The sequence below is a fragment of the Leucoraja erinacea genome, chromosome 1 (assembly GCF_028641065.1).
Source record: "Leucoraja erinacea ecotype New England chromosome 1, Leri_hhj_1, whole genome shotgun sequence".
NCBI lineage: Eukaryota > Metazoa > Chordata > Chondrichthyes > Rajiformes > Rajidae > Leucoraja > Leucoraja erinaceus.
The window spans coordinates 111,993,130-113,119,188 of NC_073377.1; the positions used below are offsets into that span (position 1 = coordinate 111,993,130).

Consider the following 1,126,059-nt stretch of genomic DNA (forward strand, 5'->3'; position numbering starts at 1 on the left):
TATAAGAGTCCCAGGGCCAGATTTACGTAAAAGCTTCACAAGCTTCTGCTTAGAGCCTCGAGATCTAAGGAGGCCTCGGCAGGGCCAGATTTACCTATAGGCTTCATAGGCTGAAGTCTAGGGCCTCAAAGTCTAGGGGACCTGCGTCCAAGATGTTTTTTTCCCAGTTGTCTGCGTCGCAGAGTTGGAGCCTCGCTGCATGGGAGGGAGGGTGAGAGGGGGAGGGAGGGTGAGAGAGGGAGGGAGGGTGAGAGGGGGATGTGAAAGGGGGAAAGGGGGATTGAGAAAGAGGGGGGAGAGAGAGAGGGAGGGGAGGGGGATAGAGAGAGCGGGGGAAGGGGAGAGAGAGAGGGGGCGGGAGGGAGGAGAGAGAGAGATGGGGAGGGAGAGAGAGGTGGAGGGAGAGGGAAAAAGGGATTTCACTTCGGAGTCACGTGAGTGATTCCGTGAAGACCCCAGCGCAGTGCGCATGTGCGGCATAATCGCACAGCTGTGCAGAACGCGGCCAGCGGGAGTCGGCAGCTCCCGCATCCAAGGAACGTGAGGTAAGTACTTACCTTAATCGGGCCCTTGTGGTTTTTGCTCCAGGGGGAGCAAAGTAGAGAGGCAGCGGCCCCCGTTTCGACTCCAGCGAAGGAGCCGACAGTGGAGGGGGAAAAGCGCTAACGGGACCGCACAGACTGCGGACCGCTGCAAGGAGCTGCGCTGATGCCGGTCCGCTGAACAGCTGTTTGGTGAACAGCAGCGGACCGGCGGGAAGTTTAAAAACCCGACCGGCAGCCCTGCAGACTCCTGACAAGGAGAATCGCCGCCCGGGAACCGCTACAATGCCGCCTGAAAAACGGCAGGCAGCCTCTACATACAGGTAAGATAAAAATCTTCCCAATGTAACAGCTTCTACAGGAGCCAACTTCCTCCAAAACTGGAACAGGTTGGAGACAGCAAAAATAAGTATGTCTGTCTCCCCAAGCCAGAGGAGGTCATGGAGTTCACCTCCAGGGAAAAAAGGGGCACTGGCTGAATGCCAAGGGAGCTGACACTCCTACCCCAGTGCTATTGCACTAGCCATCTCCCTGGACGAGGGATTGATGCAACAGCGGAGTTTGAGCTATGCCTCCTCCAATTTATAGCACACCCTTTTGCTCCCTCTTTTGAGGCTAGCTAAGGAGGCCAGGGCAGGGCTGGCTTAAACGCTGGGCAGGCGGACGAGAACAGCAGTATGCCAGGGGAGCAGGATCAGGAAGAGCTACTGGGTGTCGGGGGCCACTACATGGCTCCTCCACGCGACCATCTTCCCAACAAAGCCCTGCAGGAGCAGGCCTTTCTAGAGGCAAATCCGCAGGCAGCTGGGTCAGCAGACTCGCAGACAAGCAGCGAATTCTGAAGCTCCTAACAGAAGGGTCAAGATGTTACCGCCTTTGCTCGTTTTTTCCACGGATCATACTCACCTGGCAGGCGAGACGCCATGATCACCAAGGTGGTTCTCCCAGGATGAGACTATCCCGTTGCACTACCAGGGTGCTGACGCCTAAGATGTTCCCAAATTTGGGATACTCGACTGAACAATGGTGCATATAGACCTGCCCACAACCCCAAATATACGGGGCTATGCAAACCGCTGCTGCGGGAAGAGAGGCAGCTAAACCTGTGCGCCTCATGAGGGCAGGCCATGGAACGAGCAGGACATCGCATCCAACACCCAGCTGGCAGCACCCCTCGGCATCCACCAGCAATATCAAACAAGGACTGGTGAAAGCCTGGCGACCGCTTCACATTACCCCCAAAGTTCTTTTAGACAGGGGCCCAGAGCGGAGCCGTGGGAAAATGCGCCGCCCCACCGACAGCACCAGCATACCAGCAAACTAGGCCTTCATGAAAAAACAATAAACATGGAGGTAGGTGGTCTGGTTCCTCCCAGTCTACACTAAATAAGGGTGTTCTACTAACTGCGGGCGGGGGCATTTACACTTGTTGATAAAGCATGGGATGCTGTCACAAATAACTAAAAATATACTCAACAGTATTAGAGGATAAAAACGAATTCAAATTGGGCATATTACCGCCAGTTCAGCAATGCGCCCAAAGGGCATTTTCTCCCTCTAAGAAAAGAGAAGTGAGAAGGTCAAGCTGAACTAGAAAGGCTCATTACTAAACGGATCATGGGAGTAAACATGAACCATTGGAATTTGTATCAAATATATTCACCAAAACTACAAAAGATGGTGAATGTAGCATCATCATTGATCTAATATCACTAAATAAATCTGTTGAGTATATACACTTTAAGATGGAGACGGGTTTTTGTCACTGCCAGACATCTGATCTCCCAAGGATACCTATGGGCAGCATTGATATGGAAGATGCTAACTATCTGATACCCATACACTAGGATCATTATAGATACCTAAAAAATTTACCTGGATAATGGATATCCCGGTTAGGGCAACCATGGGAGCATAGAGCATTCCCTATGGTCTAACCTCAGCCCTAAACTATTATAAATATTAAAAAATGGCCATGAAAATATTAAGAAAACAAGCATAATCATGGCATATATTGGATGATATCCTCATATTAGGGGAAACAAAGGAATTAGCTGTGGCAGCAGTTCTAGCTACGAAACAGCTCTCTAAAGCTCTGAGGTTTATCCCACGCCCAGATATACCAGAATTGAAGCGTTAACTACCAAGGATTATCTGGGCTTCAATAATAATTCCGTCCATATGACTGTTACTTTGCCAAGGTACTTGGGTCACTATAATCAAATCATGAATGTACCCACTGAAGCTATATCACAATTAAGGTGGTGGGCAGACATATATTTGGCATAGTTCTCAGCCCTATTATCATCACCAATCCCAACTTGGTTATTAAAAACCGATGCCCGTACTTTAGGCTGGGGAGCAACTAAACTCCATATCCAGCACAGGTAACAGATGGACCAATTCACAAACATCGTTACTACACATACCGGGCATCAACTACTTGGGATTGGTGATCGCCTATTGGGCTAAAAAACTTATGCATTTCAAATGCAGCACGTACATATGTGGTTACGGATTGATAATACTATGGTGGTGGCTTATATCAACCATATGGGTAGCATAATAATCATTATTGTGCAACAAATTGGTCAAACAAATCTGGCAATGGTGTGTCAAAAGACATTTTAACTATGAGCTGCCTATGTCCTAGGAAGCTAGAACACAGTGGGAGACACCATGTCACGGGGTAAAATTTATGATTACATTGAATAGATGTCAAACCCAAAATATCTGCTAAAGGTATTAAGCAGTTTGAAAGCCAGATATCAATTTGGTTGCACAAGAAGGAATCACCAGTAACCTATGTATGTGACTTAGGAACCAGATTAGAGGCAGCAGCGATAGATGCCTACACGCTGGAAGGGGGAATTTCTGCTTTGCCTTCCTCCCTTCTGCCTCATCAGATGGGCACTTCGCAATACAGATGGGATCTGTCTCCGAGGTATTGAACGTGCCCGACCGGCCTACACAGCCATGGTTCCCAGTTCATCACGACACGGTGGGCGAGTCACCTATGGATTTCCCTAGTGGACCATGGTTGCTGACTCAACCCAGTATCAGGCACAAGCCACCCATGCCAGGGAAACATCAAACTCCTGGGTGCAGGTTTTGAATAGACCTTACCAGGGACTGGGACTATCCAAAGGAATCATTACCACCATGTCGGCATCCCTGCGAACAGTCACCAAAAGCTAACATGGGTAAAATACTGCCACGACGCAGGGACAACGAACTATTCAACCACTGACGTATTGGAGTTCCTGGAACATCTACACCATGACTATAAGGTGAGTTACAGTGCCGTAAATACAGCATGGAGCGCCTTATCTGCTTATCTAAAACAGCATGTCAGCAGAGCATGGGATCCCATATCTCAGAGAATGGCACCAGCCAGATCCCTCAGCTTGCTCAATCTATGTTAAAAACGCTCATGCTTATGGCTCTCGTACACGCTCACAGAGTCCAGTCACTCCATAAGACTAGACTGGATAACATGGTGATTACCCCAGACGCATCACGTTCATATTCTAGGTCTGGTAAATCTAACTCGCAGGTATATGGGACTAGGCGAGATTATGAGTTTGGCACGGACTAGTAGGGTCGAGATCGCCTGTGTTTTCCGTGCTGTAGTCGTTATATGGCTATATGGACCAGGAACGCCCAATTAACTGGTGGGATTCCGGGCCTACCCACCAGAGTCCAGGTTGAGTGTGGTGACCCATCTACTACTATATATAGACACAACCCACAATCTTAGAGGGAGAGGAAAGCCTATGGGTCAACCACAGAAACCCCAAGACGGGGTACGAGCCAAACCACTCCAAGGTGGCTCAAACAGGTACTGAAAGCTGCCGGAATAGATAATAATACATTTTAATCCCATTCCACTAGGGCAGCATTGGTATCAGCGGCTGAACGAATGGACATCCCGGTTGACCACATTCTCAATACGGCAGAATGGTCAAGGGAACGACGTTCAGAACAATTTTTATTATAAACCGTTGATAAACCTGATTTAATTGCAGGAAGAATATTACAAACTGCAATATTAATTTAAGCTCAGGAGAGCTCTTTATGTTGTTATTGTTAACAAATACCTTTCTGTTTCTTGTGAAAGCAGATCCACTGGTTGATTACGATAACACTTCCTCCCTCAAAAACTTCGGCAGTGAGTGAAATAAAAACTGTTACACGGTTTGAAATCACAGACTTTGAAGTCTTCACGGAATCACTCACGTGACTCCGAAGTAAAATAGTAAGATTAAACGAGTACTTACCAGTATGAAGTTTGATCTGTATTTTATGAGGAGTTACGGTGAGGTATTACGTGCCCGCCGCTCCCACCCTCAATATATAGATCAAACTAATAAACTGATGTCTCATGATCTTTACTATCTTACTTCAAATATTGTGTCTATCCTGTGACTTCACACCGCTGCTTCGAAGTATGCCGCACATGCGCACTGCGCTGGGGTCTTCACGTAATACCTCACCGTAACTCCTCATAAAATACAGATCAAACTTCATACTGGTAAGTACTCGTTTAATCTTACTATTATCTTTAGTGAGATTGTAAAATTAAGGTAGGCTTTAGAGCAATTATATTTTCTCCTCCATATGAATAATATGAAACATTTGGTACTGCTTTCTTTTCCTTGATAACAATACCGAAAAATATGAATTCCATAGTTTGCGACTTTCATTTTGCATCATATTTTTAATGTGCACACACTAACACAGTCAAACAGTAACAGTTAATCAAATCAACACACAAAACATTTTCTAAAAAAAGGTTTTATTTACTGCAAAAACTTACAGTAATTTATTTGCAGTGTTTGCATGCTCCTTTATAACATTTTACATAACATTTTACAGTACAACTTGATTACTAAAACAAGGACAGCTTCAATTCTTGAATTAAAAAAAATGTATACAACAATGACCCCAATCATCCCATTCCAACCATTCATTACTCTTGACTCAACCAAAATTATTTCTGAAATATTGGTCATAAATTTGGTGCAAAAATGCTCCAAAATAAGGTTCAGAATGCACCAGAGAGCATTTAAAACCCTAGTCACAAGGGTCTTTGAGCTTCGCGCTTGTGATATGCGCTGCATGCACTTATTTCACATAACATTTTTGTAATCCTGCCATGCCACTCCACTTTTTGTAAAGCTTCATATAGGCCTGGTGTATAATATTTCTGACACTGTCATAGACCTTTCTTACATATGTGGTCACAATGCACTGTCAACTCTAAACAACCTTTCAGTAATTTTCATTTCAGAATAATAGTGTTTTAAGCTGATAACTCGACACTAGCATGGCAATAGATAAAAAGCGCAGCTTTCCAGCCCTTATCTCATTGGCCATGCTTGGCTGCACATCAATGTCAGCCTGATGGACTCTTCTATCTTCCTCTCATCGTGTGGGTGCTGAATTAAGAGGGGCTTCACAAGTGGAATAGCCTAGGGCCTCTCTTCATCTAAATCCAGCCCTGATGAGTCCACATCTTGAACAACGGATACAGTAGATGAGGTTGTAGGAGGTGCTAGTGAACCTCTGCCTAACCTGAAAGGACTGTCGGGGTCCCAATAGACAATAGATGCAGGAGTAGGCCTTCGGTCCTTCGAGCCAGCACCGCCATTCAATGTGATCATGGCTGATCATCCCCAATCAGTACCCCGCTCCTGCCTTCTCCACATATCCCCTGACTTCGTTATTTTTAACAGCCCTATCTCGCTCTTTCTTGAAAGCATCCAGAGAACCTGCCACCACCGCCCCCTGAGGCAGAGAATTCCACAGACTCACCACTCTCGGTGAGAAAAAGTGTTTCCTCATCTCCGTTCTAAATGGCTTACTCCTTATTCTTAAACTGTAGCCCCTGGTTCTGGACTCCCCCAACATCGGGAACATGTTTCCTGCCTCTAGCGTGTCCAAGCCCTTAACAATCTTATATGTTTCAATGAGATGCCCTCTCATCCTTCTAAACTCCAGAGTGTACAAGCCCAGCTGCTCCATTCTTTCAGCATATGACAATCCCGCCATCCCGGGAATTAACCTTGTAAACCTATGCTGCACTCCCTCAATAGCAAGAATGTCCTTCCTCAAATTAGGACAGAGTCCCTGGTCAGAGTCGTGGGAGGAGGTATGGGAACAGGTGTTGCATCTTCTGCAATTGCAGGGGATGGTACCTGGGGAGGGCGTGGTTTGGGTGGGAAGGGATGAGTTAACCAGGGAGTTGTGGAGGAAACGGTCTCTACAGAAGGTGTAAAGGGGTGGAGATGGGAAAATGTGACTCGTGGTGGGATCCCATTGGAGGCGGAACAAATTTCCAAGGATTATCTGTTGTGTGCGATGGCTGATGGGGTGGAAGGTAAGGTCTATGGGGACTCTGTCCCTTTTGTGACAAGGGGAGGGGGAGTTGCGGGGTACCGAGGAGACACAAGTGTGGGCCTCATCTACAATGGGAGAGAGGAACCCCTGTTCCCTAAAGAAAGAGGGCATTTTGAATGTATGGAACACCTCATTCTGTGCACAGATGTGGCATAGATGGATGAATTAGGAGTAGGGGGATATAGTCTTTGCAGGAAGCAGGGTGGGAAGAAGTGTCGTCGAGATAGTTGTGGAAGTCAGTGGGTTTCTAATAGACGTCAGTCAATAGTCTATTTCTTGTGATGGAGACTGTGAGATCAAGAAAGGGGAGGTGTCGAGGATGGTCCAAGTAAATTTGAGTACAGGATGAAAATTGGTGGTGAAGTTGATGAAGTCCATGAGTTCTGCATGAGTGCAGGAGGTAGCACCGATGCAGTCATTAATGTTACAAAGACAGAGTTTGGGGATAGGGCCAGTGTACGTCTGGAGCAGGGATTATTCAACGTACCCTACAAAGAGGCAGGCATAGCTGGGGCCCATGCGGGTGCCCATAGCTACACCTTGGACTTGGAGGAAGTGGGAGGAGTCAATGGAGAAGTTGCTGAGTGTGAGGACCAGCCCCGCTAGGCAGAATAGAATGTTAGTAGAGGGAATTTGGATGGTTCTGATGTTATCCTATAGGCTGCTTAAGCTGTTTAAGGGCCTGACTGACTAATACATTTTATTTTTCAAACTTTAGTAATCTTGTTATAATTTTTTTAATTCGAACAATTTGAAAATCTAGTTTTCAAACTTTTAGTGGTGCCAGCACTCTGTACCATTAAATTGCTATCCATACCCCAGCATCTATCGGGATGCATCACGGCATGGTTTGTAACTGTAGTGAAGATGGTTGTGTCAGATTGTAGCAGGATCTTGATCGCTTGGCCAGGTGGGCTGAGGAATGGTTGATGGAATTTAAGTTGCAGTATAATGTGGATAAATGTGAGGTTATCCATTTTGGTGGCAAAAACAGGAAAGCAGACTATTATCTAAATGGTGTCCGACTAGGAAAAGGGGAGATGCAGCGAGACCTGGGTGTCATGAAAGTAGGCATGCAGATGCAGCAGGCAGTGAAGAAAGCGAATGGTATGGAACAAAAGAACAGGAGCAGGGAGGTTCTACTGCAGTTGTACAGGGTCTTGGTGAGACCACACCTGGAGTATTGCGTACAGTTTTGGTCTCCAAATCTGAGGAAGGACATTATTGCCATAGAGGGAGTGCAGAGAAGGTTCACCAGACTGATTCCTGGGATGTCAGGACTGTCTTATGAAGAAAGACTGGATAGACTTGGTTTATACTCTCTAGAATTTAGGAGATTGAGGGGGATCTTATAGAAACTTACAAAATTCTTAAGGGGTTGGACAGGCTAGATGCAGGAAGATTGTTCCCGATGTTGGGGAAGTCCAGGACAAGGGGTCACAGCTTAAGGATAAGGGGGAAATCCTTTAAAACCGAGATGAGAAGAACTTTTTTCACACAGAGAGTGGTGAATCTCTGGAACTCTCTGCCACAGAGGGTAGACGAGGCCAGTTCATTGGCTATATTTAAGAGGGAGTTAGATGTGGCCCTTGTGGCTAAGGGGATCAGAGGGTATGGAGAGAAGGCAGGTACGGGATACTGAGTTGGATGATCAGCCATGATCATATTGAATGGCGGTGCAGGCTCGAAGGGCCGAATGGCCTACTCCTGCACCTAATTTCTATGTTTCTATTTTTCTATCTTAATACAGAGAATTGTGAGGTGTTGCATTTTGGGACGTCTAACTCGGGCAGAACCTACACAATGAATGGTAGGCCTCTGGGTAGTGTTGCTGAGCAGAGGGATCTAGGAATGCAGGTGCATGGTTCCTTGAAGATCAAGTCGCAGTTAGATAAGATTGTCAAAAAACCTTTTGGCACATTGTCCTTCATCAGTCAGAGTATTAGATATAGAAGTTGGGAGGTTAAGTTGCAGTTGTATAAGATGTTGGTGAGACCGCATTTGGAGTATTGTATTCAGCTTTGGGGCACCACATTACAGGAAATATATTGCCAAGCTTGAAAGGGTTCAGAGAAGATTTACAAGGATTTTACCAGGACTAGAGGGTGTGAGCTATAGGGAGTGGTTGAGTAGGCTGGGTGTCTATTCATTGGAGTACAGGAGGACGAGGGGTAATCTTATAGAGGTGTATAAGTTCATGAGAGGAATAGATCAGGTAGATGCACGGTATCTCTTGTCCAGAGTAGGGGAATCGAGGACCAGAGGACGTAGGTTCAAGGTGAAGGGGAAAATATTTAATAGGAATCTGAATGATAACTTTTTTTGCACAAAGGGTGGTGGATGTAAGGAACAAGCTGCCAGAGGAGGTATAACCATATAACTGAGGCCGAGATAGTTGAGGTTGGGACTATCGCATCGTTTAAGAAACAATTAGACAGGCACATGTATAGGACAGGTTTGGAGGGATATGGATCAAGCGCAGGCAAGTGGGACTAGAGTAGCTGGAACATTGTTGGCCGGTGTGGGCGAGTTGGGCCAAAGGGCCTGCTTCCACACTGTATCACTCTATGACTGAAAGACCAGGCAGTATTCACCAATTAAAAAACAATCTCCAGGCCATCACACAAACTACCCTCTCTTCCATTGACTCCTTGCTGCCTTGGCAAGGCCACCAGAATAATCAAGGACAAATCTCACCCCGGTCACTCCCTCCTTTCCCCTCTCCCATCAGGTGAGAGATGCAAAAGTGTGAAAACACACACCAGATTCAGGGAGAGCTTCTTCCCAGCTGTTATCATGCAACAGAACCATCCTATCACCAACTAGAGAGTTGGCTTGAGCTACTATTTACCTCACTGGAGACCCTCAGACTACCTTTAATTGGACTTTACTGGACTTTATCTTGCACTAATCATTATTCCCCTGAACATGTATCTGTACACTGTGGATAGTTCAATTGTCAACATGTATCATCTTTCCACTGACTGGTTAGCACACAACAAAAGCTTTTCACTGTACCTCGGTACATGTGACAATACTAAACTAAACTAAACAATTCCTTCCTTATTCATGTGCCTATCTAAACAATGTCCTGCAATATTTGATATTTCCAGAGCTCATGTCCCTTGCTTTATATAGTATATGTAAATTTGCACTTAAATGAAACCAAAATAATTAGAAAATGTGCTAATGTTAAAAAAATTGACAGAGTGGTTGGTAACGAGGAAGTAAGTTCTAATCTGCAAGTAAAATATCAGTGTGTGATTAGGTTAGCACAAAAATAGCAAATGTATTTGAATCTGGAGACTGTGACGTGATGCATATTCAGAAGTGGTGAGTAAAGCAAGGCAATAACAATTAGTTAGATATTCGTTGACCGATAACACAACATTGCAGTAAATCCTTGCTTTTATGGACCTCTTTATAATGGATTTTGGTTATAACGTACTAACCTACTGACCTTCACCGCCAGGCCGTGCTGTTGATGCCACCGCCGGCCCGCACAGCTTCCGCGGCCGCTGCCAGGCTGGACCTAGCATCGCCACCGCCACCACTGTCAACGCCAACCCTCAACGGCACTCTGGTGCCTCCAGGCTGCAACCATCGACTCCGCCAATCCTCGCCTCTCCCCCCGGCCACCAACAGGCCTGGGCCGTCAACTCACCTGGATTCCTGACCCAGTTTCAGAACGAGAGTCTGAAGAAGGGTCTCGAACTGAAATGTCACCTATCCATGTTCTCCAGAGATGTTGTCTGACTTGTTGTGTTACTCTAGCACTTTGTGTCCTTTGGTGCATTGCCCAGTATCTGCAGCTGTTTGTTTCTACTGCATACTAGTTTGTTTCTACTATGTGATAATCCCTTACTTGGTTATAGTGGACACTCGGCAATAATGGACACCATTCCCACCCCCACAATAGTCTGTTATAATGAGGGTTAACTGTAACTATAGAGTATGCTGTAGTCGGTATACACTGTGCAACAGTAGAAGATGAATGGAAATTTAGAATGCTTGATGGCTTGCCATTGATGGGGCTGTATTGTCCTTGACCATGCTAATCCCCTTGAGAGTTGTAGGGGCTACACTCAACTAGCCAAGTGGAGTGTGTTCCATCAGACTTCAGACTTGTGCCTTGTAAATGGTGGAAAGACTATGCAGTGTCAGGAGGTGAGTTACATTTTTGGAGTCAATATATTTAATTGGCTTCTGCATTGCCCAAATAAAAGTGCACCAACATCTCTGCTACCTTCGAAGCCATCAGAAGTTCAGCATGTCCCCAGCCCTCACCAACGTCTTTCACCAGCATTTTATCGGGACACATCACACCATGGTTTGGGAACAGCCTCAACCAAGACTGCAAGAAATTGCAGAGAATTGTATTCACAGCCCAGACCTTCACACAAACCAACCTTCCTTGTATTGACTCCATCTACACTTCACGCTGCCTCGGCAAGGCCACCAGCACACCTTCAGATTCAGAGACAGTTTCTTCCCAGCTGTTATCAGGCAACTGAACCATCCTATCACCAACTAGAGCTGTCCTGGCCAACCATCGTCCTCATTGGAGACCCTCAGAATATCTTTAATCTGACTTTACTGTACTTTCTCTTGCACAAAACATTATTCCCTTTATCCTGTATCTTAATGAACGTTTGATTGTAATCTTGTATAGACTTTTCGCTTACTGGATAGCACATAAGAAACAAGCTTTTCATTGTACCTCGGTACACGTGACAATAAAGGTATAGAAGTGTAAAAACGCACACCTCCAGATTCAGGGACAAATCAGGGTCAGGCAGCACCTCTTGAGAACATGGATGTCGAAACAAAGAACTGCAGATGCTGGATTACACAAAGGGACACAAAGTGCTGGAGTAACTCAGCGGGAGGTGAAAAGCTTTTCACTGTACCTTGGTAGTTGTGACAAAAATAGACCTTAATGTGAAGGACAGTGGTGCAGAAGTAGAGTTGCTGCCTTACGATGCCAGAGACCTGGGTTCGATGCTGACCATGGGAGCTGTCTGTATGGAATTTGCCCATTTTCCCTGTGACCATGTGTTTTTTTCTCCGGGTGCTACAGCTTCCTCCAACAAGCCAAAGATGTACATGTTTGTAGGTTTATTGACTTCTGTAAAATTGTAAATCATCCTTAATGTGTAGGATGGTGCTAGTGTACAGTGTATAATGGCCGGCGTGGACTCGGTGGGTCGAAGGGCCTGTTTCCCTGCTGTATCTCTATAGTAAATTCTAAAGTTAAAAATTTTGAGTCATCCCAGACAATTGCTCAAGTTTACATTTGCTCCCTCCTCTCTTTTTCTTGCTGGCATAGACACAAAGTGCTGGAGTAACTCAGCATCTCAGGCAGCATCTCTGGAGGAAAAGGATATGTGACGTTTTGGTTTGGGACCCTTCTTCACACTTAGACTGAAGAAGGGTCCCGACTCGAAACATCACCCATCCTTGTTCTCAGAGATGCTGCCTGAGCCGCTGAGTTACTCCTGCACTTTATGTCTATCTTCAGTTTAAACCAGCATCTGCAGTTCCTTTCTACATATTTTCCTTGCAGATATGATTTTTTTCTGCAGTGTCCACAACTGGAAAAAGAGCACAATCAGTTGTGAAATTCTTTGGGACGGGCGGGCTGAGAGAGGAACTCTAGAGATGCAAATCCCCATCTTTACTTCACTTGGCTCACCAGCGTGCTGTCTCACTCATGGTGCAGGAGCGCCATCACAGGTAACGGAGGAGAACTGCAGGTATGTCCAAAAGGACACAGAGTGCTAGAATAACTCAGCACGTCTGAAGAATATGGGCAGGTGACACCCGAAGAAAGACACAAAACGCAGGTGTAACTCAGCGGAACAGGCAGCATCTCTCGAAAGAAGGAACGGGTGACGCTTCGGGTCGAGATCCTTCAGTTTTAAACCAGCATCTGCAATTCCTTCCGACACATGGATAGTTGACTTTGTGGTTTGTGAAAGTAGGCTCTCAACCCAAAATATCACCAATCCATGTTCTCCAGAGATGCTGCCTGACCTCTGTTATTCATCTGTGTATAAACCAGCATCTGCAGTTTAGTTTAGTTAAGTTAGAGACGCAGAATGGAAACAGGCCTTTCGGCCCACCGAGTCCGTGCCGACCAACAATCACCCATACACTAGTTCTATCCTACACACTATGAGTGAATGTGAGTAATGGGGAGAGGCTGAGCAGGCTTGGACTCTATACCTTGGAGCGCAGGAGGATGAGTGGAGATCTTAGAGGGGTGTACAAAATCATGAGAGGAATAGATTAGGTAAACGCAAAGAGTCTCTTGGGGGAATCGAGAAGTAGAGGACATAGGATTAAGGTGAGGAGGGAAAGATTTAATAGGAACATTTAGGCAAGTACATGGATAGGACAGGTTTAGTGGGATGTGGGCCAAATGCAGGCAGATGGGACTAGTGTAGATGGGACATGCGGTCAGTATTGGCAAGTTGGGCAGAAGGGCCTGTTTACATGCTGTAAGACTCTACAACTTTATGACTGTATGACACTAGGGACAATTTACAGGAGTCAATTAACCTACAAACCATGTCTTTGGAATGTAGAAAGAATCCGGAGCACCCGGAGAAAACCCACGCAGTCACAGGGAGAATGTAAAAACTCCATACAGACAGCAACTGTGGTCAGGAATGAACGTGGATCTTGGGCATTGTAAGGCAACAACTCTACCGCTGCACCACTGTGCTGCCCCGCAGTTCATTGTTTCTGCAGTTAAGTATAAAAAACTCCAGTTGTTCCAAGCAATCACCCTCTGACTGATCAGTCAAAAGCATGAAATTTTTTGACCGAAACCCCTCCCCCCACCCCCCAAAATACCTGCAATGCAATAAGTTTCATAGAAATCCACGAATGGAGCAGTCGAATGTTGAATCAAATTTAGTATTAATCATTGCACAATCTAACGACATACAGGTTTGTAGGTTAATTGGCTTCGGGAAAATTATAAATTGTCCTAGTGCAGCGTGACTTTAGAGAACTCGGAAAAATGTTGAAAAGCAGGACCTCCAGGGTTGTTATCTCCGGTTTGCTTCCAGTTCCCCGTGCTGGCGAGAGCAGGAACAGGGAGATACGGGACCTGAACGTGTGGCTGAGGAACTGGTGCACGGGGCAGGGATTTAGATTCTTAGATCACTGGGATCTGTTTTGGGGTAAGGGGGAACTGTACAAAAGGGACGGATTGCATCTTAACAGGTGTGGGACCAGCATTCTGGCAGGCAGGTTTGCCGCAGCTACACGGGTGGTTTTAAACTGAATAAGGGGGGTGGGGCGTCGAATGGGATAGTGGAGGATGGAGTTAAAGGGAAAGGGTTTCTTAAATGTGTGAGCGTAGAGACCGAGGGGTGTAAAATGAGGGTAGAAGCAATAGGTAGCAAGGTGAAAAGTAAAAGTGGCAGGCAGACAAAACCAGGGCAAAAATCAAAAAGGGCCACTTTTCAACATAATTGTATAAGGGGTAAGAGTGTTGTAAAAACAAGCCTAATTTCTGTGTTTCTATGTTTCTAGTGTGTAGGATAATGTTAGTGTATGGGAATTGCTGGTCGGCATGGATTCAATGGGCTGAACGGCCTTTTTTCTGCGCGGTATCTCTAAAATAATGTTTAGATTCTTAGGACTGAGATGAGGAAAAACCTTTACACCCAGAGAGTTGTGAATCTGGGGAATTCTCTGCAGCAGAAGGCAGTGGAGGCCAATTTACTGGATGTTTTCAAGAGAGAGTTAGATTTAGCTCTTTGGGCTTACGGAATCAAGGGATATGGGGAAAAAGCAGGAACGGGGTACTGATTTTGGATGATCAGCCATGATGATATTGAATGGCGGTGTTGGCTTGAAGGGCCGAAAGGCCTACTCCTGCACCTATTGTCTATGTTTCTATGTTTAAACTAAAATAGAATGTAGTTCATAATATAGGGTGCACTTTAAAAAAAAATCTGTTTTTTAATTGTTCATTCACTCATTTTTTTAATAAGGGATCTATCTGTATGGGGTTTGTACGTTCTCCCTGTGACTGCATGGGTTTTCTCCGGCTGCTCCGGTTTCCTCCCACACTCCAAAGATGTACAGGTTTGTAGATTAAGTGGCTTCAATACAATTGTATATTAGAAACATAGAAACATAGAAATTAGGTGCAGGAGTAGGCCATTCGGCCCTTCGAGCCTGCACCGCCATTCAATATGATCATGGCTGATCATCCAACTCAGTATCCTGTACCTGCCTTCTCTCCATACCCTCTGATCCCCTTAGCCACAAGGGCCACATCTAACTCCCTCTTAAATATAGCCAATCAACTGGCCTCAACTATCCTCTGTGGCAGAGAGTTCCAGAGATTCACCACTCTCTGTGTGAAAAAAGTTCTTCTCATCTCGGTTTTAAAGGATTTCCCCCTTATCCTTAAGCTGTGACCCCTTGTCCTGGACTTCCCTAACATCGGGAACAATCTTCCTGTATCTAGCCTGTCCAACCCCTTAAGAATTTTGTAAGTTTCTATAAGATCCCCTCTCAATCTTCTAAATTCTAGAGAGTATAAACGAAGTCTATCCAGTCTTTCTTCATAAGACAGTCCTGACATCCCAGGAATCAGTCTGGTGAACCGTCTCTGCACTCCCTCTATGGCAATAATGTCCTTCCTCAGATTTGGAGACCAAAACTGTATGAAATACTCCAGGTGTGGTCTCACCAAGACCCTGTACAACTGCAGTAGAACCTCTGCTCCTATACTCAAATCCTTTTGCAATAAAAGCTAACATACCATTCGCTTTCTTAACTGCCTGCTGCACCTGCATGCCTACCTTCAATGACTGGTGTACCATGCCACCCAGGTCTCGCTGCATCTCCCCCTTTCCCAATCGGCCACCATTTAGATAATAGTCTGCTTTCCTGTTTTTGCCACCAAAATGGATAACCTCACATTTATCCACATTATACTGCATGGCCAAACATTTGCCCACTCACCCAGCCTATCCAAGTCACCCTGCAGTCACCTAGCATCCTCCTCACAGCTAACACTGCGCCCCCAGCTTAGTGTCATCCGCAAACTTGGAGATATTGCCTTCAATTCCCTCATCCAGATCATCAAATATTGTCCTTAGCGTGCAAGATATTGCTAGTGTACGGGGTGATCGCTAGTCGGCGCGGACTCGCTGGACTTGCTGGACCGAAAGGCCTGTTTCCGCGCTGTATCTCTAAAGTGTAAAGTCTAAAGCCTGGGAGAAGAATGAAGGCACAAGTGAGAGAGAGAGCGGGAGAGAGAAAGAGAGAGAAAGAGATTTTATTGTCATATGTCCCGAAACAGATTAGGTACCTACGTGCCACAGCACAATAGAAAGAGTCATAGAAAGTCATAGCGTCATACAGAGTGGAAAAATGCCATTTGGCCCAACTCGCCCATGCCATACAACATGCCCCTCCTACACTAGTCCCATCTACCTATGTTTGGCGTATAGTCTATAGTCGAAACTATCAAGTTTTTATTCAACAAAAGTTTGTGCTAATCCAAAAAGGTTAACAATTCTATGAGTTGATTGACAAGCAAAAGACTGCAGATGCTGGAAATCCAAAATAAAAGCAATAATGGAAACTGTTACCAGGTCGGACAGCATCTGTGGAGAGAGAAACATTGGTTCATGTTTCTGGTCAATGACGTTCCATCAGAATAGTTCTGATAAATAATTCTCAACCGGAAACGTTAACTATGTTTCTCTGTCCGCAAACACTGCCTGATCTGGTAAATCTGTTCATAAGTCTCAGTTTTAGTTTACCTTATTATTCGCCTTTTTGTTGTGTTCTATCCAGTCAGTGAAAAGATTACACATGATTGCAATCGAACTGGCCCCCGTGTACAGATACAGGATAGAGGGAATAACTTTTATCGCAAGTTAAAGTCCAGTAAAGTCCGATAAAAGATAGTCTGAGGGTTTCCAATGAGGCAGTTGGGAAGTCAGAATCACTTCTAGTTGGTGATAAGAGTGAGTTTGAGTTTAGTTTATTGTCACGTGTACCGAGGTACAGTGAAAAGTTTTTGCTGCGAGCTAACCAGTCAGCAGAAAGACAATACATGATTATAATCGAGCCATACACAGTGTACAGATACATGATAATTGGAATAGCGTGAATAATACTGTTTCAGTTGCCTGATAACAGCTGGGAAGAAACTGTCCCTGAATCTGGAGGTGTACGTTTTCACACTTCTGTACCACTTGCAGCGTGAAGTGTAGGTGGAGTTAACAAAGGGTCTCGACTCGAAATGTCACCTATTCCTTTTCTCCACCGTTGCTGCCCGACCTGCTGAGTTACTCCAGCTTTCTGTGTCCATCTTCAATGGAAGGATCTCGACTCTAAACATCACCCATTCCTTCTCTCCAGAGATGCTGCCTGTCCCGCTGAGTTACTCCAGCTTTTTGTGTCTATCTTCAACGGGAGGGAGGTTGATTCGCGCGATAGTCTGGGCTACGTACACAATTCACTGCAAGTTACGCTTTGTGAGAATGGTTACCGTTAAATAATGAATAAAAGACCAGGTAAGAAAAAGAAACAATTTTATTAGCCAAATAATACACAGAAAGCTTTGCCACTTGCATCCCCCTACTTCCCCACCACCCCAACCAAAAGAAGTGTTCTTTATATGCAACACTTACATCAAAATAGGCTTATAAATATTGTTCATGGTTAACAATGGTTCCTTTACTAACCCGGTAAATTATTATAATCTGGCGTCCCTGTATACTGCGTCCAAATGAAAATCCATAGCTACACGCTGAAATTAAACAGAGTCACAGGTTTTAGGAGAGTAGACATGCTTCCAGCAACTAGCTTTTTTTTTCTATACACTGTCTCTCCATGGTAAATATGAGTGCTGTCTGACACTGTAGACATCGTATTATACAAATCAGCAAGATAACTATGTCAGACACTATTTCGGAACAGATAAAAGAGAAGAATTAGCATCAAAATATATTTTTTTATGTTTCGTTCAGTGGCGCTGAACAAGATAATTCAGAGGAAACAGCCATGAGCCATTTTTTTAAAATCAGTTTGTCCTAGAATTCGAGTTAATGAACACCTAAACTTGTTATCAAACACAGAAAAAAATTGCTGCTGCTCTCTACCTACTAGTTTTTTGATTTTGATTTTTTATAAAAGTTATTCTTTTAATAAAGGTAAGGAAACTCGCCATGACTCTCATTTTTTGTTTCTGACAAGAGTTATTGAGGCGATCAGTTGAATTGGGAATTAGATGTGATTCATCTGGGCCTGTTGATTACATTCTAGCTTTGTGGTCAACTGATTCACTATTGTGCCCTAGCAGTTTCATCTGCATTGTTCATTGGCTAGAAACATCAGTCAGAGCCCAGTGTTAGTGAGTGACAAGCAGTCTTGTTAAAGGTAGATTGTACCTTGTAGATGGGAGAGATTTTAGTTTACTTTACAGATACAACATGGAAACAGGCTTTTCGGCCCATCGAGTCCACACTGACCAGTGATCACCTAGTTCTATGTTATCCCACATTCTCATCTACTCCCCACACACGTAGGACAATTCACAGAGGCCACATAACGTACAAACCCTGGGACGTTAGGATGTCGGAGGTTACCAGAGCACCTGGAGGAAACCCATGCAGTCACAGGGAAGCTCTGTATAGAGATAGCACCTGAGGTGAGGATGGAACCTGGGTCTGTGGCACTGTGAGGCAGCAACTCTACCAACTGTGTTGGCCCACTGTGTAACGGTGTGCTGTGTGGTCATTTGATTAACTATAGTGCCCAGTCAATATCAACTGCATTGTTCCTTGGCCGGAAACATCAGTCAGGGGGCAATATCAGTGAGCGGCAAGCAGTCTGGTTATACAGTAGCTGGAAAATTGCCGGATATAGCAGTTTCAGGGCTTTCTGACTAACAAAGAGGATGAATAATAGCGTCATAGCGTCTTATAGAGATATAGTCATGGCCATAGGGTCATAGTCATAGAGTCATATTGTCATGGTCTTAGAATCATGGCGTCATAGGGTCAGTGTTATAGGATCATAGTGTCATAGGGTCATCATAGTCATAGGGTCATAGTCAGAGTCAAAGGGTCAGAGGGTCAGCTGGTCATAGAGTCATAGGTCATTCAATGTGGAAACAGGCTCTTCAGCCCAACTTGCCCACACCGACAAACATGCCCTAATTACACTTGTCCCACCAGCCTGCTTTTGGCCTATATCCCCCTAAACCTATCCTATCCATGTACCTGTCTAAATGCTTCTTAAACAATGCAATAGTACCTGCCTTCAACTACCTCCTTTGGCAGCTCGTTCCACATATCCACCACCCTCAGTGTAAATAAAGTTACCCCTCAGGTTCCCATAAAATCTTCCTCCCTCTCACCTTATACGTATGTCCTCCGGTTCTTGATTCCTATACTAGAACAAAAGACCACCTCTTCATCTCATGGTTTTGTACACCTCTACAAGATCACCCCTCATCTGCTGTATGTAAAAGAGATTTCCTGGGTCAGTAACAAAACTCAAAGTACTGGAGGAAGTCAGTGGGTCAGGAAGGAATAAGACAACGCTTCGGGTCAGGATCCTTCTTCAGACTGATTGTAGTAGGAGGAGAGAAAAGAGAGTTGGGGGACAGAACTAACTTGACAGGTGGTAAGCACTCCAGTACTTTGTGTCTTGTTTTGTAAACCAGCATCTGCCATTCCTTGTTTCTGCAAGTGATAGGTGGATACAAGTGAGGGGAGGACGATTGGCAGATGGGTGGAGTTCTCCCCACCACCGCTCTTTACCACCGACCCTCTACTACAATCAGTCTGAGGAAGGCTCACAAACCGAAATGCCTTAATTCCCTCCGCAGATGCTGCCTGACCCGCTGAGTTCCTCCAGCACTTTGTGTTTTGCTCAGGATGCCAACATCTGCATTTGCTTGTGACTCCATTGTCCTGTATCGGTAGGTGATGGTGGTGGTGGGGTGCGGAGGGGGTTGGTTGTCCACAAACCTCCACTCTGGTGGGCAATGGGAACTGAACTCACCACCAGTGCTGCACAGACATAAAAAAGCTTAACAATCTCACACGAGCAATTAAGGTCATGGAATGCTTCTTGAGCTGACATACCCCAGCGACCCCTCCACTCTTTGGACTTTAGAAATACAGCACAGAAACAGGCCCCTTGGATTCCTATTAAATCTCTCCCTCCTTCACCTTAAACCTATGTACTCAGGTTCTTGATTTTAGCTTACGGACGGTTATAATTCCAGCTTGCATCATATGCTAGCACAGAGCAAAGTGTGCGCAAGGATACCAGGTATAGACCAGCATGGTTCACTCATTAAGGTCACACACTGGGGTGGGCCACTGAAGGAGCAGAATTCCTTCCTGCTCCGACTGAAGTGCGAGTGGAGTTGCAGCAGATGCAAGCATTGTGCATGCGGTCAACGTTGCTTGGAGGAGCCTGCACAGCCGTTGCATGTTCCTCCCACTTGTTTGCTCCTGGCAGGGGCAGAATGAAATGCACTCATTTCAACAGGGATTCTCAGCAGTCCCTCTGCTACGACTGTGACTGGTAAACGAAGACCTTGTAAATACCTGCGGTACCAACCTGCAAGCAGTGAAATGCATTAAAGGGTTCATGGTTCCACCAGCAATGTGGTCCTTGCCCTGCCTTTTGACTGCGGTGACATCTTAATGAAGAATTAACTGTCGTGTAGAGATACAGATAGGAGAGGGGGAGGGTTGTTCTTTGCACATTTTCATTCCTCTCGTTTCCCTTTCCCCTGATTCTCAGTCTGAAAAAGGGTATCAACCCGAGATGTCACCTACTCCTTTTCTCCAGAGATGCTGACTGACCCGTCGAATTACTCCAGCATTTTGCGTCTATTTCCAGATAGAATTGTTCTCTGAACCCCTTTGACAGGAGCAGCCACTTCTTGCATTTCCTTCTTTCAACTTATCTCTTCCTTCCTGTACCTCCAAGCTGTGTTTTTTGTCTTCCCACCAATCTTCTTTTCCTTCATGCTAACTCTCCGGAGGAGTTTTGACAGCACGTTGGTCCGGCAGCCACTTGTTTGTGCAGAGCCCTTGAAGTCAAGGCAACGTGTTTCAAGGATCCGCTCGTCATGAGGCGAGGGCAGAAGCTCGTAACTTTATTGTGGAATTGTGGAAATGGAACTCAGCAAGAACCCAGTGAGAGATGAACCTTACCAACAATACCCAGCCATGCACTGCTAACAGACACCATTGGCAGAGACACTGAACTCCAAAAATAGCATGGCTGGCATCAAATCAAAGCTGCACTGACTAACAACATGATTGGTCTAGTCTGACTATCTCTGATGAAGATGATAGTTGAAGAAGGGTCCCAAAGTCGAAACGTCACCCATCCTTTTTCTCCAGAGATGCTGCCTGACCCACTGAGTTACTCCAGCACTTTGTATTACCAGTCTCTGCAGATCCTTTCTACACATTAGGTCAAGGCTGCACATTGACTAACAACATGAATTATCTGATCGGACTATCTCAGATGAACCTTCTTTCTCTCAGGATAAACATCTTCACCATATTGAAATCCAGCTTAATTCAATCCACCAGCTGTTCTGATGCTGCCTTTTCCATCCCTAGAAGCAATCATAATCCCAAAGCTCCAACACTGATGACCCTTAGTTCTTACAGGACTGGTTTCCCAAAGACAGCCAGCTGTGGAAAGTGTAGTCGGCTGGCTTCTGTAAGCATCTACTGCCTTGTTCATTATCTCTCGATTGCAACATATTAATGACATGTGTTGACTCCTGCTTAATGAGCTTCCCAACTTCTTAAAGCCACGTCAATACAATAATAAAGTTCCCATATGTATGATACTAACAGACCGGCTAGCCTCCATGTAGAGATGCAATGTTATTTTAACCAACACTTTATCTCATACGTTTTAGGAGCTGAATTATGCCATTTGGCCCATCAAGTCTACTCCACAATTCAATCATGGCTGATCTATCTTTACCTCTCAACCACATTCTCCTGCCTTCTCCCCATAATCCCTGGCACCCTTACTAATCACAAATCTGTCAATCTCGGCCTTAAAAATAACCATTGACTTGGCCTCCATAGCCGTCTGCGGCAATGAATTCCACAGATTCACCACCCTCTGATTGAAGAAATTCTTCCTCATCTCCTTTCTAAAGCTACGTACTTTTATTCTGAGGCTATGACCTCTGGTCCTAGACTCTCCCACTAGTGGAAACATCCTCTCCACATTCATCCATTCAGTGTCTCTTCAATTTACAGAATGCAAAAAGATCCATGCATGCTCCCATGTGTAACAACTTAAATTTCAAACCAAGTTGATGAAATAAATTGTTTGTCGAAGTTTAGCCTTTAATAAAACTGACTGTTTAAAGGTTTGAATCACTAGCCCACTTCATGTGTTGCAATCATTCCTACTTTTTCTTTTGGGACGATATTGTCTGGCCAATCAGCTGGAAATGTTGCTGTATACAATTTCTCTACTTCTGTTTGCACCACATTAACATAATTAAGGCCACATTCAAGGGTAAATTTAAGATGGATTTTAGAGAATATTTCTAAGACTATGAGGAAACTGTGAAGCCATGTGAAGTCATAGAATCATACAGCAGGGAAACAGGCCCTTCGGCCCAACTTGCCCATGCTAACCAAGAAGCTACACTAGTCCCATCTGCTTGCGTTTGGCCCATATCCCTCTCAGGTTATTAGAACTACTTGGATCACTAGCAAAGAGCTAGCATTGACCTGATAGGATGAATTGCCTCCTTCCATGCTGTAAGATAACATGAAAGCTACCATTTTAACTTAGGTAATTGTACAGCTTTGGTTAGTTAATGTTTCAGCTCAATTTGTTTTAAATTTTTTGAGTGATCTTACATTTTGTTGTTGATAAAGTTAAATGTAACTGGTGAAAAGCTTATGCGATGGTGTAATCTGGTCTCTAAAGTATGTCCATACTCCGGTGAGTTAGTTAAAACAAAATGGTGCGCTACTGATCTAAAGAGTTAATATTTGCTATTTACTGCCCATTAAACAGCTGTGATGAATCGAGATATTTAGCATTTTGCTTCCTTCATCACTGGGAACAAGGGCTATGCCCAATAAGGATGTTTTGACATATACATCAGGCAATAGTGAAGTTACTAATACCCTGGAAAAAAAGGAACAAGTGACCTTTGGCAGGCCAGGACTTATGGAAACACTGGATTTAATCTAAACTGTACAATAAAAAACACCTGCCTATAATACAACCTCTAGATGTTTTTGCCCTTCCTAAAAAAATTATGCAAGGATCACACACGCACGCACACACACACTCACACACGCACGTTAAGTTTATTTCCTTCTTTTAAACGTTATGCCAGAAATATCTCTACAAGCACATGACGGCTTCATATATAAGCAACCGTTTAAGATGTAGCATTCTGGTGTTTGTGGCCTGAATGTTTGTTACTTTTAATAGCAAGTCGTGCTATTGGGTCCTTTAATGGGTTACCACATGGAAACTGTCACCAGCTAAAGCGTTGAATCCAGATGCAGCAGAAATAAAACATACTTGCTTCAAACAGGCTGGAGTTATTGCGATTATATCTGAGTAAGCTGTAACTAAGATCCTGGCCGTCGTTTTGTTTTTGTTTCTTACAAAGAGAAAGTATGTTCAGGTTAGTCCTACCACGGATTTATGGTCTCACAAACCAAGTCCCTGGTTGGAAGGAGAAAGGGCTTGAACTGCGGTGCTCAAATAGAGGTGCCTCTGTCGGGGTCATTGTTGAGGTTGTACACAGATGATGGAGTTGGCTGGTAGGGGATTGAGGACATGGTCTTAATGGGACTTCTGAAGAAGCCACCGTTGGGTGCCCTGCTTCGGAAGGGGCCAGTTCGGTGGTCGGGCATTGGGCCGAACGAGAAGCCGGAGGCGGCTTTTGCTGAGAGGCTGCGGCTTATAGTCTGAATCTGCTCCGGTATGAAGGTGGTGGTGGTGATGTGCGTGTTCCTGAAGTCGCTGATCTGTTCGAGGGCCTGCCGCGTAGGGATGGTGTCGACCTCCAGAGGGGTCAGGTCGATGGACGAGGCAGAGTACTGCTTGTGGGGGCTGTCGTCGTCAGTGCAGAGGCTGTTCACTCTCCTATGCAGGTGCTCCAGGTCGATCTCCTTATCGTCCTGTCAATGGGAGAGAAACAGAGAGAAGGGGGTTAGAACCAAGCTATCTGTCAACAGCGGAGATGGAGCCAGTCAAAACTATTCATCCCTGTTCAGGAGTTTCTAATCTGAGCCAATTTCAGTGGCAGTGATGGCCAGACCCTGCAGGAGAAAAAGTGATGTGATACCTTCATTGGTGGACTTTAGAAATATAGCGTGGAAACAGGCCCTTCGGCCCACTGAGTCCATGATGACCAGCGATCACCCCGTACACTAGCACTGTCCTACACACTAGGGACAATTTACAATTTTACCAAAACAAATGTATCTACAAACCTGCAAGTCTTTGGAGTGTGGGAGGAAACCGGAGCACCTGGAAAAAACCCACATGAGCAAACCCTCATGGGTCACTGGGAGGATGGAGTAACTCCATACGGACAGCACCGGTAGTCAGGATTGAACCCTGGTCTCTGGAGCTCTAAGGCAGCAAATCTACCGCTGCACCACTGTGCCACCCCCAATGGTATTGATATTGGCTCATTATTATCGCGTACTGTTATAGAGCGTTAAGCTTTTATTTGCTTACTACCCCATCAAATCAAGGAAAAGTCACAAAGCGCTGGAGTTAGGGCGGCGCAGTGAAGCAGCGGTATAGCTGTTGCCTAACATTTACCATGGGTGTCTGTCTGTAGGAGTTTGTACTTTCCCCTTGTGACTGTGTGGGTTTTCTCTGGATGCTCTGGTTTCCTCCCACATTCCAAAGACATGCAGGTTTGTAGGTTGCTTGGCTTAGATAAATTGTCCCTCGTGTGTAGGTTAGACCTAGTGTACGGGGGTTGCTGGTCGGCGTGAACTTGGTGGGCCGAAGGGCCTCTTTCTACGCTGTATCTCTAAACATTCAACTTTCTGACTCAAAGGAAGAGGGCCCCACTGAGTTTACCATGACATCACGCTTCTAATCAATGGTGATAGTATTCAGTCCTGGGTTCTGCCCTGATGTCAGTGTCCACATTATCTTGTATTGCACATTTCCTAAATATACATACTAAAATGGGAATTCAGCTTGGTGTTGAGAAGTACCATTGTGATATGTAGGACATAGAACGTAGAACAGTATGGCACCAGAACAGGTCCTTTGGCCTACAATGTCTGTGCTAAACACAATGCCATGTTAAACCAATGCACATGATCCATATCCTTCATTCTCTGCATTTCCATGTGCCTATCTAAACGACTCTTAAATGCCTCTTAAACGCCAGCATCATGTCTGCCTCGACTACCACCCCTGGCAGCACGTTCCAGGCACCCACCACCATCTGTTTAAAAAAAATATTCCCCAACATCTCCTTTAAATGTTGCCCCTCTCCCCTTAAAGCTATGCCCTCTAGCCTTTGACATTTCCTCTCATGAATGGTATGATTTGACAGGGTACCATGTACATTGCATGTGAAATGCAGTGCACCCAGTAAATGGTATCGGTGGCACAGAACTAATTCAAAACATAAGCTGCAAGGAGAGGTTGGACAAACGTGGATTGTTTTCACTTGAACGGCGGACGTTCGGGGAGATCTGTTAGAAGTGTATAAAATTCCAAGAGGCAAAGATCGGGTAGATAGTCATAACCTCGGTAGTTAGTCTTTTATTATGTCTGCTGGAAAGAGATAGAGGGTTAGACTGAGATTAGTGTAATTGAAACATGACTTTCAAAGATTATACATCTAGTTATTTTTCTCATGCCATTTGAAATTGATCCATTAGAACCTTCACAAAGAATATCACATAAAAGCAACCTCAAGCAGTCATGGGGAAATTACAATGATTTTACGATTTTGTGACCTTGTGGTGTGTCAAATCCATGGAAATACTGTGCAGCTAGAGTGTCAAGAGTCACAAACTTAAAACAATCGGTCTGCTGCTGAGATTCTGTTGTTTTTGCACAACACTCATTCCTTGATAAAGTGAACCAATGTTTTAAGGACTCCTAAACTATTCTCTATCAGTGGCCAGAGAGTTGCACTGCGTAACAATATGTGGTCAAGCAGCCATAGTCTAGTAGCTAAACACCGCAGTCAACAAACAACTTAATATGAGGTTTTGATGTAGAGTAGTTAAAAATAAGAAGGTCATGGTCCAAGGATAAGTAGGAGGAGAAGGTTCTCACCCTGAAATGTCACCCATTCCATCTGTCCAGAGATGCTGTCTCGCCAAGTTACTCCAGCATTTTGTGTCTCGATATATTATTTTAAGTGTTAGGGGCCTGTCCCACTTAGGTGATTGTTCAGGCGACTGCCAGCGACTGACACACACACATCGCTTCCTTCACCAGCCAGTTATGCAGGCGGGGGACAGGGCAAGCGGGGGGGGCGCTGTCTGAGCGAAATTCACACGGTGCAAAGCCGATGTGATACAGACACACACCGTGATGAACAGGAAGGTTGGCGTTGTAATTAAGACGGTGAAAGCACAGTGTATGGGAAGGGTCAGTTAAGTCCTTTAAAAGGGGGGGGGGGGGGGAGGGGGGGAGGGGGGGAGGGGAGGGGGGGGAGAAGAAGGGGAGAGAAGGGATTAGGAGAAGGTGTGGGGAATAGGAGTGGAGACAACCTTTAAGCCAGAGATACACTGCTGTGAAGCCAGAGATACACGGCTGCATAGTCTCCTGCAGTCACCTAAAAAGTCATCCAAGTGGAACAGGCCCATTACTAACCTGTCCCACTTACGCGACTTTTTTGGCGACTGCAGGAGACTCTGAAGTTGCCACATGGTGGCCACATGTTCGCGGGTGGTTGCCGGGGACTCGCCTTCATGGTCGTGAGGAATTCCTGCATTCTGGGAACTAGTCGCGACCTCATTATGGTCACTGCAAATTTTTCAACATGTTGAAAAATTTGCGGTGACCGAATGAAGCTATCATGGAGAGTAGCGAGAATTCCTGTGCCGTCGGTGGGTCGCCAGGAGGTCCTAGTGGGTTGCCAAGAGGTTGAAGGTTCTTGTAGGTTCTCGTAGGTTGTAGCCGGTGCTGACCGGTGAATTTCATTGGCTCATTGGGGGAAAAAAACGTAAGCAGTAGTTTTCAGAACCAAGGATAATCGACCGGTAATGTTAAATGTCCACCGAGCTTCACAGCCGTGTATCTCTGGCTTCTTAAATGTTGTCTCTACTCCTTCAAGCTTCAAGATTCAAGATTCAATTTAATTGTCATTTGGACCCCTTGAGGTCCAAACGAAATGCCGTTTCTGCAGCCATACATTACAAACAAATAGACTCAAGACACAACATAATTTACATAAACATCCATCACATCGCTGTGATGGAAGGCCAAAAAAACTTATCTCTCCACTGCACTCTCCCCCCCCCCCCCCCCCCCCCCCCCCCGATGTCAGAGTCAAAGTCAAAGCCCCCGGCTGGCGATGGCAATTGTCCCGCGGCCTTCTCCCTTCTTCTCCCCCTCTCCCCCTTCTCCCCCTTCTCTCCCCCCCGCTCTTTTTAAAGAACTTACCGTACACTGTGCTTTAAACGTCTTAATTCCAGCACCAACCTTCCTGTTCATCATAGTATGTGTCTGTATCACCTTGGATTTGCACCGTGTGAATTTCACTCAGACAGCGCTCCCCGCGCTTGCCCTGTCCCCCGCCTGCATAACGGGCTGGTGAAAGAAGCGATGTGTGTGTGTGAGTGTTTCACAAAGAGTGTTCTTTCAGTTGCCGTTCCAATTGCTGGTTTTTCAGGCGACTGCCGGCAACTTGACAGTTGCTGGCAGTCACCTGAAAAATCACCTAAGTGGGACTGGCCCACAACTCTCTGGCCACTGATAGAGAATAGTTTAGGAGTCCTTAAAACATTGGTTAACTTTATCAAGGAATGAGTGTTATGCGAAAACAACAGAATCTCAGCAGCCCGATTGTTTTAAGTTTGTGACTCTTGACACTCTTTAGCTGCAAAGTATTTCCTTGGGTTTGACACACCACAAGGTCACAAAATCGTAAATTCATTGTAATTTCCCCGTGACTGTTGAGGTTGCTTTTATGTGATATTCTTTGTGAAGGTTCTAATGGATCAATTTCAAATGGCATGAGAAAAATAACTAGATGTACATATCTTTGAAAGTCATGTTTCAATTACACTAATCTCAGTCTAACCCTCTATCTCTTTCCAGCAGACATTTCTTCCTTGAATGCTGATAGAACTGGTGGCTTAACTGGTAAGTTCTGATGGAGCCACTATATTTGTCTGGTTAATGGAGAGGGGAAGAGGATGAAGGAATTTTTTTCTTCAACTTTTTCTTTGAAGGAGCAGCTTTTGAGATCAATTACAGAAGTGGTGAAACAAGTTTATCAGTAATAGAACTGGTGATATAAGTCGATAGGTATTCTAAGAGGTAATATGTGCATGATGGATTCATTGTGCTCACCTTATATGTTGTACTGAGCCAATCAAGTGTAATAGAAGGCGATTTAAATATATTCATGTCACAGGCAAATTGTCTTATGTTAGCCTACAGGGCAACACAGTGGTGCAGTGGTAGAGTTGCAACACCAGTGACCTGGGTTCGATCCTAACTATGGGTGCTGTCAGTATGAAATTTGTAGCTTCTCCCTGTGAATGCGTGTGTTTTCTCAGGGTGCTCAGGTTTCCTCCCACATTTATAACCGCGTGGGTTTGTAGGATAATTGGCCTCTGTATATTGTCCCTGGTGTGAACGATAGAACTGGTGCACGGGGTGAATGCTCGTTAGTGAGGACTTGGTGGGTCAAAGGGTCTGTTTCCACCTTGTGTCTCTAAACTAAAAATCAAACATTCTGTGGTTAGCAATGATTTGAAAATGTAACAGTACATTACAACTATCAAAAAATATATGTGGATTATCTTTGTTTTGCATGCTATTCAAACAAATCAGATAATACTATACAGAAATACAATCACACCAAACTCAAGTACAATAGATAGAGCCAAGGGGAAGATACAGAGTGCAGAATATAGTTCTCAGCATTGTAGAGCATCAGTTCCATAGGCAGTCAAATGTCCACAATGGCGTAAAGGTGAATCGGACCGTACCCGAGCTTATGGAAGAATCATTCAGAAGCCAGATAACCAAGAGGAAGAAGCTGTTCCGGAGCTGTTCTTTAAACTTTAGACTTTAGAGATATAGCGTAGAAACAGGCTGTTCGACCCCACGAGTCCATGCCGACCAGTGATCACCCTGTACGCTTACCTACATACACGAGGAACAATTTTACAATTTTTACACCTTAACAAAGCTACTCTCTATAAACCTGTAAACCTGTACATCTTCGGAATGTGAGGGAAGACCGGAGCACCCGGAGAAAACCCTTTCGGTCACAGGGAACACGCACAAACTCCGTACAGACAGCACCCGTAGTCAGGATCAAACCCGGGTCTCTGATGCTGTGAGACAGCAACTCTACTGCCACACCACTGTGCTGCCTTCTCACACACAATTATGGACGAGCAATAAACGTTGGGCTTGTCACCAATGTTTACATCCCAAATTGAAAAATTGTGAATTCATCATCCTCGGGCGAACCCTCATAACCAATGTTGGCAGATGTGGACACCTGTCTCCCTTCTCCCCTCTTCCAAGTTTTAAAGAACTTGTGCATCTCAATTCTTAATTTAGTTTAGTTTTAAGATAGACCACGGAAATAGGCTCTTCGGCCCTTCGAGTCCACATTGCCCATTGATGACTCGTTCACACTAGTTCTATGTTATCCCACTTTCTCATCCACTCCCCACACACTAGGGACAATTTACAGAGGCCAATTAACCTACAAACCCGCACGTCTTTAGGATGTGGGTGGAAACCAGAGCACCAGGAGAAAAACCCATGTGATCACAGGTAGAATGTTCAATCTCTAAACTCCACGCACACACGCACAGCACCAGTGGTCAGGATTGAACCCGGGTCTCTGGCACTGTGAGGCTGTGGCTCTAGCAGCTGTCCCTTTCTGTGTTCTATCAGACCTTCTCCAGAGTTCTATCCCTTTTCCCAGTGCATCATGGCTTACGTCCCTGCACCTTCTAGGACCTACAGTGACCTCCATAATGTTTGGGACAAAGGCCCATTAATTATTTATTTGCCACAATTTGAGATTGGTAATAGAAAAAAATCACATGTGGTTAAAGTGCACATTGTCAGATTTTAATAAAGGCCATTATTATGTATTTTCGTTTCATCATGTAGAAATTACAGCGGTGTTCACACATAGTCTCCCCCTTTAAGGGCACCACAATGTTTGGGATACATGGCTTCACGGGTGTTTGTAATTGCTCAGGTGTGTTTAATTGCCTCTTTAATGCAGGTATAAGAGAGCTCTCAGCATCTAGTCTTTCCTCCAGTCTTTCCATCACCTTTGGAAACTTTTATTGTTGTTTATCAACATGAGGACCGAAGTTGTGCCAATGAAAGTCAAAGAAGCCATTATGAGACTGAGAAACAAGAATAAAACTGTTAGATTCAGATTCAGATTCAGATTCAGATTCAATTTTAATTGTCATTGTCAGTGTACAGTACAGACACAACGAAATGCATTTAGCATCTCCCTGGAAGAGCGACATAGCAAACGATTTGAATAAATAATAATAAGTGTCCGGGGGGGGTGGTGATTGGCAGTCACCGAGGTACGTTGTTGAGTAGAGTGACAGCCGCCGGGAAGAAGCTGTTCCTCGACCTGCTGGTTCGGCAATGGAGAGACCTGTAGCGCCTCCCGGATGGTAGGAGGGTAAACAGTCCATGGTTGGGGTGAGAGCAGTCCTTGGCGATGCTGAGCGCCCTCCGCAGACAACGCTTGCTTTGGACAGACTCAATGGAGGGGAGCGAGGAACCGGTGATGCGTTGGGCAATTTTCACCACCCTCTGCAATGCCTTCCGGTCGGAGACAGAGCAGTTGCCATACCATACTGTGATGCAGTTGGTAAGGATGCTCTCGATGGTGCAGCGGTAGAAGTTCACCCGGATCTGAGGAGACAGATGGACCTTCTTCAGTCTCCTCAGGAAGAAGAGACGCTGGTGAGCCTTCTTGATCAGAGTTGAGGTATTGTGGGTCCAAGAGAGGTCATCGGAGATGTTGACTCCCAGGAACCTGAAGCTAGAAACACGTTCCACCTCCGTCCCGTTAATGTGGATGGGGGTGTGCGTGCCGCCTCTGGACTTCCTGAAGTCTACAATGAGCTCCTTGGTCTTCTTGGAGTTAAGGGCCAGGTTGTTGTCAGCGCACCATGCTGCTAAGTGCTGGATCTCCTCCCTGTAGGCCAACTCATCATTGTTGCTGATGAGTCCAATCACCGTTGTATCATCTGCATACTTGATGATGGTGTTAGTACCATGTACAGGTGTGCAGTCATAGGTGAAGAGGGAGTAGAGGAGGGGGCTCAGCACACAGCCCTGTGGAACGCCGGTGTTTAGGGTGAGGGTTGAAGAGGTGTGCTTGTCTAACCTAACAGACTGGGGTCTGTTGGTTAGAAAGTCCAGTATCCAGTTGCAGAGGGAGGGGTCGATGCCCAGGTTACCGAGTTTGGTGATCAGTTTTGATGGTATAATGGTGTTGAATGCTGAGCTGTAATCGAGACATCATTGGGATTAGAGACATCAGCCAAACCTTAGGCTTACCAAAATCAACTGTTTGGAACATCATTAAGAAAAAAGAGAGCACTGGTGAGCTTACTAATCATCCACAGCCGATGACAGAGTAATTCTCTCTATTATAAAGAAAAATCCCCAAACATCTGTCCGACATATCAGAAATAATCTTCAGGAGTCAGATGTGGATTTGTCAATGACCACTGTCCGCAGAAGACTTCATGAACAGAAAACAGAGGCTACACTGCAAGATGCAAACCACTGGTTAGTCGCAAAAATAGGATTGCCAGGTTTCAGTTTGCCAAGAAGTACTTAAAAGAGCAACCATAGTTCTGGGAAAAGGTCTTGCGGACAGATGAGACGAAGATTAACATATCAGAGTGATGGCATAGACACATGTATAGACACATCCTATCTGCTCAAGTTCAAACAAATGCTTCAAAGCTCATTGGCCGGCAGTTCATTCTACAAGACAATGATCCCAAACATACTGCTAAAGTAACAGAGGAATTTTTCAAAGCTAAAAAATGTTCAATTCTTGAGTGGCCAAGTCAACCACACGATCTGAACCCAATTGAGCATGCCTTTTATATGCTGAAGAGAAAACTGAATGGGATTAGCCCCCAAAACAAGCATAAGCTAAAGATGGCAATTATTTGGGAATTGAAATTACTAGAAATTACCAGGATATGTTTAAAGCCAATTATAATCCCTTACTCAAGAAATTGAATAATCTGATTAAATTCTGGAAAACACTTCCGATGTCCTTAATAGGCAGAATAAATGCTATTAAAATGATTTTCTTACCACAAATTCTATACCTATTTCAATCAATACCTATATATCTCCCAAAAAAGTTTTTCAAAAAATTGGATTCAGACATTACAAATTTTATATGGGATTATAAATCCCATAGAATACAAATAGCACACCTTAATAAACGAAAAGAGCTGGGGGGTCTAGCGCTCCCTAATTTTATGTATTATAATTGGGCAGTAAATATTAAAAATATGATTCACCTGCTGGACAATTCTGCACAGCAGGTGGACTGGATGGTAATGGAAAAAGGGGACTGCTCCCCGAGTAATATAGGAGCGACCATCCTCTCACCAATAAATTTGAATAATAAAAATTATAATAAAAATCCAATTATACATAACACAATAAGAACATGGAAACAAATAAAACAGAATTTAAAATTAAGAAACCTATCTCTTTTAATACCAATAGTCAATAATCCATCGTTTAAACCATCAATCATAGACAAATCATTTATACAATGGGAAAGAATGGGAATTAAAACGCTCGAAGATCTGTATGAATTGGGGAATTTACTATCATTTCAACAACTACAACTGAAATATAATTTGAAAAATAACCAATATTTTAAATATCTTCAAATTTGTGATTATCTGAAAAAACACACAAAAGACTATCATAATATGCCTTCCGACTTATTGGATGAAGCAATGAAGACCAAGGCGGAATCAGCTAATTTAATATCGTACCTATATAATATCATTTTAAACATAGAAATACCCACAACAGATGGAATTAGAAAAGATTGGGAACAAGAATTTACTACAGGTGCATAAATGTTCGATCAATGTACGACATACGCTCATCCAATTTAAAACATTACATAGATTATATTATTCAAAAACTAAATTAAATAAAATCTTCCCTAATGTTTCACCAATCTGTGATAAATGCCTGTGTCAAGAAGCTACCATAGCGCACTCTTTTGTTTTTTGTACAAAAATCCAAAAATTCTGGTATGAAATATTTGATATTTTTTCAAAATTGATCAAAATAAAACTGGTACCAAAACCAGAATGGATTATCTTCGGAATATCGGAAGGTAACCCTGAATTAAACGTGTTTCAGAAGAATTTATTTAATTACGGGCTAATAATGGGAAAAAAGCTTATACTTAAATTCTGGAAAAATGCGCCAACACCAACAATAAAAATGTGGATATCAAATATGTTTGAAACATTACATCTGGAAGAGATGAGATTCCTCCTAGCAGGTAAAGCAGACCAATTCCAAAAGACGTGGTCTATGTTTCTGGACCTATTACAAGTATGAGGTGCAATAGTAATTAAAAAAAAAACAAATATATAAATAAGTGGTATCAGGACCTGGTAACGGGAGGTAAAACAACAAAAACAGACTTGGTTGGTAGTCCCCTTTCTGCGGAGTTTAATGTTATAATAGAGCGATTGTTTCTATTTTCTCTTTCTTTCTTTTCTAGGGTCTATTTTCTCACTTTACTTCCTTCTCTAACTTCTTTCCTAAGGGGCTTTCTTTTCCCAACACTCTTGCACTTCACGACTCTCTTGCACTTTCTTTACTTTCCTTACTTCTACCTTTTTCTTAAAGCTCAAAAAAAATGAAGCGGTACAAAAAATGTATTAAGATATATGTGTTGTGTAGGATTGTAATTTACCGTACTTCTAATAAAAATAAAATTAAAAAAAAAAAAAAAAGCTAAAGATGGCTGCAACACAGGCAGAGCATTATCAGAGAAGACACCCAGCAACTGGCAATGTCCATGAATCGCAGACTTCAAGCAGTCAATGCAGGCAATGGATATGCAACAAAATACTGAACATGACTACTTTCATTTACATGACATTGCTGGATCCCAAACATTATGGTGCCCTGAAATGGGGGATATATATGTATAAACACAGCTGTAATTACTACATGGTGAACCCAAGATGTATAAAAATGGCCTTAATTAAAATCTGACAGTGTGCACTTAAACCACATGTGATTTTTTCTATTACAAATCTCAAATTGTGGAGTACAGAGGCTAATAAATAAATGATGGGTCTTTGTCCCAAACATTATGGAGGGCACTGTAGACCCTTCACTTTGTACTCCCAGAGTATAGTAATGCCACATTACCCCATCCCATCTATTGATTCTGATTCCAGATACCTACCAAATTGTACACCTTGTTCTCCATCCCACTGTGTAGAAACGGCTTTAAAATGGTAAAGGATAACAATTAAACGCAGAAAGAAAAAGTTATAAAATAAAGACCGTTAATTCAACATTTGTATAGAAAACGAGACCAAAGGGGGACCCCTTGGGTCCCGTCCCCTCAAAGCATAGTTGATGGGCGGGGGGGGGGGGGGGGGGGCCCTGCGGCGTCACACACACACTAACCGCCCCTCACACACACGGGGGGGGAGGAGGGGTGAGAGGGGGGTGAGAGGCGGAGGGAGGGGGGGGGGGGGGGGATGGGAGGGGGCGGGGGGGGGGGGGGGGGGGGGGGGGGGGAGGGGGGAGGGGGGGGGAGGGGGGGAGAAATTATAGACCAGTCTTCAAATAGTAACACAAATCCAAAAATGTAAAATAAGTATTTACTATAAATCTCTATGCTACATTGGTATAAAACAGCGCAGAACCCTGATTCATAGAGTTGTACAGTGTGGAAACAGGCCCTTTGGCCCACACTAGTCCCACCTGCCTGTGTTTTGGACAATGTCCTTCTAAACCTGTACAATCAATGACACATGGCAGAACAACCAAAAAGGCTAATATCATGCTTGCTTTTATTGGTCGTGGCATTGAGTATAAGAGTCAAGAAATTATGATGCAGTTTTATCGGACATTGGTCAGGCAGCATTCGGAGCATTGAGTGAAGTTCTGGTCGCTCCATTACAGGAAGGATGCAGTGGCTTTAGAGGGGGTGCAGAAGAGGACTACTAGAATGCTGCCTGGATTGGAGGGTTTCAGCTACAATGGGAGATTATGGATTATTTGGATTGTTTTCTTTGGAGCTTTGGATGTTGTGAGGAAATCTGATGGAAGTATGTAAAATTATGCGATGCAGAGATAGGGTAGATCAGTGATTCCCAAACTGGGGCCATGGCAAATCTCAGGGGGGGCCACGGAAAAATTTGGGGATTTAGGGAGCCACAGGTTCAATGAAGGGGGCCACCTTTTTTCCGCTAATAATGTCAGGGGGGGGCTACAGAAAAATTAAAGAGCCCAAGAGGGCCATGAGCTAAAAAAGGTTGGGAACCACTGGGGTAGACGATCAGAATGTTCTTCCCATGATTGATAAATAAAATACTAGGGGCACTGCTTTAAGGAGTGAGGGGCACATTTCTTACCCAGAGGATGCTGAGTGCCTGGGATGCATTACCAGGGGTGGGTGGTGGAGGCTGTTACATCAGTGGCTTTTAAGAACCTTTTGGATTGGCACATGGATATGTAGTGAATGGAGGTAAACTCTAGTTTTAGTTTATTATCAGGTGTACCGAGGTGCAGTGAAAATCACACACTCGGTGGACCAAAGGGCTTTTTTTCCACACTGTATCTAAAGTCTAAAGACTAAAGAGCCTTTGGACCACATAATATCTCTATTTTCCCCATTTGCTGCATTTGGCCTACATCTCATTAAATTCTTCCTGTCCATATATCTGTCCAAATGTCTTTTTTAATGCTGTAATTGTATTTGTTTCTATAGCTGTCTCTGGCAGTTCATTCCAAATATGGACTATTGTCTGCGAAAAAAGTTTAGTTTAGTTTAAAGTAGACAAAAGTGCTGGAGAAACTCAGCGGGTGCAGCAGCATCTATGGAGCGAAGGAAATAGGCAACATTTTGTGCCGAAACCCTTCTTCAGATTGAGGTTCAGTCTGTTTAGTTTAGTTTAGTTTAGAGATACAGTTGGCTCAGAGGTCCCTGTTAAATGACTCCTTTCTCACCTTGCCTATACCCTGTTATGTTTCCATAACGTTCTTCTAAACTCCAGAGAATGGAGTCACATTCGACTTGGTCCTGCCCATCTGACAATCTGCCTGTCCCACAAGTGTGCAGTTTTGTCCCTCTAGACCTACGTTCTCATTCAAGGTCTTTTTACCACCACACACTGCGTGAAGCTGCACATAGAACCACTCTCTTCAGATGCACAGGCCCTGCGCAGAGGTGGAGACTTTGCATGGGAGGGGGCTAACGTGGTGACAGCAGCAGGGATTTACCTCCTTGGATGGGGCCCGCGATCCCTTACGCCTGTTCCACCAGTTTTCCACAATGGCGATGAGACAGGCCAGGATGATCCCGGCGGCCAGCACGCAGAAGACCCCAGCAAAGCTGGCCAGATCGAGCGCACTGCCCTTCTGCTGAGCCCTGGATGGGGTGGAGATGTCACACTGCGCCGTCTTTGGCCACCACTTGTGCTTCAGGATGTCAAGGTCTCCGTGTTGTAGAAGCTCTAGGATCCTAGAGTGAAAGAAGAGAAGAAAACACTGTGGATGGATGATTCCAGTGATTTTTTAATGTATGTACTGTATGTATGTATGTATGTATGTATGTATGTATGTATGTATGTATGTATGTATGTATGTATGTATGTATCTATGCATGTACGTATGTATGTATGTATGTATGTATGTATGTATGTATGTATGTATGTATGTATGTATCTATGCATGTACATATGTATCCCTATCTCACTATATGTATCACACATATGTGTGTGTATATATATATATATATATATATATATATATATATATATATATATATATATATTATATACAAATCATACATTATACAGTGTACATATGTATATATATATATATGTGTGTGTATACATACATTCATATATCTACATTCATATCCAAGTCACACACACAATTTGTATATAAACATTCATATCCGTACATTATGCAACACCTCACAGTTTGCTCGGATTAAACATGTGCCATTTCTTCCAGTTATTCTCTATCCCGCTGTATACTATGACAGCCTTCTTACTGTCCACGGCTCTAGCAATCTTGGTGTTGTCTGCAAATTTACCAACCAGCTCGTCTACATTCATGCCCAAGTGATATGTTCACGTCCAGATCATACATGTAGATGCCATTCTGCTGGTCCCATTACAGGAAGGATGTGGAAGATTAAGAGAGAGTCTACAAGATTAGAGGGTAGTAGCTACACAGAGAGGTTGGACAAATTTGGATTGTTTTCTCTGGAATGCCAGAGGTTAAGGATCATGTGCAGGCAGATAAGATTTGTTTATATTGGCATCATGTTCGGCATGGACTTTGTGTGGCAAAGGGTATGTTTTTGTTCAATGTTCTATTTCCATGTCACCATACTTGAAGCAGTTTGTTACCACAGCAATGTCATGTGCATAGATTTCGATATGTGTGTATATTGTATGTCGCAAAAAACATGTCCATTTGAGTTTTGATTGTGAAGTGGACCTGGTTGGAGCCTTCTCAATTTGGAGAGATGAAGCAGGTGGCGAAAGAGAAAATAAATTCATGGTGAATTTCAGTGAGATTAATCAAGTAGGAAGAGACACAAGGGACTTCAGATGCTGGAACCTTGAGAAAAGCGCAATGTGTTGGAGGAACTCAATGGGTCAGGCAGCACCTGAAGAGGGAAATGAACAGTTGATGTTTTGAGGCAAGACCCTTCCTCTGGACTGATAGATGCTGCCTGCCCCACTGAGTTCCTCCAGCAGTTTGATTTTTGGCCCAGATTCCAGCATTTATGGTCTTTTGTGGCTGTATTGTATTTATGTAAATATACAAGTGGATACATATTTTATAAATATGCATTTGTATGCATTCATTTTTGTATACAAGTATAGACATGAGCATATGTTTTACAAATATGTATGGACAAATGTGTGTTTGGTTGCAAATGTGCATATTATATTATGAATACAAAACATACACATGTAGTTGAACATTAAAACAAATATTTATTTTTATAACACCTTTTGCATCCCATTTACAAAGGTCCTAAGTGTATTTCAGCTATTAAATTTTGTTCATCTGTGTCTCTGTAATGTGGTAAATGCGGCAGGCAAAGTTTTCACACATCAACCGCCCACTCTCAGCGATGCATTAATGCCCGAATATTGAGTTTTTCTTCTGTCGACTGATCAACAAACTGAGATCAGGAAGACTTGCTGGCTCTTCTTCTAAATGGTGCTTCAATGTTAGCCAGAGGGAGTAGTGTTCACATCTCTTCTGACATACTCGAGGGCCTGAACTATAGGGACAGCTTAAGCAGGTAACTCTATTCCTTGGATCGCAGGAGGATGTGGGGTGATATTATAGAGGTGTACAAGGAAGAGATCAGGTAAAGAGGAGAGGAATAGGTCAGGTAAATGCACAGAGTCTTCTGCCCAGAGTAGGGGAATCAAGAACTGGAGGACATAGGTTTAAGGTGAGGGGGCGAAAAGATTTAATAGGAACCTGAGGGGTAACTTTTTATACAAAGGGTGGTGTGTGTATGGAACAAGCTGCTGGAGGAGGTAGTTGAGGCAGGTACTATCGCAACATTTAAGGAACATTTAGACAGGTACATGGATAGGAAAGGTTTAGAGTGACATGGGCCAAAGGTAAACAGGTCGGACTAGTTTAGATGGGGCATGTTGGTCGTCATGGGCAGGTTGGGTCGAGGGGCCTGTTTCCACAATGGTGACTCTACACCTCTATGACTCTATAGGGCCTGTCCTAATATCAGGTATACTAAAAACGTATCAGGTCACTGAAAAAGTCGTGGCGTGATGCGGCGGTGACGCGCCGTGATGACGTATTGACCCTCTGTGTTTCCGCAAGTGTCACAACATTTGTTTTGTCGCCGCTGGATTTTGAAATGTTCAAAATCTTTCGGCGACCCTGATACGCCAGTCACACAGGACAGGCCCTTTAGACTCCGTGACTCTATGAGTCCATGACAAGATCTCCTACAAAGCTGAGATTGTGTGTCTAACTTAAACCAAGTCTAGTCAAGAGAGTTTATTGTCATGTGTCCCAGATTGGACAATGAAATACTTGCTTGCTGCAGCACAACAGAATATTGTAGGCATAAATACAGAACAGTTCACCATGGACCATATATATACACATAAATAAACAGATAAAGTGCAATAGGCTGTTATAGTTCAGAACTTGTTTGAAGTTGTGTTTAATAGTCTGATGGCTGTGGGGAAGTAGCTGTTCCTAAACCTGGATGTTGCAGATTTCAGGCTCCTGTACCTTCTTCCTGATGGCAGTGGAGAGATGAGTGTGTGGCCAGGATGGTGTGGGTCCTTGATGATGTTGGCAGCCTTTTTGAGGCAGCGACTGCGATAGATCCCCTCGATGGTAATGAGGTCAGAGCCGATGAAGGACTGGGCAGTGTTTACAACTTTTTTGCAGCCTTTTCCGCTCCTGGACGCTCAAGTTGCCGAACCAAGCCACGATGCAACCGGTCAGCATGCTCTATACTGTGCACCTGTAGAAGTTCGAGAGAGTCCGCCTTGACATACCGACTCGCCGTAATCTTCTCAGGCAGTAAAGGCGCTGATGTGCTTTCTTTATAATTGCATCAGTGTGCTGGCACCAGGAGAGATCTTCGGAAATATGCACGCCCAGGAATTTGAAGTTCTTGACTCTTTCCACCATCATCCCGTTGATATAAACGGGATTGTGGGTCCCTATCGTAACCCTTCCAAAGTCTACAATCAGTTCCTTGATTTTGCTGGTGTTGAGAGCCAGGTTATTGCGCTGGCACCATTTGGTCAATCGGTCAATCTCACTTCTATACTTTGACTCGTCGACCAGAGACTTCCGATTCAGAAATGAAACAAGTTACAGCTGACACAATATATGTGATATAGACACAAAATGCTGGAGTAACCCAGCGGGACAGGCAACATCTCTGGGTAGAGATGCTGCCTGTCCCGTTGAGTTACTCCAACATTTTGTGTCTATCTTTGGTTTAAACCAGCATCTACAGTTCCTTCCTACACAACCTATATGTGTATGCACATACATATATACATGTGTGTGTGTGGGCGTGTACAACTATGAGTGTCTACATGTGTGTGGATGCATGTATATTTAATGCAGGGGTCTATATGTAAAATATATGTGTGTGTATGTAGGGGTGCAGTCTGTGTTTGCATGGGCATATGTAAATTTGTATGTTTGTAGATCTGTGTATGAAAGCATGGGTTTATATGCGTACTGGGGTAGTTTGTTTGTGTGGTGTGCATATGCGTTTATGTGTGAGTGGTATGTGTGTGCATGCATATGTGTCATTATGTATAGCTGTGTATTTGTGTAAGTGCAAATCTATGTGCGAGTGTCTGTGTTTGTATGTGTGTGCGCATGCATGTGTTATTTTGTGTGTGTGTATATAGCTGTGTATATTTGTGTCAGTGCAAATGTGTGTGTATCTGTGTGTGTGTCCATGTACGTATGCATGTATGTGCGCTTGTGTGTGTATCTTTGTATTTGTGGGGATGTGTATGTGTGCAAGTTTGTGTCCGTGTATGTGTACATGCACATGTGTGTATCTGTGTATATGTGCATCTGTGTGTGTCCAAGTGAAAAAGTCTAACCTATGAGAATTAAACATTTTGCAGAATTGGCTCCGAGACGTAATAATTTCAAGGCTGGTTCACTTGGTCTTGCTTTGAGCTGAGTCACTGGGAGCTGCAATCCTGCTGATCCCCACATGGGGGCAGGCTGCACACAGGAAGCTGAAGCTGAATGGGAAACTGGTTCCTGCTCCATCAACCTAGATTCTTGCCTTTTCACCAAGAATGACCCAAATGCACACTCCTGCAAAGGCCATGTGTACTTGGACTTTCAGAGAAAGATAAATACAATGCTAATTTGTGTAAGAATGGATGGAAGGTCCGGTCATGATCTTCACTGTGATTTGCAAATGATATAACTTTATCCCAATTGGCATAAAACCATGAGTCTGCAGCTCAGCTTGTAGCTGGCAGCCAAATGGTGCTTGGAACTGTGTGGTTCCTATTAGTTTAGTCTATGAATATCCCCCAGAAACAGAATCTCCAGCTCATGTTACACCATTGGTGCTGGCTGTACAATCTCAGAATTAACCAGAAAGGCAGAAAATAAAAAGTAATCAACGTTTGGTTTATCAGACGTCAGAACTTTAAAAAAGATAGCACAGGCTGCATAATTGTCTTGGCCACCTGCCAGCCAGCTGACTAATTTCTCCAGAAAACAAGAGTACAGCCAGATAGAAATGCACAGAGGCCACAGTCTCTTGCAATAGCCATGAGATTGTGCCTGTTGAACAAGTAGAATTACTTTTCAATCTATTGACTTGCTTTAAATGGCCCTTTATTATATAAAGAACATTTATTTTCAGGTGTGTATTATTGGTGATTAATGGTTTAATTCTATGTTGCATTTCTGTGAGGCGCTATTATGAAGATGCCTTTTTTGATGCCTCGTATTATTAAAATGTTTCTCACCGTCTGACACTGGTGTCATGGAATTATTATTATTATTATTATTATTATGATTATTATTAGTCATTATAGCTCACTAAGTCCTTGCCGACACTCTGTGAAAAAACACTCTATCCCCAAGGCCTTGCTCATTTACTTCTCTCTTACAAACCAAAATCAATGATTGTTCTTGAATCTTTCGACTTGCAGACCTTAGAGATGCAGCGCAGAAACAGGCCATTTGGCCCACTCAGTCCATGTTGACCAGCGATCACCTCGTACACTACACACTGGGAACAATTAAATGTTTTACCGATGCTAATTAACCTACAAACCTGTTTTGGAGTGTGGGAGGAAACCGGAGCACTTGGAGGAAACCCACATGGTCACAGAGAGAACGTACAAACTCCGTACAGACAGTAGTCTGGATCCTTAGTCAGGATCAAACCTGGTTCTCTGGCGCTGCAAGGCAGCGACTCTACCTCTGCGCCACCGTATCACCCTAAACACCAGGACATATACGTAAACACCATGGTACACAAAAAAGCTGGAGAAACTCAGTGGGTGCAGCAGCATCTATGGAGCGAAGGAAATAGGCAACGTTTCGGGCCGAAACGCTTCTTCAGACTGATAGGGGGTGGCGGGGAGAAGGAAGGAAAAAGGAGGAGGAGAAGCCTGAGGGCTGGGGGATGGGAGGAGACAGCCCGAGGGCTAAGGAAGGGGAGGAGAAAGCAAGGGCTAACAAAATTGGGAGAATTCAATGTTCATGCCCCCAGGATGCAGACTCCCCAAGCGGAATATGAGGTGCTGTTCCTCCAATTTCCGGTGTTGCTCGCTCTGGCAATGGAGGAGACCCAGGACAGAGAGGACGGATTCGGAGTGGGACTGGAATTGAAGTGCTGAGCCACCGGGAGGTCAGGTAGGTTCTTGCAGACCGTGCGGAGCTGTTCGGCGAAACGATCGTCCAACCTCCGCTTGGTCTCACCGATGTAGATCAGCTGACATCTAGAGCAGCGGATGCAGTAGACGAGGTTGGAGGAGATACAGGTGAACCTCTGTTGCACCTGGAACGACTGCTTGGGTCCTTGAATGGAGTCGAGGGGGGAGGTAAAGGGACAGGTGTTGCATTTCTTGCAGTTGCAACGGAAAGTGCCCGGGGAGGGGGTGGTACGGGAGGGAAGGGAAGAATTGACAAGGGAGTTGCGGAGGGAGCGGTCTTTGCGGAAGGCAGACATGGGGGGAGATGGGAAGATGTGGCGAGTGGTGGGGTCACGTTGGAGGTGGCGAAACTGACGGAGGATTATTTGTTGTACGTAAACACCATGGTTGAAAGGCCTATTTCAGACTTGCAGCTTCCGACTGGGTCTGTGATTGCGCAATATAAGAACAGGTTACGCTGCAAATTCTCCCTGATTAAGTCTGACAGGAACTTTTGATTGTCACAGCGATGATGCTGCATATATACAATGCACTTTGTCAAACAGATCAAAGACTAGAAATAAATGCACTGGTGAAAACTGTTTTCAAGTGCCAGGATTATTACATTCTAAGCAGTATTTGTATCTGAATGTTAAAAGCATCAATTCAGAATCCAACCAGAACCGAGATACTAGCAGTATTGTTCACTAAGATCGTATTTTTATTCTTGATATATTAAACCTACTTTTTCTTTCATTTTAAACTCAGTTCTTTCCCAGTCAGAGATCTACCTTAGTAAGCACTTTGACAAGACAGATGATAAAACTTGCTGCCAAGTTGAGTACGTAGTAGATAAGAGGCACTATAATGTACGGCACTGTCTGCTAAAGAGCAAGAAAGGTAAAAAAAATATATTGAATATTGGTCTCTGCAGACAGATTCTGAATAGCAAGTATTTTGCACAGTGTGCCAAAATAAATTGTAGTTCAGACAAACCTGTGACTGAGCGCGAACTGAATAGCCCACTAAATCATTCTCAAACATCTCGGGAACTGACCTCCCCGCCATCAAAGGGATCTACTGGAGGCGCTGCCTCAAAAAGGGAGCCAGCATCATCAGAGATGAAGATTTCACTAATTTCACTCCTTTAGGAGTCTAAAAACAGTGACTACCAGGCTCAAGAATAGATTCATCCTAACAACCATCAACTAGTGTTCATCGACTTGAACACTGCACAACAAAACTAAATTATGAACAATGTAGTCTCTTTGGTTGCACTAAGGCTTTGGCTTTTATTAGGGTTATTAGTTTATTGATTTTGTTTGTTTGGTTATTATGTGTTATCTATGACTGCTGTGTTTATAGACCTGTCATGCTGCTGCAAGTAAAAATGTAATTATTCCATTATCAGAACATATGACAATTGAACATATATTCTCTGTTTAGTTTTACTTTAGTTCACTTTACCTTAGAGATACAGTGTGGAAACAGGCCCTTTGGCACACCGAGTCCGCGTACCGATCACCCCGTACACAAGCGCTATCCTACACACTAGGGACGATTTACAATCTTCACCAAAGGCAATTAAGCTGCAAACCTGCAATGTTGGAGGAAACTGGAGCACCCGGATTCACGGGGAGAACGTACAAACTCTGTGCAGACAACGCCCATAGTCAGGATTGAACCCGGGCCTCTGCCGCTGTCAGGCAGCAACTCTACTGCTGTGCCACCATGCTGACCCTGATGAGGGAATCCAAATGCTAAAAGCCAGGTATTTCAGAATAAGAGGAGGTCCATTGAAGACGAAGACGAGGATGAATTTCTTTCCTGTGTATGATGAATCTTTGGAATTCTCTGCCCCAGATAGTTTTTCTCAAAAGATACAGAATTGAAATAGGCCCTTCGGCCCATCAAGTCGTTGCTGACCATCAATCACACGTTCATACTAGTTCTATATCATCCCACTTTCTTTCTACACATTCGGGGCAACTTACAGAGGCCAATGAACTTGCAAATCGGCACAACTTGAAACAGGAAATATTGGGAAGAAACTCAATGGAAACTCACATCGTCAACAGGGGAACGTGCAAAGTCCACACAGGTCAGGATCAAAGCCAGGTCTCTGGCGCAGTGAGGAACAGCTCTACCAGCTGTGCCACTGTACCGCCCTAAAGGTAACCGGTCCCGGAGTCTCAAGGTCATAATACATCAGAAATAAACATAAGGAACAGAAAACAGGATAGTAGAAGCGACACTATTCGACTAACCTATCATGCAGAACCCAGCACCTGGCATTGCAATGGTTGGTAAATATCGCTTGGATGTCTCTATAGCTTTCTCACTGCAGATGTAGAAGCTTCCTCTGAACCTAGGAGAATACCACTGTTTATAAGCGCAAAATGGGGGCGCCGTCCTGTATGGGTATGGCTGCCCAGCCTGCAGCTGTGGTAAATATCGCTTGGATGTCTCTATAGCTTTCTCACTGCAGATGTAGAAGCTTCCTCTGAACCTAGGAGAATACCACTGTTTATAAGTGTCTGTGAATCTGTGTTGCTCATGGCTCCAATAGGAAGGTACTCTGTGATAGGCAACTTGCAATAGTGTAAAATAAACAGTAACATACGACTGACGCAAAATGGGGGCGCCGTCTGTATGGGTATGGCTGCCCAGCCTGCAGCTGTCCGTTTTGTCACCTCTTTTTTTAATTTTTAGTGAGTTAAAGTGTTTTGTGTTGGAGGTTTTAGTCTCTTTTATATGGGGGGTGGGGTGGGGAAGGGGGAAACTGCATTTCTCAGTCCCTACCTGGATGGGGGGGCTGCTTTCCTCCGAGCAGCAACTTCGACCCGTACTTGCGGCCTGCTATCGGGTTCTGGAGCGGCATTTCCTGACAGGACCGGCCAGAACCACGGCTTCGGCGGCGGCACAGCGCTGGAGCGCTATTGCGGAGCGGGCGATGCCTTACCCGGGTCGTCGCGCTGGAGCTCTGGTGAGCTGAGACTGCCGATGAAAACATCGCGGAGCTGCAGGACTGTGGAGCGGCCAGCCACGGGCGGCGGCGCTGACCTTAAACATCGTGGAGCCTGGGATCTCTTGCCGAGATCGCCAGTGGTGGAGCTCCGTCCAGCGCGGCCTGTTGGCTTCGGAAGCCGCGGTCTCCGGTAGGGAAGCGGCCGTTCCAGGTGTCCCAAGCCGCTGAGAGGGTTCTCCCGACGCCGGAGCACCATCATCCGGCGAGAAGGGCCTGTAACATCGGCCCCCGTAGCGGCGACTGCGGAGGCCTCAAATAGGCCCGACTATGGGTGGACATGGGGATGGGGACTGGACTTTGTGCCTTCCCTCACAGTGGGAACCATTGTGGGGGGACGTTTTTATGTTTAAATTTCTTTACTATTGTTATGTTTGTATTCTTTTTAATGTGCTGCAATGGCAACTTGAATTTCACGACACCAATTGGTGTATGTGACAATAAATGAACCTTTAAACCTTTGAAATGCTGGAGTAACTCAGCAGGTCAGGCAGCATCTCTGGAGAAAAGGAATAGGTGACGTTTAGGGTCGAGACCCTTCTTCAGACTGAGAGTCAGGGGAAAGGGAAGCAAGAGATATAGACGGTGATATAGAGAGATATAGAATGAATGAATGAATGAAAAATATGCAAAAAAGTTGCAGAGTTGGAGAGTAGGAGGAATCGATGAGAGGGAGCAGTGATGTTGCAGAACTCTCGTCGGAGACAGGAGGAGAACTTCAATGTAGACATACCTTGAGGAGACTTTGCAGTGGAGCTGATGTAATGTGTAGGAAGGAACTGCAGATGCTCGATTCAACCAAAGATAGACACAAAAAGCTGGAGTAACTCAACGGGTCAGACTGTATCACTGGAGAAAAGGAATAGGTGACTTTTCAGGTTGAGATCTTTCTTGGAAATAGGTTTAAGCTGCGAGGGGAAGATTAACAGGGAACGTAAGGAGGCAACGTTGAACACAAAGGATGGTGGGTGTATGGAATGAGCTGCCAGAGGTGGTAGTTGAGGCAGATAATATAACAGCATGTAAAAGACTCTTGAATAGGCACATGGTTTGGAAAGATTTATTGGGATATGGGACCAAACGTGGCCGGGGAGGACCAACAGCAGACCGTGCAAACGCCACGGACGTCAGGATCGAAACCAGGTCTCCGGCACTGAGAGGCAGTAGCTCTACCAACTACGCCACTGTGGTAGAGGCTGTGATGGAAAATAGCCAAGACTAGGGGACTTTGGGGATGGGGGGGGGGGGGGGGGGGGGGGGGGGGGGGGGGGGGGAGGGGGGTCACATTATGGGAAAAAGCCCATTAAATGGAGTTTGAAACATGGATATGTCCAGCTATAATCTATTTAAATTGTATGGCAGACAGAAACTGGCCCTTCGGCCTAACTTTTTCATGCTGACTGAGATGCACATTTCAGTCTGAAGAAGTGTCTCGACCCGAAACGTTGCCTATTTCCTTCGCTCCATAGATGCTGCTGCACCCGCTGAGTTTCTCCAGCATTTTTGTCTACCTTCGATTTTCCAGCATCTGCAGTTCCTTCTGATGCACATTTAAGATAGTCTCATTTGCTTGTGTTTGGACCATATCCATATACTCCTGCTCCTATTTGTCTTAAGGGCCTGTCCCACTTGGGCGTCATTTGCGCATCATTTACGCGACATCATTTACGCGTCATGACGCACTTGATCGTGATGGTGCGCAAGCCTGATGTGTGCAATGAGGAAGCGACATTATTGCATAGAGGTGCGTGAGAAGGTTCACCAGTAATTCCTGGGCCTGTCCCAGGACTGTTGGGCAAGACGTTTAGCGCGTTTTACTCTCTAGATGGAGCGTGAAGGGGGGATTTTAGTACATCCCAAAATCTTAAGGGGCGGACCGCTAGTGCGGAAGATTGTTCCCGCGTGTTAGGGCCTACGTCACAAGGGGTCACACCTTATAAGGGGAAATCCTTTAAAACCGACTGAGAAGAACTTTTTTTCGCGAGTCGTAATCTCTGTCGTGACGAGGGTAAATGATGTCAGTTCGTAAATGACACACGCAAATGACGCCCAAGTGGGGGTACAGGCCCAGGTGTAGAGTTGGATGATCAGTGATCATATTGAATGGCGGTGCGGCTGTACGGCGCCCTAGAACCTTTTTCTATGTATAAAAGGGCTTTCCCACCTGCGCCATCTGCCTGACGCGCAAATTTGTACACACAAGTGGGACAGGCCCGCGCGTAATAATACGTGACCACCTGCCTTTCAGTGCGTAGTTAAATGATCAAAATAACCAGCTCTGTGCAAACAGTCCCTTAGGCAGTCCACACTGTGTTTTTGGGAAAAAATTTGTGCCATTTGATGTAAATTGGTGGCACCTCTGGTTACCATTGATTTCCACCAATGAAAGTAATTCTTGTCCCAGTCCTCCCACTCATTTTAAAACCTTTGTCCCCCTCCCACTCCCTTACTGATTTCCCCCATGAAATCTCCCCCCTCCCCTCCCTCCCCCCTTCTCCCCCCCTCCCCTCCCTCCCCCCTTCTCCCCCCCTCCCCCATCTCCTATCCCCTCCCTTTCCACTTCCCTTAATTACCCCAGAATGGTGTATTCAATTAACTCATGATTTGAATTGCATTAAAACATTTAAATAAGATTTATATGTTAAATGTCCTGTCAATATAATAAATGGCCAGACATTTAAATGAATAAACTATATATGGTGTGTTTCAAAATTTTTATAGCAGTCCTGATAAATAGCCAGTTAGATCATGTTATGTTTTATGGCATAAAATATTACAACATTACTTCCACTTTTATAGCAGTGATTACACTTTAAAAGTGCTTCATTGACTGTAAAATGCTTTGGGATGTCCCAAGGTTGTGGAGCGTGCCAACAGCAATGAACTTCTTATTACTGAGTGTTATCTGTAAAGTTATGTACTCAGACTCTCCAAATCACCCGGGATTCTTTCTCCCTTTTCATCTTCAGAAACTAGCCCTAATGATCAGACTTTGTATTCCCGCCTCAACTCCGCAGCGGACCAAATGGGCTCTTCCAGCCTTGAGGTGAGCAGAAACCCATTTTTCAAGTGGTCCATCAGGGAGGATTTGTGAGAACCAGACTGAGGCACTGAAAGTGTTTCCACTCCATCATCAAAGAAAGTAGGATATTGATAGAGATTTCAACTTCCCTAATAGTGGAGTTTTCAACTCTCCCCAATAGTAGGGGTTTCAACCCCCAATATGTGGGGTTTCAACTTGATTATTTGTTGCGGTTTCAACCCCAATATTCATGGTTTCAACTTTCATAAGTTCACAAGCTCACAATTTATAGGAATAGAATTAGGCCATTCGGCCCATCGAGTCTACTCCGCCATTCAATCATGACTAATGTCTGCCTCCTCCCATTTTCCTGCCTTCTCCCCATAACCCATGACACCTGTTCTAATCAAGCATTTGTCTATCTCTGCCTGAAAAATATCAACTGACTTGGCCTCCACAGCCCTCTGACTAAAGAAGTTCCTCCTCGACCTAAAATGTCACTTATTCCTTTTCTCCAGAAATGCTGCACTAGTCCCACTTGCCTGTGCTTTGGTCCATATCCCTCCAAAACTGTCCGATCCATGTACCTGTCTAACTATGTTTTAAATAATGGGATAGTCCAAGCCTCAACTACCTCCTCTGACAGCTTGTTTCTTACACCCACCACCCTTTGCGTGAAAAAGTTTCCCCTCGGATTCCTATTAAATCTTTTCCCCTTCACCTTGAACTTATGTCCTCTGGTCCTCGATTCCCCTACTGTGGGCAAAAGACTACATGATACATTCCTCTCATGATTTTGTACACCTCTATAAGATCCCCCCTCACCCTCATGCACTCCATGGAATAGAGGCCCAGCCTACTCAACCTCTCCCTATAGCTCACAAACTCTAGTCCTGGCAACATCCTCGTAAATCTTTTCTGAACCCTTTGAAGCTTGACAATATTTTTCCTATAACATGGTGCCCAGAACTGAACACAATATTCTAAATGTGGTCTCACCAACGTCTTATATAACTGCAACATGACCTCCCAACTTCTATACTCAATATTCTGACTGATGAAGGCCAAATTATCAAAACCCTTTTTGATCACCTTATCTACCAGCGACTCGACCTTCAAGGAACCATGCACCTGTACTCCTAGATCCCTCTGCTCTACAACACTACCCAGAGGCCTACCATTTACTGTGTAGGTCCTGCCCTTGTTCGACGTCCCAAAATGAACACCTCACACTTTTCTGTATTATATTCCATCAACCATACCTCCGCCCACCTGGCCAATCGATCCAGATCCTGCTGCAATCGTTCAAAACCATCTTCACTATCGACAAAACCACTCACTTTTGCATCATCAGCAAACTTGCTAATCTTGCCCTGTATGTTCTCATCTAAATCATTTAAATCCCAGCACTGAACCCTGAGGCACACCACTAGTCACAGGCCTCCAGTCGGACAAGCAGCCTTTCGCCATCACCGTCACCCTCTACTTCCTTCCATGGAGTCAATTTGCTATCCATTCAGCTCTCTCCTTGGATACCATGTGACCTAACCTTCCAGAGCAGCCTACCATGCGGAACCTTGCCGAACGCCTTACTGAAGTCCATGTACACAACATCTACAGCTCTGCCCTCATCGATCGTTTTGGTCACGTCTTCAAAAAAATCAATCAGATTTGTGGGACACGTCCTCCCACGCACAAAACCATGCTGACTATCCCTAATCAGCCCTTGCCCATCCAAATGCCTGTATAACTTATCCCTCAGAATACTCTCGAGTAACTTTCCAACTACAGATGTTAAGCTCACCGGCCTATAGTTTCCAGCATTTTCCCTGCAGCCCTTCCGGAAAAGAGGTACAACATTTGCCACCCTCCAGTCTCCAGCACCTCTCCTGTATTTAAGAATGACTCGTAAATTTCAACCAGGGCTCGCGCAATTTCCTCTCTAGTTTCCCACAATGTCCTCCGATATATGTGATCAGGCCCTGGAGATTTGTCTACCTTCAAACATGACAGTACCTTCAGTACTTCTTCGAAGTATGATCAGCCATGATCATATTGAATGGCAGTGCAGACTCGAAGGGCCGAATGGCCTACTCCTGCACCTATTTTCTATGTTTCTATGATGGTAACACTGACTGCTCTCAAGGCACTTCCATTGACTGCCCCAATTTCCTCCGCCTTGCTGTCTTTCTCCTCGATAAATACAGAGGAGAAATACACATTGAGGATCTTTCCCATCTCCTGTGGCTCCACACAGAGGCGACCGCTTTGATTCCTGAGAGGCCCCACTCTCTCTAGTTACCCTTTTCCCCCTTATGTATTAATAAAACCTTTTGGATTGTTCTTAATGCTACCTGCTAGAGCTATCTCCGGGCCCATTTTTCCAGCAGCCTATACCTGTGCCATGCATCCTTCTTGTTTTTGACCAATGCCTCAATTTTCCTCGTCAGCGAAGCTTCCTTATGTTTGCCTGCTTTGCCCTTCACTGTAACGGGGATGTACAGTACATATCCTGAGCTTTCGTCAGCACACTTTTAAAAACATCCCGCTTAGCTGATGTTCCTTTCCCCTCAAATAACCTGCTCCAGTCAACTTGAGCAAGACCTTCTCTCATACGCTCAAAGTTGGCCTTAACCCATTTGAGCACCTTTGTCCCTATCCATAATCGATAATCCATAATCCCTACCATCAAATCACTCCCCATAACCTAATCGAACTGTGGTCACTGGTCCCAAAAGGCTCCTCCACACACACTTCATTAACTTGCCCTTCCCTATTTCCCAATACTGGATCCAGCGTTGCACTCTCATGTGTGGGGGGCTCTACATACTGCTTAAGAAAACTCTCCTGAACTCTTTTGAGGAACTGCACCCTGTTTAAACCTTTTATGCTATGATTTTCCCAGTCTATATTGGGACGGTTAAAATCCCCTTCTACAATAACCTTTTTTGAGCTGCAGCTGTTTGCAATCTCCTGACAAATTTGCTCTTCTAATTTCCATTGACTATTCGGGGGTCTGTAGTACACCCCCAACAAGGTGACCATACCTTTCTTGGTTCTCAGCTCCACCCATATAGCCTCACTAGATGAACCGTCTATAATGTCGCCTCTGATCACTGCCGTGACATCCTCCTTAACCCACAATGCACCCCCACCCCCCCCTCTTTTTCCCTCACCCGTCTCTCCTGAAGCTCCTGTACCCTGGAACATTAAGCTGTCAGTCCTGCCCCTCCCTTAACCAGGTTTCAGTCATGGCTACAACGTCCCAGTCACTCGTACCTATCCATGCCCTAGGCCCATCTGCCTTACCCGTCAGGCCCCTTGCATTAAAATACGTGCAGTTGAAACCAACCCCCCTTCCTCGCTCTCTGCCTTTTACCTGCTTATTCTGTCCACTAATTTTTCCCACACCACCCTCCATACCAACGTCTATCCTCTCATGTGCTTCTGTATTGCACGAGATCCCACCCCCCTGCCAATCCAGTTTAAAGGCTCCCGTGTAACATTAGCAAACCTTCCCGCTAGGATGTTGGTCCCCCTCCGGTTTAGGGGCAACCCGTCCCTTTTATACAGGTCACCCTTGCCCCAGAAGAGATCCCAATGATTCAGAAATCTAAATCCCTGCCCCCTGCACTAACTCCTCAGCCACACATTAATTTCCCCTATCTTCCCATTCTTATCTTCACTAGCACGAGATACTGGAAGCAATCCCTGCGATCATTACCCTGGAGGTCTTGCTTTTCAGTCTTTTACCCAATTCCGTAAACTCGTGTTGCAGAACCTCCTTCCTCTTCCTACCTCTATCGTTTATGCCAACATACACTCCAACCTCTGGCTGCTACCCCTCACTCTTGAGGATGCCATAAAATCACTCCTCAACCTCCTGCACTTCCACGAATAAATCCCTAAGGCTTGATCAGATGCCTCCAGCCACCAGAGAGACAAGGGAGAAGATTTCTCGGGCTCTGATAGATGTCTTCTCTGGCCATAGAAGAGATGCCAGACTGGAGGACAGCCAATGGGGCCATTCATTCAAGAAAGGCAGCCGAATAGAGCCTGAGAATTTACGGCCTATGAGTCTAACAAAAGTGGTAGGATGATTATTGGAGAAATTCTGAAGGACAGGAGCAATTTTCATTTGGAGAGTCGAGGATTGATCAAGGATAGTCGGCATAGATTTAAGGGCAATCCTGTCTGACAAACCAGATTGAATTTTTTCAAGGAGGTCACTGTACCATAGAGCAAGCAGTACAGTGCAGCACAGTACAGGATTCAATGATACTTCATCATCACTTGTACCTAGGTACAGTTCTTTGTTTCTTCAAATTCTTTGTTTTTGCATACACTCCGGTAAAATCAAACCGCAGACTTCACCGAGGCAGTACTCAAAGAGTCGTCACATTTCTGACGCAGACAAAGTTTCATGAGATCCTAGTACCTTCTTGTATTCAGACCTGCCGCCACACGTGGTTCCCCTTTGTTCTCGGTGCCCCCCAACCCACCCCCCCCCCTCCCTCTTTGGCAGGTTGCTCTTCATTCTTTGCAGCTCCCCCGCTGGGTCCCCTTTTGTTCTCGATGGCGTAGCCTGCCAGGAACTGGGTGGGCCCTTTGGCCCACAATCTCTGTGCAGAACATGATGCTAAGTTCATTAGCATCACAATGCATTACTGTACACTGACAATGACAATTAAATTGAATCTGAATCTGAATCTGAATCTGAATTAGCCGTTCGGGCCCATCGGATCTACTGGCTTCATGGCTGATCTATCTTTCCCTCTCAACACTATTCTCCTGCCTTTTCCCCGTAACCTTTGACACCCTTACTAATCAGGAATCAAGACTTAAGGTTAAACTAATCTTATCTACCTGCACATGATCCATATCCCTCCATTCCCAGCGTATCTATGTGCCTATGTTGTATAATTTACCTACAGGTTACAGGGCTCTGGGGAGAGTTATGGAACAGAGGGATCTAGGAGTGCAGGTACATTGGTCCTTGAAGGTGGCATTACAGATAGATAGGGTGGTCAAAAAGGCTTTTGACACATTGGCCAACATCAGTCAGGGCACTGAGTATAGAAGTTGGGTGGGGGGGTCATGTTGCAGATATACAAGATGTTGGTGAGGCCACATTTAGAGTATTGTGTTCAGTTGTGGGCACCATGTTATAGGAAATATGTTGTCAAGTTGGAAAGGGTGCAGAGAAGATTTATGAGAATGTTGCCTGGGCTCGAGGGTCTGAGCTATAGGGAGTAGGCTGGAGTGCAGGAGGATGAAGGGAGATTTTATAAAGGTGTGTAGCATCATGAGAGGAATAGATCGAGTAGACGCACAGAGTCCGTAACGTAGAGTAGGGGAATCGAGAACCAGAGGGCATATGTTTGTGAAGGAAAATAGATTTCGTAGGAATCTGAGGGGTAACCTTTCCACACAGATGGTGGTGGGTGTATGGATCAAGCTTCCGGAGGAGGTGGTTGAGGCACGGACTATCACATCATTTAGGAAACAATTAAACAGGTACATGCATTGGACAGATTTAGAGGGACGGGCCAAACACAGGCAGGCGGGACTAGAGTCGCTGGGATATGTTGGCCGGTGTGGGCAAGTTGGGCCGAAGGCTCTGTTTCCACACTGTATGACTTTATGACTCTAATTCCAAACACACCAGTCTATGTGCCCCCTCCTGCCCAGAAATGGAAGCTGCATCTTCCTCAGAGATTGTTAGAGGTAATGGAAGGTTAAACCGAACACAGGAGAAAGCAACGCACCAACCCTGCACTTTCCACAAATTAGCAGTGACTCCATTTCAAAACTAATTAATTGCCTGTGAAACCAACGGGACTTCCTGAGGTTGTGGAGGGCAGCAACTAAACGGAAACTCAATCTTCTCTTCTCACTTGATGTGCGATCTTTGCTGACCTCTTTGCTTCTGCCAATATCACTCATCTGGCAGCAAACTAATTACCTGACACCATCGACGAAGAGATGACAACCCAAAGAGCTGCCAACAGGTTAATTGGCGAGTTACCTCTGGTGCAGGTAAGTGGCTGATAGGTTTGTCAGAGGGAGTGAGGTGGCAGGGCATGGGGAAACTAGGAAGGGTGGGGGTGATGGGACCAATGGAATTACTCAGTTGGCAGTGCCTTGGATCGGACATAGTTACAGTTGGCTAAAATATCAATTGTTTCAAAGACTGCACACAGAGAACGAGGGGGAAAAGAGAGAGCGGGGAAAGTGCAAGGGGGGGAGAGAGAGGGGGGGGAGAGAGAGAGAGGGGAGAAAGAGAGGGGGGGGGGAGAGAGAGAGAGAGGGGGGGGGGAGGGGAAGAGGGGGAAGGAAAGACTAGAGAGAGAGGGGGTGGGATGGAGGGGAAGGTGGGAGAAAAATAGGGTGAGGGAAGATGGGGGGTGGGAGGGAGAGAGATAATAGATAGAGAGAGTGAGAACATCTAGTAACATTACTCTTAATTTTCAGGATCTGGAAAAAAATCTGTAGGTTGCCATCCCGGCCCTTCTGTTCGCCTTATGAACCATTTAAGATGCCAATGTTCTAGCAAGTGTAACGACAATCTTTGCTGGTGATCTCCAAAACACTCTCTGTGCAACAACAATACTTGACACTATCATCATGTTGAAGTGAGACAACATGAGGGAAGAAGATTGAACTGTACAGCACAGGAACAGGTCCTTTGGCCAACCATGTCTACGTATTCCCTACGTATAGTCATAGCCGGAGAGTCATACAGTATGGAAACAGGCCCTTTGGCCCAATCTGCCATGTATCAATGTGACAATCCAATAGACTCTTAAACGCTACTATTGTACCTGCTTCCATCACCGCCCCTGAGAGAACATTTCGGGCACCCACAACTCTCTGTGTAAAATCTTGCTCCACACATTTCTTTAAATTTTGCCCTCTGACCTTGAATCTGTTGTTTCTCGTCTTTGATATTGCAACCCCGAAAATGGTTCTGACTCTATCCTACTTTCTATATATGCTTTTCGTAATTTTATAAACTTCTCTTAGGTCTCCTCTCAGCCCCTGAAGCTCCAGAGAAAACAAAATCCAAATCCGTCCAACTCTCCCTGGAGCTATTATTCTCTAATCCGGGCAGCATTCTGATAAACCTCTTCTGAACCCTCTCCAAAACCTTCATATCCTTCGTGTAATGACCAGAACTGTACAAAATAGATGTGTGAGGCAAGTGTTTTACACAGAGAGTAGTGGGTGCCTAGAACACAATGCCAGTGGTGATGGTAGCAGTAGATGCAATAGTGGTATAAAATGGTACTGAGCTCGACACAAGGATAGGCAGGGAATGAGGGATATGGATTCATAAGAAGCAGGCAGAGGCGATCAGTTTAACATGATATTATGTTTAAGAAAGAATTGCAGATGCTGGAAAAATCGTAGGTAGACAAAAATGGTGGAGAAACTCAGCGAGTGAGGCAGCATCTATGGAGCGAAGGAATAGGTGATGTTTTGGGACGAGACCCGACGACATTATGTTCAGCACGTACGTTGTGGGCCGAAGGATCTGTACTAATCCATGTTCCACGTGCTATAATATCTCACACTAATAAATCATCCCAATCACTTTCACGAGCTCAATATCTAGACAGAATTACCTGATTATCTCCATTCTGTTCTGCATTATCTCCATGTGTGGCAATGTTACACATGTGCCTGTGAAGGTGTCCTAATTGAATTCATACTAGTTCAAGGTCTTCTGACACATCAAACATTAATTGATAAAATTGCATCTCCTTCACCAATCTATCTCAAGTCTGAAGAAAGGTCCCTCCCTGAAATGTTGTCTATATATACCCTCTACAGATGGTGCATGACTCACTGCAACACTTTGCCACCCAGTGACAACCCCTTCTTCTGTCTCCAGCAATCCTCCTCCTCTTGGACTCCCCCTGCTGGCTTTGTACAGCCTGAAGAACAGTCCTGACCCGAAAGGTCACTTATCCATGTTCTCCAGAGATGCTGCCATGACCTACTGAGTTACTCCAGCACTTTGTGTATTTTTTTGTTCATTGTTTCTTTGTGTTTTACTTAAGATTCCAGTGTCTTCAGTTCCTGTCATCGAATAGTTATCTCATATTTGTTTTCATTCTAAACTACCTGCTTGCCAACTTGTTGCCTCCTACCAAAGCATTTTAATACATTCAGCTTGAGCTAATGTATTTCAGCACACCTCAGATGCTTGGGGTTGAGATACCCCCAGTGTGCAAACAGACCCTGTGGCCCGCCTGTCATAATGATGAGTCATGATGATGATATGCAAATATCATGACCTTTATATCAGCTGACCTGGAGGTCAGATCGCATGTGTAAGCCAAGGCAGGAGGCCATGGCTGAGTGAGATAATAAACACGGAGACCAAGTAATGTAACCTCTAAATATTGTGTCAGTTTCATTATTATTCCACATCTGAGGCCAAGAGGTGACATTTGCGACGAGGATATCTCGGATATTCTGGATATTTTGGATTCTGAATCCGTGGCTACGAGTGGGAAAAATATATATATTTTAAATGGTGGTCGCTGGAGCCGACTTCTTAGCACTTCGTGGAGTTCCACAGTTCGATCCGACGGGTGATGCGAGTACCGACAGCATGATGTGGAACGCTTGGCTGGTGGAATTTGAAGCTTACGCCGACAGTCGAGGACTCTTTCTTGATGAGAGTACGCTGGGGCAGAAGGCGCAGCGGAGAGCCTTGCTTCTTCTCACCATGGGGCCAGCAGTTCGAGAAATTTTTAAAACACTCCCGGACACTGGAATGAAGGAAGACTATAAGAAAGCTGTTCATGCTTTGAACAGTGATTATGTGGTGGTGCCGAATGCTACATTTCAACACCATTTATTCCGTAAAACAATGCAGGAAGAGGGTGAGAATGTTGCTCAATTTGTGATGAGACTCAGACAGGTGTCTGTAGGATGCAAATATGTATCTGCTGATGTGGAAAACCAGATATTGGATACGGCTGTCCAGCATTGCAGGTCAAACAAGCTCAGGAGACTGCTGCTAGAAAAAAGGGGTGAGTTAAACCTTAATGATGCTTTGTCAATTGCAGCAGCACTGGAAGCTGTTGAGGGACAATTTCACAGCATGAAATTGAAAGATTCCAAGACTGGGCAAATTAACTGGCTGTCCTACGGAAGACCAAGCAGTAAGCCTGAACGTGAGATCGAGTGTTACAGTTGTGGCAACAAGGGTCACACAGGGGAAGATGCATGTAAAAGGTAGAAAAGATGCAAAAGGTAGAACATGTGGGAAATGTGGAGATAAAGATCATTTTGCAAAGAAATGTAAACGTAAGGCCAGGGACAAGACAAGTGATTACAACAAGAAAGTGAAGTCCAGTGAAAAGAAAGACAGACCTTGGCAGAAAAAGAAGAGTCACATCCGTCACGTAGAAGGTGATTTCGGAAGTGATGAAGATAGTGATGAAGCTGGTGAGCATGCTGTTAAAAGGAATTATCAGTTTGCATTGACTGAGAGCCACCACGAGAAAGTTGCAGTGACCATCGGAGGTGTTACAGTGCCAGTGATTGTAGATTCTGGTTGTGACAGCAACATAATTGACAGTTCACTTTGGTAATGCTTGAAACAGCAGAAAATTAAGTGCACGTCAAGGAGATGTAGTAGGAAATTATATCCATACACCGCAACTAAACCATTGCAGACCATTGGATGTTTCACGGCTAAAGTAGAAATCGGAGATAGAAAAACTGAAGCAGAATTCATAGTGATAGAGGAGAAGGGAGAACATCTGCTGAGTAGAAATACAGCTCGAGAGCTGGGAGTGCTTCACATTGGAGTGCATGTCAATTCAGTGCAGTCATATGATGACATGAGGCAGGAATTTCATTCAGTATTCCAAGGGGTTGGAAAATTGAAAGGCCAGCAAGTGAAGTTAGCCATTGATGAAAATGTCAAGCCGATAGCTCAACTGGTGCGGAGAACGTTATTTGGACTTCGTGGAAAAATAAAAGCTAAGATCAAGGAGTTGATTGATCAGGACATTATTGAACCAGTTGAACGTTCGACACCATGGGTGAGTCCAGTTGTGGTTGGGCTAAAACCCAATGATGACATTAGACTATGCGTTGACATGAGGAGAGCGAATGAGGCAATAATCAGAGAAACACACCCAATTCCTACAGTTGATGAGGTGCTGCAAGAGTTATCAACCAGTAAAGTGTTTTCCAAAATTGATCTCAAGTGGGGATATCATCAGTTGGAATTATATCCTGAGTCAGAGAGGTGACAACATTCGTTACTTACTGTGGATTTGTGCCGGTACAAAAGACTGATGTTTGGAATCAATGCTGCTCCCGAGATCTATCCGTACGAAATCCACAGAGTGATTTAAGGTGTACCAGGAATAGCAAACATATCAGATGACATCATCGTCCATGCATCAATTCGTGAAGAGCATGACAGGAGGTTGAAGCTAGTGTTGACTAAACTTCAAGAAGCAGGTCTCAATGTGAATGAAGACGTGCAAGTTTGGCGTCTCTGAGATGGATTTCATGGGACACAGACGCACAAGTGACGGACTGAACACAGCCAAAGCTAAAGTGAAAGCTGTTGCAGATGCACGTGAACCTCAGAATGCAACCGAGATGAGGAGTTTTCTAGGAATGGTCAATTATTGTGCAAAATGTATTCCAAATTTTGCTACACTGGCAGATCCGCTGAGAAAGTTGTCCAGGAAAGACGTAACGTTTTAGTTTGGTAGTGAACAGAGACAGGCATTCAAATCACTGAAACAGAGTCTAATGAGTGCAGAAACCCTTGGATATTATGATCCAGTTGCACCAACAAAAGTCATAGCAGATGCTAGTCCGGTCGGCTTAGGAGCAGTGTTGGTACAGACACATGCAGATGGACCCAGAATCATAGCATATCACAGTTGACCGTTAACCAGCATGGAGAGAAGTTATTCTCAAACCGATGAAGAAGCACTGGGACTAGTGTGGGCCTGTGAAAGGTTCCATCCATACTTGTACGGCATTGAATTTGAACTTGTTACAGATCACAAGCCGCTGGAAGTGATCTATTCAACAAGGTCTAAGCCATGTGCCAGAATAGAACGTTGGGTGCTGAGACTCCAACATTACAAGTACAAAGTAATCCACATTGCTGGGAAAGCAAACATCGCGGACCCGCTGTCAAGACCGTTGAAGGGTGAACAGCTGGAAGCAACATCCACTCTAGAAATGGAAGCAGAGAACTTTGTGCGATTCATCGCAATTCAGTCAACGCCGGGAGCCGTGACAACGAAGGAAGTTGAAAGGGAATCAGAACATGATCCTGAACTCAAAGATATCAGAGAGCGTATACACAGTGGGAAATGGGATCAATGCCCTTACAAAGCATATGTTCCCATAAAAGATGCATTTTGTGTAATTGGTCAGTGTGTGCTGAGAGGCAGCAGATTGGTGATCCCACAGACACTACGACTAAGGATCGTGTCATTAGCTCATGAAGGACATTTGGGCATCGTCGGTACTAAACAGAATGCGCGGAGCAAAGTGTGGAGGCCAGGTTGTGAGAAAGATACCGAATAATTTGTCAAGACATGTCACGGATGCCAAATCACAAGCAGGAGCAATCCACCAGAACCAATTAGAAGTACAAAGTTGCTAACAGGACCATGGATTGACATAGTTGTTGACATAGTTGTTGACTTTCTTGGACCACTTCCAACAGGTGAATGAATTATGGTAGTGGTAGACTACTATAGTAGGTACTATGGGTATGCAGTGATGAAGTCAACTACAGCAGAAAAGACTGTACAGGCATTAGTACAGGCATGTGCACCCTGATGGGATTTTCATCATGGCTGGAGATTTCAACCAGGCTAATCTAAAAACTGTCCTCCCTAAATTCCACCAGCATGTCACGTGTCCGACGAGAGGTCAAAATACACTGGATCACGTGTACAGCAACATTAGGGATGGATACAAAGCCTCCTCTCCCCCTCACCTCGGCCAGTCTGACCATCTATCACTCTTTCTCACCCCGGCATACAGACCTCTCATTATGAGAACCAAGCCCAGGGTGAGAAACATAAAGACTTGGCCCGAGGGCGCTGCCGCCCAACTTCAGGACTGTTTTGAGCGCACCGAGTGGGACTTGTTTGCAAACCAGGACATACAAGAATACACATCCACAGTCATGTTCTATATACATAACTGTATCAACAACGTCACTGTCGACAGGGAGGTCAGGTGCTACCCAAACAACAAACCATGGATGACCAGGGATGTCAGGAAGGTGCTGAGGGAACGCAACTCAGCCTTTAGATCTGGCAATGATGAATTGTACAGCACTGCCAGATCTAAACTAAAGAGAGCCATTAAAGAGACAAAGACAGCCTATGGAATAAGGTTAGAGGGGTATTTTAACGAGAGGGACCCTCGGCGTGTCTGGCAGGGCATTCAGCAACTTACAAACTACAAGGGCAGGGGGGGGGGGGCGACCATCAGCAGCAGTAACAACTCGCTAATTGAGGAGCTCAACAACTTTTTCGCCCGTTTTGAGCTGAATGAGGCGGAGCCTGCACCTGCAGCCGCACCCAGCCCAGTGCCACTCATTGTGAGTACGGAGGACGTCAGAAGAGCGACCTGGCACTCACTGTGCCACTCATTGTGAGTACGGAGGACGTCAGAAGAGCACTCCGCAGGGTCAACCCCGGGAAGGCTGCTGGCCCAGATGGCATCCCAGGGAGAGTATTGCGGGACTGTGCAGACCAGTTAGCGGAGGTTTTCAGCGACATCTTTAACCTCTCTCTGTCAACGTTCTGCACTGTCCCTAAATGCTTTTGTAGATTTAGTTCTGCATTTACCATCGTGCCTGTACCCAAAAAAAAACAGCCATTACCAGCTTCCTAATGACTATAGACTGTGTGCTGCTCTCACTTCAAACGGTGATGAAGTGTTTTTTGAACGGCTGGTCCTGGCCCAAACACATTACAGTTTCATCACTTTGCGGACATCCACCCTGGATCAGCATCAGTTTGCATATAGAGCTAATAGGTCAATGGCGGATGCCCATCAACATAACTCTACATTCTGTACAAAAGAACTGGACACCTGCTCCTTATATCTGGAGCGTCAACGACTTTAAGTTCATGTGAGGATGTTATTTGTAGATTTTAGTTCTGCATTTAATACAATCATCTACCCCGTGGAAAGCCTCTCGAATCCTGGTGGGGACTGCAAACTGTGGCTGATCTGGGGTGTTAAAAAACTGCAAGCATTACAAACAACTGCGGATGGATGATTAAGGATGCTTTTTAATAGATCGCCCACCTGCCAACTGTCAGGATGGGGTTCAATTACTCCCCAGTCCTGACGCTCAGCACAGGGGAGCGCCACACGGTTGTGTGCTGAGTCCCATTTATTGTATACAATATACACTTATGAATGGTTGTCGTGTGTATACCAACACACAGTACAAACAGGATCATCAAGTATTCATTCATTCAGTTGACACGGGTTGGACGACACGACTGTGGTGGGACGTTTGATATAAATGAGAACAACAGACGAGTCTGCCTACAGAGATGAACCAAAAAAATGACTGTCTGGTGTACCAAAAAAGAGACTCAAACCCATCAAAGGTAAAAAAGAACTGGACGTTGAATCTTCAGGAAGGAAGAGGAGAGGTTTGCTAGCTGTACTGTGGCTGAGAGGAGGGCGATCACACTCAACCACAGCGAAAAGTCCAGCAGAAGCTTTGTTTGGAAGGGAAAATTCGCACTAAAATATCAGAAGTGCGAGTGATCATGGAAGACCAGGAGCTGATCTGAAAAGAAAGGTGCAGCAAAATGGTATGCCGACTTAAAACGAGAAGCCAGACACTCTGAAATAATTCCTGGGGATGATGTGCTTGTGAGGCGAGATGATGGCGGTAAGATGATATATACGAGGGCCCGATGCTGACAGTCAAGTCTCGCACAAGAGAAGTGCCGTCAAAAAGTATCAAGCAGGACACACAGAACAAGGTCCCCAAAATCCACCAAGAGCTGATTCAGAGGGGCCAACCACCTTTTCACTCTGCTACCCTCTGGGAGGCGATTCAGTACTCTGAAAGCTAAAAATATTATGATACTGTTTATTATGAGCAAGGAGTTTATTAAGGTTACAAGAGTGTAAAAAGTGTAAAAAGTCGCATTTGTTACGTAATTGTAATGCATCTGTTTTGTGAGTTATTGGAACACAAATGAATATACAAATAAGTTTTGTAAGAATTTAATTGGAAAGTATATTAGGAAGAACACATATTAATTTAAAGTTTAATTCCGATAGAGGAGGGATGCCATGACGATGAGTCATGATGATGATATGCAAATATCATGACCTTTGTATCAGCCGACCTGGAGGTCAGATCGCATGTGTACTGTGTAAGCCAAGGCAGGAGGCTATGGCTGAGTGAGATAGTAAACACGCAGACCAAGGAACCTCTAAATATTGTGTCAGTATCATTATTATTCCACATCTGAGGCCAAGATGTGAGTGACACCGTTGAAACCCTGCCAACCAGTGATCACCCCGTACACTAGCACTATCTTATACACTAGTGACAATTTACAATTTTGCAGAAGCCAATTAACTTACAAACCTGCAAGTCTTTGTAGTGTGGGAGGAAACCGGAGCACCCGGAGAAAACCCACATGGGCACAGGGAAAATGTCCAAACTCCATGCAGATAGCACCCGTGGTCAGGATAGAACCCCCGGTCTCTGGCGCTGGAAGGCAGCAACTGTACCTCTGGTGCTGTAAGGCAGCAACTCTACCGCTGTGCCACTGTGCTGCCCATGTTTGCTAAACTTTTGCAGTGGAGGGTAATTAAGCATTTGTAGTCCTTAGTCGTCGAAATGAACAGAGTGGATCATATCAATGATGCTTGATGTATCAGAGGGCCTGGTTACAAATAGCTTCCATTCAAACTGATTGCCATGGTAACCTTCTCGTCCTAAATCCTTGATGGACTAGGCAACATTACCATTTGCAGAAATACTAGCCACTCCATCACAGCAGCCTAAGATGGATGGACTAATTTGTCCACCATAAATGATAGGGAAGCGGAGAAACAGGGTGGAAAGTGGAACAGATGCTGCTGAGTGTTTTGTAGTGGTGATGCTGAACATTACTTTGATGTGTAGCGTATATCTCTGCCAAATGTGAATGAGGCAGAATGGCCAAATGTGAATGAGGCAGAATGGCCAAAAGGTCAAAGTATCAGCGATTTCATACAAATATGTAGCAGTTTAGAAGGGTCATTAAGGACATAAGGAATGGGAGTAGAATTAGGCCATTCAGCCCATCAAGTCTACACCATTCAATCATGGCTGATCTATCTCTCCTTCTTAATCCCATTCTCCTGCCTTCTCCCCATAACCGCTGACACCTGTACCAATCTATCTATCTCTACCTTAAAAATTAGGATGAGGGGACCTCTCATTGAAAATTACCGAATAGTGAAAAGCTTGGACAGAGTGGATGTTGACAGAATGTTTCCACCAGTGGGAGAGTCTGGGGCCAGAAGCCATAGCCTCAGAATGAAAGGATGTACATTTAGAGAGGATATGAGGAGGAATTTCTTTAGTTCGAGGGTGGAGAATCTGTGGAATTAATTGCCACAGAAGGCTTTGGAGGCCAAGTAAATGGATATTTTTTAAGGTGGAGATTGATAGACTCTCCATTAACATGGGTGTTAAGGATGATGGTGAAAAGGGGTTGCAAGGGGAAGATAAATTAGCCATGATCGAATGACGGAGTAGATTTGATGGGCCGAATGGCCTACTTCTGTGCCTGTAACTTATGAATATTAACAGTCTCCATCATGGACTAGTCATATAGAGTCATAGAGCGTGGAAATAGGCCCTTCGGCCCAACTTGCCCACACTGACCAACATGTCCCATCCACGCTAGTCCCAACTATCTGTTTTTGACCCATATCTCTCTAAACCTATTCTATCCATGTACCTGTCTAAATATTTCTTAAATGTTGTGATAATACCTGCCTCAACTATCTCCTCCAGCTGCTGGTTCCATACTACCTCTGTGTGCAAAAGGTTATCTCTCGGGTTTCTATTACATTTTTTCCCTCTCACCTTAAACCTATGATGTCTGGTTCTCGATTCCTCAGCTCTTGGTTACTTGATGTATTTTCCAGGAGAAGGTATGATAACATATCGAAGTAGGAAATGGCCATTCATCCACTTGTGCCTACCCCACCATTCTAGAAGATCATGGGTGACCTTGTGTCAATGTTACCTTACTGAATGAACCCCGTATCCCCTTCATGCCAATAATATTCATCAATCTCTGACTGTGAAATAAAAACAAGGAACTGCAGATGTTAGTTTACAATGAAAAGACAAAAAGTGCTAGAGTAACTCAAGTGGTGGACTGCATGGTGGCACGGTGGCCCAGTGGTAGAGTTGCTGCCTTACAGCGCCAGAGACCCAGGTTCGATCCTGACTGCGGGTGCTGTCTGTACGGAGTTTGCATGTTCCCTTCGTGACCTGCATGGGTATTCTCCGGGTGCTCATGTTTCCTCCTACACTCCAAAGAAATACAGGTTTGTATGTTAATTGTCTTCGGTAAAGTTGTAAATTATCCCTAGTGTGTTTAGGATAGTATTATTGTATGGGGATTGCTGGTTGGCGCGACTGGGTGGGCCGAAGGGCCTGTTTCCGCACTGAATCTCTAAACTAAACTAAACTAAACTCAATGGGTCAGGTAGCATCTCTAGTGAATATGGATGAGTGACGTTTCATGTCGAGACAGCCAAGTTATAAACATATAACCATATAACGATTACAGCACGGAAACAGGCCATCTCGGCCCTACAACTCCATGCCGAACACTGAGTTAATCCATCACTTTGTGTGAAATAGTTTCCTGCTTGAGAGAGTGACCATGCAATGTTCCAAATTAATACCTGAACTAACACAATTTATCATCTCTTCCTCTGGTGGTTAGGTGGCAATCCAACAATATTAAAATGGCTTTAGACTTTTAGGCTTTTGAAATATAGCATGGTACCAGGCCCATGCACAAGGACTATCCTACACACGAGGAACAATTTACAGTTTTACTGAAACCAATTAACCTACAAACATGTACTTCTTTGGAGTATGGGAGGAACCAAGAGCACCTGGAGAAAAACCCACAAGGTTTTGGAAGTTTCAGTTTACAGATAGGTACAACACTATTGAATGTTTCAATTTTGAGAATGAATGATGTGTTTTCACAAAGTTTTTGTGGTGCATGCATTTTTTCTTCTCAATAAAGTTAATTTGTTTTAAAGAAACATACTTTTTAATTCTCACTACAATTCAACATATGAAGTGTGAAGTCAAAATCCCATCTAATTGGCTGAGATTAACTTAAGCAGGTCATAAGAACACAAGCAAAAGAAAGCAGGGCAAACCAACCAGCCACTTTAGATTTTACACTTTAGAGACGCAGCATGGAAAATTGCCCTTCAGTCCACTGAGTCCGCGCCGACCAGTGATCCCCGTAGCACTATTTGACACACTAGGGACAATTTAAACGTTTTACCAAAGCTAATTAACCTACAAACCTGCACGTCTTTGGAGTGTTGGAGGAAACCGAAGCATCCGGAGAAAACCCACATGGTCACGAGGTGACAGACAGCACCCATTGTCAGGATTGAACCTGGGTCCGTGGCGCTGTGAGGCAGCAACTCTACCGCTGTGCCAGTGTGCCGCACCCTGGCATGATGAATATACTGAGCAACTTGTGCTATCAGGCTGCTGGTCATCGATGTGTTCACAGACTTCACTGCACCATTTATCTACAGTTTTGCATGAATCACCTGTACAGCAGAGTTCAAAACAGCTGCTACATCGGGCAAGATGCATTGAGGAATCAGCCAAGGAGAAGGTATATGAATAGTAAGATTTAACGAGAACTTACCAGTTTGAAGTTTGATCTTTATTTTATGAGGAGTAACGTTGAGGGATTACGTGAAGACCCCGCCAGGACGCATGCGTGTCAATCTTCAAAGCAGCGGTGTGAAATCACAGATAACAGTAAATGAACTGAACATAGTAAGATTAGAGAAATAGGATACCAGTTGAACTTTATGATCAAGGGTGGGCATGGAGGGCACGTAATCCCTCAACGTTACTCCTCATAAAATAAAGATCAAACTTCAAACTGGTAAGTTCTCGTTTAATCTTACTATTTTACTTCGGAGTCACGTGAGTGACTACGTGAAGATTTTAAAGCTCTGTGATTTCATGCCGTGAAAACGAGTCCAGGCGTCATACACAGCATCAGTGGGCCAATGATGAGTGAACATTAATATTGCATTCAGACATGACATAGATATAGACATGTTGATGCTATTAATGAACAATAGTGGGAATCGTAATCTCCCTCAACCTGGAGGAAGTATGAACCATACCTAAAATAGAGATGGCTGAATACCCCCGATCTGGCAATGGGTTTATTCTGAATATTTGTACAGATTAATAGTTTCACCATCCTGCAGCCGCTAGGATGTGGTCCATAACCCTGCTGCTGAGGTATAGCGGTCCTGGTAGAGTGAGACTCAATTTCAATGTACACTCCTGTATATGCCAGACCCATTTAACCCTCTGGAGAAGGTTTGTAGTGATTCCTTCTAACGAGGTTTTATGTAACTAACAATATTGCTAGTCAGAGTCTATGAGGCTCTTAGGGACCTTGACATACTGGTGTAGATGCGTGATCACACGCAACCCAAGGTCCATGGGATATGCAACATCTAGTTTGGTCTGTGTCCCTGTCTACTCTGCTTGACTAATCATAAACAAAACATGTTATTATATCATGTTATGATTATCCTATCCAGTGTAGCAATGACTGGACCCGTAGCGTTGTACTCAGCGCCATGGCATAACCACTAGTACGTGAGTTTGACCAAGGACAGGGATGTTGCTGGTGCCCATCGGCGAAGTGATGTAGCACAATGTTAACAACGCATATCTCTGCGTCCTAGGCCTAGGAGGTTTTTATTTGACTATACCATCTAGACGTCAGCGGGTGAGACCGGACAGAGTGGTTTATATTCTCCGCAGCCAAATGATGAGGAGGTACTTCAGGCACAGTAAATGGACAATACTTCCCATCTCCTATGCGGTTTGCTGCTATTTGATGCTATCTCTGCAATCTGCAGTGGGCACTCCTAATGCTTATGGCTTGACAACCCGAGCCGCAGGAAACGGTTTCTCAGAGTCTGTAAGTCTATGAATTGATTATATCATGCAGAGGATGGTTTCAACATCATAACTGAACCAGCATCGTTTTTGTCCGGAAATAACCATGGAAAGTTTTATGTTCATTCCCCACATCAGCGGGAACCATGGGTATATAACCCAGGCAGGCACTATGAAAACCCGGAAGCGGGAATCTTGCTGAATATTGCAAGACCTGTCTATTGAGGCCAAATAGAGGAAGACATAAAAGAACATTCCTCCCTAGTGTAGCGAGAATGCACCCTTCACCACTAATATGCCTCGTATTTTTTGCAACTGTTGATTGAGCCTGGATGCTAGCATTTCAATCGTTAGTGTTCCATCGATCCACAATGTCATTACTTTGTGATCACACATTAATTCTGTGTTGTCGTTGATTTTGCATGATAATACACCAGTGCTAAATGCGGTTAGGTAAAACTATCACCGGATACTTTGATTTGATTGTACCTTTGTGATTAACATATACCACCACCAAAGTGTATCACCTTGGACTTGTGCATGCAGGTTATGCATATCCACACCCTTTTTAATGCACAGAATGCACGTGGTGTCCATTGGCAGTTGATACCATGACTGAACACTTGATAACTCATGCTAATCCCATCTGCCTCCGTAACTAGAGATGGTATTAGTAGATTTCCCATCTTTGGGCAATAGCATCAGTTTGGAAATGACTGAAGATTTACAGATGAGAGGTTTTTAGTGGAGCAACACTGAATACTGTTCGCCCACCATTGTGACTTTGTTAGTTTCAGCTGAGAATAGCAGAGGTCTAATCTTTTGTCTCAGATCTGATCCCAGACAAATAAATGGTTTGATTCCATCCCAATAATCAATAGCTTCAGTTGGTATCAACTTAATTTGAATTTAACTGTACGGGTGAGAACCTCAATTTCTCAAATATAGCTATGTGGCTGATAAGGCTAATTTAGTAAAATACAGTATGTTCAATATCATCCAGATTGGCCATGCCACTTATTTGTTAGCTTTGTGCAGTCGAAGCACTGATTGTAAATAATCTGGAAACTGAAGTTAGCCCATTTTGCAATGCCTCTGAGTGTATCATTGCCTCATCCAGTTAAATTTCAAATATCTTCAACCCTGTGAGAGGAAATTATCACGTGGAAGTTATTCAGAAATGTCTATACTGCACATGCGGGTTGAGGCTGTTGAAAATGATCAGTCCACATCCCATATTGTGAGCCTGCCTTGAAAGGCAACTCCAACCATACCTGTTGTGCAGTATAAACTAATCTTATGTTAACCCAAACCAGGGTAAATATTCAAACCAGTTTAAGTATTACCAACTTGTATCTGTGACAGGAGACATCATCGATGTGGCTCCATACCTTTATCCGAATGGGAGGACGTATACAACCCAACCCAGGAGCTGCCTCAACCATGTGTGCATGATTTTGCACTTCTGCTCCTGGGAGGTAGAGGAGCTCGAGTACGGGGTTGGTGCATCTTCCAGGATGGACCGTTCTGGGCTGTGGCCTAAAAAAAGACCTTTATTCTGGTTGTACGGCCTTCAAGCTTTCACCAGCTTCAGTGCATCGTGGTTTGCTGGTGGGTGCGTAGGGGTGCTGCCGCCGGAGATGTGAGGTCTTGTGTGATGATGTGGCCTTCTTGAGCCCGATGGCCCTCGTCGAGCTCCTGCTGCTGGTTGTGTTGTTCCTGCACCCCCAGCACACTTGTGGTATCTTCAGCCAAACCCCTGTCTTCAGAGTCAGCCCAGAAGTGACTCCTAATGCTCCCCTCTGTCGAGGGAGATGCATTATGCAGCCCTCAATAAGGTGCTGCCTTGGGCGTCCTAGTACCCCATGGTAACTAGACTCCATATACCGGAGCATGTCACATTGGAGCATCTGCTCCATCAACCGCTTCATGCGGGATATGCGATCACAGTGCTCCCGCTGGCAGTGAGTCTTCACAGCCCGACTTGTCCGAGTCTTCGGGCCTGTCCGACTTTTTGCTTGGCCTTCCCGCCAGTCTGTGGTGTGTATTCCGACTGTGCAGGTGCCAGGTCGGAGACTGATGATCGATTAGCGGTCCAGGCGTAGCCAACCGCTGCTGACTGCCCATACTCCCGCGGCCCTCCGTAGTCAGTCTCCATTTGGACTTAGTCCATGGTTTCTTTCCTGTAACACATCCTCACGGAAATAGAACTTAAACAACCTGAGAGTAAAGAATTTCCCTGCAGGTCCTGTTTTAAACCTTCTGCTGCGGGGTCTTGAGGTCCTTGTATGCAGCCGGGGTTGCCTTGTAGTCGGGCCTTCCCCCCCCCCCCCCCCCCCCCCCCCCCCCCCCCCCCCCCCCCCCCCCCCCTGCTGGGTATCCTCGTGGTTCCTGCAGCAGGGATATCCCCGCGGTCCCTGTGAAAGGGATAGCCACGATATACATTGTCGGGGGTATCCCCGCTGTGAAGGTACCACTGGCACCAGTATGAAGCCGCTGGTTCCAACGCCAACGGCCCGAGAAACTACTTCTCCGCCGCCCGCTGCCCATATTTCGTGGTCTTTCAAGCGGCTGTGCGTCGGGGTATCCCCGCTGTGTTTTCCCAGATGCCACCGGCACCAGTGTGAAGCTGCTGGTTCCAACACCAGCGGCCCGAGAGGCAAATTCACCGCCAACCGCTCCCGCATTCCGCGGTCTTAAAAGCGGCTTGTGTCACGGGGTATCCCCGATGTCCCCCCCCCCCCCCCCCTCAGATGCCACCGGCACCAGTGTGAAACTGCTGGTTCCAACACCAGCGGCCCGAGAGGCGAATTCACCTCCGCCCGCTCCCGCATTCCGTGGTCTTTAAAGCGGCTATATGTCGGGGGGGGATGGGGAGGGGTATCCCCGATGTTTTCCGGTATGCCCGAGGTCGTGACCGGTATTCCCTTGACTGGGTCCTCCGGACTTCGCCCCGGGCTTTACAAGACCTCTAAGTAGAGGTTCCTGCAGGAAGATAAAACCTGGAAAAAGTTTAAAAAATTTACCTTCAGGTCTGACTGCTGGCAGGAGAATCACGTTCAGCCTGCCAGTCGTACGCAATGCGTTAGACGATATGACATGCATGTGTCCTGGCGGGTTCTTCACGTACTCACTCACGTGACTCCGAAGTAAAATATACTATGGAACTGCTTTGCTCAAGAGAGGTTGATGCTGTTAGTCTCATCCTGCATTGGCTCAATCTCCAACCTCTAGAATAACAAGGAAGGAATTGCAGATGCTTCTTTACACTGAAGATTGACTGAAAATGTTGGCGTAACGGGTCAGGCAGCATCTCTGGAGAAAAAGAATAGATGATGTTTCGGGTCGAGACCCTTTTTCAGACTGTGAGTCAGGAGAGAGGGAAACTAGAGGTATGAAAAGGTTCAGAACAAATTAGAGCCGGCACAAATGGCCAAGTGGAGCCCACAATGGTCCATTGTTAGCTGTGGAAGAAGTGATAGCGAAGGGATTATATGGATGCAAACAGTGGAACTAGCAGGATGTCTATTCCTTTTCTCCAGAGATGCTGCCTGACTCGCTGAGTTACTCTGGCATTTATTGTGTGCATCTACCAACCTCCATAAATCAGGCTCAGGTCTAACACTGCAACTTAAACCTGTAGCTCTCTACTCCATTAAGTTGATTATAAGATGTATTTGCTCCATGGGTTGGGTTACCTCCCCGGATAGTCTTTGGATAACCATAAATTAGAGTGGAAACCTTTAGTACCAGCAGACAGCAAACTCATCACCATGGGTGGCCCAGTGGTGCAGTTGCTGCCTTACAACACCAGAAACCCTGGTTCGAACCTGACTATGGCTGCTGTCTGTACGGAATTAATATGTGGGTATTCTCGGGGGTGCTCTGGTTTCCTAATACATTCTAAATAAGTTTGTTCCTTAATTGGCTTCTATAAAAAAATGTCCCTCGTGTGTAGGATAGAACTAGTGTGCAACACAGTGTGAGATGCGGTGCAGAAATAGGCCCTTCAGCTTAAAGTGTCCATGCTGACCGATAATCGGTTGGGTGATAACCGAATATTGGCCAGCATGGATTCAGTAAGATGAAGAGACAATTTTTGTACTCTACTGTATCTCTAAACCTAACCTAACCAACCCAAACCAGGGTGATCATAAAACATAATGAATATCCATTGGCAAGCTGTCCATGGTTCTGAATCCTCCTGGTAAATGCCTAGTTTGTTTGGATAACCCAAACAAACATTACGAGTTTACCAGGAAGATTCAAAACATGTGTATTGAGGTACAGAGAAAAGATTTGATCTGCATGCTATCCAATCAGATCAGATAATTCTGTACATAAATACAATGAAGTCAAATCCAAGTACAATAGGGAGAGCAAAGGGGAAGATACAGAGTGCAGAATATAGTTCTCAGCGTTGTAGCGCACCAGTTCTGTCGACAAAGTCTAATGTTTGCAATGAGGTGGAGGTTAATCGGACAGTACACAAACTTTAGAAGGACCGTTCAGAAGTTTGATAACAGAGGGGAAGAAGCTGTTCCTGAGTCTGGTGGTGCGTGCTTTCAAGCTTCTGTATCGTCTTTCTGTTAGGATCAGAAGGTATGACGTATTTGATTTTATTGCCTGCTTTTATAGCCAATATAATCAGATGGAGCCAGTATAGGTCTAGATGGTGGGGTAGTCTTGTCTGTGTAATGGACTGGGCTACATCTACAACTCTCCACAATTTCTATGGCTCTGAGCAGAGCTGTTCGCAAACAAAGCTATGATGCAACCTGTCACTGTGCTTTCTACAGTGCAGCTGTAAATCTTGTAAGAGCAAAACATTATACCGCCAAATATCAATGTAAGCAACACTTAGGTAAAACACCTAAAGAGCAGTTCTGAGCTGCTATCTACCTTATTGGAGACCCTAGGACTATCTTTAATCAGTATTTAGTGGATTTTATCTTGCACAAAACATTCTTCCCTTTATCATGTATCTGTGCAGTGTGGACGGCTCGATTGTAATCATGTCTAGTCTTTCTGCTGACTGGGTAGCACACAACAAAAGCTTTTCACTGTATCTCTGTACACGCGACAATAAACTAAACTAAACTAAACTGGATAACTCAGTAAAAAGGCATGCATTCATCTCTCCTTTCAGACACAAACCTGGGAATAAATCTAGATAATTTTAGCCAAAGAGCTCAACACAGGAAAGGAACCAACTGCATCCTATATCTTAATAAAACCCTGTCAGTGTAATGTTTTGTTTTTAATTTAAACAAATGGCAAGCACCACTTAATAATTTAGAAACTCTGTGCACATTAATTTTGATGAAGGCTTGTGATAAACACTGTTCAATTGATAAAATAGTTACATTTTGTCAAAACGGTCCATGTATAGTTTAATTAGCTTAACAGTCAGAATTAATTTGCAGTGATGTTAGTTTTTAAAATGTCTGTTCTCCTATGACAATATATCAAATAATTGAATCCTATTTAGTTTAGTCCTATATAGTTTAGTTTATTGTCACTTGTACCGAGGTACAGTGAAAAGCATTTTGTTGCATGTTATCCAGTCAGCGGAAAGACTACACATGAAGCCATCCAGAGTGTACAGATAGGTGATAAAAGAAACAACGTTAAGCACAAGATAAAGTCCAGTAAAGTCCAATTAAACATAGTCCGAGGGTCGTCAAGGGGAGCAGTTTTAACCATATCTCTGTGACAGGAAACCGGGGGGGGGCAATGAAAGGTAAATTATTTATTTATCCTGCTTTGGTCTCATCTATTAGCGTAGGGGAATCAAGAACCTGAGTAGAACCCTACTCATCCCAGAGTAGGGGAATCAAGAACCAGAGGACATAGCGATGAGGGGAGAAAGATTTAATAGGAACCTAATGGGTAACCTTTTCACACAGTGGTAGAACAAGCTGCCAGAGGAGGTTGTTGACAATAAGAAAAATTTACACAGGTACATTAATAGGACAGGTTTAGAAGGATGTGGGCCAAATGCAGGCAGGTGGGACTAGTGTAGATGGGATATGTTGGCCGGTGTGGGCAAGTTGGGCCTGTCACCACTCTGTATGATTCCCCTACTCTGGGCAAGAGACTCTGAGCATCTACCCAATCTATGCCTCTCATGATTTTGTACTCCTCTATAAGATCACCCCTTCTGCGTTCCAAGGAATAGAGTCCTAGCCTGCTCAATCTTTCCCTATAGCTCAGGCCCTCGAATCCTGGCAACATCCTCGTAAATCTTCTCTACACCCTTTTCAACAAGACAACATCTCCCCTATAACATGGTGCCCAAAACTGAAGACTCTAAATGCAGCCTCAACAACATCTTATGGAACTGCAACATGACTTCCCAACTTCTATACTCAATGCTTTGACTGATGAAATTCAATGTGCCAAAAGCATTTTTGACCATCCTATCTACCTGTGATGCCACTTTCAATTAACTATGTTGCCGTCCTCCTAAATCCCTCTACTCTACTACATTACCCAGAGCTCTGCCCATGTTAGTGCTCCCAAAATGCAACACCTCACATTTCTCTGTAATAAATTGCATCCATTTGTCAACCCACTTGCCAAACTGATCAAGAACCTGCTGCAATTTTTGACAACTATCTTCACTATCTACAAACTTGCAAACCATAGTTGTCAATAATTGCAGCAGGTTCTTGATCAGTTTGGCAAGTGGGTTGATGAATGGATCCCATGTATGTTCTCGTCCAAATCATTTATATTTCAATTCCAAATCATTGACCATTATGTAACTCAGGGACCTATGATGTTTTCAGATACTGATTTACACAAAAGGACACAAAGTGCTGGAGTAACTTAGTGGGTCACACAAAGAGACGCTGCCTGATCCATTGAGTTACTCCAGTACTTTGTGTCCTTTTGTGTAACCCGACATCTGCTGTTCCTTGTTTCTGCATATTGACTGCTCGACTGCAAAATCTCCTACTTTGTCCTTCTCCCTCCAACAGGAGTTCTGCGAGACGCTCAGGGCGACACCGTGGTGCAGTTGCTGCCTTAAGGGCCTGTTCCACTTTCACAACCTAATTCACAACCTCTGCCGCGTTTGCCCTTGACTCATACTCCAGCATGGTCATCACAAGGTCGTAGGAGGTCGTAGGTAGGTCGTAGCAGGTTGTGATGCTAGTTAAACATAGACATAGAAATATAGAAAATAGGTGCAGGAGTAGGCCATTCGGCCCTTCGAGCCTGCACCGCCATTCTATATGATCATGGCTGATCTTCCAAATCAATATCCCATACCTGCCTTCTCTCCATACCCCCTGATCCCTTTAGCCACAAGGGCCACATCTAACTCCCTGTTAAATCCAGCCAATGAACTGGCCTCAAATACATTCAATGGCAGATAATTCCACAGATTCACCACTCTCTGTGTAAAAAAATGATTTTCTCATCTCGGTCCTAAAAGACTTCCCCCTTATCCTTAAACTGTGATCCATTGTTCTGGACTTCCCCAACATCGGGAATAACCTTCCTGCATCTAGCCTGTCCAACCCCTTAAGAATTTTGTAAGTTTCTGTAAGATCCCCCCTCAATCTTCTAAATTCTAGCGAGTACAAGCCGAGTCTATCCAGTCTTTCTTCATATGAAAGTCATGCCATCCCAGGAATCAGTCTGGTGAACCTTCTCTGTACTCCCTCTATGGCAAGAATGTCTTTCCTCAGATTAGGAGACCAAAACTGGTTGTGGGTACTCGTGGCATCAAGTAGGTGCGGCGTATTTCTAGCCCGATGAAAAATGTCCACGAGGTAAAAAGGTCATGAATTAGGTTGTGAAAGTGGGACAGGCCCTTTACAGTGCCAGAAAGCCGGGTTAGATTCAGTGTCGGCATATCAAGGCTGGCAGGTCATCCTGACGTCATCTGTTGCTGGCCCTGTTTTGTTCTGGCCTTTTGTCACCAGGTTTTTCAACTCCCTCCACCTCAATCTTTCAGTCTGAAGATAGGTGACATTTCGGGTCAGAACCTATTCCTTTTTTCCAAAGATGCTGCCTGACCTTCTGAGTTACTCCAGCATTTTGTGTCTTTTTAAAGCTGATAAAGTTCCCTTCTTCCCATATCTCACTTTCCTGCTTCAAATTTCCACCTCCGCTTCTCTCCTTATCTGACATTCATTTTTTCCCCTTTTCACCTCTGGTCTTTGCCACTTACTCCACCCACCAGTATCCACCTATCACCAAGGACTAATTTTGTTAGTCCTTGCTGTCTCCTCCCCTTCCTCAGTCCCCCTGCTGTCTCCTCCCATCCCCCAGCCTTCGGGCTCCCCCTCCTTTTTCCTTTCTTGTCCCCGCCCCCGATCAGTCGGAAGAAGGGTTTCGGCCCGAAACGTTGCCAATTTCCTTCGCTCCATAGATGCTGCTGCACCCGCTGAGTTTCTCCAGCTTTTTTGTGTACCTTTCACCTATCACTTGCCAGGCTTATTCCTCCTCCCACCGCTCTTTTCCAGCTTTCTCCCCCCCACTACTTCAATCAGTCTGAAGAAGTATCCAGACCCAAAATATCATCTGTCCATTCCCTCCACATATGCTGCCTGTCCTGGTGAGTTTTTCCAGCACTTTGTGTTTTCTTATGAGATTCCAGCACCTGCATCACCTTGTTTCTCCAGGGTTGGAGAAACAATGTTTGCTTGATGCTTCTCTCTGGAGTCAGAAGAATGGGAAGTGATGTGGAATGGCCTTGGGGAAACACATGCAGTCATGGACATGGTATGAAAAAACCCCTCACATCCTTCTCCATGAAACTTAAAATTCCTTGTGGGCGCAGAATTGGAAATTTTGCCATGGAGGTACATGGGCTTGAGATGATGGCTCTCAATCCAAGCCAATGGATTGGGTTGAATCAAAGTTTCAAATTTCAGAAACAAGAACAGAGTTGGTTAATAATCTATCAATAAAATGTTGCGTGCTTGCTTTGGAGTGTGTACGTGACCCGGGATATGTTTATCAATCAATTCAAGGATCAGTCAGGGATCGATACACAGCAACAGATAATTTCCTGTGTTAGAACTGTGAATATAGAAAATGTGTCAGCTGAAATATTGGCAACTATTGAGTGATGCGTTCAATCAACCTTTCCCTTGAGAACTGTTAGACAATTATAAACGGTGCTTGAATTTTATCATAACTTGCACATAGTTCTCCTTTAGTTGGTGTTTTTGTTGTTGATCTAACCAGTGAGGCTTGATGGCGTAATTGTTCTCAGTTGAATTCAACGACAAGGGTCTTAAGTAAGAGGAAAAATGGAAAAATTTAAATTTGATTATTTTTTAGTTGTAATTTCCCGAGTTCTAGTTTTGGTTTCAAGGTTTCAGCAACATCTCTGACCTCCATTTCACAGATTAGTCATGTCTGTTATTTGCTTTCTCTCACTCTTTCTCTCCCTCTCCTCTCCCCTCCCTCTCCCCCTCTCCTCTCCCACACCCATCCTCTTTCTCTTTCCGTCTCTCTCTCTCTCTCTCTCTTTCTCTCTCTGTCTGTCTCTCTTACTCTCACAGACACACACACTCTCTCAAACACACACTCATTCTCTCACACATTCTCTCTCTCTCTTACACACACACACACACTCTCTCTCTCAAACGGACACTCTTTTCTCTCTCACTTCTCTTTCTTTTCTTCCCTACTTTTCTCTCCCCCTCCTTCTATCCCTCTCTTTCCTTCTCCTTCCCTCTCTCCTCACTCTCTTTCTCCCTCACTCCTCTCTCTCTTCTCTCTCTCTCCCTCTGTCTCTCTCTCTCTCACACATACACATATATTCCCTCTCTTTCTTTCTCTGCTCTCACTCCCCAACCATCCCCATTGATCTGGCCATGACCCTATTCTCTGTGTCCTTATGTCCCCCGTCCATCCCTGCAATGTTAAACAAGCACCCTGGGAAAAAGGTTCTGAATATCTACCCTATCTATGCCTCTCATGATTTTATATAATTCTATCAGGCCTCCCCTCAACCCCCGACGTTTCAGAGAAAACAACCCAAGTGCATCCAACCACTCGCTATAGCTGAAGACCTCGAATCTAGGCAGCATTCTGGAAAATGTAGTTTAATTTTTAATTGATATGCATACTGGGACTTTTATCCTCTGCCAACTGGACATGATGTTAAACTTCAGAGAACCAGACTTTCCAGTCTGCATAGGAGCCGGCATATTCTGCATCAGGAGCACTCAGAATGACGACTCACTCATAAAGATTTAGCCTCCATGCGGTGACGTGGCCAGTTTGATTCGTCTTCAGTTTGCATGCAAAATAGATTGCAGGAGAAAAACACCAAGCCAAGAAAGAAAGACAGATTGCTTCTTTTGAACTGTGGCAGTCGGCAAGAGCCAACTGCAACGGCACAGAGATACATCCTTTCCTGCAGCAGGTACTTGCTGATTAATCTTGGCTGTCCGTGCAGAACTATTACTGAGCCTCAAGCTGGGAGATGGTGAAGACTGACTGAATATAGATATTATGGCCCTTCTAAATATCCTGTGGCCATATTTCAGGAGCTAGTTAGTTGCAGCAGAGGACATTAAATGCGGTATCTGGGCACAGCGGTAGTTTCTACCTTACAGCGCCAGAGACCTGGGTTCAATCCTGACTCCAGATGCTGTCTGTACGGAGTTTGTACTTTCTACCCATGACCTGCGTGGGTTTTCTTCAGATGCTCCGGTTTCCTCCCACACTCCAAAGATGTGCAGGTTTGTAGGCTTAGTAAAATTGTAAATTGTTCCTGGTGTATGTAGGATAGCATCGGTGTGCGGGGATCACTGGTCGGCGCAGACTCGTTGCGCCCTAAGGGCCTGTTTCCACATTGTGTTTCTAAACCAAACTGAACTAAACTAAACTAAAAGTAAAGTAAACTAAAAGCTAGGAAGGCAGAGGGCCAGGACTCGTCCCGACAGGTCCCAACCCATCCTTTTTCTCCAGAGATGCTGCCTGACCCGCTGAGTCACTCCAGCACTTTGTATCTCTCTTTGGTATAAACCCGCATCTGCAGTTCTTTGTTTCTACAGTGGATAAAGGTTCGACTGTAGTTTTTTTTTTTTAATCAGGATTGAGACTGTTGATCTTTGCTTGGCTGTTTATAGCTGCTTACCCTGGCTTTCTGCTGCTGCTCTCCAAATGCACCACAAATGTCACTTTACAATTTAAACTCCCGAGAAAGCCTCCAAGGCACGATTACAAGAGGCGGAAGAATTTGTGCAATTTTGCAGCAATTTGTCTTGCATCCAGCATTGATAGTAAGAAACGGGAAGAGAAGACAAACAATTTCCATGAGTGCAGAGTGTCTTGATGCCTTTGGAGGTTGTGCAGCCAAGTACCAGTTTTCAAAGGATTGTTGTAAATTCGGAAATGAGGCAAATAATTTGTTAGACTATTTTAGTGCTTTGTTTACAATTTAGTTTAGCTTAGAGATATAGTGTAGAACCAGGCTTTTCAGCCCAATAAGTCCACGCCCAATGATCACCCATACCCTAGTTCTATCCTACACACTAGTGCCAGTTACAGAAGCCAACTAACCTACACACTAGACAGACACAGAATGCTGGAGTACCTCAACGGATCAGGCCGCATCCCCGGAGAAAAAGGCTGGCTGGTGTTTCGGGTCTGGACCCTTCTTCAGACTGATTGTAGCTGAGGGTGGGTGGAGAAACCTGCAAACCTGCACACCTTTGGGATGTGGGAGAAATTCGGGGCAGGAAAACCCACTCTACCGTTGCACGGTAGACAGTCAGAACCTTTATCCCAGGGTGGAAATCTCAAAGATTAGAGGACAAGGCTTTTAGGTCAGAGGAGAAAAGTTTAAAGGAGATGTGCAGGGCAAGTGATGGGCATCGGGAACGTGCTGCCAAGGGTGGTGGTGGTGGAGGCAGACATGATAGTGGTGTTTGAGGTTTTAGGATAGACACAGGGATATGCAGGGAATGGAGGGATATAGATAATGTGCAGGAAGAAAAGATTTGTTGAACTTTGCATCATGTTCAGCACAGACATTGTGGACTGTAAGGCTTGTTCCTGTATTGTACTGTTCCATGTTCCATGTATCTACAGTATGTTGCAGCAGAGGACATTAAATGCGGCAGAGTCGATGCCTTACAGCCCCAGAGACCCCGCCCCGATTCGATCCTGACTACGGATGCTGTCTATACTGAGTTTGTACGTTCTCTCTGTGACCGCCTGGGACTGCTCCGGGAGATCCGTTTTTTTTCCCCACACTCCAAAAATGTACAGGTTTGTAGGTTAATTGGCTTTCGAAAAATTGTAAATTGTCCCTAGTGTGTAAGATAGTGCTAGTGTAGAGTGATCGCAGGTTGGCATGGACTTAGTGGACCGAAAGGCTTGTTTTCATGCTGCAACTCAAAATGTAAAAAAACGTATAATTGGCTTAGGAGGCAGTGGGAGTATCCGTGGGTGGATATTGGTTGCTTCGAGCTAATGGGAAAAGGATTTTCACATGCATCGGATTAAAACCCATCCCTTGGCTTGTGTGCACCTTGATTTTGATTCCAGAGTATGTGCTTGTGTGTGTGTGCATGCAGGCACGGAACTCGCTATCAAAACATGGAGGGGACCGGGGGACAGGGGTGCACAATATTTTGGCGGCTGCGCGCGCATGCGCACACACACACATGCGCGAGGCTTCGAAGGCTCAATCCAGCGCTAAATGCAGCTCAACTCTGCCTGTCCAGCCTGGACTGATGGGACACCAGAGCTGCTTCTCCGCGCTGGCCATATTTCCCGCAAGCCCCCAGGCAGATTAACCTGGCGGGACAGGCAGAGATGAGCTGGGTATAGCGCTGCTTTTCTGCGCTGGCTGTGGGCCTGTGGTACAGCTCCCGTCTGGCTCCCGACGTCTCTGGCCACCCCCGGGCATGGGAGGGCACTCGGGTGGGGACGGGACAGCGCCGGAGACCCGGCCGGGATCGATCCTGGCTGCGGATGAGGCGCAGGTCTGTGCCATGTCTCCCTCCACCAATCACCGCACTCAAACCTCAGTCCCACCCCCCCACACTCCTCCCTCCTCCAATCATCGCGCTGAAGCATTATGTCCCGCCCCCATTGCCTGCTGACCAGCGTCTCTCTCATCCAATCGGCGCCCTCGATCAGCAGTCCCACCTCCACTGTCTCGCGGAAAGCGGAGATTTTAAAATCCGGATTATAAAAACTTGGGGGGGATGTCCCCCACCTCTCAAAACATGGGGGGGACGTGTGTCCCCTGGCGTCCCCGGGTTTTCCGCCCCTGCGTGCATGTGTTTACGAGTGTGCGTGTGCTACTGTGCGTGTATGTGATATGTGACTGTGTATGCAGCAGAACATCACCTAGCTCTCCCTGCAGAGGGCAGCACCACAGCACCAACAGTCTTGGTGTTCAGCAAGTGGGCCTGCCCTGACCACCTGTTGCTATGGAACGAGCTCCTGATGATGTCTGAGTCAGATTGTGCAGCTTCTATCACTGACCTGCTATTTCACGGGGTTGCCTTAAATCAATTCTAAGTGATAAACCATGACATGAAAAAAAAACATGTTTCGTATAATTATCTTTTCTGAGGTTTGTCTATTTATGTGTCTGTTTTTAAAAATATATATATATATACTGAATTTTTGTTGTTTTTTTATGGGTTTTACAGAGCACTATGTTTACATATCTGATGTGCTACTTCAAGTAAGGATTTCACTGTTCTGTTTCGGGACATATGACAATAAAACACTCTTGACCCTTGGAGATGTTAGACTGAGGCTCAGTGTGCTCCCTTACATGGATGTGACATTGTTTTGAAGATGTGGAGATGTGGAAAGGGGGGGGGGGGGGTGGTGCTATAGGGAGAGGTTGAACAGGCTTGGTTTCTATTCTTTGACGAGCAGGAAGATGAAGGGGGAGGGGGGGGTGTCAGGACACACACACACACACACACACACACACACACACACACACACACACACACACACACACACACACACACACACACACACACACACACACACACACACACACACACACACACACACACACACACACACACACACACACACACACACCCACCCACACACACACACACACACACTCACACACACACCCGAGTAGGGCAATCAAGAAGCAGAGAACATAGGTTTAAGGTGAGGGGGAAAGCTTTGATAGAAACTTGAGGAGTACCTTTATCGCACATAGGGTGGTAGGTGTATTGAATGAGCAGCTGGTGGAGGTAGTTGAGGCAGGTGGTTACACAACATTTAAGAAATATTTGGACAGGAACATGGATAGGACAGGTTTAGAGGGATACTAGACTAAGTGGGACCCATTGGTTTCCCAACGCAACCCATTCCCCAATGCAATATTCCATCACTCACTCGTTCCCCCAATGCAACCCGTCCCCTAGCGCAATATTGCACCACTCACGCATAGCCCCCAACTGCGCAGGCACGGCTCATTTCCACTCATCCTCCAGCACTTCCTCCCCCTCCCTCTTCTTTCCCCTCTCCTCCTCCCCTCCCCCAATCCCTCCCTTACCTCTCTCTCCCTCTCCTTTCCCCTACCCTCAGTCACTCCCTCCCTCCCAGTAATCGTCGGTTACTCGTCGGTACTCGGGGATCTCGTGGAAAAATCTTCACGAGTCTTTCCGTGCTTACCTGCCGCTAGCGAGTCATCCCGAGTACCTGCCATTAGCGTTACGAGCCGCTAAGAGATGTCCCCGAGCTCCGACGTACCCGCTACGTTCATTCTCTGTGCTTACCACGAGTTTGATTTTTTTTAAACTCAGGAGAGCTCTTGGAATGAACTCGTACCGTGGGGCTGGGCCATCAAACTCAATATTATTTGCTTGAACATAATTCATATCCTTCTATTCCCAACATATCCTATATCGTTTCATTCCACACATATGATGTCCGCAGCAGCTGGGGCTCACCTAGAACAGGCACTGCTCAGAATACCTAGAGCCCGAACTGGACTTTGAAAATGGGCCAAAACATGGCGCCTCTTGTATGGCGGGATCAGTGGACTATTTCTATACACTTGCTAATCGGGGATGTGCCTGGGTATGGCATTACTGGACTGGACTGTTTGTAGGAAAATAATTTCACTGTGCGTTTGTAATTCGCACACGTGACAATAAATGCACAATTTAACCATTGAAATTCTATATCCATCTATTCCCTGCATATCCAATAGCTTTCAATTCCATGAATGTGCAATATCCCTCTATTCCCTGCATATCCAATATCTTTCCATTCCCTGAATATGCAATATCCCTCCCCTTCCTGCTTATCCAATATCCCTCCATTCCATCCAATATCCCCGCATTCCCTGCATACTCAACAATCCTCCATTCCTTGCCTATCCAAGCTCTAATGTTTCTGAGGTCAAGGTTAAAAACACAGTCTGGGTTTCGCACAAGGCATGAGTCCTACCTTTGGGAAAAGATATCTCTGTAGGGGCTGCCATGTTGGAGGGCGATACCATATCCTCGGTCTGCCAGTGTGTTGCCAACGGTGAATAAAGAGCAGTCCGGACTGTTCAAGGCAATGTATTCCAACACCGCCACATCCCACACAAAGGCATAATTTCCAGCTTTCACCTGCAAATGAGAAATTAGATGTTATCAAACAATACCCAGATTGATTAGGTATTTGTACGATGAAAAATATAGGCCAACAGTCAGGTGCAGTTTGGGGAAGTTGCTGAATGTTGGAGGTAACTTCTTTAAAAGAAGGTCCAATTTAGTTTAGATCCAGCATGGGAACAGGCCCTATGGCCCACTAAGTCCACATTGTTCACGCTAGTACTATGTTATTAGACTTTCAAGTCCACTCCCTGCACACTTGGCAGCATTTTACAGAGGCCAATAAACCTCCTAACTGCAGTATCCCTCTGGGGGGGACTGGAATGAGAAATAAAACAGGTCAAATTGGGGCCGGCGACAGATGACCTCAGGCAAGGAGGTTCCCTGAGAGGCTGCTTGTTGGCCGATTGATAAGCCGATTGGTGTGAGCCTAAGAGGGATACATCATTGCGAACCGTGGAACTGGTTTAAGGACCTTTTATGGAGGAAAGGGTGGGGTGTGAAGGAGGGGAGGGGGTAGAGGAGAAATATCATCTATTCCTTTAGCCCGGCCTGCGATGTTACTCCAACATTTGGTGTCTACCCTTCATGAAGGTTTTCTCATTTGAAAAGTAAATTCAGGTCAATATAATGAACCATGTTCTCCCACATTCCAAGCTGGGGTTCTGTGATGCCATCCAGAAACTTGAGCCATTAGAAATGTACAAAAGCTCCTGGGTCCCATGAGCACAGCACGACCCAAGATAAATTAAGATTTTTATATATCAATGCATCCCTATTCCCAGCGTGGAGCTAACTGTAAGAAAAATAGTTCAGGAATCAGTTCAGCTGTCCTGATCATACATTTCCACCATTATCTCCTTAGAAACATAGAAACATAGAAAAATAGGTGCCGGATTAGGTCATTTGGCCCTTCGAGCCAGCACCGTCATTGAGCTGTACTCCTCTTTGTTTGACTCAGAGACATGGACTATGTTAATTGAAACCAACATTTCTTCTTCCATACTAAATTTATGAAAATAAAATGAAACTGTGAAAGCCAGGGTATTATTTCGATGGAAAAAATGCAGGCAGGTGGGACTAGTGTAGATGGGGCATGTTGGTTGGCGTGGGCAAGTTGTGCCATAGGGCCTGTTTCCATGCTGTATCACTCTATGACTCTATCTGCCTTTAAGGGGAAAACATAAAATACAGAATACAGAAGGCGGAAATCTAGTTTTTATATATATATATAATATATATATATATATTATATATAATATAGTTCTCAGCATTGTAGTGCATCAATTCCATTGACAGAGTCCATTATACGCGATGAGGTAGAGGTGAGTACCCTAGCTTATGGGTGGACCATTCAGCAGCCTGATAATAGAGGGGTATCTAAGCTGTTCCTGAGTCTGGTGGTGCCAGGCAGGAGCAGGGAGAGGTAAGAATGGCTGTGTGAATATATTGGCTGCTTTTCTGAGGCAGTATGAAATGTAGATGCCTCCAGCGGCAGAGACAGCACTGCGGTGATGGACATCGATACATCATCTGGCCAGGCTGACTCCAGCAACTCCGGCCTCATGCCACTGCCAGGTCAATGGGTTTTTATGTTCGACAGTAAGATTAAAAAAAAAAAATCAGGCTTAAAGAGTACAGGAATGGCGCCTAAAACGTGGCGACTCTTGTGCACTGACTCAAGTGTGGTCTCCGACCTTACATTCTTATACTTGGTATGATTCAGCCTCTAATTGTATAGTAGGCTTGTCACTGCACCAGAGTCAAGGAAAGAGTGTTCACGTTGCCGCCCTGTTTCCACCACCATGCCCAAGAAGCACAAAATGCGGCAAGACAGATGCTGACAAGTGTGTTCAGCTCTGGCTGAACAACTTCTAATCTTGTGTGTGGACTCGATAAGAAGAAGTCACTGAACTGTTATGCAAAAAAAAAACAATTTCACTGTACTTAGGTACACTTGACAATGAAGTACCATTGAACCTAGACTTTAGAGATATGATGCCGGTCCAGCGATTGCCCCATGCACGAGCATTATCCTACATAATAGAGACGATTTTTAAACGTACCAAAGCCAATTGAACTACAAACCTGTATGCCCTTGGAGTGTGGGAGACTTTGTCTCTGGAACTGATACACTACAATAGGGATGATCACAGGAAGAACATCCAAACTGCATAGCCAAGATTTAACCCAGGTCCCTGGAGTTGTAAGGCAGCAACTCTACTGTTATGCCACTGTGCTGCCCCAACCATTGAGTCAATGCTGGGAATTCAGGCTACATCTATAACTGCAATTTCTTCTGGTTTTGGGGAGAGCTGTTCCCAAACTAAGCTGTGGTGCCACCCAAATGTACTTTTTTAGCTTTAGTTTAGTTTAGAGATACAGCGTGGAAACAAGCCCTTCGGTCCACCAAGTCCGTGCCAACCAGCAATCTCTTTGTACACTAGTTCTCCCCTGCACACCGGGGACAATTTACAGAAGCCAATTAATCTACAAACCTCCATGTCATTGGAATTTGCTGAGCATCGTAACAGCTTCATTGCTCATCAGATTCCCAACTCACTTAATTGTCTGGCATTTAGCGGAATGGTCAGATGCAAAGGAAAAACCCAGAGATTGGAACTCCCTGACGACGCACATTCCAGCAGCAGGTAAGTTCATTGCAGAGTTATAGATGGAGCCAGAATTCCCAGCATTGACTCAATGGTTCAATGATACTTTATGCTCCACATTACCCATTGTCAGGCCTGCACGCTTCACTGCACCCGTAGACAACACATTTAGAATTAGGATATTAACAGCTCACAAGATGTTCTTTTCGCAGCAGTTTGACTGAAATTAATATGGCTAGGCTGCCAAAAGTCAAAGATGGATTTCTGTCTCGGTACTGGAGTGAATTATTTCTGCTGCCAAATAATTTTACCCAAAGTCAAAAGTTGAAAGAATGGTGCTTGAGAAAGAAACACCAAAAGATTCTTGACTGGGACACACCATCTTGGAGGAAATGTAGAAAAAAGGAACTCCAGCTCTTCATCTTCATCTCCCCCCCCCCAACCTCTACTTTCAGTCTCAAGAAGGATCCTGACTGAGAATGTTATACATCCTTTATCTTCAGAGATGATGCCTCACCCGCTGATTTACTGCAGCACTTTTATCTATCTTTAACGATCTTTAAAAGGTTTTCCCACCCTGGTCATTCCTTCTTTCGCTGCTCCCATCCAGCAGAAGGTACAGAAGCTTGAAAGCGCGCATCACCAGACTCAGGAACAGCTTCTCCCCTCAGATTCGGAATGGTCCTTCCATAAGCCTGGTACTGTCCGATTCATCTCTACCCCATTCAGGACATTGGACTTTTATCTCTGGAACAGAGGTGCTACAATGTTGAGAACTATATTTTGCCACCTCCAGGCAAGAGGTGTAGCAGTGTGAAAATGCACACCTCCAGATACAGGGACAGTTTCTTCCCAACTGTTATCAAGCAACTGAACCATTCTATCAAGCACTTAAGAGCAGTTCTGAGCTACTATCTACCTCAGTGCAGACTGTTGGATTATCTTTAATTGGACTATACTGGTCTTTATCTTGTACTTGACGTTATTCCCTTTATCCTGTATCTGTACAATGTGGATGGCTCAATTGTGATCATATATTGTCTTTCCGCTGACTGGTTATCACAGAACAAAAGCTTTTCATTGTACCACGGAACAAGTGATAATAAACTAAACTAGACTAATTGGAGGGAGACGTCTCTGTTTTTATATTCCACACGATGCATCATAACGTTCAAGTAAATGGGGGCAATCAGACCAGGACTCTAATGTGCAATCAGCTTGTATTGTCCTTGCAAGCTCAGTATTGCATTGGGAAATGATAATGAACAGAGACATGTTCAGTATTGATGCTGATCTGTAGGGTTAAGTTAGAACTTGCTTGGGGCTTTGATGTGTAACTTGCTAACAATCACCCCCAGTATCAGAAGGTCATGAATCCAAAGCCTAATTCAGACTGCTAAGCTTATAATCATGGCTGAGTGGAGCTGAGGGGTAAATGTGCTGTCAAAGGTGCTGACATCAGATGTTAAAGTGAGAATTGTGTCTCACTCTCAACTGAATGCAGCAAGGTGGTGCAGCAGGTAGAGCTGCTGCTTCACAGCACCCGAGACCCAGGTTTGATCCTGACCTAATCTGCTGTCTGTGTGGAGTTTGCACGTTCTCCCTGTGGCCGTGTGGGTTTCCTCCTGGTGTTCTAGTTTCCTCCCCCATTCCAAAGACGTACAGGTTTGTAGGTTAATTGGCTTTGGCAAAATGATGAATTGACCCTAGTGTGTAGGATAGTGTAAGTGTACGGGGTGATCACTGGTTGACGCAGACTCGGTGGGCTGAAGGACCTGTTTCTGTGCTGTATCTCTAAAGTCTAAATTAAACACAGTAAAAAGAAAGAAAACTCTCAAAAGAACACAATTAGTGGAAAACACAATGAGAGTGTTCAGCAGTGCAAGAGGATGTTCGGCTGTGGAAAAGATGCAACATAAATGGAAATTGTTGTTGAAATATGTGAGGGATTGGGAGTATTTTCAAGCATCCATGAGTGAAAAGATTTTCATTCCAATCGTTGCATGTTTATTAGCAGGAAATTGGAAATTCTTGGCTCCAGCTCCCTGCATTGAAGTGATAAGATGCTGTAGAATTGTAAGTATAATTATTTGTTATATCAGCTTATTGCAGGTGAACTCGCAAGGAATATTTAGGCAACCGCATTTAAAACCAAGGAATCTCACAGCTTAAGTCAAACTGGAAACTCCTGCTGAGTGCCGCGGTGGGTGCCGGAGGTCGGTCGAGGATGTACCGCTTGTTGGGGAGGGGAGTTCTGCTGAGAACAAAGCAGCAGCTGGCATGGGGTGGGGAGGGAGGGAGGGAGGGGGGGTGCAGACAACTTTGAGGGACCATTGGGACTGCATTTAACACTTTGCAACATTGCCGGCACCCTATACACGATGACTCTTTGTATACCTTGTATACGGCATGCAAAAAAAAAAAGAATTTCACTGTGGGATGTCACATATGGTAATAAAGTATCAATCGTTCATTCATTTGGCCCATCGTATCGAATGCCCAATGAGCAAATAAGTCCAGGTTCTTTTGCCCATCTCTTTACTTAGCACAATTATCATGTAACGCCTCTTTTGCCAGCTCTTTACACCCTACCCACAACTTTCCGTCTGAAGAAGGGTCTCGACCAGAAATGTCACCCATCTTTTTTCTCCAGAGATGCTGCCTAACCCGCTCAGTTGCTCCAGTACTTTGTGTTTATCTTTGGTTTAAGGTGCGATGGGAAAGATTTTATAGGAACCTAAGAGGCAACATTTTCACACAGAGGGTAGGGGGTATATGGAATGAGTTGCCCAAAGAGGTAGTTGAGGCAGGTACTATAGCAACACTTAAAAGTCATTTGGACAGATTCATAGATAGGAAAGATTTAGAAGGATACTAGACTAAGTGGGACCCTTTGGGTCCCATGTTCACACGGGAGGGCTGATCCCCCGACACAATATTCCACCTCTCCACCAATTCCAATATTGGTGGCCTGTGGGGGGGCTTTCTGGAGCGCTGGTATGGGTTCTTGGGGTGGCAGCTCAGTCCCTCAAGCTTGATCTGCTGGCAGCTCACTCACGGCTGGTGGGCTGGCAGTTGACTCATGGCTATTCCTTGAAATTCCATTTCAAGCAGGGTGCAAGGCCACCAAATTCAAATCCATTTTCCTACCATTTCAAGCAGGGTACAAGGCCACCAAATTCAAGTGCAGTTTCCAACCACTTCAAGCAGGGTGCAAGGCCACCAAATTCAAGTACAGTTTCCAACCACTTCAAGCAGATTGCAAGGCCACCAAATTCAAGTGCAGTTTCATTCCACTTCAAGCAGGGTGCAAGGCCACCAAATTCAAGTGCAGTTTCATTCCATTTCAAGCAGGGCGAAACCACCATAAAACCACACTAAACTCCAAACTCACAGTTCAGTAGACATTCAGTGTGTTCAGTTGATTCACAGCTCAGACAGAGTCGTGACCTCTCCCTCCCCATCATGCAGAGACTGAGCCACACCCACACTTCCGGGTTTTACAACCCCTCCCCCTCCCACTGGAAAGGGTGTGGCCTTCATGGTGTGATTGACAGGAGAGAGATTCTCAACATTTTTTAAACACTAATAACACTTTTATTTTTCATTGATGGGAAGAATTCTCTGCACCTGCTGAGCAGAGGGGGACTGAGTAAGATGGCCAAAAATCACAGCCGTAAGTGGTAGCGTTTTATCTAAAATCAATATACAGTGCAAACAGGAAGTAAGTGCATTTGCAGTAGTGACTTTTAACTTCAAGCCAAAGCACCCAAGCCACCATTTGCAGTAAGTAGTGCCTTTTAACTTCAAGCCAAAGCACCCAAGCCACCATTTGCAGTAAGTAGTGCCTTTCAACTTCAAGCTAAAGCACCCAAACTGCCATTTGCAGTAAGTAGTGCCTTTCAACTTCATGCCAAAGCACCCAAGCCACCATTTACAGTAAGTAGTGCCTTTCAACTTCAAGCCAAAGCAACCAAGCCACCATTTGCAGTAAGTAGTGCCTTTGAACTTCAACCCAAACCACCCAAACCACCATTTGCAGTAAGTAGTGCCTTTTAACTTTGCCAAAGCACACAAACAACCATTTGCAGGTAGTGCCTTTTTACTTCAAACAAATCATATTTTCATTTTCAAATCATATTAAGGGGACTCACAGTTGAGTAGACATGTGCTCAGTTTTATTCAGAGCTCAGAGAGGTGTGACCCTTTGGCTTCATCCATCTTGTAGAGACTGAGTGAGGCACACCACTTCCTGGTTTTATAGTCCCTCCCCCTCCCTCCAGCAGGGGCAGCAGAGAGAATGGCGAATTTTTAAAACACATTAATATGTCTCTGATTTGTCATCGATGGGAAAAATCCTCCTGGTCCAGGAAGGCAGAGGGGGGCTCTGAGCAAGGTGGCCAAAAATGACGGCCTTGGGTGGTGCCGTTCTCTCTGAAATTGCAGCACAGTGGGCCAAAGGCAGTCAAGATCAGACTTTTAGTAATATAGATGGACCAAACATGGACAGGTGGGACTAGCTTACATGGGGTATCTTGGACGGCATGGGCAAGTATCGCTGAAGAGCCTGTTTCCATGCTGTATGACTATGGCTCAACCTATAAGCATACAGGCCCTTTAGCCCACCGTCTCCATGCCAACCAACAATCTCCTGTACAGTAACACTATTTAACAATTTTACTGAAGCTAACTAACCTACAAAATCTGCATGTCTTTGGAATATGGGAGAAAACTGTAAAACTGGCCAAATTAAATACACCATAAAATGGAGGATCCCTGCACTTGCCGGAATTGCTTAACCCTTGTCAGCTGAAATTTGCAGGCTTTGGACGGCGCCAACCTGTCTAGGCTTAGACTGGTATGCAGGATGGTGATGGGTCCAGGTGTTCTCCTTGTTTCTCCTAAATTGATAAAATGTATAGCAGTTTTGCAAACAAACCCTAAATGCATCATTTTGATTGGATCGCTGCAAGGGCATTGTAAATAGTATAAATAATGTTCCAAGATGGTCATCCTGTTGGTTGATGATTGGTCGAACTGTTGAGCCTTGGAGAAACAGTTTGAATCTCAGGGAACATGTTTCAATGTTCATTCTTGTTTGATTCCTTCCAGAAGCTCCGTTTGAATACAATGTAATAGTTACTGTATGATTGGGTTAGGGAAATGTCTATCATGTACTGTGTTAATCAATATCTGTTATTGGACTGTAAAAAGACCACCCCCATGTGGTTCAGCCCCTCAAAGTTCGGGGACCTATAAAAGGCAGCTCCCACGAGGTCCTGTGTCGATCTTCTGGGAGAACACATGATCTTTTGGAGTGTCCCTGCTTACATGAGGCTAGGAGGGCTTGGCCAGGCAGATACAAGGATCGAACTCGCGGTGGTTAGGTATAGTATTGGGGAACTGTTATTGTGTTTTTCCAAAATAAAGTTTAGATGCACAAGTGCTTGACTCAGTATCTTATTGACTGAAACAAGACTAGGGGGAAGCTTAGAACGAGCTATTTACAGAAACGGAGCACCCGGAGAAAACCCATGTAGTCACAGGGAGAACGTACAAATTTCACCCAGAAATCACCCTTAGTCAGGATTGAACTCGGGTCTCTGGTGCTGTAGTGCAGCTGCTCTTCCACTGCACCAATGAGCCGCTCTATAATTCTGCTGAAATTCTAGTGTTTCATTGCCAAACACACCATATTATAAACTCTTGTAGCAGCCATGAAACCCACACAGTTACAGTGACCACAATTTGAAACTACAATGTAGTAAGCACTTTGGGATTGTTAAATGTGCTCTCTGGATATGATTCTTCCTTACATTATTCATGCCGCTCTATTACCAGGCTGTGTGAATGGCAAATGTCGAGTTATATTGCTCAGTTGTACCTCTGGCAAGATTCAAACATACCCATACAACACATAGGGAGGCACAGTGGTGCAGTGGTAGAGTTACTGCCTTACAGTGCCAGAGACCTGGGTTCCATCTTGACTACAGATGCGGTCAGTGTGAGGAGTTTGTGCATTGTCCCTGTGATCGTGTAGGTTTTAGACTTCAGAGATCCAGCGCAGAAACAGGCACTGGCCTGCTGTGTCCGCACCGCCCACCCCATACACTGGCACTATCCTACACACTAGGGACAATTTTACCTAAGCAACGTGGGAGGAACCCGGAGCACTCGGGGAAAACCCACGCCGTCACTGGGAGAATGTTTTCTCTTTGTGCTCCAGTTTCCTCCCACATTCAAAAAATGTGCAGGTTTGTCATAGAGCGGCATGAATAATGTAAGGAAGAATCATATCCAGGTTTGTCAGTTAATTGGCTTCTGTAAGTTGTCCCTAGTGTGTTGGTTAGAATTAGTGTATGGGTGACCGCGTGGACTTGGTGGGCGGAATGGCTTGTTTCCACGCTATGTCTCTAAAATTGTAGCTAAAACTAAAAACAAACAATATGGTCTTACCGTTTAGAGATACAGCGCGGAAACAGGCCCTTTGGCATATTGATTCCACACCGACCAGGGATCTATTTTATTGGTAGGGAGGGACAATTTGCATTTTTTTTAATACCAAGCCAATTAACCTACAAATCTGAATGTCTTTGGAGTGTAGGAGGGAACTTGGAGAATACCCACATGGTCACGGTGAGAACATACATAGATACATAGAAAATAGGTGCAGGAGTAGGCCATTCGGCCCTTCGAGCCTGCACCGCCATTCAATATGATCATGGCTGATCATCCAAATCAGTATCCCGTACCTGTCTTCTCTCCATACCCCCTGATCCCTTTAGCCACAAGGGCTACATCTAACTCCCTCTTAAATATAGCCAATGAACTGGCCTCAACTACCCTCTGTGGCAGAGAGTTCCAGAGATTCACCACTCTCTGTGTGAAAAATGTTATTCTCATCTCGGTCTTAAAGGATTTCCCCCTTATCCTTAAACTGTGACCCCTTGTCCTGGACTTCCCCAACATCGGGAACAATCTTCCTGCATCTAGCCTGTCCAACCCCTTAAGAATTTTGTAAGTTTCTATAGGATTCCCCCTCAATCTCCTAAATTCTAGCGAGTATAAGCCAAGTCTATCCAGTCTTTCTTCATATGAAAGTCCTGACATCCCAGGAATCAGTCTGGTGAACCTTCTCTGTATGGCAATAATGTCCTTCCTCAGATTTGGAGACCAAAACTGTACGCAATACTCCAGGTGTGGTCTCACCAAGACCCTGTACAACTGCAGTAGAACCTCCCTGCTCCTATACTCAAATCCTTTTGCTATGACAGCTAACACACCATTCGCTTTCTTACAAACTGTACAGTCAGCACCTGTAGTCAGGATCGAACCCACATCTCTGGCGCTGTAAGTAATGGGTGGCATGGTTCTTCCAAGTAATGATGCTTAGACTCGCCACTCCCTGCATTGAAACACTTTTCTACATCACCATTTTAATCTTTCTACTTTAAAACCATATCCCCTGATTTTTAACCCCTCTACCAAGGGTATTAGACCCTTCTTATTTACTGTCACTGACTACCTCATATACATCAACTTCAGCAATCCTAAAAAAGACTGAAGAATGAATGAAACTGGGGCAAATTACACTTCTATTTGTAGGTCACTTTATACCAATCAGTTAATTTAACCATGTGTTTACTGTCATGAGCTACACTTATGAGACCAAGTGCAATTTCTACATTCGAGATGTGCTTGACGATATCATTCTCCATGGAAATATCCTTTAACTTTGGAGATATAGCAGAGAAACAGGTCCTTTTAACCCACCGAGTCCAGGCTGACAATTGATCACCCATTCACACTTGTTCTTTGATATCCCACTTTCTCATCCATTCCCGACAGGCAATTTAAAGTGGTCATCTAACCTACAAACCTGCACCTCTTTGGGAGGTGGGAGGAAAAACGGAGCACCCGGAGGAAATCCAAGCAGACACAGGGAGAACGTGCAAATAAACCCTCCAGGTGAATTGGAAGAGATTGATCAAAAGCATTTGACGACACTGGGCCTGCACTCGCTGGAGTTTAGAAGGATGAGGAGGGACCTCATTGAAACTTACCGAATAATGAAAGGCCTGGATAGAGTGGATGTGGGTGGAGAGGGTGTTTCCACTAGTGGGAGAGTCTAGGGCCAGAGAGCACAGCCTCAGAATAAAATGGACATACCTTTAGGAAGGAGATGAGGAGGAATTTCTTTAGTCAGAGAGTGGCGAATCTGTGGAATTCATTGACACAGACGGCTGTGGCCAAGTCAACGGATATTTTTAAAGCAGAGGTTGTTGTTTAGTAAGGGTGTCAGGGATTATGTGGAGGAGAATGGAGTTGAGAGAGAAAGATACATCGACCATGATTGGATGCCAGAATAGACTTGATGGGCTGAATTGTCCAATAACTTATGAACTTATGCACTCCAGTTCTCATATATAGCTCAATTAGCCTACCCACCCTTACATTTTTGGATGTCGGAAGAAATCAAACTACCCAGGTGAAACCCACACAGTCACACAGAGAGCGTGCAATCTCCACACAGAGAGGGCCAGAGATCAGGATCGAACCCGAGTCTCTGGCACTGCGAGGCAGTAGCTCAAACAGCTGTGTCACCTAATATGTCTGAAATTGGTTGACAATGCATGCTGGAAAAATACAACCTAAAACATGGCTTCCAGTGCACACCAGTTAAGAGAAAAAGCTTCAGGGGAGTAATTCCAACATTGCCGATAGCTTTATTGTGAGAGAGACATTGGTAATGGCTCACATTATTTCCCACAGTGTCAAATATTACTGAATACATTTGACAGGATTATACTAGCATGGAAATGCATTACTGTGAATTATTTTAGTAAAGTCAATATTTATTTCTGTTGATCCGACAAAGAAGGGAGGTTATTGTATGAAATTTTCAGACACTTTATTGAATTTTATCCTGGGGAATAGAAACTCTTCAGGCAATCAACATCACTTGTACATTCCTTGCATTTCACAAATAATTTAAAGTTATCAAGCTGTGGGGCATTTTAACACTGCCATTATTTATGGAATCAGTGGGATTATTATTGCAGCAAGTGCCAGTGAATTAGACAAACTGATCTGATTATCAGTGCGGTCATTATCCCTTTCCTGAAAGCCTTTCTGGTTTCTTAATCTCTCCTGCCCTCATCCCCTCGGGGTTCGTTCTGCCCCTCCCCCCACTTTTTGGCATCTTGGAACAGAGTTCCAAACAGAGTTTTGTTTTTAACTCTCCACACTTTAGATTTAAAGTCAATGACCTGAAACCATAACTCTGTTTCTCTCTCACCAGACGCCTGACCTGCTGAGTGCTTCAAGCATTATCTGTTCCATTTCTGTTTCACATCGTGAGAGGAATAGATCGGATGGACACACAAAAGTCTCTGGCCCAGAGTGGGGGAATTCGAGGAGCAAAGGGAGAGGTTTAAAGTGAAGGGAGTAAGATTTTATAGGATTCTGAGGGGTGACCTTTTCATGTAAAGAGAAAAACAAGGTTCATAATAGGTTTTATGGAATGAGCTGCCAGAGGAGGTAGTTGAGGCAGGGCCTATCACAATTTTTAAGAAGCAATTAGACAGGTACATGGATAGGACAGGTTCAAAGGAATATGGGCCAAACTCAGGTAGGTGGGACTAGTGTAGATGGGACATGTTGGACAGTGTGGGCAAGGTGGGCCGAAGGGCCTGTTTCCATACTGTATGACTATTAATGTAATTAATATAATGGTCATACAGTTATTAATATCATGTTGGATCACAAACAGTTCCCTCCAAGGGTTTTGAAGCCAACTCTGCTCTGAAAGACTTCGCATGTTTGTTCCTCAGGTGTGTGAGAATCTCTATTGACAGGCTACTAACAGATCATGTAGCCACTCAGAGACCCACGACAGCTCATCTTCCTGTCCTCATTTGAAAATGTATTAGCAAAAAGATCTTAGTTTAGAGACACAGCATGGAAACAGTCCCTTCAGCCCACTAGAGTCCACACCGTTATGTTATCCCACTTTCTTATCCAATTCCTACACGTTAGGAGCAATTTTACTGAGGCCAATTAACTTTAGACTTTAGAGACAAAACACAGAAACAGGCCCCGTGGCCCACCTAGTCTGTGCTGATCAGCGTTCACCCCATAGACAACTTTTACCGAAGCCAATTAACCTACAAACCTGTACTTCTTTTGAACGTGGGGAAGAAACCGGAGCATCCGGAGAAATTCCACGTGGTCGCTGAGAGACAGTACAAACTCCGTACAGACAGCACTCATAGTCGGGGTTGAACCTGGGTCTCTGGCGCGGTAAGGCAGCAAATCTACCGCGGCACCACTGTGCCACCCTAAAAAACTATCAAACCGCATGACTTTGGGATGTGGAAGGAAACCGGAGCACTCGGAGGAAACACACGCGGTCACGGGAGAATGTACAATCTCTGTACAGACAGCACTCAGAGTCAGGATCGAACCTGGTCTCTGGTGCTGTGAGGCATCTCTCCAGAAAAGGTGAAAATCAAAGTCGGATTTGACTTTTCCATGACTTGCTTTCTTTGGAATATCTATAGCAAAGTTCCAAAATCTGAGGGCGGAAGGAAGTCCCAAGAATCTAGAAATGAAGGAGATTAAAGTGAGTGGTAGACACTGCCCCCATTCGCTGTGATGGCATTTCAGTCTCAGTCACAGAGGCCGAAGTCAGGAAATCCTTCAGAGGGGTGAACCCCCGGAAAGCACCTGGACCTGATGGTATACCCGGTCGTGTTCTAAAAACCTGTGCGGACCAACTGGCTGGAGTTTTTACGGACATTTTCAACCTGTCACTATTGAGGTCTGAGGTCCCCACCTGCTTCAAAAGGGCATCAATTATGCCCAAGAAGAGTAAGGTGACGTGCCTCAATGAATACCGACCTGTGGCACGAACGCCTGTGGTGATGAAGTGCTTCGAGAGGTTGATCATGGCGAAAATCCACTCCTACCTCGACAAAAACGTGGACCCACTGCAATTCGCTTACCGCCACAACAGATCAACGGTGGATGTGATCTCGCTGGCCTCCACTCCACTCTGGACCACTTGGACAACAAAAACTCATATGTCAGGCTATTATAATAATATAATAACCTTTAATAATCCTTTACAGGAAATTATTCATTGATTACGGCTCGGCATTTAATACAATCATCCCCTCCAAGCTGGTTACCAAACTCGCAGAACTGGGTCTCTGCGCATCCCTCTGCATCCACAGACCACAGTCTGTTCGTATTGGTGGAAATGTGTCAGACTCGATAACAATCAGCACGGGAGCACCTCAAGGCTGCGTGCTCAGCCCCCTGCTGTACTCACTCTATACTCATGGCTGCGTAGCCGGTCATAGTGCGAACTCCATCATCAAGTTTGCTGACGACACCACTGTTGTGGGACGTATCACTGATGGGGATGAGTCGGAGTATAGAAGCGAGATTGAGCAACTGTCCATATGGTACCAGCACAATAACCTAGCCCTCAACACCAGCAAAACCAAGGAACTGATTGTGGACTTTGGAAGGAGTAGGATGGGGACCCACAGTCCCGTTTACATCAATGAGTCAATGGTTGAAAGGGTCAAGAGCTTCAAATTCCTGGGCGTGCACATCTCTGAAGATCTTTCCTGGTCCGAGAACACTGGTGCAATTATCAAGAAAGCACATTAGTGCCTCTACTTCCTGAGAAGATTATGGAGAGTCGGTTTGTCAAGGAGGACTCTCTCTAACTTCTACAGGTGTACAGTCGAGAGCATGCTGACCGGTTGCATCGTGGCTTGGTTCGGCAATTTGAGCGCCCTGGAGAGGAAGAGACTACAAAAAGTAGTAAACACTGCCCAGTCCATCATCGACTTTGACCTTCCTTCCATCGAGGGGATTTATTGAAGTCGCTGCCTCAAAAAGGCTGGCAGTATCATCAAAGACCCACACCATCCTGGCCACACACTCATCTCCCTGCTACCTTCAGGTAGAAGGTACAGGAGCCTGAAGACTGCAACAACCAGGCTCAGGAACAGCTACTTCCCCACAGCCATCAGACTATTAAACCTGGCTTGGCCAAACTCTGAACATTAATAACCCATTATTTGTTATTTGCACTTTATCAGTTTTTTTATTCATGTGTTTTGTAGTAAATGCCTATTATGTTCTGTGTGCTGAAGCAAAGCAAGAATTTAATTGTCCTATCAGGGACACATGACAATAAACTTGAACTTGAACTTGCCCAGTCCATCGCAGGTACTGACCTCCCCAACATCAAAGGGATCTATGCGAGGTGTTTCCTCAAAAAGACGGCCAATAACATCGAAGACCCACACTACCCTGGCCACACTATCATTTTGTTCCTACCATCAGAAGTAGGTACAGAAACCAGAAAACCATTTCCACCCAGGTTGAAGAATAGTTCTTCTCAGCACCTATCAGGCTCTTTGGTTGCACTACAGATTTTGTTTTTTGTTTACATTAGTATGAAGCTTGTTAACTTTCTGAATTCGTTGATTATTATATTTCTATGTATATGTTGCATTTCCCGGCCTGTTAAGACGCTACAAGTAAGAACTCTTGATACCGGGTATATGTCGGAAAACTGTAACGTCCAGGTTCAGGAGCAGCTTCTTCCCAACAACCATCAGGCTATTGAACACTACAACCTCCAGATAAGCTCAAAACTTCTTGACTTGAGTGCATTGATTTTGTCTTTGCACTACAGGTGCACAACCTTTTATCCGAAGATCCAAATAACGAAAACCTCCGAATAGCGACATTTTTTCGGTCCTTGAAGAAAGGTCCTTGAAAACGTTCACCGAGGGCGGCCCGCAGAGGTGACAGCGGAACCTCTGGTCGGTCCTCGAAGAAAGGGGAACTAAATCCCCATTCATAAAAGAGAAGGTGAGGGTATATTGCGCGGGAGGGTTAATAATTGACAATATGCTGCTACCTGCCAGCTGAGTTAAAAAGTTCCCACGGTAGACTCACGATACACAGTGTATCGTGAGTCTTGCGTGGGAACTTTTTAACTCAGCGTGCAGGCAGCAGTAGATTGTCGCTCCCTTCAGTTTCACCCCACCTACACCCCTCTGCTTCCCGGCCATGTGTGTGACCCCTTCCCTCCCCTCTCCAGCTCCCCACTCATTGCACCGGCGCGGGGGCTTTGTACTGTCTTCACGTCGCGATGCTAGCAGCACAGTGCCAGTCACCGGAGACGTCAGGACCAACGGAACACCGACACCCAGGCCCACTGCAAGCACGGAGATCCCAGTTCAGCAACTCCAGCCCAGCCCCGTTCCAACTCCAGAGGAACACGCTCCCCGTATGGGCAGAAGCGGATGGTGTGCAAGGGGTACGTCTTGTTCTTGGGGTCGCGCAGCTCGGGCTATGGGCGAACTGCCACTTGTCGCCATAGCGGCCCATCGGGGAGCGGATTCCTCTGGGGTTGGAGGGGGAGGGGGGTATTGTGCTGTTTGATCGCCCCCTACTATTCCAGGGACAGGGAAACAGGACGTTCACCGAGGGCGGCCCACAGAGGTGACAGCGGAACCTCCGGTCGGTCCTCGAAGAAAGGGGAACTAAATCCCCATCCATAAAAGAGAAGGTGAGGGTATATTGCGCGGGAGGGTTAATAATTGACAATATGCTGCTACCTGCCCGCTGAGTTAAAAAAGTTCCCACGGTAGACACGATACACAGTGTATCGTGAGTCTTGCGTGGGAACTTTTTAACTCAGCGGGCAGGCAGCAGCAGATTGTCGCTCCCTTCAGTTTCACCGCACCTACACCCCTCTGCTCCCCGGCCACCTCCCCTCTCCAGCTCCCCGCTCATTGCACCGGCGCGGGGGCTTTGTACTGTTTTCACGTCGCGATGACAGCAGGCCAGTGCAGTCACCGGAGACGTCAGGATCAATTGGACGTCGACCACCAGGCCCACCGCAAGCACGGAGAACCCAGAGACCCACAGCCAACAGCAGCCCAGCCCCGCTCCAACTACAGAGGAACCTGGATTGCGGATGACGGGGCGCAGCTCGGGGCGTCGTAGGGGCCCATCGGGGAGCAGGTTCCTGTTGGTCCTGACGTCTCCGGCCACCTGCTATCCTCCGGGAACTGTACCGCCCTTGCAGGAGAGTGGGGTTGTTTGCAGTTGCAGAGGGAGGGGGCAAGGGCGGTACAGTTCCCAGTCTCAGCTCCAGTCCAGGGGGGTGGCCGGAGACGTCAGGCCCAATGGGACAGCAACCCCCAGGCCCACTGAAAGCACGGAGATCCCAGAGACCCACAGCCAGCAGCAACTCCAGCCCAGCCCCGCTCCAACTCCAGAGGAACACGTAGGGGCAGAAGCTGATGGTGTGCAAGGTGTTCTTGGGGTGGCGCAGCGACCCCCAGGCCCACTGCAAGCACGGAGATCCCAGATCAGCAACTCCAGCCCAGCCCCGTTTCAACTCCAGAAGAACACGCTCCCCGTAGGGGCAGAAGCTGATGGTGTGCAAGGGGTACGTCTTGTTCTTGGGGTCGCGCAGCTCGGGCTGTGGGCAAACTGCCACTTGTCGCCATAGCGGCCCATCGGGGAGCGGATTCCTCTGGAGTTGGAGGGGGAGGGGGGTATTGTGCTGTTTGATCGCCCCCTGCTATCCCAGGGACAGGGAGACACAGCGGCTTTTTAGACTGGTGGGCAATCACTTCCAAAGTTCTGCCCACACAGTCAGTACACCTCTCCTACATTGCATTTCATACAAACATTTATTCTGCAAGAAAAAAACGACATTGAAGACTCAAACTTGCGACCGAGTAACTGCCGGGATCAAGGCGCAAACTCGCGACCTTGCGGATATGAGCTGAATACTCTACCACTGAGCCAGCCATTAAAATCTACGCTAAAAAATTTCCATTCCGACAAATTCTGAATTACGAAAAGTGTCTGGTCCCAAGGCTTTCGGATAAAAGGTTGTGCACCTGTATTATTATTGTTTGTTTCATGTTTTATATACTGAATTTCTTTTTTATCTGTTTATTATGGTGTTTGCAGGGTAATTTGGTTACATATCTGTCGTGCTGCTGCAAGTAAGAATGTTGTTGTTCTGTTTTGGGATATTTGTCAATAAAACTCTCTTGACTCTTGATGCTTGTGACATTCTTGAATCAAGACAAGAGAATCAACTTCTGTTTGCCCCATAGTACTAACTTGTGGCAGTTCCACTGATGGAGTCACAGAAATAGATCTTTCTGCCCACCATGCCGACCTTTGTAACTGCAATGCTAATTACAGGTCCGAAAGGTGTGAATGACAATAAAGGATCTATCTATAATAAAGGATCGATCTATAAAGCTGTAACACTATGTTCCACACTCTGGTCTTTTTTCTCTTTGCACCACCTGTTGTATTTGGCTTGCTTGTACTCATGTCGAGTATGATTTGGCCTGACCTGATAGCACACAACGTTCAGCAATGTATCTCGGTATACTGATAATTATAAACCAATAATAATGATAAAACTAACAATGGAAGTCACCTAAGAACTTCTTGAAGTCCCATTTTAAAGCCCGACTGCTCCCCAATACATAAATTTCGTTCAGACCGTAAGGTCTGAATGACAATAAAGGAAATTCTAATTCCAATTCTAATTCTATTCTGCTCTCTAAGTAGTCATAGAACAAACTATTTCTTCCTCCTCTGATATCTGTCTGCTTGGACACCTTGCTTAATGAAGAACTAAAGGTGATGTTTGCAAAAACCAATCCTTTCCAAGGCAATTGACTGGAAGTTGATCTGTTCAACAGTGGAGATAAAGAGAACAACGTAACAGGTGGCACAGCGGTAGAGTTGCTTCCTTACAGGCCAGAGACCAGAGTTCGATCCGGACTATGGGTGCTGTCTGTACAGATTTTGTACGTTCTACCTATGACACTGTGGATTTTCTCTGGGTGCTCCAGTTTCTTTCCACACTCCAAAGACGTGCAGGTTTGTAGGTTAATTGCCTTCTGTAAATTGTCTTTAGTGTGTAAGATATAACTAGTGTACAGGTGAACAGAATCGGTGGGACGAAAGGCCTGTTACCACGCTGTATCTCCAAAGCTAAACTAAAACTAAATAGCATGTGACATGACATGACATCGCCTAGACAAAAAGCATGTTTGACTGCAAACATGGCTTTTCCCTTTTGCTACTCAACAGTTTTCTCAATTGAATATACAAATTCATTTTATTTACTTGAATGTTAGCTTTTAATTTTACTTCGGAGTCACGTGAGTGACTACGTGAAGAGCCCGCTCAGCACGCATGCGCGGCATTGCGTTTAGCAGTGCAACAGCGGCTGCAGTGGGAGTCAGGCGCTCCCGCTGCAGTTTAAAAGACGGACCGTCAGGTAAGTTAAACTGAGGTCGGCTTTACTTGTGAAAGGAGAGCCGTCTGATTTCTGTTTTCAGAATGAGTGCGACGAAGAAGAGGCTCTCAAAGAGATCTGTCCCCCGCTCGACTCCAACGGAGGAGCGTTCCATCTGTGGGGGGCAGCAACAGGCGGTAGGACCGCTTACCGGGCGCTCCGCCATCCCCGACACCGGGCCGAGCCCAGTCCCGCTAGCGCCTGAGCAGCGGGCTGGATGTAAAACTACCCGAAAAAGCGTCCGGCCGGTGGTTTCCGACTCGTCGGACAGGGACGTCTCTCCACCTGCACGGGGGAGAGACAGCCGCCTGAGCCGCATGGAGCGGCTCCTGGAGCAGGTGCTCCAGCGAGACGTGCTGCGTGAGGGGCGCTCTCGCAGGGGGAGTTCAGGCACTCCCTCCACAGTGCCTTGTGCACTGCCCATCGCTTCCTCCTCACCCAAGGGTAGCTTTGGTGACCAGGACTGGGCTGGTCAGGAAGAGGGGACGCTGGCTGAAGAAGTCGGGAGTATGCCAGGGGTGCAGGACCAGGAAGAGCTGCTGGGTGTGGTGGACCGCTATGTGGCAGCCCCACATGCAGGAAGGCCATTAGAGCCTAAACTAGCGGCCAGCATCAACCACCTCTCCAACAGGCCCCTACAGGAGCAAGTGGTTAATGAGGCCTTAGAATTGTACACAGCTCCAGAAAATTGTGAGTCTCTCATAGTGCCGGCTGTCAACAGCCAAATCTGGGGGCACGTCGGGACAAATATTCGGAACCAGGAGCTGAAACTGCAGCGGATCCTCAGGCTCCTGACGTCAGCCATCACATCATTTGCTCGTTCTGTGGACAATACGGAGATGACCACTAACCAACTCTCGCGCTGTTGTGCAACACGTAGTTCGAGATAAATTAACCTCCATAAAGAAATTATAAGACCTGCCCTAAAATCCAAAATTTGCGGGGTTGTGCAAAACCCCAGCCACTGAGCCAGACACACTGCTCTTTGGCAACGACCTCACGGAAAAAGTAAAGGATATGGAAGAGGCCTCTAAAAAACTTTCGGTCTCATGAGGGCAGGCCCCGGGACGAGCAAACCCAAAACAACAATACCCAAGCGGCAGCACCCCATCGCGTCCACCAGTCGACGTTTACCCTATGGGACTGGTGAAAGCTCGGGGTCCGCATATCACCACCTGAAGTCTTTTTTAGACCAAGGCCCAGAGCAGACCCCATGGAAAATGCGCCACCCCCAAACATCACCGCCACGTCAGACAACGCGCAAGACTCGCTTGTCTGGGAAGAGACAGAAGAAACACCCATAACCATGGAGGTAGGTGGGTCTAGTTCCTACCAGCATATAGAAAGTAGGGGCGCAATACTATCAGGGGGTAGATTACACTACGTGGGAGTCTATCACGAGTGACAAGTATATACTCAATAGCATTAGTGGATACAAAATACAATTTATAGTTGAAAAATTGTCACCAGTTTAACATTCACCCCAGAGGGTCTTTTCCCTCTCAGTTAAAGAGAAACGAGAGGGACAAGCTGAACTGGTGAGAATAATCACTAAGGGTATCATGGGAAAAAACAAAACATGAACCCTTGGAATTTGTGTCAAATATATTCACTAAAACTAAAAAAGATGTTGCATCATCATTGACTTAACTTCACTAAATATGTTTGTTAAGTATGTACATTTCAAAATGGAAACGTTTGTTACTGCCAAACAACTGATTTCGAAAGGATACTTCATGGCAAGCATTGACCTCAAAGATGCTTACTATTTAGTACCCATTCACAAGGATCATCGCAGATACCGGAAATTTACCTGGATGGGGCAGCTATGGCAGTTTAAAGCATTACCCAATGGATTAATATCAGCCCCAAGATTATTTACCAAGACACTAAAACCAGCCCTGGCAATATTAAGACAAAAACATATGGTCATGGCATATCTTGATGATATCTTAATAGTAGGCAAGACCATGGAATTGGCATATCAGCTGTGTCAGCTACCAAACAGTTGTTCGAAACCTTGGGATTTGTCTTACATCCAGATAAATCTAAGTTGAAGCCATCCACAACCATAACTTTGCCAAAAGACAAAACAACTGAATTGGCACAATCATGCAACAATTTAATGGTCAACGAGTGACCAACTATTCGACAAGTAGCAAGAGTATTTGGGGAAATGGTAGCAGCATTTCCGGCTACACAATCGGACCTTTGCACTATCAAAACTTACAAAGAGCAAAGGTACAGGCACTAAAACGACATGCAGGTCATTATGATCGTGTCATGAAATTACCCACTGAAGCAATATCAGAACTACAGTGGTGGGCAGAAAACGTTTGGCATAGTTTCAGCCCTATCATCATCATTAACCCTACTTTAGTTATCCAAACAGATGCCAGTACTCAAGGCTGGGGAGCGACTAACTCCATATCCAGCATAGGTGGTAGATGGACTAATCCAGAGTCATCATTACTACTTACACTGGGCATTAACTATCTAGAGATGTTGGGTGCCTTTTATGGTTTAAAAGCATATGCATCCAATATGCATCACTTGCATGTATGGTTACAAATAGACAATACTACGGTGGTGGCCTACATTAACCATATGGGCGGCATAAAATCGATATCATGCAACAAATTGGTCAACACAATTTGGCAATGGTGTGTCGAAAGACATATTTGGCTATCAGCAACTTACCTGCCAGGTAAGCTAAATACAGTGGCAGACACCAGGTCACGCAAATTTAATGACAACATAGATGTTAAACCCCAAAGTGTTTGCAAAGATTATTAGGCAATATGGCACGCCAGATATCGACTTATTTGCATCACGGCTAAATCACCAGGTACCTATGTATGTCGCTTGGGAACCAGACCCTGAGGCAGCAGCGGTAGATGCGTTTGCGCTGGATTGGGGAAATTTCTTCTTCTATGCATTTCCTCCCTTCTGCCTCATCAGCTGTGTACTACACAAAATACAAATGGACTCTGCTTCAGGTATTTTGATAGTACCCGACTGGCCTGCACAGCCATGGTTCCCATTACTCCACAACATCCCTCCGAACATCCACAAGAAAGCAGTACTTGTCCAGCATCAAAAAGTGGGAGAAGTACTGCTTGGATACAGGGACCACCTACTCAACCACTACAGTTACCAACGTACTGGAATTCCTGGCGAACCTTCACCACGATGAAGGACTCAGCTACAGTGCCATCAACACAGCTAGAAGTGCCCTGCCTGTCTATTTAAAACAAGCTACAGGGCAACAGGCCATGGGGGGCCCACCCGCTGGTGGTCAAACTAATGAAGGGTATTTACAACTCTAATCCCCCTAGACCAAGGTACACCCATATATGGGATGACAGTGTGGCCCTGACATACCTCAGGAGATGGCCACCAGCCAGATCCCTCAACCTGGAACAATCTACGCTCAAAACTATCATGTTGATGGCACTTGTATCCGCACAGAGGGTCCAGTCACTACAACTATTGCGACTGGACAACATGATCAGAGCTCCAGACCAGATCTTTCATTATCCAGGGACTGATCAAACAGAGCAGACCAGGAACACCTAATCCAGTCGTGGAATTCCGGGCTTACCTGCCAGAACCACGGTTATGTGCCATGACCCACCTACTGTCCTGCATAGACACAACCAAAAATATTCAAGGGAGTGAAAAAGCCTTATGGGTCAGTCATAAAAAACCTTATGGTCGGGTGACGAGCCAAACCATTTCGAGATGGCTCAAGCAGGTGCTAAAAGCTGCTGGAATAAACACTAACATGTACAAATCTCACTCCACTAGGGCAGCATCCACGTCGACAGCCAAAAGAATGGACGTGCCTATAGACCACATCTTGGCTACAGCAGGATGGTCAGGGGAAAGAATGTACAGAACTTTTTATAATAAACCATTGGCAAAACCTGCTTTATTTGCAGAAAATTTTTTAGAGACTGCAAATATTTAATTTAAGCCCAGGGGAGCAATTTAATTTCTTTGTTGTTATTGTTAAAAAATACCGTTGTGTTTTTCTACAAACAGATTCATTGGTTGGTTACGATAACACACTTCCTCCCTCAAGGACTTCGGCAGTGAGTGAAGTAATAACTGTTACACGGTTTGAAATCACAGAGCTTTAAAATCTTCATGTAGTCACTCACATGACTCCGAAGTAAGATAGTAAGATTTTACACAGGTCAGGAATACAACCAGTGTCAGAGACCTGGTTGTATTCCTGACCTGTGTGGAATTTGCATGCTCTCCCTGCGACGGTCTGAGTTTCCACTGGGTATCCTCCCAATATCCCAAAGACGTGTGGGTTTGTAGATTAATTGGCCTCTGTAAATTGCCCTTAGTGGGTAGGAAGTGAGTGCGAAAGTGGGACAACAGAAGTAGAGTGAATGGATGACCGGTGGTCAGCAACGACTCGGTGAGCCGAAGGGCCTGTTTCCATGCAGTATCTTTCAAAACAAAACGATCTGGGGTAGTTCTCCCAGTGACCATGTGGGCTTTCTCCAGAACGCTCCAGTTTCCTTTCACATTCAAACATGTGTACATGCATGGGGAAGACTTAGCTAAGGAAGCAGCACGACATGTCTTTCCTCAGTTCACTCTCATTAATTTCATTGATAATTTCAATTATAGAACATAGAGTAGTTACAGCACAGGAACAGTTCATAAAATCACAAGTTTATGTTATAGGAGCAGAATTAGACCATTCGGCCCATCAAGTTTACTCCACCATTCAATCATATCTTTCCCTCTCAACTCTGTTCTCCTGCCTTCTCCCCATAACCCCTGACACATGTATTAATCAAGAATCTGTCAATCTCCACTTAAAAATACCCATTGACTTGGCCTCCACAGCCGCCTGTGACAATTAATTCCACAGATTCAACCCCCTCTGAAATAAAGACATTCTTCCTCATCTCCTTTAAGGTACGTCCTTTTATTCTAAGGCTAAGGCCTCTGGTCCTAGACTCTCACACAAATGGAAACATCCTCCCCACATTCATTCTATCCAGGCCTTTCACTATTCGGTAAGATTCAATGAGGTCCACCCTTATCCCTTCCAAACTCCAGTGATTAAAGGCTCAGTGCCGTCAAACACTCATCAGATGTTAACCCAGTCTTCCCTGGGATCATTCTCGTAATACTCCTTTGAACTCTCCCCAGTGCATGCACCTCCTCCCTCAGGCATGGGGCCCAGAAATGCTCCAAATGCAGTCTGACCAGTGCTTGATAACGCCTCAGTGTTACATCCCTGGCCCACAATATCCATGCCAAGCATGATGCCAAGTTAAACTAATCTCATCTGCCTGCATGTGATGCATATCCCGCAATTCCCTGCATAGAGTAGTTTTTAACAATTTATTTTAAAGCACTTTTTGATTAATGACAGATGAATGAAACATATCTACTCTGCATGAAACAACAAATTAGACTGTTTGCAGCAAGTAAAATATTTTTTTTTGATATATCTTGCACATACTTTCCATGGCAAGGATTTACAGCAAAATGAAAACATCTAATTGAGTCAAGATCATGAATTATATAGAAAAATGTGGTTTACAAGTTATTTCAAAGTACTTTTTTAGTTAATGGGAGATGAATAAAACATATCTACTCTGCATTGGAAACAGTGAAATAGTCAGTTTGCAGGAAATAGAATACATAGAACATGTGATACAGTTATATAAGATATTGGTGAGATTGCATTAAGAGTATTGTGTTCAGTTCTGGGCACCATGTTATAAGAAAGATGTCGTCAAGTTGAAAAGGGTGCAGAGAAGATTTATGAGGATGTTGCCAGAACTCGAGGGTCTGAGCTATAGGGAGAGGTTGAGCAACCTGGGACTCTATTCCCTGGAGCGCAGGACGATGAGGGGTGATCTAATAGAGGTCCATAAAATCATGAGAGAAATAGATTGGGTAGATGCATAGAGGCTCTTGCCTCGAGTAAGTGAATCAAGGACCAGAGGGCATAGGTTTAAGGTTAAAGGAGAAAGATTTTATAGGAATCCGAGGGGTAACTTTTACACACAAAAACGGTGTGTGTGTGTATGGATGCAGTTGTTGGAGGAGGTAATTGAGGCAGGGACGATTGAAAAGTGTAAGAAGCAATTAAACAAGTATATGGACAGTTTTAGGGGGATATGGGCCAATTGCAGGCATGGGACTAGTGTGGTCGGAAAATGTTGGTTGCGGTGGGCAAGTTGGGCCAAAGATTCCCATTAAATATTTCGCCCTTAACCTTAAACCTATGTCGTCTGGTTCTCACTGAAAATAGATACAAAATACCGGAGTACCTCAGCGGGATGGGCAGCATCTCTGGAGAGAAGGAATGGGTGATGTTTTGGGTCAAGACCCCTCTTCAGACTCAAGTCTGACTTCAGTCGGAAGAAGGGTCTCGTCCCGAAACAACACCCTTTCCTTCTCTCCAGAGATGTTACCTGTTCAGCTGAGTTACTCCAACATTTTGTGCCTATCTTCGGTGTAAACCAGCATCTGAGGTTCTTTCTTACACTGCCCTCTGGTTCTCTCTTACTCTGCACAAAAGACTCTGTGCGTCTAACCGATCTATTCTTCTCATGATTTTATACACCTCTATAAGATCACCCCTCATCCTCCTGCATTCTAAGGAATAGAATCCCAGCCTGCTTAATCTCTCCCTAAAGCTCAGACTCTTGAATCCTGGCAACACCTTTATACATCTTCTCTGTATCTTCTCCTTACCTATTGCACTTGAGTAGGACGATAGTATTTATTATGTATTGTGTTTCCTGGTCTGTTTGGACAGTATGCAAAACAAAGCTTTGCATGGTGCCTCAGTACAGATGACAATAATAAATCTCAAATATCACGCGGGATATACACGTCAACAAAGATGGCACCAAGCCGGGCAACTCAATTTTGAACCTCTACTCCAACAGCAGCATTTATCTTGCACTTATCGTTATTCCCTTTATCCTGTATCTGCATACTGTGAACAGCTTGATTGTAATAATGTATTGTCTTTCCACTGACTGGTTAGCATGCAACAAAAAAACTTTTCACTGTACATCGGTACGCGTGACAGTGAACTGAACTAAATTAAACCAAACATTGTAATGGGAAAATAAAATAAGTTGGCCCCAGTGGAAGGTAAGGGGGGCATTAGGTGGCCTTGAACGGTCTGCGAACTCACCTCCCAGGGCCTCGGGTCTGTGATGGGCTCGGCAAGGGGGACACGGTGACCTTGGTGTACGGGAGAAGAGGGAAGGCTCCTGGAAGTGACTGATGATGTGTTGCTGTGTTCATGACACTAGGACCCTAATGTCAGACTGCCTGTGGGTGCAGGAGCTTTGGCTTTGAGCACAAAGTCAGAATTGGACTCATCAGTTCTTAAGTCATAGCAGTAGAAGTAGGCCATTCGGCCCATCGAGACTACTCTGCCATTCAATCGTAGCTGTTCTATCTTTCCCTCTCAACCCCATTATCCTGCCATCTCCCCATACTAATAAAATATCTGTCAATTTCTTTAAAAATACCTATTGACTAGACATCCTCAGCCATCTGTGGCAATGAATTCCCATCCTCTGACTAAAGTAATTAGTCTCCTCCTCATCTCCTTTCTGAAGGTGCATGCTTTTATTGTGAGGCTGTGCTAGTGAGAATATGTTTTGGCAAGGATGCTGCAAAATGGACCAGGAAACACGAGGTAAAAATGTTTTCTACAATGGGGAATGTGACATATCATTTGTGTTACATGTAACCTTTCTTTCTCAACATTGCACACACAGCTCTTAACATATTCCGACCGCCTCCACAGTTTATTAAAATGTTCAGTGCCATATTTCAGAGAAAGCAGCCCTGTGATACAACATAAGTCAAGAACAAATACATAAAATATGCTTACAACTAATACAGCTCTAGGCCTTGCTCAACACGCTGCATCATACATAATATATCATCAGTCATGGCTGTCAAATAATGATTTGTTGAACATCATTCACTTTTAATAGTACAATGTACTTAGTAACAGTACTTAGTAACCTTACATAGTCAGTCATTCCGCAAATGTGTTAAGTTGAGAGCCCGAGGAGTTGAGTAACTGGGAGCAAATAATGGGCGTAGCCACAAGTGAAACGACTAAATTATCGGTGCGGCACTGAGTTTCTGATTTTCCTTTTCCAAAAAGGTTCAGTGAAATCTGCTGTTTAAATTCAACCCTTTTGCAATTTCTGTCGAGGGGTATCAAAAATGTAAGAATTTATAATGTGTTTGATTTAAGCATAGAGTCATACAACATGGAAAACGGATCACAAAAATGCTGGAGAAACTCAGCAGGTGCAGCAGCATCTATGGAGCGAAGGAAATAGGTAACGTTTTGGGCCAAAACCCTTCTTCAGACTGATAGGGGGTGGGTGGGGAGAAGGAAGGAAAAAGGAGGAGGAAGAGCCCGAGGGCTGGGGGATGGGAGGAGACAGCCCGAGTGCTGAGGAAGGGGAGGAGACAGAAAGGGCTAACAAAATTGGGAGAATTCGATGTTCATGCCCGCAGGATGCAGACTCCCCAAGCGAAATATGAGGTGCTGTTCCTCCAATTTCCGGTGTTGCTCACTCTGGCAATGGAGGAGACCCAGGACAGAGAGGTCGGATTGGGAATGGGAGGGGGAGTTGAAGTGCTGAGCCACCGGGAGGTCAGGTAGGTTCTTGCGTAATGGGAGGGTGCCCATGGCGACCAAGATGCCCCGTCTAAGCTAGTCCCGTCTAGACTCCGCTGCCTTGGGAAAAAGAACCGATGCACACAATTCTAATAATTTCTCGACAACCTTGGACCACCTCTTGCACTACCAGAGAGTCAAAGGTGGCTTCTCTATTGTCATGTGTACTGGGTACAGTAAAATATATATTTTGCAGACAGCTCAACAAGACTATCCCCGTACATAAGAACAATCCCCGGTTAGTACAGAATGTACAGGACAGCCCACTTGGTCCATATGCAAGAGGCACCATTTTGCTGCCATTTTACAGTCCCAGCTGCAGCTGGCCGCAGAGGCCCGTTGCAGGGCCAAGAGTCTCGGATAGAACTAGTATACAGGTGATAGACACAAAAAGCTGGAGTAACTCAGCGGGTTAGGCTGCATCTCTGGAGGTGATCATGGTCGACGAGGACTCCGTAGGCCCACACTGTATTTCTAAACTAAACTAATTCTAATTCCAATTTGCCAGAAGTTAGTCATAGCTAGTCGAAGCTGGTCGTCAACATAGCCGAAGGAGGTCAAAGGAGGTCTTCTACATAGTCGAAGGAGGCCTTCAACATAATTTTTTCAAACTCTTCTAACTCGCCAATTATGTCGCCCAACAGCCCCTTTATTCTAAAATTGATTAAATTCTTTTTTTAACCATCAATCTACACACAATACCCCATAATAAAAAGTGAAAACAGGTGTTTCAAAATTTTTGCAAAGTAATTTGTTGAGGCATCTTTGGCAGCGATTACAGCCTCAAGTCTTCTTGGGTATGACGCTACAAGCTTGGCACACCTGTATTTGGGTAATTTCTCCCATTCTTCTCTGCAGATCCTCTCAAACTCTGTCAGGTTTGATGGGGTGCGTTGATGCACAGCTATTTTCAAGTCCCTCCAGGGATACTCGATTGTGTTCCAGTCCGGGCTCTGGCGGGGCCACTCAAGGACATTCACAGACTTGTCATGAAGCCACTCCTGCGTTGTCTTGGCTGTGTGCTTAGGGTCATTGTCCTGTTGGAAGGTGAACCTCCGCCCCAGAGGTCCTGAACGCTGTGGAGCAGGTTTTCATCAAGGATCTCTCTGTATTTTGCTCCGTTCATCTTTCCCTCGATCTTGACTAGTCTCCCAGTTACTATCGCTGAAAAATCCCCACAGCACGATGCTGCCACCACCATGCTTCACCGTAGGTATGGTAATGGCCAAGTGATGAGCGGTGCCTGGTTTCCTCCAGATGTGACGCTTGGCATTTAGGCCAAAGAGTTTCATCAGACCAGAGAATCTTGTTTAGGTGCCTTTTGGCAAACTCCAAGCGGGCTGTTGTGTGCCTTTTACTGAGGAGTGGCTTTACCATAATGGCCTGATTGGGGGAGTGCTGCAGATATAATTGTCCTTCTGGAAGTTTCTCCCATCTTCACAGAGGAACTCTGGATCACTGTCAGAGTGACCATCGGATTCTTGGTTACCTCCCTGACCAAGGAACCTTTCCCCCGATTGCTCAGTTTGGCCGTATATATATATATATATATATATATATATATATACTGAACTCTGTTTTTGTTTATTAAATTGTTTACAGAGTACAGTGTTTACATATTCTGTTTTGATGCTACGTAGGAATTTCATTGTTTTGTTTGGGACATATGGCAATAAAACACTTTTGATTCTTGACTCTTCAACGAAACTAAACTTATCCCCAATGACTCTTACCAACTTTGACAGGTGCATGGTAGAAAGCATCCTGTCAGGATGCCTCACAGCCTGGTTTGGCAACAGTTTGCTCAAGACCTCAAGAAATTGCAGAGAGTTGCTGACAAGCCTCCCCCTCGCCCTCCCCCTCCCGCTCCCCCCCCCCCCCTCCCCCTTCGATTCCATCCACACTCTTTGCTGCTTCGGGAAAACAGCCATTACAGTCCAGGTACCTTTCTCACCATGGCCAATCCCTCTTCTCTACTCTCCCATCAGGCCAGAGGTACAGAGGTGTGAAAACGCACACCGCCAGTTTCAGCGACAGTTTCCTCCCAGCTGTTATCAGGCAACTGAACCATCCTATTGTAAATTGCTCATTGTAAGCTTCCCCCCGCAGTCTAGTTTCAGTCAAAAAACACAGAATCAAGGGAACAACTAATTTTTATTTTAACAAAGCGCAATTACAGTTCAACTACTGTACCTATCCCACCGCGGGTCCGATCTGCCCGATCAAGCACTCTAGGCCTCGCTCAACCAGAGACACTGCAGAAGGTCACGCAGTCCCAAGCGCTCCCCAGAAGATTGACGCGGGACCTCATGGTAGCGGACTTTTATAGGTCCCGGAACCTTGAGGGGCCGAACCACATGGGGGTGGTCTCTCAACAATCCAATTATAGATATCAATCAACCCCATACATAACAGACACTTCCCTAACCCAGTAATACAGCAGCTCAATGCATTGTATTCAAACAGGACTTCTCAAGGAAGCCAACTTCGAAACATTTACCCTGATCTGCAAGAAACCCAGACAAGGCTCAATACCTCATCCAATCAACACTCTGTAGAACTCTGCAACATTATTTACAATTATTAGCTACGATGTTCTTTTTCTTACTTTTTTTTATCGCCCCTTGGTTTTTCTTCAACCCTGCCACGTTCTGCCTTCTCGCTGGGCACTCCTTGCTCCAATTACCTAATTGAGTACAGTTGTAACAAGCTCCTTGATTTACCATCTTCTTTGTTCTAAGGGGTTTTCTAGGTAATCATAAGATGGTTTATAATTTTGTTCCACGTGATTGTCAGTTTTTACTACAATAGTACATCCAATTTGTTCATTCTGGTAAATTACTTGAGGGGTTTCTAGAGTAGGGGGTCATGTCTCCACGCTCACAATTCCAGGGCGGGTTGGTGAGTCAGGACTGAGAAAATGGCTTCGCTTGAGTGAACGGTGTGTGGCTTTCTTAGTTCCTGACATTCGGGCCATCTCTCTCTCTAGTTTCTTGGGTCCCAGTAGTCTCTTGAATTAAAGGATCTCCCATAATTCCTTGGATTTTGGATGTGTCTATATTCTCTAGGATGTCTAAATTCTTCGTAATCCTGGAAATCCCTTCTTTGACCCCTCTCTCTCACTCGCTCCATTGCTGGACAGGCCCGACTCCAATGCCCCATTCCCCCACAAGTATAGTATTGATTAGGCAACATGCTTGGTCTTATTCTACCCCTGGGTTACATTGGAATGTGTTCTAAATTGGAAGTGCAGTGGTGATAATAATCTGAGTTATCTGTCCCCCTAATTACCCCCAATCCGTAATTTGCTGGTACTCTGGGAATCCATGGTTAAGTTAGATTTTGGTAATTCTTCCTTGGCTGTGAGTTCACTTTCTCTCCTAGTTACAGGATAATTTTCCTGGTTGCTACCTTCCTTCCAATAATATCTCACAGCTCTTGCTATTTGACTGGCTCGGTTCTCAGAACAGTTCGTTATCAGTTTTAATTAAATCCGCTAATTTAGTGGGGAGACAATTCAACAAGATAGCACAATATTTTGAGGGGAACTTGTTCCATTCTAAATCACCTGATTGGTCCATATATAATTTTGAAAAACCGTCTAGAAATTTGTCTGCTTCTTCACCCTTCTCTGGTTTTATTTCCAGAACTCGACTTAAATCGCCTGGTTTTGGAAATGTTTTTGCAAGGGCTGTTAAAACAGCTTCTTCTCTTGCACTGTCATCAATTATTGTGTTTGCCAATGTTTCATAAGTCGGGTGTCCTAGGGCTACTAGAAATTTGGTATTCTCAGCCGGAGTAATTATCTGTTGTATGGTCTCCCACAAATCCCGGGAATCTGCATGATATACATGCATTGTGGTTCGTAAATAATCTATAAAGGCAGCAGGTGACTTCTTCCTATCGGGGATTCTGTTTAGTACGGCCATTATTTCCTGGGGCTTCTGCGGCATATGGGCGTCTGTGGCATGGGGATTATTCATATTCACTGCGCTGGCCGAATCCGCTGTACCTATTCCTTCCCTTACTGGTAACTGCCTATGGGATACCTGCTCAATGTGTAAGCTTTCGGTTACGTCAAAATCTATCTCGTTATCTAAAATCACTGTCTCGCCCTCAGATAAATCTTCGTGTTCGCTAGGGGTTTCCCGATACTGCCCAAATAAATCATTCCTTTCTACTCCAGTAATCTGACTAGGTTGTGGCTCACAGAAATACTCTGGCAGTTGCACTATAGCTAACATACCATTCTTTTCTGTAAACACCGGAGTTAACCTTTCCTTTCTACTCCGGGTAGATCTGGACGATCTATCAATGATGGCGTGGATAGGATCAAAGGATCTTGTACCTCAGTATCTGCTGTTGGTAGAATCTGTTCAGATGTAGAATCTGCAGGAGTTGGTATAGATTCTGCAGACCTAAAATAGTTATTACAGACACAAGTCATACACGGTGCTAGTGAAGCCTGGGAAATGCAAGAGGAACATGGTGGAAGCTGCGAACTTCCACTGGCGTTAACATTTGTCCGCTCTTCTAAATACTCATCTCCTTCCCCCTCGAAGTCAGAACTAACCATCGGATTCCTAATATTTAATTTTACAGGGACTCATTTTCTTCCAGGATATCCTCCTTTCTCTTGTTCTGAGTGTTTCCCTTCACCTTCACTCCTGTCCTTCCTACTGCCTGGAGGTCGATCTACTTTACTTTCTTTCAGTTCTAATCCAAGTTTAGCCATCGCTTTTCCCCAACTAGCCATTCTCTTAACCTCCTTATTCGCCTTTCGTTCCTCGAAATATTTTCTCCATAACCCTATTAATTATTGTGCACCTTCGTTATTACTATGCTGCCAAATGATCCGTTCTATGTATTTTATCCCTCTTACTGTTCTAATTCCCCCGGTGACCATAGCTTATTTCCTAATTTCTTATTTAACGATCCTGATAAATTTCTTAATTTCTCTGCCTTGTGAGGAAACTCATTACATAGAAACATAGAAAATAGGTGCAGGAGTAGGCCATTCGGCCCTTCGAGCCTGCACCGCCATTCAATATGATCATGGCTGATCATCCAAATCAGTATCCTGTTCCTGCCTTCTCTCCATACCCCCTGATCCCTTTAGCCACAAGGGCCACATCTAACTCCCTCTTAAATATAGCCAATGAACAAGCCTCAACTACCTTCTGCGGCAGAGAATTCCAGTGATTCACCACTCTCTGTGTGAAAAAAGTTTTCCTCATCTCGGTCCTAAAAGATTTCCCCCTTATCCTTAAACTGTAACTAGTTACACACTAGTTGCAATGGGCTCTTTTCCTCTTCTGTTACATCTCGATCTACATTATTCCCCATGCTTCCGAACACCTGAAACAGAATCCTTAAATCCTTCCTTTTGATCCCTAAATTTGCCAAGACTGCTCCTAGACAATGTCTAATGGTTCAAAGCGATCGCAGCCTTGCAACTCGTTACTCCTTTGCTCCACCAATTCTACTCTCTGTTTCAAATTTTTCTCCTATTTCCCAACACACCCTTTCAACCTTGGAACTTTCTCAATCCCCAGTCACTCAAGGATCAGAGTATTCCAGGGAACAATCCAACACACCCAAGCACAATCAAACACATTCTCGCGCTCATTTAATCCTCACTCAAAACATCCAAAAATGATATTCAGACACGCAAGTAACACAGTCCACAAGCAGGATAACACGCTACCTATCACTATCAGGCACAACCACACTCCTAAATAAACCACAAACATTTGTTTAGTATAAATCACGCGCTCTAAGAAATCCTCCTTGTGGAGCAATCGGTCAGCAGGATGACTCCTCCCCCAACGCAGCGATCGAAAGAGTCCAACCTCTAATCGAACCACCCCGATTCAGATTTTCAAAATACGATCATAAATAAATACAAATATTTAACTCAAACACACTCTTACTTCAAGTATCTAAATCCATAAGCAATCACACACGCAGCAACACAAATGACGGTCCGTGGACTTAACACAATCTAAATCTTAACTTTCTAAATCTTAACATACTCTAAGTTTATTTACATACACAGAATATTTACAAAATCTGGATCCTATGACAATATGAAAAGCTAGATTTTTACAATTTACAAAATGATTTAAGGCACTAGCGCACAGTTCACGAACACTCGATCTCGATACTGCATCACGTTGTTATCACGCAGTGAACCTCTCCCTCTGATACCGAAGATTTTCCCCTTCCTAGTTTACTCTTTGCTGAGGGGTACTACTCCGTAAATGACTACTTTTCCTCCTGAATGTTACTATCTCTCTGCTAAGACTGGACATCTGTAGGGGGACCTCTATCCATCCTCTCTAAGTTCGACAGAATTAAGGGTACCCTTTGCTATTCGGATCACTTTTCATCAAGTAAACAGGTTCCCGGCTCTCAGGTACTCTTCCCTATCAGGTACTAGTTAATAATTGATCAGAGGGTTATTATTCACTGTTGATCAGCTGCTATTCAGAATCGATCAGGGACATGCACCTACTACGAAGATCTATATACAGGAATTTGAATTCCAAACTTACTGGCAGAACTTCAATATGAAATTCAATATTTGGAAATTTGGCTTTGCAAATATAGACTTGAACTCGGACTCCTAATTTTAGTGCGTATCTCTTGTACTACGCAGGCACTCAAATCAAACAAAAATTGGTCAGTTGAATTCTTGAATGGACTGGAGTATTCCGGCCAATCTATACTCTGTCCACCCAAGCCCAGTACCTTTACCAGGTTCCTCGTCTGTCACACCAGGGAGAGACTCAGATACCTTCACGCAGACACTTCTCTCTGCTAGGCACCGAGGATTCAGTGCTAAGCTGCTTCGCGCTGTGAGTTATCGATGCTGAATTTCAGAGCGCACCTTTTCAATTTGTGCACCCGGCAAAGATCCGATCGATACATAGGTCAGACCTGTATTTCAATACCCCACCAATTGGATATCAAATCTAACCCTGGGCCCCTCCTTGCCCGATGAAGCGTGTTTGGCTCTCGTTAAAGCAGCTGCAGTCTGCCAACTACGACCAAAGTTTTGGGCCTCTAACCCAGGAAAGGGCCTGTAACTCACCCTTGTTTTATGGGCCCAAAGGAGCGCTAGACTCTGTTCTAAAGATCTCGATTAAACCCTTTCTCAATGATCGATCTGCTCTGTCTAACGAAGTGCCGAAAATCAATGCGAAAACTGCACCGTGGGCCTGATTTCTGCACTCGCGATCGAAACTGATCAACACCCTAGATCGCAAACTTGTATTTGGAGGTCTTTTGAGATCCTGGACGAGCCCCCTATGTAAATTGCTCATTTCTAAGCTTCCCCCCAGTCTAGTTTCAGTCAAAAAAACACTGAATCAAGCACTTGATCAACTAATCTTTATTTTAACAAAGCACAATTACAGTTCAACTACTGTACCTATCCCACCGCGGGTCCGATCCTCGTATCTGCCTGATCAAGCGCTCTAGGCCTCGCTCAAACAGAGACACTTCAGAAGGTCACGCAGTCCCAAGCGCTCTACCAGAAGATCGACGCGGGACCTCATGGTAGCGGACTTTTATAGGTTCTTGGATCTCGAGGAGCCGAACAACAACAATCCAATTACAGATATCGATTAACCCCACACATAACAGACATTTCCCTAACCCAATAATACAGCAGCTCAATACATTGTATTCAAACAGGACTTCTCAAGGAAGCCAACTTAGAAACATTTATTCTGGTCTTCAAGAAACCCAGACAAGGCTCAATACCTCATCCAATCAACACTTGGCAAAGTAGAACTCTGCAACATTATTTACAATTATTTACAAGATGTATGTCTGGTTTGCAGCCATCCAATCCATTCTATGCATGTCACACCTAATTGACAGGATCTGCAGATGTTCTTATTCTTTTCTTACAACTTGTATCTGTGCTCTAGACACACTGGCACTACTCCTCAGCTTGTCCCAACTCTGCAGAGAGCAATTTCAAATTGATCAAATCTCCCAGCAGCCCTGAAGCTTTTATCCCATTTTAAAGTCTTAGCCTCTCCAATTTTGCCAGGATTAATGCTATCACCAACTAGAGAGTACCTGATCTCCGATCTACCTCATTGGAGACCCTTGGACTATTTTTAATTGTACTTTACTGGAATTTATCTTGCACTAAACGCTATTCCGTTTATCATGTATGTACACTGAGGATGTCTCGATTGTAATCATGTATAGTCTTTCCACAGACTGGATAGCATGCAACAAGAAAAGGTTTTCACTGTACCTTTGTACACCTGACCATAAACTCAACTAAACGATACCAACCTCAATTATCAGCCTATCAAATTGTCCTTCTGCAAGGTAGGGTATAGTCCTGATCTTCCAAACTACCTTTTCTTTTGGACTTGAAGAAATACAGCGCAGAAACAGGCCCTTCAGCCCACCAAGTCCCTGGATTCAGCCCACCAAGTCCCTGGATGACCCTGTACACTAACCTGCATACATGAGGGACAATTTTTACAACTTACCGAAGTCAATTAACTGACAAAACTATGTCTTTGGAGGGAAACCAGATCACCTGGAGAAAACCCATGCAGTCACGGGGAGAATGTATAATCTCCACGTAGACAGCACCCGCAGTCAAGGTTGAACCTTAATCTCTAGCGTTGGAAGGCAGCAACTCTTCGCTCCGCTGTGCCACCGTGCCGCCGCAAATCACGGTCTTTGGACTTCTTCTATGTAACTAAAATAGCACATTCTTGCAGCACTACCTGCTTGTTTATCTTGTTGTACTACCTGCTCTTATGTATGGCTTAACTGTACTCATGCATATGATTGTGCATGATTTGACTGGATAGCTCGCAAACTAAGCTTTTCACTGTATCTCGGTAGGCGTGACAATAATAAACCAATACCAATGCTATTACATGATGGTCAACATGAAATAGTGGGACAATGGGCCTGCTCTCACGCTATTTGACATTTTCATGAAGGACTAAATGAATTGAAATAAGATGCAGCAGAGGGAAACTAGCAAACATTTAAAATAATGTAACTGCGGCTCAAAGTAGGAACATTTGTTTTCAGTCCCTCAATTTTCAGTCTCTCACTCATGCTCATTCACTAGCACATGCCAATCCAATCCACTCCTGAACATAGAAACTCTATAGAACAAGTCAGCACAGGAACAGGCCCTTCAGCCCACAATGTCCATGCCAAACCTGAAGCTGTAAAACTGATATCATTTGCCTGTAGACAAAAATGCTGGAGAAACTCAGCGGGTGAGGCAGCATCTATGGAGAGAAGGAATAGGCGACATTTCGGGTCGAGACCCTTCTTCAGACTGATGTCGGGGGGGGGGGGGGGGGGGGGGGACGGCGGGAAAAAGAAAGGAAGAGGCGGAGACAGTAGGCCCGTGGGAGAGCTGGGAAGGGGAGGGGAAGGAGGGAGAAAGCAAGGACTACCTGAAATTCATAATAGGAGGGGGAGATGAAGCACTGAGCCATCGGGAGATCTGGTTGGTTATTGCGAACTGAATGGAGATGTTGGGTGAAGCGATCGCCAAGCCTGCGCTTGGTCTCACCGATGTAGAGAAGTTGACAGCTAGAACAGCGGATGCAGTTGGTGGTTGGAGGTTGTGCAGGTGAACCTCTGCCTCACCTATAAAGATTGCTTGGGTCCTTGGATGGAGTCGAGGGGGGAGGTAAAGTGACAAGTGTAGCATTTCATGTGGTTGCAAGGGAAATTACCGGGGAGGGGTGGAGGAAACCTTTTTTCAATCTCTTACCTCAACAGAGATGCCATTTTTTTCCCGTATCGTATCTCCGTCCCCACTGCGGCTAACATTGTGGGGTTGGCGGCCTTTCCTGGAGACCGACCCGGCACTCCAAGCCGCCCGCGGGAGTCTGCGCGACTTTAACATTGTGGAGCTTGCGATCCCTTTGCCGGGGATGGAAGCTCCAACCGCGGGACCTGTGGACTTCACCATCATGAAGCCCGCAGTCTCTGGTAAGAAGAGGCCGACTCGGGAGCTCCATGCCGCAGAGATAGTTTCAACCGCCCCGATGCGGGAGCTTCGATCGTCAGCTGCGGGAGCTTTGATTGCTCTGACTGCGGATGGTTTGACTGCTCCGACCGCGGGAGAACAAAGAGGAAGAAGATTGAAGTTTATTGCCTTCCATCACAGTGAGGAACGTGGAATCCACTGTTAACTTTTATGTTAACTTTTATTTTATGTGGTTGTGTGTCTTGTTGCTTTTCACTTAGGACGGCTGTATGGCAACTCAAATTTCACTGTACCTTAACTGGTACACGTGACAATGAACTGACGTTGAAACCTTGAAACCTTGAAAGGTCTGCCCTCAACCTCCAAACCTGCAGAGAAAACAATCCAGTCTGTCTAACCTGATAGCAAATTCCCTCTAATCCAGGCATAATTCTGGTAAACCTCTTCTGCACTCTCTACAAAACCTCCACATCTTCCTGGAATGTAGTGACCAGATCTGCATGCAATACTTAAAATGCAGCCTAACCAAATCCTATAAACCATTCCATCATCAACACAGACAGTGGTCCTGACCTCCCATCTATCCCATTGGAGACCTTTGAACTATCTTTAATCGGACTTTATTGGACTTCATTGGACGTTAACCCATGCGGGGAGAATGTTCAAACTCTGTACAGAGAGCACCCATAGTCAGGATCAAACCCGGGTCTCGGGTGCTATAAGACAGCAACTCTACTGCTGCACCATCGTGCCGTGTTGCGTAATGTTTAGGAGAGAGACAGACAGCTGGTATAAAGACAAGAGTGAAATGCTCCATACCCTCTCAATGCCTTCCTGAGAATCCTTCACCGAGGTTTCGGTCCCGTTGCTTCTGTTGATCATCCTCCACATTTGGGCGTACATGTTATCTCTCTCAAAGGGGTTCATTCCTTTCACTCGGACATGCTCATACACAGCCGACTCCATCACTGTGCCGTAAGGGATGTCTGTTTGCTTTGAGAGATCCTGCAGGGACCTGTAGGATGCAAGAGAAGGCAGGATGAATAAATAATGGCAAACTGAAAAAAGAAGAGCCCAAAAGGCTCAACATAGGGTCAAGTGCAGATTAGCCGTGTCGGAAAGCTCTTACGGTTAATTTGAATGGAAGGTGCAGATAGTAATGAACATAGCTTTAATGTACAGTAATGGTCTCTGTAGCACACATTATGAAACATTAGCTGAACTTCCCTTAATCAACATGGTGCAGTGCAGTGAGAGCCCACAGGGCATGATAATGGAATTGTAGAAAGGAAGAGATTGGACTAATTAGGAACAGCCAGCATGGCTTTGCCCGGGCATGTCATGTCTTACAAATTTGATTTAAGTTCGCTGAGGAGGTGACGAAGGAAATCGATAAACGAGTACAGTGAATTTTGTCTACATGGATTTTAGGAAAGGCAAAGTACCAAGTACTGGAGGAACTCATCGGGCCAGGCAACATCTGCAGAGCGAATGGACAAGTGGCATTTCGGGTGGCGAATCTTCTTCATTCCCTTCACTAATGTTGCCTGACATGCTGAGTGCCTCCAGCACTTTGTATTTTGCACAAGACTCCAGATAATATGCTTGCCTTCATCAGGAGGGGCATTGCGCACAGCAGTCAAGAAGTCATGTTGCGACTTTATAAAAGTTTGGTTAGGCCACATTTGGAGTATTGTGTGCATTGTCAATCACCCCATTACAGAAAGGGTGTGGAGGCTATGGAGAAAGTGAAGTCAAGTTTTACCAGAAGGATCCCTGGATTAGAGGGTATGAGCTATAACGAGAGGTGTGACAAAATTGGATCATTTTCTCTTGCGTGTTGGTGGCTGTGGGGAAACCTCAGTGTGGACTGGGTGGGCCAAAGGGGCCTGTTTCCACACTGTATTTCTAAAGTCTAAAGGTCAGGATCAAACCCAGGCCTCTGAGCTACGAGGCAGCAGTTCCACCAGCTGTGCCACTATGCTCTCTTTTTCATTTCTCTTGTCATAATAAAGGCCAATCTTCCATTTGGCTTCCTAATTACATGCTGTATTTGCATGCCGCGTAGAAACCTAATGGAGAAAATAATTCAATTGCGTTCATTTGATTTATTTACCAGTACTTTAACATTACTTGTGCAGTGGGATTATGGATTTCTTTCTAAAAATATCAACATACAAGATACAAGATACAAGATACATTTAATTGTCATTTGGACCCCTTGAGGTCCAAACGAAATGCCGTTTCTGCAGCCATACATTACAAACAAATAGACCCAAGACACAACAACACAACATAATTTACATAAACATCCATCACATCATTGTGATGGAAGGCCAAAAACATTTATCTCTCCACTGCACTCTCCCCCCCCCCCACGATGTCAGAGTCAAAGTCAAAGCCCCCGGCTGGCGATGGCAATTGTCCCGCGGCCATTAAAGCCACGCCGGGTGGTGCAAGGTCGCACACCGGGTCTTGCTGTTAGAGCCCCCGGCGTGCGCTCGCATAGTCCCGAGGCCATTCCAAGCCGCGCGGGGCAGTGATGTAGGCCCCGCTCCAGGAGCTCTTCAACCCCGCAACTCGGGCGGGGGAAGTCGCCGTTGCGAGAGCCCTGAAAAGCGGTCTCCCTCCAGGGACCCGCGGGCTCCCGGTGCCACCGTCCACAGACCTGCCGTTGGAGCCTCCGACTCTCCGGTAGCAGCAGCAGCAGCAGCAGCAGCAGCAGCAGCAGCAGCGCTCCTCCACCGCTCCACCCGCTCCGGACTCGGCCAGCCCCGCGACGGCGACGGTGAGTCGTAGCACCAGAGTCCCCGGCTTCTTCCTGTTGGAGGCCGCTCCTCGTTGCGGCCCCAACGACAACGGAAACCCGACGAAAAAGGTCGGGTCTCCAGTGCAGAGAGAGATTTAAAAAGTTTCCCCCCCCCCCCCCCCCCCCCCACACACACACACCCCAACAAAAAATAACAAAAACTACATTAAAACACAGACAAAGAATAATAAACCGCGGACAGACTGCAGAGGCCGCTGCTGACGAGAGTCGCGCCGCCCACCGGCGGTGGTAAAATTGACCTCACCTGTTCGTAGATTTCTGTGCAACTTTTGTGCATAAAACCTGTCATTCAACTTTGTCATCAATAAATTGGGGTTCACAATCGACCAGAATGCAACCAGTCAAACAAGATTGGGTGTATGAAGGAACTGCAGATGCTGGTTTCAACCAAATATAGACACAAAATACTGGAGTAACTCAGCGGGACAGGCAGAATCTCTGTCGAGAAGGAATGGGTGACGTTTTGGGTCGAGACCCTTCTTCAAACAACAATAGGTCTGTGGCTACAAGAAAAAATTAGACTGTGAATATTCAGCATTGAGTAGTTCACCTATCTATAACCTATTGGGGCGGCATGGAGACAAAGCTATAGAGTTGTTGTCTCACTGCGCCAGAGACCTGGATTCGATCCCGACTGCAGTTGCTGTCTGCATGGGGTTTGTACATTCTCCCTGTACATTTCCTGTACATTCTCCCTGTACATTTCCTCTGGGTGCTCCCACATCCCAAAGACGTGCAGATTTGTAGGTTGATTGACCTCTGTAAATTGATCCTGGTGTGCAGGGTAGAACTAGTATATGGGTGATCGTGCGTGACTAGTTCATGGGTAATATGGGTGACTAGTATATGGGGTCTGAAAAAAGGTTCCAACCCGAAATGTTACCCATCCTTTTTCTCCAGATATGCTGCCTGACCCGCTGAGTTACTCCAGCGTTTTGTGTCTATCTATGGGTGATCATTCTCTGGCATGGACTCGGTGGACCGAAGAGCCTATTTCCATGCTGATTCACTAAACTATACCATGCTGATTTACTAAACTAAACTAAACTAAACTAAACTAAACTAAACTAAACAAACTAAACTAAACACAACTAAACTAAACTTCCTTTCTGTAACTTCAAGGCGGCACGATGGCGTAGCGGTAGAGTTGTTGGTTTACAGCGCCAGTGACACGGGTTCGACCCTGACAATGGGTACTGTCTGCACAGAGTTTGTACATTCTCTCTGTGAACTGGGTGGGATTTCTCTGGGTGCACCGGTTTCCTCCCACACTCCAAAGATAGAAACATAAAAACATGGACAATAGGTGCAGTAGGCCAGCACCGCCATTCAATATGATCATGGCTGATCATCCAAAATCAGTACCCCGTTCCTGCTTTCTCCCCATATCCCTTGATTCAGTTGTATGGGCTTATAGGTTATTCGGCTCCTGTAAAAATTGTAAATTGTCCCTAATGTGCGTAGGATGGGGTTAGTGAGCAGGGATCACTAGTTGGCGAGCTGAAGGGCTTGATTCTGGGCCATATCTCTACACTAAACCTAACTAAACTAAAAGGCACGAGGAAGGAAAGCAATGTAATATTGTCCACTCACGTGGATGGATGTAGCTACAGCAGTACTCAGTAACTTGACACCATCCAGAACAAAGTACCACCCACAATGGTATTCCATCAACTAACCTGAACAGCACCAACATAGTGGTTGCATTAAACACGTCACCTATCCATGCTCTCTAGAGAGGCTGCCTGACCTGTTGAGTTACTCCACCACTCTGTCTTGTATGTTTCCATACAACTTGAACACCAACCAGATTTGTAAATACATCTCGGTTCCGTTATCATTCTGATGGATGTATAGAAAATTTCAAGAGGCACAGACAGATAAGATCGACAGTCAGAGCACTTTTCTCAGAATAGTAATGTCAAGGACTAGTGGGCATAGCTTACTGTGACGGGGGCAGGTTCTAAAGGAGATGTGCGGGGCAAGTTATTTTCCACAGAGTGTTGGGTGCATGGAACCATGGTGGAAGCAGATACAATCATGGCATTTAAGAGTCTTTAGATAGGCACATGGATATCTAGAAAATGGAGTGATATGGATCTCATTCAGGCAGGGTTGATTATTTTAACATCATATGGTATCATATATGGCTTCTGTAAATTGTCCCTAGTTTGTAGGGTGAAACTAGCATATGGGGGACCATTGTCTGGCGTGGACTTGATGGGCTCAAGCGCCTGTTTCCACACTATATTTAGTTTAGTTCCGAACCGCATCTTCGTCCTCTCTGTGCGGCCTACCATCGAGCTGGAGCAGCGCTGGAGCGGCGTTTCCTGCCGGGACTGCAGCTTCGCCGGTGGTGCAGATGCTGGGACACCAACATGGAGCGGGCGATGCCTTACCGGGTCGTCTTGCGGTAAGCTCCGGGGCACTGTGACCGCCGACTGCGACATCGTTGAGCTGCGGCTACAGAGCGTCCAGCCGCGAGGCGGGCGGCACTGGATTTACAACACCGCGGAGCCTGGGATCCGAGATCGCCAGTGTCAGAGGTCCGGCCAGCGTGGCCTGAGAACTTTGGACATTGCAGTCTTCAGGGAGGAAGCGGCCGCTTCAGTCCAGGCCGCTGAAGGATGTTCACCCGACGCCGATGATCCAGCTTCACGGCAGAGGGCCTGAGAACATCGAGTTGGCTGAGGAGGCCACATATAGACCCCGACCTCGGGTGGACTATGAGGAGGAGAACTGGATATTTTCAGTGCCTTCCCTCACAGTGAATTCTGCTGTGGGGGGACGTTTCTTGTTGATTTCTATAGTGTACAGTTCTGTGTCTTTTTCCTTTTTTTCTTTTTCTTTTTTTTTAATTTTGTATGAATTTATTGACATTTAATCTATTCAATTAATTTGATCAATCTCTGTAAAGCACTTTGGTTCAAAGTGATTTTGTTTAAAAGTGCTATATAAATAAAAATTATTATTATTATTATTATTATTATTAGTTTAGACATACAGTGATGAAACAGGCACTTCAGCCAACCGTGTCCGTATCGACCAGCTATACACTAACACTAACCCACACACACTAGGGACAATTTTACATTTTATACCAAGCCAATTAACCTACGTATGTCTTTGGAGTTTGGGAGGAAACCGAAGATCTCGACGGTACTGAAGTGTTTGTCGACACTGGGCCTGTACTCGCTGGGGTTTAGAAGGATGAGGGGGATCTCATTGAAACTTACTGAATAGTGAAAGGCTTGGATAGAGTCTTTCTAAGGCAAATGATTGCACCAAGGCAAATTCCTTGTATGTGAATACTTGGCCAATAAACTTACTTACTTACTTAGAGTGGATGTGGAGAGGATGTTTCCACTAGTGGGGGAGTCAAGGACTAGAGGTCATAGCCTCAGAATTAAAGGATGTTCCTTTAGGAAGGAGATGAAGAGGAATTTATTTAGAAGGTGGTGAATATGTGGAATTCTTTGCCACAGAAGGCTGTGGACGCTACGTCAATGGATATATTTAAGGCAGAGATAGATAGATTCTTGATTAGTAAGTGTGTCAGGGGCTTTGGGGAGAAGCCAGGAGAATGGATTAGGAGGGAAATTATATCTTGGATTAGGAGGCTGATCTATGCCATGATTGAATGGCAGACGATGGGCTGAATGGCCTATTTCTGCTCCTATTATTAATGACCTTATGATCTCGGGGAAAACCCACATGGTCACAGGGAAAACTTACAAACTCCGTACAGACTGTACCCATAGTCGGGATCGAACTGGCATCTCTGCCGTTGGAAGGCAGCAACTCTACTGCTGTGCCACCATGCTGCCTGTATCTCTGAACTAAACTAAACAATGTTTGGCTTTGCATGTGCTCTGGGAACATTACAGTTGCCTCCAATGCAAAGATTGGATTAAATAGGAGATCTTAAACTGGATGCAGCTCTCTAGGTGTACCAAGACCCTGTATGGTTGGGCTAGGTCTTCCTTACTGTTTACATGCCAACCCCTCGGCAATAAAATAAAACATAAAGTACTGGAGTAACTCGGACTCTGAAGAAGGTTCGCAACTTGGAACGTTGCCTATCCATGTATCCCAGAGATGCTGCCTGATCCGTTTGGTAGCTCAAGCATTTTGTTATTTTGTTTTGTAAATCAACAGAGATAGGTTGAATAAGTTCGGTCTTTATTCTCTGGAGCGCAGAAGGTTAAGGGGGGACTTGATAGAGGTCTTTAAAATGATGAGAGGGATAGACAGAGTTGATGTGGACAAGCTTTTCCCTTTGAGAATAGGGAAGATTCAAACAAGAGGACATGACTTCAGAATGAAGGGACAGAAGTTTAGGGGTAACATGAGGGGGAACTTCTTTACTCAGAGAGTGGTAGCGGTGTGGAATGAGCTTCCAGTGGAAGTGGTGGCGGCAGGTTCGTTGGTATCATTTAAAAATAAATTGGATAGGCATATGGGTGAGAAGGGAATGGAGGGTTATGGTATGAGTGCAGGCAGGTGGGACTAAGGGAAAAAGGTTGTTCGGCACGGACTTGTAGGGCCGAGATGGCCTGTTTCCGTGCTGTAATTGTTATATGGTTAACATCTGCAGTTCCTTGTGTCTCCCTTTGCAATAAAGATTGTTATTCTATTGACTTTCCTAATTAATTTCTGTAACTTTGCCAACTTTACGTGTTACAACAACTCGCAATTTCTGGTGCGCACAGTATTCTATACTCTCCAACTTTTTTCAGAGGATTCGGTTTTTTGACTTATGTGGGATGTATCCAAGGAAACATCAAAGTCACAAATGTACCTCAACACACAAGCCCGTGCACTGACTCCAAACAAGTGCTTACATTGGAGACACAAAATGCTGGAGTGTCCCAGCGGGTCAGGCAGCATTTCTGGACAACATGGAGAACTGACCTTTTGGGTCAGGGCTCTTCTTCAGGCTGATTGTGGTGGGTTTTAGTTTAGTTCCATTTACTGACACGTGTACTGAGGTACAGTGAAAAGCTAACCAGTCAGTGGAAAGACAATACATGATTACAAATGAGCCATCTGCAGTGTACAGATACAGGATAAAGGGGATAACGTTTAGTGCAAGATAAAGTCCAGTAAAGTCCAATTAAAGATAGTCTGAGGGTCTCCACTGAGGTAGATAGTAGCTCAGGACTGCTCTCTCATTGTTGATAGGATGGTTCAGTTGCCTGATGACAGCTGAGAAGAAACTATCCCCATACCTGGAGATGTGCGTTTTCACATTTCTGTACCTCTTGCCTGATGGGAGAGGGGAGAAGAGGATGTGACTGGGCGTGATTCATCCCTGATCATGTTGGTAGCATTGCCGATGCACCGTGAGGTGTGGATGGAGTCAATGGAGGAAAGGTTGGTTTGTGTGATGGTCTGGGCTGCGTCCACAATTCTCTGCAATTTCTTGCGGTCTTGGATGGAGCTGTTCCCAAACCATCCTGTAAAATGCATTCTACAGTGCATCTGTAGAAGTTGGTCAGAGTTGTTGGGGGAGGAGAGGAGAACGCTGGGAGGGGCAGGACAAAGCTTGGTGAGTGATAGGTTGATACAGGTGAAGGAGGGTGAGTGGTTTTTGATTGGCAGATAGATGGACAAAGGTCAGAGATGAAAAGCCAAAAGGTGTGAGATAAGTATAGGGAAGGTGCAAATGCTGAAGCCATAAGGAAAGGTGGTAGATGGGGAAGGGGAGAAATGGATGTGGGGCACAGGAAAGGGTGGGGGGTGGGGGAGGAACAGGGAAATTTAAAAATGGGGTTGATTGTTTGTTTGATCCATAAAATTGAAGAATTCAATGTTCATACCGTTAGGTTGTAAGCTACCCAAATGGAATAGGATCTTAAATTGAAGGTGGCTTAAGTAAACACCAGGATAATAACATTGTTAAAGTAAATGGACGGGTTTAATAGCAACACATTGCAAGAGAATTTGAATGAGTGGAATTGCAGGGTTGAATCTTACACGCATTTCTGTCCTCTTATCGAATTGCAGTGTAATATTTTGTCACACCTCGCACAGTTTACAACATTCGGGGATCACAAATGCTCCAATTAACAAAATGTAATAGTCTTGATGCTCAGCAGTTCCTCTAAGGCCACGTCTGGCATGAATGCTTCCTTTTCAAGAGGCACTATTGAAAACTATGTTTATCTTGGGGCAATTCGTTGTCGGTTAAATGCACAATTTCCTGTCCGGGTAAAATATTTAAGTCAAGCATTTCCCGAAGGTTGGTTGGAAAAGAGATTTGTTGGTTTGCAGAGGGGATCTTGTTCAGGAACAGAGTGGGAATGGACCACTGGAGGGCAATGGTGTCACAGTGCTGGGAAGAGGAGATAGCGTCTGATGCTGCATTTGTATTGTAGTGGAGACCAGACTACTGATTCTGCATTCAATCTCTCTAATTTCATTCTGACTCACTAGACCATAAAACATGGGGGCAGAATTAGGCCATTTGGCCCATCGTGTCCATTCTCCCATTTGATCACGTCTTATCTATTTTTCCCTCTCATCTCCCCTTCCTATTCTCTTGCTTTCTCCCCGTAATCTTTGACACCTATACTAATCTAGAATTTATCAATCTATGCTTTAAAAATACCTATGACTTGGCCTCCACAGCTGTCTGTAGCAATGAATTCCATAGATTTACCACCCTCTAGCGAAATAAATTACTCCCCATCTCTATTCATAGAGCCACACAGCTTGCTCCATATAACCACTAACTTCGGTGTGAAAAAAAATAGCCAAGGGTTTTTCATCAGTTTTGTAGGATTTATAGCCCAAAATCCAAAACAAAAAAATATGCAAAAGATCAGTCTCGAGTGTTAATTTGATTCTGATTAATTACATGCAGTGCATGCTGAGTTTTCACAATCTTTTGAGCTAATTTTATAAAGATTGCCAGAAATTGGGCCTGTTTATGCAACTGGTCACACCTCACCATTGACTGAATTAATTGCCATGGTGAGTTATACTAATTCCACCCGAACTCTGAGGACGTTCTGAACCAAGCTGGTTTGCTTTGCAGCATTTCAACGAAACATTATTGGATTTTTTGCAACCGCTGATATATAGTAATTTCATTAGCAGATGATTTTGCACTGTTTTGGAAAGTTACAAAATCAGTTGGACTTTGCAGCCTGATGATGTTGTTTACTTGCTTGCAATAAATCCATTTTAAATTGAATTGCTCAAACGTCTGCAAATGCATCCATTTCTAAGTTCCTAAGGCTATTAGAGAAATTTTAACTATCAGAAATGTGTGCTGTGTGTGAGAAAACAAAATAATGAGGGTCTTAAGCAAGTATTAGGCAGTTTTCCAATGGTGTCTTGACAATTGAGAATTGAGAATTGCCAATTGGTTCTTGATTCCCCTACTCTGGGTAAAAGTGTACATTTCCCCAATCTATTCCCCTCATTATCTTATACACCTCTATAAGATCACGCTCAATCCCCCTGTGCTCTAAGAAATAAAGTACTAGCCTGACCAACCTCTCCCAATAGCACATTTGGCAGCATTTGGGGTATTGGGTTTAGATCTGGTCACTCCATTACAGGATGGAGGGGAAGGAGAAGAGGTTTACTAGAATACTGCCTGGATTTGAGGGTATTGGTTATAAAGAGAGTTTGCAGAGCTTTGGATTGTTTTCCATGGAGCATTGTGGGGGAGTCCTTGTAGAAAAAAAAGGTAAATTACAAGAGGCATAGATAGGATAGACAACGAGAGAAACGTTATCCCAGCTTACAGTGAGAGCAATGTTTGAAGGAGATGTTTTACTGAAATGCGTTGCCAGAGGTAGTGGTGGAGGCAAATACGATAGTGACATTTAAGAAGCTTTCAGAAAGGCACACGGATATGCAGAGAATGGTGGGGTATGGATCACATGCAGTTAGAGTAAATTAGTTTATCTCGTCATCGTGTCCAATACAGACATTGTGGGCTGAAGACAAGCGTAAAGTAGGTCAGACTGCATCTCTGGAGAAAAGGAGTAGGTGATGTTTCGTGTCGGAACTCTTCTTCAGACTGAAGACAGGTTCCAACCCTACTCCTTTTCTAAGAGATGTTGCCTAACCCACTAATTTACTCCAGTATTTTGTGTTCATCTTTGGTGTAAACTAGCACTCGGCACATTGTGGGCCGAAGGGCCTTGTTCTATGTTGTACTGTGTTGTGCTGGTCAATGTTCTATATTTTGTTCCAAAGAGTTGTCCCATCATACTGATTCATGGCAGATGCTGATTCACAAATGCTAAACGCATGGAGAAACTGGGAGTTATATTTGGTTGGATTGTTGGCTGTGTTTAAGGCAGAAACTCCACTGCACCTTTCTCATCAATTACAGTTTGTAAAGTGGCAGATGGTTGTGGGCAGAATGCAAAGGTGTGAATGGTCCCTCAACGCTTAAGTCTCCCCTTTGGAGAGGATGCTATTTGTTGCAACACCTCCATGCTGACCAGTCTGAAAGCACTGGAGGAACCCTTACACCATGGGTCCACACCATCTGCTATTCGTTAATCACAGAGAAAGAAACAAGGTCAACAGATTTTATCACATGAATCTTTCATACAAAACATTCTCCCAAATTTGGACCTATCAACATAACTATGCTGTAAGTAAACACGGAATATCCCAGTGATACTCCACAGGTCAGGCAGCCATCAGAAGAGAGAGAAAACAAACCTAATGTGTCTGGTTAATGATCTTTCATCAGGACAAGGGGAAAAGCACAGTCTGACCTCAGTAATGCTACCAGCATAATCAAGGATGAGTCTCACCACAGTCATTCCATCAGGCAAGAGGTACAGGAGTGTGAAAACGCACACCTCTAGATTCAGGGACAGTTTCTTCCCAAAAACAGAACCATCTGATCAACAAGAACGGTCCTGAGCTACTATCTACCTCATTGGAGACCCTTGGTCTATCTTTACTGGACTTTGTCTTGCCCTAAATGTTATTCCCTTTATCATGTATCTGTACACAGTGGACGGCTCGATTGTAATCATGTATTATCTTTCCGCTGACTGGATAGAAAGCAATACAAGTTTTTCACTTTTATCCCTATACACGTGACAAGAAACTAAACTAAACTAATCTAAACATTAATTTCCAGCTTTTTCTGGTTTAGTTTAGAGAAACAGTATTGAAACAGCCCTTCAGCCCATCAAGTCAATGCTAACAATCAGTCACCTGTTCACATGAGTTGTATGTTATCACAATTTGCATCCATTCTAAACATTGGGGTGTGAGAACAGCTACAACCAAGATTGTAAGAAATTGTAGTGAATTGTGGATGCACCCCATCACGCAAACCAACCTCCCTTCCATTGAGTTACAGAAGTGTGAAAACTCACACCTCCAGATTTGGGGACAGTTTCTTCCCAGCTGTCACCAGGCAACTAGAGAGCTCCCATTTACCTCATTGGAGATTCTCGGATGATCTTTAATTGTACTTTACTGGACTTTATCTTGCACTAAACATTATTCCCATTGTTCCCTTTATCCTGTATATGTACACTGGGGATGGCTCGATTGTAATGATGGACAGTCTTTCTGCTGACTGGATAGCACGCAACAAAAACGTTTTTCACTGTCCCTCAGTACATGTGACAATAAACCAAACTAAACCCTACAAACTAGGGCCACTTTGAGAGGCCAATTTACCGACAAACCCGCACATCTTTGTGGAGTGTGCACACGTGGCCACAGGGAGAACGTGCAAGCTCCAGGCAGGCAGTGCCTGAGATCAGGATCGAACTGTGGTCTCTGGCACCCTATAATTCTGTTGGGAGAAATTCAAAGTATCCCAAGAAACATTGGCTGTGTAGGTTTATCCAAGAGAAATATTGGAAGAAGAGTATGAAAGTGTAGAATGTTATTAGAAAAGATTACTTGGCCATGATCACATTGTAAGTGAATGAGGTAGATTTAAAATTAAAAGTATATGGCAGCACCTCCAGGAAAAGGGTGTGAAAGAGATGACTGCTTCTGGAGTCTGATATCAATATCTAAAATTTCACTGCTCTCTGGCACCACTTAATTTATTGATTAGTAAACCAGATGTTTTTTATCACATTCATGAAAGTTTTGTAATTATCTTTACTCATGATGCACATTTCTTAAAAGGGACAGGCAAAACAATAAGGGCAGCACTTATTAGATAGATAGACTTGCTGCCTTACAGCGCCAGAGACCCGATTTTGATCCTGACTACGGACGCTGTCTGTACGGAGTTTGTACGTTCTCCCTGTGACTGTGTGGGTTTTCTCTGGCTGCTCCGGTTTCCTTTCCCATTCCAAAGACGTGCAGGTTTGTAGGTTAATTGGCTTCTGTAAAATTGTAAAAATGTATAGAATGCGTGGTATGGAAGCGTGAAAACGCACGCCTCCAGATTCAGAGACAGTTTCTTCCCAGCTAATATCAGGCAACTGAACCATCCTACCAACAACTAGAGAGAAGTACTGAACTACTATCTACCACGTTGGAGACCTTTGGACTATCTGTGATTGGACTTTACTGGACTTTATCTTGCACTATATGTTATTCCCTTTATCATATATCTGCACACTGTGAATGGATCGATTGTAATCATGTATTGTCTTTCTGCTGACTGGTTAACACGCAACAAAAGCTTTGCACTGCACTCGGTACACTTGACACTAAACTAAACTAAACTAAACTAAACTAAACTAATGTGTAGAATCATGCTAGTCTACAGAGTGATCACACTTCTTTGCTTATTGTTCCCGATAACATGTTACAATTATATTTCAAAACTAAAATAAAATTCATTTTTTTAAATGAGAGGGGAAAAGCTTAATAGGAAACTGAGTGGGAATGTTTTCACAGAGAGTAGTGGGTATATGGATGGAGCTGCCAGAAGAGGTAAAAGGGCACAAAATGCTGGAGTCTCAACAAATCAGACAACATCACTGGAGAACATGATCAGCAATGTTTTGGGTAGGTTCCTTCTTCAGGCTGCCAGAGGAGGTAGTTGAGGCAGTTGCAATAACAAAATGTTAAAGACTTGGACTGGTACATAGATTGGAAACGTTTAGAGGGGTATGGGCCAAACGCAGGCAGGTCGGGCGATCTTAAATGGGGCATCTTGGTCAGCATGGACAAGATGCGCCGAAGGGCCTGTTTCCGTGCTGTCTGACTATGACTCAAAATATATCTCGGTGGAGTTCACCATACTAAGGAAATTGTTCAGATGTCAAAGCAATCTCACTCGTTGAAAGATTAGTAAGTAATCCTCATGAAAAAGAAAAAAAAACGCATGGAGAACTTGGCCAATTAATCTCAGCAGGAATGCCGGGCCGACTGAATTGAAAACACATTGGAAGTGTATGTGAATTGAGATGATGTACAAATCTCATTAGACGAATAAAGACAAATGGTCTCCATGGAAGAGCCTTCCGTTGTAATTCTGACTGAGAGAGGGTATTGATTAGATTAGCATTGATTGATTTTAGACAACTGGATGGTAATCCAATTGCAGCATTAAATGCGTGGGAGGATAGGTTCGGAAACAAATTGCTTGTTTCATAGAACATAAAACATGGAACAGCACTACACAGGAGCAGGCCCTATGGCCCACAATGTTGGTACTGAACATGATGCCAAATTAAACTAATCTCCTCGGTATAATTTAGCTTAAACATACAGTGTGGAAATAGGTCCTTCGGCCAATGAGTCCATGCTATCCAGCGATCCCGGTACACCATCCTACACACTGGGGCCAATTCACAATCTTTACTGAGGCCAATTAACCGACACACCTGTACGTCTATGGAATGTGGGGGGAAACTGGAGCAGCCGGAGGAAACCCACACGATCGGGGGAGAACGTACAAACTCCGTAAAGACAGCCACTTTATTCAGGATGGAACCTGTGACTCTGCAGCTGTAAGGCAGCAACTCTACTGGAAGAAGAGTGGAACTGTCACCCGGAAGAAGGTATAGGAGTCTATCTGCACATGATCCATTCCCTTCATTCCCTGCATATCCATGTGCCTCTCCAAAAGCCTCTGAAATACCACCACAATACGTGCTTCACCACCACCAGTGGCAGCGCATTCCAGGCACCCACTGTGTAAAAAACCTGCCCCGCACATCTCCTTTAAACTTTGCCCTTCTCAACTTAATCCACACCCCCCCATCAAAGGGATCTATAGGAGTTGCTGCCTCAAAAAAGTACCCAGCATCATCAAGGACCCACAGCACCCTGGCCAAGCTCTCAATTCACTCCTGCCTTCTGGAAGAAGTTATAAGAGTCTGAAAACTGTGACCTTCAGGCTCAGGAACAGCTTCTTCCCAACAATCATCAGGCTACTGAATATATAAACTAACTAAACTTCAAACAACAAACTGTCTTGTTTCCACTAAGGACTTTGGAGTTTTATTTTGTTTTGCTCTATATTGGGGTTTTTATATATTGAACTTTTTGATCGTTTGTTTATGTGTTATCTATTGAGCACTGTGTTTACAGACTTGGTGTGCTGCTGCAAGTAAGAATTTCATTGTTCCATTTCAATGCACATGTCAATTAAACATTCTTGACTCTTGACTCTCGAAGCCTGACACAGGGTTTAAAAGAGTGAAATCGGAAGTGATTTTTCGAGCAAAGAAAGACAAAAAAAATCTGTAATTCTTTCCACAGAAAGCAGTTGAACTGAGGGTCACATGAAATTTTCAAAACTGAGATTGATGGATGTATTCTTGAGAGAGAGGGACATATCACAAGAGTAATTCATGAAGCTCCTGGGAATCTGGGAGTCAAATCCGGAATACTAAAGCAGGGGAGTTAAGCTGAACTTGTTGAAAGCCAAAATTGTAGTATTGTGTCCAATTCTGCTTTGAGGTGATGGTCCCAGATACATTGTGCACATTTAGTTTATTTTACTTTAGTGTCATGGTCACCAAGCTATAGTGAAAAGCTTTTACCTCAATGGAATGAGGGAATTGAAGGCTTTGTGGCAAAGTTTGCAGATGATACGAAGATACGTGGAGAGGCAGGTAGTGTAGAGATATCAGGGCCTCTGCAGAAGGACTTGGACAGTTGGAAGAGTGGACAGAGATGTGGCAGATAGAATGCGGCGTAGAAAGGGCGGAGTCATGCATTTTGTTAGTAGTAATTAAGATGCAGACAATTTTCCAAATGGGGAGAGAATTCAGAAATTGGAGCTGCAAAATGATTTGGAAGTGCTGATGCAGGATTCACAAAATGTTGATTTGCAAGTCGAATTGGTAGTAAGGAAGGCCAATGCAATGCTAGCATTTATTTCAAGAAGACTAGAATATAAAAAAACAAGGATATAATACTCAGGCTTTATAAGACACGTGTCAGACCTCATTTGGAGTATTGTGAGCAATTTTGGGCCCCATTTCTGAGGAAGGATGTGCTGGCATTGGAGAGGAGGTTTACGAGAATTAACCCATGAATGAATGGGTTAACATATGATGATCATTTGACAGCACTGGGCATGTACTCATTGGAGTTTAGAATGATGAGGGGGGAACTCTTTCAATGAGTTATCGAACAACTTATCGAATAGTGAAAGGCCTGGATAGAGTAGATGTGGAGAGGATGTTTTCACCAGTGGGAGAGTCTAGGACCAGCGGCCATAGCCTCAGATTTAAAAATGTGCCTTTAGAAAGGGAATGAGGAGGAATTCATTGGCACAGAAGACTGCGGAGTCTGGGTCAATAGATATTTTTAAGGCTGAGTTGATAGATTCTTGATTAGTAAGGATGTCATGGGTTATTGGGAGAAGGCAGGAGAATGGGGTTGAGGGGGAAATATAGATTAGCCATGATTGAATGATAGGTTGAATGGCCTAATTCTGCTCCTATAAATTATGAATGTAAGAACTTATGAATGAAGGATTTCAGCCATAAGATTAGACTGGAGAAATTGGGATTGTTCTACTTGCAGCAATGAAGGTTGAGAAGAAATATAAGGGATCAACAGTCGTCATACAGTACGGAAATAGGCCCTTCAGCCCAACTCGTCCAAGATGCCCTTTTTATTCTTGTCCCATGAGCCTGCCTTTGGTCTATAAGCTTAAAACCTTTCCTATCCATATACCTGCCTTTAAACATCCTTCCTGTAATGGAGTGATCAGAACTATGGACAACACTACAAATGCAGCCTAACCAAACTCCTATGCAGCTGCATCATGAATTGAATTGAAATTCCCCAGATAGTGTGATGAGATTTGAATTTTGAATCCTTAACAGGTTTTTGGATTGCTAGTCTAGTATCTAATCATTATGCCGTTTATCAATCCTCAATTATACAATGCAGGCAGCAAGGGAAACTAAGAAACAGCTGGGAGGTTTGCAGTGCCTCCTCCATATAATATTTTATAAATGGTGGTGACTCGATTAAATAGAGTTCTCCTCGAATGATATATTCCCATTCCCCCGGCACAAAGTCTGTGACACATTAAATATTTCAGGTACTGCTGGCATCACTTAATCTTTCCAATCGATATTGAACAATGCCTCCAGGAACATTTATACACATTGAAATGTATCAGGGAAACCAGGGTGAGACTAAGATTAATATTTCAGGAAAATCGACTGGCAAAATTTATTTTGCGTTGATGTCAGTATTACCTTTTCAATAATTAACCATCTGAACTGATATTTCTTGGGTTTTCTCTCTTTCATTTTCTGGGTTTTCTTTTCCCATTTTAAGAGGGAACTGCAGATGCTGGGAAGGTTACACAGAAAAGCTTCAAGCGGGTTCCATCTATGGAGAAGGAAATAGGCAACGTTTTGGGCCGAAACCCTTCTTCTGCTGTGGGAGAGCTTTTCTGTGTAAACCTCCCAGAAGTTCAGGCTGCTTGTCTGCTGAGGACAAACTCAGGCTCTTGGCCCAAACTTGCACTGGCTTCATACGGTCAGCTGCTTCTCATCGGCAGCTTTCTTTTGAACTCTGTTCTAATGTACGTTTTTACATTTATTTATGGGGGCACAGCAGTAGAGTTGCTGCCTTACAGCGACAGAGACCCGGGTACGGGTGCTGTCTGTACGGAGTTTGTACGTTCTCCCCGTGACCCGTGCGGGTTTTCACCGGGTGCTTCGGTTTCCTCCCGCACTCCAAAGACGTACTGACTTTAATCAGCTTCAGTAAAAATTGTAAATTGTCCCCAGCTTGTAGGATAGCATTAGCGTACTCAGTGAGTCGTAGGGTCTGTTTCCGTGCTGTATCTCGATAGTCTATGTAGATGGGTTGGTGAGTAAGTTTGCAACAAGTTTGCAAAACTGGAAGAGTTGCAGACAGCGAGGAATGCTCTCAGATACAGCGGAATATAGATCAGCTGCAGAAATGGGTGGATAAATGTCAGATGGAATTTAATCCGAGTTGGTGTGAGATGTTACACTTTTGGAGATGGGTACACTTTTGGATACAGTTAATGGCAGCACATGTATAGGGAGGGTGATAAAGAAGCTGTATGGCATGCTTCATATGGGCATGGAGTATATAAGTCAGGAAGTCATGATGCCGCTCTGTAAGACATTGATTAGACCACATTTGGAGTATTACTTGCAGTTCTGGTCACCCCATTACAGGAAGGATGTGGAGGCTGGAGAGGCTGTGGAGGCTCTGGAGAGGGTGCAGAGGAGATTTACCAGGATGCTGCCTGGACTTGAGGGTTTCAGCTCCAAGGAGAGGTTTGTTTTCTCTAGAACGTTAGAGGTGAAGGGAAAACTTGATAGAAGTATATCAAATGCTCAGAGGTACAGATCGGGTAGACCGTCTGAACCTTTTTCTCAGGGTGGAAATGTTCAAAACTAGAGGGCATAGCTATAAGGTGAGCTGGGGAAAGTTTAATGGAGATGGGCGGGACAAGTCTTTTATACAGAGAGTGGTGGGGGCCTGGAAAGCACTGCCAGGTGTAGTGGTGGAGGATGATACGGCAGTGGCGTTAAAGAGACTTTCGGATAGGCACGTGTAAGTGTGGGGATATGGATCATGTGCAGCCAGATGAGTTCAGTTTAACTTGGCATCGTGTTCAGCATAAATGCTCAGCTCACTGGCAGACCGAATTAGGTGACGGCTGCAATGGGCCTTTATCAACAGCTGCAGCTGGCACTGTGTAAAACAGCACCAAAATCTGGTGACTATTGCAAATGGACTCAGTGGGCTGTTTCTATGCATGGGGTACTTAATGAGGTTGTCTTTATGTATGGCAAGAGTCTCACTGATCTTTATGCAAAACAATGTATTTCATTGTACTTTTGATGCACGTGGCAATAAAAGAACCACTGATCCTATTTGCCTGTAGTTGGTCCATAGCCTTCTAAGCCTTAAGGATATTAGCATCAATCCAGATGTTTCTTAGAGTCGTCATGAGAATCATGAAAGAGGGAAGTGGAAAAAGGGAGGGGGGGGGGGGGGGGGAGGGGAGGGGGGGGAGGGGGGGGAGGGGGGGGAGGGGGAGAAAAGGGAGCACATCCAAACGGGGCACAGGGAAGAGAGGAGGGAACGGAGGTACGGGGATTGTTTTTTTTCCTAAATTTAGAGAATTCAATGTTCATAAAATTCGGTTGAAAGCTACCAAAGCGGAATATGAAGTGCTGTTCCCCATTTTGTGTCTGCTGTCATTCTAGCAATGGAGGAGCCCAGGACATAAATGTCAGTGTGAAAATGGGAAGGGAAGATAAAATGGTTAGTAACCGGGAGATCCAGCAGGGCCATGGCAGACCGAGCGCGAGTGTTCGCCAAAATGGTTGCTTAGTCTACCCTTGGTCTCACCAATATAAAAGAGGCCACACTGGGAACACTGAATGCAGTAGATAAGATGAGAGGAGGTGCATGTGAGCCCCTGTCTCACCTGGAAGGAAAACATCTGCAGTTCCTTGTGTCTACATTAGAAAGATCATTAATGTCACCAAAGGTGATGACACCGAGGACTTTCCGGAGATAAGGAAATTTTAGCGATGGATTTTGACTGGAGTGTAACATTTTTCAAATCAGAATATTGTTGAACCAAAGGTTGATTGAAATTGGTGAGCACTGGAGTATTGGAATCTCTTGCGAGTTATCAATTCTCAGCTTGTAGTGAGATAGGCCATTGAGGGAGAGTTAACTTGAGATTAGCAAATAGATCAGTGAATGTTTCAGTTGTGGCATTTGTGGAGTCTGATGACATTGCGGAGGTTGGCATAAGACGTGATGGTACATAGATTATTCCACATCAGGGAAGGTTTTCCTGCATTTGCACTGGATCTAAGTGGGATGAGGGAATTAATTGAAACTTATCCAATAGTGAAAGACCTGGATAGAGTAGATGTGGAGAGGATGTTTCCACTAGTGCGACAGTCTAGGACCAGCCATGGCCTCAGAATAAGGAGATGAGGAGGAATTTCTTTAGTCAGAGGGTGGCGAATCTGTGGAATTCATTGCCACAGAAGGTTGTGGAGGCCAAGTTAATGGATATTTTTAAGGCAGAGATTTCATAAATTCTTGATTAGTACAAGTCAGGGGTTATGGGGAGAAACCTGGAGAATGGGGTTGTGAGGGAAAGATAGATCAGCCATGACTGAATGGCGGGGTAGACTCGGTGGGTCGAATGGCCTAATTCTGCTCCAATAACTTACGAATTTATGACAATTGCAGCGAGCAGGGACACAGATCTGTTGAAGAACAAAGCAACTTTTCTTCTCAAACTTCAAATTGAATAATAGTAGTGCAGGCTCCTTTAGTTTAGTTTAGTTTAAAGATAGAGCGTGGACACAGGCCCTTGTGTCCACAGTGTCTGCGCCGACCAGCGATCACCCCGTACTCTAGTTCTGTTCTACACACTAGGGACAATTTACAGAATCTAATTAGCTTACAAATCTGTACGTCTTTGGAGTGTGGGAGGAACCCGAAGCACCCAGAGAAAACCCACACAGGTCACGGGGAGAACGTACACACTGCGTACAGACAGCATCCGTAATCAAGATTGAACCCAGGTCTCTGTTGCTATGAGCAACCTTACCACTGCGCCATTGTGTCGCTCTAGGCTCCTATGCACGCCTCTGCTCTAACCTGCCTAAAGTTTATCAACATACACTTCAATGCATGTAAGGAGAATACATAAGAACAAAATAGGGGATGGAATCAGTCTTTCAGATTCTTGACACTGGTCTGTCAAACTATTTCTCACCTATTACCTATACTTTTGGATTTACTGAAAGTCTAAAAAATATCTCTGCCTTGAATATGATTCAAAATAACCGAGGAAAACGAGCTTGATTGAAACTGCTATTTCCTTGTTATTTTCTGTGGAATAATTCCCATTATTAGTACTGACCTACTTGCTTGGTCATTTTGGATGTGGACTCTTCTTCAGACTGAAAGTAGGGGATGGTGTGGGGGGAGGTGAAGAGCACGGAAGCACAAAATGACCAGGACTAATCAGGTCCAGCCCCTAATGACCTCAGGCAAAGCAGTGCCTGATAGGTCCATTGTTGGTTAGGGAAGGTATGATCTCAAGAGAAACAATGTGGAGAGCTGTGGAACTGGTAAAATGATTCGGGAGGAGGAAGGGGTCAAGGAGGGAGGAGGGGGAGGGTAGGGGAGTATGAGATGAATTACTTAAAATTAGAGAATTCAATGTTTATCGTGGTGGGTTGCAAGCTACACAAGCGAACTATGAGGTGCTGTTCCTCCAATTTGCACATGGCCACCACACTGGCAGTGGAGGAGGACACCATGTCACTAAGTTCTCTATATCCTTCCTGTAACATGTTCCTTTACTCCCCTATAAGATCATCCGCCTGTGCTCTATGGAATAAAGTCCTAGACTGCTCAACCTCTCCCTACAGCTCAGGCCCTCGAGTCTTGGTGACAGCCTTGTAAATCTTCTCTGCCCATAGTGAGGAAGATTGAATGATACTCATCAATTGGCCAGAGGTGCCCTAATTCCAACTTCTGGCTTCTGTATATTAGAGACTTAGAGTCATATTGCATGAAAACAGGCCCATCGGCCCAACATGCCCACACCAACCAACATGTCACATCTACACTAACCCCACCAGCCTGCATTTGGCCCAATCCTTCCGAACCCATCCTATCCATGTACCCGCCTAAATGTTTTAAAATCTTTTAGGACTGAGATGAGAAAAACATTTTTTCACACAGAGAGTGGTGAATCTCTGGAATTCTCTGCCACAGAAGGTAGTTGAGGCCAGTTCATTGGCTATATTTAAGAGGCAGTTGGGTGTGGCCCTTGTGGCTAAAGGGATCAGGGGGTATGGAGAGAAGGCAGGTACAGGATACTGAGTTGGATGATCAGCCATGATCATATTGAATGGCGGTGCAGGTTCGAAGGGCCGAATGGCCTACTCCTGCACCTATTTTCCATGTTCCTATGTTTCTAAACAATGCGATAATGCTAGCCTCAACTACCTCCTCGCACAGATCTATCCAAACACCCACCACCCTTTACAGTATGTAAAAAAGTTGTCCCTCAGGCTCCTATTCAATATTTCCATCCATCACCTTAAACTCTGGGTAAAAGACTGTACATTTACCCTATCTATTCCTCTCATGATCTTATGCACCTCTATAAGATTAATCCTTATCTCCTGCACTCCACAAAATAAGGCCCTGGCCTGCCCAACCTTTCCCTATAGCTCAGGCTCTCGAGTATTGGCAACATCATTGTAACTCTTCTCTACACTCTTTCCAACTTAACAACATCAGAACCTGAGGGGCAACTTTTTCACTTGGAGGATGGTGACTATATGGAATGAGTTATCAGAGAAAACAGTTGAGGCACATACCACTACAATATATTTAAAACATGGATAGGTAGCTGGATAGGAAAATTAGATGGATATGAGCCAAACTGGGGCAAATAGGTCTTGTGTAAGTGGGACATCTTGATCAACATGGCCACATGTGGTTGAAGAGTCTGTTTCCATGTTTATGACCCTAAGACTATGACAAGTTTCAACTGTGTCAGTGAAGAAACATACTCTATAGAATGCAATATGTTTGAGAGCCTAAAGGGCCTGTCCCACCAGCATGCGATTGCATGCATCTAGCGCGACCAAACATGATGGCTTGAGGCGTACGGCCTCGCGGGGCCGGTCCCACTTCCAACCGCAGAGCCATCTGTGGTTGTGCGGGGCTGGTCCCGACATCATACTCACCAATCTGCTGGGCAGGAAGCGGGCCGACTCAATTTGGACGTCGCACGGCAACAGACGGTTATGTCATCACGCAACGGCATGCTGGGCCGTGACGTCATCGTGCAACACCACGCGCTAGGCGTATGCCGTCAAGACGCTGCGTACGGCGTCGAGACGCTGCGTACACCCGTCGTGGAGCTGCGTATGGCCTCAATGCGCCTGCGGGCCGACAGTCCGTTGTCGCGCGGAATTTTTGGACTGTGCCAGTTTTTCGGAGCCCCGCGCGATGACGGGACCAGCTCCGCACAACTCTATACACCTCCGGCGATCGAAGTGGGACCGGCCCCGCGAGGCCATACGGCTCAACGACCACGTTTGCTCGCGCTAGACGCATGCTATCGCATGTTGGTGGGACAGGCCCTTTAGATTCTCAACCTATGTTGGTATAATTACATAGACTAACAGACCATGACGCATGAAAATGAAGTTAATAACATCCAGGTCCTCACTCAATTCCCCGCTTCTCACAACAGTTCCCGTTCCATACCTGGCATTCTACACTGATCACCATGTGCCAGCATTAACAGGCCCTCGCTCTGCAAAGGGTCCCGAGTAGAATTGTTCCGCTGAGTTACTCTGAGTTACTCCAGCATTTTGTGTCCATCTTCGGTGGAACAGCATCTGCAGTTCCTTCCAACACATTACTCCAGCACTTGGTGCCTTCCCTTGGTAAAGCAGCATCTAAAGTTCCTTGTTTCCGCCTAATAATGCAGAGTTTGGTTTTGGTACATAATTGTTTCATTCGTTCATTTCTTTTGATTCAAGAAAGGTTAAATTATGGAGGTCTTTTGTTTTGCCTCACTTCTAATGACAGAAATGTTTGCATTCTTGGAGAAGTATGTCTTTGTCGTCTGTAGTCTGCTGCGGCCATTACCAAGTTAATGTTCTGCGTTATATGGGTTTTGTCATTTTACAATGAGGTTGCAAAGCAATTTATTCCAAGCCATTGGTTCCGAGATCAATTAGTTACCGCCAAAATGTGCAATCCGAAATGAGAGCAATGCTGAGTGTAAGCATGTGCTTTCAGAATACTGAATTGAGTTCTCTGCAAAACTCTCCATCTAGGAGCATATATCGACGGCACATTAAAAACCTTGTGCAGGCCATTTAAAGTGATACAACATGAAAACAGGCTCTTCAGCCATGCCAACCAAGATGCCCCTTCCAAAGTAGTCACATTTGGCCCAGTGTGGCCCATATCTCTCTAACATTCCTGTCCATGAACCTGTCCAAAAATCTTTTAATTGTTAACATGGAACATAGAACATGATGTGTTGTCTTTCCACTGACTGGTTGGCACACAACAAAAGCTTTTCACTGTACCTCGGTACACGTGACAATAAACTAAACTAAACTAAACTGAAATAGAAAAGTACAGCACCGGAATAGACCCTTCAGTCCACATTGTTTGCGCCAAACATGATGCCTAGTTGAACTGATCTCATTTGCCTGCACATGATCCATTCCCTCTATTCCCTGCACTTTCATGTGTCTATCTAAAAACCTCTTAAAAATCACAATCGTATCTGTCTCCACAACCACCCCTGGCAATGCGTTCCAGACTCCCACCACGTTTTGGTGCAAGAAAACGTGCCCTGCATAACTCCATAAAGATTTCCCCCTTTCACCTGAGAGCCATGCCCTCTAGTATTGGACATTTCCGCTCTGGGGAAAAGGTTATATACTTCTATCAAGTCTCTCTTGAACCTTCAACGTTCCAGAGAAAACAATCCAAATGCTGGTCTGCACTGTTGCCCTCTCACCCAGGTCTCCAAAGGACTGATAGAGAGCATCCTCACCACAGGCATCACGGTGTGGTATGGAAACACCACACAGACAGAGAGGAAGGCTCTGCAAAGAGTCATAAAGACTGCAGAGAGGATTATCAGAACGGAACTCCCCTCCATGGACACAATCTATACACAGCGCTGTCAAAAAAGAGCAGAGGGAATCATCAGAGACACACCACATCCAGCTCACTCCCTGCTCAAACACAAAAACTGCACATACAACCTCAGGCACAGACGAGCGGACAGCATCGTCACAAACAGAACACGCTTTTTTAAGAGCTTCTTCCCTGCCACAGTGAGACTCTTGGCGAAAACAAAATGAACTGATGTCCTGACCTACCTCATAGCATATCATATTATATTGTCTCCTGGGCCTGTGCAATTTACAATGCAATCGACACTTTTTATATAGGGTTTGTGTAATTTACAATGCTCTCACTTTCCCCTTTATATAGGGTTTTAGGCATTTTCTTTCTTTTTTAGTTCTAGAGAAGTATATGTTTTTATAGATTACGTGTCTTCTGTGTGTCTTTTTAACTTAACTTGACGACTTGACTCTCTGAACAACCGCACAAGAGTTCCTATGTGTGCAAGCACAAATGGCAAATAAAGTTTTTGACCTTTGACCAAATGTATCCAACCTGTCCCTGTGGCTGAAACCCTCAATTCCAGGCAGCATTCTGGTAAACCTCCTCTGCACCCTCTAAAAGCTTCCACATCTTTCCTGCAATAGGGCGACCAGAACTATATGCAATACTCCACATGCAGCCCAAGCAAGTACTGTAGTATTCCACCGGGTGGTGCTTTGATGGCAGCCTCGCCTACAGTCTTTTTTGTCTTTCTGACCTTTTCGTCTTTTTTTTAATTTTTAGTGTGTTTAAAAAGTTTGTGTTAATGTTCTCTGGTTTATGTTATGTGGGGGGTGGGGGGAGGGGGGGGGGGTGCGGGCATCGGGGGAAACTTTTTTTTCAAATCTCTTACCTTGCCGGAATTGCGATTGATTTCCAGATCGTATCTCCGGTCACTCTGCGGTCTAACATTGTGGAGCTGGAGCCTTGCTTGGGACTGACTTTGAGCCCCACTGCGGGGCCGTGGTCTTACCATCGGAGCCGAATCCTTGCCTGGGATCGACGCTCCAACCGCGGCCTGCGGACATTAACATCAAGGAGCTCGCAGTCTCGGGTTGAGACCAGTGTCGGGAAGCTACAAAACCACATGTCGTTCGACTAGCCCAGAACTGGGTTAGATCGCCCGGCGTGGAGGAGCTGAGGTTTCCCCCCGATGCAGAAGTTTGATTGTCGACGAGGTGGCCCGCCGCCGGTTACAGGAGTAAGATTGTCCTGTCGACGGAAGGTTGGAGGCCCCCCTCCACTGGAGATCAAAGAAGGGAGAGATTGAACTTTTTTTGCCTTCCATCACAGTGAGGAATGTGGGGGAGTCACTGTGGTGGATGTTTATGTTAAAATGTATTTTAAATTTGTGTGTTCTGTTGATTTTTTTATTGGTATGTCTGTATGGCAAATCAAATTCCTCGTATATTGCAAACCATACTTGGCTAATAAAGTATGATTATGATTGTGATGATTATGATTGGCGCTGCATTAAAGTACTGGAGATGTTGCCTCAACTACTTCCTCGTAGCTTGTCCATACATCCACTGCACTCCATGTGAAAACGTTGCCCCACATGTTCTATTAAATCACTCTCCCCTGCATGTACTGTGAAATCCTCACACTTCTTCCTGTTTCAGATTTCAGAATGCCTCTTATCTTCTTAAGACACCACAGAGATGGAATGAAAGAGAGCATATTAGATTATGAGATAGACAGACAGATAGGGAGGTTGCTTATTCTCTGTAGGCAGAACACACTGGGAACACCAGCTCTCTTACAGTGAAAGAACAGAGTGTTGAATTGATTTCCACGTTATCTCAGCTGACTGGAAAAAATTCCTTTTGAAATACAGGGCATCATTTCCACTTCAATCAGAGGATGGAGGTCAGGTGAAATTAAATTTCCACCGCATCAATTTCCCCCCAAGAGGCGGAAAAACATCCTTTTCAGACTTTACCAATAATTTTCCTTAGGTCAAAGTTCAAAGTAAATGGAGGCGCTGGAGTTTCACCCTGTGTTAGGTCCAAGGAGTAAGATTCACTTTCAAGAGCACTACATGCCTATTGTCCAAAGTCTTCTCTAGCTGTGGTGAAGTGGAAATAGAGAGCAGGCTCTTCTAATCCATCGCCTTTCCAACTGTCTCAGCTTCAGTTAGTTAATTGTCACGTGTACCGAGGTACAGTGAAAAACTTTTGTTGCATGTTTTGTTGCGTGCTAACCACTCTGTGGTTAACGTGTACAACCCCAGAGTCAATCAGACTATATTTTGTTAAGTACTTTGAAAACTGAAGGACCTAAGATGGAGCTGGAAAGCAACAACTTTCTTTACTGCCTGTGTGATCCACAATTCTTACATTACTCTTGTACTATTTACATGATTGTGCATTAACAGTGAACTGCAGATGCTAGTTTACACAAAAGGACACAAAGTGCTGGAGTAATCTGCGGCATCTCTGGAGTACATGGATAGATGACATTTCAGGTCTTAGTTTTAGTTTTAGTTGTAGAGGGTACAGCGTGGAAACGTGGATCACTAAGTCCACACGTTTAGCAATTACCTGCACGCTAGTTTTATCTTACACACCAGGGACAATTTGCTGAGGCCATTTAACCTACAAATCTACACGTCTTTGGAATGTGGGGAGAAATTGGAGCCCCCGGAGAAAACTCACGCAGTCACCGGGAGAATATACAAGGTCTATACAGACAGCACCTGTCGTCAGGATATGTCAGGGTGACTAAAACTGAACACAAAACTCTAAATGAGGCCTCACAAACACATCGTACATCAGAAACATAACGTCCCAACTTTTACACTCAAACCTTGGCTGGCAAAAGCCAATGTACCTAAATCCTATCCAGCTACAATGTCACTTTCTGGGAACTATGTACCTGCACCCCTAGATCCCTCTGCTCTACAACAGTCCCAGGGCCCCGTCTTTCACTGGGAAGATCCTGCCCTGGCTTGACTTTCCAAAATGCAACATCACACACCTATCTGCATTAAACCCCATTAAACATTTCTCAGCACATTTAGACTTTACTTTAGAGATGCAGCATGGAAACCACCGAGTCCTTGCTGACCAGCAACCACCCTGAAAACTAGGACTATCCGACACACAAGGCACAATTTACAATTTTCAGAAGGCAATCAGTAGTGTCCAGTACTGTTCAGTAGTGGCAATGCTGAACTACTATGTACCTCTTTGATGACCCTCGAGCTTTGCTGGCTTTACCTTGCACACTAAATGTTATTCCCTTATTATGTATCTATACACTATAAATAGATCGATTGTAATCATGTATAGTCTTTCTACTGACAGGTTTGCATGCAACAAAAGATTTTCACTGGACCTCGGTACATGTGACAATAAACTAAACTAAAAAAAATTAACCTGCAAACCTGTACGTCTTTGGAGTGTGGGTGACAAGAAAACCCACACGGTCACGGGAGAACTCTTTTCAGACAGCACCCGTAAACAGGGTAGAACCTGGGTCTCTGGCAGTAAAAGGCAGCAACTCTATCGCTGCGCTACTGCCCTTATGTTCTGCCCTTATTTGACTGGGCAGATGCATGGCAGATGCATGGCAGATGCAGTATAACGTGGATAAATGTGAGATTATCCATTTTGGTGGCTAGAACAGGAAGGTAGATTATTGTCAAGTTAGGAAAAGGAGAAGTACAACGGGATCTGGGGGTCCTTGTTCATCAATTACTGAAAGTAAGCATGCAGGTACAGCAGGCAGTGAAGAAAGCGAATGGCATGTTGCCCTTTATAACAAGAGGAATAGAATATAGGAGCAAAGAGGTCCTTCTGCAGTTGTACAGAGCCCTAGTGAGACCACACCTGGAGTATTGTGTGCAGTTTTGGTCCCCTAATTTGAGGAAGGACATTCTTGCTCTTGAAGGAGTGCAGCGTAGGTTTACAGGTTAATTCCCGGGATGGCGGGACTGTCATATGCTGAGAGAATGGAGCAGCTGGGCTTGTACGCTCTCGAATTTACAAGGATGAGAGGGTATCTCATTGAAACATATAAGATTGTTAAGGGTTTAGACACGCTGGAGGCAGGAGACATGTTCCCGATGTTGGGGGAGTCCAGAACCAGAGGCCACAGTTTAAGAACAGTGAGTAAGCAATTTAGAACGGAGACGAGGAAACACTTTTTCTCACAGAGAGTGGTGAGTGTGGAATTCTCTGCCTCAGAGGGCGGTGGAGGCAGGTTCTCTGGATGCTTTCAAGAAAGAGCTAGATAGGGCTCTTAAAAATAGCGGTCAGGGGATATGGGGAGAAGGCAGGAACGGGGCATTGACTGGGGATGATCAGCCATGATCACATTGAATGGCGGTGCTGGTTCGAAGGGCCGAATGGCCTGCTCATGCACCTATTGTCTATTGTCTATTGTCTAAGCATGCAGGTACAGCAGGCAGTGAAGAAAGCTAATGGCATGTTGGCCTTCATAACAAGAGGAGTTGAGTATAGGAGCAAAGAGGTCATTCTGCAGTTGTACAGGGCCCTATTGAGACCACACCTGAAGTATTGTGTGCAGTTTTGGTCACCAAATTTGAGGAAGGACATTCTTGCTATTGACGGAATGCAGCATAGGATAATGAGGTTAATTCCCGGGGTGGCGGGATTGTCTTATATTGAAACAATGAAGTGACTAGGCTTGTTTACACTGCAATTTAGAAGGATAAGAAGGGATCTTCTTGAAACATATAAGATTATTAAGGGATTGGACACGCCAGAGGCAGGAAACATGTTCCCGATGTTGGGGGAGTCCAGAACCAGGGGCCACAGTTTAAGAATAAGATGTAGGCCATTTAGAACGGAGATGAGGAAGCACTTTTTCACCCGGAGAGTTGTGAATTTGTGGAATTCTCTGCCTCAGAAGGCAGTGGAGGCCAATTCTCTGGATGCTTTCAAGAGAAAATTAGATAGAGCTCTTAAAGATAGCGGAGTCAAGGGATATGGGGAGAAGGCAGCAACGGAGTACTGATCGTGGATGATCAGACATGATCACATTGAATGGCGGTGCTGGCTCGAAGGGCCAAATGGTTTACTCCTGCACCCATTGTCTATTGTCTATTTTTTTTTAAATCTTATTTATATAGTACATTTTTAGTCAACTTGCATTGATCCCAAAGTGCTTCACATAATTACATTACATTTACACACAGGCAAAGGTGGGTGAAGTGTCTTGCCCCAAGGACAAAACGACAGTATGCACTCCAAGCGGGATTCGAACCGGCTACCTTCCGGTCGCCAGCCAAACACTTAGCCCATTGCGCCATCTGTCGTATTGATCAAAATCCTGCTGTAATTTTTAATAACCATCTTCACTGTCTGTCAGGAATGGTGTAAAGGCAAAGGGCAAGGAGATGTGTGGGGCAGGTTTTTTACTGGTGTTCCTGGAACTCATTGCAAGAGGTGTTGGTTGATGCAGATGTGATGGTGGCAGTTTGGAGGCTTTAAATAGGTGCATGGATGTGCTTGAAATGGGGCACGTGCAAGCAAGAAGGGATTAGTTGAAGTCAACATCATATTCGGCACTGACATTGTGGGCCAAAGGGCCTGTTCCTGTGCTGTACTTTTAGTTGTGTTTCTATGCTTTATGGAAACAAAATATAAAGAATTGACTTTGACTCGAACATTCATGATTAGAATCAGTAGGAGTCAAGCTTATTCCTGGAAACCAGTTCTTCATGATATCAATTTCCAAGTGCGAAAGAAGGTCTTTTCAAGACCTTCTGAGTTCAAGGGTGTTGATTTGTCATCATCCCTGGATATGAATCAGAAGTGTGAAGTTGATACTGTAAAGCTGTAGCTTTACAGACACATTAGACATCTGATCCGACTGTTTCAACTGTTCTGGTTCTTGATTCCCCCACCCTGTGTAAGAAAACTCATTCACCCAATCTATTCACCTTTAGATTTTATACACCTTTGTAATATCACTCCTCAGCCCGTGCTCCAAGGAATAATGGCCTAGGTTGATGTGAAAGGCACAGTGGCTAGGGGAGCATTCTGGTGAATCTGACCTGCTTGTATTGGATATCAAGGGTTTACTGGGCTAAATGCAGGTGAATGGGACTAGCACAGGATGCCAATTTGATCGCATGGACAAGGTGGGTCAAAGGCCTGTTTCCATGCCTTGGAGCTAATGCCTATCATGTTATGACACATTACAAAATTAATATAGCCTTTGAAATATAGGGATGGCACAGTGGCGCAGTGGTAATGTTGCTGCCTTACAGCGCCAGAGACTCGGGTTCAATCCTGACTTCGGGTGCTGTCTGTGTGGAATGTGCATATTCTCCCTGTGACCGCGTGGGTTTCCTACAGATGCTCCGATTTCAATAGACAATAGGCAATAGACAATAGACAATAGACAATAGGTGCAGGAGTAGGCCATTCGGCCCTTCGAGCCAGCACCACCATTCAATGTGATCATGGCTGATCATCCCCAATCAATATCCCCGTTCCTGCCTTCTCCCCATATCCCCTGACTCCACTAGTTTTAAGAGCCCTACCTAGCTCTCTCTTGAAAACTGTTCCCCTTTTCTCCCACATCCCAAAGACTTGTGGGTGTGTAGGTTAATTGGTCTCTGTAAATTGCCCCTAGTGTGTAGAATGGATGGGAAAGTGGGATAACATAGAACTAGTGTGCAGATCGTTGGTCAGCATGGACTCAGTGGGCCGAAGGGCCTGCTTCCACGCTGTATCTTTCAATCAGCTATCAGTCTAACTTTCATTGAAATGCATCACTAGCCTTTGCCTCAATCTTTTTACCTGGTATTTCACATTCATACCACTCTCTGGGTAAAGAAGCTTGGATCATATGTTCTCAGTTTTTATTTTATTGCATTCTGCTGTTTTTCACAACTGCAATCGAGGATTAATTGAGTGAAAGGTTATTTACAGAATCCCTTGGGTCTGTGGTCATCATTGACAATAGCTATCCCAGTACTGCTTTCTCTTTTCACGAGTCTGGAATCGAAAATATTAAATTTTCATTTTACACTGAACATATCATATTACACATTGTAAGAGAAATCAATCCTGAAGAAATCTTTGCTAGTTTCGTTTCATTTGCCTGCAATCCTGTTGGACATCGATTGCAATATGAATCCCGTCAATTAGTAATAACTGGCCTCCAAAATGCTTGCAGAAAAGAGAGAAAGATCTTGACCTCACAATTGTGAAGCACCAGAGACACTCTCATAAAGGGAGTTGAGAGGCAAGATATCTCACAGGCTTGGACAGGCCTTGCACACTGAATCTTCCACATGGGTTGTCCATCCCTGCTCTCCCGTTGTTGCGGAAAGGGCGGGGGACACTTGGGAAATTGGTGGGAAATAGATTGGGCTGTGGGTGTTGGGAATTCGGGGCTGCATGGAAATCAAATCATCAGAGAGTGAGAGAGAGTGTGAGATACTGTGAGTGAGATAGTGAGAGTGTGTGAGTGAGTGTGTGAGTGAGTGAGTGAGTGAGTGTGTGAGTGAGTGAGTGAGTGAGTGAGTGAGTGAGTGAGTGAGTGAGTAAGTGAGTGAGTGAGAGCGAGAATGAGAAAGTGAGAGAAAGAGAAAGAGTCAGGGAGAGAGATAGATAGATAGATAGATAGATAGATAGATAGATAGATAGATAGATAGATAGATAGATAGATAGATAGATAGATAGATAGATGGATAGATAGATAGATAGATAGATAGATGAGAACCTTCTTCAGACTGAATCCTTCTCTCCAGAGATGCTGCCTGTCCCGCTGTTACTCCAGCATTTTGTCTCAACATTTGATTTCAACCGGCATCTGCTGTTTTTTCCTACAGACAGACAGACAGACAGACAGACAGACAGACAGACAGACAGACAGACAGACAGACAGACGGACAGACAGACAGACAGACAGAGAAGGGCAAAGCCCAGGGTAAGTTGGTCTCCACGGCCACAGTGATACATCAGTAGTTTCAGGATCGGCTGGAGGTTATGGTTGGTTGAGGAGGTCGCCTGTGAATCGCGAGGACGCTGGCAGCAAAGGAGAGGAGCAGTGTGATCAACCACTGAGAAAGGAGCAACTACCCGGAGGAAGATAGTCTCTGACAGTGACCCGACTATGACAGTGAATGAAGCTTGTAGCTTGTGTGGACATCATCTGTACACAGTTATGTCAAAACAACCACATTTCCATGCCCCTAGGCCTTTATGTTCATCAATGATGTACTCAAACAAAGCACTCCATTAGAGTGGAGTACATCTGAAGGAGAGCTGTGTGCAGTTAAGTACGAAAGCTAATTATCTCCAGTGCTGTTTGAAAGGTCTCATAAATGCTTTCTGAGGTCAGGGTGAATTGTTCTTGCTTTTGGTGTTGTTCCCCACGTGAAGACAAAGCAACAATCTGATTGCAAAGAAGTCGTCCGCTGAATCATGTGCAGAGTTACCTCCCAGCTGCGCAGTGCCTTTGCCAATCACCTCGGGGATCCTGAAGACATTGCACCAAGCTTGGAGGCAGCACATGGCTGAAGCTCCCCAAACTCAAGACCCGGTGGGTCATGGCTTCAAGGGGATCCCGACGAGCCGGTCCTGGCTTGTTGGACCCAGTCTACCACCAGCCTGGAGGGCGAGGCCACTGTGCCGGTCCCTGCTCGTCTCCCGAAGACCAGAGACCCGGAGGATGGAGCCAAGCGACAAGGATAGAGTCAGCGACGACGGACGCGACGGGTGAGATGCAAAACCGGTAGGGGAGGAGTAAAAGACTGAACATTCATCCAATTTATTCCCTTCGTGATTTTATACATCTCCATAAGATCATCCCTCAGCCCCCTGCGTAAGAATAAAGTCTTAGCTGACGCAACCTCTCCTTGTCACTCACATCCTCAGATCCTGGCAACTCCACACAGTGGCGCAGCGGCTGCTGTCAGTTTCCTCCCTCATTCCACATGTATAGTGCTGGTGTTCAGCAAAGATCCTATAGCGGAGCAAGATAGACCACTCCTGCTAAATGCAATGGGCTGACGTGTAGTACGGACCCGACCCGGCTCGCAGTGTAATCAACGTTGTGGGGGAACTTTTTTTCATCCATTTCAGTAACCCGACCCGACCCGACCCGACTCGCAGTGTAATCAACGTTGTAACCGGGGTCTCCGCACTAGTATGCTGCTTAATAATGGGATAATTCTGAAAATGACGAGAAGCTGGTTACCAAATAATTTTATTATGAGGATCTTTCCGTAACCGTACTACTTCTTTTTCCGCGAGTGATCTATGCTTGCTCCACTATTGGATCTTTGGTGTTCAGACTGGTCGTTGGTTGGCATGGACGGTGAAAAATAGCTGTTTCCCGAAATTTAAAGTTTAATCTGCAACGTCACAGGCGTGCAGGTTCGTAGGTTAATTGGTGTCGAGAAAAATTGTCCATAGTGCTTTGGATATAGAAAGAGTGTATGGAAGATCATTGGTCGGCATGGGCTCAGTTGGCCGAAAGGTCTATTTTCTCACTGTATCTCTAAACTAAACTAAATCGTCTCTGCAAATCGTCTCTTTCCAGCTTGATTCACAGTCCTGACCAGTGGCACAGCTCTTCATGATACTAGCCCACTAACATATCCGCTGTTTACCGCCAAGGAATAAATTACCCCCAGGGGGTAAATTTCACCTACCCAGGGGGTAAATTAGTTGATTCTGGATTTGTTGAAAACAGTATTTTAAAATTGCCCCTTTGTCTGTTGCTTTATTATGGTAGAGGTGTAAACTCAAATTACTGAACAAAACAGAGTAGGGGTAAATTTCCTTTCGAAAAGTTGTCAAGGGGTAAACGGGACAAATAAGGTTGGGAACTCCTGCTCCACGCCAACACAATCTCCGAGAACCGCCATCATTTTTTGCTTAAAGTTCAAATTAAAGTTTTACCAAGATGGCAGTGCTTTGTACGCACTGCGTTTCTCATTTTTATCACTTCTATTAGAATCGAAAACATGCAAAATAACAGGGTAATTTGAGTAAAAGCACTTATGGAGAATAAATTCAGATTCAGGTATCTGTGTGGGCAGATCACAATCAACTCACTGAAATTATTTTTAATTATTCATCCATGAGATGTAGGAAATGCTGCAGAGGTCAGTATGCATTGTCCATCCACAACAATCCTTGAATTAGTGGCTTGCTGGGACATTCAGCATTGCACAGGTCTGCCGCTGATTTTCCAGCATCCTCGGTTCCAGAGCCTTGGCATATTATCCGGACCAACAGAGATCACCGCCTCGGGATGGGTCGAGATACGTTCCCAGGCCTTAGAAGTCGGCAATGGAAACGTCTCTGACTGCTCCAGCCAGGCTGGAGTTCCAGAACCTGGGCCGCAGTGGGATAATTCGACCCGTCGATTGGCTGTGGAAGTCCCGATGAGGTCAAGATTGGTTGCCTCATCCGGATTAGGTGTCAAACCTTCTGAGGAACAACTCCGGGGGAAGGGGGAAGGGGAGTGGGGGGGGGATTTGAAGTGAGCTCTTGTAATCTGAGCTCTTGTAATTTTATCTGGGTTAAAGGTGTCGGACCACCAGTTGCCTGAAAATTGGTGGTGGACCTGTATAGTCACAGATTCACACAGCATAGAAACGGGCCACTGGGCCCACCCCATTGATACCACCCTCTTTGGCATCTATACGAATCACATATTACCCACTTTAAGACTGTGGCCTTCTCAGACTTGCTTATTCAAGTGCCTGCATGAATGCCTCTTAAATGTAGCGATTGCATCTGACTCTGCCAACACAGTGGCACAGCGGTAGAGTTGCTGCCCTACAGTGTCAGAGACCCAGGTTTGATCCTGACTAAGGGTGCTGGCTGTATGGCGGTTGTACTGTGACCTGCGTGGTTTTCTCCGGGAGCTCCAATTTCCCCCTTCACTCCAAACACGCACAAGTTTGTGGGTTAATTGGCTTGGTAAAATTGCAAATTTTCCCTTGTGTTTGTAGGATAGTGTTAATGTTTGGTGATCCCTGGTGGCATGGACTCAGTGGGCCAAAGGGCCTGTTTCCATGCTGTATCTCTACACTAAACCTATCTCCGGTCTTGCATTCCAGCCATCAACCACTTTCTAAGAAACATCACCCTCAGATACCCTTTTAAACTCCTTCCTCCCACTTTCATTATATGGCCACTTCTTGATAAGTGGTTTTCGGTAGCCAAGCCTCAGATAAATGATTATCAATTAGTGTACAAATTCATGAAAGGAATAGATTGGGTAGATGTACAGAGTGTCTTGCCCTGAGTAGGGGAATCAAGAGGGCATAGGTTTAAGGTGAGGGGGGAAAGATTTAATAGGAACCTGAGGGGTAATTTTTTGTACACTGATGGTGGAGGGTGTATGGATGGAGCCAGAGGAGGTAGTTGATGCAGGGGCTATTGCAATGTTTAAAAAACATTTAGACGGGTACATGGGTAGGATAGGTTTAGAGGGATATGGGCCAAATGCAAGCAGGTGGGACTATTGTAGATGGGACATGTTGGGCAGTATGGGCAGGTTGGGCCAAAGGGCCTATTTCAACACTGGATGACTCTATGACTCTCATGTCTATGCTATCTATGCCTCTTATAATTCATATAATCTCTAAGAGTCAAGAGTGTTTTATTGTCATAAATTTCGCAATGGAACAATGTGATGCTTACGTACAGCAGCACAACAAATATGTAAACACAGTACTCAATGGATAGCATAATAAACAATCATTAATTAAAAAATCAATGAATAAAAACACATGCAACAGTGCAAAACAACAAATCAAAGCCTAAAGTCCGCTAATGCAACAATGCAACAATAAGAGTTTAGTTGGAGTTTGTAGTGTTCAATAGCCTGATAGTTATTGGGAAGAAGCTGTTCCAGACCGTCAGCACTACAGTTATCTACACAGTATTCTACTAGTCACTCCTAAATGTTCCTTTATTTAGGTAATCTAATCTCGGTCAATAGCTGAACCTCTCCAACCCAGGCAACATACAGCTGGATCTGCTCTCCACACTCTTCAGCACAATCAAACCCTTTCAAATTTGTGATAAATTTTAAAGAGGATGTTGCGCATTGCTGATGGTTTGCATATTTTAGTTTAGTTTGGTTCTTTGTCACGTGTACCGAGGTACAGTGAAAAGCTTTTGTTGCATGCTAACCAGTCAGCGCAAGGACTATACATGATTACAATTGAGCCTTTCACAGTGTACGGATACATGATAAAGGGAACAGTGTTTAGTGCAAGGTAAAGTACAGTAACGTCTGATTAAAGATAGTCCGGAGGTCTCCAATGAGGTAGATAGTAGCTCAGGACTGCTCTCTAGTTGTTGGTGGGATGGTTCAGTTGTCTGATAACAGCTGGGAAGAAACTGTCCCAGAATCTGGAGGAGTGCGTTTTCACACTTCTCTACCTCTCACCTGATGGGAAGATGAGAGGGGTGTTTGGGGTGAGACTTGGGCAGGCCTTTAAAAACATTAATGAACACAAAGTGCTAGCCAGTTTCCTTTACTGTTACTAGGTGTTTAGGATTCCTTCTTTGTGCAATTCAAAAATGAAATTGCCCAGATTTTGCCTTCACATCCCTAGCTCATTACTACCAGCCTCGGGATTAATAGGCCTGATAACAAAAAAACACTTGTTAGTGGAGAGTGGAAATACAAAGCAGCTTCAAATTCCTGGCCATTACTCTCCTCCCTTCCACTACCCCTACTCCCTCACTTTCTCCCCCACCCCCTTCCTTCACTAAAAGTCATTTAACCAGTTCCACAGGTTACAAACAATGTATTATCCCTGGTACACAAAAATGCAGCAGCATCTATCGGGCCCTTGGTTTCGGCCCGAAACGTTGCCTATCTCCTTCGATCCATAGATGCTGCTGCACCCGCTGAGTTTCTCCAGCATTTTTGTGTACCTTCGATTTTCCAGCATCTGCAGTTCCTTCTTAAACAATGTATTATCCCTCTTGGGATCACGGTGCCCCTCACTAATAATTGGCCTAATCAGGGCAGCACCCTGCCTGAGGTAATTCTACTGCCGTTCATCTATCGTTTGTCCTGGTCTTTTCTTGCTTCCAGATCCCCCTCCCCCCCACCCCCCACCATCAGTCTGAAGAAGGATCCCGACCTGAAATGTCTCCTATCCATTTTCTCCAGAGATGCTGCCTGACCCGCTGTGTTACTCCAGCATTCAGTGTCTATCTTTGGTATAAACGAGCATCTGCAGTTCCTTTTTATAACATCATGCATGGCCCGTCTTGGGCCCAGCGCGGAGATGCAATCGTAAAGAAGGTGAACCAGCGCCTCTACAGTCTCAGTCATTTAGAGAGATTAGGTATGTATCTGAACACTCTTACAAACTTTGACAGGTGTCCTGTAGGAAATATCCTAACTGGTTGCATCACGGCCTGGTAAGGGAATTCCAATGCACAGTGCTGCAAGAGACTTCAGAGAGTGGAGGACTCAATCCAGCCAATCATAGTCACAGAAGATAGACACAAATTGCTGGAGTGACTCAGCAGGACAGGCAGCATCTCTGGAGAGAAGGAATGGCTGACGTTTCGGGTCGAAATCCTTCTCAGCCTTCCCCATTATCAAAAGCATCTTACATGAGAGGCACTCTCGAGAAAGCAACCTCTATTATCAAGGATCACCACCATGACCTCTTCTCACTTACCATCGGGCAGGAGGGATGCACCACGGCGGTGCGGCAGGCTCCTGGGGTGTATCACGGAGTCGAACCAAAATGGACCTGGCAGGCCGCTGCGAATGAATACACAATCGGCGGGACGCTGCCAACAAGCTGGCTCATTCGGCCCACTGAGTCTACTCCACCATTCTCCTGCCTTCACCCTGTAACCTTTGCACCCTTACCAGTCAAGAACCCGTCGATCCCCATTTTAAAAATACCACATTTTATCATGTTTATCTGAGTCCGGGTGTCTGCAATGTTGCTACAAGCGAAATTTTTCAATGTGCATGTACCTCACAGAACTCGTGCATATGACATTAAACTTGAAGTTGCACTTGAACTGCCACACCAAGGTACAATGCTGGCTGTGTCCCAAACTCATAAGGGGTACACTGCATTAACTTGTTGCAGGAGGCACCTTATTCCTCCAAGGCATCTCAGATGCCATGGAGTGGGTCAACAAACGGAACATTCAGGTGATTTTTTTCCAATGACGTGCAAAAGTGACATTTCATCACTTTTATTTAATGTTTCATGTATTTTGAGTTTTATGACTGTTGGCAGATCAATTTCCCTGCTGGGATAAAAAAAAGTTATTTCATATCGTATCATAAGAAAGAGATCCTATTTCTATAATTGCCACATTTGGATGGTGATTCTGTGGAATTCATTGCCGCAGGTGGCTGTGGAGGCCAAGACAATGGATATTGTTAAGGCAGAGATAGATTGATTCGTGATTAGTATAGGTGTCAGGGTTTATGGGGAGAAGCCATGAGAATGGGGTTGAGCCAGGATTGAATGGTGGAGTAGACTTGATGGGCCGAATGGCCTAATCCTGCTCCTATCACATATGAACATATAATTACAACATCTCACAGAAAAAGACCATTTGGTTTCCTGCACTAAATTAATGATTATGCCTCAATTCCTGTTTTGGTGCATTCTGTGTCCAACAGCCACGTTTCAATGGTAAGCACTTACTGGATGGAGTTCTCAATGCGGTTGATGGTGAGGAATGCCGCCAGGTTTGCTGTGTACGAGGATATGACGATCAGTGCAAAGAGCCACCAAACTCCCATCATCATCCGAGTGGCTAAGGTGGTGTAAGGAACTTCGCCACCTGTAACAAGGAGAGAAATGAACAGCAAATAAGCACTTCTTTCCGTTTGATTGAAAGATACAGCATGGGAAACAGGCCCTTCAGCTCACCGAGCCCACGTTGACCATCAATCAGACACAAAATGCTGCAGCAACACAGCAGGTCAGGCACAACTGACCATTGATCACCCTTTCATGCCTGTTTAGTTTAGTCTAGTTCACACTAGTTTAATTTAAAGATACAGTTGGGAACAGGCCCTCCAGCGGTCTTACTTTCCACACCTTCAAAGTTGGCTGCGAGATATGTCCTCGGGGCACTAAGGCTAAAGGTGACCGGGCGGGAGAGGACGACGGTTCGCAGGACGATCTCGATGAAGGTGACGGCTGCAATGGGCCTTTATGGCCAGCTGCAGCCAGAACTTTGAAAATTACGCCAAAACCTGGTGACTCTTGCATATGGTCTCAGTGGGCTGTTTATGTGCATTCTGTACTTAGAAAGGGATTGTACTTATGTTTGGCAATAACATAACTGATCTGTAGGCAAAAAAATAATTTCACTGTACTTTGGTACACTTGATATTATAGAACCATTGGGCCATTGATATTTGTACATCTGCTTGATATTTGGAGTGGTCAGGTTTTGCTTTCCTTTGTCATCATTAGTAATTGAGCAGAATTAGAGCAGAGCATTTTTGCAGCGGTAGAGTTGCTGCCTTACAGCACTGGAGACCTGGGTTCGATCCTGACTATGGGTGCTATCTGTACAGAGTTTATATATTCTCCCTGTGACAGCGTGGATTTTCTTTGGGTGCTCCGCTTTCCTCCCACACTCTAAAGACGTGCAGGTTTGTAGGTTAATAGGCTTTGGTAAAATTACAAGTTATCCCTGGTGTGTAGGATAGTGCTAGTGTATATGATGATCGCTGGTTGGTGTGGGCTCGGAGGGCCAAAGGGCCTGTATCCGCTCTGTATCTCTAAAGTCAAAAGAAATAAAAACAAATCACACATAGAGGGAGTACAGAGAAGGTTCACCAGATTGATTCCTGGGATGTCAAGACTTTCATATGAAGAAAGACTGGATAGACTCGGCTTGTACACGCTAGAATTTAGAAGATTGAGGGGGGATCTTAGAGAAACTTACAAAATTCTTAAGGGGTTGGACAGGCTAGATGCAGGAAGATTGTTCCCGATGTTGGGGAAGTCCAGAACAAGGAGTCACAGTTTAAGGATAAGGGGGAAATCTTTTAGGACCGAGATGAGAAAAATCTTTTTCACACAGTGAGTGGTGAATCTCTGGAATTCTCTGCCACAGAAGGTAGTTGAGGCCAGTTCATTGGCTCTATTTAAGAGGCAGTTAGATGTGGCCCTTGTGGGCCTCTGCCTCTCCTCCTCAACCTTGCCTTTCCTCCTGTCCAAGTATTTGCATTCCTTTGCTTTGAAAATTTACAATATTTCTTGGTTCTGCAACCAATCACAATAGAATATTCTAGGTTCCCCCATGAAGAGAAACAGTCTCTCAGTAGAGTTTGGACTATAGAGATACAGCGTGGAAACAGGGTCTTCGGCCCACCCAGTCCGCACCGACCAACAATCACCCCATACATGAGCTCTATCCCACACTCTAGGGACAATTTACAGAAGCCAATTAACCTACAGACCCGTATAAGCTTTGGAATGTGGGAGGAAACCGGAGCACCCGGAGAAATACCACATGGTCACAGGAACAACATGCAACCTACAGACAGCACCCATAGTCAGGATCAAACCCGGGTCTCTTGCACCGTAAGGCACCAGCTCTACTGTTGCGACTCTGTGCCACAATAAGTACCTGTACGTAAGTATCTGTATCTGTATTATGAAACTCTATGGAGTATTTTATGCTTCAATAAGATGAACTTGGGAATCCCAGCGAAGGGATCACAGTTGCTAACTAATTCAATGGAGCCAATGCCAATGCTTTATGTTCAATTTCCTAATTCAGTGCCATCAATAGGGGGGAAGTATCCTTTCTCCATAAGACCATAGTCATAGGAGCAGAATTAGGCCATTCGGCTCATTGAGTCTGCTCCACCATTTTATCACAGCTGATCTATTTTTCCCTCTAAATATTCTTCTGCCTTTTCCTCATAACCTTTGATGTCCTTACTCATCAAGAACCTATCTTGAATACCCAATGATGTGACCTCCACAGCCGTCTGTGACAATGAATTCCATAGATTTTGGCTAAATAAATTCCACCTCATCTCTATTCTAAAGGTATATCCTTTTATTCTGCAGCTGTGGCCTCTGGTCCTCGACTCTCCCACTACTGGAAATATCCTCTTCACATCCACTCTATCTAGGCCTTCCATTATTTGGTAAGTTTCAATGAGTTCCCCCTCCCTCATCCTTCTCATCTCCAATGAGTACAGGCCATGGGCCATCAAACACTCATCATACGTTAATCCAATCATTCACGGGATCATTCTTGTAAACATCCTCTGGACCCTCTCCTATGTCAGCACACCCTTCCTCAGATATGGGGCACAAAACTGCTCACAATATTCCAAGTGAAGCCTCACCAGTGCCTAATAAAGCATCAGCATCCCATAAAATTCTGCGATCTTAAAGTGTGTGCTGCAGGGAATCTAAGCCCTAGTGGAAATAATCCTTTGAAACTTTGCGGAGGCAATGGAAGCAAAACATTTTTGAACTAAACTAACTTGTCAATTTTCTGCCATGGTTTGGTTTGTGGCAGCATTTCCTCCCCATTGAGTGTGTGTCAATCATTCAGTTTACCAAGTGCATTTACTCATGGATACATTTAAAGAAGCTTATTTATAGCTACAAAATACTACTTGCTGAGAAAATAAAAGCCTGTGCACCTCATTAGAACTGAGGTGCATAAAGATTTTTTTCTCAGAGTAAAATAAATCTCTGGAATACTCTTTCCCTGAGGCTGGATCATTGGATGTATTCAAAGTGGAGAGAGGTAAATATTTGAACGGTGGAACAATTGTGGGTTATGGGGAGCTGGCACAGAGAAGGAATTGAGGCCAGTACAGATCAGTAACGTTCATACAGAATGGCGGAGCTAATTGTCAGTAGCATCTGTGGTGCAGGTGACCTATTCCTGCAATAATAATCTTGCTACAGTGGCGCAGCAGTGGCGCAGCAGTAGAGTTGCTGCCTTAAAGGGCTTTCTCACGGTGCGACCTGACGCAAGACTTTACAAGAGTTTAACATCGTGGGAACCTCCTGCGATAACAGTACGGCATTCGTGGACCACCGAGGACCTCCGTGGCGCTAATGGCAGGTAGTCGTGTAACTTTGTAAGGTCGGGAGAAAATTCAAACATTTTTGAATTTCTCCAAGAGTGACTTGAGTACTTTTTGGGGAGCGTTGCAACATTGTAATATAATAATAATCTTATTTATATAGCACATTTTTAGTCAACTTGCATTGACCCCAAAGTGCTTCACATAATTACATTACATTCACACACAGGCAAAGGTGGGTGAAGTGTCTTGCCCCAAGGACACAACGACAGTATGCACTCCAAGCGGGATTCGAACCGGCTACCTTCCGGTCGCCAGCCGAACACTTAGCCCATTGCGCCATCTGTCGTCCCATTGTATGAACGCAGATGCCAGTGCGATATCCGTGCGATATCCGTAATGACTCTTGCGGGTACCGTGGGAACTCCTGCGAACGGTAAACCCGGAAGCTTGACAGAGGGGACATAAGGTGAGTAAAAAAGGTGGTCTCAATATCGCCAATGGACCATGTGTCCATCGAGGACGTCCCACCTAATTGTCATTGTTTGAGAATCTTTTTCACAGTAAGACTTGCACATTAAGCAGTTGCTCATATTGTCCAAATTGAGGTCTCCGTTGAAACATGGGCTTAACCCAGTGAGACTTCCTCTTAATTCTCTTTTTAATTAATCTCACCCTTCTGCCTTCACGCAAGCGTTTTCGATGCACATGTTGCGCTAATGCATACAGCGCGTCAATGAAAATAACAACCAGCCTGTACTCGAACCAACTTTGTATAGGCATGTCTGCAAATGAGCCAATTCTACGAACGGAGGATATTTATATAGTGTGTGAAAAAAAGTGACATCATTTGTGCCACGTGATTAACTACACTACAGTCCATGATGTTCATTCACGATTAACGGGAAAGATCGGGAGACGGACAAGTGACAGAATTGCCGAGTACCGTGGGAACTCTTTATCTACCCCCCGTTATATCGTGCGGAACTCGTGCTGGACCACGACCACTTCACTCTGGTGACATCTTGCGTCAGGTCGCACTGTGAGAACCGGCCATTACAACGCCAGAGACCTGAGTTCGATCCTGATTACAAATGCTGTCTGTACGGAGTTTGTACATCTTCTCATTTAGTTTAGTTTAGTTTAGAGATGCAGTGTGGAAACAGGCCCTTCGGTCCACCGGGACCGCACCGACCAGCGATGCCTGCATATTAACACTATCCTACACCCAACTAGGGACAATTTTTACATTTATCAAGCCAATTAACCTACAAACCAGTACGTCTTTGGAGTGTGGGAGGAAAGCAAAGGTCTTGGAGGTCACAGGAAGAACGTACAAACTCCTTACAGACAGCACCCATAGTTGGGATCGAACCCGGGTCTCGGGACTGCATTTGCTGTAAGGCAGCAACTTTACCGCTGCGCCACCATGCTGCCCTTACTCGTGACCACGTTGATTTTCTCTAGGTGCTCCGGTTTCCTCCCATACTCCAAAGGCATGCGCGTTTTGTAGGTTAATTGCCTTCGGTGAAGATTGTATATTGTCCCCAGTTTGTAGGATAGTGCTGATGTCGGGTGATTGCTGGTCGACATGGACTCGGTGAGCCAATGCGCCTGTTTCCATGCTACATCTCAAAACTAAACTAAACTAAAAATCTAAACTAAAGTACTCCATTATGTGTGTTCCCGTTATAGGCTCCTATACATTGTTGAGACAAACCGTAGACTCGGCAACCATTTCGCTGAACACTTACACTTGGTCTGTCAGCGCCGACTGGATCGCCCGGTTGCTCACGATTTTAATCCCCTTCCCATTCCCACTCTGACCTGCCTGACCTGAGCCTCCTCCATTGCCAGAGTGATGCCACCTGCAATTTTGAGGAACAGCACCTCATATTTCGCTTGGGGAGCTTACAACCCAGCAGTGTGAACGTCAAATTCACTCATTTTAGGTAATATCAACAAAAACCTCCCTGTCCCCCCCTCCCCTCCCTCCTCCTTCTGCCCCATTCCCCTCCTTCCTCCACTAAAAGTCAGTTAACCAGTTCCACAATTCACAACGATTCATCCCACTTGGGACCACACTGATCCTAGCCAACAAACGGCCTATCAGGGAAACTCCCTACTTTTGGCCATATGTTACCTGTCCTGATTTGTCCTGATCAGTCTGAAGAAAGGTCCAGCCACATCCATTTTCTCCAGAGATGCTGCCTGACTAGGGTTGCCAGCTGTCCCGTGTTAGCCAGGACATCCCGTATATTGGGCTAAATTGGTTTGTCCCATACGGGACCGTCCTTGTCCCGTATTTGACTGCTACTTCTTGGGTCGAGGGGAGTGTGTGGGTGGAGTGCCGCATCTGGTCCCGCCTCACCCGTCCTGACTTAGTGAAGCCCGTGGCGTGCAGCAGCAGCCCGGCCAGCTATTCAGACCTTCACTTACCGCCAACACCAGCAACTCTCCTTCTCATGGCCTATCATTGGTTCATCAGTTGGATGGGGTGCTGGACTTTGTGCGCGACGTCACTCGCAAAGTCCGGCGCCCGGGCCAAAACTCCTCAGCTGGCCCGCTGGCTGGGCTGTGTGTGCTGTCCAGCACCCGGGCCAACTCATCATTCACCCAGCCACGGCCGAGTCTGTCAACAAATTGCCATCGGGAATCTGTCCCTTATTTTGACCGTTTGTCCCTTATTTGGGAGTGAAAAAGTTGGCAACCCTAATCCTGACCTGCTGAGTTACTCCAGTATTTTGTGTCTATTTTTGGTATATTCCTGCAGGTACTTTCTTGTTTCCCTGCATATTTGAAACTACCAGAGTTTTACGCCTTTGAGGTCTGACAAGAGACAATAGACAATAGGTGCAGGAGTAGACCATTCGACGCTTCGAGCCAGCACCACCATTCAATGTGATCATGGCTGATCATCCCCAGTCAGTACCCCATTCCTGCCTTCTCCCCATATCCCCTGACTTTGCTACCTTTTAGAGCCCTATCTAGTTCTCTCTTGAAAGTATCCAGAGAACCAGCCTCCACCGCCCTCTGAGGCAGAGAATTCCACAACTCTTTGTGTGAAAAAGTGCTTCCTCGTCTACGTTGTAAATGGCTTACCCCTTATTCTTAAACTGTGGCCCCTGGTTCTGGACTTCCCCAACATCGTGAACATGTTTCCTGCCTCTAGCGTGTCCAAACCCTTAATAATCTTATATGTTTCAATAAGATTCCCTCTCATCCTTCTAAACTCCAGAGTATAAAAGCAAAGCCGCTCCATTCTCTCAGCATATGACAGTCCCGCCATCCCTGGAATTAACCTTGTAAACCTACGCTGCACTCCCTCAATAGCAAGAATGTCCTTCCTCAAATTAAGGGATCAAAACTGCACAAAATACTCCAGGTGTGGTTTCACTAGGGCCCTGAAGTACAAATGCAGAAGGACCTCTTTGCTCCTCTACTCAACGCTTCTTGTTATGAAGGCCAACATGCCATTCGCATTCTTCACTGCCTGCTGTGCCTGCATGCTTACTTTCATTGATGAACAAGGACCCCTGGATCCCGTTGTACTTCCGCTTTCCCCATCTAGACACCATTTACACTGAAGAAGGGTTTCGGCCCGAAACGTTGCCTATTTCCTTCGCTCCATAGATGCTGCTGCACCCGCTGAGTTCCTCCAGCTTTTTTGTGTACCTTCGATTTTCCATCATCTGCAGTTCCTTCTTGAACACCATTTACACATTCCTGTTTTTGACTTTGACACCTTCCTGTTTTTGCTACCAAAGCAGATGCCCTCACATTTATCCACATTAAATGCATCTGCCATACATCTGCCCACTCACCAAACCTGTCCAAATCACCCTGCATTCTCATAGCATCCTCCTCACAGTTCACACTGCCACCCAGCTTTGTGTCATCTGCAAATTTACTAATGTTACTTTGAATCACTTCATCTAAATCATTGATGTATATCAGATAATTAATTATCCTTCTTGGAGCCCTTGGGGTCTGTTGTGGAGTTTTAATTCTGTACAGCCTTTGTTGAAGCTTAGTTAAATCTCTCTTGGAATACAATGCACGTTCCCACTCTGTGTACTAAGAAGATGAGTTTGAAATGCTTGAGGAATGGATTTACAACGATGATGCTGGAACTGACGGGACATAATTATCTGAAGAGATGGAACAAGCTTGGATCTTTTCTCCTGAAAAGTATCTTAATGCCCTCACCACACTCCTTTATTTTTGGAAGGGTTTTAATCAGAGTAATTGTAAGAAGTATGTTAGGAAAGACAACTTTGGAAAGGCAAGCATAATAATAAAGTAGTTATGGGCATGTCCCACTTACGTGACTGCCGGCACCCGTCAAAGATATTTGCAAGTCGCTGAAAATTGCAGGCGTCACACACACTGATCATATTGAAGGGACATCTGAAGAAGGGTTTCGGCCCGAAACATTGCCTATTTCCTTCGCTCCATAGATGCTGCTGCACCTGCTGAGTTTCCCCAGCTTCTTTGTGTACCTTCATTTTCCAGCATTTGCAGTTCCTTCTTAAAAACAGCATATTGAAGGGCCTGGCTTGAAGGGTCGAATGGCCTACTCCTGCACCTACTGTATTGTTTATGTTTCTATGTTTAAAAATTAAAATTAGACAATTTCTTCTGTTAAATATTTATTTTCCTTTCTTTTGTCAAATAATTATTAACATTATCAAAAGGATAATCAAAAGATCCGCCTTGTCCAAGTAAACAAGCTCAATAAGAGTCAACGGAGCAGCACAGACCTCCGCAAGGAAACATGGGCACTGGGTGGAAGTGCTAATTCCATGCTGACAGCACCCAAAGTCAGGTTCAAACCCAGGTCCTGGGCACTGTGAAGCAGCAGCACTACCTGCTGTACCACTGGGTGCATTGCATCAAAACTCACTATTGGCTGGAGTGGCTGAGGCAAAGAACACTGATTTTTTTGACTTCTAAGGACCTTTAGTTTAGGTTAATTTTTTGTTTAGAGATTCAGCAGAAACAGCCCCTTTGGCCCATCGAGTCTTCCCCAACCAGCAATCCTGGTACACTAGCGCTATGCTACACATTAGGGACAAATTTTACTGAAGCCAATTAAACTATTAACCTGTACATCTTAAGAGTGTGGGATGAAACTGGTACAAACTCCACACAGACAGCACCCAAAGTCAGGAAAAAACTCAGGTCTCTGGTGCTATGAGGCAGCAACTCTACCCGCTGCGCCACTGTGCTCCCTTTAAACTCACTATTGGATGGAGTGACTGAGGCAAAGAACACTGATTCCGTTGACTTCTAAGGACCTGAATAAACTATTTTTCTCTTTCCAAAGACGACTGTCGTCTTTCCATTATTCTCTGTCCTTTATTTCATCTTGATTAAGTACGAGGGAAATAGAGGGGAAAACCAATGTGCAACGGAAACAGCTGTAAAGACAGGTAAGGTTGAATGGCCACTTTCCATTCAGTAATTTCAATGCCATTCCACCCGATATAATTGCAAACATCAGCCCTTTTTATCTCAAGGGTAATTTGAAATGTCTTGCGATAGGAATGCAAAAACGGCTAACTAAGAGGTGAAGCAATTAAATGCTAATGAACCACTTTTGACAATTACACAAATTTTGCAATTTAGTTGGTTTTAATGTAACATTCTCAGGTACTCTGCCAAATATAATGCTTATATTTTTACATGCCTTGTCTAATGCTTATCTGAAAAAATAGAAGTAATTTTATATTTACTGGTACAAGAAGCAGCCACAAATGTCCCTAATAACTCAGTGGTAGTTAATCTCCTTGACTACTTCTGTAGCTCCTCCTAAACTTGTGATCTCTACCGCTGAGAAGGACAAAGACAGCAAGGACAAGGGAACATGACTACCATTTGCAGATCACCATGCAAGACACACACCAGCATTACTTGGAAATAAATTATAGTTTTGTTTAGTTTAGTTTAGTTTTGTTTGGTATCGTTCAGGATGGAAATAGGCCCTTTGGCCCACTGAGTCCGTCCCGACCAGTGGTCACCTGTACATTAGCCCTATCCTACACACCAGGGACAATTGTTTCTTGTTTGACAAAGGTTGTCGATGAACAAGAGACAACAAGGCTAACAAAAAGGCACCAAAGGAGACAAAAGCGTATTGATAACGCAAGAAGAGTGAGAGAGGAGTGCAATGTGAAGCCAGAGGAAGGAGTATAGGTGGAAGGGGAGTGGGCAGGGGTGAGTAGTGGGGGTGTGATGGTGGGGAAATGGGCTTGCTCTCGTGCCAAGAAAGAGATTTGGGTGGGGGAGGGGAGGGGAGGGAAGGGGAGGGGAGGGAGGGAGAGAGAAGGGAGTAAACAAGAGGTGGGTGTTACTTAAAATTGGAGAATTCCAATATTTGTACCCCTAGGTTGTAAGCTACCCAAGCGGAATATGAGGTGCTGTTCCTCCAATGTGTGCACCAGCTCACTCTGGCAATGAAGGCCCAGGACAGAAATGTCAGTTTGGGAATGTGAGGGGGAGTTAAAATAATTAGTAACCGGGAGGGAGATCCAGCAGGTGTTTACGGACTGAACGCAAGTACTATATTGGACAAAATGATCGCCATGTCTACGCTCCTTGTTCTTTGCGTCTACATTGTGCAAATCTACACTTTACGTTCTAATGCTTCTATGTTTTTTTGCATAATAAATCATTGCAGTCTTTTTTTTTAATCAATAGTGGACTCTCTTAATTTCAATGTTGTGTTACCCCAGTTGCTTTCCTTCCCATTGTCACCACTGCCGAACAGTTTGATGCTCCTTTTTTTCAAAAGGAGCATCTCATTCCTCAGTGCAATCTTGTTTGAGATCGTCGGAACTCTTTACTTGTCATTCATCAGCATTGCAGGTAATTTGCCAATAACCAAGCTAAACCTCAAGTGTCAAGTGTCTCTCAATACTTCCGGATAATTAGCTCTTCAAGACAACTTGCCTTGCAGCATTACCCAGTTTACACCTGCGAATATCCACATTTAGCGTTATGTAATAATTTGTAATTCTAAATCGCATGGTGGAAATTGTGCAGAAGCTGTCTCAATATTCATCAGATGTTGGCCAAGTATTCATTCTGACTCATTAAGTACTTGCAGCTTATTATCCTCTGCCATTTATTATAACGACCAGTTGTCCCATATTTATACCCATCTGTGATAAATTGCAGTAATGCACCCTGCCTCTGTGACCTCCAATAGCCTTTCATGATCTGTGGAACGGTCATAATCATCGACCTATACAGTACGAAACAGGCCCTTCAACCCATCTAGTCCATGCCAACTAAGTTTGTCATTCTGGGCATTTCCCATTTGCCTGCATTTGGCCCATATAACATCGTCATCCCTGGAGTGCCTTCTGATCACCCATCAGAGAGGGTGAAGAGAGTTACAGATCAAGTGCAGGCAGCGCAGATTCGTTTAACATGGCATTAGTTTAACTGTTCTATGTTCTATCTACTTGAGAAGATAAAATGTCCAGGACTACAAGGAGCGCACCATGAAGTGGAAAGATAGACACAACATGCTGGAGGAACTAAGCGATATAGGCAGTATCTCTGGATAGAAGGAGTGGGTAACATTTTGGGTCATGACCCTTCTTCAGACTGAGAGTCAGAGGAGAGGGAGACACAGGGATATGGAAGGGTAAGGTGTGAAAACAAGACATCAAAGGGGATGCAGTTCAAGGAAAATGTGGAATAGATCATTGTTGGCTAGAAGGTGACTATTCTATTCCGATCTATTCTCATGATTTTGTACACATCTATATGATAATTCCTCATCCTCCTGCGATCCAAGGAATAAACTCCTAGCCTGCTCAATCTCTCCCTAAAGCTCAACTGCTCGAGTCCTGGAAACATCCTCATAAATCTTCTCTGCACCATTTCCAGCTTAACATAGACATCTTTCCTATAACATGATGCCCAAAACTGAACACCACACTGTAAATGTGGCCTCATCAACGTCTGATATAACTGCAGCATGACTTCCCAACTTCTAAACTCAATACTCTAAACGATGGAGGCCAACGTGCCAAAAGCCTTTTTGACCTGTGATGCCACTTTCAAGGAGCTATGTACCTGCACTCCTAAATCCTTCTGCTCTACAACACTCCCCAGAGCCATACCATATATTGTTTGCATCCATCGCATGTTAGACTTGTGCTCCAAGGTACAAAGTCCCCGCCTACCCAGACTCTCAATATATCTCAGGCCCTCAAGTCCCAGAAACATTCTTGCAGATCTTCTCTGCACTCTTTCCAGCTTAATGGCATACTTCTTATAGCAGGGTGACCAAAAACTAACACAGTACTCCAAGTACAGCCTCACCAATTTGAATCCTTCAACTTCAGATAACTCGGCCTTTCTTTCCGTTACTATCAGAACTGGCCATTTTACTTCGGAGTCACGTGAGTGACTACGCGAAGAACCCGTCCAGCACGCATGCGCGACATGAGCGTTCACACAGTGCAACAGCGACGAACAGGAATACAGGAGCTCCCGCTACAAGCTTTAAAAAGACGGACCGTCAGGTAAGTATTACTCTGAGGTCGTTATTAGAAAACTTTGTTTTGCTTTGTGTTCTCCAGACTGAGGAAAAACTGGAGAAAATGAGCAATTTCTCATTGGCCATTCTGGCCCTTATTGCTTGCCATTCCACTCTTCCTATTATTTTTTCATTTAGTTTTTAGTTTACAAGAGATACAAAGCCTTTCCCAGGTTCATAGGTCATAGGAGCAGAATTAGGCTATTCGGTCCATCAAGTCTACTCCGCCATTCAATCATGGCTGACCTATCTTCCCCTCTCTAACCCCATTCTCCTGCCTTTTCCACATAACCCCTCATACCCTTACTAATGAAGAATTTGTCAACCTCCGCCTTAAAATTATACATTGACTTGGCCTGTACAGCCATCACTGGACAGTGGATCAACCAGGCTGACCTATCTGTGTCTCACACGAGATTTCACATTAGCACCGTGACATCAGCTAATCAGAACCACTAACCTCTTTCCCCTTGTGCTGCCGCTATTGAAATATCAATTTAATTTCCATTGATATCTTAATGCAGTGAAGGACAATCATAGTGTGAAGCTTACAAAAGGAAATTGCAGGATGAATAATTCCACCCAATGCAGGTTGGCTGGTCAGGCTATCATTCGTGAGGTACTGTACCCTTGGCAGTAGTTTGAATATTACTTTACCTCCATTCATCCAATGTTCGGAAGGCACACAATGAAAGACTTATTTTGCATTGGCGTGTTTAATGACAACAGTGGCACAAAGAATGAAAACCACAGGGCTATTCCACCCAAAATTGAATACAAGACAGTTATAGTGTTTGACAAAGGATGTGATAGACCTATTTCTAATGATTATGATGTGGTAATTCCATCAGATGAACATTGTAATATCATTATTCTACCTGACTTGAATACTATGGTATAATCATGGCGAGTGACATAAGGGGAATGTAATTATACAAGCTAGCATTGAACTCAATAGTTTGACATTGGTGATAAAATATGCTGCTCCATCTATGACAAAGGCTGCAAAGAATAGTAAGATTAAAGGAAAACTTACCAGTTTGAAGTTTGATCGTTATTTTATGAGGAGTAACGTTGAGGGATTACGTGAAGAACCCCGCCAGGACGCATGCGTGTCATTCTTCAAAGCAGTGAAATCACAGATAACTGTAATGACTAAACATAGCAAGATTAGAGAAGAGATACCAGTTGAGTATATGATCAAGGGTGGAAGCGGAGGGCACATAATCCCTCAACGTTACTCCTCATAAAATAACGATCAAACTTCAAACTGGTAAGTTCTCGTTTAATTTTACTATTTTACTTTGGAGTCACGTGAGTGACTACGTGAAGATTTTAAAGCTCTGTGATTTCATGCCGTGTAAACGAGTCCATGCAACACATCTGCCTTGATTATGGGGAGAATAGTGTTAACATCATTAGACATCAATACGATATTGAAAACCCAACGATAAATATATTAACACCAAATTATAGCCCCTATTTATGGGGTAAATTATATTACAGAACTTAAAATTGTTTCTGCAAATGTTCCAGGTTCAATGACTGGTTTGTTATAAAATTGTTGGAAAGTTTTCTCCGTTGACCATCCTGCTGTCTTGAGGATTTGGTCCATAGGAACATCCAACTTCATAGCTGCCGATGTAGCTGCAGCCCTGGTGGAGTGAGATTTTAAAATGCTAGTGTCTACTCCAGCCTTTATTAGGACCTGTTTTAGCCATCTAGAGATGGTCTGGACTGTCACTGTTTTGAGTGGCTGTTTGTAGCTGATTAAAAGTGACAATTCTTTCCCTCTGATGATCTTAGTATACTCCATATATAATAGTAAGTGTGTTACAATAAAGAGACGGTCATCTGTCGGGTAGGCCCAGAATTCTGTTTTTAGGCCTGCTGACCCCTGTCTGTTTTGTTTGACTAACTCATTGATGTGAAAAGTTACATTTCCAGATGAAATAGTCATGTTGTCCAGCCTTAGTTCTGTAGCGACTGGACCCTTTGTGCTGTGACCAAGGCCATCAGCATGACTGTTTTCATAGTCAGTTTCTGTAGGGATAGAGCTGTAGCTGGAGACCAGTTTCTTAACATGGTCAGTACAATGCTCATATCTCATATTTGGGAATACCTGGTTCTTGGGGGATTAACATTAAAAATGCCCCTCATGGGTTTGGTTACCAGGGTGTGTCCCAACAGAATGCCGCTCTGTTCCTTGCCACAGGTATGTTGACAGAGCACTTCTGGCACAGTTGATGGCACTATGACTGAGCCTCTCATCGTAATGGAGGCTTGCCAGGAATTCCAGAACAGACGGGATGTTCATAGATCTGTGGGTGATGTTTATTGTTGTGACAGTACTTCCCATTTCATGATGACACCAAGTACTGTTTTTTGGTGGACTGTCTGTGGGCTGCTGAAATAATATCCACTGTTCGGTCCGTCAGTCCCAGGTGTAGTAGAGGTGCTTTCAAACTCTACAAATTAATAGGTTTATATAATTATGACATGGGTAACTTCCCCTTGTTGCGGGATGAACCAGTAAATTAGGTCTATGATGGATGGTGATGCATGGTTCTAATACCATGTCGAGTATCACCGGGACCCATGGTTGAGTAGGCCAATCGGGTACTATCAAAATACCAGACGCAGAGTCTTGCTGTATATTCCTAAATACCCAACTGATGAGGCAGAAAGGAGAGAATGCATAAATAAACAATCCCCCAATGCAGCGAAAATGCATCTGTTGCAACTGCCCCAGGATCTGGTTCCCATGAACATAATTCGATAGCTGGTGTGAGCCTGGATGCGAATAGGTCGATATCTGGTGTTCCATACCGTGCTGTAATTTCAGCAAATACATTTTTATCCAACATCCATTCAGTGTTTTCATTGAATTTGCGTGACCTATTGTCTGCCACTAAATTTAGTTTACCTGGTAAGTAGGTAGCTGATATCCAAATATCTCTCTGGATACACTATTGCCAAATTGTGTTGGCCAGATTGTCACATAATGTCGATTTGTTTCCACCCATATGGGTAATATATGCTACCACGGTGGTGTTGTCAATTTGTAGTCTAACATGCTGGTGATATAACCCAGAACATTATGACTTAAGGCCATGGAATGCACTTAACATTCCCAGGTAGTTTATGCACAGTGATTGTAATAATGATGCCTCCTGTGCATTCCATCTCCCCCACAGCTGGAGATGGAATTGGTAGCACCCCATCCAAGTGCACTGGCATCAGTTTGTAGTTCCATAGACGGGTAGCTGATAATGTTTGGATTGGAACAATGCCTAATGTTATCTTTCCACCATTTTAGTTCCATTATGCCCTCTGTTGGTAGCTTCATTGGTCTGTCAAAATGACCACCATAATTTTTGAGTGCTCGTATTTTAGCCCTCTGTAATTTTTGATAATGTAAAGGTCCGATTTGTGTGCCTGGAAACGCAGCCACTATAATGCCAATTATTCTTGCTACCAGTCTGATGGATGGTTTTGTGATGTCAATGATTTTGCTGCAAGCCTCCATGAAGGCTGTAACCTTTTCTTTTGGCAAAGTCACTGACATGTGAACTGAGTTAAGGGTGAACCCCAGATGATCCATTGTATTAAATAACATCTGTGGTCACCTCTAATGGGTACTGTATAGTAAGCATCTTTTAAAATGATGCTTGCCATGTAGTAACCTAGGAAATCAATTGCTTAGCAGTAACAAAGGTTTCCATCTAGTAATGAATATATAGTACGAAAGTATTCAAATTAGTCAAATCTATGATGTTGCGGCAACCACCATCTTGTTTATGATAAAGATTTTGGATTCGAATTCCTGTGATTTGTGTTGGGTTTTCTCCATTACTCCTTTTTTATATGGCCACTGTAGTTCAGCATGCGCTTTTGATTTTTCTTTGCCTGTAAGCACGAACATTCGGTTCGGTACATGCTGATCTGGAGGATTATATTTTTGTATAAATTCTATGGTATAACCCTATACTTCTGAAAATATAAGTGTCGGTAGTTAATTTATTCCATGCATCCAGATAGAATTATAATCTCCCACCAACCTCGTAAGGAACCAGACCCACCTACCTCCATAGTTACTATTGGTAGGTTTGTTACTTTTTCGGCATCCTCTGTGGACGTTGAGGCGCCGGTGTCTGGATCTGTAGTTGGATCGGTGTTGAGGATTAGCGCATTCCCCAGGAAGGCCGGTCTGGGCCATGGCCTAAAAAGACCGATGTTGAGTGTTCCTGGCCTTTGAGCTTTCACCAGTTTGTCTTGGCCGACTGGGGTGCTTTTTCCTGGCCGAAGTAGTTTTTAGACGTTGCTTTAATGAGCCCCAGGGTTTTACCCTCTTCGTCAAGTTCTTTTACCTGTTTTGATAAGTTGCCTCCAAATAGTAATATTGGTGGTTTGGAGGTTCCAGGTTTGCATAGGCCTGCAAATTAGGGTCTAAAGCCGGTTGGATGGCACTTCTTCCTAATGCTGTTTACTCGTATTGGTAGTTGCAAAATAAAGCCAGTGCATCCTGGTGATCTTGTGTCATGTCTTTTTTGTTTATTGTGGCTCCGACATGTTTTCAAATACACTGGTTGACAACTAGGAACATTCAGTGTTTTGCAGTTCCCTGGTGGTAAGTGTCTTGCTGTGGTGTCCAATAATGCCTGTCCTTATAGCTGGTTGAATGACAAGTAGTCGATACTTGCAGCTATTTTAGGTTCCAGGTTTTGGCCAGTTTGGTTGGGTTGAATAAACTGGGACACCATATCCAATAGGTTTTCTTGCACCCCATGCACACTAGGGATATGTTCTGCACCCCTCTTCAGGGTCAGCCCAGAATTGACCCCCTGTACTCCCCTCTGATGAGGGAGAAACACTGTGCAGCCCTACAAGAGGTACTGCTATAGGACTTACTAGCTGCCCACTGTGACTAGTCTCCATCTCCCGGAGCCTGTCACTTTGGAGTATTTGCTCCAACAGCCGCTCCAACCGGCCACAATGCTCACGGGCACTGGCTGCTCGCGACTATTTAGAGTCGGACTCATCGGAGTCAACGACTCTGTTCGTTTTTTGCTTCGCTCTACCGCCCGGCCGTGTTTCCATTTCGGGAGATTGGCGTGCCGTTGGCTGCTGCTGCTGGCTGCCCGCAACTCCGCGGTTCTCCCCCGCCAGCTTTTTCGCAGCCTACGTGGATCTGGTCCATGTCTCCACCTGTAAGGTAAGTGGAAGGATCGCAGAGTCTCCTTACCTGCTGTTCCCGGCTTTCAAATTCTGCCGCTAAGGGGAACGACGTTCCCCCTGCTGTGACTCGTTGCAATGCATGTAGCGATATGTCACACATGCGTCTCATGCACTTCCTGAACATTCCACCGGTAGGTTTGACAATCTCCTTTAGTTCAGTTTAGAGTTAGAGTGTGGAAACAGGCCCTTTGGCCCACTGACCACACCGACCAGCGATCACCTCGTGGAATTAGGCCACCATTCAACCATGTCTGAAAATGATACACATGTTTAAGTTGCTGCTCAGTTAGTGGAGTTGCCTGTTTGTTGGAAACATCATTGCCATCCTCTCTGGGACACAGGTAGCTACCAGCAGGAAGTCGGTCTGGCATATCGTATTTTTATCTGACCTGCAGGTTCATGTTGTGAATCAAAAATGTATTTATATTAATCTGTAGGCTCTCAATACCAGTATTTCTGATTGAGTGGCTGGTTGAAGAGAATGTGTTGTGCACACTGGCGACTCAGACAGGTGGTTTCAGTCAAATAACTTAGAAGCAATTCCTGGTTCAGGCTTGCATTAGGTTAAATTCCACTGAGGAAGAATGCTGAGGGTTCGTGGTGACTTTAATAGTTAAGAGTTGACAGGGAACCCGTATTCCCACATCAAGTGGATACTGCGTTTTCGGCTCTAGTCATAAGGTTCTGATTGTATGTTATCAACGAAATGTATGAATAACTAGATAAATGCATCTTCCGTGGCTAGCGAAGCCAAACATTTTCCATCCGTATGGTCAATAGAGGAACGGTGGTTCCAAGTGGAATCAATGACATCTCACAGAGGATGAGTAGACTGGCCAAGAACACGAGGGGTATATTGCTGATATTTCTCAAGATTACAGAAATGTGGAACATGCCAAATCAGGTTACGTTTGGCTAATCTGATCATGTGTTTAGTTACCCAGTTTAAGATGGATAATTGGCTTTCAGCAATTTAGCTGATTCAGAGAATCTATCTTGAAGATGCATACTTTGCCATATCTACACACAGGAGGCACAGATTATATGATGTTTTGATAACAAAGCCAGTGGTGGAAGCTAATGCTGCCCTACTCAGATCAAAGGGCATTGTGTCATTGAGGTTTAGGTAACATGCAAAATTTGCAGCTGATAAATGTTAGGGGTTTAACAGTAGGTACTTCTTACGATATTAAGGATGAGGCAACATGAAATTTAATAATGCCAACTTTACCTATTCATTCAGGCCATGGTAAAGCGGCTGAAGCAGCTCCTATTTACTCAGTCACGAGTGATGGCTGGGTTAGCCTATTTCTCGGGCAGCTAGCTCTGCATGATTGCATGGGAAGTTTGTGAACAAAATATGTGAGTTACTTTTAAAAGGAAGTAACAGAGGTTTGTGTGACTTTCAGTTTGGGCTTAGAGAAGCGTTTATGTGATAGCACAATTGACGCTGCTTGTGCTGCTTTGTCATTCTCTATAGTCCCATAATTGAGACAATAAATGATTGGTTATTCACCCGCTGTTTAATAATGTTATGCAGGGTGTCTTTTACATGACTGCTCTTAAAGCCTACACTCACTGTAGTGTGCAATGTATATCAGTAAATTATTATGCAAATATTCTTCTACTATATTCCTAATGGAACAGTATTTTTTTAAGTTGATTATGCTTCTAGCAACTGATTTCAGCACAAAGAACACAGTCTTTACTCAATCTCTGGCTCGGTCTCTGGGTCATAACTGACATTCGGGTAGCTTGTTATGGGAATGATCTCATAAGCAAGATGGGCATGATTGCATGATGAAGTTGACACCATACCCACCAGAGCGGAGATTGAGGGTGTTATTAGGTATACAAGTACATTGAGCTTGCTAGTACCCATGAGTTGAAAGATATTTGCAGATAGAATTCTGAACAAATTCTGTTGCATGAGTTATTGTCTAACTCAAAGTCAATTGGGACTATGTATGCAAGTTAGCATCATGGTATTAATAACCCATATTTTCTACCATTAATGGTTTATCTGTTTAAGTGTTTCATACACAGATTGGGTTGCTGCATGAAACCACAGAGGTTTGAAGGCTTCACGTGACTTCGATATAAAATAGAAAGATTAAACGAGAACTTACTGTTTGAAGTTTGATCTTTATTTTATGAGAATTTGAAGTGAGGGAATACGTGCCCTCCAATCCCAACCCTACTTCTCATAAAGATCATTTGATAGTTCTAAAGTCGTTAATCTTTCTATGGCTTAAGTTCAGCAACTAGTCTGTGGTTTCATACAGCTGCTCTGAAGATTGACACGCATGCGTGCTGGCGGGCTCTTCACATATTCCCTCACTTCAACTTCTCATAAAATAAAGATCAAACTTCAAACGGTAAGTTCTCGTTTAATCTTTCTATTTTAGTTTTATTTGCCAATGGTATGTGTGAAGACAGTAACTGTTGTGATGTATAAATGCCAGTGCAGGTCCAGGTAATAGGAAAGCTCAAGATCCCAATTTCTTCCAGAAACAAAGAGTGTAATAGAGTAACAACAAATATATTGAAAGCAATTCCAAAACGAGAATGGTTTATTTTGTTGAGTCCCATGCTGTAGCCTCTTTAGTGTTACTTTCACATTAGCACTCAATAGTTTCCAACAAGCATAACATTGCACAGGAGCTCAGAACTGAAAACTGCAGAGCTATATTTGAACAGTTCAATGCGATTATAATTGTGTTTTAAATTGCTTCCTTCCAAGGCTCATAGAGTTGGGAAGGTTAAGCGACACTTTGGAAAAAACAATGATTTGCTAATGTTCATTTTAGAAGAAATTTATTTCTTGCAGAATGAGATTGTACTGTGACAGAACAGGGCCATCGGCCCACATTGTTTGTGCTGAACATGATGCCTGCATATGATTAATATTCCAGCATTCATTACATATCCAATGCAGAAAGTAAAAACTGCAGATGTTGGTTTATTCCAAAGATAGACGGAAATTGCTGGAGTAACTCAGTGGGTCAGACAGCATCTCTGGAGAGAAGGGATGGGTGGCGTTTTGGATTATGAGATGAAGTTGAGGCCTACAGAATCTCCCATTGCTAACCATTTCAACTCCACTTCCCATTCCCACACTGATATTTCTGTCCTGGGCCTTCTCCGTTGCCAGAGTGAGGCCACATGCAAATTGGAGGAACAGAAAGTTATATTATGATTGGGTAGCTTACATCCCAATGGTACGAATGCTAAATTATCTCATACTCCCCTCCCTTCCCTCCTCCCTCCATGTTCCCTTCCTCCACTTGAATTGTTTTACTAGATCCATAGCTCTTCACATTGTTTCTCCAGAGATCACACCTTCCCAGTCAACAATGGACCTACCAGACACCGCCCTGCCTGAGGTCATTTGTGGCTGGCCCAGTTTGGGCCTGGTCTTTTCTTGCCATCAGCTCATCTCCTTCTCAATCAAATTTGTCCAACCACTGCTCATAGCTAATACCTACTTAATCCCAGCATCAAAGGTAGACACAAAATGCCGGAGTAACTCAATGGGTCAGGCAGCATCTCTGGAAAGAAGGATTGGGTGACGTTTCGGTTCGAGACCCTTCTTCAGATGCTGCCTCAACCGCAGAGTTACTCCAGCATTTTAGGTCTACCTTCGATTTAAACCAGCATCTGCAGTTGTTTCCTACACACAATCCAAGCATCATTCTGGTAAACCTCCTCTGCACCTTTTCCAATGCTTCCATAGCCTATCAGTAATGGGGCAACCAGAACTGAACCTAATACTCAATGGCCCGACCTATCAAAGCAAGTGTACCATATGCCTTCTTTCCCACTCTATCTACTTGTGTTGCCGCTTTCAGTGTTATGGATTTGGTCACCAGATCCTTCTGTATATCAATGCTGCATTAGTTTTTAGTTTAGTTTAGAGATACAGCATGGTAACAGGACCTTTGGCCCCCAGAGTCCGCAATGATCAGCGATCCCCACACATTAACACTATCCTACACACGCTAGCAACAACCTACAAATCTCCATGTATTTGTAGTGTGGGAGGAAACAGAAGATCTCGGAGAAACCCACGCAGTCACAGTGAGAATGTACATACTCCGTACAGACAACACCCTTAGTCAGGATTGAACCCGGGTCTCCAGCGCTGTAAATGCTGTAAGGTAGCAACTCTACCGCTGCGCCACCGTGTCATTAATTGTATATTTTCCCCTTAGATTTGACTTCTCAAAGCACAGCATCTCATATTCCCTTGAATTAAACGCCATCTGCCAATTCTTTGCCCATTTCCGTAGCTGATCTAAATCCTGTTTGATAGCCTTCCTCACAGACTGCAAACCCAGCAATCTTGGTGTCATCTGAAAAATGACTAACCAACCCCTCTATGTGTATGTTAAGGCCAATGTTTAATGCTAGCCCTTGATTGCTTAGGCAAATTACAACAATCCTTCTGCTGCCTCACAGTGTCAAAGACCTGGGTTCGATCCTGACCTCGGGTGCTGTCTGTGTGGAGTTTGCACGTTCAACCTGTGACCTCATAGATCTTCTGTGGGTGCTCCGGTTTCCTCCCATATTGTATGGGTTTGTAAGTTGATTAACCGCTGTAAATTGTCCCTAGTGGACGTGAAAGTGGGATAACATTGAACTCGTGTGAACAGGTGATTGATGGTCGGCGTGGACTCGGTGGCCCGAAGGACTTGTATCTTTCTATGTCTCAACATTTCAATCCAAATTTAACAGTTACTACCAACAAAGAAGATGCTCTGTACTCCAATTTGAGGAGTTTCAATGGAAAATATTGTATTTCAAAATAAAATTCAGTCAATGAGAACATAATTAGTGTCGACACATGCTATCCCCCTTCACATTAAGTATTTCTGACAATGTTTAAACTGCTCCTTGCCACTGCAGAGACATTTGTCAGAGGCAATTAATAGACAGAGATAATGTCAGGTCATAGCACAGCGAACATTGGGGATTTATGATTCATAAGGCACCATCATAATGAAAACTGTGTGCCCGCAAGAAGGAACAAAGTCGGGTTAATCTGCCATAGAGATTAATTTTTCAATCTGTGATTCAGTAGTTCAAACGTTGGTATTTAAAGATAGTGGAAACAAGATTCCATAGCAATTAATAACAGGTGTGGGGTGAGATTGACCTACACGAGGAATATAATCAAGCAACATTGAAGCATAGGGTCATACATCTGCACCACGCTGCCTCGGCAAGGCCACCAGCATAATCATGGACCAGCCACTCCCTCTTCTCCCCTCTTCCATCAGACACGAGGTACAGAAGTGTGAAAACGCACACCTCCAGATTCAGGGAAAGTGTCTTCCAAGTTATCTCCAAACTTTACTTGAGCACGTAAGGTTGTGTATATTTGTGCGAATCATTTGTTCTACCGAGCTCCTTTTCAACCAGTTTAGCTGCTTTTGATCCAAATTCCTGCACAGATGCTGCCTGACCTGCTGAGTTCCCCCTTTAGACTTTAGATTTTAGAGATACAGCGTGGGAACAGGCCCTACAGTCCGCCAAGTCCATATCGGCCAATGATCATCCCGTACACTAGCACTATCCTACACGCTAGCGACAATTTACAGAAGCCAATTAACTTGCAAACTGGCACATCTTTGGACTGTGGGAGGAAACCGGAGCACCTGGAGGAAACCCACGCTGTCACAGGGACAACATACAAACTTCGTACAGACAGCACCCGTAGTCAAGAATGAACCTGTGTCTCTGGAACTGCTGCGCCTCTGTGCCCCCCTGTAGGTTGAGTTTGCAGTTCCTCGTCTCTCCATTTTCATGGGAGAAGGGAGAAGAGGGAGTGACTGGGGAATCTTGGTACAGATGTTTCCCTGGTGCCGTTGGAATGCAATTGGGAAGGAGTTCCAGGATTTAGACCTGGTGACAATGAAGGTAGGGCATCTGTTTCCAAGTCTTGCTGTGCAACTTGAAAGGGATCGTGCAGGCAGTGATTTAGTTTTGGAGATACAGCATGGAAACAGGCTGTATCCATGCACGGTGAAAGCAAATTACTATTCTCCCCCAAACACTTCAAGTTTATGCCTTTGGTTTTGGAACTCTGAGAGGAAGCAGGTCCTACTTCCAGTTTCCTCCTCGTTTAATGCCCAACATTTAAATTTCCCCAACAAATAAGTTGCTCCAGAGAAAACAACATCAGCCTTTCCAATCTTCATTCAAAGCTACATTTATAATTTGAAACATTCAATTACAAAATTTGTAATCTGTAATTGCTGCATGTATGCAAAGCAAATGTATTCACTATACAGTATGTAAATGTATCACTATATGTAAATGTATGCAATGTAAGATTAAACATTTCTTATATGGGTCCACTATCAATTTTCCGGCACCCTTGGTTCCAGAGCCTAGTCACATTATCCGTTTTGCTGGACTAACAGAGGTCATGGCCTTGGGGGGTCAAGATACCAGCCTGCAAAGGTGGCCGTTGAAGTCAGCTATGAGAACGGATCTACCGGCTCCAGCTGGCCCAGAGTCCTGGAATCTCGGCTACAGGGAGAAAATTCGACCGGGGGGGAAGCCACCAGTTGGCAGAAAATCAGTAGTGGGTCTGCATTTGCAATGTGACACAGTACATAAAAAAACTACGCACCAACTTTGGAGGAACGGCGCAGTGGCACAGCTGGTACAGCTGTTGCCTCACAGCACCAGAGATCCAGGTTTGATCCCGATCTCGGGTAAAGTGGGTGTGGAGTTTGCATGTTCTCCCTGTGACCGCGTGGCTTTCCACCGGGTGCTCTGGCTTCCTCTCACATCCCAAGACGTGCGGGTTTATAGGTCAATTGACCTTTGTAAAACAGTCCCCGTTAAGTGGATGAGAAAGTGGGACAACAGAACCAGTGTGAACGGGTGATCGATGGTCCGTGTGGACTCGGTGGGCCGAAGGCTATGTCTCCATGCTCTATCGTTCAATCCCTCAGCAGGAATTGTGCACACACAAGCATCTAATCTTCCAGACAATGAATACCTGGACTGGAGACCCCCATTTTAAACAATGACTCAATGGAACAGAAGTAATGAAATGGACACGTCACAGGTGAAGTTCTGCTGCAGCAGTGTCACATGCCACAGTTTATGCTGCAGCAGTGTTTTACAAATAGCCTCAACCGAAAAAGTCGCCTATCTATTTTCTCCAGCGATGTGCAGATTTGTAGATTAATTATCTTCTGTAAATGGTACCAAGTCTGCAGGATAGAACTAGTGTGAACGGGTGATCATTGGTCAGCATGGACCCAGTGGGCTGAAGGGGCTGTTTCCACACTGTACCTCAAAACATTAAAACTAAAACAGATGCTGCCTGACTTGCTCCAGCGTTTTGTGCCTATCTTTGGTATAAACCAGCAATTGTAGTTCCAGGACGCTGCCCAGACCATCACACAAACCAACCTCCCTTCCATTGAGTACATTTACACCGTGCTGTCTTGACAAACAAGGACGAGTCACACCCTAGTCACTCCCTCTTCTCAACTTTCCCATCAGGAAAAAGATATGGAAATGTGAAATGCATACCTGCAGATTCAGGGACAGTTTCATCTGAATACGGCAACTGAGCCATCCTTCCAACAACTAGAAAGCAGTCCTGCGTTACTATCTACCCCATTGGAGACCCTCGGACTATCTTTGATAGAGCTTTGCTGGACTTTATCTTGCGCTAAACGTTATTCATGGTATTCCCTTTATCATGTATCTGTACACTGTGGATTGTTCGGTTGTAATCACGTATTCTCGTTCCGCTGACTGGTTAGCACGCAACAAAAGCTTTTCACTGTACCTTGGTGCACGTGACAATAAACTAAACTCAAACTGAAACTTTTTATTATGCAGTGCCTTACCTTGTTGGACAAAGGAGCCGTAGACAAACCACATTGAGTTGTACAGGGTGGTGGATGTGACGGAGCCCATCTGCAGCCTGGGTGGGTTGAGCCAGTTGAGCAGGTACACCAGTAATCCCACCAGTATCACCGTGCCAGCAATGCATGCCCAGAGAGAGATGTCAAAGGGTGCCAGGCAGGCAAACATGTCGACGGACTTTTCCACCTTCTTCAGCAGGAAACCAACTGAGTAATCCATGTATCGGGTGGTGAAGTCCACCACGCTCTCCCGCTCTGGAGTTATGGTCAAGGCTGAGATTCCCACGTCTGCTCGCTGTAAATTAATGAAACGTCGTCAATGATAAGTTATGGAACGCAAGTTATCAAGTCATAGAGTTATGCAACACGGAAACAGGCCCTTCAGCCCAACTTTGTATCATTGATTCATATAGCACGGGAACTGGCCCTTTCTCCTAACTTGTCCACATTGACCAACATGCCCCATCTCCACTAGTCCCACCTGCCTACATTTGGCCCATATCCTTCTAAACCCGTCCTATCCAGGTAGCTGTCCAAATGTTTTTTTTTAAATTGTGATAGCACCTGCTTGCCCATGTAGCCCAAGATGCCCTATCTATATCAGACAACCTCTCCCTATACCTCAGGCCCCCAAGACTCAGCAACATCCTTGTAAATCTTCTCTGCACCATTTTCAGCTTGACAACATCTTTCCTATAACATGGTGTCCAAAGCTGACCACAATACACTAAATGTGGCCGCACCAATGTCTCATATAACTGTTACATGACCTCCCAACTTCTGTACTCAATACTCTGACTGATAAAGGCTAATGTACCAACAGACTTTTTGACCATCCTATCTACCTGTGATGCCACTTTCAAGGTCCTTTGGTTCTCGAATCACGGACCAAGTGACACTGTTTCGATCCTGACCTCTGCTGCTGTGTGTGTGTAATTTGTAATACTCCCCCTGTGGCCACTTGGGTTTACCTCAGGTCCTACTACTTCCCAAAGTCGAGCGGGTTTGGAGATTATTTGGCCTCTGTAAACTGCCCCTTATATAAAATCTGGGGGAAATTGGTCAGTATGGAGAAAATAAATTTGGATTAGATTAATGTTGGATTAGTATAAATAGGTGCTTGATGCTCAGCGTGAACTTCATGGGCCAAAGGTTTTGTTTCCATGCTGTATCTCTCTATCTCTACCCAAGTGTATGCTCAACTGATGATCTTTTATAAGCTCATAAGGTCAAGTCATAGGAATAGAATTAGGCCATTCGGCCCATTGAGTCCACTCAGCCATTCAATAATGGATGGTCACTCTTTACCTCTCAACCCCATTATCCTGCCATCTACCCATTGACATGGCCTCCACAGCCATCTCTGGCAATGAATTCCATAGATTTACCACCCACTGACTATAGAAATTCCTCCTCATCTCCTTTAATTCTGAGGCTGTGCCCTCGAGTCCTAGACATTCTTGTAGGCAAAGTTGCTAGGTAAAATTGTAAATTGTCCCTTGTGTGTGTAGGATACTGTTAATGTAGGGAATCACTGGGCGGCGGGCCGAAGGGCCTATTTCCACGATGTATTTCTAAACTAAAAATTAAACTAAACTAAAGAAGCTAAGAGTCGGAATGCTGTATCATTTAAAGGAGTTGGAGAAAGGGAGAATTGGGGATTTGGAAGGATTGGAGAGAAGGGTGAGAATTGGAAATTGAAGCATTGATAGACCTAAGGGCCTATCCCACGAGCATGTGACTGCATGCGGCATGCGCGACCTAACGTGGTCGCTTGAGCCGTACGGCCTCGCGGGGCCGGTCCCACTTCGATCGCTGGAGCCGTATGGAGTTGTGCGAAGCTGGTCCCGACATCGCGCGGGGCTCCGAAAAACTGACTGTTCAAAAATTCCGCACGGCAACGGCCTGCCGGCCCACAGCCGCATTGAGGCTGTACGCACCACCTCGACAGGTGTACGCACCGTCTCGACGCCGTACCCACCATCGATGCTGTACGCAGCGTCTTGACGGCGTACGCCTAGCGCAAACTTCCCGCGGACTTCGCTCGAACTTCACGATAACTCGTACGGGATCAGTCGACCTCCGCCCGGCTCCCACTTCCGGTTTAAATTTGGAATAAATCTATATGTCTACTTCTAACAACATGCTCATTAAATGTATTATTTATTTGTTCCAGCTGTTAGAATGCTGAAAGTACTCTGGCATAGAGTAATAAAGTGATTGATAAAACAGCACAAATTATCTTGCCAATGCTCAAATATAACTATGTGAAGAAAATATATAATAAATATGAATATTTACACAATTCATTTGCATGCAATATCTGCTTGATTAAAAATGGGAATTTTCTTCAATGGAGATAGTTGTTGAAACTATGTTTAGATGGGTGAACTGGGGGTGGTTGGTAACTCCTTTGACATGAAAAATGAGCCTAAGATGTAACTAGTTTTTGTGAAATACATTACAAAATAAAATTAAAAAATGGTCTTACATTAGTGTATAAGATCATGAAAGGAATAGATTAGATAAATGCACCTTCTTTTACCAGACTGATGGATTCGAGAATCAGAGAACCTTGGAAGTGGCATCACAGGTAGATAGGGTGGTCAAAAATACTTTTGGTACATTGGCCTACATCAGTCAGAATACTGAGTATAGAAGTTGGGATGCCATGTTACAGTTACAGTATATAAGACATTGGTGAGGCCACATTTAGGCTATTGTGTTTAGCTTTGGTCACCATGTTATAGGAAAGATGTTGTCAAGCAGAAAACAGAGCAGAGAAAATTTACAAGGATGTTGCCAGGATTTGAGGGACTGAGGTATAGGGAGAGGTTGGGCAGGCTAGGACTTGATTCATTGAAGCACAGGAGGATGAGGGGTGATCTTATAGAGATGCACAAAATCATGTAAGGAATAGATGTGGTAAATACACAGAATCTTTTACCAGAGTAGGGGAATCAAGAACCAGAGGACATAGGTCAAAGGTGATGGGGGAAAGATTTAATAGTAATCTGAGCAGTAGCGGATCGACATTTTGGGGGCCCTGAAGTTTGAACTGTTACGAGGGCCCCCTTCGCAACCAGCAACGAGGTCTGGGTAACCACTATTATCTTCTTCAATGGGATTGTTCCATGACAGGCTAGCTAGGCCCCTGCATTTTCAATACATTGAAAGCAATTCTCAAGCTTTCTGCTGGTAGTTTAAATAACAGAAGCTTAGAATTTTTCTAACACATAAGCAGTAAAATAACCCCCTAAAGATATATATTTCATGAAATAGACAATAGACATTTCTATGATTTCCACAATCAGAACCGCATTCATGCCTTCTCCCCATATCCCTTGACTCTGCTATCTTTAAGAGCTCTATCTATCTCTCTCTTGACAGCCTCCAGAGAATTCGCCTCCACTGGCAATCCACTCTTGAAAATAGCGGCGTCAGGGGATATGGTGAGAAGGCAGGAACAGGGTATTGATTGTTGATGATCAGCCATGATCACATTGAATGGTGGTGCTGGTTTGAAAGGCCGAATGGCCTCCTCATGAACCTATTGTCTATTGTCTATTGACAACTCTCTGTGTGAAAAAGTATTTTCTCATTTCTGTTCTAAATGGCTTACCCCTTATTCTTAAACTGTGGCCCCTGGTTCTGGACTCTCCCAACATTGGAAACATGCTTCGTGCCTGTAGCGTGGCCAAACCCTTAATAAACTTACATTTTTCAATAAATAGCCTCATGCAGCTAAACAAATCTGTCACCTGAAATGTCTATTTGCCTAGCACTTAGATGAGAAAAAACGTTTTCACCCAGTTGTGAATTTGTGGAATTCTCTGCCACAGTAGGCAGTGGTCTCATCACCTTCAGCAGCATCTCAGTCTCCCTTCCTGAGCTGACACCCACTTCTCCTCACCTCACCTACACTCACTTCCCCTCACCTACACACCTGCACCTCGACTAATCCCCTCTCCCCACTAAACCCCTCGCCTCGACGATACTTCACTACCAAACTTCTCCTCACACCTAAACCTCGCCTCGACTAACCATACCTCACTAAACCTCACCCCCACAAATAAACCTCACACCTTAACCCCACCTCAACATAACTAAACCTCCCACCTCACACCTAATCCGCGCCTCGACTAATCGCTACCTCTCTCCCGCTCCCGCTATTTATAGACGCCCCCCCATCCCCCTCCTCCCCCCCCCCATGGCCGTTGGCGGCGCCTCACGTGAGCGGAATGGCTCCAACCAGGAGGGCGGGGTTGAGCGCGGAGAGCGGCGCAGGCGCATTGCCCGACAGAGCCGGTGGGAGGGGAGGGAGAGGAGGGGCTGAGGGATTTAAATCGGAAGAATATGCTTCTGGGGCCCCTCTGGGATTAGGGGCCCTGAAGCGTAAGCTTCATTAGTTTCATAGTAGATCCACCCCTGAATCTGTGGGGCAACTTTGTTATACAGACGGTCATGGGCATATGGAAGGAGCTGCCATAGGAGGTAGTTGAGGCAAGTACCATCAGAACTTTTAAGAAACATTTAGACAGGTGCATGGTTAGGATAGTGTAGATTAACCACATTAATCCATGTCTATATAATCTTCACTACGCATATTAAGCATGTCACACATTCCACCTTCTAATCCAGTCCGGGTTTTGGGCATCATGAGTACTGTACACGAGGGACAATTTGCACATAGACCCCATTCTGCCTTCAATGCTCATGCGTTCTATGGGTCTCTGCGCCAGTCACCGGCTGCACCAGAGAGGGTTGCTGACAACATGATTCATAACTGCATTAATTGTGGCATCTCACACGCGAGAATTCGTGACAAATGCCCCGCTTTCGGGAAAACCTGCCATTATTGCAAGAAAAAGATCAACTTCATTCGGTGCTGCCATGCTCGTGGGAACAGAGTTCAGCCACAAGAATCTCTCCATACTCTTGAGCCCAGTGGTGCTGCTGAAGGAGCCCATTTTGGCACCTGCTGCACCAGCATTGCAGGAGCTGCAGGAAGGCAGCCATAACATAATTCTCTAACGGATCTGTTGTGCAAACCCTTAATAATCTTATATGTTACAAAAAGATCACCTCTCATCCTTCTAAACTCCAGAATATACGAGCCCAGACGCTCAGCTGTAATGACTGTTAGTCATTAAAATGTCCATGTATTTGACCGATGCAGCAAAAGGTCACAGTTTGTACTGGTGTTCTTTGTGTCAAGGTGACCCACCAATGCTGTAGATAGAATATAACTAGCATCAATGTATGTGTGAGTTGAAGTTTCAGATAATCCAAGTAACATTGTTTGTGGGTGAGATGTCAATAAGGTGACCCGATCAGTGAAAATGCTTTCACTTGTGGCCATGATGGCAATTAGTAGGTATGTTGCAAAGCCTACCTGAAGCGTCGCTGAAAATCTGTCCCAGCCCGTGTGCGTGATTTTGGCGCCGTTTAGAGGGGGCGGGTTTAAAACGCGATTTCCCCTAGGCTGTTCAAATCGAGGATGCTCAGCCTAGTTAATTATTAACGAAATTAAGCGCAACGTGAACGTTCTAAACAGGGGACCAGAAGCGCGTTCTTCTTAAGATCCCTTTACAAGTTTAAAGTTGCGAGGGGCCCATTATATCCCGCCAAATCTAGCGCAATGTGAACGTTCTAAACCAGCGTTCACAGGATCCCAGTATTTGCTGATTTAAATTGACTTTAATTTACAGCAATTGAACACTAAATTCCTTCCATTTGGCCTATAAATTAATGTAAATGAGATTTAAAGATCATGTTTTATTGTGAATTGTTTGTGAATATTATTTGGACACTTAGGCTATTTAAAAATGTTAATCATTTATTAAGAAATAGATAGATGTTTAGATCTAGTAATTGAAGTTTGAAATTAGCTACAATTGGGTAACTAACTAATTATATGCTTTAATTTCAGGTAATCCAAGTAAGATTGTTTTATATTTGTTTCAGAATGCTTCAATCTATGATAACTGAAAATTTCATTCAGTTCTCTTAATTTTTAAGAAAGTTATGGGCTTTTGACTGTCCACGATCACAGCTTTTTTGTTATGTCCATAGAAAATCAATAGGGAACAAGATGCTAATTTCCGAGTATGAAAATGGCCATAACATTTTAAATACTTGAGATATGAAAGTGAATTAGGTGTCAAATTAAACTTCTTTTTATGCTTTATCTGATGGGATAAATTGCAGACTTGATTTTTAAAATCTCAAAATGTTGTAACATTGCTGTTGTCTATAGCTGAATGTACCTAGGTTCAAACCTAACTTCCAGTGTTGCCTGTGTGGAGTTTGCATGTTCTCTCTGCCACTGCATAAGTATCCCTGGATGTTACATCCAGTACAAAGGTGTTGCTGGATCTGGAATGGCTTGAGTTAAGAGAAAATACTTCATTTTAGAATTACGAGTTTACAGATACAGCATGGAAACAGGCCTTGTGGCCGACCGAGTCCGTGCCAACCATCGATCACTCCGTACACTTATACTATCCTACACAGTAAGGATAAATTACTATTTTACCGAATCTAATTAACTTACAAACCAGCATGTCTTTTGAATGTGGGAGGAAACCAGAGCACCCAGAGAAAACCTATGTGGTCACAGGGAGAACGTACAAACTCCATACAGACAAGCACCCCTAGTCAGGATGGAACCCGGGTCCCTGGTGCTGTTCGGCATCAACTCTACCGCTGCACCACAATGCCGCCCTCTATCCCTTCTCTATCCCTACTGCTGCCAGTCATTCCGTTAGATTCCTGACCTCTAGAATTCAATTATGAAATCTTTTTTCCTTTCTCTCAATGATTTATAAGGATGTTGCCAGGATTGAAGGTTACAGATAGCACCTTCAGTCAGGATCAAACCCGGTTCCTTGGCGCTATAAAGCAGCAACTCTATCGCTGCGCCTCTGTGCAGAAAGGCTGGACCATTTATTCCCTGGAGCACAGTAGGCTGAGAGGTGACCTTATGGGGTACATATAATCAAGAAAGACATAGGCACAATCTTTTCCCCAGGGTAAGATTATCTACGTTTAGAGGGCATAGGTTTAAGTTGTGGGGGGGGGGGGAGATTTAGATGGGATCTGAGGCCAACTTTCTCACTCAGAGGGTGGTGCATACATGAAATGAGCTGTCAGAGGGTTTAGAAGTGTTGGGTACAATGACAACATTTAAAAGATACTTGGACAATTACATGGATTGGAAAAGTGCAGAGAAAAATCTACAGGCAAGTAGATTTTAGACTTTAAACTTTGGAGATATAATGCAGAAACAGGCCCTTTGCCTTGCCAACCAACGATGACTTCATTCACTGGCACTATTCTACATACTAGGGGCAATTTACAATTACAAAATGAGACACACAGGCAAGTCGGGTTAGCTGCGTTAAGTAACTTGGTCAGCATGGACACATTAATCCAAGGGGCCCTGTTTGCACGCTGTATAGTTCCATGACATTCTTTATTAACAAATATACCTGGACTTTTCAAGAACCTTATGCCTCATATACGCTTTATAGTTCTGCCAACCTCACAAATCTATAAAATGAACATCGTGGAGAGAGCACAACATTTCAGCTAGCTTATTAGAACACAGCAATAGATTTATTGCTAAATCTGCACTGTGGTGGAAGGTTATGATGAAATTGGCACAATTCCATCATTTCAGCATCATGTGTATTCAAGTCACATTATTAACAATTCCACTTTCTGTATCCGTGGAAGTTAAATTGGATTCATTGGACAATATGGAATTAAGAAAAAAAGCTAAGATCAATAATGATGACCTAAAACTACAACGTTAATAAAAAAAACACACATAATAGAAAAAGTAGCTTTTTATCAGGATGCATAACAGCATGGTTTAGGAACAGCTCCACCAAAGACTGCAAGAAATTGCTGAGAGTTGTGGATGCAGCTCAGACCATCACACAAACCGACCTCTCTTCCATTGACCCCTTACGCTGCCTCGACAAGGCCCCAATGAGTATTAAGTTAATTGATTTATTGAATTCTTTTCATTAATATATTTATATTTGTGTGTAAGGCCTGTTAAGCTGCTGCAAGTAAGAACTGCATTGTTCTGCTGTTGGTACATATAAGAGTCAGGGGAGAGGGAAATTGGAGGTATGAAAAGGTTCAAAGGTTCGTGTGGGCAGCATGGTGGCACAACAGTAGAGTTGCTGCCTTACAGCCCTTGCAGGGCCAGAGACCCGAGTTTGATTCCGACTATGGCCGTTGTCTGTACAGAGCTTGTACGTTCTTCCCATGAATGCGTGGATTTTCTCAGAGATCTTCGGTTTCCTCCCACACTCCAAAGACATACAGGCATGTAGATTAATAGGCTTGGTATATGTGTAAATTGTCCCTCGTGTGTGTAGGATAGTTTTAGTATGCAGGGATCGCTGGTCAATGCAGACTGAGTGGGCGGTAGGGCCTTTTTCCGCGCTGTATCTCTAAACTAAACAAAATAAATTAGAGCCGACACCAATGACCAAGGAACGGTGGGACCCACAACAGTTCATTGTTGGCTTTGAACGAGGTGATAATAAAGGTATAAATGAATATAAACAGTGTAATTAGCAGGGTGACTAGGGAAAGGGCGGGGCAGAGAGAGAGAGAATGGAAGGTTACTTGAAATTAGAGAAATCGATATTCATACCACTGTGTTGTACGCTTCCCCAGAGAAATATGCAGTGCTGTAATTGCTTATCTGCTCATGCTTCACCGGATATGCTTATATCAGGACTTACAGCAAGATGTATATCTGACGATGTTGTGCTGGAATCTTTGACAGTTTTTCTTCAAGGCAAAATCAATATCTATACATAACTAAAATGCTGATCATGTTATCTTCCGCTTTTGCAGTCATTCTATTTACACAAAAACGGTTTGCGATAGTGCTATGATTTTTCGCCAGTTCACTCACCGTTCTCCCATGCTGCGATTGCACAAAGTTTCATTCTGATCAGCTCAATGTCGTAAAAGTTAGCGAGGTATAAAAATCTTACGCTCGTGCTCAGATTAATCTTTTCTCCTGCCAGTTAGTGCCGCGCGGATTAGTCTCTTCCCCTGTCACTCCCCAGGACGGTCATCCCCTTCCTGTGCCATCGTGTCTTTACTGGAGCTGAGGATGGCTGGCGGGGGTTTCCAATCGGACTTTTGGAGGGACCCGATGCAGCCCCGTCCCGCCCCAAGCAGCAGCCCAGCCCCAAGCAGCAGCCCAGCCTCAAGCAGCAGCCCAGCCCCAAGCAGCAGCCCAGCCCCAAGCAGCAGCCCAGCCCCAAGCAGCAGCCCAGCCCCAAGCAGCAGCCCAGCCCCAAGCAGCAGCCCAGGGTTGCAAGACTGGCCCCAAGCACAGCCCAGCCCCAGCAGCAGGATACAAAGCAGCAGCCCAGCCCAGACCAGCCCCAAGGAGCAGTGGAGGCTCCAAGATCCCGCCCCAAGCAGCCCAGGGTCGAAGACTGGACACAGCCCAGACCAGCATGGGCTACCCAGCCCAGCCCAGACCAAAAGGAAAGTGGAGGCTCTGATCCCGGCGGAGGAGAATGACCAGCGACCAGCATCCGCTGCGAGTCCTCACCACACCGCCAATTCCAGCCATTACCCATCTGGTCCTCCTCGCTGGCTCCTCCCCTTCCTCCATGATGCCACCCATGGGTCTTCCCTGTCTTTTCTCCGAGCTCACTTCCTCCCCGCCCACACACACCCTCTCCCCCCACAACTCCCCCCCCCCTCACACTCCCCCCCCCCCCACCACAAGCCTCCCCTGCCCACACCCACTCGCCAACACACCCCCACACACACACACACACACCCACCCCCCACACTCACACTCACCCACACACACTCACCCACTCACACTCTCCCCCTCGCCCCCTCTCCCACTCACCCACCCACACCCCCCCACTCACCCCCCCACCCGCCCCCACACACCAACTCACCCACCCATCCCACCCCCCACCCACACCCCCCCCCCCCCACACAACCCTCTCCCCCCCCTCCTACACCTCCCCGTCCACACACACCCCTCCTCCCACCCCTCACCCCTGGCCACCCACCCCACTTCCCTACCTCCCTCCCCTCCTCTCCTCCCTTACATGAAGAGGAGGGGGAGTGCTTGGGGATGAGGGGAAATGCGCAGCGCCTGCAGAGTTAGGGGCTATGGGTGAGTGGTGGAATATTGCGTTGGGGAATGGGTTGCATTGGGGGAATGGGTGAGTGGTGGAATATTGTGTTGGGGAATGGGCTGCTTTGGGGGACCAGGCTTCCCGTGTGTCTGGGACCCTATGGGTCCCACTTAGTCTAGTAAATTAATAAAAATAAGACTGACAATGGCACTGGATTCAATCCTTCCTAAACTTACAAGATCCCCTGAAGAAGGTTCCCAACCCGAAAGATCTCCTGACCCATTCTCTCCACAGATGCTGCCTAACCAGCTGAGTACCTCCAAAATGCCAGTGTTTTCCTCAACACCCTGGTTTGGATACAAGTTGTTGCTTTTTCTTTGTTGCCGAACCTAACTGCACCATGGAAAATCTGCAAAGGACATACTGTAGGTGACACTCTTTCTCAGAGATACTATGTAATGAGAAATAAATGGTTGCCATGTCTTACGAATGAATAAAAAATATGTTCAGGCAGTCTTTTTTATTAATAAGAAGTCCCAAGGTGGGATTCAAACTCATAAACTGCTGGGATTACTTGTCCAAGATTCTGCATTACTTGCTCTGTAATACAATCATTATACATAATTGGCCCCAATCTAATAAAGCTGCTGCATCTCTATAGTTTTTCACCTTATAGTTTCCTTGGTAATCCTGTTAAATGTATTATCTAGAAAGGAGTTTATGTGGTTTTGAAATAATTTTGTTAACATTTATAAGTGCATGTTCGTAGGTTCTTAGAGCAGAATTAGGCCATTCAGCCCATTCAGCCCATCAGCCCCCGTCATTCAATCATGATCTATCTTTCCCTCTCAATCCCATTTTCCTGCCTTCTCACCATAACCCCTGACACCCGTACTAATGAAGAATCTATCAAACTCCTCAATAAGAATCTCTTATTTTTTGAGCCTGGAGTTAGAATCACGGGCTATAGTGCCCAAATGATCCAAGTGCCTTTTGTGGCCTTTTGCTGCACTGTTCAAATACATGAACATTTCAATGACTAGTAGTTGACGCCTGATGCCCTGAGAGAGGGCGGCCCCGTGTTGCAATGGTAGAGCTGCAACCTTACAGTGCCAGAGACCGGGTTTGATCCTGACTACGGGTGCTGTCTGTATGGAGTTAGTACATTCTCCCTGTGGCTGCGTGGGTTTTCTTCGGGTGCTCCGGTTTCCTCCCACGTCCCAAAGGCGTGCAGGTTTGTAGATTATGATGGAAGGAACTGCAGGTGTTGGTTTAAACCGAAGATGGATACAGATAGCTGGAGTAACTCAGTGGGTCAGGCAGCATCTCTGGAAAAAAGGAATAGATTACATTTTGCGTCAAGGTGAAGGAGGTCAGAGCAAAGGTCTTGACCCGAAATGTCACCTATTCCTTTTTCCAGAGATGCTGTCTGACCCGTTGAGTTACTCCAGCCGAGTGTGTCTATCTTAGGTTTGTAGATTAATTGGCTTTGATAAAATTGTAAATTGACCATAGTGTGGCGTTTTGGTGTCAGGACCCTTCTTCAGACTGAACACATTGCAGAAGGTGTCCAGAACAACAGAAGAACCACCCAGGAGAGTCACCGCCCATCATATCCTGCTGACAAGCTTATAATGCAGTGAAAGCGTAATTCCATGCTCAGCTTCTTTCAGCTGGAATAATGTTTAGGTTTAGGTTTAGGTTTAATATTGTCATGTGTACCGAGGAACAGTGAAAAGTTTTATTTTGCATGCTATTTTTGTTGTCTCTGTACTGTACACTGACAATGACAATTAAAATTGAATCTGAATCTGAATCTGAATCTATCCTAACAACTCAGATCTACCACACATAGATACAATCAGTTTACACTCAAGTTCAATAGATAGAGCAAAGGAGAAGATACAGAGTGAAGAATATAGTTCACAGCATTGTAGCACATCAGTTCCATAGACAAAATCCAATGGTGATAGGGGTGAATCGGACAGTACCCCAGCTTATGGAAGGACCATTCAGAAGGACACAAAGTGCTGTAGTAACATAACAGGTCAGGCAGCATCTCTGGAGAACATGGATAGATGACGGTTCAGGTCGGAAACCCTCCATCAGACTTATTGTGGAGGGGGGAAAGAAAGCTCGGAGGGGGAAGAGACAGGACAAAGTGTGGCAGGTAATAGGCGGGGGGGGGGGGGGGGGGGGGAAGGGGGAGGGGGTTCATAGGAGGATGGTTGGAACAAAGACCAGAGATAACGATGGACAAAATCTGACCGTCAGAAGCCTGATAATGGAGGGAAAGAAGTTGGTAATGAATCTGGTGGTGCATGCTTTCAAGTTCTAGTTCCTGTCTTGAATGTTCTTGTCTGGAATGATTCCCTTCACCCAGCGATACTCGGGCTATTGTTATTTGATCTCTGGGATTGCTGGCTCATAGACAGCGCTTCAGTGCATCGCAGGCAGTGACGCTGGATGTCCGATTGATTAATGAGGGTGTCAATGGGTCTGTAGACATAGATGTATAGCCTCATCTGAAATATTCAGATGAAGTTGTGCCTTTTTCCAAATTCATATTTCATGACTGTCTTAAGGAGTCCAAATGAATATAAAAAGTGTTTTTTAGCCAAAATAAACGGTGAATAATTAAAATATTTAAGTTGCCCCAGTGCAACTCTGAGTGACAACATAAAAAGTTTCTTCAAACCCGCTTTTACAGCAAAGCAGAACAATACTGCAAAAGGCATTGATAGCACCAAACGTGTTGAGTTCAGAGCTGGCAGGAGGGACTGGTAAATCAAGGGACATCTCATGAGATAATGGGCACAGGAGTAGAACCGAATAACCAGGCATAGATGTCCCCACCATCAAAAGGATTTATCGCAGGCGCTGCCTTCAATAGGAAGCTGATAGCAAAGACACACACTATGCAGACCATGCTCTCATTTCATTCCTATCATTGGGAAGAAGGCATAGAAGTCTGAAAACCCTGAACACCTGGTTCAAAAATAGTTTGCTCACTACAACCATCAACATCTTGAACATCATCTCAACCATGAACATTTAGGGTTTAAGAAGGAACTGCAGATGCTGGAAAATCGAAGGTAGACAAAAATGCTGGAGAAACTCAGCGGGTGAATCAGTATCTGTGGAGCGAAGGAAATAGGCAACGTTTTTGGTTGAAACCCTTCTTCAGACTGATGTGGGGGGGGGGGGGGGGGGGGGGGTGGGGACGGGAGGATGAAAGGAAGAGGTGGAGACAGTGAGCTGAGGGAGTGCTGAGAAGGGGATGATAAAGTAAGGACTACCTGAAATTAGAGAAGTCAATGTTCATACCGCAATGTTCATGTACAGCAGCTCTACGTCAGTGAGACCAAGCGTAGGCTTGGCGATCACTTCGTCAAACACCTCCACTCAGTTCGCAATGACCAACCTGATCTCCCGGTAGCTCAGCACTTCAACTCCCCCTCCCATTCCGAATCCCACCTTTCTGTCCTCGACCTCCTCCATGGCCAGGGTGAGGACCACCGTAAATTGGAGGAGCAGCACCTCATATTTCGCTTGGGCAGTTTGCATCGCAGCGGTATTAAAATTGACTTCTCTAATTTCAGGTAGTCCTTACTTTCTCTTGCTCTTCTCAGCTCTCCTTTAGCCATCTGGCTCCACCTCTTCCTTTCTTCCTCCCGCCACCCCCCCCTCACTTCAGTCTGAAGAAGATTTTCGACCCAAAATGTTGCCTATTTCCTTCGCTCCATAGATGCTGCCTCACCCGCTGAGTTTCCCCAGCATTTTTGTCTACCATGACTTTGGTTGCATAAGGACTATGGAGTTTGTGTACTCATATCAGTGTCAGTGAGTTATGTAGCACAGAAACAGGCCCTATGACCCAACCTGCCCATGCTGACCAAAATACCCCATCTGCGATAGTCCCACCTGCCTGAGTATGGCCAATATCCCTCTAAACCTTTCTGTTCATATTCCTGTCCAAATGTACTTTAGATGTTGTTATATTACTTGTCTTAACTACCTCCTCTGCTAAACTGTTCCATATACCCATGACCCCCTGTGTGAAAAAAGGCAGAGACCAGGCCTTTTAGCCACAATGTCTACTAAACTAATCCCATCTGACTACACATAGTCTATATTCCTTCATCCCCTTACTATTCATGTCTGACTAAATGCCTCTTTAACGTTGTTACTGTATCTGCTTTTTTCACCCACCCTGGCTGTGCATACCAGGCACTTGTTGCCTCTCCGTATAATACTTGCTTTGAAATTCTTCTTTTAACTTTACTTAAACTTTAACTTTTGACTTTTAACCTTAACTTCAACTTTGGGCCGGCACGTTGGTGCAGCGGTAGAGTTGCTGCCTTACAGCGGCAGAGATCCAGGTTCGATCCTGACTCCGGGTGCTGTCCGTACGGAGTTTGTATCTCTAAACAAAACTTTACTCTCTGACAAAGCAATGCCCTCTAGTATTTAACATTTTACCCACATAGAACTGTTAGAGTTCCTGCCATAACTGGATAAATGTCTATCATATCTCCCCTCATAGAAACATAGAAACATAGAAAATAGGTGCAGGAGTAGGCCATTCGGCACTTCGAGCCTGCACCGCTATTCAATATGATCATGGCTGATCATCCAATTCAGTATCCTGTACCTGCCTTCTCTCCATACCCCCTGATCCCTTTAGCCACAAGGGCCACTTCTAACTCCCTCTTAAATATAGCCAATAAACTGGCTTCAACTACCTTCTGTGGCAGAGAATTCCAGAGATTCACCACTCTCTGTGTGAAAAATGTATTTCTCATCTCGGCCCTAAAAGATTTCCCCTCTATCCTTAAACTGTGACCCCTTGTTCTGGACTTCCCCAACATCGGGAACAATCTTCCTGCATCTAGCCTGTCCAACCCCTTAAGAATTTCAAAGCTATATCCTCCAAAGCTACAGAGAAAACAATCCAAGTGTGTCCAATCTCTCTTTATAGTCAATATTCTATTATCCCGGCAACCTCCTGGTGATCTCTTCTGCACCTTCTCAAAAGTCTCCACATCCTTCCTGAAATGCTATGACCAGAACTGCATTTATACTGCAAATAATGCCTTATACAAATGTTATACATCTGCAACATGACTTGGGTGGGACTAGTGTAGCTAGAACATGTTGGCCAGTGTGGGCAAGTTAGGCTGAAGGGTCTGTTTCCACTCTGTATCATTCTATGACAATGACTCTTATCTCACTGGTTGGCATAGTGTTGTCAATTCATACTCAATTTCAAAAAATATTATTAATGTTTATAAAATATAGTCCCTAAATAATGCCTTTCATAGCTGCAGCAGAAAATTTAATACATAGATTCAAAAAAGTATTATAATATTGTGTTATATTGAAGCTAATTATTGTATCACTCTTCGCCACTCTAATAAAGGATCTCAACCAGAAACATTGCCCATCTCCCATTATCCATTGTCAGATTCTGCCTGATTCCTTGAGTTCCTCCAGTACTTTGTGTTTTTACACAATCTCCATCTCCATCTACGGGGACAGTGTGGAGAGAGTGTCCAGCTTTACGTTTCTGGGCACTCACATCTCAGAGGACCTCACATGGTCCACCAACTGTGCTGGTCAAGAAGGCACAGCAATGACTGCTCTTCCTGAGAACATTAAAAAAGACTGATCTGCCCCAACAGCTGCTGACAACCTTCTACCGCTGCACCACAGAGAGCATATTAACGTATGGCATCTCTGTGTGGTATCTCAGCTGCACGGAGGCGGAGAGGAGAGCTCTTCAGCGCGTCATCCACAGAGCGCAGAAGATTATTGGGACACAGCTACCAGCCTTGGAGGGCATCTACCACACACGGTGCCTCAGGAAGGCCGTCAGCATCCATAAAGACTCCTCACACCCTTGTAATGAACTGTTCGAACTACTTCCCTCCGGCAGACGTTACAATGCCTTCTGCGCCCGAACCTCCAGACTCAGGAACAGCTTCATTCCCAGAGCTATAGCGGCTCTGAACCGATCCTGCTGAGTGCCCCCCACCCCCCCTGGACTGTCTCTCTCGGATGGTCACGTCGCACAGACACATCTGCACTTTAGTCTGTTTGAACTGTTTTGACTATTTTACTGTTGTAATGTTCTTTTTACAAACCATGTTCTCGGGGTATCTAAATCTAAATTTTATTAGTTATTTAAGTTATGACATCGGATGGAAGCTGCATACCAAATCTCGTTGCGCTTATGTGCAATGACAATAAAAGATATTACAGGTGCACAACCTTTTATCCGACAGCCTTGGGACCAGACACTTTTCGTAATTTGGAATTTGTCGGTCTTCGGAATGGAAATTTTTAGCGTAGATTTTAATGGCTGGCTCGGTGGTAGAGTGCTCGGCTCATATCCGCAAGGTCGCTAGTTTGCGCCTTGATCCCGGCAGTTCCTCGGTCACGAGTTTGAGTCTTCAATGTAGTTTTTTCTTGCAGAATAAATGTTTGTATGAAATGCAGTGTGTTGAATGAATTCCTGAATTTGTAAATGTGACCGCAGTATTGAATCACCTCTCGTACTCATGTCACCCTAACGGGGCTACATGCCCTAAGGCGGCCTAAGGCGACATTTTCACACTCTTATATCCGTGTGCAGCAGAGGCGCCAAACGTGAGCTTTGGTGTGCAGACGACATCCTGGAAAAAATGTCTGGTTTCTTCCAGGTAGGCGATATACCCTCCACTTCTCTTTTATGAAGGTGATTTAGTTCCCCTTTCTTCCAGGACCGACCCGAGGTTCCGCTGTCAACTCTGCGGGCCGCCCTTGGTGAACGCTCACTCAACTTTGTCTTGGGATTCCTACTCTCCCATGCAATGTACCCTCACCTTCTCTTTTATGAATGGGGATTTAGTTCCCCTTTCGTCGAGGACCGACCGGAGGTTCCGCTGTCACCTCTGCGGGCCGCCCTTGGTGAATGTCCTGTCTCCCTGTCCCTGGGATAGCAGGGGGCGATCAAACAGCACAATACCCCTCTCCCCCTCCAACTCCAGAGGAATCCACTCCCCGATCGGCCGCTACGGCGACGTGGCAGTTCGCCCACAGCCCGAGCTGCGCGACCCCAAGAACAAGACGCACCTTACGCACCATCAGCAGCTGCCCCTCTGGAGTTGGAGCAGGGCTGGACTGGAGTTGCTGATCTGGGATCTCCGTGCTTGCAGTGGGCCTGGGGGTCGGTGTTCCGATGAGGGGGCACAGCTCGGGCTGTGGGCGAACTGCCACTTGTCGCCGTAGCGGCCCATCGGGGAGCGACTTCTGGTGGACCCGATGTCTCCCGCTAGTTTGCAGTTTTCCTCTGGAGTTGGAACGGGGCTGGGCTGCTGCTGGCTGTGGGTCTCTGGGATCTCCGTGCTTGCAGTGGGCCTGGGGGTCGGTGTCCCGTTGGTCCTGACGTCTCCGGTGACTGGCATTGCCGACGTGAAGACAGTGCAAAGCCCCCACGCCGGTGCAATGGGTGGGGAGCTGGAGAGGGGAGGGAAGGGGGTCACACACATGGCCGGGAAGCAGAGGGGTGTAGGTGGGGTGAAACTGAAGGGAGCGACAATCTGCTGCTCCCTGCCCGCTGAGTTAAAAAGTTCCCACGCAAGACTCACGATACACTGTAGGGAGGAGGGATTAATGATTTCTTATATATTCAATACTCTGTGAAGGCCAATGTGCTGAAAAGCTTCTTGATCACCCTGTCTACCTGTGACGCCACTTCAAGAAACTATGTACTTGTACTTCTTGAACCCTCTGCTCTACAACACTTACCAGAGGTCTACCATTCACTGTGATGTTCCTGCCTGGTTTGACTTCGGAAAATGCTACACCTCCACAAACATTGTGCATTAAACTCTAGCGTGATACCAAACTAACCTTGAAGGCGAGTTCACCGATCAGCCCATTCCAGTTTCCGTCAGGCTGCTGACTGCCGAACTTTTGATCAGGGGCCACGTAGATTTCATATTTGAAACCAAGGTAACTTGACAAGGCATCCAGGACATCGATTGAAAAACCATAATATTTCTTTGTTCTTCCAAGAATGTTTTCGGATACCATAACAAAAGGTTCCTCCTGCAAAATGAGAGGGAATTCAGGGTCAAGTTGAGCATAACATTCATAGGAACTTATAGAGTTTTATAAAATCATCAACTTATGGAGGTTTATAAGACGTATAGGGAAGTTGGATGAACACAGTCTTTTTCCTTGGGTGGGAGAGTTTAAAAGTGAAGGTCTGGAATAGGTATAAAGTGAAGGGGGAAAAATGTATAAGGGGTCCTGAGAGGCAGGATTTTCACACGGAAGCTGATGGTGGGTATATGGAACAATATGCCAGTGGAAGTGGTAGAGATGAGTCCAGCTGTAACATTTGGACAGGCTCATTATAAGAAAGGTTGAGAGGGATATGAGCCAAATGCAAAACAATGGGACTAGTTGAGGAGTACACCTTTGTTAGGGTAGATGGAAAAGACACAAAGTGCTGGAATAACTCACTGGGTCAGGAAGCCACTCTGGAGAACATGAGAATCAGTGTGAAGAAGGGTCCCGACCCGCAATGTCACCTATCCATGTTCTCCACAGATGCCGCCTGACCTGCTGAGTTACCCCAGCACTTTGTGTCTTTATTTGTAAACCAGCATCTGCAGTTCCTTGTTCATTTGTAAACCAGCATCTGCAGTTCCTTGTTCATTAGATACGTTGGGCCATAATTGGGGCGGCGCAGTGGTGCAGCAGTAGAGTTGCTGCTTCACAATGCCAGAGATCCAGGTTCGATCCTAACTATGGATGCTGACTGTACGGAGTTTGTACATTTCCCTGTGACTGTGACATACCAAAGAGATACAGTTTTGTAAGTTAATTGGCTTCTGTAAATTGTAAATTGTCCCTAGTGTGTAGAATAGTGCTAATGCATGGGAGTTTGCATGTTGGCGTGGACTCAGTGGACCGAAGGGTCTGTTTCCACACTGTACTTCTAAAGTCTAAAGTAAAGTAAAGTCATAAGGACTGTTTCTGTTCTACATTATTCTGTGATTTTATGACTGTAACTCTTACCCATGATTGTCACGAATACTTCTGCAGTGTTCAGACATTCCAGTGGAATATTCCCCATCAATTTGAAGGACTGAATCAATGTTCCACAGTGCATCTCACCAATGCATTATAGCGATACCAATGCATTATAGTGCATCTCACGAATGCATTATAGTGATATCAATGCATTATAGTGAATCTCACCAATGCATTATAGTGATATCAATGCATTATAATGATACTGCCACACGAGTCAGAGAAATAAGTAGCATTCAAAATGTAGGGCCAGGGTCTGATGATGTACTTGATGATTCTAAAAGTAGAGACAAAGGCTTAAAGTGAGTGGGAAGAGATTTTAAAGGGTCTTCAGGTGCAACTTTTTTATTCAGATGGCAGTCCACATCTGGAATGAGTTGTCAGAGGAAGCTATGGAAGTGGGTGCAATTACAACTTTTGAAAGACATTTGGACAAATCAAATGTGTGGGATGGAACTGCAGATGCTGGTTTACACCGAGGATAGAGACCAAATGCTGGAATATCTTTTTCCAGAGATGCTGCCTGACCCGCTGAGTGAAAGGCCTGTCCCACTTGGGTGTAATTTGCGTGTAATTTACGTGATATAATAAAAATTGGTTGGCATGTCGTGACGCGCGCATGGCATGCATGACGCTCGCATGGCGCGTGGTGAGGCTTGATGGCATATGCAGTGGCGCGCGGTAGCGCGCGGTGCCCCAGGATTTTGGGATGCTCAAAATCCTTGCGCGCCACTTGCGTGACGTGCAAATGACGCCCAAGTGGGACAGGCCCTTTACTTCAGCATAGTGTGTCTATCTGTGGCCAAATATATGCAGAGATAAAAAAGACAAAGGGCTGGAGAAACTCAATGGGTTAGGCAGCAACCTCTGGAGAACATGAATACGTGACATTTCAGGTCTAGACCCTTCTTCAGACTGATTGTAGGGGGAAGGTGAGAAAGTTGGAAAAAAAGGTGTGGGCGGGACAATGTCCTGCAAGTGGTAGGTGGATACAGTGAAGGGGGTGGAGGGGGTTGATAGGTGGATGGTTGGATAAAGGATAGAGATGAAAGGATAACAGGCTGTGAGATGAGGAGATCAGAAGGGAAATGTAAGGATAAGAGGTGAAACAGATAAAAGGGCTTAGAGAGATATGGACCAAGTACAGGAAAATGGAACTAGCCCAGAATGCTAACTTTACTGGCATGGGCTACTTGGGCCAAAGAGCTTGTGGCCGTGCTGTATAGCTCTAGGATTTTATTACTCAAACATAAAAAGGCTTTTGTTTTAGTGACTCAATTCACAACTTCAGAACATTGCAAAGTGCTTTACAGCTTTACAGAGGTACCTCTTAAGTGCTGATTAATTCAGTATTAATAGAACAATAATCCACACAAAAAACATATTATTCCAGTCACGACAAATGGAAGGCATAATGTACCAACACTTTTGATGATGGACTGCGAGTTATAATGCACTAGCAATGTCTATAATAGAAAGTTTTTAATGAACTAGTTTTTCTTTTTTTGGATAAAGTATGCCTTTACACCTGCTTGTTCTACGATAATAGTCTGAATGCATTGACATTTCCAATATATGGAGAATGTTTGAATGCATAAAAAGTCTTAATCCCGCTTAATTTTAATGATGGATAGGGAAGATATATTGAAATAACAGGGAAGATATATTGAAATAACGTGCCCTGGTATAAACTGCAAGCTAGTATTATGTTGCATGCAAAAATTAAATACAAAATACTTCTCACAATATAAACATAGGCACAAGGAACTACAGCTGCAGGTTTACAAAAAGTGAAACGTGTTGGAATCACCTGGCATGCAGGCTACATTTCTGGAGAACATGGATAGGTGACGTTTCAGGTCAGACTGAAGAAGAGGCCCGATTCAAAACTTCACCTATCCAAGTTCTCAGAGATGCTGCCTGACCCGCTGAGCTACTCCAGCTCTTTCTATATCACTATAAAATGAACTAGTTTACTAATTTTGTACATAGTTTCCTAAGTTACAGTGGTAACTACCTAGTAAGGTATTTAATAGCCACTAAAACACTTCAGGGCAGCCTGACATTGTGAAAAGTGCAATAGAAATGCATTGCTTTCTTCATTTGCAAACCATTCAATGCAACATGAAAGCACCAACCTGACAGAAAGCACTTCCTAACAAAGTTTGTCTTGGTTCTTGGTTTCTTGGTCCTCCAAAATATCCCAAATGGAATTTAAACTGGAGGTGGTGAAGGGAGGGCTTAAGCCAGAAAGTGTTATTGGGAAGAAAGGGCTACTTTAAATTTAGTTGCATCTGGTTGGGTAACTATAGTTGGGTGGAGATTATTCCATGCTTTAATTGTGCGCAGGAAGAACAAATTGCTGTACACATCTGTCTTTGTAACTGGGATCACAAACTGGATCGAATGCCCTCGTCTGCTCCTGATTGGTTTGGGTTTGGTGTAGGTCTTGTAGTCTATGTCGAGCTGACCATTTAACATTTTGTCCATCCTGAAAGACCATGTTCATCAATACCAAACGTTGTAAGGATACAATGAAACCACCAACATTCAGCTGCTGGCTCATAGTGCCAGTATGCCAGGATTGTTTCTGACCTCGGGTGCTACCTGTGTGGAGTTTGCATGTTCCCCTGTGACTACATGGGATTCCTCTCACAACCCAAAGACATGCGTGTTTGTTGGTTAATTGTCCTACATACATTTCACCTAATGTGCAGGGAGTGGATAAGAAATTGTGAATGGGTGATCGATAGTCAGTGTGGACTCGATGGGCCAAAGGATCTGTCTCAACGCTCTGAAGATAGTTTCCTGTCTGCATAAAGATCTCGACTCGAATCGTCAGCTATTCCTTTTCTCTAGAAATGCTGCCCATCCCACTGAGCTACTCCAGCTATTTGTGTCTATTAAAGGTGGTGTGGCTGCTTCGTCAATATACGATACAATAGAAGTTTATCTTGGGAGGGAAATTGATTTGCCAGCAGTCATAAAACACAGAATACATGAAACATTAAATTAAAGTGACGAGTGGAAAGGATTGGGGATTGGGGATGTGCAAAGGGGGGGGGGGGGGGGGGGGGGGGGGGGGGGGGGGGGGGGGGGGGAAGGGGAGTCAGTCTACCCTACGACAGAAGGGATGAGTTGTACAGTTTGATAGCCACTGGGAAGAAAGATATCCTGTAGTATTCTGTACAACATCTTGGTGGAACCAGTCTGCAATATCTGTAATTTTCAGACTCCACTAACAGCTAAAAGACTCAACATATAAATAGTTCAAGTGTGCAACTTGCAAAATATGCCATTACCTCTTTGCATACCCATTAAATGCACTTGTGAAGACATTACAATGACAAATCAAACCTCATTTGCAAATGTTTACTTCTGCTGACAACCTGGGTTGATTAATTTCCTTAACTTCCCTAATAGCTCTTGAATTGATTAAACATTAGTTGTGGGAGCATACCACACATGATCTCACCAACAAGGTCAAATGCAAATCCAGCTAAATCCACAGCCAGTAAACCGTTAGCACTTCCTGAAGCAAGTTTGATGGAGAGAAGGAGTAAGATGTTCTTACCGGTAGCGTTACAACACGGAGCATCACACCCCGCATATTGTTTTCCAGCTTTTTATCCATCAGTGATCCATTCAACCCGGAGTCCGGGCTCCAAGTGCCAAGCTATGAAAAGGAAACGTAAGAGAGTGTGAGCTTATTCAGTTTTAGTTTAGTTCTGTTCAGTGATACAGTGTGTCAGCAGGCAGCCCACCAAGTCCATGCCGACCAGTCATCCCCGTACATTAGCACTACCTTACAAACTAGGGGCAATTTACAATTTTTGCCGAAGCCAATTAACCTACAAACTTTACGTCTTTGGAGTGTGGGGGAAAAGCGGAACATCCGGAGAAAACCCACGTGTATGTGAGGAAAACGTACAAACTCCATACAGACAGCACCCGCAGTCAGGGTCAAACCCAGGTCTCTGGCGCTGTAAAGCAGCAACTCTACCGCTGCGCCACTGCGCTGCCCTTTATTATTGCCACATACACCAGGAACCAGGATCCAGCTAAAAACTTTGCATGTGTGCCATCAAATCAGATGACACCATGACAGATCAGATGACAAGTCAAATGCTTCCAATAAACCATACACAAGTACAATAGGAATAGCAAAGAGAAGAGTGAATTGTCAAGGTTGTGTTATTGTCATATGTACTGTAATGGGACAATTAAATTCATAACGAAAGGTTGGGCATACATGAATCTGGTGCTTCTCCCCATCACGCTATACATACGCTGTATTCCATGTCACTTCTTATATGTGCTGACCTTGGATGCTATCCGTGTGGAGTTTCCACCTTCTCCCTGAGATCACATAGGTTTCCTTTGGTTTCCCCTCACATCCCAAAGACATGCAGTGATGCTAAACTGCTGGAATAACTCAGTGGGTCCGGCAGCAGCATCTCTGGAGAACATGGAAATCAATACAAACCTCCAGCGCCTTGTGTCACCTTTTTCTAAACCAGCATCTGTAATTCCCACGTGGGAACAAACTGGAGATGCTGGTTTACACCGTATTTCCTATGCTGACTTCGCCTTGGCTTACACGATCTCCCGGTTGCCAAACATTTTAACTCCCCTTCCCATTCCGATACTGACGTTGTAGGAAGGAACTGCAGATGCTGGTTTAAACCGAAGATAGACACAAAATGCTGGGGTAACTCAGTGGGAAAGGCAGCATCTTTGGAGAGAAGAAATAGGTGACATTTCGTATCTGAAGAAAGGTCTCGACCCGAAGCGTCACCCATTCCTTCTATGCAGCGACGCTGCCCGAGTTACCCTAGCATTTTGAGTCTATCTTCCCATACTGACAATTGTGTCCTGGGCCTCCTCCACTGTCAGAGTAAGGCCACATACAAATTGGAGGAACAGCTCATCATATTTTACTTGGGCAGCTTACAACCCAGGGGTATGAATATTGATTTCAAGTAACCATTGCATTCCCTCTCTCTCAACCCCTCCCTCACCTTAGTCATCCTGCTAGTTCCACTGTTTGCATCAACTTATCTGTTCGTTATCACCTCTTCCACAGCCAACAATGAACCATTGTGGGCTCCACCTTGGTCATCGGTGGCGGCTCTGATTTGTTTGTACCTTTACATACCTCTAGTTTCCCTCTCCCGTGACCCTCAGTCTGAGGAAGGTTCTCGACCCAAAACGTCACCCATTCCTTTTCTCCAAAGATGCTGCCTGACCTGCTGAGTTACTCTAATATTTTGTGTCTATCAGCAATTCCTTGCTTTTAGCAAGGTTGGAAGGGTAATTGGGTCACTGTAAATTACCTCCATTGTATAGATGAATGGGGGAAATTGATGACACCATAGAAAGAGTAAAATTTGATGATAGAAACATAAACAATAGGTACAGGAGTAGGCAGGCCATTAGGCCCTCTGAGCCAGCACTGGCATTCACTGTAATCATGGCTGATCACCCACAATCAGTACCTCGTTCCTGCTTTCTCCCCATATCCCTTGATTCCATTAGCCCTAAGAGCTAGTGTTAGCCCTAAGATTAGTGTAGGATTAGTGTAAATGGGTTATTGATGGTTAGCATGGCCTCTGTGGGCCAAAGGGCCTGTTTCTATGCTGTATCATATATTAATACTTGCACATTTAGCATGTACACCAGAGGATGAAAGTCAGGATTTAATTGTCCTATGAAGTGTGGCTTTCTTTGATCAAGGATTGAGGGCTGATTATCCTGTGAGAAGATCTACTGAATATTCTATGAGTGTTAACTATCAAGCTGCACAACTCTTTCAGCCATGCTTCTTTCCTGGAATAAAGATTGTTAATTGTGAACAGTGTTTCTGAATATTACATTTCTGTCACAACCACAGGGGAACCTTTAAGCACTTTGTAATGTTTAAATTGTTATTAAATTTGAAATTGAACACATATTCATTTTAAAACAGTGCCTTTGTCTAAAGTGCTTTAGGTTTAACATACATTTGTAATTAAATAACTTCAGCTCAGGTTTTTTCTTGTCACATAAGTTGTATGTGCGAACAATTTTGCAATAATGGACATTTTAATTTCATTTCCAAAACTATCCATAATTACACATCTGGGAAAAGCAAGGACTACTTTCAAAGCAACGTTAATGAGGCCAGCAGTGCTTCTGTGAATGCACTTGCACTTCTACATCCAAAAGCTGTGGGTACAAGACCTGCTCAAGGAGCTAGTCAAGGGCGTTTTATTGTCATATGTCCCAAACAGAACATTGAAATTCTTACTTGCAGCAACTCTACCACTGCGTCACTCAGCCGCCCAATCCCTAGAGTTCGTCACTGTAGTTCATTACCTTCAGTAAAGGTTCAACAGGTGGTTCTTTTATCAACTAGGTCAGCAGGTAATCTAATTAGGAGATGCCTCAGTAGTTGGTAAGACACATATCACAACCTAAATATGAACTTCCGTAAGGTTAATAATATGGGGAGAGCTTCGAAAAAATACAAAACAGTCCATTATTATCTATCTACCGTATTTCTATTACATACTATCTATTTTCTAATAAACAGAAATTATCTTTGTTCACAACCACAAAAAAACTAGTAAAGATGAGTTATAAGCAGGCAAAAGTTTAAGGTGAGAGGAAGTAGTTTTAAAGTAGACCTAAAGGGTAAGTTCATTTTACACTTGGGGTGGCGCAGTGGCGCAGCAGTAGAGTTTCTGCCTTACAACACCAGAGACATGGGTTCGATTCTGACTGCAGGTGCTGTCTTTATGGCGTTTGTACATTCTCCCTGTGACCATGTGGGTTTTCACCGGGTGCTCGGGTTTCCTCCCAACCACACTGCAAAGATGTACAGGGTTGTAGGTTAATTGGCTTCTGTAAATTGTCAATTGTCCCCTAGTGTGTAGGATAGTGTTGGTGCGTAGGGTGATCGCTGGTCGGCTCAGACTCGGCCAGCAAAAGGGCCTATTTCCACACAGTGTCTCTAAAGTCTGAAGTAAAGTCTGAAGTCTACACAGAGAATGTTGATATCTGGAATGTGCATTCAAGACGAGGTGGTAGAATCACATACAAGCTCTGTACTTAAGATGCATTGAGGGAGACAGAGAAATAGAAGGTCGCATTTGTCCTGCAGACTAATGGAATTATGCAGACAGGCATAAAAGGCCAACATGGACGTGATGGACTGAAGGGCTTGTTGCTGTGCTGTACAGCTCCATGACTCTCACTGAAAAAGCCTACATGTCTTCAGCTATCAATTTATTACAGTTCGGACCATGGTTCCAATTGGCCTGCAAACAATCCTCCACAACCCCCTCACCTCAGTGCACACTCATTTCTTCCACCATTCTGCCTATTTCACACATCCCCTCCCCTCCAACCAGCCCCATCTTTATCATCTATTTTAGGAGATGAGGAACCACTTTTTCACACAGAGAGTTGTGAGTGTGGAATTCTCTGCCTCAGAGGGCGGTGGAGGCCAGTTCTCTCGATACGTTCAAGAGAGAGTTAGATAGGGCTCTTAAAGATAGCGGAGTCAGGCGATAGGGGGAGAAGGCAGGAACAGGGTACTGATTGTGGATGGTCAGCCATGATCACATTGAATGGCAGTGCTGGCTCGAAGGGAAGAATGGCCTACTCCTGCACCTATTGTCTATTTTGTGTCCTTTCCATCACTAGCCTCTGTCCACCTACCTATCTGATAGTCAACGTCCCACCCCAGCTGCATCCTCCTGTCTTTTGCCAGAATTTATCCTGCCCCCACCGCACTTCCAGCTTTCTCTCCCCTACTGCAATCAGTCTGATGAACGGTCCAGACCTGAAACGTAATTTTTCCATGGCCTCCGGAGATACTGCCTGACCAGCTGAGTGACTCCAACATTTTGTGTTCTCTGCCATAGTTTTATATGTGTACATAAAATACGAAGTAAGTAAATAAAATCCTGTGTCATATAGAGTGATAGAGTCACAGTCATACAGCGAGGAAACAGGCCCTTCATTACAAGCAGCCCACACCGACCAATATCTACACTAGTTCCACCTGTCTGCGTTTGGCCCATGTCCCTCTAAACCTATCGTATCCATGTACCTGTCTAAATGTTTATTAAATGTTATGATATTACCTCTCAGGGTTCCTATTAAACGTTACCCCTTAGGTTCCTATTAAATTTCCCTCCCCCCCCCCACACCTTAAACCTATGTCCTCTGGTTCTCGATTCCCCTACTCTGGCCATGAGACTCTGTGCGTCAACCTGATTTATTCCTCTCATGATTTTGTACACTATAAGATCACCCCTCATCCTCCTGCGCTCTAAGGAATAAAGTCCTAGCATGCTAAGCTACTCCCTAGAGCTCAAGTCCTCGATTCCTGGCAACGTCCTTGTAAATCTTCTCTGCACTCTTTGCAACTTGACAACATCATTCCTATAACAAAGTGCCCAGAACTGAACACAATACTCTAAATGTGGCCTCACCAATGTCTTATATAACTGGGATACTCCTTGCGGGCGGTGGACCGGGACACTCCCGGCGAGCAGGGCTGAGACACACCAGGACAATGGAGGAGGACTTGCGTCACAGTAAGGAGTGGGTCGTTGAAGCGATGAGGTTGGGTCGGATCGGACACCCCGAGGTCGAGTTGGAGCCCTCACGGATGTGGGTTGGGTCGTGTCGGAACCTCGAGGTGGTGCCGAGGACGGGGTTGGAGTCTCGAGGTCCGGCTGAGGTGGACAGGCTGCGTCGCGAAGAACAAAGGGGGACCCGGCGTGGGGGACGAAGAAGGGACGAGTACCTTTTGGAACTTTGCCGGTGCCTTTGTGGCGACTCTCTTGTATAATTTGTGCAAAATCAAAGAATTTCACTGCACCAGTTAGGTACATGACAATAAACTGCACCAGTTAGGTACGTGACAATAAACTGCACCAGTTAGGTACGTGACAATAAACTGCACCAGTTAGGTACGTGACAATAAACTGCACCAGCTAGAGACAAGTGACAATAAACTGCACCAGCTAGAGACAAGTGACAATAACCTTCGACATAAAATTTGAAATAGAATCATTATTTTAACAACAAAAAAAACCCAATGTCAGCACCGGCGACAACCTACGTCATCCTGGCGACAACCAACATTAACCTGGTTACAATCTACGTTAACCTAGCAACAACCACAACAGCACCTACGTCAGGAGAAGTCTGCCACCAGGGGCGCCGCATTGATGGCTGCCTCTGCCTACAGCCTCTGTCTGTTTTTCTATCTTTCTTTATTTTTAGTTTGTTTTAAAGTATGTTTTGGAGGTTTCTTTAGTTTTTCTATGTGGGGGATGGGGGTAGGATAAGGGGGAAACCGTTTCCCAGTCACGTCCTGGCGACGATGCGACTAGTCTCCGAGTCACGTCCTGGCCCCACTCCTCGCGGCCTACCAACTGGATTGGGCGCGGCCTTTCCTGCTGGGGACCGGACCAAAGCTTCAGCAATGGCGCAGCGCTGGATTCACGTCGGAGTGGGCGATGCCTTACCGGGGATCGCCGTTTGAAGTGTTGGGCCTGCGACTTCAACATCGTGGAGTCTTGGGACCTTTTGCCGAGGGCCGCCAGTGTGAAATCTCTGCCAAGCGCACCCTGTGGACTTCGGGAGCCGCGGTCTCCAGTAGGAAGTGGCCGTTTCGGATGTCCAAGCCGCTGAGAATGTTCCCCTGTTCCGACGTCGGAGTTCCATCATCCCGGCGAGCGGGCCTGAACATCGGGCCTCCTGTAGCAGCGACAGCGAGGGGTTCGGGAGCCCCCCGACCATGGGTGAACAACAGAGGACAATAGAGGAGGATGTGGGAAAATCTGATCCCGCTGTGTGGGGATGTCTGTGTTAAAGACTATCGTATTCTGTGCTCATTTTTATTCGTATGTCTGTATGGTGACCACACACTTCACTGTACCAATTGGTACATGTGACAAATAAATGTATCTTGTCTTGTCTTGCCTTGCTACGCTCATTGGCGTCAAACCCATTGTCGCCGACTGTCTCCGAAAATTTTTCAACATGTTGAAAATCCAGCCGCGACCAGAAAGACGCTACGACTCTTTGGGCGACTGAGGAGACTACTCACAACCATACAGGCGACACACCAGCATCTGTGTTGCAACAGTCTAGTCGTCTGTAGTCACCTAGAAAATAGCCTAAGTGAGAGAGACCCTTTAGGCATTCCAAGAAGTCCTGTACAAGACAGAAACGTAATATCGAACCAGGAAAGGAGATGGTAAGAGCAATGACAAATAGCTTGGTGAAATAGCTTTTAAAATGGGTCTTATGGGAGAAAAGAGAGATCGAGAGGGTGAGGAATCTGGGGTCTAGGGAACTAAATGCATGATTGCTAATTGTGTGAGATTACAGGGCTGTCAGGGATTTGCATGATTTCAACAGGGAAGAAGAAAATAGAATAGAATAGAATAGAATAGAATGCCTTTTATTGCAATTCATACCAAAGATCCTATAGCGGAGCAAGATGGCCTACTCCTACGCAAAACACGTAGTACGGTCATGGGCAGATTCATGGGTGATTATAGGACTCATGTTAGCAACCAGCCTCTGCCATCTTGTTCCGCCATCTTGCTTCCGGCCAAAAATCGGATCTTTGCTTCCGCCTCCGCTCCCGTATCTTCGCTTTGGTCTTTGACTTGGTCGGGGAGATGGGGGTACGCAGCCCGGGGAGGCCTGGGGCCTAGGTGGGTAGAGGGGGTGCGCGGCCCAGGGCAGCGGGGAGGCCTGGGGCCTAGGCGGGGAGCGGGGGTGCGCGGCCCGGGGCAGCGGGGGGAGAGGAGGGGAGTAGTGCAAGTGGAGTAGTGGTGGCGCAGGAGGGTTGGGTAGGGCCGGGGGAGGGAGAGAGAGACAAAGATCTTATAGCGGAGCTCCACTATAAGATCTTTGGGAGAGAGAGGTGGGGTAGGGGCCGGGGTGCAGAGAGCATGGGGAGAGATGGGGGGTTGGGGGCTGGTGGGTTAAGGAACTACAGCATAGGAGGGGGGGAGACATTGTAGTGTGGGGGGGGAGGCGAGGGAGTGCCTGGGGGGGGGGGGGGGGGGGGGGGGGGGGGGGGGGGGGGGGGGTGGGGGGGGGGGGGGGGGGGGGGGGGGTTGAGGAGTGGGATAGGGCCTGGTGTGTGTGTGAAGTTGCGGGGAGGTTTACAATGTCTATTATTTAATGTCCCTTGTCTAGTCTGAAATAAAGTTCATCATTGGATATAAAAATCAGAAGAAATATAATTGTGTGTGTTATATGATTATATACCTCTATATCACATTCATGTATGTGTGTTTATAAACATTTTATTCTTTAACAAGAATTAACAGAATTATGAACTAACAGAATTATGAATCTAACCCTATATCACGCACAAAAACTGTTCCCCCACAACGTTGATTACCCTGCGAGTCGGGTCGGGTCGGGTAGGTTCCGGTTACTAAAATGGGTGGGGAAAAATGCCCAGGATCCCCTCCGTAGCGTACTACACATCAGCCCATTGCATTTCGCAGGAGTGGCCTATCTTGCTCCGCTATAGGATCTTTGATTCATACAGCTTGGTTTGAACAAAATTACATTTTTACAGTCTTAACATTACAACAAAACCCAAGACACACACTTAACACAATTTACACAAACATCCATCACAGTGAATCTCCAACACCTCCTCACTGTGATGGAAGGCAAAAGTCTTATCTCTTCCCTTTGTTCTTCTCCCGCGATCCAGCAGTACAATTGGGTATCCCGATGTTAAAGCCCCCGGCGGGCGATGGTAAGTCCTGCGGTTGTTTAAGCCGCACCGGGCGATGTTAGGCCCTGCTCCGAATCATTTAAACCCTGTGATTCCAGCGGGGGAAGTTGCCATTGCAGGAGCTCTGAAAAGCGGTCGCCCACCAGGGACCTGCGAGCTCCCAATGTTCCTGTTCACCGGGCCTGCGGCCAGAGCCTCCAAAGCTCCGAAGTCGCGTCGCAGCCGCGCGCCACCACAGCTCATCCCGTTCCCAAGTCAGCCAGCTCCGCGATGGCAAGTCCGCAGACTCCGCGACTGGAGCCCTCAGGTTGGTTCTGGCCGGAGGCCACCACCGGCTTCAGGATGATAGGCCCAATGACACCGGAGACCCGACAGTGATAAGGCAATGGAAGAATTTAGGAATTTTAGATGCTAGGCAGAGTGTACAGGATGCCGATGGAATTCATTGAGTAGAGAATGAAAGAGAGAGTGTGATTTAGGATACAGAGAGTAGAGTCTAGTACAAGCTTGTTTATAGATGGTGGGAGGTTGGCCAAGAAAACATTATAAACAACGATATGCAACATATTCATCTTAACGACATCTCCCAGAAGATGTACAGTAGATCAGAGCTGAGTTTATAATGCGGGGCTTTTTAATTTCAAAAACATAGTTTGTAAATGGTTGGGAGTAATGCTATGATTTGTCATCATGATCTAAAGCCAGTCCCAATGGTAAATCAAAGGAATTACTTTAGCGTATGGACAGCATAAGAACTTCTGCTGACTGCAACATCAGCACAGGCTAAATATTGACCACATTGTGGCAATGCACAGCTGAGAGAGGAATAACAATATCGTTGATGATTGAGAGGAAGAAAGAAAATTGCAACTTCAGCAGATTTCCAAGTTGCACATGGCCATGGTAGTCAGTTTAGTTTACTTTAATTTAACTTAGTTTAGTTTCTTGTCATGTGTACCGAGGTACAGTGAAAATCTTATTTGTTGCGTGCTGTCCAGTCAGTGGAAAGACTACATGATTACAATCAATCTGTCCAAGACAGATACAGGATAAAGGGAATAATATTTAGTGCAAGGTCAAGTCCAGTAATGATTGTCGAAGAAAGCAAGGACTACCTGAAATTGGAGGTCAATGTTCATACCGCTGGGGTATAAACTACCCAAGCGAAATCAGGTAGTCCTTGCTTTTTCCCTCCTTCCCCTCCCCTTCCCAGTTCTCAGTCCATAGCCTGCTGTCTCTGCCCCTTCCTTTCTCATTTCCCCTTCGCCCCACCCCTCCCCCCCCCACCCCCACAGTCAGTCTGAAGAAGGGTCTCGACCCGAAACTCACATATTCCTTCGCCTATAGTACCTGCTGAGTTTCTCCCAGGTCAGTCACCTCCCCCCCCCCCCCCCCCCCCCCCCATGCAGAAGAAATGCAATGAGTGAGCTGAGTCTTGACTGCTTGTGCAATGGGCTCAGTTGGATTCAGTGCCTTGGCTGCATTTCATATTCCCTTCCATCCTTTCCTCCAGCAGAGTGTTCTCTCTTTCTCCTTCTCCTTTATCTCTTTCGTTCTTTGTTTCATAGAGTCACAGTGTCATACAATGATACTGTGTGGAAACAGGCCCTTCAGGCCAACTTGCCCACATCGGCCAACATGTCCCAGCTACACTAGTCCCACCTGCCAGCATTTGGTCCATATCCCTCCAAACCTGTCCGATCCATGTACCTGTCTAACTGTTTCTTAAATGTTGGGATAGTCCCTGCTTCAATTACCTCCTCTGGCAGCTTACCATACATCCACCACACCTTTGTGTGAACATTTCTTGGGTTCCTATTAAATCTCTACCCCTTTACCTTGATCCTATGTCCTCTGATCCTCGATTCAGCTACTCTGTGCAAGAAACTCTGTGCAATTAACCAATCTATTCCTCTCATGATCTTATACACCACTGCGCTCCAAGGAATAGAGTCCCAGATTACTCAACTTCTGCCCGTAGCTCAGACCCTCTTATCCGGGCAACATCCTCGTAAATATTCTCTGTACCCTTTCCAGCTGGACAACATATTTCCTAAAACACGGTGGGTGCCCAGAACTGAACACAATGCTCTGAATGTGGCCTCACCAATATCTTATACAACTGCAACATGACCTACCAACTCTATACAATACTCTGACTGATGAAGGCCAATGTGCGAAAAGCCTTTTTGACCACCTGATCTACCTGTGGCTACTCCTTCAGGGAACTATGTATCTACACTCCTAGATCTCTCTGTTCTATGACACTAACTGAAGCCCGACCATTCACTGTGTAGGTCCTGCCCATGATAAACTCCCTTTGCATTCACTCTCTCATTGTCCCCCGCTCCCACCCACACACACACACAATAGACGTCCTGCTAGTATCACTGTTCTTATCCCTTCGTCATCACCTCTTCCACAGACAACAATGGACCATTGTGGGCTCCACCTATCCTTGCTTATCTGTGATATACCTCTAGTTTCCCTCTGCCATGACTCTCAGTCTGAAGAAGGCTCTCAACCCGAAACGTCACCTATTCATTTTGTCCAGAGATGCTGCCTGACCCGCAGAGTTACTCCAGCAGTATGTGTCTATCCTATCTATGGACTAGTTTGAGTTTAAATGTGCTTACAAAGACATGAGCAGTGTGAGTCAGTGGGGTGACGGAGGGGAACTGCATGAGTCAGCAACCTGTCTGAAATGATCCATGTTCCATTTCCAAGCAGATAAAACTTGCCTTGTCTGCTTTCTGCACTGTAGCATGCTTCCTTGTGCAAATGCATTTTCCTATTGTTGATGAACACATGAAGCTTTTAACTGGGGTGGCACAGTGATGCAGCAGTAGAGTTGCTGCCTTACAGCGCCAGAGACCCGGGTTCGATCCTGACTGTACGGTGTTGTCTGTATGGAGTCTGTACATTCTCCCCATGTCCGTGAGGGCTTTCTCCAGGTTCTCCTGTTTCCTTCCACATTTTAAAGATATGCAGGTTTGTAGGTTAATTGGCTTTGGTAAGTTGTAAAATGGGCCCTAGTTTGTAGCATAGCGCTAGTGTACTGGGTGATTGCTAGTTTGCGCAGACTCGATGGGCTGAAGGGCCTATTTCCGTGCTGCCTATATCCGTGCTGTATCTCTAAAGTCTAAACTGAGCGAATATGCACATTGCAGAGAAAGGTACATAAACAAATTACAAATGGGTAGGAAATTATCATAGTAGAAACCAGGAACTGCAGATCCTTATTTACAAAACAAATAACAGAACACAAATGCAGGAGGATGAGAGATAATCTTATAGAGGAGTACAAAATCATGAGAGGAATAGATTGGGTAAACACACAGTGTGGGAATCCAGAACCAGAAAACAGAACGCGAGGGGGGAAAGATACAAACCTGAAGGGTAACATTTTTACACAAAGGGTGGTGGGTGTATGGAACGAGCTGCCGGTGGGGGTAGTTGAGGCAGCTATCACACAGTTTAAGAAACATTTAGACAGGTACCTGTACATGAATAGGATAGGTTTAGAGGGATATGTGCCAAACACAGGCAGGTGGGACTAGTGTAGATGAGACATGTTGGTGGGTATTGGCAAGTTGGGTCAAAGGGCCTGTTTCCACGCAAAATGACTCTTGGAATCTAATAATCCCAATACCAGTACAATAAAAAATCAATAAATCAATAACCCCAAAATTTTAAAAGGCTTGACGTCCTCAGTGCAATCCAAGACAGTCAGTTCGTGCAGTGTTCAGGAGCCTGAAGTTTGTCCTCCAGATGTGCTGCCTGACTCACTGAGTTACTCCAGAACTTTTACTCAGAATTCCAGCATCTGCAGTTACCTGTTCATTCACTAAGTGCTCCTCATTGCCATTGAATATCTGTATCAATGGAAGTTCAAAACACCTGCACCAAATCAACCTCTTCAACATCTGTAGATAGACACAAAGTTCTGGTGTAATTCAGCGGGTCAGGCAACATCTCTGGAGAAAAAGGATGGGTGACCTTATGGGATGGGACCCTGCTTCTGAATGATGTTGACACAGGCCACTTATTGCCAGTAGACTGGCTCAGTGGAACAATGGGAAGGGAAATCAACCTACCTGATTGGTTCCCATGTTGCAGAGAGGGGATGCTTCTTGAAATGGAAATTAATATTGGGTTGTGAGTCCCATTGTTTGCAACTCGTTTTTCACCTGACAAAGGACACAGGTAACAATTGACTGTTTTGACCCATGTTGCAGTAGCTTCAAAATGGTCTTGTTGAGTCTCATTGTTTGCAACTCGTTTTCATATTTTTCATTCATTTGTTCTATATCTCTCCACATCACTGTCAATATCTCTTGTTTCCCTTTCCCCGAAATCTCAGTCTGAAGAAGGATCTCGACCCGAAATGTCACCTATTTCTTTTCTCCAGAGATGATGCCTGACCCGCTGAGTTACTCCAGCTTTTTGTGTCTATCTTCGGTTTAAATCAGCATCTGCAGTTCCTTCCTGCACTGTTGCCAATTTGTGTCGCTATGCTTCTCACGAGAAACCAAAGAAAAAGAAGATTCTAATTTTAAAAACAGGGTTTTCTGAAGATTCATAGTATATTTCAGTTTCCCTTTGTCAGCGAATGTTGACATAGGAACAGTGAATTTCAATTCCCCTTACCCACTCTAACCTCAACCCCTCCGAAAGTACAGCCCTCCACTACCCGAAATGTCACCTATTCCTTTTCTCCAGAGATGCTGCCTAACCCGCTGGGTTACTCCAGCACTTTGTGTCTATCTTCGCTATATACCAGCATCTGCAGTTCCTTCCTACACACTCCAATCAACGGTTCTGTGCAATAAGGGCGAGTACTGTGTGTCAGAACCTGTTTGCCCTTGGTCTTGTGCTTTCAGCCTGTGATGCATTAGTGACTGTTAGCTATGATTCTTTCCGAAATTCAATTGCATTGATTTCAATACAACAGAATTTCAGAGTACATTGGCCAGCTGCTGTTATACCGCAGATATTTGCTAAAATAGACGCAAAATGCTGGAGTAACTCAACAGGTCAGGCAGCGTCTCTAGAAAAAATGAATAGGTAAGCTTCTGTGTTGAAGCCCTTCTTCAGACTATAGAGTCTGTTTTAATTTTGAAACATTCACAGACACAGGAACACTGAAATTGACTATGAATCATAGGAACACTTTGTTTTTAAAATTAGAATATTCCTTCCTTTTCATAGGTTTCTTGTGAGAGGCATGATCATAGAAATTGGCAACGAGTGGCCTGTGCCAATATTCGTCTGAACAAGGATTCCGACCTGAACATTATCTGTCTGTTCCATACCGAGGACTTTAGATTTTAGAAATACAGAGTGGAAACAGGTATTTCGGCCCGCCTAGTCCACGCTGATCAGCAATCACCCCGTACACTATCTTACACACTAGGGTCAATTTACAATCTATCAAAAGCCAGTTAACCATCAAACCTGTATGTCCTTGGAGTGAGGGAGGAAACAGGAATGCCCGGAGAAAATACACGCGGTCAGTGGAAGAACGTACAAACTCCATACAGACAGCACTTGTAGTCAGGATCGAACCCGGATCTCAGGTGTTGTAATGTAGCAACTCTACCGCTGCACCACTGTGCTGCTCTGTCAGGCATGGTAGCACAAATTGGCAATGTGGCCTGTGTCACTATCAGACTGAAGAAGTGTCCCGACCTGAAATGTCGCCAGTCCATTCCCTCACCAGAAGCTGCCTAATCCACTGTTCCTCCGACATTCTGTGCTTTGCTCAAGATTCCAGCATTTACAGTTCCTTGTATCTCCATGAGCCACCTGTCACCTTTGGCGGGTAAACTGCCCAGGTATGCTCACAACTTTCTGCCCTTCAACCTGTGAGAGGCACACATTGTGTAGCTGGTATTTTGCCAAGACAACATGGGCAAATGATCACCTGAGCACTCGGATACCAGTTGCCACCCACAATGGGCTTTGTTTTCCACATTGATGGTGGCACAGTGACACTGCAGTAGAGTTGTTTGTTTACAGTGCCAGAGACGCGGGTTTGATCCTGACTATGGATGCTGGCTGCATGGAGTTTGTACATTTTTCCTGTGACTGCGTGGGTTTCCTATGGTTTACTTCCACACTCCAAAGACGAACAGGTTTGTAGATTAATTGGCCTCTGTAAATTGTATATTAACAATTTAGACGAGGGAATTAAATGTGACATCTCCAAGTTTGCGAATGACACAAAGCTGGGTGGCAGTGTGAGATGCGATGAGAATGCTATGAGGCTGCAGGGTGACTTGGATAGGTTGGGTGAGTGGGCAGATGCATGGCAGATGCAGTATAATGTGGATAAGTGTGAGGTTATCCACTTTGCTGGCAAGAACAAGAAGGCATATTATTATCTGAATGGTAGACACAAAATGCTGGAGTAAGTCAGCAGGTGAGGCAGCATCTCTGGAGAGAAGGAATGGGTGACGTTGCGGGTCGAGACCCTGCTTCAGACTATCTGAATTATCTGAATGATGTCAGATTAGGAAAAGGGGAGGTGCAATGAGACCTGGGCATGCTTGTACATCAGTCACTGAAAGTAAGCATTCAGGTACAGCAGGCATGGTAGAAAGCTAATGGCATGTTGGCCTTCATTGCGAGAGGATTTGAGTTTAGGTGCAAGGAGGTCCTACTGCAGTCGTATTGGGCCCTGGTGAGATTGCACCTGGAGTATTGTGTGCAATTTTGGTCTCCTAATTTGAGGAAGGACATTATTGCTATTGTGGGAGTGCATCGGTCGGGATGGCGGGATTGACATGTGATGAAAGAATGGGTTGACTGGGCTTGTATTCACTGGAATTTGGAAGGATGAAAGAGGATCATATAGAAACATATAACATTCTTAAAGGATTGGACAGGCTGGATGTAGGATTTTTTTCCCGATGTTGGGGGAGTCTAGATCCAGGGGTTTAAGATTAAGGTAGACAAAAGTGCTGGAGGAAATAGGCAACGTTTCGGGTCGAAACCCTTCTTCAGACATTCTTAAGAATAGGGGGTAGGCCATTTAGGATTTAGTTGAGGAAAAACTTCTTCACCCAGAGAGTTGTGAATCTGTGGAATTTTCTGTCACAGAAGGTAGTGGAGGCCAATTCACTGGGTGTTTTCAAGAGAGAGTTAGTTAGATTTAGGGCTCTTATGGGGAAAAAAGCAGGGTGCGTGGTACTGATATGAGATGATCAGCCATGATCATATTGAATGGCGGTGCAGGCTCGAAGGGACGAATGGCCTAATCCTGCACCTATTTCCCTATGTTCCTATGTTTCTATTGCTGCTAGTGTGTAGGATAGTGCTAGTGTACAGAGTGATTGGTGGTCAGCTCGGACTCGTTGAGCCGAAGTGCCTGTTTCCTGTTTCTACACTATATCTCCAAAGTCAATATCTAAAGCATGTAACAGTTTAGTGCTTTTGATACAAAGTATCATAGTTTTTTTTATACAGATTGTGTTCCAGTGTTAAGGCCTCATTGATTACTCATCTCTAATAGCATGTATGCTGGATGCCTAATGAGGTTAATTGTAGGGGCAAAACAAAGGAAACACCTTGCTGTAGCTATGTAATCCCAGTCAGAGCAAGGAAACAAGCCCTTTGGCTCTCAATGTCCATGCTGACCAAGTTGGCATACTTGGCTAATTGCTTTTGCTTGCATTTGGCTCGCAGTCTTCTCAACCCTTCTATCCACACAGTATATCTGTCCAAATGTCTCTTAAAAGGATATATGATTATGTCATAAGGAATAGTAGTAGAATTGGACCGTTCGGCCCATCAAGTCTACTCTGCCATTCAATCGTGGCTGATCTTTCTCTCCCTCCTAACCCCATTCTCCTGCCTTCTCCCCATAACCTCTGACACCTGTACTAATCAAGAATCTATCTTTAATAACTTTCTGTGAAAGCTCTTTCCAGATACAGACTGCCCTCTGAATGACAAAGCAGACCCTCTTATATTTCTCTCCTCTCATCTGAAGCCTATACCCTCTAGTTTTAGAATCCTCTATCCTGGGAAAAAGACTCTGAGTGTTGACTTTATCCACGAGCCCTCATGATCTTTACAATCTCAATAAGGTGTCAAAGGTTACAGGGAGAAGACAGGAGAGGGAAAAATAGATCAGCCATGATCGAATGGCGGAGCAGATTCAATGGGCAACATGGCCGAATTCTGCTCCTATGTCTTATGATCTTATAGTTAGTTTAGTTAGTTTAGTTTATTGTCACGTGTTCCGAGGTACAGTGACGAGCTTTAGTTGCATGCTAACCAGTCAACTGAAAGACAATATACAATTACAATTGAGCCGTCCACTGCGTCCAGTTAAATAATGAAGGGCATAATGTTTAGTGCAAGATAAAGTCCAGTAACGTAATGCCCCTGTCCCACTTAGAACGTAAACCTCTGGAGACCTTGCACCCCACCCAAGGTTTCCGTGCGGTTCCCGGAGGTTTTTGTCACTCTCCCTAATGGTTGAAAGTGGTTTCTGCGTAGTCAAGCGTCTTCTATGCTCCGCCGATTATTTGAAAAAATTCGAAACCAGCCTTGACTAAAAATAGGTTGCCGTTGGAAAATAGGTAATTTTTTAGTTGAAGCCGGTTGCGATTAGTTGCTTAGGTTGCAGGTAGTGGAAGCCGAAACATAGAAATTAGGATGGCTAGTTGCCCTTCGGTGGTTAATATGATCTGGAAGTATCCCGTACCTGCCTTCTCTCCATACCCCCTGATGGTTGCCGGAGGTCAACTACCCTCTGCAGGAGTTGAATTCACCACTCTCTGGTGAAAAAAGTTTTTCTCATAAGACTTCCCTGGTGGAATAAAACTGGGTGAAAAACAGTTCTTCCCTTCCAAATCTTCACAGGTTTCCGTTCAGGTTTGCTAAGTGGGACAAGGGCATTTGATTAAAGATTAAGGGTCTGAGGGTCTCCGATGAGATCGATGGTAGCTCAACGCTGAGGCTGCATTGATTATCCATCTCTAATAGCACGTACACTGAATGGCTAACAATGTCAATGTCAATTGTAAGGTTAATATGAGGAAACACCATGCTGTGGCAATGGAGGACAAGCGTTAGAGTATGGAAACAGGCCCTTTGGCCCATCTTGTCCATGGTCACCCCTCAATCTCCTATGCTGCAGAGAAAATTCCCAGCCTATCCAACCTCTGCCTATAACTCAAACCTGCAAGCCCAGGTAACAACCCGGTAAATCTCTACTGCACCCTTTTCAACTGAATAACCTGTAGCTAGAACTGCCAAATCTGCACACAGTGCTTGCTCCAAGTGGAGTTTAAGCAATGATTTGTGCAGCTGCATAATGATGTCCTAACGTTTGTACTCAGCACTTTACCCACTAAAGCCCAGCATGCCAAATGCTTTCTTGACCACTTTATCCATCTCACACAAAGCTAAGAAATTGGCCAGAATGGTAAGGAGGACAAATTTACAGCCTTAGAGAATCAATAGATAGTTTAGTTTAGAGATAGAGCATGATAACAGGTCCTTCAGTCCATCGAGTCCATGACAATCATTAATCACTATTCACGCTAGTTCTATGTTACCCCACTTAAGCATCCGCACACTGGGGGTGATTTACAGAGGGCCAATTAACCTACAAATGTGCACGTCTTTGTGACGTGGGAGGAAACCAGAGCACCTGGACGAAACCCACGTGATCACAGGGAGAACGTGCAAACTCCACACAGTAAGCACACGAGGTCAGGATCGAACCAATGTCAAGTGTGTTTTATTGTCATATGTTCCAAAATGGAATAATGAAATTCTTTCTTGCTGCAGCATTAAGGATACGTAAACATAGTGCTCTGTTAAACCCATAATTAACAGCAATAAACATTTTCAGAATACATAAAAAAAGAAACAAACAAATAAATAGATATTAATTTGCTGCCCTGTGAGGCAGCAACTCTACCGCTGTGCCAATGTGCCACCCCTAATGACAATTTAATATCTTATTGGTTACTAATACTAATGTTTGTTAGTTAACTCCAGATTTATATAATTCACTGCATTAAAATTCATTTAATGCACTGAATTAAAATTTCCCAGTTCCTATAGTGGGATTTGAATTCACGTTAGTGAATTAGTCCAGAAACTCCAGATATCTATTCTGACAGGATAGCCATCGGGTTACATTTTGCACTCCAGTCTTGGTTTCAAAACACCTCTGGGCCACAGTTGATACACTGGTGATTTATGATATTCATATTGATCTTTCTGTGAATCACCTTGCATGTGTATCCTGGAGGACAAAAGAGGCTTGTGAATTACTTACCTCCAGAAACAGCTAAGGTGTTCTGTATATTTGTAATGTTGGCACAATCAGGGAACTGGCAGGGAACATAAAAAAAAGAATGGCAAAAGTTTTTATAAATATGTGAAAAGAAAACTAGATTAGTTAAACAATGTAGGCCCTTGCAGTCAGAAAACAGGTGAGTTGATCATGGGGAACAAGGATATGGCGGACCAATTGAATAACTACTTTGGTTCCGTCTTCACTAAGGGCACATAAATAATTTGCCGGAAGTATAGCAGGGGACTGGGGTCAAAGGAGTCTGGGCAGAGAGTTCCAGAGATTCGAAATCCAGGTGTAGATGGGAAGTGGTGTTTATTAAATTGAATGGATTAAAGGCAGATCAATCCCCAGGTCCAGATAGGCTGCATCCCAGAGTACTTAAGGAAGTAGCTCCAGAAATAGTGGATGAATTAGTAATAATCTTTCAAAACTCTGTAGATTCTGGAGTAGTTCCTCAAGATTGGCGGGTAGCAAACGTAACCCCACTTTTTAAGAAGGGAGGGAGAGAGAAAATGGGGAATTACAGACCAGTTAGTCTAACATCGGTAGTGGGGGACCTGCTAGAGTCAGTTATTAAAGATGGGATAGCAGCACATTTGGAAAGTGGTGAAATCGTTGGACAAAGTCAGCATGGATTTACGAAAGGTAAATCATGTCTGACGAATCTTATAGAATTTTTCAAGGATGTAACTAGTAGCGTGGATAGGGGAGAACCAGTGGATGTGGTGTATCTGGACTTCCAGAAGGCTTTCGACAAGGTCCCCCATAAGAGATTAGTATACAAACTTAAAGCACAAGGCATTGGGGGTTCAGTATTGATGTAGATAGAGAACTGGCTGGCAAACAGGAAGCAAAGAGTAGGAGTAAACGGGTCCTTTTCACAATGGCAGGCAGTGACTAGTGGGGTACCCCAAGGCTCAGTACTGGGACCCCAGCTATTTACAAGATATATTAATGATCTGGATGAGGGAATTGAAGGCAATATCTCCAAGTTTGCGGATGACACTAAGCTGGGGGGCAGTGTTAGCTGTGAGGAGGATGCTAGGAGACTGCATGGTGACTTGGATACGGCCTGGCCCAATGGGTGAGTGTGCAGTGGGCAACATCAAACTTGGCAGATGCAGTATAATGTGGATAAATGTTGAGGTTATCCATTTTGGTGGCAAAAACAACGGAAAGCAGACTATTATCTAAATGGTGGCCGATTGGGAACGGGGGAGATGCAGCGAGACCTGGGTGTCATGGTACACCAGCCAGTCATTGAAGGTAGGTCATGCAGGTGCAGCAGGCAGTAAAGAAAGCGCGCGGGTTTGTTAGCTCCTTCATTGCAAAACCGATTTGAGTATAGGAACAGAGAGGTTCTACTGCCTCAAGTGTACAGGGTCTTGGCTGAGACCACACCTGGCATATTGCGTACAGTTTTGGTCCCAAACTTCTGAGAAGGACATTATTGACATAGAGGGCAGTGCAGAGACGGTTCACCAGACTGATTCCTGGGATGTCAGGACTGTCTTATGAAGAAATGTCTGGATAGACTTGGTTTATACTCTCTAGAATTTAGAAGATTGAGAGGGGATCTTATAGAAACTTACAAAATTCCTTAAGGGGTTGGACAGGCTAGATGCAGGAAGATTGTTCCCGATGTTGGGGAAGTCCAGGACAAGGGGTCACAGCTTAAGGATAAGGGGGAAATCCTTTAAAACCGAGATGAGAAGAACTTTTTTTCACACAGAGAGTGGTGAATCTCTGGAACTCTCTGCCACAGAGGGCAGTTGAGGCCAGTTCATTGGCTATATTTAAGAGGGAGTTAGATGTGGACCTTGTGGCTAAGGGGATCAGGGGGTATGGGGAGAAGGCAGGTACGGGATACTGAGTTGGATGATCAGCCATGATCATATTGAATGGCTGTGCAGACTCGAAGGGCCGAATGGCCTACTCCTGCACCTAATTTCTATGTTTCTATGTTTCTATGTTTGCACAATCCTGCAACATGGCCAATCCCTCTCCTTAAAAAGAGGGGACACAAGAAAAGCTGTAGAAAAATAGAAACAGCAGAAAACTAGGTGCGAGGAGTAGGCCATTTCGGCCCTTCGAGTCTGGCTGCACTGCCATTCGATATGATCGATGGCATGGCTGATCATCCAACTCAGTATCCCATTTTCTGTGCCTTCTCTCCATACCCCCTGATCCCTTTAGCCACAAGGGCCACAAGCTCTAACTCCCTCTTAAATATAGCCAATGAACTGGTTTACGTCAACTACCCTCTGTGGCACAGAGAGCAGTCCAGAGATTCACCACTCTCTGTGTAGATGCTGGAACCTGAACGTTATTCCCTTTATTCGGTTTCTGCACACTGTGGATGACAATTGCAATCACGTGTAGTCTTTTCACTGTTTAAGAAGGAACTGCAGATGCTGGCAAATCGAAGGTAGACAAAAATGCTGGAGAAACTCAGCAGGTGAGGCAGCATCTATGGAGCAAAGGAAATCCTTCGTTCCATAGATGCTGCCTCACCCGCTGAGTTTCTCCAGCGCTTTTGTCTACCTTCATAGTCTTTTCACTGACTGGATAGCACGCAACATAAAACAGCTTTTCACTGCACCTTGGTGCACGTGGCATCACTGAACTAAACTAGTCTAGTGCAGGTTAATAAACTAAACTAGACTAAATTTAACCTCCTACTCTCCCTTTCTTTCCTTTGCCTTCACCACCCAGATGTGAAAGCAGTTCGCTCCTCACCTCCCACCATCCCAGTCATACTGCTGATTTCTCCTGCTTCGTACACTATCATTCATTCCCAAACCCTCCATCATTCCCTTTTATCCCTACTCTTCCACCCCCCCTCCTCCTCCACCCTCCCCCCCACCTGTTCCCTTCCAACCATGTTTCCACTCTGGATGTACATTTCACTTCTCTTCTTTTCTTATCAGACACCATTTTGTCACCTCTGGCCTTTGTCACTTTCTCCAGCCATCTGCTAATTAACCCCCTTCACATCAACCTATCACTTGCCAGGGTCTGTCCTGCTCCCAATTCTATTTCCCTGTTCTTATTGTAATTAATCCGAAGAAGGGACCTGATCTGAAACATCGCCAGTCTATTCCTTCCACCGATGCTGCCTAAAGGGCCTGTCCCACCAGCATGCGATTGCAAACGTGGTCGCTTGAGGCGTACGGCCTCGCGGGGCCGGTCCCAATTCGAACTGCAGAGGCATGTGGAGTTGTGCAGGGCTGGTCCCGACATCAAACTCACCAATCAGCTATGCAGGAGGCGGGCCGACTGAATTTGGACGTCGCACGGCGCCGGGCGGTGACGTCATCACGCAACGGCATGCTGGGCGGTGACGTCACTGGGCGGCGAGCTAGACGTACGCCGTCAAGATGGTGCGTACGACCGTCGAGATGCTGCGTACGTCCTCAATGCGCCTGCAGACCAAAAGGACGTTGGCGTGCGGGATTTTCGCACAACTCCTTACGCCACCGCCGATCGAAGTGGGACCGGCCCCACGAGGCCGTATGCCTCAAGTGGCCACGTTTGGTCGCGCTAGACGCATGCAATCGCAGGCTGGTGGGACAGGCCCTTGACCCACTGACTTCCTCCAGTACTTTGTTTTTGCTCCATAAAAGAGCAGGCCTGGTCGAATCCAGTCATAGAATCATAAAGTCGTACAGCACATAAACAGGCCCTTTGGCCCATCATGTCATGCCTATCAATACTTGTCCTACTTGGCCCATAGCCTTCTCTCCCTCAGATAGATACTGTGCTGGGATGGGTGACGTTTCAGGTCAGAATCCTTCAGAACTTGAAGAAGGGTTCAGTTCTGAAATATCATTCATCCTTTTTCCTCATAGATACTGCCTGACCCACTGAGTTACTCCAGGCACTTTGTGTCTATCTTTGGTATAAATCAGCATCTGCAGTTCTTTTCCACACACCTTCTCTCCCTCAGCCATTCAATTAATTCTCTATCTGATATCCACTTCACAAGCTTACGTTTAGTTTAGTTTGGTTAATTTATTGTCACTTGTACCAAGGTACTGTGAAAAGCTTTTTTTTTGTTAAGGCTAAAGCAAAACCGAATGCTCAGGCAATCGGCTCTAAAGAAAGCTAATAACTTCATTGTGTATTTTTCTCCAAGAAGAAGACAAGTTGCTCACTGAATAAAGCTGTCACAACTATTCCAAAAGGAGGAACTATTTGATGAAAGACTCACCCATGGTTATCTTGCCATGTTGGCTGGGCTAAATGATCTTTCAAGTCTGCTGCAAAGATAACATGGATAGCCAAAGTGTCATACTTCAAAGGAAGTTGCGTAAGTACATATCTGAAGCTTTGACAACTAATGTGTCGTTTGGTAACCCCCTTGTCTTTGAAGTGAGAGACCATGGAGTTTACGTCCCACCCCAGAGAATTCAAATCACACTTCAATGCAGTGCTGAAGAATACTGCCTTTCATGTCACACATGAACCTGTTTCTACCCTCAGTTCCCATTTTGATGGTTTCAAAGATGATAATAGGCATTCGACAAGGTTCTGCATGGTAGGATGCTCTGGAAGGTTAGAGCGCATGAGATCCCAGGAGAGATAGCAGAATGGATAGAAAGAGGGTGGCAGCAGAGGGTGATGGTGGAAGGTTGCTTTTTGAACTGGAGGCCTGTGACTAGTGGTGTACCTCAGGGTTCGGTGCTGAGCCCATTGCTGTTTGTCATCTACATCAATGATTTGGATGAGAGTGTACATGGCATGATTAGCAAGTTTGAAAAGACACAAAACCTCTACACAGGTAATGTAGAAAGTGAGATGATTGTCAAAAATTGCAGCAGGATCCTGATCAGTTGGCCAGGTGGGCTAAGGAATGGTTGCTGGAATTTAATACAGATAAATGTGAAACGATGCATTTTGGAAAGTTCAACATGGGCAGGACCTACACAGTGAATGGCAGGGCTCTGGGGCGTGTTATAGAGCAGAGGTGCAGGTACATAGGAGTGCAGGTACATAGTTTCTTGAAAGTGGTATCGCAGGTACATATGCGCAGGTAAAAGGCTTTTGGCACATTGGGCTTCATCAGACAGAGTATTGAATATAGGTTAGCGGGTCATGACGCAGTTATATAAGATGTTGGTTGAGGCCACATTTAGGTATTGTGTTTAATTTTGGGTACCATGTGATAGGAAAGATATTGTCAAGCTGGAAAGGGTGCAAAGAAGCTTAATGAAGATGGTGCCAGGACTCAAGGGTGTGAGCGATAGGGAGAGTTTGAGTATGCTGGGACTCTATTCCTTGGAGCACAGGAGGATGGGGTGTGATCTTATAGAGGTGTAGAAAATCATGAGGGGAATAGTGTTTAAGAAGGAACTGCAGATGCTGGAAAATCGAACGTAGACAAAAGTGCTGGAGAAACTCAGCGGGTGCAGCGGCATCTATGGAGCGAAGGAAATAGGCAACGTTTCGGGCCTATTTCTGAAGAAGGGTTTTGGCCCGAAACGTTGCCTATTTCCTTCGCTCCATAGATGCTGCTGCCCCCGCTGAGTTTCTCCAGCACTTTTGTCTACCATGAAGGGAATAGATCGGGTAAACACACAGAGTCTCTTGCCCAGAGTAGGGGAATTCATAACCAGTGGACATAGGTTTAAGGTGAGGGGGAAAGATTTAAAACAAACCTGAGGGGTAACTTGTTTACATAAAGGGTGGAGGGGGTATGGTGTCAGATGCTTGAATAGATAGTTGAGAGGTACTATTGCCATGTTTAAGAAATGTTTAGACAGGTACATGGACAGAGGTTTAGAGGGATATGCGCAAAACCGCAGGCAGGTAGGACTAGTATAGATGGGACAGGTTGGCCGGTGTGGGCAAGTTGGACCGATGGGCCTGTTTCCCTGTGACTCTATCACCATTAGGGAAGTTTTCCTTAATGACCAATATTTGGAATTGCTATTGGTTTATTATCATCATGTATACAGATACAGTGAGAAGCAAAAAACACAAAGTACTGGAGTTACTCAGCGGGTCAGGCAGTATTCCTGCAGAACATGAATATGGGGTGTTTCAGGTTGAGACCTTTCTTTATTGTATTGTATTGTATTGTATTCAAATTTATTGTCATTGTCTCAATTTGAGACAACAAAATGAATTTCCCTTACAGTCAGTATCATAAAAAAAATCATTAAAAAATCATAAAAAAATAAATAAATAATAAATAAATAATAAAACATGTTAAAAATAAAATTGAAATTAAATTTAAGAAAAAGCACAAACACAGAAAGCCCACGACACAACATAACATAAATGGCACCAAGGTGAGGATGGCACCATAGTCCAGCCAGCCTCCCCTCCGTGTTCATCCGTGGTCGGGTGCCTTCCGAGCACCCTTTAGTCCGGTTTCCTCCCTACTCCAGTTTCGTCCCACATCCCAAGACATGCGGGTTTGTTGGATAATTGCCTCTGTAAATTGCCTCTAATATGTAGTGAGTGGATGCGAATGTGGGATAACCAAACTCGCATGAACGGGTAATTGACGATCAGCATGGACTGGGTGGGCTGAAGGGCCTGTTTTCATGCTGAATCTTTCAATATTTATTTGTAGGGGATATGATGAAGATGATGCAGAAAGTAGCCCAGATAGATCAAATAGAAACAAGATAGTCAGATGGATACCATGTGAAGGTGATTGATGAATCTAAGCTTTTCTAATTGAGGTTCCTTAAAACAGATTCCAGAAATGTGCCCACAATGGAAGTTAATTGAACAGGTCTGTTATTGGTCTCTGCCCACCCATCACTCCCTTTTGCTCCCTTTATAAATACGGATGCACTGCTAGTTGACTTCCCATCCTCTAGCATCATTCCCTGTGGACTGAGAGGAATCATTGGGATCTCCCCTAATGCCTTCACTTCCTGCCTGTAGCTTGGGAGATATTCCTTCTGGACCAGGTACATTACCCATTTTCAAAGATGCTAAAGCCCTTGTTACTTCCTCTTACAATGTTTGACATGCAATATTTTCCCCTATTCATCTCATTTCAACATCCACCTTTTATGAAGACGGTTACAATCAATCCATTAATAACCGTATTTACATCATTTGTCTCCATGCATAAGCTATATATTAGGTCCCCAGTAGCCTCTGCTCTTTCCTTGTTATTCTTCGTCCGTGTATTAATCAGTGACACCTCGGGTGGAGACCTGTCTGAAGAAGGGTCTCGACCCGAGACGTGCCCTACCCATGTTCTCCAGCAATGCAGCCTGACCTGCTGAGCTACTTCAGCACATTGTGTCCTTTTGTGTATTACCCAACATCTGCAGTTCCTTGTTTCTACATTTTGACAGCTCCATTACAGTCTGAAGAAGGGTCTTTACCTGAAACGTCCCCTATCCATCTTCTCCAGGGATGCTGCCTGACCCGCTGAGTTACTCCAGCACTTTGTGTCTCTTTGTGTGTATTCCTGTTTTAATTTTGTCCTTTTGCACAACTGAACTAAATCTAATTGAATGATGATCAACAATCCGCTTCCATAGATGACCAGTTCCATTCCCTAAAGTAGGACACAAAATCCTGGAGTAACCGAGCAGATCATGCATTATCTCTGGAGAAAGGGATAGATGACATTTTGGGTGAATCTTCTTCAGACGATTGGGTCCCGATCCTAAATGTCACCTATCCATGCCCTCCAGAGATGCTGTTTGACCTGTTGAGTTACTCCGCCACTTTGTGTCCTTTTTTTTGATTAACGTGTGTAGCTATTATTCAGCAATTTAATGCTTTAAATTTCTGATTTTGTATTTACCTGTTTGAAATGAATTGAGCAGGTTTCTACTAAAAGGTCAGCAGAACTTAGGCTTTAGACTTTAGAAATACAGCGCGGAAACAGACCTTACAGCCCATTGAGACGGCGCATATCAGCGATCACCGCCATACACTAACACTATCCTGCACACTAGGGTCAATATACCAGTTTTACCGAAGCCAATTAACTGACACACCAGTATGTCTTTGGAATATTGGGTAGAAACCAGTGCATCCGGATAAAACCCACACGGTCACAAGGAGAACGTACAAACTCTGTACAGATTCTCTCCTGCCGGGTATGTATGAGATGGTAACAACTCTCACATCAGTCTGAAGAAGGGTTCCAACCCAAAACGTCACCTACTCCTTTGCTCCAGAGATGCTGCCTGACCCGCTGAGTTAAACTCCAACTTTTTGTATCTATGGTCTGGTTTAGAGGGTGTGAGCTACAAGGGGAGGTTGGATGTTTTCTCCAGAACTTTGTGTATTTTGTGTCCAACATGGAAAATATGGGCCAATGGTCATTTTACAGACAGCGTCTCATAAGGAATCCACATAATATGTCACAACAAACTGGTTAGCAAGGACTTGACATATATTTTGTTACAAAAGGAGAGAGATAAAAAAGAATCTGGAAAGAACAAAATAAATTCTGTAAATGACTGGCGTATTGTAATTCACTCTGATTTCCTAAGATGCCCAGGGGTCATACAGAGTAGTGTAATGATATGCTGCAGTGTGTATTAGATCACTGAAGCATAGGCAAAGCATTTGTGAGAAGATTAGACCATCAGAACTCATTTTGATTTATATTCTCTACTTCTGACAATTTCATTAGTAAGTGCGGTCGAAACAATATATAATTTATCTTCCCGCTGTTAAAGAGATGGCTTTCCATTCTTGTAGATGTGGCCTTACCACAAGAAAGCATCTCTTTGTTGGCTGGTTAGTTGTTGATAAATTACTAAATTGGTCCATAACCAGACGGTTTGAACTCATGGCCAGGTAGTAAAACTTATCTCTCTTAAATGATTTATTTAAGTCAAGAAATGAACAATGCAGCTGGGAATTTTCTAGGAGCAGATTCCGACCCATATCCTAAATATGGGGAGAATGCAGGAACGGGGTACTGATTGGGGATGATCAGCCATGATCACATTGAATGGCGGTGCTGGCTCGAAGGGCCAAATGGCCTACTCCTGCACCTATTGTCTATTATCTATTGTCTAATTCAAAACAAGCACTATTTCCTTTTGACTGCTGTGTTTGTTGACCTTTGTAGAAACCTGGTCTTAATTTTAAAACCTTCAAACATGTTTTCATCTGAGAGTGGTGGGTGTCTGGAATGCACTGTCAGGGAAGATGGTGGAAGCAGATACAAAAGTGGTGTTTATGAGGTTTTTAGAAAGGCACATGGGTCTGCAGGGAAATCTTTCACACAGAGGAGATTAGTTTAACCTGGCATCATGTTCAACATGAACATTATGGGCTGAAGGGCCTGTTCCTGTGCTGTATTGATCTATGTTCTGGATAAGAAAATGCAGATGCTGGCTTCTAACAAAAACCCACAAAGTGCTGGAGTAACTCAACAGGTCAGGCAGCATCTCTGGAGGACATGGAGATGAGTTTGGTGGGGGCAGAAACAGGCATAAACAATGGGTATGCCAGGGAAATCATTCTTGTGGTCTTTGCAAAGGCTTCTATGTTCTACCTCTCTGCTTTTCTCTTTAAATTCTGCAGGTACTACAGATTTTTATGAACCCTGTGCTCCTCCGAATCTGATACATCCCGAATTGTATTGATTCCACCATAGATAGGCACATTTCACATTGTAAGTCAGAACTTGCTTGCTGTGCTCTGTATCCTTTTCTCCTCCTTAAAAGCTATCTCTGTCTTTCTGTAGCATGTTGTCAACATTTTATTGATAATATAACTGAGTTGTGCATGGCAATGTACACAGAGGGTGTTGAGTACGTGGAATGTGCATCCAGGGGTGGAAGGCTAGAAGGGGTGGATGTCCACAGAACAAAAGGTCCCTTCCTGTGCTGTAATGTTCTATATTCTGTGTTCATTTGCAGGTGGCACAATGGCACAGCGGCAGAGTTGCTGCTTTACAGCACCAGAGACCACGGTTCGATACTGGCTATGGGTGCTGTCTGTATGGACTTGGTACGTTCTCCCCATGACACACGTGGGTTTTCTCCAGGTGCTCTGGTCTCCTCCCACACTCCAAAGATATCCAGGCTTGTTGGCTATTAGGCTTTTATATTTTAAAAAAAGGTAAATTAGTGCGTAGGATAGTGTTGAGTGTGTGCTGGGATTGCTGGTCAGCACGAACGCGGTGGGCCAAAGGGCTTGTTTCCACATTGTTTCTCTGAACTAGACTAAACTAGGTGAAGAGTAATTTCTTGTATCTAAGGGTCAGGGATCTTTCAAAGTCTCACCCCCAGAGAGTTGTGAATGCTGAGTCATTGTATTTATTCAAGACTGGGTTATGCGTTTGGAATGGAGAGAATCAGAACAGATAAAGAGATGGAGAAGCAGGAGGAGGCATAAACTGACTTGCAGAATTAATTATACTCTTATGAAACTTAACAAGAGGTAAATAGTTGAGTATAATCGAAAACGACCCACAACTGAAAGTAGTTGAGCAGAAATAATTTTACCCACCTATGCAATAAAAAGTTGGAGCATAGACTAAATTGGATAGCACTGGAATTATGGGCTGATTGGTCCCTGTTGTTGCTTTCTGACCAAATACATGAGAAAGTATGAAGTCAGCAGGTATTTGAAACTCTGCTTTCTGCAGATGAAGAGCTTTGTACTCGACAGGCCAGATGTATTATTTATGTTTGTGCCTTTGAAATAAGTTCCAACTTCTTTCTTCCTAGCCCCGAGTTTAACATTGGGTTGGCTTTTTAATAGATAGATCTTTTAAAGTTAATTCAAAGTATATCCCTGACCGAGTCTTTCAACTGAGTGTGCCAGTGCATTTTATGTGAAGCTTGTTTCACTGGATATTTCTCCTCTGGCACAGAATAATAGAAAAACAGCACAGTCCACTGCATCCATTTGGTTCCCTCACACTAATGCCACGTGAAATCCTGCAGAGGTCAGGTATCAGCCATAAATCAGTGGGTGACTCTCTCGTGTTGGAGCCAGGATGTTCTGGGTTAAAGTCCAGATGATACTGCAGTGCAGAGCAGTACTGAGGGAGTGTTGGAGACAGCTGGATAGAACTTTGTTCTTGGTTGTATACAGTAAATATGTGGTGTTAATAATAATATGAGTGTGATGAATAGTGAAGTTAAATTCGCTCAACCAACACTCTCTTCCATCAAGCAGAACTGGTCCTAATTCTTAACAACTTCTCCTTCGACTCCTCCCACTTCCTCCAAATACAAGTTGTAGCCATGGGCTCTCGTATGGGTCCCAGCTATGCCTGCCTCTTTGTAGGGTACATTGAGCAATCACTGTTCCAGGTGTACACTGGCCATATCCCTGAACTCTATCTCCGCTACATTGATGGCTGCATTGGTGCAGAACACACAGACTTCATTAACTTCACAACTAATTTGCATCCAGCACTCAAATTCACTTGGACCATCTCCGACATCTCCCTAAGGTTTCTTGATCTCACCATCTCCATGACAGGAGATAGACTATCGACTGACATCTATTATAAACCTGCTGACTCCCACCGCTATCTAGACTACACTTTTTCCCATCCTGGCTCCTGCAAAGACTCTATACCCTACTCCCAATTCCTCCGTCTACGCCGCATCTGTGCCCAAGATGAGGTGTTCCATATGAGGTCATCTGAGATGGCCTCATTTTTTAGGGAACGGGCGGTTTCCCTCTTCCATCATAGATGAGTCCCTTGATAATGTATCCTTGATATCCTGCAACTCCGCACTTGCTCCCCCTCCACCCTTTTGCCACAGAGTCCACCTAGTCCTCGCCTTTCATCCCATCACCTGTCGTAAACAGCAAATAATCCTCCGACATTTTCGCCACCTCCATCGGGACCCCCCATTAGCTACATCTTCCCTTCTCCACTGCTTTCCACTTTCCACAGAGACTGTTCCCTCAGCAAATCCCTGGTTAACTCATCCCTTCCCACCCAAACCACCCCCTCCCCAGATACCTTCCCCTGCAACCGTAGGAGATGCAACACCTGTCCCTATACCTACTCCCTCGACTCTGTCCAAGTATCCTGACAGTCTGTTCAGGTAAAGCAGAGGTTCACTTGCACCTTCTCCAACCTTATCTACTGTATCTGCTGTTCCAGGTGTGGACTCCTGTATATCGGCGAGTCTACGAGCAGGCTCGCCGATCGTTTGGCCGCAAACCTCCGCTCAATGCACCTAAACCTACCTGATCTCCCGGTTGCTAAACACTTTAACTCCCCCTCCCATTCCCACACTGACCTTTCTGTCCTAGGTCTCCTCCATTGTCAGAGTGACACCCTGTATTGATCTTTGGCTATTGGTCCAGATGGCTTTGGGTTGTAGTCTTTCACCCAAGGTAGGGAAATCAAGAACCAGATGACCAGAGGTTTAAGATGGGAGTGAAAAGATTTGAGAGGAACCTGAGATGCATCATTTACGCTCAAGAGGGTGGTGGGTGTATGGAACGAGTTGCCAGTGGAGGGAGTTGAGGCAGGTACTATAACAACATTTAAAAGACACTGGAAAAGATACCTTGATAGGAAAGATTTAGGGGGATATGGGCCAAACGTGAGCAGATCAGTCTAGCTTAGATGGGCCATCTTGATTGGCTTCAGATTTTTGACTTTGAGATACAGTGTTGAAACAGGCACTTTGGCCCACTGAATCCGCTCCGACCAGCGATCACCCTGCAGGTCAGCACTATTCTACATACTAGAGACAATTAAACATTTTCTTTGGCTAAAGCCAAATAACCTACAAACTCGTACATCTTTGGACTGTGGGAGGAAACCGGAGCAACTGTGGTCACAGGGAAAATGTACAAACTCTGTACAGACAGCACCCGTAGTCAGGATCAAACCCCGACCTCTGGTGCTGTAAGGCAGCAACGCTGTTGCTACTCCACTGTGCCGTCCTTTGGCAATGATGAGTTGGGCCAAAGTGCCCGTTTCCATGCCAATTCCAACACTGGAATCTGATGAGTGCCGAAGGTGATTCTGCTCAACCTGCTGAGTTCCTCCAGCAGTTTGTTTGTTGCAACAGACTCCAGCATCTGCAGTCTTTTATTTCTCCATGACCTTGATGAATTGGCTAGGGGAGTGCAGAAGGAGTTAATCCCATTCCTTCTTCTTATCTCCAAGCCCGTTGTAGTTTGTTCTTACCTTTTTTCGTCTGAAAATAGGGATGTAATGTGAAAGAAAAGTTTAAAAAAAACAAGTCCTGATTCCCATGTTGATTGGCCTCTCACCTCAGACGATTATGATACCCTGATTATCTCAGTAATTTACGTACCAGATTCAAGGTGAATACAGGTATCAGGAGCCATGCAATGACTTATTAAATCAATTAGCCTGATAAATGAGAGGAAAGCAGCAGCCCCAACAGGGTACCAATCAACCTCACAGTTAGTTTAAAAATGTAAATTTATATTGATTTCACTTAGGGCTATCTATTCTAGACTGAAGTTAAAAGAGGCCTATTAAAGCATTTCCTGCAACCGCTGTCCAATCTATACCCCGGCCCTCATGCATTGTGAGTTAATTTATTAGGCCAAGCACTGCGGACCTAGGAGAGATAAGGGTGCTTGGATCTTGTCTGGGTCCACCATAAGGGTGTCATGGCAACCAGTACTGCCTCTTGGCTCCGAGCAGGTTGATGAAAAAAAAACTTTCCTTCAGTGAATAAAAATATAGTTCAGAAGGTGCTCCCACCTCAACAATATTGGCGTTTAAATGCTGCATAAAAACATTGCCAAGCAACCCCGGACTGATTGAACATATTCCTTACAGGGCACCTTTCGGCTGCTGATCAAATTAATTCAGTATCCCGCTCCCGCACTGTTCCTTCCATCTAAGGCCTCCTGCACTGTTACGACGAGGTCTAACGCAAGCAAAATGAACAACACCTCAACTTCCATGTGGGCACATTATAGCCTGCAGGTCTCAATATCGAATTAGAAACATAGAAACATTGAAAAATAGGTGCAGGCGTAGGCCATTCGGCCCTTTGGACCAGCACCGCCATTCAATATGATCATGGCTGATCATCTAAAATCAGTACCCCATTCTTGATTTTCCCCATATCCCTTGATTCCTTTAGCCCCAAGAGCTAAATCTTAGGAATTCCCCGACTTTCATAAGTTCATGAGTTATGTGAGCAGAATTAGGCTATTTGGCCCATCAAGTCTACTCCGCCATTCAATCATGACTGATCTATCTCTCCCGCTCAAGCTCATTCTCCTCATCAAAGGTTGATGAGGGCAGAGATGTAGATAATATATACATGGATTTCAGCAAGGCATTCGACAAAGTTCCACATGGTAGACTGCGCTGGAAGATTAGATCTCCTGGGATCCAATGAAGGATAGCTGAATGGATAGAAATCTGGCTTCATGGAAAGAAGCAAAGGGTGATAATGGAAGGTTATTTTGCGGACTGGAGGCCCGATACGGTTTGTCATCCATAAGAATGATTTGGATGAGAACGTACATGGCATGATAAGCAAATTTGCAGATACAAAAGTGGGCATTTTTTCAGTTAGTGAAGATGGACGTCAGAAATTGCTGCTGGATCTTGTTCAGTTTGGCAGATGGGCTGTGGAATGAATGATGGAATTTAATACAGAGGAATGTGAGGGATTACATTTTCGGATGTCAAATATGGGCAGGACCTACACAGTGAATGGTAGGGGTTTGGGAAGTGTTGTAGAGCAGAGAGATCTAGGAGCATAAGTACTTAGTTCCTTGAATGTGGAGTCACAGGTAGATAGGGTGGTCAAAAAGGCTTTCGGCACTTTGGCCATCAGTCGGAGTATTGAGCATAGAAGTTGGGAGGTCTGTAGCGTTTGGAGGGTCTAAGCTATGGGGAGAGGTTGAGCAGGCTAGGAATTAATTCCTTGGACTGCAGGAGGATGAAGGCTGATCTTATAGAGGTGTACAAAACCATGAGAGGAATATATCGGATAAAAGCACAGTCTCTAGCTCTGAGTTGGGGCATTGAGAACCCGAGGTGAGGGTGAAAGATTTAATAATAACCTGAGGGGTAACTTTTTTACACAAAGGATTGTAGATGCATGGAATGAGCTGGTGGAGGAGTTGAGGCAGGTACTATTGCAACGTTTAAGAAATATTAAGACAAGTACATGGATAGACAAGTTTAGTGAGACAATGGGCCAAACACAGTCAGGTGGGACTAGTGTTGATGGGGTATGTTGGTCCCCATTGTCAAGTTGGGCTGAAGGGCCTGCATCCAATCTGTATGATTCTGATTCTATGGCTGGGAATCTCCCACAGTCTTACTATGAGCAACAAGTTACACAGACCAAGCTTAATCGGATTTTACCAGGGCAATAATTTTTGTGTTCTTTTTCTAGGTCTGCACAAAACTTGAGAGTCTTCAATTTACAACAGAAGTCTTTAATGCTTTACCCAATGCAGGCAGCAAGAGAACTCTAAATAGCTGCACACTCACCACACACTACAGACAGGAGAAAACTATATACAAAACATCTCCCTTTGTCCTGTGCAGCGCCACCTGCTGCACGGGAAGAGCAGCCGGTCCTCCCACCCCACACAGTCCACCAAACATCACACACCACTTTTCCAATTTGAACGTCTCTATTCCTGAATCAGTCACATTGGGGGAATACCACCATTGCAACGTCTCGATCGACGAAGGACCACAGGCAGATTGGCGGGGAGTTCGTCTGGTGGAACTTCGTCAAAGTCAGGCACTACAATATCCACATGATTTGCACCGGGTTGTCCGACTGCTTGGTTCTGATCAGGTTCTCTGCAGTCTTCACTGGAGGAATGCGGCTTCTTAATTGGTCATCATGCCATTGGCATTGTCCTTCTTGTCCTTGGACGGTGTACATTTTGGTTCCGATGTGAGCCATGATCTTGCCCGCGCACCATCTGGTTTGCTTGGCCGTATAATTGTGGTAATATACGTAGTCGCCAATGTCGAATTGGGACTTGTTCGATTTTGTTGGCTGAGTGCACGCCGTAGAAGAGTTACGGGTCAGGTTCAAAACTGATAGGGGAAAGCACACTTGACGTCTGTTGGAGTTCGACCGGTAGTGCAGTTTGGAACAGTTCGATATTGCTGTAAGAAATCGTGCAATGCCGATTGCTTCCATTTCTTTTCGATTCCTACAGCACATTTCATGGCCTGCTTGAAAACACCGACGAGACGCTTTGCCTCACCATTTGAGGGTGGATGAAAAGGTGCTGATGTCAGATGCACGATTGAGTGTTGTTTGCACCAGTCACCGAACATTTGCGAGACAAATTGGGGTCCATTGTCGCTTACGATTGATAAGGGCAATCCCCAAATGGCGAACAAATCGTCGAGAAGTGGTTGTTTTGGTGGTTGGATACTTATTCATTTGGATAACATGTGGCTATTTCGATGCGCGTCCATGACGACCAACCACATGTCCTCCAGGAACGGTCCGGCAAAATCTATGTGGATTCGCTGCCATGGTTGGTCGGGGACGGGCCATGCGGAGATCTTTTCCAGCGGATTCGGCGCTGTTTCGGCAAATGATGTGCAGTCCTTGCAGTGGTTGGCGATATCGGTCTCGATATATGGCCATCAAACATGCATGCGGGCGAGCACCTTCATTCGCACTATTCCAATGTGTGTCTTGGAAACTTTATTGTCATTCAGACCTTTCAGTCTGAACGGAATTTTGTTGCCTTGCAGTCATACATATAATAAAATAACAAAACACACAATAAGCACAAATTTAACATCCACCACTAAGTTCACCAGACACCTCCTCACTGTGATGGAAGTCAAAAATCTTAAAGGGCCTGTCCCACGTGCATGCAACTGCATGTGGCAAGCGCGACCAAACCGGAAGCGGGGGCCGCGCGGGGGTCGAGTGTTGCAGGCTTGTGCAACATTTTCAGAATTTCCAATCGCAGTTCCATCAGAATGATAACACGACCATCGCAGAGCAGAATGCCATTCTTTGAGGAGATTTTCGTTTGCGCATTCTGGAATGGGCTGAATTCCTTGTCCAGCTTAGGACTGTTCGGCCACCTCTGAGTGTCAAAATGTCAAAATGGGGTGCTCGGCAGACTGTCGGTAAATGATGTGGTAATCATATCCCATCATGATCAGGGCCAACGTTGTAGACGTTGCAACGTCATGACAGGCAAACATTTTTCCAGACTGAAAATAGTCAGCAGCGGCTTGTGGTCGGTGATGAGAAGGAAATGTCGCCCCTCAAATATTGGTGGAACTTCCGGTCACCAAACACGATCCCAGTGCTTCTTTCTCCACTTGGCTGTAGTTTTTCTCGGCGGTCATCAGCGTTTTGGATGCGAACGCGTTTGGTTCTTCCTTGCCGTTTGGCGCCATTTGTGAGATTACAGCTCCAAGACCAAATGGCAATGCAGTGGCGGCCTGCTAGATCGGCTTCGATGGGTCATAGTGGACCAAACGCGTCTTCTGGTTGAGCATCTCCTTCAACCTGCTGAATGCATGGTCACACACTGGACCAGTGTCATTTGATGTCCTGTTTTCGCAGGTTGTTCAATGATGCGCACAAAGTCGAAAGTGCCGGTATGAACTTGCCACAGTAGTTCACCTTGCCAATGAAGCTTTCAAGCTGCTTCACATTTTCGGGTGCTGGCAATTTCACAATTGTGCCACTCTTTCTTCCGATGGCTTCAGACCACTTGCTGAGATCACATGTCCGAGATATGTGACCTGTTGTCGAAAGAATGTGAACTTGTCCATGAGCAACTTCATGCCGTAATTGTTCAGTGCCGTGAGGACCTGTTTTAGGTTCTGCAGATGTTCTTCCTCTGTCCAGCCGGTGACAATTATGTCATCCAGGTAGGCGGCTACGTACGGAATCCCGGCAACCAGATTGTCGACCAGTTTCTGGAAGATGGCCAGCGCCGGTGCCGGTCCAAATGACAATCGGTTGTATCTGAAAAGTCCCTTGTGCGTGTTGATCATAAGCAGGTTTTTTGTCTCCTTGTCCAGTTCCACATGGAGATACATGTCGGACATGTCCAATTTCGAGAAGTACTGTCCTCCTTGCAGCTTGACGAACAGCTCGTCCACTCTTGGTATGAGGTGTTGGTCAATGTGCAATTGAGGGTTTACAGTCACTTTGTAGTTGCCACAGATGAGCACCTGAACTTCAACTATGGGTGTGGCCCAGTCTGAATGGTCCACAGGGGTGATAATTCCCATTTTGTCAAGACGGCAGAGTTCCTTGTCGACGGCATTCATCTGAACAAAACTGGTCTTGGTTTGAAGAACATAGGGACGAAATTTGAATATGAGCCGTGCCTTCATCTTTGTGCAACGTCCGAGTCCAGGTGCGAAAACGGCCGGAAACTGGTCAAGAACCTTCTGCAGGTTGTTCTTGCACTTGCTGCCCATGTTGCAATCCGTGGTAGATGACAATGCCATAGTTGATTTGATTCAATTTATTGTCATTGTCTTCAATGAAGAGACAACAAAATTATTTTTCCCTGACAGTCATACAAAAAAACCCCCACAAAACACAGTAGTCCACAACACAAACATCCCTACAACAGCACCAAAGTTCCCCACTGTGGGGGAAGGAACCAAAGTCCAGTCAACCTCCTCGCAAATGTTCCTCAATGTTCACCTGTGGTCGGGGCCTCCCGAGCACCCCGTACTCACCGCTACAGGTGGCCCGGTGTTCAGGCCCTCTTGCTGGGAACCTCTCTTCGGCCACCTTCCACCGAAATTAGCGGCTCCCGATGTCCACAGGCCGCGCTGGGTGGAGATTCGCGCTGGCGACCCCCGGCAAAAGGTCCCAGCACTCTGTGATGTTAAAGTCAGCACCACCCACATTGGGAGCTCTGCACCCACAGCTCCGCGATGTTGGAGCAGCGGCCCAGCACTCCGGAGTTCTAAGCAGCATTCCCAGGAAGGCATCGCCCGCTCCGCGGTGTTTCCAGCGCCTCGCCGCCGCTGCTGAAGCTCTGATCTGTTCTCGGCAGGAAAGGCCGAGCCAATCCAGCTGGTTGGCTGCAGGGTGGGGGGGCGAGCACGCGACTCGGATAATAGTCGCATCCTCGCCAGAAAACAACTGAAGGATGGCTTCCCCCTTACGCTACCCGCTTCCCCCCACATAAAATACCGAAAAAAAACCCCAAAATATTTAAAAAACACACTCTAAACATAACAAAATTAAAAAAAGACAGCCAGCCCGTGGGCAGAGGCAGCTAGCAACAGTGCCACCGGATGTCCAATCCATCGTAGTTCAAGGCGTTCATGTCAATCTTGAAAGCATGGATCCAGTCGATGGTGCACAGGGATGTACCTTCTTAACCAACAACGATCAGCGGCAACATCTGTGTCATACCATTACAGGAAAGGGCGACAGTGCATTTGTCTTTCATGGGAATGGGCTATCGTCCGTATCCGAAAAGGCGGATGTTGGCCGATTTCAGTTTCGGCGATCCGATCCTCTCCCAGATGTCCTGCCCCACTAGCGACACAGTCACATGAGTGTCCACCTGGAACTGTAGATCGACGTTCGAGACCCGCAGCAAAATCCTCGGCTTGTCGGTGATCATAGACACATCAAACACTTCAATAGAAATGGTCTCTGTGATTACGTCAACTGTGTTTTGCGCTTTCTTGCCCTTTCTCAGCTTTCCTATGGATTGACACACTGCCTGGCGATGACCTTTTCGGTAACAGGCATAACAAATAGACTCGATATACGGGCACTCACGGTGATGATGAGCAGTTGAGCCGCACCAGTAGCAGGGTTTCAATCCTTCCCCCACAGGGGGACAGCTCTTCTGAAACTGTCCCACCTTCTCAGGATTTGCTCTGGGTCGATCTAGTGGTTTCTGGCGTTGTGGACGAGTCTGACGAACTCGCACATGCTGAAGGAGCTTCGACGCTGTTTCGCCGGCCATTTTGTGCAGTTCTTTACTTAGCAGCTCAGCCATCTTGGCACATTGCAGCACATTCTTCAATGAGGCGCCTGATTACTTGAGAATCGCCTGCTGGATGAATGCGTGTCTGCAGCCCATGACCAGTCTATCCCGCAACGCATTGTCTTGACACTTTTCACGGCATTGAGGTTTAAAATCACATGCCTCGGTGTGAAGTTCAGCAAAACAATTCGGTGATCGATTGCCCTTCCTGTTGTACCGTCCGGTAGAAATCGAGGCGAGCTGCGAGGAAATATGCGATGTCAGCATATAAAACTTCAGTTACTTCTTCTGTAAGTAAATTTTGAAGCAGTGCAAAAGTTTCTGGAGACATTGATGAACACAAGAGAGCCTTCTTCCTCAGGTCTTTCGTAATTGCCATACTTTCAAAATAATACTCAGCGCGCATTAAATACGACGACCACCTTTCTCGCTCGGGATTGAAACGATCGAATTGCAGAGACATGTTAGTTTAAGTACTACAGGACGGAAAAATATATTTTTTCTTTTGTTGAAATGCAAAATAGGCTCTTATCTGGGTCTTTGGACTCAATCCGAAGTATCCCATCCTGACGCCACTTTCGTGTTTGTTTTCTAGGTCTACACAAAACTTGAGAGTCTTCAATTTACAACAGAAGTCTTTAATGCTTTACCCAATGCTGGCAGCAAGACAACTCAAAATAGCTGCAAACTCACACACTACACACACTACAGACAGGAGAAAACTATATACAAAACATCTCCCTTTGTCCTGTGCAGCGCCACCTGCTGCACGGGAGGAGCAACGGGTCCTCCCACCCCACACAATCCACCAAACATCACAATAACCCTGGGTACATAAAAAATTGCTGGAGAAACTCAGCGGGTGCAGCAGCATCTATGGAGTGAAGGAAATAGGTGATGTTTCGGGCCAAAACGAAACGTCGCTTATTTCCTTCGCTCCATAGATGCTGCTGCACCCGCTGAGTTTCTCCAGCAATTTTGTGTACCTTCGATCTTCCAGCATCTGCAGTTCCTTCTTGAACATCACAATAACCCTGTGCAGGCAGATATGCATTATGGTCCAAACGTTTGTGGACCAAACGGCCAGTTTCTGCGTTCTGGAGTCATAGAGCAAGGAAAGCAGCCAAACACAAAATGCTGGAGTAATTCAGCTGATCGGGTAGATTCTTGATTAGTAAGTGTGTCAAAGGTGAGGGGGAGAAGGCTGGACAGTGTAGTTGAAAGGGAAAAATAAGTCATCCATGATTGAATGGTGGATTAGACTCGATAGAACAAATGGTCTAATGCTGCTCCTATTATTAATGATCTGCTCCACCACCTCCAGTACCATCCTGTACTGCTCTATATTGTATCAGCAGCTCACTTGATACTACCTTTGCCTTCTTTGCATTAAATCCACTGGCAAGCCTCTTCAAGGAGAGCATTCAAGGTTCTTTGTAAAGTATGTAATGTCTGTTGTTGTGTGTTGTATTTATTGTTGTATCTATCATTATCATGTACACAGTGTACTCTCTGATCTTCACTTGGACAAGGAATTTCATTGTACCCTGTTGTATATGACAAGAAACTAATCAGAAACTGAATTTGAAACATACAATTGGAACAAGATTGAAAAATACAAAGTACAGCGTCTGTTTATTTATGCATACTTTACTGGGTGAGATTCTGATCATTTAAGATTGTTATGGGAGCCACACTCCAATGGATAAGTACACATGGATTAGCTTCAGCCCAATATTTTTATCCATGTGAAATATTGAATGAACACCAGCTGAACCATCCTATCAACAACTAGAGAGCAGCCCTGAGCTACTATCTACTTCATTGGAGACTCCCGGATTAACTTTGATTGGACTTTACTGGACATTAAAGTCCAGTAATGTCTTTACTTGGCATGTAATGACTTCTGAAAATGCAACACCTCACATTTTTCTGTATTAACATTATTTATTATTCACATTATACATGGTAGGCGGCTCGATTTTAATCATGTTTTGTCTTTCCGCTGACTGGTTAACACGTATATCAAAAGATTTTTACGGTACCTCGGTACATGTGACAATAAACTAAACTCAAGTAAACTCATCTCAACTGATTATCATCAGAAGTGTTACAAAAACGCAGGATGGTGCAATATGTAAGGGCCAAGGCTTGCTTCTGATGTTTGATTTCTGTTTGCGGTTTAATTAATCCCATTTTCTGCCTTGATCTTTCAGCTACTGCTGCATTGAGACTCCCCACTGAGGTGCATTACTGTGGCTTCTATCAACCTCCTAGGCTCGGCTAACGTAATAACAGGAACATCAGTGTGTTTATCCATTATGGCCTCAATGGCTTTGGGGCAGCAATAAGCATCACTGCTCTCCAAAAATGACTACATTCATCTCTGTCTGAAGTTGACAGGACACAGTGCTCAATACACATTTGGGATCTAAAATTGACACAAATAATTTCAGAACCATAGTCTTACATACAATGTGCCATCAGGCCCTTTGGCCAAACTTACCGACACCAACCAAAATGCCCTATCTAGTCCCACCTCTCTGTGTTTGACCCATCCCTCTAAACCTGCTCGATCCATGTACCTCCCTAACTGTTTCTGAAAAGTCGCAATAGTACCTGCCTCAGCTACCTCCTCTGTCAGCTCGTTGCATACACCCAGCGCCCTTTGTGTGTAAAAATTACCCCTCAGATTCCTATTAAATTAGTTTCCCCTTCACCTTAAACCTATGTCCTCTGGTTCTCAATTCCCCTGCTCTGGGCAAGAGACTCTGTGCGTCTACACAATCTGCTCCTCTCATAATGTTATACACCTCTGTAAGATCACCCCTCACCCTCCTGCGCTCAAAGGGATAGAGTCCCACCCTGCTCAACCTCTCCCTATAGCTCAGACTTTCATCCAGGCAACATCCTCATGAATCCTCTCTGTGCCCTTTCCATATGACACCATATTTCCTAAAACATGGTACCCAGAACTGAACACAATACTTTGAATGTGGCCTCACCAGTGTCTTCTATAATTGCAACATGACCTCCCAACTTTTGTGTGTGCTTTTATTGCAAACCTAGTGATCAGGAACCTTAATAATCTGGGAAACAAATATTTTGAACCAAATGAGACACAAAGTGCTGGAGTAACTCAGCGTGTCAGGCAGCATCTGTGGAGAACACAAAAAGGCAACTTTTCAGGTTGCGACCCTACTTCAGATAGGCCGATATTTTGGGTTGGGATTCTTCTTCAGACATGGCCTACGTTTCGGGGGCCAGGACTCTACATCAGGCTGGGTTACTCCAGCACTTTGTGATTTTTTTTTTGGTAAACCAGCATCTGCAGTTCCTTGCGTCTATGATGAACCATAATTTGCTGGGAAACAACTGCACACAATGGTTTAAATTCATGGAGATTAAGGCCTGAGTTACAAATTGCCAGAAATTTCTCATAGATTTATTCTGGCAACAAGTTTGAAAGAATGGTATAGCAGGCATATGGTTTGTTCGCCTTCATAGGTTGAGGCATTGAGTATAAGAGTCAGGAAGACATGATGCAACTATATACAACTTTGGTTAGGCTGCCCTTGGAGTCACCCAATACAGGAAGGATGTGGTGCCTTTGGAGAGGGTGAAGAAGAGGGTTACCAGAATGCTGCCTGCATTAGAGGGTATTATTTACAAGGAGAGGTTGGATAAAGTCAGATTGTTTACTCTGGAGGCTGAGGGGAGGCCTGGTAGAAGTTTAAAATAATCATAAGAGGCTTAGATACTAGAGGGCATAGGTTTAAGGTGAGAGGTCAAGTTGTTCACACAGGGTGGTGGGTACCTGGAACATGCTGCCAGGGGTGGCGGTGAAGGAAGATACAACATTAGTGTTTAAGAGCTTTTAGGTAGGCACACGGATATGCAGGGAATGGATCACATGCACGCAGAGAGGTTTAATTTGGCATCATGTTCAGCATGGATATAATGGGCTGAAGGGCCTGTTCCTTTGCTGTACTATGTTCTAACTGAACATGAACCTTTGCAGCAGGTGAGTGAAGCACTGGGCTGTGCTTAACTTGCAGGGCTAGCAATCCCGGGACCTTGACTAACCATGCATGGACAGGAGATCAAATCTCACCATGGAATTTAAATAAAACAATCTGGTTATTAATAACAAAACAGAGGAAGTGATAGAGGAGATTACAGTTACAATATTTAAAAGATGATGTTCATCATTGGCCTTCAGGGGATGGAAACTGAATTATTTATTCCATGGCTATAAAACAGGCTGTCAGGCCATTCTATTATACGCAAACTGCTGCAGGGAAACAGGGAGAATAAAAATGAACACACTACCTTCCACTGAATTCGGATCATCATTTTCAGAGAAATATTTGACAGCTCTGGGCCTGTACTGACTGGAGTTTAGAAGGATCAGAGGGATCTCAGTGAAACTTACCGAATAATGAAAGGCCTGGATAGAGTGGATGTGGAGAGGATTTTTCCATTTGTGGGAGTGTCTAGAACCAGAGGCCACAGCCTCAGACTAAAAGGACGTGCCTTTAGAATGGAGATGAGGAACATTTTCTTTAGCTTGCGGGTAATAAATCCAGTGTGAACTAAGGCCAGCATGGGCACGGTGGGCCGAAAGGCCTGTTTCCATGCTGTTTCTCTGAACTAAATTCCTGTCAGTACTGAAGGATGTGCCAAGGTGCTTTACCTTCAGTTAATTAAGTATTTGGATTTATAATTGCTCTGGCAATATTGAAAACCAGGCAGCCTATTTTTGCCCAGCAAGCTATCACAATGACCAGATGGTCTACTTTAACAACATTTGTCTCAATTCTGACAATGGGTTAAGCTGATGCGGTCAGATGTCTACATATAAATTATCACAGGCTCTCAGAAAATTCTGGGTAAGTCTCAAAAGTCACTAATAAGAATTCCCCAATCTCCATTCGAAAGGTCCGTTGTAAAGGGCTTGATGGAAACATTAATTCTGCTATTGCAATTGAAGGGTTTGAATCAGAGTATATTCTAACTTAGCCATATCAAAGCTGGGATCATTTGTTACAAAAACGGTTGCCTTAACATGGGAACTCAATGTACTGCCTCTGCCCTTAGTGGCCTATTCTTGCTCCTACCCCTGCAATTCCTTGAAAAAAATGTTTTCAAATCTCTCCCTTATTTTCAAGTATATAGAGTCATGCAGCATGGAAACTTGGCCCTTCGGCCCAACTTGCTCACGCTTGTCCCATCTGCTTGCATTCAGGCTGTATCCTTCTAAACCCATCCTATCCATGTATCTTTTAAATTGTGTGATAGTACCTGCCTCAACTACCTCTTTCCATTTACCCACCATCTCTTATATAAAAAAGTTGCCCATCAGGTTTCTAGTAAATCCTCCCATTCTCTTCCTAAACATATTCTCTTCCTAAACATATGTCCTCTGCTTCTTGATTCCCTACTTTGAGTAAAAGACTAAAAAATATGCATAAAACTCATCAAAATAACCATTCAACTTTTCCCATTTTACCTACAAGACCTGCTATGAATTAAATCCTTAAAACTCACTATTTCCCTGCCTATTTTCATGTGACCACTATGTATAGGAATTCCTGTCCAAATATATATTTAAATTACTTAGTGTCACACTTCGTAGATGATTGGCTACATGACAATGTTACATAAAAATAGATTTTAGTTTTCTTTGCACACAGATAACCTATGAAATGGAAAGGCAGAAAAAACAGGAGCAAGGAAATATATTCAGGTGATAAACTAGAATTCCTTTCATGTTGAAGTCAAATAGTAACATTATTCAGGTAAACCAGGGCAGACCTTGGAATAACATATGTACTATCATCATAGCAGAACTCTGCATTTAAAATTATTTTTCTTTTTTAATAAATATATTTGTTCACAAGATGTGGCTTGTATTGTTCATAAATTCATAAGTTATAGGAACAGAATTTGGACATTTGGCCCATCGAGTCTATGCTGCCATTCAATCATGGCTGATCTATCTTTCCCTCTCAATCCCATTCTCCTGCCTTCTCCCCACATCCCCCTGACACCCTTACTGATCAAGAATCTATCAATCTTCGCCTTCAAAATACCCAATGAGTTGGGCTCCACAGCCGTCTGTGGCAATGAATTCCATAGATTCACCGCCCTCTAACTAAAGAAATTCCTCCTCATCTTTATAAAGGTACGCCCTTTTATTCTGAGGCACAGGTCCTAGACTCTCCCACTGGTGGAGACATCCTCTCCACATCGACTCTATCCTGATCTTTCACTATTCGGTAAGTTTCAATGAGGCCGCCCCTCATCCTTCTAAACTCTAGCGGGTTCAGTAGGTATGTTGCAAAGCCTACTTGAAGCGTCGTTGAAAATCTGTCACTGCGAATGTGCGCGATTTTGGCGCTGTTTAGAGGGGGGCGGGTTTAAAACGCAATTTTCTCTAGGCTGTTCCAATCGAAGATGTTCAGCCTAGTTAATTATTAACGAAAAATCGCTGGAAGATCCCGTCGTAAAAGCTATTATTAGTTTTAAAGGCCTTGTATAATAGTTCTGGTAGTTTAAAAATCTATCTCTAAACCCGCGACCACCGGCAACCAGCAGGGTCTCATACAGGGGACAACAGAAGGTAAACTATTTATTTTTACATTAAAAAGGGCTTCTTAAGATCCCTTTATACAAAGTTTAATGTTGCGAGTAGCTCACTTTGGGCCCATTATATCCCGCAGTATTTTTCTGGGCATTTGAGGCACAAATCCACCGCAATGTGAACGTTCTAAACCAGCGCGTTCACAGGATCCCACTAGAAAGCTGATTTAAATTGATTTTAAGTTACAGCAATTGAACACTAAATTCCTTCTATTTGGCCTATAAATTAATGTAAATGAGATTTAAAAATCATGTTTTATTGTGAATTATTTATGAATATTATTTGGACACTTAGGCTAGTTAAAAATGTTAATCATTTATTAAGAAATGGATAGATGTTTAGATCTAGTAATTGAAGTTTGAAATTAGCTACACTTGGGTAACTAACTAATTATATGCTTTAATTTCAGGTCATCCAAGTAAGATTATTTTATATTTGTTTCAGAATGGTTTAATCTAGGATAACTGAAAATTTCATTCTGTTCTCTTATTTTTTAAGAAGGTTATGGGCTTTTGACTGCACATGATCACAGCGTTTTTGTTATGTCCATAGAAAATCAATAGGGAACAAGATGCTAATTTCCGAGTATGAAAATGGCCATAACTTTTTTAATACTTGAGATATGAAAGTGAATTAGGTGTCAAATTAAACTTCTTTTTATGCTTTGTTTGATGGGATAAATTACAGACTTGATTTTTTAAATCTCAAAATTTTGTAACGTTGCTAGGTTCAGGCATAGTGTCGTCAAACACTTATCATATGTTAACCCAATCATTCCTGGGTTATTGGGTGCTATCCATCCCTAATGTTTGCTCAGGAGGCAGTAGAAGGCCAATAAAATTGATGAGACTGAAGCAATTTATCATGCCGGTAGGGAAAATGTAGTTAATTTATTTCCCTGAAGAACATTAGCAAATATAATTAATTTGTACAGAAAATTGCCAATTTCAATGTCGTTGGTGTCAATGGTGGATTTTGGACAGAACAGGACTTTTTGGACAGGACCTCTTGCATGCTGTCCCAGCGGACTATTTCTGTATACTTTGCTAATAGTGGATTGCGCTTAGGTATGGCAAAACAATTCTGAACTACCTGCAAAAAAAAATGTCACTGTGCATTTGAACATGAGACAATAAAGTACCATTGACCATTGTAACTTTTCCACTTCTTTGGTGAAATTTGAACAGATATCTCTAGTATTGGTTTTGGGATACTAATGCCGAAACCTCGAGATGAAGTTTATCGTTATACGCACAGGTACGATGAGGTACAAGTACAATATAAATCTTGCTTGCAGCAGTATCACAGGCACATAGACTCAGATAAATACACAAACACAATTTGTACATAAATTACACTCAACATTCGAAAAAGAAAGCAGAGTCGAAAAAACAAGATATGAGTGCAAACATGCAATTAGAAAAAAACACAAAGTACAGGCACCTCGCATTTTACACAAGTGTTACGTTCCTAAAAAGCAGCGTGTATTTAAAAAAACCGTAAATTAAATTAATCAGACGCAAATTTGAATGCGTTATTTCAAACATACATTAAATTAGGTTTAAGGGGCTGTCCCACTTGGGCGACCTAATTGGCGAGTTTAGAAGAGTTTGAAAAAATGACATATTGAAGGCCTCCTTTGACTATGTTGAAGACCAGCTTCGACCTCCTTCGACGATGTTGAAGACTAGCTACGACTAGCTACGACTAATTTTGGGAAAATTCGACACCGAATCGTGGAGAGTGAAGACAACTTCCTTCAATCTCCTTTGACCTCCCTTCGACCTCCCTTCAACTATGATGAAGACTATCTACAACTACCTTCGACTACCTTCGACTACCCTCGATTACCTACGACTAAAATGCCGATCTACTACGACTAAACCAACGAGTAAAAAAAGTATCGATTTTTCCCATGGCGGCCTTTTTTTACTTGCGGGCATTTTTTAACATATTGAAAAAAATGCGCGACCTGCCTGAGGCCTTGAGTACGCGGAGACTGCTCTCGAGCATGAAGGAGAGTTACGAAGACCTCCTACGACCTCATGTCGACCATGCTGTGAGTATGAGTCGAGGGCAAACTCGCCAGAACTTGCGGATTAGGTCGCCCAAGTGGGACAGGCCCTTTAAGTATTAATAATACGTGCGTTATTTAAAAAATGCACAACTCTACACACGTAAAATGTGAGGTGCCTTTAGTTATCTACAGGTTTGCTGTATCCATTCAAGTTGGACTTAAAGTCTGGAGTAACTCAGTGGGTCAGGCAACATCTCTGGAGGAAAAAGGATGGGTGATGTTTTTGGCCAGGGCCCTTCTTCATACTGACAATAGAGGGGGAAGGAAATGAAGGTAAGATAAGGCAGAACAAAACAGGACTGCCAAGAGATGATCAAGGAAGGATGGAGCCCATAAAGGTCCATTCATGGCTGGGAAGAGGTGATAACAAAGAGATACAAGGATGCAAACAATGGAACTAGTGGGATGACTAGGGTGGGAAAGAGGGGAAGGGAGGGAATGCAAGGGTCACAAAGTTAGACAAATCAGTATTCATACCGAAGATAGACACAAAAAGCTGGAGTAACTCAGCAGGTCAGGCAGTATCTCTGGAGAGAAGGATTGGGTAACGTTTCGGGTCGAGACCCTTCTTCATACCGTTCGGTTTTAAACTGCCCAAGTGAAATATGAGATGCTTTTCCTCCAATTGGCATGTGGCCAATTGTACTCATTAATGGAGACAAATTTCAAAAGTAGAATTTCATAAGCATTACTGTACCTGGTTTTGGTGTACACAAGGGCAGCACGGTGGCACAGCAGTAGAGTTACTGCCTTACAGCACCAGAGACCCGGTTTTGATCCTGACTACGGGGGCTGTCTATGCGGAGTTTGTACGTTCTCCCCATGACCTGTGGAGACCGGTTGCTACGATTTCCTCCCACACTCCAAAGACACACAGGTTTGTAGAATTGGCTTGGTAAAATTGTAAATTGTCTCTAGAGTGGGTAGGGTAGAGTTAGTGTGCGGGGTTGCCGGTCGGCACCGACACGGTGGGCCGAAGGGCCTGTTTCTGTGCCGTATTTCTAAACTAAAATAAACAACTGTAGTGGAATTTCTGCCTGACACGTTGGAAAACAATAACTTGCTTACCTTGCGGATTCCTCTTCCCAAGTCCTCTCCATAACTCGTTCCCAGAATTTCAAATTCCACGTTTGGATTTCCACCGTCATCTTTAAATTGCAGAAAGCCTGTCATTCCATTGACTCCACCCTGGGGGAAAGCCACAATTTTTAGACGTGTATCTCCATAACTTCCAAACAACAATGACCTAAATCAATGCATTGCTGAGCCCAATATGAATTCCAAAGCTGGGAGTTTCCCAATTGCTTTTCATCACAAGTTACATTCAATTTCCCAAACTGGGAGATGGTTCACGATTTTCAACTTTCATCACACTATTAGCATTTGAGACCCACCGACTGACCTTTTGTGCACTTAAGATAGACACAAAAAGATGGAGTAACTCAGCTGGTCAGGCAGCAGCTCTAGAGAAAAGGAATAGGTGATGTTTCGTATCGAGATCTGTTTCAGACTGAGAGTCAGGGGAGAGGAAAAGGAGAGACATGAATCTTCCAGCATTCTCCCCATCGTCCCGACCACAATCAATCTTACAGACGTGAGATTGCGGCAATTTACAGACTCCAATTAACCTACACACCTGCATGTCTGTGGGATGTGGAAGGAAACCGGAGCACTCAGCGAAAACCCATAGAGTCACAGGGAGAACATACAGTACAAATTCTACACAGACATCACCCTTGGTCAGGATCGAACCCGGGTCTCTGGCACTGTGAAGCAGCAGCTCTACCACTGCGCCACCCAACATCTTTTGTTTACTAACCCTTCTACAGATGAAAATGTTTACTGATAATTTAGTCGACTGATGCCCCTGTCCCACTTAGGAAACCTGAACGGAAACCTCTGGAGACTTTGCGCCCCACCCAAGGTTTCCGTGTGGTTCCCGGAGGTTGCAGGTGGTTGCCGGAGGTTGCAAGTAGTGAAAGCAGGTAGAGAGACTGTCATAAATCTCCAGGAACCGCATGGAAACCTTGGGTGGGGCGCAAAGTCTCCAGAAGCTTCCGTTCAGGTTTCCTAAGTGGGACAGGGGCATAAGTCTTTTCCTTGATTATAAGTATGGATATTGTACAGAGCAAAACCTAATTAGAGTCCTAGAGTCACACAGCACAGAACCAGGTCCTTTGGCCAAACTTGCCCATGTAGGCCAAGATGTCTCATCTGCGTTAGTCCCATTTGCCTGCATATGGCCCATATCCCAAACCTTAGACTTGCATTACTACATATTCTTAACCGACATTTCATTACGATCTATCGTCAAGTGTTGAGGCCACAATGCTGTACCTTCTTGATGGTCTCTAACATGGAGCGTCCACCTTGCCAAGGCTTTGAGTTCTTCCTGATGCACGTCAAACTGGCCATACTGTGCCACTTCCGGTCCTCCAGCTTCTTGTGAAAGGCATGAGCCAGTAGAATAATGGTGTCATAGATGTAGAGGTTGGTAATCTGTGTGGGAACAAGACTCAGGGTTAATGGTTTTGTGATTGATACCCATCCCTTATCACAGAATAATAGTTATATAATGTAGAAACAGGCCCTTTTGCCCTACTTGCCCTTGCTGACTATCATTTACACTGGTCCCATCTCCTTATGTTTGGTCTATACCCCCATAAACCTATCCTATCCATGTACCTCTCCAAATGTTTCCTAAATGTAATGATAGTGCCTGCCTCAACTTCCCGCTCCGGCAGCTCGTCCCATACACTACCACCCTTAGTGTGAAAAAAGTGCCCCTCAGGTTCCTATTAAATCGTTCCCCCTTCACCTTACACCTACATCCTCTGGTTCTCCATTCCCCACTCTGTGCAAAAGACTGTGCCTTTTCCCTATCTATTCCATCCTAGCCACTTAAAATGACAATAACAGCTCCAGCAATTGCACCACTCTGCTGCCCCACATAGATATAATATGTTGAATGTAATTTAGGGGCATTCTGCATTTTGAATGCAATCATGGAAGGTGAATAGCCATAGTCATTTCCCCAAGGCATTGGAGTCTATACTAGAGGACATAGTTGTAAGGTGAGGAGTAGAAAGATTTAAAAGGTCCCCGAGAAACTACTTATTCTTACAGAGGGTGGTAGGTACATGGAACGAGCTACCAGACAATGATCGGCATGAACATCTCTACATTTGAATTCTGAGAAATCTCATTCCCTTTTGTCTCTGAATGCTGGAGCAACAAGGAAATGCAAACAATCTACAGGAGGAACTCAGCGTTTCGAGCAGCATCTGTGGAGGGAAGAGAACGAAGGGATGTCCTGCATTGAGCCTCAGAGGAAATGGACGCACTTGTAAATGGTAATTGGACGTAATTAATATCAGATCCTCTTGAATCACACCGATCAATACAACATTTTCTTTATTACTGATGACAGAAGCGAGTCAGTTAATCATTTCTTTCCATATATTTAAAACTTTATTGCCCAAAAGATTGTATCTTGAGTCCAGAACTAGTAGGTTTGCATCGATTTTATAATGGAAGCATTGGTATTAAATTAGATCGAAACTGTGATACTTTGGCATGCAGTACGCGCTGCACTGCTGTAGATAACTGGGCAAAGTGCATGTTGATGGGATTTATATAGATGGATTCTACAGGGAAATAGAGGATGGAGGGACCTGTTTCTGTGCTCTATGACTCTACACCTACAAGAAGGACGGGCAGTGAATAGTCAACAGTATTATTATCATTGTATCAAATGGGAGGATGGAAACAAAGGGTATAGATGCGGCTTGTCAGAATGCTTCCTGGAGTAGCTAAAAGAAGAGGTGGGGAAAACCAGGATCGGTTTCTCTGGAATATCAGAGGTTGAGGGGCGACCTGATGTATATTTATAATATTATGAGAGGCATGGATAGGGTACACCTTTTTTCCTGGGTGCAAATGTTAAAGACTTGAGGGCTTAGCTTTAAGGCAAGAAGGGAAAAGTTGAAAGGAGATGCGCGGGGCAGGTTTTTCATACAGAAGGTGATGGGTGCCTGGAATGCACTGCCACGAGTGGGGGAGTAGGCACATGTGATGGCAGCATTGGATAGATGTTTAGATAGGCACATGTATATGCAGGGAATGGTGATATATGGATCATGTACAAGCAGAGGAGGTTAGTATAACTTGGCATCAGGTCCGGCTCAGACATTGTGGATCAAAGGTGGAGGAAATGTTCCTGTGCTGTATTGTTCTATGTTCTATGTTATAGACAATAATAGAACAATAGGTGCAAGAGTAGGCCATTTGGCCCTACCGCCATTCACTGTGATCATGGCTGATCATCCACACTCAGTACCCCCAATCCTGCCTTCTCCCCATATCCCCTAATTCCGCTATCTTTAAGAGCTCTGTCCAACACTCTCTTGAAAGCATACAGAGAATTTGCCTACACTGAGGCAGAGAATTCCACAGATTCACAACCCTACGTGTGAAAAGGTTTTTCTTCATCTCCATTCTAAATGGCTTATCCCTTATTCTTAAACTGTGGCCCTTGGTTCTGGACTCTCCCAATATTGGAAAAATGTTTCCTGCGTCTAGCATCTGAAAACATTATATGGTGGCTGTCACATGCTTAGAGGAAAGAGGTGATGTTGAAACTGTGGTTCCATTGAGTTTTCACTAATTTATGTCTGACATTCACGATCTTATGGCAGTGGCGATCCAGGATCGATCCTGACTACATGCGTTAGAAACATAGAAACATAGAAAATAGGTGCAGGAGGAGGTCATTCGACCCTTCACGCCAGCACCGCCATTCATTGTGATCATGGCCAATCATCCCCACTCAATAACCCGTGCCTGCCTTCTCCCCATATCCCTTGATTCCACTAGCCCCTAGAGCTCTATCGAACTCCGTTGTCTGTATGGAGTTTGTACGTTCTCCCTGGGACCACATGGATTGTCTCTGGGACCACATGAATAAATGACTCTGTTAAGTGGTAAAAAAAATGTCCATTGTGTTGGATAGTGTTAGTGTACAGGGTGATCGCTGGTCAGTGTGGACTCAGTGGGCCGAGGGGGCTTGTTTCCTCGCAGTGTCTCTAAAGTCTAAAATAAAGTCTATTGTAACAGTGCAGAAGGCCATAGATGAAAGGATCGGTGTTTGTTGTAGTCATTGTTGCAGATAACGGGACAAAGTGCATGTTGATGGGATTCATAAAGATGGATTCTACAGGGAAACTGTGGATGGAAGGGCCTGGTTCTGTGCTGTGTTTGACAGGCAGTGATTAGTCAACAATACTATTATCATTGATTCAAATGATAGAATGAAAACAAAATGGACCATAGAATGAGCCGTTCTAATCTTTCTTTGAGGCATTATTATCTGAGATTCACAGTGGTAAAGGAATAAAGGTGAGTTTCAATAAGTTTATGATGCATGAAATTTACAACAGGAAAATGTTTAAAGTAATAAAATAGGCTCTTTTGAACAAATATAATTCAACATAATTATCTTGCAATCTCATTATAGCGGAACATGAGTACCGGAATATTATTTTTGGAATGAATGACACATTTAAGTTTATGGCTGTGCTGTAATGGCTTAGGTAACAACGAACAATTATATAAAGACATTAATGGTGTACACAGGGCACTTCACAAGGATATTGAATAACGTGGAATCAAACAAGAGATGATCAAATTCTAGATTCTAGTATCATGTGATAACCTAGAGGTCATAGAGTCAATGAGTCAGCATGGAAACAGGCCCTTCGGCCTAACTTGCCCATACTGACCAACATGTCTCATCTACACTAGTCCCACCTGCCTGCCTTTGGCCCATATCCCTTGAAACCTAAGATAGACACAAAGTGCTGCAGTGCCTCAACCGGTCAGGCAGCATCTCTGGAGAAAATGAGGAGGTGATGTTTCAGGTCGAGACCCTTCTTCAGGCCCTCTAAACCAATCCTATCCATGTACATGACTAAATGTTTTTTAAAAAGTTGCGATAGTCTCTGCCTCTACTACCTCCTCCGGCAGCTCGTTGCTTCCACCCACCACCCATTTGTGTAAAAAGCTTACCCCTCATATTCTTGTTAAATCTTTCCTACCTCAACTTAAACATGCCCTCTGGCTCTCGATTCCCCTACTCAGGGCAAGAGACTCTGTGCGTTTACCCGATCTAGTTTGCTCATGACTTTGTATACCTCTATCCTTAATCCTCCTGCACTCCAAAGAATAAAACCCTAGCCTGCTCAACCTCTCCATACAGCTCAGTGCCCTCAAGTCCTGGCAACATCCTCGTAAATCTTCTCTAATACCCTTTCCAGCACGACATCTTTCCTATAACCTGGTGCCTAATACTGAACACAATACTCTAAATGTGGCCTCACCAATGTCTTTTATAACTGCAACATGATCACCCAACTTCTTTACTCCATTTGAACTGAAGAAGGCTAAAAGTCAAAGGCATTTGCAAAGATAAGGTGAAGCTTGGACGTCTGGGCCGCATGATGAAAGGCTGGACTTGGAAAGGATATTTCCAGTAATAAGAGAGTCTAGGACCAGAGGCCACAGCCTCAGAATAAAAGAACGTACTTTCGGAATAAATAATTTCTTTAGCCAGAGGGTGGTGAATCTGTGGAATTCATTGCCACATATGGTTGTGGAGGCCATGTTATTGGGTATTTTTAAAACACAGAGTGATAGATTCTTGATTAGTAAGGGTATCAAAGGTAACGGGGAGAAGGCAGGAGGATGGGGTTGAGAGGGAAAAATAGATTGGTCATGATTGAATGGCAGAGTCGACGTCAAGGGTTGATTGGCCTAATTCTGTGGTCTGGTGGCCTTTATGAGTCTATGCTCGCTCTAAAGGCAGTCCCATTCCCCCACAATGTCTATGAGGAACATGATGCCAAGATCCGCTCTTAGCCTGCACATCACTCCTTTCCCTGCATATTCCATGTGTTTATCTCCTAAATGCCTGTATCTTATCTATCTCAACCACCACCCCTGGCAGTGCATTCCAGGCTCTCGAGACTCTGTGTAAAATCTGCACATCTCCTTTAAACTCCTCTTAAAGTTATGCCCTCTAGTATTTGATTTTTCAATCCTGGGAAAAAAGTTCTGACTGCCTACCCTATTTATGCCTCATAATTTTATATACTTCCAACAGCATTTCCTACAACTTCCGACATTCCAGGGAAAACAATCCAAGTTTGTCATACCTCTCCCTGTAGCTAATAATGCCTAATTCAGGAATTATTCTAGTAAACCTCTATTATGCCATTTCCAAAGCTTGTAATGGAGTGAACAGAACTGCACTCAATACGCTAAATGACTTTCTATACTGAGGCTCATGCAATGTTTTTAGTTTAGAGATACTGCATGGAAACAGGCTCCTTGGCCCACCGAGTCCGAGTCGACCAGCAACCCCCACACACTAACACTATCCTACACACACTAGGGACAATTTACAATTATACCAAGCCAATTTGCCTACAAACGTCTTTCGATTGTGGGAGGAAACCGGAGATCCCGGAGAAAACCCACGGAAGTCCTGGGGAAAACCATCAAACTCTGTGCAGACAGCACCCATAGTCAGGATCGAATCCGGGACTCCGGCGTTGTTAGGTAGCAACTCTACGCTGCACCAGCATGCCGCATATCAGCGCTTTGTCAGTAATAAACAACCATATCTCTCAGAGGTCACGCAATGTTGATGAAATTTGAGGCTCCGTTGATACAAACTCTTAATTAATTGACTACTCCATATACACCCTGCAGAATTACCAGTACACCCTGATGAGAAGCACAGGAGGGATTGTTCACTCAGGTATAGTGGTCTAACCTTTCCCCATGTAACATTAGCAGGTGGCTGCCTTATCAAATAAATGCTGTCAGATTGAATTTCACAGGAGAGTCAATAACTACATCCATCCACCTGGCTAAGATTAATTGGAAGTGCCGCAACTGACAAAGCATCGAGGTGTCATGAATCTAATTAACTACCCTGCTGTTTAATACTCCCTCTTTTTAAAACATGGATTTGCATGCTTCATCTGTTCATAATGGAAATAACCAACATCATATTAATGTCATTTGGTGCAGTGTTTAAAGGTTCTGCTTAATCTAGATTAGCTTTAGTTTAGAGATACAGCATGGAAACATGCCCTTCGGCCCCGAGTCCACGCCAACCAATCATCACCCGTTCACTAGTTCTATCCTACACACCAGGGACAATTTACTGAGGAAAATTAAGCTGCAAACCTGCACTTGTTTGGAATGTGGGGGGGGGGGGTAACTGGAGAAAACTCGCGTGGTCCCAGGGAGAATGTATAAATTCCATCCGCAGTTAGAATCAAATCTGGCGCTGTAAGGCAGAAAATCCACTGCTGTGCTACTGTGAGTCTCGGTTTGATAAACATCTCTGTAATGTTTGATCTTTTTACGGCATACATTGTTAACATTTCCGGCAATCTGTGATGATGCTGTGCCTTTCAACTCCTGACTTATTTCTTAATCAAGGTTCCAGACCAAAATCCAGAAGCAATTTATGGGTTAATCACCCATTAATAAAGAGCACAATACTTTGTGTCATTAGTCCATGCTTGTAAAATAAGATATCTGAGGGTGGCCCAGTGCGCAGCTGCTAGAAGTGCTGCCTCACAGCACCAGACTCGGGTTCGATCCTGACCTCAGGTGCTGTCCTTGTGTGGGGTTGTACGTTCTCCATGTGACCACGTGGGCTTTCTCCAGGTACAGAAGTATAGAAGTTGGGATGTAATGTTAAAATTGTACAAGGCATTGGTGAGGCCAATTTTGGAGTATGGTGTACAATTTTGGTCGCTTAATTATAGGAAGGATGTCAACAAAATAGAGAGAGTACAGAGGAGATTTACTAGAATGTTGCCTGGGTTTCAGCAACTAAGTTACAGAGAAAGGTTGAACAAGTTAGGGCTTTATTCTTTGGAGAGCAGAAGGTTAAGGGGGACTTGATAGAGGTCTTTAAAATGATGAGAGGGATAGACAGAGTTGACGTTGGTAAGCTTTTCCCACTGAGAGTAGGGAAGATTCAAACAAGGGGACATGATTTGAGAATTAAGGGACAGAAGTTTAGGGGTAACATGAGGGGGAACTTTTCTTTACTCAGAGAGTGGTGGCTGTGTGGAATGAGCTTCCAGTGAAGGTGGTGGAGGCAGGTTCGATTTTATCATTTAAAAATAAATTGGATAGTTATATGGACGGGAAAGGAATGAAGGGTTATGGTCTGAGCGCAGGTAGATGGGACTAGGGGAGAATACGTGTTCGGCACGGACTAGAAGGGTCGAGATGGCCTGTTTCCGTGCTGTAATTGTTATATGGTTATATGGTTATATGGTACACTGGTTTCCTCCCACATCCCAAAGGCATGCAGGTTTATAGGTTAACTGGCCTGTGTTAAATTATCCCTAGAGTGCAAGGAGTGGGTGAGAAAGTGGAATAACATAGAACCAGTGTGAACGATGTAATCAATGATCGGTGGTCGATGTAGACGCAGTGGGCCGAAGGGCCTGTTTTCATGCTGGATCACTAACTAGACTTCAGAGATACAGAGCCGAAACAGGTTCTTTATACATGAGTTTGCACAGATCTACAATCACCCTGTAAACTTGCACTATCTTACACACTAGGGACAATTTACAATTTAACCAAAGCCAAATATCCAACAAACCTATACGTCTCTGGAGTGTGGGAGGAAACCTGGACCTGAAAAAAACAACGTTCTCAGGGAGAACATACAAACTCTGTACAGAGAGCACCCTTGGTCAGGATCGAACCTGGGTCCCTGGCGCTGTAAGGCAGTAACTCCTGCATGGTTTGTACATTCTCCCTTTGACCGCATGGGTTTTCTCTGTGTCTCGGGTTTACTCCCACACTCCAAAGACAGGTTTGTAGGTTAATTGGCATCAGTAAATTGTAACTTGTAACTTGTCCCTCATGTGCAGGATAGTGCTCGTGTATGGGGTTATAGCTGGTCAGCGTGGACTCGGTTGGCAAAAAGGCCTGTTTCCACGTTGTGTCTGTAAAGTAATGTCTAAAGTAATGTGGGATTATTGACATCCACAATAAAGCAACAGACATCTTCACATCAACACGTCAAACATTATAAGGCACTCTGAATAATGAGCTGAAATAATCCTACCTCCATTTTCTGCTTGTAAGGATCTTTGGGGTCGCACAGTAATGGAGAGATTCTGTGCTTACCACGGAAACAAGTTTGAGTGCCATTTAAAACATAGGGAAAGGTCTGTCGAATGATCGTCAACCTGCCAATCGACCGTCTCACCAGTTCCTCAACATCAGCATCACTCATTTCCTGCGAAAGATGAAAAACAAAAGCCCTTTTGTAAGCCCAGATGGCAATGGAGCACAAAACTCTTCAGGTGGAACAAACTGTTGAACAAATATCTTCTTAAAGGAAGGTCCTAGTTGACCCAAGTTGATCATCATGGCCATGCAACCTATCATATCCCAATAAAATAATAAAATGATAAAATAAAAAATACTTTATTGATCCCCTCAGGGAAATTCAGATGTCCAGAAGCTCCCAACCAACAAACCCACAGATTCAAAACGAACGCAGATGGAAAATACATAGAATACACTGTGGACACTACCTGAGAGCAATAAATACTTAAAAAGACCAATAATTAACAATTAAAAATTAAAAATTGCAAGAATGCATCCCCCAACAGCCTAGCGGTCCGTTATGGTCTTTTATGGAAGCCCCCAATCTTTCCGTTCATCAGCCCAGAAGACTACTGATGGAAATGATGGACTGGACATCAGAGGACAAAGGTTTCATGCAGAGAAGATTTACGAGGATGTTACCATGTGGGACTTAGCTATACGGAGAAGTTGAGCAGCCTAGGACTCTATTCCTTGGAGCGCAGGAGGATGAGGCGTGATCTTTTATAGGTGTACAGAATCATGAGAACAATAGGTGGGTTAAATGCACAAGAGTCTTTTGCCCAGAGTAGGGGAAGCGAGAACCAGAGGACATAGGTTTAAAGTGAGGAGGGAAAGATTTATTTCTGTTTTCTTTCAGATGAACCAGAGAACTGACATCTTCTCATCCAGCAATGATGGCTGTGTCGGTGCTGAATTAATCCAAGCCGTAAAATGATGTGCAGACACCGGCTGCAGCTAACGTGGGCGGCAAGGTGGTGCAGCGGCAGAGATGCTGCCTTACAGCGCCAGAGACCCTCATTTGATCCCGACTGAGGCTGCTCTCTGTACGGAGTTTGTACGTTCTTTCTGTGATCGTGTTGGTTTTCTCCGGTGCTCCGGTTTCCTCCCACACTCCAGAGCCATACAGGTTGGTAGTTTAATTGGCTTCAGTAAAAATTGTAAATTGTCCATTGTGTGTAGGATAGTGTTAGTGTATGGGGTGATCGCTGGTCAGCATGGGCTCAGCAAATAGCTTGTTTCCATGCAGTATTTCTACACTAAACTAAACCAAACTAAACGTCAGATCAGAATTTGAGTTGGTACTACACCAGCAATTACTTGCTCATCCTTTACCCCGCAGTGTTACCTTAGAGCTCGATTAATGGGTGATGGCCGCCTCCCTAGTTTAACCTAGAATTGAAAGGGCCTTATAATGGCTTTCATCTTCCCCGTGAGTGGTAAATAATAACATGATTGCCAAGGAGTAGACGTGGACTGAGTGAACCAGGGAAAGTGGTGCACTTTAGAAAAATTGATTCCGTTTAGGACAAAATAGACCGGTGTAATGGGCTAAAGGGTCACTTTATCAGCTCTGGGAGATTGGGTTTCAGTCCAGTCTGAACTGATGGGAATAAGACGAGGAGCAATCGCTGGTGCATGGGATTGAGTACCGTACGAATTGGAAAACCTCGAATGTAATCATGTATTGTCTATCCACTGGTAGACAAAAATGCTAGAGAAACTCAGTGGGTGAGGCTGCATCCATGGAGTGAAGGAAATAGGCAACGTTTCGGGTCAAAACCCTTCTTCAGACTGACTATCCACCGACTGGTTAGCATGTAACTAAAGATTTTCGATGTCCCTCGGTACATGTGACAATAAACTAAACTCAAAATGTCTCAAGCTCCAAACATTAAGTGTAAGAAGGAACTGCAGATGCTGGTTTAAACTGAAAATAGACACAAAAAGCTGGGAACTCAGCGGGACAGGCAGCATCTCTGGAGAGAAGGAATGGGTTCTCTCCAGAGATGCTTCCTGTCCCGCTGAGTTACTACTGCTTTTTGTGTCTATCTGCAGATGCTGGAAGATAGACACAAAATGTTGATAACTCACACAGGTCAGGCAACATCTGTCAAGAAAATGTTTCAAGTTAAGTCATAAGAAGGGTCCCATCCCAAAAGATCACCCATTTCTTCCCTCCACAGATGCTACCTGTCTGTTGAGTTACTCCAGCATTTTGTGGTTGTATTCGGTGCAAACCAGCATCTGCAGTTCATTCCTATACATGATTACAATTAAGCCGTCCACAGTGTACAGATACAGGATAAAGGGAATAACGTTTAGTGCAAGAAAATAAAGTCCAATTAAAGATAGTCCTAGGGTCTTCAATGAGGTGGATGGTAGATCAGGGCTGCTCTCTAGTTGGTGATAGGACGGTTCAGTTTATGATAGTAACTGGGAAGAAACTATCCCTGAATCTGGAGGTATGCATTTTCACACCTCTGCAATTCGTGGCTGATAGGAGAGGAGAGAAGAGGGAGTGGCTGGAGTGAGATTGGTCCTTGATTATGCTGGTGGCCTTGCTGATGCAGCCTGAAGTGTGGATGGAAGGGAGGTTGCTTTGAATGATTTAATGTTGCCGTTTAATGGAAGGGTGGCCGAGGACCATTCTCGGCATTGACATTCTGCCGGTGGATTAATCTTTACTCAGAATGAAAATGCTGTCGTTAATGGCATATTGTGAGGTGGATACATTTACTGAAATGAACATGATCTAAAGTCAGTGTGAGACCATTGCGTATGTGCCATTAGGTTCCGTGGACAAAGCACTTAAAAAATCCCGCACAGAATATTTTGGCTTGAAATCATGCTGTGTGATTTTAAGAAATGTTCCATTTGAATGAAATACTTCCTTGCAATTTGAAATAAGGTATTCACATTTAAACAAGCCTTTCATTAATAACGTCCGCTCACACAGCTTGAGTTCAGCTCAGTTTTATTGTGTGTCGAGTGAACCAGTACCTTATAAAGTGCAGTTCTTACATTAAGGATTGACAGTGTTCGTGGTGTTCGTGGGAACAATGTCACAGTCATTAATTTCCCCTTTTCATAAAGCCATATTTCCTATCTGATACCATGGGAAAAACTAAACCAGTCTTGCATTTATTTGGGTCTTTTTTAGGTGCAGATTGACAAATTCTTGATTAGTAAGGGTGCCAGGGGTTATGGGGGTAAGACAGGAGAATAGGGATGAGAGGGGTAGATGGATCCACCATGATTGAATGGCGGAGTAGACGCGATGGGCCAAATGGCCTAACTGCTCCTATAACTTATGAACTTATGAGCTTGTCTCCCACCAATGCAAGAGGAAACCATGATCTTATTAGAATGACTAATCAAGATGACAGACCTTCCCACCCAATCGTTAATTAATATTATCAGTTTCTATTTGTTTATTCTATGCTCTTCTTCCGCATTCAGTTAAAGCAGGGAATTCACACAAAGGGTGGTGGGTGTATGGAACGAGCTGCCAAGGAGGCAATTGAGGCAGGTACTATCACAACACTTATTCATAGAGTCATACAGCATGGAAACAGACCCTTCGGCCCAACTTGCCCACACCTACCAACATGTCCCATCTACACTAGTCCCACCTGCCTGCATTTGGCCATTAAAAGACATTTGGACAGGTAGATGGATTAGAAATGTTTCGAAGGATGTGGGCAGGTAGGTGGGACTAGTGGAGACGGGGCATCTTGGTTGTCGTAGGCAAGTTGGGCCGAAGGGCCTGTTTCCGTGCGTTATGACCCTATGACTATTAAACGGTGCCATTGTGACCTTCTACTGAAGAACTGAACAGTTGTTGAGATTCGGGCCATCCCTCATCTGGTATACAATGCAATGAGAATGATCTCGGGAAGGATATATTGGTTGTAGGGACTGGCCACATCAGAATGTTAACCAGGCTTTTACCATGGATTAGAGAGATTACTTAAACATAGAACATAGAACAGTGGTGCATAAGAACAGCCGTTTTTCCCCCACCATGTCTGTGGCGAACATGATGACAAGACCAACTATTATCTAGCTGTGCATGACCCATATCCTTCCATTCCCTGCATATCCACGCCTATGCAAAAGTCTTTTAACTGCCTCTAATTTATCTGCTTCCACCATCACTCCCAGAAAAAAAACCTGGCTTGAATTTCCTGTGATATGAAATATTGAGTGATAACTTAACTAAGGTCATAACTCGTTCAAAGGGAATTGATGTGGTGGTGACGAGTATGAAGGGAGGTGGAGTTACTAAAGAGCTTGTCCACAATCTCATGAGAAAGACAGGCAAAGAGGCTGAATAGCTGACTCCTGCAGCATAAAGTAGCTGACCTGGATTTCATAGTCATCTAAAGTTTAGAGATTAGAGATACAACATGGAAACAGGCCCTTCAGCCCACTAAGTCCACGCCAGCCAGCGATTACCAGTACACTTGTTTTACTCTACACATTGGGGGCAATTTACAGAAGCCAATTAACTTGCAAACCTGCACTTCTTTGGAATGTGGGAGGTAGCAGGAGCACCTGGAGAAAACCTATGCAGTCACAGGGAGAAGCTACAAACTCCGTACATACAGCACCCGTAGTCAGGATCAAACCCAGGTCTTTGGTGCTGTAAGGCAGCAACTTTACCGCTGCACCACTGTGCTGCCCAGTGTTGCACTTTCCTTCGGTGGAAGAAATCATTGTGCATAGTCTTGACAGACGTCTTATACAGATAGATAGCACAGCAGTACGGCAGGTAGTGAGCTGCTAAACAGCTCCAGCAATGCGCGTTCATTCTGACCTCAGGTGCTGGGATCACATATTATCTACATGTCCATGGGGATTTCTGGCAGTGCTGTTGTTTCCTCCCACACACCAAAGTCATGTTGGTAGGTAAGTCGGGCCTTGCATAGCTGAGTGGCAGGAGAATCAGCAGAGTGATGCAAGAGAGAATACATAGCAACATGTACGTGTGCTCAAAGAGTTCGAATAGATTTGACTGGCTGTATGGGTCCTTCTCTGTTGTAAGGAAATACAGGTAGAGTGGAAAGAAAATGGCGAAAGGGGGCAAAGTTTAACGGAGATGAGCGGGCAAGTTTTTCACACAGAGAATGGCGAGTGCTTGGAGCGCGCTGCCGGATATGGCAGTTGAGACAGATACGATAGTGGCATTTTGGATAGTCATATGGATGTGCAGGAAATGGAGGGATATGGACTATCTGCAGGCAGATAATTGTTGGTCTCAGCATCATTTTCAGCAAAGGCATTGTGGGCTGAAGGGTCCGTGCTGTGGTGTTCTATGTTCCAATAATAGAAATAGTGCAATGGAAGGCCTTGATAGATTGGATGTGGCGAAGAGGTTTCCACTAGTGGGAGAGTCTTAGTCTAAATCTAAGCCATAGCCTCAGAACAAAAGGATGTACCTTTAGAAAGGAAATGGCTCATTCTTAGTCACGTGTGTGACCAAAAAGATGAAAAATTGTGGAATACATTTCTTCTGAAAGCATTACAAGTATGTTGTTTTGTACTGTATATATGGCCCATACTTTTTTTGATTTATCTAGTGAAATTTTTATATGTTACTAGACCAAGTGGGACCCGTTGGGCCCCGTTTCCCCAACGTAATAATCCACCACTCACCCGCTCCCCCCAACGCAACCCGTTTCCACCACTCACCCGTTCTCCCAACGTAACCTGTTCTCCCAATGCAATATTCCACCACTCACCCATAACCCCGATGGGAGGCCTGGTCCCCCAATGTAACCCATTCCCCAATGTAAGACTCCACCACTCCCCTGCTTCCCCCAGCACTGGAATTCCAATTGCACTTCCCCTGTCTCCCCCAGCACTTTCAATTCCAATTCCATTTTCCCTGGCCCCTCCCCCTCCTGTTCAATCACTTGCTGCCAGGACCATGACTAAGTGTTCTATGATGGCAACATTGTTGCAAATGTCGGGTGGAGGACTGTGAGATCCCATTGTGACATCATATCTGCAACTGCCAGCACTGAAGTGTTGAAGTGATTATCAAAGTGGATTTAGTAAACTTAAAAATATGATAACATGTGAAATATAACATCAATCTGAATGAAACTTGACACAAACAACTACAGGTCAATGTTGAGTAAGGTGATGCAAACATTTCTGCGCTATTGTGTACCATTTTGGCGTAGTTCCTTGAGATCGCACGCATGCAGACAGAGACGTCCAAACAAGACGAGATTTTCTGTAATATATAGATGCTGACAATATTTGTTTAGGGTCAGTTCTAAAATATGACTGGTCACGTGTGGGATGTCACACAGAAGCATTATACAAACTCTGTGAATTTAAAAAAAACTAGAATGTTCATCTCTTTAGTAGACACACATCATAGAACTGTAGGTAGGAAATAGCAATGAATAAGATTAATCTCTTACAATAATTTTTTAATGTATTACTTTGTGATGGCATCTGGTCACTTGTGTGACATTTATTTCACTTTCCAAAGAATGGGCCAGATAAGGATTGAATTCTTTTAGTCAAAGGGTGATGAATCTGTGCTGACAATATTTGAATTCATTTATATATGTGCTGACAATATTTGTTTAGGGGGTCAGTTCTAAAATATAACTGGTCATGTGTGGGATGTCACACAGAAGCATTATACAAACTCTGTGAATTAAAAAAAAACTAGAATGTTTCACAAAAGGCTGTGGAAGCCAAGATAATTGGGTATTTTTTAAGGTGGAGATTGTTAGATTCTTGATTAGTGCGGGTGTCAGGGGTTATGGGGAGAAGTCGGGAGAATGGGGCTGAGAGGGAAAGATAGATCAGCCATGATTGAATGGCGGAGTAGACCTGATGGGCCGAATGGCCTAATTTTGTTCCAAGAACCTCTGAACTTGAGAATAAATAATGTTCTCTCTTTCACCTCTGCGCTTCACCACAAGATGTTTTCTGTCCGTCAGAGTTACTGGGGACAGAAACAACATCTGGAGGAATAATCAGACAGCTCCCTGTGGAAGCTTATAGTCTGATACAAGTACATTTACACCATGATTCACTTTATGTTTCTGTCAGTGCATATTAATGAACATCTCAAATCTATTGGCCTGGCGGGAGTTCTTTGTTTCTTTTTGGGATGTTTACATTTATTTTTAAATTTGCTCAGTTTTAGCCAGATGGCTGGAAAAGGTGGATGCAGAGTGGATTTACGAGGACGTTGCCAAGAATCAAGGGTCTGAGCTACGGGAAGAGGTTGAGCAGGCGAGGACTTTATTCCTTCGACGCAGGAGGATGAGTATTAACATCAGATAGGTGTATAAAATCATGAGAGCAATAGATTGTATAAATGCAGAGTCTTTAACCCCGAGTAGAGGAATCAAGAACCAGAGGACATAAGTTTAAGGAGGGGGGGATAGATTTAATAGGAAGCTGAGGGGCAACATTTTTGCTCAGAGGGTGGTGGGTATATGGAACGAGATGCCGGAAGAGGTAGGTGGAGCAGGTACTATCACATCTTTATTCGTACAATTCAACAGGTTCAGGGATAGGATAGGTTGAGTGGGATATGGGCCAAACTCACACTGGTGGGACTAGTGCATGTATATTGGCGTTGGCACGTTCTGCTGGCTGACCTGTCTCCACACTGTATGTCTATGACTCTATCCCTATATGGAAGGAGTGCTCCTGAACAGATCCCGGTGGCTTTTGGCAAACGCACACAATTGCCCATGGTGAATCAACTCAGTCAGCTGTGGAAACACACACTCGCCCACTTTGCTCAGTAAATGGTGGGAGTAGAAAAAAGTGGGATGTATCAACTCTTAAATATCAGTGCAGTCGAAATTTAATCTTTTAGACTTTAGAGATACAACATGGAAACAGGCCCTTCGGCCCACCGATCTGCACCAACCAGCAATCACCACAACAATAGCACTGTCCTACACACTGGGGACAATGTATCAGACCCAATTGACCAACAAACTTGTACGTCTTTGGAGGATGGGAGGAAACCAGAGCGCCCATGCAGTCACTGGGAGAATGTACAAACTCTGTATAGACCCCACCTATAGTTAGGATCGAACCCGGGCCTCTGGCGCTGTAAGGGATCAACTCTACCGCTGCGCCATGGTGCCATCTTGGACTCTTAGATTCATACAACATGGAAACAGGCCCTTCATACCAACTCGTCTAGACCAATGAAGATGCACGATCTACAGCCTGTCTACGTTTGGCCCATTTCCCACTAAATCTTTCTTATAATAATAATAATAATAATAATAATAATAATAATAAGTTTATTTATATAGCACATTTATAGTCAATTTTCATTGACCCCAAAGTGCTTTACATAATTTAAAAATCAGTTCCATACAAAGCATAAAGTTGGGTTAACAAAATAATAAAATGCATAAACAGGACACAACATGTAACATAAACATCCACCACAGTATTCATCACTGTGGTGGAAGTCACAAAAAATTTTGGCCGTCCTCCTCCATTTCCCCCACCCCGTGGACAAGACCAGAGTCCCGAGTCCAGTCCATGATGCTGTCCAAATGTTTCTTAAATGTTGTGACAATATCTGCCTCAACTACCTCCTCTCGCAGCTCGTTCCATACACTCACTACCCTTCATGTGAAAATGTTGCCCCTTGGGTTCCCCTCTCAACATAAGGCGCCTCTGCCTACAGCCTGTCCGTTTTTTCGATCTTTTTAAAATTTAAGTTTGTCTAAATAGTTTTGTTTGGGGATTCTTTAGTTTTTCTATGTGGGGGAGGGGCAAGGAGGAAACCACTTCCCAGTCACATCCTGGCGAGGATGCGACTATTTTTCCGAGTCGCGTCCTTGCCCCCCCCCTCGCGGCCTACCACTGGATCGGAGTGGCCTTTCCTACTGGAGACTAGGAACCGGCCCAGAGCTTCGGCAGCGGCAGCGTGGCGCTGGATTCACCGCAGAGTGGGCGATGCCTTCCTGGATCGCCGTTTGAAGCTCCAGAGCATTGGGCCCGCTGCTCCAACAGGGTTATGTTCACGGAGCTCCCAGAGCGGGCGACGCTGACCAGGGGACGTCGGGTGTTACGGATTCCGGTGGGAAGTGGCCGTTTCGGAGGTCCAAGCCGCTGAGGTTGACATTGGAGTGCCAACATGTTCTGACATTGGAGTGCCAACAATCCGGCGAGCGGGCCTGAGTTGCGGGCTGCCCGTAGCGGTGACTACGGAGGGCTCCGGAGGCCACGACCATGGGCGAACATCAGAGGAAGATGACTGACTTTGGTGCCTTCCCTCACAGTGGGAAACGTTTGATTCTGCTGTGTGGGGATGTTTTATGTTGGACTCTATCGTGTGTTGTGTTCTTTATTTTATTGTATGGCTGTATGGTGAACACATTTCACTGTGCCAACTGGTACATGCGACAAATAAATGTATATTGTAACTTGTATCTTGCATCAACCTCTACCTATAGCTCATGTTCTCCTCCTGGCAACACCCATGTAAATCTTCTCTGCACTCTTTCCAGCTTAACCAAATCTTTCCTACTGCAGAGTGACCAAAACTGAACACAATAATCAACCCGAAACGTCACCTATTCCTTCTCTCCAGAGATGCTGCCTGGCCCACTTTTTGTGTCTATCTTCGGTTTAAACCAGCATCTGCAGTTCCTTCTTACACAATGCTTCAAATTTGTATGAAGGTACTGCAGATGCTGGTTTAAACCGAAGATAGACACAAAAAACTGGAGTAACTCAACGAGTCAGGTAGTATCTCTAGAGAAAAGGAATAGGTGTCGTTTCGGATTGAGAACCTTCTTCAGACTGAGAGTCAGGGGAAAGGGAAATGAGAGATATAGACGATGAAATAGAGGTGTATAGAACAATTGAATGAAAGATATGTGACAATGAAAAAAGTAGCAATGAGTAAAAAGTAACAAAAGTAACAAAAGTAACAAGTAAAACTATCAAGTAACAATGTATCAAAAGTAACAATGTAGAGCCCAGAATGGTTCCTTGTTGGCTGTGGGCGAGGTGATAATGAGTTATGCAGACAATTATGATGACTAGGGTGGGAGAGGGACGAAGGGAGAGGGGATGCAAGGCTTATTTGAAGTTAGAGAAATCAATAAATTATACTGTTGGATTGTAAGCTGCCCAAGTGAAATATGAGCAGCTGTTCCTCCAATTTGTGTTTGGCGCCACTCTGACAATGAAGGAGGCCCAGGACAGAAAGGTCAGAATGGGAATGGGAATGGGAGTTGAAATGTTTGGCAACTGGGATATCACGTAGGGCAAGGTGGACTGATCAAAGCTTTTCAGCAAAAAGATCACCCAGTCTACGCTTGGTCTCGCTGACATACGTGGAATAATGGATACAGTAGATGAGGTTGGAGGAGGCGCAAGTGAACATCTGCCTACCCGGATTGTCAGGGTCCTTGCACAGAGTCGAGAGAAGAGGTATAAGGGCAGGTGTTGCATCTCTTGCGGTTGCAGAGGAAGGTTAGAGTGGTTTGGGTGGGAAAGGACGAGTTAACCAGGGAGTTGCGAAGGGAACGGTCTTCGCGGAAAGCAGAAAGGGATGGAGATGGGAAGATGTGACTAGTGATGGGATCATGTTGGAGGTGGCAAAAATGTTGTATGCGATGTTGATGGGGCGAAAGTTGAGGACTAGAGGGACTCTGTCCCTGTTGCAACTGGGGGGAAGGGGCAGCATGAGCGGAGCTGTGGGGTCCCAAGGAGACACGTGTGAGGGCAAATATTGAATTGTGCTTAAAAAAAAAGACTGGCTACACTAAATTGTGGATGCAGGCATTGTTTAGACTGTTGTTTGTAGTTTTCACAGAAATACCTCAACAACTCTGTGGAAATATGTAAGTGAATTCAGGCTCACTGACTTCTGGAGCAGCAGTGACAGTAAGGTCACAGGTTTCTTCCCTCCTGTGAGTGGCTGCCACTCAAACAGCAGTGAACTGAATCACTGTGCAGTGCAACCATTTTATCTTTAATGAAACCAGTCAGAAAGGTCAGGCAAAGTACTTAACCAGCAAAAGCCTGCCTCCTAAATTTAGGGCAGCCATTCTAATAAGGAGAGGCACAGCGGCACAAGGGTAGAGTTGCTGCCTCACAGTGTCAGGGACCCAGGATTGAGCCTGATTGCAGATGCTGTCTGCACATAGTCACAGGGAGAACGTACAAACTATGTTGGGTTTTCGCCGGTTGCTCCGGTTTCCTCCCACTTTCCATTGATGTGCAGCTTTGTCGGTTAACTGGCTTTTGTAAATTGTCCCTAATCATAGAGTCATAGAGTGATACAGTGAGGACAAAGGCCTCGGCCCTTCGGCCCAACTTGTGCACACCAGCCAACATGTCCCATCTGCCTGCGATTAGTCCATATTTCTCCAAACTTGCCCTAATGTGTAGGATAGGACTGGTGTACGGCGACCAGTGGCCTGTTTCCATGCTCTATCTCTAAACTAAACTAAAGTAATCATTAAATGAGAGTTGACGAACCTTGAACTCTGCGCTTGTATTTAAAAAGGCGATGATATACCCACCTTTCTCCCACCCCTTCCGATTAATAAACTAGATGGTGCCGGACACAGAGGAATGAGATGAATCAAAGACAACATGTGTATTAACATAGAACATTGAATAGTACAACACATGAACAGGCCATTTGGCTCACAAGGTCTGTGCCGAACATGAATGAATGAGTGAGTGAATGAATGAATGAATGCGAAGACTATCTTTTATCTACCTGCATATAACCCAGATCCATTCATTCCCTGCATGTCCATATGCTATTCCAAACGTTTCTAACATCTATCTAAAAAAATACCATGGATGAACCTGTAGATCGTTTGACATGTAAAATCTACAGGCCACAATTAGCAATCGCTAACCTTAGCTTTTAGCTTAGGTTATTTTTGTCAAGTGTGCCGAGGTACAGTGAAAAGCTTTTGCGTTGTGTGCAATCCTGTCAGCAAAAACATGATTACAATCAAGCTATCAACAGTGCAGAGATACAGGTTAATAAAGGGAATAACATTCAGCTTATTACAGCCAAAGCCAGGTTATATTCTATAACAGCAGGCTGAAATGATCCCATGGAAACTTTCTTGCAAGTTCATAACAAATTTGTTTTTTTATTTCCACAGCCGACCATAAAAAAAATGACAGTTTCTCTTTAAAACGAACGGCAACTAACAAAAGCTTTACAACAGCAGAAGCCAGGCGACAAAAAGTTTTGCCAAGGAACCTAGGTATGAATGGGATGGAGGTACACTGCTGCGACACATTCAGTAGACTCACAAAAGGGGAGCTGTATCTCAAACTAGAAATCCTCCAGCTAGTTCTCGCAGGCTTGGGGGCAGACTAGGCGATTGCAGCAGGGTAGCTCTGTCAGTCATCTTGCGCCAGGATTGTACGAAATAACCCTCTTTCTATTTATATTCGTGAGATTCGATGGTGGAGCTCTTTGACTGCACGAGTTAACAGGAATTTTAAAGCAAAGCAACGAGGGATCGTGGAGACTCTTTACATATTCATGGTTTCCCGGACGGAAAACTAATTATAATATCTCTCGCTACTTGGCAAAAACTTTGGTGGAATCTGGCTTCGCTTCTGCCCGCATTTGAACAATTACCTCATTTATGAAGATCCAGTGACAGTCAAAAGCGACGAGATTGGAGTCGACGACCTGTGAAGTGGAACAACAAAAAAAGATCATGCCGTCACTCGGAGAATCAATCCATACAAATGGCATTTAATGCACTCAGTCAGGGGTACGAGGGTAGCAGGGATGTCTCAGTATTTTGCAGCTCCTACAAATCTTTAACCTTCTTTGTTTCCCTTCCACCCTCTCCTCCAAAAAGCTATCACAAGGAAAAGGAGTTACTTTACTCATTGACACTGTTAAAAGACAAACAACCCTTCAGTGCCTCGGCAATTTTTTTTGTAAGTCTCGGAGGCTGCTAATGGGATTCTATTCTCCAAACACAACTGAAGGCACTCTTAGGCCATCCACATGCAGCGAGGACTCAATGGAGAGCGTTTTGTTGCCTTATTTTAGGATACTATTGAAATTGGCTTTAAAAAAAGGGGGCAAAAATCCAAATGGCATCAATTCTGACACTAACTCGGACAACCCTTAGTTTGACACCTTTGTTCCCTGCTGAAAAGGCGAATCGTGAGAAGTGGGTGCTGGTGGGGGGTCATTTTATCTTTCTTCCACATTTAACTCTTTATCACCCTTTAATCAGCATTGTATAAATGGTTGGAGGTTTAGTTTAGTTTGGAGATACAGTGTAGAAACAGGCCCTTCGGCCCATCGAGTCTGCGCCGACCAGCATTCACCACATGATACACCATACACCAGTTCTATCTTATCTCAGTTTTGCTTCCCAATTTAGTTTAGAGGTACAGCGTGGAAACAAGACCCTGGGCCAAACAAGTCCCCGCCAACCAAAGATCACCCATACACCAAGTGTTTTAGAAGGAACTGCAGATGGTGGAAATTCAAAGGTACACAAAAATGCTGGAGAAACTCAGCGGGATTGTTTCGCCAAACACATTCGCTCGGTCCGCAATAACCAACCTGACCTCCCGGTGGCTCAGCACTTCAACTCCCCCTCCCATTCCGTATCCAACCTCTCTGTCCTGGATCTCTTCCATTGCCAGAGCGAGCAACACCGGAAATTGGAGGAACAGCACCTCATATTCCGCTTGGGGAGTCTGCATCCTGGGGGCATGAACATTGAATTCTCCTAAATTTGTTAGCCCTTGCTGTCTCCTCCTCTTCCTCAGCCCTCGGGCTGTCTCCTCCTCCTTTTTCCTTCGGGCTCCTCCTCCTTTTCCCTTTCTTGTCCCCCCCCCCCCACCCCCCATCAGTCTGAAGAAGGGTTTCCGCCCGAAACGTTCCCTATTTCCTTCGCTCCATAGCTGCTACTGCACCCGCTGAGTTTCTCCAGCATTTTTGTGTACCTTCACCCGTACACAAGTTCTATGTTATCCCGGTTTCGCTTCTTAATTTAGTGTAGTATAGTTTATTGTTGTCAAGTGTATTGAGGTACAGTAAAAAGCTTTTTGTTGAGTTCAATCCAGTCAGAGAAAATACTATAAATGATTACAATCAAGTCGTCCACAGTATACAGATACAAGATAAAAAGAATAATGTTTAGTGCCAGATATGGTCTAGTAAAGTCCACAAGATAAGGTCAAGATAAGATCCATTAAAGATAGTTCAAAGGTCTCCAGTGAGGTAGATGGATCAGTCGATGGGAGGTCATCGTCGACCAGCGATTCCCATATTTTAACCCACCAGGGACAATTTTTGCATTTACCAAGCCAATTAACCTACAAACCTGTACGTCTTTGGAGTATGGGACGAAACCGAAGAACTCGGAGAAAACCCACGCAGATCACGGGGAGAACGTACAAACTCCGTACAGACAGCACATGTAGTTAGGATCGAACCTGGGTCTCTGGTGCTGCATTCGCTGTAAGGCAGCAACTCTACCACTGTGGGAGTAAACCACAGCACCCAGAGAAAACCCATGTGGTCTCAGGGAGAACATACAAACTCTGTACAGACAGCACCCACAGTCAGGATGGAACCCAGGTCTCTGCCGTTGTAAGGCAGCAACTCTACCACTGTGCTACTGTGCCACTGTGCCACCCTTAAGCTTTGGCACAATCAATGGTGGGAAATAAATTCTGGCCTGGCCATCAATAGCTTTATACCATGAAGGGATAAATAACAGATTATCTGAGCATCAACAAAGGTTTTTTTTTGTTGGACCTTCTTGTGGGCACAGGCTGCTGAGCTTCCAGTGTGGCAGATGTGACTATGTTTCAAAATGAGGTAGTTTGCAGCATTCTGAAAGTGTCAGGCATAACGTCAGCCATAAACAGTTTATAATATCTTAAACTCAGCGCCTGCAAACTGCTCGCATTACGTGGCATTTCAATAACTTGCACAAACAGCTTTTAATGCCAAGAATTGAAGCAAGAATTAAAATAGGCTATTCGGCCCGTCAGATAATACGTGACGGCTTTGATCCTCCACCCATTTACAAGATCTACAAGAGTCGCTGCCTCAAGAAGGCAGCCAGCATCATCAGAGACCCACACCACCCTGGCCATGCTTTCATTTCCATCCTGCCATCTGTAAGAAGGCACAGTAGCCTGAAAACTGTAACGTCCAGGTTCAGGAGCAGCTTCCTCCCGACAACCATTCATCATCATCGGCGGCCACTCGAAATGAGTATGACTGTCCTCTCTTCTCCACGGGGTCGTCTACTTGTGGGTCTGCAGATGTCTGTAGGGGCCGATCCATTTCGTGACGTGCAGCTCCTTCCTGCACGGATTTCCTCCAGGAGCACCTGTCCAGAGCAATGTGCTCCCAGTTGCTTGATGTGATGTGGAATTTCTTCAGACTGTTCTTGATGTTGGCCTTGAAGCATTTATTTGGCCCGCTGGGAGCTCGCCGACCTTCCTTCAGTTGAGAGTACAGGATTTGTTTAGGAACACATGTGTTGGACATGCGGATGACATGGCCATTCCATCGAAGTTGATGCTGCATTATTGTGGTGGTGACGATGCTGGTCATGTTGGCTTCCTCCAAAACGCTGATGTTGGTGCGTTTGTCCTCCCAGCTGATCCTCAGAATCTTTCGTAAAGATCTTTGATGGCATTGTTCCAGGGCTCTCAGGTGCCTGCTGTAGGTGGTCCATGTCTCGGCTCCATACAACAGGGTGGAGAGGACAATGGCTCTGTAGACCAGCAGTTTTGTTTGAGCCTTTAGGTCTCAGTCTTCAAAGACTCTTTTCCTTAGTCTGGCGTAGGCTCCGCTGGCACAACTCAGGCGATGGTTGACCTCAGAGTCGATGTCAGCTTTTGAAGAAAGAATGCTGCCAAGGTAGGGGAAGTGGTCAACGTTTTCAAGAGTGGTGTCGTCCACTTTTATAGTGGGCTGGGTAGATGGCTGGTTGGGTGGAGGTTGATGTAGGACCTGGGTTTTCTTGATATTTAAGGCTAGGCCCATGGCTCTGTATGCCTTGGCAAAGGCATTCAGGATGCCCTGGAGGTCTTCTGCAGAGTGTGCAGCAATGGCGCAGTTGTCCGCGTACTGAAGCTCCATGATGGCGGTGTTATTGACTTTGCTCTTGGCCTTCAACTTATTAAGGTTGAAGAGCCCACCGTCAGTTCTGTAGAGGATTGGGATCCCCTGTGGCAGCTCTTCACCTATGAGGTGAAGTATGGCAGCAATGAAGACGACAAACAGGGTGGGTGTGATGATGCATCCCTGTTTGACTCCCGTTTCCACAATGAAGGTATCGGACTCAGAGCCGCAGTTGCTGAGCACTGTGACCGACGTGCCATCATGTAGAAGCCTCAATATTCTGATGTATCTGTCGTGACAATTTTCCCATGATAGTATGCTCCAAAGGCCGCCCTTGTTCATGGCATTTTTCCTGGAGTTGGCGTTCTGTGAATATCATGTCTGCTGTACGTCTGGATGGGCGGAAGCCACACTGTGATTCTGGGAGTACCTCCGCAGACAGTGGTAGAAGTCGGTTTGCGAGGACACGAGAAAGGACTTTGCCTGTTGTTGACAGGAGCGAGATGCCCCTGTAGTTTCCACATTCAGCCTTGTCCCCCTTCTTAAAAATGGCCACTATTAGAGCATCCCTGAGTTCTAAGGGAAGTTCTTCTTTTTCCCAGACCATACGCTATTAAACACTATAACCTCCAAATAGGTTCCCAACTATATAGACTAGGGGACATTCTTTTTTACTTTGCACTCTTATTATCTGTTTATTTGTCTGTTTGTTTTTTAAATATATACATTGAATTTTATTTTGTTAAGACAAATTTTACAGAGTACCATGTAGACATATTTATTGTGTTGTTTAATTCTAGTTATCTAGTTCTGTTATCTAGACGTGATGATAAACCACTCTCTTCTTCTCTCTCTTCTCACAACCAGCATTTTCCCCCACATCATTGCCCTCTTCCTTTACTGGTACAGGGTTGGGGTCATAGAAACATAGAAAACAGGTGCAGGATGGGGCCATTCGGCCCTTCGAGCCAGCACCGGCAATAGCATAATCGGAGATCTCCCAAAGTTCTGTTTACGAACATAACAACCTGAAGAAACGGAAGTTCTCAGTCTGAAGAAGGGTCCCGGCTTGAAATGTCGTAGTCCATTTCCCTCCACAAATGCTGCCTGTGTTCTTCCAGCACTTTGTGTTTTGCTCAAGTTTACAGCATCTATAGTTCCTATTGTTCCTAGTGTCTCCAGAACAAAGTGACACTTGGATTATCTTTGGTCGGACTTTACTGGACTTTATCTTGCACTAAACATTATTCATGTATCTGTACACTGTGAATGGCTCTATTATAATCATGTATTGTTTTTCCACTGACTGGTTAGCACACAACAAAAGCTTTTCACTGTACCTTGGTTCAGGTGCCAATAAACTAAACTCAAACTCAACTACAAAGACATGCAAGTTTGTAGGTTATTTGTCTTCGGTAAGTTGTAAAATTGTCCTGAGTGTGTGTAGGCTAATGTATGGTGTGATTGCTGGTCTGCGTGGACTTGAAGAGCCAAATAACCTGTTTCCGCGCTGTATGTCCAATGTCTAATGTCTACAGCAAGAGCTGGAATGGGCAAAATGACTTATACCTCCAGTCAATATCACCCTTGTCAATGCAGTGTTCCACCTGACCCCCATGTCTCTCAACATCCCACAATGTGCTTCAGTTACATTTTGGTGTGGCAACAGTTCTGCCCAAGACCCAAGGAAATTGCTGGGTTTACTTTAGACTTTTAGGCTTTGGAGATACAATGTGGAAACAGGCCCTTCGGCCCACCGAGTCCTCGCCAACCAGCAACAAGCCCGTACACTAGCACCATGCTACACACCAAGTACAATTTACAATTTACTGAAGCCTATTAACCTACAAACCTGTGTCTCTTTGGAGTGTGGGAGAAAACCAGAGCTTCCGGAGGAAACCCATGCAGTTACAGGAAGAACATACAAACTCCGTGTAGGTAGCACCCATAGTCAGGATTGTATCCAGGTCTCTGGTGCTGTAAGGCTGCAACTCTACCATTGCACCACTGTGCCACTTGTGGAGGTAGCACAGTGCATCACAACACCAATCTCCCCCTCCCCCCCCCCCCCCCCCCCATTACATAACCAAGGACCACTCACACCCAAGTCATTCTCTCTTCTCTCCGCTCTAATTGGGCAGAAAGTGCAAAAGCTTGAAATATATCACCAGATTCCTCCTTTTAGATCCGCCTTTTTGCTCCAGAGATCTTGCCTGACCCGCTGAGTTACTCCAGCACTCTGTGCCTATCACCAGATTCAAGAACAGCTTCTTCCTTGCTATTATTAGACTCTTAAATTGGCCTCTCATTTGAACATAGAACAGTATAGCACAGGACCAGGCTTTTTGGCCCACACTTTTTGTGCCAAACATGATGCCAGGTTAAACTGATCTCACTTGCCTGTACATGATCCATATCCCTCTATTCCCTGCACCCCCATGAGCCTATACAAAAGCCCCTTGTATAGTATCTGCCTCCACCATCACCCCTGGCAATGTGTTCCAGACCCCCACTGCCCTCTGTATAAAAGACATGACCCGCTCATCCCCCTCTCAACTTATGGCTATTCTCCTTTTAGTGTTGGACATTGCCATCCTGGGAAAAAAACAAAACTTACTGCGGGATGCTTTTTACACAGAGGGCGGTGGACGCCTAGAATATGTTGTCAGGCGTGTTGATGGTGGATGTATAAGGATGTATCAAAATCCCCAAATCCCAATCTATCTCATCGTAGTACCGCAATTATGGTGAGATATTTACGTTCAACACATACTAAGGCAGTTGGGAAATGTAAATTCAAATGGTTAAATAAATCTATAATCCAAAAGGCAGTGTTAATAATGGTAACCATAAAGCTATCAGATTGATGTAAAAACCCTCCAGGTTCACTAATTGGGGAATTCTGATGTACTTATCCATTCTGACATAAATGTGACTCTTAATGGTTTCCTGAGTTCAGGGATAATCAAGGATGGACAATAAATGTTGGCATTGACAGCGATGACAATAAGAGTCAAGAGTGTTTAATTGTCATATATCCCAGACAGATCAATGAAATTCTTACTTGCAGCAGCACAACAGAATACACAAAATGTTTATTTATATATATGTGTGTATGTGTGTGTGCGCATGTGTATATATATATATGCGTATATATATATATATATATAGGAACTTGTATATATATATATACACACACACACACACATACATACACATAAAAGCAAACAAACGATAATAGTGCAAAAAGACAAAACAATACCCCCCAAGTCTATTTACCTCCAACTGCAGGAAATGCTACATTTGTCGCTTTACCTCCCCCCTTGACTCCATCCAAGGACCCAAGCAGTCTTTCCAGGTGAGGCAGAGGTTTACCTGCACCTCCTCCAACCTCATCTATTGCATCCGCTGCTCTAGATGCAACTGCTCTACATTGGTGAAACCAAGCGCAGGCTTGCCGATCGCTTCGCCCAACACCTCCGCAAAGTTTGCATTAACCAACCTGATCTCCCGGTGGCCCAGCACTTCAACTCCCCCTCCCATTCCGATCCGTCCTTTCTGTCCTGGGTCTCCTCCATGGTTAGAGTGAGTCCCACTACAAATTGGAGGAGGAGCACCTCATATTTCGCTTGGGTAGTTTATACCCCAGTGGTATGAACATTGAATTCTCCAATTTCAGGTAGTCCTTGCTTTCTCCCTCCTTCCCCTCCCCTTCAAAGCTCTCCCACAGCCTACTGTCTCCGCCTCTTCGTTTCTTCCTCCCCCCCCCATCTCACCCACACATCAGTCTGAAGAAGGGTCTTGACCCGAAACGTCACCTATTCCTTTGCTCCATAGATGCTGCCTCACCCACTGAGTTTCTCCAGCATTTTTGTCCACCCCCAAGTCGATGTAGTTCAGAGTTTATTTGGAGGTTGTAGTGCTTAATACTACAGGGAAGAAGGTTGTAGGGAAGAAGCTGCTCCTTAACCCAGATGTTACCATTATCAGGGTCCTTCTTCCTGGTGACAGGGGTGAAATGAGTGTGGTCAGGGTGGTTTAGGTCTCTGATGATGTTGGCTTCCTTTTTGAATTTTTTCTTATGATTATAAAAAAAAACTTGATGTCTCAAGAAATTTATTGCTGTCAGCCTTTGGGGAGACATTTCCAAAGATTCATAATCCTATGAAAATAGTACAGTCCACCAGCAATTTTCTGGCACCTTTGGTTCCAGAGCCTTGCCTGATTATCCGTTTTGCCGGACCAACAGAGGTCACATAATAATGATTCAACAATGCACCTCTGACCCACTAATTATACCCCTCCCAAATCTCTAATGCCCCTGTCCCACTTAAGAAACCTGAACGGAAACCTTTGGAGACTTTGCGCCCCACCCAAAGTTTCTGTGCAGTTCCCGGAGGTTGCAGGTGGTTGCCGGAGGTTGCAGGTAGTGGAAGCAGATAGGGAGACTGACAAAAACCTTCGGGAACCGCACGGAAACCTTGGGTGGGGCGCAAATCTCCAGAGGTTTCCGTTCAGGTTTCCTAATGCCCCTGTCCCACTTAGGAAACCTGAACGGAATCCTCTGGAGACTTTGCGTCCCACCCAAGGTTTCCGTGAGGTTCCCGGAGGTTTTTGTCAGTCTCCCTAATGGTCGAAAGTGGTTTTCGCTTCTTCTATGTTCCGCCGATTATTTCAAAAAATTCAAAACCGGCGGCGACTAAAAATAGGTTGCCGTTTTATAAATCTGGAATTTTTTAGTCGAAGCCAGTTGCGATGCTAGTTGCAGGTGGTTGCCGGATGTTGCAGGTGGTTGCCAGAGGTTGCAGGTTGCAGGTGGTGGAAGGTAAGATCTTCCACTACCTGCAACCTCTGGCAACCACCTTCAACTAGCATTAATGGAAGATATTTAGGGGTGGCGCAGTGGCATAGCGGCAGAGCTGCTGCCTTACAGAGCCAGAGTCCTAGAGTTTGTACGTTCTCCCTGTGACCATGTGGGTTTTGTCCGTGTACTCCGGTTTCCTCTCACACTCCAAAGACGTGCCGGTTTGTAGGTTAATTGGCTGCGGTAAAAATTGTCAATTGTTCCGACTGTGTAGGGTAGAACTAGTGTACAGGGTGATTGTTGGTTGGTGTGGACTCGGTGAACAGGGCCTGTTTCCACTGTATTTCTAGTCTAAATAGCATGCTGTATTTGAAGCCTGCAACGCTGTGCAGTTCAGTAGCTTTTTCTTCCTCAAAGGTCAATTAGGTTTCAACTGCATTGGCAGCAGGTTATAGAGCGGACAGTCAGAACCTTTTTCCCAGTGTGTATATATCAAAGAATAGATGATGTAGCTTTGAAAACAAGGGGGAATGTTTAAGGGAGATGTGTGGTCCATTGTTTTACACAAAGGGAGGTGGGTTATGCTCTTTATGACATAATTTCTGACATTATGCTCTTATCTGATCTATTTGGCTTTATGCGATGGTGACAATTTATGTTACTTTTAGAAAGGTGCGTTTCTAGCTGGGCAGTGAATCTTTCCACTTTTTTAAAGCTAAGTGAAATTGTATCCATATTATACAACTATAAACTATTTAAATGAAGATTTGCTTTCCTTGTTTGCCCTATTATTAAGTTGGATGCAGGCTGGCTGTTTAATGTGAAAAAATAGGATGAAGGGGAATTGAGCATATCTTTAACCTCAGCACTGCTTTCATGAACCAGCTCCTTAGTCGCTTTATATTCAAAGACCTATCCACTAGTGTCCTGATCCTACCTAGTGATTGAGCCTCAACGGGGCCCTTGGGTAGAAGATTCAAAAGCTTCACATCTTCATGAAAAGATTTCTTCACGTTTGTTATTTTGGGACTGTTGGCCTGGATTCTAGATACTCCCAGTCAGGGGAAGCAGCTTCCTTGCATCTTACCCTGCCAAGCTCTGCCAATGGAGCAGCTGATAGAGCCACGTCCTCACAGCACCAGAGACCAGGTTCGATCCTGACCTAGGGTGCTGTCTGTATGGAGTTTCACTCCGTGACCATGTGGGTTTCCTCTGGCATACCAAAGAGGTGCGTGTTTGTAGGTTAATTGTCCCTGGTGTGTAGGGAATGGAGGCAAAAGGGGGATAACATAGAACAAGTGTGAACGGGTGATTGACGGTCAGTGTGGGCTCAACGGGTCGAAGATTAATTAGCCTCCACAAATTACCCCGTTTGTAGGGAGAAGATGAGAAAGTGGGATAGCATAGACCACATGGAAATGGGTGTAGACCTGGTGGGCCAAAGCTCCTCTTTCCATGCTGTATCTTTCATTCAATCAATCATTCAAATTTGGAACGTTCAGTCAGATGACTTTTCATTTCTGTAAATTTATGTATAGGCCCATTTCATGTCATCTCCCATCTGCTAATACTCTATATTAGTCTCCTTTCCTCTGGCAATATCCATCTTTAGACTTTAGACTTCATTGTAGAATTGGCTAATAATGCCATAATTAAATTTTAATTTGATCCCTGTTAAGTAAGTGGCTGTGTTCCAACCAATGGATAAAGAACCAGTCTGATGTAGGGTCCCGTCCCAAAACGTCACCTATGAATGAATTATACTTTATTGCCTCATGTACCTAGGTACAGTGAAATGCTTTGTTTTGCACACAACCCAGTAAAATCGTACAGCAGACCTCATCTAGGCGATAAGACAGAATTCTTCCTCATAGGCTCCAAAGCCACACTCAGCAAAATCAATAACCCCACTCTCACCATCGACGGCACCACTGTCTCCCCATCTCCCCAGGCCCGCAACCTTGGCGTGATCTTTGATTCCACCCTCTCCCTTGAGCCTCACATCCGCCATGTCATTAAAACCTCCTTCTTTCATCTCCGCAACATCGCCAAACTCAGACTCTCTCTCACACCTCCCGCTGCTGAAAGACTCATCCATGCCTTCATCTCCTCCCGACTGGACTACTGCAACTCACTTCTCCTTGGCATCAGCTCCACCTACATCAATCGACTCCAACTGGTCCAGAACGCAGCCGCCCGACTCATCACCCACACCAAATCCTGGCATCACATCACTCCAGTCCTCAAACAACTTCACTGGCTTCCCATCTCCCACCGGATCACCTGCAAAATCCTTATCCTCACCTACAAAGCCCTCCACCATCTGCCCCCCCCCCATATCTCACTGACCTCCTCTCCCCCTCCAACCCTCACGGTCCCTCAGATCCACATCAGCCGGTCTCCTCTCCATCCACAAGTCCAACCTCCGCAGTTTTGGGGACAGAGCCTTTTCCAGGGCAGCTCCCAGGCTCTGGAACTCCTTCCCCCAACTGATCCGCAATTCTGTGTCCCTCACCATCTTCCAGTCCCGCCTCAAGACCCATCTCTTCACCTCTGCCTATCCTTAGCCCCACGTCCCCCTCCCTTTTCATCTGTGCATTAATTGCCTCATACTGTGTTTTGAATTGAATTCTGTCATTACTTTGTGTACTAGTCATGTCTCTACTATTTATTTCATTCCCCTTACATGTTTTTCCTCTACCTGCTAAATTTTTGTAATGTGTCCTTGAGACTCTTGAAAGATTCAGATTCAATTTTAATTGTCATTGTCAGTGTACAGTACAGAGACAACAAAATGCATTTAGACAATGAAATGCATTTAGACAACAAAGACGCCCATAAATAAAATGTATTATTATTATTATTATTATTATTATTATTATTATTATTATCTAGGCAGTACGCAAGAATCGCCATCCTTCTGGAGCCAACAAAGTTATGAAAAGTTAATCGAACAGCCCTATCTTCTGGTCAGGATCCTATCACTTAACCATATTCTCCAGAGATGCTGCCAGACCCGTTGAATTACTCCAGCGCTTTGTGTCTTCTCATCGAAACCCTGGACCCTGCTGTTGAATTGGCAGTGTTTACACACTGGGGCCGCGATGTTAATTATAATGGCTGAGAAGTTGTCTTCCTGAAGCTATTTCTCAATTACAACATTTGGTGTCTTTGAGAAAAGATAATTATTGTTTCTGTTTTACTCCACAGATGAATGTTTTATTCAATGAAGAATGGCGACAGTGCGCAATTAGAGGTAAATGATCCTTCAGTTTTGACAAAGACACAAGACTTTGTCCCAGGGTGATAACATCTCAACTGAGGAGCTGCACTTAGCAATGTATATTCTGCAATAATGTCATGTATAATGTGAGCCGTTTTCTATTTTAAACAGGCTCCGATGGTTTAATGTTACTTTGGGCTGATTTTAATGTCTTTTATCCTTTGAGATCTTCAGCAGGCTCAGCCCTAGAAGAATGTCCCATGGTGTCCACTATTCATTAGACAATTTCCTGTGACCTTTAGTTTAATAATTATACTTTCCTTTTCTGGATTGGCATTACATTATCGCATCATTAATAGGGTACTTACACGATCTTTTACATTTGGTGGCGGGTGTAATGAGCTATTCATGTGCAAATCTAAAGTCCTTAACAATAACTGGAAGACTGTGTGAAAAGTTAACAGAGGACCACCTAAATCACAGCGACTACAGAGGCTGCACAGTGGCTCAGCGGTAGAGTTGCTGCCTTACCAAGAGACCTGGATTTGTTCCTGACTACGGGTGCTGTCTGTACGGAGTTTGTACGTTCTCCCTGCAACTGCCTGGGTTTTCCTCGGGTGCTCCGGTTTCCTCCCACAGTCCAAAGACGTACAGGTTTGTAGCAGGGCTGCCAACTCTCACGCTTTGAGCGCGAGACTCACGCCCTCGAGCAAACTCTCACGCCCTCACGCTGATCAGAAATTTCTCACGCTCTGTGGTGAGAAATACTGTGATCAACAAAAATGTCAAAACTCGGATAAACTGCATGGTCCGCGGGTGTTGGAGAGCCGGGGCTGAGGGAGGGATGGAAGCAGCGGGCGGATACAGATGCGGGGAGTCGGGGCTGGTGAGTTTGCGGGGCTGACGAGTATTTGCACGGCTAGCGAGTCGCTCGCTGCAGCTTCGGCCATGGAGCACTACGGACAGTGCGAGTGTCCCGGGCCGTCGGAAGCGCCGGAAACGCCGCTGCCGCGAGAGTCTCTGTGCCGAAGGGACAGACTCTCAAAGGGAGGTGGAGAGAGAGAGAGAGGGGAAGGAGACAGGGAGACAGTGAGAAGAGAGAGGGGGGGGGGGGGGAGAGAGCGAGAGGGCAGAGACAGGGGGAGTGAATGGGGAGAGAGAAGAGGGAGAGGGGAAAAGAGGTAGAGGAGAGAGGGGGAGGGGGAGGGTGGGAGAGGGGGGGGGGGGGAGAGAGAGGGGGTGAGAGGGAAGAAAGAGGGATTGAGAGAGAGAGGGGGTGGAGAGGGAGGAGAGGGTTGGAGAGAATGGGAGAGAGAGAGGGGGAAGAGGGAGGGGTGGTAGAGAGAGGGGGAAGAGGGAGAGAGAGGAAGAGGGAGAGAGGGGGAAAGAGAGAGAAACGGGGAAAGAGAGAGAGATGGGGGGAAAGGGGAAAAGAAAAAAAAAGAGGAGAGGAGAGAGGAGAAAAGAGGAGAGGAGAGAGAGAGCAAGGGGGGGGAGTGTGGTGGGAGGGAGATATGGGGGGAGAGAGAGAGAGGAGGAGAGAGAGAGGATGAAGAGAGAGAGAGAGAGAGAGGGGGATGAGAGAGAGGTGAGAGGAGAGACAGAGGGAGAGAGGGAGAATGTGTGGAGAAGGAGAGGGAGGGAGAGAAGAGGGGAGAGAGAGAGAGAAGAAAGAGGGGGGGAGGGGGGAGAGAGTTAGGGGAAAAGAGAGGGGAGAGAGAGTTTAAGGGAAAGAGGGGAGAGAGAGGAGAGAGAGGAGGGGGGGGGGGGGAGGGGGGGGAGGGGAGGGGGGGGGGAGGAAGAGGGAGGGGGAAGAGAGGGAGAGAAGGGAGAGAGAGAGGAGCGAGACAGAGGGAGGGAGGGTAGAGGAGAGAGCAAGAGAGAGAAGAGGGGGAGAGAGAGAAGAGAGAGGGGAAGGGGGGAGAGTGAGAGGGGGAGACGGGGAGAGAGAGGGGGTTAGAGGAGAGGGAGAGGGGCAAGAGAGGGGGAGGGAGGGGAGAGATAGAGGGGGAGAGAGAGAGGGGGAGGGGGGCTGAGAGGAGAGAGAGCGCATCCTGGAGGACAACCAGTGGCTGCTGGAAGTAAGTACCAAGCACTGGGTAGAAACGGTGGAAGGTAGTGGACTTCAAATGGGGGTGGTTGGAGAAAGCATCCTGCTTGCCTGCTAGATTTTCACTTACTGTAACTGCAGGAAAAATGTTCCCAATGTTGGGGGCGCTCAGAACCATGGGTCCCAGTTTAAAAATATAGGGGGGGGGGGCCCCAGTTATGACTGAGATGGAGGACAAACTTTCTTCACGCAGAGAGTTGTGAATCTGTGGAATTTTCTGCCACAGAAGGCAGTACAGGCCAATTCACTGGATGTTTTCAAGAGAGAGTTAGATTTAGTTCTTGGGGCTAGCAACATCAAGGGATATGAGCACATATCGCACATTTTAGCCTCACTCCACTGGTTACCTATTCAGTTTAGGATCCATTTTAAAATTCTTTTATTTGCTTTTAAATCCCTGAATGGTCTTGCCCCGCCCTACCTATCTGAGCTTCTACACCCTTATACACCCGTCCGCTCTCTCAGGTCAGATAATCAGCTGCTCCCGAGTGGGCCTAAAACTAAGCTGAAGCTCAGAGGGGACCGTGCCTTTGCTGTGTCGGCACCCAAATTATGGAACGATCTGCCTCTCCACATTAAACAGGCCTCTTCTCTGTCTGTTTTTAAATCACTTCTTAAAACCCATCTCTTCCCTGTGGCCTTTGATACCCAGTAAGATGTTGACTTTATTTATTTACTTGATTTAATTTCTTATTTTTTGATTGCTTTTATTCCGTGGCTATTATTTTTACGCATGTTTTATGTCTTTTAATTTATTGTTGTATTTCATATGTAATTTTTGCGCCTCATGTGAGCTGTTATGGTGTCTGTTTATGATGTCTTGTTTATTCTTCTGTACAGCACTTTGGTCAATATTGGTTGTTTTAAAGTGCTTAACAAATAAAGTTGGATTGGATTGGATTGGATATGGGGAAAAAGAGGAAAGAGGTACTGATTTTAGCTAAATAGCCATGATCATATTGAATGGCAATGCTGGCTCAAAGGGCCAATGGCCTATTCCTGCACATATTTTCTATGTTTCTCTGCTTGAGTATATGGCAATAAAACTCGATCACTTGATTTTGAAGCATTCATGCATGGTGGAGGTATAATGTAGTCATAGAGTGATACAGTGTGAAAACAGGCCCTTCGGCGCAACTTGCCCACACTCGCCAACATGTCCCAGCTACGCCACCTGCTTTTGGTCCATACCTCCAAACCTGTCCTATCCATGTATCAGTCTAACTTTTTCTTAAATGTTGGGATGGTCCCTGCCTCAACTACCTCCTCTGGCAGCTTGTTCCATACACCCATCACCCTTTGTGTGGATAAAGTTACCCCTAAAAAAGTTCCCTCTTAAAAATACTTCATACAAAAAACATTGAAATCATACTTTTACAGTGCACTAAAACATGATTTTAATTCATCAAATTTCAAAACGTTCCTACCCTGGGAGGGGGGACCCCCTTCTTCCACATCCTCTCCCCACTCGGTTGCTCCACTGCCTCACCGGGAACCCACAACGCCAGTGATCAGTGATCGCACAACCTCCCCCCTTTCAAAAACAATCCAATCCAATTTAAAGCATATATATTGTATTCAAGTGTAAGTTAAAAGACTTGCTGCAGTATGCACCATATTGCACAATTCCATTGGGAGGGAGACACCCTCCCCCCCCCCCGCCCCCCCCCCCCCCACCCCCCCCACCCCCCCCCCCCCCCCCCCCCCCCCCCCCCCCCCCCCCCCCCCCCCGGTCGCTGTGCTCCCTCGGGCTTGCTGTGCTCCTCGTCTCTCTCAATTTCTCACTCCCAACTATCACCCAATGTTGGCAGCCCTGTTTGTAGGTTGATTGGCTTTGGTAAAAATTGTAAATTGTCACTGGTATGTAGTGCGTGCTAGTGTAATGGGGATTGCTGGATGGCATGGAAATGGTGGGACGAAGGGCCCGTTTCCACCCTGTATCTCTAAACTAAACTAAATTAAACTAAATCATATTCTATAGATCCACACCATAGGAGCCAGACATAGGAGCAGGATTATGCCATTCAGCCCATCAAACCTACTCCTACATTCAATCATGGCTGATCTATATTTCCCTCTCAATCCCATTCTCCTGCTTTCTCCCCATAACCTTTGACACCGTTACTACTTAAGAACCTCTGCTCTGCATATGGCTGAAATGCAATCAAATAAGACTAGCTGAGATGGATCAAGTTGGGCCAAAGGGTCTGTTTCTGTGGTGTATGACTATGACTCAAAGTAAAGCCGAACATCGTTGCTTTAAAAATACCCAGTCACTTGGCCTCCACAGCCACATGTGAAACAGTGAATTCCACAGTTTCACCACCCTCTGACTGTAGAAATCCCACCTCATCTCACAGTGGGTGGCACGGCACGGTGGTGCAGCAGTCGAGTTGCTGCCTTGCAGCACTTGCAGCTTCGGAGACCCGGGATCGATCTTGACTGCGGGTGCGGGCTGCACGGAGTTTGTACGTTCTCCCCATGACCAGCCTGAGATCTTTGGTTTCCTCCCACACTCCAAAGACGTACAGGTTTGTAGGTTAATTGGTATAGTAAATGTAAAAATTGCCCCTAATGTGTGTAGGATAGTGATAATATGCGGGGATCGCTGGCTGATGTGGACCTGGTGGGCCAAAGGGCCGCAGATCCTCAGCATAGGAGCACCGCAAGGCTGTGTACTCTCTCCTCTCCTCTACTCTCTCTAAACCAACGACTGCACCTCCACAGACATCTCTGTCAAGCTTCTCAAATTTGCCGACAACACGACCATGATTGGACTGATCGAGGATGGGGAGGAATCTGCCGACTGACAGGAAGTGTCACAGCTGGCGATCTGGTGCCATCGCAACAACCTGGAGCTCAATGCTCTTAAGACAGTGGAATTGATTGTAGACTTTAGGAGAGCTCCCCTTCCACTCACCCCACTCACCATCAACAACACCACAGTCACATCTGTGGAGTCTTTTAAGTTCCTGGGAACCATTATCTCCAAGGACCTTAAATGGGGGGCTACCATCGTCTCCACAGTCAAAAAGGCATGACAGGCACAAAAGGCACAGCACTTCCTATGGCAGCTGAGGAGGCACAATCTGCCACAATTCTACAAGGCCATCATAGAGACTGTTCTCACCTTCTCCATCATGGTCTGGTTTGGCTCAGCCACCAAGCTCGACACCTGGAGGCTGCAGCGAATCGTCCGATCAGCAGAGAAGGTTATTGACTGCAACCTTCCCTTCCATTGATGAACTGTACACTGCAAGGGCCAGGAAGCGAGCGGGCAAGATCATCTCTGACCCCTCTCAGCCTGGCCACAAACTCTTTGAATCACTTCCCTCTGGAAGACGACTCCGGATTGTCAAAGTTGCCACAGCCAGACATAAAAACAGTTTTTATCCACGAGTAGTTGCTCTACTCAACAGCCAAAAATCTGTAGCCTCCCTTTGATCTGGTATTTTGTTGGTTCACATGCTTGATCAATGGTGTTTTATCAATAATGTTTTATTATTCTTAATGTTTAGTGTTTACCGAGTCATTTGTAACTGTCACTGTATGTCATGTTGTTACTTGTGGGCGGAGCACCAAGGCAAATTCCTTGTATGTGAATACTTGGCCAATAAACTTATTTATTTACTTACCTTTTCCGTGCTGTATCCTAAACTGAACTAAACTTGAGTTTCGGCCCGAAACGTTGCCTATTTCCTTCGCTCCATAGATGCTGCCGCGCCACTGAGTTTCTCCAGCATTTTTGTTTACCTTCGATTTTCCAGCATCTGCAGTTCCTTCTTGAACAAACTAAACTAAACTAAACTAAATCCCCTTTTTAAAGGTAGGTCCTTTTATTCTGAGGCTGTGCCCTCTGGTCCTAGATTCTCCCACGAGTGGAAACATCCTCTCCACATCCACTATCCCAGCCTATTTACTTCTCCTACTATGGACAAATTGATAATGAATTGTCTTGTAAACTAGCTAAAATCTTCGTAACTAGCTAAAACTTTTGCTCCCACTTTTGAAAGGCCTGAAATTTCTCTTTGCAAAGTTTGAAACTCGTGTGAGTGTGAGTGTGAGTGTGTGTGTGTGTGTGTGTGTGTGTGTGTGTGTGTGTGTGTGTGTGTGTGTGTGTGTGTGAGTGTGTGTGTGTGTGTGTGTGTGTGTGTGTGTGTGTGTGTGTGTGTGTGTGTGTGTGTGTGTGTGTGCGTGCGTGCGTGAATGAATGAATATGGAGACACAAGAAGTTGAAGTTTGGAGCAAGAAACAATCTCCTGGAGGAAGTCAGTACCAACACTTCAGACACATTTGGACAGGTTCAGGGATAAGAAAGAGTTAGAGGGATACGGGTGAAACATTAACAAATAAGACAAGCTTACATTGGACATCTGTTGGTATGGACGAGTTGGCCAAAGGACTTGTTTCTGTGCTTTATGACTATGACTTAAAGTACAGCCAAACTCGTGTATGTGTGGATCCAAGGATAATAGGTTAAGCAGTATCTGAGGAAGCAAAGGAATGGTCGATATTTCAAGTCAAGACACAATATCAGGACTGGTACCTGAACATCTCATGGTCATAGAGCCATGAAACATGGAAACAGGCTCTTCAGCCCAACTTGCCCATGCCAACCAAGATGTCCCACTTACACTATTACCACCTGCCTGCATTTGACCCCTATTCCTCTAAACCTTTCCTATCCGTGTACTCGTCCAAGTGTGTATTAAATGTTGTTATTGTCAACTTCCTCCTTGACTTCCTCCACTGGCAGCTCGTTTCATATACCACCATCCTCTGTGTGAAAAAGTTCCTCCTCAGGTTCCTATTAATTTTTTCCCTTCTCACCTTAAACCTATTCCATCTATCCCCCTACGCTGGGTAAAAGACTCTGTGCCTCTATCCTGGCTATACTCCTCATGAGCTTCTACACCTCTATATGATTGCCCCTCATCTTCTTGTGCTCCAAGGAATAAAGTCCTAGCCTGCCCAGCCTATCCCTATAACTCAGGCCCTCAAGTCCTGGCAACATCCTCGTAAATCTTCCCTTCACTCTTTTCAGCTTAACATCTTTCCTCGAGCAGGGTCACAAAAACTGACCACACTGCTCCAAATATGGCTCCACCATCATGTACAACAGAAATATAACAACCCAACTTGATTGATGAAAGTCAACGTGAGAAAGCCTTCCTGACCATCCTATCTATCTTTGATGACGCTTTCAAGGAACTGTGTACCTGGACTCTGTGATCCCTCTGCTCTACAACACTTCCCAGAGTCTTGCCATTCACTGTGAGGTTCCTGCCCTGGTTTAACTTTCCAAAATATAGCACCTCGCACTGATCTACATTAAACTGAATGGTGGCCAAATAGGAAAAGGGGAGATGCAACGAGACCTGGGTGTCATGGTACACCAGTCATTGAAAGTAGGCATGCAGGTGCAGCAGGCAGTGAAGAAAGCGAATGGTATGTTAGCATTCATAGCAAAAGGATTTGAGTACAGGAGCAGGGAGATTCTACTGCAGTTGTACAGGGTCTTGGTGAGACCACACCTGGAGTATTGCGTACAGTTTTGGTCTCCTAATCTGAGGAAAGACATTATTGCCATAGAGGGAGTACAGAGAAGGTTCACCAGATTGATTCCTGGGATGTCAGGACTTTCATATGAGGAAAGACTGGATAGACTCGGCTTGTACTCGCTAGAATTTAGAAGATTGAGGGGGGGATCTTAAAGAAACTTACAAAATTCTTAAGCGGTTGGACAGGCCAGATGCAGGAAGATTGTTCCCGATGTTGGGGTAGTCCAGAACAAGGGGTCCCAGTTTAAGGATAAGGGGGAAGTCTTTTAGGGCCGAGATGAGAAAAAATATTTTTCACACAGAGAGTGTTGAATCTGTGGAATTCTCTGCCACAGAAGGTAGTTGAGGCCAGTTCATTGGCTATATTTAAGAGGGAGTTAGATGTGGCCCTTGTGGCTAAAGGTATCAGGGGGTATGGAGAGAAGGCAGGTACAGGATACTGAGTTGGATGATCAGCCATGATCATATTGAGAGGCAATGCAGGCTCAAAGGGCCGAATGGCCTACTTCAGCATCTATTTTCTATGTTTCTATGTTTTTATGTTTCTAAAGCCCATTAACCATTTCTCAGCCCATTTGCCCAACTGATTGAGATTTTGTAGTTTATCTCAACCACTAAGGCCTCTACTGACGCTTCCCACCTCATGGTCAAAATCTACCCACTGAACCGATTGCAGATTCTTCAATTCCAGTCTTTCTATGGAGAGGAATGTCTGTAATAAAAATGAACAACATATGCTGGTTTATGTACCTGCCTCACTGGACTCTCATCAATTTGCATACATTGCAAATAGATCCACAGAGGATGCCATCTCTCTGGCTCTTCACACTGTCCTGTATCACCTGGAAAGACAGGGTACGTACGTGAGGATGCTCTACATAGACTGTAGCTCTGCCTTCAACATCAAAGATCTTAGAGCAGAGCAAGATGGGCTACTCCTGCGAAATACAATGGGCTGACGTGAAGTACGCTATGGAGGGGATCCTGGGCATTTTCCCCCACCCATTTTAGTAACCGGAGCCTACCTGACCCGACCCGACTCGCAGTGTAATCAATGTTGCGGGGCAACAGTTTGTGTGTGTGATTATAGGGTTAGATTCATAATTCTGTCAGTTCATACTTCTTGTCAAGAATAAAATTTGACTCTGGTAATTGTCTTTTTTAATGTTTTTTTAAATCATTTCTTTTTAAATGTCTCACAAGCAGTGTTTGAGTTGATTTTGTAGTAACCGGAACCGACCCGACTCGCAGGGTAATTGACATTGCGGGGGAGGTTTTTGTGCGTGATATAGAGTTAGATTCATAATTCTGTTAGTTCATAATTCTGTTAATTCTTGTTAAAGAATAAAATGTTTATAAACACACATACATGAATGTGATATAAATGTATATAATCATATAACACACACAATTATATTTCTTCTGATCCAATGATGAACTTTATTTCAGACTAGACAAGGGACATTAAATAATAAACATTGTAAACCTCCCCGCAACTTCACACACATTAGGCCTTATCCCCCCTTCAGCACTCCCTTGCCTGCCCCCACACTACAATGTCTCCCCCCCTCCTATGCCCCTCTCCCGCTGCCCCGGGCTGCTCACTCCCTCTCCCCGCTGCCCCGGGCCACTCACTCCCTCTCCCCGGGGCCGCACACTCCCTCTCCCTCTCCCCGGGAAGCAAACTCCCTCTCCCCGGGCCGCTCACTCCCTCTCCCTGGACCGCTCACTCCCTCTCCCTCTCCCCGGGCCGCTCACTCCCTCTCCCCGCTGCGGAAACAAAGATCCAATCTTTGGCCGGAAGCAAGATGGCGGAGCAAGATAACGGAGCAAGATGGCGGAGCAAGATGGTGGGGACTGGTTGCTAAAATGAGTCCTATAATCACCCATGAATCCGCCCATGAGCGTACTACACGTTTGCGTGACAGTAACCCATCTTGCTCTGCTATAAGATCTTTGTTCAACATGGTCATCCCCACCAAGGTCACAACGAAACTCCACAGGCTAGGCCTCAGCTCGCCGATATGCAACTGGATCCTGAATTTTCTGACAGAGCGACCGCAGGCAGTGAGACTGGGCCCGCACCTGTCCTCCACTACCTGAGCACTGGCACACCACACGGCTGTGTACTGAGCCCATGCTCTACTCCCTCTTCATTCACGACTGTGTTCATGCATTCAACACCAACACCATCATCAAGTTTGCAGACGACACAACAGTGATTGGGCTGATCACCAACGGTGGTGAAAGAAACTAAAGAGCGGAGGTGCAGAACCTGGCGGACTGTTGCACACGTAACAACTTGTCACTAAACATCTCCAAGACCAAGGAGCTGATTATTGACTTCAGGAGGTCCCATAATGGAGAATACGCCCCAATCTCCATCTACGGGGACAGTGTGGAGTGTCCAGCTTTAAGTTTCTGGGCACTCACATCTCAGAGGACCTCACATGGTCCACCAACACCGCTGCGCTGGTCAAGAAGGCACAGCAACGACTGTTCTTCCTGAGAACATTAAAAAAGACTGGTCTGCCCAACAGCTGCTGAAAACCTTCTACTGCTGCACCACAGAGAGCATATTAACGTATGGCATCTCTGTGTGATATCTCAGCTGCACGGAGGCGGAGAGGAGAGCTCTTCAGTGCATCGTCCACAGAGCGCAGAAGATTATTGAGACACAGCTACCAGCGTTGGATGGCATCTACCACATACGGTGCCTCAGGAAGGCCGTCAGAATCCATAAAGACTCCTCACACCCTTGTAATGGACTGTTCGAACTCCTACCTTCCAGCAGACGTTACAAGGCCTTCTACGCCCGCACCTCCAGATTCAGAAACAGCTTCATCCCCAGAGCTACAGCTGCTCTGAACCGGCCCTGCTGAATGCCCCCCATCCCCCCTGGACTGTCTCCCTCACATGGTCACGTCGTACAGACACATTTGCACTTTAGACTGTTTTGACTGTTTTACTGTTTTACTGTTTTACTATTTTTATAAACCATGTTCTCGGGGTATCAAATCTAAATGTTATTAGTTGTTTGTTATGACATCAGATGGAAGCTGCATACCAAATCTCACTGCTTCTTCTTCTTATTATTATTATATTATTATATTATTATATTATTATTATTATTATTATTATTATTATTACAAAGTAAGACACAACATTCTGGAGTAAATCAGTGGGTAATGTTGCCAGGACTCAAGGGCTTGAGCTATAGGGAGAGGTTGAACAGGCTAGGAGAGGATCGTTGAGGGGGGATAGATTTAATAGGAACCCGAGGATAACTTTTTTTTCCCCAAAGGGTAGTGGGTGTATGGAACGAGCTGCTGGAGGAGGTAGTTGAGGCACGTACCATCGCAATGTTTAAGAAACATTTAAAGATATGCATGGATAGGATAGGTTTAGAGGGATATGGGCCAAAAGCAGGCAGAGAGAACTATATAGGTGGAAAGTTGATCGGCATGGGTAAGTTGTGCTGAAGGGCCTGTTTCCACGATGTGACTCTGTGACACTCTATGACTTCTTGCAGCACCTCTGGAGAAAATGGATGTGACATTTCGGGTTGGGACCCTTCTTCAGACTGAAAAAGGGTCCCGACCTGAAACCTCATCTATCCATGTTCTTCAGAGATGCTGCCTGACCCTTTCTTCTTTTGTTGTTTTAAGTCTGTTTTTATTTGTATGTTTTAGTATTTTTAGTTTTGTATTATGTGGGGTGTTGGTGGAAACTTAAAAAAATCTCTTCCCTCGATGGAGATGCGCCTTTTGCCGTGTCGTATCTCCGTCCGCACTGCGGCCTAACATCGTGGAGCTGGCGGTCCTTTTGTAAGGGATTGACTTCGGGAGCTCTAACCGCAGGAGCTTCGACTACCCCGATCGTGCGAGCCTCGATCGCCCCGATGTGGGGGCTTCGGTCACCAATTGCGGGAGCTACGATCGCCCCGGCTGCGGATGGTTCGATTGCCCCAACCGCGTGAGAAAAGGAGGAAGAAGTTAAAAGAGCTATTTGCCTTCCATCACAGTGGGGAATGTGAGGTCGCCGAAAAACAAGATGGACGTGCTGCCAGCGCTGGTGGGGACTCGGAGGGATTGCCGTGAGGGCAGTGATCTCAGTGTTTGCGGAGACATTGCGCCATGTCAACATCCTGGAGTCTGGTGCGAGTGTGGACAGGGACTGCAGAGAGAGTGAAAGCAGTCAGTACAACTCTGGTCACATCATGGTGAAGGAGTGTGTGTGTGGCACAGGCATTGAACTATTGGTTGTGGGTCTCCGTTTATGCTGTGTGCCCTCAGGATTCACACGCGCCGCTGTGGTGGCTGTTTATGTTAATTTTTATGTAGTTTTGTATCTTGTTGCTTTTTGCTATGACTGTATGGTAAATCAGATTTCACTGTACCTCGGTTCATGTGACAATAAATGACCATTGAACCATTTAGTTACTTCAGCACTTTGTGTCTATCCTTGAGAGAAATGACTAAGAGAAAGGTAAGTTTTAGTGGATTTACATTTTTTTGGTTCAATTGAGAATTTAAATGTGCTGATTGACTATGCATCCAGCATGTGCTTTATTTTTTGGATTAGGCTGTTAGTAATCTCACTGTGAACTCTCTTGGACTTTAGCTCTGAAACACTGTTCACAAACAATCTCTCTCTCCCTTTTAAGACATTTCATAAAACTTTGGACAAATATTACTTTGTTTGGTTTGCTGTCAAACCTTGTCTGACGACATTCCTTTGTAGTATTTTGTGAACCCTCTGCTTGGGTAAAAGTGTGATCTCAATGTGTTTTTGTTTGTTCATAAGTCATTGGAGCAGAACAAGGCCATTCGGCCTATCGAGTCTATTCTGTCTCCAATCCTGGCTGATCTATCTTTCCCTCTCAACCCCATTCTCCTGCCTTCTCGCCATAATCATTGACACCCTTACTTATCAAGAATCTGTCAATCTCCGCTTTAAAAAATACCAATGACGGTCTTTGTATTTTCTGATATACCAAAGAAGGGTTCCACTTTGACAGTCGCCATTCCAGTTGCCGGTTTTACAGGCGACTGCCGGCAACTTGACAGTCGCCTGAAAAATTGCCTAAAGGGCCTGTCCCACTTTCACGACCTAATTCACGACCTCTGCCGAGTTTGCCCTTGACTCATACTCACAGTATGGTCGTCACGAGGTCGTAGGAGGTCGTAGGTGGTCGTAGCAGGACGTGATGCTAGTCGTGGGTACTCATGTCATCAAGTAGGTCGGGCGTTTCTCTTGCATGATGAAAAATGTCCACGAGTAAAAAAGGTTGTGAATTATGTCGTGAAAGTGGGACAGGCCCTTAAGTGGGACACGCCATTAGAAAGAAGGGAACATTACTGCAGTGAAGTCAACTGGAAAAGGTTGCAATGTACCAGGCAGTGATTCCAACCTGATCCTAATCTAGAGTGAAAGAGTTACAAGTAGAACAGCCATGAAGCCAGCAATCAGGAAATGCATTAAAGCAATTCACCTCACAGAAGCAACAAGAACATGAAGTGCTATTTTAAAAATTGAAGTGTTTTGTTTTTCCTGACGTATGGAGAAGGTTCACAGAATACTGTAGATACTGAAATCTTGAGCAAAACACACAGTTCTGGAGGAACCCAACCGGTCAGGCAGCATCTGCGGACATAATGGACAGACGATGTTTCAGGTCGGGATCTTTCCTCATGCTGAACGAGCCTGATACGCTGAGTTCCTCCAGAACTTTGTGTTTGGTAGATAGGAGGTTGGTAGATCTGTCTCCTTTTGTCTCAAAGACTATTCTCCAATTGCATCCACGCCCAAACTGGCAAATTTGATTGGCAAAAGAACCAAAGGTAACATGAGAGAAAATAATGATTTTTTTTTTCCACAATAAAGATTGGGGGAGTTAGTAGTGAGGTTGAATCAATTAGTTTTGTTTAGAGATACAGCGTGTACAAAGGCCCTTCGGCCCACTGAGCCCATGCTGACCAGCAATCACCTGTACACCAGTTCTATCCTACGCACTGGGACAATTTTCAGAAGGCAATCATCCTAAAAACCTACTCATCTTTGGGATGTGTGAGGAAACCGGAGAACCCATAGAAAACCCATGCAGTCACACAGAGAAAATCCAAACACCGCACAGACTGCACCCATAGTCAGGATCGAAACCTGGCCTCTGGCAGCATCTCTATCACTATGCCACCTAAATGCAAGAAGCCGGAAGTGAAGAATTTCCTGGGCTTTGGGGACAGAGACTAGCTGGCGGGGGCTTGCGTAAAGTCAGCACTTCCCTTAAGGGCCAAATGGCCTCCTTCTGAATTCTTGTATGAGCCTAAATATCATGTGGTCATCTTGGGAGAACTTCTCTGAGTTATTATTCCAAGTGTAGACTCGATGTGCTACATCAGATTATCATTCATTTCAAACGAGCATTTACTTCAAAGAGATTAAACTGAAGACGGTTTTGACTGGAGACTCTTATCAGGTAAATTGAATTGTTTCCAGCAAAGCTACAGTGGCTTGCAAAAGTATTCATACCCCTTGAACTTTTCCACATTTTGTCACGTTACAACCACAAACGTAAATGTATTTTATGTGATAGACAGAGTGGTGCATAATTGTGAAGTGGAAGGAAAATGATACATGGATTTCAAATTTTTTTACAAATAAAAAACTGAAAAGTGTGGCGTGCAAAAGTATTCAGCCCCCCTGAGTCAATACTTTGTAGAACCACCTTTCGCTGCAATTCCAGCTGCAAGTCTTCTGGGGTATATCTCTACCAGCTTTGCACATCTAGAGACTGAAAATTTTGCCCATTCTTCTTTGTAAAATAGCTCAAGCTCAGTCAGATTGGATGGAGAGCGTCTGTGAACAGCAATTTTCAAGTCTTGCCAGAGATTCTCAATTGGATTTAGGTCTGGACTTTGACTGGGCCATTCTAACACATGAATATGCTTTGATCTAAACCATTCCATTGTAGCTCTGGCTGTATGTTTAGGGTCGTTGTCCTGCTGGAAGGTGAACCTCCGCCCCAGTCTCAAGTCTTTTGCAGACTCTAACAGGTTTCCTTCCAAGATTGCCCTGTATTTGGCTCCATCCATCTTCCCATCAACTCTGACCAGTTTCCCTGTCCCTGCTGAAGAAAAGCATAATCCGTAGCCAGGATCGATCCCGGCCGACTCTCCGGCGCTGCAATCGCTGCCGAACCTCCACTGGGCATCCCTGTCCCAACCCGACACCACCCCCCCCCACCACGCCCGGGGGTGTCCAGATACGTCGGGAATCAGACGGGAGCACAACTCTGCCTGTCCCTCCCTGCCTGAACCTAAGGGATTTTGGCCCAGGCTTACAGCCAGTGCGGAGAGGCAACGCTAGCTCCACGGCTCCGGACTCATGTCCCGTCAGTCCAGGCAAGGCTGTAGGTTAACCCGGCGAGACAGGCATAGTTGAACTGGATTTAGTGCTGGGTTGAGCCCCTGAAGCCTTGTGTGTGTGTGAGTGTGCGCATACGCGCGCGGCCACCAGGAAATTCTGTCCCCCCCTGTCCCCTCCATATTTTGATAGCGAGTTCCGTCACTGGTCGAAGTTGTAGATGCCTAGACCCTGATAAGGTTTCAAAGTTCAAACAACTGCCTCTTTCAAGGGGAACTAGAACTGATCAGCAGCATGAATTAGCCGTCAATGTAACAGAGCAACTTCATGCAATACTCCAAAAGGAAAATATATATTATTCAATCGCTTTGGATGAATCAACTGATACTACTGACTCGGTGCAAGTTTTATACTTCATTCGGGCCATAACAATATTTTATTTGCTATGAAGAGTTGATCGCTTTGGGCACTCTTACGGGTAGAACACGAGGAATAGATTTCTTCAACAACTTTCAAGATAAATGTGAAGTTGGACTGGATTTAGTTAATTTAGTGAGTGTATGTACAGACGAGGCACCTTCCATGACAGGAAAACGTGAAGGATTTATTGCACAGATAAAAAAGGTATCAGATCCAGATGCGCTCATTTCTTTTCATTGTATCTTACATCAGTAAAATCTCTGTGCTAAATCTATTATTTTCAGTGACACTTTGCAACAAGTTATAAGTATTGTTAACTATATTCGTGCAAATGCAACACAACAACGTCAGTTTCATAATATGCTAGATTTGGACGATGAGGCATTCAGTGTGGATTTGACGTATCATTGTAAAGTGCGTTGGCTATCGCAAGAACAGGTGTTAGCAACATTTTTACCATTTCGAGAACAGATAGTTAAATTTCATGAAGAACAGAATCAGCAATGTGAATTATTGAAAGAAGATTTCTATAGAAATATTGCATTTCAGCGTGATTTCATGTCAAAGCAAAATGACGAATGTTTCGTTGCAAGGTAAAACTAAGTTTATATAATACCAGACCAAGTGTAGACCCGTTGGGTCTGTTCCCCCAATGTGTGGTTGTGGAGGGGGAGGCGGTACACACTAACTATGCCCCCCCCCCCCCCCCGCACACATGCTAATTACCCCCGTGATATTATATTAATATTATTAATTTGCTCCTTTTACCCCATAACCTCCCTATCTACTGACGCATAGCCCCAACTTGCAGTCACATCTAGAGAGGGGGGGGGGTACAGAGTGAGGGCAGAGAGAGAAGGGGCAGAGACAGAGAGAGAGGCAGAGACACAGAGAGAGGGGCAAGAGGGATAGGGGGTTGAGAGGAGGATAAGAGGGAGGGTGGGTGAGGGGGCAAAGGTGGGGGAGGAGGGGAGGAGAGAGAGAAGGGTGAGAGTGAGGGGGTGAGAGAGAGGGGGTGCTGAGAGGGAGGAGAGGTGGGGAACAGGGAGGGGGAGGGAGGAGGGAGGGTGGGGGGGAAGAGGGTAGGGGGGTGTGGAGGGGAGGGGGTTTAGGGGAGGGAGGGTGGGGAGGGGAGGGGGGGGAGAGAGAGGGAGGGGGAGGGGGAGGAGAGGGGGAGGGAAGGAGAGGGGGGAGGAAAGGAGAGAGGGGGAGGGGGGAGGAGAGAGGGGGAGGGGGGAGGAGAGAGGGGGAGGGGGGAGGAGAGAGGGGGAGGGGGGAGGGGAGAGGGGGGGGAGAGAGGGAGGAGGAGAGAGGGGGGGAGGGGGGGGAGGAGGTGGGAGGAGAGGGGGGAGGAGAGAGGGGGGGAGGAGAGAGGGGGGGAGGAGGAGAGGGGGGAGGAGGGAGGGGGGAGGAGGAGAGAGGGGGGAGGAGGAGAGGGGGGGGGAGAGAGGGGGGGGGGGGGGAGAGGGGGGGAAGAGAGGGAGGGGGAAAGAGGGGGGGATAGGGAGTGGAGAGAGAGAGAGAGAGGAGAGAGTGGGGAGAGGAGGGGGGAGAGAGAGAGAGAAAGAGAGAGCGAGAGGTGGGGAAAGAGAGGGGGGGGGAGGGGGGAGAGAGAGAGAGGGAGAGAGAGGGGGAGAGAGGGAGAGGGGGAGAGGGGAGAGAGGGGGAGGGGAGAGAGGGGGAGGGGGGGGGAGAGGGGAGAGGGAGAGGGAGAGGGAGAGAGAGAGAGAGAGAGAGAGCCTTTTTTTAATTCAACCCAAACAACCATTTGCAGGCAGAGCTTTTTTACTTCAAACTAACTATATTTTTCATTTTCAAACCAAATTAAGGTTACTCACAGTGCTGTAGACATTTGTTCAGTGTCATTCAGAGCTCAGAGTGACAGAGACTAATTGACAGAGCTCCAGCTTGCAGAGACTAATTGATGCACACCACTTCCTGGTTTTATAGTCCCTTCCCCTGCCTCCAGCAGGGGCAGCAGAGAGAATGGGGAATTTTGGAAAAACATTAATATCTCTGTCATTTTTCATCGACAGGAAAAATCCTCTGCACACATACGGCGGAGGGGGGCTCTGAGCAAGGTGGCCAAAAATGACGGCCGTAGGTGGCAGCGTTCTCTCGGAAATCGCAGCACAGTTGGCCAAAACCGGTCAAGAACAGACTTTTAGTAATGTAGATGTGGCAAAAAGTCCAAGCATTTCGAAAAAAAGCTATCTTTTTCAAAACTCTTCTTCTTCAAAATTAAATTTCGGATTAACATTTTCCCTAGTTAGCGAAGGTCATTGATGAGCAGGAGGATTCATGTGAGTCATTTGAAGAATGCTCAGCTGTTATAGACTTATTAATTAAAGAATACAATGAAAGGTTCACAGGCTTTGAGAATCATGACATCACACTCAAATTAACATTTCAACCTCACCTAGTTGATGTCTCCAAGGCTCTTAAAGAACTACAGATGGAATTGATTGAGCTCTCCGAAGATTGAAATATGGAAAAATGCATTAGAATACCCACGCCTTTGGCAACATGCACGAACAATGCTTTCTTGCTTTTCAACCACTTATTGCTGCAAATCTCCATTCTCCTACCTAACCCAAATCAAGGCGCCCTTAAGGTCACAAATGACGAATACCCATCTAGAAGATCAGCTGAAACTGCGTACCTCCATGTTGCAACCAAATATTTAAATGCTTTCCCACAACACGTCATTAAAAGCTTAGTTAACTTTAGAATTAACATTTTTTTTCATTTTATTGAAGTTAGTACATAGTAGTTAGATTTTTACAAAATAATGTACATTTTGAAGTATATCTATGAAGTTTCTTGGATGCGGCTTGATTAGATTACAGCTAACTTAACGCAGCATTCCAACATGAAAAGGTTCCCCACCCCTGGGCTAGGACTTTATTCCTTAGGGTATAAAATTATGAGGGCCGTAAGATGAATGCACAAAGTATTTTTCCCAGGATAGGGGATTCAAGAACTAGGGGCATTGGTTGAAGGCGAGAGAGGAAACATTAAATAGCCACTTGAGGGGTAATTTTTTTACATAGAGGGTGGTACAGTTATGGAATAAAAGGAACAGCAAATAGACCACAATTCCAGTGGTTTCAATTATTACAGAGGAATGTTTGTAATAAAAAGGAACTGCAGATGCTGGTTTATACCAAAGATAGTCACAAAATGCTGGAGTATGTCAATGGGTCAGGTAGCATCTCTGAAGAAAATAGATAGCTGATGTTTGGGCTTGGGACACTTCTTCAGACTGGATATGGGTATGAAATATGGATATATCATTCCACATTTGCTGGCAACTGCTGGCAAATGAGACTAGCTTCGAAGGACACTTGGTGGGCATGGATGAGATGGGCCAAAGGGCCTGTTTCTCTGCTGCATGATAATTGTGACCTTGAAAGGAGACGTGGTTTGTCACCAGGAGTCAGAATAGAAATAATGGGAAAGTACTCAGTCCAGTAGTGCTTGATAATGATCAGTACTTAACTATTTGTCATTTATTAATAATTTATGTAATGCAGCAAAAAGCCATGTTCCGTAAAAACTAGTTTTAGAAAGTCTATTACCTTGGAACTTTTTGGAAGGAGCAGAACAATTTGTGCATGGCAACATGTACACAATTACAATTTACACGCCAATGCACTAATCTAATAAAATTTGGCTTGGTAAAAATTGACATTTACTTTTGAAAACGCAGTTTGATAATGAAACTGCAGCAGCTTTCAACTTGCTCGTATTGAAGCAAATGAAATGGCAAGATGTAACACAATGCAATATAGACTGGGTAAATGTGGTTTCAAAATGTATATAGATTTATAGAGTTATAGTCATGCAGCGTAAAAACAGGCCCTTCAGCCCAACCTGCCCATGCCAACCAACATGCCCCATTTATACCAATCCTACCTGCTTGCCTTTGGCCCTTATCCCTCTAAATCTATCTTATCCATGTACCTGTCTAAATGTTTTTTAAACATGATAGTACCTGCCTCAACTACATCCTCCAGCAGCTCATTCAATATACCTTTGTGTAATATAGTTGCTCCTCAGGTTCCTATTAAAATCTTTCCATCTTCACCTAAACCTATGTCGGATGGCTCGGTTCCCCTACTCTGGGTAAAGACTGTGCATTTACCCTATTTATTCCTCTCATGATCTTATACATCTATGTACGATCACTCCTCATTCAACTGTGCTTTTCTTGTTAATATTGACCTGAAGTAAACACAAAGCGCTGGTGTAACTCAGCGGGTCCGGCAGCATTTCTGGAGAACATAGATAGTGGACATTTCAGGTTGAGGTCCTTCTTCTCGGGGGTCACGATCAATCTATTTAGTGGACTCTAAATGAAGAAATTATCAATCTCCGCTTTAAACGTACCCAATGACTTGGCCCCCGCAGCCGTCTGTGGCGATGAATTCCGCAGATTCACCACACTCTGGGTAAAGAAATTCCTCGTCTCCATTCTAAAGGTTCGTCCTTTTATTCTGAGGGTGTGTCTTCTGGTCCTAGGTTCTCCCACAGCTGGAAACCGTCTCCCCATCCACTCTATCTATGCCTTTCATTGTTTGGTAGGTTTCGGTAGAAATCTCCCATTCTAAACTCCATTGAGTGCTGGCCCAGAGTTGTCAAACGCTCCTTAACCCAATCATCACTGGGATTATTTTCATAAAGCTTCTCTGGATCCAATGTCAGCATTTTGAGGTTAAGCAACAACTTATAACTACAGAATCTGACAGCTCAAAAAGCCCGTCGTGCCCCAGCCGGTCAGCATTGTACCCTTCATCAATCCCAGGCTCCATCTTTTGGTCCACAGCTCTGCTGCTTATCGGTGTTTAAGTGTTCATCATGATACTCTTTTTATATATATGCTGAGGGTTTCTGCCTCTACAATCCTCTTAGATAGTTCCAGATCCCTCGACACTCTTAGAACAAAGTACAGCACAGAAACTGGCCCTTCAGACCACAATGTACTTTTGAAAACACAGTTTGATAATGAAATCGGTCAGTGAGGGCGCTGCAATGGTGGCAGCCCTGTCAGCAGCGCGTTAGTTTTTTCAACTTTTTTAATTTTTTTAGTGTTTTAAAGTATGTTTTTAATGTTTCTTTGTGTTTTGTGTGGTGGTGGTGTGGGGGGGGGGGTGGGGGGGGGGGGGGGGGTGAGGGGGAAACCGTTTTGGCCGCCTCCTCCATGGAGAGGCGACTTTTTCCAGGTCGTCTCCCTGTGGCCTAACAGCAAGGATCGGCGCGGCCTTTCCCGGAGACGCGCCCGGGGCTCAGCGGCGGGCGCAGCGTGGACTCTCGGCGTAGAGCAGGCGAGCCCTCACTGGGTCTCGCTGGAGGGGAGCGCTCCGTTTCGCTGGCCCGCGGCAGCCGGCAGCCTGAAGCCGCGCGGAGTCTGCACAGCACCAGCTGGCGCGGCATCCGCAGCCTGGGATCCCTCGTGGGGGACCCGGGGGAAGAAGAAGCCATCACTGCCAGCTCACGTCCAACTTCTACCGCGGGCCCGGCGTGAACTTACCATCACCCTTGGAGGGGAGCTTCGACCGCCGGCCCTGCAGCCTGCGGTGCTTCTGTCTGCGGCGCGGCGGGGACTTTAAATCTTTGACCGCCGGCCTGCGGCCTACACCAACTTAAAGCCGCGGTCTCCAGTGGGGAAGAGCCGACTCTGGACTTACCTGGACTTGTACCTTGTCCTTTTACCATCTGGACGCCTGCAGCAACGGCTGCGGAGGGTTGAGGTCCCGACCACGAGGGAAAATGGAGGAGGACTGGCCAAATTGTGTGCCTTCCACCACAGTGATGAATGCTGTGGTGGATGTTTATGTTAAATTTTTATTGTGTTTTTGTGTGTGTTCTTTATAATTGTACCGCTGCTGGCAAATTCATTTCGCTTGCACTTATGTGCAATGTGACAAATAAACTGTATTGTATTGTATTGTATTGTATTGTATTGTATTGTATTGTATTGTATTGTAAACTGCAGCAGCTTTCAACTTGCTCTTATTGAAGCAAATGAAATGGCAAGATGGAACGCAATGCAATATAGACTGGATAAATGTGGTTTCAAAATGTATATAGATTTATGGAGTTCTAGTCATGTAGCGTAAAAACATGCCCTTCAGCCCAACTTGCCCATGCCAACCAACATGTGTTGTACTTAATGCCAAGGATTACATTTAGTTCATGTAATCCAATACATGGATCGGACAGGTTTGGAGGAATATGGACCAAACTCGGGCAGGTGAGACTAGTGTAACTGGGACTTGTTGGCCAGTGTGGGCAAGTTGGACCGAAGGGACTGTTTCCACGCTGTATCACTCTAAGTTAAACTAATCTCCTCTGCCTGTACATGCTCCATATCCTTCCATTCACTGCATGTCAATGTCCCCATCTAAAAGCCTGTTAAACGCCACTATTGTATCTGCCTCCATCATCACCCCTGGCAGCACATTCCAGACATCTACGACCATTCTATGTAAAAAAACATGCCAGTGCATCACCTTTAAACATTCCCCCACTCACATTACCTCTGTCTACCTCATTGCAGACCCTCGGACTATCTTTAATCGGACTTTACTGGTCTTGTATTAAACATTATTCCCTTTATCATGTATCTGTATACTGTGGATGGCTCTACAGTAATCATGTATTGTCTTTCTGCAGAATGGTTAGCACACAAAAAGTCTTTTCATCTTTTCATTGTACTTCGGTACACGTGACAATAAACTAAACTAAACTTAAAGTTCTGCCCTCTATTCTTTGACATTTCCACCCTCGGGAAAAGGTTCTGACCATCTACCTTGGCTATAGACAATAAACAATAGGTAATAGGTGCAGGAGTAGGCCATTCGGCCCTTCGAACCAGCACCGCTCATGGCTGATCATCCACCATCAGTACCCCGTTCCTACCTTCTCTCCAGGTCCCTTAACTCCGCTATCCCTAAGATCCCTATCTAACTATGTTCTCATCATTTTATAAACTTTCATCAGGTCTCATCTCAGCCTCCAATGCTCCAGAGAAATACAATTCAAGTTTTCCTACCTCTTCTTATAGCTAATATCTTTAATCTAGCGATATTTTGGAGTGGCATTATTTTTCTCTGTGAGACTTTCTCCATTTAGCTTCAATCAATGCCTCCTGCTTTGCGAGATAAGTCCTGCACATATCAATTAATCTTCCCTCAGGCTTCTTTGGAACAAAGGACTGTAAGAAAGACAGTCTAGAGTGGAGAGTATAGGATGGAACTGCAAATGCTGGTTTATACTGAAGATGGACACAAAACGCTGCAGTAACACGATGGATCTGGCAGCATCTCTGGAGAAAAGGAATAGGCGGCATTACGGGCCAGAACGCTTCTTCCTTCTTTCCAAGAGTTGAAACAGTGCCAGCCTAGATGCAGAAATAAGGAACTGCAGATGTTGCTTTAAGGACGGAACAATGGCGCAGTGGTGGGGTTGCTGCCTCACCGCGCCAGAGACCCAGGTTCAATCCTGACTACGGGTGCTGTCTGTAAGGAGATTGTATGTTCTCCTTATGACTGCATGGATTTTCCCTGGGTGCTTTGGTTTCCTCCCATATTCTGAAGACGTGCAGGTTTATAGGTTAATTGGCTTTTTGCAAATTGTCTCTAGTGTGTAGGATCGAACATAATGTACAGGTCATCACCGGTCGGTGTGGACTCGGTGGGGCCGAAGAGCCTGTTTCCACACTGTATCTCTAAACTAAACTAAACTAAACCAAAAAATAATGGATAAGGCAGCATTTCTGGAGAACATGACGTTTTGGATCAGGATCCTTCTTCAGGGTCCCTTCGGACTTCCTATTAAATCTTTCTCCTCTCAACTTAAACCTATGTCTTCTTAATTCTCCTACCTTGCATAAAAACCTCTGTTCACTCACCCTATAATATATGCCCCTCTATAAGATCATTCATCAGCCTCCTGCGTTCCACGGAATAAAGTCTTAGCCTGCCCAACTACGTCTAATAGCGAAGGCCCTCGATCCTTGGCAACATTGTCGTAAATCTTCTCTTCTCCGGGAGCAGTATCCAGCAAATGTCTGTGTAGAGCTATAATGGCCAGCTTTCCAGTAGAGGGAGAATTTTCAGGGATTTTGGGTTTTGTTTGTTTGGAGACAGAAAATGAGGAGGGAATATTTTATGAATTACTATTGAAGTACCAGGCCATGAAGCACGAAGCTACAATTTCCTGGTGACTTACAGTTTAGTTTAAAGATACCGTGTGGAATCAGGCCCTATGGGCCACCAAGTCCAGCAATCACCCATTAACTAGTTTTATCTGACACACTAGGGACACTTTCCAGAAGCCAATTTACTTACAAACCTGCACATCATTGGAACATGGAAGGATACCGGAGTCCTCAGAAAAAAAACCCAAGCAGTCACAGGGAGAATGTACAAACTCTGTACAGACAACACCAGTAGCCAGGATCGAACCCGGGTCTCTGGCGGTGTAATGCAGCAGCTCTAGTACTGCGCCACTGTGCCGCCCATGTTCACTGTGCTCATGTTCATGAGGTCTGTCCGCATGGATCAGACACCACCAAAGGTCACAATGCACCTTGGTCTGACCTTGTTCTTCTGGTATTCCATTACATCATTGTGGTGCAGCAGTTAGTGCCGCTGCCTCTCACTCCATGGATCTGGGTTTGATTCTGACCTCAGGTGGCAACTGTATGACACTGGCACATTCTCCCTGTGACTACATGGGCTTCCATCAAGTGGTCTGGTTTCATCCCACATGTCAAGGGCATAATTGTAGGTCAAAATTGCTCCTTTGTGAGGGTGTGACAGATACAACAAAAGGGAGTGGATGGGCATGAGATCGAGAATAGGTTCCAGGGAGAAATAGGATTAATGATACAATTTGTGGGGAGCAGGCATGAACCGGCTGAACCAAATGCCCTTCACAATGCAGCACCATAGGACTTTGGTTAGGCAGCATTTTGGAGTATGACATGCAGTTCTGGTCGCCTTGGTACAGGAAAGATGTGAAGGCTTTGGAGAAGGTGCAGAGGAGGTTTACCAGAATGCTGCCTGGATTAGAGGGTTTCAGCTACATCGAGAGGTGAGGAAGACTTCAACTGTTTGCTCAGGAACGTTGGAGGTTGAGGAAGGATTTGATAGAAGTATATAAAATTACAAGAAGCATAGATAGGGTAGACAGTCAAAACCTTCCCCAGGGTGGAAATGCCCAACACTAGAGGGCAATGCTGTGTGATGTTTATGATGGGGGAGATTTGCGGGGCAGGTTTTGCACACAGAGGGTGTTACCAGAACACATTGCCAGAGTAGTGGGGGAGGTAGATATGATAGTAGCCTTTAAGAGGCTTTTAGAGAGGCACGTGGAAGTGCAGGGAATAGAGGACCATGTACAGGAAAGTGAGATTGGCCCAGCTAGGCATCGTTCCACTCAGACATTGTGGGCCGAAGGGCCTGTTACTGTGCTGTACTGTTCTATGTTCTATCACAATAAATAAGAAAAATGCTCTGATGACTGATGAACTCGAATAATTTAATTGCTGATTGGTGATAGTCAAGAGCGTTTTATTGTCATATGTTCCAAAACATAACAATGAAATTCTTATTGTGTAGGAAGGAAATGCAGATGCTGGTTTACACCAAATATAGACACAAAAGCTGAAGTAATTCAGCGGGTCAGGCAGCATCTCTCTGGAGAAAAGGAACAGGTGACGTTTCGGGTCGACACCCTTCTTCAGATTGAGACTCAGGGGAGAGGGAATCTAGAGTTATGAAAAGGCACTAAGAACAAATGAATGAAAGGTATACAAAAGGACAAACCAAAGCCAGCAACAATGATCAAGGAAAGGTGGAGCCCACGATGATCCATTTGTTGGTTGTGGAGAAGGTGATAACGAGGGATCCAAACAGTGAAACTCAGCAGGATAACGGTGAAACTAGTAGGATGACTAGAAAGACTAGGGGGGGGGGGAAGTTAGAGAAAAAACCCTAATCATACCGCTGGGTTGTAAGATGCCCAGGTAAAATGTGAGGTGCTGTTCCTCCAACTTGCCTTTGGCCTCACCCTGGCAGTGGAGGAGGCCCAGGACAGAAAGATCAGTATGGGTAAGGGGAGGGGAATAAGGGGAGGATTTGGCAACCGGGAGATCGTAATGGTTAAGGCGGACTGAGCAAAGATGTTCAACAAAACAATTCTTATTTGCAGCAGCACAACAGATAAATATATTTGCATCTGTGTGCTATACGTTAGACCCAAAATGCATTCCATTGCCTTGAGTAGATTGAAGTTAAAAGACAGATACACCTTGTGGCCATTAATACATCCAATGTTCACACTAGTGCCTTGAGCTGAGATGTATGTTGGTTCTCCCTCCTCCAGTTTTTAGTCAGCATTCAATTTAAGTTTCGGCCAAACAAAATTTCATAAAATTACTAAATTGTCATTTATGATCCTATTGTCAAGGCAGAAGCTCAAAGCTGAATCCACTGTTCCTCTTGTTGGATTGTGAATAAATACATCTCCACATGCTGGATCCTGCCATCAACAATATCCATTGGCAAAAGGGAAAATGTATTTGTTCAAGAAGTCTTCTTTATTACAAAAAATAAAGACAGAAAGTGTTGGAGTAACTCAGTGAGTCAGACAGCAACTCTGGAGAACATGGGTAGTTGACGTTTTGGGTCGAGACCTTTCTTCAGACTGAAGAAGGTTCCTGACCCGAAATGTCACCTATCCAGGTTCTCCCAAGATGCTGCCTGACTCGCTAAGTTACTCCAACACTTTTTGTCTTTTTTTTTTGTAATAAAGAAGACTTCTTGAACAAATAAATGTTGTGTCTTTTATGGTACACCAGCATCTACAGTTCCTTGCAACTCTCTTTTTATTAGGATCTGGGTGTCTCTTGAAAGTCAACATTAATTGCCCAAGGAGTGGGCAGTTAATTCCCTTCCTCTGCTACAGTCTATGTCTTGTTACAGAGTCTTGGAGTATAGAGTCATACAGCAAGGTAAAAAAGCCCATCAGCCCAACTTACCCACACTGACCAACATGTCCCATCCACACTAGTCCCGCCTGCCTGCGTTTGGGACAATGATCAAGGAAAGGTGGAGCCCACGATGATCCATTTGTTGGTTGTGGAGAAGGATCCAAACAGTGAAACTCAGCAGAATAACAGTGAAACTAGTAGGATGACTAGGGGGACGGGGGGGGGGGGGGGGGGGGGGGGGGGGTGTCCCTTTAAACATGTCCCTCTAAACATGTCTATCCATGTACCTGTCTAAATGTTTCTAAAACATTACAATAGTACCTGCCTCAACTACCTCTGGTAGCTCGTTCGATACACCCACCACCCTTTGTGTAAAAAAGTTAGCCCTCAGTTTCCTAATAAATCTTTTCACCTCTCACCTGCATCCTGGTCTAGATTCCGCTACTCTGGGCAAGATACTCTGAGCACCTACATGATCTATTCATTGTTGAATTAGTGATAGGCACAGAGAGATGAAGGAACTAATGTTAAATATAAATCTAAATCCAAATAAACGGCGTCATTGGGGAGCATTGTTCTGACCTTCGGGTAGAAAATGTCTCTCGTTTCGTGAGACTAAATGCATACGTGTTAGTAAGTTGTTATTTCTTCAACTCATAAGCACAGTGAACCTGTCTGCATCAGGGTTGCCATCGGAGCAATGTCGTGACGAAAGAACAAACAACTCAAAGGATAGGAAGCCAGACTTGCTGTCTGTCTCTGTGTACAGCCTTGAAGAAGCTGTCGTACGTCATTTCTACTCAAAGCGCACTGGAACCTTTCCAGTTAAAAGGTTATCTGCATGCAAAATGAAGGTCAAAACCTGGCATTTTGTTGAAAGGGCCAGAATTGGAAGATATTTTCTCATCCCTGGTGACTGCTCAGAGGATGTTTGAGAATCCGTAAATATATCTGCCCCACAATGTACTCCTCATAACAAAGTTGGGAGACGATCAAATATTTATCTTAGAAGACGCAGAGTTCTGGAGTAACGCAACGGGTCAGGCAGCATCTCAGGAGAACATGGATAGGTGACATTTCGGGTCAGGACCTTTCTTCGTCTCAGGAAGGGTCTCGTCTTTCTTTGTCTCAGTCTGATGAAGGGTCCCGACCCAAAACGTCCCACTCTGAAGGAGGGTCCCATCCAAAAACATCACCTAACCATGTTCATCTGAGATGCTGCTTTACTCCAGCACTTTGTGCCTTGTTTTGTAAATCTGTGAATCCTTGTTTCTAAAGCTTTGTCTTTATCTGCTTAATGCCCCTGTCCCACTTAGGAAACCTGAATGGAAACCTCTGGAGACTTTGCGCCCCACCCCAGATTTCCGTGTGGTTCCCGGAGGTTGCAGATGGTTGCCGGAGGTTGCAGGTAGTGGAAGCAGGTAGGGAGACTGACAAAAACCTCCGGGAACCTCCGGGAACCGCACGGAAACCTTGGGTGGGGCACAAAGTCTCCAGAGGTTTCCGTTTAGGTTTCCTAAGTGGGACAGGGGCATTACTCTTTCACAACTGGTATTGGTATTGGATTATTATTGACATGTGCACTGTGATACAGTGAAAAGCTTTTGCTTGCATGCGATCGAATCAAATCAGATAACACAATGCATTAATATAATCAGGTCATACTCGAGTACAATGGTAGTGTGAAGAGAAAAGTATCAGAGTTCAGAATATAGTTTTTCAGCATTATAGCATAACAGTTCTAGAGGAAAAAGTCCAACATCCACAATGAGGCATGGTGATGAATCCAGATAGTACCCTAGTTTATGGAAGGACCATTCAGAAGTCTAATAACAGTGCGGTGAAGGAGTTCCAGTGGTACATGCTTTCAAGCTTTTGTATCTTCTGCTCCATGGGAGTGGGGAAAAGAGGGAATGAACAGGGTGGAAACGGCCCTTGATTATGTTGGCTGCTTTCCTAAGGCAGCATGAAGTGTGGATGGAGTCAGCAGTAGGAAGTTTGATCTGTGCGATGGTCTGGGCTACATCTACAACTCTCTGCAATTTCTCACTGTCTTGAGCAGAGCTGGTCCGAAACCAAGCTGTGATGCAACCCAATAGTATGTTTCCATATAACTGCAAATGCATTACCGTTTCCTAATTGGGAAAAAAACTTTCCTTTTTCTACCATTTGATTAATTACCAGGCAGCTCCCGTGATTATCTGGCATATTACCTTAAGCGCTGAACTACTTTGAAGGTTTCATTGCCTGGGTTCTTATGTAAACTCCTTGGATCTTTGCCAGTCCAAAATGATGCCCCTGGTTTTTATTGGCCACAGTTAATCTGAATAAAGCTGTTTCACAGATAATTATCTACGGGCAAAAGTGAAAGCTTGAGGACTGGAATACTGATACATTTAATATGCTTTAATGCACAGTATACATCTTAACAAATCCTTGGAATTTTAAATAAATGTGAGAAATCTTTCCTGAGTTGTTTGTGCACTATGAAATAAAATCAGGATCAGCATGGTGGCGCAGTAGTAGAGTTGCTGCCTCACAGCACTAGAGACCCGGGTTCGATCCTGACTAGGGGAGCTATCTGTACAGAGTTTACATGTTCACCCTGTGACCACGTGGATTTTTTCCGGTTTCCTCACAGATTCCAGTCATGCAGGTTTGCAGGTTAATTGGCTTCTTTAATTGGCCCTAATGTGTAGAATAGAACTAGATTATGACTGGTCGGAGTGGATTCGGTGGACCGAAGGGCTTGTTTCCACATTTTATATCTAAAATACACTATAAACAAAACTCTAAACTGAACTAACTGCACTGCCACTATTATTATTTAACATGACCAATGGAATCCATATTTCTATGTTTATAACAAACCAACACATTACCGTTCAGAGTCCACACCAAATGATCCTTCAAGATACGCAGGTGAAATTATATAACAGTAGGTTTGTAGTGTGTACTTTGCGAAAGTTAACAACATAATCCAGGTCTGGCCAGTTGGGGTGCAAGCAGGTGATGAGAGGGAGGGAAGGGGCATTTGGGCAGGTGGTAAGGATGGTGGCTGAAAAGTGTAAGGGTTAGGTTGGACAGACCATGGGGGAAATCAGGCAATTAGCAGATGGTAGGAAAGAGAAGGGAAGAAAAGTGCGGCACAGTGGCGCAGTGGTAGAGCTGCTGCTTTACAGTGCCAGATACCTGGGTTAGATCCTGAATATTGGTGCTGTCTGTACGGAGTTTGTGCATTCTCCCGGAGACCATGTGGGTTTTCTCCAGCTGCTCTGGTTTCCTTCCACACTCCAAAGACAATCAGAGAGCAGCGCTGAACTACTGTCTACCTCCTAGGAGTCCCTTGGACTATCCTTGATCGGACTTTGCTCTTTACCTTGCACTAAACGTTATTCCCTCATCATGTATCTATGGCTCGATTTTAATCATGTAATGACTTTCTGCATATTGGATAGCACGCGACAAAAGCTTTTCACTCTATCTTGGTACACGTGACAATAAAGTAAACTGTAGAACTGCAGAGGTTAATTGCCTTCGGTAAAATTATTAAATTGTCCAAACTGTGTAGTGTAGTGCTCGTGTACGGGGTGATCGTTGGTCGGCATGGACTTGGTGGGCCGAAGGGCCTCTTTCCGTGCTGTATCTCTGCACTCTAAAGTCCAAAGTCTAAATGATCAGGCAAAAGACCATTGTTGAGTGTAGGCACATAGCAGGTTAGGAAGATGGTGATATAGGGCTATGGTCATTCGAAATCTTCAAAAAAAGATTTCTAAAGGGATAAAATGTAAATCACCTGATCGGCCGGTGCAAATGGGCAGTTAATACATCCGCAAAAAGTGGATGATAAAGAAAGGTTTGGGAATGTTTGATAGGACTGAAAAGTTTGATATGACTCAAGCGTGTATAAAATCATGAGAGGAATAGATCAGGTAAATGCACAGAGTCTCTTGCCCAGAGAAGGGGAATCAAGGACCAGAGGACATAGGTTCAAGGTGAAGGGGATAATATTTAATAGGAATCTGAGGGGTAACTTTTTCACACAAAGGATGGTGGGTGTATGGAACTAGCTTCCAGATAAGGTAGTTGAGGCTGGAGCTATCCCAACGTTTAAGAAACAGTTAGACAGGTACATGGATAGGACAGGTTTGGAGGAATATGGACCAAGCGCAGGCAGGTGGGACTAGTATAGCTGGGACATGTTGGCCTATGTGGGCAAGTTGGGCACTGTATCACTCTAAGACTCTAAGCTGGAGGAAGAAGGTAAATTTTCAATTTCTCTATTTATATTTGCATTTGCAAAAAATATAGCACAAAACCAGCATTGGACAAACCATTTATTGGAAACCAGGGCAATGCATGAAATGTTTAGGAAACAAACATTGTATAATGTGTGGGAAGGAGCTGTAGACACTGGTTTAAATCGAAGATAGATACAAAATGCTGGAATAACTCAGTGGGTCAGGCATTATCTCTAGTGAAAAGCAATAGAAGATGTTTTGGGTCAAAAGTTCAAAAGTAGATACAAGGAACTGCAGATGCTTGTTTACAAAAAAGACACAAAGTGCTGGAGTAACTCAGCTGGTCCGGCAGTATCTCTGGAGGACATGGGTAGGTAACATTTTGGGTTGGGACCCATCTATGTCTCTTTTACTGTTGTAGTTCTGTGGCTGACCAGATGTGACAGTATTGGACAATATGATCAACCATTTACACAGCATTATAGAATCATCGTATTATGGTCACTACCTCCTAATGGTTCTTTAACCTCGTTCCCTTATCAAATCCAGTTCATTACGCAACACTAAATCCAGAATTGCCTTCTCCCTGGTAGGCTGTTCATAGAATCCAGCACGGAGGCACTCTTGGGGTCAAGTACGAACCTGATTTGCCCAGTCTACCTGTAGGTATGTTGCAAAGCCTACCTGAAGCGTCGCTGAAAATCTGTCCCAGCCCGTGTGCGCGAGTTTGGCGCCGTTTAGAGGGGGGCGGGTTTAAAACGCGATTTCCCCTAGGCTGTTCAAATCGAGTTCAGCCTAGTTAATTATTAATGAAAAATCGCTGGAAGATTCCGTCGCTTTAGCTATTATTACTTTTAAGGGCGTTATATAATTGTTGTAGTAGTTTAGAAATTAACCTCTAAAACCCCGACCGCCGGCAACGGGTCGGATCTCATACAGGGGACAACGGAAGGTAGGCTGTTTATTTTTACATTAAAAAGGGCTTCTTAAGATTCCCTTTATACAAAGTTTAAAGTTGCGAGTAGCTAATTTTGGGCCCATTATATCCCGCAGTATTTTTCTGGGCATTTGAGGCACAAATCTAGCGCAATGTGAACGCTTTAAACCAGAGCGTTCACAGGAACCCAGTAGAAAGCTGATTTAAATTGACTTTAATTTACAGCAATTGAACACTAAATTCCTTCCATTTGGCCTATAAATTAATGTAAATGAGATTTAAAAATCATGTTTTATTGTGAATTATTTGTGAATATTATTTGGACACTTAGGCTATTTAAAAATGTTAATCATTTATTAAGAAATAGATAGGTGTTTAGATCTAGTAATTGAAGTCTGAAATTAGCTCCAATTGGGTAACTAACTAATTATATGCTTTAATTTCAGGTCATCCAAGTAAGATTGTTTTATATTTGTTTCAGAATGCTTCAATCTATGATAACTGAAAATTTCATTCAGTTCTCTTAATTTATAAGAAGGTTATGTGCTTTTGACTGTCCACGATCACAGCTTTTTTGTTATGTCCATAGAAAATCAATAGGGAACAAGATGCTAATTTCCGAGTATGAAAATGGCCATAACCTTTTTATTACTTGAGATATGAAAGTGAATTAGGTGTCAAATTAAACTTATTGTTATGCTTTATCTGATGGGATAAATTGCAGACTTGATTTTTAAAATCTCAAAAGTTTGTAACATTGCTACTACCTGCATGTTCAAATCTCCCATAACAACCATAGCATTACTTTTACGACATGCCAATTTTAACTCTTGATTCAACTTGCACCCTACATCCAGGCTACTGTTTGGGGGCCTGTAGATACATCGCATTATGGTATTTTTACCCTTACAATTCCTTTGTTCTATCCATACTGTCTCCACATCTCCTGTTTCAATGTTACCCCCTGCAAGGGACTGAAATTCATTCCTCACCAACAGAGCTACCCCACCCCCTCTGCCCACCTGTCTGTCTTTTCGTTAGGAGGTATACCTTTGAATATTAAGTTCCCAGCCCTGGCCTTCTTGCATCCATGTCTCTGTAATTCCCACAACATCATACTTGCCAATTTCTAACTGAGCCTCAAGCTCGTCCACTTTATTTCTTATACTTTGCGCATTCGCAAGTCAAACTAGGGCAGGATCTGCGCACTAAATAGCAGGGCCCTGCTGACTTGTCGGGCTGAATGGCCTTTTTCTACTCCTATTCCTTATGACCTTATGACTAGCCCAACCTCTCCCGATATCTCAGGAACTCAAGGACGGGCAACATCTTCGTAAATCTTCTCTGCACTTGTTCCAGCTTAACAACACATGTTCTGCATCAGGGGAGCCAAAAACTGAACGCAATAATCCAAATGGAGCCTCACCAATGTCTTGTACAATTGGAACCTCTATACTCAATACTCTGAATGATGAAGGCCAATGTACCGAGAGCCTTCTTGACCACCCTACCTACCTGTGACACCATTTTCAAGGAACTATGTAGCTGCACTCTCTGATCCCTCTGCTCTACAACATTTTCCAGGGCCCTGCTATTTAGTGTGAAGATCCTGCCCTGGTTTGATTTCCCAAAATGTAAAACTTTGCACTGATCTGCATTAAACTTCATTAACCATTCCTGAGCCAACTTGCCCAACTGATCAAGATCTTGCTGTAATTTTTGATAACCATCTTTACTCTCTATGATACCACCTCCTTTGGTGTCATCTACAAACTTACTAATCATACCTTCTACATCCTCATCAAAATCATTGATACAAATTCCAAGCAGCAATGGGCCTAACACTGATCCCGGAGGCACACCATTAGTCAAAAAACCTCCAGTCTGAAAAATAACCTTCCACCATCACTCTCTGCTTTCTTCCATGAAGCCAATTCTCTAACTAGTCAGCTAGCTTTCTCAGTCTCCAATACTCGGGAGAAACCAATGCAAGTTTGTCCAACGTCTCTTTATAGCTAATACCATGGAGAGGTTGAGGTTACTGGCATAAACAAAATGGGAAGAGCATTAATTGTAACAGTAGGATAAACGTTTGTTTAATGAAGCACGTAGTTGGAGTCTGGACTGTACTACCTGTAGACGCCATGGAGAAATACTGCAGGAAAATATGCCCTTTAAGGCCACTGGGTCTGTACTATCAACCATCCATTTCCCCAAATCCGACATTAATCTTGTTTTTTATTCTTCCACATTGTCAATCCCCCCTAGATCCTACCACTCACCTACACCATAGGTTGCAATTAACAGCAGCTATTTAGCCGACCAACCTTTGGTATGTGGGGCAAACCAGCGCACTTTAGATTTTAGAGATACCGTGTGGAGACAGGCCCTTCGACCCACCCAGTCTGCACCGACCAGTGATCACCCTGTACATCAGCATTATCCTATCCACTAGAGATAACTTACAACTTACAGAACCTACCTACAAACCTGTACGTCTGTGGAGTGTGGGAGGAAACCGGAGCATCCGGAAGAAACCCACGCTGTCACAGGAAGAACGTACAAACACCATACATTCAGCACCCATAGTCAGGATCGAACTAGGGTTGCTGACACTGTGAGGCAGCGTCTCTATTAATTGCTCCTCTGTGCCGCCCTTAATGTGAGTTTAAACACGGGTGTGGATCTGTACTATTCCATGGTCTATTTCTGCCGAAGTCCTATATAAAATTTGTTGTGCCTCCACGATCCACATGGATTTCTTCATTCTGTCACTGTGTGGCTTTGCAGAGTAAAGCATGGTCTCTGGTGCCTCTCTGTGCAAATGAACAAGAACAAGGCGTTCTCACACAGGTGCCTATCACAAAGATCCGTTAACTCCAATTAATCTCATGAAAGTCATCTGTTTGACAAATATTGTATAACAGGATAATGTAAAATTATTGGAACAATTATTCGAAATTAGTAAATTAATTCATTGATTGATTCCATTCATCCATCCGTGACTGCAAGTAATTGCAGAGAATTGTGGACGCAGCCCAGATCAAACCAACCTCCCTTCCATTGCCTCCATCTACACTTCACGTTACCTTGGCAAGGCCACCAGCATAGTCAAGGACCAGTTTCACCCCAGTCACTCCCTCTTCTCCCCTCTCCCATCAGACAAGAAGTGTGAAAACGCACACAGATTTAGGGACAGTTTCTTCCTAGCTGTCATAATGTGACTGAACCATCTAATCACCAAGTAGAAAGTGATCCTGAACTACCATCTACCCCATTGGAGACCCTCGGACTATCTTTATTTCAAGGTTACTGGATTTTATCTTGCCCTAGATGTTATTCCCTTAATCATGTATCTGTACACTGTGGACGGCTAGATTGTAATCATGTATAGTATTTCCGCTGACTTGATAGAATGCAACAAAAAGCTTTCATTATACCTCGGTACACTTGACAATGAACTAAACTGAACTTTACACCATTGTGGACATTGAACTTTATCTATGAAACTGATTCACTACAATGCTGAAAAATAATGTTCTGCACTCTGTTTCTTCCCCTTTGCCCTATCTATTGTACATGAGTATTTCATGATTGTACTTATGTATATTATTAGCTGATCTGATTGGAAAGCATGCAAAACTGTACTTCGCTAAAGGTGGCAATAATAAACTGAAACCACAAGTTCAGATTGTTTGTTGTACTTCCCTGACTGGCCAGAAGTGTCAGTGTTGAGCAACCATAGAGCCTACAGAAGGTTGTGACCAATCATTTAAGCCGTGAAATTAAAATGGGCTATTTCTTTTCACAGGATTCAAAGATTTAGTTTGAAACTTAATTTGCTTCAGTTGAGTTAAAGGTCAAACCATTTCCACAATCAGAATTGCTGTCCGGAAGGTAGAAAATTGAAACCTAATTATCATGTTAGCTTGCATGGTCCATTGTAAAACACTCACCCTAACAGAGTCAGTCGGATCAACAAAGAGGGGTGAGGCTAGGTTTCAAAGTTTGCAGGTATAGATTCCTGAACTTCATAAAACTCATGAAATGTGGGCCAAAATTGGTTCAGGGGTCCATCATGCATTGACTACATCCACACTTCACGCTGCCTCGGCAAGGACCTCAGCATAACCATTGCCATGCCTCACCCCGGTCACTCCCTCTTTTCCCCTCAACCATCGGGCAAAAGGTACAGAAGTGTAAAAACCCACACCTCCAGATTCAGGGACCATTTCTTCCCAGCTGTTATCGGGCAACTGAACCGTCCCACCAACAACTGGTTGGGCCGAATGGCCTAATTCTACTCCTATACCTTGTGAAGTTGTGAACTAGAGAGCAGTCCTGAGCTCCTATCTACCTCATTCGAGGCCCATGGGCTATCTTTAATCTGACTTTATCTTGTACTCACCATTATTCAAATTATTCCCTGTATTCTGTATCTGTACACTGTGGATGGCTCGATTGTAATCATATATAGTCTTTGCACTGACTGGTTAACAAGCAACAAATGCTTTTCACTGTACCTCGGTACATGTGACAAAAAACCAAACTCAATAAACTACTCATTTTACCAAATTAGAAGGTTTACATGTAGAAACAAAGAACTGCAGATGCTGGTTTCTACCAAAGATGGACATAAAATGCTAGAGTAACTCAACGGGTCAGGTTGCATTTCCGGGGGAAAAAGATGGGTGACATTGCGGGTCGGGAAGCTTTTTCTCCAGAGATGTTGCCTGACCAGCTGAGTTACTCCAGCACTCTGTGTCTATCTTAGGATATTTACAAGCGTATTTCGTCCCAAATGAGAGCTGATGGTGCAGTCTGGTTGCAGTTGCTTCTTGCTGCTCTCGTGGGCGTTACATCTGCCTCGTGGTGATTAGTAAGAGAGTGATTTATCACCTTACTGATCAAGCCATTATTCTAAGCTATCTAAATTGAAGGCATGTTGCCACGGCAATGCTGCCTCATTGAACGAACAGTGCAGGATAGGTTGAGCATAAGTAGGCTCCCGCGAGTATTTTCTGCAGCTCCTGCTGATGAAGGTTCAGAATATGTTTCAATTCCGTGATAAGTGTAGGCTGCATCTTGCACCTTCTGGCCCTACTGACACCCGTTGCTGTGGAGCCTGGTGTGACATAGGTGTCACATGCACCAGAATGTGACCTGGGCTTGTGGGCTTGAGTAATAGGGAGATGTTGGATCAGCTTAGACTTTTTATAAGACTTTAGACTTTAGAGATACAGCGTAGAAACAGGCCTTTCGGCTCATCATAAAATTTACAATTTTACCAAAGCCAATTAACCTACAAACACACACGTCTTTTGAGTGTGGCAGGAAACATGGGCACCCGGTGAAAACCCATGCGGTCACATGGAGAACGGATAGCACCTTTAGTCAGGATTGAACCTGGGTCTCTGGTGCTGTAAGGCAGCAACTCTACCACTGCACCACCGTTACGCCCTCTTTAGAGTTTAGGAGGCTGGGGAATATCTATACTGATGTGTACAACATCATGAGGGGCATTGATAAAGTGAACGCAAACCGCCTATTCCCCAGAGTGGTAGATTCAAAAACAGGAAGGAATAGGTTTAAGTGCAAGTGGCGAGATTTAAGAGGGATGTCAGGGACAATGTTTCCACTCAGAGGTGAGTCCATAAATCGAATGAGCTACCAGAGGAAACTATAGAAGCAGATTAAATTATGACTTTTAAAGCAGATGTATTGGACAGATATGTGGATAGGAAAGGGTTAGAGGGATAGGAAGGGTTCAGAGGGCTATGGTCGAAATGCAGGCATGTGGCACTAGTCTGGCATGCCAACTTTGTCAGCATGGACAAGGCGGGCCGAAGGGCCTGTTTCTGTTCTGTCCTATGACTCTGGAATCAACTCTACCATTGCGCAGTCCTTCTTACACTCATCTCCCACTCATCCCAATCTCAGTCCCTCCTAGTGCCTTTTATCCACCCCCAACCCCTCTCCCTATTTGATATCACCCACGATTTATCCCTCAGGTTTCAAATTTCACTCATCTTCCAACCTTGTAAGATTGCACATCAGCACCATTTTGTCTCCATTTCACCTCTAGACTTTGTGATTATCTCAATGTTTCAATGGTTCTTTATTGTCAGGTGTGCACAGCATAGTAAAATTATCTTGCACAACCCATAAATGTAGTCACTGTCTCCATCCACATGCCAAACTTTCACATTCATAAGATACAGGAGCAGAATTAGGCCATCAAGGCTACTGCTCCATTCAATCATGGCTGATCTATCTTTGCCTCTCAACCCCATTCCCCTGCATTTTCCACATATCCCCTGACATCCGTACCAATCAGGAATCTATCAATCTCCTCCTTAAGGATATACATTGACTTGGCCTCTATAGCCTTCTTGGCAATGAATTTCACAGATTCACCACACTCTGACAAAATAAATTCCTCCTCATCTCCTTTTATTCTGAGGCTATGGTGTCTGGTCGTGGACTTGTCCTCTAGTGGAAACATCCGCTCCACATCCATTCTATGCAGGTCTTTTGGGATGTGGAAGTAAACTGAAGCACCCAAAGGAAATCCTCGCATCCGCAGGGAGAATGTGCAAACTCCACACATACAGCACCTGAGGTCGAGATCAAATCCAGGTCTCTGCCACCAGCTGCACCACTGTGCAGTTCAAATTTCTCCCAAGTTTCTCCCAACTTTCTCCCATGTGAAAGGATTTCAATGTCTAGAGTCATATAGCACGGAATCTGGCCATTCAGCCCAAAGTACTTGCCCATGTTGATCAAGAAGGCCCCACTAGTCTACACTACAGTAGTCCCACACTGCCCACGTTTGGTCCAAATACTGTCTGGAACAAACTGTACAACTCCTCCCACTTCTGTCGTGAGGTAACCTGACTCCCCTTCCCCCTCCCCAATCTTTGCACATCCTAAATACTGGTCTTTCCACTTGTCACTTTAATTTCATGTTCCATGTATCTTGTTGTGTTATATAGAAGGGCTGGAGTAATTCAGCAGGACAGGCAGCATCTCTGGAGAGAAGGAATGGGTGACGTTTCGTGTCGAGACCCTTCTTCAGCTAATGGGTGAAGTTTTGGGTCGAGACCCCTCTTTCACTGTGGGCTGAATATGACTGTTAGCAGACCAATTTGCATTCCTAGATCCATCCCTCTGCTCTATAGCACTCCCCAGAGCCCAGCCATTCACTGTGAAGGTCCAGCCCTGGGTTGACATTCCAAAATGCACCACCTTGCACTTGTATCTGCATTAAACTCCATTTGCCATTCCTCAGCCCACTTGCCCAACTGATGAAGATTCCGCATTAATTTTTGATAACCATTTTAGCTATCTACGATACCACCCACTTTCATGTCATCTACACTTTTACTAATCAAGCCTTCTATATTCATATCCAAATTGTTGATATAAACCACAAACAGCGATGGGTTCTAGACCGATCCTTGATGCCACCAGGCCTCCAGCCCAAAAAACAACCTTTCACCATCACCTGAAGAAGGGTTCGGTCCCAAAACGTCACCTGTGCATGTTCTCCTGAGATGCTGCCTGACCTCGCTGAGTTACTCCAGCATTTTGTGTCCTTTTGTGTAAACCATCTGCAGTTCCTTGATTCTACACTTCTACCATCATCCTCTGCATTCTTCCATCTACCCTTGGATATTATATCTCACCTCTCATTCTTCAAATCTCCAAGGAGTCCAAACTGTTTAAAGGCACAAGATTCTGGAGAAACTCGGCGGGTCAGGCAGCATCTCTAGAGAAAAGGAATAGGTGATGTTTTGGGTGGAGACCCTTGTATGGACCGGTTAATCGGTCTGACGAAAGGTGTCGACCTGAAACATCGCCGATTCCTTTTATTCAGAGATGCTGCCTAACCTGCCGAGTTACACCAGCATTTTGCATCCAACTTTGGTGTACACCAGCATCTGCAGTTCCTAGGTTACAGGTGTTGAACAGGAAAGTGGAGCTGAGCCCAATTACAAGATCAGTGACAGAAGGGTGGACCAGGTTCGAGGGGCGAAATGGCCTATTCGTGGATCTATTTTTTATGTTGATCCTCGTGATCTTTGTCATTTATTCCTCCTTGCCCTCCTCTGTCTCCCCATAACATCGTTCATCACAACATCCTTCCAGAGGGCCCATCCATTAGTTCGGGAAGCTAATCTGCAGTTCTTCCGTTTAGTTTTGCTTGATAGGACAACCAAAACTCAAGCTGGTGATGAAACACTAGCACAGTAACATTCTCACACAGGGTAGACGTAGGCTGCTGGATTCCTACCTGAGAGACGAAGGCCTTTGCAGTCTGTGGGCTCAGGAAGAGTATAGCGCGTCGTAGGGTGTCGCGATACCTATTCATCTCTTCCAAACGCATGGTGGCAAACATGGTGCTGATCATCCTGTTGATGTTGCTCTCCACCTTCTGCAGGGCAACGTCCATTCCCTGCTGGGAGGCTTTGTCCAGAAAATCCTGAATCCCACGGATATCTGGCAGGATCAGAAGAATAATATTCCGTTAAACACCGCGTTAAACCTTGAAATCTAACCATATAACCATATAACATATAACAGCACGGAAACAGGCCATCTCGGCCCTACAAGTCCATGCCGACCAAATTTTTTTTCCCCTTAGTCCCACCTGCCTGCACTCATACCATAACCCTCCATTCCCTTATCATCCATATGCCTATCCAATTTATTTTTAAATGATACCAATGAACCTGCCTCCACCACTTCCACTGGAAGCTCATTCCACACCGCTACCACTCTCTGCGTAAAGAAGTTCCCCCTCATATTACCCCTAAACTTCTGTCCCTTAATTCTGAAGTCATGTCCTCTTGTTTGAATCTTCCCTATTCTCAAAGGGAAAAGCTTGTCCACATCAACTCTGTCTATCCCTCTCATCATTTTAAAGACCTCTATCAGGTCCCCCCTTAACCTTCTGCGCTCCAGAGTATAAAGACCTAACTTATTCAACCTATCTCTGTAACTTAGTTGTTGAAACCCAGGCAACATTCTAGTAAATCTCTAGTAAGTGTTGTAAGCTGATGTACTTTCCCTTTTCAAAATGTGACCCCACATTATATTTAGAACTGAGAAAAATGCAAAAATTATAGAAAAGTCTGAAGAGGGTCGGCACAGTGTGGTAGCAGTACAGTTGCTGCCTTACAGTACCAGAGACCTGGGTTCGATCCTGACCACAGGTCCTGTCTACAGAGCTTGTACATTCTCCCTGTGAGCACTGAGGTTTTCTACAGGTGCTCTGGTTTCTTCCCACATTTTAAAAAAGTTCCTTGTTTTTATTTTTCTATAGAAAAGTACAGTACAGGAACAGGCCCTTCGATCCCCAATGCCTGTACCGAACATGATGTTAAGACCAACCCTCGAAATCTGTACCTTGGTACCATCGGAGCTGCTCACAGGTTGGTGCAAATCCCACAACCTCATTCTTAACGTGGGAAAAACTAAGGAGATGGTGGTTGACTTCAGGAGGGCGGGGAAACAACACCATACACCTCTGCACATCGACGGAGCTGATGTGGAAAGGGTCAGCAGCGTAAAGTTCTTAGGACTACATCTGTCTGATGACCTGACGTCCACGGCCAACACCACAGCTCTGGTCAAGAGAGCCCAGCAGCGACTTCACCCTCTCCGAAGACTATGTAAAGCAGGCCTCCCCACCACACACCTACGGACTTTTTATAGGGGGACTGTCGAGAGCACACTGACATACGGCATCACTTCCTGGTTCGGGAGCTGCAAGGCGTACGAACGGCACCAACTGGACAGGATAGTGAAGACCGCAAGCAGGATTATTGGTGCTCCACTCCCCTTCCTGCTGGACATATACAAGAAGAGATGTATCAACAGAGCCATCTCCATCATCAAAGACCCTTACCACCCATCGCATGACATTTTCTCCATCCTCCCATCTGGGAAGAGGTACAGGAGCATTAGCTGCAAAACCAGCAGGATGCTCCTCAGCTTCTTCCCACAGGCTATAAGACTGTTAAATGGACTTTGCCCCCTGCCAAGTATCGCGCACAAACCCCCACACTGCAGCAGAGCCACTGTTGTGCCGCTGCCGGTCGGAACGGCTGTTGAATGTTTAGTAGAGTGTTAAATTTGTTCATGACATGTATTTTTTAATTTTAATTCCTATTTATTTTTTAATGCAAACTGAATGGACACTGGTTGAGCAACGTTTTTTTGTTTCCTCTGGGTATGCCAATACTCAGGAAATGACAATAAAGATTTACAATTTACAATTACAATTACAATTACATATTTCGGCAAGGGATTTACTGAGCGCAACAGAGTTGAACTGAATCATAGAACATAAAACATTGAACATAGAACAGTACAGCAGAGGAACAGCCCATTCGGCCCTCAATGTCTTTGCTGAACACGATGCCAAGATCTGCTAATCTCCTCTGCCTGCAAGATATCCATATCCCTCCATTCCTTGCAAACCCATGTGTCTATCTAATAGCCTATTAGACCCCCTTACTACAATCAGCCTGAAGAAGGGACCCAACAGGAAATATTGCCCAAGTTCCATCAGCTTCTGGACACAAAGTGCTGGAGTAACTCAACAGATCAGGCAGCATCTGAATGTCATATGTACCGACAACTGAACAATTAAATTATTGCTTGCAGCAGCTTCACAGACCTATAGAGTCAAATAGAGAGGTTGAGAGGGAACTAGAGATCAGCCATGGTTGAAAGGCGGATTAGATTCGATGGGCCAAATGGCCTGATTCTACAGAGAGTGGTAAATATATAGAGTTGCCAGAAGTGGTAGATTAAGCTACAATTACTGTATTTAACGGTAATTTAGGCAGGTACATGAATAGGAAAGGTTTAGAGGTGTACGGGCCAAATGCAGGCAAATGTTTAGGTTTATTATTGTCATGTGTACAGTGAAAAGCTTTGCTTTACATGCTATCTAAACAGATCAGATATACTGTACATAAATACAATTAAGTACAATAGATAGAATTGATAGGGGAAGATACAAATGACAGAATTTAGTTCTCAGCATTGCAGCACATCCATTACAGAGACAAAGTCCAAATGGTTTGGTTCAGTTTAGTTTAGTTTAAGTTTAGTTTATATATGTCATATGTTCTGAGGTACAATGCAAAGCATTTTTTGTAGCGTTCTATCCAGTCAGCAAAAATACTACACATGATTACAATCAAGCTGTCCACAGTGTACAGATACATGATACGAATTTAGTGCAAGATAGATAGATAGATGGATAGATAAATAATTTATTAATCCCCTCAGGGAAATTCAGAATTTTTTCCTTTGCAGCACACCAATAAAAGTAAGAGACCACATCAAAAAAGAGAATTGAGCATAAAACATAAATGGTTCCCACTGTGAGGGAAGGCACAAAGTCCAGTCCTCTTCCCCTTGTTCACCCATGGTCGGGCCTATTGAGGTGGACATGGTTGGGCATATTGATAAAGTTCAGAAAAGACCAATTAAAGATAGTTCAATGGTCAATGAGGTAGATGGGAAGTCAGGACCACTCTCCAGATGTTGAGAGTTCATGTTCATAAGTTATTGGAGCAGAATTAGGCCCATCAAGTCTACTCCACCATTCAATCATGGCTGATCTATCTTTCCCTCTCAACCCCATTCTCCTGCCTTCTCCCTATAACCCCTGACACCCTTACTAATCAAGAATATGTCAATCTCCACCTTAAAAATACCCAATGATTTGGTCTCCGCAGCCATCTGTGCCAACAAATTCCACAGGTTCACCACCCTCTGACTAAAGAAATCCCACCTCATCTTCTTTCTAAAAGTACGTCCTTTTATTCTAATGGTCCTGACCCACTCAGGAGATTTTTCAGGCGACTGCCAGCGACTGTCAAGTCGTAGCTTATCGTTGAAAACCGGCGACTGGAACGGCGGCTGTCAGACTGGAACACACACAGACATACACACATAGCTTCCTTCACCAGCCAGTTATGTAGGCGGGGGACAGGGCAAGCGGGGGAGCGTTGTCTGAGTGAAATTCACACAGTTTCAAGCCAATGTGATACAGACGCACACCACGATGAACACGATGGTTGGCGCTGTAATTAAGATGGTGAAAGCACAGTATACGGGAAGGGTCAGTTAAGCCCTTTAAAAGGGGGGGGAGAGGGGAGGAGAGAAGAGGGAGACGGGGGGAGAAGGAGTGGAGACAACTTTTAAGAAGCCAGAGATACACGGCTGTGAAGCTCGGCGGACATTAACATAACCAGTCGGTTTTCCTGCTTACGTTTTTTTCCCCAATGCGCCAATGAAATTCACCGCTCACCAACGGCAACAACCTATGACCTCCTGGCGACCCACTACCACTGCACCTATGTCATGAGCATTCTCGCTTTCAGCACGTTGAAAAATTAGCGGCGACCAGAATGTCGTTACGACTTGTTGTGAGTCTGAGGGCACTACTCATGACCATAAAGGTGACTCCCCGGCAACCACCCGCGAACATGTGGCGACGGCATAGTCTCCTGTAGTCGCCTAAAATGTCGCCTAAGTGGGACAGGCCCATAACAATATGGAGTCTGGTCCTAGACTCTCCCAATGGTGGAAACATTCTATCCACAACCACTCTACCTAGAACTCAAAGATTGGTCAGTTGTCTGATAACAGCTGGGAAGAAACCGTCCATGAATCTGGAGGTGTGTGTTTTCACACTTCTATACCTCTTGCCTGATGGGAGAGCGGAGAAGAGGGATTGAGACTGGTTCTTGGAAGGAATTGGAAGAACCCAGGTAGGCACTTTGGTTCGCAAGGATGAGTTGGGCCAAAGGGTCTGTTTCCATGCTGTACGACCCTGACCCTTTGTCTAATTCCCAACCAGACATCAGTCAATCCTCTAACTGAACCCTCTGAAGAAAGGTTTTGACCCGAAATGTCAACTATTCCTTTTCTCCAGAGATGCTGTCGGATCCGTTGAGTTACTCCAGCATTCTGTGTCTATCCTCTAATTAATCTCCCCCTGCCTTGGGAATTCCATTCCCTTAAGCCTTGCTCCACTCTTTCATCTACCACCAACCTTCCCCTCCTTTATCTCGAGAGCTCCTCGGGACATGATTCAATATTAAGTGCAACAAGCTATCACAATAATGGAAAATATGACATGAAAGAGAGAAACGAACATTAAAATTCTTGAACAAGCCGCTCGACACTTCTAGTTGAATTAAATTTACTATCACGATGGTCTGAGCTTCATTTGAAGAGTTATCTACAGCCACAGATGTCAGTGTGTTGTGTTTTTTTTCCCTTGCCTGTCAACCTGCTGTGTGCTACTGTGTAAACAGGATGACTTAAAGTTAATCTGCCAACTGCCTGAAGCAACTTGACGTGTAGCAGTCGGATGCAAATAGCAATATCAGCAGAGCTGTAGTAATTACTATTGACGTGACTACAGTCCGCAGTAGCATGGAGACATGAATTATGCTGGCGAATACGTTGCAACATCAAAACCTGTTCCTTACGCAAATCTCTTACAATGTCAAAATCAAGAAAATTAAATTTAACATTCTGAAGTAAATAATGCCAGTGAAAATTAAGCTCCAGCATAACACGTGGGTGGAATTCTCAAAACAGCCATGTGGGTGAAAGAAATCCTGTATCTGTACACCGTGAATGGCTTGATTGTAATCATTAGAGCCAGGATTTTGCCACAAATGCCATGTGCCTTTTCATGCCTTTTTTGATGATTTCACCAAGATAATGCCTTTTTCACGATCGGACGCCTAAATCAGGCATTTTTTGCCATCTTGCTAAAAGGTTGTGCTATTTTCTCTATTTGTACCATGATTACAATGATGTTTTCTATGTTAACACGTTAATATTAATGTTATTGTTAACATGTTAACATAGTATAAATTACAAGAAAATTTCCACCACCGGGGCGAAACCGGTGGCGCCACCGTTGGTCGTTCATTCATTCGTGCCGCTGCCCACTGGTTCAGTCTTCTCCAAAACCTATTTATTGCTTCCAATTTTGCAAACTTCCCACAAGCTACCACTTCCCTTGAGAAACATGGCGACACATTAATGAATAACTTGCAGGTTTTCAACAAAGTATCTGACGATATTCGTAAAGTTCCTGGCGATGTAGGTAAAGACATGCAAGGAAAATGTGAGAGTGATTTTAGCTAAAAGATATTGCAGAAATACAAAACACAGCTAAAGTTCTCAAAGGTAGTTGTAATGCACAAGATATCGACATGAATATAGAGTCTGTAGCTTGCTTTGGGTATGCACCAGTGACCTCAGCTTAGGTAGAAATACGTTTTTCACAACTGAACCATATTCGGTCTGGCAGATGGCATGGTGTAATATCAGATAATTTGAAAAAAAATGCGAGTAATTATGTGCAACAAGGCATCTTTGGTCATTTAATGTAGTATACCTTTAATTTATTATTTTTAACCATATTAACCAATAACCGAATGGAATCGAAGCCGAAATGCCAACTAACCAAAAGGGTGGGATGCCTAAATGCAAACTAACTGAAAGGGCGGGACGCCTAAAAGCAAACTCACCGAATGGCTGCTCTGCTAAAATGCCACCTACCCGAAAGGCGGCGTCGACTACAAGCCAACGGATCTAATGCCGCTCAACAGAAAAGTCAAATAACGGACATGACGTTACCGGGTGGCAGGACATATCAGCGATAGGTCCAGACCCTCGCTGTTGAGCGGCAGTCGGTCCGTTCGCCTGTAGGCGATGGCGCCTTTCGGGTAGGTGGTGTTTCGGCTCAGCGGCCATTCGGTGAGTTTGCTTTTAGGTGACGTAGCCTTTTGGTTAGTTGGCTCTTAGGCATCCCGCCCTTTCAGTTAGTTTGCACTTAGGCATCCCACCCTTCCGGTTAGTTGGTGTTTCGGCTTTGTTTCTATTTGGTTATTTGGCATTTCAGTTTAGTTTCCATTCGGTTATTTGGCTTCCACTTCTTTGCTTCGGCTTCTCATCTGTCGGCGCCACATCTGCACATGGGTCCAAACTGGTGTAGATGGGACATGTTGGTCATTGTGGGCAAGTTGGGCTGAAGGGCCTGCTTCCATGCTGTATGACACTATGATTATGGCTCCATGATTATTCAGTTCCTGGCAATGTAAGACCAGCGGGTTGTCGGCAGGTCCAAAGTACATCTTTGACCAAATTAATAATCTTGCCATCGATGATCATCTGAGAGCCCCTGAAAGTGACATCACAGAAAGACAGCCAGGCTAAGGTGACTTTCGGCACATTGGCCTTCGTCAGAGTTCTGAGTTTAGGAGGTCATATTACAGTTATTTAAGACATTGGTGAGGTCATATTTAGAGTATTGTGTTCAGTTTGGTCACCATGTTATAGGAACAACGTTGTCAAGCTGGAAAGGGTGAAGAGAAAATGTACATGATGTTGCCAGGATATCGGGGCCTGAGTTATAGGGGGAAGTTGAGCAGGCTAGGACTTTATTCCTTGGAGCACATGAGGATTTGGGGTGATGTGTGCAAAATCATGAATGGAATAGGTCGGGTAAATGCACAGAGTCTCTTGTCCAGGTTAAGGGTATCGAGTTTTCTCAACACAAAGAGTGGATTACGTTATCAGGCAGGGTAGTGGAGGCAATTATGATACTGCCACTTAAGAGACTTTAAGATAGACACATGGACATGCAGGGAATGGAGTGATATGGATCATGTGCAGACATAGATTAGTTTAACTTGGCATCATGTTCGGCATGAATGTTGTGGGCCTAACGGCCTGTTCCTCTGAAGTTCTGTTCCATATTCTACGTATAAACGCTACTCCCATGTCCTTTCTTTGACACATAACCCTCTCAACATTCCCCATTCATGTTAGGAAATGGAAGGCATCTATTTAAACGACAAGTTTGTGGAAGTTAGGAGCCCAAACATTGGAATGAGCAGTTCACTTGAATATAAAAGTACTAATGAGGGTTTGGACAAGAGCAGAGATGTCAATTTCAACTTTAAGATTACAGGGAGGATGTGAAGACTTTGGAAAGGGTGCAGAGGGGGTTTACCAGAATGCTGCTTCAATTAGGGGGTATTAACTAAAAGGTGAGATTGGACAAGTTTGGATTGTTTTCATTGGAATGTTAGAGGTTGAGGGGAGTCCTAATAGAATTATATAAAACGATGAGAGGCATAGATAGGGTAGATAGTCAGATCCTTTTTCCCTGGATGAAAATGTCAAAGACTAGAGGGCAAAGCTTTAACGTGAGAGAGACAAAGTTTAAAGGAGATGTGTGGGGAAAGTTATTTTACACAGAGGATGGTGGGTGCCTGGAACGCACAGCCAAGGTTGTGGTGGAGGCAGATACGATAGTGGCTTTTAGGTTGGCACATGGATATGCAGGGAATGGAGGGACGCAACATTTTGGGGTAACTCAGCGGGTCAGGCAGCATCTCTGGATCTGAAGAAGGGTCTTGACCCAAAACTTTGTCTATTCCTTTTTTTCAGAGATGCTGCCTGTCCTGCTGAGTTACTCCAGCATTTTGTGTCTATTTTTGGTGTAAACCAGCATCTGCAATTCCTACCTACACAGGGAACGGAGGGATATGGATCACATGCAGGCAGATGTGATTATGTAACTTGGCATAATTTTCAGCATGGACATTGTGTTCTGAAGGGCCTGTTGCTGTGTTGCACTTTTCTATTTTCCAAATCTAGAGCTGTCTTTCAGATTTATGGAATTCCCTAAATTTCAAATCCACAGCTCTCAGAACGGGATTTGAACTCTAGTCTCTGGATCATTACTCTGAGTCTCTTGATTACTGGCCAAAATCACTACCACATAAATACTAGCACTGGTCTAATGAGAATTTGGTTTTATTGTTTCCTGCAGGCTCCTTATTTGAAGTACGATTAGTTTCTGTGCCCTGTGAAACATTGTGCTGAGCTACACAATTCCTTATGACTTTCCACAGTGCATTGAAAAGGAAAAAAAATAACCTGAGCTAAATTGTGTTGTTGGGAATCTTGCACTTTGTTCTCCTTGTGCAGGTCCGACCACTTATTGTGAAGCATAAAACTACAATTATATGACATTTAAGTAACTGAGAAAATGTGGACAAGGCAAAATTATTGTCATCCAAGCACAGTCCCCAATTACGGTGGAGCAGCGGTAGAGTTGCTGCCTTATAACGCCAGAGACCCGGATTCGATCCTGACTACGTGTGCTGTCTGTACGGAGTTTATACGTTCCCCCCGTGATCCGCGTGGGTTTTCTCCAGGTGCCCCAGCTTCCTCCCACACTCCAAAGACGTATAGATTTGTAGGCTAATTGGCATGGTAACATTGTTTAATTGTCCCTAGTGTGTAGGTTAATGTTAGTGTACGGGGACCGTTGATCGGCGCAGAACTGATGAGCCGAAGGGTCTGTTTTGGCGCTGTACCTGTAAACTAAACTAAACTAAACTAAACTAAATATTTAAGAAGGAACTGCAGATGCTGGAAAATCGAAGGTACACAAAAAAGCTGGAGAAACTCAGCGGGTGCAGCAGCATCTATGGAGCGAAGGAAATAGGCAACATTTCGGGCCGAAAACCCTTCTTCAGACTGATCGGGGGTGGGGGGGCGGGGAGAAGAAAGGAAAAAGGAGGAGGAACCCGAAGGCTGGGGGATGGGAGGAGACAGCAGGAGGGCTGAGGAAGGGGCGGAGACAGCAAGGACTAACAAAATTGGGAGAATTCAATGTTCATGCCCCCAGGATGCAGACTCCACAAGCGGAATATGAAGTGCTGTTCCTCCAATTTCCGGTGTTACTCGCTCTGGCCATGGAGGAGACCCAGGACAGAGTGGTTGGATACGGAGTGGGAGGGGTAGTTGAAGTGCCGAGCCACAGGAAGGTCTGGACCTCCCGGTGGCTCAGCACTTCAACCCCCACTCCATATCCAACGTCTCTGCCTGACCTCCCGGTGGCTCAGCACTTCAACTCTTCCTCCCACTCTGTATTTCATTGACCTATTGGAAACTTTGCTTCTGGAAGCCAGGGGAGCAGCTACGTTTAGTAAGTATCACACATATTGAATCAAAGGGAGAATGGAAACATGATCCTCTGCCCACAAAGTGTGTACTGACCATCAGCCATCCATTTGTTCTCATCCAACATTAATCCGGTTTAATTTTAGTGACACCTACAGAGGTATAAACAAAGTGTGGAGAAAAGGGAGAGGCTACATATTTGGCTACACACTTTTACAAGTGATCTGCAGCTTTACTCTAAAAATATAAAGTGCTGGAACTCACCAGGCCAGGCAGCATCTGTGGAGGGAATGGACAGTCGACATTGTGGGACTTACGCTTGAAGAAGGGTCCCGACCAAAAAATGTTGGCTGTGTATTCCCTCAACTTATGCTGCATGATCCACTGAGTTACATATGGTGGGCAGCACAAGGTGGATATTCGAGTCATAGAGTCATGGAGTCATACAGTATTGAAACAGGCACTTTGGCCCAACTTGCCCATGCCGGTCAACATGTCCCAGATGCACTAGTCCAAACATCCCGCGTTTGGCACATATCCCTCTAAATCTGTCCTATCCACGTACTTGTCCAAATGTTTCTTAATGATTAATGTTAGGTTAAATGAAGGATTTAATAGGAATCTGAGGGGTAACTTTTTCACACAAAGGGTGGGTGGTGGGTGTATGGAACGAGCTGTCGTAGGAGATAGGTACACAAAAATGCTGGAGAAACTCAGCGGGTGCAGCAGCATCTATGTAGCAAAGGAAATAGGCAACGTTTCGGGCCGAAACCCTTCTTCAGACTGTGTAGGAGGTAGTTGAGGCAGGTACTATCACAATGTTTAGACAGGTCCATGGATAGGACAAAGTTTAATGGGATATGGGCCATACGCAGGCAGGTGGGAGAAGTGTAGATGGGACACGCTGGTCGGTGTGGGCAAGTTGGGCCAAAGGGCCTATTTTCACGCTGTATGAATCTATGAATTAACGTTGCTGCAGGTCTAGAATTACATGCAAGTCAGATTGTGTAAGGATAGCGGATTGAAGCTGGTGATCTGTTTTAACAACAAATTAGTCGTTGTTATATTGACATTCCAGATTTTAGAAACTGAATTTAAAATCTGCTAATGTTCAGCCAGTGCTATAAAGGCAAGGATTGATTAATTGATGTTAGAAATAAGGAACAGCAGATGCTGGTTCACTCCAAAGATAGACACAAAACACTGGAGTTACTCAGCAGGCCAGGCAGCTCTGGAGGAAAAGGATTGGTGACAATTCGGGTTGTGCCCCTTCTTTAGATTGATTGATTGAAAGAGATAGCATAGAAACAGGCCCTTCAGCCCACCGAATCCACACCAACCATCGATCACCTGTTCACACTAGTTCTGTTATCCCACTTTCACATCCACTACCTACACACTGAGACCTGAAGAGGCAAATACCAGAATGGGCAATTTCATGAAGATTCTGGTCTATCAAAATATTTATAATGTTACTTCAATGTGGCAGAGGCAATTTTTAAGGGAAGGCCAAGTAGACCCCAATGACGGAAATAAGAAATTGAATGTCATTGATGAGGAAAAAGATAAAGATAAATAAAATTCTTCACTCCTTGAAAGCTTTTCACTGCATTCCCGGTACACATGACAATAAATAAAAGTAGCGAACCAGGTTACTGTGACTACTTTTAAAAAGCAAGCACACCAAAGGTTCAAACATTGGAGGGACTGAAGTGATAACTGTGAAAATTATACTAACATTACTGATATCACTTACACTGTCTGAGGAATATTAAATGCAAACGTTTAAGAAACATTTATACAGGTACATGGATAGGACAGGTTTAAGAGGAATATGGGCCAAATACAGGCAAGTGGGACTGGTGTAGATGGAGAACGTTGGTTGGTTGGGAGAGTTGACTTGTTTCCATGCTGTTTGACTCTATTAGACCAAACATTTAGGTTTCCCTCATGTCACTGATACCAACCTGCAGGCTTGTACGTTACAACACTGCTAAGTGGTTAAACTGGCTGAGAGGAACAATCCTCAACTCTCTTCTTATACCATGCACAGTGGCGCAGCTGGTGGAGCTGCTGCCTCGCAGCGTCAGAGATCTGATCCAGGTTCGATCCTGACCTCGGTTGCTGTCTGTGTGGTGCTTGCACTTTTCTTCCTGTCACCGTGTGGGTTTCCACAGGGTGCTCCTGTTTCTTTGCACATCCCTCAAAGAAGTGCAGGTTTGCAGTTTAATTGGCCTCTGTAAATTGCCCCCCCCCCGTGTGCAGGTTCTTGGTTCTTGGTTACTTGGTCCTCCAAAATATTCCAACTGGAATTTAAACTGGAGGTGGTGAAGGGAGGGATTCAGCCAGAAAGGGTTGTGGATGAAAAAGTGGGTCAACATAAAACTAGTGTGAAGATACACACAAAAAGCTGGAGTAACTCAGCAGGACAGGCAGCATATCTGGAGAGAAGGAATGGGTGCGTTTCGGGTCGAGACCCTTCTTCAGACTGGTTAGGGATAAGGGAAATGACAGATATAGGTGGTGATGTGGAGAGATAAAGAACAATGAATGAAAGATATGCAAAAAAGTAATGAAGATAAAGGAAACAGGCTTTACCCTTGTAGGGTGAAAATGAGAAGCTAGTGCGACTTGGGTAGAGAGAGATAGAGAGAGAAATCAATATTCATACCACTGGGCTGTAAGCTGCCCATGTGAAATATGAAATGCCGTTCCTCCAATTTGCATTTAGCCTCACTCTGACAATGGAGGAGACCGAGGGTAGAAAGGTCTATGTCAGAATGGGAAGGAGAATTAAAATGTCCAGCTACCGGGAGATCAGGTTGATTCAGGCGGGCTGAGTGAAGGTGTTCCACGAAATGAACACCCAGTCTGCGTTTGGTCTCGCCGATGTATAAGAGTCCACATCTTGAACAACGGATACAGTAGATGAGGTTGGAGGTGCAAGTGAACCACTGCCTCACCTGAAAGGACTGTCGGGGTCCCTGGGCATAGTAGAGGGAAGAGGTATAGCGGCAGGTGTTGCATCTTCTGCGCTTGCAGGGGAAGGTACCTGGGAGCGGGTGGTTTGGGTGGGAAAGGATGAGTTAACCAGGGAGTTGCAGAGGCAACGGCATCTGCAGAAGGCGGAAAGGGGTGGAGATGGGAAATTGTGGCTAGTGGCGGGATCACGTTGGAGGTGGCGGAAATTGGCTTCTGTAAATTGACCCTAGTGTGTAGGATAGAAATAATGTATTGGTGATCACAGGTTGGTGTGGACTTGGTGGGCTGAAGGGTCTGTTCTATGCTGTGTCGCTAAACTAAGACAGGTCTTTCGCAAGAAAACGCACTGCTGGAGGAACACAACAGGTCAGGCAGTATTTGTGAAGGGAAACAAACAAGTGACGCTTTGGGACGACACAGTTGTTTATTGGGAAAGAATGGAGAATCCTTATCCTACCACCTACCCAAGCATAAAGTAGTTTAGGTGTAGATATATCGGAAAGCAAGATTTTCACAAGAGGTGAGGCAAAGTTTAGTTTAATTTAGCTTATTGTCACGTGTCCCAAGGTACAGTGATAAGCTTCTATGTTGCGTGCTACCCAGTCAGCGAAAAGACTTTGGGGGATCACCGGTTGACACGGACCCATTGGGCTTAAGGGCCTGTTTTCTGCGATGCATTGCTAAACGAAGCAAAATTAAACATGATTACAATCTACCTGTCCACGTTGTACAGATCCAGTTTAAAGAGTATTACATTTAGTCCAAGGTAAAGTCTGGTAAAGTCCGATTATATATAGTTTGAAAGACTCCAATAAGGTGGATTGGAGGTCAGGACCGTTCTCTAGTTGGCGAGAGGATGGCTCAGTTGACTGATAACTGCTGGGAGGAAACCGTCCCTGAATCAGCAGGTATGCGTTGATATAACGCATCTGTTTATATAAACAGAAGAGTGGGAGGCAACGTGTGTGGAGCATTAACACTGCATGGACTGGTTGAGTCAAAAGGCTTGTTCCTGTGGTTTAGGTTTCTACACAATTCTATCCAGTAATGATTTTGGTGGTTGCTTTTCTGGTCGTGTTATTATGATGTATTATTGCCTGCTGAGTGACCACAGTACCTCGGTGAGAGTGAATCAATGCCAGTGGAGCTCGAGAGTGTGTTTGACATTTTGTTCTTTTCTGCCTTCTCTGGAACGGATGAACACAGAATGAAAAGTCACAGCTAGGTGCTTCCTGTAACAAGACAACCTGCCAAGCACCAGCACAAAACACCAGTGCATCCAGGAGGATGTGTGTATATATTCCACTGGGGGGACTTTGGGTCTGCTTATTTTATAACAACTCAGCAATGTTACAACATAGGTACTGTTTGGAACTCTTCATTTATCAACATCTTAGGGTGGCACAGTGGTGCAGCGGTAGAGTTGCTTCCTTTACAGTGCCAGTGACCCGGGTTCAATCCTGACTACGGGTGCTGTCTGTACGGAGTTTGCACGTTCTCCCCGTGACCCCAGCTCGACCAGTGGTGCCAATGTACATTCCATCTGAGAATGGGTTGTCTGCCCAGCACAATGGTGAGGAGGAATTTCTTCTTTCATCTGGTTGTGAATCTTCAGAATTCTCTCTTCCAGAGAGATGGACAGGCTCTCAGTATTAAGCTGAGCATGACATAATTATGTATTTTCGGGTATCATATTTTGGGTTCAGGCAAGAAATTGCTGAAGTCAGCAATCTGATCCATCATTTGAGTTACTACAACACTTTGGTTCTTATTTTGTAACCCACCAAATGCAGTTCCATATTTCGACACAATGTTTCAACAACTTTTTCCCCTCTGTTATCAGGCTTGTGAATTGTCCTTCCAGAATCTAGGGTACTGTCCTCTATCCCATCACAGACATTGGACTTTGTCTATGAATCTTTGTGCTACAATGCTGAGAACTATATTCTGCACTGTATTTTTCCCTTGGCTCTACCTATTGTACGAGCATAAATTTACGAAGGGGAAATCTGGAACTTCTGGAATTTTTTGAGGATGTAACGAGGAAAATGGACAAGGGAGAGCCAGTGGATGTTGTGTACCTGGACTTTCGGAAAGCCTTGGAGGCAGAAGGCAGTGGAGGCCAATTCTTTGGATGCTTTCAAGAGAGAGTTACATAGAGCTCTTAAAGATAGCAGAGTCAAGGGGGGGAGAAGGCAGGAATGGGATACTGATTGTGGATGATCAGCCATGATCATAGTGAATGGCGGTGCTGGCTTGAAAGGCCTAATGGCCCACTACTGCACCTATACTCTATTGTCTATTGTCTATTGAGTTTGACTTTATTGCATTTATGTATGGCATATCTGATTTGATAGGATAGCATGCAAAACAATGCTTATTACTGTACCTCGGCACATGTAGATGGGGTATTTTGCTTGGGATATCCTCCACACTACCTGCTCCTCCACCTATCTTGGTATCATCCGCAATCTTGGCCAAAAAGCCTTCAATCCCCTCATCCAAATCATTGATATACAATGTAAAGAGTAGCGGCCTCAGCACCGACCACTGCAGAACACCACTAGTCAGCATTAGCCACCGGCAGCCAACCAGAAAAAGCCCCTTTTTTACAGTACCTCGGTACATGCGACAAAAATAATAATGAACCTAAATCTAAACCCAACAGCACCCGAGGTCTGGATTGAACCTGAATCTCTGGTGCTTTTGAGGCAGCAGCTCCAACAGTTGCATGACCATGAAACCCACTGTTTTCTTATCACCTTAATATCTCTCTTGTAGAGATGTAACCTGGTGCTTCACTCCAGTCTGGGTCCCCTACATATATATCTATTTCCAGGATGACTGCATCTATTATGAAGCCAGAATTGATTATCTCTGTATAATCTCTTTATATATAGCAAAAGCTTTGTTTCATATAACACAACATTACCACCAGGAGCTTTAAAGGTTTCCACATTGAATATTACTTCATTTTTCATCAGTCATTCTTTTTATTTTTCTGCCTTCATATTACCAGTGTGAGCATCGAGAGATACATTGAGCAAAGCACAGTTTTATTACTTTTGCCTTACTATTGCCTCGTTTCACTTTAGATTTAATGGATTCACTTAATGAAATTAAAATCCCATGAAGCATCAAATCTCTTCTTCTTTCCTTGTGGATTTACATTGCACCAAAGGAAGGTATCCTCCTGAAGACACATAAACAAGTTCAACACAACTGCTTTGGATGCTCAGTAATTAAATTGATGAAAGCAATTTGCACTGAGGATTCAATAGTCCTAGGTGTCTATACCTGGCTCATACAAATCAATTCATTCGACAGCGAGAGTTGGCACAGTGGCACAGATGGTAAAGCTGTTACCTCACAGTGCCAGAGACAAGTCTGTGTGGAGTTTTCAGGTTCCCCCTGTGAGCGCATGGCTTTCCTCCGGTTGCTCCGGTTTCCTCCCACATCCCAAAGATGTGCAGGTTTGCAGGTCAATTAGACTCTGTAAAATTGCCCCTAATTCGTAGGGAGCGGATGAGAAAGTGGGATAAGTAGAGTTACTGCATAACAGCGGGTTCAATCCTGACTACGGGTGCTGTCTGTGTGGAGTGTATATGTTCTCCCTGTGACCGCGTGGGTTTTTCTCCTGGTGCTCTGGTTTCCAACCACACACCAAAGATGTACAGGTTTGTAGGTTAATTTGCTTTGATAAAAAAAATTGTAAATGGTACTTTGTATGTAGAATAGTGTTAGTGTACAGGGATCTCTGGTCCTGGGCCGAAGGGCCTGTTTCCGCGCTGTATCTCTAAAGTCTAAAGTCACATAACATAGCAGGCTGGCCATGAAACTGCCTGACGTTGCTATGACAACTTATACCTTTCACAATTATTAGAGCACTTAGTAGCAGCTTAAAACCATGAAAGATTTCTAAAAGAGATGAACCACTACATTTAAAAAAAGAATGCTCTCACTTAAAATCCCATTAAACAAATATATGAACTAAAACATTAAGTGGAAACAAAGTACTGTAGATGCTGGTTTACATCACAGATAGACACAAAGTGCTGGAGTTACTCAGCGGGTCAGGAAGCATGTCTGGAGATAAAAGATGGGTGATGATTTGAGTCGGGATCCTACCTCAGACCTTCTGAAGAACAAACCAAGATGTCAACCTCAGCTTATCTACTTTGCATGCATTCCCCCCCCCCCCCCCCCCCCCCCCCCCCCCAATTTGTTGTTTGTTTGTTTTTATGTATGTAGGTGTATTTATATTATAACCTGCTGAGTTACCCCAGCATTTTGTTTCTATCTCTGGTGTAAATCAACATCTGCAGAGGAAGGGTCTCCACCCAAAAAGTCACCTATTCCTTTTCTCCAGAGATACTACCTGACCTGCTGAGTTACTCCAGCCATTTGTATATAATAAACTTTTTCTTGTTATTATATTGTTTATAGAGTACTATCTTTACATCTTCTGTTGTGCTGCTGCAAGTAAGAATTTCATTCAGTCTGAAGAAGGGTCTCGACCCGAAATGTCACCCATTCCTTCTCTCCAAAGATGCTGCCTGACCCGCTGAGTTACTCCAGCATTTTGTGTCTACCGTAAGAATTTTGTTGTTGTGTCTGGGACATATGACAACAAAACACTCTTGGCTCTCGACTTCCTCCACCACTTCGTCTGGCAGCTCATTCCATGTGTCCACCACCATCTGTGTGAAGTACTTGCCCATACAAACTGCTGGTTGTCAAATGGAGACTGGTTAATTGACAGCACTTTCCGATGCATTGACTTTTGACCGCAGAATGGAATGGGTGAGATTAGTCTGAACACCCATCAATATTTGCCACTATTTTAATATCCAATGAAATTTGCTTTGTGTGCTCAGCCAAAGTCCAAACTAATTTGCTTGAGAAACGCACTGTGCACTGAGACATGGCAGTGTGGAGCCTCATTCTGCAGAAAGTAAGATTCTAAATGTCAATGGATTTACTGATGGCTGGATGAAATTGGACTATTGCCATTTGAAAAGCCGACAGCTGAGAGGTGTGTTTATAGAGATTTCCTGAACTGTGCCAGTTAGACATTGAACATGCTTAACTCTCAGTAAGGTGATGGTGGAGCTAACATCAAGAACGAGTGCAACCAAGTGAACTTTAGTAAGGTGAAACCATGCGATCACTTAAAGAGGAAGGATTGATGGCAAATAGATTTCTTTCTTGTAGGGCTCAGGTCGATATGCATTGTTAAATTCTGAAAGAATAAGTAAAGAAATACATTCTTATATAGGTGTCCCACATTGCTATGTTGCATTGCAAGAATCACAGGTGCACTATACTCTTTAGATAGGCACAAAAAGCTGGAGTAACTCAGCGGGACAGGCAGCATCTCTGGAAAGAAGGAATGGGTGATGCTTCGGGTCAAGACCTTTCTTTAGATAGCGAGTTCTCTCGACCCGAAACGTCACCCATTTCTTCTCTCCAGAGATGCCACCTGTCCCGCTGAGTTACTCCAGCTTTTTGTGTCTATCTTCGTTTTAAACCAGCATCTGCAATTCCTTCATACGCTATATTCTTTGACTGATTGATTGAAAGATGGAAACAGGCATGGAAACACTGAGTTTACGCTGACCATGGATCACCTGTTCACAAAGTTCTAAGTTATCCCGCCGACCTCCAACACACTGGGGAAAATTTACATGATGATGCTTTATTTTTCCCCATGTTTTCATGGGGAAGCATCAACATTCTGAAGGGTTTAGAAACATAGAAACATAGAAAAATAGGTGCAGAAGTAACCCATTCGGCCCTTTGAGCCAGCACCGCCATTGAATATGATCATGGCTGATTATCTAAAATCAGTACCTCATTCCTGTTTTTTCCCCATATCCCTTGATTCCTTAAGCCCTAAGCGCAAAAAATACCTCTCTCTTGAAAACATCCAGTGAATTAGTCTCCACTGCCTTCTGTGGAAAATAATTCCACAGATTCCACAAAACTTCCACAGGGAAGTTTTTTCTCATCTCTTGAGTTGCTAACTTTCTCACTCCCAAATAAGGGACAAAAGGTGGCGTGCCCGGCTAATACAGGACAGTTGGCAACCCTACATACAACTGATGCGCATAAGGGGGCTTGTGATTGGATGACAGGTGAATCACTCGTGCGTGACATCAGTAGCACATGCAACACGCACGCACGCACGCTGTTGTATCAGATCTAGGTTCTGTCTGTAAGCATGCCCTCTGGTGATGACAGAGTACAGATGCTCCTCGACTTACGATGCTTCGACTTACGATATTTCGACTTTACGATGGAGCAAAAGCGATACACATTCTGTAGAACCGATACAGTAGGAACCGATACACATTCATTAGACTGGCCTCATGGCAGCGTTGGGTTGCGTTGATAATTTAAGCGGTAATGCTTTGCTGTTTAATTAAAATTGCTTTCCTGTGGTATATTGAGATTTATGTTGAGCAGACGAATTTGCTCGCCTGAGCTGGCTTGTTGGTATCTAATGCTAGCCTGTGCACTTTCTCTCCTATTTATCTTGATGTAAGGTCAGCAGTTTTATATGCGAGGCAGGGAGATAAAGAAAACAACTTAGTTTTTCTGTGGGAGGAAGCGAAGAGGGAAGGACTTGTGAGGAATCTTGCAGGAGGCGAGATGGACATCGAACGGCAACAGATCTGATGAACTGATTGGTAAAATCTCAGAGCTGCTATCTGCTTTGACAATTCTGCTGGGGCTGGCCTTCAGGAGTTTTAAGGGGCGTCGGTGCTTAGGGAATTGGTGAGCGCTCTGACCGAACAGGGGCGGGGCTGTGGGAGTGGGTGTGGGGTGGGTGGTTGAGAGATGCAAAAGAGATTTCATAATTAAAACGTGGAAATTAAAAACACTCCCAGAGTGAGAGAGGGGGGGGGGGTGGCAGGAGGGAGAAACTAACCCGGAGAATGAAAACCCACAAGCGCCTGCTGGTCCAACCCTGAACACACTCTAGTGATGGTAGGTTTCGTGTATTAAATGCATTTTCAACTTACGATATTTTCATTTTACGATGGGTTTATTGGAACGTAACCCCATCATAAATCGAGGAGTACCTGTAGTAGCAGTCAAATAGTCCCGTATGGGACAAATCAATATGCGAGATATTTATTCACGGGACAGTTGGCAACCCTGCTCATCTCAGTCCTAAATGGCCTCCCCCTTATTCTTAAACTGTGAACCCTGGTTCTGGACTCTCCCAACATCGGGAACATTTTTCTTGCATCTAGCCTGTCCAATCGTTTAAGAATTTAATATGTTTCTATAAGATCCCTCTAATCCTTCTAAATTCCAGTGAATACAAGCTCAGTCGACCCATTCTTTTATCACATGTCAGTCCAGCCATCCCGGGAATTAATCTGGTGAACCTTTGCTGCACACCCTCAATAGCAATAATATCCTTCCTCAAATTAGGAGACCAGAATTTCACACAATAGTTCAGGTGCGGTCGGTCTCACCAGGACCCTGTACAACTACAGTAGGACCTCCATGCTCCTAAACTCAAATCCTCTTGCATTGAAGGCCAGCATGCCATTAGCTTTCTTCACTGCCTGTTGTACCTGCATGCTTACTTTCAGTGACTGATGTACAAGCACACCCAGGTCTCATTGCACTTCCCCTTTTCCTAATTTGACACCATTCAGATAATGTCGTATTAAACATATTAAATGTTGCCTATTCCTTCTCTCCATAGATACTGCCTCACCCGTTGAGTTTCTCCAGTATTTTTTGTCTACCTTCGATTGTTCCAGCATCTGCAGTTCTTTCTTGAATCATTCAGATAATAATCTGCCTCACATTTATCCACATTACACTGCGTCTATCATGCATCTGCCCACTCACCCAATCTATCCAATTCACCATGCATCCTCATAGCATCCTCATCCCAGTTCACACTGCCACGTGTGATATCTACTTGGATATCTCCAAGTTTGTCAACCACAAACTTGGAGATATCACATTTAATTCCTTCGTCTAAATCGCTAATATATATTGTTAATAAATGGGGTTCAGCGCCCAGCCTTGTGGCACTCCATTAGTCACTGCCTACCATTCTGAAAATGAACTGTTAATTCCTACTCTTTACTTCCTGTCTGCCAACCAGTTCTCTATTCATATCAATACTTACCCCCAATATCATGTGCTCTAATTTTGTACACTAATCTCTTGTGTGGGACCTTGTCAAAGGCTTTTTGAAAGTCCAGATACACCATATCCACTGGTTCTCTCTATATCTATTTGTTACATCCTCAAAAATTCCAGAAGATTAGTCAAGCATGATTTCCCCTTCATAACTCCATGCTGACTTTAACCGATCCTGTCACTGTTTTCCAAATGCGCTGCTATAATATCTTTAACAATCGACTCAAGCATCTTTCCCACTACTGATGTAAGGCTAACTGGTCTATAATTCCCCGCTTTCTTTCTCCCTCCTTTCTTAAAGTTACATTAGTTCCCCTCCAGTCCACAGGAACTGATCCAGTCGAGAGAACACTGGAAAATGATTACCATTAGTTTAGACATAGCATGGAAATATGCCCTTCAGCCCATCAAGTCCATGCCAACTATCGATCACCCGTTCACACTAGTTCAAAGTTATCCCACTTTTTCGTCCACTCCCTACACACTGGGAACAATTTAGTCAAGTCAAGTCAAGTCAAGTTTATTCGTCACATACACATACGAGATGTGCAGTGAAATGAAAAGTGGCAATGCTCGCGGACTTTGTGCAAAAAAACAAACAACCAAACAAACTAAAAACAGAATGGAACAGAATCACATATTCTTTTACATATTACATATTGAGGACGGAAGGAAAAAGGGGAAAAAAAACCAACAAAAAACAGCAATTAAAAAAAACCCAGTAGAGTGCTAGAGTAGAGTTAGTCCCTGGTGAGATAGGAGTTTACAGTCCTAATGGCATCTGGGAAGAAACTCCTTCTCAACTTCTCCGTTCTCACAGCATGGCAACGGAGGCGTTTGCCTGAACGTAGCAGCTGGAATAATCCATTGCAGGGGTGGAAGGGGTCTCCCATGATCTTATTGGCTCTGGAGTTGCACCTCCTAATGTATAGTTCCTGCAGAGGGGCGAGTGAAGTTCCCATAGTGCGTTCGGCCGAACGCACTACACTCTGCAGAGCCTTCTTGTCCTGCAGAGTAATTCCCAAACCAGATTGTAATTTTTCCGGACAAGATGCTTTCCACAGCCGCTGAGTAGAAGCACTAGAGGATCCTCGGAGACACTCTGAATTTCCTCAATTGCCTGGGGTGGTAAAGGCACTGCGATCTGTTAACGGTCACTGGTTACACAAAAAAGCTGGAGAAACTCAGCGGGTGCAGCAGCATCTATGGAGCGAAGGAAATAGGCAACGTTTCGGGCCGAAACCCTTCTTCAGACTGATCGGGGGCGGGGGTGGGTGGGGACAAGAAAGGGAAAAGGAGGAGTAGCCAGAAGGCTGGGGGATGGGAGGAGACAGCAGGGAGGCTGAGGAAGGGGAGGAGACAGCAAGGACTAACAAAATTGGGAGAATTCGATGTTCATGCCCCCGGGGTGCAGACTCCCCAAACGGAATATGAGGTGCTGTTCCTCCAATTTCCGGTGCTGCTCGCTGTGGCCATGGAGGAGACCCAGGACAGAGAGGTCGGAGGCGGAGTGGGAGGGGGAGTTGAAGTGCTGAGCCACCGGGAGGTCAGCTTGGTTATTGCGGACCGAGCGGAGGTGTTCGGCGAAACGATCGCCCAACCTCCGCTTGGTCTCACCGATATAGATCTGCTGACATCTAGAGCAGCGGACGCAATAGATGAGGTTGGAAGAGATGCAGGTAAACCTCTGTCGCACCTGGAACGATTGCTTGGGTCCTTGAACGGAGTCGAGGGGGGAGGTAAAGGGACAAGTGTTGCATCTCTTGCGGTTGCAAGGGAAAGTGCCCGGGGAGGGGGTGGACCGAGAGGGAAGGGAAGAATTGACAAGGGAGGTATGGAGGGAGCGGTCTTTGCGGAAGGCAGATATGGGGGGAGATGGGAAGATGTGGCGAGTAGTGGGGTCACGTTGGAGGTGGCGAAACTGACGGAGGATTACTTTTTGTATGTGACGGCTGGTGGGGTGAAAGGTGAGGACTAGGGGGACTCGGCCCTTGTTGCGAGTGCGGGGATGGGGAGAGAGAGCAGTGTTGCGGGGTATGGAAGAGACCCTGGTGCGAGCCTCATTTATGGTGGAGGAGGGGAACCCCCGTTCCCTGAATAGTGAGGACATTTCAGATGTCCTGGTGTGGAACGCCTCATCCGTGGAGCAGATGCGGCGTAGACGGAGGAATTGGGAGTAGGGGATGGAGTCCTTACAGGAAGCAGGGTGGGAAGAAGTGTAGTCCAGATAGCCATGGCACTGCCTTGCCTTACTCACGAGTACAGAGGCCAATTAACTTGCAAACCCACACGCCTTTGGGATGTGGGAGGAAACTGGATCACATGGCGGAAACCAACGTGGTCCCGGGGATAACGTGCATCTTCCACACAGACAGCAACCGAAAGCTGGGTCCCTGGTGCTGTAAGGCAGTAGCTCTACCAGCTGTGCATCTGTGCTACCATAGAGTAAACAATTAGCGGGGTCTTGGTGTTGAAGTGTAATAGACAGCTTTGACAAGTAAACCAGATGTTACATGGTGAGATAAGTAAGCAAAAACAAAATCTATATTGTACAAATAGGACCTTTTAGAACCAAACTATAGCTGAGGTGGTTATTTGTACCTGTACATGGAGAGTTTCTATGACCTCCGCTGTATTGTAGTTCATAACGGACTGAAAAGTCAATGACATTCTTGAAACAGTTAGAAAGTTTAGTTTAGTTTATTATTGTCACGTGTACCATGCATTCTATCCAGTCAGCGCAAAGGCTATACATGATTACAATCAAGCCGTCCACAGTGTAGAGAAACCGGATAAAAGGAATAACGTTTAGTGCAAGATAAAGTCCAGTAAAGTATGATAAAAGATAGTCCCAGGGTCTCTAATGAGGTAGATGGGAGGTCAGGACGGCTCTCTAGTTGACAATAGGATGGTTCAGTTGCTGATGGCCTTGCCAAGGCAGCGTGAAGTGTAGATGGATCTAATGGAAGGGGGGTTGGTTTGTGTGATGGTCTGGGTAACGTTTACAACGCTCAGCTATTTCTTGAGGTCTTTGATGGATCTTTTCCCAAACCATGCAGTGATGCATCCTGATAAAATGCTTTGTATCGTTCATCTATAGATATTAGTAAGAGTCAGTATTATTCTGAAAGCCATGAATGTTGAATGTCACTAATATACTTTTGTAGACAAGAGAGAAACAAATGGATCTATTCAGCAATTGAAAAATGTGAGAAAAATAGTAAGAATCCTGATATGACCTTTGAAGTATTTAACACAAGCTTCAATCTGAAATTGCCATTAGTTCAGAATTTTCCATAGTCCCGGACTACACATGATGAGACTCTTAGTGGAGATAGACACAAATTGCTGGAGTAACTCAGCGGGTCAGGCAGCACGCCTGGAGAAAAGGAGTATGTCGGGGAAAAAAATGGCGGCGGCGGGAGATTCAAATTAACTACGGTCCCTTACCGCGAATCGGCTTCAACTGCTTCAATTGCCGACTGCGGTTTATTTCCATCCCGGACGAGGTCTTGACCTACCACCTGACGTGGGACCACTGGAGGGCCGCTCCGGTTTGCGGTGGTCTGTGGTGTTTTTTGGCCGTTTTCGGCCGTTGAACGATCATTCACCTGTGGCCTATATTGCTAGCTACTAGCTGCTAGCCGCCAGAACCGCTAGAATCCCTGCACGCTGCCCGGAGAGGACGCTGGCGTTGACTGTTCACCGCTTCTCCACCCGCTGTTCCAGCCCCCCTCCCCCCTGTCTGTTACCTACCTGCCTGTCTGTATCCTGCCTGTACCTGTGCCTGTGCACCATTGACACTGGACACCTCCCTGCACCAGTGAGGGAGCTGGATCCTCTCTACACCCGCACCGCTGGACAACCTCTCTACACCCGCACCGCTGGACAACCTCTCTGCACCCGCACTGCTGGATACTCTCTGCACCCTCATCGCTGGACTACCTCTACACCTGCTCTGCTGGACAACCTATCTGCTCCCTCAATGCTGGACACCTCGCTGCATCTGCACTACTGGTCAACCTCTTTGCTCCCTCACTGCTCGACACCTCGCTGTACCCGCTCTGCTGGACAACCTCTCTGCTCCCTCACCACTAGATACTCTCTCCACCTGCACCTGCACCGCTGGACACCTCTCTGCACCCTCACCATCATGCTCAAATATTCAACTCTACAAAGGACTGGTTTCTTCAACAACCACATCCCATCCTGCATCCAAGTCATTAAACAGCTTAGACTTCTACATCGACCCCGTTTCATCCACAGAGGCTCTCGGCGCAAGCTTGTTTACTTCAACCACGGACATTCCATTCCATCCATCTGCTCACTACCACGCTCTACCCCCCCTCAACTGCGTCACCCCCCATCCCAGCTGACCACACTCACTGTCAACCAGGACAACCTCAGATCTCTCAAGCCTGCCCCCATCCCTCCACCCTCTCATAATGCCAACTTTGCCCTCCTCAACACCAGGTCGCTCAACAACAAAGCCCTTGCCCTCCATGAACTAATCCTTGACAACACTCTGGACTTCCTTCTGCTCACTGAAACCTGGCAACAACCCAATGTCTTCTTCTCCCTCAATCAAGCATCCCCACCTGGATTTAATTACATTTCCAAACCCCGCCCCTCCCGCAATGGAGGTGGCCTCGCTGTTATTTTCAACCAGGATTTTCGGATCACTGAACTCACCCTCCCCCCAGTAGCATCATTTGAATTCCTCGCCTTCAAAACCCTTTCCTCCATGACAGTCATCCTCATTTACAGGCCACCTAAACCAAACCCCTCCTTCCTATCTGACTTCACTGAACTCCTCACACTTGCCTCATCCCTCTCCCCACGTCTGCTGCTACTTGGTGACTTAAATATTCACATGGACTCCCCCACCTGCAAGCTCGCATCTGAATTCGCATTTTTTCTTGACAACTTCTCTCTCACTCAGCATGTCACCTTTCCCACCCATGGCAAAGGTCACATCCTTGACCTGGTCTGCTCCACAAATCAACCGGTACTCGACCTCCATCCTTGCCTCTTCCCCCTCTCTGATCATAAGCTTATACGGTTCACCATCCCTTCTCCGACACCTCGCCCCCACTTCCTCTGAGAAACCACCTTCCGTAATCTAAAATCCATTGATCCCCACCATCTCTCTGACCTGCTCTCCACCAATCTCCCCCTGGACTCAGCCCCCATCTCACCTGATGATCTCACAAACCATCTCAACTCCACCTTGTCTACCTCCCTTAACACTATGGACCCCCTCAAAACAAGAACCGTAACTTTCAACACATCTTCACCCTGGTACACACCTGCACTTCGTAAACTGAAACAGACTGGTCGCCGACTTGAACGACTCACAAATAAATCATCTCTCACAGTCCACCTTGAAGCTTACAAACTCCACCTCACTGCCTACAAAGATGCCCTCATTGCTGCAAAATCTGCCTACCTCTCCTCCATATTCACTGATCCTTGCCTAAACCACAGAACCCTCTTCTCCACAGTGAGCAACCTCCTCAAGCCTCGAGCCAACACTCTCCCTACCTCTACTCCAGATCTCTGCAACTCATTCCTCCACTTTTTCGCTGATAAAATCAGCACCATCTATCAATCTTTATCCTCTGTACCCGACTCCCCAGCATATACTCCACCACCTACCAAGGCCCCTCCTTTCAACATCTCCACTGACCTCCTTACCCCTCCTCCACACTGCTTCCTCTCCCAGTTTGACCTGGTCATCCCCTATTGAAATCTCCAAACTCATCAGCTCTTCCAAACCCACTACCTGCTCCCTCGACCCTCTCCCCACTCCCCTGCTGAAGTCCTGCCTCCCCGTTCTCTGCCCCTACCTCACTAATCTCTTCAACTCCTCATTGTCCCAAGGAATTGTCCCCTCCGCTTTCAAAGCTGCTGCTCTCACACCAATCTTAAAGAAACCTGGTCTTGATCCCTCCTCTCTCATTAACTATCGCCCAATCTCAAACCTCCCCTTTCTTTCCAAAACCCTGGAGCGTATCGTTGCGTTGCAACTTCATTCCCACCTCCTTGCGTATAACCTACTTGAACCCCTCCAATCTGGCTTTTTCCCCCTCCATAGCACAGAAACTGCTCTCCTCAAAGTCCCCAATGACCTCCTCACCTCTGCTGACACTGGTTCCGTCAACATCCTCATCCTCCTCGACCTGAGCGCAGCCTTCGATACAGTGAACCTTAACATCCTGCTCACCAGACTCAAAGACCTCGGCATTGAAGGCTCTGCACTCAGCTGGCTCCATTCCTACCTTTCCAACAGATCCCACTTCATCTCTCCCCACAACCACACCTCTGCTACAGCCACAGTCACTCAAGGTGTTCCCCAAGGCTCCGTACTCGGCCCCCTCCTCTTCATCATCTACATCCTCCCTCTTGGTCAAATACTCCGCCCCTTCAACACTCTCACCATCGACGGCACCACTGTCTCCCCATCTCCCCAGGCCCGCAACCTTGGCGTGATCTTTGATTCCACCCTCTCCCTTGAGCCTCACATCCACCATGTCATTAAAACCTCCTTCTTTCATCTCCGCAACATCGCCAAACTCAGACCCTCTCTCACACCTCCCGCTGCTGAAAGACTCATCCTTGCCTTCATCTCCTCCCGACTGGACTATTGCAACTCACTTCTCCTTAGCATCAGCTCCACCTACATCAACCGACTCCAACTGGTCCAGAACGCAGCCACCCGACTCTTCACCCACACCAAATCCTGGCATCACATCACTTCAGTCCTCAAACAACTTCACTGGCTTCCTATCTCCCATCTCCCATCTCCCACCGGATCACCTGCAGAATCCTTATCCTCACCTACAAAGCCCCTCCACCATCCCCCCCCCCCTCCCCCCATCTCACTGACCTCCTCTCCCCCTACCAACCCTCACGGTCCCTCAGATCCACATCGGCCGGTCTCCTCTCCATCCACAAGTCCAACCTCAGCAGTTTTGGGGACAGAGCCTTTCCCAGGGCAGCTCCCAGGCTCTGGAACTCCCTTCCCCAACTGATCCGCAATTCCGTGTCCCTCACCATCTTCCAGTCCCGCCTCAAGACCCATCTCTTCACCTCTGCCTATCCTTAGCCCCACGTCCCCCTCCCTTTTCATCTGTGCATTAATTGCCTCATATTGTGTTTTGAATTGTATTCTGTTTTTACTTTGTGTACTAGTCATGTCTCTACTATTTATTGAATTCCCCTTACATGTTTTTCCTCTACCTGCGAGGTGTCGAGCAGTGAGGGAGCAAAGAGGTTGACCAGCAGTGCAGATGCAGCGAAGTGTCCAGCATTGACATGTCTAGTCTGAACCCTTCTTCACACTCTCAGTATTCCTTTAATTAGAAATACTGACAGTAAAAACAAGTTTAAGAAAATGGCGGAAAAGTAAATGGACAAACTCACTTGGGGTTCAACATTGATCTTGTTTTTGAATGAACTCAGCTTCCATAGCTACCAGGGGTAACAAAATCCCAAACTGCCCATCCTCATTGGACCAAAGGGCCTGTTTCCATGCTGTAGAACTGCATGAGTCTGAATGAAGAAAATACTGCTCATCTCCATCTTGAATGGCAAATGCCTTGATCTTGAACTATGATCCAATGTGGGGGAGGTGAGGAGGGAGAGTGTGGGAGGTTTGGGATGGAGGGATAGAAGGGAGGTAGGGAGGGGAGAAGAGTTATGGAGAGTGAGAGGGAGTGAGTGAGGGTAGGGGAAAGGAGAGGGAGGGAGAGGTGAGTGAGGGATTGGGGGAAGGGAGGAGGAGAGGGGAAAGAAGAGGGAGGGTGAAGTGGAGGGGGAGAGAGCGCTGGGGATGAAGAAAAATGAGCCGCACCTCCATAGTTGGGGGCTTTGGTTGAGTGATGGAATATTGCGTAGGGGGAAGGTGTTGCTTTGGGGGACAATGCCTCCTGTGTGACAAGTGTGGGTCCCACTTAGTCTTGCACCTCTATAAAATCATCCCTTGGCCTCCTGCGCTCCAACGAATCAATTAATAACTTCCTAGCTTGACAATCTCTCCCTAAACCTCAAGCCTTTGCAAATCTTCTCTGAAGGAGAAGAGAAAGTGAAATGTTCAGACCACATTGTGTGCCGTAACCTTTTCTCTGACCCTTTTCTGGAACCAGATTAATGAGCATTCCCTCTATTGTATGTGCATCCTTTCTTAGGTAAAGCAAATGGAACAATACACAATGGTCCAGTCACAGTCTCATCAAGACCCTACACAATTGCAACAATACATCCTTAATCCAGGAATCAAAGACTCTTGCAATAAAGGCTACCAAATAAATGGGCCTCTAAATCACTAGCCACAATGGCATTTTCGTGCCAAAAATAATAGAACTGAAATAAATCATCCACCTTGAAGACATAAAGTGCTGGAGTAATTCATCAAGTCAGGCAGCATCTCTGGAGAAAATGGATAGTTGACTTGGGTCCCTTCTTCAATCTGAAAATGGGTCTTGACCCGAAATGTCACCTATCCATTTCTTCAGAGATGCTGCTTGCTCAGGCGTTTTTTGTCTTCTTTTGTGTAAAGTTTTGTGTGAACAACTTCTTTATGTCTGTTATCAGGCTTCTGAATTGTTCTTTCAAACGCTAGGGTGCTGCCCAATTGTCCTCAACCTGTTTGCAGACATTGGGTTTTGTCTTTGGAAATGCTATGCTACAATACTGAGAAAAATATTCTGCACTCTGTACCTTTCCCTGCACGCTACATGTTGTACTTGAGTTTGGCCCGATTCTAGTTATGTACAGCTTGATCTGATTCTGTTTGGACAGCATGTAATATAAAGCTTTTCACATGTACCTTGGTACATGTGACAATCATACATTTAAATCTAAATCTACAGGATTTCCACACCCAGGAAAGGTCACAGTGATGGTTGAAATGGAGGGAGCCAGAGGACAAGCAGCTTTCTGGAGCTGTTCAATACATTACTCTTCGAAAGTGTTTCCTTGCAAGTGGGAAGATTGCATGGTCAAAAGGCTTTTGGCACATTGGTCAGAGTACTGAGTATAGAGGTTAGGAGGTCATGTTGTTGCTTTATAATACATTGATGAGGTCACATTTAGAGTATGGTGCTCAGTTTGGGCCACCATGTTATAGGAAAGATGTTGTCAAGCTGGAAAGGGTGCAGAAAAGATTTATGAGGATGTTGCTAGGACTCGAGTCCATGAGCTATAAGGAAAGATTGAGCAGGCTAGGATTTTATTCCTTGGATTGCAGAGGATGAGGGGTTACAATTTAATTTATAATGATGATCTTGTAGAGGTATACAAGGTCATAAGGGGAATAATTTTGGTAAATGCATGGGGTTTTTTACCCAAATTAGGATAATTGAGAACCAGAAGACATAGGTTTAAGGTGAGGGGGGAAAGATTTAAAAGGAGCCTGAGGGGTAACCTTTTTACACAAAGGGCTGTTGGCACCTGGAACTAGCTGCAGGAGAAGATAGTTGAGGTAGGTACTATCACAACGTTTAAGAGACATTTAAATTGGTACGTGGATGGTTAGGTTCAGAGATTATATCTACCAAATGCAGTCTAGGGCCTTGACCCGAAACATCACCCATTCCTTCTCTCCAGAGATGCTGCCTGTCCTGCTGAGTTGCTCCAGCTTTTTGTGTCTATCTTTGTTTTAAAACAGCATCTGCAATTCCTTCTTACGCAGACAGGTGGAACTTGTGAAGGCGGGGCATGATAGTCGGCGTTGGCAAGTTGAGCCGAAGGGCCTGTTTCCATGCTGTATGACTCTATGTCTCCATGAATTATAGTCAATGGGCTCAGCACCAAATCCTGAAGCACATTATTAGTCACAGGCTTCCAGTCCGAGAAGCAACCTTCCACCATTACCCTCAGCTTCCTTCCATTCAGCTATCTCTCCTTGGACCCAGGGCAGCCTGCCATGTTGAACTGTCGAATGCTTTACTGAAGTCCATATATACAACATCTACAGCTCTGCCCTCATCAACCGTTTTGCTCACATCTTGAAATATATATATATATTTAGAACGTAGGGCAAAGCTGCGAGAATATCTAGGGGAATATGTCGAATACTGTCTCCCACCCCCACCTGACCGAAGCAAATTCCAACTCAAGGGAGATGTGTTCAGGGACAAACCCATCATACCGCAGGAGGGGAAAGCCTTTCACTTGAAAAGTAAACTCTTCGATCAAAGGCCCAGAAGCAGTTCTTATTCAGGATGAGAAGCTGGTAACATTTGCGTATTGAAACACTTAAGGGACTGTCCCACGAGCATGCGACTCCATGCGGCAAGCGCGGCCTAAAGGGCCGGTCCCACCAGCATGTGCCTGCATATGGCAAGAGCGACCTAATGCGGTTCTGCGCGGCAACATCCTGCCGGCCCGCAGCCGTCTCGACGCCGTATGTCACGCGTGAACTTCCCACGGACTTCGCTCGAACTTCATGTCACTCACTCGACCTCCGCGCGGCCCCCGCTTCTGGTTTGGTCGTGATTGCCGCATGCAGGCGCATGCTCGTTGGACAGGCCCTTTACCTCAGGTGGTCGATCCAGCTCGCAGTTTCATTGCTGACGGTCGATCCAGCTCGAGGTTTTCCAGGCGAGTGCCCTCGAGCTTGAAGGTCAAAGACAGTCTCTGAAAGGTCGCGTGTGGGAATAGCAGAGTAGACGATGGGTCAAATGGCCTAATTCTGCTCATTCAATTTATGAACATGAACTGGAGGGCATAGCTTTAAGTTGAGACGGAAAAAGTTTTAAGGGGATGCTCAGGGCAAGTGTCTTTCACACAGAGGGTGGTGGGTGCCTACAATGTGCTATCGGGGTACTGGTGGAGGCAAATACAATCAGGGTGTTTGAGGTTTTTAGATGGACATATGATGCAAGGAATTGCTGACTTGGATCACATGCAGACAGAGGAGTTTAGTTTATCTCAGCATCAATGTCAGCGCAGACAGTGTAGGGCCGAAGGACCTGGCCCTGTGCTCCTATGATCTATGTTCTAGGTACAAACCAGGGCATGAAATGGTACTGGCAGGAATCTGGAATATTCTCAGAAGCGGATTTTAAGATGAGCTATGCAGGTGTGAAGAAACCCTGGCAAATGTTACACCTGAAACATCAGCATAGATTCCTGGGATGTCCTGGGATGTCAGGACTTTCATATGAAGAAAGACTGGATCAACACGGCTTGTACTCGCTAGAATTTAGAAGATTTAGGGGGGATCTTATAGAAACGTACAAAATTCTTAAGGGGTTGGACAGGCTAGATGCAGGAAGATTGTTCCCGATGTTGGGGGAAGTCCAGAACAAGGGGTCACAGTTTAAGGATAAAGGGGAAATCTTTTAGAACCGAGATGAGGAAATCTTTTTTCACACAGAGAGTGGTGAATCTCTGGAATTCCGCAGAAGGTAGTTGAGGCCAGTTCATTGGCTATATTGAAGAGGGAGTTAGATGTGGCCCTTGGGGCTAAAGGGATCAGGGGGTATGGAGAGAAGGCAGGTACAGGATACTGTTGGATGATCAGCCATGATCATATTGAATGGCGGTGCAGGCTCGAAGGGCCGAATGGCCTACTCCTGCACCTATTTTCTATGTTTCTATGTTTCTACGGGTGAGCAGTGGATGGGCATGGCCTGTAGAGGGAGCCGCTGAGCCCGGCCTCTGCTCGTCCCCCAAGGACCGGAGAACCAGAGAAGAGGATGGAGGGAGAGCCGGCGACAGTGGACACGAGGATCAAGGGCCAGTGGGAGAGTGAACCGGGGTCGTACCTTCCGCGCCCTCAAGGTTGGCTGTGGGAGACACCCCCGGGGCACAAAGGCTGAAGATGGCCGGGCGAGGAGAGGGACAACGGTTCAGATCCTGATGGAGGTAACGGCTGGCAACCCTGCAGCAGCCTGAGGCTCACCTGGATCGGGCAACGCTCCAGGAGAGAGAGAGAGCGTGTGGACCGGTCTAGAGTTTGAAAATGCAGCAAAACTTGGCGACTCTTGCGTGCGGTCTCAGTGGGCTATTTCTATACACTTGGTACTAATCAGGGATTGTGCTTAGGTATGGAGAGTCTTTACTGAATGGTATGCAAAAAAATGAATTTAATTGTACCTATGTACCTGTGACAATAAAAGAACCATTTTACCATTGACTGACCATTGAATGTAACTGACAGGAACAGGAATAACTAATACCCCACATCACCAAAGTATTGTACCCTCACAAACAATTACCAAGAGAAACAGTCACCATAGACAACAAAATGGGAACAAAATATTCTCTTACTCAAACAATGGAAACTTGCACACCAAAAATAATAAACTGAAATAGATCATCTGAGTTATGGTTGGTTAATTAAAAAAATATAGAAAGAAGTAATGTGTAAAAATATGTGAAGGAACATGTCAGACAAGGAACTTCAGATTCTGGAGTCTTGAGCAGAAAATACACAGTGCTGGAGCAACTCAGTGGGTCAGGTAGCATCTGTGGAGGACGGATAGGCAACGTTTCAGGTCAGGAGCCTTCTTGAGACTAGAACGATCCTGACCCGAAACACCGCCTGTCCGTGTCCTCTACAGATGCTGCCTGATCTGCTGAGTTATTCCAGCATTGTTTATAGAGAACTATGTTGTTACATGTGAGTGAACTACTTTGTGTTTGTGATAGTGAGAAACTCATTGGAGCACTTTATTCTGTATAAAGAGAGCACATCGACTGAACACATGGCCTGAGATGGAAAAATGAGCCTGTTACTGAGCCACCGATTTCAGATTGGAAGTCCAATTAACAAACTTAATACTGCTCTGGGAAACAAATGGGATGCAATATGCATGCAGACCATTCTATACAAAGACTTGATTTAAATTGCAACCATGTAACACAAACTAATCCTTTCATTAAACAAAACACAAGGCACAGATGCATGAAGGACTAACTGCAGTGATTCTGAGCATGATGCATATTATACACCATAGAATTAAGAACAAACTGAAAGATGCATAGAACAATTTGAAACATCAAGCAGTTGAAACCAGGGACCAAAGCATTAAGCACGACACTGCACAGACCTTGGACGTGACGGGCGAGGAACGAAGTCGGTGCGAGAGGGGAGGGAACTGGGGTCTGGCCGAATGTGCCCTTGAGATCGGCTGCAGTAGGCGCCCTTGAGGAACAACTGTGGATGGGCGAGGAATGGGACGTCGGTTCACAGGTCGATCCACACCCCCTGCAACTGCATGCGGCTTGTCTGGAATGGTCACTGCTCATAACAACTTTAGAGGGAATGGACTTTAAAAATGCACCAAAATATGGCACCTCTTGCATGCAGGAGCAGTGGACTATTTCTGTACACCTGCTAATTGGGGAGATGCTTGGGTATGGCAATACTTTCTGCTCTGGGTCTCCTCCCCTGTCAGAGTGAGGTCAGACGCAAATTGGAGGAACAGCAACTCATATTTTGCTTGGGCAGCTTACAACCCAATGGTATTAATATTGATTTCTCTAACTTCAAGTAACCCTTGCTTTCACTCTCTCTCCGTCCCTCCATCACCTTAGTTCTCTGACTAGTTTCACAGTTCTCCTGGTTAACATTAGTGTCTCAATGCCTCATGATCATCTTCCTCTTAGCCAACAATCAACCATTCTACTTTTTTCTTGGCCATTGTCTGCTTTGATCTATCTTTTTCTCACCTTAACCTTCCATAGCTCTAGTTTTCCTCTCCCCTGACTCTCAGTTTGAAGAAGGGTCGACACCCGAAATGTCACCCATTCTATCTCTCCAGGGATGCTGCCTGACCTGCTGAGTTACTCTAACATTTTGTTTTTATGAATGGCAATACTCTACTGGGCTGTTTGTAAGAAGAATTTCACCGTATATTTGCACTTCAAACATAGAAACATAGAAAAATAGGTGCAGGAGTAGGTCATTCGGCCCTTCGAACCAGTACTGCCATTCAATATGATTATGGCTGATCATCTAAAATCAGTAACCCATTCCCGGTTTTTCCCCATAATCCCTTGATTCCTTTAGCCCTAAGAGCTAAATCTAACTCTCTTGAAAACATCCAGTGAATTGGCCACCACTGCCTTCTGTTCCACAGATTCACAACTCTCTAGGTGAAAAAGCTGTTTTCCTCATCTCAGTTCTAAATGGCCTACCCCTTATTCTTAAACTGTGACTCCTGGTTCAGGACTCCACCAACATCGGGAACCTTTTTCTTGCATCTAGCCTGTCCAATCCATTAAGAATTTTGTATGTGTCTATAAGATCCCGACTCGTCCTTCTAAATTCCAGTGAATACAAGCCCAGTCGACCCATTCTTTCATTATATGTCAGTCCCCACCATCCCGGGAATTAACCTGGTGAACCTACGTTGCACACTCTCAATAGCAATAATGTCCTTCCTCAAACTAGGAGATCAAAATTGCACACAATACTCCAGGTGTGGTCTCACCAGGGTCCTGTACAACTGCAGTAGGACCTCCTTGCTCCTAAACTCAAATCCTTTTGCAATGAAGGCCAACATACCATTAGCTGCCTGCTGTACCTGAATGCTTACTTTAAGTGACTGATGTACAAGCACACCCAGGTCTCGTTGCACCTCTGCTTTTCCTAATTTGACACCATTCAGATAATAAATGTACCATTGAGCCATTGAAGTATTGAGATTTTACATAGTGCAGTAAGTCATCTCTTGTTCCAAGTTGGCGTTTAGGTTCCTATTTCATCAAACCCATCAATACTCCTTGCCCCCCTGTGTATTATCCTGACTTCCCTTTCTTTGCAATCTGCTTCAAACAGTCCCTATGGTAGCACATATCTCATCCACATTCATTTAGTAAAGAGGTCTCTCCTGAATATATGCTTGATTTATTACTGACAAACTCGTAATGGCCCTTAATGTTGGATTCCTTCATGAGTGGGAAAATCCTTCTCTCTACCCCACAAATTGGCCAGCCTCCAGTTTTCTTTGCTCGGAGGATGAATCCAGCCTGTTGTGCGATCCAATGTTAGAAACAGAAGTCTTTCAAAATGGATTCACATGTTTAGTTTAGTTTAGGGTTACACAGAAAAGCTGGAGAAACTCAGCGGGTGCAGCAGCATCTATGGAGCGAAGGAAATAGGCAACGTTTCGGGCCGAAACCCTTCAGTTTAGTTTGGTTTAGTTTGGAGATACAGTGCGGAAACAGGCGCTTCAGCCCACCGAGTCCGCGCCGACCAGCGATCCCCGTGCACTAGCGCTATCCTACACTCTAGGGACAATTACAATTTTCACCAAAGCCAATTAACCTACAAACTTGTATGTCTTTGGAGTGTGGGGTGAACCGATGTCAACCGGGGAAAACCCACCTGTTCATGGGGAGAACGTACAAACTCCATACAGACAGCACCTGTATTCAGGATCGAGCCCTGGTCTCTGGCGCTGAATCTACTGACGCGCCACTGTGCTGCCCCATTGTAAAGCAAAAAAATGTGGTAACCAATTTTCGCAGAGAAAATTCCCATGTAGTTGTTCCATTAGTGGGTTGGTTTAAAGGAAGGTTTACCTGCAAGATGCCTAGCAGGGAGAGGTTACACAGAGTTTGATTGTTTTCTCTGAAATGCCACAGGTGAACGGGAGACCCGATAGAAGTATATAAATCTATGAAAAGCACAGATAGGGTGGTCAGTCCGAATGTAATAGACTGGAGGATATAACTTTAAGGTGAGTGGAGCAAAGTTTAAAGGAGAAATGCGGGGAAAGTCTTTTACACAGAGGGCGGTGAGTGCCTGGAATGCCCTTCTGGAGGTGGTGGAGGAGGCAGATATGATCATGGCATGAGGCTTTTAGATGGGAGCATGGATGGAATGGAGGGATTTGGATCATGTGCAGGCAGAGGAGATTTGTTTAAATTGGCATTCTGTCCAACATAGACTTAGACATAGATGGACGCAAAGTGCTGAAGTAAACCAGTGGGTCAGGCAACATTTCGGGAGAATGAGGTTGAATGAATTTTCTGGTCAGGACCCTTCTTCAGCCATAAACATTGTGGGCCAAGGTGGTCACCAGGCTTCACATTACTTAAAAAATAAAATGCATTAATCAAATTAGGTGGTCAGGTGCTTAAACGGCTTAACCAGTTCAACAACACACCTTGGTATTGACCCCACCACTTGCCACATCTTCCCATCTCCCCCCATGTCGGCCTTCCGCAAAGACCGCTCCCTCCGTAACTCTCTTGTCAATTCTTCCCTTCCCTCCCGTACCACCGGACAGCGTACAGTTTTGGTCTCCAAATCTGAGGAAGGACATTATTGCCATAGAGGGAGTGCAGAGATGGTTCACCAGACTGATTCCTGGGATGTCAGGACTGTCTTATGAAGAAAGACTGGATAGACTTGTTTTATACTCTCTAGAATTTAGGAGATTGAGAGGGGATCTTATAGAAACTTACAAAATTCTTAAGGGGTTGGACAGGCTAGATGCAGGAAGATTGTTCCCGATGTTAGGGAAGTCCAGGACAAGGGGTCACAGCTTAAGGATAAGGGGGAAATCCTTTAAAACCGAGATGAGAAGAACTTTTTTCACACAGAGAGTGGTGAATTTCTGGAACTCTCTGCCACAGAGGGTAGTTGAGGCCAGTTCATTGGCTATATTTAAGAGGGAGTTAGATGTGGCCCTTGTGGCTAAGGGGATCAGGGGGTATGGAGAGAAGGCAGGTACGGGATACTGAGTTGGATGATCAGCCATGATCATATTGAATGGCGGTGCAGGCTCGAAGGGCCGAATGGCCTACTCCTGCACCTAATTTCTATGTTTCTATGTTTCTACCCCCTCCCTGGGCACTTTCCTTTGCAACTGCAAGAGATGCAACACTTGTCCCTTTACCTCCCCCCTCTACTCCATTCAAGGACCCAAGCAGTCATTCCAGGTGCGACAGAGGTTCACCTGCATCTCCTCCAACCTCATCTATTGCATCCACTGCTCTAGATGTCAGCTGATCTACATCGGTGAGACCAAGCCGAGGCTTGACGATCGTTTCGCCGAATACCTCCGCTCAGTCTGCAATAACCAACCTGACCTCCCGGTAGCTCAGCACTTCAACTCCCCCTCCCATTCCCCATCCGACCTCTCTGTGCTGGGTCTCCTCCTCCTTTTTTTCTTTCTTCTTCCCCCCCCATCAGTCTGAAGAAGGGTTTTGGCCCGAAACGTTGCCTACTTCCTTCGCTCCATAGATGCTGCTGCACCCGCTGAGTTTCTCCAGCATTTTTGTGTACCTTCGATTTTCCAGCAACTGCAGTTCCTTCTTAAACACTTGGTATTGGCATTATGTTGGCACAGACATTATGTGCTATTTCGTTCTCTCAGTTTAGTTTTTGAGACACAGCGTGGAAACAGACCCCTCGACCCACCGAGTCCACGCCGACGCGTGATCACCCCCTACACTAACACTACCCTACTTTGAGCATACATGGATTGTTTTCTCTGGAATATTCGGAAACAATCACCATTCTTTGTGTAAAAAAAGTTGCCCTTCAATTTCTTATTAAATCTTTCCCTCCTCACCCTAAACCAATGTCCATGGTTTTTGATTCCCGTACTCTGGGCAAAAATCCCTGTGCATTTACAGGATCTATTCCTCTCATGATTGTTTACACCTCTATAAGACCAAGCAAGCAATTCCTGCCTCTTTCTACATCATTTTTTGGTGCATTGAGCTCTTGATTTAAATTTTGTTGGAGTTTTGAGATGGTTGTAATAAGTGTTCTGATGAAATATCGACAGAAACATTATATCTGATGACAATACGATGTATGTGGAGGGGAATAGCCTGCTGTGTGCAAGGCTTAATCTCTTTTATAGATTTTATAATTGGGAAAGAATATCATAACTTGATGTACTCACTGGGGCTGCCTCCATCTCCAAAGAAAGAGCATTCATTTTGCACTGGATCAAAGCAACCCAAAATACTTCACGATCGACAAATTACTTTGGGGCCACTGTTTCCTTTGTTTATATTAACAGCACAGCATTCAATTTTGTGCACAGCAATTGAGATGGAAAACTAATTTATCTCTTTTTGGTTATGTTGAACGACAGATGAATATTGGCCGGGGTGACTACAGAACTCTTTGCCCTTCACTGAAATCATCGTCTGTTTACCATCAGAGCTGGGAAAATAGAGGATAGACATTGATCTTCAGAGTTGTCCTGGAATCGAGAGACCGAGGGGGTACAAGTGCATAGTTCACTGAAAGTGCGGCACAGGTTGAAGAGGGTGACAAAGAAAGAGTTTGTCATGCTCGCCTTCATCGATCAGGGAACTGAGTACAATAGATGGGACCGACACAAAATACTGGAGTAACTCAGTGAATCAGGCAGCATCTCTGAAGAAAAAGGATGGGTGACCCTGAAGTCTGAAGAAGGGTCCCGACCCGAAACATCACCCATCCTTTTTCTCCAGAGAAGCTGCCTGACCTGATGAGTTACTCCAGCACTTTCGAAAGTAGGTGCAGGAGTAGGCCATTCGGCCATTCGAGCCAGCACTGCCATTCAAAAATGATCATGGCTGATCATCCAGAATCAGTACCCCGTCCCTCCTTTTTCCCCATATCCCTTGATTCCGTTAGTCCAAAGAGCTAAATTAACTCTCTCTTGAACACATCCAGTGAACTGGCCTCCACTGCCTTCTGTGGTGGAGAATTCCACAAATTCACAACTCTCTGGGAGAAAATGTTTTTCCTCATCTCAGTCCTAAATGGCCTACCCCTTATTCTTAAACTGTGACCCCCTGGACATGGGGACTCCCCTAACATGGGGAACATTTTCCCTGCATCTAGTTTGTCCAATCCCTTAAGAATTTTATATGTTTCTATAAGATCCTTTCTATAAGATCCTTCAGTATAAACTAACATCTGCAATTCCTTTCTAGGAATTGGTGAGACTGCACTTGAGTTTTGTATGCAGTTTCAGTCACCTAGCTATAGGAAGGATGTCATTAAGCTGTAAAGGGTGCAGGCAAAATTCATAAGGATGCTACCAGTTCTGGAGGGCTTGGATTATAAAGAGAGACTCGATAGACTGGGACAATTTATCCTTGGAGCATAAGAATCTGAGTGGTGACCTTACAGAGCCATATAAAGTCATGAGGGGCATAGATAAGGTGAATTGTCATGGTTGCTTCTCCTAAAACTAGAGGGCTAGAGGGTCCACACCGACCCATTGTCCCATTCACACTAGTCCCACCTGCCTGCATTTGATCCATATCTCTCTAAACCTGTTCTATCCTTGTCACCTGTCTAAATGTTTCTTAAATGTTGTGATAGTACCTGCCTCAACTACCGCCTCCGGGGGAGTAACGGGGAGTGAGAGGGGAAAGATTTAAAAGGGAACTGAGTAGCAACTTTTTCACACAGAGGGTGGTGCATACATGCAATGATCTGCCAGAGAAAGCTGTAGAAGTGTTCAATTATACCATTGAAGCACCATTTAGACAGGTAAATGGATAGGAAAGGTTCAGAAGGAAGATGGGATTAGATCAGATAGGCAACATTGTCAGCATGGATGAGTGGGGCCAGAGGGCCTGTTTTCGCGTTGCATAAGTTTAGTTTAGTTTAGTGTTTCAGCGCGGAAACAGACCCTTCAGCTCGCTGAGTCCTCGCCGACCAGCAATCGCCCATACACTAGTTCTATCTACACTCTACACTGCGCACCTGTGGTTGAACTATGGAAAGACAGGTTTGCAGAGACTAAAGGTTGCATATAACGATGCCATGAGAACACTGCTAAGGAAACCTAGATGGTGTAGTGCCATTAATATGCTTGTGGCTGCAGGAGTCAGTACTTTAGAAGCTATCCTAAGAAATCACATGTATAAATTCATTTGCTGGATAAATGACTCTAAAAATGTAATTATTGTGGCTTTATCAAACATAAGGGTTAGCAGTACACGCTACGAATCCCTTCTGTGGAGACACTGGTATCGTTGTCTCGTTGATCATTCTTTTAATCTGGATTTTTAACTTATGTATTATGTTTTTTTTTAATATATAATTTATGATTCTTTTATAAGTGATATACTAAGATTTTATATGTACTTTATGATATTCTTTACTATGCAATGCATTTTTTAATGTAATGTTGCCCCATGTCTGGACCTCGAGTCCGTAATAAAGTTTTTTATTATTATTATTATTATTATTATTATTATTATTATTATTATTATTATTATTATCCTACACTGTGCAGATCCAGAGGGTCAATTTACAGATGCCAATTAACCTACAAACCCGCATGTCCTTGGGATGTGGGCAGAAACCAGGGCACCAGGAGAAAACCCACAGGGAGAACGTACAAACTCCATACAGACAGCATCTGTTGTCAGGATTGAACCCGGGTCTTTGGCTCTGTAAAGGGCCTGTCCCACTTACGCGACCTTGGCTCGCAAATTACGCGACCTTGTGGTCACTGGAGGCGTACGGGCACCGTAAGGCCGTGCGGGGACGGTCCCACTTAGAGAGTTGTGCGTGGCTGGTCCCAAGATTGCACGGGGCTCCGAAATTCTGTTAGTGGCCAAAATCTTTGCACACAAACGGCCTGTCGGCACGCAGGCGCATTACGGTCATACGCAGCGATGACGTCACCGCCCGACACCCAAATTCAGTCAGCCCGCCTCCTGCACAACTGATTGGTAAGTATGACGTAAATGACATCACGCGCGAACTTCGCGTGAACTCCGCTTCCGTTTTGTTGCGCCAAACGCATGCAATCGCATGCAAGTGGGACAGGCCCTTTCGTCAGCAACTCTACTGCTGCGCCTCTGTGCCACCCAAAACTCTATGTCACTGTGACTTTCACCCAGAACATTACAATTCAGAAACAAACGTTCTTTGAAAGTGAGCCATAAATGACAAAGCTGATGAAAAACAGAAGTTTAAGATTAAAGGACATGGCAGTAACGTTTGTCAATATTCCAGTGTCATCGTATCTGACATACTAACAAAAAGTAATGTAGTGTGAATGCTCTGTAGAAATAGCTACTTCCATCTTGTTGTTCAGTATTGAATTATTGACTGCTTGTGACTGAACGCCTGGATATAAATTACTCTTTGGCACATGTTGCATTTACATCAAGAATAGACCTGCGATACTTATTCCAAGTGTAGCTCACTCAGCTTGAAACAGTGCTTGCTGATTGACAAAATTATTGGTGCACAATCTGTCAACTGGGCAATTTACAGCATTGCCTCTCTGGTATTGAAATTGGGATAGGCACAAAATGCTGGAGTAAAGGGCCTGTCCCACTTACGTATCCTTGGCACGCAAATTACGCGACCTCGTGGTCGCGATGAGCCATACGGGCATCGTATGGCCGCGCGAGGCCAGTCCCACTTAGAAGAGCGGAGGGGTATGTAGTTGTGCGCGACATCGCGCGGGGCTCCGAAATTTTTGGAGTGAGCGAAATCTTCGAGTGCCAACAGCCTGTCGCGGAATTGACAGCCAAAGTGGGACAGGCCCAAGACCCTGGTACGACGCAATGCTCACCTTCAACAGCAGCAGAAGCAGGCAAATGATCGCCAGTGTGTTCCGGATCCGCCCCCACTTCTACTCCCAGAGCGGGGCCAAGAAAATTGAAAATAGACACAAAATGCAGGAGTAACTCAGTGGGACCGGCAGCATCTCTGGAGAGAAGCAATAGGTGACGTTTTGGGTCAAGACCCTTCTTTTCAGACTGAAGAAGAGTCTCGACACGAAACGTCACCCATTCCTTCTCTCCAGAGATGCTGCCGGTCCCGCTGAGTTACTCCAGCTTTGTGTCCATCTTCAAATGACGTTAAGCGCTCCAGACGGCTGTGCTTACGCATGGAATCGCGCCCGAACTTCGCCGGACCATCGCGGCTCAACGCGACCACAAGGTCGCGTACTTTGCGTGCCAAGGACACGCAAGTGGGTCAGGCCCTTAACTCAGCGGGTCAGGCAGCATCTGTGGAGAAAAGGAATAGGTGACGTTTCAGGTCAAGATTCTTCTTCAGACTGAGAGTCGGGATCAGGATCCAAAATGTCACCTTTTCCTTCTCTCCAGAAATGCTGCCTGACCCGCTGAGTTACTCTAGCATTTTGGGTCTATCTTTGGTGCAAGCCAGCATCTGCAGTTCCTTCCTACACATTGTAATTTGTATATTGGTGTCATATTAGTTTAGAAGTACCGCGCGGAAACAGCCCACAGCGAAATCCGAGCTGACCAGTGATTACCTGTTTACTGGTTTGATCCTACACAATAGGGACAATTTTACAGAGGCCAAGTTATCTACGAACCTGCATGTCTGGAATGTGGAAGGAAACCAGACCACCTGGAGAAAACCCATGTGGTCACAAGGGGAATATACAAAATCCATACAGAGCAGCCAAGGTCAGAATTTAACTTGGGTGTCTGGCGTTGTAAGGCAGCAACTCTCCCACTATGCCACTGTGAAATCAGACTATACAGGAGTACATCAGGTAGTGTAAAAGCAAAAATGGACAATGTACATTCAAGGGAAATGGGGAAGAAGCCGGAACGAGGTACTGATTTTGGATGATCAGCCATGATTATGTTGAATGGCGGTGCTGGCTCAAAGGGCCAAATGGCCTACTCCTGCACCTATTTTCCATGTTTCTATGTTTTCTATGTTTCTATGTTTCGATATGCAGAATATAGTAGACACAGGGAACTGCAGATGCTGATTTATCAATAAAGACACAAAATGCTAAAGTAACTCTGTTTGTGAGGAAGCATCTCTGGAATAACATGGATAGGTGATGTTTCAAGTTGGGACCCTCTGCAGATTTAGTCTATCCATATTCTCCAGAGATGCGGCTGACCTGCTGTATTATTCCAGCTTTATTGCCAAATATAGTGAGACAGCTACAGAGAAAGTGCAGAGAAAATTAAGTGCATGGTTGTAACGATGTAGATTACAGATTCAGTGTGGTTCCTGATGGAAGAAATCATCCAACCCATTGGAAAGCTTATGTGAGATCCTTCAAAATCACAATGGTAGCCTTGACAATGAGGAGTGAGTTACAGTATCTGCTCTTAAGAAATCCATCATTAAATATGGATATTGCGTTCCTACAAGAGACACATTTGAAACAACAAACTCAGATCAGATTAAGGGCAAATTGGATAGGTCAAACCTATTACTCCTCATTCACCTCTAAAGCAAGAGGCACGGCCATTATAATTCGGAAGGGCATACCTTTTAAATTAAAGAATTCCATATCTGATAAAGAGGGAAGATATGTTATAGTCACAGGAGAAATTTACAATACACCATTAACTATGATAAATATTTACGCGCCTAATTTTGATAACCCACAATTTTTTAGGAAAATAATAGATTTAATCGCAGAGCATAATTTTCAAAATATAATAATGGGGGGGGGATTTCAATTGTGTTATAGATCCATACTTAGATAAATCAATAAAGCTAGGGAAGCGTCTTGTTAAAACCAAGACCTGTGAATTTTTAAAAACTTATATAAAAAATAATAACATAGCTGATGTTTGGAGAATAGCAAATCCAAGTGGTAGGGAATACTCATTTTATTCATCAGTTCACAAAACTTATTCGCGAATTGACTATTTCTTACTGGACACAAAATTGATCCCGTATACGAATAAACCATCATATCATAATAGTATTATTTCTGATCACTCACCATTGACTTTTATACTTAAAATTGAGGGAATGCCGAGTATAAAGCCTTTTTGGAGGTTCAATGCACACATATTAAATAACCCGCAGGGTTATGAGTATATAAAAGAACAAACAAAACTTTTTTTCGAAATAAATGACACACCGGGTATTTCTGCACCACTATTATGGGAAACCTTCAAGGCATATATTCGCGGTGTCATAATCTCTTACCAAAGTTTTCAAAATAAGGAAAATAAAAGAGAACTTCAGCGGATAGAACAGAAAATAAAATTACTAGAACTGGACAATGCAACTGACCCAACCATAAATAAACATAATAAGATAACTTTATTGAAATATAAAGTCAATAGAATACTATCGGCTAGAGTAATAAGATTATTCCAAATTACAAAACAAGCACACTTCGAATTTGGGGATAAGCCACATAAACTGCTTGCGAGGCAACTGAAGCAACGAGAAAAGGAAAAAACTATTACAAAAATTAAATCGGACAATGGTGAGTTTCTAACATTGCCTAAGGATATTAATAAGAGGTTTGCCCAATTTTATCATAATTTATACACATCCAAAATAAAGACAGATGTAAGTAAAATTACAAATTTTTTAGATAATTGCAAGCTCCCAAAATTGGATAGTTTAGAACAAGAGCAATTAGGAGCACGGATTACTAGTGAAGAAATAAAACAAATAATAAACTCATTGAAAAATGGGAAGACCCCAGGACCAGATGGCTTTAGTAATTAATTTTATAAAAGATTTCAGGAGTCTATTGTACCAAGATTATTTAATTTATACACGCAGGCTTATACTGAAAATAAACTACCAGAAACCCTAGCAGAAGCAACAATAACGCTTATACCAAAAAAAGATAAAGATTTAGATGAACCTGGTTCTTATAGAGCTATATCACTTCTAAATACGGATCAGAAAATTTTAGCAAAGATTCTAGCTAGAAGGCTAAATAATTATATTAACAATTTAATAAATACGGATCAAACGGGATTTATACTCAAAAGACAATCATTTAATAATTTGAGAAGGCTTTTTAATATAATGTACTCTCATAATGAGGACAATGAAGATATCTCAGTGGTCACGTTGGATGCAGAGAAGGCATTTGATCAAGTAGAATGGCAGTATTTATACAAGGTACTCCAAAAATTTAATATGGGAGAGAATTTTATTAGATGGATTAAACTACTTTATGATAGACCTAAGGCAAGAATATTAACTAACAATACGCTATCTCCAAAAATGTACTTATCAAGGGGTAATAGGCAAGGGTGTGCCTTATCACCATTGCTATTTGCCCTTATGATAGAACCGCTGGCCGAAATGATTAGAAATCACCCGAATATTCACGGATATAACACCAAGGACTCAAAGAATAAAATTTCATTATACGCTGATGATATCCTTTTATATATTACTAATACACAAACGAGTATACCGACCTTATTAACACTAATTGAGGAATTCGGCTCTTTTTCAGGATATAGAATAAATTGGAATAAAAGCGAAATTATGTCTTTAAAACCACAGGATTCGAGACACTTACTAAAATTCCCCTTCAAAATTGCAACAGAAAAATTCAAGTACCTGGGTATTCAAATTACGAAAAGACACAAATCATTATTTAGTGCCAATTTTATACCACTATTAAATAAACTGAATGATACGATTAAATTTTGGAAAACGCTTCCGCTCTCATTGATAGGTAGAATTAACGCTATAAAAATGACTTTCTTACCACAATTAATATATTTGTTTCAAGCGATCCCAATATATATTCCAAAATATTTTTTCAAAAAATTAGATTCCACTATCACTAATTTTATATGGGACTACAGAACACATAGAATTCAACGAAAGCATTTGTGCAAATCTAAAGAAGTTGGGGGTTTATCATTACCTAACTTTATATATTACTACTGGGCAGTGCATATTAAGAACATAATATACTGGCTGGATAGTTCCACTCAGCAGTTGGAGTGGATAAGAATGGAGAAAGAGGAGTGCTATCCGCACGATATAGGAACGATCCTGCTCTCACCGATAAAATTGAATAGTATAATATATAAGAAGAACCCAATTATTCACAATATAATAAGAATTTGGAAACAAATAAAAGTATCCTTGAAATTAAATAATTTATCAGTACTAACCCCACTATTGAACAACCCCGCATTCAAACCTTCTCTCATCGACAACACATATCAACAATGGGATAGACTGGGGATTAGGAAAGTAGGGGATATGTATGAAGTGGGCAAACTGTTATCATTTCAACAATTAAAATTACAATTTAAATTGAAGGATAATCAATATTTTAAATATATACAGGTATGTGACTTTATGAAGAAATATACACATAGATTTCAAACTATATTTTTAGATCCTTTAGAAGAAGCAATGAATATTAAGGCTGATTCACAAAAATTAATATCATACTTTTATAATAATATATTAAATAGAGAATCACCCTCAACAGAAGCATTAAGGGAAGATTGGGAACAAGAGCTAATGATAAAGATCTCGAAGGATAGATGGGAAAAGTATTTGATGAATACACATAACTGTTCTATTAATGCAAGACATAATTTAATTCAATTCAAATTATTACATAGACTATATTATTCAAAAACGAGGTTGAATAAATTTTATCCAAACGTCTCTCCCAGATGCGATAAATGTTTGTTTCAAAACGCTAATATAACACACTCATTTGTAGGATGTACAAAGTTGAATAAATTTTGGAGTGATATATTTGATATATTTACAAAGATTTTCAAGTCAAGAATAGAACCCAAAACGGAATGGATTATATTTGGAATAATAGGAGAAGATACCAATTTAAATAAAGATCAAAATGTTTTTTTTAAATTATGGGTTAATAATTGGAAAGAAATTGATACTTAAATTTTGGAAAAATACAACCACACCAACTGTTAAAATGTGGATTAGGAATATGATGGACATAGCACGCCTTGAAGAAATGAGACTCCGACTAATAGATAAATATGACCAATTCTTAAGGAGTTGGTCTCCTTTCATCGACTTTTTGGAATCATGTGATGCAGCGGTACCGTAAGGATTGCTGATTTCAGTTCATGACGCGGATAGATCTACATCTCCGAATACAGATTTGAAAAATTCTCTTTTAAGGGGCCTTCTCTTCTATTTCTACTTTCCACTTTCTCTCTTCCTTTTTTTATTTTTTATATACACACTTCACGTTTTTCTACTCTCTACCATCTATTTTTCCACTTTTTCCCCTTTCTATTGTTTTCTTTTTCTTGTCCTGCTTACTTCCTTCTTATAACATAAAACTAGAGGTTGTACATAGAATGGATTACGGTATTACATAGTTGGCACCTAAAATTAGGTTCCACTGTACTGTTTTGTGCTGTATTAACTTCTAATAAAATAAACAAAAAAAAAAACAAAAAAAAAAAGAAAAGAAATCCATTCCTCATGGTCAACCATGACACCACATTATCATCAGCAGATCCGTTAGTCATAAAGTCATACAGCGTGGAATCAGTCCCTTCGGCCAACTTGCCCATGCCAACCAACATATCCCATCTACACGAGTCCTACCTGCCTGCATTTGACCAAAAGTCCCTACCACAACTACCTCCTCTGCCAGATAATTCCATACACCCACCACCCTACGAGGGAGTTAATACTGATGTAGTTACTAGTTGTGATAATTCAAAAACAAAATGCAGATACTCAAATTCTGTAATTTCACCGGAGTCACATGAGTGACTACGTGAAGACCCCGCCAGTACGCATGCGTGTCATATCGTCTATCGCATTGCGTTACGACTGGCAGGGTGGACGTGATTCTCCTGCCAGCAGCAGATCTGAGGTAAGTTTAAAAAAAAAAAAACTTTTTCAGGATTTCATCTTCTTGCAAGAACCTCCACTTAGAGGTCCTGCTAAAGGTCCGGGGCAAAGTCAGGACGAAGGGGGAACCCCAATCATGAACTTCCAGGGAACCCCGGTCACGGGGATGCCTGCCCACGGTCCAAGTCGCTCGGGAGGCCGCAGAATGCGAGTAGCGGGCGGAGGTGGATCCGCCTTTCGAGCCGCTTGTGGTGGAACCAGCGGCTTCATGTACAGTGGCTTGCAAAAGTATTCATACCCCTTGAATTTTTACACATTTTGTCACGTTACAACCACAAACGTAAATGTATTTTATTGGGATTTTATGTGATAGACCAACACAAAGTGGCGCATAACTGTGAAGTGGAAGGAAAATGATACATGGTTTTCAAATTTTTTTACAAATAAAAAACTGAAAAGTGTGGCGTGCAAAAGTATTCAGCCCCCTTTACTCTGATACCCCTAAATAAAATCCAGTGCAACCAATTGCCGTCAAAAGTCACCTAATTAGTAAATAGAGTCCACTTGTGTGTAATCTAATCTCAGTATAAATACAGCTGTTCCGTGAAGGCCTCAGAGGTTTGTTACAGAACATTAGTGAACAAACAGCATCATGAAGCCCAAGGAACACACCAGACAGGTCAGGGATAAAGTTGTGGAGAAGTTTAAAGCAGGGTTAGGTTATAAAAAAATATCCTAAGCTTTGAACATCTCACGGAGCGCTGTTCAATCCATCATCCGAAAATGGAAAGAGTATGGCACAACTGCAAACCTGCCAAGACATGGCCGTCCACCTAAACTGACAGGCCGGGCAAGGAGAGTATTGATCAGAGAAGCAGCCAAGAGGCCCATGGTAACTCTGGAGGAGCTGCAGAGATCCACAGCTCAGGTGGGAGAATCTGCCCACAGGACAACTATTAGTCGTGCACTCCACAAATTGGGCCTTTATGGAAGAGTGGCAAGAAGAAAGCCATTGTTGAAAAAAAGCCATAAGAAGTCCCATTTGCAGTTTGCCACAAGCCATGTTGGGGACACAGCAAACATGTAGAAGAGAAATGGAGGACATTTAAAGGGGAAATTTTAAGAGTACAGAATCTTTATGTTCCTGTTCGGTTGAAAGGAAACAGTAAAAATTGGAAAGAGCCCTGGTTTTCAAGGGAAATTGGACATCTTGTTCGGAAAAAGAGGGAGATCTACAATAAATATAGGCAGCATGAAGTAAATGAGGTACTTGAGGAGTATAAGGAATGTAAAAAGAATCTTAAGAAAGAAATTAGAAAAGCTAAAAGAAGATGTGAGGTTGCTTTGGCAAGTAAGGTGAAAGTAAATCCAAAGGGTTTCTACAGCTATATTAATAGCAAAAGGATAACGAGGGATAAAATTGGTCCATTAGAGAGACAGAGTGGACAGCTATCTGCAGAGCCAAAAGAGATGGGGGAGATATTGAACAATTTCTTTTCTTCGGTATTCACCAAGGAGAAGGATATTGAATTATGTGAGATAAGGGAAACAAGTAGAGTAGCTATGGATACTAAGAGATTTGAAGAAAAAGAAGTACTGACACTTTTGAAAAATATAAAAGTGGATAAGTCTCCAGGTCCTGACAGGATATTCCCTAGGACATTGAGGGAAGTTAGTGTAGAAATAGCCGGGGCTATGACAGAAATATTTCAAGTGTCATTAGAAACGGGAATAGTCCCCGAGGATTGGCGTACTGTGCATGTTGTTCCATCGTTTAAAAAGGGTTCTAAGAGTAAACCTAGCAATTATAGACCTGTTAGTTTGACTTCAGTGGTGGGCAAATTAATGGAAAAGATACTTAGAGATAATATATATAAGCATCTGGATAAACAGGGTCTGATTAGGAACAGTCAACATGGATTTGTGCCTGGAAGGTCATGTTTGACTAATCTTCTTGAATTTTTTGAAGAGGTTACTATGGAAATTGACGAGTGTAAAGCAGTGGATGTTGTCTATATGGACTTTAGTAAGGCCTTTGACAAGGTTCCTCATGGACGGTTGGTTAAGAAGGTTCAACTGTTGGGTATAAATGCAGGAATAGCAAGATGGACTCAACAGTGGCTGAATGGGAAAGCAAGAGGGTAATAGTGGATGGCTGTTTATCGGGTTGGTGGCAGGTGACTAGTGGGGTGCCTCAGGGATCTGTGTTGGGTCCTGTGTTGTTTGTCATGTACATCAATGATCTGGATGAAGGTGTGGTAAATTGGATTAGTAAGTATGCAGATGATACCAAGATAGGGGGTGTTGTGGATAATGAAGAGGATTTCCAAAGTCTACAGAGTGATTTAGGCCATTTGGAAAAATGGGTTGAAAGATGGCAGATGGAGTTTAATGCTGATAAATGTGAGGTGCTACACCTTGGCAGGACAAATCAAAATAGGACATACATGGTAAATGGTAGGGAATTGAAGAATACAGTTGAACAGAGGAATCTGGGAATAACCGTGCATAGTTCCTTGAAGGTGGAATCTCATATAGATAGGGTGGTAAAGAAAGCTTTTGGTATGCTAGCCTTTATAAATCAGAGCATTGAGTATAGAAGCTGGGATGTAATGTTAAAATTGTACAAGGCATTGGTGAGACCAAATCTGGAGTATGGTATACAATTTTGGTCGCCCAATTATAGGAAGGATGTCAACAAAATAGAGAGAGTACAGGGGAGATTTACTAGAATGTTGCCTGGGTTTCAGCAACTAAGTTACAGAGAAAGGTTGAATGTTAGGTCTTTATTCTTTGGTGCGCAGAAGGTTAAGGGGGACTTGATAGAGGTCTTTAAAATGATGAGAGGGATAGACAGAGTTGACGTGGATAAGCTTTTCCCTTTGAGAATATGTAAAAAAAATTGAAAACCATGTATCATTTTCCATCCACTTCACAATTATGCACCACTTTGTCTATCACATAAAATCCCAATAAAATACATTTACGTTTGTGGTTGTAACGTGCAAAATGTGGAAAAGTTCAAGGGGTATGAAAACTTTTGCAAGCCACTGTAGGTGTAGAACCCACTCGGGAGACCGCGGAATGCAGGGAGCGGGCGACGATGGATTCGCCTTCGTAGCTGCTGGCAGTAAAACCAGCGGCTTCACATTGGTACCGGTGACACCTGGAGAATCCGCTCGGACGACGGAGAGCGGGCGGCGGTAAGTCGCCTTCCGAGCAGCTGGCAGTAAAACCAGCGGCTTCATATTGGTGCTGGTGGCACCCAGAGCAGGATAACCCCCCCCGACTTTTCAAATCGCGGCTATTCCTTTAATAGGGACCGCGGGGATATCCCGGCTGCAGTTACTGCAGGGATACCCAGCTCGGGGGGGGGGGGGGGAGAAGTCTAGTAACCATGGGATCCTAGGACGCCTATGGCAGCACCTTATCGAGGGCTGCATAATGCATCTCCCTCGACAGAGGGGAGCATTAGGAGTTACTTCTGAGCTGACTCTGAACACAGGGGTTTGGCTGAAGATACCACAAGTGTGCAGGGGGTGCAGGAACATCACAACCAGCAGCAGGTGCAGGCCCAGCACCAGGGAACTGTGTTTCTCTCAGTGTCCCTGCAGTGAACAGCTATCTGGGGGATACTGCCATTTGGGCAACCTGATGAAACAAGGAAAGAAGCTCGACAAGGGCCGTTGGGCTCATGAAGGCCACATCATCACGCAAGACCTCACATCTCCAGCGGCAGCACCCCTACGCACCCACCAGCAAACCACGATACACTGAAGCTGGTGAAAGCTTGAAGGCCGTACAACCAGGACAAAGGTCTTTCTAGGCCACAGCCCAGAACGGCCATCCTGGAAGATGCGCCAACCCCGTACTTGAGCTCCTCTACCTCCCAGGAGCAGAAGTGCAAAATCATGCACACATGGTTGAGGCAGCTCCTGGGTCGGGTTGCATAAGTCCTCCCATTCGGATGAAGGATGAAGCTGATTGAGGCAACTCCTGAGGAAGTTCCCCATCCGGCGGTGTGAAGGTAGGGAGCCACATCATGATGTCTCCTGACACGGATACAAGTTTGTAATATTTACACTGGTTTGAATATTTACCCTGGTTTGGGTTAACATAAGATTAGTTTCTACTGCACAACAGGTATGGTTGGAGTTGCCTTTCAAGGCAGGCTCACAATTATGGGAGATGTGGACTGATCATTTTCAACAGCCTCAACCCGCATGTGCAGTATAGACATTTCTGAATAACTTCCATGTGATCATTTCCGCTCGCAGCGTTCGGAGATAATTGAAATTTAACTGGATGAGGCAATGATACACTCAGTAGCGTTGCAAAATGGGCTAACTTCAGTTTCCAGATTACTTACCAAATCACTACAATCAGTGCTTCGACTGCACAGAGCTAACAAATAAGTGGCATGGCCAATCTGGATGATATTCAACATACTGAATTTTACTAAATTAGCCTATCAGCCACATAGCTATATTTGAGAAATTGGGGTTCTAACCCCGTCCAGTTAAATTTAAATTAAGCTGATACGAACTTAAACTGTTGATTATTGGAATACAATCAATCCATTTATTTGTCTGGGATTCGGCTCTGAGACAAAAGATTAGACATCTGCTATTCCCAGCTGAAACTATCAAAGTCACAATGGTGGATGAACAGTATTCAGCGTTGCTCCACTAAACCTCTCATTCGTAAATCTTCAGTCATTCCCAAACTGATGCTATTGCTCAAAGATGGAAAATCTACTAATACCATCTCTAGTTACGGAGACATTTGGAATTAGCACGAGTTATCAATAGTTCAGTCATGGTATCAACTGCCAATGGACACCAGGTGCATTCTGTGCATTAAAGGGTGTGTGAATATGCATAATCTGCATGCACAAGTCCAAGGTGATACACTTTGGTGGTGGTATATGTTAATCACTAAGGTACAATCAAATCAAAGTATCCGGTGATAGTTTTACCTAACCGCATTTAGCACTGGTGTATTATTCTCCAGCATGCAAATCAATGACAACACAGAATGAATGTGTAATCACAAGGTATTTAATGACATTGTGGATCGATGGAGCACTAACGATCGAGATGCTTGCATCCAGGCTCAATCACCAGTTGCAAAAATACGAGGCATATCAGTGGCGAAGGGTGCATTCTCACTAGGGAGGAATGTTCTTTTATGTTATCCTCCATTTGGCCTCATAGGACGGGTCTTGCAAAATTCAGCAAGATTCCCACTTCCGGCTTTTTCATAGTGCCTGCCTGGGTTATATACCTATGGTTCCTGCTGATGTGGGGAATAAGCATAAAACCTTACATGGTTATTTCTGGACACAAAGATGCTGGGCCAGTTGTGATGTTGAAACCATCCTCTGCTTATATATTATCAATTCATTGACTTACAGACTTTGAGAGACCATTCCTGCGGCTCGGGTTGTCAAACCTAAAGCATTGGAAGTGCTCACTGCAGATTGCAGGAATAGCATCAAATAGCAGCATTCCTCATAGGAGATGGGAAGCATTGTTTATGCTTCTTTACGTTTAACTCGGCACGGATGACTGACATCTTGAAATTCAGTTTTATGGGATTATACATTAAGTTAATATTCCATTTACTGCGTCTGAAGTACCTCCTCATTATTTGGCTGCGGTGAACATAAACCACTCTGTCCGGTCTCACCCTCTGACATCTAGATTATGAATGGTATCGTCAACTTAAAACCTCCCAAGTCTAGGGACGCAGAGATATGGGTTGTTAACATTGTGCTACGTCACTTCGCCGATGGGCACCAGCAACATCCCTGTCCTTGGTCAAACTCACTTACTAGTGGTTATGCCATGGCACTGAGTACAGCGCTACGGGTCCAGTCATTGCTACACTGGATAGGATGATCATATCTGCAGGTTATAATAACATGGTTTGTTTATGATTAGTCAAGCAGAGTAGACAGGGACATTAGACCAACTAGATGTTGCATATCCCATGGACTTTGGGTTGCATATGATCACGCATCTACACCAGTATGTCAAGGTCCCTAAGAGCCTCTGACTAGCTATATTGTTAGTTACATAAACCTCATTAGAAGGAATCACTACAAACCTTCTCCAGAGGGTTAAATGGGTATACAGGAGTGAACATTGACATTTTGAGTCTCACTCCACCAGGACCGCTATACCTCAGCAGCAGGGTTATGGACCACATCCCAGTGGCTGCAGGATGGTCAAACTATTGATCTGTCCAAATATTCAGATCAAACCCATTGCCAGGTCGGGGGTATTTGCCAACTCTATGTTAGGTATGTTTCCTCCTGGTTGAGGGAGGTTACTATTGGACTATTGTTCATTAATAGCATCAACATGTCTATATCAATGCCATGTCTGAATGCAATATTAATGTTCACTCATCATTGGCCTACTGATGCAGTGTATGACGCCTGGACACGGCATTAAATCACAGAGCTTTGAAATCTTCAGGTAGTCACTCACGTGACTCCGAAGTAAAATAGTAAGATTAAACGAGAACTTACCAGTTTGAAGTTTGATCTTTATTTTATGAGGAGTAACGTTGAGGGATTACGTGCCCTCCACTCCCAGCCCTCTATCATAAAGGTCAACTGGTATTATGGTTCTCTTATCTTACTATGTTCAGCTCAATAACTGTTGTCTGTGATTTCACACCGCTGCTTTGAAGATTGACATGCATCAGTACTGGCGGGGTCTTCACGTAATCCCTCAACGTTACTCCTCATAAAATCAAGATCAAACTTCAAACTGGTAAGTACTCATTTAATCTTACTATTAAAGAAAACATTTCAAGCTGAAACATTGGCTTAGGTATGTTGCAAAACTTACCTTCAGCGGCGCTGCAGTTCTGCCGCTGCCCGTGTGAGTGCGACTTTGGCGCCTTTGAGAGGGGGGGCGGGTTAAAAACACGATTTTCTCTAGGCTATTGAAATCGATGTTGTTCAGCCTACTTAGTTGCTGACGAAAAATCGCTGCGACATTCGTTCGCTGCAGCTATTTTTAAACTAAATTGGGTTATTTAATTGTTATAGCAGATTAAAAATCATCCTCTAAAGCCGCGAACGCCGACAACGGGACGGATCTTATGTAGGGGACAAGGCAAGGTAGGTTGTTTATTTTCACTTTAAAAAGTGCTTCTTAAGATCCCTTTATTCAAAATTTTAAGTTGCGAGTACGTGACTTGGGGGCCCATTCAAACCCGCAGTATCTTTCATGCTGCATATGGATTTCAAATCTACCGCAATGGCAACGTTCCAAACCATCGCGTTCCAGAAAAACCCACTCGCAAGCTGATTTAAATGGCCATTAATTTACAGCAATTGAACACTAAATCCCTTCCATTTGGCCCATAAATTAATGTCAATGAGATTTAAAAATCATGTTTTATTGTGAATTCTTGTGTGAATTTTCTTTGGACACTTAGGCTATTTAAAAATGTTAATCTTTTCTTAAGAAATGGATAGATGTTTAGATCTAATAATTGAATTTTGGAATTAGCTACAATTGGGTAACTAACTAATTATATGCTTTAATTTCAGGTCATCCAAGTAAGATTGTTTAATATTTGTTTCAGAATGCTTCAATCTATAATAACTGAAAATGTCTTTCTGTTCTCTTAATTTTTAATAAAGTTATGGCCATTTCACTGTCCTTGATCTCAACTTTTGTGTTAAGTCAATGGAAAAGCAATAGGGAACAAATGCTAATTTCCGAGTATGAAAATGGCCATTACTTTTTTAATACTGAAGATATGAAAGTGAATTAGGTTTCAAAATATACTTCTTTTGCTTTTTATGGTTTATCTGATGGGATAAATTGCAGACTTGATTTGTTAAATCTCAAAATTTTGTAACATTGCTAATTGACTTTGTTTTTCTTCCCACTTACGCAGCCTGACCTGCTGAGTATTTCCAGTATATTCTATTTTATTATTGGGGCCAAGACACGTTGAATGAGGAGTCCATTTCCAATGCTTGATCAATAATTTGTTGATAGATTAATTGATTGAAAGATACACCATGGAAACAGGTCCTTCGGTCCACCGACTCCACGCCAACCATTGATCACATGATCATGCTAGCTCTAGTCCCACTTTCTCATCCACTCCTGATCCATGTACCTGTTCAAACTGTTGCATGGTGACTTACCACCTAGAGGCACAGAATCCATTTTGCCTAGACACTAATATCCAGGCAGTTGGATTTCACTTTTGTTTTGGAGTTCTGTACTACACCATGGCTGTGTTCACCACTCACCTCCATATAAATTCCCAGTGAAAATAATCATGACAATCGCCACAAAAGATGTTTGAAACAGCATAGGGGCAGAATATTTCAGGCCATGTAACCTTCATCAGATGATTGAAACAAGGGACTGCAGATGTTGGTTTGCAAAAAAAGACACAACATGTTGGAGTAACTTCCTCAGTCTGAAGAAGGTTCCCGACCTGAAATGTCACCTATCCATATTCTCCAGAGACACATCAAGTCCACCTGACCATTGATCAACTGTTTACACCAGTTCTATGTTTCCACTTTCCTTTCCTTGCACACTAGGGGTAATTTTTCAGTGGCCAATTAACTTACAAACCAACACATTTGGCTGATAAATCCACAGGGCCTGATGGTCTGCATCCTAGGGTACTTAAGGAAGTGGCTCTAGAAATCGTGGATGCATTGGTGATAATTTTCCAACGTTCTATTGACTCAGGATCGGTTCCTGAGGATTGGAGGGTAGCTAATGTAATCCCACTTTTTAACAACCAGGCTGGGAATAACTGGTAGCGTGGCCTGCACAGTAAAGCTCCAGCAAGGCTCTAAGAGGCTGTAGGCTGTCCCATCTGGCTCAGAAATACTGGGGACTTCCGGTGGAGCCGTGGAGCAGTAAGAGACGCTCCTTTTAGCTCCACTCTGAAAAACGTGTTAAAACGTGTTAAAATACCTGAAAAAGAAAATGGGACCGAATGAAAAACACTTACCAGCAGATGCCCGACAACGCGTCAGAAATCGACGCAATACCGACTGGATTTTAAATGAAAAAAGGCTCACAGAAGGAATCTGCCTACCCCACCTCAGAGCAGACCCAGAACCCGATTGCAGGTTCTGCAAGAGAAAGAAACCTCTGAAGATTCTGAGGAAGAAGGAGTAATTTTTACCATGGAAGAGCAGACACAAGAACAAGCTTCAAGACTGGCTATGGTAAAAGACTTTGGAGAAATTCTGACTGGAAATTTAGAAACAAAACTGGATGTTAAACTCAATGCTGGGAACACAGAAATCTGCGGAAAAATTGACACTCTACAAGTTCGAATCGAAGAGGTAAATTCCGCTTTGAAAAGAGAAATTAAAAGATGCGAATAAGATATTAGCAAAAAGTTGGAACCCATTCTCCTCACCTCAAAAAAACAAAACAACGCTATCAGAGAACTCAAGGCTATTACTACCGACATCTCTGAGACAACACAAAGACTGAAGAAAGATCAAGACCGTGTTTCTGGGCAACTGGCCAGAATGACTGACAAATGCTTAGATTTTGAAACTTGGTCTAGACGCCAAAACTTAAGAATTGTTGGAGTGAAGGAAAGGAAGGAAAGTGGAAAAGATTCCCGGGTCTTCACTGCCAACTTACTTCAACAGGTATTTAATCTGCCTGAGAGACCTAAAATTGATCAGGCACATCGAGTTCGGAGAGCCCGACCAGCTGCTGGAGCCCTACCAAGGCAAATTATTCTTAAACTACACGACGTATCAGTTCTGGAAGATATCATGAGGAAAGTTGCAAGCGCAAGAAACCTGATGTTTGAAGAAGAAAATATAAGAATCTTTAGAGACTATCCAGCAGAGGTTGTCAAGAAGCGATCACCTTTCACCAAGATGTGTGTTATCCTCAGAGACATTCCAGACTTAAGATATAGAATAATGTATCCTGCCAAATTATGGGTCGCATACAGAGAATTGGAGCATTTCTTCATCGACCCAGAAGATGCATTTAAATACGCGCAAGATTTTAAAAAGGACTTAACAATGGATAAGTAGATAAGTAATATTTGGCATAGCTCTGTACGATAATGAATTGATTCGGAATGAGTACTAACAGGTCTATCGCCTACTGAACTTTCACTGAACCTGTTTGTTAAATCGTGTGTTTAATTTACACCTTTTATATGTATTTATAAGGGTTAGACTGATATAATGTGTTTTTAAAAAAAAATATATAAACTTGCATGTAAGATGGCCGACAGGTTCACAGGTGGTTAAGTCTAGACACACTTGTCAGAGATAGATTGGAATACATGCGGGGAGACTGTTCAGGGTCCCCGTGTTTACGAAGAGTTTGTTCAAGATCTTTGGACAACTCAGCTTTGAAATCAACTTAAACCTATGGTAATGAAATAATGCACTAACAAATTATATAATAAAATCTATGATGATCGCCCGGGGAGCCCGGGGAGCTGTTGGAACGAGAGGAGGAGTTACCCAGGCGGTGATTTATAAATCGAGCGTGGGGATTGCCTTCACAGAGGCCCGGGGAGCCGTTGGAACGAGAGGAGGAGTTACCTGGGCAGTGAGTTATAAATCGAATGCGGGGCTTGCCTTCACAGAGGCCCGGGGAGCCGTTGGAACGAGAGGAGGAGTTACCCAAATCTGCAGCATTCCATCACACTTCCAGAGAAGGGGTCTGGTGGATGAGGACCAGAGGAAGCAGCTGATTGGGTGCAACTCCAGGTTTGCATTTCTGCTTTCAGGTTAAGGGTACAGTATTTATTAGTAAAAGGTACAGTTTAAAGGATAAAGATTTTTATAGTGTGAGGGAGTTGATTTAATTTGGGAGTAAGCTATGTCAGTGGAGATCACCCCGTGGTTTGCTCAGCCTGCAACATGTGGGAGATCAGGGATATGGTCGGTGTCCCTGGTGACTACATTTGCAGGAAGTGTGTCCAGCTGCAGCTCCTGGCAGACCGCATTGAACGATTGGAGCTGCGGTTGGATTCATACTGGAGCATCCATGATGCTGAGGAAGTTGTGAATAGCACGTTCAGTGAGTTGGTCACACCGCAGGTGAATGGTAAGAGGACAGAAAGGAAATGGGTGGCCACTAGCCAGCATAGCAGTAGGCAGGTAGTGCAGGAGTCCCCTGTGGTCATCACCCTCCTAAACAGGTATACCATTTTGGATACTGTTGGGGGAGATGGCTCATCAGGGGAAGGCAGCAGCAGCCAAGTTCATGGCACCATGGGTGGCTCAGCGGCACATGAGGGGAGAAAAAAGAGTGGAAGGGGATTCAATTGTAAGGGGAATAGATAGGCGTTTCTGCGGCCGCAAACGAGACTCCAGGATGGTATGTTGCCTCCCTGGTGCAAGGGTCAGGGATGTCACTGAACGGCTGCAGAACATTCTGGAGGGGGAGGGTGAACAGCCAGTTGTCGTGGTGCACATTGGCACCAACGATATAGGTAAGAAAAGGGATGAGGTCCTACAAGGTGAAGTCAGGGAGCTAGGAGATAAACTTAAAAGTAGGACCTCAAAGGTAATAATCTCTGGATTACTACCAGTGCCACGGGCTAGTCAGAGTAGAAATAGGAGGGCCACTTTTCAACATAATTATATAAGGGGTAAGAGTGTTGTAAAAACAAGCCTGAAGGCTTTGTATTTTAATGCAAGGAGCATTCGTAATAAGGTGGATGAGTTGAATGTGCAGATAGTTATTAATGAATATGATATAGTTGGTATCATGGAGACATGGATCCAGGGTGACCAAGACTAGGAGCTGAACATCCAGGGATACTCAATATTCAGGAGGGATAACAGAAAGGAAAAGGAGGCAGGGGTAGCATTGCTGGTTTGAGAGGAGATAGAAAGGAAGGACATTAGCTTGGAGGATGTGAAATCGATATGGGTAGAGCTGCGAAACACTAAGGGGCAGAAAACGCTAGTGGGAGTTGTGTACAGGCCACCTAACAGTAGTAGTGGAGTTGGGGATGGCATCAAACAGGAAATTAGAAATGCGTGCAACAAAGGTAAAACAATTATAATGGGTGACTTCAATCTACATATAGATTAGATGAATCAAATTGGCAGGGGTGCTGAGGAAGAGGATTTCTTGGAATGTATGCGGGATAGTTTTCTAAACCAACATGTAGAGGAACCAACGAGAGAGCAGGCTATTCTAGACTGGGTATTGAGTAATGAGGAAGGGTTAGTTAGCAATCTTGTTGTGCGTGGCCCCTTGGGAAAGAGTGACCATAACATGGTTGAGTTCTTCATTAGGATGGAGAGTGACATTGTTAATTCAGAAACCAGGATCCTGAACTTAAAGAAAGCAGACTTTGAGGGCATGAGATGTGAATTGGCCAAGATAGACTGGCAAATGGTTCTTAAAGGGTTGACGGTGGATATGCAATGGAAGACATTTAAAGACTGCATGGATGAACTACAAAAATTGTTCATCCCAGTTTGGCAAAATAATAAATCAGGGAAGGTAGTGCATCCGTGGATAGCAAGGGAAACCAGGGATAGTATTAAAACAAAAGATGAAGTGTACAAATTAGCCAAAAAAAAAGCAGCCTGCCAGAGGACTGGGAGGAATTCAGAGTCCAGCAGTGGAGGACAAAAGGCTTAATTAGGAAAGGGAAAATAGATTATGAAAGAAAACTGGCAGGGAACATAAAAACTGACTGCAAAAGTTTTTATAGATATGTGAAGAGGAAAAGATTAGTTAAAACAAATGTAGGTCCCTTGCAGTCAGAAACAGGCAAATTGATCATGGGGAACAAGGACATGGCAGACCAATTGAATAACTACTTTGGTTCTGTTTTCACTAAGGAAGACATAAATAATCTGCCGGAAATAGCAAGGGACCGGGGGTTAAATGAGATGGAGGAACTGAGTGAAATCCAGGTTTTCCGGGAAGTGGTGTCAGGTAAATTGAATGGATTAAAGGCCGATAAATCCCCAGGGCCAGATAAGTTGCATCCCAGAGTACTTAAGGAAGTAGCCGCAGAAATAGTGGATGCATTAGTGATAATTTTTCAAAACTCTTTAGATTCTGGAGTAGTTCCTGAGGACTGGAGGGTAGCTAATGTAACCCCACTTTTAAAAAAGGGAGGGAGAGAGGAAACGGGGAATTACAGACCAGTTAGTCTAACATCAGTGGTCGGGAAAATTCTGGAGTCAGTTACTACAGATGGGATAGCAGCACATTGGAAAGTGTAGGTGTAGCAGGCAGTGAAGAAAGCAAATGGTATGTTCGCATTCATAGCAAAAGGATTTGAGTATAATAGCAGGGAGGTTCTACTGCAGTTGTACAGGGTCTTGGTGAGACCACAACTGGAGTATTGCATACAGTTTTGGTCTCCTAATCTGAGGAAAGACATTCTTGCCATAGAGGGAGCACAGAGAAGGTTCACCAGGCTGATTCCTGGGATGGCAGGAGTTTCATATGAAGAAAGACTGGATAGACTTGACTTGTACATGCTAGAATTTAGAAGATTGAGGGGGGATCTTATAGAAACGTACAAAATTCTTAAGGGGTTGGACAGGCTAGATGCAGGAAGATTGTTCCCGATGTTGGGGAAGTCCAGAACTAGGGGTCACAGTTTAAGGATAAGAGGGAGGTCTTTTAGGACCGAGATGAGAAAATCATTTTTTACACAGAGAGTGGTGAATCTGTGGAATTCTCTGCCACAGAAGGTAGTAGAGGCCAATTCATTGGCTATATTTAAGAGGGAGTTAGATGTGGCCCTTGTGGCTAAAGGGATCAGGGGGTATGGAGAGAAGGGAGGGATGGGATCTGAGTTGGATGATCAGCCATGATCATATCGAATGGCGGTGCAGGCTCGAAGGGCCGAATGGCCTACTCCTGCACCTATTTTCTATGTTTCTATGTTTCTATGATCACATAAAATACTAACAAACGTACTAAACCGTTTATTTTAACCGAATACCTAATATTATCTATCCGATTGGGGAGGTTGGAATTTCCAACAGTTTCCAGGTCAGAGCGAGAGGGAATATGTTAGAAAGTTGGTTGAGGTGGGGTAAGGGGATCAGATTTAGGGGGCAGGTGGTAGAGGAAGGAGATGTGAGATGGGGACATGGTAGGTTATTGTAAGCTGGATTCAGTGTGTACTATTAAGGGAAAGATAGTTGGAGAAGAGAGTGGGTTAGAAGGTGGTTCAAGCAGAGGAAGAGGGGTCAAGCAAGTGAAGATGGGTACTGGGCAAGTGGTTGCATGTAGTGAGGCGGTTTAGAGCAGTATTAGACTGATAGGGAAGCGGTGGGGCTGTTGGTGGCACCTTGAGAGGGGAGTAGAGAGAGAGAGTTCTTGTTCTGCCTGTGAGACTGCTGAGGTTCTAATTAACCCCTTCAAGCCTGACGGCTATGTATTTAACATACTAATATCAATAAGCTAGATAAGAATTTTTATATCTTTACTTTTCAAATTACATAGTAATTACCAACTTAGATGCAAGATATAAGAAGAAATTTAAACTCTTAGATAAAATTATTTACGGTCTGCTTTCAGTTTTTTCCTTTTACATATCTTGATCGGTCCTTTTCTTTTGTAATATTACTTTGTAAGGGGCGGAGCTAAATGTAACCAACATCCACGGAAGCTCACACGAAATATCCCACCATGGGGTGGGCTTCACGCACAGTGTCTTCAAACGCTATTTTTTAAATTATTTACTTTATTTAACACTTTTTTCGCTTACTCTTCTCAGGGCACTTTTTCTTGTGATATACCTGCAGGGTTTTGAAATTGGGATCACCCACCCACTAACCAGAAGCTTAATTTTATACATTGTGTTGTCCCATCTGAAACAAGGGAAACCATGTAAGTTCTAATGCAAGCCGACCCTCTGAATAAAACTGGAGGAATCACATTTTGTAGTTGGAATATTAGGGGCGTTAATAAGCCAATTAAACGGGGTAAGGTTCTTGCACAATTAAAATCGATTAACACTGACATAATACTTTTACAGGAGACGCACCTCAAAGATCGAGCTCATAACAGGCTGAAGGCTAACTGGATTGGTCAAATATATAAATCCTCCTTTCTCTCCAAAACCAGAGGTACTGCAATTATAATTCGTAAGGATATACCATTTAAACATAAAACCACCATAGCAGATAAAGAGGGTAGGTACGTCATAATATTGGGGGAAATATATTCTATCCCACTTACTATGGTGAATATCTACGCAACCAACTTTGATAATCCACAATTTTTTAATAAAATATTTAATATAATCTCAGAATCCACCCAGCAAAACCTGATAATAGGGGGAGATTTCTATTGTGTTTTGGATCAATATTTGGATAAATCCTCACTGCAAAAGAGATATAACACAAAAACAAAATCCAGCAAACTCCTAAATACATGTATAAAAAAAACAAATATAAGAGACATATGGAGGATTGCAAATCCATCCGGAAGAAAATACTCATTTTATTCATCCATACATAAAAATTATACACGTATTGACTGTTTTCTGGTGGACACAAAATTAATACCTTTTACAACTAATCCCAAATATCATAATAATATTATTTCCGATCATTCCCCTCTAACCTTCTCCCTAAAACTAGAAGAATGTACAATTAAAAAGTGTTCTGGAGGTTTAATCCCCAATTACTAACTAACCCAGTTTGCTGTGAATATTTAAAACAACAGATGGAATTCTTTTTGGAGACAAATGATACTCCAGGCATTTCGGCTTTGTTATTATGGGAATCTTATAAGGCCTTTATCAGAGGCTCTATAATTTCATATCAAGCATATCAAAAAAAAAGAACAGGATGGAACAACTGCAATTAGAAGAACAGATCACAGCTGGATTCAGAAAATGCTATAGGTCCTTCTATGGATAAACACAATAAGATAGCAGTATTAAAATTCAAGCTAAATCGAATTCTCTCTGCAAGAGTTATCAGGCTATTTCAAATTACTAACAGGAAAACTTTGAATTCGGCGACAAATTGCATAAACTTCTAGCATGTCAGTTGAGAAAAGTGGAAAAGGATCATACTATTCAAAAAATCAAATCAGAAAAAGGTGAACAGTTCACACTTCCAAAAGATATTAACAAAAGATTTGTCCAATTCTATCAAAATTTATATACATCCAAAACATCAACAGAAATGATAAAAATTACAAACTTCCTTGATAACTGTAATCTTCCGTCACTTAATGTGGCGGAACGTGATGACTTAGGAGCACAGATTACAATTAAAGAAATCGAAGCGACTACTAATTCCCAAGTAAAGAACAGATGCTGCCACAAACCTTAGCCGAATCAACTATTACACTGATATCCAAAAAAGATAAAGATCTGGAAGAGCTGTGATCATACAGAGCAATTGCCCTCTTAAATACAGATCAGAAAATATTAGCTAAAACCCTGGCAAGAAGACTAAGTAAATACGTTAATAAATTAATACATTCTGATGAAACTGGGTTTATACCCAAGAGACACTCATTTAACAATTTGAAAAGCCTGTTTAATATAATGTACTCATACAGAACGATAAAGGAAGACTTATCAATTATTTCATTAGACGCAGAAAAAGCATTTGACCAAGTAGAATGGAAATATCTTTTTATAGTATTGCAAAAATTCCAGTTGGGAGAACATTTTATTTCATGGATAAAGTTGCTATATGACAAGCTGACTGCCAGAATATTGACTAATCATATACTCTCACCTAAATTTCAGCTATCCAGGGGCAATAGACAAAGGTGTGCATTATCACCGCTGTTATTTGCCCTTACGATTGAACCTTTAGCAGAAAGTATAAGAGTACATCCGAATATTCATGGCTATAATACTAAATGTTCTAAAAAAAAAATATCATTACATGCAGATGATGTATTAGAAACATAGAAATAGAAACATAGAAATTAGGTGCAGGAGTAGGCCATTCGGCCCTTCGAGCCTGCACCGCCATTCAATATGATCATGGCTGATCATCCAACTCAGTATCCCGTACCTGCCTTCTCTCTATACCCCCTGATCCCCTTAGCCACAAGGGCCACATCTAACTCCCTCTTAAATATAGCAATATTATTTTATATTACCAATTCCCAAGTTAGCATTCCAAGTATATTAAATCTTATGGAGGAATTTGGTTCCTTTTCAGGGTATAGAATAAACTGGAACAATAGTGAAATTATGTCAATAAAACTTCAAGCTCCAACACACCTTCTAAAATTCCCTTTTAGAATTGCTACGGAAAAAAATAATTATCTTGGAGTTCACATAACTAGAAAATACACTTCTCTATTTCAAGCAAATTAAATGCCCGTACTCAATTTTGGAAAATGCTTCCTATGTCTCTCATAGGCAGAATACATGCCATAAAGATGATCTTCCTTCCACAGATCCTGTACTTATTTCAATCAATACCAATCTATCGTCCTAAAATTTTTTTTTTTAAACTCGATCACAAATTTTATTTGGGATTATAAAACACACAGAATCCAAAAACGACATCTATGTAAACCCAAACAAATTGGCGGATTGGCTCGCCTCAACTTTTTGTACTATTACTGGGCAACGAATATTAAAAACGTAATCTATTGGATGGACAACACATGCTAACAGGTAAAATGGTTAATAATGGAGAGAGAAGATTATTTGCCTTTTTATATAGGCGCGATTCTTCTCTCTCCAATAAATCTTGAAGTGAGGGATTACGTGCCCTCCACTCCCAACCATGAATCTCATAAAGACCATTTGGTAACACAACGGTTATTAATCTTTCTATAGTTTAAGTTTGTGCAAGTGATCTGTGGTTCATACAGTTGCTCTGAAGATTGATGCGCATGCGGGCTGGCGGGCTCTTCATGTAATCCCTCACTTCAACTTCTCATAAAATAAAGATCAAACTTCAAACAGTAAGTTCTCGTTTAATCTTTCTATTATAGACCAGTTAGCCTGACATCGGTGGTGGGGAAGATGCTGGAGTCAATTATAAAAGTTGAGATAGCCGAACGTTTGGATAGCAGTAACAGGATCGGTCCGAGTCAACATGGATTTACGAAGGGGAAATCATGCTTGACTAATCTTCTGGAATTTTTTGAAGATGTAACTAGGAAAATGGACAAGGGAGAGCCAGTGGATGTAGTGTACCTGGACTTTCAGAAAGCATTTGATAAGATCCCACATAGGAGATTAGTGGGCAAAATTAGGGCACATGATATTGGGGGTAGAGTGCTAACATGGATAGAGAAGTGGTTGGAAGACAGGAAAACAAAGAATAGGGATTAACAGGTCTATGCTGCACTCCCTCAATAGCAAGAATGTACTTCCTCAAATTAAGGGACCAAAACTGTACACAATACTCCAGGTGTTGGCTCACTAGGGCTCTGTACAACTGCAGAAGGACCTCTTTACTCCTATATTCGATTCCTCTTGTTATAAGGGCCAACATGCCATTCGCTTTCATCACTACCTGCTGTACCTGCATGCTTACATTCATAGAGTGATGTACAACGACCCCCAGATCCCGTTGCACTTCCCATTTTCCCAACATGACGCCATTTAGATAGTAATCTAAACGGATAACCTCACATTTATCCACATTAAACTTCATCTGCCATGCATCTGCCCACTCCCCCAACCTGTCCAAGTCACCCTGCACTCTCATATCATCCTCCTCACAGTTCACACTGCCACCCAGCTTTGTGTCATCTGCAAATTTGCTATTTTTTCCTTGAATCCCTTCATCCAAATCATTGATGTGTATTGTAAATAGCTGCGGTCCCAGCACTGAGCCTTGCGGTACCCCACTAGTCACTGCCTGCCATTCTGAAAGGGACCCGTTAAACCCTACTCTTTGTCCTAGCCTGCTGAACCTCTCCCTACAGCTCAGCACATGGCAACATCCTAGTAAATCTTCTTTGCACCCTTTCTTGGTTGACAATTAAAAAATATATATAACGGTCGCCAAAATGGAACACTATACTCCAAATGTCACCTCACCAATGACTTAGATAAGTGCAACATGACCTCCCCAACCTCTATACTCAATAGCAGTAGTCTTTGTCCTCCATGTTCCATGCCTTCAAGTAGCACTAGATGCCGTAATTGTCCAGCACAGCAGTCCTCTTGGAAGATGAATGAGTAGAGCATGATTCTCTAAAGCACAGCCTTCACCTTGAGGAAATTCTTCTGCTGATGCACAAAGACTTACACATTGAGGGAGTGAAGACCTTTCCTGTTGATGGATCGAGTGCAAGTAATCAATGGGAGCATAAGTGCAGTCTGTGGCTTCCTCCCTTCAAGGCAAGTCATCAATGCAGCCAAATCCCAGTGGATAAAATGCCTCTTGCTTCTCACGTAGCCAGAATATATGAAATAATTTATCTGTGAGCAGAGTGAAGTGACCTCTTTCATGCAGCAATGATCAGCAGGATGGGAGACGAGCCATAGATCACTGCAGCATCTTGGAATAATCCTACATTAGGAAGCTCTGAGCCAAGGTGATTGTTACTTCTGCACAAGGGCAGTACGGTGGTGCAATAGTAGAGTTGCTGCCTCACAGCATCAGCGACAAGGGTTTGATCCTGACTATGGGTGCTGTCTGTAAGGAGTTTGTACATTCTCCCTGTAATAGGGGGTATGGAGAGAAGGCAGGTACAGGATACTAAGTTGGATGATCAGCCATGATCATATTGAATGGCGGTGCAGGCTCGAAGGGCCGAATGGCACTATCCTGCACCTATTTTCTATGTTTCTATGTTTCTATGTAACCCCATGGGTTTTCTGCAGGTGCTCTGGTTTCCTCCCATATTCCATAAATGTACAGGTTTGTAAGTCAATAGGATTTGGTAAAACTGTACATTGTCCCTGGTGTGCAGGATAGTGCTAGTGTATGGGGTGATCGCTGGCTGACGCAGACTCAGAGCAAACCTACAATCTCTGTACGGACAGCATCCACAGCTCGGATCAAACCTGGATCTCTGGACATTAAGGCAGCAACTCTACAGCTGTTCCACTGTGCTGTCCTGAGGTCAGCCAGCATCCCTCAATGACATGAACAAACAAAGTTTTGGTTGGGACCCATCCCACTTCTTTTACCACTGAGTTACAAATCTTCTTTCCTCTTCGAATTGTCCACATTCAGTCAGTGTCTTCGACTGTCAACTCACTGTATGCACACTTCATGCCTGCTTTCATCTTCAAAGGAAATCAGGACGTTTTTAATGTTGGTAAACAAAACACCATGTAGAGGATAGACACAACATGCTGGAGCAGCTCACCGGGTCAGGCAGCATCTCTGGAGAAATTAATAGGTGACATTTTTGGTCAGAACCTTTCTTCAGACTAACCCGAAACATCACTTTTTTTTTCTCTTTGCAGCTGCTGATTGACCCACTGAGTTAATCCAGCATTTTGTGTCTATCTTCAGTATAAACCAGCATCTGCAGTTCCTTCCTACACAACACTTGGAGGCCTGGGCATCGACAGAGAGGTATAGACGAAGGTTGTACCATAGTACAATGGCGAATATATGTACCACCCTCTGTGCAAAGAAGTCGCTCCCCTGATTCCTATTAAATCTTTCCCCTCTCACCTTAAACCTAAGCCCTCTTGTTCTTGATTACCCAACCTGAGGAAAAGAACTGTATGCATTTATCCTATCTTATATGATGTTATACTCCTATGTAAGATCGCCTTAATCTTATCGCCTTATCCTTCTGATATCCTTCCTAAGTATACCAGTGCTATACTCACCAAGGAATTTACTTGATCTCACCTGCTTGGACCTGACCCATGCTTCCTTCTGCCCTGGTTTACTAGAACATAGAACAGTACCACACAAGAACAGGCCCTTCAGCCCACAATATCTGTGCTGAAGATGATGCCAAGACAATCACGTATCTACTTGTACATAACATAGGTATGTTACAAAACTTACCTACAGCGGCGCTGCAGTTCTGCCACTGGCCGTGTGCGCGACTTTGGCGCCTTTGAGAGGGGGGTGGATTAAAATGCTGTTTTTCCTGCCTGTTGGAGTCGAACTTCCTCAGGCTGTTAAGCTGCTGAAGAATAATCGATCCGACATCCGTTCTCTGAAGTTTTTTATAAACATCACTGGATAATTTAATAGCAGGAGTAAAATAAAAATCGACTTCTAATGCCGTCAACGTCGACAACGGGATGGATCTCACGTACGGGACAAATAAAGGTAAGCCGCTTATTTTACATATAAACTTGCTTCTTAGGATTATTTTAATCCAAATTATACATTGCAAAAAGGTGATTTAGGCCCCATACGAACCGGCAGTGTTTTTCCTGCCAATATGGGGTGTAAATTCACCACAAACCGCAACGTTCCAAACGATCGCGTTCCACAAAATCCCACTCGCAAGATGATTTAAAAGGCCATTAATTTACACTTTGGGAATTAAACACTAAATTCCTTCCATTTGGCCTATAAATTCATGACAATTGGATTTAAAAATCATGTTATATTGTGAATTCTTGTGTGAATGTTATTTGGACTCTTTGGCTATTTAAAAATGTTAACCTTTTCTTAAGAAATGGATAGATGTTTAGATCTAGTAATTGCATTCTGTAATTAGCTACAATTTGGTAACTAACTAATTATATGCTTTAATTTCAGGTAATCCAATAAAATAGTTTGATATTTATTTCAGAATGCTCCAATCTATAATAACTGAAAATTTCATTCAGTTCCCTTAATTTTTAAGAAAGTTATGGGCTTTTGACTGTCCTCGATCACAGCAATAGGGTACAAGATGCTAATTTCAGAGTATGAAAATGGGCATAACATTTTTAACTGAACTTTAACTGAAGATATGAAAGTGAATTAGGTGTCAAATTAAACTTCTTTTTATGCTTTATCCGATGGGATAAATTGCAGACTTGATTTTTAAAATCTCAAAATATTGTAACATTGCAACATAACACATATCCCTCCTTTGCCTGTATATTCATATGCCTTTCCAAAAATCTGTTAAATGCCACTAACACATCTGCTTCAACCACCACCGCCGGCAGTGCGTTCCGTATACTACTTGCTCCATACATCTCATTTAAACTTTGCCCCTCTCACCTTAAAGCTATGCCTTCTAGTCTTTGATGTTTCTATTAGGTCTCCCCACAACTAACCCCACTAACGCAAAAAACAGTCCAATCTGGTTAACCTCTCCCAGTACGCAATACCCCCTCATCCTGGCATCAGGTGAGTGCCTCTGGCTACACCGTTAACTTGGAAAAAGTGAGAGGATGGCACTGACCTGTACTCGTTGGATATTGAAGGATGAGGGGGATATCATTAAAACTTACCGAATAGTGAAAGGCCTGGATGGAGTGGATGTGGAAAGGAAGTTTTAAAAGGTTTCAAAGGTCTGTTTCTTGCTACTTGCTACAATTAAGGTACAGTGTGTAAGAAAGAACTGCAGATGCCGGATTCAGGTAGAAGCTACAGGAGCCTGAAGACTGCAACAACCAGGTTCAGGAATAGCTACTTCCCCACAGCCATCAGGCTATTAAACCTGGCTCGGACAAAACTCTGATTATTAATAACAACTTTCTATTATTTGCACTTTACCAGTTTATTTATTCACGTGTGTATATATTTATATCATGGTATACGGACACACTTATCTGTTTTGTAGTAAATGCCCACTATTTGCTGTGTGCTTAAGCAAAGCAAGAATTTCATTGTCCTATGCAGGGACACATGACAATAAACTTACTTGAACTTGAACTTGAAATCGACGGTAGACACAAATGCTGGAATAACTCAGCGGGTGAGGCAGCATCTCTGGAGAGAAGGAATGGGTGACGTTTCGGGTTGAGACCCTTCTTCCGACTAATGTCGGGGGGGGGGGGGGGGGGGGGGAAAGAGACAAAGATAGAAAGTAGACAGAGACAATGGGACTAGTAGGGAAACTGGGAAGGGAGGGGGAGAGAAAACAAGAATTATCTGAAATTATAGGTCAGCGTTCATACCGCTGGGGTTTAAATTACCCAAGTGAAATATGAGGTGCGGCTCCTCCAATTTGCGCTGGGCCTCACTCTGACAATGGAGGAGGCCAGAGGAGGACAGAAAGGTCAGATTGGGAATGGGAGGGGGAGTTAAAGTGCTGAGCAACCGGGAGATCAGGTAGGTTACAACGGACTGAGCGCAGCTGTTCAGGGAAACGATCGCCGAACCTGCGCTTGGTCTCGCCAATGGAACAGCGGATACAGTAAATGAGGTTGGAGGAGGTACAATTGAACCTCTACCTCGCTTGGAAAGACTGATTAGGTCCTTGGATGGATTCGAGGGGGGAGGTAGAGGGACAGGTGTTGCATCTCCTGCGGTTGCAGGGGAAAGGCTGGTTACGGTGAAACTCGATTACCACACAGCCATACTAATAATAACAAGACACACAACTACACAGAATAAAAGAATGTGTGGAAAATCTGTGGAAGTCATTGCCACAGATGACTGTGGATGCCAAGTCAATGGATATATTTAAGGCAGAGACTGATAGATTCTTGATTAGTCTGACATTCGTTGCTTCTTCCTAACTGCATGAGCAATATCAATGAACTGATGTAATGCGGTGTTTTTAGGGAAAGAGTTCCAGAATTGGGTGGCACAGTGGCGCAGCTGATAGAGCTGCAATCTCACAGAGTGGGAGTCCCGAGTTCGATCCTGCTCTCCAGTGCTGTGACCATGTGGGTTTCCCTCGGGTGCTCCGGTTTTCTCTCACCTCCCAGAGCCATGCTGGTTTGTAGGTTGGACAGCAGAATTAAACAAAGGCAGTAGTGTAATCTGAAGTAGTGCAAAAAAAAATCTAAAGTGCAGAAAATCTAAAGTACAATAACAGAATGACCAATTGAAGTAGAGTTAGAGTAAGAGTACATGGTAGCACTTTCATGGAGATGGTGTTAAATAGGTGATTTTCAGGATTGTGGGAAGAAGCTGTTCTTTATATTGTTGTGTATGGCTGCTCCTCCTGCAGTCCGTCCTTTCTCCCTTTTTTATTTTTATTTTTAGTCCTGTCCGTGGGAAATTTTGATTGGAAGTCTTCTTTTATGTGGTGGGGGAAGGGGGAAACTGTTTAAATCCCAGTCCTACCTGGTCGGAGATGCGGTTTTCTTCCGAACCGCTTCTTCGTCCTCTCTGTGCGGCCTACCATCGAGCTGGAGCAGCGCTGGAGCGGCGTTTCCTGCCGGGACTGCAGCTTCGCCGGCGGTGCAGATGCTGGGACACCGACACCAACACGGAGCGGGCGATGCCTTACCGGGTCGCCTTCGGGTAAGCTCCGGGGCACTGGGAACGCCGACTGCAACATCGCTGAGCTGCGGCTGCAGAGCGTCCCGCAGGGGAGAACTGGATATTTTTAGTGCCTTCCCTCACAGTGAATGCTGCTGTGGGGGGACGTTTCATGTTGATTTCTATAGTGTACTTTTCTGTGTCTTTTTTTCTTTTTTTCTCTTTTTTGTTTTGTATGGATATATTGACATTTGATCTGTTCAATTAATTTAATCAATCTCTGTAAAGCACTTTGGTTCAAATACTGGTTTTGTTGAAAAGTGCTATATAAATAAAGATTATTATTATTATTGTTATTCTTGGTATCCTTGTTTTAACTCCTTTAACTTCTCCCAGAAGATCGGACAGAGAAAGGGGAATCACCAGGGTGGCAGGCATCCTTGATGATACTTGGTTATTATTGGTGTTTCTTTCTCTTTAAAGAGAGAGAGAGATGCCACGGTGTAACAGGCTCCTTGGCCTACTGCATTCGTGCCGACCAGCCTTCACCCCGTACACTAGCACTATCTTACACACGAGGAACAATTTTTGTTTTACAATTTGCTAAAGCCAATTAACCTACAAACCTGCATGCCTTTTGAGTATGGGAGGAAACCGGAGCTCCCAGAGAAAACCCTTGCGGTCACAGGGGAGGAAGTACAAACTCTGTTAAAACAGCACCCGAAGTCAGGATCGAACCCAGGCCTCTGGTGCTGTAAGACAGCAACTCTACCGCTGCGCCACTGTGCTGCCCAAATGCAACGCACCATGTAGTTGGACTGGATGAAAATTAGTGACAAGCCTGTGATGGACTGGGCTGTGCCCCCTGCAAGTTCAGACAGTCTAGAGCAGAACGGTGTCCATCCCAGATTGAGATTTGTTCTGTCAAAACACTTCTTACGTGCATCTGTGGAAGTTGGAGAGAATCCTTGTGGATACGCCAAATCTTCTCAGATACCTGAGAAAGTAAGTGCATTGATGTGCCTTCATGAACAGTTCATGGGTGTGAAGGGACCAGGTTAGGTTTCAGGTGACATGGGTGCCCAGGAGCTTGAAGCTGTTGACCATCACTGCAGCACAGTGGCGCAATGGTAGAGTTGCTCCCTCACAGCGCCAGAGAACCAGGTTCAATCCTGACTACAGATGCTGCTGTATGGAGTTTGTCCATTCTCCCTGTATGGGTTTTCTCCGGGTGCTCTGGTTTCCTCCTACATTCCAAAGAGGTGCAGTAAATTCTGTAAATTGTCACTAATATGTAGGATGGAACTAATGTACGCGTGATTGGTGGTCAACATAGGCTCAATGGGCCGAAGGACCCGTTTCCACTATACCTCTAAACTAAACTGAACTAAGCAGTTCCATTGATGAGGACACTGTTGTCTTCATCTCACCACTTCCTTAGGTCAAGAACCAATTCATTTGTCTTGCTGGTGTTAAGGACAAGATTCCTAATCTCTTTCCTGTACTTCGTCTCATCGTTATTGTTGATCCGGCCAACAACAATGGTATCAATGGCCAACTTAAAGATCAAGATGGCATTCAACTTTGCAACGCATTCATGGGTGTGCAAGGAGTACAGCAGGGGACTGAGCACACAACACTGATGGAGCACCAATGTTGGGGGTCAGGGTGGGGGATATATTATGACCAATTCTATCTGACTGAGATCTGCTGGTCAGGAAGTCTAGAAGCCTGTTACACGTAGAGGCCCGAACAACAAGGTCCATAAAGGGCCTGTCCCACTTGGCGATTTTGCTGGTGTCGTGTCAGTGTTGCCAAAAGATTTTGAACATTTCAAAATCCAGTGGGGACAAAAAAAATGTTGCGACAATTGAAAAAACACCACACGTCATACGTCATCACGCCATGTCACCGCCGCATCACGCTGAGTATCACACCATGTCACCGCCGCATCACGTTATTACGCTGTGTTATGCCACATCACGCCACGTATTTTCCGGTGACCCGGTACGTCAGTCTATGATGCCGGCAGTCACCGAAAAAATTGCCAAGTGGGACACGCCCTTTAGTTCCTTGGGTTAGTCTTGGTATTTTTATTTTGTTTTATCTTAGCAATTTTCTACAACTGAATGCCTTGCGAGGACAGTTTAGAAGGCATTTACTCATGAGAGCTCTGGAGTCACATGTAGTCCAAACACAGTAATACATCAGATTCCCTTTCCTGAGAAGTATTAGCAAACCTAATGGATTTCCATGACAGCCCTGTAAGCTTCTTGATCGCCTATCATGGAGAGCACTCTACAGAAAAGATTTCAGTCCTTTATTCAACTTACAATCCATAGCAGGATATGAACTCATGCCTGTGGATTGTGAGACAAGGTATGTGGCTAAATAGTCAAAGAGTCACACAGCACAGAAACAGGCCCTTCGGCTCAAAACGTCCATGCTGACTAAGCTAGTCCCATTTGCCCACATTTGGCCCATAGCCCTCTAAACATTTCTAATCCAATTACCTGTCCTATTGTCTTAGTTTGGTTTAGTTTAATTTAGTTTATTGTCACATGTACCGAGGTACAGTGAAAAACATTTTGTTGCGTGCTATCCAGTCAGAGAAAAGACTATGTACAATCAAGCCATCCAGAGTGTACAGATACATAATAATGTTAGTGCAAGATAAAGTCCAGTAAAGTCAAATTCAAGATAGCCCAGGGTCTTCTGTGAAGTAGTAGCTCAAGACCACTCTCTAGTTGTTGGTAGGATGGTTCAGTTGCCTGATAACAGCTGGGAAGAAACTGTCTCTGAATCTGGAGGTGCCTTTTAAATGTTGTTATTGAATTGCCTCAACTACCTCCTCTGGCAGCTTGTATCAACCACCCTTCGAATGAAAATGTTGCCCATGTCCTCTGGTTCTTGATTCCCCAACCCTGGATAAAAGTATGCGTTCACCTTAACAATTTCCCTCATGATTTTATTCACAAAAAATCACCCCACATCCTCCTTCGCTCCAGGGAATAGGCCAATAAATAATCCAGCTGCGCTAATGCTTCTTGAAAGTATAGGCTGTGCAGTTATCAGCATACAACCTCCCGCGATAATAATTCCAGCTAAGTAACCCATGTCACTTTTACTCGCGGAAAGATAACAGTCTCTCATTTGCAGGTACTGGGCCTAGGCAACAACACTATCTCCCAAGGGACTGCGATTTGACTTTGCAAAATGGTTGAGATCACAGAGTCATAAATATAAGATGACCACTTGCAGATAAAAGAATAATAAGGCAACATTTTTTTAATACAAAATATACTGTGGATAGGGAAAACTCTGTAGCCTGGTATAAACAGATATAGTTGAAGGCTTAAAGGGGAAGTGTGACATATACTTCAGAAAGAAGTCAATGAAGAAATGTAGGGTCAGGAGAGGAAGAATTAGAGCATATGGCACAAATGGGTTTGCAAGAGACCAATTAGACCATGATCTTCTGTGGACTCATTGTAATATCACTGTCCACTCAAAGGTCCACAGAAGTCATTTGAACTGCTCAAGAGTCTGTAGAATTTCAAGAGAGCATTCGTCGACTTAGCGAATCTCCTCAATCTTCAAAGAAAGTGGAGATGTTGATGAGGTTTCTTTATGATTGCATGAATGTGCTGGGCCCTGGAGCCATGCATGCCCAGGAACCTGAAGTTGGTCACTCCACCACATCAATGAAGACAGGTTTGAGGATCCTCTGCCTCCCTCTTCCAAAGCCAACAACATTGGTCTTGCCAATGTTGAGAGAGCGATACTTGTCTGGCATCATTTAATCTGATTTTTAATCTCCCTCCTACACTCCAACTCACCATATTTCATCCAACAATGGTGGTAACTACTCTAGGTAAAAGACTCTGTGCATTTACCCTATCTATTCGCCTCATGGTCTTATACACCTCTATAAGATCCTCCTGCAATCCAAAGAATAAAGCAATTGGCTGCTCAACCTCTCCCTTTAGCTCAGGCCCTCGGGTCCGGCAACATCATCGTAAATGTTCTAACAACATCTTTCCTATAACATGGTGAACAAAACTGAACACAACCCTCTAAATGTGGCCTCACATGTGGTCTTGTGCAACATGACCTCCCAACCTCTATGCTCAATAAGTTGGCCGATGAAGGCCAACATGCCGAAAATCTACTTGGCCATCCTATCTATCTGTGATGCCACTTTCAAGGATAAGAATCTTCAAGTAGTTTTCTAATGTCAAACCAGGTACAATGAGTACTGTTACTCTCTCACTGGATCCTCAATTCACCCTTTAGAATTACCGATAGTTCATGTTGACTATTTATTAACAACATTTGTTACGAAACAAAGAGTGATATGTTTTGCAGATTTGTTTTGCATTTAATTGCGAGCGTTTTCATGCTGCTTAAATTTTTCACGATGTCAGTAACATTACAAAGTGGAAGAATTATTCTCCTCAAACCAAACATAACATAGATTAAAATGGCAAACTGCAACAGAATTGAAATCAGCCACTTCAGACCCGTAATGTGTAAAAATAGTGGAAATTAATTTGCCAGGTTTATCACCCAATCACTTAATCTATCTACATGCTGTGCAGAATCACAATGTACCCGTACACCTATTTTTATATCATTTTTAAACTTGGAAACATTATACTTTGTTCTGTTCTCCAGTTTATTCATGTAAATAGTAAACAGCAGAAGCCTTTAGACTTTACTTTAAAGATACAGTGTGGAAACAGCCCTTTTGAGCCACCGTGTCTACGTAACCAGTGCCCACTCGACATCAGCACTACCCTATACACATCATGGACAGTTACCCTTACATATAGCATACAGCATATAATCCTCCAACACGTTCGCCACCTCCAACGGGTTCCCACTACTGGCCACATCTTTCCATCTCCACCCCTTTCTGCTTTCCGCAGAGACTGCTCCCTCCCCAACTCCCTGGTCAACTCGTCCCTTCCCACCCAAACCACCCCCTCCCGGGTACTTTGCCCTACAACCGCAGGAGATGCAACACCTGTCCCTTTACCTCCTCCCTCAACTCCATCCAAGGACCCCGACAGTCTTTTCAGGTGAGGCAGAGGTTCACTTGCACCTGCTCCAACCTCATCTACTGTATCCGCTGTTCCAGGTGTCAACTTCTGTACATCAGTGAGACCAAGAGCAGGCTCAGCGATCGTTTCGCTGAACACCTCCGCTCAGTCCGCATATCCTGACCTACCTGATCTCCTGGTCGCTCAGCACTTTAACTCCTCCTCCCATTCTCAATCCGACCTTTATGTCCTGGGCCTCCTCCATTGTCAGAGTGAGGCTCAACGCAAATTGGAGGAACAGCACCCCATATTTCGCTGGGATAGCTTACACCCCAGCGGTATGAACATTGAGTTTTCTGGCTTAAAATAGCCCTTGCTTTCCCTCTCTCGCCATCCCCTCCCCCTTCCCAGTTCTCCCTTACTGTCTCCAACTACATTCTATCTCTATCCCTCACACTCCTCTGACATCAGTCTGAAGAAGGGTCTCGACCCGAAATGTCACCCTTTTCTGCTCTGCTCAGATGCTGTCTGTCCCGCTGAGTTACTCCAGCATTTTGTGTCTACCTTCGATTTAAGCCAGCATCTGCAGTTCTTTCCTACACATAAATTAAATAGGACACCTGAATATACAGGGCAAACGTGTTTTGTGGACCCATGAGTATTTTATAGCTTGAAATTGTAATTTTATTATTTTGCTTTGCAACAGCAGTCAGGCTGGAATCTGACTTCCTTAATAATACTGGGCAGTTCATTTACACCCATTATCAATTTAGATCAATTATTTAGGGCAGAATTGAAGCGTGGGCAGGCGTGATGTATTTGGCAATTATCTAGCACTGTTCAATTAGGAAAATAAAAAAAACTCTCCCATTAAGCATTTTCATAACTCTCTGTCACTGGATTGAATGTCCTGCAGTGGGAACAGTTAAAAGTCAAACTTGTATTAATTATACGTCTGTTGAGCCACATCAAAGCCAATATGTGCACTGCAACCTGGCAGAAAATCAAATGGGCGGAAATATATCGTGAGAATATATGATGAACCAGTCTGTTGTAATTTTTAAACCAAGAGTGAGGCCTCAGGTCTTGTTCAAACCCTTGCTGGTACTTTTATATTCCAGTTTGCTTATTATTATTGTTTGATTTATGTATCAAGGTCTCAAGGTCAGTTTATTGTCTCTTGTACCAATTAAGATACAGTGAAATTTGAATTACAAATATATAGGTATGTATGTAGGTATGTATGTATGTATGTATGTATGTAGCTAATTATGTGGGTAGGAATAGAACTATCCAGGGATGTATAAACGTTTGCATGTACGTATGTACTTAGGTATGCAGGTATGTATTATGTAACTATGAATGTCGATATGTATGTATGTAGGTACATATGTAGGTATATGTGTATGTATGTACACACACACATATACATATATATATATATATACATAAACATACTTACATGTATATATGTATATATACATGCTCATATAAACACACACATATATAATGTGTGTTATTGTGTGTAAAAGTTCTGTGACCCGCAAAAGTTCACACACGCTGAGCTTTTTTCGGTTTATTATATTGTTACAGAGTACTATGTTTATATATTTGGTTATGCTGCTGCAAGTAAGTACTTTATGGTTCTGGTTGGGACATGTGACAATAAAACATTCTTGACTCTCTCTTGATTATTCCAATACTTATTCTCCTATGTTCCATAAACTTGGTCAATTAAAAAAATTGCTTTCCATGGCCTTTACCAGTTAGGTAAAGCTTAGAAGGGATATGGGTCAAACGCAGGCAAATGGGACACGTGAACAGAGATGGAACGTAGAACCAAACAGCACAGAAACTGGAACTTCAGCTCACAATGTCTGTGCCGAACAATTTATCTTCTCTGTCTGCAAATGGTCCATATCCTTCCATTCCCCACATATCCATGTGCCAATCCAAAGGTCACTATCATATCTGTCCACCACTACCCCCGGCAATGTATTCACTACTATCTGTGCCCTGGACATCTCCTTTAATCTTTGCCCCTCATCTTAAAGCTATCCCTTCTAGTTCTTGGCATTTCCTCCTTGGTAAAAAGGTTTTGACTGTCACCCAATCTCTTCTTATGCCCCCTTCGGTTATGGCTGACCATGGGTGTCTCCAGGGTTGGAGGATGCCAGTGTGTAACTTTGTTTAATGTGGGGAGACTGGTGCAGATCTTGGTCAGGGTCCTTGACAGATCTGGCTCAGAATCCAGTGACATGGAGTCCAAGAAGACCGTAGACCCTTTTCCTGCTGCAGACTTCATCCGCCTTCCCAGCCATTGTGACGCTCCACTTAGGTCCGCCATCATCCTCCGCCTGTTCCACCGTTGAGGTCTTGGTTAGATTGCTCTTTGTCAGAGTCCTCCGCCTTGACCTTACCGCCATGGGTGGCCCTACCAGGAACATAGCTCCAGATGGCATCGCTCTCAGGATCTCTGGACCACACAAGCTTTTCCACCATGACAAGGTGACAATGCAAGGAGAATCACCCAATCTATGTCATGGAGTTACACAGCATGGAAACTGTTCCTTTGGCCTAATTTTGTGCATGCCGACCAACAAGCCCCATCTACACTAGGTCCACCTGCCCGGACTTGGCCCATAACCCTCCAAACCTATCCTACCCTTGTAAGGGAGTCAGGGGTTATGGGGAGAAGGCAGGAGAATGGGTATGAGAAGGAAAGATAGATCAAGCATGATTGAATGGCAGGATAGACTTGATGGGCTGAATGGCCTAATTCTGCTCCTACAGTTCTGAACCTGTCCAATCGGCTCTTAAATGTTATGATGTTTTCCTCAATTACCTCCTCCAGCATTCCGTTCCATATCTCCACCACCTTTTGTGTAAAAATGTATCCCTCAAGTTCCTATTAAATCCTCCCCCCCCTCGCCCCCTCCCCCCCCTTTAAACCTGTGTCCTCTGGTTCTCGATCGCCGTACTGTGGGCAAAAAATGGTGCATCTACCCAATCTATTCCTCTCATAATCTTGTATACCTCTACAAGATCATTCCTCATCCTCCTGCACTCCAAGCAATAAAATCACAGCCTGCTCAACCTCTCTCTATCGCTCAGATCCTCGACTCCTGGTAACATCTTTATAAATCTTCCCTGCACACTTTCCAGCTTGACAACATCTTTCCTATAACATGTTGACCACAATACTCTAAAAATGGCCTCCCTAGTGTCTCATGCAGCAGTAACATGATCTTCCCAACTTCTACACTCAATACTCTGACTGATGAAGGCCAATGTGTTGAAAGCTGGGGACCTGGGGTGGAGGGTATTGCACCGAGGAGTTCCCTGCAACCTGTTTCTCTCGCGGTTCACAGACTCGCCAGCCGCCTGCCACTTTTGCGGGCTGGAAGAGTCTGTGTACCACGTGTACATGGAGTGCGTGAGGCTGCAGCCACTGTTTGAATATCTAAAGGGGCTGCTCCTTGCCTTCTGGCTGCATTTTTCACCCACCATCCTCATCTTTGGACACCCTGTGCGTAGGGGAGAGGGTAGGGCTGAAGATGTCCTGGTTGGGTTGCTCCTGGGCCTGGCCAAGCTGGCCATCCGCGAGTCACGGCGCCAGGCGGTGGAGGGCTCTACCCGGGCCAGCTGCCTGCCCCTTTTCCGGGGTTACGTTCGTGCCCGGGTGGGATTAGAAAGGGTGTCTCCAGGCCCCCTGTCTGTGGGCACCCTGAGGGAGTTTCGGGACCGCTGGGCTCCGCAGGGTGTTGAATGTATCCTCAATAAGGATTGTATCATAATTGTATAATAGTTTATTATGGATATATGTTTGTATTGTATATATGGTGGTGGGTTCTGGCTTGTTTTATTGTAGTGTAAATATTATTTTTTAATAATTGAATAAATTTTTTGATTTAAAAAAAAAAAAAAAAATGTGTTGAAAGCTTTTTTGACCACCCATCCACCTGTGATGCCACTTTCAAGGAACTATGTGCCTGCACACCTAGATCTCTCTGCTCTACAGCACTCCCCAAAGTCCTACCATTCACTGACAGGTCCTGACCATGTTAGTCCTGCCAAAATGGAATACCTCACATTTCTCTGTATTAAATGCCTCTCATTATTTGATATATGGTTAGCAGAACTCCCCTTAGCCTCTGACTTTACAGAGATGGGCATCTTCAGTGTAGATGAGTTGGGTCGAAGAGCATGTTTCCATGTTGTCTGGGTCCATGACTTTATAACACAGTGTAGAGTTCTAGTCATCACAGCATAGGGAACACATGAGGGCACAAGAGAAAACATTTACCAGAACTTTGCCAGGTTTAGTATATTGTCACATGTACCGAGATACACTGAAAATATTTTGTTGCGTGCTAACCAGTCAGCAGAAAGACTATACATGATTACCACTGAGCCATCCACAGTGTACAGATACATGATAAAGGGAATAATGTTCATTGCGACCAGTAAAATCCGATTAAAGGTAGTCCGAAGGCCTCCAATTAGGTAATTAGCAGCTGGAGGCCGCTCTCTAGTTGTTAGTTTGATGGTTCAGTTGCCAGATAATAAGTGGGAAGAAACTGTCCCTGAATTTGGACGTATGCATTTTCACACTTCTGTACCTCTGGGAGGGGGGAGAAGAGGGATTGACCATGGTGATAAAGGCACCTTGACTATGTTGGCTAAGACTATGTTTGAGGTGAGACTTGTCACTGATTATGCTGGTGGTCTTGCCGAGGCAGCGTGGTGTAGATGGAGTTATTAAAAGAGAAATTGGTTTGTGTGGTGGTCTCAGCTCCAACAGCTAAGGAGGTAATTCACCTTTAAACTGCTCGGATGATTGAAACCAGTGCAAGAGACTACAAGGACCAAGGGTAACCTGAAATAAATCTGAATCCTCCACTGAAGGAGATGCCTTTCCCATTTATGAAGAACTTCAACTTGGAGACAATGAGATTTAACTGCTGAGGAGATAATTCCTCTCTAACCACTGCGGGTGATTGGAACCAGCGCAGGAGATTACATGAAACAAATGTTACTTGAAATAAACAATAGACAATAGACAATAGGTGCAGCAGGCCATTTGGCCCTTCGATCCAGCACCGCCATTCAATGTGATCATGGCTGATCATCCCCAATCAGTACCCCGTTCCTGCCTTCTCCCCATATCCCCTGACTCTGCTATTTTCAAGAGCCCTATCTAGCTCTCTCTTGAAAGCATCCAGAGAACCTGCCTCCACTGCCCTCTGAGGCAGAGAATTCCACAGACTCACCACTCTCTGTGAGATAAAGTGTTTCCTTGTTTCCGTCCTAAATGGCTTACTCCTTATTCTTAAACTGTGGCCCCTGGTTCTGGACTCCCCCAACATCGAGAACACGTTTCCTGCCTCTAGCGTGTCCAAGCCCTTAACAATCTTATATGTTTCAATGAGATACCCTCTCATCCTTCTAAACTCCAGAGTGTACAAGCCCAGCTGCTCCATTCTCTCAGCATATGACAGTCCCGCCATCCCGGGAATTAACCTTGTAAACCTACGTTGCACTCCCACAATAGCAAGAATGTCCTTCCTCAAATTAGGCGACCAAAACTGCACACAATACTCCAGGTGTGGTCTCACTAGGGCTCTGTACAACTGCAGAAGGACCTCTTTGCTCCTATATTCGATTCCTCTTGTTATAAAGGCCAACGTGCCATTCGCTTTCTTCACTGCCTGCTGTACCTGCATGCTTACTTTCATAGACTGATGTACAAGGACATGTAAATGAAAGCTAAATCCCCACTCACCTCCCCCCTCACGCACCCAACCCCCGATTAAAGAGATTACTGGCTCGTTTACAAACAACTCCAACTTGGAGGCAAGAGGAAAACTGGAAAACAACAAGGAAAATCCAACAAGGAAAAGAGCAGGTGGAACTGTATTCTGGAGGAGTACGCACCACTCTCCAGGAAACAAGAACACTCAATATATTCCAACGCTTACACACTTTGTTAAAGTGGAATAGACACCCTGAGAATTTACTGCTTGTTATTCCAATGATTTAAATCCACACTGTCGCAGTGTTGTTGAGGAGATAATTACTTACCATAATCGCTATCATAGAAAATAATGAACTTCTGCCAGGCGAACTCAGAGATGACCTTGAGGATGACTTCGTTCAGGTAGACGGGCGGACGGATATACAGGGTGTAGTTCTCATTCCTGTTGGTCCTGGTGGGGCCACAGCCACTCCTCGGTGATCCAGAAGTCGTCCTTTGTATGTAGAGGTGTGGGATGTGCATGGCGTCTGCCAGGGACTGCAGAGACCCAGCCGACATGCACCCGACTGAGCTGACGAGGGCTAGTATGCCCTGATTCATCAAGTCGCATGCTGAAAGGAAAGGAAAGAATTTGTCAACGTGACGCTTTGCTTTGTAAATAATCTGGGACAAAGTGAACAGACCAACCGGTTACGTTACTGACCAACCTCTCAATGGTAAAATTTTGCTTCAGATTTCTAATAAATCTTTCTCCTCACACCTTAAAGCTATGTCCTTTGGTTCTTGATTCCCCTCCTCTGGATAAAAGACTGTGCAATGACCCTATCAATTCCCCTCATGATCTTATATCTCTCTATAAGATCACCCCTCATCCTCCTGCACTCCAAGGAATTGTCCTAGCCTGCCCAACCTCTTCCTATCGCCCAGTCCCTCCAGTCCTGGCAACATCCTTGTAAATCTTCTTTGCACCCTTTCCAGCTTAACAATATATTTCCTATAGTTGGGTGACCAAAAGAAGTTCGCACTTCCACCCATCTTTGTATCTTTGAATCGTATTGCAGAGAAACAGGTCCTTTCCTATCACTTTGTCCAGAGAATCTTTGAAATTCACTGCACAAGAAGTCCCTGGATACTCAGACTGAGCATATTCAAATGATATTTATGGACCTTTGGATTTTAAAAGGAATCAATATATATACATACATAAGACTATTACACAAAATGGCACTGAAAGATCAGCCAACATCATATTGAATGTCAGAGTAAATTCCCCTGCATGCCGAGATATAGCTTTTCTTTACCTCTTCCAACTACACACTAAAAGGTGCCTCGGAGCCACTTACTGCAACTTTGAATAAAAATCCCTGCACACCTCCAACAAATCCCTGTCAACATTCCTAAAAAAAATCAATTATCCCACGGTGTCAAGTTATTCAAATATTGTACCGTCAACATTGTTAATTAAAAATGTCATAACAGAGATTTACTTGAAAATCCCACTTAAATGATTCATTTGATGGCTTTTGCATTCCACAATTTTTAGCCACTGCGTTAGGATGTTATGAAACAGTTTACAAGACCTTGGTGAGTCGGCATTTGAGTACTGGGGTCAGTTTTAGTCACCCTGCTATATAGGAAGGATGTCATTAAGCTGGAAAGAGTACAGAGATGATTTACAAGGATACTGCCAGGACTCAAGGATCTGCGGTATAGGGAGAGGTTGGGCAGTCTAAGAATTTATTCCTTGGAGTGCAGGAGGCCAAGGGGTGATTTTTATAAGATATATAAATTGATGACCAAAATAGCAAGGGTGAATGCAAAGAATCTGTTACCCAAGGTGAGGGAATCAAGAACCAGAGCACTTGTCTAAGGTGACAGGGGAGAGTTTTAATAGGAATCTGAGAGGGTGGAGTGTATATGGAACAAGCTGATAGTAGAGGAAATTGAGGCAGGTACAATAATCGCATTTAAAAGACACCTAGACATGGATAGGAATAGTTTAGAGTGGTGTGGGTCAAACGTGGACAAATGGGACTAGCTTAGATGGGATATCTTGGTCGACATGGATGTTAGACAAAGACAATAGACAATAGGTGCAGTAGTAGGCCATTCTGCCCTTCGAGCCAGCACAGCCATTCACTGTGATCATGGCTGATCACCTACAATCAGTACCCCGTTCATGCCTTCTTCCCATATCCCTTGACTCCGCTATCTTTAAGAGCTCTGATGTCCCTGTCCCACTTAGGAAACCTGAACGGAAACCTCTGGAGACTTTGCGCCCCACCCAAGGTTTCCGTGCGGTTCCCGGAGGTTTTTGTCAGTCTCCCTACCTGCTTCCACTACCTGCAACCTCCGGCAACCACCTGCATCCTCCGGGAACCGCAGGGAAACCTTGGGTGGGGAGCAAAGTCTCCAGAGGTTTCCGTCCAGTTTTCCTAAGTGGGACAGGGGCATAACTCTCTCTTGAAAGCATCCAGAGAATTGGGTTCCACTGCCTTCTGAGGCAGAGAATTCCACAGATTCACAACTCCCTGGGAGAAAATGTGTTTCCTCATCTCCGTTCTAAATGGCTTACCCCTTATTCTTGAGCCAAAAGCTTAGATGGGAAACGTCTGTTTTTGTGCTGTATGACACTGACTATCTAAGACATACAAGCTGTCCCTGTGCATTGGAAATAATGTTGTTTTTTGAATGTGGTACAAAGTCTTCTTGGTTTGGGATTTAGGAAAAACAATACTTTTTTGACCTTTGAGGATTAATGTTGCATTATAACTCTAGTGTTGGGGGTTTGAGAGCCAATGTCAGTAAAATCTATTGAAATCATCAGGAACCTGGCATGCAGTAACAGTTTCATCAATTCATATTGTCACCCAAAGTAAATAACTCCAAAGAAACAATCACTTTTCAACCCTCCTCTCTCAAGAAGCTAAACGTAACAATAATGTGATGGAAATGTCAAGGACCTCAAATGCTAAGAGGTGTTTTCCATATATATTTTGTGGCTGCTTCTCTGAGCCTGTCAAGAATATTGATAATGGTTTGGTTTATAAAAAAAAGCCTGAAATTTATCTCAAGTGTTATACTGTATCTTGCTGAAGGCACAATGAATAATCTGCTTCGAAGACCTCAGATGGTGACAAGGTCAGAGTTTATCAGCCTTAATTTTTCCGGCAATCATGTTCCTTCAGGTTGCTTTGAGCTGAAGACCTGGGTTAAACTGGAGACAGCATTAGCCAGTGGGGCCAAATTTGCAAGGTAGCTTCTTGATTCAGGAATGCTACATTTGATGGAAGGGGTTATTTCTGTGCTGTATGAGTCTGATACTCTATGAATTCAAAATGCACACTTTTAGCAAGCCTGAGACTGTCAGAGTGAGGCCACACACAAATTGGAGGAACAGCACCTCATATTTAGCTTGGGCAACATACAATGCTCCCCCTTCTGTCGTGGGGTAGACTGAAACGGACTCCCCCACCAGCAGATGGCCATTAGATATTAACACCAATGTTAAACATTTTTAATTCCTTTTATGTGCCAATGATAAACAAACTTACAGGAAAACAGCACACGTATAATTGCTGCAGTACTTTGTGTTTTGCTCCTGAAACATCACCTCACAGATGCTACATGATTTGCTAAGTTCCTCCAGTACTTTGTGTTTTGCTCAAGTTTCCAGTATCTGCAGTTCCTGCGTCTATACGTAGTGGAAAACAAGGAATTGCAGATGCTGGTTAATAAACAAAAGTGCTGGAGTAACTCAACGGGTTAGGCAGCATCTCTGGACAACATGGATAGGTAATGTATCGGGTCAAAAAATGTTCTCAACCCAAAACGTCACCTGTCCATGTTCTCCAGAGATGCTGCCTGACCCATTGAGTTACTCCAGCACTTTGCGTTATTTCATATGCCCACAAGTTTACTATAGATAGGTCAAGTGATACTCAATTTCCAAAGCCTAAAATTAACTTGTAATTGTAGAATTGGTAACTTTAAATAACAGCTCTTTATGTTTGTAGAATTCAATTTGCATTAATGTCATTAATTTATTTTCACCTCAATGTCACCCTTCTTTGGTACCTCACTGTGACTTATTATTAACCACAAAGGATGGATTGTGAAGCGGAAACATTAGTGGCAATCTTGTGTTTTAATTAGGTTCAAGGTGCCCATTCTTGAATCGAAGTGCCTTTGTGCATTAAACTGTTGCAATCAGTTAAATCGTTTAGTGCAATGCGAGAGGAAGTATGGTAGTAACACTTAAAATCAAATCAATTTTCAATCTGCAGTTCCTCTTGAGATTAGTATAATCCCAATGGAATCCACAATTACAATCTTTGCCTACTTTTGAGCAATTCTACGATCTGCCCAAAACAGTGATCAAAGATTGATTCTCACTTCTCCCATTATGCTCAAATCATGTTTCACGCAAATGAGAATCAAGTCAGAATCACGTTTGTTTCATACTTAACCAAATCATACAGCGTGGAAACAGGCCTTTCGCACCAACTAGCCCACGCTAGTCAATGTGTCCCATCTACACTTGGCCCAACTGCTTGACCCACAACCCTCTAAATCTATCCTAACCACACACCTGTCCAAATGTCTCAAATGTTACAATTTCCCTCAATTACCTTCTCCGGCAGCACGTTCCATATGCAGTACCTACCACCTTTAGTTTAAAAATGCTATTCCTCAGGTTCCAGATAAATCTTTCCCCTCTCACCTTAAACCTATGTCCTCTTGTTCTCAATTCCCCAACTCAGGGCAAAAGACTCTGTGCATGTGCCTGCTTTATACCTATCATGATCTTGTGCATGATCTTGTGAATCAGCAGAGAGACAAAAAAACCCAACTGGTTTTCATAACAGAGAATACTGGAAAGTCATTTCAACAACATCTGTGGAGAGAGAAGAGATAATGTTTCAGGGAGGTACTCCAGTCAAGAGTGTTTTGTTGTCATATGTTCCAAAACAGAACTATGAAATTCTTACTTGCAGCAGCACAACAGATATGTAAAAATATTACCCTGTAAACAATATAATAAACAACTAAAAAGTTCAGTGTATAAAACACAGACAAACACTAATAGTGCAAAGCCAAAATCAATGCCCCCAAGTCTATGTAGTTTGGTTGTAGTGTTTAATAGCCTGATGGATATTGATTGCTGCTCCTGAACCTGGACATTACAGTTTTCAGGCTCCAACACCTTTTTCCCAATGGCAGAAGTGAAATGAGAGCGTGGCCTGGGTGGTGTGGGTTGCTAATGATTCTGGCAGCCTTTTTGAAGCAGTGACTCCTGTAGATCCCTTCGATAATGGGGAAGTCAGTACCCGTGATGGACTTGATGGGGTTCACCACGTTTTACCTCTTTCAGGGACATACTGTTATGATGAAATGTCTTTGACTTCAAATATTAAATATTTTTCTCTCCACAGATGCTGCCTGTCCTGCTGAGAGTTGTTTCTATATTCATTTTAGATTGTAGTCCAGATTCAGAGATAGTTCAGATTCCTTACTGTTATCAGGCAATTGAACCATCCTATCACTAGAGAGTGGTCCTGAGCTCCCATCTACCTAAGTGACTAGTGAAGTTCCACAGGGCCCGGTGCTGGGGCAGCTGCTCTTCACATTGTATATTAATGATTTGGATGAGGGGATTGAAGGCTTTGTGGCCAAGTTTACGGATGATACGGAAATAGGTGATGGGGCAGGTAGTGTAGAGAAAGCATAGACTCTGCAGAAGGACTTTGACAGATTGGGAGTGTAATGCCCCTGTCCCACTTAGTAAACCTGAACGGAAACCTCTGGAGACTTTCCGCCCCACCCAAGGTTTCCGTGCGGTTCCTGGAGGTTGCAGGTAGTGGTAGCAGGTAGGTAGACTGACAAAAACCTCCGGGAACCTCCGGGAACCGGAAACCTTGGGTGGGTCACAACGTCTCCAGAGGTCTCCGTTCAGGTTTCCTAAGTGGAACAGGGGCATTAGCAGAGAAATGGCAGGTGGAATATAATGTAACAAAGTGTGGAGTCACGCATTTGGGTAGTAGGAATAAAGACGTCGATTATTTTCTAAATAGGGAGAAAATCCAGAAATTGGAGGTGCAAAAGGATTTGGGAGTGCTGGTGCAGGTTTCCCAAAAAGTTAATCTGCAAGTCGAATCAGAAAGCAAACTCAATGCTACCATTTACTTCGAGAGGTCTTATATACAAACACAAGGATGTAATGCTATCTATAATGGGCTGGTCAAGCCGCATTTGGAATATTGTCTGCAATTTTGGGCACCATATCTGAGGAAGGATGTGCTGGCTCTGGAGAGTGTGCAGAGGAGTTTTACAAGAATGATCTCAGGAATGATGAGGTTAACATTTGATGAGCGTTAGATGGCACATGGCCTATATTTGCTGGAGTATAGAAGAATGAGGAGGGATCTAATTGAAATGTACAAAATAGTGAAAGGCTTGAAGAGAGTGGATGCGGAGAGGATGTGTCCACTTGTGGGAGAGTCTAGGACTAGAGGTCATAGCCTCAGAATTAAAGGACGTTCTTTTAGGAAGGAGATGCTGAGGAATTTCTTTAGTCGATGGTGAATCTGTGGAATTCTTTGCCATAGAGGGCTGTGGAGGCAAAGTTAGTGGGTATATTTAAAGCAGAGATAGATAAATTCCTGATGAGCATGGATGTCAGAGTTTATGGGGAGAAGGCAGGAGAATTGGGTTAGGAGGGAGAGATAGATCAGCCATGATTGAATGGCAGAGTAGACTTGATGGGCCGAATGACCTAATTCTACTCCTATCACATGATCTTATGATGTTATTAATCTTGTAATCATTGGGGTACCTCAAACTATCCTTATTCGAACTTTACTTGACTTTATCTTGCACTAAATTTTATTCCCTTTATCCTGTATCTGTACACTGTGGACGACTTGATTGTCATCATGTCTTTCTCTTGACTGGATAGCACACAACAACAATGCTTTTCACTGTACAGCACATGTGACAATAAACTAATCTAAATCACTACATTTAGTTTCACTGTTTGGAAAGAGCAAGCCTTGGTTGGTAGCTGCTACATTTTTCTGTGCAGCAACCACTCAGGTCAACTTTTGCTCACTACATATGTGCTCTATCAAGTCATTGAGTCATAGTCATACACACCCCGTCTACACAAGTCCCACTTGGTTGTGTTTGACCCATATCCCTCTAAACCTGTCCTGTCCATGTACCTGTATAATTGATTCATAATCATTGTGATAGTGCCTGCCTCAACTACCATTGCCAGCAGCTCATTCCACACACCCACCACCCATTGTGTGAAAAAGTTTCCGCTCAGATGTGTTAAAATCTTTCCCCTTTCACCATAAACCTATGTCCTCTGGTTCGCGATTCCCCTGCTCTGGGTAAGAGACCGGTTCTAATCCTCCCATGATTTTGTGCACCTCGATAAGATCACCCCTCTTACCCCTGAGCTCCAAGAATAGAGCCCTAGCCTGCTCATCCTCTCCCCATAGCTCAGGCCCTCGAGTCCTGGCAACATTCTCATAAATCTTCTCTGCCCCCTTTTTCAACTTGACAACATCTTTCCTACAACATGGTAGGTGTGCCACAAGTGTGCCACTATACTTTCTACATTTATTCTCCTCCCCAGGACCACAATGAGTGCTCCAACCTCCCTTGGCTCCCCTTCCAACAGCAGTACAGCACTGCATTATTCCCATAGCCACAGTGCTCTTCAGCCTACTGTCATATACAGACAATCAGTATTGAAGATCTAGACAGATGGAAATACATTGGGGAAGGCAGGACAATAAGGCTGAAATGTTGATCAAACTTTGTAATTTAAAAATAAATAGAATAATTCAATTTGATGGACTTTCTAGCTGGATCCCAACTGGCTATATTTCCAACATGTCAGGAGCTGTGACAAAGAGCGGCACAGTGGAACAGTGGTAGAGTTGCTGCCATACAGCATCAGAGACCAAGGTTCAAGACCTGGCTATGGGTGCTGTCTGTATGGAGCTTCTCCTTTCTCCCTGTGACCACATGGGTTTTCACCGGGTGCTCCAGTTTCCTCCAAAGACGAACAGGTTGTAGGTTACTTAGATTCAGTGAAAATTGGAAATTGTCCCTAGTGTGTAGGATAGTGCTAGTGTATGGGGTGATTGCTGGTTGGTGCTGACTCGGTGGGGCAAAGGGCCTTTTTCTGCAATGTATCTCTAGATTAAAAAACAAACCAAGTTGCAACATAGGTAAACAAGTTGGTTTCCTCTGTCTGCATGCAAACCTTATCCCTCCATTCCCCCCATATCAATGTGCCGGTCTAAAAGCTTCATATACAGTATGCTTCTATCATAGTGAATTGAAAGGTTCAGCATGGAACTTGGCCCTTCAGCCTACCGGGTCCACACCAACCATGGATGACCCATTCACACTCGTTCAATGTTATCCCACTTCCTCATCCACTCCCTGCACAATAGCGGCAAATTACAGAGGGACAAACCCGCACGTATTTGGGATGTGGGAAGCACTCAGAGGAAACCCACGCAGTCACAGGAAGAACGTGCAAACTCCACGCAGATAGCACCCAAGATCAGGATTTAACCCAGGTCTCTAGCGCTGTGAGACAGCAGCTCCACCAGCTGTGTCTCTGTGCCACTGTATCTGTCTCCGTCATCGTCCTTGGCAGCTGTTTCCAGGCACTTACCACTCTCCATGTAAAAAAAACTTACCCCACACCCCATCTCCATTAAACATTTCCCCTCTCATTGTAAAGGTATGTCATAGAGGCATACAGCATGGAAAGGTGCCCTTCGGTCCAATTTCCCCACACCGACCAACATGTCCCATCTTCACAAGTCTCACCTACCTGCGTTGGGCCAGAATCCCTCTGAACCTATCCTACTCATGTACACGTCTAAATATTTCTTCAATGTGTGATAGTTCCTGCCTCAACTACCTCACGCCGCAGCTCGTTCCATACACCCATCACCCTTTGTGTGAACAAATTACTCCTCTGCTTCTTATTAAATCTTTCTCCCCTTACTTTAACCTATGTACTCTGGTTCTCGATTCCCTCACTCTGGACAAGAGACTGTGTGTTTACCCAAACTATCCCTCTCAATTTTTGACATTTCCATCTTGGGATGAAAGTTCTGACTGTCTACCTTATCTACGCCTCTGATAATTTGTATCTACTTCTATAAGGTCTCCCCTCAGCATCAGGCTGCCCCTCAGCATAAGACGCTCTGGAGAAAACAATCCAAGTTTGTCCAACCTCTCCTTATAGTTTTCCTTTCCCTCCGTAAAATTGCCTTTCCTTGTCACGAATGACTGATCTACCACATAAAAAAATGTAACTCTAAGCTAACTATCCTGTTGTAAATGACAGAGGAATGAAAAATAAGTAAAGTTCTAGGTAATTATATCAAAGGGAGTGTTTCATCGCCAAATGTAACTAGCAAGCACCCAGATGATTTAGACTGTTAATTAAACTTAGGCTTAGAATTAGTTAATTACTCTTAGGCTTAGTTAATTAAACTTAGTTAAATTGTAGCTGGTCTCAATGAACAGGTCTTGTTCAAGCCAATTCAGTAAGAAAGCCGTGGTTCCCTAAAACACAGAGATCCCAGAGTGCTGTTGGTTGTTCATCTCTACATCATTCAGATGCCTATGGGGGCGGACACGTCAAGAATTAGTCTGCCATCTGCATCCCATTACAGATCTCAGCTAGCTTTTACTCCTTGCTGGTTTAAAAATAAAGTTGATTTAATTTACTTTTCCGCAAAAAGGAATGCACGAGCAGAGTCAGAGAGAGCGTAATAGAGTCATACAGCATGGAAACTGGCCCTTCAGCCCAACTCGTCCATGCTGACCACAATGCTCATCTAAGCTAGTCCCATATAGAACATAGAACAAGTAAAGAACAAGAACAGGTCCTTTGGCCCACAATGCCAGTTCTGAACATGATGCCAAGACCTGTCTACCTGCACATAACCCATAACCCTCCATTTCCTGCATATCCATATGTCTATCCAAAAGTCTTTCAAATGACACTAATGTATTTGCCTGTGTTATGCCCATATCCCTATAAACACTTCCTATCCACATGCCTGTTCAAGTGTCTTTTCAAGGCTTTATATAATACCTGCCTCAACTACCTCCTCTGGCAGCTCATTCTATGCACCCACCTCCATTTGTGTGAAAAAGATGCCCCTCAGGTTCCAATTACATCTTTCTCCTCTCTCCTTAAACATTTGTCCTTTGGTACTTGATTCTCCAATTTTAGGTCATTTCAAACTAACTGTGCCCCCTTTCTCCACCCCCCTCCATACGTTCCCTCCCCTGTGCCCCACATGGACCCACCTATTTCTCACCCCTCCCATCCTGCTACTTTCCTTCCTCTGGCTTCACAGTTGACAAATCTTCAATACTGTCTCACACCTTCTGCTTTTATATCTGGCCTTTGTTCCAATCATCTGCCTAGCAAAGAAAAACCACTCACCTGTATCCACCTATTAGCTGCCACGCATTGTCCTGTCTCTCTACACCTCCAGCTTTCTTCTCCCCCTGGCTAAAATCAGTCCGAAGAAAGTCCTCGACCAGAAACGTCACCTCTCTATGTCCTCCAGAGATGCCGCCTGACCCGCTGGGTTTAGTTTAGTTTAGAGATACAGCGTGGAAGCAGGCCCTTCAGCCCACCAAGTCGGCGATGACCAGCGATTCCCATACATTAGCACCACCCTACAGACTGGGGACAATTTACAATTTTTACCGAAGCCAAATTAATCTACAAACCTGCACGTTTTTGGAGTGTGGGAGGAAACTGGAGCACCCGGGAAAACCACATGCGGTCACAGGGAGAAAGTTCAAACTCAGGCGCTGTGAGGCAGCAACTCTACCGTCGTGCCACCGTGCCGCCCCAAGTTACTCCAGCACTTTATATACCGTCGATTCCTCTACTCTGGGTAAAAGCCTCTATGCATTCTATTCCCCGCATGATTTTAGAGAGTGGAAAAGAGGCACTTGTTCTAAGGATTTGCAGCCTTTCTTGGAGGACAAGTAAGGCTGCAAGGTGACTATGCAGTCGCCACATGTTCGCGGGTGGTTGCCTGGGAGTCGCCTTCATGGTCGTGAGGAATTCCCGCATTCTGGGAACTAGTCTCATTATGGTCGCCGCCCAATTTTTCGACATAGAATAAAGCCACCATGGGGAGTAGCGAGGTGGATCGCCAGGAGGTCCTAGTGTGTTGCCTGGAGGTGAAAGGTTCTTGTTGGTTCTTGTAGGTTGTAGCTGGTGCTAACCGATGAAGTTCATTGGCTCATTGGGGAAAAAAAATGTAAGCAGTAGTTTTCAGAACCAAGGATAACCGACCGTTAATGTTAATGTCCGCCGAGCTTCAAAGTCGTGTATATCTGGCTTCTTAAATGTTGTCTCCACTCTGTCTCCCCTGCTTTTAAAGGGCTTACCATACACTGTGCTTTGTGGTATTATGCAATAATAGAGTAAGGCTGAGCAGAGGGGCACTAGGACCCTGCCAGAAGCCAGGCTCCAGTAACCGGTTGTGTCTGGAAAACCCAGGGTGTCGGCAGTTGGAGAGAGAGGCCTGGGCTTACACGAGGCTGTGGCAGTGGCTGCTGTTATTGTACAGATTAAAGGTATACTCTGTTTACGTCGTGGTACGAGCCTTATTACAAGCAAAACACGACATGGTGCCAGAACTGGGAGACTTGTAAGCAAGAAAATAATTAAAGACGAAGAGGACGGTGTATCGTTTTGGCGGGAAATAGGAGACGAGCTGGCAGATATGGCGCAACCTACACCAACTGCTACGTTCACAATACAACCTCCAGAGCCATTCGATTTTACCAAGCCTCAAGAATGGGAGCGTTGGATCAGGAGATTCGACCGCTTCAGGCTTGCAAGCAATTTAAACGCGACGTCGGCAGAAAACCAGGTGAACACGCTAGTGTATTGCATGGGCGATGAAGCAGAAGATGTGCTAAAGGGGCTAACGCTAACTGCAGATGAGAGGAGGATGTACACGGATGTCAAGGCAGGCTTTGATGCATTTTTTGTGCCTAAAAAGAATGTTATCTATGAAAGAGCCAAGTTCAATCAGCGTGTGCAACTGCCAGGAGAAATGGTGGATTCCTTCATCACTGCTCTATACGGATTAGCCGAACACTGCAACTATGGACAGTTACAGAACGAGCTGATCCGCGACAGGTTAGTGGTTGGGCTGAGAAACGTCTCATTGTCCGAAAAGCTACAGCTAGACAGAGACCTAACCCTTGAAACTGCTATAACAAAGACAAGGCAGTCTGAAGAAGTTAGACGACAGCGGTTTGACTTAAGAGGAGAGAATAGCGGTGCTAGCAAGTGCTCAAATGTTGATGCTGTGCATGCTAAAAGCTACAAAAAACCCAAATTTCCCTCAAAGCCTCAGCCACAAGCACAAACACCAGGCAAAAATAAATTTAATACACAGCCACAGCCAGGTTCAAAGGCCTGCTATAGATGTGGAAAAATGCCCTCGCATGGAAAATTGGAATGCCCTGCTAAAGATGCTGCGTGTCACAACTGTGGCAAAAAGGGACATTATGGCAAAGTGTGCAGAAACGGTGCTAAATCCCTCAATGCTGTCACTACAGAGGAAGAAGAGAGCTTTTTCCTGGGATCCGTGGATGCTGGAAAAGACCCGTGGACGGTGCAGCTACAAGTGAGACAAAAAACGGTGTGCTTTAAAATAGACACTTGTGCTGATGTCACCGCCATGCCAGCGGAGGTGTACCATGACATTACAGGGGGGCATGATGTGAAGTGCCTGGCAGTGTCGACACGACCATTGTTTGGGCCAGGGGGCAATGCACTCTCTGTCCTGGGCGTAGCCAGAGAAACACTGCGCAGAGGCAACAAGACAGCCATAGAGGACATTTATGTAGTAAAAGACCTCCACACTGCACTGTTGGGAAGACCTGCCATAGAAAGGCTTCAGCTTGTGTGCAGGGTTGACGGCATCACCTTGGGATCAGAGGACACCAACATCTATGTAGACTCTGTCATCAGCAACATTCCTGTCAGTGGAGATTATCTGAGCAGCCTACGGGAGCACCTACAGGCAGACAGCACATGCTCTGCACTGATGGAGTACTGCACAGACGGCTGGCCCGACAAAAGCCAACTGCAGGGAGTGCTGAGACATTACTGGGCTGATAGAGCAGTGCTGACTGTGCACGATGGGCTGCGGCTGCGGGGCACGAGGCTCGTCATCCCATCAGCCTTACAAGGTGATGTGCTGCAGAGACTACATGAAGGACACCTGGGGGTGACAAAGTGCAGGGGCCGGGCCAAACAGACGGTATGGTGGCCAGGACTCAGCAGCCAGCTGAATGACATGGTGCTGAAATGTAGAACCTGCATCCAAGAGCGAAGGAACGTCAAAGAGCCGCTGATGCCAACGGAGATGCCAGACAGGCCTTGGCAAACCTTGGGAGCTGACCTATTCACGCTGAAAAACAAGACTTATCTGCTAGTCGTAGATTATTTCTCAAGATATGTGGAAGTTGCGCTGCTGTCACCCACAAGGTCCACAGATGTAGTGGTGCACCTGAAATCCATATTTGCTCGTCATGGAATTTGTGAATTTCTTAAAAGTGACAATGGGCCCCAGTTCTCAGGTAGCCACTTTAAATCCTTTGCAGCAGAGTATGGCTTTATGCACATCACGAGCAGCCCCAGGTTTCCTCAGAGCAATGGGGAGGCGGAACGCGCTGTACAAACCGTGAAGAACTTGCTAACAAAGGCGTCAGACCCATATCTTGCATTGCTGGCCTACAGAGCAACCCCTCTACAGAACGGCTATAGCCCAGCCGAGCTGTTGATGGGGCGCCGCCTACGCACTACAGTTCCTGCCCTTCCAACCCTGCTGAATCCAGTTTTGCCTGACTACAACGCGCTGGGGGCCAAAGAAAGGGAGAAGAGGTGGAACGACGCAAGATCCTTCGACAAGAGGCACAGAGCGAGAAATCTGGAGCCACTAATACCTGGGGAGGATGTGTGGATCACCGATGCACGAGTCCAGGGCAAAGTGCTATCTACACACAATGCACCTCGCTCTTATATCGTCCAGGTGCCTCAGGGCACACTGAGGAGGAACCGGCAGCACTTGGTGCCGCTGCAGACCAACAGTGAGGTAGTCGACGCGGATGAGCCACCGGTGGGAGAAGAGCCAGCTCCACCAGAGCCAGCTCCACCAGACCCAGCTCCACCAGTGACAGCATCACCCAGCGGAGAGGGCCCCACCACAGAGACTGTGCGGACAAGGTGTGGGAGAGAGGTTAGAAAGCCGAAGAGACTTGATTTGTGATTTATTGATCTGTTTTCTACAATAAAGAAAAAGAGAGAGTGAAATGTGATGTAAATACAAAAAAAAAAAAAAAATTTTTATCCTAACCAAAAAAAAAAATTTAAAAAAAAAAACTAAAAAACACACTTATAACTTTTTTTTTTTTTACTTCAAACTTTTTTTTTAAAAAAACAAAAATTAAAAACAACAAAAAAAAACCCAATAAACTCCACCAACCAACAATGAAAATGTTCTGTAAACCTGTTACATTTACCTGAAACCTGAAAGAATAGTTCACAGTATGGTAACGTGTAAGTTATTTTATTTCTATTTTGCATGCTTAGATCAGGGACAGGTCTTCCAGCAAAAGGGCAGAATAAACCCCTTAAGACCTGCAGAGACAAAGGTAGTCCACCCTTTGTTCTCAAAGAAAGGGAGATGTGGTATTATGCAATAATAGAGTAAGGCTGAGCAGAGGGGCACTAGGACCCTGCCAGAAGCCAGGCTCCAGTAACCGGTTGTGTCTGGAAAACCCAGGGTGTCGGCAGTTGGAGAGAGAGGCCTGGGCTTACACGAGGCTGTGGCAGTGGCTGCTGTTATTGTACAGATTAAAGGTATACTCTGTTTACGTCGTGGTACGAGCCTTATTACAAGCATAACTCGACATGCTTTAGCCATCTTAATTACAGCGCTAACCTTCCTGTTCATCGTGGTGTGTGTCTGTAACACCTTGGCTTTGCACCATGTGAATTTCACTCAGACAGCGCTCAACCCGCTTGTCCTGTTCACGCCTGCATAATGGGCTAGTGAAGGAAGTGATGTGTGTGTGTTCCACTCTGACAGTCGCCATTCTAGTTGCTGGTTTTCAGGCCACTGACGGCAACTTGACAGTCGCCGGCAGTCGCCTGAAAGATCGCCTAAGTGGGACACGTTCAGTAGGCAGACAGTTCGATGAAGATGTAGGTTGAATATATGTACTTAAATTAATTTGACCATGAAGACTCTCACAACAACAGACAATTAAAACCAGGCCATATTTTGGGTTAAAATTGAATCTAGTTCCTGCAGGCAAAAGGTCCATCAAGTGTCAAGTCAAGGGTCATCAAAAGAGTCAAGAGTGTTTTATTGTCATACTAGCCTAAGTGGGACCAGTTGGGTCCCAGCTTCACACAGGAGGGCTGGTCCCCCAACGCAATATTCCACCTCTCCACCAATTCCAATATTGCTGGCCAGTGGGGAGGGGGGGGCTTTCTGGAGTGCTAGCATGGTATTGTGGACCAAACGCACTGGTTTCCAGAGGGCTAGCATGGACATTGTGGGCCGAATGTATTCTTGGGCTGGTAGCCCAGTCATTGAGACCACTCACACACACTCACTCACTCACACACACACACACACACACTCACACACACACACACTCACACTCACAAACACACACTCACACACACTCACACAATCTCACACTCACAAACAAACACACTCACACACATACACTCACACACACTCACACACACTCACACACACACTCACATACACTCACACACACTCACATACACTCACAAACACATACACATGCACTCACAAACACATACACACACACACACACATACACTCACAAACACATACATACACCTTGCCGAGGCACCGTGAAGTGTAAATGGAGTCAATGAAAACTGGCCTTTCAGTCTACCAAGTCCACACTGACCATTGACCACCCTGTTCGCACTTGTTCTGTTATACCATGTTCGCATCCACACCATAGGCAATCCCTGGAGAAAAGGAGCATCCCTGGAGAAAAGGAATAGGTGACATTTCGAGTCGACACCCTTCTGAAGAAGGGACTTGACCCAAAGTGTCACCTATTCCTTTTCTCCAGAGATGCTGCCTGACCTGCTGTGTTAGTATTATTATGCCTTCTAACAATCCAAAACTTTCTTTAAAAATCAGCATGCTCTCAATGTAGATACAGGTGCCATGAAATGTTCCTGCTTTTTATTTATATTCAGGATTTCTCTCATAAAATTATCATTATTCATGTGTAATCAGAATAAAGATAAGTCTTTTAAGACAGTCAGTTTTGCAGATGCTATGTTTTATTCCTGGATGTTATTAGTCAAGTGTATGGCTGCTACAAGATTTTATGCATATTTAGCTCCCAATTTATCCATACTTCAATTTTTAGTGCTGAAGATGTACTTTGACTGTTTAGGCAATAAATAAATGAGGGTTTTATATGAGCAAAAATATCAACTAGTTCAAAACTGATTCCAAAACCAATTTTAACAATGATGCTCCTTTGAGGGTTTGAAAGCTTCAATTTTGCTTTCAGTTCTATTTCCCTGTTGGATTTTTATCACATTTATATTTGGCAAGACCATTCAGTCAAAGTAAATCCAGTTAAGATTCCAGTTGAGCACAACAACTTGTATTGTATAAAAGACTTGTCATGAAGCATTTGCCAACCTCAATGTGGTAGGGGAAATCTGGATTCGGCCATGAACAGATTTGATCGCAAGTAGATTGTAACTTTCAGAACTCAATTGGATGACATGCCAAAAGACACTAGATTTAGACTTCAATCATTCTATTTCAATGGTTCAATGCTGCTTTATTATCAAATGTTCCTAGGTACATTGAAATGCAGTGTTTTGCACACAGCCTTATAATATCTTACAGCAAACCTCACCTAGGCAGTACACAAAGTCACAAGGACAGCACGATCTGGCACCACCAAATTTATAAAAGTTCACTGAACAGTCCTATCTATTGCCTGCCACTGCATGAGGCAGCAGCCCCCCCCCCCCCACCCTCACCCTCACCACCCATTGGGTTTCATTCCCCTTCATTCTTGGCACGGGCCCCCGCAGGGTCTCCTCCTCGCTGTCCGAGGTATTTGCATCTGAACATGAAGGTCATTTAGTCGAAAGATCAGATGGTGCGGCTGGTTCTCCGATCTGTAGAACTTGCAAAGGGAGCAAAGTATTAACACAATCCTGAGGCTATTTAGGTGCTTGTAAGCAGTTTCTTCACAAAGTCAGCGGGGGTTGAAGTCTGACTAATCAGTAGGTAACACACCCTCCTCTGAGTCAGAGGTTTATGGGTTCAAGTCCAATTCGAGAGAGTTAAGATCTAAATGTAATCTGAGAATTCAGTGCAGTGAATGAACATAAAATATTACTGCACTGGAACAGGCCCTTCTGCCCACAATGCAGATGCTGAACCTAATGCCAAGATGAACTAATCTCATCCATCTGCGCATGATCCATACTCCTCCATTTCCTGCATATCCACATGCCTATGTAAAATGCTACTGTCATATCAGCCTCCACCACGACTCCTGGCAGTGCCTTCCAGGCAAACACTTGCCCCACACATCTCCTTTAAACTTTGCCCCTCTCTCCTTAAAGCTATGCTGTCTCGTTATTGACATTTCCACAGTGGAGAAAAAGGTTCTGACTGTCCTTCCTATCTATACCATTCATGATTTTACATACTTCTGTCAGGTCTCTCTTCAACCTCCAGTGTTCCAGATAAAGCAGTCCAGGTTAGTCCCACTTTTTCTTGCAGCTAATAGCACCTAATTCAGGCAGCATTCAGAGAAAATGAATGCTACACTGTTTTGGGTACTGGTTTTCAGATGAGATATTACCTCATGATCCACCAGAACACTTGGGACGGTAGAGCTGCTGCATTACGCGGGTGATCCAGTTTCTCCGGGTGATCCAGTTTCCTGCCGCATCTCAAAGATGTACAGGTTTGCAGGTTAATTGGCCTCTGTAAAATGCCCCTAATATGTAGGATGTGATACTGGGATAACACTGAACTCGAGCACAGGTGATCATTGTCCAGTGTGGACTCGGTGGGCCAAAGAGCCTGTTTCCACACTGTATCTTCGAAACAGGGCGGCATGGAGGCACAGAGGTAGATGTTGCTGCTTTACAGCGCCAGAGACTGGGGTTTAATCCTGACTGTGGGTGCTGTCTGCACGGAGATTGTACGTACACCCCGTGATTGCGTGGGCTTTCCCTGGGTGCTCTGTTTTTTTTCCCCACACTCCAAAGACATACAGGTTTGTAAATTAATTTGGCTTCGGTGAAATTTGCAAAATGTCCTAGTGTGTAGGATAGTGCTGGTGTACGGGGTGATTGCTGGTTGGCGCGGACGTGGTGAGGCGACTGGCCAGTTTCCGTGCAGCATCTCTAAATGAAAAATACAGTCGATGATCTGAAGAATGTGAAGGCATTATCCTTCCTTTTGTGGCAGTATTTGATGGACAATTAACTTTATTAAAGATAGATTAACTGGATAATATCTCAGCTGTTTAGCAAAACAGAGCTGTAGACACAAACTGACTGATGCATTTCCCACAATAGTGCCCACATATAAAATCTACTTCAATGGCAGCAAAATGCTTTGGCATTCCTGTGGCCTTGAAATGCATTGGATAAATAGAACCTTTTTATAGCTTTCTAAAGCAAGGCGCAGTAAGTTTTTGATTGGCACACGAAAACATCAGTGTGGAATAAGCAATCTATTCGAGTTGGACCTTTAGTACAGGACAAGAGAACGTGGGCCTGAGGTAATCAAGCTCTAACCATAGACAAGTCTGAAACAGATTCAGACACCAATGAATGATAACAGGAGCCAAACTCATAGGTGATTTTCCCAGCTCCAGGAAGTCAAACCTTTCCTCTTTTACTTTCAATGTTAGGGTCAGACTCAAAATCAGCATCAAGGCTGCATTTACACCAGAAATGCAGCAAATTGCTTCTCAGTGCACGTGCTCCATTAATGTGAAAAGCATCCTGATCGATCAATGTTGAAATAAGGCATTGTAGGAACTGGTAGAGTCACGCGGATCCAAATAAAACCTGGAAAGTAACCTACCGTAGATGCATTATTCACAAGGATGATTCCAGGACAGGTGGGCTTGAGTTAAAGGAGAGACTAAATAGGATTGGACTTTGTACTCCAGGATCATAGACAACAGACACTAGACAATAAGTGCAGGAGTAGCCATTCGGCCCTTCGAGCCAGCACCGCCATTCACTGTTATCATGGCTGATCATCCACAATCAGTACCCCATTCTTGCCTTCTCCCCATATCCCTTGACTCCGCTTTCTTTTAGAACTCTATCTAACTCTCTCTTGAAAACTTCCAGAGAATTGGCCTCCTCTGCCTTCCGAGGCAGATAATTCCACATATTCACAACTCTCTGGGTGAAAAAGTTTTTCCTCATCTCCGTTCAAAATGACCTACCCCTTATTCTTAAACTGTGGCCCCCAGTTCTGCACTCCCCTGACATTGGGAACATGTTTCCTGCCTCTAGCGTGTCCATTCCCTTAATAATCTTTTATGTTTCAATGAGATCCCCTCTCATTCTTCTAAATTCCAGTGTATACAAGTCCAGTCGCTCCATTCTATCAACATATGACAGTCCCACCGTCCCAGGAATTAACCTTGTGAACCTATTCTACACTCCCTCAATAGCAAGAAGTTTTTAAGAAGGAACTGCAGATGCTGGACAATCGAAGGTAGACAAAGATGCTGGAGAAACTCAGCAGTTGCAGCAGCATCTATGAAGCGAAGGAAATAGGCAACGTTTTGGGCCGAAACCCTTCTAATGTCCTTCCACAAATTTGGAGACCAAAACTGCACACAATACTCTAAGTGTGGTCTAACCAGGGCCCTGTATAACTGCAGAAGGACCTCTTTGCTCAGGGGGGCTGAATAATGCCTGTAGGTATATAAAATAATTAGGGATATAGATAATGTGAATGGTCTCCATCTTTTTCTCATAGTGCTGAGTATAAAAGTAAATGGCGTAGATTTGTGGTGAGAAGAGAAATATTTAAAGGGCATCTGGAGTAGAACATGTTGATGGACAGGATTTGTTTAGAAGGATATAGGCCAAACGCAGGCAAGTGGGACAAGTTTAGATGGGGCACATTGGTCGGCGTGGGCTAGTTGAGCCGAAGGGCCTGTTTCCACGCTGTAAGACTCTACGGCTCCACGGCAATGAACAGACCTATATTTTGAGGAAGGGCCTGTTTCCATGCACTACCTCTAAAGTTTAAAGTCTAAAAAGCGAAATACAAAGAGAAATTAAACAATGCAGAACGTGTGAGACAAGCCAAGCCACAAATTCTAGAAAATCAAAATGCTGGAAATACCCAGGAGGTTAGGAAGTTCAAGTGTCAAGAGTGTTCAATTATCATAAGCACCAGGACCAGAACAGTAGTCATAGAGTCATGCAATGTGGAAACAGCTCAGTGGCCCAACTTGCCCACAACCAACCCATCTACACTAGTCCCACCAGCCTGCGTTTGGCCCGAATCCCTCTAACCCTATCCTGTCCATGTACATGTCTACATATTTCTTAAACGTTGTGATAGTACCTGCCAAACGTTGCAATAGTATTTGCACAGTAACATTCATATTTAGTCAGTCATGGTAACAGGCCTTTGGCCCCACTCATCCATGCTGACCAAGAGTCGCATTTACCTGCATTTCACCCATACACATCTGAACCAGTCCAAAAATCTGTTAAAACTTGCTTCAAGTAATTCTGGCAGCTCATCACCTATAACCATCACCCGTTGTGTGAGATAAGTTGCCCCTCGGTTTCCGATTACATTTTTCTTCTCTCGTCATAAACCTGTGCCCTCTAATTCTTGATACTGCTACCTTGGGAACAGGACTTTGTGCATCCACTCTATTTGCTGTAACTTTCAAGGTACATTAAATGCAACAACACAACAAATGAGTGTACAGTAAATTATCAGTTATTCTAGGGAAACCAGACCATGCTCTGATCCAAACTGGGATGTCTATTTGTCTGACATTGTAGAGTTCTACATTTAGTCCTGGGACTACAACATGCCAAGGCAGGTGATGAAGTATTGTTCCTCAAGCTTACTTTGGCTTCATTGATACAACTAAACAGTCCAAAGAGAGAAGTCAGACTGGGAGTGGAACTGACAGATAACTGAGAGCTCAGAGTCACAAACTGCAAGTGAATTATCTAAGTCTATTTTTTTGGTGAAATTTGACAGGTCTCCTTTTATTTGGTAAATTCTGACTATTAATAACTAGTGATATGTTTTTTTAAATTCTTTCTTCGGAGGTGGATGATTAGTTTATAGTTACAGCTTTGAAACAGGTAAGTGAGTCCGCGATGGCCTGTGATCACCTGTACATTTAGCTCTGTCCTGTACACAAGGAACAATTTACTAAATCCAATTAGCCAACCAATCTGCACCTTGCAGCGCCAGAGACCCTGGTTCAATCTTGACTATGGGTGCTGTCTGTTCAGGGTTTGAACGTTTTCCATGTGACCACGTGGGTTTTCTCCGGGTGGTCCAGTTTCCTCCCACATTCCAAAGACATGCAGGTTTATAGGTTAATTGGCTTCTGTAAATTGTCCCCTAGTGTGTAGGATAGAACTAATGTGTGGGTGACCATAGATCGGCATGGACCTAGTGGGCTGAAGGGCTTGTTTCCGGGCTGTATCTCTAAACTAAACTAAACATCATCTTTAAACTCTGCACATCTTACCTTAAAACTATGCCCTCCAGTCTTCAATATTTCCACCCTGGTTGAAAAGGTCCTTATATATACCTCTCATACTTGTGTATACTTTTAGTTTCTCATGTTGCAGAGAAATAAAAAACAAATTTGTTGATCACCTTATAGTTAATACCCCTAACTCCAGGCAGTATTCTGGTAAATATCTTCTGCATCCTCTCCAAAGCCTTCACATCCTTCCTGTAAAGGGGTAATCAGAACTGCACATAACACTCCAAAAGCCTTATGGCCCTGTCTCATGGTGCGAGTCCACCCACGAGTGATCCCGAGTGAAAGAAAAAAAATCACACTCATGGTTGTCTACGAGATGACTTAGTACGGGAGCTAAGTGTAGGAGAGGTGTACTGACTGTGTGGGCAGACACTTTGGTAGGGCAGATGCTGGTTGACAAAAAGTGAACATACAGTGCTGGAGTAACACAAAGGCGCAGCAGAATTTTGGAAACGCAATCCCGTCACCCATTCCTTCTCTCCAGAGATGCTGCCTGGCCCGCTGAGTTAAAGAGTGCCCACGGTAGACTCACGAGTCACTACGGTAAACTCACGGGCTACTACGTTCTTACAACGAGTTTAAAAGCTTTAAATTTTTACTTCAAGAGTAAATTTGACTCGTGGAAATCTTTCATCATGTTGAAAGATTTTCACGAGTTAACAAGTTTCCCGAGTACCTGCCGTTAGCGTTATGAGTCGCTAGTTTACGTCCACGAGTTCCGACGTTCCCGCTACGTTAATTCTACGTGATTACCACGAGTTTGATTTGTTTTAAACTCGGGATCACTCGTGGGTGGATTCGCACTGTGAGACAGGGGTTTTAGTAATGTCTTATAGAGATGCATCATGATTCCCTGACTCTTGTAATCAATGCCAAAATACTCAGTACTACAACCCAACCACACTTGCATGGAATATTGTGTTTGTATAAGTTCAAATTAAGTTATTGTACAAGTACAAGTTAAATGCAAGAAGCATGTAAATTACCTGGCTTTAGACTTAGACTTATATATTTTAGACTTTAGAGATACAGTGTGGAAATAAGCTATTTGGCTCACCAACTAACGATCAACATGTACAATAGCACTATCCAACATATAAGGGTCAATTTATAATTTACAGAATTAACCTACAGAATTAAGCCAATTCATCTACAAACATGCACGTCTTTGGAGTGTTTGAAGAAAACAAGAGTAAAACTGGAGAAAACCCACGTGGTCACAGGGAGAAAGTACAAACTCCGTACAGACAGCACCTTTAGACAGAATCAAACCAGGGTCTGTGATGCTGTAAGAACGCATCTCTACTGCTGTACCATTGTACCACCTTGACAATACACATGACATTGCTATTCTTCTCAGGGGCAATATAATGGCCAATTTTAGCATGGTTCATGGTAACCAGATTCAAATTACTGAACTAACAGGCAAAGTTCTGGACCTTTGATTAGGAGTAGAATTTTGTCAGGGTAGATTGGGAATTTTCAATCAGTTAATTAAATTGGTGTGCAACGTTAGAATTACTGCCGTACAACACCAGTGACCCGGATGACCCTGCCCATGGGTGCTGTTTATACAGAGTTTGTACCTTCTCCCGTGACCTGCATGGGTTTTCATCGGGTGCTCCACTTTCCTCCCACACTTCAACAACATACGGGGTTGTAGGTTAATTGGCTTCAGTAAAATGGTAAATTGTCCCTAGTGTGTGTAGGATATTGGTAGGGTGCGGGAATTGTTGGTCAGTGGGCCAAAGGGCTTGTTTCCGCACTGTATCTCTAAACTAAGCTAAATAAATAAATAAATCTGGAATTTTAAAATGTAAGGTAGCCTCAGTAACAGTGAGTATGAATCTGCTGCACTTACAAAACTGCACCAGGTTTCCTTATGAGCGTATGGGCAGGGAACATGTTGCCCTACCTGACTTTTGGTTTAGTTTTAGAGATACAGCATGGAAACAGGCAGTTCGACCCACTGAGTGCATGTAGACCAGCGATCGCCCCATACACTAGTTCGATCCTACACACTAGGGATAATTTACAAAAGCTAATCAACCTACAAACCTGCATGTCTTTAGGAGAGGAACATCAGTTCATGGGCTGATCTGGCTGAAGGTGACAAAGGAAGGCCCTGCTGGAGCCTGGGGCTTTCCTGGATCGGGAACTGCTCCAGTAGTCTAAGCGTGCGGGGGGGACTGGGCTTTGGACTGTGAAAATGGTGCCAAAACATGCCCGGATGTGTAAATGAGCAAAAACCTAATACTAAGCCCAAAATTGAGCTACACTACATGAAATTAATAAACATCTGAAAAAGAGACAGGTTGACGAATCTCCAACACATGAGCTGAACACTGCACAGTTTGAATGTCACGTCCAGCATTGAATATTGGAACGGTGAAATGTACCATACCCTGCCAAGTGGCTACTACCCAAACATACTCTCACACTGGAGAGAGTATCGTACAATCACATTACTGCTTCCACATGTCATGTTGGTAGTTGCCACAGACGAGCAAGCCAGCTGTCAAGCCAATCACACATCTGGGCCATCAAGCTGTCTTGTACCAGAGATAACAGGGGACAAGTAAGCAGGCAGGAACTAGAGGCCCCTTAAGAACGTCAGTAAACAGAGAATATCACAGTCTGGCAGCTGATGTAACAGGGGAAGATCACTTGCTGTCACTTCCATCAGGTGAAGATTTTCGGTTTATTCTTAACCTATTCTTTCCCGTACCCACAGTCATTTCTACCATTTTAATTTTAGTTTAGCTTAGAGATACAGCGTGGAAATAGGCCATTCGGCCCACTGAGTCTGCACCAACTAGCAATCCTTGCGCATTAACGCTATCTATGCACAGTTTACAATTCTACCAAGCCAATTAACCTACAACCCTGTACGTCTTTATAGTGTGGGAGGAAACTGGAGATCCCAGAGAAAACCCACGCTGTCACGGGGAGAACGTACATACTCCGTACAGACAGCACCCGCAGTCAGGATCGAACCCAAGTCTCTGGTGCTGTAAAAGCCCTGTCCTACTGTACGAGTTCATTCCAAGAGCTCTCCCGAGTTTGCCCTGATGCGAACTCAGATATTTACAGTAATGGCCACTCGTCAGTACTCGGGGCTCTCGTGGACATTTTTCAACATGTTGAAAAATTTTCACGCGTCTTCCCGTGCTTACCTGCCGTTAGCGAGTCTTCCCGAGTACCTGCCGTTAGCGTAACGAGCCGCTAAGAGACGTCCCCGAGCTCCGACATACCCGCTACGTTCATTCTCCGTGCTTACCACGAGTTTGATTTTTTTTTAACTCGGGAGAGCTCTTGGAATGAACTTGTTCCGTGGGACAGGGCTATATGGCTGCAACTCTACCACTGCGATACTGTGCTGCTCATTTGTTTTCTTTATGTTACTGAAGCAGTCTCGCCAAGATGCAAGCACAACCTTATACATAGAGGCTTCGGTATAGCAAAAAGGATTATATACAACGTTGGAACTGGCCCTTCAACCCACAACGTCTGTGCCGAACATTACGCCATGCTTTATTCCAGCGCTTTGGGTTTTACTTGCTGTCTGGCGTGCTGAGTCGCACCACCACTTTGTGTTTTACTCAAGATCCCAACATTGGCATTTCCTTCTGTTGCTAAGACAAAGTAATTACATCTGCTTGCGTATGATCCACATCCATCCATCTTCTGCTTATCCATCAGCCTATCTAATAACCTCTTAAATGCCACTATTGTATCTGCCTCCACCACCACTCCCCGTAGCACATGGCAGGCACCCGCAACTCTCTGTGTAATAAAACTTGCCTCACATCACCTTTAAACATACGTAGATACATAGAAAATTGGTGGAGTATGCCATTCGGCCCTTTGATACTGCACCGCCATTCAATATGATCATGGCTGATCATCCAACTCAGTATCCCGTACCTGCCTTCTCTCCATACCCCCCCTGATCCATTTAACCACAAGGGCCACATCTAACTCCCTCTTAAATAGAGCCAATGAACTGGCCTCAACTACCCTCTGTGGCAGAGAGTTCCACAGATTCACCACTCTCTGTGTAAAATGTTTTTCTCATCTCGGTCTTAAAGGATTTACCCTCTATCCTTAAGCTGTGACCCCTTGTCCTGGACTTCCCCAACATCGGGAACAATCTTCCTGCATCTAGCCTGTCCAACCCCTTAAGAATTTTGTAAGTTTCTATAAGATCCCCCCTCAATCTCCTAAATTCTAGCGAGTACAAGCCGAGTCTATCCAGTCTTTCTTCATATGAAAGTCCTGACATCCCAGGAATCAGTCTGGTGAACCTTCTCTGTACTCCCTCTATGGCAATAATGTCCTTCCTCAGATTTGGAGACCAAAACTGTACGCAATACTCCAGGTGTGGTCTCACCAAGACCCTGTACAACTGCAGTAGAACCTCCCTGCTCCTATACTCAAATCCTTTTGTTATGAATGCTAACATACCATTCGCTTTCTTCACTGCCTGCTGCACCTGCATGCCTACTTTCAATGACTGGTGTACCATGACACCCAGGTCTTGTTGCATCTCCCCTTTTCCTAATCGGCCACCATTTAGATAATAATCTGCTTTCCTGTTTTTGCCACCAAAGTGGATAATCTCACATTTATCCACATTATACTGCATCTGCCATACATTTGCCCACTCACCCAGCCTATCCAAGTCACCTTGCAGCCTCCTAGCATCCTCCTCACAGCTAACACTGCCCCCCAGCTTAGTGTCATCCGCAAACTTGGAGATGTTGCATTCAATTCCCTCATCCAAATCATTAATATATATTGTAAATAGCTGGGGTCCCTTGCGGTACCCCACTAGTCACTGCCTGCCATTGTGAAAAGGACCCGTTTACTCCTACTCTTTGCTTCCTGTTTGCCAGCCAGTTCTCTATCCACATCAATACTGAACCCCCAATACCGTGTGCTTTAAGTTTGTATACTAATCTCTTATGTGGGACCTTGTCAAAGGCCTTCTGGAAGTCCAGATACACCACATCCACTGGTTCTCCCTTATCCACTCTATTAGTTACTTCCTCGAAAAATGTTGAAGTTTGATCGTTATTTTATGTGGAGTAACGTTGAGGGATTATGGGAAGAACCCCGCCAGGACGCATGCGTGTCACTCTTCAAAGCAGCGGTGTGAAATCACAGATAACTGTAATGATTAAACATAGTAAGATTAGAGAAGAGATACCAGTTAAGTATATGATCAAGGGTGGGAGCGGAGGGCACGTAATCCCTCAACGATACTCCTCATAAAATAACGATCAAACTTCAAACTGGTAAGTTCTCGTTTAATCTTACTATTTTACTTCGGAGTCACGTGAGTGACTACGTGAAGATTTTAAAGCTCTGTGATTTCATGCCGTGGAAACGAGTCCATGCATCACATCTGCCTTGATAACTGTGTGAGGAATTGTGTCAACATAATTTGGACATGAATTCGACATTGAAATTCATAAAATTTATTAACACGAAATTATAACCCCTATTTATGGGGTAAATTAAATTACAGAACTTAAAATTGTTTCTGCAAACATTCCAGTTTTCATGACTGGTTTATTGTACAACAGTTGGAATGTTTTTTCCTCTGACCATCCTGCTACCTTGAGGATTGGTCCATTGGTACATCCAACTGTATTGCTGCCAATGTAGCTGCAGCCCTGGTGGAATGAGATTTAAAAATATTAGTATCCACCCCAGCCTGAGTTAGCACCTGTTTTAGCCATCTTGAGATGGTCTGGACCATCACTCTTTTGTGTGGTTGCTTATGGCTGACTAAGAGTGCCTTCTCATTGCCTCTGATGATTTTTGTTTTCTCCATGTATAACGACAGGTGTCTTACTATACAGAGACGGTCATCTGTTGGGTATGACCTAAATTTTATGTTGAGGCCTGCTGATCCCTGTCTGTTCTGCTTTACTAATTCATAAATATGAAAAGTGATATTTTCAGATGTAGCAGTCATGTTGTCCAGTCATAATTTATGTAATGACTGTACCCTTTGTGCTGTGACTAATGCCATTAGCATGACTGTTTTTAATGCCAGTCTGTGTAGGGACAGAGCTGTTTCTGGAGACCAATTCCTGAGCATCTTCAGGACAATACTTACATCCCATATTTGGGATTACCTGCTCTTGGGGGATTGGTATAAAAAAATTCCCCTCATAAGTTTTGTTACCAGTGGGTGAGTCCCAACAGAGTAACGCTCTGTCCCCTGCCATAGGTAAGTTGATAAAGCACTTCTGGCGCAGTTGATGGCACTGTAACTGAGCCCCTCATCATAGTGGAGGCCTGCTAGATATTCCAGAACAGACAGGATGTTCATATCTCTGTAAGTGATGTTGTTTTTGTGGCAGTACATCTCCCACTTCCTGATGTAGACCAGATACTGTTTTTTGGTGGACTGTCTTTGGGCCAACCGAGATCATGTTCACGGTTCGGTCCGTCAGTCCCAGTTGTAGTAGTGGTGTTTTTAAACTCTACAAATTAGTAAATTCAAATGTTTATGGCATGGGTGGCTATCCCTTGTTACAGGATGAGGCAATAAATCTGGTCTATGTGGGATGATGATACATGGTTCTAATACCATGTTTAGTACCACTGGGAACCATGGTTGAGTAGGCCAATCGGGTACTACCAAAATACCAGACGCAGGGTCTTGCTGTATTTTCCTTAATACCCGACTGATCAGGCAGAAAGGAGGGAATGCGTAAATAAACAATTTCCCCCAATGCAGCGAAAATGCAACAGTCGCTGCTGCCCCAGGGTCTGGTTCCCATGAAACATAATTTGATAACTGGTGATTAAGTCTGGATGTGAATAGATCGATATCTGGTGTTCCATATCGTGCTGTAATATCAGCAAATACTTTTTCATTCAATGTCCATTCGATGTTTTCATTAAATTTGCGTGACCTGGTGTCAGCCACTAAATTTAGTCTTCCTGGTAGGTAAGTAGCTGATATCCAAATATCTCTCTGGATACACCATTGCCAAATTGTATTAGCCAGATTGTCACATGATGTCGATTTGTTTCCACCCATGTGGTTGATGTATGCTACCACGGTGGTATTGTCTATCTGTAGACTAACATACTGGTGATATGACCCAGTACAATATGACTTTAGGCCATGGAATGCACCCAACATTTCTAGGTAGTTTATGCCCAGTGTGAGTAATAATGATGCCTCCTGAGCAGTCCATCTACCTCCACAGCTGGTGATGGAATTGGTGGCACCCCACCCAAGTGCATTGGCATCAGTTTGTAGTACCATAGAAGGGTTACTGACAATGATTGGATTGGAACAAAGCCAGATGTTATCTATCCACCATTTTAGTTCCATTTTAGCTTTGATTGGTAGCTTCATAGGTCTGTCAAAGTAACTTGCATTGATTTTGAGTGCTTGTATTTTTGCTCTCTGTAAGGTTTGGCAATGTAAAGGTCCAAATTGTGTGGCTGGAAAAGCAGCCACCATTTTGCCAATTACTTTTGCTACCAATCTGATGGATGGTTTGCTAATGTCAATGAGGTTATTGCAAGCCTCTATTAATTCTGTTGCCTTTCCCTTAGACAAAGTCACTGACATGTGAACAGAGTCAATGGTGAACCCCAAATAGTCCATAGTAGTAGAAGGCATTAATTTAGATTTAACTGGATGGATAATAAACCCCAGTTTTTCAAATAACTGTTTTGTGGCTGTTACAGTTTGTTTGGCCAATTCCAAAGTTTTGCCCACAATAAGTATGTCATCTAGATATGCCATGACCATGTGTTTCGTTTCCATAGAAACGCTAGGTGCTGGTTTCAAAATTTTTGTGAACAGCCTGGGGGCTGATGATACCCCATTTGGTAGTGCTTTATACTGCCAGCGCTGTCCCATCCAGTTGAATTTTAAGTAACATCTGTGGTCACCTCGTATAGGCACTGAATAGTAAGCATCTTTTAAATCAATGCTGGCCATGAAGTAACCTTTGGAAATTAATTCTTTAGCAGTAACAAAGGTTTCCATTTTGAAATGAATATATTGTACAAATGTATTCAATTTGGTCAGATCTATGATGATGCGACAACCACCATCTTTTTTGTTTTTGGTAAATATATTGGACACGAATTCTAGTGGTTCGTGTTGGGTTTTCTCAATTACACCTTTTCCATAAAGCCGCTCCAGTTCAGCTTGTGCCTCTGATTTTTCTTTACCAGAAAGTACAAACATTCGGTTCGGTATATGTTGAACTGGAGGGCTGTACTTGTGTATAAATTCTATCGTATATCCCTAGATACTGCTTAAAATGTAAATATCGGTTATTAACATGCTCCATGCATTCAAAAAGGAGTGTAATCTCCCCCCAAACTCCATGCTCCCTGTATTTTGTAGGGAACCAGACCCACCTACCTCCATACTTACCAATGGCAGGTTTACTTCTTCCTGTAAGTTCTTCGCTGATGTTGATGCGCTGATGTCTGGATTTGTGGTTTGGTTTGCGTTGGAGGTCCGCGTATCTTCCAAGATGGCCGGCCTGGGCCATGGCCTAAAAAAGACTCATGTTTAGTGTGTCGGGCCTTCGAGCTTTCACCAGTCAGTCTTGCTCTACTGGTGGGTGCGTAGGGGTGCTGTCTATGGCTGTAGTGGGTTTTTGAAGGAGTCCCTTTTATTAGTCCCAGGGTTTTTGCTTCCTCATCGAGCTCCTTGACTTGCTTCGATAGGTTGCCTCCAAATAGCAGTATCGGTGGTTTTATGTTCCCAGGTTTGCACAGACCCGCGAATTTTGGATTCAATGTGGGTTGGATGGCACTCTTCCTGATGTTATTTATCTCATATTGAGTATTACAAAGTAGTGCCGGTGCATCTTGTTGGTCCTGGGACATGTCCTTGTCATCCACTGTGTGGGCAAATGCAGTTATCCCTGCTGTTAGGAGTTTCAATACTTTTTGTAATTTGACGTCCATACTTCTGACTCCTGTTCCAATGTGTTTCCATATACAGGTGTTTACTACTGGAACATTCAGGGATATGCAGTTGCCCGGTGCCAGGTGTCTTGATGTGGTGTCCAGTACAGCCTGTTCTTGTAACTGGTTGAGCGACATGTAGTCTATATTTGCAGCTAGCTTTTGCTCCAGGTTTTGGCCAGTCTGGTCTGGCTGTATAAAGTTGGACAACATGTCCAGTAGGTTTTCTCGTTCCTGCACCCCCTGCACACTTGAATTTTCTTCTGCGGACCCCTCTTCCTGGTCAGCCCAGAACTGACCCGCAGTGCTCCCCTCTGATGAGGTAGAAGCACTGTGCAGCCCTTCAAGAGGTACTGCTGTGGGTTTGCCATAGAGCCCACTGTGACCCGACTCCATCTCCCGGAGCCTGTCACGTTGGAGCAAATGCTCCACACACCGCTCCATCCGGCTCCAGCGCTCACGGTCGCTGGCCGCCCGCGGTTGTTCAAAGTCGGACTCCTCTGAGTCCACGACCTTGTTTGTTTTTTGTCTAGCCTTACCGCCCGGCCGCGTGGATCTGGCCTGTGCGGAGGCGACATCGGGCACAGCTGATCCCACTATCGGTGATCTAGGTGCCGCTGGCTGCTGCTGGTTGTCCGCTACTCCGCGGTCCTCCCTCCCCAGCTTTGTCGCAGCCCTCGTCTTCTTCGATTTGTCCATGTTCCCCACCTGTAAGTTGGTATAGGAAACAGAAAAAAGACCGCAGAGTAACTCTTACCTGCAGGTTCCGGCTTTTAAACTGCCGCTGCGGGGGAACGTCGTTCCACCGCGCCTGACGTTTTGCAATGCGTGTAGCGATATGGCACGCATGCGTCCTGGCGGGGTTCTTCACGTAGTCACTCACGTGACTCCGAAGTAAAATATTAAGATTGCATGTGCTAAACCATGGTCACATGAGTTTATTCTGGGGGATCTTAACAGGTGTACGTTGTAACATTAGAAGGTATTAAACTTTGAAGTTGGAAAGTATATCTATTCCGTGAATATGAATGGTATTGATTAGACGGGCTGTCATCACATTTTGATTTGCTTGTGTGGCTGGGTCTAAACTAACACTGGTGGTTTTAGCCAGAGTGCGCTGCAGCATAGGCCAACGTGATGTGATTTATCTGCTCAGCTCTGACATGGCTTGCTGCATTAAAGATGGACAATATTAAATTGTTATCCAGTGTGTTTCTATTCTCAGTATTACTCGATGTCGTCAGTGATGTGAGGTTTCATCTTGGGGGGAAAAAATGTACAATTTGTGACCATCAATCCATTTGTCTCTTTGCTTACGTTTAATTTACAAAATTTCGTAGCCTGTGTTCACAGTAATGTTTAATCAACTCTGTCACTCTGTGGCTCCTACAATCGCATCCCAACGGATTTATTTATCTGTCTTACTGTCAGCTTTACTTTCCCTCTTCCACTTTCTCCCCATATTGCTTGTCTTTCCTCAATTCTGTTTCAAAATCTCTGATTAGCAGTTTGCGAAACTCACCGACCGTCAAAAGCAAAATGTTTTTGCCAGTGACGTATAATTCCGTTAGTAAGTGATTGCCAAAAAAAGAAATACTCTGTTGGAACTCATTTCTACTCATTGGGCAATTAGTTAGGAGCTGTGGCTTTACACCAGGTTAATATCCCTTACCTTCTCTCCTCTCCTCTCCACTCACTACCCCCACCGCATTCACAATCTGCCCTTTTCCTTCTGAACCACTTCAAAGCCAAGTCTGCACAGTGTTCTGTGGGAAAAACCACAAAAAGCACAACACCATCCTAAAAGGAGTGGAGAAAAACAGGGCAGCTGAACAGTTGATAATGAGTTATCACTGAAATTAACTTAAACCAGTGAATAGAAGAAAGACTTGCAATTATATTATTGGTTGAATGGACTGAAAGATACAGCATGGAAATAGGTTCATAAGTTCATATGTCACAGGAGCTTACTTAGGCCATTCAGCCCATCGAAGGAGCTACTCGCGGTAACTTTTGCATGTAAGAAATTCAAGGAATTCATCTTTGGCAACCCGATCATGATTGAAACTGACCACCAGCCCCTGGTCAGTATCCTCAACAAACCAATCCACATGGCACCAGCGCGTTTACAATGCATGATGATGGAACTACAGAAGTATGACTTCCAATTAACCTACAACCGCGGTAAGGACATGTACTTAGCTGACACCCTCTCCCGGGCACCTTGCCCAACTTGCGAAAAACACCTGTCTGATGACAAGCATGAGGGGCATACAGGTATACAGTTATGATAGTCTCCTGCCTTCCATCCGCAGGCTTAGACATCCCAATGGCACAAAAAGCTGCATACGAAATGCTACAATCGTTTCACCGAATCACCCATTACATGGTATTACAGTATTACACTAACAAGGACACCCAACTCACAGAAGCCACGCTGATCTGGGAGTGCACAACTGGCAGTTTGAAATCTCTGTATTACTGAATGGAATAAAGACTAATGTTTCACCATGTATGTTGTAGTGGATCATTTACAATCACCCATTCGCACTCGTTCTATGTTATCCCATTTTCTCATCCAATTACTAAATACTAGGGGAAATGCGCAGAAACGAATTAACCTGCAAACCCACAAGTCTTTGGGATGCAGGAGGAAACCGGAGCACCCAGAGGAAACCCACGTGGTCACGGGGAGAATGTACAAACTCCACACACAGACAACACCTGACGTTAGGATCGAACCTGGGTCTCTGGCACTGAGAGGCAGCAGCTTTATCTGCTGCGCCAATGCGTTGCCCATTCACAGGTATCAACATCATAATATCTTCCACAATATCTCCGTGTACTTCATGATCTGTGGGGTGGCTTGCAGGCGAACCACTGTTGCAATGAAACATGGCCCCTATTTCTAAACTAAACAAAACTGTTCTGCGCTAAACAGCTACAGTGTATGTTTATGTTCTATTTTACACTAATAATCCTACACCTCCTCGAAAGATAAGTCTGTTATTGTGTATTTCATTCTTGGATGAGGACATTAAAAAAAAAGCTATTTTGTTCTAAATTGTGCAGCAGTGTGATTGTCCAATTAATTCGGTGTTTAAGATGCTTTTAAATTGGCACATTGAAATGCAGGGAATGGAGGGATATGGATCATGGGTAGAAAAATAAAATGTAATTATCTTACAGATATGTACATGTATTTATATTACAAATATAAATATATATTTAAAATATAAATGTACATATTATATTGCTATTTTTATATGAGTAAATATAAATGTATTATGATTCATATAATATAAACCATTGTATAACTGTAAATATTAATGCATTATGGTAACACATATGATATATAAAAATAATATTAATAAAAATAAATATTAATACAATTATATACCCACATTACAAACTCATTATGAATTGTCATGACATTCACCATTGCAGACACAAACCTGCTTAGTAGACTAGTGCAGTATGTGCAGGCATAAGAGATTAGTTTAACTTTGCATCCATCTGAATTTTGTAGTCGGTGGGGCAGTACTCTGCATATCGTCAACTTGGACAATTTAACATTTTTATCAAGCCAATTAACCTACAAACCTGTAGTCTTTGGAGTGTGGGAGGAAACCGAAGATCTCGGAGAAAACCCACGCAGATCACGGGGAGAACGTACAAACTCCACACAGACAGCACCCGTAGTCGAGATCGAACCCGGATCTCTGGCGCTGAATTTTGCTGTAAGGCAGCAACTCTACCGCTGTGCCACCGTGACTGCCCACATCATATTGTGGTGACACAGTAGTGCCACTGGTAGAGCCTCTGCCTCAATGCCAGAGACCTCCAGGTTCGATCCTGACCTTGGGTGCTGTTGGTGTGGAGTTTATTTGGTTTCCCTGTGTCCCCGTGGATTTCCTACGGGTACTCCGGTTTACTCCCAATATCCCAAGGATGTGTGGGTTTTGAGATGAATTGGCCTCTGTAAATTGTCCCAAGTGTATAGGAAGTGGATGCGAAAGTAGGCTAACGTAGAACTAGTGTGAATGGGTGATCAATGGTCGGTATGGATTTGTGGGCCAAAGGGCCTATTTCCATGCTGTACCCCCAAACTAAACTAAACTATGATATCCAGCACTGATATTATAGGCCAAGGTGTCTGTTTCCGTGTGGTTCTGGTCTATGTTCTGTTTAATATTAAAAAACATGATAATTGTATCAATTTCTACTACTTCCTCCATCAGATGTAAAAACTTACCTCTCAAGATCCATGACCACATTGAATGGCGGTGCTGGATCGGAGGGTCGAATGGCCTACTCCTGCAACTATTGTCTATGTGTCTATGTATCTATATTTAGTCGAGTTGTTGCCTTACAGCACTTGTGTGGCTAGGTTCAGCTCCAATTCAATAATTAAGTTTGCTGATGACACTGTGGTGGTGGGCCTGATCTCAGACAATGATGAGAGGGCCTACCGGGAGGAGGTGGCTGATCTAGCACTCTGGTGCCAGGAGAACAGCCTCCTCTTGAACATCAAAAAAACAAAGGAGCTGATCATGGACTTTAGGAGGGCACATCATCCGAGGACGTACACTCCATTGAGTATAAATGGGGATCCTGTGGATAGGGTGAACTGTTTTAAATATCTGGGAGTCCACATCTCTGAGGATATGACATGGTCATCACACGCCTCAGCACTGGTGAGTAAGGCAAGGCAGCGCCTTTACCACCTCAGGCAATTGAGGAAATTCAGAGTGTCTCCGAGGATCCTCCAGTGCTTCTACGCAGCGGCGGTGGAAAGCATCTTGTCCGGGAACATTACCATCTGGTTCGGGAATTGCTCTGCCAAGGACAAGAAGGCTCTGCAGAGAGTAGTGCGTTCGGCCGAACGCACTATGGGAACTTCACTCACCCCCCTGCAGGAACTATACAACAGGAGGTGCAACTCCAGAGCAAACAAAATCATGAGAGACCTCTTCCACCCCTGCAACGGACTGTTCCAGCCGCTACGGTCAGGCAAACGCCTCCGTTGCCATGCGGTGAGAACGGAGAGGTTGAGAAGGAGTTTCTTCCCAGAGGCAATTCGGACTGTAAACGCCTTTCTCACCAGGGACTAACTGTACAGAACGTTTTTCCTTCTATTATTTATTATGTAAAATAATATGTGTGTTATGATTGTGTTTATAATTTGTTTGGATGTTTTGTTGTTCCGCGAGCATTGCCACTTTCATTTCACTGCACATCTCGTATGTGTATGTGACAAATAAACTTGACTTGACTTGACTTGACTTGACTTGCAGCACTGCAGACCCGGGTTCGCTCTCGACTACGGGTGCTGTCTGTGTGGAGTTTGTACGTTCTCCCCGTGACCGTGTGGGTTTTCTCCAAGATGTTCGGTTTCCTCTCACACTCCAAAGACGTACAGGTATGTAGGCAAATTGGCTTGGTGTGTGTAGGATATTGTTAATATGTGGGTATCGCTGGACGGCACGGACTTGGTGGACCGAATGGCCTGTTTCCATGCTGTATCTCTAAACTAAACCAAACAAAAGCAATTCCTGCTGCAATATATTTATCAATATTAGAGGGTTTTCCACTTGATCTACCAACAGTAAAGTAAGCAATCGAGTGCCATATGCAGGAAATCTCACCTTTTGAGTGCCTGAGGCAGGCTTGGGGGGAGAGGTGTGACTGCTCCTTTGACTTTGAGAGCAATACATATGCTTGTGTTTGAAAGGCAAATCTCAAGCAGTGCTGAGGTTTAAAGACTGATGATGCCATGAATGGACAGCACACAGATCTTGAGTCAGAGCAATGTGGCTGAAAATCTCACCAGAAAGAAATGTTAGGTCTTGCATTTCTGCTGGCATCATTTAGGCATTCAGGGTGTCAGGAAACAGCACAAAATCTTCACACCACTTTATTCATACCTTATTTCTTAATGACCATTAATTTAGAAGCATGTACAAAATTAGTTAATGGCTCATTAATGTATTTTTATCCCATGGAAGATCATTTTATTTGGGCTTCGTTCAAGAGCGTTTCTCATGTGGTTCCTTCAGAGAATATTGTGAGTTGCATAATACAATACATACACATTCCTAGCTCCCTACAATACACCCTGTGCACTCACAACTGTGTGGCCAAATTCTGCTTTAACTCCTGTGACTAGTGGTGTGTCTCCGGGTTCAGTGCTAGGCCCATTGCTGTTTGTCATCTGTATAAATGATTTGGATGACAACGTACATGGCATGATTGGAAAGTTTTCAGATGACACTAAACTGGGTGGTATTGTAGATAGTGAAGATTGTTGTAAAAAAATTGCAGCAGGATCTTGACTAGTTAGGCAGGTGGGCTGAATGAAATTTAATAACGTGAGGTGCTGAATTTTGGGAAGTCTAACATGGCAGGATCTACTCAGTGAATGGCAGGGCTCTGGGTATAGCTCTGGAACAGATGCACCTTGGAGTGAAAGTGTCATCACATGTGGATGGGGCTGTCAGATGGCTTCCAGCACATTGGCCTTCATCAGTCAGAGTATTGAGTATAGAAAGTAAACACAAAATGCTGGAGTTACTCAGCGGTCAGGCAGCATCTCTAGAAAAACAGAATCGGTGACGTTTCGAGACAAAACCCACCTTCAGGCAGGGTCCCAACCTGAAACATCACCGATTTCCTTTCTCCAGAAAGCCCGGACTACCAGACTGCTAAACAGCTTCCTGCCACAGGCTGTGAGGCTGCTAAACAGTCACTACACCTGATTCTGCTGCTTTGCACTGACAATTTAATAACTCTGGCACTGGCCACTCAAATCAGCTGCCCTGGACATTTTAAGGACTGTTTTTAATGTATTTTAATGTTGCTGTTTTACCTGCTTTTAATTATTTATACTGTTTCATCAGGGACAGGATTGTTTTTACTGTTATTATGTGTGAAATGTTTTAAGTTTTATGTGCGATGCTCCGGTATTCCCTGGAAAACGTCTTCTCATTTTGCACTGTACAACTGTTGCTTTGCAAGATGCCAATAAAGGTTAATTGATTTGTTGATTGATTGATGCTGTCTGATCCGCTAAGTATTTCAGCATTTTGTGTCCATCTTCCGTGTAAACCAGCATCTCCAGTTCTTTCCTGCACATTTTGAGTATAACCATTCGGAGGTCATGTTACAATTACAAAGGACATTCATGAGGCCATTTAGAGCATTGTGTTTAGTTTTGGTCACCATATTAGAGGAAAGATGTGGTCAAACTTGAAAGGGTTCAGAAAAGATTTATCAGGATGTTGCCAGGACTCGAGGGACTGAGCTATAGGGAGAGGTTGAGTAGGCTGGGACTCTATTCCTTGGAGTACACAAGGATGAGGGGTGATCTTAGAGAAGTGTACTAAATCATGACAGAAATAGATTGGTAAACACACAGAGTCTCTTGCCCAGAGTTGGGGAAATCGAGAATCAGAGGACATAGGTTTAAGGTGATGGAGGGAAAGATTTAATGGGAACCCGAGGGGCAACTTTTTTTACAGAAAGGGTGGTGGATGTATGGAATGAGCTGCCAGAGGAGGTAGTTGAAGCACATACTATTGGAATGTTTAAGAAACATTTAGACAGGTACATGGATAGGATAGGTTTAGAGAAATATTGGCCAAATGCAGGCAGATGGAACTAGTGTGGATGGGACATGTTGATTGGCGTGGCCGACTTGAGCTAAAGGGCCTGTTTCCACACTGAATTACTCTACAACTCACACCAGTTCTATCATACCCCACCTTCTCAACAACATCCTTCACACTGAAAATGATTTTAGAGAGGTTTATTAACCTACAAACCCATATGTCTTCGGACTGCAGGAGGAAACTGGAGCACCAGGACAAAATCCACACCGTCACAGAGAGAACGCAGAAATTCCACACAGACAGCACCCAAGGATAGGATCAAACCCGGGTCTCTGACGCTGTGAGGCACCTGCTCCACCAGTTGAGCCACTGTGCTGCCTGTTGTTGAAATCAGGAGATGTGTTGGAAAACTACAGAGAGAGATCATCCTTTAGCCTGGATTCCTTGGTTAAGATGCAGGCGAGAAGTGGCAAGTCTGCTCCCTAGGGGAGTACAAATGTCAGATGCAACTGAGGCTTAGATTGAAGCCGTACACAACAAGATGCCTTAAGCTTCATCCTTCAACACAACAAGTTTGTTTTGGCAAGCAAGACACGCCTCCAGGCATGCAGCCGGAATAATTACACTTCTCCAACTCAGTTTGGATCTTTTTGTTTTGGCCTCTGAATATCAGGTGAGAGCTCTATCAAGATGGCCTGACCACTAAAACCATTATGAGTTGCACATAGACTAAAGGGCCTGTCCCACGAGCATGCTACTGCATGCGACAAGCGCGACCAAACCGAAAGCGGAGGCGCGCGGAGGTCCAGTGATCCCCGTACAGGGCCTGTCCCACTAGCATGCAACTGCATGCGGCGAGCGTGACCAAACCGGAAGCGGGGGCCATGCGGAGGTCGAGTGATCCCGTACGAGTTAACGTGCAGTTCGAGCGAAGTCCGGGGGACGTTCGCGCGTGACATACGGCGTCGAGACGCTGTGCATGCCCGTCGACGCGGTGCATACGGCCTTAATGTGGCTGCGGGCCGGCAGGCCGTTGCCGCATGGAATTTTTGGACAATGTCAGTTTTTCGGAGCCCCGCGCGACGTCGGGACCAGCTCCACACAACTCCATACGGCTCTGGCGATCAAAGTGGGACCGGCCCTGCGAGGCCGTATGGCTCAAGCGACCACGTTAGGTCGCGCTTGCCGCATGCAGTCGCATGCTCGTGGGACAGGCCCTTAACAGACAGCAGGTTCCTGCTTGTGATCTTTGTTACCCAACCAACAGTTGCTACAGCAATGCACATGGAGGACTTCTCTGAGTTTCTTCTCGGGCAGCAGGGGTATGCATCATTATGTGTGTATAAGTCACTTAGTAATGGTCCATTGTTGCGGTAATAACATCAAATGTGCTGCGCAAAAAAAAAAAAAAATTCTCAGTGTCCTTTATGCTTAGTTGTAGAGTGAAACAGTGTGGAAACAGGCCCTTCAGCCCAAGACCAACATGTCCCATCTATCTACACTAGTCCTACTTGCCTGCATTTGGCCAAATATCCCTCAAAACCTATCCCATTTATGCACCTGTATAAAATGTTTTTTAAACGTTGCGATAATACTTGCCTCAACTACCTCCTCTGGCAGTTTGTTCCATACACCCACCACCTTTTGTGTAAAAATAGTTACTGCTCAGGTTCCTATTAAATCTTTCCCCCTCACCTTAAACCTTTTTTCTCTGGTTCTTGATTTTTCTACTCTGTGAAAAGATTGTGCATTCACCGTATCTATTCCACTCTAGATTTTATACCGCTCCATAAACTCACCCCTCGTCCTCCTGTGCTCTAATGAAGAAAGTCATAGCCTGCCCGGGCATTTGAGACCAGGCAACATCCTCTTTCAGATAATATTGTGAGTGATATCATATACCAAATACATAATCACAGCTCCCTACAATGTTTATATGACAATACATTAATCTAAGATTAAAAGATTATTGGGGCAGATCTTCAGCTGTTGCTGTTTCATCCTGTTGTGAGGCTGGCTATTTGCTTTTCATTGTGATCCTGGCAGAAAGGGGCTCCTTGCAGAGCAGACTGCACTGATATAATGGAATTGACAGCTGGTGAAACACTGGCCACAGGCTCAATACTGTCAAACCTGCCATCTTCATTGAATCACTTTGACATTTGTAAGCATGCAAAATAACCCTGGATCAAAGTAACAAGTGTGAAAGCATAAGAGTGAGAGTGGGAGTGGGAGTGGGAATGGCAGTGGGAGTGGGAGTGTGAGTAAGAGTGGCAGTGGGAGTGGTAGTGGGAGTAAGAATGGTAGTGCGAGTGGGAGTGGGAGTGTGAGTAAGAGTGGGAGTGTGAGTAAGAGTGGCAGTGGGAGTGGGAGTGGGAGTAAGAATGGTAGTGCGAGTGGGAGTGGGAGTGTGAGTAAGAATGGCAGTCGGAGTGGGAGTGGGAGTAAGAATGGCAGTGGGATTGGGAGTGGGAGTGGGAGTAAGAATGGCAGTGGGAGTGGGAGTGCGAGTGCGAGTGGGAGTGAATGGCAGTGGGAGTGCGAGTGGGAGTGGGAGTGGGAGTGGGAGTGGGAGTGGGAGTGGGTGGGAGTGGGAGTGGGAGTGGGAGTGGGAGTGGGAGTGGGAGTGGGAGTGGGAGTGGGAGTGGGAGTGCGAGTGGGAGTGCGAGTAGGAGTGTGTGTGAGCGTGAGCATGTGTAAGTGAGAGGGCAAGCATGAAAGTAAGCATGAGTGTGAGAGTGAGTGTGATTAACAGTGTGATTGTGAGTGTGAGCGCTCAATACTCATCCCAAAACTGATTTACACTTGTAAATCACAGACAAAAGACTGAAGACCCATTGCTTACAAATCTATCAGGAGTCAAATTTCCCTCCTGATGCCCTTTAAATGCTCACTGACCCACAAGACTACGCTGAATAAATCTCCAAAACCACCAGGGATCAATGCGATATTCTACATGGTTATAAAGATAAAATAAATTACTGAAATCGATTGTTACCAAGTAATGGGCCATGGAGAAAAAAAGTCTGCTAATAAGTGCATGTGCCCGTCACATAATGATTATTTTTAATTTGGGCATTAACCTCTTTATTTTTGTAGGTCATAGCAGATTCAATCTATCAGTAACTGCAGCCAAGTCACCAGATTGAAAGGATTTCTCCATTACCAAGGGCGCCATTAATTTTGGTTCTGTATTTCAAAATGTTACTGTTAAATAAATCACACCAATCAATTTAAAAGCCGAACTGGCCATCGCGGAGTCTGAATGATTAACATACATATATTGCAGTCATGGGCAGATAGCAGATATTTAATCAAGACTGTGGACTTACTTGTCATTGTAAGTGACAGTTAGGTTAAAGATCTGTTTAGGAATAAAAGTTATGAGTCACACCCACACCCAATCCAATCCAGAACATGGAACGAGCAGCACAGTGGTGCAGCGGTAGAGTTGCTGCCTTACAGCGCCAGAGAGGGTCTCCAATGAGGAGATGGTGGGTCAGGACCACTCTCTGATAGGTTGCACGGTGGCGCAGCACATAAGTCGCTGCCTTCAGGTTCCAGAGACCCAGGTTAAATCCTGGCCACGGATGCTATCTGTACAACATTTGTACCTTCTCCCCATGACCTGTATGGGCTTTCTCTATGTGCTCCGGTTTCCTCCCACAATCTAAAGACGTACAGGTTTGCAGGTTAATTGGCTTTGGTAAAATTGTATATTGTCACCGGTGAAGAATAGTGTTAGTGTGCAGGGATCGCTGGTCAGCTGGGCACGATGGTCCTGTTTCCGTGCTGTATCTCTAAACTAGGATGGTTCAGGTATCTTTTAACAGCTGGGAAGAAACTGTCCCTAAATCCTCAACTCCCTGCATACCCGTGTGCCTACCCAAAGGCCTCTTAAATGCCACTGTCGTACCTGCCTCCCCCACCACTTCTGGCAGCGCGTTCTAACTGTGCAGCAGCTAATAAAAAATGAATTATATTGGGGCATTAATTAGGATACCATTCAATGGTCCAGAAAATCTGTCAGTCACAAAGAAATGTGCAGAAGTACTGAGTGCTCCAGATTAACAGGGTTTTACTGTGGTTTTATTCCTCAGCGCTGCTATCATCCATGTGAATCTTTTTGCCTTGTCTCAAAAGCCTCAAAATCCTTTCTGTGATGAGTAAACCACAAGAGTGCACAGTACTTCAAGTGTAACCTGACCAACTTTAGATGCTGCTGCACCCGCTGAGTTTCTCCAGCTTTTCTGTGTAACCAACTTTATTTAATATCGCTTTCCTGGGTTTCATGCCTGTCCCCAGGGAAATAATTCATTGGCGTGTTTTGTAACCCAATTATCCCAGTCAGGGGAAAACTTAACACACTCAAATTACAACAAAGTAATTCTCAGTAGAACAAATTATCAAAAAAAACAAGCAAGCATAGCCTGAGCTATAGGGAGTGCTTGAGCAGGCTAGGACTTAATTCCTTGGAACACAGGAGAATGAGGGGTTATCTTATAAAGGTGTATTAGATCATGGGGGGAATAGATTGGGTAACTGCACAGTCTTTTTCCAAGTGTAGGGGAATCAAGAACCAGAGAACATAGGTTTAAGGTGGTGGTGGGGGTGGGGAAAGATATAAAAGAAACCTGGCTAACTTTTTGTTTATACATAGGTTATTATCTATGTTTACACATAGGTAAATGGAACTACCCAGAGGAGGTAGTTGAGGCAGGTACTATCACAAAGGTTAAAAATACATTCTATACAGGTACATGAATGGTAAAGGTTTAGCGGGATATGGGTGTTTCTGTAAATACAGCACTCAGTAGTGAAACTACGGGATACTGAGTTGGATGATCAGCCATGATCATATTAAATGGCGGTGCAGGCTCGAAGGGCCGAATGGCCTACTCCTGCACCTAATTTCTATGTTTCTATGTTTCTATGAAACTGAAACTCCAAACATCCAAGTTATTTTCCTGTTCTTTATGTCATATTCCCATTGTTTCATATCCTGTATTTTAAGTAGTGTTGTTCATGGTGTATAGCCAAATTAATGAGATGAGGCCCAAATAAATAAATAAAATATATCAGTTATGTCTCTGTGCCTTTTTTTGTGCCTTTTTCAAGCAGGATTTCATCAAATCCTTAGGCTAATTTATACCAGAAAGATGACTTTAATTTTGCAATTAAATAACTACATAAGCCAAATTCTGATTATGCTCATGATTTTATTTTAATCATTTATCACCCGATTAGATGGTTTTCTGATGCCCCAAGTTTTTGCAGCAGAACATTCCTGTTTCCGTGCTGTAATGGCCTGTTTCCGTGCTGTAATTGTTATATGGTTATATTGCAGGCAGGTGGGACTAAGGGAAAAAAGTTGTTCGGCACGGACTTGTAGGGCCGAGATGACCTGTTTCCGTGCTGTAATTGTTATATGGTTATATGGTTATATGGTTATATGGTTAGAACATGAGTAGCAGTGTCCATTTAGTCACGTGTGAAATGTGTAAATTAAAAGCAGAGTAACTGTTTTTATATTGATTGTTGTTTTTTTAATTGTTTATATTTTGTGTTTAGGCTTTCCGTCGAAATACTTAAAAATGAATAGAACTTAAAACAATGAAATAAAAATTTAGTTTGCTCACCTATTTTAGTGATGTCTGATTCTGTAGTCCCTCCTTTTTTTTGATGTTATCAATGCTATAACGTTATTTTTGCACTCGTTGTGATTAAAAAAAAATTCAAACAACGCAATTGTAATGACCCTGACCTGAACTACGGGCCTCGTGGTGGGTTACATGCCGACATTTTGTAATGGATCTTGGAAATCAGTAAAAGAGACAGTGTCCCAGTGGTCACGTTGTGGGCATGTTGTGCTCTGAATAACACTGTGTTCACATGTTATTTTGCTCGGAATCATTGGTTAGTAAAAATCTTTTTTGCACTTTTTCATTCATTTAAAAAAAAAATATTGCTTCTTGTCTACTATAGAAATGCTTAAATTCCGTTAAACTTTCATTGCTTGTTGGTATGTTGTTGTAAAGTGTGTCGCAAAGGGAATCGAAAGTGACCTGGTCCCAGATAACGCCATATCCCGTTGAAAGTATGCTCCTACCTACACAGATGCTTCTGGTTCCAGGCAAATTTTGGGTAAATTAACATTTCAATGAAAGGTTATTATATTCTTTCTCATTTATGTATATATACATTTTTTTTTAAAGTTTCGCCTTTTTTTTCAAATTTTGAAAGTATTACATTTTGGTCAAATTTTGGCCGATTTTGATCACAAACTAGCTCAAAAGGATCACAGGTAGGCCCATTTTTAATGCTGTGGTATTTTGTTATACTTTACCAACTTTTAAATTTGGCCACCCATGTCACATACGGAAACACCCAAATGGGCCAAATGTAGGGCTAGTGCAGATGGGACATGGTGGTTGGCATGAGCAAGTTGGGCCGAGGGGCCTGTTTTCGTGATGTATGTCTGTATGTCTCTAAGCACATTCGAGCTAGAAATGGAAAAAAAGCTCAGCATTTTTTACGTTTCAGAACACAAAATAATAATTAGTACATTCACATGGTTTCAATATCAAGGATGGGCCATGAAATAAGAGTGCTATGAATATTTTTTATACTATTAGTAAAATAATAGAAATTCAACTTTCATTTTGGGAGAATGGTTATCATTTAAAGGCCACACAGCTGGTAGAGCTGCTGCCGCACAGCCCCAGCAACCCAGATTCAATCCTGACCTCTGGTGTGTCTGTGTGGAGTTTGCACGTTCTCTCTGTGACCACATCTGTTTCCTTTAGGTGATTCAATTTCTTCCCACATCGCGAAGACCCAGGGGCAGTACAGTGGCGCAGCAGTAGAGCTGCTGCCTTATAGTCCCAGGGACCGGGGTTGCGATCCTGAGTATGAGTACTGTCTGCGTGGAGTTTGCACATTCTCCCTGTGACCGCGTGGGTTTCCTCTGGGTGCTTCACTTTCCTCCCATATCTCAAAGGTGTGTGGATTTGTAGCTGAATTGGGGAACGTGATTTGCCCCTAGAGTGTAGGGTGCAAAAGTACGATAACATAGAAGTAGCGGCCATGTGTGATCTATAGTCGACATGGACTCACTGGGTTGAAGGGCCTGTTTCCATCACTAGAATCTCTGAAACAAGCAGGTTGGTAGATAAACTGGCTGTGGTAAAATCCCCCTAGTGTATACGTAAGTGGTGGAATGAGATTGCATTTTCAGCAGGCATCCACACAATGGGTCGAAGGGCTTCCTTCGATGCAATTATTAAATCTGGCAACATATGTATATTGTTGAATATGTTGAAAAAATAATTTTGTGTATATATATATATATTAATATTATTTTTTTCAACGCTCCTGAAAATAATATTTTATATACATTATATATATATATATATATATATACTGCCAGAATCTGCCATTGTTGCCATGGAAAGCAGAGATGTTCACTGTCTCAGTATGTGTGACAATAAACTTAAACCTAATTCTGTAAAGCTCCACTACATTTATTCAGCAAGGCATAATGCAGGCCACTGCTTTTGATTTAACTGCAGAAAAATGTCTGGTGTTTGAGTAAACTGGCAAGATGCTGTTTCTGTGAATTGCTATAGTTTTTGTCGACACCTCATATGAAAGGTGTGATTTCGCTGGAGAGGGTGCAAGGGAGTATCACCAGGATGTTGCTTGGATTAGAGGACTTCAGTTGCAGGGAGAGATCGGATCAGCTGGCCTTGTTATTCCAGGAACGAAGGAGGCTGAGGGGTAACCTGATAATAAAGGTATATAAAATTACAGAAGGCACAGATCGGATGGATAGAATCTTTTTCCCATGGTAGGAATATCAAAAACAAGAGAGCATAGATTTAAGGTGTGAGAGAGGAGTTTTAAATGGAATTTGAGGGGGATTTTTTTTTTAAAAACACAGACAATGGGCAGAGGAAGTTGTGAAGTCAGATACAATCAGTACATTTAAAAGACATTTAGACTGGCACATGGATCTGCCAGGCATAGAGGGATACAGACCTAATGCGGGCAAATAGTATTGGTATAGACGGGATCAAAAAAGATTGGCATGGATATGATGAGCCGAAGTTCGTGTTTTCCAACGCAATGATTCTATGACTTGTTGACCAATCCATCCCTCACTCATGTGGAATGTGTTTTTGAAATAGAGAAATTGTCTGAACAATTGTTTAGCTTTGTAAAAGAACATCCAGCATCCAAATAAACAATGTTATATCAAATGTAAACAGAATTTTAACAACATAATCAAATTCACTCATTCACATGCTGCAAATTAAATTATTCCTGATGCTTGTTTCTTAATAGATGTATTGAAGTGGCACCTTCAGTGAACGGAATGGACAACCTTGACATTATTTCTTACAATGCGTTGCTAAGCAACTTGCTGCTGCCTTTTTTAAAGGCAATATATGTTCAAAACATAGAATTTGTATTTTGCCTCCCAATATGGCTCATTGCTGTTGAGGAGAAACTCGTCTATGCTAAATTACACACTGGAACATTGGAAACATGCTGCCTTGAGATTTATGTCCATCAGTGCATTGGTGTCGGGCAGGATCAATGTGTCGGGGATAAGGGATGTTGGGTGGAACAGTGTTGTTTAAAGCTGCTGAAGTATATTTAATGGACATTATAAGAATGAAAAAATCTAATCCTAAAGGGCAGAGATTTTTTTAACATGTGTGGAGCAAAGTTATATGGAGATGTGCAGGGCAGGTTTTTTATAAACACAGAGGAGGGTGGTGAGTGCCTGGAACATGCTGCCGGGGGTGGTTGGTGCTGGTAGAGCTGTTGCCTCATACCAACCTGTTTGAGGCCAGGTTTGATCCAGTCCGTGTGCACATTGCACAAACTCCCTGTAAATTCAAGGGTTTTATCTGAATGCTCTGGTTTCCTTCCACATTCCAAAGAGACATGGGTTATTTGGCTACGGTAAATTGTCCTAGTGTGTAGGGAGTGAATGAGAAAGTGGAAACTAGTACAAATGATCAATGGTCAGTGTGGACTTGGCGGGCCGAAGGGCCTGTTTCCATGCTGTACCTCTAATCTAATCTAATTATCACATTTAAGATAGACACAAAGTGCTGGAATAACTCAATGGGGTCAGGCAACATTTCTGGAGAAAATGGATAGTTGACGTTTCGGGTTGGGACCCTTCTTTAGACCTGACCAGAAACGTCACCTTTCCATTTTCTCCAGAGATACTGTCTTGTCCCACTGTGTTACTCCGACATTTTGTGGCCATCTTTGGTATAGCATCTGGAGTTCTTTGTTTTTATTACTAATCTTCATATGTGTGGGTTCCTGATGCAGGTGCATAGTATTAAATAATTAAGGTTACACAAGGAATAATTTAGCTTAGTTTATGGTCATGTATCGAGGTACAGTGAAATGGTTTTGTTGTGTGCTCACCAGGATAACGTTTAGTGCAAGATAAAGTCCAGTAAAGTCCAATTATAGATCGGCCGAGGATCTCCAGTGAGGTAGATAGTAGCTCAGGACTGCTCTCCTCAGCATCATTGGTGTTGCTGTACAGTTTACCAGGGAGTGCAAATCCTTGGAGTGTACCTGGAGAATAATCTGGACTGGTCCAGGAATGCTGAGGCCTGTACAAGAAGGGACAGAGCTGGCTGTACTTTTTGAGACGGCTCCACTCCTTCATCATCTGCAGTAAGATGCTGCAGACATTCTACCAATTGGTGGTAGCCAGGACGACGGCTGCAATCACCAATAGGACCAACAAACTCATCAGGAAGGCTAACATCAGGAAGGAATAACTTGTGGAGTCCCACAGGGGTCGGTTTTGGGCCCCAAATTATTTATTTTGTATATTAATGATATATGTAGCGTGTCAAACCTCTTGAAATTTGTGTTATTTGCAGATGACACTAATATTTTCTGTAATGGGGACAATTTGCAGCAGCTTTTGGAGGTGGTCACAGCAGAAATAAACTAAAAACATGGTTTGATTTGAATAAATTATCATTAAATTTAAACAAAACAAAACTTATGATGTTTGGAAAACGCAAAATAAATACACAAATACAAATAAGTAAAAGTAATGATAAATAATGTTGAAATAGAAAGAGTGTATGAAAATAAATTTCTGGGTGTGATTTTTGATCACCAAATCTGCTGGAAACCCCATATAAAACATGTGAGAGCAAAAGTAGCACGGAGTATTGGAGCTATGGGGAAAGCAAGGCATGTTTTGAATGAGAGAGCACTGTATATTCTGTACAGTTCACTTGTGTTACCGTATTTAAATTACTGTGCGGAAGTATGGGGCAACACCTACAAAACCACCTTACAATCACTAAGCACGCTGTAAAAAAGAGCTATTCGTATAGTAAACAATGTAGGATATCATGAACACACCAATATACTGTATTTAAAATTACACACCTTAAAGATTAAGGATCTGGTAGAATTTAAGACTGCACAAATAATTTATAAAGCAAAAAATAAACTGCTACCTTTAAACATACAAAAACTGTTCAAAGACAGAGAGGGGGGGTTATAACTTTAGAGGGAAACTAAACTTGAAACAGCATTATGCTCGGACCAATTTAAAAAGTATGTGTATTTCCATTTGTGGGGGGGTTTTGTGGAATGGTCTTGACGAAACGATTAAACAAAGTATGAATATAATGCAATTTAAAAAAAATGTACAAAAGATATATCTTTGAAAAGTACAGTAATGAGGAAGGAGAATATAAATCTCACAGATGTTAATGGTGCTTGTTCTTTTTGTTCTTTTCTTTTTTTGTTCTATTTTCTTAATAGCTTGATTGGAGCAGTTTTATTTGAATTGTCTGTTTAGTTTATTTATTGAATTTTGCATTTGTTAATGTTGAAGAATGGGGGTAGGACTTGACAAACATAGGCTTCTTCCTATCCCTTTTCGAACAAGTCTAATATGTATTATGTTGAAATTGGCTTTTGATTTTTTAATTTATGTGTGTACATATATGTTATGTGTATGTGTGTATATATGTGTATGTGTGTGTATGTATATATGTACATGTATATGTATGTATGTGTGTATGTATTTATGTATATATGTACATATAATTTTCCTTTTATTTATTCATTTTCATCTTTTTTTTTCTTCTTTTTTTTTAATCGTTCGATATAAAGATATCATTCATTCATTCATTCATTCATTCAAACTCCATCCTGGGGGCAGAGTTGGATTCATGGGAGGTGGTCTTGGAGGGGAGGATGCTCCTCAAACTGCGGAGCATCCTGGACAATACAGCTCACCCCCTCCATGACACACTGGTCAACCTGAGGAGAACCTTCTGCAGCAGACTGGTTCCACCAAGATGCAGGACAGAACACCACAGGAGATCCTTCTTACCTGTGGCTATCAAACTTTACAACTCTTGCCCCTTCTTTCATGGGGTAGACTGAGACTGAATTCCCTACCCCCCCCCCCCACTCCCCAATCTTTGCACACCCCCCAAGCATTTCCACTCGTCACTTTAAGTTAATGTTTCAAGCATTTTGTGTTTTTATGACTGTTGGCAAATCAATTTCCTTCCTGGGATGAATGAAGTTCTATCATATAACATCGTATCGTATTTGGTGAGACGACAGTTCAGTTGCTGATAACAGTTGGGAAGAAACTGTCCGTGAATCTGGAGGCGTGCATTTTCACGCTTCTATACTCTATCATGCCTGATGGAAGAGGGAGTGACCAGGCTGAGACTGGTCTGTGATTATACTGGTGGTCTTACCAAGGCAGCGTGAGGTGCAGAGGGAGTCAATGGTGTTAATTCCACGATACTAAGTGTTCTACAATTTATAACTACAAATTACTTCAGGATTGGCTCAGGCAAGTGAAGGTGCTAAACATTATAACTGATACACTGCAGACCGAATAGTTTAATTGTCAAGTGAACCATTTCCTATCAAGTGTGACAAGCACCTTTTACTCCTGAGACTCTGTTCAATCAACACATTTAGAAAAATAATTACATTTGCCGATTCTCATAAAACACCATTGCAATGTATTTCACATATTGTTTCAGGTTTACATTTTGTTCTATCATGTCATTTTTCTAAGGCTCTCACATTCAACAAGTGGCACGGTGGCGCAGTGGCAGAGATGCTGCTTTACAGCGCCAGAGACCCGTGTTCGATCCTGACTACGGGTGCTGTCTGGATGGAGTTTGTACATTCTCCCTGTGATTACGGGGGCCCTTCTTTCCTCCCACTCTCCAAAGACGTGCAGGTTGTAGATTTATTGGATCGGTAAAAAATGTAAATGGTCCCTCGTGCTTAGGATAGTGCTAGTGTACGGGGATCGCTAGTTGGCCCAGACACGGTGGGCCAAAGGGCCTGTTTCCGTGCTGTATCTCTAAACTAAACGCTAATAGGACATGCACACAAGGCATTGCAGTCACTGCTTGGGTGTATACAGGATGAAATGATCTACTACAGTTGGAACATTAGCATTGCTGCAATAAAACATCACAACCTTGAGGAACAAGCCCTTGTCTACTGTCTGGTCATGACAGAGTCTTCTGAAATCACCTTTTGCTAACTCACTCTTTCTTTGGTGGAGCACCCAAGATGGCGCCTAAACCAGGCGACTCTCTGAATGCTGGTCCCATAACTGGATCTGCAATCATTCATTACAACCACTCCACTCTTTTAAAGCACAAAACATTTTTCCCTTTATCCTGTAACTGTACACTATGGGCAGCTTGATTGTAATCATGCATAGTCTTTCCACTGATTGACAGCATGCAACAAAAAAGCTTTTCACTGTACCTCGCTACACGTACCAAACTAAACTATCAACTGCTTTCTCTGTGTTGACATTGGCCATATGGTTTGGTTTAAAGATACACCATGGAAACAGACGTCTCAGTGCCACAGTTGGTAGAGCTGCTGCCTCACAACGCCAGACACCCGGGTTTGATCCTGTCTCTACGGAGTTTGCATGTTTTCCCTGTGAATGCATTGGTTTTCTCCAGGTGCTCTGCTTTTTTCCCACATCTCAGAGACATGTAGCTCTTTAGGTTAATTGGTTGCTGCAAAATTGCCCCTGGTGTGGGCGGATTGGGTAAGAGGGATGACCTAGGACTAGCGTGAACGGGTGATTGATGGTTAGCATGCACTCTGTGAGTCAAAGGGCCTGTCTCCATAAAGGCCCATCAGTATACAAAGTCAATGCTGACTAGTTCATATTAGGTTGATGTTATCCCACTTTCGCATCCATTCCCTACACACTAGGAACAATTTACAGAGGCCAATTAAATTACAAACCCGCATGTCTTTTGGAGAAAACCGGAGCACCCAGAGAAAACCCATGCAGTCACAGGGAGAACGTACAAACTCCGCACAGATAGTACCCGAAGGTCTGGATGAAACATGGTCTCTGGTGTTGTGGGGCAACAGCTCTACCAACTGTGCCACTGTGCCATCTATTTCCATGTTGTACTGTATATTTAAAACTAACTACATTGCTAATGTCAATGTCCCCGGTGCTGTGAGGCAGCAGCTCTACCTGCTGCACCTCTGTGCCACCCTGTGCGGATTGATAGCATCAGTGCCCTGCATCCTTGGCTGTGTTAATCGAGGCAGAATCTCTTACACAGTACATTTATAAGGCACTTTTCAGAAGAGATGGCAATAAGCTTCAGGCTCAAGGAGTTATTGAGGAACACCAGCTTCTATATCGAGGGCACAATGTGGCCTGTGTCACACAAAACAGTTTATCTGCTTCCATCATAAATTATTGGAGCCTGGAGATTTAGTTACGCAGTCGATTTTTTTTTATGGACCAAGCTAGTAAACTGTAGAACAAAATTGTTCATACAAGCATAGAGACGTCTCTTGCCCAGAGTAGGTGAATTGAGAAGCAGAGGACATAGGCTAAAGGGCCTGTCCCACTTAGGAGAATTTTTTGGGGGACTACAAGCAACTAGGCTGTTGCCATATGGTCACGGGTTGACGGCTGTATGGTCCTGAGTATTCTCCTCACGTCGTCTAAAGAGCCGTAACTTCTTCTCCTGTCATAGGTGCTGTCGTAGGTTGTCGCCAGGTGATGTTACTTGCCACCGGGTTGCTGACTTCAGTGAATTCTATACGTCAACCTACGTCAACCGGCGACATTGTCGTAGAGGAGGGGTCCAGTCGCCAGTTTTTCGGCAACCTGCTACGACCGTGACTGTCGCTGGAAGTCGCCGAGAAAGTCGCCTAAGTGGGACAGGCAAGCTGAAGGGGAAAGATTTAATGGGAACCTGAGGGGTAACTTTTTCACACATATGGCGGTGGGAGAATGGAATGAGCTGCCAGAGGAGACTGTTGAGGCAGGGACTATCACAATGTTTAAGAATCATTTGGACAGGTACATGGAAAGGATAGGTTTAAAGGGATATGGGCCAAATGCAGGCAGGTAGTATAGTGTAGATGGGACATGATGGTCAGTGCAGGCAAGTTGTGTTGAAGGGTCTGTTTCCATACTTTTGTGCAGCACCTTTGATGCTGATATTGTAACAATGGACCATTAATAAATGACATACACATAATGACTTGCATATCATGCACATACCCCTGCTGCCCTAGAAGAAACTCATAGAGGTCCTCCTTGTGCATTGCTGTAGCACTTGTTGGTTGGGTAATAAAGATCCTTGACAAAGATACCTCAGATATCTGTCCACCACCAGCTCAGTGAGACAGAAGATAGACACAAAATGCTGGACTAATGGGCCTATTTCACATGCAATTTTTTTGGCGACTGTCATAGTCACAGCAGATCGCCAAAAAAATGGCGACTGGACCCCACTACGACAATGTGGATGACAATGTCTATTACAACCTACCACCTCATCGACGGCAAGCTACCGGCAACCGGCGACCCATTAGGACATCCACCTACGACCACAATCTTCGTCCATTGCGACATGCTACGATAAGGTACGACCCTGTCGGCGACAACTGAAGACAACTGAAGCCAATTCAGTCGCCGGTACCTGTCACCATTTGACATAGGTTGACGTAGCTAATCATAATGGAATTCACCGGTCAGCATTGGAGACAACCTACGTCATCCTGGCGCCAACCTACGTCATCCTGGCGACAACTTACGACAAGCCGACTGTTGGCGAAACATTTTGAACATTTCAAAATCCTGCAGCGACCAGAAAAACGCTGCGATTCTTTGGGCCACTGAGGAGACTACTCACGACCATACAGGCGACACCCCGGCGACCATGTGGTGACAGCCTGGTTGCCTGTAGCTGGTAGCTGCCTAAGAAATCGCCTAAGTGGGACAGGGGCATTACTCAGCAGGTTAGACAACATCTCTGGAGAAAAAGGGTGGGTGACATTTTGGGTCGGAACCCTTCTTCAGACTGAAAGTAGAGGGGAGAAGGGGAGATAGGAAAAGGCCAGAACAAATTAGGGCCATCAAGAGATGACCAATGGACCAAGTCATCTATTGCCTGCCCTGATTTCTTCTGACCTTTTACTACCTTCAGTACTACCTTTTACTACACCCCTCACCCCCCCCCCCCCCCCCCGTACTTTCAGCCTGAAGACGGATTTCGACCTGAAACATCACCCATCCTTTTTCTCCAGAGATGCTGCCTGACCCGCTGTTACTCCAGCACTTTGTGTCTATCTTTAGTATAAAGCAGCACCTGCAGATCCATCTTGCACGTATGCTGCGAGACAGGCTTGTTTAAATTTAGAGTTGAAAAAAGATAATCCAACCTTTTTATTTCCCCATTTTCTATCAACTCACTTCCACATTGTACCACTCACCTACACACTTGGTCGGAATACACAATTGCCAACTAATCTACAAATCCACACATTTTTGACACATGGGAGGAAATCCAGTATCATGAGGCAAACGTGCCAAATTCACAAAGACTGAAAATAAAACAAAATATTGGAGGTCCTCAACAGGTCAGGCCGCATCTGTGGAGAGAATGGATGGGTGATGTCTGTAGACGGGTCCTGACCCAAAACTTTGCCTATCGATTCAGGCAGCGTCTCTGGAGGACACGAATGGGCGACGCTTTGAGTCGGGACCATTCTTCAGACCCAGCTCTTTAAGCTCCATGTATGATTATGATACCCTGAACTAATTCCAGAGACTTGTAAACTCTGCTTTTGAACCCTGGGAGATGTAAAGTCAAAAGAGAAATACAACATGTTATAATTTAACATCAAACCCCAAGGCTGTACAAATCCAATATCTACTAACTTCTGTTTAACAGCAAATTATATGTCTATCTGTTCACACATTTAATCGACAATGGCCTTTTTGAGTCATCACCCACAGATGGCTTTGAAAACCTGATTCGAAAGATTTAATAGGAATCTGAGGGGTAACTTTTTCCACACAAAGGGTGGTGGGTGTATGGAAAAAGCTGCCAGAGGAGGTAGTTGAGGCTGGGATTATCCCAATGTTTAAGAAACAGTTAGAAAGGTACATGGATAGGACCAGTTTGGAGGGATATGGGTCAAACGCAGGGAAGTGGGACTAGGGTAGCTGGGACATTGTTGGCCGGTGTGGGCGAGTTGGGCTGAAGTGCCTGTTTCCACGCTGTATCACTCTATGATTCCATGAATCAGTTGCAATAACAAGCAGCTCCATAGACATTCACCTAAGCCAATTCTGACTATGGGCGCTGTCTCTACAGAGTTTGTACGTTCTCTCTGTGACTGCGTGGGTCATCCTTGGGCAATCCTTTAGTATAGAGATACAGTGCGAAAACAGGCCCTTCCACCCACCATGTCCACGCCGACCATTGATCACCAGCACACTAGTTCTATCCTATACATTAGGGGCAATTTTTTTTACAGAAACCAATTGAATTCCAAACCTGCTCGAATTTGGAATGTGGGAGGAAACCGGCGCACCCGGAGAAAACCCACGTGGTCACAGGAAGAATGTACACACTCCGTACACACAGCAACCGCAGCCAGGATCGAACCTGTCCCAAATGCGGTCTGACCAGTGCCTTATAAAGCCTCAACAGTCCATCCCTGTTTTTATATTCTAGTCCTCTCAAAATAAATGTTAGCATTGCGTTTGCCTTCCTTACTACTTGCAAATTCGACTTGCAAATTAGCTTATTGAGAATCCTGCACCAGCACTCCCAAGTCCATTTGCACCTCTGATTTCTGAATTCTCTCTCCATTTAGAAAATAGTCAACGCCTTTATTCGTACTACCTAAATGCATGACTCCATACTTTGCCACGCTGTATTCCTTGTGCCACTTCTTCGTTCACTCTCCCAAGCTGTCTAAGTTATTCTGCTGAGTCCCTGCTTCCTCTACATTACCTGCCCCTTTCTCTACACTGCCTGGCTCACTACCAACCAATGGTAGGCAGTTGCAGTGAACAAAGGCAACTTTTCATCTAAATTGGCTTGTTGGTAAAAGCTTCACATCATGGTCTGGTTTCATAAATTACAAAAACTCTGCTCTTGTAATATATATGTGAAATGCCTCAAGATGTCATCAATTTCAAATGCACTACATGAATTTCAGCATTTTTTTTTTTCTCATTTTGATAACATATTGCAGCTCCGAGGACCCAATGCAATCACTCTTATTCAATTAATGGCACTGGTCTGCCTGAAATATTAGCGCTTTGTGTTTTTTTTCCCAAGTAGAAATTTTATCCCACAAGCCATTTTTTTAAGGCGGCACAGTGTACAAGATCATGAGAGGAATAGATAATGTGAATGCACAGTCTTTTGCCCAGTGCAGGGAAATCAAGAACCAAAGGGCATGCGTTAAAGTTGAGGGAGCGAAAATTTAATACGAACCCGAGGGGTAACTCTTTTTACACACAGGGTGGTGGGTGTGTGGAATGAGCTGCCGGAGGAGACAGTTGATGCAGGTACTTTCATAATGTTTAAGAGACATTTAGACAGGTACATGGTAGGTTTAGAGGGATATAAGCCACGCACACACAGGTGGGACTAGTGTAGATGGAGCATGTTGGTCGGCATGGCTAAGTTGTGCTGAAGGACATGTTTGCATGCTGTATGATTCTATGAATGGCGTATCGGGCAGCACAGTGGCACAGCTGGTAGAGCTGCTGCCTTACAGCACCAGAGATTCGCGTACGATCCTGACATTGGGAGCTGCCTTTGTGGAGTTTGCACGTGTTCTCAGTGATCATGTGTTTCCTCTGAGTGCTCTGTTTTCCTCTGTGACAAGCCAAAGATGTGCTGGTCTGTAGGTTAATTGGCCTCTATAAATTGCCCCGAGTGTGTAAGGAATGGAAGCAAAAGTGGAATAGCACAGAACTAGTGTGAACAGGTGATAATGGCCATGGGCTGAAGCACCTGTTTCCATGGTGTATCTCTAAACTCCAAATATGTTGAACCTAACCATGATGGATGCTTGGCATGTACTTGGTGGGCCGAAGGGGCTGCTTTCATACTGCATCTTTCAATCATTCAATCCATCACTTGATGCCTTCAAAAGGGAGACAGTGAACATGTGAAAATAACATTACTGAGATGCTATTATAATTAATAATGTTGCTTATCAGTAGTGTAATGAAGTAAGGGAGGGAGAGTGAGGAGAGAGAAAGGGTGGAAAAGGGTTAATGAGTGAATTATCTATTTGTTCTAAATGTAACCTGAAAAACAGGTACAAACCTCAGGGAATTTGTACATTTAATTCTCTTCTTGCGTGTTTTCGATTTTTACTCCCGGTTTCATTTCGAGGTTCCGTATTGGTAGATCCTTGCAGAAATTGTGTTTAGTTTAGAGATACAGCATGGAAACAGGCTCTTCAGCCCACCGTGTCTATGCCAGCCACCGATCACCCATTTATACTAGTTCTACATTATCCCACCTTCTCATGCACCACTTACACACTAGGGACACCTTACAGAGGGCGATTAACCTACAAACCCGCATCCCTTTGGGATGTGGGATGAAACCCACGCAGTCACGGAGAGAACGCAGAAACACCACATAGACAGCAACTGAGGTAAGGATCGAACCTGGGTCTCTGGCACTGTGAGGCAGCAGCTCTCCCTTCTGCACCACTCTGTCACCCCCTTTTGTTGGCAAATAAATTACTTAGGGATTGAACTGATGCCTGTTTACCCTGGATCATGAAGACAGTGGCCTTTCAGGTAAGTACATTAAGGTTTGTATCTGGTTCTTTAGGAAGGTCGTGTGTTGGAGCAAACTAAAACTGTGGAGCTGGTGAGGAGATTCTCTCTGGAAAACAGTATGGAACTAGATCGTTATCTGTGGAGGCCATTTGATCACAGAAAGGCCAATGGAAAATAACATGCTCTATTGATTGACGCTTTGTAGCAGAGTCCTTAAACCGATAGAGAGTGGTGCCATGCACACCTGTACATGGTACTAACACCATCATCAAGTATGCAGATGATACAACGGTGATTGGCCTCATCAGCAACAACGATGAGCTGGCCTACAGGGAGGAGGTCCAGCACTTAGCAGCATGGTGCGCTGACAACAACCTGGCCCTTAACTCCAAGAAGACCAAGGAGCTCATTGTAGACTTCAGGAAGTCCAGAGGCGGCACACACACCCCCATCCACATTAACGGGACGGAGGTGGAACGTGTTTCTAGCTTCAGGTTCCTGGGAGTCAACATCTCCGATGACCTCTCTTGGACCCACAATACCTCTACTCTGATCAAGAAGGCTCATCAGCGTCTCTTCTTCCTGAGAAGACTGAAGAAGGTCCATCTGTCTCCTCAGATCCTGGTGAACTTCTACCGCTGCACCATCGAGAGCATCCTTACCAACTGCATCACAGTATGGTATGGCAACTGCTCTGTCTCTGACCGGAAGGCATTGCAGAGGGTGGTGAAAATTGCCCAACGCATCACCGGTTCCACGCTCCCCTCCATTGAGTCTGTCCAAAGCAAGCGCTGTCTGCGGAGGGCGCTCAGCATCGCCAAGGACTGCTCTCACCCCAACCATGGACCCCTCCTACCATCCGGGAGGCGCTACAGGTCTCTCCGTTGCCGAACCAGCAGGTCGAGGAACAGCTTCTTTCCGGCCGCTGTCACTCTACTAAACAACGTACCTCGGTGACTGCCAATCACCCCCCCCCCCCGGACACTTATTATTTATTTTTTTTATTCAAAATCGTTTGCTATGTCGCTCTTCAAAGGAGATGCTAAATGCATTTCGTTGTCTCTGTACTGTACACTGACAATGACAATTAAAATTGAATCTGAATCTGAATCTGAGTCATAGTCATACAATGTGGAAACAGGCCCTTTGGCTCACCAGATCTGTGCCAATCAGCAATCACTTTTAGTTTGGTTTAGTTTAGTGATACAGCGTGGAAGCAGGCCCTTCAGCCCAACTGGCTCATGCCGACCAACATGCCCCATCTACACTAGTCCCGCCTGCCTACATCTGGCCCATATCTCTCTAAGCCTCTAAAGATGTTACACCTCATTGGCAATATTGATGGCCTTAGTACTCTGTGACCTGCTAGAAACCATAAACCTTTCTGACGTATTTATTTTTCGGTATCAATGTTTATTAGCCATCCCAAATTACCCTTGAGATGACAACATCGAATCACTGCAGTTGTTCTGGTGCAGTTGCTGATACTGAAGTTACTGGTGAAGATCATCCAGGATTTAGAATCAGCGACAATGAAGGAACTAGGATTGTTTTCTCTGGAGCGTTGGAGCCCGAAAGGACATTTATTAAACTATGGACATGTAGATGTTTAGTTTGGAGATACAGCGTTGAAATAGTTCCTTTAGCCCACACCAACCATACACTAGAGGGAGACACAAAATGCTGGAGTAACTCAGCAGGTCAGGCAGCATCTCTGGAGAAAATGGATAGGTGATGTTTTGACCCTTCTTCAGACTGATTGGAAGGGGGCTATCCATTTTCTCCAGAGATGCTGCCTGACCTACTGAGTTACTCTAGCATTTTTAGTCTATTTTTGGTATAACCCAGCATCTGCAGTTCCTTTTTATTACATATCGCCCATACACTAGTTCTAGTTAACCTACAAAACCTGCACATCGTTTGAATATTGAGGAAAACGTGAGCACCCGGAGAAAACCCACATGGTCACAGGGAGAACATACAAACTCCGTACAGACAGTTCCCATAGTCAGGGTCAGACCCGGGTCTCTGGTGCTGTAAGGCAGAGACTCTACCACTGTGCCGCTGTGCCACCATAGGGTAGACAGTTGGCATCTTTTTCTCCCAGAATGGAATTGTCAAATAATGGAAGACATAGATTGAAGGTGAATGAGAAAATGTTTAAAGGCGATTTGCTAGGCATCATTATGTTTTAAACACAGAATAGTGGACACCTGCAATACACTGCCAGGGGTATTGGTGGAAGCAGATATATGACTGGCATTTAAGAAGCTTTCAGATGGGCACATGGCAGAATTGTTTCAACAGTTGCTGCTTGACTTGCTGAGTGCACCCAGCATTTTCTGGCTTTATTTCATGATTTTAAATTTCTGGACACAATAGAGGCATTTAAGAGGTTTTTGGATCTGCACAAGGATATGGAGGGAATGAAGGGATATGGATTACTCACAGGTAGATCAGAGTTTAGTTTAGTTTAGAGATACAGCGCGGAAACAGGCCGTTCGGCCCACCGAGTCCGCACCGACCAGCAATTCCCGCACATTAACACTATCAAACACTATGGACAATTTCACATATTTTTTATACCAAGAAAATTAACCTACAAACCTGTACGTCTTTGGAGTGTTGGAGGAAAATGAAGATCTCAGAGAAAACACACACATTTACAGGGAGAATGTAGAGACTCCATACAGACAGCACCTGTAGTCAGGATCGAACCCAAATCTCTGGCGCTGTAAGGCAGCAGCTCTACCGCTGCGCCACTGTGCCACCCCTATTGTCTTAGTATTGTGTTGCTGTGAGTATTATGTTCGGCATGGACATTGTGGGCCAAAGGACCAGTTCCTGCGTTGTACTGTTCTATGTTGTAATGCAAGATACGTATGTATTCAAATAAACAATTTCATGGGACATTATGTAGTTAATCTGATTAATTCCAACAAATTGGCATGTAAGTGTATGAAAGAGGTTTGTCCCATCACAAAGGCCCTTAAATATAATTGTTATCTTCTGTAGAAAATGACCACACTTCAGTTAATAGACCAGAATAATAATTCCTAACATGAGCATTTTGCCAACAACCAGCACTTATATTATTATCAGATTATAAATTAATTTCCTGTCAGGCCAATAATGTCACTGAGAAAAGAAAGTAAGGAGGGAGAAATCCAGCCAATATGTTTCACCTGTAGTGCCTATTAATCAAAAGGCAGATAAGTGAATATGTTCGAGTGGTCTGAGTGTAGGTGCATATATCAAGATGCTTAAAAATTACACCATTAGGAAGCTCTACCTAAACACCAAAGAAGATAAAACTGCGCAGCACAAGAACAGGCCCTTCGGCCCACAATGTCTGTGCTGAACATGATGCCAAGTTAAACTGATGCCAAAGCTGTCTATCCATAGCTTTGATACTATCCGTTTCACATCTCTCCCCCCCCCCCATCGCTGACTGGATAGCACACAACAAAAGCTGATCACTGTACCTCGGTACACGTGACAATAAGCTAAACTCAAGGCCGATGGAACTGATATGCTACAATGCTGAGAATTATTTTTTGCTCTCTGTATCTTCCCCTTTGCTCTATCTATTCTGCTTGAGTCTGACGTGATTGCATCTATGTATCGTATTATCTGATCTGTGTAAGAAGGAACTGCAGATGCTGGTTTAAACCGAAGATAGACACAAAAAGCTGGAGTAACTCAGCGGGACAGGCAGCATCTCTGTAGAGCAGGAATGGCCGACGTTTCGGGTCGGGACCCATCTTCAGACTAGTTAGGGAAAAGGGAAACAAGAGATATAGACAATGATGTAGAGAGATAAAGAACAATGAATGAAAGCTATGCAAAAAAGTAACGATGATAAAAGGAATTATCTGATCTGATTGGATAGCATTCAATTCTCACTGTACTTTTCACACGTGACAAAAGTAAACCTAAACCCTTCTGTCTGTATGTGAGCCACATTCCCCCATTCCCTGCAATTCCATGTGTCGATCCAAAAGTCTCCTACATGCCACTATTTTATCTGCTTTCACCACCACCTCTGGAAGTGCATTTCAAGCACCCATTACACTCAGTCTAAAAAACTTGGCTTGCACATTTCTTTTCACATTTCCACACTGAGAGAAAGGTTCTGACTGTTTACTCTATGATAGTGCTGAACCAGAGAAGGGAAACAGTGACCCATCACTATAATGTTACAAGCCAAGGACTGCTGGATCTCCCGGTAGCACCCGCTCCCATTCCCATACTGAACCATGACTAGCTTCAAATCAAACAGATCTCCACTACTTCCTCTATGAAGATCCCACATTCTAACTACAGTTTAATTTAAAGGAATTAAAAGTGCTGGAGTAACTCAGTGGTCAGGCAGCATCTCTGTCAGACGTGGGTGGGTGACGTTTTGTGTCAGGACCCTTCTTCATGCAGGTGGGTGCCTGGAATGCGCTGGTAGGGGTGGTGGTGGAAGCAAATACGATAGTGGCATTCAAGAGGCTTTCAGGTAGGCACATGGATATGGATCAAGTGCAGGCAAAAAAGATTGGTTTACCTTGGCATCATGTTCGGCACGGAAAATGTGGGTCAAAGAGTTGTTCCTGTGCTGTGCTGTTGTATGTCCTGTTGCACCCTGTGAAAACCACTGTGGTTGCAGGAAGAGCATGCAAACTCCACACAGTGCTGGAGGCTAGGATTGTGTCTTCATTCCTCATGTCTCCATTTACGAAGTATTTATTGCTTCACGTTGCGAATCAATGAATAATTGCAGAATGAGTGAATAGGTGAATTTCCAGACAGAGAGTGGCACAGCAGTAGAGTTGCTGCCTTACAGCGCCAGAGACACGGGTTCTATCCTGACTATGGTGGTGTCTATACAGAGTTTGCATATTCTCCCCGTGAGCTTCCCTGTGGGTTTTCTCCGGGAGCTGCAGTTTCCACCCACTGTGGGATTGTAGGTTAATTAGCTTCTGTAAATTGTCCCTAGTGTGTAGGATAGAGCTAGTGTTGACACACGGGTTGGTAGGTTAATTGGCTTCTCTAAAATTTATTAATTGTCCTTAATGTGTAGGATAGTGCAGATGTATGATGTGATTGCTGGTCGGCATGGACTCGGTGGGCCAAAGGACACTGTATCTCTAAAGTCTAAAGTAAATGAAGGGATGGCCGCTTTTACATTGGTTTCTTGTTTATTTCTATTATTCCAATGCTCTCCTCTAGCTCCCCATTTCAAAATTGTCGTAAATCCATCACCTTCCTGACTTTGTTTCAGAAGGAACTGCAGATGCTGGACAATCAAAGGTAGCCAAAAATGCTGGAGAAACTCAGCGGGCGAGGCAGCATCTAAGGAATAGGCTGTACGAATAGGCTAAGCGAAGGAAATAGGCCTATTTCCTTTGCTCCATAGATGCTGCCTCGCCCGCTGGGTATCTCCAGCATTTTTGTCTACCTTCCTGACTTTTGTCTTTCACACTGCAGCCTTATAAAAGTCCAGTTTATAGCAGTGGCATTCAGCTGTTTGTTGAACATAAACCTCTGTATGTGGAAAACCGTTTAGCAATTCTTTTACAAGTACATCAAACGTTCTTTTATTTCCATTTTCTTTTCTTTCCACCCAACTGAGTAATTCTTCCACGCACCGGGAACACTTTCTCAATACGAGATTCTTGGTTATTTCAAAACTGCTTCCAAAAGGCATGAGTCTTGCAACATTTATTCTGCTACATAAAACATTGGGGAGGTCACAGCTGGAACAGTGCGTATAGTTCTGGTCGGCACATTATCAAACTAATACGCTCGCCTTCTAAAGTATGCAGTGGAGATTCACCAAGATGTGAGCAGCACAGTGGCACAGCGGTAGAGTTACTGCTTTACAGCACCAGAGACCCGGGTTCGATCCTGACTATGGGTGCTCTCTGCACAGAGTTTGTATGTTATCCCTGTGAATGCTTGGGTGTACTCCAGGTGCTCTGGTTTCCTCCCAGGTACTAAGGATGTGCAGGTTTGTAGGTGAAGATAGACACAAAATGCTGGAGTAATTCAGTGCATCAGGCAGCATCTCTGGAGAAAAAGAACAGGTGACATTATGGGTTGGGACCCTCTTCAAACTCTGAAGAAGGTCTGAAGAAGGGTTCCGACCCATAACGTCACATATTCCTTTTCTCCAGAGATGCTGCCTGAGCTAGACTGGGTAGGCTCGGTTTGTACTCGCTAGAATTTAGAAGATCGAGGGGGGATCTTATAGAAACTTACAAAATTCTGAAGGGGTTGGACAGGCTAGATGCAGGAAGATTGTTCCCGTTGTTGGGGAAGTCCAGAACAAGGGGTCACAGTTTAAGGATAAGGGGGAAATCTTTTAGGACCGAGATGAGGAAAACATTTTTCACACAGAGAGTGGTGAATCTCTGGAACTCTCTGCCACAGAAGGTAGTTGAGGCCAGTTCATTGGCTATATTTAAGAGGGAGTTAGATGTAGCCCTTGTGGCTAAAGGGATCAGGGGGTATGGAGAGAAGGCAGGTACAGGACACAGAGTTGGATGATCAGCCATGATCATATTGAATGGCAGTGCAGGCTCGAAGGGCCGAATGGCCTACTCCTGCACCTATTTTCTATGTTTCTATGTTTCTATGAACTGCTGCGTTACTCCAGCACTTTGTGTCTTCACTTGGCAGCAATGCTGATGACATTTACAATCACCTGATCACCAACGATTATCCTGTACACTAACCTACACACACTGAAGTCAATCAATCAACAAACCTGCACGCCATTGGAGTGTGGGAGGAAACTGGAGCACCCGGGGAAAACCCACGCAATTACTGGGAGAACGTACAAACTCCACACATGTTAATTCTGGCCAAATTGGAGAGGCGCTAAGTTCGGGCGTGACGTAATTTATGTCATACTCACCAATCAGCTGGGCAGGAGGCGGGCCGACTGTATTTGGACGTTGCACTGCGTCGGGTGGTGACGTCATCACGCTACGGCATGCCGGGTGGTGACGTCATCGCGCAACGCCACGCGCTAGGCGTACGCCATCATGACACTGCGTACAACATCAAGACGCTGCATATGCCGTCAAGACGCTGCGTACGCCCTCAATGCGCCTGTGGTTGCCGACAGGCGGTTGGCGCGTGGAATTTCGGACAGTGCCGGATTTTCGGAGCCCCGCGCGATGTCAGGACCAGCCCCGACAATTCCATATGCCTTCGTGCTTCGAAGTGGGACGGCCCCGCGCGGCCCGTACACCTCAAGCGACCACGTTTGGTCGTGTCGGATGCATGCAATCGCATGCAAGTGGGACAGGCCCTTAAGGCTATCGGATGCACTTTTAAGAACTTTGAAACTCGAAGGGCGCAAGTTGGCATCAGAAATATGAAAATCTTCTATGTACTGTCTCAGAATTTACTATTCTTACAATACAATTGTCAAAAAGATGCCATGTTAAACTAATCTCCTCTGCCTGTTCATGATCCATATCGCTCCATTTCCTGCCTATCCACGTGTCGATCTTAAAGCCGCTTAAATACTACAATCATATCTGCCTCCAACACCACACCGGACAGCATGCTTCAGGCACCCATCAACCTATCAACCTCTGTGTAAAAAAACCTTGCCCTTATCTCTTTTAAACTCTGTCCCTCTCTGGTTAAAGCTATGCCCTCTAGTTTTTGACATTTCCTCCTTGAGATAAAAGGTCTACCCTATCTATGCATCTCAATTTTATACCTTTCCATCAGGTCTCCCCTCATCCTCCGACGTTCCAGAGAAAACAATCCAAGTTTGTCCAATCTCTCCTTTTAACGAATATCCTCTAATCCAGGTAGAATTAACTTGTATTTATATATAGTATTGTCTGATCTGTTTGGATGGCATGTAAAACAAAGCTTTTCACTGCCTCTCCCTCTGGTTTACTGGAGAACATATCAACTATGACCAGAATGTACTTAAAACCCTTTGCTGTGGGCACATGTACAAAATCAGTTGGCAAATTCTCCTTTTGAAACCCATCTGTACTTCAAGCACCTCTACATCTGTGGGTTCCTAGTTAGGAGACTTTATATCAGGAGATTGGAAGATTACATTTTCAGAGATTCAAAGCACTCAGCTGTCTGCAAAAGACACTAATCATCAGTTGCTATTGGGAGTTTAATGCTCCTTCAGTCACAGTGCTATTAATTAAACATTTTTAACACTGTCGACATTGTATGACAATATACTGTAAGTGCATTAATCTTGATTACACAGATAATTCCAATAATAAAAATACTCTTTCCCATCCTCTGTATGCATTTTGCATTCTTTTGCTTTTATATTAATGCTCACCACCCCCCCCCCCCCCCCCCCCCCCCCCCAAACATTCCTTTAATTTAAACCCTGAGGCTGTTTGCATAAATCAGATGAATCAACTGAACCTTTGAGGAAATTAATCATGCTGAAAATAAAATAGTATCCTTGTCGGGCACATCTTCTTATAATTTGGCTGCCCCAGGGCTGACTCAGAGACAGTACGGAACACAAAGTGGCACTTGATTGCTTCATTTCTGCAACTGCTGTTGATTGTAAAAATTACACTTGAGAAGGTTACCAAGGAGATAATAAGTCATCGCGCTTGATAGTCTCACGCTCACACTTCGAAACGCAAAGCATGTCATCAAAACAGATGGAGGTACATTATTGTGAAAGATTAGTTATTAACTGATCACAATCTCAAAACGAGGGGTGGGCCATACAGAGCTGGGAATGAGGAAATTTCTTCACCAGAGGGTAGGGAATATTTGGAATTCATAAGTTCAGAAGTTATATTCTCCTGCCTTCTCCCCATAACTCCCACCACCCATACTCATCAAGAATCTATTAACCTCCACCTTGAAAAATCCAACCTCCACAGCCTTCTGTTGCAATGAATTCCACAGATTCAACACCCATTGACTAAATAAATTCCTCCTCATCTCTTTTTCTAAAGATACGTCCTTTTATTTTGAGGCTGTCCTTTGGTCCTAGACTCTCCCACTGGTGAAAATGTCCTCTTCATATCCACTCTATATAGGCCTTTCACTAAGTCTGCACCCAAGACATTGTGTTTTTATTTGTAAACCAGCATCTGCAGACGTTAATTTCAAATCTGTTTTTACATTTCATGGAACCACTTAGTTATAATGATCTCATTGTATTTAGGACAAAACAGTTTTTGGAGTTCCCATGCACTTGCTATTTATACTAATGCGGCACTGTCTTTTGACGCAATGGCATATTTCAAATGGGTTACCAAACTTCCTCATGAAATCTAATTCTGTCATCTCATCACCTCTGTTCTTTAGAAGCTGTCATGCATTCATCACCTCACTGGAGCTTTTGTCATTTGTCTCTGCAAGTTATTTTTGGTCCAAACAATCTCCATAGTTGGCAATATGTCTATTTCAAATAAAAATCACTCCATGATAAATGACATAGTAAAAACTCACATACAAAAAGTTGAGATGTTAGATACCCAATTTTTGTAAAGTTCCCAATCTTATCTATAGAGGCTTTTGGGATTATTTAGAAACAAGAAACTGCAGATGCTGGTTTACAAAAAAGATGCAAGCTGTTGGGGTAACTCAGCGGGTCAGACAGCATCCCAGGAGAACATGGATAGGCGACATTTTTGGTTGGGACCAATGATAGACACAAAGTGCTGGAGTAACTCAGCGGGTCAGGTAGCATCCCTGGAGAACATGGACAGATGACATTTTGGATTGGGACTGAAAGGCCACCTATCCACGTTCTCCAGAGATGATGCCTGATCTGCTGAGTTACTCCAGTACTTTGTATCTTTATGGGGGACTTTGCGTTGGTTTAGATGGTTGTTCTCTCACCCTTGACACAGCCCCATAGTTTAAGAACACAAGAACACAAGAACATAAGATCCTCTTGCCCAGAGTAGGGAAAATCGAAAACCAGAGAACATTGGTTTAAGGTGATGGGGGAAAGATTTAATAGGAACCTGAGTGGTAACTTTTTCACACAAAGGATGGTGGGTGTATGGAACGAGCTGCCGGAGGAGGTAGTTGAGACAGGTACTTTCGCAACGTTAAGAAACATTTAGACAGACACGTGGATAGGGCAGGTTTAGAGGGATATGGGCCAAACGTAGGCAGGTAGGACGATGTAGATGGGTCATGTTTGCCGGTGTGGGCAAGTTGGGCTGAAGGGCCTGTTGCCATGCTGTATGATTCTATGACTCTAAATAGAAGCAGGAGCTGGACATTCACCCCTCGCATCTGCCCGGCATCTCATTATTATCTTGAAATACTTTCTATCTAATTCTTCTACCAACCACACATCTCTGTTCAGGACCCTTCTTCAGACTGACCCGACCTGAAACATCATCTGTACTTTTCTCTCCACAGAATATGCTTGACCCTCTGAGCCTAATCCTCCAGCACTTTAAGCTTTGCTCAAGATTCCAGCACCTGCAGTTACTTGTGGCTCCTTGGGCACATTCTAACTGGTTCTCTTATCCAAATCCTTGACGTATTGTGAACAACTGGGGAACCAGCAATGATCCTTGCTGCACTCCATTGACCCACGAGTCCCAACCCAAACCTAACATGGAGACACAAGAGGTGGCAGATGCTGGAATCTGGGGTGAGCTGCTGGAGAACCCAGGTGGTCAAATTGTATCTGTGGAGGGGAATGAATGGATAACAGTTCATTTCCCGCATAAGATCATAAGACATAGGACATAAGAGCATAATTAAGCCCTTTGGCCCATCAGTTGAGGGGAAAAATAGATCAGCCATGATCAAATGGCAAAGCAGACTTGATAATCCAAATTATCTAATTCTGGTTCTATATGTCTCATGAGTCTGGACGATCTTTCCCTCTTAACCCCATTCTCTTGCCTTCTCCCCATAACCTTTGACACCCTTAATAATCAAGTTTCTGTCAATCTCTGCTTCACAAATACCCATGACATCTTCCACTGCCATGTGTGGCAATGAATTCCACAGATGCACCACCCTCTGATTAAATAAATCACTCCACATCTCCATTTAAATGTACCTTATTTTATTCTGAGGCTGTACCTACTGGTCCTAGACCCTCTCCAATGCCGTACCTCTAGTAGCTCTTTTTTTTAAATGCTCAAAAAATGATCAGGTTATTCCTTGCAACATAGAAACCAACCTCAGTTTTGAAAAACAAAGAGTTTTGGCCTGACCTTTAGACTTTAGACAGAAACAGCGCAGAAACAGGCCCTTTGGTCCGAGTCCATGCCAACCAGCGATCCTCCGTACACTCGCACTATCCCACACACCGGGGACAATTTACAATTTTACCAAAGCCAATTAACCTGACAAATCTGTACATCTTTGGAGCATGGGAGGAAATCCAGGCGGTCACGGAGAGAACATACAAACAGACAGCACCAGAAGTCACGGGTATCTGGCACTATAAGACAGTAACTCTACCTCAGCGCCACTGTGCCACCCTCAAAACTGCACAAGATAGGAAATCACATGGCTTTTAGATGGACACAAAGAGGCTTTCAGATGGACACATGGACATGCAGGAAATGGAGGGATATGGAGGTGCGGGCTGAGGAGCTTAGATAGGACATTGCAGGCTGAAGGGCCTGTTCCTATGCTGTACTGCTCTATGTTCCTTGTTTCACGTTGAACCAACTTGCTTTTCAATTAACAAACATTGCACCTTGATGGAGCTTGCTGTTGGAAAACTGGCTGTTGTTTCTCCACATTAATCACTTAAAACAAAATTCAACAGTTGCAGACTACTTTAAGCTGCCTCGTGAGAGACAGGACAGTGGGGCAATCACTTTAAGTTCTTCTTCTGTGTTTCATTTTCCACTGGGTAGATCAGCGAGGGACAGTGGGACAAAAAAAAGAGATGTGTTGCTTTGTGATCGGTTTGACAGCAGCCGAGCTTGCTGAGGTGCACAGCAGCAAATGTCAGATTTCTCTTTTCTCTCCCTGAGATGAGTTGTCTTCCCACCCAACAAATTGCCTCTGGAAAAGCAACGGATATGACATCCTCATTCCTCCACCAGTAACACTGGTGCCTTACACCAACCATTCTCTTTCTTAATAATGCGACTCAAAAGGTTCATAGTAAAAAATGTGCTATATATATATATATATAGATGTGTGTTTGTATACATATGTGTGTGTATATGTGTATATATATAAAAACACACACATATATTCACATGTATATATATGTGTGTGTGTGTGTACACACACTTATATAAATAAAATCAGTGCATCCCAATATATTAATTCGTTGGAAATAATTAATATATAGCAATGCACAGATCCCATAAATTAAGAAATTTCCTTGAGCAGATTTCAGACAAGCAAGATCAAATCACTTTTTGTAATTTAGTTAAACGCAGGTAATGACTACAGTACAAAGCAGCATCTGCAATAAACTGCAAACAGTTAACAATTGTTCACAACCCATATGTCTTTCTCGCCAATAAACACTGGAAATATGTCCAGACATAATCAGGGCATTGAAAGAAAGAATGTGTATTTTGAGTGGGTTTAAAGACCTCCAGCAACCAATCTGTGATCACTGCCGACCACACATCCAGAGGTGGAATTAGCAGCAAAATAAAAATTTACATAGGTTGAGAAACATTGTCACTTTTGAAGCGATAAGGTTTTGATTTTTGTCATTCATTGCTGGTGCACATTAGGTTAGCCTTGGCTGTGGAGCAAAGAGGGTTCTTGCTGATGTGCCCTATTAGTTAGACTTCTTTCTATGCTCTTTAGCTTCATTATTCACAGCCTTACTTGCTGTATGTGTAGACTGACTACCAACATTCTGAAATAGGAACAGAAGGTGAGGGAGTTGTAGGGAGAGGTTGAGCGCAGGAGGATGAGGGGAGAAATCTTATAGAGATGTATATAATCATTGGAGGAATCTTTCTTTAGCCCAGAATAGGGGAATGAATCGAGAACATGAGGATATGGGTTTAAGTTGAGGGGAGGTTATATGATTTAATATGAGCCTGAGGGGTAAGTTTTTTTAAGCATAAAGGTGAGTATATGGAACGAGGAGGTAGTTGAGGCAGGTACTATTATAACATTTAAGAATCATTTAGACAGGTTCATGGATAGGATAGGTTTAAAGGGATATGGGTCAAGCACAGGCAGGTGGGACTAGTGTAGATGGAGCATGTTGGTCAGTGTGGGCAAGTTGGGCCACAGGGTCTGCTTCCACGCTGTGTAACTCGACAAAAGGAAGTGTTTTGCAATTCAGACTGCATCTAGATAGCGTTTCAGACCATTCTCGATGATAAAATGCTGCTTGACCCACTGAGTTACTCCAGCACTCCGGGAAGTTACCGGCGAGCCACGTGGTGAGGTAACGTTTCCTGGCGAGCCGCGGCCATACCTTGACAGCAGGCCTGGCTCACCCGCTGCGGTACCGACGCCTGTCTCCTGCTCGACCCAGAAAACCGGGAACCGGGGAGGAGGGAGGAGGCGATGGCAGCGGACGCTGGACAAAGGGCCGTTTGCAAGATGGCGGCGGATGGAGGAGAGGATCGGTGCCGTCGAGGTAATGAGGGCCAAGATAAGTCCGCACTCTTAAGAATCTTGGAACTTTGTGGGCTCCAGAAACTTGCCGATGCTTTGTGTACCGTCTCGGCGATGTCTACTATTACACAACAATGGTTGCACTTTTGTACTTATCTACAATTGTGTTTATCTGTGGTATGATTTTACTGATTATATGCAAAACAAAGAAATGTCACTGTAACTAGGTACATCGGTACATGTATCATCATCACTTTGTGGAGACTGCAGATTCATGTTTGCACAAAAGCGTATCGAGTCAACAGTGTTTTGTACTCATATGTACGAGAATGGAATACAATGCTTCCTTGTAGAAAGTTAGTTGCTACAAAGTTAGATGAAAGAATTGTTACCCGTTGAGGGATAACTGATACTGAGGGATCATAGAGTGATACAGCATGGAAACAGGCCCTTCAGCCCAACTTGCCCACACTGACCGACATGCCCCGGATACACTAGTCCCACCTGCCTGTGTTTGGCCCATCTCCCTTCAAACCTGTCCTATCCATGTCTAAATGTTTCTGAAATATTGTGATAGTCCCAACCTCAAATGCATCCTCTGGCAGCTCATTCCATACACACACACCAGCCTTTTAGTGTGAAAAAGTTACCTCTCAGTTTCCTGTTAAATCGTTTCCCCTTCACCTTAAACTAATGTCCTGTGGTCCTCGATTCACCTATTCTGCGTAAGAAACTCAGTGCATCTACCCGATCTATTCCTCTCATGACTTTAAAAGATCACCTCTGATCCTTCTGTGCTCCAATGAATAGAGTCCCAGCCTGCTCAATCTCTCCCTGTAGCCCAGACCCTCGAGTCTTGGCAACATCCTCATAAATCTTCTCCGATCTCTTTCATGTTTGACAACATCTTTCCGAAAACTTGGTGCCCAGAACTGAACACAATAATCCTAGCGCAGCCTCACCAACATCTTATAAGACCTCCACATGACCTCCCAACTTCTATACTCAATACTTTGCCTGAAAAAATCTTTTTGATCACCCTATCTACCCGTGACACCACTTTCAAGGACCTCTGTACCTACACTCCTAGATCCCTCTGCTCTACGACACTCTCCCGAGCCCTATTAGCCTCAGCTAAAATAAAATAGATTCCATGAAACATTGTTCCAAGTGTCTTACTAATTAAATTCAAAATTAACTAGCGGATGAGTCACATGAATATATAGCTCTAAATAACTGGCAGAATGTTGAAAAAGGCATGCAAACCATTAAAATCAAGCAGCAAATTGAAATTTAACATGTTTTGGCTGCTGCAATGACGATAATTTGGTAAGTGGGATAATGTGTGTTGGCTTACATTTTGAATCTCATTACACGTGCGGCGATAGATTTGCTGCCTTACAGCGCTAGAGACCGGGTTTTGATCCTGACTATGGTTGCTGTCTGTATGGAGTTTGTACGTTCTCCCAGTGACTGCGTGGGTTTTCTCCGAGATCTTTGGTTTCCTTCCACACTCCAAAGACGTGTGGGTTTCTTGGTTAATTGGCTTGGTATAAATGTAACTTGTCCCTAGTGTATGTGCGATAGTGTTAGTGTTCGGGGATCGCTGGTCGGCGCGGACTCAGTGTGCCGAAGGGCCTGTTTCCGCGCTGTATCTCTAAACTAAACTAAACATTTTGGGGTGCTCCATACAGCACTAATGACCAATTGGAACCTGCAAAGATTTGTCCGAATGAGGGAAAAGATTGTTCGAAGCAATCCACTGGGTCTTTAAACAAAGTTTTATGTTGGAATGGAAGCAAAGTAACTCCCATGGGATGCAGCAAGAACACCAATCCCTGGAAGCTTACATTTAGTTTAATTTACAGATACATCATGGAAACAAGCCCCTTGGTCCATCAAGTCCTTGACGACCATCAATCACCTGTTCACAATAACTCTTTGTTATCCCGCTTTCTCACCCACTTCTTACGCATTAGGGCCAATTTAAAACCATTGAGCCATACAGTGTGGAATCAGACCCTTCGGCCCAACATGCCCAGGCCGACCAATATGTCCTATCTACACTAGTTTGGCCCATATCCCTCGAAACCTACCCTATCCATTTATTTACTTGTCCGAATGTTTCATAAACGGTGCTATTGTACCTGTCTCAGCTCCCTCCTCCAGCAGCTTGTTCAATACACCCACTACCCCTTTGGTAAAAACGTTACCCCTCAGGCTCCCATTAAATCTTTCCCCCTTTCACCTTAAATCTATATCCTCTGGTTCACGATTCCCCTACAAAGGACACCAAAATCTTTAGAGAAGCCAGAGGAAACCCACGCATTCACAGGGAGAACGTGCAAACTCTACATAGACAGCACCCATTTTCACACAGTGGGTATATGGAACTAGCTGCCAGAGGAGGTAGGAAAGAACTGCAGATGCTGGTTTAAATCGCAGATAGACACAAAATGCTGGAGTAACCCAGCGGGACAGGCTGCATTCTGGAGAGAAGGAATGGGTGACTTTTCGGATCGAGACCCTTATTCAGACTGATCTGAAGAAGAATCTGATCAGTCTGAAGAAGGGTCTTGACCCAAAACGTCACCCATTCCTTCTCTCCAGAGATGCTGCCTGTCCCGCTGCGTTACTCCAGTATTTTGTGTCGGCCAGAGGAGGTGGTTGAGGTAGATACTATCACAACATTTAAAAAATACATTTGGGCAGGTATATGGATAGGACATATGAAAAGGTTGAGGGGAATATGGGCCAAACGCAGGAAAATGGGACTATTGCAGATGGGGCATCTTGGTTGGCATGGGTAAGTTGGGCCAAAGGGCATGTTTCCATGCTCTATGGCACAATGACTAAACTGTCGGAGGAACTCAGTGGGCCAGGCAGCACCTGTAGAGGCAGAGAGATGGTCAACTTTTTTGGTTGAGACATTGCATCAAATTTCCTTTTAAAAAATAAAATCCTCATCCCACATTGTCATCTGTTCCTTTCCAAGCTCAACCACCCACCTACTATGCCTAAAAGCGATTAACCCTCCTACTTGCATGTAGTTGGGATTTGGAGGGAAACTGGGAGCAGCCATGTGAGAACGTGCATACTCCACACAGCCAGCGCTCGAGGGCAGGATCAAACCCGGGTCTCTGGCGCTGTGAGGCAGCAGCTCTACCAGCTGCACCATTGCCCGAAGAAGAATCAGTTCACTGTTATTTGAAAATAAATCTGGAAAAAAAAGATTTAATTTCATGTCTGTTGCTTAAAATAAAACTAACAGCAACTTGATTGCCAAAGAAGGATTATTTAAAAATCAATGTGAAGAATACACTTGAGTTGCTATGAATGCATTAGCATTGGCTAAACTATGCGAGATTCAATAATTTTGCAACTGGCCACCCTAACAATCAGCATGTCATTAAGCTGGAATGCGTGCACAAATGATTTTCGTGGATGTTGCCAGGTCTCAAGGGCCCGAGCTATAGGGAGAGGTTGGGCCAGCTATGGAGCGCAGGAGGATGAGGGATGATCTCATAGAGGTGTACAGAATCAGGAGGTGACAGCCAGCTGCAGGAGCTTCGATCGCCCTGACACGGAGGATTCGACCCCCGGCTGAGGAGCTTCGATTGCCCCGGCTGCGGATGGTTCGACTGCCCCAAATGGAGGATAAAAGAGGAAGAAGATTGGACATGATTGCCTTCCATCACAGTGAGGAATGTGGAGAATCTGCTGTGGTGGATGTTTAAGTTAACTTTTATGTAGATGTATGTCTTGTTGCTTTTTTTCATACGGCTAAATGGTAATTCAAACCCGGTCTCTGGCGCTGTAATGCCCCTGTCCCACTTAGGAAACCCGAACGGAAACGTCTGGAGACTTTGCGCCCCACCCAATTTCCGTGCGGTTCCCGGAGGTTGCAGGTGGTTGCCGGAGGTTGCAGGTAGTGGAAGCAGGTAGTGAGACTGACAAAAACCTCCAGGAACCACATGGAAACCTTGGGTGGGGCGCAAAGTCTCCAGAGGTTTCCGTTCAGGTTTCCTAAGTGGGACAGGGGCATTAAGGCAGCAACACTGCTATGCCACGGTGCCAATATAGGGACAGGCTGAATATGCTGAAACTTTTATCTCTGGTTCACAGGGAGCTGGGGCTACCTTAGTACCTTACCAGGGGTTATCTGGTGTTACTGCTGCCTTGGCAAGGCCACCAGCATAATCAAGGATGGATCGCTCCCCAGCCACTACCTTTTCTCCCCTCTGCCATCTCTAGTGCTATAAGGCAGGAATTCTACTGCTGTGCCGAGATCTTGGCATAGATTCATTCTAACAATTTCTATGAATTTGATGGAGCAAGCATGCAAATCTGACATAAACCTCTGCAAAATCATTATGTGCCATTCTGATTACCCTGCTGTAGGAAGGATGCCATTAAGTTGGAAAGGGTGTAGAAAAGATTCATGAGGATGTTACCTTGACTTGAAGTATAAGGAACAGCTGGATAAGCTGAGACATTTTTTCTCTGGAGTGTAGGAGTAAACTTAGAGGTACATAAAATCTTGCGAGGCATTGATAAGGTTAATAGTCACAGTCTTCTCTCCAGGGTAGAGTTGTTGAAAACTCTTACTGTAAATCCATTAGGGCATAGGAGAAATATAGAGACCAGAGGGTCAACGTTTTCCACACAGTGTTTGGTGTGTACATGGAACGAGCTGCCCGAAAAAGTGAGATGGTGATGTTTAAAAGACATTGGACAGATACATGAATATGAAAGGTTTAGAGGGATATGGACCAGACACAAGCAAATAAGACTAGCTTGGTTATAAAATCTTGGTTGGCATGGACATGTTGAGCTGAAGGGCCGGTTTCATAGGTGTATGACTCTAAATCCAAACTTGAGCTGAGTGAAATGGAAATATCTCCCATTTTCTAGCACGCCACCTCATGTAGATAAGCACGGACAACTCACCAAAAATGCACTGATCTGTTGGGAATGGAATTTGGATTTAATCTTGCACAAGGTACTGAAGCATTAAATAAATGTTCTTCACATGCTGACAGTCGTAACATTCAAATTATTTGTGCGAACTAATCGTTGCGACAATGTGTGAATCACAATACATTGTGGAACAAAGCACGCAGGAAATGTGGCATGTTATAGCTTTGAAGCTGTCAGTGTGTCAGTGCAATTGGTGAAAGAAAAACGAAAACAGCTCACTTTAATTTTCGTGGCTTCGTCAGAGTAAATTATGCTAAGGTGCTTCACGGGAGCAGAACCAAACAGAATACAACACAGTTATCACAAGATGTTATGAATTGTGGCCAAATGCTTGGTCAGAGAGACAGGCTTCTGGATAATCCAATGAAACCTTACAGAATAAATTCATAAATTGTAGGAGCAGAATTAGGTCATTTGGCCCATAGAGTCTACTCTGCCATTCAATCAATGCTGATCTATCCTTTCCTCTCATCCCATTCTCCTGCCTTTTCCTCGTAACCCCTGAACCTCTTACTAATCAAGAATCCGTCGAACTGTGCCTTAAAAATATCTATTGACCTGGCCTCCACAGCCGTCTGTGGCAATGAGATCCATAGATTCACCACCCACTGACTAGAGAAATTCCTCCTCATCTCCTTTCTAAAGGAATGTCCTTTTATTCTGAGACTATGGCCTCTGGTCCAAGACTCTCAACACATTCACTCTATCCAGGCCTTCCACTATTTGGTAAGTTTCAATGAGGTCCTCCTTCTAAATAGGATAGAAGGAGACCATTTGTCTCATCTTGCCTGTATTTGTTCCATGGCGTTTGCCAACACCCACTTTGAAGTTATGGTTACATCTTCTTCCAAACCTAAAAGGTTGTCCCACTGCGGCAACCTAATCCGCAAATTCAGAAGAGTGTCTTCAACCTTCAAGCTCGAGGGCACTCGCCTGGAAAACCTTGAGCTGGATCGACCGTCAGCGATGAAACCGCGAGCTGGATCGCCGACCGCACACACACACATGCACGCCTGCATGCACGCACGCACGCACACACGCACGCACACACAAACACATCGCAAAGGCGGGACAGCCCCTTAACTTACACTTCTCTAAATTTGTCACTTAAGGGGCTGTCCCACTGCGGCAACCAATCTGCGAGTTTAGAAGAGTTTGCCCTCGACTCAAACTCGCAGCATGGTCGACACATGGTCCTTGGAGGTCCTATGAGGTCACTGGAACTCACTGGAGGGAAGTTCCCACATACTCGCGGCCTCAGCTAGGTCGCGGAAAATCTTTCAGCATGTTGAAAAATTTTCCGCGAGTAAAAATTGGTCGGCATGGTTCTTTTTAACGCGTAGTGCAGTGGAGTGGGATCGCTATTTAGTTTTTTTTTTTAAATTATTTTTTATATTTATTTTTTTTTTAAATATTTTATTTTATTAGAAGTAAGTACAGTCATATGGCACCAAAGTGCCTAATATATATTTTCATAATACATTTTATGTACAACTTCTTTTTTTTGAATCTGACATTGAAAAAAGATTCAGAAAGAAGAAAAATACTGAAGTTAGATAGAAAGGATAGAAAGATATTTCAAATCTATTCCTATAGTGTGTTTAATAATAGAAAAAAAAAAAAATTAAATTTTGGAAGTAAATGAAAAAAGTTGTTGAGAGATCTTGAAATGCGATTCCTCCTAATGGATAAATCAAAGAAAATAAATCATAAAAATTGAAAAAAGTTTCAGAGATCATTGGTTTATAAATAATCTTCCTTTTCTTTTTTACCACTATTTTCCTCGTCCAGTTTTCTGAAACAGTTATATTTTTCTTTCTACAATATGTGTCTTTTTCATTCCATCTGATTCCAAACAAAAAAAAAAAGTGGAGACCAAAATCGTTATGAATTGGTCTATGATTTATCCATAGGAGGAATCGCAAAAAAATTTCCTCAAAAAACTGAATAGTATCCACTCCACTGCACTACTTGCAATCCACATTTTTCAAGCATGCTGAAAGATATTGATGTACCGCGAGTATGTGGGAACTTCAAAATTTAAGTATTAATTGTTTTGCTATTATTAAACCATAGTTAAGGAATAGATTTTGAAATGTGTTCAATTTATTCCCATCTTCCATTACACCAAATATAATCATTTCAGTATTAGGTTCCATTCTTGTCTTGAATAATTTTGTAAATATTTCAAAATTATCATTCCAAAATTATAGAATATTTATTAGAAGCAATTGTACAGAGATAAAACATTCGGCATCTAAGATTATACAATTATTGTACAGCTTCATTTTTAACCTTATAACCAAAACTATGAAAATGAAAAAAGAAAGGAAAAAGAAAACAAGAAAGAAAAAAAGTAGAAAGTGAAAAAATAGATCGAAAAATAACAAAAGAAAGTCCCCTAAACTACCAAAGTAGTGTGGCAGAAAGATATAGAAATAAGAAGAAAGAAAAAGAAAGGCGGAGATATACATTGCCCCTCGCTCCCCCCGCCCACCTCACCCAACCCGGCATCGGATTTAAATTTAAATTTCTGTTGCACCATGCTATTGTTGTAAGAATTCAGGGTAAAGTGCGTCCATGTCCTAAGAAATTGATCTGGTTTTTCCCGCCAAGACATGCCTAATGTTTTCCAAATGTAGTGTCTCGAACATGTTTGTGATCCACATCTTCTCTATAGGGACTGTTGTCAGTTTCCAAAATTTAAGTATTAATTTTTTTGCCGTTATCAGGCCATAGTTAAGGAAACGTCTTTGAAATATCGTTAGCTCAGAACAGACCTCTGACATACCTAGTGTGATCAATTTTATGTCGGGATCCAATTTAGTTTTAAGTATTTGGGAAAATATATCAAAAATTCCCCTCCAGAAGTTTTGTAAGTTTGTACAGGAAATAAAAGAATGAGTTATGGTTGCTTCTTGGAGGAGACATTTATCACAGATAGGAGAGACATTTGGGAGATCTTGTTCAATTTAGACATTTAAAAAATTTGCTTGAAATAAGGAAGGATATTTTCTAGTCACGTGGACTCCAAGATATTTAAGTCTATGCAGTATTTTAAATTGTATTAGTGAGTGCCTAACATTAAGAGAACAGTAATGTATATATAGAAGACTTACCTCCCAACTATCCTTTAAAATTTTGAAACCCAATTCGTCTTCCCAAGCGGGCCTAATTATTTCCGACGATGGGATATGTAGATTTAAAAGGGTATTATAGAAGTACGATGTTAACTTATTTGAATCAGCCTTTCTGTTCATGAATTCATCTAGTATATCTGGACCCATGGAGTGACAATCTTGCGTGTGTATTTTCACATAGTCTCGTATTTGAAGATATCTGAATGACTACCTTTCAGATGATATTTCAACTGTAATTCTTGAAACGAGATGAAGATCCCCATCTCATAAAGGTCTCCCAGCTTTTTAATTCCTAAGGTTTCCCATTGTACAAATGCCTTGTCTAAAGTAGACAGTTTAAACGAGGGATTATTGGCGATTAGTAAGAGGAGAGATACATTTCTCACTTTAAGGGTTGATTTCAACTGTTTCCAGATTTGTAAGGTACTGTGGATTATCGGATTTTTCTCATACGTTGATTTCTTCAGATGTATTGGAGAGAGAAGAATCGCGCCTATATTGAAAGGCAAACAATCCTCCCTCTCCATTTTTAACCAGTTTACTTGTTGGTATGTATCGTCCATCCAGTAAATTAAAATTTTAATATTAGTTGCACAGTAATAGAGAAGAAAATTAGGGAGAGCCAGTCCACCGATTTCTTTAGGTTTGCATAAATGTTGTTTGTGAATTCTGTGAGTTTTATAATCCCAGATAAAGTTTGTAATCACAGTCAAGTTTTTTAAAAACGTTTTTAGGGAGGAAAATTAGTATTGATTGAAATAGGTACAGGAGTTGTGGAAGGAAAATCATCTTTATGCCATTTACTCTACCTATAAGGGAAATTGGAAGTGTTTTCCAAAATTGAAAAAGGGCATTTAATTTGGTGATTAATGGTGGAAAATTTGCTTGAAATAAGGAAGGATATTTTATAGTCACATAGACTCCAAGATATTTAAATTTTAATGTTGCAATTCTAAAGGGAAATTTTAGTAGGTACGAAGGGTCTTGAGGTTTTATCGGCATAATTTCACTTTTGTTCCAGTTTATTCTATACCCTGAGAAGGAGCCAAATTGTTCTATGAGATTTAGTATATTTGGGATACAGACTTGGGAGTTGGTAATATATAATAGTACATTGTCTGCATATAATGAAATCTTATTATTAGTATATTTAGTATTATAGCCATGAATGCTCTGATATACTCTTATACTTTCAGCTAAGGGTTCTATAGCAAGGGCAAATAACATTGGTGATAATGCACACCCTTGTCTATTGCCCCTGGATAATTGAAATTTAGGTGAGAGAGTTTGATTAGTCAGTATTCTGGATGTCGGATTGTTATATAACAACTTTATCCATGAAATAAAATGTTCTCGTAGTTGGAATTTTTGCAATACTGTGAATATATATTCCCAATCTACTTGGTCAAATGCTTTTTCTGCATCTAAGGAATTAATTGATAAGTCTTAATTTATCGTTCTTTGCAAGGTCTCCAGAGGTTTCCGTTCAGGTTTCCTAAGTGGGACAGGGGTATTACAGCGCCAGAGACACAAGTTTGATTCAAATTATGGGTGCTGCTTGTACGGAGTTTGCATGTTCCCTCTGTGACTGCGTGGGATTTCTCCGGGTGCTCCGGTTTCCTCCTACATGCAGGTTTGTAGGTTAATTGGCTTCTGTAAACTGTCCCTAGTGTGTAGGATAGAACTAGTGTACGGGCACAGACTCAGTGGGCCGAGGAGCCTGTTTCCACGCTGAATCTCTAAAGTAAACTGAATGTGCAGGCAGAAGTGATTAGTTTAACTTGGCATTATGTTCAACGTGGACATGGTGGGGGCAAGGGCCTGTTCCTGTGCTGTACAGTTCTTTGAACTATGCCCCATGTTCTATGGAGGGAACAAGCTCCTTGTGATAGAAAAGGCCATAAAGTGCTGGAGGAACTCAGCAGGTCAGGCAGCATCTCTGGAGTACATAGATAGGTGACATTTCAAGTTGGGACCCTTCGTCCGACCAAATATGCCCACTATGAAGAAGTTCTCCTCCTCTCTACAACAGTAGTTCTGCAAGACCTTCTCTCACTGCCCCCCTCCCTCTGTGATTTCTGCTCCATTTGCAAAATCTCCTCATAATAGAAATGCTCTGAACATTTTTATTGCTAAATCTTTATCGCAAACAACCTCATCAAGAAATTTAACGAGCTGTAATGTGTTGTAAGACTTCCTAGACGGTGTACACATCATTGATGAGATTAAATGGCACATTTAACTTGAGATTAATTTCTGTGCTTGCAAACTATACTGATACTTCTCAGTGGTCCTTCTATTAGGAAAGACTCATTTCATGTTAAGATGCTTTGGTTAAATATGATTGATATGAAATGTGATTGATGGGAGCACTTCCGTACTTCATGCATGTGGACTTGGACTTGGACTTGGGACTTTTTCCTATGTAAACTGCGTCAAAATATGGTGACGGTGCATTAGTGGTTGCGCAAAAGAATTTCACTGTGCTCTGCACACGCGACAATAAATAAACAAATGAACCATTGACATGACGACTGTTATTCTACAAAAATGCTACCAGACTCAGCTTAATTTTATCCTTCCACCATCCATGGTATTTTTCTTAAACTGCCAATAAACTGAATCAGACAGGCAAATCCATAGAGAAACATTAGCAATCTGCAGAGAACATAATTATGTTCTATACTGCCTTGCAGCTGAAAACCAGGATACACTTCGCATCTGACCCTCATCTTAATGCCAATCACAGATGAAGTGTATGACTCAGTCCCACTCATTTGAACAGGGTCACTGAACTTCTCAGTAAAGTGAAACTAAACGTTTTTCTTTTATTTTAATTATTCTAAAGTGCTCATTGATTTACATGCTAAATTTAATTTCTTTAGACTTTAGCGATACAGAGCAGGAACAAGCCCTTTGGCCCACCGAGTCCGCGCCAACCAACCCACACACTAGGGACAATTTGCAGAAACCAATTAACCTACAAACCCACGTCTTTGAAATATGGGAAGAAACTGGAGCACTCAGATGAAACCCACATGGTCACTGGGGGAACGTACAAATTCTGTATAGACAGCGCCCATAGTCAGGATCAAACCCAGGTCTCTGGAGCTACCGCTGCACCTATGTGCCGTTGTACCAGTAAATGCCTCAGAGGACTAATGTTCCCATTGCAGCAACCCCTACCTTGACAAATAATTTCAGGTTGCTTTTAATTAGCAACCTTTCCCTCAATGTCAGCGAGACATAGGAGCTCATTGTGGACTTCAGGAAGCATGGTGGAGAACGTGATCGGTATCGACGGTGATCGAGACCTTCGATTGCCTCGATGCAAGTATAATCAATAATGCAATGCAATGCAAGCATCCATTTTTTGAGGACTAGAATATAAAAGCACGGATGTAAAGCTGAGGCTTTCTAAGGCACTGACTGGTACGACCACATTTGGAGTATTGTGGGCATATTTTTTGTGCCCCTTATCTGAGGAGAGATGTGCTGGCATTGGGGAGGGTGCAGAGGTGGTTTACGAGATTCCCGGCGATGAATGAGTTAATGTGAGACGAATGTTTGATAGAACTGGGCCTGTACTCGCTGGAGTTTAGAATGATGAGGGGGAGGGGCTCCCATTAAACCTACTGTATAATGAAAAGCCTGGATAGAGTGGATGTGGAGTGGATGTTTACACTAGTGGGCGAGTCTAGGACCAGATGGCACAGCCTCGGAATAAAATAAATACCTTTAGAAAGGAAAAGAGGAGGAATTTCTTTTGCCTGAGGGTGGTGAATTTGTGGAATTCATTGCCACAGATGGCTGTGGAGGCCACATCATTGGGTATTTTAAAAGCAGAGATCGGCAGGTACTTGGTTAGTAAGGGTGTCAAAGGTTACAGGGAGAAGGCAGGAGACTGGGGTTGAGTCAGAATGATAGATCAGCCACAAATGAATGGTGGAGTAGACTCGATGGGTGGAATGGCCTAATTCTGCTCACTTGACTTATGAAGACCAACCTGTCCTGGACCAACCTCAGCAAAACTATAGACAAAAAGAGGACACTGGGTAGAGATTGAGCATCCGTTCCCCAGCCTCTTCCTCCAGAAACCAATAAGGTCCATCATGTCTCCAACAGCTTTTACCAACTTCAACCGATGCAACGTTAAAATATCGCTTCAGGATAAATCACAGCTTGGTTTGGGAACACCTCTGCCCAAGACCACAAGAAATTGCAGAGAGTTGTGGATGCAGTTCAGCCCGTCACACAGACCAGTCTCCCCACTATCAACTCCATCTACATCACACTGCCTCAACAAAGCAGCCAACATGCTGGTCATTCCATCTTCTTTCCTCTCTGTCAAAGAGAAAATACAATCACTTGCAAACAGGTGCATAGTCCCAAACTTCCAACCTACAATACCTCATTGCAGACATAGACATCAGGCGACAATGCTGTAAACTATATTCTGCACTTTGGTATTTTTCTCTTTGCACTATCTATTGTCTTCCATGTGCAGAAACAAGGAACTGCAGATGCTGTTTTACACAAAAGGCCACAAAGTGTTGGAATACCTCAGCATGTCAGGCTCCATCTCTGGATTCAGATTCAGATTCAATCTTTATTGTCATTGTGCAGTGTGCAGTACAGAGAAAACAAAATGCAGTTAGCATCTCACCCAGAAGAGAGAACATAGAATAATGAGCAGTAACATATATATATGTACAAACAGTAGTAGTAGTGCAATTTTTCTGGGGGAAGGAGTGTCTGGGGTGTGACTGGCAATCACCCAGGTGCAGAGTTAAGTAATGTAACAGCCGCAGGGAAGAAGCTGTTCCTGAACCTGCTGGTCCGGCAACGGAGAGACCTGTAGCTCCTCCTGGATGGGAGGAGGGTAAACAGTGGAGAGATGGATAGGTGACGGTTTGGTCTGAAGAAGGGTCCTGACTTGAAATGTCACCTGTACATGTTGTCCAGAGATGCTGTCTGACCCATTGCGTTATTCCAGCACTTTTGTGCTCTTCTGTATGGCTTGATTGTGCTCACGTGTACTATGATCTGATCTACTTGGATAGGACGCAAATAAAAGCTTTTTGCGGTACCTTGGTCCATGTGACAATACATGTGACCAAACCAAAAAATACACCTGTGTAGTTAATCCATCCCCTTCAAGATGGAGAATGGATTAAAAAAGCTTGTACATGTTCCACGATGGCGCCCAAGCCAGGAGACTCTCCACGTGCTGGTCCCAGAAGTGGATCTGCAATCACGCATTACAAACACACCATTCTTTTAAACTACCACAGCAACATTCTGTCCTCACGTTATCATGTATCTGTACACTGTGGACGACTCCATTGTAATCATGTATAGCCTTTCCGCTGACTGGTTAGCACACAACAAAAGCTTTTTGACTGTAGCCCTGTACACGTGACAATAAACTAAACAACCCAAAGAGGCATCTTGTAATATTCTGCAGCAGATTAAAAGAGATTTAATTTAGTTTCGTTTATTCTGACGTATACCGAGGTACAGTGAAAAAGCTTTTGTTGCGTGCTAACCAGTTAGTGGAAAGACTATACATGATTACAATCGAGCCGTCCACAGTGAATAGATAGATAAAGGGAATAACATTTAATGCAAGATAAAGAGCTCTCTGCTGGTACAGTATCGTTGCCACTGACCCATTCTTGGTGTTTACAGAAGTGAGAACAGTGTCTATGTTGCACTTTCTTCCACAAAATCCCTTGACAGCATTTCTTCTCCTGTAACATTATCCTGGCAGAAATTCTATATGGGTCTGCATGACATTTACAAAATGACAAGCAGCGTTAAGCACTGGGAGATATATTCACAATCTAATGGACATTGTGCAATTGTTTCAAAGATAATCCAAAATGCTTTTCAACAGGTAATACTCCAGCTGAGAGTTGGTAGGTGTCATAGATTTTAAGCCCAAAGCTCTTTACTACTATGGTATAAAATGTTTGAGACTAAGTAACATAGTCGGCCCTCTAAACCAGAGCACAACTTCATTTCCCAATGTTCACTTAAATGATGATGTGACATAAATGATCAATGTCTTCAGACTTTAAAGATACAGTGCGATAACAGGCCCTTCAGCCCATCAGGTCCTTGCCGACCAACACTCACCCCATACATTAGCACAATTTTACGGGAGCCTATTGACCTCCAACCTGCACGTCATTGGAGAGTGGGAGGAAGCCGGAGCACCCAGAGTAAACCCACGCAGTCACACAGAGAATGTACAAACTCTGTACAGACAGCACCCATCTGTCAGGATCGAACACGGGTCTCTGGCACTGTAAAACAGCAACTCTACCACTGCTCCAGAGACATTCAGCACGGAAAATGGCTCTGCGGCGCAACTTGCCCATGGTGACCAAGATGCCCATATATGCCACAACAAAGCCCATGGTGACCAAGATGCCCATATATGCCACAACAAAGCCCATGGTGACCAAGATGCCCATATATGCGACAACAAAGCCCATGGTGACCAAGATGCCCATATATGCCACAACAAAGCCCATGGTGACCAAGATGCCCATATATGCCACAACAAAGCCCATGGTGACCAAGATGCCCATATATGCCACAACAAAGCCCTGCTGTATGCACAGCACACTACTATCATGTTTACACTGGTTACAATAAATCTGCCTTCCAGTTATTGAACTTCTCCAAGGTGAATCTTGTGCAAATTTATATATGGAGCACCCACAGCCCAATTTGCAACCAAGTGCATCAAACTTACAGAACAAATAAACAATTTACTGCAGGAACCCAGCAGGCCAAGCAGCTTTTGTGGTGGGAAATTGAAAATCAACAATTCTGGTTGAGACCCTTCATCTGAACTGAAAGGGTAGAGGAGAAGTAGCAGATTATCAGGAGGTGAGGTTTCTCTCCGCTACTCTTCCACACGATGCCAGCTGTCCATTCCCTCCATGGATGTTGCTTGAATCAATGAGTTACTCCAGAAGATTGTGTAGGAAAGAATGAGCTATCAGAGGTATTAGAGGAGAGGTTCGGTGCTGGCATTTTATGCGGAATAGAAGCACATGGATATGCAGGGAATAGAGGGATATGGATCATATGCATGCAGAGGAGTGTGTAGGAAGGAACTACAGATTCTGGTTTAAACCGGATAGACACAAAATGCTGGAGTATCTCAGCGGACAGGCAGCATCTCTGGAGAAAAGGAATGGATGACGTTTCGGGTCGAGACCCTTCTTCAGACTGAACATGCAGAGTAGTTTAGCTTGGAGTCATGTTTAGTTTTGTTCAGTTTATTTTCATGTGTACCGAGGTGCAGTGAAAAGTTTGTTGTGTGCTAACCAGTCAGCAGAAAGACAATACATAATTACAATCAAGCCATCCACGCTGTACAGATACGAGATAAAGGGAATAATATTTAGTGCAAGATAAAGTCCAGTAAAGTCCAATTAAAGATTGTCTGAGGGTCTTCAATGTGGTAGGTTGTAGCTCAGGACCGCTCTCTAGTTGGTGATAGAATGGTTTAGTTGCTGATAACAGCTGGAAAGAAACTGTCCCTGAATCTGGAGGTGTGTGTTCTCACACTTCTCTACCTCTTGCCTGATGGAGAAAGGGAGAAGAGGGAGTTGTCAGAGACATTATGGGTGAAAAGTCCCGTTCCTGTGCTGTAATGTTCTATGTTCGACATTCTATGTAATGTATCAAAATAAACTAGATAGACAAGATTCCGGTCACCATGTTCCATAAACGATACGAAAGCACTAGAGAGAGCAAGGATTAGAGTTGTTGATGAAGGGTTGCAAGCCTGATGCCAGGCCTATATACCCATCAGTTAAGGAAGTGTAGACAATTCGCTTTTCTCCTGAAAAAAACCCCAAATGCCAAGGAGTCATCCAATATGAATCTGTCACATTTTTACAAGTTTTCATTGCCTGTATACCATTCCTCATCATTATAAGTTATTCATCCGTAACTGAAATAGGCAGTTCAGAAGCAAGTTATTTTATGCATAGAACGCTGAGAATGTGCAGATTGCATGAACAGCTAATAATTGAGGTGAAGGATGAAGGTGTATTTTTGGAGGTAGATGAAGCACAGTAGTGAATTGAAACACAGATCAGGATGGATGAAAGGGCAGGGGAGCAGGACAGGAGGCATGGTTTGGTTGAGCAAATGCCTTCTATTTTGCAATTTCTGTATAATTATTTTAGACTTTAGAGATACAGTGCAGAAACAGGCCCTTCAGCCCATCAAGTCCACGACACCTGGCAATTACCCCGTTCCCTAGCACGGTCCGACATGCTAGGGACAATTTACAATTTACAAAAGCCAATTAACCTACAAACCTCTATGTCTTTGGAGTGTGGGAGGACACTCATGTGGTCACAGGGAGAATGTACAAACTCTGTATGGACAGCAACTGTAGTCAGGATTGAACCCGGGTCTCTGGCTTCGTAAGGCAGCAACTCTACCGCTGCGCCACAGTGCCGCCCTATCATTCATAATCATTATGTATTATACAACTACGGTGTACTGTAAGTATGGAGACATAAGAAACTGCAGATGCTTGAACCCAGAGCAAAACACGATATTTTGTGTTGGAGGAACTCAATGGGTCAGGCAGCGTCTGGGGAGGGAATTGATGGACGACATTTCATTTGGGAACCTTCTTCAAGGGTATTGCAGTGTACATGCAGTATAACACGAAGTGTTGGAGAAACTCAGTGGGTCTGGCAGCATCCGTGGAGGAAAATAGACATGCCCAAAATGCTATCCATCTATTCCCCTTTATCAGCGATGACCAAATCTAAAGAACAGATAAAGAGAAATATTCACAGAAAATGTCAAAGACCCGTTCGATGCTGTATTTATCCTATAAACAGACCTGACATTAAAACAGTCAGGTCTGCCAGGAGGCTAAATATTGATTCCAAGGGGTCTTTAACCAACATTCACCCTGTGGCATACAAATCTATGAACTGCAGTGGGAAACAGCATAGGTCCTTTCACACTCTGTTAAATCAGCTTCAATCTTGTTTCATTTTCAACAGCGAGACATACATTTGATGCTTGAATTTCTTGGACTCGAGAAGAAATCCCTCTGCATTAGGATAACAAAGAGCCAATTGTAAATGTGATCTCAGCACGAGAGCCATTAATGTGCTCTCACTTGTTTATTTGCACCTGAGCTTTTGTCTATGTTGTGTGCACCTGAACCAAGTCCATCCTGTGGTGGAATTCTCAAGAAAGAACAATCTGAGGGTTACATAAAGTCATGGAGTGTTTTCTGCCTTTGTGCCACTCAAGTGTCTTTTGGGCAGCACAGTGGTGCAACGATAGAGTTGCTGCCTTACAGCGCCAGAGATCCGGATTCAATCCTGACAACGGGTGCTCTCTGTACGTTGCACGTTCCCCCCATGACCACGTGGGTCTCCTACGGGTGCTCTTATTTCTTCCCACACTCCAAAGACGTGCAGGTTTGTAGGTAATAATAATAATAATAATAATAATAATAATAATAATAATAATAATAATAATAATAATATAATTTTTTATTGTCATTGCACATATGTGCAACGAGATTTGGTCTGCAGCTTCCATCCGATGTCATAACTTAAACAACTAATAAAATTTAGATTTAGATACTCCGAGAAACATGATTTATAAAAAGAACAGTAAAACAGTAAAACAGTCAAAACAGTCTAAAGTGCAAATGTGTCTGTGCCAGGTCGATGTGCGATGTGACCATCCGAGGGAGACAGTTCATGGGGGTGGGGGGCAGTCAGAAGGGCTTTGTAATTGGCTTCTGTAAATTGTCCCTAGTATGCAGGATAGAACTACTGTACGTTAATTGTTGGTCAACAATTGTTGTATCTCTAAACTAAAGTCGAAAGACTCCTCTGTGTGGTAGTAATTTCTACAAAAGCTGTGGTACTGGGAACCCGCCTGGAGAAGGAAGCTGCCGAGCCCAGCACATGCTTCCCCTGAGGACAGGGAACCGGAGAGGAGGGTGGAGAGAGATGGCGACGGCAGCAGCAGATGCTGGACAAAGGGCCGGTAAGAAGAACCAGGGCTTATACTTTCTGCGCCCACAAGGTCGGCTGTGGGAGGTGGCCCTGGGGCATGAAGGATGAAGTTGTCCGGGCGAGGAAGGGACGATGGTTCGCTGGACTGTCCAGATTGGAGGAGACGGCTGCAACTGGGACGTTGCAATGGCGCCAAAACCTGGCGACTCTTAGTGGGGTCTCAGTGGGTTGTTTCTACAAATTCTGTACTTATTCTGCGATTGGATATACGTATGGTAATAATTTACTGAACTGCACACAAAGAGAAATTCACTGTACTTTGGTACATGTGATAATAAAGAACCTTTAAAAGAAAGAGGCATTGAGATTCTTGTGGTGGTCGGCCCCTAATTGCCACTTAACCAAAGAGCCACTGCTTTTGATGTGGCTCCAAGTGTTTCCATGTAAACAAGAGGGAGGTTGAAGGGCACGGATGTGAAGATATTTCCCCATCAATACCTCAGACACTGAATTGACTGTGAGGTGATGAGGTGGAATAAATGTCATGAAGGGCAATGTATTGGTGCAATGTTAAAACTATCTGTCTTATCAGTTCAAATCAGATAACTCAGTTAGCAGATTGATAAAGAACGCTGCCACAGAATTGTAAATAGGAAAGAATAATGAAGAGACTGTGGCTGCTCCAGTGAGCATGAGCTCCCTACAGCTTCCCCCCCCCTGGCACCAACCTTTGGGCATTGGCATAAGGGTAGAGCTGCTGCCTCACAGAGCCAGAGACTGGGGCTATCTGTACAGATTTCGTACGTTCTCCCTATGACCAAATGGGTTATCTCCGGGTGCTCCGGATTCCTCTCACAGATTTGCAGCTCAATTGGCTTAGGGAAATTTGGAATTTATCCCTGGATAGTGTAAGTGTACGGGGTGATCGCTGGTCGGCAGGTGCTTGGTGGGCCGAAGGGCCTTTTTCAGTGCTGTATCTCTAAATTAAAACTAAACTAAACAATGCTCTCTCGTCCTTGACATTAAAACATTGCCTTCAACAATTATAACTTGGGGAAAAGGTTCTGACCATCTACCCTATCTATGCCTCGCATGACTTCATATACTTCCATCAGGTTTCCCTACAGCCTCAAACATTTTTGAGAAAACAATCCAAGTAAATTAATAATAATCCCATAATAGTCATTCATTCTACTTTAAGCTATTGTTTCAAAGAAAACTCATCAACGCCTCCACTTCCTTCGCAGATTGACGAGCTTCGATATGTCAGCGAACACTCTCTTGTGCTTCTACATGTGTACAGTAGACAGAGCAGTTGCATCACAGCCCGGTTTGGCAACTCGGAAGCCCAGGACTGAAGAAGATTGCAAAAGATGGTGAACACTGCCCAGCCTATTGTGGGTACTGACCTCCCCACCATCGAAGGGAACTACAGTAGGTGCTGGCTTAAAAAAGGCAGCCAGCATCATCAGGGACCCACACCATCCTGACCACACACTCATTTCACTCCTGCCATCGGGAAGGTGATAAAGGTCTGAAAACTAACGTCCAGGTTCTGCAACATCTACTTCCCCACAGCCATCATGCTAGTAAACACTTCAACTTCCAACTCAGCTCCAAACTACATAGACTTGGTGCCATTCTTTTTGTTTTGCACTATTTTCTTAAATTACATATTAATACTTAACTTTTTTGTTGTTTATTATGGTTTTAGCAGAGTACTATGTTTACATATCTGTTGTGCTAAGAATTTATTTGTTCTGTTTCGGGACATATGACAATAAAATGCTCTTGACAAAGTAGTTCTGAAGAACAGTGTCTCTCAGGAAGGCTTCCGATTCCTCAACTGAATAAGCCCATCATCCTTTTATGATGCAATTCTGAGAATTAAGGCGACATATGCTAACTCAAACCATGAATAAGAAACACAGCAGGCTTCACATCTATTAACAGTGAACAATATTTATGGGCATTGAGGCATGAACTGATTACATAATCACATCTATTATGGCATCAAGCAAACCTGGGATGACAGATGTTGAAATTAAACACATGCCGTTTCACAATAGTACATGGACATGTGCACTGGGTAAAGTGGATTGACTGTGTTACTGCCATTATAATTATATCAGACATTCCCCATGTTCAGTTCTTCCAATAATTATTTCTAAATCAAGCTGCAGATAAAACTGAACACGGAAATTAATTTGTATTTAATTAAAATCTTTCCCCTTTCACCTTAAACCTATGTCCCCTGGTTCTTGATTCCCCTATTCTGGGTAAAATACACTTGTGTATTTACCCTGTCGATTCCCTTCATAATCTTATACACCTCTATAAGATTGCCCCTTATTCTCCAGTGCTCCAAGGAATAAAGTCCTAGCCTGCTTAAGCTCTCCCGATAGCTTGGGCCCTCAAGTCCTGGCAACATCCTTGTAAATCTTCTCTGCACCTTTTCCAGCTTGACAACATCTTTCACAACATCATCTTGACAACATGTTGAGTATAGGAGCAAAGAGGTCCTTCTGCAGTTGTATAAGGCCCTAGTGAGACCACACCTGGAGTATTGTGTGCAGTTTTAGTCCCCTAATTTGAGGAAGGACATTCGTGCTACTGAGGGAATGCAGTGTGGGTTCACAAGGTTAATTCCCGGGATGGCGGGACTGTCACATGCTGAGATAATGGAGCGGCTGGGCTTGTATACTCTGGAATTTAGAAGGATGAGAGGATATCTTATTGAAACATTTAAGATTATTAAGGGTTTGGACATGCTAGAGGCAGGAAACTTGTTCCCGATGTTGGGGGAGTCCAGAACCAGGGTCCACAGTTTAAGAATAAGGGGTAAGCAATTTAGAACGGAGATGAGGAAACATTTTTTCACACAGAAATTTGTGAGCCTGTGGAATTCTCTGCCTCAGAGGGCAGTGGAGGCCGGTTCTTTGGATACCTTCAAGAGAGCGCTTGATAGGGCTCTTAAAGATAGCGGAGTCAGTGGATATGAGGAGAAGGCAGAAACGGGGTACTGAATGGGGATGATCAGCCATGATTACATTGAATGGTGGTGCTGGTTCGAAGGGCTGAATGGCCTACTCCTGCACGTATTGCCTTTTGTCTATTTCCTATAACACGGTGACCAAACTGAGTACAAAACTCCAAATATGGCCACACCCATGTCTTGTAGAACTGCAACATGACCTCCCAACTTCTAAGGGATTGAAATGGCCAGCAAGGATTAACCCGCTGCCTGAAAAGGTACAACCTAGCCATGGTGAAGCAACAGTCAACAAGATGGGGCAGCATGGTAGAGTTGGCGCCTTACAGCACCAGAGACCCAGGTTCGATCCTGACTATGGGTGTTGTCTTTGTGGAGTCTGTGTATTCTCTCTGTGACCATGTGGAATTTCTCTGGGTTCTCTGGTTTCCTCCAACACTCCAAACACATTGGCTATGGTAAAATTGTAAATTGTCCCTAGTGTGTAGGATAGTGTTAGTGTACAGGGTGATCGATGGTCGGCGTGGACTCGGTGGGTCAAAGGGCCAGTTTCCGTGCTGTATTTCTAAAGTCTGATAATACAATACATTAATAACAAAGATTACGTTGGTATATCTGCTTCTGTGCCAACAACCTTTGAAAATGGTAAAATTCAGAAATGTCACAAGCATCGAAGTAATTCAATGACATTTCAAAATGGCTTTAAATTCAGACATTTCCCCATTAAAATAGTTTTGGTGCACAAATCTTTGGTCAAAGATCTGACAAATGAGGTTTTTAATATCAGCACTGTTCAAATAAAGAGGATAGACACAAAAAGCTGGGGTAACTCAGCGGGTCAGGCAACATCACTGGGGAAAAGAAATCGGTGACGTTTTGGGTCGAGACTCTTTCTCAGAGATTAATTGTTTGAATAATTGAAAGATTCAATATGGGAACAGACCCTTGACCATCACTGTTCACACTAGTTCTATGTTATCCCACTTTCACATCCACTCCCCACACACTAGGGGCAATTTACAGAGGCCAATTAATCTACGAACCGGCACATCTTTGGAATGCGGGAGGAAACCGGAGCACCCGGAGAACCTGGATCTCTGGTGCTGTAAGGCAGCAACTCTACTGCTGCGCTAGTGCCCTGAAATGATCTAGAGATTAAAAAGTGACCATATTTAAAGAGAGGTTTGCTCGGAAATTGTAGATAGGTTAATTATCTGTGCAGGTGGGAATGGATTTTTTTTAGTGACTGTTGGCGTGAGTTACATTCAGAGTCAGAGATAATTACATACTGATGATAGACACAAAAAGCTGGCATAACTCAGCTGGACAGGCAGAATCTCTGGAGAGAAGGAATGGGTGACGTTCGGGTCGAGACCCTTCTTCGGACCCGAAACGTCGCCCATTCCATCTTTCCAGAGATGCTGCCTGTCCCACTGAGTTACTCCAGCATTTTGTGTCCATCTTTGGTTTAAACCAGCATCTGCAGTTCATTCTTACACAGAACTGCATGCTGGTTAAACTCTCAGTTAAGGGTTAAAGGTGTGTAACATACACAGGTTTTATTAGTGTACCTTATGTTAGAGCATTTTACATTGAATATATAAAGGACACAGTGCTAGAGTTAATTTGTTCATGATATATGTATTTTTATTTCTAGTTATTTTTTACCGCACACTGAATGGACACTGGTTGAGCAACGTTTTTTTTTTTCCTCTGGGTACGTGAGTACTCAGGAAAATAACAATAAAGATATACTATACTACTATAGTGTGGGTCAGGCAGCATCTCTGGAAAACATGGACAGGTGACATTTCACATTGGGCCATTTTTTAGTTTAGTTTAGAGATACAGCGTGGAAACAGGCCCTTCAGCCCACCTAATCCACGCTGACAAGCATACCATACACTACATTGCCCAATACACCAGGGATAATTTACAATCTTCACCAAAGCCAATTAACCTACAAACCTGTACGTCTTTGGAATGTGAGAGGAAACTGGAGTTGTTAAAGGTTACCTACAATTGGAGAATTTAATGTTCACACCATTGGGTTGTAAACTGTCCAAGTGGTGTACAACGTGCTGTTCCTCAAAATTGCGCCAGAGAAAGGTCAGTATGAGAATGGGAAGGGGAGTTAAGATTGTTAGCAACTGAGAGATCTTGTAGGCCTTGGCAGACTGAGCATGTGTTCAGCGAAATGGTCAGCTAGTCTATGCTTGGTCTTGCCGATGTACAGCAGGCCACATCACGAGCAGTAGATGAGGTATAGTATCATATAATGCACTTTGTTTTCATACAACATCGTATTGAATGTTATTTGCAGGGCTCATAACCAAGGTGTATTCAGTATCTAATTAAATTCTTACTTGGAATTAAATGCAAGTGTGAAGAAATAAACAAACAAATAGTCAGTGGAGGGAATTTGTGTCGGAATTATGCAAGAAAACTCATGTGTAGAGTGAAAGAATGGGAAGATTGACGATTATTACAAAGTCTTCGTTCTTCTCAATGTGAGTTTTGCCAATTTGTGACATGGAAAAGATATTGGCCCAGCATTGATCAAACACTATAAAGCTTCATCTTTGATTAGTTGTCAAACATTTTGTTAAATCCATTCATTCAGAACTGAGTGCTAATCATTATTTGTGCACTAATGCGTGTTTTCCTTCAACATAACATTCAAACCTTAAAAAATGTGCTTTAAGAAAAAGCAAATGGAAATCTATAATGTGTGAAAACAAAGTAATTCAGACAATTATAATAAATGTAGTGTGTGGAAGTAGACTGTTAGGTTAAAGTTATGCCCCTGTCCCACTTAGGAAACCTGAACAGAATCCTCTGGAGACTTTCCGCACCACCCAAGATTTCCGTGCGGTTCCTGGAGGTTTTTGTCAGTCTCCCTACCTGCTTCCACTATCTGCAACCTCCGGCAACCACCTGCAACCTCCGGCAACCGCACGGAAACCTTGGCTATGGATAGGCAGTATTTCGGGTCAGGACCCATCTTCAGACTGATTGTGGGGGGAGAAAGCTGGAAAAGAGGTATAGGACGAGGTAAGGCAGGCTTGGACATTATTCCTTGGAGCGCAGAAGGCTGAGCGATAATCTATTAGATGTGTATAAAATCATGAGGGGAACATATAGGATGAATGCATAGAGATTTACACCCAGGGTTGGGGAATTAAAAATCATGAGGAATATGTTTAAGGTGGGTGGGCAAGATTTAATGTAAACCTTACAAGCAACTTTTTCAATAAGACAGTGGTTTGTATATGAAATGAGCTTCCAGAGGAATTAGTTGAGGCAGGTACTATAACAGCATTTAAAAGATGCTTGGACAGGTATACGGAAAGGGAAGGTTTAGAGAGAGACGGACTAAACAGGAAATGGGACTGGTTTAGATGGGACAATTTGGTCAGCATGGATGGGTTGGGCTGAAGGGCCTCCGTTTCTGTGCTGTATTACTAAGACTAATAACGTTTAGCAATGGATGAATGACTCAGAGGCAGCTCTGAGCTACAATCACGAGGAAACAAATATAATTAGAGGCTGCACAGTGGTGCAGCGGTACGTTTGCTGCCTTGCAAATGCAGAGACCAGGGTCTGATCCTGTCCACGGGTGCTGTCTGTAAGGAGATTGTATGTTCTCTCCGTGACCACGGGAGCTCCGATTTCCTCCCACACTCCAAAGACGTTTGGGTTTGTAGGCTAATTGGCTTCTGTAAATTGTCCCTAGTGCGTGAAGGATAGTGTTAGTGTGCGGGGATGACTGATCAGTGCGGACGCGGTGGGCCAAAGGTCCTGTTTCTGCTCTGTATCTCTAAGCTAAACTCAATTCTTCCTGAACCATACCATATTCCACTTACGGTTGAGACTGAATTAGGCGATGATAAATATGAAGGTTTATGACCAGATACTCCGTAATAACTGCAAGTCTCATTGATTAATTGAAGGGTCAGGTTTACACATAGATTGTAGCATTCCCTTGACAAACCTAATTTCCTTTGGGAACAGACCTCTCTTGCACTGGAGAAAGAAAATATTTTAATGCTTTTTCAAGGTTTTAACCTGCATTTGCCCAATTCTCTTGAGATACTTAGAAGGTTGAGTGCATCCACCATGAAACTAATTGTTGAAAACCATGGAGTACATTGGTTGGATGATCCAACGGATTTATTTTTCCAAGTTCCATGACAACAACAACATCTGTTTCTGAGATGTATCTTCAATGATCAGTAGGGATTGGGAATTAAATATTGGCCTTTATTAGTGGCATGGTGGCGCAGCAGCAGAGTTGCTGCTTTACAGCGCCAGAGACCCAGGTTCAATCCTGATTATTGGGGCTGTTCGTACGGAATTTGTACGTTCTTCCTGTGATCAAGTGGGTTTTCTCCAGGTGCTCCGGTTTCCTCCCGCACAGCAAAGACATACAGGCTTGCAGGTGAATTGGCTTCGGTAAAATTGTAAATTGGGTGTGTCGGATGGTGCCAGTGTATGGTGTGATCGATGGTCAGCACGGACTCGGTGGGCTGAAGGGCCTGTTTCTGTGCTGTATCTGTAAACTAATCTTGACGAGTGCAGGGTGTCTGTACAACGAATCTGCCTGGGAATAGGGAATCAGATTAGTAATATACTTTGGTGGAAGATGTATCAGTGACTACTGACAATGCCAATGCCAGAACATGTCAAGTTTAAGTCAGCTGCCTTCAGCAATTTGGAGTAAAGAGCGTTATTTTTCTCTTAAAAGCCGATCACAAAAAAGGTAAGGGAATAAGATAATGAAAATAAATTAAAGGCTCCTGACCTCTTCTCAATTCCCCAGCAACAACAACTTGTATTGACAAAGTGCTCTGGTAAAATGCCCCAAAGAGCTTCATGAAAGAATTGGTATGTTTCCTGATGATATAACAGGAGCAATTTGCCCCGTGTTAGCTCACTAAACCATTCCATTGCCCACTAATCTTTCCTATAAAACTATTCTCCCCTCAGATATTATTACTCAACTAGACCAGGGGCAATTGACAGTGACCAATGAATCTACCAGCACACACATCTTTAGGAAGTGGGGTGAAACAAGAGTATTTCAAAGATGGTCACAGGGAGAACGTGCCGACTCCTCACAGACAGCACCGGAGGTTCGTTTGGTTTAGTTTAGAGACACAAAGTGGAAACAAGCCCTTCGGCACACTGGGTCCACGCTGACCAGCGATCTCCGTGCACTAGCACTGTCCTGCGCAGAGTAAATTTACAATCCAGAGAAAATTTACAATCTTTTACCGAAACCAGAAGACTGACACAAGAAGACTGATACAAGAGTAACTCAATGGATCAGGCAGCATCTATACACTTTACCCTTTAGAGATATAGAGATACAGCATGGAAACATCCCCTTTAGCCCACTGAGTCCACGCCAACCAGCGATTCCCTTCACTGCACACAAGGAACAATTTATGGAAGCCAATCAGCCTACAAAGCTGTGCATCGTTGGAGTGTGGGAGGAAACCAGAGTTCCTGGAGAAAACCCATGCGGTCTCAGGGAGAACGTAAAACCCCTTTCAGACAGAAACAGTAGTCATGATTGAAAGAGGGTCTCTGGCGCTGCAAGGCAGCAACTCTACCACTGTGCCAATGTCTCTCTGGAAACAAAGGATAGGTGACATTTCAGATTGAGACTAAGATATTATGGCTTGAGCGGGTGGATAGAAACAAAGCACAGGTTTTCAGTACACACTGTTGCCAGTGTAGCTCTTCTTTATTTTACAAAAGTACACCGCGCATACTCACACATATTCACAAGACTGACAAGGTAATGAATATATCACATGATATAAATCACACCATTCTGGTACTCACTTCAAAGTTACAGTTACCATTATATACACTATTATATACACTAGAGACCCTTGTTCAGACTGAAAGCAGATAGCGGGGGGATAGGGGGGGGCAATAGATTTGCCCAAGACTGCAAGACATTTACAGATAGTTGCAGATGTAGCTATGTCTATCTCACTGACCAGACTCACCCGCCATTCCATCTACACTTCATGCGCCATTCCATCTACACTTCAGGTGCTGTTGACCTGCTGAGTTACTCCAGCTTTTGTGTCTATCTTTGCTTGAAACCAGCATCTGCAGTTCCTTCCTACACATGATCAAAGCCTTGCCCCACCCCAGGTCATTCCTTGTTCTCCTTGCTCCCTTCTAGGCAAGGCTTGAAAGCGTGCACCACCAGACTTGGGGACAGCTTCTTCTCTTCTGTTATCAGGCTTCTGAATTGTTGCCTTACTGTGCCAGAGACCCGTGTTCAATCCTGACTATGAGTGCTGTCTGTACAGAGCTTGCACGTTCTCCCAATGAACATGTGGGATTTTCTGGGAGCTCCAGTTTCCTTCACATTCGCACAGGTTTGCAGGTTAATTAGTTTCTGTAAATTCTCCATAGTATGTAGGATAGAACTAGTGTAAAGGGATCGCTGGATAGTGCAGGCTCTGAGGGCCGAAGGGCCTGTTTCCACTGTATCTCTAAACTAAATGAAAAGATGTCTACTTTTCTCACCGTCCTCTCAATCTCCATTGGAATCATAGTGGAGTGAAATTCTCAAGGCAATGTGTGTTCACTCATTTGCAAACAATGTAATGATTTTTATGGAACATTACTCAATTCATTTGATTAATTGACTACAGCAGTTGTGTTGAAATGATAATAGGTTATTAACCCACATTTAAATAACACATTGACAGCCTTTAGATCATTAGGGTGCTGTAGCTTTAAAATCATCAATAAACCCATCGATGGGTTGAAATCGTTTATTAACGGACTGGAGGTAGATGTTTAGCTAATACATTAACTGATTATAGGTGTCTGTTTAACTGACTAGTGGTATGTGTTTAATTAACCATTAACTGTGAATATATGTGTGTGTTTAACAAACCCATTAACAGGTTGTATTCAACTAATCACTTAACTAATATCAGTAGGGCTGTTTAACCACTTCATTAACTGTAAAGTGAAATGGGTGTTTGAGGTACCAGCCGATTGCAAATGTGTGTTTACATTATTGAGCTTGAGGGCACTTGACTGGTGTGAAGGTCAGGAAACATTGCTTCTACCAAGAGTGTAGCAAAAATGTCCTCGGTATAGAAACATAGAAACATAGAAATTAGGTGCAGGAGTAGGCCATTCGGCCCTTCGAGCCTGCACCGCCATTTAATATGATCATGGCTGATCATCCAACTCAGTATCCCGTACCTGCCTTTTCTCCATACCCTCTGATCCCCTTGGCCATAAGGGCCACATCTAACTCCCTCTTAAATATAGCCAATGAACTGGCCTCAACTACCCGCTGTGGCAGAGAGTTCCAGAGATTCACCACTCTCTGTGTGAAAAAAGTTCTCCTCATCTCGGTTTTAAAGGATTTCCCCCCTAGTCCTTGTCCTGGACTTCCCAACATCGGAAACAATCTTCCTGCATCTAGCCTGTCCAACCCCTTAAGAATTTTGTAAGTTTCTATAAGATCCCCTCTCAATCTCCTAAACTCTAAAGAGTATAAACCAAGTCTATCCAGTCTTTCTTCATAAGACAGTTCTGACATCCCAGGAATCAGTCTGGTGAACCTTCTCTGCACTCCCTCTATGGCAATAATGTCCTTCCTCAGATTTGGAGACCAAAACTGTACGCAATACTCCAGGTGTGGTATTGAAGTATTTGTTTTTATTTGCATGTTTTCTACTCGATCCCTACAATTCTGCAAAGAAGGAATGCAGTACAATATTTTCACTGAGCTGATAAAATATTCAGCATAAACATTTGTTAAACCAAATTCCCAGTAGGTGGTAGTTTTAAATGTTGCATTGGCCAATTACGAATTCTGTTGTTTTAAAGCATTTGTTAAATATAAAACAATACAATTCATTGCCTTAAATTGGATGATATAACACTCCCTTCAGTTTCCTTGCAGTGATAATAACAGATATCTTTGAATTTTAAGGCATAAAATGAACATTTGCTGAACTCATGATCTTTGGAACAATTAAGATGCAGTCAATGAATGCTATTATTAACATATTCTCCACAGCACATTGATTAATCATTTAATATAGTTGCCAGCTCTGAGCCTCAATTGGTCCTTCAATATTACTTAAACAAATAAGTTTGGTGTTACATGGAACAGTACAGCACAGGAATGGGCCCTTCGGCCCACGATGTTTGCGCTGAACATGTTGCCATGTTAAACTGATCTCATCTGCCTCTTTGTGATCCACATCCCTCTATTCTCTGCACCTATCTAAAATACATTTAAACAACACTATTGTATCTGCCTCCATCATCAACCCTGGCAGTGCGCTCCCACTACCCTCTCTGCCCCACAGATCTCCATTAAACTTTTCCCCTCTCATCCAGCAGCTATACACTCTAGTGTTCGACATTTTAATCCTGGTAAAAATGTTCTGACTTTCTACTGTATCTATCTATGCCTCTCATCATTTTACATATTTTAATCAAGTCACCCTTCAACCTCCCATGTTCAAGGAAAATAATTCAAATCTATCCAACCTCTCCCTATAGCTGAAACCGTGTAAACCAGGCAGCATCCTATGTTATTGGTTCATTTTGTTTCTGTTTTTCAGCAACAGTTTTCATTATTTCCCATGATAAATGTTTGGGTTGGAAAGAGGTTAGGTGCAGTCAACTTCCAATAATAGGCTGTGCAGGAGGAACAAGGGATGTTTTTTTCACACATTCAAATGAGGATCAGCCCATAAAAAATACCAATCATGACCAAGATCAAACATCTGAATCTGAATCTGAATTCCTTTATTTTCATTCAGACCTTTTGGTCTGAACGAAATTTTGTGCCTGCAGTCATACATATAGTAATAAATAACAAAACACCCAATAAACACAAATTAACATCCACCACAGTGAGTTCACCAGGCACCTCCTCACTGTGATGGTGGCAAAAGTCTTAAAGTCTCTGTCTCTTCCCTCCTTGTTCTCCCTCTGCGCTGAGGCGATCCAGGCTTCCGATGTTGTGATCCCGCCGGGTGATGGGAAGTCAGTCCCGTGGCTCAACCGAGCTCCGCGAACAGGTCGGTTCAAGTTCCGTGGCCTGGGGTGGTCGAAGCTGCCACCCTCCAGTCCAGCGGATGCAGCTGTAGTCGCGGGAGCTTTGGAAAAACAGGTCACCAACCTGTGACCTACGAGTTCTCGACGATGTCGTCTACTGGGCCCGCGGCCCAGCCCCGAATTCAGGTCGCCGCGGCCAGAATGCCACCACAGCCCCGAAGCCGGGCCACCGCCACCGCCACCGGAACACCGGAACGCCGCCACAGCCCGAAGTCGGCAAGCCTCGCGCTGATAAGTCCTGGCTGGCTCTGCCTCCAGAGCCTCGAGGTCGGTCGCAGTTGGAGTCCGCCAGCTCCGCCATTAGGCCTCAGCGCAGACAGAGACAGAGAAGGGGGTATACGACAAGAAAAATTTGCATTCCCCAGAAGGAAGAGACCAAAAACATGTTTCACCCCCCCCCCCCACACACACACACACACACACACATACACAACCTAATAAACTAAAATGTAACTAAAACAGGAAAAAAGAAAACAACAAAAAAAGAAAAAAGCAGACAGACTGCAGGCGAGCCGTAGCTGTCAGGCGACATAATGGTCATTGGCGACATAATGGTCTTTGGTGTCTTAGGCGAGCTCTGTCACACTATTCAAGCTCAGTTGATTGCCCCTAATCCACTGGTATTCCAAACTTCCACAGGTATACAAATGAGTCATACGGTGTGAAAACAGGGCCATTGGCCAAACTTGTCCACACCGACCAACATGTCCCATCTCCACCAATCCCACCTGCCAATATCCCACTAAACCTATCCTATCCATGTACCTGTCTAAATGTTTCATAAACGTTGCAATAGTCCCTGCCTCAACTACCTCCTCCAGCAGGTCATTGCATACACCCACCACCCCTTGTGTACCCCCTTGTTACTATTAAATGTCTCCCCACTCCCCATATGAATAGAGAGCATATTGACTGATTTTGATTCATGGCATGGTTCAACAAATCTAACACCCAGGAGCGAAGGAGATGACAAAAAATGGTGATCATTATCTGGTCCATCATGGATACAGACCTCCCCACCATCAAAGGAATCTAAAGGAGGAGTTGCCTCAAGAATGCAGCCAGCATCATCAAAGATTGAAACCATCCAGGCCCCGGGAGAAAAAATAACCTTTTTTTTTTTTACCTTCAATATTTGAAGACAGCTGCCATCTTGTTCAAAACGGTTTGAAGGAAGAAGTGGAAGAGTGTTTTTTGCCAGTTCAGTGTTGCTGATTAAGGAGGCAGGACATTAGATTGAAACAGGCATACAAATGGCCCAGCTGGAGGCAGAGCAGCAAATAAAAGGGGAAGCTCAGCCAACATTGGTGAGAGATTTATTTTTCTACCTGCAGTGTGGAGCCATGTATTTTGGTAGTAGGAAGAAAGGCGTAGACTAAATGGGGAGAGAATTCAGAAATCAGAGGTGTAAAGGGACATGAGAGTGCTGGTTAATTTACAAGTCGAATCGGTAGTAAGGAAGGTAAATACAATGTTCGCATTTATTTTGAGAGGACTAGAATATAAAAACAGGAATGTAATGCTGAGCTTTATAAGGCACTGGTGAGAACGCCTTTGGAGTAATGTGAGCATATATTTGGGGAAGAATGTACTGACGTTGGAGAGGGTCCAGAGGAGGTTTACGAGAATGATCCCAGGGATGATTGAGTTAACCTATGATGAATGTTTGACGGCACTGGGCCTGCACTCGCTGGAGTTTGGAAGGATGAGAGGACACCAAATAGAAACTTACCAAGTAGTGAAAGGCTGGGATAGAATGGATGTGGAGAGGATGTTTCCACCAGTGGGAGAGTCCAGATCCAGAATAAAAGGATGTACCTTTAGAAAGGAGATGAGGAGGAATTTCTTTAATAAGAGGGTGGTGAATCTGTGGAATTCATTGCCACAGAAGACTGTGGAGGCCGTCAATGGATATTGTTCAGGTGGAGATTGCTAGATTCTTGTTTAGTGAGGATGTCAGGGGTTATGGGAAGAAAGCAGGAGAATGGGATTGAGAGGAAAAGGTAGACCTGCTTACTCACATCGCCAGTGACTCAGGTTAAGTCCTGACTACAGGTGCTGTCTGTGTGGAGTTTGCACATGCTCCCTGTGACCCGCGTGGGTTTTCTCCAGGTGCTCTGGTTTCCTCCAATATCCCAAAGATGTGTGGGTTCGTAGGTTGATTGACCTCTGACCACCATGTACAAGAACAGCTTCTTCCCAACAACCATCAGGCTCTTGAGTACCACACACCACTAACCTATGAATTATAAGCAGTCTTTGGTCGCACTAAGAACAATGGGCTTTTGAAACTGATTTTTGTTTACATTTTTATGCGTATTTTGTTTTCAGTCCTTTTGAGCACGGCACAGAGGCGTAGCAGTAGAGTTGCTGCCTTACAATGCCAGAGACCCTGGATTGAAGAAGGGTTTCGGCCCGAAACGTCACCTATTTCTTTCGCTCCATAGATGCTGCTGCACCCGCTGAGTTTCTCCAGCATTTTTGTGTACCTTCGATCTTCCAGCATCTGCAGTTCCTGACTACAGATCTGTCTGAACAGAGTTTGTATGTTCTCCCTGTGACCGCGTGGGATTTCTATCAGTGCTCTAGTTTCCTCCCACACCCCAAACACATACAAGTTTGTAGGTTAATTGACTTTGGCAATATTGTACATTGTCTCTACTGTGTAGGATAGTGTTAAGGTATTGGGTGATCGCTGGTCGGTGTGGACTGTGAGACGGAGGGTCTGTTCTGCTCTGTATCGCTAAAGTCAAAAGATCTGTTATACTGTTACAAGTGAAAATTTCATTGTGCCGTTGTCGGTAAATATGACATTTGAACATTCTTGACTGTAAAATTGGCCCAAATATGGAAGAGGGAGTGGGATAATATAGAATGGTTGGCATGGACTCAGTGAGCCGAAGGGCCTGTTTTCACGCTGATCTCAAAACTAAATAAACTGAACTGTCTGAGTCCGCAAAGTACTTCTCTGAGTTTACATGTTTTTAACAGAAAATCCCAGGGCTAATCCTCATATGAAGTTTATTCTAATTGGTGTTTGCTTTTAATAGAAACAGATGGTTTAGTCACAGATTGCTGGATAAGGTTGAAATCAAGTCATGTTGCTATTGGTTTTTTGGATTTTAAAAGAAGTCTCTATTAGTGTCATTGATTTTGTAATCTGCTGGTGAGTATTTTACAAAGGACATCCTTTGCTTTATGGCACCTGCAACAAAATTGTTTCACTGTTTGTAGGCTTCATCAATGTTCTTGGCTTGTTGGCTATCATGAGAAACTAATAAAGATCTAGGGGTCCAGGTTCACAGTTCCCTGAATGGTGTCACAGTTTGATATGGTGGTCAAGAAGGCTTTCAGTGCATTGGCCTTCATCAGTCAAAGTACATCTCAGTCTGATAAAGGGTCAAACCGAAACGTCACAATCCTTTTCACCAGAGATGTTGCCTGACCCACTGAGTTACTCAGCCTCGGAATAAAATGATGCACTTTTAGAAAGGAGATGAAGAGGAATGTCTTTAGCCAGAAGATGGTGAATCTATGGGATTCATTGCCACAGACTCAGTGAAGGCCAAGACATTGGGTGTTTTAAAGATGGAGATTGATAGGTTCTTCATTAGTAAGGGCGACAATGGTTACGGGGAGAAGGCAGAGTGGGGTTGAGAGGGTAAAAAAGATCAGCCGTGATAGAATGGCAGAGCAGATGATGGGCTGAATGGCCTAATTCTGGTCCTTAATCTCATGGTCTTATGCAATGTTACAGTTGTGCAATATGTTGGTGAGGCTGCATTTGAGGCATTATGTACAGTTCTAGTCACCCTGCTGTAGGAAGGATGTTGTTATGCTGGAAAAAGTGCAGAGATGATTTATGCGGATGCCGCCAGGAGTTTGAGCTTGAGTTTAGTTTATTGTCACGATGAAAAGTTTTTGTGCAGATACATGATAAATGGAATACGGTGCAAGATAAATTCCAGTAAAGTCCAATCAAAGATTGTCCAATGAGGTAGATAGTAGCTCAGGAGATAACTGGTCTCCAGTAGCTCAGGTAGATAACTGCTCTCCAGTTGTTGGTCAGATGGTGGGTTTCGGCCCAAAACGTTGCCTATCTCCTTTGCTCCATAGAGTTTCTCTAGCATTTTTATGTGCCTGACAACAGGAATTGAGTGCCTGAGATATAGAGAGAGGTTGGGCAGGCTAGGGCTTTATTCCTTGCAGCGCAGGTGGCTAAGGGGTGATCTTGCAGAGGTGTATAAAATAATGAGTGGGATATATACAGTGAACACACAGAAACTTGATCCTGTATGAGATCAAGAACCAGAGGACAAAATTGTGAGGTGAAAGGGAAGATTTAATAGAAATCTGAGGGGCACCTTTTTTCACACAGCATGTGGTAAGTATATGCAACAAGCAGCCGGAAGAAGTTGGTGCAGGTATTATAATAACACTTGAAAGACATTTGGGTAGGTATATGGATAGGAAAGATTTAGAAGAATACGAGGCGAATGCGAGCAGGTGGGACGAGCGTAGGTGGTGCTTTTGGTCGGCATGGATAAATTGGCTGGTGGGCCTGTTTCCGTGTTATATGTATTATAACTCTATGTAAACCTATTTTTCCAGACAGCATTAATATCATTTCAGTTGTATGTAGTGTATAGATACCAAGAACTCTGTATGGAAAGAGTGTATTTTCTTGTTGTAAATTCATTCATGGGACATTGCTGACAATGCAGGCAGTTAGCACTTTTTTTTTTACAAAGTACATTTCATGAATGAGTCAAGACCAATAATTCGTAGCACTCAAATGAACACAAAACAAAATTAGGCATCCAAGATGCACATGAGAAATGATGCACTTCATCACTCAAGCATGTTAATGTATCATGTAAAATTCAAGTACCAGAAGAAGAAGGTGTCAACCATGCAGTCCCCTGAGCCTGCTCCACTGTTGATGGCAGATCTTATCTTGGCCTCAGCTACATTCTTCATCTTCCCCCTCACCCTTTACTCCATTGTGGCGCAAAAAATTATGTTGCCCTTGAATATATTTAATAGCAGTATTTGGCTTCACTTAAAAAGAGATTCACTGCTGACAGAAGACATTCTTCCCTACCTCGAACAACTATCTTGAGGCACTGGAGGAACTCAATGGGTGAGATGGTGGGGAAAAAGTGGCAAAGGAAAGTCCCTAAGTTCATAGGTCATAGGAGCAGGATTATGCCATTCAGCCTATCGAGTCTACTCTGCCATTCGATCATGGCTAGTCTAATTATCCCTGTATTATCCCTGTATTATACCTCTCAACCCCATTCTCCTGCATTCTCCCTGTAACTAGTGCAAACATCCACTCTATCCAGGCCTATCACTATGTGGTAAGTTTCAACTCATCCTTCTAAAACTCCAGTGAATATGGGCTCAGTGCCATCAAACACACATCATATGGTGAGTGGAGAAGGGGGAACATTTGAGAATGTGAGTTCATCCCATGGGTAAATTGTAAGAAGGGTTCTGACCCAAAACATTGCCTACCGTTTCCTACACAGATGCTACCTCACCCATTGAATTCCTCCAGCAGTTTATGTTTTGCTCAATATTCCAGCATCTGCAGCTCATTATGATTCCATCTTACACTTATCTTAATTTTCCTTCTCAATCATGAGAAACCGTGTCGAGCTTCCCATTACCTTCTGTAAGAATGTCCCACATTATTAATTAAAGGGGTAAAAAAATGTTAATATCTACACACATACACACTGAACTTTTTTCTGTTTATTATATTGTTTACAGAGTACTATGTTTGCATATTCTGTAATGCTGTCACAAGTAAGAATTTCATTGTTCCGTCTGGGACATTTGACAATAAAACACTCTTGCCTGAGCATCTATTAATCTCTGCTTAAAAAAAAACTTGCTTCATAAATCTCCTATAAATGTCCCCCCCCCCCCCATATTCTTCCAAATGGCCTAAAAACGCTCTGTAGACTTTGGAAATCTACTTCATCATCCACAACACCACCTATCTTAGTATCATCTGCATACTTACTAATCCAATTTACCACACCTTCATCCAGATCATTGATGTACATGACAAACAACAGTGGACCCAACACAGATCCCTGAGGCACCCCACTAGTCACCTGCCTCCAACCTGACAAACAGCCATTCACCATTACTCTCTGGCGTCTCCCATTCAGCCACTATTGAATCCATCTTGCTACTCCTGCATTTATACCCAACAATTGAACCTTCTTAACCAACATGAGGAACCTTGTCAAAGGCCTTACTAAAGTCCATATAGACAACATCCACTGCTTTACCCTCGTCAATTTCCCTAGTAACCTCTTCAAAAAATTCAAGAAGATTAGTCAAACATGACCTTCCAGGCACAACTCCATGTTGACTGTTCCTAATCAGACCCTGTTTATCCAGATGCTTATATATATTATGTCTAAGTATCTTTTCCATTAATTTGCCCACCAGTGAAGTCAAACTAACGGGTCTATAATTGCTAGGTTTACTCTTGGAATCCTTTTTAAACAATGGAACAACATGCGCAGTAAATAATAATAATAATAATAATAATAATAATAATAATAATAATAATAATAATGCATTTTATTTGCTGGCGCCTTTCTGGACACCCAAGGACACCTTACAGGACATAAAATCACAATACATTTATCAATATTAAAATCAAGTTGATTAAAAACAAAACTAACTTCCCTCAATGTCCTAGGGAATATCCTGTCCGGACCTGGAGACTTATCCACTTTTATATTTTTCAAAAGTGTCAGTACTTCTTTTTCTTCGAATCTCATAGTATCCATAGCTACTCTACGTTTCCCTTACCTCACATAATTCAATATCCTTCTCCTTGGTGAATACCGAAGAAAATAAATTGTTCAATATCTCCCCAATCTATTTTGGCTCTGCAGATAGCTGTCCACTCTGTCTCTCTAATGGACCAATTTTATCCCTCGTTATCCTTTTGCTATTAATATAGCTGTAGAAACCCTTTGGATTTACTTTCACCTTACTTGCCAAAGCAACCTCATATCTTCTTTTAGCTTTTCTAGTTTCTTTCTTAAGATTCTTTTTACATTCTTTATTCTCCTCAAGCACCTCATTCACTCCATGCTGCCTATAATTATTGTAGATCTCTCTCTTTTTCCGAACTATATTTACATAGGTCTCGCCTCAGTAGAGAAAATAATCCAGGTTTGTTCAACCTCAGTCAGAGCTAATAGCCTCTAATTCAGCCAACATTTCTGGCGAAGGGCACCAAGTGCTGAAGTAACTCAGTGGGTCAGGCTGTATCTCTGGAGAACATGGATAGGTGAAGTTTCAGTTTGAGACCCTGATCATGTTCTCCAGAGATGCTGCCTAACCCACTGAGTTAAGAAACGTCTCAACCCGAAATGCCACCCATCCATGTTCTCCAGAGATGCTGCCTAACCCACTAGGTTAAGAAGAGTCCCAAATAGTGGAGTCAGGGGATATGGGGAGAAGACTGGAACAGGGTACTGATTAGGGATGATCAGCCATGATCACATTGAATGGCGGTGCTGGCTCGAAGGGCCGAATGGCCTACTCCTGCACCTATTGTCTATTGTCTTAAAATGTTACCTCTCCAGAGATGCTGCCTGGCCCATTGAGTTACTTGGCACATATGTGTCCTTCTGTTTAAACCAGCGTCCAAAGCAAAGATCCTATAGCGGAGCAAGATAGACCACTCCTTCTAAATGCAATGGGCTGACGTGTAGTACGCAACGGAGTGGAACGTGGGCCTTTTTTTCATCCATTTCAGTAACCCGACCCTTCACAACTCGCAGTGTAATCAACGTTGCGGGGGAACAGTTTCTGTTAATAAATTATAATTCTGAAAATGAGCGATTTTTTCCAAATAACTTTTATTTTTACGAGGATGTTTCCGTTACTGGCTTCTGTCTCCGCACTAGTATTTTTGCTCCGCTATGGGATCTTTGGTGCGGCGACGGAAGCCGGTTACAATACAATACCCTTTATTGTCATTTGTTTTAGGCCGCGCAGGGCGATGTAAGACCCCGCTCCGGGTCGTTCCAACCCCGCGACACGGGCTGGAGAAGTCGCGTTGTGGGAGCTCCGGGAAGCGGTCTCTCCCCCCGGACCCGCGAGCTCCCGATGTCCCAGTCCACTGGACCTGCGGCTGCGTTGCTGGAGCCTCTGAGCCCCAGGAGTCGAGTCGCAGCAGCGAGTCACCACCGCTCCCCACGATGGTGAGTAGCCCGCAGCTCCGCAGTCTCCCGAGCCCCCGGGTCGTTCAGGTTGGAGGCCGCTCCACGGTGCTAGGCCCCAACGACAACGGAGACCCGACAGGGAAAAGGTCGGGTCTCCCGGACAGGGAAGAGATTTTAAACGGTTTCCCCCTCCTCCCCCGCCCCCCACATATACACATTTAAAAACACTATTAAAAAACACCAACACTACATTTAACTAGACAAAAAAATTAAAAAAAGACAGACGGGCTGTAGGGGCCGCTGCAACGGGTGAGTCGCGCCGAAATGGGGCCGAAAATTACCCATGAATCTGCCCATGACTGTACTACGTCTTTTTCGCTGAGTGATCTATCTTGCTTGCTGTAGGATCTTTGGTCCACAGTTGCTTGTTTCAACATTCTCGTGAATCGCTTTGACACTTCGAATCTCCAACCTCCTTCCTGCAATGTGTTGACCAAAATTGAAGACAGTACTCCAAATGTGGCCTAACCAATGATCTATACAGCTGCAACTTGTTAACTTTTATATTCAATACCTCAAATAAATACTTTGTATTCATTTTATTTTAATTCTGATATTTTGCTCTTCTTCTTGAATTGAACAAATTATAAAAGCCCTGTGAGTAACGGATGGAAACATCAGTTTGCTGGAAGGATCCGTCATGTCTACTAGTTTATAAAGAAACCTTTCCCATTGACTTTGTCTGAGTTATCGTAGTTTGGGTTCCAGTCCAAGTATTCATACAAAACGCCAAGTCATCTTTTATGCAACTGTATGCCAGCAGCAATATTTCTAACACATCTCAGTGCTCTATCTTGCTAAAGATTCTGGAGACCTGCTTTGCGTGCAACATGATGTTTTATTCAGCAGAATAAACAACATGCATCTGGGGACATGAATTCCTACCTCACGGAGGAAATTCGTGGAGTTTCTGAACTTTGAGCTGAATACACAAGAAGTCCTTAAAACCATTGCTGAGGAACGCAGGGATTTATATTCTCTTCCTCTGGAACAATTTATAAAGGAATCATATTTATTCAAGTGCGTGGGTTTGATGTGAAGATGAGCAGCAGTGGTTGGAGAGGAATTTTACATCTTGTTCCAATACAACATAATCTTCCAACAGCAAAAACAATACTTGCAGTTTGCTTGCAATTAAAGACTGGGCACTCGATGAGATGGAAGTCTGTGATTCAAAATGAATTTGGACCCATTCCAGCGTTTTGTGTCTTTCTTTGGAACCAATGTGAAATGGTAGTCGATGGTCGGCCTGGACTCAGTGGACTGAAGGGGCTGTTTCCATGCTATATTGTTACATTAAACTAAACTAAACAAGATTCCTCCATCCACATACTATGCACAATCTGAAGTACTTTCCTGAGAAGGAATCCATTACCCTGCAACCTGGGGTGGAAAACCTTGGGGGGCCAGAGGGGTCACGTCCCCCCCATGTTTTGAGAGGTGGGGGACATCCCCCCCCCCCCCCAAGTTTTTGTCATCCGGATTTTTAAATCTCCGCTTTCCGCGAGACAGTGGAGGTAGGACTGCTGATCGAAGGCGCCGATTGGACGAGAGAGATGCTGGTCAGCAGGCAATGGGGGCAGGACATGATGATTCAGCGCGATGATTGGAGGAGGGAGGAGTGGGTGGGGTGGAACTGAGGATACAGTGCGGTGATTGGTGGAGGGAGACGTGGCATAGACCTGCGCCTCATCTGCAGCCAGGATCGATCCCGGCCGGCTCTCCGGCGCTGTCCCGTCCCCACCCGAGTGCCCTCCCACGGATGTCCAGAGATGTCGGCAGTCAGACGGGAGCTGTACCCCGAGGCCCACAGCCAGCGCAGAGAAGCAGCGCTAAACCCAGCTCAACTCTGCCTGTCCCGCCAGGTTAACCTGCCTGGGCTTGCAGGAAATATGACCAGTGGGGAGAAGCAGTGCTGGTGTCCCGTCAGTCCAGTCAGGGCTGTAGGTTAACCTGGCAAGACAGGCAGAGTTAAGCTGCATTTAGTAGGTATGTTGCAAAGCCTACCTGAAGCGTCGCAAAAAATCTGTCCCAGCCCGTGTGCGCGATTTTGGCGCCGTTTAGAGAGGGGCAGGTTTAAAACGCGATTTTTCACTTTAAATCAAGGTTTTTCAGCCTAAATTATTAACGAAAAATCACTGGAAGATTCCGTAGCTGGAGCTATTTTTAGTTTTAAGGGCTTTCTTTACTTGTTATAGTAGGTTAAAAATTAACCTCTAAACCCCCGACCGCTGACAATGGGTCGGATCTCATACAGGGGAAAACGGAAGGTAGGCTGTTTATTTTTACGTTAAAAAGGGTTTCTTAAGATCCCTTTATACAAAGTTTAAAGTTGTTAGTAGCTAAATTTGGGCCCATTATATCCCACAGTATTTTTCTGGGCATTTGAGGGCACAAATCTAGCGCAATGTGAACGTTCAAAACCAGCGCGTTCACAGGATCCCACTCGCAAGCTGATTTAAATGGACCTTAATTTACAGCAATTGAACACTAAATTCCTTCCATTTGGCCTACAAATTAATGTAAATGAGATATAAAAATCATGTTTTATTGTGAATTATTTGTGAATATTATATGGACACTTACGCTATTTAAAAATGTTAATCATTTATTAACAAAATGGATAGATGTTTAGATCTAGTAATTGAAGTCTGAAATTAGCTACAATTGGGTAACTAACTAATTATATGCTTTAATTTCACGTCATCCAAGTAACATTATTTTATATTTGTTTCAGAATGCTTCAATCTATGATAACTGAAAAATTAATTCTGTTCTCTTAATTTTTAAGAAGGTTATGGGCTTTTGACTGTCCACGATCACAGCTTTTTTGTTATGCCCATAGAAAATCAATAGGGAACAAGATGCTAATTTCCGAGTGTGAAAATGGCCATAACCTTTTAAATACTTGAGATATGAAAGTGAATTAGGTGTCAAATTAAACTTCTTTTTATGCTTTATCTGATGGGATAAATTGCAGACTTGATTTTTTAAATCTCAAAATTTTGTAAAATTGCTACATTTAGCGCTGGATTGAGCCTCCGAAGCCTCGCGCATGTGTGTGTGAGTGTGCGCATGCGCGTGCGGCCGTCAAATAATTATGTCCCCCGGTCCCTTCCATGTTTTGATAGCGAGTTCCGTGCCTGCATGCAACAAAGACAGAGTCTTCACTTTATCCATGCCCCTCACAATTTTGTACACTTCAATAGGTTTAGTTTAGTTTATTATCACGTGTACCGAGGTACAGTGAAAAGCTTACGTTGCGTGCTAACCTGTCAGCAGAAAGACCATACATTATTACAATAGAGCCACCCACAGGGTGCAGATGCATGATAAAGGGAATAGTGTGCATAACATTTACTGCAAGATAAAGTCCAATCGAAGATAGTCTGAGTATCTCCATTGAGGTAGATAATAGCTCAAGACTGCTCTCCAGTTGTTAGTAGGATGGTTCAGTTGCCTGATAACAGCTGGGAAGAAACTGTCCCTAAAGCTGAAGGTGTGCACTTTGAGGGGAGAGGGGAGTGGCCAGGGTGCGACCTGTCCTTGATTATGCCGGTGGCCTTGCAGAGGCAGAGATAACCCCCTGAGAACCCCCTGGTCAGTTAACCCCTTACTCCCAAGAGTATAGTCCCAGCCTATCCAGCCTGTCCCTATAGCGGCACAGTGGCGCAGCGGTAGAGATGCTGCCTTACAGCACCAGACCCAGGTTTGATCCTGACTATGGGTTCTGTCTGTATGGAGTTTGTACGTTCTCCCCATGGCCTTGTGGGGTTTTCTCCATGTGCTCCAGTTTCTTCCCATACTCCAACGACGTACTGGTTTGTCGGTTAATTGGTAAAGATTGTAAATTGTCCCTAGTGTGTAGGATAGTGCTAGTGTATGGGGATCACAGGTCGGCATGGACTTGGTGGGCCGAGCGGCCTGTTTCCGTGCTGTATCTCTAAACCAAACAAAACTCTAAACCAAACAAAACAAATCCTAGCCTTCTTCTGCAGAATAACCATTCTATAATTCAGAGAGCTGCAATCATATCCCCAGTTTCTTAACCAGTATGCATTTCTCAATCAACAACTGAAAAAAATATTTTCTGGAGAATTGTGTAGGAAGGAACTGCAGATGGTGGTTTACATCGAAGATGGAGCTGGAGCAACTTAGCGGGTCAGGCAGCGTCTCTGGAGAAAAGGGATAGGTGACGTTTCGGGTCAAGACCCCTCATCAGACTTTGAGTCAGGTAGGGGGACACTGGATGTATGGGAAGGCACAGAACAAAGCAGAGCCTGCATTGATGACTCAGGAAAGATGGAGCCCACAATGGTCCATTGTTGGCTGGGAACGAGGTGATAACAAAGGAAACCAAACCGTGAAATTAGCAAGAAAACTAGTGTGGGAGGGATGGAGAGAGAGGGAATGTAAGGGTTACCTGAAGTCAGTATTCATGCCGTTGGGTTGTAAGCTCCCCAAGCAATATATGAGTGCTGTTCCTCCAATTTGCCTGTGGCCTCACTCTGACAGTGGAGAGGACAGAAATATTGTTGGGATGGGAAATGGAAGGGAAGTTAAAATGTTTGGCAGCTGGGATGATGTGCAGGCCAAGGCGGAGTGAGTGGAGGTGTTCAGTGAAATGGTCTCCCAGCCTGTGCTTGGTCTCACCGATAAACAGGAGTCCACACCGAGAATACCAGATATAGTGGATGAGGTTGGAGGAGTTGCGTGAACCTCTGCCTCTCCTGAAATGACCATCAGGGTCCCTGGATGGAGTCGACAGAGGAGGTATAGGGACAGGATGAGTTAATCAGATAGTTGCAGAAAGCAGAAAAGGTTGGAGATAGGGAGATGTGACTAATGGGATCTCATTGGAGATGACAAAAATGTCGGAGGATTTTGTGCTGTATTTGACAGTTGATGGGGTGAAAGGTGAGGACTAGGGGGCTCTGTCCCTGATATGACTGGGGGGAGGGGGAGCAAGAGTGGAGCGATGGGATACCATGGACACACCTGTCAGGCCTCATCTCTAGTAGAAGAGGGGAACCTCCGTTCCCAGTGGAATGTGGATATCTCGAATGTCCTGGTATGAACATCTCATCTTGGGCGCAGATGCGGTGGAGACAGGGGAATTGGGAGTAGGGGATAGAGTCTTTGTAGGAGGCAGGGTAAGAAGTCTAGTCTAGATAGTTGTGGGTGTCGGTAGTCTATCTCCTGTGATGGAGAAGGTGAGATCAAGAAAAGTTAGGAAGATGGTCCAAGTGAATTTGTGTGCATGATGGAAATTGGTAGTAAAGTTTATGAAGTCCATGAGTTCTGCATGAGTGCAGGAGGTAGCCCTGATGCAGTCATCAATGTAGTGGAGATAGAAGTCCAGGGATAGGGCCAGTGTATGCCTGGAACAGGGATTGTTTGATGTACCCTACAAAGAAACAGGCAAAGCTGGGGCTTTGTTCTGCACCTTCCCATTCCTCCAGTGTCCCCTCTCCCTCACTCTTAGTCTGATGAAGGGTCATGACCCGAAGCATCACCTATTCGTTTTCTCCAGAGATGCTGCCTGACCCACTGAGTTAATCCAGCACTTTGCGTCTATCTTCGTTAGCAAGAGAATTGTTGCACTGCTCTTTAGGAGAGCTCAATATGCAAAAGTCGGCATATGGTGCCTTCCATTTCAACAATGCACACACTTCATTGTGTCTGAATGTCTTTGTCACATCCTGAGGGTCTTGGTAGAAAGACACTTTTAATCCTTTGTTCCCTAACAATCAAAAGTGTGATACGAATTGAAGTACAGGTAGCTGTTGGGGTTCCAATGAATGCATCTTCTTGTCAATTAATTTCAAATTGCAAGGAGCTATTGATTTGGAAATGTCTGGGTTTTTGTCAATGGTACTTGTATTTTCACTCCTAAATGCCAGGCCTGTCATCTCAAGATTGCTGCAGGATTTTGCTTGATTGGAACAAGAGTGGTGACACTGTTATAATCAGCTGCGTTCCAGCAGTAAATCAGACAACACTGATCCTCCTCTCACCGCTGTTCACAGCAGACAGTACTGGATATTATAATTTGACAAATGCTCTGCTCGAGATAGTCTGAAAACTAATAGTGACATTACTGGAATGAAAATTATGTATGAATGTTACATGACTGAAGAAGATGAAAGGCAACTTAGGAATAGTTGCAAACAGTTCCCCAGATACTGTTAGACATCAGTAAATACAAAGCCAATCCGCAAAGAAAGACTTGAATTTAAATAGTGCCTTTCACAGTACATTTCAAAGCATGTTATGTGTGAAATCAGTGCTGTGATATAGGGAATACAGAAAGGGCGCAGGATCTGGGCACCATGTTATAGGAAAGATGTTGTCAAGCTGAAAAGGGAGCAGAGAAGAGTTACAAGGATGTTGCCAGGATTCGAGGGCCTGAGCTATAGGGAGAGGTTGAGCAGGTTAGAATTGTATTCCTTGGAGTGCAGGAGGAGTGCAAGAGTGGTTATCTTATAGAGGTGTATAAGATCAGGAGAGGATTAGATTGGTTAGACACACAGAGTCTCTTGCCCAGAGCAGGGGAATCGAGAACCAGAGAACATAGGTTTAAGGTGAGGGGGTCAACCAAGTAAGGCGATGGGCTGGAGGCCTGCAGCAGCCTGGGGCTTGCCTGAATCGGGCATAACAACGGGAACATAGACTGGACTTGGAAAATGGCATTAAAACATGCCTCCTCTTGCATGTGAGCTCAGCGGACTGTTCCTGTACAATTGCTAATTGGGGATGGTATGGCAATACTCAACTGACTTTCTAAGAAAATAATTTCACTCTGCATTTGCACTTCGCAAATGTGAAATAAAGCACCATTGTGTAGTCACGTTCAGGGTGCTGTGGACTTGGGACTTGGTACAATCTAATCTAGGACTAATGGAAGCCCATACACTATTGCATTGAAGGTTTTAGCTCTGATTAGGTCTTACTAGTTATTTTCGATTGTCTCTCCCAATGTGCAGCACAAAAGGTTGGAGAATAAATATCTCTCCCGATCAGGTTAAGATCTATCAAAGAGACTATTAAAGAGGTAATGAATAATGAAACATAATGGAACTACCTTCAATTGCAGAGCAAGCTGTAAGGAGGCAAGCAATGATTTCAACTGTGTTTAAACTCGGCAGCAAAATTGATGGAAGACTAGCGGGTGGAAGAGTAGAAATTTTAATTTTGATTTTTGTATCCATTAAAGTAATCGAAAAAGGAGAAGAAGGTAGGGTGTGTAATGGTAATGAATTTAATATCATCCATTTTGTACAAAATCTCAAAAGATCACTGCAAAGTATTCATTATGCTGGTGATTGGTAATTGCACACAGAAACTTTCCCTTCATTGCGCTGGCTGCCTCTAATGCCTTCAGCCATTCGAGATGTTACTTTTAATGCGCAAGGGAAAAAATATTCATGAACAAGTGCATTCCAAATTCATGGAATAACTCTCGATCAAAGATGTATTCAAATATACGCTGGTGGCATTTGATCTTCATGCCCTTCCCTCTTAGAAAACTAACTCATCTGTGTTCTGGGTATGGTATTGGACTTGAATATTTTAACGCCAACTTTCAAGATCAGAAGGAGGAAGAAAAAGTGTGAAAAAATGGCATCAGGTTAATCAAAGTAAAAGAAAATATATTTCATACAATTGGACAGGTGAAAATAGCTGGAAATCTGAAAAAAGGATTAGAAAATGGCAGGCAGCAGCCATGCTCAAGCCTTTTCTGCTCTCTCAGAGAGGGGAACGGAGAAAGAGAGAGGAAGAGAAAGATAGAGAGAAATAGACAGAGATGGAGAGTTAGATTGAGAGAGGTAGAGATTGAGAGAGAGAGTGAGAGACATACAGAGAGATAGACTGAGAGAAAGACACACACACACAGGGATACAGAGGGAGACAGACAGTGTGAGAGAGAGAGATGGGGAGTGATAGATAGACAGCGAGGGTGAGAGAGATGGAAAGAAATATACGCAGACAGAGGGATACAGCTGGAGAGAGAAAGAGCGAGAGAGAGAGAGAGAGAGAGAGAGCGAGAGAGAGAGCGAGAGGGAGAGCGAGAGCGAGAGCGAAAGCGAGAGAGAGAAAGAGAAAGAGGGATAGAGAGAGAGAGAGAGAAAGAGGGAGAGAGATAGAGAGAGTGAGAGTGAGAGAAAGAGAGAGATGGAAGAGAGAGAAAGGAAAATAAGGGAGAGAGAGAGAGAATGAAAGAGAGAGAAAGAAAGTCAGGGAGAGAAATAGAGAAACAAAGGGAGAGGCATCAGAGAGAAAAAGATAGGAAGCGTTTATGAATCAACATTGTTGAGACTAGAGTCACATACAGAATGGACCGAAGCAAAATGGCAACACATTTTCTTTACTCAGGAAGCCATTATCATGACTGGCTCTTTAATTCCAGATTTAATGCCTGATCTCCTGTCTTCAGATTAATGTTCAAGGCCCCTGTTCACTAGTCCAGTAACTGAACCACTGTGCTACGGTACAGTTATTTTGATTGGTTTATTTTGAACAATGTGTGCAATTGACATAGCTAAACATTCATTACAAATTCCACTAATTAAAAGACACAGCAGTTGAATAATTAATAATTGCTATGCTATTAGTCGCAGTGTATTGTGATATGCTCCAGGATAGAGCATCCTACTCTTTAAATTATATTTGAGCAGTTCTTTGTCCTACCTCCTGCTTAACTACCTTTCAACGGCTGTCCTGTAAATTCTCTGACTGCCTTATCTTTAACATCAGTAACATACTTGTATATTCAAATATATGTTCAACATAGATAGATACAAAGTGCTGGAGTAACTCAGCGGGTCATGCAGCAACTAAATTCATGTTCATACGTGATAGGAACAGAATTAGGCCATTCGGCCCATCAAGTCTACTCTGTTATTCAATCATGGCTGATCTATCTCTCCCTCCTAACCCTATTCTCCTGCCTTCTCCTCATAACCCCATGACACCCATACTAATCAAGATCCTATCCCTGCCTTAAAGATATCAATTGACGGCCTCCACAGCCTTCTGTGGCAATGAATTCCACAGATTTACCACCCTCTGACTAAAGAAATGCCTCCTAATCTCCTTCCTAAAGTAACAACGTTTAATTCTGAAGCAATAACCTCTGGTTCCAGACTCTCCCACTCATAGAAACATTCTCTCCACATCCACTCTATCCAGGCCTTTCACTATTCGAACCAGGCCTTTCACTATTTGACTGGAAAAATACCATAGGAGTTATTTCAGGTCAGGATCTTTCTTCAGATGATCCCACCATATGTCTTTCAATTATAGTCATCGCTAAGGACAGATATCACAGAAACAGGCCCTTCGGCACATCAAGACTGCACCAGCCTTAAACCACCCATTTACACTAATCCATTATTGATTTTGGTTTATTTCTTCCCCCTAGATTCTCATCAACTCTCCTGCACACACAACACAATCTATAGAGGCCAATTAAACCACATACTTGCATGCTTTTGGGACGTGGGAGGCAACCAGAGCACCCGGAGGAAACCCACGCAGTCACAGGGTGAATGCACAAACTCCAATTAGGCAGCACCAACAAATAAAGGGAGTCCTGACCTATTATCTATATTATTGGAGCACGCCGGGCTATCTTTGATTGGACTTTATCTGGACTTTTCTTGCACTAAACGTTATTCATGCTATTCTCTTTATCCTGTATCTGTACACTGTGGGTGACTCAATTGTAATTAGGTATTGTCTTTACACTGACTGGTTAGCAGGCTACAAAAGCTTTTCGAAGGTTCAAAGGTTTCGAAGGTCAGTTTATTGTCATGTGTACCAATTAAGGTACAGTGATATTCAAATTACCATACAACCATACTAAATAAAAACACCAAGACACAAAACTATCAGTGCACAAAAGTTAACATAAACATCCACCACAGCGGATTCCCCACATTCCTCACTGCGATAGAAGGCAATAAAGTCTTCCCTCTTTATTCTCCCATGGTCGGGGCAGTCCAATCATTCGTCAGGGCGTTTGAAGCTCCCGAGTCGGGGCGGTCGAAGTTCTTGCGGTTGGAGCTCCCAAAGTCGTCTCAGGTTAAATCCGCCATCACATTGATGTTAGGCCACAATGCAGACGGAGATATGATATAGAAAACAATCACTTCTCCGTCAAGGTAAGAGATTTTTAAAATTTCTCCCAACCCCCTCCCACATAAAACAAGCTAAAGAGCTCTAAAACATACATTTAACACATACTATTAAAACAACAAAGAAGGAAGATACAGACTGTGACATGTGACAATAAACTAAACAAAACTCGAAAAATCCTTGGTTAGGATTGACTTAGAACTGTCCTTAAACTGATGGAACTGATGGAAATAAACAGTTTCTCAGTAAGGGAAATCAAGTGGGCAACAAAAATACAAAGTTCACTCATTTGCAGCCAGTTACCTCAGTATCCAACACTGGAGGGCAAAGCTATACGGTGAGAGTGGTAACTTTTAAAGGAGTAGATGGGCCACTTTTTTTACACATAAGGTAGTGGGTGCCTGGAATGCACTGCAGTGAGTGGTGGTTGAAGCAGATACAATAATGGTATTTAAGAGACTTTTGGATAGGCACGTGGATGTTCAGGGAATGGAGGGATATGTATTATGTGCAGGCAGATAAAAGTTGGTCTAGGCATCATGTTTGGCACAGGCTATCTGGGCTGAAGGGCCTCATCTTGCGCTAGAATTTTCTATGTTCTATGCTCTATGTTAACCTAGAATTAATGTAAATAGGTGATCGATGGTCAGTGTGGACTCAGTGGGCTGCAGGGCCTGTTTGAGTGCTAATGGAACTAAACTAAACTAAACAAAACAAGGTTCACTGCCTTTCAACTGCCAAAAACATTGAAAACCACACTTCACACACTATGATGGTGGTAACACAGTGGAAGAATCGTCGTGAAGATTAAAAGACAGTTAGAGCTGGGCATTGGAACAAGTCCTAATGATTGCAGCACCGTGGGAAGCAAGGCAAGTCCTAATGATTGAAACGCAGCCTACACAAATATGGAAACATATCGCCATTCCTTCACTGTCAGAGCAGTCCTTTACCACGTCAGTACTTACACTCAATGTAAGAAGACAAGGTCAATGAGGGAAATGTACAAAATGCTGGCCTTAAGCATGTTGCTCATATTCTACAGGATATAGATCTACCCCCCCCCCTCCCCCCAACCCTCCCTCCCATGAAGCACTGCAACAGACCCTTGGCACTGAATCATCCTCCCACAACCAGAGAGTGGTCCTGAACTACTATCTACCTCATTGGTAATCCTCGGACTACCCTCGTTCAGACTTTGCTGGCTTTTTCTTGCATTAAACATTATTTCCTGACCATATATCTATACACTGTAAATGGCTCGATTGTAATCATGTATTGTCTTTCCACTGACTGGCTAGCACACAGCAAAAAGCTTTTTACTGTACCTCGGTACACGTGATAATAACTGAACTGACAATGTCTGTGCCGAATATGATGACAAAACCACTCTAATGTGCTGCCTCATAATACATATGCCTGTTATATCTTGTTCCACCCAAAACACTGGCAGCGTGTTCCAGGCACCCAACACCGTTTGTGTAAAAAAACTTGCCTCACATATCTCATTGAAACTAAGGCCCTTTGGTCCACAATGTCTGTGCTGAACATAATGCCGAGGCCAAATCTTATCTGCCTGTACATAATCCATATCCCTTCTTTTATTGCATATCCATGTGCCTATCCAAAAGCCCCTTGAATGCCACTCTCATACAGTGCAAAAACAGGTCCTTCATGCCACCGAGTCCTAGTGAACCAGCGATAACCCCATACACTAGCGCCATCCTACACACTAGGGACAATTTATAATTTTACCAAAGTCAATTAACCTACAAACCTGTACGTCTTTGGACTGTTGGAGGAAACCCACGCGTTCATAGAAAGATAGAAAATAGGTGCAGGAGGAGGCCATTCACCCTCCGAGCCAGCACCGCCATTCATTGAGATCATGGCTGATCGTCCCCAATCAATAACCCGTGCCTGCCTTCTCCCCATGTCCGTTGATTCCACTAGCCCCTGGAGCTCTATCTAACTCTCTTAAATCCATCCAGTGATTTGGCCTCCACTGCCCTCTATGGCAGGGAATTCCACAAATTCACAACTCTCTGGATGAAAAGTTTTTTCTCACCTCAGTCTTAAATGTCCTCCCCATTATTCTAAGACTGTGGCCCCTGGTTCTGGACTCGCCCAACATTGGGAACATTTTTCCTGCATCTAGCTTGTCCAGCCCTTTTATAATTTTATATGTTTCTATAAGATCCACCCTCATCCTTCTAAACTCCAGTGATTTTTTCACTCCAGTGAAAAGCCTAGTCTTTTCAATCTTTCCTCATATGACAGTCCCGCCATCCCAGGGATCAATCTGAAGAAGGGTTTCGGCCCGAAACATTGCCTGTTTCCTTCGCTCCATAGATGCTGCCGCACCCGCTGAGTTTCTCCAGCATTCTAGTCTACCTTCGATTCTCCAGCATCTGCAGCTCTTTCTTGAACATCCCAGGGATCAATCTCGTGATCCTACACTGCATTGCCTCAATCACAAGGATGTCCTTCCCAAATTAGGAGACCAAAACTCTACACAATACTCCAGATGTGGTGCTACTGGAGCCCTATACAACTGCAGAAGAACCTCTTTACTCCTATACTAAAATCCTCTTGTTATGAAGGCCAACATTCCATTAGCTTTCTTCACTGCCTGCTGTACCTGCACCCCAACTTTCAGTGACCAGTGTACAAGGACACCCAGGTCTCGCCGTCCCTCCCCCTTACCTAACCTAACTCCATTGAGATAATAATCTGTCCCTTTGCTTTTGCCGCCAAAGTGGATAACCTCGTGCACAGGGAGGATGTACAAACGTACAGCACCTGTAGTCAGGATTGAACCCGGGTGTCCAGAGCTGTAAGGCAGCAACTCTACCGCTGCGCCGCCATGCCGCCCATCCTGCAGCTTCCTTCCATCAAGTCTCCCCTAAATCTCTGGCTTGCCTTTGAGCTAACCTTTCGTAAAAAGAGACAACGGAAGCATAAATTAAAGTCAAATCACTTTTCCATGTCCAAGTCCGTTGATAGCATTAAAATCAATTTTGAATGTTCATATTGAAGAATACTGCCCTGTTGGACAGTCTCTTTAACCGCAGGGAGTTTTCTAGATTCTGAAACCTAAAGTTGCAAAATATGTATTTTTTGATTGATCGATGCAAGGAGATTAAAATGCACTTAAACTGAATATAATATCCCACTGAGCACATTAACAATTTGACGATGGTGCCACTGATGAGGACACCTGAATGCCTCGGCCTTTAGACTCCCACACAAAGTCATTTACACAACCCCACGTTGCTGGGTGATGTTTGACTGCACAGAGGGGTGGTAAATCAGCTCGGATGAAAATGACTGCTGACGGCCATCCTTGTCTGGTGCAGCGTTGCTAAATCTTTCAAATTTCAGGGAGTTTAGTTTAGTTTAGAGATACGGTGGAGAAACAGGACCTTCAGTTTACCGTGTCCGCACCGGCCAGCGATCACCTGTACACTAGTTCTATCATATACATTGGGACTAATTTACAGAGGCCAATTAACCTATAAACCTAGTGTTTAAGAAGGAACTGCAGGTGCTGGAAAATCAAAGGTGCACAACAATGCTGGAGAAACTCAGCGGGTGCAGCAGCATCTATGGAGTGAAGGAAATAGGCAACGTTTCGGGCCGAAACCCTTCTTCAGTCTGAAGGGTTATAAACCTATAAACCTACATGCCTTTGGAGTGTGGGAGGAAACCAGAGCACCCAGAGACAGCTCATGTGGACAAAGGGAGGATGTGCAAACTCTTGTGCAGACAGCACCCGTCGTCAGGATCAAACCCGGGTCTCTGGCGCTGCAAGGCAGCAACTCTACCGCTGCACTACTGTGTGCTCACAGCTCAGATATTTTGTCTCCTGAGTCAACAAGCGAATAAGCCTGTAAACAATGGTGATACAGTGATGCAGCCGGTATAGCCACAGCCTCACAGCGCCAGAGAGCTGGGTCCAAAACTGACCGCGTACTGACTGTGTTGAAGTTGCACGCCCTACCTGTGACCGCCTGTTTTTCCTCCAGGTGCTCTGGTTTCCTCACTCATTCCAAAGATGCGTGGGTTTGTAGGTTAATTGGCCTCTCGAAGTAACCTCTGATGTGTAGAGAGTGGATGCAAAAGTAGGATAACAAAGAACTAGTGTGAATGGGAGATCAATGGTTGGCTTGGTGGGCCAAAGGGCCTGTTTCCATTCAGTTTCTCTAAACCAAACTAAACTTACCTACACATTTTGAACATGGACTCAAAATGCTGGAGGAACTCATTGGGTCAGGTAGCATCTGTGGTGATGTTTTGGGGTGAGACCCTTCTTCAGACTGAGCTGAGTAGACTGAGGTCAGTCTGAAGAGGAGTTCCAACTCAAGACGTCACCTGTTCCTTTTCTTCAGAGATGCTGTCTGACCCACTGAGTAATCCAGCGTTTTGTGTCTATCTTTGGTGTAAACCAGCATCTGCAGTTCCTTCCTACCCATTCTGAAGGCCATAATTAATGATATCTTCACCAGAACCACATGGGATGAGTTCAAGATCACAACTACATTTTCCTCATAAACCCTTTGCATTCTTTGACCCAAATTCTAAATTTATGACTACAGTGTTTGTAGAGAATTAAACTCTTGACAATCCTCTCCATCTCTTTCTAATCCCCTCCCAACCTACTTAGCTCCAAGGTTTACCCCAACTTCTCCACTCTAATCTTGCCTCTGCAATCCTTTGAACCCTGGAGTCAGCATCCTCTCTCGAACCTTCACATCCCTCCTGATAGAACTATTAGACTTGATAGAAGTCTATAATATTATGCGAGGGATAAATAGGTTAGACAGTCTGAAACTTTTTCCCAGGATGCAAATATCAAATACTTGAGGGCATAGCCTTTGAGGTGCAAAGGGCAACATTTAAAAAGGAGATGTGAGGGGCATGTTTTTTACACAGAGGATGGTGGGTGCCTGGAACAAGCTGCCGGGGATGGTGGTGGAGGCAGATATGATAATGGTGTTTAATAGGTTTCCAGATTGGCACATAGATATGCAGGGAATGTAGGGATATGTAAAATGTGCAGGCAGAAGAGATGTTAAATCTGTCATCATGTTCAACATGGACATTGTGAGCTGAAGGGCCTGTTCATACGCTGTACTGTTCTACCTTCGGCCCACAATATATATATGTGCCAAACATGATACCGAACAAGATAAACTAATCTTCTCAGTCTGCACATAGAAACATAGAAACATAGAAACATAGAAAATAGGTGCAGGAGTAGGCCATTCAGCCCTTTGAGCCTGCACTGCCATTCAATATGATCTTGGCTGATCATCCAACTCAGTATCCCATATCTGCCTTCTCTCCATACCCCATGATCTCTTTAGCCACAAGGGCCACATCTAACTCCCTCTTAAATATAGCCAATGAACTGGCCTCAACTACCTTCTGTGGCAGAGAATTCCACAGATTTACCACTCTCTGTGTAAAAAAATATTTTCTCATCTTGGTCCTAAAAGACTTCCCTCTTATCCTTAAACTGTGACCCCTTGTTCTGGACTTCCCCAACATCGGGAATAATCTTCCTGCATCTAGCCTGTCCAACCCCTTAAGAATTTTGTAAGTTTCTTTAAGATCCCCCCTCAATCTTCTAAATTCTAGCGAGTACAAGCCGAGTCTATCCAGTCTTTTTTCATATGAAAGTCCTGCCATCCCAGGAATCAGTCTGGTGAACCTTATCTGTACTCCCTCTATGGCAAGAATGTTTTTCCTCAGATTAGGAGACCAAAACTGTACGCAATACTCCAGGTGTGGACTCACCAAGACCACATATCTCTCCATTCCCTGCATATCCTCCTGCCTACCCCGATCCCCATCACGGGTGCTGCCTGTGTGGAGTTTGTACGTTCTCCCTGTGACGGTGTGGCTTTTCTCGGAGTGCTCCGATTTATGCCCACATTCCAAAGACGTGCGAGTTTGTAGGTTAACTGGCTTCTGTACATTGTCCCTGGTGCATACGATAGAACAACTGTAAGGGGTGATCGCTGGATGGCGCGGACTCAGTAAGCTAAATTGCCTGCTTCCATACTGTATCTCTAAACAAATCTCTACCTTCTATGCTGTAAGGTAAATCAGTTTCAGAGGCAGTGATGTCAAACTGTATCTTTTTGCTTAATAATCTGACTGCTTTACCTGCAGAGGGCTGAAGTGCTCAGTCCTGTCAAATCTAATTTTATATTTTATTCGGCTCTTGATAAAACACCATTTGCCTATGACTGGAAGGAGTGATTGACTGCGCTTCAAATGCTCCCATGTAGTTAATGAGGTGAGCAGGAGTAAATTTCCATGCACATTACGTTGAATATTTTGCTCATTCACCAAGCACAGCCTTGCATAACCTCAAGATAATCAACATGCTATTATTGCAAAATGAATGATCTTAGTAAAATGACTCTTCCTCATAAGTCAGACCAAGGAAGTGTAAAACTGAGGAGATATTCTGGGTCTAAAAGATGTTGCCGTTTAACTGACTGGTCGAAATATAAAATAATTCAATCCCTCCAAATATGCTGAACAAAATGAAACAACTTGTTAATGATTTAGCCGGGAGACAATTATTTTTCACATTCCCTCCGAACCTCGCCTTAGGTGCTTTGGCTTGGGTACAGTTCCAGCAGCTTTGGTATGTCAAGGTGACTTGTCAAAATGGTATATTTATTCATGTGGGAAGGAATTTCAATCCTGGTTTAAACCGAAGAGAGACACAAAAAGCTGGAGCAACTCAGCGGAGAAAAGTAATTGGTGGCGTTTCAGTGAAGAATGGTCTCGACCTGAAGCATTGCCTATTCCTTTTCTCCAGAGATGGTGTCTGGCCCGTTGAGTTACTCCAGCTTTTTGTGTCTATCATTGGTATATTTATTCGGTGTTATGTGCAGCACTATAATGTTGGAAAGAGACACATAGATCTCTCCCCCCGTCCTTCACCCTAGCTCAACAAATCACGCTAATGGTGCACCCCATCCGCAGCAGCTCAATCGATGCATGTACTCAGCTACAGTAGATATCAGACTCAGGGATAGTCACAGAATACAATGAGTTAGAAAGGCAACATGGAGACACAAGAAACTGCAGATGATGTGTTATCTTGTACAAAACACTTGGGACAGGATCATATCTGGGTCTCAGGCACTCCTGGTTTAAGCTTATATTTTCTGTGTAATGTGTTACTAATGATAAGGTTGTGGGAGATGTCCAACAGACCACACTGTAGTGGTGGCATGGTGGAACAGCGGTAGAGTTGCTGCCTTAAAGATCTAGACCCTGGTTCGATCCTGACTACGGGTGCTGCCTGTGCAGAGTTTGTACATTCTCCCTGTGACCGCGTGTATTTATTCCGGGTGCTCCGGTTTCCTCCCACACTCCAAAGACGTACAGGTTTGTAGGTTATTTGGCTTCTGTAAAGTGTAAATTGGAGCTAGTATGTAGCATAGTGCTGGTGTACGGGATGATCATTGGTCGGCGCGGACTCGGTGGGCTAAAGGGCCTGTTTCCACGCTGTATCTCTAAAGGCTAAGGTTAATACCACAAAAAAGAATGACTGAGCCAAAATGAAGATGTGCAGAAACGGCCAGTTCCAAAACTGACTGGAAAGAAAGACAGTTGGAGAATGTGACCCTGAGTCCGGAAGTCTGTGGTGTGAGTTGAAGTTCCTTGAGCTTGTGGAAACAAGGAACTGCAGATGCAGGTTTACCGAGGAAAGACAAATAATGTTGGAGTAACTAAACGGGCCAGACAGCATCACTGGAAAACAAGGATAGGTGACCTTTCGGTTCGGGATGCTTCAAACTAGATGAACCTGGGTACTACCTGCTATATAGACACAATACAAAAGTCACTTATCCCTACAATTCTCTGTTCCCCAATCATTTCCCTGAGGGATAAGCTTGGAACTGCCGAACTAAATGTCATTCAGACGGCTTTGTAGAATGACATAATTCATTGCTGTCCTTTGAACTCGGTGGAACAGCAAATTTAAACATGAAAATGTTTCAATTTGTCAAAACATTCTGTTCCCCGTTCTGTTCTGACATTGTAATGGGGCAGAGAGTATGTCGTTAGAGAGACTTAACAGAAGCGTGTAAAACTATTCGGAGTTTTGATGGATAAACAAGAACAAATTATTTTTTCTTGTATCAGATGTTGTGATCATGGATTTGGGATAAACAGAGCGAAAAAAAAGAAAAATATATAATTTATTTTACCAAGAAAGCTTTAGACTTTACTTTAAACTTAAGACTTTAGAGATGGGTGGCACAGTGGCGCTGCGGTAGAGATGCTGTCTCACAGCTGAAGAGACCCGGGTTCGATCCTGACTACGGGTAGTGTCAGTATGGAGTTTGAACATTTTCCATGTGACACCGTGGGTTTTCTCCAGGTACTCCGGTTTCCTCCCACACTCCAAAGACGTACAGGTTTGTAGATTAATTGGCTTTGGTGAAAATCGTAGATTGCCCCTAGTGTGTAGTATAGCATTAAGCCCCTGTCCCACTTAGGAAACCTAAACGGAAACCGCTGGAGACTTTGTGCCCTACCCAAGGTTTCTGTGCGGTTCCCGGAGGTTTTTGTCAGTCTCCCTATCTGCTTCCACTACCTGCAACCTCCGGCAACCACCTGCAACCTCCGTGAACCGCACGGAAACCTTGGGTGGGGCACAAAGTCTCCAGAGGTTTCCGTTCAGGTTTCCTAAGTGGGACAGGGGCAGGTGTAGCTGAAGGTGGTCTGAAGGGCCTGTTTCCATGCTTTATCTTTAGTTTTGCATCTTTAGTTTTAGCTTCAGACATACAGTGTGGAAAATGGCCGTACATTTGTTGAAAGAGAAATGGGAATTAAAGTCTCGGGTCAGAACCTTTGACGGAATGTTAATTCTGTTCCTCATTTCACAGACGCTGCCTGACCTACTGAATGTTTCCAGCAATTTCTGGTTTTAGTTTCAGAATTCCAATCCATCCAGTATTTTTTTTATTTTCACATTATCACTAATGTTTGTTTATAGTGATTTAATAAATGAGGAATAAAGTTCACATCTCCAGTATATTCACTTTAATTGCTCTAATTATAAGCGAAAATATGAGATGTCTCAAACCTTAAACCTGGGAGGATGCAGAGCAATTACTGTATTCTGTGAGTCAGAATTAATTATTCTTCAGGTAATGGTCAAATGATAGAAACTGATGATCCACCCAGTGTGTAATGATGATTCCTTTCCTGGTGAGTTATAAGATTGCAGAGATGCATACAAAATGTAGAAACAAAGAACTGCAGATGGTTAATATACAGAAGGACACAAAGCACTGGAGTAACTCAGCAAGTGAGGCAGCATCTCTGGAGAACATGTATAGGTGATATCTCGGGTCGAGACCCTTCTTCAGTCTGAAGACTCAGCGGGTCAGGCGGCATCTCTGGAGCTCATTGATAGGTGACGTTCAAAGTGAAGAAGGGTCTCGACCCGAAACATCACCTTTTCCTTCTATCCAGAGGTGTTGCCTGTCCCGTTGAGTTACTCCAGCATTTTGTGTCTATCTTCGGTGTAAACCAGCAGCTGCAGTTCCTTGCTACACATGCTGCCTGACCTGCTGAATTACTCCAGCACTTTGTGTCCTTTTGTGCAAAGATGCATAATTACGCTCCTCATGGGAGAACTTGTGTCAGTCCAAGTGACTATACCATTGCAGTTTTGCTGTAGTTTATTTATGCCAAATAAAATTTAATAGCAGCCTGGTGCTGGTCAATCAAACCTCAGTGGCTAGGGACATACTATAGTTAAGCCTGTCACAGTATCCTGTAAAGCGACGGACAAAACAGCTGTTAAAGAACATTTCCCTCATGGACACCTAATTATGTAATCTGATGTCATCCTATTCCAATTACAATGAGCACAGGAGAAGCTCTCAGGACCAATTCTATTCCCCTTAATCACACAATAAATTAATTGAATCAGACTATTGCCAGGCCACCTGTGTCCAAGTAGGATATCAGGGAAAATTAGTTGTGCTTTGTTTATTTTTAGGAATACGGCAACGATGGGCACTTATTGCTCTGTTGAAATCCCGACCCGAAACGTCACCTATCCATGTTCTCCTGGGATGCTGCCTAACCCGCTGAGTTACTCGAGCACAATTTAGTTTAGTTTAGTTTATCATTGTCAGATGTACCGAGGTACAGCGAAAAGCTTTTGTTTGCTTGCTATCCGGTCGGAGAAAAGATTATACATGATTACAATTAAGCCATCCACAGTGCACAGGTAAAGGATACAATATTCAGTGCAAGATATAACATTGAAGTGCGATAAAGTCTGATTAAAGATAGTTCGAAGGGTTCTAATGAGGTGAATTGGAGTTCGGGACCCCACTGTCACTGATGAGAGGATGGTTCAGTTACCTGATAACAGCTAGGAAGAAGCTGTCTCTGAATCTGGAGGTGTGCGTTTTCAAATATCTGTACCTCTTGCCCGATGGGAGAGGGGAGAAGCGGTTGTGACCAGGGTGAGACTGGCCCTTGATTATGCTGGTGGCCTTGCTGAGGAAGCATGATGTTTTGACGGAGTCGATGGAAGGGAGTTTGCGCGATGGTCTAGGTTACATCCACAACTCTCTACAATTTCATATGGTCTTTGATGGAGCAGTTACAAAAACCAGGCTGTGAAGCAGCCAGAGAGAATGCTTACAGCGTATCTGTTACAGCGGATGTTGGTGAGGGTTGTTGGGGACATGCTGAACTTCCTAAGCCTTTAAGGAATTGGAGGCATTGGTGTGCTTTCTTGGCCATAGTTTTGATGTGACTGGTCTTCTTTTGTAAACCAGTATCTGCAGTTCCCTGTTTCTATGCCTCTTGCTCTGGTGGTGCTCCCGCCTATTGCTATTGGCGCTGCTCCCACAGTGCCAAGTTAAGTTGAATTTATTCTCATATGCACATGTTGCAGTTCAACTTGGCTTGGTGAAAGCTCTGCCTAAGAACACAAGAAATTGTCGAGAGTTGGGATGTAGCCCAGTCCATCTCACCATTGACTCTATCTACACTTCACGCTTCACATGAAAATAAGCCAACTTAATCAAAGACATACCACCCTGGTCATTCCTTCTCACTGCTCCTGTGTGGCAGAAGATACAGAAGCTTGAAAGCGCGCGCGATCAGACACAGGAACACATTCTTCTCCTCTGTTATCAGACTTTTGAAGAGGGTGCAGGAAAGGTTCACAAGGATTTTGAAACAAAAAATTGCAGATGCTGGTTTACAGAAAAAAAAAGCGCACCGGCAGCAGAGTGACGCAGCGGATAGAGACGCTGCCTCACAGCCCCAGATACGCAGGTTCGATCCTGATCTTGGGTTCTGTCTGTGCGGAGTTTGCACATTCTTCCTGTTTCCTCTGACTGCTTTGGTTTCCTCCCATATCAAAAAAAAGTGCGGGTTTGTAGGTTAATTGGCCTCTGTAAATTGGTTGATGTGGACTCTGTGGACCGAAGCGTCTGTTTTTATGTTGCAACTCTAAACTAAACTGAACACTAAGTACTGGAGTTGCATTGGGTCAGGTAGCCTCTCTGAAGAACATGGATTGGTGATGTTTTGGGTGGGGACCCTACTTCGGACTGGATTTCAGCTCCGCAGTGATACTGCCTGATCCGTCGAGTTACTTCAGCCCTTGGTGTCATTTGGATGCTGCAGGGACTAGAGCACTTGGGTTATAAGGATTGATCGGATACACTGGGATTGTTTTCGCTGGAGTGAGGGAGAATGAGGGGTGACCTTATCGAGGTTTTATAAGATAGTGAGGGCATACATAAGGTAGTTAGAAAGTTTATTTCCAAGAGAAGGGAATTTAGAGGACATAGATTTATGGTGAGAGGGTAAAGATTTAAAGGGTGAGACAGTAGGATTTGTTAACCATCTTGTTGTGCAAGTCCCCTTGGGCGACAGTGACCATAATATGGTTGAATTCTGCATTAGGATGGAGGTGAACGAGTTAATTCATAGGCTAGGGTCCTGAATTTGAATAAAGGATACTTTGAAGGTATGAGACGGGAATTAGTTAGAATAATCTGGCAAACTATACTTAAAGGGTTGACAGTTGAGATGCAATGGCAAAGATTTAAAGACCGCATGGATAAACTCCAGAAATTGTTCATTCCTGTCTGGCGAAAGAATAAAATTGGGGAAGGTGGCTCAACCGTGGCTGACAAGGGAAGTCAAGGATAGTTTTACATCCAAGGAAGAGGCATATAAATTGGCCAGAAGCAGCTGGTAAACCAGAGCACTAGGAGAAATTTAGAACTCAACAGAGGGGTTAATTAAGAGGGGGAAAATAGAGCATGAAAGAAAGCTTGCAGGAAATATGAAAACTGACTGTAAAAATGTATTTATGTATGTAAAGAGGAATAGATTAGTGAAGGCTAATGTAGGTCCCATTCAGTCAGACAGAGGTGAATTTATAATGGTAAACAAGGAAATGGCAGAACAGTTAAACGAGTACTTTGGTTTTATCATCACTAAGGGAGACACAAACAATCTCCCAGAAATTCTAGGGGACCGAGGATCTAGTGGGAGGGAGGAACTGAAGGGAATCCACACTGGTCAGAAAATGGTGTTAGGTAAACTGTTGGGACTGAAGGCAGATAAATCCCCAGGATGGTCCACATCCCAGAGTACTCAAGGAGGAGGCCCGAGAAATTGTGGATGCATTGGTGATAATTTTCCAATGTTCTCTCGAATCTGGATCAGTTCCTGTTGGGTAGCCAACGTAACCACACTTTTAAAGATAGGAACAAGAGAGAAAATGGGGAATTATGGGCCAGTTAGGCTTATATCTGTAGCAGGGAAGATGCTGGGAAGAGTCAATTATTAAAGATGTAATAGCAGCGCATTTGGAAAGCAGTGATTGGATTGGTCAAAGTCAGCATGGATTTATGATGGGGAAATCATACGAATAAACTTTTGGAATTTTTTGAGGATGTAACAAATAGAATGGATAAGGGAGAGTTAGTGGATGTGGTGTATCTGGATTTTCAAAAAGTCTTTGACAAGGTCCCACACTAGAGATTAGCGTGGAAAATTAAAGCACATGGTATTGGGGATAGGGTATGACACTGATAGAGAACTGGTTGACAGGAAGGAAAGAGTAGGCAGTAATGGGTCCTTTTCAGAATGACAGGCAGTGACTAGTGTGGTGTCGCAAGGCTCGGTGCTGGGACCCCAGTTATTTATAATATATACTAGACCAAGTGCAGACCCGTTGGGTCTGTTCCCCCAACGTGCGGTTGTGGACGGGGAAGCGGCATGCAGCGTCACACGCCCTAACTTTCCCCCCCCCCCCCCCCCGCACACACGCTAAATACCCCCTTGATATTATATTAATATTATTAATTTGCTCCTTTTACCCCATAACCACCCTATCTACTGACGCATAGCCCCCAACTTGCAGTCACATCTAGAGAGGGGGGGGTGAAGGGGGGAGGGGGGGGAGGTAGAGAGTGAGGGCAGAGAGAGAAGGAGCAGAGACACAGAGAGAGGGGCAAGAGGGAGAGGGGGTGGCGAGGAGGAGAAGAGGGAGGCTGGGTGAGAGGGGAAAGGTGGGGGTGGAGGGGAAGGGAGAGAGAGAGAGAGGGTGAGAGTGAGGGGGGGAGAAGTGAGCGGAGGGGGGGGGGGGTGGAGAGGAGGGGGGAGGAGAGGAGGGGGGAGGAGAGAGAGAGTGCCTTTTTATTTCAACCCAACCCCACAAACAACCATTTGCAGGCAGTACTTTAACCGTATTTTCATTTTCAAACCATATTAAGGGTACTTACTCATAGTTGTGTAGACATGTGTTCAGTGTTATTCACAGCTCAGAGAAACGTGACCCTCTGCCTTCCTCCAGCTTGCTGACTAATTGAGGCACACCACTTCCTGGTTTTATAGTTCATCCCCCTGCCGCCAGCAGGGGCAGCAGAGAGAATGGCAAATTTTGCAAAATCATTAAAATCATTTTTCATCGACTGGAAAAAGCCTCGGCACACATGCGGTGGAGGGGGGCTCTGAGCGAGGTGGCCAAAAATGACGGCCGTAGGTGGCGGCGTTCTCTCGGAAATTGCAGCACAGATCGCCAAAACCGGTCAAGAACAAACTTTTACTAATATAGGTTAACGATTTAGACGAGGGAATTAAATGTGACATTTCTAAGTTTGCGGATGACACGAAGCTGGGTGGCATTGTGAGCTGCGAGGAGGATGCTGTGAGGCTGCAGGGGGACTTGGATAGGTTGGGTCAGTGGGCAGAAGCATGGCAGATACAGTATAAAGTGAGGTTATCCACTTTAATGGCAAGAACAGGAAGGCAGATTATTATCTGAACGGTGTCAGATTAGGAGAAGAGAAGGTGCAACGAGACCTGGGTGTGCTTGTACACCAGTCACTGAAAGTAAGCATGCAGGTACAGCAGGCAGTAAAGAAAGCTAATGCCATATTGGCCTTCATTGCAAAAAGATTTTAATTTTAGAGCAAGGACTTCTACTGCAGTTGTACAGGACCCTGGTGAGACCACACCTGGAGTATTGTGTGCAATTTTGGTCTCCTAATTTGATGAAGGACATTATTGTTTTTGAGGGAGTGCAGCGAAGGTTCACCAGGTTAATCCCCGGGATGGCGGGAATGGGTCGACTGGGCTTGTATTCACTGGAATTTAGAAGTATGAGAGGGGATCTTATTGAAACATATAACATTCTTAGAGGATTGGACAGGGTAGATGCAGGAACCCAGAACCAGGGGTCACAGTGTATGAATAAGGGGTAAGCCATTTAGGACTGAGATGCAGAAAATTTCACCCAGAAAGTTGTAAATCTGTGGAATTCTCTGCCACAGGAGGCAGTGGAGGCCAATTCACTGGAAGTTTTCAAGAGAGAGTTAGATTTAGCTCTTAGGGCTAAGGGAATCAAGGGATATGGGAAAAAAGCCTGAACAGGGTACTGATTTTGGATGATCAGCCATGATTAATGATTTGGACGAGGGAATTGAATGCAACATCTCCAAGTTTGCGGATGACACAAAGCTGGGGGGCAGTGTTAGCTGTGAGGAGGATGCTAGGAGGCTGCAAGGTGACTTGGATAAGCTGGGTGAGTGGGCAAATGCATGGCAGATGCAGTATAATGTGGATAAATGTGAGGTTATCCACTTTGGTGGCAAAAACAGGAAAGTAGACTTTTATCTGAATGATGGCCGATTAGGAAAAGGGGAGATGCAACGAGACCTGGGTGTCATGGTACACCAGTCATTGAAAGTAGGCATGCAGGTGCAGCAGGCAGCGAAGAAAGCAAATGGCATGTTAGCATTCATAGCAAAAGGATTTGAGTAAAGGAGCAGGGAGGTTCTACTGCAGTTGTACAGGGTCTTGGTGAGACAACACCTGGAGTATTGCGTACAGTTTTGGTCTCCTAATCTGAGGAAATACATTCTTGCCATAGAGGGAGTACAGAGAAGGTTCACCAGACTGATTCCTGGGATGGCAGGACTTTCATATGAAGAAAGACTGGATAGACTCGGCTTGTACTCGCTAGAATTTAGAAGATTGAGGGGGGATCTTATAGAAACTTACAAAATTCTTAAGGGGTTGGACAGGCTAGATGCAGGAAGATTGTTCCCGATGTTGGGGAAGTCCAGAACAAGGGATCACAGTTTAAGGATAAGTGGGAAATCTTTTAGGACCGAGATGAGAAAAACATTTTTTACACAGAGAGAGGTGAATCTGTGGAATTCTCTGCCACAGAAGGTAGTTGAGGCCAATTCATTGACTATATTTAAGAGGGTTAGATGTGGCCCTTGTGGCTAAAGGGATCAGGGGGTATGGAGAGAAGGCAGGTACAGGATACTGAGTTGGATGATCAGCCATGATCATATTGAATGGCGGTGCAGCCTCGAAGGGCCGAATGGCCTACTCCTGCATCTATTTTCTATATTTCTATGTTTCTAAAGGGAATCTCAGGACAAGTTTCTCAATCAGGGGGTAGTGTGCATATTGAACAAGCAGTCAATGGATGAAAATCTAAAATAAAATTGGGTGACTCAACTGGTAGAGCCTCCTCTTCGTAGCGCCAGAGACATTGTTTGATCCTGACCTCTAGCGCTGTCTGTGTGGAGTTTGCACATTCGCCCCCTGATGTCTCTTCTTCTGAGTTTCTTCTGCGTGGTCTGATTTTCTCCCACAGCACCCCTTAGTGTGCAGAAAGTGGATGAGAAAGTGGGATAACATAGAACTAGTGTGAATGGGTGATTGATGGCTGGTATGGACTCAGTTGGCCAAAGGGCCTGTTTCTCTGCTGTGAATCTAAATTAAACTAAAAACTGAAAATCTCAACAGGTCAGGCAGCATCTTTGGAAAGAATGGATAGGCAAAGTTTTGGGTCAGGAACTTTCTTCAGATTCTAGCATATTTGCAGTTCCTTCCATCTCCAGAGATTTAGTTTAGATACACAGCATGGAGACATGCCTTATGGTCCACCAAGTTCACGCTGACCAGCGATCATCCCGTACACCAGCACTATCCTCCAAACTAGGGACAAATCTTTGGTCCTGAAATTCTTCATCAGTTGTAATCCTGAAGGCGGCCATTATTAATGTGAAAATAGATCAGACTACCATGGATTTGTCAGAAGCACACAATATCAGGCCATGACAATGTCCTTTGAATCATTGATGTCCAACCTTCGGTAAGAATTCCTTTGATTGGGCATTTGGGAAGAGTTTGGAACATTTCTAAACAATGGCATATCTTCCCAGCCACAAACTAATTGCAAAGCACAATGCTGTGATATCCTTCAGACAGCAGTTTGACAGTACTTGTGATGTATTCATAAGTACCTTGCATAAAACAATTATATCCTGGCAACATACAAATTCAATACATTTCAAAAAGGATTCTAATTAAGCAATTAGACTTCTTTTGAAGATGTGTTTTGGATTGGAGAGATAAAAGATTGTGTCATCAGTCAGAACTCTCACACACACACACTGTACAGATTTTGTCCTGTAATTGCACAGGACGTTTACGGCTCAATGCCACAAAACCACAAACCTTACTGCCTCGTTATTTCTCACTCCTGCTTTTAATCAATTTAAATCCGCCAGGACATCTTAGCTAGTAGATTTGCAGATAATGTGCAGAAAAATAGCATACCTGGGTGCATGAGACAACAGCCATTTGTATAATACTTTTAACGGACTGAACCATCTCAAGACACTTCTCAAATGAAATATTAACAAAGATGGATACAAAGTGCTGGAGTAACTCAGCGGGTCAGGCGGCATCTCTGGAGAAATGGAAAGGTGAAGTTTCGGGTCGGGACCCTTCTAGCAAAAAGCTGCTGGAGGTGTATGGAACAAGCTTAAGCTGGAGGAGGGTAGGATAGTTGGGCCAAATGCAGAGGTAGATGAGACAGTTACACAAAAAAGCTGGAGAAACTCAGCGGGTACTATCACAATGTTCTTCAGACATGAAACATTTAGACATGTACACGGGAGCCTCGCCATTTAATATGATAGGTTCATAGAGGGCCTTCTCTCCATGGATCCCCTTAGCCCTCTTAAATATAGCCAAATACCCTCTGCAGGCAGGTGGGTGACAACTGTAAAGATGAGACATGCCTGTCCAACCCCTTAAGGATTTTGTAAGTTTCTATAAGATCCCCTCTCAATCTCCTAAATTCTAGAGGTCAGTAAGTGCAAGTATATCCCTGTCCCTCAAATCCTTTTGGCTAAGAATAAACCAAAGGGCCTGTTTCCATGCTGTAAGACCCCAATCAAGTAATCCACAGTATACAGATATATGATATAGTGAAGAATGTTTAATGCAATAACGTCCTATTAACGATAGTCCGAAGGTCTCCAATGAGGTGGATGTTAACTCAGGACTGCTCCCTGATGACAGCTGGGATTAAACTATCCCTGAATCTGGAGGTGAAGAGAGGGAGTAACCGGGGTGAGAGACTCATCCTCGATTATGCTGATGGCTATTCCGAGGCAGCGTGAAGCGTGGATTGAGTCAATGGAAGGGAGAATGGTTTGTGTGATGGTCTGGACTACATCCACAATTCTCTGGAATGTCACAGTGATGCGATTCTCTAAGGATCATTAAGCGACATTATTAAGGGAGCCTGCATGTATTAAAAGTGACACTGGGAGCAGGGTAAATAGGAGGCTATACGTTTGTTCTCTCGGTATTAACATCACTCTTCCTAATTAGCACTAACAGCAGAAACAATGATATTAAAGTCAGTATTATGTGACTGTAAAGGCCACTGAATTCAATAATGCTTTACATTGACAGGTTTCTTCTTATTTATACATGAGAAAGGTCATTGCAAGCAATGGATCTTCATTTTCCAGTGAGTATTTGCAAAGAATTGAAAATACCAGGCCACCCCTGACAGAGCCAGCTTTCTCTGTCCCAACTGAGGCTCGGGGCCCAGTTAAATTCACTCCTTTCTGGTGATGTTTATATATGCAGAGATATGCAGGGCAAGTTTGTTTTACATTGAGGCATAGATAGATGGTATAGACAGTCAGAGCCTTCCACCTATGCTGGAAAAATCAAATAGTAAGAGGATAAAAACAAAGAACAGCAGACACTGGTTAATACACAAAAGGACACTCAGCATCTCTGAAGAACTTGGACAGGTGACATTTTGGGTCAAGTCCTTTCTTCTGACCACCCGAAACATTACCTATCCATGTCTCCAGAGATTGCTGTTTGACCTTTGATTTACTCCAGCATTTTATGTCCAAATAGTAGGAGGGTATTGTCTTGGGATGAGAGAGAGAAAGTTCAGCCATGATTATATTGAATGGCGGTGCAGGCTCGAAGGTCCGAATGGCCTACTCCTGCATCTATTTTCTATGTTTCTATGTTTCTATGTAAAAGGCAATGTGCGGGGCAAGTGGTTGTATTTTGATTTTGTTTATTTTTGTTTTTTAATTATTATCAATATTACACAGAGTGTGGTGGGTACTTGGAATGCTCTGCCGGGAGTGGCAGTGGAGGCAGATACGAGAGTGGTGTTTATGAGACTTTTGAATAGGCACATGGACAGGCAGGGAATGGAGGGATGTGCAGGGGTATGGAGGGATATGCAGGGATATGGATCATGTGCAGGCAGGCAAGGATTAATGTTTGGCACAGATATTGTGGGTCAGAGGGCTGTTTTCTGTGCTGTGCTGTTCTTTGTTCATTGATTAGTCAATGCTTCATGGCTGGCTTCAATCTTCCTGGGCATGGGTTGGAAACAATAAATAACAATTGCAGCCCCTTTTGAGCACCGCCTTGCTTCTATTCAGAATACAAACCTGTATTAGAGTAATAGTCTGTATTACACACTATCTACGCCGCTCTTATTTTTACATATTTCTGGTAGGTCTCCCCCTCAATGTCCGATGTGCCAGAGAAAACTATCTGAGTTTGTCCAACATCACCTTGAAGCTATTATCCCCTAATCCGTGCAGCGTTCAGGTAAACCTCTTCTGTACTCTCTCCAAAGCCTCCATATCCTTTCTGTGTTCCTGACTCTTATACTCAATGCCCTACCAATGAAAGCAGGTGCACTAAAGAGTCCAAGCACTGGATCGCTGCCAATGAAGTAGTCCAAACTGTGTAGTCACTATTAAAGTGCAGAAATACAGGAACTAATTTATACATAAAAAGCACGTACAAACAGCAATGAATTAGTAAGTAGATACTTTAGTTTAAACTAGTTTAAATATGGATTGATAAGTCTTAGATGTTGCAACTCATTGAAGCTACAGCCAAGAAAGCATGACTACAATACTACTTCTTCAGAAGGCTAAGGAAGTTCAGCAAGTCTCAGTGACCCCATACCAATTTTTCAGATGCACCACAGAAAGCAATCTATCTGAATGCATCACAATTTAGTTTGACAAAAGCTCCGTCGAAGATCGCAATAAATTGGAGAGCTGTGGATGCTACCCAGTCCGTCACAAAGTCCAACCTCCCCACCGTTAACTCTATCTATACTTCACACCGCCTTGGCAAAGCAGCCAACATAATAAAGGACCACTTGCACCCAAGTCATTCTCTCTTCTTCACCCTCCCATCATGCAGAAAATATAAAACCTTGAGGACACCATCTGATTCAGGAACAGCTTCTTCCCCACTGTTGTTATAAGACTACTGAATGGGCCTCTCATAAGCTATAGGTGTAGTCCTGATCTCCCAACCTACCTCATTGTGGCCCCGGCAGTTTTTTGTCTGCACTTTCTCTGTAACTATACCGTTATAAGGGTGTAATATTATATTCTACACGGGTATTTTTACTTTAGACTTTGGAGATAAAATGTGGAAACGGGCCCTTTTGCCCTCCGAGTCCACACCGACTAATGATCACACATCTTTGTAGTGTGGGAGGAAATCGGAGCTCCTGGAGAAAACCCATGCGGTCACAGGGAAAATGCTTAAACTGCGCACAGACAGCAACCATGGCCAAGATCGAACCCTGGTTCCTGGCGCCATAAGGCTGCAACTCTACCACTGTGTCACTGTGCTGCACCCAGTTTTAAACCTTTTTTAAGCACTATATATTTACTTGTGTATGGTTGACTGTATACACAATGAAATTAAACCAATATCAATGGAACATAAAATTAAATACTTCCACCTCTATTCTTTTCTAGTGCACATGGTGGACATATGCCACAACCTGGCTGCAAAACACACACACAAGTTGATGATACCTCCACTATCTGTTGAAAAGAAGTTTGCAAGAGTATTCGGTGAAATGCTGAATCTCTTTAAACATGGCACACCAGTACCTGAACTTTCTGATATCTTCATGATTACATCCATGCACTGGGCCCAGGACACAACTTACTGAGGAAGGGTGCATGCTGCAATAGGAACTGCAGATGCACTACAGACGATCTGCAGTCTTGAACGGTTCAATCAATACCAAGGAAATTCACCCAAATCTTAATCATAATCTTTGACAATTTTAAATCTTGTGGATTTCTATGCCGAGAAATCCACAAGATTTAAAATTGTCAAAGATTATGATTAAGATGTGGGTGAACCTCCTTGGTATTGATTGAACCGTTCAAAAGAGACAGATTATAAAATAGCCCTTCACCCCACCAAGTCCACGCCAGCCACCGACCTTTTTGCACCCACTACCAGGCCCATTCTTGGTCACGTGTGACCAAAAAGATGAAAAATTGTGGAATACATCTCTTCTAATTCTGAAAGCATTACAGGCATATTGTTTTATGCTGTATATATGATTCATCTTTTTTTCAGTTTATCAAGTGTAATTTTTATCTGTTTTGCTGACAATGTTTGTTTAGAGTCAGAGATCAAACATGACTGGTCACGTGTGTGACATCACATGGAAGTATTTTACAAACTGTGAATTTTAAAAAGCTAGAATGTTCGTATCTTTAGCAAACAATATCAATATCAATATCAGTTTTATTCGTCACTTGCACATAAAGTGCAAGCGAAATGAATTTGCCAGCAGCGGTACAATGAAAAAAAAAACACACAAACACACAAACACTCATGTTTGATCTCTGACTCTAAACAAACATTGTCAGCAAAACAGATAAAAATTACACTTGATAAACTGAAAAAAATGTTGGCGGCGCGACTCTCGTCAGCAGTGGCCTCTGCAGCCCGTCCGTGTTTTTATTATTTTTTGTCTATGTTTCTATGTAGTTTTTGTTATTTTTTGTTGGGGTGTGTGTGTGGGGGGGTGGGGGGGGAGGGGCTAACTTTTAAATCTCTCCCTGCACGGGAGACCCGACCTTTTCTTTGTCGGGTCTCCGTTGTCGTTGGGGCTGCAACGAGGAGCGGCCTCCAACAGGAGAAGACCGGGGGCTCTGGTGCCGACGACTCACCATCACCGTCGCGGAGCTGGCCGAGTCCAGAGCGGGTGGAGCGGTGGTGGAGCGCTGCTGCTGCTGCGGCCCGACCACCGGAGATTCGGAGGCTGCAACTGCGGGTCTGGCGGATGGCGGCACCGGGAGCCCGCGGGTCCCTGGAGGGAGACCGCTTTTCAGGGCTCCTGCAACGGCGACTTTTCCCGCCCGAGTTGCGGGGTCGAAGAGCACCTGGAGCGGGGCCTGACATCACCGCCCCGCGCGGCTTGGAATGGCTGCGGGACTCTGCGAGCGCCCATCGGGGGCTCCAACATCAAGAACCCGGTGTGCGACCTTGCACCACCCGGCGTGGCTTTAATGGCCGCGGGACTATCGCCATCGCCAGCCGGGGGCTTTGACTTTGACTCTGACATCGGGGGGGGGGGGGGGGGGGGGGGGGGGGGGGGGGGGTGGAGAGTGCAGTGAGAGATGTTTTTTTGGCCTTCCATCACTGCGATGTGATGGATGTTTATGTAAATTATGTTGTGTCTTGGATCTATTTGTTTGTAATGTATGGCTGCAGAAACGGCATTTCGTTTGGACCTCAAGGGGTCCAAATGACAATTAAATTGAATCTTGAAATCAATACAAATTTTTAACACAAACATCCACCACAGCATTGACCACAGTGGTCGATAATTTAAAGTTTCTACCGCGCCGCAGCCAGAAGCACCGCAGACTGCAGGGCCGGCGGTCGAAGCTCCCCTCCAGGGGTCCCCGGCGAGGGACCCCGCTCCTTGTGGTAAGTCCCCACCGCGCCCACGGTAGAAGTCGACTGCGGGCCGGCGGTCTGAGCTTCTTCTCTTCCCGGGTCCCCAAAGAGGGATCCCAGGCTGTAGACGCCGCGCCAGCTGCAGCTCTGCAGACCGCGGCTTCAGGCTGCCGCGGGCCAGTGAACGGAGCGCTCCCCTCTGGCAACCCCCGGCAAGGGCTCGCCCGCTCCGTGACGAGAGTCCGCGCTGCACCCGCCACTGAAGCCCCGGGCACGTCTCCGGGAAAACCCGCCCGATCCTAGATGTTAGGCCATGGGGGGAGGCGACATGGAAAAAGTTGCCTCTCCGTGGAGGAGGCAACCGAAGCGGTTTCCCTCTTACCCCTCCACACCACCCCCACACAAGTCACACAGAGAGACACATGCATTATAGTTCTGTAGGTAGGAATATGTTTAACACTATTGAATGCTATAGAATATTTCGACACAGAAATCCAGGAAAGATGTGAAATTGTCAAAGTTTATACTTACGATTCAAACAAGTGGAACAGTGGTAGAGATGCTGCTCCACAGCATCAGAGACCAGGGTTTGATCCTGACTTCAGGTGCTGTCTGTGTGAAGTTTGCATGTTCTCCCTATGATCGTGTGGGTTTCCTTTGTGTGCTTCGGTTTCCTCCCACATCCCAAAGATGTGCAGGATTGGAGTTTAATTGGCTACCATAAATAACCCCTAGTGCATAGGATGTGAAAAGTGGGAGGAAACTGGAGCTCCCAGCGAAAACCCACGCAAAGTGACAGGGAGAACTTACAAATTCCATACAGACAGCAGCCGTAAACAGGATCGAACCCAGGCCTCTGGCGCTGTAAGGCAGAAACTCTGCCACTGCGCCACTGTGCCGCATGAGTTACTCCAGCACTTTGTGTCTATGCCAGCTTTAGCTCAGTTAGCGAATTGCTACCAAGGTAAAGAGAAACAGCAGCTAGCAGATGGAAAGCTTAGCTGTAATTAGATGCTGGGGTGGCTGACAGATATCTAAGGGGCCTCAGAAGATATATGCAGAGTGAAAAAATGTTCGCAACTGCATGAAGATGAGACATTTATGCTCAGAGCGATTCACAGGATGAAGCCAGCCTGGTTGTCACACATAGTCTTCCATGTGAAATGCATGATGACCTGGACTGGCTGAACACAGATTTAAAAAAAAAATGTTTGCAGGTGGCCTTGGACTGTTCTGAGAATATCGTAGATGTGTCCATCACTCTCCTGCCCAATCTATCCTGGCAACAGCAACCAAACACAATGGGCGGCACTGTGGCACAACGGTAGAGTTTAGTTTACTTTTTTACTGCCAGGTGTTCCGAGGTACAGTGAAAAGCTTTTCATTCACCATAACCAGCCAGCAAAAGGTACTGTGCATAAACACAATCAGGCCGTCCACAGTGTACGGGTACAGGATAAAGGGGATAACGCTTAGTGCACGATAATGTCCCGTCAAGTGTGATAAATATAGTCCGAGGGTCTGCAATGAAGTAAATGGTAGATCAGGACTCCTGTCTAGTTGGTGATAGGATGGATTACCAACTAGAGAGTGGTCCTGACCTACCATCTATCTCATTTTAAATACTTCCTCGCATTACCTGAGACCAAGGTTCGATCCTGACGATGGGTGCTGTCTGTGTGGAGTTTGTACATTGTGATCGTGTAGGCTTTTCTGGGGGCTCCGGTTTCCTCCCACATTCCCAGATGTGTGGGTTTAAAGTCTAATTGGTCCTCTGTAAAATTCACCCTAGTGCGTAAGGAATGGATGCCAACATGTGAACGAGCGATCGATGGCCGGCAAGGACTCGATGGGCTGAAGGACCTGTTTCCACGCTGTATCTCTAAATCAAACTATACTAAAGAAGTCTGAAGAAGGGTTCCTAACCAAAATGTCACCTATTTTTTTTCTGCATTTTGTGTCTAAACTAAACAAGTGTTTGATGCACCCATGTATAAATCACGAGGTAGAATGTACTGAATTTTAATATCTCTTTCTCATGTGATCTTGATGGCTGGAAGGTGAGAGATTGTTCTTGGTAGAATGATTTTGACCTATGCCTCCATATCTATTTTTAAAAGAGGCCAAATTAACATTTATAGCTTCTTTCTCATTGAACTTCCATTAACTTTCATCACTAATGTATGTTGTGCTTGAGGATATCTTTGAATGGCAAATGGTGAATCTTAGGCTTGAGGATGTTTGTTGCTGAGTTTGTTCCAAGAAAACGCCTCAGATGCTCAGTTGAAGTCTGAACATTGATCGACTATGATAACAACTCTTCTGGTGTGTTAATGAAATGCTTTCAAAATGCCATGATGAATGTCTGACCATTGCAAGAAGCAGTTAGCTCAGACTGAGGAAAACAAAATGATGTATTGCTTTCAATGGTACAAAAGAGATACTAAAAAAACTAAATATTGGTTTTGGTATAGATTCGTTATGTCACATGTACTTCGACACAGTGAAAAGCTTTGTTTGCATGCTATCTAGTCAAATCATAGTATAGATGAGTGCAATCAAGGCATACGTTAGTACAATAGGTAGTACAAAGAGAAAAACACCAGAGTGCAGAATATAGCATTACAGCGTTATCCCATGACAGTTACAGAGAAAAAAGTGTAAGGACTGCAAAGAGGTAGGTTGGAAGATCAGGACTTCACTCTAGCTTACGGAGGTCGGCTTAGTAGTCTGATAACAGCAGGGAAGAAGCCGTTCCAGAAATGGTGGTATGTGCTTTCAAGCTTTTCCCTCTTCTGTCCCATGGGAGAGGGTGAAAAAGGTCTTTGCTTATGTAGGCTGATTTCCTGACTCAGTATGTAGAGTAGATGGAATTGATAAAGGCCGGTCTGTGTGATGGACTGGGCTACATCCACAACTTTAGTTTAGTTTAGTTTAGGTTAGAGATACAGCACAGAAACAGGCCCTTCAGCCCATTGAGTCCGCACCGACCAGTGATCCCCACACAATAACATTATTCTACATACGAGGGCCAATTTACAATTTTATCAAGCCAATTAGCCTACAAACCTGCACTTCTTTAGAGTGTAGGAGGAAACTGGAACACCCAGGGGAAACCCATGCAAAGTCACCATACAAACTCCATACAGACAGCACTTGTAGTCGGGATCGAACCTGGGTCTCTGGTGGTGTAAGGCGGCAACTCTAACGCTACACGATTGTGCCACCCCTAAACTCTCTGCAATTTCATGTGGCCTTGGGCAGTACTATTACAAACCAAGCTGTGATGCATCCTGATTTCTATGGCATATCTGCAGACGTTGGTAAGAATCGTTCGAAACTTGCTGAACTTTCGTACTCATCTGAAATTGTGACGCATTGCAGTGCTTTCTAGGCCATAACTTCAGTATGGATGGTCACTTAAACTAACAAACATCATATAGCATTGGTCCAATTAACTCAAACAATTCATTTCAAGGTGTTATATTACTCAAAACACATTCCTCTCAGTCGCAAGTGCAAATTGTGAAGAAGGGTCCCAATCCAAAACGTCACTCATCCTTTTTCTCCAGAGATGCTGTCTAATCAGCTGAGTTACTCCAGCACTTTGTGTCTATATTCCACCATCAGTAACAGCCTAAACTAACGATGGCAACTTCTGCCACCATAGCAGAGAGAGCCAAAGAGAGAGTGTATTACATTTTTATAATGTTTTTAGAATTTAGGTTTAGTTTTATAATTGCTGCATGTATAGAGGTACAGCGAAAAGCTTTATTTTGTATGCTATTCAATCAAATCAGATACATAGATACAACCAAGCCATTTCCATGCTGTATGACTCTAAGACTCTCTGACGCTATCAGATTGGATGTACCAGGCATAGATACAATCGCCTCAAACTTAAGTACAACAGATACAGTAAAAGGAAAGATACAGAGTGCAGCATTGAGTGCAGCGTCCTCAGCATTGTAGCGTTTCCTAAGCCCCTGTCCCACTTAGGAAACCTGAACGGAAACCTCTGGAGACTTTGCGCCCCACCCAAGGTTTCCGTGCGGTTCCCAGAGGTTTTTGTCAGTCTCCCTTCGTGCTTCCACTACCTGCAACCTCCGGCAACCACTTGCAACCTCCGGGAACCACACGGAAACCTTGGGTGAGGTGCAAAGTCTTCAGAGGTTTCCGTTCAGGTTTCCTAAGTGGGACAGGGGCATAACAGTTCCAGAGACAAAATCCAATGTCTGCAAAGGGGTAGAAGTGAATCGGACAGTATCCTGGCTTATGGAAGGAGATGAACATGATGGGTCGAAGGGCCTGTTTCTGTGCAGTACGACTTCATGACGTAATAAACGCTACATTGATTCAGATTCAGATTCAGATTCAGATTCAGGTTCAATTTTAATTGTCATTGTCAGTGTACAGTACAGAGACAACGAAATGCATTTAGCATCTCCCTGGAAGAGCGACATAGCAAACGATTTGAATAAATAATAATAAGTGTCCGGGGGGGGGGGGGGTGGTGGTGATTGGCAGTCACCGAGGTACGTTGTTGAGTAGAGTGACAGCCGCCGGAAAGAAGCTGTTCCTCGACCTGCTGGTTCGGCAACGGAGAGACCTGTAGCGCCTCCCAGATGGTATGAGGGTAAACAGTCCATGGTTGGGGTGAGAGCAGTCCTTGGTGATGCTGAGCGCCCTCCGCAGACAGCGCTTGCTTTGGACAGACTCAATGGAGGGGAGCGAGGAACCGGTGATGCGTTGGGCAATTTTCACCACCCTCTGCAATGCCTCCCGGTCGGAGACAGAGCAGTTGCCATACCATTGATCCCTTATCCGTGTCTCCTTGGCATCACACAATTATGTCCAGTCTATCACATGGACCAGACTTCCCACCATTGACTGCACCTACACTTTATGCTGCCTTGGTAAAATAGCCAACATAATCAAAGACTTGTTCCACACTGGTCATTCCTTTTTCTTCCTGCTTGAATCTGGCAGAAGGTACAGAAGCTTGAAAGAGCGCACCACCAGACAGGAACATCTTTTTCTCCTCTAGTTTCTGAACAGTCCTTCCATAAGTCAGGGTCCTGTCTGATTCACCTCTCACTCAAATGCGGATTGGATATTGCAACAGTCTCTGCAACTGATGTGCTACAATTAGGGTTCCAACTTTCTCACTCCCAAATAAGGGACAAAAGGGCAAAATAAGGCACACATTCCCAACGGCAATTCGCTGCCCGACTCGGCCGTGGCTGGGTGAATGATGAGTTGGCCCAGGTGCAGGACTGCCCACAAAGCCCAACCGGCGGGCAGCTGAGGAATTTTGACCCGGGTGCCAGACTTTGTGCGCAACGTCGCGTGAAACGTCTGGCACCCCATCCAACTCATGAACCGATGTTCGGCCATGTAAAGGAGGGGTGGTGGTGTCAGTGGTAAACAAAGGTCTGAAGGTCGGACAGCTGGCCGGGCTGCCGACTGACGGGCCCACGTGTGAGGCGCTGCTGCTGCACTCCATGGGCTGCACTATGTCGGGGTGGGTGAGGCGGGGTCGAATGCAGCGATCCGACCCGACAGTCCCCTAGACCCGAATAGTAGCAGTCAAATATGGCACATGGGCAGTCCCGTATGGGACAAACCAATTTAACTCAATATATGGGATGTCCCAGCTAATACGGGACAGTTGGCAACCCTAGCTACAATGCTGAGAACTAAGATCATAGACTATAAGAGATAGGAACAAAATTTAGTCAGTTGGCCCATTCAATCAGCTCTATTTTTCTCAACCTCATTCTCCTGTCTTTCCCCAATAACCTTTCACTCCTTTACTAGTCAAGAACCCATCAATCTCTGCTTTAAAAATACCAGTCACGGCCTCCACACCCGTCTGTGGCACTGAATTCCACAATTTCACCACCCTGGCTAAATACATTCCTCCTCAGGTACATATTTTTATTCTGAGTCTGTGCCCTCGAGTCCTGCAATCTGTTGCTTCCTCCCTGCTCTATACATTGTACTTGAGTTTGCCTTGATTGTACTCATTCATATATGGTACAGCAGCATATCTGGTCTGTTTGGATAGTATGCGAAACAAGGCTTTTCATTGCACCTTGCTACAAGTAATGTCTAACGAGTACAAGTAACAATAACAAACTTAAACCTATTGTTTACCTTCCTAACTGATACTGTACTGTAGAAACAAAGAACTGCAGATGCTGGTTTACCAAGGAAAGACAAAATGCTGAAGTAAGCCAGTGCGTCAGGAAGCATCCCCAGAGAACATGGGGAGGTGTGTGTTTCTTGTCAGAATCCTTCTTCAGACTGATTGCAAAATATCATGGGGGGGGGGGGGAGAATGAAGAGTGGGGGGGGGGGGGGGGGGGGGGGGGGGGGGGGATAAAGCATGGCACATCAAAGCACTGAACTGGCATCTTCATTTACATTAAACATCACCTATCCAAAGTCTTTTATCCAGAATAGAGGGGAAAAAACATAGGTTTATGGTGAGAGGGGGAAAATTTCATATGAATCTGAGGGGCAACTTTATCATGCATAAGTTTGTGTGTATGTGGAACGAGCTGCTAGAGGAGGTAGTTGAGGCAGAAACTACAACATTATTTAAAAGACATTTGGACAGGTGCATGGACAGGAAAGGTGGAGAGGGATATGTGGCAAACGCGGGCAGGTGGGACTAATGTAGATGGGGCACCTTCGTCAGCATGGGCAAGCTGGGCTGAAAGGTCTGTTTTCATGCTGTGTGACTCTATGCTGTCTAACCCGCTGAGTTACTCCAGCACTTTGAATCTTTCCTTGGCAAGCCAGCATCTGCGGTTCATTCTATCTACTTTCAATATTTACGCATTCCAGTTCTGGTGAAGGAGGGCGAATGGTAGTTGAGGAACAAAAAAATATATATTAATTTTGGCAACATTAATCTTTGCTTCTCTGATTAATGTGAGCCACTCAACATCATTAATTTCACACAAACGTTGGCAGTCATAAACCGACAAATGCTAAAATTTAGACAACCCGGTTAAATTAAGTATTGGTCCCTTTTAAGGAAGGCTTGAACTAATGCAGAAAAATGAATTTTAATAAAACTAACGTGAATTATTTTATTAGAATTGAGAGAGAGATGATGAACATATTGAATTCCTAGTCGGTGCCTATAATTTGTTCAAAAGGAAGCTGCCCCATTGTTGTATTCAGGCTATATCTTCAGGCTATATTAAAATAACATTTGCAACAAAGTCATAACCTTAAAGATCACTGTGACACCATCTTATCCATCTTCAAGCTGCACCTCTTTGCAATCCCATTAATGTGTTTCAGTCCAATGACTGTAGGAGATCACTTCAAAATTTATATTTCAGAAATAAAATATGTTCTGTAATGAAACCGATATTTTCAAATGCTTATGGTCGTTTCTGAATAGATTTTCTTGCCGTTCCATTTATTGCCTACATTTGATGGCTAAGTATTAATTCAGGACACTGAAGAACAAAATAACTAAGGATATAAACTGAAAATGTGGATGAAGAAGAGAAGAGATTTGTGTCAGATTGAAAAGGGATATAATGTTGCAGAATAAAATATCAGCAATGGTATCTAAAGTCAATTAGGTTCATGAAGAAACTAAATGTTCTGGAAAGGAAATGAAAGTACTGTCGGGCTGAAGATACAGGAGCTTGAAAGCACGCACCACCAGACTCTGGAACAGCTTCTTCCCCTCTGTAACAGGCTTCTGAACGGTCCTTTCATAAGCTACGGTACTGTCTAATTCATTCTACCCCACTGCGGACATTGGACTTTGTATCTGGGACTGTTGCACTATAATGCTGAGAACTATATTCTGTGCACTGCATCTTCCCCTTTGCTCTACCTATGGTACTTGAGTTTAACTTCCTTGTATTTATGCATTGTATTAGCTGACCTGATTGGATAGTGTGCAAAACAAAGCTTTTCCCTGTACAAGTGACAATAATAAAGCTAAACTTAAACCTCAACCTAATTTCTTGTAAGCACAGAAAAAGACACAGTGCTGGAGTAATTCAACAGACCAGGCAGCATCTCTGGAGAATATGGATGTGCAATGTTTCGGGTTGGGAACCTTCTTCAGATTGAAGAGGGTCCTGACCTGAAGCATCAACTATCGGTGTTCGCCAGAGATGCTGCCGGACACGTTGAGTCACTCTTAGTGATTTTTTTGTAAACCAGCATCTACAGTTCCTTGTATCTCCATTCTAGTAAGTTTGTTTATGCTATCTGATCAAGCTAAACTTTGAAGGTCAACTATCATCATAGTAAATCTATGCCACACCTTCCTCAAGCTCAATAAAGGAGTCAATAAATTCAGTATCATTTGTTAGATCATGCATCACAACAAAGTGTGGTCACAAGGAATGCAGATGATGGTTTACCAAAGAAAGACAAAAAGTATTTTAGTAACTCAGCAAGTCAGCCAGCATCTCTGTAGAACATGGACAGGTGATGTTTCAGGTCGGGACCGTTCTTCAAACAATTTTTTTATCCTGGCTAATGGAGTGGAAACATAAGGCACAGGAGATGCTGGACTATTGTGCTGAAGATAATCTTATAATAATACCTGGTATCAGGGAACAGTCTAAGTGCCAGCGGTCGGTCAAGGGCGCACAGTCAAGAACAAAGGGGGACCTAGCGTGAGGGGGCTGTTGATAACAAAGACAGACCTAGCATGAGGGGGCTGCCGAGAGAACAAAGGGGGACCCGGCCAGGGGGGGTGGGGGAGGGATACTGAGAATGAATGGGGACCATTGGAACTGTAATTAATACTTTTGTAACTGTCGGCACCCTATACATGGGGGCTCTTTGCATACTTTGTGCATTGTATGCAAAACAAAGAATTTCACTGTACCTAGATACATGTGACAATAAAGTATCATTGAATCATTGAAGCCATTTGTTGCCAGCCGTGATTTGTCCAGCCCTCTTACCCCTTCCAGCTTTCTTTCCTACAATAAAGTGTGGTTCAATGTTGCCAACATTCTGATGGACTTCAACAGACCTTAATTTCATAGTCGTGCTACAATGGACTGCAGCTGCCAAAAAGTGCATTTAGAATTACTGATTAGGGATTAATTTCGGTTTAACCTTTCCTAATGTGTGTGAACACAACAGGATGCAGTAGTCCAATGTGATTCATTGCACAGCTGACAAAGTGGGTAATAGATAGGGCTTGGGGTGTTCCAAACCATTTATTATGTGTGTACACGACTCTAAGTACCTTGTTACATATTTTATTCCATGGCTTGCTCGTATGGATCATGTCTGTGTGATCAATGCCCAGAAGATCTCACAGTTAATTTTCATTTAATAATGTTTTTAGTTTATTTTAAAGGTACAGCGCAGTAGCAGGCCTTTTGGCTACCAAGTGAAGCTGACCAGCGATCACCAGGTATACTAGCACTATCCTACACACTGGGGACAATTTACAATTTTTACCAAAGCCAATTAACCTACAAACCTGAATGCCTTTGGAGTGTGGGAGGGAACTGGCACACCTGGGGAAAACTCACGCGATCACGGGGAGAATGTACAAATTTCGTTCAGACAGCACCCGTAGTCGGGATCAAACTCAGATCTCTGGCACTGTGAGGCAACAACACTACCACTGCGCCACTGTGTGCGCTGGTTTACAAAAACAGACAGAAAGTGAGAGAGTTAAGGGCTTGACCCACGAGCATGTGACTCCATGCAGCAAGCGCGACCTAACGTGGTCGCTTGAGCCGTACGGCCTCGTGGGGCTGGTAACCACTACGATCGTCGGAGCCGTATGGAGTTGTGCGGAGCTGGTCCCGACATCGCACAGGGCGCCGAAAAACTGACCGTGTTCAAAAATTCCGCCCGGCAACGGCCTGCCGGCCCGCAGCCGCCTCGACACTGTACGTCACCGTTCGTCACGCGCGAACTTCCCTTGGACATCGCTCGAACTTCACGTCACTCACTCGACCTCCGTGCGGCCCCGCTTCCGGTTTGGTCGCGCTCGCCGCATGCAGGTGCATGCTGGTGGAACCGGCCCTGTACGGGGATCACTCGACCCCCGCGTGGCCCCCGCTTCTGGTTTGGTCGCGCTAGCCGCATGCAGGTCGCCTGCTCGTGGGACAGGCCCTTAACTGAACGAGCCAGGCGGCATCTCTGGAGAACACGGAGAGGTGACTTTTCAGGTCAGGGTCCTTCTTCAGACTTGAGGGGGTGGGGGAGGGGTGGAAGAGAGGCGGGGCAGGACAATGACTGGTGAGCGATAGGTGGATACAGGTGAGGGAGGGGGATTGATTGACAGATGACAAAGGCCAATGAAAAGACAAAAAGTGTGAGATAAGGATTGAAAAGGATCGATTTGTGAGGCCAGAGGAAGGAATGTCGGTGGATGGGGACAGTGTGGAGAGGGAAGCGGAAGATAGAAACATTTCCTTACTGTTTGTACAAGACAATAACCCCAAATGGATAGTTTGGTCTTTATCAATGAGCTGTTTGTGGGAACTGTTTGCCCCTCAAGTGTCCCTCTGTGGTGAGAGGGGAGCAGTGCTTTGCCAGGTTGGTCCAGACATAATTTCCTTCCAATCCTCCCTTTTACAATGGTGGTGAAAGTTCAATCTGGTTACATGTTATTTAAAATAAATAAAATTGAAGATAAAAAATAGTCTTGATGCATTTGATCAGAAATCTAATTTGTGGCTCAACTTCACATAGGTGTTAATTCTGGCCAAATTGGAGCTTCCAGGACACAAACATTGAGTAATGGCTACTGTGTTGCTAGGCCATTTTGGTCAAATTAAATATGCCTTCTGCAGAATTGGGACAAGCTGCTGAATGGTACCAGTTTGGCTGGAACCTAGATAAGAGCTGCAGGGAAAGAATGGGACATCTGCAGATCCTTACAATTAGGTGTAAATTGCATGAAACGGATTGGGTGAATGCAAATCAGACGCACATATTGTAAATAATGTTGCAAAGCTTTACTTTGCTCGATGTTGTTTGGGTTAAGTGTTGAGCCTTGTCTTGGGTTCTTGAATATCTAGGCACATGTTGCATCATTCATCTTTGTTAACTTGCATCTAGAAACTTTGTCAGATACATTGTATTAGTCACTGTGTAATTGGGTTATGGAACCGTCTATCATGTACTGTGTTAATCGATATTTGTTATTGGACTGTATAGAGACCACACCCATGTGGTTCGGCCCCTCAAGGTTCGGGGACCTATAAAAGGTAGCTCCCACAAGGTCCGATGTTGGACTTCTGGAAGAACGCTTGGGACTGCGTGACCTTTTGGACTGTCTCTGCTTGCACGAGGCCAGGAGGAGTTGGCCAAGCAGATACAAGGATCAAACCTGCGGTGGTTAGATATAGTAGTGGCGAACTGTTACTGTGTTTTCCAAAATAAAGTTTAGTTGCGCAAGTGCTTGACTCAGTATTTTATTGACTGAAACTAGACTGGGGGGAAGCTTAGAACGTGCTACTTACATAGGCATAACAAATATCACACCTTAGATAGACACAAAATGCTGGAGTAACTCAAGGGGTCAGGCAGCCTCTCTAGAGAAAAGGAATAGGTGACGTTTAGGGTCAAGAGCCTGCTTCAGACCGAGAGTCAGGGGAGAGAGAAACTAGTGGCATGAAAAGGTTTAGAACAAATCAGAGGCGACACTGATGACCAAGGAAAGATGGAGCCCACAATGGTCCATTGTTGGATGTGGAAGAGGTGATAACGAAGGGATCCCAACAATGAAACTAGCAGGATGACTAAGGTGGGTGAGGGACGGTGAGAGAGGGAATGCAAGGGTTATTTGAAATTAGTTAAATCAATATTCATACCACTGGGTTGTAAGCTGCCCAAGCAAAATATGAGGTGTTGTTCCTCCAATTTGTGTGTGGCCTCGCTCTGACTGTGGAGGAGGCCCAGGACAGAAAGGTCAGTATAAGAATGGGAAGGGGAGTTAAAATGTTTGGCAAGTCGGCCAAGGTGGACTGAGTGCAGGTGTTCAGTGAAATGATTGCCCAGTCTGTGCTTGGTCTCGCGAATATTGTGTCTATTATCAGTGTAAACAAGCATCTGCAGTTCCTTCCTACACAAATATCACACCTTTCCCAGCTAACAATGGACCTACCAGGGAACACCCTGCATGATGTCACTTGTGACTGGCCCTAATCTGTCTTTTCTCGCCTCCTTGGTCAACCTGTTACAGGAAAGATGTTGTTAGGCTGGAAAGGGTGCAGCGAAGATTTACAAGAATGTTGCCTGAGCTACAGGGAGAGGTTGAGCAGGCTGGGATTTTATTCCTTGGAGCGCAGGACGATGTGGGGTGACCATACAGAGGTGTATAAGATCATGAGGGGAATAGATTGCGTGAATGTACAGAGCCTTCTACCCAGGGTAGGATGCTTAAGAACTGGAGGGCATAGGTTTAAGGTATGAGTGGAGAGATTTAATGAGAACCTGAGGGACAACGTTTTCACACAGAGGATAGTGGATATATGGAATGTATGTATGAATGATGTATAATATTATGGTGAATTAACATAAGCCTTCACCTCTACCCCATTGAGGACATTGGGCTTTGTCTAGAGTACTGATGCACTACAATGCTAAGAACTATTTCTGTCCTCTTCATCTTCTACTTATTGCACTTGAATTTGAACTGACTGTATTAATATATCATATTATATGATCAGTTTGGATAGCCTATAAAATAAAACTTTTACCTGTACCTCTATACATGTGACAATAATAAACCTAAATCCTACCTCTAGGTTATAAAATACTGGGTTATAAAATACTGCTGGCAACATTTTAATTGATCTGATACTTTAACAATGGAATTAGTCCATTGAATTGAAATGCATTCATGCCATTGCTAAAAGTAGCATTCAGAACCCTGCCCGACACAGCACCCAACACCAGATTCCCAATGCTAGTGCTTCACACTGTCACAGCAAGCAATTGCCAAGAGGTTGATTCAAGGATACCCTCGAAAGCTCCTTGAAAGTTTGTTTCAGCATCAACATTTTGATGAGGTTGACAGATTCTTGATTAGGTGTCAGGGGTTATGGAGAGAAGACAGGAGAATGGGGTTGAGAGGGAGAGATAGACCAGCCATGGTAGAATGGCAGAGTAGACACGTTGGGCCAAATGGCCTAATTCTGCTCCCATAACTTATGAACATGACCAATCTTTGTTGAAGAGCTTCCAAACTAGCAGAGGAGATCCGGGTAGACACGAAACAATCTGCTGATTGCCATAAAAGGACACAAAGTGCTGGAGTAACACAGCAGGTTAGGCAGCATCTCTGGAGAACATGGATAGGGGATGTTCTATGTCACAACCAGCTTTGATGGGGCACCTTGGTCGGTTTGGACAAGTTTGGCCAAAGTGCCTGTTACCGTGCTGAATCACTCTATGGAATGGCACTTTTTCAAAACAGACCAACTATTTTTATTGTGTAGGAAGGAACTGCAGATGCTGGTTTACAGTGAAGATAGACACATCATGCTGGAGTAACTCAGTGGGTCAGACAGCACTCCTCCATGAGTGGGAGAGTCTAGGACCAGAGGCAATAGCCTCAGAATAAAATGACACACCATTTAGAAAGAAGGAGGACTTTCTTTCGTCAGAGGGTGGTGAATCTGTGGAATTCATCGCCACAGAAGGCTGTGGAGGCCAAGTCAATGGACATTTTTAAGACAGGAAATTGACAGATTCTTGATTAGTACAGGTGTTAGGGGTTATGGGGAGAAGGCAGGAAATGGGGTTGAGAAAGAAAGATAGATCAGTCATGATTGAATGGTGGAGTAGACTTGATGGGCCAAATGGCCTAATCAACTCGTATAACATAAACTTATGGTCAGGCAGCATCTCTGGAGAACATGGATAGGTGGTGTTTTGGGTCAGGTCGAGTCTGAGGAGAGGTCCCAACTAGAAACATCACCAAGCCATGTTTTCCAGAGATGCTGTCTGAACTGTTAAGTTACTCCAGATTGTTTTGTCTTTTTCTACTTGAAATATTAAGTCTGTTAACATCACTAATGACAATGTATATGTACAGGAAAGACAGAGGATATGCAAGGAGTAACATATTTGTGCATTACATGGCCAGGCATCCAGAATAATAACATTATTAAATCCTCCTTCACTGGCAAAAATTATTAAAGCCCCAAGCTATGAAGATAACCAAGGAATCGACTGGACACAAGAGGATGAGAGGTGATCTTATAGATCACAATCATGAAAGGAGTAGATCGGGTAAATGCAGAGTCTCTTGCCCAGAGTAGGGAAATTGAGAACCACAGCACATAGGTTTAAGGTGAGTAGAAAAATTTAATAGGAATCTGAGGGGTAACGTTTTTACATAAAGGCTGGTGGGTGTATGGAACGAGTTGCCAGAGGAGATAGTTGAGGCAGGTACTATCGTTACATTTAATTAACATTTAGACAGTTACATGAATAGGGCAGGTTTAGAGGGACTTGGGCCAACCACAGGCAGGTGGGGCTAGTGTAGATGGGACATTTTGGTCAGTGTGGGCAAGTTGGATCGAAGGGCCTGTTTCCACGCTGTATGAATCTATGACTATGACAGACTTTTCCATGTCTATTTCATCTCCTCCTGCCTTATTCACTTAAGAAATCAAAGTTCCTCTAATCCTGCCCTCATGGGAAATGGGGAATTGGGGCTCACTGTTTAAAGCAAGGGGTCACCTATTTAAAAATGGGGAAAGAGATGAAGGAGAGCATTCTCTCAGAGGTTTGCTAATCATTGGATTTTCCCTTCACCAAAGACCAGCGTAAGGAGTGTTTAAATATTTTAACAGGAGAGGCAATGGGTTGGCACAGTGGAGCAGCAGTAGAGTTGCTGCCCAACAGTGCCAGAGACCAGGGTTCGATCCTGACTACAGGCACTGTCTGTATGGAGTGTCTGTATGGAGTTTGTACTTTCTCCCCGTGACTGCGCCAGTTTTCCCGGGTTTTCATTGCACACTCCAAAATGGATAGGTTTGTAGGTTAATTTTGCGTTGCTACGAATGATAAATTGTCCCCAGTGTGTAGGATAGTGTGAATGTACTTGGGTTTGATCCTGATGTCAAGTGCTTTGTTTGGAATTTAGCGTTTATAGATACAGCGCGGAAACAGGCCCTTCGGCCCACCGAGTCCGTGACGATTGCCGATCACCCTGTACACTAGCACCATGCTACACACTAGAGAAAGCCAATTAACAATTACAGAAGCCAATTAACCTACAAACCTGTATGTCTTTGGAGTGTGGGAGGAAACCGGAGCACCTGGAGAAAACCCACACAGTCACAGGAAGAAAGTACAAACTCTGTACGAACACCACCCCTGGTCAGGATTGAACTCGGGTCTCTGGCACCGTAAGGAAGCAACTGTACCGTTGCGCCACCGAGCTGCACATTGTGTCACACTGTGTGGTTGACTTGCAGTCAAAGGTAGTTGGCTGCACTCACAGGGTAGCTTTGGCAGCCAGTAAAGCTGCACCCTTGCTCAGCCTTGACACTTGCAATCTAAATATTGCATCTCTCTCTCTTCCTCTCTCCCTCTCTCTCACTCAATCTTGCTCTCGCTTGGTCCTTCTCTCTCCCCCTCTTCCATCTCACTCTCATTCGTGCTCTCCCCCCCTCCCCCCTCCCTCCTCTCTCTCTCCTTCCTCTTTTCCAATTTTGTTTTATTTTGCACTATATCAAACATTACACGTCTTAATGACCAAACGTTCAAGATTCCATAAGTCCCTTATACTCAAGGGTTTAAAGAGTTGGTGTCATTCAAATTGGAATATTGTTCAAAGAGGGTCAATCAAGTTGATGAGGGAGAGGTGGCGCTGAGGCCAAAACATCCCAAACTTTAGCAGTGGAGATGTGAAGGGAAAATAGTTGTAAGAGTAAAATTGTACTGCTGCCAGGAAGGGAGCTGATGATTACCATAAGATGTAGGAGCAGAATTAGGCCATTTGGCCCATTTAGTCTGCTCTGCCGTACAAACATGGCTGACACTCACAACAAGCCAAATAAACTTTCTCAACTACAGTATAATAACTGGGAAAAAATTAATATTAAAATTTTGGAAAGGCTCTGTAACCCCCACAATTAAAATATGGATTGTGGAAATGTCAGAGACCTTACATCTAGAAAGAATTGGACTTGTCTTAATGGACAAACAAGAACTTTTTTGTTAAAATATGGGCTCCATAACTGTTTGAAGGGATAGATTGGCCCGGCACGAAAACCCAACAGAAGCTTGAACTCAGGATTAGATGAAAAGTTATACTTTATAATCTACGAACCTATCTCCAATGACGTATTATAAGTAATCCATTCCACCTTTTCTCTTTTTTGATATTTGTAATTCTTTTTTTTTCTCTTTCTCTCTCTTTCTATAAAAAAATTAAAATAATTAAATACAAACATGGCTGACCGGTTTTCCATGTCAACCACATTCTGCTGCCTTCTCCCGCTAACTTTTAACACCCTTACTAAACAAGAAGCTTTCAACCTCAGCTTTTAAAATGCCCAATAACTTGGCCACTACAGTCGGCTGTAGCAATAAATTCCACCGGTTCACCAACCTGTGGCTGAAGAAATTCCTCCTTATCGTTCTAAAAGCATAGGACCTGTCCAACGGCGATTCTCTTGGCGACTGCCGGCGTCATTGACCGAATGCATCAGGGTCGCTGAAAGAGTTTGAACATTTCAAAATCCAGCGACGACAAAAAAAAATGTTGCTACACTTGAGGAGGCACCGCACGTCAACACGTCATCACGCCGCGTCACACCGCAACTTTTTCGGTGACCTGATGCGTCAGTCAATGATGTCGGCAGTCGGCAAAAAAAATCGCCAAGTGAAGTGGGATAGGCCCTTATGTCTCTTTATTCTGAGTGTGCTCCCTGATCCTGGAATAGTAATTGCCCTCTGAGTGGACTCTCTCACTACTGGAAACATCCTCTCCACATCCACTCTATCTAGGCCTTTCATCATTCAGTGAATTATTGCAATTTCAGTGACACTGTTATTACAAAAAATATATAATTTTTGTTGATGCACCAAATTTGTTTGTTAATATCTTGATGGAACACATCATTAAACAAAGGACATGTTTTGTACAAGTTCTATATACATATCCTCCAGGAGAGGTTTCCAGTCAGTCAGAAATGCAAACATTTGCACATCCCTATTGTGATGAGTAAATTATAATAAACATTTTAAACAGTAACTATAATGAGCACCTACAATTCTACACCTCAGTTGTATGAATTACCATTGTTGTTTCCTTTTGGAATTCCCTTTATCCTGTACCTATACACTGTGGACAGCTCCACTGTAATCATGTATAGTCCTTCCGCTGACTGGATAGCACGAAACAAAAAAGTTTTTCACTGTACCTCGATACACGTGACAATGAACAAAAATGAATTATTCATAGGATTTGCCCGAGTTTATTCAAATATACATTGATTGTTATTTGTAAATATTTCCATTCTGTGACTGACATCGTTTTGAAGGCAATGGGAATATCTGAACAGTCACGATTGTCAGAATGAAAAACACAGTCCTCTCCTGTACAATAAGCTCCAACAATGTGACAATATTTCACTTGCTTTGGTGCTGTTGATTGAGCGACAAGTGCTGGTCAAGTCATAAGGGGTAACTGAGTGCAGTTCTGGTCACCCTATTACAGGAAGGATGTGGAGGCTTCAGAGAGGGTGCATAGTCATAGAGCATGGAAACGCTGCCCTTCAGCCCAACTTGCCCACACTGACCAACATATCACATTGACATTAGTTCCACCTGCCCCTGTTTGGCCCACATCCCTCTACAACCATCTTATCGATGTTCCTGAATGTACCATGTATCCATGTACCTGAATCTAAATGCAATTGTACCTGCATCCTGGCCGATGAATGCCAATGAGCCGAATAGATAGAAGTTATACATTTATGAGAGGCATAGACAGGGTAGATCGTTGGAACCTTTTTCCCAGGTTGAACTATCAAAGGCTAGAAAGCATAGTTTTAAGTTCAGAGAGGAAAAGATTAAATGAGATGTGCAGGCAAGATTTTTTTCAGAGGTTAATGCTAGGCACCTGAAATGCACTGCCACAGTTGATGACAGAGGCAGACACAATAGTCACATTTAAGGGGTTTTCAGATAAGTACAGGTATCAATGGCACAATCGATATGCAGGGAATAGAGTGTTATGGATCAGATACAGGGAGCAGAGATTAGTTTAACGGCATCAAATTTGGATATTCTGAACTGAAAGGCAATTTTGCTGTGCGGTACTATTCTATTTTCTTTTACATGGAATCTTTAACTTTCACAAAGACTCAAAAAATATAAATTATGTATAATTTCTGCAAGATAGTAAAAAGAAAAATACTGCAAAAACAAGTCTTTATCACAAAACACACTATCGCGCGTTGGATCATGAACAATGATGATGCGGAGTAAAGGCAGGAGGTAGAGAACTCCTTTAGGGCGACATGATGTTGCAGCGGTAGAGTTGCTGCCTTACAGTGTCAAGACCCGCGTTTGATTCTCACTATGGGTGCGCTCTGTACGAGATTTGTACATTCTCCCTGTGACTGTGTGGGTTTTCTCCGGGTGCTCCGTTTTTTCTCCACATTCCAAAGATGTGCAAGTTTGTAGGTGAACTGGCTTCTGTAAATTGTCTCTAGCCCGTAGGATAGTGCTAGCTAACTATCCTACACACAAGGGCTGTGGGGCCAAGGGCCTGTTTCCACGCTCTGTCTCTAAACTAAACAGTGACATGGTGTCAGGGCATTAACCTCTCCATCAATATCAACAAGGTGAAGGAGCTAGTTATTGACTTCAGGAAGCATGGTGGAGTACAAGCACCAATGGTGCCGAAGTGAGAATGGTCGAGAGCTTCAAGTTCCTTGTTGATAATATCACCAATGCTCTGCCGTGGATCAACCACATTGAAATGACTACCAAGAAAACACACCAAATGTCTTTACTTCCTTATTAGACTGAGGACATTTGACAAGTCTCCATTGACACTGACAAAATTCCACAGATGCGCTATGGAGAACATGCTGGTGAGATGCATACTTTTTGGGAACAGCTCTACCCAAGATGCAAGAAATCACAGAGTTGTGGATGTAGCCCAGTCGATTATGCCTATGTTGTCTGTTTTTCTAAAGGGGGGAGAGAGGGGAGGGGGGGGGGGGGGTGTGTGTGTGTGTGTGTGTGTGTGTGTGTGTGTGTGTGTGTGTGTGTGTGTGTGTGTGTGTGTGTGTGTGTGTGTGTGTGTGTGTCGTGCGTGCGTGTGGGTCCTATCCCTCAGCTCATAACAAAATAACATTCTTACTGCAAGCCACCTTTTGCACTTGCACTTTTGATTTCCCACTTTGAAATAAAAACTATTATTATTCTTCAACTCAATCATTTGTATTGCATTATCTTATAATGCCCCAAATCAGCTTCAGATAATGCACTGCAATGTAAGGATATTGGCAGCATTAAATTATCCTTTTTTTCCCTCTGGATTCAAACCTTTCTTATTTAATTTAAATTTGCGGTCATTGGGGTTGGATTATCAACTATTTTAATGCCAGACCTCCGTGGGCCCACAGAAGCAACTGATTTATTTACTACCTGTATAATAAAGCAGTTGAACCTTCTCTTTTAAATGCAGTAATTAATTTCATTTTCCATGGCCTTTTTAAATTCCTTATACATGGACCGCTGGTAATTCCAGCTTTTGTTTTCCTTCCCCAGATGCCCCTGAGGCTTTGATACAACAAAGTCATTGCACTGCTTCTGAGAGCAGGTTACAAGTTGCCCAGATACCAGTATCCCTTCTCTTTCTCCCTTTCTCTCTCTCACACTCTCTCGTTCTCTCTCTCGTAGTCATTGTACACATTTTGTTAATTCATTCATGGAATGTAAGGATTTATTACCTCTCATATCAGAGGCTGAGAGGAGGCCTGATAGAAGTATATAAAATATATGAGAAGCAGAGATAGGGTAGACAGTCAGGACCTTTTGCCCGGTATGGAGATGTCAGAGTCAAAGGCATACATTTAAGGTGAGAGCGGCAATGTTTACAGGAGATGTGCTGGGCAAGTTTTTTTCAGCAGGGAGTGAAGAGCTCTTGGAACGTGCTGCCAAGGGTGGTGGTGGCGTCCGGTATGATCATGGCAATTAAGAGGCTTGTAGATTGGCACATTGATGTGCTGGGAATGGAGGGATATGAATCACGTGCAAGCAGCGGAGATTAGTTTAACTCGGCATCATGTTCGGCATGGACATTGTGGGCTGGAGGGCCTGTTAGTGCACCGTATTGATCTATATTCTAGTGGTACACAAGAGGCTTTTGGAAAGGTACATGGATGTGCAGGAAAGGGAGAGATCTGAATCACGTGCCGGCAGAGGAGATTAGTTCAGCAACATCATATTCGGCATGGACATTGTGGATCGAAGGTCCTGTTCCTTTAGTTTAGTTTAGTGTAGATTCGTTTATTGTCACATGTAGTGAGGTAGAATGAAAATATTTTGTTGCATGCTAATGCATTGCAGTCAGTGGAAAAACAATACATGATTACAGTCGAGCTATCCACAGTGTCCAAATACATGATTAAAGGAATAATGTTTAGTGCAGGATAAAGTCAAGTAAAGTTTGATTAAAGATAGTCCGAGGGTCTCTAATGAGGTAGATACTTGTTTTACTGTTGTAATGTTATTTTTACAAACCATGTTTCTCGGGGTATCTAAATCTAAATTTTATTAGTTATTTAAGTATGACATCGGATGGAAGCTGCAAACCCAAATCTCGTAGTACTTATGTGCAATGACAATAAAATATATTATTATTATTATTATTAGTAGTAGCCCAGCACCACTATCTAGTTGACGATAGAATGGTTCAGTTGCCTGATAACAGCTGGGAGGAAACTGTCCCTGAATCCGGAGGTGTGTGTTTTCGTACTTCTTGTCTGATGGGAGAGGGGAGAAGAGGGAGTGACTCATCCTTGATTATATGTTGCTTGCCGAGGCAGTGTGAGGTGTAAATGGAGTCAATGGAAGATGTTTGTTTGCGTGATGGTCTGGGCTGCATCCCCAATTCTCTGCAATTTCTTGTGGTTTTGGATGGAGCTGTTCTCAAACCATGCTGTGATGCGTCCCGATAAAATGCTTTCCACGGTGCATCTGTAGAAGTCTATGAGAATTCCTAAGTATTGTGCTGTGCTGTACTGCACAGTAAACCCTATGCTGTACTGTCCTATGTTCTCACTAAATACTCAAGAGAAGTTAAGTCCATTAACTGCTAAGTCCTCTTCTTCATGGAGGAAAACTGAACAGAAACAGAACTTCCAGCCTTCTAGTCAAAGCCAGCTGCATTAATCCTATTTATCAGCACTTGGCCGGTAGGGTCATATAGCTGCATAGTGCTAATATAGCCCCTTCAACACATCTTGTCTACACTGACCAAGGTGGCATACTGCACTGGTCCCATTTTTATGCATTTGGCCCATATCCCCAATCTAAATCCTTATCGCCTTACGGTCTTCTTTGCATTGGTGATTCAAGTGCTGGTTCAGATGCCTCTCAGGTGCTGGGCCATTGCAGAAGGTAGCTTGCCTCCTTTTTAAGAGTTCAGAATCACAGCCGATTGGTAAGATAGGAAAACGTCCCTCTCTTAAGGACATTAGCAAACCAGATGGGTTTTTACTACACTATTACTGATACTAGATTACTTTAATGTGCTTCAAATTTGTAAACCTAATTGTCTTTAAATCCCCAGCTGCTGATGTGAGATTTGAACTTGATTCCGTGCATGATAAGCCAAGTCTCTGGATCTTGTAGAGTACATACTATATCTCTTGTATAGTAACTTGCATCCCCACGTAATGTGAGTGGCAGTGGGCTATTAATTAATTATGCAAAGTTTTACACAAATTTTGAGAGATGCAGGGATTTTCTAGTCAATATTTATCTAAATTTCAACACAGCAAGGAGCAGATTTTCTGATCATTATTGCAATGCCACACGTGGAATTTGCTATGTGCAAATTGACCAATTGATTGTTTGAGAGACACAGCAAGGAAACAGGCCCATCGAGTCCACGCCAGCCATCGATCACCTATTCACACCAGTTACATGTTATCTCAGTTTCCCACCCTACACACTAGGGGCAATTTACAGATGTCAATTAACCTACAAACCCAGACGTCTTTGGGATGTGAGAGCAAACTAGGGCACCTGGAGGAATCCGAGGCAGGCTCAGGGAGAACGTGCAAACTCCACACATTCACCACCCAGGTTAGGATCAAACCCAGTCTCTGTTGCTGTAATATAGCAGCTGCACCACTGTGCAACCAATGGATGCTGAATTTGTTTCATTAAACTGTGACTACGCCAGAAGTACTTTATTTATTATCATGTGGTTTGGATCAAAATAAAAGACGTGAAATGGGCAATATCAAGTCCTGCTCCTGTGTCCAATCTTGAGTTCTAAGCTTTATCAATAATTTCCGCAAAAAGATCAAGTGCTGGAGTAACTCAGTGCATCAGGCAGCATCTTTGGAAATCATTGATAGGTGACATTTTGGGTTGGCCCCTTTTTTCAGACTCATTGTCGAGTTGGGTAGGGGGGTGGGTTGGAGAGAAAGCTGGAAGAGAGGAGAGGCAGGACATGTGTGGCAGGTAATAGGTGAACACAGGCAGGGAATATTTTTGATAGGCAGACTGTTGGACAAAGGCCAGAGATGTAAAAAATGATGTGCGACAAAAGGAATAAAAAGTTGCAAATTGTGAAGCCAGAGGAAGGAATGTGAAGGGAGGGGAGGATAAGAAATAGGTGTGAGTCCACGAGGGGCAAAGAGGAAGGGGGGAAAAAAGGAAGAAGCTGGGGGAGGGGGAGGTGAAAGGAGAGGGGAAGTAAGGGGATGGTGTTAGGGATTACCTAAAATTGGAAAATTCAATGTTCACACCTTTGGGTTGTAAGCTCCCCAAACGGAATATGAGGTGCCGTTCCTCCTGTTTGTGTGTGTGGCCTCAATGTGACAGTGGAGAAGGCCCAGGACAGAAAGGTCAGTATGAGAATTGGAAGGGGAATTAAAATGGATAGCAGTCGTTTCCATGTCACAATGGATTACTTTAGATTTTGGAGATACAGCTCTGAAAGGTCCTTGGCCCACTGAGTACGCGCCATACACTAGCACCGTACAATTGTTAATCCTGGCCAGATTCCAGAGGCTTGAACTCTAAAATTGAGTAAAGGCTTCAGGGCTGCTAGGCCATTTGGTCAATTTAAAAGTGCTCTCATGAATGAGGCTCGCACCAGGGTCTCTTCCATACCCCGCAACACTGCTCTCTCTCCCCATCCCCGCACTCGCAACAAGGGCCGAGTCCCCCTAGTCCTCACCTTTCACCCCACTAGCCAGGAAATACAACAAATAATCCTCCGTCAGTTTCGCCACCTCCAACGTGACCCCACTACTCGCCACATCTTCCCATCTCCCCCCATATCTGCCTTCCGCAAAGACCGCTCCCTCCATAACTCCCTTGTCAATTCTTCCCTTCCCTCTCGGTCCACCCCCTCCCCGGGCACTTTCCCTTGCAACCGCAAGAGATGCAACACTTGTCCCTTTACCTCCCCCCTCGACTCCGTTCAAGGACCCAAGCAATCGTTCCAGGTGCGACAGAGGTTTACCTGCATCTCTTCCAACCTCATCTATTGCGTCCGCTGCTCTAGATGTCAGCAGATCTATATCGGTGAGACCAAGCGGAGGTGGGCGATCGTTTCGCCGAACACCTCCGCTCGGTCCGCAATAACCTAGCTGCCCTCCCGGTGGCTCCGCACTTCAACTCCCCCTCCCACTCCGCCTCTGACCTCTCTGTCCTGGGTCTCCTCCATGGCCACAGCGAGCAGCACCGGAAATTGGAGGTACAGCACCTCATATTCCGTTTGGGGAGTCTGCACCCCGGGGGCATGAACATCGAATTCTCCCAATTTTGTTAGTCCTTGCTGTCTCCTCCCCTTCCTCAGCTCCCCTGCTGTCTCCTCCCACCCTCCAGCCTTCTGGCTACGCCTCCTTTTCCCTTTCCTGTCCCCACCCACCCCCACCCCCGATCAGTCTGAAGAAGGGTTTCGGCCCGAAACGTTGCCTATTTCCTTCGCTCCATAGATGCTGCTGCACCCGCTGAGTTTCTCCAGTTTTTCTGTGTAACCTTGAAAGTGCTCTCTGTGGAAATGGGACAAGCTGCAGAGTGGTGCCAGTTTGTCTAGGGCACACATCTGAGCTGCAGGAAGAGAATGGGAACATCTGTAGACCCTGACAATTAGGTGCAAAATGCATAGAATGGATTGGATGAGTGCAAACCAGACATACTCCTTGTAAATAATTGTAAATAATGTTGCAAAGCTTTATGTTACTGAATGTTGATTGGATGAGTTATTGAGCCTTGTCTGGTTTTAATGCATATCAGGGTAAATGTTGCGAGATTTGTTTCCTCCAAGAAACACTTTTTCAATACAATGTATTAGCCACTGTATTATTGGGTTAGGAAATGTCTGTCATGTATGGGGTTAATCGAGACTACCCCCCGTGTGGTTCAGCCCCTCGAGATCCAGGGACATATAAAAGTCTGCTGCCACGAGGTCCTGCATCGATCTTCTGGTAGAGCGCTTGGGACTGCATGACCTTCTGGAGTGTCTCTGTTTGAGCGAGGCCTAGAGGGCTTGATCGGGCAGATACGAGCATCGAACTCGCGGTGGGTTAGGTATAGTAGTTGAACTGTAATTGTGTTTTGTCAAAATTAAGATTAGTTGTGCAAGTGCTTGATTCAGTGGTTTTTGACTGAAACTAGACTGGGGGGGAAGCTTAGAACGAGCAATTCACACAATGACAATTTACAATTTACAGAAGCCAATTAACCTACTAACGTGTACACCTTTGGAGTGTGGGAGGAAACTGGAGCACACAGAGAAAACCCACGTGATCACGGGCAGAACGTACAAACTCTGTACAGAGCATCCGTAGTCAGGATCGAACCTGGTGCTGTGATGCAGAAACTCTACTGATGTGCCACCATGTCAAAATGTTCATTAAAGGATGCCACGTCTACCTCAGGACAGAACTTTTCTAAATTGCATTACATTTCGTTTCATTTGGACACACAAAGAACATAGAACATACAAAATAGGTGCAGGAATAGGCCATTCGGCCCTTCGAGCCTGCACTGCCATTCAATGTGATCATGGCTGATCAACCAACTCAGTATCCTGTACCTGCCTTCCCTCCATACCCCCTGATCCCTTTAGCCACAAGAGCCACATCTAACTCCCTCTAAATATAGCCAATGAACTGGCCTCAACTACATTCTGTGGCAGAGAATTCCAGAAATTCACCACTATCTGGGTAACATTTTTTTTTCTCATCTCAGTCCTAAAAGATTTCCCCTTTATCCTTAAACTGTGACCCCTTGTTCTGCACTTCCCCAACATCGGGAATAATCTTCCTGCATCTAGCCTGTCCAACCCCTTAAGAATTTTGTAAGTTTCTATAAGCGAGTATAAGCCGAGTCTATCCAGTCTTTCTTCATATGAAAGTCCTGACATCCCAGGTATCAGTCTGGTGAACCTTCTCTGTACTCCCTCTATGTCAAGAATGTCCTTCCTCAGATTAGAAGACCAAAACTGTACGCAATACTCCAGGTGTGGTCTCACCAAGAACCTGTGGAAACAGGCCCTTCAGCCGACCAAGTCCATGCCATTCATTGGTCACCTGTAGACGGCTTCTATGTTATCCCAGTTTTCCGCTACTTATATTCTAGCGGCAATTTACAGATGGCCAATCAATGTACAAACCTGCATGTTTTTGGGATGTGGGATGAAACCAGAGCACCTGGGGAAAACCCACGTGGTTACAGGGAGAATGTGCAAACTCTGCACCGTCAGGATTGAACCCCAATCTCTGGCGCTGTGCCTCTGTGCTGCCCCTACGGTTCCCACATAACAGAATGATCTCACTTCCCAACCAAAATGAGCAGACTTCCAAAAGTTATTTGCTGAACCAACCCAGATCGAGCGAGTCACACTTCTTTAACAAGTCAACAATATTGCATCCTTTGTCACACTCATGAAAGGACATAAATATGCAAAGGCAGATGATGCCATTTAACTCAAATGACTGGTTTACATTACCAAAGATAAACTCTCAAAGGATGCTATTGGCACCAGCATATGTAGGCAATGCACGGCATGTGAAGGCATCTGACATGATGATGCAGATCTGTTCAAATATATCTGTGCTTCATCATCATTTCATCCGTTTTATAAGTCACAGAAGAAGAATTAGACCACTCGGCCCATCAATGGGGTCCACCCTCTCCTAAACTCCAGTGAGTACAAACCCAGAATCATCAACCACTCTTTGGATTAAATAGATCTGGTACAATTTGTGCTTTGTTGAACCACTGTAGTCTTTGTTACAATCAACCAATTTAAATGTATAAATCTGAAGAAGGGTCATGACCCAAAATGTCACCTATGCATGTTCTCCAGCGATGCTGCCTGATCCGCTGAGTTACTCCAACACTTTGTGGCCTTTTATGTATAACGTGTTGCTACTTCTAAATTTATAAGCCTGTTTGTTAATATGCCTCAATTTGTTAATATTGTGGCTGTAACTGAATGGTATTTTGGTTTATGTTGAGGTTCATTATTGCCACGTGTACCGAGGTACAGTAAAAAGTTGTGTTTTACATAATATCCAAACAGATCAGATATACCATACTTAAATGCCAGCAAGCCAAACTCAAGTGCAATAAATAGAGCAAAGTGGCAGACAGAGATTGAAGAATATAGTTCTCGACATGGTTGAGCATTGTAGTGCATCATGATCATTAATATTGGGGCAGCACAGTGAGGTGGCACAGTGGCGCAGCGGTAGTGTTGATTCCTTACTGCAGCAGAGACCCGGGTTCAACCGTAACTACGGGCGCAGTCAGTACGGAGTTTATACATTATCCCCGTGGCCGTACGTATTATCATAACGTTTTGGAGTCATTTGGACACATACATGATTAAGGCAGGTTTTGAAGGTTATGAACCAAGTGCGAGCAAGTAAGCTAGTGTAAATGGGGCATGTTGGTCAGCGTGGGTCAGTTGGGCCAAAGGGCCTGTCCACGCTGAATGACTCTATGACCCAATGCAATAAAACATCCTTGACTTTTCTTGATAATTTCTGTGCTGCATGATTCTCTAGTCGCAACGGTTTTGAAAGGTGGTTCATCATCACTTTCTCAAAAGGATGGCCACTAAATATTGACTTTATTAGCGAGTTAACTTGCATTCCTAAAATACTAACTCCTGAAATGAGCTCCAATAGTCAGTGGCACAGTGGCAGAGTTCCCACCTTACAGCGCCAGAGACCTGGGTTCGATCCTGACGAGGAGTGCTCTCTGTACGCAGTTTGTACGTTATCCCTGTGACCGCGTGGGTTTTCTCCGGGTGCGCCGGTTTCCTCCCACACTCTAATGACGCACAGGTTTGAAGGTTAATTGGCTTTGGTAAAAATTGTAAATTATCCTTAGTGTGTAGGATAGTCCTAGTGTACGGGGTGATCGCTGGTCGGGGTGGGGTCGGTGGACCGAAGGGCCTGTTTCTATACTGTATCTCTAAAACTAAACTAAACTTAAATATTAAGGTAAAGTTGCAAAGCAAATACTACAGAGTGAAAAGTGCAGGAGGAACCTTGCGGGTCAGGCAGCATTGCTAGTGGGAATGGCCAGATGATATTTTTGGGTTGGGACCCATCTTCGGCCAACCTTATCTATTGCATCTGCTGCTCTAGGTGTCAGCTGCTCTACATCAGTGAGACCAAGCATAGGCTTGGCAATCGCTTCGTCCAACACCTCCGCTAATTTCAAGTAGTCCCTACTTTCTCCTCCCCTTCTCAACTCTCCCTAAGCCCACTGCCTCCCCCTCTTCCACTCTTCTTCCAACCCCCCCCCCCCCCCTCCCACCCCCGTCACAACTATCTGAAGAAGGATCTCGACCCGAAACATTGCCTATTTCCTTCACTCCATGGATGCTGCCTCACCCGCTGAGTTTCTCCAGCATTTTTGTCTACCTGGGATGGAACAAGAGCATTTATCTGTAGGAAGAAACTGCAGATGCTGGTTTAAACTGAAGAAATACACAAAATGCTGAAATAACTCAACAGGGCAGGCAGCATCTCTGGAGAGAAGGAATGAGTGACATTTTGGGTCGAGACCCTTCTTCAGACTGCTGTCAGGGGAGTTGGTGGGAATGAGATAAGGAAGTGTACATTGTGAGAATGAGACAGCAAAGCGGGTGGAGATCAAGAAAAATGTAGAATAGATCATTGTTAGCTGGGAGAAGGTAACAAAGCAAATGGAGGTAAAATGGAGTCGGAGGCAGTAAGACTGATCGGAGAACTGGGAAGGGGGAGGGGATGGTGAGAGAGGGAAAGCAAGGGTTACTTAAAGTTAGACAAGTCAATGTTCATACCACTGGGGTGTAAGCTGCCCAAGCGAAATATGATGTGCTGCTCCTCTAATTTGCGCTGGGTCTCACTCTGACAATGGAGGAGACCCAGGACAGAAAGGTCAGTGTGGAATGTGAGGGGGGGGGGGGGGGGGGGGGGGGGGGGGGGGGGGGGGGGGGGGGGGGGGTCATACCGAGCCTACGCCTGGTAATGCCGACATCTCTGAGTCCACACATGGAGCAGTGGATACAGTAGATTTACCAGGGACTACTGATAAAGTATGATGCATGACACAAGCTAGTTAGGGCCAGAATAATGATTAAGCCATAGTGAGAACAAAAGAGGTGGTGAAACACCCAAATGAGCCATGCTGACACTCGTGATGGAATTTGAAACAATTAGAGAGCCCACTTAAGTACTGGCTCAGTTCACTAGAGAGATTCAATCTGTGGAAGAGGAGACAGGACTAATAATAAATAGAACATTACATGCACATTTCAAAGCAACAGGGATAAGGTGCCTTTGGGAATTGATAGTTAGCACATAAGATCAAAGAGAAAAAGCATTTTGTGTGGGATCAGAGAGTGGGAGGAAGGGAGAGAGAAATAGCAAGAAGAAGCAGAGAGAATAGATTGTGCAGCCTACAGGACACAGCGGGAGGAGAAGAGAGTTTGTCACATTTAGTCAAGGCAGAGGAACGGATGCAGATCACAGTGAAACACAAAGTGCTGGAGTAACTCAACGGTTTAGTCAGCATCTGTGGAGGGAATGGACAGGTGACGATCGACCGGAAACCTAATTTGACCCTAAAGAAGGGTCCCGGCCAGAAACATTGCCTGTTCATTCCCTCTACAGATGCTGCCTGATCGGCTGAGTTCCTTCTTTGTGTTCTGCTCAAGGTTGTTAAAAATAATTGTTTTTTGATTTTATGCCCATCATCAGTTTCCCTGAAAGTGAAATGTTGGACTGGACCTCGCCTCGTTTCACCATTGCAAAGGTGCAAACAATGAACAAAGGTTTCTGCTCACAGACCACTCTCCATAGGTTCAAGATCTCCATTTACAGCCAATTAAATATTCTTGGTGTTAATTAATTTAATTAATATTTTGGCTTCCCCGTTTCTCACACTTTAACAGTGCAATTTACGTTAATTTCTGGCAAGTTCCAAATACATTCAGATGATCTCTGCTCTTTAGCAAACTTGCTTATCGAGGGTAGCTGTCAGAACATCTCAAGGATAATCTCATCCTGTGGGGCAAAGTGATAGATGGTGTCTTTCTTGGCTCTTGGTTCCTTGGTCCTCCAAAATATTCCAACTGGAATTTAAACTGGAGGTGGTGAAGGGAGGGATTAAGCCAGCAAGCCTTTCAGTGGTGATTGAACTCAGACAGAATAGAAATAGAAGTCTCTTCCATAGACCTGGCTTTAATCCTGACCACGGGTGCTGACGGTATGGAGTTTGCACATTCTCCCTGTGACCGCATTGGATTTCGCCGGGTGCTCCGGTTTCCTCCCACACTCCAAAGACTCACAGGTTTGTAGGTAATGCCCCTGTCCCACCTAGGAAACCTGAACGGAAACCTCTGGAGACTTTGTGCCCCACCCAAGGTTTCCGTGCGGTTCCCGGAGGTTGCAGGTGGTTGCAGGAGGTTGCAGGTAGTGGAAGCAGGTAGGGAGACTGACAAAAACCTCCAGGAACCGCATGGAAACCTTGGGTGGGGCGTAAAATCTCCAAAGGTTTCCGTTCGGGTGTCCTAAGGGGACAGGAGCATTAATTAGCTGTGGTTAAATTGTAAATTGTCTCTTGTGTGTATGATAGTGCTAGTGTACGGGGTGGTCACTGGACGGCATGGACTTGGGCTGAAGGGCCTGTTGCTGCGCTATATCTCTAAAGTCTAAATTACAAAGTTGCTCTATTTTACTGGAATCATTTGAACTTTCATTAGAATGCCTCTGCTCAATGGCAGAGATAATATAAATTAATTTGACGATAACTGACTTTTTACCATTTATTATTAATTTTAGGCCTCTTCCCTTTGGTAGCTGTTGCTTGAAAATAAAGTTTAAAAATACAACCCCTAGCTGCTCTGCTCTTCCACAACTCAAAAAATCAAGAGGACAAGGAGAAAATTGGAAGGAAGTCCGTTTTCACAGGTTTCCCACTCCCGAAGTGTTGCAAGTACTCCATGCAAGTGGTTGATAAATGGAGAGCAACTGACAGATCACCGGCCACTTCTGTCCAAGCATTAGATGAGATAGAGGCTTTTTGGCAATACCACTGATTACATCTCCTATTTGGGCATCGGTGAAATATCTTACCGATACATCACAGGTGTATGCATTGTGATTATGTGTATTGAATAAGTAAGTCAGTGAATGTTCATTGACAGAGACAAAGTGCTGGAATAACTCAGAGGGATAGGCAGGATCTCTGGAGAAAGAGGATGGGTTACGTTTTAGGTCGGGACTCAAATTCAGACGTTTTGAATAGTGGCAAACCATGAATTTGTGAGAGAGAGAGAGAGAAGGAAATAGAGAGAGGGAAATAGAGGAAGAGAGACAGAGGAATATAGAAATAGAGTGATGTATATATATACGTAAACATATATAAACACACACATAAATATATCTCTCTATACACACACGCACACACACACACACACGCACACATACACACGCACACTTTGACACATAACTATGTAATGACACTAAACATCTCTCTCTATATATATATATACTAGACTAAGTGGCACCCGTTGGATCCCAGCATCACATGGGAGGGCTGGTCACCAACATAATATTCCACCTCTCCACCAATTCCAATATTGATCACCAGTGGGGGGGGGGGGGGGGGGGGGGGGTGCTTTCTGTTGCGCTAGTATGGGTGTTGCAGGCCGAAAGTACTGGTTTCCAGATGGCTAGTATAGACATTGTGGGCCGAATGGATTCTTGGGCTGGCAGCCAACTGTCACAACAATTTTAAAAGCCAAGCCAAGGCAAACAATTTGGCTGCAGCCACCCGACAACAAAAATTAATTTTGTGAACACAAACTTGTTTAAAAGGCGAGGCAAACAATTGGGCAGCAGCCACCCGACAACCAAAATTCATTTTGTGAACACAAACTTGTTAAAAAGGCAGCAGCCACCTTACAGCCGCATCGAGGGGACTCACCATGGTGTAGACGTGCGTTCAGTGTTATGCGCAGCTCAGAGAGCTGTGACCCTCTCACTTCCTGGGTCTGGCAGAGACTGAGTGAGGAACTACACGTCCGGGTTTTATAGTCTCACCCCCCTGCCGCCTGCGGGGGCAGCAGAGAGAATGGCAATTTTTTAAAAAACATTAATATCTCTCTGATTTTTCATCAATGGGAAAAACCCTCCGTCCCGGAAGGCGGAGGGGGGCTCTGAGCGAGGTGGCCAAAAATGATGGTCGTAGGTGGCGCTGTTCCCCCGGAAATCGCACCACAGTGGGCCAAAAGTGGTCAAGATCAGACTTTTAGTAACATAGATAGATATATATATATATATAGAGAGAGAGAGAGAGACAGAGAAAGGGAGATGTTGAGTTTAGTTAGTTTAGTTTAGAGATACAGCATGGAAACAGACCCTTCAGCCCCTGGAGTCCCCGCCAACCAGCAATCACTTGTATATGCTCTATCTCCCCCACCAAGGTCAATTTACAGAAGCCAAATAACCTACAAACATTAGATGAGATTGGAGTCTTTTTGGCAATACCGCTGATCTTCTCCCCTGCCTGATGGCTCTATGAAAATTGCATGTCTTTGGAATGTGGGAAGAAATTGGAGCACCCAGAAAAAATTCACGTGGTCACAGAGGGAAAGTATAAAACTCCGTACAAACAGTACCTGTAGTCAGGATTGAACCTGGGTCTCTGGCACTGTAAGGCAGCAGCTTACCACTGCGCCATTGTGCTGCACTTCCTCTGATTTCGAACTCTTCTTTAGTCTGAAGAAGGCTCCTGACTCAATATGTCATCTGTCCATCCTCGCCCCAGATACTGCCTGACATGCCAAGTTCTTTATCTTTTTGCACCATCATTCGTATGTGGTTTTGCTGGATTGCTGCATTGTTAGTGCTGTGGTTAGTATGTAACCCTAAATGTTTTCCCCTGCCCAGTGGCTCAAAGAAAATTGCATGGCACTGATCCAAGAAAAAGCAAGCATGTAATTCCTGAAGTTGCTCAAGTGAAATGTGAGGTAAGCCTGGTACATTCTGAGCTTCTACGGAAAGACATGCATATCTTATTTAGCGATAACACCAAAACCAAATGCTACACTTCAGTGTACAAGTGACTCATGCCTTGATCAGTTCTGCTGGATTAACACCTACACACTTTCTTTAAAAGCAAAATGACCTGAAAATAAAGAGCTGATATCTAAGAAGAGAGAACCATTTACATTGAGGTCACAATGAGATATTATAGAGGAAATGGTGTATTGATACAGCATTTCTAGATTGTGTATTGATACAGTATTTCAGTCTTAAGAAGGGTCCTGTCCTAAAACTTTGTTTGTCAATTTCTCCCCACAAATGTTGCCTTAAGGGACTGTCCCACGAGCATGCGACCTGCATGCGGCAAGCGCGACCAAACCGGAAGCGGGGGCCGCGCGGAGGTCGAGTGATCCCCATATAGGGCCGGTCCCACCAGCATGCGACCTGGGACCCAACTGGAAGCGGGGGCTGCATGGAGGTCGAAGTTCGAGCGAAGTCCGCAGGAAGTTCGCGGATGACATACAGCGTCGAGACGCTGTGTACGGCGTTGAGACGCTGCGCAGGCCCATCGAGGCGGTGCATACGGCATCGAGGCGGTGCGTACGGCGTTGAGGCGGCTGCGGGCTGGCAGCCCGTTGCCGCGATTAATTTTTGAACATGGTCAGTTTATCGGAGCCCAGTGCGACATCGGGACCAGCTCCGCACAACTCCATATGGCTCCGGCGATCGAAGTGGGACCGGCCCCGCGAGGCCGTATGGCTCAAGCGACCACGTTAGGTTGCCATTGCCGCATGGAGTCACATGCTCGTGGGACAGGCCCTTAACCCGTTGAGTTCCCAATGGTCTTAAATTTGGTGGCAATGTTGTTGATGATCATCTCTTGCATGTTCTTCATAGAACATAGAATATGGAACATAGAACGTAATATATAATTCCGCACCGGAACGGGCCCTTCGGCTCACAATGTTTGTGCCAAACGTGATGCCAAGCCAAACTGATCTCATCTGCCTGCATATGATCCATATCCCTCTATTCCCTGCACTTCCAAGTGCCTAATCAATAGCCTCATAATCATCTCAATCATATCTGCCTCCACCACCACCCAGTGCATTCCAAGCTCCCACTATTCTCTCTGGAAAAAATTTGCCCCACAAATTTCCATTGACCTTTCCCCTCTCACCGTTCTCCAACCGCGCCACTGTGCTTCCCACATTCTTCATTTTCTACAGAGATGCTGCCTGACCCGCTGAGTTACTCCAGCATTTTGTGACAATCTTCAGTATAAACCAGCATCTGCAGTTACTCCCCGCATGTATGCAGTACCTCTGGGGAAATAATAGCCATCAAGTATTTTGAGAACTTTAAATATGCATTCAGCCAGACTTTGGTGAAGTGATAATTAGATCTGCTAATGCTGACTTTGCTGATTTATATTCACAGCACAATGAAATGTTGCTTTAGCTGATAAAATATGGGGACTTTTTCCAAACAGACTTTTGCGGGAGTTCATTGATAGGTACACTCAAATTAAATTTCAAATTGTAGTCAAGAACATTCGTTGAATAATAATGAGTGCACAAGGACCATTTTACTTCAGTGGGCAGAATTAATTATATCTGGACATTGCATATAATTGTAACTTAATGCAAAAGTCAACAGGTTACTTAGACACAACACCAAGGTTGACAAGTCTTTTTGTTTCTTGTAACCTGATGAAATCAGGAGCAGATTGGCCGCCTTCCTGGGGGGTTTATGTTTAACGCACACCTCCACATCGCTGTCTGATTCCGTTTATCATTACAGAACAAAAACCACAGTTACAGGTGAAGAGATCAATCAAGATGTTGTGATACCCTACCTGGGGAGATAGTGCATTATGAGGAAAAATAATGAGAGGAGGATGCCATCCTCATCCAATTATTACACTAATTATCTTGGCACTGCATGTAATCAACACCAGCCATGCTGTAATTATGGACAAAGAGAATCAAATTAACTAAGCGGGTTTAAAAAAAGAAACCATTGAAATCCACTGTCTAAACCTTTGAGATTCCCCACTCCTGAAAATATGCCTCATGCTTTTTCAGGGCAGCTCAAAGTTCGAATTGATTAATGGTGAGCCTTCAGTCTATCACAGGGGTGGGAGATTGCAACCTTCACGTGGTCCGTCTTGTTGAAATGAATGAAATCAATCTGGCATGCACAATCAAATAAGGTCAAATAGAACAAGTTGTCCTACAACTTTAGGCTGTGCATGCCATACGCAAGAAGAAGAGTCTATCACAATGGCAATCAATTCTGCAGGGAACGTTTCACAAGGCTTACATTTTAATACTGGACATCAGCCAGTGGAATGGATGAAAGATGACAGAGACTATGAAGTGCCCCCAAACCTGGTTCCGATCACAAACGAAGATCATGCATTTGCAAAGATTTTAAGACTGAGCAGCCAGCTGCCAGACAAATGGTGAATTGGACTACACACATACAATGCTCCATTTCAAAAGGATTCCTTAATTAATTGGCTTTTGAATATGCCAAAGGAAATGGGTTTGAACTCCAGTTGTTATGGGAAATGAATAAAATCAAGTTGTGATTGTGTCATCATTGCAGAGAGGGTGAGGAATTTCTACATGTAATTAAAAGTCAACTGTTGCACTTTGTTTGGTCGGTGCTGTAATTTGATGAACTTTCCATCAAAGCCTCGCCTTCTGGTGCTGCTCGACATCAGAGAGCAATGCTTTTGTACCCGAGAGTGCTGTAAACACGATCACCACACGAGTGCACGCAGTAATTCTTTCAAGCACATTGCATTGCTAATATAGGACCACCACCGATTTTCCAGCAACTGGGCGGCACAGTGGTAGAGTTGTTGCCTTATAGCGACAGAGACCTGGGTTTGATCCAGCACTATGGGTGCTGTCTGGACGGAGTTTGTACGTTCTCCCTGTGAAAACGCGTTTGCTCCGGATTCCTCTCACACTTCAAAGACGTACAGGTTTGTATGTTAAATGGCTTCGGTAAAAATTCTAGTGTGTAGGATATTGCTAGTGTAGGGGATGATCGCAGGTCAGCATGGACTCGGTGGACCGAAGGGCCTGTTTCTGCATTGTATATCTAAAGTCTAAAAGTAAAGTCTAAACTGATGGTCCGGCACTTTCTTTAATCCAGCCAAAATTACGGGAGTATAGTTCATGACACACGCTCTTCGCGACGTGCGCCTCCATCCTGAAAGTGCTAATTGTTTACCTCTTAGTTAATCGTTAATTATTTATTTAAATTTCTAGCAGTCCATGGTGCATTAGAGACACAGGAGGATTATAATTCAGAGGTATCCTATTGAATTATTATTTTGTGACCTCTGGTGTTCTGGCAAAAAAGGATAATCTGGCAAGGGAAGGATGCCAGAAAATTGGTGGTGAACCTGTATGAATCTCCTGCCCTTTGCCGGAAATCATACATGTCAAGGGTTCTGCAAGATACAAGGTCATGCCAGAGTCAGGCCCTCCCCTGCTTTTCATGAAAAGTCGTGAGTCACTGGGGCAGAATTCAGCCACTAAATCATGGCTGATCTATCTTTCCCTCTCAACCACATTCTCCTGCCTTCTCCCCATAACCTTTGACAACCTTACAAATCAAGAAGATGTCAATCTCCACTTTAAAAACACCCATTGGCCTCCACAGCTGTCTAGGCAAAGAATTCCACAGATTCACCACCATCTGGCTAAAGATATTCCTCCTCATCTCCTTTCTAAAGGCATGTCAGTTTATTTCGAAGCTCTGCCCTCTAGTCCCACTAGTGGAAACATCCTCTCCATCCACTCTATCCAGTCCTTTCATTACACAGTAAGTTTGCCTCCGATTCCCCTGTGCTCCACATGGACTCACAGCCATTTCTCCACTCACGTCCCTCCCCCCTTCCATATACATTGCTTCCTCTGGCTTCACATTTCACACCTCTTCCATCCTTGTCTCACACCTTTTGAATTTTCATCTCTGGCCTTTGTCCAACCATTTACCTATCAAGAATCCCTCTCAGCAGTATCCACTATCCCTCGCCAGGCTTTGTCCTGCCCCTCCTCTCTTCTAGCTTTCTTCCTCACCCCACCACAATGTCTGAAGAAGGATCTTGACCTGAAACACCGCCTACCCATGTTCTCCAGAGATGCTGCTTTGACCAAAGGCTCGACAGATGTTGAAGAAGGTGTTTCACCTCCATCTTCTCAAAGGATGCTGAGGATGGACAGCGACTGCTGGCCGACATTCCAAAAATAAAACAAATAAACGCAAAGGGTGTTCTTATAGAGGTGTATAAAATCATGAGATAAATCGATCAGGTAGATGCACCGAGTCTCTTGCCCACAGTAGATGAACCGATGACCAGAGAACATAGGTTTAAGGCGAAGGGGAAAAGATTTAATAGGAATCTGAGGGGTAACATTTTGACACAAAGGGTGGTGGGTGTATGGAATGAGCTGCTGGAGGAGGTAATTGAGGCTGGGACTATCACAGTGTTTAAGAAACAATTAGGCAGGTGCATCGATAACACAGGTTTAGAGACATGCAGTATGGGCCAAACGCAGGCAAGTGGGATGAATGTAGATGGGACATATTGGTCAGTGTCGGCAGGTTGGGCGAAAGGGTTTGTTTCCACGCTGTATGACTCTATGACTCTTGATTGATATGGAGAGGGTCACCCAGCAGAATATTGCTATTGGTTTATTATTGCCACATGTACGGAGGTACAGTGACAAATATTTTGTTTGCATGCTATTCAATTAAATCAGACCATACTATACTTGAGAACAATGAAGCCATACACAGATACAACAGGTCATGCAAAGAGAAAGATACCAGAGTGCAGAATGTAGGTCACAGCATTATCGCATTCCTATTCCAGAAAACACTCCCAATATCCACAAGGGAGATCAAGCATACAACAGTTTATGGGCAGATCATTCAGAAGTCTGATAGCAACGGAGGAGCTGTTTCTAGGGCTGGCAGTATATGCTTTCAGACTTTTGTTTCTCCTGTCCAATGGGAGAAGGGGGAAGAGGGAATAGATGGAATGAAAATAAAAACTAGTATTTAGTGTCTATATTTGGTGTAAACCAACACCCGCAGTTCCTTGATTATGTTGGCTGCTTTCCCAAGGCAGCGTGAAACGTGGTGGAGGCCAATGGTGGGGAGTCAGGTGTGTGTGTGTGATGGACCGGGCTACATCCGCAACTCTGCAAATTTGTGCAATCTTGGGTCGAGCTGTTCCCAAAACGAAACTGATGCAACCCAATAGGACACTTCCCACGGGGCGGATGCAGAAGCTGGTAAGAGTCGTTGGAGACATACTGAACGTCACAGTCTTCTGAGGAAGTAGGGGAGATGGTAGATCACTACACTCTAACCACAATCAACAACAAATGATGCCACATGAATGGAAATCAAATCAAGATGGATGGTGCTACCATATGACACTATGATCTGTGCATCATTTCATCATGTAGTTCTCCTCACGGACACTGGTTTTAACAGACTCTCAATTGAGAGATTCTTGATTAGTAAGTGTGTCAATGGTTACTGGGAAAGACGGGAGAATGCGGTTGAGAGGGTAAAATAGATCAGCCATGATCAAATGGTGGTGCAGACTTGATGGGGCCAAATGGCCTAATTCTGTCCTATGTTTTATGGTGCTATGAAGAGTTTTGATCTAAATCTATTACGATTATACAATCTAATTATTAATCAAGTGCACTATAATCCCAAACATCCTTTACTTTGATGATTCAATTTAAAAGTGAAAACCTCCACCAAATTAATTCTTGAAAGGAACCAAAAGATTACCTTTTCCCACTGATAACTAATATTTATGCCACTCTCACTGAACGAGGCAGTTTAAGCTGCTTAAAACCTTGTTATCTAATCCTGCATTGAGCATGAGCCATATGCTACAAGACGAGACCTGCTTACACTTACTTTATATGCAATAATTCTTACTCAATGAATAAACTGTGTTCTTCCTTCTTCAGCGAGGCAGAAAATGAATCCAGGTTATATTTACCCATATTTCCACATGACATCAAAGGAAGTCATTTTGCCCATTGAATCCATGACAGTTCTAATCAATCCCTTTCCTTCTGCACCATTTACACCCCAGGTCATTCCTCCTTCTCCCCTCTCATATGAAGAATAAAATACAAAAGCTTAAAAGTATGTTCCGCAAGATTCAGGGAACAGTGTCTTTAGTTTAGAGTTAGAGTGTGGAAACAGGCCCTTCGGCCCAAGAGTCTATGCTAACCATTGATCATCTGTTCACACTAGTATTATATCATCCCACTTTCTATCCACTCCCTACACATGAGGGGACAATTTCCGAGGTCAATTAACCTGCAAGCCCACACATCTTTGGGATGTGGGAGGGGCGACATAATTATGCTGAGGTAGTGTTGCTGTCTTACTGCTGTACCAAGACCTAGGTTCAATTCTGACTACAGGTGCTGTCTGTACAGAGTTTGTACATTCTCCCTGTGACAGCGTGGGTTTTCACAGGGTGCTCCGGTTTACTCCACAGTCCAAAGACATACATCTTTTGTTGATCATTTGACCTGTAATTTGTCCCTAGTGTGTCAGATAGAACCAGTGGGTAGGATAATGCTGGTGTAAGGAGGGATCACTGGTGGGTGCTGACTGGGTGGGCGAAAGGGCCTGTTTTTGCGCTGTAGCTCGAAACTAAAGTAAACCAAATTTCGACCAGGAAGTTGCCAGGATTTGAGAACCTGAGCAATGCGGGGAGGTTGGGCAGTCTTAGACATCATTTCTTGGCATGCAGACTGAAGGGTGATGTTATAGAGGTGTATAAAATCACGAGCAGAATAGATAGGGTGAATGCACAAAGTCTATCATCCAGGGTAGGGGAATGAGAAACAGGAGGACAGATTTAAGGTGACATGGATAAGATTTCATGGGAACCTGAGGGGCCACATTTTTTCCCAGAGTGTGATAGGTATATGGAACGAGCTGTAAGAGGAGGTAGTTGAGGCAGGTACTATAACAGTTTTTAAATGACACTTGGACAGATACATGGATAGGAAAGGTTTAGAGGGATTTGGGCCAAACACTGGGAAATGGGACTTGCTTAGATGAGGCATCTTGTTCAGCACAGACAAGTTGTGCCGAATGTGTAAGAAGGAACTGTAGATGCTGGTTCTGTTTCCATGCTGTATGACTCCATGTTTCTATGACTTCAATGCATTTACATCAAAATGCTGAGGAGCATTGTTTATAATAATTGTATAATTATTTACACTATTATTATTTGTTTGGTTTTATATATGTGTGTGTGTATATTTTCTACGTATAAAATAAACGAGAAGAAAAGTTTTATATATATATATATAACTTTTTTTCTCGTTTATCACATTGTATACAGAGTACTATGTTTACATATTCTGTTGCGCTGCTGCAAGTACGAATTTCATTGTTGTATCTGGGACATATGACAATAAAACACTCTTGATTCTTGAGCTTGTCAGATTGGATACCATTTCAGTCATAAGGAAGACTAAAGGGGAATTAATGACAGAAAGTGAAGCAGTCCATTTACATTCATATGTTGTAGAAATATTTTTCCTACAATGTACCACACTCTATTTGTTACGACTGCCAATAAACCAGTATAATGTTGGTAAATAAAAAAATAAAAAAGATATGTGGTGGATGACATGATCAATATCTTAAATGGTTCATTAAGACACATCAAGAACCATCAGACGGAACACTTAAAAGCATATAAAAAGGACTTAGCGGAATGCAAATGATGCTATTGTGGGACAGAGAAGAAAAAATATACTCAAACACTCATCATCTGACTTGCTAACATCAAGAAGCAATGTTTTGAAAAATTGCTCTGTCCTTGATGTAATGAATATTGAGCAGTGTGTCTGATGTTGAGAGACAAGAAGAGGCATTTATTATTGACAGTTCTAATTACAGTGGCTGGCGTGGGTTATTGCGACAACTTGGTTGGGCCAGGAAAAAAGGTAAAATAGAAACTAGAGTATTTTTTTTCTCTGCAGTGATTGAAAACCCACAAAACACACCTGAAAGTTCGCCTCCATGAATATATTGTGGGTTGGGAAACTTTTTTTTATTTTGAAACAAGGACTGTTCTTGTCATCCTCAGGCTCCTTATGTTAATCAGGCATGCTCAAAGAGCAACACATATGAAACTCAATGATTTGAGGAAGAAATTTGAATAAAATGAGCTTCTAAATGTCAGTGAATTTTGGGATCAGGAACTGTGTAAATAACATTAAGAAAGTGATTATTAATTTGTTGGAAATAGCGAAGTCAGAGAGTTAACCTGTAACCCCTGTTGCTCAGCAACAAACCTTAACAGGAATTGATGATGGCCTGCCTCTCTTATGTGCTTTTTATAAGTGGGTGGCAAGTGGCGCAGTGATAGCGTTGCTGCCTGACAGCGCCAGAGACCCGAGTTCGATCCTGACTGCAGGTGCTTCTCTATACGGAGTTTTACATTCCTGCATAGGTTTTCCTTGGGAGCTTCCATTACTTCTCACAGTTCAAAGACATACAGGTTTGTAGGTTAATTGGCTTGGTAAAATTGTCAATTGTTCCTGGTGTGTGTAGGATGGTGTTAATGTGCGGAGATCGCTGGTCGGCACGGACTCGGTTGGGCAAAGGGCCTCGTTCCTCATTGTATCTCGAAACTAAATTATTATGCCCAAGAATGTATATAAATATGCACAGTTTTGTTTTACCAAGGGCAGTTACAGTATATAGATTATGCAGAGAGAAATGGATCAAATAATAGCAGTTAAAGTATAAACTATAGCACAGTGGCGCAGTGGTAGAGTTGCTGCCTTACAGTGCAAGAAATCCAGGTTCGATCCTAGCTGTGGGTGTTGTCTGTACAGAGTTTGTACGTTCTCCCCATGACCGCGTGGGTTTTCTCCAGGTGCTTCGGTTTCGTCCCACACTCCAAATTCATACAGGTTTGTCGGTTTGGTAAATTGTCCCCAGTGTGTGTGATAGTGCTAGTTTACGGGTAATCAATGATTGGCGCGGACTCGGTAGACTGAAGGACCTGTTTCCATGCTGTATGTCTAAACTAAGCTAAACTAAGCTAAAATATTACAAAGCCTTTAGGTAAGGACATAAATAACTAAGGATACCAAATGTGTATCGCACATTCATGGTATTTATTGCAGACGCTGTATTGAACTCTGCCTGCCATTACATTTTCCCAAGAGCTGCTGTTTGTCAGTTCACGATTTGTTGTTTGCAAGAACGCAATACTGTATCTTTCCTTTAGGTTAATGATCTCTTGTTCACCATCATTTCGCTGTACTGTGGGAAACTGAGGGTGAAATTGGTTTTACACTGCAGCAAAATAAAAAAAACAACACAGGGAAAAAAAATGTCTGGGATTTTAAAAAGCTCATTAACAAAATGTAATCCAGCTTGCCCAGTGGTGACATTGCTGGACAAGTAATCCACAGACCTGAACTAATGATGTAGAGACATTTCAAATCCCATCGTGACAGCTCAAGAATTTAAATTAAATTATTTAAATAAATCCTGAAAATAAGAGCTAGTTAGCCACAATGGTGATGGCAACACCATTGCACTTAGAAATCCATATGGCCCATTCAACACGAGGAAACCTGTTCACCCAACTATTTACGAGAATGATGCCAGGACGTGAGGGCTTAAGCTACATGGAGGACAGGTTGGGCAGGCTAGGACTTTATTCCTTGGAGCATGGGAGGATGGGGTGATCTTACAGAGGTGGAAAAGATAATGAGGGGAATAGATAAGGGCACAGAGTCTCTTTACCCAGGGTAGGGGAATCAAGAACCAGAGGACATAGGTTTAAGTTCAGAGGAGAAAGAATTAATAGAAACCTGAAGGGAAACTTTGTCACACAAAGGGATCGGTGGGTGCATGGATCGAGCTGCCAGAGGAGGTAGTTGAGGCAGGTACTATGACTGCATTTAAAATACATTTGGGCAGGTACTTGGATAGGAAAGGTTTAGAGTGATATGGGCCAAATGCATGCAGGTGGGACTAATCTAGATGGAGCATCTTGGTCGGCATGGACATGTTGAGCCTGAGGGCCTGTTGCCATATGATTCTACGACTACATGTCTCTGTGACTCTAACTCAAACGTTCAGAAATGAAGGAGATAACAAAGGGTGGTGGACACTGCCCAGTCCATCACTGGTACTGACCTCCCCTCGATCAAAGGCATTTATAGGGGGCACTGCCTCAAATAAACATGCTCTCATTTTGCTCCTACCATTAGGAAGAATGTAAAGGAGCATAAAAACCATGACCACCAGGTTCAAGAATAGCTTAGCATCATATAATCATACAGCATGGACCCAGACCCTTCAACGCCATGCTGACCTAGATGCACCAGCTAAGAGTTGTCCCATATCTCCTCTAAACATTTCCTATCGATGTACCTGCACAAGTGTGGTCTAAATCTGTCGACAGGGAGGTCAGGTGCTATCCAAACACAAACCATGGATGACCAGGGATGTCAGGAAGGTGCTGAGGGAACGCAACTCAGCCTTTAGATCTGGCAATGATGAACTGTACAGCACTGCCAGATCTAAACTAAAGAGAGCCATTAAAGAGGCAAAGACAGCCTATGGAAGAAGGTTAGAGGGGTATTTTAACAAGAGGGACCCTCGGCGTGTCTGGCAGGGCATTCAGCAACTTACCAACTACAAGGGCAAGAGGGGGGGGGGGGGGCGATCATCTGCAGCAGTAACAACTCGTTAGCTGAGGAGCTCAACCACTTTTTCGCCCGTTTTGAGCTGAATGAGGCGGAGCCTGCACCTGCAGCCGCACCCAGCACTGACGACGTGGCACTCACTGTGAGTACGGAGGACGTCAGAAGAGCACTCCGCAGGGTCAACCCCAGGAAGGCTGCTGGCCCAGATGGCATCCCAGGGAGAGTATTGCGGGACTGTGCAGACCAGTTAGCGGAGGTTTTTAGCGACATCTTTAACCTCTCTCTGTCAACGTGCACTGTCCCTAAATGTTTCAAAACTGCTACTGTCGTGCCTGTACCCATAAAAACATCTATTACCAGCTTGAATGACTATAGACTTGTTGCTCTCACTTCAACGGTGATGAAATGTTTTGAACGGCTGGTCCTGGCCCACATTAAGTCCTCACTCCCATCCACCCTGGATCAGCATCAGTTTGCATATAGAGCTAATAGGTCAACGGAAGATGCCATCAACATAGCTCTACATTCTGCACTGACACATCTGGAGCGCCCTGGCTCATATGTGAGGATGTTATTTGTAGATTTTAGTTCTGCATTTAATACCATAATTCCCAGCAGAATGGTTGACAAAGGAGGAAAAGGAGAGAGGAACCTGCTCCTTTATACATCAAAGGAGACATGCTGGAGAGAGTCACTGGCTTTAAGTTCCTGGAATAAACATTTCCCAGGACCTCAAATGGCAAATGAACACCGTCACTCTCGTGAAGAAGTCACAACAGCGGCTGTATTTCCTGAGGTCTCTGCAGAGAGTAAACGTCTCACAACCATTGCTGCTGTCCTTCTACCGATGTGCCGTTGAAAGTATCCTCTCCTATGGCATCCTGGTGTGGTTTGCTAGCTGCACTGTGGCTGAGAGGAGGGCGCTGTAGAGAGTTATAAAAACTGCGCAGAGCATTACAAACGCCCAACTGCCCTCCTTGGATAATATATATATAGGGCCCGATGCTTGCGCCGGGCCACAAATATCAAGCAAGACACATCCCACCCTGCCAACCACCTTTTCACTCTGCTACCCTCTGGGAGGCGATTCAGGTCTCTGAAGGCTCGCACCGGTAAACTAAAAAATAGTTTCTACCCATGTGCGATAAAAGAGCTTAATTCCAACAGAGAACACTGGGGAAGCAAAATGTAATTCCAAGAAATGCAACATTCTTTTTAAATTCTTTTTAAATATTTATTTATTATTTTTATTAATAAGTGTACATATGTGTCAATGGTTGTCGTGTTTGTATTTTTTTTAACCGGAGGAGATGCAATGGAATTTTGTTGCACAGTATTGCACAGAGAGCACAGAATGCACACACATTGATGCATTCATTCATTCATTCATAAATGTTGTTATAGTATCTGCCTCAACTACCTCCCTTGGCAGCTTGTTCCATATACTCACCACCCCACTTGTTCCCAACAACTATCAGGATGTGGAACATGACACCACACAAACGTCAACTATGAACTATGGACTGTCATTTGTTGTACTAAAGACTATTGGTATTGTTGTTCACTATAGTTTTATTCATTTATTGATTTTTTGTTTATTATCTTCATGAATTGTGTTTACAAGCCTGTTATGCTGCTGAAAGTAAGAATTTCAGTTCCAATGTTGGTGCATATAACAATCAAACATTCTTGACTCGATTTGAGCTGTTTTTAGTTTAAGGTTTAGTTTTAGTTTTAGAATTACAGTGTGGAAACAGACCCTTCAGCCCACAGCGTCCAGCAATCACCCATACACTAGTGCCATCCTATGCTTTAGGGACAATTTACAGAGGCCAATTAACCTACAAACCTACACGTCTTTGGGATGTGGGAGCAAACCGGTGCACCCGGAGAAAACCCACACGGTCACATGAAAAATGTCCAAACTCTGCATAGACAACACCTGTATTCAAGATTGAACCTGGGTCTCTGGCGATGTTAGGCAGCAACTCTACCGCAGCTCCACTGTGCCAACCTGTTATTTTTTATCTGCTCGGATTCACGTGGGTCTCCAGAACTCCTGCAGTGCAGGTGACACTTGTTCCTTTGTGAAGGCTGAGGAACTCGATCTGTTCACAAGCCACAAGGGATGGGCAACGGATATTGTCTTTGCCAGATGCAGACACACCTCCTGAATACAATCAATACCAGCTAAAACAAATACAGAAACCACTGAAAATACTAAGTAGGCATCAGCTGAGAAACACAGAGTTATCGTTTCAATGGCCTTTCACCACCATGGGGTAAAATTGGAGATATATTTCTCACGTTGCCAGGGTCGGAGGTAGAAATAAATATGATTGTGGTGTTTTAGAGGTATTTAGATAGGCACATAGATATGCAGGTAATGGAGGGATATGGATTCGGACAAAGGACATTTATTGTCACATACACCAATTGGTGTAGTGAAATTTGAGCACCAAAAAAATAAACACAACATTTTAGATTTAAACATTAAACATCAAACCACCCTCCCCACACACAATGTTTCCCACTGCGAGGGAAGGCAGCAAAGTTTCAGTCAACTTCCTCCATGTTCACCGATGGTCGAGGCCTATTTGAGGCCTCCGCAGTCGCCGCAACGGCATTCCGATGTTTCAGGCCCTCTCGCCGGGATGGTGGAGCTCCGGCGTCGGAAGAACACTCTTCAGCGGCTTGAAGTTTCGAAACGGCTGCTTCCTACCAGAGACCGCGGTTTCCAAAGTCCACAGGCCACGCTGGTTGGAGCTCCAACACTGCCGATCTCGGCGAAAGATCCCAGGCTCCGCCGTGTTCAAAGTCAGGGCCGCCCGCAGCTGGACGCTCCGCGACCACAGCTCCGCGATGTTGGAGTAGGCAGTCCCAGCATTCCAGGGCTTACCACACGGCAACCCTCGGTAAGGCATCGCCCGCTGAAGCTGAAGTTCTGGCCGGTCCAGGCAGGAAACGCTGCTCCAGTCCAGGTGGCAGGCCATGAGGAAGGGGCGAAAATGTGGCTCGTTGGAAAGACGCATCTCCGACCAGGTATGGACTGAGAAAAACAGTTCCCCCCCACACCCCCCCCCCCCCCCCCCCCCCCCCCCCCCCCCCCCCATAAAAAAAGACTAGAAGACATCCAGGACACTAAAAATTAAAATAAATGTGAAAGGACGAACAGCTGCAGGCAGGGCAGCCAAACTCGATGGCACCCTCACTCATTATGTGCAGTCAGAAAAGATTAGATTAAATGGCATTGGTCGATAGAAAGGACATTATGGCCCAAAGGGCCTGTTCCTGTGCTGTCGTATTCACTTGTGGGAGAGGTGGAGGTGGGACAAAGCCTCCAAGTGATAGGTGGATACATGTGAAGGGATTTGTAGAAACAAGGAACTGCAGATGCTGGTTTATTGGAGGGGTTGACTGGCAGATGCCCGGAGTAAGTGATAAAGATGAAAAGGAGACAAAGGGTTGTCAAATAAAACAAGAGTAATAAAATGCCAAATGGAAGGATATTAATGGAAGGGAAAGGAACCAGAGAGGTGGAGGGGGTGGTGCGGGTCAGTGGGAGAACTGGGGGTGCAGAGGGGTGCGGAGGGAAAGATAGGAAAGAGAGAAGGGGAATGGGGTTGTTTCTTTAAATTGGAGAATTCAATGTTCATTCCGAAGATAGTCACAAAATGCTGGAAAAACTCAACGGGTCAGGCAGCATCTCTGGAGAAAAAGAATAGTTGACGTTTCAAGTCGGAACCCTCCCTCATACCGTTAGGTTGAAAGCTGCCCAAGTGGAATTTGAGGTACTGTTCCTCCAATTTGCATTTGGCCTCACTCTGGCAATGGAGAATGCCCAGGACAGAAAGGTCAATATGGGAATGGGAGTTTAACGGTTAGCAACCGTGAGATGCAGCAGGCTTTGGTGGATCGAAGTGGTACTGCAAGATGGCAGAAGCAAAACAATAGCGGTGCTGGTGAGTGGGCTGGCGGCTCACCTCTTGTGCATTCAAAGGCACTCTCGACATTCTGAGGTCAACTGCTGCCGGTGCCCAGAGGAATGGCTGTGACTCCACATTTGAAATGTCATTGATCTTAAATGACACAAGATGATACTGGAAATATGGTGACTTGTGTGGTGAAACCAAATTTTGTTTGAACCTCTGGGTTCAAATGACAACAAATAAATTGTATTGTACTGTATTGTGTTGTGTCCCAGTGTTGTCTACTATTCCTACATTCCTGAGTGATCCAGAGCTACTATCTTTAATTGGACTTTACTGTACTTAATCTTGCACTAAACCTCTTGGCCTGTGGATGTACATTGTGGATGGCTCGATTGTAATCATGTATAGTTTTTTCCACTGAAGATAGACAAAAAAAGCTGAAATAACTCAGCGGGTCAGGCAGCATCTCTGGAGAGAAGGAATGGGTGATGTTTCGGGTCGAGACCCTTCAAAAGCTTCTCACTGTACCTCTGTGCATGTGACAATAAACTAAGCTAAACAAAATTAAACTAAAACTAAACTAAATAAACTAAACTAAGCTATTGTGTACTTAAGTATGGTTGTGCCAATATATAGTAAGACTTTTACTGAACAAAAACAAAGCGGATTTTCACTGTACCTAGGTACACATGATAATAAAGTATCAATGAACCATATCCTATGCTTGGTCTCACCGATGTAAAGGAGGCCAAGTCATTGGGTATTTTTACCCTGAGGATTGAACATGTGGTAAATCTGTGGAGGCCAAGTCATTGGGTATTTTTAAAGCGGAGATTGACAGGTTCTTGATTAGTAAGGGTGTCAAAGGTTATGGGGAGATGGCAGGAGAATGGGTTAAAAAGGAAAGATAGATCAGCCATGACTGAATGGTGGAGTACAGGGTGAATGCCCTACTTCTGCTCCTGTGACTTTGAACACGAACATCAGTTAACACAGAACAGAGTTCCCTGGTCTATAACAGTTGCTCCAGTTGCTCCCTCACTGTGCTTGGCAAAATACTATAGATTACAAGCTAATGAATAGCAACGTGTGATCAATCTCGTCAATACATTTTTTTCTTTACGAGCTATCACATGCGTATTGTTATCTGTCTTTAATCCCCTCCCATGGGTGTCTTATCAGTTTTACCTCACCACAGAGCACTCAATTAACTGAAAATCCAATGGCTCCAAAAACAAAGACTGAGAATCCTTCAGTTCATTTTATTTTAAACAAATGGGCAGCTTTCAAACTTACTTCTAACATTATCACTCAGGATTAGTGAGTGAGCGTTAGTCAAGTGAAGGAGAATCATGTACTCAAAGTGCAAATACATCTAATTAAAACATCCCCCGACTTTGCCCATTGTTTTCCTGATAAATATCACTGTGCATTTGTTGCAGGCAAAGGTGAATTGTGCTTGATGGCACACAACAAACAATTCACCGTGAATTATGCATAGGTAGGCATAATGGGGTTGACAGTCAATATTTTCCCCAGGGTGGAAATATCAAAGACAAGCTTTAGGACTTTAGACCTACAGCATGGAAACATGCCCCTCGGTCCACGCTTACCCCGTTCACTAACACTATCCTACACACTGGGGACAATCTACAATTTTACCGGAGCCAATTAACTTACAAATCTGCACATCTTTGGAGTGTGGGAGGAAACTGGGGCACCCGGAGAAAATCCACACTGTACAAACTCCGTGCAGACAGCACCCCCGTACTCAGGATCGAACCTGGGTGTCTGAAGGTGTAAAGCAACAACTCTACTACTGTACCACTTTGCTCGAGGCGAAGGGCAGATGCTGGAAGGAAATCGAAGGTTTTTTACAAAAAGAGTTGGAGAAATGCATAACCCGGGGTGGTAGCAGCATATATGGAGCGAAGGAACATGCTTTTGGATAGGCAACGTTTGCGGGAATGGCCAAATCACCAGGCAGAGAAGATTCAGACTGATCGGGGGCGGGGCCTGTTTGGTGGTACATGCTAAAAAAAGAAAAAAAGAGATAGAATCATAGGGTGTGGAAACAGGCCCTTCAGCCCATGGGGCCCACTCTGAGGATATCCCATCAACAGCAGGGGGGTGTTTGGCCCATATTCCTCTACAGCACCTGGAAAATAACAAAATTGTAATAGTAATTCGATGTTTCCTCTGCCCCTCGATCCAGACACCCCAAACGGTGTAAAAATGTTCCCTCTCTGTTCCTATTAAATCTTTTCTGCCCTTTCCTTTGCTCTGCTTCGCAATGGCCAAACACTGGACTCTGTGTATTTACCCAGGATCACAGTAGAGGTCTCTAGAAGATCACCCCTCATCCTCCCGGCCCCAAGGAATAAAGTTCTAGCCTGCTCAACCTCAACCTAATGCTCAGACCCTCGTGTCCTGGCAACATCCTGGTAAATCTTCTGTGCACTCTTTCAAGCTTGACAGCATCTTTCCTATAAAATGGTGACCAAACCTGAACACAACATTCTAAATATGGCCTCATCAATATCTTATATAACTGTACCATGACCTCCCAACTTCAATACTCAATACTTCATGTTCTGTATGTTCAGAGGGAGGTGATTCTCAAATCACAACACAATAATACTTCATTAGCCACAACATGCGAGGGATTTCATTTGCCAAGTTGCTGAGGGGGAGGGAACGATGTTTTCTTTTTTCCTCCTCCAATCCATTACGTACTGTGTCCCAATCCTCATGTCTTCCTACTCACATAGAGTCATACAGCACAGAAACATGACCGTCGGCCCAACTTACCCATGCCGACCAAAATGCTCCATCTTCCCCAGCTCTACCTGCCCGCGTTTGGACCATATCCCTCTAACCTTCCTATCCACCTATTTGTCCTATTAACAGTGTGTGCCTTTGCAGGGAATTGTAACAGAGCCAATTAATGTCAAGAAACAAGTAGAGGCTTTGACCATGGGCCACTTTGGTAGGAACATTATTCCAACAATACATTCCTCTCAGATTATTGAGAGAAGCCATGATTGCATACACTAGCCGTGCAGGTAAGAAGGGGTAGATGGAGCTGGTTAGATGGGGCACACAGTGGCGCAGCAGTAGAGTTGCTGCCTTGCAATGCCAGAGCCTTGAATTCGATCCTGACTTTGAGAGTTTGCACGGTCCGCATGGGTTTGCTGTGACCGAGTGGATTTATTCCAGTTGCTTCAGTTTCTCCCAACTCCAGATGCACAGTTTTGTAGGTTCATTGCATCGGTAAAAATTGTAAATTGTCCCTAGTGTATGGGACAGTGCTAGTGTACAGGGTGGTCGCTGGACGACACGGATTCAGTGGGCCGAAAGGCCTGTTTCCACGCTGTATCTCTAAAATCTACAGGCCGAAGAGCCTCACTCCTATCCCATACTCTATTATATATTTATGAATTTCACGAGCATTAAAAATTGCTTTCAAATTTTGACTATATATAAACAGGGACTTCTGTTAAAATCCACCTCTCAATGGTTTTCATTCTCTGTGCAGCCTGGAAAAATACCACGGAGATTGCTCAATAAAGTAAAAACATACTGCAAGATGAATTGTTCCCAACGGTGCAAAATACATCCCTGTGATAGGTCGGTAATATGCACCACCATAGTTTTAGTTTAAATCAGAGATACAACAGAGAAACAGGCCCTTCGGCCCACCGAGTCCGCACTGACCCATCGATCTCCGTACACTCACTATTCTCCACACCAGGGATAATTTACAGAAGCTCATTAACCTACAAACTTGTAGGTATTTTAGAGTGATGGTGGAAACCGGAGCACCCGGGAAAACCCATGCAGGTCACGTGGAGAACGTCCAAACTCTGTACAGACAAAACCTGGAGTCAGGATCAAACCTGGGTCTCTGGCGCTGTAACGCAGCAGCTCCACCGCTGCAACACAGTGCCGCCCCGTTAGAGTAAAAGTAACTGCAAGATGAATAGCCTTGCTAACGGTGCAAAATGCATCCCTGTGACAGGGATGTATCACCATAATTTATTATAAACAAAGTGCAATTCATTATAACATGAAGATTCATTTACTCATGCAAAACCAGTAAACAATCTGATGTGGAACGATGCTCGGAGCCAGAGACAGAACAGAACACTTCTCTGCAGCAGGCAATTAAGCTGGGATGATATGCAGGGGGTGATTGTACAAGGCGCATGCTAAAACCTTTATATCTGGGCACCTCTCAATCAATTTAGATGTGTAAGTGGAGAGGTTGTGATACAGTATCTGGAAGAATGCTGATTCCGCAGCTGGCTATGTTTCATATGCATTCCGACTTAGATTTACAGAACCCCTTTAAAAGGGAAGAAATGGTGCCATAATCGAAAAGGGAGAGAAAAAAAACATTTGCTGAGAGTTGAAGTGAAGCTTCAGAGATACTGACGGAATATTTCAAATGACGCTGATGTCTTTGAACATAGCGTAAACAGGTCCTTCAGCCCAACTTGCCCACACCGACCAACAAATTCCATCTACACTAGTCCCACCTACCTGAGTTTGGTCCCTATCCCTCTAAACCTAACCTGTCCATGCACCTGTCTAAATGTTTCTTAAACTGCCTCAACTACCTCCTCCAGCAGCTTGTTCCATAATACCAACAACATTTCGTGTTCAAAAGTTACCCTTCAGGTTCCTTTTAAGTCTTTCCCCCCTCATGATGTTGGTTCTCGAATCCCCTACTCTGGGCAGGAGACTCCCAGATCTATTCCTTCCACGATCTTGTACACTTCTCAGTCCTTGTAAATCTTCTCTGCACTTCTCTACACTCTCTCCAACTTGTGATGACTTTGGCATCTGGTGTCTTGCTCCCAACTAAATAACCCTTGCTTTCCCTGTCCCTCCACCCCCCTCCCATCCTGGTACTCGGTCTAGTTTCACTATCCTCCAAATTATATTTTACTGATTGTCGCCTTCCCCTCAGTTAAAAATGGTCCATTCTACATTATTCTTGAACGTCGTCCCCTTTGATCTCTCGTTTTCACACCTTACCCTTCCATATCTCCATGTCTCCCTCTCCCCTGACTTTCAGTCTGAAGGGTCTCGCCCTGAAACATCACCCATTCCTTCTCTCCAGAGATGCTGCCTGTCCCGCTTGTTAATCCAGCATATTGTGGTCATTTAAGGGTTATGAACTATTATGTGTAGGAAAGAGCTGCAGTTGCTGATTTATACCAAAGATAGACACAAAATGCTGGAGTAGGAAGATTAGGCAGCATCTCTGGAGAAAAATAATAGGTGAAGTTTCGAGTCAGAACCCTTCTTCAGCGCTTCAACAAATTCTTTTGTCGAGATTGGGAATGTACAAGGGGAAATTTGGCAGCACAATGTTGCTGTTATTTGACCTCAGGCTCACACTTGTTCACTAGGCTTTTGGCCAATGAACCGGGCCAATATGTTGGCAGAGATTTTGTAGCCATAGAGTCATACAGCACAGAAACTTGCCCTTCAGCCCAAATCATCCATGCTTACCAAGATGCCACCCGTACACTAGTTCCATGTTATCACAGATTTGCCATCCTTTACAAGAGGGGCATTTTACAGAGGCCAATTAACCTACAAACCTGCCGTTTTTGGAATGTGAGAGGAAAGCGGAGCACCAGGGGAAAACGCACATGATCGCAGGGAGAACGTACAAACTCTGTACGGACAGCACCCGTAGTCAGGATCAAACCCAGGTCCCAGACACTGTGAGACAGCAGTTCTACCACTGCACAACTGTTCCGCCCCAGTTGGTGGTTCCATTTCTTTCCACTCCTGGAATTTACAGAGAGGAAGGAGGAACTTGCAATTGTATTGCACCTATGGCATCTGTGGTTCTCATAAGGTCATGAGGTCATAAGGGATATGAGTAGAATTAGGCCATTCAGTCCATCAAGTCTACTCTGCCATTCAATCATGGCTGATCTATCCCTCCCTCTTAACCCCATTCTCCTGCCTTCTCCCCATAACCCCTGACACCTTCTCGGGACATCCTTAATTTTACTGTAGCCAGTGAGACCTTTTAGTGCATCTACACCTTTGCAATGTGGTGAAAAGTAAAGGGTCTGTCCCACTTGGGCGTCATTTGCGCATCATCCAGATGGAGCTCAAAGATTTTGTACATACCAAAATCCTTGGGCGACCGCGCGTCACTGCCTACGTCACCACGCATCATGCGCGTGTCGTGCGTCGTGACGTGTAAATGATGACGCGCAAATGACGCCCAAGTGGGACAAGCCCTTAAAAGACAAATTTTGCACATGAAGCTCCCATCAGCGACAAAAAGGCTACTTTGGGGCCCTTATCTGAGAATGGACATGCTGCTTAGTGGAGAGTGTTCAGAGGACGTTTACGAGAATAATCCCGGGGATGACTGGGTTAACGTATGAGGAGTGTTTGATGGTTCTGGACTGAACAAGATGGAGTTTAGAAGGACGAGGGAGAGATCTCATTGAAACCTACCGAATAATAAAATGCCAAGATAGAGTGAATGTGGAGGGGATGCTTCCAGCAGTGAGTGTCTAGGACCAGAGGGCACAACCTCACAATAAAAGGATGTACCTCTGGAATGGAGATAAGGAGGATTTTTTTTAGCCAGAGAATGGTGAATCTGTGGAATTCATTGCCATAGATGGTTGTGGAGGCCATCAATGGGTATTCTGAAAGTAGGGATTGATAGTTTGCTGATTAGTTAGGTCATCGAAGGTTTTGGGAAGAAGGCAGGAAAATAGGGTTGGAAAAATAGATCAGCCATGATCAAATGGTGGAGCAGACCTGATGAGCTAAATTGTTTAGTTCTGCTCCTATGTCTTAGGATCTGATGGTGTTTTACCATTACGACAATATCCATCTGCTAATTGTTCCAAATTCTGCATTCGATAACCTACACTGCTTCAGAAATTTGGCGTCAAGATATTCAAAGGAATTGAGATTCAGAAATGTTGTAAACATTGTGAAATATTTACATAAAAATACAGATAAAATATTTCTTGGCAAAATCCGAACATGGAACCCCAACAACTGGGATATTTCCAACAAACTAATTTCAATCATTAACTTGGAATTTGGGAGGAAAGACTTAGATAGATATGAAACGTGTGGAATGCACACAAACCTAAAAGATGGAGCTCAGGAGGTTGAAGGGTGTTTTATAGAGGTGTACAAAATCATGAGAGTAATAGATTGGGTAGACTCTTGCCTGGAGTAGGGGAATGAAGAACCATAAGACATAGGTTTAAGGTGAGGGGGAGAAGATTTAATAGGAACCTGATGGGTAACCTTTTCACACAGAGGGTGGTGGGTGTATGGAACGAGCTGCCGGAAGAGGTCGTTGAGGCAGATACTGATGCAACATTTAAGAAACATTTAGACAGGTACATGGACAGGACAGACAATAGACAATAGAAACATAGAAACATAGAAATTAGGTGCAGGAGTAGGCCATTCGGCCCTTCGAGCCTGCACCACCATTCAATATGATCATGGCTGATCATCCAACTCAGTATCCCGTACCTGCATACCCCCTGATCCCCTTAGCCACAAGGGCCACATCTAACTCCCTCTTAAATATAGCCAATGAACTGGCATCAACTACCCTCTGTGGCAGAGAGTTCCAGAGATTCACCACTCTCTGTGTGAAAAGAGTTCTTCTCATCTCGGTTTTAAAGGATTTCCCCCTTATCCTTAAGCTGTGACCCCTTGTCCTGGACAATAGGTGCAGGAGTAGGCCATTCAGCCCTTCGTGCCAGCACCGCCATTCACTGTGATTATGGCTGATCATCCACCATCAGTGCCCCGTTCCTGCCTTCTCCCCATATCCCTTGACTCCGCTATCTTCAGAGGGCCATGGACCAAACTGAAGCAAGTGAGACTAGTGTAAATGGGACAGGTTGGTCAATGTGGGTAAGTTGGGCCAAAGGCCTATTTCCACACTGTGATACTATAAGAATCATGGTGAAAATAATCAAAAAGAATGTTTCATTAGCACCCAGTCTGAAGTCTGGTGATGTGGTGAAAACCTCAACAATGGAGTGGATGACAAAGAACTGTTGTGCCTATCACTTCCAAGGCACTTCCTCCACCCTATCACAAAATGGGTGCAGGAAGAGGAAGAATGCGGGAGAAGGAGATGAGGGCAGAATGCTTTGTTCTTTTCCAGCGTTCTCCCTCTTCCTCAACCCATTTTCCAATCTAAACTTCCCCTCCTCAGTATCCACATAACTCTTGCCAGACTTCGCACCACCCATAGCTTTATTTTCCAGCTCACTCCCCCATTACACCCAGGGGCAGCACTGTAGCGCATCGGTAGAGTGCTGCCTTACAACGCCAGAGACCCGGGTTAGATCCTGACTATGGGTACTGTCTGCTCAGAGTTTGCACTTTCTCCTGTTTTCCTGCATGGATTTTCTCAGGGTGCTCCAGTTCCAAAGAGTTAGAGGTTTGTAGGTTAATTTGCCTTTGATAAATTGTCCCTAGTGTGTAGGAAAGTGCTAGCGTACAGGGATCACTGGTTGGCACCAAGGACCTGTTTCTATGCTGTATGTCTAAAGTCTAAAGTCCGCCCATCTGTTAATCAACCCTCCTCACCTATATCCACCTGTTGCTCGTGTCTGAGAAAGGCTCGTAACCCGAAACGTTCTCAACCCGAGAATATCCATGTTCTCCTGAAATGCTGCCTGCCCCGCTGAGATAGTCCAGCACTGTGTGTCTTTCCAGCCATTATTCTGCCATCTCTCTTATCCAGTTTTTGCCCCCCTCTAATTCACCGATCTTCCAATCAAAACCTCCCTAACCTGTTTAAAACTTCACTTGCCAACCAATGTTCCCCACACCCACCTCACTTTTCCAACTTTCTCCACCCCTACTCAATCCATCTACAAATCAAACCCACCTCTACCCTGTATCCCTATGACTTGCCAGTCTTTGTCCCACCCCCATCCCTCTTTTCCATCCCTCTGTCTCCCCACTACCATCAGTCTGAAAAAGGATCCCGACCCGAAACATTGCGTGTTTGTGTGTTGTGTAATTGTGTAATCCACAATTACAGGGAAAAGCAGGCACATAAATCGCTATCAAAACATGGGGGGGGGACACAATTTCTAGGTGGACACAGATGCAGACACCCACACATACATACATACACACAAACACACACACACGGTTTCGGAGGCTTCAGCCATGGGCCCTGTGGATGGTAATTATGGGAATGAAGGCCCAGGCTTAAGGCCAGCACGGAGAAGCAGCACTAAATGCAGCTCAACTCTGCCTGTCTCGCCAGGTTAACCTACAGCCCTGCCTGGATTGGCGGGACACCAGCCTGGAGCCGTGGAGCTAGCGTTGCTTCTCTGCGCTGGCCATAAGCCTGCGCCATCGTTCCCGTAAGTCCAGGGCTGTAGGTTAACCTGGCGGGACAGGCAGAGTTGAGCTGGGTTTAGCGCTGCTTCTCCATGCTGGCTGTGGGCCTAGGGGCACTGCTCCAGGCTGACTCCTGACGTCTCTGGCCACCCCTGGGCATGTGGGGCGGGGGGGGGGGGGCACTCGGGTTGGGATGGGGTTGGTCCAGTGTCGGTTCGGCAGCAACTGCAGCGCCGTAGAGCCGGGATCAATCCTGGCTGTGGATGAGGCAGGCGCAGCTGTGTCCAGGGCTGCCGAGAGTGTTTTTCGCTAGTGACCCTATGACCTGGGCATGCAAATCAAGGTCCGCTCTATGATCTTTGCCCCACGGACGTCTCCCTCCTCCAATCACCGCGCTCTATCCTCAGTCCCACTCCCCTACTTCTGCCTCTGACCGACGTCTCCCTCCTCCAATCATCGCGTTGAATCATCATGGTCCCTCCAATTGCCTGCTGACTGACGTCTCTCTCATCCAATCCCTTGATCATCAGTCCCACCCCCACTGTCTCACGGAAAGCGGAGATTTCACCGAGTTTTAAAATCCGGATTACAAAAAATGGGGAGGATCGTCCCCCACCTCTCACAGCAGGGGGGGGGCCTGGACCCCCCAGGATTTCCACCCCTGTGGAAAAGACCTAGTAGGTTAGGATGGAGGCACAGCTTTAGTCGCTGCCTCACAGTACTAGAGACCCGGGTTTGATCCTGACTATGGGCGCTGTCTGTACAGAATTTGTACATTCACCCTGTGACCACGTGGGTTTTTTCCGTGTGCTCCTGTTTCCTCCCACATTCCAAAGATGTGCAGGTTTGTAGGTAAATTGTCCCTAGTGTGTACGATAGAACCAGTGAATGGGTGATCACTGGTTGGCATGGATTCCGTGGGCCGAAGGGCCTGCTTCAATGCTGTATCTCTAAACTAAGGTAAAAATAAACATCCTGATTAACCTGGTTTAAGAGTCCTAGTGAAGCGATAGTTATTGGCCAGGCCAATGTAGAAACCTCCCCAGCTTACCCTTTGAGAAAACAATTAGAGATCAGAGTTTAGAGATACAGCACAGAAACATGCCCTTTGGTCTACCAAGGCCGCGCAAAGCCCATTACATTAGCACACACTACACTCAAGGGACAATTTATATATTTTTTACCAAAGCCAATTAACCTACTTACCTGCACATCTTTGGAGTGTGGGAGGAAACCGGAGCATCCGGAGAAAACCCACATGGTCACGGGGAGAACAGACAAACTCCATACAGACAGCACCCGCAGTCACTCGGGTCTCTGGCACCTTGAGGCAGCAACTCTACCGCTGCATCACCGTGCTGCCCAATTTCTTTCTTGAGCTGCCTGGGATTCATTTTCAAGATACAGCTAAAAGAATATTATGGGAACCCCCTGCTGTTCACCGAACCAGGAGTCCAACCCTTGTTATGTAGAGGAGAAATGGTGGCACAAATCAGTGTGATTTTCAGAGGCACAACTGATAGCATCGAATTTACACAGCACTGTGGTGTCTTACAAAGCCACTTACTGCATGTGCATTTTTGAAAATGTTTCGTTACGAGAGGTGGTGAATTGTACACAGATCATAAATATTAGAACAGCTGACAGAAATGATGTAGAATTCAAAGAATTGTCGACAGATTCTTCACATATTTACTCATAATTAATTCATGAAGGCCTGCTCTGTGACTCATCTCCCATTATCTCAAGCTAGACAATAGAGCAGAGAGAGAGAGAGAGCTGGCCAATCTTCAGAATGTCAATATAACACTGTGTGTTTCCCAGCCTGGCGACATGTGTAGGAAAGATCTTATAAGATCTTTGATGTGTAGTCCTCAGTACATGTCCCACGGCAAGTTTCTCTTTGATCCCTCGGTTTGCATTGTCCAATGCGTTGGGTAAGATCCTGTTTCCCCTGGGCTATAGCCTCCATTTTAAAAACTTCTGAGTAAAGGAGCAATATGGTGGCGCAGCGGTAGAGTTGCTGCTTTACAGCACCTGAGACCTGGATTCAATCCTGACTAGAAGTGCTGTCTGTATGGAGTTTGTACATTCTCCCTGTGACCTGCATGGGTTTTCTCTGGGAGCTACGCTTACCTCCCACACTCCAAAGACATACAGGTTTGTAGGTTAATTGTGTTGTTAAAATTGTAAATTGTGCCTTGGGTGTAGGATGTTATTGTGCAGGGATCACAGGTCGGCGCGGACACAGTGGGGCGAAGTGCCTGTTTCCCTGCTGTATTTCTAAAGTAAACTAAACTAGTTACAGACATAAATGATCTTGGCTTACATCAGTGTGTAGGAAGGAACCGCAGTTGCTGGCTTATACCGAAGAAAGACATGAAATGCTGCAGTTACTCAGCAGGTCAGGCAGCATCTCTGGAGAAAAAGAATAGGTGGCGTTTTGATTCAAAACCCTTCTGCTGACTGATAGATAGAGAAGGCCAGAACAAAACTGGGCAGCAACAGATGACTTCAGGAAGGGTGGAGTTCATAATGGCCCACTTTTGGGTGGGGAAGATGAGACGTGAACTCAGTGGGCCATAGGGACTGTTTCCACGCAGTATCTCTAGTCTAAAGACTAAAAGTCAGAAGGAGCTCTCTCCTCAAGGTTAATGAAATTTCCTGTAGACTATGGATCTTTCATATCCACCTGAGAGGTCAATTTAATATCTTATCTGAAAAACAGCAGCACTGACAATACAGCAATCACTAGGGTGTGTGATCACTCCTCAGGAGTGGAGCCTGAATCCATTGCTTTTTGACACCAATACAATGTGGTACCATGCTAAGCCAAGTGTGATGACCCTTAGGCTGGTTTAGTTTTGTTTATTATTGTCACATGTTCTGAGGTACACTGAAACATTTTTGTTGCGTGCTACCCAGTTTGAAGCAGGTCCTGACCTGAAACATCACCTGTGCCTTTTCTCCGGAGATGCAGCCTGAGCCGTGGAGTTACTCCAGCAATTTGTGTCAATCTTCAAAGAAAATACTATACATGATTCCAATCAAACCACCCATAGTGCACAGATAGCAGATAATGGGCACAACATTTAGTGCAAGTCGATAAAGTCCGATAAAGTCCAATTCAAGATAGTTCAGAGCATGAGGTAGATGGGAGCTCAGGACCGCTCTCTGGTAGGTGAGAGGACCGTTCAGTTGCCGAAGAAAAAACAGAAGGAACTGTTCCTAAAGCTGGAGGTATGCGTTTTCACACTTCTGTACCTTTGCCTAATGGGATGGAGGAGGGATGCATACCTCAACTAATCACTCAGGTTTGGTGAGGTTGGGATCTGTTTACCTGGGTCACAACGCATGTGGATGGCTCTTACCTAAGAGGGGAGAAGTGGGAGCAACCGAGACGCATCCTTGGTTATGCTGGTGGCCTTGCCGAGGCAGCGAGAGGTGTAGATTAATTCAATGGAAGGGAGGTTTGCGCGATGGTCCACAATTCTCAGCAATTTTGTGCGGTCTTGGATGGATCTGTTCCCAAACAATGCTGTGATGCATCCTGATAAAATGTTTTCTGCAGCGCATGTGTAGAAGTTGGTGAGGATTGTTGGAGACATGCCGAACTTCCTAAGCCTTCCAAGAAGTAGAGGCAGTGGTGTGCTTTTTTGGAACCTGCCAGGTTTTTGCAGGAGGTCTGACAGGAGAGCCAGCAAAATTATTACGCTTGATTAGATAATGGAAATTAATCTTAGTTAAGGCTTGCTCAGTGGATTTGAGGTGATGAAAGCTTGTGTGAAAAAACAGAAGTCACCTAAGGTAAGGCTATATGAACTGATCTTGTATAACTAATTTTGTTATAAAGCTCAAGATGATTTAATTAGATTATTGGATAAGAAATGAAGTGTTTATGCAAAGTTATTTCAGGAAGTTCAGCGAGGGGTTCGACCCCTCCCTATAGCTCAAGGTAGAGTTGATATGTCAGTATGTCGACCTATGTACTGCAGCAGGGTGCTGAGAAGATTTTACAAGGATGTTGCCAGGACTTGAGTGCCTGAGCCACAGGCAGAGGTTGGGCAGGCTAGGACTGACTATTCCTTGGAGTGCAGGAGGATGATGGGTGATCTTACAGAAGTCTACAAAAAATCCTGAAAGGAATAGATCAGGTAGACACACAGAATCTCTTGCCGAGAGAAGGGGAATCAAGAACCAGAAGACATAAGTTTGAGGTGACGGGGAAAAGAACCCGAGGGGTAACTTTTTTTAGAAAAACGGGGGGTCCTTGAGACGGTTGCATGAGGAGCACTGATTCTAGCACAGACGTATTGGATTAAATGTTCTGCCAAACTCAGAGTACTGGATTGCAAAGTGAGGCATGGTAGAGATGTTGCCTCACAGCACCAGAGACCCGGGTTTGATCCTGACCTCAGGTGCTGTCTCCCTCCTACTTGTGCTTTCTCTGGGTTCTCTGGTTTACCTCCCAAATGCCACAAAAATTGCAAGTTTATCGGTTAATTGGCCTCTGTAAATTGTTCCTAGTGTGTAAGATGTAGACAATTTGCACAGGTGATCATTGATCATTGCAGACTTGGTAGGCCAAAGAACCTGTTTCCTGTTGACTGGTTCCTGCTGACTGGTTAGCACGCAACAAAACCTTTGCACTGTACGTCAGTACAAGTGACAATAAACTAAACTCAATCCAATGGGCCTGTTTCCACACTGTTTCACTAAACTAAACTAAACATCACACGGGAGGGGTGGTCCCCCAACGCTGTATTACACCCCTCCACCAATTCCAATATGGGTGGCCGGAGGGGGGGGGGGGGGGGGGGGGGCTTTCTGGAGCGCTAGTATGGGTGTTGTGGGCTGAAGGGACTGGTTTCCAGAGGGCTAGTATGGACAATGTGGGCCGAATGGATTCTTGGGCTGGTGGCTCAGTCACTCAAGCCTGTTGTGCTGGCAGCTCACTCACTCACGACTGGTGGGCTGGCAGTTGACTCACGGTTATTCCTTGAAATTCCATTTCAAGCAGGGTGCAAGGCCACCAAATTCAAGTGCAGTTTCTCACCACTTGAAGCAGGGTGCAACGCCACTAAAAACAGCGAGTTGTGACCTCTCCCTCCTCCATCTTGCAGAGACTGAGCCACGCATACACTTCTGGTTTTTATAGTCCCTCCCCCTCCCACCAGAAGGGGCATGGCCTTCATGGCATGATTGACAGGAGAGAGAATCGCACCGTTTTTTAAACACTAATAACTCTTTTATTTTTCATTGATGGGAAAAATCCTCGGTACCTGCTGAGCGGAGGGGGACTCTGAGTAACATGGTCAAAAATCACAACCGTATGTGGTAGCGTCTTTTCTAAAATCAATTTAAAGCGCAAACAGGAAGTGGCCAAGATTAGACTTTTAATTATAAAGAAGGCAAGGCAACTTTAATTAGGCAACACAGATTTAGCATTTCCAAACCAAAAGCAACACAGCTTTAGCATTTCCAAACCAAAGGCAACACAGCTTTAGCATTTCCAAACCATATACAACACAGCTTTAGCATTTCCAAACCATATACAACACAGCTTTAGCATTTCCAAACTATATTTTCAAACCACATTAAGGGCACTGACCAGTCAGTAAAACCACTCACAGTTTAATAGATATGTGTTCAGTGTTATTCACAGCTCAGACTGAGAGACGTGACCCTCTCGCTCCCCCATATTGCAAAGACTGACTGAGGCACAGCACTTCTGGGTTTTATAGTGTCTCCGGAAGGGGCGTGGCCTTCAGGAGAGAGAATCTTAACATTTTTTAAACACTAATAACTCTTTTATTTTTCATCGAAGGGAAAAATCCTCGTGTCCTGCGCAGCGGAGGGGGACTCTGAGTAAGATGGCCAAAATCACAGCTGTAAGTGGCATCGTTTTTTCTAAAATCAATATACAGAACGGAAGTGGTCAAGATCAGACTTTTAGTTATATAGATAACACCAATTAAGGTAACTGCATTCCTCTAATCCTGTCTGAAGAAGGGTTCCAATCCGAAACGTCATCCATCCTTTTATCTCCAGAAATGTTGCCTGACCGGCCGAATTACTCCATCACTTTGTGTCTAACTTCAATATAAACCAGCATCTGTAGTCCCTTCCTACACTATTCTAATCCTGTCCACATGAAGATTGCCCATGGATTTAATTTCTCCACAACTGACAGGCATGCATTCAACTGCCAAGACTCCAATTTGCTTCCTAAATTCTCTGCCTCATTACCCTATCTTTCTCCTTTAAAACCTCTCTCTGTAATGAAACATTGGTCATTTGTCACAATATCTCTTTATGTGGCTTGGCACTCAGATGATCTCATTTGGTTACCATTCTATAAAGCATGTTGGGTCCTTACAGTTGCAGTAAGCCCACGATATAACCCGAAGTCTAAAGAAGGGTCTCGACCCGAAACATCGCCTATTCCTTCGCTCCATAGATGCTGCCTCACCCGCTGAGTTTCTCCACCTTTGATTTTTCCAGCATCTGCAGTTCTTTCTTAAGCACTATATAAAGGAAGGTAGCCGGTTCGAATCCCGCTTGGAGTGCAGACTGTCGTTGTGTCCTTGGGGCAAGACACTTCACCCACCTTTGCCTGTGTGTAAATGTAATGTAATTATGTGAAGCACTTTGGGGTCAATGCAAGTTGACTAAAAATGTGCTATAGAAATAAGATTATTATTATTATTATTATTATTATTAAAGTTGTCGTTTAGGTTTGTTTATTATTGTCACGTGTGTGCTAAATAAAGTTGTTGTTCTCAACAATGATGGATGCTGATGGCAAATGGTCAACAGATTACCATTTCTCGTTTAGTTTAGTTTAGCTTAAATTAGTTTAGTTTAGTGAAACATTTTTATTTCCAGCTCGATCTAGACTTCAAGGGAAGTGAATGGCTGGAGGCCTACAGCAGCCTGGAGCTTGCCTGGAATGGGTACCGCTCATAACAACTAGAGCTTGGACTGGATTTTGAAAATGGTGCCAAAACAAGGTGCCTCCTGCATGTGGGATCAGTGGACTATTTCTGCACACTTGCTTATCTGGGATGTGCTTGGATATGGCAATAATCTACTGGACTGTTTGTAAGAAAAGAGCTTCACTGTGCGTTTGCACTTCGCACATGTGAAAGTACAACTGAAAACTATTCAGACAAAGACAATACTATACATGATTACAATCAAGTCATCCACAGTGCACAGATAAAGGATAAATGGTACAATATTTAGTGCAATATATTGGTGTCCAAAATGATCTGATTAAAGATGGTTTGATTAAAGATCCAAAGGTCTCCAATGAGGAAGGTAGCAGGTTAGAACTACACTCCAGCTGATGAGATTACCATTCTATTGCCTGATAACAGCTGGGAAGAATCTGTCCCTGAATCTGGAGGTGCACATTTTCACACATCTGTACCTCTTGCCTGATGGGAGTGGAGAGAAGAGTAAGTGACCAGGGTGAGGCTGGTCCTTGATTATGCCTGCAGCTTTGCTGAAAGAGTGTGAAGTGTAGATGGAGTCAATGGAAGGGAGGTTTGTTTGACCGACAGTCTGGGCTATGTCCTCAACTCTGTGCCATTTCTTGTGGTCTTGGATGGAGCTGTTCCCAAACCATGCTGTGATGCATCCCGATAAAATGCTTTCTTCTGATAACAAGACATGAGCTTCATCAAGGATATTGTTATCTAAATGCCCCATTAATAGAGTGTGCAGGAGAGCAGCATACTAGTTTCACTTGTCATCCTGCTTAGTTTCACTGTTTGTATCTCGTTGTTACCTTTTCTACATACAACAATTGACCATTGTGGGCTCTACCTTTCCTTGATCGTTGCTGGTTTTGATTTGTTCTTTTCATACCTTTCATTCATTTTTCTTTGTACCTTGTCATGCCTCTAGTTTCCCTCTCCCCTGACTGAAGAAGGGTCTCGACCCAAAATGTCACCTATGCCTTTTGTCCAGAAATGCTGCCTACCCCCTGAGTTACTTCAGCATTTTGTGTCTATCTTCTGGTCCTCTGGTGCTGTGATCCTGATTAGTACATTTATAATCAGCTGAATAGCAAGTTTGCTGATGACGCCAAAATTGGTGGATTTGCGGACAGCAGGATTATGGATCAGACACTGAAATGGGTGGAAAAATGGCAGATGGAGCTCAATCTGAACAAGTGTGATAAGCTGTACTGTGGGGGGTTGAATGTGTGGTTTGGGAACTGATGGCCTGGTATTGTAGCCTGTTGTACTTCCGGTGGTGCTGGTGCCAGCTGCCTCCACCTTCAGCCCAGTATCTTTTTGTTTTTTCGTTTTTTTTTTTTTGTTATGTTGAAGTGTGTTTTTTATGTTTTTTTTTAATGTTTTAATGTGGGGGAAGAGGGTACGGTAAGGGGGATACCGTCCTTCAGTCACTTCCTGGAGAGGACGCGACTATTATTCGAGTCGCGTCCTCGCGTCCCCCCCCCCCCCCCCCCCCCCCCCCCCCCTGCCCCCCCCCCCCCCCCCGCCTACCTACCTGGACCGGCCAGAGCTCCGACCAGAGCAGCGGCGGGGGACAGCGCTGATACATCGCGGGCTGGTGATGTGCTTACCGGGGATCACCGTCTGGAGCCCGGAGTGCTGGGCTTGCGGCACCGATATCCTGGAGCTGTGGTTCGCAGAGCTCCCAACGCGGGCGGCGCTGACCAACATCGTGGGGTCCTGTGACTCTGCCCGGCTCGGCCTGCGGACTAGGGAGCTGCGGACACCGGCTGTGGACTCGGGAGCTGCGGACTCCGGTGTGAGACAGCTGATCGGGAGGTCCGGGCCACTGAGGAGGATTTTCACCGTCGGGGTTCGGTGTCGGCGTTCCATCAGCCCGGCGTGAGGGCCTGAGCATCGGGCCGCCCGGGATGGCGACTGCGGGTGCTCGGAAGGCCCCGACCACGGGCGAACATCTGGGAAGATTGGAGGGGAGGCTGGCTGGACTATGGTGCCTTCCTCACCTTGGTGCCATTGTGTTATGTTGTGTCGTGGACTTTCTGTGCTGTGCTTTTTTTTTAAATTCTATTTTATTTTTAATATGTTTTATTATTTTATTATTTTTATGATACTGACTGTAAAGAGAAATTCATTTTGTTGTCTCTAATTGAGACAATGACAATAAATTTGAATACAATACAATACAATACAATGTAAGGGGAAAACAGACAGTTAATGGCAAGATCCTCAACAGCATTGATATGCAGAACAATCTTGAGGTCTGTCAATAACTGCCCAAAAAGTGGCAACACAAGTCGATAGAGTGGTAGAGAAGGCGTATGGTCTGCTTATAATAATAATAATAATAATAATCTTATTTATATAGCACATTTTTAGTCAACTTGCATTGACCCCAAAGTGCTTCACATAATTACATTACATTTACACACAGGCAAAGGTGGGTGAAGTCTCTTGCCCCAAGGACACAACGACAGTATGCACTCCAAGCGGAATTCGAACCGGCTACCTTCCGGTCACCAGCCGAACACTTAGCCCATTGCGCCATCTGTCGTCCCTCATTGGTTTGGATATTGAGTGTAAGAGTCACAAAGTCATGTTGCAGCTTTATATGAATTTCATTAGGCTGCATTGGTAGTAATGCATGCAATTCTGGCCACCCCATTACAAAAGGCGTGGAGGCTTTGGAGAAGGTACAGAGCATGTTTGCCAGAATACTGCCTGGATTATAGGATATTAAGAGAGATTGAACAAAGCTGGATTGGCTTCCATGGAGTGTCTGAGGCCGAGGGCAGACCCGACATTAGTATCTAAAATTAGGAGAAGCAAAGATAGGGTCGACAATCAGAATCTTTTCCCAGGGTGGAAATGTCAGATGAGAGGACATCCCTTTAAGGCAAGAAGGGCAGAGTTTAAAGGAGGTGTGTTTTGGGCAAGTGCTTTTAGAACAGAGAGTATTGGGTGCTTGGAAGGCGTTGCCAGAGGTGGTGGTGGAGACAAGTACGATAGTGGTCTTTAAGCGGCTTTCTAGACAGGCACATGGATATGCAACAGTATGGAGAGATATAGACTACGGGTGAACAAAGAGGAAGTTGATTGAACTTTATTACCTTTCATCACAGTGAGAAACGTTGATTCTGCTGTGGTGGATGTTTATGTTAAATTCAATTGTGTATTGTGTTCTTTTTATTCGTATGGCTGTATGGTAACTCAAATTTCACTTTACCAATTGGGGCTTGTGACAATAAATGTGAACGTGAACTTGAACTTGAGATCATGAGCAAGCAGAGATTAGTATAACTTGGCATCATGTTCGGAACGGACATGGTTCAATGGTTCGTTATTGTCACGTATATGGGTCTTGGTGAGACCACACCTGGAGTATTGCGTACAGTTTTGGCCTACTAATCTGAGGAAAGACATTCTTGCCATAGAGGGAGTGCAGAGAAGGTTCACCAGACTGATTCATGGGATGTCAGGACTTTCATATGAAGAAAGTCTGGATAGACCCGGCTTGTACTTGCTGGAATTTAGAAGATTGAGGGGGGATCTTATAGAAACTTACAAAATTCTTAAGGGGTTGGACAGGCTAGATGCATGAAGATTGTTCCCGATGTTGGGGAAGTCCAGAACAAGGGGTCACAGTTTAAGGATAAGGGGGAAATCTTTTAGGACCGAGATGAGGAAAACATTTTTCACACAGAGAGTGGTGAATCTGTGGAATTCTCTGCCACAGAAGGTAGTTGAGGCCAGTTCATTGGTTATATTTAAGAGGGAATTAGATGTGGCCCTTGTGGCTAAAGGGATCAGGGGGTATGGAGAGAAGACAGGTACAGGATACTGAGTTGGATGTTCAGCCATGATCGTATTGAATGGAGGTGCAGGCTCGAAGGGCCGAATGACCTACTCCTGCACCTATTTTCTATTTCTATGTTTCTATGTATGCACAGCACAGTTAAATTCTTTTGCACAACTCACAACAGCATAGTCGCCACAATTTTTGTGCTGTTTAAAAATAATAAAAATAAAAACAGGAAACACAAACAGGCCTGTCCTCGCCTTGCAAGTCCTGGAGCTCCCCTGATCCAGGTAAGCCTGACCTAATGCCCCGCTCCTCTGCCGACCACTTGCTTCCCCGGGGGGGGGGAGTAAATATCCCAGTTCCTCCCCTAGCGGCCCACTCAACGCGTCCGTCACTGCCCGTGGCTCCCTCCTCCTTGACTCTCCAGTCTGCGGGGCTCCGTGCTTCCCCCGTACGTGGCTGTTGTGTCTTCATTCTCAGCAGTCGACGGGTTTTTGTTGTCGTCTTAAGGCTGAATTGTGGGCTGAAGGGTCATGTGGCTGTGTTGTACTGTTGCTATGTTCTATTATTGGTCCTGTTATGAGTAATGAGGAACAATCACCGTCAGAGCTGAAGAAAGGTAGGCGGTGAAAGAAAAATAACTGTGTAGGAGGGAGACCATCAACCATAGTCAGCTACCTCGTCATTTCAGGATGTAATGTCTTCAGAATATCATGGTGTAAAAATGTTCTCGTATTCTAAATCTGCAGAACAATGTGCTACTATTTCATGTAGGGAAAGGCAAACCTACAGAAACCTCAGTGATTTACTCCTATTTTTAGCTATCATTCACGAGGCTGCTGATAATAAGTGGCCACTAATGGCGCTCTGTAGCCCCAGTATAAATGGGGAAGGAAGAGTATCTGCCGCTAATTGTGCTTTTTATTTCTTCTCTCCTTCGTTCACTGCCAATTCCCACAAATGTTCCTCATTAGGCAATATCAGCGAGTGGAATCATAAACACAGCCCTTCCAATTATACATCTTTAATGTGGTAAAGGGTTGATGCAAGGTGGGCAGCAGCATTTCCAATCCAATACTGCCCTTCATTCTCAGAGGATGTCAGGGAAGGTGATCAGGATTTCAGTCAAGGTTGTTGACATTGAAGGGAACTTCGGAATATCGTCATATTGCTTCTTGAACAGGCTCTGCCTTTTAATAGCAGAGCCCAAAGTGGTGGAGTAACTCAGCGGATCAGGTAGCATCTGTGGAGAGAATGGATAGGCGACGTTTCAAGTCGGGATCCTTGTTCGGTCTGAAATGTCACCTGTCCATTCCCTCCCCAAATGCTACGTGAGTTCCTCCAGAGCTTTATGTTTTGCTCAAGATTTCAGCCTCTACATTTCCTTGTGTCTCTGTCGATTAATAGTTCAATTGACCTTGGCTCCAGCTTCCTGCCTTACAACTAAAGCTCCCTCGCTCCATCACTATCCATCACTTCCCTGAATTTACAAAGGTTAATGGGACAGCGTGATGGCACAGCATTAGTATCTTGGAGTCACAGAGCTATACAGCAAAGAAGGTTGTTGAGGTAATCTAGGTAATTGAGGTAGATTAGAAACATAGAAACATAGAAAATATGTGCAGGAGTAGGCCATTGGGCCCCTCGAGCCAGCACCGTCTTTCAATATGATCACGGCTGATCATCCAAAATCAGTACCCCGTTCAGGCTTTTTCCCCATATCCCTTGAATCCCTCCACCCTAAGTGTTAAATCTAACTCTCTCTTGGAAACATCCAGTGAATCAGAAAATTCCACAGATTCCACAGGTTCACAACTCTCTGGGTGAAAAAGTTTTTCCTATTCTCAGTGCTAAATGGCCTACGCCTTATACTTATACTCCTGGTTTTCACTCCCCCCAACATCGGGAACATTTTTCCTGCACCTATCCTGTCCATTTTATATATTTCTGTAAGATCCCCTCTAATTCTTCTAAATTCCAGAGATTACAAGCCCAGTCGACTCATTCTTTCATCATACGTCCATCCTGCCATCCCGGGAATTAACCTGGTGAACCTATGCTGCACTCCCACAATACCAATAATGTCCTTCCTCAAATTAGGAAACCAAATTTGCACACAATACTCCAGGTGCAGCCACACTAGGGCCCTGTACAACTGCAGTAGGACCTCCTTGCTCCTAAACGCAAATCATCTTGCATTGAAGGCCAACATGCCATTGGCTTTCTTCACTGCCTGCTGTACCTACATGCTTACTTTCAGTGACTGATGTACAAGCACACCCAGGTCCCTTTGCACCTCCCCTTCTACTAATCTGACACCATTCAAATAACAATCTGCCTTCCTGTTCTTGCCACCAAAGTGGATAACCTCACATTTATCCACATTATACTGCATCTGCCATGATTTGGCCCACTTGCACAACCTATCCAAGTCACCCTACAGCCGCATGGCATCCTTATTGCTGCTCACACTGCCACCCAGCTTTGTGTCATCCACAAATTTAGAGATGTCACGTTAAATTCCCTCGTTTAATTCTATAACAGCATTTAGATAGATGGATAGATAGATCCTTTATTGTCATTCAGACACGGTCTGAACGAAATTATGTTGCCTGCAGTCATACACAGAATCAATAATAACAAAACATACAATAAACACAAATTAAACATTCACCACAGTGACTTCACCAAGCACATCCTCACTGTGATGGAGGCAAAGTCTTAGTCTCCGTCTCTTCCCTCCTTGATCGCTGAGGCGATCGATCCAGGCCGAAGATGCCGCCCTCCAGTCCAGCGGACCTCCGTGGTGATGTCGCCACCGCCGAAAGCCGGAACGCCGTCTCCGCTCCGAGACGGCCTGCCACAGCATCAGTTCCGGGCCGCCCCCGCTCAGTATTTAAAAGATACTTATATGGAAACATGGAGAGGAATTGGTTGGGGGATATGTTTTAGTTCAGTCTAGTTTAATTTAGTTTATTATCATCATGTGTACCGAGGTACTGTGAAAAACCTTTGTTTGCAAGTTATCCAGTCAAAGAGAAGACTATATATGAATACAATCAAGCCGTCCATAGTGCATAGATAAAGGAAAAAGTGTACAACATTTAATGCACGATATAAAATTGAAATATAGGCCAAATGTGGGCAAATCGGATTTGCTTAGACAAGGCATCTTGGTCGGCATGGATAAGTTGGGACGAAGGGCCTGTTTCCATGTGGTATGAATATATGACTGAATTAGTAATTCAAGGGTTAACCAGTCTGCAATGCTCTGGTATGAACTGAGATGTTGATGGAAGTGAACATGTTTTACAAGTCCATTTGCCTCTGATCTAGAAAGAACATCTCATGAAGCTTGGGGAAAATGATTGGCCAAGGGAACGCAAATGGTGAGATGACACCACCAGTGATCAGTCAGCTGCTCAGTCACATATAGAAAGAACAATGGAGAAGATGCGACCAGCCCCGAGAACAGCTGTTGCTCCATGTACAGTGCTAATGAAGCAGACAAATCCATACAAGTGATACGAGCGTGATCCACTGTAGGGAGGCTCAAACGTTTGGTCCGTTTTACAGCTGAATTGACACACAGATTGATCGCTATCGACTGCCTGCCACAGGAGATCACAGTGGGATTGTAATCAGGGTAAAACTGGCAAATGTAGTTTATTTTGGTTTAGAGATACAGCACGGAAACAAGCCTTTCGGCCTACCTTGTCCACTCTGACCAGCGATCCCCATATATTAGCACTATCCTACACACTGGGGACAATTTACAATCCTTACCAAAACCGATTAACATGTACGTCTTTGGAATGTGGAAAGAAACAATGGAGGCAGGCACGGAACTCACTATCAAAATATGGAGGGGACCGGGGGACACAATTTTTTAGGGGGCCGCGCACGCATGCGCACACTCACTCACACACACACGCGCGCGAGGCTTCGGAGACTCAATCCAGTGCTAAATGCAGCTTACCTCTGCCTGTCTTGCTGGGTTAACCTACAGCCCTGACTGGACTGACGGGACACCAGCGCTGCTTCTCCGCACTGGCCATATTTCCCGCAAGCCCAGGGAGGGCAGGTTAACCTGGCGGGACAGGCAGAGTTGAGCTGGGTTTAGCGCTGCTTCTCTGCGCTGGCTGTGGGCCTGTGGTACAGCTCCCGTCTGACTCCCGGCCTCTCTGGCCACCCGTGAGGGGGGGGGGGCACTCGGGTGGGGGTGGTGCAGCGCCGGAGAGCCGGCCGGGATAGATCCTGGCTGCGGATGAGGCGCAGGTCTATGCCACGTCTCCCTCCTCCAATCATCGCGCTGAATTATCATGTCCTGTCCCCATTGCCTGCTGACCGATGTCTCTCTCGTCCAATCGGCGCCCTCGATCAGCAGTCCCACCTCCATTGTCTCGCGGAAAGCGGAGATTTTAAATTCCGGATGACAAAAACTTGGGGGGGATGTCCCCCACCTCTCAAAACATGTGGGGGGGGGGGAACGTGTCCCCTCTGGCCCCCCTGGGTTTTCCGCCCCGTCCCGGAGAAAACCCATGCGATCACAATGTACAAACTCTGTGCAGACAGCACCCACGGTTAGGATTGAACCTGGGTCTCTGGCGCTGTAAGACAGCAACTCTACCGCTGCACACTGTGTTGTTCTAAGTGCACAGTGAGACTAATAAATTATTACCCCACCACAGGTGTGATACCTGCACATGCATGTCTGCATGTGATAGTGCATGTGCATGTGCATCTGCATGCATGCAAACATATCTGAGGATATGAGATTGTCCTAATCTGAAGCAGGACTTTTGTTCCATATAACAGCTGCTCCATCATATCAGGCCCTGGATCGTTAAAGTCAGCAAGTTTAAGAGAAGGAAATGTTAGAAAAGTCTCTAAATAATAAATGTCTCACCGCCTGCCTGTGTCACAACTAATTGTTTTGTTTTGCAAAACCACATTGAAAATATACCAAGAAACAAAACAGGTGATAAAGTAACAACTACAAACGTTGAAGATTGGGCAGAGGACCCCGGGTCATTATGAACAGATTTTTTTCTCCCCTCGAACCCCCCCCCCCTCTCCCCCTCCCCCCTCCCCCCTCCCCCCCCCCCCCCCCCCCCCCCCCCCCCCCACACAGATGGGTCTTTGTCATATTCTTTCCCTGTTTCACAAAGATTGGATTTGAAGGAAAACGGTTCACGCGACCATATTGATGATGGAGATCACATATTGAACTGGAGAACACATATTTATCTGCTATTATGAAGACTACACTGACAGTAGAAAGTAATGAACTGGGGATTAAGTGAAATGTGAATGTTTTCAGGCAGGATACAAGCCAGGTGGCAGTAAAAATATCCATGTATGGTGTCAAAAATCTATTTACTTGATTTGTTGTCTTCAATACATGGGGATGTGTAAGCCCAGATACTTCTCCATTAGTCTGAAGTAAGTAAGTATGTTTATTGGCCAAGTATTCACATACAAGGAATTTGCCTTGGTGCTCCGCCCACAAGTAACAATATGACATATAGTGACAGTTACAAATGACTCAGAAAACTCTAAACCTTAATGATAATAAAACATTAATGATAAAACACCATTGATCAAGCATGTGAACCAACAAAACACCAGGTCAAAAGGAGACTACAGATTTTTGGCTGTTGAGTAGAGCAACTACTCGTGGATAAAAACTGTTTTTATGTCTGGCTGTGGCAGCTTTGACAGTCCGGAGTCGCCTTCCAGAGGGAAGTGATTCAAAGAGTTTGTGGCCAGGGTGAGAGGGGTCAGTGGTGATCTTGCCCGCTCGCTTCCTGGCCCTTGCAGTGCACAGTTCATCAATGGAAGGAAGATTGCAGCCAATAACCTTCTCTGCTGATCGGACGAATCGCTGTAGCCTCTAGGTGTCGAGCTTGGTGGATGAGCCAAACCAGACCATGCTGGAGAAGGTGAGGACAGATTCTGTCCCAATCTGAAACGTTGCTTGTTCATTTCCCTCCATAGTTGCTGCCAGACTGCTGAGATTAAACTTTGGAGATACAGCACTGAAACAATAGGCAATAGATAATAGGTGCAGGAGTAGGCCATTCAGCCCTTCGAACCAGCACAGCCTTTCAATGTGATCATGGCTGATAATCCACAATTCCTGCCTTCTCCCCATATCCCCTGACTCCGCTATCTTTAAGAGCTCTATCTAGCTCTCTCTTGAAAGTATCCAGAGAACTAGCCTCCACCGCCCTCTGAGGCAGAGAATTCCACAGGCTCACAACTCTCTGTGTGAAAAAGTGTTTCCTCATCTCCGTTCGAAATGGCTTATCCCTTATTCTTAAACAGTGGCCCCTGGTTCTGGACTCCCCCAACATTTGGAACATGTTTCCTGCCTCTAGTGTGTCCAAATCCTTAATAATCTTATATGTTTCAATGAGATCACCTCTCATCCTTCTTAATTCCAGCGTTTACAAGCCCAGCCACTCCATTCTCTAAGCATATGACAGTCCCACCATCCCGGGAATTAACCTTGTGAACCTACGCTGCACTCACTCAATAGAATGTTCTTCCTCAAATTTGGAGACCAATACTCCACACAATACTCCAGGTTTGGTCTCACTAGGGCCCTGTACAACTGCAGAAGGACCTCTTTGCACTGATACTCAACTCCTCTTGCTATGAAGGCCAACATGCCATTTGCTTTCTTCACTGCCTGCTGTACCTGCATGCTTACTTTCATTGACTTTCAAGAACCCCCAGATACCGTTGTACTTCCTCTTTTCCCAAACATGCCCATTGGCCCGCCGAGTGCACGTCGATCAACGATCACTCAATATACTAACATTATCCTACACACTAGGGACAATGTACAATATCACTGAAGCCAATTAACCTATATGTTAATCCAATCATCTTTGTGGTGTGGGAGGAACCTGGACCACCTGGGAAAACCCACACGATCACAGGGAGAACGTACAAACTCCATATGGACAACATTCGTAGTCAGGATTGAACCAGGGTCTCTGGCGCTGAGAGGGGGCAATACTACTGCTGCACCACTGTGCCATCCACGGTTTCTCCAGTGGATTGTATTTTTGCTCAAAATTTCAGTATCTACATGCTCTTGTATATCCTAAATGCTTCTTGAATATTGCGAGAAGTCCTGCCTCCACTGTCCATAAAGCAATGGCTTCCGGATTCATACCACACTCTGGGCAAAATAATATGGCAATACTGCATCATTTCAACAGAGAATAATGATGTGCTTAATAAGACTGTCTGCTTCAAATGATGTTTCAACAGTAGTAGCTCTCAAAAGCAAAAATAAGAGGTAAAGAAGATCTGTAGCCCAGTCCATCACACAGTCTGGACTCCTCACTATTGACTCCATCTACACATTACACTGTCTTGTAAAGGCAGGCAACTTAATCAAACTTGTCCTCCTCCGGTCATCCCTTCTTCTCCCTTCTTGTGGCGGGCAGAAGATACAGAATCATGAAAGCACACACCACTAGAATCGTGAACAGCTTCTTCTCCTATGTTATCAGGCTTCTGAATGGTCCTTCCATAAGCTAGGATACTGTCCGGTTCACCTTTACCCCAATGCGGACATTGGATGACTTTGTCTATGAAACTGAGGCGCAACAATGCTAGGAGCTATATTCCGCTCTACCTTGCTCTACATATTTATTATGCACTTGGTTGTATTTCTGTATAGTATTATCTGATTTGATTTGCATGCATGGTATACGTAACAATAATAAACCTAAACCTCTTTGCAGTAAAGGCATAATTTCCATAGTTCCCTTGTCGCACTTGGCTATGGACAAAAGGCAATGTGGTGATGTCGACTTGTTCCTTGATGTACCCCAACATTTAGTCCATTTCATTAAGTTGCTGGTGCTTCTGGCAGCCAGTCCACCAGCATCTCTGGATTTGCGGAGATGTCAGCTGAATGGTACAAATTAAAGCCCTTTGAAGTAAACAAGTAATTCACTGAAATAAATTGGTTTTAAGTAATGTAGAATAGTTGATAATCAATTTATGCCAATACATACATTAAATTGCAATGACATTACTGAAGATCTAACAGTGAAAAAGTACCCTTTCTAAATGTGTTTCCAGGCAATTTCCAAGTGTTCCAAGGGCTCCATTGCCTGGAGATTTGATTACAACAATCCTCCCACTCTCCAAAAGCATACTGGTTCGCAGGTTAATTGGCTTCTGTAAATTGTAAATTGTCCCTAGTGTGCAGGATAGTGCTCGTGTGCGGTATGATTGTTGGGTGGTGCGGACTCGGTAGGCTGGAGAGCCTGTTTCCACGCTGTCCCTGCAAAGTTTTAAGTCCAGAAATATGATCTTTATTTTTGGTGGGGGTTCTTGCTGATTGGATATGCTGCAAACTTCATTTGCATTCTCTTTCTCCCTGTTGTTTTCAGACAATGAATGGTCCTTCCATAAGATTGGGTTTTGTGTCCTGTTCTTCCAACCTACCTCATTGCAGAACTTGGAATTCTCCTCTGAAATTGTAAATATTATGGTACAGTATTCTTGTACTTTTGCACTTTTCTCTTTGCACGACCTGTTACACTTCTGATAGATGCAAAATATTGGAGCAACAGTTGATCAGGCAACATCTCTGGAGAAAAAGGATGGGTGACGTTTTGGGTCGGAACACTTCTTTAGACTGAAAGTAGGAAGGTGGGGGGTGGGGGGGGAGTAATTGGAGGTGGTTAAGGACAGAACAAATCAAGGTGGGCAATAGAAGACCATGGAAGGGTGCAGCTCATAATGGTCCATTTTTGGCTGGGGAAGAAATGATAACGGGTATGTTTAGCCTGTATTCATGTGTAGTGTGATTTGACTAGATGCCATGCAAACAAAGCATTTAGACATGGACATGGACATAGACAATAGGTGCGGGAGTAGGCCATTCGGCCCTTCGAGCCAGCACCGCCATTCAATGTGTTCATGGCTGATCATCCACAATCAGTACCCCGTTCCTGCCTCCTCCCCATATCCCTTGATTCCGCTAGCCCTAAGAGCTCTATCTAACTCTCTTTTGAAGGCATCCAGTGAATCGGCCTCCACTGCCTTCTGAGGCAGAGAATTCCTCAAATTAAATACCCTCTGTGTGCAAAGGTTTTTCCCCATCTCAGTTCCAAATGGCCTACCCCTTACTCTTAAACTGTGGTCCCTGGTTCTGGACTACCCCAACATCGGGACCACGTTTCCTGCATCTAGCGTGTCCAATCCCTTAATAATTTTAAATGTTTCCATAAGATCCCTTCTCATCCTTCTAAATTCCAGTGAATACAAACCCAGTCTCTCCATTCTTTCATCATATGACAGTCCCGCCATCCTGGGAATTAACCTCGTGAACCTACGCTGCACTCTCTCAAATGCAAGAATGTCCTTCCTCAAATTAGGAAAACAAACTGCATACAATACTCCAGGTGTGGTCTCACCAGGGTCCTGTACAACTGCAGAATGACGTCTTTGCTCCTATACTCAGCTCCTCGCGTTATGAAGGCCAACATGCCATTAGCTTTATTCACTGCCTGCTGTACCTGCATGCTTACTTTCAGTAACTGTTGTACAAGGCCACCCAGGTCTCGTTGTACTTCTCCTTTTCCTACCCTGATACCATTCAGATAACAATATGCCCTCCTGTTCTTGCCTCCAAAGTGGATAACCTCACATGTATCCATGTTATACTGCATCTGCTATGCATCTGTCCACCTACCCAACCTGTCCAAGTCACCCTGCATCCTTATAGCATCTTCTTTACAGTTCACACTGCCACCCAACTTTGTGTCATCTGCAAATTTGCTAATGTTACTTTTAATTCCTTCATCTAAATCATTAATGTATCTTGTAAATAGCTGCGGTCCCAGCACCGAGCCTTGCGGCACCCCACTAGTCACTGCCTGCCATTCCGAAAGAGACCCGCTAATCACTACTCTTTATTTCCTGTTGGCCAACCAATTTTCTATCCATGTCAATACCCCACCCCCAATACCATGTGCTCTAATATTACCCATTAATCTCCTGTGTGGGACCTTATCATGGGTTTTCTGAAAGTCCCAATACAGTACATTCACTGGCTCTCCCTTGTCCATTTTACTTGTTATATCCTCAAAAAATCCAGAAGATTAGTCAAGCATGATTTCCCCTTCAGAAATCCATGTTGACTCAGACAGATCCTGTTACTGCTGTCCAAATGTGCCGCTATTATATCTTTTATAATCGACTCCAGCATCTTCCCCACCACCGATGTCAGGCTAACATTAGCTACCCTCCAATCCACATGAACTGATCCAGACTCTATAGAACATTGGAAAATTATCACCAATGTGTCCATGATTTCTAGAGCCACCTCCTTGAGTACCTTGGGATGCAGACCATAAGGCCCTGGGATTTATCAGCATTCAGTCCCATCAGTCAACCCAACACAATTTCCTGATTAATGTGAATTTCCTTCATTTCCTACATTTTCTCTGTCCCTCAGTACATCTGGGAGATTGTTTGTGTCTTCCTTAGTGAAGACAGAACCAAAGTACCTGTTCAACTCATCTGCCATTTCCTTGTTCCCCATAATAAATTCACCTGTTTCTGTCTTCAAGGGACCCACATTTGTCTTAACTAATTTTTTCCTCTTCACATAGCTAAAGAAGCTTTTACTTTATATTCTTGGTTAGCTTACCTTCGTAATTCATCTTTTCTTTTCTTTTTTTATTGTAATGTCATGATGTCAGAATGGAATTTCGTTCAAACCTTGTCTGTTTGAATGACAATAAAAGGGCGTTCAATTCTCTATTTTCTATTCTTTTCTCCCCGAATTGCCTTTTTAGTTACCTTCTGTTGAATTCTCTGACTTCCCGCTCATCTTTGCTGTGTTATACGTCTTCTCTTTTAATTTTATACTGTCCTTGACTTCCCTTGTCAGCCACGGTTGCCTCTTACTCCCCTTAGAATCTTTCTTCCTATTTGGAATGAAATGATCCTGTATCATCTGGATTATTCCCAGAAATACCTGCCATTGCTGTTCCACCGTCATCCCTGCTAGGGTATCTTTCCATGTCAACTTTGGCCAGCTCCTCCCTCATGCCTCCATAGTCCCCTTTGTTCATCTGTCATACTGACACTTCTGATTTTCCCTTCTTCCATTCAAATTGCAGCTTAAAACATCATATTATGGTCACTACATCCTAATGGTGCCTTTACCTTGAGTTCCCTTATCAAATCCGGTTCATTACACAACACTAAATCCAGAATTGCCTTCTCCTGGTAGGTTCCAGTACAAGCTGCTCTAAGAATCCATCTCGGAGGCACTCCACAAGATAAGATAAGATAAGATAAGATACATTTATTGTCATTTGGACCCCTTGAGGTCCAAACGAAATGCCGTTTCCGCAGCCATACATACAAACACATAGACCCAAGACACAACATAATTTACATAAACATTCATCACATTGCTGTGATGGAAGGCCAAATAAAACTTATCTCTCCACTGCACTCTCCCCCCCCCCCCCCCCCATGTCAGAGTCAAAGTCAAAGCCCCCGGCTGGCGATGGCAATTGTCCCGCGGCCATTAAAGCCACGCCGAGTGGTGCGAGGTCGCACACCGGGTCTTGGTGTTGGAGCCCCCGGCGTGCGCTCGCAGAGTCCCGCGGCCATTCCAAGCCGCGCGGGGCGGTGATGTTAGGCGCCGCTCCAGGAGCTCTTCAACCCCGCAACTCGGGCGGGGGAAGTCGCCGTTGCGAGAGCCCTGAAAAGCGGTCTCCCTCCAGGGACCCGCGGGCTCCCGGTGCCGCCGTCCACAGACCTGTCGTTGGAGCCTCCGACTCTCCGGTCGGGCCGCAGCAGCAGCAGCAGCAGCGCTCCTCCACCGCTCCACCCGCTCCGGACTCGGCCAGCCCCGCGACGGCGACGGTGAGTTGTAGCACCAGAGTCCCCGGCTTCTTCCTGTTGTAGGCCGCTCCTCGTTGCGGCCCCAACGACAACGGAAACCCAACGAGAAAAGGTCGGGTCTCCAGTGCAGGGAGAGATTTAAAATGTCCCCCCCCCCCCCCCTCCCCACCCCACCCCCCACCCCCCACACACACACCCCAACAAAAAAATAACAAAAACTACATTAAAACACAGACAGAAAAATAATAAAACGCGGACAGACTGCAGAGGCCGCTGCTGGCCAGAAACGCGCCGCCCACCGGAAGCACAAACTCCCTTTCTTGGGGTCCAGTACTAACCTGATTTTCCCAGTCTACCTGAATGTTAAAATCACCTATAACCACTGTAACATTACCTTTGTTACATGCCAATTTTAACTCCTGATGCAACTTGCACCCTATCTCCAGGCTACTGTTTGGGTGCCTGTAGATAACTCTCATTATGGTCTTTCTACCCTTAGAATTTGTCAGTTTCATCCACAATGAATCTACATCTTCTGATTCTATGTCACCCCTTGCAAGGGACTGAATTTCCTTCCTTCCCAACAGAGCTACCTCACCCCCTCTGCCCACCTGTCTGTCTTTTCGATATGATGTATACCCCTGAATATGCAGTTCCCAGCTCTGATTCCCTTGCAGCCATGTCTCTGTAATTCCAACAACATCATACTTACCAATTTCTAATTGAGCCTCAAGCTCATCCACTTTATTTCTTATTCTTTGAGCATTCATATATAACACTTTTAATTCGGTATTCACCTCCCCTCTCACACCCGTTCCAATTTTACCTGACTTTACTCTCTTATCCCTTCGTGAACTTTCCGTCCCATTCATTTGGGTGTCTTTTGTTACTTTTCCTTGTTCATTCTTTGTTTCCTCTGTACATATGACAATAAAAAAAAAAATACTGATACCAATGAGATGCCTTGGACCCAACCCTGACGATGTGCTAACTGCTCATCCTTTTGGAAGCCATGTCAGTCAAATTCATGTCATAGGTGCAGAATTAGGCCATTCAGCCCATTGAATATACTCCACCATTTAATTATGTCTGATCTATCTATCCCTCTCAACCCCATTCTCATGCCTTCTTATGCCCCTGTCCCACTTAGGAAACCTGAACGGAAACCTCTGAAGACTTTGCGCCCCACCCAAGGTTTCCGTGCGGTGCCCAGAGGTTTCAGGTGGTTGCCGGAGGTTGCAGGTAGTGGAAGCAGGTAGGGAGACTGACAAAAACCTCCGGGAACCTCCGGGAATCGCACGGAAACCTTGGGTGGGGCGCAAAGTCTCCAGAGGTTTCCGTTCAGGTTTCCTAAGTGGGACAGGGGCATTACTCAACCCGCCCCTATCTTTTGTGTAAACCAGCATCTGCAGTTGCTTGTTTCTACAACCCCCTTACATGTATCCATCTATCATTTGCCAGAAGTTGTCCTATCCCCAACCTCTTTCCCATCTTTAATCCTTTCCTACTATAATCAGTTTGGAGAATGGTTCCAACCAGAAACATTGCCTATTCCATGTAGAGCAGAGATACTGCCTGACCTGCTGCTTTACTCCAGCACTTTGTGTTTTTCTCTCTTTTCATACATCCCCTTCAATTAAACCAACGGGTAATAAAAAAATATAAACAAGTGTATGCAAATATGCTTGAGGTTTGCTTGCTATTCTTCGAGTGCCCCGAGAAATAAAAGTTGTAACAGATTTTCCTGTTACGTTACTGAGGTTAAAAATTAGCCATATTTTCTCTAAACTGTGAAAGGCACTTAAAGCCCAGATGGTTAACAACTCCATGAACTATTTTACAACAATTCTTGTAATCATCTTTATTCCCTCGTGGAGAAATACATGTGCAGAATGTTAGATTGGGGTGTGCATGTTTATAACATGAGAGATACAGACATCTGGGAAATTATATTCATGGGCACACTGCAGAAGCTGTTTTCTTTCAGTATCCTATCTTGTGAAATCATTTCCAATTTTACTCTTTCTGATCCAAATTATAGTGACAGATTTTCATATCATTTCAAGGAATCTTCCTTTAGTCACTATGATTGAATACAGGGGTTCAGGTGATAATCGATACGCATTCGCGAGCTCTCCACGAGACATTCAATGCCGTCAAAAGATAAATCTTCCAAACACAGTCTCTTAATTAATAGTTTCTTTGTTGTAGTAGAAAAAACAGTAAGATGTTCATCCAAATTTATTGTACAAATACATTTTGATCTTACTCGTGGTCAAACTTGTGCAAGGTCGAAAGCTGTGACCTCCCCCCCCCATGCTTCTTCAAAATAAACTAAATGTATTAGGGCGTCTGCGCCAGAATCTCAACCGCAAACACGCCTCAGACTACGTATAAATTCCATCCACATAATTACAGGCAGATAAAACTTAAAGGTAACTGGTTATAGTTATTACATACAGAGTTAAGCTAAATGGCTGCCACACAAATTATTTGTCAATCTTATTCCAAGGCTTGATCTCCAAACACAATCTGCAGCGAGATAATGAGGATGTGAAAGGCTCATAAATTCGAGGAGCAGAATTAGGTCATTCGGTTCACCCGGTCTACTCCACCATCCAATCATGGCTGATATGTCATTCCTTATCAACCTAATTCTCCTGCCTTCAACCCTTACTAATTAAGAATGTGTCAATATCCACCTTATATATATCCATTGTAAAAATAAAAATTATCCATTGATGGTCTCCACAGCCTTCTATATCAATGAATTCTACAGATTCACCACCCTCTGACTAAAGAAATTCCTCCTCATCTCCTCTCTTGAAGGTACGTTGTTTTATTCTGAGGTTATGGCCATTGGTCCGAGACACACCTACTAGTGGAAACATCCTCTTCACATCCTCTCTAACTAGACCTTTCACTCTTCTGTTAGTTTCAATGAGGTTCTCCCTCATTGAAAGGTTAGAGCTGTAAAGGAGACACAATAATGTCTGAAAGGAGAGGGGAGGAGGAGGAGTGAAATGCAACACTGGAGGGAGGATGTTTATTATTTGTCTCTCTCCGCAGATGCTGCCTGACTAATACTGCTTCCAGCATGTAGAAACCAAGAACTGCAGATGCTGGTTTATAGCAAAGATAGACACATAGATACAAATAGCATCCTTGGAGAAAAAGGATGGGTGACACTTCATGTCAGGATCCTTCTTCAGATGTGCTTCCAGCATTATGAATTTCACACTAACTAACCTGACAACAACTCATAAACTCTTGGCCTCTCTACAGATAAGGGAAAAGACAGCAGGTTCATGAGGAAGGTACAACCTGTTTCACATACAATTCTGATTTGGAAATATATTGCTGATCCCACATTGCAGGGAAGTCGAAAATCTTTTAACTGCCTTCTGCACAACACCCTGGGAGTTCATTCACAAGAAGGGTTGCAACAACACATTGAGACGATTCACCATCGCCAACCACGACCCAGTGGACTGCAGTCTGCAGGGAGTAGCTGCCGAGCCAGCCCCTGCTTGTAGGACCCAGCGGATCGTGGTCTGGAAGGGGGAGCCTGCCGAGCAGGCCCATTGTTTAGCGTCACAATGGCACAGCTGGATGGCCCGCTGCCTCACAGTGTCAGAAGCCCACATTCGATCCTGACCTCGGCTGCTGGCTGAGTGGAGTTTGCACCTTGTGACCTCGTGGGCTTCCTTCAGGTGCACCCGTTTCCTCCCCCATCCCAAAGTAGGCTAATTGGCCCGATGTAAAAGTGTGTCTAGTATTTTGGGAGTGGGTGGGAAGTGGGATAATATTGAACTAATGTGAATGGGGGGGAGGGATCAATGGTTGGTGTGAACTCGGTGGGCTGAAGAGCTTCCTTCTATGCTATATCTCTAAACTGGCAAATTGCTAGAACCATGATTGACACAAAATGCTGGAGTAACTCAACAGGTCAGGCTGCATCTCGGGAGGAATAGGTGACGTTTCGGGTCGGAACCTTTCTTCAGACTGAAAGATGGTGGAGGAGGTGGGGAGAAACAGGTGGTGATAAAAGGCCAGAACAAATCAGGGCCAGCAACAGACGACCTCAGGGAGGGTGTAACCCATAATATCCCATTGTTCCCTGGGTGTTATGCCCTTGTCCCACTTAGGAAACCTGAACGGAAACCTCTGGAGACTTTGCGCCCCACCCAAGGTTTCCGTGCGGTTCCCGGAGGTTGCAGGTGGTTGCCGGAGGTTGCAGGTAGTGGAAGCAGGTAGGGAGACTGACAAAAACCTCTGGGAACCGCACGGAAACCTTGGGTGGGGCGCAAAGTCTCCAGAGGTTTCCGTTCAGGTTTCCTAAGTGGGACAGGGGCATTAGAGGTGCTAATGAAGATTGCAACTACCTTGCCCCTTTTCTCATTAATGACAGTAAGAGGATGCTGTTTATCTCAGGCATAGACAGTTGAAGTTCACACCTCATTAAAGTGAAATTATTTATTATGTTTAATCACTGCTCAACAGTGCTGGTGAGCAACAAGGGGAGGTTGCAGGAAATTGTCAACACTGATGCAAGAGTAAAGGAAATGCTATGCTTACCGAATAGAGAAAGGCCTGGCTAGAGTGGATGTGGAGTGGATGTTTTGTGGGAGAGTCTAGGGCCAGAGGGCACAGCCCCAGAATAAAAGGATGTACCTTTAGAAAGGAGATGAGGAGGAATTTCTTTAGGCAGAGGTTCATTACAACACTTTGCTGTGGAGGCCACATTTTTGCATATTTTTAAAGCAGAGATTGACAGATGTTTGAATAGTAAGGGCATCAAAGGTTATGGGGAGAAGGCAGAAGAATAGGGTTCAGAGGGAATGATAGATCAGCCATGATCGAATGGTAGAGTAGACTTGATGGGCCGAATGACCTAATTCTGTTCCCAATGAACTTCTGAAAGTGTAAAAGCGTATCAGGTAAAGAGCGAGGAGAGGTGAAATGCTGAGCCCGAGGAAAGGACATTGGTGAAGGGAACAAGAGGGAGGAGAAAGAGGAACCTGATATTTGGAGAAATGGGTGCACACCAGTAAGGGGGCACAGTGGGGGAAGGGGGAGATTACATAAAATTGGAGACTACAATACAAGAAGATATGAAAGGCGTTGGGAAGAATTGTAATGTGGTGTGATGCTGCTAACTCTTTGAGGCAGATTAATTGATGGGAACATCACATGGTCCATCACTTGGGAGACCACAATAAACAAAGCAAGTCTAACCAAGCTGTTAATCAATTTTTAGAAAGAGGTTTCCACGGTAGCAAGGCATTGCCGGAAAGCATCAGAATATAAACGAGCAATTGCACATTGAAGCCATTTATCATTCCTATCAGTGCTCACTCCTTTCCTATCCATTGTTTTTATTCCTTATTGCAGGAGGCACTTTTAGTTTAGTTTATTGTCACATGTACCGAGGTACAGTGAGAAGCTTTTTGTTGTGTGCTATCCAGTCAGCGAAAATAATATGCATGCTTTCAATTAAGCTGTCTACTGTGTACAGACACAGGATTAAGGGTATAACATTTAGTGCAAGATAAAGTCCGGTAATGTCCAATTAAAGATTAAAGTTCAAAGGTCTCCAGTGGAGTAGATGGGTAATGGAATAGAAAGATTGATTATGAAAAATTAAAAAAATGCTTTTGTTTGAAGGTACAGCTTTGTAAGATGATAAATACATTTATGTTTAGTTTGTGGATGGATATCTGCCCCAGACATAATGCCAAGTTAAACTAATCTCCTCTGCCTGCCTGTGATTCATATCCCTCCATTCCCCACTTACCCATGTGTCAATCTAAAAGCCACTTAAATACCACTATCGTATCTGCCTTCATCACTAGCCATAGCAGCACCTGCAAGGCACCCATCACTCTCTGTGTAAAAAAAAGTGTCCCATGCATCTCCTTTCAACTTTGCCCCTCTCGCCTTAGAAACATAGAAAAATAGAAATTAGGTGCAGGAGTAGGCCATTCGGCCATTCGAGCCTGCACCGCCATTCAATATGATCATGGCTGATCATCCAACTCAGTATCCCGTACCTGCCTTCTCTCCATACCCCCTGATCCCCTTAGCCACAAGGGCCACATCTAACTCCCTCTTAAATATAGCCAATGAAGTGGCCTCAACTACCCTCTGTGGCAGAGAGTTCCAGAGATTCACCACTCTCTGCGTGAAAAAAGTTCTTCTCATCTCGGTTTTAAAGGATTTCCCCTTTATCCTTAAGCTGTGACCCCTTTCCTGGACTTCCCCAACATCGGGAACAATCTTCCTGCATCTAGCCTGTCCAACCCCTTAAGAATTTTGTAAGTTTCTATAAGATCCCCTCTCAATCTTCTAAATTCTAGAGAGTATAAACCAAGTCTATCCAGTCTTTCTTCATAAGACAGTCCTGACATCCCAGGAATCAGTCTGGTGAACCGTCTCTGCACTCCCTCTATGGCAATAATGTCCTTCCTCAGATTTGGAGACCAAAACTGTACGCAATACTCCAGGTGTGGTCTCACCAAGACCCTGTACAACTGCAGTAGAACCTCTCTGCTCCTATACTGAAATCCTTTTGCAATGATAGCTAACATACCATTCGCTTTCTTTACTGCCTGCTGCACCTGCATGCCTACCTTCAATGACTGGTGTACCATGACACCCAGGTCTCGCTGCATCTCCCCCTTTCCCAATCGGCCACCATTTAGATAATAGTCTGCTTTCCTGTTTTTGCCACCAAAATGGATAACCTCACATTTATCCACTTAAAGCTATGCTCTCTAGTCTCTGACATTTCCACCCTGGGTAAAAGGTTCAGACTGTCTACCCTATCTATGCCTCACATTATAATAGATATGTCTATCGAATTTCCCCTCAGCCCCCAATGTTCCACAGAAACCATTCCCAAGTTTGTTGTCATTTTCCTTGGCTTTTTGGAAGACAAGGAACATTCCCATTCTCTTGTTGGAATTATTGATCTTCTAAATAGAGAAGATTGGCAGAATGGCGGACAAAGACTACAGTTGAAAATGAGACAAATGGATGTCAGATAAGTACTTTAAGAGAAGTGAAACCTCAAATAAGTGGGAGGGATATACAGTAGGTGCAATGGACCATGAAATGGGGGACGGGGACGGAAGGGATGTTACTTAAAATTGGAGAAGGAGAATTCAATGACCAGGGTGAGCGTAAACATATTCAGAAAGAAATGTAACGCAGAGTGATGGTGCTCACACTTCGAGGAAGACTAGTTGATCGGAACATTACATTGCAAGATGTACTAAGAGAACCTTGAGCTAGATTTTCCAGAACACACAGAGCCCATCATGAATGGCAGAAAAGGTGCACCATCTCCAAAACCACCCTCCCTCACACCTCATCGAACACTGTAGGGTTAATTGGCTTCAGTAAATTGTAAACTGTCGACATCATTTATATAACATTGGGGCGGCACTGAACCGTTGCCTTACAGTGCCAGAGACCCAGGTTTGATCCTAACTATGGGTGTTGTCTGTACAGTGTTTGGTACATTCTCCCTGTGACCGCATGGGTTTTCCCCAGGTGCCCTGGTTTCCTCCCACACTCAAAAGATGTACAGGTTTGTAAGTTAATTGGCTTCAGACAAATTGTAAAATGCGTCTATTGTGTGTGGTATAGAGTTTGTGTATGGGGTGATCGCTGGTCGGCATGGACTCTGTGTGTTGAAGGGCCTGCTTCACCGCCGGATCCCTAAAGCTAACATGGAGTCACTCCCACCCTACCAGTGGAAGAGCCTTTGAGTCCCACATTGGCCACGTTAATGCCCACAGTCTGGGATGGACGCAAGTCACCACTATGACAAAGATCTGCCCAAGTGCAGGAAGGTCAATTGAGCCACTCAACAATACAACATTATTTTCTCTCCTATCTAAACTGAAGGTCGGGATATTTATCGCCTTTCCGTTTAAAATAAAGTGTAGCTTTACGCATTCAGAATTAAAAACAGAATGTATCAGTTGTGGCTTAGAAGGAAGCACACGCATCTGCGTCAGAAGGTTGTGGGTTCAATGCTTATCCAAGTCGTCGAGAGTGGTTTTATTCTCATGTACCAAAAACAGAAAACCATGACATTCTTACTTGCAGCAGCACAGTAGGTCTATAACGAGTACTCACAGCAAACATCATAAATATAATAAAAATACAATAAATAAAGCTGGATAGAGTGCAGTGAAGATTTATGAGGATGTTGCCAGGAATTGAGGGTGTGAACTCCAGTGAGAGGCTCGGACTTTATTCCTTGGAGCGCAGGAGGATGAGGGGTAATCTTATAGAGGTGTAAGAGATCATGCGGGGAATAGATTAGGTTGATGTACAGAGTAGAGGAATCAAGAACCAGAAGACAAGGGTTTAAGGCAAGAGGGTAATGATTTAATAGGAATCTGAGGAATTTTTCACTGTGGTTATATTGAATGAGCTGCCAGAGGAAGTAGTTGAGGCAGGTACTATAATAACATTTAATAGTAATTTTGGCAAGCACATGCACAGAAAATGTGTAGAGGGATATGGGCCAACACAGGCAGGTGGGACTATTGTGGATGAGGCATATTGGTTGGTATCGGAAAGTTGTACCAAAGGGTCTGTTTCCACGCTATATAACTCCATGACTAAATATAAAAACCCCAATTATAGTGCCAAAAGGCTGAAGTCATTAGTGCAACCAAAACAGTTCGTAGTTCATCGTTTAGTAGTGTTGTGCAGTGTTCAAGAGCCTGATGGTTGTTGGGAAGATGCTGCTCTTGAACCTGGAAGTCAGGGTTTGTCAGGGTTTGTAGGGTCATCGTTAACTTCTTCCCAACAGGAGCGAAAGGAGTGACTCGAACATTAAAAATCTTGGTTAATATTCCAAAAGAACGCCGATCGAATGTTGGAAACATTATCATTCAGATGCAATTATAAAGTGACCAGTTTCTCAAATGAATGAAAAAGATCCCAAGGGTGCCTTTTCGAAGGAGAACAGGGAGTCGTAAAAAAAATGATCTGGCCAAGGATGGACTACAACGATGATATCCTCTATGATAACTCAATGATAATTCTCCACACTGGTGCCCCACAAGGATGGGATCTTAGTCCCCCCACATTAGTGTCCCTGTACACGCACAACTGTGCAGCCAAATTCAGCTCTAACTCCATTAACAAGTTTGCTGATGACACCACGGTAGTCGGCTGTAATTCAAACAAAGATGAGTCAGAGTGCAGGAAGGAGATAGAGAGCTTAATGGCATGGTGTCAAGCCAACATCCTTTCCCTCAATGTCAGCATTGTGAAGGAGCTAGTCATAGACTTCAGGAAGCAAGGTGGAGTACACACTCCAGTCTATCAATGGTGCTGAGGTGGACATGGGTGTAAAAATTATCAACAATTTGTCCTGTTCCAATCACACCAATGCTACAGCCAAGACATCACATCAACGCCTTTCCTCCTCAGAAAGCCATGGAAATTTGGCATATCCCCAATGACTCTTACCAATTTCGATAGATGCACCATAGAAAACATCCGATCCGGATGCTCCCAGCTTGGTTTGGCAGCTGCACTGTCCAAGACTGTAAGGCATCGCAGAGAGTTGTGAATGTAGCCCAGTCCAACACAAAGAATCAGCCTCACCCACCATCAACTGCATCTACTCTATATAAAAATGAAGGGGGGACCCAGCGGGGGTGGGGTGGTGCCTGCTGCCACTTGCTGCGACAGGCAGAAGATAGGACTGTTCAGTGAGCTTTTACAACTTTGTCAGCGCCAAAGAAATGGCGGCTCTTGTGCACAGCGTAGGTGAGGCTTGCCGGGTGATTTTACCAGGTTGTATGCAAAACACAGTGAGAATGTGAGAATAAAGTACCATGAATCACTTCATGTTGCCTCAAGAAAGCAGTTAACATAAACAAGAACCACTCACACCCCACATTCTCCCTTCTCCTCTCTCCCATCACGCAGAGAATAAAATGTTTGAAAGTGTGCAAGAGTGCACCACCAGATTTAAGAACTGCTACTTTTCTGGTGTCAGATTTAGATTTATTATTGTCACGTAGATTGAGCTACAATGAAAAGTTTTTCTCTGCGTGCTGTTTAGTTTAAATTAGTTTAGTTTATTGTCACGCGGACCGTGGTACAGTGAAAGCTCGCTGTACATCAAGTCAGATAGTACAGTACAGGATTCCAATCAAGCCAAACACAGATACAATGCTGGAGAATTGGAACTGTACCCTACCATATGTTCAGGATGATAACAACTCAAGCTGTTCTTGTGTCTGGTGGTATGCACTTTCAAACTTCTGTATCTTCTGCCCAACATGAGTAGGGAGAAGAAGGAATGAATTGGGTGGAAATTATATTAGCTGCTTTCCTGAAGCAACTTGGAGCCAATGGTTTAGTTTAGTTTAGAGATACAGTGCAGGGACAGGCCCTTCGGCCCACCATGTGTGTGTCGACTAGCGATCCCCGTACACTAGCACCATCCTACACACCAGGGACAATTTTCCATTTACAGAATGCAAATTAACCTACAAACCTGTACGTCTTTGGAGTGTTGGAGGAAACCGGAACACTCGGAGAAAACCCATGTGGTCACGGGAAGAATGTACAAACTTCATACAGACAGCACCCGTAGTTAGGATGGAACCCGGGTCTCTGGCCCTGTCAGGCAGCAACTCTATCGCTGCACCACCGTGCTGCCCAATATAATGTTCATAAATCATAGGAGAAGAATTAGGCCATTTGGCCCATCGATTCTACTCTGCCATTCAATAATGGTGATTTATTTTACTGTGCCACCCGTCATGTGGTGTCTGATCTGTGTGATGAGCTGCTCTACATCCACAACTCTCTGCCCTACTTTTATCCATCAAGTTTTAATTTTCTATAGTTGACGTGTTCTTCAGTGTCTGACTTCAATACCACTCAAGTACTTGAATGTGTAGAAATGTTTTTTTGTAGGACATTAATAATTGGGTTGTGAATCATTTGATAATAATAATAATAATAATAATTTTATTTATAGAGCACTTTAAAAACAAACATAGCTGCAACAAAGTGCTGTACATCACTAATCATTGACAAAAAAGTTAATACACACTAAAAATAACAATCAAAAGAAATAGTAGGAAAAGACAAGTAAAATAAAGAAACATCAAAAACACCACAAACAGAAGCAAAGCCTCAGGCATGGTCAAAAGCCAGGGAGTACAAATGCGTTTTAACACTGGATTTGAAGATGGACAGTGAGGGGGCCTGTCTGATGTGCAACAGCAGGGTGTTCCAGAGTGCCGGAGCAGCAACAGAGAAGGCTCTATCCCCTCTGAGCCTCCGACTAGACCTCGGTACCTCCAGGAGCAGCTGACCAGCTGACCTGAGGGACTGGGCAGGAGCGTATAGGTGGAGCAGCTCAGAGAGGTAAGGCGGGGCGAGCCCATTCAGAGATTTAAAAACAAATAACAGTATCTTAAAATGAACCCGAAAGTGCACCGGGAGCCAGTGTAGGGAGGCCAGAATTGGCGATATGTGCTCCCTCTTTCGAGTCCCTGTTAAAAGGCGAGCAGCAGCATTCTGAACCAACTGGAGATGAGCCAGTGAAGAACGAGCAACACCAAAATAGAGCGCGTTACAGTAATCCAGCCTAAATGTAATAAAGGCATGGATTACTGTCTCAAAATGCTGCCGCTGGAGAATGGGCTTCACCTTCGCCAGCTTCCTTAGGTGAAAGAAGCTGGACTTAACCACCGCGCATATTTGGCGATCTAATTTAAAGTCACTGTCCATCCTAAAACCCAGGTTCACAACTGTTGGCTTCACGTACCATGACAATGGACCTAAATCAACAAATGGAGGTTCACGGCAGCCATTGGGATCAAATAAAATCACCTCTGTCTTCTTTTCATTAAATCCAAGAAAGTTTAGGGCCAACCAGGACTTAATGTCATCAAGACAAGACAGAAGCGATTTTACAGAAAAGGCATCTTCCCCCCTCAGCGGCAAATAAAGCTGGGTATCATCTGCATAACAGTGGAAGGAGATGCCATGCTTTCTAAGGATGGAACCCAGAGGAAGTATGTACAGCGAGAAAAGCAGGGGCCCCAGAATCGAACCCTGTGGAACCCCATATGACAGGGGAGCGGAAGAGGATTCAAACCCAGCAAGGCTAACACACATGGTTCTGCCCGCCAGATAGGACCTGAACCATCCCAGGGCACTGCCGCAGATGCCCACTAACTGCTGTAGCCGAGATAATAAGATATTATGGTCCACCGTATCAAAGGCGGCAGACAAGTCCAGCAGGACAAGAACCACACAATATGTACATATCCAAAGCCAATGGGTCCACAATAGAATTGTGAATGTATTCTGTACGAACAAAAGAGTTCATTTGAATAACATTTACAATGTACAGGGAGTCAGTCATGGAGTCATACAGTGTGGAAACATGCCCTTCAGCCCAACTTGCCCACAGCGGTTCCATCTACACTAGTGCACCTGTCTAGGTTTGGCCCATATCACTCTAAACCTAACTATGCATGTACAGTATTCGAGTGGTGGTGCCATCGAGTGTGGCTGCCTCGCCTGCAGCTGTCTGTCCTCTCATCCTATTTGTTATTTTTAGGCTGTTTTAAAGTTTGTTTTTGGAGGTTTTTAATCTTTTTAATATTGGAGGAAGGGGGAGGGGGAAACCATTTCTCTTAGTCACTTCCTGGTCGAGGATGCGTCTATCTTCGCCCCCTCCTTGCAGCCTACCATCTGGATTGGCGCAGCCTTTCCTGCCGGAGACCGGCCAGAGCTTCAGCCTCAGCAGCGGCACAGCACGGGATTCCATCGCGGAGCGAGCGATGCCTTGCCGGGAATCGCCGTGTTGGAGCTCCGGAGTGCTGGGACTGCCGACTTCAACACCGTGGAGCCGTGGTCTACGGAGCTTCTAGCTGCGGGCGTCGCTGACTTTGACATCGCGGAGCCTGGGATCTCTCGCCGAGGTAGCCAATGTTGAATCTCCGCCCAGCTCGGCCTGTGGACTTCGGGAGCCACAGTCTCCGGTAGGAAGCGGCCGATTCGGAGGCTCCGGGCCTCTAAAAATGTTCTTCCGTTCGAGGGCCTGAAAACATCGGGCCGTCGTTGTGGCGACTGCAGAGGCATCAATAGGCCCCGACCACGGGTGAACAGTGGAAGAGACTGAACTTTGGTGCCTTCCCTCACAGTGGAAACGCTGATTCCACTGTGGGAGGATGTTATTTATGTTTTATGTTAAATTCTAAAGTGTGATGTTTATCTTATTTGTGTGCTGCATGGTAACTCAAATTTCACTGCACCAATTGGTGTAGGTGACAATAAATGTCCTTTTGTCCAGTACCTGTCTAAATGTTTCTTAAATGTTGCAATCGTACCTGCCTTAACTACCTGATTCCGGCAGCTCATTCCAAACGCCCACCACCCTTAGTGTGAATAAATTACCCTTCAGGCTCCTATTAAACATTCCCCCCCCCTCACCTTAAACCTATGTCCTCTGGTTCGTGTTTCCCCAACTCTGGGAAAAATAATCTGTACGTCTACCCGATTTATAAAACTCATGATTTTGAATACCTCTATAAGATCACCCCTCATCCTCCTGCGCTTCAAGGAATAGAGCAATACACTACAACACTGTGAGAGAGAATTTTTATCTAGGAAACCAGTGCAGTATTATATGGCTCATTTGTACAGCTTTGATATTTTATTTGTATACTACTTAGATAATAAATGCAGATGATAACTTGAAGTAATTTAAAAAAACTGCAATATTACTTTAACAGGTGGAGGAATTTATTGTTATTGCTTGAGTGAGTCTAAGGATTATGGATAAATTGTGGTGATTCTGTTTCCCTCTCAGAGGAATGACCTTTACATTAGTTCAACTTACATCAGGGTTTTTACGCTGCAGAAAATGTCAAACAACCAGTTACCACTACAATCTAATTTGAAGTCCAAGTTTATTGTATTGTCAAAAGCCACTTCCTTAGATTACAACCTTACAATGTGTTGGCAACTAGCCTTTTATTCCATACACAGTGCACTTCCATTTGATCCACAGCTCTGTGTAAAAGGTTGTTGCATTATATTCATCATGTCTTTCACTTAGCCTTGATTCCGCTGGCATGGCGTCATTGGGTCTTTTGTCTAAAAATACGGAATGATGGATTCCCAACGCACCCAGAGAGATCAGTCAGCCAGTCATGTCCACGGCTGCTCTGACCAAAGTAACCAGCGGGCCCACAGTTTAACATCACATCCACAAGGTCTTGCTCCTGACAGCACAGTGCTCCACTGAGATCAGCAAGGCGATGCAGCCTGGATTAAAATTCTTTAGATTAGGATTCAAACAGAACCCACTGACAGCGCAAATAAATGTGAGAGCTTAGTTCTGGAATTCTCTCTGTGAAACTTTCTCCATTTTTGTCTCACTTTTCCCCTTTAAGATATTATCTCCTTGAACAAATTTTGGTCATCGTCCCTTCATGCTTTGGTTTGTTGTTCAGAGAATATAGAACAGGTACAGCACTGGAATAGCTCACAATATCTCCACCGCCCCAAGTTAGGGTGGCATAGTGGTGCAGCGGTGGAGTTGCTGTCTCACAGAGCCGGAGACCCAAGTTCAATCCGGACCAGGGGTGCTGTTTATATGGAAATTTTACATTCTCCCTGTGACCACGTGGGTTTTCTCTGGGTGCTCCAGTTTCCTCTCACACTCGAAAGACCTACAGGTTTGTAGATTAATTGGCTTATGTAAAATAGTAAATTGTCCCTAGTGTGTAGGATAGTGCTATTGGTGGGCCAAAGGGTCTTTCTGTGCTGGATCTCAAAAGTCTAAAGTTAAACTAATCACCTTCCCGCCCCTCCATTACCTGTATATCAGTATGCCTATCTAAAAGCCCCCTAAATGCCATTATCACATCTGCCCACACCATCAACACTGGCAGCAGGTTCTCAGCACCCACCTCCCTGTGTAAAAACAAAATTCTCCACACCTCCTGCCAACTTATCACCTCTGATCTTAAAGCGATGCCCTCAAGTGTTTTACATTTCCACCCTGGGAAAAAGGTTCAGTGTCTACCTTATCTATGCTCTCTCATAATTGTATATACTTCTTAGTTCTTCCTTCAACCTCTGACATGCCAGAGAAAATAATCCAAGCTTGTCCAACCTCTCCCGACACCTAATACTTTTTAATCTGGGCAACAGTCTGGCAAATCTCTGTGCACCCTGTCCAAATGCCACATACTGAAGGGATGAGACAAAGATGGGCATCATTTGCAAGTCTTTGTCTTCCCCCACCACCCACACCTCTTTTCCAGCTTTCTCTCCAACACTACAGGCCGCCTGAAGTAGGGTCCTGACCTGAAACGTCACCTTACCATGTCTTCCAGAGATGCTGCCTGACCCACTGAGTTACGCCAGCACTTTGTGATCTCCCCAAGCTTCCTCTGCAGGCCTGAAATGATCACAGAGTCCATATCCTCTGTTACACATCCATCTCTATTGCAGCACAAAACACGCAACATTGCTCAGTACCTACTGGGCCTTGATTCCTTTCAGCTTGACAGCTTTGGTCATTATTAGTGTTGAGAAGGGAGGCACATGAACAGTTCAGTCAAGATTACCACTTCAAATGAAGCTCCTTCCCACTGTGTTCCTCCTTCAGAGGGCCTTTGCTGGAATAAATACTAATTTTAATTTATTTTGACTCGGTTTGAAGCAATGAGATGCCAAAACAGTGGATCAGACAAACGGAATCTTGACAGCTCTTCTGTTCCGAGTCTACGATAAGCATGACCTTTTAAATTCTCTCCTAATTAGCAAGGGCGCAATTACACAAAAGGGTATCCAGAAGCTGATGCCACATACGAGCAGGAGAAAGATTCAACCTCCCGAGTAAAGGATATAGTAATGTTGTCTAGTGTAATGATTGTGTGTGTGCGCTTCTGCTTATATATATAGTGTATATTTAAAAATAAGCACAAATACACACATTTACACATATTATGTAGACATGCATGCATGCACGTACTGCAAATGCACACTCACACATATAGACAGGTATGTGAAACCTGCCCCTCAGATTCCTATTAAATCTTTCCCCCCTCACCTTTATTCTGTACCCTCTAGTTCTTGATTCACCTGCACTGGTAAAAGACTATGCATTCACCCTATTTAGTCCCCTTATGATTTTATGCACCACTATAAGATCACGCCTCAACCTCCTGCGCTTAAGGAATGAAGATCCAATTTATCCCTATAGCTTAGGCCATTTAATCTTGGCCACATCCTTAAGGGCCTGTCCCACGAGCATGCGACCTGCATGCGGCAAGTGCGACCAAACCGGAAGCGGGGGCCTCGCGGAGGTCGAGTGATCCCCGTACAGGGCCGGTCCCACCAGCATGCGCCTGCATGCGGTGAGCGCGACCAAACCGGAAGCGGGGGCCGCGCGGAGGTTGAGTGAGTGACATGAAGTTCGAGCTAAGTCCGCGGGAAGTTCGTGCATGAAGTATGGCGTCGAGACGCTGCGCACGCCCATCGAGGCGGTGCGTACGGCGTTGAGGCGGCTGCGGGCCAGCAGGCCGTTGCCGCGCGGAATGTTCGAACACGGTCAGTTTTTTGGAGCCCCGCGCGATGTCGGGACCAGCTCCGCACAACTCTGGCAATCGAAGTGGGACTGGTCCCGTGAGGTCGTACGGCTCAAGTGACCACGTTAGGTCGCGCTGGCCGCATGGAGTCGCATGCTCTTGAGACAGGCCCTTCATAAATCTTCTCTGTACCCACTCCAGCTTCATAGCAACATTTCAATATCAGTATGTTCAATGTCCACAATATGGTAGAGGTAAATCGGACAGTACCCTAGCTTATGGAAGGACCATACAGAAGCCCGATAACAGAGGGGAAGAACCTGTTCCTGAGTCTGGTGATGCATGCTTTCAAGCTTTTGTACTTTTTGCCCGATGGGAGCAGGGAGAAGAAGGAGTGACCAGAATGAGACAAGTCATTGATTATGTTGGCTGCTTTTCTGAGACAGTGTGAAGTATAGATGGAGTTAAGGGTGGGGAGTCTGGTCTGTGTGACCAACTGGGCTATATCTACAACTCGCTGCAATTAATTGTGGTGGTGGACAGAGCTGTTCCCAAACCAAGCTGTGATGCAACCCAATAGTAAGCTTTCTATGGTGCATCTGTAGAAGTTTGTAAGAGTCACTGGAGACATGCTGAATTTCCTCAGTCTCCGAAGGAAGTAGAGACGTTGGTGTGCCTTGTTGCCTGTCGCATAGTTGTGGTTGGTTCACAACAAATCATTGGTAATATTAATGCCAAGGGACTTGAAGCTCTCAACCATTTCCTCTTTGGCACCATTGATGCTGTTTGGGGCATGTACTCCATCAAGCTTCCTGAAGTCGAGAAGTAGCTTCTTCCTCATGCTGACATTGAGGGAGAGGTTGTTGTCCTGACATCATGTTACTGAGTTCTCTACCTCTTTCCTGTACCCTGTCTCATTATTCTTTGTCATCTGGCTCACCACAGTGGTGTCATCTGCAAACTTGTGGATGGGATTAGAGCTGAATTTAGCCGCACAGTCATGAGTGTATGGGGAGAATAGTAGTGGGCTGAGTTTGCATCCATGCGGGGCACCATTGTTGAGAGTTATTATGGAGGAGGTATTGTCACCTATCGTCACCGATTGTGGTTTGTAGGTCAAGAAATCGAGGATTATGTGGCACAGACGGTGCTGATTACAAGGTACTATACTCCATATCCTATACACAATTTCCTAATTGATATAGATCAGCATGCCAAAAGTCTTCTTCATCATCCCATCTACTCGTGATGCCACTTTCATGGAACTATGTACTTGTACTCCGAGAACTCTTTGCTCCCTCAAGAGCCTGTCCCACTTTCACGACTTAATTCAAAACCTCTGCCGGGTTTAAAGGACCTAAGAAAAAAATCAAGATCGCGATAATCTACGAACTCCTACGACCTTCCACGATTATGTTCATGAACTCCTACGAACTCCTACGAGTTGGTCTACGAATTCCCACGACTATTTCGATGCCCTCCTTATGAGTAAAAAGTTGTAATTTCTTTCATCCCAAACATTTTTTTTACTCGTGGACATTTGTTATCGGGTTGGAAAAAACGTCCCGACATACCTGATGCCACGAGTACCTACAGCTGGCATAACGGGCCGCTACAATATATCTACCAACTCCTACGGCTTCCTACAGACTCGTTACGAACATTCTGCGAGTTTGAATCAAAGGGAAAAAATTGGGAGAATTCGTGAATAACTCGTGAAAGTGGGACAGATACTTAACCCTCCCCCAGGGTCATATCATTCATTGTGAAAGTCCTGTCCTGGTTTGACTTCCCAAAATGTTACCCCTCACACTTTCCATTCCCCATTCCTCAGCTCACCTACTCAGTTGATCGAGATGTTACTGTCAGTCTTCATAATTGTCTTCACTCTCTACAAGACCACCTATTTTTGTGTAATTTGCAACCTTATTAATCGTGCCTTGGACATTCTCATTCCTGTACAACTATCAACAGACAGTCTGCATTTTTAGTTTAATTTAGTTTAGTTTATCTACCAAGGTACAGCAAAAACCTTTTGTTGTGTGCTAATCAGTCAGCAGGAAGACAATACTGGAGTTTAGAAGGATGAGGGGGAAATCTTATAGAAACATTAAAAATTATAAAAGGACTGGACAAGCTAGATGCAGGAACAATGTTCCCAATGTTGGGCGAGTCCAGAACCAGGGGCCACAGTCTTAGAATAAAGGGGAGATCATTTAAGACTGAGGTGAGAAAAAACTTTTTCACCCAGAGAGTTGTGAATTTATGGAATTCCCTGCCACAGAGGGCAATGGAGGCCAAGTCACTGGATGGATTTAAGAGAGAGTTAGATAGAGCTCGAGGGGCTAGTGAAGTCAAGGGATATGGGGAGAAGGCAGGCACGGGTTATTGATAGGGGACGATCAGCCATGATCACAATGAATGGCGGTGTTGGCTTGAAGGGCTGAATGGCCTCCTCCTGCACCTATTTATTATGTTTCTATGTTTCTAATACATGATTACAATCAAGCCATCCATAGTGTACAGATACATGATGAAGGGAATAACGTTCAGTGCAAGATAAAGTCCAGTCAAGTCTGATTAAAGATAGTCCAAGAGTCTCCAATGAGGTTGATAGCAGCTCAGGACTGCTTTGTTGATAGAATGGTTCAGTTGCCTGATAACAGCTGGGAAGAAACTGTCCCTGAATCTGGAGTGTGCATTTTCACACATTTATATGTCTTGCCCGATGGTAATGGAGAGAAGAAGGAGTGACCGGGGTGAAACCCATCCTTGATTATGCTGGTGGCCTTGCTGAGGCATCATGAGCAAATGGAATCCATGCATGCGAGGTTGGTTTGTGTGTGTTTGTCTAGGCTGCATCCACAATTCTCTGCAATTTCTTGCAATCTTGGATGGAGCCGTTTAAGAATAGTTTAATAATAGTCTGCATTCTGAGCAGCTTTGCAAAATCATCCGTTCCAATCCATTTTGGGATATAAGGCTTTTCAAGATTATAGCTCAAATCAAGGATATGCAATGGTCTTTACCATAGATAGTCCTGCAAGGGGAGGGGGGTTGGGGGGAGTTGGGGGAAACTTTTTCTAATCTCTTACCTTGACAGAGATGCAATTTTTTCCATATCATATCTCCGTCCGCACTGCGGCCTAACATCGAGGGGTTGATGGCCTTTGCTGGAGGCCAACTTCGAGAAGCTCCACCGCGGAAGGCCTGCGAACTTACCATCGCGGAGCTCGCGACCCTGTCGGGGATTGACTTTGGGGCTCTAACCGTGGGTGCCTGCGGACTTTAACATCACAGAGCTTGCGGTCTCTGGTTGGAGACCGTCTTTCGGGAACTCCAAGCCGCAGGAGCTTCGACCACCCCGACGAGGGAGCTTTGATCGCCCCAACTGCGGGTGGTTCGACTGCCCCGACCGTGGGAAAATAAAAGAGGAAGAAGGTTGGACTTTATTGCCTTCCATCACAGTGAGGAATGTGGGGAATCCACTGTGGTGGATGTTTATGTCTGATTTAATGTAGTTGTGTGTCTTGTTGCTTTTAGTTTATTATGGCTGCATGGTAATTCAGATTTCACTGTACCTTAATTGGTACATGTGACAATAAACTGACGTTGAAACCTTGAAGTGATTTTTTTCTCAAGTGTCTATTTACAGTAATTCTGTTTGGGAGCTGGGCCCATCTCAAAGGCTGGATTCAAGTCTGTATATGTGTTGTCTCATTCTTAAAAAATGTCTTAGATTGGCCCAGATTTAGTGTATTAATAGTTTCAAATGGTTTCAAATGGTCTCAATGGGAGAAATTCAGCGATACAAATGAAGGCTTAAGTCAAATTAAGTTATTTTTCTGTTATTAAGCATGTTAAAGTCCTGTTTTTGATTAGTTTATTTTATTTTATTTTATTTTATTTTATTGTCACGTGTGCAATGAAAAGCTTTTGTTGTGTGTTATCCAGTCAGCGGAAAGACAGCATATGATTACAACCAAGCCATTTACAGTGTACAGATACACGATAACAAATTAGGATGCATTAAAAAAAAAAGCACAGCAACCTTCAATAAATATGAACGTAGCTAAATATCAAATATTCAGCAGAGGCTGTAAGATATGATAGTCGACTAACCATGGCCTGTGTTCCCTCCGGCTTTACCCTGCACAGAAGACCCATGTGTAAACTTTAATTGATTTGCAAAGTCTAAACATTGAACTTCACATAGAACATTTACACAGCGAGGGATGACTTGGAGTGCAAATAGTTTAAGCAAACAATTCCCATCAGCAACATAAGTGGGCCATCTACCAAGCTACAAGATTCTATTTCCTTGACATCCCACAGGAAAGGGAAATTCATAAAAGCCTGAGGTCGGGCAGACAGCTTCGGATGGAGAAAGGTACACATGCACTATAGGGGATTTCACTTCAGATGGAGAAGCTGACTATACATTTCTCCATCTGTCTGTAATATGTGGGATAGAACTAGGTGTATGGATGATTGTGGTCGGCATGGACTCAGTGGGCCGAAGGGCCTATTTCCACACTGTGTCTCCAAAACTAAAACAGGCGATTCCAAGAGGCTGCTGCCATCTGGGTGAAAATCCTCTTAATTGGCCATTGTGACCATTTGGAGAAAACAAGGCAGAATTCTTAGGGAGACAAAAAGGATGGAGAAACTCAGCGGGTGAGGCAGGCAGCATCTATGGAGCGAAGGAAATAGGCAACGTTTCAGGCCGAAACCCTTCTTCATAGGATCGAAACGTTGCCTATTTCCTTCGCTCCATAGATGCTGCCTCACCCGCTGAGTTTCTCCAGCATTTTTGACTACCTTTGATTTTCCAGCATCTGCAGTTCCTTCTTAAGGCAAAATTCTTTATGTGGGGATGTGCAAATGTTTATTGTTCTCAGTCTTCGAAGACCTCCAAGAGATATGAGCACCAGGTAAGAACTTGATAGAATGATCTATCCTCCGGCAGCTCGTTCCATACACCCACCACCCTCTGTGTGAAAAAATTACCCCTCAGATTCCTGTTAAATCCTTCCCCCCTCACCTTAAACCTATGTCCTCCGGTTCTTGTTTAAATACTCTGGGCAAGATATTATACGCGTCTACGCGATCTATTCCTCTCATGATTTTGTACACCTCTATGAGATCACTCCTGCACTCCAAGAAATACTGTCCTAGCCTGCCTAACCTCCCTGTAGCTCAGGCCCTAGAATGCCGGCAACATCCTCATAAATCTTCTCTGCACCCTTCCCAGCTCCGGTGGAGAGCGTGCAAAGTAAACACTGTTCTTAGATTTGGTACATTATTATTTTGCTTTTACAATCGAACCTTCTTGCCAAAGACAGATCACTTCATAGTGTTAGCAGAACACAGTCTGTAATTATATAGCTGCTTTCAATTCATCAAAAACTCTCCTAAGTGCCACACAAAAAAAATGGATTATTGTCAAATTATTGTTACATTGGCAAGCTGGTTATTAATTTACACTGAGCAAGATCTCACAACCAACCTGTGAGATACATAGCCGGATAATCTATTTGGTTGCCTTTATTTGGTGAGCATATATGGAGACAGGTGGGGGCAACATTTAATGCCCCATTTGAAAAATAACAAAAGAACAAAGAAACATATGTATGGGAAGGAACTGCAGATGCTGGTTTACATTGGATAGACACAAAATGCTGGAGTAACTCAGCGGGTCAGGCAGCCTCGCTGGACAAAAAGAATAGGGGGGGGGGGGGGGAATCCTTCTGGAGGCAGAGCCGGGCACTGTTTTTATGGCAGCCCAGCGTGCTGGTCGTGCAGGGTGAAAGCATCGCTAGCAAAATGGTAAAAATCTCAGCGTTTTGCGTCTGGTTTTCGCGGAGTAACGAATCAAAAGCAAAATCAATATGACATACACCCACACACACAGAGTTTTAAAAGATAAATAGAAACTAGAAACATAGAAATTAGGTGCAGGAGTAGGCCAAGATAGCCCTGCTCGAGCCTACACCGCCATTCAGCATTATGATCATGGGGGATCATCCAACTCAGTACAAAACAGGGCCGTACCTGCCTTCTCTCCATACCCCCTGATCCCCTTAGCCACAAGGGCCACATGCCAAGATAGGGGTGGAGCACTGTTTGGCTGTGGAAGAGGTAACTCCCTCTTAAATATAGCCAATGAACTGGCCTCAACTACCCTCTGTGGCAGAGAGTTCCAGAGATTCACCACTCTCTGGGGATGTGAAAAAAAACGTTCTCCGGAGATCGGTTTTAAAGGATTTCCCCTTTATCCTTTAGCTGTGACCCCTTGTCCTGGACTTCCCTAACAATCGGGAACAATCTTCCTGCATCTAGCCTGTCCAGCCCCTTAAGAATTTTGTAAGTTTCTATAAGATCCCCTCTCAATCTTCTAAATTCTAGAGAGTGTAAACCAAGTCTATCCAGTCTTTCTTCCTAAAGACAGTCCTGACATCCCAGGAATCAGTCTGGTGAACCGTCTCTGCACTCCCTCTATGGCAATAATGTCCTTCCTCAGATTTGGAGACCAAAACTGTACGCAATACTCCAGGTGTGGTCTCACCAAGACCCTGTACATCTGCAGTAGAACCTCTCTGCTCCTATACTCAAATCATATATAGATATGAATGAACACTTCAGCTGACATGACATGGAAGTTATTAAAAATTGAGATAAGTATGGACTGGTACGTTGAACATAGAACGGTGCAGCACAGGTAGGGACCCTTCGGCACATGATGTTTGTGCCGTAAAGCACAAGATACAAAGTTAGACACAAAGTGCTGGAGTAACTCAGTGAGTTAGACAGTATCTCTGGAGAAAAGGAATAGGTAACTTTTCGGGACAAGACCCTTCTCCAGACTCCGAAGAAGGTTGAGTCTGAAGAAGGGTCTCTTAAACACCACTGTCATATCTCTGGCAATGTGCTCCAGGCCCCCATTACTCTCGGGGTCAAATATTTGCCCCGCACATCCCCATTACATTTTCCCCCTCTCACCTTATAGCTAATGTCCTCGAGATGCGAATATTTCCATCCTGGGAACAAGATTCTGACTGTCTATGTAATCTCTGCCTCTCATAATTTTATACACTTCTATCAGGTCTCCGCTCCACCTCCGATGTTTCAGGTGCTTAGTGACCATCACACAGGCAGTGGGTCGAAGGGTCTGTTTCCATGCTGCATGACACTGCAATGTTCTAATAGATTGTGCAGGGCCATGTTTAAAATAGTTTGATGACAAGTATGCCTTGTAGTTGAGGGGAGAAGTAGAGGAAGTGTAAAAGGCAGACCCGTCCCCATAGATAAAGGTAGACGGCTATATCCCTCTCTGCTACCTTGCAAAAAAACCACATTGCTTGGAGTTGTTCCAAGTTCCACTTGTCCATACTTGCCCTGCTAAATGAAGCAGGTGACATGACAAACCAGGTCAAATCCATCAAATCGGTCCCCTGTGGTTGAGAGTGGAGAATATATTAACTTGTGGGCAGAGCACCAAGGCAAATTCCTTGTATGTGAATACTTGGCCAATAAACTTACTTACTTATGTATTGAAAAAAACAATTGGTTCATTCTAAGTCTGGATACAAAAATTGGCCACAACTCATCTCTCTCTGCATCTCTCACTTTAACCAGCTTGGAGCAAAGGGATCTATAACTAGGCTCCAGTTACCTCGCAATTTTTGTCATGAACATTATTGAGATAGCGAACTATTTAACTGCTTGTACAAGATATCTCAAGCACTAACTGAAAAAGACATCAAGCTTTTGAAAATGATTATTATTTTTATTTCTGTTTCAGAAGGAATTGCAGGAACTGGAAAATCGAAGGTAGACAAAAATGCTGGAGAAACTCGGCGGGTGAGGCAGCATCTATGGAGCAAAGGAAATAGGCAACGTTTCGGGTCCAGACGGAATGGAATAGATGTGGACACATGAGCATACTTTACATCAGCTGCAATAATCACCATTGTTTTAATTTCTCTCCTTTACCAAGGATGTTGCCAGGACTTGAGGCCCCAAGCTATGGGGAGAGGTTGAGCAGGCTGGGTCTCTATTCCTTGGAGCGCAGAAGGATGATGGGTGATCTTATAGAGGTATATAAAATCATGAGATTAAATGATTGGGTAAGAGCCCCTTGCCCGGAACAGGGGAATCAAGAACCAGAGGACATAGGTTTAAGGTGAGGGAGGATAGGTTTAATAGGAACCCGAGGTGTAACTTTTTCACACATTCACTCTCAGTCTGAAGAAGGGTCGCGACCCGAAACATTACCTATTCCAGTTGTGTATAGTAGTATCCACTTTTATATTGTTGCATGCAAAGCAATGCTTTTCAATGTACTTTGGTACACGTCACAATAATAAACCTGAACCAAAACCCCATATCCAAATAACTCTCACTTGTATTATGATGATCTTCACAGATCTCACCCACCATTCCTGTCATATTGTTTCTATGTTGGCATCCCAACCACATTATACACTAACCAACAAATGATGCAAAGTGCTGGGGTAACTCAGCGGTCAGGCAGCATCATTAGAGGCAGCACAGTGGCGCAATGGTAGAGCTGCAGCCTTTTATGCCCCTGTCTCACTTAGGAAACCTGAACGGAAACCTCTGTAGACTTTGCGCCCCACCCAAGGTTTCAGTGCAGTTCCCGGGGGTTGCAGGTGGTTGCCGGAGGTTTCAGGTAGGGAGAGGGAGACTGACACAAACCTCCGGGAACCGCACGGAAACCTTGGGTGGGGCCCAAAGTCTCCAGAGGTTTCCGTTCAGGTTTCCTAAGTGGGTTAGGGGCATAACAGTGCCAGTGACCCAGGTCCGATTCTGACCACAGGTGCTGTCTGTATGGAGTTTGTACATTCTCCTTGTGACTGCGTGGGTTTGTAGGTTAATTGGCTTTGGTAAAATAGTAAATTTGCCTTAATGTGTAGAATTGTGCTGGTGTAGGGGATGATCGCTGGTTAGCACAGTTTCTACACTGTATCTCTAAAGTCTAAAGTCTAATCCTGTGCCTTACTTAGTTATTACTCTCCTGACAATTCACCTACCTGACCTAGCCACTTCTCACATCCTCCATCTCTTCTTTTGGCTCAGTGTCAATTTTTAACCTGATTACATTACCATAAAGCACCTTGAAATTTTGCACTTGTTCTTACTCATTGCTAGATTGGGCCAATTAATCTCACAACACACGTCCAAACAATGGAATTGTTTATGGAATTAAACAGGTTTCTACTGGACCAGACTTGCTAGGATTTCACCATTGGAACAGAAATTCCTACAGGTTCCAGTTGGCTACCTCCAATCACAAGTACTTTCTAAACAGTTAATGGAATCAGTGAATAAATCATTTGTGTCCTTTAAAAATACTTTTTTTCAATCTAGTTCGTGCCTGTTCGTAAACAGAAGCACTGTGAAAATATTTTAATTTACTTCATGCACCCTGCTCTGGGTTACTTCTGTAATTCTCCTAATATATGTCAGTAGATGCAGGGAGTTGAGAACTTCTGTGGTGTTATCTCCTCAAGTAATTGCAGCGAATTGTGGACGCAGCCCAAACCATCACACAAACCAACCTCTCTTCCATTGACTCCATTTATACTTCATGCAGCCTCCGCAAGGCCACCAGCATAATCAAGGATGAATCGTACCTTGGCCACTCCCCCTTCTCCCCTCTCCCATCGAGCAAAATGTATAGAAGTGTGCAAGTGCACACCTCCAGACTCGGGGACAATAACTTCCCAGCTGTTAACAGGCAACTGAACCACCTTACCACAACTAGAGAGCAGTCCTTAACTACTAACTACCTCATCGGGGACCCTCGGACTATCTTTGATCAGACTTTACTGGCTTTAGCTTGCACTAAACGTTATTCCCTTATCAAGTATCTGTACACTGTGAATGGGTCGATTGTAATCATACGTTGTCCTTCCACTGACTGGTTAGCACGCAACAAAAACAAAAGCTTTTCACTGTACCTAGGTACACGAGACAATAAAATAAAACTGAACTGATGGTAGGGTATCTAAACCTCTAAGACTGTCTAAGATATCGTTGATCCGGTAGGCGGCGCGACTCTCGTCAGCAGCGGCCTCTGCAGCCCGTCCGCGTTTTTATTATTTTTTGTCTATGTTTTTATGTAGTTTTTGTTATTTTTTGTTGGGGTGTGTGTGTGTGGGGGTGGGGGGGGGGGGTGAGGAAGGGGGTAACTTTTAAATCTCTCCCTGCACGGGAGACCCGACCTTTTCTTGTTGGGTCTCCGTTGTCGTTGGGGCTGCAATGAGGAGCGGCCTCCAACAGGAGAAGACCGGGGACTCTGGTGCCGACGACTCACCTCACCGTCGCGGAGCTGGCCAAGTCCAGAGCGGGTGGAGCGGTGGTGGAGCGCTGCTGCTGCTGCGGCCCGACCTCCGGAGATTCGGAGGCTGCAACTGCGGGTCTGGCGGACGGCGGCACCGGGAGCCCACGGGTCCCTGGAGGGAGACCGCTTTTCAGGGCTCTCGCAACGGCGACTTCTCCCGCCCGAGTTGCGGGGTCGAAGAGCTCCTGGAGTGGGGCCTGACATCACCGCCCCGCGCGGCTTGGAATGGCCGCGGGACTCTGCGAGCGCACGCCGGGGGCTCTAACACCAAGACCCGGTGTGCGACCTCGCACCACCCGGCGTGGCTTTAATGGCCGCGGGACAATCGCCATCGCCAGCCGGGGGGCTTTGACTTTGACTCTGACATCGGGGGGGGGGAGAGTGCAGTGGAGAGATACGTTTTTTTGGCCTTCCATCACAGCGATGTGATGGATGTTTATGTAAATTATGTTGTGTCTTGGGTCTATCTGTTTGTAATGTATGGCTGCAGAAACGGCATTTCGTTTGGACCTCAAGGGGTCCAAATGACAATTAAATTGAATCTTGAATCTTGAATCTTGAATCTTGTCTCAGAGAATTTAAATTAAACCTCTAGGGCATTGCTTTTCCTTTATTAATTTTAAGGATTCTTGAGGACCCAACTCCATAACTCACTGAAAGTGTTAACACTTGCCAATGGAATGGGAAAAAAAGCATATCAATAAGACTGAATTGTGCAAGACTATTTTTCCTGGAACTTAGGAGACTGAGAAGTGACATTATAGAGATATACAAAATATACATGAGGGGCATAGATAACACGAATGGTCACACTCCTTTTTCTCAATACAGGGAAATTGAAAACTCGGGAGCATAGATTTAAAGTGAGAAAGGAATCTTTAAATGGGATTTGAGAGGCAAATTTTTCACACAGAGAGCGATGGATATGTGGAATGAGCTGCCAGGGTAGTGAGGCAGGAATAATTACATTAAAGAGCATTTACAGAGGTAAATGGGCAAAAGATGTTGAAAAGGTTATGGGCCAAATGCAGGCAAATAGGACCAGCTCAACTAGGCAACTCTGTCATCATAAAATGACACAAAGTGCTTCAATAACTCAGCAGGTCAGGCAGCATCTCTGGAAAACATGGATAGGTGCCGTTTTGGGTTGAGACCCTTCTTCAGACATGATAAGAATGAAGAAAGCTTGAAAAGGGTAAGACAGGACAAAAGTGGCAGGTAATAGGTCGACTTAGGGGAGGGTCTTTTTTTGATAAACCGATGGTTGGAACAAATGCCCGATATAAGATAAGAACAGACGGTGCGAGTCCAAGTGGATGAGTTGGGCTGAAGGGCCTATTTCCATGCTATATAACTCGATGATTCTAAGGGGCAGCACAATTGACCAGCAGTAGAGTTGCTGTCTTATAGCGCCAGGAACCCAGGTACGATCCTGACAATGGGTGCTGTCTGTAAGGAGTTTGTAGATTCTCGCTGTGACCGTGTGGGTTTTCTCCAGGTGCGCTGGTTTCCTCCCACATTCCCAAGACGTATAGGTTTGCAGGTTAATTAAATTCAGTAAAATTGTAAATTGTCCCTAGTGTGTAGGATAGTGTTAATGTACAGGGTTGGACTTGGTGGGCCGAGGGGTCTGTTTCCGCGCTGTAACTCTCAACTCTAAAGACTATGACCCAAGGTCTATTTGTCTGGTAACGTTCTTCTGAAGGGAAACACTCCAGTGACTAAAACTGAGGAGGGATGTGTTTCTCTCTCAGTAGGAACTTTCCCAGTGGAGGGCATGTTAAGGAGGCACATTCGCTTGTCAGTCTTTTACCATGCACTTAACTCCATCAGAGGCTGTAGGACACTCCTGCATCACCTTAAATATTCTCTGGAGCTGCTGGAAGTAGGGGAGTGGTCAGAGGAAAGTTAGAATAAAGCCCAGTGTGCAACCAGTACAGCTACATTTCCAGACTATTAAGAAATGGTAGCCAGACATATTAGAGTGTGAACCACAGGTGGTAGCACAGTGGTAGAGTTGGGTGGGTTATCTTTGCATGCTTTGGTGCAGCACCATTCGAGACCAATGTGATCCTGACCCACTCAGGTGCTGCCTTCTGCACAGAGCCCCTTGTACGTTCATCTAACTCCCTCTTAAATATAGCCAATGACCTGGGTGGGTTATCTTGGCAGAGAATTCATATTCCCACATTCTCTGGTGTACAAGTTTGTAGGCTTCAAGTAAATTTGTAAATTTCCCAAACATGTGTTTGTAGGATTCAGTGTTGGTGTACGGGGTGATCACTAATCGATGCAGACTCTTTGGTCTGAGAGGCCTGTTTCTGTGCTGTATATCTAAACTGAGCTAAATTAAACGTGATTGTCTTTGACATTGAAACTACCGAATCACATTGATCTAGTGCGCAGAATCGGAGAAATCATATTAGACCCAATTTTCAGGTAAGATTAGGTGCTGACACTTCTTCCTGTGATCCTTACAAAATGATAGAATACACTCAGGATTTCTGGTCACCTACAAGTTTGCTGAAACAAAAATATACTTTTTCCCACCTATCCCTTTTAGCAACTATCGTGGTACAAGAGACCCGGATTCGATCTTGACTATGAGTGTTGCCAGTGCGGAGTTTGTACGCTCTTCCTGTGTTTAGTTTAGTTTAGTTTAGAGATACAACGTGGAAGCAGGGCTTTGGTAAAGTATCAAATTGTCCGCAGTGTGTAAGATAGTGCTAGTGCACGGGGTGATCGGCACGGATTTGGTGGGAAAAAGTGCCTGTCCTCATTGTATGTGTAAACTAAACTAAACTAACTAAACAAATATAAAAATTAGCAACTTTAAAGATTTCAGAATCTAGAAAAGTCCCTGTGGTAAAGGAACTCAGTCCAACAAGACATCCTCAATTTGAAGTCAAAAAAATGTTCTTAATGCAAAACAAGAAATAAAGATACAGAATGCTAGTGGAACTCAGAGGGTCAGGCAGCATTTCTAGCCAACATGGATAATTGGGGTTGAGGTTGTGACCTTTATTCAGACTGTAAAGCACATCTAATGCTATTAATATAACTAGCTTGAGAAAGCATTTTTACGTTAATTGAAAAATCCGTTGTCTCTTTTTACCAAAGGTTAATGCAAATGAACATCAGAGATTGAGGGAAGATGTGATAGAAGTATATAGAATTATGAGAAGCATAGACAGTCAGAACCTTTTCCCCCAGGGAATATCAATTATTAGAGAGCATTGGTTTAAGTTGAGAGGAGCAAAGTTTAAATGAGACTAGACCAAGTGGGGGCGGGATTAAAATGCAGTTTTCTCCTGCCTGTCGAAGTCGATCTTTGTCAGGCTGTTAAGCTGCTGAAGAATAATCGATCTGACTTGCATTTTATCAAGTTTTTTAAAAACATTGCCGGATAATTTAATTGCTGGAGTAAAATAAAATTAGACTTCTAAAGCCCTCAACGCCAATAACGGGACGGATCTCACGTACAGGACAGATAAAGGCAAGCCGTTTATTTTACATATAAAAGTGCTTCTTAGGATTACTTTAAACCAAATTTTACGTTGCGAAAAGGTAATTTAGGCCCCATATGAACCGGCAGTGGTTTTCCTGCCGATATGGGGTTTAAAATTCACCGCAACCGCAACGTTAGAATTGATCACATTCCACAAAATCGCACTCGCAAGATGATTTAAATGGCCATTAATTTACGGGAATTAAACATTAAATTCCTTCCATTAGGCCTATAAATTCATGACAATGAGATTTAAAAATCATGTTATACTGTGAATTATTGTGTGAATGTTATTTGGACACTTAGGCTATTTAAAAATGTTTACCTTTTCTTAAGAAATGGATAGATATTTAGATCTAGTAATTGAGTTTTGTAATTAGCTACAATTAGGTAACTAACTAATTATATGCTTTAATTTCAGTTCATCCAAGTAAGATTGTTTCATATTTGTTTCAGAATGCTTCAATCTATAATAACTGAAAATTTTATTCAGTTCTCTTAATTTTTAAGAAAGGTATGGGCTTTTGACTGTCCTCGATCACAGTTATTGAGTTAAGTCAATGGAAAAGCAATAGGGAACAAGATGCTAATTTCAGAGTATGTAAATGGCCATAACTTTTTTAATACTGAAGATAGGAAAGTGAATTAGGTGTCAAATTAAACTTCTTTTTATGCTTTATCTGATGGGATAAATTACAGATGTGATTTTTTTAATCAAAATTTTGTAACATTGCTAATGATAGCGACCTACACAGAGCCTGCTCAGCTGACTGAAGATTAAATAAATGGTTTCAAGATGAACTGTTTTCATAAATTCATGTGATAGGAGTAGAATTAGGCCATTCGGCCCACCATCTACTCCACCATTCAATCATGGCTGATCTATCTCTCCCTCATAATCCCATTCTCCTGCCTTCTCCCCATAACCTCTGATATCTGTACTAACGCAGATTCTATCTATCTCCGCATTACAAATATCCATTGACGGCCTCCACAGTCTTCTGTGGCAAAGAAGTCCAAGATACCTACAAGAACATCACACTAGTGGAAACATCTTCTCCACATCCTCTCTAACCAGTCTTTTACTGTACGGTAAGTTTCAATGAGATCCCCCTCATTCTTCTAAAAATGAATGAGGAATGAGGCTCTCCTCATTCGTCACGTCCCATCTAGACATGTACCACCTGCCCGCATTTGGCCCATATATCCCTCTAAACATGTCCTATCCATGTAACTGCCTGAATGTTTCTTAAAAGTTGCGATAATTCCTGCACTCCATCATATTCTGAGCCGGACTCGCTACCACAGATCTTTACATTTTTACCAAAGCCAATTAATTATTCTGCGAACCTTGGAGTGTGGGAGTGTGGGAGGAAACTCGAGCACCCGTAGAAAACCCTCACGGTCACAGGGAGAACACGCAAACTCCATACAGACAGCACCCATGGTCAGGATCGAACCCGGGTCTCTGGCGCTGTGTCAGCAGCTCTACCGCTGCGTCAACGCGCCGACCACTTGTCTCAGATCCTTTGGTGTAAAACCTGAGATTGTGTGGCTCAAACAGAATACAGTAATGTGAGAACAGGTTCGTATGATATGACAGAAATCACTGCTTCATTAACTTTTATCACTTTATAAAATTAAGCCAGCAATTTTGTTAATAAGATTTACTAACCCCTAAAATTGTAAATTACAGCGCACTTGCTGAACTGTGCAATTATTTCAAAGATTAAATCAAGGATTGGAACAGTGGTAGGTCCCATCCTCTCTAACCCAAATCCCACAAATAGACTCAGGGACTCTCATCGGTGTCTGTGATGACTCTTCAGTGCATGCCTCTTTTGGGTCTGATCTCCAATATACTGCTCAGTTCCTTGGAGTAAATATCAGCAGCAACTTGTCCTCGATCAGCCATATCGAAGCAATGGCCAAGAAAGCTCACTAATGCCTCTACTTCTTTCGGGCTTAGGAAGTTCGGCATGTCCCCATCAACTCTCACCAACTTCTACAGATGCGTCGTGGAAAGCATTTTATCGGGATGCATCAGCGCACTGGTTTGGCAACAGCTCCATCCAAGTCCACAAGACATTGCAGAGAGTTGTAGGACGCAGCCCAGATCATCACACAAACCGACCTCCCTTCTATTTACTTCATCTACACTTCACGCTGTCTTGGCAAGGCCACCAGCATATTCAAGGACCAGTCTCACCCCGGCCTCTCCCTCGTCACCTCTCACCCATCAGGTAAAATATATAAAAGTGTAAAAATGTACAGATTCAAGGACAGATTCTTCCCAGATGTTATCAGGCAACTGAACCATCCGATCTACAACTAGAGGGCAGTTCTCACTTACAATCTACCTCATTGGAGGTCCTTGGACTATCTTTAATTGGACTTTGTGTGTCAGAAGGAACTGCAGAAGCTCGTTTAAACCAAAGATAAACACAAAAAGCTGGAGTAACTCAGCGGGACAGGCAGCATCTCCAGAGAGAAGGAATGGATGACGTTTCGGGTTGAGATCTAACTAGTCTGAAGAAGTATCTCAACCCGCAACGTCACCCATTCCTTCTCTTCAGAGATGCTGCCCGTGCCACTGAGTTACCTCAGCATTTTGTGTCTATCTTCACCAGCATGGTACCTGGGCTGTGGACTTGAGTTATATAGAGAGGTTAGATAGGCTGAGCCTTTCTTCTTTGGAGAGCACAAGGTTGAAGAGTGGCCTTTACTGAGATCAATGATCATCTCAACCCTAATTACCTGTTTTTGCTCCACATCCTTTGATATTTTGCCTGACAGAAATCTAAATCTAGAAACCTTGATTCCCTGGAAGCTAAATCTAGAAGACTTGATTCCCTGGAAGATTCACAGGTAGTGAGCTGTGTTTGGCGTACAAAAGGAAATGATGATCACATATGACTGGTGTAAAAATATTAGACTTTAGACTAAGAGACTTTACATTTGATAGATACAGAGTGGAAACGGGTCTTTCAGCCCAATGAGTGCGTGCTGACGAGTGATCACTCCATACATCAGTTCTATCCTACACACTAGGGCCAATTTACAATTTTTACAGAAGCTAATTAACCTTCAAAACCTGTACGTCTTTGGAGTGTGGGAGGAAAAAGGAGATCCTGGAGAAATTTCACACCATCACAGGGAGAATGTACAAACTCTGTGCAGACAGCGCCTGTGGTCAGGGCCGAACCTGCATCTCTGGCACTGTAAGACAGCACCTCTACCGTTGCATGACTGTGCCACCCCTAATAATAGTAACATTCAAAAGGCATAAAGTGATTAACTCGACAGATCAGGCAGCATCTCTGTGGAACATGATACATGATGTTTCATGTCGAGAACTTATGGACAGGCAGAGGCAGAATACAGCAAAAGGAATGTACAGCTAAGAAGGAGGAAGCTTTTCCTTGTGGTACAGACTATCAAGCTTTTGTATCTTTAGCCTGATGGGAGAATGTGAACCGACAATGATTGGGGTGTGAATAGTCCTTGATTATGCCAAGCATTTCAACTCCCCTTCCTGATTCCACACTGACCTTTCTGTCCTGGGCCTCCTCCACTGTGAGAGCGAGACCACACACAAATTGAAAGAACAGCACCTCATATTTTGCTTGGGGTGTTGACAACCCTGTGGTATTAATATTGATTTCTCCAATTTCAAGTAATTTTTACATCTGCACTCTCTCCGTCCCTCACCCACCCTAGTCTTCATGCTTAGTTTCACTGTTTGTATCCGTTCATTAACTCCCCTTCCACAGCCAACAACTTGTATTTTGTGTCTGTATTCGGTGTAAACCAACGCGCGCAGTTCCTTGATTATGTTGGCGGCTTTCCCGAGGCAGCGTGAAATGTAGATGAAGTCAACAATGGGTGGCCTGGTTTGTGTGATGGACTGGGCCTTACCCATAACTCTCTATAGTTTCTTGCAGTCTTGAGCAGACCAGATCAAGCTGTGACACGTCCTTTTTATGATGAACCTGTAGAAATTGGTGAGAAATATTGGACACATGCTGGATTTCCATCATCTTCCGAGGAAGTACTATCCAATGCTTGTTTTGTTCCCTTCCTGGAAGGTCTATATGCAAGGTATAGGAAGGAACTGCAGATGCTGGTTTATACCAAAGAGAAACACAAAATGCTGGAGTAACTCAGGGGGTCAAGCAGCACCACTGGAAGACATGAGTAGGTGATGTTCAGTAGAGCTGCTGCCTTACAGCGCCAGACACTCGGGTTTGATCCTGACTACAGGTGCTGTCTGTACGGAGTTCGCACATTCTCCCTGTGATCACATGGGTGTCCTCCAGGTGATCCAGTTTCCTCCCATGCTCCAAAGACATGCAGGTTTGTAGATTAATTGGTTTGAGTAAAGATTTTAAATTGGCCCTAGTCTGAGATATCGCCAACGCCTTCTCTCAAGGCATGAACTGCAGGGTAAAGCCTGAGTTTGCCACAGTTCTGGGCACCATGTTGTAGGAAAGATATTGTCAAGCTTGAAAGGGTTCAGAGAAGATTTATGAGGATGTTGCCAGGACTAGAGGGTGTGAGCGATAGGGAGAGGTTGAGTAGGCTGGGTCTCTATTCCTTGGAACGCAGGAGGATGAGGGGAGATCTTATAGAGGTGTACAAAATCATGAGAGGAATAGATTGTGTGGATGCACAGAGTCTTTTGCCCAGAGAAGTGGAATTGAGGACCAGAGGACATAGGTTCAAGGTGAAGGGGAAAAGATTTAATAGGAATCTGAGGGGTAACTTTCTCACACATTGGGAGTAGGGTGCATGGAACAAGCTGCCAGATGAGGTAGTTGAGTCTGGGATTATCTAAGCGTTTAAGAAACAGTTAGACAGGTACATGGACAGGACAGGTTTAGAGGGATATGGACCAAGCACCAGGTGGGACTAGTGTAGTTGGGACATGTTGGCCAGTGTGGGCAAGTTGGGCTGAAGGGCCTGTTTCCACACTGTATCACTCTATGACTACTCCTTCAAAGACCAGTACTGAGCTTCCGGGACAAGCCCAAGTTCGCCAGTGCCATTGCACATGCACCCTGACAACAAGGGGCAGTGCCCCCTTGAGGTCCTGGACCTTCTTACCACTGTAAATAAAATATATCATGTGAGCTCACCCTACTGAGAGGAATAGATCGGGTAGATACGTATAGTCTCTTGTCCAGAGTAGGGGAATTGAGAACCAGAGGATATAGGTTTTAAGATGAAGGGGGAAAGATTTAATAGGAATCTGAAAGGTAACTTATTCACACAGGCAACTTTTTCGCACACTGCTAGAGGAGGTAACCCAGGCAGGGACTAATGTAATGTTTAATAAGCAATTAGACAGGTACATGCTTAGAACAGATTTAGAGGGATATGGGTCAAATGCAAGCAAGTGGGACTAGTGAAAATGGGACATATTGATCAATGTCGACAAGTTGGGTTGAAGGGCCCGTTTACACATTGTATGACTCTATCAGAAGTGTTGTGTGATCACTGCCAAACCCGGCATCATCCCCAATGCCACATTACACAGGCATTTACTTAAGTACAGGAGTGTACGCTCATAGATTACACTGAGGTTGACATTGAGGTTGGATACAAGAGTTGCCATGTTTCCGATGCCATCTTGTATCCTTCAAGTTCAGAGTTTAGAGAAACAATGTGGCAACAGGCCCTTCGGCCCACCAGGTCTGCACCGACCAGCGATCACCCCGCACACTAGCATTATCTTACACACTAGAGACTTGTTCTGACCTACCAACTACTTCATTGGAAACCGTCAGAATATCTTTAATCGGACTTTACCTTGCACAAAACATTATTCCCTTTAACCTGTATCCTGTACACTGTGGATAGTTCAATTGTAATCATGCATGTGTATTCTTTCCGCTAACTGCATAGCATGCCACAAAAAACTGTTTTATTGTCCCTCAGTACACATGACAATAAACTAAACTAACAAACAAGCCCTTCAGCCCAATTTGCCCATGTTGATGAAGATGCCCCATCTACCACTCACCTGCCCGCATTTGGCCCATATTCTTCTAAACCTTTCCTATCCATGTACCTGCCCAAATAAATGCTGTATATAGTATCTGCCTCAACTTCTTCCTCTGGAAGCTCATTCCATCTACCCAGTGAAACAGTTGTCCCTCTGGTTCCTATTAAATCTTTCTCTGCTCAACTTAAACCTATATCCTCTGGTTCTTCATTTCCCTACCCTGGAAAAGTAGACAGTGCATTTAGCCTATTGATTCTCCTCATGGGTTTATTCACCTCTAGAGATCACCCCTCATCCTCCAGCAAGGCATCTTTTTTTAGTTTAGTTTAGTATAGAGATACAGCACGAAAACAGGCCCTTCAGCTCACCGAGTCCGTACTGACCAGCGATCCCCGTACACTAAACACTGTCCTACACACACTAGGGATCATTTACAATTTTACTAAGGCAATTAACTTACAAACCTGCACGTCTTTGGGGTGTGGGAGGAAACTGGAGCGCCTGGAGAAAATCTACAAGGTCAAGGAGAGAACGTACAAACTCCGTACAAACAGCATCCTAGTCTGGATTGACCCAGGGTCTCTGGCACTCTAAGGCAGTAATTTTGCCGCGGAGCATGTGTGTCGCCCTTGTTAAAAATATTGGAGTCTTAATTTGGCACAGATGCAGTGTATGGAACGAACAATTTTTGTGCTGTATATCTCTATAATATTTCTCTATGATAGCCAAAGATGATCAATAAAATTGGGCTTGTCAGTAACTCCCACGTCCCATGAATTAATCCAAAAAAACACCCAAGGGAACGATTGATGTTTGAAATGCTTTTGGTCTCAAAGAATATTTCAGTGGAACACATAGGAATGTTTGGCCATTTAATGATCACTTGTAATCTCATCACTGCTTGCTGACAGTGAAAATTATTCATAGGCAGGCAACTTTTGATTCCTATGATAATTCAATTTAGGGGGCATTTCATGAGTTTAATTTCCAAGAGCTGATATATTCATTTTAATTTTTAATTTTTTATGTAATAGTAAAGTGATCAAAAGCTGGGGTGACAAAATAAATTCCCCTTAGTTTATCTTCAGAAATATTAGAGTCTCATACGAGTCAAAATAAATGGAGTGTTAGTCCACAGGTGTAGTCCAGTTCTTAATGTCAGTAGAATAATAAAGATTGCTCAGAAAGTACGGAAGGTTTTGTGCGAGTTGTGGGAGATCTCGTAATCTACCTTCAATTCAATCATCACACTTCCTACACTGTAGAACATCAAACAGTGCAGCACAAGAACAGACCATTCGGTCCACAATGTCTGTGCCGAACATGATGCCAAGACTAACTCTAATATGACTGCACATAATCCACCTCCTTTCCCTGTAAATCCATGTGCCTATCCAAACGTCTTTTAAATGCCACTAGCATACCTGCCTCAACCACCACCCTTGGCAGTGCATTACAGGCACTCACCACTCCTGTGTAAAAAAAATTGCCGCCACATCTCTTTTAAATATTGCCCTCTGACCTTAAAGATATGGCCCCTTGTATTTGATTTTTCCATCATGGGAAAAGGTTCTGACTGTCCACCCTCCTCTATTAGATCTCTCCTCAACCTCCATTGTTCCAGAGAAAACAGTCCAAGTCTGTCCAACCACTACTACCCCCCAGTCCAGGCATCATTCTGGTAAACCTCTTCTGCCCTCTTTCCGAAGCCTTCACATCCTTCCTGTAAATGGGGTGACCAGAACAGGGGGGCACGGTTGGGCAGTGGTAGAGCTGCTGCCTTCCAGCAAGGTTTGATCCTGATTACAGATGCTGCCTGTACAGAGTTTGCACATTCTCCCCGTGACAGTATGGGTTTTCTCCGGGTGCTCCGGATTCCCCCCACACTCCAAAGACGTACAGGTTAATAGGTTAACTGGCTTCAGTAAAAATTGTAAATTGTCCCTAGTGTGTAGCATAGTGCTAGTGTATGGGGAGATCGCTGGTCGGCGCAGACTCTATGGGCCGAAGGGACTGTTTCTGCACAGTATCTCTAAACTAAACTAAAGAACAGCACACAATATTCCAACCAGAATCCTATAAAGCTGCGTCATGACTTCTTGCCCTCAGATGATGCTAGCTGAGGTTAAATTGGGCCAGGACAGGGATTAAACATTCTCTTCTTTCCATCAATGCAGGGAGACATCATGTACATTCTGAGAGTGATGGGGGGAGCAGTTCAGTTTAGGATTGGACTAGTAGGATTTAAATTCAGACAGTGCAGCATGGTGGCGCAGAAGTAGAGTTGTTGCCTTACAGTTCAAAAGACGCAGGTTCAATCCTGACTACTGGTGCTGTCTTTACGGAGTTTGTACATTGTCCCCGTGACCATGTGGTTTGTTTTTTTGGATGCTCAGGTTTCCTCCCACATTTCAAAGATGTACAGGCTTGTAGGTTAAGTGGCTTTGGTAGAAATTGTAAATTGGCCCTAGTGTGTGGGGTAGAACTAGTGTACGGGGTGATCGCTGGTCAGCATTCATCCAGTGGACCGAAGGCCCCTTTCCCACTCTGTATCTCTAAAATATAAAGTCTCCTAGTCTAAAGTCTAACATTTTTACACCAGTCATATGTGAAAATCATTTCCTTTCGTACGCCAAAAACAGCTCACTACCTGTGTTAGTTTCCAGGGAATCAAGTCCTCTAGATTTAGATATCTGTCAGCCAAAATATCATAGGATGTGGAGCAAAACAGGTAATTAGGGTTGAGGTGATCATTGATATCAGTAAAGGCCACTCTTCAACCTTGCGCTCTCCAAAGACGAAAGGCTCAGCCTATGCAACCTCTCTTTATAACTCGTCCACAAGCCCAGGTACCATCCTGTTGAAGATAGACACAAAATACTGGGGTAACTCAGCGGGACAGGCAGCATCTCTGGAGAGAAGGAATGGGTGACGTGGCGGGTCGAGATGCTTCTTCAGCCAAGTCAGGGGAAAGGGAAATGAGAGATATTGACATAATGTGGAGAGATATGGAACAAACAAATTAAAGATATGCAAAAAAGTAACAATGATAAAGGAAACAGGCTATTGTTAGCTGTTTGCTAGGTTAGAACGGGAACCTGGTGTGACTTGGGTGAGGGAGGGATGGAGAAAGAGGGAGTTCAGGGCTTACTTCAGGTTAGAGAAATCAGTATTCATAACTCTGGGATGTAAGCTGCCCAAGCGAAATATGAGATGCTCTTCCACCAATTTACGATTAGCCTCTGAGTTACTCCAGCATTTTGTGTCTATCTTCAGTTTAAACTAGCATCCACAGTTCCTTCCTACACATACCATCCTGGTGAATTTCTTCCACATCCTTTCCAACTTAATGACATTCATCCTATAGCTGGCAAACCAGAACTGCAAACAGTACTCTAAATGGGTCAGTGTAAAAAGTCAATACACTTGGGTGTAAAGGTTGTGAGAGTAGGTTACAGTTATATAAAATGTTGTTGGGGGAATTTTTGGAGTATTGCGATCAATTTTTAGCACCATGTTATAGGAAAGATGTTGTCAAGCTGGAAAAGGTGCAGAGAAGATTTAGGAGGATGTTGCCAGGACTCGGGATCCTGAGTTATAGGAAGACTTTGAGCAGGCTATGACTCTATTATTTGGAACGCGGGAAGATGTACAAAATCATGAGAGGAATCGGTCGGGGAAATGCACAGGGCTTAATGCCCAGAGTTTAAGAAACATTTAGAAAGGTACATGGATATGATAGGTTTAGTGGGTATGTGCCAAATGCAGGAAGATGGGATGTGTAGATGGGGCATATTGGTCGATGTGGGCAAGTTGAGCCGGAGGGCCTTTTTTCACGATGCATGACTATGTGTCTATGACTTGATATCAGAGTCACCGGTGAGTTTACAGTAGAAAAGGATCACCGCAATAGCCTAAGTTCAGCCTCACAGTGGAAAAGGAGATGTGCAGGGCAAGTTTTTTTACACATATGGTGGTGGGTGCCTAGAATGCACTACTGGGGAGGTGGTGGTGGGGACAGAAACGATAATGGGATTTAAGAGGTTTTTGGATAGGCACATGTAAATGCAGGGAAAGGAGAGATATGGATTACATGCAGACGGATAAGAGGTGGACTCAAAGTGTTGGAGTATCTCAATGGGCCAGGCCAATGTGCTAAGAGCCTTGTTGACCACCCTATACACCTGCAATGCCACATTCAAGGAAATTGTCAGGAGCTGTATAATGAGAAGAACATTCAATGATGTTTGGGACAAACATGCAGGAAAGAACACCATGAACCCAATTACGCTGCTGTTTATCATCATTGCATGTAATTTAATGTACCAAGACAGATTTCACTCTCATTCTACTGAGATAATTGAAAAGCAGTGAAGCAACGTGTTCACAAACAGTACAGACATCTGCAAAGCATTTTAATTGCTGCTTTTGGTAAATAGATCGAAGTGTTTATATATCATTTTTGAGAAAGTCCAATGTAGAAAAAATATTACATGCATAAGCGCCACAGTCAGAAAGGAACAGCACAAGCAGTCATTTAGCAGATCAGCCATGATCGTTATTGGAATCGTTGAGGAATGCTAACTCATGGACTTGTTTCCTGCTCCCATTACCTAATCTTCTATAAATACTAACTTTAGAGTTTAGAAATACAGTGCAGAAATAGGTCCATCGGCCCACGAGTCTGCACTGACCAAAGATCCCCGTATACTAGTTCTATCCTACTAGTTTGGCAAATGGTAGAGATGATGTAGGTGGCTGGCGCTGACGATGGCTGCCACGGTGTGAACTGCTCCTTGCCGTTTTGTATGTGTTTGTCTGCATCGTCTGTGAAAATCCTCCAAGGAAACTATAACATTTTATTCTTAATGTTTTATTCTTAATGGTTTACTGTATGTCTTGTTGTTACTTGCGAGTATCGGGTTTCCTCTGGGTGCTCCGGTTTCCTCCCACATTCCAAGGACGTTCGGTTTGTAGGTTAATTGTTAATCGTCTGTAAATTGTCCCTGATGTGCAGGATGTGAAAGTGGGTTAACAGAAGAACTAGTGTGAACGGGTGATCAATGGTCAGCGTGGACTTGGTGGTTCGAAGGGTCTGTTTCCATGCTGTCTCTAAACACGTGGCGCTGTGAGGCAGCATCTCGACCAGCTGCACCACTGTGCCGCCCCAAACACTCAACATCTATCTACCAATTCCTCTCGGCATTTTCAAGCAGATGCTGACAGATAATAATACAGACATTTAAAAATGGGAGAATATATTAAATCAGTGTTATGAAGTGCAGCAAATAATTGGAGTGCTCAAAGCTGTAATTCAGCTTTAAACTCTGCTGATGTTCATAAACCATTCAGTGATTACAGTCATGGTTTATGACTCCACGGAGTTATTGACTAATAATTCACTCAGCCATCTGACACATGTACCTCAGTGCCGCATTTCCATTTACTTAAATAATGGCAGTTTTTCACTCTGGCTCAATATGGTCCTTTTGATTAATACTGCATCATTAGCAAAGCCAATGATGCAAGACAACATGGTTGGGCGGAACAGCGGTAGAGTTGCCTCCTTACAACGCCATACGCCCAGGTTCAATCCTGACTATGGGTCTATCTGTACGGAGTTTGTACATTCTCCCTGTGACCAAATGGGTTTTCTCCCACATCCCAAAGATATGCAAGTTTATTGTTTAATTGACCTCAGTAAATTGCCCCTAGTGCGTCGGGAGTGGATGCGAAAGTGGGATAACAGAGAACTAGTGTGAACGGGTGATCAATGATTGATGTGGACTCTGTAAACCAAAGATTCAATGGTTCAATTGTGCTTTATTGTTACAATGTGGAAAACACAGTAAAAGCTATTCCTTGAATCACCAGATGTGACGCCATTTAAGGTCAGAAGTGATAAAAACACAATTAGGCCATTCAGCCCATCAAGACTACTGCCATTCAATCATGGCGGATCTATCTCTCCCTCTTAACCCCATTCTCCTGCCATCTCCCCATATCCCCTGATACTCGCAATAATCAAGAATCCATCTCCACCTTAAAAATATCAATTGGCTTGGCCTCCACAGCCTTGTGTGGCAAAAAAGAGATCACAGATTCACCACCCTAAAGAAGTTCCTCCTCATCTCCTTCATAAAGGAATGTCCTTTAATTCTGAAGCTGTGACCTCTAGTCCTAGGCTCTCCCACCAGTGGAAATATCTTCTCCACATCCACACTATCCAAGCCTTTCACTATTCGGTACGATTCAATGAGTTACCCCCCTCATTCTTCTAAACTCCAACGAGTACAGGTCCAGTGTGGACAAATGCTCAAAAGCCTGGTCCGTCCTCTCGGTCTCCTGGAGTGGCGTCGCCCAACCCAGTTAGGGCCAGGCTGCTGCAGGGCTTCCAGCTGTTACCTTCGCCTGGATCGTTCAGTAAACCGTCGACCCGCTCCTCGCCCGGCCCACCTATATGCTCTGGGGACATCTCCCGCAGCCAACCTCGAGGGCACGGAAGGCAAGACCCCATTTCACTTTCCTATCGGGCCTTGCTCCTCATGACTGCCATTGGGGCCCGTTTCCATGCTGTATCTCTAAAATAAACTATAGACTAAGTAAAAATCTACTCTAAACGATGCGTATGTCCAGTCATTCATTCACATTTGAGGTAACAAACCACAATATTTTTGAACATCATGGAAATAAAGGAATCATTTGTGGAGATGGAATAAGAGCCACAATGTGAATGAACAGTGAAACCAACTTCAGGGCTGAAGATTTCACTTGTATTTTGGTCCTTGTTTTTTGACTAAAAGATGCAGAAAGGAAACAACACTCTCTGACTAAAGAAATTCCTCCTCATCTTCCTAAAGTAATGTCCTTTAATTCTGAGGCGCTCCCACGAGTGGAAACATCCGCTCCATATCTACTCAATCCAGGCCTTTCACTATTCGGTAAGTTTCAATGAGGTACCCCTTCATCCTTCTAAACTCCACCGAGTTGAGGCCCAGTGAGCAAATAATAAATATCGCTCTACATACATAGAGGGACAATAAATGTCATTCTATTCTGTTTGAAGGTTTTTCTGTCCTTTGAAACAGGCCCTTCAACCTACTAAATCCTTGTCGACCATCGATCATCCATTCACACTAGTTCCATGTTATCTCACTGTTGCATACACTTCCAACACGCAAAGGACAATTTACAGAGGGCAATAAACCTTCAAACTGAGTTAATTACATAGCGATGTGGGGAAAAAAACGGAGCACCTAGAGGAAATTCACGTGGTCTCAGGGAGAATGAGCAAACTCCATACAGACAGCGCCTGTTCTATTTCGAACCCAGGTCTCCAGCGCTACAAGGCAGCAGTTTTATCAGCTGTGTCACCCCCTTATAAACTCATTTTAAACACTGTTACAGAAACAGTCAGAGAGCCATACAGTACAGAAAAAAAGACACTTCGGCCTACTTGCCTATGCTAACCAAGATACCTCATCAAAACTTGTCCCATTTGCCTGTGTGTAGCTCATATCCCTTCAAACCTTTCCTAATTATGGTACCTGTCCAAATGTATATTAAATTGTGTTATCGTACCTCCTTCAACTACCTCTTCTGGGAGTTGTTCACCAGCCGAGAAACAATGAAACGTTTATGTTTTGCATGCTATCCAAACAGATCACACAGGAGTATAGAAGTTGGAATGTTGTGTAAATAGTGTACATAACATTGGAAATAGGAGCTTGAAAATGGCAACGTCCAGGTTCAGCAGCAACTTCTTCCGTACAACCATCAGGCTATTAAAAACTACAACTTCCAAATAGGCTCTGAACTACAGTATATAGAGTTGCGGACATTATTTTTGACTTTGCACTAGATGTTGGTAAGGCCACATTTGGAGTATTGTGTTTTGGTCACCCTGCTATAGGAAGGATGTGTTAAGCTGGAAAAGAATACAGAGAAGATTTACAAGGATGTTGCCAGGACCTGAGGTCTTGAATGACAGGGAAAGGTTGGGTAGGCTAGGAGACTGTTCCCTGAAGGATGAGGGGTGATCTTATAATGGCGTATAAGATCATGAGAGGAATAGACAGTAGATGCACATAGTCTTTTACCCTGAATCGAGGAATCAAAAACCAGAGGACATACAGTAGATTTAAGGTATGAGGGGAAAGATTTAATAGACATTTGGACAGATACATGGACAGGAAGGTTTAGAGGGATAAGTGCCAAACATGGGCAGGTGGGGCTAGTGTAGATGGGGCAGCTTGGTTGGCATGGACAAATTGGGCTGAGGAGCCTGTTCCCATGCTGTATGATTCTATGAATCTAATACTAAACATAAATATAATCAAGTCAAACTCGAATACAATAAGTAGAGCAAAGGGGACGATAGAGAGTTAGAATATACAGTAGTTCTCAGCATTTTTCTGCATTTGCCCAGAATTAACAAGGAAGGGTGGGAATAATGTAAAAAGCAAATAGCTTTAACATTTGTAACTACATTTGTGACTATACAGAAAAGAGGGGAGGAGAAGGGTCCAGTCAGAAGAAGGGTCCCGACCCGATACGCCACACATCTTCAATCTCCATTAAGGATCCTTAATGCTGCCTGACCCGATGAGTTACTCCAGCACTTTGTGTCTACCTCAGGTTTGTAGGTTAATCGGCTTCTGTAAATTGTCCCTAGTGTGTAGGATAGATCTAGTGTATGGGTGATCATTGGTTGGCGTGGACTGGGCAGGCCTGTTTCCATACTGTAGCTCTGTTAGACTTTCGAGATGCAGCATGGAAAAAGGTCCTTCGGTCAAGTGAGTCCACGCCGAGCAGTAATAATTCCTACACTAATATTATCCTACACACACGAGGGACAATTGACAATTTTACTGAAGTTATATAATCTACAAACCTGTACGTCTTTAGAGGGTTGGAGGAAACCGGAGCACCCATAGAAAACTTGCGCAGTCATGGGGAGAACGTACAAACTCCGTACAGGCAGCACCTGGAGTCTGGCTTGGATAGAATAAAGAAAGTATCTCTGACAGGCTGAGACTAACTGGGTGAATGGAGCTGTTCCAAACATATTATTCTTTTGTCTAGATAATGTATTGTTGATAGCAAGGCTGTGGTGTATGTCATTGGTTGGCGTGGACTCGGCGGGGCCGAAGGGCCTGTTTCCACACTGGAGTTGTAAACTAAACCACCTGTCCAAATCAATGTATCAAAGTCATTAATCATCTCCTTGCAATGACCAAAGGCAGGAGCTCCCAAACAGCACGTGGGCGTTCTTTAATCGCGTAAATTCCAGCAGTTCAAGTAGGCGGCCTGCAACACCTTCTCAGGAGAGTTTAATGGTGGGCAATAAACACTTGTCTTGCAGCGACGCCCACATCTCATGAATGAAATCAAAAGAAAACTGCAACTGAGTCACGCAACTCTTACAGGGTAAGAAATCTCCTTATATAACAGCCTTACTGCAGGATAATGGCGTTAAAGAGATAATAAACCTTACAACAAATTATTTTCATTTTTCATCATCTCTCTGTTGGCACTTTGACTAGATTCCAGCAATTTATTTTGAAACATTACAAGACTTAAAACAAAAGGGCAGCACAAACGCGAGGCTGGAAGAGCTGCTGCCTCACAAAACCCAAGACCTGGGTTCGATCCTGTCCTCCGGTGGTGACTGTGTGGAGTTTGCACGTTCTCCCTGTGAATGCATGGGCTTCCTCCGGGTGCTCTAGCCCACATCCCAAAGACATCTGGGTTTGCAGGTTAATTGACCTCTATATATTGCCCTTAGTGCGTAGGGCAGTGGTTCTTAACCTTCCTATGGGGGTCGTTTGGGGCTTTGCCGGGGGTCATGGGGGGACACAAATAACATATCAATTTGTTGAGCCAATGTTTAGGAACCTAACAATAAGTACATACCACATACAGTATTTTGTTTGTGTATGCCCGTACTGGTGCCAAATAGGTTAAGAACCACTGGCATAGGGGTAGATGCAAAATTAGGATAACATAGATTTAGTGTGAACAGTAGATCGAAGGGTGGCATGGACTCGGTGTGCTAAAGGGCATGTTTCCATGCTAGATCTTTTAAAAAAAAATTATTAAAATAACAACTCTCAATATCGCAATAGTTAATTGCTTTGCCTTTCTGAGAATTTGTAATAATTTGAGATTTCCATGGATAATGAAATTGCAAAGAGGTTTATAATTCAGGTTTATGATACATGATTATAATGTGTCCCCAATATTGCTGCAACAAGTTAAGATCCACTTTCACAGACTGGGGCATTCATATGATTACATTTTTTAAATGTTCTTTGACATTTTGATGTCACAACTGCTTCCAGAACTGCAGAATGTCCTTATATTTGTCCCAAAGATCCATATTTTGTCCTTGCCTCTTATTTATGCTATCTGCTTGTCATCCTGTTTGATGGTATTGTATCGGTTTAAAGCTGCCAGCGGTCAACATTATAAAAAACTGATCAAGCTGGAAATACTTACACGGTTGCACTGTGGCGCAGCGGTAGAGTTGAGGCCTTACAGTGCCAGAGACCCAGGTTCGATCCTGACCATGGGCGCTCTCGGTATAGAGTTTTTATATTCTTCCTGTGACAATGTGGGTTAACTCCAGGTGCTCTTGTTTCCTGCCACACTCCAAAGAGGTGCAGGTTTGTAAGTTAATTGGCCTCTGTAAATTTTCCCTAATGTGTACGATATAACTAGTGTATAGATAGGGTGATCATCAGTGAGTGTGGAAAGAGAACCAGTGAATTATTAGAAACAGTAAAACATAGATTGGCAACCCTTCATCATAACTTGGTCAATTTTATCTGGGCAATCACAAAAAAAATCACATTGTATGCTTGTCTTGACTGGTCCGGTAATTGAGTACAAGAGGCAAGGTGTCATGATGAGGCTTTGTAGGACTTTGGTCAGGTTGCATATATAGTATTGCGGCAGTTCTGGAGGCCCCTCTACTCATGTCTCTACTCATTTCCTCCCACATTCCAGAGGTGCAGGTTTTTAGATTAATTGGCCTCTGTAAATTGTCTCTAATGTGCAGGATAGAACTAGCGTGTAGGGTGATCGCCAGTCGGCATGGACTCGGTGGGCCAAAGGTCCTGTTTCTATGCTGCATCTCTAAAGTCTAAAGTGGACAGTGAATGCCTACACTATAAGCAGCTAGAATGATTTGGGCCTACCTTGGCCAATGTTAATGCTGTAATAGATAGACACAAAATGCTGGAATAATTCAGCTGGTCAGGCAGCATCTCAGGAGAAAAGGGATGTATGATGTTGTGGGTCAGGACCCTTCTTCATCCATTGATGCCATTGTATTGGGTTCCAGTTGGCAATATGTCCAGGACTAATTCCATTTTCCTCGTACACTGCTCACTTAGTTACAGTATTAAAACCAAGTGCTACAAATGAGCTGAACTTCAATCCAAAACCCAGCCCTTTGGCAGGCAGCTTATCTCTCGATTATAACCAAACATTCATGCATGTTACAGCTGCAGCCTAGTTTGGCTTCCTCGACTTGTAAAATTGTATCCTTTGGAATTTAGGCTTCAAAGATACAGCATGGAAACCGGCCCTTTGGCCAAATGAGTCCATGCCGATCATGTCCATTCCTGCACTAATACTATCCTGTACACACTTGGGACAATTTTACCAAAGCCAATTAATCTATAAACCTGTACGTCTTTAGAGTGTGGTGGAAACCAGAGCACCCATAGAAAATTCTCGCAGTCACGGGGAGAACGTACAAACTCCATACAGACAGCACCCGTAGTCTGGGATGGATAGAATAAAGAAAGTATTTCTGACAGGCTGAGACCAACTGGGTGACTGGAGCTGTTCCAAACACATTATGTGTTGTTAATGGCAAGGCTGTGGTGTATGTCTGACAGACCAGAGCGCATGAAACTGGGCCAATGTGATAACAAGCTCTGATACAAACAGAAATAACAAGTTTTCCAAAAGTTTGAGAATTAATTACTGACCCTGGAAGGCTGAAAGGTGCTTGGATGGTAACTGAGGTGTTGTCCATCAATTTTGCCTTGGCTCCTCTTGGTGTTACGGTGCAGGAGGCCACAGGTCAGAGTAGGAGTGTGATGGGTAATTGCAGTGGTAGACAAACAGAAGCTTGGGATCACTCCTGCTGACCAAGCCTAGTTTCTTTAGTTAAAGGGTGGCGAATCTTTGCAATTCATTGCCACAGGGGTCAGTTGTGGCAGATACTATCATAACATTTAAGAGATATTTGGGCAAGTACAGGGAGAATTTACAGACAGCATACAAAGTTAGGATCAAAACCAGGTCTCTGGAGCTGCAAGGCAGCAACTCTACCACTGTGCCACTCACAATACTCCAAATGCGGCCTGACCAGTGCCTTATAACGACTTGGCAACACATCTCAGTTTTTTTTTATTCTAGTCCTCTCGAAATGAATGCTAACTTTGCATTTGCCTTCTTTGCTACAGATATATAAGCTATCTATAGATAGTTAGTTTTAAAGCACCATTAGTGGCAACTCATTAACCTGCATACTCCAGTAACTAGCAGTTTACAGGGAACTGATAGACTAACTTGTGGGCAGTACTGAGGGAGAAATGGAATCAACTTGGAGTTCACTGGTTTGCTAGATTATCCTGCAGCTGACATTTGGCAGGTACCAAGAAACTTGTTTTTACTCGCAGTAATAAACACATAAAATACTGCAGAATAAATGTTGATGAATGGATGGTCTGTCCAGGTCCCTGAATTTCAGTTTAGTTTAACCTAATTTACATACAGCATGGAAGCAGGTTCTTCGGCCCACTGGGTCCACTCCCACCATCCATCGCCCTTTCACACACACGTTCCGCACACTCCCTACACATTAGGGGCAATGTACAGAAGCCAATTAACCTACAAACCTACGTCTTTGGAATGTGGGGAGAAACCGGAGCACCCAGTTGAAACCCACATATCCACATGTTGGACTAGAGTGGAGCTAATCAACAGGATGAATGAGCTCTCTCAACCAGAGTACTATCCTGATTTCACTCATGCACAAACACATTTCTCCTTTTGTTAAATGGTTGCCTAGAATTATCCATAATTACACAGGCCTACTGATCCATACAATAACTACTCAAAACAGATCAAAACCATGTCAAAATCATCTTGAGATCAAGCCAGAAAGCACATAGTGTTTATATCGTTAAAACTACAATGGGCCATATAGAGCTATTGAAATTCGACAGCACCTGAGATCTGGATTGAACCCAAGTCACAGCTCTACCAGCTGCACCACGGTGCTGCCCTTCAGTTTAATTTAGTTTAAAGAAACAGCGTGGAAACAAGCCCCTTCGTCCCACCGAGTCCGTGCCAACCAGCAATCCCTGTACTCTAACACTATTCTACACACTAGGGACAATTTTGCCAAAGCCAATTAACCTATAAACTTGTATGTTTGGAATGTGGGAGGACACCGGAGCACCCGGAGAAAACCCAAGCGATCACAGGGAGAATGTACAAACTCAGTACAGTCAGTATCCGTAGTCAGGATTGAACCCAGATCGCTGGTGCTGGTCAGCAACTCTACTGCGCTGCCACCCTATGCTGATTTATATAGTCATTCTACAATGTCCACGTGCTATGGCTACACCAGTTAGATATTTTTTCCTATCCTTTTTAACAACGTTTTAAAGTAAGTTTCAAGTCAAGGTCAGCTCTACAAGTGTCAATTAAAGAAAGTGAGAGAAATGTTGTGTCTTCTATTTTCCTGAAGTTGTCTGAGCAGATGGTTAAGCAATGTTGACTAATCAGCAGTGATGCCTCATGCTCAAATTGTAGGTTGTAGAATTGATGTATTAGCATTAATGAGTATCTTACAGAATCAAACATTTCCAGATTAAATAGATTAATGCAGAAAAATCACACTCTCAAAGCACAACTTTGTACATCTTAGGTTAGGCTGTTCTATGTTCCATATTCTATAACAGGCAGCATCTGTGGAGGGAAATGGGCAAATTACGTTTTGGATCAGAACCCTTCTTCATACGTTTATGAGCTCTAGGAGCAGAATTTGGCCACCTGGCCCATCAAGTTTACTCCGCCATTCAATCATGGCTGATCAATGTTTTCCCTCTCAACCCCATTCTCCCGCTTTCTCCCCATAACCCGATACCATTACTGATCAAGAATCTGTCAATCTCCACCTTAAAAATATCCACTGATGTCCTTTTATTCTGACTCTATGACCTCTGGTCAAAGACTCTCCCACTAGTGGAAACACCCTCTTCACATCAAGTCTATCCAGGTTTTTCACTATTTGGTAAGTTTCAATGAGATCACCCCTCATCCTTCTAAACCCCAGTGAGAACAGGCCCAGTGCCTTCAAACGCTCATCATATGTTAACCCAATTATTCCTGGGATTATTCTCGAAAAATTGCTCTGAACCCTCTCCAACGCCAGCACATCCTCCTGGGATATGGGTCCCAAAACTGCTCACAATTCTCCAAATGCAGTCTGAGCTCTTCAACCATGTTGAACCCATAATTGGAACTAAAGCAAGCCATTCGTGACCCTGGGAGGCCACCAATGAAAAGGAAAAATAATACAATATACTTTGAACTCAAAAGAGTTTAAAGTATCACACCCATGATATTGAGAAACTCAAGTGCCTTATACGCCTATACGTCAACTACAAGCTCCACCCATGTAGTAAGTGCCTTATACGTCCTATACGTCAACTACAAGCTCTACCCATGTAGTAAGTGCCTTATACGTCCTATTACATGGGTACAGCTCCTTGTATTTGACAATTACTCCTTCAGAAGAAAATAAATCTAGAGAGCTTCAACATCAGTTCTACGCAGTAAACATTACAAACTCTTGTCAATACACCGATCCAACACAAAGCAAGGACTGACTGCTCCAATTAATGAACAGCAACAGCCTCATGGATACACAGAGTCTGACTGACCCTTTCTGAAGTTTTAAGGCCATGCCTGAAATTTCTCTGCCAAAGAAAAACTAATTTAACGTGCGCTGACCTTCATCCAGCGTTCGTGCAAAGCAACGGCACAAGTATTTTTGCAGATGAAATCACCCTGTTTGAATGTGATGGATGTGGTTATGAAGAAGATAAATTATACTGTGCTTTAGTGTGATCAACAGAATTTGGCCAAAGGGTGCTGAATCCATGGAATTAATTGCCACAGACAGTTGTGGAGACCATGTCATTGGTATTTTTGAAATTGGAGATTGATAAAAAATCTTGATTAGTAAGGGCATCAAAGTTCTTGGGGAGAAGGCTGAGAGGGAAAGATAAATCAGACTTGATGGGCCGAATAGCCTAAATGTACTCCTATGGGTGATCCTGCTCGAATGTCTTATGGACACTGGAAATCTGAAATAAAAGCAGGGCATTATCAGCAGGTCAGACAGTATTTATGGAGAGATAAACAGAGTTAGCGACTTACACAAAAAAGCTGGAGAAACTCAGCGGGTGCAGCAGCATCTATGGAGCCCATAGATGCTGCTGCACCCGCTGAGTTTCTCCAGCTTTTTTGTGTAACCTTCGATTCTCCAGCATCTGCAGTTCCCTCTTAAACAGAGTTAGCGACTTCATTGATAAGCTTTCGGAATGAATGGAAGTTCTTGAGAAAGAAGTGTTAGCTCTGATTCCTTCTGCTGAGACCCTAACTGCCCTGTGGCATACATCCACATTTTCTAGGCCCATTCTAAAATAAATTAAGTATATTTATTTGATTGGAATACAATATTTAAAAAATATATATAAAATTAATATTATCATTTCACACTTCACGAGGATGTTGCTGGGATAATTGCATTGTACATGTATAGTGACAATAAATGGCATATCATATCATATGATGGCCTAATGGTTTAGAGGAATATGGGCCAAATGTAGGCAAAGAGGGCATCTCGGTCAGCATAGACCAGTTGGGCCGAAGAGCCTAGTTTCAGTTCTGTATGAGTCTATGGCTTAAAGCAGAATTTGACTCTCTCTTAGCTCAACACAGAGTATCTCTTTCTCTCTCTCTCTCTCTCTCTCATGTAAAAAATTAATTACAATATCTTTTTGCTGCATTTCATCATCATTCTGGTTGTGTTTGAGGTGGTACAATGGTAGAGCTGCTGCCTTACAGCACCAGAGAACCAGGTTGATTACCGAGGGGTATATGGAACAAGCTGCCAGAGGAGGTAGTTCAGACTGGAACTATCCCATCATTTAAGAAACAGTTAGACAGGTCCATGGATAGGACAGATTTTGAGGGATATGGATCAAGAGCAGGCAAGTGGGACTAGTGTAGCTGGGACATTGTTGGCCGGTGTGGACGAGTTGGGCTGAAGGGCCTGTTTCCACACTGTACCACTATAACTGGCTGCTGTCTGTTCGGAGTTTGTGCATTCTCCCTATAACCGTGTGGGTTTTCTCCTGGTGCTCCCATATCCATTTTCCTCCCATATTCAAAAGACATACAGGTTTGTAGATTCATTGGCTTAAAAAAAATTGTCTCTGGTGGGTAGGATAGTGCCAGTGTACAAGGATCGCTGGTCAGCATGGACTCAGTGAAGGGCCTGTTTCCACGTTGCATCTCTCAAGTCTAAAAGTATAATGGGGGATGCCGCACAACTAGAAGGCAGACAGCATCTGCTTTCATGTTGTGTTTTCTGTGTGAATTCGTTCAACTAACTCAGACATGCAGGATAATGAAAGGATTGTTGTTTAGTTTGCAAAGCTCCCTTTGTGTGGAAGAATTGTGGTGGGTCTGTGACCTTTGTGTTTATACTGTGTCTGAGTAAAATGAGTCGCAACACGCGATCCCCACTCCACCTCAGCTGCCAGCAGGTCCTGGAGACCATTTGTAGCAGAAATAATTATATTACATTTGGGCAGATTAAAAGCAAGTTGTGTATTCAGTTTACAGAGAGAAATCATATCCTGCAGTATATCTCGCCAACATGTTAGCAGCACATATAGTTCAGACACTCTCAGGACGATCAATATTGTTTTAATTTTAAGGATCCAGGCATTCCTGATAAGGCGTTTAAGAAAGAACTGCAGATGCTGGTAAAATCGAAGGTAGAGACAAAATTCTGGAGAAACTCAGCGGGTGAGGCAGCATCGATGGATAGAAGGAATTGGTGACATTTTGGGACAAGACCCTTCTTCAGACAAGGCCATCTATTATTAACAAACAAAATGACACCAGTGCTGGAGTAACTCAGAGGGTCAGGCAGCATCTCTGGAGAACATCATCATCATCAAAATCATCGGTCACTAGAAACGAGTTTGACTGTCCTCTCCTCTCCATAGGGCCGTCTAGTTGTGGGTCTGCAGATGTCTGTAGCGGCTGATCCGCGATCCACACACCTTGGTGCAATGTGGGCAGTGGAGACCGACGGTGGTTGGCAGTCGTCAAGCCCTCTTCTCTCTCTCTCTGTGTGACATGGCGTAGTTCAATTTCGTGACGTGCAGCTCCTTCCTGCACTGATTTCCTCCAGGAGCTACTGCCCAGTGCAATATGCTCCCAGTGGCTCGATGCGATGTGGAATGTGGTGGTGATGCTGGTCATGTTGGTTTCCTCCAAAACGCTGATGTTGGTGTCTTTGTTTTCCCAGAAGAACATAGATAGGTTACGTCTCAAGGCGGCAACTCAACTGTTACGCCACTGTGCTGCCCCGCTGTGCCACTGCACCACTCACAAATGTTTCCATGTGTTATGGAAAAGTGAATTGAGTGATGTGGAGTGATGTTATAGAAAAGATAATGATCCTTAAAGGATTGGGTTGACTCATGATGACTGTTTGAAGGTTCTAGTCCTCTGCTTGCTGGTTTAGAAGGATGAGGGGTGGGGATCTCATTGTAACGTACTGAATAACAAAAGGCCTAGATAGGGTAGATGTGGAGTGGATGTTGCCACTAGTGGGAGGGTCTAGGACCAGAGGGCACAAGCTCAGAATACAATGACATACCTTTCGAAAGGAGATGAGGAGGAATTTATTTAGCCACAGGGTAGTGAATCTGTGGAATTCAACACCGCAGACGGCTATGGCGGCCAAGTCATTGGGTATGTTTAATGCAGAGATCGATAGGTTCTTGATTAGTGTGGGCGTCAAAGGTTACGGGTAGAAGGCAGGAGAACGGGGTTGAGAGGGAAACATAGATCAGCCATGATCGAATGGCAGAGTAGATTCGATGGGTTGTGGCATAATTCTACTATGTCTGATGGTCTGATGGTCTTATTAAAGAGAACCGTGAAGAACAAGGATAGGAAATTAAATAAAATATAGGAATGTGGTGTTCCAAGCAATACTTTACAGAGGCTCTACTATAATACCTGTTGCCACCTATAATTTATAAACATCTTTAACCTTGGTCAAAAAATGAAACTTTTAGCCCAATTTCATTTTTAAAAAGTAATATTGGGATTTAATTTGAATTTTGACTGAAACTATTGATGACTTTTATCATTGTTTTTCTCTGGAAAGTCAGATGTTGTGGGGAAACTTGACACACGTATATGAAATGTATGAGTGGCATAGATAGGGTAGAGAGTCAGAACATTTTTCTCAGGGTGGAAATGACCAACACTAGAGGGCATAGGTAAAAGGTGAGAGGGAAAAAGTCTAATGGAGATGAGTGGGGCATATTTTTTTACAGAGAGCGGTGGGAGCCTGGAACACCTTTTTAGGGGTGGTGCTGGAGGCAGATACGATATGAGTGGTGTTCAAGGGGCTTTTAGATAGGCACATGGACGTGGAAGAACTAGAGGGATATGGATCATGTACAGGCAGATAGAATCAGTTTACCTCGGCACAAATATTGTGGGCTGAAGGGCTCATTCCTGTACTATACTATTCCACATTCTATGAATCTATGCATTTTAAAAGGAAATTTGACTGGGATGCAGAGTAGCTAATTATTTGTTACATGCAATTTTATCCGTTGTTCAAAATTAAAATGGCCCTCCCATTATTTGATGTGCAGGGAAAAGCTAATTTAGCTCAATGATAATTTGTTGGGCAAACCTTTTCTGATTTACGACAGACATGAAGAACAGTTGAAGTTATTTGAAGAAGATCAAGGGAAGGCTTGTAGACAAATCCTCTCTCTTAGTTACAGCTCCTGAATGAAAAACAAACTAATTTGGTGTTCATCCAGAGATTATTTACGGGATGTTATCTGCACCAAACCACAAGAGTAGATTAATGAAACACTCTGACACTCATTGACAAGACAACAAAGTGTTCTGCAATTGTGAACATTATTTATCCTGATGTTCACAAAAATACAAAACTCACTGATGTTTATTTGTGGAATTTCCCTTGAGGCAAACAAGAGCAGACTAGGTAAAGAATACAAGATAATAAGAAGGAGTAGGCCTCACAAACCTGCTCTCTCATTCAATATGATCATTGCTGATTTTTTTTAATGGATATATAGTACGGAAACAGGCTCTTTGGCTCATCAGGTCCGCGCCAGTACTGCACACTAGGACCAATTTACAATTTTACTGAAGCCAATTAACCCACAAACCCGTACGTCTTTGGAGTGTGGGAGGAAACCCATACCGTCACTGGGAGAACGTGCAAACTCTGAACAGGCAGCATTTGTAATCAGGATCAAACCCGCGCCTCTTACACTGCAAGGCAGCAGCTCGACCGCTGCACCACCTGTTCTGGTCATCCCTTAGTCGGGATAGAACCCGGGTCTCTGGCGAAGTTGTCAGCCAGCCCTTCTACTTAGAAGTTTGAAGAGGTTAGAAGGATATGGTCCAAACACAGGCGGGTGAGACTAGCGCGGATGGTCTCTCTTGATCGGCATGGACAAGTTGAGTTGTAATGTAGAAAATATCCTGATTGGTTGCATTGTGGCCAGGTACAGCAATTCCAATGCATGGGATTACACGAGGCTATCTGTGAGTGTGAGACACAGACCCGTCCATCACAGGCACTGCCCTCCCCACCATTAAAAGCAGTTTCATGAAGCCTGCCTCAGGAAGGTGACATCACGAATTGCCACCATCCAGGCCATGTCCTCTTCTCACAGCTATCACCAACAGGCGGTTTGATGTCCCACATCAACCAGGTTCAGGAACAGCTACTATCAGCTTTTTGAAACAGCCTGCACAACCCTAATCCTATCTCAGCAACAGAACACTACGGACCATGCGCCCAAAATGAAACTTAATTACGTTCTCCAGAGATTCTGCCTGACCTGCTGAGTTACTCTAGTGCTTTGTGTCCTTTTGTGTAAACCAGCATCTGCAGTGTCTTGTTTCTATTATCATAGATTTGGTTTGTTTTTCGTTGTGTTTTGCATTAATGTCTTCTCTTTCATGGAAACAGGCCCTTCGGCCTGAACTAGAGATGGCCTCACGCACTAGCACTATCCTACACATTTACATTTATTCCCAAAGCTACTCACCTACAAATCTGTAAGTCTTTGGAGTGTGGGAGCAACTGGGGAAAACCCATGCGGTCACTGGGAGAACGTACACATTACCCCTAGTCAGGATTGAACCCGGGTCTCTGGCGCAGCAAGGCAGCATCTCTACCGCTGTGCCACCCCACTGGACAGTTACAATTTACTTTATTGTCACATGTACCGAGGTACAGTGAAAAGCTTTTATTGCATGCTATCCAGTTTGTAGAAAGACAATACGTGATTACAATCGATCTGCACCTAGACTTGACTATTCATAAAAATTATCCACCATGCTCCTATACGTCACCATGGCTCATCATCCATTATAGGAATCACTTGATCTATTCAGACCAGTTGAAATGAAACAGATAACATTTCTAAAGTGGCTATTCTTCAACAGCAAGCACATTGAAATATTTATGAATTATCCCTCGAACCAAGTCCTCCAGAAGATGGAAAAGTTCCCATTTTCCATTAAGTGCCTTCTTATTGTCAAGTCAGTTGATAAGATTTAAGGTGAATAACTCAGTTTATCCTTGAGATTCCTTCAGCAGCTTCTGATATCCTCTCGTTCATTTTAAGTGATTTTCTAAGTGTCAGTCCCATTCCCATTGCAAATTATTTCCTTGGAATCCATGTCTCAATACATTTAAAGTTGGATAACAAATAGTGACGAGACGGAGTACAGGAGGGAGATTGAGAACATTTGTTACTTGGTGGCAAGACAACAATCTCGCGATCAATTTTAGCAAGGCAATGGAGATTGTGATTGAGTTTGGGAAGCGAAGCAGTACAGGCACCCAAGTCTACAATGATGGTCAAAAGTTCCAAGGAATAAAGATCACCAGGATTAGTCCTGGATTAGCCACATGCAAGCTATGGGGAAGAAAACACACTAACGCCTCTACTTCCTGAGAATGCTTAGGAAGTTTGGCATGTCCCCAATAACTCTCACCAACCTCTACAGTTGTGCAATATAAAGCATCTTTTTGGGATGCATGTGTTTGAGAAGGAACTGCAAATGCTGGAACTTCGAAGGTACACAAAAATGCTGGAGAAACTCAGCGGGTGCAGCAGCATCTATGGAGCGAAGGAAATAGGCAACGTTTCGGGCCGAAACGTTTCTTCAGCATAACAGCCTGGTTAGGGGACAACTCTATCCAAGGCTACGAAATTGTAGAGAATTGTGGACACTCTCAGACCATCACACAAATCAGCCTGCCTTCCATTGAATCCATCTACACGTCACGGTGCCTTGGTAAGGCCACCAGCATAATCAAGGACCAATCTCGCCTTGGTTATTCCTTCTTCTCCCCTTCTCCATCAGGCAAGAGGTACAGAATCTTGAAAATATGTACCTCCAGATTCAGGAACAGTTTCTTCCCAGTGGCTATCAGGCAATTGAACGGTTCTCTCATTAGCTAGAGAGTGTTCCTTACCTCCCATCTAACTCACTGGAGACCTTTGAGGTCTTTAATCAGACATTATTGGACTTCAATATTATATCTTGCACTAATGTTCTACTGGCTATCCTTTACCTGTGCATTATCAACGTATAGTCATTCCTCTGACTGGTTAGCACACAAGCAAAAGCACAACCTCGGCACAGGTGACAACAATAAGCTAAACTAAACCAAACCAAACTAATTTTGATGTTGAAGATTAAATTGTCAATGTATTGAACATAAATATTGACCACAGTCAGCTAACTGTGAAAGCCCACACCTTCAGATTCAGGGACTGTTTTCCCCCCAGCTGTTATTAGGCAATTGAAGTATCCACCTAGAAAGTGACCCTGACCTACCATCTATCTCATTGGAGACCCTCAAACTATCTTCAGTCAGACTATACAGGACTTTGTCTTGCACTAAATGTTCTTCCATTTATCTTGTATCTGTACTGTGGATGGCTCGATTGGAATCCTGTAAAACTCTTTCTGCCGACTGGATAGCACACAACAATAAAACCTTTTCATTGTACCGACAATAAACAAAACAACATTTATAACTGAAATTGTTTGGAACGTGACGATTAAGGGCATTTAAATCTCTTTTTGGTGCATCAAACATTATTCTGACAACCGAGAGATATAATTTAAATTTATTTTTTCTTTGCATTGAGTCCCTGTAGTGAATGCTCATATATTTATTTTTCAAGTCTAAACTAAATCAGTTTTGAGAGTCAACACTGCTTCCGAGAAGGTGCCCAACCCAGGCGACTATTTGCGTGCTAGCCACAGAAGCAGATCTACAAACACATATTACAATCGCACCTCACTCTTCAATCTCTATTCTTACAGCAACATTTCTTACTTTTACTATGCTTTGCTCGGACTTTCCTGACTTTACCTTGCACTAAATGTTATTCTATTATCATGTATCTATACATTGCAAATGGATCGATTGTAATAATGTATTATCTTTCTGTAGACTGGTTAGCACACAACAAAAGCTTTTCACTATATCTTAGTACACATGACAATAAACTGAACTAAACTAACCATTGCCATTGTCATTGTCCTCTCAGGTAGTCAGATCCATACTGTGGTATCTCAGCGCATTAGGTTTGTGCTTCTCTAGTCATTGTTGGGTGGAGGAAGGTTTCTCTGTCATTATTTTATCAAAGCCACTCAAAACATTGAACATCTCCTTTAAGTAGACCTTCCTATCCTAAGGAGAATACACTCATCTTGCCATAACCACATTGCAAGAAGAAATTAGTTCCCCTGTACATACCCTTTCTGAACTGCGTCATGCTAAAGGCAGTGGCTCTGCGCCAATCAGTATATGAAGGGGTAGAGTCAGACAAAGAGAGGACATTCAGCCCATCAGGTTTATGTTAGCTCCTTTAAGACTTTAGAGGGTGGAAACAGGCTCTTTGGCCTACCAAGTCAATGCCGACCATCAATCACCCCGTACATTAGCATTATCCTACACACTTGGGACAATTGAAATTTTCTGAAGCAAATTAACCTACAGACTTGCACATCTTTGGGATGTGGAAGGAAAACCTGAACACCCAGAGGAAATCAACGTGGTCACAGGGAAAACGTATAAACTGAGTACAGACACAACGCAGTTCTCTGGTGCTTTAATGCAGCAAGTTTACCCCTGTGCCATTGTGCCGCGCTTATTTGTTCAATGGCTTGATAGTTCCATTATTACCACATTTAATGAGGTACAATTAAATTATTTTTTTGTATACAGATCAGTAAGATTATTCCCATACATAAGTACAATTCCCAGTTCAGTACATGATGCAGAGAAACACCCCACTGAGTCCATACGCAAGTGGCCAGATCTGGGAGCCATTTCCAAAGTCCCAGCTACAGCTGGCCATAAAAGTCCATTGCAACCGTCGTCTCCGTTCGGATCGCCAGCGAAGCGTCGTCCACTCCACCCCCTCTCCGGTTCTCTGTCCACTGGGTTGAACAGGAGTCGAGCCTTGGACAAGTCTCCCACTCCAGGCGGGTTCCCCAGTTCCCTGGCGGACGAGTCACCCTGATGTCTGCCGGGGTACAGCAGCGGCTCATCGGGAATTCTTCTGCCCGCTTGGTCCGTTGTGGACGTTCTTCACCGCAATCCCATCAGACCTATCCCCAGACACTTTCGCCAGAGACAAACTAATATTTAGAAACATGGGGCAAAAGTTGGCTTTTTCGATGGGGCAGGCGACGTTTCAGGTTGGGACCCTTCCCAAACAATATTTTTTTGTATCTCGGAACATATGACAATAATAAGCCTTTACCAATATTGAATACATGTCCAATATCCTCTTGCAAGCCATCAGTGACTCATTTTTACCTTCCCATATACTATAGTCCCATTCTGTATATGGGAAGGTGAAAAGAAGCATTCTGTTCCTTACTTCCTCCCTATATGCTGTAAAATCATAGAATTCAGGGACAATTTCTTTGCAGCTGTTATCAGGCAACTGGACCATCCTATTAGAGAGTGTTTCTGCCCTACCAGCTACCATTGGAAACCGTAGGAATATCTTTAATCAGACTTTACCTTGCACAGAACTTTATTCCCTTTAACCTGTATCTGTACACTGTGGATGGCTCAATTGTAATCATGCATGTGTATTATTTCCGCTAACTGCATAGCATTCCACAAAAAACTTGTTATTGTACCTCAGTACACATGACAATAAACTAAACTAAAAAACAAGCCCTTCAGCCCAACTTGCCCATGTTGATGAAGATGCCCCATCTTCCAGTCTCACCTGCCCGCATTTGGCCCATATTCTTCTAAACATTTCCTATCCATGTACCTGTCCAAATAAATACTGTATTTAGTACCTGCCTCAACTACTTCCTCTGGCAGCTCATTCCATCTACCCACCACCCTCTGAGTAAAACTGTTGCCCCTCTGGTTCCTATTAAATATTTTTCGGCTCAACTTAAACCTATGTCCTCTGGTTCTTCATTTCCCTATCCTGGAAAGGTAGGCAGTGCATTCAGTTTATTGATTCTCCTCATGGGTTTATTCACGTCTAGAGATCACCCCTCATCCTCCAGCAAGGCATCTTTTTTTAGTTTAGTTTAGTATAGAGATACAGCACGAAAACATGCCCTTCAGCTCACCGAGTCCGTACTGACCAGCGATCCCCGTACACTAAACACTGCCCTACACACGCTAGGAAGCAATTACAATTTTACCAAGGCAATTAACCTACAAACCTGCACGTCTTTGGGGTGTGGGAGGAAGCCGGAGCGCCTGGAGAAAATCTACAAGTTCACGGAGAGAACGTACAAACTCCGTACAGACGCCACCTGTAGTCTGAGTGAACCCAAGTCTCTGCCGCTGTAAGGTGGCAATTCTACCTCTGCACCACCGTACTGCCCACATTTTACATCTGTGCCCAAAGTTCACTCAGACTGCAGTCTGAAGAAGGGTTTCGGCCCGAAACATTGCCTATTTCCTTCGCTCCATAGATGCTGCTGCACCCGCTGAGTTTCTCCAGCTTTTTTGTGTAACCTTACATCTGTGCCCCCCTGCTCATCGAACCACCCACCTTCCACTGGAAGAAGCAATGAATATTAAGGCGGACTCACAAAAATTAATATCATATCTACACAATAGTATTTTAAATAGAGAATTACTATCAGAGGCAATTAGAGAAGTCTGGGAAAAAGAACTAATGATAAAAATTTCAAAAAAAACATGGGAAAAATATTTGATATATATATATACATAAATGTTCAATTAATGCTAGACACAATTTAATTCAATTTAAAATACTACATAGATTATATTATTCAAAAAACTAGGCTGAATAAATTCTACCCAAATATCTCTCCCATCTGTGATAAATGTCTTTCACAAAATGCCAATATTACACATTCTTTTATTTCTTGCACAAAACTTCATAAATTTTGGTGTGATATTTTTGATATATTCACAAATCTATTTAAGATAAAAAATGGAACCTAATACTGAAAAGATTATATTTGGAGTAATGGGAGATGGGAACAAATTAAACATATCCCAAAACTCATTTTTTAATTATGAGTTAATAACAGCAAAAAAACTCACACTTAAATTCTGGAAAAATGCTACTATACCAACGCTTAAAATGTGGATTAGTAATATGTTGGACACAGCACACCTGGAAGAAATGAGACTCCTCATGATAAACAAGACCAATTCTTAACGAGTTGGTCTCCATTTATTGATTTCTTGGATTCATGTGGTGCAACAGTATCGTAAAAAATAAATATTTCAGGTATGGGTGAAAGATGATCAACAAGATAAAAACCTCTCCTTGCGGCTATTTGATAATCTCCTGCTCTACTTCTTGCTTATTTCTTTTCCTCACTATCTCTTTTTCCTTTTTATTTACACACATTACACTTTTCTCTATTCTTTACTATCTCTTTCTTTCTTATTTCTCTCTTTAAAAAAAATTAAAAAATGAAGTTGTACAGATAATGCATTATGTTAACATATTTTTGGTACCTGTAAAAAGGTACCACTGTATTGTACTTACTTCTAATAAAATCAAATAAAATTTAAAAAAAGAACCACCCACCTTTTGGGAACATTTCCAACTATTTGCCTTTCAAAATATTGCCATCAAGATATTGTTGACAAAACTCTTTCAAAATTTGCCTTTGTTGCCTTTGCATTTGATGCATCTTTAACGTAAATGTCATTTAACTTGTCCTGCCATTCTTGAAGAAACATATATGAAAACCTCATATCTCTTTCTCTCTCCATATCTTTTAAGATTCAAGTCATCATCTCTCTCTTGTCACCAGCAGGAAGAGATAAGATACGAACACAAAACTCAAAAAATTCAGACTTTAAAAAGAATTAAATTCCAAAACAGAAATGCTAAATCCTATTATGTGATGTAGTGGTATTTAGATTTCTGAGATAAGTTGAACATTGAACGTTACTGAGGCTAATCTTTAAAAATAAATCTATGTTTTAAGCGTGCCAGTGTGTAAAAAGATTTTTAAAATGTACGTCATAACTACTGAAGGATTGAAAAGTCAGTAAACTGACTCTGACAGTTGGTATGTGGATAAGGACGTTTTAGAGGGATACGAGCCAAACACGGCATGTGGGACCAGTGCAGATGAGGCATTTTGGTCTGCATGGGCGAAAACTTAGTTGGGCCAAAAGGGCCTGTTTTCATGCTGTATGACATTAGCACCTTATCACAGCAGTTTAGTCCTGACCTGGGTGGAACTCCGAATCAACAATCCTTAAATTTTAGAGATACGGAATGGAAACAGGCCCTTCGGCCCACTAAGTTTTCGCCGACCATCGATTACTCATTCACCATAGTTCTGCATTATTTCACTTTTGCACCCACTTCCTACACACTACAGGCAATTTTACAGAGTTCTCTAATTAAACTACAAACCTGCAGGTCTTTGAGATGAGGAAGAAAACTGCAGCACCGACAGGAAACCCACAGGATCATAAGTAAAATGTGCACAAACAGCAGCCGAGGTCAGGATTGAACCACACATTCACTCTGTGCCTGTCTTGAACTTCTATCTGCCTCATTGGAGACCTTTGTACTATCTTTTATCAGAATTTGCTGGCCTTTATCTTGAATTGGACTAAATATTATTCCCTTCATCCGGAAGCTGGATACTGTGGATGGCTTGATTGTAATCATGCATAGCTTTACCACTGACTGGAAGCACGCAACAACAAATTTTTTCACTGTACCTCAGTACATGTGACAATAAATTAATTTCCTGTCCCGATTTACACCTACACTCTAGTCAGTTCCACATTGTATGTCATGTGCCGGATGAAATCATTGCGTACTGTACATGTTTCCGACTTTCCAATAAACATTGATTTAAAGATTACAACCGATGATCACCATTGGTCACTCACATTTTTCCATCAAGTACATTAATGCCGTGGATAGGGTACAACAATATAGTTTATGTATCCTGTGGGAGAATTTTGATGATTTGTAACCAAAAATACCATTTAGTTCACTTTAAAACACACACTGCTGGCGTAACTCACTGGTGTCGGGCAGCATCTGTGGAGGGAATGGACAGATGATGTTTCGGTTTGGGACCCTTCTGATCCTAAACATCACCTATCCATTCCCTAAGATGCTGCCTGACCTGCTGAGTTCCTCCAGCATTTTGCCCAAGATTCCAGCAATTGAAGTTCCTTGTGTCCCTGTTTGGTCTACAGTCTTCAATGAAGATCCTCATTAAGGATGACCTTAGAGTTATAGAGTCTTCCAGCATGGAAACAATCCCTTTGGCCCAACTTGTCCATGCCAACCAAGATGCTCCATCTAAGCTAGTCCTATGTGCCTGGATTTGATCCATATCTCTCGAAACCTTTACTATCCATTGTTGCTGATTACTTGCCAAGCATAACCCTTGACTGGAATGAGAGGTGGCGAGCCAACATGTCCTATTCATATCACTGGCCTGTGATGGACAACTTACAGCCATCTGCCCTGAGATTACATTCAATGCAGTTTTCACTTTTGTCAACTCCTAGAGCAAATTGGCCAAAACAGGTGCAGCAGTGGCAGAGTTGCTGCCTTACCATGCCAGAGACCCGGGATTAATCCTGACTACAGATACTGTCTGCACGGAGTTTGTACGTTTTCCCTGTGACTGCGTGAGATTCCTCCGAGTGTCTCCGGTTTCCTCCCACATTCCAAAGACATGCAGGTTTGTAGGTTACCTGGCTTCTGTAAATTGCCCCGTAGTGTGCAGGATAGAACAAATATATGGGTGGTTGTTAGTCAGCGCAGACTTGGTGGGACAAAGGGCCTGTTTTCATGCTGTATCTCAAAACTAAACTAAGTTTACTAGATAGTGCCAATTCGATTTGCAGTGAAATATTGATAATGCTGGTGGCCTTGCTGAGGCGGTGTGAAGTGTAGATGGAGTCAATGGAAGGGAGGTTGGTTTATGTGGTTAGAAGGTTATGGGCCAAAGACGGGCAGATCAAACGAGCATAAATGGGGCAATTTGGTTGGCATGGGCAACTGGATTCAAAGGGCCCCATTTTCATGCTGACTATGATTCTTCCAAATAATGCAAAGGAGATTCTGACTGGTAACATGCTGGACTGGACTTAGCCACGACTGCAGAACTAATAGATTGCTGTGCAAAATTGCCAAGATCCAAATTACCCGAATGACCTTAGAGAAAACAGATTGCAGTGCAGCAACAAGCATCTGGAAGATCATCCATAGAAGTCCTAGTGCCGCCGGCTAAATTCCATAACACATCAAATTGAAGTTAAGCTGTTTAAGGGTGAATTCATAAAACATTTTTACACGCAAAGACTGGAAATCACTCTCCCACATCAACACATGAATAAAGAACAGGAGGAGTATATAATATGGTTCATTCAGCGTGAGATCATGTGAGGAGGTTGAAGGGAGACCTTTAGTTTAGTTTAGTTTTGAGATACCGCGTGGAAACAGGCTCTTCGACCCACCGAGTTCGTGCCAATTAGCCATCTCCACACGCTAACACTATCCTACACACACTAGCCACAATTTACAATTATACCAAGCAGATGAGCCGACAAACCAGTACGTCTTTAGAGTGTGGAGGAAACCGGATGTCCCCAAAGAAAACGCACGCAGGAATGAATTGAATGAACTAACTCCATACAGATAGCACCCATAGTCCAGATCGAACCCGGGTCTCTGGCGCTGGAGGGCAGCAACTCTACTGTTATGCCACCATGCCAAAGGTTCCCAACCTTTTTCGTTCTATTTGCCCCTGGCAACTTTTATAGCACATAACAATATTATTTCACTTATTTATGAACAACTAATGAAGAACAGATACCAGTATACCAGAACCAAACACAATCAGTCAATGAGAAAAATATGTACAACTCCAGAATCAACATGTTTTCCCCCTGGGTAGGCACAATTTACCCCCTGAGGGTAAATTTACCCCAGGTTGGGAACCCTTGGGGTCGAGGTATATAAAATTATGAGAAGCATAGATTGGGTAGACGGTCAGAACTTTTCTCCTCACTTTTCACTGTCCCTTGATACATGTGACAAGATTCAGACATTTAGGCCATCTTGAAGTCAAGTCTCATTTTGTCATTTGGGACAATAAATAGAGATAATTAAATGGCCAAGAAAATTATTGGATTGCTCAAAGAAATGGTTCTCTAATGAGTAAAATTTAAACTTCTTTCTTTAAACTTTGTCCCTCTCACCTTGAAGCAATGCTCTTCAGTATTTGATATTTTTCTCTTGGAAAGAGGTTCTGACTGTCCAATGATACCTCATAATTTTACATACTTCAACCTCTCGCTTCCACCTCCAGAGTTCCAGAGAAAACAACCTTAATCTGTCCAACCTCTCCCTGTATCTTATACCCCCTAACCAATGGATCATTCTGGTGAAACTTCTCTGCATCCTTTCCATGGTTTCCACATCCTTCCTGTAATGAGGTTATCAGATACATTATACAACAAATAAATAATAATTTCAACACTGCTCATCCCAAACCCCATCCCCTTCCAATCTATATCCTTTCCACCGACTTCACATTTTACACCTGTTATTTCCTTATGTATCTCTTTAACTCACTACCTATTTATTTTTGTTCAAGAAGGAACTGCAGATGCTGGAAGATCGAAGGTACACAAAAATGCTGGAGAAACTCAGCAGGTGCAGCAGCATCTATGGAGCAAAGGAAATAGGTGACGTTTCGGGCCAAAACCCTTCTCCAGACTGATGGGGGGTGGGGGGGAGAAGGAAGGAAAAAGGGAGGAGGAAATGCCCTCGTTCTTCAGGGAACGGGGATTCCCCTCCGCCACCATGGATGAGGCTCGCACCAGGGTCTCATTCATACCCCGCAACACTGCTCTCTCTCCCCATCCCCGCACTCGCAACAAGGGCAGAGTCCCCCTAGTCCTCACCTTTCACCAGCCAGCAAATACAACAAATAATCCTCCGCCATTTCCGCCACCTTCAACGTGACCCCACCACTTGCCACATCTTCCCATCTACCCCTATGTCTGCCTTCCGCAAAGACCGCTCCCTCCGCAACTCCCTTGTCAATTCTTCCCTTCCCTCCCGTACCACCCCCTCCCCGGGCACTTTCCATTGCAACCGCAAGAAATGCAACACCTGTCCCTTCACCTCCCTCCTCGACTCCATTTAAGGACCCAAGCAGTCGTTCCAGGTGCGACAAAGGTTCACCTGTATCTCCTCCAACCTCATCTACTGCATCCGTTGCTCTAGATGTCAGCTGATTTACATCGGGGAGACTAAGCGGAGGTTGGCCGATCGTTTCACCGAACACCTCCGCTCAGTCTGCAATAACCTACCTGAACTCCCGGTGGCTCAGCACTTCAACTCCCCCTCCCATTTCCAATCCGATCTCTCTGTCCTGGGTCTCCTCCATTGCCAGAGTGAGCAACACCGGAAATTGGAGGAACAGCACCTCATATTCCGCCTGGGTTGCTTGCGTCCGGATGGCATGAACGTTGAATTCTCCCAGTTTTGCTAGCCCTTGCTGTCTCCTCCCCTTCCTTAACCTTCGAGCTATCTCCTCCCATCCCCCCGCCCTCGGGCTCCTCCTTCTCCCTTTTTCCTTCCTTCTTCCCCCCCACCCCCCCATCAGTCTGAAGAAGGGTTTCGGCCCGAAACATTGCCTATTTCCTTCGCTCCATAGATGCTGCTGCACCCGCTGAGTTTCTCCAGCATTTTTGTGCACCTATTTATTTTTGTTTAGTTTAGTACAAGAGGCACTGCCTTTGGTCCTCTGCGCTGACCATCGATCACCTGTACACTAGTTAAATCCTACACACCAGGAACAATTTACAGAGGACAATCAGCCTACAAACCTATAAGTCTTTGGGATGTGGGAAGAAACCAGAGCACCCGGGGAAAACCCACGCAGTCACAGGGAGAACTTACAAACAGCAGACAGCACCCGTGGTCAGGATCGTAAGGCAGCACCTCTACCGCTGTGCCACTGTGCTGCACCTTCAGCATTAATTGTTAATTGGCATTATTTTGTTTGGCTTTTCAGTTTTTTGACTGTCAGCAAGTCCTGAAAGAACATGTATCGTTCAACAGCTTGTTACTGGTAAAATCAAAGCCATGCTGTTCATCACTGTAAAAAGCTCCACTCCACTGTCAATCTTCCTGGCAACCTGCTGAGGCTGTAACCAAGTAATAGGCACTTCCAGTGACCTGTTTAATACTGAACTGTGCTTTAAATCATGCCTCCCTTAAATTATTGGTCTCTGCTCCTTCTCAGTTTCAGCAGTGATAGATCTTATATGGACATCATTGTCACATTGACATTTCAATGTTTACAACATGCCATCCCTTCACATTGCAAATTTCAGGTACCCAAGTCAAATAATTTATATTTAGTTTTGGAGATGGAGTCTGGAAATAGGCCCATTGGCCCACTGGTTGAGAGGGAAAGATACATCAGCCATGATTGAATGGCGGAGTAGACTCGATGGGATGAATGGCCTCATTCAGTTCCGATGACGTGAACTCATGAACTGATGAGTCCTCGCCGACCGCCAATCACCCGTTCACACTAGTTTACAGAGGCCAAATAACCTACAAACGAACATCTTTGGAATGTAGGAGGAAACTGGAGCACCCGGAGAAAACCCACATGGTCAAGGGAGAAGGTGCAAAGTCTGCACAGACAGCAGGATCGAACTTGGGTCTTTGGCGCTGTGAGGCAGCAACTCTACCAGTTGTGCCACCAACCCGCCTTTTGCGGAGGAATTTACGGATGGGAAATAAATGATAGGAACTCCCATTTTAAAAGCTTGTTTTTGTTACAATATCATTAGCCTTTGGCCTTTATTAGAAACCGAGGTGTGATTTCTCAATTGTTGATGTTAAAGTGGATAGCAGCAATCTCATTATCAAAGTAACCAGAAAACAGTTTATGTGGAAGGAATAATCTCCTTCAATTACAATCACGGCAAAATGGAAGAATCGGATGGCACTAAGTAGAACATAGTCAATATGGACATAATTAAAAGATTCATTTGTTGAAATAACAATTACATGTAACACCAGGGAAATTCATGCTTACAAGCTCAAGAGTTACACTAACCTCATGAACCCGACGAAAAATGGTTCTTTGGTGAGGAAATTAGCTTTTTTTTTAAACTGAATTTATTGATCAGCACAATTAGTTTATCCTTGCTCTCACTATTTATATAAACACCCCAAGTGGGAACAATGCAAACTCTTGTGTCGTAAAAGGTCTGTTATCGGGTGGCATAGTGGCGTAAAGGTAGAATTGCTACCTTTCAGCACTACACACCCGGGTTCGATCCTGACTACAAGTGCAGTCTCGATGGAGTCTTCACGTTCTCCCTGTGGGTTTTCCCCAAGTGCTCCGGTTTCCTCCGGTTTGTTGGTTAATTGGCTTCGGTAAAAAAAATTGTAAATTGTCCCCCATGTGTAGGGTAGTCTGGTTTTACAGTCTGCCTTTCCCAGGAGCAAACACGATAGTATGCATGTTACCATTAATGTAATTCACAATGTTATACATCGGATGACACCAATTATATGGTACCGAAACAGCCACATAATTCCATACCAGTGCTTATGAATGGCATGAACCTTTTCCTGCCTTCCCTCCCTAAATCTATCAGCTTTAGTCAGAGGGTGGTGAATCTGTGGAATTCATTGCAACAGACGGCTGTGAAGGCAAAGTCAATGGATATTTTTAAGGCGGATAGATCAGCCATGGCGGAGTGGACTTGATTGGCCGAATGGCCTAATTCTGCTCCTGTAGCAAGTGAACATGAGCATCACCCTCTGCTCCTTTCTCCACACACTAGTCTGGCTTTCCTTTAAATGCATAGTTTCCAGAGTTTCATATTCCCATCGCTTTTTGGGTTCAACCCCATTCTCCTGCCTTCTCCCCATAGCCCTTGACAACCTTACTAATCAAGAATTGTCAAGATCCGTCTGAAAAGAGAGCAGTGCTGAACCACTATCTGTCTCATTGGTGACCCTTGGCCTACCCTTGATCAGATTTTGCTAGCTTATCTTGCACTGAACGTTATTCCCTTATCATTTATCTGTACACTACATGGCTCGATTATAATCATGTATTGTCTATCAGCTGACAGAATAGCACGTAAAAGCTTTTTGCTGTACCTCTGTACACGTGACAATAAACTAAACTGAGGAGTAGAGCTGAGGAACTGTGGAAAAAAATTAAGCAGGAAAGAGCAGAGAGAAGATTTACGTGGATATTGATGGCCTCAGCATTAGGGAGAGGTTTGGCAGGCCAGCTCTTATAGAGGAATATAAAATCATGAGGGGAATAGACAAGGTGAATCCACAGTTAATTTTACCCAAAGTATGGGAATCAAGAACCAGAGGATTTTAGTTTAAGGTGAAAGGAGAAGGATTTAAGAAATCTGAGGGGCAACATTTTCACAGAGAGGTTGGGCGCCATGGCGGCGCAGCAATGGAGTTGCTGCCTCAGCGCCAGAGGCCCGGGATCGATCGTAACTACGGGCACTGTCTATACGGAGTGTAGCATAGGTTCACCAGGTTAATTCCCAGGATGGCGGGACTGACATGCGATGAAAGAATGTGTCGACTGGGCCTGTATTCACAGGAATTTAGAAGAATGAGGGAAGATCTTATAGAAACATATAGGATTGGAAAGGCTAGATGCAGGAAAAATGTTCCCGATGCTGGGGGAGTCCAGAACCAGGGGTCACAGTTTAAGAATAAGCGGTAGGCCATTTCGGATTGAGATGAGGAAAAACTTTTTCACCCAGAGAGTTGTGAATCTGTGGAATTCTCTGCCACAGATGGCACTGGAGGCCAATTCACTGGATGGTTTCAAGAGAGAGTTAGATTTAGCTCTTAGAGCTAAATGAATCAAGGGATATGGGGAAAAAGCAGGAATGGGGTCCCAATTTTAGATGATCAGCCATGATCATATTGAATGGCAGTGCTGGCTTGAAAGGCCGAATGGCCTACTCCTGCAGCTATTGTTCAATAAAAATTACCCAATGGCCTCCACAGCTATCTGCAACAATGAATTCCACAGATTCACCACATTCTGACTAAAGAAATTCCTCCTCATTTCTAGAATCTCCTTTTTAAAGGCCTACCAATATATTCTGAGGCTGTGCCCTCTGGTCCTAGACTCTCCCACTAGTGGAAACATCCTCTCCACGTCCACTCTATCCAGGCCTTTCACTCTTCGGTAAGTTACAATGTGGTCCCTCCATCATTTCAAAGATCTCTGTTATATCACGTCTCTGCCTTATTGCGTCCAGAAGAAAATAATGAGACCATGAACCTGCCGTGACCATTGGGCAAATGTGGCACATGGAGATTTCATTGTATTCCATTTATATTTATTAATTTAGGATTGTATCTTGACACCCTCACCCTCATTAACAAGATGACAATAAGGTCCATCTCCGATCAATGTCAAGAAGGTAGGTGTGAACCTCCTGCTCATAGACTCATATAGGATGGAAACAGGCCTTTAGGCCCAACTTGCCCACACCAACCAATGTATCCCATCTACACTAGTGTCACCTGCCTGTGTTTGGCCCATATCCCTATAAATCAGGCCTATCCATGTACCTGTCTAATTGTTTCTTAAACGTTGCAATAGTCCTGCCTCAATAGCAATTCTGTCAGCATCACCCTTTGTGTGAAAAAGTTACCCCGCAGGTTCCTTTTAAATCTTTCGCCCTTCACCTTAAATCTGTGACCACTGGTTCTCGATTCCCCTACTCTGGACAAAAGACTCTGTGCATATAGCCGATCTATTCTACTCATGGTTTTGTACACCTCTATAAGATGACCCATATCCTTCTGAACGCAATGGAATAGAGTCCCAGCCTGCTCAACCTCTCCCTAGAGCTCAGACCTTTGAGTCCTGGCACTATCATTGTAATCCACTCAAACCACTGCCATCCATCGAGTAAAAGTATTCTCACAGTGCTCGATTCACTTAATAGCAAAATATCCACAAAGACCAAATGGAGAAGAATTTCTAAAATTAATGAATTTAGTGAATCAGAAACAAATTAAATTTGAAGGGATGTTTGATTATTCAGAGTGAAATTAAACTGCATTTTTGACAGAACATTTCTTCCATACATCACCTCAATGGAAATGATAATTAAAATACAGAAATGCTTCATATATGTATGTGGCTAATACCTTTACAAGGTACAAATCCATTTTCCCCCAGAGGGATGAGACAAGGTGAAGAAGGATTCTGAACCGAAATGTCATCTATTCGTAGAGTCATAAAGTCATACAGTGTGGAAACGAGCCATTCAGCTCAACTTGCCCACACAGGTCAACATATCCAATCTAAACTCGTCCTACCTGCCTGCGTTTGGCCCATATCCCTCTAAACCCGTCCTATCTATGTACCTATCTAAATGTTTCTTAAATGTTTCGATAGTCAGAGCCTCAACAGCCTCCTCTGGCAGCACGTTCGATGTTCTCCAGCTGCTGCCTGGAATGTGTTACGGTAGCATTTTCCGTTTTGTCACTTTTGAACCAGCATCTGCAGTTCCTTGTGCTCCACTGCAAAATCTCCTCAAGGTATGCATACTTTGAAGAGTCTGAAGAATTGTCTCAACCTGAAACATCACCCATCCAAGTTCTCTGGAGATACTGCCTGACTGGCTGAGTTACTCCAACACTGTCTATTTTGGAAAAAAAAAAACCCATCTGCCGTTCATCACATCTCGCTGTGTTTTTGTCATGTTTAATGGAGAATGGGTTATTGCACAAACTATGCCTTTCTGGGAAAAGTGCTTTGGTCTAAACTTTAAGTTGACTGCCTCATTAGTATGTTCAGACTTAGAGTCACACAGCATGGAAACAAGGCCTTCAGCCCAACTTGCTCAGACCGACTAACACGTCCCATTAGACTATTCCAACCTGCCTGTGTTTGGCCCATATCTCTCTAAACCTATTCTATCCATGTACCTGTCTAATCGTTTCTTAAACATTCCGATAGTCTCTGCCTCAACCACCTCTTCAGGCTGCTCATTCCCTACACCCACCACCCTTTGTGTTACCCCCTCAGATTACGATTAAATCTTTTCTCATTCACCTTAAACCTGTCCTCTGGTTCTCAATTCTCCCACTCTGGGCAAGAGACAAAAGTGCATTTACCCAATCAATTCCTCTCATGATTTTATACACCTCTATCAGATCACCCCTCATCCTCATGTGCTCCAAGGAATAGAGGCCTAGCTTGCTCAACCTCTCCCTGTAGCTCAGAATCCTGGCAACATCCTCTTACTTCTCTGCACTCTTTCCAACTTGACAACATCCTTCTTATAACATGGTGCCCAGAAATGAACACAATACTCCAAATGCCACCTCACCGGTGTCTTATATAACTGCAATATGACCTCCCAACTTCTATACTCAATATTCTGACTTTATACTTATAGGTATATTTTTTCCAAGGTCCCTTTCAATGCACTAAATCTTGTACTCTTTATCTTTTATCTTTGCACTGTGCTTGTATTCATGTAGTCTCTCTTTGATTGAACAGCAGGCAAACTAATGGTTTTCACTATATCACGGTACACATGACAATAATAAAGCAAACTAAATTATTTTATGCTCTTGAGAAGGATCCATATCGATCAACATAGAACAAAACAATATAGCACAGCAATGGTCCCTTCGGCTTACAATGTTTGTGCCAAACATGATGACAAATTAAACTGATCTCTCCCTGGACACGATCCATATCCCGCTATTCCTTACACTTCCATGTGAACAATGAGATCCGCATTCTTCTTAAGACCAGATCCCAGGCATTCAGGTCTGGTGACGCAGAGGTATATAAGAAGTCCAGGTATGACCTTGACGAGGCCATCAAAAAGGCCAAAAGCTGGAGGATGAGGTGGATGTTCGGCAACTGTGGCGGGGCTTGAATGCCATCACCTCCTACAAGGCGAAATCAGGAGGCAGCTCAAACGACAGCGAAGCATCACTCCCTGACAAGCTCAATGCATTCTACGCACTCTTTGTTAGGGAGAACACAGATGTGCCTTCCCAAGCCCCATTCACCCTGATGGTATTACAGCCACAGTCACAGTGGCGATGACAGAAAATCCTTCAAGGGGTGAACCCTCATAAAGTGCCTGGACCTGATGCTATGCCCGGTCGAGTTTTCAAAACCTATGCGGACCAACTGGCTGGAGTTTTTGCAGACATTGTCAGCCTCTCATTTCTGAAGTTTGATGTTCCCACCTGCTTTAAGAGGGCATCAATAATACTGGTACCCAAGAAGAGTAAGGTGAGGTGCCTCAATGACTATTGACCAGTGGCACTAATATCTGTGGTGATGAAGTGTGTTGAGAGGTTGGTTATGGTGCATATCAACTCTTACCTCAACAAGAACCTCGACCCATAACAGTTCGGAAGATGAGATCTCACTAGCTCTACACTCCGCATTGGACCACATGGACATTAACAACACTGTCAGGCTGTTGGTTATAGACTACAGCTCGGCGTTCAATATCATCATCCCCTCCAAGTTGGTTACCAAGCTCACGAAACTGGGTCTCTGCACAACCCTCTGCAATTGGATCCGCGACTTCCTCATCCACAGACCACAGTCTGTTTGAATTGGCAGAAATACTTCATCCTCAGTAACAATCTGTACGGGAACACCTCAAGGATACGTGCTCAGCCCCCTGCTTTACTCACTCTATACCCATGACTATGTAGCCGGACATGGTGCGAACTGCATCATCAAGTTCGCCGACAACACCACTGTTGCTGGACGAATTACAGATGGTGATGAGTCAGAGTACAGAAGTGAGATCGACCAATTGTCCAAATGGTGCCAGCACAACAACCTGGCTCTGCCAACGGATGAGGCGTTCCACACCAGGACATCTGAAATGTCCTCACTATTCAGGGAACGGGGGTTCCCCTCCTCCACCATAAATGAGGCCCGCACCAGGGTCTCTTCCATACCCCGCAACACTGCTCTCTCTCCCCATCCCCGCACTCGCAACAAGGGCCGAGTCCCCCTAGTCCTCACCTTTCACCCCACCAGCTGTCACATACAAAAAGTAGTACTCCGTCAGTTTCGCCACCTCCAACGTGACCCCACTACTCGCCACATCTTCCCATCTCCCCCCATATCTGCCTTCCGCAAAGACCGCTCCCTCCATAACTCCCTTGTCAATTCTTCCCTTCCCTCTCGGTCCACCCCCTCCCCGGGCACTTTCCCTTGAAACCGCAAGAGATGCAACACTTGTCCCTTTACCTCCCCCCTCGACTCCGTTCAAGGACCCAAGCAATCGTTCCAGGTGCGACAGAGGTTTACCTGCATCTCTTCCAACCTCATCTATTGCGTCCGCTGCTCTAGATGTCAGCAGATCTATATCGGTGAGACCAAGCGGAGGTTGGGCGATCGTTTCGCCAAACACCTCCGCTCAGTCCGCAATAACCAAGCCGACCTCCCGGTGGCTCAGCACTTCAACTCCCCCTCCCACTCCGCCTCCGACCTCTCTGTCCTGGGTCTCCTCCATGGCCACAGCGAGCAGCACCGGAAATGGGAGGAACAGCACCTCATATTCCGTTTGGGGAGTCTGCACCCCGGGGGCATGAACATCGAATTCTCCCAATTTTGTTAGTCCTTGCTGTCTCCTCCCCTTCCTCAGCCCCCCTGCTGTCTCCTCCCATCCCCCAGCCTTCTGGCTACTCCTCCTTTTCCCTTTCTTGTCCCCACCCACCCCCACCCCCGATCAGTCTGAAGAAGGGTTTCGGCCCGAAACGTTGCCTATTTCCTTCGCTCCATAGATGCTGCTGCACCCGCTGAGTTTCTCCAGCTTTTTTGTGTAACCTGGCTCTTAATATCAGTAAAATCGAGGAACTGATTGTGGACTTTGGAAGGGGAAAGATGAGGACCCACAATCTTGTTTATATCAATGGGACAATGGTGCAGGGTCAAAAACGTCAAATTCCTGGGTATGCATATTTCTGAAGATCTTTCCTGGACCCAGCACACTAATGCAATTATAAAGGCACATCAGCATCTTTACTTCCCGAGAATATTATGGAGATTCGGTATGTCAAAGAGGATTCTCTTGAACTTCTATAGCTGCACAGTAGAGGGCATATAGACTGGTTGCATCATGGCCTGGTTCGGCAACTTGAACGTCCAGGAGCAGAAAAGACTGCAAAACGTTGTGACCACTGCCCAGTCCATCACCGGCATGACCTCCCCACCATCGAAGGGATCTATCGAAGTAGCTGCCGCAAAAAGGCAGCCAGCATCATCAAAGATTCACACCATCCTGGCCACACACTCGTTTCATCATTGCCCATCGGGAAGAAGGTACAGGAGTCTGAAAACTGTAACATCTAGGTTCAGGAACAGCTTCTTCCCTTCAGCCATCAGGCTATTAAACATGACAATAAATAAGCTCTGAACTACAATAGACTATTATTATTATTGCACTATATTTGTTTATTTATTGAGTATATGTGCATGTGTATATATACACACATAACTTTTTTTCTCCCATTATGTACTATGTTTACATATTCTGTTGTGTTGCAGCAAGTAAGAATTTCATTGTCCTATCTGGGACACATGACAATAAAACACTTTTGACTATCTAAAAGCACATTAAAGACCACTATATTATCTGCCTCCACCACCACCCCTGATAATGTGTTCCAATGGCATCTCAGTAACACAGGACAAGACCGAGAGAATTAACGTTCTCTTTTAGTTCAATGCTTTTGAAATGGTGACTAAATAAATTCCATTTCATTTGCAACTGTGGAATAAAAATCTGAACAGTTTGCTCCTCTAGCTAATCCAGAATTGATCTCTTGTGCTTGTAGCAGAATATTAAAATACTAACAACCACCTTGAATTCAGGCAATAATCCAAGTGTGAAGTAGCCAAGAACATTGACAGCAATGAATGATTTATTGGATATAATTATTATTTCTTTCAATGCTACAGAAGGAACAGATTTTTCTTCCAATTAAACTGTCTTATGTCGATTTCTTTTCTCTTTGTGAACCATTTGGCTTTGAAAATATTTTTGCTTCCCACTGATGCCTTCATCTATAACAAAGCTACCTTTAGGTTCCACTGCTTTCAGGAGTCGAGGGTGTTGGAAGAAGATTAGAAGACTGGCGGAGAGGATAGCATTAGCATTAAAAAGCCTTTTCACTGAAATTCCAACATTGCCTCTCACGAACCATTGCGTGCTTAATTAGAAGTGGCTTGTCAACGAGGTATCATCGCTCTATCACTGTGCATTAAGCTCAAGGTTAATGTGTAGTTTTTGGATTGTGAAGAGTTTTGGCATCAATGGAGAAACTGGGAGAGGGGTGAAAGTGGCACCAAAGTTATCACACTTCAGTAACCCAGGCTCTTTCCCCTTCAATGTACACTCATCTCCCATCCCCAAGTCCCCCATTTCCTTTCCCCCCTTTCCCCATTCTTCTCCCACCACCCCATTCCACCCATGCCCCTTCCTCTGGCTTCACATTTAACTCCTCCACTCCTCTCCTTGTATGATATATTTTGTCTCCTTTTCATTTCAAGCATTTTTAACTTGCTTTAGTTTAGAGATACAGCAGGGCTGCCAACATTGGGTGATTGGGAGTGAGAAATAGTGAGAGACCAAGTCCGAGGAAGTGTAGCGACTGGGGGGGGGGGGGGGGGGGGGGGGGGGGGGGGGGAGAGGGGAGATTGGGTGGGGGGAGGTTGTCCTCCTTCCCATTGGTATGGAACTTTTACATTTTTCAGCTTGATATTGTGCAATTTGGTGCATACTGTAGCGAGTCTTTTAATTTACACTTGAATGCAATATATGCTTTAAATTGGATTAGCTATGAATAAGGCTAGACTAAATTACATTCCTAATTACATTCCACAGTAGAGCCAGGCTCTGATCAACAGGTGCAGCACATGAATGATCTTAATGTATTCATGTATGGAAATCAGATTATAATCAAACACTTGGCCCATGTTGACCAACTTGGGTCTCACTGCACACCTGGTACTACTCCTGACCCTGACTCCAGTTGCATACCTTCTTTCATACCTGACCCTGAGTCCAGCCTTACACCTGACCCTTATTCTACCCTGATCATAGCTGCTTAGCTGCTTAGGTTCCCAGTGCTGAACACTCCCATTGTCCCAGATTAGACTGCACACCTATTCCAGTCCTTGACTCTGGATGCACACTTGGCCTTGCTCCTAACCCTTCTGCACTGACAATATATCTGGCCACACATAAAGCCCCACATCTGACCCCTTGGACTTAATCTATTACGTTCAAGTCCACAGATGCTTTCTAATGTGGTAATCTTTTATGGGGCACTTCACAGACCAAATTTTGTATAACAATATTTGCTACATCCTTTGGCTTCCTTGTTATCTAACATGCTAGTTACTTTGTCAAAAAAGTCATCAATTGGTTGAAAACAATTTCTCATCCATAAAATTATACTCACTCAGCTGTATAAGTATTCTGAAACTATTTCCTTCATTTTCCTAACAAAATGGCCTGAAATCATTTTCACCCCCAATATTTTCATTATTTTGCTGTCTTCCTCTCAGCTGGGACTTTTCCAAAATGCAAATTCCAACAACTGTATATTTAAGCAATATTATTGTATTAAATGTAACTAAGTAAGTATGTAAGTAAGTTTATTGGCCAAGTATTCACATACAAGGAATTTGCCTTGGTGCTCCGCCCACAAGTAACAACATGACATACAGTGACAGTTACAAATGACTCAGAAAACACTAAACATTAATAATAATAAAACATTAATGATAATGATAATGGGGGACGGGTTAGAAATAGTCAGTGAAGTGAACAAACATCATAGTTGAGTGGCAAGTGACAATAGTGCTACCTTCCCAATATTTAACTGAAGGAAATAATGGGTTATCAGGGCTCTATGTTGTGACAGACAGCCTGACACCTTGCATGTCATTTTAATTTTACACTTATCCCATCCCCCTGGATATTCAGGATGAATAAATTAAGGTTTTGTCAACTAATTACAAATCAGGCTAATTACAAATCAATAAGATGATGCTTTCAAGAGAGAGCTAGATAGGGCTCTTAAAAATAGCAGAGTCAAGGGATATGGGGAGAAGGCAGGAATGGGGTACTGATTGGGGATGATCAGCCATGATCACATTGAATGGTGGTGCTGGCTCAAATGGCCAAATGGCCTGCTCCTGCAACTATTGTCTATTGTCTATAACATTAGCCAAATCTCAAACACAAAGCGCTGAGCATTGGGATCCAGACATCACGGACAACTGGCCTCAGTTCTCCGCTCACATCTGGCAGTGCTCTCTGTCTGAACCAGGGGCCACAGAGCGTTTTTGAAAGTGGGGAGGCTGAGCGATTACTGATCACTGGCCTCGGGGGTACTCGGCGAGGGAGTGGAGCAACCGAGTGGGGGGAGGGTGTGGAAAGGGGTGTCCCCCCTCCCACGGTAGGGACTTTTTGAAATTTGTTGTGTTAAAATAATGTTTTAGTGCATTGTAGAAGTATGATTACAATGTTTTTTGTTTGAAGGATTTTTAAGAAGTAACTTTAAGGGGTAAGTTTTCCACTTTGGGTGTATGGACCAAGCTGCCAGAGGAGGTAGTTGAGGCATTTAACATTTAAGAAGCAGTTAGACTGATACATGGATAGGACAGGTTTGGAGGGATTTGTACCAAAAGCAGGTAGTGTAGCTGGGACATCTTGGCGGGTGTGGGCAAGTTGCGCCAAAGGGCCTGGTTTCACTCTATGATTACATTATACCTCCACCATGCATGAATGCTTCAAAATGCTTCAAAATCAAGTTGTCGAGTTTTATTGCCATATACTCAAGCATTGAAATATAGAAAATAGGTGCAGGAATAGGTCATTCGGCCCTTCGAGCCAGCACTGCCATTCAATATGATCATGGCTGTTCATCTAAAGGCAGTACCTCTTTCCTGTTTTCCCCCCATATCCCTTGATTTTGTTAGCCCCAAGAGCTAAATGTAACTCTCTCTTGAAAACATCCAGTGAATTGGCCTCCCCTACCTCTCTCCCACCTCTCTCTTCCCCCTCTCTCTTCCCTTCTCTCTACCCTCTCCCCTTCTCCCTCTCCCCTACCTCTCACCCCCCTCTCTCTCTCTCTCCCCTATCTTCCTGTCTCCTGCCCCTCTCTCTCTCCCCCTCCCTTTGAGAGTCTCTGTCCTTCGGCACAGGGACTCTCACAGCAGTGGCGCAACGCTTCCGACGCCTCCGACGCAAGGCACGGGACTTGCACTGAGGCTGCTCCATGACCGCAGCTGCAGCGAGCGACTCGCCAGCCCAGCAAACACTCGCCAGCCCGGCAAACACTCGCCAGCCCCGGCTCCTCTTCAGCATTTGCCCCCGCCGCTGCTTCTATCCCTCCCTCAGCCCCGGCTCATCAACACCCGCGGCCCATGCAGTTAATATGCGTTTTTAAATGTTCGTTGATCACAGAATTTCTCACGACAGGGCATGAGAAATTTGTGATCAGCTTGAGAGCGTTAGAATTTGGCCAAATGCTTAATTATGGGTTAATAATTGGAAAGAAATTGATACTTAAATTTTGGAAAAATACAACCACACCAACTGTTAAAATGTGGATTAGGAATATGATGGACATAGCACGCCTTGAAGAAATGAGACTCCGACTAATAGATAAATATGACCAATTCTTAAAGAGTTGGTCTCCTTTCATCGACTTTTTGGAATCATGTGATGCAGCGGTGCCGTAAGGATTGCTGATTTCAGTTCATGACGCGGATAGAGTTACATCTCCGAATACAGATTTGAAAAATTCTCTTTTAAGGGGCCTTCTCTTCTATTTCTACTTTCCTCTTTCTCTCTTCCTTTTTTTTATTTTTTATATACACACTTCACGTTTTTCTACTCTCTACCATCTATTTTTCCACTTTTTCCCCTTTCTATTGCTTTCTTTTTCTTGTTCTGCTTACTTCTTTCTTATAACATAAAACTAGAGGTTGTACATAGAATGGATTACGGTATTACATAGTTGGCACCTAAAATTAGGTGCCACTGTACTGTTTTGTGATGTATTAACTTCTAATAAAATAAACAAAAAAAAAAAAAAAAAAGAATTTGGCCAAATGCATGATTCTCACGCTCAATGCGATTTTCACGACAACAACTCTACCGCTGCACTACTTCTTCTTTCGTGTGGCGTGCACAGCCTAAAGTTGTTGGACAACTTGTTCTATTTGATCTTACGTTTGTGCACGTCGAGTTGACTGCATTCGTCGAAACAGGGCGGGCCACGTGAAGGTTGCAATCTTCCACCCCCACTACTCTGCTGCCGCACAGTGAATAAAGAAAAGTGGAGCAAATAAGCAATCTGCTGGAGGAGCTCAGCGGATCTATTGAACCTCAGATAGAAAGCCGATTTTGACCTAAAACTGTGCATCAGGACTGAGAATGGAGTGGAGAAAGCCAATAAAAAGAGGATTTGTCTTGTGGTTAAGTTGCATCATGGTTAAAATGATGGGTCTGGAAATTAGATCTCTCTCTAGCTTTGACAGGGAGGCACGGTGGCAAAGCAGTAGAGTTGCTGCCTTACAGCGCCAGAGACCCCAGTTTGATTCTGACCACGCGTTTGTACGTTATCCTCATGACCTGCATGGGTTTTCACCGGGTGCTACGGTTTCCTCCCACACTCCAAAGATATACAGGTTTGAAGGCCAATTGCCTTTGGTATAATTGTAAAAAGGGGAAAGATTTAATTGGAACCCGAGGGGCAGCTTTTTCACACAGTGATTGGGAGGTTTCTGAAATGAGCTGCCATAGGATGCAATTGAGACATTTAAAAGGCATTTGGACAGATACATGAAACGGAAAGGTTTAAAGGGATATGGGAGAAACATGGTCAGGTGGGAATAGTGTATAAGGGGCATCTTAGTCCGCATGGGCAAGTTGGGCCGAAAGCCCTGTTTTCATGCTGTATGGCTCTAAGACTAGATTTATAAAAATGTAATGTTACAAGCATTAATAATTAGGTTTTCATAGATTAATATTTTCACATAGATGGTGACATGTACATAGAACGAGTTGCCAGAGGAAGTGATTGAGGCAGGTACAGAAGCAACATCTAACAGGCAAGGAAAGGCACAACATGCTGGAATGCTCAGCGGGTCAAGCAGCATCCCTGGTGAAGATGGATAGGTGACATTACCTATCGATGTTCTCCAGGGATGCCACCTGACCTGCAGAGCGACTCCAGCATTTTGTATTTTTCCATTGTAACCAGCATCTGCAGTTGCTTATTTCAACATTTAACAGACATTTGGTACATAGGCAGGATCAGTTTCGAAGGATAGACATGGAGTGCTGGAGTAACTCAGCGGATTGGGCAGCATCTCTGGAGAAAAAGGGTGGATGACGTTTCTGGTCAGGACCCTTCTCCAGACTGTTAGACTTTAGACTAATCTGAAGAAGGCTCCTGACCCAAAATATCACCCATCCTTTTACTCCAGAGATGCTGCCTGATCTGCTGAGTTACTCCAGCACTTGTCTATCTTTGGTATAAGGAAGCATCTGCAGTTCTTTGTTTCTACTAAGGCTTAGATGGATGTGGATCAAATGCAGGCAAATGGGATAGTTATTTTTGTTGGCATGTACGAGTTGGGCCAAAGGGTCTGGTTTTGTCTTGCATGACTGATTATATAAACTAATGTTAGCAAAGATTCTAGGCATCTATTCTGTACATCCTGCAGGAAAAATGTAACAAGCTAGCAACTGATTAACTTTGTGTTGAAGTAGATGTGATGAAAGATATTTCATTCAACATTATCATGTTATAATCCTGTGGCATGACAATGATGGCAGTTATCAAGATCACGTTGACAGTAATAGCCTGTTGGGAACTTACTAATGCAGCAGATCACCTCAAAGACAAATCACACTTCACCATTAAGCTACGTGATTTTTTTCACTCAATTTCTCTGCCAAAGTCAACAATAATTCACTTCAAAGACATTGGATTTGGCCCATCTCTTAACTGCCAGGCTTTGGCCTACCTCCTCTCTCTCTCTCTCTCTCTCTCTCTCTCTCTCTCTCTCACTCACAGCTTACTTCCATCCCACACTCCTACAATCAGTCTGAAGAAGGGTCCCGACACAAAACGTCATCTATCCATGTTCTTCAGAGATGCTGCCTGATCTGCTGAGTTACTCCAGCACTTTGTGTCCTTCTGTGTAAACCAGCTTCTGCAGTTCCTTGTTTCTACAGGATTTTTATCGCACCCTTGCAGGACATCTAAAATTGATTTACACTCAATCACATACCCTGAAACAATGGTCATTGTTGTAATGAGGAACATTACTAAACCAATGATATTGGCATCTTTTCACCTATGTAAGATGATGGATATACAGACGCAAGTAACTAAAGTTGTCGGGCGGCACAGTGACGCATTTTTGGATGAATAAGCCAACTTTCACAAGGCAGCAGCTTAGAAAATGGTTTAGAGAGAAAAAAACTTGAATCACACAATGAAAGTGTTATTTTGTGCATGAATTTAAGTGTCTGTGCCCATTTGGATCAACAGTAACAACCTGTGATATTGGAGACAAAGGTAACTGTAAATGCTGGAATCTTGCACAAAACACAAAGTGCTTGAGTAACTCCATTGGGCAGCATGTTGGTGCAGCGGTAGAGTTGCTGCCTTACAGCACCAGATTCCCGGGTTTGATCTTGACTATGGCTGCTGTCTGTACAGAGTTTGTACGTTCTCCCTGAGATCTGCGTGGTTTTTTTTTACCGGGATCTCTAGTTCCCTTCCACATTCCAAAGACACACAGGTTTGTAGGTTAATTGGCTTTGTATAATTGCAAATTGGCCCTGTTGTGTGTAGGACTGCGTCAGTGTGAGGGGATCGCTGATCGGTGTGGACTTGGTGGGCCTGTTTCCACACTGTATCTCTAAACTAAACGAGTTACAATCATATTGCACATTAAAGACTTACAAGCAAATTTGCAGTTTCCACTCTTCAAAGTGAAGGATTATGTTGAAAGCATTGGATTAATTTCAAATAATTTACCAGCAATCATAAACAGACATTGTGTAAGAAAACATGCAGATAGATGTAAAATGCTAAGAGGCATTGCAGGAAAAAGCTTCGCAAAACAAGCACTTGGAAATAAAAACCACTGGAAGGGTAATGAGGGGATTTCAATTCAACAGGATATAAAATTGAGTTATTTGGCAGAGGTACTGTCTACATTGATAACTGGTGGCTTTGGGTTACGATTAGGGTTGTGAGACTCGGCTGAAAAATCTTATCTCTGAAAGTTATGTGTTCAAGTACCAAAGTGGAGACAAATCTTCTTAAATGTAGGTGGTTTACCAGGTGATTGAGACATTAAACTGAATTCACATCTGCTGTCTCAGGAGGGAATAAAAGATCACCAAACTCTTGAAGAAGATCTGACAGTCATCCAAGATGTCCTGGCCAGCATTTCCCTGTTGTATTGGCTATAAGGAGAGTTTGGCGAATCTTGGATTGTTTTCTCCAGAGCATCAGAGGTTGTGGGGAGAGCTGATAGAAGTATACAACATTTTGAAAGGCATAGAGGGGGTAAACTGTCAATAGATAGTAAACTATCAATTGGGTAAACAATCAGAACCTCACCCCCGCTATCTTTAAGACCTCTATCTAACTCCGCTATCTCTATCTAACTCTGCTATCTTTAAGAGCTCTATCTAACTCTCTCTTGAAAGCATCCAGAGAACCGGCCTCCACCACCTTCTGAGGAAGAGAATTCCACAAACTCACAACTGTGTGAAAAGGTTTTTCCTCATATCGGTTCTAAATAGCTTACCCCTTATTCTTAAACTGTGGCCTGTGGTTCTGGATTCTCGCTCCCGCAAGGTGGAAATATCAAAGGCTAGAGGACATAGCTTTAAGGTGAGAGGGGCAAAGTTTAAAGGAGCTGTGCGGGCCAAGTTATTTTTTTAAACACAGAGGGTAGCGGATGTTTGGAACATGCCTCCAGGGGTGGTGGTAGAGGCAGATATAATAGTTTAAGATATGCCCTTAATATCTTAAGATATATCCAATAGCTTTGGACAGGCACGTGGCTAGGAGGGGTATTTTCATGGGCAGGAACAGATGAGTTTAACTTGGCATCAAATTCAGCATGGACATCGTGAACCAAAGGTCAAGCAGCATCTCCGAGAACATGGAAATGTGACAGTTTGGGTCAGGACCCAACTTCAGACCATTCTTCAATGAACAGAAGCTCCTGTTTCTGGGCTGTTCCATGTCAGAGTGAGGCCACATGCAAATTGGAGGAGCAGCCCCTCATATTTCACTTGGGCAGCTTACAACCCAATGGTATAAATATTGATTTCTCTATTTTCAAGTAACTCTTGTATTCCCTCTCTCCGTCCCTCCCTCCCTCACCCTTGTCGTCCTGCTAGTTTTATTGTTTGCATCCCATGTTATCACCTCCTCCATTGCCAACAATGGACCATTATGGGCTCTTTGGCCATTGGTGCTGGCTGTGATTTGTTCTCTGCCTCTTCATACCTCTGGTTTCCCTCTCCCGACTCTCAGTCTAAAGTAGGGTCTCGACCCAAAACGTCACCTATTCCTTTTCTCCAGTGATGATGCCTGACCTGTTGAGTTAATCCAGCTTTTTATGTCTATCTTTGATTTAAACCAGCATCTGCAGTTCTTTCCCACACATCTACAGTTCCTTCCTCCACACTAAAAAAATAATTCTGGTTATGATTGTGTTGCTGTTTGTGCAAGACGGTTTTATACCAATATGCTTCCGTATTTCCTACATTGAACTGCTCAGACATCAAAGGGGCCAGAACATTAGACAATAGGTGCAGAGTAGGCCATTCAGCCCTTCGAGCCAGCACCACCATTCAATGTGATCATGTTTGACCACCCACAATCAGTACCCCATTCCTGCCTTTTCCCCATATCCATTGACTCCGCTATCTTTAAGAGCTCTATCTAACTCTCTCTTGAGAGCATCCAGAGAACCAGCCTCCATCGCCTTCTGAGGAAGAGAATTCCACAAACTCACAACTGTGTGAAAAGGTTTTTCCTCATTTCTGTTCTACATGACTTACCTCTTATTCTTAAACTGTGGCCCCTGGTTCTGGATTCCCCCAACATCGGGAACATGTTTCCTGCCTCGAGCATGTCCAAACCCTTAATAATCTTATATGTTTCAATAAAATACCCTCTCATCCTTCTAAATTCCAGAGTATACAAACCCAGACGCTCCATTCTATCAACATATGCCAGTGGTTCTTTGGAACCACTAGGTTTTGAAAAGCTCTCTAAAGCCGCAAATGCTTCCTCCTTTCAGAGGTACAGTAAGTAAATTAAATTCAGTGTCAAGGCTTTCCCTCTGGCTGTGCTCCCATTCCTACTAAACAGTACAAATAAATGTGGGAAGAAAGAAAGGAGATTGCTGTGGCCTGACAGAGATCTTTGTATTCTTTTTAGCCACAGGCAAGGTCCTGGAAGACTGGAGAACAGCCAGTCTTGTTTGTTTTTTTTTTGCTTAAGAGGGCCAAAAGGGACAAACTACAACAATTTAAAACTTGTGAACCTTACATCAGTTGTAGAGAAGTTTTTGGGCAGAGCTCATGTGGGTCAGGATTTATTTTGAGTTGGAGAAAAGTAGAATTATTAGGGATACTCAGCATGGCTATGTGCAGACGAGGTGATGTTGAGCACATTTGATTGCTTTAGTTTTGTTTATTTTCAGGTTTACATAGGTACAGTGAAAAGCTTTTGTTGTGTGCTAACCAGTCAGCGGAAAGACTATACATGATTACAATCAAGCCACCCACAGTGCACAGATACAGGATAAAGGGAAAAACATTTAGTGCAAGATAAAGTTCAGTAAAGTCCGATCAAAAATAGTCTGAGTGTCTCCAATGAGGTAGTTAGCAGTTCAGGACAACTCTCTAATAGGTGATTCGATGGTTCAATTGCTTGATAACAGCTGGAAATAAACTGTCCCTGAATCTGGAGGTGTGCATTTCCACACTTCTGTACCTCTTGCCTGATGGGAGAGGGTTAGAGGGTAGATGGTCAGAAACTTTTAGGTAGCATTTCGGGTTCCTCCCCAAGGCAGCATATCTGGAATAGGTAGCATTTCGGGCTGGGACAACTTCTTCCGCGTGCGCGTGTGTGTGTGTGTGTGTGTGCGTGTGCGCGTGCTTGTGCGTGCGTGTGTGTGTGGAGGGAAAGGGGGGGGAAAGCAAGAAAAGACAAGGACAAATCATGGGAAACAGATGACCTCGGGCAGGGTGGCTCCCTGAGAGGCCAATTGTAGGCTTGGGATGGTGTGATCCCAAGAGGGATACATCATTGTGAACTGAAGGCTAAACTTCCTGGACAAGCAGTTGCTTTTTCAACCAACACGGACCCAATGGGCCGAATGGCTTCCTGTTATTCAGGAAATCTTCAACAACGCCGTGAAAGATAGCGCGGCTTACATTTGGTACCATAATACTGAAGAATACAGATGATGTCAGGAAGGAGATGGAAGTAAAACACTTCCTTCAAAACTCTATCAAACCTGTGTGTAATTTGGAATTGATAGCTTTTGTCAAGAAAAAAACATTAAGGTTTATGGAGCCACGGCAGGTAGATCAACAGTGATCCATCTGGATTTCGAGCAGGTTCAACTGAGTAGGCTGCACTTCGTTTTAAGGACCTTGAATGGTTATTTTCAAGGAGAATACAGTCAGTGCAATCCCAAGCCACGGGGCTTTGGATCGTTAAAAGATCATAGAGGGAATGGACAGAGCGCGGGCAAATGGGACAAGCTTTGATGGGGCGTGGTAGTCGGGAAAAACCCACGTGGTCATGGGGAGAACATATAATCTCTGTTCAGATAACACCTGTAGTTAGGATCGAAACGGTGACTCTGGCGCTGTAAGGCAGCAACTCTACCGATGAGCCACATTACTCTGACAATAAGTCCTGTCAGGGTTTGAGACATTAAGCTACAGGAAGAGATTGGGCAGGCTAGAACTTTATTCATTTGAGCACAGGAGGAGGGGTGATCTTATAGAGGTGTTGTCTGGCTATCTGGTCATTATCACTGATATTTTTGGGAGCTTGTTGCACGCAAAGAGACTCCGCATTTTCCACCATGCGATACAGGCAATGTTTTAGAACGATTTGACTTCTGCGGTTGCTTTGGAATATCTTGAATAAGAAGCAAAAGGATTAGGTTTATTGTTACTGAGGTGCTGTGAAAAACTTTGTTTTGCATGCTATCCTAACAGCTCAGATATCTATATTACTAAAAGTCTGATCTTGACCACTTCCTGTTGTTCTCTATATTGATTTTAGAAAAAATGCTGTCACTTATGGCTTTGATTTTGGCCATCTTAGAGTTCCCCTCCGCTGCGCAGGACAAGAGGATTTTTCCCATCGATGAAAAATAAAAGATTTATTAGTGTTTAAAAAATGTTGAGATTCTTGCTCCTGTCAATCATGCCATGAAGGCCACGCCCCTTCTGGTGAGAGGGGGAGGGACTATAAAACCCGGAAGTGTGGGCGTGGTTCAGTCTCTACACGATGCAGGGGGGAGAGATCACGACTCGCTGTCTTTAGTGCCCTTGCACCCTGCTTGAAATAGAATTTCAAGGAATAGCTGTTAGTCAACTGCCAGCCCACCAGCCGTGAGTGAGTGAGCTGTCAGCACAACAGGCTTGAGTGACTGAGCCGCCAGCCCAAGAATCCATTCGGCCCACAATGTCCATACTAACCCTCTGGAAACCAGTCTCTCCAGCGCACAACACCCATACTAGCGCTCCAGAAAGCCCCACTGGCCACCAATATTGGAATTGGTGGAGAAGTGGAATATTGCATTGGAATATTGTGTTGGGGGACCAGCCCTCCCGTGCGATGCTGGGACCCAACGGGTCCCACTTAGTCTAGTACCATATATAATTACAATCATTTCAAACTCAAGTATAATGGATAGAGCAAAGGGGAAGATACAGAGTGCTGAATTCTTGCATAGTTCTCAGCATTGAAGCGCATCAGATCCAGAGACAAAGTCCAATGGGTTAGAAGTAATTTGGACAGTGCTCTAGCTTTTGAAAGTCTCATGTCTTTTGTTTCTACCAAACATCATGAACTTGAAATTTCATTCGGAAGAAAGCACAGCCAAAATCATTGCATGGCAAAATTCTCTTTAAATCCCACATTATGAATCCATGCACGTACCTTTACCAATAACTAACCACAGCTGGAAAGCAAAGCAAACTTTCAGTACAATGATTAGATACCAACTTCCAAGTAAAATCATCCGCCTACAAAACTATTTCCTCTTCATTTAATTCTAGTGGATCCTGGTCCTCAGTGAATCATCCTTATTGAATTGTGTGTCAATATATCAGCAGTTCTGCTTTCATTATATAATTTTTGCAACAACAGTAGCCTGCTCACAGAAGTACCCAAACCATTTTCACTTGAATTAATGAAACCTCCTTCCGCCTCTGACAATCTCTCACATCATTTAAACTATTTTTACAATTTTACATTGGAATGTCTCTAACTTCAAGGGAAATTGTCAGTTGAGAAGCCAGCGTAAACAGCTCATTTTTAGCTCAATATAACCCTTCAATGATCATCAGGTACTATGGCAACATTTAGTTTAATTTAGAGTAGAGAAACAGGTGCTTTGGTGCACCGAGTCTGTACAGACCAGCGATACCTCTACACTAGCACTATCGTATACACTAGGGACAATTTACAATTTTACCAAAGCCAATTAACCTACAAACCTGCCTGTCTTTTGAGTGGGGGAGGAAACTGGAGCACCCGGGGAAAAGCCATGCGATCACAGGGAGAAAGTACAAATTCAAGTTCAAGTTTAAGCTACATTTATTGTCACATGCACCAATTGGTGCAGTGAGATTTGAGTTACCATACAATCATACAAATAAAAATACAATACACGATAGAGTTTAACATAAACATCCCCACACAGCGGAATCAACGTTCCCACTATGAGGGATGTCAATAAAGTTCAGTCATCTTCCTCATAGTTCACCCGTGGTCGGGGCCTTTGAACCCTCCGCAGTCGCCGACATTCAGGCCCTCTCACCGCGATGATTGGAGCTCCGACGTCTGAATGGAAGAACACTCTCAGCGGCTTGGAGTTTCTGAATCGGCCGCTTCCTACCGGAGACCGTGGCTCCCGAAGTCCACAGGCAGAGCTGGACGGAGCTCCAACATTGGTGATCCCCAGCAAGGGGTCCCAGGACTGCGATGTTACTGTCAGTGCTGTAAGTGGCTAGAAGCTCCGCAAACCACAGCTCCACGGTGTTAAAGCAGCTGGCCCAACACTCAGGAGCCTCAACACGGCGATCCCCAGTAAAGCATCGCCCGCTCCGCGATGGTAATTCAGTGCTGCGACGCTGCTGAACCTCTGGCCGATCTCCGGCAGGAGAGGCCGCACCAATCCAGTTGGTAGGTCGCGAGAGGAGGGGGGGAGGGGAAGCGAAGATGTATTTTCAGAGAAAATACACATCCTGGACCAGGAAGTGACTGGAAACTGACTGGTTTCCCCCTTCCCTTCCCCTCCCCTCCTACCCCACATAAAAAAAAAGACTAAGAAACCTCAAAAAACATACTTTTAAACAGAGACTGAAAATAACAAAAAGGGTGAAAAGACGGACAGGCTGCTGGCGAGGCTGCCGTGCATGGCGCCTCCCAATGTAGAACATAGAACAGTACAACACAGGAACAGGCTCTTCAGCACACAGGACCAGAGGCCACAGCATAAAAGGTTGTACCTTTAGATGAGGAGGAATTTATTTAATCAGAGAGTAATGAATTTGTGGAATTCATTGCCACAGACAACTGTGGAGGCTAAGACAATGGATATTTTTAAGGCAGTGCTTGACAGATTCTTGATTAGTAAGGGTGTCAGGGATTATGGGGAGAAGGCAGGAGAATGGGGTTAAGAAGGAAAGATCAGCCATGATTGAATGGTGGAGTAGACTTGATGGGCTGAATGGCCTAATTCTGCTCCTATGACAAAATTATGAATGGCAGTGCCGAACATGATTACAGGTTAAAACAATCTCCTCTGCCTGCACATGATTCATATCCCTCCATTCCATGTGCCCATCTAAAAGTCTGTTAAAAGTCAATATGGTATATACCTCCACAACACCCCGGGACTCTGTTGCAAGCCCCCACAATCCTTTATGTAAAAAACTTGCCCCGTATATCTCCTTTAAATTTTGCCCACCTCACCTTATAGCTATGCTCTCTAATCTTTGACATTTCCACCATGAGGCTTTGTCTACCCTGTCTATGCATCTCACAAATGTATATATTTATTTCATGCCTCCACTCAGCCTCAGACATTCCATATCCTCCACGTCTGGCAGCATTCTGTTCACACCTCTCCGGCAACTTCTCCAAACCCTTCACATTCTTCCTGTGGTAAAGCAACCAGAACACCACACACTACTCCAAATGCAGCCGAACCAAAATCGTAACAACCTGTAACATGACTTCCCGAGTCTTATACTCAATGAGCCGACCAATGAAGGCAAGCATACCATAGGGCTTCTTTACCACTCAATGTACTTGTGTTGCCATTTTCAGGAAGCTATGGATTTGCACCCCAAAGAACATAATAGGAGCAGAATTAATCCATTTGGCCCTTCGAATTGCTCCACCATTCGGTTGTGGCTGAAATATTTTCACCTCAACCCCATTCTCCCTGTAACCTTTGACACCTTTACAAATCAATGGCACTACTTCAGAGATGAGCAGAGGAACATTCCAAGTGCCCCGTCCAATATTCTTTTCCTCATTCCACCTCACCGAATGTGGATAATCTGATCATTATCACCTTACTGTTTGTCGACTTACTGCGTGCAAAATTGGCCATAGGGTTCCCTAAATTACATTTGTGACTGCACTTCAAAGCTACTTCAATCGGCTGTAAAGGGATCTAGGACTTTCAGAGGTCAAGGCTGCTGCACTGAGTGATTTAGTTTCTTCATCCTTCTACTGACGATAGCTTATCCGTGCAGCAGTGCTCATTATCATTACTTTGGTCAGCCGCTGTATCAGGCAGATGACTCAAATTCCTTCTCGACGCTTTATTTGATCACTCAACAATATAATTCTTGTTCGATTTCTTTCAAAATTATTTTTTTAGAAACAACAGACTGTCTCGTACCGTGCTTGCTGGTTTTATATCACAAATCTCATTCTTCACAGACTGAGACTGTATCTCATCTCTCAGGTTTTCATAACGATACATCTGTTAAAAGCAAGGCCCAATGTACTGATGGCTGTGAAGATAATGTAATAATTTTCTTATGGGCTGCAATAATATCTTTATTGGTTAGTTATCCCCAGATGAAGAAAAAAAAATCACAGCCTCAGAAGCACCATAGGCATTCTAACATATTCATCTCAATGACTTCCATCACGTAGTTTAAGAGAGGCATTAATTCATTTGAGGCAAATCTCTTGTACAAAATACAGAAAACCACAAAATGGCAAATGTAGATGAATTAATGTTCTCCAGAGCAGAAGAGATGATGTAAATTATTCACAGTGAAGTGTGGATAGTCAAAAGCTGGTTCAGGGATTAATGAAACCTCGCTACTGTAAAACTAGTCACAGCGTGCGGCCCAACTTGCCCAAGCCGACCAGCATGCCCCATCTATACAAGTCCCACCTACCTGCATTTGGCCCATATATGCCTCTAAACCTATCCTGTCCATGTACAGTACCTGTAAAAATGTTTCTTAAATGTTTCAATATTACCTGCCTCAACAACTTATTCTGGAAGCTTGTTCCACACACCCACCACCCCTTGTGTAAAAAAGTTATCCTCTGGATCCTATTAAATTCCCCCCCTCCCCCATCACCTTAAACCCATGTCCTCAGGTTCTTGAGTTCCAGCTTGACAACTTGACATCTTTGCTATAACATGGTGACCAAAACTGAACACAATATTCTAAATATGGCCTCACCAATGTCTTATGTAACTGCATATTGACCTCCCAACTTCTATACTCATTGCTTTGACTGATGAACGTCAATTTGCCGAAGGCCTTTTTGATCATCTTTTCTACACGTGACGCCAAACGGGTAATTCATCAACTTAGTTACAAACACAACAAACCTAAGGAAAAGGGATTTCAGCTACAAAGTTAGACTGAGAAAACTGAGGTTGCTATTGAAGAAGCAAAGGAGGATGACGAGAGATTTCACAAGGGTGGACAAGAATGTGGCTGGCTTAAGTAGAGAGAGATTGTTTCCATTAACAGATGGTTCAAGGAGCTGGGGGCATAGATTTAACATGTTGTGCTAAAGATTCAAGGGGGATGTGAGAAAAATCTATTTTTCTCCAGGAACACCCATGAGCTGTCTGTCTGGCAACAAAATCAATCAGGACTTTCTAAAAGGAATTGGCCAACATGTTGGTGAGGCTGCTTTTGGAGTATTAGCTGCAGTCTGGTCAGCCTGCTGAATGAAGATGTCTAAACTAGAAAGGGTGCAGAGAAGATTCACGTTGAAGTTGTCAGGACTCACGGGTCTGAGCTGTAGGGAGAGGTTGGGTTAGCTAGGGCTTTATTCCTTGGAACGTGGGAGGAAGAGAGGCGATCTTGAAAAAGATGTATAAAATCATGAGGGGATTAGATAGAGTATATGCACGGTCTTTCACCCAGAGTAGGAGGAGCAAGAACCAGAGACACGAGTTTAATTTGAGAAGGGACGGGTATAATAAGAATCTATTATTGCTATGTATGACAATTAAGAATTCTTGACTCTTAAAATACACCATTATCATCTCAAGTTTGGATACTGTAAATATCCATCTTCACTCAAGAACACATGAAGTATGTTCCATTACCATTAAAACCATTGCTCCTAATTTGTTTTCAAAAATGAAATATATCTTGCACTTCTGTTTGTTTCTCTGCTGTTTTGGTTTAGAGATTGAGTGTGGAAACAGGCCCTTCGGCCTACCGAGTCCATGCCAACCATTGATCCCATACACTAATTCCAATTTATAGAAGCCAATTAACCTACAAATTTGTGCGTCTTTGGGGTGTGGGAGGAAACCAGAGCACTCGGAGGAAACCTATGTGGTCACAGTGAGAAACTACAGCACCTATAGTCAGGATCAAACCCGGGTCTCTGGGGCTGTGAGGCAGCGGCTTTCTGCTGCACCACTATCCTGCACATTTCCGTCCAGTAATGCCCCCAAACAATAATTATACAGTTAGTGCTAATGATTACATTGCTATATTGATCTGCATTTCCATTAAGCTATGAAAGTAAAGCATTTTGCAAATGTAATGCTTTCTACAAACAGAAAAAAAGCAATTACTGATTAAGGCTGCATAGATGCTTTGATCTAATGGTCTGTTCTTCCAAGTGCATAACACCATTATTGTGTCTATTGAATAACAACCAAGTCTTTGATCTGCATTATGATCTATGGTGTTCAGTTAGATATAGTTCAGTATTCCAAAACCGGCCAGTGACAAAACCATGGGAGTTATAGACCTGTTAAGCTTGATAACAATATTAATAGGAAACCAATTCAAGGGCACCTTGAAGGAGTACACCCAATGGATCTAGATGCAGTCGAATTTATGTGGGACATGCCCGCATCTAAATATTTTACTGGTCTCAGAGGATATAGAGGCAGCAGTTAAACTTAATCCAGATGCAGCTCAGAACCTTTGATAAAGTTTTCATGTTTAGCAGAAATAAAATAAAGCTCTCAGGCACAAAGAGAGCGCTGGGAATCAGATAATGCTTTGGTTTTATGGCCAGCAGTCAGAAACATGTTCCTAATAACTTTTTCAATTTATTTTTGCATGATATGGGCAATACTAGCAAGGCCAACATTTATTACCCATCCCTTACTGCCCTGGAGAGGATGGTGGTGAGGAACTTAGTTTAGTTTCAAGATACAGCGTGGAAACAGGCCCTTTGGCCCACCGAGTCCATGCCGACCAACGATCACCCGTACTGTAGTTTGAATGTTGTCCCATTTTCACATCCAACACACTAGGGGCAAATTACAGAAGCTAATTAACTTACAAACCTGCATGTCTTTGGAATGTGGGTGGAAACCGGAGTGCCTGGAGAAAACCCACGCAGTCACAGGGAGAATGAGCAAACTCCGTGCAGACAGCACCCATTGTCAGGATCTAACCCTAGTCCCTGACTCTTTAAGGCAGCAATTCTATCGCTACACCACTGTGCAACCCAAAACTTCTTGAAAGTTCTCTCACATTGCCCTTAGAGAGAGTATTTCAAGACCTTGAACCAGCAATGATGAAAGAATGACATCTTTCCAAGTTAGGTTGGTGTGTTGCTTGGAGGAGAACCTGCAAGGGTGATGCCCCCATGCACCTACTTGTCTACTTTAGTTTACAGATAGAGCATGGACACAGGCCCATCGGCCCACCGAGTCCTCCCCAACCAGCGATCCCATACACTAGCACTATCCTACAGACTCGGGACAATTTTTACAATTTTTACCAGACAATTAGCATACCAATTTGTACGTCTTTGGAATGCGGGAGGAAACCGGAGCACCTGAAGAAAACCCACACTGTCACGAGGAGAACGTACAAACTGTACAGACAGCACCCAATGTCAGGATCGAACCTGGGTCACTGGCACGTGTCCTCCGAGGTGGTAGCGGTCAGGATTGGAAGGTGCGGTTACAGAAACCTCGGCAAGATAGCGCAGTGCATCTTGTAGGAGATCCACATTGCAAGTCATAAGGTCATAAGTGATAAGAGTAGAATCAGGCCTTTCAGCCCATCAGGTCTACTGCACCATTCAGTCATGGCTGATCTATCGCTCCCTGCTAACCCCCTCCCCCTGCCTTCTCCCCATAACCTCTGACACCTGTATTAATCAAAAAAATATCTTGGCCTTAAAAATATGCACTGACTTGGTCTCCACAGCTGTGGCAAAGAATTCCACAGATTCACCACCCTCTGACTAATGCAATTTCTCCTCATCTCTGTCCTAAAAGAACGTTGTTTAATTCTGAGGCTATGACCTCTAGTCCTAGATTCTCCCTCTAGTGGAAATATCCTCTCCACATACAATCTATCCAAGCCTTTCACTATTCTGTATGTTTCAATGGGGACCGTTGAGTTTGCTTTCTTTACTATCGATTCGACTTGCAGATTACCTTTTTGGGAATCCTGCACCAGCACTCCCAAGTCCCTTTGCACCTCTGAATTCTGGATTCTCTCCCCATTTCCAAAATAATCTATGCCTTTATTCCTATTACCTAGATGCATGACTCCACACTTTGCTATAGAATATTCCATCTACCATTTCCCTGCCCACTCTCCCAACCTGTCCAAGTCCTTCTGCAGAGTCCCTATGTTTCTGCACTACCTGCCCTTACACCATCTGCAAACGGGCATAAAGTCTTCAATCCCCTCATCCAGGTAATTAATATACAAAGTGAAGTGTAGTGGCCCCAGCATCGATCCCTGAAGAACTCCGCAAGTCGCTGGCAGCCAACCAGAAAAAGGCCCCTTTATTGCCAGTCTTTGTTTGCTGCCACCCACTGAACCTGCTATCCATGTTAATACCCATGCTCGTGTATAGCTAGCCTAAAATGGTGGCAGACTCAAAGACCTCGGCATTGAAGGCTCTGCACTCAGCTGGCTCCGTTCCTACATTTCCAACAGATCCCACCATCTCTCTCCACAACCACACCTCTGCTACAGCCACAGGCACTCAAGGCGTTCCCCAACTCGACATCATCTACATCCTCCCCCCTCAGATACTCACTTCAACTGGACTTCCACTGTTACGCCGCCACCCAAATCTACAGCCAAAATCATATCAACTCCCTATAAAAACTTTCCTCACCATTGACGGCTCCAAAGCCACACTCAGCAGAATCAATAACACCACTCTCACCATCGACGGCACCACTGTCTCCCCATCTCCCCAGGCCCGCAACCTTGGTGTGATCTTTGATTCCACCCTCTCCCTTGAGCCTCACATCCGCCATGTCATTAAAACCTTCTTTCATCTCCGCAACATCGCCAAACTCAGACCCTCTCTCACACCTCCCGCTGCTGAAAGACTCATCCATGCCTTCATCTCCTCCCGACTGGACTATTGCAACTCACTTCTCCTTGGCATCAGCTCCACCTACATCAACCGACTCCAACTGGTCCAGAACGCAGACGCCCGACTCATCACCCACACCAAATCCTGGCATCACATCACTCCAGTCCTCAAACAACTCCACTGGCTTCCCATCTCCCACCGGATCACCTACAAAATCCTGATCCTCACCTACAAAGCCCTCCACCATCTGGCCCCCCCATATCTCACTGACCTCCTCTCCCCCTACCAACCCTCACGGTCCCTCAGATCCACATCAGCCGGTCTCCTCTCCATCCACAAGTCCAACCTCCACAGTTTTGGGACAGAGCCTTCTCCAGGGCAGCTCCCAGGCTCTGGAACTCCCTCCCCCAACTGATCCGTAATTCCGTGTCCCTCACCATCTTCTAGTCCCGCCTCAAGACCCATCTCTTCACCTCTGCCTATCCTTAGCCCCACGTCCCCCTCCCTTTTCATCTGTACATTAATTGCCTCATATTGTGTTTTGAATTGTATTCTGTCTTTACTTTGTGTACTAGTCATGTCTCTACTATTTATTTCATTCCCCTTACATGTATTTCCTCTACCTGCTAATTTTTGTAAGGTGTCCTTGAGACTCTTGAAAGGGGCCCATAAATAAAATTTATTATTATTATTATTATTATTATTATTAGAGGAAGAGACTGCTTAGTGTGATGGTTAGATCACACTAAACTTACTAAAGAGCAGGGGGGGAGGGGTTGATAAATTTGGAGTATAAAGATGAAGTTAAAGGGGAAGCGAGTACAGGAAAAGTTACGAAAGACTCCCGAATTAATGGGAAGGAAAGCTCGAGAAGGGATAAGAGAGTAAGGCCCGGGGCAATAGTGACAGGTGTGAGAGGGGAGGTGAATACCAAAGTTAAAGTGTTGTATATGAATGCGCAAAGTATAAGAAATAAAGTGGATGAGCTTGAGGCTCAGAGATTGGCAAGTTTGATGTTGTGGGAATTACAGAGGCCTTGGCTACAAGTGGACCAGGGCTGGGAACTGCATAATCAGGGTTATACATCCTATCGACAAGACAGATAGGTGGGCAGAGGGGGTGGGGTAGCTCTGTTGGTAATGAACAAAATTCAGTCCCCTGCGAGGGGTGACATAGAATCAGGAGATATAGAGTCAGTATGGATAGAACTGAGGAGTTGTAAGGGTACAAATACCCTAATGGGAGTTATCTACAGGCCCCCATGCAGTAGCCTGGATATAGGGTGCAAGTTGAAATTGTCATGTAACAAAGGTAATGCTATGGTGGTTATAGGAGATTGCAACATGCAGGTAGACTGGGAAAATCAGGTTGGTATTGGACCCCAAGAAAGGGAGTTTGTTGAGTGCCTCCGAGATGATTCATAGAGCAGCTTGTACTGGAGCCTACCAGGGAGAAGGCAATTCTGCATTTATTATTGTGTAATGAACCGGATTTGATATGGAACTCAAGGTAAAGGAGCCATTATATGGATTATCAAGGAAACAATTTGTAGAGGGAGAAGGGAAAATCGGAAGTGTCAGTTTTACAGTTGAGCAAAGAGGACTATGAAGGCATGAGGGAGGGGCTGGCCAAAGTTGACTGGAAAGAGACCCTAGAATGGATGACAGTGGCACAATAATGGCAGGTATTTCTGTGAATAATACAGAAGGTGGAGGATCATTTCATTCCAAAGAGGAGGAAAGATTCTAAGAGGAGTAAGAGGTGACTGTGACTGTGACTGACAAGGGAAGTCAAGGACAGCATAAAAATAAAAGAGAAGTATAATATACCAAAGATGAGAGGGAAGTCAGGGGATTGGGAAACTTTTGAAAAGCAACAGAAGGTAACTAAAAAGGCAATACGGGGAGAAAAGATGAAGTACGAAGGTAAGCTAGTCAAGAATATAAAGGAGGACAGTAAAAGCTTATTTCGGTATGTGAAGAGAAAAGAATAGACAAATGTGGGTTCCTTGAAGACAGAAACAGGTGAATTTATTATGGTGAACAAGGAAATTGCAGATGAGTTGAACCGGTACTTTGGATCTGTCTTCTCTAAGGAAGACACAAACAATGACAGAGGAACTGCACATTAGTCAGGAAATGGTGTTGGGTAGACTGATGGGACAAAAGACTGATAAATTCCCAGGTCCTGATGGTCTGCATCCCAGGGTACTTAAGGGAGTGGTTCTAGAAATTCTGGATGCATTAGCGATCATTTTCCAATGTTCTATGGATTCAGGATCAGTTCCTGTGGATTGGAGGGTAGCTAATCTTATCCCACTTTTTAGGTAACGAGGAAGAGAGAAAACAGGGAATTATAGACCAGTTAGCCTGACATCGGTGATGGGGAAGATGCTAGAGTCATTTATAAAAGATGAAATGGCGGCACATTTGGATAGCAGTGACAGGATCGGCCCGAGTCAGCATATTTTTACAAAGGGGAAATCATGCTTGACTAATCTTCTGGAATTTTTCAGGATATAAGATTATTCAAGATTATTTAATGACCACACAGTCAAGCTGGTGGAATTCATGTTCAGTACAGGATTTTACACAATAAGCTGATATAACTAGGAAAATGGACAAGGGAGAGCCAATGGTGTAGTGTACCTGGACTTTAAGAAAACCTTTGAGAAGTTCCCACATAGGAGATTAGTGGGCAAAATTAGAGCACATGGTATTGGGGGTAGTATACCGACATGGATAGAAAGTGGCAGACAGGAAACAAAGAGAAGGAATTTACGGGTCCCTTTCAGAATGGCAGGCAGTGACTAGTGGGGTACCGCAAGGCTCGGTGCTGGGACCACAATATATATATTCATGATTTAGAGGAACAACATTCTTGCTATTGAGAGAATGCAGCATAGGCTCACGAGGTTAATTCCCAGGATGGCTGAACTGTCATATGTTGAAAAAAAATTGGAGCAACTGTGCTTGTATACTCTGGAATTTAGCAGGATGAGAGGGTATCTTATTGAAACGTTTAAGATTATTTAGGGATTGGGCCACGCTAGAGGCTAGAAAAATATTCCCAATGTTGGGAGAGTCCAGAACCAGGGGGCACAGGTTAAGAATAAGGGGTAGGCGATTTAGAATGTAGATGAGGAAAACCTTTTTCACCCAGAGAGTTGTGAATCTGTGGAATTCTCTGCCTCAGAAGGTAGTGGAGGTCAATTCTCTGGATGCTTTTAAGAGAGCGTTATATAGAGCTCTTAAAGATAGCGGAGTCAAGGGATATGTGGAGAACGTATGAACTGGGTACTGATTGTGGATGATCAGCCATGATCACAGTGAATGGCAGTGCTGGCTCAAAGGGCCGAATTGCCTACTCCTGTAACTATTGTCTATTGGCTATTGTCAACTGGGTTGCATTGTCCTTGATGCGTGTTCAGTCATAGTATCAGTGAGTGGTAGACACTGTGCCGTCCACTCCAGGTACTGGCCTCTCTCCCATAGAAGGGCTGCCTCAAAATGGCAGCCAATATTATCAAAGGCCCACATTACCCTGGACAAACTCATATTTTGCTATCACCATTGGGAAGAAGGTACAACAGTCTGAAAACTGTGAACATCAGGTTCAATAATAGCTTCTTCCTCACAACAATTAGGGTCTTGAACACCACATAACATTGTCAGCAGTTATGACCTTCTATACACCATCTTTGGGGCGATATAGGGTGATATTCAGCATTAAAGCAGGCCATGTGGACCAGCACATCCATGCTGACCACTAGACACCTAACTGTATTCATCCCAACTTCCAACACTTGGTCATAGGTGTTCTATGCCTCGTGCAGTAGATGCCCATCCAGACATTTCTTTAATCCAGTCAATGACCCTGCTTCCACCACTCTCTCAGGCAGAGTATTCCAGGCACTCACTGCTCTCTGGATAAAAATGCTCCTCCACAGATCCTCTCTAAATCTCTTGCACCTTAGCCTTAATCTATGTCCTCTCATTTCATCTACCATTGATATGATTTTTGTTTTGGTTTTAGAGTTACAACGTGGAAACTGGCCCTTCGGCCCAGCGAATACTCGCTGACCAGCGACCACCTGTACACTGGTTCCACCTAACACACCAGGGATTAATTACAGAGGCCAATTTACCCACAACCCCACACGTCTTTAGAATGTGGGAGGAAACCTGAGCACCTGGAGAAAACCTACATGGTCACAGGAAGAACTTACACATTCCACACAGATAGCACCCGTCAGGTTTGGACCTGGGTCTCCGACGTTGCAAGGCAGCAACTCTGCTGCTGTTCCACTGTGCCACCCCTGTGTTGAGTTTGTTGAACGTTTTTAAAGTTTCACTCCTCTAGGCAGATGAAGACAATTCCATCGCATTCCTGACATGAGATGGTGAAAAGGTTTTGGAATACCAGAAGATAAATCACTGGCCACAGGATACCTAGTACTAACTTGGTCTTGTTACTATTGACTAGAAACTCATGTAGATGAGACACTGTATATACAGTTAGTCCACATTACCATTTCTAGTCAATGGTAACACCCAGGATGTGGATGGTGGAAGGCTTGGTGATGATAATGTAATTGAATGTCAAGGAAAGGTGACTGGCCTCTCTTCTGTTGGAGATGGTTACTGCCTAACACCTCAGTGGCATGCATTTTACTTCCACATCAGTCCATGACTAGATCTTCGTCTTCCTGCAACAAGTAGACTAAAAATAGCAAACTAGTACACAACCATCTTTACTAGCAATATATATATATATATTGCTAGTAACGATGGTTGTGTACTAGTTTGCTATTTTTAGTCTACTTGTATATATATATATATATATGTGTTCAAAATGTACATTCCTATTTGAATTTAAGACTCAAATGAAGCACATATTAGTTTGCTATTGTTGTCCTCTCTCTTCTAATACACATACACACATATATATATATACACATATACATGTACACATATATAGATATAAACACACACACACACAGTGCATACACACACGCTCTTCAGCACTTTGTGTCTTTTTAAAATCAGCATATATTTTTAGTCCCAAGCTTCCTGAATTATTTCTTCCTATGTTCCACTACTCTCTCTACATCACCACCTCAATATTCATTTCTAGTTAGATGAGGCATTCCTGTTGATTCATGCATGAATGGTATCACATACTGTGAATAATAACCTGCAACATTCAAAAGAATCAGCAATTCATCATTTACCACTCTTTTCATTTTGGTATTACCTGCATTTGGTCTCTCGAGATATTTCCTCTTCATCATCTGTAGAAATCACTTACAATAGCATACTCAACTCAAAACCTGTTCTTATTACACATTATGTTTTTTTTACAAACTAAATATTAGCCTTTTTTTTCCTCCCTTTTACTGTGGGCTTGAACGAAGTTCTAAGATGGTTGAGGACATTCATTGCTATACTTTTATCTCGTAGCTCTGGAATCTTTCCAAGATTCAAAGCAACAATGGCATTGGCACAGTGCAAAATGACTGGAATTTGTCTCTGATCTTTTCGTTCACTTAGTTCTTGGTTTTAAAACACTCATTACCCAGCACATTGGGCATATTTTGATCATCTAATCTAATATCACCCGTCGTGAAGTAAAGAACATGTGATGTAGGAGCCATGAAGTCCCTTGAGCCACCCATCATTCACTGAATCAAGAAAAGACCAAGTGTTGGAATAACTCAGCGCGTCATACAGCATCTCTGGAGATAATGGATAGGTAACGTTTCAGGTCGGGACGACTTCTTCAGTCTGCCTGGCGCACTGAGTTACCGCAGTAATCTGTATCTTATTTTGGAGACCAACATCTGCAGTTCTTTGTGCCAACATTCATTCACTGAATCAAAGCTAATAGATTCATAATCATGTCTACATTTGTGTTACAATCCCATAAACAATTCCAAAACATCTTGTAATCCAAGCCTTGGATACAAAGTGCTGGAGGAACTCAGCCGGTCAGGCAGCATCTCTGGAGAACATGAATAGGTGTTGTTTTGGGTTGAGACCCTTCTTCAGGCAGATTATAGGGTGGGAGGGGCAGGGTGGAGAAAATAAAGCTGGAAAATGGGAGAGGCACGACCCTACAATCAGTCTGAAGAAAGGTCCTGACGCAAAACGTCACCAAGTCATGTTTTCCAGAGATGCTGCGGAGTTACTCCAGCACTCTGTCCTTTTCTGTGTTAACCAGTATCTGTAGTTCTTCAGTTCTACATTTTGATTATACACTACACCTGCGATTCCACAATCTCCGGAGGTTTCCAAACATTCGTGATTCCATGAGTAAAGGCAGGAACGGGGTACTGAGTGTGGATGATCAGCCATGATTACAATGAATGGCGGTGCCGGCTCGAAGGGTCAAATGGCCTGCTCCTTCACCTATTGTCTATTGTTTCTCCTCGTTATCAGATGTTTGTCACACACATTGAAGAGTAAAGGGCCTGTCCCACCAGCATGCGATTGCATGCGTCTAGCTCAACCAAATCGAGGCGTAGTTCGCATTTAAGAAGTTTGCGGAAAGAACGCGGTTAGGACGCGTAAAGTTCGCTCTAAGTTCTCGCGTGACGTAATTTACGTCAATCTCACCAATCAGCTGGGCAGGAGGCGGGCCGACTGAATTTGGACGTCGCATGGCGTCGGGCGGTAACGTCATCGCGCAATGGCACGCCGGGCTGTGACGTAATCGCGCAACACCACGCGCTAGGCATACGCTGTCAAGACGCTGTGTACGCACTCAATGCGCCTGCGGGCCAACGGGCCATTGGTGCGTGGAATTTTCGAACAGTGCAATATTTTTGGAGCCCTGCGCGATGTCGGAACCAGCCCCGCAAAACTCCATACGCCTCCGCCGATCAAAGTGGGACCAGCCCCGCGAGGCCGTACGCCTCAAGCGACCATGTTTGGTCGCGCTAGAAGCTGGTGGGACAGGCCCTTAGGAATGTCCATTCACCATTATTATGAACCTTCTGACCCTTGCTAGGCAGAGCACTCAGGCACACTAAATAGGTTGGTCATGGATCAAAGCAAAAAGGTTTTAATAATGTGCAGTTTTGCTGTTTTCTCAGGTAACATTTAATAATTTGTCCCTTCGGCGAAACAAAATGTAAACAAATACCATTCTCCCGGCTGCCATAATGATGATCACAGACTAAGTTAGGGGCCACACAAAGTGGAATGGAGTGTTAGATGCGACTGTCAAAGAAACTTGAAAAGACATTTGTCAAGAAAAAACCCAGGGGCATTATACAAGTGTACCAGACCATTGATCATAGAATTTAAGCCAAAGAAATGTGACAGGCTGGGAGTTCATTAACTCCAAATGGACCAAATGGAATTCTTGCTGATTTACTCATCCCAAATACCAAGTGTACGCACCACTCTCAGTGTATCTTCCTTTTTAAAATTGGCGTTTAATATTATTGTTCAATTTAATCTACTTTGGTTTAGTTTACAGGCCCTTCAGCTCATCGACCAGCATTCCCGGTACACTAACAATATTCTGCACACACCGAGGCCAATTTACAATTTAAACAAACTAATTAGCCTACAAACCTGTACGTCTTTGGAGTGTGGGAGGAAACTGCAGATCCTAGAGAAAATCCACTCGGGTCACGGGGAGAACATACAAACTCCACACAAACAGCACCTGTAGTCAGAATCGAACCCGGGTCTCTGATGCTGCAAGATGAGCCACTGTTCACTCCCTGGATCCTATGCAATCTGACCTTCCAGAGGATCAGACAAAGTGGAACCTTATCAAAGGCCTTACTGGAGTCCATGAAAACACAACGCCACCACGGCCTTGCCCTCGGCAATCTATCTAGTCACTTCATCAAAAAACTCAATCAAATTTGTAAGCAAGAGATGTAGCCTATCATTGAAATAATATATAGAGATATGATGCTAATTTTGAAACTGAGATCCACATTAATTTTGTTAATAGACAATAGACAATAGGTGCAGGAGTAGGCCATTCGGCCCTTCGAGCCAACACCGCCATTCAATGTGATCATGGCTGATCATCCACAAACAGTACCCCGTTCCTGCTTTCTCCCCATATCCCCCGACTCCGCTATCTTTAAGAGCTCTATCTAACTCTCTCTTGAAAGCATCCAGAGAACCGGCCTCCAGCCTTCTGAGTCAGAGAATTCCACAGACACACATCTCTGTGTGAAAAAGTGTTTCCTCATCTCCATTCTAAATGGCTTACCCCTTATTCTTGAACTGCGGCCCCTGGTTCTGGACTCCCACAACATCGGGAACATGTTTCCTGAGTATACAAGCCCAGCCGCTCCATTCTATCAACATATGACAGTCCCGCCATCCCGGGATTTAACCTGGTGAACCTACGCTGCACTCCCTCAATAGCAAGAATATCCTTCCTCAAATTTGGATACCAAAACTGCACACAATACTCCAGGTGTGGCCTCACAAGGGCCCTGTGCAACTGCAGAAGGACCTCTTTGCTTCTATACTCAACTCCTCTCGTTATGAAGGACAACATGCCATTGCTTCCTTCACTGCCCGCTGTACCTGCATGCTTACTTTCAGTGCTTACAGAAGGAACTGCAGATGCTGGAAAATTACACAAAAATGCTGGAGAAACTCAGCGGGTGCAGCAGCATCTATAAGAAGGAAATAGGCAGATGTTTTGGACCGAAGGGTCAAAGAAGGTACGGCCCGAAATGCTGGATTCCCTTCAACAGATCAGCGGCTGAGTTTCTCCAGCAGCACCTCTATAGTGACTGATGAACGAACAAAGATCCGGTTGTATTTCCCCGTTTCCACTCGACACGATTTAGGTAATAATGATCTGCCTCCTGTTTTTGTCACCAAAATGGATAACCTCACATTTATCCACATCTGTCATGCATCTGCCCACTTACCCAACCTTTCCAAGTCACCCTGCATCCTCATAGCAACCTCTTCACAGTTCACATTACCACCCAGCTTTGTGTCATCTGCAAATTTGCTAATGTTACTTTTAATCCCTTCATCTAGACCAGTGGTTCCCAACCTTTTTTTGGCCATGCCCCACCTAATCACCTCTAAAATCCTGATGCCCCCTCCCCCATGTGGTGATATATAATTATTATCATTTAAAAAGTGAACTCCGTTTCAGCTGAAGAAGCTTAAAACGGCAATACCTTGGATTGCTTTCCCTTGAGAGAAAACGGAGGAAATAGGATAACCTCAAAAGCTTTTGAATCGCATTTCTCAATGCAATTCGATGAATGTTCTCCACTGACCCGCGCACTTCGTGCGACGTCGCCCTATGCATCCTACATAAAGACCTTTTTAACCTCTTCACACAATAACATCTGAAACACCCATGTTTACCTGTGAAAATCAAAAAAATCAAAAATCAAAATTTGCTCGCGCTCAATGTTACTTCTAATCCCCCCAGTTACGCCCCACGTTGGACCACTGATCTAGACGTTAATGTATATTGTAAATAGCTGCATTCTCAGCACTGAGCCTTGCGCTACCACACTAGTCACTATAAGTGTTATGGAAAACATAGCATGGGTTAATATATGGAGAAGAGCCACAATTACATTGAATAACAGGGCTGGTTCAAGTGCCTGAATAGACTCTCGAGCTGCCTTTGTAGGGAAGTATAAGAGCATTGGCTTGGCGATCGTTTCGCCGAACCCCTCCGCTCGGTCCGCATCTTTAAGAGACAATAGACAATAGGTGAAGCAGTAACCAACCTGAACTCCCTGTGGCTCAGCACTCAACTCCGCCTCCCATTCCGAATCTGACCTTTCTGTCCTGCGCCTCCTCCATGGCCAGAGTGAGCACCATCGGAAATTGGAGGAGCAGCACCTCATATTCAGCTTGGGCAGTTTGCACCCTAGCAGCGTAAACATTGACTTCTCCAATTTCCGGTAGCCCTTGCTGTCTCCTCCCCTTCTCAGCTCTCCCTCAGTCCGCTGGCTCCTCCTCTTCCTTTCTCCTTTCATCTTAACAGCCCCCCCCCACATCCCTACATCAGTCTGAAGAAGGGTTTTGGCCCAAAACGTTGTCTATTTTCTTCGCCCCATAGATGCTGCTGCACCCGCTGAGTTTCTCCAGCACTTTTGTCTATCTTCGATTTTCCAGCATCTGCAGTTCCTTCTTAAACACAGCTATAAGAACATGATTCATCCAACCAAATCACACACTCTCTTGCCCCACGATTAAATTATTTATCTTGTATGTGGCCAACATTCCAACAAAATACCCAATTCATTCAGACTTCCACTGTTGAGCCCGTTCCACACTGTATGACTCTACTGCTCTGATAGACCACACATTATTGCTGCATAGAAAGGCTAATATCTATGCCATTTCTTGCTCACTTGGCAAGTAAATTTGGACAAATTCCAAATTTGAAGCGATGTGAAAATATTTGCATATGTCACAAAGAGGGATGTTATGCAAATAGTGAAAGATTACAGAGGGATCTGAGCCTCTGAGAACACGATTCGCAAAACGCTAGCATGCAGATGCAATGCTTAATTACGTAAGCTAACAGAAGTTTGTGGCTAGAGGGCATTTAATACAAAAGTAGGGAGGTCACGTTTTTTAGCTATAGACCGACACAGCGGTGAAGGTGGTAGAGGTGGTGTCTCAATGTCAGAGACCCAGGTCCCGATCATGGTCTGCATGTATGAAGTTTGCACTTTTCACCCCAATGACCACACGGGTCAGGGTGCACCAGTTTCCTCTGGGTGTACCAGTTTCCTCTGGGTGTACCAGTTTCCTTCCACATCCCAAAGACATGGGGGTCTGTCGGATAATTGGCCTCTGTAAATTGCCCACTAGTGTGTGGGAGTGGATGCGAAAATCGGATAACATAGAACTAGTGTGAACGGGTGATTGATGGTCAGCATGAACTAGGTTGGTCGAAGGGCCTGATTCCACGTAGTATCTCTAAAACTAAAAACTAAGTATTAGTGAGACCACATCTGAATTCTGTATACAATATTTGCCCCCTTTATTTAAAAGAGCACGGCAATGCATTGATTGTGGTTTATGCCCCTGTCCCACTTAGAAAACCTGAACGGAATCCTCTGGAGACTTTGCCCCCCATTCAAGGTGTCCGTGTGGTTCCCGGAGGTTTTTGTCAGTCTCCCTAATGGTCGAAAGTGGTTTCCTCCGCTTCTTCTTGTTCCGGAATTATTTCAAAAAATTCGAAACCGGCGACAAAAATGTTGCAAAGACAATTTTTTAGTCAAAGCTGCAATGTAGTTGACAATGGTTACCCAAGGTTGAAACAGGAGGTAGCCAGGTAAGAGGAAAGGTTGTCGGACCCTCCTCTACCTTGCAAGGTTGCAGGAGGTTGCAGGCAACCTCCGGCAACCACATGCCAACCTCCGGTTAATTGTCACCTTCATTGTCTTTGATGATTGTCGCAACCGGCTTTGACTAAAAAAAATTACCAATTTTTAAAAACAGCAACATATTTATAATCGCAGCGATTTTGAATTTTTTGAAATAATCGCCGGAATGTAGAAGAAGCAGAAACCACTTTCGACCATTAGGGAGACTGACAAAAACCTCCGGGAACCGCACGGAAATCTTGGGTGGGACGCAAAGTCTCCAGAGGTTTCCGTTCAGGTTTCCTAAGTGGGACAGGGGCATTAGGGAAAATAAACTAGACTGTTGCCTGGAATGGGTAGGTTGCCTTATGATGCGGTTGGATAAACTAGCCTTCTATCCATTGCAGTTTAAGAGAATGAGAGATGGGTTGAATAATAGAAGATCCTGAGGTATCATATCAGGGTGAAGAATCTTGAACAAAGGATCATTGCTTAAATATAAGAAGTCACCAATGCACAGTCTTTTATCCAGAGGAGGGAAATCAAGAACCAGAGGACATAGGTTTTAGGTGAGAGGTAAATAAATTAATAGGAACCCGAGGGGAAATAATTTTCATCCACAGGGTGGTGGGTATATGGAATGAGTTGCCGGAGGAGGTATTGAGCCAGGTATGAGATAACATTAAAAATACACTTGGACTGGTATATGGATAGGAAAGGTTTAGAAGGATATCGGCTCAACACGAGCAAGTGGGGCCAACTTTAGAGATACAGCAGTGAAACAGGCCCTTTGGCCCGTTGAGTACATGCTGACCAGTGGCCACCTCGTACACTAGCACTATCCTACATGCTCGAGACAATTTACAATTTCCAGAAGTCAATTAACCTACAAACCTGTATGTCTTCAGTATGTGGGAGGAAACCGGGGTACCCAGAGAAAACCCATTTGGTCACAGGGAGAATGTACAATGTGCATACACACAACACCTTAAGTCAGGATCACACCTGGGTCTCTGGTGCCATAAGTCAGCGACTCTACCACTGCGGTACGGTGCTGCCCTTAGATTGGGGCATATTGGTCATCATGAACAAGTTGGACCCAAGGGCCTGTTTCTGTGTTGTATGACCCTGTGACTCCAGCACAAAGTTTCTTAGGAATGCAACTATTGCCTTATTGCAGAAACACCTGCACACTGTCCAAAGGTCTGGTAGATTTATAACCTGTACCCCTCCGCTACAATGTTGGAACTAATTGAAATAGAACATCGCCATGCTTTACATCCTTCCAACAATCATTGCAGTTATGAATGCCAAGTCAGGAAAAGAAGTAGATGGAAAAATCAAGAGCGTGATAAAATTTAATTAATTACATTATTTCTGCTGCTTTCATCCGTGGTACACAGGTTAAATATTTCTCATTATAGCAGCCAAACCCTTTGGTAAAACCCACACAGTTCTCTGATGACTTCTGTCAGCCGGGATACTGCTCTCATTTTTTCCCCCTGTAATTTAAGTAAACTGTCGGCAGGCAATTATATAATTAAATTTACTCGGGGTTTAAATTAATAATATACATTTTAAAGAGTTTAATATGAATTAATGAAGGTTTTAAGAGAAGTAGTTTGGTCAATGCTAATTAATATCAGTAGATCTTTTTCCTATCTCAGGCTTAATTGAAGATAAAGACAAAATAACTGCAGTGATACTATACATAGAATCAAGGTCAACATCTGTAATCATAATATTTTCAGTTTGCACATTATTTCCACAGGAATAATTAAGGTCTAATATTATTTCAGCTATACACAAACCTTTGGACACAAGGAACTTAAGATGCTGGCTTACAAAAAGTGATACAAAATGCTGGAACACTTTCTAGATTCCAGCGGTATCTTATGTCTTCACTCTTGATCTCAGCTTCTGTCTGTGCAGAGTTTAATGTTCTTCCCATGACCACATGGAGACTCACGTCCCTAAAATTGGTTGATCAATCACTGCAAAGTTAGCTTGTGGTGTTGGTTATCAACAGGAAAATTATCCCTATTGTGTAGGATGGTGTTAGTATATGAGGGGTGGGGGGTATAGCAGATCAGTGCAGATGAGGCCAAAGGGGCAGTTTCTGCCCTGTATCTCTAAAGTAAACCATTAAACAAAATTAACCAGTTAGGAATTGATTGGAGCCACAAGTAACTGCAGATGTGGGTTTGCAACAAAAAAAAAATCACAAAGTGCTGGAGTAACTCTGAGGCTCAGGCAGCGTCTCTGGAGGAGAAGAGTGCGTGACATTTTGAGTTGAGATGCATCTTTGTGGTTCAGGTTATATAATAGTTTGGATTCTGCATTACAATAGTAGCAAAATTGTCAATACTTGTCATCGTTAGGCCATGAAGGTGTCTAAAGATTGGGCATTGCAACATTGTCTTGAAGCCTTTTCTATTATAATTAAGATACATTATTGATTTGATAAGTCATTTGCAATAAATTACCCTGAAAATATTGGTATTGGTCTATTCTTGTGTATACCGAGATGCAGCAAATAACTTTATTTTGCGTGCTATCTATGAAAATCATTCCCCACACGAGTACAATCAAACCATACACAAGTGCAAAAGTACAATAGGAAGTGCAGTAAGAGAAAGGAAACACGGTGTGGAATATAATTCCACAGAGAAAGTGTAAATTTAAAAAAAAGTGCAAGGGCTTCTGCATGATAGATTGGGAGATCAGGAATACAACCCTCAGTTTATGAGACTATGGCATTACACTTGTCTGCATGAGTTGTAGTTTAGCTTAGAGATACAATGTAGAAATAGACCCTTCTGTTCACCTAGGCCACACTGACCAGCGATCACCCAGTACACTAGACCTATCCTACACACTCAGGACAATTTACATAAGCCAATTAACCTGCAACCCTAAATGTCTTTGGAAAGCGGGAGGAAACCGAAAACCCACGTGGTCACAGGGAGGACATAAGTAACACTCTGCTACAGTGGCACACTGTTGTAACACTATGTTGTAAGTGACCCTTTAAGTAGCCTACTGTGTTATTTCCATTATAATGCTGCAATTTTATGTATATGTTTTATTCCTTCCGATAACTAGAAAAATAAAAAATTGCTTTTAAACAAAGATTATTTTGTTTTCAAAATGTTCATGATACCTCTGCTCCTCTCTTCACAACACATGTATTTTTTCTATCCTTCATGCTCCATGAAATGTTTAAAATACAAGATAAAAGCTGCTTGGTTGTCCTCCCTGCTTAGCGAGCTGGACCATTTCAGGATCATCAGGGGCCATGCAGAAATGATTAGCCATAGCCTCAGAATACAAGGATGTACCTTCAAAAATGAGACGAGGAGGAATTTCTTTAGTCAGGGGGTGATGAATCTGTGGAATTCGTTGCCACATACAGCAGTGGAGATCAGGTCAATGGATATGTTTAAGGCAAAGATTGACAGATTTTTGATTAGTAAGGTTCTCAAGGCTTATGGGGAGAAGGCAGGAGAAGAGGGAAAGATAGATCAGCCATGATTGAATGGCAGAGTGGACTCAATGGGCTAAATGGTTTAATTTTGCCCCGTGACCTATGAAATGACATCTAACGACAGCTGACATTGGGAAAAGGGAAGCTATATTGAAAAGTTATATTATTTTACGGACATCAAAGGCCGCTGAGCAAATGAGTTCGGGCAGCAAAATATAAACTCCAGCCAGAACCCAAAACCCAAATACATTTGCTTGTGGAATAGAAATTGTACTGAAAGAAATCGGAGCAGCATTATATGAGTCTCAGAGTGTGTGACTGTTAATAATTCAGAGTTTAATTTATCCAGAATAGCCATGGCAGCATTTTTTTTTGTGCAAAACTGCTAATTTACTTGTGTATTTTCACAAATTTAAAAGTTTTAATTTCCTATTCAGCATGTAACTGACCACTAAAAAATGGTCCAATAAGATCGAAAATCACTTTGCTCAGGAAGTTAACAACTAGTAAATTGGAAAATGGCCAGGACATCCACACTCGATGTCAATGAGAGAAGTGAGACAGAGAGAGAACAATTTAGTTTGAAGATTAAGCATGGAAACAGGCCCTTTGGCCCACTGAGTCCACGCTGACCATCGATCATTTATTCATACTAGTTCTAAGTTATCGGACTTTCGTGTCCATCACATATTAGGGGCAATTTCACAGAGGCCAATTAAACGACAAGCCTGCACAGCTTTGGGATGTGGGAGGAAACCGGAGCACCCGGGAGAAACCCATGCGGTCACAGGGAGAATTCGCAAACTCCACACAGACAGCACCCAAGGTCGGGATCGAACCCAGGTCTCGGGCACTGTGAGGCAGCAGTTCTACCAGTTGCACCAATGTACTGCCACTAATATGCGAGAGGCATCCCGACAGAGATACATAAGCATATGGAATTTTAGATTAAAAGCTAGAATCAAAGAATGCTCTTGCTCCCTCTTTCTTTCTAAACATTATCTTAATATAACATTAAAGTTATGTTTCATTTTACCAGATCAATGTTTCAAAATTTGGGTTATAATATTAATTTCCTTACAAAAAATGTTGTTACGCAAATTATCATTCTGTTGTGGACCCATAATGAACAACCTGATGTCTTACCTAGCATTAGGGATTTTTCAGACATCTTAGGGCGGCACAGTGGTGCAGCGGTAGAATTGCTGCCTTATAAAGCCAAGAACCAGGTTTGATCCTAATTATGACCGCTGTCTGTACAGGGTTTGTACATTCTCCTGTGTGTGTTCCTGTACACAAACCTGTGTGGGTTTTGTCCAGGTGCTCTGGTTTCTTTCCACATTCCAAAGACATACAGGTTTGTAGGCAAATTCGCTTGGTAAAATTATAGTTTATTTCTAGTGTGTGTGTGACAGTGTTAGTATGGGGGGGATCGCTGGTTTGGCATGGACTCAGTGGGCCAAAGGGTCTATTTCCAAGCTGTACCTCTAAACTAAATTAAACTAAATCTTGGATCGGAACCCCGAAGTGCCTCAACCCAAAGCGTTATCTGTCCAGTCCCTCCCAATATTCTGCTGACCAACTGCATTGCTCCAGCATATTGTATTTTGCTCAAGATCCCATCATCTGCAGTTTCCTGCATCTCCATTAGGAATTTATTAGCTGATTAAACTTTTATTACTTTCTGTGAGGTGCTTTGCATCATCTTGCGTAAAATATTTATAGCAATCGCAAAAAGCCAAGAACGTTTTTGATTTTGCAGCATTATTAAACAAGAGGTCATAGATCTGTGCTGCCTTTAAGTCTGGGGTGAGAAATGGGGGTAAATGGGACAGAGATTATAAAATTCCTTAGCTCCTCCACAACTGGACGTCAAACACTAAAGCAGATTACAGATGCTGAAATCTTCAACAAAATACAAAATGCTGGAAAAAGTTAGTTTGTCAGGCAGAATCTGTAGAGGGAAAGGACAGACAACAAATCAAGTCTAAACGCTTAGTATAGCTTTGAACTACAGCATGGAAAGAAGCCTTTCACCCTACTCTGACCGCGCCGACCCATTCAAACTAATTCTACATTATCACACTTTTACATCCATTCCCTACTTTCCAAGGGCAATTTACAAACGGACGATTAACCGACAAACACAGATTTGTTTGGGATTTGGGAGGAATCCGTTACACTTGGAAGAAACCCACACGGTCACAGTAGGAACTTGCAAAATTCACACACAACAGTACCCGAGGTCAGCATCGGATCTGGATCTCTGTACTGCCCTTCATCAGGCTGATAAACCTGCAGCGAAACCTTGAAAAGAGAGTTGGTCAAGGCCTGGCAAGTGATAGTCATAGTCAGAGCGTGGAAACAGTCCCTTCACCCCAACTTGCCCAAACCTACCAACATCCCGCATCTACACGTCCAACCTGCCTGCGTTTGAGCCTTATTCCTGTAAACCTACCCTATCCATGTACCTGTCCAAATGTTTTTTTAAACATTGTGATAGTACCTGCATCATCTACCTCCTCTGGCAGCTCATTCCATACACCTACCACCCTTTGCATTAAAAAGTTGTCCCTCAGTTTCCTGTTAAATCTTTCCCTCATCACCTTTAAAATAGTGTCCTTGGTATTTAATTTCCCTCTCTGGGTAAATGGCATTTACCCCATTAGTCTCATGATCTTGTACACCTCTCCAAGATCATCACTCATCTCATCTTGCACTCCAAGGAATAAAGTGCTTGCCTGCTCAACCTCTCCCTTTAACTCAGACCCTCGAGACGTGGCAACAACCTTGTAAATCTTCCCTGCACCCTTTCCAGCCTTCACATGACAGGGTGATAACATTTCAACACAATACTCTAAATGTGACCTCACAAATGTCTTGTACAACTGTAACATGATAGGTGGATGCAGATGAGAGGTGGAGAAAATTCTAAACTAAACTGACCTACTCGCTGGTTTAGAAATAAAAACTAAAATAGAAATTAACTAAAAATCACCTGGTCAAATTGAATGGTAGGAGCATCAAAAAAATGTCTTGCAATGGAATCAAATTTGTAGTTGCAGTAGAATTTCATTACATTTGCCGCGAATTCGGCCTTAGATACATCTGAACTGTTGGACCTTTCTTTCACATAATTGATCCTGGGCGATTGATCCATGGCTCTCATAAGTTTATAAACTTCTATCAAGTCTCCCTTCAACCTCCGACGTTCCAGGGAAAACAATACAAGTCTATCCAACCTCTCCATGTAGCTGATGTCCTCCAAACCAGGCAGCAATCTTGTAAATCTCCGCTTCCGCTGCACCCTCTCCAAAGTTTTCACATCTTTCCTGTCATGGGGCGACCAGAACGGCACACAATATTTCTAATTCAGTCTCAAGATATGTTTTCTGTACAGCCAATAATTTCTGTGGCACTTCCATATCTGTGCGGCAACTATTTAGAAGTGCAACAAAGCAAAGGACTTTAATGTAGACTAACTTCCTGCATGGGGAGGATTTAGATTTTAGGCTGTAAGCTTTAGAGATATAGCGTGGAATCAGGCCCTTCTGCCCAGCGAGACCGTGCCGATCAGCAGTTCCCGTACACTCATTCTATTCTACTCAACACACCAGGGACAAATTACAGAAACCTAATTAACCTACAACTTGCATGTCTTTGAGATGTGAAGGAAACCGGAGTATCCGAAGAAAACCCACGTGGTCACAGGGAAAAGGTACATACTTCATACATACAGCACCCGTAGTCAGGATTGAAACCGGGTCTCTGGCGCTGAAAAGCAGCAACTCTACTGCTGCGCCACCATGTCTTCCCCACAATTAGATTTTTGTGGCGTTTTCTCCACGACAGACTCTCCACTGTTCAACGTTTCTCAGTCGCTGTAACTAATCCTCAAGGGGATCACACACACTACATATCAAATAAGTACCAATTATCTGTGGATGTGCACTGAGTTCCATTGCCTTCATAGATTCTCTTGATCATTCCGCAAGGAAAGTCCCTGTTTCAGAGCGAAAGAGATGACAAGAAATCAGCAGCCTCTTGAAGTTAAAGAAAATGAGAAATATATATATCAGGAGATACATGATGCGAGTTGGGAGCTCACTCTCTCTCATTCTGGATACACAATATCACAGTCAGACGGGATCGGCAGAGAGAATGGACAGATGACATTTTGGATCGGGTTCCTTATTCAGACTGGTGAAAAGTGTCCCAACCTGAAAAGCTATCTCTCCATTAATTGTACAGTTTAGTTTGGTTTAGTGATACAACATGGAAACAGACTCTTCGGCCTACTGAGTCCATGCTAACCAGAGATCACCCATACACACATTCTGTCCTACACATTAAGAACAATTTACAGAAGCCAATTAACCTACAAACCTGTCGGACGGAACTGCAGATTTTGGTTTAACCGGGAGGTAGACACAAAATGCTGGAGTAACTCAGTGGTTCAGGCAGCATCTCTGGATATCGCTGAGCAGGGGTTAGAGGGAAACAAAGGTGAACCACTGTTGAGGAGAGTCAGAATCAAGAGTGTTTTATTGTCATATGTCCCAGATAGGATAATGAAATTCGTACTTTCCGCAGCACAACAGAACACACAGGCCATTCTCCAGAGATGCTGCCTGACCCACTGAGTTACTCCAGATTTTTGTGCCTTGCGTACAATATCTTTGGAATGTGTGAGGAAACCAGATAAAACCAGCATGGTCATGGGAGAACGTACAAACTCCGTGCAGACAGCACCTTGGTCAGTGTCGAACCCGGGTCTCTGTAATGCAGAAACTCTACCGCTGCGCTACTGTGCTGGCCCACAGATGCTGCCTGACCCACTGAGGTCCTCCAGTAGTTTGTTATTTTGCAGATGTCTAACACTCTTGGGTCACAATATCACACCGTCAGGATCAACGCTGAATAGAAGTGGGAGAGGACATGCTGCCCTTTGTGCCTGCTCGGTTATTTATGTAAGGTTCAAAGGTATTTTATTGTCACGTGTGCAAACTAAGATATAGTGAAATTCGACTGGTCTATGCCTGTCAGATTATTGGAGTAGAATCTTTCATCAACATCCCCTAAATATCAATTTAACCAGTGTTAAATGCAGATTTGCTACAGATTTGGTTACACCTTGGGTCATTATCTTCTGTTTGAACAAATTTCTCAACTATGTCCTGAATCTCCAGCATCTTCGAATCTGTGACCTTTAGTTCTTCAAACCCCATATTCCTCCTGCATCTGCCCTGCCAAGACCCAGCAATATTTCTGATCATTCTGAAGAAGGGTCCCGACCTGAAACATCATCTGTCCATTGAGTTTAGTCCAGTTCCATTTATTATTGTCACAAGGCTTAAGATCTTATGCGGCCTGACTCGCTGTCTTCTTCCAGCAGTTTGCCCAGAAGGATTTCTTCTGGTTTCATGACATTACCACCTGTTAGAAGTGGAAAAAGGCCCGTAATATGATCATATATGATCACCCATCTGGTGAAGGGTTCCGACCCGAAGCGTCACTTATTCCAATTCTCCAGAGATGATGCCTGACCTTCTGGGTTATTCCAACATTTCGTGTCTATCTTCAGTATAAACCAGCATCTGCTCTTTCATCATACACATATGATCACATTTACAGTGTTTGTTAATCTCTTTTAAAGAGATACCAGTGGTCACCATTTCCTGTAGCTGTAACAATGATGCTGAAGGTGGCCCAGAAGGGCAGCAGTAGTGTTGCTGCCTTATGCCCCTGTCCCACTGAGGAAACCTGAACGTAAACCTCTGGAGACTTTGCGCCCCACCCAAGGTTTCCGTGCGGTTCCTGGAGGTTTTTGTCAGTCTCCCTACCTGCTTCCACCACCTGCAACCTCCGGCAACCACTTGCAAACTCCGGGAACCGCACTGAAACCATGGGTGGGGTGCAACGTCTCCAGAGGTTTCCATTCAGGTTTCCTAAGTGGGACAGGGGCATAACAGTGCCAGAGATCCAGGTTTGATCCTGACCACGGGTGTTTGACCGTACAGAGTTTGTACATTCTCCCTGTGACATGCGTGGGTTTTCTCAGGGAGCTCTAGTTTCCTCCCACATTCCAAAGACATACAGGTTTATAGATTAATTGGTTTGGTAAAATTGTAAACTTTCCCTAGTGTGTGCAGGACCGTGCTCGTGCACGGGGATCGCTGGTTGGCGCGGACTCGGTGAGCCGAAGGGCCTGTTTCCACGCTATATCTCTAAACTAAACTAAAGTAGATAATAACTGAATGCAGCGCCATTTCTTCCCCTCACACCTCCCAACCATTGTGCTGTGGTTTCTCAGACTTCCCCCATCCATTGTTTTTCATTACCAACTGTCTGCTTGCACCTATGCAGCTACCCTATCCTCCAGTGACAGTGACAATTTATTTGCGGGCTCGAGGAAATAATAAGGCTGTATATTGTGAAAGTTAATGGATGGCCAAGTTATCAATCACCAAGATGTATGGCAGTGGCTTAATGGCTTTGGGCGGCCCAGTCTTTTAGACCGCTGAAACGTTCAATCCACTCGTGGGGAAAGTCTTCGAGGCAGAGAGAGATTCCAGGAATTATCTTCTCTGTTGTGGAATGGTCAGTGGGATTGAAGAGATGGGACCAGCATTCAGAAGGTTAGTCGTTCATTATTTACATTATTAACACATGTGCGGTTTGGGAACTTCTCCATCCATAAGAAATTGCAGAGAATTGTGGACGCAGCCAAAACTATCACGCAAACCAACTTTCTTTCCATTGACTCCATCTATACTTCATGCTGCCTCAGCAAGGCCGCCAGCATAATCAAAGGACCACCCACACCCTCTTCTCCCTCTCCCATCAGGCAAGAGGCACGGAAGTGTGAAAACGCACACCTCCAGATTCAGGGGCAGTTTCTTCCCAGCTGTAATCAGGCAACTGAACCATCCTATCACCAACTAGAGAGCTGTCCCGACCTCCCATCTACCACATTGGAGACCTTTGAACTATATTTAATTGGGTTTTACCAGGCTTTATCTTGAACTCAACGTTATTCCCTTTACCCTGAGCCTGTACACTGTGGATGGCTTGATTCTATTAATGTATAGTTTTTCCACTGATGGGATAGCAGGCAACAAAAACACTTTGCTCTGTACCTCAGTACACCTGACAATAAACTAAAAAAAATTCCCATGACAAAGCTCCCTATTATTGCCTGAGGACACATCAACTTAGTTAATTGGTTTGGTCACCATTCAATCTATTGAACAAAGTTGCCTTAATAAGTCCAATATATAATCAGGCTTCAACAGTGTAGCTTCAGGTGAAGATGTCTAAGAACTAAACAACATTATGAATGTGAGTGATTGGCCTTTATATCTGCACATCAGCTTTAAATCTTGCTTTCAAAGGATTTTACTTTAGACTTTGGGGAAACAGCCCTGCGAGTCAGCGCCAACCAGCAATCGCCCCATAAACTAGCCAACGCACACTAGCGACTATTTTACAACTTACCTAAGCCAATTAACCTACAAACCTGTACGTCTTTGGAGTGTGGTAGGAAACCGTGGCACCCAGAGAACACCAATGCAGTCACAGGGAAAACATACAAACTCCGTACAGACAGCACCCAAAGTCAGGTTTGAACCCAGGTCTCTTGCATTAAATGGCAGCAATTCTACCACTTTGCTGCTCCAAATTATACTACTTGAAATTAAAAACTGCTACAGATGTGTGAGCACTACACCAGTGAAGATGTAAGAGAATACAAATGCTGGTTTAAAAAAAAGACTTAAATGCTGGAATAGAAACATAGAAAAACAGGTGCAGGCATAGGCCATTCGACCGTTCAAGCCATTCAATCATGGCTGATCATTTAAAACCAGTATGATTTCCTCTTCATAAATCCATGCTGACTCTGATCGATCCCATCACTGTTTTCCAAATGTGCTGCAATAACATATTTAATAATCGACTCAAGCACCTTCCCCACGACCGATGAAAGGCTAATAAGTCTATATGCAGTATAATGTGGATAAATGTGAGGTTATCCATTTTGGTGGCAAAAACAGGAAAACAGACTATTATCTAAATGGTGGCCGACTGGGAAAAGGGGAGATGCAGCGAGACCTGGGTGTCATGGTACACCAGTCATTGAAAGTAGGCATGCAGGTGCAGCAGGCAGTGAAGAAAGCGAATGGTATGTTAGCTTTCATAGCAAAAGGATTTGAGTATAGGAGCAGGGAGGTTCTCTACTGCAGTTGTACAGGGTCTTGGTGAGACCACACCTGGAGTATTGCGTACAGTTTTGGTCTCCAAATCTGAGGAAGGACATTATTGCCATAGAGGGAGTGCAGCGAAGGTTCACCAGACTGATTCCTGGGATGTCAGGACTGTCTTATGAAGAAAGGCTGGACAGGCTTGGTTTATACTCTCTAGAATTTAGGAGATTGAGAGGGGATCTTATAGAAACTTATACAATTCTTAAGGGGTTGGACAGGCTAGATGCAGGAAGATTGTTCCCGATGTTGGGGAAGTCCAGGACAAGGGGTCACAGTTTAAGGATAAGGGGGAATCCTTTAAAACCGAGATGAGAATTTTTTTCACACAGAGAGTGGTGAATCTCTGGAACTCTCTGCCGCAGAGGGTAGTCGAGGCTAGTTCATTGGCTATATTTATGAGGGAGTTAGATGTGGCCCTTGTGGCTAAGGGGATCGGAGGGTATGGAGAGAAGGCAGGTACGGGATACTGAGTTGGATGATCAGCCGTGATCATATTGAATGGCGGTGCAGGCTCGAAGGGCCGAATGGCCTACTCCTGCACCTAATTTCTATGTTTCTATATTTCCCTGTTTTCTCTCTCCCTCCTTTCTTTAAAGGTGGCATTACATTGGCTACCCACCAGACCACAGGAATTGATCTAGAACCGAGAGAACATTGGAAAATGTTCACCAATACATCCACTATTTCTAGGGCTACCTCCTTGAGTACTCCTTGATGCAGACCATCAGGCCCTGGGGATTTATCAGCCTTCAGTCTCAACAATTTACCTAATATAATTTCTTGACTATTGTGGATTCCCTTCAGTTCCTCCCTCCCGCTTGATCCTCAGTCCCTTAATAGATCTGGGAGATTGTTTGTGTATTCTTTAGTGAAGACAGAACCAAAGTACTCGTTTAACTGTTCTGCAATTTCCTTGTATCGCATTATGAATTCACCCGTCTCTGATTGCAACCTACATTTGTCTTCTGTTAAGTAACTCAACAGATCAGGCAGCTTCTCTGGAAAACATGGATAGGTGGCGTTTTAGTATGGACCCCTTCTTTAGATTGATAAAGAGATGAGAGTGAGGGGGACAAGACCAAGTCTGGCAGGTAATGGGTGGACACAGGTGAGGTGGGGGGTGGGGGGGGGGGGGGGGGGGTAATGATCGGTAGATGGTTGGACAAACACCAGAGATTAAAACAGAAAGGTGACAGACAGAAGGATTGAAGAGTTATGAAGCCAGAGGGAGGAATGTGGGTGGAGGGGGATGGGGAGGAAATAAATAGGTGTGAGTCCAGGTGGGACATGTGGAGGGTAGGGGGGCAAAGAAAAGAGAGGCGTTGGGGAGAAAGAGGAGAGGGCGGATACCTAAAATTGGAGAATTCAATGTTCATTCTGTGGAATTGTAATCTACAGAAGGGGAATATGAGGTGGAGAAACAGAAAAGATCTTCCACAGTTCACACATTCACTCACAAACTTCCTCCTACCTCCCCACTATATGATTCAGGCTCCATCTCCGCATCACCTTCCCCAATGGCTCCCATTATCATCCTCCTTGCTTCTCAAATTCCAGCACTGGTAGCCTTTGGAAGCTTCTGTTCAGTTGCAATGGCCATTGCCAAATGAAGAAAAGAACTCAAGACCTACAAGAATCACCATTCGCCCATCAATCACACCCCCCTTCCATTTGGGAACCAGCTACATATTCTCCATAATCAGTGAAAATTTGAACCCCTTACTAAATTTAAATAAACATCCAGGACATTCATCCGAAACTGAAACAGTGCAGCCTTACACAACGATTCTGAAACAGAACAATCAGTAAATGGAGCAGCCTAGGCAACACCCAGATATTGCAACTTTTGGTTTATACTGAAGGTAGACCCAAAATGCTGGAGTAACTCAATGGGTCGGGCAGCATCTATGGAGAGCATGGATAGGTAACGTTTTGGGTTAGGACCCTTCTTCAGTCTGGAGTAACTCAGTGGATCAGGCAGCATTGCTGGAGAAAAATAATAAGTAATTTTCAGGTCGGATCCCTTCTTCAGACTGAAAGCAGAGGTGCAGGCAAGGGGGACATGGTTGGAGAAACTGGAGGTGAGAAAAGACCAGAACAAATCAGGGCCAGCAACAGATGAACTCGGGTGGGTTGGAGCACTGGCAACTGGTTCACTGTCTGTGGCATGTACACACGGTTTAGTGTGGAGAATGAAGCCTTATCTAAAGTCTCTCGAGATTTATTAATATGTTTAGGTTTAGTTTTCTGATCCCCTTATCACAATGTAAAGCCGCAAGTCCTGGTATAAAGTCATGCTGGCTCTTTTCTTTGAATTCTCTTCAGCCTGGTAATGCAGTTTCACTGATTGCATATCCAGAATAAGAGTATGTCGCTGAGAAGCTGTTGATCATTGCAAACTTGAATCCAGTGAAGAGTATACAACACAAAGTGCTGGAAGAACTCGACGGGTCCGGCGGCATCTGTGGAGCGGATGGACAGATGATATTTCGGTCAACAAATTGTAGAGCATGAAAATATGCCCTTCAGCCCATCACATCCATGCTGGACATGACACCAAGCTTAGCTTAGTTTTGTTTCCTATTGTCACATGTACCGAGGTACAATGCAAAGCTTTTTGCTGCGTGCCATCCAGTCAGCGAAAAAAAAAAACTATACATGATTACTATCAAACCATCCAAGATGTACAGTTAAAAGATAAAGGGTACAACATTTAGTGCAAGATCGCATCCGATAAATTCTGATGAATGATAGTTCGAAGGTCTCCAATTAGGTAGATGGGAGGTCAGGACCACTCTCTAGCTGGCGAAAGGAGATTCAGGGACAGTTTCCATATAAAATAATCTCATTTGCACATATTAAGCTAATATTCCTCTCGCCCTTTCCTATCATGTAGCTGTCCAATTGGGGTCAAGGAAAGGGCAATCACGTTGCGGCCCTGTTTTCAGCAATCTTTCCACCACCACGTCCATGCACAAGAAGCACAAGAGGCGCAAGACAGACACCATTGTATCCAGATGCTGACATGTGCATTCAGCTCTGGCTGAACAACTTCTAATCTTGTGTATGGACTCGATAAGAAGAGGCTGTCCAAATTCCTTTCAAATGTTTTTGTTACATGCCTCTACCACTTTCTCCGGCAGCTCGTTCCCTATAACCAACATCTTCTGCAAGCTAAGGGCGGTACAGTGGAGAGCAAAGCGCCAGAGACCCCGGTTCGATCCGGACCCCGGGTGCTGTCTGTGTGGAGCTTTAAAGTTTCTCCCTGTGAATGTGCGAGTTACCTCCGGGTGCTCCGACACCCCAAGACGTGCAGGTTTGTGGCTAATTGGCCTCTGTAAATATTGCTCCTAATGTGTAGGCAGTGGATGAGAAAGTGTGATGGCAAAGAACTGGTGTGAACATGTGATAGATAGTCGGCATGGACCCGGTGGGCAGAAGGGCCTGTTTACATGCTGTATCTTTAAAACTAAAACTTTGCCACACAGATCTCTATCAAATCTAGAACTCAAACAAGAAGTTAATCTCCTGTGCGATCCATTCCTACATTCTCTTACAAGTTGAAAACCCATCACCTTCCCCAGCCATTATTAATCCCACCACAGGTAAGTTCTTCAGCATCTTGAAAGGATACATTTTGAAGCTGCATGTCCGACAAGTTTTATGTCCGACATTCTATGCCCTAAATTCTATGTTCTTAATGGTGCACCATAAGTTGTCAAGAGCAGAAATCAATATTGTCCCATGTACCTGGGTGCAGTGAAATGCTTTGTTTTGCAAACAACCTGGTAGAATAATGCAGCCGACCTCACCATGGCAGTACCCAGTCTGAAGAAGGGTCTCAACCAGAAACATCACCCATTCCTTCTCTCCTGAAATGTTGCCTATCCCTCTGAGTTACTCGAGCTTTTTGTGTCTATCTTTGGTCTAAACCAGCATCTGCAGTTCATTCTTACGCAGTACATAAGTTTCTGGCACCAGCAAAGTTACAAGTCAAGTCAAGTCAAGTTTATTTGTCACATACACATACAAGATGTGCAGTGAAATGAAAGTGGCAATGCTCCCGGACTTTTGTGCAAAAGACAAACAACAAAACAACCAAACAAATTATAAACACAATCATAACACACATATTCTTTTACATAATAAATAATGGAAGGAAAAACGTTCTGTAGAGTTAGTCCCTGGTGAGATAGGTCATCGAACAATCTACAGTTCCTCGCAGTGGCGAACCAGGCCTGCTGCCGCACGTGGCAGTAGGCAGCCCCCTGCTGGCTCCCCCCTTCATTCTCAGCTGCCCCTCCACCAGGTCACCCTTCATTCTTGGCGGTCCCCTCGATGTCCCCCCCATTGATCGTGGTCCCCCCGCTGGGTCTCCCCTTAAAACTAACAACATTAAGCTCTCAGTTTTATTCCCAGGGGGAAACTATTTAAAAGGGCACGTCATTCTAAACCCTGCAGTGAACCCTGCAGACACCTTTAGTCCCACTGGTAGCGTTATGAAGATTAAGTGGAAATAAAAATACTAGAGAGATTACAGAGAGGATTTACAAAGATGATATCAGAGAGGCACGAGCTTACATGGCATGAAAGGATGAACAAACTGATCTCTTGAGAAACAAAAGCAACCTAATAAGGAGTTTAGATGATGAAAGGTCTTGATGAAGCGGATGCAGGGAGAATGATTCCAGTTGCAGGGAAGAACAGACTAGAGGCCATTAATAATAGTTAGTCAACAGGAAATTCAGTGGAGAATTTCAAGAGAATTTCTTAATCCAATGATTGATGGGAATATGGAACAGGAAATAGTTGAATAGAGAGAAAAACAAAATGCTGGAGGAACTCAACGGTTCAGGCAATATCTGTGGAGAGAGATGCACAGACAATGTATTGTGTTGGGCGTCTTCTTCAAACTGAAGATTGGTCCTGAGCCAAACCAGTATCTGTCCATTTATCCCCATGGATGCTGTCCGACCCATGGTGTTCTTCCCACACGTTGCTGTTTACTCAAGCTTCCAGCGTAGAACGTAGAACAGTCCGGCACAGGACCTTGGACCAACAATGTCCACATCGAACATAAAGTCAAAATAAACTAATCTCATCTGCCTTCACCTGATGCACATCCCTCCATACCCATGTGTCTATCTAAAAGCCTCATAAACGCCTCAATCACATCAACCTCCACTATCATGCCTTGGCTGTGCCTTACAAACACCCACTACCCTTGTTTAAAAAACTTGCCCTGCACATAACCTTTAAACGTTGTCCCTCTCACCTTAAAGCTATGCCCTCTAGTCTTAGACCTATCCACCCTGAGGTAAAAAGATTCTGACTGCCCGCCCTATTTATGCCTCTCATAATTTTATATACTTGTATCAGGTCTCCTCTTGACCTCCGATGTTCCAGAGAAAACGGTCCAAGTGGCGACTGCAGTCTGTTGTGTCACCAGTGGTTGATGAGAACAACAACAGCGCAATTGAGGGGCATTTGGACAAACCTACAAGGGGAAGAAAATAGGCTGATAGATTTTAGGATGAGGAAAGATGTGAGAAGATACGGTGTATAAACATGAACATGTACATCCCATGATCCGGTCTAATTTTTCCATCAAACTGAAGAAGAATGTCGATCCGAAAAATCATCCATTCCTACTCTCCAGAAATGCTGCCGGTCCCGCTGAGTTACTCCTGCATTTTGTGTCTATCTTCAAATGACGTCACGTGCTCCAGACGGCTATGTGGACGCATGATGACGAGCGCGACTGTCGCGAGTCAGTCGCTACCGGCCTGTCAGGAGAATGGTGTTAGGAGGGAGATATTGCTCAAGATCAGCCATGATTGAATGGCGAAGTAGAGTCCAAATGGATGAATTCTGCTCGTATCACATGATATTATGAAGTACAAAGACGTTTTTTTTGCATACAGTTCAGTGACGTGGGTATAATTAGCTCCCCCCTCTTTGCACATTGGAGGGAACTTTTTATGCTGAGTAATGCCCCTGTCCCACTTAGGAAACCTGAACGGAAACCTCTGGAGACTTTGCGCCCCACCCAAGGTTTCCGTGTGGTTCCTGGAGATTATTGTCAGTCTCCTTACCTGCTTCCACTACCTGCAACCTCCGGCAACCACCTGCAACCTCCAGGAACCACACAGAAACCTTGGGTGGGGCACAAAGTCTCCAGAGGTTTCCGTTCAGGTTCCCTAAGTGGGACAGGGGCATTTCACATGCTACCAACGTTTGAACACAAATCAGCACCAATTTGCATTAAAAAATGCTTAAAGCTTTGCATTTTTCTCATTAACAATCCACAATATTGGTGAGTAATGTCATATCCCTGTGTCACCCACCACTACACACAATGAAGCATTTAATCCTCTTAGTCACCACTGATGGTCCTTTACAATTGCAGAGGCTGGGGAATTGGAATATAAAATGCACTAATAGGATGCAACTTTGCAAAAAGCCAGTTATGGTTACAATATATTAACTCTGCTTATCTCAAACTTAAAAAGCAACACTGGGGATTTTAAATTGCAAAAGGAAAGACAATTTAGTTCGAAAGGCACATCAGCGTACACAATAAGATTGTAGAGTCATGTGGTTGCACAGTGTAGAAGGGCCTTCAGACCATCATGTCTGTGCTGACCAGTTGTCAATTTATACGAATCCCACCAGCCCTCATTAAGTCCATATCTCACTATATCCAGCACATTGAAGTTAAGATGCCTCTTAAATGTTGTTACAGGTCCTGCCTCAACCATCTTCTCTGGCAGCTCATTCCAGATACCAGCGAGAAATAAAGAACTGCAGATGCTGGTTAATACACAAAAGGACACAAAGTTCTGGAGTAATTCAGTGGGTCAGGCAGCATCTCTGGAGAACATGTATAGGTGGATCAGTCTGCAAAACAGTCTCGACCCGAAATGAAACCAATCCGTGTTCTCCAGAAATGCAGCCTGACCTGCTGAGTTGCACCATATTGTGCTTTTAGTCATTTAGACTTTAGAGATCCAGGGGGGGAAACGGGCCCTTTGACCCACCGGATCCGTGCCAACCAGCAATCACCCCGTACACTAGCATTATTCCGCACAGTGTGGACAATTTACAATTTTATCACAGCCAATTAACCTCCAAACCTGTATTTCTTTGGAGTGTGGGAGGAAATCAGAGCATCAGCAGAAAACCCGGCGGTCAGAGGGAGAACATACAAGCTCCAGCACCAGAGACCCGGGTTTGATCCTGACTACAGGTACTGTCTGTACTCCCTGTGCTCCCTATCTGCGTGGGTTTTCTCAGTGTTCTCCAGCTTCCTCCCACATTCCAAAGACGATTAGGTTGGTAGGTTAATTGGCTTCAGTAAAGGTTGTAAATTGTCTATACTGTATAGAATAATGCGAATGCACAGGGTTTGCTAGTTGGCAAGAACTTGGTGGACCGAAGGGCCTGTTTTCGCACTGTATCATTAAATTGAACTGCAGATTAAACTCCAGTATAATGTGGATAAACCCGAGTTTATCCACTTTGGTGGCAAGAACAGGAAGGCAGATTATTATCTGAATGGTGTCAGATTAGGATAAAGCGAAGTGCAACAAGACCTGGCGTCCTTGTACATCGGTCACTGAAAGTAAGCATGCAGGTACGGCAGGCAGTGAATAGAGCTAATGGTATATTGGCCTTCATAACAAGAGGATTGCAGTTGAGGAGAAAATAGGTCCTTCTGTAGTTGTACAGGGCCCTGGTGAGACCACACCTGGAGTATTGTGTGCAGTTTTGGTCTCCTAATTTGAGGAAAGATATTCTTGCTAATGAGGGAGTGCAGCATAGGTTCACAAGGTTAATTCCTGGCATTCCTGGTCACAGTGAATGGCCTACACCTGCACCTATTTTCTATGTTTCTAAACTAAACCCATGGTTTGATTCTTACAAGCCTGTCAAATGATCTATTCATCTTTATGAGCTTCCTTCAACCTGAATGCAAGCAATGTACGTTGTATCCATGCATAGAATCTGACCAAAGGGTAGCTTGTGAAGCAAACTAGCTTCTGATTAAGCAAGGATCTAGCTAAGTAGTACAGTTACAATCCCTGTTGGATTCAGGTTGTTAGCTCCTAAACTGCAAAGGAAGGCAGTCAATAAAATAGCATTAGGAGAGCAGAAAGTAAGACTGCATTCATCCACAACAAAGCCTCACTCCAGAGACTTGAGGATGTATTCATCAACATTTCAGAGCTGTGGGAAGGCAGAGAGAGTTAAAAATGATGATGGTTCAGCAATGGAACACTGATCTGAGGACCACATTCCAGGCTGTGGGTTATCACCAATCCTAATGACCCCAAAAATGAGTGGCTTATCAGATCATCTATTGGAGCAGTTAAATATCGGCCACATTAACTTTAGTCTCGTTTAGAGATACAGCGTGGAAGTTGGATCTTCAGCCCACTGAGTCCATACCGACCAGCGATTACCCGTACACTAGTGTTATTCTACACACTAGGGACAATTTACAGAAACCAATTAACCTACAAACCTGCACATCTTTGGGATTTTAGTTTAGTTTAGAGATATAGTGTGTAAACAGTCTTTCAGCCCACTGAGCCTGCACCAACCAGCAATCCCCGCACACCATTGCCCCTGTCCCACTTAGGAAACCTGAACGGAAACCTCTGGAGATTTTGTGCCCCACCCAAGGTTTCCCTGCAGTGCCCGGAGGTTTTTGTCAGTCTCCCTACCTGCTTCCACTACCTGCAACCTCCGGCAACCACCTGCAACCTCCGGGAACCGCACGGAAACCTTGGGTGGGGCGCAAAATCTCCAGAGGTTTCCATTCAGGTTTCCTAAGTGGGACAGGGGCTTAATACTATCCTAAACCCACTCTGGACAATTAACACATTTTTTTACCAAAGCCAAATTAACCTACAAACCTGTACATTTTTAGAATGTGGCAGGAGACCAGAGCACCCAAAGGAAACCCACGTGGTCACACAGAGAACGTACAGACTCCATAAAGACAGTATCCATGGTCAGGATCAAACTCAAGTCTCTGGGGCTGTAAGGCAGCAACTGTACCATAATGTGTCCAGATATCTGCTATTTGGTGTGAAAAATGTACTGCGCAGATCCCCTTTAAACCTACTCTCTCAGCTTAACTTTTGCCCTTGCTTTCTAGACACAGAACTGACTATTGACTCTATCCAATCTCTTATAATTTCACATACATATTTCATGTCACATCACAGCCTCCTTCATTCTAGTGAAATTATACAACCTGGCCGACCCCTTTTGTACGAGCTAAACATCCTTATGAATCCTTACTTCACACACTCTATCGTAATTACAACCTTCCATTTGTGTGATGATTCAAGTACAGTCTACCAACATTTGGTACATAAGCAGCATGATGTGCCAATTCTTGCAGAAACAAGTAGATAATGCTGGTTTACAAAAAAAAAAGACACAAAGTGCTGGAGTAACTCATGCTGGTCAGGCAGCATCTCATTGAGAACATGGATAGATGATACTTCTGGTCTGGACCCTTCTATGGACTGGTGAAGGGTCTGAAGAAAGGCCCCGACCTGTAACGCTACATATCCATGATGTCTAGAAATGCTGCCTGTCCGGTTAGTTACTCCAGCACTTAGCGTATAATACTTGTACTTAATGCCCCGTTAGATGAAGGCACGCATGTTGTAAATCTTCATCATCACCTCGTATACTTGTTTCATCACTTTCAGGGAGCTTTGTATGTGTCTCGAAATCTCTATTAAACAGTACCCCCATGGGTGCTGTTATTCTCTGTTTATCTCCTGCCCGAGATTCTAACTTACCAAAACGCATAGCTTCTCATTTTTTGGAGTTAAACTCTGCTTGAAACAATAAACCATCCTTCCCCACCTTCCAATTTTGATGTTTTATGCAAACTTACTAACCAAGCCACCTGCATTCCCATCTAAATTATTGCAATATAATGACAACCAGAGGACTCGGCACTGATCGCTGCAGCTCACCACAGGTCACAGGTCTTCATGTTTGAAAAACAACCCTACTCTGCTACTGGTTCCACAGCTGCAGAGCTGCTGCCTCACAGCGCCATAGACCCGCATTTCATCCTGACCTCGGGTGCTGTCTGTGCGGATTTTTGACCTCCTTGTGACTGCGTGGGTTTCCTCCGGGTGCTCCAGTTTCCCCCCACATCCCAAAAACATGCTGAGTTTGTGGGTTGATTGGCCTCTCTAAGTTGCCCCTCGTGTGTTGAGTATGGATGCAAAATGCGGGCCGAAAGACCAGTTTCCATGCTCTACCTCTAAAAATGAAATCTAATATCCTGTGCCTCAGACAACCATTTGTATATCTGTGTTTCTAATTCACGAGATACATCCCATCATTTTAACTTTCCAGACAAGCCTGCCGTGTGAAAACATGCAAACTCCACACAGACATCACCCAATGTCAGGATCGAACCATGTTCTTTGCCAGCTGTCCCACTCTCTTAAGCCACTGTGTCACCTGGCTATCTGTTCTGAGGATATCCCATGGCCTTATTTTCCCTTCCAATGTCTTTCTTAGATGTACTCCTACATCCCTTATACTACTCAAGGTTGATTTGACGAAAGTCACCCAATTATACCTATGATGAAAGTACAAATTGAGATTTTTTTTTTATTATAACTAGGAGTGAAAGTGCAAATTGATGAAAATTTTATCATTACTTAGAAAAACAATTAACAAAAAACATTGTATCGAAGTCAAATTGTACCCAAATTAAAATTACAGCTATTTGATCACTGGCCCTTGAATCTTTACACTGAGAAATTCTGTTTTTCTTTTAACAAAAAAAAGATTTAAAAATAAATATTGAATTCTCCTCTACGGTATCGATTCTGTCTATTGTAACAGATGAGTGTGCATTAATTAAAAATAACTTCATGCAATGTTTGCATTTATGAACAATAATAACAATGCCCTCAGAGTACATCTTTAACGCAGATGGGCATTTGCAAGAAATGAAGAGGGAGCAAAGAACATCTGCTCTCCCACATGCTGTCATGATAGAAAACCGTAAACAATTGAATTATTGAAACGTAGACAGATTTAACAACATGGGGCCCATAGGGTGGTGGAGTTATACAGCACGGAATCAGGCCCTTCAGCCCAACTCAAAGTTGTCTACCCAAACAAGTTTAATTTTCCTGTGTTTGGCTCATTTGGTCAAAAAGGCTTTTGGCATATTGGCCTTCATCAGTCAGAGTGTTGGGTACAGTAGTTGTGAGGTCATGTTGCAGTTATATAAGATGGTGGTGGCATCACATTTAGTTTAGTTTAGAGATAAAGCGTGGAAACAGGCCCTTTGGCCCACTGAGTCCACGCCGACCAGCGATCCCCGCACACTAACATTACCCTACACACATTAGGGACAATTTACAGTTATGCCAAGCCAAACCTCCAAACCTGTATGTCTTTGGATTGGGGGAGGAAACCGGAGAAAACCTACGTAGGTCACGAGGAAAATGTTCAAAATTCCATACAGACAAGCACCCATACTCAGGATTGAACGCAGGTCTCTGGCGCTGTAAGGCAGCAACTCTACCGTTGCATCACCATGCTGCCCTTTAGACTGTGTCAGTTTTGGGCACCTTGCTATGGGAAAGATGTTGTCAAGCAGGAAAGGGTGCAGAGAAGAATTACAAAGTTGTTGCTAGGGCTCGAGGGCCTGAGCTATAGGGAGAGGTTGAGCAGGCTAGGACTCTATTCCTTGGAGCACAGGAAGATGAAGGATGGTCTTGTAGTGGTGTAAAGAATCATGAGAGGAATAGATTGGGTAAACGCATAGAGTCTCTTGCCCAGAGTAGGGGAATCGAGAACCAGAGGACATACGTTTAAAGTGAGGTGGAAAGATTTAATAGCAACCTGAGGGGTTGCTCCTTAAAAAAAAAGGCTGGTGGGTGTATGGAACAAACTGCCAAAGGAGGTAATTGAAGCAAGTACTATAGGCATCTTTTAAGAAACATTTAGACAGGTGCACGGATAGGATATGTTTAGATAGATATGGGCCAAACACAGGCAGATGGGTTAGTGTAGATAAGACATGTTGGTCAGTGTGGACAGATTGGGTTGAAAGACCCGTTTCCACTCTATGACTATTTCGCTCTCAGCTTTTCTGCCCATGTACCCATCTAAATGTATTTTCATCATTGCATTGTACCCACCTCTACCAGCTTGCTCTACATACCCACCAACCACTGTATGAAAAAGTTTAAATTAAATATTTCCTCTCACCTTAAATTCATGCCATCTATATTTAGATTCTGCTACCTTGGGAAAAATACCTTATCTATGACCCTCATGATTTTGTACACCTCTAACATCACCCCTCAGCCTCCTATACTCCAGAGAAAATTCCTCCAGGATGTCTCTACTTGCCACTCAAGTCCTTCAGTACCACTAAGATTTTGTGAACTTTTTTGTTGCATCCTTTCCAGCTCAATGACATCCTTCCTACAGCGGGTATTTTGCATATGTCTCTCCAAATAGCAGAACAAATCCAATACATTTCTTGAATGATGCAAAAAAAAAAAAAAAAAAAAAAAAGATGCTTTCAATAGTAATGGGCGATACAGTGGCGGAGTGGTAGATTCGCTTCCTTACAATGCCAGAGACCCAGTTGCGATCCTGACTACCTGTGTGGAGCTTGTATGTTCTCCTGTGACTGCATGGGTCTTTTCCAGGTGCTCTGGCTGCTTCTCACATTCCAAAGACATGCAAGTTTGTAGGTTAATTGGCTTTGGTAAAATTGTCCCTGGTGTGTAGATGGTCATGGTCAGTGCGAGCATGATGGGCCAAAGGGCCTGGTTCCACACTATATCTCCGAACTAAACTAAAGTTCCTAAACTGAAGAAAGGCGATTAAGATGAGGAAAGAGATAACGCAAAATAACAATTTGAGCAAGAAATTAAGGAATAAAGGATTACAAATACCTTGGAGTGTAAACAGGACTGGTCCAGGACGCAGAGGCCCTGTACAAGAAGGGACATGGTCGGCAATGCGTTTTGAGAAGCCTCCGTTGCTTCAACGTCTGCACCTGGAGACGTTCTACCAATCGGAGGTAGTCAGTGCCATCTTCTTCGCTGTGTTGTGCTGGTATAAGCAGGGCGATGGCCGCGGACGTCTACAGGATTAACAAAGTCATCAGGAAGGCTGGCTCCATCCTGGGAGCGGAATTGGATTCATGGGAGGTGGTCTTGGAGGGGAGGATGCTCCTCAAACTGCAGAGCATCCTGGACAATACAACTCACATGACACACTGGTCAATCTGAGGAGTACCTTCAGCAATAGACTGTTTCCATCAAGATGCAGCACAGAACGCCACAGGAGCATCCCCAATCCTAACCACTCATCACTTTAATTTCATGTTTCATGTATCTTGTGGTTTATGACTGTTGGCAGATCAATTTCCCTCCTGGGATAAATAAAGTTATATCGTATCGTATCATACCGTGTCGTAAATCAAAGGCAAGAAGGAGGAAAGGAAATTAATTGCCAAATGGATGCATGCAAAGTTGTGGACTGAGATAAAGGTTGGACGGGGAGCTTTGGAACAAGTTAAAGGGTTCATATGAAGATGCCTAAATGAAAATGTTGAGATAACATAATCATCGCTGATGATATTCAGTTTAATGCCTTTGTTGCAGAGAATTTATAGGTCATTTAGGTTTACTAAGGATTTAATTGGATTTCCATCTTAAAGACTCCAACAACCAACCCTGATCAGTTTATCAGTAATAAACTAGCTTATTGCTATCCATATGCAATCATTTCCAAAGTTCTATTTAAACATATCTTGCATTTTCCAAATCAAGAATGTATCATGGAATTTAGTTTTAATGTAAAAACGTGAAAACTGACATTTATTCATTAGACCTTTCATGAGCCCAGAACAAGCAAAGCTTTTTAGAGCTCAGAAAGTACCTAGTCACAATCATACCGCGTTGAAACGGGTCCTTTGGCCCATTTGACAATGCTGACTAACATGCCCCGATTACACTTGTCCCACCTGCCTGCGTTTGACCCACATCCCTCTAAACCTGTCCTATCCGTGTCCCCGTCAAAATGTATTTTAAACACTGTACCTGCCTCAACTACCTCCTCTGTCAGTTCATTCCATATATCCACCACCCTTTGCATTAAAATGTTGCTCCTCAGGTTCTTGTTAAATATTTTCCCTCTCATCTTAAACATAGAACATCTTAAACATAGAACATAAAATAATACACACAGGAACTGGCCCATCGGCCAACAAAGTCTATGCCAAACTTGATGCTAAGCGAACTGAAACTCTTCTGCCTGCAAGTGACCCATACTCCTGCATGTCCATGTGCCTATCCAAAAGCCTGGCACCTACCACTCTGTTACAAACTTGCCCTGTACATTTCCTATAAATGTGCACCTCTCTACTCCTTGCATGGGCATCTCCTTACCTTGGGAAACTCAAGAGGTGATTAAGGCACATTTAGCAATTTGTTAATAATCAGATTCAATGAAGGTTGACTGTAGACAAAAAAAATGCCAATCAGAACTTACTTGCTCTACTTCAAAATAGTGTCACAGGGTCTTTTGCGTCCAATGAGAGGTCAGTACTAAATTCAGAATTAAATGCAGAATTAAAATTCAGAATTAAATTTTGTATTCTGCAAAATACATCACATGCTCTTCATCTCCTCATGACTTCTGTTTTCCAGGCCCCCACTCCCTCATATTTACTATGGATGTCCAGTCACACTACATCTCCATCCCCCACCAGGAGGTATCTTAAAGCCCTCTGTTTCTTCCTCGACTGCCGAACCAGCCAATTTCTGTCCACCAGTACTCTCGTCCCCTAGCAGAGCTGGTGCCTACCCTCAAAAACTTCTCCATCTCCTCCCACTTCCTCCAAATCCAAGGCGTAGCTATGGGCACTCGCATGGGTCCCAGCTATGCCTGCCTCTTGGTAGGGTACGTCAAACAATCCCTGTTCCAGGCATACACTGGCCCTATCCCCGAACTCTACCTCCGCTACATTGACCGCTGCATTGGTGCTACCTCCTGCACCTATGCAGAACTCACTGACTTCATCAACTTCACCAATAATTTTCATCCTGCACTTAAATTCACTTGGACCATCTCCGACATCTCCCTACCGTTTCTAGATCTCACCATGTACATCACAGGAAACAGACTATTGACCGGCATCAACTACAAACCTACTGACCCCCATGGCTATCTTGACTACACTTCTTCCTGCTTCCTGTAAAGACTATCCCCTAATCTCAATTCCTCCGTCTATGCCGCATCTGCTCCCAGGATGAGGTGTTCCATACCAGGGCATCAGAGATGTGCTCATTCTTTAGGAAACGGGGGTTCCACACTTTCATTATAGGAGAGGTCCTCACTAGGGTCTCCTCCATATCCCACAGCTCTGCTCTTGTCTCCCCCCCCCCCCCCCCCATTTTGTAACAAGGTTCTCACCTTTCACCTCATCCGCCGTCGCATGCAGGATATAATCCTGCAACATTTTTGCCACCTCCAATGGGATCCCACTACTGGCCACATCTTCCCATCTCCACTCCGTTCTGCTTTCCGCAGAGACTCTTCCCTCCGAAACTTTGTGGTTAACTCATCCCTTCCCATTTCCTGTGATGTAGATGGTGAGATCCTACCCCCTTCCCAGGTACTTTCCCTTGCAACTGCAGGAGTTGCAACACCTATCCCATTACCTCCCCCCCTCGACTCCATCCAAGGACCCAAACAGCCTTTCCAGTTGAGGCAGAGGTTTACTTGCACCTCCTCCAACCTCATCTACCGTATCCGCTGTTCCAGGTGTCAACTTCTCTACATCGGCGAGACCAAGTGCAGGCTTGGCGATAGTTTCGCTGAACACCTCCGCTCAGTCCGCCTTAACCTACGTGATCTCCCGGTTGCTCAGCACTTTAACTCCCCCTCCAATTCCCAATCTGACCTTTCTGTCCTGGGCCTCCTCCATTGTCAGAGTGAGGTCCAGCACAAATTGGAGGAACAGCACCTCATATTTCGTTTTGGGTAGTTTACGCCCTAGCGGTATGGACATTGACTCTCTAACTTCAGATAGCCCTTGCTTTCTCTCTCTCCTCATCCCCTCCCCATTTCCAGTTCTCCCACGAGGCTATCTCTGATTACATTCTATCTTTGTCCTGCCCCCTCCTCTGACATTAGTCTGAAGAAGACCCAAAACGTCACCCATTCCTACTCTCCAGAGATGCAGCTTGTCCCGCTGAGTTACTCCAGCATTTTGTGGCTACCATTGATTTAAACCAGCATCTGCAGTTCTTTCCTACAGAGAAAAGATTTTGTTGTGTGCCAACCTTTCAACGAAAAGACGATACATGATTGCAATCAAGTCATCCACAGTTTACAGGCACAAGGGAATAATGTTTAGTGCGAGATAAAATTCAGTAAAGTCCGATTAATGATAGTCCAAGGCTCTCCAATAAGTTAGATGATAGGACTGCTCTCTAGTTGGTGATAGGATGGTTCAGTTTTCTGATAACAGCTCGGTAGAAACTGTCCACTGAATCAGTGTGCGTTTTCTTGAGGTGAGAAGAGGGAATGACTTGGGTGAGACTCATTCTTTATCACGCTGGTGGCCTTGCCAAGGCAGCGTGAAGTGTAAATGGTGTCAATAGAAGAGCAGTTGGTTTTGGTGATGGTCCGGGCTGCGTCCACTGCAATTTCTTGCGCTCTTGGATGGAGCTTAATCTGGATTTAATGATGAGGACTATCCAACGAGCCAAGGCATATATTATAAATTAGCTGTCAGATTGAACCTGACCTTTCACCTTATCTCCAAAGTATTTTGAGTCTGGGTCAATATGATGGATCAAAAGTTTAAGTGTGTAATTTTGTATTTTCATGTTAAGCAATTTAGCAGGAACGCTAATGTCATCAGATGCACTGAAGGAAATGAGAAATGTAGAAGAATAAAGGTTGATTAATTGGGTTCTTTAAGATTGTGAAAACACTCGATAAGTTAAACAAAAAGAAGCTTGTGCAAAAATCCAGAAACAAAGTCAAACAAATGAGATGTGAATGCAGAGAATTATAGAGGAAGGTAGAAATATGGACTCTTTGACAGTTAAATTGAAATTATTTCATGAACATGCATACAGATTAGGAACAAGAGTAGACCACTTGGCAGATCAAGCCTGCTCCACCATTTAATTACATGTGGCTCATGTGACTGCAACTCAATATTATATCACTGCCTGCCCATTTCACTCTTGTTCTATCATTTTAATAGGAACCTGAAGGGCAATTTTATTTTACACCAAGAGTGGTGGGTATATGGAATGTTGTTGGAGGAGATAGATGAGGTAGTTACTATTACAATGTTTAAGAAACATTTAGACAGGCACATGGATCGGATAGGTTTAGAGCAATATGGGCCAAACACAGGCAGCTGGGACTAGTAGGTATGTTAAAAAACCTACCTGAATCGTCATTGGGAATCTGCCCCAGGCCGTGTCAGCGATTTTGACGCTGTTTGGAGGGGGCAGGTTTAAAACGCGATTTTTACTAGGTTGTTCCAATCAAAGATGTTCAGCCTAGTAAATCATTAATGAAAAATCGCTGAAAGACCCCGTCGCAAAAGGTATTATTAGTTTTATAGGCCTCGAATAATAGTTATAATAGTTTTTAAATCACTCTCTCAACCCGCGACCTCTCGCAGCCCCAGGGTTTTATAAAGCAGACAATTAAAGGTATGTACCTTATTTTTACATTAAAAGGGGCTTCCTAAGAACCCTGTATATAAAGTTTACTATAGCGAGTAGTTCATTTTGGGCTCTTTATATCCCGCAGTATTTTTCTCGGCATTTGGGGGCACAAATCCAGCGCAATGTGAACGTTCTAAACCAGCGCGTTCACAGGGACCCACTAGAAAGCTGATTTAAATGGGCATTTATTTACAGCAATTAAACACTAAATTCCTTCCATTTGGCTTATAAATTAATGTAAATGAGATATAAAAATCATGTTATATTGTGAATTATTCGTGAATAATCTTTGGACACTTAGGCTATTTAAAAATGTTAATCTTTCCTTAAGAAATGGATAGATGTTTATATCTAGTAATTGAATTTTGATTAAACATGATTTTCTTTTTTAGTATTTACTATTTGTTTTAGCGTTTAACTTTATAATCTCCTTTTTTTCTAAAACTGCAAATAATAACTTGTTTCTGTTAATGCTGTTCAGTGTTTTTGTTTTATTTACATTTAAAACAGATGTCTCCAAAGAAGAAATGTAAAATTGTCAATCCAAAAGCCCAGCCAGGCATAGCTAGAGTTCAACTTGAAGTGAATTTCTCTGTCATGCCCAAGTCTATGAGGGATCTTAAAAATGGACACATCTTGTACTTGTTTACCTCATTTGGAAAAAGTCTGCCTGAAACAGAGAAGGTGCTGAGTTCACATTTCTCTTTGTCGGATGCAGAAGGCTATTCATGTGCTGCTGTTAAGTTAAGAGTGCAGGCTCTCGTTAAACGGACTTTGCTTAAGTTTAAAAAACTCACCAATCCCAAGGAATTTGGAGCATTTATGGAAATTTGTGATGAAACTTTTAAACTACAAAAAGGCAGTCGACACATTTCTTTAGATGACATTCCACTGCCTGGTGCTCAAGATCCTGAATTCTTGACATCAGCTGAAAGCCAAGTGCCCATATTTCAAGAGACCGAGGACATGGGTGATGACAGTCATGGTCTGCATTCTCCACTGAATCTAGCAACGCCAACGACAGCTACTGCCTCACCTGAACCAATGCCATAGACATCTGGTGTTTCTACAAGATGTAGCAGAGAATTTCTAAGTCTTTCACCAAGGAAACAGAAATTGAAGAAAAGACTACAGTTTGTGTCCGAATCCAGGGCTGCTCTTTCAACAAAGTATCACACAAAGATCAGTGAACTTAGGGCACGGTTGAAAACTCCCAAACGTATAGTTAATCAAGCCTTAAAGAGAAAGCAAAAGCAAATAGATTTAAAGGACAGAAAGATTCAGGAACTCAAAACCAAATTACATGATAACACTTTGGCACGAGAGCTCTCTAACACCAAGGCAGAGTTTTTGAAACCTAAAAAAGCACAAAGACAATTGCTGATGTTTCGTGGCAGTACGAAAAAGAGGAAAATTGTTTCAATTCAACAGTTCAGAAAATGTCAAGAATATTTAAAGGACAGGAAAGAGGATGTGAGATGCCTCGAATTTGACATTCTTGTCCTCAAAGAAACAATCAAAACTCTGCAAGCTGCCAGTATTGTCAAGGCAAAGGTGGGCCAGAAAACTTACTCCTCAACAATAAGGATGCATGTGTTTGACTGTATTGTAAACAAAACTCCCACAGCAAACATTCCAATCCTGATAAGCCAGTTCTACAAGCGGAGTGGACTTCATCTGGATCATGTTCCTCGACGCAGTGCAGTTGAAGTTATGGCCCGAGAATTGAGGGCTATTGCTGAGTTGCAAACAGCAGAGATGCTCCTTGCAACAAAGGGTTTGACTGTGAGTTTTGACGCAACCACCCAGGAAGAGATCCACATTAACAGCATTCATTTCACCACCACAAACAAATGTCTCTCTGCAGCAGTCGAGGAATTAGCTGGTGGGACTGCTGAGGACTATGCACAACATATTTGTGAAACAATTGACAATTTATGTAAAACCTACACTTATTTCAATCTGCAAGCAAATTATCAAGAAACCAGACAAAATATGATCGCCAACATTTCAAACACAATGAGTGACCGGTGTGCAGCAAATCATGCTGCTATTAGAATTGTGAGTAGTGAGTGGGGTAAATATTTGAACGAGCTCTACTGCCACTTGCATCCTCTTGACTCCATTGCTACATCAGTTCGCTCAGCCCTAAAAATGCAGAAACAATCTGGAGGACAATTCTTGTTTGGGAAAGACTGTCTAGCAGTAAATGCCATTCTGCAGATGAGCAAGCTTCGTTATAAAAACGGAAAAGGGGACCCAAAAGGATTTGTCGCATTTTTAGATGACAGGAACATCCCCCGAGGTGTCCTCCCACGGTATCGTGGCAACAGATTGCACATACTGTTTCACATTAGTGGCAAGCTAATAGAACATTATGATGACTTTGTTGCCCTGCTGAATAGCGGAATATCCTGTGGGGGGTTGAAAAGCGCCATCCTCCATGACTTCACCCAGGCTGAAGCAAAAGTAGAACTTCAGATATTGGGCTTACTTGGCAAATATCTGACTGGGCCTTGGATGAAGCGCTTCTACACTTCAAGCCAGAATCAGATCAACCATGTTGATGGCATCAAAGTGGTTAAAGGGGTGATTGCTGCTCTAAAGGAAGCCACAGAAGATCCAGAGGAATTGATATTGGCAAGGGAAGATTTCTTCGGTGAGGAGGTACATCTTGACACCACATTGACAAAACTTCGGGAGCTACCAGTACATCCACAGTTCAGTTCAAAGATGAGGAGCTGTCTTCAAGCTGTCATCACTGTGTTGGAGAGGCAGTATAGTAAATACTTTGAACTTGATGTTACTGAGAAACTGAAGGAGGAGACTGCATCAGCAATATCACACAACATTGATGCGGAGGAAATAATGGGGATGTTTAGTTCATCGAAACAGAAATCTCCCAATGCCACCATGTGTTATTTGTCATGTAGGATGCGGGCCTGCAAGAATAGAACAGTCAACTTCCTTGATAATCTCGAGGAGCATCGTAGGGAGGAGGTGCTCTCTAAGGCAGTGACATGGGGGAGAGTGCATAGGAACAGACGGAAGAAAAAACAGAAGGAATTGAGAGCAGAAATCATCAAGCGACAGAAAGGCAAGGAGCATGCTCGAGACACGAAAGAGAGGAAAAAACTAGGGAAAGAATTGAAAGAGACTGATTTAGACAGCATTCGCAGAGATTATCCGAATTTGGACTATTCCAAATGTGATGATCTACACGACATTATTAGTGGGAAAGTAGTTGGCAGAAAGGCATACCATGCGTGGTTTGAAGATCAAAAACTTGTAGTTTACAATGCCAAAATTGAAAAATTGAGGAAAAACAACGTGTACAGAATTGCTTATTGGTTGCAGTCTGAGGAGTATGATGATGCTACTGATTATGATATGCCAATGTACCAGCTAGCAGCTGATCTTCTCCATAAAGACTTGGTCTTTTGCTAGAAATTGTAATTTATTTACCTATCCATAACTGACACAGCATATTATACAATAATATTAAAGTTCTGATCTTGAGAATATCACATTTTTTGAATTTTCAAGGCAGTCTGGTTGTTTATTACCATTTCTGTCACATCGGTCAATTTTGTAATTAGCTACAATTAGGTAATTAGCTAATTATATGCTTTAATTTCAGGTCATCCAAGTAAGATTGTTTTATATTTTTTCAGAATGCTTCAATCTATGAAAAGTGAAAATTTCATTCAGTTCTCTTAATTCTTAAGAAAGTTACGGGCTTTTGACTATCCAAGATCACAGCTTTTTTGTAATGGCCATGGAAAATCAATAGGGAACAAGATGCTAATTTCCGAGTATGAAAATGGCCATAACATTTTTAATACTTGAGATATGAAAGTGAATTTGGTGTCAAATTAAACTTGTTGTTATGCTTTATCTGATGGGATGAATTGCAGACTTGATTTTTAAAATCTCAAAATGTTGTAACATTGCTAGGACTAGTGCATATGGGACATGTTGGTTGGTGTGGATACGTTGGGTCGATGGGCCTCCTACCATGCTGTATGACTCTATCTGATTTTAAATGTATTCCAAAGTTCTGCTTTTGTCACTCTTTAAGAAAGAGAGTTCTAAAGACAACAGACAGAACATTTTGCCTCATCTCAGTCCTAAATGAATAATACCTTACTTTTAAATAGTGATCCCTAGTTCTGGTTTGTCCCCCAATTTAGCTGAAATCCCAATCAGTATGTCAAATTCCCTCACAACTTCATATTCCACTTGGATAGTTTACAACTCATTCTCCAATTTTAGGTAAGAAATCCCCTCCCCCCAATCTTGTATGCTCTCTCTTTCCTGTGCCCCATTTGAATGCACACCCTTTTCTCTCACCATCCTGCCTCCATCCTCTTCTGGCCTCACGATTCACACCTCTTTTCTCCTTGTCTCACAGCCTTTTGTCACTTTTCATCACTTTTCACCTCCCATTTGCCAATCAAACCTCACTGTCTCCTCACTTGTATCCGCCTATTCCTAGCTATTATCAGACAACTGAATCATCCAACCAACAACTAGAGAGTGGGCCTGAGGTACTATCTACCTCATTGGTGACCCCTGGACTATCTGTAATCAGACTTTACTAGACTTCCACTAAACGTTATCCCCTCTATCATGTATCTGTGCACTGTAGATGGATAGTCTTTCCGCTGACTGGTTGACGAGTAACAAAAGCTTTTCACTGTACACGTGATAATAAAGTAAACTAAACTAAACTATCAATTGCCAGGCTTTGTCCCACCCCCATCTCTCTTCCACTTTTCTCCCCTCCACTAGAATCCGTATGAATAAGTGTCCCATCCCCAAACGGTAAATGTCCATGTCCTCTAGCGATGCTGCTTGACCCATTGAGTTGTTCCAACACTTTGTGTTTTTTGCTACCAGATTCGATCATCTGCAGTTCCTTGTGTTTCCCACACAATCTTGTGTCATTCGTCCCTCTTGTTCTTCTAAACCTGCAAATATAAGCCAAGCCCTCTTCAACCTTTCCTCAAAACAAAGCACAAATTCTCCGAACAGCTTCCAATACATTTAGATCCTTCCTTAATTAAAGAATCCCAAGCTGTGCACTTGTGTACTCCAAATGTAGGCACACAAATGGCCTTTACAGATGAAGCGTAACCTCCCTACCTACATTTGGATTCAATTCCCCAGCACACTCTGTTGACTCTCCTAATGACTTGCACTACCCAAATATTAGCCTGTAGCAATTCATAAATTCCTCAGAGTTCTCGGAGTTCTGTAATCTCTTACCAATTATATAACGTGCTTCTTTTCAACTTCTGTCAAAATAGACCATTTCATGCATTGTGCTCCATCAACTGATCATGACAGGTAGAATCCATTCGCAACCTTCTCCTCACCTCTTCACAATGTTAGTTTCTCCCCACCATTATGTCATTAGAGAATTTTGCAATCGCATTTACGATTCTCTGGTGGTTGATAGGATGATTGTGTTGCCTGATGAGCTGGTATCTGGCAACTGAATAATCCTTTCAACTAGAATGCAGTCCTGAGCTAGCATCTACCTTATTCGAGACATTCAGACTATCTTCAAACAGATTTTACTGGGCTTTGCCTTGCAATAGACGTTAATCCCTTTATTATATATCTGTACACTGTGGATGGCTCAGTTGTAATTATGTATAGTTGTTAGCACACAACAAAAGATTTTCACTGGACCTGATAATAAACTAAATGCATTCTTCTAAATCATTGTGATAAAATTGCAAGACGTTGGAGCCTCTGTGCTGCTCCTTTTGCAAGCAATGCATTACATCTTGTCAACTAGAAAAATACCATTAATTCCTGATCCCTCCTTCATGTTAACTGGCCAGCTTTCCACGATGATAAGTTGCCTCCACCACCAAGAGTTTATATTTTCCAAATTAAAATTTCAAGACTGGTGCCTAGAATGGCACATTGGCGCAGCGGTAGAGTTACTGCCTAACAACGCCAAAGACCCGGCTTCGATCCTGACGCCGGGTCCTGTCTGTATGCAGTTTGTACGTTCTGTCTGTGACTGCGTGGGTTTTGTCTAAGTGCTCCAGTTTCCCCCCCCACATCCCAATGATGTGAGGGTTTGTAGGTACATTGACTTCTGTAAGTTGCCCTTAGTGTGGAGGATTCAAAACTGGCATAACATAGAACTATTGTATGGGGTGATCGCTGGGCGGTGTGGGATTCGTGAGCCGAAGGGCCTGTTTCCACACTGTATATCTAAACGAAACTAATGACTAATGGCCTCCCATTTTTCCGATTTTATGATACGTCTTAGTGTTCGTGAGATGTATCAATCTCAATATTTCACGAGCTCTTCAATGCGGTCAGTTAGGATGCTTGCCAGATTATTCTCTCTACCACCAAATCACACTGGATGCACTGTCATTGAAGCATTGAAAGATGTAGCTTGGAAACAGGCCCTTCAGCCCACAGCGTCCATGCCGACCATCGATTACCGTTCAAGTTAGTTCAAGTTCAAGTGAGTTTATTGTCATGTGTCCCTGATAGGACAATGAAATTCTTGCTTTGCTTCAGTACACAGAACATAGTCGGCATTGATTACTAAACAGATCAGTGTGTCCATATACCATTATAGAAATATATACACACATGAATAAATAAACTGATAAAGTGCAATTAACAGATAATGGGTTACTAGTGTTCAGAGTTTTGACCGAGCCAGGTTTAATAGCCTGATTGATGTGGGGAAGTAGCTATTCCTGAACCTGGTCGTTGCAGTCTTCAGGCTCCTGTACCTTCTATCTGAAGGTAGCAGGGAGATGAGTGTGTGGCCAAGATGGTGTGGGTCTTTGATGATATTGCTAGCCTTTTTGAGGCAGCGACTGCAATAAATCCCCTCGATGGAAGGAAGGTCAGAGCCGATGATGGACTGGGCAGTGTTTACTACTTTGTGTAGTATTTTCCTCTCCAGGGTGCTCAAGTTGCCAAACCAAGCCATGATGCAACCGGTCAGTATTCTATATTATCCCACTTTCTCGTCCACTCCGTAGACACTCGGGGCAAGTTAAAGACGCCAATTAACCTACATGACTTTGGAATGTGGGAAGAAACCGGAGCACCTGGAGGAAACCTACGTGGTCACAGGGGGAAACGGGCAAACTCCACCTAGACAGTACCCGAGGTCAGGATCAATCCCGGGTCTCTGGCACTGTGAGGCAGCAGCTCTACCAGCTGCGCCACTGTGCCGCCCCTCCAAAAAATGCACGGCCGTTAGTTATCCACTCCAAACCTTCAATGCCTTCCACCAAGAAGGACAGGGGCTGTAGGTGCATGGAAACACCATCCCCCGCAGGTTTCCCTACAAGTTGTGCACTGTGTAAACTTAGAAATAGATCGTTAATCCTTTGACATCGGGGGATATAAGTCCTGGAAATGCTGAGCCAACAGCAGTGCAGGAGCACCCATTCATCAGAAAAGTCTGCAATATTTCAAGAAGTTATGTCACCACTTGTCATCACCATTACAAAGGCAATTAGGGATAAAATCATAAGAACCATAAGACATGGGTAGGAAGCAACTGCAGATGCTGGTTTAAACTGAAGCAACTCAGTGCGACAGGCAGCATCTCTGGAGAGAAGTTTCGGTGGCGTCTGGGTGGCGTTTCGGTCCAGACCCTTCTTCAGATATTGGAGCAGAATTAGGCCATTTGGCTAATCAAGTCTAAAATCTTTACAAGGGCAAGGGCAATTGGGGATGGGCATTAAATACTTCCAACTACATCCTGACACCAATAAAATAATAAATTAATAAACGCACAAAAGTGGTTTCACAGATTCGACCCACTCCACGGTCGGTGGAGAGGGGGGGGGGGGGGGGGTGGTCGGTGGAGAGGGGGGGGGGGGGGGGGGGTGGTCGTCGTGGAGAGGGGGGGGTGATCAGTGGAGAGGGGGTGTGGTCGGTGAAGAGGGGGTGTGGTCGGTGGTGTAGGGGGTGGTCGGTGGAGAAGGGGCAGGGAGGTTTATCAGCAAAGTGGGGGTGGTTGGTGGAGGGGAGGGGGGGGGGGGGGTATCAGCAGAGAAGGAGTCCATTTCCATTAAAACATTATGGAATCCTCTCCTGCAGATGGGAATTATTTGACTGACCGGAAGATAAAGCATCGAAACAGGGCTTTGGCCTATCGTCCAATCTGCCCATTGATCAACTGTTCACACTATGTTAAATGCTCTGCCACGTCCTACACACTTGGGGCATTTTACTGCCAAGCAAATTCAAACCCGCCTTTCGTTGGGATGTCGGAGGGAACTAGAGAACCCGAAGGACACCAAGGTGGTATCAGGGAAAACATGCAAACTCTACACAGACAGCACCCAAGGTCAGCATCGAACCCGGGTCTCTGGCTTTGCGAGCCAACAGCTTATTTTAGTTGAGAGATACAGGCCCTTCGGCTTACGAGGTTCATGTTGACCAACATTCACCCGCACACTAGTCTTATCCTACATGCAAGGGACAGAATTTACAGAAACCAATTAACCTACAAACCTGCACGTCTTTGGCATACGAGGAGGAAGCTGGAGAAGGTGCCAACTCTACAGACAGCACCCGTGGTCAGGATCGAACCTGGATCTCTGGCGCTGTGAGGCAACAGGTCTATCAGCTGCGCCACTGGAAAACTGAAAGTTCCTCAACTAGTAAAGCTCATTACCATGACGTTGCTGAGCAAGCAAGATAAGATAGATAAACTATACCGGTTCAAGTTACCTTTTGCATGTGGACTATTTTGGAAAGTAAGTCAATTCTCGGAAGAAAACAAACCTTAATTTGTGTGTCTAATTCATCATTCATTATTAAACAGTGTAAGAACTAGATACTGTGGAAACATCTTGATAATGCACAAAATTATTCTTTATATTCAACAACATCCTAAAGGCCAAGGTCATTTTCACCATAAATGTGTTGCACCTGATTATGGTAGAATAGGCATTAATTAAATGGCAATTAATGTATATGTTCACATCTACATACCACATGAAGGGCTTCATTAGATATCATAAAAATCGTCTGACATAATTTTATTTAAAATCTTGATTATTTTCCGAAACTGTCAAGGGTTTATGTAGTGATAAATAGTTGATATTAAAAATGGTCCATGGATGGTGAAATTCAGCTATTAATTTTGCAGACTGCTCATTAGTATTATCAGAATGCTACAAACAATAGCTGGGAGTTTAACAATGGACGAGGGAGGGAAAGTTGAAGCAACAGCGAAAAGGATATTGCATGTGCAGCAACAATTACACAATCTTTTATCAGGGCTTCGTTGCTTACTAATTAATTTATAGTCTAAACTCAGCTTAATCCAGATTGAAATGTGGGTTAAAGCCAAGATTTCAATTTGTATTTTTAAATCCTGCGCTGGTGACCCAAAGACTTTAATCTCTCAGGTAGCCGAATGGTTAATGGGATTGTGTAAAATTCCCCAAGTGCACCATTTTAAAGCAAGGCATTAACCTGAACAAATGGGTGAAATTAAACTCCTGATTGGCTTTTGGAAGATGTTCTGGAGAGCAGAACATTACAGTGATTAACAAGTGAAACATCCTACTGACGAACCCAGTGTGCTTCCAATTCTCTGAGCAATCAGTGAGTGATAAAAGACAGTGTCCATGAGGCTGGCAAAGTCTACAACTGCTCACCTGCCAAGAACATACGGATCTCTGTTTTTCTGTCAACAGTGGAAGGTAAGGGTAAGAGGGTCAGGCAATACATCCCATTTGTCACATCGTACCAAAAAGTGAAAGGCCTGGACAGAGTGGATGTGGGGAAGATATTTCCACCAGTGGGCGAGTCTAGGACCAGAGTGCACAGCATCAGAATAAAAGGACATACCTTTAGAAAAGACGCAAGTAGGAATTCCTTAAGTCAGAGGGCGGTGAATTTGCGGAATTCATTGCCACAGACAGCTGTGGAAACCAAGTCATTTGGTATCTTTAAAGTTTAAATTCTTGATTAGTAAAGGGTATCAAAGGTTACGGGTAGAAGGCAGAAGAATTGGTTTGAGAGGGAATGATAGATCAGCCCTGATTGAATGGCGGAGTAGACTCGATAGGCCTAATAGCCTAATTCTGCTAATGACAAATCAACTTGTGTGTCCGCTTCTGGGACAGTACTGCAGGATCACGGATGACCCATCTCCCTTCCTATGTGGCTGTGAAGTGCCATACAATATCTGATGATACTGCCATTGGTGGGATCATATCCAGTGAGGACATTGAATGAGTATTTTGAGAAGTGTTTTTGCTGGACTCCTTTTGAAGAAAGTTTGAATAACTTCCTGGATGATTCTTCTCCATTTTGAATGGAAAATGCACAATGCCTCTTATGAAGCTGATGGAGATGTTACATATTTTCCCAGCCCCCAAGGAAACATCATTGAAGTACTTTCTCTCTCCTGGCAATCTTCTACCCTCATCAAGTTTGGAATAGAGTGCCAGGTTTAGGAGTGGGTTGTTGAAAAGTGGTTCCCTTAAAACCTTTAGGTTAATTGGCTTCTGTAAATTTCCCCCAGTGCGTTGGATGCCAAAGTGGGATAACATAGAACTTGCGTATGGATGATTGATGGTCGGTGTGGACTCGGTGGGCCGAGGGGCCACTTTCCACGCTGTATCGCTAACACTAAAACTACGAGCCATTAATCTCAGCCTTAAATTTAAGGCTGCACAATATATATAACAATTACAGAACGGAAACAGGCCATCTCGGCCCTTCTAGTCCATGCCGAACACTTATTCTCTCCTAGTCCCATATACCTGCGCCCAGACCATAACCCTCCATTCCTTTCCCATCCATATAACTATCGAATTAATTTTTAAATGATAAAATCGAACCTGCCTCCACCACCTTCACTGGAAGCTCATTCCACACAGCTACCACTCTCTGAGTATAGAAGTTCCCCCTCATGTTACCCCTAAACTTCTGTCCCTTAATTCTCAAGTCATGTCCTCTTGTTTGAATCCTCCCTACTCTCAGTGGGAACAGCTTATCCACGTCAACTCTGTCTATCCCTCTCATCATTTTAAAGACCTCTATCAAGTCCCCCCTTAACCTTCTGTGCTCCAAAGAATAAAGACCTAACTTGTTCAACCTTTCTCTGTAACTTGGTTGCTGAAACCCAGGCAACATTCTCGTAACTCAATATAACCCAACATCAATTACTGTTTGAGGAAATTTGTTCCAAATTTCCAGAACACTTGGCATGCAGAAGTGTTTTCACACTTTTGAAAGAACTGGCTTTAATTTTTGGACTTAGTCCACAAGTCCCATATTCCCCAAATAACTACTGGGAACAAAATGTTTCTCTCTCCATCAATTCTTCTCGATATCCATGAACTTCAGTCAAATCTCTCTGTAACCTTTCAACTTCCAGGACACAAAGTGCTGAAGTAATTCAGCAGGTCACGCAGCATCTCTCGGGAGCCTGGATAGGTTACGTTTTCGGTCAAGACCCATCTTCAGACTTTCTTTCCTCCCTGTAACCGCGTGGATTTTCATGGTTGTTCTAGTTTCCTCCCACATTCCAAAAACGTACAGTTTTGTAGGTTTACTGCCTTCTGTAAATTGTCTCTAGTGTAAACGTTAGAACTAATGTACCGGTGATTGCTGGGCAGTGTGAATTCGATGGACCAAAGAGCCCGTTTCCATGGTATATCTCTCTAAGGTAAACCTTTCAAAGAGTAGTGATCTATCCAGGGGTTTGAAAAGCTGGAACGGATAGAGATTAAGGAACAAAATATAGAACTATGCCACTACTTTTGTAAAAATTCTCGATGAAAAGAATTGAGGGCCATAAATAAGGCTGATCCAAACAATGAAGATGTAATGCCCCTGTCCCACTTAGGAAACCTGAACTGAAACCTCTGGAGACTTTGCACCCCACCCAAGGTTTCCGTGCAGTTCCCGGAGGTTGCAGGTGGTTGCCGGAGGTTGCAGGTAGTGGAAGCAGGTAAGGAGACTGACAAAAACCTCCAGGAACCGCACGGAAACCTTGGGTGGGGCGCAAAGTCTCCAGAGGTTTCCGTTCAGGTTACCTAAGTGGGACAGGGGCATTAATATTTTAACATCATTCTTTTGCTGTTGAGAGGAAGCTTGCTGTTGTAACAGGAGAGAGCTAGTTTTACATGTGGCAAATCTAATCCAATTAGTAATGCTGATGTTTGGATGAACTGATTTGACGTCAGTCATTGTGTGGCAGTTTTATTAGTGATGATTTGATGACAACTGTGGGCAGCACAGTGGCGCAGCAGTACAGCTGCTGTCATAGTGCCAGAGACTCAGTTCCGACCCTAACTAAGGGTGATGTCTGTACAGAGTTTGCACATTCTCCGTGTGACCACGTGGGTTTTTTCCGGATGCTCCAGTTTCCTCCCACACTCCAAAGACATTCAGGATTGGAGGTTTAATAAGGAACTGCAGATGCTGGAAAAATCAAAAGTAGACAAAAATGCTGGAGAAACTCAGCGGGTGAGGCAGCATCTATGGAGAAAAGGAGTAGGTGACATTTCGGTTGACCCGAAATGTCGCCTACTCCTGGTCAGCGCAGACTCAGTGGGATAAAGGACCTGCTTCCACCCTGTATCTCTAAACACTAAAATTTTAGTTTTTAGTTTTAGAGATACAGCATGGAAACAGCCCTTTCGGCCCACCAAGCCTGTGCCAACCAGCGATCCCCACATATCAAGACTTCCCTCACACACTAGGGACAATTTACACATACACCAAGCTAATTAACCTCCATACCTGGATGTCTTTGGAGTGTGGGAGAAAACTGAAGATCTCAGAGAAAACCCACATGGTCACGAGGAGAACGTACAAACTCCGTACAGACAGCACCCGTAGTCAGGATCAAACCCAGGTCTCCGGTGCTGCAAGCGCTGTAAGGCAGCAACTCTACCACTGCGCAACCATGCCACCTCCCTAAAGTCTAAACTGTAATCCAATGTACAAAAATGTATTCACTGCATGAAACGCTGCTGAAACCAAACGCAATATCACATGACCTCCCAGGAGAGTGGGAGGGCAAGGAATTTCAACAGGAATCACTCACTTGAAGTCTGATCAGAACTATTTCCACCCTAGCAGTATTTAGACACTTTAGAGCAATAGTGTGGAAACAGGCCCTTCAGCCCACCAAATCCAAACCAGTATCAGAGGGTGTTAGCTTCTGGAACGCACTTCCAGGGGTAGTGGTGGAGGCATATAGTTGCATTTAAGAGACTTCCAGATAAGCACATGGGTATGGAGGGGTATAGAACACGTAGACAATGACATAAGTTTACCCTGATAACTTGTTCTACACAGATATTGTGGGCCAAAGGACCTGCTCCTGTGCTGTATAGTTCTATGTTTTTATGCCTACGGAAGGAAGGTAGGGAAGCTGGAAAATGGTGGAAGACCAAAGGAAGAAAAGCAAAAAATATTTCAGGAGGCCATGAAAGGAAAATAATAGTGCCAGAAGGTGTGGAATAGTGATAGAGTTGCAGCCTTACAACACCAGAAATCTGGGATCGAACCCGACTGCAGGTTGACACAAAATGCTGGAGTAACTCAGCTGGGCAGGCAGCATCTCTCAGCTGGGCAGGCAGAGAGAAGGAATGGGTGATGTTTCAGCTCGAGACCCTTCTTCAGACTGTGGCTGCTGTCTGTTTGGAGATTGTACGTTCTCCCTGTGACCGCGTGGGTTTTCTCCGGATGCTCTGGTTTCCTCCCGCCTTCCAAAGACGTACGGGTTTGGGAGTTAATTTACTTCTGTAAATTTCCCCTAGTGAGCTGGATAGAACTAGTGTATGGGTGGTCACTGGCTGGTGTGGACTCGGTTGGCCGAAGGGCCCGTTTCCATGCTGTATCTCTAAACTAATCTAAAACTAAACTAAATTTGTTTCTTTCATGAACCGAGGCATGCGAGTGGATCTCAATGTCCCTCCGCAAAGACCTAAGTGAGGATCAATGTTGGTGAATTAGGTTGCATTGAAGTCCATGCAAGGTTCAACTGTACATTTGAGTGTGAGCAGGGTCAAGCGATAAGATCAGAGAAGCAATTTTCGTAGTTTGCGCATAAACTTGTCACAAAGGATCAGATCCAGCAGCAAAATGCTGTGTTATTGACCCAAAACATTAATTCCACTCTTCTCTCCATAGATGACAGGCCCACCAAGTATTTCTAACATTATCTGTATTTTTGCAGCGGATCAAATGGAGGGTGAAAAATCTTCATCAAAGTGGAATTTCATCGATTGCTCTTTGCAGTTCAGCCGCAAGTCCACAAGATATACTTTGCCTCTCATCCATCCATTTTACTTCCATTCAACAACATCATCTAAGTGCATACCACCTTGAAGATGTTAAAGCACACCAGGAATTTGATAACCACAGGAATGATTATCGAACAAAATCTGACGCTGGATCCCTCGAGAAGCTTTCAAGGACAAACAGCCAAAAGCTCAGTCAAAGACAAAGGTTTCAAGGAAAAGTTTTATTTTGGCAGAGAATAGGATGGAGCGGTATAGAGCTTTAGGAAGGGAGGTCAAGGTTCAGGTGGCTGAGCTAGTGGAGAAGTGATCAATATCTGGGATACTTACCAGGACAGCACTGTAGCAGCACAGATGATTGTGGGACTAGCGACAGGAAAAGACAGACATTCTCATTATCAGAAAAAATTACCAACTTAGCGTGGCACTGTGACGCAGCAGAAGAGATGCTGCCTCACAGCGTCAGAGACCCAGGTTTGATCCCGATTACAGGTGCTGTCTATACAGAGTTTGTATGTTCTTCCTGTGTCCCCATGGGTTTTCTCCGGGTGCTCCTGTTTCCTCCCACACAGCAAAGATGTGCAGGTTTGTAGATTAATTGTCTGGTAAAATTGTCCCTAGTGTGTAGGATGGTGTTCGTGTACGGTGTGATCGCTGGTCGGTGCGGACTCGGTGGGCCATGGGGGCCAGCTCCCACACTGTATCTCTAAAGCGTAAATTATCACCCAGGAAAAACATCTCCATTACACTTCATGACAACATAATAAGCAACTAGTACAATTATGATGAAGATGCTGCCATTACTTTTCTTGATAGGTTCGCTCACCCAAACGAATATTGGAAAATACTCAAATTAAGCTTAAACCATCTTCAAATTCAGTTTAAACTGTTCACATAAGTTTAAACAAGGTGGCATGGTGGAGCAGCAGTAGAGTTGCTGCCTTACTGCGCCAGAGACACGGGGTCGATCCTGGCCACGGTTGCTGTTCGTACAGAGTTTGCACGTTCTTCATGTGACCGCATGGGTTTTCTCCAGGTACTCCGGTTTCCTCCCTCACACCAAAGACATAGGCTAATTGGCTTGGTAAAATTATAAATTGTCCCTAGTTTGTGCAGTTAGTGTGTGTGGATCGCCAATCAGTGCGGACAAAGGTCCTGCTTCCATGGTGTATCTCTAAAACTAAGACTAAAAACATCTCCTTAGATCTGAGACATGCAAAACACAACCTCTTATTCCAAGCAGTGTATAAATATTCTCTGTCCCCGATCCAAAATTAGCACTCGTCTTATTCTGTATTTTGACAAAATTAATAAGTTTTACTTCATGGCATTTGGAATTGGAGAAGGAAATTTAATTAGTATAGACATGAAATGAAATAATTTAAATATTCTCAACGTGTTGCTTTAGCACATGGTCTGACAGTTATTTTTGGACAAATCTTGGTTGGAAGCCAACATTTCTATTGAGGTGGCATCTGTATGACCTGCAGTGTCTTTGGAATTCTCTATCTAATAGATCTGTGGAGGCCAAGACTTGTAATGACAACAGTATGGATACAAGTAATAAAAGGAACTGCAATAGGCACAAAATGCAGGAGTTACTCAATGGGTCAGGTAGGATCTCTGGAGAAATGGATAGAGATGATGTGGAGAGCATGTTTCCACTCATGGAAGCATCTAGGGCTAGAGGTCATAGCCTCGGAATTAAAGGACGTTCTTTTAGGAAGGAGATGAGGATATTTTTTTTTTGTCAGAGGGTGTTGAATCTGGAATTTTTGCCACAGAAGGCCAAGTCAATGCATATTTTTATGGCAGAGATAAATAGTTTCTTGATTAGTATGGATGTCAGGGGTTATGGGCAGAAGGCAGGAGAATGGGCAGGAGTTTAGTATGGGTGTCAGGGTTATGGGGAGAAGGCAGGAGAGAGAAATAGATCAGCTATGATTGAATGGCAGTGTATACTTGATGTGCCGAATGGCCTAATACTGCTCCTATCACATGACAAACCAATATAGGGAAGCAAGAATGGACAAATGGAGCAGGTGCAAGTTGATACAAACATTGGGTGAGGCTGAAGGAGAGAATGATAGAGGTGGGGGGGGGGGGGGGGGGGGGGGGGGGGGGGGGGGGGGGGGGGGGCTGAGACTTGGGGGGGCTATGGTATGGATATAATCTTTGATTGCAGGTGGGCAGAGAGAGTTTAAGTGCTGGTGGAAGCTTCGAGTCAACACGGGGTTTGCCGCTTCCTAATGGAATTCAGATTTAATGCACTTTCCAAATGCAACTTTTAGATAAAAGAGAATAAGGGTTTTGCTTCTCTTCACCCGTCAAGAGATTTTTGGTTGACCTTTACAATCGAGTAGAGTGAAATTGTAAAATGTGATCAATAAGCAAGATTCAATTAGCACTAATTGCCCATTTTGGCACAAACCCAATTATTACAGCACGAAGGAGGAGTACAGTGTTTTGCAAAGAAACTTCTTGCAAAAATCCTTCATCCAAATTGCATGCTTTTAAATGCTAAGCATTAATTTACAATTATAGAATGAAATTTCAATTGCAATAGGTTTTAGTGTCAGTCGGTGTTTGCAAGCAAAATGTTCATTTTCTTTTCACTTTTTTTGGTAGGTATTTTTCCAAATGTTGTTTGCTTGATCACACCAGTTAAGTTGATCACAGCATGATAAGTAAGTCCCAGGGATGTGCGTCAACCACACAAGAAGAAACAAATAAAATAAGTCTTTCATACATCAAATGTACTAATCTCCAATAAGAGTATGCACATACATTGATAATCCCTATTTTTTGTGTTTCAAAGCATTAGAAGAGATCAAGCGGAGGAGAATGAATCTTTTCAGTGGTCCTGATCTAATGAACCTCGCCATGGCTATAAACACGCATTAATGTAGACACTTTAGATCTTCCCAAGGGCCGTGTAGCAAGATTACCAAACAAAATCTGACCTTGAGTTCTTCAGGAGACAGTGAAACCGTTGATTAAAAGTTTTTATTTTATTTTCGTTGAGAGATACCATGCGGAAACAGGCCCTTTGGCCCACTGGGTCGGCATCGATCAAGTTCAAGTTCAAGTGAGTTTATTGTCATGTGTCCCTGTATAGGACAATGAAATTCTTGCTTTGCTTAAGCACACAGAAAATAGTAGGCATTTACTACAACATAGATAAGTGTGCCCATATACCATAATATAAATATATACACACAAGAATAAACTGATAAAGTGCAAATAACAGAAAATGGGTTCATAATAATTAGAGTTTTGTCTGAGCCAGGTTTAATAGCCTGATGGCTGTGGGGAAGTAGCTATTCCTGAACCTGGTTGTTGCAGTCTTCAGGCTCCTGTACCTTCTACCTGAAGATAGCAGGGAGATGAGTGTATGGCCAGGATGGTGTGGGTCTTTGATGATACTGCCAGCCTTTTTGAGGCAGCGACTGCGATAAATCCCCTCGATGGAAGGAAGGTCAGAGCCGATGATGGACTGGGCAGTGTTTACTACTTTTTGTAGTCTTTTCCTCTCCAGGGCACTCAAATTGCCGAACCAAGCCACGATGCAACCGGTCAGCATGCTCTCTACTGTGCACTTGTAGAATTTAGAGAGAGTCTTCCTTGACAAACCAACTCTTCTCAGGAAGTAGAGGCGCTGATGAGCTTTCTTGATAATTGCATTAGTGTTCTCGGACCAGGAAAGATCTTCAGAGATGTACACGCCCAGGAATTTGAAGCTCTGGACCCTTTCAACCATCGACCCATTGATATAAATGTGGCTGTGGCTTCCCCTCCTACTCCTTCCAAAGTCCACAATCAGTTCGTTGGTTTTGCTGTTGTTGAGGGCCAGGTTATTGCGCTGGTACCATATGTACAGTTGCTCGATCTCTCTTCCATACTCCGAATCATCCCCATCAGTGATACGTCCCACAACAGTGGTGTCGTCAGCGAACTTGATGATGGAGTTCGCACTGTGACTGGCTACGCAGTCATAAGTATAGAGTGAGTACAGCAGGGGGCTGAGCACGCAGCCTTGAGGTGCTCCCGTGCTGATTGTTATCGAGGCTGACACATTTCCACCAATAGGAACAGACTGTGGTCTGTGAATGAGGAAATCGAGGATCCAATTGCAGAGGGATGCGCAGAAACCCAGTTCTGCGAGTTTGGTAACCAGCTTGGAGGGGATGATTGTATTAAATGCTGATCTGTAATCGATGAATAACAGCCTGACATATGAGTTTTTGTTGTCCAAGTGGTCCAGAGCGGAGTGGAGAGCCAGCGAGATCGCATCCGCCGTTGATCTGTTGTGGCGGTAAGCGAACTGCAGTGGGTCCAGGTTTTTGTCGAGGTAGGAGTTGATTTGCTCCATGATCAACCTCTCAAAGCACTTCATCACCATCGGATCGCCGCACATTAACACTATCCTACACCCACTCGGGACAATTTTTACATTTACAAACCAATTAACCTACAAACCTGTACGTCTTTGTGTCATGGCGAAAACCCACTTAGGTCACGGGGAGAACGTACAAACTCCATACAGTCAGCACCCATAGTCGGTATCAAACCCCGGTTTCTGGCGCTGCATTTGCTGTAAGGCAGCAACTCTACTGCTGCACCACTGTGACCGCCGTGTTAAGATGAGAAAAGAAGGGAAGTGGGAAGATTGAGGAAGGGGATTTGTATTTGACCCTCAGCAGCTGAAGGCTCCTAATATTGAGGGGAATAAAATAAAAATCAGGGCTGTTAACTCATCGGTATGGAGGTACATCATTCAGATTCAGATTATTTAGATATACAAAAGGGTACAATACAATTCCTAATTCACATTAAACTCATAGTAAACAGTATGATAGACATAACAATGTTTTCACACAGTGGGTGGTGGGTATATGCAAAGAGCTGCCAGTGGGGGTGGTTGTGGCAAGTACAGTTTACAGTTTTAGTTTAGTTTATTATCACGAGGTACTGTGAAAAGCTATTGTTGTGTGCTATCTAGTCAATGGAAAGACAATACATGATTCCAATCGAGTCATTATTTGTATATAGATAGAGTGTATAGATATTTAGGAGTATGGAGCGATTATAATATGCAATTGCAGATCTGCCTCTGTGGCTAACATGCAAAATGTCACCTGGGTTGGGCAGCATATTGGAAGCAGTAACTTACTATAACAACTTCTGTACCTCTTGCTTAATGGGAGAGGGGAGAAGAGGAAGTGACTAGGGTGAGACTGATCCTTGATTATGCAGCCCGTCTTGCTGAGGCAGAGTGCTGTACTTAGTAATATTGCATTCCGGTACACCGACTGTAATCTATCTATCTATCTTCTATCTATCTATCTATCATTATATAAAAGTCTGTGGCTGCCGCCTGCCGTCCGTCCGGCTACCGGCTGCCTTTCTGCCTATTGATTTGTTTCATCGTGTGATGTCACAATGCCCAATACTCGCAGATGTCCATTCGGAATGGATCCATTTACATGAACGGCTGCCGGCCGCCTTTCTTCCTTTGATTCCCTGCAACTCCGAAACCAGACTCAGAATCGCCGACATCTTTTCCATTTCGGTAGAGATTTCACTTGTCTTTCTAAGTATCCGCTCCTCATTACATTTCATCGTGTTTAAGTACACGTTAATCAATTCCTTCTTCCCCCCAATATTTCAAAAATAAACTGGCTTCTCACCCATAGAATCAGCACCAGCCCCAGCCCATGGTGAACGTTCCATCGTGTCACAATGCCAAATGTTCACATATGTCCAATAGGAATGGAATCATTTACATATGCCTTTGCAGGAGCACAAGCACTTAGTGAACGTTCCATCATGTGATGTCACAATGTCCAATGCTCAAAGACATTCTTGCCATAGAGGGAGTACAGAGAAGGTTCACCAGTCTGATTCCTGGGATGTCAGGACTTTCATACGAAGAAAGACTGGATAGACTCCAGTTTAAGGATAAGGGATAAATCTTTTAGGACCGAGATGAGAAAAAACATTTTTCACGCAGAGAGTGGTGAATCTCTGGAATTCACTGGTACAGAAGGTAGTCGAGGCCAGTTAATTGGCTGTATTTAAGAGGGAGTTAGATGTGGCCCCTGTGGCTAAAGGGATCAGGGGGTATGGAGAGAAGGCAGGTACAGGATACTGAGTTGGATGATCAGCCATGATCATATTGAATGGTGGTGCAGGCTCGAAGGGCCGAAAGGCCTACTCCTGCACTTAATTTCTATGTTTCTATGAGTCCCTCTCCTCACCCCTCTCCCTCTCCCCCACCCCCTCTCTCCCTCACCCCCCTTCCCTCCCTACCCCACCACCCTCCCTTTCTCTCCCCCCCCCCCCCCCCCCCCTCCCCTCTCCTCTCCATCCTCACAAAAATATTTTTTGTGGGGGGCCCACAGTGTGTGACTGTTTGTGGAGGCGGCCATGCCCTCTCCATTCAAGAAGACGCTCATCAGTTTGTGGAGGCGCGTGCTTAGTGTGTGAACAAAGATCTTAGAGGGGAACTCTCCGCTATAAGATCTTTATGTGTGACAACACACGCTCCCCCCCCTCGGTGCGCGCAGCATCTGAACGCTCAGCGATTATTCGAATTCTTGACTAACTGTCATTCTGACTGCTTGTGAAGAGAAAAGTCCTGAATTGCATTTGTCGGACAATAATAATCAGCTTTATTTTTATTGGATTGAATTTATTTGTTTCTCAAGATCATTATAAATCTTAAAGAGTGCATTTTGTTTAAAAGATTTTTTTTTTTTAATTAACATTTGATTGCATTTCATTGTTAATTTCATTATTTTTATTACATTGAAGTTTGTCATTTAACTTCATTATAAATCTTCAAGAGTGCATTTCATTTTTAACATTAACATTTTATTGTTAAATTCTTTATTTGTTTTTCATTGAATTGAATTATTTCTCACTTAACATTACTTTTTAACACTAATAATTTCAACTCCCCTCCCTCCCTCTCCTCCCCCCTCCTCCTCCTCTCATAAAAACTTTTTTCTAACGTTAAATTTTCCCCGTTTCTAACATCTTTACCATTTTGACATTTCTAAATTCTTAACGATTGTCTTTGTTAACGAAAATCATTATTACTTCACTTTGTCATCGTTGACTTTTTTTTTTAAAGATAGGTTGTGGGGTCAGGTGCTTAGTGTCTGTCACGGTTTGTGAAGACGCTCTGATCTATTTGTGGGGGCGGGTGCTTAGTGAAGAGTGCATTTCATTTAAAAGATTAATTTTTTTACATTAACATTTGATTGCATTTCATTGTTAAATTCTTTATTTGTTTTTCATTGAATTGATTTATTTCTCACTTAATATTACTACTTTTTAACACAAACTTTTAATTTCAAATACTGTTTTTTTTTAAAATAAATTTGCTGTCTTTTCATTGACAACTTAGATTCAAAATCATTGTTTTTTCACTAAGTCATCGTTGACTTTTTTTTTTAAAAGATAGTTTAAAATAACGTTAAAGTTTCCCCATTTGTTACATCTTTAACATTTTGAAATTTCTAAATTCTTAACTATTGTCTAATTCTTAAAGACAACATTTCATTTCAAAAACAGCATTTTTTTGATTTTTGATTGACGTTCAAATACCGTTTTTTAAAATAAATTTTCTGTCTTTTCATTGACAGCTTAGATTCTAAATCATTGCTTTTTCACTTTGTCAACGTTTAATTTTTTTTGATTTTTTAAAAATAGTTTAAAGAAAAACTGTTTTCTAACATTAAATTTTCCCCATTTGTTACATCTTTACAATTTTGAAATTTCTAAATTCTTAACGATTGTCTTTAATTTTTAAAGACAACATTTCATAGACAGCATTTTTTTGATTTTTAATTGACAACATATGTCCAATCGGAATGGATTCATTTACATATGCCTTTGCAGGAGCCCCAGCCCATGGTGAACGTTCCATCGTGTGATGTCACAATGCCCAATGTTCAAAGGCATTCTTGCCATAGAGGGAGTACAAAGAAGGTTCACCAGACTAATTCCTGGGATGCCAGGACTTTCATATGAAGAAAGACTGGATAGACTCGGCTTGTACTCGCTAGATTTTAGGAGATTGAGCAGGGATCTTATAGAAACTTACCAAATTCTTAAGGGGTTGGACAGGCTAGATGCAGGAAGATTGTTCCAGATGTTGGGGAAGTCCAATACAAGGGGTCACAGTTTAAGGTTAAGGGATAAATCTTTTAGGAGCGAGATGAGAAAAAACATTTTTCACACAGAGAATGGTGAATCTCTGGAATTCACTGGCACAGAAGGTAGTTGAGGCCAGTTCATTGGATATATTTAAGAGGGAGTTAGATGTGGCCCTTGTGGCTAAAGGGATCAGGGGGTATGGAGAGAAGGCAGGTACAGGATACCGAGTTGGATGATCAGCCATGATCATATTGAATGGTGGCGCAGGCTCAAAGGACCGAATGGCCTACTCCTGCACTTAATTTCTACGTTTCCCTCTCCTCACCCTGCACTATCTCCCACCCATCCCTCTCTCCCCCCCCCCCCTTCCCTCTCTACCCCACCCCCTTCCCTCTCCCCCCCGTCCCCTACCTCTGTCCCCTCTTCCACCACTCCCCCCCTACCCCTCCCTCCACAGTCTTCCACTTCTCTCCCCTTACCCCACCCCTCTCTCCCCCCCCCCCCGGTTCCTCTTCCACCACTCCCCCGTCCCTCTTCCACCACTCCCTCTGCCCCCCCTCCATCCCCACTCTTCCACCTCTCCCCTTCGCTCCTCCCCTCTGCCTCACCTCTCCCCGCCTCCTTCCCCTATCCCTCTGTCCCTCTCCCATCACTCCCCCTACCCCTCTCTTCCTCCCTCCCCACTCTTCCACGTCTCCCCCTTCCCCCTCCACACTCCCTCCCCACTCTTTCCACTCTCTCCCCCTCCCTCTTCCCCCCCATCTCCCCCACATCTCTCTCCCCATCCCCCTTTCTCATCCCCTACCCCGCTCTCCTTTCCCTCCCAAATCTGTCCCGTTTCCTCCTCCTCCTCTCCCCTCCCCTCTTCTCACACCCTCCTGTGTGTTTGGGGGGTGGTTAAGATTAGTGTGAAGCCGCAGCCGCAGCCCCCCCCCCCCCCCCCCCCCCCCCCCTGCAAACGCCGTTGGGGAAACAGACCCAACGGGTCTGCACTTGGTCTAGTTATTATATAAAAGTCTGTGGCTGCCGCCTGCCGTCCGTCCGTCAGGCTGCCTTTCTTCCTTGGCATCTCACCCATAGAATCAGCCCCAGACTCGGCTGTACTCGCTAGATTTTAGAAGATTGAGGGGGTATCTTATAGAAACTTACAAAATTCTTAAGGTGTTGGACAGGCTAGATGCAGGAACACCTGTGTGTTTGGGGGGTGGTTAAGGTTAGTGTGATGCCGCACCCCCCCCCCCCACCCCCCATAAACGCTATTGGGGAAACAGACCCAACGGGTCTGCACTTGGTCTAGTAACATTTAAAAGGCACTTGGACATGTACATGGATAGGAAAGGATTAGAGGAATATGGGCCAAGTGTGGGATGATGGAACTGGTACTTCCATCTACACTTCGACACATGGCATTCTGGAATGGTATGGCAACAGTTCTGCGGCCGACAAGAAGTCTCTGCAGAGAGTCATCAGTACAGCCCAGAAGATCACCAACACACACCTGCCTGCCCTGGAAGAGATCTATAGCTCTTGTTGCCTGTGGAAAGCATCAAGCACCCTAAAGGACTCGTCTCATCCACACATCACTTGTTTGCCCTTCTGCCCTCAGGAAAGCATTACAGGTCCATCAAATCACACACCACAAGATTAACAAACAGATTCTACCCCAAGACCAACTCTGAACTGAACACACAGCCCCCATAGCCAATACTTTGTACTGCCACAACTCTATACTGTGAAATATTGCACATTATGGCAACCTTTTCTTGCCGTTTTTGTTACTCGTTATTATTTATCTGATACGTTGGAGCTCCGCTCGAGCAGTGCGCCTGAAATTTCAATGGATATGTTTACAATGACAATAAAGTGTATTATTATTATTATTATCTCCAAGCTGCCTGAACAAGGCCACCAGCATAAGCAAGGACCACTCACCCTGGTTTCTCCCCCCCACCCCCCCATCAGGCAAGAGGGACAGAAGTTTGAAAACTATGTGTTCATTTATCCATGACCTTCCTGATCTTATAAACCTCGATAAGGTCACCCCTCAGCCTCTTATGCTCCAAAGAGAAAAGTCCCAGCCTACTCAATCTATCGTTATAATTGAAGCCCACAATCCCACGACAACATCTAAAGGAGGGTTCCGACTAAAAATGTTACCTATGCTTTATTGCCAGACTTGCTACCTGACCCGTTGAGTTACTCCAGTGCTATGTGTCGACCTTTGGTATAAACCAGCATCTGCAGTTCTTTGTTTCTACATCCTTGTAAATCACTTCTGCACCCTTGCCAACTTTTAATGGCATCCTTCCTGTAGTTGGCATTATGGTTCAGAACTGGTTTGTGCTGAGGTATACAGAAGATAGACACAATACTGGAGGAACTCAGCGGGTCAGGCAGCATCTGTGGAGAAAAATAATGGGTGACAGAATTCAGACGGACAGAAGTATTGTTGCAGAGGCTTCCAGTCAGTTGGAAATCAGACTGCTCATGCACGTTTGTGACCTTTTGCTTCAGTTACTTCCAAAATACTGCAAAGTGGAAAGCAGTTAGTGTACTCGGTAAGAAGGGATAGAAGCACTGAAAGAGATTCACTCCTTACAATTTTCCCCACAAGAACCCAATGGTGTAGTTTCCTGCATAAAACTTTATAGATTTTGGAATGATAATTTTGAAATACTTACAAAATTATTCAAGACAAGAATGGAACCTAATACTGAAATGATTATATTTGGTGTAATGGAAGATGGGAATAAATTGAACACATCTCAAAATCTATTCCTTAACTATGGTTTAATAATAGCAAAAAAATTAATACTTAAATTTTGGAAGGGTACATCAATACCAACGCTTAAAATGTGGATTGCAAGTATGTTGGACACCGCTCATCTTGAGGAAATGCGATTCCTCCTAATGGATAAATCAGACCAATTCATAACGAGTTGGTCTCCATTCGTCGTTTTTTTGGAATCATATGGTGCAACACAATTGTAAAAAATAACTGTTTCAGGACTGGACGAGGGTTGGTCAAGACTATAAATAATGATCTCCTTTTCTTTTCACTATTTTCTCTCTCAACTTTCTTCATTTACTCGTTTTCTTTCTTCACACACTATATATTTCACATCTTTCTATCCTTTACTATCTAACTTCTTTTTCTTTATTCTCATCTTTTTTCAATGTAACAAAAAAAAAAAAAGTTGTACATAAAATGTATTATGAAAATATATATTAGGCACTTTGGTGCCATATGACTGTGCTTACTTCTAATAAAATAAAATATTTTAAAAAAAGAACCCAATGGTGGAGCACCCTGGGGCCTTTCCGGGACCATTGGGCACCACTGGGGGTGGAATGTATCTTCAATAAAGATGGGGAAATAGTAATTTAATATTCAGTATTTAAGAATATTTGCTTTAGTTGGCTTTAGCCCGATGAGACACAGTGGCACAATTAGCAAATTCACCGGACTCCAGCAATATTTCTCGGGCACTGCCTGGCGATTGTGAATGATTAGAAGCAGCATGCAGTACTTGATGTGTGAAACAAAGAACTGCAGATGCTGGTCTACACAAAATAACACAAAGTGTTGGCATAACTCAGTGGGTGAGGCAACATGCTGGGTTATACCAACAGGAGACACAAAAAGTTGGAGTATCTCAGCTGGTCGGGCAGCATCTCTGGAGAAAAATAAATGGTGACGTTCTGGGCCAGGACCCTTGTTCAGACACACACAAGATGGTCAAGTTAAAACCCCAGCTGTCTGCTCAGTGCATATTTCATGCAGGATTTTCAAGCTTCCCAGCACTTTGATCTGAAACTAATGACCTTTAAATAAATGTTATAATGATGATAATAATGAGGACAATATGATGAGATAATACGAGACAAAGTAATGAGATAATTGATATAATGAAATGAAATAATGTAATGAGTTGAGATAGGATGATTACATTAGTAACATCAATTTTTAAAAATGCTTTCACATCATGTACCCTCCCAATTTGGTATTCATTCCTACCTTGTCAGACCCCAGCACTCCCACTATAACAGCTTCCCACGGTGAGATCATATTCAATGTGCATAAATACACAAGAAATAGGAGTAGTATTGGCCACTTGGCATTTCATGTCTGCACCACCACTCACGACATCATGGTTAATCTCTGCCCTACTTTGCACTAACCCTTAAGACATAGTAGAACACAGGGACAGGCCCTTTAGCTCACAATATCCACCCCAAACATGTTGCCAAGCACAACTAAACTCTTCTCCTTGCACATGCTCGATATTCCTACATACCCTGCAAACCCAGATGCCATCTATAAGCCTCTTAAATGCCATTATTCTATCTACTTCCACCTCCAACTCGGGCAGTGTGCTGCAGATACCTACCACTCTGTGCAAAAGTTCATAAGGCCAGAATTAGGAGCAGCATTAGGCCATTGGTCCAATCAAGTCTCATCCATCATTCAATCACGGCTGATCTATCTTTCCCTCTTATCCCCATTCTCCTGCCTTCTCCCCATAAGCCCTGACGCCTGTACTAAATTTGCCCCCCTCTCCTTAAAGCTATGCCCTCTAGTCTTTGACATTTCCTTATCCTTTGATTCCATTGATAACTCAATGTCTTAAGATGACAGCTCTCCCACCTTCTCAGATTTAATTTGCCCTAATTTTAATGTCCAATGTTCATGTTCATAAGATATGACAGTGGCGTTTAAAGGTTTTTGGATAGCCACACAGGAAAATATCTTGATATAGGAGCAGAATTAGACCATTCAGTCCATCAAGTCTACTCTGTCATCCAATCATGCTGATCCATCTTTCCCTCTCATTTCTGCCTTCTACCCATAAGCCCTGATAGGGGTACAAATCTATAAATGTTGAAAACAAATGATAAAAAAGACTAAAAATACGATAGTTATAATATAGGCTGTCTTCACCTCTCATATAACTTTACCTGGTGAATTAGGAGACCAATTTGTGGCATGATTGGAATCCCACTCAGGCAGCAGAGCAAGACAAGTTAGACATAGACATGAACATAGAAAACAGGTGCAGGAGTAGGCTATTTGGCCCTTTGAGCCAGCACAGCCATTCAATGTGATCACGGCTGATCATCCATGTTACAAGCAATTTCATCTTGTCCTGGGCGTTGCAGTGAATTCAAACATGCACCATTACTGTTCAGATTTTTTACATTCCGGGGATATTTCCAGCCTACAAACAAATAAACAAAGGTCTATTCCGAGTAGACCGCTCTGCCAAATGTATTTGAATCCATCAAAAAGAACCAATCGAACCATTTTTAAATTTGACCGATTGCCACCAGTAAATTTCTGCAGTGAGAATGGAAGGGAATAATGGTTGAACTTGTTCTTCTCCTGAGAAGGAAAAGTAACTTCCCAATCCATGCTTGCTTTCAAATAATATCAGTTCCCGCAGATTCCGTCATTGGGTTTAAGCAAATTACAAGAAATTATCAAGAGAAGGTCACTGCATTTAATTGAATTAAACTGAAGGTAATCTGTACCTCTGTACCACTGGATTCCTTTCCATTGTATTTATTCAATTTCATTTGGTACCCTGACCCAGTATATTGTCCAATAAGATCCAATAGTCATTTAAGCCACGTCCATTCTTGGCTATGATTTTTTTTTAAACGGAAGAATTAATAAATTGTACAGCTGGGAATTTTAGATCAATTTGTCTTTGAATCATGCAGTCAAGACAATACGTTTTATGCTTCATTGAGGGGGTCCAGTCTGATATCTGAACACTGATGATGGCTCCTACCCCGTACACAACTTCTGAAGAAAGTACCCGGAGTGCAGAAGAGAAGCAGCAATTTACATTTCTTAAAATTGTGTATGGACCCCTGGGTAAACTCAGAATCCAGACAATTCAGACAAAATTAACCTCCCAATCATTTAAACCCGCTCTTAATAAAAGTCTCGCTGTTTTTGTATTTACAGTAGAAGGGAACATTCTGTACACAAATCACATTCTACAAGAGGTCTTGCCGCAAGACACCTAGGTGGATTTTTGAACAAACACCTTTGGTCTGGTTTTGTGTGCTGTTTGCCTGTTGCTGAAATAATTGCTAACATCAATGGGTGTAAAAAAATAAAAAATAATAAAAATTGTTTTCTTATGACAGCGTTGAAAAGTCATTGTATTCTGAGACAGCTTATTTCACAATGCAACACTCAACCATAAATTAACTGTACACTGGAGTCAGGGAATGAAGAATTAAAATAGAAAAAACACAGATTGCAGGGTCAGTGTTCAAGTCTTCCATGTGCCCAGCCCAAACATTTTTGCACTTATTAATTCAAAGAGCTCTCCGTCACATATCAATGACATTCTGTGTCATTGCTCATATTACAAATCTCAAATATAAAAACATTTGGTGAACAAAACGTTTGCCTATTGTTAGGAACCATTTCTACCAAACAAACATTAAATCAACTCCTGCAGGGCAAGCATTTCATTCACACAAGACCCAAATTTACAATGCAAAATACAAGCAGCCCATTTTGTTCATTTTATTGATGGAAGTTAATAGCTTTTTCCTTTCTCCCACCAATTCTGCTGTAACGTTGGATCAAAATAATCGGCACATTCGATCAAGATAATAATCATTGAGAGATTATCCGAATAACATTATCCTAAAACATTTCAACAGGGAAATGATGAAAGGATTTCTTTGCATAAATCAATGGAGGAATGATAATGTTTCTTCAACAAAGCGAAAGATCACATCTTGATTGGTACTTTGGGCAATTGGGTGCAACAACGCAGCATAAATTCACATAGTTACAAGAAAAAAAAATAGGTTCCTACCTTCCTGCACAACTTGGAAAGGATTGTTGCTGTCCACAAATGTGACGGAAAATGTAATTTTTTCTGTCTGAAGAATTTCTTCATTGGTGTTGAGGTCAGTAACAGCCAGTCGAAATACTTCATCGTCCCTTTTGGCCGTTTCATCAAAAATTGCCCCTGTTAAAGAAAATAAATAATTTACTCAAATATCTTTGCCAACGTGACATTCAATGGCACCTGAACTCTCAACTGAGATTTGTCCTATTGAATCAGAGAAATTACAAAGGAGTGTGCTATTATTCAGTTAGTAGTGCCCCAAGGCATACATCTAGTGTTTTTATGTCCAATTTTCAGTCATATACAGCACTGGATTAACATATGATGAGCGTTTGATGGCACTGAGCCTGTACTCGCTGGAGTTTAGAATGATTGAAACTTACCGAATAGTGAAAGGCCATGATAGAGTGGATGTGCCGAGGATGGGGTTTCCACTAGAGGAAGAGTTTAGGACCAGAGGGCACAGACTCAGAATAAAAGGACATGCCTTTAGAAAGATGAAGATGAATTTATTTAGCCATAGGGTGGTGAATCAATGGAATTCATTGTCGCAGATAACTGTGGAGGCCAAATCATACACAATGTCAAACTTAGCCATGGAAGTGACTATTGAAAATAGTTAGGGTTTGGAATGTTTTGGAAGATGAAATTATTGATTAAGAAGGACATCAAGGGTTATGGGTTGAAGGCAGGAGAAAGGCATTGAGAGGTAAAAATAGGTCAGCCATCAATGAATGAAATAGATTTGATGGGCTGAATGGCCTAATTCTGTTCCTATGACATAAACATGAGAGTGCTGGGTCCCTGGAATGTGTTGGCAGGAACAGTAGTGGAGGTAGAAATGTTAGCAGCATTTAAAAGGCTTTTAGATTGGCGCATGGACATGAAGAGGATGGAGGGATATGAATCACATGAAGGCAGAGGAGATTAGTTTAACCTCGCATCATGTTCGGCTTGAACATTGTGGGCCAAAGTCTTGTTCATGTGATGTACTGTTCTACGTTCGATGTTCTAAGCATTGGATTACAGGTGGATGGTTATTTTATAAAAAGCAAACACTCCCTGGTAACCATAAAAAATTTCACATCCTTTGTTACTGATTGCCCTGGACAATAATTGATATCCAATATCTACTTGCATATCATTGCTGTTTGAAATGCTCTGTCATGTGAACATTTTAAGCAACCACACTTACCTTCAGCACCAGATTTGAAACATTGTGCAAGACCTCAAGGTTGTTTCATTTAGCTTACAGATACAGCATGGAAACAGGCCCTTTGGCCCACTAAGTCCATGCAGACCAGCAATCCATGTGCACTAGCACCATCCGACACTAGCCAATTATCTAACAAACTTTTAGGTCTTTGGCATGTGAGAGGAAACATGAGCACACAGGGAAAACCCATACAGGTCACAGGGAGAATGTACAAACTCCGTATGGACAGCAACCGTAGTCAGGATCGAACCCAGGTCTCTGGCGCTGTAAGGCAGCAACTCTACCACTGGCACCAGCATACCACCCTTTGCTTGGTGGTCACTCCTACATTTCAGAATCTCATCTTCCAAAACATCCCAAACCCTAACTATTTTCAATAGCCATTTCCAAGGTTAAGATTGACATTGTGTATTGCTACACTTGTTAGCCAGAGAACCACTCACTGGGAATGCAGTAGCAATGATCGAACAAACAAAGAGGAAGCCACTTAAATAATCACACCTAATGACTTGAAAGTAAAAATCTGTTGAAAAAACAATGAGATATATTCTGAAACTGAGCACCAGGTGGAGGCAATAAAGGTCAAATTGCACTAATGGTTATTAAAAAGTTTAATCACTGTGAATTACCTGCAGGTTCAATTAATTTGAGCCTGTAATGGTACCAATAAATTAATGCATACGTCACCATTGAATATAAGTCACATTCTCATCTCTTTTGTACTATTCAGACTTGCATTTAGTCACACTTAAGTATCATGACAGTATAATATGTTCATTTAGCAGAATTTCAACATTTTTGTGAGATTTTTCTCCTTTGGCTACCCTTTAGAGTTATGGATGGTTTCCATTCCAGCTTCATCTCAAATCCCCAAAAGGGCTTTAGGATTTAAAATTCAAGTCCGTTATTAAAAAAATAATGTGTGCAGGGGTGTTGAGGGGCAGGGGTGTTGAGGGGAGGGGGTGGGGGCGCACCTCATTTAAATTTACCAAATAGTGAAAGGCCAAGGATGTGGAGAAGATGTTTCCACTAGTGGGAGAGTCTAGGCCCAGAGGCCTTTGCCTCAAAATAAAAGGACGTACCTTTAGATAGGAGATGAGGAAGATTTTTTTATAGTCAGAGGGTGGTGAATCTGTGGAATTCATTGCCATGAAAGACTGTGGAGGCCAAGTCAATGAATATTTTTAATGCAATGCTTTGACATAAAACTCAAATCATCTTCAATTAATCGAATTAGAGCGGTAACTATTCTCTTCAATGAATGAAGGGGGACAGACTGTGGAAGAGTTAGAAGATAAAGGAATGTGGTAATGCCAGTGTTATATGATGAATCCAATAGCCTAAGGAGCTGTAAGGCATGATCTGTAAAAAATGATTTCACATCCTATCACAAAAGTAGGTCAACAAACAAATATTTATCTAATCTGGAATTAAAATATTCTGGTAAAAAAAAGGAATTTCATAGTTTAAACACACATTGCAAGGTGAATTCTCCCATATATCCTCGGTCCGGCCTCCCTCGGATCCTAGACCCTCAGGGGGTGGGACAGTGGTGCAGCGGTAGAGTTGCTCCCTCACAGTGCCAGAGACCTAGGTTTGAACCTGACTGCAGGTGCTGTCTGTACGAAGTTTCTACATTCTCCATACGACCGTGTGGGTTTCTTTCGGGTGCTCTGGTCTCCTGTCAAATTCCGAAGACGTACAGGTTTGTAGGTTAACTTGGCTTTGGTAAAAACAATTAAATATTGTCCCCTGCGTGTGAAGGATTCTGTTAGTGTGCGGGAATCACTGGTTGGAAGGGAATTGGTGGGCCAAAGGGCCTGTTTCCGCACTGTATCTCTAGACTAGACAACAATATCCCAAAGACGTGTAGGTTGGTAGGTTAATTGGCTTCTGTAAATTGTCCCAAGTGTGTAGGATAGAATTAGGCTTTGGGTGGTTGTGGTCAGCATAGGCTCAGAGGGCCAAAGATCCAGCTTCCACGCTGTATCTCCAAACTAAACTAAAGTTAATGTGGGTACACAAAAAAGCTGGAGAAACTCAGCGGGTGCAGCAGCATCTATGGAGCGAAGGAAATAGGCAATGTTTCGGGCCGAAACCCTTCTTCAGACTGAAGTTAATGTGGCCTATATTTAACAGCTCCAATAGATGACCTGATAAGCCACTCATTTTTGGGCTCATTATGGGCCAAGCGCAGGCAGGTGGGACTAGTGTAGGTGGGCGGGGCAAGTTGGTCAGTGTGGGCAAGTTGGGCTGAAGGGCTTGTTTCCATGCTGTATGACTATGACTTTATCTGTAAAGAGTTTGATGCCATTTTGAGGTTGATCAGATTAGTTTTGTCATGTGTAGTGAGGTACAGTGAAACGCTTTTTTATTGCGGGCTATCCAGTCAGCGGAAACTCTGTACATGATTACAATCAAGCCATCCATAGTGTACAGATACAGGATAACGGGAATAACGTTTAGTGCAAGATAGTGTCCAGTGAAATCCGATTAAAGATAGTCCTACATAGGAGCAATTAGTTATTTTCTATCTTTTTATTATTCCCTGGATGTATGGAATACTGGGAAAGGATGCCTGTACTTGTCCTCACTCACTTTCCCTGCGGGTAAAATGACAATAAAAGTGCAAGAATAAAACCCCCACATTCTCTCCAATTCTTGTTGGAGGTATGGGGTTAAACTCTGAGCAGTGAGATAAAACAGCAGAGAACTTCAAATTCAATCAATGGCCATAACAAGGTTCACTCGTGTCAAATACACATCAGAAGGAATGCCTGGACTTTGATTTATAATTACGGTGACATTAATGATTATTGTCAATTATTAATGGTTAACTAAGATCACTGCTCTTGGCAACTTATAGATTTAGCTGACATTTCAAGCATTGATTCCTGAACATCCACACACTACAACTCTCTGCAGGGGGCATGCCAAGCACTTTGTGACCAATGATAAACACAAATTGCTGTAGTAACTCAGCGGGTCAGGCAGCATCTCTGGAGAACATGGATGGGTAACGTTGTGGGTCAGGATCCGTGACCCGAAACGTCACCCATCGTTTTTCACCAGAGATGCCGCCTGACCCATTGAGTTACTCCGATAATTTGTGTCCATCATTGCTATAAAGCAGCATTGGAGGTTCTTTGTTTCTAATCCTTGAGAACAATGGTGGGAATAGTTATTGGGTGGGTTGTATATAGCAATGTAAGGATCCAGACATCTGAAGAAGGGTCCCGAACCAAAACTTCACCTATCCATGTTCTCCGGGGACTTTGCCTGACCAATCATCAATGAACTGCCTCTTTGTTAATACATTTATTTACATCATATGGTAGGTCGTATGTTGGAAGAAAGGTTATTAATGAATCAATTTATAAAGACATAAGATCATATGTGTTAAGGGTAGAATTAGGCCATTCGGCCCATCAAGTCTACTCGGCCATTCAATCATGGCTGATCTATCTCTCCCTCCTAACCCCATACTCCTGCCTTGTCCCCATAACCTCTAACACCCATGCTAATCAAAAATCCATTTATCTGTGCCTTAAATATATCCACTGACTCTGCCTCCACAGCCTTCTGTGGAAAATAATTCCACAGATTCACCACCCTCTGACTAAAGAAATTCCTCCTCATCACCTTCCTAAAAGAACATCCTTTAATGCTGAGGCTATGATGCCTAGTCCTAGACTCTCCCACTAATGGAAACATCCTCTCCACATCGACTCTATCCAAGCCTTTCACTATTCTGTACGTTTCAATGAGGTCCCCCCTCATTCTTCTAAACTCCAGCAAATATAGGCCCAGCGCTGACAAATGCTGATCATATGTTAACCTACTCGTTACTGAGATAATTCTTGTGAACCTCCTCTGGACCCTCTCCAGAGCCAGCACGTCCTTCCTCAGTTATGGTGCCCACAATTGCTCACAATATTCCAAATGCAGCCTGACCAGCACCTTATAGAGCCTCAGCATTACATCTCTGTTTTTGTATACAAGCCCTCTCAAAATAAATGTGGGTGGAAACTGAAGCACCCAGAGGAAACCCACAGTAACTGGGAAAACATGCAAACTCCACACAGGCAGCATCTAAGGTCAGGGTCGAACCCAGGTCTCTGGCGCTGTGAGACAGCATCTCTTCCAGCTGCACCACTGTACACTGTGGTGAAGATGGAAATTCTTAGAGATAAATTGTTTCCCGAATGTTAAGTTCGGCTGAATTATGAACAATAAATATTCCCCATATTCCCCAAATATTCCCCAATATTCCCCGAACAATTAATGGAAAACAGACCATCACCCTTCAACATGTGATTTGTTCTAGAAATCTTTCTCTTAAATTGCCACTTGCTTTCCAACATTCTCACAGCGACTAGTTACCGACTAGTAAATATGGCTGAGCTGGTAGAGAGCTGGCACAAACTAAATGGGCCAAATAGCCTCCTTGTGTGCTGTTACTATTCCAATGTTCTATGAAAATATTTATGTAGCCATAATTCACCTGAACTTTTGGAAGATGATACTATTATATTAGTGTAATAGGAAAGATGTTGTCAATCTGGAAAGGGTGCAGAGAAGATTTGAGTGGATGTTGTCAGTACTTCAGGTCCTGAGCTATAAGGAGATATTAAGGAGGCTGGGACTTTAGTCCTTGGAGCACAGGCAGATGAGGGGTGATCCTATAGAGGTGTATAAGATCATGAAAGGAAGGATAAATGATTAGAACCTTTTATCCAAACTAAGGGAATCAAGAACCAGAGGGCATAGGTTTAAGGTGAGGGGAGAAAGGTTGAATAGGAACCTGAGGGGCAACCTTTTTTACACAAAGGGTGGCATTGTATATGGAACAAGCTGCGAGAGGAGGTAGTTAAGGCTGGTACTATTGCAACATTTTAAAGACATCTGGACAGGCACAGATAAAAACTATGTTTAGAGGGATATAGGCCAAACACAAGAAGGTGGGATTAGTGTAGATGGGACATGTTGGTCGGCGTGGCCAGGCTGGGACAAAGAACCAGTTTCCAATCTGATGACTGTGAGGGCAAGATGGGTGAAAGGGCCTGTTTCCACACCGTATAACTCTTAGACTCTATCATGTTCCTTGTTTCTGCTCCACATCCCCTCTGCGTTCTTAACACATGGATAGTCACATCTCCTTAATTGACCATCTTAATGGAACCCCCAAAAAAAATATTTAGTCCCATATTGATGATCCATTCTGAAGCAGAGCACCTATAGCCAAGGGTTCTGAATGTATTTCTGCACCATCAAAATAGCTGTGTGTCATCGGCAACCATGCCTCCTTAATCTATGTAAACAAGCTTTATGTTCCTCGTCTGGGGCATTATGGCAGTGAAGAGGAAGAGGTGGAGGAGACTTCAAGTCGACTTTTGCATTAAAAATAAATCTAATCTGATTAAGTACATGGAATAAAAATAGTACAGGAGGCTTTTTAGTGCAATTCCAGTTTGCATTATTCATGCTTTTCAACAATTTGAATGATCGCTAAATTATCAGCAGCCTGCAATAATTTCCAGGCTATCTTGTACTGACAATTTGGTGATAATTTTCTTTATATATTGGCAGATTGAGTGAGCCTAGCTGTAAAGGCAAAACAAAAAAATCACGACACATCATGGTCATATTTAGGTGAAACTGTCAAAGAGTCCTTCGTGTACATAGCAGTCGTGGATTTTGTTAATTAAATGCAGAGAGCTCTGTCCAAGGTATTTAAATCAAAGCACAGGAGCAATGTTTGAGTATATTTAGGAAAAAGGATAATGAGCCGAAATGGGGCATGCCCTTTTTAAGGCAGTATGTTTGATTTATGGACACTGAATTTTTTGTAGATCTTTTCCTCATAGCTTTTTCTTTTTCTGCCAAGAAATAGTTTTTTCTATGATTGGCAATACTTTCTTGTGTTGACATTTGATCGTAGATGTCAGATGTAGAATGCTTCTTCCGGTATCAAATGTATAAATCACATCATTAAGAGTCATGGAGCTAATAATAGAATTGAGCACATTGATTTTTTGATTGGTCCTGTTTAGACAGCCATTTTTTAAGTGAATGATTTTAAAATTATTTTGGATGCAACGGAATTTAGGGGATATGGAGAGAAGCTGGGAAGGTGGAGTTTCGTAAAATAATTTATTTTAGTTTAGAGATACAGGGCGGAAGCAGGCCTTTCAGCCCACTGAGTCTGTGCCGACCAGTGATCCCCATGCACTAGCCAATCCTACACCCAAGGACAATTTATTACTTTTACCAAACCCCATTAACCTACAAACTTATACATCTTTGGAGTGTGGAAGGAACACCCAGAGAAAACCCAAATGGTCACGGAATGAACGTATAAACTGCACTAGAAACATAGAAACATAGAAAATAGGTGCAGGAGTAGGCCATTCGGCCCTTCGAGCCTGCACCGCCATTCAATATGATCATGGCTGATCATCCAACTCAGTATCCTGTACCTGCCTTCTCTCCATACCCCCTGATCCCTTTAGCCACAAGGGCCACATCTAACTCCCTCTTAAATATAGCCAATGAACTGGCCTCAACTACCTTCTGCGGCAGAGAATTCCAGAGATTCACCACTCTCTGTGTGAAAAAAAAATTTCCTCATGTCGGTCCTAAAAGATTTCCCCCTTATCCTTAAACTGTGACCCCTTGTTCTGGACTTCACCAGTGGTCAGGATCGAACCCAGATCTCTGGCGCTGTAAGGCAACAAACTCTACCCCTGCGCTACTGTGCTGTGAACTTATTTAAATATGTAGCAGACTTAATGGGCTGAATGGCCTGTTCCTTTTTAAAAAATGATTTCATTCCATCATTTGTAATAATATTGCATAGAATAACCCAATTTCCTCAAATTAATCTCTGCTCCAATCAACCCCCTAATTAACATTTCTCTCTACATGACGTGAGTGCTAAACAACCCTGCCCCCCCAAAAAAAAACAGATGAATTCCTAATCTTCCAGTCTACCGCATTGTGAGCCGTGCATTTTTAAACTGTTACCCCTTCCCTGCAGCTGTACACTATAATATAAAATGCGGTCAGACACTATATTGATCATAGAAGAGTACAGGACAGGAATGGGCCCTTTGGTCCACAATGTTTGTGCTGAACATACTTTTTTACCAAAATAATTATTGGCCAATTTTGACCTAAGGATAGGCACATTCCAGATACTCGTTGACCATCTTGAATTTTCCATTTCAGATATAAAAAAGGTTTTTTGAGTTCAGGCACTATAAGTCATTTACCCATTATTTGAGAAAATCGTTTTTTACACAGAGAGTGGTGAATCTGTGGAATTCTCTGCCACAGAAGGTAGTTGAGGCCAGTTCATTGGCTATATTTAAGAGGGAGTTAGATGTGGCCCTTGTGGCTAAAGGGATCAGGGGTAATGGAGAGAAGGCAGGGGTGGGATACTGAGTTGGATGATCAGCCATGATCATATCGAATGGCGGTGCAGGCTCGAAGGGCCGAATGGCCTACTCCTGCACCTATTTTCTATGTTTCTATGTTTCTATGAATAGTCCATTTGAAACAAACATAGGCCTGAATTGGGGCTGTTGGAGATAATACCAGCAAAAATTGTGGAAGGAGGATAAAAGGCAATAAATGTGCAAGTTATAAGAAGATTCTGTTAAAATGATGGATCAGATGTGGCCAACAATGAATGAATGATTGAATGACTAAATGATTAAATGAATGAATGAGTTGCATCATTAAATTGTTTAACAGTTGTCAGTCGTACATGCATTCATATTTGCTAAAGGCTATGGAACAAAATTAGATCATTTTTCAGTCTCCAAAAGGAAGTTTGGCATGTCCCCAACAACTCTCACCAATTTCTATGGAAGCGCCGTGGAAAGTGCTTTGTCAGGATGCATCACAGCATGGTTTGGGAACAGCTCCATCCAAGACCGCTAGAGAATTACAGAGAATTGTGGACACAACGCAGGCCATCATGCAAACTAACCTCCTTTCCATTGACTCCATCTACACTTCATGCTGCCTTGGCAAGGCCACCAGCACATTCAAGGACCAGTCTCACCTTGGACACTTCTTCCTCTTTCTCATCAGGCAAGTGGTACAGAAGTGTGAAAAAGTATATCTCCGGATTCAGGGACAGTTTCTCCCCAGCTGTTATCAGGCAACTGAACCATCCTCTCACCATCTAAATAGTGGTCCTGAAATTCCATCTAGAGTGGTCCTGACATTCGGACTATCTTTATTCGGATTTTACTCGATTTTATCTTGCACTGAACATTATTCCCTTTATCCTGCATCTGTGTAGAAAGGAACTGCAGATGCTAGTTTATACCGAAGATAGACACAAAGTGCTGGAGTAACTCATCAGGTCAGGCAGCATCTCTGGAGAAAAAGGATGGGTGATGTTTTAGGTCTGGACCCTTCTTCAGACTGAAAATAGAGGGGAGGGAATTGGAGGTAAGAAAATGCCAGAACAAAGCAGGGCCAGCAACAGATGGACCCCATAATGGTCCATGTACACTGTGTACACTGTGCACTAGGCACTCAAATCACTCAAAACATGGGGGGGGACACAATTTCTTGGCGGCCACGTGCGCGCGTGTACACACACGCGAGGCTTCTCAGCCATGGGCCCTGTGAACGGTAACATCGAGAGCTGACCTGGTTGGTGACCGACTCAGAACTCCAGCAACAGCAGCTTCGTCCACCCTGAATCGTGGGGCTTCAATCGGCCCGTTCGCGGAGGCTCAACATCGGGAGCCTCGATCGCCTCGACGCAGCAATTTGATCATGGGGCGGTGGAAGATCCCACAGCCAGCCACGCTGGGCCAGGCGATGAAAAGCCCCACAAATGGGCCGATTCAAGTTCCGCTTTATGATCTTTGCTCCACCAAGACGTCTCTCTCCTCCAATCATCGCGCTTTATCCTCATCATTCCACCCCCCCCCCCACTACTTCTGCCTCTGACCGACACCTCCCTCCTCCAATCATCGTACTGAATCATCAATGTCCCCGCCCCCCCACCGCCTGCTGACCGACGACTCTCTCCTCAAATCGGTGCCGTCGATCATCAGTCCCACCCCTACTGTCTCGCGGAAAGCAGAGATTATTTATAGCTTTTTTTTTACAGTTTTAAAATACGGATTACAAAACATGGGGGGGGGGGGGAACGTCCCCCACCACTCAAAACATGGGGGGGGGGACAGTCCCCTCCCCCCGGGATTCCCGCCCCTGCTGTGAACGGCTTGATTGGAATCATGTATGATCTTTCCGATGACTGGATAGCAGCCAACAAAAAATTGAAAAAGCTTCTCACTGTACCTCGATACACATGCCAATAATAAACGTAACTTTAAAAAAAAATGAAGCCTATATCCATCACTGGTTCAGCAGTGCTCAATGTTGTAATTGAGTGACTATTCTTTGAAAAGGAAATGATGTTGAAATGAACTTTGACATCTTATCTTTACTTCACAGAGTTAATTTACAACACTCACACCCTTCCTAGTTATTCCATTATTACCAGAATCACGCACTGCTACCTTGATTAATGCTCCACACAGATAAAAGTTCACTTTATTATTTATCACGAGCGTGCTTGTATGATTGTAGTTCACATGTGGCACCTTCCCATCAATTGCAAATTCAAATCCATTCATTCCTTAAATGTTGTCTGCAGGGGAGATCACAGGCTTGAAACGTTGCAGCAGTATCGCCTTTGTGTCATTCTGGACACACCCGCAAGGTGATCATAGATAGACACAAAGTACTGTAGTAACTCAGCGAGCCAGGCAGCATCCCTGGAGAAAAAGGATGGATGACGTTTTGGGTTAGGACCTTTCTTCAGTTTGAAAGGAGGTGGGGGGGAGTGAACAAATGGAGGCGAGGAAAGACCAGGATCAAATAGGGTCAGATACAAATGATCCCAGGCAGGGAGGTGCCCAGGTCCATTGTTGGCTCGAGAAGGTGTGATCTCAAGAGTAGTTCAGTGTGGAGAACTGAAGACCTGGTTAATAGAGTAGAATAGAATAGAATTACCTTTATTGTCATTCAGACCTTATGGTCTGAACAAAATTTTGTGCCTGCAGTCATACATACAATAATACAATAATAAACAACAACAAACACAAATTAACATCCACCACAGTGAGTCCTCCAAACACCTCCTCACTGTGGTGGAGGCAAAAATCTTAGGGCTGCAGTCTCTTCTCTCCTCTTCTCCCTAAATGACTAAGGGGGAGGAAGGGGGCAAGGGGGAAGGGGAGAAAGTGAGGGGAGGCGAGTGTAGGTGGAAGTTACTTAAACTTTGAAAATTCAATGCTGATGGAATTGGCTTGCAAATGACCCAAGCAAAATATGAGATGCTGTTCCTAGTTGGTTGCAAGGGCTGATGCGTAGTTAGCAGAATGATTCATGACCAGGCTAGATGTAACCCAATGAAACTTTCAGAACTTCGAAGCGGCACAGTGCCGCAGCGGTAGAGCTGCTTCCTTACAGTGCCAGAGACCCGGGTACTGTCTGTACGGAGTTTGTACACTCTCCCTGTGACCTCGTGGGTTTCCTCTGGGGGCTCTGGTTTCCTCCCACACTCCAAAGACGTGCAGCTTTGTGGGTTAAATGGCTTCGGTAAAAATTGTAAATTGTCCCCAGTGTGTAGGATAGCGCCAGTGTACGGGATGATTGCTGGTCGCCGCAGACTTGGTGGGCCGAAAGGCCTGTATCACCAAAGTAAAGTCTAAAGTAAACCATGATAAATTGTAAGAACAATAACCAATTGCACATGAAGACCAATCTGAAGCATAATCCCAAACCGAGGTACACAATTCGGAGTACAAAACACATTCCATTTTCTTGACTCTTGACTCTCACTTGAGAGTAAGCAAGCAATACCCAAATCCAACCCTCCTATCAACAGAAAGCCTGATTCACTCTATCAAGTGGTCTGCACACAAAGCAGAGCATTTTAGTTACCGTAGAAACCCTCAATTGCAACATTTCGATTTAAAGGGAGCTTTCAGTTCGGTTCATGCTTTCGTGATTTGAAGAAATACAAGATTTGAGGCTTTGAGTGCAACAGGGAAGATCTTTATAGGACTTTATAGGACTTTGGTTTAGAGCGTATTTGGAGTATTGCTACAGTTCCGGTCGCCCCATTGCAAGAATTTTGAGGAGGCTTTCGAGAGGCTGCAGAGGAGGGTTACTAGGATACGCAGCAGGACACAAAATGCTGGAGTAACTCAGCGGGCAGGCGGCATCTCTGGAGAATATGGATAGGTTATATTTCATAGAAACATAGAAACATAGAAATTAGGTGCAGGAGTAGGCCATTCGGCCCTTCGAGCCTGCACCGCCATTCAAAATGATCATGGCTGATCATCCAACTCAGTATCCCGTACCTGCTTTCTCTCCATACCCTCTGATCCCCTTGGCCACAAGGGCCACATCTAACTCCCTCTTAAATATAGCCAATGAACTGGCCTCAACTACCCTCTATGGCAAAGAGTTCCAGAGATTCATCACTCTCTGTGTGAAAAAAGTTCTCCTCATCTCGGTTTTAAAGGATTTCTCCCTTATCCTTAAGCTGTGACCCCTTGTCCTGGACGTGTTGAGACCCTTCTTCAGACTGCAATGCCACCTGTATTGGATAGTTAAGCTTAATGGAAAGGTTGGATCAGCGCTGTTCTTGTACACAAGAAGTTGCACACAATCAATTGCTCCTGGTTAAAGCTTGGCACAGTTTCCTTAAAATTAAAGATCATCACAAACAAAGTAAACAGATGCAGGCTTTTCCGCATCGTATTGGTACAAACTCCCTGGTGAGTGCTGCACAACTAGCCGCTGTTGAGGAGCCGATGAAGACTAGACCTGGCCACTCGGCCACCACGAATAGGGATGAGCCAGGCAGCCAAAGTGACCGCCGGGAACAAGGGATAAGGAAGGGCCCAAAGGCCAAACGAGTAGGGCCGCTGATGAGCGAGGAGGGCAGGAGTGTGTGGAAGTCATAAGGTCATAAGGTCATAAGGGATAGGAGTAGAATTAGGCCATTTGGCCCTTCAAGTCTACTCTGCCATTCAACCTTGGCTGATCTATCTCTCCCTCCTAACAATGTTAATTAATATTGGCTAAATTAAAGACACCATAAAATGGAGGATCCCTGAACTTGTCAGAATTGCTTAACACTTGTCAGCTGAACTTTACAGGCTTTGATTGGTGCCAGCCGGTCTAGACTCAGACTGATATGCAGGATGGTAAGGGGTCCAGGTGTTCGCCCTGTTTCTCTTAAATTGATAACATGTATAGCGGTTTTGCAAACTAACCTTAAATGCATCATTTCCATTGGATCGCTGCAAAAGCATTGTAAACAGTATAAATAATGTTGCAAGATGGTCATCCTGTTAATTGACGATTGGTCAAACTGTTGAGCCTTGGAGAAATGGTTTGAATCTCAGGGCACATGTTTCAATGTTTGTTATTGTTGGCTTCCTTCTAGAGCTTTCCTTCTTATACAATGTATGAGCATGCTGTATTACTGGAACAGGGAAATGTTTATTATGTATGGGGTTAATCAATATCTGTAATTGGACTGTTCAGAGACCACCCCCATGTGGTTCGGCCCCTCGAGGTCCCGGGACATATAAAAGTCCGCTACCACGAGATCCAGCGTCGATCTTCTGGGAGAGAGCTTGGGACTGCGTGACCTTCTGGAGTGTCTCTGTTTGAGCGAGGCCTAGAGCGCTTGATCAGGCAGATACGAGGATCGAACCGGCGATGGGATAGGTACAGTAGTTGAACTGTAATTGTGTTTTGTCAAAATAAAGATTAGTTGTTCAAGTGTTTGATTCAGTGATATTTAACAGAACCTAGACTGGGGGAAGCTTAGAACGAGCAATTTACAGCCCCATTCTGCTTCCTTCTCCCCATAACCTCTGACACCTGGACTAATCAAGAATCAATCTATCCCTGCCTTAAAAACATCCATTGACTTGGCCTCCACAGTCGGCTGTGGCAAAGAATTCCACATATTTACTGCCATCTGATTAAATAAATTTCTCCTCATCTCTTTCCTAAAAGAACGTCTTTAAATTCTGAGGCTCTGACCTCTAGTCCTAGACTCTCCCACTACTGGAAACATCCTTTCCATCCTTTCCACTATCCAAGCCTTCCACTATTCTGTATGTTTCAACGATGTCCCCCCCCCCCCCCCCCCCCCTCCCCCCATCTTCTAAAGCGGAAGGATGTTGGTGAGCGAGGATGGCCGTCACAGAGAGCCATCACCCACATGAGTGCCAATGGTAGGCCAAGGAAAAAACAGTGGGACCCAGTGTGGTGTGGTGGGGTGGGGGGGCTGCTGATCTCCCGGTTACCAAATAAACCACTGCATTCCCTCTCTCCATCTCTCCCCCACCCGAGTCGCACCAGCTTCACATTACAGGCCGCCTAGACCCATGTAATCTCCTGGTTCCCAAACACTTTAATTCCCCTTCCCATTCCCACAATGATCTTTAAATCCTAGACTTCCTCCATTGTCAGTGAAGCTAAATGCAAATAGAGTTAAAAGACCTGAAGCTGAAAAAAAAGAAAACTGGCCGGAAAATTGCGGGAGGGAGACAATCTGTGGATAAACAGATCTGGGGGTTGTGTTAACTCGTTCGGTGCTGGTACAACAGCAGACCAGGTTGGAGGTTTGAGACTGTGTTAACATTGGTGTCGGGGCAGGGTCGGCCTTTAGCCGATTGGGCCGATTGCTCCTAATTGGGCCCCGCGCCTAAGGGGGCCCCGCGCTAGAGTAATCAAATCAATTGGAGCAAAGATCTTATAGTGTGCAAGATGGTCCACTCCTGCGAAATAACATAAACTGACGCGTAGTACGCACCGGAGCGTAACCTCCGTCATTTCAGTAATCCTGACCCGACTTCAGTTATGCCTCTCGCAGCATTGCGGGGGAACAGTTTAGGTGTTTTTAAATGTTTTTTATCATATACTTTTCAAACGGCACATAGCTTGTACAGGGAGGAACTGCAAATGTTGGTTTAAACCGAAGACAGACACAAAAGGCTGGAGTAAATCAGCGAATCAGGCAGCATCTCTGGAGAGGAATAGGCGATATTTCGGGTTGATTTTTCAATAGCTGCCATGAGGGGAGAAGCGCCGGCACCAAGAGCGAGCGAAGGCGTGGACAGACGGACGAAAGCAACGTTCATAGAGCAGCGTTTAAGAAGGAACTGCAGATGCTGGAGAATTGAAGGTACACAAAAAAGCTGGAGAAACTCAGCGGGTGCAGCAGCATCTTTGGAGCGAAGGAAATAGGCAACGTTTCGGGCCGAAACCCTTCATTGGTAGACATTTCGGGTCAAGACCCTTCTTCAGTTTGGCAGTCAAGGGAAAGGGAAACGGGAGCTATCGGCATTACTTCCATTCATTTGTCCTTAGTACCATCTATATCTCTTGTTCCTCTTTTCCCTGAATCAGTCTGAAGAAGGGTCGCGACCCGAAATCTCACCTACAAAGAACTTTGGTCACCTATTCCACTCTATGATCGTTGCTTTTGTCCGTATCTGTCCGCTCTTGGTGCCAGCGCTTCTCCCCTCAGACTCCGCCAAACAAACACACACACAAACACACACAGCATGTCCGGCAGATCGGTGCGGGCCGAGACCAGGAGCAGCTATGACGAGCAGGGCGAAGGATGACATCAAACGGGTCATGGCAGCTAGCGACAAAGTACGGAAATGGTAAGGGGGAAATGAAAAACACCCCGAAGGAAATAGATGTTTACCAAAAAAAGTGGGGCCGGCGATTGTTCCGTGTTCAAGATGGAGGGAAAGGGGGGGGGGGGGGGGGGGGGGGATGGTTTGAGTTCCTCTTTCTCTTGACTCGGTCTGAAGATGGGTCTCGACCCGAAATGTCACCTATTCATTTTGTCCAGAAATGCCGCCCGACCCGCTGCATTTTTGTCTATCCTTTAATCTCTCAGCTTTGCTTTGAAGTAATCTACTCTCGGCTCGGGTAGATCTACCCCGGGTGGAGGGGGGAGAGACAGTAGAGAGGTAGAGGGGGAAGAAAGGGGTAGACGGGGAGGGGGGGGTGAGGGGGAATGAAGAAGGGGGAGGTGCCCTCACGCTCCAGGGGCAGCTCTCCCGTCCCTCCAGTCACCGTGCTTCACGCACAAAGCCCCGCTCTCCCCCCCCCCCCCCCCCCCCCCCTCTATCTACATCACCGTCTATATCTCATCATTTCCCTTTCCCCTGGCTCTAGCCTGAAGAAGGGGGGGGGAGGGAGAGGAGTTCCTTTCAGAGCGTGTAGGTAGTCTGGCCAAGGGTAAAGTTGCAGGGAGGGCAGGACGGTTGAGATGGAGGGGGTCGGCCGGGGATCATCCAGCGGTGGAGCTTACTCCATATGTCAGGGCGAGTAACCTCAATTAATCCCTTGTTTGCGCTGACACAGGAGTAAGCTCCACCGCCCTCTGTGATGTTATCCATCACCCGCTGACCCACTCCGCTCTATGATCTTTGCTCTTGAGCTGGTCCCCCCACTGATCAGACGGAGAGCACTGCCAGAGGTGAGCGGGCCGGCAGAAGGCGCTGAGATGGCAGTCGGTTCCGCTGTCCGGTGATGGCGGCCGCTCATAGCCACGCGAGCTGCTTCCCTCCCCGGCCACAATGCGGTGGCTCCGCGCCCGGAGCACCGCGGCAGCGGTGAGTGAGTGTTACTGGCATGAACCCGACCCCCTCCTTCTCAACGCTCCCGCAACTTTATCCCTGGCTAGACTCCCCACACGCTGTCAAAGGAACTCTCCCCCGAATTGTCATGTTACTCACGGCACGTGACTCATTTATAATTATTTATTTATATTTCTACAAAGATTTTTCCCAATTGGGCCCAGCACCTCCTAAGGCCGGCCCTGCTCTTTTCCATATATTTCATTCATTTGTTCTATATCTCTCTACATCACCATCTATATCTCATCATTTCCCTTTCCCTGGCTCTAGCCTGAAGAAGGGTCTTGACCCAAACCATCACCCATTCCTTTTCTCCAGAGATGCTGCCTGTCCCGCTGAGTTATTCTAGCTTTTTATGTCTATCTAGGGACCATTGGGACTACATTAAACACTCTGTAACTTTGACGGAGCCCTATACATGATGACTCTGAATGCTTTGTGTTTGATATGCAAAAAAATAATTTCACTCTGACATGTCACATGTAATAATAACATGTCATTCATTCATATCACACAACAGATTAGAAAGGCATTCCTAAATCTGATTCAATTATGTCCTCACAAATCCTCTGCTGATATAATTCGACAAGGCACAGTGACAAGTTTTATTGTAGTAATTCTACGGAGTTATTGTATCGAACAAATGAGCCAATGAAAATAAGTACTATGATGTTGCTTGGACTTGAGAGCATGAGCTACAGGAAGAGTTTGGACAAGCTAGGACTTTATTCCATTGAGTGCAGAAAGCTAAGGGGTAATCATGAGAGGAATTGATAGGGTAATTGCACATTGCGTCTGCTACCCAGGGTAAGGAAATCAAGAACTCGAGGAAATAGGTTTAAAATGAGAGAAGAAAGGTTTATTTGGAACCCGAGGGGCAATGTTTACATTTAGATAGTGGTGGATATATGGAACTGTCAGAGGAGGTAGTTGAGACAGCTATTATAACAACGTAACAACAACGGTGGCCGACTAGGAAAAGGGGAGATGCAGCGAGACCTGGGTGTCATGGTACACCAGTCATTGAAAGTAGGCATGCAGGTGCAGCAGGCAGTGAAGAAAGCGAATTGTATGTTAGCTTTTATAGCAAAAGGATTTGAGTATAGGAGCAGGGAGGTTCTACTGCAGTTGTACAGGGTCTTGGTGAAACCACACCTGGAGTATTGCGTACAGTTGTGGTCTCCAAATCTGAGGAAGGACATTATTGCCATAGAGGGAGTGCAGAGAAGGTTCACCAGACTGATTCCTGGGATGTCAGGACTGTCTTATGAAGAAAGACTGGATAGACTTGGTTTATACTCTCTAGAATTTAGGAGATTGAGAGGGGATCTTATAGAAACTTACAAAATTCTTAAGGGGTTGGACAGGCTAGATGCAGGAAGATTGCTCCCGATGTTGGGGAAGTCCAGGACAAGGGGTCACAGCTTAAGGATAAGGGGGAAATCCTTTAAAACCGACATGAGAAGAACTTTTTTCACACAGAGAGTGATGAGTCTCTGGAACTCTCTGCCGCAGATGGTAGTCGAGGCCAGTTCATTGGCTATATTTAAGAGGGAGTTAGATGTGGCCCTTGTGGCTAAGGGGATCAGAGGGTATGGAGAGAAGGCAGGTACGGGATACTGAGTTGGATGATCAGCCATGATCATATTGAATGGCGGTGCAGGCTCGAAGGGCCGAATGGCCTACTCCTGCACCTAATTTCTATGTTTCTATGTTTCTATATAAAATATACTTGGACAGTTACATGGATAGGAATGGTTTGGAGGCATATGAGGCAAATGTGGGAAAATGGGACGTGTAGATGGGCATCTAATTTGGCATGGATAAGGTGGGCAGGGGAGCCTGTATGATACTATGACTTGGGTAGCCTGATAAAATGAACAGACTTTTTTAAGTATATAATTGGACTGTGCAGAATTAGTCAACATTTGCAGGCTATAAATATATAATAAAATGCTTGGACAGTGAGTTTGATTAAAACATCTCATTTACACCAAACCCATGTTTGAAAAGTCACATCCCCATTAAACCATCCCTTCCCACCCCTACAGACCCACTACCATTCACTGACATACTCGGGGCAATTTAAAGTGGCCAATTAATCTACCAGCCCACACGATATTGGGGTGTGGTACTTTCACAGATGTGCCATAGGAAGCATTTTATCAGGATGCATCACAGCATGATTTGGGAACAGCTCCATCCAAGATCACAAAAAATTGCGCAGAGGACATACGTTTAAAGTGAGGGTAAAAGATTTAATAGAAATCTAAGGGGCAATTTTTTAACATATAGGCGGTAGGCAAATGGAACTAGCTGCCGGAAGAGGTAGTTGAGGCAGGTACTATCAAAACATTTAAAAGATATTTGGGCAGCTACATGGATAGGATAGGTTTAGAGGGATATGGGCCAAATGCGGGCAGGTGAGGTTAGTGTAGATTGGACATTTTCGTCTGCATGGGCAAGTTGTCCCCAAGGGTCAGTTTCTAAGTCTAATTCTAGTTTAATTTAGTTTATTGTCACGTGTACCTATGTACAGTGAAAAGCTTTTGTTGCGTGCTAACCAGTCAGCGGAAAGACAACACGATTATAATCGAGCCGTCCACAGTGATTCTAAGTGGTCATTTTTAATGATTGCACTTTCATTGTTTTGTTTAGTTTTGTTTAGAAATAATAAACAACTGGGCCCTTCGGTGCACCGACTCCGTGCTGACCAGCACGAGCACCTACAAACCTGTACGTCTTTACGTTGTGGGAGGAAATTGGAACACCCAGAGAAAACCCACGGACAAACTCCGTACAGACAGTATCCGTAGTCAGGATCGAACCTGGGCCTCTGGAGTGACAAGGCGACAACTCTACCTCTGCGCCACTGTGCCACCTCTAAATACATCATAATATTTTGATCACGTAATCTTTGAGGTGGATTGACTTTTGCCTAATCAGTATGATATCAGTCTGCAACACTTGCCAGGCAAAGTTTTTAAACATCAAATCCGGTTTCATCAAGATATAAGAGGCCAGTTGTAGTTTCACTAAAGCTGTGACCTCTGCGGCACATTACGATTGCTGCCAACTCAGTAATTTTCCAATAGCTCTCCACTCTGTCTGGGGTCGTCACTGTGACACGATAACATCAGGACCTCTGGCTGAACAACTGCAAGACACCAATTCTCTGGAACGACAACAACGTCTGAAACGATTGGTGTCAGCATAACAATCCACTTCTATCTCAAGAGTCATGTCAAGAGTGTTTTATTGTCATACGTTTTGAAAGGGAACTATGAAATTCTTACTTGCAGCAGCACGTCAAAATATGTAAACATAGTACTCTGTAAACATCATAAGATACATTGCCTCCAGAAGAGTCCCAACCTGAAACGGGCTTATATATATATATAAATATTAGAATGGAATAAATATTCTGAATGAAGAAGGTCCCAACTGGAAATGTCACTGAACAATGTTCTCCAGGGATCCTCCCTGACCCGCCCAGTTTAGTTTAGAGTTTCAAGGTAGAGTACAGAAACATGTACTAGACACTCATTTCCACTGAGTCCACGTCGTCTAATGATCGGCTGTTCATTTGTTCTATGTCACCCCATTTTCGCATCCTACACACTATGGGCAAGTTGCAGAAGCCAAGTAACCTAAAACACACACGTCTTTGGAATGTGGGCAGAAAACGGAGCACCCGGAGGAAACCCATGTGGTCAAGGGGAGAATGTGCAAACTCTGTACAGCCACCATCCGTAGTCAATATTGAACCCGGGTATCTGGCGCTGTGAGGCAGCTGCTCCACCTGCTGCACATCTGTGCTGTCCCAGGGGATTGTGTCTTTCCTTAATGAATCAAGTCTGTGTACTCTGACAGGCTAGGATTCCCTCCATTGAGGCCCTAAATTGCAGGTGTATGTTCTGCCTCAGTAACTCGACCACAGGCTTTTTAATTGAATGGGGTTATTGGATAGAGTCATAGTCACAGAGCTGTACAGCACTGTGCAACACTGAAACGGGCTCCTCTGCCAAATTTATCCATGCTGACCAAGTTGGCCAACCAAGCTACTTCCATTTCCCTGCACTTGCCACATATCCAAACCTTTTCTATCCATGTGTCTGTCTTAATGCCTTTTCAAAGTAATAGTTGTGGCTGACTCTACCACTTCCTCTGTCAGCTTGATCTGTGCAAGCATTAGTGTGAAAAAGTTGCTCCTTAACTTCCTTTTAACTTTTTCTTTAACTTTAACTTTTTCCCCTCTCGCAGCGCCAGTGAGCGGGTTGGAACCTGACAACAGATGCTGTCTGTGCATAGTTTGTACTTTTTCCCTGTGACTTCATGGGCTTTCTCCAATTCCTCCAGTTTCCTCCCACATCCCAAAGTCGTGCAGATCCGTAGGTTTCTTGGCTTCTGGAAAGTGCCCCAAGTGTATAGGATGCAAAAGTGGGATAACATAGAACTAATGTATCGCTGATTGATGATAGACAAAAATGCTGGAGAACTCAGCGGGTGAGGCAGCATCTATGGAGCAATGGAATCGGTGATGTTTCGGGTCGAGACCCTTTTTCAGACTGATGTGGGGGTGGGGGGGGGGGGGGTCGGAAGAAAAAAAAGGAAGAGGCGGAGACAGTGGGCTGTGGGAGAGCTGGGAAGGGGAAGGGAAGGAGGGAGAAAGCATCTACATCTGTAGATGCGGTTTAGCATCTGCAGTTCTTTCTTAACATTTTTGTCTACCTTCGATTTTTCCAGCATCTGCAGTTCTTTCTTAATTTCTCCCTCCTTCCCCTCCCCATCCCAGCTCTCCCACAGCCCACTGTCTCCGTCTCTTCCTTTCTTCTTCCCGCCCCACCCCACATCGCCCACTACAGTCTGAAGAAAGGTCTCAACCCGAAACGTCACCTATTCTTTCGCTCTATAGATGCTGCCTCACCTGCTGAGTTTCTCCAGCATTTGTGCCAACCTTTGATTTTTCCAGCATCTGCAGTTCTTTCTTAAACATATGGCTGACTGATGATTGGCATGGGTTCGGTGGGCCTTCCACCTGTATCCGTACTCTAAACTAAATTAAACTTTAAACTTAAACCTAAACCAAAAACTAAAATTAAAACTAAACCTAAAAGTAGTGCAACATGCAGTGCCTTTGTCCCAAGTGTGTAGGATAGCACATGTATATGGGGGTGATCACAGGTGGGCGTGGAGTCGATGGGCTGAAGGGCCTGTTTCCGTGCTGTATCTCTAAAATTCTAAAAAAGTTTTAAAAATGCAGACTGCTTTGCATTCTTATCTTTCTAGGAAATATTTTAGCATGTAGAACACTAAAGATACAGTCTTGTATAGCGGAGAAGTGGAATGAGAGGAGCACATCCCGATGCTAAATTCTGAGTGTAAGCAAAGGGTCACGAGTGCATTTGGTAGATTACTGAACCCAAACTCATTTGCAGGCAGCAACTGTGATTTTATGACATAGGTGATGTCTCGATGGTTACAGGGTACTCCTTCATTACATTTCCTTCGATGGTTTCCATTCATGAAGATGGCTAAAACTAATTTGCAGCTTTATTCAGCTCTATGGAATGAAAAAAAGTATTTTATGAGGATAATGAGAGTTGGGTTGTTTAGCAAACTCGTTATACATTGACCATGGTTTATGCTTCATAGTGATTTATCATCATTCTCTTTCCTGTCACTTCTCAGCTCTTCTTTAAAGGGGCACGTAGTACTTAATCACAGCCATTTCTCTCTTTCCAGGGATGTTTAAAGGGAATGAATAAGAAGTCGAAGATGTCCTCATAATATTTTCAAGGATAAACACTGAATCTGTTCACAGTCTGGGAGCTCTGCACCAATGAATTACTGTTGACACACCGATCGCACGGTACATTTCTTCAATGAAAAAAGGTGGCTTAATGTGCCAATGTTATTTAATTGCAAAGTTGTTAACATTGACATCTCATAGTTCATCAGTCTACAAATTTACCAAGCTGTTAGTTTCCCACTTTGCCTGATGATGGGATGTTGTTATTCCTGCAGCTCTCTGTGTTTGCAAAAAGATCCCAGGTAGACCACACAAGACAAGGTAGGGCGGCACAGTTATGCAGCGGTAGAGTTGCTGCCTTACAGCACCAGAGACCCAGGCTTGATCTTGACTAAGGGTGCTGTCAGTACGGAGTTTGTACGTTCTCCATGTGACCGCATGCTTTTTCATCGGGTGCTCAGGTTTTCTCCCACACTCTAAAGACGTACAGGCCTGTAGGTTAACTTTCTTTTGTAAATTGGCCATAGTCTGTAGGATAGCGCTAGTGTACGGGGGATCTCTGGTTGGCGAGGAATCGGTGGGTTGAAGATGTTTTCACGCTGTATCTCAAAACTAAACTTGCCTCCTCAAAACCTACTGGGGAGTGGCATTGCATCCATTTAGGCACTATTTGCAATTGTGAAGCATAAACATACCACGATAGAGCATAGAGGGCCCCACACCGCTGAGAGCGAAGTGCGACCCAGCGGGGGGCCGCCAAGAATGTAAAGTGACCCGGCGGTATCCCATGTACCCTCTACTCTCTGAGTGAAAAACTTGTCCCTCTTGTCCCTATCACCTTAAACCTAAGTGGTCTCATTATTGATTCCCTTATCCTGGGCATAAAACCATGTACATTCACACTCTCTATTCTGCTTATGATTTTATACACCACTATAAAAATCAGCAGTCGCCCTCCTGTGCTCCAAGGCATAAAGTCCTAGTTTGCCCAAACTCTCCCGATAGCTCAGGTCCTCGAGTCCTGGCGACTACTCGTAAATGTTCTCTGCGCTCTTTCTACCTTCGTTGCATCCTTCCTTTAGCAGAGTGACCAGAACTCAACACAGTACTCCAAATGCGGCCTCACCCTCATCTTGTACAACTGTAACATGACGTCCTAATTTCTACACTCAAAACCCTGAATGATGAAGGGGAAATATCAGAATCAGAATCAGAACCACACTTTATTCGCAAAGTATGTTTTGCAACATACGAGGAATTTCTGCTATTAATTCTGCTATTAATCAAGCTTGTACTGCCGCAGGCGACGCAGATTACACATAAATCATGTGCAATTATTTCTCACCCACTGTAATATCTTTTGGAATTATGATCTAACTATTATTTTGGAGTACATGTTGTTGTTTCCATGCCTCTGCTCTTCAAATAAACAGTTTCCTGAGAATCACCCCTCAAACTACTTTGTTAAATGTATACTGCTAAATTTCCAACATTACTGACTGATTCTCCTTAATAAAACCCTATGATATTTTGGAATATTGCACAGATGAGCATGAAGACTATTTGGAAAAAGTGCTGGATTGAATAAGACATTAAATGCTCCAGTCAAGTAAAGATTAAAAAATAACAAAGTGCTGGAGTAGCTCTGCGGTTCAGGCAGCATCTCTGGAGAAAAAGGATAGGCAACGTTTATGGTTGGGACCTTTCTTACCTTCTTCAGACTGAAAGTACAGCAGAGTGAACTGAAGGTGAGATGTGTCCTGACCCAACACGTCGCCCATCCTTATTCTCCAGAGATGCTGCCTGACCCGCAGAGTTACTCCAACACCTTGTGTCTATCTTCAGTGTATACTAGCATTTGCAGATCCTTTCTACATAAAGCTGAAAAAATTCATCCTCAGAGCATTTATCCTATCAGAATAAAATAGTTTCAATGAGTTCCACTATAATTCTCCCGGGAGAATTTTCTTGGTGTTATTTAACGTGTTATCCCAAGCCACAAAGAAAGGGCGGCACATTGGTGCAGCGGTAGTTGCTGCCTTACCGTGCCAGAGACCCGGGTTCGATCCTGACTATGGGTGCTGTCTGTATGAAGCTTGTATATGTTCTCTCTGTGACCGCGTGGTTTTTCTCCGGGAGCTCCGGTTTCCTCCCACACTCTAAAGACGTACAGGTATTGTAGATTAATTGGCTTCTGTAAAATGACCCTAGTGTGTGGGATAAAACTTGTGTACTGGTCGGTGTGGACTAAATGGGCCAAAGGGCCTGTTTCCACACGGTATCTCTAAACTAACATGAGAGGAACAGATTAGGTAGGTGCACAGAGTCGCCCAGAATAGCGGAATCGAGACCCCAAGGACCTAGGTTTAAGGTGAGGGGAGAATGATTTAAAAGGAACCCGAGGGGTAACTTTGTCACACACAAGGTGGTGGGTGTATGGAACGAGCTGCCAGAGGAGGAAGTTGAGGCAGCATTTAAGAAACATTATACAGATGAATGGATAGGATGGGTTTGGAGGGATATGGGCCAAATGCAGGCAGGTGAGACTAGTGCAGATGGGACATGTTGGTCATAATAGGCAAGTTGGGCCAATGGGCTTATTTCCCTGCTGTATGACTCTATGACTAAACTAAACTAAGATATTACCAATGATAAAAAAAAAACAATTTATTGTCAGAACAAGGTAAAGCAATGAACAAAAGACTATACCGTGTTCAAAAGTGTTCATAAATCAAACATATTGTCTTAAAATGCGTGTGTTTTTCGCCTCATTCTCCCTTTTCCCAAATATACTCAACCATTACTCTTGTGCAATGATTTAAATACCTCAGGGAGCTGCTGGTGAAGTCTATGGTTTAATGTTTCATTGAAACACCAGTACATCACAGAGTGCAATGTTTCTTCCATACTCCACTTGACAGTTTGTCTTCACAGGTGAATGTCAAACATGTAATGGTGCTATTTTTGAATAAGATCACAGCAGAGTCATAGTTAATTTATAGTTGCTACATACAGCATGGAAACAGGCCCTTCACCCCACCAAGTCCATGCAGATCATCGATCATCCGTTCACACTAGCTCCATGTTATCCCACTTCCGCATCTACTCCCTGCACATTCAGGTAATTTGAAAAGGCCAATTAACCTACAAACCCCCACGACTTTGAGATGTGGGAGGAAGCCGGAGCACCTGGAAGAAACCCATGGGGGTTACAGGGAGAACGTGCAAACTCCTCACAGACAGCGCCGGAGGTCAGGATCGAACAAGGGTCTCTGGCATTGGGGGGCAGCAGCTCTACCAGCTGCATCACTGGGCTGCTCTAATCTTTCAAGCTGCACAAAAATAGACCCTTATGACCACCAAGTCTATAAAATATAGTGCAAGATAAAATCTGAAAAAATCAGATGAAAGATAGTTCAAAGTATAGCAGTCCATAGCAGTTTGTGTTTTACTTGAGATTTCAGCATCTGCAGTGTTATGTGTCTCCATAAAGGTTAGCTGTTGCATTACCTACATTAAAACATTTTTCATTATCTGTACATTTTGGAGAATATCCTTGCATTATGAATTCACTTTCTATGTTTTAGTACTACATCCCTGGTGTGCATTGTTACAAGTGAGGGGCGGCATGATGGTGCAGCGGTAGATTTGCTGCCTTACAGCGCCAGAGACCTGGGTTCGATCGTGACTACGAGTGCTAACTGGTACGATGTTTGTACATCCTCCCTGTGAGTTTTCTCCAGGTGCTCCAGTTTTTTTGCACATTCCAAAAACATACGGGTTTGTAGGTTAATTGGCCTCTATAAATTGTCCCTCGTGTGTACAATAGAATTAGTGTATGGCTGATTGTAGGTCGGCGTGAGCTTGAAGGGCCGAAGGGGTTGTTTCCACACTGTTTCTCTCAACAAAACTGTGGTTAAAAGTGGGGAGCAGCCTTGCAGTTCATTGCCGAGCTGCTACCTCATCATACTTTAGCTAAAGAGTGCCCTACCAATACCTGATAGATGTATGGCCAGCACCTGCAACCTAACTGCATGTCTGCCAACATTCAAAGGTGGTAAATAGATCTGGATACTTATTTTTAACCTGATGTCTCAGGAACCGGTGATAAATTAGCGATGTTACAATACTTACCTTTAGCGGCATTGCAGATGCAGAAAAATCGTTCCGACTTCCGTTCTCGGAAGTTTTTTTGTTTTTTTTAAATCGCGGGACAATTTAATCCCTGGAGTAAAATAAAAAGCTACTTCTAATGCAGTCAACGCCTACAATGGGATGGATCTCACGTAGGGGACAAAACACGGGGTAAGTCGCATATTTTACATATAAACTTGCTTCTTAGGATGACTTTAATCAAAATTTCCTTGGCGATAATGTGATTTTGGCCCCATATGAACCGGCAGTGTTTTTCCTGCCGATATGGGGTTCAAATTCATTGCAACCGCAACGTCCCAATCGATCGCGTTCCACAAAAACCTACTCGCAAGATGATTAAAATGCCCTTTAATTTACGGGAATTAAACATTAAATTTCTTCTATTTGGCCTATAAATTTATGACAATGAGATTTAAAAATCATGTTATATTGTGAATTATTGTGTGAATGTTATTTGGACACTTAGGCTATTTAAAAATGTTAACCTTTTCTTAAGAAATGGATAGATGTTTAGATCTAGTAATTGAATTTTGTAATTAGCTACAATTAAGTAACTAACTAATTATATGCTTTAATTTCAGGTCATCCAAGTAAGATTGTTTCATATTTGTTTCAGAATGGTACAATCTATAATAACTGAAAATCTCATTCAGTTCTCTTAATTTTTAAGAAAGTTATGGGCTTTTGACTGTCCTCGATCACAGCTTCTGAGTTAAGTCAATGGAAAAGCAATAGGGAACAAGATGCTAATTTCAGAGTATGAAAATGGCTATAACATTTTTAATACTGAAGATATAAAAGTGAATTAGGTGTCAGACTTCTTTTTATGCTTTATATGATGGGATAAATTGCAGACTTGATTTTTTAAATCTCAAAATTTTGTAACATTGCAAGATAAATGTTCTGGGTCCAAGCTATTCGAATAGTTAAAGTTAAAGATTGAACTAAATCCCCAAAGCAAAACCACCGTTATGTTTTATCCCTTTGACATTCACGTTTGATCCTTGTCAACAGGAATTCATTAGATCTTCATGGCCAAAATAGCAGTTCAGCACAAGCAGACAAAGCATCGCATACACAAACATTCAAGACGTACAGCTTTGTAGGTTAATTGGCTTTGGTAAATGGTAACATTGTCCCTAGTGTATGTAGGTTAATGTGCGGGGTGATTGTTGGTTGGCACAGACTTAGTGGGCCGAAGGGCCTGTTCCCATGCTGTATCTCTAAAGTCCAAAGAAAACTTTGTGCTAAAGTTCAGAATTTTAATCATTAGGAAGCATTGAACTTAATTTTCAACTCACTCCCACAGCAATAAATATCAATACAAAAACTACATCTGTGAATTGAAAGTCCTGGCAACCATTAATCGTGAACCAGGTTGCAGCCAAGAGTCATGGACTGTTACCAGCTAAAATTGTTTCACATCAGATTCTCAAAACAAAGTGTTCTTCATGGTGTGCTCATTTATCATCCACTATTTGTAGTCAAACGTCAAACATTTGAAATCTTATTTGAAAACAACTGATGCTTGCTCACCCAGAGCAGACAAAATATTTCTCAAGCAGAATGGATTCAGATCAAATCCTTGGAAGTTCATCATTATTCTGTATTGACCGCTTTAGACTTTTGTTCCTGCTTCCAATGAAATAGACTCCAAATCTACTCTACGGAGCTTGACGTTCCTCGGATCTAAACAGATCCTTGCTTGAAGAATCATTGTGGCCCATCTCCCCCATACTTAAAACCCCAGGGAAAGTATTCTTAGGAATCATCCTTTCAACATGGTTCATGTTGTGAGTTGACACAAGCTGTTTTCATCCAAGAGAGGTGAACTAAAGCTTGGATAATGAAAGACACAAAGTGCTGGAGTAACTCAACGGCTCAGGCAATATCTCTGGAGAACATGGATAAGTGACGTTTCGGGTCAGGACCCTTCTTCAAACTGACAGTAGGGGTGGAGTGGGAGGAGGGGGGAGCTGGAAGGGGGAAGAGGCAGGACAAGGCTTGGCAGATATTAGGTTGATGCAGGCAAGGTTTTTTTTGTTGAATAATGAAGTAAGATTAATCGAACAGTGAGGATGGCACGGTGCTGCAGCAGTAGGGTTGCTGTCTTACAGTGCCAGAGACCCTCTGGGTCAGTTTGATCCTGACTACGGATGGTGTCCGTACAGAGTTTGTACGTTCTCCCTGTGACTGCACGGGTTTACTCCGAGTGCTCTGGTTTACTCCCACGCTCCAAATATGTGTTTCCTCCAGCTGACCCGCAATCATCTCATATACTAACACTATCCTACACACTAGGGACAATTTACATAAACCAATTAACGTTAAAACATGCACGTCTATGGAATGTGGTAGGAAACTGGAGCACCCATAGTCAGAATTGAACCTGGGTCTCTGGCACGGTAAGGCAGCAACTCTACCGCTGCACCACTGTGCCACCCTCAACTAAACAAATGGCACAAAGTGCTGGAGTAACTCCGCAGGTCGAGAAATTGGATAGGTGGCGTTTCGGGTCGGGACCTTTCTTCAGTTTGGATAAGGGACCCATCTTCTGTCTGGAGAAGGGACCTGACCCGAAACGTTACCTATCCAAGTTCTGCAGAGATGCTGCCTGACCCATTGAGTTATTCTTTGTGTACTTTTATCGTAAACCAGCATCTGCAGTTCCTTGTTTCGACACTAACCTCAACTTTTATGGAAGGTCTTTAGTTATACTAGGGCACTGGAACTTGGTTTTTGCACTCATATTGTAGTTATTAATTAATTGATTAGTTTGTGTATTAAACATTTATCTTCATGTATTGCATTTGTGGGCCAGTTAAGCCGTTGCAAAGCATGAATTTGATTGTTGTGTTGGCAGCATGTATGACAATTAAACACTCTTGACTCTTGGCCAGACCATTTACTTTATTGTTGTTGACCATGATTAAAATATTGGCCAGGGTTTTGGGGAAAAAAATCCTACTTTCATCGCACTGTAGTTTAGTTTGGAAATGTAGTGTGGAAACAGGCCCCTCGGCCCAAGGAGCCCAAACAGACCCTTCAACCCACCGAGTTCACGCCGACCAGTTACACCAACATTACACTAACACTATCCTACACATACTCGGGACAATTTACAATTTTACCAAGCCAATTAACCTTCAAACCTACATCTTTCACATGTGGGAGGAAACTGAAATGCCCGAAGAAAACCCATGCAGGTCACGGGGAGAACGTACAAACTCCATACAGACAGTACCCGTGGTCAGGATTGAACCTGGGTCTCTGGCGCTGTACGGCAGCAGCTTTATCACTGTGCCACTGTGACCGGCAGTCAGGCCATAGGAACGTTTTTCATCCACTTGAGAAAGCAAACAAGGCCGCTATTTATGTTCATAAATTATAAGAGCAGAATTAGGCCACTTGGTCCATCGGCCATTCAATCATGGCAGATCCATCCTTCCCTGTCAACTCCCCTCTCCTGCCTTCTCCCCATAACCCCTGACATTCTTATTAGTCAGGAATCTGTCAATCCACATCTTAACATTGCCCTTTAATTTGGCCTCCACAGCCGTCTGTGGCAATGAATTCCACAGATTCACCACCCTCTAACTAAATAAATTCCTCCTCATCTTTCTAGGTATATCCTTATATCAACTCATCTGATGGATCATATTGTGCTACAATAGGTATTTGTTAATTCAGCACATACAAACCCCCCTCCTGAGAATGGAGAACTCCATTACATGAGTAAGAGATTGCTAGACTATTGAAGATAGTTTCTTTTTCATAACACAACCTTTCATCTATCTATCTATCTATCTATCTATCTATCTATCTATAAAACTCCGTGCCTGACGACTGGCTGCCTTTCTGCCTTTTGATTCGTGCCCAATACTCGCAGATGTCCAATCGGAATGGCCGATGCTCGCAGATGCCCAATCGGAATGGCATCGCAGATGTCCAATCGGAATGGATCCTTTTACTTTCTTCCTTTGATTCACTGCCACGCCGAATCCAGACGCTCAATCTCCCAGGTCTTTTCCATTTCGGTGGAGATTTCGCTTTTCTTTCTAAGTTTCCACTCCTCATTACATTTTGTCGCCTTTAAGTACACGTTTTTAATCAAATCCTTCGCCCCCCCCCCCCCCCCCCCCCCCACTCACTCATTTTGTCACCTCCTGCTGGCCAGCGACCATAACGGCTGCTGGCGCCCGCATTTCAACCTCAAGAGACGCCATTTAATTCAGCCTTTCAAGAACGGCTTCAGTTCGAGGACCACGTCTCCCGTGGGGGCTGCGGGTAGGGAGCGGCTACGGGTAGGGAACAGCTGCGTTGGGGGAGCAGACCTGTGGCTGCCGCCTGCCGTCCGTCTGCCTTTCTGCCTTTTGATTTGTTCCATCGTGTGATGTCACAATGCCCAATACTCGCAGATGTCCAATCGGAATCCCCAATGCTCACAGATGTCCAATCAGAATGGATCCATTTACATGTACGGTTGCCGGCTGCCTTTCTTCCTTTGATTCCTTGCCACGCCGAATCCAGATGCACAATCGCCGAGATCTTTTCCATTTTGGTAGAGATTTCACTTTTCATTCCTAGTATCCACTCCTCATTACATTTCATCGTGTTTATGTACACATTTTAAATCAAATCCTTCTCCCCCCCCCCCCCGCATCTCGCCTCAAAGACGCCATTTAAAAACAGCCGCACTGCTGATTCCTGAGCCGCTTGAGTTGGAGGACCACGTCTCCCGTGGGGGCTATGGGTAGGGAACGGCTGCGTTGGGGGAGCAGACCCAACGGGTCTGCACTTGGTCTAGTATGACTTAAAATCCCATGATTTTGTGGCCTTTCATTATCCTTTCCCAGGACTGAATTAAAGAGCTAGAGAGAATGGATGTAGCGAGGATGTTTCAGAACCTTTCTCACAGAGTATTGTCAAAGACTAGAGTAGTGAAAGTTTTGAATAGAGTAGATGTGGAGAGGATGATTCCACTAGTGAGAGAGTCTAGGCTCAGAGACAATAGCCTCAGAATAAAAGGAAACACATTTAGAAAGATGAGGAGGAATTTATTTAGTCAGAGGGTGGTGAATCTATGCAATTCATTGCCAAAGACGGCAGTGGAGGCCAGGACAGTAAATATTATTAAAGCGGAGATTGATAGGTTCTTGAATAGTAAGAGCATCAAATATTATGGGGAGTACAGATTTGAGAGTGAAAAAGTAGATTAGCCACGATCGAATGGTGGAATCGACTCGATGGGCCGAAAGGCCAAATCTACTATGTTTTGTGGTCTTATGATTTTTGTCAAAGAGCAGCAATGTTTTCTCAGTGTCAAGTTCAATATTTAACTTCCAACCAACATTACTGAAAGTGAGATTACATGGACATTATCATTGCTGCCTGTGGGAACTTTCTGTGTACAAATGAATCACATTGCATCCGATGTTTCAATACTAACCATAATCATAATCATATCATAATCATACTTTATTAGCAAGTATGTTTTGCAACATACGAGGAATTTCATTTGCCATACAGTCATACTAATAAAAAGCAACAGAACACACAAAATACATTTGAACATAAACATCCACCACAGTGACTCCTCCACATTCCTCACTGTGATGGCAGGTGAAAATAAGTTCAATCTCTTCCCTTCTTTGTTCTCCCGCAAACGATTTTGACCCGTAGCCGGCAGCGGCCCCTCCATGTCGGGCCGATCAAGCTCCTGCATCGGGGGGGATCCCAGCTCCCCAGCGCCGGGCGATCGGAACCCGGATTGGGACTGGTCGAAACCTTCTGCGACTTTGGAGCTCCCGACTCAGTCTCTACCTGAGACTGAGAGCACCACGATGTTGAAATCCACAGGCCGCGGTTGAAGCTTCGATCCCAGACACGGGATCGTCCACGATGGTAAGCCCACGTCGCTGCGGTGGGGCTCAAAGTCAGTCCCGAGAAAGACCTCCAGCTCCATGATGTTAGGCCGCAGAGCGACCGGAGATACGATCCGGAAAACAATCGCATCTCCGGCAAGGTGAGAGATTGAAAAAAGAGTTTCCTCCGACCCCCTCCCCCAACACCCCCACATAAAGCAAACCAGAAAACATTAACACAAGCTTTTAAAACACACTAAAAATAACAAAAAAAAACGAAAAGGACAGATAGACGGCTGGCGAGGCTGCCATCGTGGCGCCACCCGGTGGTAATGTGATACCGAGATATAATGAAGAAGGGTCTAGACCCGAAACGTTGCCTATTTCCTTCGCTCCAAAGATGCTGCCTCACCCGCTGAGTTTCTCCAGCATTTTTGTCTACCTCTGAGACTACATCTACCTCCTGGGTTACAAAGTGATTCGGGAACTTGGCATAATGGGAAAGTCACTTGGAAATGATAATATTTAATGCTGTTGAGTGCCAAGCAAACAAAGTACACTGAACACCTCTCACAATGTTTTTACATAGAATCTCAAAGTCAAAGTCAAATACCTTTTTACGAAGAATAATTTTCAGAGTTCAGTCACTGTCATAATATGAAAAAACAACCATACAAAGATCTGGGGAAATTCAGTAGATCAGGCAGCATCTCGAGAGAACGTGGATAGGTAATCATTCGAGTCAGGACTCTTCAGACTCCAAGATGAGGGTCTCGAGCAAAAAGCTCACCTATCCACATTCTCCAGAGGTGCTGCCTGACCCACTGAGTTACTTCAGCACTTTGTGCTTTTGTATAAACCAGCATCTGCATTTCCTTGTTTCTACAGTATTAACATGGTTTCTAATTCAGGTCCACCAGCGATTTTCCGGCACCCTTGATTCCAGAGCCTTGCTGGATTATTGGTTTTACCAGGCCAATGGAGGTCATGGTCTGGGGGGAGGATGGGGGGCGTTGGGTGTGAGATACTAGTCTGCAAAGTCGGCCACAGACGTCGGTTATGGGGATGGATCTGCTGGCTCCGGCTTGGCTGCAGTTCCAGAGCCCCGGCCACGGGAGGCAAATTCGACACACTGATCAGCATGGAAGTCCTGATGAGGGTGAGATTGGCCACCTCACCCTGCCCTGGTGCCACATTTTTTTTGGGGGGGGTTGCGTCCAGGAAGGATTTCAAGTGCACTCATGTAATTTTGTCCGGATTAAAGGAGGTGCCGGATCACCAGTTGCCGGAAAATCGGTGGTGGACCTGTATGAAGCTGCTGGTGTTGGAATCCAAAAAGAGATAATGGCCACAGCTGGCAGCACAAGTTGGTAAAAGAATCATTCACGCAACAGCCCGATATAAAAACATAGCTGTGAAATCGGGAGTTGTCTCCCTGACATAACATGTCATCAGACGGTTAAAATGCCACTTGATCAGACTTGCTCACTCCGTTCCAATTGCACTTAAGATGATGAGTATGGGCTGAACTATGATGTAGCTACTGAAGATTTTTGAGCCAGGCGCAATGATTGTACACTGACATTTCAGGTCGGGCTTTTAACCTCGCTGAAAACCTTTTCATCAAAGGAATATCAGAGACAAATGTCACCAAAGTACTCGGAGGAAATGGCCTAACATTTTTCTTTCCAAGTATCCTGTGCCTCGTTCACTGACAGACAGAAGAAATGCAATTGTTCAGATCTGGTGTTCTCAAAGGACAACACTGATGAAGTACTGAAGAAGGGTTCACTTCACATCTCACTCCCCTGTCTAAAATCGTGATGAGGTTAAAGACTTCACTCTACCAAATGTAAGTGTCTTTAGTACATAATGTCGGGCGAAGGTTCACAACACAGAGCTGCCTGTCTCTCTGCTCAGCAATTCCACACATGTCCCCTGAAAGACACAAAATGCTGGAGTAACTCAGTGGGTCAGGCAGCATCCCTGGAGTACATGGATAGGTGACCATTTGGGTTGGGACAAGTCAGTTCTGAAGAATAGTCCTGACCCAAAACATCATCTATTCATGTTCTCCAGAGATGCTGCCTGACCCGCTGGGTATTTTAGATTTTAGATTTTAGAGATACAACATGGAAACAGGTCCTTCGAACCACCTAGTCCACGCTGACCAGCGATCATCCCATACACTAGCACTATCCTACACACTAGGGACAATTTACAATTTTTACACAAGCCAATTAACCTATAAATCTGTATGTCTTTGAGGTATGTAGGAAACCAAAGCACCCGGGGAAAACTCACGCAGTCACAGGGAGAACGTACAAACTCCACACAGACAGCACTCATTGTCAGGATTGAAGCCGGGTCTCTGGCACTGTAAAGCTGCAACTCTCCTGCTGAGCCATTGTGCCATCCCTGGAGTTAATCCAGAATTTTTTCATTCCTTGGTAAACCACCATCTGCAACTCCTTGTTTCTCTATAAATGTCCCTGTTGGAATGTATCGGGTGAATTTTTACCCAGTGCAAGAATCAAAACCCAGAAGGCATAGGTTTAAGGTGAGAGGGAAACAATTTAATATCAACTTGAGAGGTACCTTTTTCACTCAGAGGGCGGTGGGTATATGGAACGAGTTGCCAGAGGAGGTGGTTGAGGCAGGTACTCAAGCAGTATTTTAAAGACAGGAAGGAAATGCAAATGCTGGTTTACACTGAAAATAGACACAAAATGCTGGAGTAAATAAGCGATTCAGGCAGCATCTCTGGGGGGAAGGAATGGGTGACATTTCAGGTCGACACTGAAGGGTCTTGACATTATACATTCCTTTTCTCTAGAGATGCTATACGTTTGCTGAGCTACTCCAACATTTTGTGCCTACACTTAGACAGGTACATGGGTCAGAAAGGTTCATAGAGAGAAGTGCTGCCTGGTCAGGCAGCATCTCTCATAGAACCTGGATATGCGGCGTTTTGTGTCAGGGCCCTTCTTCAGACTGATTGTAGGAGGAGTGGGTGGGGGAGAAACCTGGAAGAGACTAAGGGCAGCACAAAGCGTAGCTGGTGATAGATGTACCCAGTTGAGGGGGTAGGGAGGTCAGAGGGTTTTGGACCAAAGGCAGGCAAATGGGACTATCGTAGATGGGGGCATCTAGGTCAGCATGAACAAAATGGATGAAGGGCCTGTTTTCTTACTGTATGACTCAGACTACAGGGAAACCAGCATCTTAGAAACCTCATTTTAATTCCTACAAATGTTGTAGGTTGTAAAATCAAATTCAATAACGGGTTACACTCTTGCTTGGCTTCAGAAGGGATTGGATTACAAAGGAATTAGAGGTTTTTGCTTTAGATTTTTAGACTTTAGAGATACAGCATAGAAGCAAGCCCTTTGGCCCATCGAGTCTGTGCAGCCCAGCAATCCCCATACACCAGCACTATCCTACACATTAGGGACATTTTACAATTTTAGCGAAGCCAATTAACCTGCAAACCTGAATGTCTTTGGAGTGTGGGAGGAAACCGAAGCACCTGGGGAAAAACCACGCAGTGACAGGGAGAATGTGAAAACTCCTTAGGGACAGCACCTGTAGGCAGGATCAAACCTGGGTCTCTGGCGCTGTAAGGCAGCAGCTCTATCGCTGCCTCACTGTGCCGCCCGGGCTTGAAAATTGTTTTAATTATCTCAAAAATCTGTTCATGTCACCAATGTATTTCATGGAGGATATATGCCTACTCATTGTAGTTTATTGTTTACAGATTACATAAACAAAATCTCACCGCCTTTAAGGTAAATTGTGCACCTATTGTCTATAAAGTTGGGACTATGGTCTTTGTGTAGGTATGTTGCAAAACCGACCTGAATCGTCGTTGAAAATCTGCCCCAGCCCGTGTGCGTGATTTTGGCGCTGTTTTGAGGGGGCGGGTTTAAAACGCGATTTTTACCAGGCTGTTGCAATTGAAAATGTTCAGCCTAGTAAATCATTAACGAAAAATCGCTGAAAGACCTCGTCGTAAAAGGTAATATTAGTTTTTATGGCCTTGTATAATAGTTATAGTAGTTTAAGAATCACTCTCTAAACCCGCGACCTCTCGCAGCCCCAGGGTTTTATAAAGCAAACAATTAAAGGTATGTACCTTATTTTTACATTAAAAACGGCTTCTTTAGAACCCTTTATACAAAGTTACTATTGCGAGTAGCTAATTTTGGGCTCTTTATATCCCGCAGTATTTTTCTGGGCATTTGAGGGCACTAATCTAGCGCAATGTGAAAGTTCTAAACCAGCGCGTTCCACAGGAACCCACTGGAAAGCTGATTTAAAATTGACTTTAATTTACAGCAATTACTCAGGTGCTTCGGTTTCCTCCCACACTCCAATTCCTTCCATTTGGCCTGTAAATTAATGTAAATGAGATTTCAAAATCATGTTTTATTGAGAATTATTTATGAATATTATTTGGACACTTGGGCTATTTAAAAATGTTAATCATTTATTAAGAAATGGATAGATGTTTAGATCTAGTAATTGAAGTTTGAAATTAGCTACACTTGGGTAACTAACTAATTATATGTTTTAATTTCAGGTCATCCAAGTAAGATTATTTTACATTTGTTTCAGAATGGTTCAATCTACGATAACTGAAAATTTCATTCAGTTCTCTTAATTTTTAAGAAGGTTAAGGCCTTTTGACAGCACACGATCACAGCTTTTTTGTTATGTCCATAGAAAATCAATAGGGAACAAGATGCTAATTTCCGAGTATGAAAATGGCCATACCTTTTTAAATATTTGAGATATGAAAGTGAATTAGGTGTCAAATTAAACTTCTTTTTATGCTTTATCTGATGGGATAAATTACAGACTTGATTTTTTTAATCTCAAAATTTTGTAACATTGCTACTTTGTGATGAGATATTAGGAGGTCAGAAAAGAACAACTATTGCATAAAAATCTCTGTTTTCTGGCTTCTGTGTTATTAAAGCACAAATTAGGAACTACAACATGGAATAATACAGCTCAGGAGCAGGCCCATCAGCCCACAATGTCAGTGCAAAACATGATTCCACGGTAAACTAAGAACTAGAAACAAGGAACTGCAGATGCTGGTGTACAAAAAAAGACACAAAGAGTTGGCATAACTCAGTGGGTCAAGCACCATCTCTATTGAACATGAATAGGTGATGTTTTGGGTCGGGACTCTTCTTCAGACATCCAAATATTAAGTCACCTATCCATGTTCTTCAGAGATGCAGCTTGACTCGCTGATTTATGCCGGGACTGTGGGTCTGTTTTTTTTCCCAATATAAACTAATCTCGGCCTGCAAGTGATCCATGTCCCTCCATTCTGGGTCATCTGAACCAGCTGATGCAATGAGCTGGAAGAGGTGGTTACAGAAACCAAGAAGGTTCACAGTTTATCTTTGCGGCAACCTGCTGAATGATTACAGCCAATTTCTGTTTTATTTCAGATTCACAGCAACAAAGAATCTGAGCATTGAATCTTCCACTTTTAGATAACGCTCCTTGCCCTCTGTTTTTTCTCCAACATCCCTTCTGGCTTCACTCCCCCTTTCCCCTGAGCCCCATGTGGACTTGCACCTATTTCTCCGCTCCCCCTCCACCGACATTTGTCTTCATAATTTGTAGCTATTCAATCCTTCGGTCTCACACCTTCTGTTATAATCTCTGGCCTTTGGTGATGGGGGAAAGATTTAATAGGAACGCGAGGTGTCACTTTTTTTTTCACACAAAGGGTGGTGGGTGTATGGAACAAGCTGTCAGAGGATGTAGTTGAGGCTGGTACTATCACAATGTTTAAGAAACATTTAGACAGATACTGAAGAAGGGTTTCAGCCCGAAACATTGCCTATTTCCATCACTTCATAGATGCTGCTGCATCTGCTGAGTTTCTCCAGCATTGTTGTGTACCTTAGACAGGTACATGCATAGGACAGGTTTAAAGGGAATTGAGCGAAATGCAGGCAGAGGGACTAGTGCAGATGGGGCACGTTGGTCGGCGTGGGCAAGTTGGGCAGAAGGACCTGGTCCCATACTGTATGACTCTATGGTGACTTTGTTCCAACTGTCGGCCTATTGAAACCCCCCTCACCTGTGTCTGTTCTATTGCCCGCCTTGCTTTGTCATGCCTTTTCTCTCTCCCAGCTTTCTCCCCCCCCCCCCCCCCCCCCCCCCCCCCCCCACACACAATCAGTCTGAATAAGGGTCCTGACCTGAAACATCACCTATCCATGGTCTCCAGAGATGCTGCCTGACCTGTTGAGTTATTCCAACACTTTGTGTCCTTTAGCATAAACCAGCATCTGCAGTTCCTTGTTTCAACATAGATTCAGTGCCTGTTCCTGTGACTCTGTTCTGGAATCTCTGTGCAGAGCATTCAAAGTGTTTCTCTGTATGTTCCCCATTACTGGTTTATACATGGTAGTGAAATCTCTTTTCACTCTGATAACAGTCCAGAATCTTTGCTGCTGAGGATGGACTTTAAATTTGTTACCATATCCGATGAAAACAAATATACAGGCTTACTTTCAAAAATAAGCATTGGAAAAAATTTAAAAATATTCAAAAATAACTCAAGCATGTTATTAATTTTGAAGCCAATTTCATCCCTGTTCTCACGTTCACGAGGCCCATACCCAACTTCTTATTATCTCTATTCTCCTGTAGAAGCAATTTCCAATAACATCTTTATCTCATAAATGTGAAGTAATTGCAATGAAAGGCAGCCATTTAAGAATTTATTTTAATCTGTGGAATCCAACCACAATAAACTATATTAACGTGACTTTTCAATGGGCAATCAATTAATTCCAAAGTGGTATCGGTGAACAAGCTGGACAACTAGCTGCTGTATTAAATCTTAACTAATGCACTCTTCTCTTCTCTGGCTTAGTTGTGGTCATACAGCACGGAAACAGACCCTTCGGCCCAACATCCTCCTGCCGACCAGGATGCTCCATCTACACTAGTCCCACCTGCTTGTGTTAGCCAACGTCCCTCTAAACCTATCCTGTCCAAGTACCTGTCTTTTAAATGTTGTGATTGTACCAGCCTCAACTACCTCCCCAGGCACCTTGTTCCATACACCCACCACCCTTTGCATGAAAAAGTTGCCCATCAGGTTCCTATTAAATCTTTCCCTCTCAACTTAAACCTATGTCCTCTGGATCTTGATTCCCCTACCCTGGATAAAAGCCTGTGGATTCACCCTATCTATCCCCCTCATGATCCAAAACACTTCTATATCGTCCTCATACGCTCTCCTTCTTCAAACTTGACTTTGGAGATACAGCGTGGAAACTGGTCTTTTGGCCAACCGAGTCCACACTGACCAGCAAGCACCCCATACACTAACACTATCCTACACACTGGGGACAGTTTACAGGTGCCAAATAACCTACAAACCTGTATGTCTTTGGAGTGTGGGAGGAAACTTGAACACCAGGAGAAAACCCAGGTGGTCACAGGTAGAATATACAAACTCCGTACAGACAACAGCCGAGGCCAGGAATGAACCCAAGTCTCTGATGCTATAAGGCAGCAACTCTACTGCTGAAGCATTGTGTTAGCAAAGCACAAATTAGAACAGGCAGCGCAATGGCACCGCCATTGCCATCGCCAGCCGGGGGCTTTGACTTTGACTCTGACATCGGGGGGGGGAGAGTGCAGTGGAGAGATAAGTTTTTTTTTTTGGCCTTCCATCACAGCTATGTGATGGATGTTTATGTAAAATTGTAAATTATGTTGTGTCTGGGGTCTATTTGTGTGTAATGTATGGCTGCAGAAACGGCATTTCATTTGGACCTCCAGGGGTCCAAATGACAATTAAATAGACTATTGACGGTAGAGTTACTGCCTTACAGCACAAGAGACTCAGGTTTTATCCTGACTACAGGTGCTGTCTGTATGGAGTTTGTCTGTTCTACCTGTGACCATGTGGGTTTTCTCTGGGTGCTCCAGTTTCCTCCCACAATTCAAAGACATGCAGGTTTGTAGGTTAATTGACTGCGGTAAAGATTATAAGTTGCCAACAGTGTGTAAGATAGTGCTAGTGTCCAGGTGATCGCTGGTCAGCGTGGACTTGGTGAGCCGAAGGCCCTGCTTCTGCTCTGTACATCTAAACTAAACTGAACATAGAATAGACAGGACCTTCGGCCCACAATGTCTGTGCCGAACATGATGCCAAGCTAAACTAACCTTCTCATGCTGAACTGAAACCACATTTCAGATTGCTCAGGTGTTCTGTGATCTGCCTGATTAGTTAAATACAAGTGCATGGTAAAAGGTTTGTAGTGGTGTTCAAGGATTTGGGATAATTACATATAATGGGTAACCTGTTCTTCTGTTGCCAAAGGAGCACAAGAAACACAAGGGGGTTGGTGGGGACGTTGTGAGTCGGCTGCCCTGCCAGCAGCGTGTTTGTTATTTCTAATTTTTGGTTTTTTTTTGTGTATCTAGTGTTGGTTTAGGTGTCTCTTGGTGTGTCTTGTGTAGGGGGTGATGGTGAGGGGAAAGGGGGGAACCTCTTTCGGTCGCCTCCTCGAAGGAGAGGAGACCTTTTCCATGTTGCCTCCCTCGCAGCCTAACAACTTGGATTGGAGCAACCTTGCCCGGAGTCGGGCCCAGAGAATCGGCAGCAGGCACAGCGTGGACTTTCCATCGTGGAGCAGGCGAACCCTTGCCGAGGGTCACCAGAGAGGAGTGCTCCGAATGCTGGCCTGGTCACGTTGACATCGTGGGGCTGCGGTCTGCAGAGCTTCTAGCCGTGGGCGTGGCATGGACTTACCATCCGCAGCCTGGGATCCCTTACCGGAGAAGAGCTCCGATCGTCTGCGGCCTATAACATCCTGAAGCCGCGGTCTCCGGTAGGAAAGTGCCAAGTCGGGACCTCCAAGCCGCAGATTGTATTTGACCGTCCTGATGTCGGCGTTTGGATCATCCCGACGAGAGGGCCTGTACATCGGGCAGTCCGCAGCGGCGGCTACGGTGGGTTTATGACCCCGGCCACGGGTGAACAAAGGAGGAGGACCGACTGAACTTTGTGCCTTACACCACAGTGAAGAATGCTGTTGTGGATGTTTGGGTTAAAATATATTCTGTATGTGTGTTCTTTTTAAGTGTATCGCTGCTGGCAAATAAATTTCACTGCACCTTCGGGTGCATGTGACAAATAAAATTGACTTTGACTTTGAGCACAACTGTACTGCTAAAGAGAAATTGTCATCAGAGCCACAACTGGAGAGAGGGTGTGGTCTTCAACTTTAAAGAACACAGAACATGGAAGAGGCCCTTCAGCCCACAATGTCTGTGCCAAACACTATGCCAAATTAAACAAATCTGTTTTACCTGCTCATGATTGATATCCCCCTATGACAGCACATTCATATGCCTATCTCATCTCCTAAAAGTCTCTTTTAGTGACTCTCTAGCTATTGATAGATTGGTTCAGTTGCCTGATAACAGCTGGGAAGAAACTGTTGCTGAATCTGAAGGTGTGCATTTTCACACTTCTGTACTTTTGCCTGATGGGAGTGTGGAGAAGGAGGAGTGACCAGAAGTGAGACCCGCCCTTGATTATGGGCCGAACGGCTTACTTTTGCGTTGTAAATGTTCAGAATTATGTGACCAAATCCTTTGCCTGCGTTATAAATTCTGTTGCTTCTTTATGGGTAACTGGCAGATGCTACCATCACACCCATTGTCCTAGTTGACATTGCCAAAGCTGCGGTGTGCATTGAACATTGCTGAAATGTGTTTACCCAGATTAATGCAATACACAATTCATGACACCTAATCACTGGATTTACTGAAATTAATTTCTAACAATGCGCACCCCTACAGGAGGAGCATGCTGCCAGATAGCAGATGCAATTTATTTTATTGCCCAGTTTGAATTCAAATTTGCATTTTTAATCTCTATAAACTAGACGCTTGAATTCAACCGCCCCCATTTACCATGAACGTTATAATATAAAACAGCAAAACACATTTCACTGGGAGCTACAGACTGTTCGCTGCATCAGGAATTATTTTGGTCAGTAACCTGCAATCAGTCCAATCATAAATAATGTATTTTAATCACCCATGTTCACTTTTGTTCAACAGGGAAATGTTATGCATTCATCACTGTATTTCAGGATTGCTTTTTGAAAGTCGCATGATATTGGACTCGATCCAGAGGGAATAAATTTAACTATGAGACTTACTCTAAATGTAAATAAGGGATTGTTAATAATACTGATGTAATTTGCCTCTCTTATCACTTTGTAAGTTTTTTTCATTGAACGTGACATAGACATATTATAGTCTTCGTTAAAAACATTGCATGAATTGAAAATGGTTGGGGCACAAACAACTTTCAGATATAAATCGATATTTTCTAACAATGTAGCATTACCCATTAAGGAAAATCATCGGGATGCATCACAGCATGGTTTGGGAACAGCTCCATCCAAGACTACAAAAAAATTGTAGAGAATTGTGGACGCAGCCCAGACCATTGCACAAACCAACCTCATCCATTTACGCTGCCTCGGCAAGGCCACCAGCATAATCGAGAATGAGTCGCACCCTGGCCCCTCCCTCTTCTCCCCTTTCTCATCGGGCAAAAGGTACGTGTGATTCAGGGACGGTTTCTTCCCAGTTGTTATCAGGGAATTGAACCATCCTTCCAACAACTAGAGAGTGGTCCTGAGCTACTATCTACCTTATGGGAGACCCTCGGACTATCTTTGATCAGATTTCACTTTACTTTATCCTGCACTAAACGTTATTCACATTATTCCCTTTATCATCTATTCGGACACTGTGAATGGCTTGATTGTAATCGTGTATTGTTTTCAATCCATGCCCAATTAGTGGATGTGGAGAGGATATTTCCAGTTGTGGGAGATTCTAGGACCAAAGGGCTCTTGCTTAGAATAAAAGTATGTACCCTTTAGAATGGAGATAAAGACACATTTCTTTAGCCAGAGAGTGGTAAATCTGTAGAGGGGTATTTTTAAAGTAGAGATTGGTAGGTTCTGCATTAGTAAGGGCATCAAAGGTTATGGGGAGAAGGCAAGAGAAGAAGGGGTTGAGAGGGATAAATCAATCAAAATTGAATGGCGGGGTAGATTCGATGGGCTGAATGGCTTAATTCTGCTCCTATGGCATGTTGTCATGAAAGGCTTGTTAGAAGAAAGATATCTCCATTTCGTGGAGAATCTAGAAATTGGAATTTCAAACTCAGAGCTGAACACAGTTAACTTTGAACTACTGGAATCTACAGCAACGTTACAATATTTTTATTAATATAACTGGCTTTCAGCAGAGGATGCTTTACTTTGCCAGCTTTTCCATTGGGAATTCAGAACTTGTATCTCCCATTACCAGTGCCAAGAGTGAGCATTGTAACTATAGCTTTGATTTATATTTTTTACTGTGGGATACTGCCACACAATATAAAGGGACGTGTTTTCAGTGCTGTGATACTGCACCAAGATAATATCACAAAGTGTTAGAAGGCATGTAAATCTCACAGGCAAACCAAATGGTCCATGCCTTCGTTTACATTTCACAAAAGCTTAAATTACTAGAGTGTCATCCAGGGGATATCCCCCAGGAATACAACGGAGTCACCAGGGAAGACAACACTCAAGCTTATATTCATAAGTTCTAGGAGCAGAATTAGGCCATTCAGCCCATCAGGTTTACTCTGCCATTTAATCATGGCTGATCCATCTTTCCCTCTCAACCCCATTATCATGCCTCCTCCCTCCTCCCCATAACCCTTGACACCCTTACTGATCAGGAATCTGTTACCTTAATCCCCATCTGTCAATCCCCACTTGGTCTCCACAACCGTCTGTGGCAATTAATTCCACAGATTCACCACTCTCTGACTAAAGGAATTCCTCATCTCCTTTCTAAAGATACCTTTATTTTATACTTAAGTTATGGCCTCTGGTCCTAGACTCTCACACTAGTGGAAACATCCTCTCCACATCCACTCTATCCAGGCCTTTCACTATTCGGTAAATTTCAACGAGGGGTCCCACTCATCCTTCTAATCTCCAGTGAGTACAGGCCCAGTGCCTTCAAATGTTCAACATATGTTAACCCAATTATTCCTGGGATAATTCTCATACCTCTGGACCCTCTCCAACACCAGCACATCGTTCATCAGATATGGGGCACAAAACTGCTCACAATAATCCTAAAATGTGATATTCTGAATCCATTCAAACCGGCACCATAAAAGGTGACTTGGTGTGCCATGGTCATACCTGCCAACATTCCTGGCTCAGCGCAAGGGAATCTGGAACCTGCCCGGAGAAGGAAGCCGCCTAACCCGGCCCCTACTCACCCCGAAGACTGGAAAGGATGATTCAGGACAGAGGGTCGGTAAGCGATTGGCTGTGGGAGGCAGTGCAGCATGTCTTGACGGTGGAGTAGGCAGCTGAAAGCCCTACACCACTACAAAAGGCTGAGCGGGTGGACTGATTTGACCTGCAGTGATGCGGAGCAGTGGAACACAGGTGGAGGACACCAACGGCCACATTTAGCTAGGCCGACCCTGCAACACTGCCAGGGCAACGGGCCTTCATGGTCAAGTTAAGAACTCTACACCTAACTGAGATTGAAAATGGCGGCAAATCTGGTGATTCCGTTTACTCAGTGTACTATTGTAATGCACTTTTAATGTATCTGACCTGTGCTTATGTAGTGATACATGGACCAAACTGTATACAACAATGAATTTCACTGTACCTTGGCCCATGTGACAATATAATGCCATTGAATTCTCCAGTTGTAAGTAATACCTAGGCCGACCAATGCTTGACGGTGGAGTACCTATCCAGTGCCGCTGCCAAAGCGGGGCTTTGCAGCCAAGCAGTGAAATACAGGTGAAACTTGCAGGGTTCACAATATGGTCTACCAGAATTGACATGGCAAATCTGGTGATTCCGTTTACTCAGTGTACTATTGTAATGCACTTTTAATGTATCTGACCTGTGCTTATGTAGTGATACATGGACCAAACTGTATACAACAATGAATTTCACTGTACCTTGGCCCATGTGACAATATACCATTGAATTCTCCAGTTGTAAGTAATACCTAGGCCGACCAATGCAATACCTATCCAGTGCCGCTGCCAAACGGGCCTTTGCAGCCAAGTTAAATTGAAACTTGCAGGGTACAAGATGGTGCCAGAAACATGGCAACTCTTTGAGTATTGCTTGGTCTACTGCCTTGGTAAATGCTATTACAGGTCCACCACCGATTTTCCCACAACTGGTGGTGCGGCACCTCCTTTAATTCAGACAAAAAGAGAGCAATTGAATTCCCACCAGAAGCCGCCATGGCACCAACACCACCCAGAGGGAGTGGGTTGGGAAAGGCTAATCCTTGATTAAGCTGGTGGCCTTGACGAGGCAGCGTGAAGTGTGAACGGCCAATCTCCACCTCATCAGGACATCCGCAGCCGATCAGCGGGTCGGATCTACCGTTTGCGGACAGGGCTCGAGAACTTTGGCCCAGTCAGAGCCAGCAGATCCGTCCCCATAGCCGACTTCCACGGCCAGCTTTGGGAGCTGGTATCTCGGCCTCTGGGTGGACTAGGTGGACGATTTTGGTACCATTGGACTCCTTTCGGAGGCTGTGACCACTGTTGTTCCGACAAAACGGATAATCCAGAGAGGCCCTGGAAACAAGGGTGCTGGAAAAATCGGTGATGGACCTGCGTAATACAATAATTAGCGCAGTGTTGTACTCATTCATGATTGTGTTTATGTTTAGTATGATTTTACTGAATTGTAAGCAAAACAAAGAATTTCACTGTATCGGGGTACATGTAACAATAAAGTACAATTGAACCTCACCCCCTCTCACTTTCCATCACCCCATCCTGATGTGCATCCATCTATCCCACCTATCTTTCTCCCACCATCTGAAGAAGGGTCTCGACCCGAAATGTCACCCATTCCTTCTCTCCAGAGATGCTTCCTGTCCCGCTGAGTTATTCCAGCTTTTTGTGTCTATCTTCGGTTTAAACCAGCTCTACAGTTCCTTCCAACACATACCCACACCCCAGTCTTGTCCAATTTATCTTTCTCTTGAACAAATCCATGTTTTCCCATCAACCAGTCAATCTGCACAGCGGATTCATCAGTGTTGATCTTTAATTTATGGTCCTGATCTAATCACTCTACACCAAGTGGAGATATCATTGTACCATTATTCCTACCAAACCTTTCATTATCTTGAAGAACTTTACCAGGCTGTTCTTGTAAATTGCTCTTCTAAGCTTTCCCCCAGTCTAGTTTCAGTCAAACATCACTGATTCAAGCACTTGAACAACTAATCTTTATTTTAACAAAGCACAATTACGGTTCAACTACTGTACCTATCCCATCGCGGGTTCGATCCTTGTATCTGCCTGATTAAGCCCTCGCTCAGACAGAGACAGACAGAGACACTCCAGAAGATCACACAGTCCCAAGCGCTCTACCAGAAGATCGACGCTGGACCTCGTGATCGCGGACTTTTATATGTCCCGGGACCTCGAGGGGCCGAACCACATGGGGGTGGTCTCTGAACATTCCAATTACAGATATCGATTAACCCCGTACATAACAGACATTTCCATAATATAGCAGCTCAATACATTGTATTCAAACCGGACTTCTCAAGGAAGCAAAATTAGAAACATTTACCCTGATCTGCAAGAAACCCAGACAAGGCTCAATACCTCATCCAATCAACACTCGGCAAAGTAGAAGTCTGCAACATTATTTACAATTATTTACAAGGTGTATGTCTGGTTTGCAGCCATCCAATCCATTCTATGCATTTTGCACCTAATTGACAGGGTCTGCAGATATTCTTATTCTTTTCTTGCAAATTGTATCTAGGCTCTAGACACACTGGCACCACTCTGCAGCTTGTCCCAGTTCTGCAGAGAGCAATTCCAAATTTACTAAATTTATTAAATCTCCCAGCAGCCCAGAAGCCTTTACCCCATTTTTAAGTCCTAGCCTCTCCAATTTGGCCAGGATTAACATTCTTAAGTACTTTCTTTCTCAAAAAGATTTTTTTTTTTTGGATAGATATTCAGTAACAGTTGCTGTTCCTGAAAATATTTTTGGCATTGTTTCCAGGACCTACCACACTTTTTATTTCATAAATTTATAAAATATTTATATAAATTTATATCATAAAATTGTGCCGTAAAGAAACGGGTCCCTCGGCCCACTACATTGATGCCAACCATCAGGCCTATATATGTAATCCCACTTACCTGTAATGATCTGATTGAAGGTTAATTAGGCTATGATAATTACTCCTGTGTAGGGAATGCATGCAAAAGTGAGATAACACTAGAACTGGATGGAGTTTGCATGTTCTTCTTGTGACTGCGCATGTTTACTCTGGTGCTTCAGCTTCCTCTCACATCCCAAAGACATGCTGGTTTGGCCTCTGTAAAATTGCCCCTAGTGTTTAGCAAGTGATCAACAAAGTGGGATAACATAACTTGTGTGAACAGATGATCGATGGTCGGCGTGGACCCAATGAGTTTAATTTTGTTTTGTTTTGTTTATTGTCAAGTGTACTGAGGTACAGTGAAGGGCTTTTGTGGCACCCTAACCCGTCAGTGGAAAGACTATACAAGATTACAATAGAATGGTTCAGTTGACTGATAACAACTGGGAAGAAACAGTCCCATAGTCTGGATGTGTGCATTTTTACACCTCTTGCCTGTTTGGAGAGGGGAGAAGAGGGAGTGGGTTGGGGTGAGACTCATCCTTGATTATGCTGGTGGCCTTGCAGAGGCAGCATGAAGAGTAGATGGAGTTAATGGAAGGGAGATTGGTTTCCGTGATGGTCTGGGCAATATCCACAACTCTCTGCGGTTTCTTGCGGTCTTTGTTGGAGCTGTTCCCAGATGATGCTGGGCCAAGCGACCAATTGCAATGCTGTATCTCTAAAACTCTAATATATCTGACCTGAAAACAGCCTTGATAATGCTGAAGCATTGTTCCCCAGATTAAATAGAATAAGAAATGGTATTCAGAAAGCCTTGTTAAAAGAACGATTACTCCCCTTTGATGGCAATTCTTTTTTCTGTTTCTTTGTTTCACATTTTAAAATTGGATAATGAAAGCTTTCAGCACAAGAAAGGAAAAGTGTCTTTCCGGAAATATCTGTCACAGAGATAAAATAAAATCATTATAAAGGAAATATCTAAGATAGTATGCCATCATTTTTTATTAAATTTATTTTATGAGCATAAAAGACATATCACAAATGCTGCAGGCAGGGTTCTGATGGCTTATTCCTTGCTCCAACAAACATTATTAATACACTAGCTGTTGTGACACTTTCCATTCAATGTTGGGCTCTTTATTCTGTGGAGCTGGGGAGAGGTGATCTTATAGAGATCTATACATACAGTTGGTACATGGATAGGACAGTTTTAGAGGGATACGGGCCAAATGTTGGCAGTTGGGACTAACCTTGATGCGGCATGTTGATCGACATGGGAAAGTAGGGTCAAAGGGCCTGTTTCCAAGCAGTATTACTCCACAAAATCACAAGAGGAATAGATCAGGTAAAGTCTTTTGCCCAGAGTGTGGGAATCGAGAATCAGAGGGCATAGGTTTAAGGTGAAAGATTTAATAAGAACCTGAGGGGTAAAAATTTGTTTACACAAAGGGTGGTGAGTGTTGAGCTGCTAGAAGAGGTAGTTGAAGCATCACAACATTTAGGAAACATTTATTAAGGTGCATGGATAGGATAGGTTTAGATATGGGCCAAACGTAGGCAGCTGGACCGAGTGGAACATGATGGTTGGTCTGGGCAAATTGAGTTGAAGGGCCTGTTTGCATGCTGTATGACTCTGGATGATTCATTTTTACTGTACCCAATGTACTCAGAGGCTCGTTTATATACCCATAATTTATTTGTTGATGTGATGTTGTGGGGTGGCCAAGCTTATTATACAGTATAGGCAGTAACAGATCATCAGAATCACAAGCCTTTGATGCACGCTGATGTATACATTCAGATTAACATTTGATGGGTTTGCAAGTAGCATTTTCTGTTCATACGAGATGGATTATTTTCTTCAGTATATTTGCCAATTTGTTGTTCAGGTCTAAATTGCCACTAAAACAAGTCAAGCTATGAACATACAGAGCATCTGTCAGCTATCTCAATGCATTTACAAATACTTTACACAATGTGGGCGGCACGATGGCACAACAGTAGAGTTATTGCCATACTGCGCCAGGGATCTGGGTTCAATCCTGACTACGTGTGCTGTCTTTATGGAGTTTGTACATTCTCCCCATGAACTGCATGGGTTTTCTCTCTGGGTGCTCCGGTTTCCTCCCACTAGACTTGCAGGTTTGTAGGTTAATTGGTTTTGGTAAAAATTGTAAATTGTCCCTAGTATGTAGGATAGAACTACAGTTCGGGGCGATTGCTGGTTGGTGCAGGTTTAGTGGGACTAAGAGACTGCTTCCGCCCTGTATCACTAAAGTAAAGTCTAAATTTTCCCTGTGCATCCACAGTGCAGATGGAGAATCTCAACTTGCAATGCCGACCACCTTTCTCTTACCTTATTTTGAACAGCAGATAAGATGAGTCAAGAAAACAATGGGATAATGTTACTGAAGTGAAAATATTTGACATTAGTAATTGGAAACAGCAAATCTGCAGGAATATTTTTTTATTTTTGACTCCAATAACTGGTGCATATAACCAACAATTTTCTGTGTGTATCTGTAGTATATCATTTTATTGTGAGGCACACCAGAAGATTAACTTTTTAATTTCAGTCAAGTTCATGGTGCTTTGCATTGATATGAATGTAGGAAACAGAGCAGTGGGCTCTTTACCTTAAGGTTAAATGCTATTGTTTTATCTCAGAGACATAGAGCATGGAAACAGGCCCTTCAGTCCAACTTAACCACGCCGACGAACATGCCCCATCTACACGTCTCACCTGCCTCGTATCCCTCTAAACTTGTCCGATCCATGTACCTGCCTAAACATATATTAAACATCGCGATAGTACCTGGCTCAACTACATTTTCTGACAGCTCCTTAAAAATACCTACCGCAGTATATATTTTAAAAAGTTGCCCCTCAGGTTTGTAATAAATCTTCCCCTCTTATTTTAAAGTTATGTCAAATGCACTCATAGTCAGGATTGAACTCGCATTTCTGCCGCTGTAAGGCAGCAAATTCTACAGCAGTCCCACCATGCCACTCATGGTCATTATATTAGGGGATGTCAGAACAGACTGAAAGTCCTTTCAGTCCTGATACAGGGTCTTGACACAAAATGTCAACCTTAATTTTGGCTCCACAGATGTTACTTGACCTGCTTAATACTCGCAGCAGTTTATCTTTTGCACCAAATTCCATCATCTGCCGTCCCTCGAGTCTCCATAAGGAGGTAAAAGCAGGAAGAGGACATTTGCCCCCTCCCGCTGCTGTACCGTTGAAGATAATGTTACTTAATAGCAATAGAGTAACGAATGGGACTGATCACCTACATCCCATGGTTTTGTAAAAGGAAATGCATATTTTCTTGCATTAATCTCACAACACTCAATTCCATTTAAAGTGCAAAGAACTATCAATCTCTGTGAATGTACTCTGTGACTTTGGCTCCATAGCACTATGTTGGTAGGAACGGGAGATGCTGGTTAAAACTGAAGATAGACACAAAGTGCTGGAGTTAATCAGTGTGTCAGGTAGCATCTCTGGAGAGAAAGGATGGATAGCGTTGCCCCTGTGACCTGCATTTTTCTCCGAGATCTTTTGTGCTCTCCCCCACTCCAAAGACATACAGGTTTGTGGTTTATTGGCTTGGTATGAATGGATTAATGTAAAATTGTCCCTAATGTGCACAGGGCAGTTTTATTGTACGGGGATACATGGTCGGTGCGGACTTGATAGGCCTGTTTCCGCACTGTATCTCCAAAGCAAAAAAAAAACTAATGCCCCCTGTCCCACTTAGGAAACCTAAACGAAAACCTCTGGAGGTGTTGTGCCCCACCCAAGATTTCTGTGCGGTTCCCGGAGGTTCCCGAAGGTTTTTGTCAGCCCCCCTAATGGTCGAAAGTGGTTTCCACTTCTTCTATGTTCCAGCGATTATTTCAAAAAATTCAAAATCAGCCGCGACTAAAAATAGGTTGCTGTTTTAAAAATCGGTCATTTTTTATTCAAAGCCGATTGCGATGCTAGTTGAAGGTGGTTGCCAGAGGTTGCAGGTAGTGGAAGGTAAGACCTCCGGCAACCTCCGGCAACCTCCGGCAACCACCTTCAACTAGCATCGCAACCAGCTTCGACTTCGGAAACCTTGGGTGGGGCGCAAAGTCCCCAGAGGTTTCCGTTCAGATTTCCTAAGTGGGACAGGGGCATAAATCTACACTTCATGCTGCCTCGGGGAAGCAGCCAATATAAAAGACAGGTGGCGCAGTGGCGCCGGGGTAGAGTTGCGGGCTTACAGCCCCAAAGATCCAGGTTCTTGCGGGCGCTGCATATACTGAGTTGCTACGTTCTCTCCGTGACCCGATGGATTTTATTCGGGTTTATTTATGGATTTTTGTTCCCTCCCACACTACAAAGACACACAGGTTTGTAGATTAATTGTCTTTATTACAAATTGTAAATTGTCCCTTGAGTGTACATAGGGCAGCGCTTGTGTCCAGGGATCACTGATCGGTGTGCACTCAGTAGAACTTAAGTAGAACTTAAGGGCCTGTCCCATTTAGGTGATTTTTTAGGTGACTGCCGGCGACTGTCATAGTCATAGCAGGTCGCTGAAAAAACGGCGACTGGACCTCCCTAGAACAATATCTACGACAAGCTACACCTAGTCGACATCAAGCTATGGCAAGCTACCAACAACCGATGACCCAACTGTCATGACACAGGACGTCCACCTACAAGCACACCTACGACAACACCTACGACAACCAAAGTCAACCCACTTCCACCCGCAACAAGCTACAACAAGCAACAACCCTGTCGATGACAACTGAAGACAATTCACGTCATTTTGGCCACCAAAATACCTAATTTTCCTATAAAAGTTGTTGTAGGGTTGGGTTTCCAATCATTCTGCATCATAACTACCATGGAGGAACATTGATGTAGGTTGACGTAGGTAGTCGCCAATGGGCAGCCTCCGTCACCTGATGGCAACCTACGACAGCACCTGCGTCAGGAGAAATCAAGCTACGCTCATTGGCGTCAAACCCACTGTCGCCAACTGTCGCCGAAGATTTTTGAATGTTTTGAAAATCCAGCTATGACCAGAAAGACGCTACGACTCTTTGGGCAACTGAGGAAACTACTCACGACCACACGGGCGACACCCCGGCGACCATGTGGCGACAGCCTAGCCGCCTGTAGTTACCTAAAAAAATCGACCCTTGAGGGCCTGTTTGCATGCTGTATCTCTAAACTCAACCAAACCTTTTCCACCCTATTCCAACTGCTCCCCGCTTCCCCCAGGCAAAAGATACAGAAGCTTAAAAGCGCACACCATCACTCGGACCTAGCCTCTTTTCCTGTGTTATCAGGCTTCTAAATGGTTAGGTGTAGGAAGGAACTGCAGATGCTGGTTTAAATCGAAGGTAGACACAAAATGCTGGAGTAACTCAGCGGGACAGGCAGCATCTCTGTTGAGAAGGAATGGGTGACACTCAATGGTCCTTCCTTAAACCAGGGTACTGTCCGATTCACCTCTACCCAATTGTAGACATTGGACTTTGGCTCTGGAACTGATTGGCTACAATGCTGAGAACTATAATCTGCACTCTGTATCTTTCCTTTCGCTCTATCTGTTGTACCCGAGTTTGAGTTGATTGTAATTATTTATAGTATTATCTGATGTGATTGGATAGCATACTAAACAAAGCTTTTCACTGAACAAAATAAACCAAATCCTAAATCTTCTTCAGTCCGTACTTCCTTATCTATGTATCTCCCTCTCCCCTGACATCAGTCTGTAGAAGGGTCTCGACCCGAAACGTCACCCATTCCTTCTCTGCAGAGATGTTGCCTGTCCCACTGAGGTATTCCAGCATTGTGTGTCTATCTTCGGTTTAAACCAGCATCTGCAGTTCCTTCGTACACAATATTCCAGGTGTGGTTTCACCTAAGCTTTGAATCTACAATAAAATGTCTTTACTTTTATAGTTAGATTTTCTTCCAATTAAGGCCAACACGTTCTTTGGTTTCCTAATTATTTCTTGTGCCTGTAAATTAATCTGCAATGATGAATGTTTAAGGACATATAGTACTTTTAAACATCAAACTATGAAAAAAAACGTTCCTACTTTTTGCTTCATGGATGACATGCCTTGCTCACATTTCACATGTTACCTCTTCATAATTTGATTCAGCCGTTCTCTTTTGCAACTTATATAGAACTTCCAGTAGTACAGCACACAAATGCCTACTATGTTTATGCAAACATGATGCCAAATTAAATTGATCTAATCTGCCTGCTAATGATCCAAGTTCTTATATTTCCTGCACTTCCATGTGGCTTTCTAAAAGCCTTTTAAACACCACTATCATATCTGCCACCACCACCATCCCCGGCAATGCGTACCAGGCAAAACAAAAGTAAAAAACACAAGCCCCCCACATCTCCATGAATGTTTCTCCCTCTCACTGTAGTCTGATTGTCTACCCTATCTATGTCTGTTAAATTTATATACTTCTATCAAATCTCCCCTCAACCTCTGACATTCCAGAGAAAACAATCCAATGTTATCCAACTTCTCCCTGCAGCTTAAATCCTCTAATCCAGGCAACATTCTAATAATCCTCCACTGCACCATCTCCAAAGTCTCCATGTATCTCCTGTAATGGGGCGACCAGAACTGTACGCAATACTCCAGTTGCGGCCTAACCAAATTCCTATAAAGCTGCATCATTTCTTAGGGTGTATGAGGCCCTGACATTCCCTGCATATCCATATATCTTAAATGACACTATTGTATCTGCCTCAACAACATCATGCACTCACCACCATCTATGTTAAAAAAAACTTGCCTGCACATCTCCTTTAAACTTTGCCTTTATTACCTTAAAAATATGCCCTCCAGTATTTAATAAGACCAGAAAAGTTTTCCTGCAGTAAAAGGTGACATAAATAGAGGATTTTCCTGGTTCGTTGGCATCATCCACACATGGACAACCCAAAGCAAAGAGGCCAATCTTCTAAATTAGCCATGAAATCAATTAGGATATAATTAAGTTCAATTAGCAGCATGCAAAGCACTGCAAAGGCAGAGGCACTAACATAACAAGCTTCAGAGAACATGAAAGGCTAGCATTTTTATCATGCCTTTCACACCCTTAAAATGCCCCAAAGTCATTAATTCGCCTCCCCTCTCCCATCGGGCAGAAGATACAAAAGCTTGAAAGCACATGCAACAGACTGAGAAACAGCCACTTCTCCTCCATTATCAGAATGGTCCGCCCATTAGCTTCGGTGTTGTCCCGATCATCCAACCTACCTCATTGCGGACATTCAATATTTTCACTGGAACTGCAGTACGACAATGCTGTAAAGTAGATCCTATGCTCTGGTAATTTTCGCTTCACTCTACATGTTGTACTTGTGTATTGCTTGATTATATTCATGTATACTATTACCTAACTGAATTGGATACAGAAACAAAGCTATTCACTGTGTCTCGGTACATATGACATCAACAAACCAATGGATGAGGGGTGATCTTAATGTGGTGTACAAAATCATGAGGAATAGATCAGGTAGATGCAGATTCTCTTGCCCAGAGTAGGGGAATCCCAAGAACCAGAGGACATAGGTTTAAGGAGAGAGGGGAAAGATTTAAGAGGAACCTGAGAACACAAAGGTTGGCGCATGTATGCAACGAGTTACCGGAGGAGGTAGTTCAGGCAGATACTATTGCGATGTTTATGAAACATTTAACCAAGCACATGAATAGGACAGGTTCAGAGGGATATGGGCCAAATGCAGGCAGGTGGGATGAGTATAGATGAGACATGTCGGCTGGCTTGGGCACGTCGGGCTGAAGGGCTTGTTTCCACACTGTAAGAATCTATGATACTGCCAATACCAAGTGCTTTACAGAAAATCAAGTAATTTTAAAGTCCGAACACCATTACGATATATGAAACGCAACAAGGGCTACAGATGCACTAATAATTAAATATTGATTGATCTATGAGCAAAATATCAGCAGTTATCTATGTCCAACAGAAGTAGTTGATGTAGCCTCATGTTAATGTTTCATCCTAAAGATGACACTTCCCACGGGGCCTGTTTGATCTGCTTCCATTTATGCACGTCTTGCTTTGGAGTACAGACAAATCACTGGCCTTAACAAATAAATGCGATTCAAACTTCAGCTTTGCAATATTCTCTGAGTCAGTCAGTATGGAAACGGTCCCAACGTACCCACACTGACCAACATGCCCAATCTACAATAGTCCCACCTACATTTGACCCATATTCCTCTAAATCTATCCTATCTATGTACCTGGCTAATTGTTTCTTTATTGTTGTGGTAGCTCATTCCCTACACCCACAACCCTTTGTGTGAGAATGATACCGCTCGGGTTCCTATTAAATCTTTTCTCGCCTCACCTAAATCCAAAGGTAGACGCAAAGTACAGGGGTAACTCAGCGGGAAAAGGCAGCAACTCTGGAGAGAAGGAATGGGTGACGTTTTATCTTTATCTTAATTATGCAAATGTCATTAACCGTACGAACAGAAGTAATAGTTCCCTCGGTTACTAACAATATAACAGAAAGCAAGCAAGATGCACAATGCAATGTCAGATTTAAACATGCACAAAGACCCTTTAATTGATTAGTTTATTACATTTTCAATACATGCAAGTCTATTGAACAAAAATTCAATGCATGGCATGATGCTCCTGCAAAATTAAATAATTATTCCTAGGCTCAGAAAAAAACTTTTGATGTACATTCATAAACACAATGTGCAATGTCATTTACAAATGGGTGAAATGTTGAGATTAATAGTTTGACTTAAAAATTGACGGGAAGATAAAATAAATTTAAAAGAAAATACTCAGCAGGCCCAGAAATATTTGCTGAGGCAGAAACAAAGTTATATTTCACAAAAGGTGCCACACTGGATCCTTAAATCAAATCCTTAAATCATTCCCCTCTTACCTTAAAGCTCTGTCCACTGATTCTAGATTTTACCCTGGGTAAAAGACTACATTTAACCAATCTATTCCCCTCATGGGAATAGTAGGTTTTCTCTCCGAAAACTCCGGTTTCCTTCCGCACCCCAAAGACGTACACGTTTGTAGGCTAATTAGCTTGGTAAAATTGTAAATTGTCCCTGGTGTGTGTAGGATAGTGTTAGTGTAGGGGGCAATCTCTGATAGGTATGGACACAGTGGGCCTAAAGGCCTGTTTCCACGCTTAATCTCTGAACTAAACTAAGCTAAGGAATAATCCATTATTCAGAATTGGGTTGTGTATTAAGAATGGTTAAAATTAATTTGAATTCTCAGTAATGACTGAAAGCAGAATCAACCCTCCTGACATTTCATTAGATCAGAGAAGTGAGACTGTGGATAATTCAGCAGGTGTGGACACACACAATGATAACAACAATGCCAGGCTGGGAATTCATCAGCCACATGTAAATTAATATGTTTCCCTATTGTCCATGATAGATCTCAGAACATGCACAAAGAGCTGTCCATCGCTCTTGCAGAGGACATGACAGTTGCCCAAAAAAAATGTTTTTTTTTTACTTAAACGGAGCGTAAAGACAGAAAGACTGCTTTTGCAGCAGTCAATTTTTGGAGGAAAAAAAACCTTGAATTATTATTATTTATAGCTCACTGCTCCATTCTGCTGCAGTTTCACACAGAATATTTAACAATGTATATCCATGAACAAATCAAAAAATTACACATTTCAAAGATTATTTTTGAAGCCATAACGACCAATGTCAAATTAAGCAACATTTAATTGTTTGGTGGCTCCTGGCCAAAAAAGATGCAATTTGCACCTTGGAATTGGTTATGGAGAAAATCTGTGTCGTTAGCCTTATTTTTTTTTTAATGTATTGCTGAAGTATCAGTTAGGGAGGGAAATGAGGAAACAGCAAGCTGTCAAAATCACAGAGTCTTACAGCATGGAAACTTTGGCCCAACTTGCCCACGCCGACTAGCATGTCCCATTCATACTAGTTCCACGTGCCTATGTGTGGTTCATATTCCTCTAAACCTGTCCTATCCATGTACCTGTCTAATTGCTTCTTAAACTTTGCAATAGTCCCTGCCTCAACTACCCCTCAGATTCCTATAAAATATTTTCCCTTTTACCTTAAACCTATGTCCTTTGGTTCTTGATTCCCCTACTCTGGGCACGAGACTCTGTGCATCTACCTGATCTATTTTATATACCTCCATAAGATCACCCTTCATCCACCTGCGCTCCAGGGACTAGAGTCCCAACCTCTCCTCTGGCTCTGGCCCTCGAGTCCTGGCGTTCATTGCCAGGTTTCTTTCATGGGGCTAGATGGCAGAGTGGGATGACTGGGATTAGAGTGGGATGACTGTCTTCTCCCGCTATTTACTTCAGCAACCAATTTTATATCACAGTACTGACTTCTCCTAAATAATGCAGAATCTAACATTGCCAGAGATGTCATACACTGCTCAGGGCACAGATCAGCCCTCAAACTTTGCTTTAAGTCTAGGAAATGAGGCTGGGCAAGTGGCTGATAGATCAGCGAGGGCAGCACAGTGGTGCATTGGTAGAGTTGCTGCCTTACAGTGTCAGAGACCTAGGTTCGATATTGACTACGGATGCTGTATGTACGGAGTTAGTCCGTTCTCCCGTGACCAGCATGGGTTTACTTCGGGTGCTCTGGTTTCCTCACACCCTCCAGAGTTGCTGGGTGTGGGTTAATTGGCTTCAGTAAAGATTGTAAATTGCCCCTAGTTTGCAGGATAGTGCCAGTATATGGGGTTTGCTGGTCAGCGTGGTCTCAGTGGGTCAAAGAGCCTGTTTCCACATTGTAATTTAGTTTAGTTTAGAGATACAGCATGGAAACAGGCCCTTCTGCCCATTGAGTCTGCACCAAACAGCGATCCCAGCACATTAACACTAACCTACACACACTAAGGACAATTTACACTTATACCAAGCTAATTCACCTACAAACCTATACGTCTTTGGCGTGTGTGAGGAAACCGAATATCTTGGAGAAAACCCACGTGGTCACAGGGAGAACGTACAAGCTCCGTCCAGCCAGCACCTGTAGTCGGGATCGAACCCGGGTCTTTGGCAGTAACTCTACCACTACATCACTGTGCCACCCTAATTCTAAACTAAAATAAAAGTGAGACCACTTTGAGATCAGTGGCCATAATTCCATATTTAAATAGTTATAGAATAAGAGTAGTCCACAGGTGACAGTCCAAATTATAGTCAAATAATCATACAGTGTGGAAAATGGCCCTTTAGCCCAACTTGCCCACACTGACCAACATACCCCAACTACAATTGTCCCTGTGTTTGCCCCATATCTCTCTAAACCTATCCTTTCCACGTACCTGCCCAATTTTTTTTAATGGTGTGATAATACCTGCGATTGGGACAAGTTGGGGCAAAGTTAATTTTGATGGCATTAGACTTGAAAATGTTGATATGGAGAGGTTTGGTTTAGTTTAGAGATACAGCTTGGAACATGGACCTTTTGCCCACCAAGTCCACACTGACCATCGATCACCCATTCACACTAATTTCAATGTTATCTCACATGTCTTTAGGATGTGGCTGGAAACTGGAGCACCCAGAGGAAACCCACACAGTTACAGGGAGAATGTGCAAACTCCACACAGACAGCACCTGTGGTCAGGATTGAACACTGTGAGGCAGCGGCTCTTCAAGCTGCAGCACTGTGCCATCCCTCAGGATATACTGAGGTCATGAACAATTCTATATTTTCAAGTAGCCAGCCACATGCAATACAAATTTAGTTTATTGTTATGTGTATTGAGGTACAGTGAAAAGCTTTTGGTGTGTGCTATTCAGTGAGGGAAAAGACTATACAAGATTACAATCAAGCGGTCCACAGTGTACAGATAGAGGATAAAAGGTATAACATGTAGTGCAAGATAAAGTCCAGTAAAGATGATTAAAGATAGTTCAAAGTAGTTCCAATGAAGTAGATGGGAGGTCAGGACAGCTCTCAGGTTGGTGAGAGGATGGTTCAGTTATGAATTAAATGGTGAATATGGAAGCCTCATTTATGGGCCACCCAAATGGGCTACCCAATTGAATATATTTTAATTTCCAATCCAACTTTCTAAAAATGGCTCTTTATATTGTCTGCTCAGGAAACCATTGTTCATTTTACGTGACTATATTTTTCAGCTGCTTATCTTTTCTTACCATTTCCTTTTTTTATAGAAACATAGAAAATAGGTGCAGGAGTTGGCCATTCGGCCCTTTGAGCCTGCACCGCCATTCAATATGATCATGGCTGATCATCCAACTTAGTATCCTGTACCTGCCTTCTCTCCATACCCCATGATCTCTTTAAGCCACAAGGGCCACATCTAATTCCTTCTTAAATATAGCCAATGAACTGGCCTCAACTACCTTCTGTGTCAGAGAATTCCACAGATTCACCACTCTCTGTGTGAAAAAAAAAATTCTCATCTCGGTCCTAAAAGATTTCCCCCTTATCCTTAAACTGTGACCCCTTGTTCCGGACTTCCCCAACATTGGGAACAATCTTCCTGCATCTAGCCTATCCAACCCCTTTAAGAATTGTGTAAGTTTCACTCCCTTGCCTTGGATATTTGGAATGCATCGTAATGGAACACGCTGGCAATCGAAAAATAAAACAGAATGAATTTCCACATCTGCTTTCAAAAGGACAATTGAGGTTTTGATGCAAGTCTTTTTGACTGACCCCATTGGAGGAGGTCGGCTTTCAGTCCTGGGTTCACAGCAGCATTTGTTGTGCCAGCCTGTTACTCCACTCGGTGTGATTTTATTTTGTGTCTTTGACCTTGTCATCCTTCACTAACAGCATCAAGTGGAGGATGCAACAAAGATGGTAATAGTTTAATAAAAAAACTAACCTCAAAAATCAAACACAGTCGCAGATAAAAGAAAAATGATGAGCAAATTCCCATTAATTATTCAATATCCTTGTATATACTCTAGAATCTCGATCTGTTGAAGTTCGTGATGTATCGTTGCATAGACTTGATGTGATAATCTTCTGATGATGTCTAAAGGACCCCTGAGGAATCATATCTTACATCTGTGAGAATCCAAATAGTTTATTGAATTGTCGATTGTCGACTATTAATGCTGAAACAAGGAGAATAAACCATAATCTAGTCTCAAATGAGTATTTCCAGTGTTTATGTTTATATTTCTAATGCTTTATATTAACTTTCTATGCTCTCTAAAACACTGGAGATAGACATTGAACAAAGTTGTCCATCCAGACCAATAGGTTTATCATGTGTTTTATGGAATAAAGAGGATCCTAAAACTGATTTAAACTTTTATTTAATTTCACACTGGGAGGTCATAAATTGGCACCAGTTGTTGGAAAGAGTGCAAAAGAGATTCACCAGTATGTCATCTGGGCTTGTGTGCTTAGGTTATAAGGAGAGGCTCGATAGGCCGGGACATTTTCCTTTTGAACATTGGAGGCTGACGGGTGATCTATTTGATGTGTTCAAGGTCATGAGGGGCATATATAAAGCGAGTGTTCACAGTCTATTTCTCAGGGCTGAAGATTCAAAAACTAGAGGACATGATTTGAGAATTAAGGGACAAAAGTTTAGGGGCACCATGAGGGGGAACGTCTTTACTCAGAGACTGGTAACTGTGTGGAATGAGCTTCCAGTGGAAGTGGTGGAGGCAGGTTCGATTTTATCATTTAAAAATAAATTGGGTAGGTATATGGACGGGAAAGGAATGGTGGGTTATGGTCTGAGTGCAGGTAGATTTGACTAGGTGAGAGTAAGTGTTCGGCATGGACTAGAAGGGCCGAGATGGCCTGTTTCCATGCTGTAATTGTTATATGGAGATATGGTTGGAGGGCATAGGCCTAAGGTGAGACGGGAGAGATTTAATTGTGAAATCAGGGGCAATTTTTGCACTCGGAGGGTGGTCCATACCTGGAACAAGCTACCAGATGAAGCTATAGAAACAGATAAAATGACAACTTTTGAAATATATTTGGATGAGTTTAGATCAATAGGAGTCAAATGGGACTTGCCCAATACTACTTGGTCGGCATGGACAAGGTTGGCCAAAGGGCCTGAACAGCTCTATGGCTCTAATTCTTTAGATTTTAGAATTAAGATTTTACAGAATCAGAGAGGAAACAGTCACTTTGGCCCACCAAGTCTGCAACGACTAGCAACCCATACACTAACACTGTCCTACACACTAGAGACAATTCACAATTTTACCAAAGCAACTAACCTACAAAATTGTACTTTTTGGAGAGTGGGAGGGATCTGGAGCATCCAGAGAAAAACAAACTATAAACTCCATACAGGCAGCGCCCGTAGACAGGATCAAACCTGGATCTCTGGCACTGTAAGGAAGCAGTTTCACTGCTGCACCACCGTGCCACCTAATTCAAGGGTTTAAGAAAAAACATATAGCTTCTAGATACCCCACATAGACATATTTCACTGAGAAGGCTTCATCAAAAAACAAAACAATCCATCTAGTTAGAAAACAGAGACATCTGGTAATGTTTCCAATGAAGGCTAATGAACCATTGATTTTTTTGTACTAGTATTCCTTAATATTCTTTGTTTTATGTGGGGGGGGGGGGGGAGATTGGAGGAAACTTTTTCTAATCTCTTACCTTGACGGAGATGCAATTTTTTCCATATCATATCTCCATCCGCACTGCGGCCTAACATCGAGGAGTTGGTGCCATTTGCTGGAGACCGAACGAGACCTCCTGCAGACTTAACATCATGGAGCCCATGGTCCTTTTGCCTGGGATTGACCACTGAGCTCTACAGCGGGAGCCTGCGGACTTTAACATCTCTGGCCAGAGACCAAAGTCGGGAACTCCAAGCCGCAGGAGCTTCGACCGGCCCGACATGGGGTCTTCGATCGCCCCGATACGGGGGCTTCGATCACCAGCTGTGGGAGCTTCGATCCCCCACGATTGCGAATGGTTCAACTTCCCCGACCGTGGGAGAATAAAGAGGAAGAAGATTGGACTTTATTGCCTTCCATCACAGTGAGGAACGTGGGGAATCCACTGTGGTGGATGTTTATGTTAACTTTTATGTAGCTTTGTGTCTTGTTGCTTTTTTTTTTAGTATGGCTGTATGGCAATTCGAATTTCACTGTACCTTAATTGGTACATGTGACAATAAACCAGCCTTGAAACATGGAAACCTTGAACACATTTTCCAAACACATCTCATCAAACGGAATATATCCAATCAATGGTACAAAAGTTCCAAAAACTTCTTCCTCTGCCATTAATTTTGCCATGGATTCAACACCCACTGGCTAAAGACATTCAAGAAATTATGTTACACTCCTGCTGGTTTTCGGAAGGATTACAGAGGAAGAGGAGTTTCTACTTTAGAATTTAGTTTGTACAGTGCAGAAACAAGCCCTTCAGCTCACCATGTCTGTGCTGACCAGCGAACAGTTAGTGAACATACACTAACACACTAGGTACAATTTATAGTTTTACCGAAGTCAATTAACGTACAAACTGTGCGTCTTTGGAGTGTGGGAGGAAACCAGAGCACATGGAGTAAACCCACAGGGAGAACGTAAAATCTCGTAGAGACAGCACCCATAGTCAGGATCAAACCTGGGTCTCTGGTGCTGTAATGTAGCAGCTGTACCACTACGCCACTCTACAGCCAGTGTTTACACTTGGGCTGCTGGTACTCATAATAATACAAATGTTAATAATACTAATTATAACTTTGAGTGTCCTGTTCTACTGTCAACTCTATCACCAAAACAGTCTCCCCATATTGACTGAACCTGCTATCCAGAAACAGCAAGAATCCCATAATTTTCCCCACTGTAGCCCAAATGATGTAGATACAGAGACTTAAGTGCCTGTCCTACTTGGCCATCATTTGCACGTCATGCAGATGGCGCGCAAAGATTTTATACATCCCAAAATCCTGGGGCACTGCGCATCACTGCCTATGTCACCACGCGCCATGCGCATCGCATGCGTCGTGATGCGCAAAATGTGTAAATTACGCGCAAATGACGGCCAAGTGTGACAGGCCCTTTACAGTTCATTCTGAGACAGAGAGAGGACATTCTGAAAGTTTCTTCTTATCTGACACCCAAGTACGAGTGATTAAGATAATACAAATATTATTGATATCTCCTGGTTTTCATAAAATCATGCAATTCCTTATTAATTACAAAGGTTTATGTGTTAGTCAAAAGTACCGGAAAGAAACCAACTCATCTGCAATGCAAGATAAATAAAAATAGATTGTTCCATGAAATAAAATAACCCGATTACAATCCAGTGCAATTGATTTTCTTATTTGCGTTATGTACGTAACTTGAAATATCACATGCCAGAATCAATTTGAAACCCATTAATTGAAATTAGGTGGGAGAGGCCAAAATGTATTGCTTGTATTGAATTAGGATTTATTAGAAAACTCTCTCTCCCTCAGAAAGAGACCAAGACACTTGTCCACATGAGGGACTTCTTGCGTTTGGCGTGCACAGCCTAAAGTTGTAGGACAACTTGTTCTATTTGATCTTATTTGATTGTGCACACCATGTTGATTGCATTCGTCGAAGCAGGGCAAACCATGTGAAGGATGCAATGTCCCACCCCACTCGAGGGATTGAGCAATAAGGAGAGGTTGAGCAATCAACGACTCTATTCCTTAGATTGCAGGAGGCTGAGGGATGATCTGATTATGGTGTACAAAATCATGAGAGGAATAGATTGGGTAAACACACCGAGTCTCTTGCCCACAGTAAGGAAATCGAGAATCAGAGGTTTAAAGTGAGGGGTGAAAGATTTAATAGGAACCCGAGGGGTAACTTTTTGTTTTACACAAAGGGCGGTGGGTGCATGGAACCAGCTGCCGAAGACGGTAGTTGTGGCAGGTACCATCAGGTACAAAAAACATTTGCATAGGTACATGGATAGGACAGGTTAAAGGACCTGTCCCACTGAGACAACTTTCTAAGCGAGTGCAGGAGACTCTGCGTTCACCACATGCTCGCACATGTTCGCTGATGGTCTCTAGTGAGTCTCCTTCATGATCGCGAGGAGTTCCCGCATTCTGGGAACTAGTCGTGGCTTCAGTATGGTCGCAGCAAACTTTGCAACATATTGAAAATTTTTCTGCGACCAAATATTGGTCGCCATGGAGAAAATCGATAATCCTGCAGTCGTAGGTGCAGTTGTAGTGGGGTCGCCATGTCGTTGTAGGTCGATGAGGTTGCCGTAGGTAGTTTTAGTTAATCTCCTTTGCTGACTGGTCATTTTCATTGGCTCATTGGGGGAAAAAAATGTAAGCGCGTTTTTTCAGAACTAAGAAAAACCGACTGGTAAGGCCGGCTAAATTTCACTGCTGTGTATCCCTGGCTTATTAAAAGTTGTCTGGCTTCTTAAAAGTGTCTCCGCTCCTTCTCCCCCCACTCCCCCCCACTCTTTTAAAGGACTTACCGTACACTGTGCTAGCTATCTTAACCTTCCTGTACATCGCGGTGTGTGTCTGTATCACCTTGGCTTTGCACCGTGTGAATTTCAGACAGCGCTCCCTCGCTTTCCCTGGCCCCCGCCCGTGTGAGTGTGTGTGTGTGCGCGTGCGTGTGCGTGTGCCGCTCTGACGATCACTGTTCCAGTTCGCGGTTTTTCAGGCGAGTGCCGCAAGCTTGAAGGTCGCAGGCAATCTGCTGAAAAATCGCCTAAGTGGGACAGGCCCTTTAGAGGGATATGAGCCAATTGCAGGCAGTTGGAACATGTTGATCAGTGTGGGCAAGTTGGGCTGAAAGACCTGTTTCCATGCTGTATGATTCTATGACTATCCCAAAGTCGTGCAGGTTAGTAGGTTAATTGACTCTTGTAAGATGCCCCTTGAGTGTAAATTAGTGGCAGGAGAAAAAGGTGAATGAGGAGTATGTGAGAGAGAAACATGACTAACATCTAAAAGTGGAAGAAAAAAAAAGATGCTGATCATCTAAAATAAGATCTGGGAAGACTCAGCATATTAGATATTCGTTATGGAGAGAGAATCAACTGGCATATATTTGCAAGGTGTCGTTTTGGGGTGTCAAACCAGGACAGGACCTTCACAGTGGAGAGCTCTGGAGCGTTTTGTTGAACAGAAGGATCCAAGAGTGCAGTTACATAGTGTACTGAAAGTGGCATCACAGGTAGATAGAGTAGTCATGAAGGCTTTTGGTCCATTGGCCTTCATTAGTTACGATATTTTGATATAGAAGTTCGAACATTACGTTGCAGTAGTACAGATGTTGGTGAGGCCACATTTGCAGTACTGTGTTCAGTTTCGATCAACCTGCTATAGGAAGGATCACCATTAAGCTGGAACGAGTATAGAGAAGAATAACAAATATAATGCCAGGTTTCGGGGACCTGATCTGTGGGAAAAGGTTTGGCAGGCTAAGACTTTATTCCTTGGAGTGTAAGTGACTGAGGATGGTGGGTATACTCAGAGGATAGTGGGAAAATGGAACAAGCTGCCAGAGGAGGTAGTTGATGCAGGTACCATAACAACATTTAAAAGACACTTGGACAGATAAATGGATAGGAAATGTTTAGAGAGATAAGGATGAAACGCAGGAAAATGGGACTATCATAGATGGGCATCTTGGTCCGAATGAATTAGTTAGGCCGAACAGCCTGAGATACCGGCCCACAAAGTCAACTATAGGAAAAGACCGCTGGATGAAAGGAGTAACTCAAACCGCCGATCGGCCACAGAATGATGAGGTCGAGATTGGCCGCATCAACTGGTCTAGGTGACAAATTTCTGTGGCGGGTGGGGGGGGGTGGGGGGGGGGGGGGGGGGGGGGGGGGGGGGGGGGGGGGAGGCTTCTTGTGGGGGAGTGGGGGGGGGGGGGGGGGGGGGGGGGGGGGCAGTTACAAGTGCACTCTCATAATCGTGTCTGGATTAAAGGAGGTGCTGGACCACCAGTTGCAGGAAAATCAGTGGTGAACCTGTATTAATTTTGTAAATGAAAATTAATTTGTTGGGATATAGATTATTTGAAGATGTACTGACCTGCCTAGGTTTGAGTCATATAGCAACACAACCTTTTGGCCCTCCTTGCCCATGTCAACCAAGTTGGCATATCTGGTTCCCATTTACCTGCATTCAGCCCACAGCCCTCTAGACACTTCCTTATCCACATATGTATCCAAATGTTTAGTTTAGTTTATAATTGTCACATGTACCAAAGTACAGTGAAAAGCTTTTATTTTTGTGCTACCCAGCTCAAGAGAAGGTGCCATGGTGGCATAGGGTGGTGTTGCTGCCTGACAGCACCAAAGACCCAGGTCCGATCCAGACTTCGAGTGCTGTCTGCACAGGGTTTGCATTTTCTCCCTGTGATGGTGTGGGTTTTTCCAGGTGCTCCAGTTTCCTCCCACACGCCAAAGACACACCTGTAGGTTTGTCGGTTAATTGGCTGCTGTAGATTGTAAATTGTCCTTGCTCTGTAGGATGGTGCTAGTGTACGGGGTGATCGCTAGTCGGCATGGACTTTATGGGCTGAAGGGCCAGTTTCTACGCTCTAGTAGCTTGATAACAGCTGGGAAGAAGCTGTCTATGAATCTAGAGGTGTGCATTTTCACTCTTCTGGAATGACCCGGATGAGACTAGTCCTTGATTATGCTGGTGGCCTTGCCGAGGCAGCGATGTGTAGATATATTTTAAAAGTCACATTCGTATCCACTTCCGTAGCTTCCTCCGACAGCTCATTCAAGGTACAGATTACCCTCCAAGTGAAAAATGTTGTCCTGAGGTTCCTCTTAAATCTTTCCCATCTCACCTTAAGCCAATGCCCTCTAAAAGCACTCTCTGGATTACATTCCATTCTATCCTCTCACAAAACACTGTTTAATGTTTAATGAACCTGTGGTAGTTACAGGCATGGTCATACACTCAGCAAACAAGGACAGATTGAAGTGGCTTCATTCAAATGCCCATGTAAATGTAGCAGCACAGTATTATTTATTCATATGATATGACACTAATACAATAGTGAAATGAAACGTATAGTAAAACACGGATAGACGTCCAAGATGATAAAATGTTGTGGTACTGGAATGAATAATTATAGGCATATGGATGTCATTGGAAATACTGCCGTTCATTGCCCATCTTTAGTTACTCACAAACTGAGAGGTTTGGTGGCACATTTCATAGGTGGTTAATGGTTTAGGTTTATTAATATCACATGCACCAAAATACAGTAAAGAGCTTTCGTTTGCATACTATCCAATTAAATCGCATAATATAATCAAGCCAAACACAAGTACAACTTCTGCCACAGACGGTTGTGGAGGCCAAGTCAATGGATATTTTTAAGGCGGAAATGGACAGATTCTTGATGTGTGGGATAGAACTAGTGTACGGGTGATCGGTGGTTGGCATGGACTCGGTGGGCCGAAGGGCCTGTTTCCACGCAGTAACTTTAAATTAAACTAAAAACACTAAAACCTGAGGAAATGTAAAGAAGGGTTTCTACCCGAAACGTCACCCAATTTCTTCTATCCAGAGATGCTGGGTGCTCCATGGAGATCCCCCGCACAATTAAAGCATGGAATAGTCTTCACCCTACCGTAGGTACCAACCAGACGCAACTAAATTTAAGGTCGTTTTTTTTCCCCCGAAGAACTCTTTTTTGCTTAAGTCAAGAGTCAAGAGAGTTTTATTGTCATGTGTCCCAAATAGGGCAATGAAATTCTTATTTGCTGCAGCACAACAGAATATGTAAACATAATACAGAACATGAGATAAAAGTTCAGTGTGTCTATATACTATAGACCATATATATACACAGTGAATAAACAGATAAAATGCAATAGGCTGTTATTTTTCAGAGTTTGGTGGCGGTGGGTCCATCAGTTTAAATTCCATTTCGAATATTTTTTGAGGACCAGGAAACCAAGAAGCAAGAGTTACTCCAGGGAGTTACTGCAGCTCCAGGGAGTGATTCTGCGTTGTTTTTCAGCGCTCGCGGTGAGCAGCGACCGGACAGCAATGGCGGCCAAAATTCCCACAATGCAAAGGGAGGGAGAAAGTGGCCGACGCTGACCAGTTGCCGTGGCAGTACGCATGTGCAGGGGCGCACATGCACACAACCACGGCCGATGATGTGCTGGCCGTGGCAGTGTGCATGTATAAGGCGGCCGGCCGTGCCGAGCGGAGACCCAAGAGCCGAGCGGAGACCCGAGATCCAAGAGCCTAGCGCCGAGCCGAGAGCCGAGCCAAGAGCCTCGCGGAGAGCCGAGAGCCGAGAGCCGGACGGCGGGTGGAGACGGAGATTGACAGAGAGAGAGATAGATAGGGGGCCCGCTCAGAATTAAACGCTAGGTGTCCCGGTTGCTTGCCAAGCCGGGCAAAATGGCATGGCTTTTAGGTTGCCCGGCGGGACTGTAAGTTGCCATTGACACCCAGGTAATCGCTAATTTCGAGCCCCGTATATTACACAGTACTTAATGATGGAGTTAAATTATTGCCTCACATTCAAAGGTAAAACATTGTCTGATAATTATGCACCCCATAGATTTAAAAGCACAAACATATTCCTGCTTATTTTGCAAACAACTTGACAATTACAACATTATAACCATGAAACTGATTATATATTTTACTGCAAGAATAACTGGTAATTGTTGGTGCTTTCAGCTGTCAACAATATTGAATTGTAACTTTATGATATTATCCTAGGTACACTATTCTTAGCTTTTCATTGTTCTAGGCATAAATAGGATGTGTTGAGCGATGTGCCACTTAAAGAGATTATAGGATTCTGCTGGGAAACAAACTGCTTGAGATACTCTAACTCAATAACTGTAGCAGACTGCCACACAGGCAAGAGTCTGCTCCTGAAAGTAATGGACCATCATAGACTTATACAGCATGGAAACAGGCCCTTTGGCCCAACTTGTCCATGCCGGCCAAGAAAGGTCTGGCCTACTGCTGCGTCAAGGTCAGGTGAGGCAGGCGAGGAGAGGAATTATTTTGCTGGTTGACTGCAGCAGCCTGGGGCTCATCTGAATCTTAGCAACTGGAGCGGGGACTAGACTTGGAAAATGGTGCCTTTTGCATGCAGGATCAGTCGACTATTTCTATACAATTACTAATGGAGGATGGAATGGCAATACTCTACTAGACTGTTTGCAAGTAAAGAATTTCACTGTGCATCTGCACTTCACACATGTGAAAATAAAGCACCATTAATCCATTAAGATGCCTCACCCAAGCTAGAAGGAAAAGTGATGAAGTCTCCCCTGCCTGTATACGCAGCTTGGGAAACCTTCCCACAACTGGAGCATGAAACGGTGAGACCAATAGTGACATATTGGAGAGTTTTAAGGCTATAAAACTGAAATTGACAATAGCCTTGGTCGCAATCACCAACATGATCAGGGTACGGAAGATCATAGGAAGTCCTGTTAATCCTGGCTAAATTGGACCAGCTGGGACTTCAAAATGGGGTTAAGTTTCAGGGTTGTTGGGAGATTTGATCAAATTTGAATTACTCTCTGGAGAGCTGGGACAGGCTGCGAGAGGTGCCAGAGTGTCTGGAGCTTAGATACAATTTGCAAGCAAAGAATGGGAAGCTCTGCAAACCCTGTCAATCAGGTGCAAAATGCATAGAATGAATTGGATAGCTGCAAACCAGACATATACCTTGTAAATAATGTTGCAAAGTCTTAGCCAAGTGTTGATTGGATGATGTGTTGAATCTTGTCTGGGCTTTCTGTTAATCAGGGTAAATGTTTCCAAGTTGACTTCATCTCAAAGTCCGTTGTGAATACAATATATTGAGCTGATGTATCATTGGGTTGGGAAATGCCTGTTATGTATGGGGTTAATTGATATCTGTAATTGGGTTATTGAGAGACCACCCCCATGTGGTTCACCCCCTCGAGGTCCCGGGACATATAAAAGTCCGCGATCACGAGACTCAGCATTGATCTTCTAGAAGAGCGCTCGGGACCGCATAAACCTCTGGAGTGCCTCTGTCTGAGCGAGGCCTAGAGGGCTTCAACAGGCAGACACAAGGATCGAACCCCATGGTGGGATAGGTACAGCGCGTGATCTGTGATGCTCTTTTGGTAAAATAAAATGTAGTTGTTTCAAGTGCTTGATTCCGTGTTTTTACTGAAACTAGACTGGGGGGGGGGGGGGGGGGGGGGGGGAAGCTTAGAAACGAGCAATTATCAGTCCCAGATCTCAATGAGGACAAGGATTGCAATTTGAGGTGGAAACAAGGAAATGCAGGTGCTAGTTTACTAAAAAATACCAGATTAACTCAGCGGGTCAGGCAACATCTCTAGAGAACATGGATAGATGATCTTTCGGCACCTCAGAACTATTAACTGACATGGTTTCAGGCAAATGGTCTCAGCAAGTTGTTTTAATTTTGATATCAATGGTAGTGGTATCAAAATAACAAGAGACCATAGGTTTAGGATGGGAAGAAGGAGCTTTAAAGGAGATTTGAAGGAATTGTTTTCACACAAAGAGTGGTTGACATCTAAACGTGCTGTCTGAGGAGGTAATGGTATCAGATACAATTTCTTTGTTTAAAGAGGCAGTTAGACAGACTGAAATAGGGGTGGCAAAGAAGGATACAGATGTGAATGGGGAGATGGGGGTTATTGTTGATTGATTGAAACGTACAGATTGAAAACAGGCCTTTTGGCCCAACCAGTCCACGTCAGCCATCGATCACCAGATTGTACTATATCTGTGTTATCCTGCTTTCTGAGTCATATGGCACGGAAAGAGGCCCTTTGGCCAAACTCGTCCATGCTTACCAAGATGCCCCATCTAAGCTTATCCCATTCGCCAACATTTGGCCCATATCCCTCTAAACCTTTCCTATCTAGGTCCCTGTGCAAATGTATTTTAAATGCTTACCAAGCATGTTCCCCTATACCCTAAAAAAGTTTAATCCCATTTGATTAAATCCCCCTATCTCCATAAACCTATTATTCTTGATTCCCTCATGGGAAATGACTCAAATACATTTGTATCTATTCCCTCTATTTTTTGTACACCTCTATAAGATCATCCCCCATCCTCCAAGGAATAAAGTCCTAGCCTGGCCAACCTTTCCCAGTGGCTCAGGGTCCTCAAGTCCTGGCAACATCCTCGTAAATCTTCTCTGCACGATAATGGCAATTGTATCACTATTCATTCTTGTCGATAACTCACATATACAGGCACTTCCCAATTAACGCAATAAGTAAGCTCGAATTTATGTAAGTAATTCTTCACGCCCTTTGATGCCATGTGGTCACCATATTGGAGCTCCCACCTGGTCTCAGCTTCTAATAGTAAATTTCTGTGTGTGCAGTAGCACATACGTTTCCAACTTACGTAACATCTGACTTGCGTCGAGGTCTGCGGGATGTAATCCTTCCTAAGTCAGGTAGCGTATGTACATTATAAAATGTATTTTCATCTACTGTATGTAGTTATTTTCTCCCTTTTGGAATTTCCAAGGTGCTTACATCCAAAATGAAATCACCGTCAGAGGAAAGAAAACTGGTAATTTGAACGCAGCAAGCTTGCAGCAAACAACAGCGTGATAATGACCAAATAACCTAATTTGTAGTAATGTTGATTGGTCGCAGCGGTAGAGTTGCTGCCTTAAAGTGAAGACATCGCCGGAGACCCGGGTTCGATCCTGACTACGGGTACTGTCTGTATGGAGTTCGTATATTTTAATCTTTGGTTTGGTAAATTGGCTTAGTAAATGTAAAAATCGTCCCTAGTGGTCGCTGGTCGACACGGACCCGGTGGGCCGAAGGGCCTGTTTCCATGCTGGATCTCTAAACTAAAGGATAAATATTGCCCAAGGTACTTCTCTTCCTCTACTAGGCAGACTAAAGAAGGGTCTCGACCCCAAATGTCGCCTTCCTCTGTACTCCAAAAATGTTGCCTGACCTATTGAGTTACTCCAGATTTTGCGTCTATCCTAGGCAAACCAGCATCTGCAGTTCATTGATTCTACAGCTTAAGGTTAACACCGTGAATTTGTTGAATAACACATAAATGGGATAAAATAGTGCTTTTCAAAAGAAGTCCTTAAATGGCTTATACTGATCAACTTTTAAGAATTTTGGGAGTAAACGCAGCAGGCAGTTTATGCAGATCAAGATCCTAATCGATTGATATGAACTTCTGATAATGCAATCAGATATGAAAAAGACACAAAGTGCTGGAGTAACTTAGTGGGTACAGCAGCATCACCAGAGGACATGGGTAGGTGACATTTCAGGACAGGACTGAAGAAGGTCCCAACATCACCTATATCTTCTCCAGAGATACTGTCTGGCCCGCTAAGTTACTCCAACACTTTGTGTCATGTTACTGTAAACCGGCATGTCCGGTTCCTTGTTTCTACAATCAGATACAATGATTAAGTAAATAATCTTATTATTGACTGCATCAAGTTTCATCAAGCTGTATCACTTGTTCATTAACGTGCTCAGCCTTTGAGCATTTTACAAGCAGTCTTGTGTCCAAGTTGTTGGAAGATTCAAGAGTGTAATTGAGCATTGCACAGGGAATCTATAGCAAGAATCCTTAGCATTGAGTTATGTGTCTAGTTACCCAACTCAAAGCCAACAGGACGGATCCACATTGAGTTTAGTTATTTGTCACATATACCGAGGTACAGTGAAAAGCTTTTGTTATGTGCTGACAATAGACAATAGGTGCAGGAGTAGACCATTCGGTCCAGCGAGCCAGCACCCCCATTCAATGTAATCATGGCTGATCACCAACAATCCGTACCCCGTTCCTGTCTTCTCCCCATATCCCCTGACTCCGCTATCTTTAAGAGCCCTATCTAGCTCCCTCTTGAAAGTATCCAGAGAACCGGCCTCTGAGGCAGAGAATTCCGCACTCACAACTCTCTGTGAGAAAAAGTGTTTCCTTATCTCCGTTCTAAATGGCTTACTCCTTATTCTTAAACAGTGGCCCCTGGTTCTGGACTCCCCCAACATCAGGAACACGTTTCCTGCCTCTCCTGACCAGTCAGTGGAAAGACAATACATGTATACAGTGCATGCACAAGCACACACTTGTGCGCGCACACACACTTACATACACATAAAACCGGGTGTTCTGATTACCTCCCACACTCCAAAGATGTGTAGGTTTGTAGGTTAATCGGCTTTGGTAAAATAGTAAATTGTCAATACTGTGTAGAATAGTGCTAGTGTACAAGGTGATCGCTGGTCGGCACAAACTCAGTGGGCCAAAGGACCCGTTTCTGTGCTGGATCTCTAAAGTGTAAAGCAAATGTGTGGGTTGAACACAGAACCAGGTATAAATACTTATCTGAAGAAGGGTCTCGATTCGAAACATCACTTGTTCCTTTTCTTCAGCTGACCTGCTGAGTTACTCCAGCATGTTGTGTTTATCTTTGGTGTAAACTAGCAGCTGCAGTTCCTTTCAACATATAAGCACTTGGACTCCGGTCAGAATTGATTTTATGCTCAAGCAGTAATTTAAAGTGAGAGTTTTTTCCCCAAACACTTAATACCTTTAGGATTTTGATATGGTAAATAAAAATAATTTATCCTCAATCCCAAGTAGCCAAATGAAACAGATTTAAAGGGATGGTTAAGGGAAGATAGAGTGGGTGTGGAAAATTGGTTTTCTGTTGTGAGCAATTGTGATTTGGAATGCAGTTCCTGAAAAGGTGGAAGCAGATTGAATAACAGTTTTTAAAAAGAAATTACTTGAAAGGAAAAGATTGCAGGTTTGTGGGATAAGGCAGCAGAGAAGACTATCCTGACATCTCTTTCAAAGAACAGCCACAGGGGAGGTGAAGATAACAGATTTTTTTTTTTTTTTTAAACCTGTTGTTGCATTGCACACTTCTCTATACTTCTGCCTTTGGGTTTTATCCTGCAATTGTTAAAAATAATCTTCTACACAACTGCAGATGGGTGCCCTGCATTTTAAGGGTGATTCTTCAGTAAGTGTCTACTTTTAAGATTCTGGAAACCCAAAAGTAAAACTTAAATTTTTGCAACTTTGAATGTTGTTTCACACAGATGAACCTCTCTACTATAGGACACATATGTTTGGTGCAATCTTTTAGAGAATTCCCTCTCCACGCCCGGCCCTCTTCAGCCCTTGTTCCCCGGTGGTGGATAGGGACATTGGGTCACGAGAAGATGTGACGGCTTTGTGTCTGGCTGAAGATGAAGATGGAGCTGGAGCTGCTGGAGATGGAGATGCTATTGGAGCTGGAGATTGGGGGTAAGGAGCCCCAACCCGAGCCCCAAACCCCCAACCCCGAGCCTCAAACCCCCAACCCCAACTCGAACCCTAACCCTAACCCTAACCCTAGCCCCAAGCCCCAGCCCTAAAGATAGTATTAGTAATCTCCATCACATAACGCTGCTGGGGGGCATCGAACATTGGGAGAAAAATTTAAAAATATCTATTCATTTAGGGTTTAATCTTTATTTATGAGGATTATGTTTATTAACAATATAGAAAAAGAAGGAATTGTAAAGAATTATGGATTTTCCTTATATACAGCATCAAAATAGTGGAACACCAAAGTAGACACTTACTGAAGAATCACCCTTTGTGTTTATGCTCCTATTTTGGTTACAGGAAGACTGGGAAATGCTAGTGCTACACAGGTGGGTTTAAACTAAATAGCGGGGGGGAGGTTGACAAATTGGGAATGTAAGCATGGAGTTAAAAGTGAAGAGAGGAAAGGTTACGAAATACACCCGAATTAATGGGATGGAAAGTTCAAGAACGGATACGAGAGTGAAATAGGAACCGATGTGAGAGGGAAGGTGAAAAACTAAATTAAAAGTGTTATATATGAATGCGCAAAGTATAAGAAATAAAGTGAACGAGGCTCAGTTAGAAATTGGTAAGTATGATGTTGTGGGAATTACAGAGGCTTGGCTGCAAGAGGATCAGAGCTGGGAACTGAATATCCAGGGGTATACGTCCTATCATAAAGACAGACAGGTGGGCAGAGGGGGTGAGGTAGCTTTGTTGGGAAGGAATGAAATTCAGTCCTTTGCGAGGGGTGACATAGAATCAGAAGCTGTAGAGTTATTGTGGATGGAACTGAGAAATTGTAAGGGTAAAAAGACCCTAATGGGAGTTATCTACAGGCCACCAAAGAGTAGCCTGGATATAAGGTGCAAGTTAAAATTAGCATTAGACAAAGGTAATGTAAGATTTGTAAGATGGGAGATTTCAACATGCAGGTAGACAGGGAGTTTGTCCAGTACCTCCGAGATGGATTCTGAGAGCAGCTTCTACTGGAGGCTACCAGGTAGAAGGCAATTCTGGATTTAGTGTTGTGTAATAAATCTGATTTGATAAGGGAACTCAAGGTAAAGGAACCATTAGGAGGTAATGACCATGACGTGATCAGCTTTAATCTGCAATTTGAGAGGGATAAGGTAAAATTGGAAGTGTCGGTATTACTGTTGATCACACATCCCGGCGTCCACATTCAATGCTTTCTGTCTTGCGCTTCTTGTGCGTGGTGGTGGAAAGATTGGTGGACACAGGGCCGTGATGTGAACCCACTTTCCTTGACCCCAAGAGCCAGTTGCAAATGGTGAAGCCAGAGAAGGGAGGGGGAAAATAGGTGCAAGTGTAGGTTGGGAACAGAATTAGTGGGGGTGGGGGTTAGGGGGGTTGTTAGAGATTACCCGAAATAGGTTAATTCAATATTCATCGCAAAAACTGACATTTTCAATGATGACACAAGGACCACCTGACATATAGAATCCACCTATGGTAAGAGTCTGTAGAGAGCAAACAATAGCCTGCCATGTTTCTGCCCAGACAATCTGAAAATGACCACTGTTATTCCATGTCATTTCATAGACAATACAACTGATACATTTACAATGACACTGCAATACAGTACTCAAAGGATTTCTTAAATGTTGTAGAGAATGAACACATTGTGGGTGAAAAGTGAATTTGCAGGGTTCAGATCAAGTGCTTGCAAATGGTGCAGGGTTCAAGAGGTTATTTTTGACCAACGCAGAAAAATTGGGCTAAATGCCAACCTCCAGTGTTTAAAGTATCATACAATTCTACAAAAGCATCTGTCATGACCTCAGAATGATTTATAGACAATATATTTTGCTATAGTATAGTCACCCAGCCAGCTGCCATCAACAGCAATGTGGTACTGACAAGGAAATCTGTTTTTGCAACATTGATTGATTGGGAAATGTTAGTCAAGACACCAGTGACTTCATTTTTCTTCAAAGTAGTGCAGTTGGATTTTTTTAAAGAACAAACAGAGCTTAAAGAATAGGTCTTTGTTTCTCACATGCTTGATACAGCCTGGATATTCTGCACTGGGAGCTAGCGGAATCAAGGGGCATGGGGAGAAGGTAGGAACTGGGTACTGATTGGGGATGATCAGCCACGATCACATTGAATGGCAGTGCTGGCTCAAAGGGCTAAATGGCTTACTCCTGCACCTATTGTTTATGTATCTATGCGTCCATGTGCAAGTTCAAATTCAAGTGAGTTTATTGTCATGTGTCCCTGATAGAACAATGAAATTCTTGCTTTGCTTCAGCACAACAGAACATAGTAGGCATTTACTGTAAAGTTTAATATGGTAGATATTGGTTTGCCAGAAAAGACACACAGTCCTGGAGTAACACAACGGGTCATGCAGCATCTCTAGAGAAAATGGATAGGCAAAGTTTCAGATCGGGACCCTTCAAATGTAGTTTATTTGTGGCCGATCAGCAGGTCGATTTTGACCTCTGCGGCCAGGGCTCTGGAGCCCCGGCCTGGCTGGAGCCGGCAGATCCGTTCCCATGCCTGAGCTCTGCGGCTAACTTTGCTAACTCTCATCTCCCTGGCATCATAGGCAGACCGTTCCAGTACTGTTCGACTCCCAAGGTTGTGACCCATTTTGCTTTGGAACTAAGGGTGCTAGAAAATCCGTGGTGAATCTATACGTAAATCAAAATCTATATAAATGAAGTTTGCAAACGGCAACCATCAAGCTAAATTGCAACGGTCACATCAGTATCGGTCCTTCAGCCCCTGCAGTGCCCACCATTGTTGGAAGCCCTAAAAAAACTACAATGAAACTCTCTCCAAGGATACAGGGGCCTGTATCTACACCAGGAAGAAGGGCAGGCAGTCGACCTGGATAGAATCTTCGACTACCCGCTGCCTAGACCCGTGAATGGCCCTCATGGACAAGCCCAGGAAATAACAGATCAGGAGATCCATCGACCACCCCCCACCTCCACTCTATATCGCATGTCCAGAAATGCAGTCAAAACCGAGGAGCAGCCTCTTTACTTTAAGTGGTGGAGTAACTCAGCAGGTCGTGCGGCATGAATATGGATCAGTGATGTTTCGGGTTGGGACCCTTCTTCCCATATATCACCCATGTCCTCAGAGATCTAGTCTGTACAGCATCAGCACCTGACCTTCCATCTACCTCATTGGAGACTTTTGATCCAGCTTTAATCAGACTCCAATGTTATATCTTGCACTGGATGTTGGATCCTTTATCTGCACGGCTAGGTTGTATTCATGTTGTTGTCTTTTCTCTGACTGAATAGCACACAATCAAAAGCTTTTCACAGTACAGGTACCTTGGTCACGTGGCAAAAATAAACTAAACTAAAAAAAAACAAAAAAAAACAGGCTCCACAGCCCACGCTGACCATTGATCATCCGTTCACGCTGGCTCAATGTTATCCCACTTTCACATCCACGCTCTACATATTAGCAGAAATTCAGAGAGTCCAATTAACCTATAAACCCGCATGTCTTTGGGATGTGAGAGGAAACCGGAGCATCCGGAAGAAACCCACGCGGTCACAGGGAGAATGTGTAATCTCCATACAGACAGCACCAGAGGTCAGGATCGAACTCGGGTATCTGGCGCTGTAAGGGAACAGCTCTACCAATTGTGCCACTGTACCTTCCTGCCCGATTCACAGAATTACTCCAGCACTTTGTGTCCTTTTTTGTAAACCAGCATCTGCCGTTCTTTATTTCTAGCCTATATACATGCCTCAGTATTAGGTTGATGATACAACGGAATATCAGGCAATGTTGGAAGTATTGCGTGAGGTTCTGGTCGCCCCGTTACAGGAAGGATGTGTAGTCTTTGGAAAGGGTGCAGAGGAGATTTACCAGAATGACGCCTGAATTAGAAGGTTTCAGCTACAAGGTGTGTTGTCAGACTCGGTTTGTTTTCTCTGGAACATCAGAGATTGAGAGGAGACTTGATATATTTTTTTAATAACATTATGAAATGCAGAGATAGACGCATTTTTTTCCAGGGTGGAAATGTCCAACACTAGTGGGCAACGCTACTGTATAAGGTGAGAGGATGAAGGTTTAATAGAGATGTAAGGGGCAAGTTTTGTTTTCACAGAGTGTGGTGGGGCCTGGAATGCATTGCAAGGGGTGGTGATGGAGGTAGATGTGACAGTGGCGTTTAAGAGGCTTTTAGATAGGCATATGGAAATGTAGGGAATAGAGGGATACAGATCACGCACAGGGCGGTCAAATCAGTTTAGCTTGGCATCGTGTTCAGTACAAACATTGTTGGCTGAAAGGCCCATTTCTGCATTGTACTATGTTCTAATCAAGACGTAAATGTAAACGATCACAATCCTTAAATAAAAGGCATGATCGGAGTTGGCCTTATTAATATGCAATCCTCTGTGAAAATCAAGGCTCAATTACATGAAATAATCAGTCACTTTCATATGGTAAAATTTCTAATTAAAAGTGGCTGTGCAGTACCGCACTTTTCAAAAGATTTTTTTTTAAATGTAATTTCGATGAGATAGCTCCATTATTGTAGCAGCTATCCAGGTGGAATAAACTAAACTAAATTAAATGTTTAAAGTGCTACACCTGCAGTTGAGGCAATGAAAATCCTGGCAGCATGTGTCAGAGAGCTTTCAAAGCTATAAACTCAGGCTGTGTAATTGGAACAAAGAAACGGATGTAAACAACTTTTGTATCAAGCCTTAGATTTGTACTAACATATCTGCTTTAGCATTTTGGAAACTTTTATCTCAAAATCTGCAGGTATGGTCCAAGCTTAACATCACACTCTGATTACTTAACCTTCCTGAACCGTACAGCCTGCTAGGGAGTATCGACCACCTTATACGATAACTGACCTAAAGCAGTATTATGTTGACTGAATCCGTAATGGGCAGCATAGATAACGTGGGCTAGTTTCCCTCTCCCGACTTTCAGTCTGATGAAGGGTCTCATCCGGAAACATCACCTATTCCTTTTCTCCAAAGACGCTGCCTGACCCACTGAGTTACTCCAGCATTTTGTGTCTATCTTCAGCATTTGCAGTTCCTTCCCACACACGCAATCAGAATCTTTTTTTTCCCCAGGGTAGAAGTCAAAGACTAGAGGGCATATCCTTCAGGTGGAAGACGAAGAGTTTAAAGGATAAACTATATAGGGGACAATGAAGCAGGTGCTATCACAATGTTTAAGCAGCATTTAGACAGGTACATGTGTACTATAGTTATATGGGCCAAGCGCAGGCAGGTGGGACTAGTTAATATGGGGCATGTAGGTCAGTGTGGTCCAAAGTTGCTCTGTATGACTATAACCCTATGAGATGTCTATGGAAAGTTTTTTTTAAAAACAGAGTGGTGGTTGCCTGGAACGAGCTGCGCGGGGAGGTGGTGGAGGCAGAAACTAAGGTGGCATTTAAGAGATTTTTAGATGGGTACATGGATGAATATGCAGAGAATGGAAGGATATGGGCCAGGTGCAGGCAGAGGAGATTAGTTTAATGACATAATGTTCGGCATAGACATTGTGGGCCAAAGGATTAGTTCTTGTAATAAAGAGGAACGGCAGATGCTGGTTTATGCCAAAGGAAGACACAAAATGCTGGAGTAACTCAGCGGGTCAGGCAGCATCGATGGCGAAAATGGATAGATGATCTTTTGAGTCAGGACCCTTCTTCAGACTTCAGACAGGAACTTTTTCCTGAATTGCACTATACTATGTACCTCTTATTCTACTCTTATTCCAAGCTACCTCTTATTCTACTAATCATACAAGAGGAGGCCATTGGTACAGAGGGGCCATGTAAGCTTCCAGAAGTGCAACCCCATATTGGCATTGGCCCTTTCAAAGACCACAGAACAATACAGCACAAGAACAGGCCCTTCAGCCCACAATATCCATACCGAACATGATGCTAAAACCATCTCATCTACTGTGCATAAGCCATACCCCTCCATTCCCTGCAAATCCATTTGTGAATCCAAAAGCCTCTAAAAGCCAATACCATGCCTGCCTTAACCACCAACCCTGGCAATGCGTTCCAGGCACTCACCACCCGCTGTGTAAAAAGGTTGCCCCGCACATCTTCTTTAATCTTTGTCCTCTGACCTTGAAGCCACATCCTTAATTATCTTCTTCTCTCCCGCAAATTCCCATCACCAACCTCCACTTCTTCCTGCCATTAACCAAAAGAGTAATTTACAGCAGCTAGTTAAGCTACCAGCACACGTGGGATGTGGGAAGAAACTGGAGCACCCGGAGAAAATCCAGGGGGTCATCAATAGAATGTTCAAGTTCTATGGAGGCAGCGCCAGAGGTTATGCTTGAAACGGGAACATTAGACGCAGCAGCACTAACCACTGCGCCAACATGTCACTGTTCGTCATTGCTTTCAGAAGCCTACACTTTACTGCCAGAGCGAAGGCACATGCAAACAGCACCTCATATTCCGCTTGCTTAGCTCACAACCCAATGGGATGAACATTGAATTCACCAATTTTAACAACAGCCCCCTTCCCCCCCCCCCCCCCCCCTTCCCTCTTTCCCATCCCCCCCCCCCCCCCCTTCCCCCATTCTGGTATGTACCCATTTCCTCCACCATCCAGCCTTCCTTTCCCCCTCCTCCTACATACCTCCCTCTGGCTTTAGATTTCCCTCCACTTCTCCAACACCATTTTGCCTCCTTTTCTTCTCATCTACTTTGACTATCCATCTGCCAATCAAAACCGAAGGGCACCACGGTAAAGTCGCTATCTTACAACACCAGAGGCCCAGTTCAATCCTGACTACCGGTGCTGTCTGCACAGAGTTTATACATTCTTCTTGTGACCATGTAGGTTTTATCTGTGTGCTCAGGTTTGCTCCCACACTCCAAAGAATAACAGGTTTGTAGGTTAATCGGCTCCTGTAAAATTGTACATTTTCTCTAGTGTGTAGGATAGTGTTAGTGTATGGAGGGATTGTTGGTCAGAGTGGACCTGGTGGCCTGAAAGGCCTGTTTCACGCTCCATTTCTAAAATCTAATGCCTAAAACCCTCCTTACCTATATCCACCTAACTTGTCAGACTTATCCCACCCCCACCTCTTTTCCAGCTTTCTCCCCTCCCCCTATTACAATCAGGCTGAAGAAGGGTCCTGACCCAAATCATCACCTGTCCATTCCCTGGCACAGATGCTGCCTGACCTATTGAGTTCCTCCAGCACTTTGTTATTTTGCTCAAGTTCCTACTCAACTCCAGCTCAAGGATCTGCAGTTCCTTGCGTCTACATTCTACCCTACTATGATAACACTTCATGATGCATAAGGCTTCAGGCATCTCATTATAAGCCTGTGAAAAGAAAGATGGAATCTATACATGTTGAGTAAAGCTTGCTTATTGTTTTGCAAAACTCATGTGGAGCCAGATTATTCGCGATAATGGTGTTTGACATATGCAAGGTCGCTAATTATTCTATTTCAAACTATATTGCTCCAGTGCTTATCTATGCATCAAGTCACTTATTTCAAGGGAAATTAGGGATGGGGGATAAATGAGAGAACAGGCAAAACAACGTTAGATGCTGCACAGTAACAAGCTCTTTGGCCAAACTCGTCCATGTCAACCAAGATGCCCCATAGAATCTATTTCTCTTTGCTTGTATTTGTACCATATCCCTCCAAAGCTTACCTACACATGTAACAGTCCAAGTGGGGGTGGCATAGTTGCATAGCAGTAGATGCACAGCGCCAGAGACCTGGACAACGGGTGCTGCCTGTACCGAGTTTGTACATTTCCCCCTGTGACCGCATGGGTTTTCTCAAATGCATGTTCCCTAGCAGCAAATCTGCTGTTGTGCCAATGAGCTGTCCTACTAGTGTAGATGGGGCATGTTCAGTGTGGGGAAGTTGGGCCGAAGAGTCTGTTTCCACAATGTATGACTCGATAACATCTCCCACCAATTCACAACACAATCCTTTTGCCCATGGTGCTCTTTAGACAAGTGTTGGAAAGTGGGCTTGCAGTTTGGGTCAGATTACACTTAAATTCAACAACTGCCCCCATCATTCCAAGGAATAACTCCCTATATGGCTGCTCAGGTGGCATCATTTCTGCCAATTATAATATATATTCAACAAACTCAAAACATCATTGCATCATATTTGACTTTCCAATAACAATAATAACTTCCCCATTCTCCATATATAAATCAGTTAGAACAATTATCATACAGAAACACTTTCAGTGCATCTTTAAGGTTGTAAACTCCTCACACTTTAAAACTAAAGGAAATCAGAAAAAAAAAAAAAATTGCAGATGGGGGAAAATCGGAAGTTAAACCAGAAAAGACACTCAAAAGGTTAGGCAGCACATGTAGAAAGAGAAACAGAATTAACATTCCAGGTGGAAGAGACTTCATCAGAACTGAATTGTTAACTTTATTTTTCTTCCCACAGTTTTATTTATTCTGTTTTTATTGATTGAATGTTTGAAAGACACAGCATGGAAACAGGGGCCTCCAGCCAACCAAATTCAAGCTGACCTTTCACACTAATTCTCTGTAATCCCATTTTCACATCCACTCCCTGCACACCAATGGCAATTTACAGAAGTCAATGAACCAACAAACCCGACACATCTTTGGGATATGGGAGGAAACCGGAGCACCAGGAATAAACCCCACAGTCACAGGGAGAACTTGCAAACTCCACACAGACAGCACCGGAGGTTAGGATTGAAACCTAGTCTTTTTGAGACAGCAAATCTACTGCTGCACCACACTCACCCCTCATTTACATAAGACATTTATGAACTGGCCTCACATTAAATTTTCTACAAATGGTACACTTTATTGTATCATTTTTAATTAGAATCTGTAAATAGAGGAATAATTAAAATCACTAACCCTAAACAATAATTTTACGATACAAATTCATTTCTCAAATGTTTTACATTGTTTGTTTGGTCTTTCAGCTTTTACATAAATCTAAAGAGTACACTCTAATTTTAATTTGGCACGCTGCAAAACATATTAAAGGTTAATTGAAGATTGTGTTTTCACTTTACTTGCATGCTGCCTGTGAGAATTCTTCAAGACAATCAACTGACTTTAGAGATACAGGGTGGAACACAGGCCCTTCAGCTGAACGAGTCCACACCGACCAGTGATCACCCCATGCACCAACACGACCTTACACATCAGGGACAATTTATAGTTATACCGACGCAAATTCACCTACAAACCTGGATATCTTTGAAGTGTGGGAGGAACCAGGAGCACTTAGAGAAAGCCCACGTGATCACAGGGAGAATGCACAAACTCAATACAGACAACGCCCGTAGTCAGGATCGAACCCAGGCCTCTGGCTCTGTGAGACAGCAACTCTACCGCTGTGACGCCTCTGCTCAGCTGCTTGGTGATATCATGTTGGCAACATTACAGAACTCAAGGGCCTGAGCTATAGGGAGAGGTTGAGCAGGATAGGAGTTTATTCATTGGAGCACAGGAGGATGAGGGGTGATCTTAAAGAGGTGTATAAAATCACGAGGGGAATAGATAAGTTAAATGCAGTCTTTCACGCTGAGCAAGGGAATCGAGAACCATGGGACGCAGTTTTAAAGTGAGTCATAGAGTTATAGAGTTATAAGAGTTAGAAAAAAGGCCCGTTGGCTTAACCTACCACAACATGTCCCAGCTACACTCCCCCAACTGCCCGCAATTGGTCCATATCCCTCCAAAACCGTCCTATCCATGTACCTGCCTTCCATTTTCCTAAATGTTGGGATAATCCCTGCCTCAGCTACCTCCTCGGCTTGTTCCATATATCCACCACCCTTTGTGAGAAAAGATTACCCCTCAGAAGCATATTCAATTGTTTCCCTTCACCTTAAGCTTATGTACTCTGGACCTCAATTCACCTATGCTGGGCAAGAGACCCTGTATCTACCCGATCTCTTCCTCTCATGATTTATACACCTCTATAAGATCACCCCTCATCCACCTGCTCTCCAAGGAATAGAGACCCAGCCTACTCAACCTCTCCCTGTAGCTTACATCCTCTTGTCCTGGCAACAGAACTTCTGTGTAAATCTTCTCTGTACCCTTTCCAGCTTGACATCATCTTTCCTATAACACAGTGCGCGGAACAGAGCACAATACTCTAAATGTGGCCTCACCAATATCTTATACAACTGCAACGTGACAGCCCAACTTCTATGCTCAGTACTGAAGGTGACTAATGTGCCAAAAGCCTTTTTGACCACCCGATCTATCTGCAACACCTTCAAGGATCTATGCACCTGTACTCTTAGATTCCTCTGCTCTACAACACTACCCAAAGCCTTACCATTCACTGTGAGGGTCCTGACCATGTTAGACTAACCAAAATGCAACACCTCACATTTCTCTGCATTAAATTCCATCAACCAATCCTCAGCCCACCTGGCCAATCGATCAAGATCCTGCTGCATTTTTTTTACAACCTGCCTTATCTGCAAAACCACCCACTTTTGTATAACCTGTAAACATGCTAATCTTGCCATATATGTTCTCATCCAAATCATTGAGGGGGAAAAGATTTAATTAGAAACTGAGGGACAACTCTTTTTACCCAAGGGGTGGGAGGTGTATGGAACGAGCTGCCAGAGGAGGTAGCTGAGGCAAGTACTATCACAACATTAAAAAAAAACATTTGTACAGGTTCATGGATAGGATAGGTTTAGAGGAATATGTGCCAAATGCAGGCAGGTGGGAATGGTGTAGATGGGGCACGTTGGTCTCCCAGCTAACTCAACCTCTCCCTTTAGCTCAGACCCTTGAGTCCTGGCAACATCCTCGTAAATCTTCTCTGCAGCCTTTCCAGCTTGACAACATCTTTCCTATAACATGGTGCCCAAAACGGAACACAATATCCTAATTGCAACACGACTCCCTTAACTCCTCTACTCAATACTCTGATTGACGGAGGCGAAAGTGCCAAGAACCAGTTCTTCCTCTTTTCGAGGCCACACACAAGATTAGAAGGTGTTCAGCCAGAGCTGATCACACTTCACGGCGTCCACATATAACGGTGTCTGTCTTGCGCTTCTTGTGCGTGGTGGTGGAAAGATTGGTGGATATAGGGCCGCAATGAGAATGCTCTTTCCTTGACCCCAAGAGCCGGGGGATTAATAGGTGCAAGGGCAGGTTGGCAACAGGATTAGGGAGGGGGCTGTTGGGGTGGTTGTTAAAGGTTACCTAAAATTGGTTAATTCAATATTCATACTGCTGGGCTGTAATTGAACGTGTTCTCTCATCTACTGGTCTGGTAACATAAGCACTGAACACATCAATGCAATATGTAGCTTGTGTGGAGGTTTCCCGCAAGAACTGACATTTTCAATAATGACACCAGGACTACCTGACATATAGAATCAACCTAAACCAATTCTAATTGCACAAAGGAGGTGAAGATTGGTAAGGGTCCGTAGAGAGCAAACAATAGCCTGCCATGTTTCTGCCCAGACAGCCAATCTGAAAATGACCACTGTTATTCCATATCATTTCACAGACAATGCAACTGATAAATTTACAATGAAACTTCAACACAGTACTCAAAGGATTTCTTAAATTTTGTAGAGAATGAACACATTGCGGGTGAAAAGCAATCAAATTTACAGGGCTTCAGATCAAGTGCAAGTGGTTATTTTTGACCATCGAAGAAAAATTGGGCTAAATGCCCACCTCCAGTGTTTAAAGTATCATACAATTCTACAAAAGCATCTGTCATGACCACAGAATGTTTATAGATAATATATTTTGCTATAGTGTAGTCACCCAGCCAGCTGCCATCAGCAGCAATGTGGTACTGACAAGGAAATCTGTTTTTGCAACATTGATTGACTGAGAAATGTTAGTCAAGACACCAGTGACTTCATTTTTCTCCAAAGCAGGGCAGTGGGATTTTTTTTAAAGAACTACCAGAGCTTAAATAATAGGTCTGTTTCTCACATGCTTGATACAGCCTGGATACATTCTGCAGTGGGAGCAGATGCCTTGACTTTGGCTCCAATGCAAAGACCAAAGCAACCACTGTAAACGCAGTGAGGGACCAGGGATTCCTATCATCAGCTCTTGTTAACAGTCAAGTCAAGAGTGTTTTATTAGTTTAGTTTGAGGTACAGTGAAAAGCGTTTTGTTTTTTTTGCATGCTATCCAGTCAGCAGAAGACAATACATGATTATAATTGAGGCATTTACAATACAGATAATGTTGCTGTAGGAATAGAGATTTAAGAGTGTGGAGCAGTTGTGATATGTGATAGATACAGAGATACATAGACAATAGGTGCAGGAGTTGGCCATTTGGCCCTTTGAGCCAGCACTGCCATTCAATGTGATCATCCACAATAAGTACCCAGTTCCTGCCTTCTCCCCATACCCCTTGATTCCGCTAGCCCTAAGAGCTCTACCTAACTTTCTATTGAATGCATCCAGTTAATCGTCCTCCACTGGCGATTATCGGCCTCAACTGCCTTCTGAGGCAAAGATTTCCACAAATTCACAACACTGTGTAAAGGTTTTTCCTCATCTCAGTTCTAAATGGTTTACCCCTTATTCTCAAACTGTGGCCCCTGGTTCTGGACTCCCCCAACATCGGGAACACGTTTCTTGAATCTAACGTGTCCAATTCCTTAATAATTTTATATGTTTCTATAAGAATCCCTCTCATCCTTCTAAATTCCAGTGAATACAAGCTCAGTCGCTCCATTCTTTCATCATTTGACAGTCCCGCCATCCCGGGGAATTAACCTCGTGAACCCACACTGCACTCCTGCAATAGAAAAAATGTCTTTCCTCAAAACTGCACACATTACTCCAGGTGTGGTCTCACCGGGGCCTTGTACAACTGCAGAAGGACCGCTTTGGTCCTATATGCAACTCTTCGCATTATGAAGGCCAACATGCTCCATTCGCTTTCTTCACTGCCTGTCGTACCTGTATGCCTACTTTCAGTGACTGATGTATTAGGACACCCAGGTCTCGTTGTACTTCCCCTTTTGCTAACCTTACAGCATTCAGATAATAATCTGCCTTCCCTTTCTTGCCTCTAAAGTGGATAACTTCATATTTATCCACATTATACTGCATCTGCCATGCATCTGCCCACTCACATAACTTGGATCACTCTGCATCCTCATGACACCCTCTTCACAGTTCACATTGCCACCCAGCTTTGTGTCATCTACAAATTTGCTAATGTTACTTTTAATTCCTTCATCTAAATCATTAATGTATATTGTAAATAGCTGCGGTCCCAGCAGCGAGCCTTGTGGCACCCCACTAGTCACTGCCTGCCATTCTGAAAAGGACCTGTTAATCCCTCCTCTTTGTTTCCTGTATGCCAACCAAATTTCTAGCCAAGTCAATACCCAACCCCCAATACAATGTGCTCTAATTTTGCCCACTAATCTCCTGTGGTGGTCCTTATCAAAGGCTTTCTGAAAGTCTGGGTACACCACATCCACTGGCTCTCCCTTGATTATAGATCGCTTTTGTAGCTAACATGTAAATATTCGCCTGGGTTGGAATCTTGGAAGCACAGTTCTTTGTTTCTAGAATTAGCTAAATCATGGATTAAAATGTTTGTTTTAAATCAGCTTTGTCATTTTATTTAACAATTAGTATAAAGTCAGTCTTCATTCAGTGTTCACTGCATTAAAATTAACTAATGTTTTGCATTGTTTTCTTTGGACCGTCAAAAATTGAGAGGAGACCTGATTTTTAAAAGGTTTGGGGGATAGACAGTCAGAACCATTTTCCCCAGGGTGGAAATGTCAAAGACTGGAGGGTTTAGCATAAAGACAACACATGATTACTATCAATCCATTTACACAAGGATTTTATTATAATACTTGACCAAGTAGGACTCGTTGGGTCCTTGTCACACGGGAGGCCTGGTACCCCAACACAACCCTTTCCCCAACACGATATTCGACCACAAACCTATTGCCCCATGGGAGGCCTAGTCCTCCAACGCAGCCCATTCCCCAACACAATATTCCACCACTCACCCATAGCCCCCAACTGCGCAGGGGCTGCTCATTTCCCCTTATTCTCCCTCCCTCATTTGAAACTTAACAAAAATGTAATTAGACTTGCTTGGCCTGGCAGGACTCAGCGTCCTGGGATAGCAACATTGTAGCGAGCATGGGCTACAATCCCATTGTGACGTAATCGCTATAAGTGACAGTGGAGAAGGAAGAAATTTCTCTCAAATTGGGGTTTTGTAAATTTAAAAATACGAATAACTTTTATAATGTAACAACAATCTGAACAAACTTGATACACTACACCGCTGGACAATTGTTAGTAAGGTGGTGCAAAAATTGTAGCACTATCATGTACTGTTTTGGTGTAGTTCCGGGAAAGCAGAAAGACACACACATACACAAAAGCATAGAAACCAACAAGAAGAGTGCTTTAGTGATATATACTAGACCAAGTGGGACCCGTTGGGCCCCATTCCCCCTAAACAATAATCCACCACTCAACCGTTCCCCCATGCAACCCGTTTCTACCACTCACCCATTCCCCCAATGTAACCCATTCCGCCAACGCAATATTCCACCACTCATCCATAGCCCCGATGGGAGGCCTGGTCCCCCAATGCAACCTGTTCCCCAATGTAAGATTCCATCACTCCCATGCCTCCCCCCAGCACTGGAATTGCCCTACCTCCCCAAACACTTCCAATTCCAATTCCACTTCCCCTGGCCCCTCCCCCTCTTGTTCAATCATTTGCTGCCAGGACCATGACAAAGTGTTCTATGATGGCAACATTGTTGCAAATGTTGGGTGGAGGACTGAGATCCAATTGTGATGTCATAGCTACAACTGCCAGCACTGAAGTGATTATCAAAGCGGATTTAGTAAACTTACAAATGTGATAACTTGTGAAATATAACAATCTGAACGAAACTTGATACAAACAACCACAGGTTAATGCCGAGTAAGGTGGTGCAAATATTTTTGTGCTATTTTGTACCGTTTGGCGTAGTTCCCCGAGATCGCATGCATGCAGACAGACGTCCAAACAAGACGAGAATGTTAGTAATATACTAGCCCAAGTGGGGCCCTGTTCTCCCAACACGATAATCCACCACTCACCCGGGGAGGGCATTGGAGGAAAGTTCTGAAATCCTTTAATAAAATGTTGCAGGCGGCGTCTGCACTCCCCGGAGTCAATGGATGGATTTGACACACACTAACACCCTTCATACACTAACACCCCTCCACACACACACACACTAAACCCCACATTTAAATCACCCACCCCTCCACAAGGAAAGTTCTGGATATGAAACTTCTCCCCTATTCCACCCTCTACAATGAAAACCCCCCTTGGGGGTTGGGCATTGGCGCTGACCTCCCCCCTCCCACCCCCCACCCCCCCAAAGAAATCCTTCCCACATGGGGGAGGGGGGGGGAGGGAGGTGGGAGCGGTCGTCTGAGGAAATTTCTGGAATCTTTTCTTTGTAAAACGCCAATCAATCGTTCCCACGTGAAAACCCCCACCCCCAATAGAGACCTAAATGTACTTTTTATCTTTGAATAAAGTCAATGTCTATGAAAACCACAATTTTTGGGGGCTTTGTTTAAAAATGCAACTTAATCACCCACAAGGAAAATTCTTGTTGGGTGGAGGACTGTGAGATCCCATTGTGATGTTGTAGCTTCAACTGCCAGCATGTGCGCTGGAAGACTGTTCACGGGCAAGTCCCATTGCGATGTCATAGCTCTAACTGCCACATTGCTGCATCTTTCCCAGAAGAAAAGTTCTGGAAATGAAATCTCTCCCCTATTCCCCCCTCTCCCACACACACAGAATGAACACCCCCACGTGGACGTCTCCCCCATCTCACCCCCCACAAGGAAAATTCTGGAACTTGGTTTAATAAAGGAAAGCTCTCCCCAAGGATCTGATTAAAACACTTAAAAAAAATATCCCCCTCTCCTTACTCCCCTTGAGGTGGAAGCTGCTGATCCGATTGTGATGTCATCGCGGGCTGCCCCCCCAAAAACAAAGCCCCCCCCCCCCTCCCACACACACACTAACCCCTTATCTGTCTCTCTGTATCTCTATATCTGTCTCTGTCACTTCTCCCTCCCTGTCCTTTTGCCTGCCCTCAGTCGCTGTCGGGTGGCAGGTGAGATCCCATTGTGATGTCATTGTCAGTGGACGGAATGTTCATGGCACCGTATGTAAATGCGATCACATTCTGATTGGAGGACAGTGAGATGCCATTGTGAAGTCATAGCTCCAACTGCCACGAAACTCTCACAGCACAGTCAAAGTTATTCTTCTCAAAGTAGGCTTTTTTAAACTTGTAAATATCAATAACGTGAAATATAACATCAAATCTGAAGGAAATTTACAGGAACGAACACAGGACAAAGGTGAGTAAGGTGGTACAAATATGTTTGCGTTATTGTGTACTGTTTTGGCGTCGTTCCTTGAGATCGAACGCACACAGACAGACAGACGTTCAAACAAGGTGAGAGTTTTAGTAGACTGTGGGACCCATTGGGTCCCATGTTCACACGGGAGGGTTGTCCCCCAATGCAATATTCCACCTCTCCAACAATTCCAATATTGGTTGCCAGTGGGGTGGGGGGGATTTCTGGAGCACTAGTATGGGTGTTGTGGGCTGAAGGGACTGGTTTCAAGAGGACTAGTATGGACATTGTGAGCCGAATGGATTCTTGGGCTGGTAGCTCAGTCACTCAAGCCAGGTGGGGTGATAGCTCAGTCATTCAGGCATGGTAGGCTGGCAGCTCAGTCAATCAGGCCTGGTGGGCTGGCAGTTCAGTCACTCAAGGCTGGTGGGCTGGCAGTTCACTCATGACTATTCCTTGAAATACCATTTCAAGCAGAGTGCAGGCCACAAAATTCAGATGCAATTTCATACCATTTCAAGCAGAGTGCAGGTCACCAATTTCAAATGCAATTTCATACCATTTCAAGCAGAGTGCAGTTCACCAATTTCAAATGCAATTTCATACCATTACAAACAGAGTGCAGGCCAACAAATTCAAATGTAATTTCATACTATTTGGGCTTCATACTTCTGGCCCCCCGGAAGGAGCGTTACCTTAATCATGGTGATTAACAGATGAGAGGACCAATCAGCTGATAAGATTATTTAAACATTCATAACTTTATTTTTCATCAATTGGAAAAATTCTCGGGGCTGCCTCAGCGGAGGAGGACTGTAAGATGGCCAAAAATCATAGCGATATATGGAAGCGTTTTTTCTAAAAATCAATATACGGCGCAGACAGGAAGTGGTCAAGATGAGATTTTTTATTTATATAGATATACCATAGACCATTGGGCCCCGTTCCCCCCCCAACGTAAAAATCCACCACTCACCCGTTTCCCCAACGCAACCCGATTCCACCGTTCCCCCCCAACGCAATATTCCACCACTCACCCATAGCCCCGACAGTGGGCCTGGTCCCCCAATGCAACCCATTCCCCAACGTAGGATTCCACCACTCACCTGGCTCCCCCAGCACTGGACTTAAAAAAAATATTCCATTTGCACCTCCGCTCGCAATTCCTATTGTGCTTCCACTGGCCCCTCTTCCTCCTGTTTAATCACTTGCTGCCAGGATCACGACTAAGTGTTCTATGATGGCAACATTATTGCAAATGTCGGGTGGAGGACAATGAGATCCCATTGTGATAACTTGTGAAATATAACCTCAATCTGAATGAAACTTGATACAAACAACCACAGGTCAATGGTGAGTAAGGTGGTCCAAAACTCTTCATTTAGTACCATTTTGGCGTAGTTCCTTGAGATCGCACGCATGCAGACAGACACACATTTCTGACGATCTTTCCTGGTCACATCAAGCAAGCGGGTGAGGCTGCATCTATGGAGCAAAGGAATAGGCGACGTTTTGGGTCGACCCTTCTTCAGACTGATGTGGGGTGAGGGCGGGAAAAAGAAAGGAAGAGGCGGAGACAGTAGGCTGTGGGAGAGCTTTCTTGTGCCTCCTCCAAGGCCATAGTGAGTCATTTCTGTCCTGGGCCTCCTCCATGGCCAGAGTGAGTCCAACTGCAAATTGGAGGAGCAGCACCTCATATTTTGCATGGGTAGTTTACACCCAAAACTAGCTTCCCAGCTCTCCCACAGCCTCCTGTCTCTGTCTCTGCCTCTACCTTTGTTCCCCCCCCACATCAGTCTGAAGAAGGGTCTTGACCTGTAACGTTGCCTATTCCCTCGGTCCATAGATGCTGCCTCATCCGCTGAGTTTCTCCAGCATTTTTGTCTACCTTTTAATACATGTAGTTAATTCTAGGAACAAAGAACTGTGCTTCCAGATTCCAACCCAGGCGACTATTTGCATGTTAGCTACAGAAGTGGATCTATAATCACGTTACAATTGCTCCACATTCTAAAATCTCTATTCCCGCAGCAACTTTATCTTCCCACTATAAATGGCTTGATTGTAATAATGTATTATTATCTTTCCACTCACTGGATAGCATGCAAAAATGAGCTTTACACTGTACCTCAGTGCACGTGACAATAAACTAAACTGAATTGCAGATGCTGGTAAATAAACTAATCTCTGGTCTAAGAAACAAAAATGCTGGAGAAACTCAGCAGTTGAGGCAGCCTCTATGGAGCGAGGGAATAGATGAGGGATCTCAACCCGAAACGTCACCAATTTCCTTCGCTCCATAGATGCTGCCTCACCCGTTGAGTTTCTCCAGCACTTTTGTCTATCTTCAATTTTTCCAGCATCTGCAGTTATTTCTTAAACAAATCTCTGGACTAAACTCAGCCAATGATGCAACTGTAAGTAAATCATATTTTGGGTGATGTTTGCATCACTGTATAGTTCATAAACCTGTGGGATCTGACATGTCTGTACGAATCGCAGCATGGAATGAATAGAAATCACAATGCAGATTTATTGCAAACATTTTACTCTTTATTCAATGATACCTATGTACAGTGCTTTGTTTTGCATGCAACCCGATATTGCAGACATCACCTAGGCTGTACGCAAATGTTGCCACGTTTCTGGTACTGACAAAATAACAAAGGTTCACTGCACAGTTCCATCTTCTGTGTGCCGCTGCTTCATTGATGTCCCCCCTTCGATCCCACTGGGTCCCTCATTAGTTTTCAGTGCATCCACTGCCGGGTTCCCCTTTGATGGCCTGGTCCAAACACCTAGCATCCTACAAACAACATCTTGTGAATTTTGTGTTTATTTAGCACTCAAATCTTTCTGGCACTAAAAATGCACAAACTCCTACCATTTCTTTTCCCAAAAGATTTTTTTCTTTCCACGATATACTTAAGGGGCGACCTAATCCACGAGTTCTGGCGAGTTTGCACTCAACTCATACTCGCAGCATGGTCGACACGAGGTCCTAGGTGGTCTTTGTAACTCTCCTGCTCGAGAGTGGTCCCCGCGTACTCGAGGCCTCAGCTAGGTCGCGGCTTATTTTTCAACATGAAAAATGCAGGCGAGTAAAAAAAGGTCGCCATGGAAAAAAAATCGATACTTTTTTTACTCGTAGGTTTAGTCGAAGTAGGTCATAGTAGGTCGGTATGTTCTTCGTAGGTAATCGAGGGTAGCCAAAGGTAATCGAAGGTAGTCATAGATAGTTTTCAACAGTTGAAGGGAGGTCGAAGGAGGTTGTCTTCACGCTTCACTATTCGGAGTCCAATTTTCCCGAAGCTAGTCGAGATAGTCTTCCACATAGTCGAAGGAGGTCCTCAACATGATATTTTTTTAAACTCTTCTAAACTAGAGAATTAGGTCGCCGCAGTGGGACAGCCGCTTTAACTTTTCAAAACTGCAGAAGCAAGACTACATCTTCTAGATTTTTAAAAAAGGACACATCCTGCTGGAGTAACTCATTGGGGAAGGCAGCATCCGTGGAGAACATGGAGAGATGACAATTTGGATTGAGATTTATACTCCTGTCAGTAGGAAACGCGGGCACGTGGGACTAGTATAGATGGGGCATGTTGGTCAGTGTGGGCAAGTTGGGCTGAAGGGCCTGTTTCTGTGCTGTATGACTATGACATTAAGCTGCCAAAATCCATTTTATCCACTTACTTTGCCACTTTCAAAAGCTATGGGCTTGGACCTCAAGATCCCTCTATCCCTTGGCACAGCAGTGCCACAGTGGAGCTGCTACCTTACAGCACCAGAGATCTGGGTTCGCTCCTGACTACAGGCGCTGTCTGTACAGAGTTTGTACATTCGCCGGGTGCTCTGGTTTCTTCCCACACTACAGAGACGCACAGGTTTGCAGACTAATTGGCGGGGTAAAATTGTAAATTGTCCCTAGTATGCAAGATTGTTTTAGTGTGTAGGGATGGCTGGTCGGCACGGGCTCGGTTGGCCAAAGGGCCTGTTTCCATTGGGTATCTTCAAACTAAACGTCAATTTTGTAATGTCCTTGCTATTAACTATTTACTCTCCTCACATTCCACTCTTTTCAAAATTTTAATTGCACACTAGAATGTGTTTAAGGATAAAGGGGAAATCGTTTAGGACTGACATGAGAAAAAAAAATTTACACAGAGAGTGGTGAATCTCTGGAATTCTCTGCCACAGAAGGTAGTTGAGCCAGTTAATTTGCTATATTTAAGAGGGAGTTAGATGTGGCCCTTGTGGCTAAAGGGATCAGGGGGTATGGAGAGAAGGCAGGCGAGTTGAATGATCAGCCATGATCATATTGAATGGCGGTGCAGGCTCGAAGGGCCGAATGGCCTACTCCTGCACCTATTTTCTATGTTTCTATGTTTACTCTAGCAACCCTGACTGCATCATTGGTTGCCTCAGTAAGTGTGGTATTGTTAAGAAATTTCAACACATTGCCTGTGAAAAAAGCACTATATATCATCAGGATGCTTTAAACCCTTTTCAGTCAATCAATTTGAGCAGTAATAGAAATCCTGCTGATATTAATCATGGAGAATTTAGCACTATTGACTGGGAATGAACTTCTGAGAAATTAAGGCTCAACTTTAAGAATAGAAATCACAGTTCAAGCCCACCAATTTCACTCTATTCAACAATCAGATGAGAAGACAGATTTGTCTACAACTATTAAATAGGCATCTCCATTAGTTCCACCGCTTTTCACTGAGCATAATAAATATGCACCCAGCAAGATGAAAAATACCTGGGCTCTGTGTTAAGAGTCAGTGGCGATGCAGTGGTGTGCGTTTCTGACAAGTTTTCTTCTTCAACACCGACTACTATTCGGCATGTTCAATGGGATCCTTGCCAACCAGCAGCTGGCAAAGGCAGAGGCCCACAGTACGGAAACAGGCTCTTCAGCTCAACTTGCCCATGCCGACAAAGATGCCCCATGCCAACTAGTCCCATTTACCAACATTTGACCCTCTAAACCTTTCCTACCCTTGTACTTGTCAAAATGAAATGATATAGCACCATCAACTATTTTCTCTGGCATCTCATTCCATATACTCACCCCACTCTAGGATAAAGCTTCCCTTCAGATTCATGTTATCCTTGCCCCACTCACCTTGTGTCCATGTCCTCAGGTTCTTGATTCCCTGACTTTGGGTGAAAGACTCTGTGCATTCACCCCATCCCACTCATGATTTTGTACACCGTGATCACCCCAGGTAATAAAGCCCAAGCCAGCCCAACCTCCTCCTATTGCGCAGGTCCTCAAGTACTGGCAACATCTCGTCATTGTTTTCCACCCTTATTCCAGCTTGACAACATATTTCCTATATGGTGACCAAAACTGAACACAATACTCTAAATCATTTATTTTGAAGTACCAATCACAGTTTGCCGGGTAAATGCAGAATACCACCATAATCATGCACAGTCTGCAATAGTGACCGACTGAACCTTGCAAGTAGATAGAGAGTGATGGAGTAACTCAACGGGACAGGCAGCATCTCTGGAGTAAATGAATAGATGCTGTTTCAGGTTGGAACCCTTCTTCAGATTGATTGTATGGGAATGGGGGGGGGGGGGGAGCAGGAAGAGGAGAGGCAAGACAAAGTGTGGCAACTGCTTAGCTTGCAATGCTTAGTATACCGAGACAGAGGGATTTTGACATTTTCATTTTGTGTAGAAGCATATTTTCCTTTAAATCCCATCTAAACAGCGAGACTGGGCCATGCTTAAACAGCAGCTCACATTGAGATTTCCTTTAGCCAGAGAGAACTATCCACAGTTCATCTTGCCTAAGTTTCTGAGCTTGTGTAGTCTGATACCACACGCACTGGCATATATAGCATGCTGTTCGGCGTGGGCAAGTTGGGCCGAAGTTATGATTCTAGGGCTAGCTTCCCCATTGAGCCCAAGAGGAGGGAACGAAGGAGAGCAAGAACATGCAAATGGGACTAGCTTAGATGGGACATCTTGGTCAGTGTGGGCAGAAGGGCTTGTTTCTGTTCTGTATGACTCTATGCTCTTCACATCTGGCTCCTTCACTTTAAATCAAGACGATAGGGGAATAGAAAATCAATGACCATATGAAAAATAGGTAAATGTGGTTTACTTTTTTTTTGTTGGTTTATTATCATATATTATTATCACATATACCAAGAAACAGAAAATGTATGTTCATGTGCTACCCAGTCAAATCATACTATATACAATCAAGCCACACACGTACAACAAATAATGCATAATTGAAGAGTACAGAATGCAGTGTTAAAGTTAGAGTTCGCATTATAGTTAGAGAAGGCATAGATTTAAAATAGTGCAGAGGCCCCAATTTGGTTGGTTGGGGATATTTTGGTGTTCTTAATTTAGAAGACATTTGGACAGGTGGATGAAGAGTTTCTTACCACCTATTACAAACAGTCCTTTCATCAGCTAGTGCGGTGCTGACCTCCAATCTACCTCATTGCTGATAAAAGAGTTTAAAGTCTCCAATGTTATATCTTGCACTAAATTTTGTACCCTTTATCTGTGCACTGTGAATGCCTTGATTGTTGTATTCATGTATATACTCTTTGAAAACAAAAGCTTACATATTATTATTATTGTTATTATTATTATTATCATTAAATACCCTGGTATACATGACAATAATAAACTAAACTAGAGGGATATGGGCCAAACACACGCAGGTTAGACTAGGGTAGATGAGGCATCTTGATCAGCATTGGTAACTTGAGCCGAAGGGCATGTTCCCATGCTGTATGACTATGGCTCTAAATTGTTTAACATCTTCCAGCCTTCCAACTTTTCCCTTTGCATTTCTTTGATGAACGAAGACCCCCCAGATCCCGTTGTACTTGCCCTTTTCTAAATTTGACGCCATTAAGATAGTAATCTGCCTTCCTGTTTTTGCTACCAAAGTGAATAACCTCATATTTATCTACATTAAACTTAATCTGCCATGCATCTGCCCACTCCCCCAACCTGTTCAAGTCACCCTGCATTCTCATTTCTCCTGTCCTTCAGAGGTTCAGATATGTTGAGAACATTGAAAGAAAAATAACCTTGCAAAATTGCCAAGTCTGGCTGTGCAAGGCAGCAAAATTAACGGCAGCAGAATTGGTCATTAAGGGAGGAGAACATGACCTTGTAATTTCATTAATTCAGCTGCTCTGCCCTTAAGGTTTGGTAACTCCGCCCAGGCAGTTCAAAATCACCCATTTCTCAATCTTCTCTGCTTGACAGTATTTATAGGGGGAGGAAAATGACCATTGCAAATGAAAACTAAATAGTCTTTGCAAATGATGATTCCAATTCTTTGACATACTTTATTATCAAGAGTTCAAGTGTTCAGATTAGAGTGTTTGTAAATTCTTTACAGCGCCAGAGACCCGGACTCGATCCTGACTGTGGGTGCTGTCTGTACAGAGACTTATGTTCTCCGTGAATGCGTGGGTTTTCTCTGGGTGCTCAGATTTCCTTCTACACTCCAAATACATGGAAGTTTGTAGGTTAATTGGCTTTTGTAAATTGTCTCTCGTGTGTAAAATAGTGATAGTGTAGGGGATGATTGCTGGTCAGTGCGAACTCGGTGGGTCAAATGATCCATTTTTATCCTGTATCTCTAAAATATAAAGAATCTGGAACAAGCTGCCAGAGGAAGCTGTGCAAGCAGATAGAATTATGACAGTTTAGTTTTTAGTTTAGAGATACAGCGTGGAAACAGACCCTTCGGTCCACCGATTCCACACCGACCCCCTCACGTTAACATTACTCTACACACACGAGGAACAATTAAAAAAAATTAAAAAAAACATTTATATGAAGGCAATTAATCTACAAATCTGTACTTCTTTGGAGTGTGGGAGGAAACCGAAGATCTCGGAGAAAATCCATGCAGGTCTCGGGGAGAACGTACAAACTCCAAACAAGCATCTGTAGTCAGGACCAAACCCGCTACACCACTGTGCCGGCCTGACTCAAAGACATTTAGGCAGATATATGGATAGAAAGTGATTTGGAGAGATACGGTGCCAAATGCTAACTCAGTATGGACAAGGTGGGCTGAAGGGCTCTTTCCACGATGTATATGACTCTAATTCTATGACTCTTTGAGCCAACATGTCCCATCCACGCTCATCCAACCTGCCTGCGCTTGACCCATAACCTTCTAAACATTTCCTATCCACGTACCGATCCAAATATTTTTAAAATGTTGTTATAGTACCTGCCTGAAATGTCTCTACAAGGAGCTTGTTCAATATATGGTTTGATAACTCAGTTGACATGTTAGCAAAACAGAGATTAACATTTGTTCCTTATTTAGCTGAACGTATTCAAAGATTTGAAGTCCAGATGACATCAATATATATCTGGGTGCCACCAGGTGGCATATTTTTGCATTGCACATGAATGTTGACTGGGCAAGTGGGTAATATTTTCGCATTTTCACACTCATCCTGTATAAACATTACAAAGGATCAATACTCTGACAGTCTATGCCAAGAACACTTCTTCCAACCAACCACACAATAACGTTTTCAGGTTTAGACCTTCTGGGGTGTGTCTAGCCTGTTACGTATAAATATAGCTCAGGTGATGTTTCAGGCAGTCTGAAGAAGAGAATGTCCATTCTTTCCACAGATGCAGACGAGAAGAAAGTGCCTCAAATATGGGAAGAAAAAAAAGTCAACAATTCAGGTTGAAGGCTTTTCAGGTGGAAGAGAGGGAGAAAAGAAAATCCTGATCAGCAAGAGCAAGCTGGATCAGGGGAATTGTTTCCATGCTGTATGGCTCGATGCATTAAGCTGCTGGGAGGGTGTTGGGAGGGGGGGGGGGGGGGGGGGGGGGGGGGGAGAATGATGTCTTTAAGTAGAACCTGTGCGAGCCTTATAGGGCATGTTTGGTGCCAAGGAATGGCAGATGCTGAAACCTTGAGCAGGTTCTGGAGGAACTCAGAAGGTCAGGCAGCATCTGTGAAGGGAATGGATAGGACATTTCACAGTCAGGACCTTTCCACAAACTAGAGAGGGCCCCAGCCTGAAATGACACAAGGTACTGGAGTAACTCAGCGAGTTAGGCAGCATCTCTGGATAACATGGATAGGTGGCGTTTTGGGTTGGGACCCTTCTTCAGACTCCCAAACTGAATTATCATCTGGCCATTCCCTCCACGGATGCTGCCGGATGCATTGAGATCATCCACCACTTTGTTTTGCTCAGTGCATGTTTGGCCACATTTTCTCTCTCCAAATGCTCCTATTTGCTCATTGACCTTGTTTATTGCTCACCGCCTTGGTCACCGATCAAAGACCTCCCCCTCCCCAACCCTCCTTACAGCTTAAGGAGCTGCTTTTCTGTCCTTCTGAAAGGTTCATAAGCAGAATTAGGTAATTCAGACCATCAATCATGGCTGATCTATCTTTCCTTCTCAACCCATTCTCCTGTCTTCTCCTCATCACCTGACATTTAAACTAATCAATAATCTATCTCCACAAAAATATCCACTGACCTGGCCTCTACAGCCTTTTGTGGCAATAAATTCCACAGATTCACCACCTGCTGACTAAATATATTCCTCCTCATCTCCTTCCTAAAGGTACATCCTTTTATTCTGAGGCTATGGCCTCTGGTGCTTGACTCTCCCACTATTGGAAACATCGTCCCCACTTCCACTTTATCCAGGCCTTCCATTATTCGCTAAGTTTCAATGAAGTTTTCTCCTCATCCTTCTAACCTCCAGTGAGTTCAGGCCCAGTGCCATCAAATGCTCATCATATGTTAAACCAATCATTACTGGGATTATTGTAGCAAACCTCTCCAAAGCCAGCACATCCTTCCTCAGATATGGAGCCCAAAACTGCTCGCAATACTCCAACTACGGTCCGACCAGTGCCATAAAAAGCCTTAGCATTACATTCCTATTTTTTACATTCTATTCCTCTCAAAATAAATGCTAGGATTTCATTTGACTTCCCTACTACTGATTCAAATTGCAAATTAACATTTTGGTAACCCTGCACCCGCACTCCCAAGTCCCTTTGCACCTCTGATTTCTGAACTTTCTCCCATTTACAGAATAATCTATGCCTTTATTCCAACTACCAAAATAGATGACTTTGTACTTTGCTACGCTGTATTCCATCTGCCACTTCTCTGCCCCACTGTCCCAACCTGTCCAAGACTGACCATCATTGCCAATTGTCTGCTATAATTGAGCAAGGGATTATCATTGCATAAGTAGTAAAGGGCCTGTTCCACGGGCATGCGATCTGCAGGCGGCAAGTGCGACCTAACGTGGCCGCTTGAGCCGTACGGCATGCGGCAAGTGCGACCAAAGCAGAAGCCGGGTGGAGGTCGAGTGAGTGACACGACGTCGAGGCGGCTGCAGGCCGGCAGTCCGTTGACGCGTGGAATTTTTAAACACGGTCAGTTTTTAGGAGCCCCTCGCGATGTTGGGACCAGTTCCACACAACTCCATACGGCTCCGGTGATCGAAGTGGGACCGGCCCCGCGAGGCCGTACGGCTCAAGCGACCACGTTAGGTCGCGCTTGCCACATGCAGGCGCATGCTGGTGGGACCGGCCCTTTAGATCGCGCTTGCTGCATGCAGGTCGCATGCCCGTGGGACAGGCCCTTAAGAAACAAACAATTTGCTGGTTAATACACAAAATGTCACAAAATGCTGGAGTAACTCAGTAGGTCTAGCAGCATTTCTGGAGAACATGGATAGGTGATGTTTGTGGTTGTGACCCTGCTTCAGACTCTCAGTCTTGGACTGGGCCTGGAATCCAGGTGAGTTCATAAGATCATAAGGAATGGGAGTAGAATTAGGCCTCTCGGCCCAACAAGCCTTCTCCACCATTCAATCATGACTGACCTATCTCTCCCTCCGAACCCCATTCACCTGCCTTCTCCCCATAACCCGAGACACCTGTACTAATCAAGAAATCCATCCATCTCGGTCTGCTGGCTGCAGGGGGGGAACCGAGGATGCGACCCGTGTGCGGCTAGAGCGTAGGCAAGGGTCGGCACAGCCTGAAAGTGGCTGGGGAGACGTTGGGAGCCGAGTATGGGTTTGGCAGCCATCGGTAGGCCCGTCCGCTATCACCGAGATCCGTTATAAAGAGGTCTGTTAATAAGAAGGTTTTGCTGCATTTCCAGAACTCAGTTTTCATTGTACAGCATCTCAAAAATGCTGACTTGATGCTGAATCATATACCTGCATGTATTTGATTAATCATACATTATGAAACATTATTGAACTTTAACCAAAATCAGGGCAGAGGCTTGCTACAGACTGGCAGATTTACGATTACCCATTTTAGTGTGCGAATCCTTAAAATATTTATAAAGTTTTATCAACAGGGAAAAATTCACATATTAACTACACTCATTCTAGTCCAGTATGCATTTATTTATTATGCAATTATTCCACCCCTACCCCCACCTCAATGTTATCTCTTTGGTTGCAGTCCTTGCATTGCATGCAGTTCTGGTTGCCACTTCACAGGAAGGATGTGAAGATGTTGGAAATGATGCAGAGGTAGTTTAGTTTAGTTTAGTTTAGAGATACAGCGCGGAAATAGGCCCCTTGGCCCACCGGGTCCGTGCCGACCAGCGATCCCCGCACATTAACACTATCCTAACACCCACTAGGGACAATTTTTACATTTACCAAGCCAATTACCCTACAAACCTGTACGTCTTTTGAATGTGAGAGGAAACCAAAGATCTCGGAGAAAACCCACGCAGAGAACGTACAAATTTCGTACAAACAGCACCTGTAATCAGGATCGAACCCGGGTTTCTGGTGCTGCATTCGCTTTAATGCCCCTGTCCCACTTAGGAAACCTGAACGGAAACTTCTGGAGACTTTGCGTCCCACTCAAGGTTTCTGTGCGGTTCCTGGAGGTTCCCTGAGGTTTTTGTCAGTCTCCCTACCTGCTTTCATTACCTGCAACCTCCGGCAACCACCTGCAACCTCCGGGAACCGCAAGGAAACCTTGGGTGGGGCGCAAAGTCTCCAGAGGTTTCCGTTCAGGTTTCCTAAGTGGGACAGGGGCATAAGGCAGCAACTCTACAACTGTACCACCGTGACTGCCAGGTTTACCAGAATTATGCCTGAATTAGGAGATTCAGCATTAGTGTAATTGGAAAGAGTGGACAGACTTGGAATATTTTCTCCAGAACACTGGAGGTTGAAGGAAGACACAAACAAAATCTACAAAGTACAGCATGCAAAACAAAGGTTTTCATTGTACCTTGGTGACAATATTAAACCTAAACATGGATCATTTTCTCTGGAATGTCAGAGGTTATGGGGAGACTAGATGGAAATATATAAAATTGAGAGAAGCATAAATAGGGTAGTCAGTTAAAACTGTAGAATTTATAAAAAATTACAAAAATTTAAAAAAAAAAAACCAGGATACCAGAAGGCATAGCTTCAAAGTGAGAGGGGGGAAATTTAAAGGAGATATATAGAGCAATTTATTTTTTATTCAGAGGATGGCGAGTGTCTGGAACATTCTGCCAGTGGCGACGGTTAAGGGGGATGTGATGGAGGCATTTAAGGGGCTTTTAGATATGCATATGTATATGCAGGGGATGGAGGGATATGGATCATGTGCATGCAGAGGAGATCAATTTAATGGCATCACGTTCAACACAGATATTCTAGGCTGAAGGGTCGATTCCTGTTCAATGTTCCATACTCGTATTATGTCGCAATGAAGGAAACCTGAAAGCTGATTTGTGCACACTTCCCCGATTGTTTTGTCATCTTGTCTTCCGTTAAAATAGGAACTCGAGGGGCAATTCATTTTTTTTTCACAGCACAAACGGCGGTAGGTATATGGAACGAGCTGTCAGAGGTGGTGGTGGAGGCAGGTACTAACACAACATTAAATAAACATTTGGAACAGTGCATAGATAGGATAGGTTTAGAGGGATATGGGCCAAATGCAGGCAATTGAGACTTTAGACTTTATTTTAGACTTTAGAGATGCAGTTCAGCAGCAGACCCTTTCACCCCCAAGGCAGATAAGAGTTAATCTTGATATCATGTGTAGGAAGGAACTGCAGATGCTGCTTTGCACCAAAGATAGGCAAAATGCTGGCGTAACTGTGCAGGTCAGGCAGCATTTATGGAGGAAAGGAACAGGTGATGTTTGGAGTCGAGACCCTTCTTCAGACTATGTGTCAGGGGAGAGGGAAACTAGAGATATCAAAAGGTACAAAGAACAAATGAATGAAAGATATGAGGCTTTGCTTTGTTCTTTGGATACCTTTCAAAGAAGGAGGTTGAGCAGGCTAGGGCTTTATTTCTTGGAGCGCAGAAGAATGAGGGGTGATCTTATTAGAGGTGTATAAAATCATGAGAGGAATAGAAGGTGTGAATGTACAAACTCTTTAATCCCAGAATAGGGGAATCAAAAACAAAAGGACCTCGGTTGAAGTCGAGAGGGGTAAGATTTAATACAAACCAGAGAGAGAGGTGGATATATGGAATGAGCTGCTAGAGGAAGCAATTGAAACAGATACGATAACATTTAAAATACTCTTGGACAGGTACATGGACAAGAAAGTTTTAGCGGAACACGAGCCAAACGTAGGCAGGTGGGACTATTGAATTTGGGGCATCTTGGTCGGCATGAGCAAGTAGGGCCAATACAATAAAACTTTATTTATCCCCGAAAGGAAATTAGTCAGGCTGACAGTTACAACACACAAGGTACCCAAAAACCTGAAATTAAAAGTGAAAACAAAAAGAAAATGACAAGCGACTGTTGTCTGACTGCCATGTACACAGCGCCTTCACCGGAACAAATCAGCAAACAAATGCAGGCTTATTCCCTGGGCAGAGGATTCCAAACTAGAGTGTACCACCGCCCCCCACACCGGGCCCCCCTTTGTTCTCCCACCGTCCCCCATGGCGGTCCCTCCACACCGGATCCCCATTGTTCTTCATGGCAGCCCCCCCACGCTGGCCCCCATTGTCTTCCCCTCCCGTCCCTCGTGCTCATCAACCGCGAGGCCCCACCGCCACAGGGGCTCCTGTTGCCGCCGCTGAGGTTCCTTCGGCCCAGACAGGCCTCGCCACCCAGCTTCTCCACAGCCCCCTAGAAGACTTGTGTGGCGCGTTCCAGTCTTCAGTCGTCCTTCTGCTAGCCGGCAGCAACGCGGTTGTTTGGTGGGTCTGTTACAACACTGAATGACTATGTGTTTATGTGGCATCCCCTGAAAAGCTATGGTGTCATTTAGCTTAAAAACAAAACCAATGGGTCGGAAAGGTTTAGAATGATGTGGGGCAAATAGGTTCTGAAATAGGTGTGTGTGTGTGTGTGTGTGTGTGTGTGTGTGTGTGTGTGTGTGTATATATATATGTATATATATATATATGCGTGTGTGTGTATATATATATATATATATATATATATATATACATATATATATATATACATATATATACACACATATATATATATACACATATATATATTATATATATACATATGCATATACATACATATATATACACATATAGTTGGGCCGAGGGGTCTGTTCCTTGCTGTTTCAATGACACAAGGACAAACGGAGCACAAGTGGTGGAGTGATGACTTGGAGCTCAGTGATGAAAAACATCAGACTAACTTCTGGAGCCACAGGGTCAACTCTTTCATATTCTATCGGTTCAGAAGTCAATCACACCCCCAAAGGCAATGCTTGGTAGCAATGCGGATTGAGAGGTCAAGAACAACTTTGAAAACTGGGTTTAATTATTCTGGCTAGAGGTATTTTCACATTAGTGCCTTAAGAAGAAGTCAAACAAGCATTTGTTCTCCTAATAGCTTATCAGGGATGTGCTACATAGACAAGACTGGTGCTCTTTTGAATGAACAAGATTAAACGGTGATCTAATTGATTAATTTAAGATGATTAAATAAATTGACAGGAGAGATTGAGAGAGGGAGTCAATGCAATATATGGAGTCATGACCTTAACAATGGGTTGGCCAGATACAATGCCAAGAAACGTTTTTTGATTTACAGTGCAGTAGACTTGCCTCTGCAAAAAACACAATTGAGGTTAGGGCGTCAACTGAAAATGTTAAAATTGAGTTTGATGGATTTTTTATTTTGCTCATTGGATACGTTAACAGAAACAAAAGTAGATGAGCTGTGCTGTTGAGTCCAAGAACAAGCAACTGATGGATCAAGTTGTGTATCTAATGGGCCTGTCCCACTTAGGCAACTTTTTAGGCGACTGCAAGAGACTATGCAGTCGCCAAATCTTCGCAGGTGGTTGCCGGGAGTCGCCAGGAGGTCGAAGGTTCTTGGAGGTTCTTGTAGGTTGGAGACGGTGCTGACCAGTGAATTTCATTGGGTCATTGGGGAAAAAAGGTAAAAAAGGTTGTTTTCAGAACCAAGGATACGTTAAATGTCTGCCGAGCTTCACAGCCGTGTTTCTCTGCTGTCTTAATTACAGCGCCAACCTTCCTGTTCATCGCGGTGTGCATCTGTATCACCTTGGCTTTGCACCGTGTGAATTTTTTTTAGACAGGGCAAGCGGGAGGAGCGCTGTCTAAAAAATTCACACAGGCTGGTGAAGGAAGCAGTGTGTGTGTGTGTGTGTGTGTGTGTGTGTGTGTGTGTGTGTGTGTGTGTGTGTGTGTGTGTGTGTGTGTGTGTGTGTGTGTGTGTGTTCCACTGATAGTCGCCGCTCCAGTTGCCGGTTTTTCAGGCCGGCAACTTGACAGTCGATGGCAGTCCTAAAAATCGCCTAAGTGGGACAGGCCCATAATTGTCCTCTAGACTGTTGATTCTAACAGAATCATTAATATAAGATAGAAACATACAATACAGGAACAGTCTCTTCAGCCCACACTGCCCGTGTCGAACACAAGTGCCAAAGATTTGTCTCTCTTTAGACTTGAGAAACAGCGGGGAAACAGGCACGTTGGCCCGAGTTCATGCCGACCAGTGATCACCTCATATACCCGCACTATCCTACACACGAGACAGTTTTACCAAAGCCAATTAACCTACAAACCTGTACATCTGATCTTAGAGGTGTACAAAATCAGGAGGGGAATAGGTTGGGTAGATGCACAGAATCTCTTGCCCAGTGTTGGGGAATCGAGGACATCAGTTCAAGGTGAAAGGGAAAAGACTTAATAGGAATCTGAGGGGCAATTTTTTCACACAAAGGGTGGTGGGTGTATGGAACAAGCTGCTGCAGGAGGTAGTTGAAGCTGGGACTATCCCAACATTGAAGAAACAGTTAGTTTTACAGATGCATAGATAGGACAGGGTTGGAGGGATATGGACCAAGCGCAGGCAGGTGGGACGAGTGTAGCTGGGAAATGTTGGCCGTTGTGGGCAAGTTGGACTGAAGGGCCAGTTTCCACTCTATGACTCGATCTTCTGATTATGGAGGAAAACTGAGCACCTGGAGAACGTAGGGGAGAACGTACAAACTTTGTCCACACAGCACCCATTGTCAGGATCAAACCCGGGTCTTTGGCATTGTAAGGCAGTACTTCTACTGCTGCACCACCCTTGCACCTCAATGATAAAGTCTTAGTTGCCCAACCTCTCTCCCTCTAGCTATAATCCTCGAATATAGTCACAATTAAAATAGATTTTGAATCATTAAAGATTTATAGGGTCTAGGGGGGCAAAAATGCACAGATCTGTGGAGAGGGGAAACGAGGCTGATTAGCAATTCAAAGAGCTGACATTCACAAAATAGATCCAAAATGTTGGAGTAACTCAGCGGGTCAGATAGGAGATCGCGGTTGCCAAACATTAAAGGGCCTGTCCCACCAGCATGGGATTGCATGCGTCTAGCGCAACCAAACGTGGTCGCTTGAGGCGTACGGCATCGCGGGGCCGCTCCCAATTCGATCGGCGGAGGCGTATGGAGTTGTGTGGGGGCTGGTCCCGACATCACGCGGGGCTCCATGCACTGTCCGAAAATTCCGTGTGCCAATGGCCTGTCGGCCCGCAGGCGCATTGAGGCCGTACGCAGCGTCTCGACAGGCGTATGCAGTGTCTCAACGTCGTACGCAGCGTCTTGACATCGTACGCAGCATCTTGACGGCGTATGCCTAGCGCGTGGAGTTGACATCACCACCCGGCGTGCCGTTGCGCGATGACGTCACCGCCCGACGACGTGCGATGTCCACATTCAGTCAGCCTGCCTCCTGCCCAGCTGGTTGGTGAGTTTGACGTAAATTACGTCACGCGCGAATTTTGCACGTACTTAGTGCTAACTCCGCTTCCATTTGGTCGCACTAGACGCATGCAATCGCATGCTGGTGGCACAGGCCCTTAACTCTCCTTCCAACTGTCCTGGGCCTCCTCCACTGTCAGAATGAGGCCCAATGCAAATTGGAGGAACCGCACCTCATATTTCACTTGGGCAGTTTACAACCAAGCAGTACGAATACTGATTTTTCCGACTTCAAATAATCGTTGCATTACCTCTCTCCGTCCCTCCCCCACCCTAATCAACCCACTAGTTTCACTGTTGTCCTGCTTAGTTTCACTATTTGTATCATTATCACCTCTTCCACAGCCAACAATGACCATTGTGAACTCTACCTTTCTTTGATCATTATTGCTGGCTTCGATTTTTCATTTTCATACCTTTCATTCATATTGTACTGTACCTTTTCATACCTCTAGTTTCCCTCTCCCCGACTCATAGTCAGAGGAAGGGTCCTGACCCAAAACATCACCCATTCCTTTTCTCCAGAAATAGTGCCTGACCTGCTGAATTACACCAGCGTTTTAGAGTTATAGAGTGAGAGTGTGAAAACAGGCCCTTCTGCCCAACTTGTCCACACTGGCGAACATGTCCCGTCTACGCTAGCCCCACTTGCCTGCATTCGGTCCATATCCCTCCAAATCTGTCCCAGCCGTGTACCTGTAAAGCCCGTCCCATGATGCAAGTTTACCCAAGATCTCTCCCCTACTTAAAAAAAAAAAAATCAAGCTCGTGGTACTTAATCACGAGTATTTGTTTGCTCTTGCAAATTTTTCACACTGTTGAAATAACTTCACGAGTTACTGCGTTTCCCGAGTACCTGCCATTAGCATTACGAGCCGCTACGAGACATCCACGAGCACCGACGTACCCGCTACGTTCATTCTACGTACTTACCATGAGTTTAATTTTTTTTAAACTCGGGAGAGCTCTTGGGTAAACTCGCATCATGGGACAGGGCCTTAACTGTTTCTTAACTGTCGGGATAGTCCCTGCCTCAATTAGCTCCTCTGGCAGCTTGTTCCATATATCCACCACCCTTTAGTGTGGAAAATTATCCCTTATGCCCCTGTCCCACTTAGGAAACCTGAACAGAAACCTCTGGAGACTTTGCACCGCACCCAAGGTTTCCGTGCGGTTCCCGGAGGTTCCTGTCAGTCTCCGTACCTGCTTCCACTACCCGCAACCTCCGGCAACCACCTGCAACTTCCAGGAACCACACAGAAACCTTGGGTGGGGCGCAAAGTCTCCAGAGGTTTCCGTTCAGGTTTCCTAAGTGGGACAGGGGCATTAGATTCCTAATTAAAATGTTGTGTCTATCTTTGGTGTAAACCAGCATCTGCAGTTCCTTCCTATACAAAATGGTTCCAGTAGTTTACTACACAGTTGCATGTATTTAAAATAACATCAAGCTGGAAAAAAAATCCGAAACATTCTTCTTCCAAAATTTAAGGGGGACTGAATAACGAGCACCTGCAAAAAGACTCTCCTGATGATGGAACCAAAGTTAAAAATACCTCTCACTGTCACAGTCAAAGATAGAAATCACGGCAAAAATTGAAATGTCACGTCAAAGTCTGCAAAGCCCATACATAACAACAGCTTGTGTCATCCCAGGCAACACTGGAGGCGTAATCAACATTCACCCTCCAGTCTAAAAGCAATTGAGAGCCGAGGTAAGCACTCGGGATTAAAACCTGTAGAGGAGCAAGTCTTTTAAGCAGCATCAACCAGTTAATACCATTCACATCTGTGGGTACCTAGGGGGGATTGCTTGTCACTTATCTTTTGTCCACTTGGTATTTCCGGCTGTGAATGCAACTCAAAGTGATGGAATTTAAAGAAAAAATGCCTGCTTGGTACATGGGGCCTGGCTAACTTGGTTGAAAGATAGATGCAAAATGCTGGAGTAACTCAGTGGGTCAGGCAGTATTTCTGGAGAAAAGGAATGGGTGGTGTTTCAGGTCGAGACCCTTCGTCAGACCATATAAAATCAGGAAAGGAATAGAACGGGTAGATGCACAGTGTTCCTCGACCAGAGTTGGGGAAATCAATGACCAGAGGACATGGGTTTCAGGGGTAGGGGAAAAAATGTAATAGGAATCGGAGGGGTGGCTCCTTCACACTAAGGTTGGTGGGTGTATGGAACAAGCTACCAGAGGAGGTAGTTGAGGCATGGACTGTTGCAATGTTTAAGAAACAATTAAACTGGTACATGGATAGGTCAAGTTTAGAGGAATATGGGCCAAATACAGGCAGGTAAGACTAGCTGGGACATGTTGTCTGGTGTGGGCAAGTTGGGCCGAAAGGCCCGTTTCCACAGTGTGTCACTGCAGATTATATCCACAGATACTACAGATTAAGATACTCTAGATACAGAAACTACAGTTTATCCAGGGCGACACAGTGGTAGAGTTGCTGCCTTATAGCACCAGAGACCCGGGTTCGATCCAGACTACGAGTGCTGTTTGTACGGAGTTTGTATATTCTCCCCATGGGTTTTCTCCAAGTGCTCCGGTTTCTTCCCACACTCCAATTACAGGTTTGTAGGTTAATCGGGTAACCTACAGGGTATTGGGTAGGCTTCAGTAAAGATTGTAGAGTGTCCTGAGTGTGTAGGATAGTGCTACAGTGTATTTGTGGTTGGCGTGGACTTAGTGTGCCGAAGGGCCTGTTTCCTCGCTGTATCTCTAAACTAAACTGCTTGGGGGGTTGCAGATTTAATGCACCAATTGACAGCATGTGCTAAGAGCGAGTTATCTAAAAGAAACGTCCAATAATCCCTTCATTCGTCCAAATTAGATAGCAGCATCACTCGCAAAGATCTAGCCACATCTTTGGGAGTCCATGCCAAGATGTTGAAGAATGCAGCCAGCACACTTGTCAATTCAGACTAGTACTCATATCGTTGGAAGAGGCTATGTTAAAGTCGTGAAACACCTCCCCACCACCAACTAACACTGACAAAAATCAATAAAGAGATCACGATTGATGGGTCACGGCATTAAGAATAAGAACCAGAGAGTCATGTTGTAGCTCTATAAAGCTTTGGTCAGATTGAAGAAAATGTCCCACCCAAAACATTACCTATCCATGTTTTTCAGCGATGCTGCCTGACCCACTAAAGCTACTCCACCACCTAGTCTGTTTTTTTGTAAACCAGTTCTTTGTGTCTCCACATTTGAAGTATTGTGTGTAGATCGGATTGCCCCATTAGAGGAAGGAAGGGGATGCTTTGGAGAGAATGCAGTACATTTTACCAGAATACTGCCTGGATTAGATGCTATTTGCTGCAAGGTGACATTGAACAAACTTGGCCGGTTTTAGAAACATACATAGAAACATAGAAAGTAGATGCAGGAGTAGGCCATTCGGCCCTTCGAGGCAGCACCACCATTCACTATGATTATGGCTGATCATCCACAATCAGTACCCCGTTCCTGCTTTTTTTCCCCCATATCCCTTGATTCCTTTAGCCCCAAGAGCTAAATCTAACTCCCTCTTGAATACATCCAGTGAATTGGCCTCCACTGCCTTTTGTGGCAGAGAATTCCACAGGTTCACAACTCTCTGGGTGAAAAAGTTTTTGTTTATCTCAGTCCTAAATGGCCTACTCCCTTATTCTTAAACTGTGACCCTTGGTTCTGGACTCCCCCAAAATCGGGAAAATCTTTCCTGCATCTAGCCTGTCAAATCCCTTAATAATTTTGTATGTTTCTATAAGATCCCCTTTCATCCATCTAAATTCCAGTGAATATAAGCCCAGTCGATCCATTCTTTCATGATAAATCAATCCCACCTTACCGGGAATTACCCTGGTGAACATATGCTGCACTCCCTCAATAGCAAGAATGTAATTCCTCAAATTAGGGGACCAAAACTGCACACAATACACCAGGTGTGGTCTCACCAGGGCCCTGTACAACTGTAGTAGGACCTCCTTGCTCCTAAACTCAAATCCTCTCGCTATGAAGGTCAAAATGAGATTTGCTTTCTTCATTGCCTTCTGTACCTGCATGCTTACTATCAGTGACTGATGTACAAGGACACCCAGGACTCGTTGTACCTCCCCTTTTCCTAATCTGATACCATTCAGATAATAATCTGCCTTCTTGTTCTTGTCACCAAAGTGGATAACCTCACATTTATCCACATTATACTGCATCTGCCATGCATCTGCCCACTCACCCAACCTATCAAAATCACCCTGCAGCCTCATTGCTTCCTCATCACATTTTACACTGCCACCTAGCATTGTCATCCACAAACTTGGAGATGCTATATTTAATTCCTTCATCTAATAATATATTGTAAATAACTGGGGAACCAGCAGAGCCTTGCGGCACCCCACTAGTCACTTTTCTCTGGAACACTGGAGGCTGACGGGAAACTCGATAATTTAAAAGGAAAGATAATGCAGTCTGAAGACAATTCCTGTCCATTCTTTCCCTAGATGCTGTCTGATCTGTTGGGTTCCTCCAGCACTGTTTTACTCATGATCCCAGTTACTATTGAATTCTTCCACTGCCATAATCCTATTAATCTTCTGGCGGTGTTATTACATACCTGCTGCTCCTTAACCTTCCAAGACATAGAAGGCTTGTAGCGTATCTCTCTAGTACAAACTCCAGGACAAACTGCCTTGGTTTTGTTTGGACTTTGTTTTTGCACTCTATATGTTTTAATGTATTGAACCTCAATTCTTCTGGTATCGACAAAGTACTATTGTGCTGCTGCAAGTAAGAATTTTGTTGTTCTGTTTCAGGACTAGACAACAAAGCATTCTCGATTCTCTTTCCAACAAAAAGATCACTCTTTTGTATTCTCCAAAGGCTCTACCCATTTAACCTCACTTAAACCCTTCCAGGATATTCTCTCTCAACTGTAATAATGGACTCCAGAAATCAATATTTCAATGCCATCTCCCTTATATACAATGTTGTGATGCATGAAGATTCTGTACCCTAATGTCAAGATGAGAGCTTATTTAAAGTAGGCATGCCTTGGAGATTTCATAGTCAAGCAGTAAAATTATCTCCAGAGATGCTGCCTAATGCGTTGAGGTCCTCCAGCACTATCTTTAATCACACACCAGCATTTGCAGTTCATATTCCAGTTTGCTAATCAACAGGTACACAAAAAAGCTGGAGAAACTCAGCGGGTGCAGCAGCATCTATGGAGCGAAGGAAATAGGCAACGTTTCGGGCCGAAACCCTTCTTCAGACTGATCGGGGGCGGGGACAAGAAAGGACAAAGGAGGAGGAGCCCGAAGGCTGGGGGATGGGAGGAGACAGCAGGGGGACTGAGGAAGGGGAGGAGACAGCAAGGACTAACAAAATTGGGAGAACCAGATGTTCATGCCCCCAGGATGCAGACTCCCCAAACGGAATATGAGGTGCTGTTCCTCCAATTTCCGGTGTTGCTCGCTGTGGCCATGGAGGAGACCCAGGACAGAGAGGTCGGAGACGGAGTGGGAGGGGGAGTTGAAGTGCTGAGCCACCGGGAGGTCAGCTTGGTCAACAATGTCAGTTCACCGAAAGGACACAGGGTGCTGGAGTAACTCAACAGGTCAGGCAGCATCTGTGGAGAATATAGATTGGACTCCTGCTCTGTGTCCTTTTAAAAAATAAAAAATAAATAAAAGCATCTGCAGTTCCTTACATCTACATCTCCGTTTATCCACTAGTCAGACTCGTACCATCAAAATAGTTGCAATTGAGCAGTGTAACTGTGGTACTGCTATATTTAATATAGAAAGGATTTGCAATAAGATATGTTGAAGCACCGAAAATCAGTCTGTATACTATTAACAGCCCGATTTTAAAACAACCTGCATGATGAACTTTTGCTTTTATAAGACCATGTCAGCAGAAAATTCTTGCAAATTAGATAAAAGTGAAAGAAGGACAGTTTTAAAGTCTGCAGAGGTTAAGAACAAAAACATTAAAAAAAAAGCTATGTATTGTTTACACCAATCTTCGTGCACTATTCAGCAAGGTCTCGGCAAATCTGATCTCAACCATACACTTCCTTGACTGTTTCCCATTATCTTTTAACTTGCCAAAAGGCCAAATTCCATCTGTCATTACCTTAAATATTTTCAATGGTTCAGTCCAAAGAAGCACAACTCTAAGGAGAAAGGTACTCTTCATCTCCATTTTATATGTGTGACTCAAATCAACCTCATTATGCTCCTCGGAATCTTGTATGATGCAATCATATTATCATCCAATCTGATTTACAGATTAAATCTATTTGTGTCATTCATCTAACCATGGATTTTGGTCTTGGAGAGTTAACGGTCATAGGAAACTTGCAAGGATGTAAAATTTACTCCACTTTTCTCTTAAGACCACCTTTTTAATTCCACAAACCAACCTAGTGGAACAACATGGAACTGCAGATGTTGGTTGATACCAAAGATAGACATTTGCCAGAGTAACTCAGGGAGTCGAGCAGCATCTCTGGAGAAAATGGATACGTGTCAGTTCACCCTTGGGGCCCCGACCCACAGTCAACTATCCACTTTCTCCAGAAACGCTGCCTAATTCAGAGTTACTCCAGCATTTTGTGTTGATCTTTAGTATCTACCTAGTAGTCTTTCTCTGAACTGCCCTCTGTGCAAGTACACCACTCCTTAATTAAGGAAAGCAGAATAGCACCAGTGTGTGGCCTCACCATTGCCTTGTAAAGCTGAAGAAATATTATTATACTCCATCCCTTCTTGAAATAAAGACCAACAATCCATTTGCTTCTCTAATGGCCCACTATATCTACTTGCACATATTGCATTTCATGGACAAGGAAATCCACGTCCTCTGCACAGCAGTCTATTCTGCATTTTATTTTGTTTTACCATCTAGAAACATGGGTAATTTATTTAATGATATACTTTTAAACTTGGGTGATTTAGCAGCAGTCAGCTCCTTTATGCCTGCCGTTCAGATATGATTTGACTTGTGACCTGTCCCTGCATACAATTTTGCATTCAACATCCCCTTGTGCATGTTAATGATACAATCTCACCACTGTTTGCTTTTGCAGTTCACTAACAGCATAAAATTGCATCTTAACGCGGGAGTTTAGATCGCCCCAACGCGGGGGTTTCGACCGCTCCAATGCGGGAGCTTCAACTGCCCCCCAACCGTGCGAGAATAAAGAGGAAGAAGATTGGACTTATTTGCCTTCCAACACACTGAGGAATCCACTGTTGTGGATGTTTACGTTAACTTATGTAGTAGTGTTTTTGTATGGCAATTCGCATATCACTGTACCTTAATTAGTACATGTGACAATACAAAGACCTTTGAAACCTTTAAACGTGTATCTGAGCAAGTGCTTATATTGTGATCCTATTAGATAGAGGCATGTGGTGTGTATACTTCTCAAACAATTTAACAATGTGAAGAAGTCTTAACTCAAAACGTCACCTACCTATGTTCTCCACAGATGCTGTCTGATCTGTCAAGTTACTCCGGCACTATGTGTCCTTGTGGAAGCCAATGTCTGCAGTTCCTCGTTTTCACTAACAGGCATTGAGCTTTGCACCAAGAGCAAAGATATGCAACATGAAAGTAGCATATTCGCTGTCCTTATAAATAAACCTCAACCTCTTGGGATCTATGCTTACTGCCTCCCAATGCATTCTTCAGACATTACGTGTACTAACTTAAGACTTTTAGATAGGCACATGGATATGGATCGTGTGCAGGCAGATGATGTTCATTTATCTTTACATCACATCCAGCATTGACATTGAGGCCAGTGGAGGCCTGTTCCTGTGTTTGTACAGTTCCATTGTCCAAATTCAAACAAAGTTGTTCGCAGTGAACACACTTGGATAGTTGTGTCAGCACGTTGCGCTCTGCCCCTCGTTCAGTCCTTCAACTTCATTGTTAGAGGTTGGACCAAAGAAGATTGTGCCAATAAGCCCAAGGTGACATCTATATAAAACTTCAAGACAAATTACTTCTGAAGTCCTTCTTCTTCTTCTTTTGCGTTTGGCGTGCATAGCCTAAAGTTGTAGGACAACTTGTTCAATTTGATCTTATTTGATTGTGCATGCCAAGTTGATTGCATTCGTCGACACAGGGCGAACCACGTGAAGGTTACAATCTTCCACCCCTCTGAAGTCCTTGATTTGACTTGACGTGCTTTCTTTGTCAGAGCATTGTCAGAGTGAGCAACACCGGAAATTGGAGGAACAGCACCTCATATTCCGCCTGGGTTGCTTGCGTCCGGATGGCATGAACGTTGAATTCTCCCAGTTTTGCTAGCCCTTGCTGTCTCCTCCCCTTCCTTAACCCTCGAGCTGTCTCCTCCCATCCCCCCCACCCTCGGGCTCCTCCTCCTCCCTTTTTTCCTTCCTTCTCCCCCCCCACCCCCCATCAGTTCCTGCTTGAGTGTTTTCTTTGTTAATGGGCAGTAAGGGGTGGGGAGGGTTGGAATATCATGAATTCTTGCAAAATATTATTAATTCTGGCCTATAATTTCTATAATGCTCAAAGATCTCATTAATTCAGGGAACATCTTAACACTGGGAGAAGATTAACTCGAGTAAGAATTTCATCAAAGTTCCACTAGAAATTAAAATACATCTCTTGACAACAATGGTGGCGCTAAACTGAAAGGGAAAAATGCACGATTTAAGATTTGTAAGATTACTCTCCCAACAGATGCAATGACTGAATAAATCGTAGAGCTACCACTTGTTATTGTGTAACTATATTATTTTATAATATTATTTTTTGCAAAGTATGCATTTGATTTCCAAAGATGTGTTTTGGAAATTGGAGACATGGCATACATTTGGGATTTGCAGTCAAAGAACCAGAGAGCACAGAAACAAACCCCTCGGACAAACATCCATGCCGATCCATGTCTTATGTAAATTAGTCCTACTTGCCCATGTTTGGCCCCTATCCCTCTAAACCTTTCCTATCCAAGAGTCCTTTAACAGCTGTTATATCACCACATAGAGGTATAGAGTCATACAGCATGGAAGAAGGCCCAACCAACCAAATAGTTGGTGGTGCCACACGGTGGTGCAGTGGTAGAGTTGTTGTCTCACAACGCCAGAGACCCGGGTTTGACCTGGACCATGGGTGCTGTCTGTACAGAGTTTGTACTGTCTTCCTATGACCGCATGAGTTTTCTCCAGGTGCGCCATATTCCTCCCACACTCCCAGGACGTAGAGTGGATTTGGTAACATTTGTAAATTGTTCCCAATGTGTAGGATAGTGTTCGTGTACGGGGTGATCGCTGGTCGGCGCGGATTTGGTGGGCTAAAGTGCCACACTGTATCTCTAGAGTTAAAGTCTAAAGTCTAAAACTCATCCATGCTGACCAAGATGCCTCATCTAGGTTAGTTCAATTTGCCAATGCTTGGCCAATTTCCCTCTAAACCTTTCTTATCCAGGTACCTATCCAAATGTCTTATAAATCCTGTTACAGTACCTGCCTTACCATCTCCTATGACAGCTTGTTCTATAAACCCACCGCCCTCCGAGTGAAATAGTTGTGCCTCAAGTTCCTTTGAAATTATTCCCCTCTGACCATAAACCATAATTTTTTATTCCATTGGTTATTCACCCCATCTATGCATTCACTGTGCATTCACCCCATCTATCACCCTCATGACCTTGTACACCTCCATAAGATGACCCCCTCCAGCCTCCCAAACTCCAATGAATAAAGTGCTAGCTTGCCCAACCTCTCCCTTATAGCTCGAGTCTTCTAGTCCTGGCAACATCCAACTTGCTGACCCGCATCATTGTACCCATACCTCATCGTACTGATACACATGACAATATACCTGGCTTGATCCGAACTTAGAAGTAACTGGATCCATAGAACGTAGAGCAGTACAATACAGCACAGGAACAGGTCCTTCAGACCTCAATATCCAATGCCAACATAAACTAATCCCATCTACCTGCACATGATCCACAGCTTTCCCCCTCCCCATTGATGAACTGTACACTGCAAGGGCCAGGAAGAGAGCAAATAAGATCTCTGACCCCTCACCCCAGCCACAGACTCTTTGAAGTACTTCCCTCTGGAAGGCAACTCCGGACTGTCGAAGCCACCACAGCCAGATATAAAAACAGCTTTTTTTCCCCACGAGCATTAGCTCTACTCAACAGCCAAATATCTGTAGCCTCCTTTTGCTCTGGTGTTTTATTTCATTCTTCACATGTTTAAATTATGTTTTATTTTCAATTGTCTATTGTATATCGTGTTGTTACTTGCAAGCAAAGCACCAAGGTACATTTGTATGTATACATACTTGGCTAATAAAATGTATTCAATTCAATTCATCCATCAAACATCATAGAAACATAGAAACTGAGTTGCACCGGTTATTGTTGTCAAATATCATAATTTTATAACAATAATATTTCAATTTTAGTTTAGTTTTGGAGATACAGTGTAGAAACTAGCCCTTCGGCCCACTGAATCCATGCCGACCAATGATCACCCATACACTCATTCTATCCAAAACACGGACCTAAAGAATGTTGTGCATGGATGGATCTTGAAGGTGCAAATGTTTCTTTTGCCCAATGCTTATTGCTGTCAGACAGCAGATTATAGAACCCAGGTCTCCAGCAATGTCTTTAGGATGGATAAATCCTCTTTCATATTAAAGAGTGCTCATTATAGCCCAATGGAATGGGGAAAAAGCAGCACAATTTCAAATCTGAAATCAATTTTGCAAACATCCTGCAGAGAGTTATTTAAAGATCAGAGCAAGAAGATTAGAGGATACATATACAAGTAAGATGGACACTTAAAAATATAATTTTTAAATTGCTTATGTTTTTAACCTAATTTACCATAGGTTAAATGCTTCTTTGAGAGGATGGGTTCAGATAGTTGTTAATCCGTGATAAAGATTTAAGAACATTTAAGGCGCCAACAAAATATATATATATTTCAGAGTATTTTATAGTGGTGCTAATTAGTAAGTATTGTCGATTTTTAATATCCAGTGAATTCTCCTGATTACATTTGAGAGGGTTGCAAGCTCTACAATTTGCAGTGAGATATTGAATCACTGACAGCAGCTGCAGAATCTCCCACGTAAGGGCCTGTCCCACCAGGCAATTTGTTTAGGCGACTGCCGGCGACCTGTCATAGTCGTAGCAGGTCGCTGAAAAACCGGTGACTGGACTAATGGACCTGTCCCACTTAGGCGATATTTTATATCCGGTGGGCGGCGCGACTCTCGTCAGCAGCGGCCTCTGCAGCCCGTCCACGTTTTATTATTTTCGGTCTATGTTTTTATGTAGTTTGTTATTTTTTGTTGGTGTGTGTGTGTGGGGGGGGGGGGTGGGGGTGGGGTGGGAGGGAGGGGGAAACTTTTAAAATCTCTCCCTGCACGGGAGACCCGACCTTTTCTCGTCGGGTCTCCGTTATCGTTGGGGTTGCAATGAGGAGCGGCCTCCAACAGGAAGAGACCGGGGACTCTGGTGCCAACGACTCACCTCACCGTCGCGGAGCTGGCCGAGTCCGGAGCGGGTGGAGCGGTGGAGGAGCGCTGCTGCTGCTGCTGCTGCGGCCCGACCGGAGAGTCGGAGGCTTCAACTGCAGGTCTGTGGACGGCGGCACCGGGAGCCCGCGGGTCCCTGGAGGGAGACCGCTTTTTCAGGGCTCTCGCAACGGCGACTTCCCCCGCCCGAGTTGCGGGGTCGAGGAGCTCCTGGAGCGGGGCCTGACATCACCGCCCCGCACGGCTTGGAATGGCCGCGGGACTCTGCGAGCACACGCCGGGGGCTCTAACACCAAGACCCGGTGTGCGACCTCGCACCACCCGGCGTGGCTTTAATGGCCGCGGGACAATCGCCATCGCCAGCCGGGGGCTTTGACTTTGACTCTGACATCGGGGGGGGGAGAGTGCAGTGGAGAGATAAGTTTATTTGGCCTTCCATCACAGCAATGTGATGGATGTTTATGTAAATTGTGTGTCTTGGGTCTATTTGTTTGTAATGTATGGCTGCAGAAACGGCATTTCGTTTGGACCTCAAGAGGTCCAAATGACAATTAAATGTATCTTGTATTTTTAGGTGACTGCCGGTGACTACGACAATGGAATTCACCTAGGCCAGCACCTGCGACAACCTACGTCATCCTGACGACAACCTACGTCATCCTGGTGACAACCTACGACAGCACCAACATCAGGAGAAGACAAGCTACGACAAGCCCACTGTTGCTGAAAAGGTTAGAACATTTCAAAATCCAGTGACGACCAGAAAACCGCTACGACCCTTTGGGCAACTGAGGAGATTACGCATGACCATACACCAAGGCGACACCCTGGAGACCGTGTGGCGTCAACCTAGTCGCCAGCAGTCGCCTAAAAAAAAATGTTAATTAAATTAAAAACAAACAAAAAAAACAATTCGCATGGTCGACAGGCCCATTAAGCTATGGATCTGTGGAATTCCTAAAGTAGCTTTAGGTTCCTCAAAGAATTGAGTATTTAACTGTCACGTGTAGCAACAAAGGAACAATACAATTCTCATTTGCAGCAGTACAGGTGGGCGATGCAGCTGCCTTACTACGCCAGAGATCCGGAATCAACCATGACTACAGGTGCTGTCTTTCTGGAGTTTGTACATTTTTCCTGTGACCACGCGAGTTTACTCCGGTTTCTTCCCACATGCCAAAGATGTAGAGGTTTGTAGGTTAATTGGCTTTGGTAAAATTTCCCTAGTGTGTAGGATAGTGTTAAGGGCCTGTCTCACTTGGGCGATCTAATCCGCGAGTTCTGGCGAGTTTGCCCTTGACTCATACTCGCAGCATGGTCGACACGAGGTCCGTAGGAGGTCTTCGTAACTCTCCTTCATGCTCGAGAGTGGTCTCCGCGTACTCAAGGCCTCAGCTAAGTCCCGGCGTTTTTTTCAATATGTTAAAAAATGCCCGTGAGTAAAAAAAAGGTTGCCATGGGGGGGGGGGGGGGGGGGGGGGGGGGGGGGGGGGGGATACTTTTTTTTATTCGTAGGTTTAGTCATAGTAGGTCATAGTAGGCTGGCATGTTAGCTGTAGGTAATCGAGGGTAGTCGAAGGTTGTCATAGATAGTCTTTATCATCGTCAAAGGGAGGTTGAAGGAGATTGAAGGGGGTCGTCTTCACTCTCCACTATTTGGTGACAAATTTTCCTGAAGATAGTTGTAGCTAGTCAAAGTTAATAGTCGAAGCAGGTCTTCAACGTGTCATTATGTCAAACTCTTCTCAACTCGCTAATTAGGTCGCACAAGAGGGACAGCCCCTTTAGTGTATGGCATGATCGTTGGTCATCGTGGACCAAAGGGTCAATTTCAGTGCTGTATCTCTGAAGTCTAAAGTTGGTGATACACATGGTCAACAAAGAATGATGTTGCAGTTCTTTGTTTCTGAGAGCTTTGTCCTGAGCTTATTTAAATCAGTTTATTGTCACATGCACAGAGTACAGTGTAAATTTTTTTTTGTTGGGTACTAACTAGTCAGTATATATATATATATATATATATATATATATATATATATATATATATATATATATATATATATATATATATATATATATATATATATATATATATATATATATATATATATATATATATATATATATATATATATATATATATATATATATATATATATATATACACACACACACATTATACATTATGGCATCAGACTGGGCTATCAGCTGAATTGAAGCTTTTTTTTTTTAAGTGGACAGCTCCCCATCCTCAATCTTCATGCCACCCCTCTCGATATACTCGAGACCCTCCGATTCACTGACCTCAAAGCTGCCATTTGCAACATTGTGGCTAATCACATTCCAGACTTGTATCACAGTGTAATGCTGCTATTAACGAAGGTCATGGAAGGCATTGACTCTCAAGGAGGAAAAGATAACTTAATTTTATTTTCCTAATTGTGTTTTGCGCTAACGTCTTTTTTCTTGTCACTGTCTTGGAGATTTATGTAAATTATATATAACTTTGTTTTTTTGCATTTTGTTTGAATCTATGTGCCTGTGATGCTATTGCAAGCATGATTTTCATTGCCCATGTACCTCTCCATATTGTTGCATATTACAATAAACGTGGCTTGATCCGATTTTGGATGAAACTGGATATCATAAAGTATAGATCAATACAGCACAGGAAGAGGCCATTCAGCCCACAATATCTGTGCTCTAAAGATACCATAAAGATACCCAAGCTCCTGCCCATCAACCATTCCTTCTATCCAGAGATGCTGCCTGTCCCGCTGAGTTACTCCAGCATTTTGTGTCCATCTTCGAAGTAAACCAACATCGGCAGTTCCTTCCCACCCATAAAGATACCCACATCTCTAAAGATAAAAAGTCTGTATCCCTGAAACTGAAAATCAAACTAAAGTCACTGGTAGAATATGCATAAGTTCACCAAGTTCTTGATGATGAATTTTCTCCTCATCTTATTTGTCAATTCCTTGGCTGTGCTTGGTCTCGCTGATGCACAAGAACCACATTGGGAACACGAGATGCAGGAGAGGAGGTGCACTCTTATTTTGTCACATTAAGGCCCGGTGTCCTGGCAGCACTGTGCGAGTGTGAGGGTATCACTGATGAGGGTGCCAGTCCTTCACTAGAGGCAAACCTAAATTACTACCTGCCTCATTGGAGACCTTCTTTACTATCTCTGATTGGACTTTACCTTGCACTTAACGTTGTTCACATTATTCCCTTTATCATTTATCTGTACATTGGATGGCTTGATTGTAATCATGTATAGGCTTTACGCTGACTGGTTAGCTTGCAACAAAAGCTTTTCACTGTACCTCAGTACACTTGATAATAAACTAAACTCAGACACAGTCCTATTGCCCAATGCGATTGAAAGCTATATTTACAAGCCTATGTCCAATTCAGGACGCACACATACCCAATAATAAATGGAGTAGTTGTTAAAAAAAACCTCCCAAAGCAAGCTAGCATCATAATCCTTGGTTCGATGTCATTGTTCCCAGCATCTGTCAGTATACAGTGGAGTTTCTGAAGGTGTTTGGCTTCGCTAGAGTGCATGCAAAATCCACTCAGTCATTCCAGAAAAAGCAAACAATCGCTTTTCCACACAGCTCATTCATAGAAACAGGCACCGTTTTAATTTTGTTTCTGTCCGGCGACCAGTCAAGTCATTTTGTAATGTGTTGAGTCCGAGCTGCCTTTCAATTCACCAGAGTGTACTGAATGGAACAGAAATGAAGCCTTTTAATGCTCATTCTAAATGTTAATATGTCCTTTCAAACAGGAGATGAGATGTTTCCAAAGAATAGCAAGCATTGGCATTACTAAGGAATGACATTCCTTCTCCTCGACACTCCAGTTGGGCAGTAGACACTGAAGCGGCACGGTGCCGCAGCGGTAGAGTTGCTGCCTTACAGCACTTGCAGTGCCGGAGATCCGGGTTCGATCCCAACTACGGGTGCTGTCTGTATGGAGTTTGTACGTGCTCCGTGCAAGTTTTCCCCGAGATCTTCGGTTTTCTCCCACACTCCAAAGACATACAGGTATGTAGAAAAAATTGGCTTGGTAAATGTAAAAATTGTCCCTATGTTGTGCAGGATAGTGTTAATATGCAGGGATCACTGGCCAGCACAGACCCGGTGGGCCAAAGGCCTGTTTCCACACTCTATCTCTAAACTAAACTTGAAAGCATGCATTAGCAGACTCAAGATAGCATTTCCCCTTGTGTTTTCAAACACCTGAATAGTTCTCCCATAAGCTAGGATACAGTTCCAATTTTCCAACCCACCTCATGCAGACATTGGATTTTCCCTCAGGAACTCTTACACTACAACATTGAGAATCTATATTCTGATATCGGTTTTGTTACCCTGCCTTTTGCACTTGTGTTTGTCTTGAGTGTTCGCATGTAAAGCGTTATTTGGTTTGTGTAGGAAGGAACTGTCAATGCTAGTTTACCCTGAAAATAGACAATACGCTGAGTAACTCAGCAGGACAGGTAGCATCTCTGGAGAAAAAGGAATAGGTATGTTTCGGGTCGAGACCCTTTTTCGGTAGGAACTTTCCTTCTGTTGCCTCCGCCTCCATGCCATTTTCTATGGAAAAGATTCCTCACCACCCAGTGATGACTCCTTCACCCATTTCACCAGTCCCCTTCCTCTTGGACCAGACAACCTTATTTAGACCTTTTCATTTCCAACAAAGAGTTTGAAGATGGGTTTCTAACGAAAACATCACCTATTCCTCGTCTCCTAATATATTGCCTGACCTGCTGAATTACTCCAGCATTTTGTGTCCATCCTCGTTGTTCTCTGATTTGATGTGATAGCATGTCAATAAATGCTTCACCTCAGTACACATGACAATAATAAACTTAAACAAGTTAAAAAAGTGATTTAAGAATCAGATATCTTTCTGGTGCAACACTTTCTGTGGTAGAATGCAAATCCATGTTATGTGTAGTGGGTGGAGAGAAGCATTTTAACTATGACTCATACAGAAACATAATTACATCCTGTTGATTACAAATCTAGATCTAGGAAAGAAAAAAAGTGTCTAGGTGATGCATGCTGTTATAAAGTCATTGGATGGAAACAGACCCTTCAGCTCAATCTGCCCACATTGACCAACTTGTGCCATCTACACTAGTCCCACCCGCCAGCATTTGGCCCATATCCCTCTAAACATGTCCTAACCATGTACATGTGCAAATATTTCTTAAACGTTGTGATAGTACCTGCCTAATCCATCTCCTCCGGCAGCTCATTCCATACACCCACAGCACTGTGTGATATGGTTACCCCATCAAGTTTCTATTAAATATTTTCCCCCTCACCTTAAATCCATGTCCTCTGGTTCTTGATACCCCAAACACATGGTAGACACAGTCTCATGCCCAATCTATTCTTCTCATGATTTTGTACATTTCTATAAGATCACACCTCATCCTCCTGCACGCCAAAGAATAGTCCTAGCCTGCTTAACCTCTCACATTAGCTCATGCCCTTCTTCTTCTTGCGTATGGCATGCACAGCCTAAAGTTGTTGGACAACTTGTTCTATTTGATCTTATTTGTTTGTGCACACCAGGTTGATTGCATTCGTCGAAACAGGGCGGATCACGTGAAGGTTGCAGTCTTCTACCACAGCTCATGCCCTCGAGTCCTGACAACATCCTTGTAAATCTCTACACCCTTTCCAACTTGACAGCATCTTTCCTATAACAGTGTCCAGAACTGCACACGATACTCTAAATGCAGCCTCACCAAAGTCTTATGACTGCAACACGACCTCCAACTTCTACACTTAATACACTGACCGATGAAGTCCAATGAGCCAAAAACCTTTTTGACCACTACATCTACCAACGGTGCCACTTTAAACAAACTATGTACCTGGTCTCCTAGATCACTCTTCCCTTCAACACTCTCCAGAGCCCTACATTTCACTATGTAGGTCCTGCCCATGTTAATCTTCCCAAATGCAACACCTCACATTTCTCTGTATTAAATTCCATCTATTCAATTGTGTTGGATGCTCAATTTTCATTGGCATTTGCAACTCCTCAGTAAATGAAGTTGCTGACTCCAAATAGATTGATAAGCAGCAAGTAACATTTTATGTCACAAGATGCCAGGAGATCACCACCTCCAACAATAGAGCATCTATCCACCTAACCTTGATGCTCCATCACATTAGCCTTAACTCGTGGGTAACTGTTGGGCAGTAAAGTGGCACAGCTGTAGTGTTGCCAACTTACAACGCCAGAGACCGAGGTTCAATCCTGACTATGGGTGGTTCCCGAATAGAGTTTGTATGCGCTTCCAATGACCTTGTGGACTTTCTCTGGTTTCTGCCCACACTCCACATACTCATTTCACCCCTACCATTGGGAAGAAGAGGTACAGGAGCCTGAAAACTGTAACGTCCTGGAACAACTTCTTCCCTACAGCCATTTGGCTATCAAATACTACAACCTCAAATAATTTCTGAACTACATAGACTATTATTGCTATCATTGCACTACTATTGGGTGGTTTTTGTGTGTATGTGTGAAATAGAAATTGAATATATATATCCACACATACATATATACACATATATATATACACACATATATATACACATATATATATATATATATACACACACACATATATATATATATATATATATATATATATATATATATACATATATAAATATATATATATATATATATATATATATATATATATATATATACATACACACACACACACACATGCACACATACACGCACACTGAACTTTTTTTCTCTTGTTTATTATATTGTTAACAGTGTACTATGTTTTCATATTCTGTTGTGCTGCTGCAAGTAAGAATTTCATTGTTCTATCTGGAACATTTGACAATAAAACACTCTTCACTTGACTCTCCTGAAAGACACAGGTTTGTAGGTTAATTGACTTTGGTAACATTGTAAATTGTCCCCAGTGTGTAGGATAGTGCTGGTGTACAGGGTGATCATTGGCCAGTGCAGACTCATTGGGCCAAAGGGCATGTTACCGTGCTGAATCTCTAAAACCCAAGTCATTGCCAAGCCTTCAGGATCAGCAGCCTACCAGGATCAGCAACCTACAGGTCAGGACCAGCCACATTAATAGAGAGGCTGTAGTGTACACAGTCCCTCTTTTTCCAGTGACATGTCCATCCTAGTGTGCACACATTTCTCCAATGATCCTGTTGATTGAAAACTCCAATGCCCCTCAGCTTTTTAGCGACTTGGAGTCCTTCGGCATTCTGTTTTCATTCCGTACACCTGCCGATCTATGCATCATTCCAGTTGTCAGTTGAAAACTTTCTCCTGCACCAGGGGTTGAGGCTCAGAAAACTAATTTAGGAACAGCTTTCCAGAGCCTCAGGCTATTAAATCATCTGATGCTTCAGTTGCAGCTACCTTCACCTGGCAGTCAGTGATCACAATTTATCATATTGCTTCTGAAGGCGATTCTTGATCCATACAAATGAGATAGCGTATTTGTTCTAGATGCCACAGACAGAAGCAATTTGGATAAGCTATTCACAAGGGAAGTGAACCACAGCTAAGGTCATCGCTCTGTTCCGTCAACTGCGCAACATCACAGAGCCGTGTTGATCCCAGTATCCCACTGCTTCCCCTGTCAAAACTAAATTAACACAGCGCTTTATAAAAATGTTCCAATCACAAAAATTGTTCAAACACCAATTCCATTTGTACCGTCTTGAAGCATCAAACTTTTGTGACTATCCAACTTCCAAGATATCAATCAGGACCAGCACGGAAACAATTACAGCACGGAAACAGGCCATCTCGGCCCTACAAGTCCGTGCCGAACAACTTTTTTTCCCTTAGTCCCACCTGCCTGCACTCATACCATAACCCTCCATTCCCTTCTCATCCATATGCCTATCCAATTTATTTTTAAATGATACCAACGAACCTGCCTCCACCACTTCCACTGGAAGCTCATTCCACACCACTACCACTCTCTGAGTAAAGAAGTTCCCCCTCATATTACCTCTAAACTTCTGTCCCTTAATTCTGAAGTCATGTCCTCTTGTTTGAATCTTCCCTATTCTCAAAGGGAAAAGCTTGTCAAACATTAAACATTAATCAAACATTAGCCTTCATTCAATGCCACGGCTGTCTATAAAACACCCATTATGATGTTATTATTAAATGTAGACTTATGGAGTTTTTGCAGTGCAGAAACAGGCCCTTCAATCAACTCACCCTTTCAACCAAGTTGCCTCTCTGATCTACTCCCCTATGCCTTCATTTGGCTAATATCCTTCTCATTTTTTCCCATCCATGCACATACGTCTTTTAAAAACATGCAAGTGTATCTGCCTCTACAATTTCCTTTGGCAGTGGGTTCCATACACCTTCTGAAGTTCCTGCTCGAATCCTTTTGAAATCTTTGTCCACTAGTGTTATACTCCCTTACCCTGGAAGAAAGACTGTAAGCATTCTCCTTTTCCATGCCCCTCATAGGTTAGAGCAGAATTAGGTCACTCGGACCATCAAATTTACTCCACCATTCAATCATGGCTGATCTATCTTTCCCTCTCAATCCCATTCTTCTGCCTTCTCTTCATAATCCCAGACACCTGTACTAATCAAGAATCTGCCAATCACCACCTCAAAAATTGACTTGGCCTCCACTGCCATCTGTAGCAAATAATTCCATACATTCACCACCCTCAGACTAAAGAAATTCCTCCTCCTTTTATTACGAGGCCATGGCCTCAGGTCCTGGACACTCCCACTCATGGTTTAGTCTATGTACATAAGATCACCCTTCTATGCTCAATGGAAAAAATACCCAGTCTCTCCAATTTCTCCTTATAACTCGACCTCGAGACATGGCAACATCCTTGCAAATCCTTTCTCGCCCTTTCCAGCTTAATGACGTTCTTCCTATAGCTAAGGTGACTAGAACTGCATAAAATGTCTCACCAACATCTTGTACATTTGCACATCAACTTCAGCTCCAGGAACTCAAGCACTCACCTTGAGTAAACCAAAGAAGTAGTAGGCATAGGGATTTTGGGAAAAATTCTAATACTTAAAACCCAGATATTTGAATGGTGGAGGGGAAGGGGGAAGCAAGTCACACAAGGGCGGTGGCAAAGTGGTTACAGTATTGGAGGAGAAATTTGGAAGTTTAAAACCCTAGCACAATAGGTGGGGAATTTTAATAGCATTACATTTTAAATATAGAATGAAATATTGATCACAAAATTACCAGATCATACAAATTCATCTGGCTCATTTAATGCTCCTTGTGAAAGGATAGAAAGTCATAGAGCCACACAGGACAAACTGGCCTTTTTGCCCAACTCATCCTTGCCGACCAAGATGCTCCACATAAGCTAGTTCCATTTGCCTACATTTGATCCATCTATATTACTAAAAGTCTGATCTTGACTGCTTTTGGCTCACTGTGCGACGATTTCTGAGAGCACTCCACCACCTACGGCCACCTTTTTTGGCCACCTCGCTCAGAGCCCCCCCCCCCCCCCACCCCCCCACCTTCCGGGACTGGAGGATTTTTCCTATCGATGTTTTTTTTAATTCGCCATTCTCTCTGTTGACCCTGCTGGCGGCAGGGGGGAGGGACTATAAAACCCGGAAGTGTAGTCCCTCACTCAGTCTCTGTCAGACCCAGGAAGCGAGAGGGTCATGGATCTCTGGGCAGCAAATAACACTGAATGCACGTCTACTCCACGGTGAGTCCCCTCGATGAGGCTGGCTGTAAAAAAAAAAGTTTGTGTTCACAAAATGAATTTTGGTTGTCAAGTGGCTGCTGCCCAATTGTTTGCCTTGGCTTGGCTTTTAAAATCGTTGCAACAGTTGGCTGCCAGCCCAAGAATCCATTCAGCCCACAATGTCTATACTAGCCCTCTGTAAACCAATACGTTCGGCCCGCAACACCCATACTGGCACAACAGGAAGCCCCCCCCCCCCCCCCCCCCCCGCGAGCAAATATTGGAATTGGTGGAGTGGTGGAATATCGCGTTGGTGACCAGCTCTCCCGTGTGATGCTGGGACCCATCTGAAGGATTCCCTGACATCGGCCTCTGTGACTGAGACTGAAATACCATCACAGCGAACGGGGGCTCGGGAAGGCACATCAGTATTCTCCCTGTCAAAACATGTGTAAAACGCATTGAACTCATCAGGGAGTGAGGTTTAGTCGATATTCGAGCTGCCTCCTGATTTCACCTTGTAGGAAGTGATTACATTCAGGCCCCACCACAAATGACGAACATCTGTCTCATCCTCCAGCTTGGTGCAGAAGTCCCTTTAGGCCTTTTTGATGGCCTTACCAAGGTTGTATCTGGACTTCTTGTAGACCAGCTTTTTGCGTCTATCCACAGGTAATCAATCCAGGCCTTTTTAGTGAAACAAAGACGAAATTAGACATCCAAATAAAGGCGAGTTGAAAGCTTGAGGAGGTTACAGGGTGAATGATGGTGTCAATGAAGGATTTGAATACAAAAAGGATCATTCGAAGTTTGAGGGGGGTTTGGGTCAGGGACCAATTGCATGATTAGTTTCTAATAAGGCAAACGCTTCAAGTTGATCCATTGGAGTTTTTAAATCATGCAACTTCTATGCGAGTGCTAGCTCAGTTCACTGCAAAACAATCTGGAGTCTACAAAGGGAATCTTCGAGTAATATTCCCATCTGATGGAATCTCTTTCCTTAGAAAAGCTCAAAATAAATAAAAGATATTTCGACAAGCTACAATTTATGCTAAAAACACACATTGGCATTGTAGCCTGCATTTCAAGGCATTCTCAAGCAGGTATGTCAAAGCATTTTCTTCACGAAAATATCCTTTGATCTCACGTGCAAGAACTGGGCATTTCCATGCCCCTAAAATATTAACAAAATAACCAATGCCTGGTTGTGCCAATTTTGAAAGGACCTGAATGAACCTGATTGGTTAAGGATAGCCCACAGCATGGGGTCTTGCAAGGGATAATTATGTCACTGCTCCTTGTACTTGATGATCTTCACAAAATAGGAATCCAAATCGAAACAGATAGGGTGAATGCAGTCATTCGCCCACGGTGGGGGGAAAATCAAGAGAGAGAGAGAGAAATATAGAACATAGGTTTAGGGGGGGGGGGGGGGGGGGGGGGCATTTTTTTTTTTTTAAACAAAGGGTGGTGGGTATATGGAACAAGCTGCCAAAAGGTGGGGGAGGTACTATAACAACAGTTAAAAACCATTTTGACAGGTACATGGAGACCATAGGTATAGAGGCATGTGGGCAAACACATGCAGGTACAACATGCGTATATGGGGCATGTTGATCAGTGTGGGCAAGGTGGGCTGAAGGGCCCTATTCTACACTGTACTACTATTAAGGCTTCCAAGATATAGTGTGACCTGACCAGTCATTGAACAACGCATCAGACTGAGGATAACCCTCTCCTCCCTATTCTAATGTAACAAAAAGGAACTGCAGATGCTGGTTTGTATCAAAGATAGATACAGAATGCTGGACTAACTTTAGGGGTGGCACAGAGGTAGAGTTGCTGCCTCGCAGTGCCAGAGACCCAGGTTAGATCTGACCTTGAGTGCTGTCTGTGTGGAGTCTGTACATTTTTCCTATGACCATGTGTGTTTCTTCCTGGTGCCCTGGCTTCCTGCCACATTTGAAAGCCATGTGTGGGCCAAAGGGTCAATTTCCATGTTGTATCTCTAAACTAAAGCATTTCATTTGAACCCATGTAGGTTCATAAAGGACAGTGCCTGCTAAATAATAAGGGCCCCAAGATACCCCTCCGTTTTAGTTTAGTGTGGAAATGTGCCACTAAGGGGTCACCGACCAACAACCATTAATTCTATCCTACACTCTAGGGACAATTTACAGAAGCTAATTAATCCTACAAACTTGCGTACGTCTTTGGAAGGTGGGAGGAAACTGGAGCATGCGGGCAAAACTCTCGCAGTCACAGGGAGAAAGTGCAAACACCGTACAGAGATCACCCTTAGTCAGGATCGAACCCATGTCTCTGGCAGTGCAAGGCAGCAACGCTCTCTGAACCATCCTCTACAAGAGATCTCAATCACAGCATTAAGGAGAAAGTCATGTTTAGTATGGTCGCCATGAAACAATTCTTGACAAATTAACATCATACTGTGAGGGCAATCTCAAAAGAGACAGCAGTGTGATTCGAAGCATGGATTTGAAAAGCCATTTGATGCACATCCTTTAAAGATTAAATAGACTTGGCCTTCTGAGATGCATCAAGTCCCTCATCACACTGATATCTATATTACTAAAACTGTGTTGTTGACTGGTTCTGGCGATGTGTGCTGCGATTTCCGAGAGAACGCCACCACCTACGGCCATCATTCTTGGGCACCTCGCTCAGAGCCCCCCTCCGCCGTAAGTGTGCCGAGGCTTTTTCCCCGTCTATAAATGTCAATTAGTCTGTCATCGGGTTGAATTAAAATCTCTCCCTCTCTCTCCCTCTCTCCCTGTGATCGCGTTAGTTTTCTCCAGGTGCTCCGGAAAGATGTGCAGGTTTTTTTTGTTAATTGGCCTCTGTCAATTGTCCCGCATCGTCAAATTTGCTGACGACACTACTGTGGTTGGACTTATTTCGAAGGGAGACGAGGCAGCCTACAGAGAGGAAGTCCTGAAGTTGACAACCTGGTGCTCAGAAAACAATCTGGCTCTGAACACCAGGAAAACAAAAGAGCTCATTGTCGACTTCAGGAGGCACAGCACCGACTTAGCCCCCCTACACATCAACGGCGAGTGTGTGGAGAGGGTCAACACCTTCCGGTTTCTCGGTGTCCATATCGCTGCCGACATCTCCTGGACGGACAACACGACAGCGGTCATCAAGAAGGCTCAGCAGCGGCTACACTTCCTGAGGGTCCTCAGGAAGCACAACCTGGACTCTAACCTGCTGCTGACCTTCTACCGCTCGTCCATCGAGAGCCTGCTGACATACTGCATTACAGTATGGTATGGCAGCTGCACCATGGCAGACAGGGAGAGGCTTCAGAGGGTAACCAGGACAGCGCAGAGGATCATTGGCTGCCCTCTCCCCTCCCTGATGGACATCTACACCTCCCGCTGCCTTAGCAGGGCAAAGAAGATCATCAAAGACAGCTCCCATCCTGCGTTTGGACTGTTCGACCTGCTGCCCTCTGGAAGGCGCTCTAGGTGCATCAAATCCAGGACAAACAGACTCAGGAATAGTTGCTTTCCGAGAATTATATCTACCATAAATTCAAATTCACACATGCACTGACTACACCACCCAACACGGACTTCCATCTGTATATATGTATATATGATATATGTATACATGTCCCCCCCCCATCTCCCTTCTGTTTTTTTTCTGTTTCTTGTTTTTTGTGCTAAATTGTATGTATGCACTGAGTACGAGCAGCTTTCAGTTTCACTGTACATGTATAGTGACAATAAATGGCATATCTATATCTAGTGGGATAGAATTAGTGTATAGGCGATTGTTAGTCACATGGACTCTGTGGCTGAAGGGCCCATTTCCACACGGTATCAATAAAACAAACTATAAAGCTAAGGAAAAAATATATCACGCACACCAAAAATTAGATGAATCCTTACTCCACCTTGATCACTGTTTAATTGAAAAAAAATGACTTCACAAGCAAAATATTCTTCCCAATACCTTTGCAAGAGTCTTCCATTCAACCTTCAAATACACTTTCAAATTCACAAGTTGAGTAAGCCAAGGCCAAAGAAAGATTTCTTGCTTTCTATTTTGGGCAATATTAAATATCAGGTAATAGATTAAATGCTGAACATTGCTCTTTTTCTTAAAAATACATTTAACACACAACCCTGATAATTCAATATTAGCCTGGACACAGATTTTTGGCTGTTGAGTAGAGCAACTACTCGTGGATAAAAACTGTCTTTATGTCTGGCTGCGGCAGCTTTGACAGTCTGGAGTCGCCTTCCAGCGGTAAATGATTCAAAGAGTTTGTGGCCAGGGTGAGAGGGCTCGCTTCCTGGCCCTTGCAGTGTACAGTTCATCATTGGAGGGAAGGTTGTAGCCAATAACCTTCTCTGCTGATCAGACGATTCGCTGCAGCCTCCAGGTGTTGTGCTTGGTGGCTGAGATAAACCAGACCATGATGGAGAAGGTGAGAACAGGTTCTACGATGGCCATGTAGAATTGGACCATCATTGCCTGTGGCAGATTGTGCTTCCTCAGTTGCCGCAGGAAGTACATCCTCTGTTGTGACTTTTTGACTGTGGAGTCGATGGCAGCCCCCCACTTAAGGTCCTTGGAGATAATTGTTCCCAGGAACTTAAAAGAGTCCACAGATGTGACTGTGGTGTTGTTGATGGTGAGTGGGGTGAGGAGAAGGGGAGCTCTCCTAAAGTCTACTTTAGGAGAAATGTCTACAGAAATCCGAACACCTAGAGAAAGCCCACGCGGTCACTGTGAGAACATACAAACTCCGTACAGACAGTCCCCATAATCAAGATTGAACCAGTCTCCGAGACAAAGGCAGCAATTCAACCGTTGAGCTACATAACCTTCAAAGCTGTCTTCCCATTGTAAAAATAATCTTTATATTTGAAGATCAAAGGCAGGCTTGCCCAGAAAATATATTCCAGCTGACATTACTGGCCTTTCTTAGTTCACATCTAAAAAAAATCCACTTTCAAAAATCCATCCCAATGCTTCAAATATTAAAGTCAAATGCCCCATTGTATATCGAACAAAGTCAGCACAGAGTGGTATTTTCCCACGAATAGCACAGCAATTGCTTTTCATTCTTGGCATTCGGGTTGAAATGACATTTAAATGGGTTTCATAAAACTTCATAAAATGTTGACTCCAAAACAAAGCCATGACCATTTCCTTAATGGACAAGTTCCAGATCCGCAGGAAGTCAGACAATGCACAATCTGAGCACAAACTTCACAGAGAGACAGCTTAGAGAATCATTATGCAAAGGACAGTCCAAGTGAAGAGCATTCCCCAGGGAGAAATTACAATAAGTCACAAGGCAAATTGAAATTCTCACAAATTCGAGAAATGATTGCTAAGGACACCAACAGATAAAAAATGTAATACTATAGAAGCAGTGAATGTTGGAGAAACAAGAACGTGCAGATGGACTCAAATTGCCAGAGTAATTCTGTGGGTCTGGAGAAAATGAATAAGTGACATTTCGGATCCGAAATATCATCTATATTTTTTATCTTCAGAGATGCTGCCTGACCCACCGAGTTAGTTCTGCACTTTGTGTTTATCTTTGATATAAACCACCATCTTCAGTTCTTTGTTTCTACAGAAACTACTGATGCTGGTTTACCAAAAAAGACAAACAGTGCTGGAGTAACTCAGTGGGTCAGACAGCAACTCTGGAAAACATGGATATTATCCAAAATCCTGTTTGGGCCCAGACAGGGTACTGTTTTATGTCCTATGTTAAGGCTTCAGGTCCAAAACTCATCAATAGAACATTAGTTCTGATAAGTTGACTGTTTTTTTCTCATTCTATAAATGTTGCCTGGCTTTTCCCAGCATTTTTGTTGTTTTTATTCAGGAATTCCACCATCTGCAATTGCTTCTTAATCTTCATTTATTGAAAGATGAATGCATTATTTTGGGTGCATTGTCAAATACATTAATAGAAGGAAGAGGGGATGGATCTCATCAAAATTTACCAAATAGTGAAAGGCCTGGACAGAGTGGGTGTGGAGAGGATCTAGGAACGGATGGCACAGCCTCAGAATAAAAGGACGTACCTTTACAATGGAGCAGAGGAGGAATTTGTTTTGCCAGAGTGTTGAGAATCTGTAGAATTCATTGCCACAGGAGGCTGTGGTGGCAAAGTCTGGGTAATTTTTAAAGGAGGGATTGACAGGTTCTTGATGAACAAGGGTGTCAATGGAAATGGAGGGAAGGCATGACTAATGGGGTTTAGCGGGAAAGATAGATCAGCCATGATTAAATGGCAAGGTAGACTCAAGGGGCCAAATGGCCTAATTCTGCTCCTATGTCTCATGATCTAAGATGTACAACACCAATAAAGGTAAAGCTGTTATAATTTCCATTGGGATAATTATGCAAAGAGTTAACCTGATATGGCATTTGTTTAATGAGGATACTGTAAATCAAATAAATCCAGAGTTTCAACGAGATGTATCTGAATGTGGAAGATAATTTGGAAGAACACAGTGACAGGCTAACTGCAAATAGAATTGAAGGATTTTCTTCCTACTGGGAACTATTCCAAGCTTAAAAGTATTTTTCTGTGCAGTAACGATCTGCTGATTCTGAACTTGAAAGGGATCTCATATCACAAGACTGATCTATTGGGGCAGCACAGCGGTAGAGTTGCTGCCTTCCACGCTGGAGACTCTAGTTAGATCCCGAGTTTGGGTGCTGTCTGTACAGAGCGTGTACGATCTCCAAGTGACCAGGTGGATTGTCTCTGGGTGCTCCAGTTTCCTCCCACACATTTTTAGGTTCATTGGCTTCAGTAAAGTTGTCCCTACTATCCAGTACTTTGTACTGGAGTTGGGAGTTTCAATGCCAGCATGTGAAGATGGGGGCTCTGCCAGAGCCCAGCCTGTGAATGCAGAGCAGAACAACAGACAGCCAACCATGTCATCTCTGGGTGCCCGCCCCACCACCCACCAAATGGAGCTCAGGGCCGGGGAGACATTGACGCAGAGACAACAACCTGGCTGCTCAACACCCAGCTTGAGATCTAACTATTCCTTTGGTATATTTATGTTTCATTCACAAGAAGAAGTCTCTAGTGGTTAGGATGGTGTTAGTGTACGGGTGATCAGTGCAGACTCCATGTTTCCGCACTGTATCTCTAAAGTCTAGAGGAAGGAGGAAGGTGATGTTTCCATAATATTTCTGTGATAACTGCACAAAGATGGGTGGCACGGTTGACACCTCTTTTCCCCTTTCTTGATCTCTCCGTCTCCATCACATCCACCACCCTTTGAGTGAAAAATGTACCTCTCAGGCTCCCATAAAATCATCTCTCCCTTCACCTTAAACCCATGTCATTTGGTTCTCGATTCCCCTACTCTGGGCAAAAGACTCGGTATCTACCCAATCTATTCTTCTCAGCCTACTTAACCTCTCCCCATACCTCAGGCTCTTGTGCCCTGGGATCATCCTTGCAAATCTTCTCTGCATACTTTCCAGCTTGACAACATCTTTCCTATAGCATGGTGCCCAAAACTGAACACACAACTCAAAATGTAGCCTCGACAATGTCTTATACAATTGCAACGCGACCTCCCAACTTCTATACTCAATGCCAAAAGGCTTATTTGCCATCCGATCTATCTGTGATGCTAATCTCAATGAAACATGTAACTGCAGTCCTAGATCCCTCTGGTCCACAACACTCCCCGAATCTTACCGTTCAGTGTGATCTATTCAAATACATTCACCATTATCCATGCGGGGCTAATTGGGAAACCAGATGTGTCTAATTGAATTTCTGATCATGATTTTTTTTTTAAAGTATTAAAAGACAGGATGGCTGGACATATTATGTTGATACTCATGTACGCCCAGTGTGAAGTGTAATCCTTTTCATGTATTTGGCACTAACAGTGTATGGTAAAATAACAGAATGCATCAATGCTTCTTTGATCATCACAAGCACTTCTTTGATTGATATTTGGTTATTTCACATGGGAAACACACTTGGCTGCATTGTGAGAGCACATTCGAGGCATTTTAGGCAAATATGGGGGAGAATGCCCAAAACTGTATTGTTATGTGTAGCTCACTATCAGTTCCATTGAACAACACTGATCCAATCATCATATTGGCACATAAATACAGCACAGGAACAGGCCCTTCAGCCCGTATGTACCAAATCACCATGGATCACATGCATTTTAAATCTTCTGGATCTACCCTCATTCAATTTCATCAACACCACAAAAAAAATCTTACTCAAGTTCATAAGACATGACCTTTCACAACCAAAGCAATGCTGGCGATTCCCAATTAATCCAAAGGTAGACACAAAATGCAGGTCAGGCAGCTCTCCGGAGAAAATAATTAGGTGACATTTCAGGTCAGAACCTTTCTTCAGACCCAAAACGTCACCTGTTTCTTTCTTCTAGAGATGCTGCCTGACCCACTGAGTTACTCCACCATTTTGTGTCTATCTTTGGTGTAAACTAGCAACTCCAGTTCCTTCCTACACAGATACGAAATACTCATTTAACACCTCACCTACATGCTCTGACTCCAAGCATAAATGTCCTCCTTTACCCATGTGCACCTGACCTTCACCCTGGATATCCTGTTGTTTTTAAATATATATATTAAAAAAAGCACAAGATTTTCTTTAATCCAACTTGCAAAAGACATTTCATGCACCCTTTTGCTCTTTCTGATTGCCTGCTTGAGTTATTTCCTTCTTGCTTTATAGTCATCAAAGGCCCTGTCTGAATTCATCATCTTTATATATACTTCCATTTCCTTTTTAACCAAACTTAGAACTTCTCTCATAATTCACCATTCCCTTACCTTGCCATCCATATCCCTCCTCCTCAGTGGAGCATGCCAGCTCTTAAACTCTTTAAACGACACCCACTTGTCTGATGTGGAATTGTGCCAATAACAGCTGTTCCCAATTTACATCGTCTAGCTTCTGCCTAATAATGTTGTAAGCTGCCTTCCCTCAATTTAGTATCCTCCTCAGGCCCAGACTTGTCCTTATTCACAACTATCTTGAAGCTTATGCAGTTATGATCATGCTCTTCCACTGAAATACCAATGACAAGCGTCAAAATATAAAATATTAATTTATTTTTAATTGTGAATAGCACAGATACATATCACTCTTAATGTGTATTGGGTTGATGTGTGCAAACACACAAAGATGAGGAAAGCATAATTTCAAACACCTGTCTTTGTTCTCAGCTAGGCATCTAACATTTCCACTCAAGATATTTGAACCCTGACTTTTAAAGGAGTGTGTTTGTGAGCGTTGCTTCATAAACTTCAGACTCTGTTGTATTATTAACATGTAAATCTTGCCAATAGTTACAGTCATAAACAAGACACAAAGAGAGAGGGTAACTCAACGGGTAAGGTAACATCTCTGGAGAACATGGATGGGTGACGTTTCGGGTCTGGACCCTTCTTCAGAATGATTGTAGAAGCAGGGAGAAAGCTGGAAGAAAGGTGGGGATGGGACAAAGCCTAGCAAGTGATAGGTTGATACGGATGAGGAGGGGGGTGTTAGATTAGCAGACGATTGGATAAATGCCGGAGAGGAAGAGCCAAAGAGTGTGAAATAAAGAGATAAGGATAGAAGATGCATGAAATGTGAAGCTAGAGGAAGAAATATAGGTGGAAGGGAATGGGGCAATGGGAAAGGGGGAAATGGTTGCACATTAAGGTGAAATGCAGGGAAGAGAGGGAGAAAGAGGATGGGGGAAAGGGAAGGGACTGTTTGTAGGTTAGTTCCTTAAAGTTATCAGGCAGCTCAACCATCCTATCCGAATCTGAATCTGAATTCCTTCATTGTCATTCAGACCTTTCGGTCTGAACGAAATTTCGTGCCTGCAGTCATACATATAGTAATAAATAACAAAACACACAATAAACACAAATTAACATCCACCACAGTGAGTTCACCAAGCACCTCCTCACTGTGATGGTGGCAAAAGTCTTAAAGTCTCTGTCTCTTCACTCCTTGTTCTCCCTCTGCGCTGAGGCGATCCAGGTTTCCATTGTTGTGACCCCGCCGGGTGATGGTAAGTCAGTCCCGCGGCACAACCGAGCTCCGCGAACGGGCCGGTTAAAGCTCCGTGGCCCGGGGTGGTCGAAGCTGCCAAAGGTGCTGCCGATCACCAACTATCACCAACTAGAGAGCAGTCCTGACCCAACATCTACCTCATTGGAGATAATCGAAATATCTTTAATCAGACTTTACTGGACTTTATCTTGCAATGAAAGTTACACCCTTTATCCTGTATCATGTATGGACAGCTTCATTGCAATCAAATATAGTCTTCTGCTGAATTGATAACATGGAACAAAAATGTTTTTCACTGTACCTCGGAACACATGACAATAAATTAAACGAAACCAATCTAAATTAGAGAATTCACTGTTCACACTGTGCAAGAAGGAACTGCAGATGATGGTTTAAACCAAAGATAAAAAGCTGGAGTAACTCAGCGGGACAGGGAGCATCTCTGGAGAAAAGGAATGGGTAATGTTTCGGGTCGGGTCTGAAGAAGGGTCTCGACCCAAAACGTCACCCATTCTTTCTCTCCAGAGATGCTGCCAGTCCCGCTGAGTTACTCCAGCTTTTTGGGTCTATTACTGTTCATACTGTTGGGTTGTGAACTAAGTTTACTCCTTTGACTGGACGCAAAGATATTCACCAAATGCTGGGTCGAAGCGCAGCAGTGAAGTCAAAGTTGATCAATGGACAACTTCCTTGACACTTCCTAGGTCATCTGTTGCCGACCCTGATTTGTTCTGGCCTTTCCCAACCTCCAGTTCACCCCCCCCCCCCCCCCCCCCCCCCCCCCCCACATCCCCTCTGCTTTCAGTCTAAAGGAGGATTCCAACCTGAAACATCACCCATCCTTTCTCTGCCTGACCCACTGAGTTATTCCATCATGTTGTGTCGATCTTCGATCAACAGACAATACCCACCCTCTTGTCACATGGTGTTTTCTTTCATTTGGGGAGCAGGTCCATCAGGAATGTAGCATTATGTTGACACAGCGACAGTGCCTAGCAACTCCAGTAACAACAATTATAATAGCTTACAATACATTAACACTGATGCAAACATCATTTGTGGTACTATATCAAGTGGAAAATGTCATTCTCAGTGTCTAATCTGCATTCAGCAGCAACACCTGATAGTGCACATCAACTACAATCAGCATCTGTGAAATTATCCTTCAGGCAGCATAGGCAGGACCCTCAATAATATTTGAGATAAGGAACTGCAGATGCTGGTTTACAAAGAACAAACACAAAGTGCTGGAGTAAATCAGCAGTTCGGGCAGCTGGATCGGGGTCGTTCTTCCGAACCCAGCAAGCCAACCTCTCTTCTCATAGGATAAAGTGTCCCACAATACTCTCTGGGCTGCTACTAAGCAAAACACTAATTGCTGGAGGCAGAGTCTTAGGGTGATAGTGTGGAAACAGGTCCTTCTGCCCAACTTGCCCACACCGTCCAACATGTCCCATCAACACTAGTCCCACTTGCCTGCATTTGACCCATATCCCTCTAAACCTGTCCTATCCATGTACCTGTCTAATTGCTTCAATAACGTTGTGATAGTACCCGTCTCAACTACCTCCTCCAGAAGCACATTCCCTACACCTATCACCCTTTGTGTGAAAAAGTTACCCCCCCAGAATCCTATAAAATCTTTCCCTCTTCAACTTATGCCCTATGGTTCTTGAATCCCCTACTCTGAGCAAGAGACTCTGTACTTCAACCCAATCTATTTCTCTCATATTTATTTGCACCTCTATACACGTTCTCCCATCATCCTACTACATTCCAGGGAATAGAGTCTCAGCCTGCTCAACCTCTCCCTATATCTTAGACACTCAAGTCCTGGCAACATCCTTGTAAATTTTCTCTGCACCCTTTCCAACTTGACAACATATTTCCTATAACATGGTGCCCAGAACTGAACACAATACTCTAAATATGGAAGGTACCCAAAAATGCTGGAGAAACCCAGCATGGGGCAGCAGCATCTATGGAGCGAAGGAAATGGGCAACGTTTCGGGCCAAAACCCTTCTTCAGACGGATGGGGGGTGGGAGAGAAGAAAGGAATAAGGAGGAGGAGGAGCCCGAGGGCTGAGGGAGAGATAGCAAGGGGAGGAGACAGCAAGGGCTAACACAATTGGGAGAATTCAATGTTCATGCCCCCAGGATGCAGACTCTCCAAGTGGTTCTAAATATGGACTCACCAACATCTTATATAACTGCAACTTGACCTCCTATACACAGTATACTGAGCAGATCAAGCAGCATCTGGTGAAGAAATGGACAGGCAACGTCTCAAGGCGGAATCCTTCTTTAGAGTAGGAGGGAGAAGGTGGTAAAGGGCGCGGAGGGCAAAGGGGGAAGGGCGTTAGTTGAAGGTTACGGAATATTGGAGAATTAATCATTCACTGGGAAGGGTTAACATCTCTCACTGAAGTGAGCTTATCCCATAGAAGTTATGCAGCACTGGACTAATGCAATGGGCCTACACTCACCCCATACAAAATCAGATCAGTTATCCCCCAGTTTATTCAGTGCTGTGGTCGTTAGTTCTAATTTGGATTTCTAAGAGCACAGGCAGGTTGAGAAAAATCAACACAGTCTGACAACACTTAGGGTTCCAGGACTAAGAAATTTGCATACTGAGAGACACTTACACGATTTCTGGCTTCATTTCAGTTTTTTTTTTTTAAAGTAGCATAAAATCATACAGCTTAATTTTGAGACAAAAAATGACATAAAAATCAAATGTGGCACTGTGGCACAGCAGTCGAGTTGCTGCCTTACAGCACGAGAGACCAATGCTCAAACCTGACTATGGATGCTGCCTTTACGGAGTTTGTACGTTCTCCGAGTGACTGTGTGGGTTTTCTCCGGGTGCTCTGGTTTCTTGGTGAATTGACTTTAGTAAAGATGGTAAATTGTCCCTAGTGCGTAGGATATTGCTAGTGTACGAGGATCGCCAGTCGGCGCAGACTGGTTGCACCAAAGGACATGTTTTTCCGCGCTGTATCACTAAACTAAACTAAATATTGGATCTTATTATTGCAATGCCAGATGGATGGGAAATTAAACAAATAGATGAAGCTTTGTTTGATAAATACCTCCCTTGATTTATGTGAAGGAATGCAATCTAAGTAATTACTTATCTGCAATGTTGCCTCTATAATATTTGGCATATGCTTATACATATGCAGTTTCATAATTTTCTCAGATAATTTATAAAACCTATTTGCCAGGATGAACAAGGGGGCAAACCAGTCATTCCATGAAATTGAGACACAAGGTATTGCAGTCGCTGGAATCTTGCATAGAACACTAAATTTCTGGAGTAACTCAACTGATCAGGCAGAATCTCTGGAGGACATGGGTAGGCGATGTTTCAGGTTGACAATTCTGTAAAAGAATTTTGTTGATGATTTAAGAAGCAAAGTGGTACACATACCCTGTTAAGCATTGACGGAGCTGAAGTAGAGATGGGTGAAAGCTTTAAGTTCTGAGGAGTAAATATCACCAGCAACGTGTCCTGGACCATCCATATCGAAGCATTGGCCAAGAAAGCACACCAACATCTCAACTTCCTTAGAAGGCCTAGGAAGTTCGGTATGTCCCCAACAACTCTCACCAACTTCTACAGATGTGCCGTGAAAAGCATTTTATCATGATGAATCAGAACATGGTTTGGGAAAAGTTCCACCCAAGACCGCAAGAAATTGCAAACGCAGCCCAGGCCATCACACAGACTAGCCTCCCTTTCATTAACTCAATTTGCATTTACGCTGCCTTGGCAAAACCACCAACATAAACAAGGACGTGTCTCACCCCAGTCACTCACTCGTCTCCCCTCTCACATCAGGCAAGAGGTACAGAAGTGTGAAAATGTGCACCTCCAGATTCAGGGTCAGTTTCTTCCCAAGCAACTGAACCATCTTATCAACAACTAGAGTAGTCCTGAGCTACCATCCACCTGATTGAAGACCCTCAGACTATCTTTAATAGGATTTTACTGGACTTAATCATGCACTAACTGTTATTCCCTTTTTCCTGTATATGTACAATGTGGACGGCTCGATTGTAATCTGTACAATCTTTCCGCTGACAGGTTAGCACACAACAATAGCAATTCACTGTACCTCGGTACATGTTTTTTTTGTGTTTTTTTTTAATTTTCTATTGTTTGTATGGAAACTTATTATTCATATTTTGTAAAGCACTTTGGTGTCAATGCGAGTTGACTTAAAACGTGCTATATAAATAAAACTTACTTACTTACGTGACAATAAACTAAACTAAAATTAGTGTGTGGCTACCATCTACTAAAATGGTTATGCCAAGAGAGTCTAAAGTTGTTGATTCTGGATAGGATACAGAGGTAAACTGACACTCTTTCAGAGTGACAAAGAAAGCACCATGCCATGAAAATAGTTCTCAATTCTGTCAATGAATGCTAGTGCAAACTGCTGGAAATGTCAAGCAATTAGCCTTAGAATAGGTGGAGAAATGTAGTTGATTTAACAACTGGTTTGAATTTAGGGAACTAAATGTACTTATTGAATAAATGGGCTCCTAGCCACACTTCTCCCCTAGTCCATTTTCCGAGGGTATGTCACATTCCACCTTCTTCCCATTTCTCCCTGCCATCTCCTTAGGCCCCCCATCTTCTCCGTGTCCATCACTGCCATCATTATTCCGAGAGTCACTTATCTTGTTTACCTTGGAGATCTCCCTGAACCAGCTGCTGATCTTAGTTCCCCTCCCAACAATAAAAACTACTTTGCCAGAATCCATCCATTGAATTGTTCATTAAACCCAGGCATCCAGGTATTTCTTGCCCCACATAATCTGCCCATTCTCAAAGAGACATAGTCATGGAGCCATACTACATGGAAACAGGCCCTTTCACCCAACTTGCCATGACGTCCACGATGCCCCATCTGCAGTAGACCCACCTGCTCGCATTTGGCTCATATTTCTCTAAACCTTTCCCATCATTCTACCGATCCAAATGTCTTTTAAATTGTAGTACAGTACCTGGCAGCTTATTCCATGTATGCTCCACTCTCTGTGTGAAAAGGTTGCCCCTCAGGTTCCTATTAAATATCTTCCCTCTCACCTTAAACCTATGTATGCTGGTTCTTGACTCCCCTATGATAGATAAAACAATCTGTGCATTCACCCAAACTAAACTCCAGTACTTTTTAGTACCTTTCTTCATCCAATTTCATCCATCTCATATTCCACTTGGACAGCTTACAACCCAACGGTATGAACATAGAATTTTACATAACACTCCTCCCTTCAGGGCTGATAATGGCATAATGCCTCTAAAACTAATTGAGAAAAAGCAAGAACTAACCCAATATAAGGAGTACTGCTACAATATTCTGCCACTTACAGTATGACAAAAGTAATACAAGCTTTTAAAAAACATGGATGAATTGGAGTGTATACTAAGTGAAACTCTGGAGAAAGACAATATGCCAGCAGAATGTTTGTGCATCAAAAATTGATATTGTGTAAATATTGTAAGTGAACTTAATGATGTGCATAGAGTGCGGCGCGGTGGCACAGCGGTAGAGTTGCTGTCTTACAGAGAATGCAGCGCCAGAGACCCGGGTTTGATCCCGACTACGGGTGCTGTTTGTACGGAGTTTGTACGTTCTCCCAGTGACCTGCGTGGGTTTTCTCCGAGATCTTCGGTTTCTCCCACACTCCAAAGACGTACAGGTTTGGAGGTTAATTGACTTGTTAAATGTAAAAATTGTCCCTAGTGTGTGTAATATAGTGTTAATATACGGGGATCGCTGGTCAGGCGTGGACCCAGAGGGCCGAAGGGCCTGTTTCTGCGCTGTATCTCTAAACTAAACTAAAAACAAAGCATGGTACCAATGTGTGACAGAAAGGAAATGTCCTCTATTGTGTAAATACAGGGCAGCACAGTGGTGCAGCAGTGTTCTGTTTGTACAGAGTTTGTACATTCTCCCTGTGACTGCAGGTGTTTTCTCTGGATAATCTATTTATCTCCCATGTCCCAAACATGCGTAGGTTTGTAGGTTGATTGGCTTCTGTAAATTGTCCCTCTTGTGTCAGATAGAACTAGTGTACAGGTGATTGTTGGTTGGTGTGGACTCAGTGGGCCAAAGGGCCTGTTTCCACGCTGTATCTCTAAACTAAACTAAATGTAACATTAAAATAAAATAATTTTGCTTGTGAAACTGCCAGAGGAGGGAGTTGAGGCAGGTACAATAAAGGGCGTGTCCCACTTTCACGATCTAATACACGACCTTTTTTACTCGTGGACATTTTTCAACATGTTGAAAAAAAAGACCTGACCTACTTGATGCCACGAGTATCTACGACTAGCATCACAACCTGCTACGACCTACCTACGACCTCCTACGACCTCGTGCCGACCATGCTGCGAGTATGAGTCAAGGGCAAACTTGACAGAGGTCGTGAATTAGTTTGTGAAAGTGGGACAGGCCCTTAACAAGATTTGAAGGACTTGAACAGGTCCATGAATAGATAGTGGTTGTGGAGAGAATGTTTACAGTAATGGTGGAGTCTACGACAAAAGGGCACAACCTCAGAGTAAAAGGATGATTCTTTAGAAAGGAGATGAGGAGGAATTTCCTTAGTGGTGAATCTATGGAATTTGTTCCCACATGACATCTGTGGAGGCCAAGGCATTGGGTATTTTTAAAGTGGAAATTGGCAGGTTTTTGATTTGTAAGTGTGTCAAATTTTACGGGGAGAAGGCATGAGAATGGGGTTAAGGGGGAAAAATGGATCAGATGGATATGTAGGGAATGGGGGGGGGGGGGGGATATGGAACATGTGCAAGCAGACGAGATTATCTTGGCATCCTGCTGTACATTTATCTAGGCAACCGTTGAGCACTGATAGACATTGTGGGCTGAAGGTCCTGTTCCTGTGCTGTATCATTCTATGATCTATGTGCTATGTCCAGTGTGAGGAATATATTCTGTTTTAACTAAAAGGTTACAGGTTTGTAGGTTAATTGGCTTGGTGAATGTAAAAATTGTCCCTAGTGTGTAGGGATCACTGGTTGCATGGACTCATTGGCCGAAGGGCCTGTTTCTGCGCCTTATCTCTAAACTAAACTAAATATAAACTCTGAGATGTTCTGGGAAATAAACGGTGTAGAATAGACACCAAGTGGAAGTTCAGATTTTGGATTAATTAGTACGGGTGTGAGGGGTTATAGGGAGAAGGCAGCAGAATGGGGTTTGGAAGGATAGTTCAGCCATGATTGAATAGCAGAGTGGACAATGAGCCAAATGGCCTAATTTTGCTCCTATCTCTTATTGTTTGTACTATGATTGTTAGTATCAACCAACATACTAACAAAAAAATGTAGCACTGGTGATTATAGATATTATCTCCATTGTGACAAGTGACTCATGTTGACAAAGGCTCTTCCTCGATGAAGCATTCATTAAAATGGAAAAAATATTGGGTTTGCAGTATCAAAAATAGATTAATAGACAACAATCCCACATAAGAAGGTACAACAAATTATACCCTTAGAACATGGACTGGGTGGTGCATTTGATACCTCAATGGAGCTTGAGAGAAATCAACTCATCGCCTTCTCAGGTGGTTCCTCGAGTTGGCTTTCACTCCAGTGGTGTACATTAGGATGTGGCTGAAGAAACCAATGCAGGATCTATCGATTTCTTCACTGGTAGGATAGGCGATTCTTGGGTTGAGGTTTGCAGAGACTGAACTGAAAGATGTGTAACGGAGTGTGTATAGGTATTGCCAAGAATTTTCAGGCCTTTTGGCCCAACCTCTCCATTCCAATCTTTATGCCTGTCACTAAACTCCTTCCACCTTACCTAATTTGGCTACATCCAGAAAGCCTATTCTTCAACATAGAACAGTACAACGCAGGAACAGGCCCTTAGACCCACGATGTTCAGAGCAAACATGATGCCAAGTTAAACTAATCTCCTCTGCCTTGCACAGGATCCAGATCCCTCCGTTCCCTGCCTAGCTATGTGCCTATCTAAAAGCCCTTAAACGCCACTATCTTATCTCTTCTCCCTCTTGTACTTATCTGGAGATTGTAAACAACATTATAGAGGTGTACAAAATCATGAGAGGAATAGGTGGAGTGAATGCACAATCTTTTGCCCAGAGCAGGGCAATCAAGAACCAGAAGACATAGGTTTAAGGGGGGAATGATTTAACGAGGGGGAACTTTTTTTACATAAAGGGTGGTGGGTATATGGAATGAGCTGCCAAAGGAGGTAGTTGAGGTGAGGACAATCGCAACATTTAAGAAACATTTAGACAGATACATGGGTAGGATAAGTTGAGAGGGATTTGGGCCAAACACAGGCTGGTGGGACTAATGTGGATGGGGAACATTGGACCAAACAGCCTTTTATCATGCTGTATGACCATGAAATAGGTATTGACGTAAAGCAATGAACAATACTTTTTTTTCCAAGATGCTTGCTATTAGGTGAGAGAGGTTTACATTATAGAGTTATGTGTTCCCTTCATCAGTTGCGACCAGCAGTTTGCATTGTGTCTATTATTTACCCAGAAAAGACTTGTCACGGAATTTGAAAAACAAAACAGTGGGATTTGATTGCACGAACAATCTGTCAGCTAAACCTGCAACACTCTCTGCGAATAAGCAATCAATACATTGATTTAGAAAGTTCAATCGAAAATTGCAAGGATCATTCAGGATACAAACCTTCCCAGCTTCAAATATTATGATTTTTTGTTTTTGCCTTCGCAACAGCAACAGACAAAGATTGCCAATTACCGCATTAACTACATTTGAACTAAACCCTTTACATTTGGACGTGAGAATTATTGCAAATCTTCCAGTGATTGAAGATAATCTGAATTCTCAGGTACATTTAATTACCAGGATGTAACTCTAACATTTGTTTTAATTGTCATTCCCTGTATCATCGCTCTGTACAGTGTGATGCAGCGGGCTTATAGTACAATACCAACCATCGTTTAATGCTCTCTTATCCATAGCTTTCAGAAGTACCAACATCTTCAGTATTCAATCAAGATATGACCACAATTGAAATCTCCTTTCACGAATCATGAAGCATATTTAGAGGCATAGAGTCTTACAGCGTGGAAACATAGAAGATGAATGGTGGAAACGTGGATCCCTCGGCTCCACAACTCTCCGCAGAGTTCCACCCTTCACCATGTAGGTCCTGCCCACGTTCGTGCTATCAACATACAACACCTCACGGATCAGGCAATTGTTGACAACCATCTTCACTATCAACAATACCGCCCACTTTTCTGTCATTTTTCTTTTTTTAACTGCTCTTACAGAGCAATTTTTAAAAAAAAACATGTATCGTGGAATCTTAAAAGGCGAGTGGTTAAAGAATCTGTGAGAAATTGGAGTGGACGCAGAGAGATGAAGGCGCGGGACATGCCCTTTGAGTGGGAATTCGCACTGTGTAGAGTGTTTATTTAACTACATTTCCTCGCAGTACCAAGCAAACGGCCAGGCAAACCTGGATTCTGAAGAAGAGCCCCGACCCGAAACGTTGCCTAATATTTTTCCCTCCATAGATGCTGCCTGACCCGCTGAGTTCATCCAGCACGTTGTGTCTATCTTCTAGCTTCCCCAAGTTGGTTTCATAGGGAGAGGATAGACACAAAAAGCTGGAGTAACTCAGTGGACCAGGCAGCATCTCTGGAGAGAAGGCAAGGGTGACGTTTCGGGTCGAGACCAGAGGGTTCGCCGATACTCCGTCAGTAAACACACTTTGTATGCGCGGGTGAGGACTTGTGTGTGTGTGTGTGTGTGTGTGTGTGTGTGTGTGTGTGTGTGTGTGCGCGCGTACAATCAACGGGATGTTACAATTCCGATCACAGGAGAGAGAACCGCTGAAAGACCAGAGTCCTTGATTGTGATCAGTTCACTGAAACCACACACTCCGCTCGCAAGAGTTACGACCAGTTACTTCCCTCGCGTAGAACAGCGACCTCGGTGTTTCCATTCCCCGACCCCACCCCCTCACCCAGACTAGTTCTGAGGCAAAACAAGACTCTATTGAAAATCCGGACAGACGCTTGATTTATATCACACCATCCCCCCGCCGTTCAAAGACACGCACTCGTTTCTAAGGTTATTTGTGGCCAATTTCCAAATCTACAGTGAAATCGCACTGGGGCAGCCTGAGGTCTGTCTTCTCCGGCGTTGGAATACCCCCTGCTTTAGGGGAGTCGACACATCAGCCCTCAAACGAGCGGTAGTAAATGATTTGGCAGTGTGTGCGTGAGAGCGTGCGAGAATGGTGGTGTGTGTGTGAGAAGGGGAATGATTGTGTGTGTGTGTGTGTGTGTGAGAGAGAGAGAGAGAGAGAGAGAGAGGGGGAGAGAGAGGGAGGGAGAGGGAGAATGGTTGTGTGTGGGTGTGTGTGAGAAAGAGAGAATGGTTGTGTGTGTGTGTTTATGTGTGTGAGAGAGAGAGCGAGAGAGAGATAGCGCGAAAGAGAGTGAATCGATATGAGATAGATAGAAGGATATAAAAGGATAATGGTTGTGTGCGAGATTGATGGATAGATAGAGAATGGGTATGAGTGAGAGAGAAATAGAGAAAGGAGCGAGCTCCTGACGGTTCACGGCTTGGAACCGAAACAAAATTCAAGGCACCCACAATCCAATCTTTGGGTTGGTGGCGCATCCAACTTTTACAAGGCATCCATCCCCCGGTCAACAGACGTAGTGAATGTCTCTCCCTGGCCTCTGTTACAACCCCAGCCGGAAACATGCAGGCGTCGCGGGGCGTTAAACACACGGAGAGAATCAGCGCAAGCTCACCTATGTGAATGATGGAATCCGCAGTCACAACTACCGTGCAGTGAAGGCACCAGGTCGCCGCCACGAACAAGATCACCGGGTAAACTTCCATCGCCACCCCTTCAGGTCGTTATTCTCCCGGTTTCCCGACCGCCGTCGTCTCTCAATCGGTGGCCGTTGTCTTTAATTCCGGGAGCAGAAACGCGAGTGGAAGAGAGAGGGAAGGGGAAGCGTATATAAGCGGGAACCTTCTCTCCCACTAAATTCCCTTCTATATTCTTTTCCCTCTCGTCTCTCTCGCTCTCTCTCTGCAATCCGATTGATTGGCAACGCAAAACCTTCCAGGATTTTGTTTTTATCCGCTGCCCAGAAAAAAAAGGGCCAGGAAAAAGAGTCACTCAGACCTCCTCTACCCTCTTGTATGTTTTTAAACAAATATCGGCAACACCAACGAACACAAAAAAACAATCTGGTTATAATCCAATTTCAGACGGAGCCGGCAACGCCATTCGGCTGAGTGAGGAAAGATAACTTCAAATGCTCTCGTCTTGAAACTGAGCCAGTCACTGGAGAAAAAGAGGCTTGCAAAATAAAATGGAAATTGAGAAGCAAAACAAGAAAGCGGAGTGGAAAAAGGAAATCCCTCAGTTTAGCAGTAAAAGTGCGTTTCCAGGCAGCGGCGAGCGTTTGTGATAAGAATCCCCGATGCAATACAAGGCAAGGCGCCTGTTGAAGAAACTGCGGTTCTCTCTCCCTCGTTTTTCCTCTCTCTCTGTGACAAGGATGTCCACGCCACACACACACACACACACACACAGGGTGAAACTTTTCTATAGGTGCGGAGGGTGAGCGAGAGATGGCAGGCAGCGCCGAGCGAACCCGGGCGATGAAATAGCACGGGTGCGGAGTTGCAGAGAGTGAGAGAGGGCGCTCAGCATCAGCACCGATACTCCAGCGATTGAAGCACAGGGAACATCACATTCAAAGCAAACAGCGGCTCCTTCAACAACCACGATCCAGTCTCTCTCCAGTCCAAATCTCGGAGTCTCTGGGTGCAGCCAACGCCAGTGGTCTACATAGTCACACGCTAGCCCGCCCGGCAAGACTGATCAGTGCTCCGCACCCGTGGCTTAACCATTTGCGAACTGTCTCTCTCTCTCTCCCTCTGCCTATCCTCCCCTGGCCAGCCAAACCGCGCAGACCTTGCCTGCCCCGTCTTCCGAGACCATCAGCAGCACGACCGCTGATTCAACCTGAAGCAAAGGGAGCGGCGCGCTCGGGAGAGCGTTGCGTTTTACACCGCGTCTAACACTAAATATCAATCACAATTATTACCAGTCCGTCGCTTTGATGCGCGGAGCAGGCAATATATTTAACCCTTCGACTGCAGTGCCACATAGCCTCATTCAAATGTGTTATGTGGGATGAATATTGAAATGTGTCAAGATTAAACAATGGTTTATTTTACAATGAGACGAGAGTATCGGTAGTAAATGTCGCTATGTCGGGACATATTCTGCTAATTTCCCCAAATATCCCTTATTTTAAAAATGGCATTGTCTCTTTAACAGTGATGTACAGAATGCTCATTTTCGTTTGTATTTAAATTGCCTGACACTTCCAACACTAACATTTCCATAAATTGGCACACTTTTGGTTTTCAATTAAACTAGAGTGCAAATGTGCTTGTTTTTTTTTAAAAAACATACATAAGGTTTAAAACTTTGAAAGTCCAGAGCTGTTTGATGTGTGGGTAATGAATGTACGATCTATTTAATTTTCGTTTTAGTGTTCGTGAAACAGCATGGAAACATGCCCTTCATCTTACAGAGTCCATGTGGCCATTGATCACCAATTCACACTGTTCCTAAGACATAGGTGCAGAATTAGGCCATTTGGCACAGTCATGGCTTATCCACCTTTCCCACTCAACCCCATTCTCATGTCTTCTCCCCATAACTCTTGACATCGGTACAATTCAAGAATCTGTAAATCTCCAACTTAAAAATACCCAAATGACTTGGCCTCCACAACCTTCAGTGTCAATGAATTCCACACATTCACCACCCTCTGACTAAAGACATCCCTTCTCATATCCTTTCTAGAGGTATGTTCTTTCATTCTGAGGCTGGTCTTAGATTCTCCCACCAGTTCAATTATATCCCATTTTCTCATCCACTCCCTGCACATCAGGAGCAATTTTACTGAAGCCAATTAACCTACAAACCAGCACGTTATGCTTTTTATAAAATGTGATTGAAACAGGTCAGAGCAACCACTGTATTTAGCTCAGTGTATCTCGTGTCCATGCAGAGGTCTGCACGTGACTGTTTAATATTGAATTGTCAGTCTAATTCACCAGTGTGAGTGGGGTCAATTATGCTGAGTGAGATGTAATAAGGTTTTTCATGGGCCAAATAATCTCTTCCTATGCAGTATGAAATTAACCTATCTAATCCACTTTTTCTGAAAACTAGACATAATTTCTCCCAGTTTTCAAAGAAAGGAACATAAAGTAAAAAGATTAATGTTTAAGAAGCATTTAGAGAGGTGCGTGGATAGGACAGGTTAAGATGGATGTGGGACAAATGCAGGCAGGTGGGACTAGTGTAGATGGGGCATGTTGGTTGGTGTGGGCAAGTTGGGTCGAAGTACCTGTTTCAACACTGTATATCTCGATGATTCTATCAATGGGCTAACATGTGATGAGCATTTGACAGCACTGGGCCTGGATTCGCTGGAGATTAGAAGGATGACAATAGATAATAGACAATAGACAGTAGGTGTAGCAGTGGGCCATTTGGCCCTTCGAACCAGCACCGTCATTCACTATGATCATGGCTGATCATCCACAATCAGTACCCCGTTCCTGCCTTCTCCCCATATCCCTTGACTATCTTTAAGAGCTCGATCTAACTCTCTCTTGAAAGCATCCAGAGAATTGGCCTCTACTGCCTTCTGAGGCAGAGAATTCCACAGATTCACAACTCTCTGGGTGAAAAAATCTCCATTCTAAATGGCCTATTCCTTATTCTTAAACTGTGGTCCCTGGGTCTGGACTGCCTCAACATTGGGAACATCTTTCCTGCCTCTAGCGTGTCCAATCCCTTAATGATCTTATATGTTTCAATAAGATCTCCTCTCATCCTAAATTCCAGTGTATACAAATCCCTCTAAATTCCAGTGTATACAATGAGGGGGGACCTCACTGAAACATTGAAAAGTGAGGGACCTGGACAGAGTGGATGTGAAGAGAATTTTTCCAAAAGTCAAGGACTGGCGGCCATAGCCTCAGAATAAAAGGGCATATCGATAGGAAGATGAGGAGGAATTTCTTTAGTCAGAGGATGGTGAATCAGTCATTGCCGCAGAAGACTGTGGAAGCCAAGTCAATGGATATTTTAAGGTGGAGATTGACAGATTCTTAATTAGTACAGGTGTCAGGGGTTATGGGGAGACGGCAGGAGAATGGACTAGAAAGAGAAAGATTGATCAGCCATGATTGAATGGCTGAGGAGACTTGATGGGCCAAATGACCAGATTCTGCTCCTATAACTTAAGTAATGAACTTTAAGGCCACAGTTAATGTTCTGATGATGATATGTGGAAATATTAACACTGATTCTCTCTCCACGTATGCTCCCTGTCCTGGTGAGTGTTTCCAGCAATTTAATTTCAGTTTCAGGTTTCAAAGTGTCTAATTCAATACCAAATTCAGCTCCCAATCTTAAAATTGTTCCTTGAACTCTTGTCTCCAATTTTTCTTCCTTCTTGTCATTGGAACCTCTTGATTATGGAACCAAAGATTCTCAATCTGGACAGGACTAGTAGCTGTTTAATAGTAGTCCTAGAACATGGAACATGGAACATGGAAGGTGGAACATGGAACATGGAACACAGAACATGGAACACGGAACATGGAACATGGAACATGGAACATGGAACACGGAACACGGAACACGGAACATGGAACACGGAACATGGAACTTGGAACATGGAACATGGAACAGTGCAGCACAGGGACAGGCCCTTCGGCCCACAATGTTTGTGCCAAACATGATGCCAAGTTAAACTGATCTTATCTGTCTGTACACGACCCATATCCCTCTATTTCCTGCACTTCAATGTTCCTCTCTAAAAGCCTCTTAAAAACCTCTAGCATATCTGCCTCCATCCAGTACCACCTATGGCAATATGTTCCAGGCACCCACCACTCTCTGTGTAAACATCTTGTCCCTCACATCTCCATTAAACTTTCCCCATCTCACCTTAAAGCTATGCCCTCTGGTGTTGGACATTTCCAGCCTGGGAAAAAAGGTTGAGATTCTCTCCCCTATCTGTGTCGCACATAGTTTTATACTCTGCAATCATGGGAACCGTACTTCACATCTTAGCACATCTGTACAGATTTGCAAATATAAGTAATGGTCTTTTAAATGACATTTCTTACTGATACTAACTGGGCACATAGACATAGAATATAGATTTGTACAGCACATAAATGGAACACTTCAGCTCGCAATATCCATGCTGAACATGGCACCAAGTTAAACTAATCTCCTCTGCCTGCACGTGATTCATATCTCTGCAATCCCTGCACATCAATGTGCCCATTTAAAAGCCTCTTAAATGCCACAAACGACCTTCAAACGTCATGTGCAAATCGACATCCTTCCGCATTCTAACTTGTCCCACTGTCCAATGGTTTATATTTTTGAAACTGATGGTGAATGTTATATCTTACTTGCACTACGAGGTCAGGCTGCTAAGTCTGGATCTGAACTGAATTCAGTGTGGAAGTTATAGTATTAATGTAGAGAGGGTGGCACTGTGGTGCAGCAGTAGAGTTGCTGCCTTACAGAGCCAGAGACCTGGTTTGATCCTGACCATGGGTGTTGTCTGTCCAGAGTTCTCCCTGTAGGTTCTCCCTGTGACCACGTGGGCTTATTCTGGGTGCTCCGGTTTCCTCCCACACTCTAAAGACATACAAGTTTATAGGTTCATTAGCTTTGGTAAAATTGTCCCTTGTGTGTGGGATAGTGCACATGAATGGGGATCATTAGTTAGTGTGGACTCGATGGGCCAAAGGGCCTGTTTCAACACTGTATCTTTAAACTAAACTAAAATTAGTGTGAATGGGTGCTTGATAGCACGCACAGACACTGTGGCCTGAAGGTCCACTTTCAATGCTGTATCTCTCTATGATTCTATTATGTGTGTTTGCTCTGTTTAATCAATTGTTCCTCATGGATAATGCTGGTGTCTCTGAAACAATAGCATTTCTTCGGGTGGGCAACGTAGATAATCAGAACTATTTCTCTTTTTGTCGCTTTGAGAAACGAGGGGCAAGCAAGGTTAATCATTCTGAGCAAAGGTCGACATCAACACGACGTTAATGGTTGCACATTATCCTACATTGTTGATAATGTCAAGACTTCATCTTTTCCTTCATTGTACATAATTCGTAATTAATTACGACAAGAACCCCCACAGCAAGTTGTCAAAGAGAAGGTTTAGGTTTGAGAGTGTTTTTTTTACACCATTGTCCAAAATTCTAATTTCCAACTGGCTTACAATATTTGTAATACAATCAATTTTGCATAAATATGGACTCACTAGAATAATGTATACTAAAATTATAACAATTGGAGAAATCTCTCAAAGGATCAAAATGATTTAATCAACCCCACAATCTATTAAAGACTGTCATAATTTTGTATCTTCTATATTACAATGCATGATATATATAAAAAAATCTCCTCCAGATCTTTGGTGGTGAAAGAGTTATTTGCCACCTGCCTTGTGCCTATTTCTCTGCATCGATAAAATTGCAAACACCCTTGGCCATTTTCTTGTTGGGGGGTAGGCCTTTCATGATCTATATATGGATCTCGGTCACCTCATCATTTATCTCGGCCTCTGAGAGAATGAATGAGGTTGGATTTCCGGATCACTTCTGTATCTAAAACAGTGGAACAAATGTACACAAGGTGTCACTGGTATACACTCATTTGCAGTCTCCATCGGCTCTTGAAAAACTGAACACACCGAATATGGGATTTAAATCTCCAGGATTTTTAAAGAACCTTTCACCCACAACCCCCTACCAGCCCCTTCCACCCCACCCCCCCCCTCTTCATTCCTTCAAAGCAGGAAACACAGCAGCCAATTCATGCAAAACCAGCTCTCAAAAAGAGCACCTTGATGATGATTCAAAGACTGCAACAATTGGTGAATATTACCCAATTCATCCCAGGTACTGACCTCCATAGCATCAGAGGGATAGATAGGAGATGTGGCCTCAAAAAGGCAACCAGCATCAACAGGGACCCACACCACCCTGGCCACAGGCTCATTTCACTCCTGCCATCGGGAAGAAGGTACAGGAATGTGAAAACAGTAACGTCCAGGTTCAACTTAACGTCCCTACAACCTATCAGGCTATTGAACACAACAACCTCCTAATACGTTCTGAACTACATAGACTTGGGGGCATTTTTAACTTTGCACCATTACTGTTATATATTTGGTGGTGAAAGAGTTACTTGCCACCTGCCTTGTGCCTATTTCTCTGCATCGATAGAATTGCAAACACCCTTGGGCATTTTCTTGTTGGGGGGGTAGGCCTTTCATGATCTATATATGGATCTCGGTCACCTCCTCATTTATCTCGGCCTCTGAGAGAAATATAATATACAGTACATGTGTGTGTGTGTATAATATGTGTATACTGTATATACATATATATACATACACACACACATATATGGATTTATGTTCATTTATTATGTAGGATGAAGTGTAAATGGAGCAAATGGCGGGAAGTCTGGTCTATGCAGTGGACTGGGCTACATCTACAACTCTCTGCAATTTCTTGCGCTTGGGCAGAACTGTTTTGAAACCAAGCTGTGATGCAACCCGACCCGACAAATACAAGCGAGTTTGCAAGAAGAGAGAGAACAGCTTAGCTGCCTATTAAAAGACAATGTTTGCAATATAGGACACAAAGTAAACTCAGGAGGTCAGGCAACATCCCTGGAGACCAGGGATAGGGTGGCATTTTAGGTTGGGACCCTTTGCAATGGAGGGTTAAGGCAGAGTAGCGCTGGGGTTTCTGAGCACTTGTGATTCATTTGAAGAGCAGAGCAAGATAAAGTATCCCAGGGCTTGCCCTGCTGCTGCTATTTATACTGTCTGTAAATGCATGCTGATGCCAAGGTCTGTGCACCCTCTGTGCATCTTTGAACACCAACCATCATAGAGTCATAGAGACATACAACGCAGAAACGGGCCCTTCGGCAAAACTTGCCCACGCCGACCAACATGTCCCATCTACATGAGTCTCACCTGCCTGCATTTACCCCATATCCCGTTAAAGCTATACTTTCCCTGTACCTATCTAAATGCTTCTTAAAAGTGGCGATAGTACCTGCCTCAACAAACTCCCACGGCAGCTCCTTCCATACACCCATCAACATTTTGTGTAAAAGTTACTCCTCAGGTTCCTATTAAATCTTTCTTCCCTCACCTTAAATCTATGCCCACTGCTTCTCTATTCCCCTACTCTGAGCAAAGGACTCTGTATGCTTACCCAATCTGTTCCTCTCATGATTTTGAGCATCTCTATAAGATCATTGCTCATCCACCTGCGCTCCAAGGAATAAAGTGCTAACTGCTCAACCTCCACCGCTAGCTCAGGCCCTCAAGTCTTGGCAACTTCCTTGTAACTCTTCCTTCCAGCTCAACATCTTTCCGAAAACATGATTACCAAAACTGTGCACAATACTCTATATGTTGCCTCACCAAAGTCTTACTGGATATAACTGCATCATGACCTCCCAACTTCTACATTCAGTACTCTGATTGATGAGAATTAAAACAACTAAGATCTACTAAGCAATATAATCACCCCTAAATCAATGACGACTCATGGTCAATAGCAATGTTCAGAGCAAAATGCCGTGTTCATTAACATTCAGTAATTCTTATTGAAGTTGGAATATTGTCTGATCAATTATTTGCTTTCAATGCTAAAATGTACGTGACTATTTGGAAGGTAAATGTTTTAATATGAAGCAAGTACCTTACCTTGTAAGTAGGCACAGGGGACAACTCTTAGGGCAGGTGGTGAGGGGGGACCTCATTTACTGAATAGTGAAAGGCCTGGATAGAATGGATGTGGAGAGGATATTTCCAGGAGTGGAAGAGTCTAGGACCACAAGCCATAGCCGTCAGAATGGAAGGACGTACCTTTGGAAAGGGGATGAGGAGGACTTTCTTTAGTGAGAAGGTAGTGAATCTGCGGAATTCATTACCACAGACAGGTGGCAAGGCCGTCAATGGATATTTTTAGGGCAGAGCTTGATAAATGTTTGATTCATCAAGGTGTCAGGGGTTTTGGAGATAAGGCAGGACAATGGGGTTGAGAGGGAAAAAATAGATCAACCATGATTGAATGGTGGAGTGGACTTGATGAGCCAAATGGCCTAATTCTGCTCCTATAATGTATAAACTCAGTATCACTGGCTCATCAAATAGACCCACTCCCTGAAGATCTGATTCCAGTACTGACCTCCAGTTACAATAGACATCCCAAATGTCTGTTTGATTTTGGATATTGTTGTCACTTAGATGCTGTCCCAATTAATGAAAAATATTGCAATATTATCAAAGTATAATCACATTTATCAGAACCCTCTGACAAATTTTCTCGCAATTTTCATTGAATAAATCTATTAATATCCACGGAACAATCTGGGTTCCTAAAATTATGTAGGTTGGTACTGTAACTCATTGTCTAAAATCTTTCCCTACTTGAAAACCTATATAAAAGTTTTGAGAGAGAAAATTCATAGTTGTTAGCCCTCTTTGTACTAGAATTTATTGCAATTCATTTTAGCACAAGATTATTCCGTATCTTTGTGATTTGGCAGGTTAAGTAAATTATCTACACCTTTGAATATTGTTAAGTAAAATGATTGTCAAACCACTCTTGCACAGTGACAACTTTATGGCACAGGGATTATATTATTAATTTAGGTAACCTTTTGCAAGATTACATTGTAATAAATATCTTTCAATGTTGGACAGACATTGGGAATGGCAACTGTATTAAAATATCTATAAGTATCATGTAAGAACATTTTACAGTTTTACTGCAATTAATTTATTCTAATCTTCCAGCAGTCTTCAGAATGCAGAAATGCTGCAGATCACTCTAGTTGAGGCAGGTACTATCACAAGGTTAAGAAACAATTAGACAGGAACATGGATATGACAGTTTGAGAGGGTGGTGGGTCTAGTGTAGATGGGACATGTTGGACAAAGTTGAGCAGAAAGTCCCGTTTTCCCGCTGACTCTATAAATCTCGTACATTTCTGTAAGCAATTTGTCACAAAGATGACCCGGTACTCTTTATTCTTTTTGCACCAATCTTCTTCAAATTTTAAAAGTGTTGACAAAAGAAAATATTTTTAGTGATGAGAAAGAGAGAAATTGAATTTCTAGAGTGACATTCATTTGTTCAACGGTACATTATTTGTCACATGTACTGAGGTACAGTGACATTCATTTTTGTATACAGCTCAGTACAAGTATCACTATACATAAGTTACATCTGGGATAAACATTTAAGATACAGTACAAGTGTATAGCTGTAGTATACTGAGACAGTATACAGAGTCGCCAGTTTGGCACCATTTTCAAGTGCCTGTTGTTATAAAAGTGCAGGGTTCTTGGCCATAAAGGTCATGTGATAGGAGCAGGATTAGGCCATTTGGCCCATTGTCTACTCCGCCATTCAATCATGGCTGATCTATCTCTCCCTTCTAACCCCATTCTTCTGCCTTCTCCCCATAACCCCTGAAACCCATACCAATCAAAGTCCCATTGTTATGGTGGCATAGCAAGGTTGGCGTGGCCAAGTGTAGCCATGATGTTCTCCACCGTTGCAGGCCATGTTTAGTCCATGCGGCTCGGCCTCTTGCAGCTGCACCCGGTGCAGCCGAGCCCAAGGTTGTTGCAGGGCCTCCAGTGGCCCACTGCACCGTTGAGGCACTACACTGCCTCCCACAGTCTGTCCGCATACGGGCCCTCCGTCTGACTCCTTCCACTGGGCGGGTGAGCAATTCATGGGCAATTAAATAATTATGTTCTGCTGTAACTGTAGCTAGACATCACCATGCATTAGTTGATTTGTTTCATGGAGTTATAAAATCTTTACCAAATGAAAATAGGTAATTTGACTTACCAAACAAAATGTTGATTTTGTGTTGGAATAACCCAGTTGCTAACAATCTTCAGCACAACACAAAGTGCTGGAGTAACTCAGCGGGTCAAGCAATATCTTGGGAGGCCATGGATAGTTGACGTTTCGTGTCTGGACTTTTTTCTGGGGGGTGCATGACATGGCAGGGGGCAACACGATGGCACAGCTATAGTGTGGCTGCCTTACAGTGCCAGAGACACAGGTTTGATCCTGACTACGGGTGTTTGTCTGTACAGAGTCTGTACGTTCTCTCTGTGACCTGCGTGGGTTTTCTCCGGGATTTCTGGTTTCCCCCCACATTCCAAAGATGTACGGGTTTGTAGGCTAATTGTCTTGGTACAAATGTAAATTGTCCCTACCGTGTGTAGGATAGCTTTAGTGTGCGGGGATCGCTGGTCGGCATGGACCCGGTGGGCCGGAGGGCAGGTTTCCACACTGTATCTCTAAACTAATCTAGATGTAATTGATTTAGAGACTAGTTTAGAGATAGAGCATGGAAACACGCTCTTCTGCCTTCGTGTCCACGCCGACTGTTGATCATCCGTTCACACTTGTTCCATGTAAGAACCACTTACTGACCTACACTCGGGGCAATATACAGAGGACAATTAACCTACAAGCCAGCATGTCTTGGAGGAAATTGGAGTACATGCAAGAACCCATGTGATCACAGGGAGAGTGTACAAACTTCACATAGACAACACCCAACGTCAGGATTGAACCGGGGCACCTGGCATTATGGGGCAGCAGCTCTACTGCTGTGCTGCCCTAGATGAATAATTAACGTGAGATATCTGAGGAGATGTTTCAACCTGAAACGTCACTTGTCTATTCCCTATACAGATGCTGCCTGATACGATGAGCACTAGAGGAACTATGCCCTCCAGAGAGTAAACCATCAAATGCAATTCCTTGCATCTCTTACCAAGTTACAATTGTTGCCTCTCTCCCTGCGGACGTACAGGTTTTTAGGTTAATTGCCTTTTGTGTTAATTGTAAACAACAGCTGCGACCGCTGAACTGGAGGGCCACAGCTTCAGCGGCTTTGACAACCCCGGGCCGCGGAGTTTGAACCGGCCCGTTCGCGGCGCTTGGATTCTGCCGCGGGACTGACATTACTTACCATCGCCCGGCGGGGCCACAACATCCGAAGCCTGGATCGCCTCTGCACAGAGGGAGAACAAGGAGGGAAGAGACAAAGACTTTATGACTTTTGCCTTCCATCACAGTGAGGAGGTGCCTGGTGAACTCACTGTGGTGGATGTTAAATCTGTGTTTATTGTGTGTTTTTTGTCATTTTTATTATATATATGACTGCAAGGCAACGAAATTTTGTTCAGATCAAAAGGTCTGAATGACAAAAATAAAATTCAATTCAATTCAAATTGTCATTCGTGTTTAGGATAGTTGTGGTGCATGGGGTGATCGCTGGTCGGCGCGGACCGAGTGTGCCGTAGGACTTGTTTCTGCACTGTATCTCTCCAAAGTCGAAAGTAAAGTCCAAAGTAGTTGCCCCTTTACAGGATGAATGTGGAGGCTTTGGAAAGGATGTAGATAAGGTTTACCAGAATGTTGCCTGTATTAGATGCTACCAGGAGAAGTTGCATAGACTTGGTTAGTATTCTCTGGAGTGCCAGAGGTTGCAGGGAAACCTGATGTAAGTATATCAGATCATATATAATGTATGAGAGGAATAGATAGGGTAGATTCCTGAATTTTTACCCAGGATGGAAGTTTCAAAAACTGGAAGTCATAACTTAAGATGAGAGGTGCAAAGTTTAAAGGAGATATGCAGGGCAAGTATTTTACACAGCGGGCGGTGAGTACCTGAAACATGCTGCCATGGGTGGTGGAGGCAGATACAATAGTGAGATTTAAGGGAATTTTGGGATGAGCACATGGGTATGCAGGGAATGGAGGGATATGGATAATCAGCAGACAGATAAGCATTGGTGATAGCATTATGTTCAGGCACATGAAAGGCAGCCGAGAATGGGGGGGGGGGGGGGGTCACCTGCAGCCACATGTGGTAGCAGGCCTGCTTTGTTGCTGCGAGCAGAAAATAAAACAGTTTCATTAACTTTTTGTAACTTTCTCAGCACCAGAAACGTGGTGACTCTTCTGTACTACCTATGCGAGGTCTGCTGTATGACCTTATCGGGTTGTATACAAAAGAAAGCATTGCACTGTACCCAGGTGCATGTGACAATAATGTATCATGAATTGAATAATTGAATCAAAAACATTGAGGGCCAAATAGCCTGTTCCAGTGCTGTACTGTCCCAAGAAAGACACAAAATGCTGGAGTAACTCAACGGAAAGGGCAGCGTGTCTGGAGAGAAGGAATGGGTGAAGTCTGAAGAAGGATCTCAACCCGAAACTTCACCCATTCCTCCTATCCAGAGATGCTGCCTGTCCCACTGAATTACTCCAGCTTTTTGTGTCTACCTCCGATTTACATCAGAATCTGCAGTTCTTTCCTACACACTGTCCTGTCCAATGTTCTACACTCTACGTGGTTGATCTTTCTCGTGTAACCAATTTTTGGGGACAATATAGATTAACAAAATCAAGGTGAACGGTAGGGTACCAATTTGGAGATAGCTAGCAAACGTATGGCGGAATGCCATTTGACATAGCAGGAGTTCTGGGATAGTTGAGTTTAGAGGAAAGTGCCTGGAAATTACAAGGAAGAATAACTGGTCGTCATAAAGCAGATTAAATGGCAGATTAGGTTTGTTGGATCAACCAGAGTTTCAATGTTTTCTAAAACGCCATCATGATAAGCTGACTCTCTTTTCAGATTGCAGTAATGCGAACAAAGAATGTAGTTACATTACACTTTTATAGTCATCATTAATAATTTCAGCTTCATTATGATGTTCAACTCATTAAACTGAATGATGGTGGTACTAGATGATTACATCTGATGAATGTATTTAATTCATGTGGAAAGGAATCCTATTTAACTGTGTTACGGTTTCAGGGCCATATTTCCACCCAGGGTCAAGGCTATGCTCCCACGGTGGCCCAGCGGTAGAGTTGCTGCCTAGCAGCACCAGAAGTTTGCATGCTCTCCCCGTGGCCATGTGGATTTTCCCTGGTTGCTCTGGTGTTCTCCCACACTCCAAAGACGTACAGGTTTGTCGGTAAATTTGGCTTCGGTAAAAATTAGAAATTGTACCCAGCGAGTAGGATGGCGTTAGTGCATGGGGATCACTGGCCGGCATGGACTCGCCGGGCCGAAGGGCCTGTTTCCATGCTGTATCTCTAAACTAAACTAAACTAAATGTAACTGAATTAGAGATTATTTTAGAGATGGAGCATGGAAACGCGCTAATCCAAACTTGCCCGTATATGAACGTACCTCAAGGAAATAGCATGTTGAATGAAGTCTAATGGTTGTAAAAGGAACCATGTAAATTGAAAATTCTCTGCCTCTATCTTTGGTCCTTTTGTAAATGCACACAGCAAAACAAGCGATGCAGATGACTGGCGAGAGGTACAGACGTGTGATGATGCATACCTCCAGATTCAGGGACAGCTTCTTCACAGCTATTATTGGGCAACTGAACCATCCTATCACCAACTTGAGAGTAAACCTGACCTCCCATCTACCTCATTGGAGATGCTCGGACTATCTTTATTTTGCATTAAACTTTATTCCCTTTATCCTGTATCTGTACACTGGTTAGCATGCTACAAAAGCTTTTCAATAAACTTCGGTACACACAACTGTGGCCGGCTTGATTCTAATCTTGTATAGTCTTTCCGTTGACTGGATAGCACAAAACAAAAAAAGCTTTTCACTTTTCATCGGCACATGTGACAATAATAAACTAAACTACGCTAAATGTACGGTTTCTTTCTTTGTTCCCCAGCAAAAAATGACTACACACTTTAGCAATTTGGGAAGTCATGCTAGCTTAGGGCTATCTGACTAAGTGGCAAACAGATGGCAGAGAAATAAAATTGACCCTCACTTGCTGTGAACCCACTGAGAATGTGATGAACACTGATCACTGCTTGTGGGTAACAAGTGAAATTAATTTGAAAACACTCTGCCTTGCAGTTACTGCCTTACAGCGCCAGAGATCCAGGTTCGATTCTGCATATGGGTGCTATCTGTATGGAGTGTGTACATTCTCCCTGTGACTACGTGGGTTTTCTCCGGGTCCTCCAGTTTCCTCCCACACTTCAAAGATTTGTAAGTTAATTGTAGCGTGGTGTGGCAGCGCCTAATAGCAGCTGCTCGACTGCAGCCGTCTGTCTTTTAAAACATTTTATTTTTGAATTTTGTCTCGTTAAATGTATGTTTTGATTCTAGTTTTGTATTATTTTTTTAGCTGTGTGTATGTGGGGGGGGGGGGGGGGGGGGGGGTGAAAAACTGTTTAATCTCTTCCCTGTACGGGGACCTGACTTTTTCCCTGTCGGGTCTCCGGTATCGTTGGGCCTTACATCGTGGAGCTGGCGGCGGCTTCCGGCCGGAACCAACCTGAGGGATCCAGTCGCAGAGCCTGTGGACCTGCCATCGCGGAGCTGGCCGACTTTGGAATGGGAAGAGCATGGTGGCGCGTGGCTGCGACCCGACTTCAGAGCTTCGGAGACTCCGGCTGCAGTCCCGGTGGACAGTAACATCGGGAGCTCGCAGTTCCCTGGTGGGATACCGCTTTTTGGAGCTCCCGCAATGGCAACTTCTCTTGCCGGAATCGTGGGGTTTAAATGACTTGGAGCTCACCCGGCGTGGTTAATGGCCGCGGGACTTACCTTCGCCTGTCGGGGGCTTTAACATCAGGAGACCCAGTGGCCTCGACGTTGCAGTTGGACTGCTGGACCGCGGGAGAAGAACAAAGGGAAGAGAGAAGACTTTTGCCTTCCATCACAGTGAGGAGGTGTTGGAGATTCACTGTGATGGATGTTTGTGTAAATTGTGGGTCTTGGGTTTTTTGCAATGTTAAGACTGTAGAAAATGCAATTTTGTTCAAACCAAGCCGTTTGAATGACAATAAAAGGCATTCTATTCTATTCTGTTCTGTTCTAATTTGGCTTTTTAGCAAAAATTGTAAATTGTCCCTAGTACGTAGGATAGTGTTTTTTTTTGTTTTTTTTTCAAAAAATTTATTCAATTAATAAAAAATAATATTTACACTACAATAAAACAAGCCAGAACCCACCACCATAAATACAATACAAACATATATCCATAATAAACTATTATACAATTATGATACAATCCTTATTGAGGATACATTCAACACCCTGCGGAGCCCAGCGGTCCCGGAACTCCCTCAGGGTGCCCACAAACAGGGCGTATTCCCTTTCTAATCCCACCCGGGCACGGACGTAACCCCGGAAAAGGGGCAGGCAGCTGGCTCGGGTAGAACCCTCCGCCGCCCGAAGGATAGTGTTAGGGGTGATCGTGGTGGGTGTGGACTCGGTCGGCCATGGGCCGGTTTCTGCACTGTATCGCTAAAGTCTAAAGTCAGAGCAATGAAATTACCAATCTCCAATCGAGACACACTTTGGAAAGAATCTATCAGAACTGAACAAGGAGGAGGACACAAATGCAGGCTCAGACACAGGGCAGATCAGTCTTCAGAGTTTAATCGGTCCAAGTCGGTACACAGGTAAGCAAAACAGAGGCAACAGTACAATATAGGAGCAGGCAAAAAACAGAGGTCGAAAAACAGGCAATGGTCGAGGTCACAAGATTTCTAGAGCTGGAACGAGGTGATACCAAGTAGCATACACAACGAACTGGCAATGAGAACTAAAACACAAAGGGCTTAAATACAGACTAGCAGGGGATAACGAGACACAGGTGAAACACATCAGGGCGGGGCCAATAATCACATGAGGGTAAACGACCTGACAGGAAATGGGACCTGAAACAAGAGGAGATGCGAGACACCAAAATAAAACAAGAATGCACACTCTAATACTAAAAAAACAATAAGAAACAGAAACTAGATCAAACCCGAGACCTGACAGAATCACTTAGGATGTGTTGGGTGGAGAAAGAAGAAGATTTGACCAACTTCTCTTGAGATTAAAAATTGGTTGAACAAGTGTTGGAGGTTGAACCCCCAAATATCTGACTCTGGATCCCGAAAGTTACCCATGATCCACAGATGATGGGAATTTAAGGAATCTGGACATCACCATGAACTTCAATGATGTACACCATGTGAATTATCATGGCTGCGATTCAGAACTTTAGTCTGTGTTATACTTGACCGTTACTTGACGTGACGTGTTACACTTCCTACCTCTGACTCTCAGTCTGAAGAAAGGGGACGGAGGGGGCGCTGCACTGCAGCAGCCTCTACCTACAGCCAGTCTGTATTTCAATATTTTTTTTTATTTTTAGTTAGTCTAAAGTGTTGTGTTGGGGGACATTTTAACTTTTCTATGTGGGGGAGGGGGGCAGGGTAAGGGGGAAACCGTTTCCCAGTCTCTTCCTGGCGGGGACGCAACTATTTCTCCGAGTCGCGTCCTCGCCCCCCCACCTCGCGGCCTACCAGCTGGATCGGAGCGGCCTTTCCTGCCGGGGACCGGGAACCGGACCAGGGCTGCTACAGCGGCGGCGCAGCGCTGGAGTCACCGTGGAGCGGGCGATGCCTACCTGGGTCACCGTTTAGACCTCCGGAGCATTGGGCCACTGTTCCAACATCGTGGAGCTCTGGTGCGGAGAGCTTCCAACGGGGGCGGCGCTGAACAACATCGTGTAGTCCTGGGGCACCTTGCAGAGGGTTTCCAGCAGCAGTCTCCAGCCGGCACGGCCTACGGGCTTTGGAAGCCGCCGACTCCGGTAGGAGGGGGCCGACTCTGGTGGCCACGCCGCTGAGGACGTCCCGCAGCCCTGATGTCAGACTTGTATCACCCTGGCGAGCGGTCCTGGACATCGGGCCGCCCGTAGCTGCAACTACGGAGGGCTTGGGGAGGCCCTGACCACGAGGAACAGTGGAAGAAGAAACTGACTTTGGTGCCTTCCGACACAGTGGGAAACTTTGATTCTGCTGTGTGGGGATGTTTTATGTTAAATTCTATAGTGTGTGTTCTTTATACCCTTTCTGGCTTAATCCCTCCCTTCACCACCTCCAGTTTAAATTCCAGTTGGAATATTTTGGAGGACCCAAGAACCAAGAACCAAGACCTAGGAGTGGGGTGTGTGGAAAGTGGGACACAGATACATAGGTGTGAACACACACACGTAGGCTTGATGCTACCATACTTCACCTTAATAAACACACAATGAACCACTGCACAACATTAGATATGAATAACATATATTCATAAAACAAAATAATTAACAATTGCCCACCACAATCATTCCTCACCATGAGTGTAAAATGCCAGCAAACTGGATCGGTGCCAACTATAATGCATTCTCTCTCTCTGGGTCTCATTTAGTTCCTCTCTACATTCTTTCCTCTGACCTTTGCCTTTGCTTTTAATTTTATGCAATATAAGTATTGCCCTTTCACCACTTTCGTAATCCCCATCAGCCACAAATGACCTACCTGAGGCCGGATGTGATTACGCAGTGTCAGCAGTTACTTGTTAAGCCACGTGGTGCCAAAGTACTGAGAAGATGTCACCTACATCTGCTGAAGGGTCCCACCACAGGAGGACCATCTTGTGATGGATGTAGATAGACACAAAATGTTGGAGTAACTCAACGGATCAGGCAGCATCCCCGGAGAAAAGGATCAGGTGATGTTTCGGGTCAGAAACCTTCTCCTGACTGAAAGTTAGAGAAGGCCAGAACAAAGCAGGGCCAGCAACAGATGACCTCAGGAAGGATGGAGCCCACAATTGTCCATTGTTGGCTGGGGAAGATGTGCTAATGACAGGGATACAAGGTTGCAATTAGTGGGTCTAATCTTTATAGGTTAGTTGCCTAAAATTGGGGAATTCATACTACTGTGTTGTAAGTGACCCAAGCAGAATATGAGATGCTCTTCCTTCAGTTTGCCTGTGGCCTCACTCTGGCAATGAAGGAGGCCTAAGACAGAAAGGTCAGTGTGGGAGTGGGAATGGGAAGTGGAGTGGTTAGCATGGTTAGCAATCAGGAGATACAACAGATTAGTGTTTAGTGAAATGGTCGCCCAGCCTAAGCTTGGCCTCCCCATGTAAAGGTAGCCACATCAGGAGCACCTGATGAGGTTAGAGGAAGTGTCAGAGTTTCCACTTCCAGGAAAGCATGCAATGTAGGTTACTGTCTCCTTGAAACTCCCCCAAATACAGTCCCAGTCCAAGTGCGAAGTCTTCTCCATCAGCAGCAAAATCTTTTATGCTCACAATCATGCAACTCCCAGTCACATGACATGTCCTTCCTGTCACATGACAAATCAGTGTAGATTTAAATAAGCTACTTAACATATTGTCACCACCACAGCTTTTAACAATGTTAGTTGCAGACATCACAAAGTTGCAATAAACTATATAGGATGGATAATATAACTCTTTTAAAGCACTTACAAGTTTAGATTTATTTCTGTCATATTGTAGAATGAGAGGTACAGTGATTTTTTTTTTATTGTATGCTATCAAATCAGATCAGATAATATACACATAAATACAATCAAGTCAAACTCAATCTTGGAATCTTGGAAACTTTATTGTCATTCAGACCTTTCGGTCTGAACAAAATTTCGTTGCCTTGCAGTCATTCATATAAAATAACAAAACACACAATAAACACAAATTTAACATCCACCACAGTGAGTTCACCAGACACCTCCTCACTGTGATGGAAGGCAAATATCTTAAATCTTCGAGTATATCTCAAGTATAATAGGAAGAGCAAAGGGGAAGGTGCAGAGTGGAGAACATAGTTCTTAGCTTTGTAGTGCATCAATTAGACTAGACTTCACAGATACAGTGTGGAAACAGATCCTTCAGTCCACTAAGTCTGTCTACCAGCGATCACCCCATACACTAGCACTATCCTGCACACTAGAGACAATTTACAATACCAAAACCAATTCACCCACAAACCTGTACGTCTTTGGAGTGTGGGAGCACTGGGAGAAAACCCATGCAGTCACAGGGAAAATGTACATACTCCATACAGATAGTACCCATAGTCAGGATCGAACCCGAGTCTCTGGCGCTGTAAGGCAGGAAACCTACGGATGAGGCACCATGTTGGTGTTCCACGAACAAAGTCCAATGCTCGCAATAGGGGGGTGATTGGACAATACCCTGCTTACAAAAACCGACATCGTTTTTGCCATCTTCTGTGTTACACCATCGGCATGTAACTAATTGGATGCATTCGGGAATTGCTTAAATTTCTTTCCTGTGGATTTTAATTTTCCCACTAACAAAAGCATTTTCTTTGCATTCACTCTGTCAAAAATTTTAAATGTAATTGTTAGTTCACAACTGTTTTACATCTGTAAAAGCAGTAAATGCATTCCAAGAATAATTGTCTGTAAAATGCTTTGTAGCAACTTGAACACATGGAAAATGGTTAATAAGCACGTTCTTTGTTTTGCTTAGCCAAAGATTATATCTGTTCAGGCATAAAACAGGAATAAAATATCAAAGGTGTATAGGACAAAGGGAGCCATTTATCCTATCTTTGCTTGGTTTAGTTTAGTTTTGTTTAGAAGGTGGAGGCGGAGTTCCCCCCGCCACGGGTACCATGTAAACCCATGCTACCTGCTCCATGGTCGGATATTCGGCTACTAAACCTGGTTTGATAGGTGAGTAGGGGACTGTGGACCCCCAGTAAGGGCCAAAAACAAGGCCTGTCAAAGGGCTTCTAGCGAGCCAACGGCCACCCACACTTCAGTAGAAGTTGTGATCACCGTCGTACATTGCATTGTAAGGAGTGAAGAAAAACATGAAATGTAATTCTTCTCTCTCCTTTTTGTTTAGAGATAAAGTGTGGAAACAGTCCCTTTGCCCTACCTAATCCATGCTGACCAACGATCACCAGTACATTATTTCTACCTTACATACTAGGGGCAATTTATAGAAGCCAATTAACCTACAAATCTAAATGTTTTTAGAATGTGGGAGGAAACCGGAGAATCCAGAGAAAACTCATGCAATCACAGGGAGAACGTCCAAACTCCATACAGACAGCATGTATAGTCAGGATCGAACCCGGGTCTCTGGTGCTGTAAGGCAGCAACTCTATCACTCTGCCACTGTGACACCCTGGTTCTTACTATAGAGGAATCATAACCAATGTCAGAACTCTACTCTCTCTCCCCCCCCCCCCATCCCACCCCCCCCCCCCCCCCCCCCACCCCCCCCCCCCCCCCCCCACCATGTTCCTCCTCTACATTTCTTTGCATCATAGACATTTGTTTTCCAATAGAAGTTAGAATTTTTTCCGCCTCAACTATTCCCAGTGGCAAAAACATTCACATCCTCGACAAAGACAATTCTGCAAGTCTCATTCTTCATTCACTCAGTGCCAATTGCAAATTCATGAACCCTCATAACTGAGGTCCAACCCGAGTAAATAGTCTTATGTCATTCAATCCCCAACCATCAATCAATTAAAAATATAATTCCATTCAGTTGCTTCCTGGCTTTTCCGGTTCCAGTGACACACCAAGCACTGCTCAGCAAATTAACACCGGAAACCTTGTTTGATAAAAAAGATGTGCAATTAATTGAAGCCAGAAGCTTTGTTGGATTCCTCTGGATCGCTGCAAGGTTACTTAATATATGTTATAGAGGTTCAAATGACAAATAAAATTGTATTTGTATTGAGTCATACAGCAAGGAAACAGCCCCTTCAGCCCAGCTTGCCCATGTCCTTTCTATACTCATCTAAAGAAGGGTCCCGACCTGAAATGTCACCCATCCCTTTTTTCCCGAGATACTGCCTGATCTGCTGGGTTACTCCTGCACTTTGTGTCTCTTTTACATGAGTCCCACATTTGGCCCATATCCCTCTAAACCTTTTGGAACAAATGTACCTGCCTTAAAAAGATCAATGATGGACAAACAACGAACTGCAGATGCTGGTTCATATAAAAGGACACAAAGTGGAATTAAACGTAATATCTCCAAGTTTGCAGATGACACAAACCTGGGTGGCAGTGTGAGGTGCGAGGAGGATTCTCAATCTTGCTATTGAGGGAGTGCAGCATATGTTAACAAGCTTAATTCCCGGGATAGTGGGTCTGGGGTCTACCTCTACTCTGTATCTTTAAACTTGAGTCTAAAGTAAGTCAAAATCAGAACAACAACTCATATTCTGCTTGGGTAGCTTACAATTCAACGCTATGAACATTGAATTCCCAATTTTAAGTAATTGAATTCGTAATTTTCTAATAATATCCCCCCTCTATGAATGAGATAAAAATTCATCTGCGGTGACACTACCCAAGCAGTTAATATGGTAGCTTAACAAATTGCTCCAACATCTTAGACATTTTAGACTTTAGAGATACAGCACGGAAACAGGCCCTTTAGCCCACCGAGTCGGTGCCGAGCAGCAATTCCTGCACACTAGCACTATCCTACACACTACATTTTACCATTTTTTAAAAACTGGAACTGGAACCAATTAACCTACAAACCTTTACATGGAAACCGGAGCACCTAGATAAAACCCACGCCATCACAGGGAGAAGGAACCAACTTTGTCCAAACAGCACCCATAGTCAGGATCGAACCCGGTTTCTGGATATGTAAGGCAGCATCTGCAGATCCTTGTGACAAATCAGAAAATACTCGATAAATGGCTCGATTGTAATAATGTATTGCCTTTCCGCTGTCTGGTTAGCACGCAACAAAAACTTTTCACTGTACTATGGCGTATGTGACAATAAACCAATAGTGAAATTAACTGATCCGTTTTCCCAGAGTTTAAAGGTAGTATTCCTCTATTCCTTGGAGCACAGGAGGATGAGGTGTAATCTTATAGAAGTGTATAAAATCAAGAGAGGAATAGATTGGGTAGATGCACAGAGTCTCTTGCCCAGTGTAGGCGATTCAAGGACAGAGGACACAGGTTTAAGGTGAAGGGGAAAGGATTTAATAGGAATCTGAGGGGTAACTTTTTCACACAAAGGGTGGTGAGGGAATGGAACGAGTTGCCAAAGAAGGTAGTTGAGGCAGGGACTATCCCAACATGTAAGAAATAGTTGCACAGATACATGATGGATAGGACGGATTTAAAGGGATACGGGCCAAACGCGGGCAGGTAGGACCAGTGTATCTGGGACATGTTGGCCGGTGTGGGCAAGTTGGGCCGAAGAGCCTGTTTCATAAAACGCTTTATCATTCTATGACTCTATTGGTGGAATAGGCCTTCCTATTTCACATTGGACAACCAAATTATTCAGAGACTGTTTTATTTACTTCTTCTGTGTCTCATTAGTACAACATTAATTTGAGCCTAGTGAGGGAAAAATGCAGTTATTGGTTGTAATATACTTAACTAATGATTAGCTAAATAACAGATTAAAATGTCACAGATGTCTGCAGTTAGAAAATTAGCAGATTAATAATGAAACTCCTTCATTGCCAAAAATAGGAGATCATCACTCTCCCAGTTACAGCTGTTGGTAATCACGTCACAAATTATTTCACTCACGCTGGTCAGCTCCGCAGGAGATGCGAGAGGGGTGTTGACTCCTGAACTCATTGAATGTAAAGTCCTGTGGCTGAGAGCCCATCCCATCTGAGCTTCTTGGCAGAACATCCTTGGAGACCAGCCAAAGGGTCGGCACACATTGGCAAAGGCAATGACAGCCATTGCACTGATTAGTTTACTGAAGGTAATGGACTGCCTGATGCCTGTGAACACCTCATGTATACAGGAGAACGAGGAGCAAGTAGTAATCGATGGAGATGTCAAGTGACATTTTTCTTGTCTATTGATGCGCCAGTGGACTCACAAGTTTATGTTCATAAGTGATAGGGGCAGAATTAGTCCACTCGGCCCTTCGAGTCTACTCCGCCATTCAATCATGGCTAATCCATCTATTCCTCTCAACCCCATTACCCTGCCTTCTCCCCATAACCTTTCATACCCTTACTAATCAAGAATCTGTCAATCTCTGCTTTCAAAATACCAAATGACTTGGCCACCACAGCCATCAGCTTCAGAGACCTGGGTTAGACACTGATTGCGGGTGCTGTCTGTACGGAGTATGTACGTTCTCCCTGTGACCACGTGCGTTTTCTCCAAGCGCTCTGGTTTCCTCTCACACTCCAAAGACGTGCAGGTTTGTAGATTAATTGGCTTCGGTAAGGATAATAATAATAATAATAATAAATTGTATTTATGGGCGCCTTTCAAGAGTCTCAAGGACACCTTACAAAAATTTAGCAGGCAGAGGAAAAACATGTAAGGGGAATGAAATAAATAGTAGAGACATGACTAGTACACAAAGTAAAGACAGAATTCAATACAAATTGGTGTGGCCCTTGTGGCTAAGGGGATCAGAGGGTATGGAGAGAAGGCAGGTACGGGATACTGAGTTGGATGATCAGCCATGATCATATTGAATGGCGGTGAAGGCTCGAAGGGCCGAATGGCCTACTCCTGCACCTAATTTCTATGTTTCTATGTTTCTAAAACACAATATGAGGCAATTAATGCACATATGAAAAGGGAGGGGGACGTGGGGCTAAGGATAGGCAGAGGTGAAGAGATGGGTCTTGAGGCGGGACTGGAAGATGGTGAGGGACACGGAATTGTGGATCAGTTGGGGGAGGGAGTTCCAGAGCCTGGGAGCTGCCCTGGAGAAGGCTCTGTCCCCAAAACTGCAGAGGTTGGACTTGTGGATGGAGAGGAGACCGGCTGATGTGGATCTGAGGGACCATGAGGGTTGGTAGGGGGAGAGGAGGTCAGTGAGATATGGGGGGCCAGATGGTGGAGGGCTTTGTAGGTGAGGATCAGGATTTTGTAGTTGATCCGGTGGGAGATGGGAAGCCAGTGAAGTTGTTTGAGGACTGGAGTGATGTGATGCCAGGATTTGTTGTGGGTAAAGATGGTAAATTGTTCCTAGTGTGTAGGATAGTGCCAGTGTATGGGGATCGCTGGTTGGTGTGGGTTCAATGGGTTGAAGGACCTGTTTCCATGCTGTATCTCTAAGCTCTACAGTCTAAAAGTAAAGATGATCGATTATCAAATGGCTTAACAATTGCACAAATCAAGTCCAGCTGTTCGCATCCAAAATGGTACATTACCATTTCCTTCAAGCAACTAGTGATGGAACATATAACATTGAACAGTACAGCACACGTCCTTCAGCCCACAATGTCTATTCTGAACATACTGTATTGCCAAGAAAAACTAATCCCGTCTGTCTACACATAATAATAATAATAATAATAATAATAATAATAATAATAATAATAATAATAATAATAATAATAATAATAACTTTATTTATAAAGCGCTTTTAGACAACATCAGTTACCACAAAGTGCTGTACATGGGAAATCAACAAAAAGTTATTACAAACTACTAAAACCATTAAGACGACAGGACTATAAAAACAGTAAAAAATTAAAAGACATTAAAAGCACTAAAACAGGAACAATGTCTCAGCCAGTGTCGAAAGCCAGTGAATAAAAGTGAGTTTTTAGGGAGGATTTAAAGATGGACAGTGAAGGGGCCTGTCTGATCTGCAGCGGCAAGGTGTTCCAGAGTGCCGGGGCAGCAACAGAAAAGGCTCTATCCCCTCTGAGCTTCCGCTTAGACCTTGGTACCTCAAGGAGCAGCTGATCCGCTGACCTGAGGCTGGTGGGAGCATATAGGTGGAGCAGCTCAGAGAGGTAAGGTGGGGTGAGGCCATTCAATGATTTAAAAACAAATAAAATAATTTTAAAATGAACTCGAAAGTGCACTGGGAGCCAGTGAAGGGAGGCCAAAATTGGCGTAATGTGCTCCCTCTTTCGAGTTCCGGTTAAAAGGCGAGCGGCAGCATTTTGGACCAACTGGAGACGAGCCAACGAAGCTCGTGAGACTCCAGTGTAGAGCGCATTACAGTAATCCAGCCGAGATGAAATAAAGGCGTGAATTACTGTTTCAAAATGCTGCCGCTCGAGAATGGGCTTCACCTTTGCCAGCTTCCTTAGGTGAAAGAAGCTGGACTTAACCACTGCGCCTATTTGTTTATCTAATTTAAAATCACCGTCCATCATAAAACCCAGGTTTAAAACTGTTGGCTTTACGAACACTGCAAGTGGACCCAAGTCAACAGAGGGATTCATACCCCTCCATTCCTATCATATCCATGTGCCTATCAAATGTTTCTTAAATGCCACTGTCTTCCCTGCCACCACCACCACACCTGGCAACGCCTTGCTGGCACCCACCATCCTCTGTGCAAAATCCTTCCAGACATCTCCTTTAAACATTGCTCTTTTTTTAAGGTGAGTAGGGAATTATATAATAGGATACTGAGAGGCAACATTTGTACACAAAGGGTTGTAGGTATATGGAATGAGCTGCCAAAGGAGGTAGTTGAGGCAGGTACTATCACAATGTTTAAGAAACATTTAGACGGGTACATGGATAGGATAGGTTTAAAGGGATATGGGGCAAATGCAGGCAGGTAGCACTAGTGTAGATGGGCCATATTGGTCGGGGTGGGCCAGTTGGGCTGAAGGGCCTATTTCCATGCTGTATGACTTTATGATTCTTACCTTAAATCTATACACTTTTTTCTTTGGGGAAGTGGCTCTGACTGTCCAACCTGTCTGTCTCTCATTGATTTATATAATATGCTTTATATTGTCAATGGCAATAAATCCAGTCATGCGGCCCATTTTTCAGGGTGTTTCTCACCTTTTTTCTGACCCCCGTACAGTCATAATAGACGATTTCAGTGGTGGACCCCTAATGTAACAGAACTTCGACCAACCATACATGTGGAGCATGCAACATTTTGAAAAAGACCATTACCTAAACTCTTCATGCCCTGATTACTTCTTAACTACTGATTAACTTCTTGTCTTAGCACTGGCCTATTGTCCGATTCACATATCAGTTTCAGTTTAGTTTATTGTCACGTGTACCGAGGTGCAGTGAAAAGCTCACGTCCACCCTAATGCAGATAGGGAACTTTGTATATGGAACTTTTATAATGCTGCAGTCTTTTCTTCTGCAGTTGAATAGGGCTCTGGTGAGCCCACATCTGGAGTATTGTGCACAGTTTTGGTCTCCTAATTTGAGGAAGGACATCCCTGTGATTGAGGCAGTGCAGCGTAGGTTCTCGAAATTGATCCCTGGGATGGCGGGACTGTCATATGAGGAAAGATTGAAAAGACTAGGCTTGTATTCACTGGAGTTTAGAAGGATGAGGGGGATATCTTATAGAAACATATAAAATTATAAAAGGACTGGACAAGCTAGATGCAGGAAAAATGTTCCCAATGTTGGGCGAGTCCAGAACCAGGGGCCACAGTCTTAGAATAAATGTGAGGTCATGGAAGACTGACGTGAGAAAAAACTTTTTCACCCAGAGAGTTGTGAATATATGGAATTCCCTGCCACAGAGGGCAGTGGAGGCCAAATCACTGGATGGATTTAAGAGAGAGTTAGATAGAGCTCCAGGGGCTAGTGGAGTCAAGGATTATGGGGAGAAGGCAGGCACGGGTTATTGATTGGGGACAATCAGCCATGATCGCAATGAATGGCGGTGCTGACTCGAGGGGCCGAATGGCCTCCTCCTTCACCTATTTTCTATGTTTCTATGTTTCTATGCCGAGAACTATCTTCTATACATTGTATCTTCCCCTTTACTCTATCTATCATGCTGTAGTTTGACAATTGTATTATACATGTAGTATTACCTGATCTGGTTACATAGCAGGCAAATTGAAGCTTCTCACTTTACCTTGGTACTTGTGACAATAGTAAAACTAAATCTAAACCTATCTATTTATCTCACCAAGAAAACCTGGGCGAAAATATTTAAAGCGATCTACAGGAGGAACAGAGGCAACACAAGGAGATTAATTTTTAACTCAGTAAGTTGTTGTGACTGTGAATATTTTGTCTTGAATAGTGATGACATTTTAGCATCCAAACTTCAATTGGATGCTCTTGAACTCGACGACAATTTACCGGGATGTGCTCCAACTGAAGTGAATACATAATTCACAGATAAGAGCGCCAAATGCCTTCATATGTGGCCAAATGAGATGTCGAGTAAAGATGTTCCATTTGCCATTTTTATTCACTGTTATGGAAATTATGAGTGAAGGAAAAAAAAATCTGATTGAAGCATTGAAGTCTGTAACAATAATCAAATCCAGATCTGATCATCATAGTTCGCAGGTGTAAATATCAGCATCAATTTATCCTGGTCCAACTACCTTGAAGCTGCAGCCAAGAAAGTTTAGTTTATCTTAGTTTAGTTTAGTTTAGTTTAGTTTCGTCTAGTTTGGCAATACAGCGTGGAAACAGGCTCTTCGGCCCATCAAGCCCATGCCGACCAACTATCACCCATTCACACTAGTTCTATGTTATCCCAGTTTATTTCCTAGTTTAGATTAGATTAGATTAGATTAGTTCATTGTCAAGTGTACCAAGGTACAGTGAAAAACATTTTAATGCTCGCTATCCATAATGGAAAGATTATACATGATTATAATCGAACCATCCACAGTGAACAGACACATGATAAAGGGGAAAGGGGAAAATGTATAGTGCAAGATGAGTCCAGTAAAGTCCGAATAAAGGTAGTCTGAGGGTCTCCGATGAGGCAGATGGTAACTCAGTACAAGTCTCTAATTGTTGATAGGATGGCTCAGTTGCCTGATGGCAGCTGGGAAGAAACCATTTCTGCTCCATGTAGCACACCAATGCATGTACATGTAATAAGACTAAGGAAGTTTGTCATGTCACTTGTGTGCCAGGGCTGGAGGTGGGGGCAGATATGATAATGGCGTTTAGATAGGTACATAGATATAGTGGGGAATGGAGGGATATGGATCACGTGCAGGCAAAGAAGATTAGTTTATCTTGGCATTTTGTTCAGCATAGACATTATGGGTTGAAGGGCGTGTTCCTATGTACTGTTCTATGTGATGTATTCTAATTTATAATGTATGTCTAAACTTAAAACGAAACTTAAAACTAAGCTTCTGAACTAAATTTAGAAAAATCTAACAACTTTTTTTTGAAGTTTCTTTATGAGTTGTGGGTGCTGTGCGCAAGTTCAGTCTCCAACCCTAATTGTTCTTTGAATGAATGCCTTGGTAAGCTATTTCATGAAGGGCCTGTCCCACTTGGGCGACATTTGGGCGACTGCCGAGTGGCATTGACTGACGCCCGTAAAACCGTCATTGCACGACATACACGCTGACGTATGCTGTCACGCATGTGACATTCGGTTAGGGTTGAGGCTGTAAAATATTCTTCCTTTAATGCATGGATTTTAAACATTAATATATTAAAATAAATACAATAAAATCAATTGCGCAAATGAAATGATGGCTGGGTCATTCAGTTTTATTCATAGATGTATTGGTCCACTTCCATCTCTCCTTCTCCACTCCCCCCTCTTCCTCCCTTCTCCCCGTTCCACTCTTCTCACCCCACTCCACTATTTTACAGCCCATCTGTGGTCCCTAACCCCAACCGTAACCCTAACCCTAACTGGGCATCACCTACTAGTCCAGGACAGCGTATGTCAGCGTGTGACAGGGCGCACCACATGATGAGACACCCAAATGTCGCCCCAGGATTTTGAACATTCCAAAATCCTGGGACAACAGGGAAGTATTACCGTGCGTTATCGCCCGTCACTGCACGCGTCACCATGCGTCGCGCCCGCGTCACAACCCGACCACGACGCGACAACCTCTTTTTAGGCTGTTGCCTAAATGTCGCCCAAATGTCGCCCAAGTGGGACAGGCCCTAAAGGTTCCAAACAGTTGTTTGGAATGCACCAATTCCTGTGGGTCTAAACCAGTGGTTCCCAACGTGGGGCGTACGCCCCACAGGGGGGCAATTTGATTTTTAAGGGGGGCAATTGAGCGCGACTGAGGAGGTCTGGGTCCAAATTTTTGATTTTTATTTTTCTCTCTTTATTACCTGTGAATACTCTTTTATTATCATATTTATCATTATTATTATTTTAATACCACCTAATGTTTTTTTCTTTTTTTTTTTTTACAATTTTTTAGTAATTTCTTGCTCAGAACTTTAACTGTCTTTTTTTTATTTCATTTTTCTTTTTCATGGATGCCATGTTCTTTTGAAGCTTGTTTAAACCAAGGTATTGGCGTTTTAAGCTTCTTCAGCTGAAATGGAGTTCACTTTTTAAATGATAAGAATTATATATCACCACATGGGGGGGGCATCAGGATTTTAGAGGTGATTAGGTGGGGCATGGCCAAAAAAAGGTTGGGAACCACTGGTCTAAACTTATGCAGAGTCAACTCAAAGTCAACATTTCTGCACAGCTGGTAGTACAATTCTCATTTCAGGTGCGATCTGTGCGGAGTTTTCCCCTTGTGAACACATAGGTTTCTACTGGGTAATCCGGTTTCCTCCTACATTGCAAATGTGAATATGGTATGACATAGAATTAGTATGAATGGGCGATGGGTGGTCTGAGTGGCCTGTTTCCATGCTGTTTTTAGAGTTTCATTTAGAGATAAATCATGGGAAAAGGCCCTTCGAGTCCATGCTGACCATTGATCACCAGTACACTAGTTCTATGTTATCCCACTTTCGCATCCTACATACTTGAGACAATTTACAGAAGCCAATTAACCTACAAAGCCGCACATCTTTGGGATGTGAGTGGAAACCAGAGCACCCGGACAAAACACACGCAATCACAGGGAGAACGTTCAAACCATACAGACAGCAGCCATAGTCAGACTTTGGAGATACAATGCAGAAACAGGCCCTTCAGCCAACCAAGTCTGTGCCGACCAGCGATTATCCTATCCTACACGCTAGGGACAATTGACAATTTTACCGAAGTCAAAAAATGTGCACGTCTTTGTCGTGTGGGAGGAAACCGGAGCACCCAAAGAAAACCCACGGGGTCACAGGGAGCTCCATGCAGACAGCACCCGTAGTCAGGATCGAACCTTATTATCTGGTGCTGTAATGTAGCAACTCTACCGCTGCACCACTATGCCACTCTGAATTAAATGAAAAAAAACTAAGGACAGCAAGTGGAACAGATGGACATTTATGATAATCCAATGGTTTATGGTCGTCAGTATCAATGTCAGCATTTTAATTCCATATTTATGTAATTAAAATTCCCCAGCTGCCATTCTGGGATTTGAAGTTATGTGCATTTGTGCACCCTGATCATTAGCTCACAACTCAGGATAACTAGTCCACTAATAGAACCATGGTGCAACAAATAAATCCCTGGTGATATAAAGTGCTTTTAACATGTTTAATGAATAATGAAGAATTTTTGCAAAGTTTAAATTGATTTGTCATTAATTAGTGGGGTAGGAGATTACGACCTTCACATGGTTCACCCTGTTTCAACTAATGCAATCAACCTGACGTGCACAATCAAATAGATTAAATAGAACAAGTTGACTTGCAACTTTAGGCTGTGCACGCCATATGTAAGAAGAAGATTAATTAGTGAGTTCATCATTATCACCTCACATAGTTTAGGTGCTGTATGGTCTATAGGCTCCTAAATCATGTCTGATCTAATTCCTCTGCTCACGAGCCAGAGCAAGGATCGGATTCAAGTTGTCCTTCCTTTCTAACCCATTAGCCTCCACAGTCAATGAACCACCCCAATGGAGAACCAGAGGGCATATGTTTAAGGTGAAGGGGGAACGTTTTAGAAACATAGAAATTAGGTGCAGGAGTAGGCCATTCGGCACTTCGAGCCTGCACCGCCATTCAATATGATCATGGCTGATCATCCAACTCAGTATCCCGTACCTGCCTTCTCTCCATACCCTCTGATCCCCTCAGCCACAAGGGCCACATCTAACTCCCTCTTAAATATAGCCAATGAACTGGCCTTGACTACCCTCTGTGGCAGAGAGTTCCAGAGATTCACCTCTCTGTGTGAAAAAAGTTCTTCTCATCTCGGTTTTAAAGGATTTCCCCCTTATCCTTAAGCTGTGACCCCTTGTCCTGGACTTCCCCAACATCGGGAGCAATCTTCCTGCATCTAGCCTATCCATCCCCTTAAGAATTTTATAAGTTTCTATAAGATCCCCTCTCAATCTCCTAAATTCTAGAGAGTATAAACCAAGTCTATCCAGTCTTTCTTCATAAGACAGTCCTGACATCCCAGGAATCAGTCTGGTGAACCTTCTCTGCACTCACTCTATGGAAATAATGTCCTTCCTCAGATTTGGAGACCAAAACTGTACGCAATACTACAGGTGTGGTCTCACCAAGACCTTGTACAACTGCAGTAGAACCTCCCTGCTCCTATACTCAAATCCTTTTGCTATGAAAGCTAACATACCATTCGCTTTCTTCACTGCCTGCTGTACCTGCATGCCTACTTTCAATGATTGGTGTACCATGACACCCAGGTCTTGCTGCATCTCCCCTTTTCCTAGTCGGCCACCATTTAGATAATAGCCAGCTTTCCTGTTTTTTGCCACCAAAATGGATAACCTCACATTTATCCACATTATACTGCATCTGCCAAAAAACATTTGCCCACTCACCCAGCCTATCCAAGTCACCTTGCAGTCTCCTAGCATCCTCCTCACAGCTAACACTGCCCCCCAGCTTAGTGTCATCCGCAAACTTGGAGATATTGCCTTCAATTCCCTCATCCAGATCATTAATATTATATTGTAAATAGCTGGGGTCCCAGCACTGAGCCTTGCGGTACCCCACTAGTCACTGCCTGCCATTGTGAAAAGGACCGTTTACTCCTACTCTTTGCTTCCGGTTTGCCAGCCAGTTCTCTATCCACATCAATACTGAACACCCAATGCCGTGTACTTTAAGTTTGTATACTAATCTCTTATGTGGGACCTTGTCGAAAGCCTTCTGGAAGTCCAGATACACCACATCCACTGGTTCTCCCCTATCCACGCTACTAGTTACATCCTCGAAAAATTCTATAAGGTTCGTCAGACATGATTTACCTTTCGTAAATCCATGCTGACTTTGTCCAATGATTTCACCACTTTCCAAATGTGCTGCTATCCCATCTTTAATAACTGACTCTAGCAGCTTCCCCACTACCGATGTTAGACTAACTGGTCTGTAATTCCCCATTTTCTCTCTCCCTCCCTTCTTAAAAAGTGGGGTTACGTTTGCTACCCGCCAATCTTCAGGAACTACTCCAGAATCTAAAGAGTTTTGAAAGATTATTACTAATGCATCCACTATTTCTGGAGCTACTTCCTTAAGTACTCTGGGATGCAGCCTATCTGGCCCTGGGGATTTATCGGCCTTTAATCCATTCAATTTACCCAACACCACTTCCCGGCTAACCTGGATTTCACTCAATTCCTCCAACTCCTTTGACCCGCGGTCCCCTGCTATTTCCGGCAAATTATTTATGTCTTCCTTAGTGAAGACGGAACCAAAGTAGTTATTCAATTGGTCTGCCATATCCTTGTTCCCCATGATCAACTCACCTGTTTCTGACTGCAAGGGACCTACATTTGTTTTAACTAATCTCTTTCTTTTCACATATCTATAAAAACTTTTTCACATATCTAAAAAATGTTATAGGAATCTGAGGGGTAACTTTTTCATGCAAAGGGTGGAGGGTGTATGGAAGGAGCAGCCGAGGAGGTAGTTGAAGCAGGTACTATTGCAATATTTTAGAAGCAATTAGACATCCACGCGGAGAGGACAGGTTTATAGGGATATGTGCCAAAGGCAGACAAGTGGGACTAGTGTTGGTGGGACATGCTGGTCAGTGTGGGAAAGTTGGGGCGAAGAGCCTGTTTCCACACTGTATGACTATGATCTTTATTTACATCTGTAAATGCCTCATGTTGTTTCTTCCATATACTTGCATATTTTATCTCATCTCCTCTTGAAGAACTGCAAACTCTGTGGTAGACTTCTTCGATGGTCCTGAGATTCCTTCACACTTATTTAGAGGGTTGATAGAACATAGAGCTGCACTGCACAAGAACAGGCTCTTTGGCCCACGAAGCCTGTGCCAAACATGGTGCCAAAACCAGTTTTTATCTGCCTGCACATGACCCCTAACCCTCCATTCTGTGCATATCCATGCACCTATCCAAAAGCTCATGCAAGTGCCCATGGCTACACCTTGCAGAAAGTAAAAGAGAAAGTGATGCTGAGGACAAGTTCCACCAGGTGGAAGACAGTGTCAGTGGAGGGAAATTCATTGGGTCTCTATGAGAGGAAGAATCGTAGGGCCTTGAGACCTTCCCGGTGGGGCATGGAGTTGCAGAGGGACTGGAGATTCATGGTGAAAATCTGCAGTTCCATGTTTCTCTACATTCTACCAATATAAAGCCTTCATTATAATTTCTTAACCAGTAAATGTTGGTTTAGGTATTCTCATTCATTCACTTCCTACCCACAGATTGCACCTAAAAGATTGGATTTTTCATTTCCTCTTCTATATCTGCTACATCTTCTTTGCAACTCTTCTTGGTGGCATAATTAAAATCCTGAATTTTATGGATCTTCTTGGTGGCATAATTAAAATCCTGAATTTTATAGACAGAGCTCTTAAAGATAGCAGAGTCAAGATATATGTGGAGAAGGCAGGAACGGGGTACTGATTGTGGATGATCAGCCATGATCATAATGAATGGCGGTGCGGGCTCGAAGGGCGGAATGGCCTACCCCTGCACCTATTTTCTATTATCAGTCCCTCCAGTTTATTATAAACCTTTTCAAGTGTTTTTGCAATGAGTAGCGACATTCTGGAAGTGATCTTTTTCACGATTTCTCCCCGATGTATACATCTTCCCTCAGTGGAATGAGATGTAGTTTAGATACATCCCTTCATGCTTTCTTAAGTTCATAAGTCATGGAAAATAATTAGGCCATTTGGCCCATCGAGTCTGCACTGCCACTCAATCATGGCTGATCTATCTTTCACTCTCGACCCCACTCTCCTGCCTTCTCCCCTTTTGTACATCTAGTCTGCAGAAGGGTCTTGTCCCGAAGGTCACCTATCCATGTTCACCCATTAATTTAATTATATCCAACTTTTCTATCCACTTCATTCACAGTCCGCTATAGACAAGTTTAGACTTTAGAGATGCAGCATAGAAACAGGCCCACCATGTCCGTGCTGACCAGCTATCACCCCAAACACTAACACTATCCTACACACTGGGGACAATTTACAATTTTACCGAAACCAATTAACCTACAAACCTGCACGCCTTTGGAGTTTGAGAGAAACCTAGAGCACCCGGGTAATACCCACGCGGTCACAGGGAGAAGATACAAACTCTGTACAGACAGCACCCGTAGTCAGAATCAAACCTGGGTCTTCGGCGCTGAACCATCCTATGAACAAGTAGGGAGCAGTTCAGTTACTTCTTTGGAGACCCTTGGACTATCTTTAATCGGACTTTACTGGTCTTTGTCTTGCACTAAACATTATTCTCTTTATCATGTATCTGTACACTCTGGATGGCTCAATTGTAATCATGTATTGTCTTTCCGCTGACTGGTTAGCATGCAACAAACGCTTGTCATTGTTCCTCAGTTCATGCGATAATAAACTAAATTAACTGACACTAAACTAAACATTCTGTGTCTATCAAAGAGAGGAAAGTGTTAGGGATCTAAGAGCCACAGGATTTGGATGAAGTCTTAAATGAATAAAAGGACATAAATTGCTCTAGTAACTCAGCAGGTCAGGCAGCATCTTTAGAGAACATTGAAAGGTGACATATATCAGGTTACAAGTGACCTATCACATATCAGGTTGAGACCCTTCTTCAGGTCTGATACCCTTACTATTTGTTTTATTAAATAATTCAGCCATATTTTAAATGTCACACATTGTAAATGGCCTGGGGTAAAGCCCTGTCCCACTGTACGAGTTCATTCAAGTGCTCTCCCGAGTTAAAAAAAAATCAAACTCGTGGTAAGCACGTAGAATGAACGTAGCAGATACGTCGGAGCTCGGGGACATCTCTTAGTGGCTCGTAACGCTAACGGCAGATACTCGGGAAACGCGGTAAACTCGGGAAGACTCGTGAAGATTTTTCAACATGTTTTTGAAATGAGTAACTGCATTCTGGAAGCGATCTTTTTCACAAATTCTCCCCAATGTACACACCTTCCTTCAGTGAAATGAGATGTAGATTAGATACATCCCATCGTGCTTTCTTAAGTTCATGTCATAGAAAATAATTAGGCCATTTGGCCCATCGAATCTGCACTGCCACTCAATCATGGCTGATCTATCTTTCACTCTCAACCCCATTCCCCTGCCTTCTCCCCTTTTGTACATCTAGTCTGCAGAAGGGTCTAGCCCCGAAGGTCACCTATCCATGTTCACCCACTAGTTTAATTATATCCCACTTTTCCATCCACTTTTCCAACATGTTGAAAAATGTCCACGAGAGCCCCGAGTACCGACGAGCAGCCATTACCGTAAATCTCCGAGTTTGAATCAGGGCAAACTCGGGAGAACTCTTTGAATGAACTCGTACAGTGGGACAGGGCTTTTAAGCTCTTGGTAGCTGCTGCTTGTGATCTAGTTGTGGTCCACTCTGTCCAGCAGACCATTGTTAGGCCCTTAGGTCAGCTAGGATGTCATAAACTGGCAGCAGCTAATTCCTGGACCATCTGTCAATCAGCAAAATTGTTTAGTCCATTATTTCTTTTCATTTGGTTTTAAAGAAGAGTCTGCAGTCAGAAGACACTTTCTACTTTTAAATGCTGTTTGGAGTCTGTAGACTGGGCAATGCTCAAGGACTCGGCAATGGAACTGAACAAAAACGCCACAGTGGTTACAGACTTCATAAAGACATGTGTGAAGGACTGCATCCCCACAAAAACCTTCTGAGTGTTTCCCAATCAGAAACCTTGGATGAACTTAGAGATCCGTGCTCCTCTGAAGACCAGGCTCCGGGCATTCATGTCTGATGATACAGTGGTCTACAAGACGTCCAGATACAACCTTGGTAAGGTCATCAAAAAGGCCAAAAGGGACTTCTACTGGAGGATGAGACAGATGTTCGGCAGCTGTGGCGGGGCCTGAATGCAATCACCTCCTACAAGGCGAAACCAGGAGGCAGCTCGAATGTCGGCAAAACATCACTCCCTGACGAGCTCAATGTGTTTTACACACGCTTTGATAGGGAGAATACTGATGTGCCTTCCCGATCCCCCATTCGCTGTGATGGCATTTCAGTCACAGTCACAGAGGCCGACGTCGGCAAATCCTTCAGAGGGGTGAACCCTCGAAAAGCACCTGGACCTGATGGTATACCCAGTCGTGTTCTAAAAACCTGTGCGGACCAACTGGCTGGAGTTTTTACGGATATTTTCAACCTCTCACTTCTGAGGTCTGAGGATCCCACCTGCTTTAAAAGGACATCAATTATACCGGTGCCCAACAATAGTAAGGTGACGTGCCTCAATGACTATCGACCAGTGGCACTAACGTCTGTGGTGATGAAGTGCCTTGAGGGGTTGATCATGGAGCAAATCACCTCGACAAAAACCTGGACCCACTGCAATTCGCTTACCGCCACAAAAGATCAACGGTGGATGCGATCTCGTTGGCTCTCCACTTCGCACTGGACCACTTGGACAACAAAAACTCATATGTCAGGCTGTTATTCATCGATTACAGCTCAGCATTTAACACAATCATCCCCTCCAAGCTGGTTACAAAACTCGCAGAACTGGGTCTCTGCGCATCCCTCTGCAATCCTCGACTTCCTCATTCACAGACCAGTCTGTCCATATTGGTGGAAATGTGTCAGCCACAATAACAATCAGCATGGGAGCACCTCAAGGCTGCGTGCTCAGACCCCTGCTGTACTCACTCTATACTCATGCCTGCGTAGCCGGTCATAGTGCGAACTCCATCATCAAGTTCGCTGACGACACCACAGTTGTGGGACGTATCACTGATGGGGATGAGTCAGAGTATAGAAGAGAGATTGAGCAACTGTCCATATGGTGCCAGCACAATAACCTGGCCCTCAACACCAGCAAAACCAAGGAACTGATTGTGAACTTTGGAAGGAGTAGGATGGGGACCCACAGTCCCGTTTATATCAACGGGTCGATGGTTGAAAGGGTCAAGAGCTTCAAATTCCTGGGCGTGCATACTCTGAAAATCTTTCCTGGTCCGAGAACACTGATGCAATTATTAAGAAAGCACATCAGTGCCTCTACTTCCTGAGAAGATTATGGAGATTCGGTTTGTCAAGGAGGACTCTCTCTAACTTCTACAGTAGAGAGCATGCTGACCGGTTGCATCATGGCTTGGTTCGACAACTTGAGCGCCGTGGAGCGAAAAAGACTACAAAAAGTAGTAAACACTGCCCAGTCCATCAGCAGCTCTGACCTTCCTTCCATCGAGGGGATCTATCACAGTTGCTGCCTCAAAAAGGCTGGCAGTATCATCAAGGACCCACACCATCCTGGCCACACACTCATTTCCCCGTTACATTCAGGTAGAAGGTACAGGATCCTGAAGACTGCAACGACCAGGTTCAGGAATAGCTACTTCCCCACAGCCATCAGGCTTTTAAACTTGGCTCGGACAAAGCTCTGAACATTAATAGCCCATTATCTGTTTATTTGCACTTAATCAGTTTATTTATTCCTGTGTGTATGTATTTATATAATGGTATATGGACACACTGATCTGTTCTGTAGTCATGCCTACTATGTTCTGTTGTGCTGAAGCAAAGCAAGAATTTCATTGTCCTACCAGGGACATATGACAATAAACTCTCTTGAATCTTGAATCTTGAATCTTTCTTCTTCTCTCTATAACAAGATTGCAGCCAAGATTTTCGACTGTGATGAGAGGAAACTATTCACCATGATGAAAGCTGGCTGCAACTTAGTAATATTAGGTTTAAATGGGCACAGATTGGCGCAGCTGATAGAGCCACTGCTTCACAGCATGAGTGACCCAGATTTGATCCTGACCTCGGGTGCTGTCTGTGTGAAGTTTGCATGTTCTCCCTTTCACCGCGTGGGTTTCTTCCAGGTGCTGTTTATTTCCTCCAATACCCCAAACACATGCGGGATATAACTAAATTAGTCTCTGTAAATTGCACCTTAGTGTAAATGGAGTGGATGCTGTAGGGGTTTTGCGTTTCCCTTTATTTCCCTTCGGGCCCAACTGCCCGAGTTATTCTCTCCCTTGTCGGAGGGTCAAACGGCCACCACTCCACTCGAGCGGTTTCCAAGAGAGAGAATACAACAAAAGGGATTCCCCTAGGTTCTAGACCTCGGAATTATGGTGGGATATGATAAAAGGTTGAATTGACCAGAGTGTGCTGATGAGAGAAAACAGAAACCAAGATGGACTCAAAGCAAGTCTAAAATTTACAGGCTTTATTAAACAATGAGAAATCGAATCTCACCAACACTACATAATACGTGGCTAAACTTATGCTTTAAACTAAGACTATGGACGGAAAACTATCGGGCACGTCGTAAAACTTACTTTACACAATTTTACCCCCCCTTTCCCTTTATTTCCTCAACCTCTATCCTATTTCGGGAATTTCACCAGGTCATTGGGATACTCACAGCTAGGTCGACACAGGCCCACGAGCTGTCCAGCAGAGCAGAAAGAGAGAGAGAGTTCTGGCTTGACTCCTGTTTTATACCTGAGCTTCCTTTGAAACCCCCAGGTGGTCCTCTGGATAAAGGGGTTCTTTTGATGATTCCCAGTTTCGATCTGGCATGAACAATAGGCTTCCGATGATAAGGGGTTTGCTGATGTCATGATCCCCCAGCCTGATCGTTATCCCATCGCCTGGATGGGCTCCTATTATCTCGATGGATGGGTCATCCAAGATGGTGATTGTGCTTGTGCTGGCCTGTTTAACACCGTCTGCTGAGGCTTGGTTCCTTCCTTTGTGTATCCAAGATAATCTCGTTATCTCCGTCTCAGCCTTTCCTGTCCACATCATTCGCACAGTTGTGTGATGCCCAAGTCCACAGGCCAGACAGGTTTGAAACTTGAAACTGCTTCTTTCTGTGGATTGGGGTTTTTTCCATTGCAGCCAGCAAATCTGTCTTTTTAAAATATCCATAATTCTTGGAGGATTTGCCCCAATAACTTACAATGCGAAAGTGGAATAAATTTTAAACTAATGTAAACGGGTGATCGATAGTCAGCATGGGACTTGGTGGGCAAAAAGGCCTGTTTTCATGCTCTATCCTTCAATTCAATTCAATTAATTTCGATTCAATGCCTGTGATGTTCATTAGCAATGATGAATGATCTGAAGAGATCTGATGGATACAAAGTAAGAAAGAGGGTGGACAAGTGGCACAGCGATAGAGTTGTTGCCTTACAGTGCCAGAGACCCGGGTTCGATCCTGGCTGAGGGTGTAGTCTGTAAATTCTCCCAGTGTCCCTGGTGTTTTTTCTCCGGATACTTTGGTCTCCTCACACAGTCCAAAGGCATGCAGGTTTGTAGGTTAATAGGCCCCTGTAAATTGCCCCGAGCTTGTTGGATAGAACTAGTGTACGGGTGGTTGCTGGTCAGTGGGAATCGGTGGCCCAAAGTTCCTGTTTCCACGCTGTATCTCTAAATTAAACTAACTAAACTAAATTATGAATTAAAGGGTTTTATTAAACAACTCTTGAAATATTTTGCAAAATAAAAACCGAGATAAACACAACATTAGAGAATAATCCAAACCATCAATAACATATTTAAAAATATTAATTTAATTACTTTGTAGACAATTAAGTTTTAACACAATTGTTCAGAGGTAACAAAACAATAATGTAAAATTAGCTTGCCAAGGCCAGGGAGGTTATTCAATGGCTGCTATAAATTGTAAGTCATTAAAATCTCACTCACACCTCTCTCAATAAGGTGTAACATTCCATTAGCTTTTACAAAATAAACTGTTAAAGTTCTCATCAGAACACTAATTTCAGTTGATTAACTGAGGAACGCTACAAATGAACTCCCTGCGGTGGTTTAGTGTGTCACTGGCAGTAACTGCTGGATTTCTGTGTTTGAAAACAGAACGGAGAACACCATTTAATGTCATCGAGTGCCCAATCAACAGATTCTGTTGCTTTTGCATGCATTACAACTGTAAATTTAGTATGTCATTTTGTTACGGCTTGCTTTAATAATTTACAACTTCTTCGGTTGATTCAATGGATATTTCTAAGAATCATTGAATAAGGGAACACTATGATTTATTCAATAAGACTTCATTGTCACATGTACTTAGTGAAATGCTTTGTTTGGCATACAATCTGATAAAGCGTCACCTCTCCATGTTCTCCTGAAATGCTGCCTATTCCACTGTGGTATTCCAGCTCTCTATGACACAAAAGGGCACGGTGCTGGGGTAACGGGTCAGGCAGCATCTCTGGAGAACATGGATAGGAGACTTTCGAAGAAAGATCTCGACCTGAAATGTCACATCCATGTACTCTAGCCACACTGCCTGACCTCCAGAGCTTTTGTGTATTAATCAGAATCTGCAGTTAATTGTTTCTCCACAACTATGTTTTTTGTAGACCAGGATATTGAATGGCTTGATTGATTGATTGATTGATTGATTGAATGGCTTGATCGATTGATTGATCGATTGATCGATTGATCGATTGATCGATTGATTGATTGATTGATTGATTGATTGATTGATTGATTGATTGATTAAGATACAGCATGAAAACATTGGCCTATCAAATCCACATTGAACATCCTTTCACACTAGTTCTATGTTATCCAACTGTCTCTCATCATGTTATGTTCCCACTATGTTATCCCGCTACCCCTGCAGTTCGCCTACTGCCACAACAGGTCCACGGACGATGCCATCATCCTAGCCCTACACATCCCGAGAACACGTGGGTAAGAGAAACAGCTGTGTTGACTCGTATTCATAGACGACTGCTCTGCCTTTAACACCATTATACCATCCAAGCTTATCACCAAACTCGCGGGACTTGGTGTCAGCACTCATCTCTGTCAATGAATCCATGACTTCCTGACCAACAGACCCCAATCAGTGAGGATAGGGGAGAAATCATCCTCTACGATAATCCTCAGCACGGTGCTCCACAAGGATGCAGTCTCAGCCCCCTTCTTCATTCCTTGTGAACCCACGAATGTGCAGCCATGTACAAATCTAATTCAACTTTCAATTTGCAGACGACACCACCATTGTGGGCCGGTTACCAAATAATGATGAGACTGAGTACAAATGAGAAGGAGGTTGAGAACCTTGTGTCGAGACAACAACCTTTCTCTCAATATCAGCAAGACAAAGGAGACATTATTTGACTTCAGGAACCAAAGTGGTACACATACCTCAGTTTGCATTGATGGTGTCGAACTAGAGATGGTTGAAAAATTCAAATTCCTAGGAGTCAATATCACCAACAATTTCTCCTGGACCACCCATAATGGAGCAACGACCAAGAAAGCACACCATCGCCTCTACTTCATTAAAAGGCTTGGAATGTTTGGCATGTCCCCAACAACTCTCATCAACTTCTACAGATGCATCATAGAAAGCATTTTATAGGGATGCATCACAGCATGGTTTGTGAACAGCTCCATCCAAGATCACAAGAAATTGCAGCGAATTGTGGACGCAGCCCAGCCCATCACACAAACTAACCTTCCATTGACTACATTTATACCTCACGCTGCCTGGGCAAGGTCACCAGCATAATCAAGCATCAGTCGCTTCTCCCCTCTCCCATCGGGCAAAAGGTATAGAAATGTGAAAACGCACACCTCCAGATTCAGGGACAGTTCCCTCCCAACTGTTATCAGGCAACTGAATGACCCAACCACAACTAGAGAGTAAAGCTGAACTACTATCTACCTCATTGGTGACGCTCGGACCCAAGGCCTTAAATGTTTCTTAAACTGCAATAAAATCTTCTTCAACTACCTCCATTGGCAGCTCGTTCCATACACTCACCACCCATTGTGTAAAAAAGTTACCCCTCAGGTTCTTATTAAATCTTCCCCCCACCTCATCTATACACCTCTGGTTCTTGATTCCCCTACTTTGGGCAAGAGACTGTGCTTTTATCTGACCTATTCCTTTCTTGTGCACTTCTACAAGATTACCCCTCTTCCTCCAAGGAATAGAGTCCCAGCCTGCTCAACCGTTCTCTATGGATCAGGCCCTCAAGTCCTGACCACATCCACATAAATCTTCTCCGCACCCATTCCAACTTGACAACATCTTTCCGATAACATGGTGCCCCAAACTGAACACAATACCCTAAATGTGGCCTCACCAACGTCTTATATAACTGCAACATGACCCAACAATCTATATACTCATTTGTTCAAATTGTCAAGATCAGTCTTTAGTTTAGATTCCCAAGATCTGCACGTGATTTGGATTTTCCTTTATCTAAGAGTTAAATGGTCTTCTTCCATTCTTAAAGTTTCAACAGCATCTCCCACCCATTTCCTCAGGCTAAAAATATCAATGACTAGATGGTATACTTTAAGGTGAATTAGGCAAAGCTTTTAAAGGAGATGTGCAGGGCAAATCTTTTAGAGAACGGTGAGTGCCAAGGATATACTGCAATGGGTACATGATAAGAGGTGCATGATATGCGGGAAATGGAGGGATATAGATCACATGCAGGAAGTTGAGATTAGTTTAGTTAAGTTTAGTTTAGGCCCTTTAGCCCACCGAGTCCATGCCAACCAGAAATCTCCCGTACACTAGTTCTATCTTACACACTGGGGACTATTTTTTTATGGAAGCCAATAACCTAGGGAGGAAACCGGAGCACCGAGAGAAAACCCATGTGGTCACAGAGAGACGTGCAAACTGTGTACAGACAGCACTCATAGTCAGGATCAAACCCGGGTCTCTGGCGCTGTTAGGCAGCAACTTTTCACAGACATTGTGGTTCGAAGGGCCTTTCCTGTGCTCATCTTTTCTATGTTCTACATTCTTTCCCCTAGCATTAAGATATGGTAGGGACATGCCGTTAACATCTTCTTCTCCAACCTTCCTGGTGAAAACTCAGGATTGCATTATTGTTCTGAGATATCTTATAATCCCGGCCTACCTGCAGAGAAGTTAAACTCATATCCCCCGTGAATGTAATAATGAATGCCCTTTATATGTTTTTAATAACTATGTCACAAATGATACATCAGAGATAATTGGACAGCTGTAGACTGCTCAGCAACAAATATAATTGTTAGCTTGTCACTTTGTCTGGACTACTGTACATAAAATGGCAAAGAATGAATAACGTACCTTCTAAATTGATTTGATGAGAATTAATGCTGTATTTCCATAGAATATTTACACAGGATTAAATACTTCACAACATGCTCAAGAGTAATATTCTCAGATTTAGCACCATGGAAATAATATTTAAGGCATTTTTCATGTCATCTCCCATTTCTTATACTGGCGTCACATAATTAGTTAATCTTATCCATTATAGAAATGAAATACAAGGAAGTTCTATAAGCCTAGTCCTTCTTAAAGCGATGGGGCTCCTTTTGCAACAGAGCCTATAAGAACTATTGCCAGTAATTTTAAGGACAGGGATGTGATGCTGAGTCTTTATAAGACACTGGTCAGACCACATTTGGAGTATTGAGAACAAGTTTGAGCCCCATATCTCAGGAAGGATGTGGTGGAGTTGGAGAGGGTACAGAGGAGGATTATGAGAATGATCCCAAGGTTGATTGGGGTGACATATAATGAGTGTTTGACGGCATTGGGCCTGTACATGCTGGAGTTTAGAAGGATGAGGGGGACGTCATTGAAACTTACCGAATAGTGAAAGCACTGGATAGAGTGGATGTGGAGAGGATATTTCCACTAGTGAGACAGTCTGGGACCAGAGGCCATAGTCTCAGAATAACAGGACATACCTTTAGAAAGGGTGTGATGAGAAATTTCTTTAGTCAGAGGGCAGTGAATCTGTGGAATTCATTGCCACAGATGGCTGTGGAGGCCATCAATGGATATTTTTAAGGTGGAGATTGACAGATTCTTGATTAGTACGGGTGTCTGGGTTATGGGGTGAAAGCAGGAGAATGCAGTGGAGAGGGAAATATAGATCAGCCATGATTGATTGGTGGAGTAGACTTGATGGGCCGAATGGCCTAATTCTGCTCCTTGAACTTACAAACTTATGAACTTATGAAAACTAGTTGGTGCTTCAAGCCTCTGGGAACTCACTGCTTGGATTATTTATTGCACCTTTCCAGTATGGGTAAGTAAAGAGCAAGGAGGTCAAGGTTTGACATAGAGGAATCCATCAAACACAGAAAACTTCATCAAACAAATAGATTCATCAGCGGTTCACAGAGATGCCTAGTCTCACGTGGCCAAAACATGACTACAGGCAGAATGGATTGACCTCATTATTCAGGGGCCAGTTTCATTTAAGTGATCCATTTCCAAGCACGATCTCACGTGGCCAAAACATGACTACAGGCAGAATGGATTGACCTCATTATTCAGGGGCCAGTTTCATTTAAGTGATCCATTTCCAAGCACGATCTCTATTTTCTTGCATCTGATTTGAATGGAGTTGCAATATTTTCTTCTGCTGTAACACTCTTGCAGAACATTTTTATTTCCTTTTTTTCAGTGAGATTGAATTGACCTAATTAACCATGAAATAATTCAAATGCTTTTTTTGGGGACTCTGCACAATGTAAAAATTAGAGCAACGGCTTCCAAGGGATGTTGCGACCAAATGGGTCAGCACAGCATAGTCCTTTACTAAGGGTGGGAACAACTTCCGTACTATGCTCACGGTTCCCTTCCCGTAAAATAAACAGCAGCAGCCAGGTAATTATACAGACCTGCACATAATAACAATAATAGTAAGTGAACATCCTAAAACCTAAGCATAATCACCATACTCCTTGGTAGAAAGTTAGGGGACTAACTCCACTGTGTTCATCTGCAGCACAGAAATTTATTTTGGCATTCAGAGGACGGTCTCAGTGTTTCCATTTTGACAGAAATTACCCGAAATTCGGGAAATTCTGGTTGTCTTCGGGTAATTTTAGGGAAATCGAATAATTTCGGGAATTTCAGGAAATTTCCACATCTAGCCCATGAGGGGTGTAAAGGTAATAGACACAGCACTGCCAGTTTGGCGCTCAAATGTTTAAACAGAGCGCTGTCAGTTTAATGCGTGGGAATTTAAACAAAGAACTGTCGGATGCAGCGCTATGGGTTATAAATATAGTGCTACTGGCTGCAGCGTTAATGGCTTTAAACATAGCACTATGGCCACAGCTAATGGCTTTAAACATTGCGCTATGGGCTTTAAACATAGTGCTATGGCCACAGCGCTTTGGGTCACAGACTGTTCGGGAAAATTCTCGTATAACAATGAGTCTTTGGAATTCTCTTTCTCAGTGGTAGTTGAGCCTTTGATTATTTTTCAGGCAGTGGTAGACTTCTGGATAAACCTAGTGGCGGAAAGTTACCAATGGGTGGTGGGATTGCAGTTATATTGGGATCTGTGGCCGTGGATTTTACAGAATGGTGTGTTTGGCTCAAAGGGCCAAACGAGGCAACAGAGAAGCAGAGGAGGAAGAGGGTCACAACAATCGGAGGAGGTCAAAAATCGAGTGGGAGGGAGGGAAAGAGGGGGAGGGAGAGGGGAGAAGGGGGCGGATCGGCATGGGAGAGAGTTCAAAGAGAGATTATGTGGGAGCGGTAGAAAGGGAGGGCAGAGGGAGAGTCAGGACCCGGCGTTGGATCTCATGGCGGTGAGAGATGCGACCACATCAGAGGGAGCGACTGCTGAGGATAGAGGGAGGGAGCCGTTGAGGGAGGGAGGGAGGGAGGGGTCTCCATTTGGAGGCGTGAGGGAGGGAGAGAAAACTCACGTTCCAGTACTAGAGGGAGGGAGGGAACATGCAGATACTACAGTTATACTATAAAATGTGGGAGGGAGGAGGTAGTTACATATAGAGAGGGCATGGAGGCTTTAGATGGCCAGCGCTTTGGGTCACAGACCGTTTGGGAAAAATTCTCGTATAACAATGAGGGTCTTTGGAATTCTCTTTCTCATGGTAGGTTTATTTTTCAGGCAGGGTAGGGAGGATTTTTCAACTAACAAGTGGTAGACTTCAGGATAAACAGATAGGGCTAGTGGCTAGTGGGGCGGTGGGATTGAGTTACATTGGGAGGATTTTACAGAATGAAAGGGCCAGAGGGAGAGAGGGAAATTCTCGAGGGGAGGGAGAGGGGAGGGAGGGAAAAGCGGGAGGGGGAGTGGAGAGAGGAAACCCTAGGGCGAGAGTTATCTAGTTGGCGGAGCGGTAGAGGGAGGGGAGAGGAGGAGGGAGGGAGGGAGGGAGGGAGAGTGGGGGGGGGGAGGGGAGAGGTTGGAGGGGAGAGAGGAGGGAGAGGGAGGGATGGAGAGAGAGGGAGGGAGGGAGAGAGAGAGAGGGAAGGAGAGAGAGAGAGAGAGGGAGAGGAGTGGGGGGGAGAGAGGGAGGGAGAGTGGGAGGGAGAGAGAGCAGAGACTGAGACACATGAGAGCAGGTTGGAAAAACAAAGACAACGAAAGCTGTTGGAGGCCACGAAAGCTGCCTTGCATAACACTGTACAAGTGAGTAACAGAAGCAGGCAGATACAGTCTAGTTACATAGATCTGTTTTGCCGTGTTCTTTGTGTTGTTAACGTGTGCCTGCGAAAAATACCAGCAACAAATAGCACGCAGGAAATACCATCAAATTCCAAGAAATTTGGAATTCTATTTAAGGACTTTTTTTTTGAGGTGTGGAAGCAGTGAATGGTCTTGATGTTCTTTTCCTTCGCCATTGTTTACCTGAGCTGTAGCTTGCACTGTATCAAGGTTCTTCTGTCCACCAAATCAGTTTAGTTTAGTTTGGAGATACAACACAGAAACAGGCCCTTTGGCCCACCGAGTCCGCACTGACCAGCGCTTCCTGCACACTAACATTATCCTACACACACTAGGGGCAATTTTACATTGATACCAAGCCAATTAGGCTACATCCTGTACGTGTTTGGAGTGTGGGTGGAAACCGGAGCTTCCCAGGGAAAACCCACACAGTCACAGGGAGAACATACAAACTCCATACAAACAGCACCCATAGTCAGGATCAAACCAGGGTCTCTGGCACTGTGAGGCAGCAACTTTAATGCTGCACCACTGTGATGCCCCGTCAGCAGAATCGTTTTAAAAAGCAAAACTTGCAACAATTAACACAATCTACAGCTTGGTATATTATGACTGATCCTCAAGGCTGCAGTTCATGCATGTGACCTCTAGTTTAGAGTCATAGAGTCATACAGCGTGGAAACAGGCCCTTCAACCCAACTTGCCCACACCGACCAACATGTCTCATCTACACTAGTACCACCTGCCTGCGTCTCAGGTCTTCGGCGCCATGAGGCAGCAACTCTACCACTGTGCAACTATGCCGGCTCTTTGTCCCTCATAGTTTTACGATTTTCTCTAATTCAAAATGTGGTTCATTTTGTTGAGTTGTTCCACTCTTATGAAAATGCAAACGAAGAATTCTGTCAGATTATTGTCCTATATGGACATTGCATTAGATTCACATCCTGCTGATATTCAGCTGAAGTTCCAGGAGAATCCCTGAGGAATTTTCTATTTTCAATCTAGATTTAACTGCTGTTGCTACTGTGAGTACCAGGCTTGTCAGTGAATATTCGGGGAAAATGGAAATTGGTTCATACTAATGAAATTGGCCTATTAATAATGAGGTCAACCTGTTCGTCTAGCAGTTAATTCTAGTCATCTGAGAGCAGGCCAGCTCCAGGGATCATTGTTGTACCGACCTGGTTGACAATTCGCACTACGTTTGATGGATATCTCTGCATTAATGTCTGTCCTGAGTCCCCTTACTCTTCAGAATGGAACAGTTTTTTAAATAGACACAAAGTGCTGGAGTAACTCAGCGGGTCAGGCAGTATCTCTGGAGAAAAAGGATGGGTGACGATTTGGGTCGGGATCCTTCCTCACACTGACCCAAAATGTTATCCATCCTTTTTCTCTGATGCTGCCTGTCCTGCTGAGTTACGTCAGCACATTGTGTCTATTTTCAGTATAAACCAGCATCTGCAGTTCTTTGTTTCTACACAGTGTTTGAAATAGCTTGCCATAGGGTCTGATTGTGGGCTCGCATCCCTTCCAGAAAACTGGGCACTTCATTGAAGTTGGCATTTCATGTCAGTGCTGAGGTGCTATTGTTATGAAAGTTTTTTTCATTCATCAAGAGTTTGTGTTCTGGAAAGAAGTAGTGGGGAAAGTATTAGGATAGGTCCAGGAGCAGGTGAACAGATGTAATGTTACCTAAAATTATGGAGTATCAAATGTTTAGGAGATATTGATCTAACCCCAATTCCTTCTGAGATTCATGTTCTGGCTCGTTGGTTGGTTTATTATTGTCACGTGCACTGAGCTACAGTGAATACATTTGTTTACTAACAATCCAGGCAAATCACAACCTATGTAAGTACATCAGACGTTGCAAAAGAAAGAAAATAAACACAGTGCAGAATATAATGTTACAGCCACAGAGAAAGTGCAGATGAAAAAAAAAGTGTAAGGATCATAATGAGGTAGATTGGAATCGGGAATTCGCCTAGCATATTAGAGGTCTATTCCAGAGTTTTTTTTCCTGTGTGTTTGTAGATGGAGTCCTCAACCCTGTCTCTTCCTTTTCTCACAGTTCTCACAGCCCATTGAGCCGGTCCCCTACGGCCGAACGGAAGACCCAGCGGATCGCAACCTGCAAGAGATTGTCGCCGAGCTGGTCCCTGCTGGATCCAACGTGCCACTGGCCTGGGAGGGGGAGGCCACCGTGCCGGCCCCTGCTCATCCCCCAAAGACCAGGAGGATGGGGCCTGCGATGATGGGTGAGGAGCGAGGCCAGTAGGATAGGAGAGGGAACCGGGGTCGGGTTCCCTCGAGGTCGGCTGCAGGAAGCACCCCCACGGAACAAAGGTGGACGGGCGAGGAGAGTGACATGATGTCTAAGGTAGGAGATGGCTGGAGGCCCACAACAGCCTGGGACTTTCCTGGAACAGGCACCGGTCATAAGAAACTGAGCACAGATTGGACTTTGAAAATGGCGCCAAAACATAGCACCTCTTGAATGTGGGATCAGTAGACTATTTCTGTACACGTCCTAATCGGTGACCGGGGGTACGATATTGAATTGTAATCTTGAGTGGGCAGCTTTCTTGAGAGCATCTCCAATACCAATATGTCAGGCAACATCAGACCTGGATTGAACAAACTTTAACAAGGTAATTGAGAGAATATGGGAAACCAGAAGGCAGTTCCAGTGACACTGACACCAGGGTCATCAAGGGCTCCTGTGGACGGTTCGTCACTCTGCACCATTATCATGGAATTTAAAGGGGGAGAATGAGACTTAGGAAACAGTTGTAGAAATAGGGTGAGAAATGTTTGTAACAATTACTCTGTAAAATAAGGGCATTAAATTGAATTTCATCTCATAGATATAAGTTAATATGTTCATAAGTTATAGGAGCAGAATTATTTCATTTGGCCCATCAAGGTTAGAACGCATGGGATCCAAGGAGAGAAAGCTGAATGGATAAAAAAGTGGCTCCATGGAAGGAAGCAGAGGGTGATGGTGGAAGGTTGCTCCTCAGACTGGATGCCTGTGACTAGTGGTGTGCCTCAGGGTTCGGTGTTGGGCCCATTACTGTTTGTCATCTACATCAATGATTTGGATGAGAACATAAAGGGCAAGATTAGCAAGTTTGCTGATGATACAAAAGTTAGTGGTTTTGCCGATAGTGAAGATGGTTGTGAACGATTGCAGCAGGTTCTTGGCCAGGTGGGCGGAGAAATGGTTGATGGAATTTAATACAGAGAAGTATGAGGTGTTGCATTTTGGGACATCGAATAAGGGCAGGACCTACACAGTAAATGGTAGGCCTCTGGGTAGTGTTGTGGAGCAGAAGGATCTAGGAATACAGTCAAGTCAAATCAAGTCACATTTATTTATATAGCACATTTAAAAAAACAACTCTCGTTGGCCAAAGTGCTTTACATTTGTTATAAGAATAGTATAAACAGACCAACTACATACATATATACACATAGCCCTCACTCAGTGGACGTCAGGAAAGGCTTGGGAGTATAGATAAGAGTTTAGTCTTGACTTAAAGGAGTCGATAGAGGGGGCAGTTCTGATGGGAAGGGGGATGCTATTCCACAGTCTAGGAGCTGCAACCGCAAAGGCGCGGTCGCCCCTAAGCTTATGCCTAGACCGCGGGATATTCAGCAGCCCCAAGTCGGCCGATTTGAGGGACCTGGAGGTGGAGTGGTGGGTGAGCAGACTTTTAATTTAGGAGGGGGCAAGCCCATTGAGGACTTTGTAGACATAGACGAGGGTCTTGAAATGTATATGGAACCGCACAGGGAGCCAGTGGAGAGAGGCTAGGATCGGGGTGATGTGGTCCCTTTTTCGGGTGCCCGTCAGGAGTCTCGCTGCGGCGTTTTGGACCAGTTGCAGGTGGGACAGGGAATATTGGCTGATGCCAGTGTAAAGAAAGTTGTAATCCAGACGGGAGGAGATAAATGTGTGATCATGTGTACAAATGAATGGTTCCTTGAAGGTCGATCGCAGGTAGATAAGGCGGTCAAAAAGGCTTTTGCCACTTTTGCCTTCATCAGTCAGAGTATTCAGTATAGAAGTTGGGAGGTCATGTTGCAGTTGTATAAGACGTTGGAGAGACCGCATTTAAAATATAGTGTTCAATTCTGGGCACAATGTTATAGGAAAGATATTGTCAAGCTCGAAAGGGTTCAGCAAAGATTTACAAGGATGTTGCCAGGACCAGAGGGTGTGAGCTATAGGGAGAGGTTGAGTAGGTTGGGTTTCATTCCAGGATCGCAGGAGGATGAGGGGAGAATAGATATGAAAATCATGATAGGAATCCGGTAGGGGTAACTTTTTGCCATACAAATAGACCAGTGGACACAGGTTCAAGGGTGATTTAATAGAACCGAGCTGCTTTTTCATACAGAGGAGGTAGTGTATGAGCTGCAGGGGACTAGTTAAGGCCCCCATCGTTTATGAAACAGTTAGACAGGTACATGGATAGGACAGGTTTGGAGGGATATGGAGCAAGCGCAGGCTAGTGGGACTAGTGTAGCTGGGACATTGTTTGCCGGTGTGGGTGAGTTGGGCCTAAGGGCCTGTTTCCACACTGCATCATTCTGTGACACTAAAACTACTTTACCATTCACTCATGGCTGATCGATATTTCCCTCGCAATCCCATTCCCCTGCCTTCTCCCCATAACATCTGACACCTGTATTTATCTCTGCCTTAAAAATATCCATTGATGACTTCCGCAGCCTTCTGTAGCAAAGAATTCCACAGATTGACCACCCTCTGAATAAAGAATGTCCTTGCAATCTCCTTCCTAAAGGTATTTCTTTTTATTCTGAGGCTGTGCCTTTGGTTCCTAGACTCTCCCACTAGTGGAAACATCTGAGTTAATATTGTGAGAATGAGATTTATTTTCTTGTGGATCGTTAGTTTGGGTGTACATCTAAGTGAGTCTCAGATGTTGAAGGGGTGAGTGTGGGTTTACCTGAGGGAAGGGGGGTTTTTTGTGCTAATTTATATTTAACTGACAGCAAAAAGATGTTGCTGCATCCTCGGCAGGACAGTATGCTGAAAGATCTCCTGTCCCAACTCTTTCCCATCAACTCCAGCAACTGTTAATCCCTTTCCGACTAGCATCAAGATTCATCAATTGCAACGGGTCTTTCTGGTCTCCACCAAGTTTGTCGGATGCATCTAAAACAAGATTCTAAAAAGTCAAAAGTTGAATCTTCCCCTCCCGTGAGCCTCATTATGTCTGTTCTCATTCCCATTCTGTGGATCCGATACAGAAATCATTAGGCATGACCGCAGGCAACGTGTCTGTTTGCTAACGAACTATTCCATTACACAATTGAGTGATCAGCACTGGATTGTCACACGATCAAATTATTTGAAAGTTTCCTGTCTTTAACACACAGGATAAGATTGTTAGGCACTGCAGAGCAGCACAACGCTTTGAGAATGGGGCGGCACTGTGGCACAGCGGTAGAGTTGCTGCCTATGCCCCTGTCCCACAGGAAACCTGAACGCAAACCTCTGGAGACTTTGCGCCCACCCAAGGTTTCCGTGCGGTTCCCGAAGGTTGCAGGTGGTTGCCGGAGGTTGCAGGTAGTGAAAGCAGGTAGGGAGACTGACAAAAACCTCCGGGAACCTCCGGGAACCGGCACGGAAACCTTGGGTGGGGCGCAAAGTCTCCAGAGGTTTCCATTCAGGCTTCCTAAGTGGGACAGGGGCATTACAGCGCCAGAGACCCGTGTTTACATCCTGACTATGGGTGTTGTCTGTATGAAGTTTGTACATCCTCCCCATGACATGCATGGGCTTTCACCGGGTGTTCCGGTTTCCTCCCACAAAGACGTACGTTTATAGGTTCATTGGATTCAGTAAAATGTAAATTGTTCCTATTGTATAGGATAGTACCAGTGTATGAGGTGATCGCTGGTCAGCACCGACTCAGTAGGCCAAAGAGCCAGTTTCTACACAGTGTCTCTAAAGTCTAAAGAATGTGACATACCTCTAAAAATGTCGTTATGGGGCACCTGCTTTCATATTGTCTGCATTTCTGGTTGCTGCATGACAGGAAGACTGTAGAGGCTTTGGGAAGGGTGCAGAGGGGGTTTACCTGAATAATGTATTAGCTACAGGGAGAGGTTGGACAGATAAGGAGTAACACATCTGGTCAGGCAGCATCAATGTCAAAAAAGGTTGTGCGATGTTTCCTCAGATATAATTTTTCTCCAGAGATGCTGCCTGACCCGCTGAGTTACTGTAGCTCTTTGTATCTATCTTTGGTATAAACTAGCATCTGCAGTTTCTACATCTGGACAGACATGGATTGTTTTCTTCAAAACGCCGTAGTATATGCAATTATGAGAGACATAGAGAGGGTCGACAGAATCTTTTTCGCAGGATGGAAAATCAAATACTAGAGGGCAGAGCCGAAAGGTGAGAGGGGGAAAGGTTAGAGGAGATGTGCAGGGCAAGTTTTTTACACAGGGTGATGCCTGGAACCTACTGCTGGGGGTGGGTGATTGAGGCAAATGTGATAGTGCCGTTTAAGAGACTTTTAGGCAGGCACATTTCTGGATAAAAAGAATAGGTGATGTTTTGGGTTGGAAACTTTCTTCAGACTGAGAGTAGAGGTGGGAGAGAGGGGGGGGGGGGGGGAACTGTTGGCAAGAAAAGGCCAGAACAAATCAGAGCCAACAACAGATGACCTTAGGGAGGATGGAGTCCATCACGGCTCATTGGTGTCTGGGGAAGGGGTGCATGGATGAGAAAAGTGGAACTGGTCAGGTTGTTTATGTGCTTTCAATTCCACCCGTGGCCTTCCGCACATTTCAATGGGAGCGCTTGAATATAGAACATAGAACAGTACAGGAACAATGCCCAAAGCCAAACATGATCCCCTCTGCCGAAGATAGATGCAAAAAGCTGGAGAAACTCAGCGGGCCAGGCAGCATCTCTGGAGAGAAGGAATGGGTGACATTTCGAGTCGTGACCCTTCTCCAGACTAGTCTGGTTTAGCCACACTAAACCAGCATCTACAGGTCATCCCTCCACATGATCCCCTCTGCCTGCAGCTGGAGTGATCCATATTCCTCTGTGAGGATGGGGTCCAATCACTCCCCAGTACTGACGCTCAGCATAGGAGCGCCCCAGGTTGTGTGCTGAGTCGCATCTTATATACAATATACACCTATGACTGCACACCAACACACAGCACAAACCGGATCATCAAGTTTGCGGATGACACGACTGTGGTGGGGCTGATAAATAACAACGACGAGTCTGCCTACAGAGATGAAGTCCAAAAACTGACTGTCTGGTGCACTAAAAATAACCTGGTACTCAACCCAACAAATACAAAATAACTCGTTGTTGACTTCAGGAGGAAGAGGAGAGAGGAACCTGCTCCTCTCTACATCAAAGGAGACATGGTGGAGAGAGTCACTGACTTTAAGTACCTGGGAATTTACATCTCCCAGGACCTCAAATGGCAAATGAACACCGTCACTCTCGTGAAGAAGTCACAGCAGCGGCTGTATTTCCTGAGGTCTCTGCGGAGAGCAAACGTCTCACAGCCGCTGCTGCTGTCCTTCTACCGGTGCGCCGTGGAAAGTATCCTCTCCTATGGAATCCTGGTGTGGTTTGCTAGCTGTACTGTGGCTGAGAGGAGGGCGCTGCAGAGAGTTATAAAAACTGCACATAGCATTACAAACGTTTAACTGCCCTCCTTGGATGATATATACAGGGCCCGATGCTTGCGCTGGGCCACAAACATCAAGCAGGACACATCCCACCCTGCCAACCACCTTTTCACTCTGCTACCCTCTGGGAGGCGATTCAGGTCTCTAAAAAATAGTTTCTACCCATGTGCGATAAAATAACTTAATTCTAACAGAGAACACTGGGGAAGCACAATATAATTCAGCGTGCAAGATAATGCACAATATTCTATTAAAATATTTTTAATACCTATTTATTATTTTTTTTTTTACTGATATGTGTATATGTGAGTCAATGGCTGTTGTGTTTGTTCTTTTTAAACCGAAGGAGATACAATGGAATTTTGTTGCACAGTATTGTGCAATGACAATAAACGTATTTTACTTCGGAGTCACGTGAGTGACTACGTGAAGAACCCGCTTCCAACGCATGCGTGTCATATCGCTACACGCATTGCAACGAGTCACACAGGGGGAACGACGTTCCCCAAGCGGGAGAATTTGAAAGTCGGGAACAGCAGGTAAGAGACTCTGCGTTCCTTCCACTTACCCGTTTAGGTGGAGACATGGTCCGGATCCATGAAGGCTGCGGAAAGCTGGCGGGGGAGAACCGCGGAGTGCGGGCAGCCGGCAGGAGCAGCAACGGCACCAATTTCCCGGAGAGGAAACACCTGTGCCCGACTTCGCTCCCACACCGGCAAAATTCACTTCTCGGCCGGGCGGGAAGCGAAGCAAAGACGTCCCGTATGCCAGTCTCAAGCGAGACTGGCTTGGAGCAGTCGCTAGCGGCCAGCGCCGAGGCTGCAGGACAGAGAGCAGGGACCAGTGCTGTAAGTACCGGGGGTACACAGGAGAAGCTCAGCGGGTGCAGCGGCATCTATGGAGCAAAGGAAGTGGGGACGTTTTCGGGCCGAAACCCTTCTTCAGATGGTAAGTACCGGGGTTGGTCCGAGGGGTCCCTACGAGCAGCCGGGAACGGCCAGGGCTGAGGGAACAACCGGTTTGACCGACTGCGGATCTGCCGCGAGGGACCAGTCCCGTGAACACCGGGGTCGGTCCGAGCGGCTCGAACCCGACACACAGGGAACGACGTTCACCAGCGGGAGAAATTGAAAGTCGGGAACAGCAGGTAAGAGACTCTGCGTTCCTTCCACTTACCTTTTAGGTGCAGACATGGACCGGGTCCATGAAGGCTGCAGCAAGCTGGCGGGGGAAAACCGCGGAGTGCGGGCAGCCGGCAGGAGCAGCAACGGCACGGCACACCGATTTCCAAAGAGGAAAACACCTGTGCCCGACTTCGCTCCCGCACCGGGGACAAATTCACTTCTCGGCCGGGTGGGCAGCAAAGCAAAGAGGCAAGTATATGCCAGTCTCAAGTGAGTCTGGCTTGGAGCAGCGCTAGCGGCCAGCACCGAGGCTCACAGAACTGAGAACATTGGAGTAGGGTTGACCGGCTACAAACGACCGCGAGGGACCAGTACCGTGAGTACCGGGGTCGGTCCCAGTGGTTTAAGTTTACAGACAGCGGGAGCTGAGAGCATTGGAGCCGGTTTTGACCGGGCTACACAGCAAAATCCCGAAGAATCGGGTACAACCCCATGGACCCCATTGAATTGAGTGGCGGTGCAGGCTCGAGGGGCTGAATGGCCTGCTCCTGCACCTAATTTCTATGTTATTTCTATGTTTTTTCTATGATACTATGACCCTTATTATATGTGGGAAAATGGAGTAGACCTAAAAATAGGGGTTTTTCATAAAAATCTGTTTGTTAATCCTTTGGTTAAAGTATTAGATGGGTCCAGGGCGCCGGAAGTACGGAGACGGCGAGGACCCGCTAGCCCACGCTGGAGGAAGCCGGTACGAGTGGCTGCAGCATGACAGCAGCCAGCACAGGTGCCTGTGAGTACCGGGACCATGTGGAGGAAAACCCGCAAACCAGTGCCCGTGGGTACGGGGGACGGAAACAGCGGGGGAACAAAGGAGCTCCTTCACAGTAGCAGTCACATGGATGTGGAGACTAGCCACAGTGGGCAGGAGGTAAGCCCCACATGGGTACCCCGTGCGGGACCCCTAGAGATCTCTAACTCTATAAAAAAGAGTAGGCAGGACCCTGATGGGCCAGAGCCTGGTAATACAGCGTCCCATGATCCTAAAACAGCAGGGACTCTGCTGGACATGGTGGCTGATTACTTTAAACCAAGTCAAACAGGGGTAGACTTGGATCCAGGATGGCAATAGTATTAACTATATGTCTGGCCACAAACTCCAACAAGAAATATTTACAGAGACTGGCCAGACATCTGCCACCTGGCAACTGTGAGGCATTACAGGTGCCCAGTGTAAACCAATGCATTTGGCAGCATATGGGGAGGAACATCAGGAACCAGGACCTCAAGATCCAGAAAACCTTAAAGGGACTGACGGCGGGGATCACAGCATACACCCGCACCCTGGACAAAACAGAGCTAACCAAAGACCATCAAGAAGCACTAGCTCTGTTTTGCAATGTGCAATATGAGCTGAACTACATGCGGAAGGCTGCCATTCAGCCAGCACTGGACCCCTAATATGCTACCATTTGCAAACAAAGAACCGCAAATACCTCAACCCTTTTGTTTGGACAAAACTTGACCGCACAAGTCAAAAAACTGGATGACGAAGCCAAGACACTGGGGCTCACAAAGGCCTATTTTGGAGCACGATACCAGCCACATGCAAGACCATAAAAATGTGGCTCATACCAGTGGCAGTGCCAGAAATCAATATTTCCCGCAGCGGCCTTTTTTAGGGAATGGCCAGGGACGGCCACCCTGGAAGATGCGGAAGCCTCAACCTCCCACACAACCCCGAACAAGAGATATCAAACCAGAACCCCCCTTTTTCAAAAAACCAAGGAAATAACACAACCACCAGTAACCATGGAGGTAGGTGGGTGTGGTTCTTCTGTAAAAAAGGGACCCACGACGGTGGGGGGGGGGGGGGAGGTTGCAATACTACAGTTATGTATGGTGTAAAATCACTACAGACTCATCATATATTCTAAGCAGTATTCAGGGTTATCTGATAGAATTTACTTATCCCAATAACCCCCCAGTACAACATACACCAGAAAGGCAATTTGTCCTTACAAAAACCGAACAATCTAAAGCCCACATGGTGCTACAAAGATTTACACAAAAGGTGTGATTGAGCATACTATTCATGAAAAATTAGAATTTGTATCAAACATATTTATTAAAAATAAAAAGATGGGGGTTGCAGGATTATCATTGACCTTTCAACCCTAAACACATTCGTTCAATATGTTCATTTTTAGATGGATACTCTTATTACTGCTAAAGAATTAGTGTCAGCTGGGTCTCGATATGGCAAGCATTGACTCAAAAGATGCATACTATACAGTACCCATCAGAGGGGATCGCAGACGGCATTTGAAATTTAACTGGATGGGGGGGGAGCTTTGGCAATAGAGCTTTACCAAAGGGGCAAACATCAGCCCCAAGATTATATACTAAAATTCTAAAACCAGCTTGGCATTGTTACGTAAACAAAGCCATAGGGTGATGTATTTCCCCCGTTCTGCCTCATCAATCGGGTACTAAGGAAAATTCAACAAGACTCGGCATCTGGGTTTCTCATAGTACCCGACTGGCCTACTCAACCATGGTATTCGGTCATACAGGGGATGGTGTTAGAACCATGTTCCCTTATGGACATAGCCCAAATTTATTAATTCATCCAGTGACTGGGGGCAGTCACCCATGCCATAAGACTATGGATTTGTTGATTTGTAGAGTCTGAAAGACCCACTACACGGCATGGGGCTGTCAGACAGGACGATGAATCTCATCTCATCTGCACAAAGACTGTCAACACGGAAGCAGTACCTTGGACACATCAAGAAATGGGGCATATACTGCTTGGACAACAACCTCGACCAAAAGGCCAAGAACATTCTGGCCGTATTGGAATTTTAACAAGCCTCCATTATGATAATCGATGGAGCTACAGTGCCATCAATAGTGCCAGAAGTGCACTCTCCAATTACCTATCACAAGGAACGGAGCGGCACACAGTGGGAACACACCCCCTGGTAACAAAACTCATGAGGGGCATATTCAATGCAAATCCCCCTAAAACCAGGTACTCCAAAATCTGGGAGGTGGGTGTCGTTCTAAACATGCTGAGGAGCTGGTCGCCCATAACAGCATTGTCACTTCAGAAACTGACCATGAAGATGGTTATGCTCATGGCGTTAGTTACCGCACAACGAGTCCAGTCATTAAGCAAACTGAGCCTGGACTCCCTGATCATCTCACCCGAGAAACTGGTGTTTGTCATACAGGATTTAATAAAACAAAACAGACCAGGTTCATCGGGTCAAGTGTTTGAATTTATGGTATATCCATATGACGAACGACTGTGTATAGCAAGACACATCCAACTATACATAGAATATACTAAGAGCATTCGAGGTCAGGAAATGGCGTTGTTAATCTCTTACAAGAAACCGCACAAAAGGGTCACGACCCAAACTATATCAAGGTGGCTCAAATATGTCCTAAAGATGGCAGGAATAGACACTTATGGTTTTAACTCTCATTCCACCAGGGCTGCAGCAACATCCGCAGCAAAAATTCTAGAGGTACCCACAGACCAAATCCTCAGAATGGCAGGATGGTCATCCGAAAGGACTTTCCAAAGGTTTTTATAATAAACCAGTTCTTGGAGCCATCATCGTGTTCGGAAACCATTTTACGTTCAACAATATAATTTGCCCGAAAGGTTACAGGGCTATGAATTTCAATTAAAAAAAATTATATTTTTTCGTTATACCACACAACTCTTTGTATAAGTGTGTTTTAAAATTACTAATGATGTTCTCTCCCAATACCCAAGGCAGTTGTGAAGCATGGACTCGTTCCACGGCATGAGGTCACAGAGCTTTGAAATCTTCACGTAGTCACTCACGTGACTCCGAAGTAAAATAGTAAGATTAAACGAGAACTTACCAGTTTGAAGTTTGATCTGTATTTTATGAGGAGGAACGTTGAGGGAATACGTGCCCTCCGCTCCCACCCTCCTATGATCATATCAAAAACTGGTATCTCTTTGATAATCTTTGATAATCTTATTCGTTGCATGCGTTGGAAGCGGGTTCTTCACGTATTCCCTCAACGTTCCTCCTCATAAAATACAGATCAAACTTCAAACTGGTAAGTTCTCGTTTAATCTTACTATTCTATTCAATGGCTACTCAAACCAGGCCTCTCATTATGTTACATACAAATGCATGCAAACGTGACCAGATTGGATAGGGCTAGATGGGACTAGATTGGATTGGATAGGCATGGGGGAAGCTAGACCTAAGGGCCTGTTCCCATACAATGTGATTCTATGACTCTGTCAAGAGACAAGAAAAGAGTTAAAACTTCACTGGAATTAATAGCTGGCATGTTGATTATTTCTGCCTTTTCCATTTTTATTTCACATTCCCAGGAATCTGCTTCTGTCTCACTAATCGGCAATGGGGAGAAGTAGCGGGAAGGATATCATTGCTTTCTTGATCAAAGCATTTGTCACTGTTTCTCGAAGGGGTTGAGACGGGCGTTCATAGTGATGACCCCATCACCACCAAACATAATCCCTTACAGCACTTAGAAACTGCGCACCTCACAAGGCATTCAGAGTTGTCCGGCACTAGCAGTGTTTGATGAAACCATTGATCTATTTTGAGTCTGCTTATCGATAAACCTGTTCTATTTGTCTCTGTGAGGGACGGTGAGAAGGTATAAACAAAACAGACGCTATTGGGAATGAATTATTGGAATGTGATAGGAAGAAAAATCAGTAACAACGATCGATCGCTGGACATTAATACCCCTTCTGAAGAGATATGTCTGAATTGATCCGACAGGTGGAACACTCCACAGGATTATTAAACTTTTCGGAATTTTATTCAATTTCATGGCTTGGTGCTCTATAATAAAAAAGTAAGCAGAAATTCCTCTCAATTAATTATTGTCACGTTTGGTTCAGTTTCAATGGCTTCCTGTCCAGAAATATAAGCCTGAATCCACTCGGTCATAAATGATTTGTAATTGAACCCCGGGCAGCTCCCCAATGATTTATTTTGTCCATTCAAGGGCAGCACAGTGGCATCACTACCCCACTGCGGCAGGGAACAGGGTTCGATCCAGACGTCGGGCTCTGTCTGTGTTTAGTTTGTATGTTCTCCCTGTGACCGTGTGGGTTTCCCCCGGGTTCCTCCTGTATCCCAAACACATGAGTGATTGGCCGCTGTACATTGCCCCCGATGTGTAGGGAGTGGATGAGAAAGTGGGACAGTGTGAACGGGTGATCGATGGTTAGACCGTAAGGCATAGGGGCAGAATTAGGCCATTCAAGTCTACTATGCCATTCATAGAATAAATTGGTGCAGGAGGAGGCCATTCGGCCCTTCGAGCCAGCACCGCCATTCATTGTGATCATGGCTGATCATCCCTCATCAATTACCCCTTGCCTGCCTTCTCCCCATATCCTTTGACTCCACTAGCCACTAGAGCTCTATCTAACTCTCTCTTAAATCCATCCAGTGCCCTCTGTGATTTTTTTTTTTTTTTTTTTTTTTTTTTTTTTTTTTTTTTTTTTTTTTTTTTTTTTTTTTTTTTTTTTTTTTTTTTTTTTTTTTTTTTTTTTTTTTTTTTTTTTTTTTTTTTTTGCAGGGAATTCCATAAATTCAATCATAGCTGATCTATTTTTTCCCTCTCAACCCCATTCTCTTGCCTTCTCCCTGTAACCTTAGACGCCCTTCCTAATCAAGAACCTATCACTCTCCACTTTGAAAATATCCTATGTCTTGGCCTCCACAGTCATATGGGCCTATTTGAAGGGCCTATTTCTATGCTGCATTGCTAAACTTAAACTTAAACGTACATAGATGTGAACACCATTGACCATGGCTAGTAATTTTTGCCCATTCCTAGTTGCCTTAGGGCAGTTGGTGATGATTCATCTTCCTGAATCATCACCTGTCTGGCAAAGTTACAGTTGTGCAAGAATCTCCTATGTTTTGCCGCAAGAGCACCTGCAATTTCCACCCTGTGCAAAAGATTCTGAAAGTCTATCTTATTTAGGCCTCATAAACTCTCAACTCTATCAACTCTCCCCTCCACTTCCGACGTTCCAGAGAAAACAATCAAAGTGCTGGAGCAACTCAACGGGTCAAGTAGCATCTCTGGAGAAAAAGGATGGATGACATTTTGGGCGTGATACTTCTTCAGATATCTCCTTGTAACTGATAGGTTTTAATCCTGGCAGCATTCTGGTAAACCTCATCTGCACCCTCTCCAAACCCTCCACATTCTCCCTGTAATTAGGCGACCAGAACTGCACACAACATCTCAAATGTCACCTCCACAGTGTTGTATAAAGCTGCAACGTGATACGATCTAAGGAAGGAAGTAGCGGTTATTATTTGGAAAATCATTCACATCCCCACTCTAATCGCAGGTTATGTAAAGCAGTAATTGAATTTGCACTCAGTTAAATGACTTTTGATAATTATGGAACCAAAGGCACTGACCACTATTAGATTAAGAGCAGAGCTACAGTTTGGAACAAGTGGCAGTTCTTTTAAAATTGTTGAATCAAACAAGCTTCATTTTGCCCAAAGCATTAAGAGATTTGATATGCCATGCTATGGTGATAACACAAGGCTCAGAGGGGTATGTTACAAATTGATTTGAGCTGGACAAATGACATAATTTTGCCCTTCAAAATTGAAGAGATGGATACAGCACAAGAAGGAGTTCTTGATCAAGTTAATTGACTCATTATGGACTATCTTTATTGTCAATGTTTAGACATTAGAAATTGCATTAGTTAATGGCCATCTTTAGACACATACTGTGTCATGCTACAAATCAATTTAACAGAGGTTATTAATCACTTCTGAGTCAAACAGCGGTATTTGGAAAATTGGACAGATACTTCTGTATGGTATTTCCATTGGTATGTTTGATATTTTACCAGTGTCAGATACTAAATCTTATCACTGTTCCAACAATGCCCATTTCCACTGTTAACGAGATAAGGGTTGACGAGGAAGGGGCGGCACAATGGCGCAGCAGTAAAGATCCAGATGTCCTCTCCATTGTTAAAATGCATGAGGACTTAGCAGAGAAACCCAACTGTAGAAGGGTTGTAAATACTGTTAATAATGTTGCAAGGTGTTTGTTTTACTGTTTTATGATTGGCTGAAGTGTGAAGCCTTGTTTGAATTGTTTATGCTCCCCGGGAGAATGTTGCATTATTTGATTAATTGACTTCCTTCCAGAAGCTTCTGTAGAAACATTGTAATGGGGTGCTTTGTAATTGGGTTGGGGAATTGTCAATAACACTTTAATGTAATCGATATCTGTGATTGGTGTGTAGGGGTATCCCCATGTAGTTCTGCCCCACAAGGTCTGACGACCTATAAAAGGTGAACCCCACGAGGTTCGGTGTCGATCTTCTGGAGGAGCGCTTGGGACTGCGTAACATTTTGGAGGTGTCTGCTTGCACGAGGTTGAAGGGCTTGGACAAGCAGAGACAAGGATCGATCCCGTGGTGTGGTTAGGTATCGTATAGGGGATTCTTTATTGTTTCATAAAATACATTTTAGTGGTCCAGTGCTTGGCTCTGTGTTTTACTGAAGGAGCTTGAGGAGCATAATTACAGACTCAGTGGGCTGAAGGGCCTGTTTCCACATTGTATTTCTAAAGAAAGAAACTAAACTAAACCTGGCTGGCAATTGTTTTGTTAAGTTAGATATCCAAGCATAGAAACAGGCCCTTCGGCCCACCGATGTCTATGCTGTGTCTCTATACTAAATTCAATTAATCTAAACCTCAGATAGACCCAAAAATCTGGAGTAACTCAGCAGGACAGGCAGCATCGCTGGAGAGAAGGAATGGGTGATGTTTTCATATATCGACTGGGTGGGTTCAGGACTCAAAACTCTGGGCAGGTTTCAACACACCAAAGAGCTATTTAAATGCTCAGAAGAACATAAAATGCTGGAGTAACTCAGCAGGTCATGTCCCATCTCTGGAGAACATGGATAAATTAATGTTCATAAGTTATAGGAGCAGAATTACGCCATTTGCACCATCAAGACTACTCTGCCATTCAATCATGGCTGATCTATCTCAACCCCATTTTCCTGCCTTCTCCCCATAACCCCGTACGAATCAAGAATCTATCATTCTCCACCTTAGAAACATCCATTGACGGTTTCTACAGCCTTTGTGGCAATGAATTTGACATATTCACCACCCTGTGACTAAATAAAGTCCGCCTCATCACCTTTCTAAAGATATGTCCTTTCATTCTGAGGCTACGATTTCTGATCCTAGTCTCTCTCACTCGTGGAAACTGATGGTCTTATATAAAATTATGAAAGGGGTGGATAGAGTTTATAGGTCAGAACCTTTGGCCAGATGGTAAAATCAAATAGCAGAGGGAATAGCTTTAAGGTGAGAGGAGCAAAGTTTAGAGAAGATGTGCAGGGCAAGGTTTATTTACACAGTGAGTGCTTGGAAGGCGCTGCCATGGATAGTGGTGGAGGCAGCTATGATAGTGGCATTTAAGGGACTTTTGGATTTGCACATAGGTATGTAGATACTGGAGGGATTGGATTATGGGGAGCTTGATAAGAATTGGACTTTGCATGTGGTCCGGCACAGACATTGTGGGCCAAAGGGCCTGTTCTCATGCTTTACTGTTCTCTGAACATTGGAGACCAGTCAGCCTTTTGATGTTGTGCTGTCTCTTAGGGAAACCCTATCAATCCCATTCCCCCATATAGTTCCCAACAGCTTACCCTCTCTCAGCTGCACATTAACAACTTCTAATAGTTACCTTCCACACACTGGGGGTAATATTCAGCATCAAATTAACAGAGTGACCCGATTGTGTCCCTTGGGATGTGGGAAGAAGCCAGAGGGCATTGGGGAATCCCACACAGTCACAATGAGAGCATGCAGATTCGCAACCACCTGAGATCAGGATCGAGCCCAGATCCCCAGAGCTGATCGGTAGCTCTGTGCCCACCAGACCACTATTCCACCCAAAATAATTCCACCAGCTTGCTTCCTAATTCCTTTGATGCAAGCTCTAGTAAATTGTAAAATCTTTGAGTTGAGACTCTTCTCCCTTCCCACCTGCAATCGATCTGAAGAAAGGTTCTGACCTAAAACATCACCTATCAACCAATATGTTCCCTGGAGACGCTGCCAGGCCTATTCAATTATTCCAACACTTTGTGTCATCTTATAAATTTATGAAGCTACATTAGGGATAAAGTAGAAGAAATTGATGAACCTTTCCATAATAAGAGTAGCAGGATAGGAGAACATGTTTGAGAGTAATGGTTTGTCAAGTGATCTGCCTCTATGATTATTGGAAATGATTCTTATATTAATGGCACGTGTCAGTCCTGTAGTGCTAATAGTTCTCATTACTACATGTTCTTCTTGTCGTTTTTCTTCTCCCAAGACAGGATCTATGGCATGAAGAAGCTGACAGTTAATTTCTGAGACCTGTTTAGTCTAGAGTTTAAAGTTACAGCAAGAAACAGGCCACCGACTCCATGACAACCATCGATCACTCGTTCACTTCAGTTCTGTGTAATCCCACTTTCGTATCCACATTTTATACATTAGCGGTAATTTACAACGGCAATTAATCTATAAATTATAATGTCTTTGGAATTTTGAGGAAATCGGAGTACCTGGAAAAAAACACACACAGTCACAGGGAGAATGTGCAAACTCCAACCACTGACTGCACCCAAGGTCAGGATCGGACCCAGGTCTCTGGCGCTGCGAGGCAGCAACTTTGTCAGCTGCGCCACTATGCCGCATTGTGCTCCATTCACATCTTTTCTACACATCTAGGAGTAATTGTCCAACAGTTCAACTTCAGCAGGGACTCTAAATGAGGATGTGGGTGAAATGATGTTGGGTGAATGGACATAGAGTTCAGTGCTCAAGCTGAGTCTCGTCTTGCTTTCATAATGGCTGCTGTCTGGCAGAAGAAGTCTGGAGCAGGGGTGGCACGGCAGTGGTAGTGTTGCTGCCTTACAGCGCCAGTGACCCTGGTTCGATCCCTTCTATGGGATGCTGTCTGCTTGTGAAGTTGGCACGTTCTCCCTGTGACCGCATGGGTTTCCTCCGGGTGCCCCGGTTTCCTCCCACATCCGCATCTGTAGGTAAATTGGCCTCTATAAATTGCTCCTTGTGTGTAGGGAGTGGATGGGAAAGTGGGATAACTTAGAATTTAGTGTCGGCCTGGACACAATGGGCTGAAGGTTCTGACTCCATGCTGTGTCTCTAAAAGAAACAAAACCATCACGCGTGGGACTTTTCAATGGTATGCAACATAAATACTGCGGGCAAGAGCTGATTTGTCATTAGTTAAAGCAGTCCTTCCTGCTCATGTCTCCTACTGTAGGAACAAAGAATTGCAAATGCTGGTTTATACCAACGAGAGACACAAAGTGCTGGACTATCTCAGCGGGTCAGTCAACATCTCTGGAGAAAACGGTTAAGTGACATTTTGGGTCGAGACCCTTCTTCAGACTGAAAGTAGAGGGGGCTTGGTGTAGGTGTTAATTCCTGCATTAGCACTCCTCCTGATAATTGCTCATTTCTAAGCTCCCCACACTGAATCAAGCACTTGGAAACAACTTAATTTTATTTTAACAAAAGCGCGTCACAGTTCAACAACTGTACCTATCCCACCGCGGGTTTGATCCCCATATCTGCCTGTGCAAGCCCTCTAGGCCTCGCTCAGACAGAGACACTCAAGAAGTTCATGCTTTCCCAAGCACTCTCCCAGAAGATCGACGCTGGACCTTGTGGTAGTGGACTTTCATACGACCTGGGAGCTCGAGGGACTGAACCACATGGGGGTGGTCTCTTAATAATCCGTATCAGTATCAATTAACCCCATACATAACAGACATTTCCCTAACCCAATAATACAACAGCTCATACATTGTATAAGAAAGAAAGCTCTCAAAGGAAGCAAACAAGAACAAAAATTGAAACATGTGCCCTGAGATCCAAACAATTTCTCCAAGGTTCAACAGTTTGACCAATCATCAATTAACAAGACGACCATCTTGCAACATTATTTATACGGTTTACAATGCTTCTGCAGCGATCCAATAGAAATGATGCATTTAAGGTTAATTTGCAAAACCGCTATACACGTTATCAATTTAAGAGAAACAGGGAGAACACCTGGACCCCTTATCAGTCTGAGCCTGGACTGACTGGCACCAATCAAAGCCTGTAAAGTTCAGCTGACCAGGATTAATCAATTCTGACAAGTGCTCGGATCCTCCATTTTATGGTGTCTTTAATTTAGCCAATATTAGCATTCCCCCGTTTTATCATTCATGATAACCCTCATCATAAATGATAACTAAACAATCAGATATACATAAGTGTGTCATTTACATTTCTTATCTATCAGCAACACAAGATGATGATGTTTCTTCCCAGAACTTGTCAAGCATCCCGAGTTTTCATGGGCATAGCTTCACAAGTTCTGTCTGATAACCCTTCACCTCCTGAGTTTTCATGGGTGCCAATTCCCTCCACCCGTATTGTTGCACAATCTTCCATCACCTTCCACAGTAGAACCTAAAACCTAAAAATTCCTGAGAAACTTGGGACAAAGCAAGTTACCATCATGCACCTCATGCTTTCCCATACATTCGCTACAGTTCTGCAATACTATCCCTATTTGAACCTATTTCAGTGTCCATTCTCATCCTTATACTCATTATTCCGACACTAGCATACTCACACAATGTATAATATGTATATCTGATGAATACAATTTTCAGCTGGGTTCATTCCACAGTCCTGACTGGATCTCCAGCCAAATCCAGTTCAAATTTACTAAAATTTCAATCAATTCCACAGCATTGTAGACGATAATACAATTCCATTCCAATTCCTGTGGAATCCCCAGCTGTTCAAATTTAAACAATCAATTTCTATATGCAGTTAATTTTATCCTAAATCTATCAAGACTGCCGAATCCAGGGACAATTTCTTTTCACCTTGATAATAGAAGCCGCTTTACCATCAAGGGTTAAACAATGCAAATCCATCGGGCAAATATGCATCGGCTCTGCTATTCTCAATACCTATTCAAGTTTCTCCCTCCAATTTACTAAGTCTCTCCTCCAGTACCTCTTCTTATTTATGTGTGCACTCCTCACTATGTTAACTCATTACTGTGTTGATTCTCTGCTGCGTTGGCTCTTTGCTCTTGTGACTCTTTATTATGTTGGCTTTGTTCTCTGTCTAGGGGTTCTCGCTTTTACTCTATTGGCATTATTCTTTGTCTAGGGGTTCTCGCTGGTACTAGTTTCTTTTCCTATTAGGTAATTTCCTAGATGGTTAGCATTGACCTTCTGAGGGGAATTCATTATTTAAATTTTCAATCTACTACATCATTTTATGTACCACCACCTTATGTTCCCATGATACTTTCTTTGCTACTAAATCGGCATTACGATTTCCAATGTCTACTGGGGTCTGTCCTTTAGTATGGGCGCTACATTCTATTACAGAGATTTGTCTGGGTAGTATTTTTAGATTAGATTAGATTAAATTTGTTTATTGTGTTTCCCTGCAGTTATACATATAATAAAAAAATGACAAAAACACACAATCAACACAAATTTAACATCCACCACAGTGAGTTCACCAAACACCTCCTCACTGTGGTGGAAGGCAAAATCTTAAAGTCTCTGTCTCTTTCCTCTTTGTTCTCCCTCTGCGCCGAGGCGATGGTTCAAACTCCGCTGCCGCTGCTGCCACCGCCACAGCTCCAAGGCCGAGTCAGGTCTCCGCTGCCGCTGCCGCCACCGCCACAGCACCGAGGCCGAGTCGGGTCTCCGCTGCCGCTGCTGCCACCGCCACAGCTCCGAGGCCGAGTCGGGTCTCCACTGCCGCTGCTGCCTCCGCCACAGCACCGAGGCTGCCAGCTCCACCATTAGGCCTCGGCGCAGACGGAGACGGGGAATACGACAGAAAAAAAAGTCGCATCCCCTGAAGGAAGAGACCAAAACATGTTTCTCCCACTCCACCCACACACATACACAACTTAATAAAACAAAATTATCTAAAACATGACAAGGAACAAAAAGAAAGAAAAAAAACTGACGGACTGCAGGTGGGCCGCAGCTGTTAAGCCAGCGCCGCCATCTTGGTTTTCTCCATTAAGGCCTTCAATAAATTGGTCACTATTGTTTGTGTGTTATTTGGGTTCCTGCAGAAGTTAGAAATCCTCTATTTTTCCATAATTGTCTAAAATCATGCACCACCCCAAATGCATATCAAGAATCAGTGTAAATGTTTACTTATAGATCTTCCCCAATAATACAAGCCCTAATTAAAGCAAATAATTCAGCTTGTTGTGCTGCATAGGGTGATTCAAAGGCAGCTGCTTCTACAATCTCCGTCTTTGATTAATAATTGAATACCCACACAATCTCTCACCCCGCGCTCCAATGGATGCTCTACCGTTCACATATAATGTGATGTCAGGCTCCTTCATGGGTACATCCCTCAAGTCCTCTCTTACAGATATTTCTCCCTCTATAACAAATAGCCAATTGTGTCCTGTTTCTGCTCGCTCTTCTGGGGGTGAAATAAGAAAAGAGGCTGGGTTAATTAATGTACAGTGTTTAAACTGCAATTTCAGATTGTTCAACAGATAGATCTCATACTTATTTGGCGGGCCATTGTCAAATGCTGGGTTTGAAGCTGCTCCAACAATACCGATACCGAATGTGAACTGTACACTACAATTTCCTGCTGGAGTGTCAAATTAGCGGCCGATTGTAAACTATTGTAGATTGCAGTTAAGATTTGAGTGCAAAGAGGATGTTCCCTAGCTACTGGATCTAATTTGTAAAAGTAATATGAAACTGGTCTATGTCTATCCCCATGCTTATGCGTTAATACTGAAGTGGCCCAACGGATAGAATTGTACAATACAGCTGGAAAGGACAAATAGAATGGCCTTCCCAATGCCAAGGCTCGCATCAATGATCTTTTCAAGTTCTCAAATGCTTCCTGTGTCTCTTTTGTTAGTTTAAATTCACACTCCTTGCTGGTATAGGGCGTTAGCTCCTTGGTTTCAAGAGCTATATTTGGAATCCAGGGTCTGCATTAATTGACCATTCCCAGCCATTGCCTCATTTGTTTGGCTTATTTTGGGACTAGAAATTCGCAGATAGGTTCGAGTCTGCTCTTCTCAAGACTTCTTTCGGTGGTCGAAATTATAATTCCTAGAAATTTTACTTTCTCCTGAGCTACCAGTACTTTTGATGGTGAGACCACATATCCTAGATCGGCTAGATGATTTAGTAGTTGTGCAGGGTCTTTCCGATTACTGGATTCATCTTTACTAGCCACCAATAGGTCATCAGCATACTGCACCAATGTTGAAATCATTTTAAACTTCAAAGTACTTAGCTGATCCCGCAGACACCTGGAAAATAAAGTAGGCGAGTTGACAAATCCTTGAGGCAACCTGGTCCAGGTATATTGTTGCCCCTGATAGGTAAAGGCAAACAAATATTGGCTGTCTTCATGAAGGGGAATAGAAAAGAATGCATGTCGTAAGTCGACTATCGAAAATACTTTTGCTTCAGCACAAAGTGCTGTACATGAGAACTCATGGACAAGAAGTTATTACAAACCATTAAAAACCGTAAAACAAAGGACTATAAAACAGTAAAAATTAAAAGACATTAAAAGCACTAAAAACAGGAGCAATGTCTCAGCCAGTGTCGAAAGCCAGAGAATAAAAATGAGTTTTTAGGGTGGATTTGAAGATGGATAGTGAGGTAGGATATGGGCAGGATTTGGCACTAGGACATGAAATGGTTCTTCAATAGAATTGATTTCCCTTAATTCTTGTACGTGTCTATATTGACCCTCCATTCCCGCTTTCGGAACGGCAACAATAGGGATGTTACAGATGGATTGGCACTTCACCAATATTCCTTGTTCTAGCAAACCCCAAATTAATTTGTCTATGTTGCTGATGGCCTGTAGTTTCAATGGATATTGTTGGATTAAAGGGAGTGTTACACCTTTCTGGAGAGCTACACGGATGAGATTGATGTACAAGCATCCTACCTGAGCAGTGACCTCCGCCCATACTTGAGGGTTCACATACTCGAATACCTCACTCCCCAGATAATGATGTAAGTGAGTCACAACCTTCCTTGTGGCCTGGTAAAATTAAACAATAAATTGATTGTACAAATTTTGCTTTTGATAATTATTCAGGTTTGCCAAGGTAATTTCCTTTCTTACCGTCATTCGTAGATCTTTAGCACTAGCTGGGAAATTCACCCTTTGAGTGATGTAAGGAGCAACCTCGTCAGTTCTTTTCCATAACTGTGCTGGTATTTTAGCATATTCGGCAGCTCCCTCTTTTCCTTCCACTAGTGCCAATACTATTTCCCATTCCTGTTCTTCGTATGAATTAAAGAAGGTTTCCAGCTCACTGTCCCTTACACTCTTATCGTAAGCCAGTGTCCATATGTAATTCAGAGAATCACTCTAAAAACTCATCCGCGCCTTCTCCCCTTTTTGGTCTTACATCTAATATTCTGGTCAAATCGATTGGTTTCTGACGGGTGTTGTCAAGAGCTGTTAAACCAGCTTCCTCCCTTGCTCCATTGTCCACTATTATATCTGCAACAACTTCATGCGACAGATGTTCTAAATTAACATTAAGGAAGCGTGTGCCCTGGGATTTGATTGTCTATTCCTATTACGAACTCCACGATGTGCATTTGAGGTATTGAGATCTTACAGTGAATAAGGTGGTGGACCTGAATTTCCAGTTCTAACTCTCTCCCAGTCTTCTAACTAATCATCCTCATCCCCCTTGTGACCAGTGCCAACCATCGGGTCCTCGCGCTTAAGACATGGATAATAATCTTTTGGTGAAAGATTTACTTCTCCCTTTATCTTTAATACTCTCAGGCTCTTCCCTTAGGCTACCCGGAGGTTCAAATGCTTCAGTATCTTCTAATACTATCCCCCTTTTAGAGTTGCTTCCTTCCAACTTGCCATTCTTTCTTCCGCTCTGCTCGCTTTCTGCTCCTCATAATAATTTCTCCACGATTCAATTAATTCCTGTGCCTCTATACTTTCACTGCACTGCAATATAATCTGCTCTATGTATTTGAATCCCTTTACTGTATCTATGCCCCCTCTGGGCGATAATTCGCTCCCTAATTCTCTATTTAACGATCCGGAAAGAATTCTCAATCGATCAACTTTTTGTGGAAATTCACTGCATATTTCTTGCAGAGGACTTTCCGAGTCAGCGGTCATATCTTCATTTGCGTGGTTTCCCATTCTGTTGGATAAGGAAGCAACTCTAAACTACTCGCACCCCTTAACAATTTCCCTTTCTAATTTCAAAATTAACAAAGTCGTGTTAGACAATTTTCAAATCAAAATTCTCCAGGAAACAATAACACTCACACACGTTCTCACAGTCCATCTCTTATCCCCGATCTTAATCTGAATGCATGCAAATGCATGCAAATAAACTCGAAACACATTAGTAAAATTGAACACAAAAAGGAAATTAGTCCATTATCAGAAGTATACCTAACCACACTCCTGCATAAATCAAAAACATTCACTTATTGCAAATCACACACTCCAAGAAATCCTCCTCATGGCACAATCAATCAGCGGGATGACTCCTCCCCTGAGGCAGCGATCGAAAGAGTCCAACCCCTGATTGAACCACCCAGATTCGGATTCTCACAATACAATCTTAAATAAATACAAATATTTAACTCAAACACACTCTTATTTCAAGTTTCTAAATCCGTAAACAGTTGCAAACATGCAACGGCACAAATGACAGCACACGATCTAAATCTTAACTTTTAATTCTTAATATACTCTAAGTTTATTACACAGAATACACAGAATATTTACAAAATTCAGATCTGATGACAATACGAAAAGCTACATTTTTACAATTTACAAATGATTTAAAGCACTAACGCACCATTCACGAACGCTCAATCTCAACACCGTGTCGCGCTGTTATCATGCAGTGAACCTCTCCCTCTGATACCGAAGATTTTCCCCTTCCTAGTTTATTCTTTGCTGGGGGTACTACTCCGTAAATGACTACTGTTCCTCCCATATGTTACTATCCCTCTGCTAAGACTGGACATCTGTAGGGGGACCTCTATCCCTCCTCTCTATGTTCGACAGAATTAAGGGTACCCTTCACTATTCGGATTACTTTTCATCAAGTAAACAGGTTCCCATTTCTCAGGTACTCTTCCCTATCAGGTACTAGTTAACAATTGATCAGAGGGTTATTAATCACTGTTGATCAGCCGCTATTCCGAATCGATCAGGGACATGCATCAACTCCGAAGATCTATATACAGGATTTTGAATTCCACCTCACTGGCAGAACTTCAATATGAAATTCAGTACAGGTGCACAACCTTTTATCCGAAAGCCTTGGGACCAGACACTTGTCGGATTTCGGACATTTTCGGATTTCAGAATGGAAGATTTTTAGCTCCAAATCCAGCGACGCTCCGCGATGTTGTGTGTCGGCGGCCACAGCGCTCCGGAGCTTGCCGCACGGCAACCCGGTAAGGCATTGCCCGCTCCCCGCTGGTATCCCAGCGCTGCGACGCCGCCGACTCCCGACATTCGTGGAGCTGGGGCGTCCGGCCGCGGGCAGCGCTGGATTTAGAGCACCACGCAGCCAGGGGTAGAGTTGCCGGGGTCAGAGCTACAATTGATCACAGCCCCACCGGTTGCGGAGCTTACTCACTGTTAAAGGCATTGACCGCTATCTCCGAATCGAATTAAAGTTTACCCCTTCACCCCCCTCACATAAAAGCCCTCCAAACTAAGACTAACATAAGCAATGATTTACAGATGTTTGAATTCCTCCCGGTCACCAGGGGAGGCAGAACTTCAATATACAGAAATGGGTTGACCGTGGGTCGTTTTGGGTCAAGTTTGGCGCCAAACGCGAGCTTTGGTGCGCAGACGACATCTGAAAAAAATGGCCGGTTTTCGGAGCTTTTCGGTTTCTGGAACACTGGATAAAAGGTTGTGCACCTGTATTTGGAAATTTGGCTTGAACTCAAACTCCTAATTTTAGTGTGTATCTCTTCTACTATGTGGGCTCTCGAATCAGCAAAAATTGCCCAGTTGAATTCGTGAATGGACTGGAGTATTCCGGCCAATCTATACTTTGTCCACCCAAGCCCAGTACCTTCTCGAGGCTCTTCGTCCATCACTTCAGGGAGAGACTCAGATGCTTACACACAGACACTCCTCTCTGCAGGGCACCGAGGTTTCAGCACCTAGCCGCTCTGCGCTGTGAGTTATTGATGCCGATTTTCAGAGCGCACGATTTCAATTAGCGCTCCCGGCAAAGATACGATCAAAGGCAAGACCCCACCAATTTGGATACCAAGTCTAACCATGGGCCCCTCCTCACCCAATGAAGCGCATTTGACTCTCATTAAAGCAGCTGCAGGTTTGGGGTTCTAACCCAGGAAAGGGCCTCTCACCCAAACCCAGCAGGGCCTCCAAACCCACCCTGGTTTTATGAGCCTCCAATCCAAAGGCGTGCTAACCACACCCCCGTGTTTGCTAAACTCTGTTCTAATTATCTCGATTAGACCCTTTCCCAAGCCGGAGAATGATCGATCTGCTCCAACTAACGAGGTGCCGAAAATCATTGTGAAAACTGCACCGTGAGCCCGATTTCTGCACTTGCGATCGAGACAGCTCAACACCCTTGATTGCAAACTTGTGTTTGGAGATCTTTTGAGACCCGGATGAGCCCCCAATGATAATTAACCGTTTCTACGTTTTCCCCCAGTCTAGTTTCAGTAAAAACACTGAATCAAGCACTTGGAAACAACTACATTTTATTTTAACAAAAGTGCGCCACAGTTCAACTACTGTACCTATCCCACTGTGGGTTCGATTCCCGTATCTGCCTGTTCAAGCGCTCTAGGCCTCGCTCAAACAGAGACATTCCAGAAGGTCACGCAGTCCCAAGCGCTCTCCCAGAAGATCGACGCTGGAACTCGTGATCGCGGACTTTTATATGTCCCGGGACCTCGAGGGGCCGAACCACATGGGGGTGGTCTCTGAACAATTTAATTACAGAGATTGATTAACCCTGTACATAACAGACATTTCCCAGTCCCAATAATACAGCAGCTCATACATTCTATAAGAAAGAAAGCTCTAGATGGAAGCTAACAATAACAAACATTGAAACATGTGCCCTGAGATTCAAACATTTTCTCCAAGGCTCAACAGTTCGACCAATCGTCAATTATCAGGATGGTCATCTTGCAACATTATTTAGACTGTTTACAATGCTTCTGCAGTGACCCAATAGAAATGATGCATTTAAGGTTAGTTTGCAAAACCGTTATACATGTTATCAATTTAAGAGAAACAGGGAGAACACTTGGACCCCTTACCATCCTGCATATCAGTCTGAGTCTAGACTGCCCCCCCCCCCCCCACATCCTCCTTCCCCAAACCAGCTCCAAACGCTAGCCGACTTCTCCCCTTCAGCAGCTCTGTCCATGTCTGACTCATGTCCATTACGCCGTCCCAATATACAAACTTTATTTAAACACTCGTGGTCTGAGCTTTCCTCCCTCCCAAACTGACGGATTGGGATCCTCTATCTTCCCCAGCGTGACACAGGGCAAGACTGGCACTGCCCATTGTTTTGCTTCGCTGGTGGAGCATACCTCAGGAAAACCTTGCTGCTCATCAACAAAGCAAGGGCCCATCCTCCACGCCACTACGCTGCAAGCTCCTACACCATGTGGTCTAACTCTCCTGGGTCCCACTGCCCCCCCCCCACCACCACCCCCACCCCAGGCAACCTCAGCAATGATTCCATTGGGTCATCCTCTTCCCCATCTTTTAACCTTTTAACCAGGTTAACCCAACAAACCTCCACCCATACATTAACTTCATGCCCTCTTCCTCTCTGAACCCCCCTCAATCTCCGTCCACTCCCCTGCCCCCTCTGACCCCAAACTCCACCCTTATAGTGACTTTGCCATCCCCCCCTGACCTCCCACTTTCTAGTTTGTTCTCCACAGTCTCACCTTTGTTCTCCTCCGCTCCAAACTCATCGAGTTCCGGATCTGCCACAATGTAGAGCTTTGCTTCCGTCTCCTCTGCTTCCGTGCCTTTTTCTATGGGAAGGAGTCCTCACCACCCAGTGATGTCACCTTCTCCCGTCTCCACCGGTCCTCCTCCTCTTGGACTCCCCCTGGACGGCCTTCGATCCTCTTTAGACCTTTTTATTTCTAACTGCTGGTGTAGGATTTGTTTTGTACTATTTTGTACCTCCTGGTTCCCTCACCCCTGACTCTCAGTTGAAGAACAAAACAACACCCATTCCTTTTCTCCTGAGATGCTGCCTGACCTGCTGAGTTACTCCAATACTTTGTGTCCATCATCAAGGCCCCATCGCTAGTTCACACGCATTGAGCCTTGTGTGCTTGAGAACAGCAGCAGGTTTAAGGGCAAACATTTATTGGCCAGTCACACTCTGCTAATTTAACAATCTCTCTGGGTGCCAAAGGATTGTTAAGCCACTCTACTTTTAAGCTACTTGCAAAATAACAGCATTGAGTCGTCATCAGAGCTACTTCTTTACCCTTCACACCTTGAGGAATTCCTCATTTTTGGACAAATATATCTCTCAGTAGGCAGAGCAGATACTTCAATCCAACCTCCAGGGTTTGTTGAACGAAAGCCTGTCTGAACCTACATTTCTGGCACTGGCTGGTTCTATTCCCCAGCTGGCTCTACATTGCTGCCAACATTATGTTTTCAGGAGTATTTGATCAAGGTTTCAATTGTAACATTGATCTTGATTGCGATTTTAACACTGCAGTACGGTCTGATCGATCGCATGGCTTCTGGGCTGGGAAAAAAAACCCATTTGTAATTAACCAGGCTGATTGATTAAAGCATCAAGATGGTGGATGAACCAAAGGAGACAGCAACAAAATTAAAACATACTTTTTTATCCCCCACATATCACTACCTCAGAATGGTGTCAGCTGCAAAAAATTGTAACTGTCAGTGTTGGAAAATAAATCACTGAGTAAATACAGTCTGCAAAAAATCTTTAAATATTAATATCCACTGGAAAATTATGCATATAAATTGTGTGCAGTTCAGTGAATAATTTCATTGCACGAAATATCAATGAGAGGAATTTTGAAGTATTCATGTATCAACGTGTGATTATCCAATGAAATATTTGTTACAATTCGGTAGGATTTACCTAACTCCATTGCTCTGTTTTCTCTGAAAAGATGCCCCTGGTCTCTTGAAACAAGCATGCTCTCCATGTTTTAGTCAGTGTAGGTCTCCATATTTAGGAAATGACGCAGAAGGAATTGGAAGAAGTCTTTAGACTTTAGACTTCTGAGATGCAGCACAGAAACAAGCCCTACAGCCCACGAGGACCGGCGACACACTAGCACTATCTACACACTAGGGACAATTTACCAAAGCCAATTAAACTACAGAAGATCTGTATGTATTTTTAGGTGTGGGAGGACACTGGAGGATCCAGGGAAATTTCACACGAGCTCAGGGAGAACATAGAAACTCCATATAAACAGCACCCGTAGTCAGGATTGAACCCAGGTCTCCAACACTGTAAGGCAGCAGATCTACCACTGCGCCACTGTGCCCCCCACTAGTCCAGAAGATATTCACTGGACTACAGAGGGTAGTCCCATCATGAACGGCTAAAAATAATAGTAAGATTAAACGAGAACTTACCAGTTTGGAGTTTGATCTTTATTTTATGAGGAGTTACGTCGAGGGATTACGTGAAGACCCCGCCAGCACGCATGCGCAACATTCTTCAAAGCAGCGGTGTGGAATCACAGTAATAGTAGTTGAAATAAACATAGTAAGATAAGAAGAACTAGGATGCCAGTTGACCTTTATAAGAGGGTGGGCGTGGAGGGCACGTAATCCCTCAACGTAACTCCTCATAAAATAATGATCAAACTTCAAACTGGTAAGTTCTCGTTTAATCTTACTATTTTATTTCGGAGTCACGTGAGTGACTACGTGAAGTTTTTAAAGATCTGTGATTTCATGCCGTGGAAGAAATCCATGCTTCACCCAAGGGAGGAAGTATCCAAGGGAGGAAGTATGTCATCCAAGGGAGGAAGTATGTTATCGTATTCAGACATGAATCAAATTGAAACAATAACAATTTATTTTAACAAAATAATGCTTCCTAGGGCTAAATATATTACAGAATTCATCTTGATTCTGCAACACTGCAGGTTTGGTTATTGGCTTATTATAAAAGAATTGGAAGTTCTTCTCTCTAGACCATCCTGCTGTTGCCAGGATATGGTCCATAGGCAGTTCCATGTCTCTAGCTGCTGATGTTGCTGCTGCCCTTGTGGAATGAGATTTAAAATGTCAGTATCCACCCCAGCAGCTCACAAAACCTGTCTGGGCCATCTAGAGATGGTCTGTGCTGATACCCGGCCATTAGGCTGTTTATAGCTGACCCATAGTGCCAATTTACTACCTCTTAAAGTTTTAGTAGTCTTAAGGTATAGTAGAGGTGTGTCATTACACACAGTCGGGTGTCAGATGGGTATGCCTGAAATTCCAAAATTTATCCTGATGTTCCTGCTCTATCTTGTTTAACCAGATCCAAGATGCGAAAGTTATCTTATCTGGAGATGCCATCATATTGTCCAGTAGAGACTGGACCCTTTGAGCTGAGACCAGTGCCATCAGCATACTGTTTTTAATGTGAGCTTTTCCAGGGACAGGGACATTGCTGGTGACCAACCCCTGAGCAATGTTAGTACAACACTGACGTCCCAGATCTGGGAGTACCTCGCTCTAGGAGGGTTAGTGTTGTAAATAACCCTCATAAGTTTGGCAACTAGAGGGTGAGATCCCATGGAGAGTTGTCGTGGTGCCTGCCACCAGTAAGCTGACAGGGCACTCCTAGCGCAATTATAGCGCTGCAGCTCTGTCCTTCATCTACATGAAGGCTGGACAGGAACTCCCAGGACGTTGGTGATTGTAGCTGTATTATACGCTACACCAGTCCTTGAGCAATACGACTCCCATATTCTTATGCTGGAGAGGTGCTGCTTTTTGTTGACTCTCGATAGGCCACGGTGATCATGTTCATGGTCCTGTCCGTCAGCCCAGATCTAGCATGATGGACTTATGGTTCAGAGACTATGTCAAGGACCACAGGGACCCATGGCTGTGTAGGCCAATCGGGTACTTCCAAGACACCTGATGCTGAGACCATATGTGTTTTGCATAGGACCCGACTGATGAGGCAGGAGGGGGAAAAAGCATAGTAAACAATTTTCCCCAATTCAGCGAGAAGCGTCCATTGCTGCTGACCCAGGTCTGGTTCCCAAGCGACATATGTTGGCAACTGGTGATTGAGTCTAGATGCAAAATAGATCGATATCTGGTGTCCATATCGTATAGTAATATCAGCAAATATTTTTGTGGTCCAACAGCCATTCGGTGCTGTCATTAAATTTTCATGACCTGGCGTCTGCCACTGTATTGAGCTTACCTGGTAGGTAAGTTGCTGATAGCCAAATATGTATGTTAACACACCATTGCCAGATTGTATTGGCCAGATTGACACATGATATCGATTTTATTCCACCCATATGATTAATATATGCCACCACTGTGGTATTATCAATTTGTAGGCGGACAAGCCGAAGTTTAACCCATTAGGCAATGCTATATACTGCCATAGTTGCCCCATCCAGTTAAATTTTAGGTATCGACAATGATCCCTATGTATGTGTACTGAATAGTATGCATCTTTTGGATCAATGCATGCCATGAAGTATCCCTCTGAAACAAATTGTTTGGCAGTAACAATGTTTCCACAGTGGTAATAAACCTCCATGCCTCCCAAAACAAGTGCAACATTCCCCCTGTTAGTACAGGTCCTACACCTTTTGAGTTCTGGAAGGAACCAGATCCACCTACCTCCCTGGTTGCCGGTGGTATGTTCCCTTCTTCAGCTTCTGCCTCTTCTGCGGAAGAGGCGCCGGAGTGCGGGATTGGCACATTTTCCATGCGGGTCGCTCTAGGCCTTGGCCTAAAAAGAACCTTTGTGGTTGCTGCTCTGCCCTCATGCTTTCACCAGTGTCCTGGTGTTGATGCCTGCTGGTGGATGCATAGGGGTGCTGCCATCTGAGGTGTGTGGTCTGCGCGTTGTTGATGACGGCCTCATGAGCCTGATGGCTTTAAACTCTTCGTCGAGCTCTTTTACTCGTTTAGACAAGTTTCCCCTCCAAACAGCAGCATCTGCGGTTGTGTTGCAGCTGTTTCGCACAACCCTGCAAATTTGGGGTTTAGTGCAGGTTTACTGCGTTCTCGCATGTAATTGATTTCATACTGGGTATTGCAGAGCAATGCCAGTCAGAAGTTTTAGAATCTGATAAGCCCGCTATAGTTTGACCTCCTGTGTTCTTATGCCAGTCCCACTGTATCCCCAGATCACATTGTTTACTGCAGGCACTTTTAATGAAGTAAAGTTCACAGGAGGCATATACTTCTCCATAGTTTCGTTAACTACCTGTTCCTGCAGAGGATGGAAGTACAGGTAGTCGATGCTGGCCGCTAGCTTGGTCTGCAATGGTACTCCTGATTGGTGATCCGAAAATTTGGTGACCACTCCCAGTAGCTTCTTAGGATCCTGCACCCCCAGCGCACTGCCGTTTTCTTCAGCCACGTCCCCTTCTTCAGGACCAGCCCAGCCCTAGCCCACAATGCTCCCCTGTCGAGGGAAATGCATTGTTTGACAGCCCTCGATAAGGTGCTGTTATGGGAGTGTGAAGACTCCCATAGTGAGCTTGCTCCATCTCCCGGAGCAAGTCACGTTGGAGCATTTGCTCCATCAACCGCTTACACGGGAGAGGCGGCACCTCTGATTCACTCAGGCAGCGCGTCCTCCCGACCGGACTCAGATGAGTATGATCGGCCGGGCCGACTCCTGCTGGGCTTTGCCTCCAGCCCACTGCGCTGATTCGAGCTGTATAGCTCCCGGCGCTGGATTTGGCTTAGCAGAGTTGAAGTCGGTAAGTGGACCTCAACAACCGCTCCAGACGGTCACTTCCACTGCCCTTGGGCAGCAGGTCCTCCTGGCCAGACTCCCCCGAGTCTAACAGCCGGACCGACTCTTGCTGTGCTTGCCTGCAGCCCACTACGCTGTTTCCAGGTGTACAGCTCGCGGTGCTGGGCTCAGCTGTGCTGAGTTTACGTGACTGTGGACCGCAACCTGCGGTCCAGGTGCCGCTGGTCGCCCCCAGCTGTCGGGCTGTCGGAACTTTCACAGTTCCCCGCAGCCATTGAAACGCGACCCGTTTTTTCTTCCCCTTGTCCAAAGTGCTGAAACATAAAGCACAGCAAGGGGAAGAAATACGACCTTAGAATAAATTTTCTTACCCTCTAGGTCCGTTTTTCAATTTTGCCACGGGAGCGCTCTTCCCCCGCCCATCGCTAGTGTAATGCGACTAGACGATATGTCGCGCATGCGTGCTGGCGGGTTCTTCACGTAGTCACTCATGTGACTCCGAAGTAAAATGTTAAATCTATATTCTTTGGAGTTTTGAAGAATGAGGGGAGACATCATTGAAACATATAAGATCCAAAAGCGTCTGGACATGGTAGATGTCGAGATGTTTTCACTGGGAGAAGCTCAAACAAGAGAACAACATTGGAAGACGGTGGGCGGCATAGTGGCGCAGTGGTAGAATTGCTGCCTTACAGCACTTTCAGCACCAGAGACCCAGGTTCGATGCAGACTATGGGTGCTGTCAGTATGGAGTTTTTACGTTCTCTCCGCGACTGTGTGGGTTTTCTCCAAGATCTTTGGTTTCCTCCCACACTCCAAAGATGTACAGGTTTGCATGTTAATTGGCTTTGTATAAATGTAAATTGTCCGTACTGTGTGTAGGATAGTGTTAAGGTGCGGGGATCGTTGGTCTGCGCAGACTCGGTGAGCTGAATGGTCAGTTTCTGCTCTCTAAACTAAACTAAACTAAAGATTAGGAGTCGGTCACTTAAAACTGAGGAATGTGGGAACTTTTTGCAGAGTTCTTTACTCCTGGATCATGGGTGATAATTAAAGCGGAGGTAAATGCATTTATGAAATATTGAGAAATTAAGGATCACGTTTTACTGGCAGAGAGGAGGGGTTGAGCCTCTGGCAGATTGGCTATCATCGCATAGAAACAAGGAACGGTAGATGCTGGTTAATACATAAAATGATACAAAGTGCTGGAGTAACTCAGCAGGACAGGCAGCATCTCTGGAGAACATGGATAGGTGACATTTTGGGTAGAGACCCTTCTTCAGACTGATTTTTTTGTGTGTGTTGGGGGGGGGGGGGGGAGAGAAGAATGCCAACAATCACTTAAAGCATAACCACAACCTAAACTCTCCAAACCTTTCTAATCCATGTATCTGTCCAAGGGTCTTAAAATTGTCATAATTGAACCCATCTCTGCTAACTCCTCTGGTTGCTTGTTCAATGTATGCACCACTCTTTGTGTGGAAAAAGTTGTTCTTCAAGTCCATTTTAAACTTTTCCCCCTCCACCACAAACCTTTGTCCTCTAGTTTTAGCCCCCTCTCCCCTTGCAAAACCACATTGTAGCTGTTGACGTTATCAATGCCTCTCAGTAATTTTTACAAACTTTTTATAAGCTCAGCGCACAGCGTACAGCGCTCAGCCTTCACCACCCCAGGGTAGAATGCCCCAGCTTATCCAGCTTCTCCTTAAAACTGGAGACAGTTCTTTTCTCCATCCTTTCGAATTTAACGACATCCTTTGTGTATGATTATTCCAGTGTCTGATTTCAAGAACGCAATCTGAATGTAGGTGAATGAAACACAAAAACATACAGGTGCTAGAAATCTGAAATAAAAACAGAAAGTGCCCAAATACACAGCAGGCACTTCATGCACTGACATCAGGTGAGGTCATCGACCTCTACCATGAGCTTGTTTTCCCCTCCGTACACGTATTTTCGGGTATTTTCAGTGCTTTATTTAGTTTCAGATTTCCAACATAACAGACATTTTTATTCAAGGATTCAATTATTCAAATATACGTTATTGTCCAATCCCTCCATTACCACGTCAGGTCTCTCTTTGTTCTTGGTGCCCCCCCACCCCGCCAGATGTCCCATTGCTCTTGGCGACCACAACAGGCACCTCAGCACACAGAATCCACGCTGTCCAGCAATCACCCCGTACACTAACCTACACACACAAGGGACATTTTTACAACTTACCAAAGCCAATTAATCTGTCTGAAGAAGGGTCCCGAAACGTTGCCTATTTCCTTCGGTCCATAGCTGCTGCTGCATCTGCTGAGTTTCTCCAGTATTTTTGTGTACCTTCGATTTTTCAGCATCTGCAGTTCCTTCTTAAACACTTTATCTACAAACCTGTATGTCTTTGGGGCATGGGAGGAAACCGGAGCAGCCGGAGAAAACCCATACGTTCACAGGGAAAACATACAAATTCCGTACTGTGAGGCAGCAACTCTACTTTTGCGCCACTGTGGTGCACAGAATTCATACTATTGTGGAAGAGTTCTCTGAAAAGAGCTGATGTCAGAACACCAATTAACGGTGTTGATGTTGTCTTCTTTAGTGTTGTTCACTCTAGTTTAGTTGCAGCATGGAAACAGGCCCTTTGACCTTTTAGGAAGGAGATGAGGAGAAATGTATTTAGTCAGAGGGTGGTGAATTTGTGGAATTCTTTGCCACAGAATGTTGTGGAGGTCGTCAGTGGATATTTTTAAGGCAGAGATAGATAGATTCTTAATTAGTAGTGTTATCAGAGGTTATTGGAGAGAAGGCATTAGAATGTGGTTAGGAGGAAGAGATAGATCACCCATGAGTGAATGGCTGAGTAGACAATGGGCCGAATGGCCTACTCCTATTCCTTATGACCTTACGACCCGCTGAGTTCATGCCAACCATCGGTCATCCATTCATACTAGTTCTATATTATCCCACTTTCTCATCCATTTCCTACAATATACAGGCAATTTACAGAGGCCAATTAACTTTCAAACCCATACGTCTTTGAGATGTGGAAAATTGCGCACCCAGAGAAAACTCACAGGGTCACAGAGAGAGCATACAAACTCCACACAGACAGCACCCGAAGTTAGGATCAAACCCAGTACTTTGCCCCTGTGTGGCAACAGCTCTACCAGCTGGGTGACTGTCACCCTTAAAATGAGAGGCAAGAAGAATTCCTACCATTATGAAAGATTTCTTGGAAAAGGGCTACTGTCATAACACAAGTGCATCGATATACTTTGGAGGAAAAATGGAAGTGAAGGGGGGAGTGAAATTGACTCCGACCACTTGCAAATGACTTGCTATTTTCAGAAGCAATTTTGAAATCTCCATTCACATCTTGGACTGCTTCATTTTTAAGTGGAATGTGGGAAATAATGTAAAACCACAATATTGTAGTGGATGTGGAGCTGCTCATGGCTGTGTGAAGTTGAAATGATTGGAAGACCTGCACTTAAAGTGTCAAGTGAAATCTGAATGCTTCAAAGAATCACAATTCAGACTTTTGGAAAGTCGTAATAAAGAAGATATCAAGTTCAGTACATTATCACGCTACAAGGCCCCCTTCATTCACAATTACTTACTTTGAATAATCCAATGTTTCAGAAAGAATTGCAGATGCTGGAAAAATCAAAGGTAGACAAAAATGCCAGAGGAACTCAGCAGGTGAGGCAGCATCTATGGAATGAAGTTTTGGGTCGAGACACTTCTCTAGACTGATGTTGGCGGGGGGACCGGCAGGAAAAATAAAGGAAGGCAGATGAGGCAGGTGAGGCAGAGCTCACACGCACAATCCCCAACCTCATCTATTGCATCCGCTACTCTAGGTGTCAGCTGCTCTACATCGATCGCTTCACCCAACACCTCCGCTCAGTTCGCAATAACCAACCTGATCTCCCAGTGGCTCAGCATGTCAACTCCCCCTCCCATTCCGAATCCAATCTTTCTGTCCTGGGCCTCCTCCATGGCCAGAGTGAGGCCCACCGTAAATTGGAGGAGCAGCACCTCATATTTTGCTTGGGTAGTTTACTCTCCAGCGGTATGAACATTGACCTCCAATTTCAGGTAGTCCTTGCTTTCTCCCACATTCCCCTCCTCTTCCCAGCTTTCCCACAGCCTACTGTCTCCCCCTCTTAATTTATTTTTCCCGCCTATTCCGTCGCTCCATAGATGCTGCCGCACCCGCTGAGTTTCTCCAGCATTATTGTCTACCTTTGAATAATCCAATGTTACCATTTTTGCAGTCATGAGTTTTTTTTTTAGTTTAATTTAGAGATACAGCATGGAAGCAGGCCCTTTGCCCCACCGAGTCTGTGCCAACCAGCGATCACCTCTACACTAGTTCTATCCTACACATTAGGGACAATTTACAGAAGCCAATTAACCTGCAAACCTGCAAACCGTTCAAATGTGGAAGGAAACCGCAGCACCCAGAGAAAACCCTCGCGGACACAGGAAGAATGTACAAACACTGTACAGACAGCACCTGTAGTCAGGATTAAACCTGGATCTTTGGTGTTGTTAGGCAGCAACTCTACTACTGCACCACTACAGAAACTATTGGTTCTGTGCACATCACTTTTTGCACTGCTTCTGTGATTCACTATTTGTCCATTTTTCATTATTTTTACTGCTTCAGCAGAATAATATGTCTCACACAAGAGGTTCCTCAAGACAATATGGCCAAAGCACTACCCCATAGACCCATAACAAGATTAAGTTTTGGTTTATTAATGTTACATGTGACGAGGTACAGTGAAAAGCTTTGTTTTGCAACCAATTAAATGACCCAATATAGCATTACAGTATTACCCCTTCAAATTAAATAATACTATACATGAATAGAATCAAGCCAAACTCAAGTGCAATAGTCATAGAATCATACAGCATGGAAACAGGCCCATCGGCCCAATTTGCCCATGCCAGCCAAAATGCCCCATCTACTCCACTCCCACCTGCCTGCATTTGTCCCATATCTACAAACCTGTACATCTTTGGAATGTGGGAGGAAACCGGACCACCCAGAGAAATCCCACGTGGTCACGGGGAGAACATCCAAACTCCATACAGACAGCGCCTGTAGTCAGGATTGAACCCAGATCTCTGGCGCCATAAGGCAGCAACTCTATGGCTGCGCCACCAATAAAAAGGTTTACATGGATGATGCATGTTTCAGATCTGACAGGTGGCTTTAACACGAGGATTTGAAAATGATTTTAATCCACGGTTATATGGCTGAATCAATATTACTCATTTGCACCCATCCAATTCACAATTAACCTCACTGTGCCATGCGACCCCTGATGGGCAAAGGTATTGTGAGATCACAAAATCTCATTTAGATAATATATCTGTGATGAAGACTTTTTTTGATAGAAACAAAAAATGCTGCAAATACTCATCGGGTCAAATTGCACCAGAGAGAGGAGAAACAGAGCTGGCGATTCAGATCGGGGATTCTTTGCCATAACTGGGAAGGGTCTCGACCCGAAACGTCACCTTCCTATCTTCTCTTATAACCCAGCGATATGAATGTTGAATTCTCCAATTTTAAATAACTTCATCTTACATTCGCCACTGCTCCCCTCTCTTTCTCCTTGCTCCCTTCCTCCAACCTAGTTGTTTTACCAGTTCCACAGTCCTCCACGTTGTTTTTTCTGAGATCACACCTTCCCAAGGCAACAGTGGACCTATCAGGTACTGCCCTGCCTGAGGTCATTTGTGCTGGCCCTGATTGCTCCTGGTCTTTTCTTCCTTCCACCTCTTCACCTCGCTCCTCACCACCCACTTTCAATCTGAAGAAGGGTCCCGACCCAAAACGTCACCCATCCTTTTTCTCCAGTGATGCTGCCTGACTCATGGAGTAACTCCGGCACTTTGTGTCCTTTTGTGTCTTAACCAGCATCTGCAGGTCATTTATTCTACAGGAGGCAAAATAAGTTTGTTAAGGTGCAGGAAGCATGGGGGTGGGGGAGGGGGTGAGGGGGTGAGGGGGTGGGGGAGGGGATGAGGGGGGTGGGGGAGGGGGAGGATAGGATTCACAAAGATGTTGCCCAGATTGGAAGGTGTCATTTTAAAGAAGATAGGAAAGGCTGGGTGTGATATTCCTTGAGTTAAGGAGGCACAGCACAGTGGCACAGCGGCAAAGTTTCTGCCTTACAGACCGGCAAGCAATCTGAAAGAGAGTCCTGACCGAAACATCACCTATCCATGTTCGCCAGAGATGCTGCCTGACCCGCTGAGTTACTCCAGCACTTAGATGTCCCTTTTTATTAGAAATATTACCGTTCTGAGTGTTCCCGGACTGGCAAAGGTTCTAGATGGTAACTTTGTGCAAAAGGTTGGCACGGTGGCGCAGCAGTAGAGCTGCTGCCTTACAGCGCCAGAGACCCGAGTTCAAGCCTGACTATGGGTGCTGCTTGTATGGATTTTGTACGTTCTCCCTGTGGCCATGTGCGGTGGCAGGCCTAGTTCACTGGCGCTGGGCCACTGCCTGCTGGGGAAGCTCAGAGGCCGCCGAGCTCAGCCCCAAAGACCAGAGAGTTGAGGAGGAGGGAGCTGCTGGCAACGACGGATGAGAGGAGTGGATTGGTACGAGAGGGACCGGGGTATTTTCTCCAGCGCCTTCGAGGTCGGCTCTAGGAGCTGCCATGCACAGAGGCAGTTGGGTGAGGAGAGGGATGTTGGGGCGTGGTCCAAGCCAGTCGAAGGAGGCCCTACAGCAGCTTGGGGCTTACCTGGGTCAGAAGCGCTCCAGTACATCCAGCATGTGGACCAGCTTTGGATTTTTCTTTGTAAATGGCACCAAAATATGGCGACGTGCATGTGCGGGCAATGCAAAAATAATTTCACAGTGCAGTGCATACATAACAATAAAGAACCATTGAACCAATATGTTGCCTATGCATGTTTTCCAGAGATGTTCCCTGACCTGCTGAGTTGATCCAGTACTTGTGTCCTTCTGACTCTTGAGTCATGTTCTTGCTGACCTCACTTGCAGGCCTGGAATCACGTGTTTATCAGAATCTGGTTACAATTGCAGATTTCCTTCCCCTCCGGTGGTTAATATTGAACCAGAGGGACATCCAGTTGTGCAGTAACTGAGTAGTGACCTTCATTGAGAGTGGCCTTCTTTTTTAGAATTCCACATTTATTTATTCTGGTCTGATTTAGTTCCAGATCCAATTGTGGTGGGAATTACACAAATGGGGATCACAGATCCAGAACAGCGGCTGGTGATCCAACACCTTAACCATTCCACTATTCCCACTTCCGAAAATATTACTTGGATCAAGAGCAATACTTTCCTCATGTTGATGCCGATATTCTTTAAGGAAAGTCATGAAGGAATTGCCTAAGTAAAGCACTGCCAATTATTTTGTATCATCATACAGTGAGGGCGGAAGGATTTAATAGAAACCTGAGGGGCAATTTTTTTGACACAAAGGGTGGTGGGTGTATGGAACGAGCCGCCAGAGGAGGTAGTTGGGGCAGGGACTATGGCAACGTTTAAAAAACATTCGGACAAGTATACGGGCAGGATAGGTTTAGAGGGATATGGGCCAAACGCAGGCAGGGGGACTGGTGTAGTTGGGACATGTTGGCCTGTGTGGGAAAGTTGGGCTGAAGGGCCCATTTACATGCTGTATGAAGACATACAGTGCTCCTAAACCCACTCTTCCTTTGCCATGCACTAAGCTCCCACCCAAGTTTGCTCCCATTTCTCCCACGATCTCCCACCCCCGTGTTCCTTTCCCCTCCTTCATACACTCATCTCTCATCTTCAAGACCCCAATTCACATCCCCCCCCACCCAACTCTCCTTCGCCTCTCCCACCTGTTCCCTGCCACCCACATCCTACCATCGGGCTTTACAATTCAATCCTATTCTCCTCTCCTAATTTAGTTTAGAGATACAGTGTGAAACCAGGCCCTTCGGCCTACTGAGCCCACAATGATCACCCATACACTAGTTCTACCCTACACCTGAGGGACAACTTACAGAAGCAAATTGACGGACAAGCTTGCTCGTCTTTGGGCATCTGACATCCTTTTGTCGCTAACTCCACCCATATCCCCCTCACCTGTATCCACCCATCGCTCGCCAGGTAGACACAAAATGCTGGAGTAACTCAGCGGGTGAGGCAGCAACTATCTTCGAAGGGTCTCGACCCGAAACGTTGCCCATTCCTTCTCTCCATAAATGCTGCCTCACCCGCTGAGTTACTCCAGCATTTTGTGTCTACCTTCGATTTTACCAGCATCTGCAGTTCTTTCTTACACATTTTGTATCACTCGCCAGGCTTTGTCCTGCCCCCCAACTTCTCTTTTCCATATTTCTTCCCCTTCTCCATCAATCTGAAGAAGCACCTGTCCCGAAAAGTCACCTGTCCGTTCAGTCCCCAGATACTGCCTGACCCGTTGAGTTCCAACAGTACTTTGTCTTTTGCCCAAGATTCCAGGATCTGCAATCTGTTTGTTTAATTTAAGTTAGTAGAGTTTGGTTTAATATAGTTTAGTTCAGTTTAGTTTAGTTTAGTTTATTGTCACGTGTACTGTGGGACAGTAAACCACTTTTGTCGCATGCTATGCAGTCAGCTGAAAGACAATACATGATTACAATCGAGCCATCCACAGTGCACAGATACAGGATAAAGGGAATGACGTGAATCCCAGGAATGATTGGGTTAACATATGATGAACGTTTGACGCCATTGAGCCAGTACTCGCTGGAGTGTAGAAGGATGGAGGGGTACCTCATTTTAAATTATCGAATAGTGAAAAGGCCTGGATAGAGTGGATGTGGGGAGGATGTTTCCAGAGCAGAGGACCAAAGGCCATAGCTTCAGAAGAAAAGAACGTACCTTTAGAAAGGAGAAGAGGGGAACTGTTTTTATCAGAGGGTGGTGAAACTGTGGAATTCATTGCCACAGAAGGATGTGGAGTCCAAGTCAATGGATATCTTTAGGACGGAGATTGACAGATTCTTGATTAATAAGTGTCAGGGGTTATGGGGAGAAGGCAGGAGAATGGGGGTTGAGAGGGAAAGATAGATCAGCCCATGATTGAATGATGGAGTAGACTTGATGGGCCGAGTAGCCTAATTCTCCTCCTATAACTGATGAACTCATGAATAACTTGTGACACAAGAGGCCACCTCTTGTGTCTCCAGCGCCATCACTCAATCTTACTAGAAAATCCAGAAACACACAGGTGTTCGAGGTAGCAGAGTAGGTGCATTCGTTACTTAAAAAGACAAACAAATCAGACACCATTTAAAATGTCTCCAAGACAATGATCATATATCATTTTATTAAATTCAGGGTTTTTTTCTGAACAAAGTTTGCCATTTTAAAAGCACTTGGTAGAATTTAATTAGGACAGTCTGTGGTTGCATTTAACTTTAATAAAAAAGCTTCATTATTGACCACTCCAATTGTCATTTGCAAATCATTGTTGATGATATCCCAACAGACACAAATATGCCAATATTGGGAACTAAAAACACCAGTTACAAATGAGGTAAATGAATAAATTACTTACCAACATAAAACAGAAATAAAACAAAATCAATCTCCATTGGTCCAGAAGATAATACAACTAATTGTCAACATAATTTTGCATTTAATGACTATATACTGCCCCTGATTATTATTGTTCCTGATTTTGTCTTTGATATCATATTGCACATAAAATAAATTAAATCCAAACTTAAAACAATATCCCATTATTATTCAAACAAGGAAATGCTTCTTGTAGAATACACAGTTTAAATCTCACGTTAAAAAATATACAACCACACCGAACTTAAGCGACCTGGGCCCAGATTGGTCACCTGTCCCAAGGGTACCGAGGAAATGACTGTCAATTATCTTAAACGCTCACTAGAATTATCTATTTAAGTCTCATCGATATATAGACTATCCACTGTTCTTTATCAAGTGCATTTTTCAGGGTATCCCAAACCTTGACAGCAAGACTGAAAATATTTACAGTTTGTTTTCCCACTCAAGTGATAAGGGAGTATAATTCTGACCGCCTTTAATATCCAATCGCATCTTGATGAAAACCTTTCAGTTTATGTTCATTTTGTAACAAGTGCCTGAAATCCATCAAGTTTTAGCTTACAACAAAATATTATTTTAAATTATTATTCTCAGCACAAAATCAAGTTGTACCCACCCCCCCTCCCCCTCACCCTCACCCCTTATTTTCCTTCCCCTCCCCAGTAGCAGAATATATCTACATGTTGAAGATTTAAAGGTTTGGAAGTCACCTAAAAAAAAATCATTTGTCTTGTAAATGTGATGCTTTTAAATGCAGCAAGTTAATGGCAGATTTTTTAAAACAATTTTCCACCATTCAGATTAGTCCCATTCCCAGTCCCACAAATATTTCATCCTGTCAATCTCAATAGCGATTCAGAAGGCTTTAATTATTTTATCACTTCAATATTAACAGAATACCTTGAAACTCCGAAGGTAGCATTAACGTCTTTTAAAGAAACCCTGTTTGCTCATTCCACCTTGACTCCAAGGTGAGACTTGAATCTGCCACATATCTGCCACTTAGCAAAAGCAGCCATCAAAACCAAGACTTAATAAGACATACAACATTCTTCCAGCATTGTTCATATCTATTTTGTGCAGTGCCGTTCAGTTTTCAACTCAAACCAAAAATGGCTCAGAGAGAGTGAAATTATGTAAAACTTCTCTTGCTCCCACTGTTTCTTTCTCCTCATAGAGAAAAGAAAAACAAGACAAGAGAAATAAGTTGGGATCTACAACATAAAGTAATGTCCAAGGCGATTAACAGCTACCTCAAGCATGCAAACATGGAGTACACTTTAAAACAGCACAGTTCCAAAAAAGATTGCACATATTGTATAATAGGCTCATAAAACATCTCGACTAATAATACATATTAAGTGTGCTTTGGCAATAATGCATTTGAAATAAACAAAACACAGGCGTAATCATGTTAGCTGCACCATAGTCTACTTCAACAGTTCGTTTAATCCTTTGAGTACTGTTTTAATCTTGGTCTTCTCATACACAAGAGGCTGAGGGGTTATCTTATCTAGAGGTGCATAAAATCACGAGGGGAATAGATAGGATGAACGCACAGAGTATTTTATCCATGGTCGGGGAATCAAGACTACAGGGCATTAGTTTCAGGAGAGTAGTGAAAGATTCAAGAGGAACCTGAGGGGAAATCTTTCTCACACATAGAGCAGTGGGTATGCTGAATGAGATGCCAGAGGAAGTAGTTGAGGCAGGCACAAGAACATATAAAATACATTTGGACAGGTACATTGATATACGAAAGGTTTAGATGGATATAGGCCAAATATGAGTAAAAGGAACTAGCTTTGGATGCACATCTTGGTCGGTGTGGACGAGTTGGGCAAAAGGGCCCGTTTTTGTTTTATGCCATTGATTTCTTTCAGGGGAAAAAAAAGGTTCTGACCCAAAACGTCATCTATGCATGTTTCCGAAAGATGCTGCCTGACCCTTTGAATTACTCCTGCACTTTGTATCTTTTTTTTGTACAAAGAACAGTTTTCCTAGTTTATTCTTATTGAAATAGCTCCTGTTTATAAGAGTGAAGAGTGTCAAATAACAGTACTGTCTGTAACAGTGTGGCAGGTACTATCGCAACTTTTAAGAAACATTTAGGCAAGTACGTGGATAGGATAGGTTTAAAGGGGAAATTATATCGAAGATGCTAAATCACAATGTTTAAGTAGCATTTTGACAGGTACATGGATAGAATGGGACTAGTGTAGATGGGTCATGTTGGTCGGAGTGAACAAATTGGTCCGAATTCTGGAAGAGGCATTTCCTTAGCCAGAGGGGAGATACAACTGTGATTTTTTTTTTGCCACAAAAAAGCAGGATAAGGCAAGCTCATTAGTATTTCTAAAGCAGAGATTGATAGGTTTAGTTTAGCTTGTTTTTAAAAAATACAGCATGGAAACAGGGCCTTCGGCCCACTGAGTCTGCACCAACCAACGATCACCCATATACTAGCACAATCCTTTTACAGAAGGCAATTAACCTACAAACCTGCACGTTTTTGGAATGTGGGTGGAAACTGGAGCACGCGGAGGAACCCACGCAGTTACAGGGAGAATCTACAAACTCCGTAAAAACAGCACCCATAGTCAGGATCGAACCCGGGTCCTGGCATTGTAAAGCAGCAACTCTACTGTTGTGCCCCTGTGCCGCCCTTGATCTTGATTAGCCAGCTTCTTGATTAGCAAGTGTGTCAAAGGTTACAGGGAGAAGGCAGGAGAATGGGGTCGAGAGGGGGAAAATAGATCAGCCATGATCGAATGGCGGAGCAGACTCGATGGGTCAAATAATTTAATTCTGCTCCTATGAACTTATGATTTAACGATCTTTGGCAATTTTTTGAGCTTGGACCCGTTTACACCTCCAGATTCTCGTTTGTGCCCAATGTTCCCATAACATAAACAGAGCAGATTTGACCGTAACAGGACCTGACATAGTTGCTTTGTCGAGCAATCTGGAAGGGTTATTGTCATCATTAACCAGAGAAGACAGTTTAACTCTGTCAGCCTGCATTGGGCTCTAACCCACCACATTATCCATCCTCGCTATTGCAAACAGCCACATGATCTGAAAACTGGCAGATTAATTCAGCACTCAAAGCATTAATTAACCATATGACATTTAGAGAACAGTTCAGTTTTGATGAAAAAAACAGCATGTCGGCGCAGCAGAACGGCAAAACTTCAAACTCTGCAGAATTGTAAACTGGGGAAAGCGGACAATTGCTCAAGCTGTTGCAGAACATTTCTTTCAGCAGTGTTAGACTCGTAACCATGGGAGGATTAACACTTCCATAATGGTGGTGAACTGGCAACCCCCTCATTAATGCATTACACATGTGCATGACAATGATGAGATTAGGAAATTCTAGATTATAATACTCATTAGTTGTTTGTGGCAATTGAAAACATTGGTTGCATGTGTGTATGTTTCAGTTCTGGAAATGATCAACATACAATCACTTTTACTTTACATTGAAGATAATGGGAGCAGAGAATTGGGCAGAGGTTTGAATAAGCAACAATTAGATTTCACCAGTATAATGCAATTGTCCTATGACTCAATTCCTCAAATGATCTGATAGAAGTGTACAAAATCATGAGAGAAATTGATCGGGTAAATGAACAGAGTCTCTTGCCCAGAATAGGGGAATCGAGAACCAGAGATTTAAAGTGAGTGGGGAAAGATTTAATAGGAACCCGAGGATTAATCTTTTGACACCAAGGGTGGTGGGTATATGGAACGAGCTGCTGGAGGAGGTAGTTGAGGCAGGTACTATCGCAACGTTTAAGAAATATTTGGACAGGTACATGAGGGATATGGGCCAAATGCAGGAAGGTGGCACAAGTGAAGATGGGCCATGTTGTTTGGAGTGGGAAAGTTGGGCCGAAGGGCCTGTTTCCATGCTATATAACTCTATGACTATAAATCTCAGGTGTATGAACAGAGCTGTCTCATCTGACTTAACATTTGCACTAGAATCTCTAGGACATCGTCAGTATACAGGACATGATCGAACTGTGTGGCTCAGAGCTAACACTTTGCTTCTTCAGTATTCAGTACAATCACTAAATTAGACCTGAGGATCTTTGTCATAGAGTCATCGGCCCAACTTGAACAAACCGATTAACATGTCCCATCTACACTAGTCCCATCTGTCTACGTTTGGCCCACATCTCTCTAAAGCTGTCCTATCCATGTATGATGGTTCTTAAACGTTGCAATGGTACCTGCTTCAACTACCTCTTCCGGCAGTTCATTCCAGACATCCTCCCACCCCCTGTGTGAAAAAGCTACCCCTCAGGTTCCTATTAAATCTTCCCCCCACCCCACCCCCCTAACCTGGAACCTATGACCTCTGGCTGTCGATTCCCCTACTACGGGCAAGAGACCCGATCTATTCCTCTCATAATTTTGTGCACCTCTGTAAGATCACCCCTCATCCTCCTGCACTGTCGATCAAACAAAACACATGGTGCACAAGTGGAAATGGAGAATTGTATGAAATTATTATATTATAATGCTGTTGTGTCCAGGGACGTTTTTAGAAAATTGAAAGGTTACGCAGTTACAGTCAAATCTTTTAAACAACTTAAATCTAAATGATAACACAGCGGTTTGGAATTTAGTACAGCATAGTTATTAACTTCGACAATACCACTCTTTTGCACAGGGGAAATATCTGCTTCCTTTCAGCAGTTTGCAATTTGCTCATTTTCATTCCTTTCTTGAAGGTGTCATGGAGCCACAGTGGGAAATTAAATCATTTTAATCATCAAAAGATGGAGTGAATGCGAGGCAAAATCTTTCATATTGTTACAGCCACCTCAGGACTCAGTCCCTGTTTGACAGGCCATTCATTGACCGTTCAATGTGGGCTCAGAAAAATAGTCTTCGATCCTTTTAATCAAAGTTCATCAATTAAAAAAAGAAAATCTAGCTGCATTTGATAATTAGTTCAATGACAAATTTGTCCCTCCCCTAAACTCTAATAGAGAAAATACAGGAAGCAAAATATTGAACAATAGTGGTGGAAGTCTGTTTATACAGTCAATTGTTGATTTCTTGCATTCTACCTAGAAGAAGCTATTATGTAATGAAGTAGAGAAAGTTGCTGCCTTATTCCCTATTTATCGAATTTTGTGCAATACAATTAAAGATATAAAAAAGGTTATACCATTTTCTATGAAAGATATATAAATCAGTACAAATTTGCCTGTCATTAAAGAAATATTTTAGGCTTCCTTGCTATAAAACATTGACTTAGAGGAAAAGATGCCTGCAGTTGCTGCAACCAGGATTTGTTGTTTTAAAACTGCCTCCAAGATAATATCTAGAGTCACCTCAGGCATGGAACAACATTCATCCCTACAAGAGGTTTGACATGGACCAGCACTACAGGCATATTCAGCGTGTATAAGGCAACGATCATTGTGAAGGTATTTATCATGGACTCTCATCCGCCAGTACATTTTGGCATCAAGTAACTAGTCCTCCTTGGGATAAGGCCAAGTTGAACAAATATCATTTGAACTTATTTCCATTTTGAGTACTCTCCACTGGATAAGAGGCTGGGCTGAGCTGCAAGCTTGGTAGGATTTTAACTAATTCCCCCAGTGAGCTCCACTGTTCATTATATGAATTAACGTTGAATATCTGACCTCAATTAACTTTTTTTTACTTTAAAACATTTTTTGTTGCTCTGCTCACCATCTTTAAATACCGTGTGAAATAAAACAGGCTCCGTCTCTTGCCTTTGTTGTGTTGAAAAATCTTCAGTGCAGTGTCTTCTGATGCAGTCTGCATGAATAAATATCTTTGTCCAACATTTTTACCTCAGCACTCTATATTACTTGAATACATTTCCACCGTATTGCTCTGATTTTTGGGAACTGTGGATTTTTAAAATATATAACAGATCCAATTTAGGCAGCAAAACTAATTACTTGGCACGGCTGCACTCATGTTTCTAGCTCCTTTTGTGATTTATTATAATGTTGTTGTATCGAAACGGAACATTACTCTCTCTGCAAATAGAGCAAAACATGCAAGTTGCAATCTATTATCGCTATTTGGTGCTGGTCATATTCAAGAATACTAAAGCCATGTCCCAGCAAAGTTCCTCACGTCTCTTTCAAACTTATAGTGTCTTTGAGATAATTTAGTGCTATCTTTAATTGCAGCCGCAGAATTGATTGACCTGTTTACTTCTCACTGTATTGTCTGTTAATGCATACTGTTAAGTCCCCCCCTCCCTCCCGATCCTCGCTCCTACTGCTGTCATTCAACAACGAGAATACAAAAGCAAGTTATTTTAGATGCTGGGAATTTAAAATTAACAGTAGAACGTGCTGGAAATGCAAAGTAGGTGAAGCAGCACCTGAGCTGTGGGCTGAAGGGCCTGTTCCTATGCAGGAAGGAACTGCAGATGCTGGTTTACACCGAAGATAGACACAAAAATGCTGGAGTAACTTAGGGGCCAGGCAGCATCTCTGGGAAAAGGAATAGGTGACTATTCGGGTCGAAACCCTTATTCAGACTCAACCCCGTTCTTGTGCTGTACTATTTCTATGAGAGTCGATGATCGCTCCTTCGATGAAGGTGAGGCCAGTCATAGATTGATTAATCACACAAACCATCCTCCCTTCCATTGACTCCATCCCCACCATGCTGCCTCTGAAAAGCCATCGGCATAATCAAGGACCAACCTCATGAATGGTGCTATGATGATGATGAGGCTCATGAGTGCCAATATCGAGCTGGGTGCTTCCTAAACCCTTGCATTCCCACGTTCTTATGCTCAAAGTGTAAAACCCAGAGGGATCTCAGATGATTGGGAACAGATCTACTCAATGGATCTGAGAGAAAACAAAACAAAAATCTCAGGATAAACCCGTAAAAGTTCAAAGAAATAAAACTGTGGGACTTATATTAGCTGGCAATGTACTTGAGCAAGCTGTGTAATGCAGAGGTTTTGGTGGATAAGATATCACACAGGAGATTCATATAAAAGATTAAGGTTCCTGCAATTAGAGGGAGAAGATGAAAATGGATTTAAACCTAGTTAAGAAGGCTGAAAACAAAGATGTAGAGGTGGTTTCCCAGAGCAACTGGAAGCGTAGTGGTGGTCATTTATTGTTCACAGACACGCAATGATTTACAAACATGTCTAAAGGGACTGACGGTAAAATCTACCGTGATACCAAACAGTGCAGTTTGTTACTAAGTAAACCAATCGGGATTATTGACATGGGAAAATATGCTAGAATTCAGTGGCAGCAGGTCTGAGGTGATAGATTAGTTTAGAAGAAAGCAGTAATTAAACTCTGAATGAAAGCAGGCAGCTCACTGAAATAGCAATGATATTTGGAGGATCATCCCTTTGAGTTGTAAAGCTTGTAAAGAAAGTTAACAGAATGTTGTATTTTACCACAAAGGATGTAAAATATAAAAGTCAAGTCAGCAGGCCGGCACGGTGGAGCAGCGGAAGAGTTGCGGCCTCAAAGTGCCGGAGACACGGCTGTCTATGCGGAGTTTGTACGTTCTCCCTGTGACGGTGTGGGTTTTTCCCAGGTGCTCCAATTCCCTCCGCACTCCGATGAAGTACAGCTTCATAGTTTAATTTGCTTCTGGAAATTGTAAATTATCCCCCGTGTGTGGGATAGTGCTGGAGTATGGGCGATCGCTGGTCAACACAGACTCAGTGTTTCCATACTGTATCTCTAAAGTCTAAAGTCGTAATGATAAGTCATGATGAAGACTACAGTTTGCTTGTACTCCACACTTCAGGAACCTATGTGAGACCCTGAGAGACACTGCTCAGATTTACTGAGAGGTTATCTGGTAGGAGGAAATGGATGGGATTATTCAACGCACAGTGCGGGGTAGCAGGGATGGAAGAGTTTAAGATTGAGAGTTGAAGCAAGGTAAATAGAAGTGAGCCACTTTCATTAATTGGGGGTAAATGGGAGTCCACCAAATTCAAAGCGTAGAGACCAGTAAATCCCTTCCGCAGAGAGCAATGAATGTGGAATTCATTTTCAGATTGGTAGTGGGAGCAAGAGTCCTTCAGACACAAAGTGTTGGAGTAACTCAACGGGTCAGGCAGCATCACTGGAGAACGTGGATAGATGATGATTCGGGTCAGGATTAATCTGAAGAAGGGTCGTGACTTGAAATGTCATCTATACATGCTGCCAGACCCGCTGAGTCACTCCAATACTTTGTGTCCTTTTGTGCAACCAGCATCTGCAGTTCCTTGTTTCTACTAAGAGTCCTTGGGATTTGTTTAAAGCTTTGGTTGCGGTGGAAAGCAATAGTTTGTGGTGCATAAAGTATTCTGATATTGGTTGTTTCCCCTCGCCTAATAGCGACTGTTAGACAGGGTCAGTTAATCAATGAGCAATTGATAAGGAACATGTACTTTCTCTACCTGGGTAGGCCCCTTTCCCTACTTCCTATACCTACTTGCATAATAAAATCATATGTTTGGTCAATATTTTGTCTGCAGAATAAGAGAAAATCTTTATGAATTAATTTTTTTAAATGGAATCTTATCCCATTACATTACTTTAGACTTTAGAGGTAAAGCGCAGAAACAGGCCCTTCAGCTCACTGAGTCCGCACCAACCAGCGATCCCCGTACGCTAGCACTAGCACTACACCACTAGGGACATTTTACAATTTTACTGAAGCCAATTAACATGCAAACCTGTGCGTCTTTGGAATGTGGGAGGAAACGGGAGCACCCAAAGAAAACCCATGGGGTCACAGGGAGAACGTACAAACTTCGTGCAGACAGCACCTGTGGTCAGGATCAGACCTGGGTCTCTGGCGCTGTAAGGCATTAGTTCAGGTGTGAGCTTGGAAAGACAGAAGGATTGATGATATTAGATAGATTGTCTTCCCCTGTTCAAAATAGAGCTTTGCCCAAAGTTAAATTGGTTGTGCAAAGTGAAGGCAGAACTGTTCTCCCTGGATTGGCATGGAAACAACTGGATGTGATGCTTGGAATTTTAATGGATGGGGCTTGAGAAAATGTAGGATGAGGTGCAAGAACATAAGAAATGGAAGCATGACATCTTGAGCCAACTCAATAAGATCACGGCTGATCTGATCTTGGCTTTAATTCCACATTCCTGCTATATCCTTATAATCTTTGTATCAGTTTTCTTTTCAGACTAACTGGATAAGGCAGCATGGATCTCTGCAGAACATGGATAGGTGACGTTTTGGGTTGGAATCCGTCTGAAGAAGGATCTCGACCCGAAATGTCACCTATACATGTTCTCCAGTGATGTTGCCTGACCCGCTGATTTTCTCCAACATTTTATGTAATCCAGCATTTGCAGTTCCTTGTTTCCACTTAGAGTCCTTGGGGAGAACTGGGTAGTTACTGTGAGAACATTAAATTAAGTTTGAGCAATGGGAGTTGGTTGGGGGTGGTGGATTAATTAAAAAATATTCACACAGTATGTTGCTCACTGGAAATGCAGGAACACGGAACCTTTACTCCAGTTGAGGAAGCAGTCAACACCAACTATCTGTCTGAGAGACTGCTTCCTCAAACCTGGTCCATCATCATGTATTCAGGTGGAAAATGACAGAACATAGGACATAGAACAGTGCAGGAACAGACCCTCTGGCCCACAATGTTCATGCCAAACATAATGCTAAATTAAACTACTTTCCACCTGAACATAATGGATATATGTTTAGTTTAGTTTAGTTTACAGATACAGGAGGGAAACTGTTATTTGGCCATCAAGTCCACACTACCCATTGATCACCTGTTCACACTAGTTCTATGTTATTCCACTTTGCCAAGTTTGCTGATGACACAAAGCTGGGTGGTATTGCAGGTAGTAAAGATGGTTGTGAAAGATTGCAGCAGGTGGGCTGCGGAATGGTTAATTGAATTTAAATGTAATGTGTTGCATTTTGGAAAGTCTACCATGGGCAGTACCTACACAGTGAAAGGTAGGACTCGGGAGTGTTGTAGAGCAGAGGGATCTAGGAGTGCCAGTACATAGTTCCTTGAAGGTGGCGTCACAGGTCGATAGGGTGTTCAAAACGGCTTTTGGTACATTGGCCTTCATCAGTCAGAGTATTGAGTATAGAAGTTGGGAGGTCATATTGCAGATATATAAGACTTTGGTGCGGCCACATTTAGAATATTGTGTTCAGTTCTGGGCACCATGGTATAGAAACAATGTTATCAAGTTAATGGGTACAGAGATGATTTACAAGGATGTTGTCAGGACTCGAGGGCCAGAGCTATAGGGAGAGGTTGAGCAAGAAGGGACTCTATACTTTGGAGTGCAGGAGGAAGGGTAATCTTACAGAGGTGTATGAAATCTAGAGAGTAATAGTTCAGGTAGATGCACGGAGTCTCTTGCCCAGAGTAGGGGAATTGAGAACCAGGGGACATAGGTTTAAGGTGAAGGGAGAAAGATTTAATAGGAATCTGAGAGGTAACTTTTTTATACAAAGGATGGTGGAACAAGCTGCCAGAGGAGGTAGTTGAGGCAGGGACTATCGCATTGTTTTAGAAACAATTAGGTACATGGATACGTCAGGTTTGGATGGATATCGGCCAAATGCACGCAGGTGGGATTAGTATAAATGGGATACATTGATCAGTGTGGGCAAGTTGGGCTGAAGGGCCTGTTTCCAAGCTGTATGTCTCTGTGACACTTTCCCACTCCCTAACCTGTAAAGGGCAGTTTACAGAGGGCAATTAACCTACAAACCTGTGTAGGAAGGAACTGCAGATGCTGCTGGACCCAAAGTGCTGGTGTAAATTAGCAGGTCAAGCAGCATCCCTGCAGAAAAAATGGTGGGTGATGTTTTGGGTCGGAACCCTTCTTTGGACATTGGTCGGTTCTGACCTGAAACGTTACCCAGCCTATTTCTCCAGAGATGCTGCCTGATCTGCTGTTACTCCAACACTTTGTGTTAATCTACAAATCTGCACATCTGTGAGAAGTGGGAGGGAACCGGAGGACTTGGAGGAAACCCCAGCGGTCATAGACAGCACCCGAGGTCAGGAATAAACCAAGGTCTCTGGCACTGTGTAGTACCATTCCTCCTATTTATTTCCAGTGGAAGGATAAATAAAACGGGCAAGAAAATTCGAAAGGATGGAATAATACATTATAATTATAAAGCAAGGCAGTCTAAACCAAAATAACTTGCTTGGTAATTTAATTTTTTGGAAGCGTCTCAATGCTTGTTTTGGAAAAATGCAACTCACCCATATCTTACAAGTGTTATTTTCAGGACTGGAAGAGTCAATTAAAAAACTCCCTCGCATTTCAAGCCTCCTGCTCGTGGTGTAAAACATAAGGCGCGCACATTCTTGCCTTGTCCCCAATAAAATTCACCCGATTGAAAATGCAACACGAGACTTTGGGGAAATGGCTTTAAATGGAGAGACTCCTTCTGCTTTCAATGTCCTCGTGCCATACAAAGCTGGCACGTTTACAGTCACGAACAATCCTCTCACTCACCAACTACGAAAGACACACCTGCCCGCCTTGTGGAATCAAAATCAGAGTCAGTAATAAAGTAAGTTGACATTTCTCATCACGAAAGCATGCCATCCTGTGAAACTCCACATCCAGAAAATGCAAGGTTAATTTTTAACATGCTCCCTTTCTCTATAAGTAAATAGTTTCCACATACAAATGCATTTCAGCTATTAAAACATTCATTTCTATCTTTTTTCTCTTTTTGTTTAAATATAGGAAATGATACAGCCATGTTAGCAGACATGGAATGAGACCTCACTGACTAGCACAATCAGAGAATCTTACAGCCCAGAAGTGTCACCTATATGTCCCACCGTTCCTGTGCTGTCTCGTTGAAAGACCGATGCTCCCTTATCCTTTCTCCCAAATGAAAGATACCACTTATCACACCTCTGCTCAGTTGGATTAAGGTTCCTATGGAAAAATGGCTTTTATATATTTTTTTTGGATAGAAATAGTTATGAAAAAAAGTCAGTGAAATCTTGGAAAATGTGGGAGGCAGCAGTATCAAAAGGCTTGGTGAGTTTCGGGGAGGAGGTTTCCCCTCCCTTTGGTACCTGGGTGAAACTCAGCCACGGCAGAAGCAGCAGTGAGTTCCGTATATCCATTCTCCGGCCAGCAATGTGGTTTAGCCTTCTTTCTGACCCAGAGCCTGCAGGTCAGAGGTGTGCAGACTGTGCTGGAGGAAAACATTCTTTCTGCTGTACATGTGCAAGGAGAGGGGTCCCCGCGGAGGCTGCCCAAGCCGCCCCACGAAGACAGACTGCTGCCTGGGCACGGGCGCCTTATCCTTCCAGTTTCTTGCCAGTTCCGAGACCTCTTCCACGTTTCCCGCAGCCTTGACATTACCCTGCATGGAACTCCTGCAGGATCCATTGCTCTGAATGTTTTGCAGCAGTTCTGATGAAGGATTCTCCCCCCCGCCGTTCAGTGACTTGAACCCCCGCCCAGCCTCTGGTAGTTTTGGGTGCTGTCCGGTGTATGTGCTTGAGAGCTGACAAGGTTTAATCTCACAGGCAGCAGCCTGTGTAGGTACTGAGTATTTACATGGGTCCTCTGTGCGTAGAGGTGCTAATCTTCTGTCCCTTGTGATGAGAGGTTGGTTCACGGTTCGGATTAGATACGAAGCCTTTGGGAAGAAAACAGAAAAAAAAAGTCAGTGAAGCAAGCTGTTGTCAAAGAGTCATCCATCCAGCACAGAAACAGGCCTCTCGGACCAACTCGTCCATGATGCAAATAACAGGGAGCACAGAACATAGAACAGTGCAGAATATGTAGGAAGGAACTGCAGATGCTGGTTTACACCAAAGATAAAACGTTTCAAGAACCCTGGGTCTGAAGAGGGTTTCCCACCCAAAACACCACCTACTCCAAAAATACTGCCTGACCCGCTGACTTGCTCCAGCACTCTTGTGCCTATCTACAGTACAATACAGTACAGCACAGGAACAGGTTCTTCAACCTATGATGTCTGTGCCAAACATGATGCCAAGACCAACTCTTATTTGCTTGCACATAATCTATATCCCTCCATTCTCCGCATATTCCTATTAAATATCCCTCCATTCCCCGCATATCCCTATTAAATATCTCTCCATTCCCTGCATATCCATGTGCCAATTCAATAGGATCTTAAATGCCAATATCGTATCTGTCCTCCACCTCCACCCCCACCCCTGGCAGCCCATTCCAAGTACTCACTACTCTGTGTAAAACACTTGTCTCACACATCTCTTTTAAATTTTGCCCATGTCACTTTAAAGTTATGCTCTCTAGTATTTGATATTTCTATCCTGGGAAAAAGGTTTTGACCGTCTACCCTATCTATGCCTCTTATAATTTTATCAGGTCTCCCCTCAATCTCCGGCCTTTCCAGAGGAAACAATCCAAGTCTGTTCAACCTCTCCCTGTAATCCCAACATTATTGTGGCAAATCTCCCCTGTACCCCTTTCATCGACGCTACTTCCATTTGCCTGTGTATGGCACATATCCCTCTAAACCTTTTCTAACCATATACCTGTCCAAGTGTCTGTAAAATGCTGTTATGGTACCTGACTCAACTACCTCCTCTGGCAGCTCATTCCATATACCCACCATCCACAGTGTGAAAAGGTTGCTCCTCAGGTTCCTAGTAAATCTTGTCCCTCTTACCATAAACCTATGTCCTCCGGTTTTTGATTCCCCTGCCATGAGTAAAAGACTGCATTCATCCTATCTATTACCCTCATGATTTTAAACCCCTCTATAACACCGCCCCTGTGCCTCATGTGCCACAAGTCATCACACTGGGTAGAATTCCAAGTCCACGTGAATTTAGGGGAGACATTCAATGCACGATGTCTCAGCTAAACACTGCAATACATTTACAAAATAGCATGACAACCCAATTTACAAAATTCAGTTACATTGAAGTCAGCATCAAATTTTTGCACAGAACACAGAACACAAGCAAGTGGGGATGCATTTCTATCTTTAGTATTTCTGCAGAGTGCTATCTTTATTACCTATCGGAGAGAGGGTTTTGCTAAAAAATAACGGCAGAGAATTGCCTTGTGACATAATTAAACCAAAAATGCTATAAAGGCATGTCAGGCAGGGGGAGAAATTGTGTGAACATTTCAGCTGCTAACTCTTCATTGACCTAACTGTGATGCTAGTTCATCGATCTAAACCACAGCCTGACGACCTGTGGAGGGTTTCCAGCATTTTCCATTTTATTCCAGATTTTACACATCATAGGTTATTTGCCAGACATAAAGTGCTGGAAGAACTCAGTGGGATAAGCAAAATCTGTGGAGGGATTGGACAAGCGATATTTAGGGCCAGGACCCTTCTTCAGTCTTCTGCAAGGTTTTGGGTCGGGACCCTTCCTCAGACTGAAGACATTGAAATCTTGAGTGAAAAATACAAAGAACTGGAGGATCTCCACCGGATAGGCGCAATCCATGGGGAAAATTGACAAGCAAAGTTTAGGGCCAGGACCAATCTTCAGACCTTGGCCTTTATTGCCGGTGTGAGGCCACGTGTAAATTTGAAGAAGAGCATATCATGTTCCACTTGAGTATCTTACAACCTAATGTATGAATACTGAGTTATTCAATTTTATATAACTAGCCTACATACCCACCCCCCCCCCCCATTCCACCCCCCCATTCCACTCTTCCACTCTCCCCCCCCCCCCCCCCCCCCCCCCCCCCCTTTCCTGTGTCCCACCTGGACACATCCATTTCTCCACCTACCCTTCCACCTATATTCCTTCCTCTGGGTTCACAATTTTCACCTCTTCTATCCTTATGTCACATATTTCGTCTTTTCATCTCTGGATTTTGTCCATCCATCTGCCTATCAAACCTCCCTCCACCCCTCTCATCTGTATCAACCTATCACTAAAACTTTATCCTGCCCTTCCTCTCATCCAACTGTCCACCCCCCCCCCCCCCCCCCACCTCCCTCACCACAATCAGTCTGAAGAAGGCTTCTGACCAGATATGTTACCTATCTATGTCTCCAGAGACACTGCCTGACCCGCAGAGTTACACCACCACTTTATGTATTTTCTTTGTAAACCAGCATCTGCAGTTCATTGGGTCTACATTTTACCCAAATGCTGATTGGGTTAGGGAATATTAACTACAGGTAGAGGTTCTAGTTTTCTCTGGAACGTCAGATATTCAGAGGAGATCTGAGAGATGTGTCAGAACCATTTATGTTTATGATGGCATATCATATTATTTTGTCTAGTTATATCTTGCAGTATTATTTTGGACACTTGGGGGTGGTCATTAGATGCACAGGATGGTGCATATCTCAGGGCATAGGGGAAAGGAAGTGGCAGGCACAGTGAGGGAGAGCATACAGTTCACTCTTAAGTGTAATGGTAACTGGAAATAACAACTGGAAGATCAGTTCTATTAAGATCACTCCTACTGTACCTGTGCAGTAATGGGCAAGGAAAAGAGGACACTGGAAAATTCGGAAATTTGCCATTACAAGATTATATAACATTATGAATTGCAGAGAAAGGGTAGACAGTCAGAATGTTTTTCCCTCGATGGACATATCAAATACTAGACGGCATAGTTTTAAGGTGAGAGGGGGAAAGCTTAAAGGAGCGAAACGGGCCAAGTTTTTTACACAGTGTGGTGAGTGCCTATAATGGGTGGTGATGGAGACATATATGATAGTGGCATCTAAGAGATCTTTGGATAGGCACGTGGATATGCAGGGACTGGAAAGATGTGGACTATACTCAGGTAGAGAAGTGTTGGCCTTGGCATCATGTTTGATACTGACATTGTGGGCCAAAGGGCCTGTTCCTGTGCTGTACAGTGGCATAGTGACACCGTGGCATTTCAGTGGAGCTGCTACTTTACAGAACTATAGACTAGGGAGATATTTATATTCGGCTCCTAACAAGCATTGTTGGCATTTTTTAATCATTAGAGGTCATTATTTTGTTCCACTCTAAGGCAGTGTAATCTGGATATTTATCCCAATGTTGTCAAAAAACGGAGGCAATCCTCTCATTAGTGATAACATCAAGAGACAAATTGTGTCGTTACGATTAGCTCTTTCACAGAATAATATGGGTAGGAAAAATGTTTTTTGCAATATAGACAAAGATTAAAATGGTGAGGTCTGCAACATTTCACATCTCAACTGTGATTCCTCCTGGCCCTGAAATGAACTCTCATTGAAGGTCTGAATAACAAGGTATAACATGAAAGGCAAGAATATAATTATTAGCGACTTTGTGTTATTTTAACAGGCCACAAGATGTAGGTAAACAAGTAATGACAATTTCAGCATCCCTCTGTGAATCAGGCAGAATATCCTCCGGGGATCCGCAGGATAGGATTTGCATCCTTTGTCATTGATAAATGCCAGTTTTGCTACTGAGTTATAGTCAGTTGCAATGAATATATTAGAAATCACATTTCACTGCATCTCATTCTGTTTCCTGTTTATGATATTCAGAAACGTATGGCGATTAACCAATCCTCATGTTGGCACCTTAGGTAGCAAGTTCCAAACGTTTCCACCCACTAAACACACTGGCTAATAATGGTTCAAAGTGACAGTTGTTATCTTGGTGAAATTATAACTCGTCACCATCATGTCTCCCTGAAGCTGATAGCAAGTTCTGTAGTATACTTGTATATTGTTAAATATGAAAATGCATTGCAAATCTTTCATGTAAATCCATTCTGGAGTTCATGAGTTCATGTGATAGGAGCAGAATTAGGCCATTTGGCTCATCGAGACTACTCCGCCATTGAATCCTGGCTGATCTATCTTTCCCTCTAGGTTCAGTTCAGTTTACTTTATAGCCAGGTGTACCGATGTACAATGAAAAGCTTTTGTCCTCATTCTTATTTCAACCCCATTCTCCTGCCTTCTCCCTGTAGCATTTGACAGCCTTAAGGGCCAGTCCCACTTAGGCGATTTTTCAGCAGCAACTGGAACGGCGACTGTCAGAGTGGAACACACACACACACACATCGCTTCCTACATAGAAACATAGAAACATAGAAACATAGAAATTAGGTGCAGGAGTAGGCCATTCGGCCCTTCGAGCCTGCACCGCCATTTAATATGATCATGGCTGATCATCCAACTCAGTATCCTGTACCTGCCTTCTCTCCATGCCCTCTGATCCCCTTGGTCACAAGGGCCACATCTAACTCCCTCTTAAATATAGCCAATGAACTGGCCTCAACTACCCTCTGTGGCAGAGAGTTCCAGAGATTCACCACTCTCTGTGTGAAAAAAGTTCTCCTCATCTCAATTTTAAAGGATTTCCCCCTTATCCTTAAGCTGTGACCCCTTGTCCTGGACTTCCCCAACATCGGGAACAATCTTCCTGCATCTAGCCTGTCCAACCCCTTAAGAATTTTGTAAGTTTCTATAAGATCCCCTCTCAATCTCCTAAATTCTAGAGAGTATAAACCAAGTCTATCCAGTCTTTCTTCATAAGACAGTCCTGACATCCCAGGAACCAGTCTGGTGAACCTTCTCTGCACTCCCTCTATGGCAATAATGTCCTTCCTCAGATTTGGAGACCAAAACTGCACGCAATACTCCAGGTGTGGTCTCACCAAGACCCTATACAACTGCAGTAGAACCTTCACCAGCCCGTTATGCAGGTGGGAGACAGGGCAAGCGGGGGGAGCGCTGTTTAAAAAATTCACACGGTGCAAAGCCAAGTTGGTACAGACACATAGCATGATGAACAGGAAGGTTGGCGCTGTAAAAAGACGGCTAAAGCACAGTGTACGGTAAGTCCTTGAAATTACGAGGGGTTGGTCAAGGGGGGGAGGGGGGAGAAGGAGTGGAGACAACTTTTAAGTAGCCAGGGTTACACGGCTGTGAAGCTCGGCAGACATTTAACATAACCGGTAGGTTATCCTTGGTACTGAAAACTACCGCTTACCTTTTTTTCCCCAATGTGCCAATGAAATTCACCGGTCAGCACCAGCTACAACCTACGAGAACCTCCGAGAACCTTCCACCTCCTGGCAACCCATTAGCACTTCCTGGTGATCCACCTACGGCTCGAGAATTCTTGCTAGTCTCAATGACGGCTTCATTCTAGTCACCGTTAATTTTTCAACATGTTGAAATATTCACGGAGACCATAATGAGGCCGTGTCTGGTTCCAAGAATGCGGGAATTCCTCACGACCATGAAGGCGACTCCCCGGCAACCACCGGCGAACATGTGGCGACTCAATGGTCTCCTGCAGTCGCCTAAAAACGCCTAAGTGGGACAGGCCCATTAGTAATCAAGAACCTGTCGATTTCCACTTTAAAAATACCCAATTACCTGACCTCCACGGCCATCTATGGGAATGAATTGCACAGATTTACCACCCTCTGGCTAAAGACATTATTTCCTTTTTAATTGTACGTCCTTTTATTTTGAGCCTGTGCCCTCTGGTACTTTTTAGATAGCCATAGAGTGTTATATGCCTCCTTCCACAATGTCATCAAACCCCATTCTGTACATTCTGTCACAATTGCAAGTGTCGGCTGTAGCTTGAGGCTAAAGCCCATGTCCCACTTACGTGTCCTTGGCACGCTAATTACGCAACCTCGTCGTCGCGTTGAGGTGCACGGGTATCGTGGGACCGCAATACGCCTGTGCGCGTACGCACTACATCATGCCAGATGTGCGCAAAGATTTTGTTTCCTTACAAAATCCCAGAGCGCCGCGCGATATGCACACAACTCCATACCCCTCCGCGCTTCTCCATGCCACCGTCCAGCGTGGCCCACACGATACCTGTGTTCCTCAATGCGACAACGAGGTCGCATAATTAGCGTGCCAAGGACACATAAGTACCTTGTACCCTGTCCTTTTACCATCTGGACGTCCGCAGCAACGGCTGCGGAGGGTTGAGGTCCCGACCACGGGGAAAAATGGAGGAGGACAGGCCAATTTGTGTGCCTTCCACCACAGTGATGAATGCTGTGGTGGATGTTTATGTTAAATTTTTATTGTGTTTTTGTGTGTTCTTTATCATTGTACCGCTGCTGGCAAATTCATTTCACTTGCACTTATGTGCAATGTGACAAATAAACCGTATTGCAAGTGGCGGCGCTGGTAAACGGCTGCGGCTCGCCTGCAGTCCGTTAGTTTTTACTTTTTTATGTTGGTTTTTTTTCGTTTTGTCTAGTTAGTTTATGTCTTTAGGTTGTGTTTATGTGGGTGAGGGGTTGAAACGGGGCTTGCTGTCTCTCCCTTCGGGGGAATACGACTTTTTGTCGTATCCCCCTTCTCTGCCTCCATCTTCGCGGAGGCCTAATGGCGGAGCTGGTGGCCTCGAGACTCCGGAGGCAGAGCAAGTCAGGACTTGTCCTGAGCTCGCTCCCGTGAGGGCGGTCTGGCTCGGGGCTGGGACTCTCCTGTGAGAGCAGCCCAGCTCGAGGTGGAATGGCGCTCCCGTCGGAGTGGCCCAGCTCGAGGTGGAATGGCGCTCCCGTTGGAGCGGCCCAGCTCGAGGGAGGAACGGCACTCACGTGAGGGCGATCCGGCTCGGGGCTGGAACGGTGCTCCGGTGGCTGGGACGGCTTTCTGGCGGCGGTGACCTGAGTCCGGGGTTTAGCCACGGGCCAGTGGCTGTGTCCGTTGGACTGGAGGGCGGCAGCTTCGACCACCCCAGGCCGCGGTGTTTGAGCCGGCCCGTTTGCGGGGTTCGGTGAGCCACGGGACTGTTTGTACCATCGCCCGGTGGAGTATCGCCTCAGCGCAGAGGGAGAAGAGGAGGGAAGAGACTGCAGCCCTTAGATTTTTGCCTCCACCACAGTGAGGAGGTGCTTGGAGGACTCACTGTGGTGGATGTTAATTTGTGTTTAGTGTTGTTTATTATTGTATGATTGTATGTATGACTGCAGGCACGAAATTTCGTTCAGACCGTAAAGTCTGAATAACAATAAAGGTATTCTATTGTATTGTATTGTATTGTATTGTATTGTATTGTATTGTATTGTATAAGTGGGACAGGGCCTTTACTCTCTCATCACTGAAGCTCAATTCAAAGTCTCACTTCAGAAACCTGGAACTATATCAACATCAAAGGAAAGGTTTGGACAGGTACATGGATACAAAAGGTTTGGACAGGTACATGGATAGCATAGGTTTAGAAGGATCTTGGCCAAACACAAGCAAATGGGACTAGTGTAGATGGGGCATCTTGGTCGGTACGGACAATTTGTGCTGAAGGCCCTATTTCCGTGCTCTTTGATTCCAAGACTCTATGATTGTTGGATAGTTTAGTTTACTTTAGTTTAGAGTTTAGAGATACAGCGCGGAAACGGGCCCTTCGGCCCACCGAGTCTGCACCGACCAGCAATCCCCGCACATTAACATTACCCAACACACAATAGGGACTATTTACACTTACACCAAGCCAATTTACCTACAAAGGAAACACGCAGTGATTGCTAGAAAATAGTTGTCAGATCAGAGATGAACCATGATCTTATCTAACAATTAAGCAAACATAAGGTGGTAAATAGCATATCCCTACTTATATATCTAATGTTTGTGGTGACATTAAATGTGAACATTCCAAAACTCTCCGAATCTCACTCGTTTTTCAAAGCTGTTAAATTATTTATCATTTTGGTTTTCTTATTATTTTGAAAGGAAAAGAGTGCAAACAGATGATTTGGTGGAGATTTCCTGTGTTACTGTTACAATTACTGAGAGAAATCAGAAAGTTTAAATAATGAGTGGGAAGAACTCGGGTGCATGAAATGAAAGCGTGATCCAAAAACCTTGCAGGAGTCTTGAAAAGTTCAACAGAATTCCTCCAGGATTAATTACAACTTGTTGAAAATTTACTGGAAATAATCCTCTGTGGGGTTATATATAAAATTCTTTATCATTCTCTGATTTGTAAGACTCAACTTCCGTTTTAATATTCTGCCTTCACCAGCAAAGAGGAATATTGCAGCATCCTTTAGCATTCTTTAATTTCCCACAACTTCAGTGTTCTATATCTCACAGTTCCAGCATTTATTTTAACCTTCCATCCTCTCATCTCATTCATTCCTTCGTATGTATTTCCCCTCCGATTGCAAATAACAATTCTTCACCACTTTATCTCAGTATACTCCACCATCACTTGAGTCAATCTCTCATGCTCTCCACCCCATCACAGACATTACCTTTGTTCTCTACACTCCTTCCTCCCTCTGCAACTTAAACCAGGTTTGTATAGTTTAGTTCAGAGATGCAGCATTGAAAGCCCTTTGGTCCACTGAGTCTACGCCAGCCATCGGTTCACACAATTTCTATGTCATTCCACTTTCTCACCAACTCCTTGCACACTAGGGCCAATTTACAGAAGCCAATTAGCCTACAAACCTGCACATCTTTGGGATGTGGGAGGAAACCGGAGCACCCAGAAGCAACCCACATGGTTGAAGCCAGGTGCTTTGAGACCACAGTTTTACCAGCTGCACTAGTATACCACCCATTGTGCCTTGTGTTGTTCGGATGAATGAAATTAGATCTCTGAAATATACTAAATATTTAACTTATTTAACCTGTCTTCCAACTTGTTCCAGATCTACAGAAAGGACCTCGACCTGTCCTGCACCACGGAAATAGGCCCTTTGGCCAAATCCATGTCAATCCCCCCTCCCCCCCCCTTCCATTTACACTAATTCCACCTTTAATCTCCCTAAATTCCTATCAGCTACCACTCATTCTACCACTACCCAGTCTCTACTACCTAGATCCTACCACACATTGACCTTCTTTGACCTGAAACGTTAACTATGCTTCTTTATTAGAGATGCTGTCAGTATTTCCAGCATTTTCGATTTCAACTTCAGATTGTCAACTCTCTGTGCTGTGTGGAGTTTGCTCATTTTCCCTGTGATCGCATGAGTTTCCCCCAGGCTCTCCCCCGTTTCCTCGCACATTCCAAAGTTTGGTAGGTTAATAGACGACTGTAACTTGCCCCTCGTCTATAGGAGACCAATAGAATCTGGGGAGTTTGGACAGCAATTTGGAGAGAATTAAATATGTTCAATGAGGGATTAGTGTAAACGGGGTGGAGGGAGCTGAAGGTCAGCACGCTTCTGGCTGCCTGTTTCATGCTGCATGCCTCTTTGACTCCATACTAGCTATCTACATTATATCTGTGATCAATATAGAAGGCAGTGGAGGCCAAATCACTGGATGTTTTCAAGAGAGCGTTTAGTTCTCAGGGCTAACGGAATCAAGGAATATGGGGAGATAGCAGAAACGGGGTACTGATTTAGCATGATCAGCCATGATCATATTGAATGGCTATGCTGACTCGAAGGGCCAAATGGCCAACCCCTGCACCTATTTTCTATGTGTCTATGTTTCTGTACATTATATTGTTTTTAGGAATGTATTTTGCTGGAAACGATTCCTTCGCTCCATAGATGCTGCCTCACCCGCTGAGTTTCTCCAGCATTTATGTCTACCCACCATTTAATTAGATCGCTAATGTGCATTTTAGCTCTACCTACACACGTGATACCCTATCCCTTCATACCCAACCCTTTGATCACCTGCCCTAATATCACCTTATGTGCTTTAGTTCCATTTGTTTCTCTGATCCTGTTGTTGTGCATTCATGATACTATTTACAGGGTGATGTTTGTTGGTGTAACATTCTTCATAAATGCTGCCTGACCTGCACAGAGTTAAACACACTGTTAAGTATATAGAGTTTCTTGCCCAGAGTAGGGGAATCGAGAACCAGAGGACAAATGTTGAAGGTGATGAGGGGGAAAGACTTAATAGGAACCAGAGGGGTAACTTTATTATACAAAGGGTGGTGGCTGAGTGGAACGAGCTGCATAAGGAGGTAATTGAGGCAGGTACTTTAAGAGCCACTTGGGCCGGTACTTGGTTAGAAAAGGTTTAGAGGGATGTGAGCAAACACAGGCAGGTGGGACTGGTGTAGATGGGACATGTTGGTCGGTGTGGGCCAAATTGGGCCAAAGGGCCTGTTTCCAGGCTGTGTGACTTTGATTCTATGATTATGACCTGCTGGGTTTTTTAAGAGATTGTTCAAGTTCAAACAACTGAAGAAATTAATATTCCATTTCAGCCATGCTTCTCATAGATCCTTTCTAGAAAATATCCATGGAGTTATAGTCATGCAGGCATATAACATAGATAACAGCTCTTCAGCCCCATAGGTCTATGCTGATCAGAAAACACGCATTTACATGAATTGTACGCTAATCCAATTTCATTCTCCTCACGTTCCTTCATTTCCCTTAAGATTTTACCACATATTGACACATTTGAAGCAACTTAAAATGTCTAATCAACGAGGATATGAGAGTACTTCTTGAAGAATGCGCAGACTCTGTAGAAAAGACATGATTGAACCTGGTTCATTGAAGCTTGGTAAAGAAGGCACGTGGTATGCTTGTCTTCATCAGTCACGGCGTTGAGTCAGGTAGTTACGATCCAGCTTGATATGGTTAATGTGTATTTGAAGTATTGTGTGCTGTTCTGGTCACCCCATTACAGGAAGGATGTGGAGGTTTTGGAAAGAGTGCCAGAATGATGCTTTTATTAGTGGGTAGTAGCCACATGGAGAAGTTGGACAGAGTCGGATTGTTTTCTCTGGAACGCTGGTTGCAGGGAAACCTGTTCAAAATATATAAAATTACGGGAGGCATCGATCAGGTAGACAGTCAGCATCTTTTTCCCAGGATGGAAAAATCAAATACTAGAGGGCACAGGGCATAGCTTTAACATGAGAGTTTAAAGGAGATGTGCGGGGCAATTTATTTTTGGTGACTGCTTGGAATCCACTGTGGATATGCAGGGACTGGAGGAATCCATGTTATGTGTGATGGTTTTGGCATGATGTTCAGGAGGACATTGTTCTATGAAGTTGTTAGGTAACAGCTCTAATGCTGTGCCAAACAAATCAACCACTGGGGAGATTTTTTTCAAAATATTACCTTTTATTCTTTCTTTTTTGAACATAAGTTATCTTAAATCAACTTTCAATACAGCTTAAATGTACACCACTCATACAAATTTATAAACGCTTAACTTGCCAGTACTTCATCTGATAACATGTTATCGTAAATCCCCTGATACCTATGTATGACTTTCATTTTACTCAATCATGTTATCTGAAATGTTTCATTAACATCTCACAATCAAATGAGATTGTAAATTAATTACGGTGACTATAGGTAGATCGAAAGAAACACCATCAATTATATAGTTATCATTTATAGGTTGTGTGACGGTGAATTATCTGTCAAACTGTATCCTTCTGGTGCCCAACCCAGGCGAATATTTGCGTGCTAGCTACAAAAGCAGATCTTCAAACTCATATTACAATCCTTCCACACTCTTAAATCTCTATTCCTACAGCAACATTTCTTACTTTAACTATTACTTTAACTTATTGTAACTGCTCAGACAGGAAGTCTCTGCAGAGGGTAGTGAGGGGAGCAGAGAGGATCATTGGCGTCTCCCTACCTTCGGTACAAGAACTGTTCCAGATCCGCTGCCTGAAAAAAGCACTGAGCATAGCAAAGGACAGACTGCACCCCCTCCACACACACCTGGATCTCCTGCCATCAGGCAAGAGATGCCGTAGCATCAAAGCCCGGACAACCAGACTGCTAAACAGTCACTCCACCTGATTCTGCTGCTTTGCACTTACAATTTAACAACTGGCACTGAGTAATAACTCTGGCACTGGCTCTGGCTACTTAAATCAGCTGCCCTGGACATTTTATGACTGTTTTTACTTGTATTTTAATGTTGCTGTTTTTACCTTCAATTTTTTAACTATTCATACTGTTTTATCATCAACTGGATTGTTTTTTTATTGTTTTTATTTTATGCGTGAAATGTTTAAGTTTTATTTGTGATGCTCCGGTATTCCCTGGGAAACGTCTTCTCATTTTGCACTGTACAACTGTTGCTTTGCAAGATGACAATAAAGGATGATGATGATGATGATGATGATGCTGATGATGATGATGATGATATCCTCAAATTAACCTCGATCAGACTCTACTGGCTTTACCTTGCACAAAACGTTATTCCCTTATCATGTACCTATACACTGTAAATGGATCGATTGTAATCATGTTTAAGAAAGAACTGCAGATGCTGGAAAAATCGAAGGTCGACAAAAATGTTGGAGAAACTCAGTGTCTATGGAGCGAGAAAATGCTGGAGAAACTCAGCATCTATGGAGCGAAGGAATAGGTGACTTTTCGGGTCGATTGTAATCATGTACCATCTTTCTGCTGACTGGTTAACATGCAACAAAAGCTTTTCATTATACCTCAGTACACAATGGACAATGGACAATAGGTGCAGGGGTAGGCCATTCGGCCTTTTGAGCCAGCAGTACCATTCTCTGTGATCATGGCTGATCATCCATATTCAGTACCCAGTTCCTGCCTTCTCACCATATCCCCTGACTCCGCTATCTTTAAGAGCTCTATCTAACTCTGTTTTGAAAGCATCCAGATAATTGGCCTACATTGCCTGCCGAGGCAGAGAATTCCACAGAATCACAACTCTTTGGGTGAAAATGTTTTTCCTCATCTTCGTTCTAAATGGCCTACCCTTATTCTTAAACTTTGGCCACTGGTTCTGGACTCCCCCAACATCGGAAACATGTTTACTGCCTCTAGCGTGTCCAATCCCTTAATAATCTTAGATGTTTCAATAAGATTCCCTCTCATCCTTCTAAATTCAGAGTGCACAATCCCAGCCTCTCCATACTATCAACATATGACAGTCCCGCCATCCCGCGAATTAACCTCATGAACCTACGCTGTATTCCCTCAATAGTAAGAATGTCCTTCCTCAAATTTGGAGACCAAAACTGCACACAATACCCCAGGTGTGGTCTCACGGGACAATAAACGGAACAAGCTAACTAACTGAATGACTTATAGATCATACACACTGCACCCTCGCACACCCACAGTGCATGTACACACATGCACATACACACACATGCACACGCACATTCACATGCACAGGCACACTGTAGCTGGTAGAGCTGCTGCCTCACAGAGCCAGTGATCAGGGTTCAAACTTGACCTCAGTTGTTGTCTCTATGGAGTTTGTACATTCTCCCTGTGACTGCATGCGTTTTTTTTTCTGGGTGCTCGAGTGTTCTCCTATGTCTCAAAGATTGGGGATTTGTAGGTTGATTGATCTCTGTAAATTAATTACTGTGTACGACGGAACTGGATGTGAAAGTGGGATAACATCGAACTAGTGTGAACGGGTGGTCGATGATTGTCAAGGACTCAGTGGGCCGAAGGGCCTGTTTTCATGCTGTATCAGACTGACACAGACAGACACATACACACACAAAGCAGAACAGGCTACAAGGTTAAATTATGTCGGAAATCCACAGAGAGTAATGACATGAGTGGCTTGGAGATGCAGAATCAGATACAAGCACTGCAAATAACCAGAGGAATTAAATTATAATCGAACTTCAGTCTATTTCAGTCTAAAGAAGGGTTTCGACCCGAAACATTGCCTATTTCCTTCGCTCCATAGAAGCTGAGTTTCTCCAGCATTTTTGTCTACCTATCTTTTTAAGGAAACTTGTTTTGTATAAAGGCTATCTTTTACAGTGCCTGAATTGCAAATATTTGTGCTTCTACTGAGCTAACACTGCTTACACGCTGGGAACTATTCTGCAAAGACCAATTAACCTACAAACCCGCATGTCTTTGGGATGTGGGAGGAAACCGGAGCACCCGGAGGAAACCCATGCAGTCACAGAGAGAACATGCAAGAACCCGCAGTCACAGGAAGAATACAGACAGCACCCGAAGTGAGGATTGAACCCAGGTCCCTGGCACTGTAAGGCAGGGACTCTACCAGCCGCATCACTGTGCAGCCCACACACGTTGAGTTCCTCCAGCACTTTGTGCTTTGCACAAGATTCTAGCAGCAGCAGTCTCTTGTGTCTCCATCAACGAGAAATATCAACTCAAACTCTCTCCTCACACATGCTGCCCGACCCAGTGAGGATTCACGATATTCTCTGTAGATTTTTTGGCTCAAGAAACCATCTCAGTTAAACATGGTCAAACAAATTATGAGTTTGCAGTTTAATTGTTTCTAATGAAAGTAAACATTACCTTAAAGCGAACGCTATAAACAAAAAGGGTTTAAGGCAAAGCAAGAACTGATTGTCAATTTTTGTTTCCCAGCAAGGTTTGCAAAATATATTAAATGTATCCAATGAGTCCCTAGCAACTACTAAAATTCGTTTAAGAGTTTTCTAACAATGACTCAGCTTGTGGAAAGGAAGTTATTTTTTTTCTCTTTATGTTGCTAATAGCTTTTACTGAACTTTTTTTATAAAGACTATTTCAAAGTCTTTTAAACTTGATCATGCATTAAGTGGCTGGAGGAAATGGGTAAACAGAAAAAACAAGGAACTGCTGATCCTGAAATCTATACGAAAATATAAAATACTGCAGTAAATGGCCTGTCCCACTGCGGCGACCTAATTGGCGAGTTTAGAAGAGTTTGAAAAAGTGTCATGTTGAAGATCATGTTGAAGACCTCCTTCGACTATGTTGAAGACTAGCTTCGGGAAAATTGGACACGGAATAGAGGAGAGTGAAGACGACCTCCTTCGATCTACTTTGACCTCCCTTCGATTATGTTGAAGAGTATCTACGACTATCTTCGACTACCCTCGATTACCTTTGAATAGCATGCCGACCTACTGTGACTTACCTCAACTAAACCTACGAGTAAAACAAATATTGATTTTTTCCATGGCGACATTCGTTTACTTGCGGGCATTTTTCAGCATGTTGATAAATACGCCGCGACCTAGCTGAGGCCTCGAGTACATGGGGACTAGTCTCGAGCATGAAGGAGAGTTACAAAGACCTCCAGGGACCTCGGGTCGACCATGCTGCAAGTATGAGTTGAGAGCAAACTCTTCTAAACACGCAAATTAGGTCCCCGCAGTGGGACAGCCCCTTAACAGAGCAGGTCAGGCAGCATCTGTGAAGGGCATGTATAGGCTTATTTTGGGTCATGACCCTTCTGAAATAGAGATAAGATTCACAGCATATTTGGGAGATGGAGTTTTGGAGCTACTGAGGTGACTGGGGAATAGTTTTGGAGGGAATGGATATGCGACGTTTCGAGTCGGGAGCCTTCTTCAGACAGAAATTTGGTAAACGGATATATGCACTGAACTAAATCTAAATTCAAACATACCTTGTACCAGGAGGAATGGAGGAGGGGGTGGTGGGAGCAGGGAAAAGGAGGGAGATGAGAGTGGGGAAGGAAAGAGAGATGGAGGAGAGGGGAGAGAGAAAAGGTGAGTGTGGGGGAGGCAAGAGGGATGGAGTAGAGATGGGGAAAAGGAGGGAGGTGTGAATGGGTGAGGAGAGAGAAAAAGAGTGAGGAGAGGAGGGAAGAGAAGGAAGAAAATAGGGACAGAAGAGGAAGTAGTGGTGATGGGAAGAGAAGAAGAAATGGGAGGAGAAGGATGAGGGAGTGAAGGAACAAAGTGGGAAGATTAAGAGCAGAAGGTGCGAAGATGTAGGGATGGACAAAAGATTGATTCCAATTAGATGTGATCATTAATATTATAATTCAATTCTATCTAGAAAGTAAAAAGCCAGGCGAAAACCTAGTAATAAAGTGCCCAGATATTTTGAGCTGGATTTCCTGTGCATAGCTAACACAGAAAATCACTCAGCTAGAGGCAATTTAAGGCTCAGATCAACAAAAACGAAATGGGATCTGACTAGCTTGGAAGTTACTTCTGGTGCAGGTTTTAAAAGCTGGCAAGTGGCTTTTTACAATGGTGCAGAAGAACTTTATTGCAATCGTCTGTGCGACGAGAACAATGTGTGGCGAGTCATGGGTGAAATTATTCTGTCGTTTTCAATGATGCCACCTCCACCTCACACCACTTAATAGACAGTGGCGGCACAGTGGCACAGCTGGTAGAGCTGCTACCTCACAGCACCAGACACCCGGGTTCGATCCTGATTTTGGGTGCTGTCTGTGCGGAATTTGTACATTCTCCCTGTGACCGTGTGGGTTCTTCCGGGTGCTCCGATTTCCTCCCTAATCCTCGCACAGAGGGAGGTGGGTGTATGGAACGAGCTGTCACAGGAGGTAGCTAAGGCAGGTACTATCACAACATTTAAAAGACATTTGGACAGGTGCGTGGGTAGGAAAGGTTTAGAGAGATATGGACCAGGCAAGTGTAGTGTAGATGGGATATTTTGGTTGGCTGGAATAGTTGGGCCAAAGGGCTTGTTCCCATGCTGTATGATTCTATTGCAAAGATGTGCAGGTTTTGTTGGTAATTGGCTTCAGTAAATTGCCCCTGGTGTGTAGGAAATGGATGAGAAAGTGGGATAACATAGTACCAGCGTGGCATGGTAGCACAGTGGTAGAGTTGCTGCCTTACAGCACGAGAGACCCCGGTTCGATCCTGACTCTGGGTGTTGTGTGTACAGAGTTTGTGCATTCTTCCCGTGACCAGCTGGGTTTCCCACGGGAGATCCAGTTTCCTCCAACTCCAAAGAAGTAAAGGTTTGTAGGTTAATTGGCTTTGGTAACATTGAAAATTGTTCCTAGTGTGTGTCGAATAGTGTTACTGTGTGGGGATCATGATTGGTGTGGACTCGGTGGGCAAAAGGGTCTATTTCCATGATGTATCTCTAAACTAAACAAAGGTAAACTAGTATGAATGGATGACCAGTGATCGGCATGGATTCACCGATGGTCCATCGATCACCCCATACACTAGTTCTATCCTACACACTAGAGACGGTTTACAAAAGATAATTAACCTTCAACACTGCAAGTCCTTGGAATCTGAGAGGAAACCGGAGCACTCGGAGAAAACCCACGCGGTCATCAGGAGAACGTGCAAACTCTGTACCACCAGAACCCATAGTCAGTATCGAACCTGGGTATCTGGTGCTGTAAGGCAGCAACTCTGCTATTCCGCCCACAATGGAGGACTTGTTTCTTCAAGAAATTTATCTGATTCTATGTTGAAGAAATGCATCTGCACACCTTCATTGGTTTGGATCAAATTCCTGGAACTCCTTATAATAACACCGCGTGAATTTGTTCACCAAGTAGGTTGTAGTGGTTCATAGAGTTACAGAATACCACAGCGCAGAAATAGGCCCTTTGCCCCAACCTAGATGTCCCAACAACACTAGTCGCACCTACCTCTGTTTGGCCCAAATCCCTCTAAATGTGTACCTGTGCATGCAGCACACCATCATCTTTGTCAATTAAGCCCATGGTACCCTCCCCTCACCTGTATCCACCTATGTCCTGCCAGACTTTATTCCACCCCCAACTCTCTTTTCCAGTTTTCTTCCCTCTAGTCCTGTACATAATACATATCCCTCCATTCCCTGCACTTCCAAGTACCTATCTAAAAGCCTCTTAAACACTACTATCGTGCCTATAATGATGGAAATTATTGTTAGTTTTGGAGCAACGGTGGTGCATGTAAAATGTGGACCCTTGTACCAGGCAACCAACCCTGGCAATGCGTTCCATGCTCCAACCACTCTCTGCCTTAACAACTAGCGCTGCCCTAATCAATCTGAAGAAGGGTCTCAATCCGAAACGTCGTCTGTCCATTCATCCACAGATGCTGCCTGATCCATTGAGTTTTGTCCAGCACTTTGTGTTTGCCTTAAGAATGAATTGAAACTTAGCCAATACTGCCAACACAGGAAGTTTACTTTCAAGCAATTTGGAAGCAAACTCCAAATTCTGGAATCTGTAGTATATTATTCTGAGATCTATGTAGTATTTGCAGGAACTGATCAACTTGAGAGAGCTCACGTGTATTTTTAAATTTGTATCTAACCCTCATCTTAAAAGGCATTGTAATTGCATTTCAATAATTATAAAAATAATACACTTCAGCATTATTGATCAAAGCCAAAAGACTGTCAGTCTTTGGAGGCTGTCCAAAATAGTGTGCTTTCCTGCTGATTCAGGAAAAGAGAGAACTTGCATTATGTTGAATCTTTCAGGACTGCCAGACATCCTAATGTGGTTTAATGCAAAGGAAGTGCTTTTGATGAAAAGTATTCCCTGTTGCAATGTAAAATGTCAGTATCTGGTAATAAGTGTATTCAATGGCTGTGAAATTCATGCTGTTGTCTGTGCTGTATAACTCTATGGTCCTATGAGCTGTGGTTTGAAGTCGAGGGTGCAGGAAGGAACTGCAGATGCTAGTTTACATAGAAACATAGAAAATAGGTGCAGGAGTAGGCCCTTCGGCCCTTCGAGCCTGCACCGCCATTCAATATGATCATGGCTGATCATCCAACTCGGTGTCCTGTACCTGCCTTCTCTCCATGCCCCTTGATCCCTTTAGCCACAAGGGCCACATCCCTCTTAAATATAGGCAATTAACTGGCCTCAACTACCTTCTGTGGCGGAGAATTCCACAGATTCACCACTCTCTGTGTAAAAAATGATTTTCTCATCTCGGTCCTAAAAGACTTCCCCCCTTATCCTTAAACTGTGACCCCTTGTTCTGGACTTCCCCAACATTGGGAATAATCTTCCTTCATCTAGCCTGTCCAACCACTTAAGAATTTTTTAAGCTTCTATAAGATCCCCCCTCAATCTTCTAAATTCTAGTGAGTACAAGTCGAGTCTATCCAGTCTTTCTTCATATGAAAGTCCTGCCATCCCAGGAATCAGTCTGGTGAACCTTCTCTGTGCTCCCTCTATGGCAAGAATGTCTTTCCTCAGATTAGGAGACCAAAATTGTACGCAATACTCCAGGTGTGGTCTCACCAAGACCTTGTACAACTGCAGTAGAACCTCCCTGCTCTTATACTCTTACACTGAAGATAGACACAAAATGCTAGAATTACTCAGCGGGTCAGGCAGCATCGCTAGACAAAAGGAATAGGTAGCGTTTTGGTCAAGACCCTTCTTCACTCCAGAGATGCTGCCTGACCTGCTAAGTAACTCTAGCATGTTGTGTCTATCTGGATTAGATGGTTTCAGCTACAGTGAGAGGTTGGATAGATTTGGTTTGTTTACTCTGGAAACCTTACCCAGAGTTTGAGGAGAGACTTGATAAAAGTATAAAAAGTTATGAGAGACCTAGAAAGGGTAGACAGTCCGAATCTTTGTCCCAGGGTGGGAATGTCCAACACTAGAGGGCATAGCTATAAGGTGAGAGGGGTGAAATTCAATAGAGATGAGTGGGACAAGAGTTTTACACACAGGTAATATGTTGAGGACAATCCACTCTCTGTTGAGGTATCAACACTCCAAGCCACTAGAAATTATCCTTCTTTTTAACCATTGTCTCATTTAAATCTGCATAGAACATAGAACAGTACAACTGAGGAACAAGCCCTCCAATGGTTCAATGATGCTTTTAGTGTCACATGTGCAAATACACAGTGAAATTATATTTCCTGCATACAACCCAGTACAGTTTTCCCATACCCAAGCACATCATCGATTAACAAGTGTGCAGGAGTCGTCTACTGATCCTGCATGCAATAGACACCATGTTTTGGTGACATTTTCAGTCTCTGTCGAAAATGATGCTGAAACCAACTCTTATCTGCCTGCACATAATCCACATCCCTCCATTCCCTCCATTTCCATGTGTCGATCCAAAAGTCTCTTAAATGCCCCTCTCGTATCTGCTTCCACCACTACCTGTGTCAGCATGTTCCAGACGGTCACCAACCTCTAGGTGAACAAACTTTCCCCGTACATCAACAGCAAGATATGATAGGCTGTAAAACACCAGGGAGGATTTTCCAGTCAGAACTTTAACGTCGGCTGGAGTTGGACATTGAATTTGAGTGAATCCAATCTCCAATAAAAATTATGAGAGGCATTGATAGGGTAGACAGTCAGAACCTTTTTCTCTGGATTGAAACATCAAATATTAGAGGGTATAGCTTGCTTTAAGGTGAGAGGGGCAAAGTTGAAAGAATATGTGCAGAACAAGTTTTTTACACAATGGGTGCTGGATGCCAGGAACGCGCTGCCATGGATGGTGGTTGAGGCAAGTACGTTAGTGGTATTTGGGAGACTTTTCACCTAGATAAGCTGGGAATGGAGTGATATGGATCATGTGCAGACGGGTAAGAATGGGTCTTGCATCATGTTCGGCACAGACATTGTGGGCCGAAGGGCCTGTTCTTGTGCTGAATGTTCTTTGTTCTATAGTATGTAACAGATCGGGGGAGAAGTGTGGAGATTTCAAAGGGTCAAGAGTCAAGAGTGTCCCAAACAGAACAATGAAGCACTTTCTTGCAGCAGCACAACAGAATGATCTGTGAGATGTGTTCATATCTCTCAAATGGAAATCAAATATACTGCCATTGCTTTAGTCCCTCATACTCATAGAACATTGAACTTAGAACAATGTTTGTGCTGAAAATGATGCCGTTAAACTATTCCCATCTGCCTGCACATGATTTTCTATTCCCTGCACTTCCATGTGCCTATTCAAAAGCTCTTAAATGCCATTATCATCGTTGCATCCACCATCACCCTTTGCAATGCGTTCCAGGCCCCCACCATTCTTCTATGTAAAAAGATAGCCCTGCACATCTTCATTATACTTTCCCCCTCTCACCTTATGACTATGCCTTGGTCAAAAATTTGTCTCATAATTTTACGTAATTCTGACATTCCAGGGAAAACAATCCAAGTCTGTCCAACCCCTCCCTGTAGCAGAAATCCTCCACATTCTGGTAAACCTCCTCTGCATCCTCTCCAAAGCCTCCACATCCTCCCTGTGATGGGGCGACCAGAGCTGCATGCAATACTCCAGACGCGGCCTCTGTTCTCCAACTAATGCATCCTCACCTGGTCGCATGGATTATTGAAACAAATGCACGAACATCCATTGCTGTTAAATGCTGCACGCTGCCTGACAAGGCATCAACATCAGTTCCTGTCAATATGAATTAAACAGGAGCCTGCAGGATTAGATAAACCTGGGTTAATTCCCAAATAAATCCCACAGAAGGAGGTTTGCTGCTTATCGATGCATTGCGGCCGATCTAAGACAGCGAGCTGATCTCTGTCAATGTCCCATATTGTTCCACTGCCAATGGCAGTTCTCGGTTTAAGCTTTACGGAAGGAGAAAGTGAAAAGGTTGATTTGTGTTTTGAGATATCCCCGAGTAAGCTCTGCTGTAACAAATAGATTTCAGCTGTGGATTAACTCGCCACCACCTCACACAGACAGGTGTTAGATGTTGCCATTGCCATTGAAAGTGAGGGAGGTAATCTTAGCTTGCAGAATGACAGTGGAGAAACAGAGAACTGCAAATGCTGGTTCACACACAAAAGTACACAGAGTGCTGGAATAACTCAGCAGGTCAGGCAACAACTCTGGAGAATATGGATAGGTGGTGTTTCGGGTAGCAGGTGTTCCAAAGATGTGCTGCTTTGGCCTACGCGATCTCTCGGTTGCCAAACTTTTTAATTCCCCTTCTCATTCCCAAACTGATCTTTATGTCCTGGGCCTCCTCCAGTGTGAAAATGAAGCCACATGCACATTGGAGGGACAGCAACTCATATTTTGCTGGGGCAATTTACAACATAGCGGTGTGAATGCGGATTTCTCCAATTTCAAGTAACCTCTCCATTCCCTCTCTTTCCATCCCTCTCCCACCCTAGTCGACCTGCCAGTTTCACTGTTTTCATTGATATATCCCTTAATGATCACCTCTTCCTTGAGTATCGGAGCAGGGAGGTTCTACTGCAGTTGTACAGGGTCTTGGTGAGACCACACCTGGAGTATTGCGTACAGTTTTGGTCTCCTAATCTGAGGAAAGACATTCTTGCCATAGAGGGAGTACAGAGAAGGTTCACCAGACTGATTCCTACGATGTCAGGACTTTCATATGAAGAAAGGCTGGATAAACTCGGCTTGTACTCGCTAGAATTTAGAAGATTGGGTGGGGATCTTAGAGAAACTTACAAAATTCTTAAGGGGTTGGACAGGCTAGATGCAGGAAGATTATTCGCGATATTGGGGAAGTCCAGAACAAGGGGTCACAGTTTAAGGATAAGGGGGAAGTCTTTTAGGACCGAGATGAGAAAAACATTTTTCACACAGAGAGTGGTGAATCTGTGGATTTCTCTGCCACAGATGGTAGTTGAGGCCAGTTCATTGGCTATATTTAAGAGGGAGTTGGATATGGCCCTTGTGGCTAAAGGGATCAGGGGGTATGGAGAGAAGGCAGGTACAGGATACTGAGTTGGATGATCAGCCATGATCATATTGAATGGCGGTGCAGGCTCAAAGGGCCGAATGACCTACTCCTGCACCTATTTTTTATGTTTCTATGTTTCCTCAGCCAACAATCGGCCATTGTGGGTTCCACCTTACCTTGGTGCCAGCTCTGATTTTTTCGTAACCTTGTCATACTTCTCGTATCTCTCTGAAGAAGAGTTTCGACCCAGAAATGTCACCTATTCGTTTTCTCCAGAGATACCGCATGACTCGCTGAGTTATTCCAGCATTTTATGTCTATCATTGGTGAAAACTAGCATCTGCATTCCTGTCGTCCACAGCCTTGAGGGTTAATTGACTTCTGCAACTTCGTTGGTCGGATGTGAAAGTGGGATAACAGAACTAGTGATCAATGACTAGGTAATATGTTTAGACTTTGCACTTTACATTTTAGAGGTACAGTGTGAAAACAGGCCCTTTGTCCCACCAAGTCCACACCAACCAGCCTTTACCCTGTACACTCGCACTATCCTACACACTAGGGACAATTTACTAAATTTTGCAGAAGCCAATTAACTGACAAATCTGCACATTTTTTGGCGTGCCGGAGGACGGTGATCGATGGTCAGCATGGACCCGATGGGCCGAAGGTCTGATTCTGTGCTGTATCTCTAAACTAAATTAAAATGAAGGTTGAGGATGTCATGGTATTGCAAGCATCCTCCTCATTATCCTTCACAAATTGATGTCCACATTGGCATCGAGGTTATGATCAATTAACTCCGCTCCGATGGAGTATCAAACAAAGAGACTCCCATTAATCCTGCAGTAAGCGTGCTGCTGGGGAACTGACACAAGCAACGTTAATAATGCGCCTCTGTGAGTCAAGGCAAAATTAAAAGCCAGAGAACGTACCAGTCATGTTAGAGCCATGAAATTTAAATCACATGAAATGAATGGGTTTTATAGTTAGGCGTTACTCTCAACAGCAGCAGCAGCTCTGTAAAGGCTTTTATTGCATTTCCCATTTCATAGTAGGAAGGTGTGAATAGAACCAAGAGCAGAATTTGCTATCAAAACATGGAGGGGACCGGGGGACACAATTTTTTGCCGGCCACTCACACACACACACACACACACACACACGCAAGGATTCGGAGGCTCAATCCAGCGCTAAATGCAGCTCAACTCTGCCTGTCTCACCGGGTTAACTACAGCCCTGCCTGGACTGACGGGACACCAGCGCTGCTTCTCCGTGCTGGCCATATTTCCCGCAAGTCCACGGAGGGCTGTAGGTTCACCTGGCGGGACAGGCAGAGTTGAGCTGGGTTTAGTGCTGCTTCTCTGCGCACGCTGGCTGTGGGCCTGGGGGTACCGCTCGCATCTGACTCCCGACCTCTCTGGCCACCTGGCGGGGGGGGGGGGGGGGGGGCACTAAGGACAACGCCGGAGACCCGGCCGGGATGGATCCTGGCTGCGGATGAGGCGCAGGCCTGTGCCACGTCTCCCTCCTCCAATCACCGCACTCTATCTTCAGTCCCACCCCCACTCCCCCCTCCTCCAATCATTGCGCTGAATCGTCATGTCCCGCCCCCATTGCCTGCTGACCGACGTCTCTCTCGTCCAATCGGCGCCCTCGATCATCAGTCCCACCACCACTGTCTCGCGGAAAGCGGAGATATCACCGGGTTTTAAAATCCGGATTACAAAAACTTGGGGGAGATGTCCCTAATCTCTCAAAACCTGGGGGGGGGGGGACGTGTCCCCTCCGCCCCTGAATAGAACAGTAACGTATACCTGAACATGTCCGTGTCATGTAACTCATGGATCAGCAGAAGTGCAAACCCGTTAGGTAATATATTTGGACTTTAGATTTTAGAGATGCAGCATGGAAACAGGCCCTTCGTCCCATCGTGTCCCCGACGATCAGAGATCACTCTGAACGCTCGCACTGTCCTACACACTAGGGACAATTTTCAATTAAAACGGCTTGAGTACAAATTTGCCGGTTGGGTATTTCGGTTACGTAACATAAATATTTAATTCGCTGTGAGGGATTGGGGAACTCCTAAGAATATATTAGGTTTGGTTGATTGAAAGATACAGGTTAGAAACATGCTCTTCTGCCCAGGCCAACCATCGATCACGTGTTCATACTGTGTAATCCCACTTCCGCATCCACTCCATACACTCTATGGGAAATTTACAGAGGCCCAATTAACCTTTATTCACACATTCACACTACTCTTGTGTTATCACTCATTCTCCTCCACTCCCAAAATATTTTGGGGCAATTTTATAGAGGCTGATTAACCTATAAACCTGCACGTCTTTGGGATGTGAGAGGAGACCGGAACATCTGGAGGAAACTCAAGCACTCACAGGGAGAACGGGCAAACTCCACACCTCCACCACAGTGTCTCCCATGAAGATAGGCACAAGAATACGCAGAGAATCGAGGAATTGGGTATAGGTCCTACCTTCATGATATTATTTTGTTATCCACTACACGTACAGTATTAGCATCTTTCTTCCCACCATTTTACCTTAGTTAGCAGTTGTTGCATGCATCTAAATCAACTGCAACTTAGCGATACCACAAATGAATTGATTCATTCCAAAAATTGTGTCAGCTATTTGTGTTGCTCTCTCAGCATCTCTCATAGTTCCTTATTCAATATGTTCTAACAAGTGGTCACCGCAGAGTAAAAAAGTTAAATCCCTTCAAACGATCTTTGCACAATTTGTCACAGTATATGTCCCAGGGATACTTCAACTAATAAATAAGTCTGAACATGTGAGATAATCCGATTATATCGACATCTAATGGATCAGCTTTCTCCAGAACATAGAACATGGAACAGTACAGCATAGGAACACATTGTCTACACTGAACATTATGCCATGTTAAACTAATCCCCTCTGCCTGCATCTGATCCACATCCCTCCATTCCCTGTGTATCTTTCTAAAAGCCTCTTAAATGCCCTTTGTGCATCTGCCTCCACCATCACCCCTGGCAATGTGTGCCAAGCACCCACCACTCTGTAAAAACCATCACCTTTAAACTTTGCCCTTCTCAATTTGAAGCTGTGCCCTTTAGTCTTTGACATTTCCACCCTGTGAAAAAGGTTCTGATTGACTGTCTAACCTACCTATGCCTCCCATAATTTGAAATATTATCATCAGATCTCCCCTTCAAACTATGATGTAGAAGAGAAAACATTCCAAGCTTGTCCAACCTGTCCTTCTAGCTAATGCCCTCTATTCCAGGCAGCATTCTGGTAAATCTCTCCTGCATACTGTCCAAAGCCACCACACTGTCCCTGTAATAGGGTGACCAGAAATGGGGAACAATGGTCAGTAAGTCCCAAGATATTTTTGCTCTTCAAATTCCTACATTGGTAAAGATGGTGTTAATGTTCCTTTTCCCAGTGTTCAAAATCTCCTCTGAAATGGCATTAGTTGCCTTTTGTTCCTCTGCCCTCACCAGTCCTTAATATTCTGTTGGTTAAATGGCACATTTGGAAATTCTAGGGTGAAAATTCAGTTGAGTTTTGAGATGCAGCATTTAAACAGGCACTTTGAAATACCAATACATGCCGACCTTCGTTAACCCCGTCACACTAGCTCAATGTTAACCCAATTTCTCATCCACTCCCTGCACAACAGGGGCAATTTACAGGGGCCAATTATTCTACCAACCCGCACATCTTTGGAACGTGGAACAAAACCAGAGAAAACCCACGTGGTCGCAGGGAGAACGAGCAAACTCCACAAAGACAGCACCCGAGGTCATGATCGAACCTGGGTTTGATGGAAATGGATGGGAATGAGCAGGTGACATTTCAAGCCAGGAATCTTCTGCAGACCCGAAACATCTTCTGTCTGTCTATTTCCCTCCCAGATGCTGCCCGACAGATGTTGAGTTTCTCCAGCACTTTATACTTTGCTCAAGATTCCGGCACCTGCAGTCTCATGGGTATCCTATTCCTTTGCTTGAGCTACCATGCACAGTCCACCCCAAGCTTATTAACCGGTCTGTGATTTGCACCGTATCAGACCCGAACTGCACACTGCCTGGAGTATGGTGTGAAATGTCAACCTCTGATTTCACTGGAAGATCCTGTGGTGCGTTTTTTTTTAGGCAGTGGTGAATCTGTGGAATTCTTTGCCACAGAAGGCTGTGGAGGCCAAGTCAATGGATATGTTTAAGGCGGAGATTGACAGATTCCTGATTAGTACGGGTGTTAGGGGTTATGGGGAAATGGAAAGAAAATGGGGTGAAGAGGCATAAATAGATCAGCCATGATTGAATGGCAGAGTAGACTTGATGGGCCAAATGGCCTAATCTGCTCTGATAACATGAACATGAACCTAAGTATCTCCTCTCCCTCCCCTTCCATCTACCTTCCTTCCTCTAGCTTCGCAATTTGCAGTCTTTCAATCCATTTATCTCATACCTTGTCTTTTCATCTCTGCCTTTTGGTGGAGTAGACTAGATGGGCCGAATTGCCTACTTTTGCTCCGATAACTTGTGAATTTGTGGATCTATGGCAACGAATCCGGTTATACAGTCCAGGCCTGAAATTGCTCCTGTTCGCCCGGTGCAGCTTCACAAGGTTCAGCTGACATACTGAGAATTCAGGAAAGTAGAAAGGTTCTTCTGTCTGGGTGGAGGGAATGGCAGCCATTTTACAAATGAGGTCAGGTTTCTGATCCAGGAATGGGTGGCACATGGCCAGAGACCCTGCTTCGATCCTGACTACGAGTCCTGTCTGTTTGTATGTTCTCCCCATGACCTACATGGTTTTTCTCCCGGTGGTCTTGTTTCCTCCCATACTCCAAAGGCATTCAGGTTTGTAGATTAATTTGGCTTGGTACAATTGTAAATTGACCCTAGTGTGTGTAGGATAGTGTTAGTGCGTGGGGGTCACTGGTGGGCGCGGACTCGGTGGGTCGAAGGGCCTGTATCTGCACTGTATCTTTAAACTAAACTAAAAAAATTCACTGGGCTCTTGCATTTATTCCAAACAAGTGACTCCGATGTGAAAGCATTATCAACCCACTTTCTTTCTTGTTCCTCAGCCATTTGTACGATGTGTATAGCAGCATAGCACTTTGTTAGTCTTTCTCCAACTGTGATAATATGTGTTCCTGTGCTGACCAAAGTGATTGGTAGTGGAGGTTAAAACCTTTCCGTTGTAGTGAATTTAAGAGTGCTGAGAATTGCTGCTGTGTACAGATTGCTGCAGTATTTTGATTTACTTCTGATACTGTGTGATATAACAATGACAAAATTCATGAATAGAATTGAGAAGCAATTTGTTTTAGTTTAGTTTAGAGATACAGGGCGGAAACAGGCCCTTCGGCCCATCGACTCCACACCGACCAGCAATCCCCATTATACATGCCCACACTACACACTACACACTATACACTAGAGACAATTTACAATTTTTACAGAAGCCGATTAACCTAGAAACCCTTGCATCATTAGAGTGTGGGAAGAAACCGGAGCACCCGGAGAAAACCCACGCAGGTCCCAAGGAGTGCATGCAAACTTCACACACACAGCACCCGTAATCAGGTTTGAACCTGGGTCGCTGCACTGCAAGGCAGCAATTCTAACGCTATGCCACCATGCTGCCCATTTACTTCTCGTACTGTGTGAGAAAGCCAAGCCAAAATTTAGTTCAGTTCGTGCATGAATTGAAATGAGAAGCATTTTGTCTCTACAATAAAATTTCTTGCAGAGAATGCATCTCATTACAAGCATCTTCATTTACACAACATTCCCAAGTTAATCAGCTGCCCCACTGATCCTCTTAAACAGAAACTGAGACTTATTTTCTGATGGGTGTAATAGACACACAAAGCCACTCTTTGAAAACTGCAATTTTAACTTTAAAAATTCTCTGTGTTAGTAAGTTGCTGAGGGTCCAGTTGGCAGCAAACTGGTCTCTGGGTAAGCAACAACAATCGCTCACTCAAATCTAATTACTTTCACTCCAAGCGGAAAGATATATAAGCTGGTGTTTGAAGATATTGTCCATTTGGGACTCTTGTTGGCTCATAAAGGCAGCCAGCATTATCGGAGACCCAAACCACCCTGATCACACCATCATGTCACTCCTGCCTTTGGGAAAAAGTTATAAGGGTCTGTCTAGTTTCAGGAGCAGCTTCTTCCCTTCACCCATCAGGCCAAGAAACACTTCAACCTCCAAATAGGCTCCAAACATGGGGACATTATTTTTGATTTGCACTACTATTGACTAATCATTCATCTGTTTGTTTTCTTTATATACATTGAACTTTTGTTGTTTATTATAGTTTTTGCAGAGTAATTTGTTTACATATGTTGTGCTGCTACAATTAAGAATTTAATTGTTCCATTTCATGTCATATGACAATAAAACACTCTTGACTATTCATAGAAACATAGAAAATAGGTGCAGGAGTAGGCCTTTCGGCCCTTCGAGCCTGCACTGCCATTCAATATGATCATGGCTGATCATCTAACTCAGTATCCCGTACCTGCCATACCCCCTGATCCCTTTAGTCACAAGGGCCACATCTAACTCCCTCTTAAATATAGCCAATGAACTGGCCTCAACTACTTTCTGTGGCAGAGAGTTCCAGAGATTCACCACTCTCTGTGTGAAAAATGTTTTTCTCATCTCGGTCCTAAAGGATTTCCCCTCTATCCTTCAACTGTGACCCCTTGTCCTGGACTTCCCCAACATTGGGAACAATCTTCCTGCATCTAGCCTGTCCAACCCCTTAAGAATTTTGTAAGTTTCTATATGATCCCCCCTCAATCTCCTAAATTCTAGCGAGTGCAAGCCAAGTCTATCCAGTCTTTCTTCATATGAAAGTCCTGACATCCCAGGAATCAGTCTGGTGAACCTTCTCTGCACTCCCTCTATGGCAATAATGTCCTTCCTTAGATTTGGAGACCAAAGCTGTACGCAATACTCCAGGTGTGGTTTCACCAAGACCCTGTACAACTGCAGTAGAACCTCCCTGCTCCTATACTCAAATCCTTTTGCTATGAATGCTAACATACCATTCGCTTTCTTCACTGCCTGGTGCACCTGCATGCCTACTTTCAATGACTGGTGTACCATGACACCCAGGTCTCGTTGCATCTCCCCTTTTCCTAATCGGCCACCATTTAGTCTGCTTTCCTGTTTTTGCCACCAAAGTGGATAACCTCAAATTTATCCACATTATACAGCATCTGCCATGCTTTTGCCCACTCACCCAGCCTATCCAAGTCACCTTGCATCCTCCTCACAGCTAACACTGCCCCCCAGCTTCGTGTCATCCGCAAACTTGGAGATGTTGCATTCAATTCCCTCGTCCAAATCATTAATATATATTGTAAATAGCTGAGGTCCCAGCACTGAGCCTTGCGGTACCCCACTAGTCACTGCCTGCCATTCTGAAAAGGACCCGTTTATCCTACTCTTTGCTTCCTGTTTGCCAGCCAGTTCTCTATCCACATCAATACTGAACCCCCAATACCGTGTGCTTTAAGTTTGTATACTAATCTCCATGGCACCCTATCCATCAAAAGGGTGCCATAGGTTGGAGCCATACAGAACCCAGGTTCGATGCTGACCTCAGGTGTTATCTTGTATGTTGAGTTTGCATGTTCATCCTGTGACCGCGTGGGTTTCCTCCGGGTGCTCCGCTTTCCCCCCACATCCCAAAGACGTGTGGGTTTTTAGATTAATTGGCCCCCTGTAAACTCCCCCCTCATGTGTAGGGAGTGGATGAGAAAGTGGGATGACACAGAGCTGGTGTGAATGGGTGATCGACAGTCGGCGGGGAATCAGTCAGTTGAAGGACTTGTTTACACGCTCTCTCAGAAACTCTAAATTAAACTGGTCTCAGAAATGAACTGTCAGCTTCATTTTGCCATGGATCCCGTCTTGGGAGAAGAAACCAGCAAGAGAAACAAGTAATAATGAAATCTATTAGCGCTACAGAACTGACTCGTGCCATTATTTAAAAAAAATTGGTTCCAATAATCACAGCAGCAGATCAGCTGACAAACCATCACTCTCAAACATGTTCTCCTATTCTGCTTTTCTTATTATGGAACGATTAGTCCATTTCTTCTACTTTATCCCTAATTCAGCTCCATAAGTTTATAAGGTGATACGAAGCACTGGAGTAATTGAGCAGGTGAGGCAGCATCTCTGGAGAACATGGATAGATGACATTTTGAGTCGGAACCCTTCTTCAGATTGATTGTAGGGTGGAGGGGAGAAGAGTCACAACTCAAAACACCACCTATCCGTATTCTCCAGAGATGCTGCCCGACCCACTGAATTATTCCAGCACTTTGTGTCCTTTTGAGTATTAACCAGGATCTGTAGTTCTTTGTTTCTATTTTTTTTTAATTGTGAGATGTTAGTAAGAAAAGAAGAATAGTTGAAAGTGTGGGTGTTAAGGATGTCACTTTTAAACTATATGCAACTCAACACACAACTAAGATTAAAATAGAGGGGGATACTCAAAGATTTTATATTTAAGTAGAGCTTGCATCTAAGGCATTATGATGCATTCTGGTGGAAACATTTTGGGTGGAATAGTGGGCCGCTGGGCGTAGAACTACCGATCAGCTCTGGGGATCTGGGTTCAATCCTGATCTCAGGTGGTTGGGAGTCTGCATGCTCACATTGTGAATGTGTGGGACTGCCCAATGTCCTCTGGCTTCTTTCTACACCACAAAGGACACAATGGGCCTGAGTTAGAGGGAGAGGTTGAGCAGGCTCGGACTTTATTCCTTAGGGAGCAGCAGGATGAGCAGTCATCTTATAGAGATCCTGACCTGCTGGGCTACTCCAACATGTTGTGTCTTTCCTTGGCCTTCTTCTATGTTCTATGAATAGAAAAGTGCAGCACAGGAATAGGCCCTTTGGCCCACAATGTATTTGTCAAACATGATGCCAAGACCAGCTCTTATCTGACTGCACACAATCCATATCCCCCAATTCCCTACATATCCATGTCTATGGTGTTCCATCCTAGGCACCGTGTTATAGGAAGTGTGTTGTTAAGTTGGAAAGGGTACCGAGAGGATTTACGAGAATGTTGCCTCGACTTGAGGATGTGAGCTATAGGGAAAGGCTGAGTAGACTGGGACACTATTCCTTAGAACGCAGGGGGGTGATGGGTGATCTTATAGACGTGTAAAGAACACAAGAGGAATAGATTGGGTAGATGCACAGAGTCTCTTGCCCAGAGTAGGTGAATCGAGGACCAGAGGACATCCGTATTAGGTCTGAAGAAGGGTTTTGGCCGGAAACATTGCCTATTTCCTTCGCTCCATAGATGCTGCTGCACCCGCTGAGTTTCTCCAGCATTTTTGTGTACCTCCGTATTAGGTGAAGGGGAAAAGATTTAATAGGAATCTGAGGGGTAACATTTTCACACAAAGGGTGGTGGATGTATGGAACAAGCTGCCAGAGGAGGTAGTTGAGGCATGGACTATCCTAACATTTAAGAAAGAATTAGATAGGTGCATGGATAGGACAGGTTCGGAGGGGTCTGGATCAAATGAGGGCAGATGGGAATAGTGTAGCTAGGACATGTTGTGCCAGTGTGGGTAAGTTGGATTGAGGGGCCTGTATCGTACTGTATCATTCCATGACTCTATGACTCTTAGGAGGCTTATTGGCACATGGAAGTGTAGGGAATAGAGGAATAGGCATCATGTACAGGCAGATGAGATCAATTTAACTTGGCATCATGTTTTGCACAAACATTATGGGCTGAAGGGTCTGCTTCTGTCCTGTACTGTTTGTTCTATGTTATATGTTCTATCACTGTCACTATCATCCTGTAGATTCTTTCCTCTCAAATGTCAATATAATTCAGTTTGGAAAATTATTATTGAATCTTCTCCCACTTCCTAGCTTTGCATTCTGAACCACTCTTTGAGAAACAAAAATAAGTTCTCCTCCTCTTAGAATCACAAAATTGGTGTGGCACAGGAGGCCGTTGGTTTGTTAAGTTTACGCCTTCTCTAAATCGAACAATCCCATTGATCTCAATTCTGTGCTCTGCTCATCTGTCATGCTAATCCTCTAGACCAGTAGTTCAAGCCTTTAGTCCCCTTGTTCTTCTGCCAATTTGATTTTATTTCTCAATGGCTGATTCTCCTACCAGTTTACATTTGCACCTTGAAATCATTAGTTGATTTAAACATCACAATTAAAATAGAACACAGGTTTAAGGAGAGGTGGGGGGGGGGGGATATTTAATAGGAACTTGAGGGGCAACCTTTTTACACAAAGGGCGGTGTGAGTGTAATGAACAAGCTGCCATTCTTCCATCCCTTGCATATCCATGTGCCAATCCAAAACCCTTTTAAACTCCACTGTCATCTCTGCTTCCACTACCACCCCTGGCAGCACATTCTAGGCACCCACCACTCTCTGTGTAAGAAAGACGTCCTCTACATCTTCTTTCAACTTTGATCCTCTCACCTTAAAGCTATGCCTTCTTGTCCTTGACATTTCCACTCTGGGATAAAGGTTCTGACCCTTTCTATGCCTCTCATAATTTTATATACTTCGGTCAGGTCTCCCCTCAACTTTTGGCTTCCCAGAGAAGCCAATCAATGTTTAGGTTTTGGGTTATTATTATTGTTACATGTACCAAGGCTTTGTTTTCATAAGTTTATTTCATAGGAGTAGAATTTGGCCATTTGGATACTCAAGTCTACCCTGCCATTCAAACCCTACCCTGATCTATCTTTCCCTCTCAACCCCATCCTTCTGCCTGCTCCCCATAACCCGTGACACCCATACTAATCAAGAATCTATCAATCTCCACCTTAAAAAGATCCATTGACTTATGGGGAGAAGGCAGGAGAATGGGGTTGAGGGGGAGAGATAGATGAGCCATGATTGAATGGTGGAGTGGACTTAATGGGCTCAATGGCCTAATTCTTCTTCTATCACATGATCTTGTGATTGGCCTCCGCAGCCATCTGTGGCAATAACATTTGCAGGCTATCAAATCATATTAGATAACACTATAGATAAATACAATCAAATCAAACAGATAGAACAAAGGAGAAGGTACAGAGGGCAGAATATAGTTCTCAGCATTGTAGTGCATCAGTTTCAGAGACAAGATCCAATGTCTGCAGTGGGGTAGAGGTGAATTGGACAGTAAAATATGTCTAACTGATTTGGCCTTTGACCTCACTAACCTAATAGTCACATCCAAACATGTCTCCATTTTGCAGGCAAACTACATGGGAACATCTCAAAACCACTCTTCTTGGCAGTTGTACTCTGAAAATAAAAGTGGTTTTATAATGCACAATGCATGTGGATCCATACTATCAGGAAATCATCTGCAGAAAATTCATATTAAAAGCCATATTGGGCTATAATATTAATTAAAATATGCTGCAGGAAAATACTATTCAATTCCAACTACAATAAATGCCAAGGTATTTGGTCATTTGTAACTTAGAGAGTAATTAGGATAACCATTTTTATTTTGAAGGGACTATTTAATTTGAAGTCAATTCTCATCCTTATTATAGCAAAATTCGAATATTTCCTAGCATTGATGCAGGATATAAGAAATTAATTATTTCACTCCTGTTACATTTTATCATTTTGTGCAAGTATTTCACAGATGATCAGAATCATTTAATGTGATCTCACACAAGGAATTATAATTAAACTTTCAAGATTGCTTTACTAATTTACCAAGGAGTCAGAGTTTTACTCTAAGCAGTCTGAAGCAACACACACCTTGAACTAAAGGTGCAGAGGTCCAGTACCACGCAACACTAGATCTGTGTTACCTGCAGATTTGACTTGGAGGATTGCAGAGGTTTGTCACGCTGTTTTAGTTGAGAAAATCGTCATGGAAATAGGCCCTTCGGCCCATCAAATCCATGCCGATCATCGATCATCTGTTCCCTTTAGTTCTCTGTTATCCTCCTTTCTCATCCACTCCCTACACACCAGGGGCAATTTTATAGAGGTAAGTTAACCTACAGAGCCTGCACATTATAAGTTCATAAGTAATAGGAGCAGAATTTGGCTATTTGGTTCATCAGGTCTACTCCGCCATTCAATCATGCCTGATCTATCGTTCCATCTCAACCCCATTTTCCTGCCTTCTCTGACACCCATACTAATCATGAGGTGATTAATCTGTACATCTTTGGTATGTGGGAGGAAACCGGAGCACCTGGAGGAAACTCGGGGGGGAGTAAACTCTACGCAGACAGCACCTGAGGTCAGGATCGAACCCGGGTCTCTAGCGCAACCCCGGTTGCTAGGTAGCAACTCTGCCAACCTATGGGGGAGAAACTACTGCAAAATACAAAGTGCTGTAGGAACTCAATGGGTCAGGCAGCATCCTCTGAGTGGGGAGGGTATGGACAGGCAACTTTTCAGGTTGGGATCCTTCTTGAATTACTTGTGTCAGCTGGGTGAAGTCGACCCCCATTAGCTTTGTAAACAAGACACTTTTGATCTCAGTGGACAAAAGTATGGCCAATGAGCGTAATAAGAAGCTGATATGTTGTACTGACCATCTGAATTTAACTTCTCTTGAGGAAGGTTCAAATCTCAAACCCCCCCCCCCCCCCCCCCCCCCCAAGATTGGAATAGATTTCTGCTCCATTTCATGGTGTTGGCCAAATGTTGGTCTCCACTCACCATGTCAACATACTGATTGCACTTCATCATAACCTCAGAAGACACGGAGGATGTTGCAAGGACTTGTGGGCCTGAGCTATAGGGAGAGGTTGAGCAGGCTCGGACTTTATTCCTTAGAGCCCAGCAGGATGAGGGATAATCTTATAGAGGTATATAAGATCATGGGAGGAATAGATCAGGTAAATGCACAGAGTTTTATACCCAGAGTAAGGGAATCAAGAACCGATGGACATAACTTTAAGGTGAGGGGAAAGAGGAACCTGAGGGGCAACTTCTTTACCAAAAGGGTGTAGGAGTATGGAATGAGTTGACAGAGGGGGTAGTTGTGGCAGGTACTATCACAGCCTTTAAAAAACATTCAAAAAGGTACATGGATAGGATATGTTTAGGGAGATATCAGTCTAATACAGCATAGATGAGCATAGATGGAGTACGTTGGTCGGCATGGGCAAGTTGGGCTGAAGGGCCTGTTTCCATGATCTTTGACATCATGACTAAGGAAATATCACAGGTCTCCAATGACTCTTACCAATTTCTACAGATGCATTGTGGAAAGCTTCCTATCAGGATGCATCATAGCTTGCCATGGCAAGTGGACTGCCCAAGAAATTGCAGAGTGGGCATACTGTAGCTCAGACCAGCACAAAAAAACCAGCTTACTCCCACATCGACGACATCGGGAAAGCAGCTAACTTGATCAAGGGCCGAGAAAGACAGAAAATGCTGGAGTAAACCAAAAGCTGCAGTCGACACACAAAGTGCTAGACTAACTCAGCAGGTCAGGCAGCATCCCAGGGAAAAAATGGATAGGTGACATTTCAGCCCTCAACCCTGAACATCACCAGTCCATGTTCTCCAGAGATGCTGCCTGACCTGCTCCTGTTATTCCTGGACTTTGTGTCCTTTAGAGTATTAACCAGCATCTTCAGTTATTTGTTTCAACAGTTGTGGTGCCTTGCTTCTAAATAATCAAGGATTATCAAGACACCTCGGTCATTGGACATGAGAAACGGTGCGGAAACAGGCCCTTCAACCCACTGAGTTTGCGCCAACCAGTAATCACCTTGTACTCCAGCACTATCCTACACTCTAAGGATAATTTACAATTTTACCAAGTCAATTAACCTACAAACCTGCACGGCTTTGGAGTGTGGGAGGAAACCATAGCAACTGGAGAAAGCCCACGTGGTCACAGGAAGAACGTACAAACTCCATACAGACAGCATCCATAGTCAGGATTGTACCCTGGTCTCTGGCGCTGTAAGGCAGCAACTCTACCCCTGCGCCAGTATGCCGCGCACTTTGAGTAGAAGATACAAATGCTTAACAGCACGTACCATCAGATTCAAGAACAGCTTCTCTCCTGCTGTTATCAGGCACCTGGACATACCCACTGGATATTCATACAGCCAAATATAGACCCAGGGCATCTGATCCCTATCCAAAGTTGAGCATGGTTTAGACAACCACCTTTCAAACGAACTGTTACAACTCTCAACTCACATTGAATCCCAATACCCTCCCTCAGCATCCACCCTGGCAATCACTGTTATTCCTGCAACATATGTGTTTAACAAAGATAGATACAAAGTGCTGGAGTAACTCAACGGTTCAGGCAGCATCTCAGGAGATAAAGGGTGGGCTGACGTTTTGGGTCCGAACCCTTATTCAGACTGAAACTAGAGAGGAGGGAACTGGAAGTAGGAAAAGGCCAGAACAAATCAGGGCCAGCAACAGTTAAACAAGGAAGTGTGGAGCCCATAATGGCTCATTGTTGGCTGGGGAAGAGGTGAGAGCAAAGGGATACAAGGATTCGAACGGTAGGACGACTAGGGTGGGGGAGAGAAGGAATGCATTGGTTACTTGAAATTAGAGAAATCAATGTTGATACCACTGGTTCGTAAGCTGCCCAAATGAAATATGAGGTGCTGCTCCTCCAATTTGCGTGTGGTCTCACTCTGACAGTGGAGGAGGCCCAGGACAGAAAGGTCCATCTGGGAATGTGAAGGGGAGTTAAAATGTTTGGCAACCGGGAGATCACATAGGCCAAGGCGGACTGAGCTTGTGTTTTAATGAGGTTATCTGAACTCCACTGAGGGCCGACCAGCCCAATTCAATCTCTCCTCAGGATACAACATTTCATTCTTGGAATCAGTATCATGCTGAATTGTCTCTGGGGTAAATTGGACCTTCCATAGTTTTGGAGACCAAAAACTGAACAAAGTTTTGACTAAAGATCTATACTGATGCTTAACTCCAGAGTGAGTCTTGAATCAGTGTATCTGACTCAGCCGGAGGTGCTGAGTTGTTAATCATGTATAGCCTGGTAGTAACAGCTCAGTTGGTAATATATTGAGCCTCTTGGTTCAATTTCCATTCTGGGGATTTGAACATAAACCTTAGACTTGATTATTTAACTCAGTAGTGAAGAAATTATCAGAGTAAACCAGGGCCGTGGCAATCTTCCCAACAGAATTCCAAGCAACTATTTTGCAGACATTTGACCCTCAAACGCCTTTACTTTTGACTTTAATTTCAAGATACAGAGTGGAAACAGGCCCTTCGGCCAACTGAATGTTCACTGAACAGTGACTACCCCGTACACTAGCACTATCCTACACGCGCGGGACAATTAACAAGCAGATAAGATCAGTTTATCGTGGCATCACATTCAGCACAGACATTGTGGATCAAAAGTTCCTGTGATGCACAATTCTATATTCTCTGTTCTAAGTCACAGAACTATGTTAAACATGGGAGAATGGCCTCCTGGGGATATGATAAATTGCCATTGTTATATGATGTTGAGAGAGTGCTGTGTTGAACAGAACAATGTTGACTCAAACCCACTGTTCTGTCGCATTAACCCGAAGCCAATAATTCCCTGAGAATAAAAGGAAAGTATCCTTTTAAGATCTTGACTACATTTCTCCCGGTAATAAATAGATTATGACAGATTACTTAGCCAGCGCATAGTATCTGCCACATTCCCCAATATTACAACTAGTATGACCTTAGTCATAAGAAATAGGAATTGAATTAGGCTATCCGACCCATCAAATCTACTTCGCCATTCAATCATGGCTGATCTATCTCTTCCTCCTAACCCCATTCTCCTGCCTTCTCCCCATAACATCTACACTTTGCAGTGATAACCGGGAAGGAAGTGAGCAGAGAGAAGGACAAATCTCCCTTCTATCTCATCTTGGAAACCTTCCAAAGAATGGTGTTGCAGCCAAGAGACCTTTGCCCCTTTGCATTCCAATACTGACCTTTCTGTCCTGGGCTTCCTCCACTGTCAGAGTGATGCCCTAAGCAAATTGGAGGAACAGCACCTCATATTTCGCATTGTGAGCTTACAACCCAATGGTATAAAAAATGATTTTACTAATTTACACTAGGCTTCCTGTTAGTTTCACTGTACATATCCCTTTGTTATCACCTCTTCCACAGCCAATGATGGACCATTGTGGGCTCCACCTTGCCAGGTTCATTGGTGCTGGCTCTGATTTGTTCTGAACCTTTCATGCCTCTAGTTCCACACTCCCCTGTGTCCCAGTCTGAAGAAGTGCTTCAATCTTAAACATTATCTATTACTTTTTATGTGATAGTAGCAGAATTAGGCCATGCGGCCCATCATGTCTTCTCCGCTATTCAATTATGGCAGATCGATCCTTCCCTCTCAATCCTATTCTCCTGCCTTCTCCCCAAATCCCCTGACGCCCTTACTAATCAAGAATCTTTTCGTTTTTAGTTTAAAAATACAGGGCGGAAACAGGCCCTTCGGTCCACTGAGTCCACGCCGACCAACGATCCCCGTACATTAACATTATCCTACACACTCGGGACAATTTTACATTTATACCATGCCAATTAACCTACAAACCTGTATGTCTTTGGAGTCTGGGAGGAAACCGGAGATCCCGGTGAAAACTCATACAGGTCACGGGGAGAACGTACGAACTCCATACAGATAGCACCCAAGGTCAGGATCGAACCCGGGTCCCTGGCGCTGTAAGGCAGCAACTCTACTGCTGCGCAACCATGCCACCCTCATCTCCGCCTTATCCATTAACTTGACCTCCACAATGAATTCCACAGATTCACAACCCAGTGACTAAACAAATTCCTCCTTGTCTCCGGAGATGCCGCCAAGCTTTGCCCCTGTCCCACTCAGGAAACCTGAACGGAAACCTCTGGAGACTTTGCTCCCCACCTAAGGTTTCTGTACGGTTCCCGGAGGTTGCAGGTGGTTGCCGGAGGTTGCAGGTAGTGGAAGCAGGTAGGGAGACTGACAAAAACCTCTGGGAACCTCTGGGAACCACACGGAAACCTTGGGTGGGGCACAAAGTCTCCAGAGGTTTCCGTCAGGTTTCCTAAGTGGGACAGGGGCATTACTCCAGCAGTTTATGTCTATCTTCGATGTAAACCAGCATCCGCAGTTCCTTCTGAACACATTTTCACAGAACCAGTTGCTTTTCCATGACTAGAAATCGAAAGGCAAATTACGTTCTGTGAAATGATCATGAAGGAGTCAAATAGAAATCGTAACATGCAGCAAAAGAGATGTCTTGGACCCAAAACAAAGTATAATTGTTGTTAGAAGGTTGCCCATGTGAAACAGCCAACTGTTGTTAATATAATTAATACGCCAACAGAAATTTACGATATAGTAGACACTAAAATGACAGTGCCTACTGTGAACTGTCAGCTAATTTAATGGCACTTTGCCATCTTACTGTGTGAGTACAAAGGAGATTGGGAGGATATTAGCAACCACACATATGATACCATGCAACTAAAGACTCAGGGGCATTGTAAATTCAATCGCTAAACGCTGATGTTCAGTCCAAGGAGACGATGACATTCCTCAATGGCTTCATTGATGCATTTGGTTTTTAACCTTGGATTTAATAAAAGAGTCAAATGAAAGGGACATTGTACGTGGCCCAGTGGATCTAACATGATTGTACTATAACTTAATTTTTGAAAGAGGTTTATTACAGGAAGAGTGGGAGGGGCATAATAAAACTTTGCAATAAAACCTACCGTCTGAGAATAACAGTTTTAAAATTACACAGACACAGCTACAGTCTAATAGAGAAAGGTTTGAAGAGAGATATGATCTCTGAAATAAAATCCACATTTCAGAAGCATCATCTGCATGTCATTACAACTGCATTAGTTACCTGTTTTCTAATCCATTTCCATAGTATAATAAACAGATTTATTGAACTTAGATTCAGATTCAGATTCAGATTCAATTTTAATTGACATTGTCAGTGTACAGTACAGAGACAACGAAATGCATTAGACAACGAAATGCAACGAGATACAAGAATAATTGACCTTTGTCAGCTGCCAGGCAAGGTGACAAAGCAATGTGGAAGGTTTAAAGAGAAATGTTTAGTTTAGTTTAGTTTAAAGATATAGCATGGAAACAGGCCCTTTGGCCAACCGAATCGACACTGACCATTGATCACCCAATTACACCAGTTCTCTGTTATTTCAAAAAGGCATTTGATAGTGTACATAGAGACACCCTGTGGCAAATTCTTAAAGTGTATGGCATCCCATAGGGATCCAGTTGGTGCGTCCAGGTTGATTCAGGAAATACAGAATTATTTGACATTGTCACAGGCGTAAGACAAGGTTGCCTTCTATCCCCCTTACTGTTTATTGTCACGATCGACTATGTCATGCAGAAGGCAATGAACAAACCTGACTTGGGAATATCATGGGGAACAGGAAGATGCCTCACAGACCTAATCTTTGCCGATGACATTGCACTACTAGCAGAATCGAGACACACCCTTCAAGAGATGGCAACCGCTCTGGAGGAGAATGCATCAAAGGTTGGATTAAGGATCAGCTGCCAGAAGACTAAGACCATGCAGACTGGAGACCAGTAGCCAATAGACCAACTGATAATCAATGGGAAACCTGTGGAAAACGCCACATGATTTACCTATCTTGTCAGCGTGTTCACAGCAGATGGAGATGTAGAGGTCGACATCAACTCATGAATTGGTAAAGCTGCATCAGTCTTCAGAAGAATGCAGCCTACATGGTCTAGTGGTGGGATATACAAGATGCTAAAAGTCAAGCCCTTCCAGTCCGTAGTCCTCCCTACAGGCCACTATGCCAGTAAGACATGGAAAATCAATGTGAAGATGAAAAGTAAATTGGATACATTCCAACAATGCTTGATGAAGATCCTAAAGACTAATGACAGAGACCACATCACAAACGAAGAGATTTGCAGGACATGTACTCAGAATGTCACCAGAACGTGCACCTAAGACAACTATGACATGGCAACCTAGCAGAAGAAGGAAACGAGGCCGACTAAAACCCATGTGGAGGCAATAGACAATAGACAATAGACAATGGGTGCAGGAGTAGGTCATTCGGCCCTTCGAGCCAGCACCGCCATTCAATGTGATCATGGCTGATCATCCCCAATCAGAATCCCGTTCCTGCCTTCTCCCCATATCCCCTGACTCCGCTAACTTTAAGAGCCCTATCTAGCTCTCTCTTGAAAGTATCCAGAGAACTGGCCTCCACCACCCTCTGAGGCCGGAGAATCTCACAACTCTCTGTGAAAAAAAGTGTTTCCTCGTCTCTGCTCTAAATAGCTTACCCAGCGCAAGAGACCCGAGTTCGAACCTGACTACATAGAAACATAGAAACATAGAAATTAGGTGCAGGAGTAGGCCATTCGGCCCTTCGAGCCTGCACCGCCATTCAATATGATCATGGTGATCATCCAACTCAGTATCCCATACCTGCCTTATCTCCATACCCCCTGATCCCCTTAGCCACAAGGGCCACATCTAACTCCCTCTTAAATATAGCCAATGAACTGGCCTCAACTACCCTCTGTGGCAGAGAGTTCCAGAGATTCACCACTCTCTGTGTGAAAAAAGTTCTTCTCTCTCGGTTTTAAAGGATTTCCCCCTTATCCTTAAGCTGTGACCCCTTGTCCTGGACTACGGATGCTGTCTGTACGCAGGTTGTACATACTCCTTGTTATCAGGTGGGTTTTCTCCGGGTGCTCCGGTTACCACCCACATTCTCCGAAAAGGTACAGGTTTGTAGGTTAATTGGCTTCAGTAAAATGTAAACTGTCCATTGTGTGCAGGAGGGTGCTAATATACAGGGTATCGTTGGTCAGCGCAGACATGATGCCACCTCTTTCTACAGTGTATTTCTAAAAGTCTAATAAAAGCAAATAGTTTATTTCCAATCAAAGACCTGTCCCGCCCATTCATTCTTTTTTCACCCTGCTCCCATTGCACAGAAGATGGGGATGCTCTGTCAGAATAAGTGAGGTCATTGCAAATAGACAAACCAGGGAACCTCCTGTTGTCCAGAAGCAAGGAGATGACACAGGAGTACACATGCAGCATTGAGAAACTCATAAACCAGGGCAACTCATGAAACACAGGGTTACATGAACTCGTGGTCAAATAATGAACCAGGAGAAATTCATCTTTATAAATTCCTGGAGCAGAATTAGGCCATTCGGCCCCTCAAGTCTATCTGCCATTCAATCATGGCTGATCTCTTACTCTCTCAACCCCATTTCCTGCCTTCCCCCCCCGTACCCCTGACACCCATACTAATTAAGAACCTATCAATCTCCATCTTAAAAATATCCAATGAACTGGCCTCCACAGCCTTCTGTTGCAATGAATTCCACAGATTCGCCACCCTCTCACTAAACAAATTCCTCCTCATCTCCTTTCTAAAGGTACGTCATTTTATTCTGAGGCTGTGCCCTCTGGTCCTAGACTCTCCCACTAGTGGAAGCATCCTCTCCACATCCACTCTATCCAGGTCTTTCACTATTCAGTGCAGGCAACTCATAAACAAGCGGATTTCACAAACCAGTGGGCGGCTCATGTACAATGAGAACTTGTTCACCAGCTGCAACCCTTGAACCAGCAAAGGGTGAGATACCAAAGGGATGCAGATTATAGCACCAAATTAGAAAGTAAGGTGATAAGTGGAACCAGGTCGGGGAAGGATGGAGGGTAGATGTGATGTAGGGGTAGGTAATAGGGGACCCAGTGACTTGAATATGCAGGTGAAAGGTAGATAGAACCAGGAAGGGGAGGGTGGATTGAATTGGCCAGCTCCTGCCCCCCCCCTAGCCTCTATGTACTGATGCAACCAGTATAACTGCTGCCTCACAGTCCCAGAGACCGAGGTTTGATCATGACCTTGGGTACTGTCTGTGAAGAGTTTGCACTCCAAGCCAAGCATATGGACCAGATGCGGCCTATAGCGGTGGGGCAGCAGCAGAGGACACCACAGTTACGCTTAGCCAGGCCGAACTTGTAATGCCGCCAGGCCAACAGACCTTCATGGTCAGATCAAGGACCCTGCACCTACAAATTCGTAGTCAAAAATGGTGCCAATACTGCCGACTCTATATTCTGTCTCAGTGTACTACTGCTCCACACTTGTACTGAATCCGAGATGTTTATGTAAGATGTATCTAAGTGCTTATGTATAGTGATACTTGTACTGAACTGTATACAAACATCAATTTCACTGTCCCTCGGTACATGTGACAAATTATGTACCATTGTACCTTCTTCCTAGGACCATATGGCTTCCTCTGAGTGTTCCGGTTTCCTCCAACACCCCAAGGATGTGCAGTTTTGTAGGATGATTGGCCCTTTGTGAATTGTCTTGTGTGCAGGGAACACAAGTGGGATAACATAGAACTAGTGCGAATAGGTGATTGATGATTGGCGTGGACTCGGTAGCCAAAGGGCCTGTTTCAATGCTGTGTCTTTCATGGAGCTATAGAGTCATATAGCATGGAGACAGGCCCTTCACCTCAACTTGCCCACACTGACCAACACACCCCATCTACATTAGTCTGTGTTCAGCCCAAATCACTCCAAACCTGTCCTATCCATGTATCTGTCTAAACGTTTCTGATAGTACTTGCCTCAACTACCTCCTCCGGTAGCTCATTCCATACACCCACCACCTTTGTATAAAAAGGCTACCCCTCTGATTCCCATTAAATGTTTCCCCCATCATCTTAAACCTATGTCTCTGGTTCTCAATTCCCCTACTCTGGGCAAAAGACTCTGTGCATTTGCATGATCTATTCCTTCCATGATTTTATACACCTCCATAAGATCAGCTCTCATCCTCCTGTGCTCCAAGGAAATCAATCAAGGTGGTTCCTCGAAAACCGTGAAAAGCTATGGATCATTTCATTCATTTTCTATCACACCATTACAACAGATATTTAGTTGCAAGTAATGATTGACGTTCATGTGATGGCCAGGGTAACAACATAAAGCTGATTTTATGCTGTTGTGACAGCAATTCAAAGTCATTTGCATGCCAATTAAAGAACGCATTTACTGAGGAAGAGCTCTATAATTTGTTTTTTTTTAAACTGAACAATATTCCTTTGATGCTGATGAGGTCACCTTCATGAGATCTTTCTTCTGGTTCATTAACAACAATGGGCACAGTTGCAGCCTCTTTATTGCTGAACAGCATTAACAAAGAAAGCCGGGAACTAAATCTCTGGTCTAATTCGGAGACAGGAATAACGTTTGCTAAGGAACAGGTGACAAAAAGGCTCGCAGCTCATGCGAGACTTGAGGAGCAAGGAAAATTGAGGACAGATAACCTGTGGCAGAAATGTCAGGTTGTAGGTGTAGCCCGGTCAATCACATGGACCGAGGCTTAGAAAGCCGCAGGAAGCATTTTATCGGGATGCATCACTGCATGGTTTGGGAAGAGCTCTATCCAAGACCGCAAGAAATCGTAGGAAATTGTGGATGCAGCACAGACCATCATGCCAACCAACCTCCCTCCCATTGACTCCATCTACACTTCACACTGCCTCGGCAAGGCCACCACACCCCGGTCACTTCCTCTTCTTCCCGCTCCCATCAGGCAAAATGTACAGAAGTGTGAAAATCGCGGATCGGCCTCTACAGATATCTGCAGACCCACAAGTAGATGCCCCTATGGAGAGGAGAGGACAGTCATACAGAAATACCATCTATGCGGAATGTCGCCTTTCCTTTCTCCACAGTAGTTTCCCCTTTAGAGGTACAGTGTGAAAACTTTGGCTAATTGAGTCCATGCCGCCCAGTGATCACCCCGCAAACTACGATAAGCCTACACACGAGGGACTATTTACAAATTTCCGCTTGCTTTATATTCTTCAAAGACACTGCCTGATTTCATCTTTGTAAACTTTCCCAAGCTTCCTTTTTAAGGAATTTGGTCATCCAAAGTGCCCTTATTTCGCCTTCCTCTTTCCTGGAACTCTGTTTAGCTGGTGTTTCAACAATCCCACATATCAGAAAGGTCACAAAGTGCCGGAGTAGCTCAGCGGCTGAGGCAGTATCTCTGGAGAACATGGATGGGTGTTGTTTTGGGTTGAGGGCCTTCTTTCAGGTCTGAAACGCTACCTATCCATGTTCTTGAGAGATGCTGCCTGTCCTGCTGTTACTCCAGCACTTTGCGTCACATTGTGTAGTAACCACACAATGTAGTAACTAGAACACTTCCTAGTTCCCTCATCCTGTATCAGATGTGGAATTACCCAATATCAACTGATTTTACTGATCGACATGAAGATTAACTTGGTCATTCCAAAAACTTGTCCTCAGCTTTTACTTTCATGAGCAAATAATTGTTTTCAACTATGATCAGAAGTAAAGCATTTTTACTGTTACACTGAATACCTCCAGATTCTGGGACAGTTGCAGTTATCAGGCAATTGAAATATGGTCTCCCCATCTAGAGAGCAGTCCTGACCTACCATCTACGTCATTGGAGATCAAATATCTTTACTGGACTGAATCTTGCACTAAACATTATTCCTTTCATCTCATATCTGTGCATTGTGGATATCTTGATTGCAATCATGCATAGTCTTTTCACTGACTGGATAGCATGCAAACAAAAAGCTTTTCACAGTACCTTGGTACATGTGACAATAATAAACTAAACTAAACTGCAAGCACTCAATATAGCATCATAATGACTGTTAATTTCTCCACAAAAAGTAGCTTAATTAGTGCACTGCTTCATGATAGATTTCTGTTGCAGATTTCAAGTCCTTGCAGATTTTAAATGTGTTTGGCAGCAAAGGACTCATTCTGCACTGAGTTGAGATCACCCACAACAAGCCTGCTTTAAGGTGAAGAAGAGCGTGCAAATAATAAGCCTGCGCGAGGGTCCCTTCCTATCATGAAGCCAATCGTTATATTTTTATGGTCTGCTGAGAAGTGTGAAATTGCTGCCAATAAATCTGACCTCTCATTAATACACAGCAGCTCAGCTGTGAGGAGTTACCGACTCCTCACCTGCATGTATCAAATGGCCATGTCCCTCCGGAGTGAATGGGGAAACTTAAGCATTCTGAGGCAAACAAGTGCTGACTAAGCAATCGTTGTGAACATGGAAATTAGTTCCTAAATCAACAAAATTCAACTGTCACCAAGTATTGCACTAATTAATGTATCTTTTGGGAACCGATTCGACTTCTTTACGATGCTGCGGTGAGCTTGTTTTCTGTATTAGAGTGCAAATGCTTTTGGATGCAAAAAAAAAATTGCTGATAGAACATAGTACAGCTCAGGAATAAACCCATCGGCCCACAATGTCCGTGCCAAGTTAAACTTTAGAGGGATATGGGCCAAATGCAGGCAGGTGGCATCTACTAGTGTAGATGAGGCGTGTTGGTCGTCATGGGCGAGTTAGGCCGAAGGGCCTGTTTCCACACTGTATGATTCTATGACTCAATAACCTCCTCTGCCTACTTGTGATCCACATCCCTCCACTACCAGCATATTCATGTCCCTATCCAAAAGCCACTTAAATGCCACTATCATATCTGCCTTCACCACCACCCTTATTAGCATGTTTCCGGCATCCACCACTCTCTGCGTTAAAAAAATCGCCCCGCACATCTCCTTAATCTCTGGAAGTCAAACTAGGGCAGGACCATCACAGTGAATGGTAGAGCCCAGGGGAGTATTGTACAGCAGAGGGAACTGGGAGTACACACATATAGTTCCCTGAAAGTGTGTCACAGATAAATAGGGCGATAAAGAGGGCTTTTGGAACATTGGCCTTCATCAGTCAGGGACGTTATGTTACTGTAATACAGGATGTAGGTGAGGCCGCATTGTGTTCAGTTTTGGTCACACTGCAAAAGGAAGTATGTCATTAAACTAGAAAGAGAGATTAATGAGGATGTTGCCAGGACTTGTTGTCGGGGCCTGAGCTATAGGGAGAGGTTGAGCAGGCTAGGGCTTTATTCCTTGGAGCACAGGAGGATGAGGGGTGATCTTATAAAGGTGTACAAAAATCATGATGGAATTGATCAGGTGAAATCACCGTCTTTACATAGAGCAGGGGAATCAAGCACCAGAGTACATCGGTTTAAGTTGAGAGCAGCAAGAGTTAATCGAAATGAAAGAATGAAATGATCGGTATGAAAAGAACAAATCAAGGCCAAATCTTTTCATATCTTTCATTCTTCTGTTCTTCGTACCTCCTTCTACCTCAAGTTTCCCTCTCCCCAGACTCCCAGGCTGAAGAAGGGTCTCGACCCAAAATCTCACCTTTTCCGTATCTCCAGAGATGTTGCCTGGCCCATTCAGTTACTCCAGCATTTTGTGTCTATCTTCGGATTAAATCAGCATCTGCAGTTTCTTCCTACACCTAGGCTTAGTTGTGTGAAGGCTATCCATTGATCCAATTGGCTTGAAATTTCAATTTGGATTCAGAGTCAGTCTGTGTCAGGCCGTGTATCTGTTCAAATGTTGTCATTTGAATTGCCATTGCCATTGTATCAGTTTCAACTACATCCTCTGGCAGCTCCTTCCATATGCCCACCACCCTCTAGAATTACAGGACCTTAGATAAGGGAAAAAGCAAAGCTCGACAAAGAGACCATCTAAAATATTCAGTGAGTGTTCCCCTAGGATATTCCTTCTGGCAATAATCTCAGTAATCTCCGCACAAGAGCTTCAGGAACCCTCATTATGTCACACACTTGCATTTCCTGCTGAATTTGTGCCAAGACAAAAATTCTCAGATATTTCCAGTGCGTTTTAAAAATCTGCCAATTGGCTGAAACATGCCCTATATTTGAAGCCACACTGAACAAATTAGTAGGGATGATGTGTCATCACTGTTTTATTCAAAAAGGAAATTAAATGAAAACTAACATCCTGAAGGCATTTTACTTTAAAAACAATTTTGGTTATTAGCGGAATATGTTCACTTTGTTCCATTGGCACTGTTGTCTTCCAAAAAATTATCACCTTCTTGTGAATTGGGCCATAGAGTCATACAGTATGGAAACAGGCCCTTTGGCCCAACTTGCCCACAGTGACCAACATGCCCAGACCGATCTACATGTCTTACCTGCCTACCTTAAGCCCATATCGCTTTAAACCTGTCTTATCCATGTACCTGTCTAATAGCTTCTTCAACAATGGTCCCCGTCTCAACTACCTCCTCTAGCAGCTTGCTCCATACACCCACCACTCTTTGCATGAAAGGGTTACCCCTCAAATTCCTATAAAATCTTTTCCCCGCTGGGCAAGAGACTCTGTGTGTCTACCCAATCTATTCCTCTCATGGAAAAAATGGAGAAACAACAAGATATAACACTATAAAAATGCCTGCCTGAACCACCTTCTCTGGCAGTGGGCTCCAAATCGCAACCATTCTATGCATGATTTTAGTTTAGTTTAGTTTAGTTTGGTTTATTGTCACGTGTACCAAGGTACAGTTAAAAGCTTTTGTTGTGTGCTAACCAGTCAGCAAAAATACTATACATGATTACAATTGAGCCATCCACAGTATACAGATACAGGATACATGGAACAATGTTTAGTGCAAGATCATGTCCAGGAAAGTCCGATTAAAGATAGTCCAAGGGTCTCCAATGAGGTAGATAGTTGCTCAGGGTCGTCCTTTAGTTGTTTACAGGATGGTTCACTTGCCTGATAACAGCTGGGAAGAAACTATCCCTGAATCTGAAGGAGTGCATTTTCAAACTTCCGTACTTCTTGCATGAAGGGAGAGGGAAGAAGAGGGAATTCCTGGGGTGAAACGTCCTTGATTATGCTGGTGGCCTTGCCAATGCAATGTTAATGTAGATGGAGGCATTGGAAGGGAGGTTGGTTTGTGTGATAGGCTGGGCTGCATCCTCAATTCTCTGCAATTTCTTGCGGTCTTGGATGGAGCTGTTCTCCAACCACTCTGTGATGAGTCCTGATAAAATGCTTTCTACGGGGCATCTGTAGAAGTTGGTGAGAGTAGATGGGGACATGCCGAACTTCCAGAGCCTTCTAAGGATGCAGAGATGATGGTGTGCTTCAAAAAGAGGGGCTGAATGGATGCCTCTGAAATAAATTTCTCTGATTCTCTAATATCATTGCAACATAGATAAGTATTAGAGCTGAATCAGTCCTGGGACCTGAAGTCATAACCACTAGCAGTGAGTTGGATGATCTAATGCTTGAATTGTTACACATCTCAAGAAATCAAATTGCAAGCTTGCATTTAATAGGGTGCAGTCACTGTAAATAATCCTGTATGAACACTTCTTCACACCGTTCAAAATAAGGTAACATGATTGCATGTAAATAAACAAGGATAATTGATACAGAGACGATTACCCTGGTGTAATTAATTTCGATGGAAGGTGAACAAATCTCAACTGGCTAACAACCCATGATTAGAATCCTAATTTTTTTTTTAGTTTAGAGATACAGCCAGAAATAAGCCCTTTAGCCCCCCTGAGTCTGTGCAGACCAGCGATCCTTGCACATATTCACTATCCTGCACACAAAGGATAATTTACAATTCTACCAAGCCGATTAATCTGAAAAACAGTACGTCTTTGGAGTGTGTAAGGAAACCAGAGATCCCAGAGAAACCCCAGGAAGGTCGGGGGGGGAGAACGTACAAACTCCATACAGACAGCACCCGCAGTCAGGATCGAACCCGGGTCTCCGGCGTTGTAAGGCGGAAACTCTATCGCAGTGCCACCCATTACCGTTATAATAAAATTGCTGCACGTAATCTGTGCCACACTACAATATATACCATGAATTGGATGACTTGAGTTTATTCAATTGTAAATCCATATACAGTAGTACAATCTTATAGTCATTGAAATGACATTGCACATAACATGTGTCACAGAAGCACATGGAAGTTAAAATGTATGCATGTTTGCGCAGAAGAGAGGTGCAAATAGATCCACCAAGATATTGCCTGGACTGGAGGACTTCAGTTATGGGAAGATTGATTGAAGGATACAATATGTAAACCGGCCCTCTTGCCCACTGTGTCCACGCCAACTATCGATCACTCGTTTACACTAGGTCTATGTTATCCCACTTTCTCATCCACTCCCTGCACACTCTGGCCATTTTACAGAGGCCAATTAACCTACAAACCCACAAGTCATTAGGATGTGTGGGGGGGGGAACCAGAGAACATGGAGGAAACAAAAGTGGTCACAGGGGCAAACAGGACAAGCTTAGATGGGGCATCATGGTTGGCATTTACCAGTTAGAAACATAGAAACATAGAAATTAGGTGCAGGAGTAGGCCATTCGGCCCTTCGAGCCTGCACCTCCATTCAATATGATCATGGCTGATCATCCAACTCAGTATCCCGTTCCTGCCTTCTCTCCATACCCCCTGATCCCCTTAGCCACAAGGGCCACATCTAACTCCCTCTTAAATATAGCCAACGTTAGGCCGAATAGCCTATATGCGTGCTGTACGACTATGATGTTATTATCCATAACCATCTCAAAGAGTCAAAGAGCCAGCAGGCATTTCAATAAGCAAGGCATTGCACGCTGGAAACCTAGTGCAGGCAGATGGGATCAGTGTACATGTCGAAAAGGCCACACTCTAACTTTATTTCACAATTCCTTGCTATGCCACATCAAAAAAGGGATTGCATATAACAAAATAAAATGTTGTGAAACACTTCAATCTCCTCAGGCTACCGTGACATTTTTGCAACTAAATCAGAAATATTATCTATTTGAATGTTGGATGACCATTAGCATGCTGAACAACTGAGTGAAAGTGGCAAGACAAGTAGATTGAGTGGCAAAGAGGGCAGACGGTACACTTGCCTTCATTGGTCAGGCTGCTGAGTGAATGAGTCAGGAAGTCAAGTTGTAGCTTTATCAAACTTTGGCCGCCCCAGTACAGGGAGAATGCTGAGGGTTTAGAGAGGGCGCAGAAGAGGTTTACCCCAATGTTGCCTCCATTAGATGGTATCAGGAAAGATTAGACAAGTTTGGATTATTTGCTCTGCAGCATTGGAGATTGAGGGGCGGCCTGATAGATTTAAAGTTATGAGGTATAGATAAGGTCAGAACCTATTCTCAGGGTAAAAGTCAGAGACCAGAAGCATTGCTTAAAGGTGTGAGGAGGATAGTTGAAAGGAGATGTGTGGGGCAAGGTTTTTTACATTGTGGTAAGTGGCTGGAACGTGCTGCCAGGGATGGTGGAGGCAGACAGGATAGTGCAATTTAAGGGGCTTTTAGATAAACACATGGCTATGCAGGGAATGGAGGAATGAGATTAATTAATCCTGGCATCATGTTCGTCACAGACATTGTGGGTCAAAGAGCCTGTTCCTCGCCTATACCGTTGTATGTTCTATGTTAAATTCCTTTTGGATTAATTTTCTAGATTTCATAGATTCAGCATTAAACAGAAGCAGCAAGTGCATTGCATTGTGTAGGAAGGAACTGCAGATGCTGGTGTACACTGAAGATAGACACAGAATGCTGGAGTAACTCAACAGCTTAGGCAGCATCTCTGGAGAAAAGGAGTAGATGACATTACACATTCGGAACCCTTCTTCAGACCGGAGAAGGGGAAAGTGCATTGAACTGCTGCTCCTTGATGCAAGTCTACAACTAAGGTCACATAGAGTAACAGAAGAACGCCATATAGCCCCTTAGCTTTGGTTCAACATTCAATTATATAATGGGTAGTTTGTACCTGAACTCCAGCAGCTTAATAAATAATTTCTGGTTAACAAAACCACAACCACAATAATGCCCTGGGAGAGCTTGAGGTTTATGTTAAACATATTATATCATTGTATGATGAATCTTTCACCATATTTTAATACTTGGCAACATCCAAGACCGCAAGAAATTGCAGAGAATTGGGGAAGCAGCCCAGATCATCATATAAACCCTTCCATTGACTCCATTTACACTTCACACTGCCCTAGCTAGGCCACCAGCATAGTCAAGGAGCAGTCTCACCCCAGGATCTGCCTCTTCTTCCCTCTCCCATCAGGCAAGAGGTAAAGAAGTGCAAAAATGCATGCCTCCAAATTCAGGGAGAGTTTCATCCCAGCTGTTAGCAGGCAACTGAACCATCCCAACTAGAGAGCTACCAGCTACCTCCATGAAGATGCTCAGACTATCTTTAATCCGACTTTATCTTGCTCTGATTGTCACGTATCTGTACAGTGTGGACGGCTCAATTGTAAACTTGAATTGTCTTTCCAATGACAGGTTAGCATGAACAAAAAGCTTTTCACTATACCTCGGTACATGTGACAATTAACTAAACTGAGCAAAGAAGAGGAGGGGCATCTTCTGGTTTCCTGGCTAACAGCCCACCCATCACAGAGCAAATGGACAGGAATACTCCACAGGTTCCTCAAATAACACACAATCCTGTTGTGGATATGTTTCACTTTTTATTCACAGAGTCAATAGACAATAGACAATAGGAGCAGGAGTAGGCCATTCGGCCCTTCAAGCCAGCACCACCATTCAATGTGATCATGGCTGATCATCCACAATCAGTACCTTGTTCCTGCCTTCTCACCATATACCCTTAACTCCGCTATCCATAAGAGCTCTATCTAACTCTCTCTTGAAAGTATCCAGAGAACCAGCCTCCTCCACCCTCTGAGGCAGAGAATTCCACACACTCACAACTCTCTGTGTGAAAACGTTTTTTCTAAACCCCGTTCTAAATTGCTTACCACATTCTTAAACTATGGCCCCTGGTTCTAGACTCCCCCAACATCGGGAACATGTTTCCTGCCTCTAGCATGTCCAATCCTTAAATAATCTTATATGTTTCAATAAGATACCCTCTCATCCTTCTAAATTCCAGAGTATACAAGCCCAGCCGCTCCAATCAATCAACATATGACAACCCCGTCATCCCGGGAATTAACCAGGTCATAGTCATACAGCGTGGAAACAGACCATTCAGCCCAACCTGCCCACGCCGACCATCACACCCCATTTACACTAGTTACACCTGACTGCTTTTGGCCCGTGTCCGTCTAAACCTATCCTATCCTTGTTTAATTTAGTTGAGCTTAGCTTTGCAACACATTGATTAGTTTTGTTAAGTTTAGTTTAGTTTAGCTTATAGTCATATGTACAGTGAAAAGCTTTTGTTGCTTGCTGACCAGTCAGCAGAAAGATGTGTACCTGTCCAAATGCATTTTAAACATTGTGATAGTATTTAAACATTGTGATAGTCTAAGTCCTGGAACTTCCACCTCTCCAGATCTGTGGGACTGCCTTTTATGCAGTGATTCTAGAAGGTGGGTACATTTTCAAAATGACTCTTTGCCCATCTGCATTGTATGATTTATTTTTGGATGTTCCAGATGGCAATTTGATCTGATGCATGCTTCATTATTTAGGAGGCTTGTCACACTGGATATCCCAATGATGAAAAAATTAGCACATGCATAACTAACGACCAGCCAGAGTAGGGCAAGCCATGATGTCAATGGCAACTGGCACACTTCTCTGTTAACCATTTGCAGTAACAAATGCAATGAATGGCAAGACCTTGCAGCAGTGTGAAATAAATAATTCAACAAGACCAGTGGCTGATTGATTTCTAATGACTTCACTTTTTCCAACTTAACACCATCCTACGTATAATAACCAGGAACTTCAGATGCTGGTTTATACCAAAGATATACCAAAGTTATACCAAAGGACACAGAATGCTTGAGTAACTTAGTGGGTCAGGCAGCATCTCTGACTCTCTCTGGAGAAAATTGAATAGCGTTACCAAAGATAGATGCAAGATGCTGGAGTTGCCAAAGAAAGACACAAATATAATATTTCTGCAGAGATGCTGTCTGACCCACTGAGATACTCCAGCATTTTGTGTCCATCTTTGACAGCCTTCCCATAGCAGGGTGACTAAAAGTGAACAGAATACCCCAATTGCTGCCTCACCAGAATGCACTTCCTCGTTGATCTTCTCCTAGGCTTGGCCAAGGTGGACATTCATAGGTCAAGGCAGCAAATAGTCTTGGACCTGATTTGCTCTCTTGCCCCTTACTCAGGCTGGAATACCTCTAGAAAGGGAGCCTGCGGTGTCCATTAGCTCTGGTGGCCTCTCAGAACCAGTGGGCACACAGGGACCAGATGCATCCGTGACAACAGTGGCAGTAATGTAATTTGATATACACTTTGCCAATGGTGAATTACAAACAATGGAAATATCCTAAGTATGTTAAACCTCCATATCAAAAAGAAGCAAAATCCTCAGATAAAACACTAATTTATGGGAACTTGCATAGCACAAGAAATCATACAAAAGAAATTGAGCTAAAATGTAATCAAAATGTATTTTGCATTATGTGAAATGACTGTTTTCATTGAAAGGTGAATTTTGTATTGAAGGGCTTTTAAGTCTGTATCAGAATCTATTATACATAAATTGTGCTTTTTTGTGACTGAGATTTTCTTTTATTTAGATAATGCAATTAAATCTTATTATGGTGGATATGTTTGCTAAGTAAGTGGCTCCAGACTAATGGAGTGCACAGTAACTACTTACAAATAATTTTAGCTCCAGCTAGCAAACGTGCCTCTGAGCTGAAAATTTTTAAGCTCAACCAAGAATCTTTTCGGGATTCAACTGCTTTCCCCTTGTCAGAGGTGAAGAAAAGCAGAGGAAATAGATTTAGGATAAGGCGTAAAGTGATTTAGTTTAGTTTAGTTTAGTATAGTTTAGAGATGCAGCTTGGAAACAGGTCATTCAGCCCACTGTGACGACGCTGACCAACGATCACCTGTACACTAGTTCTATCCCACACACTTAGGGACAATGTACAGGAGCCAATTAACCTACACAACCCTGCACGTCTTTGAAATATGGGAGGAAACTGGAGCACCCAGTGAAAATCCACACGGTCACAGAGAGAACATAGAAACTGCACACAGGCAGCACCCGAGGTCAGGATCAAACCTATGTTTCTGGTACTGAGAGGCAGTGGGTCTACAAGCTGCACCACTATGCCGGCCTATATACAAAGATACAGTGCAAATATACAGTTTGCCTGCTATCCATATAAATCATACCATACATGAGTATTTGTTTCTGCAACACGGGTGGGTTTAAAACTAAATAGCGGGCGTGGGGGGAGACAAATTGGAAATACAAGGATGGAGTTAAAGGGAAAGAGAGTGTAGGAAAAGTTAAGAAAGACACCAGAATTAACAGGACAGAAAGCTCACAAAGGGATAGGAGAGTATGGCCAAGTGAAATAGGAATCGATGTGAAAGGTGAGGTGAATAATGGATTAAAAGTGTCATATATGAATGCTTGAAGTATAAGAAGTAAAGTGGATGAGCTTGAGGCTCAGTTAGGTAGAGATGACATTGGTAGAGATGACATTGTGAGGATTACAGAGGCATTGTTGCAGGAGGATCAGGACTGGAAACTGAATATTCAGGGGTTATATGTCCTATAGAAAGGACAGACAGGTAGGCAGAGGAGGTGGGGTAGCGAGGGATGAAATTCAGTCCCTTGTGAGGGGTGACATAGGGGCTGACGATGCAGATTCACTGTGGATGGCATTGAGGAATTGTAAAGGTAAGAATACACTAATGGGAGTTATCTACAGGCTCTCAAACAGTTGCCTGGATATAGGATGCAAGTTGCAGCAGGAATATAAATTGGCATGTAACAAAGGTAATGCCGCAGTGGTTATGGGAGATTTCAATATGCAGGTTGACTTGGAAAATCAGGTTGGGTCTGGACCCCAAGATAAGGAGTTTGTAGAGTATTAGAGCAGCTTAGAGCAGCTTGTACTAGAGCCTAACAGAGAGGAGGCAATTCTGGATTTAGTGTTGTCTAACGAACCAGATTTAATAAGGGAAATCAAGGGAAAGGAACCGCTAGGATGTAGTGACCATAATACGATGAGTTTTTATCAGAGGTTAAATCAGAAGTGTCATTGTTGCAGTTGAACAAAGGGACTATGAAGGCATGAGAGGAGCAGGCCAAGATCGACTGGAAAAGGATCATAGCAGGAATGACAGTGGAACAGCAATGGCAGGAATTTCTGGGCATAATCCAGAAGATGCAGGATCATTTAATTCCAAAGAGAACGAAAGATTCTAAGGAGAGTAATAGACAATAGGCAATAGACAATAGACAATAGGGACAGGAGTAGGCCTTTCGGCCCTTCGAGCCAGCACCGCCATTCAATATGATCATGGCTGATCATCCCCAATCAGTACCCTGTTCCTGCCTTCTCCCCAAATCCCCTGACTCTGCTATCTTTAAGAGCCCTATTTAGCTCTCTCTTGAAAGTATCCAGAGAACCGGACTCCACCGACCTCTGAGGCAGAGAATTCCACAGACTCACAATTCTCTGTGTGAAAAGGTGTTTCGTCTTCTCCATTCTAAATGCCTTACCCCTTATCCTTAAACTGTGGCCCCTGGTTCTGGACTCCCCCAACATTGGTGTAGTGGCCATTTGGCTTGTTTTGTATGTCATTAATTATGGCATGTGTCTTTAAATTTTAGACTGCCCATTATGCTGTGGGTGGGATTCAGGACGTATTTGAAGGCATGTATTGAGCTAAGTTTCTTGCGCAGAAGCTTAGTTTTTAGTTTAGTTTGGGACCAGCATGGTGAAGGTTTACCCTTTGACCATGCGAAGTGTAACAAAGACACGAGCAGTTTTCTAATGTTTAAAGTGATAAGCTGGAGTTCGATGAAGATTATAATGTACGAGTCGGAAGACGTTTGGATGTACCTTATTGTTTTTCATCAGCAATAAAGAATTTATTCCTCAAAGGACTGTGTTTTGAAGATTTATCTGTGAAGACCTCGACTGAGTCCCCGACTGAGAGCTTGCATGCATATGAAGACATTCCCCGTAAACCATGCAGTTCATTTAGCGGCTAGAGGGAGTAATCTCTTGAACGATATATAAATCTGCCACTACAATTGGGAACATGTTTCCTGCCTCTAGCGTGTCCAAACCCTTAATAATCGTACATATTTCACTAAGATGCCATCTCATCCTTCTAAACTCCAGAGTATACAAGCCCAGCTGCTCCATTCTCTCAGCATGTGAGAGTCCCGCCATCCCGGGAATTAATCTTGTGAACCTACGCTGCACTCCCTCAATAGCAAGAATGTCCTTCCTCAAATTAGGGGACCAAAACTGCACACAATACTCCAGGTGTGGTCTCACTAGGGCTCTGTACAACTGCAGAAGGACCTCTTTGTTCCTATACTCAACTCCTCTTGTTATGAAGGCCAACATGCCATTTGCTTTCTTCACTACCTGCTGCACTTGCGTGCTTACTTTCATTGACTGATGAACAAGGACCCCCAGATCCCGTTGTACACCCCTTTTTCTAACTTGACACCAGTTAGATAGTAATCTGTCTTCCTGTTTTTGCTACCAAAGTGGATAACTTCATATTTAGCCATATTAAGCTGCATCTGCCTTGCATCTGCCCACTCACCCAACCTGTCCAAGTATCCCTGCATTCTCATAGCATCCTCCTCACAGTTCACACTGCCACCCAGCTTTGTGTCATCTGCAAATTTGCTAATGTTACTTTAAATCCCTTCATCTAAATCATTAATGTAAATTGTAAATAGCTGCGGTCCCAGCACCGAGCCTTGCGGTACCCCACTAGTCACTGGCTGCCATTCTGAAAGGAACCCATTAATCCCTACTCTCTGTTTACTGGCTGCCAACCAATTTTCATTCCATGTCAGCATTCTACCCCCAATACCATGTGCCCTCTAATTTTGCCCATTATGCCCACTAATCTCCTATGTGGGACCGTATCAAATGTTTTCTGAAAGTCCAGGTACTACATCCACTGGCTCTCCTTTGTCAATTTTCCTAGTTGCATCCTCAAAAAATTCCAGAAGGTTAGTCAAACATGATTTCGCCTTCGTAAATCCATGCTGACTCGGACCGATCCTGTTACTGCTATTCAAATGTGTCGCTATTTCATCTTTTATGATTGACTCCAGCATCTTTCTCACTAACGATGTCAGGCTAACTTGTCTATAATTCCCTGTTTTCTCACTCCCACCTTTCTTAAAAAGTGGGATAACATTATCTACCCTCCAATCCACAGGAGCTGTTCCTGAATCTATAGAACATTGGAAAATGATCACCAATGCATCCATGATTTCTAGAGCCACTTCTTTAAGTACCCTGGGATGCAGACCATCAGGCCCTAGGGATTTATCAGCCTTCAGTCCCATCAGTCTACCCAACACCATTTCCTTCTTAATGTGGGTTTCCTTCAGTTCCTCCATCACCCCAGATCCTCTGGCCACTAATACATCAGGAACATTGTTTGTGTTCTCCTTAGTGAAGACGGATCCAAAGTACCTGTTCAACTCATGTGCCATTTCCTTGTTCCCCATAATAAATTCACCTTTTTCAGTCTTCCAGGATCCAACTTTGGTCTTAACTAATTTTTTCTTCTTCACATACCTAAAGAAGCTTTTACTATCCTCCTTTATATTCTTGGCTAGCTTACCTTTGTACCTCATTTTTTCTCCCCGTATTGCCTTTTTAGTTATCTTCTGTTGCTCTTTAAATATCACCCAATCCTCTTGTTTCCCGCTCATCTTTGCTACGTTGTACTTCTTCTCTTTTATTTTTATACTGTCCCTGACTTCCCTTGTCAGCCACGGTCGTCCCTTACTCCCCTGGGAATCTTTCTTCCTCTTTGGAATTAACTGATCCTGCACCTTCTGTATTATTCCCAGAAATACCTGCCATTGTTGTTCCACTGTCATCCCTGCTAACGTATAATTCCAGTCAACTTTGGCCGGCTCCTCCCTCATGGCTCCATAGTCCCCTTTGGTTAACTGTAACACTGACACCTCCGATTTACCCTTCTCCCTCTCCAATTGTAGATCAAAACTTACCATATTATGGTCACTACCTCCTAATGGCTCCTTAACCTTAAATTCCCTTATCAAATCCCGTTCGTTACACAACACTAAATCCAGAATTGCCTTCTCCCTGGTAGGCTCCAATACAAGCTGCTCGAAGAATCCATCACGGAGGCACTCCACAAACTCCCTTTCTTGGGGTCCAGTACCAATCTGCTTTTCCCAGTCTACCTGCATGTTGAAATCTCCCATAACAACCATAGCATTACCTTTACGACATGCAACCGTGCGGTTAATAAGAGGCAACCGTGGCTGACAAGGGAAGTTAGGGATGGAATAAAACTATAAGAAAAGGTGTATAACATAGCAAAGAGTAGCGGGAAGCCAGAGGATTGGGAAATTTTCAAAGGGCAACAGAAGGTAACAAAAAGGGCAATACGGGTTAAAAAGATGAAGTACGAGGGTAAGCTGGCCAAGAATATAAAGAAAGATAGTTACAGCTTCTTTAGGTATGTTAAGAGAAAAAGATTAGTAAAGACAAATGTGGGTCCCTTGAAGGCAGAAACAGGTGAAACTATTATAGGCAACAAGGAAATGGCAGAAGAGTTGAACAGGTACTTTGGTTCTGTTTTCACTAAGGAAGACACAAACAATCTCCCAGATGTACAAGAGAACAGAGGATCTAGGAAGACAGAGGAACTGAAAGAAATTTGTATTAAGCGATAAATAGTATTGGGTAGACTGATGGGACTGAAGGCTGATAAATCCCCAGGGCCTGATTGCCTGCATCCCAGGGTACTCAAGTAGGTGGCTCTAGAAATCATGAATTTATTGGTGATCATTTTCCAATGTTCTATAGATTCAGGATCAGTACCTGTGGATTGGAGGGTAGCTAATGTTATCCCACTTTTCAAGAAGAAAAGCGAGAGAGAAAATGGGAATAATAGACCAGTTAGCCTAACATCGGTGGTGGGGAAGATGCTGGAGTCAATTATTAAATGTAATAATGGTGCATTTGTATAGCAGTAAAATAATTGGTCCAAGTCTGCATGGGGAAATCCAGCTTGACTAATCTTCTGGAATTTTTTGAGGATGTGACAAGTGAAATGGATGAAGGAGAGCCAGTGGATGTAGTGTATCTGGACTTTCAGAAATCCTTTGATAAAGTCCCGCACAGGAAATTAGTGGGCAAAATTAGAGCACATGGTATTGGGAGTAGGGCATTGATATGGACAAAGAAATGGTTGGCAGACAGGAAACAAAGACTAGTTATAAACGGTCCCTTTCAGAATGGCAGACAGTGGTGAGTGGAGTGCCGCAAGGCTTGGTGCTGGGGTTGCAACTATTTACAACATATATTAATGATTTAAATGAAGGGATTAAAAATAACACCAGCAAATTTGCAGATGACACAAAGCTGGGTGGCAGTGTCAACTGCAAAGAGGATGCTCGGAGGTTGCTGGGATCGGTTGAGTAGGTGGCAGATGCAGTATAATGTAGATACATGTGAGATTATCCACTTTGACAGCAAGAACAAGCAGGCAGATTATTATCTCAATGGTATCAGATTAGGAAAAAGGGAAGTGCAACGAGACCTGGGTGTCCTTGTACACCAGTTACTGAATGAATATGCAGGTAAAGCAGGCAGTGAAGAAAGCTAATGGCATGTTGGTCTTCATAACGAGAGTATAGGAGTAAAGAGGTCCTTCTGCAGTTGTACAGGGCCCTGGTGAGATCACATCTGTAGAATTTTGTGCAGCTTTGGTCTCCTAATTTGAGGAAGGACATCCTTACTATTGAGGCAGCGTAGGTCACAAGATTAATCCCGGAATGGCGAGACTGTCATATGAGGAAAGATTGAAAAGACTGGGCTTGTATTCACTGGAATTTAGAAGGATGAGACAAGATCTTATAGAAACATATAAAATTTTAAAAGGGCTGGACAAACTAGATGCAGGAAAAATATTCCCAATATTGGGGGAGTCCAGAACCAGGGCCCACAATCTAAGAATAAAGGGGAGGCCATTTAAAACTGAGAAAAAAAAATTCACCCAGAGAGTTGCGAATTTGCAAAATTCTCTGCAACAGAAGGCAGTAAAGGCCAATTCACTGGATGAATTTAAAAGAGAGTTAGATAGAGCTCTAGGCGCTAGCCGAATCAAGGGATATAGGGAGAAGTCAGGCACGGGTTACTGATTGTGGATGATCAGCCATGATCACAATGAATGGCGGTGCTGGCTCGAAGGGCCAAATGGCTTCCTCATGCACCTTTGTTTCTGTGTTTCTATGAGTACATCAGGTGGTGCAAAAGATACAATAAACACAGTGCAGATTAAAGTGTTAGGGAAATTGTAAATGAATGACATTAGATTGCAAGATTGGGACCTTCATCACTGCCGTTACGAGATGCCTGTTCACGAGTGTGATAACAGCAGAAGGGTGGCTGCCTTGTCAAGGGTGATGTATGTTAGATGAGGCCGCATAGGCCTTAATTTCACATTAATAAGGTTAGTGAAATTGGAAGAATATGGACCCATTATATGTGTAAAGTTGCAGTAACCCCCTGGTTTATTACACATCTGCTGCTTTCAATGATGAAGTATCAATCTGGATGGCGCGTGGCTTTGCCTCCTAATGCATATGAATTAAAAAATCCAGGGCTTAGAAACCTGTCTTGTGCTGAAGAGAGTGGACAGCATTCCTTAAGTCGAGGCTTATAGGTGCTCATAACATTTAACGTCAAGCAGGGGGATCAATAACCAGAAGACATACGTTTAGGTTGAGAAGAGAAAGATTTATCAGGAACCCGAGGAGCAACCTTTACACACAGAGGGTGGTAGGCAGATGGTGAGAGCTGCCAGAGGAGGTAGTTGAGGCAACATTTAAAATACATTTGGATATGTGTATAGATGGAAAAGGTTTGGAGGGATATGAGCCAAATGCGAGCAGGTGGAATTAGTGTGGATGCGGGCATCTTGGTTGGCATGGGCTAGTTGGGTCATCAAAGTAAGGACATCAAGAGTTTGATTAGGAGAAAAATGGGCAGCACGGTGGTACAGCGGTAGAGTTGCTGTCTTACTGAGCCAGTGATCTGAGTATGATCCTGACTATGGTTGCTGCCTGCAGAGAGTTTGTACATTCTCCCTGTGACCGTGTGGGTTTTCTCCAGGTGCTCCAGTTTTAACCCACAATCGAAAGATGCACAGGTTTGTAGGTTGATTGACTTTGGTAAAGATTGTAAATTGTCCCTAATGTGTAGGATAGTGTTAGTATACGGGAATCGCTGGAAGGTGCGGGCTCAGTGGACTGAAGGGCCTGTTTCCGCTCTGTATCTCTAAAATTATACGAAACTAAAAACTAAATAAAAGGAAGCAGATGGAAGGTATGGAATATTGAAAACAAAGGAGGGTCTTCAGGAGAGTAGAACATTTGGGGGAGTGCCTTTGGAAAACACAGGAGAGCCATGAATTATCATTGATGTGTAAAATACAAAACTAGAATAACATAGAACTAGTGAATGGTTGATCGATGGTTGGGGTGGACTTAGTGGGCCGAAGAGCCTGTTACAATAGGCAATAGACATTAGCTGCAGGAGTAGGCCATTCGGCCCTTCGAGCCAGCACCGCCATTCACATTGATCATGGCTGATCATCGACAATCAGTACCTCGTTCCTCCTTTCTCCCCATATCCCCTGACTTTAAGAGCTCTATCTAACGCTCTCTTGAAAACATCCAGAGAATTGGCCTCCACTGCCTTCTGAGGCTGAGAATTCCACAGATTCACAACCCTCTGTGTGAAAAAGTTTTTCCTCATCTCTGTTCTAAATGGCTTACCCCTTATTCTTAAACTGTGGCCCCTGGTTCTGGACTCCCCCAGCATCGGGAACATGTTTCCTGCCTCTAGCGTGTTCAAACCCTTAATAATCTTATATGTTTCAATATGATCCCCTCCCATCCTAAATTCCAGTGAATACAAGCCAGCCGCTCCATTCTTTCATCACATGACAGTCACATGACGGACTTTATTGTCACATGTACCAAGGTACAATGACATTTGTTTTTTGTACACAGTTTTGTTAATGTATTCACAATTTAATGAGAATAAATTGCAGCCTATTAAATATCTAAGCTACTGCTTAAATTGAAGGCATTGGAAAATAATTAAATTAATGTACAAGTAAGGAGAGGATGCCAGAAACTAGCATGCAATTGTAAAATTCAGTTGAGAGATACAGCATGGAAACGGGCCCTTTGGCCCACCGAGTCCACGCTGACCATTGATCGCCCGTTCACACTAGTTCTTCGTTATCCCACTTTCCCTAAACTTTCAGAGCAATTTGCAGAAATCAATGAACCTGCAAACACGCACGTCTTTGGGATGTGGGAGGAAACCAGAGCACCCGGAGAAAACTCACACCGACACAGGAAGAACATACAAACTCCACAAAGACAGCTGCACAATATCAGGATCAAACCCAGATCTCTGGTGCTGTGAGACAGTGATTCTACTAGATTTTGAACTTCTCTTTCGCTGTACTGGAAACATGTTTAAGTTACTGGATAAACATCCTGGATAGATAGAAGTATGGGTTGGCTTGCCAGAGGTTAAGGGGACACTGGATAGAAGTACTGCATGTAACATTATGAGAGACACAGAGAGGGCAGAGAGTTGGAAGGGTGTAAATGTGAAAAGATAGATGGCATACCTTCAAGGTGAGAGGGTCAAAGTTTAAAGGGCAAGTGCATGACAAGTTTATTTTCACAGACAGCGGTGGGTCCCTGGTACATGCGCCCAGGATGCTGGAGCAGCTGATACGATAATTTAACAGGCTTTTAGATAGGCACATTAATATGAAGGGGATTATAGGATATTGATTATATGCAAGCAGATGAGATTGCTTTATCTTGGCATCATGTTCAGCACAGAGATTGTGGGCCGAAGGGCCTGTTCACTTTCTGTTTAGTTCTATGTTCCATGTTCTGATTGATGTTGAGTCTGGATGTTGAACTGCTTCACTCTAAAGAGGGAATTTATACTCCAGTAAGTAGATACAATTCTGGAGTATATATGCCAATATTAGGAATGGTACATGTGCACATTTGCGTGTGCACATGTATGCATACGTGTACCATGTGTGTGTGCAATGTATGCTTGCATGTACGTATGCAAGTATGTAGGCGTATATGTACGTGTGTGTGTATGTATGTCCGTGTGTGCACATGGGTGATTCTTAACTTTGCTTTGGCGAATCACAGTTCTGGAGACAATTAAGGGCAAGAGATAAATGCCGGATAAATCCAGTTCCTGCGAGCAACAAAATGATACCAAGCGATTTACACTTACTTCATTCTACAACTTAAACTCAACAAGGCCAACTACTGAAGTCTCTAATTCCCTAAGAATTCTATTAGGCAATAAATTATTAAATCCTTGCATTTAATGCTGTGCGGTTGCAAGAGTTGTCAACTGAATAAGTGATGATTATTTTGTGATGAATAAAAACCTCTGACAGGTACTTACTTTTCCAAAGGAAGTTTGCAGTGATTTACGCAGGAAAATGCTTTAAACGGATATGACTGTATTTCTTTGTTACATTGTCTTCACAGAACGGTTAGACACACATCGTGGAAGTGTAAAACGAGGCTGGAAGACTATCAGACTGCAGAACTCTCTCCTTCTCATTCAAACATAGATCATAGCTCTAAGGGGAGAGGGGCAAAGCTTATAGGGGATATCAAGGCTACAAGGTCAGTTTATTATCACGTACCAAGTAAGGTACAGTGAAATTTGAGTTACCAATATGTAGGGGAAGTCTTTTTTTTTAGTTTAGATTAGGGATACAGCGCGGAAACAGGCACCTCGGCCGACTGGGACCGCGCCGACCAGTGATCCCCGCACATTAACACTATCCTACATACACTAGGGACAATTTACACCTGCACCAAGCCAATTAACCTACAAACCTGTACGTCTTTGGAATGTGGGAGGAAAGATAAGATCTCGGAGAAAACCCACGCAGGTCACGGGGAGAACGTACAAACTCCGTACAGACAGCACCCGTAGTCAGGATCGAACCCGGGACTACGGCGCTGCATTCGCTGTAAGGCAGAACTTTACCGCTGCGCCACCATGAGTTTCTTTTAAACAGAGGGTTGTGGGTGACTGGAATGCGCCGCCAGGGATGGTGGTAGAGGCAGATACGATAATGAAGTTTAAACCTTTAGATAGGCACATAGATATGCAGAAAATAGAGCGGCATGGATCACTTGCAGGCAGGTGAGATTTGTTTATCTTGACATCATATTCAGCATGGACATTGTGGGCCAAAGTGGTTCCGGCGCTGAGATGTTCTACCTCTGTGTTCCAAACACAAATGTTTCAGATACACACTGCCGGTTACATGAAAGGTGAAAGGTATCCCCTCAACTAATCCTTTAATGAAAGCAGTGCATGTATTTTACATAATTAATTGTAAAATTGTCTGACCAAATGTGAGATATCCTCTAAACTAGATGAGACTGGATAAAGTAAAATATAAGAACACAAGAATACGAGGAGCAGGAATAGGCCCCTCAATCAGCCCCTCAAGCCTGAACAACCTTTCAAAATGATATCATTGTTTTATCCAATGCTTCAAAATACATCCCCGTGCTTAGTGCGCACAGTGGCACAGTGGGTAGAGCTGCTGCATCACAGCACCAGAGACCTAGGTTTGATCCTGACCTCGGGTGTTGACTGTGCAGTTTGTATGTTTTCCCTGTGACTTCATGGGTTTCCTTAGGATGCTCCGGTTTCTTCCCATATCTCAAAGACGTGCGGGTTTGTGGGTTAATTGTCCTCTGTAAATTGGCCCGAGTGTAGGGAGTGGATGAGAAAGTGGGATAATATAAAACTAGTATGAACGGGTGATCAGTGGTATCTGCGGACTCGGTGGGCTGAAGGGCCTGTTTCCGCTATGTATGTCTGAAGTCTAAAGCTATAGGCCAAATGCAGGCAAATGGGACAAACCCACTATGTCAACTTGGTCGGCATGGGTAAGGGGCAGAACTTGTGTGTTTCCATGAAACTACGCCAAGCAATTTTGGAATGAGGGGCACTTATTCAGTGCATGAAGACCATTCCTCCACGAGACTGGTGTCAACCTGTGTTTTATTTCCCTCAGTCCCCAGTGAATGGATTTCTCATTCTGCCTTATACGTGACAATGTGGCATTGAAGTATCATACATTCAACTCCAAATGGAATCAAGGCAAACAGCAGAATCTCCATTTAGTTCTGCAATCTGAAAATAACCACTGTGTTCACTCAGTGAAATGCCACCCCATCCCCTGATGTTCCTCTCAATCTCCACTAATTCTATTCCCAAACAGATATTTATCCAATTTGATTTGAACGGATTTCAGTACTACCATCTCAGCTGCTCCCACTGTGACATTTCAACATCTTGACGAGACACTGAGACTAATTTCTTTTAATCTCAAGTCTCATTTGATGATTTCAGCTTTTTGTTATCCAGTAAATACCAATTCCACCTGATTAACTCTATGTATCACAAATTCTAACATACAAGGCAGACTGATGCACTTTCAAAGATGATCATATTTGAGTTTTAGTTATAGATAGATATTAGTTTAGAGATACAGTGTGGAAACAGGCCCTTCAGCCCACAAGTCCACGCCGACCAACGATCAACCATTCGCTAATTCTATTCGAGAAACATTTTACAGAAGCGAATTAACCTTCCGACCTGCACGTCTGTGGAATGTGGGAGGAAACCGGAGCACCCAGGAAAAACCCATGCAGTCAAAGGGAGAACGTGCAAATTCCGTACAGGTCGCACCCATAGTCAAGATCGAACCTGGGTCTCGGGAACTGTAAGGCAGCAACTCTATCGCTGTTCCACTGTGCCTAGTATGCTACATAGAAGATAGAACAGTTCTCTACAGGATAAGCTTTTTAGCCCACAATGTCTATACCAAACAGGGAACCAGGCAAGTTAAACTAATCTCCTTTACCCTCACATATATTCTTTACATACCCTTGTATCCATCGAAAAATGTCTGAAATGCCACCATTGTCTATACCACCCTTGACAGCGTGTTCAGGCAGCCACCTCTTTCTTAATTCTTGATTCCCCTCCTCTGTGGTGTGGAGTTATTTCTTAGTTGAACATGCATATTTGGAGGATATTGCATGATCCTGTGAATCTACTCCCCCTTATGATCTTATACACCTCTATAAGATCACCCCTCATCCTCCTGCGCTATAAGGAATGATGTCTTAGCCTGCTCAACCTCTCCCTGTAGCCCAGGCCCTCAAATCCTGACAACATGCTCAAAATATCCACGATCAACCCA

The 1,126,059-nt window shown here is 44.0% G+C and overlaps 2 protein-coding genes across 4 annotated transcripts in view; both read right to left on the minus strand.

Annotated features, from left to right (window-relative positions):
* Positions 1–22,240: 22,240 nt before the first annotated feature.
* Positions 22,241–960,549, minus strand: grid2 (glutamate receptor, ionotropic, delta 2). 2 transcript variants are annotated; one of them, XM_055641535.1, is made up of 17 exons: positions 954,905–960,549; positions 803,650–803,805; positions 414,201–414,485; positions 330,378–330,583; positions 278,942–278,995; positions 266,252–266,425; positions 258,421–258,582; positions 257,152–257,271; positions 208,933–209,034; positions 204,168–204,365; positions 186,109–186,421; positions 161,060–161,198; positions 122,274–122,469; positions 83,603–83,769; positions 36,720–36,960; positions 34,672–34,713; positions 22,241–24,145 (listed from the first exon to the last, which is right to left on the minus strand). In XM_055641535.1, exons 1-17 carry the CDS (start codon positions 954,993–954,995, stop codon positions 23,723–23,725), a joined length of 3,069 nt encoding a protein of 1,022 aa, XP_055497510.1. In that variant the 5' UTR covers positions 954,996–960,549; the 3' UTR covers positions 22,241–23,722. The 2 variants fall into 2 exon arrangements, with proteins under 2 accessions (XP_055497510.1, XP_055497519.1); XM_055641544.1 differs by lacking the exon at positions 34,672–34,713.
* Positions 960,550–1,051,726: 91,177 nt separating this feature from the next.
* Positions 1,051,727–1,126,059, minus strand: part of ccser1 (coiled-coil serine-rich protein 1) — a 1,187,217-nt gene continuing 1,112,884 nt past the window's right edge. The window contains exon 10 of one of the 2 annotated variants that reach the window (XM_055641555.1): positions 1,051,727–1,058,121. In XM_055641555.1, coding sequence (XP_055497530.1) covers positions 1,057,621–1,058,121 — 501 coding nt within the window. In that variant the 3' untranslated portion in view covers positions 1,051,727–1,057,620. The remainder of the gene's footprint in view (positions 1,058,122–1,126,059) is intronic. The other variant, XM_055641564.1, reaches the window with a different exon arrangement.

What these genes read in the sequence shown, in the direction of transcription:
- grid2 (XM_055641535.1), bottom strand. Translation starts at nt 954,995, where the DNA reads ATGGAAGTTTACCCGGTGATCTTGTTCGTGGCGGCGACCTGGTGCCTT. An exon ending in CTTACAAGCAGAAAATGGAG is followed by an intron (nt 258,583 to 266,251) that starts GTAGGATTATTT and finishes GTTCCCACACAG; the next exon opens with ATTACCAACCTCTACATCTA. An exon ending in CGCGGGCCCCATCCAAGGAG is followed by an intron (nt 34,714 to 36,719) that starts GTAAATCCCTGC and finishes ACCATTTTAAAG; the next exon opens with CCGTTTCTACACAGTGGGAT.